The sequence below is a fragment of the Homo sapiens genome, chromosome 12, assembly GCF_000001405.40.
Source record: "Homo sapiens chromosome 12, GRCh38.p14 Primary Assembly".
Lineage (NCBI taxonomy): Eukaryota > Metazoa > Chordata > Mammalia > Primates > Hominidae > Homo > Homo sapiens.
In genome coordinates this window covers 85,905,352-87,039,970 of record NC_000012.12, presented here as the reverse complement: position 1 = coordinate 87,039,970, position 1,134,619 = coordinate 85,905,352, and the positions used below count along the sequence as shown (strand labels likewise).

The window sequence follows — 1,134,619 nt, the reverse complement described above, 5'->3', positions numbered from 1 at the left end:
ATACATCTCTGATTTTTTAAAAAAACACACTTGCACTGTGAGCATGTGGGAAAAAATGTTATCTGTATAATATAATTAATAGCCAGTCCAAAGATCAGGGATCAGGATGCATGCTGATATTTCAATCCCAAATACTCTGTATCAAAGATGGACTGCTCAATATATCTTTCATGTAAGAAGTTTATGAGGTGACTTAATAACTTAGCTGATAGTGCAGGACCTTATTGTGTGAAATATCTGGAAATGTGTCATTTCAGATATATGACTATGGCCCTGCAACACAGTGTGGCTAGAGAATGAGATATGGTATTTACGTTCATCCTTTCATTAGTGCTTGTGCAAGTGAAAATAATTACTTCTGTTACATCTTGACCTTTTTCCTGGTTAGTATTTGACTTTCCAGTAAATGAAGTGGTATATATCTTGGAAGAAACTATAATAACTGGTATCATAATGCCTTCTTAATCTCAAGTTACATGGCCTTTGGTGTTCAGCAAGTCAAATTAATGGAATTTATCTAAAGGATTCAACTCAGATACATCATAATCCATCTTCCAAAGCAATCAACTTAAGACACTATTATAATTATGCAACTATACCATCAAATTACTGAAAACTTACAGTTTGTGAAACCAACCAAAACTTTATGTAATAAGGCCTCCTTCATTTTATAATTTTGCTATCCTTCTGCTAAAAAGACGATAACATTGACCTTCTAACAGTAAAACATACATATTTCCCCCCTTGAGATACTGACCAATTTGCACTGCTTAGTTGTAATCTTTGGAATGACAGAGCTGAACATTTTCTCGAAGATAATAAGTCCCAGGTCAGATAGCCTTTTTTAAAAATATTCACTTTGCCATTATCCGTAACCCAAGCTATCCTAACAATTAGCAGGTATTCTGTCAAACAATGATATATTTCACACTGCCCTGGGACAAAAATGTGCATATTTTGTTTTCATCTGAATACCAGTTCTGGCCAAAGTAATACTGGGTTGTGATTTTTATTTAATTAAAATAAGGATTATGGTAAACAAACTTGAAAAGGTGATAAGAAATGAATCGTTTGCAAATAGAGTTAGACTTGGGAGAACAGAATTACGGTCAACTTGAAATGCATGTTGTAAAATATGTGGCTAAATGTGTGAAGTATTTTACAGGACTGTATATTTCCTTTTGTTTGAAGAATTTAAAAAAACAAATTATTAGCTTATAATGCAACATGATATAACTGTTTCCCTTATATTCACCTGTTGTAAGTTCCATTTTTCTATACTTAGGTGAAAGTTATTATACATAACAAATAAGTAGTAAAAATAAAATTATCAAGTGCCATTTATACCTGAAATAATCAAAAGAAAGGGAACAAAAATTAGACCATGATCATCTAGGAAAGAACTGTCAAAAATGAAGTTTGCATAGTCATTTGAGGCAAAAAATTTAATATGAACATGAATAAGCCAAAACCTATGAAAAGACAAAATTTGGGGGAAAACATTGGCTATTTGCATGCTGGCTTTCTTGTGTTATTGTGGTTTAGAGATATACACAGTGAAAACTAAGTGATTCCGCTAAAGTGATTCTAGCTCAAACACCTGCCAAAGGAAGTATTACAACTAGCACCACTGTGAAGCAAAGTGCCACATACAGATTTATAAAACTTAAGATGAGGTGACAATGCTAAGAAGTAATCTGTCATTTACGGTAGCACATAGAAATGAAAACCACGGGGTTCCATGGTAAGTGAAGAAAAGTATAGAAAATTAAACTGTGTGAAATTAAATGGCAAAACAGATTTCTGTATTTTTGATATTCCATTGGATAAGAGAGACTGTCTCCTTTTTACATTTATGTGCTCATTTCACATCAGTTGCTCACATTAGAAGAGAAGAGCTTTTAGCATTATAGGAAAAATAGTCTCAGTTCTCAGCTTTAGGAGATCACATAAAATTGCCCTCCACAAAATAATCCGTTCAACATTCCCTTCTGTTTCTAAACCTTTCTTTTATTATGTTTTCTTTCTGCCCAAATGCCGTTCTTTAGAAGTATTATTTGTTAAGGCATTTAGGTAATAAACTCATTTACTTACTTTTTTTGCTTAAAACATCTGTATTTCATTTCCATTCATGAATGTTTAGCCACATACGCCATTCTAGATTAACATTTATTTCAATTAAGCATTTTAAAGGTATTATTAGATAGTCTTTGGCATATTGCTAATGAGAAGTCTATATAGATCTAATTGTCATTGCTTTGTACTTAATCGGATTTTTTTCTTGCACTGTTTTAAAAATTTGATTTTATGATTGGCATTTTGTAATTCCACCATGATTGTAGTATTCTCAACAATTACCCCAGGAATGCAATATTCGCTTTTAGTTTACTATTTTGCTCTGCAGTGGCAGATCCAGTGGTTTCTACTTAGATCATCCTACCACATAGCCCTTATTTTGTATGTCTCAGGACCAGTTATCCATTTAACCAGTTGCTGAGTAAGGCTACTTTCAACTTTGTATTCAGGAACTGGGAGAAAATCAAAGGGTATATTTGTAAATCATCCATATCCATTATAAAATAGATTCATCCCATGACTTTATCAATCACTTGGCCCTCATACATTTCCTCTGTGACTGTAGATCAAAATGGCAGTTGAGGTATCCAGGGATTATTGTAAATTTTTAGCTGTGACCAGGAATCCTGTTTTGTCTGGGATTTTTTCCCAGCACAGTTGTCACCTTAAATGCTACAGAATACTTTAGGAAAGTTGAGGAGAAATTAAGTACATACTTGTTTCAGTGCATCAAGATCCTTCCTAAAAGTGATTCAGCTTTTATATCATTCAAGAGACTCCACATGTATGAGCAAGCTCAAGTCTGGAAATTCAATGTGGGACATTGATTCTCTATTACGATGACTTATGTTAAAACTCTTCCACCAGATCTAGATTTTTTTTTTTTTTTAGTATACAGATTGAGCAATATTTTACTAGATAGTCCACTGATAATACTGTCAATAGAACATATCATTGAATACCATAATTTGCCCTGTTCCCTATTATTTTATAGGGTGCTGTCACTTGTACTCTATGATTCCAGGATCTCATCACCCTCAAACCCTAAAGCCCAGAAAATTCACTTCAATGCTGACATCTCCACCAAAATGTTTGCCTTTCATAATATAGCAGTTTTTTGTATTTTCTACAAATGCTGGAGCTCTCTTTATTTCTATATATTTATATATAGAAATATATATATGCTTGATAAGGCTATCTTACAAGTCATCAAATTTACATTGTTGGGCTACAGTTGAGCCTGTCACATGTGGCAAATGCTCAGATTCCTACCCACCTAAGATTCAATAAATTCTTTTATATTTTGGCCTTGTATCTTCATTTAATTTAAGCCATCATTATAAATTCAGCCTGATCAAGTGTTGTGCAATTTCCTCCCTGTTCTAACACTTTTAGAATCCATTCTCATACATAATCCCCAGGATTTATCACCCTGCTCCAATGTAACCTTCACAAGTCAAGTATTTTCAGGGTATTCAAGAGCAGAGAGGCAAACCACCACAAACAGAGGAGGAAAGATTACCTTTGTTAAGAGTTTAAGTGTTAAATAATTATTAGAATCTTCCCAACTACATTCAATCCAATTTTAAGGCTCCCACTTTCTTGGAAAATAAGAGATTCTAATTTTCAGTAAGAAACCTGGGGATGCTTTGAATTCATGGGCTATAATTCTGCAAACTCTAAGATCAAACTTAGGTCTAGTTTTCTGATCACTGATCCTGTGCTTGCAATAGATAAGAAATCTTACCTAGGCAGTAAAGAAATTGTCTAATCTCTGACTTATGAATTTCACATCTTGAGTCTGTCATTTTCTTTTCATAAGCTCCCTAGTGCAGTAAGACTGGGCTAACCCAACTGTATTTATAATCATTATTTTCTTCATAATACTCTAATACAAAAACCAGTTTGTCTCTAAAAATGTTTCTCGGAAAGATGATGAGTCAAATAATTGGTTTTATAACTGAAGCTATCTGTCATGAATTACCAGCATGTCATTGTCTTTTGGCAGCTTTTTTATGTTTTTAATTTTAACCAAATTAAATAAATAATCATAGATTTCTATCAAGAGTCACATTTCTTAACCAAATATTGTATCAGTTATCAATTATTTAAGAAAACAAAAACTGGTGTAAATGTTTTAAATACAAGGATATTGAGTACAGTAAATGAGGTTTTTCATACATATTGGAAGGGCTAGAATCTGTTCCTACCAATCTAAAATGCTGATTCATAGGAGGGTACCCAGAAGGTTTAGAAAAACTTCACTTTCATATCTTCATGTCCAAAGACACTTCTTTTAATTATATGACACTGTCCAGAACCCTACTGGAGAGGAAGTATGAGAAATGTAGTTTTCAGGTTTTTTGATCCTTTATGCTGTTAAAAAGTACTTCAAATGAGTGAGAAGGTACTGAGTATTAGCAAACAACATGTAACAAAAGTCTGTAGGATAGAGATCCTGATAATAGCCCACAGGGCAGCCATTAAGTTCATGTTTTTACCATCTTCTTTTCTGGTCCCTCTTTGATTGATCTTTGACAATTATTTTTCTTGAAAATTATATATGGATACATGCATACAATCTCTCTATCACCCTCCTCCATCCCTCTATTTCCTCTCTCAATCTATTAATATATAGTTAAGCAATTTTAAGTAGTTACAGCTATAGGTTTTCTTTATTACCTTGGTCTGGAAACTTTGACCAAAAATATTTCATTTATTTTCATAGCAGTGGTTCCCCTCTGGGATCTTGACTCTTCTCTCTGAGTGATCCTTCCTTTTTCATGAAAAGTTTGCAGCTGAGCAGTTTTATTAAGCTGAAGCAAATATCCCAAACTGCAGATGCTGTAGTATTCATAGAATCATTACAAGAACGGATTAATAAGGGATTATGTGCATGTTATTGAGTCATTGATATGGAAAGTGATTTATTTTCTATTTTGATTAGAAGAGAGGATAAGGAGTTTGCATTCATGTAGAATAGACAACAATTTTAATTTACAGCTTGACCTCAGAGCTAATTTCCTATACTCCTGTGTAATATAGTCCAACGGTATGTGCATTGCCTAGACATACCACAGAACATCATGTTGGCCCATCAAATCAGTGGTATCATGCTGATCAGACAGAACATAATGGCAGTAAGAAGGCGCTAGGACACTGGAGACTTGGTAAACAAGTACAATTCAGGGGGTGCAAGATACCCCATGAAGATTCGGAAACATTTCCCATAATTGAAGTTTATTTTAGGGTTTCTATGGTGAGGGTATGGTAGGATATTTGTATCAAAGAAAGACAAATGTTATTCCCTATGCTAGTATGATTTTTGTGGTTATATTACCAACATGTTTCCCACCTATGAATATACCGATTTGCCCCATATACTGGGGAAACAAAAAGCTGCTTGTTTTGACTGGGGTCTAGAGCACGAAAGTGTTTTGCAGCAGGTTCAGGCTGTTGTGAAAGCAGTTCTGCCACCTGAACCACATAATCTGACTGATTCTGTTGTATTGGAGGTGTAAGGGCTGGAAAGGATGCAGTGTGGAGTTTATGGCAAGCCATCGTTTGAGAATCAGAATAAAAGCCCTTGTAATTTTAAAACGTGGCCACACCGTGTGTGGTGGAGAATTCTATACTTTTTGAGAAGCAGGTCCTAATGTGACACTGAAATGAAATGTTTGACCACTAGGCACTAAGCAACCATAACTGTGTGTCTTAGTCTGTTTTGTATTGCTGTAAAATAATACCTGAAACCGTGTCATTTTTATAAAGAAAAAGGTTTATTTAGCTCACTCTTTTGCAGGCTGAGACATTGAAGAGCATAGCCCTGGCTTCTGGTGAAGGCTTTAGTAGTGTGTCTTGACATTGTGGAGAAGGTCAAAGTGGAAGCAGACACATGCAAATGGGGGCCAAATATGAGGAGGAAACTTGACTTATAACAACCTGCTCTCTTGGGAACTAGTCTATTCTCAGAGAACTAATCTAATCTGTGAGAGTGACAACTCCCTTACTACCCAGCCATTCATGAGGGATCTACCTCCATGACCCAAACACCTCCCACTAGTCCCCACCTCCCAAAGTCATGTTATTGAGGATAAAGTTTCAACATAAGTTTTGATGGGGACCAACAAACCATATCCAAACCATAGCATGGTAGAACTGTTCATTAGGAGCATGGCTTCTTGGGAACTTCCAAATCATAAAGTCAGATGGACCCAGCAGTACTCCACGATCAGATGAAAATGGTAGATTTAGAATTTGGTCCAAGAGGACCAGAGGGCATGAATAAGCTACATGAGCAGGTGGCCCAGAACTCTGTATCACTTACTAAGGTCTATGTCAACATCTCTGTTCCAGATCCACCTCTGAACCTACAGGAGTCCCATGTGATCAGAAGGAGGAAAATGAAAGAACTTGATTTGGGGATGGGTCAGCTCAATATACAAGTGCAATCCTTAAACTTGATAGTGATTGTATTACACACACATCTAGGGTTAACAGGAAAAGCACATAAGAAGAGAAAATCTTCCCAGTGGGTGGAGCTGATCACTTACTTCATGTGGAAGGAAATGTGATTTTAGGTTAGAATATTTACATTCATGAGCAGTTAAAAATGGGTTTTTAGTTAGAATCCTGAAGTGGGAAATTTGAAGCCTGAGGACAAGGATATCTGAGGTACTGTTGAAAAGCTAGGCATATCACGTTAACACCAACTAGAAAGATTCAACTGCAGAAGTGGCACAGAAAAACAGGAGTAAACAAAATTACTTGTGCATTTGATGGTGGCACATGAATGGAGTAGGCTGCATTTGGGCGCAGTTGTTATGCGTGGGTCCATCAGCTTTGACTTCTACTTATCAAAGTAGTTCTATCTTTTTCTTAACCTCTGTATGTCCAACCTGCCATTAATAGAGATCAATCTTGAAACATTCATATGACACTATCCCTTGAGGACAAATACCGCTTGTTAGCAAGTTGACTAATTGAGCTTCTTTAATCCTAAAATAGTGGTTTATCTTCACTGAGACATATGCTTATTCTGGGTATGGGTTTACATTTTCTTCCTGCAGAGCTTCAGCCAACACTGTTATCTAGGGACTTATGGCATATCTGATTCACAGCCATGTGATACTGCACAGCATAGCATCTGGCCAGAGGGCCTGCCTGGTAGCAAAGAAGTTATGGGTATGAGACCCACATCCATAAAATCCCTTCATTATATCACACACTGCACTATTCAGAAGCATCCTACATCATAGGTCACTGGAAAAGCCTATGGAAAGAAAAGCTGAAGCATCACTTTAGAGCAAATACTGTGAATGAGTGAGCTGACTTTTTTTGGATATGGTGTATACATTTAATCAAACATGTCTTCCTAATGAGAAAAAAGCATAGGTCCAAAAACCAACCATTAAAATCAAATATTACCGCAATTACTGTCACTTTCAATGGTCTATTGGAGGAAATTTTGCTACCTGTCCCCACAACTACTGCCCCTCATAAGAGGCACATTATTGTCAAAACATACAGCCTGACATGAAACTAAAACTATGGCTGCTGCCAAGGCAGTTTGACCTCCTTGTGCCCAGGGACCAACGGACTAAAAGGAGAATTACCATCTTTGCAAGAGAAATTAAGTGTGAACAGCAGAAAGGCATGCAGAAATGTGTATAAAACCCAGGTAATCTATGTGGGTGCCTTTTGGTGTAATCCCTTGATTAACTGTAACTGTGAAATATATGTACTGCAACCCCAGGCTGAAAAGAGCTCAGTTGCCTCAGAAATGAAGATTGGCATCACATCACTAGGTGCTGAGGTGATAGCAAAGGGTGAGGGCTATTTTAAAAGGATAGTGAAAGAGAGAAGAAGAGTATCAATTGGATACTCACACTCAAAAATGATACCGACCATTGAGTATACTCAGGACTGAAGTCCACCTGTAGCAATGTGGGGGTGTACTTTTTTCCACTAACCTCTCACTTCTACTTTTTCCCATAACAAGTGAGTCCCACAGGAACCATGGAGTAGCTGCTCCCTGAATCTGCATAAAGAGCCTGCATAAAGAAGTGGATTTGTGTGGGGTAAACAGTGGACTTTGGCAGTATTGTAGATACTCAGATCTCATCAAGAGTTCTTTCTATGGGGAGTAGAAATGAATAATAGCCCCCGCTAATTCCCTTTTGGTTCTACTACCAATTTCTAGCCAAGGAAATGTTTCCCTGAATTGCTCCCTATCAACGATTGAACTTGGTAGATTACCTAGGCCAGCCTGTTCCTTGCTAAAACAGATCCCCATGTGAAAATTTTGCATGAGGATTCCCCATCTCTCTGGAAAAAACTTTGATCTATACTTTTTTCCTGAGGTGCTTCCAATCTGAGTTATTTCTTTATCTCCTTTCACAGACTGAAAGGTGTACTTGACTACTCCTGTTTTTTTGTTGTTTGTTTGTTTTTTTTTTTCCTTTTTATTATTTACAGTCACTTCCACCCTACCTTCCCCAAATCATGTCCTGTTTTGGCATCTTGTTCTGTCTTGGTTTCTGCTTCTTGTAAGATCCAAACAGATGCAAGAGAAGTGCATTCCAAACAGGAATTTAGCCATTCGCAAAAGCTTAATGTTGAGATAAAGTTAAGCTAACCATTCATTCTAGTTCACTATAACTATTTTAAGCTTGACATGGAAACAAAAAAAAAGTTTACACTCAACATACATAGTAAGACTTTTGAGAAATGGAGATTGATACGGTTTGGCTGTGTCTGCACCCAAATCTCATCTTGAATTATAACTCCCACAATTCCCAGGTGTTGTGGGAGGGACCTAGTAGGAGGTAATTAAATCATGAGTGCAGATCTTTCTCATGCTGTTCTCATGACAGTGCATAAGTCTTACGAGATCTGATGGTTTTAAAAACAGGAGTTTCCTTGCACAAGCTGTCTCTCTTTGCCTGCCATCATCCACGTAAGATGTGACTTGCTCTTCCTTGCTTTCTGCCATGATTGTGAGGCCTCTCCAGCCATGGGGAAGTGTAAGTCCATTAAACCTCTTTCTCTTGTAAATTGCCCAGTCTTGGGCGTGTCTTTATCAGCAATGTGAAAAGGGACTAATACAGTATATTCATACCAGTAGAGTGGGGCGTTGCTGAAAAGATACCTGAAAATGTGGAAGTGACTTTGGAACTGGGTAACAGGCAGAGATTGGAACAGTTTGGAGGGCTCAGAAGAAGATACAAAGATGTGGAAATTTTGGAACTTCTTAGAGACTTGTTGAATGGCTTTGCACAAAATGCTTATAGGGACATGGACAATAAAGTCCAGGCTGAGGTGGTCTGTGGTGGAAATGAGGAACTTGTTGGAGCAAAGGTGACTTTTGTGATGTTTTAGCAAAGAGACTAGAGGCATTTTGGCCCTGCCCTAGAGATTTGTGGAACTTCAAACTTGAGAGAGATTATTTAGGGTATCTGGCAGAAGAAAATCCTAAGGAGCAAAACATTCAAGATGTGACTCAGGTGCTGCTAATGGCATTCAGTTGTGTAAGGGATGCAGAACATAAAAGTGAAAAATTTGCAGCTTGACAGTACAATAGAAAAAAAAAATCCCATTTTCTGAGGAGAAATTCAACCCAGCTGCAGAAATTTGCATAAGTAGCAAGGAGCCTAATGTTAATCCCCAAAGGCATGGGGAAAATATCTCCAGGCCATGTCAGAGGTCTTCCCAGCAGCCCCTCTCATTATCCGCCAGGAGGTCTAGGAGGAAAAGATGATTTCATGGGCCTGGTCCAGTCCCCCCAGCTGTGTGCACCCTAGTGACTTTGTGCCCTGCATCCCATCCTTTCCAGCTGTGGCTCAGTTCATGGCTTCAGAGGGTGCAAGCCCCAAGCCTTGGCAGCTTCCATGTGGTGTTGAGCCTGCAAGTGCACAGCAGTCATGTGTTTGGGTTTGGAAACTTCCTCCTAGATTTCAAAGGATGTATGGAAATGCCTGGATGCCCAGGCAGATGTTTGCTGCAGGGGTGAGGCCCTCATGGAGAACCTCTGCTAGGGCAGTGTAAAATGGAAATGTGGGGTCGGAGCCCCCACACAGAGTCCCTACAGGGGCACCGCCTAGTGGAGCTGTGAGAAGAGGACTGCTGTCATCCAGACCCCAGAATGGTAGATTTATGGGCAGCTTGCACCATGCACCTGGAAAAGCTGAGAACACTCAACATCAGCCCATGAAAGAAGCTTGGAGGGAGGCTATACCCTGCAAAGCCACAGGGGTGGAGCTGCCCAAGACGATGGGAACCCATCTTTTACATTAATGTGACCTGGATGTGAAACATGGAGTCAAAGGAGATCATTTTTGGGTTTTAAGATTTGACTGCCACACTGGATTTTGGACTTGCATGGGCCCTGTAACCTCTTTGTTTTGGCCAATCTCTCCCATTTGGAATGGATGTATTTACCCAATACTTGTACCCTCATTGTATCTAGGAAGTAACTAGCTTGCTTATGATTTTACAGGCTTATAGGTGGAAGGGACTTGCCTTGTCTCAGATAAGACTTTGGACAGTGGACTTTTGAGTTAATACTGAAATGAGTTAAGACTTTGGGGGACTGTTGGGAAGGCATGATTAGTTTTGAAATGTGAGGACACGAGATTTGGGATGGGCCAGGGATGGAATGATGTGGTTTGGCTGTGTCCCCACCAAGATCTCATCTTGAATTGTAACTCCCACAATTCCCACATGTCATGGAAGGGACCCAGTGTGGGGTAATTGAATTGAATCTTGCTGTTCTTGTGATAGGGGATAAATCTCATGAGATCTGATAGTTTTATTAAAAGGAGTTTCCTTGCATAAGATCTTTCTCTTTGCTTTCCGTCATACACATAAGTTGTGACTTGCTCCTCCTTGCCTTCCCCCATAATTTTGAGGCCTCCCCAGCTATGTGGAGCCTCTTTAAAGAGGTTTAATGGACTTAAATTGCCCAGTCTTGGGTATCTCTTTATAAGCAGCATGAAAACAAACTAATACAGAAATGCAAAGAGAATCAGTTGAAATCTGATTTAGAGTCAATATTTCATTATGCTACCAGACCAATAAAATCAATACAAGCATTACTTTTTCTTCTGTATCATTGAGAGCTTTGCTTTTAGGTCATATTACTCAGTAAAAATATGTAATAGACGACTTGTCGCTTAAAAATAAGTGAGTAAAATACGATTTTGTTTTTACATTGGCAGTTTGGTTTTATCAAGTGTACATGTTGTTCAAGGAGTTAAAACAATTTCACATGATGATGGATGATATTGGAAGCAATTGTGTTTTATTTTTGCACTCTATCACAGCTCCCAATCACTACTCACTGAGAAATCTTCCTAGTGAGAAATGCCTATATTTTAAACTTTTAATATAGAATTCCATAATGTTTTTACTTTTATTATTACTCTTGAAAGTTGGGTCCTAATTTCTATTGCATAAATCAATAAATTATAAGAATTAATAGAGAAGCAAAAATGGTCATGCCATTCTGCTTTCTATAATGTTCATCAGAAGGAAATTTACTTAATTTTGTGGTGCTTTTTTAAAAAAAGGAAATTTTCAATTATGGTCCTTTTTTCTATGGATGTCTCCAGGCTCTTCATTCCAAATGGATCATAGATTCAAGCAATAAAAACTAAAATTTTCCACTTGCAATGAAAGCTGTCTCCCCTTGATATGGTTTGGCTGTGTCCCCACCCAAATCTCATCTCATCCTCCATGGGAGGGACCCAGTGGGAGGTAATTGAATCATGGGAGCAGGTTTTTCCTGTGCTGTTCTCCTGACAGAGAATAAGTCTCATAAGATCTGATGGTTTTAAAAAGGCAGTGCCCTGGACATGCACTCGTGCCTGCCATTATCTAAGACATGCCTCTGCTCCTCTTTTGTTTTCTGCCATGATTGTGCGGTCTCCCCAGTCATTTGGAGCTATGAGTCCATTAAACCTCTTTCCCTTTATAAATTACTCAGTCTTGAGCATTTCCTCATAGCAGTATGATAACGGAGTACTACATCCCTTTTACAAAATGATGTTTGTCACATGCACAAATGCAATAGAAATCAGTCTCACTTTTGTAAAAAAATTATATTTATCTACCTCATGTCTGATATATGCTGTTAAGGTTTTGCACTATTTTTTTCTGAAAACTTTTTTTCCTTAATTTAGGATTTCTATAACATTGCACTATTATTTATTTATTTTCATATTGTCATTCATTCATTCTGTAAACATTTACTATTCATATAAGTTGCTCAAACTTACGCATGATATTTATAATTCATGTGGTGATCTTTGTTGACTACTTTTTTATCAAATGTCATTAGTGCCTTTTGACTGCCTAAGCAAACCCTCCTTGCTTTGACATTTAGGCATCCAATAATATGAATATACTGTATGATTCTAGATTTATTTTCAGTCTTCCATGTTTACTCTGTGTTACCAACAATTTGTTATTGTTTTACAGAAACATATTGTGGAAGTCTTTTCTAAATTTAAAAAATTTATAATCTTAATTGTACAATTTGGAAAATATCCGGAATTAATCATGCTCATGTAACACCACTTTGTTAAAGAAATAATACATTGCAAATATTACAAGCACATTACTATGAAAGAAATGAGACACAAATACTTTATGCTATATGATATGTTCATTAACTGAAACAGCCAAAACTATTTTATAGAGATAGTAGTTATTTTTAGGAGGAGATGTTAGTGACTGGATATGTACACACACACACACACACACACACACACACACACACACACACATGCATGCATGCACAATTTCCTTGCTTATTCATTTATTTATTGATTGATTTGTTTGCTTAGTTTTAGAAATGACTTTGACATATTTATTTTACATACATGAAAAATAAGTATTAAGAAGGCAACGATCATGGTCACAAAGCAAATTACACTTACCATATTGATGTATATTTATAAGTCAAATATTAGAGTATCTAAAAATTACTTGAAGGACCTTGCCAAAATATAGATTCTTAGGCCTTCTCCTCGGAGTTTCTGATTTATTAGGTCTTTTCTGAGGGACAGGAATCTATTTTTTTGTGTTTTGGTTCTTCTTTTATTTATTTGAATAATTTCAACGTTTATGTTAGATTGAGGGGGTACAGGTGCACTTTTGTTAGATGAGTATCTTGCATTATGCTTAGGTTTGGGGTATAATTGATCTCATCACTCAAGTACTGAGCATAGTATCCAATAGTTTGTTTTCCAAGCCTTTCTTCTTTTAACTCCCTTATAGTAGTCCCCAGTGGCTTTTTTTCCCCTCTTTATTTCCACATGTACCCAATGGTTAGCTCCCACTTATAAGCGAGAACTTGTGGTATTTGGTTTTCTGTTCCTGCATTTGTTCACTTCAGATAATGACCCCCAGATACATCTATGTTTCTGCAAAGAACACGATCTCATTCTTTTTTATGGTTCCATTTGTTTTTGTGGATAGTGCTGTGATGAACATATGAGTGCATGTGTCTTTTGGGTAGAATAATTTATATTTTTGAATATATGTTCAGTAATGGGATCGCTGGGTCAAATGTTATTTCTGTTTTAAGCTCTTTGAGAAATCTCCAGATTGCTTTCCACAGTGGCTGAACTAATTTAAATTCCCACCAAGAGTGCATAAGTGTTCCCTTTTCTCTACGGCCTCGCCAGTATCTGTTGTTTTTAGACATTTTACTAATAGCTATTCCTACTGTTGTGAGATGTTATCTCATTGTGGTTTCGATTTGCATTTCTCTGATGATTAGTGATGACAAGCATTTTTTCATATATTTGTTGAACGCTTGTATGCCTTCTTTTGAGAAATGTTTTTTCATCTCTTTTGCCCATTTTTAATGGGGTTATTTTTTTCTTGTTCAATTGTTTAAGGTCCTTATACATTCTGGATATTAGACCTTTGTCAGATGCATAGTTTATGAATATTTTCTCTCACTCTGTAAGTTTTTTCTTTGCTCTGTTTATAGTTTCCTTTGTCATACAGTAGCTCTTTAGTTTAATTATGTCTTATGTGTCAGTTATTATTTTTGTTTCTCTTGCTTTTGAGGACTTTAGTCAGAAATTCCTTTCCAAGGCTGATGTCCAGAATGGTGTTTCCTAGCTTTTCTTCTATTATTCTTGTATTTTCAGGTTTTACATTTAAGTCTTTAATCCATCTTGAGTTAATTTTTGTATATGGTGAAAGGGAGAGGTCCAGTTTCATTCTTCTGCATATAGCTAGCCAGCTATCCCAGAACCACTTATTGAATAGAGAGTCCTTTCTCCATTGCTTATTTTTGTGAACTTTGTTTAAGATCAGATGGCTGTAGATGTGTGGCTTTATTTTTAGGTTTTCTATTTTGCTCCAATGGTCTATTTGTCTGTTTTTGTTCCAGTACCATGCTGTTTTGGTTACTACAGCCTGATAGTATAATTTTCAGTTAGGTAATGTGATGGTTTTGTTCCTTCTGCTTAGAATTGCTTTGGCTATTTGAGCTCTTTTTTAGTTCCATATAAATTTCAGAATAGTTTTTTCCAGTTATGTGGAAAATGATATGGGTAGCTTGCTAGGAATAGCATTGAATCCATAGATTGCTTTGGGCAGTATGGCCATTTTAGTAATATTGATTATTTTAATCCATAAACATGAAATATCTTCCCATTTATTTGTGTCATCTGTGATTTCTTTCAGCAGTGTTTTATAGTTCTTCTTGTAGAGATTTTCAACTCCTTGGTTATATGTTTTCTTAGGTATTTTATTTTGGTCTGGCTATTGTAAATAGTATTGCATTTTTTATTTGGCTTCCAGCTTGAATATTATTGATGAATAGAAATGCTACTGATTTTTGTACATTGATTTTCTACCCTAAAATCTTACTACCATTGTTAATCAGTTCCAGGAGCCTTTTGGTGGAGTCTTGAGTTTTCCAGGTACAGAATCATATTGTCAAAAAAAGAGAAAGAGTTCGACTTTTTTTTCCTATTTGTATGTCTTTTATTTCTTTGTCTTGCCTGATTACACTGGCAAGAACTTCCATTACTGTGTTGCATAGTAGTAGTGAAAGTAGCCATCCTTCTCTTATTTCAGTTCTCAAGGAGAATGCTTGAAAGTTTTCCTTTACCATGTATGAATGTTGGATTTTTTATCCAAAGCTTTTTCTGCATCTATTGGGATGATCATATGGTTTTTGTTTCTAATTATATTCATGTAGTAAATCACAGTTATTGATTTGCATATGTTGAACAAACCTTGCATCCCAGGAACGAAGTCTAGTTGATCATGATGAATTAACTTTTTGAGGTGCTGCTAGATTCAGTTTGCTAGCATTTTGTTGAGGATTTTTACATCTATGTTTATCAGAAATATTGGCTTGAAATTTTCTTTGTTGGTGGTGGTGGTGTGTTTTTGCCAGGTTTGGGTATCACAGTGATATGGGATTTGTAGAGTGAGTTAGGGAGTATTCTCTCCTCCTCAATTTTTTGGAATAGTTTAATTAGAATCAGTACCAGCTTTTCTTGGTACATCTGTGAAAATTTGGATGTGAATTCATTTGGTCCAGGGCTTATTTTTTGGTTGATAGATTTTTTTTTAAATTTCTGATTCAATTTCAGAACTTGATATTGGTCTGTTCAAGGTTTAAATTTCTTCATTACTCAATTTTGGGACATTATGTTACCAGGAATCCCAGCATTTCCTCTACATTTTCTATTTTTTGTGCATAGAGTTGTTTATAATGATCCATAAGTATCTTTTTTTTTGTATCTGTGGGATCAGTTATAATGCTACCTTTGCCATTTCTGATTATGCTTCTTTCAACCTTCTCTCTTTTTTCTTTGTTAGTCTATCTAGTGGTCTATCCTATTTATTCAAATAACAAATTTTGGTTTTGTTGATCCTTTGTATGGATTTGGGGGTCTCAGTTTCATTCAGTTCTGCTTTGGTTTAGTTATTTCTTTTTTTTTCTGCCAACTTTGGGGTTAGTATGTTCTTGTTTTTTCTAGCTCCTGTAGATGTAATGTTAGGTCCTGAAATTGAGATCATTCCAACTTTTTGAAGTAGGCATTTAGGGGTATAAACTTTCCTCTTAACACTGCTTTTCCTGCATCCCAGAGATTTTGGTATGTTGTGTCTCCATTTTCATTTATTTCAAGTATTGTTTTGATTTTTGGCTTAATTTCATTATTAGCCCTAAAGTCATCCAGGAGCAAGTTGTTTAATTTCCTTGTATTTTTATAGTTTTGAGAGATCTTCTTTGTAGAAATTTCTATTTTTATTCTAATTTGGTACAAGAGATAACTGGTATGATTTTGATTTTTTAAAATTTATTGAGACTTGTATGGCCAAGCATATGGTCAATCTTGAAGTATGTTTCATGTGCAGATGAGAAGAATGTATATTCTGTGGTAAATGGGTATAATATTCTGTAGATGTCTATCAGGTCCAATTGGTCAAGTGCCAAATTTAAGTCAAAAATTTCCTTCTTAATTTTCTACCTAGGCAATCTGTCTAACACTATCAGTGGAGTGTTGAAGTTCCCCCACTGTTATTGTGTGACTGCCTGTGTCTTTTTACAGATTTAGAAGTATTTGTTTTATGAACTGGAGTGCTCCAATGTTACGTGCATATATATCTAGGATAGTTAAGTCTTGTTAAACTGAACCCTCTATCATTATGCTATACCCTCCTTTGTCCTTTTAACTGCTGTTGGCTCAAAGTCTGTTTCATCTGATGTTAGAATAATAACTCATGCTCTTCTTCATTTTCCATTTGCATGGTAGATTTGTCTCCAACCCTTTATTTTGAGCCTTTGGGTTTCATTACATGTAAGATGGGTCTCTTGAAGAAGGCAGACAGGTGGGCCTTGTTTTTTTTTTTTAATCCAAGTTGCCACTCTGTGACTTTTAAATGGGTGTTTAGACTATTTACATTCAAGGTTAATATTGATATGTGAGGTTTTGATCTTATCATGAAGTTGTCAGCTGATTGTTTTATAGTTTATATTTAGTGGTTACTTTGTAGGGCCTGTGATCCATGATTTTAAGTGTGTTTCTGTTGCAGCAGGTATTGGTCTTTCATTTCCATGTTTAGAAATCTCTTAAGTGTCTCTTGTAAAGTTGGTCTAGTGGTAAAAATTTCTCTTAGCACTTGCTTGCCTGAAAAACTTTTATTTCTCCTTTGCTTATGTAGTTCATCTTGACAGGATATAAAATTCCTGGCTGGAAATTATTTTCTTTAAGAATGCTGAGAATAGGCCACTAATATCTCTTGTCTTATAAGCATTCTGCTGAGAAATCTGTTAGTCTGATGGGGTTCATTCTGTACGTAATCTGATCTTTTTTTCTAGCTGCATTTAAGATTTTTTCTTTAGCATTGACCTTGGGAAGTCTGGTGACTGTATGCTGTTGTGATGTTCATTTTATGTAGTATCTTACAGGTGTTCTCTGTGTTTCTTCCATCTGGGTGTCTACCTCTTTATCAAGATTAGGAAAATTTTCTTGAATTATTTCCTCAAGTATGTTTTCCAGGTTGTTTACATTTTTTGTCTCTCTTAGAAATGCCAACATTTTGTAGATTTGGTCTCTTTATATAATCCTACAGTTCTTGAAAAATGTTCATTTTTTACAATTATTTTTTCTTTATTTTTGTCATACTTGGTTAATTTGAGATACTGTTCTTCAGGATCTAAAATTCTTTTTTTTCTGATTCGGCCAATCTATTGATAAAGTTTTTAATTGGGCTTTCAAATTCTTAACGGAGTTCTTCAATTCCTTTAGCTCTAATGATTTTTTTTTTAAATGTTTATCTCTTTCTTCTTTCCTGGATTGCCTTAGAAGTTTCTTTGTGTTGATTTTTAACCTTGCAGGCATCTCACTGAGCTTCCATGACTCCATGCTTTAAATTCCTTTTCTGTCATTTCTGAGTGTCTATTTTGGTTAGGGACTATTGCTGGAGAGCTGGTGTTCTCCTTTGGTGGTGTCATTAAATTCAGATTTTTCATAATGCCAGAACTCTTGCACTTATTCTTTCTTATCTGGAGATACTGGTGCTTCTAATCATTGTAAGTATCTTTATCCAGGTAGAATTTTTTCTTTTACTTTCTTTCTGTATAATATTATTGGATTTTCTTCTCATTTCCCTTTCTTTTTTTTCACCCTCTCTAGAGACTGTGTCTGCAAAAAATTATAGATAGGGTCTTTTGGCTTTGCTTTTATAGCCCTACGCACTGCTGAGGCTAGTTTTATAATAAACTATTCAGTTTGACCTATAAGCCAGTAGATGGCACTTATATGTAAGAGCCAGCTATGGCCAACACAGCTGAGTAAATGCTTGATACCTATTTAGTGGGAAAAAAAAACTCTTTGTTGCTTCTGCCAATGGGTTGATGCATGGAATACACAGTTGTCTGAACTCCTTTCTCAGCCCCAGGATGGTGAGGGGGCAACGTGGGTAGGGCCAGACCAGGAAGACTCACCTACAGGTCCCATGATGGCAGGCACAGACATCAATGCCAATGGAGAACCCACTGAGTTGCCACCAAGTGCACAGAGATGTGCCTAGGCATGGAACTGGGAATCCTTCTCAGCCCCAAGTTCTGTGCATGGGGATAGTGGGGGTGGCAGGTGGCCTAAATTCCTAACCCAGAAGAGCAGGTGCTCCAGATGCCTGAAGATTTGCCTGGGCGTGAAGTGAGGAGGGTTCCCTACATCAGAACCACTGCACAGGAATGATGAAAGACTCAGGCTGCTGGACCATACAGACAGGTCCTCTGAATGCCTGCAGATCTGCCTGAATGTGAAATGGGGAGGGGCCCTTGCACATGGATCTTTGTACAGAAAGAGTGGGGCAACTCAAGCCTGCCAATCCAGGCAAGCAGGTGTTTTGAATACCTAGAGATCTGCCTGAGCATGGAGTTGAGAGGTCTTTGTGGCACTGAATCTCTGCACAGAAAGAGTGATGCAATTCAGGTTGCTGATCTAGTTGAGGGGGTGTTCTGAATACCTAGACATTTGCCTGGGTGTGGAGTAGAGAGACATTGCAAAATGATCTATATTCATGAATGTGTGATGGCTCAGGCTGTTGGTTCAGGCAAGTGGGTGTTCCAAATGTCTGGATGGAGCAAAGAGGGCCCCGCTGCACCACAGTCTCAGGGAGAAGTCTGGGGCACCCAGGAATGATACATGTAGACTGACTGCATGTTTCCAAGCAGGCCCTGGCTGTAAGTCTCATTGTCCAGGATAAACTGCAGCTGTAGCAGCTCTCCTCCTGCCCCAGGCCTGCAATGGGGAAGAGTACAATTCCAGTGCCTACTGCTGAAGCGCTTTCCATAGTTCTGGCTGTGGAGGCCCCTACCCAACTTTAGAGCAAGCGCACCATTCTCTGGCCCAAGACTGAAATGCCTGCATGGGCACACATTTGGGTTGCCAAAGAATGGTAAACTTTGTATGTGCTCGGATTAAAAATGGTGTTCCACTTCTGGGAAAATGCCTGCAGATTTTCCTGATGTCTTTTCCTCACAGTATCTCAAACCTCTCCCTAAGTTAGCTCCAGGGCTTGGGAGAAACAAAGTGCCCTCCCTTGGACTTGTTGCCTGGATCCCCAGGGGAAAGATGAGTCACAGAAGGAAGATCTGCCACTCTCACATATTCAGGGTTCACTCACTATTATCAGCTGGATGCTGTCAGGGGAGCTATTTGCCTGTGTTCTTCCTGAGATTTGAGATGTCCTTCATGATTCTGGTTGATTCTCATTTACCTTCTTGAATTAAAGCTCACAGAGTTAATCTTATGGACTATGTTGTTCTTTCCAAGTGGCTGAGGTATGCTAAAAGCATCTCAGAAAAAAAAAAAAAAAAAAGAAGCTTGTTGCATATTTTATATTTCAAGTCTATCTTCAAAGCTCTATTTTTTTTTATTTTTTTTAAATAAAAATTGTATATATTTAAGACACATAACATGTATATACACACAGACATTGTGAAAAGGTTACCCAAATCAAGCTAATTAGCATATTCATGACCTCACATTTTTATCTTTTTTATATACGTGGTGAGAACACTAAAAATGTACGCTATTAGCAAATTTCAGGTGTACAATACAGTATTGTTAACTATAATCACCATGCTATATATTAGATCGCTATAACTTATTCTTTCTACATAATTGAAACTTTGCACCTTTAACCAACACCTCTCCTTTTCCTTGCGCCGGTAACCATCATTTTATTACCTGTTTCAATTAATTTGAGTTTTTTAGATGGCACATATAAGCAAGACCATAGAGTATTCATCTTCCTGTGTCTGACTTATTTTATTTAGCATATTATCCTCTAGGTTCATCCATGTTGTCATAAATGGAAAGATTTCCTTTCTCTTTAAGGATGAATCATATCCCATTATATGTGTATATCTATATCTATAACATTTGTTCATTTATATCTGCTGGGAATTTGTAGGTTTTCTTTGGAAAAATGTCTATTCAGGTCATTTGCCCATTTTATATTCAGGTTATTTGTGGTGTTTTTGCTTTTAAGTTGTTGTAGAAGTTCCCCACATATTTTAGATATTAGCCTCTTATAAAATATATAATTTTCAAATATTGTATCCCAAATTTTTTGTGGCCTTTTTATTTTGTTGACTGTTTCTTTTGTATTGCATTAGCATTTTAGTTTAATATAGTCTCATTTGTTTATTTTTGCTTCTACTAGTTTTATAGTTTCATGGCTTATATTTTAGTCTTTAATGTATTTTGAGTTGATTTTTGTGTATTCTATGGGAGTCCAATTATTTTTTCTTTTTTCTTTCTTTTTTTTTTTTTTTTGCAGGTGGATATCCATTTTTCCCAACCATCCAATTTGTTGGCATGTAATTAGTTATTAAAGTCCCTAATGATCCTTTTTTATTTCTGAGATGTTCACTGTAATGTCTCCTTTTTCATTTTTAATTTTGTTTACTTGAGTGTTCTCTTTTTTTCTTAGTTTAGATAAGGGCTTATTTATTTTATTTTTTTTAAAAACTACATAACTATTCGTTTCTTTTATTTTTTTCTGTTCTCTGTTTGCTTTATTTTACCTCTAATTTTTATTATTTTCTTCCTACTGATAACTTTTTGCTTATTTGTACTGTATATTGTTCCTTGAGGTTTAAAGTTGGGTTCCTTATTTGATTTTTTAATGCAGGCATTTATTACTATAAACCTTTGTCTTAATGCTGCTTTTCATGCACAAAATGCATTTCATTGTGTTGTATCTTCATTTTGTTTTGCCTGAATATATTTTTAAAATTACCTTTTGATTTTACTCATTGATCCAATGATTACCCAAAAATGTGTGCTTCAGTTTTTATGAAAATTAATTTTCCAATTTTCTCACTGTTACTAATTGCTAGTTTCATTTCACTGTGTTCTGAAAAGGTACTTGGAATGATTTGTATCTTCTTCAGTTTGTCAAGACTTTTTTTGTAGTTAACATATAATCTGTTCTGGTGAATTGTCTGTGTGCTCTTGAAAAGAATGTGTAATCTGCTGTTGGTTGGAAAGTTATAAATATGTCTGTCGGTTCCTTTTGGTCTGTAACAGTGTTCAAGTCAGCTGTATGGATATTCCATTCATTATTGAAAGTGGAATATTGTAGTATCCTACTATTAATATAGTGCTATCAGTTCCTCTCTTTATATCTGCCAATGTTTGTTTATATATTTAGGTGCTTTGATACTGGGTGCATATATGCTTATAATTATTATATCTTCTAGTTAAATTGACTGTCTCATTGGATAATGAACTTCATCCCTAGAGATAGTTTTTTATTTAAATCCATTTTGTGGAATTATAATCACTTGTGCTTTCTTTGGCTACCTTTTACATAGAATAACTTTTTATTTCTTCACTTTCAGACTTTATGTATTCCTCACATACATCTTTATATAATACATTATATGCATCTTTTTATAATTTGTATCCATTAACAAACTACTATAGCTATAGTTGGTTTAAGGAATTGAACAATGAGAACACATGGACACAGAAAGGGGAACATCACACACCGGGGACTGTTGTGGGGTGGGGGGAGGTGGGAGGGATAGCATTAGGAGATATACCTAATGCTAAATGACGAGTTAATGGGTGCAGCACACCAACATGGCACATGTATACATATGTAACAAACCTGCACGTTGTGCACATGTACCCTAAAACTTAAAGTATAATAATAAAATAAATAAATAGTTTTGTCTTTTAAGGTTTTACTAGAGTTATAATTGATTTACATATTGATTTATAACATTAGACTGTTTTGAAAGGTAAGTCCCATGTTGATAAACTTCTTCAACTTTTGTTTGAGAAAGTCTTTATCTCCCATTTATATTTGGAAAACAGGATTGCTGACATCATATTTTTGTTGGCAGTTTTCTTCTTTCAGGATATTGAATACATCATCTCATTCCATTCTAATGTGCAAGGTTTCTGCTGAAAACTTTGCTGATAGTTTTATGGATTCTTCTTGTATGTGACAAGTAGCATTTCCCTTGCTGTTTTCAAAATTCTTTCTTTGTCTTTACTTTTGACAATTTAATTATATTGTGTCTCTATGGATATCTTATCTGCTGTTCTGAGATTCCTGATTCTAGATTTCTGTTCTCTTCCCCCGCCTTAGGAAGTTTTGTGCTTTTATTTGCATAAATATGTTTACACTTTCTTCCTGTCTTTCCTTTCTTCAATTCTGATAATGCGTATTGTTGTGCTTGTTAGTATTCTATAAACCCCTTAAACTACTTTTGTTCCTTTTTAATTTCATTTTCTCCTCATATTCGATGGTTTCCAGTGACCTGTGTTTGAATTCACAGATTCTTTTTCTTCTTGATCTAGTTCACTGCTGAAACCTTCTATTGAATTTTAGTTCAGTTATAATATTCTTTAGCTCTATGATTTATGTTTGTTTGGTGCTTTTTTATACCTTCTATTTTTTTCGTTGAAATTTTCAATTTGCTCTTGCATTTCTCTCTTGATCTTGATAGGTATCCTTATGACCATTATTTTTAATCCTATGCTGGGTGAATCACATATCTTTATTTCACTAGGGTCAGTTTCTGATAATTTATCTTATTATTTTATTTCTAATATATTTCCCTGCTTCTTCATTTCTCCTGAATGTCTGTTGCTTCCTGCACATTATGGAAGACAATAGCTTCTCCCAGTCTTGTCAGACCTGCCTCATGTAGGAGAAGGATCTCACCAATTTGTCCAGTCAGATAGTTTGAGATACTCCTCAAATATTTGTGATTGATTGTTTAAACCCCTGCTTCTGTTTTTGCTGGTCCTGGATTAGAATGTACTATATCGTGCTGGTTCCTCAAAATAGGTAAGGTAGAATACATATCCTTTAGATGTTGCTGGAAAGGTAGGTTGTCAGATATTTATTCCAGGTCTTTCTATACTCATGTTGAAGCTGCGAGTGGATGTTTAACTTTCACACTCTCTGCACTAAGACTAAGAGAAAACCTGAGACAAATGCCTGCACTTTCATTCATACTGCACCCTGTGATCATGAAGAGACAGATACTGGAAGTAGGCTTGTTGTATATCTACCTCTTTGCTTTCTTTGGTCTAGGGAGACTCAAGAATGCAAATATATATGTGTAGATATGTATATATGCCTCTGTGTGTGTGTGTGTGTGTGTGTGTGTGTGTCCATCCTATTGGTTATGTTCCTCTGGAGAAAGCTAACAAATATCGGGAGGTTTTGAATTAATATACCAAATTTCATAATCAAGTTTGTACTCAAAGCAAAAAAAAATTTAATATGAGACACTAGAGAAATAACTGCTTAGGGAATGAGGGAACGTAGGTTTTATAGCATACCACTCTTCCTGTGAGAATTATATAAGAAAATTATTTAATCTATAAAATTTGGGAATCTGATTAGTATAAAACACATATAAGGCAGTAGATACATAGTTGGATATATGGTATCTTGTACATTGTTTCTAAATGTACGATGCATCAAAACCTTTTATCATATTTAGGAGACCACATCTGAACTCATGATTTTTATGTACATAAGTTTGATGATACCTGGTATAGTAAACTCTCGGTTTGATTTCAGTTAGTGGAAAAAACATTTTCAACAATAAGAATGTGTACAGTTACTCGCAGACTCTCACCTTCATGATTAATTTACAGAAATCATTCTAGTATGTGATGGCTACAAACAATGCTTTCTAAGGCACCTTTTCAGAAGTATGTAGAGTACCTAAAACATCATTTAATCATTTGTGCAATTACTCTGGCATCAAGAAAGTGAAGCATTTATGCACACTCAAGTGTGGCTGGACGTAGTGACGTCATTCTAAAGTGTAGATAGAGTAGGCATAGGGAGAAAAGGCTAACTTTCCAGCAGAGAAACCTGACAAACACAACCTTAGCCAACTGCTAACATCAGCAATGTTAAGTCATGTTCATATATATGCCCATATATGTGATGAAATTGGTACTTTATCTTTATGGTCTTCTCCACCCACTCTGTAAATTACAAAACAAAGCAAAATATAAACCCAGTCTAATAATGTAAAATTCATCAAAGATATACTGACTTATAGACATTTTATAAGACACCTGACCAGAAAGTCCCCTAGACTTTCAAGGTCATTTACATAAAGAAATTCAGGGCTACTCTTACTGCTTAAGAATCCTGAGACTAAAAAAAGTAATATGATACCTTTAATGGGATCTGGGCACAGAAGAAGAATATTAGATAAAAATTAAGAAATTTGAATACACTATAGACTTTTTAGTTAATAATAATGTATTAATATCAGTTCATCAATTATACCAAATGTACCATGCTAATATTAGATGTTAGTAATAGAGGAAATTGGATGTAAATATATAGGTATTCTTTCTGTTCTATCTTCAAAAATTTTCTGTAAATCTAAAACTTAGATTTTAAAATAAAATTGATTTTAAAAATACTTTACTAAGTTCATTAAATATATTTCCCTATAACTCTAGCATTAATAAAACTGTGATATAGCTAGATACAAAATAGAAAGAAGGTATTATGGTTAATTATATTAATTTTAAATTGAGCCTATATAGGAAACTATAGAATGCAAAGACCCTGACATTCAACAGATTTTCCCACCAAATCAGAAAACATAGAAACACCAAGCCACATTAATAGCAATTAGGAAAGGCTGTGTTTATCAACTATACAATCATAAAATTATTCAAACATATCCTAGGCACCAGCATTTATATAATAATTTGAAAATATTTATAGAAAAAGTTTTTATTTTATTGATTGCACTTTAAAACAGAATATAAATTAGTGGTAGAAAATAGGTTTAGTCTTTTGCAAAACCAAAAGAAAATTTATACAGCATATTTTAGTTTATTGTACCTTTTAAAATTCATAATAGCTATAATATCAGGAAAAAGTTTCAATATTTAGGCCTCGACTTTCTAAGATTTCACTGGGAAATTAAGCTTTGTAATAATCTCTTAAGATTTTAAGGGAAAAATTTTAAAAAAACAGATTAGAAAATAAAAATTATTAAAATATTTAGCTCTCATTTTTGTTCTTTGAACGTAACAGCAAATATATCCACATTCCAATTGAAAATCTCTAAGAAAAGAGATAAAGTTAACTTGGATCCATAAATTTCCTCTGCAATAAAGTACATTTTTGAGACATTTGAATATTTCTTTAGTTTCTTGGCCATGTTTATTACTTTGAGTAAATATTAGGTTGTCACATCGAGCTGCATCCAACTTCAGTTTTGTTCTGACACTTCCGTTGCTAAGCTTAGCTAATAAGTCATGTCCTGTAGTATGTAGTCAACACATAGTCCAATGTTAATAAAAAGTGGAGGGAAAGGCCATCCACTCATGCCATTTTAATTACATCAGCTTTTTATTCAGTAACTGATTGTTAATATCTACCAACCCCCTAATTTTGAAAATATTCTCAAATGATGATTCTTACATATATAATCAACTCTCAGAAAGGTTTATGAAAATATTTTCTCATGTTATTGAATATTTTGATTTACTTCATATTCTTTGTAATAACTTGTCAAGGCTGTCAGTATTATTTGTAAGAAAAAAACAAAACCATGCAGTATCCTATATTATGTTCTAATAAAATATGACCATTAAAATTTTAAGTATAAATGATGGGTAATGCAATTTTCCATGCATGCTAAGTAATTATTGTTATTAATCTGTTATATAAATACCCTTCATGCAATATTAACTGATTTTCAGCACAGCAAAAGTATAATATTTATGTACGTCAAGATTGCCTTGCTATTATGCTGCAATAGCCTAACACCTTAAAATTTTAATGGCTAAGACAATTAAAAGTTCACTTCTTACCATATAAATTCCATCTTGTCTCAGCCCAGTGCTTTGCTCCACGTCATTCTGACTGTTAGCCTCATCCTTATAAGTCTTCGCTCTCTCGAATATATATATATATATATTTTTTTTACCATCTCAAAGAGAAAGAAACAATAAAAGGCCTCACACTCATAATTTAATGCTCCAGCCCAGAATGAGGCATATCACTTCTACCAAAAACAGAATGTCTAGTAACTATATGGCCCTGCCCAATTGCAAGGGAGAATATGCTGATGTCTGTAAGACCACTTCTAGTAGTCCCTAAGAGGACTCATAGAACTCGGCATATCACTCTACTCATGACTAAGATTTTTTATAGTAAAAAGATACAAAGCAAAATTAAGAAAATAAAAAATATACATGGGGTGAAATCAATAAGAAGCCAGGTATAAGTTTCTAAGATTTTTTTGTTTGTTTGTTTTGTTTTGTTTTTGTTTTTGTTTTCCCCAGTGGAGTCACATAGACATGCTTAATTCCATTAGCAATTAGCTGTGTTGGAATACATGTCAAGCATTGTCTGCCAGCGAAACTTATTAGAGATTCAGTGCCCAAGAGATTTTACTGGGTGTTGACCATGTGGGTACCCTCTGCCTAGAAAATACCAAATTTCAGATTCACAGAAGAATAGCAGGTGTTCAGTCTAAATTATAAGCAGCCTAGACACAGCAAACTGCGATTATTGGTCAACTATTGACTAGGAAAACTCAGAGAGCCAAGTTCCAAGATGCCAGCCAAGGTCCAACCTTGCAAGCAGGTCGTTCTAAAGTTAATAATCACAGGACTGCTATGTTAACTCTTTTTTTTTTTTTTTTTTTTTAGATGGAGTCTGGCTCTGTCACCCAGGCTGGAGTGCAGTGGCGCAATCTCGGCTCACTGCAAGCTCCGCCTCCTGGGTTCCCACCATTCTCCTGCCTCAGCCTCCCAAGTAGCTGGGACTACAGGCGCGTGCCACCACGCCCGGCTAATTTTTTGTATTTTTAGTAGAGACGGGGTTTCACCGTGTTAGCCAGGATGGTCTCGATCTCCTGACCTTGTGATCTACCCGCCTCAGCCTCCCGAAGTCCTGGGTTTACAGGCGTGAGCCACCATGCCCAGCCTCCTTTATGAACAGGTAGTGAGAGTTTAATGTCCACTGTACCCAAAATAATGAGAGAGCAGAATTCAGATAAGCATTAAAAGTATCTTCTTCACCATTACTAATTGTAAATCTAAGGAAAGTTCAATTATATCTATATGAATTTATAGTGCTGAGATTTCTCTGATAGTGTTTTAGCAATATGTAGTAGATTTTAAAAAAACCTAAATCTTTGGCAGAAAAATTTTTATAGCCAAATATTTAGCTATATTTACCAAAAGTATAAGTCAAAAAGGAAATTAATGTTAATATTTTATGCTGAACTAGTAAATAAGTGGGAAGAAGGTAGAAAAAATTACAATTGTTAAAAATATCTATATCAATATTTGTACATAAAGATACATATACATATAATTACAAACATATATATGCTTGCATATACATAAAATATTTAAGGAAGGACACATAAGTGAACAAAATCTCATCTCATCCTGTGAAGAGAAGAAAGGCCTGAGGTAGGTAAAGAAAGAGAATTACTTGTTAATATATAAACTTGTTAAATTTTTATATATTACATGTTAATATATAAAGGAAAATACTTGTTAATATATAAATTTCATTCAAAATTAAATTTTTTGTCTTCCTATGTTACTTTAAAAAATAGTGTTTAGGAAGTTCATTTGGAAGGATAAATATGTGAATATATCTTATAGATTAAAAAATATATAGAAAGCTATTTAATACCAGCTGATATTGCCTTAAGAATAGATTGATTTAAAAAACTAGCAAACCAATGAACAAACCATGTTGAACACATATGAGATCATATATTTAAATTGTGGTGTTCCATGAAGATATACCACAAGTTTACATGTTCTTAAATGTCAGAAGCCTATTTTCCCATCAATTTACCATTCTTTATATCCTGGGCCTAAAAATAGTACTGCATTGCCCCCAAATTTCCAACTCTTCCAAAGAGTCATCAATTATATATATGCATTACCCCTTTAAGGATTCATTGGGTTATACCCTAAATCAATATTAGAGAATGGCATGCACTTTTCTTCTCATTGTATTTTTTTCTCAAGTTTCCTTTTTTCCTAAGAAGAACCTTCTGCATGCATGTTGCCCTGCAGATAGACTATTAAAGACTTGTCTCCCCAATCACTTCATCAAATGTATGTGTACGTGTGTAAATATCATAGGTGAAAATTATGGAACTAAAGTTTGTAATCTGTATTAAAAGAAAGATATCATGGTTCCACATATCAGATCAGCAGAGGTTTTTAAAAAATTAATGCAAGCTACAGTAAGAGATATACCCTAATACATAAATGGTGGATATAATATTAGTAAATATTTCTAGAGAATAGTTTGAGAAATCACTTCCAATGGCATAATTAATAAGACATTGATTTTCAAATACAAGAACCCATTTTTTAAACTATCTAACTAAAACTAGAAGAATGGGTAAGTAAATCAAGGTATAACAATACATATGATGTATCTTTTGTGGCAATTAAAATAGTATTTCAGACTCAAATACTTCAGTAAAATGATCAAATAAGATGTTAATATTTAAAAAATTGTTATACAGTCAGATCCCATTGCATTGCAAAAGGTAAGTATATGGATATTTGTGTGGTAACAAATATTGGAAAGAGACAGTTATCATGTGGGTAGTAATTTCCTCAAGGCATTGGGATTATGAGTGCATTGTTTTTCATATGCACCACTCTATATTTTAAAAACTATTTATAATGATGATATATTACTTTCAAAATTTAAAAAGAGAAAATAGATTATATTTTAAGAGATATAGAAAATCTAAATAAATTAAAAATAGAAGGATAATTATTATACCAGAAAATAGTAGCTTTTAAAACTGACAGGAATAAAGTACAATTATTCATCACTTAACAATGAGAATACCTTCTGAAAATCTCATAGCCAATTCTGTTGTTGTGCAAATATTAATATAAGAATGTACATGAATATACCTAGATAGTATACCCAACTACACACATAGACTATGTGGTGTAGCCTATTGCTCTCCAAGGCTTCAAATCTGTACAACATGTTATTGCATTGAATACTATAGGCAATTGTACCACAGTGGTAAATATTTGTGTATCTAAATCTATGTAAACATAGAAAAGATAATGGATTGTGTTGCACTACAATGACTAAGTCAATCAATAGCTATGAAGTCACTGGCAATATTAAATTTTTAGCTTCACTATAATCCTGTGGGACCACTGTCTTATATGCAGTCCATTGTTGACTGAAAGGGCATTGCGCAGTACATGACTGCATAGTAATAAATTCCATGAGGATAATGACATTTAGGGAAAATATTTAAGAAAATGTTTGTTCCATTGATAGTTACAAGTATCTATTCATCACAGTGTCTGTAAGTGCATCTTTTATATAACATCCTTCCTCTACTTATCTACTGTTTATTCATTTAGTCTTATCTAGTGACCATCAAAATATAAAGAATAACATTATTTTACATTTACAATATAACACTAGAAGGCTTTAAAACAATTAAGGAGCTAAAAAATTCAAACAATACTTTTGCAGGAACTATATATGTTTGAGCACTTTGCCTGCCAACTTCTAATCCCATGCAAATTAAGGTTGTTGAATTTCACTAGCACATCTTCCTCCTTACAAAAACTGGAAATATTTAGAAACTCATTACTGAGCTAATCATTTATTGGATCCTACTTTATAATCATTGTAAGAGGATGGGATGCAAACATGAAACTTTTCCCTCATCTATTAGTTAATTATTGAGACCTTTTATTTGCCTTTAGGGTCAAATTCTTCCTTATAAAGGTTAAAGTCATCCCTAAATTTCAGCATTTATTAGTCAGTGATGGATAAAAAGTGACTACATTAAAGTAAATTAAATCCACCATGACTAATTTACCTTATTCTCAAATATCTTAATATACTTGGAAGCCCCCATCTTTTTTCTCCTCCTCCAACTATCAGGATGTATTAATTTAAAATATAATATATGTTTTAAAACATGTATTAATGTGAAGTAGAGAGACATGAAAAGGAAAGAGAATCACTGTCCTTTCTCAATGTTTATGAGAGGGCAAGTGTCAGCTATAGCAATAAATTTAGAAAGGAACAAAAATAGGTTTTATTGCAGAAGATAGCAGGGATACTCAATTTGATGGAAAGCTTCATAACACAGTGTTTAGGCTCTTTCATTAAAAAGAGAAAATGATGATACTGAACCCTGAACTGGGATCTGGCATCTTCATCATTGATTTACAGTAGCATCTGTGGAGGGAAAGGTCACCATGCTGAATAAGCTACTAATGTGGCTCAGAGAGAAGGTCATTTGTGCATATTGTAACTCTCATCATTTTAGGAGCAAAGAGAATTTGCAAACAAGACTTTGACTTTTGCAGATAAGTATTGTATTGCTAAAGAGTTCAAAGTGTTTGTTCTTGATACCTGGTAAATAAAGTGCCTTTTGCTCTGAAGTTTTCAAACAAGATTGCTATACCAGTGTTCAATCGATATTCAGGCAAAAATACTCATCTGGGGGCTGAGGCTAGATAACAGAATTTTAAAAGACTCCCTTCTTTAGACTTTTAGTAACAAAGACAAATGAAAGTAGAATGTGAGGACAAGGAAAAGCTTAAATGTTTGCTTCTAAACTTTTTCTCTTTGGCACAGAGAAACATAAACATTTTTCCGTTCATTTTTTTCATACAAGTACCTTTATTATATTTGTGATAGACTTCTGACTTCTTGGGAGAATCTCAATCTATAGTTCTTTGACCCCCCCACTGCCCCACAACACACACACACACACACACACATGCACACAGACATCACATCAAATTAAAGTTAAAACTAAATTTTCTTCCCAAAATATAAGCAGCCACTTTCAGTAGCTTTTCTGTCTACAGATTTCAGCATAGAAATTAAAAGGTGTGGAAATCAAAGATAATAAAGAAAAAAAGAAAAATCTTTCCTGTGTTTGTCCTGATATGCCCTTCAAACTCATGGGATTATTAGTAAGACTTCGTAACTTTTTTCTATTATTTTAACAGAAAGTTCTATTTATTTTTTCTCTTTTTTGTCTGACACAAATTTGATGGCTTCTTGTTGGCTATGGCCACCAATATCCCCCTACTATTAACTAGGTCTTGTTTCTCTAATATAACAAAACATCTTTTTAGGTTATGTGGTAGGTGGTGACATCTCAACACAACATTGTTTATTCATTTTATCATTAAGCACACTTGCAAATGTATTTGAAAGAAAAATTCCTGGAAGTCAAAGAGCTGATTGAACAGGTGTAGACATTTAAAATTTTGATAGATGTGGCTAAATGGCATTCCAAATTGTACTAATTACATTTACACTAACAAAAGACAGGATGTTTTTAATCTCCATTTAACAACTACATGTTACTTTGTAATATTCCATGTATTATTTTAATCTTTTAGATATTTTAACCAGTAATTGTTTTACTAGTTTGTTCAAATAGCATATAACATTCTATTTATTCTGCTCCTTCCTATACGGCTTATTAAAAGTTTTGTTTGTTTTCTTATGTGTTTATATTTTACTTTTTATATTTACTTATTTTACTTTTAATCATTGACTATACAAAATTTATTTTTATAGAAATTGTTCTCATCACCATTGACTAAATAATATGTTTTCTTCAAAATGTATTATGCCATGTTTATTATATACTAAATTTTCATGTGTATTGAGTTCATTTCTAAAATATGTATTCTGGTTTTAAGACATGTGTACTCATTCATCAGTCTCACACTTAAAGATTATGTTAATTCTAACAGAAGAGACCAAGCTGAGGAAAGAATATTAGAGTTCAAAGGCTGGTTCTTTGAATCAACTCAGTCAGATAAAAAATAATTATGAAATGAACAAAACTTCTGAAACTATAGGATTATGTAAAGACACCGCACTTACATTTAATTGGTATTCCTGAGAGGAGACAAAATAAACAACTTGGAAATTATATATCATGATATACTCCATAAAATTTTCCTAATCTCTCTAGAGGTTGACAAGCAAATTTAAGAAATACAGAGAACCCTGTCTAGATACGCTACAAGATGATAATCACCAAGGCGCAGAGTCATCAGATTCACCAAGGCCAATGTAAAAGAAAAAAAATTTATTAAATTCAGCTAGAGAGAACCATCAGACCACATTCAAAGGGACCCTGCTCAGGCTGGCAGTGAACCTCTCAGCAGAAATATTACAAGCTGGGAGAGATTGGAGGCCTATTTTCAGCATAATTAAAAGAAATTCCAATCAACAATTTCACTTCCTTTCAAACTAAGTGTATTAGCCCATTCTCACACTGCTAATAAGGGCATATCTGAGACTGAGTAATTTATAAAGAAAAGAGGTTTAATTGACCTATAGTTCAGCATGGCTGGGAAGGCCTCAGGAAACTTACAATCATGGCAGCAGGGGAAGCAAACACATCATTCTTGACATGGTGGCAGGAAGAGAAGTGCCCGGCAAAGAGATAAAAGCCCCTTATAACCCTTATAAAACCATCAGATCTCATAGGAACACAGTATCATGAGAACAGCAGTGTGGGGGTAACCACCTCCATGATTCAGTAACCTCCCACTGGGTCCCTTACACAACACATGGGGATTGTGGGAACTACAATTTGAGATGAGATTTGGGTGGGGACAAACCATATCACTAAGCTTCATAAGTGAAGGAGAAATAAAATCCTGTTCAGAGAAGCAAATGCTGATGGTATTTGTTACAACTAGACAAGCTTTACAAGAGGTTCTTAAGGGAGTAGTAAACATGGAAAAGAATGAATGACACCTGCTACCAGAGAAATGAAATAAAGCAGATACCCCACCAACCCTATAAAGAAACTGCATGATCAAGTATACAAAACAACCAGCTAACAACACAATGACAGCATCAAATTTTCATATATCAATACTAACACTGAATATAAATATTCTAAACACATCATTAAAAGGCACAGAGTGGCAAGTTGGAAAAAAAAAATCAAACTGTCTACTGTCTTCAAGAAACCCATCTCATATGTAATGACACCCACAGGCTCAGAGTAAAGGGATGGAGAAAGGTCTAACACATAAGCAGAAAAATAAAAGGAATCAGTAACTGTTTTTCTTATATCAGATAAAAGACTTTAAACCAACGAAAATCAAGAACTACAAAGATGGGCACTACATTATAATAAAGGGTTCAATTCAACAAGAAAATTTAGCTATCCTGAATATATACACACCCATCATTGGAGCACCCATATTTATAAACAAGTCCTTGTTGACCTTCAAAACACACTTAGCCACACAATAATAGCGGGAGTTTTGTTTTTGTTTTTGTTTTTTTTCTTTTTAGATTGAATCTTGCTCTTTTGCCCAGGCTGGAGTGCAATGGCATGATCTCGGCTCACTGCAACGTCCATCTCCTGGGTTCAAATGATTCTCCTGTCTCAGCCTCCTGTGTAGCTGGGATTACAGGCACCCAATAGCAGGAGATTTTAACCCCCCCACTGAAAGCATTAGATAGACCACTGACGTAGAAAACTAACAAAGAAATTTTGCACATAAACTTGACACTTGACAAATTGGGTTTAATAGACATCTACAGCATATTCAATCTACAGACATCTACAGAATATACAATCTTCTCATCTGCACGTGGAACATAATCTAAGATGCATTATAGGCTCAATAATAAGGTAAGTCTCAATAAATTCAAAAAAAAGTAGAAATACTACCCACCACACTCTTGGACAACAGTGCATTAAAAATAGAAATCAACATCAAGAAGATCTCTCAAAACTACACAGATATATGAAACTACAGAGCTTGCTCCTGAATAATTCCTGGGTAAACAACAAAATTAAGGCAGACATCAAAAAATTATTTGAGCTGGGCATGGTGGCTCATGCCTTTAATCCCAGCACTTTAGGAGCATGCAACAGACTGATCACTTGAGTTCAGGAGATTGAGAGCAGCCTGGCCAATATGACAAAACCTCATATCTAGTAAAAATACAAAAATTAGCTGGGCATAGTAACCTGTGCCTATAGTCCCAACTACTCAGGAAACTGAGGCACGAGAATCACTTGAGCTTAGGAGGTGGAGGTTGCAGTAAGCGAGATCACAACAGTGCATTGCAGTCTGGATGACAGAGTGAGACTGTCTCAAAAAAAAAAAAAAAGAAATTAATGAAAATAGAGACATAACCTACCAAAACTTTTGAGATGCAGCAAAAGTAGTTTATAGTGCTAAACTCCTTCATAAAGAAGTTAGAATGATTTCAATTAGCAATATAATGTTGCACTTAGAGAAAATGAAAAAAGAGAAGAGCAAAATAGTTGTAAAGCTAGCAGAAATAAAAGAAATAACTAATATTAGAAAAAAATGAATGAAATTAAGGTGTAAAATATCTATACAAAAGATCAATCAACCAATAATTAGTTATTTCAGATAATAAGGTTAATAAACCACTAGTTAGATTAAAAACAAAAAAGAGAAGATCCAAAAAATACAATCAGAAATGACAAAGGTGACATTACAACTAAGCCCACAAAAATAGACAAGTTCCTCAGAGACTATTATGAACAACTTTATGCACACAAATTAGAAAAACTGGAGGAAATGGATAATTTCGGGAAATACACAGCTCCCAAGAATGAACCAGGAAGAAAATGAAAACTGGAACAAACAAACAACAGGGTCTGAAATTGAATCAGTAATAAAAAGCCTACCAACCAAAAAAATGTCCTGGATCAGATGGATTCACAGTAGAATTCTACTAGACATACAAAAAAGAATTGATACCAATTTTACTGAAACTATTCCAAAAACTTGAGGGGGAGGAAATCCTCCCAAACTCATTCTACAAAGCCACCATCAGCATAATACCAAAATCTGGCAGAGACACATCAACAAAACAGGCACTGGAGGTCAATATCCTTGATGAGCAAGACAGAATAATCCTCAAGAAAATGCTAGCAAACTGAAACCAGCAGCACATCAAAAAATTAATACACCACGATCTCATAGGCTTTATTCTTTGGAGGCAAACTTTGTTCAACATATGCAAATCAATCAATGTGATTCACCACATAAACAGAATTAAAAGCAAAGTACAAAATTATATCAATAAACACAGAAAAAGCTTTGGGTAAGATCCAACATCCCTTTATGATAAAAACCCTCAACAGAGAAGGCGTTGAAGCAACGTACTGAAAATAATAAAATCCATGTAAGAGAAATATACACCCAATATCACACTGATACCGCAAAAACAGCAAACATGCTGCTTAAGAACTGGAACAAGACAAGAATGCCCATTCACCACTCCTATTTAACATAGTACTGAAAGTCCTAGCTGGAGCAATAATGCAAGAGAAAAAAATATAAAGCATCCAAATAGGAGATGTCAAATTATGTCTCTTCACTGATGATATCATTCTATACCTAGAAAACCCTAAAGATTCTACCAAATGGCTCCTAGAACTGATAAATGACTTTAGTAAATTTTCAGGATTCAAAATCAATGTAAAAAAAATCAAAAGCATCAATGATGTCCAAGCTAAGAGTCAAATTAAGAGCACACTATCATTTACATTAGTCACAAAAAAAGAGGAATATCTAGGAATACAGCTAAGGAAGTGAAAGATCTCTGCCATGAAACCATAAAACACTGCTGAAATAAAGTGGAAGTGATACAAATAAATGGAAAAACATTCCAAGCCCATAGATTGGATCAACCAATATCATTAAAATGGCTATACTGCACAAAGTAATTTGCTGATCCAATGTTTTCCTATCATTCTATCATGATAACCATAAAACACTGCTGAAATAAAGTAGAAGTGTTACAAATAAATGGAAAAACATTCCAAGTTCATAAATTAGATCAACCAATATCATTAAAATGGCTATGCTGCAGAAAGTAATTTGCTGATTCAATGTTTTCCTATCCAACTACCAATATTATTTTTTCACAGAACTAGAAAAACTATTTTTAAATTCATATAGAATCAAAAAAGATCCTGAGTAGCCAAAGCAATCCTAAGCAAAGGAAGCAAAACCAAAAGAGCCATGTTTACCTGACTTCAAACTATATTGCAGGTCTGCAGTAAACAAAACAGCATGGTAGCATGGAACAGGTACAAAAACAGAAACATAGACCAGTGGTACAGAAGAGATAACCCAGAAATAAAGCCACACACGTATACCCATCTGATCTTTGACAAAGCTGACAAAAACAAGCAGTGGAGAAAGGACGATTTATTCAATAATTGCTGCTAGGAAAACTGGAATATGCAAAAGAATGAAACTAGACTCCAATGTTTCATCATATACAAAAATTAGCTCAAGATGCATTAAAGATTTAATGTAAAACCTTACAGTATAAACATCCTGAAAGAAAATTTACAAAAGGACACTTCTTGATATTGGCTTTGGCAGTGAATTTTTGTCCAGGACTCCAAAAGCAATTGCAGCAGAAAGAAAAATTGATAAGTAGGACTTCATTAAACTAGAAACTATCAACAGAATAAACAGACAATCTACCCAATGGGAGAAAATACTTGTAAACTATGTATCCAAAAAAGTTATAATATCCAGCATCTATGAGAAACTTGAACATTTGAAAAGAAAACTTTACCCCATTAAAAAGTGGGCAAAGGGCATGAACAGACACTTCTCAAAAGAAGACATACAATCAGCTAACAAAGATATAAAAATATTCTCATTATCACTAATTATAAGAGAAATGCAAATCAAAACCAAATGAGATTCCATCTCATGCCAGTCAGAGTGTTTGTTATAAAAAAAATTAAATAATAACAGATGCTGGTGATGCTGCAGAGAAAAGGGAATGCTTATACATTGTTGGGTTGGTGGAAATGTAAATCATTTCACCCACTGTGAAAACTAGTTTGGAGATTTCTCAAAGAACTTAAAACAGAGCTGCAGTTCAACCCAGCAAATCATATTACTGGGTATGTACCCAAAGGAAATAAATTGTTATACCAAAAAGACACATGCACTTGTATGTTCATTTTAGTGATATTCACAATAGCAAAGACATGGAATCAACCTAGGTGCTCATCAATGCTGGGTTGAATAAAGAAAATGCAGTACATACATAACATGGAATACTATGAAGCTATAAAAAATGTTGAAATTATGTCCTTTGCAGCAACATAGATGCAGCTGGAGGCCATAATCCTAAGTGAATTAATACAGAAACAGAAAACCCAATACTACATGTTCTCACTTATAAGTGGGAACTCAACATTGAGTACACATGAACATTAAGATGATGATAATAGACAATGTGGACTACTAGAGTGGCAAGGGAGGTGGAAAAGCTGTCAGTCTATATATATACACACATATATATACATATGTGTATGTATATATGTATATGTATGTATACATATATACACATGTATACATATATACACACATGTATATACACATGTATACATATATACACATATATGTATATATACACATGTATACATATACATGTGTGTATGTATACACATATATACATGTATACCTGTGTATACATACATATATACACAGGTATACATGTATTATATATATTCCCTGTATTTAAAATGAAAGCTTAAAAGAAAAATGTTGTGTTAGCTTCTTACAAACTTTTTAAAAATTGTGTATTGGTATTCATTGCTACCTAATTAACCTTAATTTTGAGAATTTTATCAACTATTTTACATGTTCATATTCATATTAAAATTATCTGCCTTTATTAAAAATATCTATATATCATTTGGGAAACCTATATGTATAGATAAATATATTAGAATGCTTTATGCTTTAACTGTAATTGATTCAATGTGTAAGATAAAATATTATAAGTAAAAGAGGGTATTTGTTACCCCATATTACAAGATATCCAAAGACATGATGCTATTGGGGCATACTAAATTAGTAGCTCAAAGCTGAATTCTCTTCTTTCTGTGCTACCATTCTGGCTCTTTTGACTATTGACCTGAAGCTTCCCTCTAATAATGATGTGGCATATGCTGTTCTTGCATTAGTGTGCCTTTGACATTAATGATTAATTTATAGAGAAACTGAAACTTTATCTCTCAGAATTGGCCCTTACAATCTCATATGCACACCTCTCCCACGTTAGTACCTGGGCCTTGAGGAGTTGTATAGTTTTAATTTCTGGTCCTGTGTATGTCCCAAGAATGCAGTTTAGTTTGATTGACATCTTCTACCAGGCCTGAAGATGAGGCTTTAATTGCTGTCAGTGTTTAAGATTTAGCAGGACTTGGTGTCCTTCTTAAACCCAAGAGTCAGAGCCCTGTAACTCAATGTCACAATTACTTTAAGAGCACATGCAGAAAGATAAGTGGATGTAATAACCTTAATTTAATTTTTTTAAAATCACAGTATTTTTCCTAAGCAAACCAAAACTTACTGATAATGGCATAGGAATTGCTTCAATAAAATATAAAATCGTTAGGCCAGTTACTAAAAGGCAAAAGTAAAGATGCTTTGCACTGCACAGAATATTATGTTTGAATAAAATGTTTCCTTTAAACATTTAAAAAAACATTGTTAGCATCAAGCCACAACAAAGAAACTCGAGGAAGAAAAACTTATTTGACCTGAAAATGAGTTGAAGGAGAGCATTACTATTTCACACCCTTTTAATAGGAGAGGGAAAATTGAAAATGGCCAGATGCAATAAAAGTTGAATTTTTGGTTTAAAAAATTAAAATTTTATAATTTATTAATAATAAATCAATCCCTTAAAAATTTCATCATTTTAACCAAATATTTAATGTATAAGTGTTTTCATTTTTTTACATCAAGCCCAATCTCTAGAAAGACCATTATAATTTCTCTTTAATAGACAACTTGATCATATAAAAGTTTTTTTTTAATAAATCCTTTTATTGTGACTTAGACCATTTATGACATGCTTGGACTCTCTGGTTCATCCTGAACATCCGTCTTTCTTAAACAATCAGTCATTTTATTCTGGGACTAAATCTACCATACAAGATTATTTCTCATATAAAATTAGTTATCTTTAAGCTTTCTTACCAAATAAAGAAACCTCTTTATTTTTATAACTTTCTTTACATCTCTCTTATTTCCTGGTTCCTTTTACCTTGTTTTATACATAACCTTTAGATAAGCTTTAAATTAGACAAATTATTCACCTTTTTAAAAAGGACACAGGGGTTTTAATAGAAAAGACGTTTTCCTACAAATACCTTCTTATTGGAAAAAAACTAATAATGAAATATTTATTATTTAATATAACAATAGATTCTAAATTCTGATTTAGAATTTATTATTATTAACATGTATTAATCCCATTACATTTACCTAATTATTTAACTGTTTATATAGATGATTTATGAAAACTGCAAGAGTCATTGATATGGTTTGGCTGTGTCCCTATCCAAATCTCATCTTGAATTCCCACTTGTTGTGGGAGGGACCAAGTGGAAGGTAATTGAAACATGTGGATGGGTCTTTTCCATGTGGTTCTCATGATAGTGAGTAAATCTCATGAGATCTGATGGTTATTACAAGGGGGAGTTTTCCTGCACAAGCTGTCTTATTGCCTGCTGCCATCCATGTAAGATGTGACTTGCTCCTCGTTGCCTTCTGCCATGATTGTGATGCTTCCCCATCCATGTGGAACTGTAAGAACAATTAAAACTCATTCTTTTGTAAAGTGCCCAGTTTTGGGTATGTCTTTATCAGCATTATGAAAACAGATTAATACAGTTACTTGTTACCAGTGGAGTGGAAGGCTGCTGAAAAGATACCTGAAAATGTGGAAGCTACTTTGTAACTGGGTAACAGGCAAAGGTTGGAACAATTTTGAAGGCTCAGAGGAACCCCTCAAATGTGGGAGAGTCTGGAACTCCCTAGAGATTTGCTGAATGGCTTTGACCAAAATTCTGATAATGATATGGACAATGAAATCCAATCAGAAGTGGTCTCAGATGGAAATGAGGAACTTGTTGGGAACTGGAGTAAGGTGACTCTTGTCATGTTTCAATGAAGAGACTGGTGGCATTTTGTCCCTGCCCTAGAGATTTGTGGAATTTTGAACTTGAGAGAGATAATTTAGGGTGTCTGGAAGAAGAAATTTCTAAGCAGCAAAGCATTCAAGAGGTAACTTGGGCACTGTTAAAGGCATTCCGTTTTAAAAGGGAAACAGAGCATAAACGTTTGGAAAATTTACAGCCTGACAATATGACAGAAAAGAAAATCCAATTTTTCTGAGGAGAAATTCAAGCCAGCTGCCTAAATTTGCATAAGTAATGAGGAGCCAAATGTTAATCCCCAAGACAATGGGGAAAATGTCTCCAGGGCATGTCAGAGGTCTTCATTGCAGCCCCCCTCATCACAGACCCAGAGGCCTAGAAGAAAAAAGTGGTTTCCTGGGCTGGGTGCAAGGTCCCTGTGCTATGTACAGTCTAGGGACTTGGAACCTGCATTCCAGCCACCACAGCCCTGGTTGAAAGAGGCCAATGTAGATTTTGGTCTGTAGCTTGAGAGAGTGCAAGCTTCAAGCCTTGGCAGCCTCCATGTGTTGTTGAACCTACGAGTGCACAGAAGTCTAGAACTGTGGTTTGGGAGCCTCTGCCAAGATTTCAGATGTATGGAAATGACTGGATGCCCAGACAGAAGTTTGCTCCAGTGTTGGGGCACTAATGGAAAACCTCTGCTAGGGCATGCAGAAGAGAAGTGTGGGGTGAAAGCCCCCATACAGAGTCCCTACTGGGGTATTGCCTAGTGGAGATATGAGAAGAGGGCCACTGGTCTCCAGACCCCAGAATGATAGATCCACCAACAGCTTGCACCCTGTTCCTGGAAAAGCCACAGACACAAAAACCAGCCTGTGAAAGCAGCTGAGAAAGAGGCTGTACCCTGCAAAGCCACAGGGGCAGAGCTGCCCAAGACCATGGGAACCCACCTTTTGCATCAGAATGACCTGCATGTCAGACAAGGAGTCCAAGGAGATTATTTTGAAGCTTTAAGATTTGACTGACCTGCTGGAATTCAGACTTGCATGGGGCCTGTAGCTCCTTTGTTTTGTCCAATTTCTCCCATTTGGAATGGCTGTATTTACCCAATGCCTGTACCCCCATTGTATCTAGGAAGTAACTAATTTTTGCTTTTGATTTTACAGGCTCATAGGCAGAAGGGACTAGCCTTGTCTCAGATGAGATTGGGACTGTGGAATTTTGAGTTAATGCTGAAATAAGTTAAGACTTTGGGTGACTGATGGGAAGGCGTGATTGGTTTTGAAATGTGAGGACATGAGATTTGGGAGGGGCTAGGGGTGGAATGATATGGTTTGGCTGTGTCCTCATCCATACCTCATCTTAAATTCTCATGTGTTGTGGGAGCAACCCAGTGGAAGGTAATTGAATCATGGGGGTGGACCTTTCTGTGCTGTTCTTGTGATAGTAAGTCTCATGAGATCTGATGGTTATTATAAGGGGGGGTGGTTCTGCACAGGCTCTCTCTTTGCCTGATGCCATCCATGTAAGACGTGACTTGCTCCTCCTTGCCTTCCACCATGATTGTGAGGCTTCCCCAGCCACATGGAACTGTAAGTCCAATTAAACCTCCTTCTTTTGTAAATTGCCCAGTCTTGGGTATGTCTTTATCAGCAGCATGAAAACAGACTAATACAGTTGTAGTTTAAAGTTATAGAACCATCGTGGCAAAATTATAACAGACAGTGAAAAAGATCTGACCTAAATGATTTCATCTCTCTTCTAACCTCCAAGCCGTCCTTGTTCATTCCTGGGCATATTCTGAGCTAATTGGGAGGAACTTAGTTTATAGTTTACCTTTAAATCAAAGATGATAAGAGTCCCTTTCCAAAACAAATCTTATAGCCTGTGGACTAGACTATCTAAAGCCACAAGGTTGGAAGTTATGGTAACCTTATTAAATTCAAGATGTAGCATTTTTATTAAACCAATATCAATGTCTTATTTATTAAAGATTACATAAGCAAAGATCATTCTGTTTTGGGATGGGTTTATGGTTTTGTAACCCCTATGCCACATTTTGATACCTTATAGTATTTGGCAGGGACAAGTATGAAATTGCTTGATTAATAAATGGAAACTAAAATGAATGCTGGCAGTTTTAAGACATTTCTAATATTAGTTAACCAATAATTTTAAAGCTAGCTTATTAAAGATTTTACTTAATTTACATAAACTTGAAAGAGCATTTGATTAGTCTTTTCCTTCTTCCTGATGAAGTATTTGATTCAAGTACTTTTATTTTCTTAAGCCAATTAGTTGGAGCTCTTTTATATATTTTCAGTAGTGAAACATTCTGTACACAACACATAGATACACAGACATATTAGGTATGATGATAAAAATATATCTTATAGATTCATAAAAACCTTTTTTTCCTACCTTACACTTTCAAATTTTTGATAACCTGTTTTACTACCCTACGCAATTGTCAGCTAAATAGACTTAAATTTGCATATTAAAGGAAACAACTTAGGTGAAAATCAAATAGCAAAATTTACATCATAAGGTACAGAGAAAAAATGTCTAGTGTGCTAGAAAGGAATTAAAATGGATTTAATTGCCAATTAAACATTAAATTATAGAAATTATAAAGGCCTTTTAAATACGCGCGCACACACACACACACACACACACACACACACACACACAAAGATCCTATAGCTTTTATTTCAGAACTTTAACCATGAGATATATACAAATTCACTGGCTTGTAAAAAGAACCTGTTGGATCCAAACAGCGGATTTAAAGCAGGCAGAAAAGAACAATAGAGAAAAAGAAAACTTAGAAACGCTATAGTTTGCAGGTCGACCTTAGGGCTCTTTTTCCTTGATGTAAATGTGCATAAAGACCACATTACTTCCATTTTACATAAACTCTGGTGAGTAGAGGTGTCGTAAAATCTAACAGGTCCTTGAAAAGGTAATTCTCCTTGTTTTCTCCTTATACCAATATTACTTGTTTCCCACTTTTTTTCTTAAAAGGAGAAACTGAGCTGTTGCCTAGGGTTTTTATGTGGTGGATTGATGCGTGCTGCTTGTGAGCAAGACTCCACAGTGTGTCACCACTGTGTTGTATCATCTGTCCTCTTACGTGTCTCAGTTTATCTCTTCAAAGGTCTATGACCTCTGAGAGGGCCCAAAACGCTGGGTGATCAGCCCTTCTATGCATTTCCGGGATGAGCCTTTTTTAAAAAATAATTTTTGTTGGAAATTTCCCTGTGGGGCCACTGCTCGTTGTGGGGGATCAACCTTGCAGACACTCCCATGAGGCCCCCAGTCACTCAGGGGCACCTTTCAGCTGGGAGGAGCAAATGTCCTTTCTCTCTGGAGCTGAGAAAACTCAGTCTTTTACCTATGAAAACAACAGTTCATTCAGTTCCTCATGCAAATGTTCACAGACAACCCAAATTGAGATTAATTTTGAGAGAAAAAGCAATACTGAATACCCCTTAGAATGCATCTCTGAATTAGAATTAGGATCCTTAAACAACTTCTTAGGAGAGGAATACTAATAATAATAATAAAACAGCCAAGACTACTTCTTGTAAACTGTGCTCAGTCACCCCTACTTTGTAGCTCTTGTCTGCCATTACACATGCCAAGGTCAAATCCTCTCACAGTACAAGGTAATCTCTGGTACCTCCACAGCCAAAAAGGTCAGGTAATGCAAAACAGGAAAACAGAGCTTTACACCTAAGAAGAATTTGCCTATGACTCTTGAAACTCCACAAGAAAACAGAACACCTCAAAAGGGGCGAATGACACCTTTGTGCCATTAAAATTATTTAATGGGGTTCAAGTCAATAGAAGCTTTCTATAGACTTGTTTCTCGTTGTCTTCTGCCATGATTGTGAGGTCCCCCAGCCACATGGAACTATAAGTCCATTAAACCTCTTTCTTTTGTAAATTGCCCAGTCTCGATTAGGTCTTTATCAGCAGTGTGAAAATGGACGAATACACCATCTTGGAATTAGTGAACAGCCCTCACCAGACAACAAATGTGCAATAGCCTTTATTTTGAAACTCTAAGCTTCCAAAACTGTGAGAGAATACATTTATGTTCTTTATGAATTTCCCACCTTTTGATATGTTGTTATAGCAGCATAAAATGGAATAAGGGAACACTGCTTTTTATATATATATATATATATATATATATACACACACACACATATATATATATATATATATATACTTTTCAAAGGAGCTGTCACCTCATTATTTCAGCAGATTCTATTATTAGTATACAAAAAATAGGACAGAAAAACAAGGGAACCAAGACAGAGGCAAATGAATGTTATCCAAGCACTCATTATGTGATGATGGTGTCAATGCCGCTAGAGGTAAAGGAAAAAAAAAATGCACCTAAAAGGCAAAAAATATTTGAACATTACTTATTCAAAAACCTCATAACTACAATAAGGTATATAGATTATTTACAAAGGGCCTTTCAATAATATACTACTAATGATGATGAAAAATTAAAGAACAGTATTATAGAATACAGTCAACTGTATTCATTATAGATTTATAATCTCCAAAAATGCATTGCCCTAAGTTTATCTTCCCCTTTGGATGCATTAATCTTGAATTATGCCAATTTTAAAACATGTAATGGGCATTCTAACTTTATTTTATTACATGTTATTTTTGGAAAACTAAAATGCTGTGTTTAAAGATACAGATGTTAAAAATGCTGTTACCTGTAAATATTAATTCCAATCAAGGTTCTTAAGTCAAACCATAGTGAATATATTTTTAAACAAAAATTCTGATAATTAGAAACTTTTAAATTGAAAACAGCTTTTATATTTTCTCAAGCATTGAACATTTCACTCCAAAAGTTAGCTGGGAAAGAGACAATATCAAATTACACAAAGATAACACTGCTTGGTTCAATACCTTCAGGTGTGAAAAATGAATGCTGACATCCCACCTCTAATTTGTGGTTATCACAAGGGTCTAGTTTTAAGAACATTGGCCATACATTGTCTTAAATTTTTGAGACCCTAGGGACTCTTCAGAACTAGTATGCAAGCAGTAGTTGGATTTGAGAATCCTTGTGCAATACTGTTTAGCGAGACATAAAGATTCTTCAGTCAAAATGTTGAAAAATGTCTGTTTCAAGTGAAAGTTAAGGTCATGTACAAAGGCTTAAAATTTTCTGCAAAAGAAATAATTTTCCTTATACAAGGATTATGATTTCTAAGAATCCTATGGTAAAAAACAGGCTTGCAAGAATAATCATAAGGGACTACAAGGAAACAGAAAGTACTAAGAACAGAGACTATACTTTAAGACAATGTTAAGGGTTGGTTTATTTTTGTAAGCTTTCTTTGTTTTACTAGTGCCTTCTTTATAAAGAATATTACATTTACATATTAGAATTCTATCTTTTCGCAATTTCAACACTATAGTTTTATGTAGTATGCCAAAATTAACTACAATAGGATATACATACACATATATACACATACTTGCATACAAAAATAGAAAGTTGCATAGCATATATATGTGGTACATATGCATAGAGATACCTAATATATACATAAAGTATATATTCATGTGTGTTCATGTGTGTACATATACATATATATTATACACAATGCTCTTATTGAAGCATATGTATTCAATAATTCTCAACAATTCCTTTACAAACTTTCATAAAGTCCTGACTTAAAAGGCTCTCAATGTTTATTTTTATATAGAATTAGCAGAAAGTAGTTTCCTTTACAGGATTCTACTTTAACCAACTTTGTTCTGCCTAGGTGGGTTAGATATTAACATGCATAGTCACTCATCTGCATGGATGCAATAATTTATCTCACTGGGGCATAAACCATCTTTAGTATCTACATTTTTTCAAGTTATCTGCAACCTTTCTAACAGTAACCTTAAAGTTTTTTTAGAATCTTATGATAGATTTTAATTATAACCTAGATTGATTGTGGCATAAACAATGGTCTGAGAAAGGTGAATGTATGGAATAAAAATGGACTCTAAAATAAATGGGAAAAATCTGACCTAGTGGGGGTAGATGATCATCTGCAAGAATACCACACATTCATTTTCTGGTGGAAGTCTGAATTAATAAGCCTGTATTACAAATACTGTAAAATACATACTAATATAAATCTCTTGTAATTAGACCAAGGATGGGGGAGTGCAGATTCAGAATTATCACCCCTCAGACACTATGCAACCTTAGGCAAGCCCCTTGGAAACCTTGAGATTGAAGTCCACATAACAAACAAAATAGTTAAAACAGTTGATCTCTGTATAACTGGATATTTTAGTTAACCTTTTCTAAAAATGTTTAATTACATTGGTTATGAAGCCTAATATTTGTTTTTTAGCATTTAAATTTTATTAATATACTTTCTTTCTAAACTTAGTAGTTATCTGGCTTACTATTTTGACAAATTGTTGATCTTCATGTCCTTTTAAACATGCTTGTAATTTTCTCATCCTGTATCATAAAATTCCTTAGTCTTAGAAATTTTATCTAATTTCATGGCTATTTTCAAAGACTTAAAGTATACATTAAGAAAGATTAAAGTTCTGAAACTTTTAAAGATTCCACAATTTGTGACATATGTATTTATCACCATCATCATCATACCAAACGTATGTGTGAAAAGTTATAGTTTGTGTATAGATATGTACATATACATATACATACATATATAGTATGCAGAAATTCTTCTTATGTATTAAGCATGCATTAACTTTTTTAGTCCTCATAACAAACCATTGTGGTAGATAATATTGATATTCATTTTTTAGAGATGAGAACACCAAAGTCCCAAAGGTTGAAATATTTTTTCAAGATGATGCAGCTGTCAAATGGCAGCTATTCATTTTGAGTCTTTATTAATTTGTGGAAACATCATTCTAAGAAGGAAAAGCATCATTATTATCACGAAATTGAAAGCAATGCCATTGACCCACTGTGTCACTACTGGTAAATCACAAGTCTGTCTAGATTTCAGTTTTCTAAGCTATAAAATGCAAAAAAAAACCGAAAAAGCATTAAATCATTGTAAATAATCCCTTAGCTCTTAGGTCAATGATTTTAGATTTTGTTTATTATTTTAAATCCTGGTTAGTAAAACCTACTTACAAAAACTTGTACTAGTTATCTTTTCTCCTTATCTAAGCCTTTAAGGGGTAGTCAAATTAATAAATATGCATTTAGTGCTCTCAATTTACCATAGATTTATATGCTCACATATCAGTTCATTTAATTTTTAACCTTCACTTACTTATTAAATATTCACTCTGATTCAATGTCTTTGCTCTTCACTGCGGTGTATGGAGATGGCACTATCTACTAGGAAATCACAATATATGGAGGCGGCAACAGTAATGAAATAATCACAGCAGTAATTTCACAATTGTAAGTTGATAAATGCTATGAGAACAAAGTTTAGAGTGTTAGGAGAACACTTTAAAGCTGGGGGAATAATTATGGCTATGTATGTGCAGGAATATGTGTATAAGCTGTGCAGTGCTGGTTCTAAGGAAAATCACTATAATACTTAGATATACTATACAATAATATACATTTTATGTATAGAGGCAACGTCTCTCTCATTTAACCACTCCATTTTGATACCAAAGGATTAATATTCAAATGTTTAAAACCATCAGCAGTCAGGATGGGCTGGACTATGCTATGGTAGCAAACAACTCAATATCTTATTGATACATGAGACTAAATATTTATTATTCCTTTACATTAAATGTCCATCAAGGAGCAGGTTGGAATCTGCTTATTGTCACTCAAGAATGCAGGCTCATAAAGGCTCATTCTCAATGTGAGTATTCGTGGTCACCATGACAGATGGAATAAAATGTGTCAAATAATACATCAGATCTTAAAGCATTTACCTAATATAGCAGACACTACTTCCACCCATATTGCATTGATCGAATAAAGTCACTTCTTCAGAACTACCATTAAATTAGGAGAGAAAGTACAATCCTACCATGTAACCCGAAGGAGAATCTGAGTGCTTAATACCTGAGAAGTACCATAAAACACAGCTGATAGGGGAGTTTTGAATAGTGATAAAATAAACCTGAATGAGGGTGTGAATATCTCACTAGTGACATTAGCATGGGTTCTGTTATGAAAAGTGGTTGAATTTTGTTTATAAAAGAATAATACATTCCTATTTTTATTTCTTTGGATATCTAAGTTCCATTATTTAAAATGCCTTTTTATCCACCTGATGAATATTTTATTCATTCTTAAGTCCCAAATCACACATCACTTTCTTTGAGAAGTCTTCCCTGACTCCCTTAAGTTGTAATAATCACTCACTCTCTGTGCAATATCTGTATGCTTTTCCTGCTTTGCATTTATCATGCTTAACTGTCGGTGTTTATTTATGTCTCTGACTCTCTTACTGAATGACAAGTTCTCCTAGTACAGAGACCATGCCTTATTCCTAAGTCCCCAGTATGTGCCATGGTGCATAGAACATAAAACATTTCCAATTTAAGGTAAATTATATATTATATCTTGTGAGCAATGTTTTTAATAGCAAAACATAGGTAATTGTTTGATAAGAAAAATATATTAAAAGCTGGAAAAAGGTTGTGACTCAAAACAGGGAGAAACTTGTTCAGAAAATTGTTACAGATGTATTCCAAAGGATACTATTGCATCAGATGTATTAAATTTATAATCAGAACTACAATATTTTTTATTTTGGGGGAGGTTGTTTTAGAGGTAGGAGCAACTATCAAGATTAAAATGTAGATAGCTAATTTGTATTTTGTTGTATAAGATTTACTGATTGAAAGTATTCACCAGTGGTGTACTTCAAACCCTTTCAAATCCATCATGAGTAAAGCACAACCATTCTTGTCATTACTGCAACAACTCCACTACTCCTAAGAAGAGTACAATTATATGTAATTTTTCTGCATAAAGGCTTTTCTAGGCTCACCTCTTAGATGAATTTTTCATTTCTCTTAATTACTGTTACCTCAAAATTGAAAAATATGACAGTTTAGTCAACCACTGATTGTAATATGTAAATTGGAGTTTTAACTTAATCAGTGTTATATATGCAGAACTGAGAAGAATAAGGATGAACTAACTTACCATAATTGCTCGGTTTCATAAACAATCTTACTGAATAGTAAGTTAATTCAATTTGACGTTCTTGGCCTGGAGGTTAAAGTGGAGGGGAAAAGTAAATTTGCCTGCTCGGAGTTAAGATGGTACATGGATAAATGTTAGACCACAAAGAAATGTGCAATTTATTTAGTTTTTATGTCACCTCCTTTTTTCACTGTAAATAATATGTAGCATGTTTTTCACCCTATTTTAAAAGACTTCTATGTAAAATTAGAACTGGTGTTGGAAAACTTTATTTTTAAAACATTTCAAAGACGAGTAGGTCCATTTGGAGTGCAGTTATGATGATGTAATTTTGAGGTAGATGGCTCTGAAAGAAAGTTATCTTCTCTGGACTTAGTTACATGATATCCTCACTGAAATGAGTATTGCTTTAGAATATTGTTCAGGAAATAGCAATGATCAAAATGCACTCAGGGTAAAACCTTTGAGTTCAAATCTTTCACTTTAGTGTCCTGATAGAAAGAATCAAATAATTCAGTTGGCTTATTTTGAAATGAGCTAATTGCTTTATAAAAGCTCACTTTCATTTTAAGAAAAACCCTTGAATGTTAGCAACACTAAAATAACTATGCCACCCCTGTCGAAGAGTCATGAGTGAAACTGTTAGTAAAAGAGGGGAGAACCTTAGCTATTAGTTTTCATGAAAAACAAAGTATTGGCCAGAAATTAAACTACAGTTTAATGCAGATAAAATTATTTTGTTCAGCCATGTCTGCTAGAAGAATAATAATGGATATAAAATAAAATAAAACTCATCTGCTTCCAATAGGCACCCTTTTATGTCCCTGAGGAAGGCAGATGCATCTGCACCTGTCAAATGCATTAACTTTATCACAAGCTGAGCTTTGGCCCAAACTCCATTTAGTTGCCTGAAATGGTGACTGTATGTGAATCACAGAGACTAATTTGGATCTCCAATCCCTGGCAGAAAATAAAATCAAGTTGAGTGGCTTCTTTGACCCATTTCCTGTAGGTCTTCACCCCATTTTGGACCTCTAGATCTTACAATTTTAAAGACAAAGGAAGATGAAGAAAGAAGCCTCCTCACAAGGAAAAAGAACATTTTTTATCCCTAGGGTTTGGGGCAGAAGATTTAGTAGTTAAAAAAAAAGCGTTCAGAGATAAAATCTATTTATTAAAAATTACCAAATGGGTATAGATTTATTCATTTCTCTGCATGATATCAAACTTCCCTTGGATTAAGATAGGCTACCTGAGAATCAGGTTTTTGAATCACTCCTTTTCATCTAATTATTTTTTAAAAATGTTCTTTGATGTGAGTACCTTAATCTCTGTTGAGGGATATAACAATCTATTTTTATTCTTAACATGTGGTTAAAGTATTGCTCAGAATATATTCTTTATGGGGGCAAAAGCAAATAACACTTGTCTATTTATATCATTTGTGCTTTTCTAGAACATCAGATTTATATTCACCTCATGCACAGTGTGAATTTTGTCTTTGCTATAAAGTTTGGAGGCAAGTTTTTGGCCTCTACATAAAAAACTAGAATTTAAGGATATACTAACCTTATTCCCTAAATCTTTACATTTTTGTTTAAATTTTCTTGTATAATTTAATGTACTTTATGTTGCTGTAATGAATCTTTTAACATAATAGTAAATTATTTCTGAACAAAAGATGTATTTGTGTGTATAAAATATTTTATGCAATTAAGAATCATGATATTTTCAATTTCATATTCTTAAACTAATATTTTAGTTTTTGTGACTGCATAGAAATTACTTTTGACTAAATCTTAGTAACTGTATAATTTATAAATTAACCCATTTCTTTTTGATTGACAGACAAGAACTTTGTTCCTACACAAACGATTTGGAAAGAAATATAAATGTGAGAAAGAAATAAAGTTTTATAAAAGAAACCTTAAAAGGAAAATAAATTATAGAAAAAATATAAATGTAAGGTCATTTACTTAATAAAAATGGGAGACTATCTTTAGATAATATATGTCTTGTGCAGTCTATTTTCTTGTCTTGGAGAAATAGAGTGTAATTTTTCATTTCCCAAAACAATAAAATCAGACTTATTGAGGTATAAACTGGATAAAATAACAGTATTTAAAACTGTATTGCTCAATGACTTATGGCAAGTGTATGAAGTCATACAACCATCATAAAAATGAAAATACAAAACAATTCTATTGTCATAATAAAGTCCCCTCATGCCCTTTATTATCACTTCCCTCATCCCAGGCAATAGCCTATGGCCATGACTGATTTGATACTTGACCCTATAGTTAAATCTTTTTCATAATATCATATAAATAGAATAATATCGTACCTAGCTTTTTGTGTCTGGTTTTTCTAACATAATGAAATGCTTTTGAAATTTAACCATGAGTTTGCAGGTAGCAATAATTCTTTCTCTTACAGAGTAGATTATTCTATTTTACTCATCCATATATTCCCATGTATCCATTCAAACTTAAAGTTGATATTATTCCTATATTTGAAATATTATTAATAATGTTACTATGCACATTCACAGTCTTGTCAGTACATGTTTTCCTGTCTCTTAACTGATAACTAGCAATTCAAGTAGTGGGTTATATAGCAAAAAGCATGTTTATTTACATAAGGAAATGAAAAACTGGTTTTCAAAGTAGCATTCACAACAGTTTCAGTTATATTACATTATCACCAATAGTTAGTACTATACATTTTAAACTTGAACCATTGTGTTAAGAATCTGGTAGTATCTCACTATGATTCTAATTTAGGTTACCGTATTGACTATGATTAGAGCATATCTTAATGTGATCATTTGCCGTATTTTTCTGGTGAATGTCTGTTCAAATCTTTTGCCCAGGCATATTAACCATGTATCTTGCCACATTGCTAAACTCACTCACTTATTTAGTGCTAGTAGCTTTTCTTGTTGTTCGTAATTTGGTATGTTCTATGCAGATTTTCATCCTTTCTGCAAATAAAGAGAGTTTTGTTTCTTTTCAATCTGAAGAACTTTTATTTCCTTTATTGTCGTGTTGTATTGGCTAGGGCAATGTTTAATGGAAGTAGTGGGAGCAAATATCCCTCTCTTGTTCCAAGTTGTAGGGCAAAGGCACTCACTTTTTCATAATGAATTAAGATGTTTGCTACATAATTATTAATTATAATTTTTTGGTAGTGAACTGTTACTACTTTAAGTTCTCCTCTGTGTTGAGTTTGCTGAACACTTTTGTCCCTGAATCGATATTGTACTACATCAAAGGCTTTTGCTCCATGCGTTGTGATAATCATGATTTTTACTCTTTAGTCCTAATACATACAGGAAATTAAATTAACTGATTTCAAATGTCTACATACTCTTGCATTCCTAAGACAACATGTTTGGAGATAATATACTATCCTTCCTATATTACTAGATTTGATTAATTAATATCTGGTTAAGCTTTTCTTTAGTTTATATTCACAAATAATATTGGTCGGTAGATTTATTTTACATTATGTCTGTGTCCAGTTATGGTTTCAGGTATTGCTGGCTACATAAATCACATAGGAAATGTTCCCTCATTGTGCATTTCTGAAAGAGTTAATACAGAAATAGTGTTAAATATTTAACAAAATTCATGAATGAAACTAATTGGACCTGGATTTTTCAGGGCTTTTAAAGTTTTGCTTTTGTTTTCTATCTTTTTAGGGGTTAAAGAGATTCAGTTAAACTTAATGTAATAGATATACAGCTCTTCACATTATCTGTTCCTCCTTGAGTGAGTTTTGATAATTTATAACTTTAAAGGAGTGTGGATAATGTAAATATTACTGACATAATAAAGTCATTATATTTCCTTTTAATACTCTTACTGTCTCCATGATCTGTAGCAATCTTCCTTCTTTTTTCCTGACATTAACTTGTTCTTTTCTTTTCTTTTTTTTTACACTAATCTGTCTAGTATTTTACTGGTTATATTGATTTATTCAAAGAACCAATATATTATTTTATTGACTTCCTTTAATCATTTTTGTTTTCTGTGTCATTAATTTTGCCCCTTATGTTTATTATTTCCCTTGTCTCCATTGTACTTAGTTTGCTGTTTTCTTTCTAGTTTTTTTCAGGTGGATGTTTGAGTCATTAATATGAAAATTATCTTATTTTTCTTACGTAAATATTTGATTTAATAAATTTATCTCTAAGCATTAGTTTAGCTGCATCCCACGAATTTTGATGTTTTCATTTTTGTTTAGTTCAAAATACATTTAAATATGTTTTTGCAATTCCTTTTTTGATTGGTGGATTATTTAGAAGTGTTTTAACCGACAAATAGAGCCAATTATCATCATTCATGTTCATCATGTTTTCTAAAGTCACAGTGAACACTGAATTAGTGAATACAGAATCATTACTCCTAGAGGAAATATTTGGAGTGTATGGGGTGTGTGTGTGTCACATATCTCACCTAGATTATAATCTTATACACTAAAAACAATTCATCTTGCTTCTGTATTATTTTTTTAAAAGAGTCAGTCAGGTTGAATCAGGTGCGAAAGCTGGGATTCAAACCTTGTCCAAATGCCCCCAGAGACAGATCTAGCCTTTCTTCAAAGAGCCCAAACCAGAAGACAGAGTATTACCTTATTCAATCTCAGCTAGGAATGTGTGCATCCTAGCAGTGCATGCAAATTTTCAGAGCTCTATGTTAACAGATGCCCGGTCAAATGCTGGCAGTATTGATTTGAGATTTCCAAATAAATTTTAGCAAGAAGGCAAATTTGCAAATACGAAATCTGCAAATAGCGAGGATCAATTTTTGGAGAGTTTACTATTGTGTTTAATTTACTTCCAGGTATTTCAAGTTGTTTCCTTTTTTAATATGTATGTATGTATGTATTTATTTATTTTTGTAAATAAACAAGTTCTTAAGTGGTGATTTGTAAGAGTCTGGTGCACCTGTCATCTGAGCAGTGTACACTGTACTTTTATCCCTCACCCTCCTCCCACCCTTTCCCCCAAGTCCCCAAAGCCCATTGTATCATTCTTATGCCTCTGAGTCCTCATAGCTTAGCTCCCACTTGTGTGTGAGAACATACAATGTTTGGTTTTCCATTCCTGACTTACATCACTTAACAGAATAATATTCTCCAATTCCATCCAGGTTGTGGCAAATGCGATTATTTTGCTCCTTTTTATGGCTGAGTAGTATTCCATGGTGTGTGTGTGTGTGTGTGTGTGTGTGTGTGTGTGTGTATACATACATATATATATATACATATTTTTATTTATCCACTTGTTGATCGATGGGCATTTAGGCTGATTTCATATTTTTGCAATTGGGAATTGTGCTGCTATAAACATGAATGTGCAGAGAAAATACCTTGTAATATTTCCATTTCTTTAAATGAATCAACATTTTTTGTGGTCTGGTACATTATACATCTTCATAAATATTCCCCATGCATTTGAAAAGAAAGTTCAATTTTATCTTGTTTATTGGAGTATTCTATATCAATTAAGGAAGTAGTTTGATAGTGCGTATCTGTTTCTTTTATTATATGTAAAGTTTTCTGGACTGTAGGTGAGTTTTTTCATTTTCTGAGATAGTGGTGTTGAAATATCTGATTCAGTTCTACCAGCTTTTGCTTTATGTACTTAGACTGTCTTTAAGTCCATATAAAATTAGGATGGCTATATCTTCTTGCTTAATTGCTCTCTTTTCTTATTTAAGGTTCCTTTCTATCCCTGAGGTACTTACTTGCTCTAAATTCTGAAGTGTCTAATATTAATACAGCCACTCCAGTTTCCAGGTATTTTTATACTTGATCATACATACATTTTTTTCCATGTATGTCTTATATATAAACATATATGACCAATAATGTATATATAATGTGTTAAATATATATTTAAATATGTGTATATATTTAAAATGTACAATTGGTGATTTTGACATATGTATGAACTCATAAAAACATCACTAAAATCAAGACAATAAGCATCTATCACTCCCAAGAGTTTTCCCACGCTGCTATTTAATCTCCTCTTCCTCCTCTGCACATTCATATTCTCCCATTCCAAGCAACAACTTATCTGCTTTCTGTCACTGTAGATTAGTTAGTATTTTCTAGAATGTTATATAAGTGGATTCATGCACAATATTATCTTTTCTAGCTCTCTTTCACTCTGCAATTATTTTACTATTTATCTATGTGGCTGTCTATATTTAGTGCTACATATCATTCCATTATATAGATATACTGTAATTTGCTTATTTGTTAATTTGTTTCATTATTAATGTTGAAGGCCATTAGGGTTGTTTCAAATTTAGAGCTATTACTAATAAAGCTGCTATGAATATTTATATGCATGTCATTTTGTAGACATACATTTTAGGTTTCTTAGTTAAATCTCAAGGATTGGAATGCCTGGAATCTTATTCCTATCCAGGGTTGAACCTACCCCTGCTATGCCTGTTCCTGGTGATAGACAGAAGGACAGAAAGGCTGACTGACAGATAGGTGTAGATATGGAAACAGCTACAGATATTATTTCCTACTCAAGCTCATTTTCCTAGACATAAATTTTGGCTTTTGGAAACAAAATCTAGGAAGAGTCACAAGTAGTTTCTGCTTTGTATCATATCATCTAAATTCTAGAATTGAGGGAAGAAAAATGCTAATATACTATAATGCAATATGATATGATATAGATAAAAATGAATAATTAATATCTCAAAATATTGCTCCCACTAGATGAAGATACATGAATTAAAACATTCTATTGGATGTCTTATAAGTTGATCTCAATTTTTATAATTAATGAACTTTCAAGAACATTTAAGAAAGTAAATGCATCAAAGTCACAAAAGACATATTTAGTGGAGGCTTTTTATTTCTACAAAACTAAATGTATTCTAATGTTCATAATCAGGTTTTAACATTCAGGGTTTTTGAATTTGAGTTGTATGCTATACATGTGTCTTGTATTAAATGTAAGCATTGAATATAATCAAAAATAATTGTAAAAACCACGTCTTAGAACTTTATTCTTTCAGTTGACTTGAAAATTAATAGATTTAAATAAGCATATTTTAATATTGGGAGAAAGTTTGTTTTTGTGATGTTGTAAAAGACTAATCAGAACAGCAAAAGATTTTTGCATGAAAATTGTGTCAATGATTTTGACAGGTTCTTAACATGTTTCCTTAAATAAATTGTCAAGATAATTTTAAAGGCCAGATTTCTGCTCTTTAAAAGGAGTTTGGTTTCAGTTCTCATAAACCTATGCAAACTGCACATTAATTATTTTTCTTGAACCATCACAAAAACTGAGGTTACAGTGCAATTAAATAACCTGAATTAGAAAATACCTTCAAGAAATAAGACCCTCTTTTTTGCTTATTTCTGGAGTAGATAAGAAATATGGTCATTGCTCAAAACCAAGAATGGACTAGATGAGTGTGGGAAACCCTTAGGTGCTGTAGACATGAGGGCATCACAACTTTCTGCAGACTTTCCCTGTTTAAACCCAATGAGATCACAGAAAAAAGTCTGAACTGTCCAAGAAAGCTCACTCCTGGTGCTGGCTGGGAAAATGGAATGGCATTCACTCCTGAAACTACCTAGATCACACCTCCTCTATCTTCCATTCAGTATAAAATATTTAAGCAGCCAAGAGAAAGCAAAATAAAAATTGCCTCCTTAAGGCACCGTTGGAAAGCCATTGCAGATGATGGAAGGAAAGAAATTATAACAATTATAAATGATATATTTTAAAAATAGAAGGGAAGTAAACACTTCTCACCTCATCATATAAAGATGATATTGCTTTAATTTAAAAAAAGTAATTAAACGAAGGAAACTAGAGGTCAATATACCTTGTTAAAGTAGATGAAAAGCTCCTCAACAAAACATTAGCATATTATATTCAGCAATATATATAAGAGGTAATAGCTCACCACTAAGTTTGGTTCATCCTAGGAATGCACAAAGTGCTTCAAAAATAAAACAAATAAACAAACAAAAAACAATGTAAATCACCAGATTAATATACTAAAGGAAAAATACAATATGATTTTCTCAATTGACAAAGAAAGAGCATTTGACAAAATTCAACATCAATTCATGATAAATATTCTTAGCAAATAATGAATAGAAGATTATCACTGTATTACTCCACTTTTGTACTGCTATACAGATAGTACCCAACACTGGTTAATTTATTAAACCTCTTTTGTTTAATAGAAGTTTAATCAACTGACAGTTTTGCCTGCCTGGAGAGGCCTCGGAAAACTTACAATCATGGCAGAAGGTGAAGGGGAAGCAAAGCACATGTTACATGGCAGCAGGAAAGAGAGAGACAGAGTAAGCAAGGGGGAAGTGCCACACTTTTAAATGATCAGATCTCTTGAGAATTTACTGTCACAAGAACAGCATAGTGGAAACTGTCTCCATAATCTAACCACCTCTCACCAGGTCCTTCCCTTGACACAGGAGATTAGAATTTGAGATGAGATTTAGGTGCGGACACAGAGCCAAACTATATTAATGATCCTACCTTAATAAAGTGCCTTCTTGCTCTCTAAGTTCAGGAAGAGACCAAGAATGTCCACTCTCATTATTGCTGATCAACATCACAGTGGAATTTCCAGCCAATGCAATAAAAGAAAAAAAAATAAAATGCATATGAAATTTAAAGGAGAAAAATAAAAAATGAATCTATTTACCCGAGACTTGTTTTTCTGTATAGAAAATCTCAAAGACTTGACAAAGAGTCAATGTGTTTAAATATGTTAAGCAAGAATACAAAGTCAATATTCAAGTCAATAGTACAGCCATGTTGCTATGCAGACATTAATAGTATATTTTAATGTCTAGCTTGTCTGGTATCTCCTATGGCTCCCCTTTTCAAGAGATTTTTAAAAGTTCTTTCTTAATTTTAACTTTCCATAGGAACTTCATTATTAATATTTGTTGTTTTAGATAAAAATGAATAATAGCTTGTTAACAATTGTATTTGGATTGCATCGTGTATAAAAGGACATTAGTAAGGCAAGAGACTTGTGTATTGAGATTGTGTTGATTTTGATATGTTCTTATAGTTCCTTAAATATAGTGTGTTTAATTTTATTAGGGTGGATATATACACATACAAACACATACACATACATACATGTGTGTGTCTGTGTATCAGAAAAGCAGATTAGCTAGGCATCTTTACACCTTAATGTTGTTGTGTAAGTTATCCAGGAACAAAAAATGGCTTTCCATTTGTTCAAATATACTTGCAATCCTTTCAGTAGTTTTCTTTTCTTTCCATAGAGATGTTGCATTAAAAAAAATCAAATCCCCAGCATTTTATATTTTTCTTACTCTTTTAAATTGTTTTTCTCTTCCATTACATCTTGTATCTATTAGATTGGTGCAAAATTAATTGCAGTTTCCCCATTAAAAGTAATTGCAAAAACCGCAGCTACTTTTGCACCCACCTATATTTGTGTATGTGGAAGAAGTAGAACTAGACAGAAGAAACTGCTAAACCGTTACACAGGCCTAAGGAGGCTTCAGCCTACTTGGTACGGAATGCTGCAGCAAGGATTACCTATGATATAACATCAGGGGAGTTTGTTCTCTGCAGCTGATACAGACCCTGAAGCTACTGCGTGCTGAAAGCTAGCTTACAAGTTCCTTCCCCAACGGTGGGGCACGAGTCTGTCTGTGGAAAGAAATTTGTGTAGTGCATCTGTCTGCCATGAGCTGGGAATCATTACTTGAAGCTCAGGGAGATGGCTAAGGGTCTGAGGAGGCGAGAGTTAATAAAGTGGCCTGAGGAATATTTAATGGATAAACATAGGAAAGAGATTTTGAAAAGGAGATTGAGAAGAAGACCAGAAGGTGGAGAAAGTTCTGGTATTATGTCAAAAATCTCACTTTTATAGGATAAGGATTGAAAAATATTGATTTTTATTAACAGATGATTTATCATGTAGGTTTTGACTGTGTGTTTTAATACAAGAATGAATGTTAGTTAGTGTGCAATGTGAGGTAGAGTGAGAAAAAATTCTCAAGGAAATTGGGCATATTAAAATATTAGAGAAATGATCTAGAATAAAAGAATAAATTAAAGATATAGGGAGAGGGGGACTAACTAATAATAATAAATATTCAAACACCCCAGACCATATTTGAAATAATAATAATTTATTTATTTATTTATTTTTGAGATGGAGTCTCTCTCTGTCGCCCAGGCTAGAGTGCAGTGGCGCAATTTCGGCTCACTGCAACCTCCGCCTCCCAGGTTCAGGTGATTCTCTTGCCTCAGCCTCCTGAGTAGCTGGAACTACAGGCGTGTGCCGCTATGCTCAGCTAATTTTTTTATTCTTAGTAGTGATGGGGTTTCACCATACTGGCCAGGCTAGTCTCAAACTCCTGACCTTGTGATCTGCCCACCTCGGCATCCCAAAGTGCTGGATTACAGGCGTGAGCCACCGTGCCCGGCCGGAATAATTATTTTTTTTAGAAGATTAGTGACATTTTATTCATTGTGACTGGATGGTAACAGAAAATGATTGGTGTGTTTGCAGTAAGTTCACGGTGTTTGTGACAGTAGCTTAATGGAGTATATTGTGTGTTAAAAAGTCAGTCATTTAATGAAAGTGAGAAAGAAGGTAGAGAATAAGATTAAAGAACTTGGAGAAGCCTGACTCTTATCTAAAATAGTAAAGATTGAGAGAGAAAGTTAAGAAGAAAATTACCAAGTTTCTGGACTTCATTGAAAGCCCAATTAAGGTCGGAACAGTATATATATAGTAACATCAGTCATGATCTGTGCTGCCGAATACATAGCCAGTAACCACATCTGGCTATTATATTAAAATTTAAATTAATTCTAATTAAATAACATTTACAACTTAGCTCTCTAGATGTAATAGTCATATTTCTAGTGCTCAGTAGTGGCTAGTGGATATTGTATTGGACAGGACAAATATAGAACATTTCCATCAATACAGAAAATCCTGTTGAGTTAAACAAGTGAGATCAAGATCCTAAAGCATTCCTTCAAAGAACTGTAACAGGAGATGAAATGGCTTTACCAGTATGGTCCTAAAGACAAATCACAATCATTGCCATGGCTTCCCAGAGGTGGAAGTTATCTCTTCAAACCAAAGTGGACCAGTGAAGAGGAAAGGCCATAGTAATAGTTTTTTGGGATCTTGAGGTATTTTGCTTATTGACTTTCTAGAGGGCCAAAGAATAATAACATCTGCTTATTATGAGATTTGATAAAGTTAGCCAGAACTATAGCAGAAAAATGCCTGAGAAAGCTTCACCAGAGAGTCCCTCTCCACCATGACAATGCTCCTGTTCATTCCTTTCATCAAACAAGGGAAATTTTGCAAGAGTTTTGGTAGGAAGTCATTAGGCATCCACCTTTAACTCTAGATTCGGCTATGTTTGACTTCTTTATGTTTCCTAATCCAAAAAAAAAAAAAAAAATCTCAAAAGGGCACCCATTTTCCTTCAGTTAATCATGTAAAAAAGACTGCATTGACATGGTTAAATTTTCAGGACCCTCAGTTATTTAGGGATGCACTAAATGGCTGGTATCACTTACAAAAGTGTTTTGAATGTGATGGAGCTTATGTTGAGAAATAAAGTTTATATTTTTAATTTCTATCCGTTTATTGAACTTTTTTCTCAAACTTCTTGAGGTCCACTCATATAACTGATCATTACAAGTCCTTAACACAATGCATGGAACACTTACCCTTGTTTTCATGTATCTGCAGACTGCAGGCCTAGGTAGTTCTTTCCTAACTGCCATATATAATATGGCTTTCACACTTACTCTCTTTCCCAGCAACAATGATTACTGCCTTTACATTGGAACTATGTTACTTATTTTGATTTATTTTATATCTTGTGTCTTATATTATTAGCCCAAAAAACAGAGACCATGCCACTTCACTTTACTGCTATATCCTATATGCTTCACACAGAACTTGGCAAATAGTAGAAACTCAACAAACATTTACTGAATAAATAATGTCAGGAAAATAATAGGCATTCAAGTAACTATACTTTTCACTTTTCTCCATAAGGCAGCATTTGTTCTATGATTAATAAATGAATTAAGAATTATTTTTATTTTCTTTGTGTTACAAGATTGCATTCATAGATTGTCTGACATCTTAAGCCTCTCCACCCACCACACACACACAGACACACATACACATATATGAAAGTAGTTTACTTGAAAAATTAGTCTTGTTTTAATATCATATTATAAAATATGTTTCATATTTTTAATTTTAGACTACTTAAAATTGAAAATTTAAATTATATTTAATTCATTATATATATATGTGTTTTTAAACATCTTATAAATGTGGTTAGGTTACATAGTGTATAATGTTTGGTTTACTTTTTAAATTTTCCTCTTTTGCTCATCTTTCTCCCTTGAACTTTTTGCTTTTTCTCAACTGATATTACTACTCTGACCACTCCTGTTTACTGGTGGAATGTGTTTTCATATCTATGCTTGTGTAATTATAATCAAACATATATGGGATCATACTATACTATTTTGAGTCATGGCTTTTTACTCAATAAGACCTTGCAGATTCAATTGACTGGTATCCCTCCAATGTATTTTTAATATCCATATGAGAGTACATGACATGAATGTACCATCATCTTTGAATTTTTTAAATTATGAACATGCACAGTATTTCTTTATGTTAGCCCAGCATCCAATGCTGCAATACAAATGCTGGAAGCATTCACTTACTTTGATTTCCATGGGATATATCCAGGGGAATGACTTAGGTTCACAAGGTGTTTTTCCAAACAAATTACATCAATTCACATTTCTATTGACTATGACCTCTAAAGTCTTGCCATAAATAGATCTTATAGTTCTTTTGCTCTTTGTGTGATCGATATAAATTAACATGTTATTCTATTTTATTTTGAACATTTGGATTTATTTTGAAATTTGGATTTTCTAAACAAATCCAAATGTTCTTTTCATATCATTTAATCAGTTGTTCAACTATAAATATGGGTAAGTCTAAAAGTTTTCCATGAAAAATATTCATTTTCAAGTCACATTTCTTTAATTTTTTAAAGAATTACGCATGTTCTTTTGGTTACTGGGTACATCTCAAGAAAGGCTGTGGTACTCAAATTTGTCATGTTCCTTAAGGAGCAGCCTGAGTCCACATTTGGCCTATGTGCCAGAAAAGCTGGTGGATTTCATGCTCTTTCAAACTTATTTTATTCTATATTTCTGAAGACAAAATTAAAGTTATTTTACATGAAAATTAAACTGCTGTATATTATTTTATGTTATAAAACACACTGTATTGTGTCTAAAAATTGAGTCTTTTGAACTTGAAAATGAATTAAGGCAAAATAATACATTCCTTACCCCTTATATAAAATAACATAAATCTTTCCAAGATTAATAGAAGTCAATATGGAAAAAAATCTCAAAAAGACAACATAAGTTTTCTACTGATTTTATTTCTACTACTCTTGACAGAAGTATATCTGTTCCAAAAATTGAACTTTTAATATTAGTGAATATACACATATGTTGTAGGGAAAAAAATTACATGAATGCTTGCTTTGCTTAGGAAAACACATGTTCTGGAAAGTCTTTTATTTTTATTTATTTTTATTATACTTTAAGTTTTAGGGTACATGTGCACAACGTGCAGGTTAGTTACATATGTATACATGTGCCATGTTGGTGTGATGCACCCATTAACTCGTCATTTAACATTAGGTATATCTCCTAATGCTATCCCTCCCTCCTCCCCCCACCCCACAACAGATCCCGGAGTGTGCTATTCCCCTTCCGGTGTCCACGAGTTCTTATTGTTAAATTCCCACAAATGAGTGAGAACATGCGGTGTTTGGTTTTTTGACTTTGCAATAGTTTGCTGAGAATGATGGTTTCCATCTTCATCCATGTCCCTACAAAGGACATGAACTCATCCTTTTTTATGGCTGCAGAGTATTCCATGGTATATATGTGCCACATTTCTTAATCCAGTCTATCATTGTTGGACATTTGGCTTGGTTCCAAGTTTTTGCTATTGTAAAGAGTGCCACAATAAACGTGTGCATGTGCCTTTATAGCAGCATGATTTATAATCCTTTGGCTATATACCCAGTAATGGGATGGCTGGGTCCAATGGTATTTCTAGTTCTAGATCCCTGAGGAATCGCCACACTGACTTCCACAATTTTGAAATAGTTTACAGTCCCACCAACAGTGTAAAGGTGCTCCTATTTTTCCACATCCTCTCCAGCACCTGTTCTTTCCTGACTTTTTAATGATAGCCATTCTAACTGGTGTGAGATGGTATCTCATTGTGGTTTTGATTTGCATTTCTCTGATGGCCAGTGATGATGAGCATTTTTACATGTGTCTTTTGGCTGCATAAATGTCTTCTTTTGAGAAGTGTCTGTTCATATCCTTCGCCCACTTCTTGATGGGGTTGTTTGTTTTTTTCTTGTAAATTTGTTTGAATTCATTGTAGATTCTGGATATTAGCCCTTTGTCAGATGAGTAGATCGCAAAAATTTTCTTCCATTCTGTAGGTTGCCTGTTCACTCTGATGGTAGTTCCTTTTGCTGTGCAGAAGCTCTTTAGTTTAATCAGATCCCATTTGTCAATTTTGGCTTGTGTTGCCATTGCTTTTGGTGTTTTAGACATGAAGTCCTTCCCATGCCTATGTCCTCAATGGTATTGCCTAGGTTTTCTTCTACGGTTTTTATGGCTTTAGGTTTAACATTTAAGTCTTTAATCCATCTTGAATTAATTTTTGTATAAGGTGTAAGGAAGGGGTCCAGTTTCAGCTTTCTACATATGGCTAGCCAGTTTTCCCAGCACCATTTATTAAATAGGGAATCCTTTCCCCATTGCTTGTTTTTGTCAGGTTTGTCAAAGATCAGATGGTTGTAGATGTGTGGTGTTATTTCTGAGGGCTCTGTTCTGTTCCGTTGGTCTATATCTGTGTTTTGGTACCAGTACCATGCTGTTGTGGTTACTGTAGGCTTGTAGTTTGAAGTCAGGTAGCGTGATGCCTCCAGCTTTGTTCTTTTGGCTTTTTTTTGGTTCCATATGAACTTTAAAGTAGTTTTTTCCAATTCTGTGAAGAGAGTCATTGGTAGCTTGATGGGGATGGCATTGAATCTATAAATTACCTTGGTCAGTATGGCCATTTTCATGATATTGATTCTTCCTACCCATAAGCATGGAGTGTTCTACCATTTGTTTGTATCCTCTTTTATTTCATTGAGCAGTGGTTTGTAGTTCTCTTGAAGAGGTCCTTCATGTCTCTTGTAAGTTGGATTCCTAGGTATTTTATTCTCTTTGAAGCAATTGTGAATGGGAGTTCACTCGTGATTTGGCTCTCTGTTGGTCTGTTATTGGTGTATAAGAATGCTTGTGATTTTTGTACATTGATTTTGTATCCTGAGACTTTGCTGAAGTTGCCTATCAGCTTAAGGAGATTTTGGGCTGAGACGATGGAGTTTTCTAGATATACAATCATGTCATCTGCAAACAGGGATAATTTGACTTCCTCTTTTCCTTATTGAATACCCTGTATTTCCTTCTCCTGCCTAATTGCCCTGGCCAGAACTTCCAACACTATGTTGAATAGGAGTGGTGAGAGAGGGCATCCCTGTCTTGTGCCAGTTTTCAAAGGGAATGCTTCCAGTTTTTGCCCATTCAGTATGATATTGACTGTGGGTTTGTCATAGATAGTTCTTATTATTTTGAGATACGTCCAATCAATACCTAATTTATTGAGAGTTCTTAGCGTGAAGGGTTGTTGAATTTTGTCAAAGGCCTTTTCTGCATCTATTGAGATAATCATGTGGTTATTGTCATTGGTTCTGTTTATATACTGGATTACGTTTATTGATTTGTGTATGTTGAACCAGCCTTGCATCCCAGGGATGAAGCCCACTTGATCATGGTGGATAAGCTTTTTGATGTGCTGCTGGATTCAGTTCGCCAATATTTTATTGAGGATTTTTGCATCGATGTTCATCAGGGATATTGGTCTAAAATTCTCTTTATTTGTTGTGTCTTTGCCAGGCTTTGGTATCAGGATGATGCTGGCCTCATAAAATGAGTTAGGGAAGATTCCCTCTTTTTCTATTGATTGGAACAGTTTCAGAAGGAATGGTACCAGCTCCTCCTTGTACCTCTGGTAGAATTCGGCTCTGAATCCATTTGATCCTCGACTTTTTTTGTTCATAAGCTATTAATTATTTCCTCAATTTCATAGCCTGTTATTGGTCTATTCAGAGATTCAGCTTCTTCCTGGTTTAGTCTTGGGAGGGTGTATGTGTTGAGGAATTTATCCATTTCTTCTAGATTTTCTAGTTTATTTTCATACAGGTGTTTATAGTATTCTCTGATGGTAGTTTGTATTTCTGTGGGATCGGTAGTGATATCCCCTTTATCATTTTTTTGTTGCGTCTGTTTGATTCTTCTCTCTTTTCTTCTTTATTAGTCTTGCTAGAGGTCTATCAATTTTGTTGATCTTTTCAAAAAACCAACTCCTAGATTCATTGATTTTTTGAAGGGTTTTTTGTGTCTCTATCTCCTTCAGTTCTGCTCTGATCTTAGTTATTTCTTGCCTTCTGCTAGCTTTTGAATGTGTTTGCTCTTGCTTTTCTAGTTCTTTTAATTGTGATGTTAGGGTGTCAATTTTAGATATTTCCTGCTTTCTCTTGTGGGCATTTAGTGCTATAAATTTCCCTCTACACACTGCTTTGAATGTGTCCCAGAAATTCTGGTATGTTGTGTCTTTGTTCTCGTTGGTTTCAAAGAACACCTTTATTTCTGCCTTCATTTTGTTGTGTACCCAGTAGTCATTCAGAAGCAGGTTGTTCAGTTTCCATGTAGTTGAGCAGTTTTGAGTGAGTTTCTTAATCCTGAGTTCTAGTTTGATTGCACTGTGGTCTGAGAGACAGTTTGTTATAATTTCTTTTCTTTGACATTTGCTGAGGAGTGCTTTACTTCCAACTATGTGGTCAATTTTGGAATAAGTGTGGTGTGGTGCTGAAAAGAATGTATATTCTGTTGGTTTGGGGTGGAAAGTTCTGTAGATTTCTATTAGGTCCACTTGGTGCAGAGCTGAGTTCAATTCCTGGATATCCTGGTTAACTTTCTGTCTCGTTGATCTGTCTAATGTTGACAGTGGGGTATTAAAGTCTCCCATTATTATTGTGTGGGAGTCTAAGTCTCTTTGTAGGTCTCTAAGGAGTTGCTTTATGAGTCTGGGTGCTCCTGTATTGGGTGCATATATATTTAGGATAGTTAGCTCTTCTTGTTGAATTGATGCCTTTACCATTATGTAACGGCCTTCTTTGTCTCTTTTGATGTTTGTTGGTTTAAAGTCTGTTTTATCAGAGAGTAGGATTGAAACCCCTGCCTTTTTTTGTTTTCCATTTGCTTGATAGATCTTCCTCCACCCCTTTATTTTGAGCCTATGTGTGTCTCTGCACGTGAGATGGGTTTCCTGAATACAGCACACTGATGGGTTTTGACTCTTTATCCAATTTGCCAGTCTGTGTCTTTTAATTGGAGCATTTAGCCCAGTTACATTTAAGGTTAATATTGTTAAGTGTGAATTTGATCCTGTCATTATGATGTTAGCTGGTTATTTTGCTCGTTAGTTGATGCAGTTTCTTCCTAGCCTCTATGGTCTTTATAATTTGGCATGTTTTTGCAGTCACTGGGACCAGTTGTTCTTTTCCATGTTTAGTGCTTCCTTCAGGAGCGTAGGGCAGGCCTGGTGGTGACAAAATCTCTCAGCGTTTGCTTGTGTGTAAAGGATTTTATTCCTCCTTCACTTACTTATGAAGGTTAGTTTGACTGGATATGAAATTCTGGGTTGAAAATTCTTTTCTTTAAGAATGTTGAATATTGGCCCCCACTCTTTTCTGGCTTGCAGAGTTTCTGCCTAGAGTTCAGCTATTAGTCCGATGGGCTTCTCTTTGTGGGTAACCCGACCTTTCTCTCTGGCTGCGCTTAACATTTTTTCCTTCATTTCAACTTTGGTGAATCTGACAATTATGTGTCTTGGAGTTGCTCTTCTCAACGAGTATTTTTGTGGCGTTCTCTGTATTTCCTGAATATGAATGTTGGCCTGCCTTGCTAGATTGGGGAAGTTCTCCTGGATAATATCCTCCAGAGTGTTTTCCAACTTGGTTCCATTCTACCCGTCACTTTCAGGTACACCTATCAGACATAGATTTGGTCTTTTCACATAGTCCCATATTTCTTGGAGGCTTTGTTCGTTTCTTTTTATTCTTTTTTCTCTAAACTTCTCTTCTCGCTTCATTTCATTCATTTCATCTTCCATCACTGATACCCTTTCTTCCATTTGATCAAATCGGCTACTGAGGCTTGTGCATTCGTCACGTAGTTCTCGTGCCTTGGTTTTCAGCTCTATCAGGTCCTTTAAGGACTTCTCTGCATTGGTTATTCTAGTTAGCCATTTGTCTGTTTTTTTTTTTTTTTTTCAAGGTTTTTAACTTCTTTGCCATGGGTTCGAACTTCCTCCTTTAGCTCGGAGTACTTTGATCGTCTGAAGCCTTCTTCTCTCAACTCATCAAAGTCATTCTCCATCCAGCTTTGTTCCATTGCTGGTGAGGAGCTGCATTCCTTTTGGGGAGGAGAGGTGCTCTGATTTTTAGAGTTTCCAGTTTTTCTGCTCTGGTTTTTCCCCATCTTTGTGGTTTTATCTACCTTTGGTCTTTGATGATGGTGACATACAGATGGGGTGTTGGTGTGGATGTCCTTTCTGTTTGTTAGTCTTCTTTCTAACAGTCAGGACCCTCAGCTGCAGGTCTGTTGGAGTTTGCTGGAGGTCCACTCCAGACTCTTGTTTGCCTGGGTATCAGCAGCAGAGGCTGCAGAACAGCGGATATTGGTGAACAGCAAATGTTGCTGCCTGATTGTTCCTCTAGAAGTTTTGTCTCAGAGGAGTACCCGGCCATGTGAGGTGTCAGTCTGCCCCTACTTGGGGGTGCCTCCCAGTTAGGCTACTCGGGGGTCAGAGACCCACTTGAGGAGGCAGTCTGTCTGTTCTCAGATCTCTAGCTGCGTGCTGGGGAACCACTACTCTCTTCAAGGCTGTCAGACAGGGACAATTAAGTCTGCAGAGGATTCTGCTCCCTTTTGTTTGCCTGTGCCCTGCCCCCATAGGTGGAGTCTACAGAGGCAGGCAGGTTTCTTGAGCTGCGTTGGGCTCCACCCAGTTTGAGCTTCCCAGCGGCTTTGTTTACCTCCTCAAGCCTTGGCAATGGCAGGCGCCCCACCCCCAGCCTCACTGCCGCCTTGCAGTTTGATCTCAGACTGCTGTGCTAGCAATGAGCGAGGCTCCATGGCCATGGGACCCTCCGAGCCAGGCATGGGATATAATCTCCTGGTTTGCCCTTTGCTAAGACCATTGGAAAAGCACAGTATTAGGGTGGGAGTGACCCGATTTTCCAGGTGCCATCTGTCACCCCTTTCTTTGACTAGGAAAGGGAATTCCCTGACCCCTTGCACTTCCTGGGTGAGGCAATGCCTCTCCCTGCTTCGGCTGGTGCTCAGTGCGCTGCACCCACTGTCCTGCACCCACTTTCCAACACTCCCCAGTGAGATGAACCCAGTACCTCAGTTAGAAATGCAGAAATCGCCCGTATTCTGCATTGCTCACACTGGGAGCTGTAGACTGGAGCTGTTCCTATTCGGCCATCTTGGCTCCACCCTGGAAAGTCTTTTAAACAAAAGTCTATCAGTATGTCTCATTTACAAATGCAAAATTGTGTAGTCATGTTGCTATGTTTGAGTATTCATTTATTTCCTACATTAAATGCTTTTATCTTTTGACTAAATTTTCAGAAACTATAACTAGCACAAACAACAACTCTAAAACATCATAGCCAAGAAGTATTCATTGTTTAATGAGTTCTTGCACTTTATCTTACTTTAAAATATAAGATACATACAAAATGTAAATGGTCCCATAATGCTCCTTCATATCACATCTTGTAAAACCAGTTTTTTAATTTATTGCACATTGGATGAAGAACAACTGGAAAACCTCTGCTTAATTTACAATGTCTTGTATAACTTATAAATTTTGCAAAACTTTCAGCCACTTTACTCGTGTTGACCATAGCTATAGTTGAGTTTTTAATTGTATTTAGAAAATGACCCAATGTAATCACATAACATGTTTGAAAGTCTATGTTTTATCTACCTCTCTTCCCAGGGGTTGCTAATTGGTGAGCAAATTCACCAGAAGTTGTGATGAACCCACATCAGCCAGTAGGGCATTGCAAATAATTCCATGGTGATGGAAGTGGATACAATGTTAGAGATAAAAATAAGGGTGATAGAAAGACAAAGGTCAATTAGTTTCAGTTTGGACCTCTCTAAATTCAATTTCTCGCAACTATAATATGATGTGGTGCCTAAAGCTATCATGAAGGCCACACAAAACTCTAGGATGTTTCCTGCAGCTTAAAGCTTTATGTTATGCATTATCTTTTGTGGCAGAATTTGCTAATCACTGTTTTTGAGTAATGAATGTGAGATAATTATGATAGCTTGAGAAGTGTAGTAAGTGTAACTACAGAAATTTTACAAAACTTACGGTGTTTTCTTAAAAATAAAGACTGGTAAACCATTTTATTGCCAAGTGTGGTAAATTTGGTCCAATAACAATTTGTCCAGTTTTAAGGATGAAAGGAATAAGGTATGACCCATGGCCTCAGTAAAAAAAAAAAAAAAAGTGTGAAAAGGCCATAAAAAAGACAAACATGCACACGTATGTTTATTGCAGCATTATTCACAATAGCAAAGACTTGGAACCAACCCAAATATCCATCAATGATAGACTGGATTAAGAAAATGTGGCACATATACACCATGGAATACTATGCAGCCATAAAAAAGGATGAGTTCATGTCCTTTGTAGGGACATGGATGAAGCTGGAAACCATCATTCTCAGCAAACTATCGCAAGGACAAAAAACCAAACACTGCATGTTCTCACTCATAAGTGGGAATTGAACAATGAGAATACTTGGACACAGGAAGGGGAGCATCACACACTGGGGCCTGTCATGGGGTGGGGGAAGGGGAGAGGGATAGCATTAGGAGATATACCTAATGTACATGACGAGTTAATGGGTGCAGCACACCAACATGGCACTTGTATACATATGTAACAAACCTGCACGTTGTGCACATGTACCCTAGAACTTAAAGTATAATAATAATAAAAAAAATAAAGTGGGTCTCCTGTAAACAACAACAACAAAAGACAAACCCATCCAAAGCGAAGAAGTGATGTTAAAAAGCAATCAATGCAGCCTTTTTATTTCACAATGTGTAAAATGTAAATAAAAATGACAAAATGTAAAACCAGTACCTGTATTTCAAAATACACATTTAGCTATATTTTCTATAATTCTAAAAATCTACATTAATTTTTTTCTTCTTATTGTGTGTTCTTCTCCTTACTAAATAACTATACTGTGTTTCAGGCATGGGGTCTTACCTAAATAGTTATGGCAGTAGCCCAAATTCGGGCCATTTTTCCAGACTCCTCATCCTTCTCATTCATCTATTCTTTTCATAAATTACACTGCCTTAATTTTTATATTCCAAAAAAATTGTTGATGTGAGTAATCAGTAGTTCTCATTGTATGTCCATGAGTAAATGTACTACATATATAATCCTTCATTGAGACATCTCTTCAAAACAAAACCTTATCCAAAAGTCAGGATTCAGCATCTATAACAGGAAATAATCCTTAAAATAGGTATACCTTTCAAACCCTTTTCATGTCACATTTTGCTTTTCTGGCAAGTTTTAAACAAAGAAATTGGAAATATAATGATTTAGAGACTCAAGCTTTGCCACATATATTGGTGGATTGTGGGGCAATTTCTATGTTTATTTATCTGATTCACAGTTCTTATTCTAGATATCTAATATACAAACTCGTAATGATCACATACAACATATTTTCTGTGAGGGTGAATTATGAAAGACGTAAAATAATGCATTTTGGGTGCTAAAGTGCTACATCAGACACCTTAATTTGCTGCAAATAAGACCAAATTAGAGTTTAAAATGAGAACATTGCTACCTGGTGCTTCTGGTAGCAATGCAGCATCCTAACAGCATGTAAGCCATCAGAAGATTTAGAGCTCAACTCAATCAGTGGCAACAAAATTAGAAATAAATAGAGAAGGATCAATATAAAGTGTTGTCTGGAATAATGAAACAACCGTGGGCTGGAAAAATCTATTTTATTTTTCTTCTCTTAGTTAGGTGATCAGGAAATATCTGACTTAGCCCAGCAGAAACTGTTTACTTTGTTTATAAAGAGAAGGAAGAATCATTGTAAAATACTATATATTATATGTAAATATAAACAGAAACGTATGTTATATATATGTACCTATCTTTTTTAAATCAATTGACAGAACAATAGGACACTTAAGTAACACAGGTTTGTCATTAAAATTATATTCAAATTAATTAAAATTGGTAAACCAGTTTTAAATAAATTTACAATTTGACATGTTATTGCCTAACCTCATTATTTTTCCTTGAATGTATTCCTTCAGGTTTAGGAGGTCATGATATTATTTTTGCAAACCTACCTAGATAAGGAACTTCTAATGCATTTTAGTGTCCATATATGTGATATATCATGGAAAGAGAACAGTAACAATCAGGATTGCTCATCGTACTCGGAAGTTTTGAGTACAAGATCTGACCTGTGAGCTGGGGAGCTTTGAGCTGCCTTATTAATGTGATCAGGATATGACAGTAATGTGACTTGTTAAAATCTTCGCTACAGCTTCATCCTGATGGTTCAGCATTGATGGTTAGTGGAAGAACCAGCATTTTTATGGTATTATTACAGGGCTGGAGTTTAATCCTTGTGGTTGCAACTATGTGGCGGAGCAATCCAATGACAGACTTTACCACTCTAGCCTTTGTGTTTGGTGAAGCATCAGTCTTTCCCTTTAATGACAGAGCTAGAGGTAGAGTCTTAGTATCCAAGCACTGCAACTGAGGAAGTTGAATTTTCTAAACCTAACCTAAGCCAGTTTCTGTAACATTTTGAGAAAGAGAAAATACTTTTCATATATACATATATATAAAATGTGTATATATATATGTATATATAATATATACATGTGTATATATATATATAAATGAAAGGTCATATTATGTATATATATTGTGTGTGTGTGTATATATATATATATATAAAAAACAGGTCACTTGGCAGATGATCAGTCTTAGGCTATTACCTCTTACACTTCAATATCTTTGTTTGAAAATGACTTATAATACATTTGAGTATTGAATGTTCAGTAAACTGTGAGCTTACTTGAAATTTTACCTATAAATTTGATCTATGGATAGAGAGACTTTTCTCTTGAAAATTTTTTTTTTCAAGCTTGGGGTTACAGTGTATCTACCAAATCAAACATAACATTTAAATTCTATTGAGCACGGCCGGGCGCCATGGCTCACTCCTGTAATCCTAACACTTTGGGAGGCCGAGGCGGGTGGATCATGAGGTCAGGAGTTCAAGACCAGCCTGACCAATATGGTGAAACCCCATCTCTACTACAAATACAAAAATTAGCTGGGAGTGGTGGCAGGTGCCTGTAACCTCAGCTACTCGGGAGGCTGAGGCCGGAGAATTTCTTGAACCTGGGCGGCAGAGGTTGCAGTGAGCCGAGATCACGCCACTGCACTCAAGCCTGGGTGACAGAGTGAGACTCTGTCTTAAAAATAAATAAGTAAATAAATAAATAAATAAATAAATTCTATTGAGCACAAAAAAACTATTAAGTGGAAATTTAAACACACGCACACACACACACACACACACACACACACACCAGAAAAATCTTTACAAGTAAAGGAAGGGTACCATCACCAATTAATATACATTTCCTTTAACAGATTTATAAAGCAAGAGGTTATCTTCTCACTGGAAGTGATCCTTTAGAAAAACATTAGTTGTTTTGGTGCTCCATTTTTTTTAAATTCACATAAATCTATAATGACAACGTTTTTATTAATCATCCAATAAGTACATTGTTTGTACATGTAATATATAAATATGTACAACTATTATGTATCTATAAAAATTAAAATTAAGTGTAATGCACATCAACACACACCCACAGGAGCACAACCAAAATACTCCCAAAAGTCATTCTATAGGTTCAAAATATTTGAGTATAATATTATCATATGTATAGGGAGATATTTAGAATTATTTTTCAATTTTTAAAAATGTTTGATTTTGTACTCTTTATATATATAAGTGATAAGATAAAAGAAATAGAATTCATTTTCTTAATCTTTAGCACACTATACAGAAAATTTTATAATACTTCACCTGTTGTTTCACTGCATTCTTACTGAAATTATATTAAAAATGTAAAACCTCAGATATTTTCATTTAAATATTATTACATTTAGAGTGATTGTACTGGAATGTCAACGATTCTAATGCCAGTTTGGGTTGGCATTCATTTAAAGTACGTGGTTTTATAAAACTGTTGTCATAGAAAAAAATTAACATAAAACATTTTAATGCTACAGTCTCATCTATCAATAGTTCCAGTTTATGCATGCAAATTCAAATGAGCTTATATTTTCTTTAATCTACTAAAGCCAGATGTGTAATAAGTCATTTCAGAAAATAAACAATGTGCTACCTTTGTAGCTAGAAGTAATGTAATCAACAAGGTTGAATTAATGCTTTTTGTAGGCTGCTATGTCTATCATAAAAGAAGAATGCAGACATAATTACCACCTTAGACCTTTGTAAAGGTGAAGAAATGTTGCTGCTGTACCTCGAAGGTGGGTGATAATGAGAAACAGCTGATTCATTTTCTGTGCCTTTGAGGTGGTCACCTGAGATATCACCTCTTTCTCAGGTATTCAGAATTAGGTCACAGTCTGTTATCAGATTTCTTAAACACTATTTGCAGAAAATTCATTTCAAGAAATAAAACCTAACACTACTCAAAAATTATTGTATGGATATTCTGAAAACATGTAAAATGAAATTCAAAACTAGATTTTTTTCTTAGCCAAAATATTATACTTCAGTTGTATCTTTAAATCCTTACTTAGTTGGTTGGATTCTAGGTATTGGGAGAGGTCAAGCACTAACAAAATTAAAGTGAAGGGAAAAGGATAGTTTCTTGCTGGTATCTATATTTTTCTTTTTCTTTTTTTTTATTATTGTTTTTGCCTCCTTCTTTTGTACAAGGAGGAATAGATGTGTGTTCTATCCTAATTGAAGATGTGAGGGTGAATTTAACAACAGTAATGTGACTCAATTTTTTCCTTTTAAAGTACACATTTTTTCCACCATAGATTAATTCTGCCTGTTTTGAATCGTATGTAAATAAAATCATACTGCATGTACAGACGTACTCAGTTTCTGTTTTCTTTCAGATATCTGTGATATTTATTCATTTTGTCACACTTAGCAGTAGCTCAATCTTTTTTGTTGCTGTGTAGTACCCTTTTGTGATTTATCGTAATTTATTTAATGTTTACTGCTGATAAATACTTGTTTTTTTTTAAGAATTGACAAATGAGACCTAATAAAACTAAAAAGCTTTGGAGAGCAAAATAAACTGTCAAAGGAGTAAATATACAACCTACTAAATGGGAGAAAAATTTTTGAGAACATCTGACAAAGGACTAATATCCAAAATCTATAAGGAGCTTAAACAAATTAACACACACAGAAGAAACAAACAGCCCCATTAAAAAGTGGGCAAACAACACGAGCAAACCCTTTTAAAAAGAAGACATAGATGCGGCCAATAAGCATATGAAAAAATACTCAACATCACTAATCATCAGAGAAATGCAAACCAAAACAATAATGAGATATCATCTCACATGAGTTAGAATGGTTATTATTAAAAAGTCAAAAAGTTACAGATGCTGGACAGGTTGCAGAGAAAAGGGAACATTTATACACTGATGGTGGGAATGTAAATTAGTTCAGCCATTGTGGAAAAAAGTTTGGCAATTTCTCAAAGAACTTAAATAATTACTATTCAACCCAGCAATCCCATTATTGGATATATACTTAAAAGAATACAAGTCATTCTACCATAAAGACACATGCAAATGTATGTTCATTGCCGCACTAGTCACAATAGCAAAGATATTGAATCAACCTAAAACTTATCAACTGTAGACTGGATAAAGAAAATGGGGTACATATGAAATACTATGAAGCCATAAAGCAACAAGGTAATGTTCTTTGCAGGAACATTAATGGAGCTGGAGGACATTATCCTTAGTGAACTAATGAAAGAACCAAAAACCAAATACTGCATCTTCTCACTTATAAGTGGGAGCTAAACATCGAGTATACATGGACACAAATAAGGGAATAACAGACTCTGGGGCTTCCTTGAGGTGGAGGATGGTAGGAGAGCTAGATAAAAAAACAAACAAACAACCTATTGGGTAGTATTCTTATGACTTGAGTGAAAAATAATCTGTACACCAAACTGCTGTGACATGCAATTCATCTATATAACAAACATGCATTTGTATCCCTGAACCTAAAATAAAAGTTAAAAATAAAATAAAATACTTATTTTTTTTCTAGTTTATGCAATTATAAATAAAGCTGCAATTTATGTTTGGGGGCAGGACTTGTGGTGGATATATTCATTCATTTCTCTTGGGTATATACCTTGAAATGAAGTTACTCTGTTTAGCTTTAGTAGATACCACCAGACAATCTTCCAAGACTTATTTTTCATCATGACTTATTCCAGGAATAAATTTTCTCTTATTCTATTTAAGTAAATGTCTTCAATTTCATTAATTATATCTTCTGTTGTTTCCGGAATGCTGATAATTTTAATGAATTCTTAATTATAGGTATTGTATTATTTTCAATTCTTTACAATTATTTTAATACTTTTTCTATAGATTGAATATCTCTATTGAAAATCTTCACATTTTGAAATTTTATCCTTTTCTCCTATTTTCTTGACTGTATTCTCAGAATTTTAAAGTAACTTTGGCAACTCTTATGGGAATCATCTGTAGGTCTGTTTTCATAGTCTGTTTTTATTCCTTTTTGATCATCTGGTCATATTTTATTTCAAGTTTCTGAATTTTCAGTAGAACCTATATTATTGTGGATGAAAACATTTTAGAAGGGCTAGGTGATATAACTTTTTATATATGATTTATTTTTCTCTTGGCAGGTAGATAGAGTACCAGTGGATCTCTTTGATACTATATTGGGTTGGTTTTAGATTATCACTGGATGATGAAATCAAAATTGATGTCTAAAATTTTTTAAAAATTGAAACTATCTCTTACTATATTAAGGGAAAATTGTTTCTATTGGACATATAATTTCCAAGTAGAGCTGAGAACTCATCTTCCATAGGGACTTTGATGAGGACAGAATTCATGTATTGGAAGACTTTCAGAAGCATGAGTGAGCTGACATCAACCACACAGGTTGTTATTTGAAAATAGGCTGTTTATCAGTTATCAAGCATATAGATGCATATTTATTGGAATCATGTTTATGATTAGCTGACTACCATAAATGAGAGATTTACATTGATTTATTGGCTTGTAAAAATGTGTTCACTGAGTTGCCGCTGATCAATGAAACTCAGATTTTGATGGCTATTTACAACCATGGCTACAGAATAATCAGTTTTTGCTTAAATTTGTGGGAAATATTTTCATTCTCAAGGGTTGGCTGGGTCTGGTTTATTTTAGTTTTGCTTTCACTTACATGGTATAGCTGTAACTTCTGTGGTGTGCCTCTTACTTTTTAGAAATGATCCTGCATTCTACAAATCTGTTTAAACTATGTCAAGCTCCAACATCTGTTTCCTCAAGCCAGTAATACTACTGCTTTCAGCTTGTACTCTATTTCTATAAAAAATTAAGAAAAAAATCCTCAGAGGAAACATAAGATGAATATATAGCTTATCTTATATGCTTAATGTTTCTCAGTGATTGTCTATGCTCATATCCTTCCTCTATTGGTTATTCTTCAAAATTTCATATATATATTGTCTCACATTTACAGTTATTTGCAGCAAAAAAGTCAGTCCAAAATAAGCTAATCTATCTTTGCTGAAACTGAAAGTCTTAGAAAAGAAAATTAATTTTAAAAATTAACTCAAGGGAGTCAGAGCAAGATGGCAGAATAGAAGCCTACACCATTTGTCTCTCCTGCCGTGAGAACATCAAATTTTAATATCTATCTGCACACAGAAAAGCACCATCACAAGAACCAAAAATCAGGTGAGCAATCACTGTACCTGTTTTTAACTTTATATCACTGAAAAGGCATTGAAGAGAGTAGAAGAGTTAGTTCTGAATTGCCAATCCCACCCCTCCTCCATCTTCAGCTGTGCAACAAAGAGAGCCTGTGCACTTGAGGGAGGGAGAACACAGCATTTGGGGGACTTTACATTGAACTCAGTGCTGTTCTGTCATAGCAGAGAGGAGAGAAAAGCCATGCTGGGCCCAGGCAGTGCCCATACATGGAGGGAGCATTTGGACCAGCCCTAGAAAGGGGCATTGCCTATCCCAGAGGTTAGAATTTGAGTTTCTCAGCAAACCTTACTACCATGAGCCAAAGTGTTCTGTGGTCCTAGGTACACTTGAAAGATATTCTAGGACACAAGGACTGCAAGTCTTAGGCAAGTCCTAGTGTTTGGCTGGGCTTAGAGCCAGTGGACTTCGGCTTGTCACCTAGGGAGACACCTCCAGGACGGCTAAGGGAGAACTTGTGTCACCCCTCTTCAGGCAGATCAGCTCAAGAAATGAAAGTGACTCCTTCATTTTGCTTAAGGAGAGGAGATCAAAGAGTAAAGAGGACTTTGTCTTGCATCCTGAGTACCAGCTCAGTGACAATAGGATACGCCACCCGGCAGAGTTGTGAGGCCACCATTCCATGCCCTAGCCTCCAGATGACATTTCTAGGCATGGTCTGGGCCAAAAGGGAACCACTGCCTTGAAGGGAAAGACCTAGTCTTGGCAGGATTTGTCTCCTGCTGATTAAAGAGCCTTTAGGCACTCAATAACTAGCAGTGATACCCAGGTAGTACACTGTCGGCCTTAAGTGAGACTGAGATGTGCTGGTTTCAGGTGTGACCTAGCACATTCCCAGTTGTGTTAGCTGTGGAGAAAGACTCTTGTTTGAGAAAAGCAGACGGAAAAGTCAAGGGGACTTTGTCTTGCACCTTAGGTACCAACTCAGTCGCAGTGGGGCAGAGCAAATAATAGGCATTTGGAGTCCTCAAGTCCAGGCCTAGGTTCTTGGGCAGCATTTCTAGACCTACCCTGGGCTAGAAAGGAGCCTACTGCCATGAAGGGTGAGTCCCAGGCCTGCCAGCGTTTACCACAACCTGACTCAAGAGCCCTTGGGCTCTTGAGTGCACATTGGCGGTGGCCTAGAACAAACCCCCATGGGCTGGCAGTCGTGGTAAGCACAAGGAGAGGCTCCTTTGCCTGTGGAAAGGAGAGGGAGAAGTGGGAAGGACTTTGTATTGTGGTTTGAGTGCCAACTTAGCTGTGGTAGAATAGAACATCAGATAATTTTGTATAGTGTTTGACTGTAATCCCTGGCTCTCAGACAGTATCTCTGGATCCGCCTGGGGCCCATGGGAACTCACCACCCCAAAGGGAAGGATACGAACCTTACTGGCTTCACCAACTACTGATCTTAGAACCCTACAGCCTTGGGTGAATATAGGTGTTAGCTGGTAATGGTTACTGAGAGCCTTGTGTAAGACCCAGTGCAGTACAGGCTTCAGATCTGTCTCAGCAGAGTCCCGTGGCAGTGGCCAAAGGGGTGCTTGGATCACCACACCCCCAGTTCTAGATGACTCAGTGCAGAGAGAGAGACTCCATTCGTTTGGGAGAAAGTAAGGGAAAAGAACAAGAATGTCTACCTCATAATCCAGATAATTTTTCTAGATTTTATCCAAGACCACCAAGGTGGTACCTCTACAAGTCTGCAAAAACCACAACATTATTGGGCTTACGGCCCAAGTTCCTTCAAATACTTGTAAAGCTTTCCCAATAAGTACAGGCACAAACAAGCCTAGACTGAGAAGGCTGTAATAAATACCCAACTCTTCAATGCCCAGACACAGTCACACATCTGCAAGTATCAGCACTATCCAGGAAAATATGACATCACCAAGTGAACTAAATAAGGCACCAAAGACCAATCCTGGAGAAACAGAGATTATCCTTTCAGAAAGAGAATTTAAAATAGTCATTTTGAGGAAACTCAAAGAAATTCAAGATAACACAGAATAGTAATTCAGAATTTTATCAGATAAATTTAACAAAGACATTGAAATAAAAAAGATCAAGCACAAAGTCTAGACATGAAAAATGCAACTGACATACTGAGTAATGTATCAGAATCTCTTAATAGCAGAATTTATCAAGCAGAAGTAAGAATTAGTGAACTTGAAGACAGGCTGTTTGAAAATACACTGTGAGAGGAGACAAAAAAAAAAGCACACATACGAGATCTAGAAAATAGCCTTAGTAGAGCAAATATAAGAGTTATTGGCCTTAAACAGGAAGTAGAGAAGGAGACGGGTAGAAAATGTATTCAAAGGGATAATATCAGATAATTTCCCAAACCTATATAAAGATATCAACATTCAAACACAAGAAGGTTATAAAACACTAAGCAGATTTAACCAAAACAACACTATCTCAAGGCATTTAGTAATAAAACTCCCAATGGTCAAGGACAAAGGATTCTAAAAGCAGCAAGAGAAGTGAAACGACAACATACGATGGAGCTCCTATACATCTAGCTGCAGACTTTTAAGTGGAAACCTTACAGGCCAGAAGTAGCATAATATATTTAAAGTACTAAAGGAAAAAAAAAAGGCTCTTACCCTAGAATAGTATATCCACCAAAAATAACCTTCACACATGAAGTAAAAATAAAGACCTTCCCACACAAACAAAGGTTGAGGGACTTCATTGACACCAGACCTGTCCTACAAGACATACTAAAAGGAATTCTTCAATCTGAAAGAAAATGATATTAATTAATAAGCATGAGGAAATCATCTGAAGGTACAAAACTCATTGCTAATAGTAAGCACGAAGAAAAACAGGTTATTATAACACGTAATTGTGTTGTGTAAGCTACTCATATCTTAAGTAGAAAGACTAAATGATTAATAAAAAATAATAATTACGACAACTTTTCAAGGCATAGACAGTACAATAAGACACAAAGAGAAACAACAATAAGTTAAAAAGCAGGGACAGAAAGTTAAATTGTAGAGATTTTATTAGTTTTCTTTTTGCCTGTTTATTAGTTTTTTGTTTATACCATCAGTGTCAAGTTGTCATCAGTATAAAATAATGGGTTATAAGACATTATTCTGAAATTGAAAAAAATACAATAGATATACAAAAAATAAAAAGGAAGAAATTATTAATGGCAATAAATCTTACCACCAGAGAAAATCACCTCCACTAAAAGGAAGACAGGAAAAAATGAAAGAAGGAAACAAGGAAGAGAAGACCACAAAACAACCAGAAAACAAATAACAAAATGGCAGGAGTAAGTCCTACTTATTAATAATGCCACTGAATGTAAGTGGAGTAAACTAACCAATAAAAAGATAGAGAATAGCTGAATGGATGAAAAAACAAGACCCAATGATCCATTACTTACAAGAAACACTTCATCTGTAAGAGTCATGAAGGCTGAAATTAAAGGATTGGAAAAAGATATACCATTCAAATGGAAACAAAAAAAGAGCAGAAGTAGTTATACTTATATCAGACAAAAGATGTTTCAAGACAAAAAAAGTAAGAAGAAACAAAAATGGTCATTATATAATGATAAAGCAGTCAATTCAGCAAGAGGATATAATGATTGTAAATATATATATGTATATATATATACATATATATATATATAAAACACTGGGGCATATAAAGCAAATATTATTAGAGATAAAGAGAGAGACTCACCTCAATACCTCAATACAATAATAGCTGAAGAATTCAACACCTCATTGTCATCATTGGACAGATCTCCTAGGTAGAAAATCAATAAAGAAAAAATGGGCTTAATCTGCATTATAGAACAAATGTACCTAATAGATATTTATATAACATTTCATCTAATGGCTGCACAATACTTTTTCTCCTCAGGCCATAAATCATTCTTAAGGATATACCATATGTTAGTTTACAAAATAAGTCCTAAAACATTAAAAAAAAAACTAAAATAATATCAAGTACATTCTCTGACCACAGTGAAAGAAAACTAGAAATCAATAACAAAAGGAATTTTGGAAACTATATGAACACATAGAAATTAACTAATATGCTCCTGAATGACCAGTGAGACAATGAAAAAATTAAGAAGAAAGTTGAAAAATGACTTGAGATAAGTATTAATGAACACACAACATAACAAAACATATGGAATATAGTGAAAGCAGTACTAACTGGAAGTTTATAGCTATAAGTGCCTACATCAAAAGAAGAAAATGTTCAAACAAATGATCTAATGATGCATCTTAAAGAACTGAAAAAGCAAGCACAAACTCAACCCACTATTAGTAGAAGAAAATAAATAATGAAGATCAGAGCAAAATAAATGAAATGAAATGAAGAACACATACAAATAAAATAAAAAGGTGCTTTTTTGAAAAGATAAACAGAACTGAAAAAACTCTATGCAGACTAACGATGAAAAACAAGAGAAGACTCAAGTAATTAAAATCAGAGATGAAAAGGAGACCTTACAACTGATACTTCAGTTGTACAACTGATACTTCAGATATTAAAATGATCATTAGTGACTACTCTGAGCAATTATATGCCAATAAATTGGTAAATCCAGATGAAATAGATAAATTCCTATAAACATACAACCTACCAAGATTAAACCAATAAGAAATCCAAAACATGAACAGACCAATAAAGAGTAACGAGATTGAAGCTGTAATGAAAACTCTCCCATTAAACAATTATCTTGGGACCCAATGGTTTCACTGCTGAATTCTACCAAACATTTAAAGAATTAGTATCAATCCTACTCAAACTATTCCAAAAATAGAAGTTCGCTATACTTCCAGTCTCATTCTATGAGGTTAGTATTAGCCTGATATTAAAACCAAAGACACGTCAACAAAAGAAAACTACAGACCAATATCTCTGATGAATATTGATATAAAAATTCTCAACAAAATACTAGCTAATGAAATTCAATAATACGTCAAAGAGATTATTCATCTTGGCCAAATGGGGTTCAAATAAATAACCCTGCGGTTTATCCTAGGGACACAAAGATGGTTCAACATATACAAATCAATCAATATGATACATCATACCATCAGAGTAAAGGACAAAAACCATATGACCATTTCAATTGGTGCTAAAAAACATTTGATAAAATTCAATATCCCTTTGTGTAAAAAGCCTTCAAAAAACTGGGTATCAAAGGAACATACCTCACCATAATAAAAAGACCCACAGCTGGTATCATACTAAATGGGAAAATTCTGAAAGCCATTACCCTAGATCTGGAACACAATAAGGATGCCCACTTTCAACACTGTTATTCAACATAGTACTGGAAGTTCTAGCTACAGCAATCAGACAAAATAAATTTTTAAAAAAGTCATCCAAATTGAAAAGGGAGGAGTCAAATTATATGTTTGCAGATGATATGATCTTCTATTTGGAAAAACCTAAAGACTCCACCAAAAAAAAAAAAAAAACAAAAAACTATTAGAAGTGATAACAAATTCAGTGGCAGGATACAAAATCAACATACAAAAATCAGTTGTGTTTCTATATACCAACAGTGAAAAATCTGAAAATGAAATTGAAAAAGTAATAACATTGTGGGGGAGAACTACACATACTGGGCCCTGCTGGTGGGGGTGATGTGGGGAAGGAGGGCATCAGGAAGAATAGCTAATGGATGCAAGGCTTAATACCTAGGTGATGGGATGATCTGTACAGCTAACCACCATGGCACATGTTTACCTATGTAACAAATCTGCACATCCTGCACATGTATGTACCACTGAACTTAAAAATAAAAGTTGAAGATTAAAACAGTAATCTCATTTTCAATAATCATAAAAAAATAAGTACCTAGGAATCAACTTAACCAAAGAAGTGAAGGCTCTCTACAATGAAAATTATAAAACACTGATGAAATAAATTGAAGAAGATACAATAAAATGAAAATATTCCATGTTCACGAGTTGGAAGAATCAATATTGTTAAAATGTCCATACTAACCAAGGCAGTCTACAGATTTAATGTAATTCCTATCAAAATACCAATGACATTCTTAACAGACATAGAAAAAAAGAATCCTAAAATTTATATGGAACCATAAAAGACCCAGAATAGCCAAACTTCTCCTAAGCAAAATGTACAAAACTGGAGGAATCACATTACCTTACTTCAAATTATGCTACAAAGGTATAATAACCAAAAACAGCACAGTACTGGCATAAAAACAGACACATAGACCAAGGGAACAGAATAGAGAACCCAGAAACAAATTCACACACCTATAGTGAGCTCATTTTCAACAAGGTGCCAAGAACATACACTGGGGAAAATACAGTCTCATCAACAAATGGTACTGGGAAAACTGAATAGCCATATGCAGAAGAATGAAACTAGACCCCTATCTCTGGCCATATAAAAAATAAAGTCAGAATGAATTAAAGGCTAAATCAAATTATGAAACTACCACAGGAAAATATTGGGGGAAACTCTCCAGAACATTGGACTGGGCAGAGATTTCTTCAGTAATATGCCACAAGCACAGGCAACCAAAGCAAAAATGGACAAATGGAATCAGAACAAGTCAAAAGTTTCTGCACAGTAAAGGAAACAGTAAACGAAGTGAAGAGACAACCCACAGAACGAGAGAAAATATTTGCAAACTACTCATTTGACAAAGAATTAATAACCAGAATATATAAGGAGCTTTAACAATTCTACAGGAAAGAAATATCATAATCTGATTAAAAATGGGCAAAAGATCTGAGCAGAGATTTCTCAAAAAGAAATACATGCAAGTGAAAAACAGGTATATGAAAGGTGCTCTATATCACTGACCATCAGAGAAATGCAAATCAAAACTACCATGAGATACCATGTCACCCCAGTTAAAATAGTTTATATGCAAACAACAGGCAATAACAAATGCTGGAGAGGATATGGAGAAAAGAGAAACTTCCTACATTGTTGATGTGAATGTAAATTAGTATGACCACTATGAAGAGCAGTTTGGAGGTTCTCGTAAAACTAAAAATAGAGCTACCACTGCTGAGTATATAGAAAGGAAATCAGTACATCAAAGAGTTATCTGCACTCCTGTGTTTATTGCAGCACTCTTCACAATAGTGAAGACTTATAAGTAACCAAGCTAAGTGTCCATCAACAGATGAATGGATAAAGCAAATGAGGTACATATAAACAATGGAGTACTATTCAGCTATAAAAAGACAAGATCATTTCATTTGTAACAACATGGATGGAACTGGAGGTTATTATGTTAAGTAAAATAAGCCAAGCACAAAACAACAAACATCACATGTTCTCACTTATTTGTGGGATCTAAAAATCAAAACAATTGAACTCATGGAGATAGAGAGCAGAAGGAAAGTTAGCGGAGGCTGGGAAGGGTGAGGGTGGGGAGTGGGAGGAGCTGAGGACAGTTACTGGGCACAAAAAATAGAAAGAGTAAATAAGATTTAGTATTTGACAGCACTACATGGTGAATACAGTCAATAATCATTTAATTGTAGCGTTTAAAATAACTAGAAGAGTATAATTGGATTGTTTGTAACACAAAGGATAAATGCTTAAGGAGACAGACATCCCATTTTCCATGATGTAATTATGTATTGCATGTCTGCATCAAAATATCTCATGTACTTCATGAATATATGCAACTACTGTGTACCCACAAAAATAAAAAATGAAACATTTAAGAAGATGTAGAATTGATTTATATTACAGGGCAGCATGCTTTCTCTAGAACTAACTGAGTTTGACTATGATATACAGAAATAGCAGCTACATATGAGTTAACAAACCCTTTGAGATACAAAGCCTACAACCATAAATAAATGGTAATTGAACATAATTCAAATTCTCAGAGTAATAATTTATTGATTTATGTTAAATCAACATTGATTGATTGCACTAATTACCCCGTTTAAGTGTTCCCACTGTATATGTCCTTTCTTTTATAACTTTGTAGTCTACTTTCACTCTGACTTTTTGTTAAACTGTATAACCTGCTTTGCACAATGAGACTGTAGCAATTTTAATACAAGCAAAATCTTGAAAATTATTTGCACATTTCACTCTCTGTTTTCAGAACCTTCCACTACCCTGAGAGCCAGACAGGATAAACTGGAGGAGGACAATAAATTACATGGTGGAGCATCCTAATTGCAGCTATCTTAGGGTAACAGGCCTCCAGCTAACCCACTTGCTCATTTCAAACACGTAAGTCTAGGAGAGATAAGCTGAGCTTCATCCACTTCAGTAGACCAACCTGGCTAACACACAGACTCGTGAAAATAATAAACACCTGATATTTTAAGCCATTTTATATTAGGGTAAATTGTTACTCAGAAATAGCTAACTGATGCACAAAATAAAAATGTCTATAACATTTTCTGTAGAAGATATAGGAGTAAGTTTTTGTAAACATTAATGCTTATATACACTAAAAGAGCCTTTTCATAAAAGAGTCATTTTTCCTTCCCCAAAATTTTTTCTAGTTTTTGCATGACTTGCTCTTTCATCTTTCACTACCTCTCGTCTCTGCTTAAGGGTCACCTAATCAAAGACTTTTCTGACCATTCTATATAAAGTTGCACCCCCTACTGCCCACTATAGTCCTTATCTCCTTAACCTGCTCTATTTTTTTCGTTACCATTTAGTAATTTAACATCCCCTTTCAAACGTATCACACACACACACACACACACACACACACACACACGCACGATTTCTTTCATTTTAAAAAAACTTCCCACACAGAACTAAACTGCATAATGCAAAGGTTAGGACTTTTTTTCCAGTGAAATTCAGTAGCTTCAAGGTATAGAAAAGCCTAAAATGTAATGTATTGAAATATATTGTTGAATTAATATTTATAGATGACATTTGTTTATGTGGTGGACATCTCATCTGAAAAACGAAAATGGTTAAAACCAAAGATAAAGTGAGACAATTAGAATTCCTTGAAATATGTCTAACAATCATAGTAACAAAACTAAATAGAAGGGCTGAATAGCAGAATTAATACATTAGAAATAATGAGCCTACAAACCTGAATTTTGTTCTTTTTTTTACTAAAAAGTAGTAAATGCAAGACAATGAGAGAAAAATAAGAAAGGAAGGTTAAAATAGAAGATATAAAGATTAGCTGCAACAAGAACAGAAGAAAAAATGTTACCAAAGAAACAATAAAAAATCTTTTTCCAGAGTTGAAAACAGATATAAGTAAATAAGATATCTAGAGTGTACCATCCAGGTAATAAACAGGATGAATATAAAGACCTAGGCATACGACTGTAAACATTTCAATGCCAACAGCAACAAATAATAATAAAAATGAACAAATGAATAAGCAAATACATATATACATGCATATATGGTAAGTGGAGAATCAATGAAAGTATGGGAATAAAGTTATCTATGGCCAGCTCATGCACAATACTGACTTATAAAAAGCAATGATGAAATAATTACTTTTTCATTCATCAAGAAATTTAATGGACCAACCATAATTTTTTAATCACGGTCCCAGCTGCTTGAAATGCATTCATAAAGAAAACAGAAAAAATAACCGCCACCTGCCTTCTTATTAATTTTGAACCCTAAATGTCAATGACTAAATGAACATTCAAGTGTCAGGGTAAAATGAATATATTTTTAACATACAATGCTTATCAAATTTATTGTGAATTCTAGTCATCTGCAATATAAGAATGCTACATACTTAAAAAGCACTACATCGCAAACTCACTAATGAATATAAAAGTCTTAAATAAAATATTACCAAACCAAAGGCAATGACATCGTTAAAAATACTTTAAAATAGGGTTCATCTCGGAATTCATTGGAATGCATTATATCCATTAATAAATCTAGTGCATTTACTACAAAATGTATTGATTTATATTGCTGCATAACAAATTATCTCAAGCTTAGCATCTTGAAACAATTTACTTCATTATCTCACAGTTTTACAGCTCAGAAGTTCAAGCATACCTTAACCGATTCTTCTGGCAGGGTCTTCCAAGGCAGCAATCATGGTGTCTCATCTGAAGTCCTGGGTGCCCTCCGAAGATCACAGGATTGTTGGCATTTTTCACTTCCTTTAGTTGTAGAATCGAGGTTCCCAGTTCCAAGAAGCTGTCTCTGTCCATTGAGAGTTCAAACCAGGCTGTTAGCTTCTTCATGGCCAGAAGAACATTTCTACTCTTCTAGTCTCAGATTTCTGTCTGATATCTAGACCTCTTTTAAATGGCTAACCTGATTATGTCAAACTCATCCAGTACAATTTCTTTTTTGATTAACCTGAAAGTAAACTGACTAGGAACCTTAAATGCATCTTTGGTATCTCTTTATTTTTGCCATATTATGATACTTAATGTAATCATTGGAATAATATTATCTTCCCTTTGCTATATTCTAAAACGAAGTTACAGGTCATTCCTACACTCAAGGATATTAAACATGGATACAGGTCATTGGGGATTATCTTAGAATTATTTCTCTAATTTATAATAATAGACATACATTAGTAAATCTATTATTATCTTCATTTAGCCACTAATTTATCCATTATTACACATTAATATAGGTAGATAAAATTAGCATATGATTATATCTGTAGGTTCTTAAAAGGCATTTGACAAAATATTACCCCCAATTCTGTTAAAAAGACAGTCAATAATTTGGTATCAGTTAATGTATCCTTAGCATGTTAGAATTAATATATCTCAGCACTAAAGCCAGACACTAACTTAATGCATACATGCTAAGAGCTTTTCCACCTGATCAGAAACAAACGAACAAAAAAGGATTTATCTTATCTTCATTATTACTTAACATTATGTTGGGAGAAAATTCTTCATGGTATCTCTAAAGGTCTGTATTAATTTTTTTCCAGAATATATTCTCAAGTGTGTTTCTATGATAAACAGTTTGGAAGCAGGAATAATGTCACCCTACAGAGCAGAGGGTAGACTTGTTCACTGACCAGAATAATAAAGATAATATATACATCTTATCCTGGAATAAAGGTTGGACAGGATTGTTTGTTTTCTCCTTGTAAGGTTGGGGATGTCCCAAGTTGAGAGTTCGTCATTTGTGACACAAAGCATTGTGGCTGCTCCAAATCACCCATGCGGAACATTGTAGGCTGCTCCAAATCACCCGTGTGGAACTTGGAGAACAAGAACCAATAGAAATATGAAGCCCCTTCTGTCTGCTTTGGTGTAAATAATAAAATCCTTTGTATTTGACCCAGGAGTCTCATGTTGTCTATTAGCAAAGTTGGAACTGTGGCATTCTAATTTGTTAGTTGGCAAGTAGTTAAAATATCAGACCCTTTGTCATTTTAGCCACATCAATTTGAAAATACTAGCCACATCAATTAGGTGAGACAAAATCATTGAAATTGGAAAGAAAAACATAACATAAACTTTATTTAAATATAACCTGAATATACATCTAGGAATCTTCCCCAAAAATCACTTTCACAATCCAAATAAGAAAGTGGCTGATTTCACAATCAACACACTAAAATAACATTCACTGATACAAACAGAAAACTAAAAAGTGAAGAAGCAATACTAAAAGAGAAGTTTTATCCTGCCATATGCAACGAGTTAACTTCCAAATTTATCTTTTTTTGGATTAATTATGTAAATGTACCAAGTAAAACAAACAAAAAAAAGCTATTAAAAGAAGCTGTGAGTGAATTTCTAACTAGGGAGGGAGAAAACTTCTCTATCAGGACTACAAGTCCAACAAAAATAGGAAATATGTTAAGTTCAACTTTATGTTAAAAAATACTTGTTAAAAACAACCACAGGAAAAAACATTAAAATTTTATTTTTCAGAATCTCAAATCAAATGGAAAGATTATTTCAAGATTTTAATGAAATGATAACACTTGAACGAAGTTAAGCTCTTAAGGGAGTGTTTGCTTACAAATCAAAGCTTAGTGACCTCCCAGGTTCTCTAGTCTCAGTATTCAACAATTATATTTGTTTTCATAGGTACCTCTTGCTTTCACAATCTAATATTGAATTGTTTTATTTGTATTTATATTTTATTGATTAATAGTCTTTAAGTTCAGCATTCGCACAACTTTCATGTATTCATCTTTCAACATTTATTTCTTCTAATATTTTTTAAATATTCCATTAAGCTCATCCCCCTTTCACCCCAAGTATTTTGGAAATATTTCTACAATTTCATTTATCTCACCCCATATCAAGAAAATATGTGTTTTATAGACTCCATCTTTTTCTCTTACTTTGAAATTTTTCCCATGATCTTTTTGATGTTTTAAAAAGATAGTAATCCAGGAACATATATTGAGTCATTATAGACAAGAAGGTTAAGATCACAGCTCTTTAGGGCCAAGCTCTGTGACATGATCAAGATACATATCAGTACATCTGCTACTGGAGAAATTATTTTTTCTTTCATTCAACTAACGTGTTTATATACTTTATGTTCCAAATGCTAAACAAGGCTGTCAGTATCCCAAACATGTAATTTGGCCTTAGTGTATAAACTCTTCACCAGGAAGCAATGTGTATTTCTATTTATAGAATGGCATCTTTAACTGTAAGTTCTACATCAGTCATGTGTTTTTATGATAAAGTTTCAAATCATAGAGGTACCATGACAAACTCCTGCTGTGGTGTACTGTGTATTGCACCATACTGTGGGCAAGTAGAAGGCTATTTTCTGGTATATGTTTATTTACACACACACACACACACACACACAGACTTTTTGGAGAACAACCAAATATTTAATGGCATATGTACTTGTTTTGTATTCTTTCTTTTATAGCAACTTTTAAAAGTCATGTCATACCTTAGAGATTTTTCTTGAATTTTATTTTTCTTCGACTTTAGTGAAATGTATCTTATGTGTTTATCTTCCTGAGACTTTAATCATCACATTTTTATTTTTGTGGTCCTCAAGTTGTTCTGTGAGATTCATTCATTATTTTTTTACTAGTTTACTATTTTAAAATGGCAGTACCATAGACGCTTGTCATGATTTTCACCTCGAATGTGGCAAAAGCATTGTCAGAATAATCATTTTATGGTAAGGTAACATTTCAGTCTTCTTAATTTTATTTTCAAGATGAACACCTATTGATATTCTCTCAGAGCAAGTCCTGAGAGAAGTGAGAGAGAGAAAAAAAAAGAGAGAGAAAGAAAGTGAGGTAGCTCAAAGTTGTTTATCACCCAATTTCTGAAGTGACATTTCATCACATTTGTGGTATTCTGTTTATTAGAAGCAAGCCGGCAGATCTGGTGTACACAGAAGTGAAGCGGGTTACACAAAGGTATGGTTATCATTGGGATCCATTTTAGAATCTGTGCACAATATCTGTATTCAAATGCCGGCAATATAATTAAGAGAAATACAGCCTTAAATGAGATGTTCTATCACTTTTCAGCTTCCAAAAAAAAAACTGTTTCCTCATGTGTTACACGAGATCATGATACTGCCCTTGAACACCACACCATGTAAGAATCATGGCAAGATATATACACACATGAATGCATGTTAAAAGCATCAGGTCCTATGTAAGGAGAAGTCAGCATTGTTGTTGTTATTAATTGGTAATATAAATAAAAATTAGTTTGATAGTTGTATTACTGACATATTTGTGAGATTGGGTTTGATTAAGGATCCTGCAAAGCAACATTGCAGAAGCTAAAGATAAAACCTTATTTTTTGAAAAATATGTAGGGTTTAAAGTAAAATATTCAGTAAAGTAAGGGAAACAGTCATTCATTTATTTCACAAGTATTTTTGCAGTGCCTTTGTAGTGCCAATCAAACTAAATGTGGTTTGACAATAGATCCGAAGTGAGTAGTTTAATTTTCCTGTAGTATGAGAAATGAATTTGGGGGTAGTAAATGCCTCAAAAGAATATTAGAATTAGCTTATTGCAAGCCTAATGTTTTATGAAAGTGAAGAGAAGCAGGATTAAAAGTTTACCTAAATCTTACAGCAAGTGAGCTGCAGAGTCATCCCTAGAATCCTGATCCTCTATCTAGGCCAATTTTTTTTTTTAGAAAGACAGTGGTTTTTTTTTTTTGGGTTTTTTTTTTTTTTTTTTTTTTTTTTTTTTTTTTAGAAAGACTGATTTTCTTTCTGTTGAATATTTTATTATTTCTAACAAAAATGAATAATCGTAAAGAGCAATGGGATGAAATAGTGGGAATGAATATTTCATTCTAACACATAGACTAAGATAGTTTATATTTTAAATTTTATTTTTAATATGGTTCTATCCTGTAAAAATATTTTGGAGATTTAAAAATAAATTATACCAACATTTTCCCTGTGTGATTAAAAATGAGAACACATGGACACAGGAAGGGGAACATTACATACCGGGGCCTGTTGTGGGGTGGGGAGAGTGGGGAGAGATAGCTTTAGGAGATATACCTAATGTTAAATGACAAGTTAATGGGTGCAGCACACCAACATGGCACATGTATACATATGTAACTAACCTGCACGTTGTGAACATGTACCCTAAAACTTGAAGTATAATAAAAAGATTATTTTACTGAAAAGTGTTGAAAACATTTGACATTAAAATGAAGCACAATTTGTCTTACATGTATTAAAAGGGAAATATTACTGTCCTTTTCACTTGCACAAATTCCTATATGAGAGCCAGAAAAAAATACTTAATATTTATACTTACTATTTATAGACAGTTTTGGAACATACATGGGCAAGTCCATGATAAGAGGCATACATCAGTGTGGGTACTTGAAGACTGAGTTAAAATTGGTTCTCACTAAGGATCATGGCCTGCAGTTCCAACCATGTTACTGCAAAAGGCACTATTTCATTTTTTATGGCTGTGTACCCCCAAACACCAGTATCACAAAATGTTCTTAAGTAACAGACCTACATATGTACCCATTGTATCTACAATAATAGTTGAAATTTAAACTAAATATTTAATCACTGGTTCTCATCAGAGGCTTCTAGGTAGAAAATGTTGAACTCATAGAAGAAGAGAGTAGAATGGTTTCCAGGGACTTAGAGGATGAGAGGTTGGGAAGATGTTGGTCAAAATATGTAAAATTTCAGTTAGATGGGATAAATAAATTCTAGACATTTATGGTACAACATATTGACTATAGTTAGTAATAATGTATTTGAATCTGAAAATTGCTAAGAGAGATTTTTGTTTTCTAATGACAAACAATAAGTACGTGAGGTAATGTGTATGTTAATTAGCTTGATTATGTCATTTTACAGTGTAGGTACATTTCAAAACATCATGTTGTACACTATATATTATATATGGTATACAACTATATATATTTGTTTGGTGAGCTTTGGTGTCAAGGCATGTACTGATGTGCCTTGACACCATACCTCACCAAATAAATCAGGACCTCTGGGATTGGGATCAAGGTACCAATATTTTTAAAGTTCTTTAGGTGATTCTAACACTGAGCTAGAATTGAGAACCTCTGAGTTATCACAGAGATGCTGATGAGAATTCGAGTGTCGAATGCATACACAGCATTCACAGAAACTACCTAGTCCAAATACTTTCTACAGAAGGAGGACTTTTCAGTCTTTGGTATTCAAAGACATTTATAGTTACTTTTCTCTCACAGAGCTCTTCTCGGCTAACATTTCTGATGCTTGTAAAGAGTTGGAACCATCAAGTTATCAAATTAATCATGTGTCACCTGCTAACATGAAATAAGTGCTATGTTTCTAACAGCAAATGCTAAATTAATGTCATTTTAGTCACAAGGAGTTCAAAATCAATTTCAATGCTAATCAGTGGTTGAAAGAATAGATTAGCAATGCAGTGAATGCCATTACCCTTTCAAGCATCTCTTTTATGTGATGCTCCCTGCTGAGGTGAATAAGGTTGTGAGGCTGTGATATCAAGAAGCAAGGGTATCAGTTAAAAAAAAAGAAATAAGAAGTAAAGTATAAAGATCCTGGAGAGGAAAAAGTTAAGTTAAAATCCTATTAAATTAATTTATTTTATTTTTGCCTACAATAAACTATCATTTCAGCAATAGAGTGAATGCATTGCTATTTCAAATAAAAATGACCTCTAAATCAAAAAATGGAAATAACTTGTATGATTTTTGAAGAATTTTGTGTTAAATCATTTTAATTTTAACATAAAATTCTTAAATTCAAAGCCTTTATTTTTATCTCTACTGTATAATGTTATTTTACACTGATATGGCTAAATCTTCTCCACTATATTATTAAAGTAACCCAATATTATAACATAATAATAATAATAATAGTAATAATAATATAGGAGAGAAGGCACCATCTTGATAATACTCCTAACAGAAAATATGATCTTATTACTCTGCTTCAATGATAATATGTAAAGGACTCAAAGCACATTTTCTTTTGCTACATATCTCTTATTCATTTACAGTGTAGGTTTGAATAATATATCGTAATTATACTTTGTATATACAAAAATCTTCTCTATGGAAAGAAATTTAGATGAATATTAAGTGGATTTTCTGTTTAAGAAAATTATTTTAAACCTTGACTGAGAATGAACTTTTTTGCATGATATTTCTGTACTATAGAAAGGTTCAGCAAAAAAAAGGTTCAGAAAAAAAAGGGAAAATATATATAGATATATATTTTAGAAATTTTTTTAAAAAATATTTTATCTTCTCTTTGCATTTATAACATAATTCACTTAAACAATCACAGAATCCTTTTTTTCCAATGCCACAAACTCTGTTTGCTTAGAATGCTGGTATAAATCCATGAATTTTATGTAATGAACTTAAACATAGATTAGAAATTGAACTGATGAGCAAAACAATTTGTGTTTCTCAAGACTAAAAAATTATATTAAGTAGATTAGCTGTGCAGATCTGTACAGCTTATTACCACATGTATTATGATAAATGAAATATAGCATATTCTCTCATATCAGCAGTACATTTTTACTTCTTCTAAACCAGAGTTTATGTGTTGCTAGTTTCATGCACATCCATGTGAAGAGACCACCAAACAGGCTTTGTGTGAGCAATAAAGCTGTTCATTTCACCTGGGTGCAGGTGGGCTGAGTCTGAAAAGAGAGTCAGCGAAGGGAGATAAGGGTGGGGCTGTTTTATAGGATTTGGATAGGTAAAGGAAAATTACAGTCAAAGGGGGTTTGTTCTCTGGCGGGCAGGAGTGGGGGTTGCAAGGTGCACAGTGGGGGTGCTTTTTGAGCCAGGATGAGCTAGGAAAAGGACTTTCACAAGGTAATGTCATCACTTAAGGCAAGGACCAGCCATTTACACTTCTTTTGTGGTGGAATGTCATCAGTTAAGGTGGGGCAGGGCATATTCACTTCTTTTGTGATTCTTCAGTTACTTCAGGCCATGTGGGCCTGTCACAGGGGATGAGATGGCTTGGCTTGGGCTCAGAGGCCTGACATTCCTGCCTTCTTATATTAATAAGAAAAATAAAACAAAATAGTGTTGAAGTGTTGGGGTGGCGAAAATTTTTGGGGGGTGGTATGGAGAGAGAATGGGCTATGTTTCTCAGGGCTGCTTCAAGCGGGATTAGGGGCGGCGTGGGAACCTAGAGTGGGAGAGGTTAAGCTGAAGGGAGGTCTTATGGTAAGGGGTGATATTGTGGGGATGTTAGAAGAAACATTTGTCATATAGAATGATTGGTGATGGCCTGGATACGGTTTTGGATGAATTGAGAAACTAAATGGAATAACAGAAGGAGAAAAACAGGTATAAAAGTTCTAGGAATTGGGATGACTCAGGACATCTGATTAGAGAGTGCCTAAGGAGATTCAGGATAGTCCTGCCAGCAAAGATTATTTATTTACTTCAAGAGTTAAGAGTGGAAGTTTGGGGATAGCACTAGGAGATATCAGCTGTGATGGCCTGGAAAAACAGTGTAAACTGGCAGTGTAAACAAGAGCAGGGCATATATGAGTAGTTGAGAACGGTGAATAGGAGTATGACTAGACAGAAGATAGTAGGGATGACAAGTTTTTTGGGGGCACAGTCTAAGTTGGTCTGGTGTCTGGAATGAGACTGGGGCCTAATAAAAAGGAGCGTCTATACAGGAGCTTAAATGGGCTGTACCCTGTAGCATTCAGAGGACAGGCCTGAATTCTGAGAAGGGAAAGTGGTAAAAGTATTGTCCAGTCCTTTTTAAGTTGGTGGCTGAGCTTGGTGAGGTGTGTTTTTAAAAGACCTTTAGTCCATTCTACTTTTCTTGAAGGCGGAGGACTGTAAGGGATATAAAGGTTTCACTGAATACTAAGAGCCTGAAAAACTGCTTGGCTGATTTGACTAATAAAGGCTCGTCTGTTATCAGACTGTATTGAGGTGGGAAGGCTAAACTGAGGAATTATGTCTGACAGAAGGGAAGGAAATGACTGGGGTGGCCTTCTCAGACCCTGTAGGAAAGGCCTCTACCTATCCAGTGAAAGTATCTACCTAGACTATGAGGTATTTTTGTTATCTGACTCAGGGCATGTTAAGTAAAGCTAATTTGCCAGTCCTGGGTGGGGCAAATCCTCGAGCTTGATGTGTAGGGAAGGGAGGGGGCCTGAATAATCCCTGAGGAGTAGTAGAATAGCAGATGGAACACTGAGAAGTTATTTCCTTGAGGATAGATTTCCACGATGGAAAGGAAATGAGAGGTTCTAAGAGGCTGGCTAGTGGCTTGTACTGTAGCATAACCTGCCTTTACTGGTGTGTGGCAATTAGGCCTGGTGGAACTACCATCAATAAATCAAGCGTGATGAGGGTGAGGAACAGGAAAGAAGGAAATCTGGGGAAATGGGGTGAATGTCAGGTGGATCAGAGAGATACAGTCATGGGGGTCAGGTGTGGTATCAGGAATAATGTGGGAGGCCGGATTGAAGTCTGGGCCAGGAACAATGGTAATTGTGGGAGACTCAACAAAGAGTGAGTACAGCTGAAGGAACCGGGAAGCAGAAAGTATATGCATCAGGTATGAGGAAGAAAATAGATTTTGGAAGTTATGAGAACTGTAGAGAGTGAGTTGAGCATAGTTTGTGATTTTGAGGGCCTCTAAAAGTATTAGGGCAGCAGAAGCGGCTGCATGGAGACATGATGGCCAACCTAAAACAGTAAGGTCAAGTTGTTTGGACAAAAAGGCTACAGGACGCGATCCTGGTCCTTATGTAAGAATTCTGACTGCACAGCCCTGCACTTCAGCTGTGTGTAATGAAAAGGGTTGGGATGAGTCAGGGAGAGCTAGAGTGGGGGCAGTTTCTAAAGCTGTCTTCAAGGAACGGAAAGAGGAGTGGGGAAAGGATTTAGGATCTATGGGGTCAGCTAGGTTTCCTTTTGTGAGTTTATGTAATGGTTTTGTTAGGGTGGCAAAACCAGGTATCCAAAGGCGAAAGTATCCAACCATGCCCAGGAAGGAAAGGAGTTGTTGTTTTGTAGAAGGGGTTGGGGTTTGAGAGATCAGTCGGACACGATTGGCAGGCAGAGCACGTGTGTTTTTATGAGAATTATGCCGAGATAGGTAACAGATGAGGAAGAAATTTGGGCTTGATTGAAGTAATGGGGGCTGTCTGTGAAGCTTTGCGGCAGTACAGCCTAGGTAATTTGCTGAGCTTGATGGGTGTCAGGGTCAGTCCAAGTGAAAGCGAAGAGAGGCTGGGATTAAGGATGCAACGGAATAGTAAAGAAAGCATGTTTGAGATCTAGAACAGAATAATGGGTTGTAGAGGCAGGTATTTAGGATAGGAGAGTATATGGGTTTGGCGCCACGGGGTGCATAGGCAAAACAATTTGGTTGATAAGGTGCAGATCCTGAAATAACTTGTAAGGCTTGTCTGGTTTTAGGACAGGTAAAATGGGGGAATTGTAAGGAGAGTTTATAGGCTTTAAAAGGCCATGCTCTAGCAGGTGAGTGATAACAGGCTTTAATCTTTTTAAAGCGTGCTGCGGGATGGGATATTGGCGTTGAGTGGGGTAAGGGTGATTAGGTCTTAATGAGATGGTAAGGGGTGCATGATCGGTCGCCAAGGAGGGAGTAGAGGTATCTTATACTTGTGGGTTAAGGTGGGGGGATACAAGAGGAAGACACAAAGGAGGCTTTGGATTGGGAGGAAGGGCGGCAATGAGATACAGATGTAGTCCAGGAATAGTCAGGGAAGCAGATAATTTAGTGAAAGTGTCTCAGCCTAATATGGGAACTGGGCAGGTGGGGATAACTAAAAAGGAGTGCTTAAAAGAGTATTGTCTAAGTTGGCACCAGAGTTGGGGATTTTAAGAGGTTTAGAAGCCTGGCCGTCAATACCCACAACAGTTATGGAGGCAAGGGAAACAGGCCCTTGAAAAGAAGGTAATGTGGAGTGGGTAGCCTCCGTATTGATTAAGAAGGGGACGGGCTTACCTTCCACTGTGAGAGTTACCCGAAGCTCGGCGTCCGTGATGGTCTAGAGGGCTTCCGAGGCCATCGGGCAGTGTCAGTCTTCAGCAGCTAAGCAAAGAAGATCTGGGAAGGAGTCAGTCAGAGAGCCTTGGGCCAGAGTTCCAGGGGCTCTGGGAGTGGCTGCCAGGTGAGTTGAACAGTCTGATTTTCAGTGGGGTCCCACACAGATGGGACGCGGCTTAGGAGGAATCCCGGGCTGCAGGCATTCCTTGGCCCAGTGGCCAGATTTCCGGCACGTGTAGCAAGCTCCTGTGGGAGGAGGTTCTGGAGGAACGCCTGGTCGCTGCGGTTCAGGTGTTTGGAAGTTCTTGTGTGCTGGAGATGTGGCTGGGGTTTGTTTCACAGTGGAGGCAAGGAATTGCAACTTTTTTCTATTATTGTACACCTTGAAGGCGAGGTTAATTAAATCCTGTTGTGGGGTTTGAGGGCCGGAATTTAATTTTTGGAGTTTTATTTAATGTCGGGAGCAGATTGGGTAATAAAATGTATTTTGAGAATAAGACAGCCTTTTGACCTTTTAGAGTCTAAGGCTGTAAAGTGTCTCAGGGTTGCTGCCAAATGAGCCATGAACTGGGCTGGATTTTTATATTTGATGAAAAAGAGCCTAAACGCTATCTGATTTGGGATAAAGAAAAAGGAACATTAACCTTGACTATGCCTTTGGCTCCAGCCACCTTTTTAAGAGTAAATTGCTGGGCAGGAAGGGGAGGGCTAGTCACAGAACGAAACTGTAAGCCGGACCAGGTGTGAGGAGGGGAGGTGATAAAAAGATTATAGGGTGGAGGAGCAGAGGCTGAGGAAGAATTGGGACCTAGCTCGGCCTGGTGAGGAGCAGCCTGGGGAGGAAGGGAGAAGTCAGATGGGTCTGTAGAAAAGGAAGATTAGAAAGACTCAGCGACGCTTGGGATTGGTACTGAGGGGACAGGCGAGAGGGAAAGAAGGAAGATTTGGGACGAGTTGCACTGGGCACAGAGACTAGGAAGGGACTGATGTATAAAAGAATGCCTGGATGTCAGGCACCGCAGACCATTTGCCTATTTTACGACAAGAATTATTTAGATCTTGCAGGATGGAAAAATTCAAAGTGCCATTTTCTGGCTATTTGGAACTACTGTCGAGTTTGTATTGGGGTCAAGCGGCATTGCAGAAGAAAATAAGGCATTTTAGGTTTTAGGTCAGGTGTGAGTTGAAGAGGTTTTAAGTTTTTGAGAACACAGGCCAAGGGAGTAGAAGGAGGAATGGAGGGTGGAAGGTTGCCCATAGTGAAGGAAGCAAGCCTAGAGAAAAGAGAGAGTAGAGAAATGGAGGGAAGGGGTTCAGGGGTTCTTACCTTCCAGAAAAGTGGGAAAAGGGGTTGGGGCACAGAGATAACAGGTCAGGGCATGGAAATAAGGGATGGGGCACAGAAATAAGAGGTTGGGGCACAGAAATAAGGGATTGGGGCACAGAGATGTAAGAGGTTGGGGTGCAGAAATAAGGGATTGGGGTGCAGAGATATAAGAGGTTGGGGCTCAGAAATAAGGGATTGGGGCGCAGAGATGTGAGGTTGGGGCGTGGAAATAAGGGATTGGGGGTTCTTGCCCCATAGAAAAGCGGGACTTGCCGCTAAGGGTGAAGGAGAGGGGTTGAGGGGTACTTGCCCCTCCCCTAGAAAAGCAGAGAAGGGGTAGAGACAAGGAGAGAAGGGGTTGGGGTACTTGCCCCTTCCCCAGAAAAGCGGGACTTGCCGCTAAGGGTGAGAGACCAAGGCAGGTGTCCCTGCGTGGTCTGACATCTTTGAAACGTGGGTGAATAATCAGAGAGGCATCCCTGAAATGACTAAACACCAAGGGAAGCCTGCCTTCGCAGTCTGTGACCGGTGCCACAGTTTTGGGTCCATGGATAAAACGTGTCTCCTTTGTCTCTACCAGAAAATGAAAGGAATTGAAATTAAGAGAAGGGAGCGATTGAAGTGTGGCGCCAAGATTGAAAGGAGAAACAGGTTGAGGGATAGTGAGGGAGGTTGGAGAAGAGTAAAAAGAGGCCGCTTACTGGATTTGAAATTGGTGAGATGTTTCTTGGGCTGGTCGGTCTGAGGACCTGAGGTGGTAGGTGGATCTTTCTCACGGAGCAAAGAACAGGAGGACAGGGGATTGATCTCCCAAGGGAGGTCCCCCTATCTGAGTCACGGCACCAAATTTCATGCACTTCCGTGTGAAGAGACCACCAAACAGGCTTTGTGTGAGCAATAAAGCTATTTATTTCACCTGGGTGCAGGTGGGCTGAGTCCGAAAAGAGAGTCAGCGAAGGGAGATAAGGGTGGAGCTGTTTTATAGGATTTGGGTAGGTAAAGGAAAATTACAGTCAAAGGGGGTTTGTTCTCTGGCGGGCAGGAGTGGGGGTTGCAAGGTGCACAGTGGGGGTGCTTTTTGAGCCAGGATGAGCTAGGAAAAGGACTTTCACAAGGTAATGTCATCACTTAAGGCAAGGACCAGCCATTTACACTTCTTTTGTGGTGGAATGTCATCAGTTAAGGTGGGGCAGGGCATATTCACTTCTTTCGTGATTCTTCAGTTACTTCAGGCCATCTGGGCTTATACGTGCAAGTCACAGGGGATGCGATGGCTTGGCTTGGGCTCAGAGGCCTGACAGCTAGTATTGGGTTTTTGAGTAATTTCCTATAATGTGTACTCATTTTTGAACAATGCTTTCTTAATATGATCTTTATGTAAGAACAGAGCCAAACAAGGGTATAATAAAGAGGAATTCTCAGGCACCACCTTAATTCATTTCTAGTTATGAACACTGGGTCTTGTGATGGCACTGTTTTAGTTCTTGTAGCAGGGTTAGTTGTACTTCATGGTCTTCTTTTCTAAAATACATTCATTCTTATCATTTAATATTGACCAACTATCATTTTGTCTTTTCCATCCTGATGCCTAAATTTATTTACTCTTTTCTATTCCCTTTTATTCTTGCTTGCAAAATGGCTAATGCTTTGCTTAGCTATAAGTTTCTTATAATGCCTTGTCAAACACAGCAAAGAGCAAAAATTATGTGCTACCAACAAGCTATTTTAACCTCCTGTTACCCACCAATCCTGGGTAAATTAGCTGTATCATATGTTTTCCAGTTCTTTGCTGGTGTATTGCACTAAATATTTTCCACTACAAAATTTGGATACTGTCTCATACCCTGATGATATATATTTTTTCTCACTACCTACTGCTGAACCCCTAAAACAATTCTACAAATATTTGATTTTAGTTTTTGAGGCAGTACCCCAGTCATAAGTACTAATTTCTATTACAGAATGGACTAAATTATGCTGCTTTAAGATATTGACACTTATTTTCTAATACCTCACCAATATTTATTCTCATTTGTATTTTTTCTAATTTTAGTTGAATATTTACAATTTTCTTTTTTATGGAGTTAATTTTTATGTCAAAGTTTTAACTGTTTTTCTTTATAATTTCTTACATAACTTTTCTGCTTATAAACCCCTTGCATTTTTATTTTGGATTAATATTCATCTATATGTTGCTCTACTTATTAGGCTATTTTATTACTTATAAAATAATTATTGGAAAACAACAATGACTAAAAAAACTCATCTTATTTTTTAAATTAATATAATTCATTTTTTAGAGAAGTTTTAAGTTTACAGAAAAAAATTAACAAAAAGTACAAGGGTTCCCAAATGCCCCCTCTGATTTTCCTGATTATTAACGTCTTCCATTACTGTGGTACATTCATTATAATTGATCAAGCAATATTGATACATTATTAATAACAAAAATGTATATTTTATTTTGTGGTTTGCACCTTGTTTTGTAGAGTTCTGTGGGTTTTCCCCAATACATAAAGTCCTTTATCTGTCATTACACTGTCATACAAATAGTTTCACTGCCCCCAAAATCCTGTGTTCTGCCTGTTCATTCCATTCTCTGCTCAAGATCCTGGCAACTACTCATGTTTTTACTGTCTCTTTAGTTTTGCCTTTTCCAGAATGTCATATAGTTGGAGTTATATAGTATGTAGCCTTTTCAAATAGGGCTCTTTCACACAGCAGCATGCATTTAAAGTTTCCTTAATTCATTTCATGAGTAGATTTCTTTCTTTCGCTAAATAATATTCTGTCCTATGGATGCCCCACAATTTGCTTCTAAGTTTTAGCAATTAGGAATAAAGCTGCTTTAAACATTTGGGTGCAATTTTTTTGTATGGACACAAGTTTTCAACTCGTTTGAGAAAATACCAAAGAGTGTGATTACTGGAACATACGGTAAGACTCTTTAGCTTCATAAGAAACTGCTAGACTGTCTTTAAAAGTAGCTGTACCATTTTGTATTTGCACAAGCAATGAATGCGAGTTCCTGTTGCTCCACAACCTGGACAGCAATTCGTGTTGTCAGCATTTTGGATTTTAGCCATTCTAATAGGTGTGTCGTGATATCTTATTGTGGTTTTAATTTGCAATTCATTTCCCTTATCATATACTGATTTGCCATTTATAGATCTTCTTTGATAAAATGTCTGGCCCTGTATTTTGCCCATTTTTTAATTAAAATGTTTTCCTTACTGTTCAGTTTTAAGAGTTATTTGTATATTTGGATAAAAGTTCTTTATTAGATATGTGTTTTGCAAATATTTTCTCCCAGCCTGTGGCTTAACTTTGCATTCTCTAAACACTGTCATTAGGAGAGTGGAAGATTTTATTTTGATAATGTCCAAATTACCTGATCTTTTTCCTGTATAGTGTTTTGGTGTTATATATAAAATATCACCTCTAAACTCAAGGTTACCTAGATTTTCCCTATGTTATGTAGAAATTTTATAATTTTGCATTTTAAATTTAGGCATATGGTCCATTTTGAGATAATTTGATATGTGTAAGGTCTGTTTCTAGATTCCTTTTTTTAAATCATGTGCATGTCTAGTTGTTCCAGCATTATTTTTCTTTTCAGCATCTTTTTTCCATTGGATTGTCTCACTTTATTCATCAAAAATCATTTGACAATGTATGTGAGGGTTGATTTGGGGACATTTTATTCTGTTCCACTGATTGATTGATTTATTCTTTCACCAATAACACCATGTCTTTATTATCATAGCCTCATATGAGTCTTAAAGTTGGGTAGTGTCAGTCCTCTGGCTGTCCTTTGCTGTTGTGTTGGCTCTTCTGAATCATTTCCCTTTAATATAAACTTTAGAATCACATTGTCAATATCCATAAAATAAATCCATAAAATAATTTGTTAAGATCTTGCTTGATATTGCATTGTATCTTTAGGCTAAGTTGGGACAACCTGACATATTAACAATATTGAGTCTTTCTGTTCACGAACTTGAAACATCTTCATTTATTTAAATCTTCTTTTATTTCTTTCAACAGAGTTGTGTAGTTTTCCTTGTATAGATCGTATACATATTTTGTCAGATTTATACCGCAGCGTTTGCATTTTTGGTGCTAAATTTTAATGATATGTTTTTAATTTCAAAGTTCATTTTTTTCTTACTGATAAACAGGAAGGCAATTGACTTGTGTGTATTAACTTTGTATATTGAAACTTTGCCAAAATTACTTATTAGTTTCAGTAGGTTTTTTAAAATTCTTTGACAATTCTTACATAAATAATTATATCATATGTGAACAAAGATGTTTATCCCTCCTTTCTCATTGATATATCTTTTATTTTCTTTTCACGATTTTCTGCATTGTCTAGGACTTCCAGTAGGATGTTGAATAGTAGTTATGAGAGAGGACATTCATGCTTTGTTCTTATCTCAGTGTGAAAGCACTTAGTTTCTCACCATTAAGGGTGATGTTAGCTGTAAATTTTTTGGTATATGTTTTCATGCCAAAGAATCTCCACTCTGCTCTTTGTGTTTCTTAAGAGTTTATCATAAATGGCTATTGGATTTTGTCAAATCCTTTTTCTACATCTATTAATACAATAGCATGGGATTGCATGTTTTTTTCCTTTAGCCTGTTGATGTGGTGAATTACATAAATGGATTTTTGAAAAACTTAACCAGTCTTGCATACTGACATAAATCTCAATTGTTCATAGTGCATAATTCATAATGCTTACATTTTGTTGAGGATATTTATGCCTAGGTGTATGAGAAATATTGGTCTGTAATACACATTTCTTATAAGGTTTTTGTCTGGTTTTGATATTAGGGTAACATTGGCTTCATAGTATGAGTTAGGATGTATTTCAATTGCTTCTATTTTCTGCAAGATATTGTGGAGAATCAGTATTATTTCTTGCCTAAAATTTACCAGTGAATCCATTAAGACCTGGCTTTTTCTGATTTGGTTATTAAACATTGGCTTAACTTCTCCTATTATCTGTTTGTTTTTGTGTGAGTTTTGGCAGATTGTGTCTTTTGAGGAATCGTCCATTTCATCTAACTGTGGTCATAGAGTGTTTCTTAATATTCCTTTATTATTCTTGAAATGTCCATGAAATCATAGTGGTGATGGCCCCACTTTCATTTCTGCTAAAAATTTGTATATTCTCTCTTTTTTTAGGGGGGTGGGGGTAGCCTGACTAAAGGATTATCAATTTTATTATTTTTTCAAAGAAACAGGTTTAATCTGTTTCTATTGGTTATCTGTTTTTAATTTAATTGATTTCTAGTCTAATTTATAAATTATTTTATTCTGCTTACTTTGGATTTAATTTTATTTCTTTCTAGTTTTATAAGATAAAAACAAGTTTTTAATCTTTCTTATTTTCAAATAAATGCATTCAATGCTATAAAATTCCCTCTAAGTACTGTTTTTACTGTATCGCACAAATACTGACATTTTGATTTTATTTTCATTTAGTTCAAACTATTTTAACCATACATTATTTAGAAGTGCAATTTTTAGGCTGGGCACAGTGGATGGTGCATGTAATCGCAGAAGTCTGGGAGGTCAAGGAGAGAGGATTGCTTGGGGCCAGGAATTCAAGACCAGCCTGGGGAACATAGTGAGACATCATCTTTCCAAAAAATAATTTTAAAAAATTAGTTGTGCATGGTGACATATGCCTGTAGTCCTGGCTACTGGAGAGCCTGAAGCAGGAAGATTGCCTCAGCCAAGGAGTTCCAGGTTATACTGAGCTATAATTGTGCCTCTGCACTCCAGCCTGGGTGACAAAGCAAGACTCCTCTGTCTCTACAAAATTAAAAACAAAGGCCGGTGCGGTGGCTCACGCCTGTAATCCCAGCAATTTGGGAGGCCGAGATGGGCGGATCACGAGGTCAGGAGATTGAGGCCATCCTGGCTAACACGGTGAAACCCCGTCTCTACTAAAAATACAAAAAAAATTAGCCAGGAGTGATGGCGGGCACCTGTAATCCCAGCTACTCCAGAGGCTGAGGCAGGAGAATGGCGTGAACCCGGGAGGCGGAGCTTGCGGTGAGCCGAGATCGCGCCACTGCACTATAGCCTGCGACTGAGCGAGACTCTGTCTCAAAAAAAAAAAATAATAATAATAATAATTAAAAAATGCAATTTTATCTTATACATAATTTTGGTTTTTTTTTCCAATCTAGTTTAATTTTGTTGTGATATGAGGTTAAACTTTGTATGATTTTAATTTTTAAACATTTGTTAGGTGTGTTTTATGGCCTAAAATTTAAACTATCTTTGTGAATGACTCATGTGATCTTGAGAAGAAAGTGTATCTTGCTGTTGTTGGATGAAGTGGTCAACAAATGGTAATTAGATCCAATTAATGATAGTGTTCCTCATTTCATTTACATCCCTCCTGATTTACTGACTGCTGAATTAGGTTTGTGTGGAAATTTCCCACTGTAATAGTGGATTTCTGATAGTAATAGTGGACTGCTGATAGGTTTGTGTTGAAATTTCCCACTGTAATAGTGGATTTCTGATAGTAATAGTAGACTGCTGATAGGTTTGTGTTGAAATTTCCCACTGTAATAGTGGATTTCTCCTTAAACTTACATAATGTTTACCTCACATATTTTGATGCTCTATTCTTAGGTACACATACATTAAGGATCATTATGTCTTCTAGATTTGACTTCTTTATCAATATCTAATGCTCCTTTCCATCTCTGATCATTTCTTTTGCTGTAGGCTAGCTTTTGTCTGAAATGAATATAACTAATCCAGTTTTCCACTGGCCAATCTTAGCATACTATATCTTTCTTTACTTTCAATCTATGTGTCCTTGTATTTAAAGCATGTTTCTTCAGCCAGGCATGGTAGCTCAAACCTGTAATCCCAGCACTTTGGCAGGCCGAGGCAGGTGGATTGCTTGAGTCCAGGAGTTTGACAGCGGGCTGGGCAACATGGTGAAACCTCATCTCTACAAAAAGTGCAAAAATTGGCCTGTGTGGTGGAGCTTGTTGCGTCCTGTGGTTTTAGCTGAGGAAGATCGCTTAAGCCTGAGAGATCCAGGGTGCAGTGAGCAGTGATTGTGCCACTGCACTCCAGCCTGGGTGACACTGTGAGACCCAAATTGAGACCCTGTCAAAAGAAAAGAAAAAGAGAAGGACTAGTTGGGTGTTGATTTTTTATTTTTAATTAAGAAATAATAACTACATATATTATGCCGTATAATGTGCTATTTTGATATATGTATACATTGCATAATGATTAAATCAAGCTAATGAACATATTTTGGTAACCATCATTCTACTCTACTTCTATGAGTTCAACTTTTTTAGATTCCACAAGTAAGTGAGATCATGAGGTATTTGTATTTTTGTGCTTGACTTATTTCACTTAGCATAATGTCCTCTAGGTTCATACACATCGTCACAAATCACAGAATTTCCTTCTTTTTTGAGAATAAATAGTATTTCACTGTGTATATATACATACCATTTTGTTATTTTTAAAAATGCATTATTATAGTCTTTGTCTTTTATCTGGAGTACCTAAACCATTCACAGTTTATAAGATTACTAACAGACATAGTTGGTTTATCATACCTTATTTTTAACTATTTCTGATCATTCACTTTTTTCTTTTTTTCTTCTTCCACTTTCTTTCTTTCTACAGGATTCTATTTATCCTCCTTTCTTAGCATATCAGTATACTTATTTTAAAAACAGACATTCAATGCTTGCCCTAGAGCATAAAAGATGGATTACAACTAATAAATCTAGGTTCAAATAACACTATAATATTTCACTGGTAGCACAGTTACTTATAGATGTATTTCCAGTTCCTCTCTTGCATCTTTTATAAAATTGATATCTTTCATTTTATTTATGCATAAGCTATAATCCCCAAATACTTTGCTATTACCATGTTGAACTAACATAATTATGAAGAAGTGAGAAGTATATTGGGTATAAACATCCCTTTGGAAGTCTCTAAGTTTTGAGCAGCTTAACAACTTGTCTCAGCAAGCAAATTGATGACTATGTACTAACATGATGATATACTTTTAAATGGTCTTAGTCATCTCACCATTCTATCCAGCAACATCAAACATCTACAACCCACCTTATTTCTTAATACTATGGAATGTATATTTATGATTTAAGTTTTTTTAAATGAAGTTTTTTCTCTTGGTTTACTAGTAAGAGCATTCAATGCATCCAAGTTTCCTTGCCTTACCTCAAAGTATTGCTTTGATTATTTCTTTCCAAAAAGAAATATAATCTTTAATAAAATAGGAAAATATTTCCAATAAGCTTATTTATATAATTTATTTTAGTGATGTGTAATGAAGTGATGAATTTAAAATTAGTTATCACCTTTAAAATTCAGTACTGAATGCATAAAATGTACTTGCAGTGAAATAAAGTTAGGTGTGATTCTTAGGCATTTCTGAGTTTTTCTAATTTTTTAAAAAATCAGAACATGAACATATTTCTCAAGATAACTGAGAAAAGGTAATGCAGAATATGGTCACAAGTTAGGAGCTATTCATAGCAATGAAAACTCCTTACTCTATAAAATAATCACTTTTGTGTTCATTTTCATTTTTCGTAGAATCTGATAGTTTGTTGTTTTTTTTTAAGCTACATTTTGCAGACAAATCATTGGAAAAATGTCCTGTTTTATCTATAAACCTAAGAACTACAGAAGTAGACTGAAAATTGTCAGATAATTTTTTTTCAAAAACCTGTATGGTTTTTATATTCTGATACAACTTGAAATGCAATGTAATCTTTCCCATAAAATATCCAGAAAATTTGAAGTTTTTGGTAACCAAAAAATGAATATGGAAGAAAACTTTAACAAATAAGTATTCTATTTTACTTTTTATCTATTTTCAGTAGGTTGAAAGTGCATTTCAAAATTATTCAACTCCGTCTCTTTGAAATTCTAGCTTACATTTGGTTTTGGGGGATGATATTTCTACTTTGATGCTAGGAAATATAAAAATATGTATCATTCAGATAAGTATCTCATAAATCATTTTGTGTAAATACTCCCAATGATAGCAATACATAGTATGAGTGAACTTAGCAAGTTTTAGTGCCTTTTTGTTTCAAGATTTTATAAAATTAAAATGGTAAATGAAATAATGTCAAAAATATTGTCTTACTGTAGAATGTTGTATGGAAAATTAAACAATAGCAACGAAGCAAGACCCAGCTACCCTGAGCCAAGGAAACAATGTCATCAGGATCAGTGATAGCAAATTAACTACAGAGTAGAATATATGCTTATAATAAAAAATAATTATTATTTTATTTCTGTAGTCCATGACACAGAATCAGCTCATACAGTGAGATATCATTAAGTTTAAATTAATCTTTTGGATTCTTTAATAATGAAAATCTGTTTTAGTGTAAAATCTCATAAAAATTAAACAATACATAGGCAAACTGTTTAACACAGTGTCTGTAACCGATATTGTTTAGTGATAATTTGTTAGAACGCTACCATTTTATGGCAAATATTTTTTCTCTAATTTTTCTCCACAGTAAGAGACAAATATATTTTTAATTTACAAATATAATTTGTTCATTGAAGAAAAATCGAACCAATTTAGTAAAAAAGAAAAAAGTATTCTGCCAACGCAAGTCACTTTATAGTAATAATGAATATTTAACACCATTTTTAAATGCAGAAGAAGCTCTCACAATCTACTCTTTGAGAATCTAATTTTGGTCTTCTGAAATTAGAAAAGTATAAATGAATAGTGCATTTGTGGTTTATCAATTACATTACTCTGTTGTTTTTGGCAACTTTACCCAGTATGTGTCACAGCTCTCCTGCCTTAGAAATCCCAGAAAAAAATTTAATGCATATTTTATGCATATGGTTTTGATCTCTCTTTTTCTTTTCTTTTTTCCTTTTTTTTTTTTGGCATTTATGAAAAAAGAAATAACAGATTTTTCCTAAATATATCTAGTTTTCTTGCCTAGGCACACAGAAAAATTATATTTTCCAGCATCTATTCTTTCTTTTCATGCAGTTAGGTGGAGACGTCTGACAAATTTCTGCTTAATAAAATATGAGAAGAATGGATATATGGTACAATCAAATTTGTTTTGTAATATCTTCCTCACACCATACTTCATTTCCCTTTTTTTCCACATGGGCTATAACCTCTTGGGCCACATAAGAAGGAGATCAGCTACAGAAGATTAAAAGATGGACTGGGTATGATTTTCTAATGGCAACCATATTGGATTGTGATATAAGCGACTGATCAACCTCCAGTGTTAAAATCTTATTTATTTCTTGATGCAGTAGCTAGCCTTATACACCCAAAACCTATAATCTTGTTTAATTTACATAAATTATATGCAGTGTAATAGAATGTAATTCATTGAAATTGAACTTTAATAATTTAATATTTTAAGAAAAGTTAAGTGAGAGTAAAAACATTTAGTTTTTGTTAATATATTTTATATAATACTATAACCCCCAAAAACATGTTAGCTTACAATCAGTGTTTTCGGTACTTGTTATACAGACATGTCATGCAGAAATTTTACTTTGACCACTCTCCTTAAGTATGATAACTCATAGGTAAACACATATTGAGTTTGCTGTTCTGCTTATATCTTATCTAACAGAGAAGTCATTTTGAGGATTATGTAAAATAAAGAGTAAATATAAAACATTCTCTTACATAATTTTAAATAATTTAATTAAAATATAAGATATAGCCTAGGAAACACTTTTGGTGCATTTTTAAAGTTTGACATGTTCAGTAATAAGTAATTATAATTATTTTATACACTTGAATGTTATCTTTAGCCTACAAAAGTACTATAGATGAGTCTATAGTATTATAGATTTAGCCTACACAAAGAGATTTGGCCTACAAAATTGCTATACATGCTATAGATGAGTCTCATTACCAAATCAAGTATCATTTATTCTTAAAATATCATTTACAGAGACTAAAGTTAAGAAATTTTAAAATTTGTTATATAGAAAATAATATGGGTCTTTGCTGTGAAAAATAAGATTGTGATATATTGTATGTGTAGAAATTAATCATATATAGGTGAGGAAATGGTTTTAATGGTAGTAAAGCACTAGTCGTTTCAGTAGGGTTTCTCTTTTCCAGAAGGTTTATAAATGTAATTTTTAGTCATCATGATTCTGTAATTGTAATTGTTATATATGGAATACAAGATATTTCCAATTTTATAATGTTACTTTGCTCACAAATAAAATACCAATATAGATGTAAATCTACTCCAGACCATTATGGTATAAATGTTCACTAAAGGCAGTATAATCTACTCAGTCATATTTGTTGTGTCTAACATAAAATATTGCTTTATATATGTTACAAATTATAAATATGATACATTGAAATTTATTTGTAAAGACATCAAAAGTACTTGTCAGATATATTTCACAGACAATTTTGTGGCAATCAGGGCAAATGGGATTGTATCTTAATTAGAAAGGGAAACAGATAGCGTGGTCTAATTTAAAAACAACGCTCCATAGGAAAAAAAAAAAAAACTGGATCTTGCACCATGCAATTAGGCATATTTCCATCAGTAGAATGGTTCTAAAAATTGATCTCAGGCACTGGTAAAATGATCATTCTTGAACATAAGCATCAGCCAAGAAAATCTTCTGCTACAAGTAATACAGAGAATAAAAACTATATAAATCCTTATTTACCTTCCAAAAAATAGGTTTTTCTTACAATTCAGAGAGATTTGTAAAAAAAAATCTTTTGCTTTCACACTTTACTATGAACATGAAGCCTAATTATAATATTGTCTCTCTTTCTATTTGAATGTGTCAGTTTTTATATTATGACTTTCACACCTTTACAAGCTAAGATTAAATAGCCATGTCATCTTAGACCACCTGGCAACTAAACTGTGAAAATTAATTTCAATTTCACCTAAGCTCAGCCCCATGCTGTTTTTCTATTACTCCCATACCAGGATATCTGTGACTTTTGCCTACCAAATGGCTTATTTATTTTTATAGAAAATACTCTAAAGAATTGTGGTGACAAACTCTCTTTTACTTCAGTATAACTTTAATAAACATATTTTATGTTTGATGGAAGGGTATTATGAAATGATTTTTCTAGTTTCTCACTACTATTTAATGAAAAACCTATTAATTATAAATATTAAACTTAAAAGTGTTTAGGTTAGCTTGCAACATGTGTAGTAATATTGTATAATAAATTTATAAATGCCTTTTGTAACTATTTAGTATTTTTAGAAAAAAAAGTGTTTCAAAATAAGTAAGACAAAAACTGACAAAACTCAAAGAAGAAATAGAAAATAAAAATCACATTTGGGGATTTAATAGTACTGTCTTTATTAATTAAAATAACAAAACCAGATTATGATATTACAAGTAAACTACAGTCTAATATGAGTTTGTTCATATGTGTGTATATTTATATGTATCTATATATGTACATACTGCATGTATAAACTTTTTATAAAATACAATTAGGATTCACCAATGCATAAAAATGATAGCACATCATGACCAAGTAGACTTTATCCCATAAATTCAATAACAATTTCACTTTGAAAATCAATTCACTCCATCATATTAACCAAATAAGTGAGAAAAAGTTATCATTTCTCTAAATGCAAATAAATCACCTAATAAAATCCAACATTATCTAGATAAAAGTTTTCTTCAAACTAGGACAAGAAAAGAATTCCCTTAACCACATAAAAAGGAGCTTAAATAAAACAAGCAAAGAATCTAGAGCTAATATTATGTTTAACAATAAATATAAAATGCTTTTCTCTGAAAATCAAGAACAAGGCAAGGGTAAACATCTAAACTTCTTCTCATTTCTACCTAATGTTATACTATGATCCTAGACAATGCAATGAGAGAGACAGATAGAGAAAGAGAGAATGCAGATTGAAACAAAGCAATAAACCTCCTTTATTTGATTTGAGGATATGATCAAGTATGCAGAAAATCCTAAGGAACCTACCAAATATGAGATTTGCTAAGCTCAAATCTAGTATAATCTTAGCGAATTCTAAGATGCTAGGTCAGTATGCAAAAATCAATTATATGTAATATAAGCAATTGGAAATATATTTTTAAATCAAAATATGAAGTTTTATAAATACATTTTACTATATATGTGCAAGATCTGTGAAATGAAAAACCACAAAATATTGCTGTGAGAAAGTAACAAATACCAAAATAAACAAAGAGATATACCTTGTTATTGAATTGGAAGAGTTGATGTGGTTAACACATTCTTTCTCCTCAAGTCAATCTGTAGATTACTTTCAATGCCAATCAAAATCCCAGGAAACTTCTTTAGAAATAGACAAGATTATTCCAAAATGCATATGGAAATACTGAGAACATAGTATAGTCTACTTTCTCCTCAAGTCAATCTATGGATTACCTTCAATGCTGATCAAAATCCCAGCAAACTTCTATAGAAATAGACAGGATTATTCCAAAATATATATGGAAATTCTAGGAACATAGTATAGTCAAAGCAATTTTGAAAACAAAGAACAAATTTAGAGAACTAACACTGTCTATTTAATTGGAATACTATAAAACTACAGTAATCAAGACAATGTGGTATTGGTATAAAGATAGACATATGAATGAATGGAGCAGAAAAGAGAAATGGACGCACACTTACAGTCAGTTGATACCAAACAAATGTGTCTAAGTAATTTCATGAGATAGACTACTCTTTTTAACCAATTGTGCTGGAAAAGCAGCACATTCAGTTCTATAAAATAAACTCTATCTGGAGAGAGCCAGGACGGAGTTATGTTCTGTCCAAGCTAAGAGGATTATCTTCAGGGAGTACATAGTATTTGTGTGGAGTGGACTGCTGCAAAGTCAAACTCTGGAAAAAAATAATTGTTGGCTGAAGGAGCATCAAAATAAACATCGTCAGGGGAGTTTTAGCTGATGGGCCCAAAATCGGTCCGTGAGAGCGACAGTAAGCTTTAAATATTTTCAAAATCCAGAATCTGCTAAGCTCTTTTAAGAGTAACCATCAAGTAGGAAATTTTCTATACCCTTCATCTTTCTTCTTTACTTTTGCTCTGATCCTGGAGGGGTTGGAAACAGCAGCTAATGAGCGGTAAATGAGGAGAGCAAGAAAGAATAAAGACTCCAATGATTTCTTCTTCTTTAACCTGCACAAGGTAAGGGGAGATAAACAAAAAAGGCTTACTGTTTTGAGTAATATATTAGAATGCATATAAGAATATTTATAACTCAAGGAAGCACTTCTTGATTTAAGTAATTTAGAATTCTCTATTACTTATGATTCTGGAAAAGAAATTTATTCAAGAGCAGAGGAAACACCTACAGAATATTTTTAAAGAAAGAAGATAGAAGAAATATAAAGTCTCTGCTCTGAATACTTCCCAGGGTGCTTATTGTTTGTAAACAACTCTTAGGGGCAGAGATTAAAATTTTAATGGAAGTCAGGGATTCCGTGTCTGATCATTACATCATGATGGGATATAATGTGAAAGCAATAGGCTAGATGGTGATTCTAAACTCCATCAGATACTTTCCCTGGAGAAATTTAAATAAAAGAGGCAAATAAGAAAACTCAGTGAAATGATGCTAAGAACACTGGAGAAATTTAAATAAAAGAGGAAAATAGGAAAACTCAGTGAAATGATGCTAAGAAAGACACATAGATAAGACAATGCAGAAATCAAAACGTGGTTGTGATTATTAGTAAGTTAATCTGTGCAGTAGAGAGCTAGAGAAGAGAGCTATTAATAGCATTCAACATTTCTGACAATGTTTGGAGTGGCTCTGTGTCTAGATAAACAGCAATACATTTCTGTAAAATGTTTAATATTTGAATTTCTTTTGGGGCATAGGAGTTGTCACTGTATTCTGAATAAGAAAGAACTGCAGTCACTGTCAGGATAACTAGGAGAATAATTTTGCATTTCTACACAAGGCTTTGTGCTTTTTAAAATATTAGCTTTTATCTCCAGAGATAATCTCCAGAGATAGCCCAGTTTTCTTACATTCTACATACAGAATTTGACAACTGATAACAAATATATATAATAGATACATTTATATAATTTTTCTTTCTCTTTTTCTCTCTCTCCACACACACACAAACGTATGCACACATTCATAATATCTAAAACCACACACATCTTTAACAATGCTGATGGCTGTATAGCATCAGCATTTCAATATATCCTCATTAATAATTTACCTTTTGACACATTTATTTTTAAAATAAATTTTATTGTGAATATTTAAGGTACACACATGTTTTACTATATATGTGTATATATAAATGATATATATATATATCAATCATATATATACACACACACATATATATATATAAATGATTACTATAGTGAAACAAGTCAACACATCATCTCATATAGTTACTCATTCCACCCCTCCCCTGCACTGTGGTAAGGGCACCTATAATCTACTCATTAAGCAGAAATCCTAAATACAATGCATTATTGTTAACTTTAGTCTTCATGGTGTAAATTACATTTTTAGACCTTTTCCTCTGCTACTTTGAATCATTTGACTTAAATCTCCCTAATTCTTTCTTCCCCACTGTGCTGGTGGTAACCACTGTTTTATTCTCTATCTCTGTTCATTTAATTTCCACTTTTTTAGATTCCATGTATAAGTGAGATCTACAATATATTTCTTTCTGTGTCTGGCTTATGTTACTTAACAAAATGTCCTCCAGATTCATCCTTGTTGTGGCAAATGACAGATATCCTTATTTTTAAAAGCAGAATAATCCATTGTGTGTGTGTGTCTCTGTGTGTGTGTGTGTGTGTATGTGTCTGTATACACATGTACTATATGAAATGATTTTTAAAACTGTGATATATATATATATATATATATATATATATATATATATATATGCACATACACACACACACATACATACCACAATTTTTTAAATTCATTCATCCATTAGCAAACACAGGTTGTTTCCCTATCTTGGCTATTGTGAATAGTATGGCCGTGAATATGAGGATACGAATATCTTTACAAAATGGTAATTTCATTTCCTTTGGGTATATACCTAGAGGAGAGATTGCTGCATCATGTGAGAATTCTATTTTTAATTTATTTGGAAATCTGCGTACTATTTTCCATAATGCCCACGCCACTCTACAGTCCCTCTAACAGTATACAAAGTTTTCCTTTTCACCCTTGTCAACACTTGTTATCTCTTTTTCGCTTATTTTTAATGGACATTTATATCATGTATAATTTCTTTTTTGTTTGTTTGTTTAGAGACAGGGTCTTTCTCTCCGTTGCTCAGGCTGGAGTGCAATGGTGTGATCATAGCTCACTGAAGTCTAGAACTCCTGGGCTCAAGTTAACCTCCTTCCTTAGCTTCCTGAGTAGATAGAATTATGAGCACTCACCACTACATCCCAATAATTTTTTTAAAAGTTTTTGTAGAGATCGGGTCTCACTACATTGCCCAGGCTGGTCTCAATCCTCTAACTTCAAACGATCCTCTTAGCTTGGCCTCATAAAGAGCAGGGATTACAGGTAAGAGCCATTGCACCTGACCAATGTGATAGTGAAACAGTGAAAGAATGAACGTAATTCACTCCATTTTGGGTTAAGGGGCCTTTACCCATTCCCACCTGTAGAGTAGGATAATTTTAGAGCACTTGGATAAAATGCAAAACCAGCAATCTTCCAGTTTTTGAAACTAACTCTGGGATTTAACGGCAAGTGTGTAAACGACTAATTATGTTTTGTTAAAGATTTATAGGAGCACTGTGGCCTGACCAAAGACAAATAAATTCCCTATGTCCTAGGACCTAGGACCCTCACTGGCACTCAGATGTTTGAGGTCATGGGTCACTCTTGATTGCAACCTTTCTTCCTCCTGCCCTTAACAAAAAAGTGCCTGATACCGGGCGCGGTGGCTCACGCCTGTAATCCCAGCACTTTGGGGGGCCGAGGCGGGTGGATAACGAGGTCAGGAGATCGAGACCATCCCGGCTAACATGGTGAAACCCCATCTCTACTAAAAATACAAAAAATTAGCCGGGCGTGGTGGCCGGCGCCTGTAGTCCCAGCTACTCGGGAGGCTGAGGCAGGAGAATGGCGTGAACCCGGGAAGCGGAGCTTGCAGTGAGCCGAGATAGCGCCACTGCACTCCAGCCTGGGCGACAGAGGGAGACTCTGTCTCAAAAAAATAAAATAAAATAAAATAAAATAAAATAAAATAAAATAAAATAAAATAAAAGTGCCTGATATTTGTACTAACTTTGTACTAACTTAATATGGTACTTTCACCATCTTCTTGGTTAGTTCTCTGAATAAACCTGCTTTTCTTCCCACTAGCTCTTGTCTTTTGAGTTTGGTTTTTGATTGGTGAGAAGCCAAATCTGGGTTTGGTTATCTTTGTAAACCAAAAATAAAATTCGAAGGGCCCCCAGCCATCTGAATGGACTTTCTCCTCATTCAGGGCTGGTTCAGGCCATAACGGGAAGTAAGTGTCTAACATGTCTCAGTATACCTCTCCAGTGTTAAAATCAACATAGACCTTTAAGTCTGATCAAGAAGCATTTACAGCTATTCCCTCTGAAGCCTGCTACCTGGAGGCTTCATCTGCATGATTAAACTTTGGTCTCTACAACCTCTTATCTCAATCCAGACATTTTCTTTCTGTTGATCCCAGGTCTTTAAACTCAACCAATTGTCAACAAGAAATTTTTTAATCTACCTATAATCTGAAAGCATCCCCCTCACCCCCTTCCAAGTTGTCTCAATTTTCTGGACCAAACCAATGTATTTCTTAAATGTATTTGATTGAAGTCTTCTGTCTCCCTAAAATGAATAAAACCAACCTGCGCCCTCGACCACCTTGGGCACATATTCTCAGGACCTCCGGAGGGCTGTGTCACAGGCCATGATCACTTGTATTTGGCTCAGAATAAATCTCTTTAAATATTTTACAAGTTTGACTCTTTTCATTGACATAGTCATAGATACTTACATATAAATATTTGTACCGATCACTGTTTTCTTTTGAAATGATGCATATTTAGAAATTGTATTACCCCAATAAAGGCTTTCATAGCAATGCTGGATCATTTTACCAACACTCTGGGAGATTCTTATTTTCTGGGGACATGGTGTTTGTTGGGCCTCGCCTGGGTAAGCATTCTTTATCCTTTATTTTGTAAAATACATTTGATAAATACTCAGTAAAGTAATACTTTTATCAATGTTGCTCTCATAAAAATATTTTATGGAGTTTAGAATACTTTTAAAAATAAAAACTTTTAATAATGGTTTCTAGTTTATACTTTGATTTATGTTATTTGTTTTAAATTAAGCAAGTGTATGTCAGAAATTAAAATTTTGTTTATGCCTAGAAGCAATTCAATTAAACTAATTTTTGACCGTACTAAAAAATAATTTCTAAACAAAAGTTCCACACAAATTGTAAAGAGCCATGCTGAAGCATAAACTTTATCTTTAGAGATGACCAAGACAGCCTTTAATTTGACTGTTCCCCTTCAATTTGACTGTACTCAAGAATTTTTTTTTTTTTTTTTTTTTTTTTTTTTTTTTTTTTTGAGAAGGAGTCTCACTTTGTCGCCCAGGCTGGAGTGCAGTGGCTCAAATCAGGTCACTGCAACCTCCACCTCCTGGATTCAAGCAATTCTTCTGCCTCAGCCTCCCAAGTAGCTGGGACTATAGGCACGTGTCACCATACCCAGCTAATTTTTTTGTATTTTTAGTAGAGATGGGGTTTTGACATGTTAGCCATGATGGTCTTGATCTTTTGACTGGTGATCTGTCTTCCTCGGCCTCCAAAGTGCTAGGATTATAGGCGTGAGCCATGGAGCCTGGCCTGGACTCAAGAACTCTTTTTTTTTTTTTTTTTAATATACTTTAAGTTTTAGGGTACATGTGCACAATGTGCAGGTTTGTTACATATGTATACATGTGCCATGTAGGTGTGCTGCACCCACTAACTCGTCATTTAACACTAGGTATATCTCCTAATGCTATCTTTCCTGCCTCCCCCCACCCCACAACAGACCCCAGTGTGTGATGTTCCCACTCCTGTGTCCTGTGTTCTTATTGTTCAATTCCCACCTATGAGTGAGAACATGCGGTGTTTGGTTTTTTGACCTTGCGATAGTTTGCTGAGAATGATGGTTTCCAGCTTCATCCATGTCCCTACAAAGTACATGAACTCATCATTTTTTATGGCTGCTTAGTATTCCATGGTGTATATGTGCCACATTTTCTTAATCCAGTCTATCATTGGTGGACATTTGGGTTGGTTCCAAGTCTTTGCTATTGTGAATAGTGCTGTAATAATCATACGTGTGCATTTGTCTTTATAGCAGCATGATTTATAATCCTTTGGGTATATACCCAGTAATGGGATGGCTGGGTCAAATGGTATTTCTAGTTCTAGATCCCTGAGGAATCGCCACACTGACTTCCACAATGGTTGAACTAGTTTACAGTCCCACCAACAGTGTAAAAGTGTTCCTATTTCTCCACATCCTCTCCAGCACCTCTCGTTTCCTGACTTTTTAATGATCGCCATTCTAACTGGTGTGAGATGATATCTCATTGTGGTTTTGATTTGCATTTCTCTGATGGCCAGTGATGATGAGCATTTTTTCATGTGTCTTTTGGCTGCATAAATGTCTTCTTTTGAGAAGTGTCTGTTCATAGCCTTCGCCCACTTGTTGATGGGGTTGTTTCATTTTTTCTTGTAAATTTGTTTGAGTTCTTTGTAGATTCTGGATATTAGCCCTTTGTCAGATGAGTAGATTGCAAAAATTTTCTCCCATTCTGTAGGTTGCCTGTTCACTCTGATGGTAGTTTCTTTTGCTGTGCAGAAGCTCTTTAGTTTAATTAGATCACATTTGTCAATTTTAGCTTTTGTTGCCATTGCTTTTGGTGTTTAGACATGAAGTCCTTGCCCATGCCTATGTCCTGAATGGTAATGCCTAGGTTTTCTTCTAGGGTTTTTATGGTTTTAGGTCTAACATGTAAGTATTTAATCCATCTCAAATTAATTTTTGTATAAGGTGTAAGGAAGGGATCCAGTTTCAGCTTTCTACATATGGCTAACCAGTTTTCCCAGCACCGTTTATTAAATAGGGAATCCTTTCCCCATTTCTTGTTTTTGTCAGGTTTGTCAAAGATCAGATAGTTGTAGATATGTGGCATTATTTCTGAGGGCTCTGTTCTTTTCCGTTGGTCTGTATCTCTGTTTTGGTACCAGTACCATGCTCTTGTGGTTACTGTAGCCTTGTAGTATAGTTTGAAGTCAGGTAGGGTGATGCCTCCAGTTTTGTTCTTTTGGCTTAGGATTGACTTGGCAATGTGGGCTGTTTTTTGGTTCCATATGAACTTTAAAGTAGTTTTTTCCAATTCTGTGAAGAAAGTCATTGGTAGCTTGATGGGGATGGCCTTGAATCTATAAATTACCTTGGGCAGTGTGGCCATTTTCACAATATTGATTTTTCCTACCCATGAGCATGGAATGTTCTTCCATTTGTTTGTATCCTCTTTTATTTCATTGAGCAGTGGTTTGTAGTTCTCCTTGAAGAGGTCCTTCACATCCCTTGCAAATTGTATTCCTAGGTATTTTATTCTCTTTGAAGCAATTGTGAATGGGAGTTCACTCATGATTTGGCTCGCTGTCTGTTATTGATGTATAAGAATGCTTGTGATTTTTGCACATTGATTTTGTATCCTGAGACTTTGCTGAATTTGCTTATCAGCTTAAGGACATTTGGGGCTGAGACGATGGGGTTTTCTAAATATACAACCATGTCATCTGCACACAGGGACAATTTGAATTCCTCTTTTCCTAACTGAATACCCTTTATTTCCTTCTTCTGCATGATTGCCCTGGCCAGAACTTCCAACACTATGTTGAATAGGAGTGGTGAGAGAGGGCATCCCTGTCTTGTGCCAGTTTTCAAAGGGAATGCTTCCAGTTTTTGCCCATTCAGTATGGTATTGGCTGTGGGTTTGTCATAATTAGCTCTTATTATTTTGAGATACATTCCATCGATATCTAGTTTATTGAGAGTTTTTAGCATGAAGTGCTGTTGAATATTGCCAAAGGCCTTTTCTGCATCTATTGAGATATCATGTGGTTTTGTCTTTGGTTCTGTTTATATGATGGATTACGTTTATTGATTTTTGTATGTTGAACCAGCCTTGCATCCCAGGGATGAAGCCCACTTGATCATGGTGGATAAGCTTTTAGATGTGCTGCTGGATTCGGTTTGCCAGTATTTCATTGAGGATTTTTGCATCGATGTTCATCAGGGATATTGGTCTAAAATTCTCTTTGTTTGTTGTGTCTCTGCCAGGCTTTGGTATCAGGATGATGCTAGCCTCATAAAATGAGTTAGGGAGGATTCCCTCTTTTTCTATTGATTGGAATAGTTTCAGAAGGAATGGTACCCACTCCTCCTTGTACCTCTGGTAGAATTTGGCTGTGAATCCATCTGGTCCTGGACTTTTTTTGGTTGGTAAGCTATTGATTATTGCCTCAATTTCAGATCCTGTTATTGGTCTATTCAGAGATTCAACTTCTTCCTGGTTTAGTCTTGGGAGGGTGTATGTTTACATTTTATCCATTTCTTCTACATTTTTCTAGTTTATTTTCTTAGAGGTGTTTATAGTATTTTCTGATGGTAGTTTGTATTTCTGTGGGATCAAAGGTGATAACCCCTTTGTTATTTTTTATTGCGTCTGTTTGATTCTTCTCTCTTTTCTTCTTTATCAATCTTGCTAGCGGTCTATCAATTTTGTTGATCTTTTCAAAAAACCAGCTCCTGGATTCATTGATTTTCGAAGGATTTTTTGTGTATTTATCTCCTTCAGTTCTGCTCTGATCTTAGTTATTTCTTACCTTCTGCTAGCTTTTGAATGTGTTTGCTCTTGCTTCTCTAGTTCTTTTAATTGTGGTGTTAGGGTGTCAATTTTAGATCTTTCCTGCTTTATCCTGTGGGAATTTATTGCTAGTAATATTCCTATAAACACTGCTGTATCTGTGTCCCAGAGATTCTGGTATGTTGTGTCTTTGTTCTCATTAGTTTCAAGCAACATCTTTATTTTTGCCTTCATTTCGTTATGTACCCAGTAGTCATTCAGGAGCAGGTTGTTCAGTGTCCATGTAGTTGAGCAGTTTTGAGTGAGTTTCTTAATCCTGAGTTCTAGTTTGATTGCACTATGGTCTGAGAGACAGTTTGTTACAATTTCTGTTCTTTTACATTTGCTGAGGAGTGAACTCAGCTCTGCACCAAGCAGACCTAATAGACATCTACAGAGCTCTCCACCCCAAATCAATAGAATATACATTCTTTTCAGCACCACACCACAGTTATTCCAAAATTGACCACATAGTTGGAAGTAAAGCACCCAAGAAGTCTTATTCCTGACCATAGGTACCTTTCTTTTTCTCAGTGAATTTACATTAGAAAATGTGTAATTGTAAGTACTTCCCATGCCCCTTTGAGGTGTAAATTCTTATAAAAGCCTCTTACCCTTGTGATAACCCAAGAATGTCTTTCTTAAGGACCTGGGAATCACCTCAGAAATGTAATCATCAAGGAAGAAAGCACCCCTATCTCTCAGTTTCTGTGGGAAAGTAGGAGCTTAACTTCGCCAGGTGCCTTGTCAAACTATATCCTGTCAGGAAGATAGTGGAAAGTTGACTTTTGTTTTGGGTAAAGTTAATTGGCAAATGTAAATTACCTGTGAGTTCCCACCCCAACTTTTACAAACTCTGTTCCCTTTGTGTAGCTGAGAATATAGCATGTATTTGTTACTAAGCTTTTTTTTTTTTTTTTTTTTTTTTTTGAGATGGAGTCTCGCTCTGTCGCCCAGGACGGACTGCGGACTGCAGTGGCGCAATCTCGGCTCACTGCAAGCTCCGCTTCCCGGGTTCACGCCATTCTCCTGCCTCAGCCTCCCGAGTAGCTGGGACTACAGGCGCCCGCCACCGCGCCCGGCTAATTTTTTGTATTTTTAGTAGAGACAGGGTTTCACCTTGTTAGCCAGGATGGTCTCGATCTCCTGACCTCATGATCCACCCGCCTCGGCCTCCCAAAGTGCTGGGATTACAGGCGTGAGCCACCGCGCCCGGCCTGTTACTAAGCTTTATGAACAATAAGGGATTAACACAATGTATAAAAATTTCATGTTAACAAAATTACATACAGTCACATCATCTAAAATTTTAGTCCTTCTAAATAAGGTAGCTATGAATAGTAAAAATTAAAAGTGATTATATTTCATATAAAATATTATAATTGAAAATTTTAAAAATGTAAATTGTAGCTACAGTATAAAGTTATATGAATGATATTCTGTCTTCTAATAATTGTATAAATAATAATCTATAATTAATGTGCTGACATTGTTTTTGGTCTGAGAATATTTCAGTTCAAGCACTTTTTTAAGAAAATAGGCCATATTTGTGTAAAGTTCTAGGTAACTTTTATATTTCAGAGTAACATTTTAAAAACAAATGTAAATAATTTACTCAGATTTTAACATGTTTGATTCAAATAACTAAAAAGTAATTATAAAGAGTCAAAATTTTATATTCCTGGATAATTTGAATTCAATTCTTTAGTTTTTAGGTAGAGAGGCTAAAACCTAGAAACTTTTGATTTTGTATTATTTGGAAAGCTATCCTTAAAAGTTGTGGAAATTTTTTGGCGGGGAGGAATGCTATATGTATACATACAAACTGTGCAAAAAATAGTTGCACAAACAACAAAGTAATACACAGCTTCACATACACAAATTATTCCTTTAATTTTTCTCTCCAGGGACTAAGAAATATAAAATATCTGCACATGGGTATTTTAATTATTTCCTTAATATGTTTGTCTTATAAACATTATTAGCTTTTATTTTAGAAAAAGCTTTTACTTTAAATGAGACAAAAATGACTTTAAGAGAAAGCAGATTTGATACACCTTAAAATTGTCTATTCATAGAAAAACATTTAAAAAAATGAATCATAAACACATACACAAGTGCACACAGACACATGTACATACGCACATGATAATCCTGAGTAGTCATTTTTCCATTGACAATGGCCATTTTTCTATCTTTTAAAACCTTTTGTAGGAGGATATGGGAGATATAACTTTGAAGAGTTTAAATGTTGAGTTATTTAGCTGCATTAAGTGTTTAATTGTATTTCAAGATGTTAGCTAAACAGAAACCCCTTGAAAACATTTTATTTAACATAAATGTATGACTCCCATAGTGGAAATTTTATTAGGACATTTGAAAGAACACCCTTAAAAGACTTTAAAATTATCTTAATAAAGGTGATCCAGATATTTTAATAAACTATTACAGTATACTCCTATTCTATTAAAACAGTTTTAAATTATCCATCTTAGAATGTGTAGGTGAGGGTAACTGAGGAGGTTAAATTAATCCTTCTAACTTCCTGGCTTCTATGAGATGAGGGGTTTTGCTTTCCTTTCAGTAATATTTGTAGGCAGAGTTTGTTTCTTAAACCCTATCCAGTTACATGGCCTTCCTGAAGACAGGACTCTGATGCTGTATCAGTCTGGTTTTCTGTATGGTATTTTCTTCTAGTCTTTCTTTAATAGTCCACGATCTTCATTCCCAGTTATTAGATCTTCTTAATTATAAATTCGTATTTCTTTAAGACATAAAAACCTGCTTTGATGTCTCTTGATTATCTGTAAGTATACTGACTGTATGCTGGGCTCTATCTTACGTATAAACTTTCTCCTGAAATCTGGTCTACTTATATTGTGTATAAGTACCTGCCTCACCCTTATTAACAGATCTAATTACTAGCTGACCCATCCTAATGTTTACTAAGCTGTAAGCTTCTGTTCTGACAGTCTCACTCCTTGAATTTTGCAAGCAACCCATAAGCAGACTATTGCCAAAGTGTGAAGAAATGTACCCAGTTGAGGGACCATGCAGTAGGGGGTGCTATGTCATAGAGAGAGAGGAAGACAGTGGAAAAACAGCTCCAATGCTAAAAAAGAGAATCTAAGAAATTCACCTGTTAATTAGCTCAATTTAGCCATTCTACAATGCATACATATTTCACAATAACATGTTGTACATACTAAATATATATAATTTTTATTTGTTGATTAAAAATTTACAAATAATAAAAAAAAATAATCTGTGCTTTAGGAAAGTAGGACATGTTACCAGGAAATAGAGATTTGTATACCTCGTAAAGCTGAGCAAAATACTATCACCATACTCCACTCATGAACCAGATAAAAGTTCAATCTCTACCAAAATTAAACATCAAAGTAGGGCCCTCATGTAAATAGAACACTAGAGGAATTCTAGCAATTGTGTCTCAGAATTGAAAAAGCCAGGGAAACGTTAATAGTGGAATTTTGACTCAAAGATTTCCATCATGACTAGACATGGACTGATAGACAAGTGTCCTGAGGATTTTCCTAAATTCAAAGCCAGTGTTTGAATGACCTGAGTTTAATGACCTAGAAGGCTGAAGGTACTTAGGAATGTAGAGGAGATGGGTTTGAGAAACATCCCAGCCATTCTCACCTTGCTCTGAAATTCCACAACTAATTTTGTTGGATATGTAGTTCCTAATTTTATAAAAGTGAATTATGATCTAAAAAATGTAGAGAAATTAATTTTTGATTTGTTTTGTTACCAAATTATACCCCAAACTGGTAGTCCTAGAAGCAATTGTTTCAAGTGGCTAATTTTATTTGATCATTCAGTCTGTGTGTACTAAGGATTTCTTTCTTATTTATGTATGTATGTATGTATTTATTTATTTATTTATTGAGATGGAGTCTCACTCAGTCATCCAGGCTGGAATGCAGTGGCACTATCTCAGCTCACTGCAACCTCTGCCTCCCAGGTTCAAGTGATTCTACTGCCTCAGCCTCCCGAGTAGCTGGGACTACAGGCATGAGCCACCATGTCCAGCTAATTTTTGTATTTTTAGTAGAGACGGGGTTTCACCATGTTGGCCAGGCTGGTCTTGAACTCCTGACCTCAAGTGATCCACCTGCCTGTGCCTCCCAAAGTGCCAGGATTACAGGTGTGAGCCACCGCACCCAGCTTGAACTAAGAATTTCTGAGTGTCCTTCTTTTATTTATCTTAATTGGAATTAAATACAAAGAGGACTGGGTGGTGAAGCAAAATGGAAGGAATTCTATAGCTTTCTGATAAAAGTAGATTCAATTTATTTTTAATTGATTTCTCTCTTTTAGTATGGAATCTTTGCCCAAAAGATCCAGATACTTAGGAAATATGACTTAAGAAGGCCTCAATCATATTCAAACTAGTATTTATTTCTATAATGTTAAAATAAAATTAATATTTAACAAATACTTTTTTCTTCCTTCTTGTATTAGTTTATTTTTGCACTGCCATAGAGAAATACCTGAGACTGGCTAATTTATAAAGGAAAGAGGCTTAATTGACTCACAGTTCTGCATGGCTGGGGAGGCCTGAGGAAACATACAATCATGATGGAAGATGAAAGGGAAGCAGGCACTCTCTTTACAAGGCAGCAGGATAAAGAGTGTGAGTGAAGGGGGAAGAAGAGGCACTTATAAAACCATCAGATATCCTGAGAACTCACTCTTACTATACTGCTCTCACTATACTGAGAACAGCATGGGGGAAACTGCCCCCATAATCCAATCACCTTCCTCCCTTGACACACAAGATTTACAGGTCCCTCCCTTGACACGTAGGTATTGCAATTCGAGATGAGATTTGGGTGGGCACACAGAGCCAAGCTATATCATTCCACCACTAACCCCTCCAAAATCTCATGTGTTTTCACATTTCAAAACCAATTGTGCCTTCCCAACAGTCCCACAAAGTCTTAACTCATTTCAGTGCTCACTCAAAAGTCCACAGTCCAAAGTCTCATCTGAGACAAGGTAAGTCCCTTCTACCTATAAACCTGTAAAATCAAAAGCAAGTTAGTTACTTCCTAAATACAATGTGGGTACAGGCATTGGGTAAATGCTCCCATTCCAAATAGGAGAAATTGGCCAAAGCAAAGGTGCTACAGGCCTCTTGCAATTCTGAAATCCAGTGGGGCAGTCATTAAATCTTAAAGCCCCCAAATCATCTTTAACTGCAGGTTTCATACCTGGAACACACTGATGTGAGGGATGGGCTTTCACAGCCTTGGGCAGTACCTTCATGGGCTGGCACTGAGTGCCTGTAGCTTTACCAGGAACACAGAGCAAACTGGTGGTAGACGTAAAATTTTGGGGTCTGGAGGATGATGGCCTTCTTCTCACAGCTCCACTAGGCAGTGTCTCAGTGGGGGCTCTGTGTGGGGGCTGCAACCCCACATTTCCCTCCCACACTGCCTTAACAGAGGTTCTACATGAGGGCTCTGCTCCTGCAGCAGACTTCTGCCTGAACATCCAGGCATTTCCACAAATCTTCTGAAATCTAGGCAGAGGTTTCCAAACCTCAATTTTTGACTTCGGTGCACCCACAGGCCCAACACTACATGGAAATCACAAAGGCTTGGGGCGTGTACCCTCTGAAGCAACAGCCTGAGCTGTACCTTGGCCTCTTTTAGCCATGGCTGGAGCTAGAGTCGCTGGGACACAGAGCACCAAGTCCTGAGGCTGCATACAGCAGTAGCCAGGCCCTGGGCCTGGCCCATGAAACCATTTTTCCCTTCTATACCTCCAGGCATGTGATGGGATGGGCTGTTGTGAAGGTCTCTGACATGCCCTGGAGATATTTTGCCCATTGTCTTGGTGATTAACTTTGGACTCCTCATTACATATGCAAATTTCTGCAGCTGGCTTGAATTTAGCCCCGGAAAATAGATTTTTTTCTACCACATGGTTAGGCTGCAAATTTTCCAAACTTTTATGCTTTGTCACCTCTTGAATGCTTTGCTGCTTAGAAATTTCTTCCACCAGACACCCTAAATCATCTCTCTCAGGTTCCAAATTCCACAGATCTCTAGGGCAGCAGCATAATTCTGCCAGTCTCTTTGTTAAAGCATAGAAAGAGTGATCTTTGCTCCAATTCCCAATAAGTTTCTCATCTGCATGTGAGACCAACTCAGCCTGGTTTTTGTTGTTTACATCACTATCAGAATTTTGATCAAAACCCTTTGACAAGCCTCTAGGAAGTTCCAAACTTTCCCAAATCTTCCTATCTTCTTCTGAACCTGTCTCCACCTATTCCAGCCTCTGCCTATTACCCAGTTCAAAAGTAGCTTCCACATTTTCAGGTTATCTTTATAGCTGTACCCTATTGTCCACAGTATCAATTTAGTGTATTAGTCCATTTTCACACTGTTATAAATGACTGAGACTGGGTAATTTATAATGAAAAGAGATTTAATTGACTCACAGTTCCACATGGCTGGGGAGGCCTGAAGAAACTTACTGTCAGGGTGGAAGGTGAAGGGGATGTAGGCACCTTCTTCACATGGCGGCAAGAGAGACAGATTGTGAGCAAAGGGGGAAGAGCCCCTTCTAAAAACCATCAGCTCTCATGAGAACTCACTCAGTGTCACGAGAACAGCAGGTGGGAAACTGTCCCCATGATCCAATCACCTCTTTCCCTCAACACGTCCAGATTACAAGTCCCTCCCTCGACATGTGGGGATTACAATTCAAGATGAGATTTGAGTGGGAACACAGAGCCAAACCATATTACTTTTTTTCTTCCTTCCTCCCCTTTTTCTTTTTTTAAAAAAGATAGAAAGGAAAAGGTAATATTTTTAAAGGAGAATGTATATAGACATTGGTCTTAGACTTAAAGCAAAATGTAGTTTCTGTTTAAATATAATCACATTCTTTTTAGCAAAAAACAAAACAAAACAAAAACTCTTTGCACTTTTTTTAAAAAGCTACTCATTGAACTTTTAGAACACTTTATTTTTAATTCTTTTAACCAAATATGGTAAGACTGAGGATCATCTCCATTGATTTCCTTGACTTTCATGTTATTTTTTAAGTTAAATTTTGTTAACTCTTTTATTCTTTTAAGAAATTTTCTATATGATACATTTTTTACAATGACAGAAACATCTGGAGGTAAATGAGAGAACTATCAGAGTTTTCTAAACAAACTAATGACTTTCAAGCCAGTGATCTGCCATGTAGAGTCCTAGGTAGTCATGTATCAGTGAGTGTCAGCTTGAACAAGAGGTCCATATAACCTGTCAATACATAGCTATAGAGTGCATCAATGTTATCTGAATGAAAGGTGCTATAATAAACTTTGTAGAATGGGGGGTGAAAATAGTATATAGTATGATATGTTAGTAAAAATACCATAATTTTTTTTTCATTTAACTTGTAAATTTTTTCAGAAGCACCTTCATTTTAATAAAGAGTAAAGATAGCCCAAACTACAAGAACTTTGAAAGTTGATTTATTAATTTGTTTAACTTTCAGATGTAAGCATTACATAAAATAAAATTCACTCTTTCTAACGATACAATTTGGTGCTGATAATTGTATTCAATCATGTAATTTCCACCGCAAACATGTTATAGACATGACATCATTCTAAAAGGTTCTCTTGCTTCCCTGTAAAATTCATGACCCACTGTTATGGGCCGAACTGCGCTCCTCAAAACACATATGTTGAATTCCTATCCCTGAGTACCTTCCAATGTGACTGTATTGGAGATGTGGTCTTTAAAGAGGTAATTAAGATGGACTGTGGCCACACAGGATAAATATAACACATGTTTTATATCTATTTTCAACTGGATAAATATTTAGGTAGTCTTCTATATTATGGCTAATATAAATAATGCCACTATTGACATGCACATGCCTATTCATGTGTGAATGTACTTCACTTAGAAAAACACCTAGAAGTGAGATTACTAGGTTCTGTAAAAACTAATTTTTAACCTTATACAATACTGCCATATCAAGTTTTCAGAAGTTGGTGTCCATATTGTTTTGAATTTCAACAGCGATACCTGCATGATATTTACAGCTGAACTTTATTCTTGCAAACACTTAGTCATATCAGGAATTTTATCTTTATTGTATTGGATGTATTGTTATTTGTAATTGTAATTTTAATTTGAATATCATTAATGACTAGTGATATTGACCATCATTTCATGTGCTTATTTGCCAGCCTTGTAACTTTTAAAGTGCTTATTTAAATAATTTATCCATTTAAAATTAGATTTTGTACTTATTACTGATTTTTGAGATATCTTTATGTATTCTTAATATAAGTCAGTTATCAGATTGGTGTTTTTCAAATATTTTTGCAGTCTCTAGCTTGCCCTTTCATTTTCTTCAAAGAGTAAAAGTTTTTAAACTTCATTAAAATCATTAATTTTTTTTATTTGGGGGATTGTTCTTTTTTATATAGTGTTTGAAAATCTTTGCCTAACACAAATTCACAATGATTTTCTTCTATATTTTCTTCTTTAAGTGTCGTAATTTTAATTCATGCACTTACGTCAATGTCTACTTTGAATTTCTTATGATATAAAATATGTATTGAGATTCATTTTTCCAGCTATATGAAGTTGTTAATAGAAAGTTATTATCTAACTGAATTATCATGGCAGTTTGTCAAACCAATTAACCAGTGAAGTATGGGTCTATATGTGTACTCTCTATTGTGTTCCTTGAATCTATCTTCTTTCTAATATCAGTGTACCTTTAAAGTAAGACTTGAAATTAGGTGGTGTTAGTATTCCAAAATTGCTTTTCTTTTAAAAATTATTTTTCGTCTTCAGGATCCTTTACCTTCACCTATAGATTTTAAAGTCAGCTTCCCAATTTACTCCAAAAATCTTGCTGGAATTTTGATTTGGAGTGCATAGAGTCTACAGAACAATCTGATAAAATTGTGATCCTAATAATAGTGAGTGTTTCAGTTGATGAACGTGGTATATTCTTCCATTGATTTTGGCTTTATTAAAAATGTCTTTCTGAGGTTTTGTAGTTTTTTTTTTTTTTTGAAATTTTAGGTTAAATTTATTTCTTAGTATTTTGTTTTATACTATTATATGTGGATTTATTGTTTGCTTGCCTTCTGGCTTATTTTTTTTGCTAATGTTCACTGTTGTTATGTATAAAATTAACTCTTGTATATTGACCTTGTAACTGCAAACTTTCTAAATTTACTTATCAGTTTCTACAGCCACCTTTAAATAAAACAAAATTAATTCTTAATTTCTAATAATTATCACCATTACCTCTTTTCCTTATGTTATTACATTAGATCTCTAACAAAATGTTCAATAAAAATGGTGAGAGCAGGCACCTTTGCCTTTTTTTTTTAGAGGAAAACATTGTCTTTCATCATTAAGTATAATATTAAGTTTTCCATAGATGTTCTTTAAGTCGTTGCAGAATTTTCACAAGACAGATTTGCTATTGTATGCTATTATATGCCTTTGAAAATTTTACTTTGGAAGTCATTTATACTACACTGATTAGGATGGCATGGCGGATGCACAAGTGGAAAGGGAAATCCAATTAAGAAATGAATAGAGTGGTCAAGATAAGAAAAGTATCTCCTGCTAGTCTAAAATAAATAGTTGGGGAGGTGAAGAGACAAGAATTGGTTTGAAGAATTTAAATAGGTAAAATCAATAAAATTTGGTGACTGAGAATATGAGAAAGGGGGAGAAATAATTATTAAGAGTATTTTTAATGTAACAATTTGAATGGTTGCACCAGCAACTGAGCATAATGCTGGAGGATGATTATGGTTTTGAGTGAATGATGGATAGCATAATTATGGTTTTGTATATATGAAGTAGATATTCTTAGTGGAAATGTAAAATGAACTATTGGCTATATATTTCTGGAGCTCAGGTGAGAAACGGATACAATATTATAAGAATTATTGACATAATAATTGATAAGTAAAGCTTTGATTCAAAAATATATAACATCATTTATTTTACGCTTTAAAATTTATTTTAGCCTCTTTAGAATCTCTCTTTTAGTGTGATAATATTTAAAACTCTTTTTGATTCTTTTCATCCATTCTATATAGGACACAATTTTGAAATAATTTAAAGTTGTCCTTAGCATCACTGGGACACTTTTACTGAATTTACTGTTTTCTTCCTTGCCGTTTTAATCTTTTAAATTTTCTCACTTATTCCTTTGGTGCCTTTATGCTTACAGTAATGTTCGGTTGGTAAACTTTTTCTGTAAAGGTCAGAGAATAAATATTTTAGACATTATAGGCCACAGACACTGGAGGATGATTATGGTTTTGGAGTGAACGATGGATAGCATAATTATGGTTTTGTATATATCTGTTATTTAATTTTTTGACAGTGTTTAAAAATATAACAATTATTCTTAGTTGATGTGCCAACACAAAAACAGGTTACAAACTGAAATTGGACTATGGGCCATCGTTTGCCCATATCACAATATATGAGGCTTCCCTCTTGGCAGCATGTTATGCTCTAATAGATTCTTGCCTACCCTTTACTCATTTCTATCAATCAGTACTGAGTACTATTCCCTTCTGACCATAAGTATTTCCTATTTGAGCATAGTTTACTGTCCTTTATCTGAATTTTATTTACTTTCTAAAATTGAACTTTAAGGATTTTCTTGACCCCACCCTTAAGATAAGTGAATTACTCCCTTCTCTATGCATCCACTTTACTTATTGCATATTCCTTTTATTAAATTTTTAAATGTCTATGGTAGGCTTTGCTTTTATTTTTATCACTTCTATTAAACATTGTCCCACTGAAGGCCAGATTGATATCATTTCTTCTAGATGCCTAAAATGAAATCGCAGGTTAAGAGAAGTTACTTAATATGCATCTGTAGATATGTACTGAATTGAACTGAATCTCTGTATTTGAATCTATTTGCAACTATTGCTAATACACGGTGCTTATTAATGTCATTAAATTGTGCAAGACAGTGTAACATACACATAGCCTACTTGTGTAGCATGTCCACATTGCATGAATCTTAATTTCTTATGTGCCATATAAAATTTAGCATTAGTTTTCTAGTCTAAGTAAATAGTGATACTTGCACTAGCAAAGTGCTAGTATTGGACCAGTCAAAGGGTGTTGTTATTACTATTATTAAGTCTTTTATCCAAAAGACATTTGCATTTTAACTAGAAATGTCAATGGCTTAGCTTAAATGAATTATCATATAAGGTGCAATAATTTGTCATTAGGTACAATGATTTTGTCAAAGTAATATTTTCCTTCCTTATCTAAAATTTGAATTATTCTGGTTTTCTTAGCTATAAAACAACACTTACTATTACACAGATTGTAAACAAGTGACAGCTAAGCTTATTGTCAAACTTTGTAAATAATTTATAATGGTGCAACAACATTGTAAAAATAAAATAAAATATTGTTTGATCCAAAAATACAACAGTAATTTAATTCAGGGAATTCTAAAATTTCTAAGAACTGTTCAATCTCTTCTGGCCTACTGTACACACATAACTATTCCTTGGGGAGTGGTGTTGGTGACAAATTATAGAAGAACTAATATTTTTAAGTTTAGATTAGATTTGGAAAAGCTACAGGATTCTCAAGTGTTTAGATGATGCAGTTATTCCAGAAACAAACTTGATTCTCTCTAATAACATAGTTATTTTCACATGATGTTTCCACCATTGGAAATATTGTATGACCAAAAAATTTTGTTAGACCTATCCAAATAAATTACATTAGAGAAAAATTTAGTAGTTGTTTAATTTATCTCATAAAAATAACCATAGATAAGTATCAGCTTACTTACTAAGGATAAAATGCCCACAACCTATAATAACATTTAATGCATTATGAAATGTAACCTCATGAAAAAAAAAACACTGTAATTATATTTGGTAACATGCCACATCTTAATTAGGGCTAATTAAATTGCACTATTAGCAATTTTGGCTTATTTGACTTATAAAAAAAAACAACTACGATTTAGAGGATAATTGCAATATTTATAAGATAAAATTGTTTCTTCACCAACTTTTTTTCTTAATTCAGATAGATAATATTGTTACTCTCTAAATAAACTTATGGATTATGTTTAAATATAATGCAATGAACATAACAGAAGAATGTAAAGACCTTAAAGAGTATAAATATAAAATTTTATTTTAAACTAGTGATTATGATGTTGATCATTTTTTATATAGATTATTCTTAACACCTAAGAGGGTGGTCTTCTATGTTTAAACAGCCTTCCTTTTTTGAGCTTCTGTTGGCCTCACTAATCTTATGAGAGCAATTCAGTTGTACCTGCTTTTATTCAGCCCTGGTAAGCTCTTTAAATCATGGATTTCTTTCTAATTTTTAGATATCTCAACCAAAATCCCTCAACTTAATCAAGCTCATGTCTATTGCTTAATTGCTTTATAATTTTTTGGCTTCTGATGTGGGAGGCCTTATTCTTTATGAGTTTTCAGATCCACTGCTTACACCTGTCACTAGCATTTTATCACCTCTGAGTAGCATGACCCAGCCCTTGTTAAATTATGTATTTCTCCAAAACTGCACTAAATAGCCAGCCACCCAACCACCAGTACGACATAGGGTAAAAATTGCCGGCTAGCTCAGGATATCTAAATTTCACTTGTAGCTCTACCGCTGTATGACACTGGGTGGTGTAATTAAAAGCTCAAATCCTCAGTTTCTTCAACTTTAAACTGTAAGTGGTAATAATTATATTTAAATATTAATAAAATAATGTAATTAGCCCATGTTCTACCTATTTCTATTATTTGCTTTGACCTTTTACATTTTGGTTCTCAGTCAAGTTTGTGTATTTATTATCATCATCGTTGTCAATCTGTCCATTCTCTATGCAGAGACAGAGATCAATCACAAACTATCATAGTTATGTGACACCCCAAAATCCACCCTAGATAAATGTGTTATAGCAGGAGGAGAAAGTGTCTCTTTGACCTGAAAGGCAAGTCAGATATTAATGAAATGGCTTGCAAGTTATAAAGATATATTTGCCTCTTTGCTTTCTCAATATCTTTTCCCTTATGTCTTGGCAACTTAATCCTATGCAGCTCTAGTTCAGGTAAATTGTCAGTTGTAGATAAGAGGATACAAGTAAACAAGGTCATAGCAAGAACAGAAATCGAGTACATTTGGTACACAGACCACTAGATATTGAAGCAGAACTTTTCCTCAGCAAAGCCACAATGAAACTAAGTGATTCTCTTTGGAGAGACGCTGAGCAAACCATTTTAATATGAGCTGTTTCTGGCCAAATAGTAGTCTGAACAACTCTGAGGTTTAATCACATAGCTAAGAACTTTGGAAATAGGGAACCAAACTTCAATTATGATCAATTTTTGTTTAACACAAATCAGATTCTAGATGTTTACTATTTTGCTGTGAGGCAGTAAAAACATTACATGATCCAAGCTCATATTTTAGTTTTTTAGCCTGTAATCACATGTCCCTGGGTAGAAAATTTAATACTGACAAATATGGAGCTAAAATTTACAATCAGTTTTTCAATACTGGTAAAATAAAATCTAATATTCCATGTCCTGAGATTTTATTTTATGGTCCTTATAAATTAGAGTGTTTTGGAAATACATTGGAGAAACTTGTGCTGTGAAAAGATAATCGTTTCAATTCATATCATCTTTTCATGATGTACTAAATAAAATTTCTAGCATTATAATATGATTTGTTATAATTTATTTTAGTCACTATTCTTTCACTCTATGCTTATAGAAAAATATTATTGAAACAATTGTAAACACTTTAAAGATACTAAAATGATTCTTTTTAAAATCACTTTCTTTACAACCTATTAAAGTTCTTGGAAATGTATTTCTTCTGATATAAGAACTTGAACCACAATGCTGAAATAAGTCATGTGCATCTAATATTATTACTATACTAATTATATTTTTTCTATGATATTTCATCAGAAGATACAAATGAACTTATTATTAAAAACAAATAATTGGCAATATGTACAATAGAATTACTTTCTTAGTAAAATCTAGTTAGACTTTTTCCAATGGCATATATGTCTAAATTATCTTGATATAATTATATTTTAAAATTGTGGATTTTAGAGTATGTCATAATTTTAACAACTGAAATATACACAAAATATTTACTTCATGGGTGCGTTTATATGTATGTACTTAGACGAACTGATTTAGAATGACACAGGTATATAAAAACATGAAAATATTTTGCCACTCATGTGTTTTAAGTAATGCAAATGTAGAAAATTATGGCCTTGTTACCTAGTGTACCACAGATATTTTAGTGCAGCTTCACAATTTTAAAATAGCATGAAGTGATTAATATTCATCAAAAGGAAGTGGGAAGAGAAGCATAATTTTATTCTCAATTAATAGAAAACATGGCATTGTCTATTTTTATTCTCCTGGCTATTTATCCATTCCCTATGAAAGTGAATGGTCTGCCACACTCCTCGTCTGCTTTCTTGCTGAAAGTGCTTGCTTGTGCTGCCAAGCTCACTAACACACTTTCTATTTGGCATGGAAGCACTATCTTTTTCAGCCATGCAAGTCTGTGTTCTGTGATAAAGTTCAGTTATGGGCAGCCTTGCTGACTCTACTCTGCTATAGAAAGAACTCTCTCTTGCTCCAATATTCATTTGAAAACTGCCTTTCCTGGTGCTTGACATTCTTCTAAAATTGTACTTGCCATCCTAATGGTTGTCACTTCAATATTTTAACTTATTGTACTTGTTTAATATGAACTAGATATTTAATTCTAATTTAAGCAGCAAAGGAAGTTGCTGATTGCTGCAGTTTTGTAAGGGATAAATTACTATTTATATACTTGATTTAACTGAGCATATATCATTTAAATGTAGAGATTTTTAGTCCCTAAGTTATTGTGGAGGTAGTCTGACTTGTAATGTGTTGATCCATTTGTTTCAAATTCTGTAAGATTGACAACAATTATTTCAGTCTATGTGATGGCATGGTACTCTATATCTGCAAATATTTTTAGCATGATAAATGAATGGATTAGTTATTCTATCAACCATTTATTTAATGTGTGACTAGGTATTTTGTAGGCACCTGGATACTCTCTTGCTTCAAACACCTAAAGAATAAAATATCAAAAATAAAATTTTAATGTATATCTCAACTTCAAGTATCAGAAAATAGAGAACCAAAAATAAATAGCCACTTAGTAAATTATTGAGCAGCAGTTAATGAAAGAAAAAAGAACATTGTTAAATAAAACAATTTTGCAGAAGTCCCAGGTTAGGTATATCTTGAGGGGTAGATGGGATTAAGATTTCTATGTTGTTGCTCATGTATAGATGAAAAAAAGTGTCTTGACAAAGAGCCTGTATATTAAAAAAAATTGGAGAGAGGACTCTCCATATAGTCAGGTTTCTATAAAGGCTATAACCTGAAGAATAGAATTTTTAAAAACATGAACTGGAAATAAAATTTAATCACCAATAAAAGAAGATGAGAGTCTGTCAGGAAAAGTTTAGAAATTTGCCTGTGCTTTGACAAAACAAAAAAAGAGTCCAGTTATTACAATGTTCCACTGTCAAGCAGGTTTAGCTACTTCAATTACATAACATATTGAGTGTTTAAAATTGAAAACTGAAATATTAACATAATGTTCCCTAGTGAGTGATGTACTGGGTGTCCAGTAAAGGCGAAATTAAAATTTAGTTGGATATATGCATTTTAATCCAACATTAAACAGTATTTTCAGAGAATTATGCTCACAATCCAAATTTAAAAGCCACATGATTGCAACTTCAACCATTAAAGAGTGATCTCAGGAAAAAAAAATACGAAAAAGTATCTGACCCACAAAAACTTCAAATGATAAAAATTATGAAATAGAGAGTATAACATAAGCATGTTAAAAATTGTAAAGGGAAGCTCATGAAAATAATATTCATTTAGTTGCAGAAGAGTCAGTAAAGATGATATAAATTTCAAAGGATATAGGATATGCGATCTAGAATTCTGATTTTCAAAGGAAGTAGAATTTGAGGGCCCAATATTTGGAAGAGAAGAAGAGTTCAGAGAAATGACCAGGACAATTGGCAACTACGTATTTATCAAGTGATTAAGTTGACCAGGGCAGTAGCCTCAAAAAACCACAAAGGGAGTCTCTTAAAAGCAGAGGCAAGTTTTTACAATTTTCATGGAGCTGAAAAGATAAAACTTTAGTTCAGCATTTTCAAAGGGAATAAAAGACTAGAAAATACCTCAGTTTCAAATTGCAAAGCATAATGTGGATAATAATAAAATATTAAAAGCTTCATTCCTGAGGTGGAGAAAAGATGGTGGCACCAGCCAAAAACTATAATATTAAAAGGTATACTGAAATTTCAAGCTAATAGACTAAGGTAAGAAAAAAATAAAGATTGGAACAGAGAAAGTTAAGCTGTTACTGTAAGACTGTCTAATTAGGTTCTTAGACAATCATAGAGTCTACATTTATATTATTAAATTAAAAAGTGAATTGAAAGATAACAGAAAACAAGATAAAATACAATTTTTTTCTTACATCACCAATAAACAAATTGAAGTAAAATTGAACACTATTTCTAACAATGCAATGTCTTTTAGAATGTATCTAATAAATGATGTGCAAGACCACTAATCAGAAATTCACAAAACATTATTGAGAAAAAAATGAAGCAGATTTACATCCCAACAGATGTGTGTGTGTCTAAAATGACAAATGAAAGGCTGATATAGGACTATGATAATTAATATAGTTGGTATTATGCAAGTATATGCAAGTAGACCAATGAAACAGAATAGGACAGTGGTTCCCAAACTTTATTGTAGATCATAATCATCTGAAGAAAGATTCAGTAGAAATAGGGGAGGAGTTCCCATTTACACTAAATTTTTGGGTAAAGCTGTTGCTACTGGTCTGGGTATAACACTTTGAGAAGAACTGAAAGGGAACAAGTCCAGAAACAAGCTCACGTTTATATATTTACTGGACTTATGGCAAAGGCGAAGTGCAAGAATATCCATTTAAATAAATTTTACTGGGCTAATGAAAATTTAATTGGAAAAAAATAATGACAACCTATTTGCAAAATGGCAAAGAAATATGCACAAAACTTCACAAGAAAGGATAACCAAATAGCTTTTATAAACATATGAAAAGTTTCTGATTTTAATTATCAGGAAAATGCAAATACAAAACATAACAAGATATCGTTACCTATTCAAAAAATTCAGGAGAATGATAAAATCTGTCAGTGGCAAGTATTGGTGAGATTGTGTATAAATCCATATCTAGTTACAAGACTGGAAAATTGAATAAGACTGAAGAAAAATAATGTCAAATATGAAGTTTGTAAAAGCATTCAGGTAGAAGAGAAGAATAATTTAATTTATAACATACTTCTTAATAGCAACAGTGATGACACAATGTAATTTAAAAGGCTGAGAAAAAATAATAGTCAACCTAAAATGTATTCCCATCTAAACTGTCATTCAGAATTAATCTACAGGAACAAGATGTAGAAATGATTTACAGGAACAAGATAGAAAACTTAAGAGACCAAAACCTGCAGCCTGAAAAGGTCCAGAAGAGTTTTAAAACCTGTAAGCTTTTGAATTGTTCATGAGTATGGGGAAAAGCCTTAGTTTGTTTTGGATTTTATGTTAAGCATTTGTTTAGAAATACTAAAGATAATGATTAATGGTATTATTATTTTAGCATTTATTAATTAGTATTTTAGAATAAATAAGCAAAGAAGAGAGGGAAATCGTAATATCTAGAAATCTCAATCAAGTGAATACATGGGAAAAAAGAAAAACAAAGAAGGAGTCAATCCCTGCAGATCGAGACTCCAGACCCACCCCAGTGCCAGATGAATAAGGCCATTACATAATAATAAAAGGATAAATTCAACAGGCATATATAACAATAATTGATACACATACACTCAACATCAGTGCACCCAAATATATGAAGCAAATATTGACAAGATGTGAAGGGAGAAGTAGACAGCAATGCAATGATTGTCAGATTCTTCATACTGCACTTATCAATAAGAAAATAGCACACTCGAACTACGCTATACATGAAATGAATCTGACAGATACATACACAAAATTCTACACAACAGCAGCTGCATTCTCACATGCTTCTCAAATGTACATGGAACATTCTCCAGAATAGATCACACGGTAGGTCACAAAACAAGTCTTAACAAATTTAAGATTAAAGCCATGTCAAGTATCATTTTTAACCACAATGGAATAAACCAGGAAAGAATAAATAGAGTGAACTTAAAAAAATTTAAATATATGGAATTTAAACTACATACTCTTGAACAATTATTGGGTCAAAGAAGAAATCCAAAGCAAAAATTTATGTGTATATAATTTATGCACACACACACACACACACACACACACACATATATATATATCGAGAGAGAGAGAGAGACAAAAATAAAAACAATATTAAAACAAATTCTAGGATACACCAAAAGCAGTATGAAGAGAGGAATCTATAGAATTTAATTACTTTTCTTCTGGTTGAGATTAATTTAATTACCACACATATATTAAGTACTTAATTTTTATTGTCACTTTTCTAGACAATTGACAATTTATTGAACAAAACAAGTGACAATCCCTGGACCTCAGTTCTGTTTGGGGAGTCAGATACTCACCAGTCACATCATAATCAGGTCATGTCCACAGAATGTGAGATGTGATGCCCTCATGTCCTCCTCTAGGTATGGTGGCATCCTCCCAGATTTTTGACTAGGACGACAGACTCAAGGACCACTACAACATTTAAATAGATGCAAAAAAAGGACATGACAAAATTCAATATTCCTTCATGACACTCAACAAATTAGGTAGAACAAATGCACTTCAACCCAACAAAGGCCCTCTATGACAAATGTACAGCCAATATCACGTTAAACCAGAAAAACAATGTAAGATTTTTCTCTAAGAGCTGGAACAAAACAAAGATGCCCAGCCCCATAACTCCCACTCAACACAGCACTGAATAGTCAAACCAGAGCAATTAAAGAACAAAATCAAAGGCATCTAGATTGGAAAGGAGGAATCAAACTGTCTTTGTTTGCAGATGATGTAATCTTGTATATAGAAAGCCCTAAAAACTCCAACAAAATACTGCTAGAACTAATAAATTCAGCAAACTTGCAAGATACGAAATCAACATACAAAAGTCACCAGCATTTGGATACATCACTAACAAGATATAATGCTATTAGTGTATAGAAATATTACCAGTTGTTGTGCATTTATTCCACATCCTGAAACCCACTGAAGTAGTTTATCAGTTCTAGGAGCCTTTAAGCAGAATTTCCAAGGTTCTCTAGGTATATATTCATATTATCAGCAAAAAGGGACAACTTGACTTCTTCTTTTCCTATATGGATGACTTTTTTTTCTTCTACTTGTGTGATTTTCTGGCAAGGACCCCCAGGACTACATTAGACAGGAGTGGTAAGCATCCTGCTGTAGTTCTGAAGGGGAATGCTTCTAGCTTTTGGCCATTGAGTATGATGCTGGCTGTAGGTTTGTCGTAGATGGCTTGGGTTATTTTGAAGTATGTTCCTTTGATGCTTAATTTGTTGAGAGTTTCCATCACAAAGGGACACTGGATTGTATGAAAAGCTTCCTCTGCATCTATTGAGATGATCATATGATTTTTGTTTTTAATTCTGTTTTTATGTGTGTGTATGGTGAATTGCGTTTATTGATTTGCGTATGTTGAACCAGCCCTGCATCCCTGGAATAAAGACTACTTGATCATGGTAAGTTAACTTTTTGATGTGCTGTGAGATTCGATTTGCTAGTATTTTGCTGAGAATTTTTTGTGTCTATGCTCATCATGGATATTGGCCTGTAGTTTTCTTTTTCTGTTGTGTCTTTGCCAGATTTTGGTATCAGAGTGACACTGACTTTGTAGTATGAGTTAGGGAGGAATCCCTCCTCAATTTTTTGAAGCCATTTCCATAAGATCGTTACCAGCTCTTCTTTGTATGTCTGGTAGAATTCAGCTGTGAATCCATCTGTTCCAGGGCTCTTTTTGGTTGGTAGATAATTTTTATTACTGATTCAATTTTGAAAATTGATATTTGTCTATTTGAAGTTTTTATTTCTTCCTTTGACTGACTCTACTCAGTCTTTGGAGTTTGTGTGTTTCCAGAAAATGTATCCGTTGTCTCTAGATTTTCTAGTTTATGTGCATAGAGGTATTCACTGTGGGATCAGCTGTAATGTCACCCTTGTCATTTCTGATTGCACTTGCTTGCATCCTCTCTCTTTTTTTCTTCATTAATCTAGCTAGTGATGTGTCCATCTTGTTTACCCTTTCAAAGAACAACATTTGGTTTTGTTCATCCTTTGTATAGATTTTTGGGTCTCAACTTTATTCAGTTTACTCTGATTTTAGTTAATTTTTTTCCTCTAATACTTTTGGGGTTAATTTTTTCTTGTTTTTCAACTTCCTCCAGGTGATCTTAGATTTTTAGGTTCAGATGTTTCTAATTTCTTAATGTAGGCATTTAGTGCTATAAACTTTCCACTTAACATTACGTTCACTGCATACCAGAGATTTAGGTATGTTGTGTCTCTGCTTTCATTTACTTCTAATTTTTTTTTTAATTCTTGCCTTAATTTCATAGTTTACCCAAGGGTCATTCAAGAGTAAGTTATTTTATTTCCATGCAATTGTGTGGTTTTGAGAGATACTCTTGATATTGATTTATATTATTATTATAAAGTGACCTGAGAGTATGACTTGTATGATTTTAAGTTTTTAAATTTATTGAGACTTGCTTTGTGGGCAAGCACGTGATCAATCTTTGAGTATGCTGTGTGTGTAAATGAGAAGAATGTATATTCTGTGGTTGATGGGTGGAGTTCCCTGTAGACGTCTAGTAGGTCCAATTGGTCAAGGGTCAAATTTAAGTACAGAATTTCTTTTGTTAGTTTTCTGCCTTGATCTCTCTACAACTGTCAGTGGTATGTTGAAGTCCCTCATTATTATTGTGTGGCTAAGTCTTTTTGTAGGTTCAAAAGTATTTGTCTTATGGATCTGACTGCTCCAATGTGAAGTGCATATATATTTAGGATAGTTAAGTCATCTCGTTGGATTGAAGCCTTTATCATTATGTAACGGCCTTCTTTGTCCTTTTTTACTGTAATTGGTTAAAGCTGATATGAAAACAGCTGATATGAAATATAAAAATAGCAACTCTGTTCTTTTTTGTTTTCCGTTTGTATAATAGATCTTTCTCCAACTCTTTACCTTGAGTCTATGGGTATTACGGTTGAGATGGGTCTCAGCAGATGAATGTGTATTTTATTGTTATTTTTTGAGACAAAGTCTTGCTCTGTCACCCAGGGTGGAGTGCTGTGGCATGATCTCAGGCTGACTGCAATTTCTGACTCCCGGGTTCAAGCGATTCTCCTGTCTCACCCTCCCCAGTAGCTGAGATTATAGGCCTGCACCACCACACCTGGCTAATTTTTTGTATTTTCAATAGAGACGGAGTTTCTCCATGTTGGTCAGGCTGGTCTCAAATTCCTGACCTCAAATGATCTGCCCGCCCCAGCCTCTCAAAGGGCTGGGATTACAGGCCTGAGCCTTCTCACCCCGCTGGTCTTGTTTTGTTTTTGTTTTTGTTTTTTGAGATGGAATCCCACTCTGTCACCCAGGCTGAAGTGCAGTGACACAATTTTGGCTCACTGCAACCTCAGCCTCCCGGGTTCAAGCGATTCTCCTGCCTCAGCCTCCCAAGTAGCTGGGATTACAGGCATGTGCCACCACGCCCAGCTAATTTTTGTATTTTTAGCAGAGACGGGATTTCATCATGTTGGCCAGGCTGCCCTGGAACTCCCTAACCTCAAGTGATCCACCCGCCTTGGCCTCCCAAAGTGATGGGATTACAGGCATGTGCCACCACGCCCAGCTAATTTTTGTATTTTTAGCAGAGACGGGGTTTCATCATGTTGGCCAGGCTGCCCTGGAACTCCCTAACCTCAAGTGATCCACCCGCCTTGGCCTCCCAAAGTGCTGGGATTACAGGCGTGAGCCACTGTGCCTGGCCCGGTCTTTTTTTGTTTGTTTGTTTGTTTCCAACATGCCACTTGGTGCCTTTTAAGTGGGGCATTAGGGCCAGGAGTGGTGTTGCACACCTGTAGTCCAAGCACTTTGGGAGGGCAAGGCAGGCGGACCATTTGAGATCGGGAATTTGAGACCAGTCTGGCCAACATGGTGAAACTCTACCTCTACTAAAAATACAAAAAATCGCCAGGTTTGGTGGTGGGTGCCAGCAATCTCAGCTACTCGGGAGGCTGAGGCATGAGAATCCTTTGAACCCGGGAGGCAGAGGTTGCAGTGAGTTGAGATCATGCCACTGCACTCCAGCCTGGGCGACAGAGTGAGACTCTGTCTCAAAAAAGAAAAAAAGGTCGGGGGCGGGGTTTGGGGAGGCATGAGAAGGATTTACATTCAGAGTTAATTTTGATATCTGAGGTTTTGATTTGATTGTGAAGTTGTTAGCTGTTTGATCGCTTCTACTGTGTAGTTCCTTTCAAGGGTCTGTGGGTTATGTACCTAGGTGTAGTTTTGTGGTAACAGGTATCATTCTTTTGTTTCTGTGATTAGAAATTCCTTTATAAACTTTTGTAAAGCTGGCCTAGTGGTAATGAATTTGCTTAGCACTTGCTTATCTGAAAAATGTTTTATTTCTCCTTCATTTATAAAGCTTGGTTTGGCAAGTTATGAAATTCTTGGCTGTAGTCCCCTTTCTTTGAGAATGCTGAAAATCGGCCCCCAGTCTCTTCTGGCTTACAGGAGTTCTACTGAGATGTCTGCTGTTAACTTGACAGGTTTCCTTTGTGTGCAATCTGGCCTTTTTCTCTAGCTGCCTTTAAGATTTTTTCTTTAGTGTTCGCCTTAGACATTCTGGTGACCACTTACCTTGGTGGTGTTCATTTTGTATAGCATCTGGCCAGTGTTCTCGGGCGTTTTTGTTTTGAATGTCTACTTCTCTAGCAAGGTTAGGAAAATGTTCTTGGATTATTTCCTCAAATACATTTTTCGGGTTGTTCACTTTGTCTCCCTCTCTCTCAGAAATGTCAACAATTCATAGTTTGGGTTGCTTTACATAATCTTATATTTCTCAGAGACTTTGTTCATTTAAAAATTTTTTTCTTTATTTTTATCTGACTGGATTAGTTCAAAAGACTGGTCTTTAAGCTCTACAATTCTTTCTCCTGCTCAGTCTAGACTATGGATAAATCTTTCAGTTGTGTTTTAAAATTCCTTAAGTGAGGTTTCCAATTCTAGTAGCTCTGATTCATTTCTTTTTAAGATGTTTACCTCTTCCTTTATTTCCTGGATTGCTTTAGAGGTTCTTTTGTATTGATTTTCAGCTTTGACTTGGATCTTGTTTGAATTTTCTGCAATCCATGCTTTGAATTATCCATCAGTCATCTCTTTGCCTCCATTTCAGCTAGAGACCTAGATTGCTAGAGACCTGGAGTGAGCCTTTGGTGGTATCACAACATTCAGATTTTTTATGATGGCAGAATTATTTTGCTGGTTCTTTCTCATCTGGAGGTTGTTTTAGGTAGTGTCTTTTGTCTTGGCTTCTATAGTCCTATGCACTTTTGATGGAAGGTTTTGTATTAGGCTGTGCAGTTTGACCTACAGGCCAGTGTATGGCGTTTGCTGGTGAGAGCCAGCTGTCACACAAGCAGGTGGGTTTGGACCTGATCTCTGTTACTGTGAGGCACTGTCCTGTTGTTTCCCGTGATAGGTGATGGGCTAGTGGGATGTCTAGCTCCCTGAGCTTCCTTCCTACGGGAAGGGGGGGATACAGTTCGGTGGAGCTGGAGCCCCTGGATTACTCACAAATATCCTGATGGCAAGTGCAAGCACCAGCCCTAAAGAGGATGGCTGGGAGGAGCTCCTGGTGTAGTGCACTGAGGTTTTTGTTAGGCCGGTGGTTGGTAAGGGACCTGCGCCGGCTCCCTGTCCTAGACAGCCAGGAATGTGATTTTTTTTATTTTTACCTATCACACCCTGTTCAATGGCTCATGACTCCTAGTTCAGAGGCAGACTATAGTCTATCTCCAGACCACAATGGGGTTGAGAGCCACAGGGAACATCTGTTTTGCTACTCTCCATGGGAGTGGTTTCAAGGCATAACCTCGTCCTACAACCTGACACAGATAGCTTTAATACTTGTCTATTCTCTGATGTGGCAGTGCTACTGTCTCTTGTAAAAGGTTTCCACATTTGATCCCATGCTCATGTGTGTTGGTTGTGGTGGTATCAGTTGATTGGGTCAGCCCAACCTCTGGCCCTAGAGGAAGTGGTCAAGTGCCAACAGAGTTGGAGTGGGGCAGGTTGTTCTCCAGTTCCCAAGTCCCTAAATGGCCCACTAGACAGCTTGCATAAATCCTGGCAGGGCTGCATTTCAGTCTAGCTAGTCCAGGTGCTGGCTTTCAGTGGGATGAACAGGCTGGTCCCCAGGACGCTGGCCAGATTCTCAGGCAGGGGCAGACAGTACGTTTAGGTGATGAGAACCTGAGGGAATGTCACAGATCTTTTGGGGTTGGGTTTTCAGAGGAGTTCTGAACCACAAGTGGAATGATTTGGTGGAGGCAGGATAGCTGTGCTGTGGGCCTTTTACTGGGAAAAGCAGGTCTCCTCAGCTGAGCAATGGAGATTGGCAGCTGTGGAGCATGTGACACACTCACACTTCCCTTCCATCTAAGCACTGTTGAGGTTAACTGTTGGGAGCATGCAGAGGTGCCAAGCATTGTTACCTCTAGGAGTTTTGCTCCAGAGGAACACAGAGGCACAACCAACCATACTGGTCAGGCAAGGGTAAGACTGTTGCACTGGAAGCCCAAGCCAGTGAGCCTTACCTAACTAGAAGCAGCAGGGGCAGGGGGTTTCACAGTCTTCATCCTGTGTGATTCCCAGGGAAATACAGAACTATGCCTGCCCACAGAGTTCAGGCAGGGACTGGATTGCTGCACTGGAAACCCAAGTTGGCAAGCCTTGTCTGGCTAGGAGCAGTGGGAGAAAAAGGTCACATGGTCTATCATCCAGAAGGTTCCTCAGGGAACATAGAGCTGTGCTTTCCCACAGAGCCCAGGTCGGGGCAGGTTCACTGCACTGGATGCCAGAGTTGAACCTCACCTGGTGAAGAAGAGTGGGGTAGTCTGGTCACTCCTCTTCATCATGACTGCTTCCTCTATCAGGGCTACAACAGCCGCCGTCAATCTACTCAGGGATCCAGGGCCTGCAGGGCTCCATGTGTGCTTGAGTAATGCCTCTGCAAAAACTCCAGGCAGCTCTCTGGAGGTCTGGGGGAGTTATGGGTGTTCTCCCCTGCCCAGGATAGCAAAGGTCTGTGTGGAAAATATGAATTCTCTGGGGACTCTCAATCACTCACCTTTTCCCCATGTTAGGGAACATCACTTGGCTCCACTTTAGTCCCAGAGAGGTGGTTTCCTGGCTTCATACCTCTCTGTTCTCTGTGCGTCCCTTACTTCCTTAGTGAATCCTGACATGGTCTTTTAGAAGATCCAGTTGAAGAGCTAGTATTTACTTGCCACTTTGTTTCCTCTCCATGTGAATGGTGCACACTAGCTGCTTTTAGTCAGCCATCTTGAACCTATCTTCTTGATTCTAGAATTTAATTACTACGTTAAAAATGAAGAAGAATGTTAAATTAACAACCTAATATAACAATATGAAGAATTTGAACAAAAGAACAAACTAAACCAAGTTAACAGAAGAAAGGAAATGAAAGAGCAGAAATAAATGAAATAAAGAATAGAAAAATCAATAATATAAAATATGGTTCTTTGAAAAAAATAAAATTGACAGACCATTAGCTAAGAGAAAAGACTAAAATAAATAAAATCAGAAATAGAAGAGAAAACATTAAAACCACTGGCACAGAAATTAAAACACACACACACACACAAATAACTATTATGAACAGCTCAAGTATACAGCAAAAAGCTGGACAACATAGAAAAAATTCATAAATAGAAATGTACAACTTACCAAGAATCAATCAAGGAGAAATAGCCTGAAAATTCCAATAACAAATAAGAAGATTAAATAGTTATCAATACATCTGTACAATGGAAACCATAAAACACTGATGAAATAAATTGAAAAATAAAGAAAAAAGAAAGATATTCTATGTTCATGAATTGGAGAAATTAATATTTTCAAAATGTCCATATTACCCAAACTGATTTATAAATTTAATATAATTCATCAAAATACAAATGACTTCTTTACAGAAATAAAAACACAATCATAAAATTTGTTTGGAACTACAAAAGACCCAAAATAGCCAAAGTAATCCTAAGGGCAAAAAAGGGACATAGCTAGAGCACATTGCATGACTTCAAAATACACTACAAAGTTATAGTAACCAAACAAACATTGTACTGACATAAAAACAGACAAATAGACCAATGGAACAGAATAAAGAACCCAGAAATAAATGCATGCATTTTCAACCAAATCATTTTTAACAAAGGCATCGAGAATATACATTGAGAAAAGCACAGTCTCATTAATAAATTGTCCTGGAAAAACAGAATATCTATGTGAAGAATAAAACTCTATTCCTACCTCTTACCATACAAATCAAATAAAGATGGATTAGGAACTGAAATACCTGAAACTATAAAACTACTAGAAGAAAATATCAAGAAAATGCTTCAGACCTTGGTCTAGGCCAAGATTTCCTGAGTAAGAAAGCAAGGCACCCAAAACAAAAATTAATAAATGGCATTGCAGCCAGGTGTGGTGGCTCACACCTGTAATCCCAGCATTTTGGGAAGCCGAGGTGGGTGGACCACCTGAGGTCAGGAGTTTGAGACCAGCCTGTCCAGCATGGTGAAACCCCATCTCTACTAAAAATACAAAATTAGCTGGGCATGGTGGTGTGTGCCTGTAATCCCAGCTACTCAGGAGACTGAGGCAGGAAAATGGCTTGAACCCAGGAGATAGAGGTTGCAGTGAGCCGAGATCGCGCCATTGCACTCTAGTCTGTGTGACGAGAAACTCCGTCTCAATAAATAAATAAATAAATAAATAAATAAATACATAAATAATTAGGGCTGCATCAAGCTAAAAACTTCTGTACAACGAAGGAAGCAATCAACAGAGGGAAGAGACAACCCACAGGATGGGAAAAAATATTTGCAAACTATTGATCTGATAAGAGATTACTAACTAATGTATGTAAGGATCTCAAACAACTCTATAGGAAAAATCTAATAATCTAATCTTAAAAGTGGGCAAAGTATTTGAACAGACATTTCTCAAAAGATATACAAATGGAAAACAGGCATATGAAAAGGTGCTAAACACCATTAATCATAGGAGAAATGCAAATTAAATCTACAATGAGATATCATCTTATCCCAGTTAAGATTGCTTTTAGACAGGTAATAACAAATGCTGATGAGAATGTGGAGAAAAGGGAATCCTTGTACACTGTTGGTGGGAATGCAAGTTAGTACAACCACCATGGAGAAGAGTAGAATGGTTCCTCAAAAAACTAAAAATAGAACTACTACATGATCCAGCAATCCCTCTGCTAGGGATATACCAAGAAGAAGGTAAACCAGTATATCAAAGAGATATCTATGCTCCCATGTTTATTGTAGCACTATTCACAATAGCCAAGATTTGGAAGCAACCTGAGTGTCCATCAACAGATGAATGGATAAAGAAAATATACATTATGTATCACAGTTTTTTGTATATTCAGCTATAAAAAAATAACCCGTCATTTGCAAAAACATATATGAAACTGGAGGACATTATAATAAGTGAAATAAGCCAGACACAGAAAGATAAAAATTGCATGTTCTCTCTAATATTTAAGAGCTTAAAAATTGGTCTCATGGAGATAGTGAATAGAATAGTGTTTACCAGAGGCTAGGAAGGGTAATGGGGCAGCAGAGGAGATATGAAAAGATTAGAAAATGGTTACAAAATTACAGGTAGGTAAGAGAAATAAATTCTTGTCTTCTATAACATTGTTAGATAACTATAATAAACAATAATCTCTTGACTTTTTTCAAATAGTTAAAAGAGAGAATTATGAATATTACCAACACAAAGGAATGATTAAGTTTGATGTGATGGATATGCTGATTACTCAGATTTGATCATTACACATTGTATGCTTTTATCAAATTATCACAGGTATGTCATAAATATGTACAGCTATTTTGTTTCCATAAAGATTAAAGATAACAAATGTGGAGAAAAGGAAACACTGTACATTGTAGGTCAAGGTACAAAATGTGAAAAGTTGGTATAGCCACTATGGAAAGCAGAATGGAGATTCCTCAGAAAACTAAAAATAGACCTACCATATGATCTAGACTCCTCACTTATTGGTATATATCTGCACTCCTGTGTTCATTGCAGCATTATTCACAATAGCCAAGATCTGGAAGTATCCTAAATGTCAATTGTTTAATAAGTGGATAAAGAAAAGTTGGCATATATACACAATGAGGTACTATTTAGCCTTGAAAAGATGGAAATCCTGCCATTTGCCATCAACATGGATAAACCTGGAGAACATAAACCTAAGTGAAAAAGAAAAAAAAAACAGACACAAAAAGACTAATACTACATAAGTGCACTTATATGTTAAGTTTAAAATCATCACATTCATAGAAGCAGAGAGTAAAATGGTAGTTAACAGGGACTAAGGGAGGGCAAAACTGGAGGTATTAATCACAGTATAATGTTTTGGCTATTAGCAATAAATAAGTTCTAGAGATCTACTGTACAGTATAGTGCTTATAGCTAATAATAATGTATACTTAAAAATTTGCTAAGAAGGCAGATCTTATCATAAGTGTTCTTATCACAAAAATAATAATAGTGGCTATAAGAAAGCAGAATAAAAGTTTTGGAGGTGATGGATACGTTTATGGCATAGATTGTACTGATGGTTTCACTAATGTATACTTATCTCCAAGCTCATCAAGTTGCTTACAATATTTATGTACTGCTTTTTGTGTGCCAAAAAAAAAAAAATCTAAAAAATTGTAAATAAAGTGCAATGGAAAAATAACACCATAACATATTTCACTGATGGAACCATCAAAAAAAACAAGAAAAATAGAAGAGGAAAACAGCATGAAAAATAATATAAATGAAAAACCAAAAATAAGTTAGTAAAATAAATTTATCAGTAATTAATAAATATAAACTAAATAAATGTAATAGTTAAAAGAGATGGTCTAAAAGTTCGCATTAATTATCAGAAGGATTTTAAGGCACAAGATTACCACGAGTAGAGAGGGCCACCAATTACTTTATAAAAAGTCTCTGGAGAAGCATGCTAATGCAAAAATTATACACATCCAATAACATAGACATGGCTTTATATCTTCAAATATTTTATCAAAAAGGCACAAAATTAATTCTGTATATCAAAATTTTTATAAAATTACTTAATAGTATTTTAGTAACAACATATTTTTAAAAATGTTTATGGGCAACTATAACTGTTTTAAATTTATACACAGATCATTAATTTATAAATATAGTATTATTTAAATCTTTAAAGTAAACTTTTTAAATTGACTTTACTATTTTTATATGTAGTAGATAACAAATATTTCTAGCAAGCCCTTTGAATAATATAAATTAAATCAAATTGGAGAAAAAATCCTAAAATAAGCACTCTGCATATAATTTTAATTAATAAAATTTTTAAAAATTGTTTTTCCTACATTTACAAATTAAATATATTTATTTTTTAGGCATTTCAGAAGCATAACAGAAAATTCACAACTGTAAAAAAAACTCTCAAAACTTTTAAAAGAATTTTTATAAATATAAACAAATTCATAAAATAAATTTATATAGTCTAATACTGGTAACAGAAAAATCAAATCATGTTAGATATTTTAGCTCAAAATAAAGCATCACATATGCCACATTCTTCTAAATGTAGTAAGAATTCTCAATAAAAAAGGATACTGATTATTCTAAACTTATAATGAAGTATTTGTGATCTATACCTGACTCCTCTTATTATGTCTTAACCTCATTACCTCAGCTGACTTTCTAAGGGGGATGCTGGGGTAATTTGGTAGAAAATCAAAAACCATTGTGCTGTTTGCTGTAGTAGTTTGCTGTAATTATCGGTGTTTGTTTATCATTCATAAATTTGAAGCCACTTTACAGGAACTTGTTCTATGTCCTAGGGTCTGCCCAGGTACTTAATGGACAGCAGAACTATTTTTTAAAACCACCTGATTTGGTAAGTAGAATTCCCCACTTGTACTTACTGCCTAATTGAATTCTTCTTCGTTCCCATAATCTTATTTGGCTACAGTTCTAAAGATATTTTAATGTCTTCTCCTCTGGCTTGGCCACAATTCTAAAGATGTTTTCATGTCATCCATTGGATTTTAAAATTCTTCACATGTTTACATATATTTGTCTTCAATAGCTGTAACTGTAATGTCAGGCTGATGACATTTTAGAAATAATAAAGGAAGGATATTTATGAGTAGCATAAAAAATAACTGGTATTTGTTTAATTTTGCTCAATTATAGACTGCTTCTTTCCAAACCAGTGAAGTTGGCTTTCGGGTCCTTTTCTTATTAAATAATAGCAAGTTAAACATGTTATTCATATAGGAAACTACAAATGTCAGCAATCTTTTGATTCTTTAGGCAATATCCATGCCAAATTTCAACGGAGACCCTGAGTTACAGTATAGAATACTGGGAGGAATTTGGGTTTTACTGTTAGTCCTAGTACCAGATTGATTACTAATCTGGCTCTATCAATTACCACCTGTGTGACTTGGAACTTGTTACTTAGTTTTTAGATATCCGTTTCCAAATATTTATATCTGGAATAACTAAACATACCACACTGACTTGCCATGAAAATAAAATTGCCTCACATCTCTGAAGTACATTTTAAAGTGCCTGACCCTTAGATAATTGTTATTTGATTGTAGTTGCAATTAGTTAATCTATCAAAATAATCTTCATGGAAGGGTGGAGTGGTTCATGACTAATTAAATGAAGCTTCTAAAAGAGATTTTACTTTTAAGCTCACTAGTGAAAAAAAAAATTTTATATCTGCCATCTTTCATATAGATGTCAAGAACTATGAAGGGTCTGAGAGTTTACACTACATGGAAGCAAAAAAGATAACCTGCCACAAATTTATGGATATTGGGAAAAGAAACCAGATTCCTGCATAAGAGACAAAAGCCAGCTTATTACTCGCAGCAACAGGAGTAGTCAACATTAGATTATTTGCACCAGTTTCCCAAGTCCTAATTCCTACAGGGTGATATGATAAAGTCCAAGTGACGACAGTTCACACAATGAGTTGTGTTACAGGAGAAAACTCCAAGCTTAGGAAATCCCCAATCTTTCATAAGAAGGCTGCTAGCAAACCTGTCCAACAGTTGGACTAGAGAGTCACACTGTCATTGGTAACATACACAGCAAACCAATATGCTCTCTGCTCTAGAAAAAGGCATTCTAATTTCCAAGGTTGTTTATAAGCATCTTTGAAAGATATTTTTATATATATAATATCTGTATTATATAAATTATCTGTAGTATATATAATATAACTATATATACCTAATTATATATATATATCTGTATTATAAAAGTATATATATCTGTATTATATATATAATATAACTATATATATATATATATATAGTTTGAACCCAGGAGGCAGAGGCTGCAGTGAGCCGAGATCGTGCCATTGCATTCCAGCCTGAGTGAAACTCCGTCTCAGAAAAAAAAAAAAAAATGCCTAAATCCTCATAGATAAGTGTTGATTTGTAACTATATATATAGTAATAACAGTATATATATGTATATATATATACACACACTGTTACAGAAGATATAGAAATAGGCAAAAAATTTATAGAGAATTGTCTTCCAAAAGTAGAATAATGAAAACTTTGGCCCTTCTAATATAACGTATAATTGATTATTGGATTTGTGGTCATTTTAAAGGATTCAGGGTACTGAATTTCACCAAAATAACGTATTCATTAGTCATGGTACAAAATACCACTTTCTGAGAATGTCTTAATAGTGTTTCAGAGAGAAGAGGGGAAAGTTGGAATATTTATGAGGTGTTGGAGGTGTAATTTAAAGCATGTATTTCAATGTGAGGGCTCAATGAGGATTACTTAATGAAATAATAGTTTAGAATTTGTGGGCAGGGCAAGGCTAAGGTTTTGAGGAAAAGATTCTAAGTGAGTGCTGTTTATTGAAAGTGCAGCAGTGTGATGTTCATCTAAAAGAGGCTTTCAGTAGTTCCTGAAAGAACAAATAATGTTATTTGCATCTTTTATCTTTCTGAGAAAGGGTTTTCTGGAGCAGCAAGGATAAGTTTAAGATTAGTGAAGTCATGCTAATATGGACTTTTAGCTGTGTGGGTATAAATTGTGTTGGTTCTCAAAACAAATGACCTTTAGCCAATGCCTTCCATTACTTGTACATGAAACTAAACTCGTGATGAGAATGGCAGAGGTGCACTCATTTTTAGTAGACTAGATTTACATCTTGAATACAAAGATGAGAAGAAGAGTAAAATATACCTAATGAGGAAATAAAAAATTGACCATACTTTGCAAGGAAATGACTTATTTAAGATAAAAATATATGTAGAGAAAAATAAACTGAAAAATGTTGAACACTCAGGAAATATTGTTTGCAGAACACTAGGAATGAATATAAAGATAACGTCATCTTAATATGAAAATGGAATGTCTCTCTCTTGAGTTTAGGACAATGGGGAAAACAGTTCCTAACATAAAACCTGTTCTTCTAAGTATATATAGATGTTTATTCTTCTTTAAAAAAATACTCGATTAGATAGTATTTTGAAGGCGACTACCATAATTCACAATTTGCAGCCAGCTGAAAATTCATTTGTGTCTTCAGATATTATTTTTATTTCCTCCCCTATTTTCTTTCTGTATATATCTAATTTTTTCAAAATCAAAAGTTTCATAAGGCTGGGCGCGGTGGCTTACGACTGTAATCCCAGCACTTTGGGAGGCCGAGGCGGGTTGATCACCTGAGGCCAGGAGTTCGAGACCTGGCCAACATGGCAAAATTCTGTCTCTACTAAAAATACAAAAAATTAGCCAGGCATGACAGCAGGTGCCGGTAATCCCAGCTATTCTAGAGGCTGAAGCAGGAGAATTGTTTGAACCCGGGAGGCGGAGGCTGCAGTGAGCCAAGATCATACCATTGCCTTCCAGCCTGGGCCACAAGAGCAAAACTCCGTCTCAAAAAAAAAAAAAAAAAAAAAAAAAAAAGCCTAAATCCTCATAGACAAGTGTTAATTTATAAGCAAAAAGGGTCATCAAGATTAGGAAAGATTAGGATGAAGTTCAAGAGAAGGAATAAGAGAGAAACCACTTGAGAAAACAAAAGTCTTCTTTTCCAATAAGGTTTCCCAAAGCCTGTCACTCTCAAAGGTTTATCTGGAAAATAAAACTTCTTATTGAAATACACACTCAGATTTATAAACCACTTTGTTTCATATGACAAAATTAGATCTCTATAAACAATGAACTTCCATTTCCTAGGAATAATTATTCAAAATGATAAAAAAGTGGCAATAATATGTATAAATTTAAAATATTTAATTTTCATTTTCCTCAAATAGAATTGATGTCTGTTCATACTGTTTGTTGAGCTGCTTTTTTCTTGCATTCTTGTTTATATCTGTTTTTCCATTGAGTATTTTCACTGGGTGCATTACTAGGAAACTCATTATTATAACGCATCATCCCTCCATCCTCCAAACTCACCCATATGCATAATGAAGATAATATTTAATATTCATCATTCAGATTCTTTTGTCCATCAAAATTGTTTCCAATTTGGATATGGTAAATAGTGCAGCAATATCTAATGGTGAGGACAAATGAGATCAGAAAGAAAAATGGAATAACTCCTTCGTAAGGAGCTAAGATCCAGTGGAAAATTAAGATGCGACATTTTAAAGCAGTAGATTGAGAGCTAGTAACAACAGCAATTGAGGACCAATCACTTAGATACTGTGATCACTGAATTGAATTGTCACAGAAAATTTGGGCCGATTTTGAAGTGGAAAACTGGACAGATCAATGTAAAAACCTTAAAAACTATTGTGTGACTTTCAAGATGAACACTTACTCTAGGTAGAAACACAGGTATTTTCTGTTTCTTCATGAAATATGTCTGACAAAAATGCAATTTAACTTCTAAGGGAAGGCACTACCAAGATTACACATTAAATGTTCCTCAGCCCAGGGTCCACCTGAAAGTACAACCTGAGTCAAAGCTCCTATGAGGCTAGTCTATTTCAGAATATGATCTCAGGTAAGAGGTGGAATCCGGGGCAAAGAGAGTGAAACAGGGAAGGAGAAAATGTCGATGTAAGAATGTATTATTAAGCTGGATGCCCTCTAAGCAGCTGAGTTGTTTCCACTTGGACCTCCAGAGGAGCCTTATACAGTGTACGGTTGTCCAAGACAAAACAAGAATATTTCTCAAACATCCATCTGTCCTCATTGGCCCAGGGTTGCCCTGTTGACATAAATCTCTTGTACTTCCAGGTTTCCAAAGAAGTCCAATTGGCTAACATTCTTTATATGGGTCTCAGAGAAACTCCAGGGCAGGAATCACACTATAAGATCCTCAACCTGAGGCAAGGTGCTATAAGATTACATTTTTAAAAACAGGTTGAGGTTTGCATGGATTGGGTTACTGTGACCAGGGGATTTTTAAGTAGTTTGCAAGGTGTGCTCAAGACAAAGGGTAGTTAGCATGAATAATCATAATATATTGAATCTAGGTAGGGCTTAGATGTTGTCTGATAGACAATTTTAGAGGGAGATTTAATTATTTTAATGTTTCCAAAAAAATGGCATACTAGTATATTTGATTCGAAAAACCAATTGCTTTTAAAGACCCTTATCCTTTACATAATAAAATTATGTTTAAGAATAATAATGAAATTTAATTTATAATGATAATGGCCAAAAAAGAAAAGCAGATAGGGAATTTTTTTATAGAATTTGGTATAATTTTGCCAGTAAAATTCTATAAAATAAATATTACAGTATAAAAAGGAAAAAAACAAAGGCAATAATTAAAACACAAATACAAATTTATATTTTGATAAAAGGTAAACATAAAAATCTTATACCTAAATTCTGGTTTATTGCAGTAATGAATGATAACAGTGCAATTTGGTTTTGAATCTTAGTGTCTATAAACTTGTCAAAATTTTGTAATTTTTTTTTTACATATTAGTGTTCAATAAATGGTATAGCCTAATTGTTCAATTTATCTTCATAAGTGATTGGTAAAAATATTTTAAATAAATTTCTAATTTCAAATTTTTTTTTTTACTTAACTGACACAAGTTATCTTAAAGGAAAGTTCTTAAATATAATAATTACTTTGAGAGAGAGTCATAAAAATAAATCTTGCAATAAAAATCTCATTTTGTTTATTATTTTATTTCTTCAGACTTTATTCTAACAGATTTTCAATATTTCTATAGTCCAAAAATATCTTCAACAAAGAATTCATTATGCATTTCTATCACATTTGATAAAAATATGTTTGATGTTTTCTTCAAAGAAAAATTACTAAATGTTTATATACATTGATTTCATTTGATCTATTGATTTAGAATGGTTGTTCAGCTGTTAGTCAAATCAGTTGAGACATTCAAACATTGTCTATTTGATTTCTTCTGACAACGGAGCATCACCATACTTTATAATTTTTTTAATTTTTTCTTCTAAATTTTGTTCTTTCTATACAATTTTTTTGCAAAATTAATAACTTTCTTCATTATTTCTTTTTCTAATATTCATTGGATTAATTTAAGAGCTTGATGTTTCACTATAACTTTTTCAAGTCTTACTCTGGCTGTTTGCAAATGTTTTTCTGTTTTATTAATATTTGCATTTTAAATTTTACCTTTAAAAAAAAGGTACCACAGAAAAGCAACATGCAACAGAGAACAACATCTGAGCTGCTCCTCCTGTATCCACATTTTCCTTTGGATGACCCAGTACTTCATAGTTTGGAATTAACGTCCAAAAATTGTCTGTCCTTTGCCTAGAGCCTCATAATGAGTATTCTATCTATTTAGATAGCCTTTATATGGCTGTGCTTATTTTAGTAGCATTTTCCACTGATGAGGTAAGACAGTAAAAAATGATTTTATAAAAAACAATTTTCACAGTACATTACATTGAGGAAATTCTTCTAAAAGAGGCTTATATGACTTTTAGCCTCAACACCATCAGTCGTGGTGGTGGTGTATCCTTGACTATCGTGCAGTATGATAAAAGTCTTAAGAATGCTGTCAAGAATTTTAAACTGTTTCACATTTATAATATTTATAACTATCTGTTTTCAACATTATGCCCCAAAAGATGAATGTAATTATTTGTATCAATCTCTTTTCAGAAAAAAATAGCATACTAATTTTTACAAAATATTTTTTCAAATTTTGGCTATTATTTGAAAGTAATATCCTCAATTTTAATATGATGTCCTTTATTTGTTGATAATAAAATGTTTTTGAGACCAGGGAAAGGAAGGTTTTGTTTGGTTGAAAGCGTAATTAAGTCCAAAGTATGATGTAACCATCATTTTTTTCTTTTTACATACATATATACATAAAATGAAAAATAAAATGCTGATTTTTCAGTTTAAAAGAAGAAACGATTTTTAGTTCTGTTGCCAAAATCTTCTATTTTATGAGAGCTATCATTTAGATATTCAAGTTCAGGGATTTTGGTTTTTTTTTTTTTTCTAGGTCTACAGTCATTTGTAAAGTTGAATATTCTAGCTTTTGTCTAATTATCTGCAAATAGATAAAATAATTCTTTAATAAAAAATGTAAATTTCCCACATTTTCCACTGTATGATAAATATAAAACTGTAAAGTTGAAAAAAGTTGCCTTTTTTTTTGTATTTTTCTTATTCTCACTCAACTGCATAACAATGTTCATTACAAAGTAGTTCACCCTTTTTAACTAGATTAATTTGCAATTACCTAGAACCCTTATTGATCAATTAGTGGCATTAAAAATATTATAATTTCACTTGTTATGTCTTCGTTTACCTCTTGCTCTTGGCAGTTGCAATCATCACTTTCTTCTATTATTATTATTATTATTATTACTATTAATATTTATTTGTTCTTGATAACACTTATTTTATCTTCAACATTATCAGAAATTAGAGAAAATAATTTATTGTCATCTTTTAATTGTATCATTTAAGTATCATCCTTTTTTTTTTTGTATGGATACTTTGAATGTGCAAGGTTGAACATCCTTCCAATTTTTATGAACTATAAACATTATTTCATTTGGAAAATATTACACCTTCCAAAATAAACTCAGGTAATAATTCAAATACTCTCATTTTTACTTCTTTTTCCCTTTGTTGGAGTGCAATGGATTGATTTCGCTCTTCACTTGAAATAATAGCATTGGCCGGGCGCGGTGGCTCACGCCTGTAATCCCAGCACTTTGGGAGGCCGAGGCGGGCGGATCACGAGGTCAGGAGATCGAGGCCATCCCGGCTAAAACGGTGAAACCCCGTCTCTACTAAAAATACAAAAAATTAGCCGGGCGTAGTGGCGGGCGCCTGTAGTCCCAGCTACTTGGGAGGCTGAGGCAGGAGAATGGCGTGAACCCGGGACGCGGAGCTTGCAGTGAGCCGAGATCCCGCCACTGCACTCCAGCCTGGGCGACAGAGCGAGACTCCGTCTCAAAAAAAAAAAAAAAAAAAAAAAAAAAGAAATAATAGCATTTTAAATTGATGTGGATATCTCACTGAAAATTCTTTATAAAACCTACAATAATTATGAACCAGTTACTAATCCAGGCTTCTTCAAATACCTGCAGAAAGAAAACAACAAAAGCACAAGTATATAATCAATAGTTTTATGTTTAGAGAATATTGTGAACTTTGATTCTTTGATTATAATGTGACATTAAAATATGTTATTTAAATTATTTTTGTAAGTTAAAACATAAAGTGTTCAATTTGGGTAACTACAGTACTGAATTGCTCCACTGATGTGATATTTAATTTTATAATTTTTTTAACTTTTATGTTTGGGGATACATTATTTAGGTAAATTCGTATTGTGGGGGTTTGTTGTACAGATTATTTCATCAGGCAGGTAATATGCCTAGCACCTATTGGTTATTTTTCCTGGTCCTCTTTCTCCTCTCACTCTCCACCATCTGGTAGGCCTCAGTGTCTGTTCCTCCCCTCTATGTGTCCATGTGTTACCATCATACAGCTTCCATTATAAGTGAGAACATGTGCTATTTGGTTTTCTGTTCCTGCATTAGTTTTCTAAGGATAATGGCCTCCAGCTTCATCCATGTTTCTGTGAAGGACATGATCTTGTTCTTTGTTATGACTGCATAGTATTCCATGGTGTATATGCACCACATTTTCTTTATCCAGCCTATCATTGATGGACATTTGGGTTGACTCTATGTCTTTGCTACTGGGAATAGTGCTGCAATGAACACACATGTTTATGTGTCTTTATGAGAGAACAATATATATATAATATATTTGGATATATACCTATTAATAATTACTGGGTCGAATGGTAGTTTTGTTTTTAGGTCTTTGAGGAATCACACTGCTTTCCACAATGGCTGAACTAATTTACACTCCCACCAACAGTGTAGAAGTGTTCCTTTTCCTCTGTAACATCACCAGCATTGTTATATTTTTACTTTTTAGTAATAGGCATTCTGGCTAGTGTGAGACGGTATCTAATTGTGGTTTTGATTTAAATCTCTCTGATGATGAGTGTGGTTGAGCTTTTTATTTTTCCATAAGCTTCCTGACGGCATGTATGTCTTATTTAGAAAAGTGTCTGTTCGTGTCCTTTTCCCACTGTTAAATAGTGTTGTTTTCTTCCTTGTAAATTTGTTTAATTTCCTTATAGATACTGGACATTAGATCTTTTTTTGATGCATAATTTGCAAAGATTTTCTCCCATTCTGTAGGTTTTTACTCTGTAGATAATTTCTTTTGCTGTACAGAAACTCTTTAGTTTAATTAGATCCCATTCGTCAATTTTTGCTTTTGTTGCAATTGCTTTTAGTGTCTTTGTCATGAAATCTTTGCCCATTCTTATGTCCAGAATGGTATTGACTAGGTTATCTTACAGAATTTTCGTTTTATGGTTTTGCATTTTACATTTAAGTCTTTAACCCATCTCGAGTTGATTTTTATATATGATGTAAGAAAGTGCTCCAGTTTTTATCTTCTGCATTATGGCTAGCCGGTTTTCCCAGCCCTGTTAGAAATGACAAAGCAAATATTTTCTGTTTTTAAACAGGAAAAGCAATAAAATGAAATAAAAAATTTAATTTTAAATGTAAGTTCAAATCAATAATAGGTTAATTAATTAATTTTAACTTATCAAACAGGAACTGTACACTTCAGAGTTCACGTATTATTTTACTGTATTAAGTTTTAAAACACAAGCACAATTTTCAGTGGTCACATAGAATGACATAATTGAAATAATTTAACTTCCATTTTTTTCACCTATACAATTATACTATCATTGTTTATTTTGTATTTACCATTGAAAAAAACTAATATGTCCAACCATATTGGCTAAGACAAACATTGTACCTGAAGGGAATTCAAATGATTACAACCCATTACAAACTTATTTTAGAAAACAATGACTACAACTGAGTCTGCTTGTTTCAGGGGCCTACCATGTAACTGGGAATTCTCCGAATTAACTTCCACGTGGTGTACAATATCTAATAAGGGACACATATCAAGAGAATATAAATTGAATGTGTATATACATATTTTTAAAATTTAACTCTAAAAACAATTTTTTTGAACTTTATGATAGCTAAACTTTTCTTAGGTAAGAGTATTTTTATTACTGACTGTTTAAATTTTTTGGATCATGAGATAATAAAAATATAGAACTTTTACATAATTTTATTATTTTTATACTTTATCTCCTGCCTTTGCATGTCCTTATCATCTGCTCTCAGGCAGACTGTTACTTCTTCACATCCCATCATATGCTGAAATAGAGGCTTACAATGAATAAAATTTTCTTTAATAGTCAATTCTTTGGACAAACCCAGTACTCATTGATGTAATATCTCTCACTACAGGGAGCTTGTAAGACTGAATTTAGAGAAAATCAGGAAATTCAAGTATTGGGATCAAAAAGTAATGGGAAATGAAAAGGAATGATGGTACCAGGTAATACTCTCAATTTAACAATCAATTTAAGTAGACTAATTTAAGAAGCATGTTTAGGTGTTGTGCAATCAGCTGATATTTTCTAATAGTATCAGGAGAATGCAAAGAAAGATAACACATGGGAATTGTTTCTTGATTGTAGTAAAAATATTTAGAACAAATAGCTGCCATTTTACTCTTAAAATGTCAAATCTATGAAAAGCCAATGCTTGAGAGATCACATGGCAAAAATACTGATCACAATTATAGCTTCAGGTAAGATTTCTTATTCTAGGAGGCAGGATGCAAACTTCTTAATTCTAAGCAATTTCATGTTAAGTTGCAATAGCGGAGGAAATGGAGCAAGATGGCCAAGTAGAAATCTCCAGCAATTGTCCTCCTGCAGGAACATCAAATTGAATAACTATCCAAACAAGAAAGTACATTCATAACAACAACAAAAAAAAACAGATGAGGAATCACAGTACCTTGTTTTAATATCATATCAAAGAAAGAGTCATTGAAGAGGGTAGATATGATATTCTTGAATTGCCAACACCACCCCTAACCCATTCCCCAGGAGTAGTCATGTGGCACAGAGAGGTAAATCTGTGTGCTTGGAGGAGGGAGAGCGCAGTGACTGTGGGACTTTGCATTGGAACTCAGTGCAGTCTTGTCACAGTGGAAAGCAACATGGGGCACAATTCAGCTGGCACCCACAGGGGGAACATTTAGATGAGCCCTAGCCAGAACAAAATTATCTATCCTAGCAGTCAGAATCTGCATTCTGACTAGCCCCAACACTGTGTGCTAAAGCACTTGGGAATTCTCTAGATTAAACTTGAAATAATTCACGTTTAACTGAATTATTAATTGAGGCTTCAAATAAATTTGACAGGCAGTCTAAGTCACAAGGACTTCAATTCCTGCGCAAGTCTTGGTGTTGTGCTGGGCTCAGAGCCAGTGGACTTCACGTGCATGTAATGTAGTGAGACACCAGCCTGGGTGGCCAAGGGAGTGATTGCATTACCTTGCCACCAAAAGACATAGAGTTGCAGAATGGTTAAAAACAAAACAAGTTTCAATAATGTGTTGCTTACAAGAAACACACCTCACCTATAAATATACACATAGACTGAAAATAAAGGAATGAAAAAGATATTCCCTGCTCATTGAAACCAAGAAAGTGCCAGTGTAGCTATACTTATATCAGACAAAATAGATTTAAGAAAAAAAACTATAAAAGGAGATAAATAAGTTTATTATATAATGATAAAGCAATCAATTCAGCAAGAGGATGTAACAATTGTAAATATATTTGTGCCCAACTCTGGGGCACTCAGATGCATAGAGCAAATATTGTTGGAGCTAAAGAGAGAGACAGGCCCCAAGACAGTAATAGCTGGAGACTTCAATACCCTACCTTCAGCATTGGACAGATCATCCAGACAGAAAATTAACAAAGAAATATTCGACTTAATCTGCACTATTGGCCAAATGGATTTAACAAATATTTACAGAACATTTTATCCAATGGCTGCAGAATACCCATTATTCTCCTAAGCACATGAATTATTCTTAAGTATAGAACATATTGTTAGGCAACAAAACAAGTCTTAAAACATTCAAAAATACTTAAATAATGTCAAGTATGTTGTCTGACCACAAGTAATAAAACAAGAAATCAATAACAAGCTGAACTTTGGAAACTGTCTAAACACATGGAAATTAAACAACATGCTCCTGAATGACCAGTCTGTCAATGGGGATTAAGAAGGAAACTGAAAAAATTTTGGAAACAAATGACAATGCAAACACAACATGACAAAATCTATGAAATATAGTGAAAGCAGTACTAAGAGTAAAGTTTATAGCAATAAGTGCCTATATCAAAAAAGTAGCAAAACTGCAAATAAACTAATGATACATCTTAAAGAATTAGAAAAGCAAGAGCAAATCAAACCCAAAATTAGTAGAAGAAAAGAAATAATATAGGATAAATAAATTAAATTAAAATGAAAAAAGTAATATATAATCTAGAAAAACCTACAAACTCCATCAAAAAAAAACTATGTGAACTGATAAAAAAATTCAATAAAGTTGCAGGATACAAAATGATCATATATGCCATTTCTATATGGCAACAGTGAAAAATTTTCAAAAGAAATCAATGAAGTAATCCCATTTACACATAAGTTGCCTGGGAATAAACTTAACCAAAGAAGTGAAAGATCTCTACAGTGAAAACTATAAAACATTGATGCAAATCATTTTACAGAACACACACAAAAGATGGAAAGGCAATCCATGTTCATGAGTTGGAAGAATCAATATTGTTAAAATGTTCATATTACCCAAAGCAATTTACAGATTCAGTGTAACCCCCATAAAAATATCAGTGATATTCTTCACAAAAATAGAAAAAATAATCCTAAAATTTATATGGAACCACAAAAGATCCAGAATAGCCAAAGCCATCCTAAGCCAAAAGTACAAAACTGGAAGGATCACATAACATGACTTCAAATTATACTACAAAGATATAGTTGCCCAAACAGCATGGTAGTGGTAAACATACACATAAAATAAGGAAACAGAATATATAATGCAGAAAGAAAGCTATACATCTACAGCGAACTTATTTTTGACAAAGTTGTCAAGAATATACATTGGGAACAGGACAGTCTCTTCAATAAATGGTGTTGGACTAAATATTCTTATGCAGAAGAATGAAGCTAGACCCCTACCTCTTGCCATATACAAAAATCTAGTCAAAATTTATTAAATACTTAAATCTAAAACTTCACACTATGAAGCTACTAATGGAAAACATTGGAGTAGGTCTCCAGGATGCTGTTCTGGACAAAGATTTCTTGAGTTATATCCGCAAAGTATAGGCATCCAAAGCAGAAAACGGACAATAGGATCACATTAAGTTAAAATGCTTATGCACAGCAAATGATACAATCAACACAACTAAGAGACAATCCACAGAATGAGAAAAATATTTGCAAACCATCAATCTCACAAGAGATTAATAATCAGAATATATAAGGATCTCAAACAAGTCTATAGGAAAAAATCTAATAAGCCCTTAAAAATGAGCAAAGGTCTAAATAGACATTTCTCAAAAGATAGACAAATTGCAAACAGGCATATGAAAAGGTGCTTAGCATCATTAATCATCAGAGAAATGCAAATTAATGCTATAATGAGATATCATCTTACCCCAGTTAAAATGGCCTTTATGCAAAAGACAGGTAATAACAAATTTTGGCAAGGATGTGGAGTAAAGGGAGCCCTTTTACACTGTTGCTGGGGATGTAAATTTGTGCAATCGTTATGGAGCGGAGTATGGAGATTCTCAGAAAACTGAAAATAGAACTACCATATGATTCTGCAATCCCACTGTTAGGTATATACCAAGAAGAACGTAAACCAGTATATTGAAGAGATATACACATTCCCATGTTTACTGCAGCACTGCTTACAATAGGGAAGATTCGGAAACAACAGAATGTCCATGAACAGATGAATGGAAACATGGTAAATAAACACAATGGACTACTATTCATCCATAAAAAAGAGTAAGACCCTGTCATAAAAACATTAGATGAAACTGGAGGACATTATGTTAAGTTAAATAAGCCAAGCACAGAAAGACAAACTTCGCAAATTTTTACTCATTTGTGGGAGCTAAAAACTAAAACAATTGAATTCATGGAGACAGAGGGTAGAATGATGGTTATCAGAGGTTGTGATGAATAGTGGATGGGGGATGTGAGGATGGTTAATGGATACAAAAATATATTTATATAAAATGAATAATGAATAAGACCTAGTATTTGATAGCATAATAAAAATTTGTTATACATTTAAAAATAACTAAAAGAGCATATCAGGAATATTTATAACACAAGGAAATAAATGCTTGATGGGATAGATATCCCATTTACCCTGATGTGATAATTATGCATTGTATGACCATTTCAAAATACATCATGTGCCCCATAAACGTACACTCCCATAAAAATTAAAAATAAAAAAGGCAATAGTAGTTGTACCTGTTTCGGCTAAATTTGAGTAGGCAGTTTTGTTTTTTTCTCTTGTAACTAACATACTTCAAATGCACTGACCATGTAGAATATCTGATGAGTGTTCTAATATGATAGCCATTAATGTAGTTACTATTATTATTAATAGCTTTCAGCAACCTATACTTTATGCCAAGACATTCAGTTGATTTTATCAGCTTAAGCACTTTGGTGCCATATAGATTACTATCCACTTTTACTAACAATTTATTTCTATCTGTTTATCTCACTTTCCACCATGTTGCTGGGCTGGAAATAAGTATTTAATCAGATCTTTTTCTATTTCTCTTCTTCATATGTCCAGTCTTCACTGTAATTCAGTGAGATACATGCTAAATATTTTTTTCCAAATTGAGTCAGAATATTTCAGATGGTCTTCACTCTTCCTTGATCTTAAATAGCTCTTCTTGAAATTCTGTATCTTTCTCTCTTTTTGTTTTGAATTATTGGCTCTGTTCTTAATTATTAAAATGTTTCAAAGCCTCCTTACAATCTATGTGTCACTGTCATAGAAAATAGAAATTAAGCTACAAATTTAGGAGTTTGCCACCCTTATGAGAAACAAAGAAACACTTCAAAGGTCCATTTCTGGGAAAGGATTTACTAACCTGCTATGAGATTATAGCTTCTAAATAGATAATCTTCAGGAAACAGAAAAAATTTAAGGATAAAAGAATGCCTACTCATTCACAATTATTGGCAATTATATTTTTTTAATAAGCCAAGGAATTTTTTTCCATTTACTATTTGAGTACTCTACTATTCCATTCATTTTAGGACACATATCTTAATCCTAAAAACACAGAACATATTAAATTGTCCATATAAGCTTCTTCAACCAAAATGTAAAACAATATGCTTTCAAATTGTATGAACTTGGAAGACTATTTAAATGTATTTAGTAGACTAGGTGTAACAGAGTAAAAGTCAGATTTTTGGATAAGCTCATAGCGAGGGTTTCTACCTTGCAGAGCTAACAGCACTTATTTTAATTTCATGCATGGACCATGCTTCTATTAACTTGCAGAGTTCAACATTTGTTGTCTTGTTATTTCCGTAGGCCCTTTATCCTTACTTTTTATCGAGTACTAACTGATTTTAAAATGTATTAGATATTACTTCTTCCTGAAAATTTTCCAGAACCCTTAGATCATTACTTTCCCCCATTTTGTCGTTTTATTTCGCACCGTTCTTTTATCTAGTTATAAAAATGCTTTTTAAATTGTCTATTTTATTTCTCAGAATTTTTAAGCTCTATGAAGCCTTGAGTCATCTTGCCTCCTTATTATCCTTTTTCCTCCTTGGCAAGAACAGCATCTGATAAATAATTGGTACAAATAATTGTTGAATAAATATTTAAACAAAAGAGTGAGAAAGGAGTTGTTTTAAAGAAAATCTTTTGACAAATGTAACAGTTTGAGCAAAATGAAAAAAAAATAATGAATCAGTAGCCCTCAGAATTAGAAAAGGTTCAGAGAGCTACACTCAGCACCATGAGCAGTATTTATAGACAGAATATGGAAATAAACTACAGAAATAGCTTGATTGTTTACAGCTAGCTTGTTCTCCTCATTTGAACATGGTCTGATCAGTTGACAGAGGGCGATTGGGTGAAGCTCATCTGCTTTTGATTGGCTGAGACTAGGCTAGGTATTACAAAAATTAGACTCCATATTAGTTTTCCTTTATTTATGTACTAGGTTACACTGCAGTTTGTTACGTGGGATCTACAAGTACAGAGACAGCCTCAAACCAGTGGCCTCCTGCTAATTTCATTCAACAGAGTGAACATAATGAACCTGATGACAAGGTTAGCATCATGGAGTTCAGGTCCCAATCTGTTTTTACCACAGTACACTGCCTTAATTAATCATGTTCTCTGATTATGTAAATTAGAGTAAACTGAGAACAAAAAACAAACTATTTCTTTAAAATCCACTTAGGGGTTAATATGTGTGTTCATTTTTACTGACTTTAGTAATTCAGGTGCATAAAACTTGCTCCAGAACTGTAACTCATTTGTTCTCATTTACATCTCTAAAGGGCAAGAATTCTACTATCAATGAATAATGAATCACAACAGCTGGATTTTTATCACTGAGCAGATATATATAGTGCTTTAAATAAATCAATATTTTTATTTGTGTGTGATGGCCAAAGTGTTTTTTTTCTCTCTTAAATTAAGCCTTAATGAATTTTGTAGGCTATCTTGGAATTCAATGAAAAGTTCATCAGCAAACTACAAAGGTATTCCTCTGTGAGGTATTAAAATAGACAAAAAAAAAAAAACAGTAATGCTGGATGGCCTACTTTAAAGAAAGAAAAGCACATAGATTTTAGAATCTCAATTTGACTTTACTCTGTGATTATGCTTCCAGAAATTTTCTGAGGCAATAAATACAATAACTCATTGACTGAGATGGGGTAGGAAGAGAGTGAAGAAAGAAGGTGATAGAGGGCTGGTAGAGGAAGAGGAAATAGAGACACACCATAGCATCCCTCCAAACAGACACTGAAGCATCTTCTCTTAAATCACCTTTTGGTCACACTTACGATGGCTAATAAGTGCTCTGTTTAAAACTCCAACTTCTCTCATAAAGAGAAAATTAATACATAATATAGCCCAAGAGTAAAAGGTCAGAAAAGTAGTTCTTATTTTTCCTCTCCTGAGTTCTTCCTTGCAAAACAAATATGTAAAAGTATTGTGCACTATTTGAAGATATTCATTTCAGATAGAAGCATTAAGAGAGTCAAATGTTTTTTTTTTCTCACTACCCTGTAGATGGAATTTATTTTGTAGTTGACATATGTAAGTTTATATTGATAGAACATCAAAATATAAGTCACATTGTAGTACTTGATATGACGCAGCTGTGTCCCCTCCCAAATCTCATCTTGAATTGTAATAATCCCTACATGTCAAAGGTGGGGCCAGATGGAGATAACCAAATCATGGGGGTGCTTTCCCCATACTGTTCTCATGGTAGTGAATAAATCTCACAAGATCCGATGGTTTTATAAATGGGAATTCCCCTGCACAATCTTGCTTGCCTGCCGCTATGTAAGACATGCTTTTGCTCCTCCTTGCCTTCTGCCATGATCGTGAGGCCTCCCCAGCCATGTGGAACTGTGAATCCATTAAACCTCTTTTTCTTTATAAATTAACCTGTCTTGGGTATTTTTTCATATAAGTGTGAAATTGGCTAATAGAGTACTCTTCTGTATCACTTGCATTTTTTTACAATTCATTTGATTAACATAGCTAAGTTACAGTCATTAAATTATCATCCATTTAATATGTTTTATTTTGCAGACAAAAATTAATGAAAACGGGATTAATACCTAACACATAATTGTTTTTAACTGTTTTATGTAGAAATTAGAGAAAATGTTATTAAGGGTATTTATGCAGAAAACATGTTTTACACAAAATATCTAATATTAGGCTAGTGTCAAGCTTTCCATCTGAAACTATTTTAGCTGAAGGCAGTGGCTCAATTTCCACAGAAGTTTGTGGAAAAATTCTCGTTCCTCAGTACCTATATATTTATTTTCATTCTTGCTTGAAAAATAGAATGGACTCAGACTGGTAACACAGACAGAAATGATTGAATTCTAATTGAATACTGTATATTTTTTAAGTCATTATAAGAACAATTTAATTTAAATTCATTTTAATGGTGATTAGATTTTTATTGAATAGTTCAATTTTTTTAAAGAAGAAAAACAGTGAAACTTGGTTTTAAGAATGAAGGCAGCCTAACTATATTAAAATTATTAATTCCTTTTAAAGATTATGCTTCTAGATGTCAATCTATCAGCCGTCTGGTTTTCAAATTGATTTTAACGATTATTGGAACAAATCCAGTGAAATGAATTGAGTTTGTTTTGAAGACCTGAATACCTTCCCACTAGAATATAGGGGACTCAAGCTTCCAGGCTGACAAACTATTATGTGCCTTGTGTATCTTAGCCATCCTCATTAACATAGCAAGGACTACTTTCCTAAATGCGTGTGGAGAAAATGTTTAGCTGTCTATGGGGTCCTGTCTTAGGTGAAGGCAAAGCAAAGATCTTCCCGGTTGCTTTGGTTCCTTTATTCACATTGTTCTAAAGCATCATGAGCTTCTGTCAAGAACTAGTCGTGTGGTAGACTTTGCTACCCTCCTAGATAATCTTTTACAGGTAAAGGGAAATATTAAACTGAATTTATTTATTCTTTCCAAATATGTATGGATATATGTTCCCTACATCAAGCATATTAAAGTATAAATGAGTACTACCTTGCTCTTTTCTACTTGGGGAAACATATTAAAATACATAATTGCATTTAGTGTATGAAAATTTTAATATGAGTTATTCCATAAAGGATACAAGAGAGGGATGGAATTGAAAATAGCAAGGTGGTAAGTAAGGTGACACAGAATTAGCAACACTTGTTAATTATGTAGTCATATAAAGGTTTAAATTGATATAGAACAGAAAAAAAAAAACAGAAAAATATCTCTCCCCTTGCTGTTAGCTAACAACAACAACAACAAAAAACTGGGAAAAGTTCTGTAAGTTCTACACTTTTATTGGATTATATTTTTCATTCAAAAGAAACTAGTGTCCAAATAAACATGGCTTTGCATTTAAAATTCTTTAAGCCTGACTTCATCCATACGCTAATATGGGATTTTTATTACCATATGAGGAGATTCTTCTTTTATACTAATGAAGGCATATCATTTTTGCTAAAATCCTTATAAACCTAAGCCACAGTTTAACATACCAAAAAACAGTATGTATCATATATGTGTTGGATCTGGACCAAAATAGCGTCAGAAGACCTTTGCAAATTTGACAAATTAAGTCTGTTGAGAGTTAAATTGCTATATGGTATATGAATGTCTGGAATATTGTAATTTTTACGTTTTACAACATAAAAATGCACCTCTGCACTATATCTTAGAGGGTTTGATAGGTGAATATTTTTTCTAATTAATATGATATACATTTGCATTCTAATTGCACACACACAGACACAAAAAATACAATATGCTTGAATACAGTTGAAATTATGTTGACCATTATGTTGGATTGTTTAGAGAGTTGTTAGAGTCACCAATTTGGATTTTTGTATTAGTTTAAACATCATCATTATTATCTAAAAGTCACTATCTTCCAATGTTTTGAAGTTATGTCAGATTATGCTTTCCTTCTCTGTCCCCTTTTGATTTAAATGTTTCATGACTTGGCTTTATTATGTTACTAATTTTACATTATCTTCTGTGAAATTTTCTCACTTTTTAAAAATCATTAACTTAGGTTTCTGGGCCTGAAAAGGGCCATAGACATGACGAATTTGCACACTTGAAAGAGTCGGTGTGGCTGAGTGGAAAGAGCATGGGATTTATTATAGGATCTCACGTTTGGTCCTACTTTCTTCATTTATTAGCTTTATGACTTTGGGCAAGTCACAGTGGATATTGACCCCCACAATATAATGGTGAAGAGAATGTGATAATCAAGAATATGGGAAGTCATAGAGGGTGTTAAAATTCAAGGATATAAAAATGGAAAAGTGATTTTTCTATTAAATATTCACTACAGAGTTCAGAAGGCATTTTTCTTCTCATCTAGAAATAGGCAGGCAGTGAATAATTATGATTGATGAGAGTTACTTATATTGCCATAAGGATGGCCCACCTTAATTATAAGTCATTCTGAACTGCATAAAAACATTATTTTTTTTAGTTCTTAGTTTATACTATGTCTGAGCTCCTATTTCAAAAGCTGAATGCAATGAATGCAAATGCATAGAATGCATTGGTCAATATAGAAGATTCTAGAATCAGGCTGCCTGAGTTTGAATGCTGCATTAGCACCAACAAGCTTTGTAACCTTGGATGAAATACTGCATGCCTTGGATTATAATCAGTAAAAGGGGAATGATGATATGTTAGATAATATATGTAGAGTTTATGAATGTCTCTCATAGAGCAGCAGTTGATCCATTTTTGCCATAACTATTACCGTTGGTTTTGCTGCTGCTATTATCATTAAGAATATTGTTAAAGGACAAAAATGTAGACTTAAACATGACCTTCTTTGGAACTTTAGGAATAGTACTACGGCTTAGTAATTAATAAATACCTTTACAATTAACGAAATCCTTCCAAGTTACAACTGATTATCATGTTGAATTCTAAAGAGTAGCTTATAGTTTGGTAGTATATGACTAAATGTGAAACATTTTCCAAGTTTCGAGTGGATAATGGAGAACAAAAAGATATTTAGAGTCTTGGCATTTTATTTGAAGAAATAATTAATTCAATATTCATTTAGCTATGTCCAGAATTTAAAATACGTTGATCATTCTTGGGTTTAATGAGAGCTCATTTGTCTGCAATATATTGAACTATATTATGAAGTGAAATGTCTTTAAATTTCTAATTAGATAATAGTACAGATAATTAGCCTTTATAAGCTTATATAAATATAGAATATGAATACTTGATTTTAATTCTTAAGTATTCAAATCAAATTTTAGTATATGCATAATAGTCATTTACAAATAGACATAGCATTTTTTCCATTTAAATCTTATATCTCCCCTAGTTTATGTTGTGTCTGTCCCAGTTATGTTTTACATGAGACTGCTTTCTTAAAATGTGACTATTTAAATTAATATCTAAAGGAACATGTTTTGTATGCCATTTTTGTCATTGTATAAACTTTTATACCTCTATTTCATATACTAGTGAAGATGATATTAGCTAAAGGGAGTTGGTAATTTTAAGCCTGTTTATAAATTGAAGCTCGATTCTTTAAGTATATTTTGAGATGTGATGTCTTGGTTTAAAAATAAGGGAAAATAATACAATTTTTAAAGTAATAAAATATTTTTGATGCATTTTAATTTATACTAACTTTATAACACTAATATTAATAGCTTCATGTTTGTTAGTGAGAAGTTGCTGAGTTTCTACTGTGAACAAACTACTAAAGATTAAAGGATTAAATTTAATACTATCATTTAAATCTGAATCATGTGCACTGAGTTCAGTAGTGGCAAATAAATTTGTAACATAAACAGCTGGCAACTGAAGCCTAAAAAAGGAAAAGATGAAAATCTCTACTTGAACCCTGGATGAAGACACCTATAGGGGGTTGAGGAAAATTTATTAATTAAGAAACAGGACAAATGGAAGACAAGCAAGAAAGTGTTGGTCTAGAAAAATAAGTTTTACATAGAATTGGTTAATAGTGTCAAAGAATATTAAAAGACAAATTAGAATCAAGATAGGACTTTTGGATGTTGTCAGGTACTGGCAATGATGAGACATTATATTTACGATCATTAAGTACTGGACACATAAATTGGGCTGCAGAAGATATTAGTAGAAGATCTTGTATTGCTAACACAATAATACATGACAGAAATAACAGGGATAAGATGCTTCAGGAATAAATACTGTAAAGCTTTCTCAGTAGTAGAGGTTAGCTAAATCTACAGTAATTCAAATATTTGTTTTTCTTTTGTTGGCTTGCATGTACACATGGGTTAACTTTTAAATTCCTTTAAGATTTTTATGAATTTAAATGGCCTCATATAAAAGACCCAGATATCTACAGTGTCAGGAGGCATGCTAATTGTATGGGATCACTTACCCTGAAATATGACTTTCTAGAACACTATACAAGTGAGCTGTGTAGCCATTATATGGTGTCTTTCAAAGGAGTAAAACAGATAACATGGTGACTGAATCATGCTAAAAACCTACAAATAGAAAATTTAATGAAAACTTTATTTTGATTCAGTTTGATGATTTGTCAGTGATACACATGACATTAATTTTTGTTATGTTTCTTTTAAATTAAAATTGTTCTCTCTTTCTCACGCCTGTAATCCCAGCACTTTGGGAGGCCAAGGCGGGCAGATCACGAGGTCAGGAGATGGAGACCATCCTGGATAAGACGGTGAAACCCCGTCTCTACTAAAAATACAAAAACAAAATTAGCTGGGTGTGGTGGCGGGTGCCTGTAATCCCAGCTACTCAGGAGTCTGAGGCGGGAGAATGGCGTGAACCCGGGAGGCGGAGCTTGCAGTGAGCCCAGATCTCACCACCGCACTCCAACTCCTGGGCGATGGAGCGAGACTCCGTCTCAACAACAACAAACTGCCCTCTCTTTCTATCCCTGCCTGCCATTTTCTCTTCTAAGGGTTCTTTACTTGAAGAAATGTTATCTTTTGTCTAGTAGAATGCCCTATACTCTGGTTTAATGTTTTTCCTTGTGGTGTCAGCATATTCACCTATCTCCTGGACTTACTGCAAATTGCAAGTTAAATCTAAAGTCTCTATTAGATTTTGACTTAACTTACCCTCAAGAGTACTGCACAAGAAGTACCTTGTGCTTTATACTGTATCACATCAGGAGGCTACATAGCATCTCAATCATGGCCAAGTTAGGAGTCAACCGTGGGCTCAAGCGATGACATGATAATACCATTTAAAAGTTTCCCATCATCTTCATAGTCATTGATTTTTATAGGCTGGATAGATCACTTTATTTGAGATGGCAAAATGATTATTCTATTCTATTATTTTCTACATTTATTCACTTAAGTTGCTCTGTAAGGAATCAGCTAGGTTTATAAAATAAGAGAACCAAAGCAAACACTTAAATAGGTTTCCCTTTACTTACTAATTTTATAAGTGAGAATTTAGTGGCCTAGCTCTCATTAAAAGAAATCATTGAATTTTCACATTTTCTCCAGTTTGAAGATGGTTTCAAACACACATGATCCTCAACTTATGATATGGTTAAATGTTTTGATAAACCTTTCACAAGGCAAAAATGTCTGAAGTTGAAAATGCATTTAATAACCAATAAACTCTTCATAAAGTTGAAAAATCAGAAGTTTGAAATTGTCTGTAAATGGATATATATGTGTATATGTCTGTAAATGGATATATATGTGTATATATATTTATGTAATATAAATACACATAAATATGTGTATGTATATCCACATCTATATCCATTTATATCATTATGTGTGTGTGTATATATATAGTTTGTAAATGGATATATATGTGTATGTGTATATGTATTTATACACATATATATCTCCTTACAGACAATATATACATATACATACATGTTTGTTATATACATATACATATATACATATATATTTCATATTATTGTATGGTAATACAGTAATAAAAAAATTATGGTCCAGGTGCAGTGTCTCACACCTGTAATCCCAGCACTTTGGGGGGCCGAGGCAGGTGGATCATGAGTTCAGGAGTTCAAGACCAGCCTGACCAACGTAGTGAAACCCCATCTCTACTAAAAATACAAAATAAATTATCTGGGCATGGTGGTGGGCACCTGTTGTCCCAGCTACTTGGGAGGCTGGGGCAGAAAAATTACTTGAACCTGGAGGCGGAGGTTGCAGTGAGCCGAGATCGCGCCACTGCACCCCAGCCTGGGCGACACAGCGAGACTCTGTCTCAAAATGAATAAATATATATAGCAGTACATATTTCTAGTGTGTGTGTGTGCACACGTGCGTGTGTGGTGTGTGTGTGTGTGTACACAGTCATTTTGACCTGGCAGTTTTAAGCTTTCAGGAACAAATAGATATGTGCAATATGTTCATTCCATTCTCTACCCATAATGGTTCCAAGCCAAAAATCTACAAATGAAATGATGTATTGGGTAGAATTCTGATATTTACAATAGATGAAGCAAGTGGTTCTGATTAAGTGGAATCTGTGTCCATGTGGCCTTTTGATACCCACAAAGAGCCCCAAGAATCAGAAGAGCAAGAGTTTGACATTTTACTCCCATGGCATTATTAAGAGTTTGGAAATCAGGCAGTCTCAATTGTAGACCTGGATTTCATTTTTCTTCTCCTTCTCTTCCTCTTTCTCTTTCTTCTTTGTCATCCTTGTCATCTTTTTTTACTTATTTTACTTCTGTCAGCAGTTAGTCTTGTGATCTGCAAACTTTTCAACTTCTTTTCTGGGGAGGAGTTTTATTTGTTTTTGCCTCAGATTCTTCATATACTATATGGGAATCTAGCTTGTTCATCTCTGAAGTTGATTCTATGCCTCAAATTTTGTGATTCAAAGCTTCCTGCAGGGTTTTTCTGTTCCAGATTTTTCTGTTTGCTCAAAAGCATAGGTCTCTCTGCCAGTGTTGATAAGTATAAGGAGGAGTATAATGAAGAATTACTTAATCATTATAAAGTTTCATAATGTGATACTAAATATATAACATGCTAAATTTACTTTTTTGTTATTGGGATGCATATGATGAAAGTGTGTTTTTTCCCTCTTATTAATTTTAGGAAAGAATGGAATAGACTGGTTGTAGAAATGGATGGAGCCTGGGGAGACAGTATTACAGTGGTCGCCCCTTATCTGCAATTTTGCTTTCCATGATTTCAGTTATCTTTGGTCAACCATAGCCTGAAAATATTAAAGAAATACCAGAAATAAACAATTTCTAAGTTTTAAGTTGTACCTTGTTCTGAGTATTGTTATAATTATTCTATTTTAGTATTATTTATTGTCAATCTCATAGTGTGCTTAATTTATAAATTAAGCTTTTTTGTAGTTATGTATGTATAGGGAAAAACATAGTATTAATAAATACAGGGTTCAGTACTACTCGAGGTTTTAGGCATCCACTGGGAGGTCTTACAACGTATATCCTGTGGATAGGGGAAGACTACTGTATTCAGATAATTATAGTATGTTATGACTGGATCAATAAATTTGTAATGAATTTATTTTAAGTCTTAATTAATATTTCTCAGTTAACCTGAAATATATTATTTTAGCTATATACTTGGTAAGTTGTATTTCAGGGATGTTTTTGGAGTTAGTGTGAGATTTTATAAGTTAAGAAAAATACTATGATATCATATATTTTGGGAGTAATAAATCATTCAGTATGATTTACAGCTGTAAGGGGGAATAAAAATGCATCATAAAAATACTTATATAATTAGGATGCATTTGATTTGTCTATAGAAATTGATAATTCCAATTCTATTTCAGAAAACAACTTGATATTCTTATAACTTTTTAATGTACTTTTTTGCCCATCACACAACAAATAGGTTCTTCACTGGTAAATAGGGTGGTTCATATAAAAGAAAACATTTTAAATTTTAATTTTCATATCACTGAGAAAAATATATTTTGAGGTAATGGAGAGACACAAAGACCCTCACAAATGATTATTCTGTGTGTACATGTAGATAAAAATTTATAGTACAGACTATTTTTAAGCAACTCAAAGTACAGTAATACAGTAATATAAAAATCATAGCAGCACACATTTCTAGTATTACAATAAGCTGTAATTTCCTTGCTGTGGATGCCAAGATAAATTACATTGTTATTTAATTTGTAGAAATTCTCAAATCTGTAGAGGTAGTATGTTTATAGTACTGTCTTATAATTTTAAATCCCTTATGTAAATATTGTAGTCTCATTTTCTCTTTAAAAATTTTAATCATCTGTGCACTTTTTCTGAAGCATAATAGAAATACATTTTTACAAAGATGCAAAAAAGACATTTTACATACTTACATATACATACTGTGGAATATTTGCATATAAATATATATTAGCACTTAGCATATGAATTTATATATCAATATGTAATTTCACATAAAGTTTGATATATACTTAAATAATATCAAATAAGTACTTATAAATAAAATTAATATAAATGTAAACATTCATATAAATACCATCTTTACCTCTATAGTTAACTTCTAGCTATTGCTTGCCTATGAGCACATAGACTATTGTCACATATTAATATATAGGCATATAACATGCAATGTAAGATACAATTGCAATTGCAAGATGTTTGCCTCAAAATTCAAAATTTTATATAATTAGATTCATTTAGTTTACAAGAGCATCTGAATAAAAGCACTTTTAACACTAATAATTATCATGTAATCATATTACTATTAAAGTGAGATTTATATCCATAATTTTCCTTTAGACATGGAAAGATATTTTAACTTCAAGAGATATTAGAGTTTCAATTATATACAATTACTCATTGTATTTTTGAAACGTGTGATTATTCTCATTCATATATGTTGGTTATAGATATCTAGTAGAAAATCTCCTAACATTCACTTTTTTATTTTTTAGTGAAGTAGCCTGAAAGATGTAGGCTTGGCTGAGAATGCTCTATAAAAAATGAATAGATTTGGGGCTAGAAGTCTGATGTGGGCTGTAAAGAGATTACCAGAAATGGAAACAGGATAAATCAGATGGACCAACACATTATTTGAGGAAGCTGCTATGTGAACTCCCACAAAAAATATGTCACGCTGACTTTCTCTAAAGAAGTAAGCTGGGCTTTGTGGATGACAGTTGTGGTGGGTGGAGAGAGGAAACAATTTTCAAAATATTACATATTCTAGCAATAAAATTGTTCTGCAAGTGTTAAGGAATCCTTCTGGGTATGTTAATGTGACTTGACTATAAAAAATTATGGAGCATAGGAGCACATGCAAACACACTCACATAGTCCTTCCTTTAGTGTTATTTCCTTAGAAAGATGCACGAATTAGAATTTCTGAAAACATATATTCTCTATATCTGCAGTGCCATATGAGAAAACTTTCAAAACGTTAAAAATAAAGCCATATCACTCTATCCTGGCTCCCATCTGTGTGGCTGTTTCTTCACATGTCAATAGCAGAATTGTGCTTACAATAAGCATGTACAGTATAGTAATAGGATTTGGGTGACTAAATTTACCATTTTGCTGTCATTGCCAATGCTTTTGGTTGTGAAAATTTATAAAATTGCTATGTAAGCCACGTTTAATAAGTGAGTATTTTCGGTGGTTGCAACTTGTTTAAAGAAACTTTTAACATCATGTAGAAGCATATTCTGTTACTCTGTGAATCCTACTTTAAAGTGCCACACTTTTCACCTCTTCCTCCTTAATGTGCCTCTAAGCCTTTAGTAGCCCTACTAGCGAAAAGTACTCATTGCACTCGGTATATACAGACCAAGTGGAGAAGTTGTCAAATCTTCCTTGGCTCATAAATGGGAGGCGGAATAATGTCACCAAAACTCAGAATTAAGCACAAAAACATTTTTAAAAAATGGACCTTCCCCTACCCGCCAGCATATACACTTTTATATATTTTATAATGGTCTTAATAAGAGTTGCTCTAAAGGAGAAAGCTTTATAATTTATAAATTGTGGCAGTACAGGTATACTAGATGCACCTATCTTTTAAACATTAATGAAATGGGTCATAAAAACGTATATAAGTTACACACACAAGTAGTTTAGCAACAGAGATATACTTGGTAAAATGCAGAGCAAACATACATACACATCAAAAACCACATGATTATCTCAATAGATGCAGAAAAGGCCTTTGACAAAATTCAATAACCCTTCATGCTAAAAACTCTCAATAAATTAGGTATTGATGGGACGTATCTCAAAATAATAAGAGCTATCTATGACAAACCCACAGCCAATATCATACTGAATGGGCAAAAACTGGAAGCATTCCCTTTGAAAACTGGCACAAGACAGGGATGCCCTCTCTCACCACTCCTATTCAACATAGTGTTGGAAGTTCTGGCCAGGGCAATTAGGCAGGAGAAGGAAATAAAGGGTATTCAATTAGGAAAAGAGGAAATCAAATTGTCCCTGTTTGCAGATGACATGATTGTATATCTAGAAAACCCCATTGTCTCAGCCCAAAATCTCCTTAAGCTGATAAGCAACTTCAGTAAAGTCTCAGGATACAAAATCAATGTACAAAAATCACAAGCATTCTTATACACCAATAAGAGACAAACAGAGAGCCAAATCATGAGTGAACTCCCATTCACAATTGCTTCAAAGAGAATAAAATACCTAGGAATCCACCTTAGAAGGGATGTGAAGGAACTCTTCAAGGAGAACTACAAACCACTGCTCAAGGAAATAAAAGAGGATACAAACAAATGGAAGAACATTCCATGCTCATGGGTAGGAAGAATCAATATCGTGAAAATGGCCATAGTGCCCAAGGTAATTTATAGATTCAATGCCAGCCCCATCAAGCTACCAATGACTTTCTTCACAGAATTGGAAAAAACTACTTTAAAGTTCATATGGAACCAAAAAAGAGCCTGCATCGCCAAGTCAATCCTAAGCCAAAAGAACAAAGCCAGAGGCATCACGCTACCTGATTTCAAACTATACTACAAGGCTACAGTAACCAAAACAGCATGGTACTGGTACCAAAACAGAGATATAGATCAATGGAACAGAACAGAGCCCTCAGAAATAACGCCACATATCTACAACTATCTGATCTTTGACAAACCTAAGAAAAACAAGCAATGGGGAAAGGATTCCCTATTTAATCAATGGTGCTGGGAAAACTGGCTAGCCATATGTAGAAAGCTGAAACTGGATCCCTTCCTTACACCTTATACAAAAATCAATTCAAGATGGATTAAAGACTTAAACGTTAGACCTAAAACCATAAAAACCCTAGAAGAAAACCTAGGCATTACCATTGAGGACATAGGCATGGGCAAGGACTTCATGTCTAAAACACCAAAAGCAATGGCAACAAAAGCCAAAATTGACAAATGGGATCTAATTAAACGAAAGAGCTTCTGCACAGCAAAAGAAACTACCATCAGAGTGAACAGGCAACCTACAAAATGGGAGAAAATTTTTGCAACCTACTCATCTGACAAAGGGCTAATATCCAGAATCTACAATGAACTCAAACAAATTTACAAGAAAAAAAAAAAACAACCACATGAAAACGTGGGTGAAGGACATGAACAGACACTTCGCAAAAGAAGACATTTATGCAGCCAAAAAACACATGAAAAAATGCTCACCATCACTGGCCATCAGAGAAATGCAAATCAAAACCACAATGAGATATCGTCTCACACCAGGTAGAATGGCAATCATTAAAAAGTCAGGAAACAACAGGTGCTGGAGAGGATGTGGAGAAATAGGAACACTTTTACACTGTTGGGGGGTTGTAAACTAGTTCAACCATTGTGGAAGTCAGTGTGGCCACTCCTCAGGGATCTAGAACTAGAAATACCGTTTGACCCAGCCATCCCATTATTGGGTATATGCCCAAAGGACTATAAATCATGCTGCTATAAAGACACATGCACATGTATGTTTATTGTGGCATTATTCACAATAGCAAAGACTTGGAACCAACCCAAATGTCCAACAATGATAGACTGGATTAAGAAAATGTGGCACATATACACCATGGAATACTATGCAGCCATAAAAAATGATGAGTTCATGTCCTTTGTAGGGACAAGGATGAAATTGGAAATCATCATTCTCAGTAAACTATCACAAGAACAAAAAACCAAACACCGCATATTCTCACTCATAGGTGGGAATTGAATAATTAGAACACATGGACACATGAAGGGGGACATCACACTCTGGGGACTGTTGTGGGGTGGGGGGAGGGGAGAGGGATAGCATTGGGAGATATACCTAATACTAGATGACGAGTTAGTGGGTGCAGCGCACCAGCATGTCACATGTATACATATGTAACTAACCTGCACATTGTGCACATGTACCGTAAAACTTAAAGTATAATAATAATTAAAAAGAAGACAAATATGGCATAATGATGCTTAAATGAGGGACCTAAGATAATCTTATTTATAGAGAAAGTAGAGTGGTGGTTTCCATGGATTTACAGAGGAAAGAATGCGTTATTGTTTAATGGGTATGAAGTTTCAGTTGGGAAGCTGAAAAACAGTTCTAAAGATGAATGGTGGTGATGATTGTCCAACAATATTGGGCAATCATACTTAATACCACTGAAGTGTGCACTTAAAATGATTAAAATGATAATTTTTATGTTATGTATATTTTACTAAAATAAAAAATTATGTCCAAAAGTAAATATTAAATCATTACTAATCTTTGCTGAAAGAAAATGAAGAGGTAAAAAATTCTAAGTATTTTCTTAAGTGTAAGGCAAATTATTGTTAAAATCAAAGCACTGAACATACATGCTGTTATTCTGTATGACATAGTAAATGCTCTGTAAAATGTGGGTTTTTTTTACGAGATACCTGCTGTTATTTTTTATTATCCTTTCATCTAAAAATAATGACCTTAAAAAGTGAGTTCTTTGGGTTACGAATGCAGATGTCTAAACACAGAAAACAAGTTTATTGTTTCTTTTAACAAAAAGGATTATATATTATAGAGTAATCCGAAAACAAAGGTTAAAGAGAAGAATAAAAGGCATAAATTTCACCGGCATCAACACTGTTAGGAATACATCCCTCCCTTGAGTTCATGTCCTTTGTAGGGACATAGATGAAGCTGGAAACCATCATTCTGAGCAAACTAGCTCAAGGATAGAAAAACCAAACACCGCATGTTCTCACTCATAGGTGGGAATTGAACAATGAGAACACTTGGACACAGGGCAGGGAACATCACACACCGGGGTCTGTCGTGGGGTGGGGGGAGGGGGGAGGGGGGAAGGATAGCATTAGGAAAAATACCTAATGTAAATAATGAGTTAATGGGTGCAGCAAACCAACATGGCACATGTATACATATGTAACAAACCTGCACATTTTGCACATGTATCCTAGAACTTAAAGTATAATAAAATAAAAAGAATATATCCCTCCTTCTCATCTCTCTCTGTCTATTCCTCTCTGTATATATGTGTTTATATGTACCTCATAGATACACCTTTTATGTAACCACAAAAAATACAAAATATATATGTTCACATTTGTACATATATAACATATGTATAAACACAAAGAATTTCATATATATATAGAGAGAGAGAGAGAGGAAAAAAAAAAATCAGTATTGCAAGATGAAAAGAGTTCTGGCTGGGCTCAGTGGCTCCCATCTGTAATTCCAGCACTTTGGGAGGCCAAGGCAGATGGATCACTTGAGGTCAGGAGTTCGAGTCCAGACTGACCAACATAGTGAAGCCCTGTCTCTCTCTACTCAAAAAAAAAAAAAAAAAAAAAAAAAAAATTAGCTGGGCGTGCTGGTGTGTGCCTGAAGTCCCACTCCTCGGGAGGCTGAGGCAGGAGAATCTCTTGAACCCAGGAGGCGGAGGCTGCAGTGAGCAGAGACTGTGCCACTGCACTCCAGTCTAGGCAATAGAGTGAGACTCCCTCTCAAAAAAAAAAAAAAAAAAAAAAAAAAAAGGCCGGGCGCGGTGGCTCATGCCTGTAATACCAGCACTTTGGGAAGCCTAGGAGGGCTGATCACCTGAGGTCGGGAGTTCGAGACCAGCGTGACCAACATGGAGAAACCACATCTCTACTAAAAACAGCAAAAAAAAAAAAAAAAAAAAAAAATTAGCTGGGCGTGGTGGCACATGCCTGTAATCCCAGCTACTCAGGAGGCTGAGGCAGGAGAATTGCTTGAATCTGGGAGGTGGAGGTTGCGGTGAGCCGAAATCGCGCCATTGCACTCCAGCCTGGGCAACAAGAGCGAAATTCCGTCTCAAAAAAAAAAAAAAAAGGAAAAAAAAAGAGTTCTGGTGATTGGTTGCATAACAATGTGAATGTATTTGACACTACTGAAGGGTACACTTAACAACTGTTAAGATAGTAAATTTTATATTACACATATTTTATCATAATTTAAAATTTCAAAAAGCACATAATAAATATTTTTAAAAGATGCTGTCAACAGAAGATCAGTTTCAAAAATTATTGAGAAAAGTATTTGTGAATATATTACAAAATAAAAAATCAATGATAAATCTCGGAATTCCTATTAATATTACAAATTTCAATATAGAAATTAAAAAATTAGTTATTTCCTAAAGATAAATTTTATTATTTGTAAAGTCTATGTAATTATACCAAGCAAAAATAGTTATATAAAAGTTTTTCATTAGTTTCACTCAAGATAATTTTTGATAATATATTATAAATTAGCAGTATTTCATGTTACACATCATAGCATAGACTAAAGAGCATAAACACAAATTCAAGCAAGCTGAATTATTAATACTTAAAAGATCCCATTAATAGATCCAACTATAGAAACCTCACAAGCAGCTTATGGCATAAAAGTATGTGAGGATCTTGTTTCTTTAAAGATGTGAAACCTGACATTTAAAAAGTGCAATATGATTAGCAAACTATGTTAGGCTCTTCTAAAGTAAATAAACTTCTTATTTATCCTTAATAGTCAAACCCAAAAGATTAGAGCTCCAGAGCAGTTATCTATTCATGAATGATATTTCCATGAAAATAGAGTACTTATAAATGACTTGGGAAAATGTAATGCTAATCCTATTAGAACTGACATCTTTGATTCAAGAAAGTGGTATTTATAAACAATAAAATATTATCCCAGCACGTATTATTTTTAAAAATTATTAAACCACTTAAATGTATTTTCTAATTAATGTTAAGTCATTTATGAGGTAGGTAAACACAATTTAATAGATCACTTGAACTGCATCACTAAAAAGATACTCCTTTTGCAGGTAAAACAGGCTATGGAAGCACCACTTTAAAAAAATTATACACACACACATACATGCCATATATTTTATAATTTTATATATTATATATAATATACGTATATATAATAAAATATAATAAAAAGATACCAAGATCATGATCAAGGCCAAAAGACACACTTGAAATAATTTCCCATAATTATACAGAGGGCAGGAAGTCTTAGGAATATGCAAAGGTTTTTGTTCATGACACAGAGTGGGAACAAATCCTTTAAATTATATACCACTAGTAATACTGAATCTTATACTCGTGAGAAAGACAAATATGATAATCACAAAAACAATATATTCTACTGTTTGATAGAAAAAATAAGACCCAGTATTCAATAGAACAGTAGGGTTACTATAGTTTAGTATAATTTATTTATTGTATGTTTCATAAAGCTAGAAGAGAGTAACTTGAATGTTTCTAGCTTAAAGAAAAGACAAATATTTAAGATAATGAATATCCCAATTATGCTGATCTGATCTTTACAAATTATAGGAAAGTATTAAATTATCACATATACCCTCAAAATATGTACATCTCTTACATATCAATAAAAACTGAAATTAATTTAAAAGCAAACAATATATTCTTCCCTACTGCTAAATTATTGAGTGGAGAGCTTGTAGTAAACAATTTCAAAGTATTTTCCTTTTTTTCTTGCATATCTTTAGGCTTCAGTAGAATACAGAACATACATCTTTGAGGGGATGTTTGAAAATCATATACATTCAAATTTGTGAAAGAAACTTGAAGATTATATACATCAACCCCTATTTTTTTAATTGACTGATTTGCTGTCTTGCCCAAAGTCAGTGCCAGAAGATTTAGAACCAATATTTTTAATTTAGTAGTAACTTAATCATAGTGTATTATGCATTTATCTTCAGAAAAACCTGGGAATATTAATGTCTTCATAATCTTATTCACCACACACAAATTTTAATAATTACATTAAATCGCTGTATTAGTCATTCCAGGTAATAAAAAAATGAAGAAAAATAGTAACTATTCCTATGTTTCAAAAATTCAGTGGAAAACATAAAATCAGTCAAATGTGAAAGAAATTGAATGTAAGGCAAAATATGAGATGACATAGAGAGTTATAAACAAAGTTCAAGTGAGAATGCAAAGCAGGTATTTGGTAGTCATTAAATATATTGTGGAGCAGAAAATTTGATAAGAAAATAAAATTACTTCATAAAGATAGCTGGTCATACATATCCTACTTAAAGAGCAAGGAAGGTCAAACCTATTCTTCATCATCAGTGAAGTAAATATGCATTGTGTATTAGGGAAAGTCTCATTCAATTCCTTGAAAATAGACATGTAAAACACACAAGGGAAACAGAAACTATTAAAATGCTTCAACTTCGTCATATTTTCAAAATTCAGCAGGCTATGAACAATATAAGGCCTTTAGAAAGTCATCCAAAATTACCCAAATGTGAAATGCTAATTTCTAAATTACACAAATAAATACACCAATGATACCAGAAAACTTTGTGGAGTTTGCAAATTATTCGCTTTAAAGCATGTAGCTGGTTTAATGAAATATGTCAAATCTCAGATCACCAAATCAATTTCAAAAGATATGGAGAAAAACAGGGTGATTATCATACACATAGTTTATCCTCTTTGGTCAGGCTTTACACACCATCAGTCCTTCAGGACTATGCGTTTTGACTGTGAACACACTACTACCAAGTCATGAATCTAAATGTTTTAATATGTTTATGGGAAGTTTTAACTATTACTTCAATTATTTAAAATTAAAATTTGCTGGCAAAGACAGAAACCCTATGAATTAGTTGAAATTTTCCAAAAGATTCTATTTAGTAATATGATCTCAGGGATAAATAACATGATTAAATAAATAAATAAATGTAGCAACACTCATAGCAAGAAAACAGAAAATATTAACTCCTTCATGTAAGCAGAACACTGCTTCTCTGAAAACTCCAGCTCCAATTACAATAAATCCATCTCCCACCATCAACTATCCATTTACATAATCATTTAAATCTGTTACACAAGTACAGTGGTGTCAGAATTGTAAACAAATATCTCCTATAGAAAAAAACTTATTCAAAAGCTACCTTGTAGAAATGTACAGCATATGTATGTTGTTTAATTAATCTCAAACACACAGAAAAAAAATGGTATTAGAACTACCAAATTGTTTACATAATGTTATTGAAGCAGATGGCAAATTATGGTAAGCAGATCTTGGCTGTGATTCTCGGCATTCCCTTCCTTCCAGGTTTCAGGATGGCAATTTTGTCTGAAACTCAGTTATCCAATGGGTCAAATAAAATTTCTTTATTTTCAGGGTTTTTTTAGTTATTGTTATTTTTGTTGTAAAGACAGGAGTGACAATTATTAAGCTCTTTGTATATATTAGAGCTGAAACCAAAAGTCCTTTCTATTTTCTTTAAACTACAAGTCATTAAATTTCACATTTCAAATTTTAGAATGGTTGCTAGAATGCAACATCAGAATAAGATCGCTCTACTAAGATTTTGAAGAGCATGATGGAATATAAACAAGTGGATCATAAGAGGCTAAATGATAATGAAAAATAAGAGATAACAGACAAATTTTAGAATGTGGTTTAAATTTATACAAAAACTTATATGTGATGATTTGTCTATGCATTGTACTTATGATTTCTTAATGATAAACTCTTATTTCTGCTGTTTTATTTCTTCATATTAAGATAAATAATAGCCTATAGACAAAGATGAACATGAGTCTGTTAAGTGATTTTGGGGAATTTCCTTCATTTTTATACCGATCTTATTAAAATCTTCATTTATATATGTAATCCTACATATATACTATAAATATCTGCTAAACAAATTACATCAGATGCAAAAAAATCATGATTTTTTTTAAAAATACAGATAGAACTTCTAGATATGCATGTTCTCCACACTTAACTTCTAATCAAACCTTAGGAGGCAAAAGCACATACAGTATCAGACAGCAACACCAGCATAATACACTGTACGTGGTAAGTACATAGTATCCTAACGTACAGTTCTCTAAGATCCTAATTTCAGTTATCACCCTTATTACCAACTGTAAGAAGGGCACACCAAAGGCGCTCAAGAAATAAGATATCACTAAAATAAATTTCTTATGTCAATAATTTCCATTTAATGTAATAGATTATAATATGTCATATGACAAATATTAAAATATATTTTGAGTGACAACAACTATATTCCATGTATTGGGTTATGCAGAGATTGCAAGATGAAATAAGACAGAAATGGTGCCTGTTCGTGCAAAGCTTACCATTCAGTGTACACAAATGCTCTCATCAAATATTGCCCTGTTCTAATTACAGCAGTTTTTTCTTTTTGATGTATTTATGGAATTGAGTCATTCTGGGGAAGAAACGTGAGGATGAACATGTATCAACACTGACTGTATAGTCCACCTTTCTGTGAATGCGCATAAAGACTTTGGAGCAAGATACTTCATTCTTGAATGGCAAGGCAGAATGTAACAGAAGTCGTTATAGATATAAATAACCAAGCAATTTTGTTTCACAGTTAAAAAGATAATGTGCTAGTTAATAAGGATTCCCCTTGCCTAGCCCCCAAATAAAAAAGAAAATTCACTATAACATCAAAAGCAATTCTATTCTGTTTTTTTTTTTGTTTTTTTTTTTTTTGTCTTATTGCGTTCTACACATTAAAGGAATTTTGTGCGAATAGTCTGCTGGTGGCCTCCCAAGGCTTAAGTGGAATGTTGGGCCTAGTGCCTTGAAATAGCCATATTTTTGGAGAATGAAACTAAGAAGTAATTGCCAATGACAGCATTTAGTGGAATAATAGATTTGCACTAAAGAAAAAGAGAATTCCAACAGAACAAAATGAGAAGACTGGATTAAGATGTAAAGAGTTTCCAAGTGGAGAGAAATGCTAGCCTGCAGCAATTTCTTCTTATACTCTTGCCTGCCACCTCTACCTTGAATGTAGTTGAAAAGGAGTAAACATAAACTAATCCTCACGCATTTTTCCATACTCATCCTGAAGCAGCTGCATAATAATCTTTAAATCCTTGACATTACTTGATTACGCAGTTTAATTAGCACACCACTTATCACTGAATATTAGAGGTTTTTCATCTCACATCTCATACCACTTTTAAAAATCACATCTCTGAAGGCCAAAAGTTTTAATAACAATTAATTAAGCATAATGCTCACTTACATTGAGAAATATCAAGTCTTTATTTTTAAAAGTGTATTAAGTTTTTTAAAATATATTTTCACTGGAATCCTTGTTCAAAATTTGACACTGTGATGCTCATAAAAAAGACATTTGTTCAAGGTAAAAATAAAACTACCATATAATCCAGCAATCCCACTACTAAGTATGTATCCAAAGGTAAGGAAATTAGTATTTTGGAGGTATATCTGCCCTCCCATGTTTATCACAGCACTATTCACAATAGCCAAGGTAGGGAATCAACCAATGTGTCCATCATCAGACAAATGGATAAAGCAAACTTGCTGTATATGCATAATGGAATATCATTTAGCCTTAACAAAGAATGAAATGCTGTCATGGGGAAATAATGTTAAGTGAAATAAATCAGGCACAGAAAGATGCATATTATATGTTCTCATTCATATGTGGAGGCTAAAAAAGTTGATCTCATAGAAGTAGAGAGCAGAATAGTGATTACTAGAGGCTAGGAAGGGTAGGGGGACAGGGAGAGGTTGGTTAATGTATGCAATATTACAGCTAGATAGGAGGAATGAGCTCTGGTGTTCTATAGCGCTGTGGGGTAACTATAGTAAACAATAATTTATTTTAATTTTTCAAACAATTAGAAGAGTGGCTTTTCAATGTTACCCAACACAAGAGTTGGAGATGATGGGTATGCTAGTAACTCTGACTGGAACATGATTTCTAATTATGTTTTTTACTATCATGCCTGTAGCCACATTGAAGGGGTTTACTTACACATGCGAATAAAGCTAATTCTGAGTGTGTTACTTCAGCGATGCATTGTGAGTTGCTTTATTACAGTGAATTGAACTGTTTACCAATCAGCGAATTTTCCAGGCAAGTGTTTAGGACATATTTTAAAGGATGATTCTTAGAATTGTGTTTATAGCCTTTTTGTGAGGAGTTTTCATATATACTTTGTAAAGCTAAATCTCAGCATGTTCCTTCAGAGATGTATTATGAGGTGCTTTATTACAGTGAAGTGAAATGTTTACCCATAGTCAACTCTGTAATCAAGTGTTTAGGAATGCTTTTTAACAAAGTTATTTCATTACACATTGTATATATGCCTCAAAATATCACACTGTACTCCATAAATACGTACAATTACTATGTGTCATTTAAACATGTATATTTTAAAAAGTTTTTTTGATAAAATATATTTGAGCATATCAAGTTTAGTTTTATAAGATTATAACTTTATGTGAAAATTTTTCACAGCTCACAGGATTATGAAATTTCTTAAGTTTTAAGGTTACATTCTAGATAATAATTATAATTTTACTAAGTAATATATTTTAGTTATTAAAAGCTTGTGTTATACAGAATTGTATATTACTTGCATGAACGATAGTAACTATAAATATGTCTATGCAGTTGGGTATGCACATACCCCTCACATATGTATCAAATACACATACATATACATATGTGTAGGGACTATCAAATACACATACATATGCATATGTGTAGACATGTACATATACACATACATAATTATGTAATCAATTGAAATCAGCCTTTGACTTTAGTATTCATCCCTGACTATGTTTTTAATGAATTCTAAAGAAATTCTGTTTTCTAAGTGGGTAAATGTTCTGTTTTTTAAGTGGGTAAATATTTTTAAGTGTTTTTGTGTTCTCATAAACATCAGATTAATACCGAAAATTATTCTTATCTTCCATACTCCAGGTTTCTTAAAGGAACCTTCCTCAGAGACTATGTTACTTTTTCATCATTAATTTGAACCTGTATTTTAATCATTATACTCATGTCAAACCAATCTTTCTGTTTGTTTTTTTAGTTGTTGAGTTTATTTTAATAATTTGAGATTGGTTTATTAAATACATAATTAAACTAAAGAACCAAAATATCACTCTATGAAGAGAACAAAATTTGGCTCATATAGTTCATTAGTGGTAAAATATCTTCAAATTGGTTTGGAATTTTTTAGTAGAAACATATATGGATATTTTACACAAATAATTTTGGGTATGTTTGCTTATTTTGCCACTGTTTACATGTAAACAGTATATAAAATGTCCTTTTGATTTAGGAAATTCTAATATTAGATACTACAGAATTTAAATTTCTCTTTTTTTTTTCTATTGATTATTTTTCCACTAGACTCCTTTGTTTGAACTTGTGGACCTATCCAATTTTCAGCTGTACTTGATACAATTCCCAAACCCTGAAAAATTATTTTCCAGTTTCATGTCATCATGTGATATCAACTCAAAAAGTGTTAATATTTAACCTTACTTAAATTTTTGCATTGATTTCTAATTTCTTTGACTAACGTTTATAAAAATAGCATCAACTAGTGTAAGGTATTTTTATTACCTACCAACCAATCAACATACAAAAATTCAAAATCACTCTGAATGTGTTAGAAAAGAAACTGAAAGCTCCTTGAGGGAAATATAATAATACTGAGTTATTTATTAAATTATTGGGTGCTAACATTATGGTAGCCAGGTACTAAGTCCTTTAAATATCTTTTCTGTTTCCTACAAAAATGTGAGATTAATTTACAATCATCATTATGCAGGAGAAAAATGAGGTTTAAATAAATTAAGTAACTTGGCTGAGATCTCATGCTGATAATCCACAGTGTTAAGAACTGAACGAGCTCTGTTAAACTTTGAAGTCTATATTTTTAGCCAACATGTTACACTACTTCTCTAAGTCTGTTTCTTTCATTTCTATGGTCATTGTAACTTAGAAGCAGTAAGTACTCACAGAATGCTTATTACATGTTGAGAAACTTGATTCCTAACATTTTCTTTTTTTTATTATTATTATTGTTATTATACTTTAAGTTTTAGGGTACCTGTGCACAATGTGCAGGTTAGTTACATATGTATACATGTGCCATCCTGGTGTGCTGCACCCATTAACTCGTCATTTAGCATTAGGTATATCTCCTAATGCTATCCCTCCCCTCTACCCCCACCCCACAACAGTCCCCGGAGTGTGATGTTCCCCTTCCTGTGTCCATGTGTTCTCATTATTCAATTCCCATCTAAGAGTGAGAACATGCGGTGTTTGGTTTTTTGTCCTTGAGATACTTTACTGAGAATGATGATTTCCAATTTCATCCATGTCCCTACAAAGGACATGAACTCATCATTTTTTATGGCTGCTTAGTATTCCATGGTGTATATGTGCCATATTTTCTTAATCCAGTCTATCATTGTTGGACATTTGGGTTGGTTCCAAGTCTTTGCTATTGTGAATAGTGCCGCAATAAACATACATGTGCATGTGTCTTTATAGCAGCATGATTTATAGTCCTTTGGGTATATACCCAGTAATGGGATGGCTGGGTCAAATGGTATTTCTAGTTCTAGATCCCTGAGGAATCGCCACACTGACTTCCACAATGGTTGAACTAGTTTACAGTCCCACCAACAGTGGAAAAGTGTTCCTATTTCTCCACATCCTCTCCAGCACCTGTTGTTTCCTGACTTTTTAATGATCGCCATTCTACCTGGTGTGAGATGGTATCTCATTATGGTTTTCATTTGCATTTCTCTGATGGCCAGTGATGATCAGCATTTTTTCATGTGTTTTTTGGCTGCATAAATGTCTTCTTTTGAGAAGTGTCTGTTCATACCCTTTGCCCACTTTTTGATGGGGTTGTTTGTTTTTTTCTTGTAAATTTGTTTGAGTTCATTGTAGATTCTGGATATTAGCCCTTTGTCAGATGAGTAGGTTGCAAAAATTTTCTCCCATTTTGTATGTTGCCTGTTCACTCTGATGGTAGTTTCTTTTGCTGTGCAGAAGCTCTTTCGTTTAATTAGATCCCATTTGTCAATTTTGGCTTTTGTTGCCATTGCTTTTGGTGTTTTAGACATGAAGTCCTTGCCCATGCCTATGTCCTCAATGGTAATGCCTAGGTTTTCTTCTAGGGTTTTTATGGTTTTAGGTCTAACGTTTAAGTCTTTAATCCATCTTGAATTGATTTTTGTATAAGGTGTAAGGAAGGGATCCAGTTTCAGCTTTCTACATATGGCTAGCCAGTTTTCCCAGCACCATTTATTAAATAGGGAATCCTTTCCCCATTGCTTGTTTTTCTCAGGTTTGTCAAAGATCAGATAGCTGTAGATATGTGGCGTTATTTCTGAGGGCTCTATTCTGTTCCATTGATCTAATCTCTGTTTCGGTACCAGTACCATGTTGTTTTGGTTACTGTAGCCTTGTAGTATAGTTTGAAATCAGGTAGCGTGATGCCTCTGGCTTTGTTCTTTTGGCTTAGGATTGACTTGGCGATGCAGGCTCTTTTTTGGTTCCATATGAACTTTAAAGTAGTTTTTTCCAATTCTGTGAAGAAAGTCATTGGTAGCTTGATGGGGCTGGCATTGAATCTATAAATTACCTTGGGCACTATGGCCATTTTCACGATATTGATTCTTCCTACCCATGAGCATGGAATGTTCTTCCATTTGTTTGTATCCTCTTTTATTTCCTTGAGCAGTGGTTTGTAGTTCTCCTTGAAGAGTTCCTTCACATCCCTTCTAAGGTGGATTCCTAGGTATTTTATTCTCTTTGAAGCAATTGTGAATGGGAGTTCACTCATGATTTGGCTCTCTGTTTGTCTCTTATTGGTGTATAAGAATGCTTGTGATTTTTGTACATTGATTTTGTATCCTGAGACTTTACTGAAGTTGCTTATCAGCTTAAGGAGATTTTGGGCTGAGACAATGGGGTTTTCTAGATATACAATCATGTCATCTGCAAACAGGGACAATTTGATTTCCTCTTTTCCTAATTGAATACCCTTTATTTCCTTCTCCTGCCTAATTGCCCTGGCCAGAACTTCCAACACTATGTTGAATAGGAGTGGTGAGAGAGGGCATCCCTGTCTTGTGCCAGTTTTCAAAGGGAATGCTTCCAGTTTTTGCCCATTCAGTATGATATTGGCTGTGGGTTTGTCATAGATAGCTCTTATTATTTTGAGATACGTCCCATCAATACCTAATTTATTGAGAGTTTTTAGCATGAAGGGTTGTTGAATTTTGTCAAAGGCCTTTTCTGCATCTATTGAGATAATCATGTGGTTTTTGTCTTTGGTTCTGTTTATATGCTGGATTACATTTATTGATTTTCATATATTGAACCAGCCTTGCATCCCAGGGATGAAGCCCACTTGATCATGGTGGATAAGCTTTTTGATGTGCTGCTGGATTCGGTTTGCCAGTATTTTATTGATGATTTTTGCATCAATGTTCATCAAGGATATTGGTCTAAAATTCTCTTTTTTGGTTGTGTCTCTGCCCAGCTTTGGTATCAGGATGATGCTGGCCTCATAAAATGAGTTAGGGAGGATTCCCTCTTTTTCTATTGATTGGAATAGTTTCAGAAGGAATGGTACCAGCTCCTCCTTGTACCTCTGGTAGAATTTGGCTGTGAATCCATCTGGTCCTGGACTCTTTTTGGTTGGTAAGCTATTGATTATTGCCACAATTTCAGATCCTGTTATTGGTCTATTCAGAGATTCAACTTCTTCCTGGTTTAGTCTTCGGAGAGTGTATGTGTCGAGGAATTTATCCATTTCTTCTAGATTTTCTAGTTTATTTTCGTAGAGGTGTTTGTAGTATTCTCTGATGGTAGTTTGTAATTCTGTGGGATTGGTGGTGATATCCCCTTTATCATTTTTTATTGAGTCTATTTGATTCTTCTCTCTTTTTTTCTTTATTAGTCTTGCTAGCGGTCTATCAATTTTGTTGATCCTTTCAAAAAACCAGCTCCTGGATTCATTAATTTTTTGAAGGGTTTTTGTGTCTCTATTTCCTTCAGTTCTGCTCTGATTTTAGTTATTTCTTGCCTTCTGCTACCTTTTGAATGTGTTTGCTCTTGCTTTTCTAGTTCTTTTAATTGTGATGTTAGGGTGTCAATTTTGGATCTTTCCTGCTTTCTCTTGTGGGCATTTAGTGCTATAAATTTCCCTCTACACACTGCTTTGAATGTGTCCCAGAGATTCTGGTATGTTTGTCTTTGTTCTCATTGGTTTCAAAGAACATCTTTATTTCTGCCTTCATTTCGTTATGTACCCAGTAGTCATTCAGGAGCAGGTTGTTCAGTTTCCATGTAGTTGAGCAGTTTTGAGTGAGTTTCTTAATCCTGAGTTCTAGTTTGATTGCACTGTGGTCTGACAGATAGTTTGTTATAATTTCTGTTCTTTTACATTTGCTGAGGAGAGCTTTACTTCCAAGTATGTGGTCAATTTTGGAATAGGTGTGGTGTGGTGCTGAAAAAAATGTATATTCTGTTGATTTGGGGTGGAGAGTTCTGTAGATGTCTATTAGGTCCACTTGGCATATTTATCTTTTTGTGACTGGCCTATTTCACTTAGCATAATGGTCTTCAAGAACAATCTGTGTTGTAGGAAGTGTCAGGAATTTCTTTCTTTTTTAATGTTGAATAACATTCCATTGCACATATATGCCACCATTTGTTATTTGATGGGCATTTGTGTTGCTTGCACCTTTTGGCTATTGTGAATAATCCAGCTATGAAAATGGGTACACAAATATCTGTTTGATTCTCATTCTGTTGCATTTCTTTCCTTGGGGTATATACCCAAAAGTGGAATTTCTGAATCATATGTTGACTTTATTTTTAATATTTTGTGGAACTGCCATAACATTTTTTCATAGCATGTGTAATATTTAGCATTCCCAGCAACACTACACAAGGATTCAAAACTCTCCACATTTTTGCCAACACTTGCTATGTTTTGCTAATCTGATTGTACTCATCCTAATACATATGCAGTAACATCTCAATGTGGTTTTGATTTTCATTTCCGCAATAATTAGTAATAGAGAGTATATTTTAATGTGCTTATTAGCCATTTGTGTATCTGTCTGAAGAAATATCCAAAGACCTTTGCCCATTTCTTAATCTGGTTGTTTTGTTTCTGGCGTTGAGTTCATATATTCTGAATATTAACCTCTTATCAGAGACATGATGGCATATGTTTTCTCCTATTCTGAGTTGCCTTTTTTACTGTGTTGATTGTGTCTTTAGGTGCAAAGAAGTTTTTAATTTTGATGTAATTCAATATATCTTTTTTTCTTGAATATAATTTTGGTGTCATATCCAAGAAATCATTGTCAAATCAAATTTCAGGAAAAGTGTTTCCTGTTTTCCTCTAAGAGTTTTATAGTTGTAGCTGTTACATTGCGGTCTTTGATGCATTTTGAGTTAACTTTTATATATGATATGATGTCCAACTTTGTTCTTTCAGATGCAAATATCCAGTACTCCCAATACCATTTTTGAAAAGACTGTCCTTTTTTGGTTGAAGTCTTGGTATTCTTGTTGAAAATCATTTGACCATATACAAATTACCCCTGACTTACAATATTCAGACTTACAATTTTGTGACTCTGTGAAGGTACAAAATCAATATGCATTCAAGAGGAACTGTACTTTGAGTTCCCAACTACTGGTTTTTCAATTTCAGTATAGTGTTCAATAAATTACGTGAGATACTAAACACTTTATTATAAAATAGGCTTTGAGTTAGATGATTTTGTTTAACTCTACGCTAATGTAAGTGTCCCGAGCATTGGGGTTTTGATAAGTGTTCTGAGCATGTTATGGTAGGCTAAGCTGCAATGTTCAATAAGGTAGGTATATTAAATGCATTTTTGACTTACAGTATTTTCAACTTAACAATAGATTTATTGAGATGTAACCCCATCATAAGTTGAGGAGTATCAGTATGCAAGTGTTTTGGGTGGGGGGGCTCTCTATTCTATCCTATTGTTTTACATGTCAGTATTTATGCCAGTATCACACAGTTTTGATTGCTGTAGAATTGTATTAATGTTTTAAATGAGGAAGTGTGACATCTCCAACTTTGAATTTGTTTTCCAAGATTGTTTCAGCTATTTGAGATCCCTTAAGAATCTGTATGGATTTTTTTTTTATATTTCTGCAGAAAACACCAGTGGTATTTTGATAGTGGTGCATTGAATCTGTGGATTGCTTTGTTTAGTACTAACATCTTAACAACATTAAGTTTTGGAATCCATGTACGTGGGTTATCTTTCCATGTACTGTGTCTTTTTAAAATTATTTCGGTAATGTTTTATAGCTTTCAGCATACAAGTCTTTCAACTCCTTGATTAAGTATATTCTTATATTTAATGTAAGTCTATACTCCTCTTCATGCAATGCTTTCAGTTTACAAAGATGTTCTACATAAACTACCTTTATTAAAACTGTCGTAAATATTTCGTATCTTCTAGACTTACATCAATTTTATTTATGAGCAGGATGCCATGTCGATGTTTGTCTTATTATTCCTTAATTTGGCAACGTTGCAATTCCTCCTCATGTAGTCAAGTCAGTCTCCCCAATAATTTTTAAAGACAATGTTATTAAAAATAAAGAAATGTATACATGATGAAGTGATTTTGTTACAAAGCAAGCCAAATTTTTGTACTGCTACAGCTACTATAAAATCACCCCAAGAGTAAATAATTTTCTAAAATTATATATAATGAATAAATAAGTAAATTTTATTTATTATTGCTATTTAAATTGAGTGATAAAATTAATTGTGTTGTACTATTAAGACTTTCAATATTTTAGTTGAAACTGCAATTTGAAAAAGTATTTTACAAAAGAACTTGCAGAGATCTGTGAGTTTAGTAATAACAGAACATAAATATATTTTAATATATATATGTATATTATATGTAGACCTATACCACAACTACACAATGAAAATGAAATGCAATCCCTTTTTACAACTTAGGTCTTGCATGAAGTTAATTGAAGATAATATGAAATGGGAATGTACATTAATTGACGAAATATTTGAAGTGTTTTTCTAAAAGTTAGTAAGATAGTTTTATGATCTTTTGGGGAAAAAATAGTACATAGTTGGAGTAAAGAAAGAAGGAAGCAGAATGAAAACAACATTCTATAAATTTATGGTAAAATTTAATAATGTGGCTTACTAGTTTTCTTATGAAGTATCAATTTAAAAAGTTATACAGTCAGATCTTGCAGATCATTTTAAGGATTGGGAACATTAATTTCCAGGTGATAATGAGTAAATAAACTGTTGTGAGCAAGAGCATGATTATGCATATTTTAGAGAGAGAACTGGCAGCTATGTTAGAATTGATGGAGAAAATGACTCAAAATAGAAAGATGAAATAAAAGATTCTGGCCATCATATAAGTAAGAGATGATGAAAGCTAGAAATAATGAGAGAAATAGTATAACTACTAGGCATCTGGCTTGGCTAACTAGGTATGTGGTGATGCTTTTTAACTGGAGCATGGCATAAAAATTGATCTTTCTAAAATTCTCTATTTAAGAGCTCTCAGTGATTTCCAATTCAAAGATAAAGCCCAATCTCATTAAGAAAGTATAAAAGACTCATTTTCTCCCCAGACTCTTCTCTTTCCATGTCCTTCATACCTCACTCTGCAACCAAGCCATACTGAGCTGCTTTCACTTATGCAAATGTAATACGTATATTTCCCTTGGGATTTTGTTCCCACTGCCTAGAAATATTTCTCATCCTTTTAACTAAGGCTTACTTGGTCTATTTTAAAAAGTTACTTCCTACAAAAACAATTTTTTATGCTCCAAGAATAGTTTACCTATCACTCTAATGTAATTGCATGTGGTCCTGAATTCACCAATGGGTAATCATCATTGCAATATAGTGTTAGTAAAATTGGTAGATTCTAGGTGGAGATAGACATCTGAGACATCAAAAAAAAAAAAAAAAACTCATTACTGCTGTAGTTACTTATTATGTTAATTGAGGTACTCAATGCACATTAGTGCAATGCAGTTAGATATTCAGTCAACTGTCAATTATTAAATAGACTTTTATCTTTTTACATTTTTGTTTTTAATATCATAGGCGCTGAACACCATGGACATTTTAGAAATAGCATTTGAGGCCAATAAATAGTTTTGCTTGCTTGCTTCCTTTCTTTCTTTAATGGTCTTTTAAAATATGCTGGATAATTTTAGTTTCCAACTGAAATACTGAAGCTGCTTCTTTCCAATCTCCTTGTGTTTATTCAGAAATAGCTACAGTGATGCTACTTCTCAAGAGGTAGAAGGATTGGAGGCATCTTGCTGTGGCGTTTCGTTTTGTTTCTCCATTTTCTTTTCCTCTGTACCTCCTTGAGTGAAGTGGTCAGCTACAGTTATAGGGTGGGTAGAGAAAAAAGGGAAATTCTTGTTTACTTTTTTGTTGACTGTCAGGTGATTATATTGTTTTTGTTTCTCTCACAGTGTGGAAACCCCATTTTTGTCATGGAAGCAACAATTTGCTTAAATGTCAAATAGACATAGAGCATTACAGATCATCATGTTGAAAGCTATGGCAAGCATGAGATTGTTTTTATAGCCAGCAGGGATTTTTTAATGTACATATTCTCATGGACTATGATGCTTTTAAGTGTGCTTTTTGATTATGTGAAAATCGTTTTGTGTAACAAATACAAGTGAAGAAGTAGAATAAAACATTTTGATAAACTTTCAGTGTTTGTGTATTGCCAATACATCTATTACAGTGTATTTGTGTTATATCTCAAATCCAGAATATTATGAAAATGCTAAAAGAATTTTCTAACTTAGAGAAAAAACTGTCATATCGGCCGGGCGCGGTGGCTCACGCCTGTAATCCCAGCACTTTGGGAGGCTGAGGCGGGCGGATCACGAGGTCAGGAGATCGAGACCATCCTGGCTAACACGGTGAAACCCCGTCTCTACTAAAATACAAAAAATTAGCCGGGCGTGGTAGCGGGCGCCTGTAGTCCCAGCTACTCGGGAGGCTGAGGCAGGAGAATGGCGTGTACCCGGGAGGCGGAGCTTGCAGTGAGCCGAGATCGCGCCACTGCACTCCAGCCTGGGCGACAGAGCGAGACTCCGTCTCAAAAAAAAAAAAAAAAAAAAAAAAGAAAAGAAAAAACTGTCATATCACAACATGTCACTGAAATGAAATCAACAGAACTCAAAATGGCTCATTTTTATTTAGAAGAGAAATGATTTATGAACCTTAGTTTTATTTGGAACATCATATTTTCTTGAAGAGGATATTCAAAGAGTTAATATTCACTTCTGTGGTCACATATTATGATTAGAAATTCCTCTTTTCTATTTCTATATAACTTCTGCATTTTGACTGACATCTAAAAATGATAACTCTTCTCTGTGAATCTGCATTAAAATAAGTGATTGGTAATAAAAATGCAAGAATTCATATTGAGGTACTGCAACTTAAAATCTTCTGCATAATATAAAATACAATAAACTGTCTTTTGGACCCAAAGAGAAAATTTCCTATACATAGATGATTAATAAACTGAAAAAAAAGAGATATGATTTAATTTGTAAAGAGAAAACTTCAAATATTTCTGTCAGATAGAACTGTATATAGCCTGATAGTGTGGATTCTAGACTAGTTTGAAAGAAAGCAATAGTGAAAATGAATTTCATGCCAGCAGACACTTTAAAAACTAGATTTAGTAGCAGTCACATTAGCTTAGATAATGGGAGAATTTTTCTTCATTGAAAATGCTCTCTGTCGCTTAAGAAGAACTTACTGAGGCAGCCTGCCATCTAGCTTTTTCACAGAAAAACAGGCTTGCAGACTGCAGATGAGAGAGTCTGGAGCAGAGACAATTTTAACTTAGCCATTCCTAATTTATCTCAAGCGTTTTCAATTCATCTTCACTGCTCTATGCACACAGGAACACCAGATTGCCATCCCTGGGGAACAGAATGCAACCCGGGATCTAGAGAGCTGTCACATTCCAAGAAATATTTAAATTGTGCTGATTTTCTTCTGGAGAACTGAGCCCAGGGAATGAAACTCTCCATCAAGTCATGGCTTTGCGGGCAATAGATCAGAGGATATTGCCAGTTTTCTAATGGATTATTGTTATCGGGCAGGTTTTCTCTGAAGGTACGTAGTTATTTTCTCAATTCATTACCCTCTCTTCTTTATCAGGTAATAGTCTAATGAGCTAGGGATCCAAACCTGTAAAAAGAGAAAGATGTTAAGTAGTCTGTATGGACTGAAGAATGACACTTTATTGCTGCATGTTTATAGGTGAAATAATCTGCTCCCTTTACTGAAGATTAGTAGAATATAGTTTGAATTGCATTGTCAGCAAAAACAGAAAAAATCACAACAAAACCGTGCTGCAGGCTGCATTATCATAAGTTCATATTAATTCTCTTGAGGATTTTCCTTTTGTAGCTGCAATATATAATGAAGAAAAATATGTACTTTGGAAACTCACTTACCCATATGTATTTTTGAATCTTTTAAAACAATCATAGTATTTTATTTATATTTTCCAAAATACAAACTTTGTCTCAAATGCTTGTATTTATTTTGGTATCATGGATGCGTATGATACATAAATATTTGAATGATGAAAGTATTTAATTTAAAGAAACTTCAGTATAAGTCTTTTTGATAATATTATGTAGATATAATTGTTTGCCTTACAGATATCTATTTTTGAGTTTGAAAGGATTTTACTAAAATTGATTGCTACAGTTTCAGTTAATTATGCTACAAAATTATTATTTAACTTTGTTCTGTTAGTGAAAACCTCAATGCCTTTCATAGAAGTACAAGAAATGTTTAGCAAAGCAAAATGCTAAAAACTGAAAAACTTCTGAATATCAACAGAACCGATAAAATGGGAGAAAGCCTTATTCGAAACTGAAATTTATCCCATTATACTTATGATATCTTAGAACAGCAAAGGTGACTTCCGTGTCTGTTTCTGAAAAGTTAAAGGTGTGTGTGTGTATGTTCTGTATCAGAGAGAGAATGGGAGTGTAGAATAGAAAAGAAGCATATAGTAATCACAGTGATCTTATAAACATGTAGTATTAGGGCTCTTGAGCTTTTTTTAATGTTTTATTATTGTGTGAATAGGCTCAATGAAATCTATCATATTGTTGCTGTTTTTCTGTGTTAAAAATGACTATAAAAATGGTTAGAATAGCAGGTATATTTGACCTGGAGCATGGTGTATATTTGACCTGGAGCATGGTGTACCTGCTGCTGTATGGACTGGAACACAGAGTTTGTGTTCCCTTCAGTGGGTTAATACAGGCTCAAGAGAGGAAGTGGTGGCTAAGCTTCACAAGAGCACTTGTTAAGTGTATTCTAATTTCTTTGGAGCATTTGAAAGACTATTAGAACAAAGGAAAGAGGGAAGGATTGAGTCACCCAAATCGTAACTTTAAGTGCATTTTCTCTTTTCCTCACAGGGATTGTAAAAGGCAAAAAAATGGAAAAGAGAAAAGAGTATAAAGTCCTCAAAGAGACTTTTAAGTACTTCTTTTTTCATGAACTTTACAGGAATTGAGGAACAGGGCCTTAAATTAAAATTTCCCTACGGATTCCTCCATTTGGCAAGCTTTCTCTCCTTTGTGGAACCTTTTCCCTCCACTCACTTTAAAGCATTAAAAAAGTGAGATTGCTCCCAGTCTGGTTTCTCCCCCAATAACTCACAGCTCTAATTTAAACCTACAGAAGTGCACTCTCTGAAACTACATACACTCCTGAATGTCTTAGAGTTTTACAATTCGATGGCTTATGACTTTCAGAGGATACAGTGATTTAACATCCTCTCTCTCTCTTTTCTATTTTTAAAAATTACAACTGACTCTTCCGAAAATCTCAAACAATGTGCTAAAGGAGGCACAAGTAGGAAAAAAAGAAAGCATTTCAGGGAACATATTTCATGTTCTTCCAAAATCATACCAATGATGATACCAATGGATAATGAAATAGTCACTTCATGTTTGGGTATGGAGGAGCTAGAATAGAAGTTTAGCAATATATTCTTTAATTTGCCTTTTGAATGTTAGATGAATATAACATATATGAAAATCAGGAGGGGCAGCTCCAATTGTCAAAGTGCAATAAAAATTTTATATATCTGACCTCTTATTAACATTCTCTACCACAATCATGTTAGTGTCTCTTGCCTCCCCATAGGATTCATTCACCTACCCAGCCATTGAAATCTGCTCAACTTCCAGGTTTAGTACTAAAACTTACTTTGCCTCATCTTATGGTGAGTTCATTACAAAATATATTACCATAATTTCATTTTATTAGTTGTCGTTAAATAACATTTACTGAGTGCCCATGATATGTTTGTTGCTTCCAAGCAACATGTAGGACAAAAAAAAATGTAATGGTATTCTCTCCTAAATCAGCCAGTTTATTAATATTTCAGGACCTCTAATTGGTACACACAGAGGGAGGAAATGAAGCCTGACTCTTTAGTTGCTGCTTATGTGCATTATAGGTATGAAACATCCTATATTCAGTCAATGACTTGAATTTATCTTTACAGAGGATTCCAGACTGTTCATCAAGTTGTTTTCAAATTCTCCTTTAACTATATTTCACATGTCAAAGTGTTATAGTAGACAGAAAATAGGATTGGTGATAAGACAAACTAAGTTTAAATCCGTTAAGCTAGTTTGTTTAATTGATCTCTATACACCTCTGTCTCATTATATGTATAATGGCACTAGTGGTATCTACATTTTAGATTCTTGTTGGGAGTGGGATCACATGAATTAAATAATAAATACGTAGTTTGTGCACCGCATATGCTCAATAAATGGTACATATTTTTGCATATATTTTCTCACATATTTTCCCATAAGGATGTTCTAGTTGAAATTAATTTGACTCTTTAATGATGTTTGTGTGTGTGTTTGTGTGTGTGTGTGGAGGGGGGTTTTGGCTGTGTAAATGTATATTATCACATGTCTATTTTGCAGTTTCAGTAATAAAAATAATGCATTGAGCATGTGAGTACTGTTTGCAATTAAAGAACCTGTGGATACTTACGCATAGATAAAATTGAAAAGTGACTAGTTTGGGAAATCACTTGGCATATTCTATACGGTTATCTAATAGCTAAATTATCAACCATAATTTGCCAGAGAAAGCAGAGAGAACTATTCCTCATTTCCCACTTTTACATTTTCCCAAAGGATATGGAAATAGAAGACAAGACAATAAATCCTCTTGCTCATTATACCGTGCCCTTTGCCCTTTTCATTTGCATTTTATTTTGCTACGTGGATTATCTAGTGATATGGCCTTAAATTCTAACTGCACAGAGTAGTTCAAGCGTACCAATCCATCCCTCAAGGAACAAAGCAAATATATGAAGACCTTTATTAAAATAAAAGACAGCTTCTGCTTTGAAAAAATGCTAAACATTTTTTAATGAGAGTAAAACTGTCAAATGTGAATGTTAAATTCAGCCAGATGTTGACCTTAACTGTGAATTTAAATCTTTACAAAAATAGTATCTATGCTAGAAACTGTTTTTATTGGGTCTCAAGACTACTGAAAAATTCTACATCTGAATTCCTCAGATGCATCTCATATTAAGTTTAAAATATACAGAAAAACTCCTTAAGATTCTGAGTTATATGGGGAAATAAATTCAACATAACACATGTCTGTCTTTACTTTTTGTATTGATATTTGGAAACACATTGATATTTGGAAAATTTTGGAAACAAAATTTTGTACGTTTCCAAATATTAACACAAAAAGTAAAGGCAGACATGTGTTATATTGAATTTATCTGTGTACAAAAGGGAGCCACCAACTAATTGTTTTGAAGGTGCTTTACAGGAAAGTATCTAGCATATTCTAGCTAGGTCAAAATGTGGACACAAAAGCAAGTACTTGCTGATGAACCATTTGAGTTTGTTTTTGTTTTCTTTAGAGACAGTGTCTGTTGACAGTGCCAACCCAGTCTTAAACCTACAACCCGCCTACACACCAATGAGGAGACATGTTAGGCATCTGACTTCATTTATAAAAAGATTATTGAAGTTCTTGTATTATTTTTGGATATTTTGACCCAATGCTTAAGGAGATTAAAGCCTATGTTATAATTTCAGCTGTGTTTCCTAATCTGTAAAGGGGTGTGTGTGTGTGTGTGTGTGTGTGGTGGTTGGGGGAAGTAGACAGTAGGTAATCATCATATTCATTTGGTGATATGGATCAAATGACAAAATGTCACAAAATACTATTATATGGCCTTGTAAAGCAGTAAAAAATATTAATGGTTATTGTTGTTTCTGTCATAACATCACCACATCCAGGTCCACCCCGATGTTGAGTTTGCTGTTATTTACTTTGATTTTCAGACTTCCTTTGTGGTCACAGATTTGTGCTCACCTACTTTCTTCTTCTGTCCATGGCTAACTCCAGGCAAATATTTCCATAATATTAAACCCTGCCCCTTTGACCCAAAGTTAGAATTAAATGGTTTGGCTTGGCCACTAATTCCCTGAGGCATTTTTCCCTCAGCAAATTATCTATCTACCTATCTATAGATGGACCTATATCTATATCTATATCTATATCTATATCTATATCTATATCTATCTATCTCTATCTATAGATAGATCTGTAAGTATATAGACAGATAGAGATAGATATATTTAAATTTTAAGATTTGGAAGCAACCTAGGTATCCATCGTTGAATGAATGGATAAAGAAAATCTGGTATATATACACAATGAAATACTATTCAGCATTAAAAAAGAAAGAAATTTGGTCATTTATGACAATATGGGTGAACCTGGAGGACATTATGCTAAGTAAAATAAGCCAAACAAATTGGTAATGGGAAAGCAAATCTCTAAATTGAGTGATTCTCTCAATTTATATATAATGTCAGACAAATAGTAAAGGAGGCACTAGGAAACTACTGGTTCCCTTGTCAGGTGTACCCTTCTCAGGCTTCCAGAACACAGGCTGCTAACTACTTTTTGTAAAAACAAACAAAACAAACAAACAAAAAAACAGACAGAAAATGTGGTTTGAATTGCGTCTCCCTAAATTTCATATATTGAAGACTTAACCTCCAATATCTCAGAATGTGACTATATTTGTAGATGGGTTCATTAATGAGGGAATTAAATTGAAATGGAGTCATTAGAGTAGGCCCTCATCCAATAGGACTGGTATCCTAAGAAGAGGGAATTTGGACACAGACTTACACAGAGGAAAGACTGTGTGAAGACACAGGGAGAAGACGGACATCTACAAGCCAAGAAGTGAGGCCTCAGAAGCATACAACCCTGCTGACACCTTCATTTCAGACTTGCAACCTTTCAATTGTAAGAAAATAAACTTCTGTTATTTAAGCCACCCAGTCTGTAGTACATTGTTATGGCCGTCCTAGCAAAGTAATACAATAAATGTTTTGACTTTGTAGGCCACATAAGATTCTGTTGCATATTATTCTGTGTTCTCTTTCTCCTCCCTCTCTTTCACTGTTAAAAATTTAAAAATTATTCTTAGGCCAAATTTGGCCAAGGAACATAATTTATCCTCTCCTAGGATATCCAAGGACTTTCAAAGCCTTTCAAAGTTTGATCAAATTTCCTACTTTGGTAAGGTGTTTCCTAAATTTTCTAAACTTCCGTTTTATGGCACAAGATAGTCTAATATACAAATGTCAGCAGTTATTTTTAGCCTAAAAAATGTAACTAGACCAATTTCTTCTACCAATGTACATCCGACAATCTCAATTTGATGTAAATGTCTACCTCAATATTTTAAGTTCACTGTTAATGGACACTTAAAAGCTTCAGTGTTAAAACGATATATGAAAAAAAATCATAACATTTTTATGTTGAATACATTCTGTGGAGTAAAGACTATTACTAAACATGTGTTTTCTCATGTCCATTCTACTAGCAACCTTCCAGAGTACTTGCTATTATGATCATTTTACTAATGTGGAAATCAAGAAAGATGAAGCAACTGTCCATGATTACGTAGCATAAGTAGATTACGTGGTTAGCTAAGGTTTGGGTCAGAATCTTTGTCCCACAATATCACATTTAATCACCATACTATAATGGCTCTCAAACCATGGCACGGTTTTATATTTACTATGAGAAAAGCTATAAAAATGTAGAAAAATATCTATTACATAGCACTGTAAGTGAAAAAGAGGAGAGATAATATGGTGCTTATTTTAATCTTATTTACAGGTTTAGGTAAATCGCAGGTATGATGCTACTCTAGTTAATTATGTGATTTCTGTTTGTCTTTTCTCATAGAGTATGTGACTTATCTTTTTAGGACTTTTTTTCTTCAAAATATTTTGCTGAATGAGTATGGATAAATACGTCAGACTTATAGAAAATCTAAAGAACAAAATGGTATAATTTGAAAGTTACAAAAATTTTGTGCTTAATTTTGCAAGTAAATAAGTCCATGCTTAGTTTAATAATTCATATTATGTAGAGAAATAATGAATAAGCCAAACTGACAAATAGTTATAAATATTCTAATACACAGGGAGTAGACTTGAATGGTTTTGTGGCGGGACATGCTTGAGGGAAATCTTTGCCAGGTGGTAATTCTGCTTTGTTTCGAAGAAGTATATGATGTTGTGTAAATTCCTGGGTTTTCCTTTTTAAGTTCAGTGATGCATCTGATGTGCCTACAGTATTTTTTGTAGAACTGAGTTATATTTTATTGCCAAATTTGAATTTGTTAGAACATCCTTGAAAAGTAGGCCAGCACCCCCATGCAATGTTAAGTACAGTTGATCTACTTCATAAATTATTCTTCTATCACCTCATTTTCACAACAGAATCTTTGTGATATTGTCAGATTCCCATATACAATACAAGAAATATAATCATCATAAAGAGAAAGGTTGTCAATCACCTGCCCAAGTCAAGCAATGTAAATAAACAGGCTTAATAATTCCAGGTTTTAATTATAATATCTATCATGCAAGTAAAATATATGCTTGTGCCTATGTAGAACCTTAATACAACATTGTTATTATTTAGAAAATTCTTTTATTAGGCCCTATCATCTTAGTCTTTAGTAGACTCCTGGACACAGGAGAACAATACCAAAGCAAAATTTCTTTAGCTATTTTTATTTGGACACCTGGATAACTACGTACATTACATTGCATTGAAATTATTTTTATTTAATATGTCTTTAGATTTACTATCTCTAGAAAGATTTTATGTTCATATGAGTAGGGATGTAAATGTGTATATGTGAGAGTGTTTATATACACATTGGTGTCATGTGTGTTTGTATTTTTTCCAAGCCTTACTCGCAGGAGATTGAAAAGCAGATTTTTAGTCTACAGGAAGAATATTGAGAAGCATCTTCTTATCCCATCACAAATAGACCCTGAAGTGTATAGGATTTGTAACATTAAACACCCCTGTGGTTCATCTCGTAGCTCTCTGACACCCTCCCTCTACATAGTATTGTTCCTCCCAGAATGATTCGAGCTTCAGAAAATGATCTACCAGGGATTTTTCTTTCTTCTTTTCGATTATCATTGTGGGTTCAAGGTTGGGAATATTCAAGGAAAATGGATATCTTTATGAGAATAGGTAGAATTTACATGTAGAAATGAAGATTAACATGGCAAATTATTGAAAAAAGGTATACTCTTCATGGGTTTCCAATGGGGGTCGGCAGGGGGTGGGCTGGATCTTGAAAATCAAGTTGGAAAAGGAGAAATGCCCATAAAATAACTTTCTGAGCATTTGAGTTATTATATGTTCTCCTTTGACCTTGAGATCAGTTGTATTTAGCATTTGTTTCATGTCTTGTTTTTATTTTAAAACTCCTTCTAGTTATCTTTAAACCTTTAGTAAATGCCCACATAGGCCATGAGGTAGAGGTTCTTTGGAAATGTAGAGTGGGGCTACAATTGCACATAAAACCTTCACAGCTCCTCTTTAGGAGGAGGGTAACTAGAAAGCAGAGGCCTGAGGTGTAGATATCCACGTCTACCTGTGACAAGTTTGTTTGTTTGTTTGTTTGTTTGTTTGTTTGTTTGTTTCATTAGGAGCCATCTTGTAATATAGAGGCAGAATGCAATAGAGCATGGTCTTAAATAGGCTAAGAGAAGCTGACTTTCGAAAAACATGAGTAATCTCTAGGTCCTACCATTATGTAGATTGGACCTATAGAGTTGGCAGTTGCTTGGGAGATAGATACACACACAAACAATACTATACACACTCATCTCTTAAGAAACAATAATGATTTTTAAAGATAGTATTCACTAAATCTACATTAAAGGAAAAATCTTCACATATGTACACATAGAGTCATGGATAGACAGACACTTAAACAGATAAATACATACTTAGAGACCAATACATACAGCCTTACAGGTACCGAAACAGAGACAGGCTGATAAACACATGTGGTGACAGAATAACAGATAGAAATTAAAAATGGGATAGGAATAGTCAGACCCCATGACAGGGGCAGGCAAACTGAAAGACAGTGTGAAACATACCACAGAGAGAGATGGATGGATAGACAGGTAGAAAAGCACAAACGGGCATACAGGGGCAGAAAGAGATGGATGGACTGACAAGAGGGACAGTGAGACTCAGGCTCAAGCTCAAACATGGGCAGGCAGTTCCAGTCATTAATAGGCAACCCAACATAGATATAGACATGGACATATGTGTATATACTTGCATTGTTCTTACACAGGAATTTTACCCTATATGTTCATGAGGTAAAATTCAGTAACAAACCATTTTCTTTTGTTTATTAAGGATACTTCTAAAATATATCCAGCAATGCATTTTTTATTATATAAATGTAAAAAAAACATCGATATGTATGTAAACATGCCTTGTAATTTCCCTTCATTTTATCTAGTACTGCTGTCTTTGGGTAAGAAAAACAAATAAAATAGTCAAGTTATTGTGAGGTTGCTGTTGAAATGTTACCTTAAGGTCTTTTCAAGCTCTGTAATGTAAGAGACAAGTCAGAAAAGAAAATGATCAATTTTCTTTCTCCAGTATAAGTAACAACAATTATAAAAGAAACAAAAGAACAAAACACTTATGCCTCCAAAACATTATTAATGTCAAAACCATTATTGCAGTTCTTAGTCTTTTTGCTATAGGTCACTGAAATCATTTCTAAGTTATGAATACACTTGATTTTTTTTGTTTGAAATAAGATGAGGAAAACAAAAAATATAGAATACTCCTAAGATTGTATGAAATTTTAAAGCTTGAATGAATATATATTGGACCTTAAATTTTGTAGAAAGTTTTAAGTATTGCATTATATTTAGCTTTAGATTTACTTGAAATAGTTACTCAGTCTTCCAAATGTTTTACAGTTATAAGAATATTTATAGGATGACAAAGCCTAATGGTTGTTTAGGAGCTACTTTTAGAGGCTTGGAAGGATGTATAGACTATATAATTAAATGCATATGTTAAATAATATTATTAGAAAATATGTTGCAGGTAGTAACTACATGGTATTTGTAACTATCCTTTCTTTTCAATGATATGTGAACATAATCAGCCAGTATAAAACAATTTCTCATATTATTTTAAATCTACTATTGTGTATTATATATGATACTTGAAATTAAGGCAAACTAAGAATGGGGATTTGTGTTTTGCTATGAAATTACTCTTCGGTGAGGCAACAAACAAAGTTTTCCATTTTTTATTAATATCTGAAAAGTATAAATGTGTATATAATGCACCTTCCTTTAAATAGCTGTGTTGAGGTATAATTTATATACCATAGAATTCTTTAAGCATATAAGTCAACAACTTTTGGCAAATTTATATTGTGTACAACTATCACCGCAATCCAGGTTTAGAATATTTTCATCATCCCAGAAAGAATCCACGTGTCCACTTATAGTCCTCTCATTTGTCACCCAAGGCAACCACTAGTCTCCTTTTTTTCTCTCTATCTTTGCTTTTTTGGACGTTTCACATAAATAGAATCATGCAATATGTAGTCTTCTGTGTCTTGCTTCTTTTGCTTAGCATAATGTTTTTAGGATCATCATACTGTAGCATCATTTCTTTGCCCAATAGCATCCCATTCTTTGTACATACCAAATTTTCTTCATCCATTAACTAGTTCATGTACATATGGTTTGTTTTGGGGGTTACTTTTTGTGATTGTGCACTCTCAAAGAGTGAAGATGGTACTCATTTTCCTAGAATCTCTATTCACATTATGAATGTGTGTTTCAAAACCAACTAATGTTCAAATTAATTTACTCTGTCGGTATTTATAAAAGTCATTTTTAAAAGCTAAGAATACAGCACACAAAACAAATTTTTAAAAGTTTGTTATGAAAGTATATTAAGGTTATGCATAATGTTATACTCTAGCCTGATAAGATTAGATTACTTATTTTAGATATAAATTACCTTACTTGTTTAACATATCTCGGAGTAAAAATATAAATGATAAACATATAATATAGTTAAAATTATTTATTATTTTCCTTGTTTCCTGTTTTACATGAAAAAGTTATTTTCTCTTAAAAATGTGATGTTTTCTGATTGAATAAACTATTATAGACAAAAATCTACAAATAATTAGCTTTACCATAATATTTTATTCATAACAGATTTTACATTTTAAATGCATTTGATTCTATTTCTAAAAATTTTCTACATTTAATTTTTCCTACTACCATTAATTACTAAGTGAAAGCTCAAGTTAGTTTTCTAAGTTTTTATCTTTAGAGATTCCTAATCTAATGAAAAAAATGGGTATATATTTCCAAATCATGTAGACATCTGAGGCTAATTATAAGTTAGACTACTTATTGATAGGGTTTCTATCATGTTTTAAGTTACTGATTTCCCAGAAAGCATACGAACTTTTTTCAAGTTTATGCTTCATGATAATTTTTCCACTTATTTATTTACTTATGATTAATTAACATGGTATGATGCCTTTATACATATTTGACTTTGAAATTGTCAAGTTGTGTATAAAGCAAAACTTATTTGGCTTTTAAATGGCTTTTTTTCTGCCACATTTTTTGTCTGTATCAGACAATCAAACATATGATTTACTACAACACTTTCTTTCTATTTGTTTAAGTATGATAAATGCATGTCTTTCCAAGGCATTTTTCTTTCGTTGAACTCTTAAGTATACATTTCTCTAAGTGTCATTGTTTGCTTTTATTTTTCTATATTTGCTCTATCTGGACAGTTTCATTCATTGTCACATTTTCGACTCCATCTAAATCTACAAGTATACTCATGACTTTTTCCTTTTGATTCTGACCTGGTAGTTATTGTTCAATATCCAACAGATATTTTGTTTACAGAAAAATACTATTGAGAAAAACTCAGTAGGAAATATTCAGGAAAGTGTAAAGAAAAAATAGTGTCTACTTTGTTTGTTGAGAGAATACTAATATTTTTCCATTTTATAAGGTTTTTGACCATGTACATTTTTGCACCAGGAGCAAAAGGATTTTGCATTCTAATTAAATGCTCCATCTCCTATCTTTGTTCTCATGGATGCCATAAAATCAACATGGTCTCTCCCTGCTGCTAATATGGCCAGCCTTTACTTGGTTCAATTAAAATGATTTTAGATGGGGGATCTCATACTAAAGCAGTTTTACAGTAAATAGAAATAAATACCTTGTGTCTGAAATGTTTTTCTTGTGATCCTCTAAGTGATATCATTCAATTTTTCTGTGTGTCTATTAATATATGAATTGATTTTTCTAAAGAAAATTAAGTACCATGTTATTTCTGTTATGTTAGAAGTATAAGGGATTAGTAGCAGAGATGTCTAGAAAGCTTCTTTAATTGGCTTTACAATCATTCTTTTTGAACAAAAAAAATTTTATTTTTCTTTGTATTTTAGACAAATATACATAGACTAAAATTATAAAAGCACAAGTATAACATTATACTTGAGAATATTTGGTGGAACCTCCCCCCATTTCTTTTTTGTTTCAGTTTAACTAGATCGCTAATTCCTAGGAGGAGTAGAAGAGTGCTATAACATATTGGCCTAAGGAGAATCATATGCACTCAAGTACATGAACTCTCTCATTCCCAGTCATGCCTACCCCCAACGAACCATGATTTCTGTTGGATTTTTAAAATTATAACTGTTACATTCTTATGGATAAAAAATTCAATGAACTGTTTTGGGTAAAAAGACATTTGCTATCAGCTTTTGTTTTGCAAGGTGCATTTAAACAAAAATATTGTGATGGCATCATTGAAACATGGACATATCAATTAATACTTTGGGTATAATTTTTAAATTAACTTTAATAATGATTTAAATTACCATATTTGTAAAATGGGGTCAACACCTACACTAGACTTTTGAGAGTCCTCAATTGCAGCCAGTTTTTATAACCTAATCCTGCCCTGTCTCCTACCAGATCAGCATGAAATAAATGTGACCTCATGACATAAACTAAGCCCTGGAATCTGGAGTAGCATCATGAAAACTCTAATCAGTTTTATTTGGATGCCTATACTGGGGAGTCACATAACACAGGAAGTCGATAGCGATGAATGGCTTATGTGCAAATTAGGCAGGGCAAAACAGTTTAAAGAGAGCAATAGAGTAGAGGGAAGCTCAAGAAGGAGGTTGATGAGGTATCCCATAATTATGGAGCTGTAAGGTAGATGCAGTAATAATGTGAGGAGCTTGTTGGGTCCTGGATACACTCACTTTCTGCTGGATTCCTGGAGACATCTAGTACTCTGGTGTCACCCCAATTGATCTGAAGTAGGCTCTTAGCACTATTGCCAATCACAGTAACTGTCCTTATACTACAGTCTCTTTTGGAGAAAATTATTTTATTCTCTTTCCTTTTTAAATCTCCAAGACCCCTTATTTTCATGTGTTTCTTGTTTTAGTCAGAGGAGATATTTTTTATTTCACCTCCAAATATATAAATTTATGTTCACTTGCATCAGCCAAGGGGCACTGTAGTATCACACTGTTGTATGCTGGTAAAAAGCTTAGTTTCTAGAGCCAGTGATGATAAGTTTAAATCTAGCTCCATCATTTACTAGAACTATATATTTTATGTCTTTAAATATTCTGTCAATGACCTAGATAAGTAAAATTAAATATTCTTCATTAATGTGTTTCCATTTTTCCTTGTATTTCCTACAAATGTATCTGTGTATATCGAAGCTCTTATGTGATATATAGCCATTACTATTTTGTCTTCAATGTTATTGGTACCCATTAATGTTATAAAGATCTCTGATTTGTCTCAGTTAATAGTTTTGGCCTAAATATATACTTGTTTCTTATTGATACAGTAAACTCTGCTTCTTTATGTTTAAATTGTCTATATCTCTGCACATTAAAAAATTATATGAATCACTTTGCGTCAGGTTTATCTCGTATATAGCAAAGATTTAGGATGGTTTTGTAATATCTGAAAAGTTTTCTTTTTTAAAATTATCTTACTCACATTTATGGATTTGAGAAATGTTCATGAACTCCATCTTTTTTGGATATTGGTAATTATTAGAAAAGTCAGTATTCCACATACTTCCTGATTTCTTACCCTCTTTCCTCAAACCTTGGTGTTTATATCATTTCTATATTTAGGCATTAAGTACATACCTTCTATTTCTTCACCCGAAACCTCACATTAGTTTGAATCTTACATCTACAGATAAATGTATAAATTCCTTCCTACTCTAGCGGTTTTTCTAGTCATTTTTGATTGACTCGTGTTGACCTTTTCTACTTAGATCAGAAACAGTTCATGAAAATATTTCTTGTGTATTCAAAACCTTTTATTGCTTTTATTCTTAAAAGATTATTTAACTCAATATAAATTCTTTTGGTCATAATTCCTTCCCTTGAGCACTTTGAAGGTATTTTTCCATTTTAATCTAGCAGTAAAGGCTCTACAAAAGAATTCCAAGATTGGCTTTTTCCCCTCTTGTTAATTTCAATATAAAAAACTTGTATTTTTTCTTTTCTTCTCTCTCTCTCTCTTTTTTTTTTTTTTTTTTGGCCTGGCTGTCTAAAGCATTTTCTGAATAAGAATTCATGTTTGATATCAAGTAAACTTACTGAGATACCTTCAGTGTTGACAGTCTGGGACCATTTTTTTTCCTCTGGGACATGACACCATCTTTTCAAGATGCAGATTCAAGTCTTTTTTTGGATTACAGTAGTTCCATCTCATCTGCAGGGAATACTTTCCAAGACCCCCAGTAGATGCTTAAACTGCAGATAGCACTAAGCCCTATATACATGCCTTTTCCATCTTAACTATCATGTACTGTAGCCATAACTTTTGCAGTTTAAGAAAACTAGTACAAATTTATTTTTTTCCTTATTCACCATCTCCAAATAGAAGATTCATTCTTAACATAAATCTTAGCAACCTAAACATACAATTTATTTTTTTCTTATAAAGTAGATAACTTTGACATTTTCCCTTTAAAAATCACTTTACAGCTTCCTTTTGGCATAGCCAAATTACCAGCATCGCTACTCTTGTGCTTTGGGACTATTTTTAAACCAAGTGAGATTTACTTGAACACATGCACTGTAATATGCCAGGGTCAATCTGATAAGATTTGACTGCCACTGAGATGATCTGAGACAGCCACTCAGGGACTAATGGGCAGGTAGGCATAGGTACCTTGAACTAAGGGATGATTTATGCTCTGGGTAGGATGGTGCAGGACAGTGGAAGATTTCATCATGCTACTCAGAACAGTAGGTAATTTAAAACTTACACCTTGTTTATTTCTGGAACTTTCTATGTAATATGTTCAAACCGTGGTTGCAACTGAAAACCTGCATAAGGGAGGATTACTATATAAACTTTTTAAACCTATTAGTTTTGTTTTATTATTTCTGTTTTATTCCATGGGAATATACTTATACAAATGTTAGCTCTCCTTATCTATGTTTCACTTCTACTGTTTTCTGCATATCACTTACTAGCCTTTTTTAAAAAATGGATAAAATGTTTTCTTTCTTTCACCTGTATTTTATTTTCTGTGTTTCTTTTGACTATTTTTTGCTTCTCTTTTTTTATGTCTCATTTTCTCCTTAATCCCTTTTAACTCTCTTTAAAAATTGTCTTTTTTATTTTTTGCCCATTTTCTATCCTGGATATCTTTTTTTGATAGTTTTATGATTGTATTTTACTCTTTCCCTGAGCTTTGCCAGACAATGTGACAACTATCCTCATCGTTTTCTTATGTGTTCCTAGAGATGGTGAAATTCTGATTTGTGTTTATGCCCTGTAGACGTAATTATCTGTTAATTTTTTTTCCGTAAATTTAGATTTTTCTGTAAAAATTAACAGATAATTACATGAAATTCATGGAAATTATTTGGCAAATCTTTTTAAATCTAAGTATGTGCCAGTTTCCTTTATTTTTTCAAAAAGCCAAGACCCAATTTCATTAATTTTTTTCTACCTTTTGCGTTTCTATTTTACTTATTTCTGTTTGAATCTTTGTTATTTTCTTCCTTATGCTAACTTTGGGCTTTGTTTGTTCTTTTTTGTTCTTGTTCCTTGAAATGTGCAATTTGATTATCTAGTTGATCTATTTCCTTTTTTTAATGCAGGTATTTATCTCAATAAACTTTCTTGTAATACTTAGTTGGTGCATCTCATTAGTTTTACTGTGTTGTGTTTTTGTTTTTCTTGAAGCATTTTTCTAATTTCTTTTTTCTCTTACCCAGTGGTTGTTACAGTGTGTTGTTCAATTACTACCTATTTGGGAATTTCCAGTTTTCTTTCTAAAATTCTATTGTGATCAGAAAAGACTTGGTATAATTTCAGTCTTAATGAATTATTAAGACTTATTTTCTAACCTAACATAATTTGTCATGAAAAAAATTCTATGTGCACTGGTGAAGAATGTGTGTTCTGCTGCTCTTAGGTAGAATATTTAGTATATATCTGTTAGGTCCAGTTAGTTGATAGTGTTGTTCAAGTCATCTACTGATTTTTTGTGTGGTTACTACCCATTCCTGAGTGTGCGGTATTGAATTATTCCACTCTTATTGCATGACTCTGTTTATTGATGTTTGCTGAACATACTTAGGTGCTATGATGGTGGGTGCACATATATTTATAATTGTTATATTTTCCTGGCAACTCTTTTATCGTTATACACTGTCCTTTTTTGTATTTTGCTTCTGTTTTTGACTTGAAGTCTATTTTGTCTGATATAAGTATAGCTGTCCCTGCTTTCTTTTTGTTCCCATTTGCATGGAGTATCTTTTTTTCATCCACTTACCTTCAGCCTGCATGTGTCTAAAGAGAGATTTTTGTAGACAGCATTTAGATAGGTCTATTTTAAATATTCATTTGGTCACTCTGTATGTTTTGATTAGAGTTTAATTCATTTACATTCAAAATAACTTAGTAAGGGAAGATTTCCTACTGCCATTTTGTGATTTGTTTTGTTAGTCTTGCAGTCCTTTTGTTTCTTCCTTTTCCACTGTCTTCATGTGTGTTTTGTTGATTTGTTTTCAGTGATAAACTTTGATTCCTTCCTTTGACTTTTTTGTAACTTCTATAGGTATATGTATTTTTTTCTTTAATGTGTGTGGTGACCTTGGGGTCTACATCACATATGTTATAACATTATATTTTAAGCTGATAACAACTTAAATTCAATCACTATCACTTATAAAACTCTACACTTTAACACCCTCATAAACATTATATTATTGTTGTCATAATTTATACCTAGTCGTATTGTGTCTTTAAACATATTTCAGTTATCATTATTTTTAATACTTTTGTCTTTAACTTTTTTACTACAATTAAAATAATTTACCTACCACCGTTATAATAATATAGCTGTAGTGAGTAAGCAATGGCTAGATAAAGAATCACAAGCATGTGTCAGTTGTCTTTCTCATATTATCTCCAAACCAAAAAAGACAGTAATTTTAAACCTTTGTCAGGGTTTTATTGTAACTCTCCAAAAATTTTTGATTAGACACTACTAAACCTAAATGTCAAGTATCCAAACCGTGGCTGATATTTTTATTTTTTAACAACTGCAGCAAACAGACAGTTCTAACCTATAATGAAACCTCCCTGGTGCACTTGAAAAAGGCTTTAAGAAAGGATGATCAATGGGTACAAAAATACAATTAGATAGATGGAATAAGATATAGTGTTTGGTAGCACTATATGATAAGTATCATTAACAATAACTTACTGTATATTTCAAAATAACTAAAAGAGTGGAATTAAAATGTTCCTAACACAAAGAAATGATAACTGCTTCAGGTGATGGATATCCAATTACCCTGAGTTGATTATTACAAATTCTATGCTTGTATAATATCAAAATATTGCACATACTCCATAAGTATGCAAAATTATGCATCCATAAAAATTTAAAAAGATTAAACGTTGCTTAACTTTGTCCTCAATATTTTGTCTATTTTTTTCATTCACTTATCAGTGCAACCTATATACATTTATAAAGTACCTGGACAGGAACTTTTATAGTTGCTGCAGCTACATCACTGTGTAGAATACATTGCAAGGTCTCTAAGGGTTTATATTCTGTTAGGACATTTCTTACCTTCTAAAATTTCTCTGCATGTATTACATACACACTCATTCTTTAATGACTAAGCTAAATAAAAGTAATTTTCTTGAATGCCTTGTTTACACAAATTTTTAACTTCAGTTATGCTTTGCCAAAGAGATTACACACCTTAAATAAAGGCTTCCAGCATGGGCTAAGAATTGCTTTCTGTTTCTTATATACTAATACACTCCAACATGATTGAGGATATTCCACCATTGTATACTCTCATTAGTTTTACCTATTGCCCTAAATAGGGTGGAACTACATTTGACATGCTATGGATGCAAAATAGAGATACATGTAAGATAAGTATTTAAAAGTAGTAACCAAATAACTCCACTGTGACTTAATATTAGTTTTCAACATTATATATCTATTTCCTCAAATATATCCTTCACACTGAACTCAAAATCTAATCTTACTAAATTCAAGATATTGTATCTCTCTTTCATCTTCTTATAAACCAATCTGTAGTGGAACCTTTGAAAAATCTATGTATCACTTTATTATTAAATTCTTTAAAAAGTTAAAATTGAAATGACATATTAAAACTTTTATAAAATAGTTTCAAATAACTATTGATCATGATTATTAGGGCTATCCACATATACTGTGATTCTTCTTCTTACAGGCAAATTATTAGGTTGGAATTTACTACCACTTTAAGATAGAAAAGAATGCTAGATTTGTTTTAGCCCATGAAATTAAACTAAGTCTCATAAGTCAATCGAAAGTTAAAGGAATTGATTGATGGTGTCAAATTCCAACTTTTCTTTCCTTGTTGTAGAAATGTTATTTGTGTAGAAATGAAGTCTTTGTCATACTGAGTCACTGAAAAACCATTATAAATGGGGTCTTCCCACCAACCCATAGTGGACATATACAACAAGTAAGAAATAACCTTTGAAATATTGATCCAAATTTTGTGTTCTATGTTATAAAAGTAGAAAATTGCCCATTATAATAAAGGTAGAAAAAATACATATATTTATATTTGTTGAATTACAGACATTTCTTTTTATGATTTATACTTTATCTTAAATCTTGTTAGATGATGCTCAGATTAAAGGCATCTTTATTTTTTGTAATATTTGCTTTCCATATTGTAAACAAAAATAAAAAATAAAATATATTTCCTCAGAATTATCTATAGCAAATTATCCCATTATAGCCTAATCTTCACAACAAAGGATCATGCTTAAATAATGTTTTTTGTTTGTTTACTTTTTGAAGAATTTCTTCTTCATGGACAGCTTTACTTATTTGTTAAATACTCATTCTTATTAAGCATTACCCTCCATGTTTGGAACTAGACATTTTTGGTTTTTGTTAAATAACCTTTTAAAATCTAAGCCTTAATAGTGCAACTTTAATCATTATTATAATTATGATTTAGAGCAAACTGTTGAAGATATTCTAATTAACTCTAAGTTAGTCCTGCAAATTATTATACGAAAAAAGTTTTCTGTATTAAAATACATATAGGTATTGTTTACTACTGTACATTGTTTCAGAAATGTACATATTATTTGGCAAAATAAAAGTTTTAAACATTTTCCAATAAAGAAATAACTTTTATGCTTTTTATCTTAACTTTTCCCAAATGTATTTGACCACAGTACATATTTTTCATACACCACTTATTGACTGCCTCTGAAACTACTATTTTGCATTGGATAATTTAGGAAAAATCTATTATTACAAGTTTCTAGAGAAAGAATAAATTATGTACAATTTGCAGTATAGTTTTTTTCTTTTTTGCATTTGAATCCTTAGAAGACTGAAAATCTATGCAGCTGGCAAGAATTTGATTAAATATAGCAACCTATACTACACCACAGTTTAGAGAAAAAGGAAGATTCATATCATATATGAACCACTTACTAGCTGTGAGGGCTTAGACAAGTTATTTTAGCTTCAGTTTTTTATTTCTCATTTTAAGTAGTTGATGATGATGATACTTAAGAAACTGAGATATAATAATTGACTTCTTTCATGTAAATCTCTTATTTCAATGGCTGCCATGTGGAAAGTACTAAATAAAAATATGCAATTTCCTCATTTACTTAGAAAAGAGAAAATTACTGTAAATCTTACATTTTTGTTTTTCATAGTGGTTATACCATTTTGCATTTGCACCAGGAATGTGTGAGATTATATTCCCATCTCTGACTTTAAGATTTTTAAGTTGTCACCCTTCTAGTGGGTATATAGCTGAGATTTTAATTTGCATGCTGGTAGTCAGCATTTATTCATATGCTTATTTACCATTCATATAATTATTTTAGTGAAGTGGCTGTTTAAATATCTTGTCCATTCGTTAAGAATGTTGTTAGACTTCATGTTATTCTTATTATTGAGTTCTAAGAATTCATTACTGAAGTTCTTTATCATATGTGTTTCTGTTCTAGCACTTGAGATGACAAAGGAAATCCAATTGTCCTTGCTCTTAAAAAAGTACTATTGTCGTTTTTTCTTTAGAAGCTTCAAAATGTTTTATTTGAGTTTATTTTTTTCCCTGTTGAATGTATACATGTGGATTTATTCCACACGGGAGCCGTTGTGCTTCTTGAACTTGAATAGACAAGAATTCTATCAATTCTAGAATCACCTTAATTACCTATTTAAAGTCAGCTCTCTCCACTTTGTCTAATTCTGTATTGTTAGACATCTCACTACAGTTTCCATGCCTCTAACAATTCACTCTGATTTTCTATTACCTTATCCCTCTCTGCTTCTTTATAATTATTGAGTAGTTCACTAATTATCTTTTAATCTGTGCAAAAGAATGGTTTCACCTGTTCACTGATTTTTAATGTCTTTTTAATTTCTTCATGTTATCCAAATTTGTTATATTTATTCTGATTTGTTATTTTATAAATTTGCTTATTTTTAAGACTATTTTTTATGTTCTTGATGATTAATATTCTGTTATTGGTCTTGGAAATGCTAATTCTCTTATGTTTTGAATTCATGATGGAAATTTTGTCTTATGTTGCATAACTTAAAGAGTGTATCTTTATTGGCACATTTCTCCCCTGTGTAAATTTCATTCAGTTGCAGTTGTGGCAATATCTGGTCAAAGTAGTTTTACATTAATTTATTTAATAGACCTTTTGCTGTTAATATTCATTTCTCACCTTGTGCAAGTAGGGTACTAGGTTTATAGTTCTTCAGGTAAGTTATATTTATGTATTGTCTTGTTTGTTTTTTAAAATAAGAATTATGCCAGTGCCACTTCTGGAAGGAACCAGTTCAAATTCCTGCTTTAGGCAGTTTAAAAGGCCCACACTCTATCCTAGTGTACAGATTAAAATCAAAGCCAATGCATATTAAGACATATTTCCTCTCTCAAAATCTTTGCAAAGAGTACTACTGTGATTTTCAATTTTGGCTTTATTTCTGCCACAGTAATATTTCTATTAATTTTCTGAGATGACAAACTTTGCAGAAGAAGTCATTGTCAAGGATAAAAATGGACATTTCTAAATTATGGAAGGAGAAATTCACTGTGAATATAAAATGATTCTGAACTTTAATGCTTATAGCAACAAAGGTTCAAAATATTTACCAAACTAGTAGGCCTATTTCTCAATAAATGCTAGATTAAACAGAAAGAACAATTTTTAAAACCATAGAAAAAAATAAGTGAGACAACTTCATTTATAAGCTTGATTTGATGGACTTTTGTCTGTACCCAACAGATGTAGAAGAATACACGTGGAACATTCATCCAAATAGGAGGAAACAAAGCAAGTCTCCAAATTACTAAAGAAACAATATGAAACAAATATCAAGAAATAAATTACAATGTAAAAACAATACAAAAAGAAACAAAACAATTTTTAATAATTTTTGGATTATGTTAAAATAATAAACAATTTAAATATTCTATCAATCAAAAGTGAAGTGAATGTAAACTTAAATTAAAAATATGTAGAACTGAATGACAACAAAAGTATTAAATTCAACAATTGTGTTGTATGAATAAAGTAGTGTATAAATTAAAATATATATTCTATATTTTATATCATGAAAAAAGAATGTTTGAAAATAAGAATGCTTGAAAATTAATGTAACATGTATAATTCAATGGTTTAATAATAGGAAGGCAACTGAATATACTGAAAGAAAGAAAAAAAGGGGCATAAGAATAAGAATGTAAAAGAAAAATCAAGAAACCAAAAATGAAAGCAATATATTATACATCAAAATACTTGTAACAAAATAAGAAATAAAGTAATATCAAATTATTAGTGATATAGGATTATACAATAATAATAACAGTGAGAAACAATAAAATAATTAAAAATAAAAATAAGCAAAATAAATAATAACCACTGATTAGTTCGATCAAGACAAAATGTTTGGTACAAAAATAAAAGTGAAAAATGATTGCTAACAACAGATATTGCAGGGACATATCCACTCAATACACAGACACACACATTAACACACAAAAATATTCACACTAATACAAAACCCACTGTTGTTCTAAAAAAATTTTTAGTGGCACATGTTAGCAAATTCTCACATAAAAGATAATTTTTATCTTATCTAATTTTTTTTAACCAGAATGTATTAAAAAATGACAAATTTCTAGAACACTTAATTTTGCTGGTACGTAACCTTCATATTAAAGCTTGTTTAGGTCAGTGTGAGAAAGATTGAAGGTTAATGACATTTTCAAAGATTAAAAATTTTTTTAAAAAAATTTGAAACCTATACCAGCAATGTATACACAAAAGTAAAATATTCTGATAAAATATATGTTTTCTCAGAAATTAAGGGATAGCTTACCGTCAACTAATTTAAACAAACTTGTAACGTATTTTTAAAAAGTTATAAGTAGATACACAAGGTTTATCTAGTCAATTTTGACACACAATTATAAAAAGAAAATAAAAACATAAAAATATATTCCTTGTAACCTACAAATATAGGAGATATGAAAGAGAAATTCATTTACCTGATAAGACTATCTAATGAAAACCTGCAAAAATATATCATGTTTCATCATACAATCTTAAAAGCAGGCCCTTTAAAATTAAGATCAACAAATTTTCTACTCAAAATCTTATTGGGGGACATGGTCAGGAAAATAAAGAATAAAGATCAGAGAAACAATAAAATTATTTGTTCTTTTTTTCTCACCCTTAGGATTTTTTAAATAAGTTATTGGCATACAGGTGGTATTTGGTTACAAGAGTAAGTTCTTTAGTGGTGATTTGTGATATTTTGCTGCACCCATCGCCTAAGGAGTATACACTGCTCCATATTTGTAGTCTTTTTTCCCTTGCCCCCCCACCACTCTTCCCCCCAAGTCCATTGTATCATTCTTGCCTTTGTGTCCTCATAGCTTAGCTTTCACATGTCAGTGAGAACATATGATGTTTGGTTTTCCATTCTTGAGTTACTTAACTTAGAGTAATAGTCTCCAATCCCATCCAGGTCACTGCAAATGCTGTTAATTCATTCCTTTTTATGGCTGCATAGTATTCTATCATATAATATAAATTATATAATATTATATAATATCACAGTTTCCTTATCCACTTGTTGATTGAGTTGGTTCCACGATTTTGCTATTGTGAATTGTGTCACTATAAGCATGTGTGTACATGTATTTTTTTTTTTGAATAATGACTTATTTTCTTCTGGGTAGATACCCAGTAGTGGGATTGTTGGATCAAATGGTAGTTCTACTTTTAGTTCTTTAAGGAATCGCCACACTGTTTTCCACAGTGGCTGTATTAGTTTACATTCCCACCAGCAGTGTAGAAGTGTTGCCTGTTTACCACATCCATGCCACTGTCTACTGTTTTTTGTTTTTTGATTATGGTCATTCTTACAGGAGCAAGGCGGTATTGCGTTGTGGTTTTGATTTGCATTTCCCTGATCATTAGTGATGTTGAGCATTTTTTCATATGTTTGTTGGCAATTTGTATATCTTCTTTTGAGAATTGTCTATTTATGTCTTTAGCACACTTTTTGATGGGATTGTTTTTCTCTTACTGATTTGTTTGAGTTCGTTGTAGATTCTTGAGGAAGTCAAACTGTAACTATTTGCTAACAATATGATCGTTACCTTGAAAACCCTAAGGTCTCCTCCAGAAAGTTCCTAGAAATGTACATCTGACAAAAATTTTAAAGAGTCTCATTTTTTTCATTTTATAATTGATTTCTTAATTTACTCAGGATGCTATAACAAAATACCTTAGACTACATACTTTATAAACAATAAAAGTTTATTTCTCACTGTTCTGCGAGCTGGAAAGTCCAAGATCAAGTTCAAAATAAGCAGCAGATTCAGTGTCTAGTGAGGGCTTATTTCCTGGTTCATAGAGGCCACATTTTCTCTGTTCTTCAAATGGTGGAAAAGGTAAGGTGGCTCTCTGGGGCCTCTTTTATAAGGGCACTCATCCCATTCAAGAGGGCTTCTTCCTCATTACTTAATCACTTCCCAAAAGCTCGACCTTGGAATATCACCACATTGTGATTAGATTTCAACACATGAATTTCGGGGTAATACAAACATTCAGACCATAGAAACGATTTCAGAAAACATCTAAGTAATCTTCTTTGGAATTAATATAATTATAAGAGAATTGGAATTAATGTAATTGTAAGAGAATTGGAATTAATATAAGAGCATTGGAATTAATATAATTATAAGAGAATTGGAATTAATATAATTATGAGAATTCAGTAACTTTATTTGCTGAAAGAACATGCCTTTCATATATATATGTATATGTATATATATGTATATATATACGTATATGTATATATACGTATATATATACGTATATGTATATATATGTATATATATACGTATATGTATATATACGTATATATATACGTATATGTATATATATGTATATATATACGTATATGTATATATATGTGTATATATATACACGTATATGCCAAATAATTAGATAATAAAAGCTTAAAAAATAAATAATTTGCAAAAGCCATGGGAGATAACAGTGCTTAGAAATATATCTATCAGCCTGAGGTCAGGAGTTTGTGACCAGCCTGGGCAACACGGTGAAACCCTGTCTCTACTAAAATACAAAAAAATTTGCCAGGCGTGGCAGTGTGCACCTGTAGTCCCAGCTAATTGGAAGGCTGAGGCAGGAGAATTGCTTGAACCTGGGTGGCGGAGGTTGCAGTGAGCCAATATCGTGCCACTGCACTCTAGCCTAGGCAACAGAGCGAGACTCTGTTCCCCATCCCCCCCAAAAAAAAGAAAGAAAAAGGAATATTTATATCAAAATTATGCAAAACATTTACAGAGAAAATTTTAAAATTCTATAGGAATAGAATGTTTAAATAAATGGAGAAATACATTTTATGGAAGAGAAGATTTGTAAAATTGGAAAATCTGCCCAAATTAACCTGTAAAGTAAATGTAATTTCATTCAAATACACAACATAGTTTTGGATGAAACTGAACAAGGTGATTTTATAAAAGTGTAAAGTGTTAAAACCTAAGGCAATTTTTCAGAAATATGTAGTGACTCACTGTGTCAATTAAAAATGAATTATTATGGTTATAAAAAATATTGTCATATTATCAGGGTGATAAATAAATATATTACCATAAAATTATAGCCTAGAAACACATATACATTGCATATGCATTGAAACCTATATGAAAAAAATGTGTTTGAAAAGCATATGTTATATGGTACCAGGAAAATTCACTAGACTATGAGAAAATTTCAAAATTAGATTATTTCTTTAGAGTAAATTAAATCAGGTAGATTAAAGATCTTAATGTCTAAAGGTAAAAACGCACGAATTTTGACAGAAAATATGTAATATCATGTGACGTCAGTGTAGGGAAAGATTCTTGAACAAGACTTGAAATGTATAAATCATAAGGAAAAATAATGATAAAATTGATAGCTCTAAAATTACTATTTTCAAGATGTCCAAAAACAGCATCTTTTTCAGTCTGGATATGATATAGAACTATTTCTTCTTGCTTCTCCCTGCTAAGCACAACTATAAACTCTATAAACTACTCAAGAGGCAAGCAAAAGACAATGCTGACAACTGGTTTGGAACCCTGGATTTGAGAATGTGGCATCAGCAGTATATGTCTTGCATATACCCACAAAACAGAAGAAGCCTTGCAGGCATTTCTTGACCTGAAACCTAGTAAAAGTAGGCATCCTATCTAGGCTAATTTTTTCACCATGTTGAAATGAATACCCTCTGATATCAGGTGAGTGCAATACCAATGGCAAATGAATGATCAGAAATTCTGGCATCAGTTAGTGACCAGAAGAAGTGCTCTCCATCCCATTTAGGCCTGATATTTCCTTACTCCACTGGGATAGCCCAGTAAAGGTTGGCAAAACCAACAAAAGAGACCCAGTCTCAAGAGTCGTTCTTAGTAGACCTGAGACTCTTCCCCTAAGAAAAGTGAAGACATACACTTCACATTCAACAACATAGGTAGGCTGATAGTTAAAGGATGGAAAAGGAAATGCTATTTAAAACATTAAAGATAAAAAAGCATGTGTGACTTTATTAATATATAATATATACGGCCTAATAAAGTAGACATAAAATCCAAGAAAACTATTAGAGACAGAAAGAAGTTTAATAATGACAGAAGATCCATTTAACAAGATGACCTAACAATCCCAATTGTGTCCTCAGTAAACAAGAAAGCTTCAAAATTCATGAAGCAAAAATGTCTAGAACTGAAAAAAGTAAAAAACAAATCCACAAATATAATTGGAAACTGTATCTCCCACTTAACAACTGAGAGAATTACTAGATAGAAAATAACAAAGGATATAGAAAATCTGAACAGCACACTCAACCAGTAGGATCTAACTGACATTTATAGAACCCCTCACCAAACAATATCAGAATACACATTTTTCAACAATCAACAGAACATTAATTGAAATAGTCTGTATGCTAATTCATAAAATAAATCTCAATAAATTTAAAGTAAATGAAATCAGACAGAATGTGTCCCCTGCCAACAATGACATTGAAGCAGAAATCAATAATAGAATGACCACAGGAAAATCTCTAAACACATGAAAATTAAACACACACTCTTAAATAGTTTATGTCAAATATAAAATATTTTAAAAAATGTAGACTAGAATGAAAATACATATGGAGCATACAAAAATGCAAGAGATGCAGCTAAAGCAATGCTGAGAGAAAAATGTATAGCATGAAGTGCTTACATTGCTGACAAGGACTAGTCTCAAATCAAAAATCAAAGTTTCTACATCAAGAAACTAGAAAATAGAAGAGCAAATTAAACTCAGAGCAAAAAGCAGGAAGGAAATATTCAGAGCAAAAATCAATAAAATTGAAAATTGGAAAATGATAGAGAACATTGATGAACACTGGTTCTTCAAATTAAATTAATAAACTGGTAAGACTAGCAAAAATAATAAAAGAAAACACAAATTGTCAATATGAGAAATGAAATTGGGGATATAATATAAATTTTACAGCCATTAATAATAGAATACTGGCTGGGCACGTTGGGTCATGCCTGTAATCTCAGCACTTTGGGAGGCTGAGGCAGACAGATCACTTTAGGACGAGAGTTCAAGACCAGCCTGGCCAACATGGTGAAACCCAGTCTCCACTAAAAATACAAAAATTTGCTGGGCGTGGTGTCAGGTGCCTGTAATCCCAGCTACTCTGGAGGCTGAGGCAGGAAAATTACCTAACGTAGGAGGTGGAGATTGAAGTGAGCCGAGATCGTGCCACTACACTCCAGCCTGGGTGACAGAGTGAGACTCTGTCTCAAGAAAAAAAAAAAAAAAAAAAAATACTATGAGTGCCTTGGTGAACATCAATTAGAAAAAAATGGAACTGTTCTTCAGAAAGCACAAATCACTGAAACTCAAACATGATGCCTTATAGTCGATCATTTAAAAATGAAATTATTAATTTAAAAGCTCCCAGAAAAGAAATCACCAATCTAAAATTGTTTCACTAGAGAATCACAACAGAATGTGTCCCCTGCCAACAATGACATTGAAGCAGAAATCAATAATAGAATGACCACAGGAAAATCTCTAAACACATGAAAATTAAACACACACTCTTAAATAGTTTATGTCAAATATAAAATCTTTGACAAGGACTAGTCTCAAATCAAAAATCAAAGTTTCTACATCAAGAAACTAGAAAATAGAAGAGCAAATTAAACTCAGAGCAAAAAGCAGGAAGGAAATATTCAGAGCAATTGCTAATTGCAATTGCTAATTAGCAATTTTAGAAGAGGGAATATTCATTCATTAATCATTTCACTAGGCTAGTATTACCGTAATACCAAAATTGACAAAGATAGTACAAAATCAAAGAAAACTATAGACATATATCTCTCACAATTTTGCATGCAAAAAAGTTGATATATAAGGAATCTCAAAATATTAGAAGATCAACTACAATATATATGAAAATAATTATAGGCCATGATCAAGTGGGATTTATTTCTCGGTGCAAGGCTGGTTGAACACTCAAAAATCAATAATGTTATCTACCATATCCACTAACTAATGAAGAAAAATCTGTTGATCATATCCATTGACACAAGAGCATTTAACAAAATCCAATAACCATTCATGATAGAAGCTCTTAAAAAGTTAGAAATACAAGGGAATTACCTCAACTTGAAAAATAACATCACCCTAAGCTTATAACTGATATAATTCTTTATGGTGAAAGACTGAATGCTCTCCTATATGAGATTGGAAATAAGGAAAGTATATCTGTTCACCCTACTCTTATTCAACATAGTATTGAAAATTCTATTCAGTGTAATAAGGCAAGATAGAGAAATACAGATTGAAAAATAAAAAAGACAAAACTCACCATTTGTAGACTACATGATTATTTCTTATAACATAAGAAATCACAACAAGTCAAATTCCCCAAATGCCTAAATGTTTTAAGACTCAGGATCAATTTTAAAAAACACATTTCAATATAAAAAAATGAAAATGCAGAAATTTAATGGAAACACAATACTACATGCAATTACTCCAAATAATTTGCAATACTGAGGTAAACACTTAAAAGACTCTGTATGGATTTTTACAATGAAAGTTACAAAATGCTGATGAAGAAAATCAAGTAGGCTTAAATTAATGAAGAGACAACTTTTGTTCATGAATTGGAATCAATATAGTACGGATGCCATTTGTCTGCAGAATTATCTAAAGCTGTTTAATGCAATTTTAGTAAAGGTGCTAGAAAGAATTTTCATAGACATAGACAAGTTTATTCCATAATTTAAATAGAAATATATGGGCTCTGCCAAAGATCTATAAAGAAAATAAAAAGATTAACACCAGACAAAGCAAAAATATTTGCCAAACTCATATCTGGCAAAGTCCTGTGTCTAGAATACACAAAAAGAAAAATCAAAATTCAACAGCCAAACAAGCCAAAAAATCTAATTATAAAATGGCCCAAATTATGAAGAGGATATAAAAATGGCAAATAAGCACATGAAAAGCTATTCAACATTATTATGCAGCAGGAAAATATAAATCAAAACCACAATATCACTACAGCAGAATGGCAAATAAATTTTTTTTTAAAAAATAGGATACCAAATGCAGGGGAAGATGCAAAGAAACTGGGTCAATCATATATTGCTGGTGGGAAGGTAAAATGGTGGATATACTCTGGGAACCAATTTGTCAATTTCTTGTAAAAGTAAACATATAATTACTATACAAACTAAACTATCATTTGAAAACTTATCTTCTCAAAAAAACTTGAACAAAAATATTCATGGTAGTTTTTATCATTAGAGCTCAAACTGGAAATAGCTCAGATATCCAACAGGTGAACAACTAAACTAACTGTGTATATACATAGCATGGAATACTACTCTGAATGGAAAAGAACAAACTCTATACACATTCAATAACTCAGATGAATCTTGAAAGGATTATGCTAAATAAAAATCCACATTCATCCTATCCATGAACATGGGATGAATTTCCATTTCTTTGTGTCCTCTTTGATTTCCTTGAGCAGTGGTTTGTAGTTCTCTTTGAAGAGGTCCTTCATGTCCCATTTTAGCTGTATTCTTAGGTATTTTATTCTCTTTGTAGCAATTGTGAATGGCAGTTCATACATGATTTGGTTCTTGGCTTGCTGGTTGTTGGTGTATTGGAATGCTTGTGACTTTTGCACTTTGACTTTGTATCCTGAGACTTTGGTGAAGTTGCTTACCAGCTTAAGAAGCTTTTGGGCTGAGACGACAAGGTTTCCTAGACATAGGATCACAGTATCTGTATACAAAGACAATTTGACTTCCTCTCTTCCTATTTGAAAAGAGGAATTTTTATTTCTTTCTATTGCTTGATTGTGCTGGACAAAACTTCCAATGCTATGTTGCGTAGGAGGGGTGAGAGAGGGCATCCTTGTCTATTGCTAGTTTTCAGGAGGAATGCTTCCAGTTTTTGCCTATTCAGTATGATATTGGCTGTGGGTTTGTCATAAATGGCTATTATATTGAGGTATGTTTCTTAAATACCTAGTTTATTGAGAGTTTTTAACATGAAGGAATGTTGAATTTTATTGAAGTCCTTTTTTGCATCTAATTAAATAACCATGTGTTTCTTGTCTTTAGTTCTGTTTATGTGATGAATTACATTTATTGATTTGTGTATATTGAACCAGCCTTGCATCCTGGGGATGAAGCCAACTGGATTGTGGTGGACAAGCTTTTTGATGGGCTGCTAGATTTGGTTTTCCAGTATTTTATTGAGAATTTTTACACTAATGTTCATCAGGGATATTGGCCTGAAGTTTTCCTTTTTTGTTGTATATCTCTGCCAGATTTTGGTATCAAGATAATGCCAGCCTCATAGAATGAGTTAGAGAGGAGTCTCTCCTTTCAATTGCTTGGAATAGTTTCAGAAGGACGGATGTCTGCTCCTCTTTGTATTTCTGGTAGAATTCAGCTGTAAATCCATCTGGTTCTGGTCTTTTATTTGGTTGGTAGGCTATTACTGCCTCAATTTCAAAACTTGTTATTGGTCTATTCAGGGCTTTAACTTATTCTTAGTTCAGCCTTGGGAGGGTGTATGTGTCCAGGAATTTATCCGTTCATCAGAAAAGGTCTAATATCCAGAATCTACAAGGAAGTTAAACAAATTTATAAGAAAAAAAAACCATTAAAAAGTGGGCAAAGATATTAACAGACATTTCTCAAAAGAAGACATTCATGTGGCCAGCAAACATATGGAAAAAAAGCTCAACATCACTGATCATTAGAGAAATGCAAATCAAAATCACAATGAGATACCATATCATGCCAGTCAGAATGGCAATTATTAAAAAGTCAAGAAACAACAGATGCTGGGAAGGTTGCAGAGAAATAGGAAAATGGTTTAACACTGTTGGTGAGAATGTAAATTAGTTCAACCATTATGGACGACAGTGCGGGGATTCCCCAAAGATCTAGAACCAGAAATACCATTTGACCCAGCAATCCCATTAGTGGTTATATATGCAAAGGAATATAAATCATTCTTTTACAAAGATACATGCACACTTACTTTCATTGCAGCGCTATTCACAATAGCAAATACATGGAATCCATCCAAATGTCCATCAGTGATAGACTGGATAAAAAAAATGTGGTACATATACACTATGGAATACTATGCAGCCACAAAAAAGGAATAAAATCATGTCCTTGCAGGAACATAGATGGAGCTGGAGCCATTATCCTCAGCAAACCAACGTAGGAACAGAAAACCAAACACCGCATGTTCTCACTTATAAGTGGGAGCTAAACAATGAGAACACATGGACACACACTGGGGCGCAGCACACACTGGGGCCTGTCTGAGGGTGGAGTGGGGGAAGAGAGAGCATTAGGAAAAATAGCTAATGCATGTTGAGCTTAATACCTAGGCAATGTTTTGATAGGTGCAGCAAACCACCATGACACATGTTTACCTATGTAACAGACCTGCACATCCTGCACATGTACACCAGGATTAAAATAAAAATAAAAACTAAATAATATCCACATTCAAAAGGTGAGCAACTTATATATAGTTTCATATATAAGACGTTTTCTTTTTTTGATAATTTATTTATTTATTTTTTATTTATATATATACTTTTTATTTTACCTTAAGTTCTAGGGTACCTGTGCACAACGTGCAGGTTTGTTACGTATGTATACGTGTGCCATGTTGGTATGCTGCACCCATTAACTCGTTATTCACATTAGGTATATCTCTAGTGCTATCCCTCCCCCGCTACCCCCACCCCACAACAGGCCCCAGTGTGTGATGTTCTCCTTCCTGTGTCCAAGTGTTCTCGTTGTTCAATTCCCACCTATGAGTGAGAACATGTGGTGTTTGGTTTTTTTCCCTTGTGACAGTTTGCTGAGAATGATGGTTTCCAGCTCCAGAAAGGAAGACATTTTCAAATGGCAAAATTTTAGAAATGGAAACAGGTTAGTGCATGCTAGTGGTTAGGGACAGGGACTGAAGTGGAGGTGATCAGTGGCAGAGAATTGTCAGGAAGAGATGGGCGTGGTAATAGAAAGGTGACAGGAGGGATCCTTTTGGTAATGGAACTGTTCAGTAAATCTTGAGTGTAGTAGTGTATATATGAACTTACACACGTGGTAAAGTTATATAGAACTACATAAACACACATATACTCTCTCTCTCACACACACACACACACACAGATGTAAGTAAAGCTGGATAAATCTGAGTAAGATCCATGAATTGTACAAACACCAATGTTAGTTGTTGTTTTATAATATAGTTTGCAAAATTTTACCATTGTGAGAAACTGGATAAAGTGTACACAGGTCTTCTCTCTATTATTTCTTATAGTAGCATTTGAAACTACAATTTTATTGATAAAAATTCTAATAAAAGAGTACATAATAAATGCAATAAAATATATTTGCAACCCATATATTTGCAACAAAGCATTAGTATAGAGAATATATATATTCTATACATTGATAAATAAAAATAAGAAAATGAATAAAAAGGTTTTTTTTTACAAAAATAATTTTAAGGACAACTAAAGAGGTAGAAACCAGGATTCTTAACTGATAAAGCAAAAGTTGTTCAAGACACTTCTCAAAAGAAGAGATACAAGTGGCCAATAAATTTATGAAAAAATGTTTAACATCACTAAATCATCAGAGAATGCAAATCAAAACCATAATGAGATACCATCTCATACCAGTCATAATGGCTATTATTAAAAAATAAAAATAAAAGATGCTGGCAAGGCTGCAGGGAAAGGAATGCTTATACACTGCTGGTGGGAAGGTAAATTAGTTAAGCCACTGTGGAAATCAGTTCAGAGATTTCTTAAATAATTTAAACCAGAACTACCACTTGGTCCAGCAATCCCATTACTTGGTATCTATCCAAAAGAAAATAAATCATTCTACCAAAAACATATATGTACTGACATGTTCATTGAGGCAAAACACTATTCACAAAAGCAGAGACATGAAATCAACCTAGGTGCCTATCAATAGTTGATTAGATAAAGAAAATGTAGCACATATACACCATGGAATTCTATGCAGCCATAAAAAAGAAAAAAACTATGCCCTTTGCAGCAACATGAATGATGCTGGAGACCCTTTATCTTAAGCAAATTTACGCAGAAATAGAAAACCAAATACCACATGTTTCACTCATAAATGGGAGCTAAACACTGGGTACTCATAGACATAAAGGTGGCAAGAATACAAACTGGAGACTACTAGAGGGATTAAGGAGGGTAGGGAACAGGGGTTGAATACCTATCATATACTATGCTCAGTACCTGGGTGATATGATCATTAATATTCCAAACCTAAGCATCACACACTATACCCAGGTAACAAATCTGCACACATAACTGCTGAATCTAAAATAAAAGTAAAAAACAACAAAAAAAGAAAGAAATAGTTGTTCAATCCCACTAGTAATCAAGACAATTAACATTAAACAAACAATATCATATTATATCACAGTCATTGAAAACTAGTATTCATAAACAATATTAATATGGATACACAAAGGACAAATGTGCATTTCTGATAACAATATAATTGGCAACAAACACTTTGTAGAGAAATTTGGCAACTCCTATGAGTGTTGAAATGTGTATACCATAAATTCCAGTAATCTTACTTCTGCAAAAGTGAAGTTTATACATGTATCAGTTAAATGCTTAACCAAAATTTTAATCACATCCAAAACTTAGGACGCCACCTCCTGCATTACTTACCAAAGTTCGTCAAGTATAGGTTTTCTAAAGAAGTAAACATTGTGAATTTATTCTCAAAATTTTTCTTTAAAAATGTGCCATAAGTTTGCCTTTCTATATAGGTAAAATAGCTGAACTGTTGAGAAATGTGCAAATTTCTTTGATGGCTTAGATAATTTAGGGATCTGTCACTTAACAATTTGACTTAGAAATTACTGTAAATAAATTTAGTTGAAATCAGCATTGTCTTGTCAATGAAAAATACTTATGAAGTGTTATACATATAACTGAAGAATATATGTGTGCATATGAGGTATTATATTTTGTCACTGACAAAGACTTATTTCAATTACAATATAGCACTTATAATGAGAAATAGCCAAATATAATAAAATGATGTAGCTAATTCATAAAAGAAAAATATATATTTTTTTCTTCTTTCTTTCTTTATTTATTTATTTTATTTTTTTATTTTTTTATTATACTTTAAGTTTTAGGGTACATGTGCACATTGTGCAGCTTAGTTACATATGTATACATGTGCCGTGCTGGTGCGCTGCACCCACTAACTCGTCATCTAGCATTAGGTATATCTCCCAATGCTATCCCTCCCCCCTCCCCCCACCCCACTACAGTCCCCAGAGTGTGATATTCCCCTTCCTGTGTCCATGTGATCTCATTGTTCAATTCCCACCTATGAGTGAGAATATGCAGTGTTTGGTTTTTTGTTCTTGTGATAGTTTACTGAGAATTATGATTTCCAATTTCATCCATGTCCCTACAAAGGACGTGAACTCATCATTTTTTATGGCTGCATAGTATTCCATGGTGTATATGTGCCACATTTTCTTAATCCAGTCTATCATTGTTGGACATTTGGGTTGGTTCCAAGTCTTTGCTATTGTGAATAATGCCGCAATAAACATACGTGTGCATGTGTCTTTATAGCAGCATGATTTATAGTCATTTGGGTATATACCCAGTAATGGGATGGCTGGGTCAAATGGTATTTCTAGTTCTAGATCCCTGAGGAATCACCACACTGAATTCCACAATGGTTGAACTAGTTTACAGTCCCACCAACAGTGTAAAAGTGTTCCTATTTCTCCACATCCTCTCCAGCACCTGTTGTTTCCTGACTTTTTAATGATTGCCATTCTAACTGGTGTGAGATGGTATCTCATAGTGGTTTTGATTTGCATTTCTCCGATGGCCAGTGATGATGAGCATTTTTTCATGTGTTTTTTGGCTGCATAAATGTCTTCTTTTGAGAAGTGTCTGTTCATGTCCTTCGCCCACTTTTTGATGGGGTTGTTTGTTTTTTTCTTGTAAATTTGTTTGAGTTCATTGTAGATTCTGGATATTAGCCCTTTGTCAGATGAGTAGGTTGGGAAAATTTTCTTCCATGTTGTAGGTTGCCTGTTCACTCTGATGGTAGTTTCTTTTGCTGTGCAGAAGCTCTTTAGTTTAATTAGATCCCATTTGTCAATTTTGTCTTTTGTTGCCATTGCTTTTGGTGTTTTAGACATGAAGTCCTTTCCCATGCCTATGTCCTGAATGGTAATGCCTAGGTTTTCTTCTAGGGTTTTTATGGTTTTAGGTCTAACGTTTAAATCTTTAATCCATCTTGAATTGATTTTTGTATAAGGTGTAAGGGAGGGATCCAGTTTCAGCTTTCTACATATGGCTAGCCAGTTTTCTCAGCACCATTTATTAAATAGGGAATCCTTTCCCCATTGCTTGTTTTTCTCAGGTTTGTCAAAGATCAGATAGTTGTAGGTATGCGGCATTATTTATGAGGGCTCTGTTCTGTTCCATTGATCTATATCTCTGTTTTGGTACCAGTACCATGCTGTTTTGGTTACTGTAGCCTTGTAGTATAGTTTGAAGTCAGGTAGTGTGATGCCTCCAGCTTTGTTCTTTTGGCTTAGGATTGACTTGGCGATGCAGGCTCGTTTTTGGTTCCATATGAACTTTAAAGTAGTTTTTTCCAATTCTGTGAAGAAAGGCATTGGTAGCTTGATGGGGATGGCATTGAATCTGTAAATTACCTTGGGCAGTATGGCCATTTTCACGATATTGATTCTTCCTACCCATGAGCATGGAATGTTCTTCCATTTGTTTGTATCCTCTTTTATTTCTTTGAGCAGTGGTTTGTAGTTCTCCTTGAAGAGGTCCTTCACATCCCTTGTAAGTTGGATTCCTAGGTATTTTATTCTCTTTGAAGCAATTGTGAATGGGAGTTCACTCATGATTTGGCTCTCTGTTTGTCTGTTGTTGGTGTATAAGAATGCTTGTGATTTTTGCACACTGATTTTGTATCCTGAGACTTTGCTGAAGTTGCTTATTAAAATATAGAATAGCATTATTATTTTTGATGTATTATATATTCTGCTACCTTGCTAAGGACACAGAATGCTTGAAATAATTAGTGAATAAATTAATGAATGATCATTTTCAAACTGTAGGCCTAATACAGTACTATGTACAGAATTTTAAAAGCTTTAAAAACCATAACTAAAGCACCTCAAAAGGAACAGAATATTTAGTTATATTTTTGGACTTTGAGTATCTAACACAGTATGCATTCAGTAATCACAGACTGAATTAAATGAATCAAATAAAATCATACCTGAGTAGCAAATCTGCAGATATCCCATTTAACCCAGGTACTGACAAAAAGCTGGCAAGTTTAAGGTTATTAAAATACTCACTCTTCACTAATCTTTCAACAATTCTAAATATATGGCACCTTGTGTGGTATAAAGCTAATTATAAGTTTACACAGGTGTCAATTATACTTTAGAGAATAACTATTGACCATGATCCAGTGCCAGTCCTGAATTTCACCATGACAAGTTCCTAATAGTGGCTGACAGCATTTAGGAATGCAAAGAAATGAGGAAAACAATTGTAGTTAGTGGCTGGTAGAAAACAATGGGCCAGTTTGATATTTACATAAGGTTTAAAAAAATTCCCATGGCAAATCACTAAAATCTGCCACTCCATTAGGTGATAAAATAAAAATATTTCCCTTAACATTTTGTATTACCTATTTCTGGAAGAATTAGGGTTAGGTATGATGGACATTTCTGGCTTTTCTGGATAACTTGTAAGTATTAAGAAATTGATCCTGTGTGGGAATGGGAAAATAATTCCATTCGAAAGGTAATACATGTCAGATCACAACCAATGTAATACCTGGAAATTGAGAGGAAAAGAATGACTCATTCCAACTTTATAAGCAGGAGTAACATGTCCAGGAGTTCTTAGTCATCAGCTGCCCATCTGTACTCCCCTTCACCTTAGCCCTCATTATCATTCCAAGACATAATACTATCATCTGCCTTGTAACCAACAGAAAAAATCCCTACCTGCCTTCAACAAACTCAGAACTTTCTATTGATCTCCTATCCCCTGGATTCTTTTTCTATATGTCTATATATCTGCTTTTATCACTCATATTCATTACTGTTCCTAAATTTTGAATCTCTTCCACTGAGTCCTTGGGGATTCAGTCCATACATTGGTAAAATCACACACATTCTCAACACGCTCTCGATATTCTCCTCCCTTTTTTATTACTTAAAAAATGTTCTCCCTTGAGGACACTGCTTTTCTTGAAGCTCTCTCAAGTTGTGGTTGTTTTCTTTCCTGCAAATATATGACGTTTAGACAAGGAGAGCTGTCTTCTGTTCTTTCCATTGCCTTTTCTAGACCATTCTCTTCTTTCCTAAACAATGTCCTCCCTAATTTTAAATCAAATGCCTTTACACCACACGCTTATGTTGCAACCATAAGTGCAGCCATAAAGTCAGTGAATGAGAAACAGAAAATATCAAGGCTGGAGGTCAAGGTTCTAGTTAAACAGACCTAAGAGGATTTTTGCTGAAGGCAGGCCAGAGTGATAAGATATCACCTGAAGGATGGTAGGTGATGAGGATTTTAATCAGATATTGTGGACAATTAGATATAGAACATGGGGATTCTGGCTAAAACTGACTTAGCAGGATTTCTTCCTAAAATTGGGTAAGGCAAATATAGATAAAGAAATCCAGAGGTTGGGGCCTAGTGGAGAAAATTACTCAGAAAGCCTGACAAAATTTTGGTCATGGAGAAAGTCTTTGTCAGGCTCTTTTCAATACTCTGACCTCTCAGTTCTAATTTGTTTTCTCTTACAATGGCACTTTCCTCCCAGTATCTTGGACATTAATTTCTATGGTTAAACGTAGTTATTATTAATAATTGTAAATGCAATATCCATTTCAAATATCCTATTGTCTGACCAGTTCCTCTCCTCTGGTTTACTCCCTCTGATACCTAACTCCAACAATTCATCTGCATGAGCAGGACCTATATCCACTGATCCTGGTATTTCATTGTCTTTTCCTATATCTACCAGAGCTCAATATGAAAACAGAAACCATTCTGGGTACTTAAAACAGATGGAATTTAATTCAAGTATTGATTATAAAGTGATGGAGAAGGCAAGCAGGTCACAAATCAATTCAGAGATTACCAACAGCTGGAGGCTATGACCAGATGGAGGCACAAAAGAAAGAAGCTGCCTTACTTTTGTGATTAAAGACATCAGGATCCAGAATCACTCAGTGGAACCTGGTTTCATGAGGGAGTTTCTTTAGTGAGAGTTGGAGCCATATATGTAAACTAGCACTGTCAGAAATGCTGCCAGAGGCTCAGGAAAAGGAGAAATACTCTGCTTTCTTCCTTTATCAGTGACTGGTTGAACCAAGCCATAAGTCAGCTGAAATGGTAGTCTAAGGAACACATCTTCCAACGTTAATTGCCCTGAAGTAAATAGTAGGAAGGATGGAAAAGTCAATGGCTGCATCTGAGGGCAAATGGGCACTGAACCAAAGATTTTACATTTGTGTCACTCAGCACCCATTTTCATGTTTTGACTCATATTTAAACAACTCAATGCATCTGCCTAACATAAAACAATTATATATAACACAAAGGAAGATGCTCTCACTCTCAAATTCAAGAGAGACACAAAATCCATTTGGTCACAGTGTCTACCTCATGTCACTATCTACAGGCAATATATAGTCCTCTCCATTAGGTACAGATATGGTTCTTAATAGTCTGATGACCTGCAACATAAACTACAAAGATTAACACTACCCGCAATCCACAATAAAAATAGTAAGAGAAAAGGAAAGGAAAATAAATCATTAACAATCACGTATCTACATTAGGGTCAAACATTGAAGGCCATAAAAAAAGTCACATAGAACAAAATATGAGATATGATTTACTATTAAGTAGCTTCTAGTATTGTTCTCTCTTCTGACAAATTCCTTTCTTGAAATATAAAAGCTATTTGTGCATCATAAATAATGGTTTAAAAGAAAATTGACATAATGATAGCTTAAAGGAGAACAGCTGTGAGATAGAAAGTATTTGTAACTAAAACCTTTGCAGTATCCACATAGGAAATAATGCATGTCAGAGAATATTCTTCCTAAAACTGAGATTTTAAAGCACTATTTAAACCTGAAAATTTTTTTCTATTAATGTTCAAAGCAGTTTTCAACATGAAAACCTAGAGAAAATAGAAAACCAGAGAAATTATGCCTTAACTAATTAAGAAATATTTTGAGAGTTCAAAATGTCAATGTAGTTTATAACAAGCAGAAACCACTGGAAAAATATGTAAAGAGTAAGAGTCTTGGTGATTGTGCTGATGAGGGCAAAAGAAGGTAAGAAAATGTTGGGAGGAATAATTATCTCAAATAATTAGGTTAAATTTATGAAAATCAAATCCTTCTCTTCATATTGATTTTTGTATGCTGAATTTCACCTTAATATATAACAGACTTTGCTAATTTGTAACTGGTTCTTTTAACTGGTGGCCAGATGCTAGAAGGCAAATTAAATTATTTAAGCAAAGGTCCCTTCTATAAAGTGGCCCCAGTTTAGTAGCTTTTGCTCTTGAATGAAACTTATTTTTTAAGACATGGCAACTCTTACATCATTTGCTTCTTACAGAATAATAAAAGATGTTATATTTACCTTGATTTTTACAATATATTTTATTTTATTCATGTTGATATTTCTTCAAGACCTTACACACACTTTTTCATGGCAACCAATTGAAGTGGATAACAGTTATTCCATGTTTTAAACAACAATAAACAGCTGGTATTCTAAACTCCCAGCATTCAAGCATTATTACAATGGCATACTTCATTCATTTTTCACATATATTGTTTGGAATTAGAAGGCTGTAGGTATTGAGCACCTGCAAAATTGTATACAAAGACAAAGATTGATAAATAATATGGAATTACTGCCCCCAAAGGAATTTGGAGTATATTACAGAAGACTCTCTTATAATCAGATTGTTATAAAATAGAGAAGTGAATAAGAAAAAGAGATGCACATAATGAAGTTTGTGAATATCCAGGTTTATACAGTTGTGCATGTGCAGGGCGGGGACATGAAATGATTCCTGAGGTAGTAACACTCGTCCAGATATTAATCTAGAACATTAAGTCGAAAGTAGATTCATTAAAGAGGAAGATGGGAAGAACATTCCTGGCAGAGGAGACAAAACAAACTAAGAAAATGATGAACTACAAAGTGAATTATAAATAAAATTTTACAATACTAAACAAAATGAGTAAATTATGGTGAATGTAAGCAGTATATGCTGTTTGATCATAACGTGAACAAGGCTGGTTTCATGGGTGTGCAACCTGTGATGGCTTCACGTGTCATGGAAAGGATCTGGTCAGTTAATCTCACACACAGGGGAAGTCAACAAAGGGTTGTATGTAGGGAAAATATATTATGTGATATACACCTTGACAGCAACTGGTAAGATGGTTATGGATAGTTATAGGTAAGATATGTAAGTAGGTGTACACAGTTAAGATATAAAGAACACAAGTTAATGACATGATTATAAACATAAAGATTAGGAAATCAACTCAGGAGTATATAAACAGAAATGTATATGAATTTAACAATCAATCAATGAATTGTAAGATTAAAGAAAGGCAGACTTTATTCTAAGATGCTGGTATAGTGTCAGTAACTACAATAAAGAATATCAGAAGAAGAGAGGTTCAAATATCAAAGATTTCAGACTTGAACATATTATCAATAAAGTGCCTTATGCTATTTCAGGACAAGTTACAGGATTGATTTTCATTAGCTGAAATCAGGAGAACTGTTTAAATTACCCAAATAATTAGAAGATGGCTACATAAAGGATATAATGCTAAGGAAATGAAGATAAAACATAATTAAAGAGAAGCAGATAGAGCAGGAAGTAACAGCTGCCTGTGGTCTCCATGGTTGCAATGGGTCTACAAACAGATAGTAAAAACATGGCAAATCCTTCTGGGGTATTTTTAATAGTTGAATTGAAAAAAAATATCTGTTACATTTGGCAATTATTGACTTTCATATGTTTATATATAGTCATGTGGTGGATATAGAAGCCAGTGGTATTGAAATGACAGTTCAGTTGAATGTGAGGAAGTAGAAATAGCAATAAAAAGTAAAAAAAAAAACTTGAAAGAAAAATAGAAGAATAACATTGAATAATATCTCCAGAGATTGTAGGATCATGGCAATGGCTTTTATTGTTATTTATTTTTTTATAATGGGAAGGCGCTTGAAATTGCTTATGACTTCTGGAGAGAAGGCAATAAACAAAAGGGATAAAAATTATAGAACAGAGGAGATAAAAGTACAGCAGAATTTATAAGAATGATGGAGAAAGGAAAGCAGCAGTTTCAATGGCTGTAATTTTTCTCCAGCTGCTCTTAATTCTCCTTGTATTGGGAAGATGGAAATTAAATAATCATACTCATTCTGGATGAGATATTCACCCAGTGTATTAGTCAAAAAGATAAGCCATCCATCCCTACCACCTGGAGGCAGAGAACCTTTTCATTTCCTTATCATGTTCTTTTTAAAAATTTCAAATATTTTTAATGGACAGATACAATTGTATGTATTGTACTAAGTATGACATGATGTTTTGAAGTATATTTACATTTTGGAATGACTAAATCTAAGTAATTAACATATGCATTTCCTCAAATAGTTATCATTTTTGTGGTGAGAACACTTACATCCATGATGTTTTGAAGTATATATATATTGTGGAATGACTAAATCTAGGTAATTAACATATGCGTTTCCTCACATTGTTACCATTTTTGTGCTGACAACTGGTACACCCATTCTCTTAACATTTTTCAAGAATGCTATATATTGTTAACTATAGTCACCATGTTATACAATAGCTCTCTTGAATTTCTTCCTTCTATGTAACTGAAATTTTGTATCCTTTGACCAATGTCTTTCCAGCCCCTGGAAGTCATCAGTCTACTCTCTACTTCCATGAGACTTCACAAAGGAGTGAGGTTATGCTGTATATGTCTTTCCATTTCTGGCTTATTTCACTTAACATAATGTCCTCCAGGTTCATCCATGTTGTCAAAAATGACAAGACTTTCTTCTTTAGAATATGAACCTTGCTTTGGCAAACACTGCAAGGGCATGTTGTATGTTATTTCCCACTGTACATCTAGCACAAAGACTGACACTTAATAGGTGCTCAAGAAGCATTAGTAAAGAAATGGAAAAGGAAGGAGTAAAGAACATAATTGAAGCACAGTAGTAACACACAACCTGGCACGTGCAGAAGTAATATAGTGTGGCTGGTGACACATCAAGTGTGAGACAGCAGACATGAAAAAAAAAAAACAAGTCACAGAAATTCTTAAAGGTTAGGTCAAGTTCAGGTGCTAGAAACTTTTCTCTATATCAGAATTATTGTATTTTTTATGCTTAGGTTCAGCTCAGCAAAGGATATTTAAGAAAGCGTGTAAATTTTTTGAAGTTCATGTGAAAATATGTATTTCCATGCTCTTAAAAATCACCAGTCTTACGTTGCTCTCTTTCTAATTTTCCATATGGCAGCATATGATTTTGCTTTCAAACCTAATTCTGACACACTTTACAGGCATTCATAAAAAGATCTGCAGAAAGCAGTAGGATTCAAAATCTACTAATACATGAACAACTGTGCGATCCTGGAGTCAAAAATTTCAGAGCAAGTAGGCATCAAATTTTTCTAGACAAATAATTCCTGGAACAGGTTTGTGGGGAAGTAGATGGATAGAAGCAGGTTTATATCAAGCAATAATTGAAAATAATCAGAAACAGCTTAGATGTATCCATCTCTCTTCTTCTTCCTGTACCTCTCCCTCCATATTTCTCTCTCTCTCTCTTTCTCTCTCTCTCTCCTTTCTCTGTCTCTCATGTCCTATATTTCCAAATACATTGACTTCAATGCCGTTTTTAAGCTTGAGTACATATAAATAAATGAACAAAGCTGAATTTTAAAACCTGATGTCACTTGTGGAGGTTAAAGACAATGAAATGCTAAAGATGAAAGAAATTTTGCTACAATATGCCTAATATTGTAGATATCACTCAGGTATTTGGGAATGGCAATATGGGCAGAAATACTGGAAAGTCATTGAGAGCTACTGTCTTAAAATTTCACAAGTGTAACTACAGCAGTTGAACTAATCAATGGTACACAGGTTATTTTTCTCCACTCTTTCTTAATTATGACATGGGACAAAATTGTTATTTCTCCATTATTATTACACAAGAACCAGAACAATAAGATTGTAATTAGAATATAATAAATGCAGAGTTTCTAGTAGAAAATAATTTTGTCTTTAGTAATAAAGGAAAACACAGACTTAAAAATTAAATGGTTTATGTATTTTGAAAACAAATTCATATATTAAATGCTGTTAAACATGCAAATTATTATAATAAATTAGTTTTAAAATTGAACATTATGCTTATATCATTTTAAATATATTTCTATGATTTATTGTAAAGTAATTATCAGATCAAATATGTTTTTGAAACAAGTATTCAAACAGAATGGGGTGCAGTGGTTCCATTTTTATAGAATACTGCTGATTTTCACAATGATATTGGCTTTTGTGTGGCTAAAATATAGCTACAACCACAACAATGAAACTTTATAAATCTGAGTCATATTTTATTATATCAATAAGTCATATTTTATTGCATCAAACAAAAAAATTGATTTCTGTTTGTACTCAGTTAATTAATTTTGCTTTAACTTCTGAACAAATCACATTATGCTCTAGGAAAGCGAAAGAAGAGTACAAAGTTCCCTCAGAGAATACTTCCAAACATGTATTTAAGGAGGAATTTCTCAGATAATAATATTATTCCTCTTTGTGCTGCTTTATATTAAGAACATTTTTCTATCTTGATTTCTTTTCTTAACAGCAGTATTTTAAGGGGAGTAAAAATGATCAGTATCATAGTAATATATTCTAGATATTAACTAAATGCTAAACATTAATATTGAGTTGACTTCCTATTTTTAGAAAACAGATTGGAACTGAAGCATGAAATCTGTTGTGGAAATGAGTTAATCTCATCACTTTTACTTTTTCATAGAAAAGAAACATAAATAAAATAAAATATTTCTAAAAGTTAGTTTTATTAAAATTTCTGATGATATCCATGAATATATAAACTAATTTCTAGTTTATTTGAGCAAGATTATTAAACATATTTTAAAGCATCCATTTTTAATAAAATGTTAAAAAGAACATACAGTCACCCACAATATAAGCATTTTAATAAAAAATGTTTTGATGTCTGAATATATTTTTATAAAATCTATTATAACTCTAAATATTAAATAAATCATTGGTGATGTAACTATATTAATTCATCATTGTATTATGCACCATAAAGTCATAATTTCTAGTTACTTATCTGTAAAAATGTATATGTACTCCTTTATATATGTTTGAATTTAGAGGGCTGTATTTGTATAAAAATATTAACCCAAACATTCATGCATCTCTTACTTGCTTTCCAAATTCTTGGCCTATTTATTTATTTGTTCACATTTTTTATTAGTAATGTGTGGAAGAGTTATTCAAATTTTTGCAACATTTACCAATATCACTGTTTCAGTTTTTCAATTCAGCTTAATCTATAAAATATAATTGTCAACAACTAAGAGTTACAGATTGTGGCTGGTGGCAGGGGAATCTCTAATCATTTATTGTTCACAATTTAATGAGTAATGTTTGAACAATAAATAAGTAAATTTAATGAATACATTAATAATTATGAGAGAATTCTTATATGCTATATAGAAACAAATATACTATTACATAGGAAACATTGCCAGGTACATATATGTGTAATCAGAAATGTTTAACTGGAAACAAATGAGCGTGAGAGTATATGTGTGTAATTGTAACTCTATTTTATTCATAGTTTTAAAATCATCTAGGTTTTATCTGGCACTATTCCTAGTTTTAGTAAAAATGTTCATTCATTTTAGTATCTTTTACTTAGAAAAAATAAATATAAACAAAGTGAAAATTAAATAAAAATATTTCTAAAACCCAGGATTATTAAAATACTAATGGCAACAATAAATATTTTATGTTTAGAAAGAGTAGAGAGGTCAGACCAAGTGAGCATTCACTTACAATTTACACTTGGTTACTGAAGATTTCGTTTGCTTTAATTACTCCATAAATCACTTCTTTTCTGAGTAATGATGCCCTCCTGTGAACAAAAGTTGCATCTTTAATAGCACGAAGCAAGAATAAACTAAAAAAATGAATCCCTGCATAATTATCTTAAAATAATTGCTAATCAAATAAAAAAATCACTATCCAATTGAATGTCAGATATAAATGATTAAAAATGTAAAGACAAAATGTGAGATGAGATAGTATTTTCTAGCAAATAAGCTATAGGGTATTGTAAGGCGTGAAGAAACTGCACTATTTGAGGAATAGAATAGTCTCAAAATGTACCTATTAATTAGATTTCTTGGGTAATTAAATTTTAGCCAAAAGGATGTTATTTCAACTAGTTTTGTTTTCTTTTGTTTTGTTTTTTCACTCTGTTGTCCAGGCTGGAGTGCAGTGGCACGATCTCAGCTCACTGCAACCTCTGCCCTCCAGGTTCAAGCGATTCTCCTGCCTCAGCCTCCCGGGTAGTTGGGATTACAGGTGTCCGCCACCACACCTGGCTAATTTTGTATTTTTAGTGGAAATGGGGTTTCACCATGTTGTTTGCGCTGGTCTTGAACTCATGACCTCAGGTGATCCACCCGCCTCGGCCTCCCAAAGTGCTGGGATTACAGGTGTGAGCCACTGCGCCCGGCCACAACCAGGTTTTAAAATGCACAAGCTTGCACTAGTTTGTATGAGTCCATATATTTACTCAATAGTTTATTTTTTTTAACTGGGGCCTTAGCATTCTATCAATGACTCGAATTCCAGATATTGATATTTTTGGGGTAATATGTGTTTATGTGGATATACTAGGAGTATATGTTAGCTGGATATACCAGGAAATTTTCTCTTTTCTGATAAAATCCATGATAGCAGTGCTTTCTTTACCTGGGTAAAGGCTAAGGTGTATTGGCTCATCTTTCTAGGCAAGTGTCACCTTTCCCTCAGCCTCAAATTTTGGCTCAAGGATACATTTTCTTCTATATTTAACATTTTAAACAAGTATTGGTTATTGAATATCTTAATTACTGAATGTCTGTAAATTTAATCTATCAATTCAAAACTATCTTTTAGGTAGTAAGTATGAATAGTTTATTTAGGAGTACAATAAATTTGACGTAATTTTTCTTTAAATTGACCTAATTTTTGACTGGACTTTTGATTTTACCTGACTGTAAGAAAATACTGCCTTAGTTGTTTGTAGTGCCTTCATTAGGTTTGAAAGCATTATGCTATTTTTCTGTCAACGTTGTACACCTGTAAGTACAAATTGTTATCAAATGTTATTGTTAATAAAGAAAAAGTTAGGTGCACATGCACTGATTTCATTTGGGAATTTTGCCCCGTCTCCCCTCTGCTGCTGAGGACCCACAATGCCTGTGTCTCTCCTGCTTACAGGCTCACAATCACTGCGCTTTTCCCCAGCCATGAAGTTGGGTTCTTCTCTTGCTATTAGGCAAATTCCATCTGGATGTTTCTTTTCAGAGGTCTTCTTCTTTGCTTACAGTTTCCTCAGAGCACTCTGTAAAATTTCCTCAATGAGTTTACACTTCTGGAACTAATGCTGAGAAAGGGATGGTTCTAGGCAAATGCCTTCTTTCCAGTCACAAACCCGTCCAGAAGCAAAGATGCAGAGTAATTGCTGTTAGAATGAGAGAAGAAAAAGGTCAAAAAATGTAGGGAGAATAAAATAGGATATGTGAAATTAGAATTTGTGTGTCAAAAATGGGCATACTATCACCTAAATATGCAAAGGAAATAAAGCTTTTTATTCTGTATAATTTATGTACTTTTTCTCTTAAGTCCCACAACCTGCCCTCACTCTTTATCCTGATGTGGGTTAAGAGGAAAAAAAAAAAAAAAAAAAAACAGTTTAAAGCAGCATGTTTCTTTGCATTAAAAATTTTTTTTCTTCCGTGTAAATGCTCAAATACCAAACCTGTATGATATCTGGTCCTTTCCAAGATGGTGTTTGGATATATCATGGGAACCTCAAATACTTATGATATTCTAGTTGTTGTTGAGTAGCTCCTTTGTTTTTGAGCCTGCATTGGTGACTGGATACTTGTTCTTTCTGACTTTTCAGAGAGAATTTTTGGCACCTGTTTTTGGCATCTGTGGTCTTGGTCATATTTCTCATGTATAAAACCCCAAAATACAAAGGTCTCTTGGTCTTAACCATCACCCTTGAACCTCTCAGCACCTACATGTCCCCTTACTAGAGCACACCGAAATTTCTGAATTCATTGTTATCTATGTTTAGAGTTGGGAGAGTCAGAAGAGCTTCTTCAGGCTTATTTTTCTGGCAACTTCCCAATAACCCAGTGATGCTGTTGCCTACACAATGGGAGAATTGGTTATACAGTGCTTTTTTTTCTAGAGCAGTATTTTTCAACATTGTCTGAACATTAAAAACACTGGGTATTTGTTTAAAAATAGGGATGCCCAGGCCCTAGATTCCATTTTTTTATAACTGAACCTAGAGTTAGGATTAGGGTCAGAAAATTTGAACATTAACATTGACTCTCTGAACGCAGAGATTCAATTTTATTAGTCTATAATGGGGCCTTTGTACAGACAGTCTTGGGCTTGCCAATTTCTATTTCTCTGTGGCTTAGGTTTCTCAATACTGTATGAAACTTCTTTCTGTAGCTTAGCAATAATGGTTTCAGAGATATACCTTCAAAACTATGGGATATTATCTGTGATTCAGTCAACCAGGATTGGTTCCAGATATGTGAATGGAAGCTAATAGAAAATAGATTCTCATATCTATTTTTTGCAAAGCCTGAGTTTTAAGATGATTTCTTTTCGGTATGCTTTTAAGAAAGAAGCAAAACCCAAAATAAAACTTCTCATTGAAATTTAAATCTAGTTTTTTTTGAATTATTATTCCATGTAGCATTTGCCCTCCCTCTTCTCCTTAGGTTCAGAGCCTTATACTAGGTCTTTGATTATCAGCAAACATGATTCATGGGAAAAATAAAAATTCATCAAAGTAATAGACTCCAAATGCAATTGTGGCTACCATGTTTGTTTTCAAATATATCCAATAACAGTCATTTTATGCATTCATATATTCTAGTAGTTAGGACTTCCAGTTCTACCATCAAATAGGTAGTATTCTACCTTAGCCATTCACTAGTTTATTACCTCAGAGTAGCTACTTAATTCCTGTGCCTCAGTTTCTTTATCTTCTGGAGAAAAGCACTCTGCATTTTCTGTGATAGCATTCAAGTACTTTCAGTACATGTGGTTTGCAAGGGAATGGTCTCACTAACAGCTCAAAGAATGAATGACACCACATTATAATGGTTAGTTTGTACCCTTTAGGGCCAGATAATTTCTGATGGAACCCAAATTCTGCAACTTAACAGATGGTTGAAAAAGGTCAAGTGAATTAACCTCTCTGTGTGTACGTTTTCTCATCAATATAATGTAGATAGTAATAGCATATTATGTGTTGCAGTTATTGTAAAGTTATAAGTTAATCTATTCAAAGTTTTTAGAATTATGGAAGTACTGCAAGTGTTCACTGCTCTCATTATGTTTATCATCTTTATTACTACTATGCACACAATTATATTGTTATAAATAGTGCAAATCCTTTAACACATGTCATCTCGATTATTACAGGAACGAGTACCATTCAATTCAGTCAAGGAGAATCAAGCCAAGACTTTACCATGTTCACAGATAAAACATGTATTTATCTTTCCTCTGTATCTAGAGTTAGTTGAGTGTTCAACTGGGCTGAAATAGCTATCCTGTGATTGTGAGGAGTTAGGTACTGACAATTCATGAAAGAAAGGGGATTCAAGGTAGGGACTTGAAACTGTAAATATTGTTTACATGTTTTAAGCCCATGCATTAAACTGCCCTTTAAGACAACCCTCTTCCAGGAAGTTTTGTTTATGTGAGCCCATAAATTTCCTATTTGCTGAAGCAAATATAGATCGGGTTTGCTGTTCTTGTGTGATTAAAGAGTCCTAAGAATTACACAGCCTGTTCATATAGTAGTCTAGTGAAGGTTGAGTGAGATAATCTACACAGTGTTCAGCACAGAATTTGGCACTTAGTTCTAAATACATTTCAGCTATTATTAGTAGCAAAGTTATTGTTTAATGTTAGCAAGAAGTGTCGTGAATACCTAACATATAAGTCAGTTGACATTTTAAATCATAAAAATAAGTCCTTTGCTTGATATTGTTTGTATCCTGAGTCCTTCCTACTTTCACTTTGCTCTTAACCTTTTATACTATTTCAGGAAAATTACTTCACTATGAATACACTTCTTGTGAGCTACACATTTTCAAGTAATTGAAAATATGTTCTTCATGCTCTCCAGAAATAATCTAATCCTTGATTTCTCAATGTAAATTGTTGATTTTATACATTGGCTACAAAAGTATGAGAAACTTATTCTTTCCAAGAATCCTTTCCAAGCACAGTTACTTTGTACATTGACAAGATTTCCTTCAAAAGATAGCACAGCATTTTCTACATAATGATGTTTTGAAATAACATCTATTCTATAATAACATTTTCCACTGGACAGATCTTTTGAATTTTTATTCCATCTTTGAAAACTACATGTGAGAAATAGAATCTTGCTTTATTCTGACTCCTAACACCTATGTGAAAATGTCATAGAATGTAATTCTGTTGGTTTCTGAATAAAGTACTTTAGTTTTAAGCAACATAAATTGACTCTGGCCAAATTATGGAAAACAAAAGGAATTTTTTGACAGGATCCATGGCAACTCCTAGATTTAAAGGAAAAGAAAAACAGTCCTTGTATAGGACAGGAAGTAGAGAAGTTTGTAGAAATGAGAAAGAAATCTGTTGATGTCATTGTAATTGGTGCTTCAGCTCCTTCCATTTTTTTCTCCTTGGGTCAATGATTAAGGTTCAAATTTCTGAGAGACAAGATCAACATGATTTGCAGTGTCAAGGGATAGTTCAAAGATAATTCAGGATGTTTTACCAAAAAAAAAAAAAACCTAATAATGAATAAAATTAAAGCATATAAAAGATGCAGGCTAACTAAAAACAGATACCCACTGTAATTCCTAATCTAAACCCCTTAATTTGATATCCTATGTATTACATATATATATCCTATATAATACATATATATGTGTATATGTATATGTGGGTGTTATATATATATAGCACCCATAAATTTTAAAATATATATATAAGTAAATACATACATGAAAATGAAAACTGAAAAGAAGAGAACAAATCTCCCTACCTCATGAATCTGATCATTTTGTCATGTCTCTTCTTCTGTTATCTATCCATGACCTATTCTCTAGACAAAGTTCAAAGCTTTTTAAAATCTAAACACAGTCCACACTTTCCTAACTGCAGTCTTTTACTCTCCCTTGGCCAAAGGTATTCCTCTCTCTTTACTAAGGCTACTCAGGAGACTGAGGTGGAAGGATGGCTTAAGCCTGGAGGTGGAGGCTGCAGTGAGCTGTGATTATGCCATTGCACTCCAGCCTGGGCAATAGAGTGACATCCTGTCCTGAAAAACAATGTACAAAGTACATCATTCTACTATAAGTTCTTTATAGAAATCTCCATACTCCTTCCCAAAGAGGTTGCACTAATTTGCCTTCTCACCAACAGTGTATGACCAATCCCTTTTCTCCACATCCTTGCCAATAGCTGTTGTTTTTTGACTTTTTAATAATAGTCATTCTGGCTGGTATGAGATGGTATCTCATTGTGGTTTTAATTTGCATGTACCTGATGACTAGTGATGTTGGACTTTTTTTTTTCATTGAATCCAGCAATCTCACTACTGGATATCTACCCAAAGGAAAATGAATTATCATATAAAAAATATCCATGCTTGTATATTTATTGCAGCACTATTCACAATAGAAAAAATATGGAATCGACTCAATCAACAGACTATTTATGCATACACATATACAAAATTGAATACTACTCAGTCATAAAAATAATGAAATCATGTCTTTTGAGGCAATGTGGATGGAACTTGTCATTATCTTAAGTGAGATAAGTCAGAAACAGAATGTCAAATACTGCATATTCTCACTTATAAGTGAGAGCTAAACAATGTGTACACACGAACATAGAGAGTGAAGACTCAGACTAGTGGGAGGGTGTGAGGGGGGTAAGGGATGAGAAATTACATAATGTATGCAATGTGCATTACTTTGGTGATGCTTGCACTGAAAGCCCAAACTTTACCACTATGTAATATATCCATGTAACCAAACTTTACTTGTGCCCAATAAACCTATAAAAGTAAAAAATACAAAACATACATTGTTTGATGGGCCTGAAGCTTACAATTGAGGGGCATAATCAAAGGGTGAACTTATTGATTACCAAAGAAGATTTAATTCAGTTCAATACAATAAATATTTATTTTGAAAGTTGTGGAAAGTATTATAAACAAAATTAAAACATTGTTGGAGAAAATTTCCTGTTAAAATGTTTACTACCTAATTAAGGAGAGAATACAGAGAATAAGCTCAGCTGTATGTGAACAGGATTGACGTAAGTAATACAGAAGATTATTCCTTTAAAACTTCAAAGATAGAGCAATTGAGCTCAGACAAGAAGAGATGTCTTCAAAAGGGCACCAGCCCAGGCCAAGATATATTTTCAGCCATTGTAGTTTTCCTTGACACAGATATTTATCAAAGATAATAAATAGTATCCCAGAAAAAAAAAAAGTTTGAGCAGAAGTTTGGAGTTAAAAGCGAACCTAGGATATTCAGTGAAAAATGAAACCCCTGACCAACTGAGACAGATTGTTAGAATCTCACCAACATATTTAATTTCTTGACATCTTTGCTTTGTTCTTGCTTTCTTCTGAAACCAAAAAAAAGAAAAAATATTTTACTGACATCATTGGTTAATATATACTTATCTTTCAAAGCTCAATTTCTACTATTTCTTTTGTTAGAAACCTACAGATTCAACCATTTGTTAGAAACCTACAGATTTCTAACAGATTTCTAGCAGATTTCTTTTGTTAGAAACCTACAGATACAACCAACATTATCTGTGTTCACAAAGCACTTTATGCATAAATGTTCATAGTATCTACGACATTGCATTTTTGTCAGCTGTTTATCTGTTAGACTTCACCTGCTGCTTTTTTTAGTTTTTAGAATTCAATAATAATGTTTTAGTTCTCTTTGTTCTCCTAACATGTAACATTTACCTGCCATATAGCAGGAGTGAAAGTTGAATGATCGTAAACATAGAATTGCTGTAACGGGGAATTATAGTGTTGTAGACAAAGCAGGGGAGCAAAGTTGTGTCACATTTGGGGAATTTTTGCTTAACGACCCAAGAAGAATGAATAAATGGAAATTTAAGTTGCATACTGGTTTTTTACTTGGAATGTTTCTTTGGACATTTTGTAATAAACTCTAAATCAACAGAGAAAATGGGAAAATTTTGGGTACCTAAAAAATTCTGAGCTTTTTTCCAAAGATTATTATGTTATATTATATTACATTATATTATACATATACACATATATACAGTATATATAAAAAATAGTGTAACCCTATAGCAATGTTATACAAAATTATATTCTTCTTCCTTTAACAGATAACTTTAACATCAAAACACTGAAATGATAATACCTTTTAGTTAACTTTATCATAGTGAAACTGTATTTTATTGACTATTGTTATTTTTTATTGAATATAAAATATTTTTACTAAAACATAAAAAAGGTTTTAATTTGTTCCATATTCCAGAAAATTGTGCTTTGTGAGGTTTATCTAACCCAGATATAATTTTCATGACATTTGCACATTTCTGCATGGCATTTCACTTTTCCTTCAAGACAGGAATTTAATTTCTAAAAGTATTTAATTTTCAGGAAGAATTTACTAAATAGTTGTGCTTATACTTTAATTGTGTTAATATTTTTCATGTTTTACTTTTTGAAATACTGAAACATTTGTTCAATTTAGAAGTTAAGAAAAAAATACACAAAAATAAAGAATAGATATTTCGGTGTCAGAGCAAGGGAATATTGCTGTTCATTATCTTGGAATCAATATACTGAACTCAGTTTTCCAGCAAATAGAGGCAGACATTTGTGATAGCTTAGTTTTCTCATATTTGAATGATAAATAGTGCATGAAATAGCTCCATAATTTAGCGACTGTATTTATAGAGTTATTCCTGGCAGCTAATGGTGCCTTTCATTTGATGAAACCATGTAAAGGAAGATAATACAAAGAAGAATTTTTTTAGCAGTTAACAAATGTCCACTCTTCCAAGTTTATATCATGCATTGATCAGAAGGTCCAAATCTGTCTAATCCCAAGAGCATGATTACTGATATGAAACTGATATGGTTTCCCATATCAGTCCAAAGCTCCCTACAATCATTTCCCTTTCTCTGTATTGCTTGAGTTAGTTTTTCAGAACTGCATTTGATATTTTCCTTCCTCTAATAATCCTTACCCTTTAAGTAACAGGTATGAGCAAAGACATTGACCTTCAATGTCTTTTTCTTTTTCTAAGATTAAGATTAGCTAGGCTCTGTGTTATGTGATCAGTCTTTGCTTCCTTCAGGGCTACTCTTTGTTCCAGCTAATCTAGCCTCCTTTTTTTTTTTCTTTTACCTACTGAGATATTCATTCATTAATTCATTTAATGAAAGTTTTTGCCTATGTTCTGCCTCTATTTTATCTCTTGTCATGATTTTAACTTCACTCATCTAAGAGAGGTAATTAGCGTTAATGAGATCACAAGGATGGAGCCCTAATCCTCTAATTACCTTTTTCACATATGTGATCAGTTTTTGTTTTTCTGGTTCAATTGTAAACTTTATGAAGTAATACATGACATTCCCTTTTTGCTTGCCAATTTTGTATTCTCTATGCTAAACCCAATACTCAATTCATAGGAAAATACAAGAGTAATGAAGGAAGGAATGAATGTTTTGGTGGTCTGCATGCTAAGTTTACTGATTATGAGAGAAGGCTTTCTAATCTAGTCACAGAAATCATGCATCACTCCATATCTCTTTTTCCATCTCCTGTTGAAACTTCTCTAAAGACAGGCTTGTCAGTCTTTGGGTGGAAGAATAGTTGCAACAAATTCCCCTTCCTAATTACGTACTAGGGGAACGATAGCATTATTTAATTGCAATGAATATACTGGATAATCAGTTAGGCACCATCAGGAATATTGTAGATGAATATGGTAATGGAGGTGGAGGTGGAGTCATGGCAGACCAAAAGTTCAAGACCTTAATATACATGTACTTAACTCTGGTCACCTTATCACCACAATGCCCTCAAATTTAAGCTGTAGAATCAGCTCAATGAATGTTTTAGGGCATGTGAATTTTTCCTTCTGTATTATAAGGAAGATTGATAAAGTCTTCCACCCATAGTAAGCAGTCCTTGATGCCCAAAAGAAATAGTCGGCCAGTACTACTAATTTATTCCTTGCCAGTTTGAAGACTAAATTGATTTCCTTTATATTATATATTGTTTGAGATTGTAAGTGTACCAAAAATTTTTTTCACAGAAATGATTAGGGTATATGAAATTTGGTCCTATTATCATTTTTAAAAAAAGAAAATGAGTGAGGCTTTTTAGTTGGTCCTCCAAAATACAAAACTTCAGGATCAAGGTAGAAAGTGCATTTAGTCTTCAATTTTTAAAAGTTCAAAACAACTACATCAGGCACTGTACATATAATGAAAAGAGAAAACAAATATGGATCTTATAATCTAGTGGGAGAGACAAACAATAACCAAAGAATTACACAAATAAAAATAAAATTGTAATTGTGGTCATTTTCTTGAAGGGAAGATGGATAAGAAGCTCTATGAGTTCATAATATTTTTCTGTCCTCCTGTTCTGATCTTCTTCTGGGTTGTGAGAGATAATTGAAATGATGCATGTGAAATAACTTTTTAATTACATCAAACTGTGTAAATATATGACATTCATACTAATAAGTATTTCCCTTTGTCAATCAAACTTTCTTTAATTATGTAACTCCTTCTGGGTTTAATTTTTCATTTAATTCTTATGGCCTTTCGGTCTTTATGCATTTAATTTGTATGTATTATGACTATGACATCAGAATCCTCAAACCAGTGTTCTCAGTTTTGTGGAAAAAGTGAAAATGATGATGGAATCACACACTTTTCTGGCTCTCTGAATTATGAATATATTATCATTTTTCTTAAAATTATAACTGATGTCTTTACAGGGTGTAATGAAGCTATGAGATAATTTAGGAGGACATAACATAAAAACACAGTCCTTACTAGGTCTGTTATAAATTATATTAGTCTGCTGCAGCTGCTGTAACAAAATACTACAGACCGGTTTGGATTAAACAACAGAAATGTATTTTCTCTCAGTTCTAGAAGTTGGAAGTCCCCAAGATTAAGATGCTGGCGGGGTTGGTTTCTGAAACCTCTTTCTGGCTTGTACATACGCAGATATCCAATTTCTGACTGTGTCTTCACGTAGCTTTTCCTCTGGGCAAGAGATCATTGGTATCTCTTTCTTTTTTTAAAGGACACCAGTTCTACTGGATTAAGTTCCCATTCTTATGATCTCATTAACCATAATTATCTCCTTAAAGGCCTTATGTCTGAAAACAGTCACATTGGGAGTTAGGCCATAACAAATAAACTTTGAGGGAATATGATTCAGTTCAAAATATAAATCTTGCATTATTTTAAAAAACTCATTTACACTACTAATAACAACATTCGTGAGATATTTATATTAACCCTATTCCAAATAAATCCTAATTTTAAAATTGTCTATGACTAGGTCTGGGCGCGGTGGCTCACTCCTGTAATCCCAGCACTTTAGGAGGCCGAGGCGGGAGGATCACGAGGTCAGGAGATTGAGACCATCCTGGCTAACATGGTGAAACCCTGTCTCTATTAAAAATACAAAAAATTAGCCGGGCGTAGTGGCGGGCGCCTGTAGTCCCAGCTACTTGGGAGGCTGAGGCAGGAGAATGGCGTGAACCCGGGAGGCGGAGCTTGCAGTGAGCCGAGATCCCGCCACTGCACTCCAGCCTGGGCGACAGAGCGAGACTCCGTCTCAAAAAAAAAAAAAAAAAAAAAAAAAAAATACAAAAAACATTTAGCCAGGCGTGGTGGCGGATGGCTGTAGTCCCAGCTACTCAGAAGGCTGAGGCAGGAGAATGGTGTGAACCCGGGAAGCGGAGCTTGCAGTAAGCCGAGATCACGCCACTGCACTCCAGCCTGGGCAACAGAACGAGACGCCATCTCAAAAAATAAATAAATAAATAAAAAGTCTATGAATAAACTTTAATAAAAGTGTGGAGTTTTTTTCAAAATTAAGTTAGGTAAAATAGAAAAAACAATTCTGTTTTTAATTTTTGTATAAAAACACTTTAAGAGTGCTAGACACTAAGCAAACAATTCTATACAAACCTACACAACTTTAGGTTAAGGCATCCACAACTATGGAAATTATCCAGCTTTAAAAATAATTTTTGAATAATTTGTGTCAAATTCTAGATTTGTTATCTATAGGAAGTAAGAAATTTATGATGGAAAATGCTGAATATTGAGATTATTGTCTAAAATGGTATCACTGAATGGAATTTCTATGAGGACAGGGATGTTGTCATTTTTTTTTTCTGGCCACCGTAAGTGTCTAGAAAAGTGCCTTGTCCAAAATAAGTATTATAAAAATGTTTCTCAGTGAATAAATTTTAATATCATTTACTCAAATTAGCTTCATTTCTTATAGCACTTCACAATTCACCTGAATCTTAACTATATTACCATAATGTAGTTAAAAAGAGATGTGGTTTTAAGAATCTACACAGTTTTTGGTAGAATCTTCTATACTATCATTTTCTTTTGTTCTAAGTCAAGAGTGCTGAGTTCTCTCAATACTTATATCTACAATTTATACGAGTCAGAATGGCTATTACGAAAGTCAAAAAAAAAAGTTGTTGATGAGGATGAGGAGAAAAAAGAATGATTACAGACTGTTAGTGGGAATGTAAATTATTATAACCTCTAGGGAAAAGAGTATGAAGAGTTCTCAAAGAACTAAAAATGGAACTACCATTTGATCCAGCAATCCCACTACTGGGAATCTAACCAGTGTAAAATCAATTATTATATATAAAAAAAATCTTGTGCTTGTATGTTTATTGCAGCACTATTATATGGCATAGAGCTAAGTGTCTATTAACAGATGATAAGAAAAAGGAAATGTGACATACATACACACACACACACACACACACACAATACTCAGCCATAAAAAGGAATGAAATCGTGTCTTTTGCGGCAACATGAATGGAATTGGAGGCCATTACCTTAAGTGTAATAATTCAGAAACAGAAAGTCAAATAGCGCATATTCTCACTTATCAGTGGAAACTAAACAATGTATGGATATGTATGTAGAGTGTGGAATAACAGACATTGGAGACTCAGAAGGGTAGGAGAGTGAGAGGGGAGTGAGGGATGAGAAATTATGTAATGGGTACAGTGTGCATTATTTGGGTGATGTTTACACTAAAAGCCCATGTATTAGTTCTTTCTCACACTGCTATAATGAACTATCTGAGACTGGGTAATTTATGGAGAAACACCTTTTAACTGATTCGTAGAACTGTAGGCTGTACACGAAGCATGGCTGAGAGGCTCAGGAAACTTAACAATCATGGCAGAAGGCAAAGGGAATCCATGCACATCTTACGATGGTGGAGCAGGAGAAAGAGAGCAAAGGGGAAGTGCTACTCACTTTTAAACAATCAGATATCATGAGAACTCACTCACTATCATGAGAACAGCAAGGGAGAAATCTGCCCCCATGATCCAATCACCTCCCACCCGCCCCTCCTCTAACACTGAAGATCACAATTCAACAGGAGATTTGCATGGGAACGCAAAGGCAAACCATCTCAGCCCAGACTTCACTGCTATGCAATATATAACAAACATGGGATTTATATTACTTATGTAATAAAACCACACTTGTACCGCTTAAATTTATACAAATAAAAAAATTTCTAATGTTGACCAAAGATCTAAGATTCATGGCTTTTGAGTTAGAGAATTTAAATTATATAATTAATGCAGCCTAAATTCAACTTCAAAGTTAAGGTTAAAGTCTTAAACAACAAAAATTTAAAAAAATGTGATTATAAACGTTCTTTCAAGTTTTGAGGTTGAATATAAGTCTATAATTAAAAAATAAATGGGGAATTGGCAATTATATTATTTCATTTTATAGGAAAGCTGTATTGCATTAATTTTGGCCAACCTTCAAAAGTAGATATTACTATTTATTACAAGTGTATCTTTTTATTTTTATAATATTATTATTTTTTATTTTTATTTTTGAGACAAAGTCTCACACTGTCACCCAGGCTGGAGTACAGTGGCGCAATCTCTGCTCACAGCAAGCTCCACCTCCTGGGTTCACGCCATTCTCCTGCCTCAGCCTCCTGAGTAGCTGGGACTACAGGCGCCCGCCACCACGCCCGGCTAATTTTTTGTATTTTTAGTAGAGATGAGGTTTCACCGCGTTAGCCAGGATGGTCTCCATCTCCTGACCTCGTGATCCGCCCGCCTTGGCCTCCCAAAGTGATGGGATTACAGGAGTAAGCCACCGCTCCCGGCCTTTTATTATTATTATTATTATTATTATTTTGAGACAAGTTCTTGCTCTGGTGCCCAGGCTGTAGTGCAGTGTCGCCATCATGGCTCACTGCAGCCTCAAACTTCTGGGCTCAGGCAACCCTCTCACCTCCACTTCCCCAGTATCTGGGACTACAGGCGTACACTACCATGCCTGGCTAATTTTTTTTTCAATTATTTTTTGTAGAGATGGGGTCTCGCTATGCTGCTCAGGCTGGTCTCAAACTCCTGGGCTCAAGTGATCCTCCCACGTTGGCCTCCCAAAATGCTTGGTTTACAGATGTAAGCCACTATGCCCTTCCTTGATGATTTCTATTGACAGATAATAAATAGTTTTCACAAAATTCTCGAGAAAAACCTGGGCCATACCTCAATTGTTTATAATTTTTTACTCTGCCTTTTAACAATTTATATTTTGTCTTTTATATGGGGTAATTAGAATGAGAATGATGTAAGGGAAGAGTCCTAAGTTTAGAATTGAACACATCTACATCTACATTGTAATTCCTGACAGCTAAGCTGCTTACCAGCTGTGCGTTTTCTGGCAATTTATATATCCTTTGTTTTCCCTTCAAGAAAAATAACAGTTGTTTTTTTTTTTTTAGTGAAATTGTATGTATAATATGTATATATTTATATTATATAATTTAAAATACCAGGCACAATAAAATGGCTCTCATTATATTCTTTTAGTAGAGGTTTTGTTTGTTTTGTTTTGTTTTGCAGTAGTTTTGTTTTGTTTTATATGGAACCGGTTATTTAAACATTTAAGTATTTGTCTTTGTATTATATTAAAAGTGATTTAGAATTTCTTGACAGGAAAACTAGAGTAACTAATGTAAGTCTCTGTAAGTAATAGAATTCACTGCATTCTATGCAGGGGAATTTGAAAAGTTTTGAAAACATAAAAATCAATGTTACATGTTGGTAGAAAAGCTACGTCCTAGAGATACTGTTCTTAATATTGGTATATGTGCAATTTCAAAACAGGGATGAGTCAAATCACATAAGGCTATGACTTTTTCCTTATGTGTCATTTGCAAGCTTAGCAGTGGTGAGGATGTTGGAGATAAATGTAAGAAACTAGGCCATCTTTGCTCATTTTGAATATAGTGGATGCCTCTTTCCTTATACGATTGTTAAATTAACCCTTTTCAGGTTGCCAGGTCTACTGTTTTAAATTATGTACAGATAGATTTTTGTAAGAAAGGAAAAAAATTCTCAAAGAAGTGTGTACTTGTGTGTCTTTTGTAGAATGCATCTAAACAAGTTGTCTAAAATTATACATCTTCTCTTTATTTACGCAGCTTATTCTCCCTTTTTTGTTATCTCAGTTTTCTTTCTCTCTCCCTGCTCCACACACTTGAATGAAGATTGAAAACTACAAATTCTTTTCAGTATTAGGACCTCTGAAGTTGATCCTGATGTTCTAAATACATTATCCTTATCTTTCGTCTTGCTTACGAGAGTATTATCCTCATTTTTATATGATAGAAAGCTGCTTTGAAAGGAAAAGGCCTTGATGCAGGCCAAGCAATTTGTAAGCTATGGAGGTGAGATATGAATCATAGTTCATCTATATCTCTAGGCTGTATTTATCTCCTTACTTCTAGAGAAAAAGGAATAAGGAAATAAATGTTAATTCAATGATTTTAAAATATATTTATTATCATTATAAAGACTGAGCAGTATTATTCAAAATTCAAAGTTTTGAGTTCTGTATAGGTAGTTTGCGTATATATAGGAGATGGACATCCCTGCACAGCTACTTTTTCCTAAGTTTATCAATGTTTCTTTTAAGATTTAAGGTAATCCTTCTATTCCAAATATGCAGAAAGCATTTGAACACATACTTCAAAGAATTTCTGGAGACAGCCAGGAGTAGCCAATCAACTTAAATCCTTGTATGTCCTCCTGGGCTGAAATGCATGTTTCCTTCACTATATATTTCAGTTCTCCTGTTCCTCTATCTCAGCTCTCTAGTTTTCCAAAACTAACACCCTTGAATAAGAGAAACTCTGTGCCAAAGACTACTTGGTACATTTCCAACCACAAGATTCAGAGGGTCTGGCTGCCTCTAATTTAGTATTGCCAACATACCCATCGGTGACTCAAGCCAAACAGAGACCACGCCAGGACACTTTTTAATTTGCCAAAGCAACTTGTGAAAGAGGTAAACCAGTCCAATTCTGATAAATTATCTGCAAACAAATTAGATATTCTTACAGCAAGGAAGTGTCAATACTGTAACCAAGCAGAGGTGACAGAATTCATAACATGTTTCAACAGAATATATCAGAAAAATTATTTTGTAACCATGGTAAATATATTAAATCATTCTTCCAGCATTTTGTTAAGCTTGTATTTGGATTTAATAGCCATTCCACAATGAATATATACTTCAAAACATCATGTTGTGAAATATAAATACCTAAAATTTTATCTGTTGATTTAAAAAATACATTAAAAAAATTTAAAAGAATGGGCTATATCACTAAATATAACACACTGTTGTGATTTGGCAATTTGCCATTGAATTTTTTATATTAGTCTTGCCAAATTAGATAAGTTAAGCCTCTAAATTTATTTCACGAAGAAGTGGGTAAGTCCTAGATAGCTACTAGGTACAATTTTATTTGGCTATATTTTTAAATTAGTCAAATAGATGATTTTTAAATATACTTTTATGTTGCATTGATAATAGCCAGTCAAAAAAATTGAATCATTTAATAATTTATGTTTGTAGGTGCATTTTAGCAATCATCCTTTAAAAATTCTGATATTTATATGTCTCATTTGATTTGAATGTATTCAAAGTGTGAGAAGGAAGTAATCTAACGTGTACAAAACACTATACTAGATCGTTTCATACATTTTAGCCAATTATTACTCACAATAATTTTGCAAAACATTATGCATATTTTATAGATAGTAAAACTGAGGATTTTTAACATACAAGGTCATAAATCAGAAGGTAAGTATAATTCTATTTAGTACAGTAATTTGAATTCTCCACCAGCCCATACAAGACTTTGAGAAAGACATTGCTCTAAATGATCACTTAGAAAGTAGGGTATTCATCCTCTCAAAAGGCTGTTTAGTTATATTTGAGTAAGTTTTATTTCCCCTGTTAAGTTATAAAAAAGTTGAAGGGTAACATGATATCTTAAATTTATTCTTCATATCAACTTACAATTAACCTCATACATGGAAACATTTATACAAATTTAAGCCAAAAAGAAAAAAAAAACTGTTATAAGTGTTCTAATTCATCTTTAAGTTTTAGTAACATTAAATTAATATAATGTTTTATAAATACTCAAATGCAATATATTCAAAACTATTTTTTATCATTCCCATTTCTGCTCTCTGAAACAGACTCTTTTTCAAAGTGTCCTACCATGGCAAGTATTTCCATTATCAATGGTCCCTGAGCTAAAACACATTTAATCTTATATTGGCTTGTTTTAGCCAATTCCCACATCTACTCAATCATCAGGCTCTATAGATTTTATTCTATTATTAGTCCCAAATTCTCACTCTCACCACTTTAGTTCAGGTATTTATAAAATAAACAGAAACGTCATTGATTTTATATGCAAATTTCTGAAATTTTAAAAGTCATAAGTTATTCGTTCAGTCAAATTTTTATGTATTATTCTCGAATTGTTTTGCAAACAAATCTATTGTGCAATATAAAGGAAAAAAATAAAATCCTATGATTGATAATGACTCAAGTAATTACAAATATATTATATATATATATTTCAGGGTAAAAAAGAAGAAAATCAAAACTTTAAAAGTTTAGAAAAATAGAAATAAGTGAAGATTCAGAAATAGTAAATTATTTGGTCTAGCAAATGATAAGTTTGTGCATTTGAGCACCATTATCCTTTTTCTTTCAAAGGTTACTATCCATGTGGTAAATAAATAGCAGTGCTTCTGTGAGACCTTTTTTTTAACCCCCTTCAAAAATGTTAAGTTCCCCTTCCTCCTACCTGTAGCACTTTCACATACCATTTTGATAGCATTTATAAAAACTTTAGTTTATTTATTTGCTCATATGTCTGACATCTGCATGAGACCTTCACCTCCTGGCAAGCCAGGACAATGCCTTTGTGCATCTGTGTTTGTACTGGATACTCAGCAAGCATAATTTTTAAATAATTAAATAAGTATATATGTATTTATTTATAAATATTTTAATTATATATTAGATCATACATCATATATGCATTGCTTGTATAATACATAGCATTGTTATCTATGTTAAATATATATATATGAATTTAAAAATGGATGGATGTGCTTATGTTCATCCACATGGCTTTATCTTAAGTTTTAGAGTTTTATACTATGTTCAGTAGGATGGTAAATACTTTGTAAACATGTCCAAGTTAAAGACACAGAGAAGTGACTCACCAGTTTGCTAATTCACAGGAGACTGAGAGATTGTGTCTGTGCCTGTGTGCAAAGCATTTTAAACAATCAGTTGCAATGTCTATTTCATGGCTCTTTTTACTAAATAGAAAAATCCATTTACTAAAGGCCTGTTGCTTTTTATTATGCAATGTATATGTTTTTAAAAGACAAAGCTTTGGTATGTTTACAAAAGTTAGCCACTAAACAATTATTTCTGCTTAATAATACTTGACCTACGGATAATCTATTACATTGATTCTTTTCTCTCAGATAGTTCTCTTTTAAATTTGCAAGAATTGGTTGCCTTTGTGTGTTACTTTATCATGTAATGAAGTACTCATGAGACCTCATTATAGAACCAACTCTATTTTCAATCATTAAATTAGTGCTCTTATTAAGATGAAGTATGAAACTGCTTGAATTGCTGCTTTCTTCAAAATGCTTTTTAAAATATTTAAAATCCTTTTGAATGGTAAATTAAAATCTTTTATAGTAATAAAGAATCATATTAACAGGTTAAGGAAAGCTAATTGGAATTAAATTGATAAATGTGGTGAATTATTTTATATACAAACTGCACTGATGCAAACATGATTTCTTTTCTACAGGAGAAAAATATGAGAATAGAATAATTATAGTCATTTGAGAATGCAGTCAAGCCCAACAGTGAGACAGATAACTTTTCAAAGAAATATATCGAATATACCCGTATGAACTGATTTCCTTTCATCTATGTTTAGGTGCATGGCTAACAGAAAAGAAAGAAAGAAAGAGAGAGAGAGAGAGAGAGAGAGAGGAGAGAGAGAGAGAGACAGACAGAAAGAGAGAGAGAGAGAGGGGAGAGAGAGAGACAGAAAGAAAGAAAGAAAGAAAGAAAGAAAGAAAGAAAGAAAGAAAGAAAGAAAGAAAGAGCAAGCCTTAGAAGTTACTTTTTAAGGCTAGCTGGGTGTGGTGGCTCACACCTGTAATCCCAGCACTTTAGGAGGCCAGGTGGACAGATCACTCGAGGTCAGAAGTTCAAGACCAGCCTGGCCAACATAGTGAAATCCGATGTTTACTAAAAATACAAAAATTAGCAGAGCAGGATGGTGCACAGCTGTAGTCCCAGCTGCTTAGGAGGCTGAGATGAGAGGATTGCTTGAACCCAAAAGACAGAGGTCGCAGTAAGCCCAGGTCATGCCAGTGTATTCCAGCCTGGGTGACAAAGTGAGACTCCCACTCAAAAAAAAAAAAAAAAAAAAAAAAAAGAAGTTACTTTAAAAAAATGTGAACCTGTTAAACTGACATGTTTTAGTTAAATAAAATTAATGTAAAATAATCTATACTTAAGTATTTTACATAAACTTATACAATGTGGAAGCTTTACATAATATACATTATATGTAATTACAAAGAAGAGTTTAAAAAATCCTTTCCATGAAAGAGCTCAAAATTAAAAGTGTACAAATATATACACACACATGCACACACACATACATATATCACTTGTCTTATAAATAGTTAAGAGATATGAATATAAATTATTAGATTTATTATACAGTAGAATTATATGCCTTGTGGTAGCTATAAATATCAAATTTTCTATTTCCTTCCTACTCAGCAGTAGGAAAATAGTAAGATAGGAAAATATTAATTCCTCAGTAGGAAAATATTAAGAAGTTTTTGGTTTGTTTGTTTGTGTTGGTTGCCTTCTATATTAGTTTGCTAGGGTTGCCATAACAAAGTATCCCAGACCAGTGGCTTTAAAAGTATAAATTTATTTTCTCACATTTTTGAGGGTTGTAAGTTCAAGATCAAGGTGTCAACAGGGTAGGTTCTTTCTGAGGGCCAAAAGGGGAGGCTTTTTCCCTGGCTTACAGGTGGCTATCTTCTCCCTGTGTTTTCATATCCTCTTCCCTCTGTAGATGTTGGTATGTCTACATTTACTCTTCTAATAAGGACACCAGTCATAGTGGACTAGGTCCTACTTTAATGAGCTCATTTTAAGACATCAGTCATGTTGGATTAAGACCTACCCCAAGTAACTCATTTTAACTTAATTATATCTGTAAAGTGACCATCAAATATAGTCACATTCTGTGGTACTAGGGATTAAGCCTGCAATATATGAATTGGAAGGGGGAAATAATTCAGCCCAGCCCACAGCATGTCATGCTCTGCCCCCCACAAATGTATGCCTTTCTCACATGCAAAATACATTCACCCCATCCCAGCAGCCCCTAGTCTTAACTCATTCCAGAATCAACTCTAAGTCACAAATCTCATTTAAATGCCATTTGATCCACGTGTGGGTGAGACTCCAGGTATGATTCATCCTGAGGCAAAATTACTCTCCAGCTGTGAACTTGTGAAACCAGACAAGTTGTCTTCTTTGAAAATACAATGGTGGGATAGGAATTGGATATACGTTTCAATTTCAAAAGGAAGAAAACAGAAATAAAGAGGTTATGCATTCCAAGCAAGTCCAAAAGCTAGTAGGGAAAATTCTATCAGATTTTAAATCTTAAAAATTATCCTCTTTGACTGCTCTGGAGCCAAATCTTAAGTCCTCTGGACCATCATGGTAGCAGTCCTATTCTTTGGGCCCCCTCAGGGTGGCAGCCTCATCTCCTCAGCCTTAGGTGGCAATGGCCTGTTCCTTTGAAACTTTAGAGGAGGCCTTGCCATTTAGAACCAAGGAGGAGACAAACCTACTCGCGGGCCTGTTGTAGTGGCAGAAATGCCAACTTCTGCACTGCCTGCAAGGTCATTCAATCTTTTTATTAAGGGATAATGCACATTCACAGCCAATTAATCTGCTTTTCCCTCCTGTAGAATTTTGTTCCATCCGTTTATTTTGTTTCATCTTTATTTTCTTCAGTACAAGCTGGGTGTGTTTCAGCATGTATCGAATTCTCAAAAAACTTTTCTGGCCTACCATGCAATTCACAGACGTCCAAGCCATCAAACATGAGGACAGTCCAGGAGGATCCTTCACAGATCTTTCCTGGATAACCACATCTTCAATCCCAGCTTCTGGTGAGATGGTTGAATAGACCCATGAGCCATACATACAATCTCTTTAGCAAATGGTCATTCAGCCACAACCTTGATGTTTCCTCCAGAACAGGTTTTCTGATTTTTTGCAGTATGGATATGCTGAGGATTTTCCATATCTTCAGATACTGCTTCCTTTTTGTTTAGCAATTCTTTCTTCCACTTATCTCTCTCCTTTAGTATTTTGCCATAAGCAACAAGGAGAAGGAATACTATCAATACTTTTTATAAAAAATACAAATCTTATCAGCTAAATATCCAAATTTATAAAAGTTCTATTTTCCACAAAACACTAGAACACAATTTGGCTAAACTTTGCATTACTGTATAACAAAGGTCGTTTTTCCTCCAGTTTCAGTAATGTTTCTCTTTTCCCTCTAATACCTTACCAAAGCATCTTTAACATTCTACCAATATTCATACACACACACATACACACACACACACACACACACACACACACACACACATATATATTTATGTACTTTTTTTTACATAAACAAGTTGGTCTCAAACTCCTGGCTTCAAGTAATCCTCCCACCTTGGCCTCCCAAAGTCTGGGATTACAGGCATCAACCACCATGCCCATCCTTACTTACATTCTGTACACAATGACATATATATTTTTTAAGAGGATAGAGACTTTTTCTACAGCTATCTTTTTTTTTCTGAGTCCTTACCAGAGATTCCTTCAATGACCATATTTCTACCATCAATCTTTCCAAGGAAATCTAGACTCTTTGTAACATACATTTTACAACTCTTCCAGCCTCTACATAAAACCCAATTCCAAAGCCACTTTCATATTTTTCAATGTGTGTTATAGTAGCACCCCACTTCTCAGTACCAAAATCTGTATTAGTTTGGCTAGGGTTGCTTTGACAAAGTGCCTCAGAATGAGTGGCTTAAACATCAGAAATTTGTGTACAATTCTGTAGGCTAGGAGTCTGAGATCATGGTGGTGACAGGGATGGTTTATTCAGAGGCCCATGAGGAAAGGATATGTTCCAGGCCTCTTTCCTTAGCTTGAATATGGCTGTCTTATCTCCATGTCTTCATATCATCTCTCTATAGATCTGTACCTGAATTACCTCTTCTTATAAGGACACCAGTCATATTGAATTAGGACTCACCCTAATGACCTCATTTTAACTTAATGATCTCTGTAAAGACCCTATCTCCAAATACAATTACATTCTGAGGTATTGACAGTTATGAACTCAACATATGAGTTTGGGGAAGGAGACACAATTCAACCCACACCACCTTCCTTCAAGCTCATGTCATATTTATAATAATATATCTTATAACTAAAGATTTCTAGAAAAACAACTTAAAATTTATACACTTAATTCCAAAATTATTATTTTTTCCCTTTTTCTAATTTGACACCTAAATTTCAAATAGGGAAGATTAAGATTATTAACTATATTCAAGAATAAAACTTTGGTCCTCATATTGAAAGAATTCATACATAAGTTGATGCTTATGGTGTTTAACATATATTCCTGAATCATCTGAAATTCATTACCATTTTCTATGATTACTACATTATCTATGCAAAAACACAGCCAACAATTATTTTTAAATTGTCTTTTAACTTCCTTCTGCAATTCTACTTCTATGGATCATGTATAATATTTAATATGTTTTGAGAGGCCTAAAATATATATAAAGCAGAAATCATGGGAAACCATTATATAATGTTTCTTGAAACATTTGATTATTTAACAAAATGCAAACAACAGAATGGTATTGATTAGATAATATTTAGTAGTCACTACTCTCTAGTATTGTACTAACACTGGGAAATAAAAAGATTAATATAAATAATACATATATTTTCAAACAGTTTAAAGTCTGCATTCATATAAATTTGGTAGACCAGGTATATAAATACAGTCACTGCTCCATATCTACACTATTGTTGCCACCATAAATGGATATTTATATTAAAACTGCTTTTTCCACCTAATTGTTCATAGAATACTAACGTTCTATGAAAAAAAATAGTCTCTGTTTCTGAATATAGGCTAAATCATCCTCATCAGATCATAAGAATTAACATCATATACTAATCTATTGATTATAAAATTTTTAATGGAATAAAGCTAATAATGTCATTCTTTTTTTATTTTATTATTATTATACTTTCAGTTTTAGGGTACATGTGCACAATATGCAGGTTAGTTACATATGTATACGTGTGCCATGCTGGTGTGCTGCACCCATTAACTTGTCATTTAGCATTAGGTATATCTCCTAATGCTATCCCTCCCCCACTCCACACCACAACAGTCCCCAGAGTGTGATGTTCCCCTTCCTGTGTCCATGTGTTCTCACTGTTCAGTTCTCACCTATGAGTGAGAACATGCGGTGTTTGGTTTTTTGTCCTTGCGATAGTTTACTGAGAATGATGATTTCCAATTTCATCCATGTCCCTACAAAGGACATGAACTCATCATTTTTTATGGCTGCATAGTATTCCATGGTGTATATGTGCCACATTTTCTTAATCCAGTCTATCATTGTTGGATATTTGGGTTGGTTCCAAGTCTTTGCTATTGTGAATAGTGCTGCAATAAACATACGTGTGCATATGTCTTTATAGCAGCATGATTTATAATCCTTTGGGTATATACCCAATAACGGGATGGCTGGGTCAAATGGTATTTCTAGTTCTAGATCCCTGAGGAATCGCCACACTGACTTCCACAATGGTTGAACTAGTTTACAATCCCACCAACAGTGTAAAAGTGTTCCTATGTCTCCACATCCTCTCCAGCACCTGTTTCCAGACTTTTTAATGATTGCCATTCTAACTGGTGTGAGATGGTATCTCATTGTGGTTTTGATTTGCATTTCTCTGATGGCCAGTGATGGTGAGCATTTTTTCATGTGTCTTTTGGCTGCATAAATGTCTTCTTTTGAGAAGTGTCTGTTCATGTCCTTGGCCAATTTTTTATGGGGTTTTTTGTTTTTCTCTTGTAAATTTGTTTGAGTTCTTTGTAGATTCTGGATATTAGCCCTTTGTCAGATAGGTAGGTTGCAGAAATGTTCTCCCATTTTGTAGGTTGCCTGTTCACTCTGATGGTAGTTTCTTTTGCTGTGCAGAAGCTCTTTCGTTTAATTAGATCCCATTTGTCAATTTTGTCTTTTGTTGCCATTGCTTTTGGTGTTTTAGACATGAAGTCCTTGCCCATGCCTATGTCCTGCATGGTAATGCCTAGGTTTTCTTCTAGGGTTTTTATGGTTTTAGGTCTAATGTTTAAGTCTTTAATCCATCTTGAATTAATTTTTGTATAAGGTGTAAGGAAGGGATCCAGTTTCAGCTTTCTACATATGGCTAGCCAGTTTTCCCAGCACCATTGATTAAATAGGGAATCCTTTCCCCATTGCTCGTTTTTCTCAGGTTTGTCAAAGATCAGATAGTTGTAGATATGCGGCGTTATTTCTGAGGGCTCTATTCTGTTCCATTGATCTATATCTCTGTTTTGGTACCAGTACCATGCTGTTTTGGTTACTGTAGCCTTGTAGTATAGTTTGAAGTCAGGTAGCGTGATGCCTCCAGCTTTGTTCTTTTGGCTTAGGATTGACTTGGCGATGCAGGCTCTTTTTTGGTTCCATATGAACTTTAAAGTAGTTTTTTCCAATTCTGTGAAGAAAGTCATTGGTAGCTTGATGGGGATGGCATTGAATCTGTAAATTACCTTGGGTAGTATGGCCATTTTCACGATATTGATTCTTCCTACCCATGAGCATGGAATGTTCTTCCATTTGTTTGTATCCTCTTTTATTTCATTGAGCAGTGGTTTGTTGTTCTCCTTGAAGAGGTCCTTCACATCCCTCGTAAGTTGGATTCCTAAGTATTTTATTCTCTGTGAAGCAATTGTGAATGGGAATTCACTCATGATTTAGCTCTCTGTTTGTCTGCTATTGGTGTATAAGAATTCTTGTGATTTTTGTACATTGATTTTGTATCCTGAGACTTTGCTGAAGTTGCTTATCAGCTTAAGGAGATTTTGGGCTGAGACAATGGGGTTTTCTAGATATACAATCATGTCATCTGCAAACAGGGATAATTTGACTTCCTCTTTTCCTAATTGAATACTCTTTATTTCCTTCTCCTGCCTAATTGCCCTAGCCAGAACTTCCAACACTATGTTGAATAGGAGTGGTGAGAGAGGGCATCCCTGTCTTGTGCCAGTTTTCAAAGGGAATGCTTCCAGTTTTTGCCCATTCAATATGATATTGGCTGTGGGTTTGTCATAGATAGCTCTTATTATTTTGAGATACGTCCCATCAATACTTAATTTACTGAGAGTTTTTAGCATGAAGGGTTGTTGAATTTTGTCAAAGGCCTTTTCTGCATCTATTGAGATAATCATGTGGTTTTTGTCTTTGGTTCTGTTTATATGCTGGATTACATTTATTGATTTTCATATATTGAACCAGCCTTGCATCCCAGGGATGAAGCCCACTTGATCATGGTAGATAAGCTTTTTGATGTGCTGCTGGATTCGGTTTGCCAGTATTTTATAGAGGATTTTTGCATCAGTGTTCATCAAGGATATTGGTCTCAAATTCTCTTTTTTGGTTGTGTCTCTGCCCAGCTTTGGTATCAGGATGATGCTGGCCTCATAAAATGAGTTAGGGAGGATTCCCTCTTTTTCTATTGATTGGAATAGTTTCAGAAGGAATGGTGCCAGTTCCTCCTTGTACCTCTCTGGTAGAATTCAGCTGTGAATCCATCTGGTCCTGGACTCTTTTTGGTTGGTAAGCTATTGATTATTGCCACAATTTCAGAGCCTGTTTTGGTCTATTCAGAGATTCAACTTCTTCCTGGTTTAGTCTTGGGAGGGTTTATGTGTCGAGGAATTTATCCATTTCTTCTAGATTTTCTAGTTTATTTGTGTAGAGGTGTTTGTAGTATTCTCTGATGGTAGTTTGTATTTCTGTGGGATCAGTGGTGATAACCCCTTTATCATTTTTTATTGTGTCTATTTGATTCTTCTTTTTTTCTTTATTAATCTTGCTAGCAGTCCATCAATTTTGTTGATCTTTTCAAAAAACCAGCTTCTGGATTCATTAATTTTTTGAAGGGTTTTTTGTGTCTTTATTTCCTTCACTTCTGCTCTGATTTTAGTTATTTCTTGCCTTCTGCTACCTTTTGAATGTGTTTGCTCTTGCTTTTCTAGTTCTTTTAATTGTGATGTTAGGGTGTCAATTTTCTATCTTTCCTGCTTTCTCTTGTGGGCATTTAGTGCTATAAATTTCCCTCTACACACTGCTTTGAATGTGTCCCAGGGATTCTGGTATGTTGTGTCTTTGTTCTCGTTGGTTTCAAAGAACATCTTTATTTCTGCCTTCATTTTGTTATGTACCCAGTAGTCATTCAGGAGCAGGTTGTTCAGTTTCCATGTAGTTGAGCGGTTTTGAGTGAGTTTCTTAATCTTGAGTTCTAGTTTGATTGCACTGTGGTCTGAGAGATAGTTTGTTATAATTTCTGTTCTTTTACATTTGCTGAGGAGAGCTTTACTTCCAACTATGTGGTCAATTGTGGAATAGGTGTGGTGTGGTGCTGAAAAAAATGTATATTCTGTTTATTTGGGGTGGAGAGTTCTGTAGATGTCTATTAGGTCTGCTTGGTGCAGAGCTGAGTTCAATTCCCGGGTATCCTTGTTAACTTTCTGTCTCGTTGATCTTTCTAATGTTGACAGTGGGGTGTTAAAGTCTCCCATTATTAATGTATGGGAGTCTAAGTCTCTTTGTAAGTCACTCAGGACTTGCTTTATGAATCTGGGTGCTCCTGTATTGGGTGCATATATATTTAGGATAGTTAGCTCTTCTTATTGAATTGATCCCTTTACCATTATGTAATGGCCTTCTTTGTCTCTTTTGATCTTTGTTGGTTTAAAGTCTGTTTTATCAGAGACTAGGATTGCAACCCCTGCCTTTTTTTGTTTTCCATTTGCTTGGTTGATCTTCCTCCATCCTTTTATTTTGAGCCTATGTGTGTCTCTGCACGTGAGATGGGTTTCCTGAATACAGCACACTGATGGGTTTTGACTCTTTATCCAATTTGCCAGTCTGTGTCTTTTAATTGGAGCATTTAGTCCATTTACATTTAAGGTTAATATTGTTATGTGTGAATTTGATCCTGTCATTATGATGTTAGCTGGTTATTTTACTCATTAGTTGATGCAGTTTCTTCCTAGTCTTGATGGTCTTTACATTTTGGCATGATTTTGCAGCAGCTGGTACCAGTTGTTCCTTTCCATGTTTATTGCTTCCTTCAGGAGCTCTTTTAGGGCAGGCCTGGTGGTGACAAAAATCTCTCAGCATTTGCTTGTCTGTAAAGTATTTTATTTCTCCTTCACTTATGAAGCTTAGTTTGGCTGGATATGAAATTCTGGGTTGAATATTCTTTTCTTTAAGAATGTTGAATATTGGCCCCCACTCTCTTCTGGCTTGTAGAGTTTCTGCCGAGAGATCCGCTGTTAGTCTGATGGGCTTCTCTTTGTGGGTAACCCGACCTTTCTCTCTGGCTGCCCTTTACATTTTTTCCTTCATTTCAACTTTGGTGAATCTGACAATTATGTGTCTTGGAGTTGCTCTTCTCAAGGGGTATCTTTGTGGCGTTCTCTATATTTCCTGATTCTGAATGTTGGCCTGCCTTGCTGGATTGGGGAATTTCTCCTGGATAATATCCTGCAGAGTGTTTTCCAACTTGGTTCCATTCTACCCGTCACTTTCAGGTACACAAATCAGACGTAGATTTGGTCTTTTCACATAGTCCCATATTTCTTGGAGGCTTTGTTCATTTCTTTTTATTCTTTTTTCTCTACACTTCCCTTCTTGCTTCATTTCATTCATTTGATCTTACATCACTGGTACCCTTTCTTCCAGTTGATTGCATTAGCTCCTGAGGCTTCTGCATTCTTCACGTAGTTCTCGAGCCTTGGCTTTCAGCTCCATCAGCTCCTTTAAGCACTTCTCTGTATTGGTTATTCTAGTTATACATTCGTCTAATTTTTTTTTAAAGTTTTTAACTTCTTTGCCTTTGGTTTGAATTTCTTCCTGTAGCTCAGAGTAGTTTGATCATCTGAAGCCTTCTTCTCTCAACTTGTCAAAGTCATTCTCCGTCCAGCTTTGTTCCATTGCTGGTGAGGAACTGCGTTCCTTTGGAGTAGGAGAGGCGCTCTGCTTTTTAGAGTTTCCAGTTTTTCTGCTCTGTTTTTTCCCCATCTTTGTGGTTTTATCTACTTTTGGTCTTTGATGATGGTGATGTACAGATGGGTTTTTGGTGTGGATGTCCTTTCTGTTTGTTAGTTTTCCTTCTAACAGACAGGACCGTCAGCTGCATGTCTGTTGGAGTTTGCTAGAGGTCCACTCCAGACCCTGTTTGCCTGGGTATCAGCAGTGGTGGCTGCAGAACAGCGGATTTTCCTGAACTGCGAATGCTGCTGTCTGATTGTTCCTCTGGAAGTTTTGTCTCAGAGGAGTACCCGGCCGTGTGAGGTGTCAGTCTGCCCCTACTGGGGGGTGCCTCCCAGTTAGGCTGCTCAGGGGTCAGGGGTCAGGGACCCACTTGAGGAGGCAGTCTGCCCGTTCTCAGATCTCCAGCTGCGTGCTGGGAGAACCACTGCTCTCTTCAAAGCTGTCAGACAGGGACATTTAAGTCTGCAGAGGTTACTGCTGTCTTTTTGTTTGTCTGTGCCCTGCCCCCAGAGGTGGAGCCTACAGAGGCCGGCAGGCCTCCTTGAGCTGTGGTGGGCTCCACCCAGTTCGAGCTTCCCAGCTGCTTTGTTTACCTAATCAAGCCTGGGCAATGGCGGGCACCCCTCCCCCAGCCTCGCTGCCGCCTTGCAGTTTGATCTCAGACTGCTGTGCTAGCAATCAGCGAGACTCCGTGGGCATAGGACCCTCCAAGCCAGGTGCGGGATATAATCTCCTGGTGCACCGTTTTTTAAGCCTCTCAGAAAAGCACAGTATTCGGGTGGGAATGACCTGATTTTCCAGGTGCCATCTGTCACCCCTTTCTTTGACTAGGAAAGGGAACTCCCTGACCCCTTGCGCTTCTGGAGTGAGGCAATGCCTCACCCTGCTTCGGCTCATGCACGGTGCACCCACCCACTGCCCCGCACCAACTGTCTGGCACTCCCTAGTGATATGAACCCGGTACCTCAGATGGAAATGCAGAAATCACCCGTCTTCTGCGTTGCTCATGCTGGGAGCTGTAGACAGGAGCTGTTCCTATTCGGCCGTCTTGGCTGCCCTCTAATAATGTCATTCTTAACTGTATTCTAGGTATAGAGAGCTTAGCTAAATCCTAGGTGAAATGATCTATAAGTGTAATTTTAACTACCAATTATAGAACAACTATTATGTGTCAGGAATTCTGCAGTTATACCATATACAACACACACACATTTGTGTGTGTGTTATTGAGTTCAGTTGTGTATGTTTGTCCCTATACCAATAAAAAATTAATCCAAAGATTACAAAATGCTCAAAATAATGTGCAATATTGTAATTGGTTTTATTGAAATTGTCTACAGAATCATTATGAATTATTTTTGTATAGTATTCAAAGCATAGATATGGACATTGGTGATACAAAGATGTATAAAATGATTTCTGCTTTCTAGTTGTTTATAAATTGAGTACATAATATAAATGAAGAAAACTAATTAAAATCCAGTGAAACACATTAATATGATATCAAATGAGCACTGTATTCCACAGTATACATAGGTTTAGGTACGGTTGCAGTAACATGAAAAAAAATACTGCATATGAATGCAGACCTGAAAGGAGTAAAGTGGGGGAAGTTTTACCCTACCTAGTTTTCAATATACCCTTGTAAAGGCAAAATGAATTAGGAATAGCAGAATAGATTCATAATTTTGTTTATAAGCCAGAGAGATAATTCACACTTTTGCCATTCCGCTTGTCACTTACATACAATTTGTTTTGAGTCACACTTAACATTTTTCTCTTGATAATTTCTCTTTATGATTTCAAGTAAAATAAAACAGGAACATGAACTTGTACTTCATTATGTTCTTTCTACACCAGTGACAAAGCCCTAAGATATGCTTATTGTGTTAGATTTTGTTCCTTCTCAAAATATCAGAAAATGCAATAAGGTACATTTTGTAACAAAATGTCTTGAAGAAGCATAAATCCCATGGAGAACAGAAACATGTGTCATAACGTGATATCTGATTTATATTGAACACCTGTAGACTAGAGTTTCTTGTATTTGCTTTTCATTTGAAAATGGCAGAATGGAGCATTGAGCATCATCAATATGGCTCTTTTATTTGTCTGTTTTGAACCTGCTACTGCTTTATGATGACATGTTTCTCTACTTTCAAAATGTGTTTATTATTTGTTAACAAGTGATAAGTAGAGCCTTTAAAATAGGACAAAATGTTTTGAAATGTCAAAAATATATTCAAAGGGCTTCTGCTTTTTCTTAAAACATGTAATGAAAATATTCAATGGGTTTTTCATTGCTTACTTAACCAGGGGAAAATGCTGAGGGACACAGAATTAAGGTTATTTAAGATACCAGCATAATGATGCGAGAAATTGTCCCTTGTTGGTCTGAAAGTTTGAGTGGCTATGTGAGAGAGCCATATTACCTGGTCCTGAAGACAGCTTCTAACAATGAACAGTGGCTTTCTCACCCCACAGCCAGTAAGAAATGAGACCTCAGTTGCATAGTCTTAATTCTGTCAACTACATGAATGAGTTTGGAAAAGGACCCTAAGCCCCATATAAGAGTGTAGCCTTAGGGCCAGGCAGGGTGGCTCACTCCTGTAATCCCAGAGTTTTGGGAGGCTGAGGCTAGCAGATTGCTTGAGTTCAGGAGTATGAGACAAGCCTGGGAAACATAGTGAAACCCCATGTCTACAAAAAATACAAAAATTAGCAGGTGTGGTGGCTTATACCTGCAGTCCCAGCTACTAGGGAGGCTGAAGTGGGAGGAATGCTTAAGTCCAGGGGGTTAAGACTGCAGTGAGCCATGATCATGCCACTGCACTCCAGCCTGGGCAACAAAGCAAGACCCTGTCTAAGAAAAAAAAAAAAAGTGCAGCCTATCCCTCACCATTATTTCAGCCTGTTAAGACCCTGAGCAGAGGACTCAGCTAACCCATTGTGGCAGGCTAAATAATGCCCCCCTGACAAAGATAACATGTCCTAATCCCAAGAAACTATGAATATTATTCTATATGCCACAGAGACTTTGCAGAGGTATTTTAAGAATTTTAGGAAGATATATTATTTTGAATTATTTTGTGGGGCACTAGATTCTATCACAAAGGTCCTTAAGAAAGAGAAGCAAAAAGTTCAAGAGAATAGCCATCAATATGAAGATGGAAGCAGAGGTTGGAGGGATGCACTCTAAAAATGGAGGAAGTAGCCACAAGCCAAGGAATACAGGTGGCCACTAGAAGTTACCACTAAAAAGTCAAGAAAATTAATTCTCCCATGAGAGCATCCGAAAGGAACCAGCCTTCTCCTGACCAGCTTGACTCCTGATATCTTTAACTCAACTTAATAAAACTGATTTTAGACTTCTGATCTCCAGAAATATAAGAGGATAGATTTGTGTTGTTTTAAGCAACTAAGTTTGTGGTTATTTGTTACAGTGGTAATAGGAAATTAATACATCCATACCTGGGCTCCAGATCTATGGAAACCACAAAATAATAAATTTGCATTGTATTATTCCACTACTTTTGTGGCAATAGGAAAAAATACAATGTCTTTGTAAATAATTACACTTAACCCATAATAATATTTAGCCTCAAACTACCTCAGTACTCTCACAATGACCCAAATTAACCAATATTCAAGCCAAAGGCATCAAGTTACAGTCCTCCCAAAACCCTTAGCTTACTTCCCTGGTATTTAGAGTATTCATCAAAGAAAGGCTGGCCTTTTATTTCATTTTTTTTACTAAGTGCCATCATTCCATGGAGGCCAACCACAAAACTCAACTTTCCAAAACATTATGCCCAAATCAGCAATTTCTTAGTTTTGTTGAGGTATAATTGAATTCTATAAAATATACATATTTCAAATGTACAATATATGTTTTGGCACATTTATACACCTGTGAAACTGAACAAAATTAAGATAGTGAACATACCCATCACCTCCAAAAGTTACCTTGTATCTTTGAGTTATCTCTTCCTACAAATCTTGCCACAATGTGATCACTGATATGTTATCAGTACAAATGAGTTTGCATTTTCTAGTTTTATACAAGTGGAATTATACACCACATACACTTTTTATCTGGCTTCTTTCATTCCACATAATTACTTTGAGATTCATTTGTGTTGTTGTAGATGCAGTTCTCTCCCCTGAGCTGAGAGTACTCTCAGCAAAGTCTTTTTAACTAAGGGCATTTTTGGAACTTCAATTGAATTCCCCTTTTCTTTTCTATGCCCTGGACATTCTACTAAGGCAGTGAGCTGGAACATTGTGGAACTCACCATATTGTTTCTTATTTCTCTGGGATCACTATCCTTTCTTGCCCGGTGTCCCTAAAGCTGTTTCATTGCATATTGTGTATACATTTTTTGTTTGTTTGTTCTTTTCTTAGGTTGTTTCAGGCAATAAGATCATTTTTTACTCCATCTTGAATGAAGTGGAAGCCTGTAACAGTTCTGCATTCTCATTGAATTTGAATCACTCATTTTACATTTGGTGTTTGCTACTTGGAAAAGCTACTTATCCAAAAAAAAACAAAAACAAAAACAAAAACAAAAATCCGTGCCTAAGTCAGTGTCATGGAGCTTTCTTCTAGTTTTTTCTAGTGATTTGATAGTTTTAAGACTTACATTGAGGTCTTTAATCCATTCTGAGTTATTTTTTTGCATATGGTGAGAGATAAGGGTCTACTTTCATTCTTCTGCTGTGTATATACAGTTTTCCCAGCACCGTTTTTTGAAGAGGCTGTCTTTTCCCCACTGTGAGTGCTTGGTACCTTTGTCAAAATTGATTGACTGTAGATGTGTGGGTTTATTTGTGGGCTTTATATTACTCCTAGTCTATGTATCTGTTTTTATTCCAGTACCATGCTGTTTTCATCATTATGACTTTGTAGCATGTTTTGAAGATAGGTGATGTGGTAACATCAGTTTTGTTATTTTTGCTCAAAATTGTTTTGGCTATTTGGGGTCTTTTGTGCTTCCATTGAATTCCAGCAAACAAAAGTAAATATTCACATATGAGATTCCATAAAACTGAAACATTTTAAAAATCAAAGGAAATAATCAACAGAGAAAAGAGGCAACCTACACAATGAGAGAATATATTTATTTGCAAACTCTACATTTGATAAAATATTAACATTCAATATATAAGGAAGTCAAATAATTCAACAGCAACACACATACAAAAAAACCTGTTTCTTAATGAGCAAAATACCTGAATAGACATTTCTCTGAAGAAGAAATACACATGGCCAACAGGTATAGGAAAACATGCTCAACATCACTAATCATCAGGGGAATGCAAATCAAATTAAAATGAGATATAACCTTACTCCAGTAATAATAGCTACTATTCAAAAATAAAAGATAGCAAGTGTTAGTAAGGATGTGGAGAAAAGGGAACTTTATGTACTTCTTGTGGTAACCTAAATTAGTACACCTATTCTGAAAAACAGTAAGGAGGTTCCTCAGATAATTAAAAGTAGAACTACAGTGTGATCCAGCAATCATACAATTTGATATATATCCAAAGGAAATAAAATCAGTGTGTTGAAGAGATGGCTGCACTCCTGTCTTTGTTGCAGCACTATTCACAACAGCCAAATAGGAAACAACCTGGATGTTCCTCCACAAATGAGTGGATAAAAAACACCATGGTATATATACACAATGGAATACTATTCAGCCATAAAAATAATGAAATTATGACAGTTGCAGCATCATGAATGAAGCTGAGGGCCATTTATGTTAAATTAAATAAGCTAGGCACAGAAAGACAAATACCACATGATCTTACTCATATGTAGAATCTAAAAGTTGTTCTCATAGAAGTAGGCAAAATAACAGTGGTTACCAGAGGTAGGGAACAGAGCGGGGAGGGAGGATGATGAGAGATTGTCAACAAGTGCAAAGCTACAGTTAGGTAGGAAGAATAGGCCATGATGTTCTACTGAATAGTAGGATGAGTAGAGTTAACAGTAATGCAGTATATATTTCAAAACAGGCAGAAGAGAGGTTTTTAATATTCTCATATAAATAAATGACAAACGTTCAAGTTGATGAATACTCTAATTGCCCCAATTCGATCATTACACAATGCATCCGTGTATCAAAACAGCATGTTTTACTCCATATTTGTGTTTGTGGAAGTTTGTGAGGTGTTCCTTAGAGATACCAATTTTGCATAACAAAATAACCACCATATATAAATTTTAATATAATTCAACTTTTTTGTTCATGACTCACTATATTCATTTGAATATGAATATACTTACATGCAGAAACCTATGAAGCCAGAGTGACTGTGTTTGAATTTTGATTTTGGCACTTATCTGAATAATATAAGAAATTTACTAAGTGTTTTGTGCCTTAGTTTTCTTATCTATAAAGGGAAGAGAAAGTTAATACATGTATCTTTCTCAAAAAGTTAGGCAACGACTTAATGAGTTAATAAAAACATGCAGTAATAAGAATTATACCTAAGAATTGTGCTAAGTAAATACTAATTAATGTTAGTTTCTTTTTTTTAAAAAAAAAAAAAAAGGATTCGGACATAAAAATATGTTCCCTAGCTTTATTTTCTAACATTTTGCAGCTTATCAAAATTCCTTTGATTCATCTTTATCCAAATATGTGCTTCTGTGATAACCTGCCAACTTGGTCTAGTAAAACCTTTAGTGGTATATGATTGCAAAGTTTTATAGCAATTTATTTTTGTGACACCAGTGTAAGGCCAAAGAAACTTTGGGTAATTGAAATGCAGTTTGTTGAGTTTCAGTAGAAGCTCATGATGTAAGATCTCAATCAACAGCTGTCACCTATCATCAGAAAAATGTAAAGTGTCCCATGGATTGTGCTCAATATAATATGTTCTTTGGAAAATTTTGAAAAGAAGCTATTAGAGAAAGGCATTTTCTGACTTACTTTTTCAGCTCACCCTCAGGATACTATATGTGATATCCATTGGTTCCATGGTAACTGAATTTAAGAGGTTTTAAAAGTGACCAGATGTGACCCAGAGAGGACATAAGAATTTCAACTGTTAAAATTGAGGTGAGGCTATGGTTTTAGCTGAACTGGAAACTGAATTACTACTTACTGTTAGACAAAATGGTTATCTTTCAGTGCCTTGAGGTCAAAGTCAGTGGGAAGGCACAAATCTAGGGTTTCTACTGTATTGTTGGGAGCTGTCTCTACTGTGGTAGGCATACAGTCCCATTGTGACAACCCTTTACATTTTTAAGCATAAATATCTATTCTAAGAAGAACAAAAATCCACATATTGAAAATATTAAACTCTATGCAGGTATCACCTGGAACAAACATTTTCAAATCACTCTGGTAGCATGAAAAGACTAAGCTTTCCATGGGGATATCTCAGGGAGAAATGGATGAAGTGAATACAAATCCAGACCCCAGCATTTACACACACGCATCTCTGCTTTACAGTATTGTCTTTACTTCAGGTGAAAAAAACATAGGCTATTTAATGCAATGCACAAAGTAAGTTTTTGGCTATTTTTTAATATAGTAATTTATATAGAATTTTTTGTTTTATACTTTCAGTTCTGGGGTACATATGCAGAACGTGCAGTTTTGTTACATAGGTATACACGTGGCATGATGGTTTGCTGCACCCATCAACCTGTCACCTACATTAGGTCTTTCTCCTAATGTCATCCCTCCCCTAGCCCCCCAACCCCCAACAGGCCCCGGTGTGTGATGTTCCCCTCCCTGTGTCCATGTGTTCTCGTTGTTCTACTCCCACTTATGAGTGAGAACATGCAGTGTTTGGTTTTCTGTTCTTATGATAGTTTGCTGAGAATGATGGTTTCCAGCTTCATCCATGTCCCTGCAAAGGACCTGAACTCATCAGTTTTTTATGGCTGTAATTTATATAGAATTTTAAAGATATAGTATAATTATAACTTTTAAATAAACAGCAACAATTTTAATGTAATTTAATTTGATTTGAGAAAGGCTTATTATGATTTTGTTATACATTTGAAGCAAAGTAATGTTTTTTCCCATTGGAAACCTAGCTGCTGCTTAGATTTAGGAAGTTATCTTTCAGGGTTTTGAGGGCAAAGTCAGTAGACATGCCAGAACCAAGGACCTTATATTGCACCTGCCTTTATACTCTGTACTCCATACAGCTATATCATCATTTTATGGATTTGAAGATGTTTTTAGGGAATGTGGTGTGGCGAAATAAGAATAGTGCAACAACTTAGAAAGAAATAGTTCTTGTATCTGTTATTACAGTTGTGCTGGGGAAGTCATTTAACTTTTTTAGTTTTAGTTTATTTCCCTCCTATGAAATATAGTGATATGCTATTCAGTTTATACTTGATAGAGTGGCCGTTAAAATCAAATGAGACAAAATATGCAAGACTATTTTAAGAAATGTAGAATTCCTAGGAAAATCAGTTATTAGTGTTATTTAGAGGGGAGCATATCTCTGTGGATTGAATTATGCCCCCAACTCAAAAAAAAAAATCGTATGTTGCAGGCCTAATTCACCAGGTTGTGATATTAGAAGACAGAGGCCTTTGGTTGGTAACCATGGTTAGATGAGGTTGTGTAGGCGGGACTCACATGATGGGATCAGTTCCTTTATAAGAAGAGATACCAGAGAACTTTATCCTGCTCTCTCTCTGTATGAACTCACCAAGGAAAAACCTTTTGAACACACAGAAAAAAGGTGGCTATTCATAAGCTTCAACAAGAACACTTTGAAACAATGGCCAGCCTTGATCTTTCACTTCTGGGCTCTGGAACTGTGAGAAATAAATTTCTGTGTTTAAACTGCCCAGCCTATGGTATTTTGTTATGGCAACCCAAACTGACTAATACATGTATTTTCAGATAAGATGAAATAAAACATTTAAAAAACTTTAAAAATTATATATATATTTTAAAATATTAATGATTATGATTATCTTAAAATAATCATGAAAATAGTTTACTAGACCTGGTGTGGTGACTCACATCTGTAACTCCAACATTTTAGGAGCCCAAAGCTGGCCAATTGCTTGAGTCCAGGAGTTTGTGACTAGACTGGGCAACATGATGAAACTCCATCTCTACAAAAACTACAAAAAACTAGCAGGGCATGGTGGCACATGCACTTAGTCCCAGCTACTCAGAGGCTGTGGCTGGAGAGTCACCTGAGCTGGGGAGGTTGAGGCTGTAGTGACCAGTGATGGCACTATTGCACTCCAGCCTGGGTAACCAGAGTGAGACCCTGAAAAGAAAAGAAAGGAAGGTAGGAAAGAAGGAAGGAAGGAAGGAGAGAGAGAAAGAAAGAGAGAGAGAGAAAGAGAGAAAGAAAAGAAAAAAAAAGAAAGAAAGAAAAAGAGAAAAGAAAAGAAAAAATAATTCACTATGTGTTAATTAAGATCTTATTAGCACTGGGGTGAGAAAATTAGAGTGCCACAGTTCAGGAAATCAGGAAAGATATTCCTCTGCATAGTAAATCTATGAAATCAGTGCATATTATATTACTAATGTTATCAGTCAGAATTCTCCAGAAAACCATAATCAGTGTAATACAGATGTATAGAAATGTTGATGTAGATATAGACATATTACAATATTTATTGTAAGGAGGTGGCTCATATGGTTGTGGGGCTAACAACTCCAAAATTTGTGAGGCAAGCCATTCAGCAGAAAACTCATGCAGGAATGATGTTATAGATTTGAGGCAAAATTATTTGTCTAGAAAACCCATATTTACTCTTCAGGCTTTCAGTGATTGCATGAGGCCATCCACATTATTGAAAGTAATCTGCTCTACTAAAACCATGTTAAAGTCAACTGATTGTAGGTTTTAGCCACATCTGCACAATGCCTTCACAGCAACATACAGATTAGTATTTTATTACATTATTGACTACTATAGCCTAACCCAGGTTGATATATATATATATAACTAGTCATCATTGTGTTGTGAAGAAATTATTTGAGAGACTCACCATGAATTAAAAACTAAAGTCTGATTGAATACGTTAACATAGGTAAAGGAAAAAAAATGACCATTATGTTTCAGACCATCATGGAAGCAAAGAAGGTGAGTAACAGAGGAAAATATTGACAAAACTCTTCTCAGCTCTGTCCAGGGGACAGAAAGTTTGATCAAAACATCACTAATTTTTAATTATCTGTGGAAGTCTGTCCTAAAACAGAGATGGATATATTGGGAATATATAGCCTAATTCCATTATACAGTCAATTTGTCTATCTTTTCTTGTTCTAACTTCTTACTCTACAATAAATATAGTTATTTGGTTTCCTAAATAGACTATTTTCAGGGAAAAATATCTCTTCTCAGGCTGCAATCCATGTGGCAGTTTTATTTTTCATGTCCCTTTACAAAATTGCCATTCTGATTGTGTGCATTCATCTTTTAAACAGCTTTATTGAGATATAATTGAACTATAATATTGCTACACATATTTAAAGTCTACAATTTGATTAGTTTTGCCATATGTATACACCCATAAAACTAACATCACAATCAAGATAATGAATATGCATCTCACCCCATTTGTAATGCCCCTATGCAATCCTTCCCTCCCTTCACTCCTGCTTGCTAGCAACCACTTAGCTGCTGTTTGTCTAAAGATCAGTTTGCCTTTTGTAGAATTTTTATATGACATTATCAAGTACATTCTCTTTTGATCTGTCTTCTTTTATTCAATACAATTATTTTGAGATTTGTTTATGCTATTGCATATAACAAGGATCCATTATATTTTACTGAGGAGTCAAATTCCATTGCATGGAAATATCACAAATTATGTATTCTTTCATCTGCTAATGGATATTTTGGTTGTTTTGGTTCAGGGCTATTATAAGTAGAGCTACTACGAATGCTTACATACAAGTCTCTCTATATAAATATGCTTTCAGTGCCCTCAGGTAAATATTTAGGAGTAGTACTTATTTGTTTACATTTTTTTAAAACTGTCAAATTATTCTCCAAAGTTGTGTGATTTTTACATCCACACCAACAGTATATGAGTGGTCCAGTTGCTTCACATTCTTTTCAACACTTAGTATGGTCAATCTTTTTAAATCTTAGGCAGTCTAAATTTATAGTACTTTCTCTCTGTGGTTTAATTTGCATTTTCTTAATGACTGATGATATCAAGCATCTTTTCATCCACCTATTTTCTATTCATATCTTTTTGTAAAGTGTTCAAACCATTTGCCTACCTTTTAAATTGAGGTTTTTTTTAATATTGAAGTTTGAAAGTCCTTTATATGTATATATTTTACAAGTCCTTTTTCAGATGTATGCTTTGAAATAGTCTCCCATTGCGTGACTGCCGAGACCATCTCGGGCTGGTGACCCTAACCCAGTGGTGCTAGAGGAATTAAAGACACACACACAGAAATACAGAGGTGTGAAGTGGGAAATCAGGGGTCTTACAGCCTTCAGAGCTGACAGCCCCAAACAGAGATTTACCCACATATTTATTAACAGCAAAGCAGTCATTAGCATTGTTTCTATAGATATTAAATTAACTAAAAGTATCCCTTAAGGGAAATGAAGGGATGAGCCAAATTAATTGCAGCAAGAACACACCCTTAAGACAGAGATTGCTCAGGCTTTTCTTTGTAGCTTAAGAATGCCTTTAAGCGGTTTTCCACCCTGGGCAGGCCGGGTGTTCCTTGCCCTCATTCCTGTAAACCCACAACCTTCCAGCTTGGGCGTTATGGCCATTATGGACATGTTACCTTGCTGGAGAGATTTTATTTATGGCCAGTTTTGGGGCCAGTTTATGGCCAGACTTTGGGGGGCTTTTCAGTCTCTCAACATTGTTTTTTATAGGTCACGAATTTTAACATTAAAGAAGTCTAGTTTATAGATTTGGTCTTTGTAAATCATGCTTTTGGTAACGTATTTCTGAAATCTTTGTCTAACTCAAGGTTATAGAAGTTCTTTCCCATGTTTCCTCTAGAAGTTTTATTGTTTCAGGTTTGACATTTAGGTCTATGATCCATTTGAAATAAATTTTTGTGTATGGTGAGAAGTATGAAATGAAGTTTTACTTTTTGCATATGGATAGGCAATTGTTCCAGCAAGATATTTTAAAAAGGGTATATTTGTTCAATGAAGTGCCTTCATACCTTTGTCAAAAATCTGTTGTCTAGATATGCATGGGTCTACTTCTGGACTTTCTATTCTGTTATCTTTAATGGTCATTCTATCTTAACAATTTGGCTATCTTGAATGCTGAAAGAAATTAAGGAAAAGCTAAATAAATTGAGAGATATCCTATGTTCATGTGTTGGAAGATTAAATATTGTTAAGATATTGATATTCACTAAATGAATCTATAAATTCATTCATGTGTTCCAATCACAGTTCTCACAAAGGAATTTTATGGAAATTGACAAGCTAATTCTAGAACTATTATGAAAATCTAAAAGACCTAAAATAGCCAAGGCAGTTATTAGTGGCAACTTGCTTGCTTTGACTATTCTAGATAACACTAGACGATTAGTGTTATCTGATTTTAAGTCATTTTAAAACTGGAATAATCAAGAGAGTGTGGTATTTGTGTATGTATTCACTTTTTATGAAATTTTGTGTTTAAAATTCCTAATCTAATAAACTGTGGAACATTCATGAGACTAAATGTCACTAACTGAATGATTGAACACTAGACACAGGATTTAATTAACTCAACAATATAAGCTTTATCTCACAGAGACAAATTATAAGTCCAACAGGCCAGAAATATCTCTTTAGAGCACAAAATAACTTTTCTATATAAAATACATAGAAGCTTTTACTTGGCGAGCATTACAATTTAATTATCTCATTCAATCTGGTGATACATCATTATTATATTTGATATGCTTTTATAAGTCTCTGTGTCTCATTGTGCTCCAAGACATATGAAAATAATATAAATAGCATTTATTCTTCATATCTTAAAACATGTTATTGAATATATGGTTTATATCAGTTAAATGCTGAATTAAGCCTGGTCCTAACAAAACTTTTGAGATTTTATAAGCCTAATTTTGCAATATACTCTTCTATTTCCTTATTATAATAGTATTATCACATTTTATAGCAATTTACATAACAAAAGCTGAAGGAGGATAGGCTTGTGTTGATATTTTGCCTTTCTTAAGGCTTTAATTTGCTTATTGACATGGTGTAATTTACTACAAATCATCAATAAATTAAGCAATGTGCTTTGAATTTTCTAAGAAACCACCATCTGTAATTTGTATTTCTATAAAGAAGTTCATGGAAAATAGCAGTTATGCTAAAGCTATTAATTAGAGTGGTAGAAATAAGAAACTCAGGATATAAATATAAGTCACTTTAAATTCAAAGCTAGTCTGTCTTGAGATGTCCATTACTTAGCTGAGTGCAGGGGCTGGATTCAGGGAGTGGGAAGGAAAAGCTAAAATTTCAATAGTTTTTACTTGTTCTTAATCTTCTTTGATTTTGTTCTAATTTTACATCTTCATAGGATATTGGATTTTTACATCTGCACACTTACCTGGTTAATGTTCGTTAAAAGTACAGCAGTATTCTCACAAGTTGATAGACATAAGAAATCAAGAAAAAATGTAGAGTACAAGAAAATTTCTACGACCACATGGCTCTATATTTTTTTGGATTGCTTTAGTGTGTTATAACTGAAACACTGCAGTAACCTAAGTTTCTAGAATGTTCCTCAGTGAATATTCTCTAGTAGATTGTCTACCCTGACATTTTGCATACCAGTGGATTTTGTTGGAACTATTTTTCAAACCAGTGATGAACCCATTCCCTCCATTGGTTCCTCTCCTGGCACTGGTGTTCTAAGTTCTTAATCTGTAAGATCTCCTTACTGTGTTCTCATCCCCTTGGTTTATGATGTGCAAGGCTCTTACGGTATGAGCTATTGAGGTAACTTACAACCCTCTCACAGCACTTTAAACAAACACAAGCTCTCGTAGATGCTGGCTGACCAGGCCATACTCCTTAAAGTTTACCCTTCAGGTGCATTTCTAACTGTTAAAGTCTAGCCTACATGTCTGGCCTGAAGTTTCTGAAAATTAATGCCTCCCAATTCTGCCCTATTAGCCTTCAACAATTGTTGACTAGAGTTGGTAAAATAAAATATATACTACCTCTTTTATCCCTAGGTTAGGATGTCCTTGTTCTATATCGACTTGCAAAGCTCCCCAGAGAATTGAGGTCAAGTTACCTATATTAGTAACTAGCATAACAACACAACTTGCATCAGCTCTTTTTCTCTTGTATTTCTTTCTTATTCCCTTAGTAGATTTTACTATAATATCTTCCCAAATGTAATATTTTCGTTTGAATTGTTATCTGGGATCTTTTTCTGGGCAAAACTGAAAGACTACCATGGACAAGTTTGTTTTGTTGTGTTTTTGTTTGTTTGTTTGTCTAGGCAAGCATCTCACACTCAAATGCCTTGGAGGTGAGTCAAAAAATAATGAAGGTAAAGCAGATCTAGTTTAAAATGATTGGGAATAGTGGGTAGAAAGTATAGCCCGTGACTAATGATATTCAAGTTCACTTTTAAGACACCATACAGTACAAACAAGAACATGTCTTCAGGCTGAATTCAGCCTCATCTATGTAGGGACTTTTCTGATAAGAGTGATTGGTAGTTTTAGCTTTTTCAGCTGAGCTATAACCTTCCTTGCACATATGTTCCTGCCTATGATACTCCACTTTAGTTCTTATGAAAGGATTGGCCACATTTGAATAAAGTTACCAGAGGCTTACTTAAACCAAATTATTTCTTCTCTCTCTTAATAGACTCTTCTCAAGAATCTTCCCATTTGTCTAAATTTTGACAAGATATACCTCATTTCAGTTCAGTCATATGGGAACTAGGGAGATAAAATCAACAATCCAACAAATACATTGATTCCTACTATGCTCAAACCATATGCGAGATATTCTTTCAGAGATTCAAGGTGACCAAAGTTGCTCCTATAATCAAACTGAATAAACCTTAATCCTCACCATTCAACCCAGGCAAATCTATATTCTCAGTGCCTATTAACATACATGTAACTTGGCTACTGACATCAGTTAGAATATGTGCCCTAGCTAAATGGGACTCTATTTACTGAAGAAAAGCCTTCCCTCAAAAAGGTAGAAGTCATTAAAATTTATGCAGTGATAGTCATAAGTTTTTATTTTCACACTGCACAATCTCCAAAATTGGCAGCATTCTTTGCCATCTGATGCAATGTTTTCCATCTACTTAGAATTAAGTTGTTTAACATAAAAGCCAGATTTGTCTTTAATTATTTAGTAGGGGGAGGAAAGTTGTAAAATTGACATTTTTAAAAATTAAGAGAAAATTTTAAAATCTGATACATTGTTTGGTTTTCTTTCTGTTACCTAATTTATAATATTTTGAGGGCAATGAACTGTCTTTTAAAAGGAAAAATCATATCAAAGTAAGATCAATGACATACTATTTCCTCATAAAACAATTGAATGAAGGTATAGGGTTTACATTAGACATCTTACAGATGCAAAAGTTTCTATGTATTTTATGCAAATTAATGCAATATAATACAATTAACAAGACACAAGACTGGTCATCTGTTGAAGTACTCAAGAGGTTGCATATTGTCTTAATTTATTTCTATAAGATACTAAATATTGAATAAAATATTTAAAGTGCATCTATTGTTTAGAAGAATGGAAAGTTAGCAAATAAATATTTAACTACTGAGAAAAACCACGATTCAATTATGTCTGATTACTCTTAACATTACTTTAAACATGTTTGTTTGCAGCTATTTTTGCTGACTAGAAGATAATTGCTGAAATAAGAGTAGTTTAGGCAGGTTTACGATATGTAAACCAGATGGGGTGAGTACCAGAATGAGTGGGTAGACAAAAAGAAAACAATGTGTCAGCTACTTTTTAAATAAGCTTGGATGTAATTGAAAAAAAAAAAAGGTTAAAAGAAAATATATTCCTTTCAGCTTAAATTTAAAATTAAGCACTCAACACTTTTAAATATTAATAACTATTGTGAACACCTACTAGCTTCTTTGGCTGAATTACCTACTAATATACTAAATTTTTTAAATTTTCTTTATTTCTTGATAATTTTCTTAAGATATGGCTTTGTAAATGTTTAAAAAAAATCCAACTCTAGCAAGATAGTCAAATTCACATCTTATACAGTTAAAGTCTCTATGGATACTCAATTATTGATTACCATCTCCCTCTGATATGTTTCTTTGCTTTACATGATATTACACACTCTGTATTTCTGACCCTGACTACTCATTCTCCTACTCTGATTTCCAAAATTCAGCATGGCCTCCAGTTCTGTTCTTGGGGCTCCCCCTCCTCTTCTTATACATGGCTCTTGACCTCATGTAGTATTTTTATCACGTATTTCCTAAATGTTAAAGTCAATTATCCTTGAATAGGTTTGCATGTTAGGTACATGAGCCAAAATTCTTAGAGATTCAACTTTCATTGAGGAGTAGACTTGGAAATAAAATGTTTAATTTCTGGCTCTTCGCCAGGCTTCCAGTTTCTATAATCATAAATTCTTGATATTATTCAGAGGCCAGAGGCAGATTTTAAGGTAATTATACAATTAGAACTGTTTGTTACAGTTCTCATTGCCAATATTATATGAAAATGAGTTGATGACACTGTCCTAATGACTAGATTAGTGTGCCTTAGTAGTCAACTACTTAGTATGACTCTTTAGCCTATTAATAGGTCAAAGCTTAGCACCTTTTCTTTGAGCTACACATGGCTTGGTCAAAGGAATTTTGCAGGTATTTACATCTCTCTAATCAGATATCCACTGATAAATTGATAAATAATAATGCAGTGAGTTAAACAGGGCTTGGTTCCTAATTGCTTATAAATTTAGTATTGATGCTAATCAAATTAGCTTTCTTGACATTAATTGTGATGGGTAACTTATGTGCTACAGAGCTAACTGTTAAAGACTTTAGCATCCCACATTCATTGTGTGGATAGTTTCTCTTCTGCATTTGTCACAGTACTTTGGGTCATTCCTTCCTCATACGCACAACTCAGGTCTATCGTCTTTCAAATTGCACGTATCAGCCAGTTATTACCAGCTTTTTTTTAAAAAAAAAAATTTCCTTCCAGCTACCACTGAACATAAAAGACTATTGGCAGTTTTTAATTTTACTTTAGACAGCGAAAGACATGTCTGCATGTTTAGAATGCCAAGTAGCTCTATAACTGTTATCAATTATATTAACTAAGAGAAAACTATAGTGAAATTTGCTCTGAAAAAGAAAAAGATCATTGCCCTAAAACCTTTGTTAACACATAGCTGTCCATATGCTATTGTATTTTTCATAATTTAGCTATGTTTCATCCAATTTAGGACAAAATTTTAGAGGACTTAGAAAAAATACAATTTTAAAGAGAAATAATTGTGAAATTATTCGTGAGTAGCTAGTTTAATATGAATTATAACAACCTCCACACAAGTACAGGCTGATTAAATAGTTGAATTGAGTAATTGTTTTGAAATACACGCCTAGTTGGACAGCCATTTAAATTCTCTAACAAGCTGCACAGTCCAGAAAGTTTGTAAGCCATTTAGGAAAATGCAACTTACGGCTCAACGGCATTTCTACTAACATTTAGAAAATTATAGTTTGAATTGAAAATGATTTTAAGTATAAATCAGTGTTTAAAGAGATTTTACATACATTAACTCATTTAATCCTCACTGAAATCCTGCAGGATAAGGAGCACTGGAGGATGCTCTGAGTTTATCAGAGATTTGTCCAAGATTACACAAATAGTATTGAAGTACAGATTCAAACTCAGTTCATCAGGTTCCAAGTTTAGTGCCACCCTCATCACTTCATTTATATTTAAGCACCTAGTATGAGTCATTACCTGGTAAGTACATCAGAGGATGGAAACCAAGAACGCAATTCTGAATAGGACAATATTTTTGCTTTCAAATGGCTTTAAATGTAGCAAGCGAAACAAACAAGTAATTAGATCCTACTATTTTGTTAAATTATCACATCCAGGGTAAGTATAAGGTGTCTCTACGGCAACTCAGAAGGAGACATTACCTATATTTGGAGGGGGCTCAGAAAAGATACCTAAGGTGATATTTGTTGATCTTCCTGTAATTAGTCAGGTCTATGGAGGTGAAGGACTGTTCCAGAAGAGAAGAGCGAGGAGCATGTAGAAGGATCAGAGGTAAGAGAAAATGATTATTGTAAGAGAAAATGATTATTGTTGTTTGTTAAGTGAACTGTGAATAATTCACTGTATTTGAAGTTTAGTATTTCAGTGAATAATAGTCCTAACTGAACAGGTTCTCCAGCCTTCTCAGGAACATTTGGGGGTCTCTGGAGATGTTTTTGTATGTCAGAATGACAGAGAAGTGGTATTACCAAGATTTAGTGAGTGTGAGGATTTCATTACAAGGGTAGTCCAGTACAGTGGGTAATTTTCCCACCCTTAAATTATACTTGTGGTCTCCTGAGCAACATAAATAACAGATCACCAAAAGCTTTGGAGGATAAATCAGTACATTTGAACTGTCTTCAGAGGCATTTAAAGGGTTTTAAGGCCCCTGGGCCCCTAAAGGTTTTTAAACAGAGGTTTAACACAACAAAATTTCTGCTTTAAAAGGATCCTTCTAGCTGCCTTGTGGAGAATGGGTTAGAAGAAATGAAAATAGACAGACAATACCACAAGTGTTTGCTCTGCCTTGAATAGGAAAGTCTAAGAGAGCAAGAGAGATTTAGCCAGCACTAAGAGAATTTCACTGCATTGACTACTCACTGGGAAATGTGGATGCCAGCTTTCTGTGAGCAGAGTGAATGAGAGGGGATGAAATGTTCTAGAAGAACAAACTCCAGTAATAGTCCTCACTGAGGCTGGAGCAAACACCACTTCAGAGAATGGTGATGTTCCCTTTTTTAGAGATAGACAGCTGTATAATTCTGCCTCATTAAAACAAATGCCTGAAATCTTTGTTTGGCTTAAGTTCCTGAAGCTGAATTTCTATTTCTACAGCTGAAAGAAATCTTTATTGATTCATGTGGGGGTATTCAGTCATTCCATATCTTGATTCTGACACAAATTCATTACCAGAGACAGGGACTCTCAGTTTAAATTTTTGTAGTTTTATTAAAAAGAAGATACTTTAATGGAGCCAGATTTACTCATTCATTCATTCATGCACCATTAATCAAAACATGATTATTATGGGCATTGAGTTAAGCATTCAACAGATACAAATCATGCTAAAAATTTGGTTTTCTAGGCCAATGTTTCTGGCATTCATATATTTTCCCCTCTATTTCCAAGGGTTACTATTATCTTGCTGTTTAACTTCCTTTGAAACTTAACCACACTGTAAAAACCCATGCATGCTATATTGTAAAGTTGGACTCCAGAATAAGAAGTAGAAATGCAAAGTCAACATTATATTCAAGAAGTATGTGCATATCTTCTGAAATTGGTACTTCCTTTATACCAAATGTGTCTTTAGTTCTTCAAAGTAAAAAATACTTTGATTACACAGAAATTTGTTCATTCTCCAGATGCGAACTCCTTCATTTACATGACCATTTTGAATCTAAATATATATGCCTTTCTTGGTATCATTCAGTTATTCCAGACCTTCCATATCATTTTAAAAGATGAAATGTCTTTCAGTAGATGGTGAAGAGCCCATTTTTTAAAAAAAAAACTTTATTTTGCACAGGTGTAACACAGGTGGTACACCCTTTCCTCTCTGCCCCATAGGGTGTAGCTCTAACTACCCTCTAGGGAAGAGAAGGTTGGGTGAACAGCCTTACTATTTCTCCAGCTCAGTCATTACCTGCAGGCACATTCTCTTCTCTGTCCAGGAGTGCTTAAGGAAATTGCAGGCTGATGCATGCAGAACGGATTTGCATCATGGTTCTTCTTCCACAAGTCACTTCAGCCTCTTCCCCAGAACCAATACACATTTTAAGCTTATTATGTTTCAATTTTTTTAATTGTCGGGTTTGGATCCTTGTCATAAAATTGTTCATACTGTGGTGGAGGGCCCTCAGATGTGGTGCAGCTATTTTTTAAGTGACACACTTGAAGGAGAGCTTTTACCACACAGAATCTCAGAGTGTGTTCTACAAAGACACACCCACATCCATACTCATAGACTCCTAACTCTGGATTTGTTATGCTAAGAATGTCCTGGATTTCATAATAAAGCACCTTGAAATAGTGAATAATGAATAATGGAGAATCTAAATCACTTGTGATTTTTTTTTTACCTCATTATGAGAAGTGCTGAGAGCTGGCATTTATCACCAGTGGTTGCTTCAATCCATTAAACCAATCCACGGAGAGGCAGAGTTCCACTGGAGTTTTAGATGAACCAAAATGTACTATGAACTTGGATGGAGTGAAGGAGGAGAGATTTTGAAAGATTCTTCTGTTTCTTTCTTGAAACACTGTACAAGTGTGCTACATACACTCTGTTTACCATTCTAGGTTTCCCGTTTATTCTTCCCCACCCTGCTTTGGCACCAGAAAACAAACCTTTACTGTCTTTGTCAATCATATTTTTTTTTTCCTTAGCAACCTATTGAGTCTGGGTAATGGAAGCTATCCTCAGGAGAGAATATGGTAGAGTAGAAAGAAGTTGAGTTATTTAGTTCCGTGGTTGTCTCCCTAACTGGCCATAAATTAGCCCTTGCTGAGTTTCTCTACCAAATTTTACAGCTCTTGTGGAGCAGTACTCTCTTGTAGTTGCAGCTACAGCACCAGCTTCAGCCCGCTGTAAATTTCAGTACATGTTCCTTCCCACTGCCTCAAGCCAAGTAATATTCATATCTCCTGCTGTTGCTCAGCTCAGGGTGCTTCCATATGCCTTGTTGGTTTCTTTGAACTTGTCCTTATACTTTGAAACTGCCCTTGCATTAAAGTCTCCTAAATCACTACATTTTGAGTGTGCCACTTTTTCCTGCTGATACCAACGTTCATACTACTTAATACTTAATAACAATTTAATTGAGTAAGAAAAAAAGCCACACTTAACTGTGAAAAATAAAAGTAAATTTAATTTTACAGCTGTCAAATTTCAAATGCCTGACTAGTATTTCAGGAGTCAGCTGTCTAAGTAGTAATCCTATAGAGATGGAAGACCAAAGAGGTATCTGGGATGGACATTGATTTGCAGTTTAATAAAATTTATGAACCTGGAAAAACCTGGGCTTTGTTTAACAATCTGTAAAATTAAGGAAATGTATTCATTATTTCCTCTGTGCTTTCATCCCTGTGAGTCTTTATTTCATACTATCCGGCTAATTAGCAAAGCAGAAACTTTAGGGACCCAGAAATCTATCATAGCCAGAAAACTTATGTGAAAGCTGTAATGTCTTATTTTGTGCCAATACTTTCTAAACATTTACATCAAGTGTAAAATAATCTCTTCAGGAGAAAGCTGGTTTTCCCCTGGGATACATTATCTTTTAAAATATAAAATGTATATGTACCATAAGTTATTAAATCACTGAAGTATGCATTGCAATTTTCAACAATATATAATTGAGAATATATTTTCTTTGTATATAATCTATCTCTAATGTTAAAAAAGTTTTAAAGTTACACAGTATGGCCATTTCCCTAGTTCTTTGTGAAGAAATGCTTATATTAACTCTGCCGTACTTATTGTGTCTGAATGGAAGCCAGAGAGTAACCTGAGACTGACCCCGAAATGACACTTCTATACACACACACACACACACACACACACACACATGCATACACACATACATACACACACATACACACATACACACATGCATACACACATACACATACACACATGCAAAACACACATACACATACACACATGCATACACACATACACATACACACATACACACACACATATATACATAAACACATTTTTCTTGGAATAATGAAAGTGTTACATATTTTGCTCTTTGAAATATTATGCAAATGTATGTACAGTGTAATAGCTTTAGTTTGGGAATAACAAATCAACTGTGAACACTATTTAATCAAGATGGAAGATTTAAGATATGTTAGTATTATTTTTTTATTATTGATTACATGCCAAGATGGTTCCTATCTTTTCATATTTATTTACAATTATATTAAGAGGCTCTGAATATATACTAATTTACTATGCTAAGGAGTGTTTGCCATTTTTCTACCAGGATAATGCTGCATAACAAACCTCCAGAAACTCAATGGCTCAATAATTATTCATTTAATCTCAGTAGTCTTCAGGTCCACTAATCTCATTTAGGCTAAACAGACTAAACCGGATCACAGGGTTTGGTTCATGTGTATTCATTCTGGGAATCTGACTACAGCAAAAATGGCAAACTGAGGCATGTCATACTCATGGAGCAAGGTGGAAGCAGAAACACATAAATGCAACATCTTTTAAGGCACTATTAAGCAGAAACAGATAAATGCAACTTTTTATTAACTCTGAAGTTTCACCTGCCCCTTCTTTAATGGTTAAAGCAAGTTAAAGAGCCATGCTTAATATTAATCAATTAAGGAAGTATACTCTACAAATACTGAACATGCAGCAAGCACTTGAGAAAAAGGAAGAATTTTTACAAACAACAAAATATTCCAAATAGGGAGTGCAAAGATATATTTATTCTCAGTTGGTTTTAGTTAATCAGCAAATATTCACTATGCTTTTCTTCAGAAACTTGTATCAGGGAGTGTACAGTGTGAGGTAAATAATATATGAAATATGAATCTCTGATAACCCTAAACCCAGAAGGTGACCCAAGAAACCATAGAAATAAGAATAAATATATAAATTAACTACAAAGAACCATAGACTAACTCCACCTTATTAATTTTCAATGTCTAAATAAACAAATAAGCCTTACAAGTTAAAGGTACATAATCAAATATGTGAAAATAATGTTGTTTAAATACAATACAGAAAACAATTTTGTAAACTGTTTTGCTTGTTTACTTTTAAATATGTAGTCTAAAACTATGGAGGAGTTAAATAAATTCTACTGTTCATGATAGTTCTTTATTATATTTAGTATTCTAAAGGGAGATCCTATTCAAAAGTACCATCTCAGGATTAGAAGAGTCCTTAGATGACATGAAAATCTCAGGCAGTTGGGTAGGAATAAGAGGAAGATGAATCATTGTGCACAAGCAAAACTATTCTTGCATGAAATTTCTGAAATCTTTGGGGGTGCTTTCTATGAGTAGTGTCAGAGACTGATTCTGCGTAGTCATTTTGTATTCTGAGTTAAAAGTAAATTTTATTTTGCTTCTTGACAATTATATAAAACAATTTTCAAGCATTACTTACACTTCAGATAACTAAAATGCCACCAAACAAAACACGTTGGTTTTCCAATTTTTAAATTAATATTTCTAAGCCACTTTTTTGTTTAGTTACTGTTATGCAAAAAGTGAGGAAATTACTACATTCAGTGTGTTATTTTAACAATAATATGCATTATAGTTTCAAAAGAGGATCATATAAAAATATTATACAGCAATTTCTACGTTTGATAACTTGGAACAACTGAAAATAAAACCAAATAATTTAAAGTATAATCTAAAACCATTTTAAATGTCTTTATTTTAAATTGTTTTTATCCCATCCACCAATGATGGGCCCTTAGGTCTTTGCTATTGTCAACAGTACTGTGATGAACATACGAGTGCATGTGTCTTTTTGGTAAAACAATTTATTTTCTTTTGGGTATGGAGAACATAATCCTAAGTGAATAAACCAGGAACAGAAAACCAAGTACTGCATGTTCTCACTTACAAGCGGGAGCTAAACATTGAGTACACATGAACATAATGATGAGAACAATAGACAATGTGGACTACTAGATAAGGGAGGGAGAGAGGTGGGTGTGGGTTCAAAAACTACTTATTAGATATTATGCTCACTACCTGGGTGACGGAATTTGTATTCCAAACCTCAATATCACATCATATACCCATGTAACAAACCTGCAAATGTACTCTCTGTATATAAAAGTTGAAATTACTTTTTAAAAAGTGGATGCAATAATTTTTACTAAAGAACTGTGTGCATTCAAATAACAAATCCCTAGCATTTGTATCTAAATTACTTGTTTTGACTTAATGTCATTAAGAATAAGACCAGACCGATATTTATTTTACAAGAATTGCTCTATTGAAGGCCATGAGGACTTTGAGGCTTTTCTGAAATCCTGTGAATTCTGAGAAACCTATTATAGAAGTGTTACTAAAACATACATTGACATTCTACTGTACAAACAACTCTAAAAGATGTACTGTGCAGAAATGGTTTTATGCATAAAAACTACAAAATCAGAAGTGGCATTAAATTTCAAAAATATATTTTTATTTGTTCTAATTTAATATTCTAATTAAATGCACCCTCTATTATCTTTTTGGTTAATAAAAGCTTACATTTAGTCTTTCAATTTTATTTCAGTGTTATAAACACACTTCTACAAACTTCTTCAATTTGGCTTTAAAATTTTCTACTGAACAAAATCTACAAAAGAAAGCAAAAAGCATTATAAAAATATAATGAATCCTATCCTTATGACCATGATTATTTTTACAACTTTTGAACCATCACAAAAGTAGTATTTTTTCAAAGAAAAAAAGATTCTAAAACTCCACATTTCTCATAATAATCTGAAACAAAATTAATTCTATTGTCTTCATAAAAAGAGAACATAGCTTTCAACATTGTCTGCAAAGAATTTGGAAAAGGATTGAAATAATGAAGGGTTCTTGCTAAAATGAAAATGAACATTTTGCTTCAAGTATCTTTGTAATTTCAAAAATAATGATTGTGAATCAGCAACAGTTATGGACTTGGGGATAAAAATGGAGTACTCAGCATCCTTGGAGAAGCTTTTTAGCTATGAATAGCTCATAAGGAATATTATATTATAAATAGACTCTCAATTTACAGAAACATATATATATATAATATGCCTTAGGACTTATGTGTGTGTGTATATATATGTGTGTGTGTGTGTGTTTGTGTGCATACATAAATAAATATATATACACACACACGCACACACACAAAAATAATTGTTCCTCAGTATCCAAGGGGGATTTGTTCCAGGACCACCAGGCAGATAACAAAATCCATAGATGCTCAAGTTCCTTATATAAAATAGTGTAGTATTTGCATATAACCTGTGCATATCCTCATTTATAGTATAAATAATCTCTAGATTACTTATAATATCTAATTCAATGTAAATGCTATGTAAATTGTTATTATTCTGTATTGTTTAGAGAATAATGATAAGAAAAGTCTGTGCATGTTCAGTACAAATGCAACCATCCTTTTTTTTTCCCCCAAATATTTTACATCTGCAGTTGCTGAACCTACGATTGTAGAACCCATGTATATGGAGGGCTAACTGTATATACATATTCTTCCTAAGTGAGAATATATGCTTTATTTAGTTTGGATGTTATTAAAAGAGTAAATGACTAAAAATGATTTATATCTGAATATATAAATTTTAAAGTTGAATAAACATGTATTTGAATTTGGAAATTTACTCTTTATGAATAAAATATAGACTTGTAAATATAACAGCATATCTTTAGGACAGGTACTACAAACATTGAAAAATGTTTGCTTTGACTTAAGTTTATATCATTTGTAGCTTATTTGTTTGCTTTCCAAAAAGCTTTTGTCTCAATTATAACATAGATTTTTTTTTTTTTTTTTTTTTTTTTTTTTTGCACAGGGAAACATAGCTGAATTAAAAATCTGCTTTACCCATCTTAAGGAGAGTAATAAGACAAAAATTGGAATGACAATAATAAATAAAAGTGGATACCCTAACGACAATCATTTAATGGCATTTATTCAATGCTTACTACACCAAAAATCTTCCTTTTGTCCCTTTCTGCTATAGCTATGAATAGGTATTTAATAAAATTTTATGATAAAAGAGCTTTTTCCCAGTAATAGCATGGACACCATAAAAAAATATAAACGGGCTTTTGTGTTCAACCTCTTCAGTTTTAGAGATTCACAGGACCAGCTAATTTTGTGGCAAGGTTGGAAATTCAACCCCAAAGTCCTAATTAATAAGCCCAGTCTTGGACTTAATTTATTTTTACAATTGAAATGCATAGACATATGTGTCATATTCTTAACATTTTCTATTAATAATCAGTCCTGAAATTGTATTGATACAGAGGCTGACTTCCAAAAGCAGTAATAAAATCGAACAATATGTAACGCACTCCTCGTATGAGTTGGATGAATGTAAACTGAATTTCATACTTGCAACTGACTATAAAATTGAATGAATGGCATGATTCATTTAACAAATATTAATTGAGTACCTGCTCTGTGTATCAGCTTTGTGGATCCATTATTGAACAAAGCAGTCAAAAATCCTCACCTGTATGAAGATATTTATTCTAGAAGGAAAACAAATTAACCAAGGAACTATATAAAGTATCCATATATTGAATAGTAGCAAGTGATACAATTTTTTAAAAAGTTAAGGACATGTTAAGTCTAAGAATTAAAATAACAATTTTAATTGGGGTAGTTTGGCTGGAATACCTCACTAAAAACATTATTTAAAAAATTAAGATATGAAGGAAAACAAATATGTGTGAGAAGAGAATCCAGAAAAAGGGAACAACCAGATCAAAGACCTTCAGGTGGTGTGTGACCTTAATGCAGTTTTGAAATTATAAAGGCGGAGTAGGCAATGACTGAGTACAAATGTTGTGGTAGATGAGGTCCATGAGGAGAAGAAAGTCAGATTATAAGTAAGTTTACAGAACAAATAGAATGCCCTAGCATTCACTTTGAAAAGGAAAACAGTGATCAATTAAAGCCTTTTCAGTAGTGTGGTATTGTGATCTGTCCTAAGTTTAACCAGGGTCACTCTGGCTTCTTTTTAAAATAGACTAAAAAGTAAAAGAAAAAGCAGAGAAATAGGTAGAAGTTTATTCTAAAATTTAGGTAAGAGACTTGGACTAGTGTGCAAGCAAGAATTGCTGAGATATATTTTGAAAGAAATGCCAGTAGTATTTACTCAAGTTGTGTATGTGAGAGAAAAATAAAAGACTAAAGGAAGTCTGTTTTTTTTTTAACTGGGAAACTGGAAGGAAAGAATTGTTATTGACTGTGTTGGTGAAGACAAAACAGGAAATTTTAGGGGTGGATGTGAAGGTCTCTGTTCTTGACTTATTAAATTTTATATAACTAGCTTATGTAGTTGTACAAGTAAGTTTGGAGTTCAGAAAGTATTAGGAGCTGGAGACATAAATTTGAAAGGCATCGGTACTGGCATGGAATTTGTCTTCGAAACTGGATGAAATCACTTAGGGGAATCAATATAGAGATACAGTTCAAAGATTGAATCTTGAGGTAGCTTAAAATTTAGAGGTTTTCTAGATTATTTAAGAAAAAAGTAGACTGAGGAAAAGTAGTCAGCAAAATAGAAGGAAAACCAGGCCCGTGTGTTATTAGGAAAGAGGCCAAGTTAAAAAAAAAAAAAAAAAAAGTATTTTAGTTGGCTAGACTCATCAATGGTGCCAATTGCTTCTGATAGGCCAAAAAAGGTGAGTACTGAAAATTGACCATTGGACTTAGCACTGTAGAAACTAATTTTAACAACAAAATGAGCAGTTATGCTGGAGCTGTGGGGATAAAAATTTGATGATAGTTGACCCAAAAGAAAATAGGTAGAAAAATATTTAAGGAATCAAGCGAAGCAGCCATTTCAATGAGTTTTACTTTATTGATAGAAGAGAAATGAGATAATAGCTGGAAGAGAAAGTGGGCCAAGATAATTTGTCTTTATAAAATTGGCAGGTTTTTTTTTTTTTTTTATAGAATTGCAAGTTAGCTTGATGTTGATGGATATGATCCAGTTGATGGGAAAATTTGATGGTTCAAGAGAGAGATGGGAAAATTACTAGAGCAATGCCCACGAGAAGGAAAGGGATAAGGTTATGTACACAATAGAAGGACTGTATTTACTTAGGGTCCAGTCCATGCTAATAAAATAAATTAGAATATTCAAGTATAAATGTGGGAAAATGGATGTGAAGAGACAGTTTTTGTAATTTGTCTTTTAAATGATTTTCTTTCTTCTGTGAAGTAGAAAAAGTGGTCACAGCAGACAGTGGATAATTTTGAGGCAAGAGGACATAGTACAGAAGACTTCTATATAGGTACAGTAAAAAAGTGAATGAATTAGGATGATACAATGTGAGTTAGTGCTCATGATCTTAAAGGAGAGTCAGTCCTGGGTGTTTGGTTTTCCCTCCAGGCTCGTTCACTGGTGGAGGTGCAGATGAATAGTATGTGGAGAACTGTTTTCAATCATTGTTGGGGTGATTTAGTTAATATACTATACAAATAAGATAGGAAACAATGTTGCATTTAAGGAAGTGATTTTATAGTGATTAGCAATAAAATTTAAGCCGGATAATAAGGGAAGTATGAATGTTGGGTGAGGAAGGAGACATAAAGAAAAGTGGTAAGGTTTCAGTGGCTTCAAAAGATTCTTGGAGCTGGGTTCTAAGAGGGATTGAGCTGAAAAAATAGAAAATTATAAGACATATTTGAAATTGAGGTGTTAGGATAATAGTAATTGTTAGTAAGCCAACAGTGTGGCTTACTGTAAAGTCATGGATACAATCACAGAAGTTAGTTTTGGAGTTAAAATGGGGACCAAGATGATTGAGAAGAAGAATGGAGAAGCTAGGTCTTCAACTGTGAATTAATTACCACAGAAGTAGTTTTGGAGAGAATTACAATGAGTAAAGAACTAAGATTATCAAAGAACAAAGGAAGGGGACTTTTGATGACAGCAACAGAGAGAGGCTTTTTATAGAAAAGGTAAAGACAGTTGTATGAATATCTCTTCAGGGTGGTTAATACAAAAATACACTTACCCACTTTGGGTAAAAACATATAAAGTATGCAGAAGAAAGGTTATCATTGGAAAATAGCCAGGTTTAAGTTAGAGCAAGTCAGTGTGACAGACATTCAAGGAAGAGATTAAGGATATAGTCGATTTTGCTAATAACTGAACTTAAGAGAAAAACATGTAGGTGGTGGGAGGATGAACAGTCAGTTTCAGAAGAGATGTTGGAGTAGGATGAGATTTCAAAGATTATATGATCTAATCTTTTGTATCTGAAGATACAAAATAACTTCTTCACAGTATAACTAATATTTAGTCTTTATTTGAGTATTTCCTGTGACTGCCTTCTTAGAAGGCAGCCCATTCAAAGAAATGACACATTTTTCCATGTTCACAAATACTTCCATTGACCCCAAAATGAAATAGAAATCTATCCATCACAGATTCTTCACGATTATGATTCTCCCTTGCTTCCTTGTGCTGCTTCCAGGCAATTATTTCTGCTAAGCTTTAACCATCAGATTTGAACTGCCTGGCTTCCGTGTCTACCTCCCCCTTTCCTTTCTGATGTGGAGTGTTTACAAATTTTCCAGTTACTTCTTTCAAATCATTGATGATTTCATCAACTGAAATCATCACCTTAACAGCTACCATCATCACAAATGATTTCTACAAGGAGGGGCCCAACTCACTGACCCTCTCTCGGGATTAGTCATCTCCCTAATACTTTCACACTCTTCACACCCAGCTTCTCTTCATTTTTGCATAATACTTACTATTACTGTGTTTAAAATATTCTTGACTCCCTTGTTCTAATCTCGCACTCATTAGGCGAGATGGAAACTCTGGACAAAATCCCTGAATAGCAAAGCATCCTAAGTAGATTGGATTCTCTACAGTTTATGTAGAGAACCAAACTCAAGTGGGCTTTCCACAAAACACACAAAAAATCATGTTTCTTCAGCAAGTTTACTCGGCCAAGTTCCGCAATTAAATAACATCTTATACACACTATTTAAATGTTTTCCTACTCCTTTCCTCCCTCTCTTAATCTCAGTATATTATTTCACTTCTTACCAGAACAAATACAGCAGATGGTAACTACATAATCTTTTTGCTACCATATGTAAGAACTGACCTGCTGCCTCTCTGTCCCATCAGTTCAGGCTACTGTATAATAGAATACTACATATTTGGTGACTTCAACAACAATCATTTATTTCTCACAATTCCAGTGGCTGGAACATCCAAGATCAAGGCTCTGACAGATCTGGTTTGCGGTGAGGGCACTCCTCCTGATTTGTAGACGGTGGTCTTCTTTTGTATCCTCATGTGCTACAGGGCAGAGAGAGAAGAAGCAAGCTCTCTTGGGTCTCTTTCTATGGGGGTTATTAATCTTATTCTAGTGGGCACCACCTGAAGACATAATCACTTATCAAAGGCTCTACCTCCTACTGCCATTACATTGGGGCTGAGGATTTGTATATATGAATTTTGAGAGGAGGGCACAAATATTCAGCTCATACTATGCCCCTTTCCATTAGAATGAAGGACACGCTGCTCCGATTCAAGTTCAGCCCCTGCACATGCATTCCCCTCTACTCCCACTGTTTTTAGCTGTTTTTGTTCCTGAGTCTTCAACATCTTAATTTCTGTCACAGTCTCCTTCTGATCAAACATGACCTCATATCCCTAATCTTAAATAAAACATGGCATGCTTTGTCTCGACCTAATATCTCTTGTTAGCAATTATTTTTAATTTGTCTTTTTATTTCAATCTCCCTTCATAACTAGCTTTTAACAACAGTTTTTATTTTCTCTTTTATAAAGGCAACTTAAACTTTCTCAACTTTCATTTAATTTTGCCACACTAGAGTTCTGATTCTATGTCACCAATTAATAACTTGTTGCCAGATCCTACATATTCCCATCCTACCTTAGCTGTCGGCAGTATTTTACAGAATTGACCACGACATTTTTCTTGAGAGACTAGCCTCTTGATCTCCACATGTAGTGGATACATATTTTGTAAAATTCAAGTGAACACAATATGTAATTCGCTTTATTTTAATTTCATTATTTTTTTCATAAACAGAATTGTCTTCTAATTACATTCCCATTTTGCTTAGAGGCAGAAAAACTTAACTGAATCAATTCCAAGTAAGTTCAGAGGTTTTAAAGGATTCTCAGGCATTTTGGGTTTTAATTCAGTTAAATCAAAATTGTCTCCCCCCCTTCTTCCTTGCTTTTTGGATTGGTTTAACTTCTGGAAAGTTCATACAGTACAATTATATTAGATGGTGAGGCATCTGGGAATCAGCCTTCCATTGTCCTATACTGACATCTATTGTGATGTACAATCATGTCTCACATACCCACCACATTGGCATCTGTTGAGGTTTCTGTATTTCCACCTGGTTTCTTGACATACATTTTACACTACTCTTTGTTATAATGTCTTCTTATCACAATCACAGACCCTTTCAACATCTGCTTGCTTTCTCTCAGCCAAACTTTGTGTTTGTTTGTTTGTTTGTTTGTTTGTTTTGCTCTTCTTGTTACTCGGGGATCATAGGATACTTGCTATGGCTGCCTTGTGCCTTCCCCTTCTTAAGCAACAAAAATACATCTTAACCCTTTTCATTGGGTTATTAGGGAATTCTAAAAGCATAATTCTTTACACTGTTCCAGAAATAATTAAGGGAAAATGTGGTATTTTTAGAATTCCAAACTGTTCTGTGGGTTCTGTCAAAATCTCATGTACTTCTCAATGATAGCAGAAAATACAATGAAAAGAGTCTTCTTAGATCCCATCAGTTTTTAAGTATTTCTCTCTAATGCATTTTTCAACCTTTCTTTATACTGGATAGAGTAATTATCCTTTAGTTATAATGAGAGGGAAGACTGATTTAATTTTTCATTCTTCCAAATCTTCGTCTATTATGTCAGTAATATAGCTTTTATTAAAATGAAAAAGAGTTCACATCTCTGCTCTGTACTTTCACTTAATTACAGCTGGCTGGGCTGGGGGAAAAGGACCACATGTTAAAAATGAAGCAATTTGATGACTGTTACTGGGAGAAACACCTTTCTGCAGTATGGCTGAATGGTTAATCTGCTCATCCTTTTTTTTTTTTTTTTTTGCTGGAGAAAACAAACAAAACATAAATGCTGAATATGTTAAAACAGGGGTCTCCAAACCCTGGGCCACAGATCAATACTGGTCCATGGCCTGTTAGGAACCAGGCCACACAACAGGACCTGAGTGGCCAGAGAGCAAGAGAAGCTTATCTGTATTTACAGCTGCTCCCCATCAATGCATTACCACCTGAGCTCCACCTCCTGTCAGATCTGTCTTGGCATTAGAGTCTCACAGGAGTCCGAACTCTAGTGAACTGCACATGCAAGGGATATAGGTTGCACACGCCTTATGAGAATCTAATGCCTGATGATCTGTCACTGTCTTCCATCACCCCCAGATGGGACTATCTATTTGCAGGAAAAAAAGCTCAGGGCTCCCACTGATTCTACATTATGGTGAGTTACATAATTATTTCATTATGTATTACAATGTAATAATAATAGAAATAAAGTGTGCAATAAATGTAATGCACTTGAAACATCCTGAAACCGTATGCCCCCACCCCGGTCTGTGAAAAAATTGTTTTCCACGAAACCAGTCCCTAGTGCCAAAAAGATTGGTACTGTTGTATTAAAACATTCAAATGCATTGATGAACTAAATAGAAAGTAAAGAGTATCCAAGGCATAAGTAAATGAAAGGATAAAATGAAAGTGACAAGCAGAATGCTGATACTGGTTTCCACCTTGAAAGCCATTGCACATTCTAGTAAACTTGAGTTTTTGTTTTCATATATTTTCAAAGCACAAGGTATAGAGAGAAAATGTCCAGTGGTGGCTGAAAATAGAAAATCGAAAGCATAATCCCTGCATAAACCTAGGCCCAGCAAATGGCCTAGCCCCTCCTTTAAGCATAAAACAGGAATAAATGTCCACTCATTCAGGGTTTTATAAGGAGCTATACCTATCTTGACTTCTAGTGCTGAATGAAGGGGGAAAAAAGTAATGCTTCTAGCTAAAAAACAGCCTTTATGTTGGATTGCAGCCTGAATTTCCTCAAATTGTGTGATGCGAAAACCTTAATGCAATACTACAGTTTAAAGTGCATCTAGGTTGGTATAGCCCCCAATCCGTAGCAGAAACAATTGCATTTTTTTTCCCAGAAGAACTTGTCTTCAGTCACTACAAGCAATTATCACAAATAAAAATTTAGAAATATAAATTTATACTAAAGAAAAATCACAAAACACCTAAGGAAACAAAGTGCCACAAGCTGGAGCCTCCTAATATGGGAACAGAATAACATAACTAAAAAACAAATATACTTCATAGGTTACAACAATAAACGAAGGTACTGAAAAAAAATAAGAAAAGGGCAAAAGAATTTTAAAGAGACTAAGATGATTCAACAAAAGACTCAAGAGAATGGCTTGATTTTGAAAAATTACTATTTTAGGTCAGTGTCCCTGGAAATAGACTCTTAAATATGGATTAACATACAAGAAATTTATTTGGGTATTATTCTTAGAGAAAACCACTGTGAAAGAAGTAAGAGAAGCTGGATTGGGCAGAAGGCAAGGGAGATGCAATTGCAATAGAATCTTCAGTTGATAATATCATAAGCTCTGAAGTTAATCACTCCTAGAACTACTACTAAAAACCAGATATATTTTTAGTGTCTCTATTATACAGAACAGCTACCACCCCACAGACTGAATATAATAGTTACAAGTGAAAAATTAGATAAGAGGCTTAAAATTTCTTTAAGAACTCTCAAAGTTCTATACAAATGGGTTATTTTGACATCTACACAGGAATCAAAAGAACAGCCACTGGAATCAGATAATCTTACTTCACTTCTGCCTTTGACACTCACTAACTAGTTGACCAAAAGCAAATTACTGTCTCTCTGTGACCAGTTTTTTCATTTCTAGAGTGGCATTAATGATAGCTGCTTCATAGAAGTGCTGTGGAGGATTAAATAAAGTGAACACATCTGAAGAATAAGCACAACATCTATTATATAACAATAGTTGTTAATAGCGGTTATAATAAAAATATTTTTTAAAAGGAAGAGGAGGATCATAATCCTTAATTTAGATTCTGCGTTAAATTGTCTTATATTTACTTAGATATCCTCTTTAACCCACGTCATGTGCAGAACCTAATTTCTACTCCAAAAACACAGCAGTATTTTACTGGAAATTTACCTTTAATGAAATATTCTGCAATAGCAGGAGATCCTTGACTCTTTTTCTGGCTCTTTGTATGAATTTATGGTAGAAAAAAAATTGCTCATCTGATCTTTTTATGTCAATATATCACATATTTGCACAGAGACACTATTTCTGGGTATTTTAGAATACGTTCAAGCTGATTCCTTTTATCCTACAAGTACGCTGACAAAACAACAGCTTATAGCATTGAGATTTGTATTGGCAGAAGCATTTCCTGTTAATCAAATACTCTGTAGCATGTTTGTACATGTTTTTTCTTCTGTGCCTTGAAAAAGATGATATGACTTTATTCCTGTGTTTACTTTTTATTTCCTACCCTTAAAACAAATTGAGGTGCAGTTTCTTAATTTAATAAATTCCCTTTTCTCTGGCCCTTTCAAAACAACAAAATTACTGCTAATTTTAATCTATCAAGTAGCAGTTGACATAAATATTATATGGAATTCAATCTACAAGTTGATTTCTTTACAGTGATAAACAAATATTTTGTTTTATTTATGTTCGACCAGATTTATTTGGTTCTTCTTTAATGAAAATCTGGGGCTATTTGGCTCCTACGATAAGCTGTCAAGATGAAAAATCTATGCTGTAATGTCAATTTGCAATGCTTGTGGTTCAAAGGGTATTCACAGCACATGATTTATTTTTCCATCACCTAAGATTTAAAAAAGAAACTATGCCATGATTAATATCAAAAAAATGAGAAGTGATTTATTTTTACAAATTTGTCTTGAACAGTATAAAGCATGTTATTTCTGATGGTGCCTATTAGGAACAAGAGCAATTGAAGTCTGTATAAACATTTTAAATCTCCCATTAAAAAGTCAACAACTTAGAAAAAACTGGAACAGATACTCTACTCCCATCTAGGGGAATGATTTCTTAGATATTAGATGAAGTGTTGTACAACATTTTTTCAGGGCTTTTGTTATGAGAATAAGTGTCCATTCTTCAAATGCATATCATCCTTTTAATACATGATTGTTTCCACAGTTTTTTTTGTTTTTATATTTAATATATATGCATATAAATTTGACAAAAATAAGTTAGTTGAAATAAAAATTAAACAATATTTAAATAGCTCCTAAGTTTCAAATGCCCTCTCAATTTTGGAAAATAACTTATAGCAGTTCTTAGCATCAACCTAGGAAAATCTTTAGAATTAATCTCCCAGTAATCTCACACTATTCTATTCAGAATCAAATCTTTTACACCTGCCTTCAGTGAAGGAAGTGTTTGGCTTTATTAGTTATAAAAGTTTATTTCCTTTTTTTAAAAATTTTTATTTTTTTAAATTTTTGTGGATACATAGTAGGTGTATATATTTGTGGGTTACGTGAGATATTTTGATACAGGCAGGCAATGCATAATAATCACACCAGGGTAACTGGGGTATCCATCACCTCAAGCATTTATCCTTTGTGTTACAAACAATTCAATGATACTCTTCTACTTATTTTAAATGTACAATTAAATGATTTTTGACTATACTTACCCTGTGGTGCTAGCAAATATAATAGCATCTATCATTGAAATTTGCACAGAACATCAATTCTCCTTACCATCTTTTATGTGTCTTCTTGCAAAATCACTTTAGTCTTGTTATGTTTTAACTATAAAACCTTATTTAATAATCAAGAGTTATAGTTAAGTGCAGAATTATTCTATTACTAGAAAGCTACATGTGAATTAATCCTTCTTATTCTTTTATTACAAGTATATGATCATTAAATAAGTAGGTGTATTTGAATTGATATCGAAAGGCATCTAAGATATAATGCTAAGACAAAAAGTAAGTGAGAAAACAGTGTATTTTCATAATTATGTAGTGGTATCTATACATATATTTGTACACTAGACAATAATGTTAAAACACATTGGTATGTACGGAGAAAAAAGTGTGGCCTAATATGCAGCAAACTCAACAGTAGTGAGCGGGAGTATAATAAATATTCATTTCTTTTGAGACGGAGTCTCACTCTGTCACCCAGGCTGGAGGGCAGTGACGAGATCTCAGCTCACTGTAACCTCTGCCTCCCGGGTTCAAGCGATTCTCCTGCCTCGGTTTCCCGAGCAGCTGGGACTACAGGTGCTCGCCACTATGCCAGGCTAATTTTTGTATTTTCAGTAGAGACGAGGTTTCACCATCTTGGCCAGGCTGGTCTCAAACCGCTGACCTCCGGTAATTCACCAGCCTCAGACTCCTAAAGTGCTGGGATTACAGGCGTGAGCCACTGCAACCAGCCAAACATTCATTTTTTACATCTTTGTATCTTACATATCTTTGTGTTTTTCTTTAATAGCCAACATTTCTATAATAAGACAGGGGAAGAAGACAGGCATGTAGACTCAAATATTAATAATGAATAACTCCACAAGGTAGAATTAAAATGACCTTAATTTTCTTACTTCTTGACTACATTTTAAAATCTATGTTCATAACAAGAGTTATTAATTTATGTAATACAAGGTAGAATCATTTTAGTGGACTGATATTAAAAAACTTTTCTCATTTATTGCGTAAACACATCTCACTCCTCATAGACTTTTTCTATGGAAATATGATTTTATAAATATAGTTAACTTTTATCTGAATAAAACTTATTTATCAATAAAGAACATTAATTGCATGAGCATTGTTAAATCACCAAAGTAAATCTAGTACATCACAACTAAGTTATTACTTGGCCTTCTCAAGAGCTTCTTCAGTTAAATTGCATGAGGATTGAGAATTAAGTGAGTTTTTTGTTTGTTTCTTTTTTTTGTTCTGGTGGTCATATCACTACTTTTGTGTAAAGTTACAAGTAATGGCTGTGAATAACAACATAGATCTTTTCATATATAATATTATAGAAATACATTATGAACAATGATTTCCATGTATATAAAATAATGAAAATAATAAAAAGTTTTAAAAAGTATTCTGTAAGCCCTTGTTTTAGATCACTTCTCCCTTTGTTTCAATAACATGCTTTAATAATCACTCTTTCTTAAGAACTATGTGAACATTTAGATTTTACTGTTTTAAAATTTTTGTATCATTAAGTATGCATGCTTTATTTCCTAACTTTTTTACTATTAATATCTTTTTTTTTAACTTCTGGCTTTCCTTTGCCTCTTCGATCCTCTCTAGCAATATTTAAGATCTCTGATAGCTAATGGTAAATCTGAGAACATTTCCTGGATTCAAGCCAATCATAACATCTTTAAATAATGTTTATATATTGCAAGCTTGCCAGCTACTTACCAGGGCATAACAAAAGATAAATATACACTCCTCTACTACCACCACTAAAAGAAGCCAAGTCATCTGACTGCCAGTGACCTAATTTTTACATAGCTGTTTATAATTCTCATCATCATGTTATAGCAATATGATTTATTAATCCTTCTGGCATTTTTCTCCTTGACAGCTTCTCAGCTGCTGTTACATTCTACTTGGATGGGTAAGTACTATATACTATTTTAAAAGTGCACATCAAGTTTTATATGTTGAGACTTTATTTGCTTTAAACACTTAGTGTCAACTAGGGTGGAATAATTTGGATTTAACAGTATAAATGATAACAATTATTGTTAAGGGTTCAACATAGATGAGAATGAAGAAAACATACATTTGAAGATGTGATTACAATAGAGCCTTTCAATATGTTTAACTTAGGGTGGGTTAAAATATAATTCACGTCTTAGTTTTTAAAGGCCATAGGATTTTACTTCAAATGGAAAATATACTTTTAAGTCCTCTGCAGACTCTTAGGTATGTTCAAATACTTGTGTACAGAAGAAATATTTTTGCTATAATATCTAAAAATTTACACCTTTGTGGACAACATCTCTACGTTTTCAAATTAATTTTAGATTGTCAATAATTAGCTATAATCACCAATACAGGTGGTACTTATTTATCTTTATATGTAACTACCACACTTTTTTTAATAACAATAAAATTCGACTTGATGTTGCATGCATATTAAACAAAAACAATAAGAACAGGACAAAAATATTAGAAAGGAATATGCACATATTAACAAACATCCAATTAATAATTCACTACAGTTGTACTCTAACCAAGGTTGTGTTACTAGAACGTATGGCAAAAATAGGAGAAACATTTAGATTGTATAGTTCCCTTTGTCCAGTAAAAAAATCAACCATTTTTGCTTAATGTGAATAGACACATTTCTTCATGCCAGTGAATAAGAAGGAGTTTAGGCATATAAAATATATTAGGTAATATCGTATTGTCAACCACAGATTTACACAGCAGTGTTATTCAAATGGACAATTTACATTTTTGGATCTCTATCAGACCTGTCACCTGCATATTGACGTTCCATCTCTATAAATTTATGCCTTAAGTTAGAGAAACATTTTTGTAGGAAATAAAGATAATGTGTATTCATGTGACTTCCTGATGACCTGATTTAATAAACTTTTTCTTAAATGTTAGGAGGAAGACATAGCTATATTTATGACATTATCTTGCTCAAATTTCCAATGTTTTAAACTGTCTTTTGTCAAATGATAGATGATGTTTCTGTTGTAATTATCTGAATTTTTGAGATGAGCATTTGAAGGAGCTCCAGTTTCAATTGGAAACGATCCATAGTCTTTAGACACTGGACATTCTTTTGTGAAGGATTTGAAGTGTGATTGTATATTTTCTCTAATATTCATAAGTATTCTATCATATTTATTCTAGAGGTAAAGCAGTTAATTCCTAAAAGTCTAGGAAAAATGCAACCATAATGCAACTTTCCACATTTGGAAAGGTTGTTTGAAAAGCCAGAATTCTTCAGCATCTTACTATAAAGTCGTAATTTGTGTCTACTGTATTTTAATCACAAATGTGACAACAGCATGGTTGTATACAAAATAAAAAGGGGGCGCTGGGCCGGGCGCGGTGGCTCACGCCTGTAATCCTAGCCCTTTGAGAGTCCAAGGCGGGCAGATTTCCTGAGCTCAGGAGTTTTAGACCAGCCTGGACAACACGGTGAAATCCCATCTCTACTGAAATACAAAAGAAATTAGCCGGGCGAGGCAGCGTGCGCCTGTAATCCCAGCTACTCGGGAGGCTGAGGCAGGAGAATTGCTTGAACTCAGGAGGCGGAGGTTGCAGTGAGCCGAGATCGCCCACTATACTCCCTGCCTGGGTGACAGAGAAGGTCTCGGTCTCTACCAAAAAAACAAAACAAAACAAAAATGTCAGGGGGCGCTGATGTTTTAGCCTCCGTGTTTATCCCATTTTTGTGGAGTCTTTAATGTTGTCTGGTCTGACTCAAAATCATTGTCACTTTCACCCAAGTTGTTTAAGGCTAAGGATGTGATATTCTTCACTGAGATTCAGAGAACTGGTACGTAACTAACAGAGAACAAATTAAGTAACAATTTTCACACAGCTCCCTGGTCATTAAAAAATAGGGAAAAGGAGGAAAATCTGGTGTACTCTAGCTTCTAAGGAAGTCAGTTCCTCAGTTTAAGTACTTTCTTTTACAGCATATAATAAAGCAAATAAAATGCTAGGCAATTCCATAATATTCAGATGTTTTGACTTTCAAAACACTAGTTGTTAAGCTATTAATCACTGTGAGAGATCCTATTAAATTCAGGTGATGCTGATTATTTTAAATGGACAGATAAAGTTTTATGTATTGTGTAAAACATGATGTTTCAAAGAACTTATACATTGTGAAATGGTTGAATCTAGCTAGTTAAAAAAATGCATTACCTCATATAGTTATCATTTTTGTGGTAAGAACACTTAACATCCGCTTTCAGCACAGAAGTACAGAGTAGAATGGTGGTTACTAGAGGCTGGCCTGCTTTGGGTGCAGTAATGTTGGGAAAATGTTAGTCAAAGGATGAAAAGTTAGAGTTGGATAGGAAGAATAAGTTCAAGAGATAATGTTGATTTTTAAGCTTTCAGTAAATTAACAAATAACTTATGTTGACATTATAACATGACATTTCACCAAAATCAAAGGCTGTCTTTCAAACATAGCACATCTTATTTTCATTTTGAATGTCACATGAATGAACCAATATGTCACTCCAGCTACTGCATCTATTATGTAGAAGCTCAGGTAGTTATTAATAGTTATTATTAGTGAAAAAATATCATAATCAACCTACACATAATGCTGCTGTTTAAATACCCCATATAATATGGTAGGCCAGAGGAGGTAGGGGTCCCAAAAGATGGCTCTGCAAGTAATAACAACAAATTTAAAGCATTGGATGACCCAGTTTTTGAAACACTTGTTATTGAGCAAAAATCAGTTTCAGAAAATTATTAGAGATGCCTATAATTTTATCAAAGACCAATTGCATCATTAAAGCATTACAATTTGGGGAGACACAACAGTGCTGAGGAGATCATTAAATAGGTGTATGCATCCTGAAGTCAAGAATTTAAAAGAATCATTGGGTGTTGGAGTGCTCATTTGCCATAAACTATTTTGAACCATAATTAATAATGAATTTTAAATCATAAAGGCAACATTTCATACTTAAAAGATATATACATTATATATATGGTAAAATCTATGAAAATGTTTTTTTATACAGGTTTGAAGTTTTTCAGTATGTTATAAAAGTTAAATTTATAATGCATGGGTATTGTATCGAACAAATACATGTTCAAATTAAGGAAAAACTTTGCTTTCCTATTTTAATTGTTATCTAAACAAGACTTACACATACACAATTTGTGAACACACAATTTCAGAAATCTTTTCAGAGAGAAACAGTTTAATTACATGCTTTTTGCCTATTTACCAATGAAATTTAAGGCAGTTGTTACATTTTATTTGTATTACAATCTCCAGAGAACTGAAAAATGTTACAATAGCACTTTAACATTTTAATTGAAATACTTTAAAAATTAAACTGTTAGAAAAAATGATAAGGAAAAGGAGACTGTCCTTCAGGGATTGACTTGTGTCCCCCCCAAACTCATGTATTTGTTCCCCAATGCCATAGAATGTGACCTTATTTGGAAATAGTGCCTTTACAGAGGTATTCATGTTAAAATGAGGTCACTAGAGTGAGCCCTTGTTCAATATAATAGGTACTTATTAAAAGGGGAAATTCAGATATGCAGACTTACTCAGAGGGAAAACAATGTGAAGAAACACAGCAAGAAGATGGCCAGCGACAGACAAAGAGCCCCCGAGGCTGCCAAAACCAGGAGACAGGCCTGAAACAGATCCTTTCCTGGAACCTTCAAAGGGCCATCTTGATTTCAAACTTCTGGCCTCCAGAATTGTGAGACAATAAATTTCTGATGTTCTTAGCCAATCAGTTTGTGGCACTATGTTTTGGCAGCCCTAGAAAACTAACACATTATCTTAACAAATGTTTCTTGTCTAAGATAGACATTTTATTTCCATAACATCCACAGTGGCTTAGGGAATTTATGTAGGAAGTCATACACTGTAATTATTTATTTATAAATTTCTGAGGAACAACGATGAAACTAGCAACATTAGTTGTTTGATATTCTTAAAATTCAGAGTAGTAAGAGACAATGTTGTTAGTCAATTGATATAAACAATACTGAATAAATGTTGTGTGATGTGGCTATCATGTATAAAATAGTTGTACAGATTTGAACATGAATTCAATGCCAGTATTGCACATATGTCTCTGTATTCTTCTCAAGAAACACAAATAATTAATAGGACGACACCTGGGTTTAACACCAGCATATGGTGGACCTATATTTTCCATATGCATACCATATGCTCCCTACTAAAATGTATCAGACAATTTTATGTATACCAACTAGTAAGGACCCAGTTTCCATCCCTTTATAACCTCCAAAGCCAGAATGAGGAATAGACATTTGACCTAGAGTTAATTTTTGAGGTGTGTGAATAAACCAAATTAGGTAACTGCTTTTGTTTTTATTTGCTACTCTGAGGGAACAGAGTAAAGCAATGCTGAGATATGAATAGAGATGTAGAATCTTTTAGTAACAACAGCCAATATATTCTGTTTTAACAAAAGCTCTGTTATTATTTTATGGTTGACTGTTGATAAATCCCTTAAAAACTATTGACTTGGTAGGATATGATACTTTGGGACCTCCAGGTCAGTCTTTGAGGTGGTCTTGATAGTGTGCTATGTGTTCACAAAATGTATTAAGATATGGGAAAATAAAGCATTTCAATATATATATTTTATAATGTGTGTGTGTGTTTACTTTTTCAGCAAGTTAGTTCATTACCAAGAAAAGGCCCCACAATAGAATTATAAATCTTCAATCTTTTGTTGGCATCTACAGGATGGGCCTCAACTTCAGATGTTTAACTGCTGTAAGGACACTGGCTCAGTTTTACTCTGTCCTTTAGGATCTTTGGGAAAAGATGCATGCTCAGAGTCTTCTCTGGCCTGTAGCAATGCTACAGTTCCCTCTTTCGGTTTGCTCCATGCTTGCTTCCTGTCATGCACAGTTAACAGTGCCCTCCCTCCTGCTGTCATCCTCATTTCTCTAGTTCTTGAGCTCACTGCTGGGAGAACAGAACCATTACTAAAATATGACTGAAAAGTGCTGAAGTGCTCACCCAGCCATAACATTCTTCTATTTACTGTCCTTGTTATTTATGTTGATATTTGCTTAATCTAGGATGTAAGAGCTTGACATATGGGGTGATTTAGCAACACCAGGGAAATAAATATTATCCACAGTTCTATCATTGAATGACATGAGATTAATAATATCTGGGCTAACCATTCTACCTGCATCAAATGTCGCAATCACAGATTTGAATATTTTCCTTTAAAACATACAGTATTAGATTTCATTGAAGCATGGCGTGCTACATAAATAGACTTAAACAATCAGGGACCCAGCTTGGACCCTCTGGCAAACTGCGTGTGTTTTTTTGTTCAATCTTACGTTATATAAAGCCTTATGGTCACTTTAAGGCAAAAACAGTCCCAATTCTGCAAAATTTGAATAAACCACCCCATAGAATAATCAAATTCTGAACCTGATTTGAAGTGTTTTCCTCCTCCTCACTAAGGGACTTTGTAATGTAAGGCAGATAAATGATAGTTCAGTCTTCCCTAGCTCCCCAATCCATGCTAAACTTGCTAGCCAAAGATTCTTCTGAATCTACGGTCAAGGTAGGGGAAAGAAGAGAGGAAAGTGGATAAGAACATTTTAAAGGTGAATCCAAGCCTTCTGAGCCAGATGAATTGCGCTAGTCTACTTTTTTTTTTCTTATGGTGCATTTCTATGGCTGTCTCAAATTTCTCAGATTCCCTCTCTCTTGGTGTGCGCAGGGCCTCTCTTAATTATGTTTCTTCTAATTAATCCTCAAATGTTGACGTAATGCACCCAAGCCTTGACTAAAATCTTCAGGTCCTGCAAGGTCATTCTTTTTGACAAGATTCTTTTTTAAATGATTACAGGCCAGTGTGCTTCCTGCTAGATCCACACATGGTGCATCACATTCTTGCACGTTTGACACATCACTGGGGCAAAACTGATTATTTCACACTTGCCACCTTCTCTGTTTCCCCTTTAGTTTTTCAAGCATGAGTCAATAACCATTCTACATTGGCCCCATACCTATCAGCAAACACATATGAGATTCTTGATTGGTCAAAGTTTCTCTCACCAACTTGGGATTAATTTTACCCTCCATTTTTTCATGTGAGTATGTAAGTGGGAGTATGAGGAAGGGCAGAGTATACAACTTATTGCTCAGCTCTCTCCAAAGACATCTTCCTTAAATATTATGGTTTATTATTTCCCAACTCTCAACCACCATGTATCTTTGATGTGAGTGAGAGGATTCATTTTAATTATCTTCTTGAATTTCTATAAACAATGCCTCTACTTTATAATGACTAAATCCAAATTTCATTTTTAACATGCTATTATATCAGTTGATAGTCTAGAATTGTGTTTCATATTTTAGAATTTTCTTCAACTAACTTATGAGTGCCTTAAGGTCGTAAATCATGTCCTGTATTTAATTTTTTTCTTATTGCTCCTGATCCAGGTAAGCCATCTTTAATAATTTTTGTTGGATGATTGAGTGAGACTTTAAAAGGAGATATAGGGAGTAAGGAGCTAGATCATGATGGGAAAAACTTGAATCATGAACAGATGATATAGATGTTAATATTAATAGGACCTAATTGGGGTAGTACTTTAAAATAAACATAACATATAGAACATTGCAGTAGTTTAAAATGTCACCAGCTCTTTGACTCTCCTTCCCATTAGGAGGTCAAGTCTGTTTCCACCACCTTGAACCTGAGGGCTTTGTAGGACTGTCTCAATAAATACATTGAAGAATAATTGATATTGCATAACTTTGAGGCTAGATTATAAAAGGTCATGCAGCTTCTGTAGGTCTCTCTTGGAACACATGATTTCGGAGACTTTAGCTACCAAGAAATCCAGCAACCCTGAGGATGCCATGTAGAGAGATAACAAAGCAAGAAAGTTGGAAAAGTTTACATTTAATCTTAAGTCATATTTAGAGAAAATGGAAAGAAATCAGAATTTCTTTGTTCCTTTCCCCCACCTGTCCACCACCACAATATTTCTCAGTCCAAGGCTCTCTCATTTGCAAAATATTTTTAAATTAAGACATGTTTTATAATGAAAGATCAAATTCAAGATAGCCCTCTGTTAAGGATCCCAAAAGACCTAAGGTTAAGTTTTGTAGACTCTCTCAAAGAGTCAAGAAGTCTTTTAATGATGCCAAGGTTGTTCCTCACAGATAATCTCTGTAAAATAACAGGAGATCTAATAACTTCAAAGACTTTCCCCACAACATCCTTGAGATCTGTGAGTGTGTATTTTTTCTAATAGAAAGAATTGCACATTAATTCATTGAAAACCCACATAGTTTTAAAGAAATTTTATCAGGTGGGAATGCAAGAACAGGGACAGTATAAATTTAAAAGGAAGTTGGATTTCAGGATTTCTGTGAGCAGAAAGCTAGCTGCGAACACTCAGCTGCAAACACCAGTCACTTCTTATGTAAAAGGAAGGATGATTCAGACAACAAAATCAAGACCCAGAAGGCAGACCAAAGAGGTATGATAAATCATTCCTAGGCAATAAGACTGAGCCATCATCAAGAAACTGGCAACATGTACTCAGCTGGATTTCAGAATTGCTATGAATCAGTGACTCTGATTGCCTCCCATCTTACCTATTTTGAATGGAATTGTATCAGTTCTTCTATATGTGAGCCATCATTGTATGTTAGCTATATGGTGGGCAGATAACTTGTCTCTTTAGATCATAGATCTACAGGTTGAGAGAAACAGCACTGAAGGAGCTGTACTGAAACAACCACAGGCACAGAGCTTCTTACGTGCATGGATCTCATTTAGATAACAGGATACTAAAACCTCAAACCTGAGTGTGATATTACAATATATGAGACATTTGAAAGTCTTGAGAGGGAGTGAGTGTATTTTGCACGTAGTGAAAGTATAAGTACTTGTGATACGAAGGTGGACCATGCCCTCAAGTTCTTGACAATCTTCATTCATTTAAGAGGTAGGGGCTATGTTAACTTTCCTTGAACCTGGACAGGATATTGTGACTAACTTGAAGAACAGAATATGGTAGAAAAATACTGTGCAACTTTAGAGAAACATTTGTTCAGCTTGTGCCAGTCTTTTTGAGGACATTGTCTCTTTAAGAACGTAACCATCATGTAAAGAAACCCAGGTACCCTAAGGCCACCGTGTAGAGCAGTGGTCCCCAAACTTTTTGACACCAGGGACTAGTTTCATAGAAAAGAATTTTTCCATGGAGGGGGTGGGATGGTTTGGGGATGAAACTGACCCACCTCAGATAAACAGACATTAGTTAGACACTCATAAGGAGCATGCAGCCTAGATTTCTTACCTGCACAGTTCACAATAGGGTTCTGGTTCTTGCTCCTATAAGAATCTAATGACCCCGCTGATCTGACAGGAGGTGAAGCTTAGGTGGTAATGGTCCCTTGCCTGCTGTTCACCTCCTGCTGTGCAGCCTGGTTCCTAGCAGACCACAGATGGGTAGTGGTCCATGGTCAGGGGATTGGGGACCCCTGATGTAGAGAGATCAAGTAAAGAAACCATATACAGAGAGGAGATGTCCATGCAGCCTCTACTGTTTCAGCACTAGTTGTTTAATTCTTTCTAGCCCAGGCCCTGGCTATGCAAGTGATAGGCCTTTTAAGATAACCCCATCCTCAGACATTGTGTGACTGCTGCTGCATGAAAGACACAGGTGAGACAAACACTCACATGCTGAGCCCACTCAACTGCTGAGTTCATGAACAAAATAATTGATTGCTACTGTTTTAAGCTACTGTTTGGGGCTTTTATACCACAACAGGTAACCAACACAAGAACTATTGAAATACTGAGAACATTTGTTTGTTTGTTTAGAAAAAAACATAAACAATGGGTCAGTTACAGAGTTTATTTTACCATCATGGTTTAGATCAGGGTTTCTCAACAATGGTGTTAGGCATTTAAAGCCCGGCAATTTTGTTGTGGGGGGCTTGCCTATGCATTGTAGGCTATTTAACAGCATCATTAGTTTGTATCAATAGAGAATACAACCTTCCCATCCCCCATTATGACCAACAAAAACGTCTACAGACACTGCCAGATGTCTTCTGGGGATGAAATTCCTCCTGATTAAAATAACTGGTTAACATAAATTTTCAGAAAGGATAGTAAGGGAAAAAGAAACCTGGAAGAGAAGAGTATAAAACTTAGCCAAAAATTTATATCAAATTTCCTAATAATAAACTGTGAAGTAGAAACAGTATTGAAACAAGAACGTTCTAGAATTAGACACTGCAAAATCATCAAAATATTCATGCTACCCATACATATATAAGTATGTAAAATTAGGTTTCCATTAAGTTATGGATTTGTTGAGGCTCACCTTGAGTGTTTATTTCTTGCACTTTTTTCCTCTTATTTCATGTTTCAGCTGATTTTTATGTTATCTTCCATTGTTTGAATAAAAACAATTTATAAAGTAATGACTTTCCAAGAGATGAGTTTTTATTTTCTCTCAGAAAACCTCACAACTTAGCATTTTAGGCTTTTGAAATACTTATCAGGAAAAAATCACTAATCAAGACTAACAAAATATGCTATGTATTTCTGACAGCATAATCTACTTCTTCAAATTTTGAAGATAATTGCAAGGCAACCTACAATTCAGAAAGGAAATAATATCAGAACTGTTAGTCATGGAAAAGGAACAAAGGGGTTAGGACTAAAGGTGAGGGAAAACTAAGTTTTAATACAAAATTCTTGCTTTCTCTTGTAGTATCAATGTTTTAAATTATTGACATGATATTTCTATTTTTTCAAATTTTATTGAATTTATATTCTTATATAAGGTGTTTAAGAATGAACTCTGTGTAGTTTGTTGTAATTTGTTATATTTGCTTCAAATTTGTCTTTCTGAGCTTTTTTTTTTGTAATAATTATAATTACAAGTTTTCTTCTTGATGTCTGTTTTTTAAAAAAATTGTGCTCTAAGGCAGAGGAAGTCCTTTGGCCAAAAAAAGAGCACAACATTTGATTATTTTTTCCCATTCTGAGGTCAGTTTCAATTGCAGGTTGTCACAAACCATGAGAAACCATGATTGGGTTAAAGCAAATTCATTTTCATTATTAGAGCAAATCTATCACTACTACAATGACAACAGCTTAGATTATAGTATATAGTGCTAGGAGGTAGGAAGAATCAACTGCATATTTCAAGGGCAGGGAATACCCGAACTCTCCCAAAACTAGCATACTTTTGTTTACAGTGGAAGTCTAGGTAAACTAGTGTCTTATCCCCATCTCAACTTAACTTTCAAATATATGAAACATTATCTTTCACTTGGTAACTGGCATCTCCCTATTATAAGGCATGTATCTGTCATCAGTTGACAGCTACCACTTATCAGAGGAATAGGACATTTGTTGCACAGAGCATTCAAATATATTAAAGCCATTTTTCTCCTTTCTACAAATTTTGTATAGTGCAATGACATATGAATCAATTGGCAAACTATTAATAACTTCTCAATGAGTTTACCCCCTTCATTTTTCAGAAGGGAAAGGAATTGAAGAGCTGAATAGATCCAGCATGCCAGTACATTTACCCTTTTACTGCTTTTCATTTTAAAGTTACTATCTTTTTTGCAAGGGCAAGATACTAAATGAGATGATTTATATTTTTTCATGTTTGCTTTCAAAGATTAATGAACACCACCAAAAGGAATAAAAAAAGATAATATTAGGTAGGGCCAACATATGAAGCAGAGGCAGTAGTTAATATATAAACTAAAATTGCACTGTTGTCCACCAAAATGGTTTATTTCTTAATTTTTATGTTTATTTGAATTAATTTGGCACAAATTCAGTAGTTTTAATTAATAGTAAATTAATAGTTTGTCCTGTTTAATGTTTATATGTACCTCCTGTATGGGATGACTGATGGTTTATAAACACCTTTGGCAATTAGTGGGCAGTTTACTGTATCTTTTGGAAAACCAGTGGGACTATTTTTCACAATAGTAACAAACAAAATACAACATACCAACATATTATATAGTTATCTGCCTGAAACAACACATCTTACATTATGAGTAGATTAACTAATCTCAGGTGGATAAATTGAAGCAAATAATAGCACAATTTCTAGTTTTGTTTGCTCTTTCCTTTTCAGTAGCACAATTTCTAGTTTTGTTTGCTCTTTCCTTTTCAGAAACACAACAAAACTACTTGATTTGAAAGTACATTTTTGTAAAAGCCCAATATTTTCCCTTTTGAAATTTAGGTAACATGATTACTAAACTTTAACCATTCATACACAGAATAATAATCTAAAACTGATGCTGATCTAAGACATCAAATAAGTCTAGCTAAAGCATATTATAGTGACAGAGTAAAAGGAGTAGACTTCCTTAGCTGTGTGTACAGTAAATATTGCTTAGGACAAGAAAAGAGCACAAGAATAATGCTTAAGAGCCTAAGTGTAGAAATCTGTCAGCTTTGCGATTGAAGCTTGGGTCTTAAATTTTTTTGTTCTGTGATTATGCCTTGATGTTTGCACAAACCACAACATGGAGCAAGATTGACTCTCTAAAAGTTTAAACTTTTTACTCAAGTATAATATACATACAGAAAAACATACAGCTTGGTAGTTTGCACAAACACCAAACAATAATATAATCAGCACCCAGATCAAGAAACAGAGCATAACCAACAGCCAGAATCTTCCCTTATGCTCCTCACCCATCAGCTACTGCCACTCCCTCTCCAAGAATAGCTTCTACTTTAATTTCTAAGTGTACAAATTAGCATGCTTGCTTTTTTGTTTCTGTTTTCTTGGTATGGTAGTTTACTTTAAGAAAAAAATTACAAAGTATGTTTAAGTAATAGAAAAGACAGCTGTTATAACTGAAATTCAGATTCTTGAAAACTTGTTTAAAAGATTTTGTGTGGGGATAAACATGCCTGAATAAATTAGTTTTATTGTTATATCATTACCCACTTTTAAAAGTAAAGGGCTATTTAGGAATTATATATAATTATACAAAGTTTGAATTAAACATAACGAGATAAGTTTCCATGTGACATGGTGAAATTATCACAACTTCTAATTATTTCTCAAATATGCTGTATGTTATGAAGTGAACTTAAGAAAAGTTTCTGTTCATTTATGGTTAAAGCCCTCTTTTTCTAACTCCTCATATAATAGCTATTATTGTTTTAATATCTTCTTAAATAATTTCTCTCTTATTCTCGTTACATCTTTCTTCTACCCTTTCTTCCTTCCTACTTTAATTCTTTCCTTCCTTCCTTCCTTCCTTCCTTCCTTCCTTCCTTCCTTTTTCCCTTCCACCTCTTTCCTCACTCCTTCTCTGTATTATTCCATTTTCACACTACTGATAAAGACATACTGGAGACTGGGTAATTTATAAAGAAAAAGAGGTTTAATGGACTCACAGTTCTGCATGGCTGGGAAGGCCTCACAGTCATGGTGGAAGGCGAAAGGTATGTCTTACATGGTGGCAGGCAAAGAGCAAATGAAGAGCCAAGTGAAAGGAGTTTCCCCTTATAAAATCATCAGATTTTGTGAGACCTATTCACTACCACAGGAACAGTATGGAGGAAACCACCCTCATGATTCAATTATCTCCCACCGGGTCCCTCCCACAACACGTGGGAATTACAGGAGCTACAATTCAAGATGAGATTTGGGTGGGGACACAGCCAAACAATATCATTCTCTGCCTCCCTGCTTTGTATGTATTTACTGTAAATTAACCACATGTCAAATACTGAGGTAGACACTGAGAACATAACACAAGAACATTAGTATACTTGTCTTCAAAGTGCAACTTATATATGGAGGTAGAAGAGACTTAAGCCAACAAAAAAGTGAAATGCTAACCTGCATTTTGGTAAAAATACTGAAGTATTTTCTCTCTGTCTTTATTTTGTCCCTTAATTTCCATAATTGGAATAGATGTCCTTTATCCATTCAATGGATGCCTATCAGATTTAGCTTTCTATAAAAATTTCAAGTTAAATTTTTGTTAAGATGATAATAAAATTTAGTGCTGTTGCTTCCTATATGAAATTTCTGCAATGCTCGTGAGGACTCACATGATGCAATAAAACATACTATGTGCAAACCATTTTCTAATATGCTTCTAGCATACCTGTCTACATCACAGGCCAATATAATAAATGTTTAAAATATGAATTAATAACTAAAGGGGGCTCTGAATTACATAATAATGTAATACATAAGTCCGTAGGTGCTGAGGCCTAAAGTCAAATCTTTTCTCCTTCACTTTCAAGCTATGGGACTTTGGAAAAGTTACTAAAATTATTCAAGCCTCAGATTCCTCATCCTTAAAATAGAGATATCAATGGTGCTGACTTCATAGGAGTTTTTAAGAAAATAAAATGAACTCATATATATAAAACTACTAATACATTGTAAAAGCTCAGAAAATAGTTTAGCTAATGTTTTTGCATTCATAACTATTCATTTCCTAACTTTACTCAATATTTTCATGAAACTATCCTTTCTTGTAGCATATAGTCTTCAAAAAGTTAAAAATACATATCTTTACTATAGAGGTAGAAGCCCTTATAATTCCACAAATATTAATTTTATAATATTAATTTATAACAGATGCATTCATTATGATGTGAGAACCCAAAAAGATGAATGAATATTTTCAGAATAAGATGATACATCCTCAGAGGGTAGGGTCACCCTAATAGTTGTTGGTTGAATGTTCAACAGCTGTTTGAACATATTGTCATTTGGGAGAAAAAAGAACCAATTCATCAAAATCAACAGTACTCACAGAGGGAGTTGTACAGTCTCATAGCTACCTTTATATCAAATCTACTCTTTAAAAAACAACATGTAAACCATCTGTTATACATAAGAAGACACAAGTTAACAGTAACACTGTTATTTTCAACATAAGTGGAATCCCTTAATGTAATTGTATAAATAGCATGGTGTGTGTGTGTGTGTGTATGTGTGTGCAGCCTTATGTATTTGAGTGGAACAATTCCATAACGATTAAATAGAATCAAAACTGGGTCTACAGACAGTTTCAGAATAAATAGTAGAAAATTGCAGATGGACTAAAATGTCACAATGCTAAACTTTTAACAAAATTTCTATCCATGAAATGATTTTATCAATGCTTATTACTCGTCTTATAGGGGAAGGATGGCTTTTTGTTTTCTGGCTTAATGTTATAAATCGATAGGTATTGGGTGGTGGAAAAATATAGACTCTGTTAGAGAATGGAGCCAGAGGAGGCAAAATTGTCTACAATCGGCAGCTACCTTTTATGTGTGAACTCAGTAGAGCTTTTCCTTCCTGGTACCTGACTTGAGACTATAAGCACCCTGGCTACTCGATTCTCACCTTCCTCAAAATTAATTTTGTTTCTACTGTGGCTAGAAGATGAACATATTTTTAAAAACTCAAGTTAGTGATTCATGCTAAAGAAAACAAGCCAGTTTTCAAAAATAATAGTTTCGTCATGAGTCACAGTGACATCAGATGGCATAAATGCTTTGTCAAGTGGATCTTACTCAAGAGATTCCAGCATCCCCTAAATGACTCATTGCTCTTGTGCTGATAAAACACAGCCCAGCATATTTCTTTCCCCACGTTTTTTGAGTTTCTCCTGTTGACTTATACAAACTGTCTGAAGTTTTTCTTATTTTTTATGGTTAGTCATTGATTATGTTATTCATGGATCGAGAACTGATAAACATCTTAATTTCAGAAAACACTTTCTTGCTCCCTATGCCATCCTTTTATATATTTTTTTGAGTTGGAATGTTGTATTTTATTGTTGCAGGGTAAAGAAGCATAAATTCTGTATGTATACATTCCAAAAATATTTCAACTTTTAAAAATTGTGGATATCTTTTAAATATAAGTTTATAAGTTATTTATTCTCCAAACGTATCTTTTATTACAATATTAAATTTATTATCTTCTCATTTAATAAATAAATGAAATGGGAAACTGCCACAAATTTAGAATCTAAAGGGTTTATTGTATATGCAGGTACTTATCTAACATAAGAAATCATCACCAGCACATGGCAATATATCAAAATTGAAATCCTCTCCATTTAAAATTGTAGTCTGCTCCCAGGGCAGGACAGATTTTGTGGGCATATGATCTGTGCAGTTAAACAGTCCCCACAGTTAAAAGGTCATCATGGTTTATGGCTCTGCTGTTGCTGTTTTGAAATTCTTAATAATTGTTAACAAGGGGTTTCACATTTTCATTTTGCACTGGGTCATTCAAATTGTGTGTCTGGCTCTGATACAAAACAACACAAATATGAGACATATTAAATTCTTCGTTTTTGTGTAATTTAATATATTAGCAATTTAATTTAAAAATATCAGCTTAATAACTAAATTTGTGAGATGAAAGTCTATCTTGTTTTCATATTTTTTTCTTCCATTTATCCTTTATTCCAAATTAATAGAGATCTTATACTACTGAACTAAAAAAGTTGTACTACTTAAAAGAAAAAACAATATAAGAACCAAAAACCAATTTTTAATTAGTGTTAACAGTGTAGTGACCATCTATACACAAAATCTTAAGTACACATTTGTGATTATTTCCAAAACTATGCGGTAGATCTGTTTTGGTATACTGACTGAATCCTCTTTATTGGGCCAATGTGCCCATCTCCCCGTAAATATGAGTGTTGGTTCCTAATGTTCAACTTTAGCCCTTCCCCAGCTCCTGGTACTGGCAGCTAAGATGGCATCTCAGGAGCGCCAGGTACAGACTTTACCTTAGATGAATCTTTACCCCCTTTTGGCTCTTTCTCTATTCCCATACTGTTTCTCTTCCTACATTGAGTCAATAAATTATTAGTATTATTTTATAACTAATTTATATTTTTATTTCAAATTTTTGGGGGGTACACGTGGGTTTTGGACACATGGATGTTCTTTCGTGGTGATTTCTGAGATTTTGGTGTACCTGTCACCCGACCAGTGTACACTGTACTCTATATGTAGTCTTTTATCCCTCAATCCCCTCCCACCCTTCCGCATCTAAGTCCTCGAAGTCCATTATATCATTCTTATGCATTTGCATCCTTATAACTTTGCTCCCATTTGTAAGTGAGAACATATGATATTTGGTTTTCCGTTCCTGAGTTACTTCAGTTAGAATAATGGTCTTGAGGTCCATCCAAGTTGCTGCAAAAGACATTAGTTTATTCCTTTTTATGGCTAAGTAGTATTTCATGGTGTATATATACCACATGTTCTTCATCCACTCGTTCGTTGATGGGCAGTTAAGTTGGTTCCATATTTGCAATTGCGAATTGTGCTGCTATAAACATTTGTGTGCATGTGTCTTTTTCATATAATGACTTTTTTTCCTTTGGGTAGATACCCAGTAGTGGGATTGCTGGATCGAGTGATAGTTCTACTTTTAGTTCTTTAAGGAATCTCCATATTGTTTTCCCTAGTGGTTGTATTAGTTTACACATTCCCACCAGCAGTGTAAATTGTTCCCGTTTCACCACATCCAGATGAAAATTAAGTCCACAATGAGATGCCACCTTACTCTTGAAGAATGGCCATAATTAAAAAGTCAAAAGAGTCAATAAATTATTACAACCAAATCTCTTCTCAGGCTTGATTTCTAATTTAAGTCAAACATGCACTTAAGAAAATGTAAGTGTTATGGAAGCTGATGTAAGACAACTCATATCCCTGGAAGTGGAACCAGAGACAATGATGAATAACTTTAAAGAAATTGCTTACTAGAAAGGTTGCACAATAATATCATACTTCCCACCTCAGAGGTTCAAGGGTATTTACTACATCTTTATCAGCATTGACTGTGAATGTGCAAAAAAAGAAGAGGGGTGGCCATTTTGATAGTGAAAACAGACATCTTGCTTTCAGTGTAATTTACTATACTTCAATGACTAGTGAAGTTGGAAGGTTTCTAATATGTCTATTGACAATTCTTATGAGTTCTTCAGATTTTTATGGGGATAGAAGTAGAAATTAGTATTATTTATTCCATCATAAAAATAATGATCTCATAATCACCTTTATTTGAAGGACAATATTATGAAGGTTAGTGATTAATAACTCTTAGTTGTCTCTGAGAACAGAAAAAAGTAACTGGCCTCAACTCGAAGAACAAAGACATTTTTGTGTGTATACAAGAATTTTATGCCATCCAAGAGTATTAGCACAAATAAATAAAGGCAATTTGTAAATTTTTTCCCTGAAAATCTAAAAAACAAGAAAACTATCTCTTCAGGGTGATTATAATTAGGTCTATGAGACTCTCAAGGTCCCTTTAGTGATTCAGAATCTATAGTTAGAAATACTTATTTTAAAATGTTCAGGCAGAGAGGGAAGGTTCCTGCTTTTAATCCCAGCACTTTGAGAGGCCAAGGTGGGGGGATCACTTGAGACCAGGAGTTTGAGACCAGCCTCAAATATAATATCTATAAAACATACATACATACATACATACATATGTAAAATAAAAGTTTTCAAAACATAATCACAAATCTTCTATATATGCTTACAGTAAAAAAAATGTTTCTTAGGTATATAAATTTCAAGATTTTTTTCTAATACTTTGAGTCTAAGTACAAAAGTGACCTGATTGTGATAATTTTATTACATAAATGCTAGAAATACAAAATAAATAATAAAGATTTGTATTAGTACATTTTTACACTGCTGATAAAGACATACCTGAGACTGGGCAATTTACAAAAGAAAGAGGTTTAATGGACTTACAGTTCCACGTGGCTGGGGAAGCCTGACAATCATGGTGAAAGGTAAAGAGGAGCAAGTTACGTCTTACATGGATGGCAACAGGCAGGAGAGAACTTGTGCAGGGAAACTTCCCTTATAAAACCATCAGATCTCGTGAGACTTATTCACTATCACAGGAACAGAATGGGAAAGACCTGTCCCCATGATTCAATTACCTCCCACTGGGTCCCTCTCAAAATTCAAGATGAGATTTGGGTGGGGACACAGCCAATTCATATTATTCTGCCCCTGGCCCCTCCCAAATCTCATGTCCTCACATTTCAAAACTAATCATGCCTTCCCAACAGTTCCCCAAATCTTAACTCATTTCAGCATTAACTCAAAAGTCCACAGTCCAATGTCTCTCATCTGAGATAAGGCAAGTCCCTTCTGCCTATGAGCCAGTAAAATCAAAAGCAAGTTACTTACTTCATAGATAAAATGGGGATACAGGTGTGGGGAAACACAGCCATTCTAAATGGGAGATAATGGCCAAAACAAAGAGGTTTCAGGCCCCATGAAAGTCCAAAATCTGGTGGGGCTATCAGATCTTTAGGCTCCAAAATGATCTCCTTTGACTCCTTGTCTCATATACAGCTCATGCTGATGCAAGAGCTTAGTTCCCATGGTCTTGGGCAGCTTCAACCCTGTGGTTACGCAGGGTGCAGCCTCCCTCCTGGCTGCTTTCAAAGGCTAGCGCTGAGTGTCTGTGGCTTTTCTGGGTGCACCATGCAAGCTGTCAGTGGATCTACCATTATGGGGTCTGAAGGACAGTGACTGTCTTCTCACAGCTACACTAGGCAGTGCCCCAGAGGGATTCTGTGTGGGAGCTCCAACCCCACATTTCCCTTCTGCACTGCCCAGCAGGCATTCTCCATGAGGGCCCCACCCTTGCAGCAAACTTCTGTCTGGACCCCCAGGCATTTCCATAAATCTTCTGAAATCTAAGCAGAGGTTCCCAAATCCCAATTCTTGACTTCTGTGCTCCTGCAGGCTCCACACCACTTGGAAGCTGCCAAGGCTTGAGGCTTGCACTCTCTGAAGCCGTGGTCCAAGCTGTACTTTTGCCTCTTTTAGTCATGGCTTGAACAACTGGGATGCAGGGCACCAAGTCCCTAGACTGCAAACAGCATGGGGACCCTGGGCCTGGCCCATGAAACCACTTTTCCCTCCTAGGCCTCTGGGCCTGTGATGGAAGCGGCTTCTGTGAAGACCTCTGAGATGTCCTGGAGATATTTCTCCCATGGTCTTGGGGATTAGCATTCAGCTCCTTGTTACTTATGCAAATTTCTGCAGCTGGCTTGAATTTCTCCTCTAAAAATGGGATTTTCTTTTCTATCACATTGTCAGGCTGCAAATTTTCTGAACTTTTCTGCTCTGCTTCCCTTATAAAACTGAAAGCATTTATCAGCACCCAAGTCACATCTTGAATGTTTTGCTGCTTAAAAACTTCTCCTGCCAAGTCAGGCATGGAGGCTCATGCCTGTAATCCCAGCATTTTGGGAGGCTGAGGTATGTAGATTGCCTGAGCTCAGGAGTTTAAGACCAGCCTGGGCAACATAGTGAAATCCCATCTCTACTAAAATACAAAAAATTAGCATGGTACGGCAGCATGTGCCTGTAACCCCAGCTACTTGGGAGGCCGAGGCAGGAGAATCACTTGAATCTGGGAGGCGGAGGTTGCAGTGAGCTGTGATTGTGCCACTGCACTTCAGCATGTGTGACAGAGCAATACTCCACCTCAATTAAAAAAAAAAAAAAAAGAAAAGAAAAATTCCTCCGCCAGATACCCTAAACCATCTCTCTCAAGTTCAAAGTTTCACAAATCTCCAGGACAGAGCCAAAATGCTGTCAGTGTCTTTTCTAAAACATAACTAGAATCACCTTTGCTCCAGTTCCCAACAAGTTCCTCTTTTCCGTCTGAGACCACCTCAGCCTATACTTTATTTTCCATATTGCTATCAGCATTTTGGGCAAAGCCATTCAACAATCTCTAGGAAGTTCCAAACTTTCCCACATTTTCCTGTCTTCTTCTGAGCCCTCCAAACTGTTTCAACCTCTGCCTGTTACTTAGTTCCAAAGTCACTACCACAATTTTGGGTATCTTTTTAGCAGTTCCCACTTTACTGGTACCAATTTACCATATTAGTCAGTTTTCACACTGCTGATAAAGACATACCCAAGACTGGGCAATTTACAAAGGAGAGAGGTTTAAAGGACTTACAGTTTTACATGACTGCAGAAGCCCCACCATCATGGCAGAAGGCAAGGAGGAGCAAGTCACATCTTACATGGATGGCAGCAGGCAAAGAGAGATAGCTTGTGCAGGGAAACTTCCTCTTATAAAACCATGACATCTCATGAGACTTATTCACTATCACGAGAACAGCATGGGAAAGACCTGCCCCCATGATTCAATTACCTCCTACCAGGTCCCTCCCACAACATGTGGGAATTCAAGATGAGATTTGGGCAGGGACACAGCCAAATCATATCAAGAGTATTTCAATCAAATGAAACACTTTAAAAGGATGACATGGTCTAGTGGTTGTTGTTTTTGTTTTTGTTTTTCCCTTGTGCCATTTGGGGATTCTAGGGCAATTCATAATTTAGGGAATAATAATGTCATTCCTTGAAATAACAGACTATATTGAGGACTCTGTCTTGCTTCTATGGGGGCTAAAGAATGTACTATAAATGGGAAATTAATATTTTATTATAAAAACTAGTATAAGGCTGGGTGTGGTGGCTCATGCCTGTAAACCTAGCCCTTTGGAAGGCTAAGGCAGGAGGATTTCTTGAGCCCTGGAGTTTGCAACCAGCTGGGCAAAATAGAGAGACCCTATCCCTATTTAAAAAATAAAGAATAAAAACAATTTTTAAACCTAGCATGAAATAAATGAAAGTTATTTTCTTATTATTTGTTGAACATTCCAATTAAAATAGCCCTAAAAAATCCAATTCTCAGAATTGATATTCTTATGTTAAAATTTACAATCTTCATGCAAATTAATTCTCTCCCTCAAATTCCCTGTCTTGCAATAAAATCATATTTTAATTTATCCAGTAAGACAAAAAATGTAGGTTTCTCCTTACATTACCTTCTTCTTAATCCTTCTGTATCTATCCTTGTCTAAGATCATCACAGCAAGCACATATTTGTTTTGTTTTTCATCATACAAATCCTCTTTCTAAGAGTATTCAGTCTTCCCATTTTGTGTATCAATGGAAAGTAAGGCCTACTTATGGACCTTGTTGTAGGATCATTACAACAAACACAGTGATGAATTGAATGACTCTTGCCTCTACTTATATCCATTTATTCTATTGTACTAATCTTCCTTTAAGAGAACTTCAATCACAGCATCATACATTGAAAAGGAATTCTAGATTGTGTTACATGACATCCTCTTTTCTCAGATAAGGATATAATAGCTCACATAAGTGGAACTACTGTCCCATGACTTCTGTAATACTTAGTATGATCTTAAAAACTCCCGATCCCCATTAATTATTTGTTACACTACATTGTATCTCCTCTTATATTTTGTCAAGCTCTCTAAAGTTAACTTTGTACTTCATAAATATCAATGCTAAATTTTCTTTCCTAGAGTCTCCCAAATTTGTTTATATTTCATTTATTAAGCTTAATTCTAGATTATACTTTACACTGATCCTTATGATTTTTATTTAGGCACATTTGCTTATACATTAATTATAAAAATTTTACATTTTTGCTTTTCATAATATTTTCTTTACCTGGGATCCATTTTTTTTCTTTACCTGGGATCCATCCTAAACTCCACCAGTTTTTCAGAGATCCAGTAAATTTTCAATTCTGTTGTGAAACCTCCCCTAACATTTCACTTTCCCTTCAGGTTTGGCAATTCTTAGTAGTGTGCATCATGAAGTTTAGCACTCAATTATGTGCTTTCCCTTGACTAACCCAGCCTCTTAGTAGCAAATATTATAACCAATTGTATTTCATTTAAGCATTTGAGGGAAATGGATAGGTGGACAAATTAGATAGATAGATAGATAGATAGATAGATAGATAGATAGATAGATAGATAGAGATAATAGACAGATAGATAGATAATTAGAGAGTTTAGAAAACCTTGGAAGACCAAAGTGTCTGTTTTGAAGTCTATGCTGACAGGGACAATGTTTTAAAAACATTGAGGCTATTCTGGAAAAGGCAATGCTTACTTGCCCTGAACAAATCCCAGAATCAAAACAAAGGTCTCACTTATTTGAATATGATAGGTGGGGCCCGGATAACATGCCTCCACCTTTTTCCAAGAAAAGGCTACAAAGATGAATTCTTTATAATTTGAAAAGGTGGGAGAAAAATATGGAAAGTTAACTAAAACAAGCTGCTGCTAATGTTAATGAAGAACAAGATATGAAAAATATTTATGACAGTGACATGGTTGGCATTGCAGGTGTGTGTATCTTGTTATCACAAGAAGCATTTAAGTCTTAGTAGTAATATATCATGTGTTACACTCCTTCATACAGACTTGCTGGATTCAAAATTCTGCCCTATAGTGACTTGAGGCAAGAAAATTAATTTTACTACATGTTGCCAATCATGTTTACTGTCAACAAATGTTGGATAATAAATTTGCCTTATAAGTTGATTGTTATAACTGAAGGAAATAGCTGAAGTGCCCTGTGTAAATAATAGGTGCTTCAAGACCTTGACTTTTTGTCCTTCTTTCTCCCTCATATGTTATTCTATAGATATTTATTAATACAGTGATGAGCACATAAAGTTAACCGAGACATTTCCTCTACTTTCTGATCAATAGATTTATTAATAAAAATTATAAAATAACTTGAAAGTTAATTATAGTAAACATGTATATGTTTTTTTTTCCATCGTAAAAAGACCTCTTTCCAATAGTATTTACTCATCCCATTTTGTATTTTGGTCAAAGGTAAGGTCTGTATCACATAATAGAAGCCAGAGAGGACAGTTTCTATCATTCTCTATCCAAGCATAGCCAACGGGCTGACCCATAGCTTAAATTAGGAGTAACTTTTTTCTTCCAAGGTGGTAAAACTTGATACCCAAGAATACAGATAATTTATTCATGGGATAATAACCTTTTCATACATTCTTTAAAAAGTAAATGAAATAATTCACGGAGAGTATTTAGAGTGTTGAATATAGTAAAATATAATTATAATTAGCTCTTATTATTTTGATTATTTCCTTGTCCTAATTATTACTATTACATATTTGCTATAAAAGTCATACTGTCCTTGGTTACTTTAAGCAAATTGTGGTCTAAAACAGTTGTGTCTATATGGAAAGAAAGTAACAATAAAAGTAGGACTGTTGCTTCTGGAGCTTCCTTGGTACCTGTTTGTTCTGTCTCCCATAAATCCTGAGAACTTATGATAGATTCCGAATATTTAAGCCCTTTTTATGAAGTTAGCCAGAGTTATAACCATTGCTTATATACCAAAACCTCTAAGTGATTAAAAATGTGAAATAAGTTTGTCTTTGAAATTTTAAGTAGAGGCATACATAGGAGATAATGTGGGTTAGGCTCCAGACAACAACAATAAAGTGAATATCACAATAAAGATAACCACACATTTTTTAATTTCCCTGTGTATATAAAAGTTATGTTTTCTACTACACTGTAGTCTATTATGTGTGCAATAGCATTACATTTAAAAAACCAATATACCTACTTTAATTAAAAAATACTTTATTGCTAAAAATGCTACCAATCATTTGGGCCTTCAGTGAGTTGAATTTTTTTTGTTGGTGGAAGGTCTTGCCTCAATGTTGATGTCTGCTGACTGATCAGGGTGGTGGCTGCTGAAAGCTGGAGTGGCTATGGTAATTTCTTAAAATCAAAAAACAATGAAGTTTGCCACATCTATTTACTCTTCCTTTTACAACAGATTTCTCTATAGCATGTGATGATGTTATATAGCATTTTACCCACAATAGAACTTTCAAAATTGGAACCAATCCTCTCCAATCCTGCCACAGCTTTATCAATTATGTTTATTCTAAATTTTTTGTTGTCAATTTGAAACTGTTCATAGCATCTTTACCAGCAGTTTGTTTCATCTCAAAAAAGCACTTTCTTTGTTCATCCGTAAGAAGCAATTCCTCATCTATTTACGTGTGATCATGAGATTTCAACAATTCAGTCAAATCTTCTAGCTCTAGTTCCCTTGCCATTTTTACCACATCCACGATTACTTCCTCCACTGCCGACTTGAAAGTCTCAAAATTGTCTATGAGGGTTGGAATCAACTTATTTCAAACTCCTATTCATACTTATATTTTGACCTCCATTCACAAATCATAAATGTTCTTAGTGCCATTTATAAAAATGAATTCTTTCTAGAAGGTTTTCAATATACTTTGCCTTGATCTATCAGTGGATTCTCTCTCTATAGAAGATATAGTCTTAAAATTATATTTCTTAAATAATAAGACTTGAAAGTCTTGATCAATGGGCTGCAGAGCGAATGTGTCAGCAGGCATGAAAATAACATTAATCTCTTTGTACATCACCATCAGAGCTCTTGGGTGACCAGGAACATTGTCAATGAGCAGTAATATTTTGAAAGGAATCTCTTTTTCTGAGCAGTAGGTCTCAATGGTGGACTTTAAATATTCAATAAACCACACTGTAAACAGGTGTGCTGTTATCCAGGTTTTGTTTTCCATTTATACAGCACATGCAGAGTACATTTAGCATTATTTTTAAGAGCTATAGGATTTCCAGAATGGTAAATGAGCAATGACTTAAACTTAAAATCGTTAGCTGCATTAGCCCTTAACAAGAGAGTCAGCCCAGCCTGTCCTTTGAAGCTTTGAATTCAGGCATTGACTTTTCCTTCATAGATATGACAGTCCTGGATGGCATCTTCTTTTAAGATAAGGCTATTTCTTCTACATTAAAAATCTGGCCCAGGCCTGATGGTGCACACCCATAATCCCAGCATTTTGGGAGGCCAAAGTGGGAGGACTGCTTGAGCGCAGAAATTCAAGACCAGCCTGGGCAACAACATAGTAATACTACATCTCTGAAAAAAAAAAAAAAATAGCTGGGTGTGTGGGTGTGGTGGCATGCACTTGCAAGACTCAGCTAGCTACTTGAGTGACTGAGAGACTGAGGTGGGAGGATCTCTTAAGCCCAGGGGGTTGAGGCTGTATGAGCTGTGGTCATGCCACTGTACTCTTCCCTGTGCGAAAGAGAAAGACCTTATTTGAGAGAAAAAAATATGTTGTTTAGTGTAGCTATCTTCATCAATGATCTTAGATCTTCTGGATAACTTGCTGCAGCTTCTACATCAGAACTTGCTGATTCCACTTTCAATTTTATGTTATGGAGATGACTTTTTCTTAAACTTCATGAGCCAACCTCTAACCCAGACCACTAAAACTTTCTTCATATCACCAATAAGGCTGTTTAATGTTCTTATTATTAATGCATTCATTGGAGTAGCCCTTTTCATTCCCTTCAAAAAGTTTTACCTTCTATTCACATATTGGCTATTTGTCACAAGAGGCCTACCTTTCAGCCTGTTTTGGGTTTTGGTGTGTTTTCCTTACTAAGCTTACTCATGTCTAGCTTTGACTTAAAGTGAGAAATGTGAAAATCTTTCTTTTACTTCAACCCTTAGAGATCATTATAGGGTTGCTAATTGGCCTAATTTCAATATTGTTGTATGTCAAGTACTAGGGAAGCCCAAGAGAAAGAGAGATTGGGAAACAGCTGGTTGATGGAGCAGTGAGAACAAATATTAATAAAGTTTTACTTGTTCTCAAAGTTTACTGTCTTATATGGGTACGGCTCATGTCACCCTAAAACGATTACAAAAATAACATCGAAGATCAAAGATCATTGATCAGAGATCACCATAACAGATATAATAATAACAAAAAAGTTGGAAATATTGTGAGAATTACCAAAATGTGACAGAGACATAAAGTGAGCACATGCTGTTGGAAAAACGGCATCATAGAATTGTTCAATGGAGGGTTGCAACAAACTCTTCAATTTGTAAAAAAAAAAGTAACATCTACAAGTGAAGTGAAGTGTGATAAAATTATGTATGACTGTAATACAAAGCCTTGGGTTTATTTAATCATTAGTTGAATGTATCAATTTTGTATTTTAAAGCATTTAATATTTCCATGATTCTCAAAATGGATAGCAGACATGAAAGAATACTATGGCAAGGCTAGGTTTCTATTTAAGATCTTGAAAAAATAGAGTAGTCTTATATCCTGTTGTTAACTTTTTAATATATTTTTTCTTATTGCATTTATATTTCTTGGAAAAGTTTACATTATATTTTGATAAAATTCACTTTCTCATTTGCCAGTTCTACAAGATTGAGGAAATTCTCTACTATCAATAAAGCTTAATTTTCTTACTGTGAAAAAGAAATGTAATACTATTTTCTTCCTGGTGTATTTGTTTTTGGAACGAATCACATGAAGTATTATGTACAATGTACTAAGCAATATTGGTCTTTTAAATAAAAATATTTGCAAGAATCAATACTTAGAATAACAAAGAAGTCTTAGTTTTAATTATTGAGGCATTCCACAGGAAAGTTATGGTCATTTAGTCTCCAATTTAACCAAAACATTTCTTTTATTTCTGTTTCAGTAGATATAGATGTAACTCTATATGCACCCACTATAATACATACGTAACCTTTTCTTGACCTTACTGAAAAATAATACCATTAGAAGGGCACTTCATTTAAGTTATATCCACTATTTCCTTTGAGAGTTATTAGGTTAAGGCACAATCACAAGGCTGTAAAAAGCTTAACTTGCTTTACATGAAGTCCAACTGTATAAGTACCTTACACTTTAATGTATCAAGGGGCAGGTAGTAATATTTGTGAACAATTTCACTTCTGTATGTTTATGTCTGAGCTTACACACACACACACACACAGTCTCTCTCTCTAAAATTAACTCTGTTCTAGTCAATATATTAAGCGACTTCAAACTAATATGTATGGCTTGATGACCTAGGCTGCCAGAAAAATTATGCATCAGTTTATGCTAAAGCCTAATCTATCTATCTATCTATCTATCTATCTATCTATCTGTCTGTCTGTCTGTCTGTCTGTCTGTCTGTCTGTCTGTCTATCTATCTACATTATCTATCTACCTATCTATCATCTATCTATCTATCATCTATCTACATTATCTATCTATCTTATCTATCTATCTATCTATCTATCTATCTATTTATCTAAATTTGACCCCTGAACAACATAGATTTGAACTGCATAGGCCCAATTATACACATCCTTTTTTCAATAACGATTACATCAAGTGCTCCTACCTCTCTTGCCTCCCATTCCACCTCCTCCACCTCTTTTGCCTCTGCCACCTGTGACACAGCAAGACCTCTTTTTTCTCCTCCTCTTCAGTCTACTCAATGTGAAGACAATGAGGATGAATACCTTTATGGTGATCCACTTCCACATGGTAAATAAATTTTCTACTTTTTATGATTTCCTTAATGACATTTTTTTCTCTACCTTATTTTGTTGTAAGAATATAGTATATAACATGATATAATATAAAATATGAGTTAATCCATTTTCTATGATATCAGGCTTCCAGTCAACAGTAGGCTATTAATAATTAAGTTTATGGGGTATCAAAACTTACATGCAGTTTTTTTGGCTGCACTGGGGTTAACAGCTCCTACCCCCATGTTGTTCAAGGGTCAATCTCATGCGCGTGCACACACAAACACACACAATCTAAACTTAACTCTGTTCTGGTCCTATATTAAGTGACTTCAAATTAATATATACACTCTGATGACCTAAATTGACAAAAGTTATGTATCGGTTTATCATCAAAATCTGATCTAAAATTATGTGAATAAATCAAAATACGTATATTTTTTCTTCTTCAAAGACATGGAACTAATTGTCTCTTGCACAGCAGAAAGAGTCTAAGTGCTTATATTGCTAAAGCATATTGATTTTCTGACTGTAGGATTCATCATAATTGGATAGTAAAATATCCTGTTTAATTTGTGTCAGTATTGTCAGAAATATGTAATTTAGAAGTATACATTAAGTGAATTTAAATAAGTCCCTTGGATGTATTTATTTATCTACCTCATTTGAATTAAAATGTCCTTCTGTATGGTAATAAGAAGACATAGAATTCCTATTTAATGATGAAGAATGATTAGAATTTTAACATTTCTTTTGCAATATAAATTAATCCTCTAGTTAGTAAAAAATGGAGAAGAATATGCCTTGTTGCTCTAAAGCACTTAACACAGAATGCTATCTTGCCCATTAACTATGAGCTTACTGCCTCTTTTTCCTTGCATGTTTTTCTAATCAAGGACATACTTTCTCCCCTGAGGCACGTGGGAGTTTAGCAATTACTTGCAGCTCTAACACTAGGCAATTTCTTCTGGGACTGCAATCTGTTAGAGTTCAATTTTCTCAACCACAGACAAAATGATCAGAATGAATTCATTCCTTCAGAATGAAACCAAGTGAATAAACTGAATGTGATTGAAATGAACTTATGCGGCACTCATACATAAATCAACAGAATACCCACCCCCCCCACAGCTCAGCTGTACATACTTATGACATGAGTTTCATATTCCAGCAATTTTTTGACAGTTTTTTGTCCTAATCCTCCAAAAAGCATATTTAAAGTCCCAGTAAAGTTTAATATAAATGTACTAATTGTAATTTCATATAGATATTGCTGTCATGTAAAGAGATTGCATTACATTGCCTGCCCTCCAACATTAGAGATGTAAGACAGCTGCTGTGACAAGACTTTACTAATTCTGTGTGGTAACAAATGTTTTTGTATTTGCCAATCTGTTAAGTTCACACACATGCATACACACACACACACATAGACACACACACAAACACACATACACAAACACAATTTTTTAAAAAATTTTCACTTATTTAAAGATGAGAAAGGCTGAGTATTTTTTACTTGTATATTGGTCATTTATTTAGGATTTTTTGGTGAATCTATTAATACTCCTTTACGATATTTCAGTTGAGTTTTTTTTTCATTTTCTTTGTTCTTTGTAGCAGCTTATCCTCATTTAAAGTATTGAGTCTCTTGTCATATGTGTTGCAAGTATTTCTCAAGATTCAGTTACAACACAGACATACTACTCAAAAAATGATATAACAAATACACAGGTTTATAAAACCATATTTTTCGCATTATTGCCACATGCTGGGAACTATAATTCACACAAATATGGTGAACAGAGTACTGATTGGGTAAATATAATACATCTATTTAAGAGAATATGAGGTTATTAAAAAGAATGAAGCAGATCTATTTGTGATATACAAGATACATTATAGGAGAAAGATAATTCTGAAAAGTGATTTTAGGTGATAAGTAGACATTAGAGGCAGGAATGAGAGTTTCATGTTTTATTATATAACCTTCAGTATTTTTTAAAATTTATTACAATATACTTGCATTACCTTTGTCACTGTCATCATCATTGTCATCAGCTTTATCAACATCATTATTGCAGTTGTCATTGTGGTCATCATTATTCAAGTACAGAATCATTCTTGTTTAGCTTTTAGTAACAAATTTATATTTAAATATAATTTATCATGTAACTTTTCTAGTTTTGGTTCCTCCAAAGAAAAACATCTGAAACAGCAATAAGTTCTAAAGGGTAAGAGTGAGTGGGAGACCCTTTGGGTGATTACATTTTGTGTAACACCTTGGATAAATTTTATTCTGATTTTTCTAGGAGTGACTTTTTTTTTGTCATGGAAATCTTTTATTTTCAAGAGTCTCAATCATACTGTACATATAAAATGAGAAATTTAGACTTAGAAAAATTTAGGTTACAACTGTATCCAGCTATCTACGATTCCCTAGCTGTTCCACTTTAATATCATCAATTAGTCAAGATTGCAGAAACACTCAGCATATATGAATGGTAAAATGGCCAGATCACAAAGCAACTGTGTGAGTTTATGAGACTACAAACAGGGAGAAATATTGCATGTAATCTCTACTTTAGCGAATATATTTAGGAAATTTTATGTATATATACCTATATTATACATAAGGTCATGATCTTTGGATTACCAATCACCTATGTAGAACTCATGAAGCTTATGAAAGGACTGACTGAATTGACAACCAAAGGAAATATTCCTTATCAGATATAGGATTTACTACATTTATCTATGCATATTTCAGTTCTATAAAATAAGGGTTTATCAACTACACACTATAAAATTTGAGGAAGTTAGATAATGAATCAGAGAGAGAAAGACAGAGGGAGAGCACTTGTTAGGAACGGGTTGTCTTCTAATGTTTATTTGTCTGGTGATTTTCCATAGTTCAGAATATAGCTTTCTTACTTATAGATTTGAAATCTGATTTTGTCTTCACACTAAAAGCAGATTTCTTTTTGTTTAGTGGGCTCATATTAAAAAAAAACTCATGAGAATGATGCTAATTAATCATAATGCCACATGACCAGTGTTATTTTGATCTAGACAGACACATAAGGGAAGCTAAATCAAAATCTGAAGCTTGTATGGATATCACAGCTTTGGAATATAGAAAGTAAATTTAAGATTAATGCAAAAACTAAAATAACCTGTTGCATTCCTTTCCTCCAAATGAGATGGTCATAAAAAATGGCACTGGCATTTGCAGAATTCGTTCAATGAATATTTTGCATCCACCTCCAAAAACGGATGGACTTGCCAACAGAATCATATTTCTCAAAGGCCTTTGCTTAAAGCGTACTTAAGTGAAACTGTGCTTGAGATGACTGTTCTGACTTTTACTTAATTATTTATTTATTGTAAAGAAATTGGTTAGCTATTCTCATCTTTTGACTAACCACTTTTTTTTAGTTTTTAATTTTTGTGGGTATGTGGTAGGTGTTCATGAGATATTTTGATACAGGCATGCAATGTGTAATAATCACACTACATAAAATGAGGTATCCATTACCTCAGGTATTTATTCTTTGTGCTACAAACAATCCAATTATACTTTTTTTTTTTCTGAGTCTCACTCTGTTGCCAGGCTGGAAGGCTGGAATGCAGTGGTGTGATCTCGGCTCACTGCAACCTCTGCCTTCCAGGTTCAAGCAACTCTCCTGCCTTAGCCTCCCCAGTAGTTGGGAATACAGGTGCGCACCACCACGCCCAGCTAATTTTTTTGTATTTTTAGTAGAAACGGGGTTTCACCATGTTGGCCAGGATGGTCTTGATCTCCTGACCTCATGATCTGCCCTCTTCAGCCTCCCAAAGTGCTGAGATTACAAGCATGAGCCACCACGCCCGGCCTATATTCTTTCAGCTATTTTAAAATGTACAATTAAATTCTTATTGATGATAGTCACCCTGTTGTGCTATCAAATACTAGATTTTATTCATTTTTTCTATTTTTTTGTACCTATTAACTATACCCACCTTCACTCTCCCACCCCCTAACTACCCTTCCTAGCCTCTGGTAACCATCATTCTACTCTCTGTGTCGATGAGTTCGATTGTTTTGATTTTTAGATCCCACAAATAAGTGAGAACATGTGATGTTTGTCTTTCTGTGCCTGGCCTTTTCACTTAACATAATGATTCTCAGTTTTTTCATCCATGTTGTTGCAAATGACAGAATCTCATTCTTTCTTATGGATGAATAGTACTCCATTGCGTACATGCACCACATTTTCTTTATTCATTCATACGTTGATGGACATTTAGGTTACTTTGAAATTTTTGCTATTGTGAACAGTGCAACAACAAATATTGGAGTGCAGATATCTCTCCATATTCTGACTTCCCTTCTTTAGAGTATATACTCAGCAGTGGGATTGCTGGATCATATGTTAGCTCTACTTTTAGTTTTTTGAGGAATCTCCAAACTGTTCTCTATAGTTGTTGTAATAATTTACCTTTTTACCAACAGTGTACAAGGGTTCCTTTTTATCTATTTCCTCGACAGCATTTTTTATTGCCTGTCTTTTGGACAAAAGCCATTTTAACCGGGATGAGATGATAACTTACTGTAGTTTTGGTTTGCATTTTGCTGATAATCAATGATGTTAAACACCTTTTCATATGTATGTTTGCCATTTGCATGTCTTCTTTTGAGAAATGTCTGTTCAAATCTTCTGCCCAGTTTTTAATCAGACTACTTGATTTTTTCCTGTAGAGTTGCTTGAGCTGCTTATATATTCTGTTTATTAATCCTTTGTCAGATAGGTAGTTTGCAAATATTTCCCACCATTCTGTGAGTTGCCTCTTCACTTTGTTAATTGTTTCGTTTGCTGCTTAGAAGCCTTTTAATTTGATGTGATCCCATTTGTCCATTTTTGCTTTGATTGCCTGTGATTTGGAGGCATTACTCGGGAAATTTTTTGCCCAGACCAATGTTCCAGAGAGCTGCCCAGAGGTTTTCTCGTTGTAGTTTCAAAGTCTGAGGTCTTAGATTTCAGTCTTTAATCTTTAATCCATTTCTATTTGATTTTTGTACATGGTGAAAGACAGGAGTCTAGTTTCATTATTCTGCTTATATACAACAATTTCTTTCTGATGTATAAATAACCTTGATAATTCAAATCCTACTGTAATGAGAAGATTGCGGTCACTTCTAAAGTGACCCTGACATGACATATTTTTATTATTTTCAAATAATTCTGAAAGATATATCTCATTTGAATTACATCAATCAAGGAAAAAATACATCAAATTATATAAATACTAGTAATGTACTAATTCTGCAATTGTTACAAGAAAATTCAATTCCTGTACTCTAATAGCTCATTCTAAATATTTTTGCAGCTCTGGTTCTCTAATGTCAAGATAGACATAATAATCACAAAATTATTGTAAAATTAAAACTTAATTTAAAAAGTTATTTTAAGGGAAACAGATTTAATGATAGCCTTTCACATTTTGTCATGTTTAGAATTTATTTTGGACATATAAAAAAGCCATTTACAGAAAGTACAATAGAAGAAGAAAAACGACTAGCTTACAAAGGGTAATTGATGTAGAGGTGGTAACTAGGGCAGAGAAAAGAAGATCTGAAATATTTGAGTTAAGATTCACTAAGAAAGAGCTGGAAAGACACATCAGTTAGAGTTTTGGTCATGATAATGTATTTGGAAATTTATCATAATTCATTCCTAAACAGTACATGTGGCAGAATAATTTAGAAGCTACATGTTAAAAGTGTATTCCTCCTTATTTTGCTTTGGATTTATAATAGTAATAAAACATGTATTTTTAAAGTTCAAGTTTTATAAAAGAAGCTGACGGGTAATGAATGTCATTATTGGCGAAAGCTCTCAGACATTTAGACAACAGTATTTGTTGGCAAAAGAAAAACTAACTGATGAGTTTTCAAAACAGAATGAAGAAGACTTCTAGGCATTGTATGCTAGACATGAGGCATACAATTATATCTCCTAATGAGACATAAATAAAAATATTTTATTATTGAAATAATCCAAATTGAAAATTTCTCTCCATTACTTAGAATTTTTAGTTAAATGTGACTAGCTAGAGAATGACAGTAAAATAAAACTAATTATATTTCTTTAATCTTAATTGTTACATTTTCTTTGCTTCTAAAAATTACAACTGTCATCTAATTGTTTTTCAAGAATAACTTGTTTATTCTCTATCATATACCAAATGAAGTATTTGCACCAAAAAAGAATAACTTAGGAGCCCAAAGCTAATTAGCTAATACTTATCAGAGCTGAATATTAAATTTAGATAAGACTGATATCAAAAATATCAGAATTAACTAGATACTGACACATTTTTATCAATAATTACAATACACTTCATAGTTTGGCCTCCAATTTTCCACCCTCATTTGTTTAAAAATATTTGTGGAACACTAGTTTTTGTAAAATATATTATTAGAGAAAAAATAACCAAGAGAAGAATTCCTTGCCGTTATCAAGTTACTGGTCAATGAATGAATTAATCAGTGTATACATGACATAATAATAAATCATATTTTTAGAATAAAATGGAGTGAAGTAGATACTCTAACGCACCTTCCAGGTCTGCCTTCAGAAACTGCTGCACCTGCTGAGGGTGCTATCTGAATATGGCCTTCAGCTATCAATCCCTTCAGATATTAACTCAGCTGAAGAGTGTCAACTCACCCTAAATTATCTCTCTCTTCCAAGGGTGGCTCATATCTAATGGCGATCCAATCAGTAGTATAGAGGTTTGGCTACCTTAGCCCAGTGAAGGACCACTCCGTCAGGCCACTCTAGTTACAGAAGGTCCATGGGATCATTCAAAACGGTTGTTGGGCCTGAATCACAACTTCATATTCCCCTCTGCTTGATATTCTTCCATGCCATACATGATCCCAAGCACATTCCGTAACAAACAATTTGTGTGGTACACTCGTCTCAGGTAGACAACCAATCCAGCACTCTTCATCAAAAAGACTATCCTCTTCTCAGGGTCAAGTAGGGCTACCTTTTCATAAACCAAGACTGTATAGGTGGATCTGATTCTGTATACTCTATTCTACTTTTAAAAATCCTTACACCACTATTATTCTCCTTATTATTGTGGCTTAATAGTAAATCTTGGTATGTAGAATGGTAATCTCATTTTGTTCTTCTTCAGGATGGTCATATACCTCTGTGACTATTTTCATCTCCATAAGTATTAAATTTCCCATCAAATTGAGCTTGGGTTTTATTAGCATTGTGTTGAATTTTAAACAAATTGGAGAGAAATAAACTCTTTACAAAATTGAGTCTTTGAGTTTACATTTTCCATTTATTTATGTGTTAAATTTATCAATAATGATTGTTTTTTGAGTAGACACCTTACACATTTTGTATTACATTTCTTTCTAAGTAGTTGGTGGTTTTGATAATTTCAATATAATTCTATGTGTGTATACATGTGATAACATGTAATTATACTATGTACGTACTGTGATATTTTTTGTAATTACACTGTTTGCATCATAGGCTTAATGTATTTTTCACATTTAAAGATTTTCAAATAGTCTGTCTTTAAGTATTGCTTATGTCCCATTCTCTCTTTCCTCTTTTCTTGAAACTGCACTTGCAAATATGTTTCAGCTTGTTACCATGATCACATACCTTTAATAATCTTTTCTGCATTTCCATTTTTTAAAAAATTTCTCTTCATGCTTTTGTTGAAATCTTTTGATCTGACTCATCTTTTAGTGTAACAATTTCCTCTTCAACTGTGACTAATATGATATTCAACCAATTCACCAATATCTTAATTAAAGTAATTATATTTATCAGTTCTTAATTGTCACATAATTATCTGTATATACTCAGAAGTAGAACTATCAATTGAAATTTCATTTTGTCTTGTAAATACTTTAATGCAGATATTTTAAAATATATATAATCACTCTATTATCTAGATTTCCTATAAATATATTTCTATCATTTAGATTTCCTATAAATATGTTTATATTGTATATATTTTTATGTGGGTGTGTGTTTGGATACGTTGTATGTCTTATATATAATACTGAATGCCAGATATAAATATGTGAAAAGTGGAAATAATTGAAAAATCTGTATAATATTATATTTCCTAATAGATGATTTATTTTGCATCTGGTGATGGCTAGTATATAGAATGTCTATCTTAATTCAATTTAGAATTGAGCTGGTTGGTAACTGGTCTTCAGTCTCAGTGTGAACTGGCTATTCCATTTCGCTCACATTTGTAGGGTATAGCCCTTTGGATTCCAACTCAAAGCTTAAGATATTTACCAGGTTGTCTTTTTCTTCTCTCTATCTCGTCAACAATTTTTGTGTCTTCAGCTTAGTGACATTGCTCAAGCTCTGTTCATACATCTCAAAATATCACCTGGTGCTTTTGGAATCCACAGCTCAAAGGGAAAAGAACTTTTATACTCTGAGATTATTTCTCTTGGGAGTATTGCTTTTGGTTTCTCTCTTATACTGAATCTTGACTCTGCAAATTCTCACTGCTGGCTCCACTATGCTTTAAACATACATTATTTTATCAAATATTCTAGTTGTTCTCAAGATAATTGTTCCAAAACATACTAGTCCTTTATTGCCAGTAAACGGAAGTAGTAAGACTTAAAGATGGATTGAATATAGACAGATCATAGGAGAAATATCAAGGAAGCCTCAAAAGTTTAGGTGTTGAATAACTGAGTAAACTATCGTGCCATTTATTCCAGTAAAAATAGTAAACAAAGAGCAGGTGCAGAAGTTGATGAGATCAAGGTTTATGGTAAAGAATATCAAATTTGAGATATAATGTGGACAGAAATATACAAGTCTAAAACTTATGCAAACAGGTTAAAAATATGAATTTCAGAGTCATTAGTCTAAACTGTAATATAAAGCTATTGCACTACATAAGATGACGGACCATTAAAGCTAGAAAAGGAAAGTGATGAAAATATTGAGTCCTGAGAACATCAACATTAAAAGTTGAGATTGGTCTTTCCAGGGCAAGATGGCCAAATAGGAACAGCTCCGGTCTGCAGTTCCTAGTGAGACCAAAGCAGAAGGCGGGTGATTTCTGCATTTCCAACTAAGGTACCCGGCTCATCTCACTGGGACTTCTGCAGCCCACAGAGGGCAAGCAGAAGCAGGGTGGGATGTCGCCTCACTCAGGAAGTGCAAGGGGTCAGGGAACTCCCTCCCCTAGCCAAGGGAACCCTTGAGGGACTGTGCCTTGAAGGACGTTGCTATCTGGCCCAGACACTATGCTTTTCCCATGGTTTTCGCCACCAGCAGACCAGGAGATTCTCTCGGGTGCCTACACCACCAGGGCCCTGGGTTTCAAGCACAAAACTGGCGGCTGTTTGGTCAGACATCCAGCTAGCTGCAGGAGTCTTTTTCGTACCCCAGTGGTGCCTGGATTGCCAGTGAGACAGAATCATTCACTGCCCTGGAGAGAGGACTGAAGCCAGGGAGCCAAGTGGTCTTGCTTAGTGGATCCCACTTCCATTGAACCAAGCAAGCTAAGATCTACTGGCTTGAAATTCCCGCTGCCAGCACAGCAGTCTGAAGTCGACCTGGGACTCTGGTGCTTGGTAGGGGGAGGGGCATCAGCCATTACTGAGGCTTCAGTAGGCGGTTTTCCCCTAATAGTGTAAACAAAGCCACTGGGAAGTTCGAATTGGGTGGAACCTACCACAGTGAGGCAAAGCTGCTGTAGCCAGACTGCCTCTCTAGAGTCCTCTTCTCTGGGCATGGCATCTCTGAAAGAAAGGCAGCAGCCTCAATCAGGGGCTTGTAGATAAAACTCCCATCCCCCTGGGACAGAGCACCTGGGGAGAGGGGTTGTTGTGGGCTAAGCTTCAGCAGACTTAAACATTCCTGCCTGCCAGCTCTGAAGAGAGAAGTGGATCTCCCAGCACAGTGGTTGAGCTCTGCTATGGGACAGACTGCCTGCTCAAGTGGGTCCCTGACCCCTGTGCCTCCTGACTGGGAGACACATCCCAGCCAGGGTCGACAGACACCTCCTACAGGAGAGCTCTGGCTGGCATCTGGCGGGTGCCCCTCTGGGACAAAGCTTTCAGAGGAAGAAGAAGGCAGCGATCTTTGCTGTTCTGCAGCCCCTGCTGGTGATACCCAGGCAAAAAGGGTCTGCAATGGATGTCCAGCAAACTCCAACAGACCTGCACAAGAGAAGCCTGACTGTTAGAAGGAAAACTAACAAACAGAAAGCAATAATATCAACATCAACAAAAAGGACGCCCATGCAAAAACCCCATCCAAAGATCACCATCCTCAAATATCAAAGGTAGATAAATAAACATAGATGAGGAAAAAACAAGAATGCCCCTTCTCCAAAGAATCACAACTCTTCGCCAGCCAGGGAAAAAAACTGGATGGAGAATGAATTTGATAAATTGACAGAGTAGTCTTCAGAAGGTGGGTAATAACAAAATCCTCCAAGCTAAAGGAGCGTGTTCTAACCCAGGGCAAGGAAGCTAAGAACCTTGACAAAAGGTTACAGGAACTGCTAACTAGAATAACCAGTTTACAGAAGAATATAAATGACTTGACGGAGCTGAGAAACACAGCATGAGAACTTCGTGAAGTATACACAGGTATCAACAGATGAATCGATCAAGTGAAATAAAGGATATCAGAGATTGAAGATCAACTTAACAAAATAAGGTGTGAAGACAAGATTAGAGAGAAATGAAAAAGAATGACCAAAGCCTCCAAAAAGTATGGAACTATGTGAAAAGACCAAACCTATGTTTGATTGGTGTACCTGAAAGTGACAAGGAGAATGGAACCAAGTTGGCAAACACACTTCAGGATATTATCCAGGAGAACTTCCCCAACCTAGCAAGGCAGGCCAACATTCAAATTCAGGAAATATAGAGAGCACCGCTAAGATACTCCTTGAGAAGAATAACCCCCAGACACATAATTGTCAGATTCACTAAGGTTGAACTGAAGGAAAAAATGTTAAGGGCAACCAGAGAGAAAGGTCAGGTTACCCATAAAGGGGAGCCCATTAGAATAACAGCAGATCTCTCTGTAGAAACCCTGCAAGCTAGAAGAGAGTGGGGGCCAAAATACAACATTCTTGAAGAAAAGAATTTTCAACCCAGAATTTCATATCCAGCCAAACTCAGCTTCAAACACAAAGGAGAAATAAAATCTTCACAGACAAGCAACTGCTGAGGGATTTTGTTGCCACCAGGCCTAGCTTACAGGATCTCCTGAAAGAAACCCTAAATATGGAAAGGAAAAACTGGTACCAGCCACTGCAAAAATGTACCAAATTGTAAAGACCATCAACACTATGAAGAAGCTACATCAACTAATGTGCAAAATCACCAGCTGGCATCATAATGACAGGATCAAATTAACCCATAACAATATTGACCTTAAATGTAAATGAGCTAAATGCCCCAATTAAAAGACACAGACTGGCAAATTGGATAAAGAGACAAGACCCATCGGTGTGCTGTATTCAGGAGACCCATTTCATGTGCAAAGACACACATAAGCTCAAGATAAAGGGATGGAGGAATATTTACCAAGCAAATGGAAAGCAAAAAAAAAAAAAAAAAAAAAAAAGCAGGGGTTGCATTCCTAGTCTCTGATAAAATGGACTTTCAACCAACAAAGATCAAAAAAGACAAGAGCATTACATAGTGGTAAAGGGATCAATGCAAAAAGAAGAACTAACTATCCTAAATAAATATGCACCCAGTACAGGAGCACCCAGATTCATAAACCAAGTTCTTAGAGACCTGCAAACAGACGTAAACTCCCACACAATAATAGTGGGAGACTTTAACATCCCAGTGTCAATATTAGACAGATCAACAATACAGAAAATTAACAAGGATCTTCAGGATTTGAACTCAGCACTGGACCAAACAGACCTAATAGAAATCTACAGAACACTCCACCCCAAATCAACGGAATATACATTCTTCTCCGCACCACATCACACCCATTCTAAAATTGACCACATAATTCGAAGTAAAACACTTCTCAACAAATGCAAAAGAACAGAAATCATAACAGTCTCTCAGACCACAGTGCAATCAAATGAGAACTCAGTATTAAGAAACTCACTTAAAACTGCACAACTACATGGAAACTGAACAACCTGCTCCTGAATGACTACTGCGTAAATAACAAAATAAAGTCAGAAATAAATAAGTTGTTTGAAACCAATGAGAACAAAGACACAACATACCAGAATTTCTGGGAAACAGCTAAAGCAGTGTTAAGAGGGAAATTGATAGCACTAACTGCCCACATGAGAAAGTGGGAAAGATCTAAAATTGACACCCTAACATCACACTTAAAAGAACTAGAGAAGCAAGAGCAAAGAAATTCAAAAGCTAGCAGAAGACAAGAAATAACGAAGATCACAGCAGAACTGAAGGAGATAGAGACACGAAAAACCCTTCAAAAAATCAATGAATCCAGGAGCTGGTTTTTTGAAAAGACTAACAAAGTAGGTGGACCACTAGCCAGACAAATAAAGAAGAAAAGAAAGAAGAATAGAAAATAAAAAATGAAAAAGGGGATATCAACACTGATCCCACAGAAATACAAAAGACCATCAAAGAATACTGTAAACACCTCTACACAAATAAACTATAAAATCTAGAAGAAATGGATAAATTCCTGGACACATGCATCATCCAAAGACTAAACCAGGAAGAAGTCAAATCCCTGAATAGGGCAATAACAAGTTCTGACACTGAGGCAGTAATTAATAGCCTACCAACAACAACAACAACAAAAAGCCCAGGACCAGACGGATTCACAGCCAAATTCTACCAGAGGTACAAAGAGGAGCTGGTACCATCCTTCTGAAAATATTCTCAACAACAGAAAAAGAGGGACTCCTCCCTAACACATTGTATGAGGACAGTATCATCATGATGCCAAAACCTGGCAGAGACATAACAAAAAGAGAAAAATTCAGGCCAGTATCTCCGATGAAGATCAATGTGAAAATTCTCAATAAAATATTGGCAAACTGAATCCAGCAGCACATCACAAAGCTTATCCACCATGATCAAGTTGACTTCATCCCTGGGATGCAAGGCTGGTTCAACATATGAAAATCAATAAACATAGTCCATCACGGACACAGAACCAATGACAAAAAACACATGATTATCTCAATAGATGCAGAAAAGGCCTTTGATAAAATTCAACAACACTTCATGCTAAAAACACTCAAAAACTAGGTATTGATGGAGCACATCTCAAAACAATAAGAGCTATTTATGACAAACCCAGAGCAAATATCATAGTGAATGGGCAAAAACTGGAAGGAGTCACTTTGAAAACTGGCACAAGATAAGGATGCCCTCTTCCTTACTCCTATTCAACATAGTATTGGAAGTTCTTCCCAGGCAATCAGGCAAGAGAAAGAAATAAAGGATATTCAAATAGGAAGAGAGGAAGTTAAACTGTCTCTGTTTGCAGAAAACCCCATTGTCTCAGCCCCCAAACTCCTTAAGCTGATAAGCAACTTCAGCAAAGTCTCAGAATACAAAATCAATGTGCAAAAATCACAAGCATTCAGCCGGGTGCAGTGGCTCACCCCTGTAATCCCAGCACTTTGGGAGGCTGAGACGGGCAGATCATGAGGTCAGGAGATCGAGACCATCCTGACTAACACGGTGAAACATGTTCTCTACTAAAAATACAAAAAAAAAAAATTAAAATAAAATTAGCCAGGCATGGTGGCAGGTGCCTGTAGTCCCAGATACTCAGGAGGCTGAGGCAGGAGAATGGCGTGAACCTGGGAGGCAGAGCTTGCAGTGAGCTGAGAGTGTGCCACTGCGCTCCAGCCTGGGCAACAGAGCAAGACTCTGTCTCCAAAAAAAAAAAAAAAATCACAAGCATTCCTATACACCAATAATAGAAAAACAGAGAGCCAAATAATGAGTGAACTCCCATTCACAATTGCTACAAAGAGAATAAAATACCTAAGAATACAACTTACAAGCGGTGTGAAGAACCTTTTCAAGGAGAACTACAAACCACTGCTCAAAGAAATAAGAGAGGGCACAAACAAATGGAAAAACCTTTCATGCTCATGGAGAGAAAGAATCAATATTGTGAAAATGGCCATGCTGCCCAAAGTCATTTATAGATTCAATGTTATCCCCATCAAGCTACCATTGACTTTCTTCACAGAATTAGAAACAACTACCTTAAATTTCATATGGAACCAAAAAAGAGCCTGTGTAGCCAAGGCAATCCTAAGCAAAAAGAACAAATTTGGAGGCACTGTCTGACTTCAAACTATACTACAAGGCTACAGTTACCAAAATAGCATGGCACTGGTACCAAAACAGATATATAGACCAATGGAACAGAACGGAGGCCTCAGAAATAACATCACACCTCTACAACCATCTGAACTTTGACAAACCTGATAAAAACAAGAAATGGGGAAAGGATTCCCTATTTAATAAATGGTGTTGGGAAAACTGGCTAGCCATATGCAGAAATCTGAACCTGGACCCCTTCTTTACACCTCATGTAAAAATTAACTCAAGATGGATTAAAGACTTAAGCATAAGATCTAGGACCATAAAAACCACAGAAGAAAACCTAGGCAATACCATTCAGGACATAGATATGTGCAAAGACTTCAGGACTAAAACACCAAAAGCAATTGCAACAAAAGCCGAAATTGACAAATGGGATCTTATTAAACTAAAAAGCTTCTGCACAGCAAAATATACTATCCTCAGGGTGAACAGGCAACATACAGAATAGGAGAAAATTTTTGCAATCTATCCATCTGACAAAGAGCTCATATCCAGAATCTAAAAGGAACTTAAACAAATTCACCAGAAAAAAACAAAAAACCCATCAAAAAGTTGGTGAATGATATGAACAGACACTTCTCAAAAGAAGCCATTTATGTGGCCAACAAACATATGAAAAAAAAAAAGCTCATCATCATCGGTCATTAGAGAAATGAAAATCAGAACCACAATGAGATACCATCTCATGCCAGTTAGAATGGCGATCATTAAAAAGTCAGGAAACAACAGATCCTGGAGAGGATGTGGAGAAATATGAATGCTTTTACACTGTTGGTGGAAGTGTAAATTAGTTCAACCATTGTGGAAGACAGTGTGGCAATTCCTCAAGGATCTACAACCAGAAATACCATTTGACATACCAATCCCATTACTGGGTATATACCCAAGGGATTATAAATCATTCTGTTATAAAGACACATACACACATATGTTTATTCCAGCACTATTTACCTGAGCAAAGACTTGAAACCAACCCAAATGCCCATCAATGATAGACTGGATAAAGAAAATGTGGCACATATATACCATGGAATACTATGCTGCCATAAAAATTAATGAGTTTATGTCTTTTGCAGGGACATGGATGAAGCTGGAAACCATCATTCTCAGCAAATTAACACAGGAACAGAAAACCAAACACCACATGTTTTCACTCATAAGTGGGGTTGAACAATGAGAACACATGGACACAGGGAGGGGAACATCACACATCAGGGCCTGTTAAGGGGTGAGGAGCAAGGGGAGGTAATGCATGACCTCAAGTGATCTGCCCGCCTCGGCCTCCCAAAGTGCTGGGGTTACAGGCGTGAGCCACCCAGCCTGGCCCAGACAACATTTTTGAGTAATTTCCTGAAAAGGGTAATGAATAATTGGGTGTAGATAGAAAGAAATTAGGAAATTGTTTAAAAATAATTCCACTCAAAGGAAAAAGCAGATGATATGAGAAAGAAAGGGGAATCGTTGCATGAGGTCATTCACAACTAGGGAGAGGATATCCAATACAGGGCACAAGAGCATGTTGAAATTAGATAAGACAGCAGACAGCTCATCAGCTGCAACAAGAAGGAAGGCAGCATATGAGTGCAGATGCAGAGGTTACTGGTGCTGAGTTCTTGTGATCTGTTGAGGACACAAACGTTTATCATGAGAAGAAAAGGAAAATGATTTTAAGCTTTAGGAGAAAAAAACGTGGGGAGAAATTCTCAAGGGATTGGGAGAGTGAGTTAACTAAAGAAATATAGGAAGATTTTGTCAGGGCTGTGGGTTCACTCTATGTCTGTTTTTAACATAAGACAAATTAGCATAGTGGTGAGTCATGGTGAGGATTTTTTTGGTTTTTTTTTCATAGTAGTGAGTTTTTTTCCAGCCTCATTCATATCCAAACATAATTTAGTTTGGATTGAACAAGTATTTGTCAAATGGCAGGGCAATATTTTAGGTAAGATGGGAAGAAGTAGTTGAAAGGATAGACAATAAAATTTAAACTAAGCAAACCCAGAGATGAAGACATGAGGATGCTCATTAACTATGTAAAGTTCAGAAGTTTTGACTTATTTCTTGGAATCTGTTTTATGATTTAAAAAACAAAAGTAAATAGATGATAGATAAAAAGATAGATTATAGATAGGTAGGTAGATAGATAGATGATAGATAGTTAAATAAATTTCCTTTTATTGAATCTTTCTTTTGTGCCAAATAGAGTTCCGTTTCTTCATATTTTTAGTCATTTAATACTTTTAACCCCACCCTATGAGGTATTTTATGTCAATTTCATAGAGAAACTGAGGCACAGGGATATCATATGTTTCTCCTAAGTCACAAAGCTAGCAGTGCCAGAGTCAGGCTTCAAATCCAAAGACATCCTGCTCAGGATCCTAGTTTATTGAACTTCATATTGTTATTTCAATCCAGTGAAATATCTGTCACTTTATAAAGTTTCAGAAGAAAACTGGAGCAGTCTAAGTTGACATACCTACATAATAAAGGGAAATAGATAAAAACAATGTTTTAAATACAGGAGATGGTGATAGTGTTGTTCAGACAAGCACATCATTCTTTATATCTCCTAAAATTGTAGTTAGAGAGAAGAGTGAATCCAAATCAAAGTTTTTAACTGGAGGTTACTTTGTTATAAAATATATTTACTAAATATTTGTCCTTGAAGGCCATGGGCTGTGGAATCATTTATTCTCTGTGGTGTCTGCAAGTGCATTTTGTACTAGTTCATTTAATAGCAAGCTCAGAAATTTCTTAATGAAATAAATGCATAGTATTGCAGGTTATAATGTGACAAGAAACTTTTTTTCCCTAGTTTGGGCTTCCACATTTAGTTGTCATGGTAGTTGATGAAAATTAAAGGAGCTTAAATTACCAGTGTTTAATTATGATATGCATAGCTATAGCCAAATAATACCACCTACCAATGCAAAGGATCAAGACTACATTTAAATATAGATCTTATTAAATGGTTCAGAGAAGATAAAAACTACATATGGTTTATTAAGAAGAGTAAGAAACATGCCTTTCATTGGAATTATTGTGTAATTAGTAAACTGCTTAGCTTATTTCTTAAACATGTTACCTCTTCACTCTGAACCTCAACCAAGAATTTTGTTAAGATTCAATAAAATATTGCATCTAATAAAATTAAATTTTATACTATTTAATAAATATTAACTCCTATCTACTGCCTGGTTTTACTGCTATTAAAATGTAAAATTAATAAGTAAACATGCCTACAAAACTTGCTCATAATGGTTGTTTCAGAATTGTTAGAACTATATATGAAACTATCAAGATTTTTCATTCTGTTTCACACAACCATGCACCTGCATTCAGATTTAAATTAAGATGCAAAAATCTGTTCACAATCCACTGGAGATTACTTTGGGGTGCTCTAATGGCCATTTTGTGCATGCTGTCTTTCAAAGCTATATTGTCTCTATAGGTTAATTGTGCACTAAGAGAAGGTGAATTGGAATACCAGTGTTGGCAGAGAAAGCTGCCTGGGTTTCAAGTCATTTTTGTTCAGTAAATTTCTACTTTCCAGGTTCTAGAAATCTCTCTGAAAGCTCAGAAATTAGCTTTTACTTCCAATCTAATGGGGAATAGATATTTCATGTTTGAGCTTATGTTAACCTTGTGAAAATTTTCTATGTATATCAGAACTGCAATGTATTAATTTATAATAAAAATTATAATAAAAACAAACTGTAATATAACTCCAATACCAGTAGCTGTTAGGTGTATAGAAAACTACATGATAATTGCTAATTTCTTTGCTTGTATCATTAGGATATAGATTTCTTTAGAAGATTGAAAATTTCCTATTCTTTTTTTTTCTTTTTGCTCTAAGCAACTAGCATAGTACTCAATAACTATAAAACTGCTTGATGAATAAGTGAGTGAGTGGGTGGATGAAATTTATTGGCATTATCTTTAACCATCATTTATAATTAAAAGAAAATCTGATTAATTGAATTGTGAAGGAACAATGTAGGTAAGCTTTCAATACAAATATACTATGAAGAGGGAAAATCTCATAGTCCACCATGGTTGCAAATGTTATAGCCTATAAAGTAATTGTCATAAGAGACCAGCCTCCTTTAAATAAAGTTTTATAATTTATTATATATGGTGTGTATTTTTAAAAATCACCTCATCAGCAAATTAGTTAGTCCTAACATGGTTACTTCAGAGGCTATTTCTATTGAATTCACAATGAAATCTAAATTCTTAAATATATGATGCTAGAGGATTACATGGATAATAAATATAGCATCCATACATAGAGAGAATCACATATATCACAGAAATTACTAAGTAATATATATTTTATTTTCCACGAGTAATAGATCCTTTCTCATAATTTTTATTTAAGTAAGTATGCTAAGGAGGTTTTGAAATAAATTACCATCATCTTGGAAACAGAATGCACAATAGTCCCATGAGCATGATGTATCACATACCAGAAAAAAATGCTTGCAAATTTATAATAAATAAGATTGTTTTCTTTTTGTTTGTTCCTGATTATTGGATTCAAACAGCTCTAAATTCACAACTATAGAAAGAAGAAATGAGAAGAAACATAATATAGAAGCCTAAATTTATAAATTATATATAATGATTTTCCTATCACATTCAGTAATATCAATCTTATTCTGGCTCAAGTGCATGGTTATGGATTTACCTTCGGAGCACTGTAACAAGGAATGCAATTTCTTCCACATCGGAAAAATTAGATAGGTTAATTGCTATTTTATGTCTAAGCCTTTGTTTACTTAGAAGATAATTTATTTGAAGAATTTACTTTTTAAAAATGCAGTCGTGTCTGTGAAACTATGCAACCCTATGGCCAGAATTTATGCTCTATGTATCTTTTAGACTACATTAAACGAAACAACTGCACATTAGTCCTGAAGCTTAGCTCTGTAGGAAGAAGTCCATCAGATCTGGGATTCCCCCAGACTCTAACAATTCAATACATGTGGGACCTGGGAAAAGTCATTTTTTTCTCTCTCTTAGCCCCATTCTCCTCATTTGTAAAGTGAGGATATATAAATCTGCCTAGATTATGATAATCTTATGAGATAACCTGTGAATGTAAAATAAAATAAATTGTAAAATTTTCAGTTAGTTTACATACTATAATTCAACCACCTAGATGTTACTAAAAGTATATTAGCAATCTTCAAATACAATGTGTCTGCATGCATTTAAAATTATGGGTTCATTCATCTCATAATATGAATAGATCATCTACTGTGTGTCAAATAATCTTTAACATAGTGGGGATTTGGCCAAATTCTCTGTTTATTGGAGACTATGTTTTAGGAGGCAAAATAAACATACACAAGGAAATTACACAACCAGAAAAGGGGATAGAAAGAGGTAGCAAGAGGGAAGACCTGTGTGATCAGTGACATTTTATCAAGGCCGTGAATGAGGTGAGGATACTCTAAGGCAAGGAAACATTAATTGCCAAAGACCATCCTAGAGAATAGGTACTGACTTCTCTTTATATGGCAGATCCAAACTAGTCTTGGACCTTTCTGGCTACGATAACAAAATACTCTAAACTGGTAGCTTATAAACAGCAGAAATGTATTCCTTACAGTTGTGGAGGCTGAGAAGATCAAGATGAAGACTACAGCTAATTTGACATCTTTAGAGGTTCCACTTCTTGGTTTATATAACAGAAAAGTAGCTTTTTGCTGTGTCCTCACATGGTAGAAGGAGCTAGATAGCTCTCTGAGATCTCTTTTATAAGGACACTAATCACATTCCTGAAGGCTCTGCTCATGACTTAATCACCTCCAAATGGCCCCACCTCCTAATATTATCATCTTGGGGGACAGGATTTTAACATATAAATTTTGGGGTGCACATTCAAACTATTGCAGTCCCTAAAGAAAGAACAATCTTGTCATATTTCAAGAACCATGAAAAGGCCACAAAATAGTACACTGTAGCTCATGGTTAAGAGTTTGCCTTTGATGCTAAGTGTGACAGAAAACCACTATAGGATTTTGAACAAGAAGACATGATCTATGATCTGGTCTGTATCTTAAAGAAGATCTTGATGGTTAGTGTGTTAAGAAAAGAATCTACAATGAACTCAAACAAATTTACAAGAAAAAAACAAACCCATCAAAAAGTGGGTGAAGGATATGAACAGACACTTCTCAAAAGAAGACATTTATGCAGCCAAAAAACACATGAAAAAATGCTCACCATCACTGGCTATCAGAAAAATGCAAATCAAAACCACAATGAGATACCATCTCACACCAGTTAGAATGGCGATCATTAAAAAGTCAGGAAACAACAGGTACTGGAGAGGATGTGGAGACATAGGAACACTTTTACACTGTTGGTGGGACTGTAAACTAGTTCAACCATTGTGGAAGTCAGTGTGGCGATTCCTCAGGGATCTAGAGCTAGAAATACCATTTGACCCAGCCATCCCATTACTGGGTATATACCCAAAGGACTATAAATCATGCTGCTATAAAGACACATGCACACGTATGTTTACTGCAGCACTATTAACAATAGCAAAGACTTGGAACCAACCCAAATATCCAACAATGATAGACTGGATTAAGAAAATGTGGCACATATACACCATGGAATACTATGCAGCCATAAAAAATGATGAGTTCACATCCTTTGTAGGGACATGGATGAAATTGGAAATCATCATTCTCAGTAAACTATCGCAAGAACAAAAAACCAAACACCACATATTCTCACTCATAGGTGGGAATTGAACAATGAGAACACATGGACACAGGAAGGGGAACATCATACTCTGGGGACTGTTGTGTGGTGGGGGGAGGGGGGAGGGATAGCTTTAGGAGATATACCTAATGCTAAATGACGAGTTAATGGGTGCAGCACACCAGCATGGCACATGTATACATATGTAACTAACCTGCACATTGTGCACATGTACCCTAAAACTTAAAGTATAATAATAATAAAATAAAAAAAAAAGAGGAAACAGAGTGGTTTGGAAGTTCTTACAGTAGGTAGGTTATGAATAGTGCAACCAAAATAGGCGATGAAGGTAGAAATGACAAATCAAAAGGCCTACTGAGCCATCACATGTAGGGGTGGAATAAGGTAAGTTGAGGAATAAAGGATAAGTCTTAGGCTCATGTAGGATGGTGGCGCCATTGACTGAAACGGCTAAACTAAATGGAGGAACAGCTTGTTTATTGTTTTGCTTTGCTCCCCACTTTGGTGAGGGGTGAAAATTAGGGTTTCAGCTCTGGATATTTGAGATTCTCATCAGAGATATCCAAATAGAGAAATGAAGTTGGTGGTTGTATCAGCAAATCTGGAAATCAGGGTGCGTTCAGAACTGGAAATATAAATTTGAGACTCATCAGCATACATTTGGTGTTTAAGCCATGGGACTGGATGTTATTTTCTAGGAAGCGAGTGTAAAGGTAGAAGAAAAAGATCCAAGAGCTGAACACTAGAGAATGTCTATCTTTAGAGGTTAGGAAAAAGAAGACCAATAGTCTTTCGTTTAACAGTTTTAGTCGTTTGCTTTCTGAAGTATGAAGAAAGGTTAATTGAAAATTAACATGGCTAAATTAATAACTGCATTTGTATTGCACCATCCTATTTCATATTTTTACATTTGACCAACATTTCCCTCAGCTATTTAGTCTCAAATGGATTTTATGTGAAACCCATTAACTCGTTTTACCATGGTATATTTATAGAAGATTGATTATTTAAGAATAATTAATTAAAGAATATTTATTTTTCTATTCCCTTTGAATACTGAGATCTGTATTAACTTTCAACATTCCTCAGTAAATTCTCTGTAAAGAAAAATATTAATGTTTTAAAAGTTTCTGTTTCCAAATGCTTACATTATCAATGATGTTTAAAATGATGATTCTGAATGGCATGAAATTAAGAAGATGTAACCTCATTCCCTGATTGCTTAACTAAGCAGAAGAGTAAATCTAGCAAGCACATTTTTGAGTAGCCATTGTGTACATAGCTCTATAGCCATTGGTTGAAATGTTACCAAAGTGAAAGATGAAGTTAGTACTAACTCCTAATTTGGGAATTTGCAGTCTAATAGCCATCAAGAGATTGGTGAAAGAACATCAAATATGGTTGAAATTTCTGTAACTGAAGAGGGATGGGGTTAATTAATATGAAATAAGGTAACATTTTACTTAATTCAGGAAGGCCTTTATGATTTCCCACGTGGTTTCTCAAATAATAAATTAGGTAATTAAGTATTGGTTAAAAAAGTTGCAACTAGGTGCATGTAGGGATTTTTTTTTCTAAAGAAGAAAAATACCTCCTCACATCTCAACACTCTGCAATCTGGCTTCTAACCTCCGCCACTTAAATGTGAACAGTCCTTTCACAGTTCTACAACACTGGACACTCCTGACTACACAGGTCCTTCAATAGGAGGATGTCTAGAAATATTTAAAAGACTGATGGCTGTTTTTCCATCTACCTTTTAAATATTTATGTTTCTGAGAGTTCTGTTCTTGAATCTCAATTTCTATCATCATTTTATGAATCATAGTTTTAAATATCTTATAAACTTATTTCACCATACTTATATGCTCTGCCTTGTTCTCTTCTGGCTCAGATCTTTCTTATGTAGATATGGAGAATGTTCAATTAACTGTCTCCTGGGTACCATAGCACTGACAAGTCAAAATGAAAGTTACTTTTTTAATCCTCCTAACTCCTGGCATTAGAGTTTGTGAATGACAAACTCATCTACACAGGTTACCTAAAAAGATAGCCAATTACTAATTACTCTTAATTATTGCAGTGACTTCTAAACTGACTGTTCATCTCCAAACAAGATATAGCATCAGTATTTCCTTAAAATCCACAAGTATATGTATTGCTAAAGGACAATTATGTTCTAATGTTTCTATCCTGAGTGTGGAATGTAGATTATGTGTATGTTTTTGTTTTGCTAATTCAGATTATTTAATTCCTACCTATTGCCTTTAGAGAAAAAATGTAAAATCCTTGGCAGGAAATAAAGAAGGTTTCCCCCTGTGAATTCGCTCAAAGCTAATTATTTAAAATTAAGCTTTCCATGCTTTCCACCATGTTCTCTACAGGGCACTCATATTGAACTGCGTACTTGAAATTTCCCTAAATATCCTACATTGTTACATCTTTTTAACTTTGCATATATTTTCTCCTGATTGGTATTCTTTCCTCTTTCACCTAGAGGAGTTTTCAGGACAAAACTCAATCCTCACTTCCTCTAGAAATCATATCACCTTCTCCCACAGGTTGGTTTGGTTGCCCCTATCTGTGCTGCTATAACAATGAATTTACATATGTCTCTATCATATGGGTTACAACTGTCTGTTCAGTGGTTAATTTTTTCGTATTTATTTATAAACTTCATTGAAATGAATGTTTTTTTTTTTTGCTTTTTTATCTTTGTGATTAATGAGTAGAAAAATAAAGTTAGATAGAACTAAGACCTAATTTGATAGACTGGTTAGGGTGACTATATTTTAAAATAGTCTATTGTGTATTTCACATTAGCTAGATGCAAATAATTCAAATTTTCCCAGTATGAACAAAAGACAAATATTTAAGGTGATGGATATCTCCATTATCCTCATCTCATTATGACATATTATATGAATGTATAAAAATATTACATGCATCCCCAACATATGTACATCTATTTTGTATCAATGGAAATAAAAAGCAAAACACTTCAGGATCATTTAAAAAAAGATCAGTGGCAAAGCCCCATTTCAGACCAATTGTATCCTAGAATGGTGTGTGAGCACAGTGCTTCAAATATGCAGCCAGAGTTGAGAACCACTGGTCTGGTATAGCAACCTCATTTTACAGTTGAAAAAACAGACAATCTTTACATACAATCTTTAAAAGCCTTGGTCATCTGGTTCCCTGACCCTAAATGATTGAGAGGAATCAGAGCAGAGGCTGTTAGAGGCAAACGGGATGATCACAGACATGACAGCTGACAGCTTGACAGGCACTGCATCACCACAGGATGTGAAAATGGATGTTCATGATGAAGGCTGGGAGTCATCACGATAAGAGTCAATTCCCTGTAGTGGCCTCTTTTTACGAAGAGAGAGTAGTCTTCTAGAAGATTTCTATCAACATATGATTAAAATAAATGTTTCCATGGGACCAAAAATCAGTTTCCACTTTTGGAACAATCAGTAAGTGCATTCCCTTTTACTGGGGGTCATCTCTTGGGTACTAGGAAGAGAACTAGGCTAGCATTAAAACCTGCATTCAAATTTTGACGATGACATGTATTTGCAGCACAATCTTGAAGACATGATATAATTTTTCTGAGTGTTGTAAGTTTTCTCACTTAAGGACAAAAAAACGAATGAAGTATATGTTATAATGAAGGTAAAATGAGGTTAATTGTGTTTGGGGAAAATATTTATATATATCCCTGTCCTAAAAAGAATGCAAAGAGCCTGGACCAAATCATATGCAGAGTAAATACTTCAACTGATACGAATTAAATAAACAAGAGATTCAGTAATATTCAGTGTATATTTTATGTTCAAATAAAAGTGGTTACTATTTACTAGTCTTAATTACTTGTTATTACAATCTATAAAATAAACATGTGTGTACTACTTGCATTGGATGATTAGACCAGAATTATATTTAGCTTTAAAATTATTATTATTTTTATTTTTTTGAGACAGAGTTGAGCTCTTGTTGCCCAGGCTAGAGTGCAATGGCATGATCTCGGCTCACTGCAACTCCGCCTCCCAGGTTCAAGAGTTTCTCCTGCCTCAGCCTCCCAAGTGGCTGGGATTACACGTGCCTGACACCATACTTGGATAGTTTCTTGTATTTTTAGTAAAGACGGGGTTTCACCATACTGGCCAGGCAGGTCTCGAACTCTCGACCTCTGGTGATTCTCCCATCTCGCCCTCACAAAGTGCTGGGATTACAGGCGTGATATGATCCCTGAAAAAGTCTGTATTGATTTACTGAAAAACTATCTTATGGTGCACATGTAAATAGGAAGAAAATGCATAGTAAAAATTTGAAATGTATTTTATCTTTACCCAAGAATTTCTGGAAGAAAAAATGTTATAAAAAGTTTTGAAAATCATAAGCCATGTGTAATTTGATAATATTAGAAAATATAATCTAGATCATTGAAAAAGTACATATTTTGATCTGTAAGTGAAAAATTAAAAAGTTAATAGCTCATCAATTTTTGTATTTGTATATTTAGCATTTTATACATAATCTCTCTGGATATTTGACTGTAGTTTTGGTTTTGTGGTTGTTTAATTGTCTCAAAATTTGGGTTTTTTATGATGCTAAACTTGTAAACGTTTATTTTATAATTTATTCTTTAAATGTAATAAAGGCAAGGAGATAGAATATATTACACTTTAGTGCAATGCCATCATTTATCATTTATAATGTTCAATTAGAGGTACAGAGTGATTTAAATAAGATGAAGAGTAACCTTTCAATTGAATACCATTATTTTATTCCCTTCATAAAAAATGTTCATATAATTAAAGGTAGCTAATTGATAATGTTTTTTTTTCTCAGATCCATATACGTCAAACAGTCATTTAAGTATCTATTTAGTGTAAGACATAACTTTGCCTCTTGTTGTACTTGTGTATTTTGAAATAAGATGTATTTTATGTTTGAAATGAGGATTATAACTAGGAAATAAGTTATTGAACATATTGAATATATTGAAAGTTGATCAAGATGTGTTAAAGTTTATCTAAAGCAAGTTTATATTAATCACCTAACATGAGTAGCAAAATTACGCGATTAGTTATTATCATAATAAAATATTATTATGTTATGCATATATTAAAATGCATATTACTATGTATTTTCTTCTTATATCTTTAATTATGTGGTTGTGTGTGTGGTTGTATGTGTGTGTGCATGTGTGTGTGTGCGCTTGCGCATGTGTGTTATGCTTACTCAGGGAGTTGTGAGAATGAGGGAATGATATATGATACGGGTGCTTTCTCACAATGATAAACAAAACAACTCTAAAAGGCTTACTTTGTGTTAGTATATATTCTAAGTATTTAATTTACATAGCTTAACTCAAAGTTACCCTATGGAATATCTCCATTTTAAAGATGAATAAACTGAGGGTTTAGGTAACTTGCCCAAAATTATACAGTAATAAATAGCAAAACTCTGATTTGTCTCCAGACAGCGTTTTTCTATAGAACGGTTCCCGTAAGCCCTGTCAATAGTACCTTGAAAATGTGAACGTAATTTTTAAAATTAGATATCATAGTTATCACTTTGGCACTGAATCCTGAAATTCAAGGAACTATTATGAGATAAATTAGACATGTTGCTATATTTAGATATATATTACATCTATGTGTCTTTTAGATAAGAAAAGCTAATTATTTTAATATATCCCCCAAGAACCTAAGATTGCTTTATTTTTCTTTCTTTTTAAATCTAAATAATATATTTTTTTCAACTTTTAGATTCAGAGGGTACATATATAGGTTTGTTACCGGGTACATTGCATGATGCTGAAGTCTGCGGTAAAAATGACTCCATTACCCAGGTAGTAAGCATAGTATTTAACAGCTTTTCAACATTTTCCCTGCCTGCCAACCTCCCTATTACTTTCTAGTTTCTATTGTTGCCATTTTTATGTCCTCGAGTACCCAATGTTTAGTTTACACTTATACATGAGAACAAGCAGTATTTGGTTTTAATTTATTGGTATATAGTCGCTCATAGTATCCACTAATGGTCCTTTGAATTTCTGTAGTATCAGATGTATTGTCTCCTTTTTCATCTCTGATTTTGTTTATTTGGATCCTCTTGTTTTTTCTTTGAATGGGTAAAGGTTTGTCAATTTCGTTTATCTTTTCAAAAAAACTCATTTCATTTTGTTGGTGTTTTGCATTGTTTTCTTCACTTCAATTTCATTTATTTGTGCTCTGATCTTCAATTAATTCTTTTATTCTACTAATTTTGGGTTTGATTTTCTTATTCTTTAGGATGATGCATTGTTAGGGTTTTTATTAGAAGTTTTTCCTTCTTTTTTGTTGCAGACACGTATAGCCCTAAATTTCCCTGTTAATACTGCTTTCTCTGTATCCTATTGATTTTGGTATGTGTGTTTCCATTATCATTTGTTTCAAAATGTTCTCAATTTTCTTCCTAATTCCTTCATTGTCCCACTGGTCATTCAAGAGCATCTAGTTTAATTTCCATATACTTGTATAGTTTTCAAAATTCCTTGTGATTTTAATTTCTAGTTTTGTTCCATTGTGGTCAGAGAAGTTTCTTGATATTATTTCAAGGTTCTGAATGTTTTAACACTTCTTTTACCACCTAACATATGATCTATTCTGGAAAATGACCCATGTGCTCACTAGAAAAATGTGTATTCTGCAGCCATTGGATGAAATGTTCTCAAAATATTTATTATTTTTTATACAAGTTAATTTCCATTTTTTGGTTGATTTTCTGCCTACATCATCTGTCCAATACTGAAAGTGGGATGTTAAAGTCTCCTGCTTTTATTGTATTGAGATTTAGCTCTTTATCTCCAATAATATTTCTTTCATATATCTTGGTGCTCCATTTTTGAGTGCATATACATTTACAATTGTCACATCCTCTCGCTGAGTTCTCCACTTAATAATTTTATAATGACCTCCTTTCTCTCTTCTTACAGTTTTTGTCATGAAAGGTGTTTTGTCTGATATAAATATAGCTACTCCTGCTCTTTTTGGTCTCCCTTAGTATAGACTACCTTTTTTCATCCCATTGTTTTCAGTCTATGGGTATCTTTATAGATCAAATGTGTTTCTTATAGGCAACAGATAATTGGGCCTCACTTTTCTTCTCTGTGTTATCTTGAAATCATTGGTTGAAGTATCCTTTCATTAAGAATGCTGAAAATAGGCCCCCACTCTCTCCTGGCATGTAAGATTTCTGCTGAGAAATTCATTATAAACTTCATGGGGTTCCCTTTGTATGTGACTTGACCTTTTTCTCTAGCTGCCTTTAACCCTTTTCCCATTTAGAAAAAAAAGTGCAGCTCGCTGCCAGCACTCATTTAATTTTATATAAACAGACTCTGAGGCTAAAGCAAATCTGACTGATTTTAAATGTGAAAATAGAGTATAAAAACTGTTCTTGGAGTTATTTCTAAACATAACTAACATGAGAATTGTCTGAATCATCAGAATCGCCTATTTCAGAAAACTCATTAAATAAATCTTTGTCCAAAAACCATTCAAGAACGATGTTAACATCATGCGTAGCAATGCTACATTTTCTAGCATTTGACATTTTCAGCAATTGAGAATGACTATATTTTGTAAATGGAAATACCACTACAAGAAAATAGAATGGTATAAATAGAATGAAGTCTTTTGTTTCTGAAGTTGACAAAAAAATAGAATGGTATAAATAGAATGAAGTCTTTTGTTTCATTCGTTGATAGAGTGATGCGAAAATAATCATAAAAGCGAGATATTTTGTTGCAAAGTTATCTAGGGGCAAATGCTGCAGCTGCAAGTGCCACTGGGGAGCACTCTGGAAAAATGGGAAAAGGGTTAAGATTTTTTCTTTAGCATTGGCCTTGGACAGTCTGGTGACCATATGCCTTGGTGATGCTCATTTTTTATAGTATCTTTCAGGTGTTCTCAGGATTTCTTTTATTTGGATACTTAAGTCTCTAGCAAGATTAGAGAAATTTTCTTGAATTTTTCCCTCAAGTAGTTTTTCTAGGTTCTCTCTCATGAATGCGAACAACTTATAGGATTGGTGGTGTATATAATCCCATATTTCTCAAAGATTTGTTCATTTTTTTTAATTCTTTTTTTCTTTATTTTTGTCTGACTAGTTTGAGACACAGGTCCTCAAGCTCTGAAATTCTTTCTTTTGCTTGGTTTAGTCTACTGATAAAACTTTCAATTTTATTTTGAAATTACTTAAATGAGTTTTTTTGTTTATTTGTTTGTTTGTTTGTTTTAAATTCCAGAAGTTCTGATTGATTTCTTCTTAGGATGTGTATCTCTTCCTTCATTTCCTGGATTGTTTTAAAACTTTCTTTGTGTTGATTTTCAAACTTGAGTTGGAATTCATTGAGCTTCCTTGAAATCCATTTGTTGAATTTTTCATCTTTCATTTCTGATTTTCCATTTTGGTTATGGACCATTACTGGAGAGCTAGGGCCATCCTTTGGTGATGTCACTACACTCAGTTTTTTAATGATGACAATTCTTGTGTTGGTTCATTCTCATTTGGAAACACTAGAACTTCTAATTTTTGTATTTATTTTCTTTCAGGTGTTTTTTTTTCTTTTTCTTTTTTCCCCAATAATTTTATTGATTTTCTTTTTTCTTTCCCTTTCCCTTGCCCTCTCCCCTCCTTAGGGGTTGTCACCCTAGATAATGCTGGGCAGGGCTTTCTGGCTTTGATTCCATGTCCTTATGCACATCTGATACCAAATTTTGTGTTAGGCAGTGTAGTTCAACCTACAAACCAGTAGATGAAACTTATAGGTAAGAGCCAGCTGTGGCCAACATGGCTGGGCATATTCTTGATCTTTGTTTACTGTAAGCAGTTCTTTGCTGCCTAGGCAATGGGCTATTCTGTGGAGTGCAAAGTGGTCTTATCTCCCTGCTTGCCCACCCCTGTCCCTCAACCCAAGAAGCAGGTGCTGGGGCAAAGATAGGCAGGGCCAAACTGGCCAGGTCTGCCTACAGGTCCCCCAGTGGCAGACATGAGCACCAGCTCCAATGAATAATCCAGTGGATGGCCACTAAGTGCCCAGAGGTGTGTTTAGTCATGGAGTTGGGAAAACTCCCTGACCCAATTCTCTGCATGGGGATGGGGGACAGCCTAAAACCCTAATCCAGGAGAATGGGTCCTCCAAATGCTTGGAGATCTGCCTGGACATGGAGCAGGGAGGGACCCTCTGCACCAACATTTCTGCACAGGAGAGGGGTGGCAACTCAGGCTGCTGAACGAGGCAAACAGGTGCTCTGAATGCCTGGAGATATGACTGGGCTTATGACAGAGAGGGCCCCCTGCACCTGGATCTCTGCACAGGAAAGGTGGGGCTGTTCATTCTGCTGTTCCAGGTGAGCAAGTGCTTCAAATGCCTGAGAATCTTCCTAGGCATGCAGCAGAGAAGGCCCTGTTGCACTAAGATCTGGGTCCAGGAAGGGTGGGGCAACTCAAGTGGTTGAACCAGATGAATGGGTTTTCTGAATGCCTGGAGATCTACCTGGGCATAGAGCAGAAAGTGTCTTCCTGTACCACAATCTCTGCACAGGAAAGGTGGTGTGGCTCGGGTTGTTGGTCCGGGCAAGCAAGTGCTCCAAATACCTGGAGTTCTGCCTGTGTGTGAAGATCTGTGCCATGATCTATGTTAGAAAGGGTGAGGCAGCTCAGGCTGCTGGTCCAGAAGAGTAGGTGCTCCAAATGCCTGGATTTCTGTCTGGGGGTGGAGCAGAGAGGGCCCTGCTTAAACACAGTCTAAGGGGAGCAGCCTTGAGCACCAAGCAATGGCACACACAGACTAGCTCTAATTCGCTAAGCTGGATCTGGCAGCAAGTCCACCACCCAGGAGAAACTGCAGCTGTAGCAGCTCTTCTCCTGCTCCAGGCTTGTGACGGGAGAGCACAATTCCACCATCTACTGCTGAGGCACCTTCCACAGTTCTGGCTGTGGAGGCCCCTATCCTGCTCCAGAGCAGGCACTCTAATCTCTGGCTTGAAACTAAAATGCCTGTGCAGCCACTCTTCCGAGTCACACAAAATAATGGCTGACAGTGTATGTGCACAGATTAAAAATGGTGTGCTGCTCTTGGTCCACGGTCTGGGAAAATGTCTGCAGCTGTTCCCAGTGTCTTTGCCTTATAATGTCTCCATCCCTCTCCCAAGTTACCTTCAGGGCTTGGGAGAAACAAAGAGCTCTTCCTCCTCGTGGATTGCCCAAATCCCAGGTGGAAAGGTGAATCACAGGGGGATGCTCTCTTCCTCTCTCATGTACTGGGACTTCACTAACTTTTATCTGCCAGACGCCATCACAGGGGCTGTTTGCCAGCATCTTCCTTCCTGAAATCTGGGGTGTCCATCATGATTCTGGTAGATTCCTGATTTCCTTCTTGAATTAAAGCTCACAGAGTTGATCTTTATGTGCTATCTTGCTATTTCCAAGTGGCTGAGGCATGTTAAAAGCCCCTAATATGCCATCTTGGGAACAAAATTAAGATAGCTTTATAATAGTACTTGGATCATGATACAAAGATATAGAAGTAATATTATGCACAATCTATCAATGTAATTTAAGCTCTTTTATTTGTCACTAAATTAAGCCATAGGCTATTGTGTCAAAAGAATTGAATTAGAATATAGCAAGTTGCTGATGCTATTTATTCTTAGAAACAAATTTCAGACCAGAAAATCCATGTGCAAACAATCAACCTTGCTTCCACATATTTCTAGCATCAGAAAAGCAGCCTCACTTGCTACACATATTTTATATTTTAGACTATGGGTTACTAAACTACAATCCACAGGTCAAAGTCAACTCATATATTGTTTGTCCAACCTGCAAACTAAGAAAGACTTTTACACAGTTTTTAAATGTTGGAAATATAATCATAAGAAAATCATATTTTGGATCATGCAAAAATTCAAATTTTAGTATTCATAAATACATTTGTATTGGAATATAGCCATACTCATTTGTTTACATATGGTCTGTGGTTTCATTCCCATTGCAAGGAAAGATTTGAGTAGTATTAAGTCAGTGCAAAAGTAAATGCGGTTTTTGCCATTATGTTTAATAGTAACAGAGACTGAATGGCTTATGAAACTGATGCTATTTACACATTGAAATCTTTCCTTTGCTTAAGTCACAGTCTGATTTGCTTGCTTGTTCAGATAATAGGAGTACGAATTCTAGTGATTTGCAGGATTTTCCATCTAGGTCTGTATTTCTGACCATTTGTCCTACTGTCTCGAAATTAAAACTGAAACGTTTACATGTTAGCCTGCATTTGTACTTGGCTAATGTGTGAATTCTGCCTAATCTAGCATGTGTCTGCTAGGTGACAAGCATGTTCCAAATCCTCTTCTCCTACTGCAAGACTTTTCTGTGTCTTCACAGTGATTTCATTCTTAGTTAATCTACCTGATTTTATTCTCAGTCTTCACACTTCCTCCTCCTCTTAATATTTTACCTTATATTTTGCAACAAAATTTCTTCCATGAATATTTTATAGACTATATGTAAATGCCCTGATCTGTTTTGTACCATGAAAGTTTCATATAAGAAATAGGCAGCAGCAGTGGTATAGAGCAATTTATGCATGTCACATGGTCAAAGTGCTTGTAAAATACATACCTTGTATAATCCCTTCCAACTAAGTAACCAATCATTCAGCACAAGTTTCTATTGATTCTGATGACAGCATTGGGCTTCAGTACTATAAAAGTAAATTTGAATAAAGATGTTTTCATCTTTATGGTATGATCTGTTTACTACTTATTAGATTGATAAATGTTTACCAAATATCAGTTTCAGGGAAAAACTGCTGCTTCACTGTTTAAGGACATCTGATTTGAAGTATGTCAGAAAGATTGGTCGGTGTGCTAAACTCATAATACCTCAGGAAAAAAACTTGAAATCTTTTTCTCAAAGGTATTCTTAAAGCACAAAGCTATGTTGATGTTTCTAATTGGCAAAAACATTTGTGGGGAAACAAGGGAATTCTTTGTTATGATTCTTCTTGTTTTCATGAAATAATTTTTTTGTGACTCACATCAGAGCAGATGACATTTTGTGAAAAAAAAGATTAATAAAGTAATAATTCTCAGCAAACTTAGATCCTATTTTTCTGCATTTTTTTTCAAAAGAGCAAGTGATGAAATGCCAGAAGATGTTAAGGAAAGAGTGTTGTGGACACATAGAATTTTTTTTTAATGCAGTATGACACATCAACAATATTTTAAGGCTGAATGGAGGACTAGATTACATTAGAAGAGGAGTTACATGGTTGAGGATTAAACAAAGTTCATTCTTAGTTATGAGGCTTAAATGACAATGGTGATCTTAGAGCTATAGAAAAGTCTTAGGGTAATGGTGCCAGAGTGCAGGTCTTAAGTAGAATAGCTAAAAATTAGAGGTTTGTAACCAGCTACGAATCTAATGGTACCTTTGTGACATTGTCTGCAAAAATAGAGGACAGTATGAAGAAGCACGCCTCATATTTTTTAAGTGCTTTAATCAAAATTGCATCAAGCTTGTTTTAAGAATTGCAGTTTTGATTACTACTTTTCCAGTTTCATTGGCCAAGTGAAAAAGGAAGACAATTTTGAACAATATGCCTTTAAAAAATGTAGTTATTTTCTTGAATTGAAATATTATGGAGGCTTAAAAAACCCCACATATATAATGGTTTATTTTTCTGTTATTTTTGTGCTTCTTGAAACTATTTCAATAGTTTTCTTTTAGATAAAGATGCAAGCAAAAATAGTCTCAACTTTAGGCAGTATAATTAGTCATCTCCAATTTTGCCTGAGGAAAACGATCAGTTTCTTTAACATTACTCTTTTTGACACTCTTAAATCCTCTCCTCATTATGATTCCAAACAAGAAGAATCGAAATTGCATTAAATTGTATAATTTAAAAATATTGTATATTTTGTATAAAAGTTGTATAACTTTTCCGGCTGGGAGCGGTGGCTCACGCCTGTAATCCCCGTACTTTGGGAGGCCGAGGTGGGTGGATCACGAGGTCAGGAGAACATCCTGGCTAACACGGTGAAACCCCATCTCTACTAAAAATACAAAAAAATTAGCTGGGCATGGTGGCGGGCACCTGTAGTCCCAGCTGCTGGGGAGGCTGAGGCAGGAGAATGCCCTGAACCCAGGAAGCGGAACTTGCAGTGAGCCGAGATCACGCCACTGCACTCCAGCCGAGGTGACAGAGCAAGGCTCCGTCTCAAAAAAAAAAGAAAAAAAGTTGTATAACTTTTCCAACACAATCATGTGTCTATAATGGGTTTCAATTGTCTCAGCATTTTCCCAGAATCAGTCAGAAGAAAATTGTAGAGAAGAAAAGGACTGCTTTTCAAACCCATTAATGTTTTCCACCTCACTTGGGGCTGGCCTTCCACTGAATACTGTATCCCCTATGTCGATTACACTACTTATGCTGTGGGCTGATCCTATTGTTAACTTCGCTGCTTGAGTGTTAACTGAAATATCATCTTCTTAAAGACAGTTTGTCTAATTTTAATAAAGTTAAAGTACAACATGGACCAGATAGAACAAGGTGGTGGGGGGAGGGGGCTAGATTATTGATTATTCTACTCTACGTGACTGAAGGCAACTTACATTGCTTCAATGATCATCAAGCATAAAATGAGGGATACTGATACATGAAATGATGTAATAACCTTATTCAGATATTATGACACAACTAATTAGATGACCTATGATAGTTGAATAATGTGTCTGATTCTATCCAAAAAAAAGTTAGTTTATATTAATGTTGGCATTTACAGTTAACTAAAATGTCAAAGCAGAAACCGGAATTGTTTTTTTCTATAGTAAATATATTTAATGGGATTCGTTAGAACACATAACTACAGATTTGTAGTAATTTGAATAATAAGATTTTTTAATCTTCTTTAGGTTAATAACTTGTCCAGATAATAGGCACCTTTTTTTTGTCTCTTTAACCTTTTCTTCTTTCAGGCAGTAATCAACGTCTGGAAATCAAATTTTTATATGGAGCTGGAAAAAAAATCAATATAGCATTCTTAACTACAGATGGTCCCTAACTTATGATGCTTCTACACAAACTAAAATCATAAATCATTGATATAGTATATATTCACACATTTACAGAATTGTCTTTGCAATTTCACTTTGTTTTGCTCAAAATTTGATACAAATAAAATAATAAATTCTATTTTCTGACAAATCCCTTTTGCACAAATATTGAAATTTCAAATTAAGTCATTTTTTTGAGCTTTCAAATTTAAATGAAAAGAGACAGAAGGAATCCTGCAAAGGGGAAGAAGGAAAGGAAAAGAAAGGAGAGAGTAAGGAAGAAGAAAGGAAGGGGAGGACAGAGTGAGAGAGAAAGTAGTATAAAAGAGAAAGAAAAAATGAGAAAGGGAAATAAAGACATTGTCTCCGGATGTTACACCTGAGTAGCAGTGTAGAAGTAGTTCATTGAAGTACAAAAAAAAAAAAAATTGACTGTGCAATGCCAGATGATAAACAGTGTTCAGAATCCCAGCAGTTTGTTGTTATTGTTTGTTTTTTATACTGACTGAATAAATGCATTTCCAAATGTTTGAATGCCAAGTCCCAAAAGGTAATAAAATAGAACTGACTAATGACAGCTGTGAAAAACAAAGCCTGATTAAAAGAAATACAGAAACTCAAGCAACTTACCCCTCCAAATAATTTGAACTTCAGTGTTGGCAGAAATCCAAGAATTCTTTGCCCACAAGCATAGGAGCTTTGAAATAGCAAATTGAGTTGCATAGATTTTTCTGTTTAACTCACCACACAGCTTCACTCAAAAAAACTAAAAACCTTGTATTTCCCCATCAGAAGTAAGTAGAACTGAAATAATATCAAACATGGTGCATAGGGGAGGGGGCTATTAGGTAGTATTTTTTGAAACCTCACTTTCCCCTTTCTCCACCAGTGACCATCACATTTCTGTTCCTGAGTTTTCTATGGTTGTCAATATAGACAAGAATAGTTTACTAAAAGCCATAGTTAAGGGTCTAGATGGCAAAAATCAGTAGGACACCTTTTTCAAGTAAAAATCAATAACACTTAAAACAACTTTTCTTACCTTGGAGGCAAATCCTATTGTGATAAATGACTAAGTTTCACACGTACTCTGGCACTGTCATGTTTGAGTTACCATCTCCCCTTCATTTCTTTCTTTCTTTTCTTTCTTTTACTTTTTCTTTTGGTTTCTTTCTTTATTTCCTCTTTTTTTTTTTTTTTTTTTTTTGAGACAGAGGAGGTATCACTTTTTCACTCAGGCTAGTGTGCTCACGGCTCACTGCAGCCTGTAACTCCAGGGCTCAGGTAATCCTCCCACCTCACCCTCCTAAGTGTCTGGGACTACAGACATGCACTACTGTGTCCAACTAATTTTTCGTATTTTCTGTAGAGACAGAGTTTTGCCATGTTACCCAGGCTGGTCACTCCTGGGCTCAAGCAATCCACCTTCCACTTTCTTTCAAAGTGCTGAGATTACAACAGTAAGCCACAGTTCCTGGCCCTTATTTTTATGTGAATGGTCATCTAATCAATTAATTCTGACAAAACTAGCTACTGAATAAGAATTTACTAATGTCAAAGACACTTGGATTAATGGGTTAGTCAGCATGGAAATTACTTTAACTGCAATTAACAAATATGTATTTTATTAACTAATGACTTTCAGGTGATTTGAAGGGAAAGTAACTGAAATTTCTAGAAAGAGTAATAGTGTTCATTTTTTGACACGAATTAATGAAGTTAATTGGCTTACTTGTGGCCTTTCAAAACCTTACTAGTGATCAAATTAGTTTATGATTAAAGAGTAATGCTGATTTAGAGCAGTGCAAACTCAGTAGCTACAAGTATAACAACTCAAATGAGAGCTACCATCCACTCTGTCATACACTATGCCAGATGTTTTGTATCCATTTTTAATCTTCTGAATAGCCCTACAAGTTGCAGCCTGTTATCATTTACATATTAGAGGTTTGAGGATCTGAGACATGAAAAAAAATCACAATCAGTAAGGAATAGAACTGAGATTCAAACCTGCAACTTTGTAATTACAAAATTATTTGTTTCATTCTATATTACAAATGCTCCTAGGATTTATTAAGTAATGGCAGAAATATGAACCAAAGGTTGATAACACACATAGGTCATTGCCTAAACTTCTGTGTCTATAATCTTCATAGGGAGATTATTCTTCAAGTTATTCTGAGATAAATAGATAATAAACACATATGAATTTTTCACCCCAAGCCATGCCAAGACTATGTGCTAAGATTTTAGATTTTTAAATTCAAGTTTTAATTCTTTTTTCCTCCAAATATAATTTTGTGATTGTATTCGGTATAAAACAATGACTTATGGGATACATGAGTTAATCTCATATTGCTCTGATTTTCTGAGCATGCTGACGTTTCTGAGAGCCTTGGGCTCATTAATGCCTAAGTATTAGTAGGTCACTGGGAGTAGGGGTCTTCATGTCTTCCTGACTCAAAATGAAGGCTAGAATTAAAAGTAGATTAGATGCCATTCTTCAGTGTAATTAGGGTAGGTTAGTCCAATGTGGTGGACTGCACATTAGAAACTAAATATACAGAAGAGTACATATCCCTGCCCTGCTTCTGTTTTTGGTTTATTTATTATTAAGATTTTTTTAGATGGAGTCTTCCTCTGTTGCCCTGGCTGGAGCACAGTGACAATCTCGGCTCACTACAACCTACACCTCCCAGGTTCAAGCAATTCTCATGCCTCAGCCTCCTGAGTAGCTGGAACTACAGGCACACACCACCACGCCCGGCTAATTTTTGCATTTTTAGTAGAGACAAGGTTTCACTATGTTGGCTGGTCTCGAACCTGACCTCAAGTGATCCACCAACCTCAGCCTCTCAAAGTGCTGGGATTACAGACATGAGCATCATGCCCAGTCCCTTCTTATGTTTGATTGCTTCAGTTGTACCCAGACAACCTCCCATTCAAAGATACTTTATTAACTCACCTTGGACTACCTTCTACGTCCTTAGTATTTATTTCATCAACTAATGTTTTCTATTCTCATTAAAAAATTAATTTTATGTTTTACTAGCTTTAAAAAACATACAGTTTTATATTTTGTAGTTATTTGGTTATTAATTTGATAGGTTCATATTTATATTTTACCTTATGACATTAAGATGATTTTTTTACATTTTAAATATGTATCTTATTTATTGTAATATTTACTTTAAATCTCATTGCTTTAACTTTTATCTTGGATTATATATTTTTATTTGTTTACTCATAAAATTATTTGCTTTAATATTTCTTTTTTATTTTACTTTGAAAATTGTGATTTTTTAAAATCTAATCTTTTTTATACTGATTTTTTTATTTGGCTTTTTCCTTTTCCTTTCTTTTTGTTTTCTTTACATTTTTTTCCTTTATAAATATCAACACAACTGTGACTACAGTGATGGTAATATAGAAAGAACCCAAGCTATCAAGGGGAGACTGTAGGTCTTCTTACCCATAAACTTTTTAACCATAGCTCTCTGACTTCCCCAGAGGGTGTACTAACTCATTTAAGAATGTTTACCCAAGAAACTTCACCCTTAGAGAGCCAGTTTATTCTACCCAGGGCTATGAATCACCATGCAGATGTCACTCTTGATTTATTGAGATGATGTTGCTTCCTGACAGCTTACATCATTCACTCATTGTATGAGAAATTGCTTTTAAAATTCATGGTCTACATATGGATAAGGCATGCATGTTATGGTTTGCTATAAATCAGAAAAAGATGGTATATAGAATGTCCCAACTAGGAACAAACCCTCCCTGTGCTACATAAGGGCTGACCCTGCTAAGAGTATAAATGGAATTAAACATCCTAACTGACAGAAGCCAAGGGAATAAAAGGGTACCGTTAAATATTAGTGTCCTCTAGGGTACCTGTCCTTAGCAGCCTTCACTGCACTTTTGCTAATATCATCCAGTTTCTATTATGTTACCTAGCAATTCTCTGCTAGCATCTATATGAAATATTTAATAATTATGTTGTAGAAAATTTAAAAATCTGTATCCCAGGTTAGATCTCTTTCCTGAACTCCAGATCTTTATATTCAATTACCCAGAGGACACTTCCATATAGATATTTAATGCATATCTTTAATTTGATGTATTGAATTAAATGTTACTCACTAACTTCATTCCCTGAAAATCTCTTTGAATCTTTTTGTTTGTTTGTTTTTGTAGTATCAAAGAAGGAGATTGCTTTCTTTCTGAATTCCACATTCCAAGGCATCAATCATCCACAGTACAATCTAGGGGTTCTTGACTTCTCCTTCTTCTTCAATCACATACACAATCTGTTATCAAATCCCGTCAATCTACTTTGTTAATGGCTCTACATCTATCAAAAGTATTACACTCCCTTTTCACTTCTTTGGAATGATCATCAAGGTCTCTTGTCCGGTATGTCAGTTATCAACTTACTGCTTTTAGGCTCCAACTTCATAATGCATTGTCTGATCTGTTAAAGTAAATCTAAGATCTACAAGTTATTTTATTTTGTTATCATGACTTCAAGCTGTGTAAATAGAGGGTGCTGGACAGACACTGGAAGAGGAAAGAGTTTTTGCTTCCTCGTTCTGACATGCTAATGTAGGTAGCTTTTTTTTTTTTTTAATCACCCTGCTCTTGCAGTTTATAGAGACCAGCATTTAATTCCCCCAGCAAACCTTCTTGGATGGTTTTGTAGTAGAATGCCACAGTAAGACACTATTTAGTCAACATATTTCTGTTAAAGGACATATTTTCAGCAAGTTCCACAGGTGCAGAACCACAGTGACTTCTCTGCCAGGCAGGGAGTCAGAACCATAACCTCCAATGAGTTCTAAATGTCAGCCATGGATGGGGAAAAAGAGAGGAGCTAAGTCTCTTTTCTGATCTTCCTATCTCAACCCTAGTTCTTTTTGTTATTGTTTTGTACTTCTGGCTGCTTCTTACATTTGTTATTTAGTTTTCCTCTTACTATCCTACCCTTCATTACTCCAACCCTATTTAATATTTAATGTTTCTATATATTAAACTTGCCCTGTTCGAATTACTTATAGTTTCCCTGTCCTGATTGGATCAAGACTACACAAGTGCAGTAAGCTAGTCCTCCAATTTACTGTCGTTCCCATTTTGATTCATTTCTTTTCCCTCCAGCTAAAAAAATTAATTGAAGTTGATCTAATTCAGCAGCTTGTATCTCTTCTCTGGCATTTTGGGAGAATTTCCACCTTAGTTTGAGATGTTCTTCCTGCAACTTCCATCTGAATAATAATTACTAGAATAACTGAACTAGACACTGGGGATTCACAAATGAAAATATGGAGCTTAGATTCCCATGGATGAAGAAAGATAATAAATATATAAATATACATGTTAAGTGAAAAAAAAGTGCTATAAAAAATGAAACACATTAGAGGAAGCGTATCTGCTGTTTTATATAAGGTAATAATCCCTGAAAATAAGCTAGGTTATACTATAACAATCAAACCCCAAATCTCAGAAGTTTAAGACAATAAACATTTAATTATTGCTAATATTACACATTAATCATAGGTCAAACATGGCACTTTTCCATGTTGTCTTCCCTCTGGTGTTCAGGTTGACAGGACGGCTTTTATTCAGAATATTAGAAGGCATCCTGGCAGAGGGAAGATGTGAACTCGGCAACAATGTGAAGATGCTTAAGCCTTATGCATAGAAGAACACAAGTGCCTTTGCATCACATACTATTGGAAAACACAAGTCACATGGCCAAACCTAAAGTCAACTGGACAAGAAAGTATAATTTTCCCGGAGGAGTGAATAATTGTGAACAACAATACAATTTAACACAAGTGGTAAAAAAAATACTTTTTGAAAAAATGACATTTGATCAGTGAAATCTGAAGCTCATAAAGTAGAAGAGAGAGTTTGTGAGGCTGTTTCAGAGCAGATCATTCCATAATAGGCACCTAATGACTACTTTTATTCTTTTTGTTTTAAGTGAAAACACTTTACAGAGAAAATAATTCTTTTAATAGTAATCCTCTTGACAGTAATTACTGTGATATGTCAGGCCTCATATAGTAAGCATGTGAAGAAAATGAATCAGGCATATTTCCTAGTAATGATTATTCTAGTAAATAATGATTCAAATAGACAAGAGGATAAGAATGTCCTTAAATGCTTGTCTCTCTTGAAACTTAATGGAAGTTTTGTGTTTTAAACAAAGTATCTTCAAAGATGTTTTTTGCTAAACACTTTGTCAGATCCATCTGATTTTGCCATTGAGAAATTCTTACTTAAACCTCTGCTATTCAATTGATTGCTTTATAAAATAATTGTTTTCTGAGCATGTAGAGACTGAATTTATGAATTGGTCCAAGTTATATTTGATTTAACACCTGATGCTAACAGTACATTTTGTATAAATGCCTTCATAAAAGTTAACTATATCTATCTGCATGCATATATCTCATATTTGACCTAATAGCATTTAACTTTGGGTGCATTAATTGTTGTGATCATTAATTCACCTAAGTATGTTGCTTTCCAACTTTTAAAGGCAGAAATAATTCTTAATAAGCTTTCTTCATGATTATTAAAGTAGGCTATGTTCTTTATAGAATATTTAAAAAGTACTGAATAATTTATAAAATTCTGCAATCATAGTAATCTATAAGCCTGGGGAACCACTGTTTTTAGGTTATTGTGTGCTTTAATTTTCAAAGAACATCTTGAATATGGTGCCTTTTCAGTGAAAATATTTCACTGTATTTTAATTTGCTTTGCTGGTTTAAGCATTAGAATGCTTCTAAGATTTATGCTTTTCAGCCACATTTTTAATAAAATCCTCCAGCATATTTACTAGTATAGTATTGCTCATAACATTCTCATATTTTTAATTGCTCCCATGCTAGTTATAATTGTTTTCATTCCAAGTTTCTTTAACTTTTTTCTGTGTTGATTAGACTTGCCAGAAATTTATGAATTCAGTATATTTTAATGAAATAAAACACTGTTACTTTTGAATGCTATAGTTATCCGGTTTTCTTATCACCTAATTTCTGCTTTTACTTTTCTAATTTTCCTGTATTTCTTTTTTTCTATAATCTGAAGTTAAATTCTTGAGAGTGCTATCTAAGGCTCTTAAGGCCTTTTTTACTTCTTTCATTCCCTTCTTTACTTCCTCTTTTTAAATATATCCTACTGAAGAAAGAGCATTTCTCCCTATGGTCATGAGGACATTCTATAATGAAGGATTTCAGCATAAGAATTATGATACAAGAAAAAGCCCATTACTTTTTGCCCCACTTACATTGTTTTCACTCAAAGCTTTATATGTTTTTTCTTACAGATTCCTTTTAGACTTTTCCACTTACTGACTTGTATGCCAGATTTTGCTTTTATTTAATATTTGCTTGCCCTCTTTTCTGGTAATTTTTTGAAATTAGAATATAATGGAAGATATGGCAAGTGAATTCTAACTTTCTGCTTCTCACTTTTAGGATGCAAAAGTTGGTTGATGTGATTCTTCTTAGAAGTCAATTCACATATAAACAAAATGCACACATAGTTCTTATACCCATGTAAGTGACATTTCTGGTATTATGGGCTTTCAAAATTGTTAGAATCAAAATGTTTGAACATATTTCAAGTAGCTAAATTTAAACAAAAATTAAGAAAAACATAATTTCAAATGTAATCCTAAACCTCTACTGAAGCTCTATTTATGAGGAAGTCAATTAATTAGAAATGTGTTAGTTAAATTCTCAGGTATCAGATTTCAAAAGCAAAGACACACTTGGCTGAGAGCATATTTATCTTAGTACCAAAAGATGTTTGTGTTCTATTACTCCACAAAAAAAACACAAGGTTTCAGAATATTTCCAGCTCACGAAGCATTTTTCACACTCAGTGTACTCCTTAAGATGTTTTCTGCAACTGTTATATCAATTTTGGAGAGTAAATCAAGGAAATGGTAAATGCTGTGAAAAGTTCCAGCACACATGTTTGAAATATTCCAGTTCAGAAACCTGGTCCTCATATGGATTGTTTTAATACATTTTCTGAGTCAGCCAAGAATATTGATTCAGAAATAAAGCATAGGGGTTTGAGAAGTGGAGTCATACTTGTTAGCCTACCATGTCTCCAGTATCTCTTCTTTGTTGACAAGCTGATTTACCATTTTTTGATATTGATCATAAACCCTCTAAAATACACAAATTAGGTGTATACTTGTTTTTTTCAAAATGTTTTTATTGTTAAATATACTCATTTTCTTCATGTTGAAATACTCTTTCAACTTATTTCCAAAAGTATATATACATATATACATACACAAATAAATTTATCAGTAACATAATATGCTATGATTTACCACGGAAAGATCAATTATTACTTTTTACTATGGTACTAAATTTTTCTAACATATTTTTAGGCAGCTTAAATTTTAAAAAATAACATAATTTCAAATGTAGTCCTAAGCCTTTACTGAAGCTCTACTTATGAGAAAGTCAATTAATTTGATAATTAATTAATTTGATAGTCAATTAATTTGATAAACTTATCAGGCAAAGTAATGATTTGCCTGTCCCATCAGTATGGATTCTAGATAAACTTATCAGGCAAACTCAACCAACTCACACAACTCGTGAGCATCAGACCCAGAATTCAAATTCAACCCTCCTCGTGTGAGCTTTTCTGCCATTCTCTGCTTCTAAAACTTTTTAATTCAAGTACCAGTAATAACAGGGGACACTTATTTTACTCCACTGTGTAATGATAAGTGACAGACAGGATTTGAAACGAAGAAGCATGGTTCTAGGATTTGTTCTAATAGCCAATCTTTTTAAATGCAGAGGGAGAATGTAAGCATACATAGTTTATTAAAAGCAGGTTATGTAATATTTTGTATTAGGATGAACTGAGCCATACATTCTTTTACTTCAGTGGCAGCATGCTTGAGGAATAATAGACAAAAAATACATTTGGCTGGACAAATAAAATTTTTTTTCATTGAATATGGCATTCAAGTTGTGGAAATAAAGCTAAATTGTGTTGCATAGTATTTGTGTAAAGGAAAGAATGATAAGAAAGCCCAGGACTGAGTGCTGGTGAAATACATTGATGAGGGAGAAAATTAGAAGGCAAAAAGAAATATCAAAATACTTGTAGTGTCCAGTGACTTTTCTCTATGCATGAAATGTACAGTGAAACACACATTATTCAACAAAGTTTTCAGAGTTGAATGGAGTTGAAGGGGAACAGGGAAAAGAAGCAATTAAGAACCGCATAGTATTTCTTGTTCTAGATCCTTGAGGAATTACCACACTGCCTTCCACAACAGGGCAGGGAACATCACACACCCGGGCCGATTGGGGGCTGGGGGACAGGGGGAGGGACAACATTAGAGAAATACTGAATGTAAATGACTAGCTGATGGGTGCAGCAAACCAACATGGCACATATATACCTATGCAACAAACCTGCATGCTGTGCACATGTACCCTAGAACTTAAAGTATAAAAAAAAAGAACTGCATAGTATTCAAGACACGTATAAGTCAAGAGCAAAAGATTCAAAAATGAACACAATCACATATTTATTACCTCACCTTAATGCAAATTTTTACTCATGTTCTATAATTTATTTATTTTCATATATCAATAATGGTCCTTCCTTCCACAAAAAGTTCTAGTAATTGATGATCTTGAAAGATGCTTCCTGTTTATCCCCCGCATTTTCCTATCTTCACCGCAATACACAACAGCAATATGATGCAGTTTCTTTAATAAGCGTCCCAGAGAAAAATTCAAAGAGTTTTCATATATAACTTTAAGAGAAAAAAAAAAAAAGGTACAGGGAAAAGAAGGCCTTGCCCTAAATCATATAACTATGACATTGTTTGTTGAGATTCTGGGACTTTTGATTCTAAGCCTATTTTCTTACAGCTAAACTAAAGAAAGATTCCATAAAGAGGCCAGGTTGAATGGATATTAAACACACTAACTTGAAGAGGTAATTCTGGTTGGATATTGTCCCGAAAATCCACATAGAAAATTTGATTTTTCTTTTAAACCTCTGATGTTTTGAAGTAAAACTTTTTCTTGGAATGAAAGAAGACGTGGTTGCTGATCGTGCATGTTTCCCTATATTAATGCCTTTTATATCATTCTATTTTTCTACCACTTTGATAAGAAAGCTGATTTCGATTGTTGTCAGGAAAAAAAAAAACCCCACAAACTTATTTTCTATTAGTTTCTAACTTCTATATTAAGTTATTTCTAACTTTCTCACATTAGCTATAATTTGTAGACTTTACCCTCCTTGTCTGATGCAATCAGTGTAAATTAAACGGAGAATCAAAAGGTCAATACCTTTCTAATCCATGAAACACCTTTTCATTTTTACTTTCTCCAGTTTCTCCTAAGCCATAAGGCTTGTTCATCAGTGATTAAAATTGTGGAAGTGTAGTGATTTTAAGAATATAGACTTTTTTGTTTAGTGCTTTCTTACCTCATCACAATTTTTCTTAGAACGTTATGGCAAAAATGGCAATGTATTCTACTTTGTGTAACATTTGCTTGTTTTTATTTTTCCCTTCTGAAACCACATTTCTTATTCAATTTCTTATTAGCACTTGCAATATTTCTAATAAGTTATTTCTAATAAGAAAAACTTTGTAATGAGAAAAATGTCCTTTAAAATTGATATTTAATTTAATCCACATTTAATTTTATTTAATACTACATATTTTGTTGTATTAAAATATATTTCTTCTTCCAAATAAGTTTTATGCATATATATATATCCTGAATAGAATCTTTAAATGAGTGAAAACTCATTCCATTGATAATTGACAAAGTCTCTACCTCCATCAACCTATGATTTCTAAGTATTACTATTGTTATACAAGAAAGATACATACAAAATAAGTGAGAGGATTGTTCATTGGCAGAGATTCTAATTTCTCACCAATAGTTATGTCTTTTTTCCTTTTACTAATAAACCGTCCACATCCAAATTTTAGCAGGTCTGAAGGCTAAAGCTAAAAAAACTCCTTATACAGCTAGGTATGAGCATTCGGATAAAGCCCTACTATAGCAATATGAGCAGATGGCATGCATGCACCTTCATGATATTTCCATAGAATAAAGCTCTGTCATTAATTTCCCCTTTATTCCTTTCTACTGGTTGTGGAATGGACAGTTTTGTAACTACTACATTGGACAAACAGTAGAAAAAAAGCTTTTTGAGGTGAGCGGAAGTTATTGCCAACCTGAGTATCCAGATAAAGACATGAAATACAGCTGCCCTGGACCACTTGTCTACTTGGAAAATTGTATGTGAGAGAAATAAACTTCTGTATTACTTAATCTGACTACACTGAAAACTCAATGATACAAATGAATATAATTATATTGCAAATGACAAAATTAAACATCATAATAGTTTATTGTATCTAAAATAATTCTACAGCATACTCCACAAGCAAAATATCAATTAACTTCTCATTTAAAATTAAAACAAAATATTAGTTTAATAATGTTGAAAGTAAAAAGCCCCTATAGCTTTAATTTCTCTAGAAAAGAATAATTCTGTTGTGAGTACTAAAAAAATGACAAATTTTGGTATGATTATCTTTGTTAATACAGAATCATAATCAAGGATGTTTTTATTATAAAATAATGCCCATTCAAATGAGTTTAAGTGAAATAGGAATAAAAAATATGAAGGAATTAATTACAAGGAATATAATGTGGCCACATTAGAAATGTACATTTGCAGAGCACCTTCATTTATTTGCAGGGCTGCAAGATTTTTCATCTCTCTATGCATTTAAATTTTCCTCTCTGAAGAGTGGCTACTTAGGCGTGGTATTTCATTTTTTTGTTTTTCACAATTTTCATTTGACCATTGTTTAAGCTGTCATTGTCAGCAACAATAGTGCCAAATATATGGACACTTGAAACTGTTGTTTATGCCTACCTAATTCAGTCTATCAGCATTCCAAACTCCTCAAAGAAACACAAAATTATTTGCCCAGCTAGAATCAGGTATTCATTCTCAGGCTTCCCAATCTCTTGCTTCATGTAAACAGCTGTATTGGAGGTTGGGTGTGGATGTGTTAACAAGAAAGAGAGTAACTGAGATCTCCAGCAACAAATCAAACAGAAATTTAAAAATCGTTCATGAGCTAAATGCATTTATTATATATTTTGGATTTCCGTCATAGGGGACGTAGGCAATTACTTCTTTTTAGCTGGACTTTAGGTGTCCAAAGTGTAAAATATGTCTATGGGGAAAGGTAATACACATGTGGGTTTAGTTATTCTATCCATAATCATCATTGAGAATAAAAATTAGGTTTGTATTTCTCCTACATCCATTGTCATTATATTAATTATGATTATGATTATTTCAAGTTTGAAAGATAATGTTCTGGAGGAGGACATAGTGGTTGCTATAAACATAAGCAATGCAAGTAAGTTGCAAAAAAACTACTTATTATGAAGTTATGACCATCTAAAAATATTTCAAAAGTAATCATGTATGTCTTCAAACAGAGACTGGTCTGGTTTGGTGTCTGTAAAAAGCATATCTTCAGATGTTTTCACCCAGTCATTACGTCACAGTCTCAAATAGACAATATCTTGTAAATTTGACTTGATTTATTGTTTCTAATTAAAAATAATCCTTAACATATTTTCTGTAATTCTCACAGTTGTCTATGAATATAAATTATTAGCCTGTTTTAACATCCTGTTTCATAAGTAAGCATTCATCTACTCATAGATTACAGTGTTAGTCTAAATGAAATCCAGTGATTTCATTTATTTTAATCACCCATCCACCTTTTTTAAAAAAGTGATATTATTAGAAAATACAATTGTTGGAAGCTACGCTAGAAAGATTCATTTATGGGCTATTTTCAAAAGTTTTCAATGTTAGGCATCTTGTGGGGAAGAAAAGTGATCATTAGGTCATAGCAGAATTTTATTTTTTAGTTATTGTATTTACTTGTAATTAATAAGCAAACTCATATTTAACATGAATTCTAGATTGCCAATTAAAAAATAATACTCAAAATATTAATGGAGTTAGGTATTACACAGATCTTTAACACAATATAATTTTATGAGAACATTAATGACAAAACTTCTAATTTGAAACTTAAATTGTTGGATTTTAAAATTTATATCACTTGCTGCTCTGTGGCTACCTGACATATTTAGCTGTTTGTTCATGCCAGGCATATCAATGATTTTTTTCAATAAATAGATTTATAATTACTTGGATTCAGGCTTCAATTACCCTAATATTTCATATGGTTAATATACCATGAAGAAGAATCTGTGCTTCTCTAATAGATCACAGTAGTATAAATGGATTAGAACTTTTGTAAAAGGTGGATAGCACACACAATATATTACCATTTAACGTATCTTATTACATATAATTAGAACGTTAAATGCCACCAACTACACTTTATAAATTATAGCTAATGCACCTCTCACCAAAGACTTGCTCACCTACTGAGCAGCCATCATATTTAAAGCCCTTTTTTAAGTGTTCTTATGCCCTCAAGGATAAGACAGGCTAAAGTAATGATACTTTTGGAACTGCACATAATCAGCTCCTATAAAAACATCTAGTCCTGATTCCAATTATGTTACTTCATTGCAGCAGGACTGTACATTTCAATCACCAAAAGGTTCAGTGCTTTTCTGAAGCCCCTTGGCAACACACAGCAGTCCCTATGAAAGTATTTAGCAAATCCCTTTGTGATACATGAGGGGTTTAAAGCAGTAATAAACCAATCCCTTTACATTGATAAATTCCTCTTAAGTCAATGAGGGCTTTGCAGGGACTGAAGTCTAAGGATTTTTCTTCTCCAGTTCAATCTCTACAAGAATCACAGATAATATATAGTAATACAGACATCTATTTTCAACTTCTAGACCCACTAGAGGGCAAGAGAATCATAAGTCAAATTAAAACCACAGTTTAAATCTGGGCTGCCCAATTTCAGTCCCTTGGAAAAGCTAGTGGCACTTTTCTGCAGCACTTGGTATTTAAATGTGTCACTGCTGTGTTCCTGTGCACCTAATGGAGCTCTCAATACACATTTCTGGCGCTGTAGACAGGGTTACATTGCAATATGCTAGCTTTACCTATAGAACTCCTTTTGTAATAATGGGGTTCCTCTTTGAGCCCATAACAGAGTTTCTAGCATAATATTCTACTGATGCAGAAGCACAACTATGTTTGAAGGCACATAAGAAATATACTTGGTAGAACTCTAAGCTTATTATGAGTATTAACATGCTCTCTGATGTAACTCTTTGTTGTAGGATATGTGGAGATTTTCCTTATAATTTTTTTCTTTTTCCAAATATGAAGCTATGTATTAGTGACTAATATGCCCAATGTTGTCAGAGGATATATATTCTGAGAGGAGCAGCTATTGTAAAATATAGAATGCCATGAAAAAGTATATTAAAGTTTATAACTCCAAAAGCATGACTTAATTAAGAATTGTGTTCTGCAACAGCTATTTAGCAAACCTTGACTTTTTTCAATTTTCCAGACTGATGGTGCATTGCAGGAGGGGAAGTCTAGCAAGGGTTGTCCTACTGACTTTGAAATTCTTTTTAACATTTTTAATATTTTCAAATGTTTTAAATGTTCTAATTTATAAAATAGTATAGGTATTTTAAATATATGACTCAAAATCTACTCAGCAGAAGTTTTGATGTTGCAAATTATCAATACCCTACAGATATATTATTAAGATCTTGATATTTTACAGGATTTTGGGTTCAAAGTTTTAAAAGAATACATAAAATAACGGCCTTTAGATTTAAATAAGACCATATCTTCAGTTAAATGGTACATTTTCCTTCAATCTGGCTCTTGGCCAGGGATAAGCTTAAAAACACCCAACTTAGTTTTATATAAAAAGTACATGTTGTCAAGTGGGCTTACAACAGCATCGACCTGCTTTACTCTCTTCTTATAACAGAATAATATTTGGCTTTTATATCTGCATAAAGAACGTATATCTGTGTCTCTGCATAATCCTTATTCTATTAAGATTTTAAATTATTTCTTATATTATAAATTAGAAATTATTGTCTAATACCTAAAGCTGATCGAGTTCAAAGTATTCCTTAAACATCTACTACATTAAAGATCCTGTGTTAATAACTAGAAATAAAAAGCTCAACAATATTTTGCCTCACTCATCAAGGAGCTTATAGCCTACTGAATGAAAAGAACCTGTATATAGATCATTTCAATGGGTACAAAACTATTATAATAATGAAATTCCCTGAAGCTTATAGATTCAGGGAAGGGCATTCAGAGTGGTCTGAAGTACAGAGGTTTTTGGAAGAAGTAACACTTTTGTAGGTTCTCAAAAAATGCTTAGGTGTAAATATTAATATATGAGAGCAAACAGAAATCTGGAAAAAATCACCTATTGTTATTACTATAATCATTGAAACAAAATTACATGTGTTTAAATTCCTGAATAAATATAGCAGGGCTTACTATATGAAGCCCCTAAATAAAATTGTTATAATGGATTAAAATAAACAAACAACAAAAATGCATTGAAATTAAGAACTCCAATTTCAGAGTATACATAGGAAAAAAATCTATAGAGAGAACAATTTTAAAACACAAGAAATTAGTATTACTTGCAATTACATACGAATTTTGAGGAGTGACATTCATCACTACCAAAACTAGTCTAACAATTATATAAACAATTTACCTTGTACACTACAATATGATCATAATTAGATTAAAATGCTGTCTTAGCCAGTTCTAGCTGCTATGACAAAATACCATAAACTGGGTGGCTTAAACGGCAAGCACTTATTTATCACAGTTCAGGAGTCCGGGACGTTCAAGATCAAGGTGCCTATCTATTCAACTCCCTCAGTGAATTTCAATTTTTGGTGAGGGCTCTCTTCCTGGTTGGTAGATGTCTATCTTCTCATTATTTTCTCACATAGCCTTTCCTTGGTGTCTACACTGGGAATGCGATATACAGATCTTGTGACTCCTCCTCTTTTTCACAAGGGTATTAATTTCACCATGAAAGCCCCACCCTCATGACCTAATCTTACTCTAATAACCTCCCAAAGGCCCCATCACCAAATAATATTACATTGTAGACTAGGTTTCAACAGATGAATATGCTCACCATATTTTCTGACAACAAAACCACATCAAAATTATGTGAATTATAACATTAAAATATTAACATTGTCAAGTGAAGTTGGTAGGTAATTAGAGTATGCAAATGAATACTCAACAACAGTGTTGGATTCAAAACAATATTTTTTCTCCACAATAACTTATGGCCTTTATGTTTCTAGACTAAATTTACATCTTTTAATATAATACAAATAATTGAATAAATAACCCTAAACATAAACCTAGATTGAACCTTCTTGTGTTCAACAGAGCCTGAAATTTGGAAACAGTTAAATTTACTCTTTATTCATTGAATAAGGATTTATTTGGCAATCACATTGCTAGACCCTGAAGTCACAATAGTAAACAAGAAAAATATGTCCTTTGCCCTCATGGGTCTACTGGCAATGGACGAAAAACAATTGACTAAGTTTATTTAAACAAACAAACGTTAAAAGAAACAGGAACATATAACTTGAGGCCCTAAACCTGGTACAGGGAATTAGGAAGACTTCTGGGAGAAAATGACACTAAAATTCAGATACTCATGTAGTTTATCATAATGCTGATAAACGTTCATTAGGGAGTCAACTAACTTATCATATAGTGAATACCTGGTGTTCTTGACATGTAGAATTTAGTCGCCCTTCATTCCACAAAATACTTGTTATCATTCTGAGTAATTTTATATATCAGATGGGGGCAGTAAGCCAGCTAAGAATTGTAACATGTGATCTAGAGTAAAGACAATTAGTGTATTTGAGGTCAATAAAACCCAAGAAGAATTTCCTAGGAATCATAAAAATACACCCATTTTAAGACAGGCAATGATTTAATTCAAAAGTAATATATAATGACAGAGTGCAGAACTGAGAAAAGAGAAAAATCAGGCTCTCTTCATCAGTATCATTTGAAACCTTGATCAATTTACATAAACACCTGAAACTGTGTCTCTAGATTTCAGACTTAGGTGAAGCAAAATATTTTCTAACTTCTTGAGCAAGTTTGGCTTAGGTTAGATTTATTTTGAATGCAAAAGAAAAACCCTAATTGATGATACATGCAATAATCAAAGTAATTGTATTTTTTTCTGCATAAAATCCACGCCAAATTTAATGACTCAAAACAAGAACAATATATAATTCCTCATGATTCTTTGAGTGGCTGTATATTTTCTCTCTGCTCTCATGTGGGATAACTCATGGGACTGCAGTCAGCTTGTAGGTCAGCAGGGGACCAGTCTCTCTTGGAACAGGTGAGAAGCTTAGCTCAGTTGGGCCGATGTTTCCATGTCTCTCATCTTCCATGAGGCTGTTTTGGGCTTCATTACGTGATAGTCCAACGTTGTCAACAGCAAGACTGGCCAAGCACTGATGAGCAACCACTTTGAAAGCCTCTGCTGTGTCACCTTGGCTAATGTCACTTTGGCCAAACCAATTTGCACGGTACAAACTAAATTTAGCCTGGCTTGATCATTCCACAATACATACATGTATCAAAACATAATATTCTACCCCATACATATATGCAATTATTATATGTCAGTTAAAATAAAATAAAACAATACATAAATAAATTTGAGACATAGAGATATAAATTCCTCTTGATTGCAGGAGTCATATTGTGAAGAGTGTACACACTGGTATGAGAGAAACATGTAACCATTTTGGCCATATACTAAAATGAGGCTTTAGACAGAAGTGAACTTGTAACAGAAGTGAACACAAGAAAATATTTACAGAGAGAAAAATAAAGTAGAAAATAAAATAGCCAGGGCCGCATAAAATGTGACATTTCCTAGACAGAATACATTGAAATAATATGATCAACTTAGATTTTCTTTTCTCTAGAGAACTTGTAGTCTATACTCAGCTTGAATTATAATAGTGTTTCTGGATTTTTGAAATCTCAAAGAAACTAAGTTTCACAATCATGTTCTCATAATACAAGCAGCCATACAACATTATACATCTTATTTTCACAACACTTTATTTTGTATCTAGAATACAGTATATGTTCAATGAATATTTATTGAATAAATTAGGTGAATTTTTATGCTTGGCAATATGAAAGAACTCAAAAACAATAATTTGTATAGAAGAAAAGCCACTTATCCTGGTCTTTAACCATAGCCATTTTACCACCTTTCTAACCAATGCTGCTTCGCTAATAGATTTTATATAAATGTTGCCCATCCTCACTTTTTTCCAAATTTGCTGTCATTTTGACAGACTTGATGGATTTTTTCTATTATTCCAATTATTTTACAGACAAATCTTAGAAATATGCTGCACTCAATGAAAAGAAATACTTCTTTCCTCCTTCAGTCTTGCTTCTAAATTTATCACTTGAGACTTTGAAAAAATATTTTTATTCATTTTGCTTTAAATAAAACTGATTGGAACAATACTGAATATATAGATTAATTAAAAGTATTCTTTTATTTTACAGGGGGTGGGAAACTTCAATAATTACAGAATAGTGCCAAGGAGCATGTTAAGCATAGGCATTACCTATATTGAGTAGAAAAATAATAACTAGAATCTCACTAAATAATGCTGTTTTTAATTTCCTGGTGTGGTTACATTCTACTTTTGAAAACAAGGGTAAAAGGCCACTGCTGTCAAGAAGAATGAAATGTAGAAAGTATCTGCCATATAGATTTGGCATAGGATCATAAAATATTGAATTGTAAAATTTTAAAACAGATTTATGAGAGAAATGCTTCCACATAATTCCACTGCCCTGAATACCTTAAAAACTTGCTAAGATTTTAAACTTTGCAGATTTAAGAAAGTGTAGAGTATAGGGATAGAAATTATTGCCAAGATTGTACTTTATTGCTTGCTAAATATTGTTCCCTGTCTGAAAATGCCTTGACACAGGTGACTGATTTTTACCACCGAGCATTTCTTCTGTAATGGTCCCACGCTATACTGAGATGATTTAAATTTTATAATTCTGAAAACATTAATGAGAAAAAATGTATTTAATGTTGCTTATCATTTTGTATTAAAATTCATATATGTAATACATGAGTGATCTCAGTAGAATAAAATTTTAATTTTTCAGAAGGAAATACTGAGTGTCCCTGCTAGCCTCTTCCATCCCAGGCCAATACCCAGAAATATGCACTGCTAAAGGTTGTGTTTCATTCAATTAGAACTTTTTCTTGGTATTTATAAATGCTATATTTTTTACATCATATACATGTAATGCATTTTTCAGCTATGAACACAGACTATTTTAAATATAATGTATTTATAAATAATATATAGATATGATTTTGTACAGAAGTATTCATATATATGAGATCACATATGTATATAAGTTGTTAACTTAAATTTTAAATAACATTTGCATGGAAGCACAACATACAAAAGAATGCAGAAATCACAATGGGTCTGCTCAGTGGTTACGTAACCGTACCTAACTCAAAATATAGAACATTACCAGCATGTTAGAAGTTCCTATGTTCTCTTCTAGTAAATAAATGCTCTTGTCTTCCTAAACTTCATCAAAATCGTGACTTTTTATACCATATATTAGGTTTGCATGTATTTTTAATTAAATTAATAACATGTCTGGTTACATTATATAGATAAAATTAAATTTTATTTTTATATGCTATTCATATATTTTCATTGTTGATGAAAATCTAATATAATCTATTCGTTGATCTATTCGTCAGTCTACAATTGATGGACTTTGGGCTAAAACAGCAATGCAATGAAGCTTCTTGTATACATACAGGCATTTTGCATTTGGCTCGTTGATACTTCGGGTAGAATTGCTAGGTTACAGGGTATGTATATGTCTATTTTTAGTAGATAATGCCTAAGAGTTTTCTAATACAATTATACAAATTTGAACTTCCATCAGCAATATGGTGGATATACTAATACCTTACATTGTTGCCAACACTTGTTATTACTATTCTTAAAATTCTATTTATTCTGATTTGTTTGCAATAATACATAGTTTTCATCTTAACTTGCTAAGGATAAATGAGCATTTTCTAATGTGACTGACCATTTTAAAATATATCTGACATTTGAATATCCTCTTTGAGAATTCCTGTTCGAGTCTGTTTATCAATTTTAAGTAAGATTCTTAGTTTATTCTTATTGATTTAAGTGAGCTTTAGTGTATTGTGAATATAAACTCTTTGTCAGTTGTATCTTTTTCCAAACTTGAAATTATTTTCCATTCACACACAGTCTATGTTAATTAATAAAGCATTATAATTCTAATATAATCAAAGTGATTATAAAAAGCTTAAGAAATAGTAAATTTGTTGTTCTAAGTTAACTTTCTCTAGTCAAAATTCATAAATAAAACTATAAAAATGTAGAACCTGAATTATTTTTTACAGTTAACCTTAAATTCCACCTATAATGTATTAAATTTTATTATTCTTATTGAGATTAATTCACAAAACAACAAATTCACCTTTTAAAGTATACAATTTAGTGTATTTTACTATATTCATAAAAGTTTTACAATAATCACTTTATGCCTATTGAGATTAATTCACAAAACAACAAATTCACCTTTTAAAGTATACAATTTAGTGTATTATCACATATTCATATAGTTTTACAATAATCACTCTAATTCCAGAATATCTTCATTAACCCAAAAGAAACCAGATACCCATTAGAAGTCACATCTCATTTTCCCCTCCAGGCCTCCTTGTAAACCTACTTTCTGTTTCTATGAATTTGTCTATTTTGGACACTTCATAAAAATATAATCATAAAATGATTAGCCTTTTGTGTGTAGCTTGTTTCATTTAGTATAATGATTTCAAGATTCACCTATGTTGTAGCATGAGTCAGTATTTCGTTCATTTTTATAGATCAATATTACTCCTATGAGTGGGTATGTCACATTTTGTTTATTGTGTATCAATTAATGAATATTCAGTCTATTTCCACTTTGGGCTATTATGAACAATGTGGTTATGGCTATTCATGAAAATGTTTTGTGTTTGCATATGTTTTCAATTATTTTGAGCATTGCTATGATTTGAATGTGTCCCCCAAATTTCATATGTTGGAATCCTAATCCCCAGTGCAATAGTGTTGAGAAGTGGGACCTAACGGCAGGTGTATAGGTCATGGCGGCTCTGCCCTCATGAATAAATTAATGCTGTTATTGTGGGTTCATTATCACAGCAGTGGGCTTGTTATAAAAGCGAGTTTGGCCATCTCTATCTCCCTTGCTATTTCTCGAGCTCTCTTGCCCTCCTGCCTTCCACCGTGAGATGATTTTATTTTCTTTATAAATTACCTAGTATATAGTATTCTGCTGTAACAGCACAGAACAGACTCAGAAAAGTATATGCCTAACAGTGGAATTGCTAGGTACTATGGTAACTCTAAGTTTAATTTTTTGAAGACTGTTAAGGCATTTTTCTAAGCAGTTACATCATTTTACATCCCCGAAATCATGTACGAAGGTTTCATTTTTGCCATATCCTCATCAAAACTTATCTTCTGTCTTTTTTATTATAGGTTTCCTAATGTATATGTGGTATCACATAGATATACATATAAAATATATATATACATATAAAATGTTTTATGAAAAACATAAAAATATATATTCTCAAAACATGTTAATATAATGAGCAATGTAATCTAATTAGGAAAATGAAAGAAATAAAGACAAAACCTTACAGGTGAATGTCCAATGAGTTTGAATGATTTCTCTAATGTCAAATTTTTAGTATCTGGCATAACCTAGTCTCGTGACTCCTTTACATGCTCCTGCCAGGACACCATTAATTCAAATTTAATTTGCAAACTCCTCTCAGTCTTTTGGCAAATGCTGGAGCTTGAAGCCCTTTACTTAGCAACATTAATAATAGTATTCTATCATGTATAACATAACACAGGGTATTCTATTATGTTATACTTACCAAAAATATTTCAATATTGATGGATTATGAATTCTCCTAACTTGTTCATAACTTGTTCTAACCCTCTCCTGTAGAGTTTCTTTCCATGAAGTGTTGCCAATGGAAAAGAATGAAAAGCCATGTAGATTTATGCACACTTGGTCATTTAAACTGATCAGGAACATATTAGCAGGATAAATGGCAAGAGAGAGAAACTTCCAAGATATTATTTAGCTAATAGGTTGAACAAATGTGTTTTTATACGTATCTCAAATTCTTGTCTATATAATCTCAGTCTTTGTTCACAGCATTAATTCCTTCTTATCTCCATATCAATTACTCCTCCAATTTGTAGGAACAATAATGCCACAACTACACACTCTCTTTCTATTTGTCATTCCTATTTCGTTCTTGCATTTTTAAGTAGCATGTAAAATAAGATATGGTCCTCCTGACTCAAACATGGTCCTATTGACAAAATATTTTACTAAATGAATACATAACACTTTATCAAAATTATTTCTTAGGAAAAACAGGTAATATATTTCCAAGCAAACATGAGCATTTATAGAACAATTGGCATGTTTCTTTCTCCATACATTATTTCACTTAATGATATATCTTTAGTTAAATACTAATGTTCCTTCCCAATCAGGACTATATTTGAATTGTATATTATACTCCTTTTTTGCGGAGGTTATGTTTTCCTTTGCTTTCATCAGATGTTCTCTGTTAATTTGCTGTTATCACACAATCCTATTTCAGCTAAACATAGTTGCCTATATATCTCTGCAGTAATTCTTCAGTCTGTTTGTTCAGTAAGCTGGAGAAAAGCAATCAAAATCGGCACCGTCACCTTCTCTCCACATTCATTCTTATCAGGGATCAGTACCTCTCCTTAGAATTCTTTTATTTTTATTTTTATTTTTTTATTTTATTATTATTATACTTTAAGTTTTAGGGTACATGTGCACAATGTGCAGATTAGTTACATATGTATACATGTGCCATGCTGGTGTGCTGCACCCATTAACTGGTCATTTAGCATTAGGTATATCTCCTAAAGCTATCCCTCCCCTCTCCCCCCACCCCACAACAGTCCCCAGAGTGTAATGTTCCCCTTCCTGTGTCCATGTGTTGTCATTGTTCAATTCCCACCTATGAGTGAGAATATGTGGTGTTTGGTTTTTTGTTCTTGCAATAGTTTACTGAGAATGATTATTTCCAATTTCATCCATGTCCCTACAAAGGACATGAACTCATCATTTTTTATGGCTGCATAGTATTCCATGGTGTATAAGTGCCACATTTTCTTAATCCAGTCTATCATTGTTGGACATTTGGGTTGGTTCCAAGTCTTTGCTATTGTGAATAGTGCCGCAATAAACATACATTTTTTTCCGCACCACACCACACGTATTCCAAAATTGACCACATACTTGGAAGTAAAGCTCTCCTCAGCAAATGTACAAGAACAGAAATTATAACAAACTGTCTCTCAGATCACAGTGCAATCAAACTAGAACTTAGGATTAAGAAACTCACTCAAAACCGCTCAACTACATGGAAACTGAACAACCTGCTTCTGAATGACTACTGGGTACATAACGAAATGAAGGCAGAAATAAAGGTGTTCTTTGAAACCAACGAGAACAAAGACACAACATACCAGAATCTCTGGGACACATTCAAAGCAGTGTGTAGAAGGAAATTTATAGCACTGAATGCCCACAAGAGAAAGCAGGAAAGATCCAAAATTGACACCCTAACATCACAATTAAAAGAACTAGAAAAGCAAGAGCAAACACATTCAAAAGCTAGCAGAAGGCAAGAAATAACTAAAATCAGAGTAGAACTGAAGGAAATAGAGACTCAAAAAACCCTTCAAAAAATTAACGAATCCAGGAGCTGGTTTTTTGAAAGGATCAACTAAATTGATAGACCACTAGCAAGACTAATAAAGAAGAAAAGAGAGAAGAATCAAATAGATGCAATAAAAAATGATAAAGGGGATATCACCACCGATCCCACAGAATTCTTAAAACTTATGGACAGGTTGAAATAACTTTCCATTTGTATTAGGAGTTCTGCTTTTAAAAATTTGACATATTTCTATCTAAACTTTATTCAATCAAAATAACTCAAGTACTTATTACCATAGCAAACTATACTATTGTAGCATTTAAGTTGAGAATAAATAGTGAATACAGTAGTGGTTATTCAAAACAGTCCTCCTAGAATGTAAAATACTTATATATGGTGGGTAAAGCTATCTTTTTAATTAATATGCTAACTTGTTTTTATTCTAAAATATTTCTTCTTAGATATATTTATGGGGTGCAATGTGAGGTTTATGTTTATATTAATTTGTTAAAAGTCTTCTTTTTGAATAATTAGAAAATGAAACAAAATTGAGCATAAATAAGTATGGGTTAGTTTAAAATCAAATTTATTTGAAAAAATAAGTGTAACTATATATATATGATGTTTCATAATTTAGAAGTTTAGGAAATTTATATCTGATTGGGCCTGTTACTAGCTGATTAAGTAGCCAGCACAGGAAGCCAATCAGAGGAGGAAAGTAATCAAAGAAACCTTATAATCTTGATGTTGCTAAATTTTCTGTTTCAGATTTGGGAGGTTTGAGTTGTTGATTCCAATCAAAACTAAAGTTAAATCATTGAAAATATCAACAGCTATTGGATATCTATTATACAGCATTTAAATGATTTTCTCCATTCCTATTGGGAGATTTTATCTGACACATAAGATACATTATGAGCAACCATTATGCCAGATAATTGTAAAATGATAATTTTGCTCAACTTCAACTAATATAGGCATAAACTATTCTTGGCAATCAAAGAACTTAGACACTTTTTAATATTTTATTTTATAAAATCAAATAAATGTATTTTTTCTTATGGTTCTGGCTGCCTCCATTTGTATTCTTCTAAATATTTGATAGGTTGACTTTGCATTTCCTCACTTTTTGTTTCACCTAAATTTACCTTGTAATTCAGGCAAAATATATATTTTTTATGTTCATTAAGAATGTCCCAAAAACCAATAATAGAAAATACTTATACAAAGTTCTCTTATTGATAGACTACTTCAGATGACTGTTTGAGAATTTGTGATGAAATAGAATTAGTATTAAAATAAAGAATAGATTGCCTGATGTAAAATGTAAATCAATACACAGAGACAAATAAGTCTACTTTGTTTTGAAATGTATCTTCATTATCAGATGGATTTTTACAAGAAACAAAAATATCATTGTGCCCAAGGTAAAGCAAAATAATTTTGGTAAATGACATTGTGCAACAGAGAGCAGAGTGTCCCAAAAGGTGAAGAGGCTGGAATTTAAACTGAGTATAAAAAGGGCCAAAGTGATTATTGAGATTTTCAAATTGTTATTTTTCAAGATAATATTTATATCTGCAAAACCAATAGATAGAAATATTATTTTTTAAAATGACATTTTTTACATCATATTGCACTATAATGGAAAGATATTAGGGCTCTCAAGTTTACTATGAAGAACTTGAAATAGAAACCAATAATTGAATTCCATGTAATGAATGCTATTATAAAAGTTTCACAGCAGTGCAGAAATAAAATGGATAATGGGTTCCAGGCCTGAGAAGAAAGCAGAGTTTCATAGTACACAGCTGTTTGAGGAAAAATTAATATGGTCAGAGTATTTATTTATAATAAAATATTGTTCATGCTCACCTTTGGCTTCTATAGTCAGATTTCTTGTATATCAGTCACTAGTCTTACAGAGCTGTTACCTGGCACAAGTAAATTAAACTTGGCAGTTCTTTTATCTGAAACATGGAGACCCAAATTTTACTTAACTCAGAGAATTGTGGCTATTGATTACAATAATATATAAAAAGCATAGAGAATAAAAGCAAGCTCTGGTTTCTTTTCTTATAAAGGTACTAATCCCATCATGAAGGTCCCATATTTATTACCTCATCTTATCCTAATTACATCCCCAAAGCCCAATTTCCAAATACTACCATATAGGTAGATAGAACTTCAAAATGTGAATTTGAATAGAGCACAGACATTCAGTCCATAACAGGGCCTCTAGATGTGCTGAGTTATCACTTTGTGGTCAGCTGTCCAGGGTAATGTCTAAAAGCCTTTCTCATAGGAAAGTGCCTGCTCAACAAAGCTCCTCAAAAGCAATTAAATTGAACTGGTATTTTCAGGAAGATATTAGGGGGCAAAGAATAAGTCTACTACATGTACTAAGAACACAGTTCTAGTTCCCTTAGAGATTTAATTTCTGCCATATTATATGCAGTAAGTCCAACATTTGATTTTTTTGTTAGATAAAAATTAACAGGTAAATTGTTTACGGATAAAATTAATACAATAATTTTTAAAGACAAAGAGGGCACAAAACAATTTAACAAGGAGGAAGTCTGCGTACAGGGTCTAACTACATGCTGCTTGGCCATGTTCTCTGAAGTATTAAAATAATCATGCACAAATAGTATAAAATGTCTGAGTAATTTGGTTTCAGCAAAAATAGCTGTACATAAAAAGAATGCATTATCTAAAGCCTCATGATATAGTTAGAGGAAATATGAAAATTTGTACAGTCCTATCAGACTAAGATGTATGTAGATAACGTGGGTATGATCTGTCTTCTCCTGAAGAAGGAAGTGCTACTGATTGAAATATTTTGAAGAGGTTCTGAGTTAATATGATTTATGGGAAAAATGAGATTTAAAATGCATTGACTCGATAATCATAGGAAATGAAATCTCGGTGCCATTTTAACTGGCCTGAGGAGCTTTAACAAGTTATACCTAGCATATTTGAAACGAAGTAGTGGGAAGTGAGAATATCCTCCTAAGTCAAAGAGAAGCACTGGAACAGTTTTTACTTCAGAAATAAAGTTAAGGACAGGAATTCCAGAAAGTGGAGGAGAAGCTTTATAAATCTGGCCTGATTATAACCTTAACATATTTGGCTACTAGGCTAAAACTCAAACATTAAAATAATCCTGGGTATTCACTCAGGGAGAGAATTTTGTTACATTAATTGAAATGGAATCAGAATTGTGTAGTCTGAAATCCTAGAATACCAAGCTAAAATTTTAAAAAGTTGTGAAAAAGATATGCAACTCAGAGTACCTGAATATATAAAATGAAAATGTAGCTTATAGCACAGCTTCCTAACTGCTTATTACCATGAACAAATATTTATGTTCAATATATAATCAGTAGGAATGCTCCAGATAGTAGAAGATTAGAGGCTATTGCCCATGGGAATCAAAAACTGTAATCAATGAATGCTACTTTGGAACTCATTTCTGTACAGAATTGTCCTGTTATAATCAGTCAGTGGCTATGACTCCAGAAAAATTTGGAATATAAGCTCTAAAGGTGATGTATAATCCTCCTTCTACTTGCTACAGGGGACAAAAAACAGGATATGTCTGGGAAGGAAATACCCTTAATAATGACCAACACTTAATACAAACAAATTACTATGTTGAAATATGCTGATAAAGATGTAATTATGGAATTATTATAGGGTACAGCAAATAAGTGTGAAATAAATATTTTTATAATATTGACCATGTAAATGATTTACTTTGATAATTTAAAAGGATAATCTCTAGTACTCTTTAAAATATATAAAACAACTGCCAAATTTACACAAGATTGACAATAAAGTCACAAATTAGCAATTCAGTCTACTTGCTAAAAGCAATATATTATTTTATAAAGGTTATTCAGTTGTTAAACAACATGAAAATTTCTCTCTGTGAAAAAGTGTCATTTACTTACCTGAAAATATCTTTCCCAATCCAGTTAACCCCTTGGATATTTGAATTATTTGATGACAATAATATATGAAAAGCATAGAGAGAAAAAGCAAGCTCTGGTTTCTTTTCTTATAAAGGTACTAATCCCATCATGATGGCCCTGCCTTTATGACCTCATCTTATCCTAACTACATCCCCAAAGCCCAGTCTCCAAATACTAACATATAGGTAGATCGAACTTCAAAATGTGAATTTGAATAGAGCACAAACATCCTAGAGTACTATTGACACAGTAGTAAGATATTTTGAGGGAACTTACTGGGGATATAATCATTACTGTGGAAGGTTTATAATTTTAAAAAAGCTAATGAGTTAATAAGGTGACTCTACAAAAACACAAGCCAAGAAGTGTATTTCAGTACAGTCACGTGTTGCTTAATAAAGGGGTTAGATTCTCAGAAATTTGTCCTTAGGCAATGTCCTCATGCAAACATTATAGAGTACAATTACACAAAGCTAGCTGGTCTACTAGTACTAGCCTGCTACACACCAAGGCTATATGGTTTAGCCTATTGCTCCTAGGCTACAAACCTGTGCAGCACGTTACTGTACTGAATACTGTAGGCAATTGTAACACAATGGCAAGTATTTTTGTATCTACACATATCTAAATATAGAAAAGGAACAGGGTATGGTGGCTCACTCCTGTAATCTCAGCACACTGGGAGGCCAATGCAGGAAGATCTCTTGAGCCCAGGAGTTCAAGACCAGCCTTGGAAAGAGTGGAAACTCATCTCTACTAAAAATTACAAAAAAAAAAAATTACCTGAACATGGTTGCATGCTGAGTAGTCCTAGCTACTCAGGAGACCAAGGTGGGAGCATCCCTGGAGCCCAGGAGTTCAAGGTTGCAGTGAGCTATGATTGCACCACCGTGGAACTCCAGCCTGGGCAAAAGTGCAAGATCCTATCTTAACATACATACACACACACACACACACACACACAATGTATATAGAAAAGGTACAGTAAAAATGTGGTATTATAATCTTATGGAACTACCATGGTATATCTGGTCCATTTTTTACTGAAACATAATTATGTGACACATGATTATATTGGATTTCAGGAGAGAATGAGACATAATTCTACTTATGAAACACTGAGGAGAAGCATTCGGGCACTCACCCACAATACACCTGGCCTACATTAATATCTGCTAATAATGGTGCTAGTACTGTTTCTATACTATGTAATTGATGTGTGACTGAGACCTTATTGCACTAACTGAACAGGCCAACATCAGCTGGAATTTATGCCCTCACTTGTTTGAGAATGGTCACAGGTTTAATTAACTTTTCTTACCCCAGCAACCAAAGAATCTGACTGGTTCTTCACCTTCATGAGGTTATAAAATTGGCATTTGACTTTCTGACAATGCAAAAACCGGAGAATCACATCACTAACTTGGCAGTTTAGATGCATAAAGACAGAGCCTGTGATCAGTGGTGCAGAAAAAGAAAGAGAGAAAATACTATAAGGAAACTTGTAAGATGACCTAACAGTGGAAGCAACTGAATTCATAAAGCAATAGGAGGCACAAAGATACTAGAAAATTTTTCTAAGTAAAAAGCTCAGTAAGACGTAAGAGCTACAATTACTGAGGATGTGTTTATGCCAACAGGATTATAAATGTTTTACCTGGATTTCTTGATTTAATCTTTGTGTGTGGGACACACCCTGAGCTGACCACCAATGAGTCACATGTTTACATAATCTCCTTCTTTTCATGAAGGCTGAACCTATGACTTGCTGCTAGTCAAGAGAATATGGTAAAGAATATGGAAATCACTGTCGTGACTATTTTAGCTTATATAAGATTCCATTTTGCAGACAGGAATAAGACAGTCTCCAGCTGGTCCTGAAGAGGCAAGTTGTCTTATTAATAGAAGACCCGTGAGATGGCCTGACAAGGCTTCATGGCAGGGAATTATAGGATGTTTTTTGTAGCTGAGAGCAGCTCCAGGATGGTAGCCAGCAAGAAAATAGGAACACCAGTCACACAAAACAAGACACTGAATTCAGCTAACCATCACATGGAGCTTCAAAGAGAGCTCTGAGCTCCAAAAGGAATGCAGCCAAAACAATTGCCTTGTGAAACCCTGAGCAGATCTTGATAAACTGTGCTAGACTCTTGACTTACAGGAACTATAATAATTGTATCTTGTTTTAACCAGCTAAACTTGTGGCAATTTGTTACAAAACAATAGATAATCAACACACCTTAAAACAACTCCATAAATTCAGTCCTGTTATTCTAAATGTGGTAACTGAAGTATAGATGGATTAAATAACCTCATGAAGTTTACACAATTGGTAAATCTTTGAACTAGTATCTGAATCCAGGTAACACCTGGCAGATTAAAAGGCAATGACTTTCTGCAGTCATGATTTCAAGTATAGAAAATTAGAAAATTCACTGTTAAATAATCAGAACTGCTTTTAGTCTACTAATCTGTATGTCCTCTAATTGACTGTGAATTATTTTCTAAATTTCAACAAACCTGTTGGGAAAGTTTTAATTTTTATATCCTCATATCTTCAGTATATACTTACAATAAGCTCCATTTAATTATATTAACCAGAGCATGTTTCTGTTTCCCCGTTGATTTCTTCACATCAGAGTTAGAAACACCCATGGGAAGGTGTATTTATGTTTCACCTGTTGCCCATTGCGATAATAAAAAAAAAACTCGAGCAAAATAAAGTAATTTACACAATTCATATACAAGTATGGAGGAGGCAACTTAATGATCTAAGAATCTCATTTCATCCCTGAGTTTCTCAGATGAACTCCTAGAATTATGGCTAAAAAACAAAATATGATTAAATCTTATCGTCTAGTTTACCCATTAGGTTTTACATAAAGCAAACATTTTACCGTAAGTGCAATAAGAATGGCAACAACTATTTCAGTTTTAGGGATCAAATTAAATATTTTAAATGCAACTGAACTGGCACATTTTTCTACAACTGCAAAGCTGAAATGTTAGGGATTTTGCCATAATTTATTGCATCTAATTATTTTTGAGATTACTGGCATTTTTTGCATCCTAATAGGTATAGTCAGATTAAATTGTATTATTTTCTTAGTAATGAGTATTGGAAAGGATGGTTGTCACAGTCTCTTACTATGGCCTGCAAAGTATGCCACCAAGTTTGAGATATAGAAGATGTTGGGGAAATAATATTTAAGCATTACTGTAAGTCTAAAAACAAAAGGCAGTTTCTCATGACAAATTCTTAAATGACCTTTGATACCTAAATGACAAAAATGATAGTAAATACAGCCTAATTATGTGTTTTATAATTAGGTAATATTAGAATATCTTTGTCACATACATCTAAAAATATTTTAAAACAATAATATAGATTAGAATGGAAATAAGTGCATATTTTATCTCTAATCTTCTATTATGTTCTCAGACTTCCTGCCTTAAAACTTGCAATAATCGGTTATTTTAAAGGTATTTATTACTTCAATTATGGTCGTATGTGGCAGAATATAAAATGTGATCTATAATATACACATTATCCCTTCAAATATATAATATATATTTGGTATATATGTATAAAATAAGAAAACACACTTATGCTATGCAATATAGTACCCATAATAAAACTTTTTATGTGTAAATATTGTACCTTTGACATTAAATCCCAATAGTTATTTCTCCCACACAAATTTCCAATTTTTTTATTATACTTTAAATTCTAGTGTACATTTGCACAACATGCAGGTTTGTTACACATGTATACATGTGCCATGTTGGTTTGCTGCACCCATTAACTCATCATTTACATTAGGTATTTCTCCTAATGTTATCCCTCCCCCATCCCCCCACCCCACAACAGGCCCCAGTGTGTGATGTTCCACACCCTGTGTCCAACTGTTCTCATTGTTCAGTTCCCACCTATGAGCGAGAAACTGCAGTGTTTGGTTTTCTGTCCTTGCGATAGTTTGCTCAGAATGATGGTTTCCAGCTTCATCCATGTCCCTACAAAGGGCATGAACTCATCCTTTTTTATGGCTGCATAGTATTCCATAGTGTATATATGTGCCCATTTTCTTAATCCAGTCTATCATTGATGGACATTTGGGCTGGTTCCAAGTCTTTGCTATTGTGAATAGTGCCACAACAAATATATGTGTGCATGACTCTTTATAGTAGCATGATTTATAATACTTTGGGTATATACCCAGTAATGGGATGGCTGGTTCAAATGGTATTTCTAGTTCTCGATCCTTGAGGAATCGCCACACTGTCTTCCACAATGGTTGAACTAGTTTACAGTCCCCCCAACAGTGTAAAAGCATTCCTATTTCTCTACATCCTATCCAGCACCTGTTGTTTCCTGACTTTTTAATGATCCCCATTCTAACTGGTATGAGATGCTATCTCATTGTGATTTTGATTTCCATTTCTCTGATGACCAGTGATGATGAGCATTTTTTCATGTGTCTGCTGGCTGCATAAATGTCTTCTTTTGAGAAGTATCTGTTCATATCCTTTGCCCACTTTTTGATGGGGTTGTTTGATTTTTTCTTATAAATTTGTTTAAGTTCTTTGTAGATTCTGGACACTAGCCCTTTGTCAGATGGGTAGATTGCAAAAATTTTCTCCCATTCTGTAGGTTGCCTGTTCACTCTGATGGTCGATTCTGTTGCTGTGCAGAAGCTCTTTAGTTTAATTAGATCCCATTTGTCAATTTTAGCTTTTGTTGCCATTGCTTTTGGTGTTTTAGACATGAAGTCCTTGCCCATGCCTATGTCCTGAATGGTATTGCCTAAGTTTTCTTCTAGGGTTTTTATAGTTTTAGGTCTAACATTTAAGTCTTTAATCCATCTTGAATTAATTTTTGTATAAGGTGTAAGGAAGGGATCCAGTTTCAGCTTTCTACATATGGCTAGCCAGTTTTCCCAGCACCATTTATTAAATAGGGAATCCTTTCCCCATTTCTTGTTTTTGTCAGGTTTGTCAAAGATCAGATGGTTGTAGAAGTGTGGTGTTATTTCTGAGGGCTCTGTTCTGTTCCATTGGTCTATATGTCTGTTTTGGTACCAGTACCATTCTGTTTTGGTTACTGTAGCCTTGTAGTATAGTTTGAAGTCAGGTAGCATGATGCCTCCAGCTTTGCTCTTTTGGCTTAGGATTGACTTGGCAATGCGGGCTCTTTTTTGGTTCCATATGAACTTCAAAGTAGTTTTTTCTAATTCTGTGAAGAAAGCCATTGGTAGCTTCATGGGGATGGCATTGAACCTAGAAATTACCTTGGACAGTATGGCCATATTCACGATTTTGATTCTTCCTATCCATGAGCATGGAATGTTTTTCCATTTGTTTGTGTCCTCCTTTATTTCATTGAGCAGTGGTTTGTAGTTCTCCTTGAAGAGGTCCTTCACATCCTTTGTAAGTTGGATTCCTAGGTATTTTATTCTCTTTGTAGCAATTGTGAATGGGAGTTCATTCATGATTTGGCTCTCTGTTTGTCTGTTGTTGGTGTATAAGAATGCTTGTGATTTTTGCACATTGATTTTGTATCCTGAGACTTTGCTAAAGTTGCTTATCAGCTTAAGGAGATTTTGGGCTGAGACGATGGGGTTTTCTAAATATACCATCATGTCTTCTGCAAACAGGGACAATTTGACTTCCTCTTTTCCTAATTGAATACGCTTTATTTCTTTCTCTTGCCTGATTGCCCCGGCCTGAACTTCCAACACTATGTTGAATAGGAATGGTGAAAGACGGCATCCCTGTCTTGTGCCAGTTTTCAAAGGGAATGCTTCCATTTTTTTGCCCATTCAGTATGATACTGGCTGTGGGCTTGTCATAAGCAGTTCTTATTATTTTGAGATACAATCCATCAATACCTAGTTTATTGAGAGTTTTTAGCATGAAGTGTTGTTGAATTTTGTCAAAGGCCTCCTCTGCATCTATTGAGATAATCATGTAGTTTTTATCATTGGTTCTGTTTATGTGATGGTTTACTTTTATTGATTTGCATATGTTGAACCAGCCTTGCATCCCAGGGATGAAACCAACTTGATCTTGGTGGATAAGCTTTTTGATATGCTGCTGGATTCAGTTTGCGAGTATTTTATTGAGGATTTTTGCATCGATGTTCATCAGGAATATTGGTCTAAAATTCTCTTTTTTTGTGTGTCTCTGCCAGGCTTTGGTATCACAGTGATACTGGCCTCATCAAATGAGTTAGGGAGGATTCCCTCTTTTTCTGTTGATTGGGATAGTTTCAGAAGGAATGGTACCAGCTCCTCTTTTTACCTCTGGTAGAATCCGGCTGTGAATCTGTCTGGTCCTGGACTTTTTTTGGTTGGTAGGCTACTAATTATTGCCTCAATTTCAGAGCCTGTTATTGGCCTATTCAGGGGGTCAACTTCTTCCTGGTTTAGTCTTGGGAGGGTGTATGTGTCGAGGAATTTATCCATTTCTTCTAGATTTTCTAGTCTATTTGCGTAGAGGTGTTTATAGTATTCTCTGATGGAAGTTTGTATTTCTGTGGGATTGGTGGTGATATCCCTTTTATCATTTTTTATTGTATCTATTTGATTCTTCTCTCTTTTCTTCTTTATTAGTTTTGCTAGTGGTCTATCAATTTTGTTGATCTTTTCAAAAAACCGGCTCCTGGATTCATTGATTTTTGAATGGTTTTTTGTGCCTCTGTCTGCTTCAGTTCTGCTCTGATCTTAATTATTTCTTGCCTTCTGCTAGCTTTTGAATGTGTTTGCTCTTGCTTCTCTAGTTCTTTTAATTGTGATGTTAGGGTGTCGATTTTAGATCTTTCTTGCTTTCTCTTGTGGGCATTTAGTGTTGTAAATTTCCCTCTACACACTGCTTTAAATGTGTCCCAGGGATTCTGGTATGTTGTGTCTTTGTTCTCATTGGTTTCAAAGAACATCTTTATTTCTGCCTTCATTTCGTTATGTACCCAGTAGTCCTTCAGGAGCAGGTTGTTCAGTTTCCATGTAGTTGGGCGGTTTTGAGTGAGTTCCTTAATCCTGAGTTGTAAGTTGATTGCACTGTGGTCTGAGAGACAGTTTGTTGTGATTTCTGTTCTTTTTCATTTTCTGAGGAGAGCTTTACTTCCAACTATGTGGTCAATTTTGGAATAAGTGCAATGTGGTGCTGAGAAGAATGTATACTCTCTTGATTTGGGGTGGACAGTTCTGTAGATGTCTATTAGGTCTGCTTGTTGCAGACCTGAGTTCAAGTCCTGGATATCCTTGTTAACCTTCTGTCTCATTGATCTGTCTGATATTTACAGTGGGGTGTTAAATTCTCCCTATACTATTTTGTGGGAGTCTAAGTCTCTTTGCAGGTCTCTAAGGACTGCTTTATGAATCTGGGTGCTCCTGTATTGGGCACATGTATATTTAAGACAGTTAGCTCTTCTTGTTGAATTGATCCTTTACCATTATGTAATGCCCTTCTTTGTCTCTTTTGACCTTTGTTTTTTTAATGTCTGTTTAATCAGAGACTAGGATTGCAACCCCTGGTTTTTTTTTCTTTCCATTTGCTTGGTAGATCTTCCTCCATCCCTTTATTTTGAGCCTATGTGTGTCTCTGCATATGAAATGGGTCTCCTGAATACAGCGCACTAATAGCGCTGATGGGTCTTCACTCTTTATCCAGTTTGCCAGTCTGTGTCTTTTAATTGGGGAATTTAGTCCATTTACATTTAAGGTTAATATGTTATGTGTGAATTTGTTCCTGTCATTATGATGTTAGCTGGTTATTTTGCCCTTTAGTTGATGCAGTTTCTTCCTAGCGTCAATGGTGTTTACAATTTGGCATGTTTTTGCAGTGGCTTGCACTGGTTTTTCCTTTCCGTGTTTAGTGCTTCCTTCAGTAGCTCTTGTAAGGCGGGCCTGGTGGTGACAAAACCTCTCAGCATTTGCTTGTCTGTAAAGGATTTTATTTCTCCTTCACTTATGAAGCTTAGTTTGGGTGTATATGAAATTCTGGGTTGAAAATTATTTTCTTTAGGAATGTTGAATATTGGCTCTCACTCTCTTCTGACCTGTAGAGTTTCTGCCGACAGATCTGCTATTAGTCTGATGGGCTTCCCTTTGTGTGTAACCCGACCTTTCTCTCTGACTACCCTTAACATTTTTTCCTTCATTTCAACCTTGGTTAATCTGACAATTATGTGTCTTGGGGTTGCTCTTCTCGAGGAGTATCTTTGTGGTGTTCTCTGTATTTCCTGAATTTGAATGTGGCCTGACTTGCTAGGTTGGGGAAGTTCTCCCGGATAATATACTGAAGAGTGTTTTCCAGCTTAGTTCCATTCTCCCCGTCACTTTCAGGTACACCAATCAAATGTAGATTCGGTCTTTTCACATAGTCCCATATTTCTTGGAGGCTTTGTTTGTTTCTTTTTACTCTTTTTTCCTCTAAACTTCTCTTCTAGCTTCATTTCATTCATTTGATCTTCAATCACTGATACCCTTTCTTCCACTTGATCGAATCAGCTACTGAAGCTTGTGCATGTGTCACATAGTTCTCCTGCCATGGTTTTCAGCTCCATCATGTCATTTAACGTCTTCTCTACACTGTTTATTCTAGTTTGCCATACATCTAATCTTTTTTCAAGGTTTTTAGCTTCCTTGTGATGGGTTTGAACATCCTCCTTTAGCTCAGGGAAGTTTGTTATTACTGACTTTCTGAAGCCTACTTCTGTCAACTCCTCAAAGTCATTCTCCATCCAGCTTTGTTCCATTGCTGGCAAGGAGCTGCAATCCTTTGGAGGAGAAGGCGCACTCTGGTTTTTAGAATTTTCAGCTTTTCTGCTCTTGTTTCTCCCCATCTGTGTGGTTTTATCTACCTTTGGTCTTTGATGATCATGACCTACAGATGGGGTTTTGGTGTGAATGTCCTTTTTGTTGATGTTAGTGGTATTCCTTTCTGTTTGATAGTTTTCCTCCTAACAGTCAGGTCCCTCAGCTGCAAGTCTGTTGGAGTTTGCTGGAGCTCCACTCCAGATGCTGTTTGCCTGGGTATCACCAGCAGAGGCTGCAGAACAGCAAATATTGCAGAACAGCAAATATTGCTGCCTGATCCTTCCTCTGGATGCTTCATCTCAGAGGGGCACCAGCTGTATGAAGTGTCAGTCAGCCCTTACTTGGAGGTGTCTCCAAGTTAGGCTACACGGGGTCAGGGTCCCACTTGAGGAGGCAGTCTATCCATTCTCAGAGCTCAAACACCATGCTGCAAGAACCACTGCTCTCTTCAGAGCTGTCAGAGAGGGATGTTTAAGTCTGCAGAAGTTTCTACTGCCTTTGTTCAGCTATGCCCTGCCCCCAGAGGTGGAGTCTACAGAGGCAGGTGAGCCTCGCTGAGCTGTGGTGGGCTCCACCGAGTTCAAGATTCCTGGTCACCTTGTTTGCCTACTCAAGCCTCAGCAATGGTGGATGCCCCTCCCCAGCCAGGCTTGCTGCTTGGCAGTTCGATCTTGGACTGCTGAGCTAGCAAGTGAGCAAGGCTCTGTGGGCATGGGACCAGCTGAGCCATGCATGGGATATAATCTCCTGCTGTCCCATTTGCTAAGACCATTGGAAAAGTGCAGTATTTAGGTGGCAGTGTCCCGATATTCCTGGTACAGCCTGTCACGGCTTCCCTTGGCTAGGAAAGGGAAATCCCCCAACCCCTTGCACTTCCCAGGTGAGGTGATGACCCACCCTGCTTTGGCTCACCCTCTGTGGGTTGCACCCACTGTCCAACCAGTCCTAATGAGTTGAACCAGGTACCTCAGTTGGAAATGCAGAAATCACCTGTCTTCTGTGTCAATCACACTGGGAGCTGCAGACTAGAGCTATTCCTATTCTGCCACCTTGGAACAGAACAATTTCCAATGTTTTAGGGAATAATTCTATTACCATTTATTTAGTAATGTGTCTCAAGTACTTTGCTAGTTATTTAGTATCCATAATCTTAATAATAACACTAGAAAATAATGGAAAGTTTCAAAAATTTGCCTAAATAAATACATTTTATAGCAGAAATTCATATTCTGGCTTGGATTACTTCAGATCCATTCTCTTTTATCTTAATCTGTACTGCCTTATAGAGTAACTTTCTCTTTAATAGTTTAAAAACAACCACAACTACAACAGCATAAGTTGTTTAATAAAATCAGAACATATTAAGGTTGTCTGATTTGGAGAGAGTAAAAAGTACTTTGCTCAATTTTATTTCATCCGCTCGGTTATAATTATTTTATCCAGAAAAGTACTTTAAAATAAGATTCTACTGTTTGTTTTAAATTTCAGACAGTTCAGGAAGAGAATTAGGTCATTTGTTTTATATGCACACATTGATTAGAGTCATCTCTTTTGTGTATGACTCCTGTGTACTTACTCAATTTTTATATTCCTAGCTAGAAAAAAAATCTTCTTCACAGCAGGAATTGTGTAAAAATTTTAATTCAAATCTTCTTCACAGCAAGAATTGTGTAAAAATTTTAATTCAAAACTTTATCTAGCATAGAGCCTGGCTTGCATTAATATAGCCACTTCCCCATTCTTTTAATTCACATTTGCATCCTTTTCATCCTTTTGTTTTTAATTATTCATATTTTTAGGTTTAAAGTATGTTTCTTGAAGGCAGCATATAGGTGGGTCTTGGTTTTTTATTCTGTCTAACATTCTCTGCCTCTTAATTGAGACATTTGGTCCATTTACATTTAATGTCATTATTGTATGGATATATTTACTATGTTTCTATTAATTTTATATGTTTCTGATTTCTTTTCTATTTTTATCCATTTTTAGATTGAGGATTATTTATATAATTCCATTTCCATTTTACTTTTCCTATTTCTCAGTAGATATAATTCATTGTTTTATTTCTAGTGTTTGTTTTAGGACTTATAAAATACATATTAACTTACTATAGTCAACTTAGAGTAATTCTTACTAGTCTTCTTACAGGACTCCCAATATATCTGTTAGTATGCTTTCCAGTGCCCCAGAGGTCTCTGAGGATGTGTTCATTCTCTTTATTCATTTTCTTATGTTCCTTTGATTTCATCTCAACTGACCTATCTTAGGGTTTGCTGATTCTTTCTTCTACCAGCTCATAGCTATTGTTGATCCCCTCTAGTGAATTTTTAGTTTCTGTTATGTTCCTTTTCAAATCCAACATTTTTACTTTATTGTTTTTAATAACTTCTATATCTCTATTGATATTTTCCAATGTGCACAATATTGTTCTCATATATTCCTATAATTCTTTATACCTAGTGTATTAGTCCATTGTCACACTGCAATAAAAATACTACTCAAGACTGGGTAATTTATAAGCAAAGGAGGTTTAATTGACTTACAGTTCTGCACGGCTAGGGATGCTTCAGGAAACCTGCAATTATGGTGGAAAGGAACCAGGCACCTTCTTCACAAGGTGGCAGGAGAGAGAGCAGAGAGAGCAAAGAGGGAAGAGCCCCTTTAAAAAGCCCCCTAAAAAGAGCCACTTATGAATAGCCCATTAAAATCCCCTTATAAAGGGCCCCTTTTGAAGAGCCCTTTATAATTAGCTCTCATGAGAACTCACTCACTATCACGAGACCAGCATGGGGAAAACCGCCCTCATGATCCAGTCACCTCCCACCAGATCCCTCCCTGGACACGTGGGGATTATCAGGATTACAATTTGAGATGAGATTTGGGTGTGGAGACATGGAACCAAAATTTTTTATTTTATAAAAATAAAAAATATTTATAATAGCTGATTTACATTATTCTAAAAATTAACCCAACATTTGTCTTTCTTAATGGACAACTTTTATTGAGTGCTTTTTTCCCCATACATAGACCATACCTTTCTCTGTCTGTGCTTTTCTTATGATTGTTGTTGCTGCTGAAAACTGCACATTTAAAATAATATAATGTGGCACCTCTATGTGGGGAAACTAAAGATTCCTCCCTTCCCCTTCTTCCTCCACTGTCCAGGATTTATTTTGTTGCTATCTTTGCTTTTGCTGCTGCTGTTTGATTGTGTAGGGACTTTCATGGCCTAATTTCTTAAAGTCACTGTTTTATGTTGTCTGTGACCATTGACGTTTCCACTTCATTAGGTTAGTGGTCAGCTAATGATTCAATAAAGATTCTCTTAAATGCTTTAAGCCAATAAGTCTCTCATTCTCTGTTAAGGGTCTCTGTTTGTATGTTGGGGCAAGTTTTCAATACTTGGGCAGTTTACAATTCTGCCTTAACCATTACTTCCTGCTTGTGAAAAACCTCAGGATCAACCAGAATTGAGAGAACAGTGCTTCTCAGGTTATTTTTCTGGGTACACACAATGCTCCCTGTATGTGTCAACTTTAGATTCCCTTGTATATGTTGGGGTACTCAGAGTCCCCTGTGGACATCTCATTTTGTAAAATGTAGTTTTAAATTTGTGGGTAGGCCCTTGCCTCAGTTGGTATCACTGCCCCCAGATAACTGCCATTTTAAATAATTACCACTAATTATTTTCAACTTATATATGACATATGTCCAAACACCAACATATGTCTGGTGGTGTTTACCCTGAGTGAGCTCTGAGTGAAGTCATAAATGGGACATTTGTAGGGAGCTAACAGACAGGTCAAATAGTGAAAATTCTCTGGTGACAAGAATTTTAGTAGAACTTGAATCTTATTTGGATGCCTCCATTTTCTGCTAGGTTGCTTGTATTCAAAGCTACAATGATTGAAAGACTGCTGATTTTCAATGTTTCACATAGCTGGGGAGAAATGGATGGAGATGGGCTAAATTAAAACACCACAAAGCTCAATCTTCCTAAATATATTAATCTAATTTTGTTTGACAAATGTTTCATACATTGTTCTCAGACTGGTGTTAACTTTTAGAGTTCTGAAATAGCTGGCTTTTAACAATTTTGCCAATGTTCTTTTTGCTTTTATGGACAAACAAATTTTCAGATGATCATATTCTGTCATTGTGGAAGCATTTATGTCCATATGTATTTTTGAAAGATATTTTTGACTTGATATAGAATTCTAGATGAAATTCTTAAAAAAATTAATACTAGTAGTTTTCTGTCAGTTCTTTAAAATATTGGCCCATTGTCTTTTCAACTTGCATTGTTTCCATCAAGAAGTCTGCTGTCATTTATATCTTTGTTCATTGATACATTTTAAAAAAAACTGATAACTTTTAATGCTTACTGTAAATATAACCCGTTTTAAGTCAGATGGACCTGTTGTTAGTTACTATTCTTTATGTTACCTATGCTTGAGTTTGTTTTGGATCTTAGAAAATGTAGGAAATTCTAGTAATTTTCCTAAACAAAGACATTGCATAGCAGAAATAGAAACTCTGGCTTAGATTACTGCATATCCATATTCTTGGTCCTGATCTATGATGTTTATATTCATGTTTTTATTAATTTTGAACAGGTTTGGTTGTTTTCTCAAGTATATGTATTTTTCTGCTTTCCCCTTCTTCAGAGACTCTACACAATTATTAGGCCAATTGAAGCTGTTCCATGGAGTTCACTAATGCTCTGCTTCATAACTTTTGTTTCTATGAACCAGGTTCACTAATCTTTTGTTCTGAAGTGTCTAATTTGTTGTTAATCCTATCAAAAGTAGTTTTCACTTGAGACATTGTAGTTTTGGCTCTGGGAGTTTTGTTTTTTATAGCTTTCTTGTTTATGTTTAATTTTCTCACTCTTTTCTGTCAGTTTTTGATGAAGTGAAATATAATAATAATAGCTGGTTTAATATACTTGTCTACTAATTCTCTCATTCCTGTCATTTTTAGATTTGTTTCTATTAATTTTTCTTCTCGTTATAGTTGCATTTTATTGCTTTCTTGAATTTCTAGAAATATTTTATTGGGTGCAAGATATTGTAATTTTTTAAACTTGTTTATGCTACATGTTTTGTATTCTCATTAATATTCTTGAGCTTTGTCCCAGAATATTGTTAAATTATTTTAAACACTTTTATTATTGTGAGTCTTGCTTTTAAGGTTTGTTACATGGTGCTGGTACAGCTTTTAGTCATGGGCTAATTTTGTCACACTACTGAGGCATAATATTTGTTAGTGTTTTACCTGGTGCTCCCTCAATTACCATTTTTTAAATATTATTATTAATGGCAAATAAATTATTTCTAGACCTGTGTGAACTCTTAGGTTTTTTTCACTCTAAATATTTCACATGAGACTTTCTATGACCTAGTGTAGTTTCCTCAAATAGATGGGTTACTCTGAAATTAGTAGTGACTTGAGGAAATCCTCTGCTTGAATACAGAGCTCTCTATACAGGCTTATCATCACTAGTACTCTTTCCTGAAGACTTTTGCTGCCTATACTCCTTGGATTCCTGCATTGATCTCTTAACCTTAGTCCATGTCTTCGCCTTATTTCACTTTCCCTGAATGTTGGTGTGTATATACAGATACTTCCCCATTTACCAATAAAATTACGTCACAATAAACCACTCATAAGTTGATAATGTAAAATAAAAATGTATTCAATACACCTAAACTACCAAACATTGCAGCTAAGCCTAGCCTACCTTAAAAGCATACAGAACACTTACATTAGCCTACAGTTGAGTAAAATCACATGGCAACACAGTACACTTTAGAATCTGTAGAGTATTAGTTGTTTACCTTTATAATCACATGGCTGACTGTGAGCTGCATCCTGCCACCACTGCCAAACATTGCAAGAAAGTATCATACTGCATATCACCAGCCTGAGAAAAAATCAAAATTCAAAATTTAAAATGTGGTTTCTAAAATGCATATGGCTTTTCCATCACTGCAAAGTTGAAAAATTGTTAAGTCAACTTAGTTGCAGCTGGGCACAGTGGCTCATGCCTGGAATCCTCATATTTTTGGAGACTGAGGTAGGAGGATCACTTGAGCCCAGGAGTTCAAGAGCAGCCTGGACAACATAGTGAGACCTGTCTGTACAAAACTATAAAAAATTAGCCAGCCATGGTGGTGTGCACCTGTAGTCCCAGCTACTCAGGAGGCTGAAGTGGGAGGATCACATGAGTCCAAGAAATCAAGGATGCAGTGAGCTTTGATCATGCCACTGCACTCCAGCCTGGGCAACAGAGTGAGACTCTATCTCAAAACCAACCAACCAGCCAACCGATCAAACAAACAAAAAAGCAAACATTATAATTCAGGAACCATCTATACTCTCAATATAGTAAGTTGTGGTCACTCATAGAGTTCATCTCTTTTATTTCCACTCTCTCAGGAATCAGTGTCCTGTGCAGCCTTTTGTTTCAATATGCAAAAACAATTATTTCAAGTATTTTGTCCAGATGTCTATTTGTTTCAAGTAGGAGGATACATTCACCCTATGTTATAGCACTTTCTCCAGAAGCAAACATCACTTCATTATATTTATATCTATTTTTTAATTTAAAAAATTTGAATGTGTACTATTTTTTTATTTCACAAATAAATACCATTGAAAAATGATTGGGTACTATATAAAATTATAATTTTTTAAATTTTATTTTTGTAGATTTAGAGGGTATAGTGTAGTTTTGTTACATGGACATATTAGTTCATTCTCACGTTGATATGAAGACATACCATACCTGAGACTGGGTAATTTATAAAGAAGCTATATTTAATATAGCAGCAGTCTGTACAGGCTTTTGCTTCTGGGGAAGCCTTAGGAAACTTACAATCACAGTAGAAGCCGAAGGGGAAGCAAGTGTGTCTTACATGGTGGGAGCAGGAGGAAGAGAGAGAGAAAGGGGAGTTTCTGTACACTTTTAAACAATCAGATCTCATGAGAACTCATTCATTACCACAAGAAGAATAAGGGAAAAATCTGCCTCCATGATTCAATCACCTCCCACAAGACTCCTCCTTCAACACTGGGGATTAGAATTCAGCTTGAGATTCTGGTGGGAACACATAGCCAAATCATATCAATGGATGTACTATGTAGTGTTGAAGTATGGGCTTGTAGCGTTATCCATCATACAACTAGTGAATATTGTACCCAATAGGTAATTTTTTAACCACCATCCCCCTCCCACCTTATAGAATCTCCAATGTCTCCTATTCCATTTTCCATATCCATGTGTACACATTGTTTATTTCCATCTAATAAGTAAGAACATGCAGTATTTGGTAATCAGTTTCTAAATTATTTCTTATAAGATAATGGCCTCCAATTCCATTCATGTTGTTGCAAAAGACATAATTTTATTATTTTTATGGCTGAATAGTATTCCAGGATATGTGTGTGTGTGTGTGTGTGATATTTTATCTAATTCTCGACTGATGGACACTTAGGTTGATTCCATAACTTTGCATTGTAAATAGTGTTGCCATAAACATAATAGCACAGGTGTATTTTTAATACAATAATTTATTTTCCTATGAGTAATTACCCAGCAGTGGGATTTCCAGATCAGAGGGTAGTTCTATTTTTAGTATTTGAGAAATCTCCATACTGTTTTCCATAGAGGTTGTAGTAATTTACATTCTCACTAACAGTGTATAAGTGTTCCTTTTTCTTTGCATCCTCACCAACATCTGTTGATTTTTTAATAATAGTCATTCTGACTTGTGTATGATTAGTGATTAGTGATGTTGAGCATTTTATTCACGTTTCTTGGCAACTCATTTTAATTCATTTATTTCTTCAACAATTACATATCACTTTTCTAAATTTAGGTTTATTCTAAAGTAACTATCAGAGGATTTTTACAAGGTTTTTTCCCTTAATAAGTTTGCAAGCTAGTGGAAAAACCAGACAAGTATATCAAGAAATATTTTTAGGTTATTCCTGCCAGGGGAAACAGAATAAGTATATGCTATAATGTTGATGTTTTATTTTCCCTTTCACTAGCTAGTAGTATTTTTTAACAGATGAAATATATTATACTAAGAGTATCTTTCAAAAGAATAAACTAAGCTGTATAAAAAAAGGCCAAAAAAGAAAAGAGCATATATGGGCACAGGAGACAGAGTGAGGCAGTATGAAAAATAACCTTATGTTACTGTTGTATAGAATATTTGAAGGACAGTATAAGGAAACAAAGCTTCAGGAGAAAGGAAAATAATATTGAGAAGCATAATATCACTTTTTGGTGTTGAGAGTACATTTGTGAACAGTGAAGACCATGAAAAGAGGGAGAGAATCAGAATTATGTGGAGGTGCAAGTATTTTGTCAAGCTGGTGTAGTATGAGATATACCCACAGTAGGGAGACCAACTGACATGTAATGTAACTAAGATTTCTTGAAGATCTCATCCTGAGATACTATGAGAGAATGACATTATCAATAAAATAAAAGATTAAGGAGTTGAAGAAAGTTTAAAAGGGAAAATTTAGTTTAGTTATATTGAAAACAAGACATATATATCTAGATATAGAGATATAGTTGTTCTGTTATATCCACGGAAGATTGGTTCCAAGACTCCTGTAGATACCAAAACCCATAAATGTTCAAGTTCCTTATATGAAATGATGTAGTATTTGCATACAACCTATGCATATCCTCTCATGTACATTAAGTCATCTCTAGATTACTTATAATACCTAATACAACTCTATGTAAATAGTTGTTAGATGCATTATTTTTATTTGTATTATATTTTATTGTTACTTTTATTATTTTTCTAATTATTTTATTGTTATATAATATTTGTACATATTTATGTGGTACATGTGATATTTTGGTACATGCATAGAAAGTGTAATGATCAAGTCAGGGTATTTAGGTTATCTATCATTGCAAACATTTGCCATTTCTTTGTGTGGGGAACATTTCAAATTTCTTTTAGCTGTCTTCAAATATACAATATATTGTCAACTATAGTCACTCTACTGTGCTATTTAATATTAAAACTTATTCTATCTAACTGTATGTTTGTGCCCATTAATCTACCTCTTTTTATCCCCCACCACAGACGCACACCCTCCCCAGCCTCTGGTAACCACCATTCTACTCACTATTTCCATGAGATCAATTTTTTAACTCTCATGTATGAGTGAGAACATGATATATTTATCTTTCTGTTCCTGGCTTAATTCACTTAACATAATCACCTCCAGTTCCATCTATGTTGCTCGAAATGACAAAATTTCATTCACTGTTATGACCAAATAGTATTCAGTTGTGTATTTATACACCACATTTTCTTTACCTATTCATCTGTTGATGAACAGATTGTTGTATATTTTTGCTATTTTGAATGGTGTGGCAATAAACATGGAGGTGCAAGTATCCTTCTGATATACTGATTTACTTTCCTTTGGATAAAATACCCAGTAGTGAGATTGTTCTATCTTGTGCTAGTTTTAATTTTTAATTTTTGGGGAAATCGCCATACTATTTTCCAGAATGGCTATACTAATTTTCATTCCCACTAACAGTGTATAAGAATTCTTTCTTTTCATCTTTGCCACCATTAGTTATTTTTTGTCATTTGGATAATAGCAATTCTAACTTGGATAAGATGATATCTCATTGTGGTTTTGATTTGCATTTCCCTGAAGTTAGTGATATTGAGTATTTTTAAATATACCTGTTGACCACTTGTATGTATTCCTTTGAGAAATGTCCATTCAGATCCTTTGCCCACTTTTTAATGGGATTATTTGTTTTTTTGCTATTATGTGAGTTCCTTACATATTCTGGGTATTAGTTCTTTGCCAAATGAATAGTTTGCAAGTATTTCCTTTCATTCACCACGTTTTCTCTTCACATTGTCGATTGTTTCATTTGCTATGCAGAAATTTTTTGCTTTAATATAGTTCCATTTGTCTATTTGGGGTTTTGTTGCTTGTACTTTGAGTGTTAGCCATAAAATCTTTGCCTAGAGCAAAGTACTGGAGCATTTCCCCTAGGTCTTCTTCTAATATTTTATTGTTTTAGTTTTTTTTTTTTTCAATTATTTTTTTGTGAGACGGAGTCTAGCTCTGTCTTCCAGGCTGGAGTGCAGCGGCAGGATCTCCGCGCACTGCAAGCTCCGCCTCCCGGGTTCATGCCATTCTCCTGCCTCAGCCTCCAGCATAGCTGGGACTACAGGCATCTGCCACCACGCCTGGCTAATTTTTTGTATTTTTAGTAGAAACGGGGTTTCACCGTGTTAGCCAGGATGGTCTTAATCTCTTGATGTTTTAGGTCTTATTTTTAAGTGGTTTATCCATTTTGTGTTTTTTAGTGGTGAGACTCGAGATGTCCAATTTCATTCTTCTGCATATTAATGAACACTTTCAATTTGGAGTTGGTTGAATCTGTGGATGGTTGAATCTGTGGATGCAGATCGCAATGATAAAGCAAGTTACTCAAATACATAGCTACTATGAAGACAACGTTAGATTGTTAAAATTGCACAAATACTAAATCTATCTAAAAAATTACGTGAAACTATTACAAAACTAATCAAGATTAGGTCAGTTTGTAGAGAAAAAATGACTACTAACTTGCTCTCAGTGTTTGCTTTGACCTCAGTTTAATTTTTAGCGAACTAACCAACCTGTTTCAGTCCATGAGGAGAGTGACTTAAGGGAATAGTAAATATTTTTAAAATACAGTCCATTGCTGTAGTTATGTAATCAATGTATTTTAATTGCTAAAATTATTTTTTTTTGCTAGATACGATTTTCTCCAGTGTCATGTTCTTGTTAGTCAAACACAACAAATAACAGGTTTTTGAGAAGTAAGATTTGTGTAGGTGGACTAAAAGTGAAAGGCTTCTGTCCCTCTACTACTCTTCTAAACATTTATTCCCCTGTCTAAATGGTTTGCAATATCAAAAGATTGATAGATATGTGGATACATATGTTTACTTTTCTCTCTCTGGGCTTTTGTTTGTCCAAAGGTTGTGACAAACATTTTGAGAGAAAACTGTTTTCGTTGAACTTGGAGAAGAAAAAAAAAAAAAGAAACCCTGTTAACTTTGATGAAAGTCAGTTTATACAAACAGCATACAGCATACAGAAATAAATGAGTAGCATGTACTGTGTAAAATGTTGATATTTTTGAAGAAGATTTATATTGTTTTCAGTATTTCAAGAATATCAAAACTGACATGATACATTTTCTGCTCATGATATAGCAACTCTTACATGAACTACACTTGTGAAATATCCTCACAAATGTCAACGTTCACTATTGCACTTTCTTCTTGCTCTCATTCTTACAAGGGTTTTAATTTAATGTTACTTACGGTTACCTATGTTTACTTATGCTTATTCTGCTATTGCTTTTAACAAAAGATTGATTTAAGGGTTGTTCTAGTAGATTATTAATTTGTCTAATCTAGAATTATTCTTTTTGCAAAACACAGATATCTACTCAACAATCACAAGTATAAAGGGAAAGAAGCCATTGTTGCAAGTACAGCAGGGGTTTTATAACTACATGTAGAAATTGTAAAGCTTGTAAGTTTCCAAAGCTGCTAGCAACAAATATGGATGCTATACTCTAAATGATATCAGATCATTACTTAAGTTCTCAATGAATACTGGTTGCAGAACAAAATAATCACCACTCAAGGCATTGTGTACATAGCTCTATTCTGGAAGCAAATAAAGTTTATGAGCTTGAATACTACAACTGACTAGAATTTTGTAGACATTCTACAACTTTCTTACTGGAGCCTTGCTTAAAAGATCAAGCTAAATTAAATACTCTATTGGTAATAAATGCTTCTCCAGTTTTGCAAGAGTCTCTCACAATAGTGGGTTTCATCATTCATTGATTCTCTTGCTGTGGTATCTGACCAGACTGAGCCTGATCTATTCTAGTTTTGATTAGAGTGTGTCCATAAATTTATGGAAAAAATGTTGAGATTAGATAAGTTTGGGAAAATACTAAAATGTCATCTCTCCAGGATTTCACAGGGTCATGGATTTGATGTGATTTGTTATTCTCATTTTTTTATGTTCCCAATTTGCAGAATATCTCATAGGATTAGCGTTCTTTGGAATGCATTTTGGTCAATGATGCTCCAGCTCTGTTTAAAAGAGTTAACCTTATTTCTCCCAAATTATGGTATTAGTTTATTAGCCATTCCTCCCACACTCAAGCATATCAAACTGTTTTTTTCTTAACAAAATATGAGGCTAGATTTCTTGGGAAACTTGGTAGAAAATGAGCAATTGAGTTTAATACCGGGTTTCCATTGTTAGTTACTTTTATCACCTCAGAGATATTTGCTGTTTCAAGGTGTTAAGTTTTGGGACAATTTATTACACAACAATAAATCACTAATGTACCTGTCTTCTTAAGCACCCTCCAACCCCTTAAACTACAGTAAACTGCTTTAATATTTTTTCAGTCAAATATTTTCATAGCCTTTTAGTATAGAGTTCTGGGATATGTTGCTGCTTCAGAATCCCAGTCATTTTTTTGAGTGATATATCAATTAGAAGTGACTTGATTATCCTTTTCAGTATATTGCCCTAGTATATTGTTCACTGTAATGAGAGAAAGTAAACCCTTCTTTTTGCTCACTGGACTGTCAAAATAATGGATCTATCCTCAATTAACCATATATAATACCTATATTCTAGATACAGCAATTTCAGTAATACTGCCAATTGTTTTTTTCTTTTTAGATACATTTTATATAAACAAGATGATATACTCTAATACACCTTATGAATCTAAGTAATAAAATAATACCCATAATCCCAATACCAAAAGAAATAGAATATTACTTCATAAGATTACAAGTTTCGATGGGTCTGACTCTTATACAACTTAGGGGAAATTTTCTAAGAAAAGTGTACACAATTTCCAAAATTAAATTAGATAGAAGGATCTTGAAGGAAATGATCCAAGTGAGGAACTTCATAAACTCCACAGTGAATCTACCTATGGACCTATGGACTGCATCAATACTATTTAATGAGCCTCAGGGTTTTTCTTTACAGTGGAAATTTTGTTTACCTTTTCCTAATTAACTTCATAATTTAAACATATATATATATATTTTTGCAAATATATTGTTTAACTTCACTTGTTTTCAGGTAATCAGTGCTTAAAAATGGTATTTAAATTTATACAGTTTTCTGTTATTTGCTTCCCCCCACCTAATATTATATTTATAAAATTGACATGTTACCACACAATTGTAAACTAAATGATATATAACTAAGAATTATTTTTAAATATTATCATTTGCAGAGATTACCTAAAGCATATATTATCCATAATCCCTTTAATTATTCTGGCTTTTATCCCACACTCACTGCATCGTCAGAGGACACAGTTTGAAAATGTCCTGCTTTCACCTCTCAAAGTGCTATGTTCTATTGAAACAAATGTCATGCTGCACAGCCTTCGGTGATTCTGTACTCTTCTGAAACTCACATGATATTTATTTTAGGTATTCTCTGGAGGATGTAATCTGCTTGTTACAGAGCAGCCTATCATAAAAACACACTGGATAGAACCAGAAGTTATTGCCTGACTTCTAATAATCTGGTCTACATTTTATATGATGGGCACACTAAATATTTTATCTAATTACTTTTCTTTATACTCCCCATTAAGAAGTCCAAAGTCCAATTTACATTCCATTTTTAGCAATTATAGAGGATGTTGTGGCATAAATTTTGTGTACTAAAATCAGCTTGATTCCCATTGATTGCTCTGCTCATGTATCTCTTTGTCCCTATCTCCTCATGTATCTTTTGATAGTGTGTTTTTATGTCTTTCAATTTATGTATAAACTATGTGTGAGAGCTAGAAAAGAAAAATAAATAAAATATGTTTTAAATGTACTTCCTGTTTTGTTCAACCCTTAGATTTGTCTTTGTTGTAATTTTGTAATCTTACTTTCTGTGTTCCATTTGACATTTATGAAAAGCTGTATGGTATATATTGAACCTAAAATATATAATTTTTATTATGTTGAAAATCATATAAAATATATTTTGGTTTATTCCTCTCTATTTAGGGTGCTTGCAGTTATAGTATTCCTAGGATCCTAAAATATTATTAGTTAAAATGTTGAGAAAGTTTTTAAGTACATACTTTAAAAAGTCATATTTCAAGATTATGCTTTTTGACAGCTGTGAAATAACAATGTAATTGCATCATAACTGTGAAATATGACTTCCTCTTGCTTGTAGAAAGTGGATATTTTGCCAATTCTGACATGTATACAACAGCCTCAGGGCATCCCATTCTTCCTGACTAATTAAGTCCCAATACTTACTTTGTCGGATTGATTGCCACTTTATCTAAAAGTTGAGATAAACAGATTAAATACATAAAATAAAAGCAGGTATTTTGAATAATACAAGTGTAATTTTTCTTGTAATTACATGTTGAGAGAACCTATATAGAGAAAATTCATATTAAGTAATTTTAAGCTAATAAGTCACTTTGCTATTTTTTTAAATTTTTCTTTATTGACAGTTGTGGTAGACAACAGAGATTTCATATAAATTGGTAGAATCATCCTCATATATTAATTTAATCGTTTTCATTTAGCCCCAAGTTGGTGTTTTAATTTAGATATATAATTGTAGAAGTTTAAATCATTAACTTACATATCATTTACAGGAAAATAGATTATGTAATTAATCCTTTTAGAGAAAAATGAATTTTAGATACAATCATTCAGTAACAAGTTTGGTCATGTTATCATCAAAAGAGTGTAAATGCCATTGATTCACATTTTCTAATTCTTCTGATGAACACTTCAGATTAGAAAGTAGAACATTAATTGCAGCAGTTTTGCAGTTACATGAGAGCTTTTTACAATGATAACACAAGATCATAATTTATGTAGGAATAATTTATTTTACAATGAAAGTTTTCTTTCTGAAAAACAGCTTAATTTGGTGCAGGGGCGGTATGTAACATCTACTTTTTTTTTTTTTTTTTTTTTTGAGACAGAGTCTCACTCTGTTGCCCAGGCTGGAGTGCAGTGGCATGATCTCCTCTCACTGCAGCCTTCGCTTCCCGGATTCAAGCGATTCTCTTGTCTCAGCCTCCTGAGAGCTGGTACTACAGATGCCCTCTAATTTTTTTGTGTGTTTTTAGTAAAGACGGGGTTTCACCATGTTGGCCAGGCTGGTCTCAAACTCCTGACTTCAGATGATCTGCTTGCCTTGGCCTCCCAAAGTGCTGGGATTACAGGCTTGAGCCACCGCGCCTGGCCCACATCTACTTTTTAAATTGTCTTTTTCTTCTTTAAAAGATGAGTAAACCCTCATTCTTGACCTGAAAATCTATGTGATAAGATGAATGTATAACAGGCATCTATGGAAGATGAAGAACAGAGAAAGATGTACAGCTAGCTAATAGAAATGATAGTTAGGCCAAGACTTTAAGCATGCATATGATTTTAGTAGGTTGAGAAAATAAGTATATGGGGATCATTCACATATAGAAAATATTATAATAAAATAAATGCAAATCTCAAGTAGCATAATGCATTCAAGTATCATGCATGCAAGTTCTTTGTTATCATTAGAGTATAAAGTGTGAGGTGTGGAATAGTAGAAGATGAGGCTGATTGGACAAATAGGTAGAGGTCCCAGGATGAAATGCTCAAAAATTTGAATTATATTCTGAGCCCAGAGGTTGATTAAACTTAGAGATCCTCCAAGTTGTGATAAACCTTCAAACAAATAGTGGCTTTTGCTTTTTCCTGATGTTTCCACATAAATTCAAATCTCAAATTAATTTCTTAAAATGTATTTAAAGTATTAAAACATTTATATGTATCAAACTATTATAATAAAATATAAAGTACTTAAAATATTACTAAACAGTTAACATGGTTGCTAACAAACAGTTGCATTCTAAATGGTAAAATCTACAGGTTGCCTGCTGTGACATAAATTTCACATTGAAAATAAACACCATAAATAAAGTATAACAATAAATAAATTTGTTATAAAAAGATTTAGAAAAATGCAGTTAAAAACAAAGCAATTTTCTATATTGAACTATTACTATTTTACCAAGTATGATTAAATTGACATTGAAGAAAACTGAGATGCGAGGAGATAAGGAGTGCAAAAGCAGTACTACAAATTGCTGAAGGAGACGTGCAGAGGAGTTGTTCAGTTATGAAGGGTAATTTCAGGTAAACTGTCCAGAGGAACTGCCATACAAACATGTATCTATCTATCTATCTATCTATCTATCTATCTATCTATCTATCATCTATCTATCTATCTATCTGTCATCTATCTATCTACCTACCTACCTACCTACCTACCTACCTACCTATCTATGGGACCTCTATCTGTTTGTCTGTCTGCCTGTCTATCTATCATACGTGTGTGTGTGTGTGTCTGCACGTCTTTGCGTATCTGCTGTAGAGATTCCAGAACAGCAGGCTTCAGGGAAGGTGCACAAAATTTTGGAATAACAATTATTTCAAAATGTTTCAATTTGTTTCAATTAACACCATTTCTATCCTTTAAAATTTTTGTATCGTTCTCTAAATTTGGCAGCCATGGAAATGTATCCATCAGATATCCCTTCATCAGCAAATACTTCCAAGGAGTCGTTAGCTGACAGCCTCCAAGTGCTGTACATTCAGGATCTATGTTCACACCGAGACTATACACCTTCTGGTTGTCTCCAGCCTATGACTGAGCACAGCGAGAGAACTTACCAGAGTCAGCCATTTCTGACCCACATGTAATTCCTCTAATGGGGAATCTCTGCTCTGAATTTCCAAGGTTTTCTTATAGCCTGAGGCTCTGCATTCTTTCTTCTTTCTCCTCTCTTCATTCACTGATATCAGACCTGCATTGTGGTCTGAAGGTGGACCCCACGTACTACTTTCCCGTCTCTCATTTACTTTTACAGGTATTTTTCTCAAGGAAGGGGAACATCACACACCGGGGACTGCTGTGGGGTGGGGTAGGGGGAGGGGGGTGGGATGGCATTAGGAGATATACCTAATGCTAAATGACGAGTTAATGGGTGCAGCACACCAGCATGGCACATGTATACATATGTAACAAACCTGCACGTTGTGCACATGTACCCTAAAACTTGAAGTATAATAATAATAATAAACAAAAAGAAAGAAAATGAAAAAAAAACAAAAAACAAAAAAACTGTTGCCCTTTTACCTCTTCCTTGGTGTCTGCTTCCAGGAGAATGACGCAATGAGATACATCAGGCAATATTAAAATGAGGGCTTTTCATCAGATGGCTGATACATGGGAGGATAATGTTTAGCTTTATATTTGCATGGCGCATACATTCCTTCAAAGTAGATGGCACCTGTGGTTTGACTACGCATCTCTTGTAGCTATCTCCATCTTCTTCAAGCCAGGGTTATATATCCTCCTGAGCAAGTATAGTAGTTAATTTATCAGCATGGGAGTTCAAGAACTCTTCAGCATTTTTAAATTAACCTCTTCAAAGTTAACATCCCTCTCAAGAAAAATTTTCACGCTATCCTCGACCACCTTTACAAAACCTTTTAAATCAATCACAAATTGTGGCATTTGTTCTTTATTATATATCCCTTGATGTTGATGGAGAAAAAAAAATTGCCATGCATGGTCAGTGAATTCCAAAGCCTTTCTAAATGTTAAATAGTTCAAAAAATTTTTAGCAAAGCTTCTTGTTTGACAAACCTAGACCATGACCAGGTTTTGAATAAGTAATTGAGAATAATAAGTCTTGACAACTGTGAAGACTTATAATGTGATGAACTATAAAATCATGGTTCATGGATTGCAAAAGCAGTGTCAAAGTTGGAGGGAAGACAATCACCTGGATGTTAGGGGTATATTCTACATCCCTCTTTAAATGTTAAGGCATCAAAAATGTCTACGGCCTTGTTTGCAAGTTTTTTTTTTTTCTGGTAGTGCCTTATTTAGCATAGGAGGTAAAACTGTACATATTTCTCAAAAAAAAAAATCTTACTTTTTAAGTAGGGTTTGAGGGCCTCCACGCAACTCGTAATTTCCTTTGGACATTCCTTTAAGTAAACAGAGTTTTCAGAAAAACAGATTATTTTGGATTTTAACATAATATTTTTAGCCCAAGTACCAAGATCAGTAAAATTATCCTGTTAACTTCATAACCAGACACTTTATTCTTCTGAGGAATAAACCCACAGGACAATATCTGTTTCTTAACCCTATCTGATCTACAATCAATTTTGTTTATCAGTAGTCTTTTTTTTTACTTTTTAAAAAATACTTAGGACAGAAAAGTAACAGTCTTCTCATGAAGAGTTAATGCAGCTTCCACGGTTATTTTGTTGATATAAGCATAACAAATATTGATTCTGTTGAATTTCTAAGGCTTGCTTTGAAAGTCAACTTCATTGACAACTCCTTTCCCCCTGTCATGGTCTTCACGTTTAACTTTGCAAACAGTCATGTCCTTATTCTGAGTCAATTTGGTAGATAATCTGAGTCTTTGATTATCCTGTCTCTCCATTTATTTTCCCAATAATTTTGCATGTTTTTTCTAACAAATAATGCTGTATTCTTGTCACATAGTGCATAGGAATGCTAATTTATAAATTTATTTATTTTACTATTTATAATTGCAATGTGTACCCTAATAATGCATTTTTAGCATGCCTACAATTTCTTTGGCATGCTCTTTTTTGTCAAAATATCTTAGTTTTACTCTATTATTTTTTTATTCTCTATGCTTTCATCTCTACATTTTCTTCAAAAGAGTTTCAACTGGTTGTTGACTCATACAACAGTATGCAAAAGCAGGAGGCAAATATAAAATACAGTGTGAAAAAGTGTTTGAGACAAGACTAGAAAGACCAAGAAAGTCTAACACTATGTATAATATTGTGATGCCTTTCTTCTTTCTGTCAACATCATACATAGACATCTTATGCACATTTCAAGTGATTTCCATGTACAAAATACATTTATAGTAGGAGATGTAGATCAAGTTGGTTATTTTTTTTTTTTACATACTGGTTTATTTAAAATATTGCAGTACATTTTATGAAAATAAGTCTATTTTTTCCACATGAAATTCAGTCAAGGGTTTTGAGCAATATGTATGTATTATAAAGTACTAGCACATTGAAAGAGGTCATTATTAGAGACAGCATCTCACTCTGGCACCCAAGTTGCAGTATAGTCCCATGATCATGGCTCACCATAAACTCCTGGGCTCAAGCAATTCTTCCAAATCAGCCTCCTAAGAGGTGACTACAGATGTGCACCACCATGCCTTGTTATTTTTTTAAATTTTTTTGTAGTGACAGAGTCTTTCTATATTGCCCAGGCTGGTCTCGAACTTCTGGCTTTAAGTGATCTCCCTTTCTAAGCCTCCCAAAGTGCTGGGATTATAGGTGTGAGTCACCATGCTGGCCGAATCTTTTCATTTTTCCTGTGATATAAGATATTTTGTGGAGAATTCTTTTATGCTTTATGTGATACATCTATTTTGAGCTCTTTCCATTATGGACTTTATCATATGGTATGATAATTAGGTTTATATATTTGTCTTTCTTATCAGATTACTAACTTCTTGAAGGCAGGAACTATGTACTAGTTTGTATTATATATTTCAGTTTTTGTCATAGTAAATTATGGTAACATATTAACCTCAAATTAATATTTATTAAAGTGAATATAGGGTGCACATTAAAATATTGATGTTTCTCGGCTTTTTGGAAGGCTGAGGGAGAAGGATTGCTTGAGCCCAGGGAAGACCTGGCAACATAGTGAATTCCTGTCTCAATCAATCAACTAATCAATCAATCAAATAATGATGGCATAAAGATATCCAACAGGTGACATGTGTTTCTCCCCCAACCCTGCACCCCGCCAGGTGCCATGACTCTTAATTTATTTTACTAAGTTTTACAAATCAGGCAAACCTCATGGATTGAGAAGGAGCATTCAAAGAAAGTGCAAATGATAGATCATGTCAAATTATTTTTTAAAAATGGACTGAAGTGGATTTTTAAAGGCTAATCCTATCTATGATTTCACCTTTTTAAAATGTATTATTTGTGTAACAGAGAGTATAGATGATAACAGCATAGATGATATGCAGCATAACACAAGAGACCACTATTCACATTGTTTTCTGTGAATGTAAATAAAATTCTGCAAATAAACAGCCCTGTGATGGAGAATAATGTCTCATGTTAGTAAAAATTTTGTTATTGACAAAACAAAAATGGATACAAACACCAAAGAGACATAAGGCATAATTACTATACATTTTTTATACAGGAGTAACTTTAATTCTGTTATGTTGTATGTACATTGAAAGGAAATTTTAATGATGAAATCAGAAAATACAAGTACTAACATTGAGCACTATTTTTATACTTATTTTTACAATCACTGTCTAACTCATGGGTCAAATATTAGTATTAATAAGTTAATAATAAATGTAGTTTTAAAATATTAGTTTCTTCCATTTTTCAAAAATCAATATATACATTATGAGTGGTAGGAATTTTAATTTCAGTGTTTTTTACTTTCTAGAAGAGCTAAATAGCATGTGTTTCTAATGAAAAGGGAAAAAAGTATGAGAATTTCTCTTTTTCTCAAGTATTACTCTTTTAAAATATTCTTATGGAAAAATTTAGCATATTTTCAGTTATAGTTCATCATATACTTTCCAAGTTCATCATATACTTTCCAAAAAATAGAAGATAAATTTTATACACAGGAATAATGTTAAAATATTCAGTGTATTTACTGTTAAATCATTTTATGAATTATTGAACCATCTAAATACCAATAGGTAAATTTCAAATTAAGAAATATCCTAAATCTAATGTGTCACTCTGCCATGTAATGTAGAGATAATTTGAACAAAAACCAAACATCCAAGTGGTCTCCAAGAGAGTAGAGATTTAGGGATGAAATATTTGTTTTACCTGTAATAATGCAGCCTTTTTTTTTATCCAGCAATCTTGGTAGTTGTTTGCTTTGATACATAACACTGAATTTGAACGAAGACAATGACTGTTAAAAATGCATCTTTTTGAGGTGGGCATTCAGAGGTAACATGCACAGCTGTGTTTTCTGAGTGAGTTAACAGGAACTAGGGCTATGAAATTCCCAATCAGGAGAGCAAGCTGCTTATTCTCTGCTCTAGCTCACAAAGGGAGTCACACAAGCTAAATGACATCCCAAATGTCTGGTACTTTATGTAGTTCATTGCTAATTACAGAGGAGTGATAGAAGAATATGGCAATCTGTATTTTTGTTATTTTACATATTTGCATGCCAGATGGCATTTAAGAGGATATGAAAGCAAAATAATTACTTAAGTTAAAAATATTTATCCACGTCCACACCGCAATAACATTTTGGTGGTATAGAAATATATGAAATAGGTTACATAACCTTAGTCAGAGTTTATATTTCACTAGTGTCTACATTTAGTATATAGTTGCTGATACGGTTAAGCTTTGCATCCCCACCCAAATCTCATCACGAATTGTAATTCCCATAATCCCCATGCGTCAAAAAATAGACCAGGTGAAGGTAACTGAATCATGGGGGTGGTTTCCCCCATGCTGTTCTCATGATAGTGAGTTTTCACGAGATCTAATGGTTTTATAAGAGGCTCTTTCCCCTTCACTTAGCACTTCTCCTTCCTGCAGCCTTGTAAAGAAGGTGTCTTGCTTACCCTTCGCCTTCTGACATAATGGTAAGCTTTCTAAGGCCTCTCCAGCAATGCTGAACAGTGAGTCAATTAAACTTCTTTCCTTTACAAATTACCCAGTGTCAGGCAGTTCTTTATAACAGTATAACTGACTAATACAGTTACCTATGCCTGCTACATTTGCATTTTCTCTTAGCCTATAAACTGTGATCTCAGGGGATACTATCTGGCCAATGAAAGTGAAAAAAATAACTGCTTGAGATTGACATTGATTCTCTATGTTAATACCAGTGCTTGCTGGGAATGGAATGCTACACAGTTTCACTCAAAATGGAAATCTTCCAAGTGGTCAGAGCTTCCAGAAGTACTCACCATTGCTCAGCTTTCCTGAATGGATAGCCTTAATGAAAGATCCATATCACTTTCAAAGTAATGATTGTTTAAAATAGTAAATGACTTAGATAATGAGGTTGTTCCAATGGAAAATCGAGAGTTAGTTATGGAAATGGACCTCTCAGAAAAATATGGAGACTAGAAATATTTTTGATTGATTACCAGAAAATTATCATTACTATTAGCACTACTATTATTATTATTCTGAACAGGCTGCCGAGTTGATCTACATATGCCAGTGGTCATGTTTACTCATCGAAAAATCTACTCAGTAAACGGGTGAAAGAACAATGATCATAATTCCAAAGATGAAGGAAATTCATGGAGCAGCATGAAACTCCCATCCCTGAAACTGACTAATATATATATATCTGGCAAGAATAATTAGGAAGCAATTATACAAGAATTTACCCTTCTTGAAAAGTACCTTTATATCCCAAAGCATCTAGACCCATAAAACAAAATACTGCCATATTAAAAATTCAGTTATGTGGTCAGTTATAATGAGACCACACCCTGTGAGGATTGGCAAGCATTTTTCAGGATTCAAAACATTCCCTGAAGCACTGTTCCCTAATCATGACAAATAGATCAGAATTATGTAGTAACATTTCTCTGTATCCCACTTAATAGTCCATAAATATTAACTTCCTGTATTCTGTGGTCTTTGAAAGGAATTCCCAAAGGAGAATTCTTCTGCCCCAGTCAGCTAGAATAAAAGGTGAAGGCGAAGATGTTGAGAAGAGACATGGTACATGCTCCCTAGAGTCTTATGACCTTCAAAGATGAGAACCGAAGCTTTTTTCTTGTTTGCTGCATGGAATAATTTTTTATTTTTAATTCTATCTTTAAGTATGTATTTTATGTGTTTCTTTTGTTCTTCAGTATATAATATAGACAAGGCATTAAATTTCCATTTGTTTCTAAAGTATTTGAATATTGAGATGGAATTATAAAACAACTGTCAGTATTGAACACTCTAAAGAATACGGACTAAAATATCTGAAAGTGACTTCCAGTTTTTTCTTTTGTGAAAGAAGAATGAGTGTGTAGTTTATGTGGATCATGTTAGATACGTACATTTGGATAGAGGGGAATAACTTTATGTGTATCTATATGTCTGTGCATGTGTGTGCATGCCTGAAAACAGCCATAAGGTAGAGTCTAAAATATGCCATTTTGGTTTAGCTTCTGGCATACAGAAATGTTCTGTTCCCTGGAAAGCCCTCAGTTAAAAAAAAAACTGAGCCCTTTTGGGGGTCTTACATCTGCAGCTCTAGCTGATTGATCCAGAGGTAAATCAAAGCTGGGTCATCAGATCATCCTTCCTGAGAATTTTAGCCTAGAATAGAGAGACCTAGAAAATAAAAATCACTAGCATTGAACTTTGGTAAAGTCATTTCAAAAGAAGTTCTCCCAAGCCCAACTTCTGCAGTTTCTTTAGCTGCCATTATTTCCATTCTCCCAGGTGGAGCACATTTTCTTAGCTGTTCTTGGCATCCTGTCAACAACCAGGCTATCCGTTGATTAAAGCCTCTTTGTAATTTAGTTAGGCAGAATCCCCTTCTGTTCACAACTACAGCAACTCTTCTTTCCCTCAGCTTTATTGAGGTTTAATTGACAAAAAATTATATATGTTTATAATAGTTGTAATGTATAATATCATGTTCTGATATCTGTGTACATTGTGAAATGTAACTATATCAGGTTAATTAAGATATCCAGCACCTCAAATAGTTATCTTTTGTGTGTCCCATAAGTACTTAAGATATACTCTCTTCGCAAATTTCAAATATGCAATATAGTATTCTTCTATATTTACTATTATTATATACTATATAATATATATACTATATATTATATAGTATATATAATTATACTATATATTATATATAATATATAGTATATATAATTATATAGTATATAGTCTATAGACTATAGATAATATATAGTCTATATATAGTATATATACTATATATAATATAGACTATATAATATATACTATATATAGTCTATAGACTATATAATATATATTATCTATAGTCTATAGACTATATGACTATATATTATCTATAGTCTATAGACTATATATTATCTATAGTCTATAGACTATATATAGTCTATAGACTATAGACTATATATAGTATATATTATATAGTCTATAGACTATATATAGTATATATTATATAGTCTATAGACTATATATAGTATATATACTATATACTATATATACTAATATATAATATATATTATATAGTATAGTATATATAGTATATAGCATATACTATACTATATAATTATATACTATACTATATAATTTTATATATATACTATATAATTATATGCTATACTATATATAATTAATTATAATTATATTATAGTTATATAGTATATATACCATTATATAATATATTATATTATATTATACTATATAGTATTATTCTATATAGAATATAGTATAGTCATCATGCTATACATTATTCATCCTGCCCGATTAAAACTTTGTACGCTTTTGCTAACATCTCCCAATTTCTCTCATATCCTGGAAACCACCATCCTACTGTCTGCTTCTGTGAATTTCACTGGTTTAGATTCCTCCAATAAGTGACATTGTGCCATATTTTGTTTTTCGTGCCTGGCTTCTTTCACGTAGCGTAATATGCTTCATATTCATCAGTGTTGTCTCAAATGACACAATTTCCTTCTTTTTAAGGCTAAATGATACATTTTACACACACACACACACACACACACACACACGCAGATGGGCAGGTGTTTGAGATACTGATTTCATCTGCTTTACATACAGATGGCGAGATTGTTGCATCGTATGGTAATTCTACTTTTAAGTTTTTAAGGATCCTTCATTCAGTAATCTTAATTAAATCAACTCATTACAGGTGGTAAAAGTAATACCACATAATTACATCTCTTGAACAAACATTTGTAAGGGAGACCTCGAATCAGAGGTTCAGAAAACATTTAAAAAAGTAATTCCTGCAGAGTTTAAATAACTTTTAGGGTTGGAAATTGCTTTTCAGATTTGTAAATATAACATACTGGTATATCAGTATTAAAATAACATTACTGGTCTATTAACAATTTTCTTATGTTAGATTTCGGTTTCTCCAAGCCAGGTTTCTATTCATGGATGTAGAACAAGGAAATTTTGGAAGGATGACATTGTGCTCTTTGATATTATTTCCAGTGCTTAGAGCACACCTCAAAATGTGCAGCCCACATTCCTTGGGCATATACATGATCACTTTAGGAAGTTGATTTTCATTCTTTAACAAGAAGTACCACCTTATTGTCACAGGATCCTTAGGGTATGGCTTCGCCAGCCACAAACCTCTGTGGCCACTGGCGCCTCTGCTTGAGTTTTGTCCGTGCCTGCTGGGCTTGTTTCACCCACTTGGCCCGGCAGGCTGTGCTCGGCTCATGCTACCAGCCCGGATCCCACACCTGCCAAGGGTCAGCCAGGCGAGGAACAGCAAGGGAGAAAATGAACACGGGTCTGGCCACTGTGCACAGCCAGGCATGCTGGCTGCTGCCTCGGGGTGGGCAGCTCCAGGTGCCAGCACAGGCTCCGGCTTCATGCGAGGCTGCTACTGGACCAGACGTACCGCGGCTTCCGCTGCAGGCGCCAGTTTCTGGACAACGGGAACGCGGTGGCACCCCAAAGCTCGGAGACACCAGGAACCACAGAGCCCCAAAGAGGGTATTACAGCATGTTACAGCCCTGGGTCAGAGAGCCTGAAGGCATGGACTCCCAGAAAGGCTTCAGACCTTCTCTCCTTGTCGCCCACAGCAAGTGGATGAGGGTGGGGTGTGTGTGTTTAGCCTGTTTGTGTTACAGCTCTTTCAGTCCCTCTGCCCCGCTCCGGCCCCACCACTTCTTCCCGGTTGGGTGGGGTGGCCGCTGGCAAAGGGTGTGAGGGTTAATAGTGGTACAGGCCTTTTAGCTCCAGCCCACAGCTCAGTGAGCCAGCAGGGAAATGTTACAGCTTCTTTCGCTCCCGCAGTCTGGGGGTCCTGAGTTCCTGGCCTGCTTCAGGAAAAATGAGATTACTCAGACAATTGGAGGGTGAGCAAGGTGGGGAAGAGCTTTATTAGGTGACCATACAGCTCTCAAAGGAGATGAGACCGGACACAGGTAACCGCTATCCACAGGCAGTAGTCCCCAGGGGCTTGAGTGCAAGGTTTTTATGGGGCTCAGGATGGAGGAAGTTCATGCTAATTGGTTCACGGGTAGGATGAAGTGAGTGCTGATTGGTTACAGGTGGCCATGGGAGGGCTTGAAAAAAACACCATTCCATTGGCCAAAAGCTATCAAAAAAAATTCTCACTCCCGGTTGTGGTCTCCATCCGGAAATGGCCGTCTCGCCGCCAGGCCTGAAGGTCAGGACCTGCCAGGTACACACCCCTTCCCACCTAGGAAACTGTCTGCTCCCGCTGCCATCAACAGGCCGTTCATGGCCCCCAGGCTGACTGCTCCCAGGGGTGCCTGTAGGCCCGCACCGAGCCACCGTCAGCCCCCAGCCTCTCTTCCATGCTCATCAGCACCCAACATTTCAGCCTCAGAAGCAGTTTCTGGAGGGGGCCGAGACAGCGGGGAGCTGGCGTGTCAGCACTACCGCGAGTGTGCACACACCTGGCTGGGTCGCTACAGCGCCTGGGCTCGGCTATCAGGACATAGTCGCAACTTTGCTCCACTGCAGAGCAGGCACTGGGAGCAGGGAGGGGCCAGGGAGTGGGAACAGGAACTTCTGAGCCTGTGGAGGCGGGGGCTTTCCCGGCCCCGAGAGTACAGGGATGCCGGAGTCCAAAGCCATGGCTGGGCGGCTGCAGCGGGAACGCAAGCTCCTGTCCCACCAACTCAGTAGGGCACAGGGCTCCCCTGGGATCACCTGTTTCCAGCACCCACTGGCTCCGCAGAGTGCGCAGCCCTGGCCGAGCCTTCCTCACTGGAGCTGTGTCTTCACAGCGGCTGCTCCAACCGGGCCACTGCTGCCATCATTATGATGAAAATGCTTCTTTAGATGGGCCATACTTTGTGCTGGCTAAGAGCCCAGTCTCCAGAGATAGGCTGCTGAAGATCACAGCCCAGTGCACACCTCACGAGATTTGTGACATCCTAATTAATTTCCCTGCTGACATTCTTCCACAACTCAAATATGTTCTCTTCCAAATGACCTTTTATACTATAAATGAGATCATGAGATCACATCATGTCCTTGTTTAAAACCATTAACGAGCCTCCATCTAATATAAAACAAAATGTAAGTTCTTATGAACAGCTACCGATGCACGTCCCACCTATACCCACAGGCTCAACCTGGGCCTTTCTTTCTTATTTCATTGTGCTCCAGTCACACTAATAGGCTTTCAGTTTTTCACAACTGACCAACTTATATCCCACCACAAAGCATCTGTCATAACTGTCCTTCTTTGTCTGAAATGTTTTCCCTGCTTGTCACTTTTACTCTTCATGGCTTCTAGAGAGTAAATATAACCTGTAGAAGGTGACGTTCCCTTAGCATTCTTTCTAGATTTAGAGAAAGTACCCCAAAAGTGTTTCTTTTCTTTTAGCACCCTGTTTGCTACTTTCATGGAACTTGTCACCTGTGAAATTGTTTACTTTGTTTCTGGTTTTTTTGTTTATTTTCAATATCCTTCCCTGGACTGCAAGCTCAAGAAGGAAACAAAACAAAACAAAACAAAAAAAAACCACTGTGTACTTCATGGAGGTACCTGAGTCCATAGAACATGGTCCAGGTTTGATAAATATTTTTGAATAAATAACTATAGTAGACAGTATGTAAAACTATACACTTTTTATTTCTCCCAAAAGTTACCTCCTAATGCCTTTAATTATACATTTCTAAGAATGTTTCACAAAGTTATGCGATATAAACACTATATTCTACTTCTGTGAATTTAGAGAGGAATTTAACATCCTTTTGCTCCATTTTTTTTCAGCTGTAAAATGGGATAATGTTCACCCCACCACCCTGCTGTGAGCTCAGATATGTGATACTTTAGACTGTAAAGCACTATAACAATGTAAGTCTCCATTATTTGGCAACAAGTAGCAACCATACTTATTTCTCACTTAGCACTATTGTTTTGCAGTCTAAATCAAATGAAGTACATTCATAATGCTTTAAAATGTTTTAAAATGTTGATCTTATTTGGGTTGTGTTATCTTGCGTTTGTAGACAGGTATTTATTTCTGCCAATGGCTATTTTTTCATCAATAAGCTAGAAGTTAAATTGTAATATTTACAGATAACGTAATGAAAATGATAATAATGATTGGAATTTTTAATGCATCTAATCTGCCAGGAAAATGTGAATAAATATATATGTCTTACTTTTTTAATCTAATCAACCAGATTGTGCAGTATATACATTTATTATTCATATCTGACATATGAAGAAATAGGCTTACAGGCTCTATGGGTTTTGTCTAAGCTTCTAAGGTTGATAAATATAATAATTGGATTTCAAGACTAGACATATAGACAGAAATGGAGAAATAACACTCTCCCCATTCTACCTTTAGCAGTTTATATGCAGTGAAGAAGGAATGGTGTACTTATACTATTTTTGTATATTGTGTATTCCTCAAAGGAAACATCTCTTCTTTCTTCTCCATCCATAAATCCCTTAGTTCTGTTAGCTTCAGTATTTATTTACTTATTTCAGTGTGTAAAGTCTTCCCTTGCTAAACAAAATGGTGTAGACAGAATGTCTATTATTTATTTTACTATGTGAATATATGTGAATATCAGCAAATAAAGCAAAAGAAGTAAGCAGAAGACTTTTGCCTCCAAGAAGTTTAAACCTTTTCCATTAGGTACTGTGAAGGCACTGAAGTGTTTTAGTATCGTGAATAATACAAGTAGATTTAAATTTTAGAAAAATTACTATAATAATACCTTTTAGGGTAGTTTAGAGAGAGCTGAAGACAATGAATTTCCCTGATGAGCTTATATGATAATTGTTGAAACAGATGTGTAAATAATTACACTACATGTTTAGGTTTTGTGATGAAGGGAATTTTTGCTAACTTTTATCAACACAATTAGAAAGTAGAGTAGCTTTCCTTTGAAGTTTTAAAGACTAGCTTTTCCTAATCTTATAAGAAACCACAGCTCACAGTAAATTTATACCAAATATACTATTTGTTTCTATACTCTGCTTCTAAATAGGTGGAAGAAGTATTATTATATACTTAAATGTGATGTATAAATACATATATCTCTATACACAAACATATATATGAAGGTTTTAATGTTTTCTTTATTTTTCAATGAAAGGAATAAGTATACTTTGAGTTTATTTTATGATAGTTTTACAATTATATATAAATTATACATTGTGAATCACTACTAAATGAGTTATAAAAGACTTCAAATAACTTGCATACAAATAAGTAAAAATCTTTAAAGAAAATAGTTTTCTACGAACATGTATAAATTGGCAATTGTAACACAATGGTGTTTGTGTATCTAAACATATATAAACATAGAAAAGTAAAAGTATGGTAAAGTAAAAAGAAAAGTTACTTTTCTTTACATAGAAAAGTAAAGTATAAAGGATAAAAATGGTACACTTGTATAAGACACTTACCATGAATGGAGCTTGCAGGACCTGAAGTTGCTCTAGGTGAGTCAGTGTTATAGGACCAACAAGTTCGAATGCCCACTGCACAGTAACAGCCCCATTACAATGAGATGGCAGGGTTTGCAGCAGAGGAAGAGTTTAGTTATCACAGGGTGCCAAGGGAGGAGGTGGGAGAAGTCCCTCAAATCCATCTCCCACAGGACTTTTTAAAGGGATTGTGGATGGAAGGGGGCTGGGAAATTGGGGTGATTGATTGAGAGGGGAATAGGGGATGAAATCATCAGGATATAGAGACTGTACTCTTTGGTAAGTCAGCTCCTGTGTGGTCCTTCAGATCAGCTGGCATCTGTGGGGATTGTTCAAACCAGCTGAGTCAGTAGTTTCATCAGTATGCAGGACCTGAAAGAACATCAGAAAGGAAAAACTTAACATTATGTAATGTTCAAATTATTATCTATACAAAAGTTAAAGAGAACTATAATCTTTTAACAGAGTCTACATGATTCTGAGGCAATAGGGACAACACAACTGTGGGAAATCCAGTCAGACAACAACCTGGCCTAATGATTAATGCTGCATGAGCTGCAAGCTTGGTTTATTTTCATTTCTCCCTCTTCCTTTTTCCCTGATTAATTTTATAAAGTTTACAGGGATGGTTTCGGTTCCCCCTGGGCTTTATCATATGTCAATCTGGAGGCAAGAGCTAATATGGTGGGAATTGGGTGAAGAGCACTCTAGCTTTTTCTTGCTGGCAAGGACAAGAGTTAGGGTAAGAGTCAGAATTACAGGAATGAAACTGCCGGGCAGTAACCTACAAGTATTTACCAGTTCCTGGTCCAGGATTTCAGGCATGTAGCATGAATATATTAGGACTGCTGTCCACTGTATAGATTAGAATTCCTGTTGTCAGAATCATGAGCCAAAATTTTAAGAGTAGTTTTAAAATAAACTGAAAACTTTATGGTGTTTGTAAGATCTTATTGCCACAAAGAGTCTGTTCTGTCCATCTTATGATATCTGTTTTAACATTAATGATGCTCAGTTGTGTCTAGACCCTAAAAGAAGAAGTTTGTATGACTTTCCATGCTGTTATGGTCAGGAATTTAGTTTTAAGCTTTTTTGGGGCCTCTAAGCCACAAGGGGATCTGTTCAGTCAGTTCAGTAGAGGGCTTAGGATTTATCATCTTTAATTCACATTCCCCCATTTTGGTCAAAATATGCCAAAAGTAGCATCAATAGCCAAGCTCTTATTTCATTCCATATTATTACCAGGTGGTGTGGCTATCTATCTCAGATATATTCTGTTCTTCAATGGGACCCATATAGCCAAGGGACTTATAGCCAAAAGACTTACAGCCAATTAAACATTCTAGGACAAAAGGGAATGGAGGTGGGAAGGCATTCATTATTCCTTAAAAACCTTTTGAGCAATATAAGAGCCACAAACCAAAAGCCAAAAAGTAAGCTTACAAAACCGATTTATCTATAAGTTCTATGTGTTGGGCCATCGGCTCTTAGGCATCTGTGAGCCCATCTTTTTTGGAGGATCTGAACTAATTCTATCCCTCAAACCTGGCCTTACAATTTCACGTGGCCATCTCTTTAACGATAGTCCCCGGGCCTAAAGGGATTGAATAGTTTTAATTTCTGGCCCTGTGTTTCACAAAAGCAGTTTATTTTGATTGTCACCTTTTTCTGGGTCTGAAGATGAGGCTTTGGTTAACTTGAGTTTGATGTCAGATACTGGTGTCAACATTCATGATTGAGCAAGAGTTGGTACTTGTTTTATTTATTTATTTATTTATTTATTTTAATCCGTGATTTTATTTATCTCATAATTATAAAACATAAAAAAGTTAATAAATGTAACAAACCTGCACGTTGTGCACATGTACCCTAGAACTTAAAGTATAATAATTAAAAAAAAAAGAGTTGGTACTTGTTTTAGATGAGATATATGTATCCAGGAGTCAAAGCCCTGTAAATTAATAGTACAAGGATTAGTTAATAGCGTCTGATAAGGGACCCTTTCAAGGGGGGACGGGGTGGGAAGAGTCATTTAACTGATGCCTCTCCCAGTATATGTAACTGTTAGACTGGAGGTGGTGATACTGGAGTTCATGGTCTGACCGGAAGCTGTAAAAATATTTTATAACTTTGTGGTGACTAATTGTGTAGCTTTAATAAGGCCCACCAATAAGTCTAAGTCAGAAACTTAATTTAGAATTTGATTTTAAGGATGTTTGTCAAAAATGTTAAAAGGCTCAAAAAATTTGATCAAAGCAGAATCACAGTCTTTGTTAAAATACTTGTTATTCATTTAACCAGGAGTAATAATCAAAATATTTGATGGCCATACAGTAAGTTACAAGGATGTAAAATTCTTAATATGCAGTCTATCATAGACTGATGTTTGGTCAAAGAATGATGATATATACTTTAGAATGGGTTTATTTAATAGTTGATTTTTTTTTTTTTTTTGAGACAGAGTTTCACTCTGTCACCCAGGCTGGAGTGCAGTGGTACAATCTCTGCTCACTGCAACCTCCGCCTCACGGATTCAAGCGATTCTCCTGCCTCAGCCTCCCGAGTAGCTGGGACTACAGGCGTGTGCCACCACATCCTGCTAATTTTTGTATTTTTAGTAGAGATGGTGTTTCAGCATGTTGGCCAGGCTGGTCTCGAACTCCTGACCTCAGGTTATCCTCCCAAAGTGCTGGGATTACAGGCATGAGCCACCGAACCTGGCCAATAGATGATCAGTTTTAAAAGAACGGTTATTTAGGTTTTTAAGGATGAACCAAACCTTGCTACTTAAAGAGTAATCCACAGACCAGCAGCATCAGTGTCACATGGAGATTAGTAAAAATATAACAATCTTAGGCCCAGCATGACTCCCTAAATTAGAACCTATTTTAACAAGATCTTAAAGTTTGTTGTGCATACCTAATCTTTGAGAAGCACTGGAATAGAATGTACTAAATCATAAGGAAATAACCTTAATGATGACCCCATAATACGGGGCTCTGAGGACCGTGTGTGTAGAACAAAGTTAGACAGTAGAGTTAAATAAAATTTACAGGAGGCCACAGATTTAGACTGGGCTCCTGCACTGGACCCAACAGACCAAACCAATATAAAGTTTAATCACAGTAGCTGAGCTTTAGGTAATTGCAGGAAGCTCTGTAACCAAATAACCAATTTTGTTGTAACCAATTTAGTTGTCTCTATGTCTCAGTTATGTTTTCTATAAATGCTGTCAGGTCACATAGTTAGCTGGAGTTCTCTGAACCTGATTTGGATCTGAGAGTGGTCTGCTTCATGAATCATTTTTATTTTGTTCCATTTTGCTTTTAATTGCTCAAATAAACCCCATTGAATTTAATTGGCGAAATAATTTCTCTCCTTGAACGGTAGCAAAATAATGGGAATGTACTGTTCTTCTCAGCAGTTTTTCTTAGAATTTACCTAATATAAAAACATAATGTATTTTGTAACAAGTGGATTTTAAAAGTCAAGAAAGGAGAATTCCACTTTTAGCATGATAGCCTGAGGAGCTCTAGGGATTCACTCCCAGCGAAACTGGTGAGTATTATAAAATAACCACCATTTCAAGTCAATGGCCCTGAGAACATACAGTAAATGAAGAAACACTTATTTTTTTAAATATACTAAAATTGATAAACAACTCCTCCCAGCTTAGTGAAATGAAAATTGCACTCCAGACTGATACAGACACTATATGGAGTTCCCTTTCCCTCAAGTTCCCAGTCAGAGAAGTATTCTTTCAGGAGGGTAAGATATCAGCAATTCTCACACTACTCCTAGCTACATATCGCTGAAGCTGAGTTCCTGGTGAAAACAGTTCAATAGTGGAAGCACCGTTGTTCTTCTCACTCCCTACTTAAGAGGCAGACGATCTACCTTGGACACAGTACTGCGGAGTATACTGGAACCCTAACCGCCATTGTCCTGGCTTTTGTGGCAGAGGTTCCATGCTAGGAGAAGCAAGCCGAGGAATCTTGGGGCTGCTGCCTTCGTTATCTATCAGATTTTCAGTTCCTAAAGTGGAGGTGTCACCATGAGAAAAGCATGACATTGTCTCTACTCCCACCACCAGAGGTATGGTTCAGAGATTTTGCCTGGAGAAGCATGACGTAGAACAGAGACTCTAAATCCCTACCAACTACATTTAATGGAAATCTGTGGAGTACCTCACCCAACACTAGGGTAGACAAATATGCAGCCGAAAAAAATCTCAGTCTATTTAAAAGAATAGAAATAATAAAAAGTGCATTTTCCAATAATCATAAAATGAAATTAGAAATCAATATAGGAAACTTACAAGTATATGGAAGTTAAACATCATGCTAAGTAAGGAATGATTCAAAGAAGAAATCACCAGGGGAATTAGAAAATGTTTTGAAATGAATAAAAATGAAGTCACATCATACCAAAATTTATGGAATGAAGCTACAGCAGTGCTTAGAGGGAAATTTATAGCTGCAGATGCATATATTGAAAAAGAAGGATCTCAAATCCACAACCTAAACTTCAACCCTTGGCATTGGAAAAAAAGAGCAAATTAATCCTAAAGCTAGCAGAGAGTAGAAAATATTGAAAATTAGAGCAGAAATTAATGAAATAGACAATGGAAAAACAGTAGAGAAAATCAATGAAACCAAAAGCTGATTCTTTGAAACAATTAACAAAATCAACATTTAGCTACCTTGACCAAAAAAAAAATACTTAAATTCCTAGAATCATAAATAAAAGAAGGGACATTGCTCTGAACTTCCTGAAATACATGAGATTATTTTACAAATAAATATTATGAACAATTGTATGTCAGTAAGTTATACAACTTTGGTGAAATGGACAACTTCCTATAAAAAATCAAGGAAACCAGAGAAACACAATCTAGAAAGAAAAAAAAAAGTACAAATGTTGAGAATTAAAGGAAGACAAGGCAAAAGATAGCTTCAAAGTGAAAAGTTTATAAACAGTGCCAATATTAAGTATGATATTATATAACCAAAAACCTCTTGATACTACTGATTACTTTGTGTTCACAAATGACTGCTATGCAACTTTTCAATCCAACAGTTGATATAGACAATAAAGGTAAATGTTGATATATCATTAAGGGTTTGGCTAGGAGAACAGAAGTCATTCAATACATATTTAGGTGAAAATATTTAATATCAGGTAAAAAGAGACTACACAATAATTGGAAAATTTAGAGAAGCAAAAACCATGGAGAGATTAGTTAAACTTGGAGGTATCATAAGCAAAAGACCCCAGTCTAAAGAATAGAGGCCAGTGACTCACTAGAGTGGTTCACTAGCTGGGAATTTCACCTCTGCACATACACCTAGCTAAAGCTGCCTCTCCCTACAGATTTAATGGTATATCCCTTTCAGCCGCCTAAAATTGGGCATGTGCCTCGCATTGACAAATCTGATTAGAAACCTATAGGAAGTGGATTCTGGAAGATGTACAGAGACTTTGGAATTTGATGATACTTTTTTTTAAAAAATGTGAAACTTAACGTTTTTACCAATTATACAGTTTGATAACACTTTTATATAAATTATATAAGTAAATTTTCACAGCCGTTTTTGAAGAAAAAGATAATACTCATTCTAGTACTGAGTCTCAATGGGGCCAAATGACGTGTTCAAAATCACACAGTAAGTAGATAAAGTAGAAAGAAATTCATGTCTTCTAATCAAAATATATGGATTATGTTCTATCACAGCTGCTTCCATCACACTAATGATATCTTCTATGTTGTATTTTCTACAAAGAGCCAAGTCCATACTTGATTTGGTTCAATCAACTTCTGATAAAATAAATATTAGACCTTTAGTTACAAAATGAAATGGTATTAATTTGCTTCCTAACTTAAGATTCCTTAAGAACTGAATTTCTGCCATGTCTTTTCCATGCTACTATAAATTGATGAATACAATTTCATTTTTAAAATATGTACACTTATTTAATGAAAGACTTAAATAACAAAGACTTCATAATTTTTTCCAGAAATAAGATACTATTAATTTGCTGACAACATTTTGTCTTTGCTGGTTTTTAACAATAGATCAGTAAACATCTAAACAGGTAAAAAGGTAATATAGTAATTTACCATTTGAGAAACTATAGATAAGTAAACAATTTGGATCACCAGAAAAAATGAGATGATTCTTTGAATTTCATTTGAATAATTAATGCTTTTATATAATTAAATTTGCAAAAGGTAATATATTAATAACCTGGGATGATTTAAATTCTGGAACATTTGTATATCTATTGCTTAAAATGTATTGAACTAAAGGTATAAATATTACAAGTTTATGTGTATTAGTTTAAATATATCATCTTCATAAAAACATACTTTTCAACATAATGAGTTCTTAAGTATTCTCTTTAATTTTGATATTTGTTTTGGGACCTTAGTAATTTATTACATTTTATATCCCTTTTAGTTAGTATGTAAAAATCAATTAAAAAATAACAAAGCAGATTGCAAAATTTGTAATCATTCAAATACTAGGTGGAAAACTAAAATGTATTTTATTCAATATGGCAGAGGTATTACATTGAAAATGATTTAATTTCATAATTGCCATAAATTTTAAAAGTGAATAAATAGTATCCTCTAAATAGTAACATTAAAATCTCCTCACTTATTCTATTAATATCATAGATCTGATGCCCTACTTAATTTCCAGGGACTGGATGTATGCTGATCAAGTCCTATTTGATCTTAAGGAGGCTATAGTAGATGGAAGTTACTATTTGCTAACTACTTTGTTATTAAGACTAACATTTTAGGTAAATGATTATTAAATTGAATGACAAAACCCAACTCCTTTTAAAATGAGTTAATTCTAATAAAAATAATTTTTGAGTATGAAACCACCTCTCCATCCCTATTTTGAAAGGATTATGCACAGCTACTAATAAAACAGCTGACACCTCTGTCCATGTAACATATACTCCCAAGAAATAGATATAAAGTTAAAATATGCACCATATTTTACTTGATTGGCCATAAACTTTCTGATGCATTTCCAAGTGCTGAAAATAGGCCTTCTTGATGCATTTCAGGAATAAATCATTTGTATCTGATTAAAATGCAGATGAGCATCATAAACTATTGTAATTTGAAAGGACTGAACTCATAATGCAATCTGCCTCCATCTGCTTTCAGGTGTAAAGCAGGAGGGAGTTCTGCTGAAAGTACCACTGAATTCAATCTAGGTTAAAATTCAGGGAATTAAACATTCCAGTCTGATCTCTCAATTTTTTTTTGTTTCTGTATTTATGTCATTTTGTTGTATGCCTGTGTAAGCTTAAGCCATCTGCATAATCACATTGCTGTTAATTATGACAAAATATGTTTTTAATATATTTTTTGAAAATAGGGAGCCATATGTATACAAGAAACAGCAGCTAAGATTACTGGCAGGGTTTTGAAAGAGCTTTGGAATTAAATTGACTGCCATAGGCTCATTTTGTCAATAAGTTGTTTGCCTTTTCTAACATTTTTCAGCAAATATAAGAGCAGTGAAATGAAGCCATATGTAGTGAGCAGGAACCAGTTAAATAGCAGACACTCAGCTGAAAGTTATTGCTTCAGGGTTGAAAGCAGAAAGACAGGGGCTTTGAAAGAGACACACTTAGGTATGAAAACTAAGTCTCATGCCTAATAATTGTGTGGTTCAGGGAAATTCTTAAAATTTCTCTGAGCTTCAATTTCATCCTTGGTAAATGGTCATGATTAATGTTCATACACAGGGTTTATTAGAGAATCGCGGCTGTAGAGCACCTAGGGAAGTATCTACATTTTACTGGTGTGAAATGCATGTATTCTGTTTTTACTGTTTTGTTTTGTTTTGTTTTGTTTTAATTCACACAGCTGTACTCCTCTCCCTTTGTTAAAGGGAAACAGAGAGAGGTGCATCCATCAGCATCCTACGAAGTGTTCCCTGGACTTAATTTTATGCTTCTAGAAGTTCTCTACAATAATGTTTACATTTTGTATTTTGTATTGTTTTAATTTGAATAATGAAACGCAGAAGCATATTTTGAATCATTGGATAGCCATCTGATTTAGGCCTTGTGCTTTTGTTTGTGCTTGGGAACATTTTACTTCCAAGTAATATTGCTTTAAAACATGGAGCCTATTGAGATAATCATGTGGTTTTTGTCTTGGGTTCTGTTTATATGCTGGAGTACACTTAGTGATTTGCGTATATTGAACCAGCCTTGCATCCCAGGGATGAAGCCCACTTGATCATGGTGGATAAGCTTTTTGATGTGCTGCTGGATTCGGTTTGCCAGTATTTTATTGAGGATTTTTTGCGTCAATGTTCATCAAGGATATTGGTCTAAAATTCTCTTTTTTGGTTGTGTCTCTGCCCGGCTTTGGTATCAGGATGATGCTGGCCTCATAAAATGAGTTAGGGAGGATTCCCTCTTTTTCTATTGATTGGAATAGTTTCAGAAGGAATGGTACCAGTTCCTCCTTGTACCTCTGGTAGAATTCGGCTGTGAATCCATCTGGTCCTGGACTCTTTTTGGTTGGTAAGGTATTGATTATTGCCACAATTTCAGCTCCTGTTATTGGTCAATTCAGAGATTCAACTTCTTCCTGGTTTAGTCTTGGGAGAGTGTATGTGTCAAGGAATTTATCCATTTCTTCTAGATTTTCTAGTTTATTTGCGTAGAGGTGTTTGTAGTAATCTCTGATGGTAGTTTGTATTTCTGTGGGATTGGTGGTGATATCCCCTTTATCATTTTTTATTGCGTCTATTTGATTTTTCTCTCTTTTTTTCTTTATTAGTCTTGCCAGCGGTCTATCAATTTTGTTGATCCTTTCAGAAAACCAGCTCCTGGATTCATTAATTTTTTGAAGGGTTTTTTGTGTCTCTATTTCCTTCAGTTCTGCTCTGATTTTAGTTATTTCTTGCCTTCTGCTAGCTTTTGAATGTGTTTGCTCTTGCTTTTCTAGTTCTTTTAATTGTGACGTTAGGGTGTCAATTTTGGATCTTTTCTGCTTTCTCTTGTGGGCATTTAGTGCTATAAATTTCCCTCTACTCACTGCTTTGAATGTGTCCCAGAGATTCTGGTATGTTGTGTCTTTGTTCTCGTTGGTTTCAAAGAACATCTTTATTTCTGCCTTCATTTCGTTATGTACCCAGTAGTCATTCAGGAGCAGGTTGTTCAGCTTCCATGTAGTTGAGCGGTTTTGAGTGAGTTTCTTAATCCTGAGTTCTAGTTTGATTGCACTGCGGTCTGAGAGACAGTTTGTTATAATTTCTGTTCTTTTACATTTACTGAGGAGAGCTTTACTTCCAAGTATGTGGTCAGTTTTGGAATAGGTGTGGTGTGGTGCTGAAAAAATCTATATTCTGTTGATTTGGGGTGGAGAGTTCTGTAGATGTCTATTAGGTCCACTTGGTGCCGAGCTGAGTTCAATTCCTGGGTGTCCTTGTTAACTTTCTGTCTTGTTGATCTGTCTAATGTTGACAGTGGGGTGTTAAAGTCTCCCATTATTAATGTGTGTTAGTCTAAGTCTCTTTGTAGGTCACTCAGGACTTGCTTTATGAATCTGGGTGCTCCTGTATTGGGTGCATATATATTTAGGATAGTTAGCTCTTCTTGTTGAATTGATTCCTTTACCATTATGTAATGGCCTTCTTTGTCTCTTTTGATCTTTTTTGGTTTAAAGTCTGTTTTATCAGAGACTAGGATTGCAAATCCTGCCTTTTTTTGTTTTCCATTTGCTTGGTAGATCTTCCTCTCAATAGATGCAGAAAAGGCCTTTGACAAAATTCAACAATGCTTCATGCTAAAAACTCTCAATAAATTAGGTATTGATGGGACGTATCTCAAAATAGTAAGAGCTGTCTATGACAGACCCACAGCCAATATCATACTGAATGGGCACAAACTGGAAGGATTCCCTTTGAAAACTGGCACAAGACAGGGATGCCCTCTCTCACCACTCCTATTCAACATAGTGTTGGAAGTTCTGGCCAGGGCAATCAGTCAGGAGAAGGAAATAAAGGGTATTCAATTAGGAAAAGAGGAAGTCAAATTGTCCCTGTTTGCACATGACATGATTGTATATCTAGAAAACCCCATTGTCTCAGCCCAAAATCTCCTAAAGCTGATAAGCAACTTCAGCAAAGTCTCAGGATACAAAATCAATGTACAAAAACCACAAGCATTCTTATACACCAATAAGAGACAAACAGAGAGCCAAATCATGAGTGAACTCCCATTCACAATTGCTTCAAAGAGAATAAAATACCTAGGAATCCACCTTACAAGGGACATGAAGGACCTCTTCAAGGAGAACTACAAACCACTGCTCAAGGAAATAAAAGAGGACAAACAAATGGAAGAACATTCCATGCTCATGGGTAGGAAGAATGAATATCGTGAAAATGGCCATACTGCCCAAGGTAATTTATAGATTCAATGCCATCCCCATCAAGCTACCAATGACTTTCTTCACAGAATTGGAAAAAACAACTTTAAAGTTCATATGGAACCAAACAGTCCGCATTGCCAAGTCAATCCTAAGCCAAAAGAACAAAGCTGGAGGCATCACACTACCTGACTTCAAACTATACTACAAGGCTACAGTAACCAAAACAGCATGGTACTGGTACTAAAACAGAGATATAGATCAATGGAACAGAACAGAGTCCTCAGAAATAATGCCGCATATCTACAACTATCTGATCTTTGACAAACCTGAGAAAAACAAGCAATGGGGAAAGGATTCCCTATTTAATAAATGGTGCTGGGAAAACTGGCTAGCCATATGTAGAAAGCTGAAACTGGATCCCTTCCTTACACCTTATACAAAAATCAATTCAAGATGGATTAAAGACTTAAATGTTAGACCTAAAACCATAAAAACCCTAAAAGAAAACCTAGGCAATACCATTCAGGACATAGGCATGGACAAGGACTTCATGACTAAAACACCAAAAGCAATGGCAACAAAAGCCAACATTGACAAATGAGATCTAATTAAACTAAAGAGCTTCTGCACAGCAAAAGAAACTACCCTCAGAGTGAACAGGCAACCCACAAAATGGGAGAAAATTTTCGCAACCTACTCATCTGACAAAGGGCTAATATCCAGAATCTACAATGAACTCCAACAAATTTACAAGAAAAAAAACAAACAACCCCATCAAAAAGTGGGCGAAGGATATAAACAGGCACTTCTCAAAAGAAGACATTTATGCAGCCAAACAACACATGAAAAAATGCTCACCATCACTGGCCATCAGAGAAATGCAAATCAAAACCACAATGAGATATCATCTCACACCAGTTAGAATGGCAATCATTAAAAAGTCAGGAAACAACAGGTGCTGGAGAGGATGTGGAGAAATAGGAACACTTTTACACTGTTGGTGGGACTGTAAACTAGTTCAACCATTGTGGAAGTCAGTGTGGCGATTCCTCAGGGATCTAGAACTAGAAATACCATTTGACCCTGCCATCCCATTACTGGATATATACCCAAAGGACTATAAATCATGCTGCTATAAAGATACATGCACACGTATGTTTATTGCGGCACTATTCACAATAGCAAAGACTTGGAACCAACCCAAATGTCCAACAATGATAGACTGGATTAAGAAAATGTGGCACATATACACCATGGAATACTATGCAGCCATAAAAAATGATGAGTTCATGTCCTTTGTAGGTACATAGATGAAATTGGAAATCATTGTTCTCAGTAAACTATCGCAAGAACAAAAAACCAAACACCACATATTCTCACTCATAGGTGGGAATTAAACAATGAGAACACATGGACACAGGAAGGGGAACATCACACTCTGGGGACTGTTGTGGGGTGGGGGGAGGGGGGAGGGATAGCTTTAGGAGATATACCTAATGCTAAATGAGGAGTTAATGGGTGCAGCACACCAGCATGGCACATGTATACCTATGTAACTAACCTGCACATTGTGCACATGTACCCTAAAACTTAAAGTATAATAATAATAATTAAAAAAAGGGAAAAAAAAAGTGCCTACCTTGTAGTGTTGTGAGAAATTCAAGAAGATGTATGTTGCATGAAAGGGCTTAAAAAGTATTAGTCATAATCATCACCTTCAGTTAAAAGGTGATCAGCTCTTCCTCAAGCTGCAGCCTGTCATCTGTTGAGTGAAAATTGTTTCAATAAAGTGGGGGAATGAAAAAAAAAAAGAAAAATTAAAAAAAAAATTAAAAAAAATAAAACATGGAGCCTATTTGGGAAAGTATGGAGATAGTCTTCATGATGCCTTAAAGAAAAATGAAGACAAGTGATAATACAATATCCTGTAGACAGCAAAGGTTTCAGAAGCCAAAAAGGCTGAGAACTTCAAGTCATCACATGGTTCATTAAATTATTAATATGTCAATCTCATAAGAAATTATAGCCATCAATAACATTTTCCCATTGCAAATAGCATTTTACCTTTAGGCAAAATTTTTCATTTTTAATTAATGTAATATGTTTTTATAGTATCATTTTGTAAAATTTAAATTCATTTTGATCATTTTACATTTCACGTTATTTAGGAGTCATAGACAAAAAGAATGTCTAGTTCAATGCATTACACATAATTAAACAATAATTAAACTGTTACATTAACTCTGAAAGGCTGTAGGAATTTTAGTTTGGAATCATTTTTCCAGTCCTACAAATAAGTGGAAATTTATTAATAATGAATTAATTTTGAAATACTAAAAGCAGCTATTACTTGGAAAGAAAGGAGAGTCCCATTTTATGCTATGTACAAAGCTATAAAACTATAATATTTAAGTATAACATAAAGGAATATAGGTACAGTACAAATTACATTAAATTAAAATTTTAGTTTTTAAAGAAGTGATAAGCAATTCAAATAACAAATAATAGACTGAGATAAAATAATGGTTGAACCATACTCTAATGTCATTCATGTAGAACAAAAATTTTCACTAATTGACAAATACACATGGCTCAACCTGCTATATGAGATATTTAACAGATAAGAAGTTAATATTGCTGCTTTACATAAAAACATATATGTTAATAAAATGAAGAGAAAATGCAAATGACTATCAATGAAAATAGCTCCACTTCACAAGCCATCGTGGACATGATGATTGAAATAATGAAATCTATTTAAACAATCAAGTTGACAGAAATCTGAGATTGATGATATTCAGTGTTGCAATCATAACCTTTCCAATAAAATTGGACTTCACTCAAAACTTTGTGAAATTCGTTTAGCAGCATCTTTAAACATTAAAGTATATATACGCATTGAATGAGCAACTTATTTTCTAGGCCTTGATCCAATAGAAATTGAAGTTTAATCACATAGAAATACTGTGCTAAAAGGATTTTTATTATACTTTATTTGAAATACAAAATAGGTAAAAGAAATATTAAATTCTGGTAAGTCAATACTCTGGGATCAAATGTAAATATTTAGGTTGAGCAACATATATTGTTAAGTTAAAAGAGCAAATTACAGAATAATATATTCATATATTATTGTTTTCTTAGGAAAACTTGTAATTAACTTCACAGGAAGAATTCCTTAGAGACTGTGGCATCAATGAGGACATAATTTTAATGTTTGATAATATGACCAAATCCCATTAAAAATATTATATTATTTTATAAATTAATTTTGTTTGAGACATCCTAAATTCTCTATGAACTCATCAATGTAGCGCTATCTTTTAAAAATCTATTTTTCTAATAGGCAAAACTTTATTTCTGTATCTCTCATTTGTGTTTCACAGTGTTTGAAATATACATAGCACTCAATGTATATGTGGATATTCACTGAATTATCAGTGAGTTTTAAACTCACTGATAAAACTCACTGATAAAAATTTTATAAAATATTTGACTTTTATATATCGTCCTTGTTATTCCTTATCTATGAGCCAATTATCTTCTGATAATGTTTGACTTGTATTTTTAAATATGTCAAAATAATATACATTAAATGTATCATAGTAACTTATTTTATTAGTAGTATAAGGTAAAGGAAGAGACAGTCTAAAATTTAGCTGCCAAATAATTTTTAAAAGATTTCCCAATATTCAAGATTGCAAAACGTTAAGAAAGATTCTTTTTCTAGGGATACAATAAATACTTTAAAATATATTTCCCACACTGAAGGACAGTTTACAATTTTATGCAAATAATTTTAATTTAATTTTCATTTTTGACATTTTAAACTATTAATGAAGGATTATTGAACTCATTATGTATAGAATATATTTTCACCAGAAGACTGCTTAAATAAGCTGTAATGGCAGTGATACATATAGTTTATTTATATTTTCAAAATGGAATAAAGGAATAGTTAAACTTTGTGGTACCATTTAAATACAGTATTAAACTTGGAAATGCAAGGCTTGAAAGCTAATGTTGGTATTTATTAGCAGATGTGTTGACCCTGATAAATAGAGTTCAGTTATTTGTTGGCAGATAATGCCACTGAAATATAGAGAGGAAAAATAAAGCACTAAGTCTGAAAGGACTTTTGCCTTTAAAATAGGTTACTGTTGCTAATGGTTTTCTTTATTACTTTTGTTATTTTGAGAAAAGTCATTGAATATTTCATTCACTTTCTTTTCAGTAGATATTTTGATAGCCTGAATGTCCCTTTGTAGGAAACTCATTTCCTCAAAAAACATTTTAAAGTAAATCTGTGAGATTTGAAATCCCTAGGGGTCTTTTACTTTGTTTTCTGCTTTCTTAGTGTTTCATGTGAAATATGTAGTCCTGAAGGCGTAAAGCTATTTAACACACAAACTTTCTGAAAACTTCTTTCAGAGAAAATATTCTGATTTTAATTTTCTAAAATTTTATGTGAAAGAGGTCATTGCATCCTTAAAATAGTTTGTGTAAGCCGGAGGCAATATAATATAATTTTACTGTCCTTATTTTCTCTTTTATATTATTTCCCAGTTTGTGCCATTTTCTTATCTGTGTTTATATGCTGGGTAAAGTAGTGATGTTTTATTTATTTATGTAGTCTTTACTGTAAGAAAATTATATTCTTAAATACCTCATCTTGATTTGTTTGGTTAACCCGAAGGAGTTTGAATGTTGACAGGGTTAGATTCATTCCTTTATTGCCATTACTGGATACAGTCTGGGAGTCACTTGGTCGACATAAGTCCCAATGTCCTTGGGACTCTACTTCTCCATTTCTAATTTAAGCATAATTGAACCAGCCTATTCAATATCACCAGGATACTTGACCAGACTGTGTATCAGATTCAGATATCACCATGATAAATTGTGGGATAAAATGCTAGACAGAAATTTAATTCATTATATTTCTATGTGTTTATCATACCAATAACCTGAAAGTAAAATTAAAATATTCCAAATCCTACTAAACTATCAAATCAACTACAGTAACACTTCTGTTCCCTTCCAACTGTTACCCATTTGCATTCATGAATTTTACATATTTATTATCACAGTGTAGGCATAATTGGATTTCATTCAATTTCAAGCAAACAAATTGGCTCTAAACAGCTTTGTTCTTCTGACTGTGAGGTCTAAACATACTCCATGTAAGTTCTCATTGACTCAGCTTCACCTAAGGCTAAAATATTTTACTCTAATATTGAATTATTAAAAGGAGGTACTCATCATTTCACATTCAAAGTTATAACATTCTAAAAAAATTATAAACAGTCTCCTGAAGACTTTGTTGTTGTTATCAGCAGATGCAACAATTGTCTCAACACAAACATCTGAAAAGATTGCATTGGTCTTTGTATATACATGATCATCTTGTACTATCATTAATAATAATGCTTTCTAGGAAGCTTCAGAAAAATAAATACTAATGCATTTATACTCTTTTACAAGAATGCCTTAACTCATGTGCATTATGCCAACCCAAAAACTTGTGAATGAAGTCAAAAACTTGTACTTATCATAGATACTTACACCAGAATATCCCAGAAAATCTATAAGACACGGACTGTATCTTTGCTTATTAATAAAAGAGGAAGCCAGCAGATGTTAACCTAAGTCAACTACTAATTAAAGATTAATCATAAAAGGTGAGCATAGTTTTATCTAGACAGCACAGCACATTCCTTAATTGTTAAAAACTTGACTTAATTTGTGGTTATGTATTTTCACTATCAGAAGAACTGAGATTAGATAAGAGTGTTAGTGAACATGTGTGGCTTTTCCATGCAATCCAAGAAAACTTATCCCAGAAATATTGATCCATAACAGACATATTTAAGATAAAACTTCCAGAGAAGCAACCAATTAGAAAGAGTGATAGTTCTTCTATATTCTTGACTAAAATGAAGATGTATTTCAAAATTTGTTAGTATGCTGTTTAAGCAGACTGGCCAAGACTACTCACTCACTTATGAAAAGATCATATTAGCACTAAGTGGAGAAGCAGTGCTGTGAATTAGGAGGCTCTGTTAGTATATCTTGTATGTTCGTTAACTCTCAGCTGCAGGAAACAGTACCATCCCTAGCAGCAAGCATTTAATATGGGAATGCAAATGCTTACAAATCACTTGAAGGTCTTTTGGCCTAATATTCAGAATCACTCCATGAAGAACTGGCTTGCCAGTGAGCTGCTGTCTTTTTCGGACTTTAATAAAATACCACTGTGGCTATTATCTAGGCACAAGGAAGACACCACTATCAAAACTGTCTCTCAACAACCACTAAGGTAGTGGCTAGACATTAGTCTCTGTTATAGAAAATCTCAACATCACTGTACTTGTCTGCAGCAACAGCTAAAGCAAAGGAAGTATGCCCTTTCCTATGCTTATACCCTCTGAATCTCATATTAAGCATTACACTGGAAAAACCTAATTAATACTAAGAAAACTTGTGCAAGGGCGTCTTGAGAAATGTTTTTAGATACCCAACCTCTGAAAATGATGCAAATGATACTAAGTGCCAACCCACTATGCCAGCACACTGGTATGCTTTTAATTCTTTTCAATATCTGAATTTGTGTGTGCTTATTAGGTAGGCTAACCATACGTTCTGGTTTACTTGTGACAGACCTGATGTACATCTGTTGTCCCAATATAATTATAAATATTACCCTTTTTTGCTCTTAAATGAGTTCTGGTTTGAAAGATAAATTACACTTTCACTTTACCTTCATGTATGTTTATCTTATCCTACAGCATATAGAGAAGAAAATGGAAGAAAGTGTTATTAACTGGTATATGTCTTCTTATTCAATACCGAAAATAAGGCTATGAAGAAATTATTAACATTTTACATTAAAAGATGCAAGGTTTGAAGAAAGTGCTAATTACACCCATCACATAGTAAATAAGTGAGCAAGGATGAATTTAAGTTTAAGCCTGTGTGACTATCGGACATAATTTTAGTTAATTATGTAGATTATAGCTATAATCAATTCTGTGCTGATAAATGTTTCTGTCAAATTTATTATGGATTTCAGGCATTTTTTCATGCATTATTATTTCATTCATTGGTATATTCCACAACCATTAATTGAGTACCTACTATGAACCAGACTATAATCTATACCTTAGGGATAGATATAGTGTTAGACTAAAGAGAGAAAATTCTTATCCCTGTCAAGCTAGCAATCTAGAGAGAGGGAATATATTACAAAGAAGAGAGACAAAATGTGTTAAATGATTTAAAAAGTGCCTAGAGAAAATATAGCATGTAGGTATGATAGGGAGAGGTGTAGGTGAGAGTTGCTATTTAAATTTGAGCAGTCACTGATTAATAGAAATTACACTGGAGATATTACAGAGGTCAAGTTATCATTAAGAGCACTTAGGCAGAAAAATAGAAAATGTAAACTAGGGGTAGAAATAAGTTTTAATCCCAAACCTAGAGAAAGATATCAATATCCAAGTACAAGAAGATTATAGACCACCAAGCAAATTTGGCCCAAAGAAGACTACCTCAAGCATTTAATAATCAAACTCCCAAATGTCAAGGATTAAGAAAGGATCCTAAAAGCAGCAAGAGAAAACAAATAACAGATAATGGGGCTTCAATACATTTGACAGCAGTCTTTTCAGTGGAAACCTTAGAGGCCAGGAAAGAATGGCATGACACATTTAAAATGCTGAAGGAAAAATCTTTTAACCTATAATCGTATACCTGGCAAAAATATTCTTCAAACATGAAAGAGAAATACTTCCCCAGACAAACAAACCTGCTAGATTTCATCAATACCAGACTTGTCCTACAAGAAATGCTAAAGGGAATACTCAATTAGAAAGAAAGGGACATTAATGAGCAATAATGAGTCCTGAAGGTACAAGACTCACAGCTAATAGTAAGTACACAGAAAAACACAGACTATTACAACATTGTAACTATGGTGTGTAAACAACTCTTATCCTAAGTAAAAAGACTAAATGATAAGTCAGGAAAAATAATTACCGCAACAACTTTTCAAGACGCACTCAGTACAATAAATAGAAACAATGAGAAGTTAAAAAGCATTTTTAACTTCTTAAAATTTAGGTGTAGAGTTTTTATTAGTTTTGTTTTTGCTTGTTTATGCAAATAGTATTTATATCAGGTTAAAATTATGGCTTATAAGATAGTATTTGCAAGCCTTATAGTAACCACAAACCAAGAAACTTACAATGGATACACAAAAAATAAAAAGCAAAAACCTGAATTATATCACCAGAGAAAAATCACCTTCATTAGAGGAAGACAGGAAGAAAAGAAAGGAGGAAGAGAAGACCACAAAACAATCAGAAAACCAATAACAAAATGACCAGAGTCCCTACTTATCAATAATAACATTGAATGTAAATAGACTCTCCGATCAATAAACATAGACTATCTGAATAGTTATATAAACAATTGATCTGTAGCCTACAAGAAACACACTTCACCTATAAGGACACACATAGACTGAAAATAAAATATGAAAAAATGTATTCAATGCCAATGAAAACCAATAAAAAGCAGGAATCACTATACTTATATCAGAAAAAATAGATTTCAAAACAAAAACTATAATAAGAGACAAGGTCACTATATAACTAGAAAAGCAACAGCAAAGCAAAACCAAAAACATTAGAAGAAAAAAATAAAGATCAGAGCAGAAATAGATGAAATAAAAAATACAAAAGATCAATGAAACAAAAAGTTTTCTGAAAATTTAAACAAAATTGACAAACGTTTAGCCAGATTAAGAAAAAACAAGGGAAGGTCCAAATATTAAAATGAGAAATGAAAAAGGAAACATTACAACTGATACTGCAGAAATTCAAAGTATCATTAGTGGCTAATATCAGCAACTATATGCCAATAAATTGAAAAATCTAGAATAAATGTTACTAAATACATACAACCTACTAAAATTGAATCAGGAAGAAATCTAAAACCTGAACAGGCCAATAACAAGTAACAAGGTCAAAGCTGTAATAAAAAGTTTCCCTGCAAAGAAAAGCCCGGGACCTGATGCCTTCACTTCTGAATTCTACCAAACATGTAAAGAACTACTACCAATCCTACTTAAACAATTCCCAAAAATAGAGAAGGAAATACTTCCAAATTCATTCTATGAGGCCAGTGTTACCCTGATACCAAAGCCAGAGAAAGACACATGATTGTTATGTAGCTACAGATAAATAATACAGAAGGTAGGTGAAGTCTATATTTCTGATGTCACCACATGTCCTTCTGAGAAAGGAAGAGGAGGGAGAGAGGGAGGCACAAGGTCCAGGGCCTGTGAGAGCAATTCTGCCTATGCATTAGCATTCACCCTCCTATTCGACTATCTTGGACCCAGACTCTCTTTTCCTCCCTTACCACACAGATAGGTCCTCCTCATCCTATTCTTGCCATTTGGAGGATATAATGAAACATACTGGCCACAGAAATAACAATCTTATAAACCATTATAAGAGGTAATCAGGTTACAGGTTTCCTGGCTGGCCCTCAAAAGGTACTCAATATGCCAAACACGGACATGTTTAGACAGCAAGAGAACTGTGACCATTGTATGAGCTGTCTTATGACCCTACCCATAATAAAATAATTTTAATGAAGAAGTATTTAAAATCTGATATATTGGACTTAAACAATGAATAAAAAAACATATTTGAAGAGATAAGTTGGAGACTTGTATTAGTGGTTTTGAGAACTTAATAAAAATTAAAACACCCTCCCCAAAAAGAAATAAAATGACAGGTCAATATATCTGATTAATATTTATGCAAAAATCCTCAATAAAATAGTAGCAAACAAAATTCAACAAAATTCAAACATTAGAAAATTCAAAATTAGAAAGATCATTAATCATGACCAAGTGAGATTTATCTGTGGAATGCGAGGATGGCTGAACATATGCTAATAAAACATGAAACATTATATCAACAGAATAAAGGGTAAAAACTATATGACCATTTCAGTTGATGCTGAAGAATGTCCCTTTATGATAAAAATTCTCAGAAAGCTGGATATAGAAGAAAACGTACCTTAACATAATAAAAGCCATATACGACAGACCCAAAACTAGTATTATACTGAAAGGGGAAAAACTGAAAGCTTTTCCTCTAAGTTCTGGAGCATGACAAGGATGTCCACTCTAACCACTGTTATTCAACATAGTACTGGAAGTCCTAGGTAGAACAATCAGACAAGATAAATATTTAAAGAACATCCAAATTGGAAAGGCATAAGTTAAATTATTCTTATTTGCTGATAATATGATCTTATATTTGGAAAAAACTAAAGACTACACAAGAAAACTATTAGAACGGATAAATTCAGTAAAGTTGCAGGATACAAAATCATTGTACAAAAATCAGTAGCATTTCTATATGCCAACAGTGAAAATGTGAAAAAGAAATAAAAAGGAAATCCTGTTCACAATAGTCACACATAAAATTAAATAACTAGGAATTAACATAACAAAAGAAGAGCTCTATAATGAAAACCATAAAACACTGATGAAATAAAGAGGACACCAAAAAATAGAAAAATATTCCATTTGCATAGATTGGAAGAATCAATATCGTTACAATGTCCATAGTATCCAAAACAATCTACAGATTCAATGCAATCCCTATGAAAATACCAATGATATTCTTTATAGAAATAGAAAATAAGATCCTAAAATGAATATGGAAGTAAAGAAAACTCAGAATAGCCAAAGCTATTCTACGCAAAAAAGAACAAAACTGGAAGAATCACATTAACTTACTTCAAATTATACTACAGATCTATAGTAACCAAAACAGCATGGTACTGGCATAAAAACAGACACATAGACCAGTGGAACAGAACAGAGAACTCAAACACAAATCCAGATACCTACAGTGAACTCATTTTTGACAAAGCTGGCAAGAACATACACTGGGGAAATGACAGTCTCTTCAATAAATGGTGCTGGAAAAACTTGATATCCATATGCAAAAGAATGAAACTAGACTTCTTTCTCTCACCATATACAAAAATTAAAGTGGATTAAAGGCTAAAATCTAAGACCTCAAACTATCTGACAACTGCATGAAAACACTGGGGGAAGTCTCAGGACACTGGTCTGGGCAAAGATTTCTGGAGCAGTACCCCACAAGAAAACCAAAGCAAACGTGAACAAATGGAATCACACCAGATTAAAAAGCTTTTGCACAGCAAAGGATATAATCAACAAAGTGAAGAGACAACCCACAAAATGGGAGAAAATATTTGCAAACTACCTCTCTGACAAGGGATTAATAATGATAATATATAAGAAGCTCAAACAAATTTAGAGGAAAAAAATCTAATAATCCAATCAAAAAACATACAAAAGATTTGAATAGACATTTCTCAAAAGGAAACATAAAAGTGGCAGACAGGCATATAAAAAGATGCTTAGCATCAATGGTCATCAAAGAAATGCTAATCAAAGCTACAATGAGATATCATCTCATCCCAGTTAAAATGGCTTACATCTAAAAACAGGCAATAACAAATGATGATAAGGATGTGGGTAAATGGGGACATTGTACGTTGTTGGTGGGAATGTAAATTAGTAAAATCACTATGGAGAACAGTTTAGAGGTTCCTCAATTAAATAAAAATTGAACAGTCAATAACAAATGACAAGGATTGGAGAAATGGGGACATTGTGCATTGTTGGTGGGAATGTAAATTAATACAATCACTAGGGAGAATAGTTGAGAGGTTCCTCAATTAACTAAAAATTGAGCTACTATATTATCCAGCAATCCCACTGCTGGGTATATACTCAAAATAAAGGAAATCAGCATATCAATGAGATACCTGGACTCTTGTGTTTGTTGTAGCACTGTTTACAATAGCTAAGATTTGGAAGCAACCTAAGTGTCCATCAACAGATGAATAAATCAGAAAAATACGATACATATACACAATGGAGTACTATTTAGCCATAAAAATGAGATCCAATCATTTGCAACAACATGGATAGAACTGGAGCTCATTATGTTGCAATAAGCCAGGCACAGAATGACAAATATCACATGTTCTCATTTATTTGTGGGATCTAAAAATCAAAACAATTGACCTCATTAACATAGAAAGCAGAAGGATAGTTACCAGAGGCTGTGAAGGGTATTGGGGTTTGGGGATGGGAAGTAAGGATGTTTAATGGGTGCCAAAAATTAAAAAGAATGAATAAGACTGACTGTTTGATAGCACAACAAGATGACTACAGTCATTAATAACTTGTGTATTTTAAAATAAAGAATGCAATTGGATTGTAACTCAAAGGATAAATGCTTGAGGGGATGGCTTAAGAAAAATAATTTTGAAGAAGGGCAAGGAAGCTAATTCTGGTGACATGAATGAATGAGGGCATAAATGAGAAGAGATGAGTCTAGAGAGATTATTTGTGTTTATGTTTATAGTGTGTACATGTGGTTTGTGTGTGAGTGTGTTCCTACAGGGAATGTAACATAGACCTGGAAAACCTAAGGTTTTGATTTTGAAGTGAAATAGAAAGTGATCTTACTGATTTAGCATACTGGTATATTTCAGCCAGTGATAGATGTAGATACTCACTGTATCAACTTGGTAAAAGAGCATTAATCAAATATGAACTTTAGGATAAAAATCAGGGGGTTAATATCATGCATATTGTCTAATTAATTTAATGCTCAAATTCATCACCAATATAAATAGGTTAATAAAAATATTATAGTAGGGATTCAAATAATTCATAAATATACTTGCCTGGCACACACTAAATTGCTCAATCAATGAAGGCAGTTATTACTAGCTTAAATGAGGAATAATTTTTAATCAAGTAAGCAGCATACATTGCTAATTGCATTCACTTTGCTGTTTATGAACCAAATAACTAGATTATTAAATATTATACAATATTTAATCATGCATCCATATATGAACATCACTAATCTTAAACATTTTAACATGCTCAAGAGAAGAATCCAGCTGGTTCCAAATATAATGACTAAAACTAATATAATTATAAGATTGAGAGGATTACTTAATTGTAAAATAAATTAGGAAATTGGTGCTAGGGTTAGAAAATGCATTCTAATATTCAGGTGAAGAAATAACTATTGAGTATCTGTGATGTCTGGGGCCCTATGTCAGGTGCTGACACTGCAAATATAAATATTTCATCTTAATATGGAAAGTGATGAACTTGAAGTTTTCACTGGACACTGTGAGCAGAAAAATGTCATCCCTACTTGAATATGGAACTGAAGGCTCTTTGATAGAAGTTTTCTGAGGAGGTGGATCCCAACTCATACTCTCTCTTTTTCTCTCAATATCCTAATGCATAGATATCCATACCATAATTATGGCTGAGAAAAGAAAGAAAGAAAATGGGGTCATTTAGAGGGGTAGGGGAATAGAAAATAGCTAATTTTCATACAGGTTTTTTTTTAGGAAATGAAAAAAAAGTATCTCTAAAGCATAGTTTCTATTCCAAGATTATTCAACGTACCTTGTGTAAGAGTATATAAAGTCTGGTGTCAGTGTAGTTTCTTAAGAGTTTTATCTAAGACAAGTTTGTTGCTTTGAAGATATCTGTTCAAGTTACAGATTCAAGGAAATGTATCTTATGAAATGTGATTAACTTTAGAAGAATATGCAATCAATGAGTTCTGGAATTTGAAAATGATAGCTAATATTCTGAGAGAAAATTATGTCAAAGTCAAGCTATTAGAAAGTTATATAATAAATTCTAACAAGCCAATTTAAACATGCACTTGAGGAACTCTTTTCCAGAACACCTAAATTAAAACAGATATTGCTTCTACCACATTTAGTGAACACATACTAATTGCCAAGGAGCTCTTTACAGAATAGTAAAGAAAGTTCACATTATTGTTGCCCTCATGGAGCCATATTCTAGAATGGTAATGGTGGTGATGTTGGTGGTAGGGAAGTTCTACACGTACAATAAAAATGGGTTACATGTCAGCATCAAAATTACGTCACTAACTAAAATCAAACAGTAAGCATGTTTTGAATGTGTGGGAGTTTATAAAATGAAAAGATTAGTCAGTAAAATGGACTCAATTTCTTTCTCTTTTATAACACTGAACTGTAGGATCATTTACTTCTCTGTCTTAATTTTCTTATAGATACAATTAGAGGAATACACAGCTTTCAGATAACCCCTTTAGTTCAATTGCCTCTCGTATTTTCTAATTGTATTCTGTGTTTAAAAATGCATGTGTTATTATGATCACAAGTAAAACCTTAAATAATTATTTCAAAAATATTAAAATGGCTAAAATTTCTTGTATACTTACCATGAGACAGGATTTATGTTGTTTTCTTTATACATTTCAACAATCTGACAAGTGAGATACTGTTAGGTACTAAAAAGGAAACAGGTGTCGAAGTAACAGGTGACTGCCTTTGCTTTAATAGGGTTTGAAAGTACGCTGGAGGAAAAAAAAACAGACATGTTTTATCTACACAAATTTAAAAAACTAACATCCTAGATTGGATGCAGTTACAAGTATCTATAATTTTGAAAAATCATGCTTTGATTGGTTAAATTAAGAAATACAAAAGCCCCTTGCCCTCAAGGTGTCCGCTATTCTTAGGAAAAAGGGGAAGGAAGGGAAGAAAAGAGAGAAGGGCAGAGTGAGACAGAGAGAGAGAGAGATGATTTGATAATTGATGTGTGCTTCAGGCTCCGTGAAAAAGAGGACAGAACACTGCCTGATTAAGGTTGGGAGAGCCAGTGTTGATGTAACAGAGTGGGCAGATTTTGAGCTGGTTTGTTTAATCATGTGTAATTGAGGCAGACCAGTTAGAAAAAGATTATTGTAGATTAAGAGGACTGTGCATAAAAATACAAAGGTCATATGCAACAGCAGGACACATTTAGAGAAGAGTAAGTAGTTCAGTATGTCTACACAGACATAGGATCCATGTGAGCTAGATGTGGGTGATGCAGATACAAAGATAGGCAGACATGATAGTAAAGAGTGTGTCCTTCAATAGCATCCTTAAAAGATTTTTAGCAATGGAGTGATAAAATCAGGGTTATGTATATTAATAAAATTGTAAGGGAGTAAAGCAGAATTTGAGAGACATATTGGTTATAGAAACCACAGGATTGTATGACTGATTGAGTACAAAAGGAATAGGATGTGAGGGAAAGAAGGGGATGAAGGTTATTCCCAGAATTTGTGGAAGTATTTTCTGAGCAGACACTGCCTGGTTGTGTTGATTTATATATTTTTATTTGTAAACTAAGAATGTTTATACTATTTTGAAATGTATTCCCATTTTTAGTTTAATCTCACACACTCTTCCAGTGCACAAAGCTAATCTTAAAACAATTCTTCAAGTTAAGAAATTCTCTCCATTTTCATGTGAGCAATATGGCAAATTATCCATCCTTGTCCAATGCATATCTAAGTTCAAATGAGTAAAGATAAGATGTGGTTCAAATGCCATCATAAACTACCACAAATTATCGCTTTAAGTTGTTGGAAGGGGCATAATTTTATTGATAAAAGTAAAAGAAATTCTAGACCTAAAATAAAACATGAAGTGAGTTATTTTAAATGGGATTTATAACCATGCATTTAATGTGAACTGCCTTCTTAAAAGGGCTTCTGAAAATTCAGGTAGAAATCTAAGTGCCTAATCTACATTTCATGTCTTTGACCTTAAACTCATAGAAGAACATTTAGCATTCAGCAGTGTGGGGATTGTCTTTGAGTTTTCCTATTCAGATAAAATTAAAACATTTTACAGTTAACTCTCCATTATCCATGCTAAGGTAGGATTAAAGCTTATAATCTATACAATGCATGTGTCCACATGTACATATATAAATACACACATATGCACGTGCACACACATACACACACACAGACACTCACGCATACTGTATTCATAAAGAGTATCCCCTTTATTTCCACTCTATTAAGGATTTTGTTAAAGACTGTATAAGCAATGCTACTGAAACAATTGCAGTACTTTAAATTTCAGTTTTGCCACCTATACAAGGTTTTCTTTAATGCATATTTTAGTGTATGTGTATATATACATTTTTTTCATATATATATACACACTTATGTATACCTCTTTCTTCCTATATATAGTATACTGCTGACAAAAGAGCTTTCATGTTTTATATTCATCTTTGAAATTATCTTATGCCCAGTAGAGTAAATTAATTGTTTACACCAAAACTGGTTTCCTCAATATACCAGTGTAGAAAATATCACTACTATAAAATGTATTTCTACATTAAAAGTATTTTAGAAGAAATGTATTAAAAAATAATGAGCATTAAAACTCAAGGATAAATGGGTATTATTATTCAAATAAAGCTAAGAAAGAGTGATTAAAGTTAAAAGAGGGCAGGCACCGGTAGCTCACTCCTGTAATCCCAGCACTTTGGGAAGCCGAGGTGGGTGGATCACTTGAGGTCAGGAGTTCGAAACCAGCCTGGGCAATATGGGGAAACCCAATCTCTGCTAAAAAATACAAAAGTTAGCTGGGTGTGATGGCATATACCTGTAATTCCAGGTACTTGGGAGTTTGAGGCATGAGAATCGCTTAAACCCAGGAGTTGGAGGATGCGGTGAGCCAAGGTCACGCCACTGCATTCCAGCCTGGATGACAGAGTGAGATTCTGTCTCTGAATAAATAAATAAATTTAAAAGAAAATATTAAGTAAATAACATGGGGGTAATAGATGGACACGGCTATAATTGAAGTAGTTGTATATGAATTAATATTTTGGGGCTTTTACCCTGTGAATCTGATGTCTTAGTCATAAAACCCCATTTGCCTAGACCATTGTCCTGAAGCATACATGTATATTCTTCTAATTCACCAACATAGGTGTCTTTCCATTTGTTTTATTCCCCCGCCACTTTTTCACCTCCTTGATTAAAGTTATTCATTACATATTTTTGAGCCATTTTAAATGGATGCGCTTTTTTAGTTTAATTTTTCAGCTAGTTTTTAACTCATTTTGAGCTGATTTTTGTACAAGGTGAGGAGTCGGGGTCCATGTTCATTCTTAGGACATTTGAAATAGTACATTTGAACAAGTCTTATTAGACAAAAAAATTGAATCTAAAAGGATTTGAGACTCTCATACCTTTCTGAATGTCTAAAATACGTAAAATTTTTAAAATTTATTTTTAATTGACAAATATTATATATTTGTGTTGTGCAGCATGACATTTAAATATATGTATACATTGTCAAATGACCTAAAGCTAATTACATATGCACTACTTCACTACTTGTCTTTTTTGTGGTGAGAACACATAAAATCTACTCTTTTAGCTATTTTCAATTGTACAACGTATTAACTATTGTCATTGTTAGTTACAATAGGTCTCTTGAATGTATTCATCCTGTTTCATTGAAATTTTATGACTTTTGGTCAGCATTTCCCCAGCCTTTGCTTGCACCCTCAACTTCTAATAATCACCATCATACTCTCTGCTACAATGAGTTCAACTTTTTTAGATTCTATATATAAGTGAGATAATGTATTTATCTTTTTATGCTTTGTTTATTTTACTTAACAGAATGCCCTCCAGGTTCATCCATATTGTCTTAGATAGTCTTAGGTAGTAGGATTTCTATCTTTCTTAAAGCTGAATAGTATTCCATTGTGTATGTTTACACCACGTTTTTGTAATCCCTTCATCGATTGCCAGTCATGTAAGTTAATTTTCTATTTTGGATATTATAAATAGTGCTGCAATAAAAATAGAGCTTCACATATCTCTTTGATATACTGGTTTTCTTTTCTTTGGATAAATACCCAGAAGTAGAATTGCCCAATTTTTGGTACTTCTATTTTTAGTGTTTTGAGAAATATCAGTACTGTTTTTCCGTAATGGCTGTGATAATTAACACTCATAGCAACAGAGTCTAAGAGTTCCCTTTACATCTTCACCAACATTTAATTTGGGGTATTTTTGTCTTTTTGATAAAAGACAATTCCCCAGCCATTCTAACTGGGGAGAGATGATATCATATCAAGGTTTTGATTTGCATTTCTCTGATGATAAGTGATGTCAAACTTTTTAAATATACCCATTGACAATTTGTATTGAGAAAGCTCTACGGATATCCTTTGCCAACTTTTTAATGGGGTTATTTGGTTTTCTGCTGTGGAGATGTTAAATTCCCTGTAAATTTTGGATATTAGTTCTTTGTCAGAAGAATACTTTGCAAATATTTTCTCCCATTCAACCAATTGTTTCTTTAATCTGTTTAATGTTTTCTTTTGCTGTGCAAAGGTTTTCAGTATAATATAGTGTTATTTTTCTATTTGGAGGCTTTTACCCTATGAATCTGATGTCTTAGTCATAAAACCTTTGCCTAGACTATTCTCCTGAAGAATATATATATATATTCTTCTAATTCACAAACAAAGGTGTCTTTCTATTTGTTTTATTCCCCCCGCCCATTTTTTCACCTCCTTGGTTAAATTTATTCATGTACATATTTTTGAGCTATTTTAAATGGAAGCGCCTTTTTAGTTTAATTTTTTTCAGCTAGTTTTTAATTCATTTTGAGCTGATTTTTGTATAAGCTGAGGAGTTGGGTTCTATGTTAATTCTTCCACATATGGATTTCCCGTTTTCCCAGCACAGTTTATTGAAAAGGGCATCTTTCTCCCAATGAATGTTCTTGGTGCCTTTGTTAAAAATCAGTTGTCTGTATATACGTAAATTTATTTCCAAGTTCTCTATGCTTTTTCATCAGTCTATGTTTCTGTTTTTATACCAATACCATGCTGTTTTGGTTACCATAGCTTTGTAGTATCTTCTGAAGTCAAGTAGTGTGATACTTTGAGCTTTGTTCTTTCTGTTCAGGATTGCTTTGGCTATTTAGAGTCTGTATTAGGGTTCTCTAGAGGGAGAGAACTAACAGGATATATATATATATATATATATGAAGGGGAGTTTAAGGAATATTGACTCACATGATCACAAAGTGAAGTCCCACAATAGGCCATCTGCAAGCTGAGGAGCAAGGAAGCCAATCTGTGTCTCAAAACCTCAAAAGTAGGGAATCGAACAGGGCAGCTTTCAGTCTGTGAGCCTCTGGCAGACCACTAGTGTAAGTCCAAGAGTGCATAAGGGGAATAACTTGGAGTCTGATGTTCGAGGGCAGAAGCATCCAGTATAGGAGAAAGATAAAGGCCAGAAAACTCAGCAAATCTGCTCTTTCCACCTTCCTCTACCTGCTTTATTCTAATCAAGCTGGCAGCTTATTAGATGGTGCCCACTCAGATTGAGGGTGGGTCTGCCTCTCCCAGTCCACTGACTCAAATGTTAATCTCCTTTGGCAACACCCTCACAGACAAACCCAGGAACAATGCTTTGTATTCTTCAATCCAATCAAATTGACAACTAGTATTCATCATCACAAGTCCACCCCTTGTCAACGTGAACCCATATACATCTCCTGACATCAAGCATAATCTTCAAATAAAGAGAATAATAAGTTCTTAATTACACCTAACATAATACAGCTATCCTTTGTCGACCAGAAGCACACTAATCTTTAACCTAAGTGCTGTTACATAAAGTTAACAACACTGAAATGCTGATATGAAGTCAATAAATCAGAAAAAGAAAGGAAATAAAATGAAGACATTTTCCTTGTACAAGTGTGTACATGCACAAACATGTCCTTAACAAAATAAGGAAGAAATACTCATGACAATCACAGTCCTCATTTCTGCAACTGGTCACGTGGTTGTAGCTGGTATTGATGACCACCTTCTTCTACCCATTCTGTATTCCCATTGCCTTCAGCAAGCACCTCAGCACATCGTGGTTTTTACCTGGTGGAGTGACCCAACCCTTCATTTCTGAAGTGTCTGGGTCATCTGTAGTCCTGCCTGGAGTGGGCTGTTGTAATTTCCCATTGACCTTAATCACAGGGCATGGTAATTCTAAGAGATGCCCTAAGGGATCTCCTGTATTCCACTGATACTCTTCCTTATCCTAATTGTTGAGTAGTAGACTGATTTCATCTTGATAATCCAGGTCAGTCATCCTAGCCAACACTGTAACTCTTTTCTTAGCCTATTGACTTAGAGGTGAGAGGAGCCCAAAGTGGCCAGGTGGCAATCTTAACTTCCTGTTTAATGAAGTCATTGTTGTGTCTCCTGGTGTCAGCATTTCTTCCTCTGATAACATGACTTCTAGGCCAGCAGAACGTAATGTCACAGGAACAGGAAACAAAAAAATTGCTACTGAGTCACCAGGGGTGATGGTGATTGGTGTCACTTCGACTTCTACCCCTTGATTCATGGACCTGTGAATCCTGGCTATGGGAGAAACAGTACCATATATTGGATACTGATTCAGAACACACACAGCCTCCTGGAGTACTTTGCCACAGCCCTGCAAAGTATTGTTACCTAGTTGACATTGTAATTTGATTTCAAAAGGGTATTCCACTCTTGTATTAATCCAGCTGCTTCAGGATGATAGGGAACATGGTAAGACCAGTGAATTCCATGAGCGTGAGCCCACTGCCACACTTCTTTAGCCATAAAGTAATTGCTTTGGTCAGAGTCAATGCTATGTGAAATACCATGATGGAGGATAAAGCATTCTGTGATTCCATGGATGGTAGTCTTGGAAGAAACATTGCTTGCAGGATAGGTGTATTAGTTAGGGTTCTCTAGAGGGCCAGAACTAGTGGAATATATATATATATATATACACACACACACAGATACATTGTATACATATGTATGTATATATACATATAATACATATATAATACATATAATATATACATATATGTATTATACATACATATACATACCTATATACATTTATGTATATATAATACATATATACATATATAATACAATAATACATATAATACATATATATACATATACATATATATATATATATATATATATATATATATATATATATATATGTATATGAGTTTACTAAGTATTAACTCACATGATCACAAAGTCCCACAAGAGGCCATCTGCAGGCTGAGGAGCAAGGAGAGCCAGTCTGAGTTCCAAAACTGAAGAACTTGGAGTCCAATGTTCAAGGGCAGGGAGCATCCACCACGGGAGAAAGATGTAGGCTGGGAGGCCAGTCCAAGTCTCTCTTTTCATATTTTGCTGCTTGCTTTTATACTCTAGCTGTGCTGGCAGCGGATTAGATTGTGCCCACCCAGGTTAAGGGTGGGTCTCCCTTTCCCAGCCCACTGACTAAAATGTTAATCTCCTTTGGCAACACCATCACAGACACACCCACAATCAATACTTTGTATCCTTCAATCCAATCAAGTTGACACTCAGTATTAACCATCACAATAGACAAACCCAAATCCGAAGTAACTGTCTATTCAGGTGAGGACAAACTGCTGCCCTTTCCGTGATAGAAGAGATCCAATATAATCAACTTGTCGCCAAGTAGCTGGCTGATCACCCCAAGATAGGGTGCCATATTGAGGGCTCAGTGCTGCTGTCTGCTGCTGGCAAATTGGGCACTCAGCGGTAGCTGTAGCCAGGTCAGCCTTGGTGAGTGGAAGTCCATGTTGCTGACCCCATGAGTAACCTCTACCCCTGCCCCCATGGCCACTTTGTTCTTGGGCCCACTGGGCAATGACAAGGGTGGCTGGGAAAGAGGCTAAGTGGTGTCCACAGAACAAGTCATCCTATCCATTTGATTATTAAAATTCTCCTCTGCTGAGGTCACTGTTGGTGAGCACTCACATGGGATACAAATGTCTTCACAGTTTTTGACCACTCAGAGAGGTCCATCCACATCCCTCTTCCCCAAATTTATTTGTCACCAATTCTCTAATCATGCTTTTTCTAAGTCCCTGGGCATCCAGCCACGCCATTGGGTACAGCCCATAAATCAGTATATAATCACACATCTGGCCATTTCTCCATCCATGCAAAGTGCACAACCAGGTGCACTGCTTGAAGTTCTCCCCACTGGAAAGACTTCTCTTTGCCACTGACCTTCAGGGATGTCCTAGAAATGGGCTGTAGTGCTGCAGCTGCCCACTTTCAGGTAATGCCTGCATACCTTGCAGAACCATCTGTAAACCAGGCCCTAGTCTTTCCTTCCTCTGTCAACTGATCATAGGGAACTTCCCATGAGGCCATCAGTGCAGGCTGGGAGAGAGAAGGCAGGGTGGTAGGAGTGGGGACCATGGGCATTTGAGCCACTTCTTCATGTAATTTGTGACGTCAGGACCTGCTTGAGCCTGATCACATATATACCACTTCAACTTGATGATGAAATGCTGCTGTGCACACCCAACTTTATGGCTAGATGGGACAGAAAGCACCCACTTAATGATAGGCAGTTCAGGTCACATGGTGACTTTGATGACCCATATTCATATGTTCAGTTTCTACCAAAGCGCAGTAACAGGCCAAGAGCTGTCTCTCAAGAAGAGAGTAGTTATCTGCAGAAGATAGTAGGACCTTGTTCCAAAATCCCAGAGGCCTCTGCTGTAATTCACCTATGGGGGCCTGCCAAAGGCTACAAACAGCATCCCTCTCTGCCCCTGACACCTCAAGAACCATTGGATCTGCTGAGTCATATGGCCCAAGTGGCAGAGCAGCTTGCACAGCAGCCTGGACCTGTTGCAGAGCCTTCTCCTGTTCTAGACCCAACTCAAAACTGGCAGCCTTTCAGGTCACTGGATAAATGGGCCAGAATAACACACACAAATGAGGCATGTGTTGCCTCCAAAATTCAAACAGGCCCACTAGGCATTGTGAATCTTTCTTGATTGTACGAGGGGCAAATACAGCAACTTATCTTTCACCTTAGAAGGAATATCTCAACAGGCCCTACACCACTGGATCCCCAGAAATTTTACTAAGGTAGAAGTTCCCCGAATTTTAGTCGGATTTATTTTCCATCCCATTGCATGCAAATGTATCACCAATAAGTCCAGTGTGTTTGCTACTTATTGTTACTGGACCCAATCAGCATAATGCCATCAATGTAATGGACCAGTGTGATATCTTGTGGAAGGGAAGAATGACCAAGGTCACTCCAAACAAGATTATGACACAAAGCCAGAGAGTTGATATACCCCTGAGGTACAACAGTGAAGGTATATTGCTGGCCTTGCCAGCTGAAGGAAAATTGCTTCTGGTGGGCTTTATAGACAGGAATAGAAAAAAAAAAAGGGATTTGCCAAATCAATGGTTGCATACCAGAAAATGTGTTAATTTGATCAAAAATGAAACTACTGCTACAGCAGCTGCAATTGGAGTTACTACCTGGTTAAGCTTACTATAATCCACTGTCATTCTCCAAGATTCATCTTTCTTCTGCACAGGCCAAATAGGAGAGTTGAATGGGGATATGGCGGGAATCACCACCCCTGCATCTTTCAAGTCTTTGATGGTGGCACTAATCTCTTCAATCTCTCCACAGATATGATACTATTTTTGATTTACTATTTTTCTAGGTAGAGGCAGCTCTACTGGATTCCATTTGGCCTTTCCCACCATAATAGTCCTCACTCTACCAGCCAGGGAACCAATGTGGGGATTCTGCCAGCTGCTAAGTATGTCAGTGCCAATTATGCATTCTGGCACTGGGGAAATGACCACAGGATGAGTCCAGGAACACACTGGACCCACTGTAAGTCAGACCTCAGCTAAAACTCCATTAATTACCTGACCTCCATAAGCCCCTACTTTAACTGGAGGACCACAATAACCTTTTGGGTCCCCTGGAGTCAATAACTTAGAGCCAGTGTCCAGTAGTTCCCAAAAGGTCTGATCATTCCCCTATCCCCAAAGCACAGTTACCCTGGTAAAAGACCAGAGGTCTCCTTGGGGAAGGATGGGAGAAAGATTAACAGAATAACTTTTCAGTAGTGTAATTGGGTCCTTCCTCAAGGGGACCCAGCCTCCCCTTTATTTAAGGTTCTGGGCCTGTAAACTGGTTCAAGTTTGAAAATTGATTTAGGAGCCATGATTCTCTATTTTTATAATTCAAATTAGTCTTTGGTCCACTCAACCTGGAATTTTTCTGCTTATACAAATTCTGTAAGAATGCAGTAGGCTTCTTATCAATTTCACTTCTAGGAACACTGTGATTAATTAGCCCATGCCAGAGCTCTACATTCTGATTGCTGCTTTGCCTCTGCTGTCCATTAGGGTAAGTGTGCCCACCTTGCCTTTGACAGTTGAGTGTCACCAGTTGGCTCCTGCCACTTTGGGATCCAATTATTCCCATTGCATTTAAATTTTCCAATTGAGTGACTATGGTTCCCACTGTTAGATCTGGCATGCAGAGAACAGAAATCACAGAACTCTTCAGGGATGCAAGTGTTCCCCTCACAAATCTGTTTCACAAGGTATTGGTGAAGGGTATGTCTTCTGGACCATCCCAGTTGGGATGAGTAGGTCTAAAGTGACTAATCCTCTCCAGCACCCCAATCTCCCTAAGCCTTTGGATCCCTCCCTCTACTGTAAACCAAGGGAGATCAGGCATTTCCAGCTCACTCAAAATGGGCCATCTTTTTATCCATGTTTCAGCCAACCAAGTATATAAACTATTAGGACCTTTTTAAACTCCCCTAGCTGGAACATTAAATGCAGAATCCCTGGTTAGGCCCATATCAATAAATTCAATTTGATGCAACTTTATGTTCTTTCTACCATTATCCCACACCCTTAATATCCATTCCTATGGGTGTTCTCCAGATTTCTGCTTATATAAATTAGAAAACTCAAGCAGTTGTTTTGGAGTGTAGTGCACCTCCTCATGGGTCACACTCTGAACCTCACCTCTAGGGGCCTGCAGGACTTTAGTTATAGGTCTAGAAGCAAACAGAGGTGTTGGGGATGGGTTCTGAGGAGAATCAGCATTGTCTTGCCTGGAAATTGCCTCTGGGGAGGTCATTTGCCCCAGACAAATCAGGGTTAATCTCCTCAGACAAAGGTGTAAAGGCTGGTGGTAGCATGGGTAGGGGAGGGGATGTTGCCACTACTAGGAGTGAGGAGGCTTTTTCCTCTGGCAAAAAAAGCCTCCTCAGAATTTAGGAGCTCAGCGCCCCCAGCATCATCAGCATCCTCCCACCTGTCCCAATTCCAAGTGGCAGGGTCCCATTCTTTTCCAACCAGTGCCCTCACTTTAACAGTAGACACCTGGCAAGGCTGAGAGTGCACCTTTCCTTGCAGGACAGCCACTCACATAAGAGCTTGTGTCTGATTTTCTGCAATTTCAGCCTTTTGTCTACAGGAGATAAAATTCCCACTCAGAACAGTCTTAGAAGATTTGAGGCTCAGAGTGTGCTTCTGAAGCTGAGAGTTAGAAACCCTGAGAATTTCATTTTCTTTCATCACTTTGTCCAGTGAACTTAGAGCAGCCAACCAATGTCATTATATTCGTTGGTTCTCCACATGTGGTGAAAGGTATATGTATAGAGTCACTAAACTCCTTGCCTCTCAAGAGCAGTGAATCAGGAGTATCAAATGTGTATTTATTTTGCACAACTCTCTAAACAGTTCATGCCCAGGACTATCAGTGTTCTCTATACTTTTAGAAGTAGAGTCCTTAGCATTTTGGAGTCTAGTAAGATAAAGCAGCCAACTCCAGAAATGCCAAAGCAACTAAAGAAATCCATATTTAAAAGTTGGTTTCTCTAGAAACACGCCTGGTACCAAAATCTGTATTAGTCAGGGTTTTCTAGAGGGACAGATCTAATAGGATAGATGTATATATGAAGGGGAATTTATTGAGGAGCATTGACTCACAGGATCACAAGGTGAAGTCCCACAATAGGCCACCTACAATCTGAGTATCAAGCAAGCCAGCCTCAGTCCCAAAATCTCAAAATTAGAAATACTATGAGTGGAGCCTTCAATCTGGGTCTGAAGACCTGAGAGCCCCTGGAAAACCACTGGTATAAGTTCAAGAGTCCAAAAGGTGAATAACTTGGAGTCTGATGTACAAGGGCAGGAAACATCCAGCATGGGGGAAAGATGAAGGCTGGAAAACTCAGCATGTCTGCTCTTTCCACCTTCTTCTGCCTGCTTTATTCTAATTATGCTGGCAGCTGATTAGACTGAGGGTGGGTCTGCCTCTCTCAGTTCACTGACTCTATTTTAATCTCCTTTGGCAACAACCTCTCAGACACACCCAGGAACAATACTTTGCATCCTTCAATTCAGTCAAGTTGACACTCAGTATTAACGATCACAGGGTCTTTTGTGGTTCCATATGAGTTATAGGATAATTTTTTTTATTTCTGATAAAAATGTCATGAGTATTTTGACAGAAATCTCATTTACTCTGTTGATTGTTTTGTGTAATATGTTTTTTAACAATATATATTCTTCCAGTTCATGAGCATGAGGTATCTCTGATTTCTTTCACCTCCTTGGTTAAATTTATTCATAAGCATATTTTTGAACTACTTTAAATGAAAGTGCTTTTTTAGTTTCTTTTTCAGCTACTTATTGGTGTATAGAAATGCTACTGATTTTTGTATGTTGGTTTTGTATCCTGAAACTTTACTGTATTCACTGATCCATTCTAATAGTTTGTGTTTTCTTTAGTAGAGTCTTCAGGTTTATCTTTATATAAGATTTTGTTTTCTGCAAAGAAGTACAATTTTACTTCCTTTTTTCCAGTTTTGTTATGTTTTATTTCTTTCTCTGATCTAATTGCTCTGAATAGTACTTTCAGTAAGTAATATGTTTAATACAACTGGTGAAATTGGGATTTCTTTTCTTGTTCCAGTTATTATAAAAAATGTGTTCAGCTTTTCCCAGTTCAGTATAATATTAGCTGTGGGCTTGTCATACATGACTTTTTGGATGTAGAGGCATGCATCTTCTATGCTGAATTTGCCCAGAAACTTTATCATGAAAGAATATTGAGGTTTATCAAATGTTTTGTCTACATCTATTGAGATGGTCATATGGCTTTGTGGTTTTGTCCTTTATTAATGTGATATATTACGTTTGTTGATTTGTGTATGTTGAACCATCCTTGAATTCGTGGAACCAACCTCACTTGATCATGGTGTATTTTTTTTTGATGTGTTATTGGACTAAACTTGCTAGTATTTTGTTGAGGATTTTGGCATCTATGTTCATGAGGGTCATTGGCTTGTAATTTTCATTTTTATTACTGTATCTTTGTCTAGTTTTGGTATCATGGTAATGCCAGCCTCATAGATGAGACAGAAAGAATTCTCTCATCTTCAATTTGTTGGCAAAGTCTGAAAAAAATTGATGTTATCTCTCCTTTATAAGCTTGGTACAATTTATCAAGCTATTTAGTACTATAATTTTGTTTTTTGAAGATGTTGTCAATGTTGTAATTTATTATTTATCTGTTCAATTTTTTTTTAATTCTCCCTGATTTAATCTTGGTAGGTTTTATGTGTCCAGCAACTTGTCCATTTTCTCTTTTGGTCTTCCCATTTGTTAGTTTGTAGCTGTTCATAACAGTTTCTATTGACCCTTGGGATATCTGTGATTTAAAGTCTCTTTATTTCTGATTTTATTTACTTGGGCCTTCTCCCTTATTTTCTTGGTTAGTCTAGCTAGAAGTTTCTTGGTTTCATTTATCTTAAAAACACACACACAACAACAACAACTATTTATTTCACTGATTCTTTGTATGTTTCTTTATTCTCTAATTTAGTTTTGCTCTGATATTTTTTAAATCTTTCCTTCTAACAATTTTGGTTTTGTTTTGTTCTTGCTTTTCTTGTTTTTTGAGATACATCATTAGATTGTTTATTTAAAATTTATCCTTTTTGATGTAGGCATTTATTCTTATAAAAGTCCCTTTGAGCACTGCTTTTGCTATATGCCATAGGTTTTTGGTATGCTGTGTTTTCATTTTTTATTTGTTTTGGTTTTGGTTTTTCATCTTAATTTCTTCATTAACCCATTGGTTGTTCAAGAGCATGTTGTTGAATTTCTATGTATTTCTACAGTTTTTAAAGTTTTTCTTGTTATTGATTTCTAGTTTCATTCCATTGTGATCTGGGAAGATTATTTGATATGATTTTGGTATCTTTATGTTTTTTTGTGGACTAATATGTGGTCTATCCTAGAGAATGTTCCGTGTGCTAATAAGAATATGTCTTCTGTGGCTGTTGAATTAAATCTTCTCTAAATGTCTGTTAGATCCATTTGTTGTAAAATGCAGTTTAAAGCTGATGTTTCTGCATTAATATTTTGCATACCTAATCTGTTCAATGCTGAGAGAAGAGTGTTGAAGTTCTGAGTATTGTAGTATTAGATTCTCTCTCTCCCTTTAGATCTAACAATATTTGTTTTGTATATCTGGGTGCTCCAGTATTATATTCTATTCCTGAATTGATTCCATTATTATTATATGATAATCTTTTTCTTTTTTTTCTACAGTTTTTGACTTAAAGTCTGTTCTGTCTGACACAAATATAGGTATGCCTGCTCACATTTGGTTTCCAATTGCATAGACTGTCTGTAGTCTTTTATTTTTAGTGAAGTGAGTTTCTTATAGTTGACATGTAGTTGGCGCATTGTTTTTTATCCATTCTGTTTATATTTTTAAGTGAAAAATTGGATTTGTTTACAGTCTACATTATTACTGATAAATGAGAATTATTTATATTATTTTGTTAATTGTTTTCTCATTGTTTTGTGTAGCTTTTGTTACTTTCTAATTATCATCATGGTTTGATATTTTTCTGTAGTGGTAATGTTTGACTCCTTTCTATTTCTCATTTGTGTATCTGCTCTATGAGTGAGTTTTACACTTCCATGTGTTTTGATAATTGTAGATACTGTCATTTAACTTTCAGATATAGGACTCACTTATGCATTTCCTATAGGACTGGTTTAGTGATGATGACTTTTCTGTTTTTGTTTGTCTGGGAAAAATTTTATTTCTTCTTGATTTTTGAAGGACGGCTTTTCTTTGCTATGTAAAATATGCTTGGCTGACATTTAGTTTAGTTTTGTTTGTTTGTGTTTTGCTTGGTTATATGTGACTTCATGCTTTTCTCTTGCTGTTATTATAACTTTTTCTTTGTCCTTGACTTTTCTCCATTTGACTATAATGTGCTTTGGGGATTACTTTTTGTGTTAAATCTATTTGGGAATCTTTGAGCTTCATAAATGTAGATATCAATATCACTTGTAAGACTTGAAATGTTTTTAAACTATTATTCTGTTAAATGAACTTTCCATGTTTTTGCCTATCTCCTCGCTCTGAAACTCCCAGACTCAAATATTTTATCACTTTATGATGTCATATATGTCATATAAGCAGGCTTCATCTTTCTTTTATTTTCTTTTGTCTGATGGTGTTATTAAAAAACTTTTCAAGTTCAGAATTTTTTTGTGATTGATCTAGTTTATTGTTGTAGCTCTTCATTGTATTTTTAAATTTTCATTTAATAAATTCTTAATTTCCAGGATTTCTATTTGGTTGCTTTTTATTACATCTATATCTTTATTTAATTTTTTATTCAGCTTAGAATTTTTTTCTGATTTCTTTGTATGGTTTATCTGTGTTCTTTTGTAACTCACTGAGTTTCCTTAATATGATTATTATTTTTCAGGTAATTCATATATTTCCTTTCCATTAGGATCTGTTACTGAAGCACTATTATGTTTCTTTGGAGTTGTCATGTTTCCTTGCTTTTTCATGTTCCTGTGTCCTTATGTTGATACCAATGGTGAAATAGTCACTGTTTCCCAATTTAATGGATTGGCCTTCTTAGAGAAACACTTTTTCATACAGATATATTTATAGTGTTTGTTTACTACAGTGTTTTGGCTTTGATTCTGAGCAGGTACTGTTATGTAGTCTCCATATAATTATTTGTTGGTAATCAGCATCAGTGGTGTCCATGACTTCCTCATGACTTAGGCTGTGGTTTTTAGTGAAGGATTGGTGAAGCTTTTCTAAGAATAGGGACATCAGGTGGGCCAGTCCTCAGGCACCATGGTGGTGGTATTCATTGGAGCATACTTATCCAGAGGGCCCAGATAATGTGCATGGGTATCAGCAGTTCTGGGAATAGCAGGCTTGTCCTCAGACCACTAGATGTTATCTGCAGGCATCACTGGTGACTGGCAGGGTTGGCTGAACCCCAGGACCCCAAGCGACTTGTACAGGCACCAATGGTGGGTGAGGCAGGCCTTTCCCAAAAATATTTTATTATTGTGGTCAACAGAAATTCATGGATCAAAGTTATTATTTATTTATTTCTCCTGAGGATAACTCTGCTGCTTTTAGATACAAAATGTTTATAGCAAGATACTCTAACTTCCAAATTTTTAACATGAAATAATTTACTGAGAAATATCTAGAGAACAAAAATAGATAAATATCAAAAGTGTATACCTTATTTCTATAAAAACAATGAAGAAAATTGCCTAAAAATTAATGGAAATATTCTTACTGAATCTCTCAAAACTGATGTTTTTACATTTTTTCCTCCTTTCACTCTTCTTATATTTTCATGAGTCTTTCTTCAGTTTTCTCTTTATCTATCAACATAATAGCTTTCTTCTTAAAAAAATAGTCGAATAAAATCAACTGAAAATTTGGAAATAATAAAGGTCTTATAATATTAATGTAACGTGCAACATTTGTAACTGAATAGTTGAGCTTTACTTATTTTTCTGCAGTATTCATTCATTAGGAAATGGCCAGGTAGTTCAGAAAATGCCATCTTCATTAAGAGTATAAATATTGTTTCTAGTACATGCAGTGACTTAAAAGAAAAACAATGGGTTTATTTAACATTTTAAAATTATGACAAACTAAAACCCTATACTTAATGCATATTAAAGGAAAAAATATCAGCAATAATTACTGCATGCATTACGGCTTTTTAAAAATTCAGATATGTAAGCCTCATTTTGGGTATAGATAAAACAAAAACAGTAAAAATGCCATCTAGTAATGTCAAGGGAATCCTGGAAGAATATTTACACAAAAACCCTAAACATTGACTATCTTTCCAGTCTTTAGGATGCTGTTGTTTGCTGCAGCTCTTTTGGTAGAGCAAAAATGTAAAAGATCAGGTAACAGGTAAAATCACCTGTTAACATATTTTAGTTAAGTATATGTGAAGTAAGTTATAGGTCTCCATGTTGAAAAGTTTCTTGAAAGCAAGACTATAGTTTTTATAAATAAATGTTTAACTTAAAACAAATATTAAGTTTTATTCTTGCAGTTCTATATCATACCTTCCTTCCTTCATTAAAAAATACTATACATTACTTATATTTACCCCTCATCTTTAAGTATTTTTAAAGTCTAATTATTTAACAATGGTCACTCAAGTCTCGCTAAGTGGTTAGCAGAGCAACATCCACATTTAAAAATGCAATAATAAAAATGCAATAATAATTTCTTGAAGAGCAAGTTTGTTGTCTTTATATGTAACAAAAAGAATTATAGACTTGAGAAAATATCAGTTCTACATATTACATGCATAGGCATCGTGTATATCTCCGCTGAAATATATCTTCCAGTAGTTCAAATATCCCATTTATATTTATATTGTTGAAGTGATCAGACCCAACACCAGGTCATGGGGGTGATGAAGTCAGGGGGAGTCAAAGGAATCAGAAAAGACAGTTTGAGAGAGAAAAGCAGGTCCAGGGGGCCATCATGAGTGTGGAGGCTGCGAAGGCCCCAAGCTCTGGAAGCCCAGACTATTTATTGGTGATCAAACAAAGAAACAGGTGGTGAGAATGTGGGGGTCAAAAGGGCGCTCTGCATTAAGCATATGATTTACAGCTGTGATGGTTTAGCATTTGCTCTGTTACTTGAGATAATGGAGAGCAGGTTCTTTTAACTCAAGATACAATCGATCCTGGGACAGCAAGGAGCAAGGATTCCATTCCAGAGCCACGAGCCCTGGATTCTATCCAAGCCATGAGGGGTTTTATGCCCTGGGCTTAGATTATGGTGCGTCAGGGTAGCCTTCCACCCTTTAGCACAGAGCTTGGTGTTCCAAAGTCCACAAAGGGTTTTAGACCCTGGACCCCGGACATGTTCCAAGACTCTTTTACATTATGTCAGACATGAAAGCCCTGCCTCAGCTTCTCCCAATACTCAGCTTTTCCCAACATATATAAAATGTCCCATTTGTATTTAATTCTAATTGATTGAAACAATAATCTTTAAAATTAATACAGTATCATTTCAGGACAATTACTGTCTTTTTTTGGACACTGTGGTATACAGAAAAATGGTACACTAAATATGTCCCCATTCCAGTCTCCTGAACTGTGAATATGTTACTTTAAATACCAAAAGGTACTTTGCAGAGATCATAAAATTAAAGATCCTGAAATGGGGGTGTTTATCTAGTATTATCCATATAGGCCCAATTAAGTCACCAAGCCCCTTAAAAGGAAAAGGAGGCAGGAGTGTCAGATGAAAATATGGCTATCTAAGTACAGGTCAGAGAGAGAAAGAAAATAAATAAAAGATTTAAAGTTGTTATGCTGCTGGCTTTGAAGACAGAGGAGGGGGCCATAAGCTAAGGAATTCGGGTTACCTCCAGAAGCAGGAAAAAGCAAAGAAATGAATTCTCCTCTAGAACTTCCAGAAGGAATACAGCCCTGTGGAAACCTAGATTTCCAACATAGTAAGACTCATTTCAGACTCCTGATCTCCAAAATGTAAGATAACAAATTTATGTTGTTTTAAACCAGAGTTTCTGGCAATTTGTTATAGCAGCAATAGAAAGCTAATATAGAAATGGTGAGTTTCAGTTGGAGGCCTAATAGAGATATCTGGCAGTAAGAAAGAGAAAATGAGTCTAGTGATATGATTTGGTGGTTGCAATAACATAGTGATTGTTGAAACTACATGTATTGATGAGATCTTTCTTATGAATAATATGTAAGTTGAAGACAAAATAGGAGCACCTGGAAGTCCTGGAAGTATCCACAATTAACAGAAGAAGGATCTTGGGGAAACAGAAGAGGATCTTGTGAAAAGGATACACAGACTAGTATGGTAGTGAAAAGCAGCAAAGCTGGGCAATATGGTAGACAAAAAATGAGTTAATTTCAAATAGAAGGAAGTAGCAAATAATGACAAGTGTACCTAAAAGTGAATCAGGGTTTGAAGATGGTTTATTTTATTTAATAATAGAGCACTAGTGACCTCATTCAGAGAAATTTCAGTGGCATGTCAGGGATAGAGAGCATGCAGCAGTGGGTCAAGTGGTGAACTAAAGATCAGTGGTGAAGACCAAGTGTTTTTGACTTTTAAGAAATATGAGAAATGTAAATACTTAACAGAAAGGGACATGAGAGTGCCTGAACACGTGTGTGTGTGTGTGTGTGTGTGTGTATGTATGTGTATGTGTTTACGTGCTGTGTGTTTTTAATATAGGAGAACTTTGGGCATATTGAAGGTAAAGAGAGGTTGAAAACTATGAAAAAAAAGGAAGAAACAAACATAAGGTCTCTGAGATATGAGTTTCATTAAATAGGAGGACTATTTCTATGATGAAATGGAAGGAAGAGATAAAGCATGGTTATAAATTGGAAGCATTTATAAATGGGTAGGAGACCAAGAAGTTCTGGAAATTTCTGACTTTCTCAATTAATTTGTAAACTCAGAGGCAGGTATTCATATATTTATGCTTAGATGAGTGAAGTAGTAAAGGATGGCACAACTGAAAGTCAAGCTTCCAATTACAATTTCTAAAAATGGGCCTAATAGCAATGATTTAGCATTTGAGAGAGCTAGCTTTATGTCACTGTATTCTTAAAGTCTTTGTGCTATATGGGAAGAGAAAAAACGTGTAGTCATGTGTTCAAGCAAGCTATAGGTAAACTGGTGTCATCAGGAAGAAGCATGTTTTCAGGTAAAACAAATGATTGGAGGGTGCAAATTTAAAGATAAACGATTATAGAACAAGTTTCTAGGGCAGTATGAAGCTGATTCAATGGGAGTGATAACATAATAGTGAGGAGGGTGGCAAGAAGTAGTTATGAACAAAACTGGATTTACTTAGTTATGGGCTTTAAAAGTCTAGGGTAAACTTATTGTGAAGCTTTATTGATTCAGGATAATTTTGTTTATTCAGTTTTCTTTTGCTTAGAATTTAGAGTAGGTGTGAGTTTAAATATTTAAAGTTAAAAATGACTCTTATACCTTTACTAGTGACATGACCACCCCTAAAAAGAAATGGCCCAAGGTCAATATAGAATATTGAATCACACTTTCATTAAGCCAGCAACAATTAGAATTAATAGAATTTTCTGAACAGAATAAAGGTTATGCCAAGGTTTTGCTGACTGGACTGCAACTTTATTGCCATGTATTAGATATAAAATTGACCTTAAGTGATTTGCTTGATAATTATGTGCCGGTACACAAGCTCTGAAATTACTTTAAGAAATACTTACCTAGGTAGTATGATATCTAGAAAAAGCAAATGATTATTATTTCTGTATTCTTCATCACTAAGAAAAAATATTATGGCTAATATCAAACTAGAATGTGACTTGTACTTATATTAGCTTGGTGCAAAAGTAATTGTGGTTTTGCCATTACAAGTAATAACAAATTAAAAAATAATGGCATTAAAAGTAATGGTAAAACCACAATTACATCAGCCTAAAACATATTTTTGATGCAAGTCATTAAAATTGAGAGATATAGTTATGCAATTTACTTCACAAGAGTTACTGAGCTACCCTCAGAAAATTAATAGCTTATTTCACAGACATTAATTTATAACTGTTTTTATTTTTTCACATTCTCTACCTTCCTAATTCTATTTATTTTGTATGTATTGATTGTATATTTTTAAATTGGCACATAATAATTGTACATATTTATGAAGTACATAGTGATATTTGATACATATAATGTATAATGATCAGATCAAGGTAATTAGAATAACTATTCATCTCAAACATTTATTATTTCTTTGTGTTCAGAAAATTTAATATATTCCCTTTAGCTATTTGAAATTATATGATATATTATTGTTAACTGTAGTCAATCTACAATGGCATAGAACACTAGAACTTATTTTTTCTGTGTAGCTATAATTTTATATTCTTTGAAAAATCTCTGTATCTTCCTCTTCCCCTTGCCCTTCCTAACCTGTATTATCCTCTGTTCTCCTTTATACTTCTAGGAAATCACCTTTTTTGCTTCCACAAATGAGTAAGAACATGCACTGATTAACTTTCAATTTCTCACTAACTTCACTTAACATAATATCCTACGTTAAGTGAGTAATAAAAATAATAGTGAATTATTTTCATAATTTTGTTGAATTTTCTGTCTATATTTTTCTGTGTCTCAGTGAGTGTTCTTCAGATTATTACAATAAATTCTTTTCCTTGAATTTTGTATTTTTCCTTATGATTGAGGTCTATTACTGGATAATTTTTTGTTATTTTAGAAGTGTCTGTTTTTTGGTTTTTTTTTTTTTTTTGCTTTTTTTAATGTTTAATGTGTGCCTACACATCTGGTAAAACAGTTACCTCTTCCAACTTTATGGAGGGGGTTTTCTAGGGGAAGGCTTATTTGTATAGGTGGAGCTTGGTGTATCCATTAGGTGGGATGCACTGGCTTTGGTTCTAGTTGGACACAATAGTGTAATCTCTGTGTAGTTTCTTCAGATGTAATCCATGCTAGTGACATTTGCAAGCATCTCAGTGGCCTAAGTTGAGAGAATTTATGGCAGTGGTGGTGCAGCTTTGCCTGGTGTTGCCTTATTAGGCTGTTTCTCAGGTTGGGGGTACGTGTGTCCACACAGTGGGTTTGCCATCATAAGGTCTGTTTCACTGGGGTTAGAGCCATAAGGCTGTTACTCTGGGTGGGGGCACAGCCACCTAGTTACTCAGCTGGCCTGCGTGCATGTCTGCTGGCAGTGAACCACAGGGCTGTTTATCAGGCTTTGGATGTAGGCACAAGGCTACTTGGCCAATGTGGGGGTGTTTCAACCAGGAGCAGCCCATGGGACTGTTTCTGAGGCCTGGAACATGGGCACACAGCTGTTTGGCTGGCCTGGAGGAATGTCTGCCAGAGATGTCCCATGAGGCTGTTTCTACCAGTCTGGCCTGGAGATAAGTCAGCTGGGAACAGTCCACAGGGCTGTTTCTAAGGCCCAGGACACATGTGCAAGGCTGCTTGGCTGCCTTGGCTATGTGCCTGCCCGGTCTGGCCCAAAAGACTGTTTATCAGGCCTGGGATATGGTCATAAGTCTGTTTGGCCAGCCTCAGGGCTTGACCACCAGGGGAACCTTAAAGGGTTGTTTCTTAGGCTGATAACATTGGCATATAGCTATTTGGCTGGCCTGGGGGCATGCTCACCAAAGGCAGTCCCTAGGGCTATTTTTCTAGCCTGGATACAGGCACAAAGCTGCTCAGTAGCCCTGGGTGTGTTCCCTTAAAGAGTGTCAATTGGTGCTCTGTCTTGGGCTTGAGATGTGGGCACGTGACTGATCAGCTGGCCTGGGGGCATGTCTGCCAGGGGTGACCCACAGGCACGGCTGTTTCCCCGGCCCTGATTATAGGCACCCACATTGGGCCCGGCAGAGAAATGTCCATGGAGAGTGGGGAAGCAATGTAGGGCTGTAGGGCTATTTGTCAGGCCCCAGGCGTGGGCATGTATTTATGCTGCCAGCCAGGGTGCATGTCAACTGCTTGGTAACTCAGAGACTTTTCCCACTAGGGAGGGGTGTACAGTGGTTTGGCTAGCTTATGGGCAGGTTTGCACTGAGTGAGAGTGCCAGACTGTTTCTCCAGCTGGGAGTGTTGATCGTGGGTGTTAGTTTCCCTGCTCTGCAGGACCACAGTCATAGCGGATACTGGGCCAAGCTTAGCACAGTGATATTGTGGTGTTAAGCCACCTTTGTGGACTTGGTGGAATGAAAATGAAGCCCCAGTGCTGGAGAGGTGCAGTGCCTACTGGCCTCAAAGCAGGGCACACTCCAGAGGTGGCACTCATTTCCAGATGACCCTGTGCTGAAGCAGTTTGGTCACAGTAGATGAAGGGTGGAGATTGTCCACCTTGTGCTTCTAATGCATGGCAATGCAGCTGTGTGAATTCCCAGCAGCTATTCAAAGTGGCCTCAGGGCTTTCAAGGACTGTGGGATTTCCCTATAGTACAGACTGTAAGTGTTTGGAGTGGCAATGGGACTGGTGAGGTTCCTCTGTGTATTAGTCCATTCTCACACTGCTGTAAAGAATACCTGAGACAGGGTAGTTTATAAAGGAAAGAGGTTTAATTGACTCACAGTTCCACATGGCTGGAAAAGCCCCAGGAAACTTACGATCATGGCAGAAGGTGAAGAAGAAACAAGTACCTATTTCTTCACGAGGCAGCAGGAAAGAGAGGGAAAGTGAAGGGGGAAAAGCCCCATATAAAACCATCAGATCTCATGAGAAGTCACTCACTATCATCAAAACAGCTTGGGGGAAACTGCCCCATGATCCAATCACCTTGCTCCCTGGACAGGTGGGGATTACAGGTTCCTCCCTGGACATGTGGGGATTACATTTCAAGATGAGATTTGGGTGGGGACACAGAACCAAATCCTATCAGTCTGCTTCTCTTTCCCCACAACAGGAACTCACTCCCGACTCTGGGTCAATCTAAGTGGGGGAGAGTGTCTGCAGAGGCTGGGTGTCTCCATATGTCCTCCTATGCTTCCAATCACCATAGGTGCGTTTCCACTTTCCCATTGTTTTCAGCACTCTCCCTCCAGTCAAATCTTAGCTGTCTATGGGTTGTCGTGGTTCATTTTGTGGTGGTGGTGAGCATCAAGCATCTCTTCTGAGGCGTCTTGCTGACGTTACTCAGCTACCCACAAAATAATACTAGTTTAAACTTGTCATTCCTCATTTAACACTCTAAGTAGAAGCATTATTAAAATGTTTGGGGATGAGAAACAAAACAGTCTTTCCAATAGGAAATAAAGCATCATTAAACCTAAAATGAGAAAAGCCTAGTCTGTAAATTATCATCTTCAAATTAAAAAGAAAATCACATTATATTTCCAACTGTAAGTCAATAGGTATAACAAGCAATTAAACTCCTCAGATGACTTAATAATTAAATGCCTTTGACAGAAATATAGTAATATGCATTAGTGAGCAACTTTATAGAATCTTTCTGATGAAACATTGGCAGTCAGATGAACTTCATGTTCAAAAAGCACTAATATTTCTTGTATTTATTTATTTAAAAATTATATACAATATATTTTAAGTATGTATACAATTTTTTAAAAAGCTGCCAGAAATCTTATGATAGTACTCTTAATATTTTGGCATATATCTTGGATACCTTTGTAAGATCATCACAGTCAATGTTAAAATCATTAACAAAATAAAATAGTTCACTTTTTATAGAGTGCTACTATATACCTTATCTGGTTTTAAGGATTTTCCATATTGTAACTCAAAAAATCCCTGTGAAGTAGGCAGGCAGTATTACCCTGTGAAGTAGGCAGGAAGTATTGCCTTCACAGATGAAAGAATTAATAAAGCCAGTTAGCAGTAGAGCCAGGTTACAAAATAAATCTCCTTTGGAATTAGCTTCTTCCATCCTTTTCGAGAAGTTTCCTTCTTACATATTTAAAAATAATAAATAAAACACATTGATTATAGCATTCTATACACAGTTCTAAATTCTTCACATACAGTGAGTTATCTAATCTTCACAAAATATGTATGAGTAGTTTTTATTACATTTTACAGATAAAGAGACTATGGCCCAGCTAGTAATCATGTACATTTCTCAAAAATCACACACTCAATAATGAAAAGAGCTGGGATTTGAAACAAACTCAGTGTGTCTGCAGACTCTGTGCTCTGTGCTCTTAATCACTACTCTATTCTTTATCTTAGATTTTGCCTAAAATGTTCATCTGGCTGATGTCCCTTTGTTTTGTATGCTACACAGTAGACCATTAAGATAGTTCACAATTTATTCCGTGTATCCAAGCCTGCGTAAACGGGAATTTGCTAAAGCAAATTGGGAATTGGGGATTAACTAAAGGGAATTGTGAGAAAGAGAAAGAACAACTTTTAAGAAGTATGTTAACTGTCATATTTTCACTTAAGGGGAATATATTAAATAAATTAACCTTGAGAGATTATTCTATTGTGGACATCTTAAGTTCTCAAATATTAAATGAGCACCTCATGTTTTCCCAGTATTAAAAAAAATCAAGAAAAATGCCCTCCCAGTGTGGATCATCTTTTAACACAAGGAAATATCTTCAGTTTCTTACTTTGACTTATTTTTGCCATGCATATTCCTATTGATCCTGAGTATACAACTGGAATAAACAGAAGGTTATCCTGTTCTCCACCCTCCATGAATTTAGCTTCTAATGTGGGAGACAGACAACTATAAAATACACATACAGTCATGTATATGCATGTGCATATGTATGTATCATGATCTGAAGATCCTAAGAGCTACAGAATTACCGGAGGTGGGAAGACTTCTTCAGATAACCTAATGGGAATACATTTCTCACAAAGTTGACATTTGAACTGAGATCTGAAATACAAGAAAAAGCCAACCAAAGTGTTGAATAGGAACTTTTAGGGCAGAAAAACATGCCTACCCTGTAAAGTGAATTCATGTCTTCTGAAAACTTCCAGAAATTTTGCATCTTCACAAATAGGGAATATGTTTGTCTGTCTCTTTTTGTGGTTGGTTTGCCTAATCAGACAAGACTTAGCAAAATTCATGATGTTTTGACCCAATGATTTAATTCCACCACTTTGTGTTCTGACTGCATCGTATATTCAGATCATTTAACTCTACTCTAAATTAGTTTTCTTTTTCTTCCAAGTAATAAACAAAATTTACCAAATATTTATTTAATTTTCTGAGCAAATAACATCTAACAGATACAAGCTTAAATTGGACATTGTCATATGTGTTAACCAAAATTTCTCTTGGTATCTTTGAGTACATGCTATGAACCAGGCATTTTTAGATGCACAGGTAAGATATCAATGAGATAAACAGTCAAAAATGCCTGTCTACATGAATATTATATTTTTTAAAAACATTTAGATGTGCTAAAAATGATTAGAAATATTGGACTTCATAAGAATAAAGGAAGATAAGAGGATAAAGAAAGAAGAGAAGGAGGAGCAAAAGGAAGAGCAGGAAGAGGAAGGGGGGAGGAAAGAAAACAAGGGGAGAAGAAGAGGATGAGGAAGCAGAGGAAGAAGAAGAAAAACAAGCTTCACTTTGGCAAAGGCCACAATTACTAAAACTTTGCATAAGCAAAAAAGAAAGTATTAATATGTCAAACTTTATTCTAAAATTTACAGAAAACATTAACCCTGGTGAAAATTCTTATAGCAAAATAAAAATAAAACATGGGAAAATAAAAGCAACTTCAATATATGGACATTAATCAATAAATTTTACTATCTGATTTACCCTGGAAAAAAATTTTTACATAATATATCTGTGTTGCCATAATAATAAATAAATTCTTTTTATTTATTAAAATATATTTAAAATGTCCTCGAAGTCAAAATTTTAGAAATAACACCATGGGCTCAACCCACTCTGTTTTTCTCCTACATTTTCCCCTAGCATTTCTGTTTTTACCATGACGCTTTTAGGCGGCATCTAGACAGTGGTGTTTTTTGGGGGATGCCTTCTCAGTTATGACTATCCCCACACATTATTTTAGAAGGGTTTTATGACATTTCAGCTTCCCAATTCAGTATATTTTCAGATAAATGTATTTCTATTTGTGTCCATGTACTTACAGCTTAGAAAAAAATACAATTTTTAAAGTGTTGGAGTAAATACACTTTCACAGCAGGTAAAATTTAATTCTATAAACTATTCCACCAAAAGCATTTTTAAAATTTGCCTCTGCTTAACTTTGTGAACTTTAAGTCAAAGTTTAGTTTTACTTGATGCCTATAAAGGAAGTCTTTTGTGAATTTAAAGATGTTTGGAGACATATGGTTTCATTTTATCCTCAGTAATCAGTAGAAAATTTTTTTCCTACCAAGTTTTTCACCTACCAAGTTTCAGAAGTGTCCATGCAGAGATGCAATAGAAAAACTGAGCTTCTTTTTCTTCCATATCCTATGTTGACGGCTATTTAGTATATAGAATAATATATAATTATTTAATCATTTTATAAATTTCAGTTTTGAATGCAGTAATAAATAGAGATAGAACTTTATAATCCTAGAAAAAGTAAAGAGTTTCTGAAGGTCAATGATGAAAATTGTTTTCTGAATGTTTGATACTACAATATGAAAGAATAAAGCAAAATACATAAACAAGCTTAAGGCCTTTCAGTCTGTAATTCAGTTATACAGATTTATACACTTCCATAATTATCTAGTTCAGATGTGATCGAAAGAGAACTATGACCATAATTCAAAAACGTCAACGTTTTGAGCATTGGGATCTATTTATTTTATTAATTTAATTGTAGGAAACATAGCAAATAACCTTTAAAATGTTTCTGGTAATTTTATATCATGATAAGAAAAAATATAATCTTTTGAAAATGTTTTATAATAGCAGTTTAAAGCTTCAAGTAGTGTTGTTATTCACTGACACATTCATAAAAGAAATAGAACTTTGCTTCTATGACAGTATTCTTACTACCTTTATTTTTTGGTGTTGTGAGCCTGACTGGTTTTTTGAGTTAATTTCAGTTTTTGTTTTTTTTTCTAGGCCAAAATACCATAATTCCCTTCTATCAAGCCGAGAGTTAAAGTTCATTTGTCTTCTCTTTCCACTATTTATACTTTCAAATATTACCAAAATAAAGGCTTATTTTATTTTATTGCTTGAGAGAAAAAAGCACACTGTTTCTAAAATCCTAAACAAACATTTAGAAACATATGGTAATTGAAAATCATAATCTGACACTATAGTAACAGTCTGTTTATACAAGAGGATTTTTTGATTTGAATATTGCTTGTCATCTAATCTGGCAACGAGATGTAATATCAAATATGTGCTATATTTAGAAGAGACATAGCCTGTGGTTATGTAAAATTATTCAACCTATATTGAACTATAGACTGAGTTTGTTCTATTTGAAATAAATATTTTGTGACATAGTATCTACTTGAGGTTATCAAAATTACCATTTCATATTAAGCATTTTAGAAAAAAGTGTACTATATTATCTAATTGCTATTGCATCTATTTTAGAAAAATGGATTCATATTTGAAAACTTTTACAAGCAATCTTCATGTCAATAAGTTGCATTACTCTCTCAGCAAGTGTATAAGTCATCATTTAAGTCATCATTTATAAATTGATTTACATTTTAATATGCCAGAGGGTGGCTGTTGAAAGGAATACTGTAACAAATTGACTTGTAAGTTGAATGATCATCACCTAATTTATCCCTTTAGATCCATAGCGAGAAATATTTATGAATGTTTCTGAGTTCAAGGCACACTTTGGACATAGAATTTTTGGAGGCTAACTTATAAAAAATAAAAGACTAAAAATGTTAAGTAGGTTAACAGTGAGTATAAAACAATCACTATTAAATTTAAAGAGTTGCATGGTGAACATAAAAGCAGACTCAGTTATCTTTTTTTCATTTCATATCTCTAAGAATAATGTATCTATTGAGTATAACAGTTTAGTTCCCTGACTACATGCTACAATTCACTACTAAGGTACTATATTTCTAAGTTCCAGGAAATAAGCATTTGTATCTGCTTTTCTTTAATCCTATGCTATGTCTTTCTTTCTTATTTATAGCAAGCCATTCCCTGTTCCACAGTACAATGATTTGATTGGCCAAGCAGTGCTATATTTAATAGACAACATTCTAACTGTATGTATACTGTACTTAATTGTAGCAAAAACACATTGTGTACACTTGAGATAAAGCATGTTAATTGAGGATCAGTAACTAAAATGTTTGTATAGACCATGTGTTTTAATCAACAAATTCCTTTGAGGTTGGAGTGGCTTCTACTTCTTGATCACTATCCAACTAAAATTAACTTTCAGAAACATTAGATAATTATAGAAATAAACATCAAAATGTTACACACAAATAAACTGAGGATACAAATAAATCCACCAAGAACATATATATTGCTTTGCAAATTAGTATTAAAATATAATTGAATTGATTAAACATATTTCTGAGCAATTGTATATGTTTTCCAAAAAATAATAATCAAACTTTTAGTCACCTTCCATGAAAATATTAGATGTCTTCTCAAATATGTATGCAGGAATATGATTTTATCTAAAGTATGTACAGTTTAGATTATTTGGAAAACACACAATTCAGATCTTGTTCTAAAAATTGCATTGTGGAAAGCTTCTCCTCTCTTTGAATCCAGGCTTGGCTATGTGACTTGTTTGGCCACTGAGACATTAGTTGATATGGAAGCAGAATCAACTAATGATTCTGAAGTGTGAAACAGCTTCTGAAATGGGGCTCACTATCTAGCTGAATGTAGTATCCTTATATCATCGTGTGAATAGCCTGAGCCCCCCTGATGAGGAGTCCATGTAGAAAATAACATGTGGCACTGTGGCTGAGAGTGGGCCAGCTGCGTGGTATGTGAATAAGGACCTCCCAGACTGTCAGGCCCCAGTAAAGCCACCACCTGACCAGAGGAATCAGCTAAACGCATAGACTAAAAGAACCATTAGCCATCCACAGAATTGTAGAAAATAATAAAGATTCATTGTTTTAAGTCACTAGATTTTGGATTATCTTTTGCACAGCAAGAGTTGACTGATGTATTATTGGAATCAAATAGACTTAAGTATAATTCTTGGGTAAAATACTAGTAATGTTTCCCTACAGAAATGCTGACATTATCTGAAAGTTTTCTATTCTGAAAAATAAAGAGGCAAAAAATTATGTTAGAATTTTTCTATATAAATTAATGCAATTGTGGAAAAAGTACTTAGTACTATACCTGGAACATAGTAGATATGTAATTCCAACACTTCTATTTAAAAAAACCCTCAAAGATAGCTAAATACCATGTCTTAAAAAAGAGAAACAGAATAATCTAAGGAATTTTTTAAATTTTTATAATTTATATATTTTTACTGTCAGAGACTGTCCTTTCTGGGTGTTAATCTGGAATGTTTCAAGGTTTAAAAAAAGAAATGTGGAATTTGTTAGTGAATTTTCCAATAAGGTATATAAAATTAATAATATATGATTATTATACTATTAATGTAAATATAAAAATTGCCATATGATTAATAAGGTAGGAATATAAAACTAATAATGCTATGTAATTTCTTTATCATTTTATCCTTTTTGAACTCTTCTGTATATGTGTGTGAAAAATTTACTCATCAACGCTCTTAATCATATAAAACAGAACCCACTCAGTTTGGTTATTTCATTGACTAATCCTAAGTAAACAAAATAAAATTTCTTTAAACAGAAGTAGGGATTAGCAAAATAAAAGTAACATATGTCTAGTTAGACTTAGGAATATATTAATGGGAGGCTTTAATGATTAGAATTATGGAGAGAAATCCCCCAAAAAGACAAAAACTATATTTGAATATATAAAATCAAAAAATATTTGTAAGTTTAAAATGTTTTTAAGTTTAAAGGCAAAGCGCAAGTTGGGAAAATAGTTTTGATGCATTAGTAAATTTATTAATTGACCAAATATTTATTATGTGCTTGCCCTGTGCCAGTTACAATAATAGTTCAGAAGAATCCAGTGAAAACTGATACAGACATGACAGTTTATAGTGCAGCATTCATTCACTTTGTCATTAATCCATTAATTCCATGCTTATTTAGCATATTTATTAAGTTTCTACAGCATATCAGGTACTGATATAGTTGCTGGACATTCAGTGGCAAAAAAAGAAAAGGCATGGCCACTACTCTCAAGGTACTATGAGAGGAAAAGATATGTATTAAATAATAAAAACACACAAAAATGCCATGAAAGAAGTAGGAAAAATTAAATGGCCCACAACATAATGGTTGAGAGCTAAGGTAGGAGAAAAACAGCTCTCCCACAGTTCCTCAGATGGTGGTGTCTACACAGTTAGAGTGGATACTTCCTTTGGTTTGGTTTTTATTTTGGTTGAGTAACAGATTCTGTATTTCTGAACTAGGAATTGTTGTTGGAGCTGAGTAGAACCTCTTCCTACTTATTTCCTGAATGTGAAATGTTTTGTTTTTGCAAATAGGTGTGCATAGTCCACATCATGAATATCAGTCCAATTTCTTCTACATTCTAATTGTTCCTCAATCTTTAGCATGTCTTAGAATCACAAAGGGCTTGTTAAAATATCACTGAGCCCTATTTCCCCAGCGTTTCAGATTCAGCATGTCTAAGGTGGGATCCTACAAGTTTTCATGTGTAACATGTTTTCAGGTGTTACTGGTGCTTCTCACTCGGAGTCCACAGGTTGAGAACCACTGTTCTAGTTAGTGACAAGTCCTCTCAGACACTTATAAAGGCTCAAATGTCATGTTTTTGTTAAAGAATATTAATTTTGCTTTCCTTTATCAACATCATTGGGAACATTTTAATAAATACTTGGATGAACTACAAGGAAAGGGTACCTGACATAAGCCTAAACCAGAAGTGAGTACAGAAATAGAATTTATTTGGCATGCCTGTATTGATTTGCTTATACAAAGCTAAAGATGACATGAAGCTTAAGGTGGGAGTGAAAATCAGGTTGGAGATGAATCAATGTTGACATCCATGGTTGAAACATTTTTATAAATCATTAAAAATGAATAAAAGTGATTAAGTTCCTATCATTTGTAATAGCTTTAGACTAAGTAACATTTAACTTAAAATACAATTTCACTTCTAAAATTATCTACTTGTATAACTTGGTTGAGTTTTTCATAATTCTTTAGTTATAAAATCTAGACTTGTCAAGCAATTGATTAATGCATTTTAATTTGCCATTTTCAGCTGCTTATTTTGTAAATTTTAAATGTGGTAGTGTGTAAATTTGGACTGCTTTTGGTTAAATCAATAACAAGTCAATGCCATTTTGGGTGAAATCATTTTGAACTTTTAAATCAGTATTTTGAACTTTTGCATAATCTACCATCTCGTATTTACCAGTCATTGATAGATTTTCAACAGATCGTAGTCCACAAATTTTATGTTGCTCTGACTTCTGGTTGACTTTCATAAATTTAGTCTGATTTTATACAAAGTAATTTTGATATCTAAAACATATTTTCACTAGCTAAAGTGCATTTAATAATGTTGCAATTGAAGACTTTGTTGGAAGCATTTCTTTTCTCAGTCTATATTGGATTATGTCTCCCTATAGAGAACAACATGAAGGATAGGAAAGGTGTTGTATATTTATCTTACTTTACAAAACCTTACGTTTGGGCTCCTTTAACTTAGACCTTTAGTGTTACCATAGGTAACTTCAATGAACAATGTCTTCAAAATCAACTCTTTGAAACAACCTTCCTGTTTCAATCTGAAAATCTTGCTTTGAGTATGTATGGTAAGGATAGGCCAAGTAAAAATATGACTGCTTAAATATTTGAGATACCTCACCCACCCTTGTGTACCTCTAGATGGATGTTTTGTTCATTGCCTATTGCTGCCTAATAAGTTGCCTCAAATTCAGTGGCTTAAAAGGAAAACGAACATTTATTATCTCAAAATCATTCAAAATTTAAAAATATGAATTCCCAAATTCAAACTGAGTGGTTTCAGCTTAGAATTTCTCTCTCTCTCTCTCTCTCTCTTTCTGGAGATGGAGTCTCACTCTGTCACTCAGGCTGGAGTGCAGTGGTGCAATCTCGGCTCACTGCAACCTCCGCCTCCCGGCTTCAAGAGATTCTTCTGCCTCAGCCTCCTGAGTAGCTGGGACTACAGGCTCGTGCCACCACGCCCAGCTAATTTTTGTATTTTTAGTAGAGACAGGGTTTCACTATATTGGCCAGGCTGGTCTCAAACTCCTGACCTCGTGATCTGCATGTCTCGGCCTCACAAAGTGCTGGAATTACCGGCATGAGCCACCGCGCCCAGCCAAGCTTAGAATTTCTCATGAGGTTTCATCCAAGATGTTGACCCTGATACAGTCACATTGAGGCTTAACCTGGGCTGCTATACCTGCTTTCAACATGGCTCAAATTTAATTGCCTGAGAAATGATTGTTAGTTGTTTTTGGGAATCCTCAGTCTCTCAACATTTTGAGCTGTTTTTAGGGCTGCTGGCTTTCTCCAGAATAAGTCATCCAGCAGAAGCTATGGTGGAAGCCACCATGACTTTAAATACCTAGCTTCAGTAGTCACACTTAATCAAGATGGATTAAAGGCTTAAATGTTAGACCTAAAACCATAAAAACCCTAGAAGAAAACCTAGGCATTACCATTCAGGACATAGGCATGGGCAAGGACTTCATGACTAAAACACCAAAAGCAATGGCAACAAAAGCCAACATTGACAAATGGGATCTAATTAAACTAAAGAGCTTCTGCACAGCAAAAGAAACTACCATCAGAATGAAAAGGCAACCTACAGAATGGGAGAAAATTTTTACAATCTACCAATCTGACAAAGGGCTAATACTGGAACTACAAAGAACTTAAACAAATTTACAAGAAAAAAAATCAAACAACCTCATCAAAAAGTGGGCAAAGGATATGAACAGACACTTCTCAAAAGAAGACATTTATGCAGCCAACAGATACATGAAAAAATGCTCATCATAACTGGCCATCAGAGAAATGCAAATCAAAACCACAATGAGATACCATCTCACACCAGTTAGAATGGCTATCATTAAAAAGTCAGGAAACAGGTGCTGGAGAGGATGTGGAGAAATAGAAACACTTTTACACTGTTGGTGGGAGTGTAAACTAGTTCAACCATTGTGGAAGACAGTGTGGCGATTCCTCAAGTATCTAGAACTAGAAATACCATTTGACCCAGCCATCCCATTACTGGGTACATACCCAAAGGATTATAAATCATGCTGCTATAAAGACACATGCACACGTATGTTTATTGCGGCACTATTCACAATGGCAAAGACTTGGAACCAACCCAAATGTCCATCAATGATAGATTGGATTAAGAAATGTGGCACATGTACACCATGGAATACTATGTAGCCATAAAAAATGATGAGTTCATGTCCTTTGTAGGGACATGGATGAAGCTGGAAACCATCATTCTCAGCAAACTATTGCAAGGACAGAAAACCAAACACTGCATGTTCTCATTCATAGGTGGGAATTGAACAATGAGAACACTTGGACACGGGAAGGGGAACGTCATACACCGGAGCCTGTAGTGGGGTCGGGGGAGGGGGAAGGGATAGCATTAGGAGATATACCTAATGTAAATGATGAGTTAATGGGTGCAGCACACCAACATGGCACATGTATACATATGTAACAAACCTGCATGTTGTGCACATGTACCCTAGAACTTAAAGTATAATAATAATTAAAAAAAAGTTTTTAGAATATATGAAAAATATAAATAAAAATGAAATAACCTATTAAATTATGCATATGCAGTAGTTATGAGAAACAAAACATTTATTTCCTTATATAAATGTATTCCACTTTGGGCCAGGCACAGTGGCTCATGCCTGTAATCCCAGTACTTTGGGAGACCGAGGCGGGCAGATCAGGAGGTCAGAAGATCGAGACCATCCTGGCTAACACGGTGAAACCCCACCTCTACTAAAAATATAAAAAATTAGCCAGGCGTGGTGGCGGGCGCCTGTAGTCCCAGCTACTCCGGAGGCTGAGGCAGGAGAATGGCATGAACCTGGGAGGTGGAGCTTGCAGTGAGCCAAGATAGTGCCACTGTACTCCAGCCTGGGCGACAGAGCAAGACTCTTGTCTCAAAAAAAAAAAAAAAAGAAGTATTACACTTTGAGCACAGACACCATAACGTTAATATGAAATATTTTATCAGTAAAAGAATATGAGTTAAGCCCTAGATTTCAGCTTCTGGTGACCCCAGCTGATAACACCTTACCTATTCCAAAACAGGTATGTTTAAACTCATCAGGCATTACTGAAAGATCCAATCCCTCCATGTAAACTCCATCATGAGATCCTCTGGACTGTAGTGCCTGGTGTCCAGCCATTGCAGTCCTCACAGACTCTCATGAAGCTATTCTTTCCTTGGATCCCTGCCAACTTGAGAATAATGTTTCTCAAAATGCTTATGTTTCTCCTGTTGAATATCTAATTCCTCTCTTCTTAACTCTGAAAAATCAATGCCATCCTGGCTGTCTATACAGTACTTTGGCCAGTTCCCTAATCATATCGCCTCATGTGCCTTCTCATCTCAGACTCTGATTTAAGACTTTTTAAAAATTAGGCTTTCAAATACAAATAAATTTTTTATTATTTATTTATTTGTTTATTTATTTATTGAGATGGAGTCTTGCTCTGTTGCCCAGGCTGGAGTGCACTGGCATGATCTTGGCTCACTGCCACCTCCACCTCCCAGGTTCAAGTGATTCTCCTACCTCAGCCTCCCGAGTAGCTGGGATTACAGGCGCCCACCACCACGCCTGGCTAATTTTTGTATTTTTAGTAGAGACGGGGTTTTGCCATGTTGGCCAGCCTGGTCTTGAACTCCTGAGCTGAGGTGATCCACCCACCTTGGCCTCCCAAAGTGTTGGGATTACAGGCATGAGCCACCACACCTGGCCCAAAAAAAATTATTTGTATCAACCAATGTTCACCTTTAAGTATGGATGTATATTCATGTACATGGCTCTAGAATCATCAATGTCAAGAATAAAATAGTATTTATTCATTGTCCCCAAATTAGAGGCGTTCACTCAACAAATATTAATTAAAGTTCTACTGTGTGCCAGAAATTGTTCTGGACAGGAGAAATATAAGGACAATCAAGTGAGAAATGACTCCTGACCGCACAGGGCATGCAAAACTGAAATTAAGCACCATTATTATTATTTATTTCTTCACTTTTTTTTCCTTTTTGGTTGAAAATATATATAATTTTATATGGTAATCTACTGAGTTACTATCAATACTGTGTATCATTTACTATTAAAGAGACATTTACTTTTATAACTAAGTTAACAAGTATGAAAAAGCCTTAACTGTTGTTTTTTTTTTGTTATACTTTAAGTTTTAGGATGCATGAGCACAACGTGCAGGTTTGTTACATATGTATACATGTGCCATGTTGGTGTGCTGCACCCATTAACTCGTCATTTAATGTTAGGTGTATCTCCTAATGCTATCCCTCCCCTCTCCCCACACCCCACAACAGGCCCTGATGTGTGATGTTCCCCTTCCTGTGTCCATGTGTTCTCATTGTTCAATTCCCACCTATGAGTGAGAACATGCGGTGTTTGGTTTTTTGTCCTTGCGATAGTTTGCTGAGAGTGATGGTTTCCAGCTTCATCCATGTCCTCCCTACAAAGGACATGAACTCATCATTTTTTATGGCTGCATAGTATTCCATGTTGTATATGTGCCACATTTTCTTAATCCCATCTGTCATTGTTGGACATTTGGGTTGGTTCCAAGTCTTTGCTATTGTGAATAGTGCCTCAATAAACATATATGTGCATGTGTCTTTATAGCAGCATGATTTATAATCCTTTGGGTATATACCCAGTAATGGGATGGCTGGGTCAAATGGTATTTCTAGTTCTAGATCCCTGAGGAATCGCCACACTGACTTCCACAATAACTGTTGATTTTTAAATTTTAATTTTATTCTCAAGAAAGAACACATGGGTGGTATATTTTCTACAAATTTGTCTGTGTATGGCAGGTCTCTGCTGGATAGAAAATTATTGAATCACAATCTTTTCTGCTTAAAACTCTCTAGAAAGTGTACTATTGTCCTCAACTAAATTTTTGTTTCTCTATTGATAACCATTTTTTACTACCTGAATGCTTAAAGAGGTTTTATTTTATTTATAATTTTCAGCATAAATTATTCATGACTTCTGGATTTTGTTTGATTATACAATGAATCCCCTTAACTGAAGACTCATTTTAAGTTTAGTAAAGTTTTAAATTATCATATCTCTTAAAATATGATTTTATTTCCTTTTTTCAAAATTTTTATTAAGAACCTACCTATTAGCAAATGACTATGCTTCCATCAAGGATCCATGTCTTAACAGGAATACATGACACTTACACTTCCAAAGGTTAGATTGCAAATCTATGTCCTTTATGAACTGTGGAATTCATATTATGTAAATAATGATTATAGGTGACTGTTATAGTATCCAGATATGTGTTTTCTTTTTCCTTTGTCTAACAAAGTCTCTTTAGTGGAAGACAGTGATGAGGTTATAATAATGAAAAAATTAAAGGTTAGCTGGAGGTGTATGCTGCCATATCCACAAGACTGTGTATTAACATGGATGGTTCTTTAAAGTAGTCATAGAACTTTTGCATTTTATATGCATTGTACTCATTATTATCTTTTAAATTTCTAATGTTTCATTATAGTTGTATACAAATGAATTACATTTAATTAAGTAGATAATCGTATCAGTATTTCATCAACAAAATACTGACAAGATTAAGAAAACACATAATGAAAATATCTACAATAATTTTATGTATGTTTTGTTTACACATCTCTTTTGAATTCAAACTTTCATACAAATAAAGGCTTGAAGAGTATAATTACTAACAAAACTAACTGTTCTCCAGGATAGGGCAAAAACAAATGTGATAATCCCAAACTCCAAATTCACATAGGAACAATTTATGTAGGTATTTGCATTTCTGGATGCCTTATTAGTGATTTCATTGGAATGCTCCAGGAGGATTAATTGTTTAGATTTGTACAAGTTCTTTTTAAAAGTCCTGTTGAAGGAGGTTTCTCATTATATAATGTATCACTAACTAAAACTCCCTTTTTGGCAAGCTGATAAAAAAGTACCTTAGCTGTTATGCTGTCTAATTACAGGACTCAAACCTAACAATTGGAAGGGGAAGCTGAGTGAATCAGCTGTTAACTCTCTTTAAATGAGATTTATCTATACTTACAGACAGTGAACACAGGGTTTAAAAAACTTTAATACATAATGTATTGTTAAGATTGTACTGAAAATCAGACATGACATTGCATTACTCTATTCTGAAGAAATAATTTCATTTAAAAAATTGTAGACAAATATAATCTGTTTATCTTAATTGTTAAGAATTATAAAACAAAAATTATGATGTGTGAAAATTAATATTGGTAAAACGTGTAATGTTTCATGTTGCTTTAATTGAGTTAAATTAGGTCATCCATTTTATGCGTGAAATACACGGGTCATTGGCAAATAATATTAGTTTAAATAAATATGTTAAAGATGCTTTTCAAGCAACATAATTACTATGATATCAATAATTAGACTGCAAATGCTTTCACTCTAAATTATGTATTCACAGTATTTCATTTGTTGTTTGCTTTGTCTTCACAAATGAACTTCTAGTTAAAGATGAGCTTATATTTAGAGTATTTTGCATGAAATTTTTTCCTAGATATTACCTCTGTATTTTTCTTTTGAAGATAAGAAGAAAGGGAATCAGTTGGATTGGAACCATTATTTGAATAGGTGTATTTCAGTCTAGGAGTCAGGGAGGCCTTGCTTTATTTATTTGCAAACATAAAGCAGCATACAAAACCCAGAGCTCCTACACTTCATAACAAAACAGGGGCAGAATAAACAGAAATGAAAAGTAAGTGAGAGTTATAATTACATCTATTATGAAGCAAAAACCATTGAATTGTAAATTTGTAAGATTGATTCTCTAGGGCAAAATGAATTTGAAGTCAAAAGACATAGTTACTATCCATGGTTATTTGTTCTGTAACTATGGGCAATTATTCAATTTCTCCTGGCCTATTTAAAGGAAATGACAAAAATCTACTTCATAAATATATGGTGAGAGTTAAATGAGGTAACATATTGTAAAATATTTAAAGAGATTTATTCTGAGATGACTGTGTGAACCATGAACACCAAGAAGTACTGAGAACATGTTCCTAAGGTGGTTGGTGTACAGTTTGATTTCATACATTTTATGGGGACAGAAGTTACAGGCAGACATCAATCAATACATGTAAGGTATACATTAGTTCAGTTCAGAAAGGCAGGACAACTCAAAGCTTATATAGGTCAGGGGTAGATTCAAAGACTTTTCTGATTGGCAAGTGATTTAAAGTGTTAAGTTATTATCTAAAGACCTGAAATCAGTAGAAAGAAGTGTGGGGTTAAAAGAAGAGGTTGTAAAGACCAAGGTTTTGATTATGCAGATGAAGCTTCCAGGTAGCAAGCTTCAGAGTTCTTATCAGACCTAAAACGGTGGCAAACTCTCTTGGTGAATTGTCTCTGGATCAGGAATGGACCTGAAAGGGAAAGGGGATTCTCTACAGAATGTAGATTTTACCCACAAGTGACAGCTTTGTGAGGCCATTTCAATATATATCAATGAAATATATTTTGAAGTAAAATACCTCAACTTCCTTCAGGGCCTACTATCTGTCATGAGATACTATTCAAGAATGAAATTGGAATTTGGTATCTTATTGCTACAAAGAGTCTGCTTTGTCAGTCTTAAGATCTCTGTTTTAACATTTATGCTGGTCAGTTGTGCCTGAATTCCAAAGGAAGAATATATAATGAGAAATGTTGGGGGTGGGTGGTGGGGGTGCTTCCCATCATGACCTGAACTAGTTTCTCAGGTGTACTTTGGAATACCCTTGGCCTAAAGGGGGGTCCATCAGTCAATTGTGTGGCTTAGAATTTTATTTTTGTTTATATATATAGATATATAAAGTTATAATTATGTAATTTAATTAATGTGTGTATATACAATAATGTGTGTATATAGTAGTATATAGTACATAGTGTGTATAAATAATTATAATTTAATTAATTATGTATATACATACACGCACACACACATATAAATGCCTATCTAGTACATTTTAGATATTCAATATGACTGTTAAAAGGATCTGAGATACTGGAAAATTTCAGTGTCAGAGTAGAAGAGCCAAACTAGAATTCTTGGGAAAAAGGTACAAGCAGGCCCAAAATGACCTTATGAGAAATAACTTTTGAACAATCCAAGTGACTCCTTCTCCACAGAATGGGCTATATTTTAAGCTACCAAGAGCTTCAGTAGAAAGTTGTTTGAAAAATGGGTGACAACGTTTCTGAGATTATAGAAAGGAAACTATTAGATGAACTACCAGACTGGAAGAGTAGCTCATCAAGATTCCTCCATTTGTAGATTTGATGGTTTCTGAACGGTTTGTGGCTGACTACTTTGCAGTTAAACATTTATTCTACTATAAAAAATGTTGCTGTATCGCTAAAAGTTGGGGTTCTGGAATCCAAATTAACTGTGTTTACATTCTGACATGGCCAGTTTATGATTATGTGAATCTGTAGAAATTATATAACCTATCTGAGGCTTAGTTTTCTTATCTGATATGTGGAAAATAACAATTTTTTTCAAATGGTTAATGTGAAGATAAAATAGTGCATGTTAAAGACTTAGCAGAATGCCTAGAATATAATAAATCGTCTCTGTAATTGTCAGAGTTTTATTATTATTAATCTATCAGCTTGGTATAACTGAGAGGTCAAATCTAACTCTATCCAAATCTCTATGTGAGTAAACATGATAAAGCAAAGTGTAAAAATATCATGACTAAAAATGACAAAAGATTGAGCAATAAGTTACCTATCAAAAAATAAATACATAAAATGGCATTCATATTAAAATGTAGTTGTCCCCAGATTGCCAGCCTTTAAGATGCAATCTTATCAGAACCATATTTAATAGGTTGTTTCTAAATCCATACTATTGCCTTAATTTACAGCTAGTTAAACTAAATTTAATACATGAGGCAGTAACAGCTTGGCAAATACAATTGGACTATTCAAAATTATTCTTTGAATGCCTTTTTGCCTTTTAACTCACCAACATTGTCTTTGGCCTTTGACCTGCATTAATTTATGCTCCCAGAAAAATTACTGTGGTGTACAAATTTTCTACATTGTTAAAATCCATTTCTATTCTATATTAAGAAAAACCTACTTTGTCTTTAGTTAAAAATTTCTTAGAGCATTTTATTCTGGAAGATTTACACTGTAGATAACTAAATTTATTTGAATTCATTTTTCTTAGATCTAACAATAATTTTGAGTTACCTATCAAAAGATAAACCTTATTAGGTATTTATAACTGAATAAGTGTTATATGTATGAATCCACAGATTGTCTAATAATAGTACAATCAATTATCACTACTAGTAGTTACAGTTCTGTTCACTGAAATACAGCTTATAGCTTATTGTCCCACTTAACGTCATTTAAAGTATAGGAATTTCAGTCACTTAATTTAATGCCCCCAAAATTATCCTATTCCTAAGTTAAAGAATCTATAAAAATGACTATGATAACTTGACTGATATTCTTATTTTAAAATAGAAGTTTGAGTATTTAGAAAATTAGTGTAAATTTGCAATTTACCAATTAGATGATTCCATAGAGTTGACTAATCCATTAGCCAATTTGTAAAGCCAGTTGTTTAAGTTTCATTAATTAGCATGCCAATATACTAGGGATTTCATGTTTATTAAAAAAGTATTTTTTAATTTTAAAGTTAAAATTGTTACCAAAACCTATATAACAAACTCAAAATATTAACAGTTAAGTATAATTAAAATAAAATATTAAATGATGAAAAGTAAATAGAGCATTTTGTTTGTAATGCTACCTAACAAAAAATCTGCAAACATGAAATAAAATAATAAAATAAAATAAATTGCATCTGGCTTGAGTCTACAAATCATGTGTTGTGGAGAGTGATTTCATAACTGAATGGATGTAAAGTCTGAAAAAAAGTGGCTTCAATATAATATTGTAAACTTGAGAAGTTTGAGAGTTAAATTTTAAATATGCAATTTGCTGTCTTCATTGTTTTGACTGCTAATGAAGGAAAGGGCAATCAGTAAACAAGTGAAGCCCTTTACCAAATATGGCTTTAGTGACCACAGGCAATACCTAGCATCAAACAGGGAAGCAAATTGGTAGTCATAGGAGACTGCTGTGCATTGATGTGATATTCATTGAGGCTAAAACCAATCAGCAACCAAGCCATTCTGTACCCCGTGAAGTCTATAAGTGGTTTCCAGGGGTAAGCTCTTTGAGTGCACATTTGAATAATCTAATTTGGATTTTCAAAAGTAGAGGAAATGATGGACAGATCACATGCTAACTGGCACTGTTCCATAAATTGCAACACAAAGACTGTCATATCTGAAATAGTTTATGATGCATTTTTTAAAAATGAATGTTGCATAAGCTATTTGTTATGGTACAAAGATAAAATTTGTTGTCAATGCTCTACTATTTTATCTAAAAACAAGTTTACATCATCCATGAGTAGTTGGCCAATGCCCCTTTCTTTTTGAGAATAATAGAGGGGGCTGCTATCCTTACCCTCAATTAAGCATGTGTATTATTTTGAAAGACTGAAAATTTACAGATTCTCATGTATTATGCATTGAACTTGGCTATTTCTATCTATGTAAGATATATGTATATAACATTTGCTGTACATAGTGTATATATGGTACATAATAGACATGGTCTTATTCCTAATGGAGTATATATTATTTCTTCAAATGGATTGGAAAAGAAGCTATATTGAAGCCTTTAGCAGGACAGTTTCTTCTTTCATTGGATTCCTAGGATGGCATTCTTGATTGAGAAATAGTGAACAAATTGTTTATGTTATATGGATTTGTTCAGGCTACTATATTGCTTTTTGAAACATGAGTACTTTGTTGAACTAATGTGTGTCTACATTAAGTACTAACATAAATATCAAACATGTAAATCTTCTGGAAAAGTAGGAGACCTTAGAAAATTAAAGAGTACAACAAATAAGGTATGATTTAGTTTGCTAAGTTACCTGCAAGAGTTAGTGTTGCTTTTAAAAGCATACTATTTATTTTTAGGGAATATATTCATTTTATTTATTTCTAAGGAGTACATAATATGTCTTTGCTTCATCTTTAAGGAAAGGAGAATGGTTAGCAGCATCTACTAGAAAAGAAGTGGGATAGAAATAAGATTCAGAGGCTATCTTCCTAGGGGATAGATGAAATATTTATTCAGTTTAGATGTTTGAAAGAAAATAAGCAAAAATCAAATATATAGAAGTCTGGAGAATTAGGTAAAAGTGAGAACTAGTTGCTAATGCCAAGGATTATAAGGGGTTTAGGTTTCAAGGCAGGACTCTAGTTATAAGGAACAAAGAAGATTGCATAACAACGACCAGTCCTAAGTAAAGAATAAATTTTAATAGACAGCTATATAAGTTAATACATTCAGTCGTCCATATCCACAGTTCTGCATCTGAATATTCACCCAATTAAAGATTGACAATATTTTTAAAACTAAATAAATTAAAAAAGATACGAAAATGTGAAATAATATAAAATTTTAAATACATTACCACAACCATCTACACAGCATTTACATTTTATTTGGCATTTTAAGTAGTCTGGAGATAATTTAAGGTATGTGAGAGGATGTATGTAGACAATATACAAATACTATGCCATTTTATATGAGACTTGAACATGTACAGATTTTTGGTATCCATGAAGGACTCCTGGAATGAATCCCTCATGGATACCAAGAGACTACCATATATATTCTAAGGAAAATTCCAGACATTGTGTACACAATAAAAAAACTAAAAAATAATAATAATCTGTAGCCTTTACTTTGGAAGCTTCTGCTATGGAAACATAAAAAAAAGGAAATCAAAAACCAAAACAAATTACTAGACCTAGAAGGCAAGTTGGTGGAATGATTGCAGGCAATAAAATCAATGATGGGACTTATAACAGAGATATCATTTAAAATAAGTTTGGCAGTGCAGTTAATAAGAGATGATAAACGATTTGTTCATAGCTCCTTAAATCTTCCCTTAAAGAAAAAAAAATTGCCTGCCACTGAAGCAAGTGTGAATGTCTGGGTTTGTGGTTTAAATAGACAAAGAACTAGTTGTCAAGAGTGTATTACATTTCCTACAGTGTCCACAGAGGGAAAAGAGAAGGTGGAATGCTCATACTGGTGCTTACTCACATTACTGTAATAATGGTATGGTCTTCAGGTGCAGTGAATTGCCTCATACCCAAAGATAAGAGTGACATTTAATCAAAATGTATACTTTATTCAATTACACATGAACTTTATGAGTGGAGATACTTCTCGCCAAGCACATAATCTAGAAATGAAAAAAGTTATTTTATAGGCCAAGAGCAAGTTTGGTATAGTTAATGCACTTGCCCCTTTGGATCATGACCAAGGCTAGAATACCAAAGAAAGGAAAAGGAAAACCATTCCCATTTTTGTTGTTGTTGTTTTTACCCTAACACCTATCTGGTTGTCTGTGTCAAACTGGAGAAGTGAGTTTTAATGTATTTTACTTTGAATATTCTTTTAGTGGTTTTTTTTTCAACTTTTATTTTAAGTTCAGGGGTACATGTGCAGGATGTGCAAGTTTGTTATATAGGTAAATGTGTGCCACGGTGGCTTTTTAGTGTTAATTAATGTTTTTTGCATCACTTTGATGTGATAGCTTCAATTATCAACTGTCAAAAGCTGATTATCAGTCAGAAGAAAGGAAAGAGTTAAATGAGGAGTGAAAGGAAAATAAATATATGAACAAAAGGGCTGAATCATACACTAAAGTCTTAAATCATTAAGAATATCTTACAAAAAAGTGAAGGACTTATGATTATATTTTTCTAAAACAGAAACACAAAATTTTCACATTAACATTTGTATTTTGTTTAATTTTTGCATAAGTTCATATTGTTCATGAAATTAATTTTCTACCAGTCATCAGCAAAATATACAACACTTTAATATTAATAGGATGCATTATGATATATTTCTAACTTTCTATACTAAAGAAAAATTACATTTATATACAGTATATTTTTATTTGGCCTAAGTACATAGGAAGAAGAAAGATAATATTTAAATCTGTCTATTGAATATTTTTGTTTTCTAGAAAAGCAAATATAACTTATATGAGGATTTTAAAACACTTAAAGATATAAAATCCCTTGTCTCTGAGAAATAGAGTGAAACTGTGAGTACATTGAGTCCATCTCTGTTTTAAATTAATGGTTATTTTGTGGCCATGCAAGCTTGAGACCAACATTATAATTACTTCACTCACAACATCATAGCAATAATCTTCTTTACTTTTGATTATATAAAAATACATAAATTATTTCATTTTAAAATGTTTTCAAATGTATTTATGCAGCATTATTCTCCTAGAAAGTTAATGTTTTATAGAAAATGAAATGAAATTATATTATGTGAGATCATGTTATCTTTAATCAGCTTTAATGAACTATAATTCACACATGATAAGATATATACTTTTTATGATTTTTAACATTTATTTTTATTTTACCATCTTTACCACATTTAAGTGTACAGTTCAGTGGTGATAAATACATTTACATTTTTTTCTTCATCACCTGCCTCACTTTCAGCCTTGTAACCACCAGTCTACTCTATTTTTATGAAGTCCACTTTTTAGCTACCACATATGAGTGAGAACATGTGATATTTGTCTTTCTATATCAGTAGCGTTTATAAATACAAATAGCAAACAATTTGAAAAAGAAATCAAGAAAGCAATCCCATTTATAATAGCTACAAACAATATAAAATAACTAGAAATTAATCCAACAAAAGAAGTGGAAGATATGTATAAGAAAAACTAGACAACTCTGATGAAAGAAATAAAAGAGGACACACCAAAAATGGAAAGATATTCAATGCTTATGGATTGGAAGAATTAATATTGTTAAAATGACAATAGTAACCCAAAGCAATTCACAGATTCAATGCAAGCCCTATCAAATCACTGGTGACATTCTTCACAGAAATAGAAAAAAAATTCTAAAGTTTATATGAAACCACAAAATACCCCAAATAGACAAAGCAGGCCTGAGCAAAAAGAACAAAGCTGTAGGCATTACATTACCTGACTTCAAATATATGACAAAGATACAGTAATAAAAATGGTGTTGTACTTGCATAAAAACAGACACATAGGCCAATGGAAAAGAGATACAAATTCATGTATTTACAACCAAATCATTGCTGACAAGATGCCAAGAACATACAATAGAGAAAGAACAGTATTTTCAATAAATGTTGCTGGAGAAACTGGATAATTATATGCAAAGGAATGAAACTAGACCCTTATCTCTCATTATGTACAAAAATCAAATTAAAATTAACATCTGGCAAGATGGCCAGGTGCCACTAGATCCAGCCAGGTGAAACAGCTGCCACCAAAGGACCCAGATGACTTGTGCACTCATAACAAATATTCAGAAGGAATGCACCAAGAGTGGACAGAGGGAAGACACAGAAGTTGGACTGAAGGAGGAGGAAGCTGGGAACCCTGCACAGGGCTACCACACACTGGGACTCGTTCCTGGCCCCCAACAACTCCAGGACAATGGGTGAATTGAACTGGCAAGGAGGAACCCACTCTCGCCACAGGCCTCTAGAATTCCAGCAGGAGGAGACCCCTGCACCACCATGGACACTCGAGTTGGCAGGGAGAGCTGCTTAGAGAAGTTGTAGGGGCAGCAAGCAAGCTGATATGGAACCCAAACGGTTTGGTGTGTGAACATCTGTAGTGGTGCATGGCCAGCGATGGCCCTCCCCCTAGGCTTAACTTGCTCTCTTAGGAGACTTTAGTCCTAGGGAAACTGTCAGACCTGAACTCTGCAGGGCATTCTTGCCCATAGGTGAGGTCAGTTAGCCTGAGTGGTCCTTGATCTGCACACCTCTCCTGGGGCTCCAGCCTTGCCACTCCTGCATGCAGGGCAGCCTTGGGTTCCCTGGGGGCCTCCATCATAGATTCTGAACTACTAGACCATTCCTGACCAGCAGAGAGCTCCAGCAGGGCAGCCCTCATGGCCACACACCAGCTGACCTGCTCTGTCCTCACACTGCAGCTTCCCAGGGGCCCATGGAAACCCTCCATATCACTTTGTGTGTGTGTGTTGCTTTTCTTGCTCCACCAGTGTGCATGTGTACATGCACGCTGCCCTGCCACTGCTGCAGCAGGAGTGCAGTTTACTCCCCGCCAACCCTCCTCCCCCTACCAACCAATGGCAGTTGGAACCTTGGTGGGCACAGAGCCGGCCAACCCTGCTCCTGCCAGCACCCTGCCCTTGTACCAACACTGCCATGGGAGTGAAACTAGGCACAGAGAACAGCAGACCCTCCCCCATCCTGAGCAACCACCCTTGCCCAACAGCACCGTCCCTGTGCCAACACCACCTGACTCCATGCACAGTTACCAGCAGGAACTCCCCTCCCTCTGCCAATCCAGCCACATTTATTGTATCCACCACTGTTTTGAATAACTGCATGGAGGCAGGCACCCCAGCACCTGCTGGCCCCCTGCCATAGCCAACAAGTGTACATGCTGCTGCATTGCCACTGCTGCTGGCACATGCGAATGAGGACGGATCCCACTGTCACTACAGTATGAAATCCTTTGGCTGACACTACCCATCAGAGCATAGTGGCCAGCAGTCTAGGAGACTCTCAGTCCCAAACCTTCCAACAGTGCAGTGGATTCCTAACCTCAATGATCCAGTGAACAAAGTCAGGGCCCAATACAAGCTCCCTAGAGTTAGAGCACACAGTCCAGGAGTTGGGAGCTGAGTGTTGGTCCCATAAAATCTTCCAGAAATAAAGCCAGTCAGCTGAATCCACCTTATACCACAATCAAATCCTTAATGTTGTCAAATACGATTAAAAAAGAAAAAAACATGCAAAGGTCAGCAACTTCAAAGATTGAAAGAACATAAGCCCTCGAAGATGAGAAAGAACCAATCCAAGAACCCTGACAACTCAGAAAGTCAGAATATCTTTTTTCCTCCAAACAACCACACTACCTCTCCAGCAAGTGTTCTGAACTGGGCTGAGATAGCTTGTAGTAGTCCATTTTTACAATGCTATAAAGAATGACCTGAGACTGGGTAATTTATAAAGGAAAGAGGTTTAATCAACTTCCAGTTCCATGTGACTGGGGAGGCCTCAGGAAACTTACAATCATGGTGGAAGGCAAGGGGGAAGCAACCACCTTCTTCACAGGCAGTAGGAGAGAGAGGATGGTGGGAGGGAAACTGCCAAACACTTTTAAACCATCAGATTTTGTGAGAACTCACTCAGTATAATGAGAACAGCATGGAGGAAACTGCGTCCATGATTCAGTTACTTCTCACCAGGTCCCTCCTCTGACATGTGGAGATTACAATTCAAGATGAGGTTTGAGTGGGTCCACAGAGCCAAACCATATTATAGTTGAAATAACAGAAACAGAATTCAGAATATCAATATAATCGAATATCATTAAGATGTAAAAGTATGTTGAAACCCACTCCAAGTAAGTTAAGAATCATAATAAAACAATGTAGAAGCTGAAGGACAAAATAACCATTATAGAAAACAATGTAACTGATCTGATAGAGCTGAAAACACACTATAAGAGTTTCATAATGCAATCACAAGTATTAATAGCAAAATAGATGAAGCAAAGGAAAGAATCTCAGAGCCTGAATACTGGCTTTCTGAAATAAGACAGGCAAAAAAGAATAAAGAAAAAAATAAGGGAATACACGAAACTTCTGGGAAATGTGGAATTATATAAAGATACCAAATGTAAGACTCATTGGTGTCCCTGAAAAAGAAGGGGAGAGTATAAGCAATTTGGATAGCATACTTCAGGATATCATCCATGAGAAATTTCCCAATGAAACTAGAGAGACCAATATTCAAATTCAGAAAATCCAGAGAACCCCAGTAAGATACTCCATGAGAAGACTAACCCTAAGACACATAATCTTCAGATTCTCCAAGGTCAAAATGAAAGAAAAAGTGTTCAAGGCAGCTAGATAGAAAGGTCAGGCCACCTAGAAAGGGAAGCTCATCAGACTAACAGTAGCCAGAGTAGATTGGGGGCCAATATTCAACATTTTTAGAGGAAAGCAATTCCAACCCAGAATTTCATATCTGGCCAAACTAAGCTTCAAGAGTGAAGGAAAAATAAGGTCCTTTTCAGCCAAGTAAATGCTGAGGACATTTGTTAGCACCAGACCTGCCTTACTAGAGCTCCTGAAGGAAGCACATAAATATGAGAAAGAAAGAACATTATCAGCCACTACAAAAACAGGCTGAAGTACATAGACGTGTGACACGATAAAACAATTACATAAACAAGTCGGCAGAATCACCAGCCAACATCATGATGACAGGATCAAATTCACACATATCCATACCAACCTGGAATGTAAGTGAGCTAGCTATATGACCCAATTAAAAGGCACAGAATGGGAAGCTGGATAAAGAACCAAGATCTCTTTGTATGCTGTCTTCAAGAGACTCATCTCACATACAATAACACACATAGTCTCAAAATAAAGGGATGAAGAAAAATCTACCAAGCAAATGAAAACAGAAGAAAGCAGGGATTGCCACCCTAGTTTCAGACAAAAGTGACTTTAGAGCAACAAATATGAAAAAAGACAAAAAGGGGCATTAAATAATGATAAAGGGTTAAATTCTACAAGAACACCTAACTATCCTAAATATATATGCATCCAACACAGTAGCACCTATGTTCATAAAGCAAGCTCTTAGAGACCTTCAAAGAGACTTAAACTCCTGCACAATAATAGTGAGATGCTTTACAACCCCACTGACAGAATTAGATCATTGAGGCAAAAAATTAACAAAGATATTCAGAACCTGAACTGAGCACTGCATCTTACATGGACCTGATTGAAATATGTGGAACTCTCCCCACTCCCAAAACAGAATATGCATTCTTCTCATTGCCACATGTAACATAATATAAAGTTCATCACGTGGTTGGAAGTAAAACCTTCAGCAAATGCAGAAGTACTGAAATCAGAACAGCCAATCTTTCAGATCACAGCGTGATCAAATTATAAATCAAGACTAATGAACTCACTCAAAACCATATGTTTACATGGAAATTGAATAACCTGCTCCTGAATGACTTTTGGGAACATAATGAAATTAAGGCAGAAATCAAGAAGTTATTTGAAACTAATGAGAACAAAGATACAAGACACTAGAATCTCTGAGAAACAGCAAAGGCAGTATTAAGAGGGAAATTTATAGCACCGAATGCCAACATCAAAAAGTTAGAAAGATCTCAATTTAGCAACCTAACATCACACACAACACAAAGCACAACACACAACATCACACACAAAACTAGAAGACAATAAATACCGGAAATCAGAGCTGAACTGAAGGAGATTGAGACACAGAAAACCATTCAAAAGATCAACTAATCCAGGAATTGTTTTTTTAAATTAATGAAACAGATAGAATACCAGCTAGACTAATAAAGAAGAAAAGAGAGATCCAGATAAACACAATTAGAAATGAAAAAGAGAATATTACCAGTGACCTAACTGAAATACAAATAACCCTCAAACAATATTATGAATGCCTCTATGAACATAAACTTGAAAATCTAGAATAAATGATTAAATTCCTGGACACAGACATCCCCAGCCTCCTAAGACTGAGCCAGGAAGAAGTTGAATCTTGAACACACCGATAATGAGCTCCAAAATTGAATCAGTAAAAAATAGCATACCAACCAACAAAAGTCCAGGACCAGATGGATTCACTACTGAATTTTACCAGATGTACAAAGAGGAGCTGGTACCGTTCCTGCTGAAACTATTCCAAAAAATTGAGGAGGAGAAATACTTCCTTAACACATTCCATAAGACCAGCGTCTTCCTGATACCAAAACCTGGCCAAGATACAACAAAAAAAGAAAACTTCAGACTGACACCCTTGATGAATATTGATGCAAACATCCTCAGATTCTGGCAAACCTAATCCAGCAGCACATCAAAAATCTTATCTACCATGATCAAGTAGACTTTATCTCTGGGATGCAAAGTTGGTTCAACATATGCAAATCAATAAATGTGATTCATTACATAAACAGAACTAAAGACAAAATCACATGATTATCTCAATAGATGTGGAGAAGAATTTTAATAAATTTCAACACTCTTTATGTTAAAAACTCTCAACAAACTGGGTACTGAAGGAACATACCCCAAAATAATAAGAGCCATATATGATAAGCCCACAGCCAACATCATAATGAATGGACAAGAGCTGAAAGCATTCCTCTTGAAACCTGTCACAGGACAAAGATATCCTCTCTCACCACTCCTATTCAACATAGTATTAGAAGTCCTGAGCAGAGTAATTAGGCAACAGAAAGAGATAAAGGGCATCCAAATTGGAAAAGAGGAAGTGAAACTATCCCGGTTTGCAGATGACATGATGCTTTGTCTAGAAAACCCCATAGTCTCAGCCCCAAATCTCCTTCAGCTAATAAATAACTTTAACAAACTCTCAGGATACCAAATCAATGTACAAAATCACTAGCATTCCTACACTACAACAACAATCTAGCCAATAGCCAAATCAGGAAGGCAATCCCATTCACAATCACCACAAAAAGAATGAAATGACTGGGAATACAGCTAACCAAGGAGGTGAAATATCTCTACATGGAGAACTACAAAACACTGCCCAAAGGAAAAAAAGGAATGACAACCAAATGGGAAAACATTCCATGCTCATGAATAGGAAGAATCAATGTTGTTAAAATGGCCATACTGCCCAAAGCAATTTATAGATTAAATATTTATATATTAAATATTATTCTTATTAAAGTACCAATGATGCTCTTCACAGACTAGAAAAAAAATTAAAAATTCATATGGAACCAAAAAGACAAACAAACAAACAAATACGAAGCCTGAATAGCCAAGGCAATCCTAAGCAAAAAGAACAAGTGTGGAGAAATCACATTACCCAACTTCAAACTATACTACAGGGCTACAGTAAACAGAGCAGCATAGTACTGCTACAAAAACAGACATATAGACCAATGGAACAGAATAGAGAACTCAGAAATACGGCCACATACCTAGCACTATCTGATCCTTGACAAGGCTGACAAAAACAAGCAATGGGTAAAGGACACCCTATTCAATAAATGGTGCTAGAATAACTGGTTAGCAAAACGAGGAAGATTGAAAGTCGGCCCCTTTCTTACACCATATACAAAACTCAACTCAGGATGGATTAAAGACTTAAATGTAAAATCTAAAACTATAAAAACCCTTGAAGACAACCTAGGCAATACCATTTTGGGCACAGGAACAAGCATGTATTTTATGACAAAGTTGCCAAAAACAATTGCAACAAAAGCAAAAATTGACAAATGGGATCTAATTTAACTAAAGAGCTTCTGCACAGCAAAAGAAACTATCTACAGAGTGAACACACAACCTACAGGATGGGAGAAAATATTGTCAAACTATATATCTGGCAAGTGTCTAATATCCAGCATCTATAAGGAACTTAAACAAATTTCGATAAAAAACAATTTCTTTAAAAAGTGGACAGAGGACAAGAACAGACATATTTTAAAAGACATACATGAAGCAAACAAGCATGTGAAAAAAGTTCAATGTCAGTGATTATTTGAGAAATGCAAACTTAAATCACAATGAGATACCATCTCACACCAGTCAGAATGGCTATTAATAAACAGTGAAAAAAATAACAGGTGCTTGTGAGGTTCCAGAGAAAAAGGAATGCTTATACACTGTTGATGGGAATATAAATTAGTTCAACCATTGTGGAAGACAGTGGTTGGTAATTCCTCAAAGACCTAAAAACAGAACTACCATTCCACTTAGTAATCCAATTACTGAGTATATGCCCAAAGAAATATAAATTATTCTGTCATAAACATACATGCACACATATGTTCATTGCAGCACTATTCACAATTGCAATGATAAGGAGTCAACCTAAATGCCCATCAAAGGTAGACTGGAAAAAGAAAATGTGGTAGATATACATCATGAGTTAGATACTATGCAGCCATAAAAAAGAATGAGATCGTGTCCTTTGCAAGAACATGGATGGAGCTGGAGGCCATCATCCTTAGCAAACAGATGCAAGAACAGAAATCTGAACACCACATATTCTCACTTATAAGTGGGAGCTAAATGATGAGAACATATGGGCACATAGAAGAGTATGAAGCACACTGGGACCTATTGGAGGGTGGATGACAGGAGGAGGGAGAGGATCAGGAAAAAATAACTAATGATTACTAACCAGGCTTAATACATGAGTGATGAAATAATCTGTACAACATACCCCCATGACACAAGTTTACCCATAGAACAAATCTGCACATGTACTCTGCACTTAAAATAAATGTTAAATTAAAAAGAAATACATTAAAGACTTAAACATAAGATCAAAAATGATAAAACTACTAGAAAAAAACATTGGGGGAAAATCCCAGGACATTGATCTGCACAAATATTTTTTGTGTAAGACCTCAAAAACACAGGCAACAAAAGCAAAATTAGACAATTGGGATTACATCAAGCTAAAAAATCTTATGCACAAAGAAGAAAAGAAGTAAAGTAATAACCCACAGAATGGGAGAAAATATTTACAAACTATCTGTTGGATATGGGATTAATAACCAGAATATATAAAGGGCTCAAATAGCAAAAGAAAACAATGCAGATAGTCTGATTTAAAAATAGGTAAAATATTTGAACATACATTTCTCAAAAGAAGATACACAAATGGCCAATAGGTAAGTTAAAAAATAATCAACATCACTAATCATCAAAGAATCACAAATCAAAACCAAAATGAGATATCATTACACCCCAGTTAAAATGGCTTGTATTTAAAAAGACAGGCAATAACAGATGCTGGGAAGGATGTAGAGAAAAGGGAACCCTCATACACGGTTGGTAGGAATGTAAATTAGTACAACCACTGTGGAGAACAGTATGGAGGTCCTCAAAAACTAAAGGTAGAACTGCCACATGATCCAGCAATCTCACTACTGGGTATATATCCAAAATAAATGAAATCAGTATTTCAAAGAGATATCTGCACTCCCATATTTATTGCAGCACTATTCACAATAGCCAAAATATGGAATCAACCAAAGTTCTCATCAATGTATACACTGAAAAAGAAAATGTATTATGTATACACAATGGAATGTTATTCAATCATTAGAAAAGAAAGAAATCCTGTCATTTGCAGCAACATAGAACTGGAGGTAATTATGTTAAGTGAAAATAAACACATTTTCAGTAAACATTTTGATAATGTCTGATGAATTTTATGCACTTGAGCAATTACCACAATCTAGTCATAAAAATTTCGATCTCACCAAAAATTTCCTTGTATTTCTTTTCAGACAATCTCCGCCTTCCATTCAGACTTAGGACTAGGCACTACTCACCTGGTGTTTTTCTGAATTAAATTTGTCTTTTCTAGAATGGCATATAAGGTAGAATAATGCAATCTGTATTCCTTTATGTTTGGTTTCTTTTCAGTGGCACACTATTTTATTGATTCATCCATTTTATGTGTGTCAATAGATTTTTTTTTTAATTTTTACTGCTGAGTAGGATTTCATTGAACAGATAAGCTACAATGAGTTGGGAATTTTCCTCCTGACAGATGTTTGACAGATGTTTGCTTCCAGATGTGACTTTACTGAATATGCCTGATAGAAGTAGTAGTGTGCAAGTCTTTTTGAGCAATTATACTTTCTTTTTTCATATGGAAAGGCCTAGGAATGGGTAGGATGAGCCATACTATAAGCATATGTTAAACTTTCTAAAAGCTCCCAAACTGTTTGCCAGAGTGGCTGTATCATTTTGTATTTCTGTCAGCAATATTTAAGTATTCTGGTTTCTTTCTATCCTCTTCAATATTTGCTATTGAATTTTATGAGTTTAGCTATTATAATGGGTAGAGGTATCTCACTGATGTGCTAATTTGCATTTCATGTATGAGAAATAAGTTTGAACATATTTTCATGTGATTAGTGATGATTTATATAGCTTATTTTGCAAAGAGACTTTAAATATTTTGCCTATTTCTTTACTTTGTCTTATTATTTACTTTCAAGTTATATATGTATATTTTGTACAAAGGTCAAATATACAGAATCCTAGGCTGTGACTTGATTTGTATTTTCTTAGTAGTTTCTTTCGGAGAACAAAAGTGGTTAAGTTTTATGAAGTCAACTCTATTCATTTTTTTGTTGTTGTTGTTCATGCAGTTGGTGATCTACCTAAGAAATCTTCAAGTATTCCAAATGTAATGAACAGTCTGACTCATTATTTTAATGGTTTATTTGACAGTTTTTAGGATTCACTTCTCATCTTGCCCCATATTTCTGCAGGTTGATAAGAAAGCTTGCATGTTTTCTTCTTTAACACGGGGAAAGTTCAAAGCAGGCCTGAAAGGGACCCCTATCCTTTACCCCACTGTCTCACCACCATAAAAAAACACAAAGTCGGCCGGGCACGGTGGCTCACGCCTGTAATCCCAGCACTTTGGGAGGTCGAGGCAGGCAGATCACGAGGTCAGGAGATCGAGACCATCTGGCTAATACGGTGAAACCCCGTTACTACTAAAAATACAAAAACAAAATTAGCCGGGCGTGGTGGCGGGCGCCTGTCGTCCCAGCTACTCGGGAGGCTGAGGCAGGAGAATGGCGTGAACCCGGGAGGCGGAACTTGCAGTGAGCCGAGATCACGCCACTGCATTCCAGCCTGGGGACAGAGCAAGACTCCATCTCTAAATAAATAAACAAACAAACAAACAAACAAACAAATAAATAAATAAAAAGTCACTTTGCTCTGCTCTCAAAACCTATTTTGGAACCATAGTGCTAAGTTTGTCCTGGTTTTCCCAGGAGCCTCATTATATGAGTAATAAACCTTTCATAGTCCAGGGATATGTGTGGTATTGTTAGACATTTGAACCAAATTTTAGGTGAGGGTCAGTTCTGATTCTTGAGTGGTTACAGCACCAAAGATAGTAATATTTTTTTTTGTATTTTTTTCTGAAAGTTTTAATAGTTCTAACTTTATGTTTGAATTGATGGTCCATTTTGTGTTCAGTATATATGTGACATGAACTAAGTGTATATGTTCATTTTTATTGAGATATAATTCACATGTCATAAAACTCACTCTTTTAAAATGTACAATTCAATGGTCTTTAGTATATTCACAAAACTGTGTGGCCATCACCACTATCTAATTCCAGAACATTTTCATCAACATCAAAAACATTATATGGTAACTCTACCTTTAACATTTTGAGAACTACCAAGTTATTTTCCATAATTGCTGTACCATTTTAGACTCCTGCTTGCAATGTATGAGGGTTATAATTTATCCACATCCTTGCTAACACTTGTGCATCTTTTTTATTATAGTTATCCTCGTAGGTGTGAAATGGTATCTCATTGTGGTTTGATTTGTATCTCTCAAATGACTAATGATGCTGCTCTTTTGTCTTGTGCTTATTGACATTTGTGTATAATGTTTGTCTTTTGAATGTTAAGTTGAAGTAGTTGTTTATATACGTCTTTGATTTTTAAGCTATTATAATGGGTAGACAGAGGTATCTCATTGTTGTGCTAATTTGCACTTCATATATGAGAAATAAGGTTGAACATATTTTCATGTGATTTTTGATTAAATTGCAGCAGTTGTTTATATAAGTCTTTTAACAGATACAGGATTTGCAAACATTTTCTCCTATTTTGTGGCTTGTTGTTTTACTTTTTTGATGGGATTTTTCAAGGCAGAAAATTTTATAATTTTTATAAAGTACAGTTTGTCTATTTTTCCTTTTATTGTTTGTGCTTTTGGTCTCATATTAGAAAAAAAATTGCTTAAATCAAGGTCAAGAAAATGGACTCATTTTTCTAAAAAAGTTTTAGAGTTTTAGCACTTACATTTTGGAATCTTATCTATTTTGAGTTTTTGTTTGTTTGCTTATTTGTTGTTTTGTTTTTGGATATGTTGTGAGTTAGAGGTCAAGCTTGGTATTTTGCCATGGATAACTAGTTGTTCCAGTACTATTTGTTGAAAAGACTATTCTTTCCTCCGCTGAATTATCTTGGCATGCTTATCAAAAATTAATTATTATAAGTTCAAGGATTTATACTTGGAATCTCAATTATACTTCATAGTTTTATGTCTATCCTAATGCAAGCACCATGTCATCTTGATTACTGTAGCTCTCAGTTTTTAAATCATGTAGTATGAATTTTTCTATCTTTTATTTTCAAGATTGTTTTGAATATTCTGGGTCCCTTGTGTTTCTATGTGAATTTTAGAATCTGCTTTTCAGTTTCTGGGAAAAAAAAATGTTGGCTAGGATTTTGATAAGAATTGCTTTAAATGGGCCGGGCGCGATGGCTCACACCTGTAATCCCAGCACTTTGGGAGGTCGAGGTGGGCGGATCACGAGGTCAGGAGCTCGAGAACATCCTGGCTAACATGGTGAAACCCCGTCTCTACTAAAAATACAAAAAAAATTAGCTGGGCGTGGTGGTGGGCATCTGTAGTCCCAGCTACTCGGGAGGCTGAGGCAGGAGAATGGTATGAACCCGGGAGGCGGAGCTTGCAGTGAGCTGAGATCGCGCCACTGCACTCCAGCCTGGGCGACAGACAGAGCGAGACTCCGTCTCAAAAAAAAAAAAAAAAAAGAATTGCTTTAAATGTTTATAACAATTTAGGAGTATTGCCACTTTTAAATCTTCTGATCCATGAAATAAAATGCTGTTTTCTTTATGTCTTCCTTAACTTTTTCAGTGATGTTTTGTAGCTTTCAGTGTACAGGTTTTGCGTAGTTATTTCTAAGTATTTTATTTTTGATTCTATTTACATTGATTGTTTTCTTGTTACTTTTCAATTTTTAAAATAGAAATTTTAAAAATTCCATTTTTAAGTTGTTCTTTGCTAGTGTATAAAAATATAATTAATTTCTGTAAGTTGATTTTGTATTGTGCAACCTTGCTGAATTTGTTTATAAGTTATTATATGCTTTTTAAATTCTGTAGAATTTTTTTGTATACCAGATTGTGTCTTCTGGGAAGAGAAATAGTTTTGCTTCTTTCTTTTCGATTTTTCATTTCATTTTCTTGCAAGTGGCTCTGGCTAGAATTTCTAGTACAATGTTCAATAAATTGAGTGAGAAATGAATTATTTTGTCCTATTGCTAATCTTAAGAGGAAAGTTTTCAGTCTTTTATCATTAAGTATCATGCTAGCTGCCAGATGTTTGTAGACAGCCTTTATGAGAATGAAGATAATTCTGTGGGAGGCTGAATAATTGTCCCCAAATATCCACATCCTGATTCCCAGAACTCGTGAATATGCTTCATTTCATTTCATTTCTGCTCAAAGAACCTCCTTTGTATGTCTTTTAACACAAATTTGCTAATAATATATTCTCTCTGTTCTCATTTAATGCATGTTTTAATTTCTCCTTCATATTTGCAAAATAATTTTGCTGAAAGTAGAATTTTTGGTTGATAATCTTTCAGCACCAAATGTCATCTCACTGCCTTCTGACTACTAGAGATTATGATGAGGTATTAGGTTTTAATTTTCTTAAATGTGATAGGCACAATAATGGATCTCCAACAATGTTCACATTCTAATCTCTGGAACCAATGATTACATGAAGTTTCATGAGAAAGAACAGTTAAAGATACAGATAGAATTAAGAATGCTCATCAGCTGACCTTGAAATGGAGAGATTATCCAGCATTATCAGAGTGTGTCCAATGTAGTCACAGGGTTCTTTTATCTGGAAGAGAAAGGCAGAAGATAGAGAGTCAGAGAGATTTAGCAGCATGAGAAAAACTGAAACATATTTTGCTGGTTTTAGTAATGGAAGAATGAGGCACTGAGTGAAGTAATGCAGGGGGCCTCTAAAAACTGAAAAGGGAAAACATGCAGATTATCCCATAGAGCCTCAGGAAGGAATACAGGCCTACTGACACCTTGATTTTAGCCAATGAGACCAATTTTAGATCTCTGACCTTTAGACATATAATAAACTCGTGTCATTTTAAGCCACGTAGTTCATGGCATTTTTTAAATTAAAGCAGTAGAAAAATGATACAGATCCCCCTCTGGCAAGGTTTGTTGTTGTTGTTGATTGTTTCCTTAGTGACTTTACTGAACTAATTCTGTTAACTTTGTATTTTTTGTCCTGTATGGCTACAGAAATTTCTGCTCAGTTAACTAAATTGTAAGCTACTAATTGGACAGAGATTTCTTAAAATGCTTTTATACAGTAATTCTCCAAATCTCTACTAAGCCGGGGTTGTGTGTGTGTGTGTGTGTGTGTGTGTGTGTGTGTGTGTGTGTTGGTGCATGGCTTCATTCAACACTTAGGCAGCTGACAACTCTGCTTTCACTTTCTGCTTGCACTTCCTGCTTGTCAGATGATGACAATTCTCTAGGGATTTGGCTTTTGAGGGCTTCAAATCCTTTATGCCCCCTTTCGTAACTGCTAGGCTGCTGATTTTCACAGCTACCTTGTTTGTGGAACTGTTGTTTTCTAAATCTAATGCACAGCTGAAGAGAGGGGATAAAGGCAAGTTAAAATGCCATATAACTCACTTTTCTTACAAAGATTCTGTTATTGTCTTCCTTAAGTAAATATTCCAAGACTTTGGCTCATTTCCAGAGTTCTGAAAAAGTTGATTTTGGCCATTTTTGCTAGTGTTGTCATTGCTGTTATGAAGGTACAGATACTTGAAAGTCTCTACCATTCCCATTGATACCACCCTAGGTTCATTTTTTTCCCATACAGACATTCAGTTGTTCTGGCACTATATGTTCAAAAAACTATCCTTTCTTCATTTGCTTTCCTCAGTTCATTGATTGAAATGAATGGATTATATATGTATGGCTTTATGTTTGGACTCTGTTCTGCCAGCATCCATAAAACTACAGCAGGCTAACTTATTAGCGTGCAAGAAGAGAAGCTTTCAGACCAGTCATGAAAAGTCTGAAATGGAGACCATCTGGAACCATTCAGACATGAAGAAATCATTTTAGGTACATCATCTGCTTGTCGTCCTTCAGATGAACCCTACCATTAACCTTATATTTAACATGAATTTGAGTCATGTGGTATTGAATGGATAGTAACTATTTGTTGCTACTTGCCATATTTTCCTGTAAATATATTTAAAATCCAAGAACTTTTAAATGAATATCTCATGATTTTTAAGTATAATAGTTGCTGTTTTACTTCTTGGTTTTGTAGTTAATCTTACTTCGTAACTATTAAAATGCAAAGTATTATAAGAATTGTGGGGATACATACATACACATTGCAACTTTAATTGGCTCTCTCAAGTTAATATTCTGCTGAGAGAAATAAGAATAAATATAAATAACTAGTGTGTAGCATTATGTGGCAAATGTCACAGGTTTACCATTCCCAGTCAGCTAACTCAATTCTGTTTTTCTCATTATTTTTTATTAGAGTAGGAACATTTAATATGAGATCTACCCTTTAAAAATAATTTTAAATATACAATACAGTATTATTAACTATAGGCATGAAATACAGCAAATCTTTGAACTTATTATCTTGTATAACTGAAACTTTCTATCCATTGAACAGAAACTCCCTATATTCCTCTCCCTCTTATCTTCTGGCAACCACCATTCTACCCTCTGCTTCTGTGAGTTTGACTCCTTTAGATACCTCATATAAATGGGATCATGCAGTATTTATCCTGTGACTGGCTAATTCCACTTAACATAATGTCTTCCAGGTTCATCCATGTTTTGGCATATTGCAGAATTTTCTTGTTTTATTAATAGCTGAATAATACTCCATTGTATGTATATCACATTTGCTTTGTCCGTTTATACATCAATGGACAATTAAAAATTTCCATACTTCGGCCATTATGAATGATACTCCAAGTATCATTCATAGATAGAATAGAAGTGCATGGAAGTGCAAATATCTAATCAAGATCCTGGTTTTAGTTATTTTGAATAAATATACAGAAGTAGGATGTTGGATCATATGGCAGTTATATTTTAAAATGTTTAAGGCACCGCCATACTCTTCTCCATAGCAGTTGCACCAATTTACTTTCCCAACAATAGTGTACAATGCTTTCAGTGTCTTCCTATTCTTACCCAAATCTGTTATTTAATAATGGTAGTCCTAACAGGTGTAAGGTGATATATCATTGTGAGTTTGATTTGGATTTCCCTGAGAATTAATGATGTTAAGTATCTTTTTATATACCTATTTGACATTTGTATGTCTTCTTTGGATAAATGTTTATGGGAGTCTTTTCCTCTTTCTTTAATAGTGTACTTTTTTTGTTTTGTCCTTTTTTTCTTGTTTGTTTCTGCGATTGCATTGTAGGTTTTTTAATATATTTTGAATATAAATCCTTTATCAGATATATGGATTGCAAATATTTTCTCCAAATTCATAAATTGCCTTTTCAATCTATTAATTGTTTCCTTTGCGGTGCAAAAGATTTTTAGTTTGATGTAGCCCCACTGGTTTATTTTTACTTTTGTTGCCAATGTTGTTAGTGTTATATCCAAGAAACTATTGCTAAGACCAATGTCATGAAGCTTTCCACTTTTGTCTCTTTCAAGGATTTTGTTATTTTAAGCCTTTATTTACATCTAATCCATCTTGCATTGACTTGTGTGTGCGGTGCAAGAAACAATTCCAATTTTTTTTTCCATATGGATATCCAGTTTTCTCAGCACCATTTGTTGAAGAGACTATTCCTTCCCCATTGTATATTCTTAGCCCCCGATCAAAGATCAGTTGACTGTATATTTGTGGATTTATTTCTGGGATCTCTATTCTGTTCCATTGGTATAAATGTCTGTCTTTATATTAGTACAATGCTGTTTGAATTACTGTAGATTTAAAACATGTCAGTTACATTTTTATATACGAACACTGGACAATCTGGAAGAAAATTAAGAAAACAGTTCGATTTATAATAGCATCAAAATAATAAAATACTTAGGAATAAATCAAACTAATGAGCTGAGAGACTTATGCACTGAAAACGGTGAAACATTGATGAAAGAAATATTAAATGCGTCCCAGAGATTCTGGTATGTTGTGTCTTTGTTCTCGTTGGTTTCAAAGAACATCTTTATTTCTGCTTCATTTCATTATGTACCCAGTAGTCATTCAGGAGCAGGTTGTTCAGTTTCCATGTAGTTGAGCGGTTTTGAGTGAGATTCTTAATCCTGAGTTCTAGTTTGATTGCACTGTGGTCTGAGAGATAGTTTGTTATAATTTCTGTTCTTTTACATTTGCTGAGGAGAGCTTTACTTCCAACTATGTGGTCAATTGTGGAATAGGTGTGGTGTGGTGCTGAAAAAAATGTATATTCTGTCGATTTGAGGTGGAGAGTTCTGTAGATGTCTATTAGGTCTGCTTGGTGCAGAGCTGAGTTCAATTCCTGGGTATCCTTGTTGACTTTCTGTCTCGTTGATCTGTCTAATGTTGACAGTGGGGTGTTAAAGTCTCCCATTATTAATGTGTGGGAGTCTAAGTCTCTTTGTAGGTCACCCAGGACTTGCTTTATGAATCTGGGTGCTCCTGTATTGGGTGCATATATATTTAGGCTAGTTAGCTCTTCTTGTTGAATTGATCCCTTTACCATTATATAATGGCCTTCTTTGTCTCTTTTGATCTTTGTTGATTTAAAGTCTGTTTTATCAGAGACTAGGATTGCAACCCCTGCCTTTTTTTGTTTTCCATTTGCTTGGTAGATCTTCCTCCATCCCTTTATTTTGAGCCTATGTTTGTCTCTGCATGTGAGATGGGTTTCCTGAATACAGCACCCAGATGGGTCTTGACTCTTCATCCAATTTGCCAGTCTGTGTCTTTTAATTGGAGCATTTAGCCCATTTACATTTAAGGTTAATATTGTTATGTGTGAATTTGATCCTGTCATTATGATGTTAGCTGGTTAGTTTGCCTGTTAGTTGATGCAGTTTCTTCCTAGCCTCGATGGTCTTTACAATTTGGCATTTTTTTGCAGTGGCTAGTACCGGTTTTTCCTTTCCATGTTTAGTGCTTCCTTCAGGAGCTCTTTTAGAGCAGGCCTGTTGGTGACAAAATCTCTCAGCATTTGCTTGACAACCCTTCATGCTAAAAACTCTCAATAAATTAGGTATTGATGGGACGGATCTCAAAATAATAAGAGCTATCTATGACAAACCCACAGCCAGTATCATACTGAATGGGCAAAAACTGGAAGCATTCCCTTTGAAAACTGGCACAAGACAGGGATGTCCTCTCTCACCACTCCTATTCAACATAGTGTTGGAAGTTCTGGCCAGGGCAATTAGGCAGGAGAAGGAAATAAAGGGTATTCAATCAGGAAAAGAGGAAGTCAAATTGTCCCTGTTTGCAGACGACATGACTGTATATCTAGAAAACCCCACTGTCTCAGCCCAAAATCTCCTTAAGCTGATAAGCAACTTCAGCAAAGTCTCAGGATACAAAATCAATGTACAAAAATCACAAGCATTCTTATACACCAATAGCAGACAAACAGAGAGCTAAATCATGAATGAACTCCCATTCACAATTGCTACAAAGAGAATAAAATACCTAGGAATCCAACTTACAAGGGATGTGAAGGACCTCTTCAAGGAGAACTACAAACCACTGCTCAATGAAATAAAAGAGGATACAAACAAATGGAAGAACATTTCATGCTCATGGGTAGGAAGAATCAATATCATGAAAATGGCCATACTGCCCAAGGTAATTTACAGATTCAATGCCATCCCCATCAAGCTACCAATGACTTTCTTCACAGAATTGGAAAAAACTACTTTAAAGTTCATATGGAACCAAAAAAGAGCCCCCATCGCCAAGTCAATCCTAAGCCAAAAGAACAAAGCTGGAGGCATCACGCTACCTGACTTCAAACTATACTACAAGGTTACAGTAAGTAAAACAGCATGGTACTGGTACCAAAACAGAGATATAGATCAATGGAACAGAACAGAGCTCTCAGAAATAATGCTGCATATCTACAACTATCTGATCTTTGACAAACCTGAGAAAAACAAGCAATGGGGAAAGGATTCCCTATTAAATAAATGGTGCTGGGAAAACTGGCTAGCCATATGTAGAAAGCTGAAACTGGATGCCTTCCTCACACCTTATACAAAAATCAATTCAAGATGGATTAAAGACTTAAACGTTAGACCTCAAACCATAAAAACCCTAGAAGAAAACCGAGGCATTACTATTCAGGACATAGGCATGGTCAAGGACTTCATGTCTAAAACACCAAAAGCAATGGCAACAAAAGACAAAATTGACAAATGGGATCTAATTAAACTAAAGAGCTTCTGCACAGCAAAAGAAACTACCATCAGAGTGAACAGACAACCTACAAAATGGGAGAAAATTTTCGCAACCTAACTCATCTGACAAAGGGCTAATATCCAGAATCTACAATGAACTCAAACAAATTTACAAGAAAAAAACAAACAACCCCATCAAAAAGTGGGCGAAGGACATGAACAGACACTTCTCAAAAGAAGACATTTATGCAGCCAAAAAACACATGAAAAAATGCTCACCATCACTGGCCATCAGAGAAATGCAAATCAAAACCACAATGAGATACCATCTCACACCAGTTAGAATGGCGATCATTAAAAAGTCAGGAAACAACAGGTGCTGGAGAGGATGTGGAGAAATAGGAACACTTTTCCACTGTTGGTGGGACTGTAAACTAGTTCAACCATTGTGAAGGTCGGTGTGGCGATTCCTCAGGGATCTAGAACTAGAAATACCATTTGACCCAGCCATCCCATTACTGGGTATATACCCAAAGGAGTATAAATCATGCTGCTATAAAGACACATGCACACGTATGTTTATTGCGGCATTATTCACAATAGCAAAGACTTGGAACCAACCCAAATGTCCAACAATGATAGACTGGATTAAGAAAATGTGGCACATATACACCGTGGAATACTATGCAACCATAAAAAATGTTGAGTTCATGTCCTTTGTAGGGACATGGATGAAATTGGAAATCATCATTCTCAGTAAACTATCACAAGAACAAAAAACCAAACACCGCATGTTCTCACTCATAGGTGGGAATTGAACAATGAGAACACTTGGACACAGGAAGGGGAACGTCACGCTCTGGGGACTGTCGTATGGTGGGGGAAGGGGGGAGGGATAGCATTAGGAGATATACCTAATGCTAGATGACGAGTTAGTGGGTGCAGCGCACCAGCATGGCACATGTATACATATGTAACTAACCTGCACATTGTGCACATGTACCCTAAAACTTAAAGTATAATAATAATAAATAAAAAAATATTAAAGACACACATAAATGGAAAGACATTTTAATATTTTTAAAATGTCCATACTAACAAAAACAGTCTACAAATCCATTGTAATCTCTATCACAATGTCAATGACATTTTCTACAGAAATAGAAAAATCAATCCTAAAATTTGTATGGAACCACAAAGAACCCTAAGTAGCCAAAACAATCTTAAAAAAGAAAAATAAGGCTGAGTCATCACACTTCCTGATTTCCAAATATATTTTAAAACTAGAATAATTAAAACTCAATTTTAAAGAAGTACTGATTTAGCTGTTTTGCTCAAAGATTCAGTAAACTATTGCCACAATAATATTGCATAAGAGGGAAACCCCAAAATTTATATGACTTTCAAAAACATTTATATCTTGCTTACTCATTTGAAAGTGAGCTGATTTCTTGCTCACCAATGCTTTCTTCAGCTGGGCTTGGCTCCACATGAGGGGTTAAATGCATTTTACTTCCTGTGTCTCTAATCTGCTTTGGACAAGTGGCAAGGAAAGCATATTCTTCACAGGGTTAATGACAAAAAACTAGAGAACAAACCCAAACACTCATCTTATTTAAAGTCTTAGGTCACCTCTTATTCATAAATATCCCACTGGGCAAAGCAAGTCAGATATTCAAACCTCAAGTCAAAGCACATGCCCATTTTCCTTACATGAAGCCAAATAAAGGTTACATAACAAAGCTCAATATTAGTGGAATGGAAAACATACTCTTCCCATGCAGGTGCACGTATCTGTGTATTATGAGGCTAAGAAGTGGATATTAGATGAATAATAGTAGACTATATCCACTCTCGGAAGTAAAATCTTTTCTGTATTTTCTAGATGAGGTTCACTGGGTCAGATAGTTTTCTTACAAAAACTCAGAGAGACATTTTTATCTCAGTATTTTCTAAAAGTTGTGTTAAAAATTAGTGCAAATATGTTGTTTGCCATAATAACTTTAAAAATAGTACTTCTAACAGACATTGTATGTCGACCACCTGACGTCAAGATAGCCTCATTTTTCTTTGTCTTCTAATTCTCAGTCTCCCAAGCATTCTTTTAAGATGGCCACATTTCACAATCCTGGTCAATAACATTTTGGCTAAAATCTCTAAGTAAAGCTTCCAGCTTGAAACAACTTTTAAAGGAAACTTACGAAGAAGATTTTAACCTTTTTCCTTAGCCTTACCCCTTCTTTCTGCCTTCATCTAACTTAAATGTCATACAGCCATCTTTGAACGCTAAAGTTGAAAGCTGCCTACCAAAGATGCTTGAAGCTAAAATAAAAGGACTCTGGATTTTGATGATATCATGGAACTACTAGACTAATTCTGCATTTCTTGATCCACAAAAATCAGATATATCTATGTGGTTAAGCTATTGGAAGTTGGGCTTTTTATTATTGTGGCCTAATGTATTTATATGTAATAAACCACAAATTAAAAACAGGTTTTTCATCATTAATGTCTAATTATCTTCAATGAATAACAGTGTAAGGGATTTTGTAGAAATATCTACTTTCTCTTTCCTAAATAAATTTTGTGAAATGCTGTAAATTTTAAATCATTCAATGTCTACTGCTTTTGGTCTGTGGGTCCCAGGACATTCTTTACTTCAGTCAGATTCTCTTTCAGAAATTCCCAATCTCTGCCAATAATTTCTGGTTTTCTTTGATTTCCAAGTCTTTAAAAAATATATTTGTTTATTTATTTACAGACAAGGCAAAACAAAACTTTCATTTACCTATTATTTTGAATGGTTATCTTTCTATTTGTATCAGCTGGGGATAGCACTTGACAGTAGACTCCTATAGACAGGAAGAGTGGTTCTATTTGGAGTAGGACTTGAACATGAATTTTCGTTTAATCACATCGTAGCAACTGTGACAGAGGCTGTGAGATTTCCCACAGAAACAGTTTTCTCATCTCTTTCTGACAAAACTCCTAACCTTTCACTGGATACATGATCCACTGGCTTAAAGATTGCATCTACCAGATATCCTTAAAGTTTGATGTGGCAGTTTGACCAATTACTGGCTTGTATCTAGGAGTAAATGATTTGTCAAACATCTTGGATGTGTCATTATTAGGACATGGTATGACCTGTTGCCTTTCCTTTTCCTGCCTTCTTCTGTTTAAAATCTAGATTTATTTAAAGGGCCCTATTTTGGGCCATTTGTTTCTCCCTAAGAATGATGAAAGAGAAAGTTGTAAAGAGTCTGTAAAGGTGTTGGAGATATCTGACCAGGACTAAATTACATGTATGTAAATTTTAGTATGCTAGAGAAATACATTTCTATCTTGCATAATCCAAGGTTATCTCCAGTACATACAAATGAACCTAAGTCATAGTAAAGACAAAGACCTTTACTCATTTTCTTTAAAATTATTAAATGTGTTAAATAACTTCCTTAGCTACAAAACTTACAAGGTATGCTTAACCATTTCACATCTTCCATTATACTCTGCTGTTATAGATATTCCACATGGAAAAATAAACAGATGAGAAAGAATTTATTTAGGAAGAGGGAAGTGCTGAACTTTGAAAGATGACATTTGTGCTGACTCTGGTTTATGTATGTATAGAATTTTAGGTGGGCCTGACTTCTGGCCTCACCTAAACTGGCATATCCTAATTACATTTGGAAATTGGATGTTAAATTAAACCTGATCTACGGAATTTTCTTGATCATGTGCTGGAGCCTTATTCATCATCTCCTGCATTGAGAAAGGAAATGGATATGGAAGACTAGTATCTGAATTCTATCTTACATAGTTTATTATGGCTTGTATCTGCTTGCATTAGGCCAGAAAGCAAATATCTAGCCAGGATTTTTTTTTTCAAACAATTGAGAGTAGTCATGAAGCCATTAATGTCCTCTGAGAAAGGTTCAGAATTAGATTCTCTAGGAATTATACTTTAAATCCCATTTTTAACCAGGCGTTATCACTGGCAGATACTTGACCCATAGTGAGGAACCACAGTGATGCTAAGGAAACCACACATTGAAATGAGTGTGTGACACTTGCTAGGTCTTCTGTGCAATTATGTATGTATGACTAAGATATTGTATCCTTTAACTAATTAATAAAAAATAGATTGGCTGGGCGCCGGTGTCTCATGCCTGTAATCCCAGCACTTTGTGAAGCCGAGGCGGGCAGATCACTAGGTTAAGAGATCGAGACCATCGTGGCCAACATTGAGCACCAACATGAGCACCTGTAGTCTCAGCTACTCAGGAGGCTGAGGCAGGAGAATTGCTTGAACCCGGGAGGCGGAGGTTGCAGTGAACTGAGATCATGCCACTGCACTCTAGCCTAGGCGACAGTGTGAGATGCTGTCTCAAAAATAAAAAAAAAGATTGTTTTCCTATGTATATGTTGTCCTCCTATTAACTAACATACCTTGCTGGAAAGAAGGGCAATGTATCCCAGTGATTAAGAGATTGGATTCTGAATTTAGATTGACTGGACTTTTATATTGGCTTGGAGTTTCATTTAAAGGTTTTGAGCAGAGGAACAATCTAATCTGAATTAGTTTTGTTTTTAAGTAAACATTTTATGAAGTGTATGTATACATGCAGTAGCTTGTTTATTTTTACTCTATATTCTATCACTTGTTAATACTCAAATGTATACATTCTACTGTAGATGGACATTTGGGATGATTCTAGTTTTTCATTACTATGGATAATTGCTTCTATGAATATTCTAGCACATGTCTTTACACACACATATGTACCAAATTTTTTGGTTATATGCCCAGGTGTGGAATTTCTGAGTCATAGGATAGTGCATTTTCAGCTCCAGCAGATAATGACAGGGTTCAAATATACCAATAATATATGAAACTGAAAATTGTTCTACATCCTCACTAGGTATTGCCAAGTTTTTAATTTTTGCCATTCTGAAGATTTACAGTGGCATCTCTTCATGAAGGTAGTGTCCATTAATTTGATGACTATCGAATTTGAGCATTTTTTCTTAGGTTTGTTGGCCATTTGGTAGCCTACATTTTAAATGCCTTTTCACATTTTAAGTGCCTTTTCACACTTCTTTTATATCATCAATTGTCTTTATTTTTCTTATTTTGTAGGAAGGTTTTAAACGTAAGTTGTTTGTTGAATATATAAATTTCAAAAGTCTTTTCCAACTGTGGATTTTTATAATGAAATTTATTTTTTTAGGGAAGCTTTAAGTTTGTAGCAAAATTTAGCAGAAAATTGAGCAGAACTCATATATATATATATATATATATATATGAGCAGAACTCTATATATATATATATGAGCAGAACTCATATATATATATATGAGCAGAACTCATATATATATATATGAGCAGAACTCATATATATATATATGAGCAGAACTCATATATATATATATGAGCAGAACTCATATATATATATATATATGAGCAGAACTCATATATATATATATGAGCAGAACTCATATATATATATATATATGAGCAGAACTCATATATATATATATATGAGCAGAACTCATATATATATATATATGAGCAGAACTCATATATATATATATATGAGCAGAACTCATATATATATATGAGCAGAACTCATATATATATATATGAGCAGAACTCATATGTATATATATATGAGCAGAACTCATATATATATATATGAGCAGAACTCATATATATATATGAGCAGAACTCATATATATATATGAGCAGAACTCATATATATATATGAGCAGAACTCATATATATATATATGAGCAGAACTCATATATATATATATGAGCAGAACTCATATATATATATATATGAGCAGAACTCATATATATATATATATGAGCAGAACTCATATATATATATATGAGCAGAACTCATATATATATATATATGAGCAGAACTCATATATATATATATATGAGCAGAACTCATATATATATATATATGAGCAGAACTCATATATATATATATGAGCAGAACTCATATATATATATATATGAGCAGAACTCATATATATATATATGAGCAGAACTCATATATATATATGAGCAGAACTCATATATATATATATGAGCAGAACTCATATATATATATGAGCAGAACTCATATATATATATATGAGCAGAACTCATATATATATATATATGAGCAGAACTCATATATATATATATATGAGCAGAACTCATATATATATATATATGAGCAGAACTCATATATATATATGAGCAGAACTCGTGTATACATATATATGAGCAGAACTCGTGTATACATATATATGAGCAGAACTCGTGTATACATATATATGAGCAGAACTCGTGTATTTATATATGAGCAGAACTCGTGTATATATATATGAGCAGATCTCGTGTATATATATGAGCAGAACTCGTGTATATATATGAGCAGAAATCATGTATATATATGAGCAGAAATCATATATATATATACATATATATATAACTTCACCCTCCAAACACTGCTTTCCCCGTGCCAACAACTAGTAATATGTCATATGCTTGTTACAATGGATGAATCAATACTAATATGCTATTATTGACCAAAGTCCACAGTTAACTTTGCAGTTTGCTCTGTGTATTGTGCAGCTCTATGGATTTTGACAACTGTATAATGTTATGTATCTGCCATTATAGCAACATACAGAATAGTTTCAGTGCCCTAAAGATCCCCTGGGTTCTACCTAATGATATTTTCTTCCTTCACCCCAACCCCCTGGCAACCATTGATCCCTTTTCCGTCTCCATAGTTTTGCCCTTTCCAAAATGTCACAGAGTTGGGATCATATAATATGTATCATTTTAGGATTTGCTTCTCTCACTTATGAATAGGTATTTAAGGTTTTCCCAAGTCTTTTTGTGACTTGACTTATAGGGTTTAATTTTTCAATAATAATTCCTTCCCAATAACATTCCATATCCATCAAATGATACACAGACTGTTCATTCATTTACCTTTTGAAGGACATCTTGTTGAATTATGTTTCATTATTTTAATGGTGTCTATCATGAGTCCTAATTTTAAAGGTTTCCAATTTGTCAATCTTTTCTGATGTAATTATGTGTTTTTTCCTAATTATGACACTTTTACACTGTTGGTGGGAATGTAAATTAGTTCAGCCATTATGGTAGACAGTGTGGCAATTCCTCGAAGATTTAGAAATAGAAATATCATTTGACCCAGCAATTACTGGGTGTATACCCATGGAATATAAATCATTCTGTTATAACGATACATGCACATGTATGTTCATTGCAGCACTATTCACAATAGCAAAGACATGGAATCAACCCAAACCCCCATCAATGATACACTGGAAAAAGAAAATTTGGCATATATACACCATGGAATACTATGCAGCCATAAAAAGGAACAAGATCATGTCCTTTGCAGGGACATGGATGAACCTGAGAGCCATTATGCTCAGCAAACTAATGCAGGAACAGAAAACCAAGCACTGCATGTTCTCACTTATAAGTGGGATATGAACAGTGAGAACACATGGACATGACATAGGGAGGGGAAGAACACACACTGGGGCCTGTTGAGGGAGGGTGGGCGGGGGAAGAGCATTAGGAAAAAGAGGTAATGCATGCTGAGCTTAATACCTAGGTGATAGGTTGATAGGTACAGCAACCACCATGGTACGCGTTTAACTGTGTAACAAACCTGCACTTCTTGCACATGCACTTTAGAACTTAAAATAAAATAAAATAAATAACAATACATGTGCTAAGGGGGAAAAACAAATAAAAATAATTTTTAAAATTCCAATGTAATGAAGATAATTTCCTTTGTTATCTTCTAGAAACATTTCTCTTCTTCTCTTTTTAATATATTTTTTCCCATACTATCAACTCAGAATGTATTTTTGTGTATAGGGTAATGTAGAGTTCAGAATTTATTCTTTTTCCAATGTGGCTATACAATTAAACAAGTTTTATTATTAAGGAGACCATCTTCTTTCTGTGTGGAAGCTTGCTCATAAATCTGGAGAATGTATATGCCTGTTCCAGAACTCCCATCAAGGCAGTATGCAAGGAGTTAAATTTTATCAAAAGACTTCTTATGTATAGCAATTATACTATTATCTATTTCATTTTTCAATTTGATAAATTACTTAAGCTGCTTTTCACATGATAAACTAAGATTACATTCAAGCAATAAATCAAATTCGATTGTGATATTTTTATATTTTCCTGAATTCAACTTGCAAATATTTATTTCAGATTTTTGTGTTTATATTAATGCAAAATTCTGACCTGTAATTTTGATTTCCTGTAATGTCTGTATCCAGTTATGAAACAAAGTTATATAAACATCATTGGATAAAGTAAACAGTACATCCTATTTTCTTTTGTCACAAAGAGTTTGCATAAATTGGTGGATTGTTTCTTCCTTACATGTTTGAGAAGGTTCTCTGTAAAGCAACCTAAACTTGAAGTTTACTTTGCAGAATGATTTGCATTTATATATTAATGTATTTAATAAATAAAGGATTATTTCTATCTTCTCTATTTTACTATGTCACTTATATTTTGCCTTTCAAAAGAAATTTTTCATTTAATATAAAATTTAAATTATTGGCATAATTTTTAATAACGTTTAATCTATTCAGCCATAGGATATTTACTTATATACTGTCTTTATTCTGAATTTTGATAGTGTATGCTCTCATGTTTGCTCTCTCCTCTCTCTCTTTCTCTTTGGGAACACCTTGTTGGATTTTATCATTTACATAAATAAATCTGATCTTAGTATTATTTACTTTATTCTACTTTTTTGGATCTAATTTGCTGTGTGTGTTCTAAGTTTTTAATATATGATATGTGTGTGTGTATAAATACACATATATGTATACATATATATGAATATAGATATTCACCATACATACACACATACATGTATATATACACATACATACATAGATATATGTGTAATGAATTCAGCAATTTTTTTTTCATTTCCGATGCATTGAAGGCTGTAACATTGCCTCTAAGCTTTGGCTGCTCTCTGCATGTTTTGATATGTTGAAAGAATGCATATGCTGCTGCTTTCTACTTTGTCTCTAGACCCACCTTTCATAGAAATTGGTAACTCTTGATGGGCAAAAAGAAGAAAAAGCCCCACTTCCTTCCATATGTTTGTCTTCTCTCCATGATCCTGGAAACTTCATTTTTGGCTGTATATACTCTCTGATACAATCAAACATTTTTGAAGAAGTATTTTTATTTCTCTTCTCTAGTTGTTCAAGAGTGTATGATATTTTAATCTAAACTACTGTGTCACAGTCAAATTCAGAAATTCTAATTTCTGACTGACAGATGACAATGAATTGTGATAACTAGAATGGAAAAATGAGAATTATTAGAAAGTGATTGTACCAGTCCAGGCAAAAATATTGAGGTACCATTAACTAGCAATTTAAGCAGAAAGGTGACAAATAGTTGGTTTGGGGATATCTTTTCATATAGGTCTGGCAGAATTTTTTAGGTGTTAAAAAAAAAGAGACGATTGAGAGTGATTCCAATTGTTTTTGCCTTAAGCCAAAGAGAGGTTTTTTGTTTTGTTTTGTTTTCTCACTTAGACCCAGTTTGAAACAGGTTCTCCCATCATAGAGACAATATGGCTATAGCAGTTTTACCTTCAGTAACCTCTGTGTTGAAATATATATATAGGTGTATATGTGTGTGCAAGCATGTGTGTATTATAGAGTATGTATATATATTGTATATATAATCAGATATAAATAACCAAATATATATATACATACACACACACACATAAATATAGTTGAGCCTTTAACATCCCCAACTTCTGTACAGTCCAAAATCCACCTGTAACTTTTAACCCCACCGTAACACAACTACTAATTGCCCACTGTCAATGAAGGCTTATTAATAACATAAACAGTTGATTAAAGCATTTTTATATGTTACATACTGTATTCTTAACACAAAGTAAAATAAAAAAGACAACATTTCTAATAAAATTATAAGGAAGAAAAAATACATTTACAGTACTTCCACTGTTTATTTACAAAATGGATTCTCTTTTGGAAATGGTGAGCAGCTGCAACTGCAGTCTTCAATCTATAGTGCATATCAAGCAATTCACCTTTTTTTTGTAATGTCTTGACTTCTCTCTTCTTGGCAGTACTTCCAGTATCACTAGTGATTTCTTATACGTCCCATGATGTTATTCGATGTTTACAGTTTTGCGCTAAGCACAATAAAAAATACACAAGAATCATGAGAGATCACTTTTTCCTGTAATAGTGCAACTTACTGAAGAGGTAAAGTGGTCATGTGGAGATAATTAGCATCACCAGGCATTTTAAGTGGATACCTGCTACACTTGAGCTCACCACAATAGCAATAGGAGCTGGCTATAAGTACAGTATGCTACAATTAATTTTATGCAGTTATTATTTATTACTGCATCTGTACACTTGATTACATTGCTCTTGATTGCAAATGGCAGCCAGGTATGGTCTGTAAATGTTTGTGTAAGTTTTGATAAATTTTACTTTTGTAATAGATATTGTGTATATTTGATGGTACTAAATGATAAAATAGACTAATCTTACATATATTTTATGTTTTCATGCATGCCTTGCTTTTTCTGAATTTTTCTGATATTTGTAGGCTACACAGTTCACCTGTGGTTTTTTTAAACTGTTGCAAATCTTCACAAAATTTTCCAATGTGTTTATTGGAAAAAAATATACATATAAGTGAACCTACATAGTTCAAACCTCTGTTGTTCAAGGGTCAACTGTATATATCTGATTAGGTTGGCTGCATATACTTGAGACAATTGCCATAATCAGGGACTTTTTAAAATAAGTCTCAAATAGAATATACAAATGAGAAAAGTAGGGAAAAACAAATGCCCCAAAGAAAGTATTGGTGATATTGCACTCAGAAAGAGGAATATGTGCTTACGACCAAAATACAAACAAAAATCTACTACAGTAATGGCACATAAAATGTTCATAAGCACAGGTTAGAATAAAGATTATTCAAAAACCAAAAAAGATTATATAATATAATATATAAAGATTATATATATAATATATATTTATAATATATATTTTATATATTATATATAATATTATATGTGTGTGTGCGTATATATATATATATATATATATTTAGGAATTTCATGAGAAAATTAGCAATCTGGTAAAGGTGAAAAGGCCAGTTTTTTGAGAAAAAGAATTTGCATAGAGCTATAGCAATTGAAGGTGAAAAATAAGCAAAATAAGCATCACCATGCTAATTGGAAATAATGGGGCACAATACAGTCAAACTTCATGAAAAGGTAATTTGTTAAAGGAACATGTACTTTCATGTTGGAAATGTAACCTGAGTCCTATGCATCCTGGAAACGCCATAAAGTTATCTGGTATTATGAGAATGGGTCCAGCATACTCTGAGAGTGCCCTGACACTGTCATATATTTTATAGCTTCTAGCTTTACTGTCTAGAAATGAAGGCATTCAATATGGTTGGGAAAAGGGGGTCAAAATCCATTTCTGGTAAAGAGGAATTTGATTAGGTCTGAACACATTAGCACTAAATCAATTTATCAATGAGCACAATAAAAGTAACAATTTCCTTGTTTTTAACATTATTATTCAAGTACTATGCTGTAAAATATTGATAAAGGCAATTTCTATATTCAATTTCTTCTCCTTGTCAAAGCATCAAAAACGCTGCTTTAACTTTGAAATGACATGGCTCACAGGTATATACTCCAAAGAGCCTAATTTATCACTGGTTAATTCTTTGGATTATTTTCTTAGTGGCAACTTGGTTTTGTTAATGACATAAATCATGCAGAAAGGAATTAAGTAATTTAAAATCAATTACAAGGAAGTACACATTTTGAATTAAAAATAATTTTAATTAACTAAGTTCTTAGCAATTGTAGCCATCTGGATTTTATTGAAAATATTTGCATTTTTGTAATATCTAAAGTTGAAAAAGCTATGTATTATGTGTTTAAATTTTTAATGTCTTTTTACCTTTAATTTGAAACTGTAAATAGAGGTGATAAAGTTTAATTATATTTTCCTTCTTAGAATAAATCTACTGATATCTGCTTTCAAATTCATATCTATTAGGGTTCAATATGGTTTTATGGGAGACCCATATAGGTAGTAGGTACATTTTCTAGTATGAACTACAGTCATTATAAAAATACTCAGAGCAATTACATGACTCATACATTATTTAAAAGCATTTAGTGATGAACGTTTTATAAAAGGCTGAATGGTGAGCTCAATTACACTGAGCCAATTATAGAAGTGTTTTTCATAGTCAGTGTTTACCTTTTAATAGAACATTATGTATATATAAATATTTATTGTATGATCTTCCATGCAATCAGATTTGTTAACAATTTTTCAAATATATAGCTTCTCTTTCTTGAAAACAACACATTTTGAAAGAACAATCAAACACATTTATCTCATTTTTACAGATATTTTAAGCATTTCTGAAACATTATTAAATTTATTACCACATAATTTTAGGTATTGACATTCATGACTCTGTATAATGTACCTTCTCTAAAAAGATTGAGAAAGTGAATCTCAGTATTTTCCTGTGAGAGCTTATTTTTTTCTTTGAGCTAACATGTCTGAAATCATTCTAATAATTATTACGCTCATTCACATTGGAAATGGCTTCTGCAAGATAAGTACTAGGGTACAACTATTAGTTAGAGTAAATAGCATAACAAATAGGCTTAAATATCTGAGGAGGAAACCAATCAAAATTCTTTTATTGCTCATGTGGTTGTCCGCAAGAGAGCCACTCAAAACCCAGGCTCTGTCCTGGGTTTTTGTCTTTATCACTCTATAGGTCCCATCATCAAATGCATCCACTAGAGGAGGGAACAATTATCTAGGTCCTGCTGCTGACAGCATAGAAAGACAATCACCGAGACAGTAAGTATTGCTAGGGCAGAAGTCACTGTTTGGGTGCTGTAGTGAAGGAGGTAGGAGTTAAGTCTCAAATCCATCTCCCTATCCCCAACCAACTACACTCAGAGGTTTATATAGCGGGGCAGGAATGTAGCTACATGTAGGAAAACAGGAATTAGGGAAGGGTTAGGAAGAGGAATTGGTAAAAAGTAATTAGGGAGGGGTTAGAAAATCATGATGGGTGAGGGGTCTGGCGTCTTATTGTCTGGATGTAGTCATCTGGTGAGTTTTAGTTTCTTGTTTGAGGAAGAAACTATTATGAGTTACTGAGGAAGGAACTCATAATACAAAAGTAAGTTTCAAGTTTTAAGACATGGAGGGTCAATTTCTCTTTATTCAAACAACTGTAAGCATCAGTTCTATGGGATAATTAGGCCGGTTTCACCATCCCCACAAGAACTTCCTGTAGGTATCTGCTACTCTTTCCATCTGGGATCCAGATTAAAAACACTTACAGTACAATTGAATCAAGCAGATCTGCAGCTTGAAGTGGTGGTGCCTAGCTGAGCCCAGCCTGGACACACAGAACACCAGCCAGTCTTCAAATACAGGCATAATGCAGATGTGAATGGCAGGGCCATCCTATGCACTATAGATGTGGAAAATAAATTATTATTTTCATTTGCCACTGAGCTGTTGTGGTTGTTTATTACATACAATTTCTGATAGGTATAATTCCTATATTTATATAAAAGCAAATATTACAGACAATGTCAAACTCTCTTTGTTCTTCCTTTAGGTCCTATTTCTTTCCTCCTTTTCCTCGAATAAGCATTCGTATGCAGATGACGGGGGCCTTCAAAAGTAATTTCCATAATTTTACTATATACTGTTTAAATGTTGTGTGTGGTCTGCTGCCTATTTATCCTCTCAAGAGAATATTTCTGCGTTCTATACCTATTGATATGCAAATAAATAGTTTATAAAGATATTTGGGTATTTCTAATGTTTAGAGTGAGCAGTGGTTAAGAGTAACTTTAGTGTATATTCTTAGAAGTGGAATTGCTAGATCATAAGATGTGCATATTCTGCATATTCTTAGAAGTAGAATCACTAGATTTTTAGATGTGTTTATTTTCGGTTTTATTAGAAATACATTATATTCCCAACTTCATTCTTTCTCATTGTCGATTATCATCTGATGGTTATTCAAACATATCTTATTACTATTTCTGTTTAAATTTCCCTAGTTATCAGAAAGCTAAGAACACTTTATGTTTTACTTATAATTCAATCCCTTTTTCTTTGATGAACTAGTTGCCTATTTTTATTATTTCCTCTATTTCTCTATTTGAGTTGTCTTTTTGTAAGTCAAATGTCAGAATGCTTTGTATTTTCTGAAACTAAAATTTTATGTTAAAATATTTTTCCCTATCTCTACATTTGTTTTTAATTTCTTCCTGTAGAAGATTTTAAAGCACGTTTTTTTTTTAAATGATTGCTATGGTTTGTGGGGTTTCTTGCATCATTTATACAATGCTTTCTATCATGAAATCACATAACTAAATAAAATATATTTCTTTAATAGTCTAAGTTTTAAAATTATCACTATTTTATTATTTTGATTTATTGTTTGTATAATATGTTTAGTTTGATAAAAATAGGAGTTGTCTATATGTCAGAGAGAGAAAGACATGGGGCTAAAAAATAAAATTGAAACAAAATCTAAAAGTTTATTTTTTCTATACTAAGTATTTGAATTTTATCAAATACTTTTATCAAATAAAATTTGAACAATTTTAGAGGGCTAGGCAAGGTTTTTTTTAATAATGTGATATAAACAGTAACAATAAATAAAAAGTTGGATAAACTTCACTTCATCAAAATTACAACTTTTGATCTTTCAAAGACATATTCAAGAATGGAAAATTGCAAGCTTTCTGAAAGAATATATTGTAAAACTATACTCAGAAAAGGGGATGTGAATGACCATAAAGGGGCACAAATGAACTTTTTAAGGTGAATGAAAGGTTTTACATCTTGATTGTTATGGTGATTACATGGCTATACAAAATTACCAAAATGTTTCAATTGTATAGTTATAATAGGATATTTTATTGTATGTCCCATGTAACTCAATAAAGTAGTACTTAAAAAAAGAGAGAGAAAAAAATCGCAACATTTTCAGAGATGTTGCAAGAATACACATTCTCAGCATATGCACAAACATCTGTACCCTAAACATACGGTTTTCTATAAGCACAGGTGCTGCCATTGATGCAGGATAATTTATTTTATTTTATTTTATTTTATTATTATTATACTTCAAGTTTTAGGGTACATGTGCACAATGTGCAAATTAGTTACATATGTATACATGTGCCATGCTGGTGTGCTGCATCCATTAACTCGTCATATAGCATTAGGTATATCTCCTAATGCTATCCCTCCCCCGTCCCCCCACCCCACGACAGTCCCCAGAGTGTGATGTTCCCCTTCCTGTGTCCATGTGTTCTCATTGTTCAATTCCCACCTATGAGTGAGAAAATGCAGTGTTTGGTTTTTTGTCCTTGCGATAGTTTACTGAGAATGATGATTTCCAGTTTCATCCATGTGCCAACAAAGGGCATGAACTCATCATTTTTTATGGCTGCATGGTATTCCATGGTGTATATGTGCCACATTTTCTTAATCCAGTCTATCATTGTTGGACATTTGGGTTGGTTCCAAGTCTTTGCTATTGTGAATAGTGCCGCAATAAACATACGTGTTCATGTGTCTTTATAGCAGCATGATTTATAGTCCTTTGGGTATATACCCAGTAATGGGATAGCTGGGTCAAATGGTATTTCTAGTTCTAGATCCCTGAGGAATCGCCACACTGACTTCCACAATGGTTAAACTAGTTTACAGTCCCACCAACAGTGTAAAAGTGTTCCTATTTCTCCACATCCTCTACAGCACCTGTTGTTTCCTGACTTTTTAATGATCGCCATTCTAACTTGTGTGAGATGGTATCTCATTGTGGTTTTGATTTGCATTTCTCTCATGGCCAGTGATGGTGAGCATTTTTTCATGTGTTTTTTGGCTGCATAAATGTCTTCTTTTGAGAAGTGTCTGTTCATGTCCTTCACCCACTTTTTGATGGGGTTGTTTGTTTTTTTCTTGTAAATTTGTTTGAGTTCATTGTAGGTTCTGGATATTAGCCCTTTGTCAGATGAGTAGGTTGCAAAATTTTCTCCCATTCTGTAGGTTGCCTGTTCACTCTGATGGTAGTTTCTTTTGCTGTGCAGAAGCTCCTTAATTTAATTAGATCCCATTTATCAATTTTCGGTTTTGTTGCCATTGCTTTTGGTGTTTTAAACATGAAGTCCTTGCCCATGCCTATGTCCTGAATGGTAATGCCTAGGTTTTCTTCTAGGGTTTTTATGGTTTTAGGTCTAACGTTTAAGTCTTTAATCCATCTTGAATTAATTTTTGTATAAGATGTAAGGAAGAGATCCAGTTTCAGCTTTCTACATATGGCTAGCCAGTTTTCCCAGCACCATTTTATTAAATAGGGAATCCTTTCCCCATTGCTTGTTTTTCTCAGGTTTGTCAAAGATCAGATAGCTGTAGATACGCGGTGTTATTTCTGAGGGCTCTGTTCTGTTCCATTGATCTGTATCTCTGTTTTGGTACCAGTACCATGCTGTTTTGGTTACTGTACATTGTAGTATAGTTTGAAGTCAGGTAGTGTGATGCCTCCAGCTTTGTTCTTTTGGCTTAGGATTGACTTGGCAATGCGGGCTCGTTTTTGGTTCCATATGAACTTAAAAGTAGTTTTTTCCAATTCTGTGAAGAAAGTCATTGGTAGCTTGATGGGGATGACATTGAATCTATAACTTACCTTGGGCAATATGGCCATTTTCACAATATTGATTCTTCCTACCCAGGAGCATGGAATGTTCTTCCATTTGTTTGTATAGTCTTTTATTTCATTGAGCAGTGGTTTGTAGTTCTCCTTGAAGAGGTCCTTCACATCCCTTGCAAGTTGGATTCCTAGGTATTTTATTCTCTTTGAAGCAATTGTGAATGGGAGTTCACTCGTGATTTGGCTCTCTGTTTGTCTGTTATTGGTGTATAAGAATGCTTGTGATTTTTGTACATTGATTTTGTATCCTGAGACTTTGCTGAAGTTGCTTATCAGCTTAAGGAGATTTTGGGCTGAGACAGTGGGGTTTTCTAGATATACAGTCATGTCGTCTGCAAACAGGGACAATTTGACTTCCTCTTTTCCTGATTGAATACCCTTTATTTCCTTCTCCTGCCTAATTGCCCTGGCCAGAACTTCCAACACTATGTTGAATAGGAGTGGTGAGAGAGGGCATCCCTGTCTTGTGCCAGTTTTCAAAGGGAATGCTTCCAGTTTTTGCCCATTCAGTATGATATTGGCTGTGGGTTTGTCATAGATAGCTCTTATTATTTTGAGATACATCCCATCAATACCTAATTTATTGAGAGTTTTTAGCATGAAGCGTTGTTGAATTTTGTCAAAGGCCTGTTCTGCATCTATTGAGATAATCATGTGGTTTTTGTCTTTGGTTCTGTTTATATGCTGGATTACGTTTATTGATTTGCGTATATTGAACCAGCCTTGCATCCCAGGGATGAAGCCCACTTGATCTTGGTGGATAAGCTTTTTGATGTGCTGCTGGATTCAGTTTGCCAGTATTTTATTAAGGATTTTTGCATCAATGTTCATCAAGGATATTGGTCTAAAATTCTTTTTTTTGGTTGTGTCTCTGCCCAGCTTTAGTATCAAGATGATGCTGGCCTCATAAAATGAGTTAGGGATGATTCCCTCTTTTTCTATTGATTGGAATAGTTTCAGAAGGAATGGTACCATTTCCTCCTTTTACCTCTGGTAGCATTCGGCTGTGAATCCATCTGGTCCTGGACTCTTTTTGGTTGGTAAGCTATTGATTATTGCCACAATTTCAGAGCCTGTTATTGGTCTATTCAGAGATTCAACTTCTTCCTGGTTTAGAGAGTTCTGTAGATGCCTATGAGGTCCGCTTGGTGCAGAGCTGAGTTCAATTCCTGGGTATCCTTGTTAACTTTCTGTCTCGTTGATCTGTCTAATGTTGACAGTGGGGTGTTAAGGTCTCCCATTATTATTGTGTGGGAGTCTAAGTCTCTTTGTAGGTCACTCAGGACTTGCTTTATGAATCTGGGTGCTCCTGTATTGAGTGCATATATATTTAGGATAGTTAGCTCTTCTTGTTGAATTGATTCCTTTACCATTATGTAATGGCCTTCTTTGTCTCTTTTGATCTTTGTTGGTTTAAAGTCTGTTTTATCAGAGACTAGGATTGCAAACCCTGCCTTTTTTTTGTTTTCCATTTTCTTGGTAGATCTTCCTCCATCCTTTTATTTTGAGCCTATGTGTGTCTCTGCTTTCCTGAATACAGCACACTGATGGGTTTTGACTCTTTATCCAATTTGCCAGTCTGTGTCTTTTAATTGGAGCATTTAGTCCATTTACATTTAAAGTTAATATTGTTATGTGTGAATTTGATCCTGTCATTATGATGTTAGCTGGTTATTTTGCTCATTAATTGATGCAGTTTCTTCCTAGTCTCGATGGTCTTTACAATTTGGCATGATTTTGCAGTGGCTGGTACCGGTTGTTCCTTTCCACATTTAGTGCTTCCTTCAGGAGCTCTTTTAGGGCAGTCCTGGTGGTGGCAAAATCTCTCAGCATTTGCTTGTCTATAAAGTATTTTATTTCTCCTTCACTTATGAAGCTTAGTTTGCCTGGATATGAAATTCTGGGTTGAAAATTCTTTTCTTTAAGAATGTTGAATATTGGCCCCCACTCTCTTCTGGCTTGTAGGGTTTCTGCCGAGAGATCCGCTGTTAGTCTGACGGGCTTCCCTTTGTGGGTAACCCGACCTTTCTCTCTGGCTGCCCTTAACATTTTTTCCTTCATTTCAACTTTGGTGAATCTGACAATTATGTGTTTTGGAGTTGCTCTTCTCGAGGAGTATCTTTGTGGCGTTCTCTATATTTCCTGAATCTGAGTGTTGGCCTGCCTTGCTAGATTGGGGAAGTTCTCCTGGATGATATCCTGCAGAGTGTTTTCCAACTTGGTTCCATTCTCCCCGTCACTTTCAGGTACACCAATTAGACGTAGATTTGGTCTTTTCACATAGTCCCATATTTCTTGGATGCTTTGTTCATTTCTTTTTATTCTTTTTTCTCTAAACTTCCCTTCTCGCTTCATTTCATTCATTTCATCTTCCATCACTGATACCCTTTCTTCCAGTTGATCGCATCGGCTCCTGAGGCTTTGATGCAGGATAATTTCTTAACTCCTTTGCAGGACTCCTGACAAGGGTGCCTCATTTACTCAGCCCACATGGTTCAACCCCTCGGAGGAGGGAGTGTATGAGCAAACAAGTGTGGCAACTGGCCAGCAGCTTCAGTGCCAGCAGGAGTTAAACTTCATGCATGTCCCACAGTAGCATCCAGGTCAGGGTGCCTGTGATCCCAATGCCCCAGAGGGCATGTTACAATGCTCTTTTAGGTCTGCTGTCCACAGATAGCAGTGTGTTATCAGCTCAATAGGCCCTTTGCCTTGTAGTTTGGGGCAGCTGCCCTCTGGCAGCAAGAGGAAAGGGCTAGTGTGACAGCCTTTTAGGGTACCCACACTTGGTGTGTCCCAAATTCTTGTGCAGTGCCCAGAGGTCTCTCAGAGGTCGCATGTCCAGAGGTCACACAGATGAACTGAAAGGTGATGAATGTAGAGAATTTTACTGGGTGATGAAAGCAGCTCTCAGTGGGGAGGGGAGCTGGAAAGGGGACACGAAGTGTAAGTTGCTCTTGCCTGAAGTCAAGCCACCTCTCTACCTCTCTCTTCTGAAGTTAAGTTGCCTCAACCAGCCACTGTCTCTGAAGTTAAGTCGCTTCTCCCTGATATCCAGCTGCTTCTGTCCTCTGCTGGCTGAGTCTGGGGTCTTTATAGGCACAAGATAGGCACAGGGCAGGCTGTAGGTAGTTTTGGAAAAGGCAACATTCGACTGGCAAAAAGATGTTATTCAGAGAGCACCAGCTGGGTTAGAGTGGGCACACAGGGATAGAAGCTCCCACTTTGGGCCACAGATTTCAAGTTTTTTGGCTTGAAGGTGGGGTTTTGCCAGGGACCCACCTCTGTCTGCCCAGAATTTCTCTGTCTCCTATTGTTACCACTCTTTTTAAAATAACCACATTTTTTTTGCTGTTGAAATAGAAATTTATTTTAAAGTATTATTAATTTTATTCTACCATTTATAGCAGCTAATAGAACTTCAATCATATGATATAATGTGCTCTGATATATCTTAATGTTAAGAAGGACTGTTATGCTTGAAAGTTCTTGGGTGCAATGTTGTGAAGAATAATCTCCAACTGAGAAATAATACGGTTCCTCATAGATTTTAGAATTGAGGTTCTTATTGGGAGAAAAATCAGAGAACTGAAGACCACTGAAACTCTTCAAGCCATTTATTGGAAGTGAAATATATAAAGGACAGAATAAATCTAATTTGCTTACTCACTGGATAGTTCAAGAGAGAAAACAAAATCTAGGACATTGTAGGTATCTGCCTTAGATAAATTAGTGAATGATGTTTTGTTTCATTTTGGGTTTTTTGTTTTTTTTTTTTGAGACAGGGTCTCACCCTGTCACCCAGGCTGGAGTACGATGCCATGGTCACCACTCACTGCAGCCTCAATCTCCCTGGCTGAAGCGATACTCTTGCCTCAGCCTCCTGGAGTAGCTGGAACTATAGGCATGTGCCACCATGCCCAGCTAATTTTTCTATTTTTTTTTTTTTTTTGTAGAAAACAAGGTTCCACTGTGTTGCCCAGGCTGATCTCAAACTCCTGGGCAACATACTGAGAATTCACTATGTTGTAGGTCCACACTATCCTCTCACTTCAGCCTCCCAAAGGTGTTGAGATAACAAGCATGAGCCACTATGCCCAGCCAATATTTTGCATACTGTGTTTTTATTACTCTTATGTTACCACTGATTTCAGGCAGCTAATGCTACCTTTCTTAATCTATATCTTGTGAGTTATGAATTAAAACGCTCTTATAGTTTCAATCCTGGTTTTATTCCTAAATGATTTCATTAGCTTACAAATAACATTCCACATTCAAAATTTATTTGTTTTTATTTTGATATAAACTTATGATGTTAAGAAAGTAAGGTTTATTTTAGACGCAATGTTTATTTATGTAAAAACAAACTTTTAACATTTATGTCAAGCTAGTAAAATTACAGAAATTTAACAACTAAAGTAAGTCTCCTGGGAAACTTTCAGGAAAGAATAGTATTTAGAATAAAATTGGAAGCTTAATTTTCTTCATTGCTTTATTTGTGATTGTATTTGAAATTTCAAATGGCATAAAAGTCAAATTACCTTAAAATGACATATTATGTAAATATATTTAAACTTAACCATTGGTAGTTAGAAATAGAAAATCTTCAGACATTTGTCAAACACATACTAACTTCTTCAGCTCTAAGAAAATCAAGAACCCCTAAAAGAGCACAATTATAAACATCAAAATTCGGAAATACTTGTTTTCTAAATTGGTAAGTTTATGACAACTAAAGTCAATAGCCACTCCAAAACTTACGAATAAGAAATAAAGACCACCTTCCAGGAGTTCAAGCAATGCAGATAATTAAGTCTGATCTGCAAAGTCACCTTTTGGAGCAAAACAATTTCCAGGGCTTAGTCCTAACTGGATACATTCAAGGAAAGAATACATGTATCAAAGTGGAAAGTTGGAAAACTAGCTCTAAGGCATTATATATCAGTATCTAAATGTACACTAGTTAGGAGTAGGAATGTTCTGGCTCTTGTATTAATAGATCTCTTTCACAGAGAATGATCCCTTTAAACACTGGTACCAAATGACTCCATTGCTATTCAAGAAATCATCATTTGCTTGTTTTACAGAGAGAGAAAGACGTGACCATGATAGCATAATTATTCTGATTCTTCTGTCACAGTTATTGTTATAAATTAAAACGATTGGAACTTCAGTTTATACACCAGTCTCTTGCAAGCATTCAATTGATATCAGTCTTTCCCCTGATTGGTATATCCATTTTAAGCACTCAGATAAAACTGCTTTGCTGAGCCTGAAAATTTGACGATTGATTAATTTGCAGAATCCAGATCTCTAGGCAAAGACTCCCAATGTTTACTCACTGGGTTTAACTATCAACAGACTGACGTTAAAACACTCTGTCTTTTAAACTTAAAAAATAAGAATGTTTTGTGGGCACATGAGAAGAATATATAAACTGTGATTGTTGTGTGGAGTATTCTCTAGATGTCTGTTAGGTCCACTTTTGTGAGTGTTCAGCTTAAGTCCAGAATTTTTTTGTTAGTTGTTTGCCTCAATAATCTTTCTAATGCCATCAGTGAATTATTAAAGTGTCCCACGATTATTGTGTGGGTGTCTAAAACTTTTCATAGGTCAAGAAGAACTGATTTTATGAATCTGGGTACACCAATGCTGGGTGCATATATATTTAGGATAGTTAAGTCTTCTTATTAAATTGAACCTTTATCCCTTTTTTTTCCTTCTTGATTGTTGGTGGTCTCAAGTCTGTTTTCTCTCTTGTAAGAATAGTAACTCATGCTCTTTTGTGTGTGTGTGTGTGTGTGTGTGTGTGTGTGTGTGTGTGTGTGCATGATAGATCTTTCTCTGTTCTTTTATGTTGAACCTGTACATGTCATTAGATGTGACATGGTGCTCTTGAAAAGAGCAGACAGTCGGGTCTTGTCTTTTCATAGACCTTTCTACTCTATCCTCTTTAAGTGGGGCAATTAGACCATTTACGTTCCAGGGTAGTATTGATATGTGAGATTTCAATCCTGTCATCATGTTGTTTGGCAGTTGTTTTGTAGACTTGATTACATAATTACTTAATAGAAGAGCTATGTGCTTATTTGTGTTTTTGTGGTACTGGGTATTGTTCTTTTGCTTCCATGTTTAAGGACCTTTTATAAGGCTTGTCTAGCGATAATGGATTCCCTTAATGTTTGCTTGTCTGAGAAGGATGTTATTTCTCTTTCCTTTATGAGGCTTAGTTTGGTGGGATATAAAATTTATGGTTGGAATTTCTTCTCTTTAGAGATGCTAAAAATAGGCCCCGATGTCTTCTGGCTTGTAAAGTTTCTGCTGAGATTTTCACTGCTATCCTGATGTGATTCTCTTTGTAAGTAACCCAACCCTTCTCTCTAGCTGCTGTTAAGATTTATTTTCCTTCACTGATCTTGGTGAATATGATGATTATGTGTCTTGGAGGTTGTTGTCTTATATAGTACCTCACAGGGGTTCTCTGTATTTCTCAAATTTGCGTGTCAACTTCTCTAGAAAGATTGGGGGCATTTTCATGGATTGTATCCTCCAATATATTTTCCAAGTTGCTTACCCTCTCCTTTCTCAAGAATGCCAGGGAGTAAAATGTTGTATTTCTTTACATAGTCCCATATTTCTTGAAGATTTTGTTCATTAAATTTCTTTTCTTTATTATTAATTTCTGAGTGAGTTGACTTGAAGAACTAATGTTCAATTTCTGACATTCCTAATTTTTGGTCTATTCTGCTATTTATGCTACAGGCTATATTATGAAATTCTTGTAGTGATTTTTTCAATTCCAGAAGTCTGGTTTGCTTCTTTCTTAGAATGGCTCTTTTTTCCTCAGCTCTTAGATCATTTTATGGGATTCCTTGGATTTCTTGGATTGGGTTTCAACTTGTTCCTGAACCTTGATAAGCTTATTTGTCATCCAGATTCTGAATTATCTGTCTGTCATTTCAGTCTGGTTAAGAAACATTGCTGGAGAACTAGCATACTCATTTGGAAGTAAGAGGACACTCTGACTTTTTGAATTGGGATCATTCTTATGCCGATTCTTTCTCATCAGAAGCTATTGTTCTTTGAGTTTAGTATAGTCTGTAAGCTTTGTTTCTGAGTCCTTTAGAAGGAAAAGCCTTTATACAGGATTTTTATTTGTGGCTGGATTCTTGCCCTGGGTGTCACAGGTAGTACATACTGGCAGAATATTTTTGATGTTGTAATTTGAACTGTAATCTAGTAGATGGTGCTTAAGAGTAATGGCCAGAAGATAGCCTCTAAATCAGCTGTGTGGCTATATTGTATTTCATTGAATTCACAGTGGTGCTTTTTGGTGGGCTGGGGAAAGACCTGACCCCACTCACCAAGCCTGCTCTTGGGCCTTGGGGGAGCCTCCTCTGATCACTGGTGCCATGTCCACATTTCCTTTGGCAGGTGTTCTGGGCATTTGGGCTCTCTCAGGAAAGGCTGTCGGGCTGACTGACAGGTCTCACTCTTCCTGGACCAGCCCTGTGATTGGAGCCACAGCCCACTCCCACGCCGGTCCACAAACCCACATTTCTCACCCCTCTCAGTGTTCTGAGTGTGGGGGATCCTCCCATGCTGCATGCTGCAGCCCTGAGGGATTGGGATCAACACTCAGCTACATCCTTTTGCCCCTCGAGATCAGACACTGGCTGTGTTGGGGGATCCTAACTACTCTCAGCCTACTGGGAAAGTACTCAGGTGGGACTGCAGGCAAAGCACCAGGTTGGGCAGCAGAGGCTGTACTGTGCACATACGTCTGTGAGAGTAGCCAGGGAGGGGCCTTAAGCCAGGCTAGCAGGCAGGGGAACATGCAGAACAGATGTACCCAGTCCTGCAGGAAAGTTGGTTCTGCTCTCTCTTGGCCTGGTGGCCAGCTGGGGTTAGTTAAAGCTTTTCAGAGAAAGACAGAAAGCCTCTAGAGAAGGGTGCCTATGGTGGTGTTCCACTGCAGCTACCTCAGAACACAGAAGCTCCTCGGCTCTGCAGCATGGGTCTCTGTCTCTGTCTACTCTCTGGGCTGATTCTCCTGTCAGTTCAAATGTCTTTGGTGTCATGGCATCTCTTGTAGCTGGGATCCCAGAGATCTGCTGTGAGAGTGGTCCACCTCACCATCCCTTTACTCACACCTTCTCTAGAAGCTGATCTGGACTGGAAATTAGCCCTGGCATTCAGCAACCCTGCACAAGATTTCATGCTTTTTTGCTCTTTAGCCACAGTGTTTACCTTGCGTCTTTAATAACTCTTGTTGTTTTCTCTCTAAATATTTGTTTAAAATATGTTGGTGTACTTGATATTTTGGTCTCTCTCTGTGCAAGTGGCACTTCCTGGCTGCATCTAGTAGGCCATCTTGTCTTAACATCAAGATCACTCTAATGACACCAGGGAGAATGGCTGGAAAGGCATGGATGAGTGAGGCAGAAATGAAGCCAAGTAGGAGACTTACAGGCTCTACTGAAGTCTAAAGTTCTGCAAATAAATAAGTGCCATATGAATATGTTGGAGTGAACTGATTCAGAAAATAATAGAATCACTCTCCATAATGCAAATGAGCCCCTTTTGTCTAAAATATAAATATATTGTCACTGCCTTTACACTCAAAACTTTCATTTTATGCACCTAACATACTTTTCTAAGTAAACTGTACTTCCAATAATTTGCACTCCACAAAACCTTTTGATTTTCCTTCAAGAAATGTGGACTTTTCTATTTAGAATAGAAACAATACACACTCATCTAATTATATGTTTATAAAATACTTCAAACTAAGAATTTTGGGGGGTAAAATGTTATTTATTAAATAATAGCCTCTATAAAGAGGAATTATATCTCTTGTTTTTGTTCCTGCTCACTCATAGAAAACAGTGCTGTAGACTGAATGTTTATGTCTCCCTAAAATTCATTTGTTGACACCTAATGTACAATGTGATGATATCTGGAACTGGGACTTTTTGGGTGGTAGCTAGTTTATGAGGGTACTACCCTCATGAACAGGACTGGTGTTTTCATAAAAGAAACCCAGATAGCTCCTTCACCCCTTCTGCCATGTGAGGACACAACAAGAAGAAGGATCTAACCATCCTCGATATTGAACTTCTCAGACGTCAAAACTGTGAGAAATAAATTTCTGTAGTTTACAATCACCCAGTCTATGATATTTTGTTATAGCAGCCAGAAGTAACTAAGACAAACTAATGCCTTGAACTTTTATGTAAGAATCACGATACATTTGTAAATAAATACAAGAAAGAAATATTAGCATTAAACCCAGTTATTCTCCTTTGAAATTTATAAACAAGTAGAACTGGTCAAATAAAACAAATTACAAAATTTACATTTGCTCTGCTAAATAAATATGAAATTGTAAATTCTGTGACCTAAAGAAAATTATGCGTTGTATCATATATGACTATAATTTCATTGGACATCTTAATTAATCTCTGACAATCTTTGCAACTTCACCCAGGAAAATAGACTTTATACGTTAGAGAAAATTTGTTCTAACAAGCTGAAAACTTTTAAATACGAAAACACTTCTAAAAATTCTAAAAGATATTTGAAAACAGTATATTTGTAATACTTTCTCGAGAATAAATAAGGTTGGAATTCTGTTCAACAACATATACATTTAGAAGGTAGAAAATGTAAATTACTAAGATCATACTCATGTAAACTTCAATCCTTTGAATTTTTCATTTTTTAAAGAGATTATCCTTATCCCGAGTATATATATAATTAAAAATAAAAATGTGTCAACTTTTTCAAGTTGATAATTATAGAAAACATTATAACTATGTCAATCTGCTGAGAATTGAAGACAGAATTGATAGCAGTATTTGGATTCTCAAGAGTAACTTTACTAAAATGTGATATCTATAAATTTTGTTGCTCAAGCATATTTACACAGTTTTTTAATTTAGCTGATTAAAAATTGTGTAAAAATAGTGTAGTGTTGTTCTAATGTTTGTTTGTAGAAGTGGAAATACCCTTATCAAATTTGAAAATGGTCTAAGAATACTTTGGTATGAAAATACAACTTATATCAATTTATTCTGTTCTTTGAAAAAGAAGACTTGCTTGTGTGTGTGTGTGTGTGTGTGTGTGTGTGTGTGTAGTGACATGTTTAGAAAATACAAATAAGAAAAAAGAGGACTGTTTTACAACCTAGAAATTGTCACTATCAGGGATATTTTAATATATGCTGCCCTAATAAATAATATATATGTTTTTAAAAATACATTATTGTATTTAGAACATATTGTTAAATACAGGTGGTGGCTCATGCCTATAATTCCAGCAGTTTGGAATTGCTGAGATGGGAGAATTGCTTGAGGCCAGAAATTCAAGACCAGCCTGTGAAACATAGCAAGACCCCATCTCTTTAAAAAAAGTGAAAAATAAATAAAAATATATTATTTATACGTACCATGTTGTTACCATTTTAGTTGAAAAGAAACTTTAAATATTTTTCAATATGATTTATTTTCTTTCAAATCATTTTGGATAGTTAACTAGAATTCTATTATGTGTGTGTGCGTGTCTGCATGTGTGTGTATAATGATAATCATATCCATATTGCTGGACATGTAGATGCTTCTAATTCTTTATGTATATGTATGTGTATGCAAATAATACTGCTATGAAGATTCTTGCCTCTAAATATTGTGTATCTCTTTGACATTTTAAAAAATATAAATTCTGGAAATGGAAATGCTACATCAGAGGGTAATACACACATTTATGTCTCTTAATCTGTGTTGTTAGACTAAACTCCAGAAGGTTGTGTCAATGCACACTGCTAACAAAAGCATATGAGAGCAATCATTTCCCTCACACTAAGTTTTGTAACTTTAAAAAAATCTTTGCCAATTCCATTTGTCCTTGGTGTTAAGTCTAGAAGACAATTATTTCAGGCTTCTTTATAACCCTCTAGACTGAGCTATAAAAGAAAGCTGTACATTTTTTACCAAGAAAATTTTAAAAAGAAAATGAAATATACATGTTTCCTATACAAAACATTAGAATTTATAGCATTATAAACCAATAGATGCTTATTAGGTTTAACTTTTATTAAGACATTTAGATATCCCTCATTGTCTCTTTGATGTTTGTTATGATCACTGCTGGGATTATAGGCATGTTTTATTTTGGAATGTTTTGTTTTACGTTGAAAGATTGTATTTCTCACATTCTAACATTTTCACAATAATATATGGGTAGTTTTACTTCAAAGTGACTGGGTATTTCAGAGTGTGGAAAATGTCCTGATGTGATTAAGGAAGAAGAGAACCTATATTCAAATTCAGCAAGAAGAAAAAAAAAGAAACAAAAACAATACAAAAGGTTGTTTTATTGTAGAGAAGGGAAGAGAGCATCAACAGGAATAAAAATCATTTAGCACCTATTTTGTGTTAATTGCAGCAAAGTTGGAGAAATAAAGAGTTACAGCAATATGTGTTTTTATAAAAACTATAAGTAGCATGTAACTATCAAATTTGTATATACATATATACACACATACGTACATATGTTTATACATCATTAACTACTTATACATACATATGTATATGTGTACATATCTATATATGTATACATACATATGTATATGTGTACATATCTATATATGTATACATACATATGTATTTGTGTACATATCTATATATGTATACATACGTATATGTGTACATATCTATATATGTATACATACATATGTATATGTGTACATATCTATATATGTATACATACATACATGTTTATATGTTGGATATATATACTTATATGTACACATGTATGCATATGTATACATTTACATAAACATTAAAAAATACCCTTTGAGTTGTCAGGCTGTGTTTCTCAAATATTACCAAATTGCCCTAAAAGCTAGACATATTTCCTCTCTTGTTTCATTTTGTTTCCAAAAGCAGCAAATGTTGATTCTTTATTACTTATACATGAAAGAACACTTACATGTTCTCTAATGGCAAGAGTGGTTTTTACAATGCAGTATTTCTTTAGTGTATTTTTTTCCAAAACTTTTATAGAAAATAAAAATAATATGACTGTGTCTTCCAAATAAATTTGTGTAAATTTGAATCATAATAGAAGCATAGATTTTAAATTTTATCATAAAACTATATGCTTACCTAATGAACAAGATATTTATTTAGGGTATTATGTATTCATGTAAAATTGACTAACGGTTAAATTAACTTAGGATCCTTTCTCTTTCCAAAGTTAATGATAATAATAAGTATTAAAAAGGCATTTTGTTTTTCAGTGTTTAGTCAGAGTAACTTCCAAAGTGTGATCAGTTTTCTATTCTAGTCTTTTTTGCAACTTTGATTTCTAGGATTTTTCCTTACTCCCAATTTTATTTTTGATGAGGCTTAATCCTACCAACAATTGCAGCTAGATGTAGGTAACTTTGAAAGTGAAAAGGCTCCACTCTTGCTCTATAATAAAGTCATTTCGCTTACAAAGAGTACCATAAATTGCTGGAGATTGCTGACAGTTGTTATAGACATTTTTTATAACTATAGTCATTCACTGATCTTTCTTTTTATCATTTAAATCAAATTTGGGAAGAGTTGTTACTGCCCAAGGTATTTCAAGTATAAAAAAAATAGCTAAGGTAACATATCATGTGACCTTTTAGAAGATGACTATTTCAATGTGAATCTTTTTAGAGTTTGACCACCCTAACTCTTCTAAATAGCAATACACAGTTATTCACACACACACATGCATACATGCAGGCACCTACCAGCCCTACTCACTTTACCCAAGAGAGTATCATGACTATACTTTAAACCATAAGAAGATTTGAAAATTCTAGATAGTATTAAAAATGCTTTCCTTGCTCTACTATTTCTTTATAGTATTGATTAATTTCTTGCATACTTCAAAATTTATATATTCATTTTTATATTGGCAGGCTCTCCTCTTTGTAAACTTTTAAGAACAGAAATCTTTGTCTGTTTTCATACACTGTTGCATCTAAATGGATGAAACAGGTACTGACACAGAATAAGTTTGTTGAATGACAAATGTAAATTTTTCATAGTTTAGAAAGTCTATAGAATTTGATTTTTTAAGATATGAGGAAGTGTTCACTATTATGCTGTTGGTTTGCTTGCAATACCTTTGCTAATTAATTCAGACAATGTGGTGTAAAAAAGTCACGTGTCCTTCAAATATGTGAGATTTCAAAACAAAAATTTTAATCTTAGGACTAGGTTAAATAATTTATTCTGGAATAACTCAGGACTTTATTTTAAAAATAGATATTAAATAATTTAGACATTCTGGGTTTTATTCTTTTTCACATTACTTAATATTAATAGTTGGATAGATCTGAGAAGCTATTTCAATATCCCTTCCTCAGTTTCTTTAAAATGGTTATTAATAATAGCATAATATGGTTGTGAGGTTTGAATTACTTGAAAAATTCAAAACAAAGGTTGAATAAACTATGATCTTGAGAAAGATTTTCAAATCTTGCAAAAAGCTCCAGTGTTAATCAGGGAATTTGAATTGCCATGGGCAGTAAGTGGGGAACTGACTTAGATATTTAAAGAAAACAACAGAAAAACCTGAATTTTAAAATTTAGATGAACTACCAATATTTTTGTTGATATTATTGATACTTAAGTCAATCACAATATCAGCAAATTTGCCAATTTGAGATGACATAGATCTAAGGATTTACTTAGTTCACTGCTCTTTTCCACTTCTTGGTTCTCCTCGCTCTGGCAGTTCACTATGTTACCTGTTCCACAGATCCTGAATACATTACTGTTCATGCCTAAGGGCTTTAAAACAGACTGAAAAAGACTACATACTATTGTGTCTAACTCAAAAAGGAAAATACTTTTCAGTCTTCACATGACATCTTTTACATCTTTCTTTCACCCTATTGTCATGAACATCACAACTACTTTTCTAATTCTTACTGACAAATCCACAAAATTCAGTTGCTAGACTGGCCTCTGACCTCTCTCCTGTATATGAGTATGCCATTTAGGCATCCACCTCAGTGCCTGTGATAAATTATGAACAACTTGAAGTTAGGGACTGTTTACTATTTAATTTTTAATCTACAGTGATCTTGTAGTGCCTTATAAAATCCACAGAAAATAAAATTATAAACAAAATTTCTCAGCTTGAAAATTCGGAAGTAAAGTAGAAAATATGAAATGCTCTTAAAAGAAAATGTGCAAATTTGTAAGTCCAAGTTAGTTCGAAGACTGTTTTATACATTAATCTGCTTTAAGGGACATGGATGAAGCTGGAAACCATCATCCTCAGCAAACTATTGCAAGGACAAAAAACCAAACACCGCATGTTCTGACTCATAGGTGGGAATTGAACAATGATAACACTTGGACGCAGGAAGGGGAACATCACACACCGGGGCCTGTTGTGGGGTGTGGGGAGAGGGGAAGGATAGCATTAGGAGATATACCTAATGTAAATGACGAGTTAATGGGTGCAGCACACCGACATGGCACATGTATACATATGTAACAAACCTGCACGTTGTGCACATGTACCCTAGAACTCAAAGTATAATAAAAATATATATATATAAAGAGAAAAAGGACATTTTTTTATCTGCGTTTTTCTTTCAACTTTTATTTCAGCTTCAGCGGGTACATGTGCACGTTTGTTACCTGGGTGTATTGCATGATGCTGAGGCTTGGGTACCAATGATCTTATCACCCAGTAGGTAGCTTTTCAACACTTGTTCCCCCTTTCTCTCTTCCTCCTCTAGTAGTCCCCAGTTTCTACTATGGTCCTCTTTATGCCCATGAGAACTCAATATTTAGCTCCCACTTATAAGTGAGAATATGTGGTATTTGGTTTTCTATTTGTGCTTTAATTATCTTATGATAATGGCCTCTAATTTCATTCATGTCACTGCAAATAACAAGGTTTTTTTAATGGCTGCATAGTATACCATGTTGTATATAGACCACATTTTCTTTTTTTTCAATGTACAAAAGTCAATTTTACTTATAAATACAACCAATAAATGATCTGAAAATATTAAGTATATTTTCACTTATAATAAGTACAAATATATATATATTTATTTTTCATTTTGGATTCAGGGGTTAAATTTTCAGGGTTGCTGCATGAGTATATTGCATGATGCTGAGGTTTGTGATATGGATGGTTCCATCACCCAGATGGTCAGCATAGTACCCAATAGGTAGTTTTTCAGTCCATGCCCCGCTTCATCATTTCCCTGTGTAGTATCCCCCAGTCTATACTGCTAACATCTTTATATTCATCAGTCCCCAAGGCTTAACTCCCACTTACATGTGAGAACATGCTATATTTCTTTCTTGTTCCTGCATTAATTTGCTTAGGACAGTGTCCTCCAGTTCCATCCATGTTGCTGCAAATGACATAATTTTTTTCCTTTTTATGGCTGTGTATTATTCCATGGTATATATGTACCATATTTTCTTTATCCAATCCACCATTGATGGGCACCTTGGTTGATTCCATGTCTTTATTATTGTGAATAGCTCTGCAATTAACATACAAATACATGTGTCTTTTTGATAAATTTTTTTTTTCCTTTGGGTATATAAACCCAGGAGTGGGATGGCTGGGTGAAATGGTAGTTCTGTTTTAAGTTCTTTGAGAAATCTCCAAACTGCCTTCCACAGGGACTGAACTAATTTATATTCCCAACAACAGTATATAAGCTTTCCCTTTTATCCAAAGCCTCACCAGCATCTGTTATTTTTTATTTTCTAATAGTAACAGAAAATGGGATGGTATTTCATTGTGGTTTTGATTTGCATTTCTCTGATGATTAGTGATGTGGAGCATTGTTTCATATGTTTCTTGGCCACTTGTATGTCTTCTTTTCAGAAGTGTCTTTTGAGAAGTGCCCATTTTTAATGGGGTTATTTGTATTTTGCTTGTTCAATTGTTTAAGCTCCTTATAGATTCTAGATATTAAACCTTTGTCAGATGCATAATTTGTGAATCTACCCTTGGTCTACATTTTTACGTAATGTATAAAGAATATTGCATCATATTGTATTTTATACTGAAAATTTGATAAAATGTAGATTTTAGGTACTGTTAACACACAGACACACGTGCACACATGTACAATGAGACATTACTATGGAAGGTGATGGATGTGTGAATGTGTTTACCTATAGTAATCATTTCATTATCTACTTGCATATCAAAACATCATGTTGTACACCTTAAATATACACAATAAAAAACACACAAAGTAAAAAATAACACAGAAATTCTCGGTAAATGGTGAGTGTACAATAATTCATGGCAATTATAATGATGATAATTAAATAGTTTAAAATTCATGACAGTTTATCATGCTTACTTTGTATCAATTTGTATTTATAGCAGATATATTCAAAAGAAATGATTGTCATGAAAGTTGCTGTACCCAAAATATTGGCTATCACATTTTTAATTTCTGCTTTTCTATTAACATAAATTATTTATAGTGACATTGAACAATATACCCTTGAAAACATATTTTAAATGTTAATTATATCAAGAAAAGAGAGACCATAACTAAAATGAAATATAATTCATGCTTTCTATACAACATATAGATTCTGTGTCATAAAATCATGGCTTTTTTCATAAAATCTTTTCAAATTGATGACTAACAATTTATTATATTTGAAATTATGCAGTTATTCCAACTTGTGTAGTAAAAATCACATTAACACCTCAATTTTATAATGACTTTATGCATTTTTCTGCATGCATTGTAAACTTCAATCTTTTAAATAATATATAAATTTTTGTCAATTATTTTTCCAGTATTCTCTGCAATTATCTTTGTGACCATTTCGCAACCAAATTCTATTTGGTAATTATTTATAGAATTTTATATCCTGAGTATTCTACTAAAAACTTTTTACTATATTTTATTTAATCACTAAAACAAATGTTTGAGTTAGTGATTAGTTTCCTTCCATTTTGCAGTTGAGGAACCTAAGTTTTAAAGAGTTTGAGAAGTTTATCAAAAGTTACATTGCAAATAAATAGGAGTATTGGGGAGCTGAAAAAGAGCATTCTGACTTTAGTCCTTAATTTTCAAGCTATACTATCTCTGTTATATGAGTTTACTATTTTTATAATGCATATTAACATATATTCAGTTAAGTGCTAAACTTCTAACTTTGTATTTTTATTTTAAATGTGTTTTTAGGACACTTGATCAGTTTACATGTGTTTTTATACATATACTTTTTGTGCATATATTTCAATTATTGACTGGTTGGAATTTAAAGAACCTATTTATTTGCTTTGTACAATGCAGGAAGAAACTAATGCATTTAAAAGGTGTCCACATCTTGCAAAAATAAAAAGAGATAGGGTAAAAACATGCATAGCATTGAATTCGCCATTAATCTGACCATATCCCCATTTGACACACTAGAAAACCTCTATTTACTGTTAAATGATGGGCTTTCTTATAAAAAAAAAAGAAAACCTGAAAAGCCAGAGTATGAATCCTTGTCATTTATACAATTCATAAAATCAGTTTAACCTCCCCAGATGTAAGTGTGTGTATTTGTAATTTAGTTACTTAATTACTTCTAGTCAAGGGGGAGGTTTAAACATTTCTGTTCCTTTCTTTTATTATTATTATTATACTCTAAGTTTTAGGATACATGTGCACAATGTGCAGGTTTGTTACATATGTATACATGTGCCATGCTGGTGTGCTGCACCCATTAACTCATCATTTAGCATTAGTTATATCTCCTAATGCTATCCCTCCCCCCTCCCCCCACCCCACAGCAGGCCCGGTGTGTGATGTTCCCCTTCCTGTGTCCATGTGTTCTCATTGTTCAATTCTCACCTATGAGTGAGAAAATGCGGTGTTTGGTTTTTTGTCCTTGCGATAATTTGCTGAGAATGATAGTTTCCAGCTTCATCCATGTCCCTACAAAGGACATGAACTCATCATTTTTTATGGCTGCATAGTATTCCATGGTGTATATGTGCCACATTTTCTTAATCCAGTCTATCATTTTTGGACATTTGTGTTGGTTCCAAGTCTTTGCTATTGTGAATAGTGCCTGACTTTCTTTTGCTGAAAAAGGATCTCGTTAGTATAGTCTACCCTGGGGATACTTTGGAAGAGGGTCAGAGGGGAGTATGGCATTATATAGCAGCAAAGAAACAAAAAATCTGTGACACAATCTTGCTTTTCATTTTATCCATTGATAGAAACTTCTGCTTTCTGTTGCACAGTGAACCCTATCATGCAAATTCTCCATAGTCAGATTTTGTGAACCCTCATGTCTCAAGTATATTTGACCTAAAAAGGCCCGATTCTCTCCCACTTGCAATTACTTATTAAAGATGGACTTTATTCATTAAAGCAAAAATGATTGAATATCACTCTATCTTAGGGAAGCAAATTTAGAAAGTCTTAATATACAGTTTAATAATAAATGATGCAGTAGGCAGAATTTCTTTTAATCTTTTAAAAATAACATTATTATGCAATATTGCCATTATTTGAATTCATCCTCCTAAGACTGCTTTATGCAGTTTCTCAAGGCTCTTGAAGGCAGTAAATGGCATATTCTTGGTCTTCTTATTCCAAATGGTGTCTCTTTTCTTATGACAGGTCCAAGATCTTTTCTTAATTGTAACATTGTTTTCTCCATCAATCTCTGGTAATGAGTAAACTTTTAGCTATTAGGAAATATGTATCAGTGATAAATGTTCTAATGGGAATATGCATGAAGAAAGAATCAACATCTGAAATCTTAAAGAGGTGCAAACTCTGATCACAGCAGTGGTTTGTCAGAGTTGGCATTACTTGCTGTCTGGATGTCATTTCGGATTTCTTGGTGATTGCTCTCCATTCCTACTTTCACACACACAAAAAAGAAATCAGGCCCGGTGCAGTGGCTCATGCCTGTAAGCCCAGCACTTTGGGAGGCTGAGGCAGGCAGATCACTTGAGGTCAGGAGTTCGTGACTAGCCTGGCCAACATGATGAAACCCTGCCTCTTCTAAAAACACAAAAAATTAGCCGGACGTGGAGGCGTATGCTTGTAATCCCAGGTATTTGGGAAGCTGAGGCAGGAGAATTGCTTCAACCTGGGAGGCGGAGGATGCAGTGAGCTGAGATTGCACCATTGCACTCCATCCTGGGTAACAGAGCGAGACTCCATCTCTAAATAAATAAATACGTAAATAAATAAATATCTAGCTTCTTCCTCCCTTCCTCTCTTTCTCATTTTATTTCTCTTCCGTACTAACAATAAGACATTCTTCCTGTGAAAGATCTTTTTCCAATTATTTCATTTTCTTTCTTCTTTTAACTCGACTGTAATTAAATATCTGTGACTCAAAATTTATACTTGTTGGTCACTTAATCATAATTTTATAAGACTACTAAGACTCAAAACTGCTTCTAATACAAAACTTGAAAATGCAAATATCTTAGTTTGTACTGGAAAGTATTTGTTACAACATCCCTCTCCTCCAGAATAAATCATATTACTAAGATAGAACACTTGGAACTTTTAAGCTAGAAGAAAAAAAATCTATAATAGTAAGATTTTAGTTATATAACACAACAATAATATATATAGATGGATGAAAATAAATTAGAACTTCATTCTTCTTAATGTAAGCCTTCTTTAATGAATATAGACTTTTAATTGAATTAAATATCATACTTAGCTAAAAATCAGACTACCAAAACCTCAGATGTTAGAGAAATAACTGTGAAGGTAAGGCAAAAAAGGATCTGGTCACCAATAAATATATTTGCTAAAGACAGGAAACCTCCTTAGGCACTTCCCTTTAGCAAATTTAATGAAAATTCTACATAAACAAAGTTAAGTCTTTTCATAGGCCTTATAATCTGTCTCATTTTCTAGGTAACCAGAATAGCAGCAATAGTAATCTTCAAATGGCCTACAGTCGCTGGAGGCAGACACATAGGAAGGAGACAAAGTATAGAGGCAAAAGTTTCTGAGATTATCATTTTATTCCACTCCATCCTACAATTGGTGCCCTAATGGGAACATTTTTAAAAATTAGAGCATTAACTTAACTTTACGAAGAGGTAAAGTATGCACCATTGATAAATGTTCTAATATTTTAGGAAAATACTTTGCCATATGCAGTTAAAATACAAAAACTATTGGCACTTAAAAGAAATAACATGTACCAAAATGTTTATATGATAAAAACTGTATTAAAAATGTTTACTAATATTATCAATAGTATTTATAAATGCCATAATTGTTAGATTAGTGAATTCTATGATTTGGAAAAATCCACTTCCATGGTTCATAGCATTTTCAAGTAATACTATGTAACATATAATACTTTGAATGATAGTAAACAAAGGCAGTATTCTATTTGTTCATTGTAATTTACTGTCTACCCAATTCAGCTTCTCTCTTCTACATCATTTTAAGGGTTCACTCATCTGCACTGAATCTTCTACTCTGTGGCTTACTCCATTTTCTCTTAAGCCAAAATTTTCTCACATCACGGACTTAATTTTATGGGCTAGAACTTATGGGCTAGTACTTCAAATAGTATATTCTATATAGTGCATATTCTTACTTTGTGCCTCTACTTCTCATTTTCTCCTTTTTTTGTAAGTATTTAGTATACTGTTTAATTTGTGGGCTTCCTATCTGTAACCTTTTTATATTTTTGTATTTTTTCCTAGGGATTGCAATATATGTGCCTAAATTATCACACTTTCTTGAGTTAATAACTTAATATTTCAAGTAAGATGTAAAATACTTATAGTCCCATACATCATTTTACTATCCCCTAGTGGCTTCTATGTTATAGTTGTCATATATATTACATTCATGTACATTGAAAACTCCACCAGATAAGAATGTTTTCTTTCAAGAGTTATACATATTTTTTAAAAACTAAAAGTAGAAAAATTATCTTTTATGTTTATCTAGATATTTACCATTTATGTTGTTCTTTCTTTATTCCTGAAGGTTCATATTTCCCCCTGGTGTTAGTTATTTCCCTCTAGCCTAAAAAACTTCTTTTAACATTTCTTTTAGATATGTCAACAGTAAATATTTCTGGTTTACCTTCACCTGATAATTTTCTTATTTTGTCTTCATTTCTGAAATATATTTTTGCTAGATATAGAATTCTGGTTTTGTGGCTCTCCTTTAGTACTTTTGAGATGCTGTTCCATGGTCTTCTGGCTGTCATAAATGTCTGATAAGAAGTCCATGGTCATTTAAAGCATTGTTCCTCACCTAAGAAGTTAAGAATAATATAAAGGAAGTAAATACATAGATACGGAGAGGAGCAGAGAAAGAGAAAATAACATATTTATGTTATTTCGCTATTAGTATATGGTTGAAAATGATGTAAAGTTTCAGTGCATTATGATTACAATAATAACTATGACAATACATGCTGTAAAACTAAAAGATACACAGTTGCAGATATCCATAATATGATTTAAAATATGCCCTTTGCCTATTGCAATAAGTCTAAATAGTATTTATAGTTTCTACTTAGGACACCAAAGCAAAGTAAATAGAGACACTGTATCAGTTTAGAATAAGATTCAATTCCTAAAATAAAAAAGCAAATAAGCTGCAAGAACACATTAGAGATTCATTTCTCTCTCATTTATAAAAAGTCTTCTGTGGGTTGAATGATAGGCTCACATTTGGTGTTGGGGGAAGGGAGTGGAGTGTGGGCTGTCTTATTTCTCTCTCATCCTTAGCATAGGATTCCTTCCTACTTCAGTTCTTCTTGTCACCCAAGATAGAGTCGAAGTTCAGTCCTCATATTTTCATTTCAGATAAGTAAAAAAAGGGAAGAGAGAGAACCAAAGGGTACTATTTCCATATGACTTAGCTGTACATAAGTATCTTTCCTGGAAGACTTCTTTTCTTCACCTCTAGAAGTAAGCAAGACTGTAAATTAGAGTTCTTTAAGTAGCAACATTACTTTTTGGAGAAAATAAAATTAGAGTTCTGCTTGTAAGCAAGCAGTATCTAAACCTTAACTTAGATAATTTAGATATTTTGCAATAGCCAAAATATTAAAAAACTCAAATTCCAACAACAGATAAATAAATAAATAAAATGTGGTGTATACATACAGCGGAATACTATTTAGGCTTTTAAAAGGAAATCCTACCTTTTGCAACAACATGGATGACCATAAAGGATATTATGCTAAGTGAAATAAAAATACTGAGAAAAAACTAAACTAAACTAAACAAAAACACTCTTAGTTCCCACAGTTTCTATAGGAGGATTTGGTCTTCATGCAAATATGTGGTTTCATATTGATCATCATTTTGGTCATCTGCTGGTGCATAGCAAAGAATCCAAAAGATTCATGGCTGAAAACCATAACAGTTATCTCACAGTTTCTATGGGTTAAGAATCTAAGTACTAATTCCCTGGGTACCTGGGCTCTTACAAGGCCACAGTCATCTCAAGTCTCAATTGGAAAAAATTAGGTTGGTGCAAAAGTTAATTGCCATTTTTGCCATTACTTTCAGGGGAAAAAAAAACCGCAATTACTTTGGTACCAATCTAACAGTCTCTTACCTGATTCACATGACTGTTAACAAGATTCACTTCCTTGCTGGCTGTACTGAGGCCTCAGTTGCTGATGACCTGTGGGCCAGAAGACTTCTTCAGTTCCTTGCTGTGTGTGCCTATCCAGAGAGTACAACATGACAGCTTGATTTATGAGAGAAAGGAATCAGACAAGAGAGAGTGCTGGCAAAAGACATGAGACTAGCAAGACAGAAGTCGCAGTCTTTCATAACTCAATCATAGAAGTGATAACCTATCACTTTTGCCATATTCTGTTCATTAAAAGCAATTCTCTAGGTACAGCTCACACTCAACAAGAAGCCTTACACAACAGGGTAAATATCAGAAAGCAGGGATCATTGAAACCCTCTAGAAGTTGCCTAACACAGGATTAACTGATATAATATATTTAAAAATATACAGTAGTATGACTAAATACAGCAGGTGTGTATATTTCAACAAATACTTTTTGGTAAGTATCGTGTGTTTTAGGCCATAGGATACATCAAAGAACAAGCCCCATTAATCCTCTGGTTATGTGAGGGGAAAGGTAAGAGACAATGAATGACAAACAAAATAATTAAATTGGATAATATGTGAAGAGGTGATTTATGTTATGAAAACAAAGATAAGCAAAAAAGACTAGAGGGAATTGACAGAATCCAAAGAGCAGATGGTAAGCTGGGGATAAGTTGTGGTGTTAAAAATGTAATTTACAACAGTGTTCATTGGGAATATAAGATTCAAGCAAAGACTTAAGGGACCTGAAGCAGTTAGTGAAATAGGAATCTAGAAGAAAAGCACACTAGGCAGAGAAAAAGATGGGGTAAAGGTAATAAAATGGGAATATGCTTGCTATGTCTGAAACAGCCAGAATCTCAGTGTGGTTAGAACCGAGGAAGGGGAAATGTTGTAGAAGAGAAAGTTGGAGAAATAACAAGGGTTATGTTCATGTAAGGCTTTATAGGCTATTTAAAAGCTTTAGACTTTTATTTTAGGTAAAGGGATAGGCAATAACAGCATTTTGAATAGGGGATTTATATAATCCAACTTATATTTAAGAAAAAAAACAACTCAGACTTCTGCATTTAGATATATTATGTGTGGATATGGGGTGGAGAGAAAGATCAGTTGAAAAGCTATGGAAAAATCTCTGGGAAGATAAAATGACATAGGGGGCACTGTGCTAGCAATGAAGATATGAAGAACAGGCTGTGTTCTGGAAAACCTTTAAACTAGGATCAAAAAGATTTTATGGTAGCCTGGATGTGTAGTAAGGTGAAAAGGAAAGGAAAAAAAAATGATTTGAAAAGGTTTGGCCTGCAAGGTTATTGGACAGAAAAACTAGAAGGATGGAGTTATTGTCAATGAACATGGGGATGGTTGTGTTTGTAGTAGCCTTTATTTTTAGGTGGAAAGAATGAGGAGTTTTATTTTAGATATATTTAGTGGAAAAGCCAAGAAGACAGTAGGGCATATGAATTTTGAGTTAAAGAAATAATTTTTGGCTGTGGATATTCATTTGAGACATGCTACTGTATAGCTAGAAAATAGAAGTAAGTGTAAGTAGAGAATAGAAGAGGTAGAGGATAGAAGCATTGATTATTCCAACATTATTAATGATGTGGAAAAAGATAGCAGCTAATTCAAATTAAATAACCCTTAATTTTTTCATTTAATTCAAATTAATTTGATATTTGTCAATCTACCATGTAACTGGTTTTGGCTTGAGAGGCATGGTAGATTTAGATTTCTTGGAATCAACAGAAACCATTACCCTTTATCTCAAGAATCCTGGAAACATTATCTAAAGAGAGTAAAAAAGATAAACATTTCTTAATTGAAGAGAAAGCTGTTTTCAGAGAAAGCTCATTTAAACAGAGTAAAAAGGATAAACATTTCTCAATCAAAGCTGTTATCAATTCATTAAATTGTCCATCTGAAAATCTGCATTTATTTTTGCAATAAATATATATCTAAATTATATCTGTATTTACAATAATGTTTATAACACATAAAAAAAGCAACTCCTGAATTAGTTTAACCCTTTGTTATTCTGTGTATGTGTGTGTATATAATTAGAATATAGTCTCTGGATGCTATTACAAAGGCCCAATTATAACATTGGTTATAAATGATAGAATTTTCTCTTTCATATTACAGTGCAAAGGTATTCTCAAATGCTAACGTGGACCTACTCCATGGTGTCTTGGTCTGTGCCTCTTTAACTTTGGCTTTTTATTTTTTGTTTAATTTGTTGTCGTTTTGCCATCCTCTAAGAAATATTTCTTTCTCTGGGTCCAGAATGCTTTTCTGACTCTCACAAACATGTACATACTAATAATTTGCAGAGGAGAGAGAAAGAATAAGGTTCTTTTCTTTTAAGAACATGGCCAGGAAGTAGAACATGTTGCTTCTATTCATGTTTCCCTGGCCTTAAGCTAGTCTTTGGTCATATGGAGCTTCAAGGACTATAAGTAATATAGTCTATAGCTGCATCAATTATTTTAGAGAAAACTACTAGTCTTCTATATTATATGCCATCTTGAGATGCATTAACTATAGCAAAACCTCATTTTCTTTATATGAGAATAAAACAAAATAATCAATGTCATATTTTATGTAGCAGATTCACATAAATACCAGCAGATTAGTAAAAATTATACAACTTAGAAATTTATAGAAATTATGTGATTTTCCAAATATTAAGCATCATGTAGAAATAAAAGTAATTTTTAAGAAAATGTTTTAGATTAACAGCAAAATTAAAGGGAAAGTATGGAAATTTCCCATATATTCCCTGCCCCAATCATGCATAGACTCCTCAATTATCTGCATCCCCAGTGTTTCATTTGTTAAAACTGACAAGCCTACGTTAATGCATCATAGTAACTCAAACTCCATAGTTTACATTAGAGTTCTGACTTTGTGTTGCATATTCTGGGTTTAGACAAATATTTGATGACATCTGTCAACCATTATAGTATTCTACTGAACAATTTCACTACCTTAAAACTCCTCTGTGTTCTGCCTATTCATCCCTCTCCCACACAACACTCTGGCAATCACCTGACTTTTTACTGTCACCATAGATTTTCCTTTATCAGAATGTCAAATGGTAGGACTCATACAGTAACTATGTAGCCTTTTCAGATTCACTCTCACTTAATAATATGCATTTAAGTTTCCTCCAAATCTTTTCATAACTTGATAGCTCATTTATTTTTAGTGCTGAACAATATTCCATTGACTGGATGTACCACAGTATAGCTATCCATAAACCTACTGAAGGTCATCTTAGTTGTTTTCAAATTTTGGCAATTACCAATAAAACTGCTATAAAAATCCACATTTGGGTTTTTGTTTTTGTTTTTTTTTGACGGAGTCTTGATCTCTTGCCCCCAGGCTGGAGTGCAATGGCGCTATCTCTGCTCACTGCAACCTCCACCTCCTGGGTTCAAGCGATTCTCCTGCCTCAGCTTCCCGAGTAGCTGGGGTTACAGACGCCTGCCACCACGCCTGGCTGATTTTTATATTTTTAGTAGAGACGGGATTTCATCATGCTGGACAGGCTGGTCTCGAACTTCTGACCTTAGGCAATCTGCCCACCTTGGCCTCCCAAAGAGCTGGGATTACAAGCATGAGCCACCACTCCCGGCCTACATTTAGGTTTTTGATGGGACGTATTTTCAACTCCTTAGGTATATATCAAGGAGCATGATTATTGGATTATATGGTAAGAGAATGTTTAGTTTTACCAAAAATTGCCAAACTCTCTTCCAAAATGCTGTACAATTTTGCATTCCCACCACCAATGAAAGAGAGCTCCCATTGCTCCACATCCTTGCCAGCATTTAGTGTTGTCAGTGTTGTGAATTTTTGACCATCTAATAGGCTTGCAGGGTATCTGATTGTTGTTTTAATTTTGCAGTTTCCAAAAGACATATATTGTGGAGCATCTTTTCATATGCTCTTTGTCATCTGTGTATCCTTTTTGATGAGGTGTGTGTTCAGGCCAAATACTATTTTTTTTTTAACTCAGGTTTTTTGCTTTTTATTGTTGAGGTTTAAGACTTCATTGAACATTTTGGATAATGGCCTTTTATTATATATGGCTTTTGCAAATATTTTCTGTCAGTCTGTGGTTCGTCATTTCATTTTCTTGGCAGAATTATTTGCAGAGCAGGAGTTTTAATTTTAGTGAAGTCCAACATCTCTATTCTTTCTTTCATAGATTATTCCCTTTGGTATTGTATCTAAAAAGTCATCACCATACCCAAGGTCATTTAAGTTTTTACCTATGTTATATTCTAGGAGTTTTATAGTTTTGCACTTTATATTTAGGTCTGTTATCCATTTTTTATTAATTTTGTGAAGGGTATATGGCTTATGTCTCAAGTCATTTTTTTGAATGTAATGTCCATTTGTTTTAGCATCATTTATTGAATAAAAATATTTTTCAGTGGAGAGAGAGTACAGGCCACTAAAACAGAAAGCCCAGAGTTAATCTATGACCTAATTGTTTACTAGCTACTTGACTTCTGATAAATTATCTAACTGATCTGAGCCTCGGATTCCTTACTTGCCATATAGGGCTAGTAGCACTTCTACTAATGTTCAGTATTTCTAGAACAACCCAACAAAATAGTGTGAATATCAAAGAATCTTATAGTATATCATATAAATATAATGCATTATTCATATATGAATAATGAACTCTTACATAGAAGTCATACGCTTGTTTGTCAAAAATAAGTGAAATGATATTAGTATTCAATACATAATGTAATTTATCTTTCATAGTTAATATAGAAATATTAATATACTTTTTGTGAATATTAAGTCAGTGTTAACATTTTATAGACTAGACTCCCTTTGTAAAAGATCTAATTGAATAAACAAAATAAATGCTTATTTGTAAAGAAATGAATATATTTGCCTACATACAGTTATTGCACTCAAGTAAATTTTAAATGATTGTTTAGGATGTTATTTTCATAAATATATGCTCTAAGAACATCTGCAGAAATTTGAATGTACAGTCATCAAAGCAAAACTTTAGTGCAGGTGAATTAGGTGTATGTGGAGAATATAGATGGTTATAATCAAATATAAGGTTACAATCAAATATAAGCAGGTGTGCACGTTTTAATGATCATGACTTCCATATCCAGTGATTTTGATATAAAATTATTTTAAGAACTGCGGATACAATTTTCTCTATTCCCACTGCTTACTCCTTTTTACTTAAATACTGCAAAATGATTCTTTAATGTTTTAAGTAAACAGTTTGCCTCTAACTTTAGAGAGCTTGCTTAGATTAGCAAAAGACTCAGCAGCAGCCTGTATGACATTCTGTGTGGTTAAACTGCCCCATATTCTCCAAATTACCCAGTAAACTTTATTTGGAATCATCAGTGAGGCATCAAGGAAAAAAATAATGTAAAGCTACTCCTCACGAAGTACTATCTTACAGTATGGCAGTACCTGTGAAGAAACTAGATTGGTTTATCAACCAAACTTAAAAAGCACTCAGAAAGAAAGCTGGCTAAATTAAAAACACATTAACTCTGTGGTGCTGCTTTCTTAAGTAACAGCAACACCTCTGAAATAGCAAAAGGAAGTAAATATAACTAGTGAATCACAAGAAAGACTATAATGTATTCATTTAAATAAAGAATTTTTAGTATACATTTTAAATCTTAAGTTTTGCGTTCTTTTTCACCTATCACTATTTTAGACAATATCCCCAGTAGAAATGGATATAAGGAAAACATAGCAAAGTAAGAAAGTGTTTTATTAATATAAGAGGAAGATTATATTAGAGTTATCTCTACTGTATTCATTATGTACTAATTATTGTGTTTGTTTTCTTGCTGCACATAATGGGTGTTAAGCAAGGAATTAAAACAAATAAAAATGAATGTTCTTAAAATGAAGAATTTTAAATAAAGATATTTCAGGTGAATCTAACCTAATTTGTATGTCAGGGAAGATATACCCTGAAAAAGTGATCTTTAAGTCAAGTTCTGATGCATGAATAGGAGTTTACAAAGATAAAGGACACGAAAAGATATTAGGAATGATCCTTTGCAGGTGTCCTTGGCCAGGGCAATAACACATTAGAAAAGCCTAGAGGAATGGGAAATTTGAGATGCATATAAGAACTATAGAAAATTTAATAGAATTTGGGCCTTGCAAGAATTTGTTCAAAGATATGACTAAAATAGTCTTCTTGGGGCATGATTACATGCAAGATAAGATCCCAAGCAAAAGACTATAGCTGGTAGAGTAGTTCATTATGTGAAAAGGTCTTTTTATATTTTCAAATGATTGCTCAATGGTGATTTTTTAAAGAAATTCTTTAACTCTTCTGTTATTTGATGGAAAGGATATAGCAAATGTATGAGTTATAAATTAATTTATTCTCAGCTATCCATCCCTACACAAAAGGACAGGGTGTCCCGGCTGGGCTCCAGATGTAGGCTCCATTGACAATTTGTAATTGCCAGAATTGAAGGCTCAGATTCTGGGTGGTATGGAAATACCACAGACCCAGTCACTACAAATGGAGGTTGTGATGGTTAATATTGAGTGTCAACTTGATTGAAGGATGGAAAGTATTGTTCTTGGTTGTGTCCGTGAGAGTGTCACCAAAAAGGAGATTCACATTTGAGTCAATGGACTGGGAGAGACAGACCCACTGTCAACATGGGTGGACACCGTGTAATCAGCTTCCAGCGCAGCTGGAATAAAGCAGGCAGAAGATGGAAAGCGCATACATGCTGAGTCTTCCGGTCTCATCTTTCTCCTATAATGGCTGCTTCTTGCACTCAAACATCAGACTCTAAGTTCTTCAGCTTTTGGATTCTTGGACTTACACTAGTGGCTTGCCAGGGCCTCTCGGGCCTTCAGCTATAGACTGAAGGCTGCACTGTTGGCTTCCCTACTTTTGAGGTTTTGGGACCCAGTCTGGTTTCCAAGCTCCTCAACTTGCAGACATCCTATTGTGGGACTTCACCTTGTGATTGTGTGAGTCAATACTCCTTAATAAACTCCCCTTTATATATACATCTATCCTATTAGTTCTGTCCTTCTAGAGAACCATGACTAATACAAAGGTGTTTCAAACGTTCCATGTGTTGTCAATGTTTTGTAATGTCTCCATCTCCTCCATCTGATGATATTCTTATCTTGAAGGCAGGAACTGTGTCTTATTCATCTTTTTAAGCAGCTCAATATTAAGCACAGTGCCTGAAAATAATAAGTGCTCAGTAAATATTTGTTAAAGGAATTACTACATTCTTTAACTTTGAAAAACTCTTCTGGATACATCCTAACAGGAAATTTCCTAATGTGGAAAAAATTGTTGCTAAAGAAACATTATGTTTAATATATTCTAGAAAGTTACAAGCCCATTTTATAGTGAACTAAACTTCTGTTATATCAAGGAATGCATGCAATATCAGTTATTTTAATGCCCATATTAGTTTAAGCTGAGCTTTTCGCCATCTGTTCCAACTCTTAACCATGAATGCAAAAGAACACATTTCCCTATTACATTTGTAAAATGTAATATATAAATGATTTAAATACAGTTATACACTCATGAAGTAATGCTGCATGCAGCTGGTACAGGGCTCCCTTATGTTACAAAAAGAAATAAAGGAGAAAGCCTGCTAATCTCTGACATAGAGTTTCATGCTATATGACCTTATTCTAGGGACAGTGGAAGGTCAAATATTCACCACAGCACAAAACTGACTTTCTCAGTATAAATTTCATTTATAAACTAAAATTCTGACCACCCCCATTTTGTTAAACTGTTAATGATTATATTTTAATTTTTTAAGAAATTTATTACATTCTGTAAAGTTCTCAAATAATGAACATTTTTGTCTCTATTAGAATTCTTAGTGCACTTTATGAGCCTTTATTAATACTGCTGTGGATTTTCTTTCTATTGAAATGTAGAAGCCCACCAAAAGAATTGTTCACTGAGACCAATTATAGTATGTATATAACTATTAGTAAGAAGATGTGGCCGGGCGCAGTGGCTCACGCCTGTAATCCCAGCACTTTGGGAGGCCGAGGAGGGTGGATCATGAGGTCAGGAGATCGAGACCATCCTGGCTAACAAGGTGAAACCCCGTCTCTACTAAAAATACAAAAAATTAACCGGGCGCGGTGGCGGGCGCCTGTAGTCCCAGCTACTCGGGAGGCTGAGGCAGGAGAATGGCGTGAACCCGGGAAGCGGAGCTTGCAGTGAGCCGAGATTGCGCCACTGCAGTCCGCAGTCCGACCTGGGCGACAGAGCGAGACTCCGTCTCAAAAAAAAAAAAAAAAAAAAGAAGATGTGTAAATTTTGTTAAAAATTTGCTTTATTTGGCTTCCCTACATTGGAATTTATTGCAAAAATAATTAAAAATATATAAAGTAGGTATTTTATGCTGTTTGTCAAATCTATACCTATTCCCATGATAAACACTTGAATGGCTTTGAGACCTATAATTTTTCAGAGAGTTATAACATGAAAAGGCCATGAAGCATAATAAATATTTATATTTTAAGGAGTATAGGAAACAAGAATTGACATTTAAAAAATGACAAGACTTTAAAACTCTTGCATTGTGTTAAGGTAACATGTTTCCCTCACCTCCTGAATAAAATAAGACATAATTGCCATAGGAGTGTAATTTAAAAAGTGGGCTATTTCTGTCATAACCTTGTTTACTATTGACATTTAGTATTAATTTTTTTAAATGGCATGGAAAATAAATTTAAATTTAACTGTCGTGAATTAGACTAGTGGCTCTCAAACTCTATTTATGACCAACATTTCTCAGGGAAGAAAAAAACTAACAGTATATTCTTACTCTTGAGTCAGCTATATATATATATATCATCTTTAAGATGCTATTATTTATTATTAAAGGTAAGGGAGACACACACAAAGACACACACATGCATACAGACACACACATGCTATCCTGCAATTTGACACAAATACTTTAAAACAATATGAAGTCTTTCAGAAAAAGGCCATACAAATTCAACCAGAAGAAATACCATTTATTAATAATAAGTTTTAATGTGATATTCATAAAGTACTATCTTTTATTTATGTTTTACTTACAACAATTTGCCTAACTACTACATGTGGGTCTAGCTTCATTTTCCTAGGTTTCATAATCATAACCACAAAATGTTGAGATATTGAATTAGGCAGTATACTCTTAACATAGGAAGGAGTTTACCTAATCCTAACATAGCACAGAGTTTGCCTAATCATCTGCTGTGACTTCTCCCCAGGAGGATGAAGTATTTGGAGCCCAGGTGTATTTCACACAAACTCAGCTGTTTTACCACTCACAACTTTTTTTGTACTTTTTGAGGTTTTCATTAGAGATGGGGTCTCAGTATGTTGCTCAGGCTGTATTCAAACTCATGGGCTCAAGCAATCCTCCCACCTCAGCCTTTTAAGTGTCTGCGTGGGTGGGCACCATCACACCAACGCCTCAAAATGTTCTTAGGTTTGAAGAACTTGCGTTACAAATCTACAAAGTTAGTACAGCATCAATACTTTACTAAAGATGTCTGAATACTATAAAATATAAGAAATAAAAATGTTAACATTGGAAGTCATTGAATAATAGGTTGTTATTCAAATTAAGAGTTAGTGTCAATTTAGTTCATATTCAGATGAAATTATTAATCCCTTTAGGCATCAACTTCCTTGCTGTCCTAGGGTGAGAGTAGAGCAAAGAGGACAAGAAGAAAGGGGTTTGTTTCTGTAGGTAAGATTGTGGATACTTCCCCTTAACTCAAGTTGCTCAGATCCAGGAACCCTGTAGCTTTCATGTATGCGCATGTGGGTGGGTGGGGGGCGGGGCGGGTAAAGCTGTGGGTGAGTGGGGGCGGGGAAGGTTGGGGGGGCTTCTTTTCTCAGCGTATTACCAGGATCATAAATAATTTATAATTCTCATCTGAAACTTAGGGTTCTCTTCTAAGATAACTGGTTGTTGGAAGATTTCATTTCCTTATGACCGCATGAGTGAGGTTCTCATTTTCTTGCTAGCTATTGGTGAGTAACGATTCTCAGCTACTAGTGGCCACCTGCAGACCCTTCCTATGTGGCCCATAGGCAGTTTACAACATGGTTGTAAACTGCAAATGCCTGCTTTAGACCAGAGGGAGTCTCCCTGACACCCACCCAATATAGGCTCCCTCTTGGTTAAGTCCAAGTCAACTGATTTGAACCTTATCATGGGAGTGATATTGCCATTCTATTCACAGATTCTGCCCACACTCAAGATAAGAGAGTTATACAGTGTGTCACACCAGGAGCAGGAATTTTGGAGCCCATTTTAGAAACATGTTATGCTAATAAAGATAGCATAAAGCTATGTTTATTAATGTTTTTTACATTAAACTTTATCTCGTCTTTTGAAAACTTATATTTTGTATATGTATTATAATATACATGTTCTATTACTACAGTTATACCTACATGATTCATAAGCATATACACATAAGAGAATTGGCATAAATTCTCAAAATGCCTTCTCATTAGACTTCTTCTCTAGGAAGCGAGTGTAGTGATGAGCCTATGGAAATGATGAAAAATTACTTTTACAAAAGTAAAAAAAAAATAAAGTCACTGGAAATGGCATCCAAAAACTTACCTCACCCTTTCTTGCATTACTATCTCTAAAACTGGAGTCAAATGTGATTAACCTGGCATTGGTGTTCATAATCCTAAAAGTATAGTATACATTATAATAAATGTTCATATAAATATCTTTTGCAAAAACAGAAAAAAATGCCTTGCTGAAATTAGTAATTTTGTGAGATAATTATCATTTACTCGTTTAAAAATAATTTACTCAATTTAAAAGCAAACTGTGATATTCATTCCATGTGCATAGGTTATAACTGCTTATGTTTCTTCTTCATTCTCTTAATACGGTCTTTCAGAATTGTGAGGAGTAAACTGAGTTCATGTGAAAACATGTAATATAGTGGCTAGCACACATAGTGCACCCAGCATATAATTGTTTTCTACATTCTTGTTCCATTCTTCCAAATGGAGAATTATGACTGTCCCTGTGAATAAATATTAAATGCAAATACAGCCCAAAGGAACATAGCTGAGGTAGATTCAGGATAATACCATACTGAGAACTGAGAAACCAGGTAGGAATCTGACATTACCAAAGAAAAGGCTGATTGCACTTTTGAGAACTTTAGAGAAGGTGTGGAAATCCTTATACAGACAACTTAGGCATCTGAGCCAGTGAAGGCTAGACAACTTGATGGAGATGTAGAACAACATAAAAATTTTTAAAAATCAGGCATGGCTTAGTTTTATTGTCTGTAATGATTTTAAGTATTTTTTTATTTTCTTCTAAAATAAATTTAAGGTAGCTGCTAAAATACTTTAGGTGCTAATGACATATTGTCACCTTTAAAGGTAATAGTTGATTCAGAGATTTATGAGTTATTTTGTATTATTTGCTGTTGGTAGTGATTTGTCTTTTAGTTTTACTTTTTGTTTTGTATTGACAAAAAAGTTTTAATTTATGATTCTCTGACTTTTAATCTTGAGTTCTTAAAAATTATCAAATTAAAAAATTGTCTTTAAAAGTATTTTATAAAAATAAAAATTCCCATTTATTTACATGGATTATTCCATACTGAAGCACATGAAGTTAGAGAGAGGTGAAAGAAAAAAAACTTGTGATTTTATTTATTATTATTTTGTTTTTCTTAACAAGGTTCTACTAAAGCAATATGTTTTGATTTTCCTAGAAATGCCATCATTTATTTAGTGGGTAGGCATAGTAGCAACTGCTGACAGCTTCATTACAAGCCACAGCCTCTAGAGTCTAAAGTCTGTGACTAGAAGTCTCTCTTGCTCAATAAATTAACATGCTATTTTCTTTCCCTTTAAAACTAAGATGACATTTCAGCTAAACTATATTGAAAATAACTTCCCACATGAAAAAGTCTCCAGCATATATATTCTTTTTATCATGACCTGAAAGCAAAGAGACAACAGTAAACCAGAAATAACATTGTCTTTCCACCTAGATTATGGTATGGCTAAGCTGAATAAATCTATTCATAAATAAAATCAAGCATTTACACTGAGACAATTAAAAAGTCTATTATTTTTAAAATATTGTTTTAATCCTCATTTATATGTATTTTTTACTAGGTAAATAGGATTGGGTATTAATTTGCATTCTGCCTCCCACTAATTCTGTATGTTATGTGCTTTGGAAAAGCAAGTAATGAAAGTTAAATAATGAAAAATAATATGCCTGAATGGAGTAAGAAAGCACTATAGCAGGTTAAGTAGTTGACTAGTTATTAAATTAATTCTATTATAATAAAAAGGATGATATATTAAATTCAATGACACAAAGGAAAAAATAAAATAAATCTTGTCTGAATGTACAATATACTAGAAAAAGTATTTATGTATTCAAGAACAGTGGATTCTCAACTGGATAACTGTCATAATCACTTAAGCTGCTTGAAATAGGGACGTCCTGGACCATCTGAGATTTCAGCTCAATTATTCAGGAAGAAGATCCAGGAGTCCGGCTTTTGAAAATGCTCCCTGGGGGTGTCTTTCAAAGCTAGTTGAGTGCATATCATTAGATTCATTTTGGAAAACATTATTCTACCAGGTAGTGGTGAAGTTTCTGATAGCCCTTCCTGACAGGATGTAAGATAGAGAGCTCATAATGCAAGATTTCTATAAGTTTTATGTCATGCATCTTTTAAAATGTACATTTTTAGCTGGGACAACCTAATTTTCTCAAGTTTCCTACCAGTATCTCCTGATTATATAGATAAATTTGCCCCCTTTTCAGGCTTTCTTTGCTAAAAGGGTTAAAGAGAAGTAGCTAAAGTCGACATATCCTGAGCCAAAATTTAAAAAATAGATTAAAATCTGCCTCTAGTTTATGATCTCTTACTTTATCAGATTATATTCTATAATGAAAAAACTCTTAAAATATCAGAACTCAATGCCAAAGGGAGATCTCTCCAACTCTAGATGCTAGATTTTGGTAAGTCCTCCTTTAGATAAACTGAATCATTTAGCTCCAGGCAGTAATATGATCATGTTTACAAGGATGGTTTTTGAAACACATAGATCTGAATGCCAGGCTGCCATTTACTATCCACATGACTGTAGTTTATTTAAGTTCTCTGTTACTCATTTTAATAAAGATTATGCGATAACTAACGTTGATTATGTGGCTCTTCCGCTGCCCAAATTTTTTTTATCAGATTTTATCCTTATTTCTCTGTAACATCATGATGATGATGATGATGACGACGATGTTAAAAACAATAGATATTGCCTTGCTAACATTCTGGCAGCTTGGTTAATTTGGCTTCAGCATTTGTCTTCCAGCCTAGTGAAATATATCCTCAATAAATTAAATAAAACAAACGTTTATTTGTAATTACCTTAATGAGAAGAATGAGGAATAGGAAGGATATATTAAAACACTTTCTCATGCTAATCGTAATTTTTAAGCATATTTTTCTTACATTAAATTCTCCTAGTGCTTAATAGTAGATGTATCATATTCTTTAATATTTAAGAAGATTTATCAGTTCAAGTAATACTCTATTTTTTTCTGAACATTAGAAGCGTTTGTTATAAATCTTGTCTTGAAAATTGTCTTTTTTGACAGGGTACTGAATGAAAGAACCACACCAGACCTTGCGAATAATGGTAGGAACACACCTGGCTGTTTAGAAACTAGATATTAATAATCTAAACATTGAAAAATACCACTTATAAAATAATTTGCAAAGTTATCCCACATTTTTGCCTACAAAATTAATATTTGACTTTACTTGCATATTGTCTAATTTAACATTATTGTTTCTGTAACTTTATTTGAACACATATTAAGAGAGTCCATTAAGATGTAAATGTGGGACTTCTGTGTTTTTGCTTATCACCAAGTTCTTTTCTTCAAGTTTTAGTTGCAGAGAATTATGCTTAGAAAGGCTTCATTGGCTCTGTGAAGAAAGAGTTTCCTTTTTAAATTATTTTTAATTTCTGTATTTTCAGAAATAGAAGTTTAAAAAGCACCACTTTTCTATAACATAAAATGAAAGAATTAAAACTTCCTGTTTTAACAAGGACATATATTTGGCAATAGAAACTGAACTAGGGTCAACCTCATCTAGAGGAGCAAAAACTTTCCTCAAATAGATGTTCCCCACATAAGGAGTGATTTAATTAATTTATTAGTATATACACCCATTGCCTTTTGGAAAGACAGAGAATTGTGCTGAATACTTGGAACATACCTTTGAAGGAAATCCTGCATATATTGCTGAATTATTTGATACTGGAATAGAACAGAAACTAATTTCTTTTCATTCAAACACATTTACTAACACCACTACCCACATTTTTTCCTAAACTCATAGAGGTTTTAAAATGATACAAGGGCATCCTAAATTAAATAATAAATAAAAGGATTCACAATCAATGCAAGCAGGTAACTTGAAAATGTTCTAAAATTAAGATAATAAAATGACTTAGTGATCAACTTAAAAGCAGCACCAGCCTCTTTGCATTATTAATTCATCTAGTAATATGTAAGAAAAAATGTATTAGGAGAAAAGAGGGAATAGACAAAATAATGTTAAGAGAAAGAAACAACATAAAATTTGTTGGATTAAATATCTCAATTTTGGACCTTGAATTTACACAGATTTCATATGAATGTCTTCAAACTTCAGAAAGTTTATATTTTTCTGAATTTGTGATTTTGGAAAACCAAACTGCTATCGCTGTTATTAAATTTTTCCCCATATCATTGAATTTGCTCTTTGCTTACTACTCCAGTGCCCAAACCAGTAGGTATTCAATAAATATTTTATTAATTTCATTGCTGATATATAAAATCTATGTTTGAACTGATGTGCAAATACAATCTTTCTGGCTTTTGTGTAGCAATGTGTCTGTCTGTCTATCTACCTATCAATCTTCATGTTTTTATATAGTTACATATATGAGGCCAGCCACAGTGACTCATGCTTGTAATCTCAGCATTTTGGGAGGCTGAGGCAGGTGGATTTCTTGATCTCAGGAGTTCAAGACTAGCCTGGGCAACATGGCAAAACCCATCTCTACAAAAAATACAAAAATTAATCAGGTGTAGCAGTTTGCACCTGTAGTTCCAGCTACTTGAAAGGCTGAGGTGGGAGAATTGCTTGAACCCAGAAAGTCAAGGCTGCAGTGAGTGGTGATCATGCCACTGCATTCCAGCCTGGACAACAGGGTGAGACCCTGTCTTAAAAAAAAAGGATGTAATAATTGCATATAAATTATGACATATCAATAATTGTCTGATTTTCTCCTAAAGATTAGTAGCTCTGTGCTCTAATTGTAGGCATTTTACCAAAACTTAGTTTCTTTTCTGGAAAAAATTGTAGGAAAATAACAACTTTTTATTTTTTTCCTTTATAGTTTTCTGAGCCTTTTATTGGCTCTTTGAAAACATCATCATATAAGTCATGTAAGTAATGCCCTAATGTGTTTGGCCATGCCAGCTTCTTTTTGTGGCTCGTGGTAACTTGAGAAATAATAAAGTAGATAATAAGAATCTAATCCTGGTGCATGGCAAGTGTGAGTATATTTGTGGGACAAATTTGATATGGAGAGTTGATACTCATAGCTTAAAAGCTGCATATACCCACAGTCCTTACAGTTATAGATAAAGTTCTTGCAAGAATCTAGTAAGCAAAAGTCCCCATAATTTCTGGGGAAATGTGTTTTCCCGACATAAGAATAATTATCTTATTATTGCTGCCAAATTCCCATTCTTGCCTATATTGCATACATGATGCTGGAGGAGACTTGTCCCTCCTGTCAACAAGAGGCAAACATGAAGACCAGACAAAAGCCAAAGAGTGTAAATAGCGGAGCTGCAAGATTGAGAGAGTCAAGTTCTCAATGTCATCTTTGAGTCACCATGCTGGTCTAGCTTACTTGCTACTGGATATATTGAAGCATGAAAAAAATTACCCCCTTCCTACTTCTAAGTTTCTTTTACTCATAGCTGAATGAGTTCTCACCAAATTGCTTAAACTAGGTGAAGTTTTCCCTTATTAGTCCAGAATATTTACATAAATAGAATGTTTCAGGAATAGAACAACTTAATAAACAATATTTATAGAAATATGGTTGTGTTTCTACTGAAAACTGTAACTCTCTTCTTGGTATTATGATTTCATATATTTTATATTTGAGTACCGTATACTTTCTGACATTGTAATGGTAGTTATTATTTATTAATGAACCAAACTAACAATCATAACCTCTATCCTTTATTAATCACAATGTACTCTGCAGTGCACTCTGTATAAGAAACCTCCTTAACTATGATTTAAATATACACTTTGAGTGGCATATTCATTCTCATTTAAAGGAAGAAAAACCAGGAGAGTTTAAATAACTTTCTCAGACTTTCATTTCTGTCTATAATATAGTAACAGATATAAGACTTATTCCCTCATGAAGAGCAACAATAAGAGTTTTAAATGCAAAACTCATGTGACTGAAGATTTCAATGCAATTAAGGATTGGAGGAACAAGATCAGAGAGAGAAAATATGCATTGTAGCAAGCCCATCATTTACCTCCATTCTCTTCCATCCCCTTCTGTATGGTTTTTGCTAATCCATGGCTTGGACAGAAAGTCTGAATAGACAAATACAGTCTACAGTTGACAATAAATCCACTGGACTAGGGAGACAAACACTGGAGTCAAAGTTACTAAGCAGTACCTTTACATGTATTAATCATAATTATTTAAAAGTCTGTGTTTGATCATTTCAATATCTACTAAGCCTGAGTGACTATGCTATTACTTAATTTTTCTCTTGGTTTTCAATAATTTGGCCCTATATTCAGGAAGCCAATATTCTAGAAGAAAAATAAAATGTAGAAAATTGAGCCCAGTATTTCATGTGTAATTTACTTTGAGGCATTTTCCACCCCCTAAAACACAAATGCATAGACTAAATAAATAGAAATTAAGAAGAAAATAGCTGCTACAAACCAAGCAGAGAACCTGGCAGTCACACAAGACAAGGAAGTCAAGAGTTGAAGTTCATGTACTAATAAGCAAGAATGGCCCTAGTTAAAGGGGAACATCACACACAGGGGCCTGTTGTGGGGTGGGGGAGGGTGGGATAGCATTAAGAGATATGCCTAATGTAAATGACGAGTTAATGGGTGCAGCACACCAACATGACACATGTATACAGATGGAACAAACCTGCACGTTGTGCACATGTACCCTAGAACTCAAAGTATAATAAAAAAGTATATAAAAAAAAAAGAAAAAAAAAAGAATGGCCCTAGTTAGTACTGCACACTTTCAGTGGGGATGCCAGAAGAGCTCTACCTTGTAGAAAAACAAACAAGAAACAGGTCAGCCTCAACTGAATCAGGTGATTTGCCCACGAGTTTCTACTGGCCAGTAATTAAATAAAAATAATTGATTCTACTAGAAAATAGGGGTCGAATGATTGAAAACCAAGAGAAAAATTAAGTAATAGAATAGTCACTCAGGTTTACTAGATATTGAAATGAAATTCAGACTTTTAAACAATTATGATTAATACATGCTGAAAAATAGAATATTGAAAGTTTCAACAGAGAACTATAATTAAAATTGTGTGTGTTTAGTGTGAAAACCCTAGCACTGAAATTTTTGATAACCATAATAAATAATTCAGTAAGTGGGTGTAGAAGAAGACTGGCTTTGAAAAAGAGAGCATTAATGTATAATCTTATTTTAAAAGAATGAATTAATCAAAGACTATCCATCTTGAAGAACAGAGACCATAAAATGGGACCTGTATATACTCAGTGTTTTGGAAAGAGAAAATAATAGGCAAACACAAAATCAAAGAGCCACTTGTGAATAATTTTTCAAATCTGACAAAAGACATAGTACCAAAAATTGAAGAAGCTACAAGAATCCCAAGTACAAAGAAAATCTAGCCATTTTATAGTAAACCTGTTGAAAATCAAAACAAAGGAAAAAAATCTACAAAAGGAGCTTAAAGGAAGGGCATAATGCTTTGTGTATTAGTTTGTTCTCACATTGCTATAAAGAAATACCTGAGACTGGCTACTTTATAAGAAAAGATGTTTAGTTGGCACATGATTCTGCAGGTGTACAGGAAACACAGTAGCCTCTCCTTCTGGGGAGGCCTCTGCCAGGTTTCAATCATGGAGGTAGATGAAGCAGGAGCTTGTATATTACATGGCAAAAGCAGGAGTGAGACAGCAAGAGGGGAGGTGCTACACACACTTTTATACAACCAGATCTCACAAGAACCCCCTCACTATCATGATGACAGTACCAACAGGAATGGTGCTAAACCATTTGTGAGAAATCCACCCCATGATCTAATCACCTCCTACTAGGCCCCACCTCCAACATTGGCGATTACATTTCTATATGAGATTTGTGTGAGACATACATCCAAACCACATCACCTTCAAAGGAACCAAATAAGACTGATATAGCTGACTCATAAATTACCAGATATATGACAAAAATAACAAAATAACACTTAATGTAGAAGAAAGATGATTTATACTATATCTATTGCAATATATCTACTCATATATAAAAGTATGAATACATAAATGTATACATGTGCACACATATGGATAAAAACATACATATGTGTATACAAACGTGTATGTAAGAAAGCATATGTATTACGTGTATAGTCACATATTTATATATTCATACATACAGATAAATGTGTGTTGTGTGTGTGTAAGAAGGAAAAAAGGAAGGAAAAATAGAAAAAGAAAGAAGCTTGATCACCAGGTTACATAATACAAGGTAATTAATTCCAAGGATCTTAAGCCCAAATGTAAAAGGTAATACAATGAAAACTCCAGAAAATAACAAGATATAGTCGTTACTTTGATATAGTTAAATATATGTTAACAAAACTCAAGAAGCACTAAGTATAAAGGGAAAAATTGGAAAATTGAACTATGGTAAAAATAAGAACTTCTATTCACTCTTAGGAGATTAAAACTGTGAAACTCAAAACCACAGAATGAGAGAATATTTTGACAATTTGAATAATTGTCAGGGAATGTGTTAATCTGAGAAAAAATGATTTAGAATACATACATTTATACAGATTAGTAAGAAAAGACAACCTAATAAAAAACTAAGCACTTCACTAACAAATCTATCTAAATAGATAATCAAATTATGTGGAGGTGCTCAACCTCATTCATCATCGGTGAAATACAGATTAAAACCAATGAGTATGGGAAAAAACAAATCCTGTTGACAATGTTGTGGAGGACTAGAAATCTCATTTACTCTCAGTGAATGTGGAAACTGACACTGCCGCCGAGAAAAGTTGGCAATTTCTACTAACGCTGAACATATGAATACTTCACAGTATAAATAGGGCAAAAATGAGATACAATGTTCAAAGCAACACAATACTTTTTCTTCAGGACAAAATCACATGACATATAATTGACTATTTTAAAGGGTGCAATTCAGTGATATCCAACACATTCTTAATGTTGTATAATCACCATTTCCATCTAGTTCAAAAGCATTTCATTACCACAAAAGAAAACTCTGCACCCATTAAACAGTCAAAGCAAAATAATTATTAATGAACAAAAATATCTCACATTTCCATCAAATTTGGAATGGGTAAATTAGATGTGGTCATAAAACCATTAGTGGTGGTCATGCAATGTGAGAGTGCATAAAATGAAAATGCTCAAATGGCTACTACATGGAACACTGGTACTAAATCTTATACATAGAATATTCTCCAAATGAAATTAGACATAAAACATAGTGTGCTATTACATCTATAAAAATTTCAAAAACAGACTTAGTTATTTTATGGTGACAGAAGTGAGAAGAGTCGTTACCACCGAGTCGTTGGGTACAGTGATAATTGGTAGGGCCCATAAGGCAGGCTTTTGCGATCTTTGAAATATTCTATAATTTGATTTGATAAATGGCTGTCTCAATGAATGTGTTAGCTTCATGAAGATACATCAAACTATACAATTAAGAGTTGTGCACATTACCTTATGTGTTTTACCTCTCTAAAAATAAAAACAAAATTAGGTAAATCTGAAATCATAGAGGAGCATACCTTTAGTAAATTGCAGAGTTGGAATTTGAACCAAAGCATATCTAAATAAAACTTCTTTAAACACTATAATGTCATACTATTCCTTTTTCACAGTAATACCTGAAAGCTCACTATGCTTTCTTAAAAAACTCCAGTATATAAGAAAACAGGCATTGCCATAAATATTATAACTGAAAATTATTGATTGTATGTTCTCAATTATTATTTTACTTATTCAGCATTGTTACATACCACCTAAACGTTTTGTAGCCCCCAATGATAGAAATTAAGTTACATTTTGTCTTAGCCCAACTAACTTTTTCTTGCTACATCTACAATATACCTCTGCTCTCTTTTCAGTGACAAGAGATCTTGTAAAAGCTTATAGCTGAACATCTGTAGATTTAATAATTGCTTGAATCATGTACTCCTCAATGATAAAGATCTGAAGCCTAGCTATTTGAGTTGTAAAATAGAAGGTTCCAATTCTTGGCTTTCCTTGACAATTTAAAATTATATTTAAGCAAGACTCAAAGCTTTAATGAAATGTATGTTTTAACATTCATTATATTAGACTCAGATTTCTTTGATTTGTCTGGGGAAGAAACATAAAGTTGAGTTAAACACACATAAAGTTGAGTTAAACACTATCTCCTTGCCAATTTCAAAGTCTACTTTGTCAATCTTAGAAGAAAATATTGATGTTAGCTTAGTTTTTTGCTGAGATTCATTTTAATAATTTATTTCTTCAAAAATAATTCATTGAGCACCCTCCATTCAGCAGGTTTAATTATAGGTACTAGAGATACAGCAAACAAACAAAAGTTCCTGCTCTCATAGCTTTACTTTCCAGTGAGGGATTCAGGTAGTAAGTAAAGAGTAAATGATATAATTTTTCATTTCAAAACAATGCAATGAAGCATATTAAGATAGGGTAAGGAGAAGGCTATGCTTGGTTTAGGTTGGAGTTGCACTTTTAATGAGGGTGGTGAAAGTAAATTTTGCATTTAAGAATGTGACTATCTTAGGTAAGATTTCCAGGAAACTAACTCTGAAGCAAGAAATTAGGTACAAGTAAGTTGTGTGTGGTGATTCCCAAGAACCATGGCAGGAAACAGGCAAGTGCTGAGAAGGAAAGGATTCCAATAAAAAGTGTACAAATGATCAGGAAGCTGCCACAGGCAACCCAGGCTCCATCCTTCTATGGAATTCTGGGAGACTGTGTGAACCATGTCTCATATTTTATCATCCAAAGATTGAGGGAAATGGGAGGCACTTGGCTACTAATTCCCTTCTCTAATTAACTGAAGGCTGCTTTGGGGAACATTTTTTACCTTCTGGCCTGACCTGTATGCATGTCAATCATGCACCATTGGCCAATGAAAGCAACATCTCAGACGCATGCAGCAAAAGGTCTCAAACATATAGGCGAATCAGAATTGCTGAAGGAAAATGGGCAGGGCATGGGAAGCTCAGCCATAGTGACACTTGTAAAAGCCTGGAAGTGGTAAGAGGGAATGTTACACAGTATATGGAGGAGGAGTATACTTGGAGAGATCAGCAAGTACAAAACACCTAAGTAGGCAAACATTGCTTGTAAAAAATAGTTTCATTCTACCTACCTCAATATCTATATTTGCATCTATAGCTATACTATTGTTCAACTTGTATTTGGTCTATATATTGGATGGCTGACATATCATTTTGGAATACTCATTCACCAATACAAATGTTAGAACAAATCTTACTGTATAGGAGAAGCTAAATAAATTCTTATTATTTATTTTACTCTCTAACTTATTTTACTGTCTATGTAGAGAGTAAAAAAAAGTTAAAAAAAAACTGGTACTCATGAAGGGTAAAGATTTTATTTAGTGGTAAATATCTCTAAACTAAGTTTATTGACACAATTGTTGTTACTTGGATAGCCAAGTTGTTTCCAGTCATTCTTTTTTACTGAGGCCAAAGTGCTCAGTTACAGTTACAAAAACAGAATGATACTTTGGGAGGCCAAGGCAGGTGGTTCACCTGAGGTCAGTAGTTCGAGACCAGCCTAACCAGCATGGAGAAACCCTGTCTCTACTAAAAATACAAAATTAGCCAGGAGTGGTGGCACATGCCTGTAATCCCAGCTACTCGGGAGGCTGAGGCAGGAGAATTGCTGGAACCTGGGAGGCAAAGGTTGCGGTGAGCCGAGATTGCACCATTGCACTCCAGCCTGGGCAACAAGAGTGAAATTCCATCTCAAAACAAACAAACAAACAAACAAAAAGAATGCTGCTGCTCATTTAGCAAAAAGGACACTCATTTAGGACACTGTTCCTGTTGAAGGGTCACTGTTCTACAATCCCTTAGCCTTCGTATTGTTCATCTTTTAATCAATGTTTAAATCAATCTATTCCAAACTTATCTTTTGATGTAAAACACTAGTAATGCATGGCCCAGTAAAACTTCTTAGTAGTGCATGACATAGTAATGGTAAGCATTTAGAATATCAATTTTTATATATTTACATATAATGTTTACATTTGCATACAGGTAGGGTTAGTATTACCATCTCCCTCTCATAGATGATTACACAGAGCCATGGCAATAGTATGCAGCTTGCCCAAATTTACATATATTCAAACTGTTTCATTGCAATTGTGAAATCCACACTCTTTCCACCATGGCTAATCACATCCATATATATATATATATATATATATATATATATATATATATATATATGAGTTACATGATGTAATTTTAAGTCCTGATAGCAGTTTTCATCGTATATGAACAGTACACAATGTAGAAAATAATGCATGGTATTCATATTAAGAAAGTGAGTAAAAAAGCAATAAGACAATATAAATGATAAAATACTACTTTTTGCCTTTTTTTTCTTTAAGACATTCATTTTGCAAATCACAAAAACAGCTGGTTGCTTTCTCTAAGTCAGAGCCTCAAGAAGTTTCATAAATAATGTGAAATGAATACACATAAATATCTGTGCTATAATGGTGTATTCCTTTGAGAAAAATAAGTGCATTATATACTTTACCAATGCCAATTGGAGCAGCTTTCCTGGGATGAGTAATTATTCAAATGACTTTGTTTTTTTACTGGAACTTTTTAACCTTATGCACGTGTTTTGTTTTCATTATCAGGAAAAAATGGGTCCTTGTCTTAGCAATAATTGTTCACAAAATATTTCAAGTTATATTTTCATAAAAAATAATATGTTCTAAAGAACATAAATCACAATAAATTTTATTCTATATTTTTGTGATATACTTTATGTGTAGCTATATGTGTGCATATATATATACAGACACACACATACATATAAAGTTTTACTGAAGCATAACACATATTCAGAAATTGCAAATTCTTAAGTGAACAACCCAGTACCTTTGCACAGTGAATGCATGTCTATAATTAATATAACTCTAACAGGAAATAAAATATTACCAATATTTGAAAGATTATTTTGTACCTCTTCCTAGTTATTAAACTCAGTCTACCCCAAAGATAATCAGTAGATTGACTACTTTTTCCAAAATAAAATGTAACCATTTTTGCAGCCTATATAAATAAAATTATACAAGACATAATATTTGTTTATTACATCTTTTCTCAACATTAGGTTTGAGACTCACTCATGTTGTCACGTATAGCAAAAGTTTGCTCATTCTCATTGATATATTTTATTCTATTATGTAAATATTTTAAAAGATATTCATCAGTTTTACTGCGGGAGGACATTTGGATAATTTCCAGTTTTTGTCTGTTGCAGAGAGCTGTCGAGCAATCGAATGTGTATCTTTTGATGCTATATGCATATACTTCTTGAATATGAAACTAGGAGTGGAATTCTTGAGTCATAAGATGAGTACATTTTCAGCATTAGTATGTATTGCCAGTTTCTCAAACTGCTTTTGCTAATTTCCGGTTCTTTCAGTTGTATATGAATTTCACATTCCCTCAAATCTTGAAATGATTATTTTAATAAATTTTGCTAAATATGGTGAATGAATATTTTTGATGAGAAATAATATGGAATATTCTCTTACATGGTATTGGTCATTTGGATATCTTATTTTGTGAAGATTTTGAACAAATATTTTTGCCTTTACATATTGGATTATTTTCTTTCTAATTTTTAGAGGTTTTATGTGTGAACTTATTATAAATGTCATATTTGCAGTATAATTGGCATAAATTAGGCTACACATATTTAAAGTGTGAGATTTGATAAGTGTAGACACGTGTATATACTACTGAAACCATCATGACAATCAAAATAATGAACACGTCTGTTACACACAAAAATTTTGTGATCCTTTGCAATTCCTCACACCAATTCTTCCACCCCCACCTTTCTGGTTCCCAGGCAACAGCTGATCTGCTTTCTGTCACTATGGATAAGTTTGCATTTTTAGAATCTTATATAAATGAAGTCATATAGTATGTACTTTTTTGTTTAGCTTCTCTCAGTATAATTTAGAAATTCATCTGTATTGTTACATATGTCAATAAATCTTTCCTCTTGGGGAGTTGTTTAAGAGGTATAGAGTTTCAGTTCTGAAAGATGAAAATGTTCTGGAGATTAGTTGTGCAACAAAGTGAATATACTTAATACTACAGAACCGTACCTCAGAAATAGTTACTATGGTAAACTTTATGTTATGCATTTTTGTTAGAATAAAACATTAAGATAAAAATTTAATACTTTGATTTTAACTCAAAGAATTTTAACTGAAAGAATTCCATGTTAAGATATGGAAGACTGGAGTAAGGTCAGATTTGCAACGATATGGTAGAGTCAATTGTTCTATTTTGCCGTGTTTGAATTTTAAAATCCTTGTTAGAGAGCCAGGAATTGAGATCAGTATGCAGATGGAGAATCATATTTAAAGCACAGTGGAAAAAGGTCAGGTTGCAGACCTAAATTTGGTAGTCAACAGGAAAGATTATATGTAAAGCCATGGAACCGGAGAAGATTATCTGCAGGGAAAGTATAGATTGAGAAGAAAAAGAGATCCATGATCAGTCAAGAAATACTCCAAACATATTATTCAGAGGAAAAGAAGCCGGCAAATGAGCCTGGGATTGAAAGGCTTTGCATGGTATGAAAGAAATAAGAAGAATGTAGTACCACTAAAGACGAGAAGAGAATCATTCAAGAAGGAATCACATAATTGTTAGAACATCAGGTAAAATGAGGACTATTTTAGTGCCTTTGGTGATATGGATGTTCTATAAAAGCGAGTTGAGAAGATATTGTAAAATGAGAAAATAAATATTTTGAGATATTTTCCAATGTAGAAATATGGTTACTAGAGAGACAAATGAAGTAGTAGAGGGGTTTATTTTTGAAAGCATAAAAATATTAAAACAGTATTAAACACCGATGAGGATGAATTAACGCAGAGGGAGTAACTTATATGAATAAGAAGAATTAGCATGAGAAAGTTTGGTAAAACTTTGTTAAAAGAGTTTTGTAGACAGGCCGGGCATGGTGGCATGTGCCTGTAATCCCAGCACTTTGGGAAGCCGAGGCGGGCGCATCACGAGGTCAGGAGATTGAGACCATCCTGGCTAACAAGGCGAAACCCTGTCTCTACTAAAAAATACAAAAAATTAGCCTGACATGGTGGCAGGCGCCTGTAGTCCCAGCTACTCGGGAGGCTGAGGCGGGAGAATGGTGTGAACCCAAGAGGAAGAGCTTGCAGTGAGCCGAGATCGTGCCACTGCACTCCAGCCTGGGTGACACAGCGAGACTCCGTCTCAAACAAACAAACAAAAACAACAACAAAAAAAAAACAGTTTGGTAGCTAGTTGGGATGGGTTGATATTTGGGCTCTCCTACACAGGGGCTATTGTTTTCTCAGTGAAGTTTAAGGCTATTCCATCAGTTGTAATTAAGATTTTTGCAGTAGTGAGTGTTCATTTGTTATTCATGGTCAGTAATTTAAAGTAGTAACAATTGTCAGGATTTTGAATTTTTCTCCAGGTCTATTCAGCATGCTTCTATGACAAAATGAGGGGTTGAAATTTCAGTTTAATCACTTTAATAGAAAACATCCACATTAATGGATAATTATGTTTGAGAAACCTGTGTAATAACATGAAACTATAATTACGGTATTGTGTCAACAGAAATTTACATGTGTATATATGTGTGTGTGTGTGTGTATATATATACACACACACACATATATAATGTCAGTGGAAATATAAATATACTTCATACATATTGCAAGTTTGGTTCCAGACACCTGCAAAATGAATATTGCAGTAATGCAAGTCCCATAAAATTGTTGTTTCCCAGTGCATATTATAGTTATGTTTATGCTATACCATAATATATTAACCTTGGAATAGAATTATATCTAAAGAACAATGTACACAACTTAATTTAAAAATACCTTATCGCTAAAAACTTGAGTATTATCTGAGCCTCTAACAAGTTGTAATTCTCTCTGCTGGAGGAGGGTCTTACCTCAATGTTGATGGCTGCTGACTGATCAAGGTGGTGGTTGCTGAAGATTGGGGTGACCATGGCAATTTGTGAAAATAAAACAACAATTAAGTTGGTTACATTGACTGATTCCTTTTTTTTTTTTTTTGAGACAGAGTTTTGCTCTTTGTTGACCAGTCAACACTGACCAGTTGGTACTGGTACCAAAACAGAGATATAGATCAATGGAACAGAACAGAGCCCTCAGAAATAACGCTGCATACCTACAACTATCTGATCTTTGACAAACCTGAGAAAAACAAGAAATGGGGAAAGGATTCCCTATTTAATAAATGGTGCTGGGAAAACTGGCTAGCCATATGTAGAAAGCTGAAACTGGATCCCTTCCTTACACCTTATACAAAAATTAATTCAAGATGGATTAAACACTTAAATGTTAGACCTAAAACCATAAAAACCCTAGAAAAAAACTTAGTCAATACCATTCAGGACATAGGCATGAGCAAGGACTTCATGTCTAAAACACCAAAAGCGATGGCAACACAAGCCAAAATTGACAAATGGGATCTAATTCAACTAAAGAGCTTCTGCACAGCAAAAGAAACTAGCATCAGAGTGAACAGGCAACCTACAGAATGGGAGGAAAATGTTGCAATCTACCCATCTGACAAAGGGCTAATATCCAGAATCTACAAAGAACTCACAGAAATTTACAAGAAAAAATCAAACAATCCCATCAAAAAGTGGGCAAAGGATATGAACAGACACTTCTCAAAAGAAGACATTTATGCAGCCAACAGACACATGAAAAAATGCTCATCATCACTGGCCATCAGAGAAATGCAAATCAAAACCACAATGAGATACCATCTCACACCAGTTAGAATGGCAATCATTAAAAAGTCAGGAAACAACAGGTGCTGGAGAGGATGTGGAGAAATAGGAACACTTTTACACTGTCAGTGGGACGTGAAGTAGTTCAACCATTGTGGAAGACAGTGTGGCAATTCCTCAAGGATCTAGAACTTGAGGATCCTTGACCCAGCCATCCCATTCCTGGGTATATACCCAAAGGATTATAAATCATGCTTCTATAAAAGCACATGCACATGTATGTTTATTGCAGCACTATTCACAATAGCGAAGACTTGGAACCAACCCAAATGTCCATTAATGATTGCCTAGATTAAGAAAATGTGGCACATATACACCATGGAATACTATGCAGCCATAAAAAAGATGAGTTCATGTCCTTTGTAGGGACATGGATGAAACTGGAAACCATCATTCTCAGCAAACTGTTGCAAGAACAAAAAACCAAACACTGCATGTTCTCACTCATAGGTGTGAATTGAACAATGAGAACACTTGAACACAGGAAGGGGAATATCACACACCGAGGCCTGTTGTGGGGTGGGGGGAGGGGGGAGGGAAAGCATTAGGAGGTGTACTCAATGTTAATGATGAGTTAATGGGTGCAGCACACCAACATGGCACATGTATACATATGTAACAAACCTGCACGTTGTGCACATGTACCCTAGAACTTAAAGTATAATAATAATAATAATAATAAAAATAATAATAAAAAAAATCAGTTGGTTGATTTGGCTTTATCTCTGAATTCTCTATTTTGTTGCATTGGTCTATGCATCTGCTTTTATATTAGTACCGTACTATTTTGGTTACTATATCCTTGTAGTATAATTTGAAGTCAGGTAATGCCATGCCTCCAGATTTGTTCTTTTTGCTTAGAATTGTTTTTGCTATTTAGGCTCTTTCTTGGTTCCAAAGAAATTTTATAATTATTTTTTCTATTTATGTGAAAAATGATGCTGGTATTTTGGTATAAATTGTATTGAATCTGTAGATTGCTTTGGGCAGTATGATCATTTTCATGATATTAATTATTCCAGTCCATGAGCATCGGATGTATTTCCATGTGTTTGTGTTGCCTATGATTTATTCCAGCAGTGTTTTGCAGTTCTAGGTGTAGAGTTCTTTTACCTCCTTGTTTAAGCATATTCCTAGATTTTTTTTAGTTATTGTAAAAGGGATTGAGTTGTTGATTTGTTTTCAGCTTGGTTGTTATTGGCATATAGAAGTGCAGCTGATTTGTGTATATTGATATTGTAACCCAAGACTTTACTAAATTTATTTATCAACTCTAGGAGTCTTCTGAAGGACTCTTTAGGGTTTCCTAGGTATATGATCAAATCATCTGCAAACAGATAAGTTGACTTCCTATTTTCTGATTTGGATGTATTTATTTATTTCTTTTCCCTGATTGCTCTGGCTAGGACTTTCAGTGCTATGTTGAATAGAAGTGATGAAAATGGGCATCCCTGTATTCTTCCAGTTCTTATAGGGAATGTTTTCTTCTTTTCCCCATTCAGTATGAGTTGGCTGTGGGTTTGTCATACATGTTTTTTATTATTTTGAGGTATGTTCCTTCTATGCCTAGGTTACTGAGAGTTTTTATCATAAAGGGATGCTGGGTTTTATTGAATGGCTTTTCTATGTCTATTGAGATTATCATATGGTTTTTGTTTTTAATTCTGTTTTTGTGGTGAATCACATTTGTCAGTTTGTGTGTGTTGAATCATCCCTGTATCCCTGGAATGAAACCCACATAATCATAGTGAATTATCATTTTGAAGTGCTGTCGAATTTGGTTTGCTAATATTTTGTTGAGGATTTTTGCATCTATGTTCATCAGGAATGTTGGTCTGTAGTATTTTTGTTGTTGTTTTTATGTTATTCCCTGTCTTTGTTATTAGAATGATACTGGCTTCATAGAATGAGTTAGGAATATTCCCTCTTTCTCAATCATTTGAAATCGTTTCTGTAGGATAGGCATCAATTCCTCTTTAAATGTTTGGTGGAAATTGGCTGTGAAGCCATCTGACCCTGAACTTTTGTTTGCTGACAAATTTTTTGTCACTGATTCAATCACACTGCTTGTTATTGGTCTGTTCAGGATTTCTGTTTCTTCCTGATTCAAGCTAAGAGGGTTGTATGTTTTCAGGAATTTATCCACTTCCTCTGGACTTTCTAGTTTGTATGTATAGAGGTGTTTATAATGGTCTTGAAGGATCTTTTCTATTTCTGTGGTGTCAGTTGTAATGTCTCTATTTTAATTTCTAATTGAGTTTATTTGAACCTTCTCTCTTCTTGGCTAATCTGGCTAGTGGTCTATCAATTTTGTTCATCTTTTCAAAGAAAAAACTTTTTGCTTCATTTACCTTTTGTATTGATTTTTGATTTCAAATTCACTTAGTTCTGCTCTGATCTTTGTTGTTGTTGTTTATCTTCTGCTAGCTTTGGATTTGTTTTTTTCTTGTTTATGTAGTTTCTTGTGGTGTGATGTTAGGTTGTCTATTTGTGATCTTTCAGACTTTTTGATGTAGGTATTTAGTGCTATAGACTTTCCTCTTAGCATTGCGTTTGCAGTATCACAGAGGTTTTGATAACTTGTGTCACTGTTATCATTCATTTTGAATAGTTTTTAGATTTTCATCTTGATTTTATTGTTAACCTAAGCATAGTTCAGAAGTAGGTTGTTTAATTTCCATGTATTTGTATAGTTTTGAGGATTCCTTTGGGAATTAATTTCTAATTTCATTCTGCTATGGTTTGAGAAGATACTTGATATTGTTTCAAGTTTTTAAAATTTATTGAGAATTGCTTTGTGGTTTGTTATGTGTTCTATCTTGGAGAATGATTTGTAGGCTGATGAGAATAATGTATATTTTGCAGTTATTGGGTAGAATGTGCTATAAATATCTGTTAGGTTCATTTGCTGTAGAGTGTAGTTTAAGTCCAGTGTTTCTTTGTTGACTTTCTGCCTCAACGATCTGTCTAATGCTGTCAGTGGAGTGTTGAAATCGCTTCTATCATTGTGTTGGTGTTTGCCTCTTTTCATAGGTTTAGTAGGAATAATTTTGTGAATCTGGGAGCTACAGTGCATATATATATTTAAGCTTATAACATCTTTTTGTTGGATTATCCTTTTATCATTATATAATGACCTTCTTTGTCTTTTTATTTTTTTTACTTTTGTTGCTTTAAGTTCTGTTTCATCTGATATGAGAATAGCTACTCCTGCTTGCCCTCAGTTTCCATTTGTGTGGAATATATTTTTCTATCCCTTTAGCTTGAGTCTATAGGAATCCTTACATGGTTAGGTGTGTGTCTTGAAGACAGCATTATTTGGTTTGTGATTACTGTATCAATTCTGACAGTCTGTATCATTTAAGTGGAGCATTTATATAATTGACATTAAAAGTTACTATTGAGATGTGACATATTGTTCCAGTCATCATATTGATTGTTACATAGTTACTTTGTTTTCTTCATGTTTTATTGTTTTATAGGGATGCCATCTTCTATTAGAAGGCTGTTTCATTATCGAAAATTTGTTGTTTACTCTAGCCACTTTCATCAGTTGTCTTAGGCTGATCTTCTGGATAACTTGCTTCAGCTTCTGCATCAACCCTTGCTGTTTCACTTTGCACTTTTAAGTCATACAGAGGGCATCATTCCTTAAATATCATAAACGAACCTCTGCTGGCTTCAAACTTTTCTTCTTCAGCTTCCTCAACTCTCTCAGCTTTCATAGAATTAAAGATAATTAGGGCCTTGCTCTGGATTAGGCTTTATCTTAAGTGGATATTGTGGCTGGTTTGATATTTTATCCTGACCACTAAACCTGTCTCCATATCTGTAATACAGTTGTTTTGATTTCTTATCATTCATGTTTTCACTGGACTAGCACTTTTAAGAACTTTTCCTGTGCATTCACAACTTGCCTAACTGTTTAGCATAAGAAGCCTAGCTTTTAGCCTATCTTGGCTTTTGACATGCCTTCCTCACTAAAGTTAATCATTTCTACCATTTGACTTCAAGTGAAAGACCATGACTCTTCCTTTCACTTGAACACTTAGAAGCCATTGTAGGGCTATCGATCAGCTAAATTTCAATATTTTTGTGTCTCAGGGAACAGGGAGTCTCTAGTAGAAGAAGAAAGATGAGTAACAGCTGGTCAGTGCGGTAGTCTGAACATGCACAACATTTCACTGTCTTACATGGTTGTGGTGTGTGGTGCCCCATAACAATTACAAGAGTAATATCAATGATCGTAGATATAATGAAACAGATAAAATATACAATAATAATGGAAAAGCTTGATATATTGTGTGAATGACCAAAGTGTGACAAAGAGACACAAAGTGAGCACTTTGTATTAGAAAAATGGTGCTGATAATTTATTCAATGCAGGGTTACCACAAATGTTCAATTTGTAAAACTGCAATATCTACAAAGTACAATAAAGCAAATTGCAATAAAACAATGTGTTCTTGTATTTGTAAAGAGACTGAGAATAACTAGAACAAATAAATACTATAAGTCATTTAACTAATATGATATGTTATGATAATTTTATTTTGCCTTCCTCATTTTCTTTTTAATATATTCATTTAGAGAGGGGGACGTCAACAATAACTTTTAGTGGAAAAATTGATTTACTCCTACAACCATATTATGTAATACTTGAACTGTTCCAAACCTCATTATCTAATCAAGACCTTAATATGACTATTTGTATATGTAGATATACATAGGTATATATAAATACAAATTGTGTACATTGGAAAATAACTAGTAAAAATGTCTACAATCTTCTTCTAAAATATAAGCATTAAGAATTTCAGAATCATTCTAAAATGATTAGCTCAATATTTTCAGCAATACTGTTTTTAATAATGATTAGAATTTTTTGTAATAAAGACATAAAAATTCTGATATCTTAGGGATTTTTTTGTCTATTACTGAATTTATAAATTAACTCACTGCCACTAAAATTTTCCAAACAAATTTATATCTTGGGCTAATTATTTTCATTTCTACATCGAAAATTACATAAAGTGGAGATATTTAGCTTATTCACTCCCATAACCTCAGAACTTAACAAAAAACCTGTCACTTAGCAAATAATCAATAGGTAATTCTTAAATTTTAAACATTTTTAACATAACATCATATATAATTGTCTTTTTGAACTGTATTTGCAAATAATTTCCAAAATAATTAGGCATAGGAAAAGGTCTCAATGTATCACAGCTCCGAATATGTTACAATAATTCACTAAATGCCTATTCTCCAATTGAAATCACCAAGCTAAATCACACAAACCTCTTTTAAAGAAAAATATTCGATACATTGTTTTAAAAGAAAACGTTGTTTGGATGTAGCTGAACATCAGAAGTTCCTCTAGTTAAGAATTTCAAGTCCTTATCCTTTGAGTCTTAGTTATATCATGATATAACTATAATGGAGAATAATAATGCTGTCTTCACTGTTCTAATAAAATAATTAAACATGAAAATGTTAGTGGAAAATTTTATAAAGACAATTGTTACATAATAATAAGGGATAATAGTTAACTGATACAAACTATTAAAAAAACAGTATGTAGGTCTTCTCCCCCCACACTCTGACTCCCTAAGTAACATAATTAGAAGATTAATGAAATCTGTTGTCTTAAAAGACTAGCATATATCAGCCTATAATCCTCTGAATTATATTGTCATAAGTTGTCATTTTTTGAGATTTCTACAATCATAAATTGTTGCACAAAATTGTTTTGTTGCACAAAATTGTTTTGTTGCACAAAATTGTTTTGTTGCACTTGCTTAATCTGTATACAGATGAAAAATAAGATACCAGATATAAAAATGCAAAAAGAAAAAATCTCTCCATCCAGTTAATTCATATTTTTCGTAGTGGTACTGCTGGTAACGCTTAACCAGGCTTTAAACCCATGGGAAGCAAGGCAAAGATTATATAATCATATAGTTGTAAGATCAATGTATTGCTTAGATCATTATAAAGAGTGACACAAATTGAGACTATTTTTATTGAGACTTAATTTTTGATCTAGTGTTCATATTCATTTGATAACAAGAATATGCCACTTGTAGTTATAATGAGTTAATGCTTCCAGAAATATTGAATGTTTAAAAATTTCAAAAAAGCCAATGCTTTGTGACCTCTTCATTGCTCCCATAAAATTTAAGGATGTGATTGTGTCTGGGCCACTTTGAAGGTTTAGGCAAAGGAACAGTGGAATATTTAATGAAACTTAGAAATGCAGCAGAGCTGGTCTCAGACTCTGGGGTGTGTTGTAAGCATTATTGATGTGGGTTTTTTGCAAAGCAGAGATATAGAATGTTCATTTGAGTTTTATCAAATAGTAAATGAAAGAGACTTAATAATACTGATATCTCATTAGTACATAAATACTGGCCTGACTATTGTTAAATTTAAAAATAAAGACATATAGGTGCTAAGTAAATTTACGTACCAGACAGTATCATCTTGATTTATAATTGTGTGTATTTTTTTTAATCTTAGACCACACTTTCAGACATGGTAATAGAACTGACACTCACAAATGCATGCTTTCTTTAAAGATATTAATCTCAGTATTGAACAGAGAAACCAAACAGCTTGTATTGAAAGTAGAAATGTAATGGGCTTGTTTGGAGAAAGTCTACCAGAATAACAGTCACTAGATTCAACATGCAAGTGCCATCATGATGAATGTTTACAACACTTTTTTGAGATCCAATTATACTGTTTTTTTGTGCAGGAACTGGAGATCAGCCAGATCACTTGTATGCACAAAGCTGCTGTGGATCTGTCTTTCAAACAAGAGCTGCAGAAAACGCTATAGCAAGGTTGAAGCTTTATCCACTCTGGTAAGAGAAGCTTTCTTTTTCTTTGCTATGGTGAGAGTTTGATAAGAAATCCTTTTAAACCATAATGTGGTCAGGGAGAGGAGACTCTGTTATATGTTTATAAGTCAGAAAATGTTTTTTCTTTGAAATATTTTTTTCACTATGCTTTGTGCCTTTATGTTATAGCAAGATAAAACTGAAACACTGAGTCATATTGCACATGTTAAATTTGTATTGGACATAGGGAAGTCTTAAACTACTCTTCTGTTGAGTGAAATGTGAAGTCATTTTATGTTTATACTGTAGATCTTCTGGACAGGACAAAGGGAAGAAAGATTGGTATTCTGATACCATGGCTGAGAGTGAATCTATGTGTTTAAGTTTTCCCCTGACCAATGGTGTTATTAATTCCCAGAAGCTCACCACCACCAAATTCGGCCTTTGGATTCACTTGCAGATATTTTTGACCACTCTATTCTCTTTTTATATTTAAAATTGGAAAAGCTGGGGATTATTCTGGATGAGTTTATTTGAATATGGTTTTCTCACTTTAGCTCTAAAGACTGTAACTGTGCACATATATACAAAGTACAAAATTCTGTTTTTCATGTAATTTCTTCAGCCTGTAATGTGCTTCAACATTTGTATGAGAATCTCTACCTATTATAAACTCTATCTGAATTCATATCAGTCTAAAATGACAATAAATATTGAGAGCATATACATGTGTATACATATACACATGTATATAAGTACATATGTGTAAGTATATATAAATATTTGACATGAGCAAAATTAATTTTAGATAATTACACATTTACATATTAAAGCAATGTAATCCCTATGGAAATTTATAGCTTTTAATTTTCATTTATATGGCCCTTCCTTTTCATTTTCTTGGTAAACTTTAGTTCAGAAAACAATAACATAAATATCAAAAAGACTTTACAACCAAAGAGCTACATCTGAAGATAAATTATTTTTTAAATAAACTTGTATGATTCAGATTTTATTCTTTTTAAGTTGCTCAGTTACATCCATGATTTAATGTATATATCTATGAGATTTAAATACAATCATTTTCAGGAGTTTACACCAGAATAGCCTTCCAGGCTTCAAAGTTATAAGTAGCTTGCCATGTCTGTCTAATAAGTTGCCAATAAAAATTCATGCTTATCTGATAACTTCAATAGGTATTTATTGATTAGGTACATTGCTAAAAGCTTCCAGGAGAGGAAATATGTAGCTTAAATAAATTTAACCTAACATCTGTATAGATTTAATGAGGATTTAACATATATGCTTAAAAATAATGAATTCATAGTGAAGGTCTGGCTAAGGACAAATAGCAGAGTCAGGAGGAGTCAGTAATGACAATGAATACAATGAGACTTAATTTTTCAGATGTAAAAAATAATTCTATGCTTTAATGCACGAGCTTAAAAAACTTTAGCAATGCCGTTTTCCCCTTGTTCTGCCCTCATTTAAATTATGCATGCATTCAATTCAACCCATTTGAAATATTTACCTGTGTACCTTGCACTGAAAGAAATACAGACAGCCTTGCCTCTGAAAGAGATTCTAGTTTAAAGGGGAGCTGAGGGGAAAAAAAGTCATTAACTATGTTACCATGAATCCATGTAGTAAAAAAAAATATATTTGCTTTAAATTTCTGTGGTTTCTGCACTCTTAAAGACTGTTGCAATAGGCACATGCAGCAAGCTACAACAACAAAAAAGTATCAATTCCCTCAGTTTATATCTTTCCAACTTTTAAGCGAATCTCAGACAGAAAGAAAATCCTTCTGTGTATATATATATGCACACACACACATACACGTGTGTGTGTGAATGTGTGTATGTATGCACACACATACATATATATGTATATCATTTTATATATATAGTTATAAATATATGTGTGTGTGTTTTTTTCCTTTCATTGTTATCTTCACGTTTAGGAGCTACAATTGTTAACATACATACACATGCTTTAGTTTAGAAGATAGGAAAGAGAAGCAAGTATAGCATCTCTGCCCCCCTGATGAGTTTGGCACAGCAGGATATCCTACCATTTTCTACTTTCATGCCTTTGCTTTTGCTGTTCATCTTGAGAACACTGCTTTTTTCTACTGTCTCTTGTCCAGGTTCTAACTGAACTGTGTGGCTCAGACTAGAGGCTGCTTTATATGAAGATATCTTCCTATCAAGCCTCATACCCACTCCAGGGAAAGTGATTTCTTCCATTTGGGAATTTTCTTATAACTTCAATTTTATGAAAAAAAAAGTTGAACAGGAAATATTATAAAGTTTACAAACAGGATGCAAATTCATTGCTTTCTAATTATAAATACAATGAGACAGTTTTGTTACACTTTCTTTCCCTTTAGACATATTTTGAGGAAACTGCTTTTTAGAGAGATATTTTGTAGAAAAGTTTTTATTACTTTTCAAATTTTCTTTGCTTTATTCATTCTCTTTTTCTTATAGCTGATAAAATTGCATCCCATTTCACTGAGAAGATACAGATTATTTAATGGGTTCCCCTGTGTTCTTTTGCCTACAAATCTACAAAGCTTACCTCCCAATCTGCCCTCACACTGCACTTCTTTCCTTTATTTACAATGGGAAGAAGTATCCCAACTTGCATGACCCCACCTTCCATCTCTTCTACTTGTGACTTCTCAGGTATATGCCTCTGCCTGATAAATATTTTTATTCCTAATATTTAGCTCTATTTTCTCCATGAAATTGTTCCCATTAAACACCTCTTTATATTTACTACACATCTCTACCAATATTTGGCTGGGACTACACATCCCTCTCTAAATACCATCCATGTATCTGCTACTTCACAGAAACATCTCAAAGGTTTTTTTGTGTTTGTTTGTTTGTTTTCCAGATACCATTTCCATATCTTTGCCTTCATTTTTCTCTAAATTTGCACAATCCTTGTGATTCTTCCAAATTTTCTGAGGTAGTTACATTATTTTCTTGTTGCTAAGTCCACTCAGTTTTCTTGGTTTCCCACCAGTATTTAAGAGGTAATGATTCAATTCTTTTTGAGATAGTATTCCCTTTACCTCCTTAACACTCTCCTAACTTTGTTTTGTTTCTTTTCTCTTCCTGTTTCTTTGGTAGCTTTTTCTTCTAGTGGAGTACACTTTTAAGAGTTCCTCAGGACACAATAGTTGACCTAATACTTCCTCTCTCTCTCTCTCTGTCTCGCTCTTTCCTCTTCTCTCCATAGTCTTTATTTCTATAATTACTTAAAATATCAGCAATCTTACAGCACAACCCTATAGCGTGTATCAATAGTTGGGTGCATTCCTTGATTCTATATGGATACAGATGAAACTTTTGAGTGTACAATGGTGCGAAGGTGTTATGTATTCAATAGAAAGTGGCATGATACCCTCTTAAGGTGCAGGGAAGCAGCAGCAAGCTGCAGCTCCAGTCAGTCACTCAATCATGATGGGAAATAATTGATACTCTACAGTATACTGTGTTGCCAGATAATTTTGCCCAACTGTAAGCTAACACAAGCATTCTGAGAACATTTATGGTAGGTGAGGCTAAGCTATAATGTTCAGTTGGTTCAGTATGTTAAGTGCATTTTTGACATAATATTTAACTTATAATGGGTTTATTGGAAAATAACACCGTTGTAAATGGAGGACCATCAGTATACTCGTCAAGGGAGATTTGGGGTCAAGCAATGAAAACACCCTCTCTCCTGGAAAATATTTGATTAGGTTTTACCATGTTTTTATTTTGATGTGTCCCTAGCATTCTAAGATGCTTTCCAGGAAGCCCACTCTGGCCTTACCTCACAGGGAACTCTAGGCAAAATGGTATGGCTAAACCACCCAGGTCCAAATAGAACCAAAGAAAGGAGGCAGAGACCACAGTGACAAGAGTGGATCTTGGTGGGACCACTGTGTTCCTGCTAGCTGTGGTGCCCAATTGCAGATACCAGTCAACCTCATTGCCAACCTGCAGTACAGAGCTAGGTGTCTTTGAAAGCATGGTGAAAATTTCACCTAGTTTGAGTCCCTATATGCTTTTAACTCACCCTGCCTCAGGGACCCACCCCAACAATTCTGCCTAGGCAAGGAGATGCCAATCTCCTCCCTTTTTGAAGAAATGAAGGGGCTAGACCAGCTTAACTTGGCAACTTAACAAGCAGCAGCTTTACTCAGCAAAGAAACACTCCCAGTGACTTTGCCCAGGCAAGGAACTTCCCACTTCTGTGAATTTTAAAGAAGCAAATGGGCTAAACCTACTTAACCTAGAAAATCAAGTAGTATCTTCACTCCACACATAAGCCCTCCCAAAGAGTCCCAAATCCTCTCAACATAGCCAAAAAAACCACTTCATGGCTCCATATTGACAGGGAGAAAATCCTTAATTGTGTATTTCTAAGGACCATAGCCTCTGGATCCACCTGTCCAGAGTAATGACTCCACCTAACCTTGGAGCCCAGCCTCCAGCCCTGCCCAACTTCAGGTCACCAATAACATAATTGGCTGACCAGAGTACACATCTTGTGACTGACCTCAAAATCCATCACAGTACTCACCCAGCAACTCCACTTTATAGCCAAACAAAGCCAGTGTTCCCACAGGCCATCAGAGCCCAAAGAGCAACCTCACCCAAACAAAGTCAATAGCCCACTAACTAGAGATCTCACAGAAAGCTCTGCCTCCCCAAGGATGTCCCCAGCTGGCTTTTCCAAAATCAGAGGCTAGATTAAATAATGCATGTGTATCCCTGCCAGAGAACACCGTAAAGGCCAAGAGGGGACTATTCCCTCAAATGTGCAGACAACATAAGGACACAGGATTATGAAGAATCAAGGAATCATGACACCTCCAAAAGAAACTAATAAAGCTTCAATAATGAACCCTAAAGAAATGGAGATCTAGAAATCTGTAGCAGATAAATCAAAATAATACTAAAAAAGATGTTGCATGGAGTACCAGAAAATATGAATATAAAATGTAGTAAAATTTGAAAAACAATATACAAAATTGCAAGAAGTTAGACAAAGATATAGAAACAATAGGAAAGAACCAGACAGAAATCTTAGAGATGAAGAATACAATGACTGTAATGAAAAATTCCATAGAAAACTTCAACAGCAGAAGAAAAAACTAGCTACTTGAGTTGAAAGACAGAACATTTGAAATTATTGTCAGTGGAGCAGAAAGATAAAGGAATAAAGCTTACAGTAATTATGGGACACCATCAAGAGATTAAACTTTCACATAATAGGACTTCCAGAAAGAGACAAATAATAATAAAGGCCAGAAAACGTATTTAAAGAAATAATGGTTAAAAACTTTTCTTGTCTGGGATAGATGCCAATAACCAGATACAGAAAGCATGAAGGTCTTCAATCAAATTCAACCCAAAGAGAAGCACAACAAGTCATATAATAACAAAACAATAAAAAATCAAGGACAAGAAAAAATTCTGAGGACAAGTGATAAGAAACACACCATATATGAAAGAGGGTGAATATTACTATCAGAGTATTTCTCAACAGAAAGTCTTCAAGCAAGAGAGAGTGGAAAGATGTAGTCAAAGTTCTGAAAGAAAAAAACAAAAACAAAAAACGTGACAACCATAAAAACCTTATTCACCCAGATGGAAAATCAGTAAGGAAACATTGGACTTGAACAACACTTTAGATTTAATGGTCCTAACAGAGATAAACAAAATATTTCATCCAACCGCAACAGTGTATACATTCTTCTCAAGCACACAAACAAACATTATTCAGAATAGATCACATGCTAAGGTACAAAGCAAGTCTCAGCAAATTTTAAAAAATATAAATTATATCAAGTATATTTTCTAAACACAATTGTTTGAAACAAAATTCATAACAGTAGCAATTTTAGAAAATTCACAAATATATGGAAATTAAGCAACATGATCCTGAACAACCAAAAGGTCATTGAAGCAATCAAAATGAAAATGTTTTAAAAATCTTGAGACAAACACAAATGGAAACACAACACATCAAATCTAGGTGATACAGCAAAAAGCGGTTCTAATAGCAAAGTTCTTGCAATAGGTACCTACAACAAAAAAAGAAGAAAAAGATCTCAAATAAACCACATAATATTACACCTTAAGGAACTATTAATAGAAAAAGAACAAACTAGGCCCAAAGTTAGCACATGGGAAAAAATAATAAATATCGAATTAGAAAAGAAAATGAAATAAAGACTAGAAAAGCAACACAAGAGATAAAAAGTAACTCTTTTTTGAAAAGAAACAAAATTGTCAAACTTTAGCTAGAATAACTAAAAAAGAGAGAAAACTCAAATAAAATCAGAAATGAAAAAGTAGACATTACAACAGATACCACAGAAATAAAAAGGATCATAAGAAAATACTATTGACAATTGTATGTCAAAAAATTGGATATTGTATAAGAAATGGATAAATTCCTAAACACATACAACCTAACAGGACTGAATCATTAATAAATAGAACATCTGAACAAACTATTAACAAGGGAATATAATAAGTAAGAAAAAGTCTCCCAGCAAGAAAAGACCAGGACCTTATGCCCTAATAGCTGAATTCTATCAAAAATTTAAAGAAAACAGATACAAATCCTCAAACTCTCTCAAAAAGTCGAAGAGGAGAGGCCGGGAGTGGTAGCTCATGTCTGTGATCCCACCACTTTTAGAGGCCGAGGCAGGCAATACAAAAATTAGCCTGGCATGGTGGCACATGCCTGTAGTGTCAGCTACTGAGCCCTGCTTTTCAGAGATTCTTTTCTATTATGCTCCTCAGTCCTGCTCTCTGTAGATACATGGTTAAGAATGAGTACACGAGGATCAGAGAGGCTTAGTTCAAACCCTACTTATATTACCTGCCAGTTATTAGGAACTTGAGCAATTAACCTAAACTGTACACTCTGCATTTCCTCATCTTTAGCATGGAGATAATAACACCTATTTTATATAATTAAATGAAATAATCTAAATAAATAATTCGATCTTGAAATGTATGTAACATCTGCATTGTTTATTCCTGTAACCTGATATTTTAATTTGAGACAATGATTTTATACTATATTAGCGGGTTTTTTTGTTGTTGTGGTTTTGTTGTTGTTGTTGTTGTTGCTGTTGTTTTTGAAATGGACTCTCGCTCTGTCTCCCTGGCTGGAGTGCAGGGACACGATCTCAGCTCACAGCAACCTCTGCCTCCCGGGTTCAAGCGATTCTCCTGCCTCAGCCTCCCGAGTAGCTGGAACTACAGGCACCTGCCACCAAGCTGAGCTAATTTTGTGTATTTTTAGTAGAGACGGGGTTTCACCGTGTTAGCCAGGATGGTCTTGATCCCCTGACCTCGTGATCCACCCTCCTCAGCCTCCCAGAGTGCTGGGATAACAGGCATGAGCCACCGCGTCCAGCCTATATTAGCTTTTAAATATTCCATGTGAATGAAAATGTTCACCTTTTATGACATTTTAGAGAACATATGGCAATTATATACTTCATTTCCACAAGTATAAATGGAATGGAGTTTCTTTTTTGGGAAAACTAAGAATGTGACTACTAAGGATGTGAAAGCTTATCTTCCTGAATGGATAAGAGGGTGTGTGCACATGTGCATGTGTGTGCTAGAGTGTGTCTGTGTGTGTGTAAGGTGGATGGGAGAATGAAATAATTCTATAATTTAAACAAAATTATGCTTCATTAAGTACAGAACCATGATATTATTAACTTTTCCTTTTGAAAAGATAAAAAGTAAAAGAAAATATATACTATAATTATAATATGTATAATTATCTTAATTAAAATTGTTAGCACATTTTAAACTCTATTAATGTGGCATTATAATATTATGTATAATACTCTCTACCTCTCCAGTAATTGGATGGTCAAAGTCAGAGCAACAGTAATATGAAATACATGTCCATTTATGTGTAAATGTAGAATGGAAGCATCAAAGCTGCCTGCTAAAGGTAGAAGGCAGCCCCTCTTAGGGAAACACACACTTTTCCCTCCAAGAAGCTTATAGAACAAAGCTATAACAATAGTATCCCAAATCTGTGATGGCCTTTCTTTCCCCAATACCTCCTTCCCCAGTTAGCTGACATTAATAAGGCATGGACACTTGAATAGGACAATGGTGTAAGAGGGTCTGAGCAGGATACTTAGATGTGATTTCTCTCTCTCTCTCTCTTCTTCTTTTTCTTTTTTTGAGATGGATTCTCGCTCTGTTGCCCAGGCTGGAGTGCAGTGGCATGATCTCAGCTCACTGCAAGCTCTGCCTCCCGGGTTCACGCCATTCTCCTGCCTCAGCCTCCCGAGTGGCTGGGACTACAGGCGCCCGCCACCACACCTGGCTAATTTTTTGTATTTTTAGTAGAGACGGGGTTTCACCGTGTTAGCCAGGATGGTCTCGATCTCCTGACCTCGTGATCCGCCCTCCTCGGCCTCCCAAAGTGCTTTGATTACAGGCGTGAGCCACCACGCCCGGCCCTTCTCTTTTTATCTTGAACTTGTAGTCATGTCTTTATATAGCACTGAATGGAGTATGCATTTGGAGCAGAGGCTTTGGATCAGTCTACCTGGATTCCAGAAACATTTCTGCCACAGGTTAGCTGAATTAGCCTGAGCAAGTTGCCTGACATCCCTAAGCCTTTGTTTCCTTATTTGTATATGGTGAATGATACTTTATTATACATATGATTATTATTTTTCATATGTGAAAATAACTAAGATAAATGTGTTTATTATAGTGTCTTGTGACTTATAAATGATCACTAATGATAATTATAATTTTACTCTTATAGTTCACTTTCTGCTCTTCTCAATATCTAGTAATAATGCAGAAAACTCGTGAGCCAATCGGTAAACGAATGGCAGCGTAAGGTTTTCCATTTTCTTGAGCTAAAAATACACACCAGTACTCTAAGGACATTGCTGAAATAGATTTTACCCGAAGAGTCAATGACTGATGGACCACACATTCAGAGGAGACTTGTTAAGGGGCAGATGCCATAATATACTGCCTATTTGAATGACTGCAAAATAAGTTGTATACTTCTAATACAGTTATTAAGTGAAATACACTCAGATATTTAAATATGTTTATTGCATTAACATAGTTTGCTTCTATTATAAAAAGAGGAAAACTTTTTAATTTTTATTTTATTGAGATAAAATATATCATGAGTATAATCTGGACTGGAGTATATGATTATTAATATTGGCATATTAATTTTATTAAAACAGTTTAAATATTAAAAGAAAATAAGTCATTTGCAAATTAGAAGAAATAATCAGAATGAGTCTTTAGTTATACAAATGTAAATTAATACCCATTCATTCATCTTGGAAATACCCAAGATATTGATAAAGTTATATGCATGCAATACTTCAGTCTTCTCATTGAAAAGGGATCATCATGTAATTTCCTTTGCTGGCTGGTGCAAGATTTTGGCTGGTGCAAGATTTTGGAGTCAAAGGCATTAGAGAATGTCCTCAATACCATCTGCAACTTAACAGTGCTAGGATGCAAGTGGTCAAATACAGGTATAATATGTATAACAGTATAGTAATTTGTTTTTTCATTGCTATAAAGATACTACTGGAGACTGCGTAATTTATTAATAAAACAAGTTTAATTGACTCACAGTTCTGCATGGCTGCAGAGGCCTCAGGAAACTTACAATTATGGCAGAAAGTGAAGGAGTAGCAAGGTGCATCTTACATGTTGGCAGGAGAGACAGAGCAAGAGAGCAAGAGCGAGGAAGTGCTACACTTTTAAACCATCAGATCTCGTGAGAACTCACTCACTATCATGAGAACATCATGAGGTAAACACCCCCCATGATCCAATCACTTCCCACCAGGTCCCTCCCTCAACTCGTGGAGATTACCTACTAAACAGTTTTGAAAATATTGTCAGTGTATTTCTCATTCTTCTTAAATTATGATGAAAGACTGCATAGTATAATGTTCAGAGCAAGAAATCTGGAGCCACCACATTGCTGCCTAGGCTTGAACTCAGATTCTATCACTTAATGAGTATGGGAATTTGAATAAGGTACTTTATCTCACTGTCTAGACTTAGCTTTAAAATGTAGGGCCGGGCACAGTGACTCACGGCTGTTATCACAGCAGTTCGGGAGGCTGAGGCAGGTGGATCATGAGGTCAGAAGATCAAGACCATCCTGGCTAACACGGTGAAACCCCGTCTCTACTAAAAATACAAAAAATTAGCCAGGCATTGGAGCACGCACCTGTAGTCCCAGCTACTCGGGAGGCTGAGGCAGAAGAATTGCTTGAACCCTGGAGGCAGAGGTTGCAGTGAGCCGGGGTCCTACCACTGCACTCCAGCCTGTGCGTCAGAGTGAGATTCTGTCTAAATATGTATGTATATATATTTTTAGTAGTACCTCCTTTATTAGATTGTTATAAGAATTAATTGATTTAATCAATTTGTTCTTAGAATAGTGCTTGGCATATGAGATTAAGCTCTATATAAGTATTTATAATGCAGATGCTATTCATGCTGCCCAGCCATCCCCACTTGGGAATCAATGGATTTCATTGCTTCAGAAGCTGGGGAGGTATTATTTAGAACAGTCAGCCGTTGCTCAGATCTGACTCTGAAATTAGTTTGGTGAGTGAATTGGTGGAATGGTACCCTTGAATCCTAACAGTTAAATATAATTTTTAAGAAGTATATAGCCAACATTTTTTCACATCAAAAGAAAGGTAAGAAATTTTATTTCAGGCTAAAAAAAGAACACTGAATAAAACATAAGAGAGGTTCTCACCAAATGGAGGATGCATAGTGCACTTCCTGTGATGATTGGAAGAGTGGGGGACAAAAATCTAAAGAGAAAGGCTAAACCTTTTAACAGCTACAATCAGCACTATTAAGATTCTTCTTTTACAGGTGATGAAATGGAGGTTTAAAGATGTTAATAGGTGGCTGCAATGATTCTGGAACCTAGGTTCTTCTAATTTTAAACACAATGCTTCTAATTTTTATTTCCTTCTATCAAAGTTTTTATTATATATGTTGGTTAATGAAGTTTAAGCTATGAAGAGAGATCTCTCTTTAATTTGCATTCTTTCATCCTTACACAAATAACCAGGCCTTTCTTGTGTGTGATTTGCTAACCTATACTAACAACTTAGTTTTGCAGATATTTCTAAGTGGAAGATTGTATCTCTCGAAAGCATAGTCACACTTATTTTCCCTATGTCCTACCCCTTTGAGGCTCCTTTTTGAAATATTTAGCTTGTATGGGTATGGCTCTAAATAGATACATTTTTAAAACAAGAACTTCATTTTTACTTTCTCATTATTAGGCAAGACAGTGCCAATTCTAATGTGAGGAATCACGCTAATAGTTCATTACAGGCAAGACATTATGAATGGATAATAATGTAATGTAATGTTCAATACATTATGAATGGATATTTTACACATCAAGTTTTGGACTTTTCTGGTTTTCATTTTCAATTCTTTCTACCATGAGTCATTTCCAGTATCATTAAACTTAAAATTATATTAAAATATAATTCAATTATTACACTATATTCCCTATACACACACATACATTTATACATGTACATGTGCTATACATGCATACATTTGCACACAAACACTCAATAGAAGAAATTATATAGTGGATAGTCAAATTTTTAGTTGTTCTATCATAGAAAATTCCATTGCTGTTGGTAAAATTGAAAACACTATCATTACCTTATGTTTTCTGAGACTTGTTAATTTTTTTTATTTAAATGGAGCACTTACATGCTAACATAATATTAAAACTCCAACTTCCATAATTTTATGTTAAATGACAATAATAATAATATTGCTTCATAGATGTCAAAATATTTAATATTTAATAGTGTTTTATTTAATGCACCCTGTCTGTATGATGTGAAATATGTGAAATCCATAAAGTTTTGATACAAATAGAAACTTTTTTTAGTCTTAAAACATTCATTAACTAAGTAATATAATAAAATTAAGAATAATTTACATTCAAGCAAACAGTACAGGCAAAGAAAGAGTTGCAAAACAAATCTCAGAAAACAGCTGATTTTCTAATTCTACTTGCATCTCTTTTGTGTCTGTGCTCAAAAAGCCCATATTATTCTGATGTTCGTGCAGATTACTTTCTGCCCATTCTACATCTTTCTTCCTCCACTATACAACAAAATGAATAGGTGATGGCTCTCAGCACTTGACACTGGTGGGAAAGATTAGCAGGAATGTTGACTATGACATATCAGATATATTAAGCCCTTGCTGGAGGGATGCAGTGCAGAAAAAAACTTGTTTGTCACAGTAACCCAGATACTCTATGTTTTTTTTCCAAAATAAAATACAACAATTTCAGAAGAGTATATTGAAATGGAAACTAATTGCCAGTACAATTGAATTTTAAATTATTCCACAATATCTTTATTGAATTGTGTCACATTAGCCAGAATATTGACCCATGTTATGTTATAAAAAGGAAATAGAAATTTTATGATTCTTTTTAAATTGAGAGTTAGCATAGGCATGAAAATTGATTTTAAAATGTCATTTATTTGACACAGAAGTTGCATGTTGGCCATAAGATTTAGTCTACAGCACATTCTTACAACCAGAGATTTTGGTTTGCTTGTGTTTTTATAAGCTGTAGCAAGCTTTAAGATGTCAAGGGTTGAAAAATGATATTTTTCCAAATGCATGACTGTTTCAGTGATACTGATGTTCTTTTAACTGATCTGTGAGTAAATTTTGAAAATAAATTGGTTTCTCATAAGTTATATTTTTAATAATTAAGGCAACAATCCAGGACTTCTTATAGTTCCAAGGTTTTGAACAGCGGCTATATATCTGCTGACAGAATTTTGTACTTCAGTTAATCTTGTGTTTAAGCTAGGGTGAGAGAAGGAGTAAAGAAGGATAGGAATGGTTGAAGGGCAGATTTGAGTAAAAAGGTTTTGGGATGGTTGAATATTTCATATTAATGCTATCTCCATTTTTTTAGAGTTGTGGGTCCCCCTTGATTTTCATCATTCTGTCAATCTGTATCATTCTGTCTTATCTTTGGATAAAACTCCATTTCTAAGCCTCAATTCAAGGAAAACATATTTTGTAACAAACCACTAGTAAGTAACCTAGTTTCTCTGCCTAAACTGGTTTTGTCATACATTTAAGTAATTGAGAATAACTCTTCAGAATGACTTACAAATTAAGACTTACAATTTCTGCTTATACTTCAAATTTATGTACTTTTTTATTTCCTTGATCATATACCAGATATAACATACGCATGATATGTGGGACTTATATTTTTCTCTTTATATTTTACATTTGGTTTTTAATCCAAGGTTTTGTTTGTTTGAGATGGAGTCTCTCTCTTGTCGCCCAGGCTGGAGTGCAGTGGCGCAATCTCGGCTCACTGCAATTTCCGCCTCCTGGGTTTAAGCGATTCTCCTGCCTCAGCCTCCCTGAGTGACTTGGATAATAAGCGCCTGCCACCATGCCTGGCAAACTTTTGTATTTTTAGTAGAGACGGGGTTTCTCTAGGCTAGTTGGCAAGGCTAGTCTTGAACTGCTGACCTCAATTGATCCCCCTGCCTCGGCCTCCCAAAGTGCTGGGACTACAGGCGTGAGCCATGGCGCCAGGCCAATCCAAGGTCTTTTAACAAGCATAGGCTGCTTGGCAAATCATTAAATAGGGTTATTTGGGAAAAAATATATTTCTGGAAAAAGAGATTTTTGACAACCAAAGGTATGAGCTTCAGTTCAATCAATCAATATGTAAAGAATAATGAATTTGATGAATGTACCATGGGCCTAACTTCTGGAAATCTAAATGTCACTTTACCAGCAAGGGGTAGAACAATTATCCGAACCATAGGTATAGCCTAAACACTTTTTTTGTGTAATTGATTATCTGATCATTAATGCTGTTACATAGAAATGCTCAATTTTACTTCTGCCATGTAGAGACATTCAAAAGTCAGCAAAAGTCAGGACAAAGAAGACCCAAGTTTAAAGGTGTATATTCTACTTTCCAGAGAAGATACTCAAATTCCTACTGACATTAAATTTTGTTTGGTTCACAATGTCTCACTATATTTTATTACTATAAAAGGAGTTTTGAAATGTGAACCAATTTGAAAGGATGTGCAGCATAACTTCTATGATTCAGATTTTACCAGAAAAAGTATATATATACACATGTATATGTATGTATATATACACATATACACGTATGTATATATACACATATACATGTATGTATATATATACACATATATATGTATATACATATGTGTGTATGTATACATACACACACACACATATATATGTGTGTGTGTATATATATATATATATATGTCAGGTAAATATTTATTCTTGATTTTTTATGGCCAAACTGTTCAAGTAGCAGGCTATATGGAACTGGATATATTTCTAAATTAAAATTGTTTCAAACTATAATATTAGGAATCTTGGAATGCAAGTTGTTATACATCTCAAAGCAAAATGTGGTTCTTAAAGTATTATGAATTTTTCTACGGTTTATTTCTTATGGAGATGAACTGGTAGTATTTGCAATTCATCTCAGCAATGACTTCATATTATGAGCTGCTAAGAGGTGGCCCAGCCTATTTTATGGTACTGTAAATATTGCGAATTTAGAGAACCAATGAATAGTCTTGCTACCTATGCATTAGCTTAAACAGTAAACACTTGTAAAATGCAGTTTTAATTTTTTTTTAATTTTCTTTTTGAGACAGGATCTTGCTTTGTAGTCCAGACTGCAGTGTAGTGGCACAATCATAGTTCACTGCAGGTTTTAACCTCTGGGCTCAAGTGATCCTCCCACTCCCGCCTCGAGAGTAACTGGGACTGCGGGCACATGCCACCATGCTCCGCTAATTTTTAAAAATCGTTCTTAGAGACAAAAGTTTTCACCATGTTGCCAAGGGTGGTCTCAAACTCCTGGGGTCAAGCAATTCCCCCACCCCACCCTCCCAAAGTGCTGGGATTATGAGTATAAGCCACCACACCAGGCCTGTAAAATGCATTTTTTTCCAAGTCTACATGAATAACTCAGAGTTTCAGAATCCTACTTAAAATGGTTAACTTTTAAAAAAAAAATTATGGTCTTTATTGCAATTCCTAAACTATGGGAAAGACAGTCATATTTAAGCTAAGTTTAAGTAGTGTTTTTTCCTATCTCTGTTTTCCTCACCTTTGCTGCTGCACTTAACACATAACATACAAAGTAATTTCTACCCATGCTTTTTTCTATGCCCTGATACAACTCTCTTAATACATAGGGTCAATATTAGCCTTCCTTCTCCAGTACCATGAAACACACCCTTCACATTATCACAAACACATTGAGTCCTTGAGTGTTTAGGTCTCATTTTTCTTTCATTACCATCCACTACAAGAAAACTTCATGAAGTGAAATGGCCTTGTCCATTCATCTCCACTTGAGTACCAAAATATTACTATCCATTGCTCTATTTTTACTTCTTTTTTACTCCCTTCAGAAGATTTGTGTAAGACTAAAGTGTCATGCTTTTATTCTTCTGGTCCCCTTTCAGAATTCAGAATAGGCCTCTTAATTTATTCCTTGATCTAGGAAGCTGGAAAACTCACTGAGTTGCAAAACTGGTAATGTTAATTTGTATAATTTTCAAATTTAAATTATCTATGTGATATATATTTATATATAATTTAAAATTTATGTATGTATGGATATATGTACATATATATGTATGTATATCTCAAAGAGGCTGAAATAAAACTCAGTTTCTTTGTTCATTTTTAATATGACTGGTTCAAGTCCTTGGAATTAGGGTTTTGGATAAAGGACTTTGAGCAGAAATTTTTAACAGATCTGTAAGATTGAAGAAATTATCTTAATTTAGGTATAAGAAATCCTAAAATTTTATTAAATTCTACATTAATAACCTCATATTTCAGTAATAATTTTATAACAGATCATGAAATTTTAAAAGTTGGAGGGAGAAATAATGTTATATTTTTTCCCTCATGAATGCATTTGATTGAAACACACTATATAGATGAAATTTTGGAAAAGGTTTTGTTTTGCTGTTCTGTAACGTCTTTTGCAATAACCATAATAACTCTTTAACCTAGAGAAAGGTCTGAAAGTTGTGAGTGAAACAAAAATATGAGCATTTTTTCTAGGAAATAATTTCAGCAGAATATTTGACCTCAACTTTCTACTGTTATTTTTACAGTGACCTAAGTGATTTCTTGGCAGAGTCCAATCAACTTTTTTCAATTTTCTTTCCTTCCCTAGCTAGTTATATTTGCAATTTCTTTAATACTCTTTCTTCCTTCTACACACATGATGCTTTACTCTTTTTAAACTTTGTTTCTCCTTATTGGTACTCCTTGTAATCAGTTGCTGATGAGCTCAGTTCTTTGCAATATTCTCTAAATATGCATTTATACTTTCACTTATTCACTTTTTCAACAAAAATGAATACTTATTCATTACATTTATTTATTTATTTATTTATTTATTTATTTATTTATTGAGATGGAGTCTTGCTCTGTTGCCCAGGCTAGAGTGCAGTGGCACGATCTTGGCTCACTGCAAACTCCGCCTCCCGGTTGAAGAGATTCTCCTGCGCCAGCCTCCTGAGTAGCTGAGATTACAGGCATGCTCCACCATGCCTGTATTTTTGGTAGAGATGGAGTTTCACCATGTTAGCCAGGCTGGTCTCAAACTCCTGACCTCAAGGGATTTGCACATCTCGGCCTCCCAAAGTGTTGGGATTATAGGCATGAGCCACTGTGCCCAGCCCCTATTACCTCTTATGTGTTAAAAACTCAGGCCATCCATCAACCACTCTAGCATAACCCAGACTTATGTTTATATGAATGATTCACAAATCATATGCTCTGATCATTCAATCTACCTACAGTTAGTCATGAGCAGCATTTGAAATGAGAAAATTAAGATTGTAGAATATTTTATCAATAGCCCTTCTAAATGGCTTTTATTTTTCAATAGCTAAAAAAAGTTTGTGCAAAGAATGTACATTCTTTGAATACGTATTTACAAAATTTATTCAAATAATATACTTATTAACCATAAAGGTTTTGGAATGTGATAGGACTCTAGTCTTGTCTCCACCATTTCTTAGTTGTATAATGTTGGGCAAGAAACTCAGTTTATAAGCAACAGTTTTTTCATTTGCAAATGAGCATAATAATTACAGCTACTTTGTAGTTTTGCTTGTTTTTTGGCTTTTGATAATTAAATTAGATAGTCTATGTAAAGTATGTGATAAAATAAGCACTAATTAAATCCTAGGTCTTATTATTATCATCATTATCACCATTAATATTCTTATTAAAAGAAAGTATCTCTCCTTCATCCATGAAATATACATAATGCATGGTGGAAATAAAATTTCATATTGCAAATACTGCCTATAAATATATCTCATTCAAAGAATGTAAACATGCAAAAATTTAAATATTAAGCCAACCATTTATGTCAAGCATTTATAAGTCAAAAATATATACAGGTACCCACATTCACAGTCAGGGTGAATGTTTAATTCTAATATATTTTGTTCAATTTACATAAATTCTAATTTAATTAAATTACTAATACTAAAGCAGATAAATAGGATTATTAGTTGTATATGCTTTGTTTGGGGTAGAAAATGCAAATAAACTTCCATCAATAGATTTTTCAACATTTAAGCAGATAACATGATTACTTACGTTTTTACTTTATTTTAACAAGGTATACTTTAGCCTTAAAGATTATTGAAAATTTAAGCTCTTTCAACACTGAAGAACACTGTGGTCATTCTATTGGTCATTGTGGTCATGTTATTTAATATAAAACATTAAAATATTTTAAGATAGGAATGTGCAAACAATTGTTCAATCCACTTATCTATATTCTTATCATATATCTCATAAACCAACCAATTTTGAAAAAAAAATATTCAACTATTTAGTTGTCTCTGCATTCTAACAACCAGTTGACCGATGCAGACTGTTGGTGATAATTTTTATTGGATGTATTAGTTTCCTAGTGCTGTTGTAACAACATACCATAAATTAGATGGCTTAAAAAAATAGAAATGTATTGTCTCATGGTTCTGGAGGCAAAAAAAGTCTGAAATCAAAGTGGTGGCGGGCCATGTTTCTTTTGAAACCTGTAGGAAATAATCTTTCCTTGCTTTTTCTGACTTCTGGATTCATATTAATTTAAGGCCCAGTCCAATGATATCATCTTAACTTGATTATATCTGCAATGAAGACCCTAATGCCAAATGAAGTTACAGCTGTAGATACCAAAGGTTAAGATGTCAACATATCTTCTGAGTGACATGATTCAACTCATAATATTGAGCATGTTGTATCTTGTTTAGTCCTTTTCCTAATTTTTCACAACTTCTTCCTGGCTACACTTCCTTATGTGCTCATCCAAAACCCATGAGATCTATATCAAGTGCCATTTACATGATACTCCTACTTCTTTGTTCCTGTTATTCTGCAGGGTCTAATCTAGTTACTCTCTTGCACCTTAACCTGGCCAAATGTGAGCATTTAGTCTAGAAACATTTTTGAAACTAATAAGATTGCTGCCAATATCCAGGTGTAGTGTCAATCCTCAACTGGGTAACCAGTGCCTCTGGTCAATATTTCTTAATGTCACAGCTATTCAGTCTTCTGTTTTGTATGACAGTCATTTAAAAATCTCCAGCATTCTCTCTAAAAGTCCTTTACCAATTTAATATAAGCCTGATTCATAATTAAATCAAATACTGATTTATAAAGAAAAATTTTTATCTCAGAATGTAAATTTTTCCATCCCACAGTTAATTTATCCTGAAAAGCTTATCACATTTTTTCCATCTCAGCCAGAAGACATGATCCTTCACTTGAATAAAAAATACTTCCAACAGGTTTGGCATATTGTCTACTCTTTCTTAGCTATCTTGACTTAGTTAACTAATATTTCTTCTTTTGATCCATTTTCAATCTCTGTCTCTATTAGATTTTTGGTCTATTATATACAAATGTGTACATATATCCCTCTATACACAAATGTTCGAAATGTATTTTATATAAGCCTATTTTCCCCTCTAAATAGCATTTCATGACATTCTCTTTCTAGGCTAACCATTCTTTTTAGAGTCATCCTCACCTGGTTATATTTCCTGAAATCTTTTTTGTGTAATTAGAGTTTTTCCTCCAGTAATCCATTGAAATTGCCATGTCAAAGATTGCTAATGATCAACATTTGCTACAGTTGAACACAAATTAAAATAGGTTTTGTATTTGTTGTATGGACATACCCATTATTCTGACATATTGTTAGTTTTCTTTTAACCTTTCCAAATGTTCTTTCTTAGAGTCCTATGAAGTCCTCTCTGAATTCTCCTTGATAGATTCCCTATTTCAAGGTTTTGTATCTTCATTGATCCTCTCCACAATCATGCCAGGATGATCTTTCTAAAATTCAAATACTGGGATATCATTCTCTGGCTTTAAAAATATTTAATTATTTATGATGAATCCATTGTGCATAGGAAAAAATAAATCCTCAAACTTAGATTGACTTCAAAGTCCTAACAATACAGACTGCATCTACTACACTAAACTCTTGTTCCATCACTTTTTCATATATCCATGATACTCCTGTGTATTCATATGCCCACTGACTATCTCTTCTCTCAATTATTATCCCCTCCTCTTACAGGTACCATGTTGTAATTATCTTTGTATGTTAGTTATTAACATAGGGTCTAGCATACCATTATTATTAATAAATGTAGAATGCATGAGAGTTGAGGAAATAAAGTCTTATATCCATGTCATTCCAGGCCTTATTGCAATTTTGCTACAATTAGAACACCTGTAATTGACTTAACTCTTCTCTGTAATTCAGGTTTGCTGATGTACAGAGGTAATTCTCTTTTGATAGACAATCAGAATAAACAAGTCCAGGAGAGACTTGAGGTCCCGGTGTCACCTTGCCTCTCATTCATTCCTTTCTACCCCTATAATTTTCCCATAGATTATCTGCTGCTGCTAGAATAGGGGTGGAAAGTTTAAAAAGGAGAGGTTTGTCTAGTATCACCAGTTGAAACTCAAGATGCATCTTTCCATAGATCATTGTTATAGATGCTTATTGCTGTAGTACAAATAGTGCTCAGTCACACATTGAGTTAAACTTGTTTTGCAGGGAGAAAGGACATTGGTCTATAAAATGAACTATCATTAATAACATGGAATGCAGCAGCATAAAATAGCTGCTACTTCTACTGATGAAATTAGGGAAATGTCAGTTCAAAAAAAGTGGCTTGAATTAATAAGCAGTTCTTCCCATTCGGTTCAAAATGAAACAGCCCTGTAACAAGTACACTTGTAGCAAAATATCTAATCTCCTTTTGAGCAGTCAGCCATTAAGGTACACTAGTTAGAAAAACAAGAAAAGACACAATGATTAAGATTATAGATCTTCAACATGAAGTGAATTTATTTTGGCTCTAAAAAAGTAACTAACGATTGTTTTAAAACACCTACAGGTAGGAAATCATGTTGTAGATTTTAAAAATGGGATTTTTCTGACAACTCATATATTGTCTAAATCAATAAAAAGTAACCAATATGTGCCCTGCATTTTATAAAGGAGGCTCTTGGACTTGAAATTGTTCTTATGAGAATAGGATTAACTTGCTACATTTTGCTGATCACACATAATATTGTAAACACTATTTCCGTGAGGAGAATAATTAAAAAACAAAAATGTATTTTTCTTTACACTGTATTGACTAATGCCGATGACTTTCTGGTTTGAGAACTTGTTTAACATTAATTAAAATCCATTCTTAGAATCTTTATGTTTCTGTATTTTTTTCTTCAGGTTTAATTTCCCACAATAGTCAATTTAGTTCAAGATTTTTATCCTTAATATGAATTTAGATGAATAAAAACTATCAAATGAATTTTAATTTTACCTTTTTATATCTTTCTTCTCAACTCTTTATTCAAGTTGCTTTTCATGTACTTGCAGAAAAAAAAAACTTGCTGTAAGCATTTTTCTGGAGCAATTTCTTCCTTGAAATGCTTCTTGTTCTAGGCAGTCAAAACTTGGTTTTAACTATATGTTATGTGCTGACAATTCTGGTTACTTAAAAAATAGTTACTGAACAAAACAATTCTCTCTTCTCTTCCTGCTTCTCTTTCCCTATCCCTACTTCTGCTCTCCCTCCAACCCCTTATCATTACACTAACATGTCCAAACTCCCACGGTTAAATCCAGCCCTGGTTTTAAGTATGCCAATACTTGGGAAGCTAAAGATGGCAAAATAAAACCGCACACACTTGCTGACCAGTTTTAAGTTCAGCTCATAAGCAATAATTTAGGCAGACCCCCTAGTGTAACACTACCATTCTACTTTATTCCCCCCGAAAAATTACTCTAACAAATCTTTGACTTTGTAACATCTCTGCTCTGCGCAAATTTCCAACACTTCCCATGTCTTCAGATTCTCAGCTGCCTCTTCCTTTTCTATTTCAGCAACAAAATCTCTCAGAAGAAAACTTCCACACAGGTCCAATCTACCATTCATATATCTTGAGCAACAGATCTTGTCCCTTCTCACCTAATTTAGTAACATGAGTATCAATTTGTCATTGGCAAACTTATGATTCTAGCTCTGTATACTCTCCTGAGTTTCAAAGTCCCATATTCAGTTTATTAGGCATCTTACCTTAAGGCTCAACATCTTGTTTCATTCATTTTCCTCTGAACAAGCTTCTTTGCCTCCTATTAGCTATTCACTTAGATTTTTAGCTGAAACCCAGAAGAGCGAAGTCATCTATCCCTCTTCTCTTTCTCGATAGTACTTCCCACATTAATTTTTCTTCTATCTGTGAAATGTCTACAGCTGGTCCATTTTCCCTCCATTCTTATTCTAAGTACTGTTTTTCAGTATACAAAAGTCAATTTTATTTTTATTTATCAGACACACAATTTAACATAAAATTTTGTTTAATTGGAAAAAAGAGGTTAAAAATCACGGTTTACTTGCAATCACAAAACCCAAATACCTTGGAATATATATTAAAAAATACAGCCTTACATGGCCAGAGCAGGAGGAAGAGAGTGAAGGGGGAGGTACTACAAACTTTTAATCAACCAGATAACTCACTCTTATAACTTGTGATAACTCACTCACTATCGTGAGAACCTCAAGGAGGAAGTCCACCCTGATGATCCAATCACCTTCCACCAGGCCCCTTCTCTAACACTGAGGATTAAAATTCATACATGAGATTTGGGTAGGGACACAAATACAAACTGTATAATTTGGTCCATGGTCCCTCTCAAATCTCATGTTCTTCTCAAATTGCAAAATACAATTGTCCCTTCTAAACAGTCCCCTAAAGTCTTAATTTCTTTCAGCATTAACTCAGAAGTCTGCAATCCAAAGTTGTACCTGAGACAAGGCAAGTCCCTTCCACCTATGATCTTGTAAAATCAAAATAATTTAGTTACTTCCAAGATACAATGTGGGTACAGGCATTGGTTAAATACTCCCATTCCAAAAAAGAAAAATCAGCCAAAACAAAGGGGCTACAGGCCCTGTGCAAATCCAAAACTCAATAGGGCAATTATTAAATCTCAAAGCTCCAAAATAATCTCCTTTGACTCCATGTCTAACATCCAGGCCACACTGAACCAAGAGTTGGGCTCCCAAAACTTTGGGCATCTCTGTCTCTTTGGTTCTACATGGCTCAGCCCCTATGGCTGCTCTCAAGGGCTAACATTGAGTGCCTGCAGCTTTTCCAGGTGCATGGTGCAAGCTGCTGGTGGAAATACCATTCTGGTGTCTGAAGGATTGTGGCCCTCTTCTCACAGCTCCCCTAGGAAGTGCCCCAGTGGGGAATCTGTGGGGGGCCTCCAACCCCACGTTTTCCCTCTGCACTGCCCTGGTAGAGGTTCTCCATGAGGGCTACAACCCTGCTACAAGCTTCTGACTAGACATCCAGGTGTTTCCATACATAGATACATCTTCTGACATCTAGGTGGAGGCTCCTAAGCCTTAACTCTCGTCCTCTGTGCACCTGCAGGCTTAACACCATGTGGAAGCCACCAGGCCTTAGGACTGGCACTCTTTGGAGCAGTGGCCTGAGAAATTTTGGGGCCCCTGTTAGCCATGGCTAGAGTTGGAGCAGCTGAGATGCAGGGAGCGGTGTCCCAAGGTTGTACAGAGTAGTGAGGCCCTGAGTCTGGCCTGAAAAACCATTCTTCAATCCTAGTCCTCCGGGCCTATGATGGGAGGGTCTGGTGTGAAGACCTCTGAGGCCCTTTACCCATTGCCTTGGCTACTAACATTTAGCTCCTCTTTACTTATATAGATTTCTGCAGCCAATTTTAATTCCTCTCCAGAAAATGGGGTTTTCTTTTCTACTACATGGCCAGGCTGCAATTTTTCCACACTTTTATAGTCTGCTTCCCTTTTAAATATAATTTCTAGGTCCAATTCATTTCTTTGCTAAAAAATATAAGCATAGGCTACTACAAGTAGCCAGGATATATCTTGAATGTTTTGTTGCTTAGAAATTTCTTACACCAGATAACCTAAATCATCTCTCTAAATTTCAAAGTTCCACAAACCCCTAGTTCAGAGGCACAATGCTGCCAAGCTCTTTGCAAAATCGTAGTAAGAGTTGTCTTTACTCCAGTTTTCAATAAGTTTCTCATTTTCAACTGAGACCACCTCAGAATGCTTCACTATCCATATCACTATCAGCATTTTGGTCACGATTATTTAATAAGTATCTAGGAATTTCCAAACTTTCCCTCATTTTCTTGTCTTCTTCTTAGTCCTCCAAACTGTTCCAACCTCTGTCCATTACCCAGTACCAAAGTTGCTTACACGTTTTAAGGTATCTTTATAACAAAACTTCACTCCCACTACCTTTTTTTGTATTAGTCCATTCTCACATTGCTATTTTTACACCAACATAATATAAGGAACTACTTGATACTAGGTAATTTATAAATAAAAGAAGTTTAATTAGCTAACAGTTCCACAGGCTACACAGAAGCATGGCTGGGGAAGCCTCAGGAAACTTACAATTATGGCAGAAGGTAAAGTGGATGCTGACACATCTTACATGGCCAGAGCAGAGGAGGAGAGCAAAGTGGGAGGTGCTACACACTTTTAAACAACCAGGTGTTGTGGGAAGTCAGGGACCCCGAATGGAGGGACCAACTGGAGCCACAGCAGAGGAACATAAATTGTGAATATTTCATGGACATTTATCAGTTTCCAAAATTAATACTTTTATAATTTCTTACGCCTGTCTTTACTGCAATGTCTGAACATAAATTGTGAAGATTTCCTGGACATTTATCAGTTCCCAAAATTAATACTCTCATAATTTCTTATGCCTGTCTTTACTTTAATCTCTTAGTCCTGTTATCTTCGTAAGCTGAGAATGTACGTCACCTCAGGACCACTATTTTACAAATTGATTGTAAAACATGTGTGTTTGAACAATATGAAATCAGTGCACCTTGAAAACGAACAGAATAACAGCGATTTTAGGGAACAAGGGAAGACAACCAAAGGTCTGACCGCCTGTGTGGTCGGGCAGAATAGAGCCATATTTTTTCTTATTGCAGAGAGGCTATAAATGGATGTGCAATTAGGAGAGATATCGCTTAATTCTTTTCCCAGCAAGGAATATTAATAATTAATACCCTGCGGAAGGAATGCATTCCTAGGGGGTGGTCTATAAATGGCCGCTCTGGGAGTGTCTGTCTTATGCGGTTGAGATAAGAACTGAATTATGCCCTGGTCTCCTGCAGTACCCTCAGGCTTATTAGGGTAGGGAAAAGATCCTGCCCTGGTAAATGTGAATTCAGACCAGTTCTCTGCTCTCAAACCCTGTTTTCAGTTGTTTAAGATGTTTATCAAGACAATACGTGCACAGCCGAACATAGTCCCTCATCAGTAATTCTAATTTTGCCCTTTGCCTTGTGATCTTTGCTTTGCCCTTTGCCTTGTGATCTTTATTGCCCTTTAAAGCATGTGATCTTTGTGACCTACTCCCTGTTCGTACACCCCCTCCGCCTTTAAAGTCCTTAATAAAAACCTGCTGGTTTTGCGGCTCAGGCAGACATCACAGACCTACTGATATGAGATGTCACCCCTGGAGGCCCAGCTGTAAAATTCCTCTCTTTGTATTCTTTCTCTTTATTTCTCAGATCGGCCAACACTTAGGGAAAATCGAAATACCTACATTGAAAAATTGGGGGCTGGTTCTCCTGATAACCAGGCTGTGTGATAACTCAATATCATGAGAATAGCAAAGGAGAAGTCCACCTCCATGATCCAATCACCTGTCACCAGGCCCCTCCTCCAACACTGGGGATTACAATTCAGACATGAGATTTGGGTGGGGGCACAATTCTAAACCATACCAGAAATAATTATCCTTGGCTACAAAGATCAATAATCAGGGTAATTCCATTTTGACATTGAACAGGTAGTTGCTGGGCTGAAGTCCTTGTAGAAGTAATTTTTCTGTAAGGTTGTGATGTCTTTTGTGCAAACTTTTTTTTTGCAGTCCTTTGTAATAGTTTTTGTTAACAAGCATACAAAGATGAAAATGCACACTTCATGGCCTTCTGTGTCTCCAATTGCCACAGGTTTTTGATTGTTTGTTTTTAATATTAGTGACTACATTTTGAATCTGAAAACTTTCACAGCTTCTATAAATGCCAATGCATTATCATTACGCTCTTGGCATTGAATTCTTTCAGTGCTTTAATTGTGGAATACTATTATTCTTCTTATTATTACTATTTTCAGCACCTATTACCATTCCTAAAACATATCATTTATTTGATAAAATTTGGTTGGCCCAATGAATAAACCTGTAGTTACTTTGTATTAGTATTTTCATTAACTAATTTCTAGATATAAAGTAGCTAAATAGAATGAGTACTGTTGAATTTAGAGTTCTTCACAGAGAAGTGTAATAAAGTAGATTAATTTTCTTTCTCGAAATTTCTTGCTGCCTTAGATATTTAGTTTCCTTACTACGCTACCCCAGCCCAACCAACACACACTCTGGGGGCATCATAAGAAAATAAATCAGAAAGAAAATGTCTAGAAAATTTTTCTGATCTTCACAAAAAGTCATTGAGTGACTGAACGTAGACAGACTTGAACCATTTCTAAAACTTAAATAATAGGTTATATACTATTTAGAAGACATTAAAAATGAACAAGGGAATAGCTGGACATACTATTCTGGAAAAATGGAGACAGAAGTTCTATCTCTCCTTTTTGATAACAATTAAATAATGAGATCAATCTATTCAAAGAGAAAAATAAATAGGTTAGCAAGCTTGTTTTTCTGAGTCACAAATGTTACATAATTTTTAAATATGTCCCTTCCTACCAAAAATTATTATAAATCTTTCAATAGTATTTGTGTATGTGAATTTCAGAGACAGAGACTCTAGGTATGGGAAACCAGTTGGGGAAGCAAAAAATAAAATTTAAAAAATATAAAATAAAATTAGAAAAGTTAAAAAGTACCCAATATGCAAGAATATATATATATATATATATATATATATATATATAGAGAGAGAGAGAGAGAGAGAGAGAGAGAGAGTTTACTATGTAATAACAATTTATTCCAGTTATATAAATGATAAGAAATTTATTTTACGTCATTCTAATTAATTTTTGCTTCACAAAATCTCCTCAAACACATATATAAATCTCTTAAGAACACTCAATTCATCTCAGAAAATAGCTGATTTCAATCCTTAAATGTACTGTGAGTGATTGAAAATCTATGATGGGTCATATTTTTATTAAAGACTTACAAAATGAAGCATACTACAAAATAGAATTTTATTTCGATGTCACCCATGTGTGCATTCAAACACATTTTATGAAGACACTATTTTTTAAAACACAAGAGATTTGGTCATTTCTGCAGTTGTGTGTGTGTGCGTGTATGTGTGTGTGTGTGTCTTGATACCATCAATTACAGGAAGAATGTTTAATCTATCCAAGGAAGTTGCCTGGCAACAACATTAGAGTCAATTGCATTGCAGGGTGCAATATATACCCATGTTTAGATTGCTATTTATCTTCATTATAACTAAGTAATTTAAGTTGTCAACTTTCTTGTGACTATTGGATATCTGTTAACTATACATTTAATGCTTGACTAGACTGTGCTTCTAAAAAGAAAAAGCAGCTATAAATTCCTGTGTTGAGTTTAAACCTTATGGCTGACATAAGGCTACAATATGTCTTCATCTTCTTGAAAAAACGTTGTCTTTCTACCGAGTATGTACTAAATGAACCTTACAGAGTAGCGAGGAGTATGATTTATTCACAAATTCATACAGAATAAACAGTTTTATGAAACTGAATCAAATTGCACCTGAGGGGATTGTTGAATCACACAGCAAACTGATTAAACTTAAAAAAAAGTAATATTCTACTCCAGTAACCTCCACTTCAAAATGACATTAATCCCACTGAACCACAATAGAGTATGCATTTCTAAGCAAATAAGAACTTCACCCAAACTTTCTTTTTTTCCCCATAAATAGTGAGGTCTGCATACCTAATATTCTCATAACATTGTTTTTAGAATAAGAATGATTAAATATAATATAATCATTTTCTCACTACACCCTTCAGTTACAGGTTAACAACGTGTATAATCTTCTATTGCATTCTCCATTATAATTTAATATATAATGTCAGAAATTATAATACTGAGCAAAGATGCTTGATTATATATTCTGTGAAAACAGTGTTGATAAGGATACTCAATTCTACTACATATTTTAAAGCACAATGTTGAAAAATGATAAATATTAACCATGGGTACAAAAACTTCTGCATTTTGGACCCTTGCAGATCTCACCCTATGTACTTTTTCACCTGGCTGTTCATCTGTATTCTTTATAAAATCTTTTATATCATGCCAATAAATGTGTCCCTGAGTTCTGCGAGACTTCATGGCAAATTAATTCAATCCATAGGGGAAATCATGGGAAGCCCAGTTTGTAATCACTCAGTCAGAAGTATAGGTGACAACCTACTACTTGCAACTGGCATCTAAAATGAGGACAATCGTATGGGACTGAGCCCACAACCTATGGATCTGACATATCTCCAGGTAGATAGCATTAGAATTGAATTGAACTGGAAGATACCCAGTTGGGGTCTGCTGGAGAATTACTTGACGTGTAAAATATCCTCACACATTTGGTCACAGAAGTATGCGTGTTGAGTGTGTGAAGAGATAAAAAAGTTTATCTCATCCTTTACAGAGTATAGTTGCTGAGTTATATAGCATTTGCACATTTAGTTTTTTTTTTTAAAGAAACTGCCAAACTGATTTCCAGAGTGGTTGTACCATTTTACATTACCAGCAACAATGTACGAATGGACAAGTTTTTCTGAATTCTCACCAACTTTTGCTATTGTCACTGTTTTTTTGTTTGTTTCTTTTAGCCATTCCACTAAATGGCTAAAAAACAAAATACATATAGATATGTAGTGATTTAATTTGCATTTTCCAAATTGCTAATGATGTTGAACAACTTTTCATGTGCTTACTTGCGATTTGCATATAATCTTTGGTGAAATGTCTCTTCCTATCTTTAGCTGTGTTTTATCAGATTGTCTTCCTTTGTTGAGTTTTGAGAATTCTTCATATATTTTAGATATTAGCTTTTTATTACATATACAGTTTACAAGTATTTTTCTCCACTTTGAAAGTTGTCTTTTCACCCTCTTAATAAGGAAATTCACAGGACAAAAGGTTTTAATTTGGCAGAAGTCCATTTTATCAATTTTTTATTTGTATCATACTTTTGTTGTCATCTAAGCACTTTTTGACTAGCTCTAGATGCTAAATATTTTTACTTATGCTTTATATTTTACATTTAATTCTATGATCCATTTAGGGTTAATTTTTGTTTACTAGGTGAAACTTAAGTCAAAGTTTTATATATATATAAAAATTACTGTATATATATAATAATTATATATAATTGTATATAATATGTATTTGTATATATTTATATATAATATATATTTTTTGTGTATATATATATATATGTATAATATAAATACATACATGTATTTATAAATGTATGTATAATATAAATACATACATATTACCTATGTATGTCCAGTTGTTTCAGCACCATTTGTTGAAGGGCAGTCTTTCCCTCACTGAATTGCTTTGCAACTCTATTAAAAATCAACTGGATATATCTGTGTAAATTAATTTCTGGGGTCTCTATTCTGGTCCATCAAACTATTTTCTATCCCTACAGCAATAACACACACTTTGATTACTGCAGCTATATATTATATCTGTAAATCAGTTAGACTGATTCTACCTATTTGTTTATTCTTTTTCAAGATTGTTTTAGCTCATTTGGTTATTTGTCTCACTGTATGAATTTTATATAAAAAACAATTCAGAAATTGTGATAAGAATTGCTTTACAACTGTATTTCAAGTTGAGAGAGTTGAAATCTTTACTACGTTTAGTCAATTGATCCATAAACCCAATGTGCTCCTTCATTTTTTAGATCTTCAGTTATTTCTTTTATCAGTATTGTGTAGTTTTCAGCATACAAGTCTGGTGCAAGCCTTCTTATACGTACTCCTAAGTATTTTTTATGACTGTTTCTAAGTGGTATTTTATTTTTAGTTTTGGTGTCCACTAGTTCATTGCTGGCATATAAAAATATAATTGACTTCTGCTGTTTATTGACTGTTCTGTACTCACTTATTAGTTCTAGGAACATTTTTTAGATTCCTTGGGATTATTTTACGTAGATAAACATGCCATCTTCAAGTAGGAACAGTTTTATTTCTCCCTTAATTTCTTGCCTTATTGTACTGGCAAGAACGTCCATCACCATTTGGAATAGGAGTCCAAATGTTACTATTAACATTTAAAATACTTCAATTTTATTGATAAAAAGCATTCTGGGGAATCTTTCATAGTTTCTGAAAACTTTTTTTCTTGTTTCTTTTATGTAATTTCACCCCTTTAAAGATTGAGAGATGGAATATCTAGTTTTAAAGGAAAATTAAACCTACTGTCTTTCTACTAGGAAGATCCAAGGAAGTCAAATCACATAAAATAAATTATTACTTTCCTATCTCATTTAGTTACACATTATATTTGTAACTGAATTAAATTTGATGTTCCCATATGATACTAAGAGAAAGTATCTATTTTTACTTTCAAAGGCAGTCCATAAGTCTTTCATAGATGATCAATCATCTTTTATATTCATTAGGTAATCTTCCTAACAATAATTGTTTTTTACATCAGACTTTTCTTTTCTTTTTATTAAAATGTGGGTGTATTCGTTTTCTGTGTCTGCTGTTATAAATTACCACCAATTCAGTGTGTGAAACAATATAAATTCCTTCTATCACAGTACTGGAGGTCAGAAGTTTAAAATTAGTACCACTAGGTTATAAAGAGCTCTTATGCCTTTGAAATTCTAATTTCTGCCTCCATGGTCACATTGCTTACTCTTTTTCTGTGTGTGAAGTCTCCCTCTCCCTCCCTCTTATAAGAATATACTTAGGGCTCTTAAAATAATCATCTTTAGAATTTTCTTGTATAATCCAGGATAATCTCCCCATCTCAAGATCCTTAGTCACATATGCAAAGACCCTTTTTCCTTATAAGACATATACAAGTAACATGTACCAGGTCTACGACTAGGATATGATATACTTGGAAGTCACTGTTCAGCCTGATACTGCAAACTTGCCTTTATTAATTTAGTGTCTTGTAATTTTTATTGTCATTTTGACATAATATTAAATGCTCTTGCACCAAGTCCGTTAAATATGATTATGAATTTTTTTTGAGACAGGATCTCACTCTGTTGCCCAGGCTGGAGTGCAGTGGTGCAATCAAAGCTCACCGCAATCTCAAACTTCTGGGCTCAAGCAATCCTCCTGTGTCAGCCTCTCGAGTAGCTATGACTACTGGTGAACACCACCATGACCAGTGAAAGGTTTTAATGTACAGTCTTCATTATTATTTCCGGTAATATTTGATTATCTCAATATCACATATACACAATCCAAGTTCTTCCAGTATATACAATTTTACAGAATTTCATTGCTTCAGTATTTTATTATCAAAAACTATCCTGCCTAACTTAATGTTTTTAATACATTTTATTTAAGATTCTGTCCTTGCCATATGCATGCTTTCAGATCAACCAATCATAAAAGTGTCCCCATTGGGAGTCAAACTATCTTCATTCTTCCAGGACAATAAAAAGTATTTCAGGAAAACAGTGGCAAAATATGGCTTGAGAGATTTTAGTCTTCCTCTGCTTCCTTCCAAAATCTATACCTAAAAAATGCATACATATTACATGTGTTGCTATTACTTCTCTTCTTAAAAGAGCGAAAATTTCAAAAACTTAAAATGATCCTAATTTCTAATAGAGGCATATAATTTAAATGTAAAAATTCAGAAAAAAAACATCAGATGGGACCCTTACTTTCTAAAATGAATGAGATGTTCTGTCATATGGAATTATGTCTTCTTTGTGGTTGACATTTCTGTAATCCTAGTGAGTACACCACTTCTGCCCTAGCAAAAATTCTATTAGATTATTTGCTTTCTATAAGGAAACAGAAGCTGCTAACAGGGTATTTGCATATATTTTTCCTTAGTACAATGTGTTACAGGAATGGTTCCAGAGACTTCCATCAGCGTTACATGGTTACAGACCATTGTCTAAATATATTAAAGCATCATTCCCTGTAAGAAAACTTTCCCTAGGGCAGGTTATGGGAAATAATAATAATCAATGTCAATGGTGGAAGGTAAGCTTTACCATTTATGTAAGAAAGTGCTACTGATAACTCAGTAAAACATATTGCTGTTTTAAATAAAGATGCCATAACAGTAGTGATATAGCAGAAATAAAATGGGCATTGAATCAAGAAATGTTGAATTCAAATTTGATAGTCATGGCCAATATAAAGTAAGACAAGTTATTTAACATGTCAGAGCTTCAGCTTTGTCATAAAACATGTTAGTTAATATTACCTAAACCCAGAAGTTTAGTGTGAGACTATAAAATAAGATTATATGTGTAGTTCCTAGTTCAGAGTCAGCTGGGAGAAAATGCTCAATAAATAATAATTCCACTTTTTCTTACTTCAGTAAAGTTTGCAATTTAAAATCACATTAAAAGAAAGAAATTCCATCAGTAATGCTGCAATTTCTCAAAATACTTGAGGAAATAGTCTTTTAGATTTGTCTTTATAACCAGATAAAATTAATTTTTAAAGTCAGTATATAAATCCAGTGCCTACTATATGTTAGAGTCTAGGATAAGTTGAAAAGTATTGGAAATATAGAAAAAATCATGGTAAATAACAGATATTGTTTATTGTCAAGAAGAACAAAGAAAAAGAATATCTCTGTCTACTGATATCTATTTATCTATTATCTACCTATCTATCTTCCAAGAATACCAAATTGTATACAATGAAACCCCATAATTTTTCTACTACAAATATAAATAGTGTGTTTGAGAATATGGAGGAGGAACAATTTGTCCCCAACCTCTTATTTTTATTATTATTATTTTTTTTGAAATGGAGTCTCGCTCTTTTGCCCAGGCTGGATGGAGTGCAGTGGCACCATCTTGGCTCACTGCAACCTCCACCTCCTGGGTTCAAGTAATTATCCTGCCTCAACCTCCCGAGTAGCTGGGATTACAGGCACATGCCACCACGCCTTGCTAGTTTTTGTATTTTTAGTAGAGACGGAGTGGTCTTGAACTCCTGACCTCAAGGGATCCGCCTGCCTCGGCCTCCCAAAGTGCTGGAATTACAAGCGTGAGCCACTGTGCCCGGCCTATTTTTTCAACTGAAAAGAGTATTATTCTGCTTGCATTGTGTTTTAAATAGACGACACCAAATTAAAGTATACCCTTAAAGGGCAAAGATTTTTCCACAATAATAATATAATAATATGTTAATAATAATATAGAATATGGCATTAACTATCAATACAGGACATGCAGTTTTACAAAAATGATATTTTCAAGAAGTCAGCAATCATAAACATGTTTGTAAGCGCTTGTACAAGTCTTAAATTATCAAATTGTTTCTTAGAACTCTTCCATGTCACTTTTCCAAGTGTAGGTTCATTTTTAGCCTTATTTTTGACTGTTAACTATTTTTCATGTTTCATGTACTTAAATAACAAAATGGTTTTTTTAGTTGCAAATATTTGAAACTAGTAAAACTAAGTGCAATAATATTTTATCTTCCAAAAACTTTATTTCTCTGGGAGATGTTGCTAATGTTATAATGTGCTGGAAGCTAGAAATATGTCACAAGACGTGAAGTGAAGACTTCTTTCTACTTTTGTCTCATCAATCAGAACCAAAAACTGAAAACTTCTCTTAGAACTTATAGGAAAAAAAGTGAATAAACATAAGCTGGTTTTAGGAATAGATTATCTTTTTTGTCTAATTTGACAAAATTTTGAAGAGATAAGTAAAATTTAAAATGAATTATTGCCATTTGCCTTACCTGACTTTCTTTCAAGCTATGTGACATGGTAACATTGAAAAATCCAGTGATTTTTGTTGTTGTTATTGTTAAAATTATATGTACTGTTGTTATTCTATGGCTTTTTACTCTGCCATTAACTTAATAGGGGCTTTATAAATATTTGTGAGCAGCCATAATAGAAATATATATATATATACACACACACACACACCCACATACACACACACACACACACACATATATATATGTTATCTACAACTTTAGTATGGAATAAATCTCATAAATATGGGACCTTTGAAAGTTTATATGAACTGAATTTTACACCCAAAAATAAAAAAAAATCCATGAGTTCAAAAATATTTAAGTTACCTATGTAAACACTATTATTAACCAAATTAATTTAAAATACTGAGATAAATTCAAAATTATTTTTTAAAAACAGCCATTTCTTTATAAATAGGGGTATTCAATTTTTCTTTAGTAAAGTCTCTCCTTCTAATTTATTCAAGAAGGAAAAGGGAAACACTAAAATTTTCTGTGAGATCATTCTACATAGGCTCCAAGACACATATGCTAGATACTCACTTAACCACTCTTTAGATGTAGATAAATACCTGAATCCTAGAAAAGCTAAATTACTCACAAGTCATGCAGCAGTATGCAGTTTAAGAAAAATCCTACTTTGACTGTTTTTGTCATTATGACTACCTCTATATTAGCCTGCTGACCATAAAAGGCTCCATCACTAACTTTACAAAATTCCCTGTGACATCTGAAAACATCTTCATATTAATTGAAATATTCATTAATGAGAATATACAGAAAACACAAAAAAGTGTAATTTAAACATGATGTTACTTTCTCATGTTTACATTCAAGTTTATATGAAAGCTCAGTTCAAAGATGGCACCAGGAACAAATGCTTCTCTGTTTTTCCTTTTCTATTCCTGGAGGCTTGTGTGATTTGCTTGGTCTAAAATGGCTTACCATCTAATCTGCATTCCAACCAATAAGCAGGAAGAATAGGAGAAGAAAATCGTCTACCTCTTTCTTTAAAGAGAATGGTCCAAAAGTTACCTACATCAAAATTAGTCAAAGCTTTGTTATGTTTTTACCTGTGAATAAGGGAAGTTGGGTAATACAGTCTTTATTTAGTAAAAATCCTAATACTAAGAAATAAAAAGAAAAGTAATTATTGGGGACAACTGGAAGGCTATTCATGCCACATTGTAATAGTGTGAATAATACCCACAGAGGAAAAAAGACAAATTGTTTCCCCTCTGTTCTCACACCACAACCACAAATATAGAAGACTTCTGTGACCAAAAGGGTTGGGGAGTTTCGCCCTCACCTACTAAGCATGCAGTCAATTCTGCAGCAGATACCAGCTGGGTGTCCTCCAGTTCATTCTGACACTATCTACCTGGAGTTAGCCTCAGTTCCCACAGATTGAGGACTCAGTCACACAACACTGTCTCCCCTGAACTTCCAATGCCAATCACAAACCCCATTGCTTTACCTGTGCTTTTGACCTACCAGCTATAAATCAGGGATCCCACAACCCTATTCTTGGGTTTGATTAATCTGCTAGTATGGGACACAGAACACAAAGAAACACTTACGTTTACCTGTTAATTATAAAGCATATTTTAAAGGACACAAATAATCAGCCAGGTGAAGTTATATATAGGGCAAGGTCTGGAAGAGTTCTGAGTGTGTAGAAACTTTTGTTGCTGTGGAGTTGGGGTGCAACACTCTCCCTGCATGTGGATGAGTTCCTGTTCACCTTCCTGTAAGCTCCCAGTAGTTCAGCTGTCCAGAAGCTCACCTTACTTTCTCCTCTTGAGCCTTTCATGGAGACTTCATTGGATAGACATGATTGAAGCAAGGACAACCGTGTAGAAATGTAACTGGACAGGCCCGGGCACGGTGGCTCACACCTGTAATCCCAGCACTTTGGGAGGTCGAGGCAGGCAGATCACGAGGTCAGGAGATGGAGACCATCCTGGCTAACACGGTGAAACCCCGTTTCTACTAAAAATACAAAAAATTAGCCGGGTGTGGTGGCGGGCGCCTGTAGTCCCAGCTACTCGGGAGGCTGAGGCAGGAGAATGGCATGAACCCAGGAGGCGGAGGTTGCTGTGAGCCGAGATTGCGCCACTCACTCCAGCCTGGGTGATAGAGCAAGACTGTCTCAAAAAAAAGAAAAGAAATATGTAATTGGACAAAGGATGGGCTCAGTGGCTCGCGCCTGTAATCCCGGCACTTTGGGAGGCCAAGGCAGGCAGACCACGAGGTCAAGAGATCGAGACTATCCTGGCCAACATGGTGAAACCCTGTCTCTACTAAAAATACAAAAAATTAGCCGGGCACGGTGGTGGGTGCCTGTAGTCCCAGCTACTCGGGAGGCTGAGGCAGGAGAATCGCTTGAATCCGGGAAGTGGAGGTTGCAGTGAGTCAGGATGGCGCCACTGCACTTCAGCCTGGCAACAGAGTGAGACTCCGTCTCAAAAAATAAATAAATAAATAAAAACAAATGTAATTGGACAAAAAGCCTGTCATCTAATACCTGGCCTGGACAGCGGAAATCCCAGACCTGCCTGTTCAGATTCTTCTTGACCTCCCTGTGAGACATTCCTTCCCTCTGGTATGGGGCAGGACTCCTAAAATGGAAGTCTCTGACCTACAATCAAACAAAGTAGGTGAGATAATTTTTTTATGTCCAACTCCAAGACAGAAAGGTGGTGGAAGATTAGAATATATTTTTAGTTTCTAAGGCCTGCCTCAGGAAGAAAAAGGAGCAAGTAAAAGACGGGCAGGAGAAGATCAGAGAGAGAGATTCTGTTTCCTGAGGCCTGCTTATGAGACCTAAAGCACCCAAACATCATCATAACAAAAGACTATTAAAAGGGCTATGGGACTTATGAGTCAGGAACCATGGACAAGAATATATATACCATATTTATATATATGGTATACATGTATACCATATATGTATACATGTATGTTAATATACTATGATAGTATATGATCAAGTTCTTATCTCTGTAATTTGTAAATGTTACCTTAGATGAAGGAACAGTCTTTGCAGATTAAATTGCAACAGACTTTTGTGATTAAATTAAGCATGTTGAGATGGACAGATTATCTTGGATTATCCAGGTCGGTTCTATATGCAGTGTGACCATGGAGGCAGAGATTGAAGTGATGTGGCTACATATCAAGGAATAGCAACAGCCAGAGGAAGCTGGAAGAAGCATGGAATTGATTCTTCCCTACAGCCTCTGCTAAAACATTCATTCTGGCTTGGTGATACTGACTTTAAAGTTCTGGCTTCCAGCACTGTCAGAAAATAAATTTATACGGTTTTAAACACCAAGTTCACAGTCATTTGTTATAGTGGCATCAGGAAACTAATACACACCGAATACTGTTTGTTGTTGTTCCCAACTAAATAATGCTAATTGTTTCTCGGAATACAAACTTCCAAATATTCTGATGCTAAAAACTTACAAATTATTACACAATTAAAAAAATTAAGAAATGGCATCTCTGTCACTCAGGCTGCAGTGCAGTGGTGTGATCATAGCTCACTGCAGCTTCAAACTCCTGGGCTCATGCCATCCTCTCACTTCAGCCTCCCAGATAGCTGGGACTACGGGCACGCTCCACCATACCCAGCTAATTTTTAAATTTTTCTTGTGGAGATGGCTTTCTCTTATTTTGCCCAGGCTAGTCTCAAATACCTGGCCTCAAGCACTTCTCCCACCTTGCCCTCCCAAAGTGCTGGGATTACAGGTGTGAGCCAAAATGCCTGGCCTGATTATTATATAATTCTAATAAAAACCAAATTATATTATTTTAAAAATATTTAATGAGGAGCTAATATACACAAAGCAGGGATAAACAGCTAATAAAGTAGAAGTAGGGTGAATAAACATAAGATATCTACACTAGATATAGGGATCTGCTTGACTTGATTCATAGGCTGCTTTTTAAGGTTTTAGTCAATAATCCAACACCCAAAGGAAAAAAGAAAAATCTAAGAAAGGTGTGGATATGAGGCAAAAGCCTACCTAGAGAAACCAGTAAAGATCAAGTTGGTTTAAAACGGGGTTTTGGAGGCAAAAAAATCAAGTTGATTCAAAAGAGGGTTTGGGAGGTTTTGAAGGCATTGAGTTATCTGTCTAAATGAGCATGATGATGTTTGCTTGGCTGAGCCATTCTTTTACTTCATACATATATATTAATATGTACAAAGTACTAAATACTATGAGGGTTGCTTGGAATATAAGGAAAAAAACTCATTTTCTGCTCTCCATAAAATTCTTTTGCTGAAATGTGAATATTTTCAATAGAATATGGCAAGTGCTATAAAGGCAAATGTTCCAAATACTAATGGGCATAATAATCAATATAATAATAAAATGCAGGCCTCCATCTTTGAGAATTCATATTTACTGTGTCTGAATGAGGTCATGAAATGTGTAGGTTTTGGTAGTTTGGGTACAAGTGATCTTCAAATCGTAGATTGAAAAAAGCTTCTGTAGAAAAGCTGAGGAACATTTGTATTAAGAAAAAAGAAGAAGGAAGACTAGCAGAAATGATACAAAATAGGTAGGCAAAGATATTGTTGGAAAATCCCCTGGATACAGTGTCTGAAAGTATTTTTATTATAACAGTTATGGCTACCATAATAGCTACAGATGTGCTTTTTTCATGAATGAGTCAATAGTCAATTACTTCTAATTTTATTTACTCTAAAGTGATAATTATATAAAAGTAAAATACATAATGGCATTGTATCTTTGTCACTCCCTGCCCCATATCTTACCTGCCACTTCCTGCTTTTCTGCATCCTATCTCACTCCTTCTCCCCCACCTTTGTGTTTTTGTTTCATTTTGTTTGTTTAGAAAATATACTTGAAACATGAATAAAATTTTCCATTATAATTATAAGTAGCCAAATGATGGATGGGCATCCAGATAATTGCCAAGAGCATTAATTTCCTGCTGCGGGTCAAATGCAGCAGTGTCTTTTTGCCTAGAGATGTGTGAGCATAGTAATCTTTTAAGATGTGTAGAGCTCGATAATCTCCACGCCTTTGTGCAAAAAAATTCCTTGATTCTAAGCATGTATTTATTATAAACAAATATATATTTTTTAAGGTTCTCACATTGGGCAATGAGAATCACCTGGAATGCTTTTAAAAAGTATTAAGAGACATGCTTCACTCCAGAATAAATAAACTCACAATAACTTAGAATTTTTGAACTGGAGCCTGGGTATCAATATTTTAAAATATGCTCCAAATGAGGCTAATGCATCTAGGTTTGAGGTCCGTCAGTTGAACATAAAAGTTTAAACTTCTTAATTTTACTTTTAGATTTTTTACAGAATCCAAAGTATTGTTGTTGAATGATAGTTATTACCTGGAGAAAAAATTCTATAGTAAAAGAGAAAAAAACACAACTCATTGATATTTACTGCACATTTAAATCGTGGACATAAGATCAGGATAAAGGAAATTATACTAAATAAAAATATCCAGCTTAGAAAATGTAAAATTATGGTTATATTTCCACATATTATTATTCTGCAGCATGTATTGTTAACTCCTGGTACTAATTGAATTATTTTTGTGAAACTCTGAGGCATATGTTAGCCCATCCTACATCCATACAATGTATCACTGCCAACAAGCACACACAAAAAAATAGATGAAGTTGTATTGAGAAGACACTCACTTTAAAGCTGTGTTATAGATTTCAAGGGAAAGAAAATCAAGGACTTATTACAGTATTATAGCTACTGTGCACTGAATTGTAAATTCAAAAGGCCACTGCACTTTTAAAATACAAAAGCTCAGTACCACACATCAAAAACTTACATTGGTTGAATGTGCATAACAAAGAACAGATTTTTACTGGAGGAGTTTTCCTTGAATACAACTTTGAAATGTGTAATCCAAGCTTTAATAACTCACCTCATTTTTCTCTTACTTGTTGGATGATACACAGTTCTGAGGCGCTTAGTGTATTTTCCATTTTCTGTGCTTTTTTAAAAGCATAATTTAAAAATGTCCTGAATGTATATTGGTTTAGCTATTACAGTCTTTTTTCCCTGTGAATGCTCTAATATGGTAAGATAAGTAAACCATGAATAATATTATAGTAATAAAAATATTCTTTCAAAATAAGCCAGAACCTCTGTATAATGCAAAGGATGATCTCTTCCAGCTCTAAAATTCAGTAACATTGTCTAATATATGCAAAAGAAACTGATTAGATCTGAGATCTCAAATTTTTGTTACCTGAATTAGCTAGATCGCCTGCTTCCTTAAAGTCATTTATTATGTTCCATCTTTTTAACCTTACATTACTTTACTAAATTATGTAATGTCCCTACTTATCATTCAAGACCATTTTTTTTATGCTTTTTTTCCTAAAGCTCTTAGACATATAGTTTCTTAACAAGAAGATATGAACAAAAGTGAGAAAGGGGACTCATAAATGTACTTCTGAAATATTATTTAAATAGTGATACAAGTTACATGTAATATTCCTCAAAAAAACATAATTAAGCCGGGTGTGGTGTCTCACACCTGTATTCCCAGCACTTTGGGAGGCTGAGGTGGGTGGATCACCTGAGGTCAGGAGTTCAGGACTAGCCTGGCCAACATGGTGAGAGTCCATCTCTACTAAAACTATTAGCTGGGCATGGTGGTGTGTGATCCTGTAATCCCAGTTACTCAGGAGGCTGAGGCAGGAGAATTGCTTTAACCCGAGAGGCGGAGGTTGCAGTGAGCTGAGATCTTACCACTGCAACAGACAGAGACTCTGTCTCAAAAAAAAAAAAGTACATATATATATATATATATAAAGTATATATATATAAAATATATAAATATTTTATACACATATATAAATATATATAAATATATAAATATATATAAATATATGTATAAAATATATAAATATATAAATATTTAAAAAATATATATATAAAGTATATATATAAAAAAGTATATATATATAATTAAACCAAATTTCTAATAATATTTCAGAGCAATGATAATATTCAGTGGACTAATATCAATGGAGCATACAGCCTCTTTAGAACAAGCATTAACTTTAGAATGACTTAATAATAGCCTGAAAATATTCACATAACTTATTTTCAACAACCAATTTTACCCAAGGTATCTATTTCATCCATTAGTATGTCTTGAAAAGCAAATAACGGATAGTCTGATGGACAGCGTTTAGCCCATATGGCTATATGTTGTTTATTAATTGAGAATTAAGAAGGCATACATTCCCCAAGTTGATTCAGTAATCCTTCCCTCTTCTCTGCCATCCTTTTGGTTACCTTATTATGCTAGTGGCCTCATTGTCTCATGGTGGCTGCTCAGCATCTGCTATTATTATTCTGGGAGAAGAGGGAACAAACCATATGAAGTGTTTAGGAGCAAAAGTGATTGTTCTTTATACTAGGAAGAAAAAATCATTGGAGTCTATCACAGACTTCATTTTATGTGTCATTGGCCTGAACTGGTTAACATTCCCATCCCTCCACTAAATCCTGACAAGGTGAGGGACACGATTGGCATGATGAGTGAAGCCAGTGTTTCCAACTAGCAGCATTGACATTTTGGATGATGCCGATTTCTATAGTGCAGGACTGTCTCATAATTCCTAGGCATTAAATGCCTATGGCTAATCACCATGAAAGACATCATTCTCCATACATCATGGAGGGGAGCAGCACTGCCACCCATTGAGAATCAGTGATTACTATACCCTCCAAGGCTGGATATTTTGCCAAGAGAATAAATTCAATTTTTACTTATCAGGGAACAGATGGGATTTGCCTTGGGTAGGTGAATAGCAGAGTCTGCCACATCTCTAAAAACAATTGAGTTATCAATTTTTGTTATGTTTCTTATATATTCACTCTTTAAAAGATAATATAGAAGAAAGTGCTTTAATCTCAATCAGTTTTCTAAATGTGTTTTATTGGAAAAAAAATTTTGTCTCTCCAAACTTCAGTTTTCTTATATCTAAAATAATGATATTGGATTGTATGATCCCTTGTATTCCTTCCAAGCTAGAAATAAAAAAGCTTCAGGTGTATAAATCATTTTTTACATCTTTTTTTTACATCATGTGGATTAGACATGCTGTAATTAAGAAAGTGATACAAATCAAATGCTGTAGGAAAAGTTTTTCTGTGTGTATTTCTGTACTTTTTCACCAAAGCATATTGGGCAAAGAGATCTCTGAAGAGTAAATAATAGCATTCATTTATTCATGTATATCAAATACATTTAGAAAACTCTACATAATTGTAATTATAAGAAATCCAAAGTTAAATAAGTATTTTTAGAGTAATTTTTCAAAAACCTGGAAAGATAATATTATTTTCCCTGGAAAAATAATTGACCTTCTAAGCTTTGTTTTAATTTACATGTTTGTATGTATGTACACTTTAACATCTTTTAAAGATGCAAATTGTTTTCTTAGTTTATTATAGGTTAAAATACTTCACAATAACAGTGGAACTGTAAACATTTCAATAATTTATGTATCATATTCTGTTAATATTTGGATCAATAATCATATGATTGTTTATAGTGTACAAATTGATGATGAATTTCTTCCAACCATTATCATAGGCAAAAGAAATTTTATCAACAGGTAACTAATTCATTCAAACATATATTTACACATCTATGCAATTATGTATTTATCAGTCAAATATTTATTGAATATGCAATGCATACGTCAGATTGTGAAGAATTTGATTTCCCAACACCGTTTTGCAGATTTAATTCCTGTACACCCTTAAAAACTCAGGTAAAATATCACTTACTCTAAAAGCCATCCCTCACCACTTTGTCTTGATTAAATATCCTTCTTTTTGGTTTTATTGCACCCCGTGCTGCTTAGGCTTTTGGAGCACTTATTACTCATTGACAGTACCTAATTCTTCTGGTTTGTTGTTGTTGTTGTTGTTGTTATTTTTGACAGAGTCTCATTCCTGTAGCCCAGGCTGGAGTGCAGTGGTGCAATATCAGCTCACTGCAACCTCCACCTCCTGGGTTCCAGTGATTCTTTTGCCTCAGCCTCCCAAGTAGCTAGGATTACAGGTGCATGCCACCACACCCAGCTATCTTTTGTATTTTTAGTAGAGATGGAGTTTAACCATGTTGGCCAGGCTGGTCTTGAACTCCTGACCTCAGGTGATCCGCCTGCCTTGATCTCCCAAAGTGCTGGGATTACAGGACTGAGCCACTGCATCTGGCCGACATTACCTAATTCTTGCTCTTCTTCTAGAAGACCATAACTTTTATCTTGGTATCTCTAGTACCAAACACTGCAACTGTTACATTGTAAAGTTTACCCAGTAATCATAACAATTAAATTACCATTTAGATACATAAAATCATCACCACAATCCTATAAGGCAGGGTATTATTATCCTCATCTCATCAGTAAGAAAACTAGAATTTTAAAAAGATAAATAAATGACTCATTATTATTCTGCTAAAATGTAACAGAACTTAGAGTGGAACTCAAATTAACTTTGCTTCCCAGCCAGCCGACTTATAAATGCCAACTTTTTTTTTCTTTTTTTGAGACGGATTCTCACTCTGTCCCCAGGCTGGAGTGCAGTGTCGCGATCTCAGCTCACTGCAAGCTCCGCCTCCCGGGTTCACACCATTCTCCTGCCTCAGCCTCCTGAGTAGCTGGGACTACAGGCACCCGCCACCATGCCCAGCTAATTTTTTTTGTATTTTTAGTAGAGACGGGGTTTCACCATGTTAGTCAGGATGGTCTCGATCTCCTGACCTGGTTATCCGCCCGCCTCAGCCTCCCAAAGTAGTGGGATTACAGGCGTGAGCCACTGCACCTGGCCTAAATGCCAACTTTTTGATTGAATAAAGTTACCAAGTTGCTCAGTAAATATTACAACTGGACCTTATCCGCAAAGTTCAAGCACACACACCTCCATTTTATCTAGAAATCAATGGCATTTCTTCTTCTCTAATTAGGCTGGTATATTTAAATGTATATTTGTTTATTATTACATGTGAATTCACTGCCCTTTCACATTCTGATTAACCCCATACTGTTAAAACAGCAACAAACCTTTGGCACAACTGTCCTGTGTTTTGAGCTCAGTACCAATCAGGTAAGTAGAAAATCCTTTACTCTAAAAATCAAAGTGCTTACATGTACTCTCTCATACACTGAAATTTCTGTGAATTCATGTATGTTTTTAGACTGTAGTTATTTCACACTCTTTAACTGCCTTTCCTATCATCCAAAAGCTTCTTAAATAAAAATTTGAAAACTCAAGACTACCTTTGCTGACAGTTGCAAAATTGCAAGAGATTTTACGGAGAAAACAGATTTTGAATGCCTCCTCCCACAAAATGAGAAAGAAAAAAAAATTAAGTGACTCAGTAGCCCCATATTCTGTAACCCTTTAAGTCCTTTCTGGAAATCAGATATGTTTATTCATAGGAAATATTTCCATGAGATTAATGCATGAGTAGGATACGGGTTGTAGAATTAGAAGAATTGAGGTCAACTCTTGGTCCACCTTGTAAATTTCTCTATTTTGTGGCCTAATATTAATCTTGAGCCTCAGTTTCTTATATGAAGTTCTAGTTCTTTGTTCTATTACTAATTATTGTTCCTGGTAACTAAAATTTGAAAGGTGTAGAATGGGGTTCATTTTTTTAAATCAAATTATAAATATGATAAAGAAAAGGTTGCGACTACTGGTCACCAGATTTTTTTCAAAAGTCTTTATTTGTTTGTGATTCAAATTTTGGGATGAAACTGGCATTCTGAATGTTTGCTCTTTCTCCAGCAATGTGATTCATATGTCTGAATAGTATGATTTTAAGTTTCTTCTCAAATGTATTGTCTTTTGCAAAGTGAATTGATAAGTACACAGGATTATATTATTTTCTTTTAAATGTTGAATGAATTTTAAATATCATATAAAGTATTTCTGCTATGACTTATTTATTTTCCATAAATATTTTCCCAGACTAGATTTCAGTTACTAAGTCTCTATCCAACAGTGATATACAAAATATTAGACTGGAAACATATGAATTTAATATGATAATAAATAAAATTTGTTTCTTAACTATGGTACGTAACAAAATAAGAGAGTTTCTTAACAATAGTACTCCAGAAACTCATATGTGTATTTATGATTTATACAACAATAGTGTTGTATTACAAACCACCTCAAAGTCTGTGGCTTACAACAAAACTCACAGGGCTGTGAGTCAACAGTGTCTCTTCTGAGCTCTTTTGGAATCAGCTTAGTGTTTCCCCTATAAGCTGTGGGTCAACCGGGCTTGTTTCTGGAATCCTCAGTTGAATCAAGGTCAGCTGAATCATGAGTTTCACTCTGGAAACTGGCTGAATGTAATGTTGTTAAAAAGTGCATGCTCTCTAAGAAAGGATCCCAGGAGCACATAACCAAAATCAAATTATACAAATACATTTAAGACTTCTATACTTTTCTGTTCTATCATATAGACAAAACAAATATCATAACCACATGCAAAGGCATTGTTACGGTGAAATATGCTGTATCCCCGAGAGAGAAAAGAAATCCTTAACATTCATGAAACAATAATTCAGTTTATCACATAGAATAATTTTGAAATAATGTAAAATTTTGACATCCACATTTGGAAAAGAACCTTCAGCATTAGATATAACATACTGTAAAACATAATAATTTGATACTTACACCCAGTAGTTTCAGTGAGATTCACCTTATAATTTACAAGTTCTGGTTATACACTGTTAGGGTAAATTAGTTCAGTTATTGTGGAAGACAGTTTGGCAATTCCTCAAAGACCTAAAGACAGAAATACCATTTGACCCAACAATCCCATTATGGGTACATACCCAAAGGAATATAAATCATTTTATCATAAAGACTCATGCACACATATGTTCACTGAGCACAATTCACAATAGCAAAAACATGGAATCAACCTAAATACCCCATCAATGTTAGAATGAATAAAGAAAATGTGGTACATATAGACCATGGAATACTATGCAGCCATAAAAAAGAATGACATCATGTCCTTTCCAGGGACATGAATGGAGCTAGAGGCCATTTTCCTTTGCAAACAGCACAGGAACAGAAAACCAAATACTGCATGTTCTCACTTATAAGTGTGAGCTAAATGATGACAACACATGGACACGTAGAGGAAAACAACACACAATGGGGCCTTCCAGAGGGTGCAGAATGGGAGGACGGAGAAGATATGGAAAAATAACTAGTGGGTACTAGGCTTAATACCTGGGTGATGAAATAATCTGTACAACAAACCCCTGTGACAAGTTTACCTATCTAACAAATCTGCACTTGCACCAGTGAACTTAAAAGTTAAAAAATAAAATAAAATTTACAAGTTCTTTACATATACTAGAAGAAAAAAACTATGCTCAAGAATGAAACTGGCCAGGAGTGGTGGTTCAGGCCTGTAATCTCAGCACTTTGGGAGGCCGAGGCAAGCGGATCACCTGAGGTCAGGACTTCAAGACCAGCCTGGCCAACATGGTGAAACCATGTCTTTACTAAAAATACAAAAAAATTAGCCAGGCATGGTGGCTGGTGCCTGTAATCCCAGCTACTCAGGAAGCTGAGGCAGAAGAATAGCTTGAACCCAGGAGTCAGAGGTTGCAGTGAGCCAAGATCATACCACTGCACTCCAGCCTGGGCAACAAGAGCAAGACTCTGTCTAAAAAAAAAAAAAAAAAAAAAAAACAAAAAACGCTGAAGTGTTTATTGATCAAGTGTCATTGATAGGCAGTTTGCTTCAGTGGGAATATCTCTTAGTTTACTTAGTTTAGAGGCAGTTCTTATTTAGTTTTATTTATCTCCTTCTGTGATAAATTTAATTGGCCTATGTGTAAATTAAGTTGCATGATTCAATATCCAAGAAATGCTTTACAAGTTATATTATTGGTTCAAAATATTTCTTCATTGTTATCAATGCTTCTTTACATATGAAAAGAAGTTCTAATGAGCTAACTTCTCATTCCAACCTTAAAAAAATTGTACAAAATAAAATATTGTTCTCATCTTGGAAATTATAATGCATTTCCTTTCCTAGAAGACTGATAAAGTTAAAAATTATGCAGTTGGTACTTGTTTATCACTTTTATATTTTCTCTCCAAAATATGTATATTTGAAATCCAACTAAATACAAACTCCTAAATAACACTGCGAAAAGCTTCTAATTTTCTTCACATCTTCCTGATAGAATGAGAACTCTATTCTATTAATAATATATTATCATTATAGTCTTCTTACTGCATTTATAAAATGGCTTTGCAGGAATCAGTTAAGATAGATGGCTTGAATATTTATATTATTAAAAGAGAAAGACATTTCAGCAGCCATGTCTGAATTACAAGCATCTATTCTGTCTTGTGCATAAGTGTCTGAGCATTAATATCTTGAAACTACACACTTACTGAATTTCATAATACTAGCTCATGTTCCTGCTTCATAAAACAATAGAGTATTTTGTCATAGTGCCTTTCAGATATACACATTCATCAAATTATGATTAGCTAAGGTCAAGCTTGCAGCTACAAATAACATCCACAGTATTTGATAAATAATGCAATAAAATATCATTAACTGCTCAATGTAATGGATGATCTACTTTTTTCCCCTTCTGCTGCTCAGCTATAATCTTTAGGGCTACAGAAGTCATACTACAGCTTCAGTAATAATGGGCTTGTTATTGAATCCATTAACTTAATATTTTCCCATTTTATTGCACATTCTAGATAAAATAACCGATTGACAACATTTATAAATAATGCCATTGAACATTGTTTAAATACACTTTTACTATGCTTCCTCCCTCAGCAGTTCTTCATGTTTAGCTTATGAATTTATTATAAGTAAATATTGCAAACATATAAATAATCCAAGCATATATATTTCCATAATATTTTGTACAGAAAAATGAATGCTTTGTAAAAATTCTGTTTTCAATTCTAGATTGATAATAATAACACTGATATTACACATCTGTGAAATACACACATATAAACATATATGTATATATTTATATAGCAATAATAGAAAACAGAGGATGAATATTGATGTTATTTACAATATCAAATATTATACATGAATCTAGAAGTTAGAAGTGGCATAATCATTGTCTCTGAGAGATTAGGACTAGTAAGTAAGTATGCAGTAAAATTTTCATTGCTGTGGGCTCAGGATCACTGGGAAATTCATGAAGACATAAAGGAATTAATTCAGACAACTATGTACACTTTGTATTTGGAGGAGTCTGTTAGAAGAAAGACTTATTACAGTGTCTGAAATGTTGACATTAGATATGTAATATTCATAAAATTATGACAATATTTAAGCCAATTTATAGAAAATAAGGAATACATATGGCAAATTCCAACTATGCAACTTGCTTCAAATTTTATTCAATTGGTAGCTTAGACTTCTGAGAGAAAATTTATTTAAAGTGATATGTGTTATTAGTCAGCTATGCAAACACAATAGCTAAATTGAACTTTGCATGAATATATTTGTGCCATGTAGTTAACAAGTCAAATAGAAGAAGAGACAATTTCTATCAAGATATTGTATATATAAAAATGAAATTCAACTTTCAGTAATATTCCACTAAAGTCCACTGAGATCCTTTAATTATTATCAACCTTATTCCATAATATTTTTTTCTATTGAAAGTAGTAGTCCAAAATATTAACTTGTTTGAATGTAAACAATTTCTTATCATTTTACTTTCGATCACAATGTGAAACAAGCATTGAAATAGGCAGAAATAATGTAATTGAAATGAAGGCAAATAAGCTATGTATACAATTCTGTTTTCCAACGTGCCACTGGGGTAATCTTTCAAAATAAGATATGTTTCAACTGTGATTGTGAAGTCCTGAATATTAACGGTCCAAGACTTCTCCATATAAGACAAGGGAAGCTTATTCATCAGTGAGCACTTCCTGTCTATGAGGTACCAGTGATTGGGAACATAGAAATCAGAGGCAGGCCCCATTTTTTTAGGTATTCATTGTCTAGTGGGAGGAGGTAAGCAAACACACTACTCTTCTCTGTAAAGACTGGTGATGTAGGCATCTGTTTTGTTTGGCACTGTATCATCTGCATTCCCTGGAACTATCACAGTGCCTTGAACATAGTTGAATCTCAAAAATAATTACCTGGCTCACACCTGTAATCCCAGCACTTTGGGAGGCCGAGGCGGGTGGATCACGAAGTTAGGAGATCAAGACCATCCTGGCTAACACAGTGAAACCCCGTCTCTACTAAAAATACAAAAAATTAGCCAGACGTGGTGGTGGGCACCTGTAGTCCCAGCTACTCAGGAGGATGAGGCAGGAGAATGGCGTGAATCCGGGAGGCGGAGGTTGCAGTGAGCCGAGATCTTGCCACTGCACTCCAGCCTGGGTGACAGAGCGAGACTCCGTCTCAAAAAAAATAAATAAATAAAAAATAAAAAATAATTACTGATGAATAAGAATAATGGTAACATTTGTATAAGATTGAGAGGGAGCACAGAAGACACACATCTTAGTCACAGCTGGAAGACAGAAAGGGTACCGTGAGGAGGTATTATCTGAATTTAATTTGAGCAGTGTGGAGGAAACTGAAATGAATGAAAAGAACCAGTGAGACAGGTGTTGGTAGACAACACAGCATACTGGCAGGAAGAGCAACAGTTGAACAGGCTCAACTTCATCAATCCCATGGTGCATTTTAAGTAATTTTCTGTGGCTGAAGTGTAGTGCACTTTGTGGTAAGTAGCAAGAGATGAGGCTGACAAGACAGGCTTGGACCACAAAAGGTCATACATGCTATGCATAGGCCATTCGATTTTATCTTACAGACAGCTGAGGAGGCATTGAAAGACATTAAGCAACAAAATTTCAGGCTAATATTTTCTTTTCTTTCTCTGACATCTAGTTGGAGGGGAGGAGTTGCACTCCTTATGGCATGACATGAACAGAGCCTGATATAAATGACATTTAATAATAAAAGAGTATATACGTAGATTTGAAAGCTACAATTTAAGAGCTAAGAGGAATAGGATTTATCCTCATGGAAAATATTCTAGTATGAAAAAGGCCCAGATGAAATGATATGCATATATTATTCTTATTATTATAAATTATTTTATCTTATTCTTGTTTTAATTTGTTTGTGAGAGCATGTCAGTTGCCAATTAAAAAATTATGTAACTCAGTCAGATTTATTGTTTCAGCAAGTGTTTATTGAGCACCTACTGTGTGAGGAATACTGTCATGCTGGGGAATACTGTAGGAAACTACACTGAGTTCAATCATTTTTTTAGTTGAATTTTAAATGGTAACATTAACTTTCAAAATATTCTTTTTAGTAGGGGAAAAACTGCTATTTGAATGAATCTAGGCAAAGATGGGGGTTAGGAGAAATTAAGTAGGTCAGAAATTAGTAGAAATTAACCATCTGAAAGAGAACAGCTACCTAAGTAAAATGGTTAACAGCTTAAGTATCCATAGTGGCAAAGGAGCAGAGGAGTAGCTGGTGATGAACGGCAAGAAAGAGGCCATCTGAAGAGGGAGTAGAAGATACGAACTTACACAGAGTGTGAGACTCTGTCCTGCCCAGATTACTGGACGTTAAACAGAAAGCTAGTTCTATATCATTCAGTTAATGTGGCTCACACCTTGATGTTTCTGATACAAAAAGGAAATGAGAATACATAAATATTTTGTTATTTTTTAACAAACATTGAATAAAGGAAAACAAATAAAGGTTATTCTCCCAACGGAAGAATGAATATTTTCACAATTTAGATGTTTTTCTTGCTGTATCAAATACTAATGCGTTTGGGCAAGATATTTTATCTTCTTTAAGTCTCACATTACGTTAATAATGATAAGCCCTGCCTTACTGGGGCTGGGATCATAATCCCAAAGTCACAATCCTGAACACCATTATCCCAAATATTGAAATCCTGAACAATCAGTGTCCCTAAAGATGAAAATCTCTAAAGTCTATATTTCCACTGTCAAAAATCCCTAATGTCTAAAATCCTGCAAATTACAATCACAGGATAGTTGTCTCATCTTAGGTAGAAATATTACCTTGTTATCATCTTCATATGGAAATTAAGTATGGTTTTAGGAGATGCATGTGAGTACTGTATTAGTCAGTTTTCACACTGCTGATAAAAACATACCTGAGACTGGGCAATTTACAAAAGAAATAGATTAAATGGACTTACAGTTCCACGTGGCTGGGAAGACCTCACAATAATGGCAGAAGGTAAAAGACACGTCTCACATGGCAGCAGATAAGAGAAGAGAGCTTGTGAGGGAGACTTCTGTTTTTAAAACCATCAGATCTCATGAGACTTATTCACTATCATTAGAACAGCATGGGAAAGACCTGCCCCATGATTTAATTACCTCCCACCAGATCCCTCCCACAACACATGGGAATTCAAGATAAGATCTGAGTGGGGCACAGCCAAACAATATCATTCTGCCCCTGGCCCCTCTCAAATCTCATGTCCTCACATTTCAAAACCAGTCGTGCCTTCCCAACAATCCCCCAAAAGTCTTAACTCATTTCAGCATTAACTTAAAAGTCTACATTCCAAAGTTTCATCTGAGACAAGGCAAGTCAATTCTGCCTATCAGCCTGTAAAATCAAAACCAAGTTAGTTACTTTCTGGATACAATGAGGATACAGGCATTGGGTAAATACAGTTGTTCCAAATGGGAGAAATTGGCCAAAATAAAGGGGCTACAGGCCTCATGCAAACCAAAATTCAAGGGCAGTCAAATATTTCTTTCTGTTTTTTTTTTTTTTTTTTTTTTTTTTTGAGACGAAGTGTCGCTCTGTCACCAGTCTGGAGTGCAGCGGCGTGATCTTGGCTCACTGCAACCTCCATCCCCAGGTTCAAGCGATTCTCCTGCCTCAGCCTCCCAAGTAGCTAGGACTACAGGTGCATGCCACCACGCCCAGATAATTTTTGTATTTTTAGTAGAGATGGGGTTTCACCATGTTGGCCAGGATGGTCTCGATCTCTTGACCTCAGGTGATCTGCCCACCTTGGCCTCCCAAAGTGCTGGGATTACAGGCGTGAGCCACTGTGCCTGGCCAAGGGCAGTCAAATCTTCAAGCTCCAAAATGATCTCCTTTGACTTCATGCCTCATGTCCAGGTCACGCTGATGCAGGGGATGGGCTCCCACTGCCTTGGGCAGCTCTACCTCTATGGCTTTGCAGAGTATAACCCCTCTCCTGGCTGCTTCATGAGCTGGCATTGAATGTCTGTAGCTTTTCAAGAAACCCAATGCAGGCTGTCAGTGGATCTACCATTCTGAGGTCTAAAGGATGGTGGTCCTCTTCTCACAGCTCCAGGAGGTGGTGCCCCAGTAGGCACTCTGTGTGGGGGTTCTGACCCCACATTTCTCTTTTGCACTGCCCTGGCAGAGATTCTCCATGAGGGCTTTGCCCCTGCAGCAAACTTCTGCCTGGCCATTCAGGCATTTCCATAAATCTGAAATCAAGCCAAAGGCTCCCAAACCCCAATTCATGACTTCTGTACACTCACAGCTCAAAATCCCATGGAAACTTCTAAGGCTTGGGGCTTATACCTTCTGAAGCCATGGCCCAAGCTCTATGTCTGCCCCTTTCAGCCCTGGCTGGAGCAGCTAGGATGCAGGGCACCAAGTCCCTAGACTGCACACAGCACGGGGACCCTGGGCCCGGCCCATGAAACCATATTTTTCCTCCTAAACCCCTGGGCCTGTGAAGGGAGGGGCTGCCATTGAAGTCTCTGACATGCCCTGGAGACATTTTCCCATTGTCTTTATGATTAACATCCTCGTTACTTATGCAAATTTCTGCAGTCAGCTTGAATTTTTCCTCAAAAAATCTGATTTTCTTTTCTATTGCATTGTCAGGCTGCAAATTTTTTGAACTTTTATGCTCTGCTTCCCTTTTAAAACTGAATGCATTTAACAGCACCCAAGTCACCTCTTGAATGCTTTTCTGCTTAGAAATTTCTTCTGCCAGATACCCTAAATCATCTTTCTCTAGTTCAACATTCCACAAATCTCTAGTGCAGGGGCACAATGCCACCAGTCTCTTTGCTAAAATATAACAGGAATCACCTTTGCTCTAGTTCCCAACAAGTTCCTCATCTCCATCTGAGACCACTTCAGCCTGGATTTCATTGTCTGTATCTTTATCAGCATTTTGGTCAATGCCATTCAACAAGTCTCTCAGGAGTTCCAAATGTTCCCACATTTTCTTGTATTCTTCTGAGCCCTCCAAACTGTTCCAACCTCTGCCTATTACCCAGTTCCAAAGTCGCTTCCACATTTTCGGGATAAAGACATACCCAAGATTGGGCAATTTACAAAAGAAGGAGATTTAATGGAGTTACAGTTCCACATGGCTGGGGAGGCCTCACAACCATGGCAGAAGGTGAAAGGCATGTCTCACATGGTGGTAGACAAGAGAAAATGGCTTGTGCAGGGAGACTCCCATTTTTAAACCTATCAGATCTCATGAGACTTATTCACTATTACGAGAACAGCACAGGAAAGACCTGCCCCCGTGACTCAATTACCTCCCACCAGGTCCCTCCCACAACACATGGGAATTCAAGATGAGATTTGGGTGGGGACACAGCCAAACCATATCAGATGCCTAATTGATAAGGAATGGATTTATGAACAATTTTATGTGTCAGTTTGATTGGATTAACGAATACCTAAAAACTTGGTAAAGCATTTTTGTGTGTGTGTCTGTGAAGATATTTCCAGAGACTAGTGTGTGAGTCTGAAGGTATTAGGTGGGAAAGATCTGCCCTCACTGTTGGCAGGCACAGTCTCTACAGAAGGTGAATTGGTCTGTTTCTGAGAGTTGAGATAGATTTTTCCTCTGCTTCCTTGGACTTCAGAACCCCAGGCTCACAGGCCTTTGGACTCTAGGACTTGCACCAGAGACCTCCCCGGGTCGTAAGGCTTTCAGACTCAAACTGAAAGTTACACCATCAGCTTCTCAGATTCTAAATGTGAAAACATTGGAACTTTCACAATAAATGAAGATATGTCTTTTTTCTCTAAATCTGAATTTGTGATCTTGAGATCCCAGCTCTTTTGGTGACTGCATATACTGCAGTAACCCCTTTTGGTTTTTTTAATCTATCCTGTCAAAAATCTCAAGTTGACAGCCACGTGACAAATGAACACCATTATAAAGCTGGGTACACATGATTCCAACTATAGTGGTATGCTTTTTTATATTTCACTTTTTGAGCTTTCTCTTAATGAATACTGTTCACCTGCTCATAACTGTTGTACCTGTTAAACTGTCAGTTTCTATGTCTGGGTGTTTATGCTTGCAAAAACATGTATGCTATTCTTGCCTATTTTATTGTATAAATTGGCCTATGAAGTGTTTTCTCATATTTTCATATACTTCTCAAAGAAATTCCCTTTCAAAAGAGGAAATAAATGTCTTTTAAGAACATTTAAAATTATTTTTTCCTGAATTATATTTTCAAGATTTTAGACGTTAGGCATTTTGATCTTTTGGGATTTCAACATTTGGGATTATGGGCTTGGGATTGTTAGCCAATCTCCTTGTTAAAGCATCTTCAAAAACTGCATATTTTTGAATAAAATGTAGGTTTTATGGATTATGTCTCTCTGGATTGTGATTGGCTTCCTCCTTATTGTGTTCTCATGAAGACTAAATGAAATGATACACACAAAGGGCTTAGTAGGTATGTTGTGTAATGTTGAATTTTGATCTAATCATGATTTTTCACGTATTCATTCTTTTAGGCATGGAAGAGACAGCACTGATTATGACAGAAACAATCTATGTCCTTGTCTGGTTTACTTTCTACCAAACGAAGTCATCATAATCATTAATTTATTCCAGCATTAATTTTTTTTTTATTTCTGGCATACAAGCAATGTTATAATGTATGGCATGGTCACAGTCAATATTTAACACCACGAAGTGGCAAATTCAGTTTTTTCTGTTAAGGATTATTAAGAGAATAAGTCTATTTAACCAAAAGAAAGAGAAGCTGGATAAAACAGCCTTTCAGAAATTTGGTGAATTTTTTTCAATTTTTTAATGTTATTTTTAATGTCAGTGTGAAGCCTTTTGTAGTGGCTCTGATTCTTAGCATTTCTTTTCACTCTGTAGAAAGAATGTGTATTGTGATGTAGATCAAGTATTATTAAGCAGAACCAATTTAAACGTATTCAGTGTTACAGCACATTAGTCAATGTTATCATAAAAAAATGACTCATATAAGAAATAATTGTACTAGTCCTACTCATTTCTAGTCTTTGGCCCAGAAAATAATACCTAGGATATCGCCACACTTAAAATTCATAGAGTGAAAGGTTAGAATAATGCTTGGCTTTATTAGCCTCTCCTATACAACACCCACTTATGAATCCCCACAAATTTTTCTATGCTGTGAATCACTTATTTGATTATGAGTTTACTTTGAGATGTTAGATGAATACCTTTAACAAGAACACTTATTCTAACTCAGGATAAAACAAAATTTTGGATTGAAGAATGACAAAATAGGAAAAAGATAAAAGAGCAGATATAAGATTATTGAAATTTGTAATAGAAACGAGCAAGCCTTAGATTATGACTGAAAGTATAATTTTAATTAATTGTTATCTATATTAAACTTTTTCTAAAAAAAGTATTGTTTTATATAGAATGTAATTAGAATACTAAGAGTAAACAGTTTTTTTCCTTTGCTCATTCACTGGTCAAATATTTATCTAATGCTGTGTGCCATGTACCGTTCTAAGCAGTAGATATATAATCATGAATCAGTCAGACACATTCCCTGCTCCCAAATAACCTTTGCCAGAAAGAGGTGGCAACAGTGTTTAGTGCAAATAATATAAACTTTACTGCATGATGCTATTTTCAGAGACAAACCTGTTCAACTATCAAGGCAGAAGTTGGAATAAATATTCATAGGCTCTATTATATAAAATGCCTAATTTCAATTTTTAGCCAATATATTCAACAGCAGCAAAACGATGATTAAAATAATAAAGAAGCATTTTCGTCCACATGGGAGAGAGGACAACTATGACTATATTTTAGTCAAGTAATGGTGATAGCTTGTATTTATGCAACACTCTCAACTAGGCATTGTTCTAAACATTTTACATGTATTTATTCATGTAACTTTTCCACAAATTTATAAGGTAAATATGAGTATTACCAATATTTTAAAAATAAATAAGCTGAGAACCTTAAGGTTATACTACTTGCCTAAGATATTGTTCAATTGTATTTTTAATGGACAAATAATTATTGTATATATTTATGGAATACAATATGATGTTTAGATATACATTTTTGGCAAAAGATAGAGTTCAGATTCAAATCAAGCAGGTTGATTCTAAGAGCTCCAATATTGGTTCTAAATCTATATAGCCACCAGGCAAAAGATAGCAGAACTCCTTCTGGCCTCACTGTAACTTTTGTAAACTTCTCTAGTCTGGATCCTTAGATACTTCCTGGGACTTCATTTTAAGACTGTTACCTTGCAACTTCGTCAGCCAACATGACTTCAAGTTCCAAGTAATTGAAGATTATTTCTAGATTAGTATCGTGAGATTGATTTACTCATCTTCTTGCTAATCTTATACTTCACATTTTCTTCTAGGGAAAACCCTGTAAATAAATCATATTGAATTCGGATCTCTATAATTCAAACTTTCTGTAGGTCATTATTTCTGTGTCTTCCTCATTAACATTAAGAGAACTGCTTATCCCCAGTCCTTTAAGCTCATGATTCTTGGATAAAATAATGTTAAAATGAAGTCATCGTGTTTGCTCTTTTTTTCTTTCCTCCACCAAATCTAAAACTCACGGATATGAATTTACAAACTTTAAGTCATATTGCTTATATTGTTCCACCTTATTATACAAGTCAAATGTCTAGAGATTCTTATGAATTAGCTAAGGAAAAACGAAAAATCACATCCTTATTTTTTGACTCCAAATTCAAGTCCCATGTAAATACCAACACACTGTGGTCATTCATATAACCAGATAACAGTAATAATTAATACTCCTTTAGTAGTTCCTCAAAAAAAATTAAAAATAGAATTGCCATATAGTCCAACAATTTCACTCTGGGTATATACCCCAAATCATTGAAAATGGGATCTTGAAGAGCCATTTGTACACCCATTTTCATAGCAACATTATTCACAATAGCTGAAAGGTGGAAGCAAGCAAAATATCTATTAACAGATGAGTGGATAAATGTGGTATATACACACAGTGGAATATCATTCAACTTTAAAAAGGAAGGAAATTCTGACACATAATACCACATGGTTGAATATTGATGAGATTATGCAATGTGAAATAAACCAGTCACAAAGGGGCAAATATTATATGATTCAACTTATATAAAGTATCTATATTAATCAAGTTCATAGAGACAGCAAGTAGAATGGTGGTTGCCAGGGACTTGGGGCCAGGGAAGGGGAGAATGGAGAGTTACTGTTCCATGAGTATAGGATTTCAGTTTGGAAAGCTGAGAAAAGTTCTCAAGATGGGTAGTGATGATGCTTGCACAACAATGTGAGTGTAGTCATATCACTGAATTGCATACTTAAAAACTGTTAAGATGGCAAATTTTATGTTTTTATATTGTACAACATTAAAAATATGTAGAAAAGGAAAATATTAAATCATTATTGATCTTTGGTGAAAAAATCAAAGGGATGAAAAAGTCTAAGTATATTCTTAAGTGTGTCACTGTTAAAATTAAAACATCGTTAAGAGCGCAAGTCATTATTTAATAGTTCATTGTTGGGATTAAAGCATTGAACACAACATATATGCTGCTATTCTGTGTAATAGTAAATGCCCTGACAAATATGTTGGTTTTGAGTTAAAGACTACTTGCTATCACTGTTGATTACCATTTCATTTTAAAATAATAGGAAAAAAGCAGTAAGATTTTTGTGGTTAATAATGTAAATGCCAGCCGGGTGCAGTGGCTCACGCCTGTAATCCCAGCACTTTGGGATGCTGAGGTGGGCGGATAACCTGAGGTCGGGAGTTGGAGACCAGCCTGACCAAGATAGAGAAATCCTATCTCTACTAAAAATACAAAATTAGCCAGGCGTGGTGGCGAATGCCTGTAATCCCAGCTACTCAGAGTCTGAGGCAGGAGAATCGCTTAAACCTAGGAGGTGGAGGTTGCAGTGAGCGGAGATCGTGCCATTGCACTCTAGCCTGGGCAACAAGAGCGAAACTCCATGTCAAAAAAAAAAAAAAAAAGCAAATGCCTAACCACAGGAAATAATATTTTTGTTTCTTTTAACAAAAATAATTATATAATGAAATGTAGAAAAATATGAAAATGAAGGTTGAAGAGAAGAATAAAGTACATTAATTCCACTAGTGTCAACAACTTAAAGATGTATCTCTCCTTTCAATCTCAATCTCAACAGCTCTCTTTCTCTTTTTCTCCTCTCTCTCTCTCTCTCTCTCTCTGTCTCTCTCTCTCTCTCTCTCTCTCTGTCTCTCTCTCTCTGTCTCTCTCTCTCTGTCTCTCTCTCTCTTTCTTGCTCTTTGATGTAGGTACGTACATGGGGAGGGGAGTGTCATCACTTTACCCCTTAAGTCCTGCTTATTTATATTTTTCCTATTGAGTTAATGATGATTTTTGTTAAATACTTATGTTTTCTTATGGTTCTAAATTTATGTTTATTCCTCCTATTTTTGTCTTGTCATGTGACCTAATTTTTGTTTGTATTTACCATAAATAATAAAGCCTCTCCCATTTAGTCATTCACCAAATATTCATTGGGATTCTAATATATTGTTCTAGGCACAGGAAAATATAGCAATGTACAGAAATGTCTTTACATTCTGACTAAAAAATTGTATTTCATATATATATGTATATACACAATAATCTTTTTGTTTCATTTTTCAAATTTATTTATTTTTGGTTTTTTGAGACAGGGTCTCATTCTGTCACCCAGGCTGGAGTGCGGTGGTTGGATCTCAGCTCACTTACTGCAACCTTTGCCTCCAGGCTTTGAGCCTGCTGGGTAGCTGCTGGTACTACAGGCATGCACCACAACACCCGGCTCTTTTTTTTTTTTTTTTTTTTTGACATGTGTTATCTCCATGTCTCTCAGGCTGGCTTGAACTCCTGGACTCAAGCCATCTGCCCTCCTTGGCCTCCCAGACTGCTGGGATTATAGGCATGAGCCACCCTACAGCCTCATTTTTTCAATTTAACTATCCATTTGCAAATTTGAGTGTAATGTAGACAAATAATTATTTCCAAAACAATTATATAGTGCTCTCCAAACAATTTACCTTAACGTTCAATCTATTTGCAATGATTTAAATGCAAACATTATAATAGATGGTTATGATCATTGACTTTCCATATTTTCCATTAATCTATATTTATCTCTCCCACTTTAAAATATTATGCGTTGTATAGTCTCTCCATTTTTAAGTAGCATTGCTAGAGGTATATTTATTATTTTACTAGTGAAACACATTCCAAAGATTTTGATATTCATTGTTCTCATTGTTAGTGTTCTCATTGTTAATGACAATCTTGAGTTTCCTTTTGCTTCAGGGCTTATTTATTTATTGTTGTAAACTTCTTATTTTATGATTTAGTTTAACTTCTAAAAATTAATATTTGAAAGTAGAAAAATAAATAACTATATACAGGTATACAAATAATCTGGTTCTGTAAAGTACCTAAAATGATGTATCCTAGTTTGGAAGAATTTGTCAAATATTTATTTATGCTTATACAAATTCCTCTTTTTCCTTCTCTAAAAATTCCAAAACTTTAAGAAACAGATTGATTAGGTTAACTATAAAGAAAAAAAAATAAACCTTAGATGATTAAGACCAATTACAATAAACCTAATATTAGTAGACAGCATGTCTAACCATACCTTATTTTCTTTTCACATTTTTATATTTTTGAGATGATCTGAAAATGATTTTCCCTACAGTTCAGTAACAACACAACAGAGAATTTTTTGCATAGAATCTCCATGTAATTTCTCCATTCTTTCTCTACTATTATTTCCAGTGGTAAATACAAAACCTTGAGTGAACTATTCTTTTGTATTTCCTATTTCTATATCTCTTTCAAGATGCAAAACTGCTTGAAAAAGGAGGCTTAGAAATACTGGGTTTTTTTCTCTTAAATAGGCCAACACTCACTGTTTTTTTAAATTTTATTCATGAGAAATCATAATTGAGTGACAAAGAGTAACAAACGAATTTACTTTAGCTGAAGGGGGAATATTCTGACAGTAGGGAGTGCTAAACATAAGAAAGTGTTGGCAAAAGAAGTGGATTACCATTCCTAGCATGAAAAAATATGATCATTTCCTCCTCAGTTATCATGTCCTGGAGATTATTTGTTCATAAGATCTAGTGTATCTTTCTGAAAGACTGAAATAGAAATGTTACTACACCAGCAAAGCAGGCCTTACTGGTTCTTGCCTAAACTACGAAATTAGTTTTGTCTTTAGTAGACTTAATAATTGATGTTTCCAGTAATTGTAGTAAGCCTTCAATAAATATGCTGTTAAGCAGAAACTCCTCCACAAAATCTGAAGGAATGCTTCATTTTCTTCTTGAAGGCCAAGTGCATGGTGAAGCATAAGCTGTGGATCCAGAAATGCCTTATTTCTGATCTCAGCTTGGCAAATTGCTTAACTGAACCTAATTTTCTCATTTTTAAAAATGGAATAAATTGTAAACATCTTGTAAGATGCCTATAAGGAATATAATCCTTACACTGCCAAATTTAATATATTGATTGCCATAGTAAGTATTTAATAAATTGTTGTTGGTATAACCGTGAAAACTCATCAAAGAATATAATAGTTTCTTCAGTGATTGCAAAGTCTCTGTTGTCTTTGTAGCATAGCACTGTGCCTGACACCGATTAGATGTACAAAAAATAAAAGTCACTTGAGTACTAGATATTTTGCATTGGGTACAGTCACAAAGTTATTCTTTCTAACTATCACTTTCAACATACTTTTTCAGAAATCAACTTCCTTCAGTGTTTCAGTATCATTTGTTGAAATCCTTTGCTTGAAACTTAAATAATCTGTAATCCTGCTTCAATATATTGTTCATTCTCAGCTCACACTGATGATACTTGCACTACAGCTAAACACATCTCTCATTTTTTTCATGTCTGTTTTTGCTCATGACTTTTCTACCATTTTCCACAGAGAAGCCATTAGATAGGCTAAATAACCTACAAACATCTCGATTCTCTAGACTTTGAGATAGGTTCTGCAGGTAGGGCTCAGGACTTCCTGTGTCATAAGGACCTAACACAATGCTTGAAACTTAGTACACATTCAAAGTATATTTGGTAAATGTAAGAATGAAAGTTACAGCTGTATACAGCAGTGGTTGTTAATGTGAGCATTTCACTGAATAAATTAAGAGCAAGATGTTAAAAGAAGATGAATGGACTGTGGGGCAGAAGGAAGCAGAATGAGAAAACAACAATTTTGGTGGTGGTGTTCAATGGATATTGCCCACTAAACAACCTTAGTTCAAGTCTTTTGCCTATTGACCCCTTCACTGTGTTTCGCAGCTATTCATATCTGCTCTGCTATGGTTTGTTAATGCAGTAGTAACAAAGAACTATGCTACATCAAAAAAAAAAAAAACTATTTTCTTTTGTGATGGCAGTTCCCATTTCCCTATAATCAATATTTAGACTGGAAAAATATATACAGAATTATTAAACATTTCTTCTTTAATCTGCTCTGGGATACTGTTTATCTACTTATCTAATGTTTAAACAAATGATTTTTGCTGTAAGTATTTGGGGAAAAATAAAGACAAGAAAAATACAATATGAGGTACATATTGTAAGGATGATATAAATTCTGTCTGGACAGTTTCACTTTGCTATACTCTCATTGTCTACAGTACTGTGCAATCATGATAAATGTTTACAATAGGGTCAGTCCCAAGACTGATCTCTGAATGATGAAAGATGGATCAGTTTTGTTAAACAAAGTTTAAAGGGTTGAGCATATTTAGTTTTGAAATGTTACAGTAAAAATAAAATAGCATTTGTAATCAAACAGATTCTGGATCTGTTTCCTTTTAAATCTTAACCCTATCAGTTACCAAGATGAGGAACGCAGTTAATATCTCTTAGCTTCAGACTTCTCACTTGTGAGAGTATAGTAAGGTTTTGTTTATAGTGCTCCTATAAAAATTAAATGAGTTAATATATCAAAATACTATTAATATCTGAAGTTATATAAATAATTGTTGCCTTCTTTTGCCTTTTGTTATAATTTTATAAATGATTATTCATATATGTAATTATTTATAATTAATTTTATTTATTATATTCAATTCAATTACTTCCAAAATGGAATTTGAGGTGGTTTAACAATATAATTATACTTTTATTTAAACTATATACTTGTTGAGCATCTACAATGTGTCAATTGATAGTTTGGGTGTGACAAATCTAGTGACAAAAGTGTTTAGACAAAATACTAAACACAGAACAAATGAAAAAGCTATACTAAGAAATTGTAGCTGATGCAAGCTATTGCAATTGAATATAAAATTGTATTAAATACATGGCAAGTTGCAGTTTACCAAATATATTTAATTAAATGCAACATTACATTGTCTAGTTCCTTTGTTTTTAGATTGCCACTACCATAAGGAATTACCGGTTCTGAATATATAATACTTCACATAGACTTGGGCAGTATATCCATAAAAGCTTTTAAAGCAGAAATACTTTTTATTATTTCAGAAGATGAACTGCATAATTCATCATTTCCCTAGTAATATCCTAACAAATAACTGCCATTGTTTTTCCTTTGTACCTTGTATAAAATATGTAACAATAGAATTATGTGATTTTAAAGTATTAGTTTTGTTCTAGATTAATTGCTTTTTTCCTTTTTAATAAGAAATAGGAGACATATTATAGAATTAAGATACTCCAGGGTGTGTTTTATTGATCCACTAATACATGATTCGGGTGGTTAAAGTACTTAGCCTTTAGGTTTGCAGCTCATAATATACCCTAGGCATGAATAAATGGAATAATAAAATGTGCCCTGGAGTGTCTTGATGTCATATTAAAAATAATAAAACACATGAACTGCTATATTCTGAATTCAAATAAATGGTTAGCTATGCAAACATCCAATACTCTGATTTGAATTAAACTGACACTTTTAAAAGCCTAATAATATGATTACTATACATAAAATTTTATTTGATATAGTATATTTTTTGAAATTTATTTTCTAAAATTCATCTTATGGACTTGAAAAAAAAATCTTCATTAACTTTGAAGTACCCAAAGGCAAATGTTGAATACTTAAATGTAGAAGTATCCTCCAGGAAAATTCTTCACATTTTTTATTTCCAGGAAAGTGTTTATTTCATGACTTATTATATTACCTAACTTCCAGGTCTTTTTCTCAACTCTGAGTTGATTTATTTTTATTTAATTTACTTTAAAATGTATTTCATACTTTCAATATAATAAGAACTGAACCAGGAATTTGGCCAAGTATTGAGGAATCAAAGATAAATAAAATGCATTTCCCAACTTCAGATGTTCACAGTCTAGAAGTGAAACACAGTCTAGAAATTATAAAAGTAATTTCATTCAAAGAGAAAAGTGCTCTAAGTCAGGGTCCTAGCTACTTCTGCCTATGGGATAGGGAGGGAGGCTTTATAAACAGGAACATATTTTTTAAAAATTTAAAGGAAAAGACAGCATGAAAACACATGAGGCCAGTCACTGTTACCTAGTGAGGGGTGTTCTACCACTGGCTTAGGGTTTTGAGATTCTCCCTGAAGGCAGTGGAAAATTGCTGAACACTTTCATTGGTGTTTCATTTTTTTATCAAGGGAATCATAAGAGCAAATTTATCTTTTGGAAAGATCCCTTTAGCAGCAGTATGGAAGATTGATTGTCCTAGGGTGAAGTAATTACAAAAGTTTAAGTGAGAGATGGTGAGGAACTAAAGAGTGGGAAGGAAATGAAGAGCAGAATTTGAGAGAAATGACTGAGTTAAAGCTTTCTCCCTTCACAATGCACACCAATAGACAGAAAGTCTTGGTGACTAATAAGATATAGGATGCTGGGAATGAAAGGCAAGAAGGAAAGGAAGAGGAATTTTCGAATATTTAGTCCTCTTTAGCTGGAGCAATAAATAATACTAACCCAAGGCATGTGAGCACCTTTTACAATTTTATTAATCTTGTAAGACTCAGTATGAATTTTATTTCCTGAAAGAAATATTTTCTCAATCAACTTATCTAAACTTGCAGCCTCTCTGCTCCTATACATATAGCAACCTATGCATAATGGTATAAAATCATCTTGATATGGTATTGAAAGGGCCACCCCTCACCCCTCTGCCATCCCACTAAAGGAGCAAATTTTTAAGGGCTGTGATGCAGCCTTATTTATGTGTGTATTTCTAGTGCTTAGCTTAGTATTTCAATGCTTGTCATAGGACATAGTCAATACTATTGAAATTACTTTCGGGAAATTATGCATACATATTGAACTTTTGGGGATTAAATAGGGGAAGAAAAAAAGGCAAATAGGAAAACAAGTTACTCAGGAGCAGTAGAGCTACTTTATTGTGTGATAAGAAACATTCATAGCATTTTGCCTTCATTATTCAGTTTTGCTTTCGTAACAATCTTTTAAATCGGTAAATCTATTCCGGTTATTTCCTTTGTTAGCACCTATCTATACTTTTCTACTGTTTTCCAAAGGATATTCAACTTCCTTAGTAGAATAAAAAAGATATTTAAGCTCTGGTAACTTCTTATATCTGAAAGCTCATTCAGTCTCATCACCAGGCAAGTTTTTCCATACTAGTGCTATATCAACATGCTTGTATTTTTCTCATACATCGTATATACTCACTTCTTGATATTTTGCACACGCTGTTTTCTCATGCTGAAGATATCTATTTATCTTTCCAGTTTCAGTGGAAGTATCACTTCCTGGTAGGAGACTTCCCTTTCACTCCTTGTCTGAATAAAATACTCTATTTTTCCATTTCATAATGTATATTTACTCTAACATTTAGTACACTATATTATGAGTCCTTCACTTTTAACTATGAGCTGCACCTCATTTCTAGTGAGGTAAATGTTACAAAGTTGGTACTAAGGCTCAATAATCGCTTTTGAATAAGCAGAAAATTTTCTTGTTGATTTCCCAATTCACCTCCTTTCAGATAAAATAGTTATTTATATATGGTATATGCCTCTTTTATTTTCTAAATGCAAAATAGGGAAAACAAAATAATAATGAACTAAAAATATGTAAGTTAGGACTAAAAAAATAGAAAAGGAAGAAGCTATTAAGTAAAATCCAGAATACCTAATCACAATCTAGTCAGCTGGAATCAGAGAAAATAGTACTAAATCTGCATTTACAAAATGAATTAAACAGCATAAAATGCTATACATATAAATTGTCTATTGAAGATTTAAAAGAGGTGGCACTTGAATTTCAAAGGCAGATATTTTTGCCTTTTTAAATCAACAATAAAAAAGCAATGCATTATGTAATTCTATTTTGTAGTTTGTCAATGCTGTTGAAAAAGGATAATAACAATAACCATAAAAATGATTAATGGCTGCACAATTAAAAAAATAAATTCTGACCTCAATAGCATAGTGTATGTGGAGAAAGTAAAAGTGCAGAATTACTGCATGTGATTGAAGTTGTTAATAGCTGAGAAGACTGTTATAACTATAAGCAATTTTATACAAGCCCCATGTTAACCACACTAGAAAAACCTATATCAGATATAAAAATGACATAAAGGAAGAAAAATGAAAGAATATCACTACAGAAAATTATCAAAACACAAAAGAAGACAGCAAAAGAAAAAGAGAGGAAAAAATTACAAAAAGACACAAAAACAACAAAATGGCAATAGTAAGTTCTTACAGTTCCATAATTACCATAAATGTAAATAAACTAACAAATTAAAGATATGATATTTTAAAAGATCCCACTATATGCTGTCTATAAGAGACTCACATTAGATTTAAGTAAATATATAGGCTGAAAAGGAAAGGATGGAAAAGGATATTCCATGCAATGGAAAATTAAATGAGAGAAGGCATGGCTAAACTTATATCAGACAAAGTAGACATTAAGTAAAAAATGTTGGTGAAAGATATTACATAATAATAAAAATGGCAATTCAAAAGAAATGTATAATATTCTAAATATGCATGCATCCAACATCAAAGTATCTCAATAGATAAAGCAAATATTGACGTCTGAAATAATAAATAGACAATACAATACTAGTAGGAAACTTCAATACCCCACTTACAATAATAGACATATCAGGCAGAAAATCAATAAGGAAACAGCAGACTTGAACAGCACTATAGAAGAAATGAGCATATATAGAAATTCCACCCAATAGCAGCAGAATCTATTTTCTTTTCAAGAGCACATGGAATATTCTTTAGGATAGATCACATGCTAAGTCACAAAATAACTTTTAATAAATTTAAGAATATTGAAATCATTCCAAGTACATTTCCTGACCACGGTGGAATGAAACTAGAAATCAATAAGAAGAGAAAGAATTTTTTAATTTACAAATTCACACAAATAACATGCCTTTGAACAATCATTGGCTCAAAAAATAAATCATAATGGAAACTGGAAAATGTCTAGAAACAAACAAAAAAATGCAACACACTGAATCTTATGAGATGTAGCAAAAGCAGTGCTAAGATGGAAGTTTATAGTGATAATCACCTACATTAAAAAAAGACAAAAGACCTCAAATAAACAAACTAAAATTATAGCACAAAGAAACACAAAAATAAAAAAATCAAGCCTAAAGGTGACGGAAGTGAGAAAATAACAAAGATCAAAGCAGAAATAAAATAGAGAAAAGAAAATCAATAGAAAAAAATTACTGAAACTGAGTTAGTATGCTGAAAGATAAAATCAACAAACATTTAACATGACTAAAATTTCTCATTTAAATTACACTCCCTAGCTAGACAGGCATTTCTTTCTGTGAATAGCAATTAATAGTAAGCCTAGTTTTTGTTTTCCTTTTCATTGTTGATATGCATATTATCACATATTTTAGATATCATATTCTTGACAATTCCAGATATTTTAAGTATTTTCCTAATTTACCCCATATTAACTTTGTCTTCTAAGACAAAGAACACAACTAAGAAAACAAAACTTTATTTTTATTTTAGCAAATTTCCGTAGTTTTAATGTTATAATTTGAGTTAATAATTATCATTTAAAAAGATACTGTAAGAATTAAAGAAAGGGGAAAGAAATGTGAAAGGTGGTTCGACAGTGAAGGATAGGTTTATTTTAGAGAAAACAAACCTGAGAGGCGCTTCTGGCCATGTTAGGTCGGAGCCCACTCTCTTAGAGACTAAGAGTTTAAGAGTTGTTTTTTTTGTTGTTGTTGTTTTTTGTTTGTTTGTTTGTTTGTTTGTTTTTTTGAGACGGAGTCTCGCTCTGTCGCCTAGGCTGGAGTGCAGTGGCGCAATCTTGGCTTCACTGCAAGCTCTGCCTCCAGGATTCACGCCATTCTCCTGCCTCAGCCTCCTGATGAGCTGGGACTACAGGCACCTGCCACCACGCCCAGCTAATTTTTTGTATTTTTAGTAGAGGCGAGGTTTCACCGTGTTAGTGAGGATGGTCTCCATCTCCTGACCTTGTGATCCACCCACCTCAGCCTCCCAAAGTGCTGGGATTACCGGTGTGAGCCACCATGCCTGGTCCAGACTAAGAGTTTTTAAGGATTCAGGGTTGAAGCATTCAGCGGAGGCTTGGACTGCTTCTGTTTCTGTTTGTTGTGCTTATCTGGGAGGGAGAGTTGTGTGTTCCCAAACATCTTCCTGCAGCTGCTGGCATACTCCCCAACACTGGATTCTGCTTTTAGCTTTCCTATCTTAGCGGACCTGAAGGGTAAGGAATGTGCTATTGAGGCCCACTGTTTTCTGGGGCCCATTTTATGAGGGTGAAGTTTGGCAGTTACCCAAGAAACTTTACCCCCACTTCCTTTTGTGCTCAAGCTATCTTATCTGTGTTTTACTATCTGCCCTTTCTGCTTGTAGTTAGGACAGAAGTGATTTCCTTGAAATGCATGAGGCTAGAAAGGGAGCTGGAACTTAAAGTGGTGGTGTTTGTCTGAGATGACAGTGCTCCTGCTCTGTCAGTTACTCTATAACCAAGGTTATAAAAATATACTTTCACTTTATTTTTTGAAGTAGTTTTGTGGTGTTACTTTTAACACTTTCAAATATGATGCCAGCTGTAGGACTTTTGTAGATGCTATTTATCATATTAAAGTGGTTCATTATATTCCTAAATTGCTGAGAAGTTAATTTTTATAAATACATTTTTAATTGTTTCAAATACTTTATCTGCATCTATTATTAAGATAATGTGTTGTTTCTCCTTTAGTCTGCTACTAGGAAAGTTTCATTAAATTATTTTCAAATAGTGAATTATCTTTGCATTACTGGATTATTGCTGGATCTAATGTGCTAATTTTTAAACAAAAATTTCAACTTTATTATACATTAAAGGCTACATGTGCAGATTTGTTAGGTGTGTATATTATGTGATGCTCAGGTTTGGAGTATAAATGATTTCGTCATCCGGGTAGTGAGCATAGTATGCAATAAGTACTTTTTCAATCCTTGCCCCCTTCCACTCTCCTCCTCCTAGTAGTCCCCAGTGTCTGTTGTTGCCATCTTTATGTCCATGAGTACCCAATGTTTAGCTCCCACTTACAACTGAGAACATAGGTTTTTGGTTTCCTGTTCTTGCATTTATTTGCTTAGGATAGTGACCTACAGAACCATTTCCTTCAACATAGTACCAAAAGTCCTAGCCAAAGCAATCAGGCAAAAGAAAGAAATAAAAGGCATACAAATAGGAAAAGACGAAGTCAAAATTTCTCTCTTTAATGATGATATGATTCTATACATAGAAACCTTAAAAACTCTGCTCCTGGAACTGATAAGCTAATTGAGTAAAGTTTCAGGATGCAAAATCAATGTACAAAATCAGTAACATTTCTATACACCAGTAACATTCTAGCTGACAGCCAAATCAAGAACACAATCCCATTTACAATAGCCACACGCACACAAAATGAAATACCTGGGAATTCATCTAATCAAGGATGTGAAACTGCTCTACAAGGACAAGTACAAAACACTGCTGAAAGAAATCATAGATGAAAAAAATAAATGGAAAAACATTTCATGCTCATGGATTGGAAGAATCAATATTGTTAAAATGGCCATACTGCCCAAAGCAATTTACAGATTCAATGTTATCCCTATCAAAATACCAATGGCATTTTCCACAGAACTAGAAAAACCTATTCTAAAATTTATTTGGAACTAAAACAGTGCTGAAATAGCCAAAGCAATCCTAAGCAAAAACAGCAAAGCCCAAGGTATCACATTACCAGTGACAGTAACCAAAACAGTGTGGTACTGGTGCAAAAACAGAAACAAGACCAATAGAACAGAATAGAGGACCCAGAAATAAAACCACACACCTACAACCATTTGATCTTCAGAGAAAAAAAAAAAAAAAACAGTGGGGAAATGTTGCGGGAAGTCAGGAACCCCGAACGGAGGGACCAGCTGAAGCCAAGGCAGAAGAATGTGGATTGTGAAGATTTCATGGACATTTATTAGTTCCCCAAATTAATACTTTTATAATTTCTTATGCTTGTCTTTACTGCAATCTCTGAACATAAAATGTGAAGATTTCATGGACACTTATCACTTCCCCAATCAATAGCCTTGTGATTTCCTATGCCTGTCTTTAATCTCTTAATCCCGTCATCCTCGTAAGCTGGGGAGGATGTATGTTGCCTCAGGCCCCTGTGATGATTGCATTAACTGCACAAATTGTTTGTAGAGCATGTGTGTTTGAACAATATGAAATCTGGGCACCTTGAAAAAAGAACAGGATAACAGCAATGTTCAGGGAACAAGAGAGATAACATTAAACTTTGACCGCCGGTGAGCCGGGCGGAACAGAGCCATATTTCTCTTCTTTCAAAAGCAAATGGGAAAAATATTGCTGAATTCTTTTTCTCAGCAAGGAACATCCCTGAGAAAGAGAATGCATCCCTGAGGGTGGACCTCTGAAATGGCCACTTCAGGGGGCGGCCGTCTTTTATGGTCGAAGCTGTAGGGATGAAATAAGCCCCAGTCTCCCGTAGTGCTCCCAGGCGTATTAGGACGAGGAAATTCCCACCTAATAAATTTTGGTCAGACCAGTTGTCTGCTCTCAAGCCCTGTCTCCTGATAAGATGTTATCAATGACAATGCATGCCTGAAACTTCATTACCAATTTTAATTTCGCCCCAGTCCTGTGGTCCTGTGATCTCACCCTGCCTCCATTTGCCTTTGTGATATTCTATTACCTTGTGAAGCACATGATCTCTGTGACCCACACCCTATTCATACACCCCCTCCCCTTTTGAAATCACTAATAAAAACTTGCTGGTTTTATGGCTCAGGGGGCATCACAGAACCTGCCAACATGTGATGTCACCCCCAGACACCCAGCTTTAAAATTTCTCTCTTTTGTACTCTGTCCCTTTATTTCTCAGACCAGCCAACACTTAGGGAAAATAGAAAAGAACCTACGTGAAATATCGGGGGTGAATTTTGCCCAATATCTGGCTGAATTTCCCCCGATAGGGAGAGGATTCCCTATTCAATAAATGGTGCTGGGATAATTGGCTAGCCATATGCAGAAGAATTAAAATGGATCCCTATATCTCACCATATACAAAAGTTAACTCAACATTGATTAAAGATTTAAATGTAAGACCTCAAACTCTAAAAATCCTGGAAGAAAACTTAGGAAATAACATTCTTGGTGTTGGTATTGACAAATAAATTATGCTTAGTCCCCAGAAGCAATTGCAACAACATGTTATATTTTGTTGAAAATATTTGTATCTATGTTCATGAGGGATATTGTTCTGTGCTTTTTATTTGTTGTAGTGGCTTTGTCTGATTTTGGTATTCAAGCAGTGATGGCCTCAGGGAATAAACTGACAAATGTTTCTTCTTTTTTTTAATTTTCTGGAAGAGGTTCTGTAGGATTACTGTAATTTCCTCCACAAATTATTCTTAGAATTACAGGACCAACAAAATTACCTGGGCCTGTAATTTTCTTGGAGGATACTTAACTACCAACTCAATTGGTTTTACAGATAGAGGACCATTGAAGATATCTATTTTGTATGTGTGTGTTTGTGTCTCTGTGTGTGTGTGTGTGTGTGAGAGAGAGAGAGAGAGAGTGAGAAAGAGATTTGGTAATTTTTTTCTTAATAAATTGGTTTATTCACTATAAGTTGTTGAACTTATAGGCATAAATTGTCCCTAATATTTCTTCTTATCCTCTTATATTTTATTATATATTGAATAGCTATGGGCTTTGTAATAATATCCCTCTTTCCTACTGATGTTGGTAATTTTTGTTCACTATTTCTCTCTTTCTGGCTTTCCCTCTGTTCCTTTCTTTGGTTGATCTGGAAAAAGGTTTTTCAATATTATCAAATTATCAAACTTTTCAAAGAAGTAGCTTTTGGTTCCATTAATTTTATTATTTTCTACCTTCAAATTTCATTGTTTTAAAGCCTAATCTTTATTATCACATTTTTTTCTCTTTGTGTTGTTTTTCATTTCTTCTTAGTTTCTAGTTTATTAATGTGAAAGCTTAAGTTACTGATTTGAGAATTTTTTTCTTTTCTAATGTAAGCATTCAATGCTATAAATTTTCCCCCCAACTCTGAATTAGCTGCATCCTACACATTTTATGTTGCATTTTTATATTAATCAAGTTTAAAATAGATGCTAATTTGTCCTGAAACTTCTTTTTGACTTATAAATTATTTTCAAGTATGTTGTTTAATTTCCAAATACTTTGTGATCTTTATAGACAATTTTCTATTATTGATTACAATTCTTCTAAATTTAAGTCTGTTATGTTAACATAGATGAGACCTATCTTGACAAATGTTCTACATACATTTTAAAATAATATGTATTCTGCAACTGTTGGGTATAATTTTAAGTTGTTTAATAATATTGATAATATATTATATACCCTGGCTTATTTTCTGTGTACTTGTTTTATTAATTAAGATAAATAGGTATAGTTTTGAATTTGGTTATTTCTCTTTGCAGTTATATTAGGTTTTTCTTCAAGAATTTTAAGTTCTGTTGTTAGATCCATGCAAATTTGGTATTACTATTACTTCTTAATGAATTGACCCTTTGGTCTTTATATTGTTTGCCTTTGTCATTGGTAATTTTCCTTATGCTGAAATCCACTTTAGCTAATATTACTATATACACCCTCATATGCTTTTTTTTTTTTTTTTTTGAGATGGAGTCTCGCTCTGTCACCCAGGCGGGAGTGCAGCAGCGTGATCTCGGCTCACTGCAAACTCCACATCCCAGGTTCACGCCACTCTCCTGCCTCAGCCTCCCAGGTAGCTGGGACTACAGGTGCCCACCACCATGCCCGGCTAATTTTTTTTTTGTATTTTTAGTAGAGACAGGGTTTCACTGTGTTAGCGAGGATGGTCTCGATCTGACCTCGCACCCTCACATTCTTTTAATTGCTGTTACCAGTTTGACTTCTTGGTACAATTATATTTAAAGTATTTTTCTTATAAAATATATGACTGGATCTTTTTATTATTCTTGTTTTAATCCAGTCTGACAATATCCGACTTTTGAATTGGTGTGCCTATTTTTTTTATTATACCTTAAGTTCTAGGGTACATGTGCACAATGTGCAGGTTTGTTACATCTACATATATGTGCCATGTTGGTGTGCTGCACCCATTAACTCATCATTTACATTAGGTATTTCTCCTAATGCTATCCCTCCCTCCTCCCCTCACCCCATGCCAGGCCCCAATGGGCGATGTTCCCCACCCTGTGTCCAAGTGTTCTCATTGTTCAATTCACACCTATGAGTGAGAACATGCAGTGTTTGGTTTTCCGTCCTTGCGATAGTTTGCTGAGAATGATGGTTTCCAGCTTCATCCATGTCCCTACAAAGGACATGAAACTCATCCGTTTTTATGGCTGCATAGTATTCCATGGTGTATATGTGCTACATTTTCTTAATCCAGTCTATCATTGATGGACATTTGGGTTGGTTCCAAGTCTTTGCTATTGTGAATAGTGCCACAATAAATATACGTGTGCATGTGTCTTTATAGCAGCATGGTTTATAATCCTTTGCGTATATACCCAGTAATGGGATGGCTGGATCAAATGGTATTTCTAGTTCTAGATCCTTGAGGAATTGCCACACTGTCTTCCACAATGGTTGAACTAGTTTACAGTCCCACCAACAGGGTAAAGGAATTCCTGTTTCTCCACATTTTCTCCAGCACCTGTTGTTTCCTGACTTTTTAATGATCGCCATTCTAACTGGTGTGAGATGGTATCTCATTGTGGTTTTGATTTGCATTTCTCTGATGGCCAGTGATGATGAGCATTTTTTCATGTGTCTGTTGGCTGCATAAATGTCTTCTTTTGAGAAGTGTCTGTTAATATCCTTCGCCCACTTTTTGATGGGGTTGTATGATTTTTTCTTGTAAATTTGTTTGAGTTCTTTGTAGATTCTAGATTTAGCCCTTTGTCAGATGGGTAGATTGTAAAAATTTTCTCCCATTCTGTAGGTTGCCTGTTCACTCTGATGGTAGTTTCTTTTGCTGTGCAGAAGCTGTTTAGTTTAATTAGATCCCATTTGTCAATTTTGGCTTTTGTTGCCATTGCTTTTGATGTTTTAGTCATGAAGTCCTTGCCCATGCCTATGTCCTGAATGGTATTGCCTAAGTTTTCTTCTAGAGTTTTTATGGTTTTAGGTCTAACATTTAAGTCTTTAATCCATCTTGAATTAATTTTTGTATAAGGTGTAAGGAAGGGATCCAGTTTCAGCTTTCTACGTATGGCTAGCCAGTATTCCCAGCACCATTTATTAAATAGGGAACCCTTTCCCCATTTCTTGTTTTTGTCAGGTTTGTCAAATAACAGATGGTTGTAGATGTGTGGTATTATTTCTGATGGCTTTGTTCTGTTCCATTGGTCTATATCTCTGTTTTGGTACCAGTATCATGCTGTTTTGGTTGCTATAGCCTTGTAGTATAGTTTGAAGTCAGGTAGCATGATGCCTCCAGCTTTGTTCTTTTGGCTTAGGATTGTCCTTGCAATGCAGGCTCTATTTTGGTTCCATATGAATTTTAAAGTAGTTTTTCCAATTCTGTGAAGAAAGTCATCAGTAGCTTGATGGGGATGGCATTGAATCTATCAATTACCTTGGGCAGTATGACCATTTTCACGATATTGATTCTTCCTATCCATGAGCATGGAACGTTCGTCCATTTGTTTGTATCCTCTTTTATTTCGTTGAGCAATGGTTTGTTGTTCTCCTTGAAGAGGTCCTTCACATCCCTTGTAAGTTGGATTCCTAGGTATTTTATTCTCTTTCAAGCAATTGTGAATGAGAGTTTACTCATGATTTGGCTCTCTGTTTGTCTGTTATTGGTGTATAGGAATGTTTGTGATTTTTGCACATTGATTTTGTGTCCTGAGACTTTGCTGAAGTTGCTTATCAGCTTAAGGAGATTTGGGTCTGAGACGATGGGGTTTTCTAAATATACAATCATGTAATCTGCAAACAGGGACAATTTGACTTCCTCTTTTCCTAATTGAATACCCTTTATTTCTTTCTCCTGCCTGACTGTCCTGGCCAGATCTTCCAACACTATGTTGAATAGAAGTGGTGAGAGAGGGCATCCCTGTCTTGTGCCAGTTTTCAAAGGGAATGCTTCCAGTTTTTGCCCATTCAGTATGATATTGGCTGTGGGTTTGTCATAAATAGCTCTTATTGTTTTGAGGTACGCCCCATGAATACTTAGTTTATTGAGAGTTTTTAGCATGAAGTGCTCTTGAACTTTGTCAAAGGCCTTTTCTGCATCTATTGAGATAATCATGTTGTTTTTGTCTTTGGTTCTGTTTTTATGATGGATTACATTTATTGATTTGTGTATGTTGAACCAGCCTTGCATCCCAGGGATGAAGCTGACTTGATCATGGTGGATAAGCTTTTTGATGTGCTGCTGGATTTGGTTTGCCCGTATTTTATTGAGGATTTTTGCATCAATGTTCTTCAGGGATATTGGTCTAAAATTCTCTTTTTTGTTGTTGTTGTGTCTCTGCCCAGCTTTGGTATCAGGATGATGCTGGCCTCATAAAAAGAGTTAGGGAGGATTCCCTCTTTATCTATTAATTGGAATAGTTTCAGAAGGAATGGTACCAGCTCCTCTTTGTACCTCTGGTAGAATTTGGCTGTGAATCCATCTGGTCCTGGACGTTTTTTGGTTGGTAGGTGATTAATTATGGCCTCAATTTCAGAGCCTGTTATTGGTCTATTCAGAGATTCAACTTCTTCCTGGTTTAGTCTTGGGAGGGTGTATGTGTCCAGGAATTTTCCATTTCTTCTAGATTTTCTAGTTTATTTGCATAGACGTGTTTATAGTATTCTCTGATGGTAGTTTGTATTTCTGTGGGATTGTTGGTGATATCCCCTTTATCATTTTTTATTGCGTCTATTTGATTCTTCTCTCTTTTCTTCTTTATTAGTCTTGCTAGCAGTCTATCCATTTTGTTGATCTTTTCAAAAAACCAGCTCATGGATTCATTGATTTTTTGAAGGGTTTTTTTTTTATGTCTCTATCTCCTTCAGTTCTTCTCTAATCTTAGTTATTTCTTGCCTTCTGCTAGCTTTTGAATGTGTTTGCTCTTGCTTCTCTAGTTCTTTTAATTGTGATGTTAGGGTGTCAATTTTAGATCTTTCCTCTTTCTCTTGTGGGCATTTAGTGCTATAAATTTCCCTCTACACACGGCTTTAAATGTGTCCCAGAGATTCTGGTATGTTGTGTCTTTGTTCTCATTGGTTTCAAAGAACATGTTTATATCTGCCTTCATTTCATTAGGTACCCAGTAGTCCTTCAGGAGCAGGTTGTTCAGTTTCCATGTAGTTGAGCGGTTTTGAGTGAGTTTCTTGATCCTGAGTTCTAGTTCGATTGCACTGTGGTCTGAAAGACAGTTTGTTGTGATTTCTGTTCTTTTACATTTACTGAGGAGTGTTTTCCTTCCAACTATGTGGTCAATTTTGGAATAAGTGTAATGTGCTGCTGAGAAGAATGTATATTCTATTGATTTGGGGTGGAGAGTTCTGTAGATGTCTATTAGGTCTACCTGGTGCAGAGCTGAGTTCAATTCCTGGATATCCTTGTTAACTTTCTGTCTTGTTGATCTGTCTAATGTTGACAGTGGGGTGTTAAAGTGTCCTATTATTATTGTGTGGGAGTCCAAGTCTCTTTGTAGGTCTCTAAGGACTTGCTTTATGAATCTGGGTGCTCCTGTATTGGGTGCATATACATTTAGGATAGTTAGCTCTTCTTGTTGAATTGATCCCTTTACCATTATGCAATGGCCTTCTTTGTCTCTTTTGGTCTTTGTTGGTTTAAAGTCTGTTTCATCAGAGACTAGGATTGCAACCCTGCTTTTTTTTGTTTTCCATTTCCTTGGTAGATCTTCCTCCATCCCTTTATTTTGAGCCTATGTGTGTCTCTGCACATGAGATGGGCCTCCTGAATACGGCACACTGATGGATCTTGACTCTTTATCCAGTTTGCCAGTCTGTGACTTTTAAATGGAGCATTTAGCCCATTTACATTTAAGGTTAATATTGTTATGTGTGAATTTGATCCTGTCATTATGATGTTAGCCAGTTATTTTGCTTGTTAGTTGATGCAGTTTCTTCCTAGCCTCGATGGTCTTTACAATTTGGCATGTTTTTGCAGTGGCTGGTAGTGGTTGTTCCTTTCCATGTTTAGTGCTTCCTTCAGGACCTCTTGGAAGGCAGGCCTGGTGGTGACAAAATCTCAATATTTACTTGTCTGTAAAGTATTTTATTTCTCCTTCACTTACGAAGCTTAGTTTGGCTGGATATGAAATTCTGGGTTGAAAATTCTTTTCTTTAAGAATGTTGTATATTGGCCCCCACTCTCTTCTGGCTTGGAGAGTTTCTGCTGAGAGATCAGCTATTAATCTGATGGGCTTCCCTTTGTCAGTAACCTGACCTTTCTCTCTGGCTGCCCTTAACATTTTTTCCTTCATTTCAATTTTGGTGAATCTGACAATTATGTGTTTTGGGGTTGTTCTTCTCGAGGAGTATCGCTGTGGTGTTCTCTGTATTTCCTGAATTTGAATGTTGGCCTGCCTTGCTAGGTTGGGGAAGTTCTCCTGGATAATATCCTGAAGAATATTTTCCAACTTGGTTCCATTCTCCCCATCACTTTCAGGTACACCAATCAGACATAGATTTGGTCTTTTCACATAGTCCCATGTTTCTTGCAGGCTTTGTTCGATTCTTTTTACTCTTTTTTCTTTAAACTTCTCTTCTTGCTTCATTTCATTCATTTGATCTTCAATCACTGATACCCTTTCTTCCACTTGATCAAATAGGCTACTGAAGCTTGTACCTGTGTCACATAGTTCTTGTGCCATGGTTTTCAGCTCCATCAGGTCATTTAAGTTCTTCTCTACACTGTTCCTTCTAGTTAGCCATTCATCTAATCTTTTTTCAAGGTTTTTAGCTTCTTTGCGATGGGTTTGAACATCCTCCTTTAGCTCGGAGAAGTTTGTTATTACTGATGGTCTGAAGCCTTCTTCTCTCAACTTGTCAAAGTCATTCTCTATCCAGCTTTGTTCCATTGCTGACGAGGAGCAGCATTCCATTGGAGGAGAAGAGGTGCTCTGATTTTTAGAATTTTCCACTTTTCTGCTCTAGTTTCTCCCCGTTTTGTGGTGTTATCTACCTTTGGTCTTTGATGATGGTGACGTACAGATGGGGTTTTGGTGTGGATGTCCTTTCTGTTTGTTAGTTTTCCTTCTAATAGTCAGGACCCTCAGCTGCAGTTCTGTTGGAGTTTGCTGGAGGTCCACTCCAGATCCTGTTTGCCTGGGTAGCACCAGCAGAGGCTGCAGAACAGCAAATATTGCAGGACAGCAAATATTGCTGCCTGTTCCTTCCTCTGGAAGCTTTTTCAAAGAGGGGCACCCAGCCATATGAGGTGTCAGTCGGCCCCTACTGGGAGGTGCCTCCCAGTTAGGCTACTTGGGGGTCAGGGACACACTTGAGGAGGCAGTCTATCCATTCTCAGATCTCAAACTCTGTGGTGGGAGAACCACTACTCTGTTCAGAGCTGTCAGACAGGGAGGTTTAAGTCTGCAGAAGTTTCTGCTGCCTTTTGTTCAGCCATGCCCTGCCCCCAGAGGTGGATTCTACAGAGGCAGGCAGGCCTCCTTGAGCTTCAGTGGGCTCCACCCAGTTCGAGCTTCCTGGCCACTTTGTTTATCTACTCAATCCTCAGCAATGGCCAACCCCTCTCCCCCAGCCTCACTGCCACCTTGCAGTTGGATCTCAGACTGCAGTGCTAGCAGTGAGCGAGTCTCCATGGGTGTAAGACCCTCTGAGCCAGACGCGGGATATAATCTCCTGGTGTGCCATTTGCTAAGACCCTTGGAAAAGCCCAGTATTAGGGTGGGGAGTGATCCGATTTTCCAGGTACCATCTGTCACGGCTACCCTTGGCTAGGAAAGGGAATTCCCAGACGCCTTGTGCTTCCCATGTGAAGTGATGCCCTGCCCTGCTTTGTCTCATGCTCCGTGCGCTGCACCCAGTGTCCAACAAGCCCCAGTGAGATGAACCTGGTACCTCAGTTGGAAATGCAAAAATCACCCATCTTCTGCATTGCTCACACTGAGAGCTGTAGACTGGAGTTCTTCCTATTTGGCCATCTTGGAACCTGATCCAAATTAGTGTGTGTATTAACATTTAATGTAATTATTGATACGGTTAGATTAAATTTACTGTTTTGTGATTGGATTTTTGTTTGTTCCCTCTCTTTTTGTTGCCGTTGGTAGTGTTGTCAGTTTTGGTGTTGGTGTTACTGTATTGATACTTTTAAGCCTTTTCTTGGATTCTTTCAAAATATATTAATCCATTTAAATTTTTTTGACTTTCATCTACATACCTTATTATATTTGGTTGGGGTTGCTCTAGGAATTACAATATATAAATATAATTTTTCACTCTGTATGTAGCGTTAATATTTTATTACTTCAAATATAATCTAGATATCTTACCACCATCTGGGTTTCTTTATTTATGCAACCCCCTCTTTGTGGAGTGGCTATCATATGTATTTCATCTACATACTTTGAAAACTGCTCAAATAATTTTATAACTTTTATAACAGCAAAGTTATAAAATTAAGTTTAAGGAACGTACAGAGGCAAAATACAGCCTATTTTAATTGTTCAGTTGTCATTACTGTTGTTTTTATTTTGTCATCCCTAATGTTCTGGATTTTTCAGTTAATATTTATCTAGTTTCAAAAATTTTTTTACTATTTATTTAAAAGCAGGTGTAATGACAAAAATATTCTGCTTATTTTTTTCTTTAAAAATGTTTTTATTCCACCTTTATTCTTAAAGGATATTTTCATTATGTGTATCTGTCTTCAATTTTTTTTGTTTTCTTTCAACACTTTCAACATGTTGTCCTGTCTTTTAGTCTTATGCAATATGTTACTTTTCTCCACTTGCCTAAAAGGTTTTACATTTATCTTTGTTTTTCTCCAGTTTGATTATGGTGCATCTGAACATGGTTTTATTTGAGTTTATCCTATTTGGTGTTTTCTGGAATTATAAAAATCTGTAAATTTGTGTTCTTCACCACATCTAGAAAGTATTTAGCCATTCTGTCTTCAAATATTATTTTTTGACTAACTTTTTTCTAACCTTCTGAGACTCCAATTGAGAGGTGAAGCCAGCTGGACTTCCTGGGTTGAGTGGAGACTTGGAGAACATTTCTGTCTTAGAAGAGGATTGTAAAATGTGCCAATCAGCATTCTGTAGGTAGGATTGTAAAATGCACCAATCAGTGGTCTGTAGCTAGCTAGAGTTTTGTAAAATATGCCAATCAATGCTCTGTAAAAATGCACCAATCAGTGCTCTGTGGCTAGCTAGAGGTTTGTAAAATGCACCAATCAGTGCTCTGTAAAAACGCACCAATCAGCACTCTGTAGCTAGCTAGACGTTTCTAAAATGGACCAATCAGCACTCTGTAAGATGGACCAATCAGTAGGACAAGGGCGAGAACAAATAAGGGAATAAAAGCTGGCCGCCCCCAGCCAGCAGTGGCACCCCCCTTGGGTTCTCGTCCATGCTGTGGAAACTTTGTTCTTTTGCTCTTCACAGTAAACCTTGCTGCTGCTCACTCTTTGGGTCTTTGCCATCTTTAAGAGCTGTAACACTCACCGTGAAGGTCTGCAGCTCCATTCTTGAAGTCAGTGAGACCACAAACCCACCAGAAGGAACCAACTCCGGACACATAATGATACCTTGCAGCCTTGAGCCACAAGTTTGTTGCATACTTTTTAGAGATTCAAACTTACATTCAAGTTCAAACTACTCTCTGTTGTCCAAATTGAATAATTTCTATTAATATACCTTCAGGTTCACTAATTCTTTCCTTTGTCATTTCATTTCCAGTGAATTTTTTATTTATAGCATTTTAATTTTTAGATTTAAAATTTTCTGTGGTTTATTCTTATAACTTCTATTTCTTTTTGAGAACTTCTATCCTTCCATTCATTTCAAGGGCTTTTGCCTTCATCGAGACGCATTTATAATATCTGCTTTAAAGTCTACTAATAATTCTAACATAGGTTATTTTAAGGTCATTGTTTCTTAATTGGCTTTCTCTTTGAGAGTAGTTGAGCTATGCCTAGTTCTTCTATATATAGATTGATAGATAATTGTAATTTAGAGTTTTAAAATATTACTGTATAATACTATGGGTCCTGTTAAAATCTTCTGGAGATTTTTTTGTTTGTTTTGTTGCACTTACTTGTTTGTCTGTATTAGCAGGCAAATAGATGAGGTTCAGACTGAATGATATGACCCAACTTCTATTCACTATAATTTCAATTTCAGTATAGTAAAAAAATCCTTGGCAGTGATATTTTGGTCTGCCCAGCATGTCCACCAACCATGTGCTAATTTGTCACCTGGAAATTCACATTCATCATATCAAAGTTTTTTCGAACTTTTCATGTGTTGGTTCAGTTCCACACATACATAGGTTGGGATGAACCGTATACTCCTTGTACAGATTTTCTCCAGCTTTTCTCCAGTTCCATCCTCTTCTTGATTACCTTGTACTCTCTAAATACCGGAGGCCTTGATTTGGTACTCTAGCTATGAGGCCAGAGTATTTGCCTCATTACGCTCGTGCACATCTACAATTCTGTTCAACTTGGGGCAAAGCAGTAAGAGAAGAGAAAGAGAGAGAGAGAGGCAGAGAGAGGGAAAGGGATTGCTTCCTCACTTTAGATAACAAAAGCATCTTTTCCACTTTCTATAATGAGAGAGAAGGATTATTTTCTGAGTATTTTAATTATCAGCAAGTCCACTGATGCCACCATCATTGCTACCAGTTGCACTGTCTCCACCATGGAAATGCAGCTTCATGACCAGTGCTTGAGTGGGACAGACCTTGGAGAGTAAAAAGAGAAAGTCAAGACATGAAAATTTCCTCTCATTCTTTCTGTCCTATAGCGGTCACAGTTCCTAGAGTCTGCACCACAATGAGATAAGTTTCCTTGGAGCTTTTGGTGACTGTGTCTGCTGCACATTTATTGGATTCAGGCCAGAAGAGATGGGAGAATAAAGTGCAGAGAGAACTCACCCCATGGGATTCTTCTTTGAGTTTTAATTTCTCTCCTCAGCAAACTTGTTATTATTTATTTTTCAGAGTCTCTAGATGTTTATGTATTATACCCAGGGTTTTAATTTTATTCAGCGGAAGAGAGTGTGACATAATTACTCTATCTTAGCCAATTCTGCAATTCCTATCATACATTTTAAAAAGTCCTACTATCTGTTGTTTTGAGGCTTTACTGTAGAGGAGATAAGCATTGAAAAGTGGAGGACCATTTAAGAGGCAATTATATTAATCCAGGTGAGAGATAATGATAGCTCAATGGAAACAGTGAGAAGTGGTTAGATTCTGGATCTCTTTCTTTTTTTTTATAATTTATTTTATTTATTTATTTATTTATTTTTTTATTTTATTATTATTATACTTTAAGTTTTAGGGTACATGTGCACAATGTGCAGGTTTGTTACATATGTATACATGTGCCATGTTGGTATGCTGCACCCATTAACTCGTCATTTAACATTAGGTATATCTCCTAATGCTACCCCTCCCCCCTTCCCCCACCCAACAACAGACCCCGGAGTGTGATGTTCCCCTTCCTGTGTCCATGTGTTCTCATTGTTCAATTCCCACCTATGAGTGAGACCATCTGTTTCTAAGGTAAATCATTAAGATTTATTAACAAATTAATATTGTGTGTGATAGGAAGCTTTACAAAATATGAGAAACTTCACTTTTTGATCTGATGTATTTTAGCAGACCAAAAAATGCAACTAAGAAACAACTGAAAGGTGTTTTTGAATGAGGAAGAAGTATAATGTATCTATGTAATGGAACCCTATGTGGTCATAAAAGGGAATAAGGAAGTACAATTTGTACTGATATGGAAAGATTTCCAAGATACATTGTTAATTGAAAATAAATCAATCTATAGTAAATTACATATAGTATGCTATCATTGTGAAAAGGAGGAAAATAATATACATAGGTGTTCGTATACATAGGAAAAGTGCTAGCAGATGATGATGGGAAGGAGAATTATTTTACTGTGCTTTATTGTAACAGTTTTGATCCATGTATATTACATACTAAATAATTGAACTAATTTTTTTCAAGGATGTCAAAGTTTTATAGTCTCAAAATTTAATCAGTAAGTATTTATCAATAACTTGCCATGTTTAAGCCACTGTTTTAGACTTTAAAGCATGTCAAGTTAAATAAGACATTATTAATATTACCAGGAAACTCTTTTCATTGTTTTTGTTATAACAGACTGCACTAGACAGTACAAGTAAAATCTTATTTAACTTCATATGCATTAGCAGTGATTTCAAATAAGTATCAATTAATAAGTGCCAATAAGCTCTTTATTCAAGTGTTGTTACTTAGTAAATTCACTTCTTATTTATCTGCAATTTTTCTATATTTTTCCCATAATTTTTGCACATTTATTATAAGAAGAGGAAGACAAAATCACAAGAAACTCACAGCAATCCAACTATCCTAATGTAACTCTTTCATACATTAAACTGTGTTAAGCCTCTTTCACTTATCAACCATATAATGAATAGTTTCAGTTTTAACTGTGATGGCCTTGACAGAATTTTTCTGCATTATATCAAATGCGTTTTCCATGTAACTATAGTCGTTAGGATCTTAATTTTAAGGACTGATTAAGATGGTATGCAATAATTTACCATTTCCCCAGTCAGATATTTAGATTGTTTAACAATTTGCCATTAAAATTAAGGTTAAACTGAACATGTCAATGTACAAAGCAGCATTCTTCATTTGATTTTATTCCTCAGGGTTAATTACCAGAAATGAAATTATTGAAAGAAAAAATATTTATAGTTTCTGATAATTTTTCATCAACTGCTTTTCAAAATTATCTTACTGGCAATAATTATGTTAGGATAATAGGATTATGTGTGATTTAATTAATTTTGATTTCCATTTATTTTGTTATAATTTATAAATGTATTTGACAATCTCTCCCTTATTTAGTTCTACTTTAGGCAAGTTTCATTGTTCTTGATTATTCCTGTACATTATCTCTGCATCTGCAGAAATATTTGACAAAATATATGTATATCTCTACTACCATCTCTACTTATTTTTGTAACAGAAATTGGTGAGTAACAAGAGTACAGGTATTGTTATATATCATTATTAAACAAAATGTCTTATAATACAGTCTCACAAGAAGGAAATGTGTGAGGCAAATTTGGCCTAGGTTTGGAACTAAACAATTTCTAGTACATCTCTAGAGAAACCTTCATTTTTCCAGGCCAGAGATCTGCTTAGAAATGAAAGTATTGTACTTGAAGTACATCTTATTTACTGCTGTATACTAGAGAAGGATTTAGAAATCATATCATATATTCACATATTTAATATCAATCAATATATTTAATATTCCATATCATATATTTGAACTGGGTTTATATATATAGATATATATATGGTGGGAAAAAAAGAAAATTAAAAAAACAACATGTCTATAAAGGTAAATAAAAAACTACCAAAGTAAATAAAATACAGTTGCTCTAGAAAGAGATTGTGTCAATTTGTATTACCACCAGAAATGCATAATTATGTGAGTTCCACCACAATCTTATGAGAATTGTATATCAAACATTTCAGTCTATTGTAAAATATATTAAAAATTGCTAATTGTTGCTATTACAAATATTTGAAGAGATTTTTGAAATGCAAATTGATTTCTGAATATGTAAACCACAGTTTACAATGTGTTGCTTGTGTATATATTCTTATAGGTAGCAATCTTACATTTTTGGCACAAGCCTAATCATTGTATGTTCTTTTTTCTTTTATGCATAAGTGAATTCCATTTGATATCATTATCTTAAATAACATCTAGACTATAGTTGCAACAGAATCGGGCATTGGTCAATAGTTTCCATTTTCTTGCTTTGTCACTAGGCTTACGCTTGCTCTGTAAAATAAATTTGAAGGTATTCATCATTCATTTAGTTATTTGTTAAGCATTTATTGCACACCTGCCTTGTACCATGGACCTGCTACACAGTTAGAATACAACAGTGAATAAAACAGAAGTTGTGACCAAATCTAATAGCAAAAGAAACCCATTAAGGTGAGTTCAACATTCAGCCCACTTCATTTTTCCTTGGGACGTTTGCTATACCAGGCAGCAAGAGAGGGTGACCAGATAAGGGCTGCAGAGCTTTCAGCAATGGTATAGAGCTTGAGAAATATGTTAAAGTCTGGGGTTCCTGAATTATCCAAGATACAAGGGCAATAATCTCTAGGAAAAGAAAGGATAAGAGAAGCAAGCCCTAAACTTTGAGTTTCCCCTTCAAAGAATTTGCCAAATTCTTGAACTACATAGCACAGGAGGTCAAGAAATCACATAGGTAAAGTTTTTGGTTGTATCATCTTACTTCCTAAAACATTTATATAACTTTGGAATATATTATATTTATATTGGAATAAATTATATTTACATTTTAGTTTAGAAAGAATTTATGGAATAAATTATATTTGGAATAAATTATATTTACATTTTAGATTAGAAAGAAGGTATTGATAAATTTAACAATTCCAGATAATATTGACTGGCAACAGATAATTCGTAACAAATGAGATTTGTCACAGTAGATATGTAGCAAGTCCATAGTAAAGATGTACTGAAAGTTGGAGTTAAAACAAAACAAAACTGAGTAATGTATGAAATCTGCTTCTTACTGGCTATGTGATCCAGAGTAAATTAACTTGAAGTTTTTGTAGCTCGTAATTTTCAGTGGCCAAGTGTACTTTCTAAATGCACTGATAAAGTGTAGAATGAGCAGAGTTCCTAGCTGGTTGAAGCACTAGTTCGTTCCTAGATGGTACAAAGAAAAGAAAAACAGAGGGTTTACAAGAGGCTCTGCAGAATGTGGCTAGAAAGCAGAGCAGAGGATTTGACATTGCTACAGTGAGGAAGATATTTTGAGCTCAGGAACCTACAAGGAAGAGGACTCTGTAAACAATGCAGGATCATAGTTGGGAATACCAATACAACGTTTACTAGCAGTGGAAATGAGCCAGATGTATAGTGAGCCATCTGGCCTTATATTACCCAGCCTTAAATTACCTCCACCCCTTATGGGATTAAAATGATCTGCCCTGGTTCACTGACCACAAAAGGGTAGGAAGTAGCTTCTCTGAGCAAGATAAATTCATAGTGTTGGTCTAATTTCCCACACCAATCATCTGGCATTATGAGTGAAAATATATCCCAGTTCTTTGTTAGTTAATTTACAATAAGATTTCAAGGACATGGTTACCACATATCTGTAAAATATAGTGGAAATAAACCCAAGCAATAAGAACTTTAGTTTCAAGAAAATTAAATTGAGCTGTTTATTGCTATTGAGCTCAAACAGAATAATTCTAACAAAATGCTTAATTTTAGTCAGTAGGTGTGGTTCATCTTTTTAAACTGAGTGATATTATAATAAAAGTGATAAAATAGAAAATTCCACAAAGTTGATAATAATTATTTAAAATAAAATCTATTAATAGAGCAATTTTAATTTCCCAGATTGAGGAAAATGGTCACAAGATTTTTAAAAGTTTCCAAGTACCAAAAAGAATGATAAAAGGCTCATATAAATACACATCATTGTAATATACCAAACATCACGAATGATTGAGTCAGAAGTTTTCACAGAGGAAAAACATATTTTAAAAAAATTAAACAACTAAAAAACCACGTACTATTGAATGAGATTCATACAGAAAGCTACATGAGTAAAATGCTCAAAAGATGGTGATGCAAGGCCTTCGAAATTCTGAAATTCTATCCCCAGACAAGCTATCATTCAAGTGCCAGGGCCACATAAATGTAGTTTTAGGTAGCAATAATGTATGCAATTTATTTTGAAATACATCCTTTTGTGAGGAAATTACTTAAGCATATAATTCAGCAAAATCCAAGGAAGAGAAATGCATAGCAACAAGAAATGATGAAACATTCTGAAGATTTATGTGGAAAAAAAAAATCCCAACTAGGTAACAGGCCTAGAAAACAGCTAGTTGAATTTAAGTTAAAATATCAGTGGATTCTAAGAATATCTTAAAAAGAAAAATGAATTCTATTTTTTAAAATGAAGAAAAAGATTAAGGAGTGAATGATATTAGTAATATAATAATAAAAGTATTTGAGTCCTCTATGAACAAGCAAGGCAACTTTTAGAAGTAGCACATTTATTGCTGAAGTGTCAGGTAAAGTAAAATGTGGAATGATTTCGAACAATAAGTGTAAATAAAAATCATTTAATTCATCTAGATGTTAGGAATATTTTATTGATCCAAGGTTTGTCACAGTGGACTAAATTTGAAGAAGTATAATTTACACACATCATTCTAAACAACAGTTACACAATGTTTGTGTGTGTATCTTTCAAATAATGGAAATGTTTATTAATTTGGTTATCACACTTAGAATAAGCCTAAAGAAAAAATTAGGAAGGCACATTGTTACAGAATAAAATATGATTTTATCAACTTGATGTGAATTAAAATTAAAAGGACAGAACATGAAAGTTCAAAGGAAAAAAGGAGAAGTAAAGTTAAAATAACAATTTTACTTTAATGCTTTTGTAATAAAAGTGTCAGGAATTGTTGGCTAGGAAACATGGGGACTATGCTTATGGTCCGATTTTTCCTGACTCTTTGTAAAATGGCCTATCCCAATGAATGAACCATAATTTAAATGTTATCCATGCTGCTTTTCTACCAGAACCAGAAGTAAATATGTGTCTATACGAGGTGACAAGTACTTAAATATGAAAATGTCTTATAATTTTATTGGGAGCTAAGGTAGCATTGGCAGGTAAAGTTCCTAGGGATATGAGTAATTGACAATGTATACTCTTGGAACTGAGACAAACGGGATTTGTTCCAAAGGTGCTCAGAGACTGGCTCTCCTAATTAAGCATAGAACTGAAAGGAATCAGTATTTTTTTATACTTAATATTTCTCTATAAGTCACGAATTCAGTGATCAAATACTCATATTTTGTAATTAGTCTTAATGTGGGCATGTTTTTAAAATATGCCATGTGTTTTTTTATACTTAATATTTCTCTGTAAGTCATGAATTCAGTGATGAAATACTACATATTTTATAATTAGACTTAATGTGGCCGTGTTTTTAAAATATGCCATGTGTAGTAGTCAGGTTTGTCTAGAGGGATAGAACTAATAGCATATATGTATATATGAAAGGGAGTTTGTTATGGAGAATTGACTCAGACGATAACAGGTAAAGTCCCACCATAGGCCGTCTGCAATTTAAGGAGCAAAGAGGCCAGTGGTGGATCAGTCCAAGTCCCAACACTTCAAAACTAGGGAAGCCGACAGTGCAGTCTTCAGTCTGTGCCCAAAGGCCCGAGAGCCCCTGGCAAACCACTGGTGTAAGTCCAAGGGTCCAAAAGCCAGAGAAATTGGAGTCTAATGTTCAAGGGCAGGAAGCATCCAGTATGGGAGTATGATGAAGGCCGGAAGACACAGCAAGTCTGCTTATTCCACCTTTTTCCACTTTTCCACGTACATTTTCTAGCCCTACTGGCAGCCGGTTGGATGGTGCCCACCCAGATTGAGGATCGGTCTGCCTATCTCTGTCCACTGACTCAAATGTTAATCTCTTTTGGCAACACCCTCACAGACACACCTAGGAACAATACTTCGCATCCTTCAATCCAATCATGTTGACACTCAATATTAACCATCACACCAGGCATAACAACAAAAGTTGCAGTTATCCTCCAATGTGAGAATTGAAAGCATTTTAAGTGGCATATTTTTATTAATTGTAATAATGTATTTCAACAGGTGAATAGTTAAACAAATTGTGGTTTGTTAACTTCAAAGAACAAACTATGGGCCAGGCACTGTGGCTTACACCTGTAATCCCAGCACTTTGGGAGGCCGAGGTGGGCAGATCACTTGAGGTCAGGAGTTCGAGACCAGCCTGGCCAACATAGTGAAACCCCATCTCTACTAAAAATACAAAAATTAGTCGGGCATGGTGGTGCACATCTGTAGTTCCAGCTACTTGGGAGACTGATGCAGAAAAACCACTTGACCCTGAGAGGCAGAGGTTGCAGTGAGCTGAGATTGTGCCACTGCATTCCAGCCTGGGCGAAGAAGTGAGACTCTGTCAAAAAACAAAAACAAAAACAAAAACAAAAAAACTACCTAGTATTATAGCCCATATTTGTATAGCAAATGATAGGTGGCCTTCTTCTGATGCTGCATATTATAATGCAAACCAGGATTTAAAATAGTGGGCACAATTTATATAAATAGCATTTAAATTTGGTTGAAATTTGGAAGTAAAATTAACCACTAAAATCCCTTTTTGCTATTTCTGTAAGAAATATTATTCTTAGAAAATCATCACTGGCCATCAGAGAAATGCAAATCAAAACCACAATGAGATACCATCTCACACCAGTTAGAATGGCGATCATTAAAAAGTCAGGAAACAACAGGTGCTGGAGAGGATGTGGAGAAATAGGAACACTTTTACACTGTTGGTGGGACTTTAAACTAGTTCAACCATTGTGAAGGTCGGTGTGGCGATTCCTCAGGGATCTAGAACTAGAAATACCATTTGACCCAGCCATCCCATTACTGGGTATATACCCAAAGGATTATAAATCATGCTGTTATAAAGGCACATGGACATGTATGTTTATTGCAGCACTATTCACAATAGCAAAGACTTGGAACCAACCCAAATGTCCAACAATGTGCACATATACACCATGGAATACTATGCAGCCATAAAAAATGATGAGTTCATGTCCTTTGTAGGGACATGGATGAAACTGGAAACCATCATTCTCAGCAAACTATTGCAAGGACAAAAAACCAAACACTGCATGTTCTCACTCATAGGTGGGAATTGAACAAAGAGAACACATGGACACAGGAAGGGGAACATCACACATCAGGGACTGTTGTGGGGTGGGGGAAGGGGGGAGGGATAGCATTAGGAGATGTACCTAATGCTAAATGACGAGTTAATGGGTACAGCACACCAACATGGCACATGTATACATATGTAACAAACCTGCACGTTGTGCACATGTACCCTAAAACTTAAAGTATAATAATAATAAAAATAAAATAAAATAAAAATAAATAAATAAATAAGAAAGTGAGCATAAAAAATAAGCAAACAAGTAATGTGAGTGCAGCTTGATTCCTCTTTAGAAACTTAAGGTCAGTCACAGCTTTATGTATGATGTTCTTAACATTTTCCTGAAACTGAAGTATATTACATTATGTTGGGTATCATTTGTGTGACATATTTGTCTGTTCAAAATATTTTGTGTTAAAATTTTAAAATAAAAAAGGAACACATTAAAACATCATGCATAAATAGTGGAATAATTCTTCAGTGATTTTATCTTAATTCTCCTTAGGAGTGTTTATAGAAAATACAAAGCTAACAGCAATGTATTTACCTGTACATAGTTGTTCAAATTGTCACAAACTAAATGGAAGCAAGCCTTATGTTTGATGGATTAAATATGTCAATATGTCACATGTATTAATGCAGTGGGCAACAGCTTCCTCTAGAGAAATCTTGTGCTTCCTCTCAATGTGCCCCTCTTGCCGCTACACACACACACACACACATACACACACACACACACACACACACACACACACACACACCGAGAAGAGATAGAACTATATTGCTGTCTATTTAACACTTAAAGAAAATGACATTTTTCTTAAATAAGTCTTTTAAATCTTACAAATCTTTAAACACTTTGTATAGTCTGTATTCAATGTGTGTAAAGTACAATCAATTGGAACCTGTTTAGTATTTCTGACACACTAAGAAGAAACAGTAGAGAGAGATAATTTAATTTCATATAATTGTATTAACAATGTTTGACAAAATTTTAAAAGTGTTATTTTTCAGAAGTCAGTTCATGTTTCTTTTGGCCCAGGAATGCTTTTCTTTCTTGAAACAGCAAAACTGTCAAGGAATAAAAAGAGTAGTCTATTTAGTTCTTCAGCGCCTTACCTAATCAATTAAAAGCAAAGTCCCTTGTGATAGAATAGTCCCTAAAGTTAAAAGTAAGCACAAATATAAAAATGATTTCATTTCAAATTGTAATTCATTCTTGAATCCTTAGAATGTTTTTCTTTTAAATGTATTGAGTCCATCCATACCTTTCTTAAGTGTTTGCATCCTTGAATTTTTCAACCCCATTTATTCAATGTTTCTGAAGAAATTCCCTTGGGAATTCAAATATCAGACTATCTTTCTGCATTGGGGGAGGGTATACATTTTGAGAATCTGCAATTCTTACTTTATTCTGGCAATTTATTCTGTTTTTAGCTTAGAACTAGTGACAGAAAAGTTAAACAAAGGTAGAATGAAGAAATGGCAGCACTGCTAAACTCCCAATTCAGGTTATCTCTGTGTGGATTCATTGTTTGGTGTGAAAGAATGGCCAAACAGCAGGCGTGCACTCATATGTAAGCACACAGACCTATAAAAAAAACACATTCAAAAATGAAAAGAAAAAAAAAGCTTTCCTGCTGCTATGGCTTAACTTCAATAGTTTTTTACATAAAGAATTAACTGAATGAGGCTTCATAAGAGTTGAGAAGAGGGTAGTTGGGGAAGATCGATAGATAAGATGTTGATGTCTCGTCTGATTTTTGATGAAGATATATTTGAAAGTGTACACAGTGTAATACATAGTGTTGTATCTTCATGTATGTATCTGGAATCCAGGTGAGGTTTGTCTTTCGGTTTTACACAATGCATTTCTCAATTTTTTAATGTTTTGAACCATAAATCCATTTCTAATACTGAGCTTCCCTTGTTTAGAATTTTTGGGCAATAGGCTTAAAGGAAAATATACAATAAAATATATGTTTTTCCAAGACATATTTCCAATAGGTTTTGTTAAAAAAAACAGTTTTAGGATGCAATATGCTCAAATAACTAAAAATGGACACATTCCATAAGGGAGGAGAAAAATGCTTTATATTTCTCCTATCTATCTTACTAACAGATCAGTATATTGTTTGAGGTGACGATACATTGATCAAAACATCTACATTTCAATTTCCTTTTTGAAAGGTGTTTTCAATAACATGTAAAGCTGAAGTTACTGGGTCAGTGTCAAGAACAGCTCTTTTTATTGGACATGCTCAACCAGTATATGTATGTTTCTTTTGCCCTCATCTCTTCCTGTCTTCTGCTTTCTGGAGCCTATATAGTTTACCTGGAACTGAAGTAGCAATGTTGTAATTTAAAGGTAGAAGCCATTAAGAGTGGCAAAGCAGCAAGAATCCTGAGTCGTTAGTGACCACAAACTTCCAAAACAGCCCTGAGCTTTCTATCTCAATCTCATTTGAGTCGTTTTATTACTCTTTAGTTTTTTTGAATTACTTATGTTTCTACCCTATCTAGTAAAGACAGTCATCATGATGAGGAAAACAACATGTAATACATTCTGTTTGCAGCGATCTTTCTTTGGTAATTATAATCAATCGATTGCATTGGGTGTTTCCTATGAATCATTCACTGAAAAGGCATGGCTAACTGCCAAGTTACATTCATCAAATATTTATTGAGGCTGACATTGCATTAGATACTGGAAATATATGACAATATAAAAAAAAACCATGGCTGGGAGCAGTGGCTCACGCCTGTAATCCCAGCACTTTGGGAGGCCGAGGTGGGCGGATCACGAGATCAGGAGATCGAGATCATCCTGGCTAACATGGTGAAACCCCGTCTCTACTAAAAATACAAAAAAATTAGCCGGGCGTGGTGATGAGCCATGGAGCGTATGTGGGACCTGTGGGAGACAGACTGACACCTCTCCTTGAATTGGCTGAAGCTTGATGGAGGTGTGGATGAGGCACTTAGGGTCTTTGCTCCTTCATTAGCCCAAGGATGGCAAGGGCAGTTCCACTGCATAGGCAGTGGCAGAGAGGCTTTGAATTGCCCCTGGAGGCTCTTTCCAGGGAGTTGCTGAGTTGGTACTGTCTTGATAGCTCCTTCAGGGGTGGCTGGAGTACCAGACCTGGAGGACCTGCCTGCTGAGGAGACATGGAAACAAGCACCTACGTTATACTCTGTCTACTTTTCCATAGGGCTACTATGCTATGCTTGGGGCTTGCTCCATTCCCTAGTCACCTCAGATTTTCCAGAACCTGGAGGCATCACCAGTGAAGGTTGCAAAACAGCAAAGATGATAGCCTGTCCCTCCCTCTGGGAGCTTTGTTTCAGGGAGGTATGGACCTGTTGCCAGCCTATAAGCATGTATAAGAAATGGCTGGAGACCCCAGTTGAGAGGTCCCCCCCAGAGAGAAGGAACTTGACAGGAACCCACTTAAAAAAAGCAGTCTGGCCATATTTTGGTAAATCAGCTCTGCTGCGCTGGGGGTCCACTTCAGCCCTCTGTCACCTCAGGCACTCCAATGCTCAAAGGCTCGAATGGTTAAGTCACCCAAACAGCAAAGATGGCGACCTACCTTCTCCTCTAGGAGTGCCGTCCTAGGGCAATTCAGATGTCTGATGGCTGGAGAGCTCAGGTGGGTGTGGCTGAAGGCCTTGACTGGGAGGTCCTGCCCAGGATTGAGTGCCTGCTTAAAGCAGCAGTCAGGCCACATTTTGGTAGAGCAGCTGTGCTGTGCTGGGGGATCCCATCTGCCCTGGGTTGGCTCAGGCTCTCCAAAGCCTGAAGGCTGGAATGGCAAAGGCTCCTGAACAGCAAAGATGGGAGCCTGACCCTCCTTCTGGGAGATCCTTCTTAGGGGAGTGCAGTGCTGCTACTGGTAGCTGATTGTAATTTTAAGCCAGTGGGTCTAATCTTGTGAGGTGCTCTGGAAATGCAGCCTATGGGCTTTTGCTGCTCAGCCCCCTGGATTCAGCCTCTTGCCTGGGGTTATGTACAGGAGTCTAACCTTCTACTTTGCTAGAGCAGCAGCTACTTTTGCCAGAAAGTCGAAGTATCTAAGGCTCCATGGTTTCCATGCACACCTGAGCAGCTGCTCTGCTGAGACTCCATGTAGCTCTGTCTGACAGACTGAAGATTGAAGGCCCTAGTGGAGTGGGTTCACAAGGAGATCTTTTGACCCTAGGGTAGCAAATATCTGTGGGAGAAGCATAGTTTCCTGGGGTGGCTCATTCATTTATGGCTTCCCTGGGCTGGGGAGGATCCCCTGACTCCATGTTGCTGCCAGGTGGGCCATTGTCTTGTCTTGCTTTGCTTCATTCTCTGTGGGTCAAGTTGTTTCTGTGATTAATGTCAATGTGAGTACATGGGTGTTTCAATTGAAGGTGTTGTATTTACTTGCCCCTTTTGTTCCTCTCCGTGAGAGCCACAAGCACTAGCTGCTTATAGTCAGCCATCTTGGCCACTTTTATATTTTTTTATAAGCCCTTTTAAATATTTACTTTTATAAGCCCTTTTAAATATTTTGGAAACTTCTTGTTAAAGAACTTAAAATCAACCAGGTTAAACTTGGGCCTTAAGGTGAGAGAGTAACCTCAAAAGTTTACTTGTGAAGACTTCTTCTGAACTCCTTTATGTCTCTCCAGTGTACACACACTATCATGTTCACTCTATGAGGAACCCAGGATTCTTCTATTTGGTTATTCCACTGTGTAGGTCTTCTAGTTCCAAGCCACAGTATCTTTATAACCTGTGTTATTTCCAAAGAGTCATCAATAATGATATCCTTTTATGTTGGATTCTTAAAATTTGTGTCTTCTGTCTTCTCTGCTTGCCAGTTTAACCAAAATTTATCAAAGCTTTTATCTGAAAAGTGAGTCAACTTTTGCTTTAATTGATTTTTCTACAATTTTATCTTTCTGTTACTATTTTATTGTTCTTCTATAGAATCTTTATGGTTTCCTTCTTTTTTTCTTGCTTGGAAATTAGATCAGCCTTTCTTTGTTAGTTTCTTAATGTGGCTGCTTTGGTTATTTTAAATCATTCTTTTTGTTGAATATAGGCTTTCAAGCTAAACATTTTTTAAACACTGCTTTATTTTCATTCATCTGATGCAAAACGTCTTCTAATTTCCCTGGTTATTTTATTTTTCTCTTGGTATTTAATCAAGCCTTGACTTCCCTTTTACTTGATTATTTCTGAGTGTCAGACATTGTGGATAAAAATTATAGAAGTAATTTGAAGATATAAATTATGTTATGTTCTTTAAGATGATTTACTTAATATCTGACTGAAATAAAGAATAAAAGCACATGAAGCAAAATGAACTCTTCTGTTATTTATAAAAGCTAATCTGGAGATTGTAACTTATATTAGTGGACAAGAACTTCAGAATTAAGCCAAATTTATCTACTCACTTATTAATATATTCAATGTTCAAATGGGGACAAGCATCTTTACAGGAAGTAGAGCAGAGGAGAAGTTGCAATATCTAGATAAAGGCTTTGTCCCCAGAAGATTTTAAAAAATAAAACCAAAGTGCTGCTCTATGTACTGTAGCCTAGAAGAAACATAAGAAAGAGCTACCAATCTAAGATTTGGAAAAGATTAAACAGAGAAAGGAAAAAGGCCAAAGTTTGGCGTACTTGAGGAAAAGAAAAACTATTGTGGCAAGAGTGTCTTGGATACTAAAATTTGCTCTGTGTGTCTTTGTGTGTGTGTGTGCATGTGTAGGTGTGTGTGTATATACTATAAGATAGAATATTAATCAGAGAGGCTAAGATAAATAGTTTGAATTGTAAATTTTCATATAAATAATGTAAGTGTATGGAAGTTTCTCAGAATGTTGCTGATCTCAGATCTGTCTGTGGTAAGAAAACATATTTTTATATATGTTTAATACAAAGACATTTAGAAGATTGAGTGATCAAATTTGATTGGAATAATCAAGGAAAAACATGTATCTTTATAAATTTTCATTTGAAGTAGACCTTTTAAGGAGGCAAATATTCTTTTCATTCTTTAAAATCTATCTGAAATATCATTTCCTAATTGAAGCTACTCTGATATCATCATCTTTGTGCTTTCTACCTTGCCGACATAGTTTATTCTACTATTGCCCACAGCTGATTCTTTACTATCTTCTTAGATAATAGTAGCCCTATATGAGCATTGCCTGCTCTTAAAACTACTCTATTTCTGGCACTTTTTGCATAGGGGCTAAATGCACAGACTCTGGAGGCAGACTCTCTGGTTTGGATTCATGTGCCTTCATTTGCTATGTAACTTGGACAGATTGTTTAACCTCTTTGTGCTCCAATTTTTTCATCTGTACAATAGGGATAACAATAATAACAATAATACCAACTTCATAGGGTTGTTTTCGGCATTAAATGACATAATGCATGTTATCAGCATAAAGCAGCATCTGACAGATAAATGTGCTCAAATAAATATTAGCTCTTTCTCTCTTTCTCTCTGTTTTTTTTTTTTTTTTTTTTTTTTGAGATGGAGTCTCACTCTGTCACCCAGCCTGGAGTGCAGTGGCACTATCTCAGCTCACTGCAACTTCTGCCACCTGGGTTCAAGCGGTTCTTATACCTCAGCCTCCTGAGTAGCTGGGACTACAGGTGTGTGCCACCATGCCTGGCTAATTTTTGTATTTTTGTAGAGATGGGGTTTCACGATGTTGGCCAGGCTGGTCTCAAACTCCTAACCTCAAGCGATCCAGCTACCTCGACCTCCCAAAGTGGTGGGATTAAAGGCGTCAGCCACTGAAACTGCCTTTGCAAAATTATGACTGAGAAAGTGAAGGGGATCTAACCTAACCGACTCCATCTTTCTACTAACCTCCAAGCTGTCCTTGTTCATTCCTGGGCATAGGCTGAACTAACTTTGGGAGGAATTTAGTTTATAGTTTATCATTTAAAACAAAGACAATAACAGCTCTTTCCCAAAACAAACCTCCTTCTTACCGGGGAACTCAACTGCCTTTGTAGGACTAAGAAATTAGCCACAAGATTAGAAATTATGGTTTAGGAGTCACGCAGCTAGAAGATTCTGACCCTCCCTAAACTGCTCCCAAGAGCAGTGCTTGAGATATTTGGCAGACCCTGCACTTGATGTATCAGCTGGAACCACCCAGATTGATAAACTGGCTCATCTGATCTTGTAGCCCCCACTCAGGAACTGACTCAGCGGGAAGAGACAGCTTTGACTCCCTATGACTTCATCCCTGACCAATCAGCATTCCCAGTTTGCTGGCTTACCCTTACCCACTAAGTTGTCCTTAAAAATTCTGCTCCCCGAATGTTCGGGGAGACTGATTTGAGTAATAATAAAACTTTAGTATCCCACACAGTGGGCTCTGCATGAATTATTCTTTCTTTATTGCAATTCCCCTGTCTTGGTAAATCAGCTCTGTCTAGGCTGCAGGCAAGGTGAACCCATTGGGCGGTTATAACATTGCACCTGAAAGCTCTTTCTCTTATGATTGCTGCTATATTATATTTTGAAGATGTCATCCACTCGATTGATTGGCTTGATTAAACAATTCTCTTATAAAACATATGAAGTGATTCCTACAAAGACTTCTACAACATAGTTCATCATCCAAACAAGGATAATTTTATAAGTAGAAGGCTCTGCTATTAATAATTACATTCAGATAACAGTTAAAAAGCAGAAGTATGTTTATCCTATTATTAGGCCATCCTATTATAAACCCATCATTTCAGTAAATGTCGACTTTTAGTTAATGTATCTGCAAATATTTACTCAAACAAAGTTTTAGCTTCTACTATCTGTTCTCACACCGCTATTGTATCTTGCCTGAATTATAACATTCACTTCCCAACTTTTTTTTTTTTTTTTTTTTGAGACAAGATTTCATTCCTGTCGTCCAGACTGGAGTGCAATGGCACTATCTCAGCTCACTGCCATCTCCACTGCCTCCTGGGCTCAAGTGATTCTCCTGCCTTAGCCTCTCAAGTAGCTGGGACTATCACAACTGGCTAATTTTTACATTTTTTAAGTGGCAGGGTTTCGCCATGTTGCCCAGGATGGTCTTGAACTCCTAGGCTCAAGCGATCCACCTTCCTCGGACTCTCAAAGTGCTAGGATTACAGACATGAGCCACCATGCCCAGCCACTTCCCAACTTTAAAAACATCAGAATATTATTTCAAAATGTAAATTAGATAATATATTTCCATTTTAAAAACACTCCAGCAATTTCTGTTTTCTTCAAACACTTTGTAACTCCCAGGACCTAGTATATAGTATATGTGTACTTCACTGTCAGTATCATAGATTGGTTTCTATCATCATCACCACATCATCATCATCATCGATCATTTTCTGTGTACCAAGACTTAAGTTAATATTTTAGGTACAATTCCCTTTAATCCACATAAAACTTCATGTACTATCCTTATGAATGAAATGAAGAAGCTGAAGTTTAGAGAGGTTAGACAACTTGCCTAATATTATACAACTTATGAGAGGTAGAGTCAAATTTCAAAACCTGTTAGTCTGACACCAAAGCCCTTGGCAGTGAATATTAAGTTATATTGTCTTGCTCATTAATCTATTGATTAAAATAAAAGTGAACTCGCATACAAATATTGAAAAATAAGTGCCTTTCCTTTCTCTTATTTTGTTTTAGCCTCATTTCCTGACACCCCTCCCATTTCACTGAATACACTGTAGCCATTCTGATTTTTCTTGTCTTCATACTGTAATGTTTATCTTCTTTCTAGGTTTTCACATGTGCTGATGTCCTCCTGGAGTGTTTTCCCTACTGAAAATTGCCTGGATAATACCATGAAGTGACTGGCTTTGATGATATTTCCTCTATTATACTTTTTATTCTCTGTTCCTCTTTTATCAGGCACCTCCCTTCTGTTTTCCCAGACACAGCATTATCACTGTCCTTTAAATATCAAATTATTTGTATCAGTCTTGTGCTAGATAGTAGGTATTATCAAGGCATACCTTGCACAGCACTGAATTAGCAGAGTGCCTGCTGGCACATAATAGACACCTGAGAATGTGAAAGAAAAATTGCACTTAGAGTTAAACAGGCAAGGAAGATTTATAAGATTAGTAGTGTATTTGGCATTTATTACAAAGAAGGGGAGATATTGAACTGAACTCTACTGAAACACAAGGTGGTAGGATTGTTCGCAAATTAGGTGAACTAGTGGAAAGTATAATTGTCTCTCTGTATCTGCAGGTTCCTCATCCATGGGATTCAACCAACTGTGAATAAAAAATACTTGGAAAACAAAAAAAGTAACAATGCAACAATAAAAATAATACAAATAAAAATACAGGATAGCAACTATTTACATAACACTTACATGGTATTAAGTAATCTATGCCAGGGAGGTGGCAAAGTACAGGCATTGGAAAGTGGTTGACGCAAGGGTTGGTAAGAAGAATTTATCAACATCAGTATAGGTTTAAAAAAGGAAGGTTTTGTTAGAAAGAACACTGCAGAAGAGTGCAGTGGGACGCTTCAGCAAGAGAGGACTGAGCATGCCATGGTGGATTTTTCTTTAGAGGTATATATGGACCTTAAAGCGGGAGATTAAGAGTATTTTGGACCATATTAGCCATGTAGGTCATGATAAATGATTACATTTGTAGACATTTTGGTGCCTTAATGTCAGTAAGGGTTGCACAATGAGTTTTGATAGTCATGCATTCCAGAGATGTATAGAAATTCTAGTTACTATATGTTTTTTGCAAAGAAACCTGGAACAAGATGTGGGCTTTAAATAACAGTATAATTACTTCTGAATTCCACAGATAAAGAGTTTTGCCTCTGGATGGTCACCAGGTAATTTTGGCTCTCCTCAATCTAGAGATGATTTTTAAGGGACTTGAGCATCTACAAATTTTGGTATCTGTGAGGTTCCTGGAACCAACCCCAAGAAACCATTCTACCAGAGGATATTAGTGAGGGGATTTGCCAGTGTTATCAGGCCATCTGTGTTTGCTAATATTGCTCATCTAAGTTAGGCTTATACTCTCCCATAGAGACTGGGAGATAAGGCCATTATTTTTCTTTATGTTTACATTTCAAAGGGATGTATCTCTGGATCCTAGAGAAAGACTTTACTGGGTTGTAAAACTAGCAAGGTGCAGAGAGAAGATTTACATCTCAAAGGGGTAGAAAAATAATAAAATAACAAGTGTTCTGAAATAAATGTTCTAAGTAAAAAGAGGTTAGGGGCCTAGAGTCAGAAAGAAACCTATATATAGTTCAGTCAAGCAGAGGGAATGTTAAGGGCTTCCTGATCTACATTTATATTTGTTGAGTTAATGGATAGTTAACTAGAAAATTCAAAAATATTCCATAATACAGTATAAAAATCTTGACATGTAATAATGGAAAAACTATTATGACTATGCATTTATATAATTTAAATAAACTGGGGAATAATACATAGCAGTTAAAATTTTAAATATTCAAATGAATTTTTCTGAATACATTTTTACATTTTCCTAACTCATAAAAAATAAAATAACATTATTATAATATGGAGGTTCACAGGTAGAGTTTAATGTTTTAATTGAACATCTTAGTTCTGCATTTGCTAAAACTTCTAAGAAATTACTGATGACTTTGAAGTACATTGCAAATCAAGTAACACTATAACATAGTAGCTAAATAGACCAGAAATAATAATTTTTATTGCCTACTAACTGAAGTTCTTTCATATTTTGAATGGTGTTTAATGTGGTTTAAATTATTGCGGCTATAAAGGAAATACATCCAATCTAATTAAACCTGTGTAATTTCAAAGAAGGTAAATTTAGTAGCTATATTTATATCCCCCAAAGTGTCATTGGATATGGTATTGGTAATATTTTCAAAACATTTTGCTTTTATTTCTTAAACATTTAGGGTACTGTGAATCACCTCATATATAGGACAACAGATAATTTAGCTAAATTGATCATATTGTTTATTCTCTAAGTTACATGGCTTATTTCTTTTTCTTTCCAGCATCATCCATGTCTCTCCCAATTCCAGATGCCCAGCCATTTTGCATGTTTATGGAGCTTAATCCCAGACTTGAATTTCATTAACTGACCATAGCCTTAGTTAAGTTTCTACAGCAATGAGTTCATTGGGCTGAAATTTTGCAAAGATATTGGGGGAGAGAGAGGGGTAAACATCATCTACATTTGAAAAGACCACATTTACAAATCAGGACTCTTTAATGCAATTTTTTTCCCCTTGACTAACTGGGAGTTTATTTGCATGCATTCTAAGTGACAGTGGAATGAGAAACTAAGATTTTTGTCATTTTAATTTAACACAGACTCACCCAGAAAGCACAGCCCTGATTCTGCGTGAGAAAGGCTATCTCTACAGAAACTAAAACGTGAGTCCTGTTGATTTGTGTTACTGAATTTTACTATGCTATATAACTGTCCTGGTAATATGATATGGCATTTGTTAAGATATATAATGAGATAGTCTTGATTAAGTGCAATTTCTGCATTCTTATAAGGAATACAGAAAGTGAGAATTGATATGTTTGTTTTACTGTTTAGTTTAAAAGAATAATAGATACTTAACTCTGAAGAAGATAATGTATTTGTGCTATTAACTGATATTCAGTTTAAGGCATATGGTTTTACATGGTTTTGCTATTCCAATGTATTTATGGTTGATAAAGTGTGTAAATAAGATCCCTCACAAATAAACATTTTCCATGCCTTTTTTTAACATAATTTAAAAATCTCTGTGACTAATATGCCTAAATACTTAGGACATATATTTATTATCCCAGTTTTTCTCTTGGATTTTCTAAACAGAATAAGCTATCAGTTAATGATGAAGCTTGGTTCACTTTTCTTCTTTGCTCTGTCATCAGTCTGTCTTTTGGCTACTCGCTAATGGTGGCCATCTCTGCTCACTGTTTGGCCTGTGATAAGTTGTCTTTGATAGCCTGCTGTTTTGTTCTTGAACCCTGCCATGGCTACAACTCTGGGATAGCAGAACTGTCAAAAATAAAAGTAAAAGAGCAAGAGGCACAGAGCCTGTGAAAGTTAGAGAGGACGTAAGGCCTGATAGTTGAGAGAGAGGGGTAAATGATGAATTTTCAACTGGAAGATAGTTTTCACTTTATACCATTTGCTGTCACATTACCTGAAATAATAAGGGGAATTTTTTTCCCCAATAATGGCCAATGGGGGCTGTTTGCTTTGTGAGAATCTGCTAAGGAAACATGCCATGTGGCTTTATCTTTGAAAGTGAGGGTGAGACAAGTTTGCCTGGCTGCAGATAAGTGACTTAGAAGGAATCCTATTCAGATGTACCTGTCATTAATTTATCAGGAGGTTCTGTCATTCATACATACTACTCTGTGTGCGATAGAGCATTATATTGGTTTCCTCTGGGAGCAGGTCATATTCAGGGGTCGTCAGACTCATGCTATTGGATGATGTATGCTTGTTTCATATAGCCTTTTTCTGCTGGTAACTTGAACATATGTTAGATGATCCCTTGAAACATTTCAACAGCAAAAGGATTCACAAAAACTTGACTATCACTTAATATGCAAGTGTTTGTAACAAAAAAAATGTTAATCAACCTGTCCTCTTTTAGCACAGTCATTTATTCTGATAATTAAGTAGTTATAGATATGTTTCAATTTAATGGCCTAGCTCTTGATGGATGCACTTTCATAGCTCCTTTATTTATTTAAACAAAAGGATATTTACTTAAGCTCATTAATTTACACTGAAAAAATGCAGAGCTGCTTTGAAGCAAGTCTCACACACACACACAAAAAAAAACCTTTAAAAAGTAAAGATTTTTCCCAATTACGATATGGCTTTTTACTGTGGAAATTTTACTTGATTACTTCATATATTTTGAAAGACAATGGCATGTGTTGTAAAATGAGATAGATATTGGTTTGAATTCGAGAGGAATATAAAAGGAAAATATGCTTATTTTTGTGTGCTTAGATTGTCTTGAGTGACTTGAGAGATTTGGGGCTTTTTTTTTCTTTTTTTTTGAGAGATACTTGGCAAATACCAAAAAAAGAAAAAAAAATCCGTTCTTCATTTTATTATTTTCATGATGGAGTGTGTAAAACTAAAACCTAATATCTTTCCTTGAGTTTTAAGTGTGCTTCATTCTGTGCAAAATTAAGCCAATAAATGGCAAAGTGGCAGTTAAATGAAAGCAATCAGTAAAATCTTTCTAAAGTATTTTTAGCATGCCGTGACAAAAGTCTTTACTGTGGGTAAATGAGCAACATAAACTGATTTTTTTTCTATTTTTATAATTTAAAATTGTTCATTATATTCTGTATTGCAATCCAAAACAAATGAGATAATTTCATGAAGTAGCAAAGAAAGACTCTTCCAAGTAGATACAAATGATGCCTTTACGCTGCATTTACATGGTATACTCTTTTAATTTTGTCCCAGTTGTGTAAATGTGGAATACTCAACATAAACCAGAATTTTCTTATTGATGAATTAAAGCATAATTAGGGCATTACTGTAGGGAACCTATTAGACCTTTTGTGTTTTTTATGTTTTTATAAATACTATTATAAATATACAACCTATTAGGTTGTATTTGTTAGAGACATTTACAAGATTTCACAAACATTTGCTGCTCAGATTATAGTGGTAGTTTTAAATAGTTCTATCTTTCGTAAATTTTCCTCTGCTCCACATGTTACATTAGGTAGTCAGGCAGACATGAGCAAGGCAGGAGAGGCCCCTCCCTACCAACCACCAGGAATGCCAGGAGACGATCAGGTTATGATCAGGCAGTTGTTAAACTGTCTCTCTAAAAGAATTATTGGTTGCAGCCCATGCCAGGGAAAAGCAGTCTCCTAATAGATAGAAACACCAGAAACTGGTGATCAGCAGTTTCCTAATAAGATCTCAGAAGTTGAGTAAGTGTGCTCAAGAATGCACACTAAGAGGCAGAATGGTAGAGTTTAACTGGTATATGACCTTCCTCTAGGAATACTCAACTGGGAAGGGAAAAATGCCTCAAGTCACTAAGGGGCAAAATGGTAGAGTTTAAACATTCGACTTGTAAGGGAAAAATGCCACAGTTGTACATGCGTATAACTTCAGTAAACACACTGCTCATGCAACCCCTCCCAAGTGCTAGCAGGCCACTGTGCAGGCAGACAGCCCACCCCAAGGGAAGAATCAAGGGAGAAGGGATGCAACCGCTTGGAAGCATGCCAATGTACAAAATGCCAAGTCAAAGCTCAAGCTTCACACTTGAATCTCTCAAGTTGCCTGCTTGGCCCTCTTCCAAGTATACTTTACTTCCTTTCATTCATGCCCTTCCTTCTTATAACTTTTAATTAACTTTCACCCCTGCTCTAAAACTTGCCTTGGCCTCTCACTCTGCCTTTTGCCCCAGGTCGAATTCTTTCTTCTAAGAAGACCAGAGTTGAGGTTGCTGCAGACCCACATGGATTCACCACTGCTAACATATATATACATGTATAGGGATAATAATTGCTATATGATAGCTCCCTATTTCTCAGACTCTGCTGAAGTAGTTTGAAGATCTCTTTGGAAAGACCTTTTGTAACATTTCAATCTAGCCATTATCTCTCATAGACTTCTTTTACTTCATGACACTTGCCATAATAAGTATAATTGTTTATTGTTTATTTGTGTATCTCTCCCACAAAACTTAAACACTATATACAGTGCCTAGCATAGTGCCTGTAATATAATAAGTAATCAAAACATTTTGTTGACTGAATGAAATCAGATAATGAAAACCAGATAATTCTATAAATAAGACTATCACACAGATCCAAAAGTTATGTAATCACTGGTTTATTTAACAAAATATTTACAGATAGACTTTGTAAATAAATAGAGAATTCAGTAAGCATCACACCTCAGTAGACAACAAAAGCTACTAAAAACTTATTAGATATTAAATGCCATATGTATGCCAATATATTTTTCTCATTGGTCTCAAGATTTCTGGCTGGCACTCCTTGACAGATTAACAAGAGAAAAGTATAACAAATTTATTTATTCAAAGTTTTACATGACACAGGAGCCTTCAGCAATAAAGTCCCAGAGAAATGGTGAAAAATGTATTTTTATCCATGGGGTGGAATGAAGAATGGACAGTTATGTAAAAGAATAATTTGATAAAAATGATACGTACTAATGGCAATAAACTGGGGAGTAACTTGGCAAGGCCTGTTTGTTCAGATTCTTTTTGGCCTCTTTGTGTAACATTCCTACCCTATAGATATGAGTAAGTGCATATCACATTAGGGTCCTCAAAAGAGGGGACAGGAGAAGGTCAGAGAGATCTTTCTGCTTCTATGGTTTTCTTAATTTCCTTCAGCTTAAAATACTCAGTCTACAATAAGTCTATATTTGTAGGTAGCATTTCCTGTGTCCTATGACATGGAATACATAACTAGTATTGTCTAGAATAAATTATGAAATTTTCTGTGGATATCTTTTGAAATAGTTTAAAGAAACACACAAACACCTATGATTATTAAAAGCATCCATTCATTTATTTTACAAGCATTTGTTGAGGGTTAACTATGTATGAAACTGTGCAGAGATCTGCAGGGGATTTACCATTGTAAATTTTTAACTCTAACACCATGGAAATGATACACAGTGGGGAAATTTAATATACACTTTAAAATACAGTAGAGCTTTAACTATAAAGTGTAAGTTGAAAATGTCAATATCCATTAAGAAGTATTAAGTATTACTTAATATGAAAGTATATTATAAAGTTTATAGTATTAAGACGAATGAGACATCATTTTCAGCTGAGGGAAGCAGCAAAAGTACATTGCAGATGTTGATTTGAACCTAGGCTTTGAAGAAAACTGAGGGATTCTTGGCATAGGAAATGGAATCAGGAAAGGTATGAAGAAGGTGTTTAGTAAGAATTAGTTGCTTATTTTGGCAGGCATGTCAGCTAAATGTAAGAGGATAGAAAATATTATGTTTGACAGCTGCTATGGATAAAAGTTACATATTAAAGTAGATCAGGACAAGATTTGTGAAAGATTAATACTAGTTTAAGGAGTTGGGATTCTGCTGATATGTAACTATGTCCACTGAACCAGCCCTTATCTTAGAAACATAGAAAGTAAATCCCAAAGTGCTGGGATTACAGGCGTGAGCCACCACGCCCGGCCAAATTTTTCTATTATTTTTGTTGCATTAGAGCAAGTTTTGGAACAAGGTTATGTAACTCTAACAAGTGTGTTTATTTTCAAGATTATTTTTACCATTCTACATCTTGTTCTATTTTATTTATTTATTTATTTATTTATTTATTTATTTATTTATTTATTGAAATGGAGTCTTGCTCTGTTGCCCAGGCTGGAGTGCAATGGCATGGTCTTGGCTCACTGCAACCTCTGCCCCCTGGGTTCAAGTCATTCTCCTGCCTTAGCTTCCCAAGTAGCTGGGATTACAGGCACCCACCACCACACCACCTGATTTTTGTATTTTTAGTAGAGATGAAGTTTTACCATGTTGGCCAGGCTAGTCTTGAACTCCTGACCTCGTGATATGCCCACCTTGGCTTCCCAAAGTGCTGAGATTACAGGTGTGAGCCACCACACCTGGCCCTTTCTATTTTATTTTAAAGTCAGCTTATGAGTTGTTTTAACTTCTTGTAACATTTTGATTAAAAATGCATTAAAGCTAACAAATCAAAGATAATTAAGATCTAAAGAAACATTGAGTCTTCTCGTTTGTGAAGATGATATTTGTCTTTATATTTAATTTGTCTTATATTATTTCTCGTTGAAGCAATTTGTAGTCTTCATAATATGAATCTCACAAATTTTGTTACAATTATTCCCACTTGATGTTTCTTGGTGCTATTATAAATGGTAATATTTTAATATTTTTATTTTCTATTGTTGCTGTATAGAAATACAATTAATTTTTATACTGACCTTGAATCCTATGACTTTGCTAAATTTACTTACAAATTCAAGTATTCTATTACTGTTATTGTCGATTCCATAGACTTTTCTATAGACATACTAGTGTTATCTGATAATCAAGACTTCCATTCCAACATTTGCATTTTTATTTCTTTCTTACCCTATTTCACTGGCTGGGACTTCTATTACAATGTTGAATCACAGTGGTAATAATTGATTTGCTTCTTGTATTCTCAAAGTTTAGAAACATGTTCAGTGTTTTCTCTCATAAATATGTCAGTGTAGGTTTTTCACATATACCATTAATTAATGGTATATTAATGTTACTAATGGTACATTATTGGTATTGGTACATATAATGGTACATTAAACATTTATAAAGCTAAATTTAATGTAAAGGTGGCACATTGAACACTTACATCTACTTCCCATCCTTGAGCTCCAATAAAATGACACTAAAGAGTGTTTTGTTTTCATTTCAAGACACAAACTTTGAAAATGGGAGGTTGGAGGTCTAGAACAATGCAACAACATTTTGCTATCTGGGAAGTTTCTGGACTAGAGGTAAATAATAAACGTTTGAAAAAAAATAAACCTTAAGCTGTCAGTGGGGAAAGATAAATAATATCATTGATCCCATGCTATGGAATTCCTCAGTCTCAGGAACTTGCAGCAAAGATACCTTTTGTGCAAATTATGAAAGATGGAGTAGAGTGGAGAAAACAAAGAAACAGATTGATTGAAAACCAAGAACTCCTGTCAGTTCTCTGCATATTCAATTTTTTTTGTAGGTGGAATTTCCTTCTTGGTAACAATATCATTGTGTATCTTTAAATATATTAAGTCAGAGTTTTCATCAATTTTGAAATTTTATTTTCTTTTTACCTCAATTTTCTTCAATTTTTTCCACTTAAACAAATTTGATTTATATAATTTCAATTCCACTACAGTAGATGTGATGTTCTTGGTTTGCATTAACAAGCAAACTCATGAACCACAAGTTTTCAAAGAACACCAGGTTTACACAGCTTTAAGAAAGAGTACAAACCAAGCAAAAGTTAGCAGGGTGGTGACTAGGCTGAAGCAAGTGAGGCACTCACTTTGAGTGAAAGTTTGAGTATGCATCAATCAACTCAGCAATCTAAATAAATAATATTTTAATATAATACAATGAAAATAAAAAAATTAAAAAATCCAAAATTAACAAAATAAATTTTAAAACAAAGACAAGATCAATATTACTGATTTTTCCTTTTGCCTCAGCTTCAATATGGCTTGTCACAGGACTATAATATAGTGCTGGGAGATAAATGAGGGCAGTTCCTGGGAAACAAAGTAAAAAGACAGATAAATGAAAAATAGGATAATAAGATAATGGTAAATGCATATTTTATAGTTTGTTTTGCATTAGTCCTTACATGTCTATTATCTTGAGTACATACATAACTAATTATAAAGATATAGTTTAGTCATTGTAGGGAAAAGTTTTAGAAAGGGTGGATGAGCCATCTGACAAGTGTCCTGCTATTTGAAGCAGTAATATAAAAGGCTTCCTGACATCAAAATACAAATTGACAATTGTCTGAATCATCCTTCTTAACTAGCTTATTGTCTTATTTTTGTTATTATTGTTTAAAGAGTGAAGTAAGGCTCCTTTAAAGTGACTTTTTTTAGTTAAAATATTTTGCCTTTAATTATTTATTAACTGCTTTCATTTCTGATTGTTCACACTGTTTTATTTTGTATGAAATAGAAAATGGTACGATACACACTGACAAATGTAAAGGCTCAAGTGGGTTTTCTTGATTTTATAAGTGATTAGATATATTTGTTTTACAAACACAAAATTTCCCTTTTGTGACATAAAATATGATCCACATGTATTTAGAATCTAAACTAGTTATTTACTCTTCAACAATTTCATCTACCTTTTCTGGAATAAAAATATTACCATTTTATTAAAAAGCCTAGTAGATTTAAGTCTTATAATGCTTTATTTCTCTTTGTAATTCATTTTTTTCTTTTTTCACCTTTACTGAGGTATAATAGATAAATAAAATTGTATAAATTAATCGTGTACACTGTGATGTTTTAATATAGGTATACATTGTGAAATGAACAATACAATCAAGCTAATTAACATATAAATCACCTTACATAATTACCGTGTGTGTGTGTGTGTGTGTGTGTGTGTGTGTGTGTGATGAGAATACTGCAGATCTACCCTCTTAGCAAATTTTAAGTATACACTACATTATTAACTATAGTCACCAAGCTGTACATTAGATCTCATATTTTTTCTCTTCAGCTGAGTGACAGGGTAAAAAATAAATATTTGTTGGCCGCTTAATATAAAAATATATTTATTTTATCTCACATAATCCTCCAATAATATTATGTAAAATAAAATATTATTCTTATTCTAAATAATAGGCAAGCTCAGATCAGTAATATAATTTGCTCACAGTTACATAGTTAGCAGAGTCAAGATGGTCTTAACTTCAAAGCCCAAGCAATATTAACCTTGCCATTTTGACATGAAGAATGTAATAAAATAAATAGAATAAAAATGACTGTATAGGGAACCCTGTGTCAAGCATTATTATTTTTTTTTTTCTTTTTGGAGACAGGGTCTCAGTCTGTTGCCCAGGCAAGAGTGCAGTGGTATGATCACTGCTCATTGCAGCCTCGACCTCCTGGGCTCAGGTGACCCTCCCGCTTCAGCCTCCTGGGTAGCTGAGAATACAGGCTGCACCAGCAGACCAGGCTAATTTTTGTATTTTTTGTAGAGATAGGGCTTTGACATATTGCCCAGGCTGGTCTTGAACTCCTGGGCTCAAGCAATCCACCTGCCTTGACCTCCCAAAATGCAGGGATTACAGGTGTGAGCCACTGTGCCCAGCCTCAAGCACTATTTTAATTGTTTTAATGCTACATCTCTTTTACCCACCTTACAGATAATAAGCTATAGAGATCTTTGGATTTGCTCATGCACAGAACAAAGTAGTCAAGTCAGGATTGAACTGTAATCCTTTTTGATTGCAAAATTAGAAATGTGCCAATATTATATTGTACACTTATTTGTGAATTGGGGTAAGGTTTTGTTTTGTTTTTCACTCTACATAGTGTAGCTCTACTAAGTTCTAAATAAATTCCTAATTTTTTGATATGCTGCTGGAATATACAATGATTAATGAGAACTTAATGTGGAAAAATCTGGAAAAATATCAATACATGTTTACATGGAGGACAAAACTTTTCATAATCCTCAGTATTGGTAGTTACTGTGAATTAAATTATATTAAGAGACAATCCAATCTAAAAAAATAAATATCTGTACTTGAATGTATACTTACTGCAAATAACATATATAGAATTGATCTAGTAGCTTCAAATTGTTGTTCATCCATGTGTGAAGCATAAGTGAAGAATGCAACATTTATATTAAAACAATTGACTGCTTCTGAACATCTACAATAGGTCAAAAAATTGACATTTATTTTATACCAAGTAACAGAATAGCTGAAATAATTTTTAAATGCTCATCTGAAACTAAACATGTCATTTTAACACTGCAAGGCTCAATAATAATCATTAGGAAGTGGTTATTTGGGAAAAACAAACAATTGTCATTAGATTTCTAAGACTGTTATCCAAGTACTTCCATTAAGCCACATCTCTTGAGAGTCATACAAACCAAATAAACATTCCAACATAAATCTGGGGCAGAGAGCAAATGTTTCTGGAAAAGAAATATTGATTGTTTTTCTAATTTGCTTTGCACAAGCAGAAAAAAAAAACAACTCTCGTTTCTCTATGGATTAGTTGTCAAAGCGTATATATTCTCATTGCTTTACCTGCTAATACAAAATTAGAATATTCTAAATGGTACAATTAATGTTATTTATATATTTTCCCTTTCAAATTTACACTTAATAAAGTGACACATATGAAATATGCTCTAATTACTCCTGGATTTAACTCACATGTTTAGCAATATAATCTACTACTAAATTAAATTAAAAGCAATAATAAATATATCAAAATCAAACAAAATAAAATAAAATTAATGTAGAATATATTTAATTAATAAGTAACCAAAATGCACAAAAAGAATTAAAAGAATGTAAGAATATGGAAATTATGTATACAAAACATGAAATAAAATCAAGCTCATTTGTGGTCACTAATACAACATAATACATATTTGCTTTTAATGAGGATGTATTAAACAGTGCTATCTACCACTCTTTTACCACCCATGAGAATCTGCCTAAATTTGTAAGATAGATAACTAAAAGAAAGGGGCAATACATAACCATAGAATAAGAAATTGCTATTTGTTTTTAACTGTGGAGATTTTACTAGTGAAGATAAATGAATTTGTGACAGTATACTTAATTTACATTGCTGAATTTAATTAAAAATAAAGAAATTATGCTTCCGGTAATCAATGTAAAGAAAAAATAAAACTAATTGAAGTTTCATTTTTACTTCCAGTTTTCTTTTGATTCGTAATAGCTTATATAAGAATACATAGTCCATATTAAAATACAATATTTTGTCATCTGATTTCACCATTTTATAAACTTGAATAATTCATGGGAATAGAAGAATATTGCCTCATTTAGGCTAGTGGCAAAGATTTAGTAGCTTTAGGTAGTTCTTGATTTAAATATCAAATTGCGATAATAGGAATTGTCGGAAGCATCAACAATTTTATCGGAAAATGTTTCAATGAGAAGGCATGAAGCATGAAGCTATAAAGTTATTTTAAAATAATTTTGATTAGTAAATATACAAAAATAAGATATATTGTGTATTTCGTCTATTTATATATATGTATGTATTTACTACGGTAGTTATATTGTTTTGCTGCTGTGAATTTCTGTTAAGTGATTATTTGAAACAGAACACCTATGAGATTTGGATATTATATTTTCCTTAAATTAAATTAACTGTATTATTATCTTTTTACATACTTAGTGTTTTTCTTTGCCTTCTGCATATTGAAAAATATCTTATTTTACGATCCTAAATAAATATTGTGGTTTTTTTCATATTACCATCCCTTTAATATTATTTTAGGAAATAAAGATGAAATATATTAAAACTTTACCAAATTAACCACTGATACAAAAAGCAAGTTGAATATTAAAATATGGATGATTATAATAATTTACTCTGAATTCATGTAACTTTAGAGAGATACATGTGATATTAACTAAACACTTAATTTTTATAGAAAACTTGAATAATATATGTATTTATTTAGGATTGCAATGAGAAATATAAAAATTATAAATTGTTTTTCCAGCAGGAGTATATCACTAAACAGCATTGTATAGTTAACATTAAAAAAAAAAAAACTTCCAAGAAAATATTTCTGTGGGCTTTGTGAGATCTTTCAAATTCCTGTAAACTTATATTATCTGTCAAACCTCATGTGTTGCAGAGTTTTACAATAGGATTTTAAGTGCTGATTGCAAGCCAATAAAAATGAGCAATGCTTGTGATGAGTTTATAAACATCTTAATAATTATTTGAATAATGAATAAAATATAAAATTAACTCTTCCGCATTTCCTGCAATAAACTTGACAATGTATACAGAAACTGAAGCAAGTATTACTATAAATTTAAAACTGATATTTTCACAATCCAAATCTAAAGTACCTTGTCTCATGCTAGTATAATTTTGCAATCTAAAAATATATGCTCTATGACTCATATATGAACACGTTATTGGACTTGTAAAAATGCTAGAAGGTAATATTTAGGGAAAATATTCTGTTTGCAAGTCAAAGCAACTAAATTGCCCTTCCCGTTGACCATTTTCAATGAATTATAACAAAGTAAGAGCAATGACAGCTCTACCAGCAGATGCCTTAAATAAATAAAAATAAAAATAAAAAAAATTAAGAAACCTCTAAATTCATTTTTTTCTAAACAATAAATATAATACTGAATTGGCTTCATCCTCTTAGAAAAATAAGGAAAGAAACAAAAGAAAGAAACTTATAATCTGTTAAGATTATATGTCTAAAAATGTAATAGCAACCAAAGTTAGTTCAATAGCTAAACCAATGGTTTAGAATGAACCATTTAAGCAGTTCTCTGATTTTTTTTTTTTACTTTAAGTTCTAGGGTACATGTGCACAACGTGCAGGTTTGTTACATATGTATACATGTGCCATGTTGGTGGGCTGCACCCCTTAACTCGTCATTTACATTAGGTATATCTCCTAATGCTCTCCCTCCCCCCTCCCCCCACCCCACGACAGGCCCCAGTGTGTGATGTTCCCCACCCTGTGTCCATCTGTTCTTATTGTTCAATTCCCACCTATGAGTGAAAACATGCGGTGTTTGGTTTTCTGTCCTTGTGATAGTTTGCTCAGAATGATGGTTTCCATCTTCATCCATGTCCCTGTAAAGGACATGAACTCATCCTTTTTTATGGCTGCATAGTATTCCATGGTGTATATGTGCCATATTTTCTTAATCCAGTCTATCATTGATGGACATTTGGGTTGGTTCCAAGTCTTTGCTATTGTGAATAGTGCCACAATAAACATACGTGTGCATTTGTCTTTATAGCAGTATGATTTGTAATCCTTTGGGTATATACCCAGTAATGGGATGCCTGGGTCAAATGGTATTTCTAGTTCTAGATCCCTGAGGAATCTCCACACTGTCTTCCACAGTGGTTGAACTAGTTTACAGTCCCACCAACAGTGTAAAAGTGTTCCTATTTCTCCACATCTTCTCCAGCACCTGTTGTTTCCTGACTTGTTAATGATCGCCATTCTAACTGGTGTGAGATGGTATCTCACAGGTCTCTGATTTTTAAAAAAGTATAACTTGAGGACATTTTTAAAAAAGAACATAGTGGCATTTGAATAAATATATTTTCTGGCGGCCATTTTCAGCATTTTAAAAGCATTCAGCTAGTATTGTTTTCAATGGTGTGTCTTAGTTTACTCATTAGCTCTTAAAATTAAAACAATAAATAAATCCCAAACTATCAAAATACTCCCTGAAGCTCAGTAGAAATCAACTGAAAAGTTTCATTTGGTCTGGAAAATAAAAGAAGTTTCTGATATCTTCATCCAAGTGTAAATGATCTATTTTATGGCATAACTTAAATTAAATCAAAATAGAGATAGAAATACAAGGATATGAATGCTACATTTTAGAAGACATGTTAAATCAAAATATTTGCTAATGTAACTGAAGTGGTCTTTTATCTTAAGAATTCTCACATCATGTCTTTTTTCTCTTAATTGTCAAATTTTTAAAATAATTTTTCACACATAGATTTTAGAGAATGTTGGGTAATAAAATTGAAAGTTTGAAAGATTGATACTTTAAGACCCTTAATTTTAAAAAGGTATAGTGACTTTAAAAATGTATAAAAATGGTTTTAAGATTTATCTAGTTTTTTTCTATTAAAAGATTTCCATACATCTTTAGAATATGAAATTAGAAGTTTTTTAGGGTACATTTTTGATTTTTTCCTATCTTAATTGTTTAGGAGCAAGAATGGGATTAAATAGTGCAAATTATATAGTTGGTAGATTTTGATCCATTAAGAAAAATGATGTGGTAACGATTAGAGCTGGATAAAAATGTAAGTTGCTACTTTATGATGTCATTTAGTTTTTCATTTTCAGAAAGAAAAGGTTTTGTCACCACTCAAGGCTATTAGTAAGGGATTCATGCCTAGGGCTTAATGACAGATAAATCATAACCCAGTTGTAAAACCATATGGGTTTTTTTGAGAGGCTGTAGAAAATCATGATTTTTGGAATTATACAGATCATAATATAAATCCCAGCCCTGCCACTGATCAGCAGTGAGATTTAACCTGTTGAAGCCTAATTTTATACCTGTAAATTTGGGATAAAAGTGATTTTCTATAGTACATCTATGACCATGAAATGAGATACTGTTTGAAAAGCATTTGGCACAGTTTTTGGTACATGGCAAATTCTCAATAAATTTCAGTTCTTACTATTATTGTTATTACTATTACTATTTTTACCATGAAAAATATTAAGTCTTAATAAACTAATAGTATGAAAAGAAAATGCCACTCTTTGGTAATCTAGACCACCTTTATGCAGAACATCTTTTTATGTAGTTTAACTCAAGGAGCTGGAAGAAAGTTAACACCTTCCCTACTGGAAATTACAATCAAAACATTAAATTGTTTATTCATTCCTTTGGGTTACTGGCTGTTGCAAACCTTTGTAAAAGATGAATTAAGCCATTATCAGATATCAATATTTTTTTCTCAGACAGGATTATCAGATTAGTTTCCTTTACCAAGCTGAGAGTAAAAAAAGAAATACAAGAGAAGTGGATTTAGAAGAAGACGTGGTGAGGGAGATCTTGTAGTGTCAGGAAGTATGGGCTGGGTCAGAGGCTCCCAGGGCAGAACTGCAGATATCAGTCTGTCCTTCCTTGAAGTTTACAGTATTCCAAAAGAAAAACAATAAGAACCACGGAACTGGTTCTCTGTAAAACTAAATTCACTCAGTACATCGTGAATTTATTTTCTTACTAATTTATGAGAATTAAAATTTCATTTCTTCTTTTCAAATTATGGACTTTAAAAAAATTTTATCATTTATTGAATCCTAAAATATTGGGCACTTTGGGAGAGGTAATAATTCAGCCCCTTTCAACTTTCAGATACTTGATGTGAAAAGGGGGAAATGCAAGATGCTAATATAATATTTCCTAGGTAACTTGACAAGAAACATTTCATTTCTCACAAAGCCAGCATTCATACATTCACTTACTTAAAAAAATATAACCAACATTTTAAGTGTTAGGAATTCAGCAGAAATAGAGACAACATCCTAGTGTCATTCCACTTGCTTTTTAATGGAAGAAGAGAGAAAAGCAAACAAGTATTACCATTCTTGACAGAAATAAATGCTAAGTGATATAAAACTGGGATATGAGTGATTGGGTAGACCATTTTATTCAGGAGTTAATAAATGCCCCAATAAATATAGTAAGGTATTTAAACTTAGATCTGAATGACATGAAGGAATTATTCACTGCTTCTTTGATGGACTACGTGGAAATGGGATGGGTTGCTGGGGTGACATGAGAGAGATTTCTTATGCATGTATGTGGGGTATCAGTACATCTAAAGAAGCAGTCTGAGATCACATCATGAAGAGCCTTATATTTCGTGCTAAATGTGTTAAATCTTTAGAATTTTATCCTAAAAGTAATGGGAAGAGATTATGAAATTATGCATGATTTGGTGTATAGAGGACATAGGAAGTCATCTAGGAGTCCCTTGTAATAAGTTCTTCCTTCATAGATATGATTATGGGCTTCAGTAGGAGTAGAAAGGAGTAGGTAGTTATCTGTGGTCTGTCAGAAAATGTGTTCTCACAGGAAACATTTTCCCTGAGTCTTGTAGAAGGGTAGTTAGGTGTTTGTCACATCTTAAGAAATAGAGCTTGGGTGATAGATGTTGAAATCCCAGGCAAAATGAGAAGAGTGGGAAAAAGCATAGACTTTAAAAACATGTCTTGATCACTAACACTTAATGACTGAGGTATAAGACCATAGAGGTAAAAGTCAGAGATAAAACTGGAAGTCTCACCTCTTGAGAGTGATAAAGAACAGCAGCCTAAAAACCATTAATAACAAACCTGGGATGATCCTAAATAATTAAACAGTGAAAGTTTGTGCCACTTAAAGATGTGCCGTTGGGATGGTTGGGTGAATACTGAGAAGGGATATATTTTACTTTACATATAATATGATAAATATAATACTATAATATAATTAAAACAACATCATACAACATAGTATAATATAGTCAGGACTTTTTTGTTCATGACTTAGATCTGGAAGCCAACTATACAGTAAGTTTAAGGTACAAAAAATATTCACCCTACAAAAAAAGACATAATATTTTAAGGAAAAGCCGTATACTTTATTTATGTGGTCTAGAATTGGGCTCAGTATGAAGAAGGCTGTTCCAACAATTGTGAAGAGTGAAGTGGGATGGCAGGTGCCAGCACCAACACTTCCAGAGAACTGGCTTGCATTTTGGACATTGCCAGACATCAGGGAGCAGTGATTTATCACCCAGCTCTGTGATGGCTGCTCCTTCAGGTGTAGACAGTACTGCTTAGTATTAATGTTTCAATAATGTGAGGCGTGTTGGAAAGAAATTTCAGGCTCAAAAGAAATAGTAACATTCATCTAGTTCTTTCAGGTATGAATTCAAACCTAATATGAAAAATGACAAAAAAATTCATAAAATAGATTATATATTTTATATTACCCAAAGAAAATTAAACCAAATAAATCTCTCCTCACAGAACCAATTTCTACTTTATAATTTGTTTATGTACTTCCAGCTTCTTTTTCCTTTGATTTCTCTGAGAGGTTTTCATCAAAATTATCTTCAATGAAAATTTAATATAAGGCCTTATTTTGCCTTGAGTTAAGTTAAATTTGTTGCTTTATTTCTAAAAGCTGAATTCTTTTAACATAAGATAAACATGGAGAAGGAAAAGGATAACTATGAGATTTCTTATTGCAAAAATTCAGTTAAAATATCATATTTAAAAAATAACTTGAGTTTGCCATCTAGTAGCAGTTCTTTGAAAATCCTTCCGCTAAAGGCACGTTAGACCATAGAACCTCGAATGTAATGTCTCTTATATACATGAAACTTTCCTGAAATATCTTATTAATTCACTTCTTTACAAGATGGTTCATTCCAGTGTTATTTATTAGAAAACCTTCTATATTTTTAGCCAAAGTTGCCTCATACTCCACACTCAAACTTCTCAGACTAAATATCCTAACTTCTCAAAAGAGTAGAGGTTTGCTTTGTTATCTACATAAAATAAGCCCAAAGTCAAAACTACCATCCCAGTCACACATCCTTCCTACTCTCAATGTCATACTCAAAAGAACACATTACTTCTTTAAACCTGTGTATTTTTATATTTTTTTCTGACACATATAAATGTCTCAACAATGTGTTAATATTGTTGAGTCTAATTTATTTATCAGTTTTTAGAGAATACCTGCCTTTCTCTTACCAGAAATGTTTACACATCCCAGAAATGTATATCCCTATTTTTAATACAAACCTGCATTTCTTATTTCTTCAACTAATGATATTATTTTTTGACTTTCCTCTTTAAAATTATATCTCCTATCTTCCTTCACCTCTCTCTTCCCTTCTAACACACAGCCTCTGCCATCTGTAGTAATGTTTTTGCTCTTTTTTGTTAATAATATTCAGGCATTCTTCTGAAACTATACTGTCTTCCATCTTTTGTGAATAGATTGACTATAAAAGTTGAAAGTATAAAATATTAGCCTTATGTAAATTTGTTCAAATAGAGCCAATTACTATTATATTTTTCTTCTTGTATACTTATGTTTTTCTAGGGTTTCCTTCCTTCCTTCCTTCCTTCTTTTGTCCCTTCTTTTTTCTGTCCTTTCTTCTTTCCTTGATTCCTTTTTGATTTTGCTTTAAACATTGCACTAATTTTTAAATATTTCAGTTAAAACTTTTTGCTTCATTTCATTACTTTTTTGGCTTAGGGCTTATCACTTTTTTATAATATAATTTCAATGTTTATTTTAGAATGAGTGGTACGTAGGCAGGCTTGTTACATGGGTATATTGTGTGATGTTGAGGTTTATGGTATGATTGATTCCATCACCCAGCTAGTGAGCATAGTCCCCAAGAGTTAGTTTTCCCACCCTTCCCCTATTTCTTCATCCCTCCCCACCAATAGTCCCCAGTGTCTATTGTTGCCATCTTTAATTCCATTGGTACTCAATATTTATCTTTCACTTATAACTTGTTTTTTTGTTTTGTTTTGTACCTGCATTAATTATCTGAGGATAATGGCCTTCAGCTGCATCTATGTTGCTGCAAAGAACATGATCTCATTCTTTCCTATGGCTGCCTAGTGTCCCATGGTGTATGTGTACCACATTTTCTTTATTCAGTTCACTGTTGATGGGCACCTAGGTTGATTCCATGCCTTGCTATTGTGAAGAGTGCTGTGATGAACATATGAATGCATGTTTCCTTTTAGTAAAACAATTTATTTTCTTTTGGATATATAGCCAGTAATTGGATTGCTGTGCTGAATGGTAGTTCTGTTTTATGATCTTTGAGAAATCATTAAACTGCTTTCCATAGTGACTAAATTAATTTACATCCCCACCAACAGTGTATAAGCATTCCCTTTCCTCTGCAGCCTCACCAGCATTGCTGTTTCTTTGACATTTTAGTGATGGCCATTCTGACTGATGAGATGGTGTCTCTCATTGTGGTATTGTTTTGCATTTCTGTGATGATTAGTGATGTGGATCGTTTTTCCATTTTTTTTTTTTTTTTTTTTTTTTTTTTGCTGCTTGTATTTATTCTTTTGAAAAATTTCCATTCATGTCTTCTGGCCACTTTTTAATGGAATTATTTGCTTTCTGCTTGTTGAATTGTTTAACTTACTCATAGATCTGGATATTAAACCTTTGTTGGATGCATAGTTTGTAAATATTTTCCCTCATTCTTTACATTATCTGTGTACTCTGTTAATCGTTTCTTTTGCTGTGCAGAGTCTCTTTAGTTTAATGAGGTACCACTTGTCAATCTTGTCAATTTTCGTTTTTGCTACATTGCTTTTGAGGATTTTATCATAAATTATTTCCCGAGACTGATGTCCAAAATGTTGTTTCCTAGGTTTTCTTGTAGGATTCTTTATTTTTCTTTTTTCTTTTTACTTTGAAACGGAGTCTCGCCCTGTCCCCCAGGCTGGAGTGCAGGGGCGCGATCTCGGCTCACTGCAAGCTCCGCCTCCCGGGTTCATGCCATTCTCCTGCCTCAGCCTCCAGAGCTGCTGGGACTACAGGCGCCCGCCACCACGCCCGGCTAATTTTTTTTTTATATTTTTAGTAGAGACGGGGTTTCACCGTGTTAGCCAGGATGATCTCGATCTCCTTACCTCGTGATCCACCCGCCTCGGCCTCCCAAAGTGCTGGCATTACAGGCGTGAGCCACCGCGCCCGGCCTTCTTCTAGGATTCTGATACTCTGAGGTCTTAACATTTAAATATTTATTCCATCTTGAGTTATTTTTTGTATGTGGAGAGAGGTATGTGTCCAGTTTCATTCTTCTGCACATGGCTAGCCAGCTATCCAAGTACCATTTATTTAATCAGGAGTGCTTTCCCATTTATTATTATTTTTTTTAACTTTGTCAAAGACCAGATTATTGCAGGTGTGTGGCTTTATTTCTGGTTCTCCATTCTGTTTCGTTGGTCTATGTGTCTATTTTTGCACCAGTATCATGCTGTTTTTGATACTGTGGCATTATAGTATAGTTTGAAGTAGTATAATGTGAGTCCTCTAGCTTTGTTCTGTTTTTTATTTGTTTTTTTTAAGGTTTTCTTGGCTATTCAGGCTTGTTTTTTTTCAGTTCTATATGAATTTTAGAATAACTTTTTCTAATTCTGTAAAAAATGACATTGGCAGTTTGATGGGTATAGTGTTGTGTCTGTAGATTCCTTTGGGCAGTATGGCCACTTTAACAATACTGATTCTTCCAATTTATGAGCATGGAATGTTTTTCCATTTGTTTAAGCAACCTGTGATTTCTTTCAGCAGTGTTTTGTAGTGCTCCATGTAGAGATCTTTCACCTACTTAGATAATTGTATTCTTACGTATTTTAATGTTAGGGGTTACTGTAAATTGGATTGTGTTCTTGGTTTGGCTTTCAACTTGAATGTTGTTGGGGAAATGCTATTGGCAGAATCTGCTACTGGTTTTTGCCTGAAATGCTACTGATTATTGGCAGAAATGCCACTGATTATTGTACATTGACTTTGTATCCTAAAACTTTACTGAAGTCCTTCGTCATTTCTAAAAGTCTTTTGATAGGGTCTTTAGTGTTTTCTAGGTATAGAATCATATTGACAGCAAATAGAGATAGTTTGACTTCTTTTCCTATTTGGATGACTTTTACTTTTTTCTCTTGCCTGATTGCCTGGGCTAGGACTTCCAGTGGTATGTTGAATAGGAGTGTTCAGAGTGAGCATACTTGTCTTATTCCAGTTCACCATGTTGGCTAGGATGGTCTCGATCTCTTGACCTCGTGATCTGCCCACCTGGGCCTCCCAAAATGCTGGGATTACAGGTGTGAGCCACCGCGCCCAGCCTATCTCTTATCCTTCTCTCTCCTCCATCTCTCTATTTTTATCAAATCAATTCTGTGATGATAAAGCATCCTACAAACTTCATTACATTGTGCTAAGCTTTTAAGTAACCTCTATAAGAAGATGGAGAGTGAATGGGGCCAAAAGATGAAAAACGATATTTGAGAAAGCTGACAGGGAGCTTATTGTGCTCCTGAAATAATAAATATAGGAAACACTTATCCATTTCCATTGATACAGAACAAAACAGCACAAATGTAAATTAGAGCAAATATATTTCAGTTTAATTCATTGAAGCAGAAGTAATTCATTTAGTTACTTCAATGGGAATTAATTCCAACTACTACTTAGGTCCCTATAGTTTCAGCAATGATTTAAGATTGTTTCACATTTGTGCATCTCATTTCATGATGCTAATTCTCTTTCTATAGACATTGTAGATCATTTGGAAAATGTTTTTAGATATTCATAAGCTTTCGGTATTTAATACTAATATTTGTCACCAGCCAAACAAATATTTCTAATTATCTTGGTAATTAGACCTTAGTTATTTTATCATATTAGCTCCTTTGCTAAGACGTAATTTAGTTAACCTAGTCACAGAAAAACAACTGTTTTCTATTGATTGCATATTTGTTTCTTTGTTTTTATGAGTTCGTGAGAGAGTAATTAAAATTTTTCTCCTGGCTTTTCTCACTTGTAGGAATGTGTTTTTTTCTGCTTTTAGTTAACTGCCTTATAGGTCTTTGCTGATTTCCATTAATCAATAGCTAGCTATGCTTTTAATGGATGCATAGACTTCACTGATCAACTGACTTCGACACTATTTTTTAGTAATCAGCATATGAGTTACTTACGGCTAAATATGCTGATTTCATGATTTTGAAAAGAGGATAATAAAATTTTAATACAAGTTAAATTTGTGTCTGCAAAAATTGTTTCTCCATATCTCTTACCTGCATTGTGAGTTTTCATTTTAAGACTGAATAAATTAGTTGCATCATCTGTGAGTACCCTCAATGATTTCACACAGATTACTTAAAAGTACCCTGATAAAAATTATGGCTTATTTGGAATTTAATTTTATTGTGTTTTAAACTGCTGTTTAAAACAATACCGTTTAAAAAAAATACTGTCTTTTTGTATAATAAATGTGAAAATATCCAAATTCATGTTTTTGCTAACTGTTGATTATCATAGACATTAGCCACCACTGTAACACTATTAAAACATGCAGAGTGGGCTAATATAGAGCTCCATTTTATGCACACTAAAATTTCACATATCAAAAAACCAGAGGAAATTTTTGTTATCTAAGAAAAAAAGCCTTTTGATATATTAAAGACCTTGAATATTATGCTTGGGGCTCAGTTCTTCCAAAAGCCATAAATTAAGCTTGCTACTGCAGGGCACTCAGCCCACTCATCTCTTCCCTACAATGACAGTTGATGGGCCAATGCAGACTCAGTAGCCATAGCCTTATAAATGCTATATGATGACTTCTAATCATTTCAGCTAAAATGAAAGGTTTGTTTTTCTCTGACACAAAAAGGAGTTAAACCTGTGTGCATTAAAATACTAAAAATATAAAATATTATTTACATTATATATATATAGGTTTTCATAAGAATGAAAGAACTTGTATTATATGCTAGGCATTATGCTACAAATTTGTTTCATCTTACACCATTCAACCTGAACAACACTGCAAGAACATTCATTATTAAAACCGTTTTATAAGAGCGAAGCTGGCTAAGGAAGGTTGAGTAACTTGCCCAAGGTCATCACTTAGCAAGTGGCAGAATGAGAATTTGAATGTGATCTGTCTGAGTACATCACAGCTCTGCCTTATATGTGCGAGAAAACTAAAGTGAGCAAGCAGCTGTGTTAACAACAAAGAGTGATAGCTATTATGCTGGCATTTTCTCTTCACACTTTCCAGATTTGGGGTAGAGTGTAATGCGGCTTCTAAATAGAATTGCCTCCTGTTTCTTTTAACTACATTTTAAAGCACCTTCAGGTTTTGCTGGACCATTTATTTTGATGTTGCATGTTTTAGGCAAAGAAGAGGTTTGTGAAGTGCAAGGGAAAGAGTAGGTAAGCAGTGATAAAATACCCTGAGAAGCAGGACCAGCTATGTTATTTTGAGAATCCAGTATAAAATGAAAATGCAGGACACATTGTGCAAAAAGCGAAACAACAAAACAAAACAAAACCCACCTTTTTTTTTTCTTCTGTGGTCTTTCTTGAATTGCTGTGGTGTTTTTTATTTTCTATTTAATATTGTGACCCCTCAATCATGGGGCCTCATAGGTGCCTTGGGCAAAGCCCCATGACTTGGTCCCTGTAATGTATATGCATACCCTAACTCTCCTAACACCTGTGTCCAGGCCCTTGCTGGAGTGGAGAGTGCCAGTGGTATCTGTACAGGAGTGGGGCATTGCCAACCAAGAACCCAAGATGGGGAAGTGGGGAGATGGTGGAGGTCAGAAGGAGGCAGGACAACCTGTGGACAAAGACTCTAAGCCCCAGCTCCTGATCCATGTCCCATCAAACCTTCTAAAACACACAGAAGCATAAAATTAGTAATAATTTAAAGACAACATTCACAGAGTTGTATTAAACCCTAAACACGGGGCTTCTTTCTGAGTGCAGAACCCTTTGCAATTCCAGTGATGCCATACCCATGAAGCCAGCTCTGTGTGCAGGACCTATTCCTTGGAATAGACTTGATCTCAGAAAATAGATGACAACAAATAAGCCAGAATTGAACACTGTGTGGCTCTTATTAAAAAAATTAGTTTAGACCAAAGCAAAAATCCTAAAACCCTTTTAAAAATCAAATACTGTTATGCACTGCATTATGTTTCAGTCAGCGACAGACCGCATATGCACCGGTGACCCCGTAAGATTATACTTTATCTTTACTGTACCTTTTCTATGTCAGATGCATTTAGGTACACAAATACTTAACACTGTGTTATAATTGCCTATAGAGTTAGTACGGTAAAATGCCATACAGGTTTGTAGCCAAGCATCAATAGGCTATCCCATATAGCCTAGGTGTGTAGTAGGCTACACCATTTAGGTTTGTGTAGGTACACTATAGGATGTTTGCACCGTGACGAAGCCACCTAAGGACACATTTCTCAGAACACACCACTATTGTTACGTGATGCATGACTGTAACTAATGGAGAGCTTTGTGCTAGTCTCACATATAGAAAAGTCATCTGGAGAAGAGCAGAGTAAGCAGCAGGACCCATCGGGCCTTGAGAATAGCTAGAGGTAAAGTTAGGATATCATTTTATTCCCTTCCGCTTAATTTGTTTGTTTTTTTGTTTGTTTGTTTTTTGAGACGAAGTCTCATTGTGTCGCACAGGCTGGAGTGCGGTGGTGCGATCTCGGCTCACTGCAACCTCCACCTCCCTGGTTCAAGCAATTCCCCTGCCTCAGCCTCCCGAGTAGCTGGGATTACAGGTGCATGCCACCATACCTGGCTAATTTTTTTGTATTTTTAGCCGAGACAGGGATTCACCATGTTGGCCAGGCTGGTTTCGAACTCCTGACCTCAAGCAATCTGCCCGCCTTAGCCCCTGAAAGTGCTGAGATTATAGCCATGAGCCACTGTGCCCGGCCTGCTTAACTTTTTAATAGTAAGCATGCAGTCTGGTAGCCATAGGCCACAATCCCCAACCTGTAGGAATGGAGTCAGTAAGGGCTATGAGAGTATTCACATTAACTTAAACTTTTTTTTAATGAGTTGTCAGTATTTCAGATTTCTCTTAAAATTTAGATTTCAGCTTCTGATTAAAAAATACTATCAATACTGGACAAAGCTGAATGGTGCCTACCACCGGCCCTCTTCCAGGGCCAGTATGAATGCTGGTTTGCCATACCATTCTTTGTTGTTTTCCAGAGACTGAGAACACTACCTTTGATCATTTCACTTTTACTATTGTTTATTTCAAAAAGAAATGTTTATTCCCCTATCAAATGCAAGGAAAGAAAGCTGATTTAAAAACAAAATAAAAAGAAATGAAACACTGGCCACATTCTTCTTACAATCAGCCCAATTTACTCATTCACATTACCTGCCTGACCTCAGGCAAAAAAAAAAAAAATTGAGTTTGAGACCCTAGCTTAACACTTTGACTCCTCCCTCATCTTGCCCTTAGCTCACTGGTTTCTCTACTTCATACTGTCACTTTTATTCTTCCTGTTCTTTTTCTATTATTTATTTTTTTAATAGGGTCTTCTAGTACTCTATTAATAAAGTCTTCTTTTTGTTGCTTTATCGTATCTTTCTTTCCTCCTTCTCCTTCTCCTACCAATACAGATTATACACTTCCCTATTTTATAAATTATTTTTAGTGCACACTGTGCAAGAGAGATAAATTATTTTTAAAATTTTGGACTCGAGATAAAATCTGTTGGAGTCTGGACAATATATTCATGAATAAGGAGGTCATCAGAGAAATAAGATAAGCAACACAGCCATTTATTAATATGCTTTCCCCTAGGTTTTATTGTTTCAGAGGAAGTTTATAATATTGCCACCAACAATTTAGAAAAATCTATATTTTGCTTTTACTAACCTGTTGCAATGGTTTGCATGTATCCCCCAAAATTCATGTTTGGACACTTAATTCTCAATGCAATAGTGTAGATAGATGAAACCTTTAGAAAATGATTAAGTCATGAGGGCAGAGCCCGCATGAATTTAGGCTGTTACCTTGGAGTGGTTAGTTATTCCTGGAGTGGCTTCCTGATTAAAGGATGAGTTTGCCCCCCGTCCTCACCTTCTTTCCCTCCACTATGTTATGATGCAGCAAGAAGGCCCAAGCCAGATGCCTGCACTTTGATAGTGGACTGCACAGTCTCCAGACTATGAAAAATAAACTTATTTTCTTTACAGTACATTACCCAGTCTATGGTATTCTTTCATAGCAACACAAAATGGACTAGGGCACTTGTATTTGGCAACTAAGTTTTTTGGTGGTGGTAAGCTGAATACACTTGCTTGCGTCCAGGTTTTTGCTCAATTATGCATTTATCAGAAGATCCACAACATTTAGGGCTTTATAAAGAAAGGCCAAAATACTTATTTGATTTTGTTCTGAATCAGCAAGCAAGTTAAAGACCAGAAGACTGGGACAGTGGTAATCATCTGAATACCATGTTAGCAACTGATAAAATGAGAATTTTTTGATAGAATCAGACCTTATCATTATTATGGAAGCAGAATGGGTATTAATAAAGATGAGATTTTACTTTTCTTTTTATTAAGTTAAATATTAACACTAAATAGTCTCTTCAAAAAATATAGCTCTCTGGTTACAGATAATCAGTTCAAACTTTCACTGGTGACTTCAGACAAGTCCCTTCTCCCAAAATCTTCTTTTTTAAAAAATCTATAGAACAGAGATCACAATCTGACATCAAAAATTTTTGTAAACATCAAGTGAAATAATGTATATAAAATACTTAACACAGTGTCTCAACCATAGTGGGTTCATACTAAATATAACTACAGGAAAAATATGATTATCTACTGGGGACTTCTGTATTTGATTGAAGCAAGAAAGAATGGCTTTCTTTGTATTAACTTTCCTTCTCAGTTTTTGTGTATTTTGCCATTTTAAAAATCTATTTACTGAAATTATTACCATCACTATTAGGCTGTAACATGACCAAGCAACCAATCAAGCTTTTCGTGAAACAACAAACAATCAAATAAATGCCTAAATCCCTATTTTTTTTTCCTTTGCAGAAGAAAACATCCTTTTATTTTTCTTTCCCTCAGATCTCTTTTGAGTGAAAGAGAATTTGGATTTGTTATTGGTAATAAGCCTTAAGAGATTTGTGTAAATTCAAACCTTTCAGAAATCTGTATTTGTAAAGAAACTGATATAAAAACTCTCAGCACAGCAGGAATAGTGTTGCTGTTTTATTTGTATTTTTCTCTCTAACAGGCACTTGAAACAAAATAGGTATTTGGAAATTCTTTTCTAAAGGAACAAAATATTCAATAAATGCATCAAATTTTTTAAGATATTTCATTAGGAAAGATGTTCAAAAGTCCTGTATATACATTATACATGTCTGTGTGTGCAAATGTATGTACATAAACATAATTGATGTTTTCAAATACGTCCTTAGATATCAAACATTGTACATCTAAATAATACAAATAATACAACATAACACAAAAATATACAAATAATACAAATATAAAAATTGTACAAAAATAATACAAAAAAATTGTACCCAAATGGTCGGGCGCGGTGGCTCACGCCTGTAATCCCAGCACTTTGGGAGGCCGAGACGGGCGGATCACGAGGTCAGGAAATCGAGACCATCCTGGCTAACACGGTGAAACCCTGTCTCTACTAAAAATACAAAAAATTTAGCCGGACGTAGTGGCGGGCGCCTGTAGTCCCAGCAGCTCTGGAGGCTGAGGCAGGAGAATGGCGTGAACCCGGGAGGTGGAGCTTGCAGCGAGCCGAGATCGCGCCACTGCACTCCAGCCTGGGCGACAGAGCTAGACAACGTCTCAAAAAAAATAAATAAATAAAATAAAAGAAAGAAATTGTACTCAAACAAGCCCCTGAAAAATACTGCCTTTAAAATATTTCAAAACAAAATAAATGTGGGCAAGATGTCTAATTTTCTACAGAAAACTGTGACCTTCCTCTATTTAATATAAAATTGTTGCTGAAAAGCAGTTGCCCGAGCATAGACAGCATTTCTCCACCCCATTTGCATCTAAGTAGACCCTTTTGATTAGTTCCAGCTCATGGCTAGATAGTAATAATTCTTATTATCACTTTAAATGGAATGCATCTCTCCATCCTTTTCTTCCACAAACATTTATTTTAAATCCACTATATAAAACATGTATTAAGTAAGATTAAAATAAGATTATAAACAATGTAGCAATGTAGAAATAAATAGTTTATTTTATGTAATTCATGCCAATGCTGCTAGTTAATAAGTATACATTTGCCACAACACTATAAAGATAATTTCTCATAATTATTATGAGACAAATCTAATACAGTTATTATAATAAATACAGACATTTAGCAGAACCTTTTAATAAGCAAACTATCTTAACTGACAGTTACCTGTTTTGAATTCAAAGAGTATCTCTATTTTAAAGAATTATCATGAATGGCTCTGGATCAATATGATTGAAGAATTCTGGACATAGAAGTGACATTTTTCATTGAATCTACTAGAAAAATCATTCTAAAAATGATTTCTGCATATGTGTGTGTAAGTTTTTCTTATTAAAATTTTTCAACATTTTGTTATGAAAATTTTCAAACATACTGAAAAATAGAATTTCATAATACCCTTATACTCACTAATATTACAATGTACCTAATTTATATTTTGCTACATTGTACTATACTTTCTTTATCACGTATCCCTTTATCTGTCTATAGTTCAATCATCTTATTATTTTCTACATTTCAAAAATATTTGTAGAATCGCTGCACTGTTCCCCTACATACCTTAGCATGTATATATGTAAAGGTCATTATTTGTTTACAATTCACTTTACAATTAAACTTCCACAGAATAAAATGCACAAATCCTAGGCATATTATTACATTAATTTTGACAATTGCATATGCCTGTTCAATCCAACACCTGTCAAGGTACAAAACATGCTTTATCATCACAAAGGAAAAACCTTCATACCTTCATACTTTTTTTACTGTCAAACACTTCACCACCCAACCCCAGAGGTAATCAATATTTTTATTAATTTTGTCTCTTTTAGAAATTCCTATCAATGAAAGTATACTACATGTATTCTTTTGTGTAAGACTTCCTTCATTTAGCATGGTTTATATGAGACTAATCCATGTTATTGTATATATCAATAATTACTTCATTTTTATTGCTAAACAGTTTTTTATTATATACACATTGTTTATCCATTCTGATGATGACAATTTAGGAAGATTTCAGTTTTTGCCTATTTTGCTTAAATCTGCTATTAACTTTCTTGATAAGTGTGTGTAGACCTATGTTTCTGTTTCTCTTGAGTAATTTCCTAGGAGTGGAACTGTAGGGTCATAAGAGGTGAATCTTGAGGTTTATAGGACACTGCCAGATCTTTTTCTCAAAGTGATTATAATCTCTAATTGTATTCTTTTATCAAGTTCTAATTTGGAAATTAGACTTTCTTACCTAATCAATATGAATTCAACCTTTCTTGCAATATGTATCTTTCCATCTTCCTCGATAGAGGAGAGATATACATTAAAGATATAATGTACATCTGAAAGTAAAACAATTTCTTTTAAAGATGGGTAAAGGGTGAATGTGAACAACTTTATATAAAAGTAAGTAAGTGCAGTCACCCCTCCATATCCACTGATATCGCATCCCTGGATTCAACAAATCACAGATTGAAAATATTAAAAAACAACAACAATAAAAGATAACAATACAACAAGAAAAATTACAAATGTAATAATACAGCATAGAAACTATTTACATATAATTTATATTGTATTAGGTATTCTAAATAATCTAGTGATAAACGTAAGTATAGAGGAGGATATGCATAGATTATATGCAAGTACTGCACCACTTAACATAAAAGACTTGAACATTTGCAGATTTTGGTGTTCATGGGGAGTCTTTGAACCAATATCACATGGATACCAACGAATGACTATATATATTATTTTAAGAGGTATTTAATTTAAAATTGTTACATAGAACATTGAAAAAATTTGTTAAAAATAATATAGGCTTTATTCCCATAATCAAAACATAACAGCATTTCTTTCTTTCTTTTTTTTTTTTTTTCTTTGAGACGGAGTTTTGCTCTTGTTGCCCAGGCTGGAGTGCTATAGTGCAATCTCAGCTCACCACAATATCTGCCTCCTCAGTTCAAGGGATTCTCCTGCTTCAGCCTCCCTTGTAGCTGGGATTACAGGCATGCGCCACCATGCCCGGCTAATTTTGTATTTTTAGTAGAGATGGTGTTTCTCCATGTTGGTCAGGCTGGTCTTGAACTCCCAACCTCAGGTGATCCGCCTGCTTCGGCCTCCCAAAGTGCTGGAATTCCAGACATGAGCCACTGCACCAGGCCTAACAGCGTTTCTTAACTTACTATTCAAGTGAAGTGTTGGACATCATTATATTCAGTTTTAAACCAAACCTAATTTAAATCAGAATTAAAACTACATTTATTTTTGATAAAGACCAGATATCTGTCAATTTCCTAATGGCTGCCATAACAAGTATCATACACTAGGTGATTTAAAATAACAGAAAGTTATTGTCTCACAGTTCTGAAGGCTAGAAGTCTGAAATCAAGGTGATGGCAGGACCATGCTCTTGAAACCTGTAGAGGAGAACTCTTCCTTCTTCCCAGCTACTGGTGGTTTGCTGCCATTTGGTAATATCATTTGACTTGCATCTTCAGCATTCTAATCTCTGGCTCTATTGCCATATGGCGTTCTCCTCTCATGTGTCTGCATCTCTTCTCTTTTTATAAGGACATCTGTCATATTGGATTAAGGTTCACCCTAATGACCTCATCTTAACCTTATTAAAATCTACAAAGAACTTATTTTCAGGTAAGGTCATCTTCACAGGTACATAGGGTTAAAATTTAAACAGTTTTTTGGAAGATAACAATTAAACTCATAGAATAGGATGCATGACATTTGGTATATTTCCCATTTTGAATATGTAAGAAACAATGGCATGATTAAAAGCTTGGTCATTTCTTCTTAAATATATTAGGATATTTGATGATGCATATAAGTTTTGACAGTTGGAATAAGTATAAATTTTTGATTTTGCTATTTTTTCTTATTCTCTTAATCTAATAGCTTTAGAAATTATCAGATAGAAAGTAGAGTATGTAAATGATTGTTTCCTTCAAGCTCTTTCACAAAAATGCCAAAAATAACAACAACTTGTTTCACAAAATCAGCAGAACATTACTGATTGAAAAAATCAGCTCAAAGAGTGAACTTACACAAGTTTGCAACAAAAAAAGCTTATCTGCCAGCAAAAATCATTTTGGAAAGCTGAAAACAATTTTTATTTTTTGACACTGATATAATACAGCCTCAAATATTTTGATTATTAATTATAGTTCTAGAAAAGCCACTTTCTCATTTCAAATGGAAATTTAACATCAAGAAGGAATAAAAACTGCTAACAGTACTGAAATTCTATGAGGAAATATAACTTATTTGTCTTGTGTATTTGTGAGACATTTACCTATTATCAACTCAAGCTTTACTTGGAATGCCTACTTTCTATTCCAGTAAATAAATATGACACAGATATATAGAGGTTGAGAGAGAGAAAGGAGAGGGAGAGAGAAAGAGACACACAGACGAAGACAGAGAGAGGGATGGAGAGAGAAAGACATTGGCTTTCACAACGTAACAAAGTAAAAATTACCACATTCTTAGATATTTAATCCATTGAAAACTAATATGTTCTAGCAAAAGTAAAATGAAATTAGTGTATTAATCATAAGTAATATAATTTTAAGGGATTAATTTTTATGTTTCTGTATACAGAAGGTAATAATATAATAGCCTTCATTACTATATGCAGAAACCAAGAGCCAGAATTATTTAAGGTTACATAGCTTGATGAGGCCAGAGAAAAGAATTTGATTTTTTTTTAAACTCTGGATTGCAGTAGTTTTATTCTTTTTTTTTTAAGTGTCTTCCTTCAATCATTCTCCAAGTTATACCTATAAAATTTTAGTTTAAAATCCCAGCTGTATAAGATCTGACTCAAGGTAGGAAGAGATATTAATAGAATTTTCGAATGGAACTCTACTATAAGATTCTGATTTCATCTATTCCTATAGGGACAATGCAGCTAATGGTCTCCTTTAAAGATTTAATAGCTTATAAATATATCCAAGTAATGCTGTTAGATTCTATGTTTTGTATTTTAATTTGAAAATTCAGAGAGGCTGGCATGGTTTCAGAGCTCTGGAGAAAGGAATACAGACATAATCAATTAATAATAACATCTTAGATTAATTCACCTTAAAAGAATAGGTATATCAGTTTATATCAAATTCTAAGTTCTCCTGTCTTCATTTTTATTATAGCAATAAACTAAAATTAGCTCCACAAAGGATGGAGGTTAAAATGTTGAGTTACAGTGAGAATACTGTAAAAATAGGAGAAAAATAGAGAAGTAAAATTAATATCAGAAAACGAAGGGAGAAAAATAGTTGAAGTTCTATTCTGAGCTGGTGGAAGAACCTCATGTCTTCACAAAATGTGCGGGAAGAGTTAGACCCTGAATTCCTTTCCTCAAGGTAAAACTTGTCATTGCTTCTTGGAATCTTGATCCCTTAGCTTTCATCCCTCACACCACCATTCCTCAATTCAAATTCATCTAACAGAAGTATGTCAACTGTTGAAATCATTGGTCGACTGGCAGTCTCAGATTCTGTAATCTTCCTAAGGTAGAAAATGAATCGGGTGAGATCAGTAAGTAAATAGCAACAACAAATAAATAAAAGAGGCTGCTGTCCTGGTGCGGTGGCTCACACCTGTAATCCCAGCACTTTGGGAGGCCAAGGCAGGTGGATCACATGAGATCAGGAATTCGAGACCAGCCTGGGCAACATGGTGAAACCCTGTCTCTACTAAAAATACAAAAATTAGTGGGGCACGTTGGCGTATGCCTGTAATCTTACCTACTTGGGAGGCTGAGGCAGGAGAATCGCTTTAGCCCGGGAGGCAGAGGTTGCAGTGCGCCCACATTGCACCACTGCACTCCAGCATGGGCAACAGAATGAGACTCCGTCTCGAAAACCAAACCAAACCAAACCCAACCAACCAACCAACCAACCAACCAAACAAACAAAAACCCTGCAACTGCCTATTCTGTCTCCTTGTCAATTTCCTACAAATTATGGATTCTTGTACAATAGAGGCAATCAAATTCTCCTAAGGTATATTTATAATTTGCTGATTTTTTAAAAATTTCAACTGTTTTTATTTAATTAGATGTTTCAAGGCTTCGATTTATTTGAAGTATGCTAAAGAATCTTTATATCTAATCTATTTCTATTGCCGTAAAGTTTGAATTCTTGTGTGCTTACACACTGGAGCAAAACACTGATTCTGGAAAAGAATAATTCTCATGACTGAATTTAAACCTACTTTGGGGCTAAGATTTAAAAAAAGTTTATTTAAAAATAGATTTATTCTAGAGTTTCATAAGTAATTAAAATAGATTAATGAAATATTGCAGCAATGCAGAACATACATAAATTTCTCTTTAGGAAGTCACAGGAGTTGATGTTGACTTTTCACCTATAGGCAGATATTCTTGTGAATCCTGCATGTTATCAATTCTAAGATTCCATTAATATAAGATATATCATAAACCTTGATTGTACATTTTGTCTGCAAAATTGCATCAGTGCACGTAGCAATTTAGGATGAATCTTGATTTGAGAAGTATTAAAATGAGAAAAATATTTTAATATGTGAAGAAATATGGCATGATATGTTAGAGTATGTTTCATTGTTTTCTTATTACAGTAGAAACAGTTTATAACAGAATTGTACAGTCATCCTGACATATATCACACATCCATATGCAGAGGTCAGATGAAAATAGAGGATAATTTGTCTTTCAAAACAAAACAACAACAACAAAATCAACTAGAAGATACATCCACTCAAATACTGTGTCATTGATTTGGTGAGAAGAACACAAATGTAAAAGCAGAAATATTTCTATACCAAGGAGCATATCATTCATTAAGTACAATGTATTTTAGAGTACTACTGATTTGTAGCTCATGATAACCATAGTATGAACTGGAATTGACTTTCTATGATGTGTAAAATAGAAACCATTTTCCAAGCAAATTGGTAATGTAAACAAGGAAATTATTTATTATACTCAAGAGTGAAGTTTAGCAAACTTTTAAAGGCTTGAAAATATCACTGATAAAAAATAAATGAGCTCATGATAAATGATTCTTATCTATGAAAGTAATTACAAGACTCTTTCAGTTACAAAGACCAGCTTAACATTATCTCTTTCCTCTAGCAACCCTTTGAGATGGTCTATATGTCACACCTCTCACTGTTAGTGAGCCCCTGGGCGTGAATGAGTTAAAGAGGACCAACACATTGCACTATCACTTGATAAATTGTAAAGGGTTGAAAAGTAGAATTAAAAAGAGTTAATGTCAATTACTGCTTACTTTTCTGCTCCCACGAGATTGAATTTGAGTCTCTCTTCTATGACCCTATAGCACATAGTAAATAGCTAATTTAGAGCAAGTTCCCCACTGTTTTGAATTGATTTACTTGTTCTTAGATATCCCTCCTTAGACTGAAACAAATGACTTATAAATACTCCTAATCGAGGATCATATCTAACATAACTTTTTATCTCTCAGTAGCTCCCATTTGACTTGATTTGCTATTTTTTGCAGTACAACTTTATTTTATACTCAGTTTATGAAATGCAAGTGAAACAGATTTCATAAAAATTTAGAGTGGGGGATGAGGAGGGGGGATCTTTTGCTACATGGCAGGTTATATATATTTTTTAAAAGCTACAATGCAAGCTAATGCTTTTTAACAACAAAATGTTTACTAGTTGATTATATATGTAACTTGAAGCTGCTTAGTAGTGCTATCACTTCTTGGTTAAAACAATCACTTCACATTTGTTCTTGTCATGAAGGAACCACCCTTCTCTGTTTTTTGTTTTTTGTTTTTCTGTCTTTCCCATTCCATTTAAAAATATGTACTCTATATATACCTAGACAGATTTTGATCAATTTCAGAATTACTGATTTGAATGGCCATGTACAATTTATTATTTTACTTTAAGTGATGATGGAGTTTCCTAAGTCTGTTTCATTTTTTAAATTTCGTGACAATATCTGGATGGTCAGAAGCTGACAACCAGTTTCTGCTACAATTTACTTTTTAATCAAAGAAAGTATGTATGTATTCCATGATAGGTATTTTTGATGACCTGCATCACAGTGTGAAACTCCTGTCAATTTCCAACTAACAACAAAGAAAAAGAATAGAAAAAAATTGGATGCACAGAGAATAAAATGCCATTTCACACTGGGTGCTTTGTAAATGTAACCCAACTCACACAAATCCTTTAGGCATCAGTAGAGATGAAGCTGAGCCAGAAAAGAAGAAAACATGTCCAAATAGAGAAAGTTTGCTCAGCAAATTGAAATTCAGGTCTGAAATTGATAAGTTTGAGTTAAATCTACTGCAAAGGGCATATACTCATTCTTTTCTTAAAATGCAAAGTTTATTAAATATTGATTTTTGTTGCAGATTCTTTGCCTATTTCCAGTCTCCTCTTCCACTTGATTTTCTGACACAGTACTTATTACTTAGGTAAATGGGAATAAAAACAGAATGCTAAATATTTAAACAATTTTATCTCAGTTTGCACACAGAAGTAAAATATACTCCTTTATGTAATTATAGCTCAATATAGAAGATATAATTTGGCATATTGTCCCAAAGCAAATACCTTTTATATTGTTGTGTAATATGTTGAACAAAAAACAGTTCAGTTGTAAATTAGAAAGCTTTTACATTAAATATTATATAATTTCATTATTTGAGCTGTATCAAGTTCATGAATGTAAAAGTGTTTTGTATTAAAAATTCCTAACAAACCCAAAAGAGAAAGCTGAGTTAATATATTAAAAATTGTTTGTCTCTATTGACCCAAACTAAAGGACAAACAAGCTCTCTTCATTTCTAAATTCTCATTGACATATTTATTTACCAATATATAAAAGAGACATTTTCAGGTAGAAATTTATTGAAAAGAGGCCAGGCACAGTGGCTCACGCCTGTAATCCCAGCACTCTGGGAGGCCGAGGCGGGCGGATCACGAGGTCAGTAGATGGAGACCATCCTGGCTAACACGGTAAAACCCCGTCTCTACTAAAAATACAAAAAAAATAGCTGGGCCTGGTGGCATGCGCTTGTAGTCCCAGCTACACAGGAGGCTGAAGCAGGAGAATGAACTGAACCCCAGGAGGCAGAGCTTGCAGTGAGCCGAGATCGCGCCACTGCACTCCAGCCTGGGCGACAGAGCGAGATTCGTCTCAAAAATAAATAAATAAATAAATAAATTTACTGAAAAGATCAGAGTATTCTATAAATTTTCTGATTCTTTAACTATACTCCAGCAAAGAAAAGCAAAGAGCATATTTATTCCCAACCCTTACAGGGAGTTGTAACATATATATGTTTTAAATAGTACTATGTGTTATGATTATAAAAAGGATATGCACTCATTGGTGATAATTTCCAGATTACATAAAAGTATAGAAAATATAAATAAATTTAAATTCAATTTTTTTCTCTTAATAACCACTTATTGAGTGATTGGTATAGATATACTAACTGCTGGACTGTTGAGTATTTAGAGGTAAAATACAATATTCTCATTTCTTGCTTACAGTCTACTAGTTGACTTCCAGAATAAATAGATTACCATGATTACTGTTTTATTTCAACACAACAGGTTTCTCAGTATGTTTTTTCCAACTTAATATAAGAATTTTAAAAATTCATTAAAATTTCTCCAAAACAATTTTTCACAGCTTTATCTGAAAGACCATCATTAATTATTTAAGCTTTGCCATATTTTTGAGGTTTTAGGTTTCTTCCAGTGTTTATTATAATAAATGATGTTATGAGAAACTTGTTTATGCTTGTTTTGATGCTTCCTTTATGACAGAATTCTAGAAATAGAATTCCTAGGTCATAAATTATGAACATATAAAAGTTGCTGATGTATAACATTAAATCGGTTTTCAGAAAGATTGCAGCAAATTTACCTGACTTCCAATGCTATATACAAGTTGCCATCTCATGACAAACCTGTAAGAAATAAATATTATCCCATTTTATAATATTTGATGATTTAAACATGAAAAATAATACATTTTTATTGTATTTTTGTTCTTCATGAATAAGTTAAATATTTTATGTTTATTAACCATTTAGATTTTTACTGCTGTGAATTGCATAATTTTGTACTTCATTGAATAGAAATCATTATTTTGATACAGTTAAACCCATTGATTTTTTTTTAACTTTTGCTTTTTACCCTTTAGGGCTTTTATTAAGTTTTTCTCCAAAGCATGACCTATTGCCCTACACCCTCTTCTGTTCACCGTCTTCTACTAGTTGTGTGCATGTATTTATGCATGTATGTATTTATATAACAACCTATCAATTACATCCACATATCTTTATATATATGTTTTCACATAGTAAATCATTTTTTCCCATCACTGACTTTAAAATCCATTATTTCTGCACTGATTTTTGATGTCATGTTTATCAAACATCAAGCTCTCATATTTAAATGACCTCTCCTTTCTGTTTTATTTATGTATGTTGGTAACATGCTTGTATTAATGTGGCTTTATAGTGTGTCTGAATAGATAGGATGAACGATCCTCCCTTTTTTTCTTTTGTTAAAATTGCATTGGGTTTTCATAAACCACCTGTGTATGAGTTGATAGTAGTCAAAGGTGCAACAAACCCAAATCTTATCAGCACCAACTCTGTCTTTTAGGATCAGACCCTCCTCCTGGTTTCTTAGAGTTTTTCAATGGAAATCTCTTTAGTCTCTCACACATTCATAGCATTATCAATCCACAAGGGATTTGGAAAGTCTACACTCAGATTTTGTTTCTTAATCATTCTGCAACTAACTTGCTTTTACAGTTTTCTCCCTTAATGTGCACAGACTCAAATGTAGTTTAAATAAAATAATATGTAAGGTAAAATTCTATATAAAATGTATTTTTTCTTTTAGTAACATTTTGTGTAAATATATAAGTATATACACATACACATTTGCATATCACGTGCAAAATCATACTATTACCGTGCTTCAAAGATTGAGCTACATAAAATCTTGCCTCCCACTGTTGTACAGAAATAAACTCTCCAGGACATAATTATTATGATTCTTAAATATTCACAAGCTAATGTTATTCTTAAATATTCAGAGCTTTTTGTAGGATTCGAAAGCCTAAGTCACCTTGTCAATGGTGAAAATAAAGTATTACTTAAACTTCCATGTTTATCTTTTCTATTTCCTTCATTGGGGTCACATCTTCTGTAAAGTTCTTTTACTGTATATTTAAATTTTCTTTACTTCACTAGGGAAATATTTTCTTTTCCAGGGAAAATTAGATATCTACAACTTAAACTTGTCTTTATCTGCCTTTTTTACAAGAAAATATTTTAACCTTTGGCTGTTACTGAGAGGTGACAGCGTGCTGGCAGTCCTCACAGCCCTCGCTCGCTCTGGGCGCTTCCTCTGCCTGGGCTCCCACTTCGGCGGCACTTGAGGAGCCCTTTGGCCCGCCACTGCACTGTGGGAGCCCCTTTCTGGGCTGGCCAAGGCCAGAACCGGCTCCCTCAGCTTGCAGGGAGGTGTGGAGGGAGAGGCGCGAGCAGGAACTGGGGCTGCGCGCAGCGCTTGCGGGCCAGCTGGAGTTCTGGGCTTGGCGGGCCCCGCACTCGGAGCCGCTGGCCGGCCCTGCGGGCCCCAGGCAGTGAGGGGCTTAGCACCCGGGCCAGCGGCTGCGGAGGGTGTACTGGGACCCCCAGCAGTGCCAGCCCACCGGCGCTGCGCTCGATTTCTCGCTGGGCCTTAGCTGCCTTCCCACCGGGCAGGCCTCGGGACCTGCAGCCCACCATGCCTGAGCCGTCCCCCACCTCCATGAGTTCCTGTGCAACTGGAGCCTCCCTGACGAATGCCGCCCCCTGCTCCACGGCGCCCAGTCCCATCGACCGCCCAAGGGCTGAGGAGTGCGAGCGCATGGCACGGGACTGGCAGGCAGCTCCACCTGCAGCCCTGGTGTGGGATCCACTAGGTGAAGCCAGCTGGGCTCCTGAGTCTGGTGGGGACGTGGAGAGTTTTTATGTCTAGCTCAGGGATTGTAAATACACCAATCAGCACCCTGTGTTTAGCTCAAGGTTTGTGAGTGCACCAATCGACACTCTGTATCTAGCTGCTCTGGTGGGGCCTTGGAGAACCTTTATGTCTAGCTCAGGGATTGTAAACAAACCAGTCAGCACCCTGTATTTAGCTCAAGGTTTGTGAGTGCACCAATTGACACTCTGTATCTAGCTGCTCTGGTGGGGCCTTGGAGAGTCTTTATGTCTAGCTCAGGGATTGTAAACAAACCAGTCAGCACCCTGTGTTTAGCTCAAGGTTTGTGAGTGCACCAATTGACACTCTGTATCTAGCTGCTCTGGTGGGGCCTTGGAGAGTCTTTATGTCTAGCTCAGGGATTGTAAACAAACCAGTCGGCACCCTGTGTTTAGCTCAAGGTTTGTGAATGCACCAATCAGCACCCTGTGTTTAGCTCAAGGTTTGTGAATGCACCAATCCACACTCTGTATCTAGCTGCTCTCGTGGGGCCTTGGAGAACCTGTATGTCGAAACTCTGTATCTAACTAATCTGATGGGGAGGTGGAGAACCTTTGTATCTAGCTCAGGGATTGTAAATGCACCAATCAGCACCCTGACAAAACAGGCCACTCGGCTCTACCAATCAGCAGGATGTGGGTGGGGCCAGATAAGAGAATAAAAGCAGGCTGCCAGAGCCAGCATTGGCAACCTGCTGGGGTCCCCTTCCACACTGTGGAAGCATTGTTGTTTCGCTCTTTGCAATAAATCTTGCTACTGCTCACTCTTTGGGTCCACACTGCTTTTATGAGCTGTAACACTCACTGCGAAAATCTGCAGCTTCACTCCTGAGCCCAGCAAGACCACGAGCCCACCAGGAGGAATGAACAACTCCAGACGCGCTGCCTTAAGAGCTGTAACACTCACCGCGAGGGTCTGCGGCTTCTTTCTTGAAGTCAGTGAGACCAACAAACCACCAATTCCAGGCACATTACTTTTATCAAATAGTGCAAAATAAAAGTTATCACAAATAATTTTATAGCTTTGGAAATCGAATTTTAAGAGAATACTAAGGCTAGAACAAAATGTCCATGTTTAATAATGAAATATGTATACTATTTAAATAAATTGTTTATGGCTATTTTTCAGAGAACTAAAATATATTGAGATTAAAAGCCTGAATAAAATAATAAGTAGTTAAGGGATTTTAAGCAAAGGCATTATTATTATAGGACCATTTTGTGCTTTAAAGAACCATTCTCCATGTAATTGTGATGACTTGATTGGAAGTCAGAAAGATGAACTGAGAAATTTTGGAATTATTGAAGAAGATTTATGTGACAAATATTGTTAAAGTGGGAATTAGAAGGGGCAGAAGTGAACAAAGACTTTACGGGGCGCCCTTGATAAAAAGCTTTCATTGTAATAGAGAAGGAAGGGAAAATGGTGGGAGCAAATGTAGGTGAATTTGCAATCTTGGAAGTAGTGAGTTGAGGGAGTTCTGATAAATAAATACTATTATTGCAAAATAGGAACCAAATAGTCTGCTGATACTGGGACAAGAAATAAGAGTCACAGGTTTGAGACAACTGGGAAACTAAAAGTATTTAACTTTTTTCCCCCCCAACAAATGCTGACTACAAACCAGAGATAAAAACTTTACTGAATATTTCACATTACTTGTTTTACAATTTTGTACAGTTGCAGAAAGGAGAAAACCAGATTGTCTGGGAGAAAGTACAGTTGAATAAAATGAAGTACTTTGTTCTCTTTTTGTTTTGATTTTCGGAACAGTCAAGCCCTGCGTGTATTTGCATGCAGAGGAGAACAAGCGCAATCGAAGAGGCATGTGGTGCTAGACAGGAAGATAATAAATTTGGAAGCAAAGTTCTGGAATAAGAAGAGTGATAAAAGCAAGGATTTAGATTAAAAAAAAAAAGGAGTTTTAGTGAGTGTGAATAACACCTTTTCCCCCATGATAGACGAAAGCTAGGAAGATACAGATAAAGACATGAAAGAATTTAATTAGAGACAATCCAGGAGAGGGATGGGAAAGGAGGCCCCCAAACATGTCCACTGCTGTAGTGATTTCACTAGCCACGAGTTAGCTAAGTAAAATAGCTTCTAAAGAAGTCTAAGTTACAGTTGAACTGCATAGGTGGTTTTTTTTTTAATATTGTTTTTTAATTTCTAAAGTGCTATGAGCCAGGCACCATTCTATGTCCTGTAATATTTGTCATGATCTTTGTGTGCACTGGTGGAGTTAACACTGCATCATGGGAGATTTTGTTGCTAGGAGTTAGAGCAAAAGAATCAAAGAAGAAAAGTGAGACAATTGTGATTTATGGATTAATTCATAAAGGAAAGAGGTTTAGTTGACTCACAGTTCCGCATTGCTGGGGAGGCTTCAAGAAACCTTTAATCATGGCAGGAGGCAAAGGACAAGCAGATGCCTTCTTCACAGGTCAGGAGGATGGAGTGAGTGAATGCAGGAGGAACTTCCAAACACTTATAAAACCATCAGATCTTGTGAGAACTCACTCACTATCATGAGAACATGATCTAATTACCTCCACCTGGGTGCTCCCTTGACACGTGGGGATTACAATTCAAGATAAGATTTGGATAGGTACACAGAGCCAAACCATATCACACACTAAGCTACAAACATATCATAATGACTCAATTGTTATAAGTCATAAAGGAGACAATGCATGTTACTCAAATTTAAAAAACAAGAACAAAGCAAGAAATAAGAAATGGCTCAGAATTCAGATTTCTTCAATAGGTAGAGTACACATTTTTCAGTTGTCAAAAAAATTAAAATCCTGAGTTCCTATTGTTGAATTTTGCCTTCCTATTATTTTTTTAAAAACAGAAAGAAATATCTAAAAAGTAGTGATAAAGGTGAGAGACAAAATGTTTTCTTGGAAAGACCAGCTCATTATCTTATAATAATTCAGCAATATTTGGTAGAAAAAGGGCTTAGGAGACTCACTATTGACTCTGTTTATCACAAAAAGACTATTAAACTAACAATATCTATTTTTTTCAACATTTAACCCCATGTACACACTGTCTCCATGCACACACTGAACAACCCATTCAAATCAGCAAGAAATAGTCACATTTATAACTAGCATAATTTTCAATTTCTACTTCAAATTTAAAAATTGAACTTTTAAATAATCAGCGCTAAACAGCATATCTGTTATAGAAATCTTATTCACCAGGGGTCGTACTAACGTTTAGAACATTTTAGAATATTCTCTTTGTCTTGAATTGTTTATTGATATCTCTAACCTGCAACCAACTAATTTTCTCATTTTTTCAATTATGTCAAATTACATATGAACTAGTTTTCATTAATTTTTTAGCAATTAGCACAAGCCCTTTAATCCCATTAGTAAATTGCCTGTTATAATTTAGAAGTCCCAAAGTTGCAGGTTTAAAAAAAAAAAAAACAGTCATTTCTTTTACCTTTCTGTTTTCCCACTAATAATAAATAACTCACAACAGCGATTTTATTTTCTTCTGTCAGGAGACTTCTACCAACATGATTAAAATGACACTCCAAGCTGTAGCTGTTATCAATTATACCAATTAAGGTCAAATAGAATGGAACAGCAGTTTTCGTGGAACGCAATATGGGTGATGTAAACTGTTATTAATTTAAAGACATCACATTACCTATGACAGCTCTTCAGAAGTTATCATTAATTATTTCTAGACAGTCATCTATATCCACATTTCTGAATTAACTTGTTTTGTGTTCCTTGAATTTGGGGGAAAATGGGCCCTGCTGAAAATCAGTGTTTTCCAAATGGAATAGCTCTCCTGATCTCTTCACTAAAAAAAAAAGTAGTAGGGTTTTTCTTCTTATTCTTTAAATAATAGACTGAAAAATTATGAATTTTGATGTCTTTGCACAGAAATAGGAAAAGCTTAAACCTCTTTCTAGTAAGTTAAAGGAGTAGTTATATCTATATATCTAAAATATGATATTTTAAAAAAATATTTTAATAGTTCATTATAAAATTATAATTTTTCATTATATTTTTGCTAAAATGTATTTATATTATTCAGAGTTATTAACACTAATTGCTGTACCACCACCACCACCAAACATCCAGAAATCTCAGTGGCTTAATAAACTTCATCTGTTGCTAATTCCTTCCTGAGTGGTTTGCCTCCAAGCAGTAACAACAGGCTCCTACAATCCTCAAATGTCTCTGTCTTTATCTTAAGGAGGTGAATGTGGAGAATCAAGCATAAAATTGTGTGGACACAAGTTAGTCATATGATCCCAAGCTAATTGAAATGGGGCCTGAAATCATAGCTTTAACTGTGAGTCCAAAAGGAGGTAGATATGCTTTGATAAAAATAGAGCAGTGTCTTTGTTATAGTCTACCCTTTGGCCACCCAGTATTTCATTAGTGCTATTTTTCATATCTTCCACTTACCCCCAAATCCTATTCACAGTATTCAGTTTATTTCCGGAATCTTTGGCTAATTGCAGTTATTAGGTTGGTGCAAAAGTAATTGGGGTTTTGCCATCACTTTTGCACCAACCTGATACCTATGTTAGGTCCACATGTAGTAGCATATTCATGCTTTGTAATCTGCATGTTAAAAATCCATTTATTCTGCCCCTGGATCCTTCATATATACATAATGACAGATACAGATACACTAATATCAATAACAACCCGCATTTGGAAAACACGAGAATAGAAGGCACACAGAAGTCATTGATCCATGGCATTTATGGAATCCAGCTAAGAACATATTGTGAGGACCCACTTCCTGGTGAAAAAAAGAAAGCTTCTCAATTAGACCTGATCTTCCCTGGGAGTAACTACCTTGTTAAGAAAACCAAATTTAGTGAATGCTATTTCTTCTCATCCTCCATGCTTTATCTAAATTACACATTAAAAATATCTATTTCTTGGCTGTCCAGCTTACAGAACCCATCTCATGTTCATGCTCATGTCCAAGAGTTCTTTCTAGGATTGCAGAGTCAAATACTTTTTAACCCGGACTTGTGGCTATTTGGCAATATAAATCTTTTAAGAACTTGGCAAACTATTTGCTTCCAGTCAGTTTCAGGTACAAGTAGCTCAAACCACCAGACATTATTCTCAACTATGTTTCATTTCTTTGCTATCTTGCTGTCATGCCTCTTTGTATCTCACCTTAAAGTCAGATAAGCTTGTGACCATCAAGCTTGAGTGGGCAGAACATGTGCTTTATCTGATCTTTGGCACAAATATGATACACTGTTCAGCTGACCCAATTTCTCTGGGTCTTGGTTGTTCAAAGCATTTTAAATTTCAACTCTTACCTTTTTCCGAGCTTCCTTATTCCCTTTCACTTCACTTTAAATCTGCTAATTATTTTCTGAGCTCATCTCTTTCTTGTAATACTCTGCTAAAACTGTCAATAATAGTAACATACCGCAAGAATGTATTTTTCAAACACTTTTAGACCTATAAACTGAGTCAGCTTTGGTCTGCCTTCCAAGTTACCATGGGTTATGGTTTCTTGTGGTTATTGTTTACTTTAACTTATTCCTCTTTTTTTTTTTTTCTTTCCTTAACTTTCAGCTTCAGAGGCGATATATACAGGTTTGTTACATGGGTAAATTGCATGTCATTGGGGTTTGATGCACAAATGATTTTGTCAGGTTATGGTTTAAAATGTGTTTTCATTTTAATCACCAAGGGACCAACCTACTTTATTCTCTTGCAATCTGTCACCCCCTACTAAGTTAATAATATGTGTTTCAATTTTGTTTTGTCAATATCTCACTTTAAGGATCCAGTTTTTTTATTAGTCTGTATAATCAATGCTGACTACTGCAAATCTCAAACCCTCCGTGATATTTGTCATGCAAATTTGAATTGGGATATTACTGATTGTGCTGCTGCTCTCCTGCGTAGCTTTTATCTAAAAAGTGAGTTAGAGGCCGGGTGCGGTGGCTCATACCTGTAATCCCAGCACTTTGGTAGGCTGAGGCAGCCAGATCACCTGAGGCCAGGAGTTCAAGACCAGCCTGGCCAAACCCGTCTCTACTGAAAATACAAAAATTAGCTGGGCACAGTGGCGCATGCCTGTAATCCCAGCTACTTGGGCGGCTGAGGCAGGAGAATCACTTGAACCTGGGAGGCAGAGGTTGCCGTGAGCAGAGATCGCACCACTACACTCCAGCATGGGTGACAGAGCAAGACTCCGTCTCAAAAAAAAAAAAAGTGATTTAGATATTCAGAATCCTTCTAGCTAGTAACTCCATTGTCTTTTCAGTATGACCTATGATGTCTCTTTTTAAGGAAAAAAGAAAGCATGGATGCTAACCTACAGAGTGGTTATGGGTGGGCCTGTAAGTCCACATTTTATTAACTTTCTATATGTTTTCAAAGCAAATGCAAAGGAGACTATGATCTATGAGTTAACTATGAATTTGGGAAAACAATTTCCTCAACAGTAAAAACCTAAAATTTTTAAAAATAGTAAAGCAAAATAACACGTTAGCAAAGTCTCAGGATACAAAGCCAGTGTACAAAAATTAGTAGCATTTGTACACACCAACAACATCCAAGCTGAGATCCCAGTCAAGAATGCAATCCCACTCGCAATAGCCACAAAAGGAATAAAATACCTAGGAATACAGCTAGCCAGGGAGGTGAATGATCTCTACAAGGAGAATTACCAAACACTGCTGAAAGACATCAGAAGTGACACAAACAAATGGAAACACATTCCATGTTCATGGATAGAAATAATTAATGTTGTTAAATGGTCATACGGCCCAAAGCAATTTACAGATTCATTACTATTCCTATCAAACTACCAATGACATTCTTCAGATAACTTGAAAAAAAAAATTACAACTCATATGGAACTAAAAAAGAGCCCAAAGGGTGAAGGTAATCTTAAGCAAAAAGAACACAGCCCGAGGCATCCAATTACCCAACTTCAAACTATACTACAAGGCAACAGTAACCAAAACAGCTTGGTATTGGTACAAAAACAAACACGTAGACTAGTGGAACAGAATAGAGAGCCCAGAAATAATGCCATGCGCCTACAATCATCTAGTCTTCAACAAAGTTGACAAAAACAGGAAATGGAGAGAAGACTTACTGTTCAATAAATGGTGCTGGGATAACTTGCTAGCTCTAGGCAGAAGATTGAAACTGGATCCTTTCCTTACACCATATACAAAAATCAAGATGGATTAATGATTTCAATACAAAACCCAAAACTATAAAAACCCTGGGAGACAACTTAGGCAATACCATTCTGAACATAGGCCCTGACAAAGATTTCATGACAAAGACATCAGAAGCAATTGTGACAAAGACAAAAATTAAAAAATGAGACCTAATTAAACTAAAGAGCTTCTACAAAGCAAAAGAGATTATCAACAAAGTTCACAGACAACCTACAGAATGGGAGAAAATTTTTACAAACTGTGCGTCCAACAAAGGTCTAATATCTGGAATCTCTAAGGAGCTTAAACAAATTTACAAGGGAAAAACAACCCCATTAAAAAGAGGGCAAAGAACATGAACAGACACTTTCCAAAAAAAGACTTACATGTGGTCAACAAATATACTAAAAATGCTCCACATGATTAATCATTAAAGAAATGGAAATGTTTGACAAACCTGACAAAAACAAGCAATAGGGAAAGGATTCCCTATTTAATAAATGGTGTTGGGAAAATTGGCTAGCCATATGCAGAAAACTGAAACTGGACCTCTTCCTTACACCGTATACAAAAATTAACTCAAGATGGATTAAAACTTAAATGTAAGACCTAAAACCATATAAAACCCTAGAAAAAAACCTAGGCAGTACCATTCAGGACATAGGCATGGGCAAAGACTTCATGACTAAAACACCAAAAGTAATGGCAACAAAAGCCAAAATTGACAAATGGGATCTAATTAAACTAAAGAGCTTCTGCACAGCAAAAGAAACTATCATCAGAGTGAGCAGGCAACCTACAGAATGGGAGAAAAATTTTGCAATCTATTTATCTGACAAAAGGCTAATATCCAGAATCTACAAGGAACTTAAACAAATTTACAAGAAAAAAACAACCCCATTAAAAAGTGGGCAAAGGATATGAACAGGCACTTCTCAAAAGAAGACATTTATGCAGCCAAAAAGCATATGAAAAAAAGCTCATCATCACTGGTCATTAGAGAAATCCAAATCAAAACCACAACGAGATACCATCTCATGCCAGTTAGAATAGTGATCATTAAAAAGTCAGGAAACAACAGATGATGGAGAGGATGTGGAGAAATAGGAACACTTTTACACTGTTGGTGGGAGTGTAAATTAGTTCAACCATTGTGGAAGACAGTGTGGCAATTCCTCAAGGATCTAGAACCAGAAATACCATTTGACTCAGCAATCCCATTACTGGGTATATACCCAAAGGATTATAAATCATTCTACTATAAGGACACATGCATACGTATGATTACTGCAGCATTGCTCACGATAGCAAAGATTTAGAACCAACCCAAATGCCCATCAATATTACAGTGGATAAAGAATATGTGGCACAGTTTTGGCTCTATGCAGCCATAAAAAATGATGAGTTCATGTCCTTTGCAGGGACGTGGATGAAGCTGGAATCCATCATTTTCAGCAGACTAACACAGGAACAGAAAACCAAACACTGCATGTTCTCACTGATAAGTAGGAGGGGAACAATAAGAACACATGGACACAGGGAGGGAAACATCACACACTGGGGCCTGTGGTGGGGTGGAGGGGCTAACGGAGGGATAGCATTAGGAGAAATACCTAATGTAGTTGATAGGTTGATGGGTGCAGCAAACCACCATGGCACGTTTATACCTATGTAACAAACCTGCACATTCTGCACATAATCCCAGAACTTAAAGTATAATTAAAAAGAAAAAAAAAGTATAAAGAAAAAAAAGAAATGGAAATCAAAACCATAATGAGATACCAACTCACACCAGTCAGAATGACTATTATTAAACGGTAAAAAAAATAACAGATTCTGGAGAGATTGGGGGAAAAGGCAAATAATTATACACTTCCCTGGTGTGTGTAGGGTGGGAATGTAAATTAGTTCACCGCTTTGGGAAAGAGGTTGGTGATTTCTCAAAGATCTCAAAGAGGAACTACCATTTGACCCAGCAGTCTCATTATTGAATACCCAAAGGAATATAACTCACTCTACCATAAAGCCACATGCATGCATATGTTCATCACAGCACTATTCACAATAGCAAAGATATGGAATCACCCTTAAATGTTCACCAATGGTAGACTGGATAAAGCAAATATATTACTTATAAATCATGGAATACCATGCACCCACAGAAAAGAATGAGATCCTGTCCTTTGCAGAAACATGGATAGAGCTGGAGGCCATCATCCTAAGAGAACTTACAGGGGTACAGAAAAACAAATACCACATGTTCTCACTTACAAGTTGGAGCTAAGCATTGAGTACATATGGACACACAGTAGAAAACCACAGACACCAGGGCCTACAAGGGGGTGGGGGTGGGAGGGGAATGAGAATAGAAAAATGGCCTATTGTGTACTATGCTTATTACCTGGATGACAAAAGAATCTGTACACCAAACCCCTGCAGCACACAATTTACCAATATAGCACACCTGCACATGTTCCCCTGCACCTAAAATAAAATTTAAAAAGAAAAATTTACTTTTCACTTAGAAACTATAAACTGTCATGAATATTCAATTTTAAAGGTTTCATGCCTAATGAATATTCATTTACTGCCATGTTTTAAAAACGTACATGCTTAATAGTGTGAGGAATATTGGCTGGTTAGTTGTATTATTGTCTGTATAGCAATTTCTCTTTCTCAAACAAGTATAAGTACTACCAATTTTGAAACACATTTTGATGGAAAGCTTAATGTAGACATAGTGCATGGCCACTTACTGCTAAAGATGGAATTTTAATTAGGGCCTCTCTAATGTTCTTTTTACTGCTAACATTTTATCACATGTGACACACTCAAATTTAAGCCAAAGTCATGCTAGGCTAGCATTTTAATGTGTATAAAACGTCACATCCTGTCTCCAACTCACTAAATATAATAATCAAGGCTAGTTTCCTGGTGATATTTTAAAGGACAAGAAAAGGATACAAGAATTAAAAATTGCCTTTTAAGACAATTTTGTCCTTATTTCTACACAGTATGTTTATTATAGAAAAAAGAAAAATAAAGAGAAACAATAAACGTTTGCAAAGACTTTATCACCCTTAAAATAAATAATTATTTCTGGTTTGTTGTATTTCTTTTGTGAATGTGTGGGTATGTCTTATAATCAATGTGATTTTATAAATGTGGAGTTCTGTTTCTCATGTTTTGTAAGCATTTTTATGTCATTAAAGAATATGTGAATACATGATTGAAATATATGCATAATATTTCATTATAATATTTTATTACATACATAAGATTTATTTAATAAATCCTCTGTTAGATCTTTAGGCAATTTGCAATTTTTATGGACATGAGCATAACTGTAAAAAGTATCTTACACAGATCTTTACATACATCTCTAAAGACATCAGGGGTATATTTATATTTTTGAGACTTTTGAGCACATATAGTAGTCTAAAATTATGTTTTTCAGAATCAGTGTATCAATTCACACTTCCATCAATAATATGCAAATGTGTTGCTCCCTCATTTCTATTTCAGTAATTATTGTTTTCTAACTTTTGTCAAAATTTGATAGTTGGAAAGCTCCCAGAATCATTATTTGATGTCCTATATTGTTAAATATTCTTGTATGCTATTTGCATTTTGTGTGTATGTTGTGTGTTGTATAAATGAGTTTTCTGTATTAAATATATATTGATTTTTATTACAAGCAAAGCACAATGCTACACACTGGATACACGGTGGTGAACACAATAGTCAACATCCCTGCTCTTATGAAGCTTAACATTCTACAAGATAAAAGGAACATTGAATATGGTACTTTAAGCTCTCTTAACAGGCCCTTACATAACTGACTCTCATTGAATCAACACCCTTCATTCCTACAGCAAAATATAGTGTCTAATATCTATAGGAAGCCGAATATTTGTGACTGGAAGGCTAGTACCTGGAGATGATGTACATTTCTACTCCCTCCACTTGTTTTATCAATTAAGATTTAAATGTGTTTGATCTCAAATTTGTTTGCCCAACATGTTCCTGTTATGGTATTTTTGAATTTTAGTGAATATTATTTACAGTAAAAAATATGAGCACAAATGAAATATGAATTTGTTTCTATGAAATTTTGTCTAATGTTTAGACAACCAAAGTTTAGTTGCTAAAATTAATACTATTACATAAGGATGAAAATTACTGAAAAAATAATTGACTGTGCAGATGACATATGCTCTCAGGATTTTCTGAATTACATTTTTCTTCCATCTAAAATTAACAGAAATTGGAGATTATGGTATATTCATGATGGTTGTTTGCACATGGGAGAAGGCTGCATGGAACTCTAATTAGCAGACTATTGCCACAAGAAGAAGTTTTAAATATAAACTAGGAAAAAGTGTACACTTACATGGTTTATGTCAAAACAAATCTTTAATACAGACAAATGATTTTTCATGGTTTCCTATTTGATTCCACTGTTTCTTTTCAATTATTAGAAGTATTTGATAGTAAGACAACTTCTACTATAATTAAGTCATAATAAACATAAGGGATAAGGGTGGAATTATAAAATATTTTCACCAGGGATATATGATTTGTTTTTTGGGTATTTTTTTGGCAGATTTTTTCAGACTAGTTTAAACTTCAGCATAATCGTCTAATAAATAATTATATCCTGGGCTAGATCTTAGAAATAGGTGAAATCACTACTTCTAGAAGAGGTGTCTCCAGAGAAGCTTTGCGAGGACCACATTGTTACTTTTTATCTTCTCAAAGTAAAGAGATAGAGGAAAAAAATGTGCATTTAGTATATATTTATATATATATAAACATTCATCTCAGAAGACTAAAGGATACCTTTATTTTTACCTACTATTAAGTCTGTTTGTGTATTCAATATTTTAAAATTGTTTTTAAATGAGACAACCTGTTATAGAATCATTGATTTATATTTCCCAACCCTGGATAGTGTATTTGCATGTTATGCTTTATTCACAAAAACAGTGTGGAGGTCTTTTAGCCAGTGCATTTAGCTTAGATGATACAAATATATTTTTGTTTGAATACTTTTAAGTCTTAGAAAACTTTATGCTTATCTTTTATTCAGCTATATAAAGTCCTGTGCAACATGTAATGTTTGTAGTAGATTTAATAGATGCAGCAGAGGATCAAATTGTAAACATTTTGAGGCAGCAATGCCTTAGCACAAAGTGTTGAACATGCTTTGAATTCCATATAGCGATATACTGTATCTCTACAGAACTGTCAGGGTGAAGAAAAGCAGTGTTCCAACAGCTATAAACATGTCACATACAGACATTTATTTAGACAAATAGAGATGTAGCCAGGTGTCATTTTAAAGCTCAACTATTTATGCTCTTGGCAGATAGTTGAAAACAGAATACACTTATATCTCAGAGCTTTGAAAATCTAAAAACAATCAACAAACAGTATATCACCCATGGTCGCTGTATCAGAATTAGCCTAAGCATGTGAAATGCTAAGTTATTATATTTTGATTTCATATTTAATCATATTAATAAAAACTAGAATAGTTAAGAAGAAACCAAACTTGTTCCATTGTGGAGATTGTTTAAATTTTTTTCTTCTCTTATGTCCTGTCTTAGATTAAAAGTTCTAAATATGTACAGTATTTAAGAGAGAGAAGAAGAATTTCTAAAGAGTGGAAATTATTTATATATAATATAACTTGATATAACATAAATATATAATTTCCACTTATGTCCATGACAGGCTAGCTCTACCACTATAAAACACTATAAGAACAGACAAAATAGGTGAAGCAACAGTGTTTAGAATCTGAATAACAAACAGAATAGGGATGTGAGAAGTACAAGAGGTGAACCTCACAGTTACATCACTTTTCTATTTGGAAGAATTTTTTTTTTTTTATTGTGGTGGAAGGCAGAATGGTAGAACCCAAGAAAAGCATAGTGCTCTCATTGTTCTGAGGAGGCAGAAATGAGAGTTCAACAATGGTGAAATGGCTGTAATTGCCAATGGAAGGTATGAAGACAAAAGGCTCCAGGACTTTGCATGATGTTGCTTTGGTGTCTTTTACCAGGCACTGAGTTGCACATGCCCAAGATGATATATTGAAAGTTTTTGCCTAGAAAAAATACTGAGTAGCTTTGATCTAAAGTTTCATAGTGCTAGAAGACACACTGGGTATAATATAACAAAATGCTTTGCTAAACACCCGAATCATTTAATCAAGAGTCCAGAAAAGATATGCAATATAGAAAAGCTTTTGTAGTTGGGCTGCAATAGTCCTAGAATAAACTTTACTCTAGAATCACACTAAAAACGAAAACAAAGCAAAACAAAACAAAAAGCTGAAAAACAGGACTGGAAATAATCAAGGTTATATATCAGTAGATTAAGTATTGCCAGAACAAATTTAATACTTTAAAGGAGCACAGTTAATTAGATACTGAACAATATAATATCCACAATATGTAATAAATATTTACTAGATATATGGAGAAGCAAGAAAAAAGTATCATCATTAGAAACAAATACCTATGACTGGTATACCAGGATTAGCTGTTTCAATATTTTATTTTGTTATTATAAATGAGTATTTAGAGAAAAATATAAACACAGTAAATTAACAAAAAGAAACCTCAGTAGAAAAATGGTAACTATTACAAAAAAGAACTAAATGAAAATTCTAGAACTGAAAACTCCAATATTCAAAACCAAAAAGAAGGCATTGGATTAGGTTTAACAACAGATAGAATATTGTATAAGAAATTATTGGTCAGATTGAAGATAGAAAAATGTAAATCATTGAAAGTAATCCGTAGAGAAAAAGAGTGTTAAATAAAATAAGCGTGCCACAGGGACCTGTGGAAAATATTAAGCAGTCTAATTTATGTGTCACTGGGATTCCAGGTGGAAAGAGAAATTGTATGAGGCTGATTACTTCATGGCAAAACATCTTTTTGCAATTTGAAAGAAAACACTAGTCTGGTGATGAAAGAATCACATCAAATACTGAGCAAAGTAAAATTTAAAAAGCCCCCATGTACATAACATAGTCAAAATGCTATAATTGAAATATAAAGAAAATTTTAAAGCAGGCAGAAGGGAAAACATTCTACTTACATAGGGAAGAATATTGACTGTGGTCTCATACTTTAAATAAAAGCAACAATAAAATGAAGTCACTAAAGGCTAAAGAAAGGGAAAATATAATTGTTGAAATATAATTTATACTCCAGAAATAAGTGTCCTTCAAATAGTGTTCACAAAAAACAGGCAAAATAAAAGTATTTTCTCATGAACAAAAGCTCAGAAAACCTACCACAAACAGTACTGCATGATAAGAATGCAGAATCAGGTTTGCTGGGTTAAAATACAATAATACATTATAAAAGTTGGAGTTTATACAAAAAACATCCGGCATAATGGGTTATGCCTGTATCCCAGCAATTAAGAAGGCTGAGGCAGGAGGATGACTTCAGGCCATGAGTTCGAGACCAGCTTGGGCAACATAGTGTGACCTCTGCCTCTAAAAAAATAGAAAAATTAAAAATTAAATATAAAAGTCTTCCAATAATTATTTATAAAACTTCTCCAAAATATAATTAATAAAAATGATGATACATTTTGAAGATACATATACAGAGATACAGATATATCTCTATTTCTATCTACATCCATATCTATGTATATAGGGAAACAAAATGGATATATATTTTATATTGAGAGGGATGGAGAGAGGAAGGAAAGGGGGAGGAAATGAGGGATAGGAAGGGGAAAATAGAGAAAACATATGTGTGACAACAATTGCACAGAGGCTTAGCAAGGAAAATGAAAGTATACCAATGTAAGTTTCTTAAATTTTTAACAAAAATGATTTCAAGAGAGTCTGTTCTGATAAATAGAAGATGTATACCGTAAGTCATAAAAACTACCAAAAGAAGGGAGGGGCACAGTGAAAAAGAGCCAATAAACAACAGAAAAGGAAATAACAAAAATGTATGCAACCAAAAAGAAGATAGGATAATAGAAAACAAACAAACACAAAACTTACAAGACAAGCAAAATATAAATAGCAAGATGACGGACATAACCATGTCAATAATAATATTACTGGTAAATGGATTAAGCACTCTAATTAAAAGACAAAGATTGCCATAATCATTAAACAAAGAGGGAACCAACTATATTCTCTGTACAAGAGCACATACTAAACATAAAAGACTACAAAGGTTAAAAGTAATAAGATAAAATATGTACTTTGTAAATGTAAACAATAAGAAAACTGAAGTGATGATAATAAAGTCAGCAAAAGTGAAATTCATAGTAAAAGAAAACAAAGTTATTTTTGAAAATCATCTCGCAATGATAAAGGGTTATTTCATTTAAAAAAAAAAAGGATAGAAATTCAAAATGTGTAAACTAGTAAGAGAGGTTCCAAACACAAATAGCAATAATGGACACAATAAGACATAAATAAACAAATCTATATAATGAAATTTAAAAGCAATAAAGCATGAAAAAGCATTCTAAATTTTTGAAACATTTCTGAAAAGATATGCATTAATCTGTTATTGAAGCTTTATATCCGAAATGGTAGGCCATGGATCTTGAGTCAAAAGGACAGTTTACATTTACTTTATATGGTTTTATATTTTTCAAATAGTTACCTTTTAATAATATAAATTTAGTTAAAATAAAAATAACTGCTTCACCTAAAAAATAGATTTGTAATGACAGGATATAATAATTATAAATATATATGCACCCAACACTGGAGAACGTAGATATATGAAGCAAATATTATTAGAGCTAAAGAGAGAGATAGACTCCAATATAATAACACCTGTAGACTTTAACACCTCACTTTCAGCATTGGACAAATCTTTCAGGCAGAAAATCAACAAAAAAATTGAACTTAATCTGCACTATAGACCAATTGACTGAATAAATATTGACCGAATAAATATTTACAGAATATTTCATTCAAGGGCTGCAGAATACCCATTCTTCTCCTAAGCACATAGATCATTCTCAATGTTAGACCATATGTTACATCACAAAGTAAGTCTTAAAACATTCAAGAACATTGAAATCATATAAATCATCTTCTCTGATCATAATGAAATAAAACTAGAAATCAATAACAAGGAATTTTGGAAACTATACAAACATATGGAAATTAAACAGTATGCTCCTGAATGGGCCCACAAAGAAACTAAGAAAATTGAAAAATTTCTTGAAACAAATGACAATGGGAACACAACTTACCAAAATCTATGGGATATAGCAAAAGCAGTACTAAGAGGGAAGCTTAAAGCTATAAGCACCTACATTTTAAAAAGTAGAAAATCTTCAAATAAACAACCCAACAATTCTTATTAAAGAATAAGAAATCAAGAGCAAATGGAACCCAAAATTAGTAGAAGAAAAAAAAAAGATCAGAGCAGAAATAAATAAAATTAAAATGAAGAAAACAATAAAAAAGATCAACAAAACAAAATGTTGCTTGTTTTCGAAAAGGTAAGCAAAGTTGATAGACTAAGAAAAAGAGAGAGGAGACCCAAATAAATAAAATCAAAAATGAAAAGGAGACTTACAACTGACACCACAGAAAATTAAAGAATCACTTGTGGCTACTATGAGGAACAGTATGCCTATCAGTTGCAAAACCTAATATAAATCAATACATTTCTAGATACATACAACCTACCAAGATTGAACTATGAAGAAATCCAAAACCGGAACAGACCAATAACAAGTAATGAGATCAATGCCATGATAAAAATCTCCCAGCAAAGAAAAGGCCAGGGCCCAATGGCTTAACTGCTGAATTCTACCAAACATTTGAAGAAGACCTAATATCAATCCTATTCAAACTATTCCAAAAAATAGAGAAGGAGTGAATACGTCCAAACTCATTCTACAAGGCCAGTATTATCCTAATACCAAAATCAGACAAAGACACATTAAAAAAATAGAAAAGAAAAGAAATAAAACTACAGGCCAATGTCCATGATAAACATTGAGGCAAAAACAGAATACTAGCAAACCAAATTCAACAACACATTTAAAAAATCATTCCTTATGATCACATGAGATTTATCACAGGGATATAAGGATGTGAGACATCATATCAACTGACTGAAGGACAAAACCTATATGATAATTTCAACTGTTGCTAAAAAACATTTGATAAAATTCAACATTACTTCATGATAAAAACTCTACAAAAACTGGGTATAGAAGGAATATAGCTTAACACAACAAAAGCCATATATGACAGAGTTGCAGCTAGTATCATAAATGGGGAAAAACAGAAAGCGTGCCAAGGATGCCCACTTTGACCACAGTTATTCAACATAGTACTGGAAATCCTAGCTAAAGCAATCAGAAAAAAGAAAGAAAAAAATTGCATCAAATTGGAAAGGAAGAAGTCAAATTATATTTGTTTGCAGATGATATGCTCTTATATCTTGGAAAACCTAAGGACTCCACCAAGAAATTACTAGAACTGATAAACAAATTCAGTACAGTAGCAAGATACAAAATCAACACACAAAAATCAGTAGCATTTCTGTATGCCAACAGTGAAAAATCTGAAAAAGAAATAAACAAAGATGGGCATGGTGGCTCACGCCTGTAATCCCAGCACTTTGGGAGGCCGAGGTGGGTGGATCACCTGAGGTCAGGAGTTCAAGACCAGCCTGCCCAGCATGGTGAAATCCCACTTCTACTAAAAATACAAAAATTAGCTGGGTGTGGTGGCAGACACCTGTAATCCCAGCTATTTGAGGGGCCGAGGCAGGAGAATCACTTGAATCCAGGAGGCGGAGGTTACAGTGAGCCAAGACCATGTCATGAACTGCAGCCTGGGCAACAAGATCAAAACTCCATCTTAAAAAAAAAAAAAAAAAAGGAAGTCAACAAACTAATCCCATTTCAATAGCTACAGATAAAATTAAATATCTAGGAATTAACCAAAGAAGTGAAAAAAATCTCTGCAATAAAAACTGTATTATATTGATAAAATAAATTGAAGAGGACACCAAAAGTGGAAATATATTTCATGTTCCCTGGATTGTAAGAATATTGTTAAAATGTCCATACTACTCAAAGCAATCTGTAGATTTAATGCAATCTCTATTAAAATGCCAATGACATGCTTAAATGAAATAGATAAATAATCCTAAAATTTACATGGAACCCCAAAAAACCCCAGAACAGCCAAAGCTATCCTACACAACAAAATCAAAATTGGAGGAATCATATTACCTGACTTCAAATTATACTAAATAACTATAGTAACCAAAACAGCATGGTCCTAACATAAAAAAAGACACATAGACCAATGGAACAGAACAGAGAACCCAGAAAGAAATCCATGAATCTACAGTGAACTCATTTTCAACAAAGGTGCCAAGAACACAATTGGGTAAAGGACAGTCTCTTAAATAAATGGTGTTGGGGAAACTGGATATCCATATGCAGAAGAATGAAACTACCCCACTCTATTCTGTCATACACAAAATTGAAATCAAAATTGATTAAAGACTTAAATCTAAAACCTCAAACTATGAAAAGGCTAAAAAGGAAACAATGGAAAAAGTCTCCAGGACAGTGGACTGGGCAAAGATTTCTTGAGTAATGCCCCACAAGCACAGGCAATCAAAACAAAAATGGGCAAATGGGGATCACGTCAAGTTAAACAGCTTTTTGCACAGTAAACAAAATAATCAGCAAAGTGAGGAGACAGCCCAATGAATGGGAGAAAATATTTGCAAAGTATTCATCTGACAATGGATTAATAACCAGAATATATAAGAAAAATAATAATCAAAAATGGGCAAAAGATCTGAATAAACATTTCTCAAGAGGAGACATACAAATAGCAAACAGGTATATAAAAATGTGCTCAACATTGAGAAAGGCAAATGAAAACTACAATGAGATATCATCTTGCTCCAGTTAAAACGGCTTTTATCCAAAACACAGGCAACCAGAAATGCTAAAGAGGATATAGAGAAAGGGAACTCTCATACGCTGTTGATAGGAATGTAAATTAGTACAACCACTAGGGAGAACAGTTCGGAGGTTCTTCAAAAAACTAAAAATAGAGCTACCATATGATCCAGCAATGCTACTGCTGGGTATGCACCCAAAAGAAAGGAAATCAGTATATTTAAGAGATGTACACTCCCATATTTATTGCAGCACTATTTATAATAGCCAAGATTTGGAGGGAAGCTAAGTGTCCATCAACAGACAAATGGATAAAGAACATGTAGTATGTATACACAATGGAGTAGCATTTAGCCATATGAAAGAATGAGATTCTGTCATTTGCAACGGCATGGATGGAACTGGAGGTCATTATGTTAAGTGAAATAAGCCAGAAACAGAAAGACAAACTTTACATGTTCTCACTCATTTGTAGGAGGTAAAAATTAAAATGATTGAACTAATGGAGATAGAAAGTAGAAGGATGGTTTCCAGAAGTTGAGAAAGGCAGTGCAGGTGTTGAAGTGGGGGATTGAGTATGGTTAATGAGTACAAAAAATAAAAAAATAAACAGAAAAAATGAATACCTTCTACTATTTGATACCACAACAGGGAGACCATAGTCAATAACCATCTAATTGTATATTTTAAAATATGAAAGAGTATAATTGGATTGTTTGTAACATAAAGGGTAAATTACTTGAGGTGATGGATATCCCATTTACCTTGCGGTGATTATTACACATTGTATGCCTACATCAAAATATCTCATGTACCTCGTTAAATATAGACACCATATACCTACAAAATTAAAAATTGAAAAATAGATTTCTCATCTTGTAAAGTACATATTTTTCAATAATAATAGCTAAATTTAAGTAATTATGTTAGTATATTAATTTCCTATACTTGTAAAAAAATCACTACAAACTTAATGGTTTAAAACTACACAAATTTATTTTGTTTTCTTTTTTTTTTTTGACGGAGTCTTGCTCTGTCGCCCAGGCTGGAGTGCAGCGGCGCAATCTCGGCTCACTGCAAGCTCCGCCTCCCGGGATCACGCCATTCTCCAGCCTCAGCCTGTAGCTGGGACTACAAGCGGCCAACACCACGCCCGGCTAATTTTTTTTTTTTTTTTTTTTTTTTTTTTTGGATTTTTAGTAGAGACGGGGTTTCACCGTGTTAGCCAAAATGGTCTCGATCTCCTGACGTCGTGATCCGCCGCCTCGGCCTCCCAAAGTGCTGGGATTACAGGCGTGAGCCACCGCGCCCAGCCAATTTATTTTCTTACAGTTTTGGAGGTTAGAAATCTAAAACAGGTCAGCACTGCTATGTTCCTTCTAGAGATTCTAGGGGAGAATGCTTGTCTTTCTCAGCTTCTTGAGGCTGCCTGAATTATTTGGCAAATGGCCTTGCATCACTCCACTCTCCGCTTTAATCCTCAAATCTCCTTCTCTGACTCTGGCTTTCCTTTATCCCTCTTATCAACACGTTTGTCACTACATTGGATCAATTTGTATAATCTCTCCATCTCAAGAGCTTTGACTTAATCATATTTGCAACTTTCCTTTTGCCAAGTAAGGTAACATATTCCCAGGTTCCGGGGATTAAGACATGGACATCTTCGGGGGTCATTATCCAACTACAACAGCTGGGCATTGTACTGATTGCTTAACATTCATTATTTCATTTACCTTCATAAAATCCTTATGATACGGCTCTATTCAACAGAGGACACAAGTTTAGAAGGATAATGAGACTGCATGAGATCACAAGGTGATTAAGTTGAGAGACAGAAATGGAACCTTTATCTGAATGACTCCAGTGCTCTTACTCTTAACCATTATGTTATCTACTCTCTTTAATATTATCAGATTGGTTTGTGATAGTATTATCCAGCTGATAATTTGTGAAATTTCATATTAGTTGTCGTTTAATTTTCAAGTGACATTTCATACTTGTTCTGAATGGTATATATTGTGTCAATTAAATCAAGATGAATGAACTGTTGACTGTAGGTTAGCTTTGTTTTCCTTGAACAACCTTATCTACTTTTTGAAACAACTTCAGTTTCCCAAAACCCGAGTGGCAATGCTAAAATGTCTGTGGGCCCCTTACCGTATGTTCGACTACCCTTCAGCCAATCTTTGCAGTCTGATGACATGAAGCTTTTCTGCAAGAAGAGCTTTTGTTATTCTGTCAATGTCCACTTTTCTCACACTCTTCCTTTCACAGAATGGTGTTAACTCTTAGGCAAAAATTGACTTTCAAGCCTGCTTCTGTATTCTGCCCTGGCAAGTCTGGAGGCAAACAACTGACCCCAGTATTATGTTTCACCTTAATGTAATAGAATGACTCCAGCCAATCTGGGTATATAATGTGGACAGAGGATGGCTAAATATTCTTCTATTAAATACTACTTTTGCTTTTCATATAGCCCATGAAAACTTAATTATGGAACATTCCATCTGTAAATCTGCCCAGGAGTTCTTGGTTATTGTCTAGCAGCCATTTTTTAACATTATTATCTGGTGCAAAAACTCGGTAGCCAAATTTACTTTCAAGGGTTTGTTCTATAAATTGATGAAGATTGCCTCTATTGCTTTACATTATGTTGACTTGTATTCATATTAAAAAATATAATCTCTAGCACAATGGCAGTTTTATCAATGGGAAACATATATAACTATATACTATACTATATATATAGTTAAATAATTATTTAGATGATATCCACTTTTTAAAGACTAGAGTGTCTTTGAGTGTGATATCGATTGGATATATGTCCCCACCCAAATCTCATGTCAAATTTTAATCTTGAATGTTGGAAGTGGAACCTGGTAGGAAGTAATTGGATCTTGGAGGTGATTCTCATTAATAGTTTAGCACCATCCGGTTGGTGCTGTTCTCCTGATAATGAGTGACTTGTCATGAGATCTGGTTGTTTAAAAGTGTGTAGCACCTCTTCCCTCACTCTCTTTGTTGCTCCTTCTCCTGCTGTGTAAGACAAGTGCTCCCTCTTAGGGGAGCTTACAAATTATCTGCCATGATTGTAATTTTCCTGAGGCATCCCCAGGAGCTGAGCAGATGCCAGCATTACGCTCTTTGTACCACCTGTGGAACTGTCAACCAGTTAAGCCTCTTTTCTTTATAAATTACATGGTATTTTTTTATAGCAATGCCAGAACGGTCTAATACAAGGTGCAAGTACCATTAAAGTTTTTGAGCTTCAGAGCTGCATAAAGTTTCTGTTGGATTAAAACTATTTGTGGTTTCATGATACGTTGAATTATTGGGGTTTCATCACTAGGCCCTCTTATCACTTATATATTCACTCTGTTATCGTATGCAGTGTATACACTGGCAAATCTCTTAAGTTTTGTAGATTACTGGGGTCTCACTACAAGACCCTCATTTTATTTATATAATGACCCTATGTTATGGTATATAATCTGTACACTGATGAATTTCCACATTGTGACTCCAGGTCTCATCTCTTATCTCTCAGTTTCATAGTTGGACAGTCCAATTTTCACTTAAAATTAAAGATTATGTATGTTGCATGCAGATTTAAAATTAAACATGCTTCCTGTATATATTTGTTTGTATTGGTTTTTATCATAATAAATAGTAACATTCAATCATTTTGCCATAAACTTGGGAAACAATATTTATATATTTCTCCTCTAAATATATTTAACAAATATGTCTATATTTTTCTTATGTTCCATTAGTCTAAGAGCCTTGTCTTTCAATTTATTTAATTGTTATAAAGTACCAAAGAAATAAATATTGTTACTAATCTATAAATGAGAAGTCTAAGATACAGGAAAATCAAGTAACTTGCCCAAGATCACACAGCTGGTAAATAATGAAGTCAGAATTGTAATCCAGTAATTTAACCTCAAAAATTTGTTTCTTTAATCAACATCCATGCTACATCCAGGAAATTGATCTTGTCAACTCTTGTTTTTCAAATATTTCTCCAATCCTGCTTGCTAACATGCTATCTACACCACTAATATCTCCAGTTTAAAGGACTCCAAAAAGTCTCCTATTTTTTTTCTGTTCTAAGAAAACAGGAAATAATTAATGGACACTTCATTAATATTAAAAAAGAGCTATGTTGCTGTTTATGATGTAGAGGGTCATTGTCAGGCAAACCTAACATCAGGTCCTTTGTCCGCCATCTGTACAATGAATGCAAATATTTAATTAATTTAATTTATTTATTTATTTATTTGAGACAGGGTCTCACTTTGTCACCCAGGCTGGAGTGTGTTGGCATGATCACTGCTTACTGTAGCTTCGACCTCCCAGGCTCAATGTGACCCTCCCAGTGCAGCCTCCTGAGTAGCTGGGATCACAGGTACATGCCACCACACCTGGCTAATTTTTGTATTTGTTTGTAGAGTTGGGGATTCACCATGTTACCCAGGCTGGTTTCCAACTCCTGAGCTCAAGCAATCTGCCCACCTCAGCCTCCCAAAGTACTGGAATTATAGGCATGAGCTGCACCTGGAAGAGATTTATTTTAGATATCATTATTGCATTAGTTTTTAGTTGAGGATTGTTTAGAAAAAAAAAATCTCTCTTAGGTATCCTAGGTGAAGGAACATCTGTTTAAAATAATACAAATCTTAACAATATTGTATCATGGTTTCTTTAAAAAAATAACAATTCTACTTCTAGTAATATAGCCAAAGAATTGAACGCATAGGCTCAAATACATGTCTGTGTACCAACATTCATAACAGCACCATTCACACTAGCCAAAACATGGAAACAATCCAAATGTCCATCTAAGGATAAATAGACAATATGTGGCCTATATAGACAATGAAGTATTATTCAGTCTTACGAATAAATAATTTTTTTATTTACACAAATTTATGGGATATGTGGGAAATTGTGTTACAGGTATATAATGCATAGCAATCAAGTCAGTGTATTTAGGATATTCATAACATGAGCCCCAGTATATTTTTGTTAAGTATATTTACCCTACTCTACTATAAATATTGAATTTATTCCTTCTATCTTGCTGTATGTTTATACCCTTTAACCAGTTCTCTTCATCCTCTTCCCTTCCCTGACTCACCTTTCCCAGTTTCTGTAGTTTCATTGTCTATCTCTATGTGATCAAATATTTTTAATCTCACATATAAGTGAGAACATGTGATATTTGCCAATTTGTGCCGGATTCATTTCACTTAAGATAATGACCTCCCAGTTCTATCCTTGTTGCTGCAAATGACAGGATTCCATTCTTTTCTAATGACTGAATAATAGTCCATGCTGTATATATACCAAATATTCTCTACTCCATCATCTATTGATGAAAACTAATTGGTTCCACATATTTGCTATTGTGGATAGTGCTGCAATAAACATGCAAGTGCAGGTTTCCCTTGGACATATTCATTCTTTTTTGTTCAGACCGATACCCAAGTAATGAGATTACTGGATCAAATGGTAATACTATTTTCAGTTTTTTGGAAAATCTCTATACTGTTTTAATAGTTTGCACCCCCACCAACAATATGTAAGTGTTCCCTTTTTTCCACATCTTCATCAACATCTGTTGTCTTTTTAATAATAATCATTTTGACAGGTATAAGATGGTAGCTTATTGTGCTTTTAACTTAATCAGTAATGATTAGTGATATTGACTGATCATTTTTTATACACCTGTGGCCATTTGTGTTTTCTTCTGAAAAATATCTATTCATGTCCTTTGCCCGCTGTTGTATGGGATTATTTGTAATTAGTTGGTCTTTTCCTGTTCAGTTGTTTGAGTTCCTTTTATATTCTTGACATTAGGCCCCTGTTGGGTGGATAGTTTGCAAATATTTTCTCTCATTCAACAGGTTTTCTCCTCACTGTGTTGTTTCCTCTGCTGTGCAGAAGCTGTTTAGTTTAATATAGCCCCACTTGTCTGTTTTTGTTTTTGTTGCTTGTGCTTTTGAGGTCTTCATAAATGTTTTGCCTAGACAAATGTCCAAAATACTTTTTCCTAGATTTTCTTTTAGTATTTTTTGTATTTTCTTGTCTTATATTTAAATCTTTAATTTGTTGTAAGTTAATTGTTGCATGTGTGGAAGATAGAATTCCAGTTTTATTTGTCTGCATTTGGCTCTCCAATTTTTCCAGCACCATTTATTGAAGAGGGTTCTCTTTCCTCAATGTAAGCTCTTGTCATCTTTGTCGAAGATTAGTTAGTTATAAATACATGACATTTTCTGCTTTTTAAATTGTTTCATTGTTCCATGTGTGTATTTTTACCAATACCATGTCGTTTACTATAGCCTTGTAATGTATTTTGAAGTCAGGTAGTGTGATGTGATGCCTTCAGCTTTGTCCTTTCAGCTCAGGATTGCTTGCACTATTTGCACTTTTCTTTTTCGGTTACATATAAATTTTTAAATTGTTTTTGCTAATTTTGTGAAGAATGATGTTGATATTTTGATGGGGATTGCATTGAATCTAGAAGTAAGTGAAATTCTAACACATGCTGCAACATGGATGAAACCTGAAAAAAATATGGTAAGTAAAATAAGCCAGACAAAAAAGAACAAACATTGTATGATTTTAATTATATGAAATTCCTAGAGTAGTCAAATTCATAGAGACAGAAAATAGAATTGTGGTTGCTAGGGGCTGGAAGGAGAAAGGTATGGGGAGTTCTTTTTTAATGGTACAGAGTTCCACTATGGGCTGGGCTCAGTGGCTCACACCTGTAATCCCAGCACTTTGGGAGGCCGAGGCGGGCGGATCACCTGAGGTCAGGAGTTCGAGACCAGCCTGGCCAACATTTTTTAGTAGAGATGAAACCCTGTCTCTCCTAAAAAAGTGCCAAAAATTAGCTGGGCATGGCGGTGTGCACCTGTAATCCCAGCTACTTGGGAGGCTGAGGCCGGAGAATCTCTTGAACCCAGGGGGCAGATGTTGCAGTGAGCCGCGATCATGCCACTGCACTCCAGCCTGGAGGACAGAGTGAGACTCTGTCTCAAAAGAAAAACAAAACAAAACAAAACATAACAAAACAAAACAAAAACAGAGATCCACTACGGGAGGTGAAAAGTGCTAGAGAAGGATGATGGTGATGCTTGTACAACAGCGTGAATATACTTTATGATACTGACCTGTACAACCAAAATGGTTTAAAATAATAAACTTTATGTTATATATATTTTATCACAATAAAAAACTACAATTCATATGGATACACAAGAAGAATCAAGTAACATTTTCAAGGAGATTGGGAACCAGGGTACCATCAAAAATATCAACAAAATAACTATATTGACTTTTTATGCATTCTTTCCTCCATTAATATAGTCTAAATCTCATAATATCTTCATTTCAATATTCAAGTGCTCACCTATATGCCAAGTCTTCATGAAGTTAGGGTCATTAAGCACAAAGAAGATATTGCCATTTTTGAGGCAGTTTCTCTAAGAAGAAAAATGAGGAGAAAGTGAAAAATACTGGAGATCTCTTCTACACCTGGCAACCAGGAAAAAAAAAAACAAAAAAACCTGAATTGGAGAGTTTATAATTCAGTTAACACTGTAAAACTGTCTTTGTCCTAAGTGCCACAGGACTGGAATATACTAACAATCACATTTTATGACTGTAGTTAAATTGGAATTTTCTTGACTACTGTCAAGAAATGTTAATAGAATTAAGGATCAGGACTACACTTATATAAATGACCAAAAGAAAAAAAAATAAACTTTACTTAAATATTTCTTGGAAATAAGTAGAAATGAGCCCATATCTCAGTATTATAATAAAGACAAATATGTAGATGAGGTAAGACCTATCTAAAGATATTCTAAGTGACATAATGATATAAAACACTTAAGCAGGTTATTTCCAAATAGATATAATTATAACAACTTTGTGCTCTACAATTTTTTGAAGAACTCATAAATATCTGCTGAAGGCCTATGAGGAGCTCACAACAATTAAATAAAATGTCATGAGGTTAGTGAAAACTCCACATAGTGTGAGAATTAAAAGAAAAGAATATATATATATATATATATATATATATATATATATATATATATATATGTAAGTATGAAAGAATATATACAAAAGGCAAATGAGATGTGTATGTGTGTGAGGGTGGGTTGATGGTGTTCGAAAGGGGTACTGTAATATCTCCTCTACTTGTTTTTCAGGCAAAAAAAAAACACCCTTTCTTTTTTATTTTAAATGTATATGCATAATTACTAAGAAGAAAAAAATGTGCCACTTTACTTTCTTTCAGAATAATAATATTTCTTGGTAAAAACTGAAATAAACAATAAAAATGAATTTATTGTTGGCAGAGCCAAAAAATACATGTGTATGTATGTGTGTGTGTATGTGTATATATATATATGTGTATATATATGTATATATGTATATATATATATATGTAGTTAATATCCTTTTGTTTGTTTGAGCAGTAAGCCAATTAAATAACTACAACAAAATATTTTATTAAGGTTGTATCTTCTCTTTACTAATGTTTTTAATGGACCCTTCAAAAATCTATGAGTCCGTAAAAGTATGGTAGATAGTAGGTTTAAAAGGGAAAAAATAAAGGTTTCAATATACATTCACTGAAGTGAAGAAGATGAAGAAAAAAAAATCCTTTATATATCATGTATTTTTCAATGTTTTTAAATCTATATGAGCAAAATTTTGACATAGTAAGTAACTCTTTTGTGATGGGCCAGTTGAATATATTAATACAATGAAGTGTGTAACAAAGAGATGGAGACCTGACAGCCAGAGTCCAAAGTCTGGCTTTCAATTAAGGATGTCTTTAGCTAAAAGACTTTGGGCTAGTTGACTAAAAATTTCATTTTTCACATCTGTAAAATTTGTAGGCTGAATGAGATGGTGAGATCAATAATTTCTAAGGCCATCAGTAGCTGTACAACTCCATAAGTCTGTAAGACTGATGAAAGCATTCTCCTTATGGCTTAAAAGAATTTATAATTCAAGGTTGACATACACAGCTATCTTTCTAAGCATCTTCTCTAATGAGATCCCTTGATACTTCAAATCTAACTTCACCCCAGGAATCTGGGGATGTCGCTATGAGTTTCAATATATTCTAATGCCACCAAAACCTATTTCTGTCCTACTGCCACTATGTTAGTCATATTTTGGTAAGAAAAATTAAATTAGAGTTACTCAGGAATTGCATTGCTTGTTTGCAATTGATACGTCTACATAATTCTATGAATTCCATATTATAAGTGAAAATCTGGTTCTAAGATCTTAACAATACTTCTTCCCAAATCAAGAGAAGTCTAAATTTTTACTTTAAAAATATGTTCATCTTTGCTCTGCATTTATTCAATGGTGTTCCAGTCTAGGCCTACTTACTAGCTTGTACTGACTTCAGATATTTTTATAACGTTCCATTCTCTTTATGGTTTATTTATTCCCCCCTTTATTGAATTACTACAGTCTAGTGCATATAAAAATATTTGAAAGAACAGCTGTGAATTAAAAAGACAGCTCTGAACTATACAGATTTAATAAATCTAAAATTTTATTTAAAATTTATAAATTCTTTGTTTCTTTCTGTCTGTTTTTGCGTCTTGGTAGAATTTTGAAGTGGTGCCACTTGATTCCTTTCTCCTCTTCCTTTGTGTAATTGCTTTACTAGTGATCTGTATAATTTCAGGTGTCTTCATGATGGTGAACATCTACCTTTCACTTCCAAGTTTAAGATACCTTTGAGTGTTGCTTGTAGGTCCCGTCTAGTGGTGATGAATTCCCTCAGCATGGAAATGCAGCCTACCAAAATCTGTGAGATACAGCAAAGCAGTGCTAAGAGAGAACTTTATAGCTTCAATATCTGCATTAAAAAAGTAGAAAGATTACAAATTAACAATCTAATAATACACTTGAAGGGACTAGAAAAGCAAAAACAAACCAAAACTGCAGAAGAAAAGAAATAACAAAGTCAGAGCCGATCTAAATGAAAAAAGACCAAAAAAAAATTACAAAAGATAAAACAAAACTAGATTATTTGAGTAGACAAACAAAACTGATAAACTAACCAATAAGAGACAGGAGACAATAAAAGTAGAATCAAAAGTGAAAAAGGAGATATGAAATATAAAAGATCATTAGAGAATATTATGAATAACTATATACTCACAAACTAAAAAGGCTAAAGGAAATAGATAAATTCCTGGAAACATGCATCTTCCTAAGATTGAACCAAGAAAAAATTTAAAAACCTGAGCAGGCCAATAAACAGCAGCAAGATTGAGTCAGTAATAAAAAAAAAAATCTTTCAACAAAGAAAATCCCAGTGCCAGATGGATTTACAGCCAAATTCTACCAAAGGTATGAAGAACTAATAGCAATCCTTCTGAAACTGTTCAAAAAATTGAGGAAGAGGGAATTTTTTCTAACTCATTCTAGGAGGCCATTATCACCTTGATACCAAAACCAGACAAGGACACAATCACAACAACAAAACTCCAGAACAATATCCCTTATAATCATAGACACAAAATTTTCAGCAAAATACTAGCAAACCAAATACAACAGCATATCAAAAAGATAATACACCACAATAAATTCGGTTTTACACCAGGGATGCAAAGATGATTAAACATATGCTGACCAGTAAATATGATACAGTATATAAACAGAATGAAGGACAAAAACCCTATGATCATCTCAATAGATGCAAATAAAGCACTTGATAAAATTCAACATATTTTCATGATAAAACCCTCATTTAACTAGGCATTGAAGGAACATGCCTCAAAATAATAAATGTCATATATGACAAACCCATAGCCAATATCATACTGAATTAGGAAAAGTTGAAAGCACTTCCCCTAAGAACTGGAGCAAGACAAGAATGCCCGCTTGCACCACACCTATTCAACATAGTACTAGAAGTCCTAGCCAGAGCAACAAGGCAAGAGAAAGAAATAAAAGGTATACAAACTCGAAAAGAGCAAGTCAAGTTATCTTTGCTTATTTAAGATATAATCTTACAGGTGGAAAAACCTAAAAATTCTAGAAAAAGCTCTTAAATTTGATAAATGAATTCAGTAAACTTGAAGGATACAAAAAAGCATACAAAAATCAGTAGTGTTTCTATGGACCAGCAACAATTTAGCTGAGAACCAAATCAAGAAGGTAATCTCATTTACAATAGCTACAAAAATAAATATAAATACCTAAGAATATATTTAACCAAGGAAGTAAAAGATCTTTGGTGAAACACTGATGAAAGAAATTGTAGATGACACAAATAAAAAATATCCCAAGCTCATGGACTGGAAACACAAATATCATTAAAATGACCATACTTTCATTGAATCTGCGGATTCATTGAAATCTATATCAAAATACCAATGTCATTTTTCACAGAATTAGATAAAGCAAACCTAAAATGTATATGAAACCAAAAAGACCCTGAATGGCCAAAGTGATCCAAAGCAAAAGGAAAAAACCTGGAGGTATCACATCGCCTGACTTCAAATTTTATTACAAGGCTTAGAACAACGTGGTACTGGTATAAAAAACAGGCACGTAAATCAATGGAACAGAATAGAGAACCCGGAAATAAAGTCACATACTTATAGCCAACTGGTATTTGACAAAGTAAACAAGAATACACATTGGGGAAAGGACACCCTTTTCAATAAACAGTGGTGGGAAGATTGAATGGCCACATGAAGAAAAATGAAACTGTCACAGGATCCTTGGGGTGTTGTTTCGCCAGCTGGGAACCTCTGTGGCTGGTGACGCTTTTGCCTGAGTTTTGCTCGGGCCTGCTGGGCTCGTTCTGCCTGTTTTGGCCTGGCAGGCTGCGCTTGGCTCGCGCTACTGGCCTGGATGTCACACCTGACATGGGTGAGCCAGGCGTGGAGCAGTGAGGGATGTATGAGGGAGCGAGGTGGGGTCTGGCCACTGCGCACAGCCAGGCATGCCGGCTGGGGGTCGGGGGGTGGGGCAGCTCCAGGTGCCCGCACGGGTGCCGGCTCCCTGTGAGGCTGCGGCTAGACCAGGCTTACTGCAAGCAGCTTCCATGGCTGGCACCAGGGAACGCAGTAGCGCCCAGAAGATTGGAGATGCCAGGAACCGCAGAGCCCCAAAGAGGGTGTCACAGCCCATGCTCGTCAGTGCCCAAAATCCAGAGAGGGCTGAGGCGGCAGGGGCCTGATGTGTCAGCACTGCCCCAAGAGTGGGCACAGCCGACTGGGTTTGTGACAGCACCTGGGCTTGGCCTCAACTTTGCTCTGAGATCGGAGAGGGCGCCGGGAGAGGCCAGGCAGTGAGAGCAGGCACTTCTGAGCCTGCTGGGGCAAGGGGCTGCTTCCCGGGCCCGGAGAGTGCAGAGATGCTTGGGTCCGTAGCCATGGCTTGGGCGGCTGTAGCTGCACCCCAGGAGGCGGGGACCCTGCCTGTCCCTGGCCCCCAAGAGCACAGAAATGCCCGGGTCCGCACACACAGCTGGGTGGCTGCAGCTTCACCTGGGAAGCAGGAGGCTCCTGCCCAGCTAACTCGGAAGGGGGCGGGACTTCCACCTGTTCCTTGCTTCCCTTGGCTCTGTGGAGTGCGCAGCCCCCTCCCCGCCTCCCCCGCTGCAGCCCGCGTCTTCGCAGTGGCAGCTCCAGACGGGCCTCTCCTGCAATCAAAACGGGGCCCTCAAACAACAAAAACAAACAAACACGGCTCCTATCCCCTATCTCTCACCATATACAAAAATAAATTAAAAATATATCAAAGACATAAACATAAGACTTGAAGCTATAAAAATACTAGAAGGAAACCTAGGAAAAACTCATTTGGATATTGGTCTAGGCAAATAATTTATGACTAAGACCTCAAAAGTACACGCAACAAAAATAGACAAACTGAACTTAAACTAAAAAGCTTCTGCACAGCAAAAGAAACAATCAACAGAGAGAGCTGACAACCTGTTGAACGGGAGAAAATATTTGCAGACTATGCATTTGGCAGGGGACTAATATCCAGGATGTAGAAAGAACTCAAATAACCCACCAACAACAACCCCCCACCCCAAAACAAGTAATCCAATTAAAAAGTGGGCAAAATACATTAATAGACACTTCTCAAAAGAAGACATACAAATGACCAATAGGTATATGAAAAAATGCTCAACATCACTAAGCATCTGAAAAATGCAAATTAAAAGCACAATGAGATATAATATGCCTGTCAAAATGGCTATTAGAAAGACAAAAAATACCAGATTTTAGTGAGAATTTAGAGAAAAGGGAACTCTCATATACTGTTGGTGGGAATGTAAATTAGTACAAGCTTTATGGACAACAGTATGGAGATTTCTTGAAGAACTAAAAGTATAACTACAATTTCATACAGCAGTCACACTACTGGGTATCTCCCCAAAAGAAAAAAGATCAATGAATCAAAAAGATATCTGCACTGATAGGCTCATCGCAGCACTATTTATAGTAGCAAAGACATTGAATCAACTTAAGTGTCATCAATAGATGATTGAATAAAGAAAATTTGGCATATATACACAATGGAGTACTATTCAGCCAAAAAAATATGAAATTATGACATTTGCAGCAACATGGACAAAATTGGAGGACATTATCTGAAATGAAATATGTCAGACACAGAAAGACAAATATTGTGTATTCTCAGTCATAAGTGGACATACAAATGTAGAAACATGGACATAGAGAGTATAATGATAGATAATAGTGACTCAGAAGGGTGACAGGATGAGATAGAGTGGGTGAAGAGAAATTACTGAATGGGTATAATGTAAAGTATTTGGGTGATAGATACCCTAAAAGCCTTGAATTGACCTCTTTGTGATGGATGCATGTAACAAAACTGCACTTGTATCCCGTAAATTTACACAAATAAAAATTTAGAATATTTGTTTGGCTCTTCCAATCTAGACCCATATCACTGATCTTTGGTTTCATCTACCAATTTATGGGGTTACAACCCCATAATTACATTTGAAATTACATTTGAAAAAGAAATGTAAGTTACATTTGGAAAAGAAAGCTTTCACCTTTATATAGTAGGGTAAAAATCACTCTTTTAATAGAAAATATATAAAATAAAACCTTTTAAACAAATGACAAAGTTTTTACAGTCAACATTACTATATCTAGGAATAAAGTTGAAAAATATTCCATATGGAAATCCAGTCGGTCAAAAATTTTGGAAGTACAAATAATAAGTAAAATATTTTAGTAAGTGCTAGAAAACATATTAAAATGGCTTATCTTTTCTCTAATTCTGACTGCAGGCAGAAATTACCTTTAAAAGGTTTATCAAATACAAGTGATGTTTAAAATTAGAAAATTAAAAATAAATTCCAATTTCATGCCAAAGTTTTTAATATGCATATTTTGTGTAGTATACTAGAATATCTATATATGAATGTACTCTAAAAATGAATCATATGCCTAAGAGAGTAAGCAAAAGCAGACAGAATGTCTGCTTTCAAGAACCTAGTGGAAGATACAAACATCTTAAAAGTCACAGAAGTAAATCTATTGCAATGATAAATGCAACAAAAGAGAGCTATCAGGATATAAGGTCACTTAAAGAGATTTGATTTAATAAGCTAGGCAAGAATGACTTCTTTGAAAAGGGATAGCTGATCTGGAATGAGTAGAGACACCTAGATAAAAAGAAAGATGGCATGCATAGAAAAGTATTTAGAATAGAAAGCATATGCAAAGAGCCTGTGGCTGAAAGATACAATATGACTATGAGTGACTGATAGATTCAAATGGCTTGACATGTGAGAATAAGGAGTAATATGAAAGGAAGAATGGGTAGAAAGCATTCCAGGTAGAAACAACTGTCTGGATATATGAACATGCTCTGTAACAAAATAAATTATGGAAGAAATGGGACTGAAACTTGTCATTTGCGATGGAGAAGAGAGAAACACAACAGTGAGATGAGAAGGCTAGTGGAAGGTAAGGCTAGAGAGATTGTGGTCAGATCATACAGGACATTGTAAACTATATTAAATTTATGCCTAGTGTTCTAATATTGGAACGCTAAGCATGTGGGAGTTATTTATATCCTACTGCTCAATGTCATAGCCAAGATCTGATTGCAAAAATTCAAAAAATTGCAACCTGAGGCATAAATGGGTTAAAGGGGTTGCCTTTCTCCTTATAAGAACAAGAACTTCTGAAGGATTTTAAACAAGGCATGAATGTGGTGGGGGAGGGATGTTAAGAGTTTCCTTCATTTACATTCTGTAATGTGATTCTTACTTCCCTTCACTGTAATTCTTACTTCCTTACAAGGCAGAGTGAAACCCCAAGGTACAACACACTTCTGGTATGCTCTCAATTAATCATGAACTCCATTACACCTAATCAATTCAAGATGATTCAGAAGGTACTTGAGTGCCTTGATATGCCTCTTGGTCTTGGTTGTGCATATTGAAAATCAATAGAGTACGATAGATACACGGGTTGCAAAATATTGGTCTGAATCAGTCATGACATTATTATATATCTTAAAAGTTACTTTTCTCAGGAAATTGCTTCTAATAGCTTGCTGATGTTTTTTTACTAATTCAAATGAGGAACAGAAATATTTGACATTTCAGCCTTCTAGGTAAACTTTCGTTTATGTTAACTGACCAGTAAGAAAATTGGTCTGGTATATTTTATTTAAGGTTTCAAGCTCTCCCTTGACTAAGGTTTCCTTGAAACTGAAGTATGAGTCATATTCATGTTTGCATCATAGCAATTAATTCAATGTCTGGCATTATATAAGGTCTTCAATTTTTGTCTATTGAATGAATAGAAGTGAAGTTGATGCAATTTGGGTTTTTAAATATGTTCTGCTGCAGAGGTTCACCAATTCTTAAAATGTCAAATCAATTCAATACATGTTTAATGAGCTACTACTCTGTACAAGGTAGTGCTAGACAAGTATTTATAACTGCCACACAAATGTTTTAAGATGCTGCTTCTCTCAGACACAGTTTTACTTTATCATGTGCTCCATTGTTCCTCATGGTTCTGTTTAATACTTATGAGTAGCTATATATGATGTTTAATGAACAAAACCTTCATTTGAGTAGCTATATATGCTGTTTAATGAACAAACCTTTCTCTTCAATGGAAAAAAAAGGTATATAGCTTTGTTTCTGTTTCAAAGATATTTTTATTATATAAAAATATAATGGGATATGGGAAAAATTTGTCCCTTGAGCAATTACCAATTAGCAAGTACTAAATAATGATCTAAATAATTTATATAATATATTTCTCTTTTTAATAACTTTAAGAAGCCTTTGAGAAAGATCACAAGTTAGACAACATTGTTCAGGGAAGGTAAATAACTTGCTCCTTGTCATGGTGCATAAAATATACAGTCAATAATTGAACAGAAGAATCTCTGACTTACACTCTATGCTCTGATCCAATTCTAATAGTGGAGCTATTCTAGAGAAAGTAAGTGCAGATAATAACTAACTCTGCTTCATTTCCTATGGAAACACACCTTACTATGAAAATAATTTGATTTGGAGGTTTCTTTCTATTAGGAAATTGGCACATTGTAAATTATTCAATGTTAACTTTGATAAATTTAAAAATAAAAGGTAGTAGGCTTCTGGCTATTTCTGCCTATCAGGGTATGGCTGTGCCTGCATCATATTCTAATTTTAAAAGGCCCTAAGTAACCACATAGCTATTAAACAGGGTACATTGAGAAACGAGTTTAGAATTAAGACAGTACTTTAAGGGACAGATGTGCTTACTTTCAGTGGGAGCAAGGGGTTGAAACAATAAAAGGTGGGTGGGAGCCAGCTGTGGACAACAAGCGTTTTTACAAGGGCATGTTTCTCTTTTGTCTCTGTGTTTTTAATTCTCTTACCACCTAATTCTCTGCAAACATATTAATAAGTATTTGATATAAATTTTTATTTGATACTCCAACTTGTCCTTCCATTTTTTGAGCAGATTTAATTTTAATATACCCTAATGCAATAAAGCCTATTTATCTGTTAATTATGTGTCTATGTAGTAAAATAATGCTAATGAATAGTAAAATGCCTACATTAAAATTGGTTAGCTTCCTCTCACCACATTCAACAAATTTTTTTCTTGAATTACAGGTGTTACAATTGTAACAATGTTGTTCAAAAAAAGGAAAAAACAAAATAAGACTTTTCATATCTAGTGTTGTATGCTTTATGACATGGGGCTATTATGTTACTAGTCAGGGTGCTGAGTTATGAAAACTATTGAAATGATCTTATTATAGATATTTACTAATATACATTTACTGAGAATGAAGCTTAAATTGATGTCTATAGAGTGTTTTGCCCCCTCATATTAAACTTTTACACACTATTAAAGTTAAAATATTTTATATTCTCTGAACTCACAAATGCTAGCTGGCCATTTTAGTTGGAGGAATGTAATAAATAATGAGACAACGTTGGTAAATTCATTCTCAAATGCAGTGTTTGTTATTATTCCTTTATGAAATTAGAGCTATATGCAGCATTTTACTTTTCCACATGTGTATATTAAATAGAATATTCAAGAAATGACACCATCCTTTTATTTTTCTTGTAGTTTCTTAAAGTTTTAACATTTTTACATTTAGAATTTTTTTTACATTTTGTAATCAGGTTGTATTTCTTAATAATATTATTTTAGTATAGTAGAAAACAGTTACGTGTCTTATTATCAATGTTCACATCACATACACACTATCTTATTTTTGACCTTAACCCAGATACATGTGCAGACTGATGTCCAAGTATCATCAGACTTTTTTCCAAAGGACATTCTGAAAATAAATTACTGAAAGGTCTTGAAGTTTAGTATCTCTACTTTTCCAAAAGAAACACCACTAAAAAATCACAAAAAAATTTTATAAATTCTACTAATTATTACTTTCTAATGATTTCTCCCCACTGTAAGAGAATATATGTATATATATTTTCTTCTGTCCTTATGTATAAAATATACTTTGGAGTAATAAAACTGATATTCATATATGAACTATTATATCCTGTATTTATCTGAATGTTCCTGAGTGTATAAATGTAATTATTTAAAACTAAAATATAAATTCTGTCCTAATAAATAAATACAAAATTTGAAGTTGACTTAATGTATGTGATAAAGATTCACTCATTATTCTAGTCCAACGTTAGTATGAAGTATTTCTAGTACATTATCTTTTTTCCTATCAATTTTCCTAGGAATTAAAGTATAAGCCAATAATTTTGTTAATTTTTAAACAATTCAAATTTTAAATATGAAATTATTTTCATATGTAATAAGTGTATGTCCTTAAAATACTAAGTAATTCATTAGAGACTCCATCTTGTATAATATTTAAGCATTGAAATCTATATTCTTAAAAAATCTCACTGACATATTTTAATAACAAAAACCAGCTTTCTTTACTAGGTACCTTATTCACTTGTAAACAAATTTTGTGTAGGATGTGGGTTATTGATACAAAATGCCTATACGTTGATACCTGTGGAAATTGACAAATAAATAAATGAACAAACAAACAAAAATGCCTGCAGAGCCCTAGGAGTATTTAAGTTTCCCAATCTTTATATTGCTGTATTTCTCTAGGCACATTATATGTGGCATTCTGTCACCCAAACAAATGCAAAACAAATAAGAGAGGTTATGATTTCTGTGCACTAAAATCACCAGAAAATACATTTGTCTTTAAAAATTAACTGAATGTAGATAGATAGATAGATAGATAGATAGATAGATAGATAGATAGATAGATAGATTATATCCTGTTGCATGTAGAAAACATGCTGAAATTATTCTGGGAGGGTTAAAACTCCAAAACAAACAAACAAAAAAAAAATTGAGTGAGTCAGTGTTATAAATCAAGTTAATTTGCAACATTATTTTTGAGTTGAAATATTAAGGGTTTAACATATTTATATCATTATTTTGAGGGCACCAAAGTAACTCTAAATTTTAAATCTTCCATGTGTCTTTAAAATTAACGCATTTGATTGTTTTCATAACAACGATAATATTAATTATCTTATATTTATGTAATACTTTTTATTTTATATAACAAGCTTCTATGCATTGTCTCATCTGATCCCCATATCTTTATTATTATTATTTTGCTGTATGTAGCATTACCACTCTCAGTCTATACATAAAAGATGCTAAGTTACCAGAGTTTTTACAGATAGTAAGTGGTGGAGCAAGAACTGGAGGATGAATCATTTCAACCCTAGTCTAGAACTCTTGCTCCCATGTCACATGCTAACTCGCTTCTCAGAGTAATCAAATAAACTGACTATCATAAAAGTCAGAACTTGGGAGGAAATGTGAACATATGAAAGTGTATTTTCATATATTATCAACTTTTTGAACTCTTATTGAGGCCATTGAGTAAAAATAATTTTCTGTCACTGTAAATGCAGAGGGAATGTAACAAGTATTTGCCCTGAATCCATTATTCAGAAATAAATGAAACAGCATAAAGTCATGCAAGTGCACTGTTGGTGACTTTCCTTTCCCTAAAGTTGGGGTGGTTGAAGTGAATTTCCTTGCTCTTTCTCCAGGTGCTTGTACTGTTCGCATGCTGAGCTGCACAGCTTTCAAAGGGCTTGCCCTGGGATATGGCTGGGCTAGATTTAGAAGGAACTGGTCATTGAATAGCTCTGGTAATTCTTGCATCTCACAGTTATGCGGTTGACAGCTCCTTTCAGTAGGGAAAGCTTGGGTATATTTCAAGGTGATTGTAGTTTTGTCCCTCTGGCAGCAAGCTGCTGCAACCAGCTTAGCCCATTATCCTCCTCTCCCACTGGATTTAAGCCTGGGGAGAAATCTGGGGCTTTTGTCAAGATAGAAGGTAAGAGATGGATAATTATTCCCTGTGTGTGCTCAAAAAGAACAGCACTATATCATAGAGTAGCTTTCAATTACTGAAATGGGATTGTCTGAAGTTCCAGTGGCTTATAAATTACTCTTTGTAAAAACCAATATTTAACATTATTGTATTAGTGATGTGCTTTTAATATCTCTTTCATGTAATATCATGTAATAAACTTTAAGGTTTATTACATGAAACTTTGCAAACAGTGTTTAACACTCAGAGAATAAAATGCATTTCCATTTTTGTGGTTTTATTAGAAGATTTAAAAACAAATGGCTGCTCTGAAAAAATTGATTAAAAACTTCACTGTACAATTGACTACATTATAATTTTTCTCAATTTGAGTTTCTTAAATCTCAGGGGCTAGTACTGTAAAATCAATGCAAAGTAATTACAAAATTTAAAATTCCAGATGTTATGATTACATACATCTTGTCCTTTAATATCCATTCTGTCAAATACCTTTTATAAACACTGCTACTTAACAAAACACATTTGGAAAATAAAATTTTCACTAATTCTGATTAATTAATTAGGTAAATCAGTCTTAGCATAATTAGAGGGCAGTATTTTCAGTTTGTGATCCCCCAGGAGCTCAACATTACTTTCACTCTCCTTTTAAAGGCAGAAATTATAGTCAGAAATGTGCATTTCAATTTGTAGCTGACAGTTTAGGGTTAAGATATGATTCCAGGTAACAGAAGCCAATGAGAGTACACCCAGTTGATGTTTGTGACATCATCTTCCAGTCAGAGTACATAGAACAGCTGAGGTAGCGTTCAGTTTCAGCACAGTGCCATTATGATGGATGTTTACATCTCTTCATTGAGAGCCAATTATCTCGCTTTTGTGTGAGGCCCAAGGATCACTCATGCTTCCAGGCTGCACAGAGCACTGTTGGATCTAGCTGAACGAATTGTTTTCTCTGTCTCTGGTAAGGGCTTCTTCTGTTTTACCTTCTCTTTTAAAATAAAGGTAGATGTGTCTTACAGAGAAAATATTATAAGGGTCAAAAAGGATTACTATCTGGTAAGCTTTTATTCAGGAATGTTTATCATTATTTAAAGGACTATGGAGTTAGCAAAATGAATTAAAAAAAGAGCTTGCTAACGTGTACCTGACAAACTAATTTGCAGCAGAAAATGAAAGGCAGGTAAATCCGGCTTCGCTTTAGAAAAAGGAAAATACTGCTATTATAAGACCACAATTTTGAATGTGTTTTTAAAACTGTATATGTGTATGTATATCATTCTGCATCATTTCTCTATATTTTTCTATTAGTATTAAAGAATAGTGGTAGAAATGGTCAACCAAGTAGTGTTGCTGTAGACTTAAAATGAGTCAAAGTTTCTAATTGTTAAATGGCAGTTCTTTGGGACAGTTTTCCAAAGTTGCATTTATACAGGGAAAACAAAGTTTACCAAGTGAGCAAAGGCTCTGGCTTCTGAAATAAAGTTGTAGGACTTTACATTCATATTTACCATTTAAATATTTGGAAATAATAATAATGAAAAATTTTAAGAATGGATGTAAGGGTTTCTTTGTGGAATTAAGAGATATTAAAATCATTTATTGCATTTTTGTTATGCTTTTTGGTGCATAATAAAATACTGTCTTTACATAGCCAGAAAATATTTAAATCCTAAAAATATATCTTTATATTATTTAATCATTTGTCAGTAGTAACATTTATGCCTGAGGATCTTGTTATATTGTAGCAAAACAAATATATTTAGAGCTGTTGAACTGCTATGGATAGGTGATTGAATGTGACAGAGAACCTGAAAAGTCACTACACTAAAAGCTTTCAATTGACTGAGAATGTTCACATGATAACAAATGAAGAATTCAAAAACATTTGTATCCCCTCAAATGTTGTCTATTATTATGGTATAAAGTAGCATACTGTTGTTATTTTAAAGTTGGATGCAGTTATTTATGAAATAAAGCCACAGAAAAGTGTAATTAATTGTTATTTTGTTTAACGTGCTCTTTTATTTTAATAGCATCTCCATTCCTCCTAGGGTTATAAAACTTTTGAATAATGGCTTGTTCATCAAGTGTTGATGTGCTTATGCTTTTTAGATTTATTTTTACTGTGCCTTTAACATAGAATATTTCTGCCTTTGCAAACTAGTAATTTTGATAATTAAAACTCAGGATTTGGAGATTCTCGAGTTGAGCTTTAAGACAGCAGGGGTTTTTCAGCTATGTCACACTCTGTGTCTTCTGCTAGCCCAGTCCTGTTTGGCAGCTCTAGACATTACTGTTGTTCGAATTGTCTCCTTTAGTCCATTCAGGTCTGAACAAAACTAAGTTTATAGACAGTGTCAGACGTGTATTAATTAAATCTAAACAAGTGAGCTTAATGTCTCAGCCACAACAATACGTAATCAACAAAACCTCAAAAAGCTTCCAATATACATCTAGAGTCAATTTTTTGCTGAGAAAAATTTAAGTTGGTATATTCTGTGAATTTCAAAATTTAAAGTGAAATCTAAAAGTTTTGGATAATATGAGCTTGAAAGCATGAGTCACTGCTTTGAAATGAATTTTTTTTCTTTCCCTAAGTACTCTATAGTGAAGTTGAAAAACCCAGTGGTACTGACTGTGTCATTTTCACAGGTGATTAAACTTAACTAAGGGAAAAGCATTTGTCTCCTAATAATTAATTCTTTAAAAATCTATTTATATCATTCTGTCAACAATGAAGAAAATCTTATTCAGCTAATGAATGATCTAGACATTTAAATTGCATTTTTTTCTGTGTATGATTCCTTCTTTCAGTATTAGCCTTGCTAGTCACAAATGCACTACATTGATGGTGACTGCAGTGTTAAATTGCTTATCTCCTTCTTTTCCTTTGGACAACTTTATACAACGCAAGTACACGAGATATGAGCTACCTAGCTAATGGACTTCATTCATTTCACAAAAAGTTTTTTATTATTATTTTTAATTTAAGAGAGGACATCAATGATATCATAGCAATTTCCTATGCCACAAAGTCCCTAGGAAGGCTTCCCAGTACAGGGTGACATAAATAAATGATGTGTGATGTTACTTGTACTGCCCTATTCTCTGCCTCCTTTTAAATACATATGTTCTTTGTCTGACTTATGTAACCAGTATTAAGAAGAGATGGAAAAAAATAGCCATGAAAAGATACTTATTAACTCTTCTGAAGTTCTCTGCATACTCCATATGCTGGGGGTGATATATTTTTTCTTTTGAAAATGACTCCTCAAATTATGTTTTTACCTATTGCAAAATAATACTCTTTTGTATATTTTAACACTTTCCTAGAATTTAGTTTATTGTAAGCCCCTTTATTAGTTTCATGTAATGATTGAATGCACAATACTGCTTGGTTTTTTAGTTTCTCAGTTCAAGCACTTGAATGATCATGAATTCTATGCTTGTCTTGACAGTGGGAAATTCTGGGCATTCCAGGCCAACTTTTTACTTAAGCCAAAAAATATAGTAACTATGATGTCATTTTGGACAGCTTGGACTTATTGTGTGAATGTCTGGATATTTAGGTGTATATTTTAGGTACATAAATGTAATGTTTTTATGCATTTTAAAGTTTAAAAGATCTTTTTATCAACCTTGTGTATATATACAATTAATTCTTAACAATTGATATGTGATAAAGTAATTGATATTATGCAACTAAGGAAACAGAGACTAATAATTCGTAACTTGTTGCCAAAGATCACCCAGTCAGTAAGTCAGTAAATGGAGGAGCTAGGACTCAGAAACAGGTTTACAAATTTCAGTGCCCCAAATCAATCAATTTCTCTTTCTTTCTTTCTTTCTCTTTCTCTCTCCCTCCCTCCCTTAATACAGCCGGTTATCTAATCAGTCACTTCTCTTGAGTATCTACTTCGTGCCAGGCACTCTTCTAGGTACTTGGCATTTATAACTGAACAATGTAAAAAAATTCTTGTTGTTGCACATATTATTTTTTTTCTACCTGAAAAGCTCTCATCTTTAATTTACTATAAAAGTAGAATGTATTTTAAGGTGTGGCTAATTAAAACCAAAAACTTTATGGGAAATAGGAAACATAAGTTAAAGGATACATTCATTTGCATTTCTTGTGTTTCTGTGTGTCTCTAAGTTCTCAGGTATGTTTTAATCTAAAATAGATTTTTACATTATATTTGGGTTTTGTGAAAAGTCTATCAATTATTTTATAACTCATACTTGATTCTGAATGTGGTCACTGAAATATTATAAGAATAAAATAGCTTGTGGTAGATATCAAAACAGTATCAATCATTTTTGGACAAAGTTATCTTGTATTTATAATGTATGTTCAAGCAAGCTAGCTTTATTTTTATTGTCTATTTTACAATCAATTATTTGCTGGTAATAGTATGCCGAGTTTACAGTTGTTTGACTTTGGACAAGGTTCTTTATAGTATAAGTAAAATAATAAAAAATGAAGAATTTTTTTATTTTAATTAAAAACTTAATATCTCCCAAATGATAGTAGTTTGTGTTTGAACAAGCAAACTAGAGACAATTTACTTTTTAAGGCCAATTTTTTCACTGTCTTGGTAGCTACTAATGCTAGTTCCTAGGACAATGGCACTAAAAAGTGATATTTATTCGCTATTCAACTTATTTACAGATACTCAGTGATTTAAAAGAAATAAAAAGCCTAAAATACAACCTCCTCAGAGAAAACCAATCCATACGTAGAACCTATCAGTTGAAGATAAATTGTTTTTAGATAGTATCATTTAATTAGCCACTGAAGAATCTGTCTAGTGACATACATATAAATTGTACAACAAAAGTTAACTGAACACACTTGATTTGGCTCAAAATATTTTACTGTGGTCCTATTGCATAATAATAAAACAATAGCCCTGAACTTAGTCCCTTTAGTAATGCCCATTTGAAGTATGCAGAATAAGACAGTAAAATTAGAATTCAATAATTGAAAGTACGAATGTGATTTTTTATCTGCTTTCTCTCTCTGCCTCTGAAGCTATGACAAACGAATGTGCCCTTTTCAGGGGTTAATAAATTATGAAGACTTTTCCACTTCTTTCAGAGTTAGAGACAGAGAAGCTTGTTCACATTCGAACTGCATAAAATGAAAAAATAATCTAGAGCTATTAAGCAGTAGATGTTTAATAGCACTAAAGGTACTGGGCCTTGGGTTTAGCTATTTTTAACAACTTATATCCATGAATTAATTTTAATAGTGTTTTTGATGAGAAAATATAAATGGACAACAGTACTTTTTAATGCTAAATTCTGCTAAAAGCAGAGAATTTGTTGTTCAGTGTTTGATACTGGTCTCAGTGGCATGGAACTGAGCATATCATAAAGGTTGTCTAGGTAAATTTTCACAAGTAAGTGGCTCTCTACCTGTGTGCCATGGCACACCATAAAACTCTCAAGGGTATCTCCTAACATTTGGGTCAATGTGGAAAATGCATTTTGCCTAAAACTGAGTATACATATTTGTGCTGCAGTCAGTCAGATAAAATATGGAGCTGAGTGAAACCAATAATATGGGGAAGAAAATGACACAATTTGCTGTGATGAGAGGCAAGGTGTAAAGTTAAGTTCCAGCAACTTTTCTCCATTTGAAGTACAGAAGAGGCTATGATCATGCTAGAAAACACTTTTTCTCAGCAGAGCAAGAAAAGAGCAGATGCTTTTAAAGACACTTTCTTTTTTGTTTGCGTGCACTTGTTGCATGTAAGAATATGCAATAAGTGCGTGCAAATTGTATTCAGGTAGTCTGGGACCAGGTGTGTCTAATTAAAACCAAAAACTTTATGGGAAATAGGAAACATAAGTTAAAGGATACATTCATTTGCATTTCTTGTGCTTCTGTGTGTCTCTAAGTTCTCAGGTATGTTTTAATCTAAAATAGATTTTTATGTTACATTTGGGTTTTAAATGTTGACTTTTAATATTTTTAAAAGTCTGGGACCAGACTACCGGAATACAATTTGTTGTTCCACCCTTTTCAGTCTTCATGCCTTCATAATAAAAAAAAAAAAAAAAAACGGGAAATAAAAGTACCTACCTCGTAAGTTTGTTGTGAAAATTTCATGAACTAATCTTATAAGCATGGAGAACAGTGCCTTGCATATAGTAAATGTTCAATTACTATTGCCTCTCTTTAGTATTTTCATTGTTTTCATTGTTACTGACTTGCTTAGTATTATGTGTCTGTGTCTTTTAATTCATTCAGGAGTTTCATTAAAAATTGCTATTCACTAACATGAAAACTCTGGTATAGTACAAACACAATTTTGGGAACCAATCATACTAATTACTTTTGAAACTAGATGCTGATTGTAGATTTTGTTGGTAAACACGGGTTAATCATTTACTGCATATAAAACTTCTGATGTTTTAATTTTAACTATTGTAAGATAAAAAATGAATTAAATAACTTTTAGGAACTTTTCTCAAATCTAAAATGATATAATATGGGATATCATATACATACAAATCTAAGTACGTAATAAAATAGAAAGTCTTATAGCTTTACCTTTTATCTTTTACTCTGTTTTACTTTGCTACTTTTTATTCTATGATTTTTCATAAGTCAATGAGAGTTTCAAACCTGGAGTTATGAAAGTTTTATTTGTCTGATATATGTAGAGACCAACAGTCTCTGCTTTTCAACAGTCCATTGTCTCATATTGGTGATGAAGTGGTGATAGAATTGAGTTAAAGTTTTTCAGTTCTTCTTTACTCATGACGTTCTGTATTCTTAACATAGTCATTAGAGGCAAAGTATGTTTTTATTTTAAAAATCTCTCTCTCTCTCTCTCTCTCTCTCTCTCTCTCTCTCTCTCAGTGTGTGTGTGTGTAGGTTGCTTGTTTGTTTTGTTTTAATGAAGCATCTAACATGTACTTAATACTACCTCAAGAGAGATACAAATAGAAAAGGATAAAAAATGTAATGTTTAAATTAGGTTATTCTTCCCCACTGTTTATAATCTTGTAGAATCAAGGCATTAATGAATGTGTAAAACATTTTCTAAAAATCTATTCATTCCACTAAGGTATTTTCCCTTCACTTTTAAGTGCTCTGACTCATTCTACAAATTATTTAAAGCTCAGCCACTCAACTACTGAGCACTTATGGCATGCCAGCAGTGAACAGAGCACCACCACTGCTCTCCAGGGGTTCATGGTCTAGTGACCAACACAAAGTTGGAAATAAATAATTACAATCCATTGTGATAAGTTTTACATTAGAGATATGCACAGAGTGCTCAGGGGACACCCACAAGGAGTGATTTATTCTATGTGTAAAAATCTGGAAAATCTTTAAAAATAAGCTGTCACTTAGCTGAGTTTTGGAAAATTAGAGACTTTTTCAGGTACAGGTGGGCAAAGGATATTTCAGATAGAGGGACCTCATTAAGAACAAAGTCAAAATGAGAAGAGAAAGCACAGTGTGTTCAGTTAAGGTCAAGTTGCTTATCATAAGCAAAGGCAGGAGTGAGGGAGAGCTAAAAATTTGCACCAAGGTATCAGAACAGATTCTAATTGTAAATAACCAGTAAGGACAACTGTCATAACTGCATAACTTTAATCCTTGGCTGGATGTTTAAATTAGGTTATTCAAATTTTAAATACTCTAGAAGGGCTGTGATGAGATGGATCACTGTGGTTTTGAGAAAATGAGGAATGCTTCCTAAAAGAGGTAAGAAGCAGGATTATTTGGCACCATTTAAAGCAGTCTGACACATCAAAGGAACAGGAATGGTCAACACATTCTACTTCATTAATTTCCGCTAACTTTACTAGGTATATCAATCTATTAAGTTATTTTAAATAATGGATAATGTTGGATGGGGTGATTAATTACTCAAGAATAGAAAGGTGGGTCACACATGACATAATTGAGAGGAATACCAGAGTTTGGGAAAGAGTTTCTGAAGTCAGTATTTATTCACTATTTATGAACTTGAGCAAACATGAACTAGGGATAGGAAGTGTATGATGCTGAATGACAAAATGCTTTACTATTGGGCTGGGGTCAGTGGGAAAATCCAGGGAAAGGAACTCCCCTTCTTATAGAATAACTCAGTTCATTGCACTTATTTTTTAAATTATCTGAACAACATTATATAAAAGTTATATATTAAATAATTATTTTAAAAGAAAACAATAAGCATTGTGTCATTCTTTTCTTGGTGTAAAATTTTCTCAAGTGGCATGTGATTTACAGTGAACACAAATAAATAATGGGGGAAGATGGAAAGAGGTGCTCAGCATGGGAACAGAGCATAACACTAGCTAGTTTCACAGCTGTCTCTTAGGCTGTCTCCCAGAAATTTATTCTAAGTTTATTCACTTATTTCATCATGGTGAGATTCCGATATATTTAGATGGTATCCAAAGAGAATTAGGCTTTATGTATGACCGCTCCCATCTACAATGTTATAGGCATTCTGATAGGTGGCGAAGTTACATAAGGATGGTGGTGGTGGTGTATCAAGAAAATGTGTGTCATAGCAGAGCACAACAGGCAATAGGACAGAAAAGGCATGACAGAAGAGGCAAGACAATTGCCTATCTACTTGGAAGGGAACCGCTTCTCACTTGCCTGTATCTTTAATATTAACTCTCAGAGCATTCTTGCATAAGAGCGTGCAAGTGATAACTTTGGCATGAGAAAGAGAACATGGTTCTGAGGGTAGAAAATAGGATAAACTGAGGGGCATTAGGGAGGTGGAGATATAGAAAGGTAAATATTTGGGGGAAAGAACAAAAAAAAATCCACAGACAGGGTTGTAGTCACAAATCATAGAGGGTATTTTACTCTCTTGAGGTCAAAGATTCTCCCTAATTCTTTTCTGAATACCTATGGCCTAGCAAAGTGCTCTGCAGAAGTTTGCTGAATGAATGTCTGGCTGCCTGAGAGAAGGAAGGAAGGAAGGAAGGAAGGAAGGAAGGAAGGAAGGAAGGAAGGAAGGAAGAGAAACTAGGTTCTTTCTTTGTGTACTTTAGACATGCTATGCTTGAGATGTCCACTAAAGAGCAAATAAGACATGTAGGTATTGGTTATCAAGAAGCCTTAGGAAATTCCTCTATTTAAAAGTGGTGAAGAGGAGGAAGAACAAACAAAGGAGACTCAGAATCAAAGAGCCTTTGAATAAGGAGGATAACTACATCTAGACTATTAAAACTTCAGATCAGGAAGGAAAAGATGGTGCTGAGGGTAGAAAATCCTCTGAAACCTCTATGCAGGAAATACAAATCTGAACATGACACTCCTTTCCCCTCTTCCCCATAATCTTCCTTCCATTCCCTTGTGACCTAAAACTCTTCAGTGGCCTTCCATTACGTACAGGATAATAACAAAACTAGTATGCTTCATAAGGCCCAGCATGATGGTCTGTGTGTTCCAGCAACATTTACTTTCTTTTCATCTCTCTTACAATTTCTTCTTCAGTTCCACCACTGAGCCTTAGTTTATGCCATTCTGTCTGGCTAGCAGGTTCCTCTGAACCTTTTCCACATGTTTACTTCAAATTTATTATTCAATTCTCAGTTAAAGAAGCACAGCCTTAAGGAATTCCTCCTTGACCTTCCTGATGAGGCCAGATATCCCTATTACAGGTTCTTAACACAGTATTTAACACTTTCAAAAGTTTCCATTGTAGGCTTTCTTGGTTGATTAAATTGTTAATGCCAGTCTTCCCACGAGACTGTAATCTTTATGAAAGTAATGGCCAGAGTCTACTCTGAATCAGCACTGAACCTCCAGTGTCTGGAGTAAGGAAATCAGCTAGATATATATGGTCAAGTGAATAAATGGTGTGAGTAAACAGAAGATTGCAAAAAGTGTATTTACACCTGGGAACAACAAAGTACTGAGATGCTACTGAATGTTAATCATAGAAATAAAATTTGAGTGGACTTTCTTAGAGCATAAATAAAATGCATGCCCATATCTGCAGCCTCCTTCCCACTAATATGTGTGTAACCCTATAACTAATTATATAAGTATTTAAGTAAGAGAACAGATTGTGCATTTTGAGTTATGCACAGAATAATAAAAAATATTGTATCCTAATGGTCATTTGTAACACACAGATAGTTGAAGGATATGAAGAGATACAGACTCATCATAGAAACTGTGTATGTGAGTGTGTTTGTACAAAACTTGTACCAGGGTATAACTGATGCTACTAAAACTAGAAAGAATGTAATTGAGAATGTGATGTCCCATCATATGAAAGGGTGCAGAAAGTCTCAAAATATAGAACAAAGAAAATTGCACTTTAAATTGCAGGGAAGGTCACTGGTGGCCTTAAAGAAAGTAGTTTGAGATATTAGATAGCAAGGAGTCCAGCAGGAAATTGATACTTAGGAGTTGAAGTCATGTTCAAGCAATTTACAACAGAAAAGGAATAAAGACTTGCTGGTCAGAACTGTCAAATAATAACCCTTTCAGGAATGGAAAAAGTTGATTTGGTGGGCAGATATATGAATTATTAAGTAACATTTACCTTTGTAAATTGGCCTTCATAACTTGTACAAAACGTATTTATAATAAATAAAGTGTTTATAGAACATATAGCTACGTTTAAAAATTTCAAGCACAGTTAGAACAAAAGATAGCAATATATCCAAAAATATAGAAAATTGTGGGAGTCATTTACTCAGCAGTTAATTTATTCTTTTAAAATGACTCTTTCAGTAGCCATTTATAAGCATGTTTATAGATGGTAAACTGTTCATGAGTGTGTAGGCAAATAAACAAAGAAACCTTCTGGAATGAAGACCTAGACTCTCTAGAAGGTTGCAGGATACTCTAAGAAGCAATGGTTGACGGGCGCCTGTAGTCCCAGCTACTCCGGAGGCTGAGGCAGGAGAATGGCGTGAACCCAGGAGGCGGAGCTTGCAGTGAGCGGAGATCAAGCCACTGCGCTCCAGCCTTGGCAACTGAGCGAGACTCTGTCTCAAAAAAAAAAAAAAAAAAAAAAAAGCAATGGTACACTAGGAGATATTCATGGCCTGCTAAATAGAAGAGCTCTTAAACTCTAAGACATTGGAGAAATTAACTGAAACCAAAAGAGAGAAAGGTATATTTTAGACACAGCTTAAAAATCGGTTGGATTGGAAAATACTACTACACTCTAATATATAAATATGAATGTACAATTAATGTGTATGTATATACAAATTATTTTAATTTAAATATGTAAAACTGTATAATGGTGTAAACTTTTGTTTTAAAATTTGGCTACACATTGAGCTATTTATTCTGGTAGCTCTATGATGATTATAGATTTATTCTCAAGAAATTTTTGATTTACTTAGAAAAAAATCACTTTAATTAATTTGTTCTTGTTGTAGAAGAGGGCAAGATATTTTTGAATAATCTAAAGAGGAGGAAAATTATATTCTACCTCTTTCCAAAATAGTTTGAAAAACAAAGTAACAGGATTTGAGTACTAACCCTAGGAGCTAACATGGAAGGAGGACTGGGATGCACCATGGCTTCAGAGAAATTGAGATCAAAAGGGGGGTTTTGAAACTGGAACAGTTGGGCACAATACTATGCCTAGGAAACATCACAGCCACCTCTATGTGACAAAGATACTCACTCAGAAATCTCTTGTATTCGGGCTAAACTGAAGATGACTAGACCCTAGAAACCAGACAGAAGCACAGAGACCCAAAAACAATTTGAGGATGCCCATGGGGCCAAAATATAACGAAGTTCAAAAAAGGAGGCAGAACATGGTGTCTGATGTCTGATAGGAGGAATCTAGGCAAGAAGACTGAACTCAGAGACAAGATTGTAGTTTCCAGGAAGCCTAGAAGGGCAGAACCTTAATCTAGAAACCTGGCATGCTAACCTGGGACCCAGTAACTGGAGGAGACCTAATTGCTCCTCTCTGTTTTTGGCAAGAGAACTCGAGGGCTGGACGGAGTGTCTGAGATCAGGGAGTTGTAGAACCTTGGTGGATTTCTACCCATAGGATGAGTTGGTGTTTCTATTAGTGAAGGGTAGATGGCTGATCTCACCATTTGGTGTATTTTTTTTAGTTTAGAGTGGGCCATTATAGTGTGGGCTTAGGAGTCAGTTGGCTAGGCATTAATTCCTGGCTTCCCACTTAACCAGTGTTGTGACTATGAGCAGAGAATTTAACTTCTCTGTGCCCCAGTTGCCTCATCAGTGGGATGAAGTGAGGATCAAATGAGATAATGCATACCACCCACTTAATACTGCACTGACACAGTACATGCTGGATAAATGCTGTCCCTTATAATTATTATTACTCACCCATAAACCCTATGCTTCAGTTCTGCTGCTCCTGAAACTCACCTCTGGGCATTGGCACATGTTCTTTCTGTTTGAAGAACTCTGCTATGTCAATTCCTTTTCATCGTTACTGGTGGTGTTTGGGGTTTCTTCCTAGAACCTCTTTGATGAGTGAGGTGTCCCTCTTTTGTGCTCATAGAGCATTTTCACTTTCCCTGTAATGTATTTAAATTGACCATTGCCTTCTCTGTGTCCCCCATTAGCCTCTAGGCTTTATGTGTTTTGGGATTTTATAAGTTGTATCCATTGCTGTATCAGCAGTGCTAGCGCAGAGTAGAAGCTCATTAAATGCTGATTAAATGAATGTATGATGAGAGACCCCAGACTTAGATCCCTTTAGGGAGCCATAATCTGAAAGGATTTCTCTATTAGAGTTTAATTTGGGGAGCTCTATTAGAACTTAGTGGTAGAGCCAGAACTAGAAGGTCTGAGGTGAGAGATAAAGCTACTTTTAGAAGGAGGCAATGAAACCCACCCCTTCACTAATCCCTGTCTGTCTCCTGCCCCAATGGTGTTGGTAAAACAACTTACATCCTGAGAGTTTCTGACACAGCCCTCGAGCTGCTGTGGCAGTCACCATCTTTCCTAATCTAATTGGTAAAAACATGCCTGGAGGGTAGTCAGCAAATGACCGCCCAGCATCATTAAACAGTGCAAAGCATTCTAGAAAGTACAGGATGTGTGTTGCTTATGTGCGTGTAGGCGTAGGCATGACCTAGGCAAGATGCTGCTGTTCTTAGTATTTATAAGCATTTCTCTTGCATTTCTTTCATCTTAATTCACTTTTTTACCTTAGTGAGAAAAATGACAAACACCACCAGCAGCAGCATAGCCTTAGAAGTCACAGGGGCAGGCTGAATATGGCCAGTCTTTTCTCCTCCTGGACTCTTCTCACTGCATGAAAAATGTATTTGTTTTATATTGCTGTGTAACAAGTTACCACAAATTTAGATGCTTAAAGCAATAGACATTTATTATCTTGCAGTTTCATTGGGCCAGTGATATGGACACAGCTTGGATAGGTCTTTTATTCATGGGTCTCTGGAGGCTGCAATAGAGGTGTCTACTAACCTTTTTTTCTCTCTGGAGTTCAGGGTTCGTTTTCAGACCCAGGTAGTTTTTGGCAGAATTCTGTTTCTTGCAGCTGTAGGATGGAAGTCCCTGTTTTCCTGATGGCCATCAGTAGGATACCACCCTCAGAATCTATAGGCCGCCTTAGTTCCTTGCCAGGAGGCTCTTTCATGGGCTTTTCATAAAAGTGAAGCTTACTTCTTCAAAGCCAGCAGGAGAATCTCTTGTTTAAGTCTGCTAAAATGGAATCTTACATAGTCTAATAAAATCATGGGAGCGACCCATCACCTTTGCCTTATTCTATTGGCTGTAAGTCACAGGTTCTGCCCACACTCAAGGGGAGGGAATAAGACAAGAATGTGAATCATTGAGGGTCACCTCAGGGTGTGTCTACCACAGGGAACAATCACAGAACATTCTCAGAGACCTCTAAGTGACTGTCAGCTGCCACTGCCAAATCATTTGTTAGATATATTTTATTAATTTCCCTAAGTTTGCAAGTAGCAGAGCTCACCCAACAAGAATAATTTTGATTGAGAAAAATTTGTCAGTAACCAAGAAAAATTGATTATTGGAGCCAGATGAGATGGCCAGATGCCTACCCTGTGAGCTCAAAAAGAAACTGTACCCTCATGTACTCATTTTGAGTTTGGAGACCTGGAGAAATGGCTGCAGTGTTTGCCACTAATTAGACAATTTGGAAAGAGTACATGTTGGGTTAGAAACCCCTATTTTCAACCCATTATTGAAGAAGAGGAAAGTCAAGAGTCACATTGCAGATTTTATCACTTGGGGCCACCTTAATGTTAATCTGCTTAAAAAAGCAAAATATCTAAAAGGTGTCTTGTTCCTGGGCTCTGTTAGTAGCTAGAGTCAGTTCCCTTAACTTGCATCGCTGAAAGTTCTGAAGAGCCATTAGAGCCCATAGGGAGCTGGGAGGTGTGTGTTGTATGTGTACATGTGTGTGTATATATATGTGGTGGGGAGTGGGGGATTGGTGCCTTATGCATGCCATTGTATAAAGGTAAGGTTGGATGGGACAGCTAGGTTTTCAGCCACCCCCTTCCTCCATTTTTCCCTCTCTTTTATTCTTTCTATTTGCCTTTAAAGACCCTATTTTTTCTACTCTAAAGTACTTCCCCGGACAATCAAATAAAATCATAAAATCGGTAAAGGCTCTTGAAACTTTAGTCCAAAGTCAATGTGTCCTGATAAACAGAAAGTACAGGATTTAAAAAGGAGTCATTACATGTGAAATATTCAATAGAAGAAATAGCAAAAAAGATACTTGTTTAAGGGTCCGTGCCTATTCACATGGACAAAGTATCAAAATAAAGGAATCTGAGAGGTCATTTAAATAAATGAAATGATGCAGATTCAAGGGAAAGATAGATTGAACCTGAGGCAGTATCTATGTTTACCAAATCCAGCTTCGTGGCGAGTGAGCTGAAGGGGAATGTCTTACACACCTTTGCATTGCAGGATCCTGCAAATGGAGATTTTTTGTAACGCGTTCTCTGGAGTTAGACTGAATGGGTGCAGCTCTATAATCAATGTCTGCCTGTTAACTGCATAAAAGGGAACTTGTTCTACTTGAGGTTGAGGCCCTAGGCAGAATTTAAATCTCACTCCAAAGCCCTTAAATATTTTCCTAGAACCTCAGCCATGTGAAGGTCCCCAGCAAAGGGAGGCAACTGGGCAGTGTGATTGTATAGTGAAAAGATGGAGGTTGCCAGTAGAGTGTGGATAACTTCTGAGACACTGGGAGGCCACCAAAGGTAAATACAGTGGTATTTTCTCAATTTCCCCCCCTCCCCTAGTCTCAGATGATTTGAGAGCTGGATTGGCAAAGCAGGCTCAGGCAAGGCTCAGGAAGAGTGGCTTATTGGGCCAAGTCAGACAGGTAGTGAGTATGAAGCTAAAGGCTTGTCAGCATTGTCAGACCAGGCCTTTTGACACATGGTTAACCACCTGAAGTGAAGGTTGGAAGAAGTTACATTGCATTTTAGGAGGCACTTTATAAAGTGCTTTCCCACATAAAGCAGTCAAACAGGTCTAGTATCTGAGGCCAGCCTGCAATCAACTGCTGCTAATACACTCTCTACTGATCTAAGCGATCTTTTTCCTCTTAGGCGAGACCACTCTGCTCCTTCTAGACTTTCAAGAATGGTGTCATGACCCAATCTACAAAAATGTCAGAACCCAAACAATTTGGAGCAGTAATGAATTACAAGCTATCAAACAAAATAATGAGGTATCAAATTATAAGCTATGAAACAAAATAAAATTTATGAGCCCGTAATAATAATAAAGAGTTAGTAATTAGGGGAAAAGAGATGATCCTTTTTTACATTAGAATTCAGACAGCCAGTTGGAAATGTTAGAGGGAGAGATACTTGGAAAATTGTCGTTTTGCTTCCGTAGTAGTAAAGATGGGATGAGAAAAGAATCACCAATGGATGCTAAATCCAGGGACTAATTTTATTGTGGGGCATGATACATGTATAGTCATAAAGTGACTTTCCAAGGACTTCCTATTAGTTTCAAGGAAGAACAAAAATAATCATTACTGTGGAAAACCAGAAAATAGTTAATTGCATTTTTTAAATTAACATTATCAGTGAGGGACAGATGGATATTATGTACCCCCAGATTTGTTTCCCAGATAACAAAATCACCTGTGTATTATTTTTTTGCCTGGAATGCATAATTTAAAACTAATCATGAACGTCAGACAAACTGAAGGTGAGGAATATTCTGTGAGAGTGGGGAGATTGTATTCTTCAAAATTATCCATGACATTAAAGACAAAGAAAGGCTCTGATATAATTCAGGTTAAAAAAAGCTCAAAAGAAATAACTAAATGCAACACCTAATTCTAGACTTGGTCCCATACTGAAGGGGTGAAAAGGCAAACATTTCAACAGGCAACGTTGATATGCAGCCATGTATTATTTAAAATTATCATATCAATATTAAATATGTTGATAATTTTAATGTGGTAATATAAGATGAAAGAGTTATTCTAGGCAATAAAAATACAAATATTTAGGAGTAAAAGACCATGATGTATGCAACTTCCCTCAAATGATTTTGGAAAGAGAGTCAGGGGAGGGGCTGGAGGGACAAATAAAAGGATTAAACAAATGATTAAACAATAACATAAAATATTCATAAGAGCAGAATCTGAATTTTGGTTAAAAGTAGATGAATGTTCCTCATTTTTTTTAATTTTTGCTACTTTGTGGTAAATTTAAAATTATTTCCAAATGAAGAGTTTATTTTAAAAGTTATCCAATAAATATTGTTGTTAAAAACCCACAAATGTAGAACAGTATATTCATTTTGCTCCCAGTTGTTCAAAAATAAATAGAAACACAAAGACACACATGTTCATTAATTTACATTAAATTATATAGAAAGATAGATTGGATATAAAAAAGTGATAGACATTTGCCTCTGGATCAGGGCATATATATCTAGAGAGGAGAGATACCTGCTTTTCACTGTGTAACTCTTTTGCGATGTTTGAATAAAAACAAAATACACATATATATATATGATATATATCATATATATGTGTGTGTATGTGTGTGTGTGTGCTTTTGAAATGAAAAACAAAGCACATTTGATTTAATTCAATTTCAAATATATTTATTAATTGCTTTCTGCACATTAGAATAGGCATTAGAGATATAATTTTATTTTATTTTATTTTATTTTTTATTTTTTTTTTTTATTATACTCTAAGTTTTAGGGTACGTGTGCACATTGTGCAGGTTAGTTACATATGTATACATGTGCCATGCTGGTGCGCTGCACCCACTAACGTGTCATCTAGCATTAGGTATATCTCCCAATGCTATCCCTCCCCCCTCCCCCGACCCCACCACAGTCCCCAGAGTGTGATATTCCCCTTTTATGTCTCCTTTCTTCCAGGAGCACATGTTCCACTGAGAAGAGAGGGATAAGATCTTTTAATCAATAAAGAAAAGTAAAAGCATTAAAAATGCCATTATTAGAGTAAAGTAAAAGAAAAAGAATTATAAAACCTTTGTTGTATGTCTGGATCTCCCACTGACTTAATTGTTATAGCTTACCTAAAATCCTTTATACTTTATTTTTCAAACTTTATAAAAGGATGAATAACATTTCTCTTCCTACTTTCCACATAAGAATGCTCCAAGGATTAATGGGATTGTTTTATGAAGATTTTTGAACTTCACTTGGAAAAGATATCTGAAAGGATATGAAATGAATACATATTAATTTTAATTGATATTAATTTTAATTGTAAAGCATGCTTCTTTGAAACACATTTATGCGTCAGCTGAAGTAGACAGAGAGAGAGAGAGAGATGGCTGTGGCTTCTTAAATTAATTTAAGGCTTTCTTAAATTTAATTTAAACCTTAAATTAAATTTCTGTGTAATTTGGCATTTTACAGCAAAAGTAGTCATGTTCCTTCCTCCACGAGCTTTCCTAAATAAAAATTTTCATGTTATCAAAGCCAGATTCATTGAGACATCCAAAAGTGATGACTTTGGGACAATTACTTGCAGTTACTCCACTGAGATTGAATCCAAGTGTGTCATGGTCTCTGACAACCTTTTTGGAATATACCTAGTTTTAATAATGCAGTTGCTATTACACATTTCCTAAAAGTAAAAGACAAGAACACTCGCCGAATGCCACTATAAAAAAAAAGTTAAAATATTTTTTGCAGAACGGATCTTAAGGGTCACCCTTTAATATCATAAAAGGAGAAAATTCCAAGTTTGATGTTAAAACATGAGTCTTAGATTTTCATATGGTACCAAATATTACTGTTTTTATAGAATACTTTTTAATGTGATTCTGATAGACAGCCAAAAAACCCATGAGGTCTACTAGAAATGAACACTTTAGGCTTTTAATATTAATACTATGAGTTTGCATAATACTTTATCTTTCTTCAAAGGCTTTCACATTCATTGTCTCATTTGAGAGCCTTAGCTGCTTATTCAATGGCCTTTTCATTAAATCACATCACCTCTCCAGTAACTTTTTCATTCTCTTGTGACTGAAAAAGTACATCTTAATTATAACCATAAATAATTCTATATTTTATTATTGTGCTGGATGAAATATTGATTATTGAGTAAAAAGGCTCAACAATTTGAAGATGGCATACAATACAAATTTAGATCTACTATGAAGCTATATCTGTGTTGTCCAAGTTTTCCAGTACATTAGAGCTTCCCCTTCAGCTAACAGCTTTGTAACTGCTAACCCTGAAACCATGTAAGCTGAATTCAAATAAACCTTATGACTGATAATGCATGTGCCTACATTTGTACTGTAATGATTTTTTTATGATTTTGTAAACTTGATGATTGTATTAGAAAACATCAGATAGTATAAGAAAATTATGAAAATGATTAAAATAAAATATGGTAACATGCAAGACAAGTAAATTATTTTTATCATGGATTATTCTTTGCAAAGAGCTCAAAGCATCTTCCACGTGTTCAGTCTTTTGTATTACTTGACTATGCAATGTACTGACAGAAGATGAGCTTTGTCTACTCTAACATGAAGGATTTACATACCCCTTAATAGTGACTCCACTGGAGAACAAAAGCCACTAATGCATTTTTTTTGACTTCCTAATTTTATTTTAGGTTCACACAGGTTATCAAAAAGTAAAGGGAAATGACTAAACAAACTCACTTATTATACTTATTGATGGCTATGTATTGACTTCACAGTAAATGATAACTAAAGTCTATCCAAATTTTTCAAAAATAATGCCATGTATTTCAAATGACTCTACAACCCCAGTGTGGATATTTTATGCTTATTTGTGCAAGAGGCCAAGACCACAGATTATGAACGAAGAAAATTTGGGTAGACTTTAGTTATTATTTTCCTTCAAGATCGCAAGATAAAATTATCTATGAATTAACTGTTACAGTTAATTACACTGTGTCACTTTTTCATGTTTTCTTGTTGGTCTCTTGTTTTCTATCGTCCCTAATGTCGTATCTGTGATTCACATTTTCAGAAAACTTTATTGCAAGTAGACTGTGAGCTTCAAAGAACTTACAGCAACACAAATTTATCTCCTAATATTCATCTGTATGACATTATCTCTCTGCTTAATTTCCATAGAGATATGAATAAAGGAAAGAAATTGAACCTATAGAAGCAATGGTTTTGGTCTGCTCTTTGAGCCTGATTAAATAAAAGATTTTAATAGACAATTTTAAAAAGTTTTATGAATAAGATCTTGCTTATAATTTTATTATGGCTGTATTGTATGTCTAATATTGTAAATAATAATTTTTATTTTATTATAGCTAATATTCAAGTGATGTTTAAAGCATGCTCGGTACTGTGTTGAACACTTACACATTTTCCCCTTTAATTGCCCAACAATCCTAAATTGCAAACTATCACAATTTTATTGATAAGAAAACGTAGGATTATTTAGGAAAGTCACACTGCTAGTGAATAATAGAGCTAGGAAACAACTTATAAGTAGGTTATCTATATCCGGAACTTTTATTCACACTGTTTTATTAAGTAGATAGATTGCCATTTTGTTCATTTGTATGTGTGTGTTTGTGTGTATGTGTGGTGTGTGTGTGTTTTCTATATCCTTATTATGTTTATATTAAACTGTATATCCACATTCTTGCTTCTCTCTCTCTCCCCCACCTTTCCTCACTAAATATATGTAATTAGAGATGGAATACACATATATATATATAAATATTAACATATATTTATATATCATATATTAAAGGCTGAGCTAACGGGACATACGATACATTTTTCTTGTTCAAGATAAAGCCTTTACCAGGTATACAAATTTGGCTAATGTTTTTTGAAATCATCTTTAGGACCTGTTTACCAAGATAATCACATTAGATAACTCTGCTTTTTAGTCTCATGGCTGCAGAATATTTTGCTCATATTAAATTATTTCTGTTACCTCTAGAATCAACTTTTGTGTTTTTTCTAGTTGAACTTGAGATGGTCCTTTAATTATTTAGTAACTATATCTGCTTGCAATTATACTATTTTAACTGACCATGTAAGAACTACCTGTTCACTGTTTCCATCCATGATATTCACATATGGGCTTAATAAAGAAGCATTCTATGTGTTGGCATTGGATTCAGACCCTAAATAGTGGCAACTTTTTGGCACTTGGTTTTGTATTAGCAATGATGTTTAACTTCTTGTCATCCATTTATACTTCTCCCTTTATTAATTTAGGACAATAGTTATAAGCCCATCTTCCTTGCTAGAAATAAAACTGAGACCTGATTTTTGCTTATAATGTATAGGCAGAAACCTGCTGGGATAAGGGTGGAAATGATGAAAATTCTTTTTCCTAAAATAAAGACACAGAAATGCAATATCTTTTGCGGAGCTGCTACAAATATCTTACCAACTGTAAGTAGCCAGAGAACCAAGATAATTAGTATGGGAGGGCTGAGTGCTGAAAAGAATCCAGGCCTCTGATAGTTTTGTACAGACGCTACATCAACCAACCCTGAAAACGCTCTACCTTTAAATTGTTATATTAGACTGTACCTTTCCTTATTTTCTTGTACTTTCATTGAAAACATATGTACTTTCAGTGACACATGAACCATGTATTTCTGTGATGTCAGTAGGATATCTGTGCTCACATTTTAAATGGCCATAAATTAGACCTTTCAGTCTGCTGCAAAGAAAAAAATACAGATTTTTGTATACAGCTGTGACATAATGCTATGTTAATCCAAGAGTATATCTTAAAATATGCTGACCTTCTGTTATGTAGACTTGCTTCTTAGGTTTTTGGAGTAGTTGGTAGTAGTGGTTTTGAAATCACACCATAGATATTTATTTAACACCAACTTTATTCCAATCACTATGCTAAACTCTAAGGACAATAACAATAAGTAAGACTCAGTACTGGCCTTCCAGAATCACGCTTTAATGAAGGAAGCAAGTATCTACTCAGGAGCTAGGTATTATGAGATTCACAGGAAAGGTGCTTAAACTAGTCTTCAGTGTGTGGAGAAAATACTCCAAGAAGAGTACTTTCTGAGAATAGATCTAAAACAATGAACAGAATTAGCCAAGTACAATGATATGGCATTTCAGACAGCATATACAAACACTCAGAGATAGAGAGAACAATTTATATTCCATATCAACCTGAAAAAAGTCAGTATGACAATAGCATTGAGTTAAGTGACAGAGGCTGAAACAAGGGGGTGGAGGGAAGGAGAGGAACTATTACAAAATAAATCTTGTAACGCCTTAGTATGTAGTTTATGTTGTAATCTGTTTGAAGGAGGAAGTCACTGGAGAGTTTTAGCTTTATTAGAATAGTGACATGAATACATTTATATTTTATAAAAAATCCCTTTTGATTATTGATGGACTGAAGCTAGATAATCTTAAAACAGATATATCAGTGAAGTGTATGTTAAAATTCATTGAGGAAAGAGATGATGTGACCTAAACAGAGGTGATAGCATGGGGAAGAAGAAGAGTAGATGAATCTGAGCAAGTGGAGTCAAAAGAATATTCATTATGCTGCCGAATCTATAGACCCGGAGTTCATGGGAAAAAGCTGCCCTGGGAGCCATACAAATATAAATAAACCTATGAAGATGTATGAACTAACCCAGCAATGGAATAAGAGAGGTTTTGTTTGTTTTATAAGTAAAAGAAAAAAATAAAAGGCTAAGCACAGGTCTTTTAAAAATATCAACATTTAAGAAGAGACAGAATGAAGCAAGAGAGCCCAAGTAAGGAGACAAAACACTAAAAGAGACGTAATAAGAATTTAAACATTTATTTCAGGAAGATGGAAGGAGGCAGTGGTGTCAGATGAAGTACCAGTTCATGTGTGGGAAAAAAACAAAAACAAAAACTGAGAAATGTTGATTGGTTTTAGCAAAAAGGAGGTCATTGGTGACCTTGGGAATAGCAGTTGCAGTGGGGTAGTGTGAGAAGAATACAAATTAGAAAGGTTTTAGGAATGAATTAGAGTAAATTAGGGGAGACAAAACTCAAGCAACTAATGTGAAGGGAAAAAAGAGAGGTTATTAAGTAGAGAGGACAACCAGTGTCGGCCAAGAGCTTTGCACTGATGTATGAGTTGTCAAGATTTCTGACTACGTACCCAAGAACTGTCAGTGCAAACCAGGACTTATGCTTGCATACACTGTTTACCAGACACAGATTGGTACCTATTTTGCATTTAGAATGATACTCAAACCACAGCAGCATGCTGACTCAGCACAGAGATTCATACTTGATGGAGAGTTTCTCTCAAGTGTGCATACAAAGTGCAATGTTAGGCATACAGTCATTCTTCAATAAATATCCACATGACATAAAGGACTGAGTATATTAATCTTCAGTTACCTATCATTTTATAAAAATCAATTCAAATCCTTTGTTTTCTTTACTTGTAATTTTTTCCCCAAATGCTGGCTCTACATTAGTCTAAGATAATGTTCTATCACTATTTCAAATAATTCAATTTAAATATCTTATTATCAGATGTTCTCTGGAATTCATCTTTAGGGAAACACATACATGTTTTTTACAAAAAACTAAACCAGATGGCTTTTTCAATCTGAACTGTGTGTACTAAATAAGAAATGTTCATCCTGGCCCATTTTCATGCCTTTTTATTGTTATTACTATTGCTACTATGATAGCATACATTATTTGAAAAACATAAAATAAATTAATATCAAATATCACTTGAGAATAAAATATCCAGTTCTATATAAGAACATTTAATTAATCCATTACATAATACATATTATAAGCTTGTATATAATAGAAAATAAATCACAAACTTTTCAAGTCATAATAGAATAAAACAAACAGAGCTGAGCTGTCTTTAACTGATTTTGATAAGAAGAAATGCTGTAAAATGAATGTATACATATACTTACTGCAATTTTATTTCACAAGGAAACATAGAGGATAATTCAGCTCAAAAAATAGTTATTTTCATGAGTTTTTCTTTAAATTATGAAATTTTTTAAATGCTCATATCATACCTATTTAGAAAGGGAATTCCTAATCAAATTCAAAAGAAAAAAAACCATAAGTGAAATTGTGTTCCTCTGCTTTGCTATTAACAAGCATGCTTAATTCACCCCACTTTGTAGTTGTAGCAGAAAGAAATTGTCCTGGAATTCACCAACAAAATATCAAGTCCAACCTGCTACAACTGTGAAACCTAGTAACTCAGAGGAATCAAAGTTTCTACTCCTTGAAACCCAGCAAGGCTGTCACCTATCAAAGGCTGCACCTTCGGAGTCCTTGTAATAAAGATCTGAAGAATAATGTAATGTGTCATTAGCATCAAAGTGTCTGCTAGCCTATAATATTGGTTTTGATTTAAATGTGTTAAGTACTGGCCCCTTGGCTTGCTTCCAAATTCCTAGTTGCTTACTGAGTAAGCACCAATACTTCATCATATGAATTTACCTCTTTGAAAACAGACTTGCATATAAGCTGCTTATGAAGAAAACTGTTTCCTGCAAAATACCACTTTCCTTTCTAAAACCCATTTAATTCACATTGCACCACAAGGGCAGTAGTCATGCAAAATTCGTAACACTACATATGATACAACAGAATAAATCTAAGTTAAAAAAATCTAAAACAGAATAACCTAGAGACTGCCTCAGCGATTACCTGCCTCATTGAATCTTTTCACCACTGCTGGCAAATTACAGCTGTTGATTCTACAAATTATTAAAATTTTACCTATAATGTTATAGGAAATGCCATTTACTGACTGCTGTATGGGATCAGGGAGTGTTTTTCTCTCCACGTAACATCAAAGAGCATTTCACAGACTCCAGATATAGGTGTTCTGTGTTAGCAAGTGGTGACATTCCCAGTCAAATCCTCACCTTCAAACTTGTGAAATTTATTTTCTCCTCTTATCCAGCTGCCAATTATTTGTTTTTCTCCTTGACACACACATTAACATGTACACACATACTCATTGATTCAATACCAGAGTGGCTGAGGGCAACTCTTTATTTGGCATTCCTTGTTGATGCATTAATAAACAAATAGGCAATGTGTAGGTGGGACACTTGTATTCGGCTCCCTTCTCAATCTGTTCATGTTTTATTTCATTCAACCACAGCATAACCCTCCGAGTTAGGTTCATTTTCCCCATATTTATCTGAAAAATTACTGAAGGTGAGAGAGAATAAATAGTCTAAGGACAGAGAGTGAATGACCAAGTTAGGGTTTAAACCAAAACACACTGGCATCAGATCTTGCGTTCTCAAGTACTCTGTTACACTGTTTTTCCTTCCAAATCTGACCACATTTGAAGTAGTTGGTAATATATTTTATGTCAATGTATTTGAGAAAAAAAATTTCTTGAACTCTTTTGTGAATGTTATCTTAGCCAATCACCAAAGTAAGAATAGATAACAAGCTAATATTTATTTGTTAAATAAGTGTTGGATTTTTAACTTTAAAATTTTTCCATACACATAAATAATCAAAATGGGACCATCTTGCTGAAACTGGAAATCTTTAGTAAGTTACTTAACCCCCCAACCCGCCCCCCTCCTTTTTTTTTTCTTTTTTGGAAGAGAGTCTCGCTCTGTCGCCCAGGCTGGAGTACGGTGGCGCTACCTCGGCTCACTCGGCCTCCCGGGTTCAAGTGATTTTCTTGCCTCAGCCTTCTGAGTAGCTGGGATTCCAGGCGCTTGCCACCATGCCCAGATAATTTTTTTTGTATCTTTAGTAGAAATGGGGTTTTGCCATTTTGGCCAGGCTGATCTCAAACTCCTGACCTCAAGTGATCACCCCGCCTTGGCCTCCCAAAGTGCTGGAATTACAAGCATGAGCCACACTTCACCCCTTTAAGCTTTGATTTTATAATGTCTAATGACATTTGTCTTTGTTAGAAGGCTGTTACTTGGTATTAAATAATATAATTATGAGCATATTCATTGTCAACAATAAATTTCTATACAAATGCATCATACTATTATTATATTACCAAAATGAATGTTAGAATTCTATACTCTATATTAACTGGGTACATCTAAGATAATTTTAAATGAAAGAGGAATAAATACCCTGTATATCACTTATATGTTCAGAGGAATTCAAATACATAGGTTCTGAGGTTCCTCAGTTCTACTTAGTAATATAAAGACATTATTTATTAACATTTAGATTGTGATGATTGTTGTACATACTTGATTTCCAGAATTAGATTATTTGATTAATTAAACCCTCTGCCTTACAATAAGCCAATCCTTTGTTTATGTTACGTGGGTAGTTAGATAGGCAGATGATTAGAAAGGCAGAAGGTAACCCACTGGTTAGGTACACAAATATAATAAGTAGGGGTTTTGCTCTACCCCAAGTATATTGAGAATTCATAAAAAGAATCAAAATAATTTTAATGGATCTTGCCTAAGGATAAGTTATCTCTTTTAGCTTAAAAATTGCTTTGCTCCAGAAAAGTTCTCTTTTCAAATATGTGCAAAATATCATCTCTGCCACTTCTTAAGAAAATAATTTGCTAAAGGGAATGTTTTAGAAAGTTTCTATTAGTCAGAAAAATCTGATTTATAATCTCCACAGATTTCTAACACATTATGTCTGATTACCAGACCATCGATGATATTAAAACTCGAGGCATAAATTTTTCGTCAGGGTTTTATTTCAATTTGACTCGGCTTTTCTACCACCTCAACTATAGTAGGCATCCATTACTGCTGATGATTGTGTTGACCCTGAGAAAATGCAGTGAGGGAGGGGATGAACTGTTCATAATATAATGGAAATTACTTTTCCCGTTTGGCACGTAAATTAGGAAAAAAGTAAAAAAAAAAAAAGGGAGTGTTTGAAGTAGTCATCTGTTAAAGGTCAAATTTCCAGAGTCATCCTTGCTACAAATCTGGGGAAACACATTATTCAAAATGTTTTGTTTTACCCTGCAAGTGGCAGAGGTGAAATTCCTTTTGTGTTGCTCAGAGATTTTCTCTTTGGAGTTTTTCCTTTCCCATATAAACATATGAAAGTGCAATTTATTTCTGTGTTTTGTGTTCCTTTTCCTGATCAGACTGGCAAACGATATGTTGGCATCATCACCTTCTCCTTTGTGACAAATTCTGATTTTCTACTTCATAATTAGATCAACTTACACTGGACACATTTTGTTTCCTCCGGAAGATGACTAGTTGAACTGAAATTTGTTTACACAAACACTGTAATTTAAGTGCTAATAATGCCTTTGAGTTAAAGGATGGATGTAATTGAAAAGGTCAAAACCTATTTGACTTCCTTTAAATGGTTGATAGCTTGTTCACTTATATTGATGTTATCTGAAATGCCAAGACATTTTCCCTTTTCATATAGAGTGTAGGGCTGTTCATTAATATTTTTTCTGGCATCCATTCATTCTAAAACATTAAACAGTGCCCAGAATAACTATGTGTTTCTAATAGTTAGTGAGAGGTAGTTCCTATCTTCAAAAAACACACATTCTGATAGAGGAAAACAACTACTTTGTAACAAGTGATAACCACCATTTTTAGTGCTTTTTTATTCATTCAGCACACATTTGTAAAGTACCTATTATATACTAGACACTATCATAGGATGTAGACACATACATAAAGCCAACTGAATCCTTGCCTTTTGTGTACCTTGCATTCTACTGGGGAGCAATCGCAGTATTTCAGATTCTGATTAGTTAGATTGACATTGTCTCTTTCCATGGGAATTTGCAAGGTCAGCAGAATTTGAGGGTGGTGGAAGAACAGAAGCATTTTCTCCTCCCTGCAATAAAGACATTATTTCATGTTGCTCATACTGAAAGGACATCTACATATCCATATTGTGTTTTTTAACACTGTGCTTTGCTGAAAGTTATATATAAGCTTATATAAGTAATATAATGTTTCCTACCATATAATCCAAGTTCTTCGTCATCACATTCACCATGAAGCTTTTCCTAACTGTCCCTGACAGAAGTTTATTCCATTTTAAGATGCTCATCTTGTTTTTCACATGTATATAATTATGTACTTCCTTATACCATTACTAGATTGTAAGCTACTTATGGCCAAGAAACTATGTTGTAATCATTACTCTATTATGTATAGAACTTAACACAGGGCATGGCTTATACTGAATGAATATTAAGTTGAAATATAACCAATGTAAACTAAGAATTAGAACAACAATATACACATGCACACACAATATTCTTCATTCTTTGTCTCCAATTTCCAATTTGAATTTTAGCATAATTTTGGATCACATGCCTTTGTCCACATAAATATCTTATACTTTCTATATTCTCCCAATATAGTAGACACACAACTACAGTTTCTGATTTCTGTAACTGAACATTTTTTCATGAGAACAAAGAAAAGACATTGGATTGAAATATGCTATTTATTGTATTAATAATATATTTAAGCATTATTCTTGCAATTCAATGTTTTAAGACATTAAGCATTTCTAAATTTACTTAGATTGCTGTATTTTTGTGAATGCAATTACCTATATCATTGAGAGAGAACAGCTATAGTAAAATTAATTATTAATTATTTTAACTTTGTTATTTATTTGTCTTCTAATTTATTTGAACTTCCTTATGATCATTAATATTCAGATTGATCATTAATTTATACCTTATAATAGTTATAGTATCTGAAGCCAAATCTTAGAAAAAGCATCAAACTAATTATTTTCTCTTTCCAAATCTGCACACATTTCATGATCCCTCCAGACATAAGAAGCCACAAGTTCACATTTTCTTGACAATGGCTTTGATAATCCCAGATAACATTTACCAGCTAGTAGATATTTGTTCCCTGAAGAGTTAGTCAGTTGACAGGCTGTATTTGTTTAGTTTCACTTTGCTGATCTTAACAAGAATTAATTCTCCTAGCTGTAGTTAATATCTAAGTACTGTAATGACATACATCTAACTGTTCCTTGCTGACTAAATGTTTTTTCTTTTAGTTTTAAATTAGAGTCTTACATACATAAAGAGAAAACAGGATTTATCAGCATAAGAAATTTTTTTTTTCACAAATGCAAATCCTTATTTCTCTTCCATAGAAAATACTGGGGGACTAATACAGTGTTCATTCTATTAGAGTGCAGAAAAATTCTGTAAATGTGAGAATTCTCTTGATTCCTGCTTCTCCCCAAAAGAGGTTCCCCTGATTCATTGAAAGCTGCACAAACTCTCTTTGTGTTTGAAGGGTGTTTTCTTATTTCAAACCAAATATATTTATTCCACTGGCTTAGATAAATATTGCTACAAAAATATTTATTGTGTGCATTTTAGATTTATTTATCAAATATATAGATATAAGGCATATTGAATTAAAATTATCTATAGATAAAATAGAGGTGCACTCAGGTAAAATTTTAGACTGCTAATCTTCCCTGAGGAATACTGATTCCCTTTGGTTTTATCCTCTCTTTCTATTAGATATTAATTTTTACTCTCTCTCTCTTTTATTTTCTTTTTTTGGTCTACAGAAAAGCCAATAGATAGAAGTGATGAATGTGGACATGTAGTTTCCAAGTAAAACTGTAGCCATGTGGCTCAGAGCAGCAACAATGTCTTATGTATCCTTTGTACCCCTGACATCTGATATGGTACTTGATGCATAATGTAGTTCAATAAATATTGAAGTGAATAAGCTATACAAGGAGGTCATAAGCAAGATATAATGAAACAATATGCTATTATACTTGAAAAAAGAGGTACATGAGGAATATTAAAAAGCCATGATTCAGAAACTTGGAACAGGAAACTCTAGCCTGATATTAAAATGGGGAAAGAATCTGGTTTATATTTCTAGCTGTACTACTACATCATTTAATTCCATTAGGAAATACTGGTGTCAAAATATTTATTATATTCTTCTCTTCTGCCATCATAGACACAAAATGATGTTTCTACATCAGGATAGAGAATCCTTGGTATCAGATACTTCTATTTTTGCACTGTATCCTCTCAAATACATTTATGGAAATATTAAAATTTTGAAATTACATTCAAATGTGGACTCATGACAGATACTAATGATGTAATGTTAAGTAAAGGCAATTAGGGCAATATATTATGAGAATAACTATATTTAGCAAGAACCTAAATATGAAAATGTGTTTTATACGTGTGCTGAAGTATGTTAAATGAAGATATCTCTAACAGGGTGGCTTTTGAAAGAAGTGACATCCAAACACCCAGGTAAGAATATTTTAGGCACAGAGAACAAATGCTTTGAAGTGCTGAACTGAAGGAGGCCATTGGATATGTAGTGAAACCAATACAGAGAGAAATAGTAAGTCAGATGAGAGATGATGGTGGCTTAACTGGGACCTTAGCAACAGAGCTAATGGAAAGTGCTTGAATTCTACATGTAGTATGTAGACAGTGATTCTAATTTAGGATTCGATGCTGGGCCACTGCATTATTTGGAAGTTTTAAAAATGAGGAAAAGTAAAAAAAGTAGACTAAAACTAGCATTTATTGAGAAAGAAGAAAAAAAAATGACATCTTTGATGCCAAGTAAAGAAAACAGAAAGCATGTAGTGATGAAATGTGTCAAAAGCTGAGGAGATGATTTAGATAAAGTCTGGAAAAAATTTTTAAAGACCCCTGGATATGTCAGCCTGGATGCAAGTAATGGCTTTGACAGGAAAATTTGCAATGAAGTTTAAAGTTCACTGAAAGGAGTTTAAAGAGTGGATAAAGACAAAGTGAAGTGATAAATATAAACTACAAGTTAGAGGAGTGTGCATTTGTTACTATAAAGAGGAGCACAGAAAGAGAGCACTAGTAGGAGTGGGTTGCAGGGTCCAAAGAAGTTCTTTTTCGAGAAACATTATATAATACTATATTCTGATATGGACATTATAGTAGAGAGGAGAGAATTTAAAAACTTTTGACAACGCTGAAAAGAAAGGAGGAGTCCAACTGTAAAAGAGGTGTCTGGGAGTGTGTATAAGCAGATGAAATCAGATCATAAAGTAGGAGAACTGGTTTTAGGAACATGATTCCTCTACTTCATGACAAAATATATAGCTGACTATGAATGTAGGTTAGTAGATTTCATCATTTGGGTTGCGGTGAGGGCAGTAATCTGAAAGTCCTTATCTAATTTATCCTATTTTCTCAGTAAAACAAAGAACAAAAGTATCAGATAAGACAGAGAGTAGAGAGGGGAAATGTTGGAAGTTTAAGAAGATGAAGATATAAGTTTTACCAGTGGGGGGTTATTTCTAGGTGTTAAGAAGGAAGGGAAATGAGAAATGAGTTGACACAGATTTTCTTACCAGTAAATACAGATTCCCAGGTACTCAATTTCATACACTGTATTCCAGCCATATTGATTTTTTCATACTTTTTAAATATACCTCACATTTTAAGACTTTGCAAATTCTATGGTTCTGATAGGGGAGCTATGTAACTTTTAATCATTCTTCCTACCTCAATTTAAATTCCAAGAAGGCTTCCCTGTGCAAACCCCAAAATCACCACTGTCCTATCACTTATTATATTATAGCGCATATACTTCTTTTCTTTATATCAGCAACTGCACATGTTTTTTTTTTTCATGTTGATATGACATGTCCAGTAGCTATGGGTAAAATATTGCATATTATAAAATTATATAGATCTGTTATTACATGCAAGCGCCTTGTTTTTTGCTTCCTCCCAGTGAAGAGATACAATTGACTTCTTCTTTTCCAATTTGGATGCTTTTTATTTCTTTGTCTTGCCTGATTGCTTTGGCTAGGACTTCCACTACTATGTTTAATACAAGTGCTGAAAATAGCATCCTTGTCTTGTTCTAATTTTCAGAGGAAATGCTTTCAACTTTTCCCCATTCAATACGATGTTAGCTGTGGGTGTGTCATATTTGGCCTTTATTATTTAGAGGTATGTTCCTTCAATGCCTAGTTTGTTGAGGAGTTTTATCATAAAAAGATATTAAATTTTATCAAATGATTTTTCTGCATCTACTGAGATAATTATATAATTTTTGTCCTTCAATCTATCGATGTGCTGTATCACATCGATTGGTTTTCATGTTGAACCACCCTTGTATCTGTGAAATATATCACACTTTATCATGGTGCATTGTCTTTTTCATGTGCTGATGGATTTGGTGTGGTAATGTTTTGTGGAGGAGTTTTGCATCTATGTTCATCAGGGATATCATCCTGCAGTTTTCTTTTTGTGTTATGTCCTTGTCTAATGGTTAGTATTGGGGTGATGTTGGCCTCATAGAACGAGTAGGGAAGAATTCCTTCTCTTTCAATTTTTTGAAATAGTTTCAGGAAGATTGATATTAGTTTCTCTTTGTTTGACTCGTCTAATTTCACTGTGAATTCATCCAGTCCTGGGCTTTTCTTTGTTTGGAGACTTTTTTATTACTGATTAAATTTCCATGCTTGCTGTGAATCTGTTCAGGTTTTCCATCACTTCCTGATTCAATCTTGAAAGTTGTATGTTTTTAATAATTTACCCATTTTCTCTAGGTTTTCCAGTTTGTTAGCATATAACAGTTGTTCCTAATACTCTCTGATGATCTTTTATCAGTTATAAAATCTCTTTTTGTCAGTTATAAAATCTCTTTTTTTCATTTCTGATTTTATTTTCTTTTGGATCTTCCTTTCTTGGTTAGTCTAGCTAGTAATTTATCAATTTTATCTTTTTGAAGAAACAACTTTTCATTTTTATGATCTTTTGTATTATTTTTTAATTCTCTATTTTGGTTTCTTTATGCTCTGATCTTTACTATTTCCTTCCTTCTGCTAGTTTTGAGCTTACTTTGTTCCTGCTTTGTGAGTTCCTTAATGTACAAAGTTAGATTGTTATTTGATATATTTCTACATTTTTGATGTAGGAATATATTGCTATACACTTTCCTCTTAACACTGCCTTTGTTGTATCCCACAGGTTTTGGTATGTATCATCGGTTTCAAGCATTTTTAAATTTTCTGCTTAATTTCTTTATTAACCCAGTGATTGTTCAAGAGCATGATGCTTAGTTTCCACATATTTGTATACTTTCCAAAGTATTTCCTGTTGTTGATTTCAGTTTTACTCCACTGTGGTCTGAGAAGGTATTTGACTTAATTTTGATTTCTTTAAGTTTATTTAGACTTGTTTTATGGTGTAACATATGGTTTACTCTGAATAATGCTACACGTGCTGATTAATGACTGTATATTCTGCAGTTTTGGGATAGAATGTTTTCTAAATGTCAATTACATCCATTTGGTCTAGAGCCTAGTTTAAATCCCTTTTTTTTCATTGATTTTCCTGCCTAGATGATCTATCTAAAGCAGGCAGTGGGGTGTTGAAGTCCCCTACTGTTATTTTATGGAGTCTATCTTTTTATTTAGATCTAGTAATATTTGCTTTATAAATCTGGGTACTCCAGTGTATTTAGAATTGATATATCCCTTTGACTGATTGATCTCTTTATCATTATATATAGTGACCTTCTTTGTCTTTTTTTCAGTTTTCGACTTATAATCTGTTGGGATGCCAGATGGGCAGTCTTCAGACCCCCCTGGTGGCAGAGGTGGGATGAGCGTACCTGTCTTGGGATCCGTAGTGTTAGTGGGTGGCTTTGTTGGCCATAGTGTTAGTAGGTACACACGGGCCAATTCTTGGACCTCCAGTTGTCTTGCTTAAATGCTGGTAGTAGTGGCAGTTGTTGGCCAGGTTTTGGGCAGATTCTCAGCACCCTGGGCATCTGGTGTGATGTGGTCAATGGCTGTGGTAGTGGTGGAGCAACTCACTGGAACACAAGTGGTAGTGCTAGTGATAGTAGTGACTGCAACAGGGTGGGTAGGCCAAGGCCCCATTTCACTGGTGTTGTGTGCAGATCAGTGCAAGCTATGGTAGTCTGGGCAAGTTGGGTTTGCCGGACCTCAGACCTTAGAAGGAGTGTTAGAAGGAGTGTTCAGGCACCAACAGGGCTAGAATGGGCTGGACAACTTCTAGGCCCCTGGATGGTGAAAACATCATTACAAAGTGAACAGGACTAGGCCACAGTCTTGTCCTCAGGCCCCCAGTAGTGAATTCAGGGACTGGCTATCTTAGGCAGGGGCAGGGTGGTTCTCAGGCTGCTGGGTGAGTAATCAGGTGTGGGTACACCGCGGGCCTGCCTCTAGGGAGGGTAAGGCACTCACAATGGAAGCAGGCTAGCGAGGTAGCTGTGGGTCATGTGGTTTCTTGGTGCCTTGGTATCACAGTAGCCTGCAGTAGCTGTGGTAGAATTTGCTCTTGAAGTGTGAAAGTGCCTGGCCTCCCCTACCCTTTTTTGTCCTTGGGTAGCAGTGGCAGCATCTGCACTAGCCCCAGGGCAGGACATAGACTTTTGGAAACTGGGCTCAGAATGGAGCTGCCTGTGGACTTGCCACTAGGGAGGATGGCAATCCTTTCAGCTGGAGCAGCACCGGCAGGTAGCTGTGGGAATGCAGTTTGGTCATGTCTTGGTTCCTCAACAACCCTCGGCAGCAATGCTGGGATTTGTTCATGGAAGTTCCCAGTTTCTCCTCTATCTTTTTGGCCCAGCCACAGCAGCACTGGCTTCCTTTGGGGACTTGGATCTCAGAATAGTAGCAAGGTGCACCTGCTCAGGGTTCGGATGCCTGTGGGACTCCATATGTTTTCCCTCTCTCGAACAATGCCTCTGTGCACTCTCTAGGCAGCTCCCTCTGTTAGCCTTGAAGCCCACAGAAGTCGAGGAGTTCTCCCATAGTTAGGGTTGTAAAATGGTATAGCAGGAGTGTGGAGTTGTGGGTGTCTTTCTTTTGCCATTACCTCACATCCGGAAGCTTCTTCCAGCTCCCAGACAATTCCTGCCAATCGACTTGCTTCTCTTCTCTCTCTTGCTTATTTAATCTTGACATTAACCTTCTCTACAAAGAAGAGTACAAGTTAAAATAGCCAGATCAAAAGTAAAATCTCTCTGTGATATGTATAGATTTTAGAAAAGAAACAACTAGGAGGTTAAAAAGGAATAATATTATAATAGAGTTTCAAAATCTTAAACGTTCATTTTGAATTTGATCATTTCTAAAGAGATTAAAATTAAGAATAGTTCATCTTTGAGCTAGCTGAGATTCGTTTTTTATGGTGTTCCATAATTAACTCAAACATGTTATTCAAACTTTGACTTCCTTGCAAATATAAAGGTATAATTTAGGTGGATAGAAAGAGTTTTCAGTAAAACAATATGCCAATAAGAGACTTTTTTCTTATTTCGTTCAATGTCAGGAAAATATAATAGAAAAAATCTGTCACTTTTGATGGAGTGCAGAGTATAATTAAATTTAGTCTTTCTTGAGACCTTTGTTTGAATTTGATTTTCAGTTAACTAAAGCTCATTGTTTAGTTCGAAAGCCTGTAAATTTGGTTTCCTATCTGCACAAAGAGACACATTAAAGCACCATACCAGATTTTTAAATGCACTTTCAATTCTTTGTGATCTGTATTGTAGCTTTCCTTTATTTAGAGCTGATTCTGATTTGAAAGAAAAATGTGCATTTTGACCTCATACTTTTCTTTCTCAGAGAGAGAGCAAGAGCTTATATTTTCAGTTTTTATACTGTGGATTATGTCTGTATGATATGTACTAGAACAGAGTTTCTTTGAAAATGTCTATTTCTGATTTTACATTATCACAACACCACTACAGTCAACAATTATTTAAGATCCTGAATAATTCTCTAATGAACATAGTTCATCATAAATACTGTTCTTATATGTGTGTATGTTTGTATATGTGCATGTATATAGTGTTGTTAAAGAAAACAAAGCCTTAGACAAATTAAATTTAGCAGAGTTTATTTGAACAAAGAACAAGACATGAATCCTGCAGCCCTTAGAACCAGAAGAGATTCAGACAGCTTCACATGGCAATGTGGGCAGGTAGTATTTGTAGATAGAAAAAGGAAGTGACATACAGAAACAGCTTGAGTGGTTACAGCTAGGTATTTGTTTTATATGGACATGGTCTGATCAGTGACAGCCTGTAATTGGCTGAAGCTTGGCTGCTATGATTGGCTGAGACTCAGCTACTTGTTACAAGAATATACCCTTAAGTCAGGTTGCTGCTTGTTTATATATACTAACTTAGATTGCAGGTCACTATGTACAGAGGCAGCTTTAGGACATAACTAATTTAACAATTCCCTTCTTTTGGTCAGCCTCTCAGTTTTGAGAGATTGACCAAATCCTTGGGCATGATGCTACTCTCCATCACTATAATGAGCTTGTTTAGTCCTCAGTATGGAATTCACAATTGATGACATAAAGAATGATTCTTTATATTATCTCCTTTTTTTGTGTCATTTAACCAGAGTGAGGCCACTTGATGTACAAGAGGTAGCCACATACAAGTATTTAAGACTCTTAAGAGGATATGGCACACCAGGAAAACTATTACGATAGTTATCAGGGGGATAAAATACCAAGAGACTGAAATATACTCCTTAACAGAAGCCCCCACGAGTAAACAGAATTAAATTTAACAACAAAGAGCCAGAAGAGGAAGCTACTTGTTTTAACCAAGTAGCTTCTCTGTTGATTCCGTTCAACTGAGTTTCTCCTATACCAGATTTATTTATCCAAGTCTAGCACGAGGTGTTAACTAGCACACACATTCCCCCGGTTCAGTCAACAGGTAGTCCAAAGCAATCCTGTTACCTAAAACAATTTTAGCAAGAGAATTTAAATAGGTTTGTTGGGCATCTGTAGCCTTTGTAGTAGAGTCAGCTATAGTAGCTAATATTTGAGACGGATTTCTAATCATAACTTCATTTACATTATGCTAAGCCAGGGAAGAAGCATCCTACAAGCAGAGTTATTTATTACCTGCTGGCAAATTCCTCTTTATTCTATACTGCATGTTAAGAGGTGTAGACCAATGTTCAGTTTCCAATTGGTTATGGAGTGATAATGCTACTGTCAGAATATTTAGTCCACAGTAGCCCCTTATTTTCCACTTATTGAGACATGGAGTTGCCCACACATAGGGTTGGTTGTTAAATCCTACATAGATAAAAACATATACTAGAGAGGCAAAACAGATGGTAGGATGCTTTATGCATTAGGAATCACAGTAGGGAAGCACTAGTGATATTTGTCTAAGGCTCTATTGTTGAATCATTGCATGGTTGAAGGCTACTTACAATTAAGGGATTAGGGTGGTAAATTCATTTACAAACCACTGAATTATCTTTCTTCTTATTAAATTTCTGGAATAATTTAACTGTAAAACTCTCATTATAAGTTTTACCTGCTGTTAGTAACATGCCATATGTAACATTCAGTTAAGTTCTCTCCAAAAGCTATTGATCATGAAATCTTAATTGTCATATTATCTTGCCATGTATACGTGAAAACACACAGGAGAAAAAGGAAAGGGGACAATGATTTCATGGTGGAGGAGATAATTCCTGTTCCATGATCTTGGGAAAGCTGCCCACATCTAGGATGTCATCTTCTTCTGAGGAGAAACATCCTTGGTTAATTATACCTTGAGGTCCCCAATGAGTGTACAGTCCCAAGGTTCTGGAGTTAAGGTTCTCTTCAGTTAAGACAATGTGAAGCCAATCCTTGAGGCTCTGATGTATAGGTGGTAAGAACTTGCTACAGTCCCTTTTAATTAAATTATAGGGCAGTCTTTCTCTGGTGCTAATTCCAAAAACCCAATCTCTGGGTTCTCAATCATGAAAGGTCTGATTGTCATCAGTTGGCAGGACATGAAGGGCTTATTTTATCTTGCAAAAACATACATTAGCATATTGGATTAAAGTCTCAAAATATTGAGCCATGTCAGAGTTCATAAGAGCATAAGTCACATGAAGTTCTTATGATTAGGGGGATAGGCCTTCCAGTAACTATTTCATAAGTGGTCAATTTATGTTTTCCGGCAGGAGTGAATCTGACTTCCATTAATTGGTAATACCTTTGACCAAAGAAATCTAATTGATTCAGTTTGCTTCACCAAATGCCATTGTGTTTGTAATACTTTAACTGACTGTTTTACAACTTGTCCAGTGAAATGATGACCTCTATCACTGGATATTTTTCCAGGAATGCCCTATAAGGGGATACTAATAAGGTTTTAGCTACTATTTATAATATTGGCCTTCCTGCAAGAGAAATCTTCCATACAAACAGAAAACATGCATTGAAGGTGGCAACTGAATGAAATGTTTCTGTAAGTGTTCAAATGATCCAACAGGTGCAAGAAATGTACCATCTGACGTTTTTATTGTCTTCTCAGGATTATGGGTTTAACAAATCAGACATAGGTTATGAACAATTTTAGATTTAGAACAGTCACCTCATCATTTTTTCATAACATATTATTTTATCTCTTTTATGATGCATCATATAATGCAGAGCTTTGAAGAATAGAATCTTTAAATACTCAGGAAGGATTAGGCAGCCATTAAGGTTCTCCATGAGTCCACACTCAACACTGAATTTGCATACTTTTTCTTTTTTCTTTTTTTCTTTTTTTGAGATGGAGTCTCACTCTGTCATCAGGCTGGAGTGCAGTGGTGCAATCTCGGCTCACTGCAACCTCCACCTCCTGGGTTCAAGTGATTCTCCTGCCTCAGCCTCCGGAGTAGCTGGGACTACAGGTGCCTGCCACCACGCCCAGCTAATTTTTTTATTTTTTAGTAGAGACGGGGTTTTACCATCTTAACCAGGATGGTCTCGATCTCTTGACTTCGTGATCCATTTGTCTTGGCCTCCCAAAATGCTGAGATTACAAGCATAAGCCACCACGCCTGGCCTGAATTTACATACTTTTAAATACCAGTTTTGTTTCTCTAATTCAAGTGTATAGCACTGTTTATTAAATAGTTTAACATAGATCATTTTGACTTGGATCAGTCTTATAGAGTTCATTTCAATTGTACATCTTAACAATTTCAGCCTAGTCTGCCTTAGAATGAAAACCTGCCACAGCAGTTCCATAGTAATCAAATAATTCTTGTTCTGCTTGAAATTGGGTTAGCATGAAAACATTCAGTTGTTTTATTAGAGTTCTGGGAATTCTTACTCAGTTAAATGGTATGATAAGATTTCTACGAATATCATACAATTTCTCAAACACATAATAATAACACTCCATACAAATAGAACTCAAAAAAGGTTTAGCATTACTTATTATTTCACAGTGTTTTTCTTATAATTTAATATATCAAATAAGCTCAATTAGTTTAATACTCATCTTTATCTAAGGAGAGAGAGCCTTTTGAGGTGTCTCAAGGACCCATTTGGAAAATCTCAAAGTTAATTTGACAACAATAAAAAATATTTTAGAATTTGATTTTGGGAAGTTTGTCAAAAATATCAAGGGTTCATCAAAATAGTATTACAGGTCACTGTGAAAAAATAGTAAATCATTTAACCAGAGTGATAAAGACTTCAAAGGAAATACAGAAAGTTACATGGTAGTGGAAAAACCTTAGCTCTTCTATTAGGATTTAACTTTCTTGAGTGATGCAGAAACTAATAATACAAAGCATAGAAAGTTATCTCGGTAAAATGCAAAATCTTTTTTTTTCCAATGACCTAAAAGGTAAAGAAAACCTTTTACAATTTCCTGTAAAAAGCCGACTAATGCTCCAAAAAAAAAGTTCTCGTTTTAGCAGAGAGGTCACATTCTAGTTTTGACTGTATAATTTTGATATTAATACTAAATTTTAGAAAAAATTTATAGATAATCTGCTTATAATCTTAGCCAGCTTGATTACATTTTAAATTCCTTTCACAAGATTCTTCTCCCACCAAACTTCTACAACCTTCTTATATCACTTCAATTATTTTATCTGTATTATTTTTTATTTTGAAACAATAGTCATTCTTCTTTGGGACTAAAAATACTTTCTTTTTCGTTAACTAAAACAAAATCTCTTCATACTTGATAGCTTTTTCTTACCAAAAGCACATTTTACCTTCCTTACATATTTGCATATAGAGTTGTTTTCTCATTATTTTTTAAAAATTAAGCAACATCTATAAATTAAAATTCTTAACTCTAGTAACCTTCATTTCCAGTGAACAGTGGGAAGCAAGCAGTTGTAAACTGTCACAGAGCAATATGTAGATTGGCAAATTTATGAATCATGATGTCTAGAAGCATGTGCTTTCTCATAGTACAATTTATCAATGTGGCACAAAACATGTTTACAAACAGTCACAGACATCTTTAGCCTCTCTTTGTGATAAGAAACTGTAGAGGGGACACTTTGGGAGGTCGAGGCGGGTGGATCATTTGAGGTCAGGAGTTCAAGACCAGCCTGGCCAACATGGTGAAACCACGTCTGTACTAACAATACAAAAATTACCCGGGCAGTAGTGGCATGTGCCTGTAATCCCAACTACTCAGGAGGCTGAGGCAGGAGACTCGCTTGAGCCTGGGAGGCTGAAGTTGCAGTGAGCTGAGATTGTGCCACTGCACTCCAGTCTAGGTGACAGAGTGAGACCCTGTCTCAAAAATAAATAAATAAATAAATAAATAAGAAACTGGAGAGGGGAAACATTTTGATCACTGTCCTTTGGTTTCTTTGCTAGGCTTGAGAATTAAATTACTTGTAAAGATTTTTCTCAGCCATAATTTTCAATTTTTGGTGATAAGAATGTTAAAACCTTGTGCTATAGGGAGGAAATCTTTCACATAGGAATTTTATCTTATAGTTATTTAACTTACTTATATTTAGCTATTGAGCTTGGATTGCTTATAAAGACGAGACAAAGCAGCTAGTCATCATCTTAAGTTATTTTTCTTCCTGAAAAAAAATTTGTAATACAAAGATAACATGAGCTTATTTCACCAGTAAACCAAGATAGTTGTATGTCTGCAATATATTTAATGCTGACAACTTCGAAGATATGCCAGATTTAATCAACACAAAATATTTTTTTACCAAGGATTAGCCAAGTCATGTAAACTTGAAAAGTATTCAGGTTAGTTTTTCTAACAGAATACCTGATTTATATAAGCACTTATTTTGAAGATGATTAGATAGAGCTCTTTTACATTTTAATTTGGCAATATTATAAAAAGATAGAAAAATATTACACACATTCATCATACATAGTGACATACATAAATATATAAACCTAAATAGCTCTTATCATTTTAATTAAAAAATGTTAGTTATGTGCCAAGGACAATACTACATAACCCACTAATTTCTTAAAAAACTTCTAGATCCAAATTGTTTTACTGGCCAATGGAACAAGAGTTTCTGCCCAGATGGCTACATCGTTTGAATAATATTTGTCAAGAAACTTAAGATTTTCTTCATTTGCCTTCTGTAGGGAAGCTTTTGATGTGGTAATCTTTTATTCTTTAATCTTTTAGATGGCTCTGTGTAACAATTAAATAATGCATCCTATTACTTTCTTGGTGTTTCTGATTCTATCTTTTCTAAGGCACCTCACCTCACAAGCCAACACATTTAAGTTAAAACTTCCCCGCACTAGTTACCATAATTCTGTGTTTTCATTAGTAAGGTTAACCCATTTCTCCAAAAATATACTAATTCTGGGCTCATAATTTTTGTACATAAAGTTAGCCAGTATCCCAGAAAATGGAGTCCTAGTCTCCTGGAGTCTCAGACTCCTTGGATTTAAAAATCTCATGTTTATTAAGGTATCTGAGACCTCTTTCTGGATTCGATCCAGTTATTTATGGGATCCAATTCAATCCGAGATCCCAGTTCAGTAAAAATTGCTCAAATAAATTTGAAGAACAAAAAGCAAATCTGTGGAGCTCAAATCTGAGGGAGAACTCACCCTTGACCCCAGTTACTGCAAGATAACAAGGAGCATAATGGGCCTGACAGGTACCTTTGCTTGATCTCTCGGTGCTCCTGGGAGTCACTAGTGGACTACTTTGGACCCCACTTTTGACACAAAACTGTTAAAAGAAAACACTAGACAAATTAAATTTAGCAGAGTTTATCCGAGGAAAGAACAAGTCATGAGTTGCTAAAAACGTCAGAACTAGAAGGAGTTCAGAGAGCTCCCCACAGCAACGTGAACAGGCAGTGTTTGCAGACAGAAAAAAAGGAAGAAATATGCAGAAACAGCTTGATTGGTTACAGCTCATCATTGGCTTTATTTGAACATGGTATGGTCAGTTGGCAGCCTGCCATTGGCTAAAACTTGGCTATTATCATTGGCTGAAATTCTGCTACTTATTAAAAGAGTATACTCTTAATTTAGATTGCAGTTCCTTTACATACTAAATTAAGTTGCAGTTTGCTATGTGTGGGGGCAGCTTTAAGCCAAATAAAATTTAACACTTTAAAACAACATGAAAATTGCAAAGATACCCCATTTGTTATTAGAGGGTCTTGCTTTGGATTATGGACGCAGCCATGGAAATGTGCAAGAAATTAATTTTTTTTAAACCCTAGAAATTAAGTCACACAAACTTACATATACAAAATGTACAACCTATGGAAAAAGAGATGATGAGGTGGCTCCATATGTCTATGGATTGGTTTTAATTTAAAATATATTTATACTCTAGCTTGCTCCAGAAGCATTGTAAGAGGGTCTTGTTAATTACAGCATCCTTATGGAAATAATCACTACTCCATAACTCAAAATCTAGTGTGGGGTTTTTCCAGGATTGAGAAATAGAGATAAGTCAAGAAGACCCTGTGAAGGTCATAGAAAAATAGAATCTCAAAATAGAATAAGTTGGAAAATTGAATCTACAAGAAACTGATATGATGCAATGTAACTTTAGTATCAGATCATTGGTACCAAATGAAAGTTACTTACATTTATCATTCAACGAATGTCCATTGCGTATGTTTGTTATGTTTCAAGTATTGCTGTGGACAATGAGAATAAAGAGGTGAATAAGACTTACATGGACTAAATATTTTTGTCTTCTAAAATTTATATGTGGAAGTCTTAATCCTCAATGTGATGGTATTTGGAGGTGTGCTCTTTAGGAAGTTATCAGGCAATGATGGTGAAATTAGTAAGAATGAAATTAGTGTGCTCATAGGAAGAGGCAGAATAGAAAGGATCTCTCTTTCTACCATGTGAGGACACAGCAAGAGGCTGGCCACCTGCAAACCAAGAGGAGGGATCTCACCAAGCAAATAAGCTAGCACCTTGATCTTTTCAGCATCCAGAACTGTGAGAAATTAACATTTATTGTTATGCCACCCTGTCTATGGCATTTTGTTATAGTAGCCTACATGGAATCAGACAAAGACAGACAAAATCTCTATTCTCATAAAACCTTCAAGAGGTATTTATAGTCTATAGGTAAAAATCAGATAATGACAAATATTCTGAAGAAAATGAAATTGGGTAATGGGATAGAGACTGATTAGCATAGGTGACCTAATTGTCACTAGGGGAAAGTATCTCTGATGCTTTGATCTGAGCAGAGAATGACCCACATAGTCCAGAAGAAAAGGGGTCTATGCAGAGGATACAAGACGTACAAAGACACAGAAATGAGGGCAAGCCTGGAGAAGTACAGAAACACAGAGAAATTCAATTTACAGCATTTGGATTGCAGAGTGTAATTGGAAGTGTAGTCCCAGCTAATATCACAGAATTGGACTCAAGAAAAGATGATATAGAGCCTGGGAGTCCATAGAAGAGTGGTATACTTTAAAGAATGCAATGATAACTTAAAGAGTGATGCAACAAGACCTGTTGTATGTTTACAAAGATCACTCAGACCCCCTTGTGGGGAATAAGTCTTATGGGCATACAATAGATGCAGGAAGCAGTTTAAAGTAAAGGTGTGATGGGATTTGATTTCAGGCAGTCACATAAAGATACAGAAAATTGGAACTTGCTCTAGAAATTTTCTTTCTCTGTGTCCACATAACCATACACTGATTTCAAACTTCTACTATGGGTCTATCCCCTTTTAACTTCGGTTTTGACAGGCAAACATCTTTGTTAGCATATGCTATGCAGTCCAATATGTGTATAGAATATGTAAATATTCTTGAATATAAGTTTTATATAAAAATGGCTAGCATGCTGATGCATTTTCAGATTGATATACTGTTTTTTTTAAATAATTGGTGTTAAGGAACCATTAAACATAAACAATTATGATTGTGGTTGCTATTTTTAAATGTGGAGAATAAAAAAATAGCTATTACATATATTAGTGAATAAATATGATATTATACATTATTTTTATTCACCATGAGGTTTAAAACTATTTTATTCAATGCCTAAAGAGGTATTTATTTCCTTGACTTACCATATGGTACCACCATGACTTTGTCCCTGTGCAATCATTTTGCTCTGTATCTGTGAACCGATCAATCTATTACAGTGATTCTCAGTAGGGGTGGCCTGGAATAGAAAGAGCAGCAGCAGTTCTTGGGAAACAGCATTAGGTCTCAGATTCACTTTTGGAAACAACTTGACAAGTGCATGTTTCTATCCCAAATTGATCTGTCAATTTAGATCACTGATGCCAAAAGCCAGAAAAGCAAAGTTATCAGGAAATCTCAAGTAAATTAGAACCATATCCTCCAGCCATAAATTCTCTTATCCCTCAGCAGACAAAGCTAATGTTCCAGGAGTGTAGCTATTGAGTTGGTAAAGGAAACGTCACTTCCTGAATTCCATTGGGAAATATGGCAAGCTGAATCTACAAAACACACAATTTAGAGCTTACTTTTAAAGACACTGTTCATGGAAGTAACTTTGGCTGCCATTTATAAAAACAATAATCTCACTAACAGTTAATGAGTGTTCTTTTTTTTTTTTTTTTTTTTTTTTTTTTTTGAGACGGAGTCTCGCTCTGTCGCCCAGGCTGGAGTGCAGCTGCGGGATCTCGGCTCACTGCAAGCTCCGCCTCCCGGGTTCACGCCATTCTCCTGCCTCAGCCTCCCAAGTAGCTGGGACTACAGGCGACCGCCACTACGCCCGGCTAATTTTTTTTTTTTTTTTTTAGTAGAGACGGGGTTTCACCGTTTTAGCCGGGATGGTCTCGATCTCCTGACCTCGTGATCCGCCCGCCTCGGCCTCCCAAAGTGCTGGGATTACAGGCGTGAGCCACCGCGCCCGGCCATGAGTGTTCTTTATACCTTTGTTTTTCTTTTTGGGTAACTATTTAAAGCTTTCATATAACTGACTCCAATAAGAATGGATATTGAAGTATCAATTACGTGATGATAATATAACCCAATAAACAAAAACAATTATTAAAATTTCTGCTGCCTCCATTTTTAAAAACATTTGGGTTCTGGCATACTTTTGTGACATTCCTATATTTTCCTCCTCTTCATGGAAAATTACTATACTTATTTTAAATGATAATGTATTTTAAAGATATATATTCTCTACGTCCAAAACCTGTGATAAAAATATTTTATAAGAAGTTCAATGTAATACCCTCTGCCTTTGGGTGGAGTAGATTAGAATGTTAGTAGGGTTGCTTCATAGGTAATTTGGCGGGATGCTATTTGGTTAGAGAAAAACCTATACTGATTTGAAAAGAATGGATTAGTGGATATGCAAACGAGATGGGTATTCTTTCCTTTGTCTTTCTTATCTCCACACCAGCCATAAAGTAATGATGATTCTAGGGCTATACTCTTTGAATTTAGAAAGTCAGTTAGTGTCTGTCTTTGATAGAAACGTTAGGAGGTAGCATAAGATATTTTTCTTTTCTGAGAAGATCAAATCTCTAAAAAGGCACCTGGAATATCAACTCCTAAGCTGTCCAGCAGCTCCAAAATTAAAGGACTAAACATGGTGCAAAAGATAATATCTGAAATGATTCTATCTTGGTAGACAAAGAAAATGGCAGAGATCACATTAGCAGGGCTTACTTTCCAACAGCTGCAAAGAGAGAACAAAGTCATGTAGGAAAAAAAAAACAAAACAACAAAAACCAGCAACAAAAAAACAACTCCAGTATGGATCAGCTTCTCTGGAGGAAGGGTACTAATAGCAAGGGAAATGGTTAGAACTTGAAAAGCATTGGCAGAGACAACCAACTTAAGACAGTGTTGAGATTGGAAATAGCTGTAATCTATGTAAGCTTTTATTTTGTTTATTGGTTGTGTTTGTTTGTTTGTTTGTTTTGAGAGGGAGTCTCCCTCTGTCACCCAGCCCGCAGCACAGTGGAGCAATCTCAGCTCACTGCAAGCTCCGCCTCTCGGTTTCCAGCCATTCTCCCGCCTCAGCCTCCCGAGTAGCTGGGACTACAGGCGACCGCCACCACGCCCGGCTAATTTTTTTTTTTTTTTTTTTTTTTTTTTTTTTGTATTTGTAGTAGAGACAGGGTTTCACTGTGTTAGCCAGGATGGTCTTGATCTCTTGACCTCATGATCCGCCCATCTCGGCCTCCCAGAGTGCTAGGATTACAGGTGTGAGCCACCTCGCCTGGCTGTAAGCTTTGGTTTTAACAGGCAAAAGCCCTTGTTAGGATATGCCATGCAGTCCAATATGCATATATTCCAATATGTGCATATTGGACTGCATGGTATATGCTAACAAGGGCTTTTGCTCGTCAAAATCAAAGTTAAAAGGGAAAGACCCACAGAAGCAGTTTGAAGCTATTTTTCCTTGAAAGGCAAATGGAAGCAAACAGGTATATACTACCATGTGTTACTTTCAGTTTCTGCATGTTCTGAGTTAGATGTCTATCCTCTATGTTTGATTAGCACTGTGCTAATATACTTATCACTGTCTATCATAGTTGTTGGTTTACCTCCCTCTCCAATCAGATTAGAAACAAACTGATAGCAAGGTGAAGTCTATTATTTCTTTATCCCCAGTGCCTAGCAAAGATCTGAAATCTGTTATCAACTATCTGTCAAATAAATGAGCCAGGTTTAACACTATTATCCTGAGAGAGACAAAGTAATCAACTAAACATCCTAAACCAAAATAATATGTGTCACTCTTGAGTAAAACCTGAGGTAATATGGAAGTTCATGGAGTTGATATTAATTCCAATTAAATGCAAAAAAGTTTGGCACTTTAATTAGCTACAGATCAATGAAGCCTTAAAGGTAAATGTAAGTGATGATTGTGTATGAGGTATTTTTAAATATTGAAACTCTTTCATAAGTGCTTCTAGATAACTTTACTGATTTCTAATTGGAAGCCATTGACCTAGAACTCAAGAAATCATTGAGGACCAAGGTCTGGAGTGTTTCTGACTCTGGACTAAAGCTGAGCTTATGAGTGAATATCAGATGATACCAATCACAGGATATAAAAACTGTCAACAATGAAAAACAAGGCAAGGGCTTACATCTCATATCACAGTTTTTTTATAGTGAAATAATGTGTTATGCACACTTTTGTTTACTTCATTTCTAGACATTATTGTCTGAAACAAAAATTTGCTGAACATTGCACCTGCAAGCCAGTGACTGCCCCAAGGTGAATCCACTTATTTTAAATGGCTTTATTTATAATTAAAGTAGTGATTAACACCACAACTTGATTATGGAATATCCGTTGAAAAAAACTACTATATGTATCTTAAGCGTATTTATCTGTGTGTAAAAAGACCACGATTCAAAAAGCATGTTCTGAAATTGATAGGTCATGGTGATCAATTGGCCAGGTAGATAAATTGGAGAGCAAAAGTGGTTTCAAGAAACAGGTAAATGAAACAGTTCAGCCTAAATTTGCAGCCCTTATCTTTGAGAGAATAATGGAAACATAATCTGTATAATTATTAAGAGGCAAAAATGAAAGGCAATTGAGTGAGGGAATTATAATTTCTATTTTTAAAGCATAGAAATGGTATTCCAAAGCTTTTACCTAAGGGGTTGTTTTTGTTTACAGAATAATAATTAAAACTCTTTCTATCTTCTTTTTGGATAATTGTAGAATAGAGAACTGAGAACTCTAGGAAGCATATGGTACAGTGAAGAAGAAAAAAATTACCTTCTTTTCATTTGTGCCAAGCTAGATCTTTGATGCTCTTGCTTCATCCACTTCCTCTTTAATGACTAGGCCTGCCTTTGAATCTTCTGTCCCCTGATGAATAGAAAATACAGAATCTTTTATTAAAATCATGTTGAGAAATGTAGATTGATCTGCTTGTTTAGTTTGATTAAATATGAAGATGAAAAGAATTTCATGTGTCCCAAAAGCTGATGCTAAGAATATTAAGAATTTTGGAAATTGCTAAACATATTGTAGCTTGGACAACATGATTGACAATATAAGAATCATATTGAAAGATAACTGTGTCAAAAGTTGTGACTTTTTATATTCATATTTTCCTTAATAGAAAATAATTCCTTAGACTAACAAATACTGATAAGATTATGGCTTTGAAGGTATTACTTATGAGAACTCAAAAAATAGAATTATCTTTGTTTTATTTTAGAGATTTTTTTTCAGAAGGGTAGTATCCAACTTTAACACAATGTAATTCTTTAATTATATAATTCTTGCAAATACCATTAAGTGCTATCTACCTTCAGAGAAAAATAATGGAAAAGCTCTTAATATTGTATAATATTGGTGGATATGAAATGTGAGTTCTTCTAAAAATTATATGCAAAGAATATCATCCATTTTTGTTAAGCCATATTTTTTCAATTGTAGACAGGATCTAAGGAAAATCTATTAATGCAGGGTTCTTATGCATACTGATACTAATGTTATTGTTGGAGAAATGTGTCATATTTGAATGCGATATTTAGATCAAAAAAGTCCATACAAATGAAAAATTGAGAATCATTTTTGAAACTAAGACATAAAGTTATTAGAGAAGTAAGTAGCGAATGTATAGGTCCTTTTTGAGTTTATTTTGTACTTACATGGCTTCTTATTAGTTACTTAAGTAAATCTAAATTGAGAGTAATCAATCTATTATTTAAGAACATTATATACACTGTTAGAATTTGGAATTTGGGGATTATGTTGAATCCAGATATTTACTCTTCAAAATGCTACTGTCCTCAGAGTTTGGAGGATTGTAATTATATCAAAGCAAAAATTGGACTGTGCAAAGTTAAACAGGGCAAAAATTAAAAAAAAATAAAAAACTCTACTGCAATAGAGAAAAGAGATCAGAAAGCAGTATCAACCCAGCCCTGCTGAGTTTTTCCAAAGGAGATCTCCCAGGTTCTTGGTAAAGACATTCCTGCTTTGTACACCTGGCAAGAAGCTTTTTAAAAAAATTACATCTTAAAGGGACAAAGAAAGGATTTACACGTTTTGTTGTTGTTGTTGTTGAGACAGTCTCATTCTGTCACCCAGGCTAGGGTGCAGTGGTGCCATCTCAGCTCACTGCAACCTTCATCATGTGGGTTCAAGCGATTCTCCTGACTCAGCCGCCTGAGTAGCTGGGATTACAGGCGCATGCCACCATACCCTGATAACTGTTTTGTATTATAGTAAAGATGGGGTTTTGCCATGTTGCCCAGGCTGGTCTTGAACTCCTGATCTCAAGTGATCTGCCCGCCTCGGCCTCCCAAAGTGCTGGGATCACAGGCATAAGCCACTGCGCCCAGCTTGAATTTACAGGTTTTCTAAAGTAAAGGCTCTAAGAGAGGAAAGAGACCTCTGTGATTAGGCCATCTGGATTCTATAAGGGTTGGGATGACAGGGAGGTCAGAGACCTAGAGGCAGGAAGAAGCTTATCTAAAGTTTAGTCAAGCTTAGGAAAACATTAAGGCTGTCTTGATCAATTATGAGATTTGTAAAAAATCCAAAATGGACTTCATCATTGATCTGATCTTAGGTAGTTTACTATTTTTGAAAGTATCAATTAAGACCATAATACTTTATTAACTTGAATAATATGATTCTTACTATTTTTATATCCCATATAGATATTATTTTAAAATATTTTCTAGTGATTTGGATGAATTGCAAATGTTCATTAATTCTTCATTTTCAGGAAAACAAGGATCAAAGTTCTTAGCATTGCTTTTTTAAAAAATTAGACATAATCTATTTTTGCCACCTTGAATCCTACATATTACCTACATAAGTTATTGCAGGACTGGGAGAATTAAATTATTTGCTGTATTTATAGTACTCATAATCGAATATAGTATATGCTATATAAGTGTCAGCAAATCTTTTTTTTATTCTTGTTCATGCTGTTTTTTTTCCTTTCTCCTTCTTCATTAGAGTGTTATTGTATTTTTGTACCTGACAAACTTGTATTCATTCTTCAAAATGCATAGTGTAGAACACATGGACACAGGGAGGAGAACATCACACACAAGGCCTGTCGGGGGGTCGAGGGAAAGGGGAGGGAGAGCATTAGGACAAATACCTAATGCATGCAGGGCTTAAAACCTAAATGACAGGTTGATAGGTGCAATGAACCACCATGGCACATGTATACCTATGTAACAAGCCTGCACGTTCAGCACATGTAACCCAGGACTTGAAGTAAAATTTAAAAAAAAGAAAAAGCAGAGTGTAAGGAAATAGTCTTTGGCATTTGATGCATGCGAAATGTCACTGTAAAGATAATTAATCTATATGAGCCTCTCTTTCTTCACTTCTAAAATGAAGATAATAGTAACTATTTCATTAAGTTGCAAAGATTAAGCGAGCTAAAAAAAAAAAAAGAAAAAAAAGGGTCCAACATAGGTTCTGTTTAATGGTTTCTTCTTTCCCTCTTTTTTTCTATAACTGTAAAGATTTTTTAGATTTTACATTACTATTTAACCCTCCTACTAAATACCCAAAATTCAATTTGTAATTCTCTTTACATTCAGCACCATGGAAAAGTACCTGGCATATGGCAGTTATTTGGCAAATGTTTATTAAAAAGGAAGAAAAAGAAACTGAGGTGAAGTGATCGTCTTGTTTATTCTTCAGTTTGTGCTTTGACCATATATTTTAGGAGTGTGCTGCCAGAGGCTGAGTATGAATATGGGATATGCCGATATGAAACTGAAAATATGGTCTTCAACTGTGAATACCTCATACCTTTCACATAATATATCTTCAATAAAGGTTTCTGAAAGGGATGTGGTAAAGGAGAAAGAGGGACGAAGGAATTGTGGGAAGAAGAGTGTGTGAGAGAGAGGGTGAGAGAGCAAGAGTGGAGAAATAAAAGGAAAAGAGCAAAAAAGCTCAAAGAGGATTGAAAGAAATAAGAGTGACAGACAGAAAAGTGAAAGGAATACAGGAAAACAAAAAAAATCAGTAGGTTTCCACTGAAATACCGTCTATCCTATTATACTTTACATTCTGCAAAGACTTCTGCCCCCAAAACCTAATACCACCTTCTCAGCCCAGCCTGTCTTAGCTTACTTATAGTTGTCATTAATTACATGTGTATAGATATTTCTGACAAACTTTGGTTCAAAAATGTCTCAAGGTATTTTAAAGTGTTTTATAATCCAAGCACAATTTTATGAATCTCTTAACCACACTGTGCTTTTCCACTTCCTTTTACATTCTCTGTCCTTATTATTTCAAAAAGGATAACAGGTATTGAAAATATAAGTGTTTCATAAAAATTGTTGTAATTATAATGGTTGATGCCAGTGTGTTGAGTCTACTGGAATTTACATTAATTAATTCAGATCCCATCTCTCAATACTGCCACATTGGGGATTAAGTTTCAACATGAGTTTCACAGGGGTCAAACATTCATTCCATAGCACATTGGCTTCCTGTTTATGTTTGAGATGAAATATACCTTCTGTACTACCCCCACAGACCTGCCCACATAATCTAAATGGAAGAAAGCCATAATTGCTTAATTTTTTTTTTTTTTTGGTGGAAGCATGCTGAATAGAACACATGTAAGAAAATGGACTAACTTTAAAAATATTGATACACAAATGTCAGAAACTGAAATAACTAAAAACACGAAGTTCACAAAGTACCATTGTAGGGAGTTTCAAATTAATTTAGGTCAAAGTAAATAATTTCCTGATTCTTATGGAAGTCTGAATTAAAATTCTGGAAATATAGAGTCAAGAAAGAAAATGTACTTAATATGCCATATTTATTATAAATTAGGTAAAGTACACATTTATCAATCTGCATTAAAGGCTTCTAGTAGTTGAAGGGTTTAAGAACCAGTTTTATAGGAAATTTCAAACATTAGAAATATTTAAGTTATATATACTAATAGCTATAATATTTAAAAATCTGTTAGCATTATGAATATCTAATTTCTGGTTACAATAAAAATATTGCTTTTATAGGATTAAAATACATGTAGATACTAAACTAATGTTGAAAATTATATATGTTTTACAACTGATTATAAGAAAAATTATTTGTTACTCTTCAAACTCCATATTCAAATATTTCACTTTAATAAAGCAATTTTTCAAGGGGGAATTTTAAATGTGACAAAATCACTGAAAAAATAAATAATTTAAAACTAACTATAATTTTCAAGAATCAAACTTAGAAAAAGGTATAATTTTTCAATGCATATATGAATATGAATATTGGTTAAATTTAAAATAGTTTAATCATACTTCATTTCTACTATCTCAAGATTTCATAATGTTACATTTCTGTTTCATTAAAAATGTTTCATGAGTTATAAAACTGCTGAGTTTTCTAACTTTCTGCTCTGAGCATTAATATTTTTGCTCCAGTAAATATCTAGAATCCAAATTTTTACATTTTTATTTTTATATACATGTAGAATAGAGTTACTGTACTGATAATATGTACAAGGATCAACATTTTTCTCTGTGCCATTATGCAATTTTTTTCAATTATTTTATATTGTATGTGATTCTTAACATATAACTTACTTTACAAATGTAACAACTATTTTTAAAAAGTCTGTGCTCTGAATTATCATTGTTTTCTTTGAAAAACTGTGTATCTGTATGTTTTTGGGTTTTCAATAATGTTTTTACTTAAAAGTTTTCACATATGGCATTTATTTATTTTGTTGACACTTTACATATGTTGACATATCTTGCAATTCCAAAGCAAATGGTAGAAACATTTACACATCTTTCCTGTAGGGACCCACCATCATCCTGGGTCTTAAATGTTTATACAAATAAAATCATAAGGAAAATGATCAGCCTAAGGTTAAAGTAACTCAGAATATAGAAAATAAGATACTTTGAACAGAAAATAGCAGAAATTACAGCCAAAATAGTCCACAGGAAACTCCTATCTATTTGAAAGTTGTATGCTGTTTCCAATGGTTTTGATGCTACTCTAGTCATTGAAATATATTTGCTTAATTTTATAATATGTCTATCAATGTTTTTCCTCCTCTTACATGATCTAAGATCTTTGAACATTTTAACATCATTTATCTCTATAAGCTTCTTTGCAGCAGTTATTTTTATCTTAATTCTACTTTGCTTTTATTCTTTCTCTTGAACTCTTGAACTCCAAAATATACAACGAGAATTATTTTATATCATCAATATTTATTTAAATTCACTCACATACTATAACCTTTTGTTGTTCTTTTCCATTTTTTTCTTATATCTCAACAATTTCATCAAGAAAAATTTTTCTTGTGATCAAATATCCCATCTTCAAAGTTTTTTAGAATGAGAGGTCTCCTTGTGGAAGAATTTCTCAATTTTTGGTTACCTGAACACTTTATCTGACTCTGTTTCTTGTAATATATTTTTGTGAAGAAGTTTGCTACCATCTGTTGGCTCTTTGAAGTAAATTTATCTTTATCTTTCTGCTTCTAATTTCTTTATCATTGTTTACTCTAGAAGTTAGCTATAAGGCATATATATATATATATATTTCTTTTTTTTTTTTTTTGAGACGAAGTTTCGCTCTCGTTGCCCAGGCTGGAGTGCAATGGCGCGATCTCCGCTCACTGCAACCTCTGCCTCCCGGGTTCAAGTGATTCTCGTGCCTCAGCCTCCTGAGTAGCTGGGATTACAGGCCTGCACCACCACGCCCAGCTAATTTTGTATTGGTAGTAGAGACGGGGTTTCACCACGTTGGTCAGTCTGGTCTCAAACTCCTGACCTCAGGTGATCCGCCCGCCTCAACCTCCCAAAGTGCTGGGATTACAAGCGTGAGCCACCACGCCCGGCTATGTATATTTCTTGAAATATCCTTGAAAGAAGGAAAATACATACAGACGAGCTCCACATTCAATCTGGCATTTTGTCTGGTAACATATTGTCTGGTGCACATTGATATGGAGAAAAAAATTAGTTTGGAGCTACCAAAACACCTAGAATTTGATCAGAGAGAGAGAAGATACATAATTCTGCAAAAGAAGGATTCCAAAATTCTTCCTGGAAATGTTTGAGAGTACTTACCTAATAACTGAGCTTCATATGTTCATGCTGAGCACTTTGCTTGTTACCTTGTAGACAATAGCTCCTGTTCAGCTCAGATCCGACTGGAAACTATAAGAGGTCATACAGTACTGGAGCCATTAGAGTTCTAGCCTACCCTTGGAAATTTACGTAAGAACCCAGAAAGTTTTATAGGGATAAGGACACCACCTTTGAATCAGAATATAACCGTTGAATTAAGAAGTTAACAAAAATAAAGACATCATAACTAAAGCTAAACAAAATACAGAAGATCTGTTAGGGTTTTATTATCAGAACAAACCAGTACCATATAAAGAAAGAAATTATCTCTCCTTTTAAGATAACATTGACCATGTGCAGAATTTCAAAAAATGTACTAGCTATGTAAAAACACACACACACACACACACACACACACACACACACACACAGGAAAATGTGACATATACTTAGCAGCAAAAGCAGTCAGTAAAAATGGATTACCAGATGAGATCGATTTTGAGTTAACAAAAAGGATTTAATACAGTTGTTAAAATATATTTAAGGAAAGTAAATAAAAATTTGGACATATGAAAGAATAATTTTGAAATTGCAAAAGAATGAAATCTATAAAAAGAAAATGGAAATACTAGAAAAGTACAATAAATGAAAGAAAATTCACTGAATGGGTTAAACAGCTTATTAGACAGTAAAGAAAAAAGAATAAGTGAAATCAATGACAGGTCAATAGACATGATCTAAAGTGAAGCTTCCAAAATAATAAAATAATTAAATGAAGATCTAGTAATATATAGGAAAATATCAAGTAATATAGCAATGAGTGTGGTTCTAGGAGAAGAGAGAAAAATATTAAAAGTAACAATGGCTTAAAACTTGTCAAACTGGTGAAAAATATCAACCTATACATCTAGAAATTCAGTGAAACACACAAAGATAAAAATATTTTAAAGAAAATATTTGCAAATTGCGTCCAATAATAAGTATAAATTATAATCCATTACTATGTGGAACGTTATCTATTGAATGCAGGATTGGTTTAACTTTTGAAGAGCAATTAATCCAAAATGAGACTCTAATAAAAGAGAAATATTATGGGTACATCATTAAACAATCTTTAATATCTAGTCATGTTAATAGCTCAGAGTAAAATGAGAATAAATGAAAATTTCCTCTATCTGATGAAGTATTTTTCTGAAAAACCTAGAACTAACATCATATGTAATGGCAGAATATTGATGCTTTCTTACTAAGATTTGAACTAAGGCAAGAATGTGAGTTCTCATTGCTTTATTTAACATTATATTAGAGGTCTTGCCAGTGCTATCCAGCAAAATCGTGACTGAAAAGAAACTAAGCCTCTCTTTACTCATACATGAAATGATTGGATTCGTGAAAAATCCTGAGAAATATATTTTATAAATGTAATAACTTTTTTTTCAAATTCACTGGATACATGGTCAATATATAAAAGAACAATTGTATGTAACAGCAACAAACAAGTGAAAATTTTAATTGAAGCACAATACCATTTGCTGTGGCATAAAAACAATAAAATCATAGCAATGAATTTAGTGGACAACATGCAATATATCTGCACTAAACATTAAAACCATTTCTGGGAGAAATGGTAAAGAAGGTCTATGGCAAGACAAATAGTTTTCATGGATTGGAAGATTATATATTGTTAGAATGTTTGTTATCCAATTATTCTATAGATTCAAAGAAACCCCAATAAAAAATCCCAACAACCAATTTGTTACAAATGGACTAACCAATTATTCTGGAAATTCAAAGGACCTAGAATAGTCAAAACAACACTAAAAGCAACCATAAATTTGGAGGACATACATTGCCTGATTTCTTATAATAAGAATTATATATTTATGTATTTAATATATAACTACATAAAATATAAATTTTAAATTTAATATAAAAGTATGATAAAACGTAAATATTTTATATTATGTAAATATGAAATGTTTTATATATGTAAATATAATTTTAAAATATAAAAATAAAATATTATAAGGCTTATAATATAGCTTCATTAATCAAGATGGTGTTATTGACATAATAATAAACAAGTAGAACAATGGATCAGAGTAGGAAGTCTACACTTAGTAGTCTATAGTAGATGCACAGTCTAAGTGGCTTTCAACAAAGTTGCTGTGATCGTTTAATGGCAAAATCTCACATCATATAAAAAATATTTTCGCATGGGTCATGCATACATGCAGAGTGCTTAAAATAATAGTTTCTAGAAGAAAAAATAGGGGAAATAACTTCACACCCTTGAAAGCATAAGCCACAGCCTAAAAGAAAAGTATTTGCTAAAAATCTGTATTAGTCTACTAGGGCTTTCATAATAAAATATCACAGGGTGGGTATTTCAAACAACAGAAATTTATTTTCTTGTAGTTCTGGAGGTTAGAAGTCAAACTTCAAAGTGCCACCACAATTGGTTTCTGGTTAAGCCTCTCTTCCTGGCTTGTAGACGGCTGCCTTCTCACCATGTCCTCACATGGCCTCTCCTCTGTGCCTGTTCAGAAAGAGAAAGAAATCTCTGGTGTGTCTTCTTTTTATGAGGAAACAAGTTTTATTAGATTAAGACTTTCATGACCTGATTTAACGTTTATTACGTCCTTATACACCTTTCTAAATACAGTCACATTGGGGATTTTAGGTCTCAACATATGGATATTGGGGGACACAGTTCAGCCCGTAACACCATCTCTCTGACAAATTGTATGCAAAATACATAAAAAAGTCAAACCTGGTGAAAAATGAGCAAAATCTACACAAATGTCCCGTAAGAACATAAAAAGGTGCTTATTTGATCAGTCATCAAGGAAACAAATATTGAAACTACAATGAGCTATGACTATGGCCTTTTATCTACTAGAAGGCCTAAAATTGAAACAACTGATGACAACTAAAGTTGTGGAGGAAGTGCAGCAACATAAACTCTTAATATACTGGTAGTGTATAAGATTTTCAACCATTTTGGAAAAGTATCTGGTAGTTTCCTACAAAGCACCATAATGCAGCTAGGTATTTACTAAAGAGTGAAAATACATGTTTACAAAACTACTTGTACAAGGATATTTAGAAAGCTTTATAGGTAAGAGTCAAAGACTAGAAACTACCAAGTGTTCATTAATAGAATAATTGATTTAAAAATTATAGTATATTCATAAAATGCAATGCAATAATACATTCAGTAATAAAATCAACAATGATCAAGACTCTATCTCAAAAAAAAACAAAAGCCAGACCAAAAAAAAACAAAAGCCAGATCAAAAAAAAAAAAAAAAAAAACAAATACATACTATTTGTGCCATTGTGATGAAGTTACAGAACAAGCTAGATTTATTTATGGGAATAGAAATATAAATATAGAGGGCTTGAGTAGAGAAGAGCTTGACAGGAAGGGGTCATGAGGAAATTCTCTGGGGATGGAAATGTTCTATATTCTGATTTGGTTATTACTTGTACTGTGCATTCATGTGTCAAAATTCATCTTAATATACACTTAAGAGCTTTGCATTTCATTATACATAAATATTAACATTAATTTATAAACATTGTATAAAATATTCATTGGCAAGTTTTAGAAGATGATTTATGTATTTGAGTTTTTAGCTCTTTGATATGGCATTAGTGATACACATTTTCCAAAAATAACAATGTTACATTTATTTAGAGATTAATATTTACATTATGTACTTCACTAAGCATTTTACATTCATTGTATTAATAATTATGACAATATATATGCTTGTTCTATAGTATATGATTTCATAGACCAGAATGCCACCTTCAATTAGGAAGAAATTCTTAAAATATTTTGTTAATTTACACTATATCTCCAATATCTACAACAGACCCAGGGCATGAAATACACATAAAAAACACACACATTAAATATTAATATATGCTTATTATTGTATTATGAATGAGGAAATAAAATATAACTTGGAATTTTTTTAAAACTTAAAAAAATACAATGGACTGAGCACTGAAATCAGAATATGCAGCTTATTTAGAACAAAATTCTACTTTTTCCCCTAAACTGTCCCTTAACATTGTCATCTCTCCTGCTAATCCTGCATTACCCTGGATCCTTCCTTTTTGTCTCTGCCTCCACTCACTGCTGCCTCTGCCATAAGCCTTCATACTCCAGCTGCTACACACTGCTGCTTCTATCCCTGAGGATTCCACGAGCATCCTTATTCTTCTGTCACTGATATGGTTCCTATTGGCATATCAAAAGTTATAGCCATATGAAGAAAAATCTAGGGATGCAGCAGCAGCAGCAGCAGTAGCAGTAGCAGCAACAGTCTATCAAGATGTTTTAATCTGGAATAAATTTCAGAATAGATCAATTCAGCATTATCATTAAGGTAACCATTATGAGTAACGCTATTAAATCCTTTAATAGTGTGTTATTTTCACATAGATGGCATTTGTTCTTTGAAAGTCCCAGTGATGTTAAAATGAACAAATTCTGGCACAGATTTGAGCATTTGCTCCACACAGCTATCTGAGTCTAGCGTGAGCCATATGTGATGCCCAAGCTTGCAAAAATGCAACAGTTTTAGTGACATACTCTTTAGTAGACCCTTGGTGCCTTGGGAAGAGGAATTTTCAACCGGTAAATGAAGATGTATTGGCATTTTGAGCATTACAGGGAAAAAAAGAGATGGAATTAAAGTTAACAGAGACATGCTCTCAAATCAACAACTGTCAGAAAAGCATCATTCTATAGTGAACCATCATTCCTAGTTAAAGTGTAAATTTTACCCACAAGAGTGTCACAATTTATAAAAATAAAAGTTTATGAACAACTACTCAAACTGACTTAAAAATACCCCAGTAAAATGAGAAGATCTGATGGAATAGGAAGCAATTTCTATGCATGCGAACAATGAAAATGCGAGAAAAACATATCATAAGGTTTATTAAAATAATTTTTATTATGAATTCATCTAAAAAGCAATGTTTTATAACTGTAGAGGTTACTAAAAAATGCAAATGTAATGTCAGAAAGTCAAACAGATTAGTCAAAAAAATTAGATTGTGGAAAAAATATTCTTTTTGGGTTTTGCAATAGTGCTAATATCCCAGGGGAAAAACAAATGACTGAATGGCCTTCAGACTCTACTGATAAAATGAAGTGATTTCGGTTTTAGGACTTTGTAATGGGTTATGTATATGTACATCTACTTAGACTGTGTATTCAAGTTAAATACTCCTGGTTGTTTTTGTATGTTTCATAGTGACAACATTTTTGAGACTGCATATTTAAATATATTACTAAACTTTATTCCATTAGCCAGTGTTCTGAATATGCATGATTTAAAATGAAGTATTCCAAAAATTCTGATCTTACTTAAATGAAACTTAGGGAGCCATGCTCTGAGCTTTACAATTCCCATTTCCTGAGTTGTTTATTGTAACAATATTTTCATTGACATATTTTTTTAATTTCTGGTCAAGTATAAATTAGTGTAAATCTCTCTTAAGCTATAAATTATGCTTACTATTTACCAGATATTACAATTACCCCTACAGAGATATTCTTGCTGAAGTTAGACTATACATTTGAATTGATAGAGGCAGATGTCTTGCCTGTGTAAGAATAATTCTACTAAGAATGCATCTTTTACTTTTTTGAGTTAAAAAGATGATGATGTTTCCAGTTAAAAATGTGCTATCATCTCTCTATATATCTACGTATCTATCTGTCTGTCTATCTTAGTTTGAGCTGCTATAACAACGTTTCATAGAGTAAGGTGGCTTATAAAAAACAGAAATTTATTTTCTCACAGTTCTGGAGCCTGGAAGTCTGGGATAACTGTGCCAACATGGTCAGGTTTTGATGAGTGCTCTCTGCGGACTGCCATTTTCTTGTACCTTCACATGGCAGAAAGAGGGCAAGAGAACTATGAGTTCCTTTTATAAGGGTGCTAAGTTCAATCATGAGGGCTCCACCCTGTGACCTAATTGCCTCCCAAAGATCCCATCTAATATGTCAGACTGAAGGTTAGAATTTTTGTGTGTGTTTATGTGTATAAATGTATACATATATGTATATGTGTATATGTATATATGTATACACACATACATATATACAGATAAATAAGAAGATCTTTAGAGAAAATGTCTCATCTTAGAGAATACTTATATTATCCTAAACAGAATATTGGTAGATACATGAACAAAGGTGCTTCTGGTGAGGTCTCAAGGTGAGAAATATGTTATTGGAAATTGGAGGAAAGGCAGTCTTGCCATAAAGTGGCAAAGAATTTCACTGAATTGTGTTCTAGTCTCTTGTGGAAGGTAAAATATGAGTGATGTCCTTGGATATTTGGCAGAAGAGATGTAGAAGCACAGTGTTGAAGGTGAGGCTGGATTTTTCCTTATTGCTTAGAGTAAAATGTGAGAGAAGATATACAAATTGAAGAAATTTTTAAGCAAGATGGAACCAGGATTTGAAGTTTTGGAAAATTATCAGACTAACTATGTTGCAAAAAGTGGAAAGCATGTTCTAGAGAGACAAAGTGTGTGGCTGGAAATTTGAAGTTTTGGAAAATTATCAGACTAACTATGTTGCAAAAAGTGGAAAGCATGTTCTAGAGAGACAAAGTGTGTGGCTGGAAATTTGCTCCTTAAAGAGATTACCTATGGATTTAATCAGCCATCTCTGCTGAGGACAGGAACGGAGATGGAATTACATCAGCAGAAGCACTGACAGCTGGAATAAACAAAACAGAGAGAATTGGATGTAATAAAGGAAGGCTGTCAGACTTCTGGGACTCTGCAGAACAAGACAATAGAATTAACTGGCTTCAAACATGCATTATCCTTCAAGAAATAGGAAGAACAGCCCTGAAAGTGATTCAGAGAGCAGCACAGTTGCTACTCCCATCACATACCCAACAAGGCAAAGGTGTTTTCTCTTTGGTCTCAGAGGAAGAGGGCCACCTCCTGGGTTTCAGCAGGGCAGAATGCCACTGCCCAGTACCTCAGGGGCAGGGCTGCCCAGGCCACAGGGATGGGGCTTCTGTGCAGAGTAGGGGAGGTGACGCTATTACCCCAGTGGACCCAAAAGGCAGCGCATCAGACCAAAGAGGATTATGCGTGAGCCTTAATATCTAAGGAAATTTGCCTTGTTAGGCAAACAGGGCTGGTGTCCTTTTTAGTTGGTAAAGAGACAAGAGCTCTCTCTTACAGAGAATGATCATGTGAGGATACAGCAATAAGGTGCTTTCTACAAACCAAGGAGAGAGAGAGAGGCCTCACCAGAAACCAACCTTGCTGGCACCTTAATCTTGGACTTCCAAACTCCAGAGCTGTGAGAAACTAAATTTCTGTTGTTTAAGCTACACAGTCTGTGATGTTTTGTTATAGCAGCTTCAGGCAGACTAACACACATACATAAATATGCAGACTGATACATATGTATGTTTATATATTTCTATATACATGTCTATATAGAAATATTTACATATAATATGGGAATAATATGGGAAACAGGCAGACTGGGGAAAAGATTTGCATCTAGGTAGAGTAAATACATAGTTCAAAAATGAATGCAGATTCAGATATATTTTTCTACTATATATAATTGTTTACTCTCATATATTTTGTGAGTCACCTTATGATTCAGTTAATCTGATAATCTCCTGGACCTCAAAAAATTAATTTTACTACACCATTTGAAATTTCTGTAACCTGAGAGATACATATATGATATGCATTATAATTCTCTAATATATTATCAACTCTGAGAATATTAGGTATGATCTATAGGAAGATAAATACCTATATCTGTGTGTGATAGAATCAGTGCTGTCTTTTCAGGGGATAGAACAAATAAATCTTTATATTTTAGTCTTTTCATTTTCAAGCATGTGTTATCATATTTTACAATAATTATTATGCAAAGAATTGAAAGCTTGTATCCAAAGACTTTAATCAAGAAAGAGTTTATTTCATATTTTATAGAGTGATTCAATGTCTCCTTTAAAAAATACCTTGTTTACTTACTGATAGCCTAATAAAATCACTATAATCCAATAAGAAAGACTGGCCTATAGAAGACAAAACAGATCACGAAGAACAATTATAAAAACTTTAAAAATGGTTTTAATTATTATAAAATATTAAAGAACTACTTCAGCAACCAGCCCTTGAGAAACCAAGAACTTGCAGAGAAGAATTATACCAAGCAGTGCCAAATTTCTGTGCCACCTTTCCCTTGCTTATTTATGTAAAGGGTCCAGATACTGAGAAGTCAATCAGAGCTTTGGGCAGTATCTTGGGATAAGAAAAGTGAAAATAAGGATTGATGTTTACCAATGCAGCCAGAACTTGAGGCACCAAGATCCCAGAAAGCAAGAGGAGTGCTGAGAGGGGAGCCTAACACTTGGCACTTTTCTACACATTTGCTGATATTTTAATTTTAGCCAAAATGCTAAGAAGCTGAATGGAGGTTTGCCAGTTTCATGGGTAGCAGAGACAAACATTTAGTTCAAGACCTGCCAAAGAAGATGGGCTTCGGTAAACACTTCAGGCTTTCAACTGGCATTAGAGCAAACCCAAATAAGCCCATTTGCAAAGGCAGAAATCCAACTTTGAATCAATCTTATCACAGGCTGATAAAAATTGATTTGCTCCAGCTGGGCGCAGTGGTTCATGCCTGTAATCCCAGCACTTTGGGAAGCTGAGGCGGATGGATCATCTGAGGTCAGGAGTTCAAGACCATCACGGCCAACATGGTGAAACCCCATGTCTACTAAAAATACAAAAAAAAAAAAAATTAGTTGGGCATGGTGCCAGGCACCTGTAATCCCAGCTACTAGGGAGGCTGAGACAGGAGAATCGCTTAAACCTGGGAGGTGGAGGTAGCACTGAGCCAAGATCGCACCATTGCACTCCAGCCTGGGCGACAAGAGTGAAACTCTGTCTCAAAAAAAAAAAAAAATTGATTTGCTCCTACTCTCCTGCCTCCTAAAAACAAAAGAGAATCCCTTATGGCTGAAAATACCTACATTAAAAAATCTCAGATTACCTTTCTAACTTTTCATACACTGTATTCAACATTTTCTCAAAAACTAGCAGATTTAAAAGGATGCAGGGCTATGTCACTGAAACCCAGTGATAAAAAAAAACAAGGGTTATTGGACTTTTTAGATGTTTTTAAATAACTATGATTAATGTATACAACAAGGTATACGATACTGTCAGCAGACTTCTTGCATTGATAGTATGAATCACATGGTAATTCTAGAAATAACATTAAGAACATAGAGTAAGAGTTAGTGAACAGGAAGATGAGTCATCAGAAAATAGAGTAGATAACAGAAAAAAATACATTACAAAGCATACAAGATTTATTAGACATGATCAAAAGGTTTAGCATCTCTTCTAAATACCCCCAAATAAAAGGAAAGAGAGAAATAAGAGAAAGTGAGGTTAGGTAAGATGATATGATGTGAGGTAAGAGAAGAAGGAAACAAAAGCGTTAAGTGAAAACAGTGGCTAGAAATTTTCCCAAAATAATGAGACAAGAAAGCTCAAAGTTAAAAGGAACTATGTACCTAAAGCAGAATATATACAAATGAAACCTCAATTTACTGAAAGTCAAATACATAGGGAATATTTTGATTTAAACAAAAGGCACATTATCTTTGAAACAGCAACAATGTCATCTATAGCTGACTTTATAACATAAGCAATGGAAACTAGAAGATAATATGATGCTGTTACTAGAGAGCTAAAAAATAAAACTGCCAAACTAGAATGCTGTACCTAAAAGAAAACATCCTCCAAATAAAAAGAAAATAAAAATTTATATCAAAAAAATTGAGAGAATTTGTTGTCAGCAGCTTCAAGTAAAGTGAGTTTTTTTCCTGCAAAGGAAAATAATTGCAACTGAAAACACAGAAATACAGGGAGGAATAAAAACCAATGATACTGGTAGATAAATATAAAATTAAAATGCATGACAATATAACACTGAAGCTAGGAACTTAGGAAAAAATAAAAATAAATTAATAGTGGGGCAAGTGAGGAGAGAAGTTCTATGGTCCTTATGTTGTTTAAAGTGAAAAATGTACTAATTTATATAAATATATTAAAACAAGGAAGCATGCTGTAATTTTTAGGCTAAAAGTAAAGGCAAAATATTGTAAAAATAAGCTAATAAAGTGGAAAATAAAAAAGGATTTCATTCTAAGAAAGATAATCAAAGGAACAAAAGAAATAGAAACAATGAAAAAATAAAGTGTTAAATTTAAAGTCAAATATATCTGATTTTATTAAATCTGAATATATTAAGCACTCCATATAAAAGTTGAAGTTTAAAATAATAGAAAAAAACCTGATTTATGCTGCTTACAGGAGATACAACTGAAAATAAATATATACAAAAGTAAGAAGTGAAACAGTAATAGAAGATAAGCTGCACAACCCCAAGAAAGATTTGATAGAGCAATAATATCAGATGATGACACATTTCATAATGCTACAATAACTTATCCAAGGAAAAGCTTAGAATGCTAAGTTTGAACATACCAACATATCTATAAAATACCTAAAGAAAATTTGATATAACTAAAAATGAAAATAGACAAACTTACCATCATAATGGGAGATTTTAACACATATCATTTACTTGTTGATAGAAAAACGACAAAAAACCATAAGGATGTAGAAGATACCTCAATATCAACAACAACAAAAATCACCCAAAATATTAAGCAATAAACACATTCCTCAAATTTCTCTGTATGAGTTAGAAAAAATCATGTGGTTCTTTTGGAGTATAGTGCAACTCTTCATGGGCCACACTTTGCACTTCACCTTTTTGGCTCATCTAGGATTTGAGTCTAATTAGAGGTCTACAAGCAAGGTGGGTGATGGGGGTGGATTCTGAGTAGAATTAGTAAAGTCTTGCAAGGCGTCTCAAAGTTCATTTAATTTCCTCAGGGAAGGCAGCTGTAATGTCCTCAAACAGGTGTGGAAGGGCTGTTGCTAAAGATGACTGCAGAATTTTGGAATTCAGTGTCCTCAGCTTCATCAAAATTGCTGATCAAAATATGTCCCACTCTAATTTTGAGGATTCCATTTCTTCCTAATCAGTGCCCTAATGTTAAAGCAGACACTCTTTGATTTTGGACATTATATACTTTTTTCTATTATACTTTAGGTTCTAGGGTACATGTGCACAACATGCAGGTTTGTTACATATGTATACATGTGCCATGTTGGTGTGCTGCACCCATTAACTTGTCATTTACATTAGGTATATCTCCTAATGCTATCCCTCCCCCCTCCCCCCACCCCACAACAGGCCCTGGTATGTGATGTTCCCCTTCCTGTGTCCAAGTGTTGTCTTGTTCACTTCCCACCTATGAGTGAGAACATGCGGTGTTTGGTTTTTTGTCCCTGGGATAGTTTGCTGAGAATGATGGTTTCCAGCTTCATCCATGTCCCTACAAAAGACATGAACTCACCCTTTTTTATGGCTGCATAGTATTGGATGGTGTATATGTGCCATATTTTCTTAATCCAATCTATCATTGATGGACATTTGGGTTGGTTCCAAGTCATTGCTATTGTGAAAGTTTCTATATCTATCCTGAAAACACCACACACACACACACACACACACACACACACACACACCTTTATCTCCTGTAGCAAACTTAACCCATAAGTAGTCTTATCCTGTAAGTAGCTGAATTTTGCTACAGGAGATAAGGGTGTGTGTGTGTGTGTGTGTGTGTGTGTGTGTGTGTGTGTGTTTTGTTTTTTGTTTTTCAGGATAGATATAGAAACTTTCAGATCATGTATGTTGTACTTGAGCTGGGAATTTGAAACCATGAGCTCATCCTTTTCTGTACCCACTTTGTCCAGAACAATTAGGAGCAATCAGCTAATCTCATTTTACTTGTTAGTTTGACAGAATGTCCTAAAATATCAAATACATGATCATCCAGAACCTTTCCTCTTGTATTTGATTAGGAGATATTTTCAATGTATTTTGAATATTTCCATTGCATTCAATGGAGACATTTCACGTAGTTTTCTTGCCACGTCACACCACAAAACATCAGTGCTCTCTTTACTACTAGAAATAGAGCCATTGGTACCTTTATATCTAACCAGATTAGAGCACCAATTCTAGAAAATCCCAGAATCAATTCAGAAAATTTATTTTGAAGAGTCTGTCCTTCTAGAACCATTCCCAGCACCAAAATTTGTATCACTCAGCATTCTTTAGAGAAACAGACCCTATAGGGGTGTGTGTGTGTGTGTGTGTGTGTGTGTGTGTGTGTGTGTGTGTGTGTGTGCAGAGAGAGAGAGTGATTTTAAGAAATTGGTTCCTGATTGTAGTGCCTGGAAAGTTCAACATTTGTGAGGCGGGCCAGCAGGCTGGAAACTCAGCTAAGAGTTGACATTTAGCACAGACTGGCAGTCTGGAAACTGGGAAATGATTTCTAAGTTACAGTCTTGAGGCAGAATTCCTTCTTCTCTGGAAAACCTCGGTTTTTGCTTTTAAAACATTTGACTGACTAGATGAGGCAAATTAAGGATTATCTCTTTGCTTTAAATCAACTTAAAATAAATGTTAAGGTAGAGTTGTTTAAAGTAGATATTAGTCCTATCTACAAAATATCTTCACATCTAGTGTGTGACCAAAAAAAGACACGTTATTTGTCTTAATCTAGCCAAATTGATGTGTAATATTCATCATCACAGAGTATTTACTTAGAAGTAAAATTGTGAGCTCAAAAAATGACCATATATTCAAATAGGTGTCACATGTGCTATTGCAAATTCAAGCCAAAATTCTCATAGAAACACTATATTTGCCATGAGGAAAGCAATTTTGAGGGCAGCAATGGTCAGCAAAGACTGATAACAACTCCAGAGATGGTTAAAGGAATGATGTATGATCTGATGAAATTATACCATTCATAAATGTGAAAATTTGTTCATTAATGGTTATTATTGTTACTTGAATATTGCAATTAACAGGAGAAACACACTTTAATTATGCCAATTTGATTATCAAAGAAAACCTGGAAAAGTTGAATTATCCTCTTTACTTTTGATCATAATTATTGAATGACATAATCTTTCTAATTGATTTTTTAAACTGTAATAGCAAATAAAGACTTAGAAAAATGTGAAAAGTGCATTGCCTTTCAGTAATCCCTGGTGTAATAAAAAAGGTGCTATCAACCCTATAATATTGTTAGGACTTTTCCATTTCCTTAATGTTTTCTTATTTTGGCATTTATTCCCCAAATTTATTGAGAGCTAAGTGGAAATTCCCACTGATAAGCTGCAATTTAGACATGAAAAGAAAAGGTGTCATCAAATGTCCTTCACAACCAAAATTCCAATCAAATGAAATCTTATTAAAATGAAATATTTAGCCTTCATTTTGAGATATATTAGGCATTTAAAGTACTAGTTAATTGCATAAATATGAACAAGGGGGTGCTGAGATCCTTTTGAGAATTATCACATTATACCATCAAAAGGAACATGATTTGCTGCCTGAATGTATTTTCTATCTGAAACCACAAATAATGACTTTGGAGGGAATACAAAAGGACTTAGAGAGTGAACTACAAGACTACCCATGTTTTTCCACAACTTCAGTACTCTCTTTGGTTTTTAGTTTTTGTTTTGCTTTCAAAGAAAATAATTGGATTTGTCATTTAAAATGTGGGGTTTATAAGTTTGCATATGAAGATGTTTTCAAAGGTAAAGAGCTTTTAAGAAATAAAAGATTTTCCAGTTTTCAGGTGCTCTTAGACTGTTTCCCTTATTTGCTAATAGGAAATCAGTAGCTTTAATTTCAACTTTTACTAAGAAGCACTACAATAGAAAAATTTTTTAAAAATACAATGTTCTTCAGTGTCATTCAATTTCCTGATTTTCCTAGTGCTCCTTGTTTTTGCTGTCACAATGCTAATTTCGTTTTGTATTTTTTTCAGCTTATTGTGATTTTTTTTACAAGTTGAGGCTGCTACTGTACTATGAAGGGCTATAGGTTAGACATAAATATATTACATCTTGAGAATCCAGTTACCTTAACAAATAATTTACATTAAAATGTTTTAGGTGACATTTCACCAGCAACAAAATGTAAAAATAATTTTATGAGAAATTTAAGGTGTTTTGGGCAGAATTCTCCTCTAAAATGGGTTGAGACGTTGAAAAGCGATGCAGGAAGTCTAGTGTTCTCTTTGGAGTGTTAGTTTTCAAAAGGAAAAGACAGTAAAAATCAACGCTATTTCTAGAAATAAAGCAATATTTTATGAGTCTTAACCATAAAGGGAAAAAATTAAAATAATCGCTTGACTTAACTTTACAGAGAAAGTCATCAATTTCTAAAATACACTCCTCTATCTCCACATAAAACATAGCAAAACCTGTCTAGTTACCCTAACCACTCTTATTTTAAAGCATATGCTTTATGATTGACTTAAAGGCATTATTTATAAACTTATTTATATTATTTATTTAAAATGTAGCATTTACTAAATTTATATCAATAACTTATCATAGGTTATTCAATATTCATTAAGTAATTTTATTATCATGGATTTTTAGTGACTTTTTTCCCTTCCAATAAACTCAGATGAATCGAAAGTTCACAGTGTCCCTTGCTCTTTATCAGCAGTTAGGGAGTTAACAAAATCACACTAGTTAATGAATTTTCCTTAAGGTCATAAATATAAAGTAAAATGCACAAATCAATTGTTCAAACTTCCAAAATATCACATCTAATACAACTTGTATAGAGTTATATGGAGGCTACATAATTTCTTATTTCTTTTGAACTTTAAAGTTCTAGGGATATTCCTCTAACGCATATGTTTCTGTATTCTAAATCTATTTCCAGCTTGTCTAGAGTGGGAATAGTGCCTAAGAATCTAAAGACCAAACTGGGACCACAGAGAGGGAAAGAACATGTCCCTCCTGTTTGTCAGTTTTCTCTCATATTGCATGTATGTCCCATATGTTACACTCTGCTGCCCACAGGCAAGGAAGAAATAATGTTTATACTCCTGAGGGAATTTTAAATGCTGTTTCAAAGAATTTCTTTTGTATCCTGCCACCAAACTATCACAACATATGCAGTTCCAGTTCTATTTTTCCCACTAGAAAACCATCACTATGCTGGAGTGGATAATATAAACTCTATTCCCTTAAAATCACTAGAATTCTTAATCATTTCTCATCATCATTCTGGCTAGTTGTTTTATACTCCTATTTGAAAAATACTTTTCTAGTATAACTTGAGCAGAAAAATCATAGCAGAAAAGAGAAAGTCAATCTCTACTAAAAGGAATTTACTTTAAGACAGGCAAAGGCCCATCAGGTTCTTATCTCAGCAGGACACATATCTCATCCTCAGTCTCAGTACACTTTGGATGTGAATGCTTTGGTCACCTCATCTAGGAACCATCAGATAAAATGGCCTTTTGGTGAACATTTGATTTGTCGAGAGAATTTCCTCCTAATTCAAGAATATCTTTGAAAATCTTGAGATAACTAATTATTGATTTGTATGAAATATTTTTAGTGAAGCGCACCTTAGATAAACAACCAATCTTTAATACGTTCAAGCCTAGAGCCCTGAAAAATGACATTTTTTTTTTTTTGCAGTTGGAAGGCAGGAAGACACAATGCCTAACAGCCAAGTAGTAGCATTGTGTCTGATTAGAACATTTTTTTTCTGCTTATTTGCCCGTTATAGGCCCTTTTTTAGTAACAATGAACTAGTCACTATAGAAAGGAAAGATTTATTATTATGTGACATTCTAGAAAAGGCAAATCTAAAAGGAAAGATTTATTATTATGTGACATTCTAGAAAAGGCAAATCTAAAAACTATTATACCAATAGTTGCCACATTCTTGGAGTAATGTAGGAAAAAAGTAATGCAAAGGGTAATGAAGACCCTGTTTCGGACAATGGAAATATTTCTCATTTTTATTTTGGTGGTGGTTACATTATTGTATAAGTTCATTAAGATTCAGTAAATTGTACACTTTAAAAGGACTGAATTTTACGTTATATATTACTAAATAAACAAAAAGGGAAGATTTGCAAAACTTCAAACTTATAATAATGGAGGGCTCCAGCTGTGTGGAATTAAAATAGAGAAATATTAGACTAGATTGGGTGCATTCAGGGTGGTAGGGCTATAGTAGAGATTTGATCTTTATGATTTGTGATACATATCACCTAATAAAATGGTTGATAGAATGTCAGGAATCACATCCTGTGTTTTAAAAATTTAGTGTAAAAGCCTCGTATAGAGCATGAAAAAAAATGTGCAGAATGTGTGCATGCCTATACACTTTGAATTATCTCCTTAGATGTGTCTGGATTTTGGTTTGCCTTCTTAGCCCATTGTGCTCACTCCAGTAATACAATATATAGATTATTCATGGCTGCCAAGCTGGCCTGCTAACACTATAGATTTAAGCAGGTTTGCTGAGCTTCCCTTTTGTCTTCTTATTCACATGAAGACCCACTGCACTCCTGTTCATTAATTTGAGGGAAGAACAACAGCAGGCTGTTTCTTATTCTTCCCTTCAGTTAGATGTAACTGGTCTTACGAACACAGGAAAGGCCTATTGCAGACTCTACTCATGATAAGCTTGAAACTACAGATTGTGCAGTCAAGTTGTTGACCCAAAGAATGTGGAATATGGTTTTAGGCAAGACCTAGGCATGTATGCTTCTCCTGTGCAACTAGGGGTCGTGGTTGAGCATTGAATCTCCCATGATTAAAGATGAGTGCTCCTCACTCAAATGTTTTTAGATTTTAGAGCTCAAGGGGAATAATTTGTCTGTTAGGGGTAATGAGCAATTTGTTTTGCAGCTTGGTAAATTGGCATGCTTGGTTCTTCAATTAGTATGTAAAGTTTTGTATTTGCAGCATTTACATTTAATGTTTAGCCCATAGGTTTCTGAATCTGAAAGGGTCACAACAATTCTCTGAAAGCCACGGACACCATGTGAATGATTTAAACTCAGTGAGTGACCTCAGCATGTCAGTTATTAATTGATATGAACACATTTGCCTTTTGGGGATGTGACTTTGGGATTGGTGCTAGCTTGAACTTGGGTTCATTGTTTATAATACCTGCATTTGTGCTTTAAAAAAGGATCTAGAAATTTCACATATGGTGACATGTCAAATATGTCACAGTAGGTATGGTATTGGTACCCTATGGTTGGAAGGCACTAGTGTGAGGCTGATTAGTCTATCCAACAGGTACCTCTTCTTTGAGACCTTTCTGTATCCTTCTCTCTCCTATAAGCCTGAGTCCTTTGGCCATAGCTAAATGATTTCATTCTTTTCAAATCATCTAGGTTGAGCCAATCAGGCTTTGTCTTACTAATTTTATATGTTGAAAATAGATATCAAGACTGAGTGATTATCTGCTAAGTCTCCTTAATGCCATTTTTTTTTCTGGGGTGGGGAGGGGAAATTGTATATTGTATTTAAAATACCACCTGTTAAATTTTCCTGAGCGACTCTCTTCTCTTTGCCTAAGAAATGTGTTTGCTGATTTGGTTCTGCATTTTGTAAAATACTCGTGTTCTTACAATAAAAGTTGTTTGATGGAGAAAGATAAAATAAAATAGAGAAATATTAGAGAGAATCTTTAAGATAATTTAATTATGTAAATTAAGTTGGCATATGGATTCAAATTTTTCAATCTGCAGTTAATTGCTGATTTCAAGTCAAAGTAAAGATGTCACATATATGTTTAAGTGATATTTGGTCATCAGTGACTATCCACAATTAGAATGGGGCAGAATTAGATCATGTTTGAAACTATGCTCTTTTTTGTTTGTTATCATTGTTTGTTTTTAAAGAACATATGCTTATGTGTATATCTACAGAGAACCTGAAAGACTGTGCTCCCAAGACTTGCTAAATGCTGATTACTCACAAAAGTCTCATTCAGAATAATGAGAGAATTTTAAAATACAAGTACTAAACTGTTCTCAATAAACTTTGGGAATTGCCTACAATGTATCAGACATATTTTGTGTATACCATATATATTATCCCTATTTTTAAAAATTATGAAAAGGTTAAATTACTTACCAAAATGAAGATAGTAAATATAAGAAGTAAAGCTGTACTACCTACACAGAGTAAAGACAAGCAAGTAAGGAAATAACAATGAATATAGTCACACAAAAGGAGGAAAGGAGTGTCAAAAGACAAAATTATAACAAATTTTGTTTAAAAATCTAATTGGCTTTTATTTGTTATTCCAGAGTCGGGCAACACCACATTCTATAAATTAGAATGAGTGTTCCAATGAGCTGAGCAGGGGAAGCTGGCTTTATGGGCAGAAAAGGGCTGAAGAGACAGAAACAGGAAACGAAAAGTAGATTGGTAATTTCAAAGTGACTTTCCTTACAGCGTTAAGACAGAGTGGGAACTATTTCTGTTATGTTGACGTAGGCTGACGGGAATATCCAGATTTTTTTCTGAAAACTGGCCCATTTTAAAGTTCAGCTTGATTATATATACTTAGCACAAATTACTGCATTCTGTTTGGTCTGGTCTTCAGGAGCCTAGTGCAGGAGGCTGGTCCAAAACAATGTCCTCCCATAGTTTTTTTTTTTTTTTTTTTTTTTTTTAACAGGAGAAAAAGAAATAAGGCAGGAACAGTGTAGGAAAGAAGAAAACAAAAGTAAAAGAAACCAACAAAGAGAGAAAGGAAAGGAGAATGGAAGGAAGAGAAAAAAAAAGAAAATGTGATAATTTATTCAACAAACTAAGTAATGTATATCCAGTTGACTTCAAAACTAATAACCCTTTCCACCCCTCTCTGTAGCCTCACAGCAAGAGGTGACCCAAGAATGATACACAGAAATTATTAAAATTTCGAGAAAAGAAGACAAAGGAGTATAAAAACTGTAAAAGTTAATTGTTACATGTAAAAATTCTTAGAATAATGTCCTGGCACATAGTAAATAAAAGTAAAAGCTTTTTTTTTTTTTTAAACGGAGTCTCACTTAGTCACCCAGGCTGGAGTGCAGTGCGCAATCTCAGCTCACTGCAACTTCTGCCTCCCAGGTTCAAGTGATTCTCCTGCCTCAGCCTCCCTAGTACCTGGAATTATAGGCAGCCGCCACCATGCCCAGCTAATTTTTGTATTTTTAGTAGAGACCAAAAACTTGTTTTAATTGATTAGTAATTATAGTAAGAAAAAGAAATGGAATATCATTTTCTAAATGTCAAAAAAATCAATGCTACAACAAAATACCTAATAAAAATTGATTAGTGATTAGTGAATGGTGAAAAGAGGAGAATTCACATTTGTGTGTCTGAAAGTGTGATCTGTATATGAATATACACATGGAATACACACAGACGACCAAATCGTTGTTCTCTTCAATATTTTTAAATGGCTTGATGGAGTGATTTGATAACTGATATATGTGGAATTTTGTCCCCCCAAATAATATGTTGAAGCCCAAACTCTCAATGTGATTTTATTAGAAGACAAAGCTCTTAGCAGATAATTAGGTTTGAATGAGGTCATAGAGGGGATCTTAAGTTGATAGAATTTAGGGCTTTATAAGAAGAACGAGAGAGAGAGATTTATCTCTCTTTTTGCATGCATACAGCATGGTAAGGTCAAGCCAGTATGTAAGTCAGAAGGCCACCCTCTACAAGCCAGGAAAAGAGACTTCACCAGGAACCAAATTGGCCAGTCCCTTGATTTTGGAATTCCCAGCCTCTAGAACTGGGGGAAGTAAATTTCTGTTGTTTACACCACTCAATTTATGATGTTCTTGTTATGGTAGCCTGAGCTGATTAAAACAATGGCAAATTGATCAAACTAATTGCTATTTCTATTAAGTTCTGTATCTGTATCAGATAGTTTGCTGGATACTGGAAATAAACTATGTATTTTAATTATCATAAAAATATATGAGATTGGTATTATTTTTATCCTTTTCTCGGATTAAGAAACTGAAGCATAGGAGAGATTAAATAACTAGCTCAAGTTACAGGGCTAATATGTAGCAGAGCCAGTCCTCAGTTCTTGCATTTTGAGATCTGTATTTTTTTCTAAATAGTTTCTTCTGAAGATGGAAACAGATGCTGAGTCCATTGAAAGATACAGATCCTTTCCAGAACAAACAAAATATCAAAAACAAACACAATAATATGAAAAATATAGGAGAGAAATGCAAAGTGTATAAAGAAAATATATGTGAAAACATAAAGCATGAGTTCCACAGAATGAAAATCAGGAATCTACTTTTACCAAGTAGTGTAGCCTGGCAAAACTGAACATGATGAAGAAAAATGGTAACAGTGCTTAAGAGTACAGTTTTTTATAGTACTGTCTAATCAGAATACACCCCAGAGATAACCCTAGCACAAATCTAAACTACCCCATTTGAAAAGCTGTTCCATTCTAATGTATAGATATATAGTGCTGGGTCTGGAAGTTGCAGAGATAATTTTCTAGGAGATCTATGTATCCCTAACTCAGATAAAATCAGTAACTGTCTACATGATGGTGAGGATTTAGATAATCCTGTAGCTCTCACTGGTATATATCATGACCATACTAACTTCCTTCTTCATATTTTATAAAAATGCACTGTTTGATATACTCTATTGCTGTTTATGGCTGCTTTATGTCAATCTAAGCTATCATTGACTTTTGTCAACAGAGTGGTCATGCAGAAAGAAAGGAAGAACAAAATGGAGGAAATAAAGGAGAAAACTAAATAGGAAGAGAGAATAGGAAGAAAATGAATAAAGAGAGAGAAGAAAGAAGAAAGGAAGGGAGGAAGAGAGAGGAAAGCAAGTAGGAAGGGAGAGGGAAGAAGACAAATGGATAGGGATATAACAGGCAAGACAGAATGGGAAAGGTGGGATTTACCATTAGCACATGTGAACAAGCTTCAGGGAATTTTAGTTAAAAACAAATGTAAACTTATTACCATGAATCTAATAAGAATTCAGTTGCATTTGTTGAAATACAGAGTTCAAATTAAGAAAGTTGTTAATCACAATATATTTAATTTTGTGCATAACCTGCTTTATTTGAAAACAGCCCCGACACAAGGTAGACTATGATGATGAGAGTCAAAAGCGAGAAGAGAAAAAATGAGAATGATTAGCCCAGTGAAATAAAGATAGAAGAGAAAAATGAAAGCTATCTTCAAACATTTAAGGAATATAAAATGTTGATATTCACAGTAATCATTTTATTCAATGTCCAAGAGGATGGGGAAGACAAATTTCAACTTAGAAAATTAGATATTAGAAAATCAACTTAGAAAATCAATATTAGAAAAGTATTTTAATATATAATTGTTATGCAAAATGTAGTACAATGCAGTAGATAGAGTGTTATTAGCATTTAAAAAATATTCTAACAGTGGTTTATTAAACTATAGAGGAAATGATCTAACTCAATTATGAGAATATAACTGATATAAAATAATATTAAAGTATTATTGGAAAGTTCAGAAGGGTTTAAAAATATGTATTTTAACAGAAAAATAATCCATAACACATCAATAAAAATCAATTGAAAAATTGAATGCTGAAAAGAAAAGAGACCTATTGCTTTTATTTGCTGAAACGAAAAACATGAGCAAAATTTTAAACATTTGGTTTGGTTGAAAAATTTTATTCCACAATCGATTTCTTTGTCTGTAAAATTTAGATGACTCTGATATTCATACTAAAAGTGATGTTTTTCATAATGGAAGTTCATGATAGATAGATGTAGAATTGCTTACATAAGTTGTTAAAATTTGCATTGTATAGATTGATATACTTAGGATCCTTGAGCATTCATCATTTCAAAGATTCCCTAGAAAAGTTGTTTGTAATATTGATTACTATAATGAATAGTTTTATATACTATATAGTTTAATATGCTAATTGACTGCTTATCTGTTGAATTTTTTCCAAGTACTTCCACTTCTTACCCCAAAGTATACCATAATTCTATGTCTACTTCAGATTTTATATTGACATCAGTATCAACTCTGGGCTAAATGTTAAGTTACCATCAAAATATACTTTAATCTAGAAACAGGTTGTATTAGTTTTTTTTCATGCTGCTAAAAAAGACATAACCAAAACTGAGAACAAAAAGAGGTTTAATTGGACTTATAGTTCCACATGGCTGGGGAGGCCTCAGAATCATGGCAGGAGGCAAAAGGCAATTCTTACATGGCCGCGGCAAGAGAAAAGTGAGGAAGAAGAAAACGTGGAAACACCTGATTAACTGATACGATCTCCTGAGACTTATTTACTGTCATGAGAATAGCATGGGAAAAACTGGCCCCCATGATTCAATTACCTCCCCCTGGGTCCCTCTTGCAACACGTGGGAATTCTGAGAGAAAAAATTCAAGTTGAGACTTGGGTGGGGACACAGCCAAACCATATCATTCCATCCCAACCCCTCCAAATCTCATGTCCTTACATTTGAAAATCAATCATGCCTTCTCAACAGTCCCCCAAAGGTTTAACTCATTTCAACATTAACCCAAAAGTCCACAGTCCAAAGTTTCATCTGAGACAAGGCAAGTCCCTTCTGCCTATGAGCCTGAATATCAAAAGCAAGCTAGTTATTTCCTAGATACAATGGGGGTACAGGTATTGAGTACATATAGCCATTCCAAATAGGAGAAATTGGCCAAAGCAAAGGGGTAAGAGGGCCCATGCTAGTCTGAAATCCAGCAGGGCAGTCAAATCTTAGAGCTCCAAAATGATCTCCTTTGACTCCAGGTCTCACATCCAGGTCATGCTGATGCAAGAGGTGGGTTCCCATAGTCTTGGGCAGCTCTGCCCCTGTGTCTTTACAAGGTACAGCCTCCCTCCTGGCTGCTTTCATGGGCTGGCATTGAGTGTCTGAGGCTTTTCCACGTGCACGGTGCAAGCTGTCTGTGTATCTACCACTCTAGGGTCTGAAGGATAGTGGCATCTTCTTCTTACAGCTCCATTAGGCAGTGCCCCAGAAAGGACTCTATGTGGGGATCCGACCCCGTATTTCCCTTCTGCACTGCCCTAGCAGAGGTTCTCCATGAGGGCCCCACCACTGCAGAAAACTTTTGCCTGGGCATCCAAGCATTTCCATACATCTTCTGAAATCTAGGCAGAGGTTCTCAAACCTCAATTCTTGACTTCTGTGTACCCACAGGCTCAACATCATGTGAAAGCTGCCAAGGCTTGGGGCTTCCACCCTCTAAACCCAGAGCCCAAGCTCTACATTGGCCCCTTTCAGCCATGGCTGGAGTGGCAGGAACACAGGGCACCAAGTCCCAAGGGTGCACACAGCACAGGGAGCCTGGCCTGGCCCACAAAACTGTTTTTTCCTCCTGGGCCTCTGGGCCTGTGATGGGAGCGGCTGCCATGAAGGTTGCTGACATGGCCTGGAGACATTTTCCCCATGCTGTTGGGGATTAACATTAGTATCTTTGCTACTTATGCAAATTTCTGCAGCCAGCTTGAAATTCTCCTCAAAAAATGGATTTTTCTTTTCTACTGCATTGCCAGGCTGCAAATTTTCTGAAATTTTATGCTCTGTTTCCCTTTTAAAATGGAATGCTTTTAACAGCACCCAAGTCACTTTTGAAGGCTTTGCTCCTTAGAAATTTCATCTGCCAGATACCCTAAATCATCCCTGTCAAGTTCAAAGTTCCACAAATCTCTAGGGCAGGGGCTAAATGCTGCCAGTCTCTTTGCTAAAACATAACAAGAGTCACTTAACAAGAGTCACCTCTGCTCCAGTTCCCAACAAGTTCCTCATCTACATCTGAGACCATCTCAGCCTAGAATTGTTCATATCACTATTTTTGTCAAAGCCATTCAACAAGTCTCTAGGAAGTTCCAAACTTTCCCACATTGTCCTGTCTTCTTCTGACCCCTCCAAACTGTTCCAACCTCTGCCTATTACCCAGTTCCAAAGTTGCTTCCACATTTTCAGTTATCTTTTCAGCAACATCCCACTACTGGTACCAACTTACTGTATTAGTTTGTTTTCACACTGCTGATAAAGACATACCCAAAACTGGGAACCAAAAGAAGTTTAATTGGACTTACAGTTCCACATGGCTGGGGAGGCCTCAGAATCACAGTGGGAGGCGAAAGGCACTTCTTACATGGCAATGGCATGAGAAAAATGAGGAAGAAGCAAAAGCAGAAACCCCTGATAAACCCATCAGATCTCATGAGATGTATTCAGTATCACTAGAATAGCACAAGAAAGACCAGCCACCATGATTTAATTACCTCCTCCTAGGTCCCTCCCACAACATGTGGGAATTTTGGAAGATACAATTCAAGTTGACATTTGGCTGGAGACACAGCCAAACCATATTCAGGTGTAATCTGAAAATGTGAATAGTATCGTATTGAAAAAAGCAAATAGCAGGCAAATAGGTTGAATCTAAAGATTCAGGAGAAAATCAGAAAACAGAATCTTATAAAGGTGAAATCATAAAGATCACAGCAGAGTTGAGGGGCATTGGTCAAGAAGTTAGGGATCTATGAGTCAAATAAGCTAGGCATTATTGAGAAACATACTGGCCAAAAAATTAAAAAGCTGAGGACATGACTGATAATGAAATGACAAGCTAATTTTTATATTAATATGAGTATCTTAAGATTAATTTAATGGTTTCATAACAAGAGTTTTAAATGTGTTTCTCCCTGCACCCAAATCTAAAGGCAAGCAGTCATTAGCTTAACTAATCACCACAATGGGATCAGCAGGAATCTCTGATTAAGGGAGAACAGTTTGGGAGGAAGATTTCTGCAGACTTACTTAACTACAAATAAAACTAGTAACAATAAAAATGTGATGAATAAACAAAATGTGTTAGGGCAAGAAATGCCATTTTAATCTGAGAATAGCAAAAGCAGGGAGGAGAAAAAAGTCAACATTCTGCTTACAATTAAATTCTCAGCATAAATGTGAACATCCATGCCCTCGGTCAAGGAACATAGAGATTACAAATGCTGCACCCAGCCAATATGCTCTATGCAAATTATCAACTTAATCTTCTATCAATGTATTTACTATAATTTCATTTTATTTTCATATTCTCACATCATCATAAAAAATGTGAAATTATTTTTCAATAATAAGTAAAATCAGCCAGGCGCAGTAGCTCATGCCTGTAATCCCAGCACTTTGGGAGGCCAAGGCGGGCGGATCACAAGGTCAGGAGATCAAGACCATCCTGGCTAACACGGTGAAACCCTGTCTCTACCAAAAATACAAAAAATTAGCCGGGCATGGTGGTGGGCACCTGTAGTCCCAGCTACTCGGGAGGCTGAGGCACGAGAATGGTGTGAACCCAGGAGGCGGAGCTTGCAGTGAGCCAATATCGCGCCACTGCACTCCAGCCTGGGTGACAGAGTGAGACTCTGTCTCAAAAAAAAGTAAAATCAACTTCTACATTATTAGTAGTAAGTGAATATATATTTGAATGCCTATCCCTAATAGGCTAGAATTTTTATTTAATTTTAAATTATAAATCCCATCTTGTGGGCTAATCACAATATAAGTATCTGTCCTTATAATCATGAAATGTAAAGCTAAGGTTCATATGGAAATGATTAGTAGAAAGGGATATAATCGAAAATATATTATATTAGACACTGTAATCACAGGATTTGTTTTCACAAATCCCTTTTCAGCATAGTAATTATTTTATGAGTAATACTTTACTTTTTCTCCATAAATCCTTTTAGCATATGTATTATATTAAATATAGGGTGTTGGTGACATAGAGAATAAATCACTCATTTTATGATTTCTATATGTATAAAAAGTTTATGCCCCACCTCTATTTCTTAGATATTGGGTGAAATCTAATAATTATTAAGATATTTCTGTTCTACTTTGCAAGCTTACTTGAAAAAATTTCTGTGAATGTTTTGAGTTCATTTTCAAAATTTTTTGTTTATGTACACATTGAAAATTGTTCTTGTTATTCTATTAAATGTTTTCTACATCACTTATGGTTAAAGATAGTGAAAACACATCATACATCTTTAGAAATATCATAGATTAGTATGAGAATATCCTAGGGAAGGTAATGCCATCAGAATATCTATTTTCATACTGAGTATCATCATTACTTTCTCAATTAGACTGCCCAATTGCTTTTCATTTCACTTGCATCCTCTTCTCTGTTGCTGAGAATTTCCCAGTAGCTGTAATCTTCTGCTAAGAGCTACACTTAGCATAAATGTTTCTTGAGAGAGTTGCAGGTCAATTTCATTTATTAGTAAGCTGGTATTCTGACACAAATTTTACCAACCAAAGCACATAGGGAGAAGAACAGATAGTGAAATGGCAATGGGTCAGATATACTGACCTGCTTCTTCACTGTTTACTTTTATCTCTTTGAGTTTGGGGAAATTACATAACTTTAAATGGTGCTTGCTACATAGTAAGCTTTTGATACATATTCCTTAATTTAGTAAATTAATGAACTGTCACTTAATACATAAGAAATATGATCTCTTCTTACCACTTCAGTACATACTAGATAAGAAAAATAAAACAGCAAATATAATTTGGCCTCACCCTAAAAAAGGATTATATAGAACACACTATATAATATCATCAATATTTTAATGTCATTGCTAAAATTCACAACATATAAGAAATTATTCTTATTTATAAAAAATCAGAATATCCTTAAACTATTAAAGGAGGAAACACACAAGCATGCCATTAATGTAATGGATATATTTTTATTTATTATTTTTAATATTCCTTCCAGTGATTGACATGTACATATTTTACTTTATGATAAATATCTATAGAGTCAAATTGCCAGATACGTTTCTGAATATATAGGGATATATAAGATGAGGAGCTCACAAAAATTGTATGCAAAACAGAAAAAATAGCTAATTACATTTTGGTAAGTATTGGGACATATGTATGCACAGGGACTCCCTTACATATGCGAAAGTTACACAAAATAAGAGTTTGGGAAGGTGTACAAGACTATGTTTGTGCTGAATCCTGAATTGGATTATCAGTAACCCAGGTAAACAAAGTTGCAAAGCAATGGAGTAGTGAAATAAAGGATGTTCCAGAAAGAACATACGATCCTGTATGGAAATGTACAAGAGCTCACACTATTTAGGCCTATGTGAAATGTGAATAAGTTTGAGAAAGTGATGAGAGATTAGGTTTGAGAAACAAGCTAGAGAAGTCATGGAGAATGTGTTAGGTTAGATTAAAGCAATGATTCTCAAAGTTTGGTTCCAGGATCAGCTATATTGGCATCACTAGGAAACTTGCTAGAATTGCACCTTGCCGGGGTTCACCCAAAACTACTGCATAAGAGACTCTGGAAAATAATCCCAGAAAATTATTTGTTTTTCTTTGTTTGTTTTGAGACGGAGTCTCCCTCTGTCACCAGGCTGGAGTGCAGTGGCGCGATATCGGCTCACTGCAAGCTCTGCCTCCAGGGTTCACGCCATTCTCCTTTCTCAGCCTCCCGAGTAGCTGGAACTACTGGCGTCCGCCACCACGCCAGGCTAATTTTTTTTTTTTTTTTTTTTTTTTTTGTATTTTTAGTAGAGACGGGGTTTCACCATGTTAGCCAGGATGGTCTCAATCTCCTAACCTCGTGATCCGCCCGCCTCGGCCTCCCAAAGTGCTGGGATTACAGGCATGAACCACCGCACCCAGCCAAAATTATTTAGGTGATCCTGATACCTATTAAAGTTTGAGAACTACCACACTAAAATGTTTGGTATACGTTTGACATTACAAAGCCACGTACTTACAAATCTGAGAGAGAATCCTGAATATGTAAACTCTAGAATAATCCTTTGGCAGATTCACCAGAAGAAGACATAAATAAAAACAAAAGAATGGATTTAATAATATTTCATTGGTCCATGTGAGAACTGATGAGGTTCTGAAATAATGTACTAAATACATTTAGATAGAGGATTGAGTGGATTTAAGAGAAATTTAGGATGTAAAAGCAATGTTTGAACAGGCAGACAGAAGGATAAGGTAAAGGAAGGAATTTTAATTGATTTCTAGTGTTCTAACCTTGCAAACTAAGTAGACCAGTCATATTATTAAGGCAATTATTTAATATATATACTCTCAAGTACTATTTGCATATATCATCAATTTACATATTCTTTTTTACAAAGACTTCAAAAACTTGATTATATCGTACATTTCTATACATTCTTTGATTTAAGGCAAATGTATCTACAATAATTTAGGTGACAACTGAGTTTCTCATTTATAGAAATTTATGCTATACATGGCAATTCTATTTATCAGCAGATATATTGAAATCATTTCTGTGGACATTCTCATATAGAAATTTATGCTATACATGGCAATTCTATTTATCAGCAGATATATCTTGAAATCATTTTTGGTGACAAATGAAAGTGATTATTAATTTTTATATTCATTAATTCCAAATACCAAGCAGGCTAAATGCTAAATTAACATTCTTTCAAAGTCACTGAACTAATGTGAGTTCTAAGCTTACCGAAGAAAATATAAATACGAGTGAGTACCAAATAATGCATTTTCTTCTTTATCTTTTGTTTCTAAAATAACAAATTTATTTTTACCTCTCAAACTTTTAAAATCAGTGATACCACTTTAATCCTAAGATGAAGTTTTATAAAGCTTGTTTTAATATCACTTCATTAAGAATGTTTTGATATTGGAATTACTGATGTTTTGACAATGAGTGGAGCTACATACTAAAGCCATAAAAATAGAAGAGAGCAATAAATGGTAGAACCTTAAATAATGCTTGGATTTCAACAATAGGAAGAGGGGCACAAGTCAATGATAACACATGTATTAGTGATGTTCACCAAGTGCTAAAAATGCCATATGCATTATCACATTTAACCTTTCAGTAAGCCATTAATTAGGGGGCAATATTTATTATCTAAATTTTGCACATAACACAACAAAATTAAGGCTTCCATCACTTGCGCAATTCACACAACTGTTAAGATTAAAACAACTGGAGTTTGTATACAAATGTTTCTGCTTCTGAGTCCTTAACAACCATTTGTTATTGTCTTGCAAAAAAATAGGAAAAAGAAGTGACTAGGGAAGTACATACAGACTAAGGTAAATTCCGTGCAATAATAAAATCAAGGAAAATAGAAATATCAAAAATGAAGATGCATTTAATTCAGTTTTTTATTCTGTGTGTGTGTGTGTGTGTGTGTGTGTGTGTGTGTATGTGTGTGTGTGTCTTTTTTGGTAAGAATAACCTACTTTTAATTTCACTGTAAAAAGCACAGATCATGGCATTTGGGGCATTTACTAAATACTGTGCTACTGGCTATTTTCCTTTCTCTATGTGAATGTGACAACATTGCATTAGCTGGACACAGAATGACAGTATTAAATGTTAAAGACAACACAGTGATATCACAGGACAAGCAAGCTTGGACATAAAAAAGAGAGAAAGAAGGAAAAACCCAATACAATTCTAGAGATCATAAAACTATGTAGCTCTCAAAAATGAAATGTAAAGTCATGAATGCGAAAAAGACACATATTAGAAATATAAGTGAAATCCCCATCCCTTTTTTTCAGTCCAAAACTATATTTACAAAAAATTTATCCCAGCGTAACACATCCCACACATACATTTATGTAAAATTTTGTTAAACTATATATTTCCCTATCAAATGAATAACAAAGTGTTCCACTGTTTGAAAACAACACTGGGGAAAGTCAAATAAAATATTGGATTACTATTTTTGATCAAAAGTATATTTTTGGAAATGCAAATAAATGTGATATATTTATAATTGTGGAAAATATTGTGGCTCATTGCGACCAATTCCTGCTGATCTGTTGCATATCATTTTTAAAATAAACAATATTTTGAATAAAAATAAAGTAGTTAATTGAAATATCCTTAAATAGTTGTTCTATTATGGGCATTCCTGCTTGAGGTATGATGATAATTACAACATTCAAATCAGCATTTCTAAAAATATATATCTCTTCATGTAGTAACTGGCAAGAGAGTCATTGTTTTAGCAATCTGCAGAATATATAAATGTTCAATTATAATAAATATAGTTGCCCAATATGAAAATTGCTGATACAGAGTTAAATTAAGTGTTCTTAGTAATGAAAATCACTTTTAGGTGAGGGATAACAGGAAGCTCTTCTAAGAAATATATGAATCCCAGTTAGGTTATTCGGTCTCTTGCCAAGTGATTTAGCACTGTGATCACAATTTAGCCCAGCCTGAACTGGAAGTCTCTTGCAGAACGTTAATGCTTGCATTAATGTAGATTTTGCTAGCTAACATTTATCCCTGTGACAGTTTCATATTCAAAATTGTATCTGCATGGCCCTCTATGCATATAATTTTATGATTGTATTTTAAAATGTAATGACTCTATAATTTTATACCTGGAAAAGTCATCAATGGCTCTAATAACTTTAATAAAGTTAATCATTAATATTCATTATTAAAAGGATTTATAGAATACACTGACTCAGAATACTTGGGTTTGGGACTCTGTCAGCAACATTAGAAGTGATCTCATTTTTGTTTTACCATCACTAATCTAAAAAAATTAAGTGCTAATCATTAAAAAACATAATATCTGTAAAGTGGTCTCTTTGCTCTGAGTTGAAACTCTAATTTATACCCTTAGCAAACTTATAGGATGTACAGACAACTGAATAAACACCATAATTCAAAAGTTAAATGAATGATAAATTATATGTGGCATATTTTAGCTCTAAGTGTTCTGGCTGAGTATAGATTCAGTATATGTAATTTATTTGTGAAAATAATTTATTTCTGTATTATGTCTGTATCCCCCATTAAAATAAAAGAAAAAAATGAGTTTTACCTGTTTTAAAAGCTGTTCTATCCCCAGTGACTACCAGAAGACCTGGTATACAGTATTTACACAATATTTGTTAAAATGAAATAAAAATATAGAAATTTTATTGGACAATTATATCGGGTTAACACTGAACAAGTGTTTTCAGTATATTAGTTTGACTATTATCCAATTATGTAGATGAAGAAATTTAGCTTGGTGAAAATAATATTTCCCAGATAAAACAAGTGGCTGAACCTATGTTAATTTTTTTGGTTTCTGAGTAAAATAATAATTATTATGTCCATGATAATAGTAGCTGAGATATATATTACTAAGTGCCAGATCCTGTTCTCAGATGTGTACTCATATTACTTCATTCAATTCATATAACAACCTCCTGAGATACATAGAATATTACTCTAATTGTACCAGAGGAGATATTGAGGAAAGGTTCAAAAGAAATGTTATGGTAAGTAACCTCCTCATACTCACCACAGGCAGAGAGCTGAAGAGCTGGATTATAAAGCCAGTCTCGCTCAAGGGTTTTTAGCCACTCAACTTTACAGCTTTTCAAGATGTTCATTTCTGTTTATGAATAAGGTGATTGCTTTGTGGGTCTCTAAATTGTTACTGATTGTGGATAAAATAAATTCTAAGGGTGAGACTATCTGGAAATGTGGATTCATTCATCCAAAAAACATTTATGAAGTTTCAGAAGTATGATGTGACTGGGGTTGCAAATCACAAAGGTTGCTGGAATTCATGAGCCAAAGGGAAATTTCTATAATGTAATTATGACTTGGTAATGTGTATTTGAAGCCACACCGTAAAGTAAAATGAACATCAGCCTATAAGGAAAATGTCTGGATTTTAAACCCCGCTGCAATATCAATAGCTATTGAACATCATTAGTTTATCTGAACCTCAGTTTCTTGATCTATTAAATGGAAATTATAAACTCCTGTTATGCTTGTTTTAATGAGCCATTAGAATGGTCAATTCACTTACTATTTGTGAAGGGGTTGTGTACACCAAAGTGCTATGCAAATTTTCAGTGATATCTTAGCTATTTATCTGCATGTTGTATCCCCATGTAAGATAGTAAACATCTTTCTATTTATTTATTTATTTTTTTGAGATGGAATTTCACTCTTGTTGCCCAGGCTGGAGTGCAATGGTACAATCTCAGCTCACCGCAACCTCTGCCTCCTGGGTTCAAGCGATTCTCCTGCCTCAGCCTCCCAAGTAGCTGGGATTACTGGCCAGTGCCACCACACCCAGCTTATTTTGTATTTTTAGTATAGACACGGTTTCTCTATGTTGGTCAGGCTAGTCTCGAACTCCTGACCTCGTGATCCACCCACTTCGGCCTCCCAAAGTGCTGGGATTACAGGGATGAGCCACCGCGCCCAGCCATAAGATAGTAAACATCTTAAGCACAGTGCATCATGGATATTGAAAAGTCTCAGAGTATCCAGCAAGATGCTTCATACTTAGAATGTACCTCAGAGAACAGAATGTCCGGGTATTCAAGTTCAGATATCTTATGATTAAAATATATAACCATTATCCTTTTTCTTTCTTCTCTTTCTTTTCTTTCTTTCTTTCTCACTCTGTCGCCCAGCCTGGGCTCAAGCAATCCTCCGACCTCAGCCTCTCTAGTAGCTCGGACTCCAGGCGCACACTAACATGCCCAGCTATTTTTTCCATTTTTTGTAGAGATGGGTTTTTGCCTTGTTGCCCAGGCTGGTTTCAACCTCCTGAGCACAAGCAATCCACCTGCCTCGGCCTCCCAAAGTGCTGGGATTACAGGTGTGAGCCACTGTGCCCAACCTATATAACCATTATTAAACATAGGAATAATTATTCATCAGGTCTGTTATCTTTGGAAAATTAATTTATTTAACTTTGCATTGCTCATGTCAAAAATAATATTAGTGACTACTTCATTAGCCTTTTACATGACATGAAACAATGTTTGCAAACCAGTTAGCACACAGTACTAATGCATAACATTATACATAGATAATTTAAACAGTAAATAGTCGCTAAAAGAATTAACATTAACAATGTGTTAATGACATCAAAACATAGGATTTCCAAGGAAATCTGCCCTTTAACATAGAACAGGAAGTCTGACAAGACTATCTGAAAGTATCAAGTTTCAAATGACATGATCCTAGGAGGTGAGAGGAACATTTTTGAGCTTTTATGAAAAACACTTAGAATTTCCTAAGTCCAGCTGTTTTCATGAGGATTCTCATAGCATGACAAATTACCCTTTTCTTGCTCAAGACTGTCCCAGTCTCAGCACTAAAAGTGGGTCACGAATGTTCAAAAACTCTGTTCATATAAGAAACCTTTAGCCCAACAACTAATCATACTGTCTCTTCTGCTTTCTGCCACACATCTGGGAGTAAAAAGTTCCCAATCAATTCTTCCATTCTAAATCATATACTGGTTGTTGGAAGAACTAAATTTACATGGGAATGCCTCTGGCCTGGTAATAAATCGCACATGCTTTTTTGTTTGTTTGTTTTGCTGTCTACATTTCCTTTGCTAACCTTTGATATGGGAAATATTTGTAAAATGAGGATACCATTAAATATGCAACACCTTTTTAATATACTTTTCATTCCATAAACTTTTTTAAACATTCTGATTTCTCCATATCTTTTCTCTTTCTGGGCTTTGGTAGTTTTTGAGAGTGAAATATACTCCAGTTTTCCCCTCAAAGGTAAAAGGAAACTCTATCAGAAGAGGTTGATCTGAATTATTGATGTGTATTTTATCTCTATGTGTTCTGTGCCTCTCCGCCTGATTTTTTCAGTCACCTGTGAAGCATCTGCTATATGCTTGGCTCTCTGTTAGGTTGTAGGGAGTAGAGAGATGAATTAATAATGAAACTACACCAATGGAGTACCCAAAGGTAAACAAAATATAGAATAAATTGTTGGATATGTATCTGCTTGTGCAAGAAAAATAAAACAAAATGATTAAATGGAGATGAAGTTTGAACTTGAGTTGCAAAATGAATAACTGTCCTTCAATTAAAATAGATTTGAAGAGTATAAATGATTATTTCTAGTGAGAGATAACTAGATGGTGGCTATAGGACATTCTGATGGTTCAGACAAATGCAAGTGACTTAGGACAGATATAGCATAGGAGAAGAAGAAAGGTAAGACTCAACAAGAAATTGAGCTAGAAGTCTGGCAAGGGCAAACTTATGAAGACCCAAGACATGAAGAAACCCTTGCATGGTTTTTTGCCTTCATCTTTACTGTGCTTGTCTCCTCATTCTTTCATGGTGTCAAGACTTAATAGTTCAAGAGTGGAAACCGCAGAAGAAAGTGATGCATTCTCTCTGCTAACATCACTATTTATTAATGAGTAAGATACTCAGATAATAAGAGATTGAGAAAACTTCTGGCGCCTGAATTTATCAAGAGACTTTGACATGTTTTGGGGGCAGTTTTCCCCCACATTTTTTTACAATCTTATCTCCAACATGAAACTCATTTTAAAAAGTACACAAAGCGATACAAACAATCAAGAACATAGTTATTGATGCTACTTAGATTTCATAAGATTGTACTCAGCCAAGAAGGAAAAGAAGCTGTAATGGTACGGGACCTGGACTACAGCAAAAGAAAAGACTCTTTTGTTTTCTGAAGCAAATATAAAAATATTACCTCAGACACTGCATGTCAGGTCATCTGTATTTACTAAATTCTCACATGGTTTCATCCACTCTTTTTGTCTAGGCATCAGGAACAGTGGAAAACACATAATCACAGTACAACAAAATTAACACCTTTACAACATGATAATCTAATCTACAGATTTTATTAATTTCTCCATTTGTCTCAATAACGTCCTTTACTGAACAGGAAAATTCAGAATTATGCATTGCAGTCAGTTATCCTATTTTAATTTCTTTCAGTCTCACATACTTCCTGAATCTTTCTGGTTTTTTGTTTGTTTGTTTTTTGTTTTCTATCTTTGGCACTGACATTTTTGAAGAGTTCATAGCAGCTTTATACAATATCTCTCAATATGAATTTGGGTAATTTTATGTCATAATAATTTTCTAATTATGGTAACTGAAAAAAATGCTGAATAAGTGATGCTGTACATCATATTGGAAGGCACATGTCTTGATTTGTTTCATTACTGGTGATAATTTCTCAAGAAGTAATTCAGTAATTTAACATGATAACTTTGTAGTTGGGAGTTTAAGTGTCCCAGTTGAGACTAAACTAGAGTTAATTTGACTTGTGCTATATGCGCACATGAAAAGAGACAATTTATACAGATTTGTACTTGAACAAAAGGGATTTATAACTATAAAACAGTGCTATTTTGAATATTTCTTGAATAAATTCTAAATTTATCACAAATGATATTTGATAAAGAGAACACTGACTTTTGAATATTTAAATCCAATTAGTTTTACCATTAAAAGGCATTAGTTGGTCTACCTTCTTATGAAAACTTTTATCATAACACTTAACATACTTGAGCTAGGTTGTGTGCTCACTGGCAGAAGACAGCATACCTTATTCACTATTTGACTCAAGAGGTAGCTCATAGATTTTTTGAAATAAATGTTTTGGTAGAACTTAGTTACGCTTTTAAGAAGATAGTCTTAAATTGAAAATGTTCACTGCTGTGGTTTGAATGGGTCCTCCAAAGTTCATGTGTTGAAATTTAACCTTCAATGCATCAGTGTTGATAGGAGGGACCTTTAAGAGGTGATTGGGTCATGAGGACTCTGCCTTTATGAATCGATTAATATTGTTATCTCAGGAATGGGCTCCAGAGAGTGGACTTTTATAAAAGTGAGTTTGCCCCTCTCTTTCTTGTATGTAACTGTGCTTGCTCTCTTTACTTTAAACCTTCTGCTATGGGATGGTCCTCACCAGATGCAGCCTCTTAATCAATCATGGACTTCTCAGCCTCAAGAACTGTGAGCCAAATAAATTTCTGTTCATTATAAATTGTCCAGTTTGTGGTATTCTGTTATAGCAGCACAAAACAGACTAAGATATTCACTGATTCAGATTAAGCTTTCTCTATTTAGTTTAAACTAATGAGGTTTCATTGTGTTGCCTAATTCAATAAACAATTATTAACCACCATCTACATCAGTGCTTCTCAAAACATTTGTAATAAATACTGTGAACTGAAAAAGAAGAAATAATTTCTGACCTCAACAAATGTACAATTTTGTATGACTATAACTATCATGATTATTGAGTTATTGTCTCATTTGTAAACATTTCTTAGTGGAAATGTGTTTTTCAACACCAAACTTGCCATAGAGTAATTATTGAGTAAATGAGCTTTGTTGATAGAATAAGAAACCTAGTTTTAGGTCTTGTATTTGTGTCTTTCTAGAAGTGTCACTTTAAGCACTTCACATAAACTCAATAGTCTTCATTTCTTCATAAGCAGGGTTGTTGAGAGAACTAAAGTATATGAGATAATTTACCAAAATATAAGGTATATAATTTTAATTCAAAGTCAGCAAATGAAGTTAAATATATTATTTCATAATTATGCATACTTGCCAAATATAAGTTTAATATTTCAAGTTGGCTGTCTTTTACTTTATCGTGTTAATATGAATATTGGTCATCATTTTCATGAGTTATTCTTTTTACATGTTTGAGTTATTTTGCTTTATTTAATTTTTTATGTACGTTATATAATGTGCTGCAGTGATACTTATAGAAGGATAGGAAGGTAAGGATTATTTAGATTTTCACGTATTGTTACACCATATATGTTAAGAAATGTCTAACCATAGTTATTTAATAGACTTTTTTTTTGAGACCTTCTCACTGTCTCCCAGGCTAGAGTGTGGTGACACGATCCCATCTCACTGCAACCTCTGACTCCTGGTTTCAAATGATTCTCATGCCTCAGCCTCCCGAGTAGCTGAGATTACAAGCCTGCGCCACCACAGCCAACTAATTTTTGTAATTTTAGTAGAGATGGGGTTTCGCCATACTGGCCAGGCTGGTCTCAAATTCCTGGCATCAAGCAATCTGCCCGCCTTGGCCTCCCAAGCTGCTGAGATTAAAGGCGTGAGCCACCGCACCCACCCGGCTTAGTAGTCAAATTTTATTCTAGTACATAGTTGTTGTTGTTGTTTGTTTGTTTGTTTTTCCCTTTCAGAAGTAAAATTCAACCTTGGAAATTCTACATCATGTATGGAATCAGTAATAGTTTAGAATTTAAGATGCATTTTATTATCTTAATAATTTTGTAAATGGTTTTCAACCTGTCAAAATATTTTAAATTTATTACAGTTGACTATACTTCTATATATGTGGTCTACTTGTTCCTCAATTTTCAATACATGTAGATAATTTTAGATATGACTCAAAGATAATAAAAGTAACAAGTTGCAGACAGCAAAGTAGCATGCAGATTCTTAAAGCACATTTATTTTCTTGCATACATAGTACACTTTCAAAATTAAGAGCGTGATTTAGACACTGCTTAAATTTTAAATTTGGTGATTTTTACATATGCAATAATCTACAAGCATTTAGCTGTTTCAAATGTTGACATTGATGAAGCCAGGATCAGCTCTACTATGTCCACTAAAATTCTTTCTGTATCACAATTTTATGCACTTAGAAAAACAAATGAAGCTACCCGTTTTATTAATTAAATAATAAATATGAGTTGTCTACCATTACATTTTCTAATTATAGTGTTTTTCATGTCAAAATAAGTTTGAGAAATAGAATATTGTATAAAAATATCAAATATCTCTCATTTATATCATCGTTTTAAATTGATTTCAGTTAAAATTCCATTGGCAATTTTAGTAGCACTTGACAATAAAATTCTCAAAGTGATTTAAATAATAGACCAGCCTATGAAAGCAAAAGGTAATTTGAGAATAATGAAGAAAGAATTGTCCTACCACATACTTGAATATATTGTGAAGCTTCACCTAAACAGTTTCCTTTGTGAACATATGAACAAATGGAAATACTTTGGAAGAAACAAAATGTTTAGCTCATAGACAGACTTTGATATTCATAAGAATATACTGTAGGATAATGTGTTAACAAAATACATGTAAAACAATAAACTGTTCTAAAATTATGCTTAGATTACATGTGATATTAAAAAAGAGAACCCATAATTTATGTGTGTGTGGAATGTTTAATTTTTAAAGAGTATATTAACTACATATATTTGTGATGTTGTCAACAAATGCATTATTTATATCTACATTAATTATTTTATATATGTATTTAGTTGTCTTAATGAATCAGCCCATAATCAATCTAATTATCCTAGCTTAAAACCTAGTTGTTATCATTGAAATCCCCTTTTTTTCTAACTTCCAATAGCCAATATGTGACTAAGGTTTATTCTAAACATCCTTTAAATCTGCCTCATTGTTCCTATCTACCAAATTATCATATTCAAAATTTAATATCATTTTAAACCTGAATGGACTACTCATTTTAACAACCATATGTCCCAGATATTCAATATTCCCTTCCTACATTTTAGCCTAAATGAATTTTTTAGTTCAATGTCAACATTTTATTAAAATCCTTCAATTACTAGCAGAAATTGAGGGATTTTAATAAATCCTCACCACCAGTGGTCTTTTCACGTCCAATCTCATTAAAATGGCCTAAATTGCCCTGCTAAGTGGGCTCCTGCCTTCCTCTCTAGCAACATAACTTGTCTCACCCTCACACTCTGCAACAGTAGCATTTTTTTCAAATCCCCAAGGGTACCGTGCTCTGTGGCCCATCAAACAAATGCACATGCTCCTTCTTCTGCCCATAATTATCTCTGCCCTAATCTTTTTATTCAGAACTGAACTCAAAGTCACTTATTCAGAGAAACCATCCCTAACATGTGCTCATAAAACATCATACACTCTTCCATAGAAAAATTACCAGTTAGAATAGTTTGACTATTTAGTGACTAGTTGATTAATGTCTATCTGTCCCATTAGACTTTAAATCTTATGTACGTGTTATTGCTCAACTTTGCACCCCCATTGCTTGGCAGAGTGCACAGCATAGACTCAGTATGCAGTAAACAGTTATTGATTAAATATGTATGATTAAATAGTAAAATACATGCGTTTCAGTTTTGCAAAGTATTTCATTTTCAATTTTAAAGATATTGGACATCACCTAATTCACATCAATTTGCTGGCAACTTACCTTTACCAAAATCATCAAGGAAACACAGAGCCCATAGATTAAACTTCAGATCTTTCAGCCTGGTAGACATAAGTCTCTTAAAACACAGCTACCTTTTAAAAGCTGTCCTTTAAAACTTATTTCACACTTTAACTCTCTATAAACCTTCTGTTTTTGTCAATTTGATTTACTCTCAAAGGCATCTGACATTCTTATATTTCACTCACCATGTCTATAAAACCCTTCTTCCCTCTTTGCTTATTTAATTCTAACTATCATTTAAAACCAACTCAGGTATGCTAACTGCCCTCTACTGCACATATGTAAATATATAAAACTACAAATTTGCTATCTACTATCTTGCATACTTTCATATCTTTATGTGCATATATGTCTTTTACAATAAGATTTTAAAGTATCATATGAGAAAGGGTTATGATGAATTAAGTTTCCTAATAAGGATTTGCAAAATATAAATTGATTGATAGATGAAAATTATGGAATTGTGAAACACAACCTTGGTACAAATAAGGGTTCAGTGGTTCATGTGATGTCTTATTCCATGTAGTTCAAAAATGTTTCACGTTATCCAGTTAGAATTTCATAAAGTTGTATTTTTTATTAAGCATTCTTATGTAGAGAATGATCTGTTTAAAGCAGTAATTTTATTTAAAAGACTGATCTAGTGATAACATGGATTTATTCAATACTTCAACAAAAAAAAATCTGTTATGTTCTAGTCAAAGGATCATTGTTAATGATATAAAAGTTTGTGAAATGGAGAAGGTCTGGTTTTCTAAGAAATTTTGATTATTGTCCAGGCACAGTGGCTCGCTCCTATCATCCCAGCAGTTTTGGAGGCTGAGGTGGGAACATTGCTTCAGGACAGTCGTTCAAGACCTGCCTGTGTAACATAGCAAGACCTGTCTCTACAAAAAGTTTTTAAAATTGGCCTAACATGGTGGTGTGCGCCTGTGGTCCTAGCTACTCGAGAGGCAGAAGGATTGCTTGAACCCAGGAATTGGAGCCTGCAGTAGGTTTGATCACTGCACTCCAGTCTTGGTGGCAGAGTGAGACCCTGTCTCAAAAAGAAAAAAAAGGGGGGGAGGATGATTTCTAATTGTTGTTCTATAATGTCAATATCATGAGAAAAGTGTGTGCAGAAGCTTTCTGGTAAAGGCAGAATTTAGGTACTGACTGTAGCGATTTTACTCACAGAAGGCTCTGCAGAGTACTGGAATCAGATTTTCATGAGATTTGAAATGCAGATTTCTAGGGCCCATCCCAGACTTACTGATATCAGAGGCTCTATGTGGGTATAACAGACATGCATTAATTTAATATAGCTATACAACTTTTATCCTAAGAACTAAGCATATAGTATTTGGAAATAAGGTTTGGTTTCTACATTTGTGGAAAATCTGAGTAGAATGTCCCACAAAGTATTGGTGATAGGAGAAACTTCCAATTATTTTTGGATGTAGATAAAACCATTAAAACTAACAAGTTATTTAGCTTCTATGCAAATTTAATTTATTTTAATGAATATTTGCTTTCCTAGTTAACAACATTTGCTAATGATATATTTGCTGTCAATAGCTGTTTGTTGACCTGACATATTAAAGGCTTTATAATCTATTATTATTATTATAATTTTTACTTCAACCTTCATTTTAGATACAGGGAGTACATGTATAGATTTGTTACATGGGAATGTTGTATGATGCTGAGGTTTGGATTATGAATCCCATCATCCAAATAATGAGCATAGTACCCAATAGGTAGTTTTTTTAACTCACTCCCCCTCCACCCTCTAGTTGTCACTACTCTCTATTATTCCAATATTTATGTCCATGTGTATCCAATGTTTAGCTCCCACTCGTAAGTAAGGATATGTGGTATTTGGATTTCTCTTCCTTCATTAATTTGCTTAAGATTGTGGCCTCCAGCTCCATCCATGATGCTGCAAAGACATGATTTCATTCTGTATTATGGCTGCATAGTGTTCCATGGTGTACACATACCACATTTTCTTTATCCAGTCTATTATTGATGGGTACCTGGGTTGATTTCATGTCTTTGCTATTTTGAATAGTACAGCAATAAGCATGTGAGTGCATGTGTCTTTTTGGTAGAATGATTTATTTCCCATTGAGTATACACCCAGTAATAGGATTGCTCAGTTAAAAGGTAGCTCTGTTTTAAGTTATTTGTGAAATCTCCAGACTGCTTTCCAGTGGCAGGACCAATTTGCATTACTATAAACAGTGTGTAAGTATTCCCTTTACTCTGCAGCCTCACCAGCATCTCTTGTTTTTTACTTCTTAATAATAGCTGTTCTGACTGGTGTGAGATGGTATCTCATTGTAGTTTTGATTTACGTTTTTCTGATGATAGTGATGCTGAGCATTTTTTCATGCGTTTGTTGGCAGCTTGTATGTCTTCTTTTGCAAAATGTCTGTTCATGTCCTTTGCCCATTTTTTAATGAGGTTATTCTTTGCTTGTTGATTTAAGTCCCCTATAGATTCTGAGTATTAGGCCTTTGTCGAATGCCTAGTTTGCAAATATCTTCTCCCATTCAGTAAGTTGTCTGTTTGCTCTGTTGATAGTTTATTTTGCTATGCAGAAGCTCTTTAGTTTAATTAGGTCCCACTTGTCTATTTGTTTTTATTGCAATTGATTTTGTGAACTTAGCCAAAAATTATTTACCAAGGCCAGTGTCAAGAAGAGTATGTCTTTTGTTGTCTTCCAGGATTTTTATAGTTTCAGGTTTTAACATTTAAATCGTTAATCCATTTTGAGTTAATTTTTGTATATGGTGAAAGGTAGGGTCCAGCTTCAATCTTCTGCATATGGCTAGCCAGTTATCCCAGCACCATTTATTGCATAGAGATTCCTTTTCTTATTGCCTTTTTTTGTCAGCCTTGTCAAAGAATGGTTGTAGGTGTGTGGCTTTCTTTCTGAGTTTTTAAAATTCTGATCTGTTGGTCTATGTGTCTGTGTTTGGTAGCAGTACCAATCTGTTAGGATTGCTGTGGCTTTATAGTACAGTTTGAAGTCAAGTACTGTGATAGCTGAAGTTTTGTTCTTTTTCTTAGGATTGCTTTGGCTATTTGGGCTCTTTTTTGGTGACATGTGAATTTTGGAATCATTTTTTCTAATTCCGTGAATAATTATGTTGGTAGTTTGAAAGAAAGAGCATTGTATCTGTCAATTGCTTTGGGCAGCATGGCCATTTTTACAATAATGATTCTTCCAATCCATGAGCATGGAATGTTTTCCCATTTATTTGTCTTGACTCTGCCATCTGTTGTATTCAAGAAACTCATCTCACATGTAATGACACCCACAGGCTAAAAGTTAGAGTAGATTAAGATATACATGCATATAGAAAACACACAAAAAAGCAGGAGTTGGTAATGTTATATTAGATGAATCAGACTTCAAACCAGTAAAAATTAAGAAGGACAATGAAGAACATTGCTTGATGATAAAGGGTACAATTCAGTAAGAAGCCTTAAGTATCCTAAATATATATGCATCCAACATTGGAGCACCCAGATTTATAAAACAACTTCTTCTTGGCCTATAAAGACTTAGAAAACCACACAATAATTGTAGGAGACTTTAGCACTCCACTGACAGTGTTAAATAGATCATTGAGACAGAAAACTAACAAGGAAACTCTAGACTTCAACTTGACACTTGACCAATTAGACCTAAGAAACATCTACAAAACACACCACCCAATGACCACAGAATACTCATTCTTCTCATCTGCACACAGAACATATTCTAAGATTGATCACATGCTCGCTCATAAAGCAAGCATCAATACATTCAAAGCAAATTGAAATCATACCAAGTACACTCTTAGACCACGGTGCAATGAAAATAGAAATCAATACCTATTGATTTCTTAATACTACACAATATTCCCAATACTACACAAATCTCCCAATACTACACAAATACATGGAAATTAAACAGCTTGCTCCTAAATAACTGCTGAGCAAACATTGAAATTAAGGCAGAAATAAAAAAGTCTTTGAAATATATGAAAACAGGGGAAAAATCTCACCAAAATCTCTTGGATGCAGCAAAAGCAGTGTTAAGAGGAAAGTTTGTAGTCCTAACTGCCTTTGTCAAGACAGAAAGATCTCAAATTAGCAATGTAACTTTGTACCTAAAGGAACTAGAAAAAAAGAGCAAATAAACTCCAAAGCTAGCAGAAGAAAATAAATAACTAAAATTAGAAAAGAACTTAATGAAATTGAGACGTAAAAATCTATAAAAAGATCAACGTAACCAAGAATTGGTTTTTCAAATAAATAAATAAGATTGATATGCCTCCTAGCTATATGAACAAAGAGAAAGAAAGAGAAGACCCAAGTAAAGCCCGATCAGAAATGACAAAGGTGATATTATAACTGACCCCACAAATACATCCTCAGAACCCAAATATACTCAGAGATGACTGTGGACAACTATGCACATAAATTAGAATATCTAGAGGAAATGGGTAAATTCCTGGAAGCACACAATCTCCCAAGATTGAATGAGGAAGAGATTGAAACCCTGAATAGACCAGTATCAACTTCTGAAACTGAATCAGTAATAAAGAACCTGCTAACCATAACGAAAGCCCTGGTTCAGGTGAATTTACAGCCAAATTCTACCAGATGTATAAAAAGAAAAAAAATATACCAATTCTACTAAAATCATTCCAAAAAGTTGAGGAGGAGGGGCTCCTCTCTAATCCTTTCTATGAAGGCAGCATCAGCCTGATACTAAAATCTGGCAGAGACACAATGAAAAAAGAAAGCTACCGACTAAAATCCCTCATGAACATAGACACAAAAATCCTCAAAAAAAAAAAAGTAGCAAATTGAATCCAGCAGCACATCAAAATGTTAATACAGCATGATCAACTGGACTTTATTCCTGAGATGTGAGGCGGGTTCAACATAGGCAAATCAATAAATGTGATTCACTGCATAAAAAAATCAAACAATATAATCGTCTCAATACTCGGAAAATGATGTGATAAAATCCAGCATCCCATCATGATAAAAACTCTCTAGAAACTAGGCATCAAAGGAACATACCTCAAAATGATAACAGCTATGCATGACACACCCACGGACTACATCATACTGGATGAGTAAAAGCTCAAACCATTTCCCTTGAGAACTGGAAAAAGACAAGGATGCCTACTCTCACCACTTCTATTCTACATAGTACTGGAAGTCCTAGCCAGAGCAGTCAGGCAAGAAAAATAAATAAAATCCACCAAAATAGGAAAATAAGTCAAACTATCTCTCTTTGCTGAGGATATGATCCTATACCTAGAAAATCCTGTATTCTGCCTAAAGACTCCTAGAATTGATAAACAATTTTAGTTAAGCTTTAGGATACAAAATAGGGGTACAAAATTCAGTAACATTTCCACACACTAACACCGTCTAGGCTGAGAGTGAAATCAAGAAAAGAATCCCACTTACAATAGCCACAAAGCAGATCAGATATCTAGGAATATAGCTAACCAAGGAGGTATAATCTAATTATAACTTGTGAATAATTACAGTAAACTTTAGATATTTAATTTTCTCTAATGGTGTAACTTACATATGACCTTCATTGTTTTTATAAAATTCCCTAGTTTGAATTTTTCACATTATATGCAATAGTTTACAGTTCACCTAAATGGGAATAAAGCATTATAGACCTTCAGCATCTGGTTCTGTGTTGTTGATTCTTTTAAAATAAAGACATGAAATAAGAAGAAGAAATAAAGTTACAGTTTTTAAATTTTTGCTTATTTATTGTATTGAACATTTACATATTCCATACCTTTAACAATTATATTTCAATATTTTATGCCTAGTTTAGAGCAGCCAAATTCCAACCTTGATTTGCTTTATTTTAATAATGCATAATGGTTAAAAAATAATTAGTAAACATCTCTAAAAGGTAAAAAATGGTCAAAATTTGAATTTTATTCTGTAATGTTATATTTTTAGAGTTCTAGTAAGATTTAGGCTATGGATTTATGATATGTAGGACATAGACTACATTAATGTATTTGTATGAGAGTCTCCCTATGTGCTCTGGAAACTCACAGATGAGTATCATTATGATCCTTGCCTGCCCTCAAAGGGTTGTGATTTATTAGAAGGAGATATATATATGTAAAGTAATGATCCAACATCTAGCTAAATGTATCGTTTTCAATATAATTGGTATTATATTTTAAAACTTTCATTTGGGCAATATGATTTATTATTTTCAATCACTTTCAATCATTGCTGCTTCTTGAATAAAGTATATTTTTCAGTTGTTTAATATTCTTTATTACTGAATTGTATAAGTCATAGAGGGGTGATATGGTTGGCTCTGTGTCCTCACCCAAATCTCATCTGGAATTATAATCCCCACATGTCGGAGGAGGAGCCTGATGGGAAGTTATAGGATTATGGGGGCCGTTTCCCCCACGCTGTTCTCATGATAGTAAGTTCTCAGGATATCTGGTTGTTTAAAAGTGTGGCACGTCCTTCTTCGCCCACTCTCTCTCTCCTGCCACCATGTAAGATGTGTCTTTCTTTTCCTTCACCTTCCTCCATGATTGTAAGTTTCCTGAGGCCTCCAAAACCATGTGGAATTGTACATCAATTAAATCTCTTTTCTTTTTTTTTCTTTTCTTTATAAATAACCCAATCTCAGGTAGTTGTTGATAACAGTGTAAAAACTGACTAATAACAGGGGATTTATTATTTTTCTATGCTCTTTAAAATGATTTTTATCTACCTGCATAACAAGAACATGCATATTAAAAATGTGGTGAATAATAGGGTAATAATGACACATTTAATTTGCATTACATAATATGTTCTTTAAGCATTGCCTTTAATCTCATTTTGAATTATTTCACTTAAAGAAGTAATACTTTAAAGTTATTATGTTTTAAATTCCATATGGATGTAATTGATTATACTTTTAGATTCAGGATCGACCGATGGTCGTTATGCATTTACTTATAATTACAAAATGGAAAGTCCTAAGTTAAAAAGAGGAAAATGTAATCATCTACTTAGTTCATGAATGCACTTTCCGTTAAAAAAAATTATAAATGTATATATTAAAAATATTGCAATATGTGTAAACTGTTTTTTTTCATATTTTGCCTAAAGCAAAATGCCTTATATCATGATAGTACTTGCATTTCTGACATGATCTATACTTACCAATTTTGAAGTGGCTCTTTAGGGTGAGATTATACAGGTTAAGAAATATTTCTGCAGTATCCAGGGCCTAAATTATAGCAATCACACACACCAGGAGGGGGATGGGAATAAAGAGAAGGGAAATTGCCAAAATTGCCCATTAGCTTTATTTAAAAAAAATTAAGCTATTTTCTTCTGGAGAATTATCTTGCTCTTGTGGAAAAAATAAATTTTTGAGTTAAACTGACCAGGGCTGCATTTGCTTTCTAACATTTTTTAGATGCAAAGCCCTGAGCCAAGTTTTCTGAGCCATAATTTACTCAGTAGAAAAATGAAAAATGAACATAACAAAACCTTATAGAGTTTTTCTAAACAAATAGTGAAATGATATTTATGTTCCTTATACTCTGGAACCAAAACTATTCTCACATGTTTTTCTGTACTTTTAAAAAATGTAATCTTAGCTGGACGCGGTGGCTCACACCTGTATTCCCAGCACTTTGGGAGGCCAAGGTGGGCAGCTCACCTGAGATCGGGAGTTTGAGACCAGCCTGACCAACACAGAGAAACCCCATCTCTACTAAAAATACAAAATTAGCCAGGCGTGGTGGTGCATGCCTTAATACCAGCTACTCGGGAGGCTGAGGCAGGAGAATCGCTTGAACCTGGGACACGGAGGTTGCGGTGAGCCGAGATTGTGTCATTGCACTCCAGCCTGGACAACAAGAGCAGAACTCCGCCTCAAAGAAAAATAAAATGTAATCTCATCAGTTTCATAGCTATCATCCACATGTCAGTGACTCTCAGATTAATATGTTAACCTTCATATCTATTTAATTATAATTTTCAAAAAGATAAACACAATAATCTCTGGCAAATATGAAATGAACACATGCCAAAGATTCTGTTTAACTCATTAATTAATAGCAAGATATTGAAACTGACCCAAAGAGCATATGAGAAAATAACTGTATATATATGTGTGTTTATATATGTGTACATGTATGCATGTATTAATATAATATGCAATTTAATAAAGAAATTTTAAGATTTCCAGGTTGGAGACAAAACTGGTTAATATTTTACAGGGCAATATGCTGTAACTTTTTTTATTTCACTAGACTAAAATGATATTCATATTTACACAATAGCAACAGCAAATGTGTAAGTTAGCCTCCATCCCTACAGAGTTGGAAAATGGCCTAGTTAATAGAAAGTCAAGGCCAGCACTGGATTAAAAGAACACCAAGTGTCTCTTTTCCCCATTTCCAACTTTAGAATATTTTTTCTTACCTTTTTTTCACCATAATTTGTGTGTATATGTACATACACACATAAGTTTAGAGACATACACAAATACAAAATTATATAGAATATATAAATAATTGTTTTCACCTATTTGATATTTCCAGTTGGCAATCTAGCAGTGTCATCTGTTGTAACATTTCTGAAACACACAAATGCACTCCACCTGCTCCTTCATACCTTTGCATATCAGTAAATAATGCCACCATCTCTCCATGTACTGAAGCCCCAAATCTAAGATCATCTTTGATCCTTTAATTATTTATTTTCCTTTAAACCCACAGACTACCATAATCATGTCCTGTTTAGAGCACCTAAACCACATTACGAATGTATCTATTTTGTATTTTTTCTATTACTATGCCTTCTATTCCATGGTGCCATCATCTCTTACTCATATTACTGCTGCACCATAGCTTCCAAACTTCATTTCTTCCCATCCATTTTCCACACACATGTCTAAACCATCTAATGGCTATTCATTATACTTTGATACAAAATTATTTCCGTTGCCTACAAAGTTCTATGAACTGGCTCTGAACTAACTTGCGAAGTTCATCTTTTATGATTTCTGCTACATATTCACTGTACTACAGCCACATTGATATTTTTGGTTTCTAAATTCTCCTAGCTCTTCCCTACCTGAAAAATAGTTAATTCCCTCTTCCCGTAATTCTCACATCCAGGATCATCTTCTATTTGTACCTTTGTTTAAATATCAACTCTTAATAGAGGCCATCCCTGACCACTTAATTTAAATTATCACTCTCTCATTACTCTCTATCATGCCATCCCACTTTATTTTCTTCAGAACACACACATTTATAGCTTACTTTTTAATTTGTTGGTCTTATTTCCACCGTAATATGAGCTCCATGGACATAGCTGTCTTATCTGTCTGATTCGGCACAGTCTCCTCAGTATCTGGAACAGGATCAGGCACGTGGGAAGCTCTCAACACGTAATTGTAGATAAAATGAAAAATTGATACAGATGAAGTACTAGATATTGCTAAGCTCTGCATAAAAGTAAGGTTCTTGATGCAGAAAATGGTTGGTGTGCCAAAAACGAAATTCACTTATTTATCTTTTTTTTGATCTAGATGTGGCTAAAATTGCAATTAAAGTATAATGTGAGAACCAATAGGTCCATTTCCGTTGGGCAGATTCACTGTGCACAGGTTACCAACTGATCTCAGCCTGGTGAGAGAGAACATCCACACACAAAAGAAGTTACAAGAAGCAAGTTTATTTTTTACAGATAGGCAGTGAGGGACAACAGAAGCATAGGATTCACCAAGGCTCAAAAAAGCTGACCACAGTGAATGGTATTTTGCCTGCACTTGCCTGACTTACACCGGAGCTGAGGGACCCTGAAAGGCAGCCCACTCCCAATTATATACCTAAGGGACAATGCCTCACCGTCAGAGGCTACAGCATTAACGAACATCTCATTTCCAGGGTAGACTGAAACAAAGCCCGGGCTGTTCTGGCCAATTCCCCCTTACCTCAGGATGTTGAATTCCCAGCCTATTTCATACTTATTCTTGAGAACTATAAGCAAGAAATGGTGGGGGGAGAACTGGGTCAGTCCAAGGCCACCCAGAGAACTGCCTTCCACTTTCTCAAATACAATTCATGGTAATGAACTTTGGAATGTACTCAAAAAGTACTCAATACCAAGCAAGTTCTACTTTGTGATGGTAAATGTGTTTTGTCCCAATATGAATCCCTATAACTTTCCTTTTCTCTTTTCAGCGTCTTTTGATTGATAATGTTCTACATCCCTGAAATGTTTTTATCTATAACATCATAATCTATTTTTTGGTATAAAGTTAATTTTCAGAGAAAGAAAAAAATGCTCACAATAAGAATGGAGCATGGGGAGTGTATTAGTCTATTTTCACACTGCTGTAAAGAAATATCCAAACTGGGAAATTTACAAAGGAATGAGGTTTAATTGACTCACAGTTCCACATGGCTGAGGAGGCCTCAGGAAACTTACAATCATGGCAGAAGGCAAAGGGAGAAGCAAGCACTTTCTTCACAAGGCAGCAGGAAAGAGAAGTGAGAGCACAGGAAAAAGTGTTATTTATAAAACCATCAGATCTCATGAGAATTCACTCATTATCACAAGAACAGCATGGGGTAAACCTCCCTACAATCCAGTCACTTCCCTCCCTTGACACATGCAGGTTACAGGTCCCTACCTGGATGCATGGTGATTACAATGAGAGATAAGATTTGGGTGGGAACACACAGCCAAACCATATCATGGACCCATTTGATTATTTAACAATATTTTAGAGGTAACTGTTTTCGTAACTTATAACTGAACACATGAGATGGACTGTAAATTGAGTCTTCAAAGGATTCAATGCTATGTCTATTTTGGGGTTTTTAGGGTTATACTTTCATGATTTACCTCAAACAATTTATTAAATATTTTACTTTGTTGTGTATTTCTATTGTGTGCTGATATATTCATTTGAGGGTAGGTTTTTTCTCCTTAGTGGCCTAAATGTAAGTGCAGTCAAGAGATTTCCTCCAGGAGTAGGAGAATTAGAGGCCATGTACTTGTTGGGTTTACAGCTGTTTGAATTGAGAGAGGGCAACTCACTGCTTTATTCTTGTTTTTAGTGTGAGAGAGGCTGTGACCCTTTGGTACTCTCCACCACATCTACAGTCATTCAGGAACAAAGAATATTTGTTTCATAATCAGTGGTGCAGATTGGGATCTGTGAAGTGGAAAATGTAACAGTTTGTACTATCAGGATCAGGGTGTAATATTATTGGTAGGACTGAAAAGTGATCTGAACTGGATTGGAAGCATTATTAAAGCACAGATAGACCCACGGATGACTGAAAGGAAAAAAAACGCAAGAGAGGATACTTTGGAAGTCATTTCTATATTCTGACCCTTTTTTGTTTATTAAGGGAAAGACTTGGACTTTATCTTTGGGTTTGTGTGTTTCACAAAAATGCATATGTGTTAACAAGGACATTACTTGGCTAGAACTACATACTCTCATATTTCCTAATAGAACAGTACCTGGTATGTAATGGCCACTTGCTAAATCACTAAATACTTGTTGAATGCATGTCATGTGAATAAAAGATAGATTTCTCTATGAATAGAGTAGCCCTGTGTGATATACGATGGGAAAAGAGAAATCCATGTGAGGACATGGAAGCAGTGTGGGTGCTGTGGCTTGAATGTGCTCCCCAAAATTGAAATGTTGAAACTGAATCACCAGTACAATAGTATTAAGATGTGAGATCTTTAGAAGGTGATTAAGTCATGAGGGCAGAATCCTCAGGGATGGAATTATGGCCCTTATAGAAAGGCTAGAGGGAGTGCCTTTGCTTTCCTCCACTGTTCTGCTATGTGAGACACAGCATTTGCCCCTCTAGTGGACACACAACGAGGCACCATCTTGGAAGCAGAGGTCAGGTTCTCACCAGACACTGAACCTGCCAGCGCCTTGATCTTGGACTTCTAGCCTCCAGAATTGTGAGAAGTAAATTTCTGGTTTTATAAACTATTCAGTCTCAGATGTTTTGTTATAGCAGCACAAACAGACTAAGACAATAAGCTTACTTACCATGATAGGGTAAAGCCTGAGGAAAAATTACAGGGATTTGGAAGGAGCCCCATCTGTCAAGTGACACAGCGGGGATGGAGGTGTTAGAGTGAGAGTGGCAGCTCAGGAAGGCACTCTCAGGGAGTTCCAGCAACAAGTCGTTGTACCAACAGGATTGCTGAACTTGATAGATGTAAGCATGGTGTCAGGTGTGGGACCAGGAAGACAGACTGGATCACATAAGTTAGTATACCAAGCTGGGACATCTGGCCCACAGCCTTAAATTGTCATACAGGAATTTGAAGAAAACAAGGTTATAGAATAGCCTTAGTGATAGGAACAACGTTAAGGCTCTGCCTTAGGAGCCAGGGCATTAAAGCATAAACCAGGGCATAAGCCATGACTATGAGCCATGCTCAATTTTGAAAGAGCCACCTGGATTACTGAAATTGTTCAGTTAGTCAGAAAAGTAATTAAAACATGATATTTTTAAAGATTACAATTAGGTAACAAGATTTTATTTAAATAAAACATATGGATGTGTTCATTCACTTATTCTCTAATCTTTACACATAGTGTCCATTTTTTTTTTTCTTTTTGAGACAGAGTCTCGCTCTGTTGCCCAGGCTGGAGTGCAATGGTGCAAGCTCCGCCTCCGGGTTCACGCCGTTCTCCTGCCTCAGCCTCCCAAGTAGCTGGGACTACAGGTGCCTGCCAACATGCCCGGCTAATTTTTTTGTATTTTTAGTAGAGACGGGGTTTCACCGTGTTAGCCAGGATGGTCTTGATCTCCTGACGTCGTGATCCACCCGCCTCGGCCTACCAAAGTGCTGGGATTACAGTTGTGAGCCACCGCGCCCGGCCAGTGTCAACATTTTTTTTTTCCGCTGTGTGTTCTGGGGCACTGATTTCACTTCCATTTTGTAATTTCAGGCAGAAAAAGGTTAACTCAGCAGTCTTGGTTGCTCACAAACTGCACATTCCAAAGAAGGGTCTGTCTTTGGTATTGGCTTTTGACTGAATCTTAGGAAATAATCTCTGAGAACTTGAAATATACTACTGATAAGAATATTTTTGTATACCTGGGGCCTTGGGACATGCTTTACCAGTCTGAGCAGTAAAGGTTATGCTAAGAATGTGATTTATGGTGAATGCCTGTTTTTGCTCTGAGGGAGGGGAGAGTCTGAGTAGCTGAGTTCAATTGCACTGGCATTGCATGCTTGCATTACTGACCCCCAATAAAAACCCTGGATGCCAAAGCTTGAGTGAGCTTCTCTGGTTAGCAGCACTTATCATGCATTGTTACACATCATTGCTGAAAGGATTACATACATCACCATGAGACTCCACTGGGAGAGGACCCCTGGGGTGACTTCTGTTGGTTTCTCTTGGACTTCCTTCCTTGCACCTTGCACCTTTTCCCTTTGTTGCTTTTAATCTCTATTTTCTCTGTGATAAACCATAAACCTAGGAGATTTCTGAATCCTGTGAGTTTTTCAAGCAAATTATTGAGCTTGAAGTTATCTTGAAGACCTCCAACACAATTTCCTGTATAAACCACCACATACTGCACCATCCACTATTTCCAGGTTTTGTTTCTTTGAAGAAGGAACTCTTAATAGAACTTGGAATCTGACTGCAGATTCTTTCCAAATTTTATAATTTTTGAATTAAAGGAAAAGTTCAGCTTGCAAAAAGCATGTATGCAAACTAACACAAGTGATTTTTGGTGGGCATAAGAGTACTAAAGGGAGTGGAAGTGCAGGGACAGTTATTGAGTAATAACTAAAACTTATTGAACGTGTATTATTTGCCAGGCAGTATTGTATGCCCTTATATGTTTCAACCCATTTAATACTCAGTTATGTCATTTAGATCAGGAGTCCCTAACCCCTGGTCCACGGACTGGTACCCTGGCCTGTTAGGAATGAGGCCACACAGACAGAGGTGAGTGGAGGGTGAATGAGCTTTACTGTCTGTTCATGTCTTGTAAGATCAGCGGGGGCGTTAGATTCTCACAGGAGCAAGAACACTATTGTGAACTGCTCATGAGAGGGATTTAGGTTGTGTACTTCTTATGAGAATCTAACTAATGCCTGATGATCTGAGGTGGAACAGTTTCATCCTGAAACCATCTTCCACCCATCCACCACCCAGTTCATGAAAACATTGTCTCCCATGAAACCGGTCCCTGGTGCCAAAAAGTTGGGGACCACTGACTTAGATGTCTGCACAAATACAGTGAAATGAATATCTAATAGTAAACTAGGATAATTCAAGAAAGAAATTTGAGTTTTTAATTTACCATTTTATCTACTTTTCCTAAAATACTCTCTTTAATTTATGAATGCCTTAAATTTTCTCTTTATTGAGAACCATGGTAGTTCTTCATAATGTTGTATTTGAAGATAAATTTTCATACTGATATTTCAAATAACTGTAAGTCATGTTTTGGATGACTATAATATGAGACCCCTGTTGAAGAATTATGTTCTAAGATATCAACCCACAAGGAGTATCTACTTTAGATAATTTCTTTACAGCTTTCTTTGTCAGTTAAGATTTTTAGTGAAAATTTAGATTTTGTGCTTTTTACTCTTTCATAGCTATGGCATGCTAAATGTTACTAGGCGCTGTATAAAATGTGAGAGAAGAGGGCAATATCCTGCCCTGAGATGCTTGGAATTTGTCTTAAGTGAACACTGTAAAAATGAACTCACCTCAAAAAGAAGTGACACAAGAAAACTTACTTTGGAATTAAACTTTTAAATGTAAACTTTGGTTACATAAGTTAAAATGAAGTACATATTTTTTCTATTTTGACTGATCTTGAAATGACATAGCCATGTCACATTTATCTCCTTTAATATTATAATTTTAAAATGAGGATTTAGAGGGAATAGCTTTTTTTGCAGATGGAAACCCAACTAAATATATGAATACCACTCATTTTAACATTAAATACAGGCATGTTGTTATTGAGGAGTATGAAAAAAATTTAAAAGTAAACATTTTTATGAAAAAATTTAAAAAATAAACAGTTTCTATATTAATGTAAAAGCTTTAAAATATTTCTCACATTGTATTTAGCATCAATAATTCATTCTTCAATTATTAACCTATAAGAAATTTTACATTCAACACCAGAAATAAGAACTTAAAATGTCATGTTTTGTAGACCCTCCCACTGATATATCATGTCAGGGCTAAACTTTTATTTTCTTTTCAATAATTGTTCATAAAATGAATAGGGGGGCACAGCAGTGCTTGAGGAGAGATATAAAAATCAAACATTAATTTTATTCAGATGAGATGATTTGTATGCAAGCTGATCAGGCTACAAGCTTATCTCATTACAAGCTCAAGGCTCTTAGAGTTTCATCATTCCTCAGATGCCATTAAGTTTAATAATATGACTGCCTGTATTGTGTATTAAAAATGTGTGTCTATTCTGCAATTCCATATAATGGTAAAGTGTTTATGAATATTTATTACTTTGTCTTTAGTGCTGTCTACTTTAGACTAAATAGCAAAGTTAATTGCCTATACTGCTCTAATTGCATTGTTTAGAGAATGTTCTCTCCTCTTTCTGTTCAGTTGCAAAGATATTGGTAGGATGCAGATTTTTTGAAGTGCAATAATTGGCATGAGAAAATTTGCACAGACATAGAATTGCACACCAAATTAAAACACAGTAGGTACATTTGGTCTCTGGCAAGGTCAATTAGCTCTATACCCTTCTCTCTGAGAATGCAAGTGGCCAATCAGGGTAATTTTAACAGATGCAGAGGCACAGTTTTGCATATACAATTTGTTTCAAGAAATTATGATAAGCACACAATGTTTTTTAACTGTTATTTTAAGTTCAGGGGTACAAGTGCAGGCTTGTTACACAGGTAAACCTGCATCATGGAGGCTTGTCGTACAGATTGTTTCATCACGCAGGTATTTCATTATGGTACTAGGCTTAATGATTCCTGGTTCTCTCCTTTCACTCTCTAAGGAGCACAAATTTTAAGTGACAGCAAAAAGAGTGTTTGCAAGAAGTCTTTTAAAAATGCGCCATTTAATTAGACATTCACTTTATTATTCTTTTCAAAATTAGTAGTTCTTTATGAAATGCTTCAATATAGATGTTGTAGTTTTTGTTAACATTATTTTGTTTTGGTTTTTCAAATTTTTCTCTCTTCTTCGTTTTACTCTCAATGGAAGCCAGTAAATATTTTGTTCTGAAATCAAGAGGCTTTAAATTTAGCCTTAGATTTGTCTCTCAAATATTGTCTTAGAGAGACCACTTTATATTTCTGTATGTGCTTCTATGCTGTCCAAATAATGGATCCCTTACCTATATATCATAATTTACAGTGTCTCCTCTATAAGTTACTAATATTAGTGTAAACATAAGTAATTATACTACTGATTTATTCCCTTAAATAGAAAAACTTTCACTCAATATGATTTCCATTTTTTCCTCCTCTCTAGTAATCCATCACACTATAGCAATTTGTCCAACTTTAAAGGAGAGCCAACTTTTCTTCTGTAAATATCTCCAATGCTCCACTCAAATTAGGATTATACTTCACCCAGACATGTTATTTAGGAGGAAAAACTATCCTAAGTAATATTTAAAAATGTACTGTTAAAACATTTAATAGGCCAGGCACGGTGGCTCACGCCTGTAATCCCAGCACTTTGGGAGGCCGAGGCGGGTGGATCACGAGGTCAGGAGATCCAGACCATCCTGGCTAACACGGTGAAACCCCGTCTCTACTAAAAATACAAAAAATTAGCTGGGCGTGGTGGCGGGTGCCTGTAGTCCCAGGTACTTGGGAGGCTGAAGCAGGAGAATGACGTGAACCCGGGAGGTGGAGCTTGCAGTGAGCTGAGATCGCGGCACTGCACTCCAGCCTGGGCGACAGAGCGAGACTACGTCTCAAAAAAAAAAAAATTTAATAAATTTCTGCTATCTTATTTCTTCTCTATACCCTCACCTCATCTAGTCTTAGAAAACTCAACCCACCTTTCTAAGACATATATGGGTCCAACACATGCATGCCCTTCTAGTTGAAAACAAATAAATAAAAATCATAAACACACACACCAGACACACACACACATTTCATAATGTAGGTGTTCCACATCTTTTTCTAGACATTCTAAAGACAAGAAAGAATCCATCCAATGTTGTTTAGATGGTCTGATAATTTAGTCTGTTTGTTGAGTGTTGTGCAGTAGAAATACTTCCAAACTTTACAGAGTTGGTGAAGTTTAATATATGTAGGACATTGCCAGGTGTGGAAAATGCAAGGATACAGGTAAATGGACATGAAAGTACATGTTATAATCTGGAAAAAAAAAAAAGGAGAGAATTAGAATGTATAAAGCAAGTACCAAATAAGGTCGATTGTTGTCCAATTGTAAAGGGTTTGAATCTCAATGATGGTAAACTTTACATTTTGCTGATTACTATTGAGAAGACACTAAATTTTTAATTAATAAATAAAATAATATTATAAAATTCATGGGAAGAGAAGCTTTCAAGAAATAGGAAAATCTCAAAAATATCCAGTGCTGCAGTGTCTAGAATGAAGACCTTGAAGAGGCCATTAGATCGGATAACTTCCCAGTTCTTAGAGAGATTTAAATAGAATAAGAGAACACGGAAAAGAAACCAGTAGATAACATTCTATTAAAAATACTTTTAAAATTAACTTCCAATTCTCAGTCCAGGGGAGTGAATGGAAGATGAAAAAGCAGGAGGACTAATGTAAAAAAGAAAAGAAGAAAACTGTATCTCATCTTCCTCAGAGAATGGTATGTGTATCTCTTAACTAATTGAATAAACAAATATGTGTTGAAGTGAAAACACGATGGGACATGTGGATTCCCTCAAGAATGCAAAAATGTTAATTTTACCTGTGATCTTAGCACAGAATAACCCGCCAGCCATAATTAGAATATACATGTAAGAAAATAAGTGGATTTTACCACTACTCCCTGGTAGGATAACTCTTAGACCTTGGTTTCAGGTCTTCGGATCATAGAAAACAAAGTAAGAAAATGTTTATTTTGCTATGTAAATATTGCTATGCTGTTGTAAATGTTGCTTTGCTGTTAAAATTTGATAATATTATTATGTTTCTGATCAAAAGGAATGTCTGCAACATATTTTTAGTGTTCCCCAAAAATGTCTTAGACTGTTTTCATTCATAGTTATAATATAATGTTTGATCTGCTAATTTTTTTGTATAAATACTTTTCATGTCGCATCTAGTAGTAAAAACCTGTTATGCAGACTGTGGCTGTAGCTGTGTTCCCCTAGGGTCTAATATTGGAAAAGATTTCTTTGTTATAGTGAAGGATACTTGGAGAAACTCTATTTTTGCCTGAGCAAAATCTTTCTGTTCTTTCTTTTTATAATCCTAAAATAATTTTCATTCTTTTTTACATCAGTATTTTCAGAAGTGATCAAATTAAATAGGTAAGGTAAATAAATGACTACCAAATTAGCACAAATCCCACCTCACTAACTTTTCTGTGATTATTAGATAAGCCCAAATATAAACATATTTAATTTCCTGACATGAGAATCCATAACAAAACACAGTATCTACAGAAGGCACCTTCGGAACACCTGATTATCTCAGGCACATGGATGTTTTCACAACATAAAAATATAATTAGGTCTAGCTTTGGCCAAATTCAGGAGAAAGGTTTGAGAATCTGCTACTTGGTAATTAACGTCTAATTGTTGGTAATTATGTTGCTTAGTTTTGTGCACAACCCAATTTATTTTTCTTGCACAAGGGCCCATACCAATTATACTCTGGCCACAACTGTTAAGGCTATCAACAAATTAAGTACTGATTGCCAGAACTGCATGAAAATGGTCTCCTACCAATTTGCATAAAGGAGGCTCCTAAGCCAAAAAAAAAGAAAGTCTGTGTTAATGTTGGATCTCCCATTTCATTTCTAATTATCTACTAATGGTTAGTCAGGCCAGAATTTATCTCAGAAGCTAGAGGTGGATAGCGATATAAGTTTTAGAGATCTATTTCTTATTATGCTTAAAATATTTAGACACCATTTAAAAGTTGTATACCCTGACAGAAAAGTTGGCAAGGTTTTGCATTTAAACAGCTTTTTGTTTCTGCAGTTGCTTTTGATTTACTTTAGTGCAGCAGAGTTGAGTCTTTAATATTTTTTTTGTTTTGTTTTGTTTTCCTGCAAAATAACCACTTGGTGCAAGCTGAAGCAAAATGTGAAATGAAGAGCATGCATTGAAAATGTTTACTCCCTTATTGATAAAATATTTCTTCTCATAAAAGACCCCCTAAAAATTGAAAATAATTTAAAATCTCCAAGGACTGGTTTTATAGTATAACTTATGAGTATTTTTTAAGATTCTTCTTGCAGTGACTACTTAAATAACTTTGAACATAAAAATTAAAACATAAAGTCTCTTGTAAAACCTTACTATAATGATAATTATGCTACTTTAGCCTATAACGTACAATAAAGATATGTACTGAAAATATGTTACACATTACAGTTGTGATGTATAATACTGAGATCCTGATAAAATGAATCTGCAGAGTGAAAGTATTTGGGGTTGTAATTCATGGAAACAATAGCTTTTAGTGTTCTGCACTATATTAAAAGAATGACAATGTTGTGATGAAATGTAATGTATAAACCCCTTGGTCACACATACCAATTCTTTTCTGACCTGAAGAATAATGTGTCTCTATTTTAATAATAGTGTCATGATTCTTAGCATCCTATATTAAGTAGAGATAAGACCTGTACTCGAGGGTATAACTAGCAATGTAGTTTCAATTAGGAGAATCTATCAGCGTTTTCACTGCATATAGCTTTCCTGGTAAAAAGAAATATTTTACTTACTAAAATAAAGAATATTTATTAACATGGCCTACAGTGACTGCATATTAAAGCTGAAATAAAAAATATTAATTTTAAGGCTTGATATGGGACCAGGATATATAAACGAACTATATGTAGGCTTATGTAAAAAACGTAAAGTACATGAAAGGTCTTTTCTGTCCTCTCTGTTTAAATTTGTCCGAGTGGTCTCTCCTGGATGCCCAGCCACCTAGTGGCTCCCTCTTCAGCAAACCACGTACTTGTGCGCATCATCCCTATGACTGGAATTTATTTAACACATATTATGTGCTAGGCACTGTGCTAGGGGCTGACATCACAAAGGATAAATCAACATTATTCCCATCTTGGAAAAGAATGCCATAAAAGTGAGGCACCTAAATCACTTACTAGCCTATGTTCTTTTTATTTCTCTACCCTCAACATGTTAGTTTCTATTGCCTTCATGTGCTGGGTTCAACAATATCTACAACCTGCTAAAATAGTATGTTTAGTATTCAGGGTTTCTGATTAAAAACACTTTTTATTTCTTTCTTTTCTTCTTACTTCTAATTTCTGCCACTCAAGTTTTCAAGTATCTGTGTTTTATCGGAATATCCTGCATTGGTTTTTCGGTTCTTCTCTTTAACATACTAAGGCTGATTAAGTAAGCCAAAATAAAAATCTCATAACAGCAAAGAACCTTAAGTACCTGAAGTCTTGTTTTTCAGGTGAGAAAGGGTAAACTTTTCCCAAAAATACCCTAAGCGTAAATTTTTCCTTTATTTCCAATGAGTTAGTCTTTCTTTCTCCCATAACAAGCTATCTACACCTCTATTACATTGTCATAGACTGTTGTTTATGAGTTTCCCTCTTTTTCTGCATGACAATCTCCTCTAAAGCAGAAAGCCAGACATACTTCTGGGTAGCAATAAATTAAATGTAAATTGGTTTTGTCCAGGGAAAATTTCACCCTTAAGCCATGCTGTGAAAGCAGGTGTGTGCTTTTTATGATAGATCTGTATCTCATTGGAGATGATTCTGAAACTAAGACAACTTATGAGTTGCTGTGTCATCTGGCTTCACTATGTAGAAATTTGGAGGATCCCAGGTAAATATTGGGCCCCCTCAGGCATGGGATTCACTGCTATATAAAAATACCATAAACTGGGTGGCTTAACCAACACAAATTTCTTTCTTACAGTTCTGGAGGCTGAAAGGCCATGATTAAGGTGCCAACAAATTTAGTTTCTGGTAAGGGTTCTGTTTCTGGCTCATAGACAATCGCTGTTTGGCAGTGTTCTTACACAGCTTTCATTTGTGGGATTTTGAAGACAATAAGTGGGTTCTCTGGAGCCTCTTCTTATAAGGGGACATTAATCCTTTTGAATGAGGTCCCCACATTTCTGACCTCATTTAACTTAATTACCTCCTTATAAGATCTATCGCCAAATACAGTTGCATTGGTGGTTAGAGCTTCAACATATGAATTTTGAGAGGGACACAACTGAATCCACAGTAATATATTTTGGTTATAAACAAGAAAAGCCCAACTGAAGCCTCGACAACCCCCAACCCTCCACAAAAAAAACAAAAAAAAAAAAGAATGGACCACAATGCCTCTCTCCATCCCTACCTATGTAGTTATTGTAACCACCAATATCTAAATATGTAATATAAATATATAAACAATCCCCTACTATATATTCAGCTATTCAGCTGTAAAGGATTAGATTTTGCACAGAACTACAGCTATGAAAATGAGAGAAAGCAGGATTGGTATATACTGAGACATTTCCTAGTAGCTGATTGCTGAGATTACAGATAATAGATTCTGATGTAAAATACCTCATTTGATCATAGCTAAGTTTGACAGGAAAATGAGCAACCCAGAGATCAGAGTTCTTACCTCACTTTAATTACATGAAAATAAACATGGGTACACTGACCTCTTCACAAGGGAGAAAATGGAATTGACAGCTGAGAACCTAGGCAGGAAGCTCCATCTTTAACCTGCACATGTGTGCTATATTGGCTTGATTTTCATCTCTCTGTGTGTGGCCTCACTTTCTCTCTTCACATCCACATGACCACCTTCCTGTTTACATCACCTAAATTCTGGGCATAAACCATAGATCAAATTAGCTAAACCTGAATTTCAATGCTCAGTTTTCAAGAGAGAATCAGACTTGCTTAACTGAAGTCAGAGGTTTGTCCTTAGTAGGACTGACTAAAGCCAGGGGAGTCAGTAATAAAGTTGATGAGGCTTCCTTAGAATTACTGTTTCCTCATATTAGTGTTGTTTGGATCCTAACATAAGACCACTCCCCTGTAAGAAAAGGACAGTAACTCTCCTAATAAAGGTAGAAAATGCTGACATCAAGCTTACACTGGCATGAAGTGAAAGGCTTCCTTTTGTCGGGTCTCTTCTTGGCCTATAAGGTTAGAGATATTTCCAGTCGCTGAAGCCACCAGAAATAGTCTTAGCGGGTATGAATTGCACTTGAATTGTATAATCTACATGAGTTAAATTATAAGCTTTTAGTTATGATATACTCACTTCCTCTGAAACTTAAAAAGCTTTTTTTTCTTTATGACTAAAAAGCTAAACTTGAACATTAGGTATAGCTGGTAATTGGTTAATAGCATTTTATATTTCAGCTCTGAAAAATAGGGGCCATTCCAAGAAAAGATTACAAAACCCTTTCTGTACAGCTAATAGAAAGTGTTCAGTTTAAAGCTGGCCCATACAATAGTAAGGTATATTGTCATTCATAGCTGATGACAGCCATGATCCTTACTGTTTTATGCCTAGACACATGAAAAGATTTATGTGATAAAAGGCTTATAATCAGTTTAAAATCAAGCAGTTCTTCACTCAAATTTTCCAGTGTTTAACTTTGTATTTCATTTTCATCTAAGTTATTTTGAAAAAATGAATTTGAGCAGCTATTTATTTATATTTCAACTTAAATTGAATTCACTTTATTTTATTGATAATTCCTTGAGAAACTTGTCTCTGTTAAACTTGTGTCCTTCTAAGAATTGTATCCTTTGTAAAAATTTATCTACTCTGTGTGTTAACTTTTTCTGTCTACAAATAACCACCAAATCTCAGAGGCATTCAAAAAGAAGTATTTATCTCTGAATTTGTTGATCAGATGGTATTTGGCTTATCTACACTTGTCTATGTGACACTTATTTTTCAGAGACCAGCAAGCTAGCTCAACCATGTTCCTCTCTCATGGTGCCAGTGGAAGGAAATAAGGCACACCTAAAAGAATGAGCACATTTCACCTTTCTGATTTCATGACACTCTGCACATTTCATTGGTCAAAGAAGATCATGGCATCAATGGCAGGGAAAAGCATACCACTCACTTGGAAGTTGGGGGTATTCAAAGTAAAACAATAACATAACTATGGGTTGAATAAAAATGTATCTCTTCTAGAATGAAAATTAATATAAACTATACTGTGTATGTGTTGAGGAGATTAGTCATTCTCATTCAGCATGTATAATGAACATTGACTATTTGTCAAGTACATTCTAGTTGCTCTAAATAAATTTGTGAACAACACAGAACAAGAAACTATGATTGAACCTATTGAACGTGAAGGTTGGTAGGGGGCACATATTATTTTATTTTATTTTATTTTTATTATACTTTAAGTTCTCTGGGACATGTGCAGAAAATGCAGGTTACATAGGTATACATGTACCATGGTGGTTTGCTGCACCCATCAACCCGTCATCTACATTAGGTATTTCTCCTAATGCTATCCCTCCTCTAACCTCCCACCCCCCGACAGGCCCCGGTGTGTGATGTTCTCCTCCCTGTGTCCACATGTTCCCATTGTTCAATTCTCACTTATAGGAGATAATGTGGTGAGAACATGCGGTGTTTGGTTTTCTGTTCCTTTGTTGGTTTGCTGAGAATGATGGTTTCCAGCTTCATTCATGTCCCTGCAAAGGACATAGGGGCACATTTTAAACCACAATTGTTTCTTCATTATTTTTGAGATAAATGTTATATTTAGAAAATGTGTAATTACAGCAATATGAGGGGAGTTAATCAATTCTGAAGAGTCCAGAAAAGCTTCCTTGCTGTAATGACATTTAATATATGACTAAAGGAGAAAAGTTAATCAGAGGAACAGGTAGAATTAAAGAGTTCCAGGAAGAAGTTTATCATATGAAGGCCTTGGGGCAGAAAAAAGAAATTTAAGGCCAGTATAGACATAGAAGGCAAGAAGAATGATATAAAATACTAAATGAGGGAGAGGTCAGGGCAAAAAGAATCCTTCAACAATGTTAAACTTTTAGAATTTATTTTAGGATCATTGAGAAACCATTAAAGGCTTTTAGGCAAGGTTTGGGTGACTTAATCAGATTTGTATTTGTAAAAGGTCATAGTAACTGCTGGATGAGGAATGGATGACTCTTAATGCAAATGCAGAGCAGCTAAAATTCTCATGCACTGCAGGTAGGATTATGAATATAAAGTTGATACAAATGCTGTGGAAAATTATTTGGCATTGTCTAGTAAAGCTTAAGTCATATCCTCAAAGAACCGTTTTTTTTCTATTCTTATTTAAAGAAACTCTTATATTTGTATATCAGAAAGCATATATATACATTTTCATTGAAATGCCTTTTTATAATTGTAAATTAATTAATGATTCATGTTAGTTATTAAGTTAATCTTTAGAAATTGAAAAACTCCCAAATACCCATCAACATTGGAATGGGTAAATAAGTTATATTTTACTTATATAATGAAATATTATACATCCGTGAAAATTTTAAAAAAAGATTCATATAACATATATGAAGATAAGGAACATAATTTTGAGTGAAAAAAGTTGTCATAGAAGAATATATACAGTATTATTTTATAGTTAAGTCTTTTAAACATATAGGAAAAATAAACAATATATTTTAGGGATACAGACATAAATGATAAAATTTTAAGGAAATCAAGGGAATGACTGATGAAACTAAAAGTCACAAAAATGGTCATGCCTGAGGAAAGAGAGAAGCACCCAGGGGGTTTCTTAAACTGCTGGATAAATTAGTCATTTGGCATGTTAGTCTTATCTTTTATAGCCTTTAATGATTTTTATAATTTCTAAATACTTAATAAAACACTGTAAAACACATCATAGAAGGATAAGATTAGATGCAAAGAAAATATTTTGAAAATTATCAGAAAAATTCAGTAGAAATATAGTTAATTACTCTAGGGTGAGGCAAACAAGATGGAGGGAAGTCATGAGGACCCAGGAAGATGATGTTGGGAGAGACTCTGAAGGACACAGCATTTTCCATTGTGGCCTTTCACACGTGATCTTCCAGCTGTTCCTCCCCACATCCTCTTGCACAGGATATTATTGTCTAACTGTTCCTCTCCACCCCTCTTGATACAAGGCAGGCTGTCTGTGGCTGCTAATTTATAAGGAAAGTTCCTCTCTTCCTGACACTAGTCCAAAAGAACTTTCTACCTTCCTCCTCCAAGTCTGAATGCCCGCTTAAGCCAGCAGTTCTCTTGTTAATTTTCCTCCATAGTGTGAGTACCTAATATAGAGATGATTTGTATTTTATATATATATGGATATATATGGAAATATATATATGGAAATATATATGATATATATGGAAATATATATATGATATATCTATGGAAATATATATATGATATATCTATGGAAATATATATATGGAAATATATATATGATATATCTATGGAAATATATACATGATATATCTATGGAAATATATACATGATATATCTATGGAAATATATACATGATATATATATGGAAATATATATATGGATATATATGGAAATATATATATATGTTATATACAATGTTTGTTGAGCTAGATCATTGAGATACATTGAGTTTGAGTTGCCTGATATCCAAGTGGGAATCCTGAGGAGGCAGTTAGGTATATTGTCTAACCCTGAGAAGAAAAGTCTAGGGTAGTGAAAAAAAAAAAATGATTGTAACATTAGTCATAGGTATGGGCAAAATTGCCTAAGGAGGGGGTATAGAGTGCAATGAGAAATGAGTCTGAGTTTGAGTGCTGAGGAACTCAGGAATTTGTATGTTGGATGAAGAAGGAAAAGCTGGTAGCGGAAAGCAAGGAAGAGGAGCCAAGCAGGATAAAGGAAACAGGATAGAGTGGAGTATTTAATCATGTCTTCAGAAGCAGGCCTTTCAGAACGTGATTCACATTCTGGTGATTTATTAGAAAAGTATTTCTGGAGAAACTGGTAAGGGAGTAGGGAAGAGGAAGAAACCATGTAAGTGTGTGATTATTGGGAAAATCCCAACTGTAGCCTGCTTCCTTAGGCAAGACCTGAAGGGTAAAATGCTCCTCAGAATTTTTCCCAACTCCATGCAAATGAGCTGAACTTTTATACTCTCATAGGGTATTTGCCGAAGTCAGCTCCATGTGGTTATTGGCTCCCACGTACTGTCTGTTCTCTGCAAAAGGGTCACAGTTGTCTGTATGCAGTCCTTAAAATTTAACTGCAAATGCAGGAAGTTAGAAGCAAGTTTCATAGGAGGGGAGTATAGGTATGCAGATATGATAAAAGTAATCGGAAGGAATCTGGCCATAGCACCTACAAATGTCTGCAAAATATGGCATCACAGAATCCAAAGAGAGTTCCTAGACATGGTCGATTTTGTTAAATACTTTTCTTGAGCGTATAAGGTGAGTAAAGAACTGATAAGAATTTATTAGATTTAATCAAAGGGCTTGTTTAAACTTAGGACTGATTATATAAGAAGTAATGTTTTATAAGGAGCTTGGACTTTAGGCAATAACAGTCACTGAATGGTTTTAAGAAGGAGCCTGACAAAGTCATATATACAATTATCTCAGTAAGGTCAGTAGAAGGACAGATGAGGATATTTAATTGAAGCCTAGGAAAATATATGGGAAGCTGTTGCAAAAGTGCAAGTAATCAATGATAAAGGATGAGGGTAGTCAGAATGAACAGAAGCAGCTTTTTTATTTATGAAATATTTAAGATGCAAAATAAATTGAGTCTTATGTTTCCATGAGGAAAAAGTAGTCAAGAATGGCTGTAGGTTTCTATATGTGGTTACAGAGTTAAGAAAGGAATATGAATGGGATGCTGAAAATAATTCATTTCGACTTGGAAAGAATGTATATAAGGTGACTCTGGGACATTCTGGTATCCTGACAGACACTAAACAGTTGAAGTCTGAAGTCTGTAATGGAGCTCAGGACACCAGATAGGATTTCGCATATAATAATCTTATCATATTTTTATAGTCAAAAATATGAGTGAGCCAGGCGCGCGGCTCATGCCTGTAATCCCAGCACTTTGGGAGGCCGATGTGGGCGGATCACAAGGTTAGGAGTTCGAGACCAGCCTGGCCAACATGGTGAAACCTCGTCTCTACTAAAAATACAAAAATTAGCCAGGCGTGGTAGTGTGTGCCTGTAATTCCAGCTACTTGGGAGGCTGAGGCAGGAAATCACTTGAACCTGGGAGGCGGAGGTTGCAGTGAGCTGAGATCACGCTATTGCATGCCGGACCGGATGACAAGAGCAAAACTCCATCTCAAAAAAAGAAAAAACAAAAACAAAAAAACAAAGATATGAGTGGATAAGAGAATGTAGGAAATGTTTGCAGGGTAGGAAAAGAAATAACTGATGGGATCTTGAGTAATATAACACTTAAAGAATAACGAAACCCTATCAGATGTTAATTGACCAACTCTTTCACATTGCATAACGTCTTCGTGATGTAACTGCTTGTCTAATCTTATTGTCATTCCTATTCAAAGGACACACTTATAGATGCCCTTCCTAACCACTCTATCTAAAATATTTGTCCTCCACGTCACCACCCCCACCTCCATTATTCTCCATCTCCATGCTTTCTTTTTTCTTCATAGCACATGCAACTAGCTGGCATTTTATTATATATTCATGGGTATATTTATCTTGTATATTTCCAGTAGAATGTGAGCTACATAAAGACAGAGTTTTATTTTGTTTCATTTTGTTTTTCCCACCAAATAGAGCCCCTGTTTTTAGAACACTTCTTAGAACATAAAAGACTCAATAATTCTTAATTGAATTAATGGATGACTGATCTATCTAACAGACTAATAGAGTGATTATTTTATGGATATATTTATTGATGTTTTAAACAATAATGTTTGCAAAATCAAATTCCCTTTATGTATTACTAATCTATGAGAAAATGAAGCAAAACTAATTCTCCAGTAATAATATAAATTCTTGAGTTGTTCTGAAGAAACCAAAACTACAGTTTTAGTCCAAATGAACAAAATTATTTTCTTCTCTTATCTTTCCATGTTTAAACTGTATCCCTAAGCCAAGCGAGTCACAATGAATTAATCAGTAGTTAACTTGTATCCAGATTTCACATGCATCGTAATTTAGCAATAATGTGTTTGGAATTAGAGGTTATTGATCACCTTAATCTGAAAAACATATTTTATCCTGCAGTTATAAGTTGTTACACTTCTATACAACATTAAGATGCTGCTAAATCAAAGATGATGCTGACATTCTCTAAGGGACAGATTCTAATCAGTGTCACAGGAAAGCATGTAGTTTAGGACACTATGTAAATGGTCACTATAATTTTGTGTTTGTTGCGGAAAAAGAAAATAAATAGGCCTGAGAGATATCCAGAAGGCAGGTATAGTTCATAACTATCCTTTTATCTTCCCAGCGTTTATCTTGTCTGCCCCCCCTTACTTTTTTAAGTAATACAACCTCAATATTTGCTTGCGTAATTACACCATCCAGCCTTTGCCTGAAACCTTACAAATAAGATCACGCACATACTCTCCCCTGATAGTCATATGGCTGTCTGTCTTTGGAATTTGAAATTTGAACTGAAAAACGTTTAAAACAAAAATGTTGGGAGGTGATTTTTACTAATGGCATTACCCTCATGAGACTGTCCATTAGTTCCTCCTACCATACTTCTAGAAACGTCTTTGATCCTGTCCTCCTTGATCTTCAGACTTTCCTAGGATTTCAAAAGCTACTCTATATCCTTCTAATAAACTCATGTTTTATATAAACCCTGAGTTGGTTTTCATTGCTTACAGTCAAAGAACACCAACAAATCCAGATGCTCTATTTATGATTCTTTTAACTACCCACAAATTGAGCAATATATATGTGATATGGTATGATAAAAGAAATAAAACAGGTATAGTTCAATGGCATTTCATAAGACGCTTACTTTCTGGATTTGGGGGTTGTGTGTGTTCCTGAAAAATATTCATTTAAACAAAGGTATCCTATAGATTTGTTCCTGGTGATTTGAAATACCATGAATAATACCTCATATGTAAGAAAAGTTTCTTTTTCTAAGTTCAGCTGAAATATCTTATTGTAGGCAAGCCTGTTATTAAATCTTCACATTTGACAAACGACTTTCTCTTAGCCATTCTGTCCCTCTCCACTGTTCATCATCCCAGCCTTAGAGATCGGCACTCTTCTTTGAATGCATTAGTCACTCATGAATAATGACATAAAAGCTTAGCAGTGCTCCAGAAAGAGAGGCTTTTATTATGCTTTTCTAACAACCATTAATATCTATAACACTCAGCAGTTTTCTAATTTTCTTTTATAAAAGGACAAGCTGTAACTACATGACAAAACGGCATGGGGTTCAGGACTATTACTGGTTTCATTAGTGAGGGTGACAAAGGAAAAAAAATAGAAAAATGGGTTATGCTGCTATCAGGCACAAGAAACCCATGATTAAATTAAAAACTGGTGGATGAAGGGTGGTCCTTAAATTTATAAACCCTACTTACAACAAAAACCACACCATATCAAAAAAATATTTCTTTTTCCAAACAAACCTTTTTATAATGGGTTTGGGGTGGGAGATTCTGCAAGAAACAAGAACTTGAAATCTATATTAGCTAAAATTTTGAAGTGAATATAGATAGTAAGAAATGTATATAGTCCTATAATATTCTTGACAAAGTTATGTCCAAGCAAAAATGAGGACTAAAAATTACTGGTTAATCAAATAAAATATTACATTTTGGAACTTGTGGATCCTGTTTGTGAATTATTTAGACAAGACTATTAGAAAACATTATTTGAGTCTAACTAAGTGGCTATCATAACTGAAAACAAAAATGGTCACGATTTATGAGTAACATAGAATTGTAAAACACATAACTAGAAATAATGTGATTAATTATATGCTGTTTTTTCTTCTTGAATTCAAGAAAAATAAAAAATGCAAACGTAGCATTTGAACTTTTTAGTATTTTTAGTTATTGTTATAGTGACGTAAAATTAGGAATAAAATCTCCTAAGTTTGAAATAAAACCTAAATTTAGCAACTAAATTGCATATTTCTAAGTTCTCCATGGAATGAGATGATTACTTTGTTTTTGTTTCATCTTGTTTTTCCCTAATTGAATATGTGTCATCCAAAAGGTCTATTGCAAAGTCATGAATAAATTCTTACAGATATTTTTACCAAAATTTTAACACTTTTACTTAACTGAATGCTTATTAAAGGAGATTTATTAAGCATCAAACTGTTTTTCATTGTAAATTGCAGCTCCTTGGATCTTTACATATAAGGATTTTGAATCCATTTATTAGAAAAGAAGTTACCACAGGTAATAACCTGCATTATAATAAGTGTAGGAAGTTAGTGCAATAAATACTGACTTAATTCTGTTATTAATCCAGTGAAGTAACCCTGATTGTATTTAGAGCTTTTAAGGAATCTTCATAAAAGATAAGCTGTCCATCTTTTATTGTACATTTTAAATTAGAGAAAATTATCAAACTGATCTTAAATTTGCAGTGCTTTATCAAAAAACTCATTTACTCTAAAATGCTTCCAAAAGCTTATAAGGCAAGACAAGTAACAAAGTCGTCATTTACAAATAAGGATACTGACATTTAAGAAGTGAAGTGCTTTTGATGGGTGGCAGGCTACTGCAATGCTTAAGTATTTGTTTCCCACTCTCTACGCTCTAAACCTTCCCAGATACAATTAAAGAGCAATCTAATCAAATATAAATGAGCAAATTACTTAACATGTGCTTTCTAAGTACATTTTATCTGCTTATTTTTCTAATAGGTAGTAATTGGAAAAGAAAGTATACTTCTCTTGAACAAAATTATGCAAATATAGGTATGAAACAAAGCAATAACAAAGGTACTTCTTCTAGACACAGGAAAATACTTAAGTCTCAAATACTTAGCAGATGTTTCTCCCAAGGAGAGTAATATAAAGAACAAGTCACTTTGTTTCTGAACTGAGAAAATATATAGACTCGGTAAAGAAACTGAATCCATCAATATGATGAAAAAATGAATGATGCCATGTTTAGAAGTAAATTTGTACTTTGATTTAATTTGACATATCAATTTGGGATCCTTTTGAGAAATAATAACATTTAACCCTACTGTCAGTTTTTCTTTTTTCTTTTTTTTTTTTTTTTTTTTTTGAGACGGAGTCTCGCTCTGTAGCCCAGGCTGGAGTGCAGTGGCGCGATCTCTGCTCACAGCAAGCTCCGCCTCCAGGGTTCACGCCATTCTCCTGCCTCAGCCTCCCGAGTAGCTGGGACTACAGGCATCCGCCACCATGCCCAGCTAATTTTTGTATGTTTAGTAGAGACGGGGTTTCATCGTGTTAGCCAGGATAGTCTCGATCTCCTGACCTCATGATCTGCCCTCCTTGGCATCCCAAAGTGCTGGGATTACAGGCGTGAGCCACCGCGCCCAGCCGTCAGTTTTTCACTTGTGTTTTAATTACAAGAAAGTTTCTACAGGTAGTGTAATTGTTTTATAATTTCATAAGATTGTGGAAGAAGTGATGAAAGGAAGAATTATTCTAAGTCATAAGCTCAATAGAAAAATTCAGGCAAAAAAAAAGAGAATCGTCTAAACACTGTTGAATTTTAGAATCAATTTATATTGAAAAAGGAAAGTTCATATTCTCCTTGGTATGTAACTGCTCATTCCATTCTGTTATAAGTCACATATTATATTTGCTTACAAATAAAGAAAATATTTCAAATGTTTCAGACAGATAATCAGAAAGTATTTATTGAGTACTCATTGAATACATTCATGTTAATTTCAAGACAAAGAGATTTTTGTTTTTAATTTCAGCATGAGAATAAATATGTACAAACTTCCCCAGACTGGTAGATCCTAAAAAAGCTTGGTGTTGAAAGCTGTCCAGAGAGAGACTAAATTCTTACCATCAAAAAAATTTATGGAATTTTTCATTTTAATCACTTGTGTCATTTATAATTTTACTGCCTTTAGTGTTATCTATTCTCGTTTTAAAAATGTACTAGTCAGTTTGATTCTTACAATTGAATTAAATGGGCCACACAATAGTTTATATTTGAGGAAGACTATTAATTATGGCTGCTATAATAATGTAGCCAAGACTTTAGTTATATAATATACAGCCTAAGCAGCTTATTTTTACAAATTAAATAGAAGATTTTCTTAACGGTTGTATTGTGCAGGCTGAAAAAAAAACCAGTTTTTATAAATCACCTCCTTACTTTGATACTACTATCTTGATTATCAGTAAATTATCATAAAAGAATTAAGGGTCTCGTAAGATAAACATCAAAGTCTGACTAATGACATAAAGCCAGTAAAAATTCATTAAAATATTTTAGCACATTTTTCTCAAGACAATGAAAAATAATGTCTATTGAAATAAAAAATTTATACAAAATAAAAGAATAAATGCCAAATTCAGCATAACTTTTAATTATTGCAAAATACCCCTTTGTAGATCATGTGTATCAGCTATTATTCAGAACCTTGTACTTCAAGAAATATGTAATGGACCTAGAGAATGTCCAAATATGAGTATATGAAATTTTGAGAGCAATAGAAAACTCACCCTATGAAGAACATCTTAAAACAAGGACAGAAAGATAAGGGTCATTTGCCTGGATCAGAAATGAATTAGTATTTATTGATCCCCAGAATATTATATGTACTATCAGCTTCTAGATCCATGTATTCTATATACATTATTGTACTATTTTTCAATAGACTAAGAGATAGATATTATTATCACATTTTATGGAGGAATTAACTGAGGTTCAGAGAGAATAAATTACTTGTCCAAAGCCGTATGGCTAGTAATTGGCATGATCTGTCTATTTCAAATGCTGTGCTTTTCAACGTTAAGGTCTGGAAAACTTGAGAGATGTTTTCACTATAGTTCTATCACTGATGAACTAACAAAGTATGAATTAGTTATTATATAATAACAGTTTTAATAGTTTCAGCAAAGGTAGTCAACATTATAGTAGAAATAGTACTAGTAATAATAATGATAATAGAGATATGATGGTGATGGTGGTGAGAGTAAAAATAATTATAATGGTTAGGTAGTATTGTGCATCAGCATATATTCAAACTAAATACAATATGGTTTTAGCTCAGTGGTAAGTTTAATTCAGGTGAGGAATATTTTGACCAGGTTTACTGAAAATTTATAAATTTAAAATAAATATTGAATCCAGATACCAACATAAATTTTTAAGATTATGTAATGGATGTATTATTATAAGCTCATACCTATTTCAGAAAAAAAATCATTGAAAACATTACTTCTACTGGAGTCTAAATTAATATTTTAATCTTATATTTACTCTTTGTACATATGAATTTGTATCAGCTTTCTCAATAAAGAAGAAAAGCAACACTAGAGAATTTTCTTATTCAGATATCATGTTCAAGTCAGCCATTTGTATTGAGTTAGGAAAGCATTGCCTTATATTATCTACTTTTTATAAAATACAGATATTATTTTTCCTAGATATAGTTACCCTAAAAAATCAGAATTCCAAAACGTATGTTGCTTATCCTTCTAAAATTGTATTGTGAGCCATTTTATTACATTTGGCATGGAAATAATCATTCTCACATTTCTTATATTTCATATTCAATATGGATTTATGTGGGGTATTTTCATTTTTGTGATAACAATCTTTAATGTTTATTAGTCAGTACTAACCAACATTGTCAAAGAAATGCATCTTTTATAAGACTAAATTTAAATGTTTATATTTTTGATGAAAATTATTTGTTTAAAAACCCACAGGCTCATGTGTCAGCTATCCTTTGGGCTGTAAAAATAAAACAAAATCATTTATCTGCTTTTCAGGGAACATAATTCCATCAGTATAGGCAATCATAGATACTTGTTTAAAAACTTCAACTTAAATCCTACATAACCAACTTTCATCACTCCTCAGAGTTAATGCTCTCTATCTCTTAGTAAAAGTATCCCAATTCCAGAGTGTCTCAGGCATTTTTCACACAGTGCATGTGCTTTATGTTGTAGGGGTAGACTGATTTGCTAAAGTTGGAACAGGAATTAAAAGAAGTTAAAGATTGTGGCCGGGCGCGGTGGCTCACGCCTGTAATCCCAGCACTTTGGGAGGCCGAGGCGGGCGGATCACGAGGTCAGGAGATCGAGACCATCCCGGCTAAAACGGTGAAACCCCGTCTCTACTAAAAATACAAAAAATTAGCCGGGCGTAGTGGCGGGCGCGTGTAGTCCCAGCTACTTGGGAGGCTGAGGCAGGAGAATGGCGTGAACCCGGGAGGCGGAGCTTGCAGTGAGCCGAGATCCCGCCACTGCACTCCAGCCTGGGCGACAGAGCGAGACTCCGTCTCAAAAAAAAAAAAAAAAAAAAAAAAAAAAAAAAAGATTGTGTAAGCAAAAACTCAGTTGTATGTAAGCAAACCCAGTTCCCCGTGAGGAAGAGAAAAAGGCTGGAGTCCTTTAAAATTAACTCTCTGTTTTTCTCTCTGTGGCTAGTGAGCCTTATTTCTCCCTTTCCCAGGCATTGTGAAGACTGTTTCTCTAGCTGTGCAGCTGCAAGGTCACTAGACAGATAATCTCAAGTTGTAAAACATGTTGTTCCTTGAAAAGTAATAAATAATGTAATGCATGTCTTAATTGAATAACTGTCTTTGTTTCTCACTTCTGTAATATGCTTCCCCCTGCACAGATCTCCCCCCACCCCACGAAATGCTTAAAAGGTAGCTTGACTCTTTGTTCGGGGCTCAGTCCTTTGGATGTTAATCCGACTGGGTCAGTGCACCTAAATAATTAAATAATTCCTCCTCAACCCCTCAGTCTCTCTGATTCCTTAATTATTCTGCACCAAAGTCAGTCAGCATATCCCATTCACCTCTTGCTCAGAGGTGAATGTAGGCACATAGACCAATGGAACATAATAGAGAACCTAGAAGTAAACCCAAATACTTACAGCCGACTGATCTTCGACAAAGCAAACAAAAAGCCAAAGTGGGGAAAGGACACCCTTTTCAAAAATGGTGTTGAGTAATTGGCTAGCCACATGTAGGAGAATGAAACTGGTTCCTCATCTCTCACCTATACAAAAATCAACTCAAGATGGATTAAGGGCTTAAACCTAAGACCTGAATCTATAAAAATTCTAAAAATATAACATTGAAAAAAACCCATAATACTTTATTAAATGCAGCAGAAGTACTAAACTCTGGCTCATATTTTGAAGAAAATATTGTGTTATTTTGGTCTTCTGTAGCTTATTGAGCTGCATTTTCCTTCTTTATCACTTATTCTTTGAACACAGATCCACGTATTTTGATATATATAGTCATGCCTATTAGTCTGTTTTCTCACTGGTGATAAAGACATACCCGTGACTGGGAAGAAAAAGAGGTTTAATGGGACTTACAGTTCCACATGGCTGGGGAGTCCTCAGAATCATGGCAGGAGGTGAAAGGCACTTCTTGCTTGGTGGCAGCCAGAGAAAATGAGGAAGATGCAAAAGCAGAAACCCCTGATGAACCCATCAGATCTCGTGTGATTTATTCACTACCATGAGAACGGTATGGGGAAAACTGCCCCCATGATTCAAATTATTTCCCACCAGGTCCCTCCCACAACACATAGGAATTATGGGAGTACAATTCAAGGTGAGGTTTGGGTGGGGACACAGAGCCAAGCCATATTATCATGTGTTGCATAATATTTCAGTCAACAAAGGACGGCATGTATGAAAGTGATCCCATAAGATTATAATGGAACTCAGAAATTCCTGTCGCCTAATGAAGTCTTAGCTGTCAGAACGACAAGCATTCCTCATGTGTTGGCTATGATAATGGTGGAAACAAATATATTGCACTGCCTGTCATTTGAAAATATAGCACAGAATTATGTACAGTGCAGAATACTTGATAATGCTAAAGAACGATTGTGTTACTGGTTTATGTATTTACTATACTATACTTTTAAGCATTATTTTAGAGTGTACTACTTATTTTTTTAAAAAGCTAACTGTGAAACAGTCTCTGGAATATCCTTCAGGAGGTATTAGAAAAGAAAAGAAGGAATTGTTCCCATAGGAGATGACCGCTCCACTTGTGTTACTGCCCCAAAGACCTTCCAGGGGACAAGATGTGGAGCTGGAAAACACTGCGTAGATGATCCTGACCCTGTTTCATACTAGGCTAATCTGTGTGTCTTTGTCTTAGATTTTAACAAAATGTTTACAGAGCAAAAATGTTAAAAAATTAAAAATATAAAAAAGCTTATAGAATAAGAATATAAAGAAAATATTTTTGTAAAGCTGCATAATGTGGTTGTGTTTTCAGCTAAGTGTCATTATAAAAGAGCCAAAAAATTAAAAACAATTAAAATGTTTATAAGATAAGTTGAAGTAATTATCTATTATTGAAGAAAGAATATTATTTTTTATAAATATAGCATAGCCTAAGTGTATAGCACTTATGAAGTCTGCAGTAGTGGACAGTAATATCCTAGGCCTTCACATTTACTCACTAGTCACTCAGAGCAACTTCCAGTCCTACTAAGTTAATTTATGATAAGTGCCCAAACAGCTGAGCCATTTTTAATTTTTATATCATACTTTTATTGTACCTTTTCTGTGTTTAGGTATGTTTGAATACACAAATACTTACCACTGTGTTAAAACTGTCTACACTATTTAGTACAGTAACATACTGTACAGGTTTGTAGCCTAGGAGCAATAGGCTACACCATATAGCCTAGGTATGTAGTGGGCTATACCAGGGGTCCCTAACCCCTGTGCCGCTGATCTGTACCCATCAGTGGCCTGTTTGGAACTGGGTCACACAGCAGGTGGTGAGCCGCCAGCTAGTAAGCATTACTGCTCCACCTCCTGTCAGACCAGCTGCAGCATTAGATTCTCACAGGAGTGTGAACCCTATTGTGAACTGCACATGTGAGGGATCTAGGTTGTGTGTTCCATGTAAGAATCTACTTAATGCCTGATAATCTGAGGTGGAACAGTTTCATCCTGAAACCATCCCCGCTTTATACTGCACCACTGCCCACCCCTATCCGTCCATTGAAAAATTGTCTTCCCCAAAACCGGTCCCAGGTGCCAAAAAGTTTGGGGACCCCTGGGCTATACATCTAGATTCATGTTAGTACACTCCATGGCATTCACACAACGACAAAATTGCCTAACAATGCATTTTCTCAGAACATATTCCTGTTGTTAAGCTGCACATGACTGTATATATCTGCTATTATTTTTAACTGGTCTGCATATCATAGTTTTGAGTTTATCTTTAAATGAATTATTTAAGATAGTGATTTTTGATATACATTTATCAGTATTTGAAGTTTTTGTTTGTTAAAACTTGTATTATCCAGTTTTATCACAATGTCAGAAACTGAGATATCTTATTTCTATATTTGACTTGGTGCAATAGTTTTTGGAAAATATGTTTATTCTTGGTGTGTTCCATGCCAAATTTAGTACAACGGTTAAACTGGCTTTTTTAATTGTGTAATTAAGATAGTCTGTATTCTTTGTTGATGTCTTAAGGACTAATAAGTTATGCACTGGAGTCTTCCACTATACTTATACTTTTGTTAAATTCTCTTTTTATTTTTAATATTATCTGCTGTGCTCTAATGGCTTATAATTCATTTTATATACATATATATTCTTTATTAGTAATATGAGACACTTTATTTTTAAAGTCATCTTTATTCAATATTAAATATTAATACTACAGTTACATATAGCATTTTAAGTAGGCTTTGTTTGAAGTTAATTTTTAAACAATTTTTATTCTGCTTTGTCTTTAATAAATGACATATAGTTAATTTTGTTTTGCAATCAAATCTGGAAATCCTTGTCTTTTCATAGGTAATTTTAACTGATTCCTGTATACTAATAACTAGTAGATTCAATCTTGTGTGTTACATAATATTTTCTGATTTTTAACTTGATTTTCTCATTTTTTTTCTTTTATTTTTATGTGGAAGACATTTTCTTTTAGTGAATAAATGAAAAAAAATTCTGATTTCCAATAGAAATTTTCAGACTCATATAAAATGTCTTTTTTAGTTTATGCAGCTGTCACTCATTGCTTCCTTTTGGGGTTATTATCATTTTAAAATTTGATATTACTTTTTCTGTCTCCATTAAACCTTTCACATTTCAAGATTTTAGTTTATCACATACAACTTGCTCTAGATTTCTTGGTATTTTGTCCTCTCCAATTATATTTTCAAAAAAATTAGACATTTTCTAAAATGCCCTCCTGTTTATTGTAATAATTCTATTTCATTGAAAGGAAACTATTCTTTTTCTATAACGTAGTCTCTTTGTTTTCATATGTCTAGTAGTTTTACTGTTTGCCATTCTTATTTGTTGTTTATTTTCATCTTTGTTATTGGGTCATCTGATGTCTTGAGATGATCTGTAACATTATATGAGTCAAGAAGGGAAAAAATGGGAATGGTTATTTTACTTGGCTGAACCACATCAGTTCAGAGATGCAGTAATATAAAAATGAATGAGACCCAAAGGCACCATAAACAGTGAGCATTTACTTTTTGCTATACCTTTTTTCCCTGTGTGGGATGTAGCAGCCTGGAACTACTATAAGTAAAATGCTAGTTCTCTTTGATAGGTACAGTATATATGTCTAGTGTACATGGAGTAATCCCTGCTTGATATGATCTCCAATAGCTGATGTGTGTTCCACAGGTGTTGGTGAGATTCAGATTTATAACCAAACACATTGCTTCCACAACTCTTCTCTATACACACACTGGAACACTGTCAGATCCCGCCTTCATCCTTCCAAATAAGATAGTTATTGAGGTTTAGTCAGAATCTGGCCAACTTTCCTGATAAGAGCAGTTGTCAGATACAAACAGGTGAGTTACAGGCTGTGTGAGCTCTTTCTTCATTCTGGTCACATTTCCACTCACTTTTGTAGCGTCCTATATTCCTTCAAGTATGTAGAATGTGGATACCATCTTTTCCTGGTTTTTAGAACTGATACAAATATTATCAATGACAAGAGACTGGGGACAGACCCAGAAATATGCCCTCACCTCTACAGGGAAATTTATTTCAGCATTATGTCTTCTCCATGCTTGGTAAAATTATAGCACTAAAAGGAATGCACCAGATTTACTGTATGACCCTGTCTCTGTGCCAGGTAGAAACTATAAGTCTCCCAAAACTACATCCTAGTACCTGAAGCAACCTCTTCCACCTCTCTGAATAGCCTATCTGGTATAAGACCACAGAGACCTCTGAATGCTGCTATTTTCTAAGACTGATGATTATAGTCATTTTCAGCCGAAATTTTATGAGCCACATCTGCTCCACTGATCATTAGCACTTGCTCTACAAATTAGGATGTTTTGTGAGCTTTACCAGGATGGGACTTACCAAACCAACCAACAAACAAAACCTCATACTTTACACTTTTCCCAATATTTCCACTTTTATCAAAGGTTCCTTAAAATTCTTAGAATGCGAAATGTATCTTTCACTAACTTACAGTATTGTTATATCTTTCCATTATTCTGTGTTTTCTTGTTCTGTTCTGCACTCAGCGTAACACTTGACATGTTTTTAAGTAATCTATCCTACTAGTAAATTATCATTAATATTTTTACAGCTTATTATAACTTTAGTTTTAAGTATACATGATAGGCAAGTGAGTTTGGAGAATGCAAATCTGTTTTTGAGAGAAGCAGATGCTAATGACACAGGTAGTGTAGTAAGATTGCATGTAATTCAGAGGTTGTATTTTTAAATTAACTCATAATTTTGAAGTGTATACAGTCCGTGTTATCTTTGAAAAATTCTTAAATCACTCTCATATCTCCAGGAACTGTAAAAAGGTTCACCATCTATTTCTTTTGGCTTATTTTACTTTGGTTTTGTCCTATCGGTGGAGTCGTAGAATCATTTGGGGAATGATTAAAAATGAAATTTAAGGATAACAATGGGACTATTTTTTTCCTACATCTCATTTCATAGTTGAATTAAATAAGTAAAATGCACATACAAGGGACTTTCTAGTAATTTCATAATAGAAACTAAAGCCTATCCTTCGTCCGTATTTTATAAAATAACCTGATTGAGGCATTTCAAAAAATTCTTAAATGCATCAAATATATAACAAGATAATGAGTTGCTGGAATAATTGAATGAAAACTGAACCAAGGATGCCACGTCCAGGACTCAAATCGTTTTTACTATAAAGACATTTACAGACAAAGAAAAACTTCACACTGGAATTTCAAAGAAATATGAACATCCAATTAGATAATTCATGAAATGTCTTAAAACAGTAGCTAGTACATACCAAGCACTCAGTAATAAATGTTAGATATTCTTGTCATTATTATTAATTCTAACAATCCTCCAGTATAGCAAATATAGTTGAAGATTTGGTATTACATGTGTAAGATAAAAAAGGCTGAAGTCATAGATTCTCTGTGCTCAAACTACATTCAGATGATTATGAATATATCTGAAGCCCAAAAACTAAGGATAATATTTTTTTCCATAGTTGAGCCTACCATCATGCATCTGATACAATCTCCCATGAAAAACACTCTTAATAACAGTAATCATATACTTTTTGTTTCAAATCACTCCCAGCACTTACACTGTCAAATCTCTCAGGACACTGCAATCATCTCTGACTAAACTTTGACAGTTATTTATGGATTCTACAACTTTTCTTTTTCAGCTGCTATTTTTATGAGCTGGCTAAAGGAGAAATACCATTCACAAAGAAATCTTGAGTGGCCACTGGAAAGTAATTTCTGGGAGGGTCGGCACTTTGCATTCAGCACATACAGCAGAGCCTAGCACAGAGTAGAAGTTCATTAAATATTTGTAGAATGAATGACTTAATCATGACTAATACTGGCTTGTCTAGATACAACCAAAAGCAGTGATATCCTACTGGCCATCTTTCCCCAATATATATTTTAATGCCGCTATCAATGCGTTATGCCTCTCCCTTTCTTTTTATAATTAATTACTTAGAAATAGGTAAAAATAAAAATTTATCTGTGTTGACACAATTTGTATCACCTTTGATGATGTATTAAGAATACTATCATTTTGTGCATACTTATATATATACACACACACACGAACATATACACATACACACACATTAAAAGAACTTTCAAGTATTTTCATATGTTTCTGCTTATTGTTTTGTTGATCCCTCTTTTATGCACTTTATAGCATCTCCTAGCAGATTAATTCGAAGCTTAATAGAACCATTTCCATCTGACTAGATCATCTTGCAGTGTTTATATATATGTAGTATAATGTTTACTTTCATCGTTTGTATAATTAACGTAGATGAAATGCTTGCACACCACTTTAGAGATGTTATAGATTAATTACCTATTTAGTTATAACTTAGATAAGATGAAAAGTGTCATATAAATTTTAAGCACTACAATTATAATAACTTTTTGCATAGCTGTAATTATACTAAAAGTGTATAAGGAAAATGTGATGTTGCCACATAAAAATACTTTAGAATATAGAAGACAGTAATAATAACAGTGGCACAAATGTATTAGATTTTACATGTTAGGATGTTGAAAGAAAGTAATAACCGAAAAAGAGCACATTTTTATAGTGCCTGAATGGTGGAATATGTATTTTTACTAATAAAAAGGCATACATTTTTAAAATGAGTACTTTTAATTATTTGTGTCATAACTTATATACAATGAAGTTTCTAAGTTATTACAAATATATTGACTTTTCAGAAACATGGTATTAATTTTCTAATGGTTAACAATGACATAGTATGTCAACAGTTTATAATTATAGCAGCTCGAGTTTGATGACTATAGTTATTTTTCAAATTTTTAGTTATTTCTGAGCAATTTCAATAAAACTAGACAACAAATAATTAAAAGAGAATATACTTGTGTTAATGTTTCACGTTCATTATTCATTTTCTTTTGAGCTGTTATGATCACAATTGTGAAATGTTGTTAAAATTAATCATTTGTATAACCCTTGGGGGAAAATCTATTCCAAAGCTATGGAAGCCTTCATTAATTAAATGGGAACAATTGGTTACATGTATGCAGGGGGTTAAAAAGTGATCTGCTTTTGGCATGTTTTTGCAGTGGCTAGTACCAGTTGTTCCTTTCCATGTTTAGTGCTTCCTTCAGGAGCTTTTGTAAGGCAGGCCCTGGTAGTGACAAAATCTCTCAGCATTTGCTTGTCTGTAAAGGATTTTATTTCTCCTTCACTTATGAAGCTTAGTTTGGCTGGATATGAAATTCTGGGTTGAAAATTCTATTCTTTAAGAATGTTGAATATTGGCCCCCACTCTCTTCTGGCTTGTGGAGTTTCTGCCGAGAGATCCACTGTTAGTCTGATGGGTTTCGTTTTGTGGGTAACCTGACCTTTATCTCTGGCTGCCCTTAACATTTTTTCCTTCATTTCAACTTTGGTGAATCTGACAATTATGTGTCTTGGAGTTGCTTGTCTCGAGGAGTATCTTTGTGGTGTTCTCTGTATTTCCTGAATTTGAATGTTGGCCTGCCTTGCTAGGTTGGGGAAGTTCTCCTGAATAATATCCTGAAGAGTGTTTTCCAACTTGGTTCCATTCTCCCCATCACTTTCAGGTACACCAATCAGACGTAGATTTGGTCTTTTCACATAGTCCCATATTTCTTGGAGGCTTTGTTCATTTCTTTTTACTCTTTTTTCTCTAAACTTTTCTTCTCACTTCATTTCATTCATTTGATCTTCAATCACTGATACTCTTTCTTCCATTTGATTGAATCAGCTACTGAAGCTTGTGCATGCGTCACGTAGTTCTCTTGCCATGGTTTTCAGGTCCATCAGGTCATTTAAGGTCTTCTCTACACTGGTTATTCTAGTTAGCCATTCATCTAATCTACTTTTCAAGGTTTTTAGCTTCTTTGCAATGGGTTCAAACATCCTCCTTTAGCTCGGAGAAGTTTGTTACTACTGATCGTCTAAAGCCTTCTCTCAACTCGTCAAAGTCATTCTCTGTCCAGCTTTGTTCCATTGCTGGCAAGGAGCTGCGTTCCTTTGGAGGAGAAGAGGCGCTCTGATTTTTAGAATTTTCAGCTTTTCTGCTTTGGTTTCTCCCCATCTTTGTGGTTTTATCTACCTTTGGTCTTTGATGATGGTGATGTATGGATGGGATTTTGGTGTGGATGTCCTTTCTGTTTGTTAGTTTTCCTTCTAACAGTCAGGATCCTCAGCTGCAAGTCTGTTGGAGTTTGCTGGAGGTCCACTCCAGACCCTGTTTCCCAGGGTATCACCAGCAGAGGCTGCAGAACAGCAAATATTGCAGAACGGCAAATGTTGCTGCCTGATTCTTCCTCTGGAAGCTTCGTCTCAGAGGGGCACCTGGCTGTATGAGGTGTCAGTCAGCCCCTACTGGGAGGTGTCTCCCAGTTAGACTACTCAGGGGTCAGGGACCCACTTGAGGAGGCAGTCTGTCCGTTCTCAGATCTCAAGCTGCGTGCTGGGAGAACCACTACTCTCTTCAAAGCTGTCAGACTGGGAAGTTTAAGTCTGCAGAAGTTTCTGCTGCCTTTTGTTCAGCTATGCCCTGCCCCCAGAGGTGGAGTCTACAGAGGCAGGAAAAATCTGCCCATTGTGCACATGTACCCTCGAACTTAAAGTATAATTAAAAAATAAAATAAAATAAAAATAATAAAATTTAAAAAGTGATCTGCTTTATATTTATATATATATTTTTTTCTCTTGTTACAAACATATTGCCTATGTTTCTTACCTATTTTTTTCTGTAAAGGTAACATATTTAATCATAAGACTGAGGCCCAGGAAAGTTGAGCTTGTATAAATTGTTAGCATTGTAAAACATAGCAAAACAATGTTCAAATCTTTTTTGAATAAGATTTGAATAATGTGAGCAATTTAATTCATGATATGCCACCAAATAAAGGAAATATTACTATAGTGACATTATTCAAATGGCATTTCCTTTTGACACACTCCTGGAACCCAGTTTTATTCACTTTAATATATTATTAAAAAGAAAAGCCAGATGCAGTGGGGCATGCCTGTAGTCCTAGCTACATGGAAGGCTGAGGTGGGAGGATTGCTTAAACTTAGGAGTTTGAGTTCAGCCGTGGCAATATAGCAAGACTCCTATTTCTATTAAAAAAAAAAAAAAAAAAAAGAATGGTGGGAGGGGGCCGGGCATAGTGGCTCACCGCTGTAATTCCAGCACTTTGGGAGGCCGAGGCTGGTGGATCACCTGACGTCAGGAGTTTGAGACCAGCCTGGACAACATGGTGAAACCCTGTCTCTACTAAAAATACAAAAAATTAGCCGGGCATCGTGGCGGACGCCTGTAATCCCAGCTACTCTGGAGGCTGAAGCAGAAGAATCACTTAAACCCAGGAGGTGGAGGTTGCAGATCGCGCCACTGCACTGCAACAGAGCAAGACTCTGTTTCAAGAAAAAAAGAAAAAAAAGGAAGAAAAATACTTAATGAAAACGGGAGTTTGTCACTCCTCTCAGAATATGGGGTTTAGAGTAACTGCTGTCTATGAAATTTAGTAATAGATGTTAGTAAATAAAATATACCTATAATCTTATCTTCTTAGGAATTTTGCTCTGGAAGTGGGTCTTTTCCTCTGGATACTTAGGCCACATCTCCAACTGTTATATAAATATATACTGATATAAAAATTAAAATAAGAAGATAATTTTAGGCTCATTTTATTAAAAATTATTACTTAATTTTTATTTAATACTTTAAATCTTGTTTTATCTCAAGTTTTGTCATATCACTTAAAACTATGTAACATTATTTCATTGTATAAATTAGGCTCTCTTGAGTTCTACTGTTAATGTGATTTTTTAATGTGATAATCACCACATTTTTCACAGTCAACTCTTAGAATATGATGCATCCAATTTTGTTACTGAAAATGACTCATCTATTGAAATTATACATCCATTTTAGACTAATAAATTATCATTTTGAATCTACATAAAATATTAGGAAAAGCATGAAAATACTCTTTCCAGATGCATATAACATAATTATATTGCTTTCTGGTCATCTACTGTTTTGTTAATTTTATCAGTATAAAAGCAATGCATTTTATTTGCTATAATTCCATTTTTATTACCTACAATAGCTCATAGTGATCTCTATTTATTTTTAAAGTCAGTATAAACCATCCTTTTAAAAAATCTAATATAGAAACATATCTAATTTAATGTCACAAGCCCTTGGTTTATAAACATATCATTTTTCACTAATAAAAAATGGCTCAGTTTTGGCATTCAGCATTGGCTTGACGAGAAGAAACCCCTGGTATTGGCCATCCTCTCTCTCATATGTCTCTGTTCCCGTGGCTAATCTTTTCATGGCCCCATTGCAACAGTACTGCATAGTCAAGGATAAGGATTGGCTGACATTCACAGAATGTTTCATGTTGTCCACATCATTACTAAGCAGCTCTTCTGAAACAGTTGCTCTTCAATGGGCACTAACATAAAATACAAAGATCCATGTGTTCTATCCCTACCAAAATGCCTCCCTCCCAGAATTTTTTGTCATCTATAACATTTGGATCTTGTTCCTTGCCGGACCCTGAACAATAGGACAAGTCATTGCAAACTTCCTGGAAGTCTTGAGTACCCATTCTTCAGGCTATTTCTCCTTCAAAGGCTCATAAAAGAGTTGCATTTTTTTCCTTTGCCCAGTGTCCAGCTACACTAGGAAATGGCATTCGATCCCCTTGGGAAATAATCAGAAAATGTTATTCATGTATCCTGGTAATAATTCTGCAACATTTTCTTCTAGTTATTTGAAGGTAGTTAGTCAAACTTACTTTGATCTACAACTTGGGTGAAAAATTGCAGTTTTCTGTTTTGGTGACTTGTCTGCCTTTTTTCTAGTTTGTGATTTTTTTCTAGTTATGCAAGTCAAAATCAATTTAGGCAGCTATTCGTCTCTCTTACCACTAGGAACATCATGACCCATTAGTCATCACCACAGATTCCTGTATTTCAAGGCAGTTTGACTGCCATTTTGGCCATGAAGTTCATTATGGTGATTAAGTCTACTTTATCTCTGTTGGATGAATTAGTACTACTTGACCATGAACATTCTGGAGTTCCACTGGCCCTAATGATAGTAAGAAAATGTCAGCTTCTCCTACTCTTAACCCCAGTTTCTAGAAATCAGCCACTCTCTCCTTCTCAATGATGCCAATAGCCTCATTACCAGTGCAGTTCTTAATGTTTTGGTGAAAGGAGTTTTATTTATGCCCTTGAGAAATTTGGTAGAGTGATGATGGTTCTTCATTCACATAATAAATTCATTCTAACATTCCTATATCTCTGCATTTTCTGACTCTATCCTTAACATTTTGTCAAGGTAGTTTATGCATCTCCTCTAATTTGCCATAGTCTATCATCAGGTATAAGCTTCAAAAAAACATTCCAGTGGTGTATTAAGAGCAGCTCCAGATGTCCTTATGGCATAAGAAATGGAAAAGTGCTTTTTCAAATAATACATTTTCACTTGTCCTGTCTTATATTCTCCTTCCTGCTCAAAATCCCTGATACACTCTCACATATATTTTCCTAGTTCACTTCAGTGTGTATTAGCAAGGTCATGCAATTTTTTCAGTATGAAGGTGGTTTTCTTCTTTAGCCCATGCTATTATTTTGTTCTCAAGATAACTTATGCCCTGGCTTATTTATTGTTCTGAAGGAAATGAGGAGAAGTGAGGTACACCTTTGAGTAGAACAAACATTCCCTTGTGAAATTAACTGAACCTATGCAGTTGCATAGTGCAACTTTTTTTTAAGCAATGATTAAAGTATAATAAGATATTATCAAATATAGCGTCTCAGAACCCTCAATAAATAATTTACCATTAATATTATTCCAACAAATAAACTTTCTCTCCTCACACTGATAGAAAATACAAATTTACCTAACAATGTTTTAATGGAAATATTTTCCTGTTATATACAAATTAAAATTTTGATCTTCTGCTGTTCAATTGCATTGATATTTATCCATTGAAAATGGTCCCTAAAGTATTGATGTCAATAGCTTATAATAGTGAAATCATCCTGTATGTTATCGTGAGTATTACCTCTGGAGAGATTTCTTTCAACCATACTTATTAACAATGAATACAATTGGATTACATCCCATCCCCCATCTTGCTCAACTTGACTGACAGATACTTATTTTCCCATGAGGTAATTCACTCCAATACTGGACAATTTGAGTTAAAAATTTTTTCCTAAACTGTGATTAGATCTACTTGTAAATGAGTTCCATACCAGTCCTTATTAAATTTTCTACAGTAATCTAGGGTATTTCTTCTGTTTTCCAATTTAAGAACTGAGGCAAAGTGAATAATTACTCTTAATTCTTCCATTAGCTTTCTATTTGACATCTAATCTAACATATGTCTTGTTGGTTTTACCTTAAAAAAAAATCTCTAATCTGGCCACTTCTCACCAAATTTACAGCTGCTTAGTCCGAGCCAGTATCTTTGCATCTTTTTCTATCTGGATTACTTACTGCAGCAACTTCTGACTGATAATACTTTCGCCTATACTTTATTGTTCATAGAGAAGTCAGAGTGCCCGTTAATGCATAAGTCAGATTATGCCCGACTTCTACCCCTATGCTTGCTTCCCATCGAGAAGAAAGTGAAATGCTGGCTCTTTCCTCTAAGGCCCAATGTGATCTGGGCCCTGACCATCAATTCAATTGCATTATCTGTCATTTTTCCTGCTATAGTTGGGCCAGAGCAGCCTTTATGCTATTCTTTGACATATCAAGCATATTCATTTCTCGGGGATGTTCTTACTTTCTGGAATATTATTGCAAATTCTTCATGTGGCTACTGTTATGGGCTGAATTGTGTCACCCCAAAATTCATACGTTGAAATCCTAAACCTCGGTTCTCAGAATGTGAGTGCTTTTGGAGATAGAAAGTTTAAAGAAGCAATTAAGTTAAAATGAGATCATGGTGGACCTTAATCAATTCAGGATGTTGGCTGCCTTGTTCATTAAATCCTATCACAAGGTAGATAGATGTTCAATAAATAAGTGTTAGAAGACAAGTGCTCTGTCTTCCTACCATATCACTTACTTGTCTTCTTCCCCAGAACAAACATCTTGAATTTCTTCGATCTTCCTTCTAATGTATTCTTTTCAGAACTCTTGACATCTCATTTATATTCCCCTTTGAAATAAGAAACTTACAATGAATTATTCTAAGATGACTTTGTCACTGAGAAGATTGGGACCATTATTTATAGTGACCTAGATTAATTAACACTACTTAGAGTTGTATTTACCTTAAAACAACAGTTAATGTTCTCTATAATCAATTGAAGCCTTAACATCTTATTTTCATACAAATGAAAATACTATTCTTCTAGTCTATTCTATTAATATTGTTTTATAAAATATCTGAATATAAGGTATTGTGTCATTTAAATTAGTATTGTATCATTAAATTATCCTTAGTTCTACCCCAAATCTTAAGTATATGACCTAATTGATTAACAAGTCTTCTTGAATTTTTCCTCCACCTTTTTCCACTCCTGAATCAGTTTGTTCTTAATCTCAGTGAACCTTTTTTATCCATAAAATATCATTATCTCCACATTGTCATACTCAGCTTTGTCTCCTGTCTTTATTTTTTTAAATATATTCATTAACAACCTTATCTTTATCTTAAAAGAATGAGATATGTGCTAAATGTATGTACCACTCTTCCTTCGTCAACTGGTACCCAAAGAAATGGTACCGAAATGCCAGCTGTTACCCACATCTTTGAGATTACTACCAAAAATATCCATGAGGTCTTCTGACTGTATCATTTTCTCCATAAAATAGGGGTGTCACTAAACAGTAAAACAGATGAATTCTGTTAGGTTGTCCGCTATTTCCAGGAGTGGGTTCAAAGATGATTTATAATGCCTGGTTACCCCCAACTACCTCCATAAATCTTAGTAGCTTTCTTGTCACCAAACGTCACATTATTTCCTTAGGGTAGGTAATAGATTTTAACATCTTTAAAACCATAATAAAAAAAAGGAAAGATGAAGGCCGGGGGGCGGTTGGAAGAGAAATGAGATAGTAGACCTTTAGAGTCAGAGACATGGTTTGTCAAATCTCAGCTATCTAATATCAATTATTTTGCCTTGGGCACCTCAGAGAACAACTCTGAAACTATTTCTGCATTTCTTATATGGCACGAGTAAAATAAATTAGCATGGGTTGCTATAAAAATTGCAGATGGTATACATTGAAGCATTTAACATACTGTCTAAAAAATTATAAATGCCTAATTAATGATGATTTTTATTGCTTTTCATTTTGAAAAAAAAATCAAGAGAGCCCATATGAAACAGATTGTATCATGGCCTTGTTCATTGTAACTACAATTTTTTATTTTACTTATTTTTAATAAATGTCATGTTGCATGTCATGCTCGCAAACCTCTGTTGAAGAGTTAACACAGATTGTTTGCCATGCTCTGGAGAACATAGTCCCTCTACTCAGATCACAATAATAAGAATTCATACCCGTACACTACCTATTGACTTGTGAGGTACACCAGATTTAACAGGTGTCCTTTTTGATTACTGACAAAACCATTTAAGGAATACCAAAAGAAGAAGCCAGAGCAGAACGTGAGGCCAGAGAAGGGACGACACACCAGGATATTAATAAAAATACACAAAAATCAATCATCAGGGAATTGAAACTATAAGAGTAGATGTGTGATTAGGCAGAGTTCCTCACCTAGAAAAAATACTTACAGAAGTTAGTTGATAATCAGGTGCAAAAGGTAGACACAGAAGCAGATATAGAGAACTCACAATCTTATCAACCCACTAAAAGGTTTTAGAGGTGACAGCATGCTTTGGACTGCTAAGATTTCTATTGTATTTTAAAAGGTGAATGAGTGATTTTTCCTTTCCTCATGAGACTTACTATAGGTCTTTTGAGACTTTTCCAGTCTCTCTTGCTTTCCTGGAAATGTTTCTGTTTTGTTTCGTTATTTTCAATCCATTAACTGAACTAACCTGCATGCATCTCAGTTTCTTGCAGTGTAAAATCTTAATTAAAATGAGACAATTAGAAATCAACTAGTGCAGGAATCTTAATTCACTAATGAGCAGTTGATTTTACCCTTGTTCACCCAAGTTTCTTGAATACAGACAAGGATACATCTAGTTTTTCTACTAGTTCACTTCTCTTTCTGTTCTAAATTCTCACAATACTCCAAATCTCCAAATTTTAGTAAAAACTACATCGTTTTCCTGGCTTTAATGCTCTACTTCTCCTTTTCCTTTTCATGTTTGCATTCTTTTTTATGCTTTAATTTTTTTATTCTGTAATATTTCTTCTATCTTACCTAAAGAGTTTCCATCCTTGAATATAATTTTTTTAGCATCCACACAAAAAATCCCCCAAAATCACCTTTAACCAAAAGGACTTGCTCTTGATTGTTTATGCCTAATAATCAGCTCAGGCAGAAAAGCAAACGTTGCACCACAGTTAGATTTTGTGACAATATTATCTCTACATCAATATTGCTTAAGTCACTCTTGATAATTCTTAAAGATTTGTTCTTGACATTTTTTTCAAAAAACTGCTATGGATTTATATCCTCATGTTTCTGAATCAAAATTAGAGTTTAAAAATAAAATAAGGAACAAGTTTATTTTGCTTAGTATGACCTGAACACGTAGGCAAACAATTTTGTTCCTGTTAATCAAGGTTATATTTTTCCCTTATTTTGGCAATTTCCATTAATTCCACCTGAGGCCAGGATCTCACTGTTTCATGCCAAGATTATTATGGTGGTCTCTTTATTTATTTATTTTTTGTTTCCAGCTTCAGTTATATTTTCTCTTACACTCCTAGATTAATGATAGGAAAACACTTAGTAATCACTACCTCACTAGAATTTCACTGGCTTCCAATTTTCCCCCAAACACCCTTGCAATTCAAGCCTCTACCTTTCTTTTTGTTTCCTATAATATGGTGCTCCCCAATATAAGCTTTGTTTCAAAAGACTTATCACTCCATTGTCACTCACCAATGCCATCTTCCTTCCTTTACTCACTCTGTTTCCTCCTAACTATTTCAGAGGACACATCTAGTTCATTAATTATTTCATGGCTACTATAACCCACAATCGTCTCCCTAATTGTCAAACTTTTATTGTATGTGTCCTTTTTATTACCCAGTTAATACTTCGTTGGTCATTATTTTATGCACATTCATTTGCTAAAAATAAATAGCATATAGTAGAAACCATTTTTCTTATTTCTATTGTTCTCAGTGGTGAGCACAATAAGAGGCATATAATAGATGCTTTAATATATAACTTCTGGCTAATCAGTATCAAGCTTCCCTGAAAATGTGAATAAGGAAGGGGGCAATGCTGTCTGCCACTATTGGTATTTCCCAAGATACTCATGGCATTTTCCAACTGTCTCTGTAGAGAAAGATGAGCCTACAAGGACATTAAGTACGTCTCATTGCATTTAATGTAAAAACAAAAAAAAGGGTGGGGGGGAAGTAAACCACTAGAAATGAGGAAGAGAGAGGCGAGATTACATAGCACCATTTAGGGGATATTGAAATGTCATCCACCCTCTAAAGGTGATAGAGATTTTATCTACAGAGAGCTAAATGTTGCCATAAACCTGAATCTCACTTCAATAACTATTATTCCTGATTATAAGATTTTTCAAGTATGAATAATGCATAGATGATATGCACTTCAGTCTTCATTTTTTCTATTGTATTTAGCTTATACTTACTTGCTCCCACAGGTATTGAGATTCTGAATTCTACTTATATACATATGTATACTTGCACAGTATACACATGTACATACATATTTGGCATTTTATGCCAACAGCATTTTCCAGTAGTTATATTTTTCAAATAATTGCATTATTGAAATGACTGGTGATACACATTCAGCCCCAGGTGGCTGTCTTACTATTGAAGTGATTACAGAAAGATCGAAAAGATATTTTGCATTCCATTTGTGGTTGTCTTTTATTGAACTTGGCTAATGTAACATGCTTCTGTGATTTTAGGTTTTTAAAGTAAGTGCGGTCCCCTTGAAAGTGTTTGAACATAAGCGTGGGTGAAAAGCATGTAGCCACTCTAGTTAAGCTTTCAAAAAGTGTTTTTAGGAAAGGTTTGAAATTAAGGCTTAGGTTATAGACTTCCTTTAACATGCACAAATAATTCTCACTAATCAAGGGAATCAAGCACATATCTACAGTGCAGGAAAAGTAATCTTTAGTACTTTTGTTTAAAATATTTTTTAAAATCTCTTTCTCTAAAATAATTAAATAGAGGATTGCTAGGCATATTTGTCATCTCTCTGGAAAACTGAGAAATGAAATCTGAATTTATATAACTTCAAACATAATGAGCCAAATTCTTGTTCCATAGTCTTGTATTATGTATACATGTACAACACTGATATCATTTTGCAAATACAACAGGATAGTGAGATATGATGTTATTTGCATAGCCACAAATAGCAACATTTCTTATTTGATTATGAAATCCTGACAAATGCTTGATAGACACTACACAAATTCCCATCCTCATTTTCTTATGCCATTAACTTTTAGGTTAGTTTACTGATGCATTTATATTTTTATACCTGTGTAATAAAATTTCTTGTGCGATGTGACAACACCATTGCTTTAAATATATAGAGAAAATTAGTCTCCCTAAAATGCCAGAAACTTTCTATGGTTTAAAAACTATAAAAGTTACTTTAACATTTTATTAAATTCATAAAATAAATTAGTATTTGTTAAAGCAAAGTGTTCTACTGCTTATATTTTAAAATGAAATAAAAATAATTCATTTCATATACATGAAAAATATCTTTAGCATCTTTAAATTTTTAAGAGAATACAATGTAACAAAAAATAGTCTCACTGCAGTCTGCATAGCTCAAATTCACAGTAGTACATATAACGGCATAATAGTTATACATTTTCATAGTTATCATCATATAAATTAATATTAGTATGTACAACTGTACAATAGTACCATAGTAATGTAACTGTAATTCTTATCCTCAACTGAGTATTATAAATCCTATAAACAAAGCTTTGATCTCAAAGTTCCTTTAGACTTTTCAAATCTTTCATGCTTATACTTTACATTAAAAACACAAATACATACTTTTTAGAGAAACGTTTTATTACAACTGAAGAAATCGACTATAAGGCTTAGGAATTATTTTTTAGAAACCGTTATTTGTTAGAATTTCTCATAATGTTTAATGTCCTAAAAATGACATTAAAGAACTTTAAAATTACTTAATATGCGTTTAGAAAACCAGATTTTTTCATTCAAATATAAATGTAATTGAAGAGTTGATGTGGCATCATATATAATAATTTAGTTTTCTCTTATAAAAAGAAATTAACCCAAATTCTGCCTTTGCCTTTAGAGTCATTGCTAATTTCACTTCAACCCCTTGACTATGTGTATATATAGAGAGAGAGACTATATACAGAGAGAGAGACTATATATATATATATATAGAGAGACTATATATATATAGACTATATATATAGTCTATATATATATTCATTTATTGTTTTACAGAGGTAGAATCATAATGCATATACTTGCTTAAGATACTTCCATTGCCACTATTATTTAGATACTAATCTCCTAACATGTTACGTAAAAGATCTTGCTTGATCTAGCTTTACCTGGGGTAACAGCAGTCCTCCCTGACTGTCTATTATACAGTCATTTTGGCATTCTTCTGACCCTCAAAATTCCTGAAGTTATAACTTTTACAGGGCCTTTGCCCATGACTTTTCTTCTACTTGGAACACTTTCCATACTTCTTCATCTGAATAACTCCTATTCATTCTCCAGGCACCTTTCCCACGAAGTTTTTTTCATCCTAGGCTCATTTAGATTCTCCTGTTATATCCACTCCAGAGGTCCTGTCTCTTTCCTCAGTACCACTCAGTTCTCTTGTAATGGATTAACTCAGTGTGGTCACTTTTTTTACATATGCATCCACCACAAGTGTAAAAGCTCCATAAAGTTAGGGATTTCATACATTTTGCCTACCACTTTTTTTAAAAAAATGTGTGACTAGCCACATGGTAGACATAATAAATATTTGTCAAAATAATGAATCAATATAACTTGCATTCTCCTTTTTTCTACCTAGGATTATACCATAAATATTTTTCCATGCTTGTAAACAGTTATCATCCCTTTAAATGAATGAATCAGAATAATAGTGATAATTATGATAATAATAATACTGACATAACATCATTTACAAAGCTAATCTATATAATTAGATATTCAAAACATTAATTTTGAATTAAACATTAATCTCTGACCTTATAGATAGCATTGATAAGAATATCTTCATGTAGATTTCTGTTTTCTTCTGTTTAATTAACTCTTTAAGAAAACTCAGAAACAATAGCTAGTATAAGAATATGACTTCTTTGTATTGCCACAAGTAACTTTCTGAAAAGACTATATTAATTTACAATACCACGCTATATATCAGTTTCTCTGGAAACTCTCCACAAAAAGAGGAGACCTATTAATTTGTTTGTTGTTGTTGTTATTACAAATTGTCTTAGAAGACACAAATAGAACAATTTTGGTGCTAGTGTCTAATTAATTACAAATTTTTTGAAGGATATTTGATAGAAAGAGTATTTGACAAATTTATGACTGCTGCTGATCTTTAGATGATCAATAGTGCTGATTTAAATCCCATGTTGTAGATTTACTGACCATACAGGATCTCTGCTTCCCTTCAGGAGTCAGATAATTCTATACTGTCATCTGTGTGATTCTTGTTAACTTTAAAAAAATAATAATTTATAAATTGAGAAAGGAGATTTTATTTCTTGTGAAGGTTTACAGCCTACAGGTGGCCAAACTGTAGGCTGGGAAGTGTGTCTCCGGTGAAGACCGAAGACAGACACTTTGAAGGAGCAGGAGTTGGGGTAGAAGCTTATGCTGAACAGGTTGGCTAAACATACATATTCAACAGGTTATAAGAGGAGCTATAAATATTCATGATGGTGGTCCTGAGGCATGCATTTTGAATGAAACATCCATGCCTCATACATCCATGTTAACCTTGGAGTGGAGACTTAACATTTAAATATACTACAATTAGGCCCTATATGTCAAAAGGATTTTTCAGGACACGAAGTCACCCAAGTGTCAGCCTCTGTAAACCCGGCCAGAACCAATCCATGGTGGGTATTCTTCCTATCTGGAGAGAGTTACCAAAATCAGTTTCTTGTCTGTAATTATGGCTGGCAGAACAGAGGGTCAATTAGTCAGCCTTTGTAAGCTGAGTGAGTTGTAATCATTTTAATACTGTTTATTTTGAGGCCAGTGTTGTTTAGCTTCTAGAAAAAGAAAAAAAAGAAAAGAGAAGCCTTAAGGAGTTAGAATATAGTTTATTCTTTAAATGTAGGAGTGTGTGACTTAACCTTTGCCTGGCATGGCCTCACACCCTGTTTATAATTTGGTATCTTATTGTTACAAAGAGTATCTTCTGTCAGTCTTATAATCTCTATTTTAACATTAATGAGGGCCAGTCATTGTGTCTAAATGCCAAAGGAAGAGGGTATTAGGGGGCTTGTCTGACCTCCCATCTCATTATTGCTGAGAATTCAGTTTTAAGGCTTTTCTGGGGTCCCCTTGGCCACAAGGCAGTTTGTTCAGTGAATAGGAGGGCTTAGATTTTATTTTTAGTTTATTTTTCCAATTCTCCAGCTGAGATGTGTAAGCTACTCTAGAGGGTTAAGCTTTTCAACTTTTCCATACAGGGAAAAAAACATCATCAGTTGGTTAATTCCCCCTCTGCTTTATTCAACTTCATGTTGGTTTGCCCTATAATAAATTTATTTAATATAATCCAATCAGAATAGCATTTCCACAGTAACATTTGTGAGAATTCCAAAATCCAAAGACACTTAAGACATTTTAAAAATATATAAAATTTTTAGTCATTTAAAATAAGCACTTTCAATAGATTTATTGGAAATTTCCTAGTATGCAATTTTCATCAATGACTTCATTAAGAAAATCTGTCATCAACTTCAATTGGTTCTGCCAGTAACCAGAAAAGGTAATCCATTTACTAAGAACAATTTTACATAAATTCAGAAAATATAGCATATTAGTAACAACTACCAAGCCAAAAATACATGAGATGTTGTACATTTTGTTCTCTAATTAACGGAGGGACTAGTTACAAAGCCTAAGAAAAAACTTTTTATATTGACATCTTTTGTTTCAACTGTGCTGAAAATATGAATACTGAAAAACAGAGCATATACGTTTTATATTTTATTCTGTTATATTTTGTTTGCTCAAAATAATATAACTGATTTACCCTTATTCTGTAGTTTTAAGTATATGTCAGGATTACATATGGATTATCATCTTGTTCCTTAAAAATTAAACACACACACACACACATACAATGATTTTCAGGATTCTACTTCAAAAAAGAGAACTGGCTTTGACTTCATAAACTGTTATTACTCAGCCTTTGACCCCAGTTACCAAAGCATTTGATTTTAAAATATATTTGAAACAAGAATGTTTAAAGTACAAGGCTCATACAATTAAAACTTCTAATTTGAAATTACCTGAAGATGCGAGCTAGATTATCCAGCCCTGTCAAATTCTCAATTTCAAGATACACATTTACTGAAGCAAAATCTGTAAGTATAAAAGCTTTTTTTTAGCTTTTTCATTTTACTAAAGAAAAACACTTATGTTTCAGATCCACAAAAGTGAATCTTGAGGGCTTAGTAGACCTAACACAAGAGTGCTCTTCATTCATGGTGACTCAGGCCACTGTCTGGAGAAGCCAAGGACTCCACTTCACAAAAACTCTGCAGTATATTGATTCTCCTTGCTTTTTCTCTAAGGAAAATGTGGATTTGGAAAATATGAAAAACTGATTATTCTCAATCTACTTCAAATACAACATCAAGCATGGTCCTACTTAGCAGAAGATGTATTATTTTTCATGACCAATGGAAGAAATTGAATTTAGTAGACATTGAAATGACAGTAAATTTGTCTAAGTCAACACCTCACATATGGAAAGAAACAAACACATAACTAAAGGATTAGGGCAAAAATTAGGTCACTCAGAGGAAAAAAAAAAGACCATATACACCTTCAAAGCAAGAGAACAAGAGAATACTCTTTAAGAGAAAAGGCAGGTGCCATGGCTCACGCCTATAATCCCAACAGTTTAGGAGGCTGAGACGAGAGGATTGCTTGAGCCCAGGAGTTCAAGAACAGCCTGGATAAGATGGGGAAACCCTGTCTTTACCAAATAAATGTAAAAAAATTAGCCAGGCATCCTGGCGGGAACGTGCAGTCTCAGCGACTAGAGGGGCTGATGTAAGAGGACTGCTTGAGCCTGAGAAACGGAGTTTGCAGTGAGCCGGGATTGTGCCACTGCACTCCAGCCGGGGCAACAGACACTGTATCTCAGAAACAACACTAAACTAACCTAAAAAACTAAACTAAACTAAACTAAACTAAACGAGTGCTGCTTTCAATGAAAAAAAGAGAAGAGAAATATATCAAACACCAAATCAGATGGCAAATCAGTCAAAAAAAGATAAAAACTAACCTATTAGCATCATCCAGAGTTCAGGAATTCTGAGAAAAAGAAAAATAATGCCTGAAAGTAAAACAATTGGGGAAGCACTATTAGTACATATTCCATGCATAAAGGAATTTGTGAGAAGTTTGGAGTTCAAACTAGAAAGAATATAGCACTAAAATTTTTTTCGGAAGATGATGTTGAAGATTACAGCTATAATTTACCATTTAGGTTCAGACTTTAAAAGTATTTTGTTGTCTTTCACTCCCCAAACCCACTGCAGTTTACTCAATATGTGTAAAATAAGTGATAGAAGATATTTGTAAAGTAAGTGCACAAAATAAATATTGCGTTTAACTGTTTGGGGCAGAACCCTTATGTTGATAGAATATTCCACCATATTTTACTTTCTTTGCCAACCATTATCCTAATGGAGTAGAAATATATTACTTTATATGGCAAATAATCTATAAAAATTTACTCACTGAATTGAATCGTAAAGGAATAGTAATTAACATGGAAGATAAAAGCATGAGTTGTGTGTGGCTAATAATGTTTCCTTAATTTGTACTTGCATTAATAAAAAGTACAGTATGGAATTCGTTTTCTGATATGTAGCTTGCTGGTATTTCTTACAGTTCTGTTCTTCCCTCTCCTTTATAGGAAACGTGAGATAGATGCTGCACAATATGTGTAACTCAATCAATATAGGTTATTTGAGATAAAAATTTTACTGCTATTAATTTATTGTTTTTGATAACATGTACATGCTAATGAGGCCTGTGTGAGAAATTAGAAAATCATACATGTAATTCTTTTCCTATAAGATGATATACTTAATGTGGTTTTGGAAGATTATGTGGTTTTTGGTTTTGTTGTTCATGATGTTTTGTTTTTAAGACATTCTCTGATATTCAATCAGACTCCCCTGCCCTTCACCCCAGAGTTTATAAAGCCAAATCTTATTGGAGGAAGAAAATAGATTCCCTAAATTTCAAAACGATCACTCCTCAGATATTTAAACAATGTATTCTTAAGTCCAAGATGAAATCGTTGCAAAAAATGTGGATGATGTAATTTTACCATTTGCCTTGATATGATTGATTTAGAATATCACATTTTACCTGCCTTTACATATAAATTTTTCATGAAAAAGGAATGTAAATTTAAATAAGATGTAACGGCCTTTGTAATTAAGTCCATCTGTGTTCTAAATTTAGTACCACGGATAGTTAAGGTGAGGATACATGAGACAAAACTCAGTGTCTAACTCTGAACCCTGTTAAAAGTATTGGAGTCTATTAAGTATGCATCAACCCAGGAACACGGTCTGTTAAAAAAAAATCAGGTTTGCCGTGTAATTTTGAATTTAATATGTTACCTAAGTGTTCTGATAACTAACGTGTATAAAATTAGAAGATGATACATAATCTGCATTAATGGAAAGGTTATTTTCAATTCAGAAAACATACTTCACTTATATATGAACTATTCAACAAATACTATGGCTTATTTCGATTTTCTGTAAAATTGCAATTTCAATTGCTAAGGGTAAATATGAATATCTAATATTGAGAGTATTGTGAAACTGAACCCTGAAGATATTAAGACTGAAAACAAAAGTTATCTTTTTCTTCCAGCTTGTTATATCTTACCTCTTTTAGCCCATCTCCTGCTCCCCAGAAATCAACTTACTCAAGAGTTTTAGAAAAATAATATTAAATATTACGAGACAATTTTTTTGTTGTTATTTGTTTGTTTTTTCTTGAGACAGGGTCTTGTTCTGTCACCTACGCTAGAGTGCAATGGCACTATCTCGGCTCACTGTAACCTCTGTCTCCTAGGCTCGATTGACTGTCGCACCTCCATCTCCTGAGTAGCTGGGACTACAGGCGTGAGTCACCATGCCCGCCTAACTTTTTGTATTTTTCTTTTTTTTTTTTTTTAAGTAGAGACGGAGTTTTGCATGTTGCCCAGGCTTGTCTGTATCTCCTGGGCTCAAGCAATCCGCCCACCTCAGCCTCCCAAAGTGCTGAGATTACAGGCTTTAGAGACAATGTTTTCAAAATGTGATCTATCCCAATTTCCAACTTTGGATTAGTGTCTCCTGTTTTGTCCAATAAAGCTGATAAAAAATAAAGTGCCCAGACAGAGGAAATTCAGACCTCTGGACTTGGGATCCCCTTAAATGTCTATGTTTACTTTTTGAGGTCTTTTAAAAGACCTTCCAATAATTTGTCAAAGCCAGAATTCACACTGAAGAAAAACTAATTTAGACAAATAATTTGTTCATCAAATTTTTATTAAATACCTACTATATGGCTGGCATAACTAACTTCTAGAGATGCAACAATAAATGAAAGATGAATAATGTAAGAATCTTATATTAGAGGATCTCAAATTTAAGCAGGTCGCCTAATCGACTATGGCTGCATGAGCGAGGGAAGAATACTATTATTGGTATAGCTTGGGTCAGATGTCCTCTCCCTTCCCCATCTTGAGATGATGGCAGCTTGAGTTCAAACCACAGGACACAAGGGTATATTAGTTTAGACAGACAAAAGAAAAAAACAAAAAGGATGTGTATCAATCAGCTTCCTGTGGCTACCATAACAAATTGGTACAAACAAGGTGGCTTAAGATCAGAAGTCCAAAATCAAGACATCAGCAAGGTGGCACTCCCTACAGAGGCTCTGAAGAATAATCTGTTCTTTACCTCTTCCAGCTTCTGGTAGTTGGCATTTCTTGACTTGTTGCACCCTAGTCTCTGGCTCTGTAGTCACATTGTCTGTTCCTTTTCTGTGTGTGTTCTATTCTGTGTGTTTGTCTCAAAGCTTGCTTAGCATCCCTCTTAGAAAGAAATCCATGCATATACTTGGGGCCACTGGATAATTCCCTTGTCTCAATCTGCTTTATTGTATTTCATTATACATTTTCTGCCACATAAAATATTATTCACTCTTTTGCCTTATAAGGTAACATTCCTAGTTTCCAGGGTTTGGAACACAGCTTTTTGTGATCACCAGTTAGCCCCCACTGGGATTTAACTCCCTAGCTGACCTATATTATCTAAGTCAGTCAAGGTACCAGCTGTATCTCCAATCAGAATATGGAGCCAATGCAGGCATTATCCACTGCTTCAAAATGCCAAAAATACTTGAAATGCAGCTCTTCTTCTTAAAATAAAAATACGTAATATTAGGAATGTATTTCTTTTTATAAATACTTTATTATATTTGCCCTTTTTGCCAATATAAGCAATTGCAAAATATCTGATACATTTGTGCTAACTTTCCTGTTTCTCTATTGCATGTTGCAAAAAAAATAAGAATTATTAAATTTAAATGGCTATTCTAAAAAAATTAAGACTATAAAAACTGGTAAATGTTAAAATGGTAAACATTAGATGTATGAGAATTGTAATGCAGTCTTCAACATAAAAAATACTGTTTTGTAAAGATTGATTAGTGTTGGGTAAGACTACTAAGAATAATTATATTAGAATGATATCTTTCACCCCTTTCTCCTTTATGCAGATCTTACATTTGATTTTTGGGTTAGCTGATACTGTCCGGGAGATTTCTCTTTTCAGCTATTAAACCATTTGTCAAATTAATGGATTAGAGAACTAAAAATACTTCACTTCTAAACTACTTTGATGGCCTAATATGAACTTATTAGCTTAGTGCCATATTCCATTCATTAATTTTTACTTCCAATAGGTGTTACTTTTGAGTTGCTTTGAAAATTTCTCATAAAGGTAAATACACTTTCTGTGCTTTTCGTTTGTTTTGTTTTCACTAGATTAATGATATGCCTTTACATAACATATATTACTGCAGTTAAAGTAATTTTTCTTAAGTAAAAAGAAATACTTAAGATCACTAGAACAGCTAATGCTACATTTTTTGGAAACCTTTGGCTCTTTAATTTATCTTCAGCTTTAAAGAAGTTTGATTTGTCATTACAAAAAAAAGTGTTCATTCCATTTCTACATCAATATGCAGGTATTTGTTGATATCCTATATTTTAGTTATTCAAGTTTACATCAGCATTTGGTTCCTCTCCCACTAACTGTTTATATTTTAATGAAGTGCGATGGTTAAATCTTTCAAATAAGATATGAAAGACATTAAATATTTATAATTTATTTTATTTCTCTTCTCTGTCATTTGTGATTAATTAGGCCAGTTGTCAGCCTATATTTTGGATAAGAAACATTATTCTTTCCAAAGAGAAGTTTTCATCAGAAAAAGGATTGGGAAAAATATTGTTTGTTATCTGAAATTCAGTAGGAGGTTTTCAACTTGGGAATTTAAGACTTTGATCCTGTTAATTTTAGTTCACAAAGACAAAAATTCATAATGCATAGCCTTTAAATCTGTATGCATACACATTCTCATTAAATTCAAAGTCAGTTGGTAGAGTAGCAGGGGTGCATTAATTTTCTGAGTATTTAGACTAAATCATATCTCTGCTACACTTCTCTCAAACCAGCACCACCCTAAAGTAAATGCAGCTTTTACTGTACTACCATTTTGGTTACCTACATAGATGATTGTAAAGTACCCACTGTGATTTAATCTGACAGGAGCAGTCAGGTTGATACTATGTGTCTCTAAGGAGGGCTGTGTGTAATTAGCAATCTCTATGTTTAGAAAGATGTCTTTAAAAGATAATTTTACACTGAGAATTATGGACTTTTTTAATCTCTTGAATTATTTTATCTTTACTTTACTATCTCAACTCCCTCATCTAAAAAATCCCCAGTCATCCTTGATATATTTCAAGCAGCAGTTAAGAATTTTTCCTTTAATACTTATTCTTTGTAAAGGCCAATGGTCTTGCCCTCTTTTGAACTCCACTAATAGACACCCTCTGTGTAAATAACAGTGTCACAGTAAATTATGAATGTTCACATGAGTTCTTTCATTGATGTTCCAAAATATTACTTAAGCCCTTGTTCATTGACTTTTCAGTCTTATCCCTTATCTTACTGAACAAAATCTAAGTATCTTGAAGGCAGCAACCATGTCTTACAGAGTAAAAATGAATGCTGTAGATCCTTAGTAAATATTTATTTTCAATGAATCTCTGAAAAAAATAGTGTCTCCTTAGTAAAGAATGAAAAAGAATATGAAATCTATTTTTACATTACAGTTGAGAAGTGAATAGAAAAAAAATAGGAAAAATACACTTGCCTGTTGTTAGTTATCGCTTTATCAATGTGAACGGCTTAATTTTTATGCAGTAGTTTAGATTTGATGCATAAATTATGAAGACAATCTTGCAATTATGTATGCCACAAGTATCTAGAAGTATATAGTCTATCTTTTTCCTCCCTTTTCTCTAATAACATTCAATTACTGTGCTAGCCCCAGTTATGAATATTTATCAGTAAAGAAACAGGTGGAAAAAAATCCAAAATTTTATTTGACCATGTTTGTCTGGAAGTGACAGTATTGTTCCTTACATTAACTAGAACTGGACCCTAGAGATAGAAAATAAGTATAGTTACATAAAAATTTTAAATGTATGCACATTTAAATTTACCAATTATGAATATATACACTCTACACAATGAATAGTGGAGAATAATGAAAGTAGCAAACCATCGTATATGTCAAAGTAATTTCCATAACATTATATTTTTTTAATTAACAAATGTTATAGCTGATCTCAACATGGAATGGTGGTGGGCATTGGGGGCAGGCAAAAGGGGAAAATATTGTCTTTTTTGGAATTAGCCTGTAAAAAATCATTAACCTTGAATGTTGATGTAAAATCTATTTTAAAATTTTATGTTTAATAATTTAATGGTAACTTTAAGAAGAGCAGGAATTAGTTGTAGGAATTCTAAATTATCCAAATAAAATAAGTTACTACTTCAAATTCCTTGGTCAATCAAACAAAATGAAAAAAGAAAGCAAAAACAGGAAAGAGTGAATAAGTAATATAAAACAGGATGTCATTGCTGAGTCCAATGCATTGTAACAGTAATAAACCTGAATATGAATTAATTCTCTGATTAAGAAAATTTACATTAGGATAAAAAATTTCTGGCATACACTATTTTCTGGAGACATGCATGAAATAAAGTGAAATACAGATTAAACATAAAGATAATAAAATAGAAATGCTATTCGAATTTAATAGAATAAAAGATTCAAAAAACTAAGGTAGTAAAAAGTTTTTGTGCACTTATAATGTAGTTTCATAATGTAGAGAGCAGACACTAATATAGATGAAATGAGAAAATGGTAAATGATAATTCATGTTTAATAGAAAAACTTACATTTCCCCTAAATCAGATTAAGAACACATCTAAAACATTAACTAACAGAAAGTTTTAATTTTTAAAATAAATCATAAAATATTCATGAAAATTGGCCATGTTTCATGCCACAAAAAATGCAACATATCCTGAAGAAACTACAATTTTCAGATTTTGTGGCAAAAACACAACTAAAAATTAGAATGTGACTCTATGAACAAAATAAACAACAAATATACACACTATAAAAATTCAAAGGGAAATTTCCTTTTAACTGATTTCTTACTTTAAGAAAAGAAAAAAGTCAAGACAATAGCTTCTTTAGAAATTAATAACCATATGTCTGTTGGCTGCATAAATGTCTTCTTTTGAGAAGTTTCTGTTTATATCCTTTGCTCACTTTCTGATGGAGTTATTTGTTTCTTTCTTGTAAATTTGTTTAAGTTCTTTGTAGAATTTGCACGTTCTGCACATGTATCCCGGAACTTATAGTATAATAAATAAAAAAGAAAAAGAAAAAGAAAGAAAGCTTCTTTTGCCCCCCCCCAAAAGAAAGAAATTAATAACCAAAAAGTTTTGAATAAAAATAACCATGGAATCCAGCCAAACTATGAAATAGTGAGGAACAATTCTCAGAAGAAAAGATGAAAGTTCTATATGAAAAAAGAAAATGTCGATCTTCACTGACAGACAAAAAATCTTAAAATGGTGAGCAATCACTTTCTGGTGGAATTTGGAAAGTTGTATAAATTTTTCTAAGCTCAAACCATAAAAATATAACACACCACATGTAATAAATAAAGGAGTTATTGAGACAGATATATAAAACATTTTAAAAATAATTAGAGAATTCTGATATAAACTCATATAAATTATAAATGAATTATAATACAATTTATTTTAAAAAGGTAGAATTTCTATAAATGCCTAACTATTCTCTTCTAACTATTCTAAGTAGTTTTAAGTGAGAAGAAAGGTTATCTGTAATTGAATGGAATATTTTACAATTTGAGTTTTCTTAGGTTGGCATGACATTGTCTATGAAAAAGGTAAATAATTATTATAGAAAATTGCTATTCACTTGGGAAAAATAAAATTAGCTTAGTATATAAATGCAGCTCTCACAAACATTATGTGCAATAATTTTAAGTTATTCAGAAGAATACATGCAATATATAAGTTTAGAAGCACCAAAATATTTTATGTATGTGCACACATACACACATGCATAGTAAATTCCATTTATATTTTTAAAAGATCTATGTTAGTTATGGAGAAATTAGTGATCAAGGACAGGAGGTTAAGGAGGACTGACTACTTAATATGTCACCTAAAACTGTAGCAGAAATAGCAGGATTGCAAAAAGCATCTAATATATAGTTTCTACCTTCTAGCCATTCACACACTGTGGAAACAAGGGGAACCAAAATGAAACAATGCACAAAAAGAAGCCAATATATGATGGTGCCAGCATATGTCTCATTGGCACTCAGTCACACATGCCTCAATGGTTCCAACTTAATGTAAATTTACAGGTAGTTGCATCAAAACTTTTCTCATAGTATGTGGCCAAATCATTTCAGACAGATTCATAACTGATAGCAAAAAGAAACAAAATAACAAATTACCAAGAAACAAAATAACAAATTACCTTGAAAATACATATTCCAGTATTAAAGGATAAAAAAGGAAAAATTGCTGAGAGGCCACATAGCAGGAGGATGAAGGACAATAAACTGTAATCATTTTAACTTTTTCATAGGAACATTGTCATCTTTTAGTAAACACTGTAAATTATAATTTATGTATTACATATAATATGACTTGAGTACAGGAAATGCTTCTCTTAGGAAATGTTTTTCTAAACATAGAGCCATTTGAAAAGTGTAGAGAAAGACTCTATTAACTGATACTAAATGTAATTCAGGCAGGTGTTCCTTCCTTCAGGATGAGTGTCAAATGACAGGTTGCTACCCTCTATTTTACTAAAATTCTCATTAGCATTATCTTGGAAATGAGACATTAGCTGGTTGAAAAGCTAAAAGGTTTTTTCAGGGGAAGATGCAGTAGTAGCATATATAACACAAGCATTTCAAGGTAGAGAATATTTCTTACTTAATAGGTACGTGGGGCTTTCCATTGTTGTAGAAATTAGTTTGAATAAAATTTATCATAAAATTACTTGTAATAATGGAAATAATAGGCTAATTATAAATGAATTAAAAGTACTTAAACACACCTATGTAGTTTCTTTCCTCAATACATACTAAATAACTCTGATAAGCAAATGCTGAAATATAATGAAATTTCTAAATCCATGGCAAGTTTCAAAGATGTATACTCTCTGGTCTTATGGTAATTTCCAGTATATTTCTATGGAAATCTTCCAAAAACTTTGCAAATGGAGTATTTTTATGTCATAACTATTTATATTAAGCAAACTAAAAATGTGATATTGAAAAGAGTAATGTCCAGAAGAAATGTTGATACCAGTAATTAATCAACATGTTATTTTAGTATCCAGGATTATAGCAAGGATGCCAATTTCATTGTTATTCTAAAGTCAATGTGGTGCCTTTCTGGCAAACAAGTGATCAATTCAAGCCAAATTATTTTCTACAAAAGTTAACATATGTTATTTTTCTCCTTACAACTTTCCTCTTATCAATGGTTCTTGCAATACAACACTTAAATTAAATATTCACAATAAGCTACAACACTCTTTATAGCAACAGACTGTTGAATCAGGACTTATTTAGTGACAAAACAATTTAAAATGATGAAATTTTGAGACCAAGATTGTATGCAAACATGCCAGCTGGAGATAATATATTATAATATACTCGAACTTGAAAGAAAGCTCACAGTTTGGTTTTATAAGGGCTGGTAGATGAATGTATGCTTCATGGACATACAGTTCTGAAGAAATATGAACCTACAACATATGTATAGTATATAAATTGGAAAAGTAGCAAAAGAAATGAACTAAGTCCGAGATATTAAAAAAGACAAAGAGGCTGAGAAGACAGGGAAATCAGCATTGCAAACAGATGATTGCAGGTACTGAGACAACCACAAATATATTATATGGGATTTAGGTGGAAGAATCCCCTCTACAGATAAACTAGGGTAATAGAACTTTACAAGGATTTTAGTCGTATTGTTATGACATTATTATAAAGAAAAGAGAATAAGGAACAGAATAGCATCCCAACAGCAGGAAAAATAAAACCCTCTACTTTTCAAGTAACTAAATGTAAAAAGTGATAGAGGATATAAAAGAACAACGTAAATCAGAATTAGAAAAACTCAATGACAAATTGATCATAAAAAAAAGATTCGAGGAAAAAAAAGTAATCCAAAACAAATTATTTTAGAAAAATATTTCACAAGTGAAGGTAAAACTTGAAGAAACACAAGAGTGACTTAAAACAACAGACAACCAATTAAGATAATTAGAAGATGGAATGGGGATTTTTTTAATATGAAAGAAAGAAAAAAAAGGAAGGGAAGGGGAGGGGAGGGGAGGGGAGGAGTTAATTCAAGAAGTAAAAAATATAGAAGATAGGCAAGTAATAGAAGAATACCAAAGTAAAGGAGCAAAACAAATATAAATAAATGTTTAAAAATCTGAAATAAGAAACTACATATTGATAGGTCATGCCATGTATGTGACCTATAATGGCCAGAAATAACACCAGTTCTAGTAAGACTACTGAACTTAAGAGAATTTTTAAAAAGGCATTAAGGCAAAAATGATGAAATACTTATAAGGAAAACAGAGACTGCTACTAAATCTTTGACAGCAAACATTTCTTTTTGCCAGAAACAATGGAGTAATATATTTTAGATAACAAGGGATATAAAATATAAGCCAAGAATTTTGTAACTAGCCAAAGTTGATTCAAGTATATAGGTGACAGACAAACTGCTATAAACATGGAGAATTTCAGAAATATTGTTCTAATGAGCTCTACCCTTTAGGCAACCAAAGGATTAGAGAAATATCAATGTAAGCAGTGTTGATAATAATTAAATATGTATTTGCCTATATTTTAAGACTAAGTAATAGTCAATATAAAATGGAATGATTGTATATTCTGACACGATGAACACAAATATCAAAAATCACAGAGATGAATATAAGTAAAGTAGAATAAGCTTAATGTTTGATTTACAGGAATTGAATAGGAGTAGGACATTACTTCAAATTAGATGATATGGAGAGGGAGAGAAGTAGTAAAAAGAAGTTGCCAACGAGTTCCAATATTCCTTACAAGAAGGAAAAAAAAAAAAGAAAATAGTCCTCTCTACTCAAAAAGAAAAGGAAAGCTAAAAGCATGCATAAAGCATGAGTAGATAGGTAGCCCCTAGAATAAAATGCAATCATGCCTAAATAATGCATTAAAAACTCATTTAAGCATTTTAAAGTAGTTGCTAATAAAAGGAAATATGTTCAAAGAATAAAGATTCCAAAACCAGGTAAATATTGTCCATAATTGTAAAAAGCAATTAGAAAGCATCCTTTCAAATAAAAAATAAGATAACAAAATGTACTTAAATATGCATTCAGAACCATACCAGACAAAAATATTTTAATTAATTTTAAAAATATTAATTGGACTGTATTAATATCTGGGAGTATATATACTTTAAAGTAGGGCATTTTTCCTCATTCTTTCAAGATAACTCCTGGATCTCCAAGCATTGTTCATGTGAAGAGCATGCGCTAGTCATCAAGTCTCTTTATAAAGTTTTTCCCAAAGGTGCAACCAACAACTTCAACTTACATCTCATTAGTCAAAACTTAAACATACATCATTTATATCAGTATGTAAATCTAGAAAATGTATTGTTCTTAAATCTGAGTACAATGCCACTACCTCCTCAACTTGGATTTCTGAAACTAAGGAAGAAGGGGAGAATGGATATTGGGAACATAGCTAACATTCTCTGCCACCACAGCTTTTGCTGAGTGAATGCTGTGACAGTGAGCAGCTATCTTGGCCTCTACTCTTGTCTCTTTCTAAAGGAAGAATTGGCTCTGTAATCCTTTAATCTATAACTTAATGTACAAGGAAAGTTAGAAGGATTCAGAGACAGTGTGCTAATTGAGTCTTTTTAAGAAGAATAAATCCACATCATTCCTCACAGGGGCAAAGGGCATAAGATGATACCAAGCAAAAAAACAGCAATCACAAATTTCAAGGCCTCATACTCAGGAGAAATAAAAGAAAGAAAAGAAGACAGATACTTACAAAAACTAGTTTTAATGAAAACATATCTTTGTAAAATTCATCTGAGCAGCAGGCTTCGTGTAATCCTATTTTTAATAATAAAAGAGATTTAAAAAGATTAGGATATCTGCCAGTACATTAGGTGAATAGCTTAATTCTGGGATATACTTTTGTCTTTTAAAATAGTATATAAAATATTTAGCAGTGTATAAGGCATATGTATACATATTCACATCTATCAATATTATTATAACATATACATGGCATTTACGAAGATACAACAGTTTTTGTCAAGTTTACTTTCAATTGGGGATAATTTATGCATGACAACTTCCTTTCCACCCATTTGAGAATATTTAAAAATAATTTATTTACTGATCTTTTCTGTCAATTTTTTGGAACAAAAATCGTGGCATGCCAAGATTACAGTTCCTTTTTTTGGCCAATATCTTCAAGATCCTCTTTTTCAGTGTAATTTTACAACCTTATTTTCTCTCCCTTAGTTTTGTACATATAACATTGCTCAATTCTTCTGTCCTTCCATGATTCACACAATATTTCATTGAACTCTCACTTGCATCAACACATTACCTGTTTTCCCCTTTTTCATTTCCCTCATTGAACATATTTTACACAATCTCTAAATCTGGCAATATCCTATTCACCTTGCAATTTGAAATAAATACATTGAATACGTGTGAAACTTCAGTGTCTATGAGTAAGACATAAAAGTAAACTAATAATTACAAGAATATGCAAGAAATGTAAAATTTATAGCATATTGAAGAAGCACAGAAATAGTAGCAACTAAGTTTGCCCAAGGAATTTAAGACTACATTTAAGGAGGTGACCTATTTGTAGAATGAGAAAACATGAAACGTTTCCCAGGTAAATAAGAGTAATTTAAAAGGGCCTTGTAGGTGTTGTTGTTGTTGTTGTTGTTGTTGTTGTTGTTGTTGTTGTTTTTAGACGGAGTCTCACTCTGCCTTGCCCAGGCTAGAGTGCAGTGGTGCGATCATAGCTCACTGCAGCCTCCACCTCCCAGGTTCAAGCGATTCTCCTGTCTCAACCTCCCGAGTAGCTGGGACTACAGGCGAGTACCACCACACCCAGCTAATTTTGTATTTTTGGTAGAGACAGGGTTTCACCATGTTGGCCAGGCTGATCTCTAACTCCTGAGCTCAGGTGATCCACCTGCCTCGGCCTCCCAAAGTGCTGGGATTACAGGCATGAGCCACTGCACCTGGCTTTAAAAGGGCCTTTTAAGGGCTATGAATAACTTACATAAGCATTTAGGAATGCTTACTGAAAGCATACTGTCAAAGTATTAGATAGAATCCTGGGTTAAGAGAGAAAGTTGCTTATGCAGAATCAAGAAAGTAAAATAATTTTTAAAAATATGAGAACTTTAGCTGTATGATGTCAGAGTGGAAAGAGTCAGTAGAAAGGAACATAGTGATAAAATTCGAAAGAAGATTTAGTAATAAGGGAAGTGATGTTTTGAAGGGGAACAGATGAAAGCTCAGGGTCAGCTTTGAAAGAAGGACATATTCATTTCTTTCTGACATTATATGGTAGATAGATAAAAGTATGAATAGAGACAAAGTTTCAGTGAGGTTAAGAGGGTGATTGGCACATGGACACAGGGAGGAGAATATCACACACAGGGGTCTGTCAAGGGGTGGGGAGCTAGGGGAAGGATAGCATTAGGAGAAATACCTAATGTAGATGACCGGTTGATGGGAGAAGCAAACCACCATGGCACATGTATACGTATGTAACAAACCTGCACGTTCTGCACATGTACCTTAGAACTTAAAGTATAATAATAAAAAAAAGAGGGTGATTGGAGGGATGGCTTTAAATGATGAGTTAAAGGAACCGTCATATGCCTCCTAGATACTGTGTGTTCTTGTCATAACTCTTTAGAGGCCTATGCCCTGCAGGCACTTAAGTGTCAGTTAAATTAAATATAATGATAAAGAGACGATGGGTCTAGATGCTTGAGAATAATGGTTAAGGTTAAAGTTAAGATCCAGCGTCCTCTTGGAACTCAGAAATAAATGAAAAACAGAGTTAATTGAGAATTTAGTTGAAATTTTAGCACTAAATCTAAGTACTAAATTTCCCTGGGGCACACATATTTTGCATATTCATATTTCCAATGTTAATAATATAATATTTTAGCGTCTTTTTTTAGTGTTTTAGATCACTAATTATAACTGTGTTCTTGTGAAATAAATGCCTTAAACCCTCTGGGCCTCAGATAAACAATAGGATAATAGTAATTTAAAACAATAGGGTAATATAGTAATTTATATAAATAACTAGGATAAATAGAACAACAGGATAATAGTAATTTATCTCCACCTTTCTTCCAGCTCCTTCCAAGATATATAAATATTATTACTTAATCAAACATGTTGAGAATGAAGTATGCTATAAGGCCATGATTGCTTCTGCATGTCAACTGGCAATTTTAAAAATTTTGCTTGTAGCTAACCATCACTAATTTCTGTTTGAGCATGAGGTAGCTGTGTGATTATTTGAGAGAATTCTGATCTGCAATGAAAAACAAAAGGTCACTTGACATTTTTGTAGGTATTTTTGTCCTGTCGTATATCAGAGAAGACTGAAGGGCCAAAGGTTACTTTAGGGTGACAAGAGAAAAACTATACTTAGTTATTGTTGCAGAGAATGGAGTTAAAAAAGAAAAGGAAAGGCAATTTCTGGTTCTTCCTGTGATACTAGAAAGCATGCCTTAGTGCCTTTGGGATTCTCTCAAGGGAACTGTTATTAGATAAAGGGAAGGGTAGCTTTCCTCTCGTAATGTCTTTGTGTCTCTGGTGAATGCCAGAGGCAGGAACTTGCAGGTTATGTGAAGCTTCTGTTAATACAGAGATGTTATGATATACTTCAAGGGCTCTCCATCGAGTTAAGAGATATACAGAAACATACCTTTGTATCAAGGAGCATCATTTTTATTTTCTTCTGAAATTCTATATTTAAGTCACTTTTCAATAGAATAGCATAAAATAAAAGAGGTATTATAAAGCTATGACTTTCAATCCCTCAGCATTTCTCTGAGTTTGCTGTTTATTATTTGCCTGAGACTTTCAGCCATTTCAGAACAAAAATCTAATATTCTCTAGATGCTGACATTGGTATTTAAATTCCTCCTGCCTGAGTAGCCACTTTATGCTCTGCTTTTAATCCTCCTGTTAGCCACTTTATGCTCTGCTTTCTTTTGTATTTGGCTAGTGATATCAAAGTGCATTAATGCTTCATAAAAAACAAAAAATATCCTAAGTATTCTCATGGTAATGTTAATATCTGAGGCCAGTGGGGGGAAAATGGTTAACAGCCCATCACAATATTCATGTTATGAAATGTTGACAATTATACATTGAGGTTTTGTGTTTCTGCCTCATTTACTCAAATCTTAGGAAGTTGTTATTATTCAAGGATACTGCTTTTATTCTTTCCTTCCTAATAAATTCATTTTTTAAAGAAATGTCCAAGGCAACATTTTTTTATTTTAAAATATTTCTACTGAAGCTCCAAGAATTAGAATATTTCTTGTGTGGGCAGTTCAACGTATTTCAGATTCTTTCCTTTCAGTTTTTAACATTTTTATTGTTTTCTCATTTCACTTGGTACATTATGTGACATTTTACAGGAAAAGGGAAGATAAAACTACATGTTTAATTTTTTATATAAATCATTACAAGTAAATAAATTGAGTTTTGTTTTCTTCTAAATTATTCTTCTTAAATGGTAAATTAAACAATTGGTTTTGGCTGTCAGGATTTTTAAAAATATACTTTAGAAAGAATCTAGGAAGGTAGCCCAAGCATGTGCTCATTATTCCTTATCCTCCTACCTTTCTAAACAAACAAAAAAAAGTATTAAAAAATTATAGTTAAACTGTGAATTAACTAATGAATCTGGAGAAGAAGTCCAAGCTCACTGTGGCTTTGGGTTTTCAAGAAAGAGTGTGAGTAAATTGTCATTGTTTAGAGGTATATATGGTCACAAAAGAATTGCTAGCCTTGAACTAAACCTGTCACTCTGGAAAAAATACATAGACTGGTATTAGACTTCTCATTGCGGTATTAGAATCTAGAAAAAAGTAAAGAATATTTACAGAAACATGAGAGAAAAGTACTGCAACATTAATATTTACACTCAACCAATATATCATACATATTTAAGGGCTAAAAGTAGGTACAACATAATGTAAAATTATTCAGAAAGTATATCACTCCTGAATTTTCTGGGTGATAATTACTAGAAGACCTGCTCCACCCAAATGAAAATTAAATAAGATGAAATATCTCAAGGTAGAATACACTGAGTATGAGAAATAGTGTTTATGATAAATATAAATTTATAAAGTTTTTAAATGAATATATGCATAAACTTTATGAATATGGCATGAAAAATATGTTTAGTACCATCATATATGTTAGTACTAAATCTCTTTTAACATAATATTTGACATAAACAGATAATTCCTTAGAAGCTATCAGCAAACATTCTATGAAATGGCTAAAATCTAAAGTGCCCCTGAATGAAATTAAGAACAAGACAATAACACTTACAATTCTATATTATAATTGTATATTCAAAATTTTGGTTAATCCCAAATAGAAGAGAATACTGTGTTTGTGAGCAGTAATATTTGTAGAGATAAATAGAACTTTAGAAAACCCGATCAATCAGCCAATATTTTCCCAGGAAAGAAAAAATAAATAAATAATATGTTTATAGTGCATTTTAAAATATGGGAACAAATACCTGTTATCAAAGAAATGAAATCAACTACATCACCTATGAAAAAGAGTGGGTAAATAATATGGTATTCAAAGACAAAGACTCAGTTTTGACTAAACAAATACAAACTGTAAAATCTGCCAAGGAGAAACACACCTAAAGCAAAATGGCAAAATGTGACTTGAAAATAAATGATAGGCAAAAAAAATGGTTATTAATTTTCAATTTGATATAATGTCATTTAAGGACAAAAGCTTAAATGGTAAAAAGATGAATAATTTTAATAATAGGGCAACCCATCAAGATAATCAGCAGGACAAGACATAAACAAAACAAAACACTTTAGAAATAAACAGAGAAATTGCTAAATCAATAAACATAATAGAAAATTTTAAGATGTTTTCCTGAGCATTGACAATTCAACCAGTGGGATAGAGGAGGAGAAAGACATGAACAATTTTAATAGAAAAACTCAACAAGCTCAATCTATAACTGCATGTACATGTTATTGTACTATGTTTATAGAACAGACACAAAATCTGAATATATAATAGCCCACAAATAAAACTTTAATACATTTTCAATGTATTAACAGATAGAGGATACATCTTTTTATAAAAATACAATAAAATAAGAAACACTTTTCAAAATATTCTTCAACAATTACTTAAACAAGTTATAAACAAAAGAGCAAAAGGAAGTGTTTACATGTATTTCACATAATTCTAATAGCTTTATACTTATATTAGGCTTTCTGTTTGATAACTTTGCATTGAACTTAAAATATACCATTTATAATTTTGCTGAGGTTTGTCTTTCACCTGAAGATGCCTAAACTGTGATTCATCTATGTTAGTATTAAATCTCTTTTACTATAATATTTGACATAAAGAAGAGTATTCATCAGAAACCATCAGCAAACATGAAACATATGAAATGGCTTAAATCTAAAGTGCACCTCGATGAAATAAGAAGAAGACAATAATACTTACAATTGCTATAATACAGACTATAAGTTGAAGATTTTAAGCCATAAAAGAAAAAGACAGCAAAATAAGTTCTACTTTTAGGTCCTTGAGGAATCACCACACTGCTTTCCACAACGGTTGAATTCATTTGCACTCCCACCAGTAGTGTATAAGTGTTCCCTTTTCTCTGCAACACCTCCAGCATCTGTTATTTTTGGCACTTTTAATAGTAGCCCTATTAACATAGTTGGCCCTTTTAATATGAGATGGTATCCCATTGCCGTTTTGATTTTCATTTCTCTAATGTTTAGGGATGTTGAGCATTTTCCCATATGCTTGTTGGCTCTGTGTATATGTCTTCTCTTGAAAAGTGTCTGTTTGTGTCCTTTGCCCACTTTTTAACGGAGTTTCTTGTTTTCTGCTTTTAAATTTGTTTAAGTTCCTTATAGATTCCAGATATTAGACTTTTGCTAGATAGATAGTTCGCAAATATAATATTTTCCACTATTCTGTAGGTTGTGTGGTTACTCTGTTGATAGTTTCTTTTGCTGTGCAGAAGAAGCTCTTTAGTTAGGTCCCACTTGTCAGTTTTTGTTTTTGTTGCAATTGCTTGTGGCATCTTTGTTATAAAATCTTTGCCAGGGCTTGTGTCCAGAATGGTATTTCCTAGGTTATTGTCCAGAGTTTTTATAGTTTTAGGTTTTACATTTAAGTCTTTAATTCATCTTGAGTTGATTTCTGTATATGCTATAAGGAAGGGCTCCGGTTTCAGTCTTCTACATGTGGCTAGCCAGTTATCCCAGCACCATTTATTGAAGCACCTTTCCCCACTGCTTGTTTTTGTCAACTTTGTTGAAGTACAGATGTTTGTAGGTATTTGGCGTTATTTCTGGGTTCTGTTCTGTTCTGTTGGTCTATGTGTCTGTTTTTGTACCAGTCCCATGTTTTAATTACTGTACGCTTATAATACAGTTTGAGGTTGGGTAATGTGATGCCTCCAACTTTGTTCTTTTTGCTTAGGGTTGCCTTGGCTATTCAAGCTCTTTTTTGGTTCCATATGAATTTTTAAATAGTTTTTTTTTCTATTTTTGTGAAGAGTATCGTTGTTAGTTTGATAGGAATAGCAATAAATCTGTAAATTGCTTTGGGCAGTATTATTGATTCTTCCTGTCCACAAGCATGGAATGTTTTCCCATTTGTCTGTGTAATCTCTGATTTCTTTGAGCAGTGTTTCATAACTTTCATTGTAGAAATCTTTCATCTCCCTGTTTAGCTGTATTCCTAGGTATTTTATTATTTTTGTGCATACTGTGAACTCCGTTGTGTTCCCCATAGTCTCAGCCTAAAAGCTCCTAGATCTGATAAACAACTTCAGCAAAGTTTCAGGATACAAAATCAATGTACAAAAATCAGAAGCATTTCTGTACACCAACAATGTCCAAACTGAGAGCCAAGTCAAAATAAGTGATAAATTCTAATGAAGAAGAGACCAATTTATCATTACTTATAGACTATATGGTGGAATTGTAAAATAAGTTAAATACTAGAAATAGTATAAGCATTAGAATGTATTGAACATATGATAAAGAAATCCAAGAATATTTTACAGAAGCAACAAAATAACTGAAATGAGAAAAAAATTAAAAGATACAATTTTAACAGAAATATAAAATAACTGGAAAATTAAGTTATAGTCACTATGGAGAACAGTATTGAGGTTCTTCAAAAACACTGGAGATAGAACTACCCAGGAATCCCATTGCTGGGTATATATCCAATAGAAAGGAAATGCGTGTATGGAAGAGATGTCTGCACTCTCATGTTTACTGCAGCACTAGCCACAATAGCCAAGATATGGAATCAACCTAAGTGTCCATCAGTGGTTCAATGGATAAAGAAAATGTGGGGTATATACACAATAAAATATTATTCAGCCATAAGAAACAATAAAGTCCTGTCATTAACAACGACATGGATGAAACTGGAGGACCTTATGTAAAGTGAATCAAACCAGGCATAGGAAAACAAGTATCTCATGTTCTCACTCATATGTGGGAGCTAAAAGAAAAACTGAACTCAGGGAAATATAGAGAAGAATGATGGTTACCAGAAACTTGGAAATGTAATGGGAGAGGAGGGTAAAGAGGGTATGACAAATGAATACAAAAATACGTCTAGATAGAAATAATATCTAGTGTACAGTAGCACATTAAAGTGACTATAGTTAAAAATATTTTATATATTTCACAAAACTAAAAGAGTGGAATTGGAATGTTCCTAACACAAAGAAATGATAAATACTTGAGGTAATGGATACCCCAGTTACACTAATTGGATTATTATATATTGCTTATATCAAAATGTCACATATACCCCATAAATATGTACAACTATTATGTATCCATAACTTTTTTATTACTATACTTTAAGTTCTGGGATACATGTGCAGATGTGCAGGTTTGTTACATAGGTATACATGTGCCATAGGGGTTTGCTGCACCCCTCAACCCGTCATCTACATTAGGTATTTCTCCTAATGCTATTCCTCCCCTTGCTCCCCACCCGCAAAAGGCCCCGGTGTGTGATGTTCCTCTCCCTGTGCCCATATGTTCTCACTGTTCAACTCCCTTATGACTGAGAATATGCAGTGTTTGGTTTTCTGTTCCTGTGTTAGTTTGCTGAGAATGGTGGTTTCCAGCTTCATCCATGTCCTTGCAAAAGACATGAACTCATTCTTTTTATGGCTGCATAGTATTCCGTGGTGTATATGTGCCACATTTTCTTTATGCAGTCTAACATTGATGGGCATTTGGGTTGGGTCCAAGTCTTTGCTATTGTGAATAGTGCTGCAATAAACATACTTGTACATGCGTCTTTATAGTAGAATGATTTATAATATTTTGGGTATATACCCAGTAATGGAATTGCTGGGTCAAATGGTATTTCTAGTTCTATATCCTTGAGGAATTGCCACACTGTCTTCCATAATGGTTGAACTAATTTACACTCCCACCAACAGTGTAAAAGCATTCCTATTTCTCCATGTCCTCTCCAGCATCTGTTGTTTCCTGACTTTTTAATGATCATCATTCTAACTGTCATGAAATGGTATCTCATTGTGGTTTTGCTTTGCATTTCTCTAATGACCAGTGATTACGAGCTTTTTCTTATATATGTGTTGGCTGCATAAATGTATTCTTTTGAAAAGTGTCTGTTCATATTCTTTGCCCACCTTTTAATATGGTTGTTTGTTTTTTTCTTGTAAATTTGTTTAAGTTCCTTGTAGATTCTGGATATTACCTCTTTGTGAAATGGATACATTGAAACAATTTTCTCCCATTCTGTAGGTTGCCTGTTCACTCTGACGATAGCATGGTACTGGTACCAAAACAGATATATAGGAACAGAAAAGAGGCCTCAGAAATAACACAACACATCTACAATCATCTGATCTTTGACAAACCTGACAAAAACAAACAATGGGGAAAGATTCCCTATTTAATAAATGGTGTTGGGAAAACTGGCTTGCCATATGCAGAAAACTGAAACTGGACCCCTTCCTTAGACCTTATACAAAAATTAACTTACGATGGATTAAAGATTTAAATGTAAAACCTAAAACCATAAAAACCCTAAAAGAAAATCTAGGCAATACTGTTCAGGACATAGGCATGGGTAAGGACTTCATGACTAAAACACCAAAAGCAATTGCAACAAAAGCCAAACTTGACAAATGGGATCTAATTAAACTAAAGAGCTTCTGCACAGTAAAAGAAACTGTCCATAACTTTTTAAGAAAGAACAAAACAGAAAACATTTAAAAAATAAATAAAAAATAAACTATATGAGAGAATGTATAGATATTTTGAAATAGAAATTGTGAGAGTGCATGGCTTTTCAGATATTAAAAAGTATTACACACACATCCTTATAACTTAGAATAAAACCCAAAATCTTAACCAACGTCTATCAGACCCAGTATCACGTAGTTCCTCACTACCTCTCTTACTATTTTCGTTACTGTGACCTATTCTACTCAGGTTACACTGGCCTTACAACCATCCTTCAAACACCCAAAGATTACTTCTGTTTCAGAAATATATACTAACTTTTCATTCCAAACAAAATCCAGCCACCCCAAATAGTCTCATAGGACTTCCTTACTTCATTCAGTCATCTGCTCAAACTTCATTTGCTCAGGCCTCTTTTCCTTTTGCTTTTTTTTTTTAATAAGAAAATGGTTTTATTCTTAATTTTTAGTTCCCATACAGTATACAAATACACTTTTACTCTGATAATACAGCTTTGCAACTAGCAAAGCAGTTGCGCTAACACCCATAAATATAGGTGGGGAGACAATTAACATCCACTAATGTTTCTCTATGTAACTATTCTTTTAATATCTTTTTTAAAAAAACAGTTGCAAATAGACCACATAATATACATGGCAAAAAGGCAATTAAGTGAATCTCTTGAAACACTAAATGTGTAATACACAGAATATTATCAACATTTACATGATTCACATCAAAGTGATGACATCCTAAAATGTATTCCTTTTAAAGAATAGATTTATCAATAAAATATTACATATCTTTTAATACTCTGGTACAATACTTCATATACTGCAGGAAAATTAATTTCACACTTCATTTCCTAACCACCTCCTCAAAAATAAATGCCTTGTTTTTTACCCTACCAGGTTCTAAACCCTTGCCCAAAATTATTTTTCTATATAATGCTCACCACTACCTGACATTAGAGTTATTGCTTTATTTTTATCCTATTAGTCTCCAAAAATGAAATGTTAGTTTTTTGAGCGCAGGGACTTCTTCTATCCTCAGTTCCTAGGACAATATTTTACAAATAGTTGATGCTCAGAAATAGTTGTTGAATGAAAAAATCACCTCAGTACTAAACTTCCATGCTTAAGCCATGTGCTTGGGAGCTTTCCCTCACATTCTTCTTTTTTGGGGTCCATGGGAGAGCTACACCTCTGTTCAACATGAGTAGAATTTTTACTGACTGTGGTAAACATCTCTTCTCTCAATTATTCTTGGAAGACATAGATCCTGGACAGGTGTTGAATATTCCTTCTCTTTTTGCAACTTGCCAACCTTAGATTCTAGAGATTCATATTGCTCATAAGCTACCAGAGAAATAAGTCTTCTGAACATGAATGAAAGCTAATAATCAGATAATGAGACAGCCATGTAGCTGAGCAGAAAGACTTGGCAAGGAACATTGTGGTGATAAGCCAGGATATGTTGATTTAGGATGTAGCTCAGATATAATTCACTCTGTGTATGAGTCCATTCTGTTCTAACCATCAATGATTATTGTTATCTAGTACAGCCCATCCTCAATCGTGTCTCTGTGATTTTATTTGTACTCACAAGCTGGTGAGGATTTCCTGATTATTGTAACTAGAGTGCAGATACTTGTGAGGAAATGACAGGAAATGAGGAAAGGACAGTAGAGAGGGGCAGACAGATCATACAGAACCCTGCGGACAGTACTATAAAACTGAATCTTATCCTGAAGGAATAGTAAGCCATCAAACACTTTTAAGCCAAATAGTGGCATGATCATTTTATATTTTGAAACAATCTGGTAGCAGTACTGAGAATCAATGAGAGAAGGTTGAGTCCAGGGGCAGAGAGATCAGCTAGGTAAAGGCCTTAATTATTTCAGATGAGAAGGTATGAATGTCTAGAGTAAGTCAATGCCCCTATGAATGAAGAGGAGATGATATATTTAAAATTTGTAAAAGAGTTAAAATTGGCCTTAGGTTGTCAATTATTTAAATGGCAATGGAGCAAAAAGAGAGGCTTATGACTAAATGAAGCTTCTGACTAGATGACAGGTAGGTAATGACACCATTAAAGGACACATAAGTAAGAGGATGCTTGGGAAGGATAATTTGAGTTCATTTGTGGGTAGATTGAGACTGAGTTGTCTTTGAAACAAACAATTGTAGGTTGTATGTGATTATAGATATATGAACATATGATATACTCTGAAAATAATTTTCATGTCATTTTCCATTGGCACTGATAATTTAAATAAAAGGTATTCTTGACAAAGAGTAAAATGCAAAAAAAAATAAAAGTATAAATCAATAAAACATGTTAGAATTATTTTACCATTGAAAAATCCAAATTAACTTTGGATTTGTAAAAACCCTTCCATTATTTTCCCATAACACTAATTTTTATAATGAATAAACCCCAATAGAAATGTATTTTATGGAGAGAAAAGTTGTAAATAGATATCATATCATATGTAATAGTTTGATACTTATATTAGACTTTCTGTTGGATCATTTTGTGCTGAAACTTACAATATGCCATTTACTACTCACAACTGTGCTGTGTTTATTTTCTCTTTTCCCTGAAGATGGCTAAATTGTGGTTGATCTGTGTTGCACTAAATCTCTTTTAAATAAATCTCACATTTGACAAAAAAGATATGCTCCAGATTGTCTCTGAAGAAATACAGTAATACAAATGAATTGTCGCCTACCAATTCCTTTTTCAGTATAAACCTTTACCTTATTTCCAATTAGTCCAAGGAATCACTCTCTGGGGAAAGAAAGACACAGCAATGCTAAAAAGAACCGTAAGATTTTTGAGGTGAAATTGCTTAGAGATGGTTTAATCCAAAGCCTTCATTTTGCAGCTGAGGAAAGTGAGGCCAACCTAAGGTCACTTAAGGTCATCTAGACTGTTTAATGGCATTGCCAGACTTAGAAATACTGTCTTCTGGTTCTCAGGCTAGTGGTTTTTTATTATACTGTGCTGTTGTCCATTTTGTGACATTTCTGAAAGGGGATTCTTATGAAGTGCTTATGCATGATTCACAGTGTTTCCAACAGAAATACTTTCCCTGCAGAAAAATGCCTGCCAAGGATTCTGCTACTAAGAGCTCCCACTGGGCAAGGGGTCCCTAGACAGTATGCTGCACAAACTGTAATGAGCTACATAATGTCTCCATTCTCTAGTGACATGGAGGCTTTATAATGTAGATGTTTTTAATGAAGATTTTAAGCAAGCATTTCAGTTGTCTACTCTTTGCAACACATCCCATGAGACAGGACCCACAGCCTGTCACATTCGGCAATGTTATATCTTAGGACAACGGGGGGATATTTCCAGATAGTTGGCCTTATTTGTTTAGAGCACATTTTTTTCCTTTTTTCTTTTATATATCAGCATGTTCTTTTTGGTCCTTTCTGTACCTCAGCAACTGAACAAGGCCTCAATGTGCAAGCTTCATGCACAGCAACAGGGAAAATTGTCACTAAGTTGTCACCCCCCAGACTTCATTCAATTCTTGTAATAAATATTCTCCATTCTATGTTCCAAAAGCTATTTTAGGCATTGTTTCCTAGTGTTATCAGTTGTGCTAGATGAACACTAGCTCTTGAATATTCCAGAGTGGATTCATGGTGAATTTGTAAATTTCTGTGAACAACAACAACAACAAAAACTATCAAAACAAATGTAATATTATAATAAACAGCATCTATAGGAGATTAAAATGAGGTCCCTAATTTCTGTACAATGTTCATTTGTCTCTGGTTTGGATCACAGACTCCCGAATTAGAGTCACTTTGACTATGCTGACTTCTGTCATCCCAAAAAGTCACCATAGCAACAAATCAATGACAATAAAAGTCAATTCATTATTGTTCCTTACCATCTATAGTGTGCCAGGATGCATCTTGGGAGCAAAATTCACTATTCAGGAACTGTTCAAGTGTCTTTTTTTTATATTTCACTACTATTGTTTTATTATCCACAATAACCATGTTTGTTTCCTTAGACATGGAATGCTAAAACTATGTTAAAATGCATACTTCCTCTGGTTATTTCCCCTTGGATCACAGAGAAACAAATGGTAACCTATTCACATCAACTAAATGCCATTCTATTTATACCTTTTTTCTTTAAGTTGAATGCTCAGAAAACATATGCATTACTTATAGACTTGATTTAATGTATAATTTCTTTTGAAAATGTATTTTCATGCTGAACACATAAGCTTATTCTAAAAATTAAATACTTTAATTTTGTTACCCAAAAATATTTTCTGGTAATGGAAAACCATAATTGTGTTTTTAATTATGCTCACGCTGGGAAGATAACTTCATGGGGTAACATATTGATTTGAATATATCCTTCCTTCAGTTAATAAGTCCCTCCTTTTTTTCTTTCATGCCTATTAATTTTGAGTAGAATACATAACTCCAAACATCAGCCATTGTTACAGCACTAGACATGAAACTCTGGTTGCAATGTCTTGATACCAGTTGAATTCATGGTACCGGTGTGTGTGGGTGCGTGTGCATGTGTGTGTGTGCACAAGCGTGTGTGCGCTCTGACATGTTTTTATAACCAGATTAAAGCACAGTTGGGAGGATACTTTATGTTCCTTCTGTTGTTGCTATTATAGCACTTCACATATTTTCAGGTATTTCTTAAATGCTCTATTTGATAATTTCCAGTGTGAAAATATATGTTGCCTATTTTCTATAGTAATCAAGATAGAATAGAAAAGCTAAAAATATAAAGAAAACATTAAAAAAGTGTGTGATAAAAGCTGGAGTTAGTTACTAGGGGTTAAAATAATACAAATAAATTACCCAGAATAGTGAGTACAACTGCTTGCCCAGACACAGGAAATATATTGGATTTGGTAAAACATAGCAATCTCTATAACTAAAGCCAGAATGTTTATTAATAGATACAACAGGAGACAAAATGCAGAGGGGAGGAGAAGGAAAAATAGGCAGAAACAAAAGCGAAAATGAGATAAACAGATGGCATGGCAGCATAGCACTGGCACTATGGGTCATGCTTGGTGAGGGAATCTTAGCTATGGCCCTCTAGCGTAACAGAACACAGCAGGGAGAACTTCAGAGCCTGTCTAGGCAGGAGTAGAGTAGGGGATCAAGTAGAAAGAAAAAAAGAAAAATGGAAAGAAGGTGACAGAGAAAGAGAGAGAGAGAGGCCTAGCTAAATGAGTTAATCATTTCAATGAGCACGACCTGGAATGACAGTGAGTTAAGAGCTGTAAATTTGCTCCCAGTAGTCTCCATTTCACTTTATTCTTAATGTTTGAATATTTTTAGTGTTTAAAGATTCAGAAATATGTTTGTATTTGTATATATAAATATATTTTATATATATTATTTTTACACACTTATACAAATAATCCATTTACCCATATACATTATTGTTAAACTTATATACATAAATCATTAATATTATGGAGTTTTTGAGTAAATAGGAATGTTTTCAGGGTAATTTTCCAGGGAAATTCCTATTTTCCTTGCTGAATATAGAACTCACACTCATTCCAACCCGCATCCTCTCATCAGACAAGACCATACTATATAGTGATACTTAATGATGACCAATGGCTGTCCTTAGATATTTTAAGACTTCCAAATGTGCCATTCTGGACTCACAGTTTGTCCTTGCTCTTTTGATCTCATAGTCCAGAATTTGAGGCTGCTTCCTAAACCTTCAGCAAGTCCACCAGGGTTTCCTCACTTTGCCTTGAGGTTGGCTATATCTAGGAACAACTCTTAAATGAATTAAAAGGAGAAAAAGTCTCTTGGGCCCTTTACAACTCTAAGAGATACTAAGGTTGTTTTCTGTGCTTTTTTATTCCATTGAGTAAATCCCTCTATTCTGATTTATTAAAAACCCATATTAACTAAGTACTACATCTATGCCAGGATTTGACTACATACCCAACATACAAATGCTACTCCTTTCAACCAGGGCATTCCACCTGCTGCCACCACTACACCAACATTAATTTTCTTTTCTCAAATAATCAGTGCCTTTTCATCTTACACCATATTTTTATTAGTAAGCCTCTTCTACTTTGTGTGGTCTTCCTTCTAAGCTCTGTTCTCGTCTAGGTCTAATTTTAAAAAGAAATTCAACTAAGATATGAATACAATGAGTTTAACTGTTTGCTTGTATTACAAAATAACTTCTATACATAAAAGTAGTAATAAACTAAGAAGGTGCATGTCAGATGTCAAAATATTTGTATCCCATGAGAGTGCTCCTCAATGGGTGACCTCAGCAGAGGAGGATTTTAATAATCTAATGGATAGAATGACCCATTCTGTGGACGGCAATCAGCCTCTTTGCCCAGCCACCCCTGTCATCGCCCGATGGGCCATGAACAAAGTGGCCATGGTGGCAGGGATAGAGGTTATGCATGGGCCCAGCAACACGGACTTCCACTCACCAAGGCTGACCTGGCTACATCCACTGCTGAGTGCCCAATTTGCCAGCAGCAGCGACCAACACTGAGCCTTCGATATAGCACCATTCCTTGGAGTGACAAGCCAACTACCTGGTGGCAGGTTAATTATATTGGACCTCTTCCATCATGGAAAGGGCAGCAGTGTGTCCTCATTGGAATAAACACTTATTCCAGATATAGGTTTGCCTATCCTGCATGCAGTGCTTCTGCCAAGACTACCATCCGTGGACTCACAGAATGCCTTATCCACCATCATGGTATTCCACACAGCATTCCCTCTGATCAAGGCACTCACTAAAGAAGTGCAGCAGTGGGCTCATGCTCATGGAATTCACTGGTCTTACCATGTTCCCCTTCATCCTGAAGCAGCTTGATTGACAGAATGGTGGAATGGCCTTTTGAAGTCACAATTACAATGCCAGCTAGGTGACAATACTTAGCAGGGCTGGGGCAAAGTTCTCTAGAAGGCTGATGCTCTGAATCAGCATCCAATATATAATATTGTTTCTCCCATAGCCATGATTTATGGGTCCAGGAATCAAGGGGTGGAGGTGTAAGTGGCACCACTCACCATCACCCCCAGTGATCCACCAGCAAAATTTTTGCTTCCTGTTCCCGCAACATTATGTTTTGCTGGCCTAGAGGTCTTAGTTCCAGAGGGAGGAACGCTGCCATCAGGAGAACAACAACGATTCCATTAAACTGGAAGTTAAGATTACCACCTGGACATTTTGGGCTCCTTCTGCATTTAAGTCAACAGGCTAAGATGAAAGATACAGTGTTGGCTGGGGTGATTGACCTCTGCTATCAGGAAGAAATCAGTCTACTACTCCATAACAGAGGTAAGGAAGAGTGTGCATGGAGTACAGGAGATCCATTAGGGAATCTCATATTATTACCGTGCCCTGTGATTAAGGTCAATGGGAAACTACAACAGCCCAATCCAGGCAGGACTACAAATGGCTTGGACCCTTCAGATATGAAGGTTTGGGTCACTCCATCAGGAAAAAACTATGACCTGCTGAGGTGCTTGCTGAAGGCAAAGTGTATTCAGAATGGGTAGTAGAAGAAAGTAGTCATCAATACCAGCTATGACCATGTGACCAGCTGCAGAAGTGAGGAGCAACTCCAGAAATGAGGACTGTAATTGTCATGAGTATTTCCTACTCCTTTTGTTAAAAACATCTTTGTGCATTTATATGCTTGTACTAAGAAAATATATTCGTTTTATTTCCTTTCTTTTTTATCATGTAATGTAAGATTTATTGACTTCACATCAGCATTTAAGTATTGTTGACTTCCTGTAATAGTATTTGGGTTGGGAAATGGTGCATTTCTGGTTGCATGAAGGATAGTTGTATTATGTCAGATATTATTATGAACTTATTATTTTCTTTATTTGAAGATTATGTATAATCTCAGGAGATGTGTATGGGTTCAAGTTGACAAGTGGTGGACTTGTGATGGTTAATACTGAGTGTCAACTTGATTGGACAGAAGGATACAAAGTTCTAATCCTGTGTTTGTCTATGAGAGTGTTGCCAAAAGAAATTAACATTTGAGTCAGTGGGTTGTGAAAGGCAGACCCACCCTTAATCTAGGTGGGCACAATCTAATCAGCTGGCAGCAGGGCTAGAATGTAAGAAGGCAGAAAAAAGTGAAAAGAGAGACTGGCCTAGCCTCCCAGCCTACATCTTTCTCCTGTGCTGGATGCTTCCTGCCTTAGAACATTGGACTCCATGTTCTTCAGTTTTGGAACTTGGACTGGCTCTCCTTGCTCCTCAGCCTGCAGATGGCTTATTGTGTGATGATATGGTTTGGCTATGTCTCCACCCAAATCTCAACTTGAATTGTATCTCCCAGAATTCCCACGTGTTGTGGTTGTGACCCAGAGGGAGGTCATTGAATCATGGGGGCCGGTCTTTTCCATGCTATTCTCATGATGGTGAATAAGACTCACGAGATCTGATGGGTTTATCAGGGGTTTCCGCTTTTGCCTCTTCCTCATTTTTCTCTTGCCACCGCCCTGTAAGAAGTGGCTTTTGCCTCCTGCCATGATTATGAGGCCTCCCCAGTCATGTGGAACTGTAAGTCCAACTAAACCTCTTTTTCTTCCCAGTTTCCGGTATGTCTTTATCAGCAGCATGAAACAAACTAATACAGAAATTGGTACTACCAAGAGTGGGGCATTGCTGAAAAGATACCTGAAACTGTGGAAGCGACTTTGGAACTGGGTAACAGACAGAGCTTGGAACAGTTTGGAGAGCTCAGAAGAAAAAAGGAAAATGTGGAAAAGTTTGAAACTTCCTAGAAACTTGTTGAATGACTTTGCCCAAAATGCTGATTGCAATAGGAACAATAAGATCCAGGCTGAGGTGGTCTCAGGTGGAGATGAGGAACTTGTTGGGAACTGAAGCAAAGGTGACTCTTCTTATGTTTTAGCAAAGAGACTGGTGTCATTTTGCCCCATCCTAGAGACTTGTGGAACTTTGAACTTCAGAGAGATGATTTAGGGTATCTGGCAAAATAAATTTCTAAGCAGCAAAGCATTCAAGTGGTGACTTGGGTGCTGTTAAAGGCATTCAGTTTTAAAAGGGAAACAGAGCACAAAAGTTCACAAACTTTGTGGCCTGACTATATGGTAGAAAAGAAAAATTCACTTTTGGTGGAGAAATTCAGCTGACTGCAGAAATTTGCATAAGTAGCAAGGAGCCCAATGTTAATTACCAAGACCATGGGGAAAATGTCTCCAGAGCATGTCAGAGGTCTTCACAGCAGTCCCTCCCACCACAGGCCCAGAGGCCCAGGAGGAAAAGAAGGTTTTGTGGGCAGGGCCCTGTGACCCAGTTGCTCCAGCTGTGGCTGAAAGGGGGCAACACAGAGCTTGGGCTGTGGCTTCAGAGGATGGAAGCCCCAAGCCTGCACGTGGTGCTGAGCCTGCAGATGCACAGAAGTCAAGAATTGCGGTTTGGGAATCTCTGCCTAGATTTTGGAAGACATATGGAAACACCTGGATTCCCAGGCAAAAGTTTGCTGCAGGGGTGGGGCCCTCATGGAGAATCTCTGCTAGGGCATTGCAGAAGGGAAGTGTGGGATCAGAGCCCCCACACAGAGTCCCTATTGAGGCACAGCCTGGTGGAGCTGTGAGAAGAGGGCCACTGTCTTCCAGACCCCAGAATGGTAGATCCACTGAGAACTTGATCCATGTGCCTGCAAAAGCAGCAGACATTCAATGCCAGCCTGGGAAAGCAGCTAGGAGGGAGGCTGTACCCTGCAAAGACACAGGAGCAGAGCTGACCAAGACCATGGGAACCCATCTGTTGTATCAGCATGACCTGGATGTGAGACCTGGAGTCAAGAGAGATCATTTTGGGACTTTAAAATTTGACTGCACCACTGGATTTCAGACTTGCATGGTCCTGTAACCCCTTGGCGTTGGCCAATTTCTCCCATTTGGAATGGCTGTATTTACCCAATACTGTACCCCCATTGTATCTAGGAGGTAACAAGCTCGCTTTTGATATTACAGGCTCATAGGTGGAAGCAACTTGCCTTATCTCAGATAAGACTTTGGACTGTGGACTTTTGGGTTAATGCTGAAATGAGTTAAGATTGGGGGACTGTTGGGAAAGCATGATTGGTATTGAAATGTGAGGACATGAGATTTGGGAGGGGCCAGGGGCACAACGATATGGTTTGGCTGTGTCCCCACCCAAATCTCATTTTGAATTGTAGCTTCCATAATTCCCCCATGTTGTGGGAGGGATCTGGTAGGAGATAATTGAATCATGGGGGCAGTTTTCCTCATACTGTTTTCATGGTAGTAAATAAGTCTCACGAGATCTGATGCTTTTATAAGGGAAAATCTCTTTTCCTTGGCCTTCAATTCTCTCTTCTTTGAGACCATGTAGGACGTGCCTTTCACCTTGTGTAATGATTGTGAGGCTTCCCCAGCCACGTGGAACTGTGAGTGCATTAAACCTCTTTTTCTTTATAAATTACCCAGTCTTGGGTGTGTCTTTATCAACAGCATGAAAACAAGCTAATACAGGTCCATATGAAAGAATTAAGAAAAACCACCAGTGATTCCATTTTTGAGGGCTCTAAAGCACTGTAAGAGACATAGAAGAGTTTTACATAGAGTGTCATTATACTTGCACTCACTTCTATAAAAATATGGATTATTCTACAAAATGCAAACTCCAAATGCTTATTAAGATATACTATTCAGTAATGGAGATTGTATTAGTCAGGGTTCTCTAGAGGGATAGAAGTAATGGAATATCTATCTATCTATCTATCTATCTATCTATCTATCTATATGTTTATTAAGTATTAACTCACATGATTACAAGGTCCCATGTATTAGTTCGTTTTCACACTGCTGATAAAGACATACCCGAAACTGAGAACTAAAAGAGATTTAATTGGACTTACAGTTCCATATGGCTGGGGAGGCCTCAGAATCATGGTGGGAAGTGAAAGGCACTTCTTACATGGTGGTGGCAAGAGAAAAATGTGGAAGATGTGAAAGCGGAAACCCCTGATAAACATATCAGATCTTGTGAGACTTATTCACTATCAGGAGCACAGCATGAGAAAAACTGGCCCCCATGATTCAATTACCTCCCCCGATCCCTCCCATGACACATGAAAATTCTGGGAGGTACAATTCAAACTGAGATTTGGGTGAGGACATAGCCAAACCATATAATTTCACCCCTGGCCCCTCCAAATCTCATGTCCTCACATTTCAAAACCAACTGTGCCTTCCCAACAGTCCCCCAAAGTCTTATCTCATTTCAGCATTAGCCCAAAAGTCCACAGTCCGTAGTCTTATCTGAGACAAGGCAATTGCCTTCCACCTATGAGCCTGTAATATCAAAAGCAAGCTAGTTACTTCCTAGGTACAATGGGGGGTATGGGTATTGGGTAAATGCAGCTGTTCCAAATGGGTGAAATTGGCCAAAACAAAGAACTTTACAGGGCCCATGCAAGTCCAAAATCCAGTGGAGTAGTCAGATTTTTAAAGAGTCGCCTTAACTCCAGTTCCCAAATTTCTGATCTCCGTCTGAGACTACCTCAACCTGAACTTTATTGTCCATATCACTATAAGCATTTTGTTCAAAGCCGCCATTCAACAAGTCTCCAGGAAGCTCCAAACTTTCCCACATTTTCCTGTCTTCTTCTGGGCTCTCCAAACTGTTCCAACTACTACCTGTTACCCAGTTCCAAAGTTGCTTCCACATTTTCAGGTATCTTTAGAACAGCACCCCAATCTATGGTATCAATTTACTGTATTAGTCAGTTCTCATGCTACTGATAAAGACATACCCAAGACGGGGTAATTTATAAAGAAAAATATATTTAATGGACTCACAGTTCCACATGGCTGGGAAGCCCTCACAATTGTGGCAGAAGGTGAAAGGCACGTTTTACATGGCAGCAGACAAGAGAGAACTGAGAACCAAGTGAAAGGGGTTTCCCCTATTAAAACCATCATATCTCATGAGACTTATTCACTACCACAACAACAGTGTGAGGAAAACCACCCCCATGATTCAATTGTCTCCCACCAGGTCCCTCTCATAACATGTGGGAATTACGGGAGCTAAAATTCAAGATGAGATTTGTGTGAGGGCACAGCCAAAGCATATCACTTGTTTTGGAGTATGCATTGCATAAAGGAATAGAAATGTAACTCCTAGTCCTCTCGTGTGTTCCAAAATCACAATACTGTTAATGATGTCAGATATCAGGTAAAGATTAATGAATCTCAAAAATTTTTCTTCTCCAAACAAGAAAACAACCTAAGTAAGGATCTAAGAAACTAGATAATTTTCATAAATCTATTATCACAATATAAAAGGGGTGTAAAAAATATTAGTATAGTTACTTTTCAATTATATTCTGTTGCGTATTTCTTTTGTTCAATCTGGAAATTTCTCTCCCTCACAACTTTCTTCATTCCATCCTCCTCCACTCTGTTTCGCTCTCCATCTACCTGCTTACTCATCTAATCAATCCATCTATCCATCTATCCAAAGATCCTTTCATCTATCCTTTGCTTCGTTGTTTAAAATATATGAGGTGAACAAAAAGGGGAAAAAATGCATCTGTTTGACTTGTCTGTGTCTTTCTATCTAGAAAGAGCCTTACAGATATAAATATACATACAGATGTATGTTGTATACTTGTAAATACACTTGGCTTTTTATTTTTTCATTAATTACCTGTAATTTTTTCTTCTCTTCTTTCATGTGGATGACAATAAAAAAGCATGGTTTGACCTGGAATTTTAAAGTGTTTTGGGGAAAAAAAAACAGCTAACAAAAAAAATTTAGGAAATTCTAAAAAAGCTCTTACTTTGCTTTCTTCAGAAAGACTTTTCTGTATAATTAGTTTAGTGACAGTCCTCTATTTGAGAGTAGGGAAAAATGTGTTTTACTAGCTCTGTAACCTCAGGCACATCACTTAACCCTTTTGCCCTCCGTTCTATCATCTGTAAAAGAGGAATAATCATGGCAACTATCTCAAATGGCTGTTGTGAGGACAGAATGTGTTAATATTTATAAAGAGATTTCAATAGTGGTTGGAACACACACACACACACACACACACACACACACACAAAACCCTATGCATTAACTGCTACTTATAGTCTGAACATCTTCACAGAAATGAAAGCTAATGAGAGCAAGAGATTGGCTTTTATGTTTGTTGCCATTTCCTAGTACTAAGAATTGGTGACCAAAACATTGAAGGTGTTCAATAATTATTCTTTTGAAGAGGCAGAATAATACCCTAGTTAAGAACACTGATCATGAAGACAGATTTCCTGTACTGAAATTCTGGATCTAACACGTTTTACTGTTCAACTTGTGCAAGTTAGTTAATTATGTGCTTTATTTCTTGAATATGTAAAATGGGATAATAAAAATTCCTAACTCATACAATTGTTGAGATGATTAGATGATTTAAAATATGTAAAGCTATGACGCATAGTAAGTAGTATTGCTACCATATTACCTGATGTTAAAAGAAATCATTCACATAGTGTTATGTTACATGTGAATAGAATGTGCTCCTGGAGTTGCACAAATTAGCAGCCTTCATAAGAGCAACAAAGTTAACCATAAAAGTATGTTCTTATGAAGAGCAACATAGCTACCTGTTAATAGCCAGATGTAAAGTTATCAAATATTTTATGGCCTAAACAATACTGTTATAAGCCAACTACAAAGCACATTTCATAAATTATTTATATTATTGTATTATTCTTCAAAAAACAATTGGGTCTGTCTGAACAAAATCTTTCTGCCTTATCTGATCCTCTGGATTTGGTTTCTAGTACCTATCAGATTTATTTTTTCCTTCAAGCAGGATGACCCTTTTTAACTTTGACTTTCATTTTGGATCTATATTTTTTCCCTGTCTACATTTTCCCATGATACCTTGGTACTTTCCCAACTTCTCCAAAAATTGAATAGCTTCTGGCTGTGGTATTTTCACAGCGAATTTAATAAGATTGAGTGCAGTGTCCTACTCTTTTTGTGCTTTACCATGTCATATTGTCCATTGCCTACCTCTGTATTTAAAAGTAATATTACTTAGGAGTTTTAACTTGAGACTATCTGTCTTATTTCATAAGCTTTGAATTTCTGCTTTAGCTGCAATTTAGAATAAGGAACAATCTTCTACATAATAATGTAGATTTCATCCCCATTTAAAAGCATTACATACTCTTCCATAGGCAAATTAGGAACGTGCTGTTTTTGGCAAAATAATGATTTTGCTTCTTGCTTGGTCAAATGTTTTTTTAAAAATCAATAATTAACTACATTGTTAGAACTCAACTACAAAATTAGAATTGTGAATCTGATTGCTCATGGACCTGTTGGAAAGGTTACTACTCTGTCCTGGTAAGTATATCCCTGTATTATGGGATATACTTCATTCAAATACAATTTGAATATCCTTCTAGAAATATCTTTAGAGATAGATAGAACTTTGAAATCCCAGCTCATTAAAAATAATAGAGCCACAACCCATAAAAACTGCTGCCACCTGTACAAATTTCAGATCACCAAGGGAATTTTTCCTATAGATCATCAACTTATATTAAAGTTGCAACTTGAGAAAAAAATATTTGCTGCTGAATATCTTGGTTGAATGTACACAAAAAAGTGGATTAGTAGTGTACTAGCTTTTACCTCCCTGTTGATTCATTCTTTCAACAAATATTTTTATAAGTATTTACCAGGTGACTAGCAAACAATCAGAGGAAAAAAAAGATTACTGTTTTTATAAACTTGGCAATCAAATGTGAGAAGACAGAAAATAAGTAAGTAAATCATATGGCATATTAAAAGATGATAAATGCTATAGAGAAGAAAAATATTGATCAAGTTCAGGTATATTAGAATGCCTGTTTGGAGGGAGAAATTTGCAGTTTAATAGTTAGAATAGACTTTGTTAAGTTTATTATATTTGACTTAAGGAGGATAAGTGTTAGAACCATGGGAATATTTAGGAGAAGGGATTTCCAGATTTCCAAAAAAAAAAAAAATCCAATGCAAAGTTCCTACATCGGGACCTCATAATTCACAGGACACCAAGGAAGACAATGTGGCTGCTGCTGATGGAAGAGATGAGTTCAAGGAAGGCACCAGGTCAAGAAGGGCCTTTTATACCATTGTAATTGGCAACTGTTTAGCAATAAATGAGAATATATTATTTAATTTTGTGTAGAAAAACTTGATTATCTGACTTCCATTTTAATAAAGTCATTCTAGTTGCTCTATTTAGAATATATTGGGGGTGGGGAGGGGAAAAAAAACATTGCCCGAGTAAAAGAATGGAGATGAGTTAAAAACACACTAGTTAAAACCAGGTAAGAAATCATAGTCACTGAGACCAAGATGCTAGTAGTAACTTTAGTGAGCCATTGTTATGGATATATTTTGAATATGGGGCCAGCACAGTTACCTAATATATTGGGCATGGATTTAAAGATGGAGTTAAGAATGACTGTAATTGGCCTGGGGAACTGGAAGGATAGACATCAACTGAGAATAAGAATATTGTGTAGATTCATTTTCTTACCCAATCTGCCATAGTTCACACTGTTCACTTCCACCTTAGTGCCATACATAGAATATTAAGATTGGAGACTTTTCCACTATAGATATCAGTTTCAAATAAATAGCCCATGTAAAATCTAAAACTCACACATATATTTTAATTTACTGTTAGCTTGGAGTGTTGTTATTAACCCAGTCACTTATGGAAGGATCACCAGTGCTACTGAATACAACATTTGAGGAGTAAATCTACATTATCTCAGATTTGACTTGAATTACTGTATTTGTTGGTGGGGCTGTCCTCATTTAAGATAAACAGAAGAGTTTTGTGGGGAGATACTTATTAAAATAATACTTAACAATAAGCAAGGTACACTATAATGTTATATTATTTTTAACTCCGAAAACTGAAGGTACAAAATGACATGACCAAATTCCAGAAAAAAATGACACCTTCCCAGAATAAAGGACTCACATGACTGTTTTCATCCCTGAGGGCACCGCAGCAGCAGGAGACAATCTGCTTTAGACAGAAATGAGGACAAACCAGTCCAATTTTTAACAAACTATTAATGACCACATATAGGTTGGAGTGGTGAATTCGAATTTTAAGGAGTCTCCCACCTAAAGCAATACTATATTATCAACCAACTCTTACAGAGGGACTTCACAGAGTGCAAGGCCACACCCTTTCAAAGATTGCAACAAAGAGAAGAGAAAGCCCACCCCAAGGTTTACTGGGCTTTCATAGACTGTACTGCTACAGGTAAAAGGGGACAGGGCAGCAAAGTAGAGAGAGATCTTCAGAGGCATAAAAAGCTGGAATAGTAAAGAGAATGCCTCATAACTCCCAAAGCCCAGAGAGCCAGCTCGACTATAGATTAGATTGGCACAAGCCTTCACACAAGCAAACAGAGGAAAGAATAGGCATTTCCTGGAAGTGTCTGTGTGTGTGTGTATAAATATATATATATAATATAAATATGCTATGCTTATATTTATAACATATAAATATACTTATATATATTTATATTCATATTTATCTATATATTTATGTTCCTAAAAAAGAAAACAGAAGCAGTTATGACTTACATCAACTCTGAAAAATAAGAATGCATCCTTGGAATCAGAAAATACAAACCCTGAAAGTGAAGTACAAGAGCTTCATTAGTAACATAATGAATGAATTATAACAATAAATGAAAAACAAACTAATATCAATGATGATGACAAAACTTGCTACTTTTCCTAATAGAGGGAAAGGATAGTTTAGAGATAGTTGCAAAGCAGATTAAGACATGAAGAGTAGAACATCTGCCAAAAAGGCAAGCCAAAGTTTAAAAGAACAACAAAAACAAACAAATAATTATTTGTTCCTTAAAAATCTGCTTTGGTGCCCTTGATAACAAAATGTGTGATATATGTTTGATAGCACAGGTTGGTCAGAGAAACTTTAGTAAGGTATGAGAAAAGAACATACACAGCATTTCCAAATTAACTGAAGTGGATGTCAAATTTGAAATTTTGGAGAGGTATCTGTGCAGCATTTAGCAGAGGCTTAAAAGGACCTGAGGATCTTCCAGATTTTTTGGTGAGGAGCAAATCCATCTGACAGGGCTCACGGATCCAGGATCTACATGCTGTGATGACGAGATAACACCTCAATTTCTGCTCCAACTCTTGCTCTGCATGTCAAGAAAATTTACTCCTGCTTTGGCATCTGATCATCAACAGAGACCAGCAGGATTCATAATCTACTACATGCCTTATGTTGATGAAAAAGATGGTCTAATGTCATCAAAAATGAAATATAATGAAATAAATACTAAAGAAACATTTGGCAATTTGCACTTTCACTGTCTCTTTTTTTTTATACTTTAAGTTCTGGGGTACATGTGCAGAAAGTGCAGGTTTGTTACATAGGTATACAAGTGCCATGGTGGTTTGCTGCACCCATCAACCCGTCATCTACATTAGGTATTTCTCCTAACGCTACTCCTCCGCTATCCCCCCACCCCCCAACAGGCCCCGGTGTGTGATGTTCCCCTCCCTATGTCCATGTGTTCTCATCGTTCAGCTCCTACTTATGAGTGAGAACATGTGGTGTTTGGTTTTCTGTTCTTGTGTTAGTTTGCTGAGAAGTATGGTTTCCAGCTTCATCCATGTCCCTGCAAAGAAAATGAACTCATCCTTTTTATGGCTACATAGTATTCCATAGTGTATATGTGACACATTTTCTTTATCCAGTCTATCACTGATAGGCATTTGGGTTGGTTCCAAGTCTTTGCTATTGTGAAAAGTGCCACAATAAACATTTGTGTGAGTGTATCTTTATAGTAGAATGATTTATAACACTTTGGGTATATACCCAGTAATAAGGTTGCTAGGTCAAATGGTATTTCTGGTTATAGATCCTTGAGGAATCGGCACACTGTCTTCTACAATGGCTGAACTAATTTACACTCCCACAAATAATGTAGAAGCATTCCTATTTCTCCATATCCTCTCCAGCATCTATTGTTTTCTGACTTTTTAATGATCACCATTCTAACTGGCGTGAGATGGTATTTCATTGTGGTTTTGATTTGCATTTTTCTAATGACCAGTGATGATGAGCTTTTTTTCCTTTATTTTTAGGCTGCATAAATGTCTTCTTTTGAGAGGTGTCTGTTCATATCCTTCACCTACTTTTTGATGTGGTGGTTTTTTTTCTTGTAAATTTGTTGAAGTTCTTTGTTGATTCTGGATATTAGCCCTTTGTCAGATGGATAGATTGCAACAATTCTCTCCCATTCTTTAGGTTGCCTGTTCACTCTGATAAAAGTTTCTTTTGCTGTGCAGAAACTCTTTCGTTTAATTAGATCCCGTTTGTCAATTTTGACTTTTGTTGCCATTTCTTTTGGTGTTTTAGTCATGAGGTCTTTGCCCTGCCTATGTCCTGAATGGTATTGCCTAGGTTTTCTTCTAGGGTTTTTATGGTTTTAGGTCATACATATACGTATTTAATCCATCTTGAGGTAATTTTTGTATAAGGTGTAAGGAAGGGATCCAGTTTCAGTTTTCTGCATTTGACTAGCCAGTTTTCCCAACACCATTTATTAAATAGGGGATCTTTTCCCCATTGCCTTTTTTTTTTCAGGTTTGTCAAAGGTAAGATGGTTGCAGATGTGTGGTGTTATTTCTAAGGCCTCTGTTCTGTTCCTTTGGTCTATATATCTGTTTTGGTAGCAGTACAATGCTGTTTTGGTTACTGTAGACTTGTAGTATAGTTTGAAGTCAGGTAGCATGATGCATCCAGCTTTGTTCTTTTTGCTTACGATTGTCTTGGCTATGTGGGCTCTTTTTTGGTTCCATATGAAATTTAAAGTAGTTTTGTCTGATTCTGTGAAGAAAATCAGTGGTACCTTGATGGGGATAGCATTGAATCTATAAATTAATTTGGGCAGTATGGCCATTTTCACGATATTGATTCTTCCTCTCCCTGAGCAAGGAATGTTTTTTCATTTGTTTGTGTCATCTCTTATTTCCTTGAGCAGTGGTTTGTAGTTCTCCTTGAAGAGGTCTTTCACATCCCTTGTAAGTTGGATTCATAGGTATTTTATTCTCTTTGTAGCAATTGTGAATGGGAGTTCACTCATGATTTGGCTCTTTGTTTGTCTGTTATTGGTATATAGGAATGCTTGTAATTTTTGCACATTGACTTTGTATCCTGAGACATTGCTGAAGTTGCTTATCAGCTTAAGGAGATTTTGGGCTGAGACTATGGGGTTTTCTAAACATACAATCATGTCATCTGCAAACAGAGGCAATTTGACCTCCTCTTTTCCTAATTGAATACCTTTATTTCTTTCTCTTGCCTGATTGCCCTGACAAGAACTTCCAATACTATGTTGAATAGGAGTGCTGAGAGAGGGCACCCTTGTCTTCTCCCGTTTTTCAAAGGGAATGCTTCCAGTTTTTGCCCATTCAGTATAATATTGACTGCCAGTTTGTCATAAATAGCTCCTATTATTTTGATATACGTTCCATCAATACCTAGTTTATTGAGAGTTTTTAGCATGAAGGGGTGTTGAATGTTGTCAAAGCCCTTTCCTGCATCTATTGAGATAATCATGTGGTTTTTGTCATTGGTTCTGTTTATGTGATGGATTATAATTATTGATTGGTATATGTTGAACCAGCCTTGCATCCCAGGTATGAAGCCAACTTCATGATGGTGGATAAGCTTTGATGTGCTGCTGGATTCAGTTTGCCAATATTTTATTGAGGATTTTTTCATGTATGTTCATCAGGGATATTGGCCTGAAATTTTCGTTATTTGTTGTGTCTCTGCCATGTTTTGGTATTAGGATGCTGCTGGCCTCATAAAATGAGTTAGGGAGGAGTCCCTCTTTATGTATTGTTTGGAACAGTTTCAGAAGGAATGATACCAGCTCTTCTTTGTACCTCTGGTAGAATGCAGCTGTGAATCTGTCTGGTCGTGGGCTTTTTTTGATTGGTAGGCTATTAATTACTGCCCCAATTTCAGAACTTGTTATTGGTCTATTCGGGGATGCAACTTCTTCCTGGTATAGACTTGGGAGGGTGTATGTGTCCAGGAATTTATCCATTTCTTCTAGATTTTCTAATTTATTTGTGTAGAGGTGTTTATAGTATTCTCTGATGGTGGTTTGTATTCCTGTGGGATCAGTGGTGATATCCCTTTAATCATTTTTTTATTGCATCTATTTGATTCTTCTCTCTTTTCTTCTTTATTAATCTGGTTAGTGGTCTATTTTGTTGATCTTTTCAAAAAACCAGCTCCTGGATTTATTGATTTTTTGAAGGGATTTTTTGTCTCTATCTCCTTCAGTTCTGCTCTGATCTCAGTTATTTTTTGCCTTCTGCTAGGTTTTGAATTTGTTTGCTCTTGCTTCTCTAGTTCTTTTTAATTTTGATGTTAGGGTGTCAATTTTAGATCTCTCCTGCTTTCTCTTGTGGCAGTTACTGCTATAAATTTCCCTCTATATGCTGTTTTAAATGTGTCTCAGAGATTCTGGTACGTTGTGTCTTTTTTATCATTGGTTTCAAAGAACATCTTTATTTCTGTCTTCATTTCATTATTTACCCAGTAGTCATTGAGGAGCAGGTTGTTCAATTTCCATGTAGTTGTGCAGTTTTGCTTGAGTTTCTTATTTTATTTTATTTCTTTTTTTTGAGACGTAGTCTCGCTCTGTTGCCCAGGCTGGAGTGCAGTGGCGTGATCTTGGCTCACTGCAAGTTCCACCTCCCAGGTTCATGCCATTCTCCTGCCTCAGGCTCCCGAGTAGCTGGGACTACAGGTTGAGTGAGTTTCTTAAACCTGAGTTCTAATTTGATTGCACTGTGGTCTGAGAGACTGTTTGTTATGATTTCCATTCTTTTGCATTTGCTGAGGAGTGTTTTACATCCAAATATGTGGTCAATTTTAGGATAAGTGTGATGAGGTGCAGAGAAGAATGTATATTCTGTTGATTTGGGGTCCAGAGTTCTGTAGATGTATATTAGCACTGCTTGGTCCAGAGCTGAGTTCAAGTCCTGAATATCCTTGTTAATTTTCTGTATTGTTGATCTGTCTAATATTGATGGTGGGGTGTTAAAGTATCCCACTATTATTGTGTGGGAGTCTAAGTCTCTTTGTAGGTCTCTAAGAACTTGCTTTATGAATCTGGGTGCTCCTGCACGGGTGCATATATATTTAGAATAGTTAGCTCTTCTTGTTGCATTGATAACTTTACCATTATGTAATGCCCTTCTTTGTCTCTTTTGATCTTTGTTGGTTTAAAGTCTGTTTCATCAGAGACAAGGATTGCAACCGCTGCTCTTTTTTGCTTTCCATTTACTTAGTAAATATTCCTCCACCCCTTTATTTTGAGCCTATGTGTGTCTTTGCATGTGAGATGGGTCTCCTGAATACAGCACACCGATGGATCTTCTGAATACAGCACACCAATGGATCTTGACTCTTTATCCAGTTTGTCGGTCTGTGTCTTTTAATTGGGGTATTTAGCCCATTTACATTTAAAATTAATATTGTTATGTGTGAATTTGATCCTGTCATTATGATGCTAGCTGGTTATTTTCCCCATTAATTGATGCAGTTTCTTCATAGTCTCAATGACCTTTACAATTTGGTATGTTTTTGCAGTGGCTGGTACTGCTTGTTCTTTTCCATGTTTCGTGCTTCCTTCAGGAGCTCTTGTAAGGCAGGCCTGGTGGTGACAAAATCTCTCAGCATTTGCTTGTCTGTGAAGGATTTTATTTCTCCTCCACTTATGAAACTTAGTTTGGGTGGATATGAAATTCTGGGTTGAAAATTCTTTTCTTTAAGAATGTTGAATACTGGCCCCACTGTCTTCTGGCTTGTATGATCTCTGTAGAGAGATCTGCTGTTAGTCTGATGGGCTTCCCTTTGTGGGTAACCCGACCTTTCTCTCTGGCTGCCCTTAACATTTTTTCCTTCATTTCAACCTTGGTGAATTTGACAATTATGTGTCTTGGGGTTGCTCTTCTTGAAGAGTATCTTTGTGGTGTTCTATCTATTTTCTGGATTTTGAGTGTTGGCCTATCTTGCTAGGTTGGGGAAGTTCTCCTGGATAATATTCTGAAGAGTGTTTTCCAACTTGGTTCCATTCTCCCTGTCACTTTCAGGTATACCAATCAAATGTAGATTTGGTCTTTTCACCTAGTCCCATATTTCTTCGAGGCTTTGTTTGTTCTTTTTCATTCTTTTTTCTCCAAACTTGTCTTCTCACTTTATTTTATTGAGTTGATCTTCAATCTCTGATATCCTTTCTTCTGCTTGATCAATTTGGCTATTGATACTTGTGTATGCTTCATGAAGTTCTCGTGCTGTGTTTTCACTCCATCAGGTCATTTATGTTCTCTAAACTGGTTATTCTAGTTAGCAATTCATCTAACCTTTTTTCAAGTTTCTTAGCTTCCTTACATTGGGTTAGAACATGCTCCTTTAGCTTGCAGGAGTTTGTTATTACCCATCTTCTGAAGCCTACTTCTGTCAATTCGTCAAACTCCTTCTCTGTCCAGTTTTGTTCCCTTGCTGGTGAGGAGCTGTGATCCTTTGGAGGAGAAAAGGCATTCTGGTTTCTGGAATTTTCAGCCTTTTTGCACTGGTTTCTCCTAATCTTCATAGATTGATCTACCTTTGATCTTTGATGTTGGTGATCTTCAGATGGGGTCTCTGAGTGGATGTCCTTTTATTTGATCTTGACGCTATCCCTTTCTGTTTGTTAGATTTCCTTCTAACAGTCAGGACCCTCTGCTGCAGGTCTGCTGGAGTTTGCTGGAGGGCCATTCCAGACCGTGTTTGCCGGGGTATCACCAGCGGTGGCTGCAGAATAGCAAAGATTGCTGCCTGTTACTTTCTCTGGAAGCTTCCTCACAGAGGGGCTCCTGCCAGATGCCAGCCAGAGCTCTACTATATGAGGTGTCTGTTGGCCCCTACTGGGTGGTGTCTCCCAGTCAGGATACGTGGGGGTCAGGGAGCCACTCGACGAGGCCATCTGTTCCTTAGCAGAGCTGGAGTGCTGTGCTGGGAGATCCACTGCTCTCTTCAGAGCTGTCAGGGAGGGAAGTTTAAGTCTGCTGAAGCTGTGCCCACAGCCACCCCTTCCCCAAGGTGCTCTGTCCCAGGGAGGTGGGGGTTTTATCTATAGGTCCCTGACTGAGGCTGCTGCCTTTTTTTCAGAGATGCCCTGCCCAGAGAGGAAAAATCTAGAGAGGCAGTCTGAACACAGTGGACTTGCTGAGCTGTGGTGGACTCTACCCAGTTCAAACTTCCTGATGACTTTGTTTACACTGTGAGGGTAAAACTGCCTACTCAAGCCTCAGTAATGGCGGATGCCCCTTCCCTCACCAAGCTCGAGCATCCCAGGTTGACCTCAGACCGCTGTGCTGGCAGCAAGAATTTCAAGCCAGTGGATCTTAGCTTGCTGGGCTCCATGGGGGTGAGACCTGCTAAGCCAGTCCACTTGGCTCCCTGACTTCAGCCCCCTTTCCAAGGGAGTGAACAATTCTTTCTAGCTTGCGTTGCAGGCACCACTGGGGCATGGAAAAAAAAAAACAAAAAAAAAACTCCTGCAGTTAGCTCAGTGTCTGTCCAAACTGCCGCCGAGTTTTGTGCTTGAAACCCAGGGCCCTGGTGGCATAGGCACCAAGGGAATCTCCTGGTCCGCAGGTTGTGAAAGTCATGGGAAAAGCACAGTATCTGGGCTGGAGTGCACCGTTCCTCAAGGCACAGTCCCTCACGGCTTCCCTTGGGTAGGAGAGAGAATTCCCCAACCCCTTGCACTTCCCGGTTGAGGGGATGCCCCACCCTGCTTCAGCTTGCCCTCCTTGGGCTGCACCCACTGTCCAACCAGCCCAATAAGATGAACCAGGTACCTCAGTTGGAAATGCAGAAATAACCCGCCTCCTGAGTTGATCTTGCTGGGAGCTGCAGACCAAAGCTGTTCCCATTCAGCCACCACAGACAGTGTCTGTCTCTTTTCTTGAAAGTGAAGCACCTAACCAAGGCTTTCTTCCTCTACTCTGTCACCAAGTTGAAAGCCCATATTGGGGATGAAAAAACTGGGTGAAATGATGGGCGCAGGATTTCCTTCCTCCCTACATGTTCCCCCAAGAAGCATATGAAATTTCCCCTATTAGTTTCCAGAATGGAATTTTCCTGGCCAGCTCAGTCCCCCAGGAGCACCAAGAAATGTCTGCCCACCACGGGGTTTTCTTATGATTTTTCTTCAAACCAAGGATTTCACTCCTTACAACTAATTCCTGAAAAAAGAAATGAGTCCACTTTTGGGCTGAATTCTACAGATAAATTTTCCTCTGAAGATACAGAATCTAAGCAATAAATGTTTCTATTTATTTTCTTCAGTCATTTTGTGCTATCTCTCTTAGATTTTAACAGCTGCAAATTGAAAGATTATACACATTTGCTCAATGCGAGGGTTCATAAAATTTTAATTCCTAGGATATAATTTTATAATTAAATATTATTGATTAATTAGGATTGTATGAATTAATTATTTCTACTTTATTAGACCCCTTAGGTTGTATTTTATTGCAAGTATTGTATCATGATACGACTAAATAGCCAGCCATAAACATAAGCTATAACAGGCATTTTGCATAATTAAACAACTAGATATATTTTAAACTGTGGAAGCCATTCTTTTCCTAACTCTTTATAAAACAATTGTAAAAGTTGCTTGAACTTTTCCTAAATACTTTTATTGTTTACATAAACAAACAAAAAATACTTGGAGGCCTCAGAAAATTCTATAATTGAAAAACAATTCTTTATCCTTTCAATGAAGTGACAATTTAGAAGAGGTCAGTCTACCTAGGGGCCTACCTTTGTGTGTCAGAAAGCTTAGTAGAGCCCTTGACCTATAAATAGATCTGTCATACCCCAAGTTCTTCACTTTTTTTGGAAAAACTGAAGTTCTAGTCCTCATTTCATATTATACCTAACTAAATTATTCCTAGTAGATAGCCATGTTTGCGTGTTTCCCTCTCTCCCTCCAAGAAATAACAAAAGAAAAGTCTTGAAAGAAAATGCTGTCTTTTCTTAATCTTTCTGCCTTATTCCCGTTCTCATTCTGTATAAGATCTTCGTCTCTTATTCCTCTGGTTAGTTTCAGTGTGCTGACTTGTATTTTAAGGTAGACAGTGTGGGGTTGAAAACTTATCTTACACGGTGTTAGAGTCTTGTGTTAGGGGCTGCTGCTCTGGTGTTCTTGATACAGAGAAAGGGGCAAGTGAAAGGAGCAACAACCAAAGGGACAGGACCCTTCTCACTTTAGCTCCTTGTAATCAGCTACATTGAAGTTTCCCACTGTGGTTGTGCTAAAAGATCTGCCTACTACAACCTATGTAGCCTCTGTCAACTATACAAGCCACTTCAGATTGAGGCTTTTAATATCCTTAGTCTGCTCTGATAGCAGGGATGTATCTTCCAAAAGGGAGAAAAGGGGTAGCCTGGGCTACCTGTAGCTCACAGAGAACGCAGAAGACAGGTCAGTTTCCAACCAGCAGAAAGGAAACCGGAAACACTGGTCTGAGCCCAGCTCCTGCAGAGAACTATGGTTTCTTCTGAGAGGAGAAGAAAACAACGAAGGGATAATCAAATATTAAAACAAAGAGATGAATAAATGATGAAGAAAGGGCTAGTGTGAACATTAAGAAGACATGTTAAGGCTGGGTGCGGTGGCTCATGCCTGTAATCCCAGCACTTAGGGAGGCAGAGGCAGGCGGATCACTTGAGGTCAGGAATTCAAGACTGGCCAACATGGAGAAACCCCATCTCTACTAAAAATACAAAAATTAGTCAAGTGTGGTAGCAGGCACCTGTAATCACAGCTACTCAGTCAGCCAAGGCACACAAGAATTGCCTGAACCTGGGAGGTGGAGGTTGCAGTAAGCTGAAATCATGCCACTGAAGACCAGCCTGGGAGACAAAGTGAGACTCTGTTTCGAAAAACAAAACAAAACAAATAAAAAGCAAAAAACATGTTAGATCTTTCAGGGATATGGAGTGTTGTGGCATATGAATTGAATAAGATGTTGGTGTAAAATATTATATTCTTTAAATCTACTTATATTCCTAAATAAATGTGCATATCTTTGTAAATGTTTGTATACATGTAAGACCATTGATTAGTAAGATTGGAATTGGGGAGAATTTCAAATGTCTTGAAAAAAACAAGACATTTTTACATCTAAAAGATAAATAAAATAATAAATTAGATGTTCAAGCATGTGTTGTTGTAGTTGAATTAACTCTTACTTTTTTACTAAAATCATAGAAACACCATGTCAACAAAAGAGAGAAAGACATTTTTCTACACTATATACCATGAATTAATTTCATTTCAAACCTAGAAGACATATATATGTTGCCTTGGATAAGTTACCAAATGTTTTAGGATTTCATTTCTCAATAAAAAAATAAAGTTAATATCACAAATTGTTATACTTGCTTCATAAGACTATTGTATGAGTCGATGACAATAATATGCTTAAAGCATTTCCCAATTTTAAAGAACTGTAAATTGTAAGGCATAATTAACTGTAAGCTTTTTTGAATATTATATAAACTACTAGGGAAACATTTTTTACTATTAGCATAATATTGAGTTCATTTTTCTTGCTGAAAGAAGTCATGAGAGGAATTTGAACATCTTATTTGGCAGACTGTAAAATATTTTATAGATTTTTTGAGATTTATACCACTTACACAAACTACTCAAAGAAATGACCAGAAAGAAAACTGTCATCTTTCTGGTGGGGCTTTTTAATTTGATTGCATTATCTCTTTCTAGCAGATTTATTATAGCATTTATATGCATGAGTGTAATAAAATAATATTACAGTTTTCTGGCCAATTTAGGTCATGAAATCCCATTAACAATTGAAATATGTAGATACAAAAAATATTCACTGTGTTAATTAAATGTACATTTTATTTACTCTCTCTTTTATAAAAATCTAAGCAAAAGTTCATTTAATCATTAAGCAAAGAAGTGTGGTAATGTAGGTTAAAATCTAGATTTAAAAAGCCTTTACATTTAAGTAAATCTATAATAATATATTATTTGAGACATCCAGAAACAACTGCCAAATCAAAATTAGTTTCTTAAATAGCAGTGTATAGAAGTCAAAGTTCTGTCTGCTATAGAAATCTTGTTGAATTAAAGTATTTCCCTTAAAAGCTCCAATTAGTGGGAAAATCTTATATGAATTTATTATACTAGTCATTTAGCAAACAATTATTGAAGATCTACTGTATTCCAAACACAAAAATGGCATGCTATGATTTCTGCCCTTGAGGTTACAGCGTTGGGTAGATACTGACATTCACACAAAGATTGCAGTAAGATGGACTTAGTCCTCTAATTGAAGTCCCAAGAAGAGAGAGAGACCAATATTGCTATAGGGGTCACAGCCATTCCTGCAGAGGTGACAGTTAATCAAAGTATTGTCTAGGAAAATGGAATATATGTTCAAAGTCACTGAAGCATGAAAGCTCACATGAAATGTGTTTGGAAAATAGCAGGTAGTTCAGTGTAGTTGCAGGATAGAATTATTGGTGGGAGTAAAATATATGGCTAAGAAATGTATTTATTCAAACAATGAGAAACCAATAAAGGGATCAGAAAAAAGAGGGATCTGACCAGAATTTCCTTTTGGCAGCAGAGTTTCATTCACTTACATAATTGGATAGAAATGTACTGAAAAGACCAAAACGGTAGATACTATAACAGCCCAGGAATTTGAGGATGCAGTGAGCCATGATTGTGCCACTGTGCTCCAGCCTGAACCACAGAGCTAGACCCTGTCTCTAAAAAAGAAAATAATAATAATTAGTAAAAGAGTTTACATAATTTTAGAAATACATTATTATGGAATCTGCAAATTTCAAAAATTTTGAGGTCTAAAGGATATAAAAGAAATTTTTTTAAATAAAATTAATATAAGTTCAACTAGTTTGATATTAGCTTTAAAGAAAATTACTTTGATTTTAAAATCAAGGAAATACAGAAATATTTTCTCCAATATTAGTATGTTTATTTTCCTACTTAACTTTAAATTTTTATATTATCACTTTAAATAGATCATTCATTCATTAAAAAGTTAGGAAACAACAGATGCTGGAGAGGATGTGGAGAAATAGGAATGCTTTTACACTGTTGGGAGTGTAAATTAGTTCAACCATTGTGGAAGACAGTGTGGTGATTCCTCAAGGATCTAGAACTAGAAATACCATTTGATCCAGCGATCCTATTACTGGGTATATACCCAACGGATTATAAATAATGCTACTATAAAGACACATGCACACGTATGTTTATTGCAGCACTATTCACAATGGCAAAGACCTGGAACCAGCCCAAATGTCCATCAATGATAGACTGGATTAAGAAAATGTGGCACATATACACCAAGGAATACTATGCAGCCATAAAAAAGGATGAGTTCATGTGCTTTGCAGGGACATAGATACAGCTGGAAACCATCATTCTGAGCAAACTACCACAAGAACAGAAAACCAAACACTGCATGTTCTCACTCATAGGTGGGAATTGAACAATGAGAACACTTGGACACAGGGTGGGGAATATCACACACTGGGGCCTTAAGGGGGTGGAGGAGTGGAGGAGGGATAGCATTAGGAGAAATGCCTAACGTACATGACAAGTTAATGGGTGAAGCAAACCAACATGGCACATGTATACATATGTAACAAACCTGCACGTTGTGCACGTGTACCCTAGAACGTAAAGTATAATTAAAAAATAAAAATAAATAGATCACTCATTTCACATACTGCATGCTTTATAAGCTCAAATAATAGTTTTCTCAAACTGACATAAAGTTTAGCTCATAATAGAGCTAACAAGTTAATGGCAAAGTAAAGGCTTTAGTGAGTACAGAACTCATTAAAATTATCCAGAAGAATGCCTGGAATAATTTTTTTTAACTTGTTGAAACTAGTGGTATAGTCAAGCCATTGAAGAGTAACAACTAGCAAGTATTTTACTTAGCTAGAGAGTGTCAATGAATGGCTACTTTTCTCTGAAAATGAATATATGCTCCACTTGTGATTGCATAGCCTGGAAGCTGATGCCAAGGAGTCAGGCAAATGAACTGGATAACAGGGGAATGAAAAAAGAGCTGAGGCTGAAAGAGAGAATGAAGACGTGAAAAGATACTTGAATCATAAGTAAAGATCAAATGAAAACAAGATACTATTCTCCCTTTACCCTCACCCATTTTAGGATGGTAAAGATTTAAAAAGTTTGAAGCACCCAGCTGCCAGTTGAGTGTCAGAAAAAAAAAACCCTTATATGTTTGTGGTAATATTATATTAACATGTGTATCCAGTGTTGATCCTTTGCATACATGGAAATCACATGCTTTTCTATGACAAAGAGTAAATAGACAAATCAATTAAAGATCAGGGATTAGATAATTCTTATAGACAGGGATAGTGTTCTTTTGTCAGTCATTCTAAGCTCCATCATCCTCAACATCACTTATATGATTTATGGTTTAGAGACTTTTGATATTAATGTATTTACTCATGTGGTTCTCATTATCAGGAATGTCCTTTTATTTCTTTTGTCTAATGTACAATTTCAGCTCATATATTCTCTAGTCACTTAATATTTCACATTTGGCATTATTTTTACACATATATCTTATTCCCTCAACTAGACGGTTAACTCCCTGAAGCCCAGAAATTAATCTTAGGCATTTTAGTATCACTCAATTTCTAACACAGTGCTTTATGTAAATTTATGATTAGTAGCTGTAGTTTGAATAAATCATCACTCTTACCCCAAGCCTTGTTGAGGCTTATGATGTTAGAACATGTTGGAAGCTACTGATAAAAATGAAAAATATGCAAATCTTTCAACAAAAACTTACTGAATATTTACTGCTTGTCAACAGTGTGCAAGACTCTGGGGATACAATTTTGCACAAAATAGAAAGGGTCTTATGTTCTAAAAGATCAGAAAGATGTTAAATAATCACAGTCCTTAATATTTCATTAAAAATTGAAATAAGTTTGCTGAAGAAAAGGGAAACCGTTTCAAGGAGTTTTAAATTTTAGATTTTTTAGTGAAGGAAAATTCTCCTTTAAAACCGAGATGTTTTTTCTGATTATGCACTAAATACATTACTACAGAAATTATTTTCATCCAAATGAGAGGCCCACACTTCACTCATGGTGGACCTATGAACTAGATAAACCTAACAGACAGAAACCCACTGTGTTTCTGGCTTTTGTTGTCATTGTTTTATTTTGTTTTTTTAAGCTAATTTATTCATTATTTTTAATTGATAAATAAATGATGGATATATTTATCTTGTAAAACATGATGTTTTAAAATATATATACATTGTGGAATGGCTAAATTGAGCTAATTAACATATGCATTACTTCAAATGCTTATCATTTTTCAGTCTTAGCAATTTTCAAGTATACAATATGCTGTTATTAACTATAGTCACTGAACTGTTGTACAATAGATCTCTTGAACTTATTTCACCTATCTAATTGAAATTGTATAACCTTCAAAGAACATCTTTCTATCTCCACACCTCCATTCCAGCCCCTGGTAACTACTATCCTACTGTCCTTTACTTTTATCAGTTCAGCTTTTTTATAATAACTCCCACATACTAGTGAGAACATGTGATATCTGTCTCTTTGTGCTTGGTTTAATTCACTTAGCACAATATCCTCTGGGTTCATCCATGATGTGGCAAATTACAGGATTCCCTTGTTTTTAAGACTGAATAGTTTTTCTTTATCCATTTATCCATTGCTGGACACTTGGGTTGACTCCATATCTTGGCTATTATGAAGAGTGCTGCAATAAACATGGGAGTGCAGGTATCTCTTTGACATACTGATTTCATTTCATTTGATTATGTAACCAGTAGTGGGATGGCTAGATCATAAGGTAGTTCTTTTTTTCAATTTTTGAGAAACTATCATACTGTTTTCCATAGCGGCTGTACTAATTTACATCCCCACCATCAGTGTACACGGGGTTTCCTTTTTCTCCATATCCTCCCTAACACTTATTTTTCATCTTTTTTTATGGTGGCCATTCTAACAGGTCAGGTGATAACTCATCATGAATTTTACTTGCATTTCTCTGGTAATGAGTGAGGCTGAGCATTTTTTATGTATATACCTGTTGGTCATTTTATGTATATACCTGTTGGTCTTCTTTTGAGAAATGTTTATTCCTGTACTTGGCCCATTTTTAATTGGACCATTTGTTTTCTTGCTAATAGTTTGTTTGAGTTCCTTATACATTTAGAATAGTAACTTAGGAGATACACGGTTACAATTTTTTCTGCCATTTTGCAGGCTATCTTTTTGTTTTATCCATTGTTTCTCTTGCTGTTTAGAGCTTTCTAATTTGATATAATCCCATTTGTCTATTTTTTGCTTTGGTTTCTATGCTTTTGGGGTCTTAATCTCCCCCAAAAAGTCATTTTCCAGACCAGTATTATAGAGATTATGCCCTGTGTTTATGTCTTGGAAAGGGGGTCTTAGAACACTTTCTCTGTTTGCTCTTCTGTGTTTGAATACTGCCCAGGGGATACTCAGCTCCAGTGTCATAGATGAGCCTACACAAAATTCTTAGTTCAGCTAAGGCAAGTCATGCCCAACCAAGGGACAGAACATCCTGCCTTTTAAGTTAGAAGTGTCCAAAAATTATTAATTTGTCTCTTAGTCATCTCATCTACACACACACACACACACAAAGTCAAATACTCAGCTAATGGTTTTCCAATGTTCCAGTCACCAAAGCTTCTTGTATATATTTATGTTAAAAAAAAAAAGTCACCGTGGCTAATCACCTCATTTAAAAGTCAGATTGAACACGTGGGCATTCACATGTGTAGGCTGAGGTATATTGGCAAGGAATTGACACTCGTACTTCCCCAAAGATCTTTCGCTTTGCTTGGCTGACTCTGCAACTCCAATAAAGTGCAGCCAGACTCCAGTAAAATAAATAAAGTGAACACTTTGCCTCCTAGTACCTTTGCTGCCGTTTGCATTTCACCACTCAGCTTATAGAGATGAAACCTATTACTTGGCAGGCACCGCTTGCACAAATGAAAGATATATTTTTCTTCCAGATGGGACAGATCAGCAAGATTCATAAAATATTAATGATGAAAGCTTTGGGAATTATATATATCCCTGACCATAGGTTTCTCTTGACAGTGAAGAATTGTCAGTTTAACCCATTTTTTTTTCTGTAAGATTCCCATCAAGAACTATATAAAGGGAAAATAATACATGATTTAAGATTCAGGTGAGCATAGATTTGAGGGAAAGATTATCTTTCTGTCTTTCATTTTCTTTCATGTTTTGTGTTCCCAATCTGCAATACATTTTGCTGAGTGATGTAGTGTGGTCAATTTGATTCTTGAAGCTGTTCATGTGCTCATGAAGGAAACTGCTTTTATGAGAATAATACAGGAAGTATGCATTTCTTATTATTTAATAGAACATACAATTTAGCAATACCTGACATTTATATGATTGAAATAATTTGTTTATCTCAAAATTAGAAATTTATTGAATGTGTATTCAAAATATATATTAATGTAGAATTTCACTTTCACTTGTTAGGTTTTGTTATCTTGAAAACTTTTCTGTAACCATTACAAATCAACAATAATTTTTAGATTACTATCTCTGTAGAAGGCTTGGTCACTTACCTTTCTTTTTTTTAATGAAAAAATTTGGGGCCCTCTTTTTGAGGCAGCAAATCAATTACCATTAATCTGAAATTTTTTAAACATGTATTTTCATTTTACACAGAAACAAAGTTTACATTTATAAAATCTAAAAATGATAAAAATGTATAATTATCTTATTATGGCAACCTGATTCATTGTATTATATTACATATATTTAGGAACATATATTTAAGTATCTATGAGATATTTGAATATTAGAAATTTCTTGAAAATAATAAAATACTTCTATTAGCCAATTTATAGAAAATTCTACATGAAACATATCTCCAATTGTTTTAAAAACTCTTTGAAATATTTTATGCTAGCACAATTATTTGCAACTTGACTCAAAATATTTTTCATCATGCTATAGAGCAATAGTACAAAAAACTAACCATTTTAACAATAATGCTTCAGAAAGGAGACAGTCACACAAAAATGGATCCAAAATCAACTAAATTATATCTATTATAATTCTATCTAATACTAATTAGATATATAGTACTAATACTATATATCTAGTACAATTCTATTATTCACATTGAAGATACCACCTAATTTGTTAAATATTAATAATTAGAAAACTAAAATATTCATTTTCATTCATACTCTTTTTCTACCTAAATAGAACACATAATTATTTTGATTTGATAACAAAATATTTACAAAAATAATATATAATTTAATTTAACCAGATGAAATTATCTTTGCTTAATTACTTTTTATTTAATTGAATATCTGGCTTAATATATATATCTCTTCTCAGGTACATGATATTTTTCATCAGTGTCTATGAGAAATTATCAGCCAAATATAAACTTCATAAATCACTAATGGGATTCTAAAGTCCTGTGCCTACAGTGTGTTAAAGTTTCTAGTTGATGATAGCCATACAAAGATGAATAAGCAATTCCATTTTGTTCATCAGTCTTTCACAAAATTCATGAACTAGTTGTAAAAAATCAGATCCTGTTAAAATGTATCCTGAATTATATTTAAAGGTACATCACTAGTAAGTACAGTCAAAAGACCAATTACAAGAGTTCTGGTCGTGAACATTGTTATAATATTTTCAAAACCAATGCTGTTTTTCCTGGTTGCCTGATCATCTGGTGATCACCTCTAATGTTTAGATTCTCTTCATCGATGTTTCAAATGTATAATATTGAAAACATAAACTCCATAAACCAAACACCTTGCTGTGACCAAATACACAATGCTTGCATGGGATTCAACCGATTGTTGCTACAGCCTTCTGAATAACAAATTTCTTGGGATCTATAGTTGGGTCTCTTTAAGTTCTGCTTTTCTTCTGCTCCATGCCAGTGAATGAAATCTGGTTTTAGGTCCTAGCCTCTGTGTTCTGTGATATGACTAACTGGCTGTGAAGATAACTTCATGTTAAAAAATGAGTTTATGTGACATGAGAATCCCAAAATACCTACTACTGTTTCAAAATGTCAGTCTCCAATTGCAACTATTCTTGCTGTCTGTGGAAGCTACGGAAGAAGACAAAGAGGAAAAATGTGGAAATTCCAATGGAGGTGTTGTTGACCACAGAAGCTGACCACGGCACATTTAAGTAGAGAGAGAAATGCTGATGGAGATATCAGGAGAGCTGGAGGAATCTGTGCCTCAAGAGTATATAAATGTTCACAGTTGACTCTTGTCTGAAAGAATAATGTTTACATAACACCAAACTTTGAAAAACAACATAATTGGTTCTACTTAGAGTTACTTAAATAGCCCAAAGTAGCACTGAGTTTTTAAAAATATAAATATGTGTTTATGTATAGTGGGAAAAGATAATACAAAATAAGAATATATTTATTTTCTCAAACTACCTTTGCTTAAAGAAAATACACATAATTTTAAAGGCATGTTATCTTTAGAGAATTTTATTCGCTTATTTATTGTTTTATACCTTCACAGTTTTCTTCTGAATACCCTTGTTAACACAGTCTGGCAGACATTCAATAGCAAACTGTGTTCCAGGCAATGAATTTATACTGTTGTAACAGGAACAATCTCTTGAATGTTGTAACCTTTTATATGTGATGGAAAAATCAATAACATGGATAAATGTGTAACAGACTAGCCTGTGCACCTTTTTGGTGAAGTGAAGTTCAGTGATACGGACTGAAGTACTTTCTTAAGGAAAATAACTTTATGCTTAAGTGGAATATTATAAAATATATTTATTTACTAACAGACGTCAATAGTAATATTAAAAGAGACTTATATGTGTGTATCTCTATATTATGTTATATATAATTCAAATATTTAATTTGATACTTTAAATGAAAAATTTAACTTAATACAAAGGTATGTCTATTCTGTGACATGCATACACAGATAAATTATGTTAAAATATTTGGTCTATATTTTTCTGTCAATTTAGAAAGATTTTATAAATATGATCCTAATGCAGTTAGATGGAAAATGGCAAGTTATTACAGAGAATACTTTTTATTTTACTTTTATCAGCAAGAAACCAGTGGGTTGTATTAGTAATATTAGACTTTCTTTTTTCCAGGGTATCAACGGTTTCTGTACAGCACAGATTATGACAGCGTCTTTCTTAAGGTGAGATTCTATGTCATTCATGGTAGTATTCTAAGGTACTACACTTTTTAAATGTATTATCAAAAATATTTAATAAGTAAAATTGTCCTGGAGTAGCTACACATGCCTAAATTGAAAATATTTTCTCATCAGTTTTATGTTATTTCTTCAATAGTGTTGTTTTCATGATAAACTCTTAACAACATTTCTTGAACATTTCTGAGTACAAGCCATGTAACGTGATACTTTGATTAAAACTTGGAAATGTGTTAACCATATAAGAAAATCAAGTTAGAGAACAACAGCAAAACATTCTAATACAACTAATACAATTAAGGCATCTCTCAGAGAGTGCACACACTTGTGCAGGTACACACACACACACACACAGGCGCACACACAGAGAGGATGGTAATTAATATTGGTAACTTTCTCCTAAAATACAAGAACATTAGAATCTTACAATTCTCACAAGCCCTCCAGATTGTTGTGTTAATGAGTAGTTTTGCTCTATCTTCTTTATTATTCCAAGAGTTAGCAATTTTTATTATTGTATTATAAGTTAATTATATGAGATTTACTCACACATTTACTACTTTTTCCCACCATTTCTTATCAGACTTTACACCTTGTCTATCTGCTAAAAGTATATACTGTATCATTTCCTTTAGTAAAGAATTGTCAAGTTTTCTTTGTCTGAAAGTATTTTTATTTTACTCTTACTCTTGAAAAATAATTTCCCCCATTGTGAATCTAGATTGTCAGTAATTTTGCTTGCACCACTGAATAGTTTATTATATTGCTTCCTGGATTCCATTTATTAATGAAAACTCAATTGTTTTCATTGTAACAACTCAGACAGTTGTTACACCTGTCTGGGTAATTTGCATTTCTTCTTGCTGCTTTTAAAGTCTTCTCTTAATCTTTAGTGATCTAAAACTGGTTGTAATATGACTGGATATATTATGTATCCCACTCTAGATTTGTTAGCCTTCTTGAAACTGTCAATAGATGTTTCCAGCAATTCTGGAACTCCTCAGTCAGCATCTCCTTTAATGTAATATCTTCCATTTATTTATTTTCCATATCTCTTCCTTTTTTCACATCATTTCATTATTTATTACTTTGAATCTATATCCAGTTCACTGATTTTATCTGCATAGCTGATATATTTTCATTTAATCTTTTTTAATATTCTAATTTTTATTCATATTTTTTCAAATATGACTTTAGGTTCATGATGTACATGTGCAGGTCTGTTACATGGGTGAACTGTGTTTCACTGTCGTTTGGTATATGAATGATCACATTCACTCAGGTAGCAAGCATAGTACCCGATTTAGTAGTTTTTCAACCCTCACTCCCTCCCTCCCACACTCTCTGCTCTAGTAGTCCCTGGTGTCTGTTGCTGATATCTTTAGGTCCATGTGTACTCAGTGTTTAGCCCCCACTTATAACTGAAAACACGGAGTATTTGGTTTTCTGTTCCTTTGTTAATTCACTTAGGATAATGGCCTCCAGCAGCATCCATGTTGCTGCAAAGGACGCGATTTTGTTCTTCTTTATGGTGACAGAGTATTCCATTTGTGTTAAGAAATTCTGTTTGAGTCTTTTAAAAATTTAGTCATCTTTTTTTTTCTTGTTCTTATGTTCAATCCAAGTTTCTATTTTATTTGTGATTCTATTTACACTCTGTGTTGTTCATGATCAATTTCATTCATGGACTATTATTTTCCGTGTGTGTTTTTGCTGTTGTTTTAACTATGATTGCACACACATAAAATGTTATTTATGAAAATTCTTTGAGGCGAGACTTGAAGTTCTACTCTTAAATTTTTTGCTCCTGCCAATCACTAAGGGGCAATATCAACCCAAGACCAATTTTATACTAACTGCTTTGCTTTTGGTTTTTGAGCAAACAAATAGCATGAATTCATTCAGATCTCAGATCTTTAATAAGGATAAGTTCTTAGTTTTGCTTTTATTTTCTCCAGGCAGCACTCAGGAATGAATATTTCTTTTTAGACCCTTTTTCGCCATGAGGTTTGTTTCTTATTTTATGAGGGAGAGCATTTGCTATTATACTTTCCACTATGGGTGGGCCACAAGGTTTATCTCCTGCATTCTGTTCATCATGAAGCAGTCAAAATGTAATCTCAAACATTCTAAGGTTTGGTAGGAATTTTCACACAGGAAGCTGGCTTTGGTGATTACTTCACCTCTCAGGGTTTCTGTTTTTATTATTATCATAGTATTTGTAGAATTTTTTCTTTCATGCAAAATGAAAGATTCTTATAATGTACATACACATGTGTGTGTATGTAATTTTATTTTAATTGTTTTTCATCAGTAACTTTACTCTGGTTAGATAGATCCAATATGCAGTCTTGAAGCAGAAAAGTAAATGTTTTTGATTTCTAAAGATGCTAATACTTGATTCTTTACATTTTGCGGACAGTCACGAAGAAAAAATTATAGTGATTTATCTTTATAAACAACTGCTATGCCTAGAATAAAGAAATGTTGCAGAAAAAAAGTGCAGCAGTTCTTAAACATTTTGCTTTCAGAATATCAGTTTCTTGAGAATCATTAAGGACTCCAAAGGGCTTTGTTTTGGCGATTTTCATCTATTAATATTTGCTGTATTGTAAACTAAAATATAAATTTTAAAATATTTATTTCCTCTACCACTAAGAATAAACCGATTACCTGTAACAGAGATAGTATATTTTTATGAAAAATAACTGCATTTTTTAAACAAAACAAAAATTAATGAGAAGTTTAGCAGTGCTTTGTATTTTCGCTAATTTCTTTCGTGTATGATTCAATAGAAAACTCAATAGAAGACTGCTGGAGTGTCATACCTGCTACTGTATCCACTCTATTTTGATATCAAACATCATGTAGCCTTTGAAAACCTTCACTGTGTATTGTGACAGAATGAGAATTAAGACAAATAATATCTTAGTATCATTGTGGAAATAAGTTTGATCTTGCAGTTGTTCTCGAAAGTTGCTTGGGATCCCCAGGAGACCCCAATTCACACTTTGAAAACTACTGACTTAATAGCTTACAACAGTTTGCCCCATGAGTCTATAGGTTGCGTGGGTAATTCCACTGAACCTGGTAATTCAATCTGGGCTGGACTTGACTCATCTTACACAGCTTACTAATGTGTTTCTAGTCAGCTATTGGGTTGTCTAAAGGCTGGCTGCTCTAGAATGATCTTGGCTAAAATGATTAGGACCTCACTTCATGTAAACTCTGTACCTCTACCAAAAATGCCTTGGTCTGTTCCCATGGCAGTCAGGGAAGGGTTTCACAAGGGAGAGTTGAAGTATAAAATGACTCTTGAGTCTTAGGCTTAAAATTGTAGGCTGTCAGTTCTACTGCATTCTTTTGGTGCAAACATATTAAAAAGTCAGCTTGAACTCATGAGTGGGGAACAGATTTCACTTCTTGATGGGAGAGGTTACAAAGTCATACCAGAAATGGGGTACATACACAACATGAACCATACAAGACATTGTGTCAGTCAGTCTTCCACAACATCTTATGTTCTCAACATGGAAACAAGGTAAAGTTTTCTTTCCTCATCTTCAAATGATTTAACTCCATTGTGAATACTACAGAAATCTGTAGGGACATGTTAAGAAGTAATACTGCTGTCACCTAAAATTCATTAGTTTTGGCTCTACACTGCAAGTGTTCAGGTAAAACCATAACCTTGGGTATAACCAGACCTTGAGAGACAGGATCACACTAATAAAATACACGATAAATTGATACTGATGACAATATTAACATTACTAATTTTTAATTCACAATAAAAAAGGTAAATATTACTTGAGATGGAATTTTGTGTGGAAATCAGCAAAATCTCTCACATAGTCAAGTAACACCAAGCATGTTATGAATATGCTGTCATTAATTCACTTTTACGGAGACAAGAAATAAACAAAATACATATTTGAGCACATTTCCTCCTTACACATAGACAAATATAGAAATCAGATTGTTGTTCTCTGATTATCAAAATAGACAGTAGGAGATCAGATAAGTAAAAATTTAATAACATCAAGCTAAGAAAGCTGTATTTAGTGATAAAAATTTGGGGGTTTTGTTTTTGTGTTTTCTTTTTCTAACAGAATGGAAAATGCTTAAAGTATTTCTCTCCACCTCAAAGATAATCACACCATTAAGAGGAGAAATATCAAAATTGTATAGCTTGGCTCCCTTTCCTCTGGATCAGATGTTACATGTTCCTCAAATGTCTAGAGTCATGCAAGTAATGCATATGAGTGACATGGTTCAGCAGTAAAATGTGAAGTACTTGTGGAGAGAGAGGAGTGTAGGCAACTAGGATAAGCCTTCCCAATATAAATAGTATTAGCTTTTACTTAGGTCCAGCCAATCGCTGCAATGTAGGAATGAAGATCCATTATTACTCTATATTTTTATTTTAAAAACAAAAGAAGGTTGTCTCAGTAAGATGCCTGACCAGACACACCCAGGAGGAACATCTGCCACCAAGTGACTGAGACATAGGGAAAACTGGTGCACTATGAGCAGATCTTCAGAGGGAAGGCATTGAGGGTGGACAGAAGGAGGACACAGACCCTGGGCCAAAGGAGGAGGAGGCTGGGAACCCTGAACGGGACTACCATGCACCACAACTTATTCCTGGCCCCCAACAACTCTTGGGGAAGGGGTGGATTGAACAGGTGAGGAGCAACCTGCCCTCACCATGAACCTCTGGAATCCTGGAAACCTGAGATACCACAACACCCATGGACACTTGAGCTAGCAGGGAAAGCTGTGTAGAGAGTTGATAGGAGCAGGACTCTATCCTGTGCTGAACTCACGGGGTATGGTGTGGGAACGTCTGCAGTAAAACATAGCTAGGTCTGCTCCAGGGCCCCAACCTGGCAGAGCCCACTTGCAGTGCAAGTGATGGATAGACAACCAAGGTGCTTCCCAGGGGCCCACATCATAGCTCCTTCAACAGCTGACTGTGCCTGACCATCAGAGAGCTCCAGCAGATCGGCTGCTGCTAACACATACCAGCTCACCTGCCCCTTCCCCTGACCACAGCCTCCCCCATGCTGCTTTGCCAGCACTCACTTGCCCACTGTCACTCACCCCACTGTCCTTCCAGCGTGCACACATGCGAGTGGACCTTGCCTCCCCTCCTCTGCCAGAATATGTGTGTGCATGCATCCCCTCACACTACTGCCCACAGAGCAAACATGTGCACAGAAGCTGGCAGCCGCAAACCCACCAGCATCCCAGCCCGACCAATGAACATGTAACCCACCATGCTGCCACTGCTGCTGGCATGTGCAAACAAACATGAATTCTTCTATCACCACTCAGACAAAGCACTTTGGCTGGCACCATCCATGGGATTGTTATGGACTGCAGTCTGGAAACAGCTCAGCCCCTCCAGAACCACAGATTCCTAACCTTGAGGGTCCTGAGAACAAAGCTGGGAGCCTGGGATCATTCCCTCAAAGTTAGAGCACACAGCTCAAGAATGCTGAACTGAGCCTTAGACCCCTAAAATCTTCCAGAAAGAAATCCAGTCAACTGAAACCACCTTAGACCACAATCAAACCCTTAAGGGCAACAAAGAAGATAAAAGCAACAAAACCCATTCAAAGGATAGCAACTTCTAAGATTGAAGAAACATCAGCCTGCACAGATGAGAAAAAACCAGAGAAGAACTCTGGTAACTCAAAAAACTAAAGTGTCCTCTCACCTCAAAATGACCCACGCTGGTTCCCCAGCAATGGTTCTTAACAAGGCTGAAATGGCTGAAATGACAGAAGTAGAATTCAGATCATGGACAGGAAAGAAGATTCAGGAGAAAGTCAAAACCCAATTCAAGTATTCTAAGTGATACAAAAATGTAAAGAGACCAAATTTATTGACTCATTGACATCCCTGAAAGAGAGGGGGAGAAAGCAAACAACTTGAAAACCATATTGGAGGATGTGATGGTTAATATCGAGTGTCAACTTGATTTGATTGAAGGATGTAAAGTATTGTTCCTGTGTGTGTCTGTGAGGGTGATGCCAAAGGAGATTAATATTTGAGTCAGTGGACAAGGAAAGGCAGACCCATTCTCAATCTGGGTGGGCACAGTCTAATCAGCTGCCAGTGTGGCTAGAATAAAAGCAGGTAGAAGAATGTGGAAGGACTAGACTGGCTGAGTCTTCTGACCTCCTTTTACCTCTGCTGGATGCTTCCTGACCTTGAACATTGGACTCCAAGTTCTTCAGCTTTTAGACTCTTGGGCCTACACCAGTGGTTTGCCAGGGGCTATCAGGCCTTCTGTCACAGACTGAAGGCTGCACTGTTAGTTTTCCTACTTTTGAGGTTTTGGACTTGGACTGACTTGCTCCTCAGCTTGCAGACGACCTATTGTGGGACTTCACCTTGTGACTGTGTTAAGTCAAAACTCCTTAATAAACTCCCTTTTATATATACATCTATCATATTAGTTCTGTCTCTCTAGGAACCCTAATACAGATGGTATCACCCATGAAAATTTCCCCAACTTCACTAGAGAGGACACAATATTCAAATTCAGAAAATGCAGAGAACCCTTGTGAGATACTACATAAGATGACCATCCCCAAGACTCATAGTCATCAGATTCTCTAAGATCGAAATGAAAGAAGAAAGGTTAAATGCAGCTGGAGAGAAGGTCACTTGCAATGTGAACACCATCAGGCTACCAGCAGACTTTTTGACAGAAACCCTATAAGCCAGAAAATATTGGGGGCCTATATTCAGCATTCTTTTTTTTTTTTTTTTTTTTTGAGACAGAGTCTTGCTCTGTTGCCCAGGCTGGAGTGCAGTGGCATGATCTTGGCTCACTGCAAGCTCTGCCTTCTGGATTCACACCATTCTCCTGCCTCAGCCTCCCGAGTAGCTGGGACTACAGGTGCCTGCCACCACGCCCAGCTAATTTTTTGTATTTTTTTTAGTAGAGATGGGGTTTCACCGTGTTAGCCAGGATGGTCTCAATCTCCTGACCCTGTGATCTGCCCACCTCGAACTCCCATTCAGCATTCTTAATGAAATTCCAACAGAGAATTTTGTATCTAGCCAAACTAATCTTCATAAGCAAAGGACATGTAAGATTCTTTTCAGACAAGCAAATGCTATGGGAATTCCTTGCATCAGACCTGTTGTACAAGAGGTCCTGAAGGTAGTGCCAAATATGGATAGGAAAGACTGCAACCAGATACAACAAAAACGCATTTAACTACAGAAACCATTGACACTATAAAGCAACTACACAAACAAGTTTGTATAAAAACGAGCTAACAACACAATGACAGGATCAAATCCACACATATCAGTATTAACCTTGAATGTAACCAGGCTAAAGGCCTGAATTAAAAGGCACAAAGTGGCAGGTTGGATAAAGAAGCAAGACCCAATGATATGCTGTCTTCAAGAAACTCATCTCTCATACAGTGTCATCCATAGGATTAAAGTTAATGGATGGAGAAAAATCTGCCAAGGAAATGGAAAACAAAAAAGCAGGCATTGCTATTTTAATTCCAGACAAAACAGACTTTAAACCAACAAAGTTCAAAAAAGACAAAGAAGCGTATTACATAATGGTAGAGGAATCAATTCAACAGAAGACCTAATTATCCTGAATATATATACACCCAACACAGGCACACTCAGATTCATAAAGCAAGTGCTTTGAGACCTATGAAGAGAGTGAGATAGCTACACAATAACAGGAGGAGGGTTCAACGCCCCACAGAGCACATTAGGGAGATCATCGAAGCAGAAAACTAACGAAGATATTCAGGACCTGAACTCAACCAAATGGACCTAATAGACACCTACAGAACTCTCCACCCAAAAACAACAGAATATACATTCTTTTCACGTGCACACGGGTATACTCTGAAATTGACTGCATAATTGTCCATAAAACAATTATCAGGAAAATCTAAAAAAGCAAAATCACACTAACCACAGAATCAGACCACAGCACTATAAGAATTTAAGTCAATACTAAGAAGATAACTCAAAACCATGTAATTACATGGAAATTAAACAACCTAATCCTGAATGACTTGTGGGTAAACGATGAGATTAAGGCAGAAATCAATAAATTCTTTGAAACTTATGAGAACAAAGATACAACATACCAGAATCTCTGGGACAAAGCAAAAGTAATGTTAAGAGGGAAACTTATGGTGCTAAACAGCCACATCAAAAGTTAGAAAGATTTAAAATTAATAACATAACATCAGACCTAGGGGAACTGCAGAAACAACAGCAAAGTATCTCAACTTCAAAGCTAGCAGAAGACAAAAAATAACCAAAATCAGAACTGAAGGAACTGGGGACACACAAACCATAAAAAAAAATCAACAAAATTAGGAATTTGTTTTTTGAGAGAATAAATAAGATGGACAAACAAGTAGCTACACTAATAAAAAAGAAAGACTATCCAAATAAACACAATCAGAAATGGTAAATGGGACATTACCACTGAGCTAACAGGAAAAAAAAAAATGGGCAAGATGGCTGAATAAGAAAAGCTCCGGTCTGCAGCAACCAGCCAGATTAATGCAGAAGGTGGGTGATGTCAGCATTTCCAACTAAGGTACCCGATTCATCTCATTGAGACTGGTTGGACAGTGGATGCAGCCCAAGGAGGGTGAGTTGAAGCAGGGTGGGGCGTCGCCTCACCTGGGAAGCACAAGGGCTCGGGGAACTCCCTCTCCTAGCCAAGGGAAGCCATTAGGACTGTACCATGCACTCCGGCCCAGATACTGTGCTTTCCCATGGTTTTCGCAACACACAGACCAGGAGATTCACTCCAGTGCCCACACCACCAGGATCCTCGGATTACAGCACAAAACTCAGCAGCAGTTTGGGCGGACACTGAGCTAGCTGCAGGAGTTTTTTTTTTGTTTGTTTGTTTGTTTGTTTTTTCTCCATACCCCAGTGGTGCCCAGAATGCTAGTGAGACAGAATCATTCACTGCCCTGGAAAGGGGGCTGAAGCCAGGGAGCCAAGTGGTCTGGCTTGGGACTGAACTCTACCTGGGACACTCAAGCTTGGTGAGGAGAGGGGCTTCCGCCATTGCTGAGGCTTAAGTAGGCAGTTTTACACTCACAGTGCAAACAGAGCCATGGGGAAGTTCGAACTGGGCAGAGCCCACCACAGCTCAGCAAGGCCACTGCAGCCAGACTGCCTCTCCAGATTCCCTCCTCTCTGGGCAGGGCATCTCTGAAAAAAAGGCAGCAGCCCCAGTCAGGGACTTACAGATAAAAGCCCCACCTCCCTGGGACAGAGCACCTGGGAGAAGAGGTGATTGGGTGCACAGCTTCAGCAGACTTAAACTTCCCTGCCTGGCAGCTCTGAAGAGAGCAGCAGATCTCCCAGCACAGTGTTTGAGCTCTGATAAGGGATACACTGCCACCTCAAGTGGGTCCCTGACCCCTGTGAATCCTGACTGGGAGACTCTTCCCAGTAGGGGCTGACAGACACCTCATACAGGAGAGCTCTGTAATGGGCTGGCATCTGGCAGGTGCCCCTCTGGGACAAAGCTTCTAGAGGAAGGAATAGGCAGCAATCTTGGTTGTTCTGCAGCATCTGCCGGTGGTACCCAGGCAAACAGGGTCTGCAGTGGACTTCCAGCAAACTCCAGCAGATCTGCAGCAGAAGGATGTGACTGTGAGAAGGAAAACTAACAAACAGAAAGGAATAGTATCAACATCAACAAAAAGGACATCCACTCAGAGAACCCAAATTAAAGTCACTGACTTCAAAGATCAAAGGTAGATAAATCCACAAAGAAAGCGAAAAACCAATGCAAAAAGGCTGACAATTACAAAAACCAGAACCCCTCTTTTCCTTCAAAGGATCACAACTCCCTGCTAGCAAGGGAACAAAATTGGATGGAGAATGAGTTTGACAAATTAACAGAAGTAGGCTTCAGAAGGTGAGTAACAACAAACTCCTCTGAGCTAAAGGAGCGTGTTCTAACCAACTGCAAGGAAGCTAAGAGCCTTGAAAAAAGGTTAGATGAATTGTTAACTAGAATAACCAGTTTAGGGAAAAACATAAAAGACCTGATGGAGCTGAAAAAACACAGCACGAGAACTTCATGAAGCATACAAAAGTATCAATAGCCGAATCCATCAAGTGGAAGAAAGGATATCAGATATTGAAGGTCAACTCAAAGAAATAAAGTGAGAAGACAAGATTAGAGAAAAAAGAGTAAAAAGAAACAAACAAAGCCTCCAAGAAATATGGGACTATGTGAAAAGACCAAATCTACATTTGATAGGTGTACCTGAAAGTGATGAGGAGAATGGAACCCAGTTGGAAAACACTCTTCAGGATATTATCCAGGAGAACTTCCCCAACCTAGCAAGGCAGGCCAAAATTCAAATTCAGGAAACAGAGAGAACATCACAAAGATACTCCTCGAAAAGAGCAACCCCAAGACACATAATCATCAGATTCACCAAGGTTGAAATGAAGGAAAAAAATATTAAGGGCAGCCAGAGAGAAAGGTTGGGTTACCCACAAAGGGAAGCCCATCAGACTAACAGTGAAACCCTACAAGACAGAAGAGAGTGGGGCCAATATTCAACATTCTTAAAGAAAAGAATGTTCAACACAGAATTTTATATCCTCCCAAACTAAGCTTCATAAGCGAAGGAGAAAAAAAACCTTTTGCAGACAAGCAAATCCTGAGAGATTTTCTCACCACCAGGCCTGCCTTACAAGAGCTCCTGAAGGAAGCATTAAATATGGAAAGGATCAACTGGTACCAGCCACTGCAAAAACATGCCAAATTTTAAAGACCATCAACACTATGAAGAAACTGTATCAACTAACGGGCAAAATACCCAGCTAGCATTATAAAGGCAGGATCAAACTCACATAACAATATTAACCTTAAATGTAAATGGGCTAAATGCCACAATTAAAAGATAAAGCCTTGCAAATTGGATAGAGTCAAGACCCATCGGTGTGCTGTATTCAGGAGACCTATCTCACATGCAAAGACACATATAAGCTCAAAATAAAGGGATGGAGGAATATTTACCAAGCAAATGGAAAGCAAAAAAATAAATAAATAAATAAATAAATAAAGCAAGGGTTGAAACAATAAAGATCAAAAGAGACAAAGAAGGGCATTACATAATGGTAAAGGGATCAATGCAACAGGAAGAGCTAACTATCCTAAATATATATGCACCCAATACAGGAGCACACAGATTCATGAAACAAGTTCTTAGAGACCTACAAAGAGACTTAGTGTTGGGAAAAAGCTAAATGTTGGGAAAAAAGCTGAGACAGGGCTTGCATGTCTGACATAATGTCCAGGGCTCAGGGCATAAACCGCTCGTGGCATCTGGAATGAGTCTAGACTTGCTGGCTCCTTGCTTCTAGCTTAAACTAGAAGAACATGCTCCCCATTATCTCAACTAGCAGAATATGTCCCATATGCTTCAAAGGAAATGCTAAACCATCACACCTGTAGATCATGCACTTGCCCTTTCGACCCCCACATTCTCACCACCTATTTCTTTGTTTGATCACCAATAAAAAGTGTGGGCTTCCAGAGCTCAGGGCCTTCACAGCCTCCATAGTAGCATTGGCCCCCTGGACCCACATTCTCTCTCAAACTGTCATTTCCCATTCCTTTGACTCCACTGGACTTCGTCACCCCCATGACCTGGTGTTGGGTCTGATCACCCCAACGCTTAGACTCCCACACAATAATAGTGGGAGACTTTAACACGCCACTGACAATATTAGACAGATCAACAATACAGAAAATTCACAAGGATATCCAGGGCTTGAAATCCTCTCTGGACCAAGCATATATAATATACATCGACAGAACTCTCCACCCCAAATCAACAGAACATACATTCTTCTCAGCACCACATCCCACATATTCTAAAATTGACCAAATAATTGGAAGTAAAACACTCCTCAGCAAATGCAAAAGAATGGAAATAATAACAAACACTCTCTCAGACCACAGCGCAATCAAATAAGAACTCAGGATTAAGAAACTCACTCAAAACTGCACAACTACATGGAAACTAAACAACCTGCTCCTGAATGACTACTGCGTAAATAATGAAATGAAGGCAGAAATAAAGATGTTCTTTGAAATCAGTGAGAACAAAGACACAACATACCAGAATCTCTGGGACACATTTAAAGCAGTGTGTAGAGGGAAATTTATAGCAGTAAATGCCCACAAGAGAAAGCAGGAAATATCTAAAATTGACACCCTAACATCACATTTAAAAGAACTAGAGAAGCAGGAGCAAACAAATTCAAAAGCTAGCAGAAGGCAAAAAGTAACTAAGATTAGAGCAGAACTGAAGGAGATAGAAACACGAAAAACTCTTCAAAAAATCAATGAATCCAGGAGCTGGATTTTTGAAAAGATCAACGAAATCGATAGACTGCTAGCCAGACTAATAAAGAAGAAAAGAGAGAAGAATCAAATAGATGCAATAAAAAATGATCGAGGGGATATCACCACTGATCTCACAGAAATACAAATTACCATTAGAAAATACTATAAACACTTCTACGCAAATAAACTAGAAAATCTAGAAGAAATGGATAAGTTCCTGGACACATACACCCTCCCAATACTAAACCAGGAAGAAGTTGAATCCTTGAATAGACCAATAACAAGTTCTGAAATTGAGGCAGTAATAGCCTACCAACCAAAAAAAGTCCAGGACCAGACAGATTCACAGGCAAATTCTACCAGAGGTACAAAGAGGAGCTGGTATCATTCCTTCTGAAACTATTCCAAACAATAGAAAAAGGGGGACACCTCCCTAACTCATTTTATGAGGCCAGGGTCATCCTAATTCCAAAACCTGGCAGAGACACAACAAATAAAGACAATTCCAGGCCAATATCCCTGATGAACATTGATGCAAAAATCAATAAAATACTGGAAACCGAATCCAGCAGCACATCAAAAAGCTTATCCACCACAGTCAAGTTGGCTTCGTGCTGGGGTTGCAAGGCTGTTTCAAAATACTCAAATCAATAAATGTAATCCATCACATAAACAGAACCAATAACAAAAACCACAAGATTATCTCAATAGATGAGGAAAAGCCTTCATCAAAACTCAACAGTCCTTCATGCTGAAAACTCCCAATAAACTAGGTATTGATGGAATGTATCTCAAAATAATAAGATTCAGCTAATATCATACTGAATGGGCAAAAACTGGAAGCATTCCTTTTGAAAACCAGCACAAGACACGGACGCCCTCTCTCACCACTCCTATTCAACATAATATTGGAAGTTCTGGCCAGGGCAATCAAGAAAGAGAAATAAATAAAGGCTATTCAATTAAGAAAAGAGGAAGTCAAAGTGTCTCTGTTTGCAGATGACATGATTGTATATTTAGAAAACCCCATCGTCTCAGCCCATGGGGCTGGAGAGGAAGAATCAATTTCGTGAAAATGGCCACACTGCTTAAAGTAATTTATAGATTCGATGCTATCCCCAGCAAGCGACCATTGACTTTCATCACAGAATTGGAAAAAACTACTTCAAATTTCATATGGAACCAAAAAAGAGTCTGCATATCCAAGACAATTTTAAACCAAAAGAACAAAGCTGGAGGCATCACACTACCTGACTTCAAACTATACTACAAGGCTACAGTAATAAAAACAGCATGGTACTGGTACCAAAAAGATATATAGACCAATGGAAGAGAACAGAGGCCTTAGAAATAACACCACACATCTACAACCATCTTATCTTTAACAAACCTGACAAAAACAAGCAATGGGGAAAGGATTCCCTATTTAATAAATGGTGTTGGGAAAACTGGCTAGCCATATGCACAAAGCTGAAATGGGGTTCCCTCCTTACACCTTATATAAAAATTAACCCAAGATGGACTAAAGATTTAAATATAAGACTTAAAACAATAAAAACCCTAGAAGACAACCTAGGCAATACCATTCAGGACTTTGGCATGGACAAAAACTTCATGACTAAAACACCAAAAGAAATGGCCACAAAAGCCAAAATTGACAAATAGGATCTAATGAAACTGAAGAGCTTCTGCACAGCAAAAGAAACTATCACCATAGTGAACAAGCAACCTAAAGAATGGGAGAAAATGTTTGCAATCTATTCATCTGACAAAGGGCTAATATCCAGAATCTAGAAATAACTTCAACAAATTTACAAGAAAAAAACAACCCCATCAAAAAGTGCGTGAAGGATATGAACAGACACTTCTCAAAAGAAGACATTTATGCAGCCAACAAACACATGAAAAAAAGTTCATCATCAGTGGTCATTAGAGAAATGCAAAGCAAAACCACAATGAGATACCAAGATGCTGTTTCATGCTAGTAAGAATGGTGATCATTAAAAAGTTAGGAAACAACAGATGCTGGAGAGGTTGTGGAAAAATAGAAATGCTTTTACACTGCTGGTAGGAGTGTAAATTAGTTCAACCATTGTGGAAGAGACGGTGGCAATTTATCTAGAACTAGAAATACTATATGACCCAGCAATCCCATTACTGGGTATGTACCCAAAGGGTTAGAAATCACTGTACTATAAAGACACATGCACACGTATGTTTATTGTGGGACTGTTCGCAATAGCAAAGACTTGGAACCAACTCAAATGCCCATCAGTGATAGACTAGATAAGAAAATGTGTCACATATACACTATGGAATACTATGCAGCCATAAAAAAGGATGAGTTCATGTTCTTTGCAGGTACATGGATGAAGCTGGAAACCATCATTCTCAGCAAACTAACACAAAAACAGAAAACCATACACTGCATGTTCTCACACATAAGTGGGAGTTGAACAATGAGAACACATGGACACAGGGAGGGGAACATCACACACCGGAACCTGTTGGGGTGTCGGGGGCTAGGGTAGGGATAGCATTAGGAGAAATATCTAATGTAGATGACAGGTTGATGGGTTCAGCAAACCCCTATGGCACATGTATACCTATTCAATGAACCTGCACTTTCTGCACATGTACTCCAGAACTTAAAGTATAATAAAAAAAAATTTAAAAAAAACAACAACAAAAAACCCTCAGAGACTACTATGCACATTTCTATGCACACAAGGTAGAAAATCTGGAAAAAAAATTGGTCAATTCTGAGAGATATAACCTCCCAAATTGAACCAGAAAGAAAGTGAATCCCTGGAGACCAATGACTTCCAATATAAGATCAGTAATAAAAAGCCTATAAATCAGAAAAAGCCCATGACTAGATGGATTCACAGCCAAATTCTACCAATGTATAAAGAAGAGTGGGTACTATTCCTTCTGAAACTATTCCAAAAATTTGAAGAGAAGGGACTCCTTCCTAACTCATTCTAGGAGGCTAGCATCATCCTGATACTGAAACCTGGCAGAGACACAATGAAAACAGAAAACTTCATGCCAATATCCTTGGTAAACACAGATGCAAAAATCCACATCAAAATACTAGCAAACTGAATCCAACAGCACGTCTAAAGCTAATCCAGCATTATCAATCAGGATTCGTCCCTGGGATGCAAGGCTGGTTCAACATATGCAAATCAGTAAATGTGATTTGTCACATAAACAGAACTAAAAACAAAAACACATGATCACCTCATCAGATACAGAAAAAAGCATTCAATAAAATTCAGTATTCCTTCATATTAAAAACCTTCAACAAACTACGTATTGAAGGAATATATTAAAAAAATAAGAGCCATCAAAAAATAAAATAAAAGCCCACAGCCAACATCATAATGAAAGGGCAAGAGCTGGAAGCTTTTGGGAACTGGAGCAAGAAAAGGATACCCTCTTTCACCACTCCTATTCAACATGGTACTGGAAGTCTTAGCCAGAGTAATCAGGCAAAAGAAAGAAATAAAGGCATAGTAATTGAAAGAGAGGAAGTCAAACGATCCGTTTTTGCAGAGAATATGATTTTATACCTAGAAAACCCCATAGTCTCTTCCCCAAAACTCTTTGATCTGATAAACAACTTCAGCAAAGTTTCAGGATACAAAACAAATGTACCAAAATTAGTAGCATTTCTATAGAACATCCAAGCTGAGAGCCAAATCACGAATGCAATCCCATTTACAATAGCCACAAAAAGAAAAAAAATTACCTAGAAATACAGCTAACTAGGGAGGTGAAATACTTCCACAGTGAGAGATAAAATACTGCTCTAAGAAATCAAAGACAATATAAACAAATGGAAAAACATTCCATGCTCATTAATAGAAAGAATCAATATTTTAAAATAGCCATACTGCCCAAAGCAATCTAAAGATTCAAGTATTAAACTACAAATGGCATTCTTTACAAAACTAAGGGGGGAAAACTATCTGAAAAGTCATATGAAATAAAAAAGAGCTTGAATAGCTAAGGCCATCCTAAGCAAAAAGAACAAAGATGGAGGCATCACATTACCCAACTTAAAACTATACTTATAGGGATAGAGCAACCAAAGCAGCATGGTTCTGCTACAAAACAGACACATAGACCAAGGAACAGAATAGAGATCACAGAAATAATGCTGCACAGCTAAAACCATCTGACCTTGAAAAAAGTCTACAAAAACAAGCTATGGAGAAAGGACTCCCTATTCAACAAATGGTTCTGGGATAACTAGCTAGCCATATTTCAAAAACTAAATATAGACACTTTCCTTACACCATATACAAAAATCAACTCAAGATGATTTAAAGACTTAAATGTTAAACCTAAAATGATATAAACTATAGAAGATAACCTAGGAAATACCATTCTGGACATAGGACCTGGCAAAGATTTCATGACAAAGATGCTAAAAATAATTGCAACAAAAACAAAAATTGACAAATGGGACCTAATTAAACTGAAAAGCTTCTGCGCAGTGAAAGAAACTATCAACAGAGTTAAACAAACAACCAAAAAATGGTAGAAAATGTTTGCATACTATGCCTCTAGCAAAAGTCTAATATCCAGAATCTATAAGGAATTTAAACAAATTAATAAGCAAAAAACAAACAACCCCATTATGTAGTGGGCAAAGGACACAAACAGACACTTTTCAAAAGAAGACATACACATGGCCAACAAACATATGAAAAAATGCTCAACATTACTAATAATTGGAGAAATGCAAATCAACCTCACAATGAGATACCAACTCACACCAGTCGTAATGGCTATTATTAAAAAGTCAAAAAATGACAGATGCTGGCAAGGTTGCAGAGAAAAGGGAACGCTTGTATACTGTTGGTAGGAATGTAAATTAGTTCAGCCACTGTGGAAAGCAGTGTTGCGATTTCTCAAATATCTCAAAATGGTAATTCTACCGTTCAACCCAGCAATCCTATTATTTGGTATATACTCAAAGGAAAATAAATCATTCTACCATAAAGACACACATATATTCATTGTGGCACTGTTCTCAAAAGGAAAGACATGGAATAAATCTAAATGTCCATCAGTGGTAGAATACATAAAGAAAACGTGGTAGATATATACCACAGGATCTTACACAGCCATAAGGAACAACGAGTTTATGTCCTTTGCAGCAACACAGATGGAGATGGAGGCCATTATCCTAAGTGAACTAACACAAGAGCAGAAAACCAAATACTACCTGTTCTCACTTGTAAGTGGGAGCTAAGCATTTAGCACATATGGACACAGATAAGAGAACAACAGACACTAGGGCCCACTTGAGGTGTAGGGTAAGAGAAAGATGAGGATCAAAAAACTACCTATCAGGTACTATGCGTATTACCTGGGTAATGAAATAATCTCTACACTAAACCCCAGAGACACACAATTTACCTATAAGACAAACTTGCATATGTACCCCTGAACTTAAGATAAAAGTTAACAAGTAAATATATAAATAAATAAAATTGAATAAAGTAAAAACACAATTGCAAAGATTTCAAGAGAAATCCAGAAACTTATCTGAAATTGCTCCATTTTTGCATACTGTGTAGACCACATCAATGCTGCTAGAACGTTGATTTTCCTTCTGGTTGCTATTTTTGTGAACCTTACATCATTTGAACATTGCAGGTGTTGTAATAAAATTCCTATTTTCATGTCTTTTTCCAACTGATATATTGCTTTGTTATTGATGTTAATATATTCATACATATTCATAATCTAGTCTGACTCTTTAAATATTTATGTAATATTTTACTCTCATGCATTAAAGTGTAAGAACAATGTAAGCAAATTTAACTGAAATAAATACCACTATAAAAGGTCAGCAAAACCAGAGAAAAAGAATGCAGCAGAGACGGAAATAATGTTTTATATAAATTTCTATGCAGACCATTTTGGCCATCGTTTCACTTGGTTTATCCCACTGTGACCCTGAAAATTAAATGTGGGATGTGAATCTACTATTCACTCAGTTATTATTAGTTCCTACTTAACCTCTTACCACACTGTGATTCTAGTGCTTAAGATGCATGTATTTCATACATAATTTTGAAACCCAAGTTGACTACATTTTGTACTCAAAAGAAAAAAAAAATTATTTATAATGTGAAGAGAACCACTGACTATGATAGATTCAGTTTGAGACAGAATGTCAATCTTAAGTGTGGCACCAACATGCTACTACTCCCATATTTGATTATATGTGTTTTATGCTTTTGTTGGTGACTAAATGTAATGGTTACATGAAACACTATCACCGTAGACTCTAAGCACAATTTTGCATTCTTTCAGATATACTACATCAAACTTCAAGAAACCTTCAGCTAGTCTTTGTCCTATCAATAACAAATTAAATCGGTCACTTGGATTATTTTGGCATTGAATTTTTCTTCTGCATAAAGTTGTAATTGAACTAATAATCTTTACATTTTTTTCTGGCTTGAATATTCTGTGATTATCAGTTTTAGCCCATTTTGCATAATTTAATAATAAAATGTGCTTTGAACTACTGAGTAAATGATAAACAATTCCTTCTGGATTAGAATATAAGTAATATTCCATTGGGAACAATGCATAAATATATATACTAATCAAATTTCAGTCTTGCCTCTTTAACCTCCTTTTAAAAAGTCCCAATCCAATGTTTTACACCTAATAGATTTCTCAACAAGTGCTTGATACTAGTAAACCTTTTCAGTGTTTTTTATTGTTGGTCTTTGATACAAGTGTACCAGTGAACTTTTTCATTTAATGTGTTTTATCTCATGTAGAACTCTGTACATGTAGTCATACTCACTAACATTAAGCCATAGTATAGGCATCATCTCATATTTAGGCTATAAAGTGAAGATTTCTGGCATATACTGTCGTCTTTTCAATTCCACAATCATACTGATTTCAACTCCAGTGTCATTCTATACACATAAACATCATACAAATTGTTCACATAAATTTTTTTAACCAGTTGGCATGAGATTCCAAATGTACAAACCTAAGTACAAATTTTATTCTGTCACTTAAGAGTTGTATCTACATGGGAAAATTATTTCAATCGCTGAGACTCCTGTGTCTCTCTTGTAAAATGGCACGACCCACACCTATTGCCATCTCTTTTCTTCCTTCATTTATAAGTCTTTGTCATGAAATACGATATTCCCAACACAGGAAAAAAAATGTGTTTGATGTAATTTTTACTTGATTTTTAATGTGCTCTTTTTAATAGGCATTTGCCTAAGTCAATTGCTACTTGTTGTTAAGAAACTTAATGTTTATTATTAAATAACTGTTTCTATACTGTCCCTCCAAATATGGTTATATGTAATAAAATTAATCCCCAGACACTTTCTCCTCTGTAATAATTATACTTTCACAGTTGTTTTTAATGTTCTTGAATTACACACATTCATCAACGAATAAAGAGAAAACTCTGAGACAGGATCTAATTGCAATACATCTATCCTGTAAAGTTCCTCATTAGGTATAAATAAAGTGTCATCACTAATATCATGGGCAACAGTATTAAATTAGAAGAGTAGCTCCCTCCTTGTTGAAGAAAATGAAAATAGAGAAAATAATAAATTAATTTATAATGGTCAAGAAATATTTAAGCAGGTTCTCCTCTCTACTTTTTTGGGGGAACCCAGCCGTCTGACATTTTCTTTAAGGCAGGAAATTGTGACTAAGGAAAGAAGCTGAAACAGAAGTTTGTATTCTCATTCTCATACTGTAAAAAGATTTTACTCTGCTGGTTTTTAGCATGTTAGATCTCTGTCCAACCAGTTTACATAAGTTTGTATGTATTTAAATGTACTGTTTAAAAAGCATAGTAAGGTCAGTATTTTATCAGCAACCTTTCTGTTACAGTTTTTCTCGTGAGAGTAGATCCAGCCTTACACTCAAATTGGCTGCACACTGATGTTTAGTACTCCTTTCTTTCCCATGACTCACTCTAGAGTTTGACTCTGTCTTTTTTGATCTGATATTGACATATAACAAGTTTTCTATGAAAATTAGAAAGATGTAAACTTCTTACACAGAGCCTGGCACACACTAAAAGCTAAATATGATGGTTATGTATATAATATCGGAGATCATCAGGCTTTACTGCTTATAACATTGTCCATTAAATAGCATCAGGCATTTTACTATATTTTGTCTTTAATCATTTCAATCTTTTATAAATGTCAGTCAAAAGACCATCTCGATAATAAATACTGTAAACAATAATTAGAAAATAGAGAAGACAGTGCATACTACTCCAGTTTGATAAAACAATAAAATAGTAAGCACAATAATTACATGTACAGTGAAAATATAGATAATTGGAATATGTAATGAGATATCTTATATCATTTCTTAGTCATAATATGGATTTCCCCCACTTATTTACTTTCTCAGTGCTTTTGTTTTAATAAGGTAATCCTACCCCCAATCTTTATAATCTCTAGGAACCAGGATCAAAACCTAACCTGATTTTTCCACACAACATAGCTGACAGAATAGCACCATAGTGTATTATTACCAGAAACAATTTTCTTGATGTTCTACTAAAGCTTTCTCAAATTTTAATTAAAGAGATGGCTTTGTCTGTGTTCTCAAATGGTAAATTTATCAATTAAAATTTTAATCAAAACTGTTAGGGAACATTTCTGAGGTACACCTGGGCCTAATTTCTTGCCTTCAATGAGCCCAGAGTTTATCTGGGGAAAAAAAAGTTGTGTAAAGAAATAAGAGTAAGAAAATGTTAAAAGTGATGTGATGGACAAACTACAAGTTAGACACCAGACCCCAAAAAAGTGTTGATCACTTCTTACCTATAGGAGAGAAATCAGCAATACTTCATAGTGACAGCATCACTTGCCCTGCCATGATGAGGAGCTCAACGTATGTCAGCAGACAAAGGGCATGGTGTTGGGAATGCTGTCAATTACTAGGGCAAGAGAAGGTAATAGGAGCTTTTAATAATAATGAAAAAGATTTTGAACTTTTTTCCATCAGCAGATGGAATCTTGGAACGTCTCATGCTTGGGAAGGACATGGTCAGATTTGTTGTAAGAAAGACTGTGCAGAGGAGTGTGGCAAAGGGATCCAGAAGATGCAAGGTATTATTTAGAAAAGGTAGTTGATGGAAGATTTAACAGCATGTGTTTGATACTTTCTTGACTAGATACACTTGATTTTCAAAGCCTGGAGAATGTATACAACTTAGGTCAATGGAAAATGTATAAAATACAATATTATGTTGGTGAGAAGCTATTATGATCTATAATATTTTATACTGATGATAAATAATTACTGTATATATAAAATATATTTTTTAGAAAAAATGAAATGATGGATCATCACTGTTATTTCAATGATGAATTTAGCAAAGTGAAGTGAACTTTAGAAATTAGTTAGATCTCTGGAACATTATAGTAAAAGCTATAATGAGGGCCATGGGGCATTGAAAGCTTTTGAACTATTTGATAAACCATGACATATTAAATTATGCTTAACATATTTCAGCATTACATGTATTCACATAAACTCCAAAATGTGACTTTAAAATGGATAATTTCTCATTAACCAAACTATTTTAACTGGACCACAATTCTTAATCAGATAAAATAGTTATAATTTTGTAGTGTATATTGACCTATATTTTATGTTAATGTTTTTCATCATATGAATTTCATGAAAAACCATGTGTATTTTAAAATAAATTTTTTCTATTCTGTTCTCTGGGCCAGAAATATAGTACATCATACTATAACATTTGATCTAAGTAATTAAACATTCAATATTAGAGTAGCCAATAAAACAGAAAATTATAATTTTTAAAATAAAAATGTAACAAAATTACTTTAAAATATAAAAATTTTAAATTATCTTTAAATAATGCTTTATGCTAGGATATTTTAACTTAGTCGCAGCCATTGTCTTTGAGAAAACATGGAATACAGCAAAAGTTTAGTTATCAGAAGAGCCAACAGCCAGGAAAATACCCATGAATGTGCTTCCCAGAGGTCTCCAGGTAGCCCTTTCCTCTTCTATTATGACACTGTATGTTCAGTTTGCTTATGAAGTGAGGTACACTGTGATAGTGAAAAATTCGTTATTTCTTGAAGATTTCCTAATAATGATTCATTGTAGTTATGTGTTGTCACTATTTTTCCTTTTAGAATGTGGACCTACTTATAGTATACTGAGAACTAGTTAATAATGACTTTAGAAATGAAATCCAAATAGATTGCAACATGTGTATTTTCTATGAGGATTACCTTCCACTTAGTAAATGGTACGATACACAAATGCTTCACTGTTGCTACTTTAATTGAAAAGGATCCCTTTTAGTAATCTTCTGGACTCTAGAGAAATTATACACACACAGATTGGAAGAGCTGAGAAAGCTCATTTAACTAAGCTGTCAACAGCAATATCTCAGATCTGCTTAAATTTACTGGGGGAAGATCTATTTGAAATGCAGAAAATAAACACTGAACTACTTGTAATGTTACAGTCAATACACAAGAATATATTACAAGACTAAGGGGAGCTGGAAGTATCTCTCATAAATGAGACTACTTTTTGACCCATCAATTTTACTAATATATTTATATCAAAAAATTAGGCACAAAGATATCTTATATGAATTTTAATTGCATCATTTTTGTAAGATAGTATTTGGAACTAAGGGAGTGGGTTAAATAAAAACATGTTTCAACTAGACTATTCAGCAATTTGAAAAAATAAAGTGAATCTATTTGTGCTGATATGGAAAGATTTTCAAGATATAGTGAAAGAAACAAAAACATGATATGGTTCAACGTATGTGTTATTTTTAAATAGGTGTGTGTGTGTTTAGTATTTGTGTGTGTGTCTGTGTGTGTGTGCATGTGCATGCACATGCAGAGAAAAGGTCCTAAAAAACCAAACTATAGCAGCAATGGTAATCAGTAGTAGGAATTACAGTGATGGGAGTAGAGGAGAACATTCAACTGCTTCTATTTTTTCTACATTCTTGCATTGCTTATGTAATTAAAAATAAAAGTAAAATTGTTCTTATTTTATATCCCCACTCCTTATGAATAGGACTTGGACACTTACTTTGTTACCACAGTATTTTTAAAAATTTCGGTGTTAGCAAGAACATGAAATTTCAGGACAGGTGACACAAATACACCATCATAACTGCAGGATGTATCTATAGTATTATAAGTATTAATCATAATGTATCATTGTACATTCACTAATATTGAACCATTTAGCAGTTTAAAAACATATATGTATGTATATATCAGGAACCCTAAGCATTAATATTGAGTTGATGATTAATTACTTTCACTGTTTGAAGAGAGACAACATAGCATAATGTCTTACACCACAGTCTGGGGAGTCAGATACACCTCGTCCCAATAGTTATGAAATCCTGGAAAAGTTCATTAAACATCCCTGAAAGCTTCATTTTTTCCATAATAAATAAATAGATATGATAATATCTAGTAATTGGAGTCCTAGGAGGATTAAAATAGATAATGCATGTAGACAGTCCCACAGCCTTTCATAAAATAAGTTCCCCTAGAATTTAGAATTTTAGTGTTTCTTCATAGCTTTTATTAATAGCCTATTTTCCCTATCTTTATGTTATAAATATTTGAAACAACATATAAAAAATATTGTTTTATGAGCTTTTCAACAATGGATAAATTTTTAAAACTGTTTAATTCTCTCATGACATCTTTAGTTATTGAATATAGAAATTTAAGTATTTTAGTATGAGACTGCTAGGGAATAGCCATAGAGAAATATACTTTATGTAATTCTTTCATTTTAGTTTATTATCTACATAATGCCATGAATCAATGATGTTTCGATTACACAAGGGAAATAATGCAAAATAGATTACAAGATTGAACATAGGAAAATTGATTTTCACTGTTGAAATTATTAATTTCTTTCTAAAAAGAGTTTTTCATTGCAGATTTTTATTATGCTCTCAAACCATAACTTATTTCCTAATCAATAAGTAATTTATACCATGGGGGGAATTGAAAAAAAGATAAGCTGAAATATTGGTATAAAAATTATATTTAGGGACCTGGTAATAAATCTAGGTTATTTCTATTTTTAAATTCAGTTATTTATTTATAAAAATCACTTGATAATTTACTTTAAGGAATCTGTGACCAAGAGGAAAAGACATTTGAATTCTGGTTTCATCCGAAGTTAAGCCAAATGAATCAAGATTGTCATATAGTTGTTAATATAACAAGGTTTAATCCTAAACTTAAGAGGCTGAAAATAGAAAAAAAAAACTAGTTCGGGTATTAGAAATTTTTAAAATGTGATAACTCGAATAAAGGGAATTGACACTTTAAAATGCATTTTTAAAATGTTAATTATACCATTACTATAAATGTCCCTAGAACACAGATACTTATTCTTCACATTTGACCATTTGACTATGGAAATGACTGCTTCAATCTCATTGGGAGTAGGCTGTAGGATAGTTAATGACATTTTTCTTCTTTTATCTGAATTATCGCCAATGACATCTTTCTTCTTAAACTTGAATTACCACCTTGAGTTAACCTGAAATTACTTGTCATTCATGCACTATGATGTACAGTTTTGTGGCCTGATTTGTCAATTCAGATGTTAGAGTGCAACTTTAAGAGTCTTTATATAAATGAAAATTATATCTTCTATAAAATCAATGTAAGAGCAGTAATTTTACAAAATAGAAAGGGAAAGAAACAAAACCCTGTTAGGCTTAGAAGACAATTTTTAACTTTAGAACTAGTCCCTTCCAGAATTTTTGCTCTATATTTTTTGCATAATTTTGATAATATATACAGAATTTTAGGAGTTTTTCAAATGCATTGTTCCAAATATAAGCTATATGCATATTTTTGAAATAGAAAAAAAAATGTATTAATTGAGAAAAGACAAAAGGAAGAGTCAAAAGTAGAACCATCATTCTATTCTGTATTCCAGTTTAACGTTATTTACGCATATACAGAGTAGAATGATGATTACCTGAAGCTGGAAAGAAGGGATGGTTAATGGGTATATGCATATTTTAAAAAGTACAAAATATAGAAAGGTATAAAGAAAAAAGTAACATCCATAATTGTACAAAATGCATACTATCACTATTAATATGTCATTGTAGTTCTTTAATCTTTCTCTGTATACATTTTTTTCATAGTTAAAGTTTTACATATTAAACATATAAGAACATTTAGAGGTCTTAGATGCAAGATAATATGTGGAGGTTTTTTGATACATATTATGCTTGTTCAGGAAGAATTTTAAAGATAAAGAAAAAAATCATTTCTCAAGTTTCTCTACATGGAAGTGACCTTTAAATTGCCCAACTCAGCTCTAACTTTCTAAATGGGATAAACAAGAACAAACACTTGGTAATTATTCTTGTAGACTCCAAACTATGCAAATATTATAGTCAATTTCAGTAAGTTCATGAATGGAAAAAAAGCTAGTTACTGCTTCAAGTGGCTACAAACAACAGTATTATGTGTTCTATTTGAAGCTTGGATGCAATTTTATTATATTTATATAATAATAAATATTTGTAAAATATAAACATATGATTACGTAAGTATTTATATAATATATATAATATATTTCGTGATTCTACAAAATTTGAAGTTACAAAACAGGATCCAAGCTTAATATAAAGTCTTAAATAGTACTTAATATAAAATCTAGCTTCACCACTTGGCTTTAAAAACATGAGGATACCTAAATCCTACTGGTTTCTGGAATTTGGAATCAAAATTAAGTAAGAAAAAAAACTGCAGTCACTTTTCACCATAGTCTCTCCATTCTTGGTTCTTAATTCATCTCTAAAACGACTTGGTGGAAATTTTAATTATTTTCTAAAGAGAAAAATAAATCAATACTTTATTTCTGAAGACCTTACATACCAGAAAAAAAAATTGACTTTGCCTCTGCAAAATAAAGAGAACTTTTGTGAACTACAATTATGGAACAATAACATAACATTTCCCTTCAAAAATTTCAAGGTATTTTCTTATTATCTTCTCATTTAATAAAATTATTACAGAATAGAAGTCTGGAACCAGGCTGTTCATTTTGTTTATCATGAGCTCTATAATGTATTAACTTAAACTATTTCTGCTCAGATGGTGGTGAGATTTTAAGAAAACAGGAAAAATCAACAACTTTATAATATAGAAATGTTACACTCTGTATGTCACTTTGTTTTTTTGCTGTACTCTTACCCTCGGGTCTTTCCTACTCTTATCTTACTCCCTGTCTGTCTTCATCTCCTCTATGTAATATTCTCTGAAAACAGCCAACTCTCAAGTAGAAAAGTCTCTTATTTCCCTATTTTATGTTTCTATTATAACCTGTGCATTTTTGTAACATCATGCCTCTAACAATTTATGGATCTACTTTTGGGCACATTTACCTTCCTTTTGCCTTGCACTAGACATTAGTGCAAGAACAGGGACTTATTTTATTTTAGAGACAGGGTCTCACTCTGTCACTCAGGCTGAAGTGCATGGCACAATCATGGCTCAACCTCGAACTGTTGGGCTCAAGTGATCCTCTGTCTTAGCCTCTCAAGTATCTGGGACTACAGCTGTGCACCAGCATGCCTAGCAATTATTTTTTATCATTTTTCATAGAGACAAGTTCTCACTACGTTGCCCAGGCTGGTGTCAAGCTCCGGGCCTCAAGCGATCCTCCCACCTCAGCCTCCCAAAGCGCTGAAATTACAGACGGTGAGCCACCAGGCACAGACAGAACATGGACTTTAAATTAATCTTTACTTTTCTTTCTAGCACAATGCCATGTGCATAGTAGGGCTTCAGTAAGTGGAGATAGAACTAAGGCAATACTTAATGTCTTGGGCAATACAGACTGAGTAACCATTTAAAATGTTTTTTAAAAATTCTTCATAACAACTATCAGGAAAGTATTAAAAGCATTTCTAACCACAACATGTGTTTTTACTGCATTTCCTCTGTAGTATTTTTCTGTTCTAGTTAAGCTGCATATTAAATTGCAGTCATTGTGCATAGCACAGGTATCTGGTACCTAGTATAAACTCAATAAATGTTTGAGTGAAATAATAAATGAATGGTAATGATTTATCAATAACAAAATTCTTATTATTTTTAGAATTTAATAACAAGCTTAAGAAAAACAACACTTAAACAGGAAAATGATTCGTAATCTGAGCATTTTACTTCAATGTAAAAATATATTAATATATGCATTAAATCCACCCAAATTTGTTATTTGGTAGTACTGAATTCAAGTTAGTTTACCTGATCTATTACTGTATGAAAATGTACAGTAAAAATGTGTGGCAATATTATTGAGACAATATGTTATTGCCTTTTATACTATACTAGTGGTTGTACATAAATGCTTATACCATCCTTTAAGGAAAAATAATCATCTTATGTATTATGTCTTTTTTATTATTATTATACTCTAAGTTTTAGGGTACATGTGCACAACGTGCAGGTTTGTTACATATGTATACATGTGCCATGTTGGTGTGCTACACACATTAATTCTTCATTTAACATTAGGTATATCTCCTAATGCTATCCCTCCCCCCTCCCCCCACCCCACAGCAGGCCCTGGTGTGTGATGTTCCCCTTACTGTGTCCATGTGTTCTCATTGTTCAATTCCCACCTATGAGTAAGAACATGCGGTGTTTGGTTTTTTGTCCTTGCAATAGTTTGCTGAGAATGATGGTTTCCAGCTTCATCCATGTCCCTACAAAGGACATGAACTCATCATTTTTTATGGCTGCATAGTATTCCATGGTGTATATGTGCCACATTTTCTTAATCCAGTCTATCTTTGTTGGACATTTGTGTTGGTTCCAAGTCTTTGCTATTGTGAATAGTGCCGCAATAAACATACGTGTGCATGTGTCTTTATAGCAGCATGGTTTATAATCCTTTGGGTATATACCCAGTAATGAGATGGCTGGGTCAAATGGTATTTCTAGTTCTAGGTCCCTGAGGAATCGCCACACTGACTTCCACAATGGTTGAACTAGTTTACAGTCCAACCAACAGTGTAAAAGTGTTCCTGTTTCTCCACATCCTCTCCAGCACCTGTTGTTTCCTGACTTTTTAATGAGTGCCATTCTAACTGGTGTGAGATGGTATCTCATTGTGGTTTTGATTTGCATTTCTCTCATGGCCAGTGATGATGAGCATTTTTTCATGTGTCTTTTGGCTGCATAAATGTCTTCTTTTGAGAAGTGTCTGTTCATATCCTCTGCCCACTTTTTGATGGGGTTGTTTGTTTTTTTCTTGTGAATTTGTTTGAGTTCATTGTAGATTCTGGATATTAGCCCCTTTGTCAGATGAGCAGATTGCAAAAATTTTCTTCCATTCTGTAGGTTGCCTGTTCACTCTGATGGTAGTTTCTTTTGCTGTGCAGAAGCTCTTTAGTTTAATTAGATCCCATTTGTCAATGTTGGCTTTTGTTGCCATTGCTTTTGGTGTTTTAGACATGAAGTCCTTGCCCATGCCTATGTCCTGGATGGTATTGCCTAGGTTTTCTTCTAGGGTTTTTATGGTTTTAGGTATAACATTTAAGTCTTTAATCCATCTTGAATTAATGTTTGTGTAAAGTGTAAGGAAGGGATCCAGTTTCAGCTTTCTACATATGGCTAGCCAGTTTTCCCAGCACCATTTATTAAATAGGGAATCCTTTCCCCATCTCTTGTTTTTGTCAGGTTTGTCAAAGATCAGATAGTTGCAGATATGCAGCATTATTTCTGAGAGCTCTGTTCTGTTCCATTGGTCTATATCTCTGTTTTGGTACCAGTACCATGCTGTTTTGGTTACTGTATAAGAGCTATCTATGACAAACCCATAGCCAGTATCATATTGAATGGGCAAAAACTGGAAGCATTCTCTTTGAAAACTGGCACAAGACAGGGATGCCCTCCCTCAACACTCCTATTCAACATAGTGTTGGAAGTTCTGGTCAGGGCAGTCAGGCAGGAGAAGGAGATAAAGGGTATTCAATGAAGAAAAGAGGAAGTCAAATTGTCCCTGTTTGCAGATGACATGATTGTATATCTAGAAAACCCCATCGTCTCAGCCCAAAATCTCCTTAAGCTGATAGGCAACTTCAGCGAAGTCTCAGGATACAAAATCAATGTGCAAAAATCACAAGCATTCTTATACAACAATAACAGACCAACAGAGAGCCAAATCATGAGTGAACTCCCATTCACAATTGCTTCAAAGAGAATAAAATACCTAGGAATCCAACTTACAAGGGACGTGAAGGACCTCTTCAAGGAGAACTACAAACCACTGCTCAATGAAATAAAAGAGGATACAAACAAATGGAAGAACATTCCATGCTCATGGGTAGGAAGAATCAGTATCATGAAAATGGCCATACTGCCCAAGGTAATTTATAGATTCAATGCCATCCCCATCAAGCTACTAATGACTTTCTTCACAGAATTGGAAAAAACTACTTTAAAGTTCATATGGAACCAAAAAAAAGCCCACATTGCCAAGTCTATCCTAAGCCAAAAGAACAAGGCTGGAGGCATCACGCTACCTGACTTCAAACTATACTACTAGGCTACAGTAACCAAAACAGCATGTATTATGTCTTAACATTAAGGTGGAAACATGATTCCCAGTGTTCTTCAATATTAATTGCTTAACCAATTTTTAACTTGACTTTGAAGCACCTAATGTTTATCTCTCTGATAAACTCTGTGTAGACTAGGATGCATACAACATCAGAGATATATTTACAAAGGCCTGTGTTTAAACCGAATTGCCATTTATCATACATAGGTATGACAGCATACTTGCTATCTATTATACTGGGGCACACCACTAAAACTATCTTAGTTCAGTTTGTATTTATAGTGTAAGAATAATCACGAATATATTCTTACCTACCTCATGAGTTTTATGGAGGATTTAACAAAGTATATTTTATAGCCCTTTGAAAGACTTAAGTTATTTTCATCATCATTGTCGCTCTTCTCTTCCCCACGACAAATCAAAACAGTGTTCACAGTTATAACTTTTCTCAGAACGAGTTAATTCCTGTACTCTTGCTGACATAGTTAGTTCAATGTTTGCTACTACTGATTCTATTCTAACCAGGCCCTTTTTCAGCTCACAGAAAAAAATTTATATATATATTTAAGAGAATGATACTGTAAAAGAGAAGTTGGTAAATAAGTTACAACATAACTTGTCTCAATTAGCTTTAATATTGGAAGAGTTTACTGTCTCTTCCCAATCCTCATCTCAAGTTTTATTATTTCTGCAATCAGTGGCAGGAAATCTCAATCCTGTCAATGCCACACATTTTCTATTTATGTTGAAGCTTAAAGTGAAACTTAATGTAAATCTTGCTGGGCATCATTGTAGGATACTTAGTCTCTCTCTCTCTCCTTATATATGTAATATATTTTCTATTTCATTACCACCTATACTATAAATGAACATACAACTTGGGACTGTAAAAAAATATGAAACAGCAAAACAATTACATGTGCTCTTACCAGTATCTGAGACTTTTGTACCCAATGTAATTATAATGATGTTTCGGAAAAACTTTTCATTTTTCTGGCTTTCTGAAGATTTTGCTATGTCAGCAACATTCTTTGTGCTCATCAGAAAGTACCGAATACTGCCCTGAGGGCATATGCAGCCTTCCACAAAACAAAGTAAAAAAACAAATTGGACAAGCATTTAAAAAAGCAAGGAAAGCAAGTCAGATACATACAGTGGCACATGTCAGACAGATGAAGAGTTGACTGCAACACTTCTTTCATGTTTTCCCTGACGTGAGGTTAAGTGTTGAATATAAGCCCTTATGATTTGGGGAATGTAATTTACTGTTGTATTCTGTTGATTTTAATATAAATGATTAAATAAAATGTTACAGTTTAGTGCCTTGGGGTAGATTAACGTTGCCACTTTCATTTAGATGGGTAGAATTTTGTTTTTCTTCTTTCCCACCTCTACTTAGGGCCACAGAATAATTTGCACTGAGGAAGTGCAACCCTGAAGAGTTGAAGGAAAAGAACTGAGATCACTAATGTTTGGTGGTTTGTTGCATGTAGTCCAAGTAACACTCCAGAAACCGGAGGAATTTGTGATTACATGCACAGTCATATGCATTCTAAGCAAAGCACTCTACAGTGTAATAATTCACTTGTCATTTCATATCAGCATCAATTCCTTAATAAATGAGCATTTTTCTTGAGTTGATGAAAACTAACAAGTTCCCACACACTATCTTCCCAAGAAGAAATGTAATAACATTTGTACAACTAATACTTTATCTGCCTTCATGAGCAATGATTAGAGGTAAATAATAGAGATTCATTGTGTTCCAATGACAAACAGTTAAAAATGTTATTTCTCTACATATATATGTATATGTACAAGGCAGTGAAGATAAGTAGATGGCCCAGCAGATTCCAAAAATATCTGTCCCTAAATTGCGTGGCTTCTCAAACTTTGCACCATATCTGAATTTTGATATTAGACAGATTAGGTTACATGTTTGAGGTTCCCCCAGTACTCAGTTTTGATGCTCATCTTCTAACTGTACATAGTGTCAATATTTTTTCGTTACCTTTTTTAATATCTTTAAAGATGTTTACTTATAGCAGTTAAAAGATATTTATATTTATTATGTAATTAAACTAACAAGTGGTATTATCCTCACTTCTCACTTAAATAAGTTATAAACGAATAAAGAGAAATGTATGGTTCCTTCTTAGTAGACAAAGTTAAGTTTGATGTGCTCATTTGCATTTTTTCAATTAAAGAGCCCCAAAATAACATTACAGATCTGGGTCATATCAGGGAAACTCTTAAGCAAGTTTTCAAGAGTACCATGCTGTAGATAATAAATACAAATCTTCATGGCTGGTAGTTTGTCTTATAGCTCCGAGTTCGAGATTCCTGCAATGTAAACACATACATACACACACACACTCAAACCACAGTGGTAGTTGCAATCTTTTTAAACACTCCGCTGAGTACTCAAGTGATATAATACGTTTTTTTTAAATGTTTTCAAATTTAAGAAGATCAGAATCCAAGGTGAAATAAAACATACAGATAACAATTCTAAGAAGTAGAAAGTATTAAGAAAACTAAGAGATGTACAGATATGAACTCAATGGTATGAGTTCAAAAAAGTGAACAACAACTTTTGACTGAAATTAGGCTTCAGAGGCATCAGTAATACGGTAACATTTTGGTGACTTAAAAATTAATTTTTAAAATGAGAGAATTGATAAGAGAGCAAATCCATGGATATTAAAATGAGAGACAAATGTGGAGAACATTACTGTTCTGAAGCTAATGCACAGAAATGTAGCACATCTAAGGTGGAAAGAAATTGTGTAGAAAAACCTGTCTGCATACCAAAAAAAAAAATTTACACATAGGCCTTTGAGAAAGAATATGCACTGTGTTGCACCAATAACATCCTTCTCAGCTTTATGTGCTTCTAAGTAGTTTAATCCCTAAATTTTTCTAATCAGAGGTGGGAAATCCAGAACTAACACACAGATTGGTTTTTACTTCTGTGTTAAGTGGCCTTACCTTGAATACAGGACTGCTACCACTCAATTCTGAATTGCAAAGGTTAGTCCAACAGAACTTTCCTAGGTATCTGCTGCATTTTCCCGGGAGACACATTCAGGCACAGGGATGATAACGTTGGTATCACGAAAATGCAGTTTCCTTGGAACTATCCTGTCTGCACAAAATATTAGTTTCCACAGCTTAGGTCTGGCTTCAACCAGGGCTTTTGCCAAACAAGTCCAAGTCCTGGCAAGGTCATTCTATCTTCCTCTGGTTCCATATAGATATTTGAAAATCTTCTGGCTCTTAAATTTCACTGGGATAGGTCATTTCAACCTTGTGACAAAACTTGATGGCACAGGAACATCGCATTTGTCTTTTAGAGTAGTGTCCTAATAAACTGCATTAGTGTTTCCTTCTAGAAAAAGGATTGTCCCAGTTGAGTGCATTTCGTTGATATGTGATGGCAATTCATCAAAGATTTGGGGCACCATTACCAAAACGGGTAATTACTTTTAAGTTATGCTTGATTTCTTTTTTTCCTGTTCATCCTACAAGCAAATCTCAGTCCTTGCCTATTCTATTTGAGCCACCTAGAAGATTATGAATAATTCCACTGGCGTTCAATGTGAAATAATAGTAGTTTAGGTGCTGTGCATGAGAAAGCAATGTAGCCCATTTATTTGGAATTGTATACTTACTACCACTCACCTACCAGCTTCACGTGTCCAAAACACAGGGATGCTCAATTGTGCAGAACCTCAAAGAAATAAAAGTAATTGGTCAATAGTCCTTGAATGTGATTACTTGCTTTGCATTTACAAAATATGTGAGATTATATACAAGCAAGGCACTAAATGAAAGCACTTTAAGGTCGTTAAAAATCAGAGGGGACCATTGGAGTTGACAGCTCAGATCCCCTGAGTCACCATCTTGAAACTCTCTACATGAAGCTGCTAAGGATTTCTATTTCTTCCTCCAGTTATTGCAGCAATTGCTAAAGCTTCTGTCTCAAGCAATCCCAGACTTACTGTGGTGGCAACTGTGCAATGTGCTTCTTCCAGCCAGGTGGATTTGGGCAAAGGTTATACTTAATCTGTATAAACTTCAGTGTCCTTACACAAAGGATGCCAGACCTCTGCCTTCCGTACAGTCAAGATGGGAGATGCTCACTCACAGTGCATTCACAGCTGGTCCTCCAGTTCCTCTTCAAAGCCCAGCTGATTGGCATGACCACAGCACAAACAGCTTGTCGGGAGGCAGCAAAGGGAGACAGTGCTAGAAGCACTCCAGTTTCCAGCACACTGGGCCCCAGTTCCTTTTTTTCATTTCCTAGCGGAAAACACACACACATTGGTGCAAAAGTAATTGCGGAAAAACCGCAATTACTTTTGCACCAACCTTATTATTATTTAATGTAACCATTCTTACTATTACAAAACAGAACAAACTTTGTTTATTTCACCTCAGAAGTGAAAAAACAGAAGTAGGACACAGAGGCCGGGTGTGGTGGCTCACACCTGTAATCCCAGCACTTCAGGAAGCTGAGGCTGATCACTGGAGCTCAGAAGTTCAAGACCAGCCTGGACAACATGGCAAAACCCCACCTCTCCAAAAAAAAAAAAAAAGAAAGAAAGAAAATGAAAAATAAAGAAAAATTAGCCGGGTATGGTGGCACATGCCAGTAGTCCCAGCTACTCAGGAGGCTGAAGTGGGAGGATCATTTGAGCCCTCCAACCCAGCAAGAGATCCCGTCTCAAAATAAAAAATAATAATAATAATAAATTGTTCAAGCCCTCCACGTCCCCAAGTACTCCTTGGCGCTCCTCATTGTCATTTTTTTCATAAAATGCAGAGTACAAATAAAAACTCAGCAAATTCCAGGCCCTGAAAAATACATACTTTCGAGGGGGCATTAGGTTTCTTCCCCCAATTCTTGCCAACAGCAGGGTGAAAACAGACCGACTTCTGTACAATTTTCACAGCGTAAATTATGAGGTCAGGGGAAAGCCTGGCCTGAAAGGACCTCCCCCTCGAGCTCTGAACAGGGCTGGCTGACGTTCACACTAACACGCGATGTTGCCATGACGGTTTCTTACTGGGTTAACTGAGATCATTTGCAGGCAGCCTTCTTGATTCACATCGCAGCACAGCAAGGCAGGATTGTTACCTTTCCCGCATTAACATCCTCAAGCAGGCATCTGCTTGAAGCTCCTAGGCTGGAAATGGATCAAGATCTCTCCTCAAGGGCGGATCATCCCACTTCTGGTTTAGGGATGGAACGTCCAAAACTAGTTTCCCAGTTCCGGTTTAGGGGTTGATGCTTCAAAATTGTGATGAACAGGTAGGGAAAACCATCAGTAATGTAATGCCGTTGCCAAAATTAAAGGAAGTATTAACCGGAACTTTGATTATGGCAGTGAGAACTCAACAGGAAACATTGTGGCAGGTGAGATATTGAGGAAAAGAGGGTTTGGCATGTTTCTAATTATGAGAGAATAGAAGCTATAAACTTAGCCCTGAGAAAACTGAGCCTACCAAAAATAAGAATCTGGAAGGAGAAGCAGGCAGGAAAGGAAAATTACAGTTTTAGATGCATTGTGTTTTATTGGTCAGCAGAAAAATAGGTAAAGAGAATAGTCATTATTCAAAAACTGAGACTGGGATTCAGGAAGGAGTCCTAGCTGAAGCTCTAAATATGATTGTAGGAGAAGTCATGTAATACCAAAAATGTTGTAACAAAGAAAAAGAAGAAAAGCTTGAATAGAATGATGGAAAATGATAATATTTATGGGAGTAGGAGAGAAAAGAGTTTACTAAGAAAGTCTTTTTTTTTTTTTTCACTAAGATTCTGTGGACCTGACTGACACTAGAAAAGCCGTATGTTCTTTTTGTTGGTGGTTTGTAAACAGTAGGTAAAATTCAGGTAGGACCAGTATTAAATGGTACGAAAGAATAGTACACGTTCACAGATTTATAAGTGAATATAGCTCTATTTATATATGTATAATTGTTTATTTATATGTATAGGAATATATGCCACATTATGTATAAATTAAATGTAAATGCATGAATATATAATATGCATTTTGTATGTTAGTATGTTTATCCATATATTCATATATAATAATCTTTTATGAGGGGAAGTATAGAGTGAAAGGATTTATTTCTATTTAAAACATTACTTGGTACAAGAAATTAGCCGGGCGTGGTGGCAGGCGCCTGTAGTCCCAGCTACTTGAGGAGAATGTCGTGAACCCGGGAGGCGGAGCTTGCAGTGAACCGAGATCGCGCCACTGCACTCCAGCCTGGGCGATAGAGCAAGACTCCGTCTCCAAAAAAAAATTACTTGGTACAGTATCACTTCAAAATAATTTCAATGTTTATATTTTGAAGTATTACTTTCATGTAAATGAACATTCATCATTCATCTCTTTCTGAAGAGACAAGGTCTTACTTCTCTGTTGAAGAAGAGACAAGGTCTTACTTCTCTTTTGCCCAGGCTGTGCAGTAGTGTGATAATAGTTCTTTGAAGCCTTGAATGCCTGGGTTCAAGCAATCCTCCCACCTCAGTCTTTCAGTCTTCCAAGTAGCTAGGACCACAGGCATGTGCCACCGTGGCTAATTTTTTTTTTTTTTAATTTTCGTGGAGATGATGCCTCACTACGTTGCCCACCCTGGTCGCAAACACCTGTCCTGAAGCAATCCTCCCAACTCAGCCTCCCAAAGTGCTGGGATTATCAGCACGAGCCACTGCACCAGGCCCACCACCCAGGTGGTGGTGGTGGTGGTGGTGGTGGTGGTGGTGGTGGTGGTGGTGGTGGTGGTTGTTGTTGTTGTTGTTGTTGTTGTTTGAGACGGAGTTTCTCTCTTGCTGCCCAGGCTGCAGTGCAATGGTGCGATCTCAGCTCACTGAAATTTCTGCTTCCCGGGTTCAAGCGATTCTCCTGCCTCAGCCTCCCAAGTAACTAGGATTACAGGCGCCCACCACCACTCCTGGCTAATTTTTTTTTCTTTTTTGTATTTTTAGTAGAGATGGGGTTCTGCCATGTTGGCCAGGCTGGTCTCGAGCTCCTGACCTCAGGTAATCCACCTGCCTCAGCCTCACAAATTGCTAGGATTACAGGCTTGAGCCACTGCGCCTGGCCTCACCCAGGTCTTTAAAAAAGCATATGATTCTGTTCCCAAACAAAAACTGCTTAAGCCTTATTGAACCAGACATGCAAATGCTGCATGTATTTGGTACAGAGAAGTAAGGATATTGTTATAGCCTTGCTTCCATAACTGTGTTCTGTAATCAATAGCCTTGGATCAGAAACTTGTGATGAAGCTGTTTTTGAAAACACAACATAATTAGTAAAAAAATATGCTCAGGATTTCCCATTGGGTGTAACAGAAATAAAAAGTATCGTGGGATATGCCGTTAGCAAGCAAATGTCTATGACATTAAGGGTATATAAAGATGATGTATCATCCTGAGAAATAGTTCACTCAAATCATGATAATATAATATGAGTTACGACTTTTCAAATAAACCTAATCTGTAACAATCAACTCATGACCTTAAAAGAAAAACGTACTTGTCCTTTGTAATATTATTCCAAAACAAAGAAAAAATTCTAGCAGATAAAATGTTATTTGAACATGGAACCAAGATCTCCTGCTCAAGTAACTCATCTTCATTTGTGTGATTGCTATTTTCAGGCAGTAGCATGTGACATGGAAGTTTATATTATCAGGGTGTGCTCACCTGGTTGCAAATTTGAGACCAAAGTTTTACTTTAACACTTGGAGCTGGTAAAGGATGGTGAGTTTGTGTCTGCCATGTTCAATATAGTGTTTATTCCTAGTAATCAGTATTATTCGCAAATTATATTAACATACTTTTTTTACACTGGGACCCTAAGTTACTAATGTTTTTACAGTGTCTATGGATTTAAAATATAAGTTTAAATGGCTACCTATTGGCCCTATCCTACTACCTAGGAATTAACTTGCTTCAATTCTCTCATCCCGTTTTCTACTATACTATTATAAGCCAACAACATCTCTCTCATGTAATGTGGTTCTCTCCTCTGTTGTAATATTCTGAATTATACTGGTTGATGGTCAGGCAGAAAATATTCTTTCTTAATCTCTACCTATCATATGTGCTTTGTTGACCAAAACTCACACCAAAATTAAAATTCTAAAAGATAACTTTGGATTTTTTATATTCTCTGTCTTTGCTAATGTTTAAACTATTGAAACTATGAAATTCTGAGATAAGAATATTAATTTCCTTCACTGTGTTTGTGAAGTGAATTCATAAACCTGCGCTTATGTCTCTAAAAGTTCTTGACTTATGCAATTTACTGCTGTGATATTTGGCAATTTTTGGCCTCTTGATCTATATTGGGCTGTGAAAATTAAAGGCCCCTATTATTAGGAATTTTGACTTCTTGCATCTTCTGTGTTTCTGATTTAGAAAGTTGCTCATTGTATTATATTTCCCTTTGTGATTGTGTTGGTGTGTTTTCTGTTGCTATCTCAGAATACAGAGACTGGGTAATTTATACATACAGAAATGTATTTCTACAGTTCTGAAGTCTGGGAAGTCCAATATCAGGTAGCAGCATCTGGGTGGCTTCTGGTGAGGGCCTCATGCTACATCACAACATGGCAAAAGGCATCACAAGACTAAAAAGACACAAGAGAGTCAAGCTAACTTTTATAACAGACCCACTCTTGTGATAACTAACCCCTCCTGTGATAACCCACTAATCCATTAGCCCATTAATCCATGAATGGATTAATCCATTCACAAGGGCAGAAGCCTCATGATCCAGTCACCTGTTAAAGGCCTCACCTTTTAATACTGTTACACTGGGGATTATCTTTCAACATGGGTTTTGTGTGTTTGTTTGTTTGTTGGTTTGTTTGTTTGTTAGAGACAGAGTCTTGCTCTGTCACTCAGGCTGGAGTGCAATGGCACAACCTCAGCTCACTGCAACCTCCGCCTCCCGGTTTCAAGCAATTCTCCTGTCTCAGCCTCCTGAGTAACTGAGATTACGGGTGTGCACCACCACGCATGGCTAATTTTTGTATTTTTAGTAGAGACGGGGTTTCACCATGTTGTCCAGGTTGGTCTCAAACTCTTGACCTCGTGATCTGCCCGCCTCAGCCTCCAAAGTGCTGGGATTATAGGCATGAGCCACCATGTCTATCCTCAACATGGGTTTTAAAAAAGACAAACATTCAAACCATAGCACTAGTAGTTTTGCAGATATTTTTCTTATATTCATTTTGGTATTTAGGAACTCTTGCAGTTTTGTTTAAGTAGTTACCTTTTACAATCATCTTTATTTCATTAGTCCTGTTTTCTAACTTTGCTTCTGATGTCTGTTTTGCTTTAAATAATAGTCTGTGACTTACACCTATTATCTATATGGTGTAGATATACAAACTTAGACTACTTCCCCCTTTCTATCTTCTTGTATTTTTAATTGGGTATTTTTTGACATTATCACAATATATAACATTTATGCATTATTCTTACACCATATTCCCTATGTCTGTTTAAAATTAAATATGCAATGAAATATCAAGTGATCGAGTGATTTTTCTGAATTTCTTCAGTAATTCTTGAGTACTTTACCAAGAATTGATAACCCCAAGACATATGTGATACCACTTTAAAGATAAAATATTCAGCAAGCCTCTAAGCTACACAACCAACTCATTTACATTTGTCAAGGCATTTATAATGGAAAGAAAACCAGGTAGGATTAGATTTTTCAGCAGTAAGATAGAAAGCAAGACAATAATGGAGCAACGTTTTTCAAGAAAATAAAGGAAAGAATGTGTAGGCAAAAAATCTTATAACCAGAAATATGCTTCTTACCATGATGGAGAAATAGGGGTCAGATTTGCCTCTATCCTTAAACAACTAAAAGAAAAGCAGAATTAATAAAAGTAAAACAAAATTTAGACATTATAAAAGAGGCAGAACAAGGCAGTGATTCCTGATTGGGGGGATGGGGTGGGAAATGAGGTCATTTTCGTAGCTTACTGGCTAGAGGTTCTGGGTTGCAATACAAGGAGAGTGAACTCAAAGACACAACTGATTTCTCTGAGTTGAAGAGACATAGCTAAGATATTTGGATTCTGCAGTGGCTGTAATTCACAAGCAGATACTAGAGAGGAGAAAGCTGCATGGAAAACACAACTGCAGGGAGGGAGAGAGAGAGAAAGGGATTATTTTATGTCTGAGCATTCATTATGGCATGTGTGTGAAGAAACTATTCAAGGCTACTAAAGAATCACTGGAAAGGAACAGTTGCAATGTCTTCTGGAACGCACACAGAAAAGAAGAGTAATTCTTATTTCTGAGAGTAATTATTCTAAAAGAGAATTATTCTAAGAGTAATTCTTAACTGAAATGAAAAAGTTTGTAATATGCAGGTCATTAGATAGAGTACTCAGAAGGGTATTGCCTTAGCTGTAAGGCAAAATTAGCCCTAGACTTAAGGTTTCTCTGAGATTGGCACTCCAATAGCAAAAGCTGACAACAATATTGGAAAATAAAAAAGAAAATTACATATCAATATTTCTGAAGAACATAAATGCAGAAAGAAAATCTTAGCAAATCAACAGTATATAAAAATAATTATATAATTATTTAATGTATACTTCTATTTGGTTTAAATTACAAAATCAGCAAGTATAATCCATCGTATAGCACAATAAAGGAGAAAAAAGCTCCCTCAATTCAACAGATGGAGAAAAAATATTTGACAAAATTCCACACTTATTCTCAATATCAAACCTTATCAATCCAGGAATAGAAGCAAATGTCCTCAGTGTGATAAGGTGCATCTGTAAGAAAACTACAACTATCTTCATACCTTACATTGAAATACTTAACGCTTTCTTCCTAACATCATAACAAAGCACAAAAGTTTGTTTTAATAACTTCTATTTAACATGTTACTGGAAGCCCATTTACTTATTGCCATTGAAATAAGGCAGCAATAACAGCAACAAAATGTTGAAGTCTTAGAGATTGGAAAAAAATATTAAAACTCTTTATTGCTTGTCAATATCATGATGGTTAAATTTAACAAGGTCACAGGATCCAAGGCATCAATATAGAAAAATAAATTGAATTTCTATGTAGTAGCAGAAAACATGTTTACAGAAAGCACTTGTTATAATAGAAAAAAGATAAAATTATTAATAATAAATTTTACAGGCATGAAAGATGTCAGCATCACTGAAAAATAAAACCATTGCTCAGACAAATTAAAGATGACCTGAATAAATGTAAATAAATACCATGTTGAGAAAAATGTATTTTTAGATTCAAATAATTTATTTGTACAACCAGCAAATTCTCAAATTCTAAATAGTTTTTCAGTAGAAATTGGTTAGTTGATTGTATAATAATTTACAGACTCAACAAATTTTTAATAAAAATTCTAGATTGTTTTTGTCAAAATTGACAATTGATGATAAAACTTCCATAGTAATGCAAATGACTCACATCATCATATTTCAGATAGTAATCCAGATAGTATGATATTGACATAAAGAAAAATAAATAGAGACATATACCTAATAGAGATTTCAAACATATAACCACACATATATATCCAACTGATTTTCAACAAAGGCACCCAATACAACTGAATAAATGGGATAGAAAAGGGACTTCATCCTCTTCTTCACACCATACACTTAATTTAAGATGGTTATTATACCTACCCTAAAAACTAAAACTATAAAGCCTCTAGAAGAAAGCATATGAGAATATTTCCATGATACTAATTAGGCAATGGTTTGTTAGAATACACAAAAGCAATACCATAAAAAATTAATGAACTTGACTTTATCAACAACATTAAAAATGGCTGCTCATCGAAAAATACTGTTCACCTTTGATAAATCATTAGAGTCTGTTGAAACCAATTAGTTTTTTGTTTTTATTGTTTTTTTCTGTTTGTTTAAACACATTTTTGTTTTAAAGTTTGTCGTATGATGATATTTATACTTTATTTGAATTCTACCAGACAAAAAAAGAGAAAACTTATTCTTGTTTAAATGGCACATTCATTATAAATTATAATTAACATATGAGCCCATTAGACCTTTTGGTAAATCTTATGATACACTACCAGATCATGGTGATCTTATATTTTTTATATCCTGAAATATCTTACTATTTCATGTTAATAGAGAGTATTTCATCACATATAAATTATTCTAACTGTGCTAAAGCATAGATTGAAATAATTAGAAAATGGAAGAATGATGGACTCATCTAGGTGGAAGATGCAGTATTGAAATAAAGCCCCATTTCAGGATAGTATTCTTCACTATTGGTATTGTGCTGCCCAAAATATTGCAGTCTTTCATGTATGTAAGTAAAATTCTAAAGACATTATCCTTTAATCTGTATATTTAACCATTCATTGAACACAGTTGAAAATGCAGAATTTTTAATTTTCCTATGATAATGATAAAGAGAAAAATATAAACAGAGGAAGATACTCTTTATATTAGTCATAATTATTAGAGGAATTATATGATTCACAATTATTAGATGAATCAGATTCTTAGATGCTGTTAAAGAAAGAAAATGATTCATCATGACCCTTATTACTGATAAAGTAGACTTTATTCAAGGAACTTCATGGAGGCTAATGCAATGGGTTTTGTAGTAGGGGACAGAGATTGGGCTAAACTCTGAATACAAAAGGAAAAGTAGAAGGTTATAGCCAAGGAGCAGGATGTGAGTCAGTGGATGGAAAAATCACTAAGAGGGTAGAGTAATTATTTGCAAAAATGACCCAGTAAGTTTCTTGCTTAAGGCAAGATAGATTTGTCAGTCATTACTTGAGGGATGGTGGTGGATGAAAAATTTGATCAGATGTTGAGAGGGATGAAATATGGAGAGCAGGGGATTTTGGCTAAGCCGACTCTACAGGGTAAGTGCTAAAACTAGGCTCTTGGAGGATATGCCCAACATGGGGCCTACTTCAGCTCAGAGGAGACTGATTAAAGTTTAGTCAAGGAGAGATTCTTTGTCAGTCCCTCCTCTTGTTCAAGAAAAGAAATATTCTTTTTTCCATTGAACAAAACAAGTCTGTTTCTTTTTGAGTTATCTTTTGCTCATTGAGGACCAGCTGAAACATCTGTTGGGATATGGTAGTATAATATATTTGCTGGATGGGTTAGCAGTCAGGAATTTAATGAGGGGAATTTCTATGAAAATTAACAAAAAAATTAATGGTTAGAAACCCAGTTTCTGATTCCACAGGGCCGCCATTCAAGAAGACATCTTGATTTGAGCTTGAAGAATCTTTAGATAGGGAAGTGGGGATGGCAGCGGCAAACTGACAAAGCTTCTGGGTTTGCAGGTTGAATGTTTTCAGTGACAGCATGAAGTGTTTCCATGAACATTCTGAGTGGCCCACACAGCAACAAGCACAAAGGCTGTCCATACATAATCTGTTACAGTGATTTCCATGATGTTTATATCACATAGTCGAGCTTCAGCTTGCAGAGTTTTGAAAAAAGGGCAGTTTTACATCTCATTGACTCCAAGTCAGGAGGGTGAGAGAAAATTGGAAGTTGTAGACGGATACTGGAAAAAAGCTAGAATAATCGAGAACTCACAAGAGTGCACTATATTTTTCCACTGGAACATAAAATGTATCTCTCTAGTCACACTTATTTTTTATCAAAGATAACCAAAATGAGGTTATTCTCTTTTAAAAGACAAAATAAATCTGGTCTCATTAGATTTGACCTGATTATTTACATAAGGAAAGGAAGAATGGTAATTGACCACATAGGTCTTTTTGAGTTTTCTTTGCTGGAACTTTTCATAAGGAATCTCAGGTTATAATTTCAAAAACCTTTTGAAGCTAAGAAGTCCAGCCAAGAACTAGCCATCAGACTTCACTTCTGGTACTTACAGATTTGAATGAATTCCTGTCTTCTTGAGGTTCCCAAGATAGCCCATCTTCCCTGGGCCTGCTAGGAAGTGATCTTCCTTACTCATCTGTAAGGCTAAGAACCCTAGAAGCCAATTATTATTGGGCCAGCTTTTTCAAGATAGCTTTGTAAAAATTGTTCCTTATTATAAAGTTAACCTCAGTTCCTAACTCAGATTCTATACACATCATTCTCAAATATGACATTGCAGTCAAAACCTTATAAATATAACCAATGTTTCCAATTGTGTTCTGTTACAAGAACAGATTCTTATTAAATTCATGTAAATAACTATATTGCCAGGAAAATAAGAATACTCAATAGTTTACAAATTCTGGAAGGATCAGGGAGAAAATATTATATGTACAAAAGTATAATCTACTGATTTTTACAAGTGTAAATGTTACTGAGTAAGCAATGGCTTCTCTGCCCAATGTGGCACAAGTCTTTGAGAAAATAAAGGTTTTATCATGAGTTTATTGGCAAGGAGACACAAGGCAGTGACCAAATCTGTCTCTTCAGGCTGGTGACTGGGGCAGGTTTTATAGGCAGAGGGTAACGAGGTGTGATCTGATTTGATCTTACAACGAGATGATGCCATGAGGCATGATCCGACTGGATTGTGCCATGGGGTGATGCCAGGACTTGATCTAATTGAATTATGTCATGAGATGTCCCCTTCTTAATTCAGTCCCTGTTTCTTGGTCCTAGAATTTAGTTTCTGCCTACAGTTACACATGTGGTTCATCTGAGCATAAGCAGTTTACATAAATTGCAACCCAGAACCCATGGCAACTGAAAAATAACTCACCATTTTATTATTCAAAGTTGAACCAGATTGGGCTGGTTCTGTGGTTCCATAAATAAGAGAAAAAGGAAGGGAGTGCTTATATCCACAAAATAGGACATTTAAGAACCAACAAACTGTCAAACAAAACCATAATCACTCTTCTTCACTTCATTATTGTCCATCAGAACAAATAATTCTTGTTCTCCTTGCTCTTGGGTTAGAAATTTCATGAACCCATTGGCTTGTCTACTCTAGTTCTGAAAATCCTTAATTCAGTACTATGGTCTCTAAATTAATCAACACCATCATGAAGCATTATGGCTTGTAGCTGATTGCAAATATTTTCAGAGAAGAATCAGAATATATGTGAATGACAAAAAATTTAAAATGGAAATTAACATATAATGAGAGTTCAACATAAAAATGATGCAAATGACAAGATAATTTGGCTATTTTTGAGGCATACAATAATAATTAGAGCCACCACTGATGACATTAAACTAAGAGATATTGTGGACAGCAGGGATATTGATAAATTTCTAGGAAATTTATATGATTTCTAAAATACCTAATAATGTTTGCCCATACAAAAATATAATCTAGGGAAAGTTAAAGTATCTTTTCTTATTTGAAAGTGTCTTTTCATGCAATGCAATGTATCAATTAAATAAACCAAATTATTTTTAGTATTTCTCTTTACAAGGTGAAAGAACAAATTTTTTGACATTTTTTAGGGTCCCTTTGAGAAATTTCAAGATCAGTTCAAAAACAAGATTTCACTTAAGATTTGTTTTGAAAAGGCAACACTGTAAAACATGTAAAATACTTTAGTGCTTTTAAATTGCAAGCTCTCAGTTCTCTTAAATAATCAAGGCCAATGGTAAAGGTTAACATAAACATAGAAAACTGTCTTGATAAGACACAAAATCTTGGCTTCCTAGGAAGATTACTTAAAAGGTAAAATGAACAAAAAGGCCTTTTACTGTAATCCAAGAAAACTGGCATTTTCCACAGAAAAAAAAATCTAGTTTTGCATTAATAAAGCATTGAGCTTTCTCCCTCTTCTTCTTCTTCTTCTTCTTCTTCTTCACAAAACTTCACAACTTCACAAAACTTCGTAATGACCTAGATATTTAGTGAGTATTTATTACTTAATACAGCTTAGAAAAACATTAAAACTTCAAGTTAACAAAAATAATTTGGAAACCGTTTTCAGCAACTATATTGCAACACCAGGCAAAGCTAGCCATAATCTCAATTTACTTCCCTGTTAACTGTTTTTACAGTTAACATCATCATGTTAGGCAAGCATCACAAAAGCAAAAACCAAAGAAGTTAAACACACAGGTTTTTGGTTTTATGGCTGTCTTGAGAAATATGAAGTAATGGGCATCAAACAACTCTTCTTTACTGCATCTTTACTTGTACACTTATTCTAAGGTCGAACTGATAATTTTTTTAATCCTAAGCATCTAGAAGACATATTACCTGATTCAACTAGTAAGCCCAAGTGGAATAAAAATGTGTATTCATATTATACTGAATGTTGATATATCAGAAAATGTAGCTGTTTTTACGAAACAAACAATATGAAGCTAGTATTAATTGCCAAATATACGTCCATTTCATGTGAATTTGAAAAGCATTTGAATTAGTTTCTGAGAGTTTTAGAAATATTTACCTTATATAAGCACACATTTATCACTGAAAATTGGAACAGAATTTAAGAAATTTTAGGCCAGGTGTGGTGGCTCACACCTGTAATCCTGACACTTTGGGAGACAAAGGTAGGAGGATTGCTTGAGCCCAGGAGTTCTGGACCAGCCTGGGCAACATGGTGAGACCCCATCTCTAAACAAAAATTGAAAATTAGCTGGGCATGATTGCGGACGCCTGTAGTCCCAGCTACTTGGGATACTAAGGCAAGAGTATCCCTTGAACTCAGGAATCCGAGGCTGCAGTGAGCTGTGATTGCACCACTGCACTCCAGCCTGAGTGACAGCGTGAGAATCTGTCTCTAAAACACAAAAAGAAAGTACTAAGTAATTTGATAATACCATCCACAGATAAATCTCATATATATTATGATATATAATCATATATATTACTCATACATATATGTAATATATATTCTATATATATAGAATGGGATATATGTATATTCTGTATATACATAGAATGGGATATATGTATATTCTATACCTATATGTATAAAATATAAGAATATATATTGCATATATATCTGTATATAAATGTAATGTATACATATATTATAAGAGATCTTAAAGGTTTTATTCTGAAACTTTAGCCAGGAGTTAGACAACACAGTAATACTCTCTTATTTCCTCTACTTTATAGTTTTATTCATTGTGTTTCTGACAGATGGAACAAGTTAAGGTTACCTTCTCAATATGAGGACTAAAGCTTTTAGCCAATATTTGTGGAGAAGACACATTTAAGATTTTCTTTTGCCCATACATGCAATGTTATGGAGGCTGTGACCACATTTTAGGCAAGAAACTGAAAGAACATCAAGCACCTATCTGGATGTCTCCAAAGCCTCATCTGGATAAAATATCCAATCTATTTTTCAATCAGCCTTTTTTTTTCCTTTTTCAACCTCAGACAATTGCTTTTGGGGTCCTAGAGTCCCTTGAAAGTTATGATGGAAATAGGAGACCTAAAGTTCAGGTGACTGAAGGGCTGAAGCAGGAAGGAAAAACGTCTGGGAGGACAGGTAGACAGAGGAAAGAGGTCTGAAGAGGCACATATCAAAAGATTCAAGAAAGCTGAAGGGAAGATTGAAGGTAGTAAAAGGATGAAGGAGGAGCAGAAGCAATGGGAAGGAAGAGATCTCAGAGGACTCACTTCGGGAAAATCTTCAGTTTCCCAAAGAGATCCTGAAGTCTCAAATTATCCTTAACAAAACCATGACCACAAGAAAGGAAGTGGAGTATACGATCAGTGAGAGTTTAAGAAGGGGGTTTCCGTTGACTAAAAAGTTACCGTGGGAGAAATAGGATCAAATAGAACAGAGTTGCCTCACAAAGAACCAAGGAAAATATTTCAGCTCAGGGATTCAAGAAGTAAATTCCCACTCAAAGACAGAAACAGGAAGTAAGATTTACAATTCAGCCAGTACCTTCCTAACAGAGAAGCATGTGACTATACCAACTTCTTACAAAAAGAAACAGGACTAACTCAGCCTCTGTATAGTGTACTCAGGCTCTCTCAGCCCTCACTGTGCTTCAACAGACTTATCATTTGGAGCACTGGCTCAGGAGTCGAAATCACCAATGGCTCATCCATCAATCAACCAGAAGTGAAGACGAAAGCTTCAAAGGTAGGTGCTTGGGATTCTGGGTCAGAAGATTGGGAATCCAATAATGAATTTGATCCTATACAAGTCATAGCAGCAAAAACTGTTAAAGAAAAAATTATAACACTGGTTAAAGATGGCAATTTAGACTTTATTCAAGGGATTTCAAGGGTCTACTGCCATGGGGTATTGAAGTAGGAGAAAGAGATTGTTCTCAATGCTGAATACAACAAAGACAAGTTGGAATTTATAGCCAAGGAAAAGAATGCAAGTTAGTGGATTGAAAATCATTAAGAGGGTAGATAATTTTTTGCTAAACTGGCTTGAAAGGATTCTTACTGATGGCAGGTCAGGGTGATCATATATTACCTGGGAGATAGTGGTGGGTGAGAAATTTGATCAGATATTGAGGGATCAGATATGGAGGATGGGGAATTCTGGCTAAACTGATTTGACAGGATAAGGAAATTGTCCTCCCTTCAACAAAATTATGAGCCATTGAAATTCCCAAGTGTATAGTGTCTTGATGGTGCAAACGCAGGAATAATCCAAACTAGTGATAAGCATGAGCCTGTTAGAAATATACTAGAAATATGAAACCACAGCTTACAAGAAGGATATGTTGCAGGTTCTGGCATGATAGTTGGGGAGCAGTTGATGAGGCATCGTAGATTTGGTAGACATATACTTTCAAAATTGGAAAAATTAGAAAGAAAATCTGGGTTAGCTATGTTTAGATGCTTAACATTATTTCTAATAAAGTTGTTTTTCAACATATTCATGTTTACTCCTACTATTCATAAAATTACTTAAAATGTTATCAAATAAAATTTAATAAAAATGCTTTATTAGATCTGGAAAATATAAATTATTTACTTCTCTTCTATTTTCTGGAGTAGCTTGTGTAGAGGAGGTATACTTTTTCCTTAAAATATTTGGTAGAATTCACTAGTGAAGACATATGGACCTGGAATGTTTTGAGAGGGATGTTTTAACTGCTTATTCAATTTTATTAATAGATAAATAATTTTTCTGTGTTGCAAGGAATTTCTCCATTTTGTTTAACTTGTCAAACTTATTAGCATATTTTTTCAAAATATACCATTATCCTGTAGAATCTTTAGTGATATGACATGTGTCTCATTCATGATATTAATAATGTCTTTTTTCTTGATCAGTATGGCTAGAGGAATATATATTTTATTGATCTTTTTGAAGGACCAGCATTTGTTTCTATTTTTTCTTATTCATTGATTTTTACCTTTACTTTTGTCATTTTTATTTTGTTTACTTTTTGCCTAATTTGCTCTTTTTGTAGCTTACTTTGGGGTTAGTTTACCCTTTTTTCTAATTTCTTTTAAAATTATTTGTATTTATAATTGACACAATTTTACATATTTGTGTGGTACAGTGTGATATTTCAATGCATGTGTATACATTGTACAATGATCACATTAAGGTAATTAGCATATCTGTCACTTTAAAGTTTTTTCGGTGATAACATTCCAAATCTTCTCTTCAGGATATCTTGAAATATACACTGCTTTGTTATTAGCTGTAGTCACCCTAATGTGTAATAGACTGCAAGAACTTATACTTCCTGTCTAATTGTAACTGTACCTCTCACCAACCCAGCTTCCATCTCCCCTCCCAGCCTCTGGTAATCACTATTCTACTCTCTGCTTTTACGAGTTCAACTTTTTTAGATTTCACAAATAAGTTAGATCATGCAGTCTTTGTTTTCCTGTGCCTGGCTTACTTCACTTAACATGTGCATTCTGGTTTCATCTGTGTTGCTGCAAATGACAGGATTTCATTCTATTTTATGGCTAAATAGTATTCCATTCTATTTTATGGCTAAATAGTATTCATTCTATTTTATGGCTAAATAGTATTCCATTGTGTATGTATATATATATATATATATATATATACACACACACACACACACATTTTCTTTACCTATTCATCTGCATATGGCACTTCTGTTGATTCCTTATCTTGGCTATTGTGAATAGTGCTGCAATACACAGGGGAGTACAGATACTTCTCTAACATATTTATTTGTCTTCCTTTGGATATATATCCAGTAATGGAGACACATTGTGAACATTTGTATATAATTTCGATTTCTTTAAATGTATTGAGACTTGTCATCCCCAAATCAGGTCTGTTTTAGAAAATCTTCTATGTGCATTTGAAAAGAATGTGTATTCTGCTTGATATGGTTTGGCTGTGTCCCCACCCAAATCTCATCTTGAACTGCAACTCCCACAATTGCCATGTGTCATGGGAGGCAGCCAGTGAAAGGCAATGGAATCATGGTGGCAGGTCTTTCTCATGCTGTTCTCATGATAGTGAATAAGTCTCATGAGATCTGATGGTTTTATAAAGAGGAGTTCCTCTGCACAAGCTCTCTTTGCCTGTTGCCATCCATGTAAGACATGACTTGTTCTTTCTTGCCTTCCACCATGTTTGTGAGGACTCCCCAGCCATGTGGAACTGTAAGTCCATTAAACCTCTTTCTTTTGTAAATTGCCCAGTCTCAGGTATGTCTTTATCAGCACTGTGAAAATGGACTAATACAGTAAATTGGTAGCAGTAGAGTGGGGAGCGCTGCTGAAAAGATACCCAAAAATGTGGAAACAACTTTGGAAATGGGTAACAGGCAGGGGTTGGAACAGTTTGGGGGGCTCAGAAGAAGATAGAAAAACATGGAAAATTTTGGAACTTCCTAGAGACTTGTTGAATGGCTTTGCCCAAAATGCTGATAGGGATGTGGATGATGAAATCCACATTGAGATGGTCTCAGATGGAGAAGAAGAACTTGTTGGGAACTGGAGCAAAAGTGACTCTTGTTATGTTTTAGGAAAGAGACTGGCAGCATTTTATCCCTGCCTTAGAGATTTATGGAACTTTGAACTTGAGAAAGATGATTTAGTGTATCTAGTGGAAGAAATTTCTAAGCAGCAAGGCATTCAAGAGGTGACTTGTGTGCTGTTAAAGGCATTCAGTTTTATAAGGGAAGCAAAGCATAAAAGTTCAGAAAATTTGCAGCTTGACAATGCGATAGAAAAGAAAATCCCATTTTCTGAAGAGAAACGCAAGCCAGCTGCAGAAATTTGCATAAGTAATGAGGAGCAGAATGTAATCACCAAGACAATAGGGAAAATGTCTCCAGGTCAAGTCAGAGGTCTTCATGGCAGCCCCTTCCATCACAGGTCTGGAGGCCCAGGAGGAAAAAATGGTTTCATAGGTGAGACCCAGATTCCCAGTGCTGTGTGCAGCCTAGGGACTAGGTGCCCTGAATCCCAGCCACTCTAGCCATGGCTGAAAGGGACCAACATAGAGCTTGGGCCATTGCTTCAGAGGGTGCAAGCCCCAAGCCTTGGCAGCTTCCATATGGTATTGAGCCTGAGAGTGCATGGAAGTGAAGAATCAGGGTTTGGGAACCTCTGCATAGATTTCAGAGGATGTATGGAAACACCTGGATATCCAGATAGAAGTTTGCTGCAGGGGCAGGGCCCTCATAGAGAACCTCTGCTAGGGCAGTGCAGAAGGGAAATGTGGGGTCAGAGCCCCCACACTGAGTCCCTACTGGAGCACTATGTAGTGGTGCTGTGAGAAGAGGACCACCATCCTCCAGACCCCAGAATGGTAGATCCACTGACAGCTTGCACTGTGCACCTGGAAAAGCCACAAACACTTTATGCTAACCCATGAAGGCAGCCTGAAGGGAGGCCGTACCTTGCAAAGCCATTGGGGCAGAGCTGTCCAAGACCATGGAAACCAACCTTTTGCATCAGCATGACCTGGATGTGAGACCTTGAGTCAAAGGAGATAATTTTGGAGCCTTAAGATTTGACTGCCTTGCTGGATTTTGGACTTGCATGGGGCCTGTACCCCTTTGTTTTGACCAATTTCTTCCATTTGTAATGGCTGTATTTACCCAATGCCTGTACCTCCATTGTATCTAGGCAGTAACTAGCTTGCTTTGATTTTACAGTCTCATAGGCTGAAGGTACTTGCCTTGTCTCGGATGAGACTTTGGACTGTGGACTTTTGAGTTAATGCTGAAACGAGTTTAGACTTTGAGGGACTGTTGGGAAGGCGAGATTGTTTTGGAATGTGAGGACATGGGATTTGGGAGGTGGAATGATATGGTTTGGCTGGTTCCCCACCCAAATCTCATCTTGAATTGTAACTCCCACAATTCCCACGTGTCAAGGGAGGGACCAAGGGGAAGGTAATTGAATCACAGAGGCAGGTCTTTCTTGTGCTGTTCTCACGATAGTAAATAAGTCTCACAATATCTGATGGTTTTATAAAGAGGAGTTCCCCTGCAAAATCTCTCTCTTTGCCTGCTGCCATCCATGTAAGATGTGACTTGCTCCTTCTTGCCTTCCACCATGATTGTGAGGCCTCCTCAGCCATGTGGAACTGTAAGTCCATTAAACCTCTTTCTGTTGTAAATTGCCCTGTCTTGGGTATATCTTTATCAGCAGCATGAAAACAGATTTATACACTGCTATTGTTGGGTGGAGTGTTTCATAAATCCCAAGTAGATTAATTTATTTGATAGTGTTTTAAATATTTTTGACATTTACTGGTTTTGTATTTGCATGTTCAGTCAATTATTGAGGGAGGAATATTTAAATAGAGGACTTCGATATTCATATATTGAAAATGAATGAATTTATTTATTCTCTTTCTTTCCTTTCTTCCTCCTTTATTTATTCCCTTTTTTATCCTTTCCCTTATGTCAGTTTTGTTTAGGTATTTTGAAACTCTTATTTATTGCATGTACATTTATGCTTCCTTTGAAAAATTGATACTTTCATTAATTACTAAATGTTTGCTTTGTATTATATTAATATACCCAGTCCAGCTTTCCTTTGATTAATGTTTATCTCTATCTTTTCTTTTATTATTAACTCATTTTTTGTCTTTATCATTAAAATGAGTTTCCTGTAGATAGCTATATCAGTTGTCTATTGTTGCCGAAGAAAACACTCTGAAATTTAATGCCTTACAACATTTATGATCTCACTTTTCCTGTGACTCAGAATTTAGACAGCAGTTTGGCTGGATGTTTGTCCCTCTCTCTGTGCTTTATTTGTATTATTTCTACCGTTGTATCTTTTCTCCTGCTATTCTTTATCTACTAGCCAGTGTATTTGCATTTCGCACATAAAATTTTTCATCCCTAGAAATTGTTTTTGTTTTTATTTAAATATTTCATTTCTCTCCTTAAAATTATCATTGTTCTTCTATTTTGAGCCTATGGGACATATTTATGATAGCCTTTTTAATATCCTTTTTCTTTTAATTCTATCATCTCAGTTATGTCTTGATTTTTTTCTCTCTGATTAGTTTCAGCCTAGTTATAGACCATATTGTCCATGATTTAAATGGTAATTTTTGCTGGATCCTGGATATTGTGATTTTTATGTTCTTAAGTTCTAGACATTGTCCTATATGTTTAAAGAGTGCTGTACTTTGTACTAGTATGGAGTTAAGTTATGCAAAATAATTTGATGCTGTTGATGCTTGTTGTTAAGCTTTCATTAGGACAGGCCTAGAGAGTATTGGCCCAAATACTAAGGTAATATGCTTCTGAGTATTCTTTTTGTTGTTGTTTGTTTTGAGACAGGGTGTTATTCTGTTGCCTAGGCTGGAGTGCAGTGGCACAATTACAGCTCACTGCATGCAGGCTTGACCTCCCAGGCTTGAGTAATGCTCCTGCCTCAGTCTCCCAAGTAGCTGGGACTACAGATGTATACCAACACACGAGGCTAGTTTTCTTATATTTTGTAAAGATGGGGTCTCACTATGTTGCCCAGGGTGGTCTCAATGTCCTGGGCTCAAGCTCTCCTCCTGCCTCAGCCTTCCAAAGTTTTGAGAATACAGGCATGAGGTACCGCAGCTGGCCTCTGAGTATTCTTTTTAATGTCCAGTTTTTTAATGTCCAGTCCAAGTTTGCTGGCTGATGGACGCACAAACTTGGCTTATGGACACACAAACTATCTCCAACACTGTATAAGCTTCAGGAACTGTTTGGCCTACTACTTTTTTATGGTTCTTTCTCTAGTCTTATGAAGTTTCATGACACACATGACATACCAGTATCAACTCAAAGATTTGAAGAGCCGTCTGCAGAATTCTGAGTCTCTCTTCTGTCACTTGTTCTCTTAAATATTCTGCCACTCAAATTCTAGGTACCTTTATCTCCCCCAAATTATTATTTCTGTCTCCTAATTGGCAAGATCTCTACGTTCTGTTTGGATTCACTGTCCCTGTACTGCCTTTTGGAAACCGCCTCTTGACAGCAAGCAGGAAAAATCACAGGGCTTACCTATTTGGTTTCTTCACTTGGGGATATTGCCCTGTGCTGCCTGTTGTCCAATATTAGAAAAAAAGTCATCAACTGTGGATAAAACATAGTGTCTTCTAGAAATGCTGGGTAAAAATGTTAATACTTTCAGTTACCAATTTCTAGTGACTGAAGATGGTAAAGTTTTCACCTTCAGTAGTAGCAAATGAGGTTTCTTACTTTTTCTTTCTTTTCCATTTATAATTACCATTTCATCATTAATTTATATTTATTCAGTATTTTACTATCAATCATAGCCCATAAATTTTAATCTTCAGTTTTCCCAAAATTCCTTAATGGAAGCCTTTTCAAGCCATTTTCTATGTCCTTTAGATATGTCTCCACTAATCTTGAGAGCTTTCTTGCTTCATATCACAATAAAAATATGGACTAATCCCGGAGTCTGTTCTCCCTACTTGAAATCAGCTATTTTGTTTTCCTTTTCATAGTAATTTTGTCAGTCTGGTTTTGGGTGTCCGAGTGTTTTTTTGTTTTTTGTTTTTTGTTTGTTTTTTGGCGGCTGGGGGGGGATTTTTTTAAAAACTTTCCTAAACCAAGGTGTAGAAAATAATTCTATGTTTGAGGTGGGGGAGGAGTGTGAATGGCTTTATTAGCTTCTTTAATTTTTAACGGCCTGCAGTCTAGCATAGTTTGTTTAATAAATGACATTTATTTTGTTCTGTCTTTTGATCTTTTGTTTGCTCTGGTTTGGGCTTCTCAGCCTATTCTGCTGACAATGGGTGTAAATGTTCTCAATTAAATGAAAATTAAAGTTTGTGCTAATTGTCTGTATCATAGTTACTCTGGGGGTATACACCATGGAAACTTTATTTGTATTCTGTATTGTGAATGGATTTGAGAGGATTACAATTTGCAGAATTTGGATATTAGAATTTAGACGACTGTCATTATTCTCTAAGGACTTCTGTATTTCTTTGTCAACTCTTGGGAATTATATCCTGGGGTTTTGTTGTTGTTTTATTCTACTTCAAATTATTGTAGACAGAACTAATGGTAGCAGTGGCCCATCAAGAGTGGCTGCTGCCAAGATGCCAGCTGCAGCAGGGAGGCTGGCCTGGGCCTCCCATGCCACTGCTCAGGCAGGAGCCTCGCCCTCCCTAGGAGCCACTGCAGCTGCCCTCCCAGGTGCAGAATCCAGACTTCTCTGCGGTCTGCACCCTTGAGGACCCTGGAAGGACCCCATGCCACCATCTACACAGGCTCAGGGGTGCCTGCGTAGGCACTGGCCTCCACTACCTGGCCTCCTCCTGCTGTCTAGACAGTCCCTCCTACCACATTTGTGGCAGTCAACAAATGCATCTTGGGGACTCTGGGGTCTGCGGGTCCACAAGGTGGCTACTGGAAGCCTCTGCCTTTTTCCTGTATCTCCCCTCTCTTTTCTGGATTTCCTCATGGTTCCCACTGCAAAATACTGAGGTGACCACTCCCAGAAGGCCCTCCAAAGTACCATCTGGTCCCACAGCCCATTTTTGCAGCCCCCTCCTGACATCAGGGGCCACCTGTGTGATTAACTCATCCCCCTAGGACCAGCTGTCCCTTAACCAAATCAGGAGATGGAGAATCACACTTCACCAAGGCCCCTCCAGCCCCACTGATGAAGGCAGTGTGACTCCCATCCAATCCCTGGTCTACCATGGATAGCTCAGTGCAGTTGAGAGGCTGGACCCAATCCCTTGTAAGCCTTGCAGTATGCAAACCTGAAAGTGTTTCCTCCTCCCTTCTCTCATTTTATCATGAGGGGCTCATTTTGTCCTCCAATGGTATTGCCATTCTTCCAACTGGTCCTCCAATGGCACTGCCATTCTTCCAACTCCTCCCCATCCCTGGCCCTATATAAGATATAAAGCTCATTTCCAAAATTCTCTGCCACTTGCAGGATTCCCTGCTTTTCAGTGGTGGTCAGGATTTGACTCAAAAGTAACACGACATCCTTCCAGGAGAGCTCAATTACTTAGGTTAAGTTCTAGAAAGCCTCTATATACCTGTCAGGACCATTTGAAAACTTGCCAAGACCCCCTTTAATTTGAAAAGGGGACCTGGACCTTAATGGGGCCATATTCACCAGGCATCTGTTATTGGAGCAGTTGAGACTGGGACCTGCCTAAAACGAAGATTTTTAGGCTGGGGCAAGCTTAAGAGAGAACCCGCATAGGGAAGAGCAAAGGGGGTTGATTCCCCTGCTGGAGGCACCTCTGGGGTTTGCTTCCCTATTTCCCTGGGACCGTCTCTTGCAGCCTCTCCTGAGATGGCCATCTAGGAGGGCTTAATCAATCCTACAGTCTCGGCAAAGGTCCGAATTGCCCTGCAAGGCAAAGAAGGCCAGCACATGGGACCTTGGACCATTTGCCCTCACATTCACAGAAAAGCTTTCTTCCTGAGGCCATGTTTCTGTTCTGTGCTTCAAAGTGCTTGACACTAAGTTGGCAACAAAGGAAATGACAAAAACATGTTTGCCACAAATTTATGTACAGATACCAACACACACTTTGCTTTGTCTTAACTTTCCATTTTATGCTTTTGATGACTGAGCCAATTCCACATTCTTCCCAGTAATATCTCTAGTTTGCAACAACATCTTTAACATTTAACATTGTATATAAAGAAGAGATGGGAACCTTGACAGCCACAAAAGAGAGAAAGAAAGAATGATAGGAAAGACTGGAGGTCCAAGTGCCAACACCCTAATGGGCAGTCAGGGACTGGAGTTAGTCCAGGGGCCTTTGGATAACACCAAGGTGTAGCCTTGGCCAGATACCCTTAGTTGCCCCAAGATTTCCTTTCAGTCCTATGTGACAGCTAGATATGCATGAAAGGACACTGGATTGAAACAAAGCCAACATTCTCAACACCCAGTAGAGGTGATAGAGGATTGACAGTGTCATCCCCAGAAAGTCTGTTCTCCATGTCTTAAGTCCTGGTAGCTGTGCTAGTCGCTTTTAACTGACTGACAAATGTCCAGTATTTTTCTTTCATTTTGACTGTTGTGGAAGTTAGAGACTCCAAAGAAAGACAGTAAGAGCAGATCCACTTTTACTTACCTTTCCGCAGACCCTGGATGAGCCCCCAAAATGTTACAGGATCTTTGGGGTGTTGCTTTTCTGGCCAGAAACGTATGTTGCTAGTGGCACCTTTGTCTGCCCTTTGAAAAGGTAGGGCCACTTCTGAAGATGGCTCGCTGGTCACCACCCCTGCCATATTGTCATCAGGATGGTGAAAACTTCCAAGGACCTGCTCTGATGAAATCTCACCTGGAAACTCTGCTGCTAGAACTGTGAAGTAAACTTTTTCCTTTTTGTGGAGAATGGGGTCTCACTATATTGCCCAGGCAGGTCTCAAACTCCTGGGCTCAAGCTATCTTCTTACCTCTGCCCCTCTAAGAGCTGGGATTTGAGGCATGAGCCACCATGCCCAGACACTGAGTTCCCCCAAGGCACAGCATCTCAGATTCATGCCTGTAATGTCAGCTCTGGGCAGTGCTGACATGCCAGCTGCTTGTCATCTCAGCACCCTCCAGGCTTTAAGCGCCCACGAGTGCGGGAAGGATAACCAAGGAGGGGGCTGAGGGTGTCTTGTCACTGGCCTGCAGGTGCCCATTGGTGCAAGCAGCCTGGACACTATGGACAGTAGTGGGAGGCAGACAGACTTCTGGGGGGAAGGGGGTGGGTCCCCAGTGAAGCCCCACCTTCAGGCTGGTGAAGGCCTGAAGCCTGGGGGCCAGGCTGCCAGTCCTGCAGACCAGACTGGGAACTTGTGGTGCCTTTTCTGGGCCCGCCCATGGCTGTCCATGGATCAGTTGGCATGCGCTTCCTCCTCTCTGAGGCCCATAAAAGCCCCGTGTTCAGCCAGAGCAGAGGAGAGGATGGAGAGATGATGGAGTGGCCACCTGCAGAGAGGAGCTACCCTGTCTGCTGAGAAGAGGGTGGATCAACCAGCAGCAGAGAGGAGCTAACCTCTCTGCTAAGTGCTGAACACTTGACAGGTTGACCTGTCTACAGAGAGGACCTACCCACTGTGGGTCTTGTCTGAGTGGTTCTAACACTGAATAAAGCTCCTCTTCATCTTGCTCACCCTCCACTTGTCTGAATACCTCATTCTTCCTCGATGCAGGACAAGGACTCTGGCAAGATGCCACCAGTCACAGAGGTTTCTGATCAGAAAAGCAACACTCTGAAGATCCCATAACAGAACTACAATATTGCCTCCAAAGCATTATTTTTACCACTTCTCATACTATTTGAAATGTCATATATCACCCAAATCCTCAGGATATACATTTATGTGCATCTATGTGTGCATATTTATACACATATTTACAATTTCTACAAATTTATAAGAAAAATAACCCTTAAGAAAAATATGATCAAAGAAAATGGACAGTAATATGTATAGCACTTTCATAATTCTTTTTTAGAAATTATTTTTAGACTTATAATTATTAAGTCATATATTAAGTCTTATATATTAAGACTTTCTTCTAATTCCTAATATTTTTACTATAATTTATAAGGACCCACAAATTCTCCCTTGCATTAATTCATTGAAGAGATAAGATTTGCCAGCTATGTTCTAGGCATAGTTCTAAGATTATAGGGGACGGACATTTTTCACTTTCTAAAGTCTCCCTTACACATAAATACTTCATCATAAAGATAAACCCAAGGAGATCCATTACACAACTCTAAGTAGCTCTGTTTTCAGGTTATCAATGTGTTGATTTTACACAAAATGTGATTTTTCTAGTTTGTTAAGTGCTTCAGATATGTTTATACTTTTTTATAAAATAATGAATAATGTAAAGGAATCTTTGGTTGGAAAATATCAGAAAATAGAAGAGTAAAAATTTTTTTAAATTAGGTTTTCACGAATCTTTCTGACTCTCATTTTGCCTTTGTGTAGTACATGAATTATTTCAAACAGCTAAACTACTAAGTAGTAGATATCAAGGAAATGTTAATATAATACTATAGGATTCACCCTGATTTAACAAGAATAATTGGAAAAATAAGCAAAGCAATTGTAACCCAGAAGTTTTCAAACATATGTTTGGATTTACCCCACAGCCTTAACTTCTTTATCACTTTTCTTTACTCCACCCAGATTCCCAGTTAAATATTTTCAGTTGACACCTACTCTGAGATTAATATTAGGCCCATAATTCTGCTTTTTCTCATTTTCGTTATACTACAATATGAGAGGTAAATGTTACCTTAAAGTTATACCTCACTGATGACAGTGGACTTGACTGTTTTTCTATTGTGCTTTTGTACTGTTTCTCATCAGAGGCCTGTTTTATTTACATTATTATGACCAAAGTTCATCTTTTTTCGTCAGTAACTATGAGACTTGCTTTTTATTTTTATTTACTCTACATTAATATAAACCACTGCATTGATCTTATGTTAACATATTAATTAATGATCTGTGCCAACCTTATGTTTGAAATTGGGAACAGAATTTTAATTCAAACATTTGAAAGATGAAATTTTACAAGGACCTGACTTTTATATATGCGATAAAGAAATATTTGCATCCAAAACCAACTGCTAGTAATTCTGTGTCTCTTTTCCACAGAAGAGAATGTTTAAATTTCATCAAATGAAACATATTTTTGAAATACTTGATAAAATGAGATGCCTGAGAAAACGTTCTACAGTGTCATTCTTGGGAGTTCTTGTCATTTTTCTCCTTTTTATGAACTTGTACATTGAAGATAGCTATGTTCTGGTAAGTTTGGGAGGTTGATTGTCTTTTCTTCAAAATAAGGCATAAGTCAAACAAGAATTAGTCCCATTGTAGCCTAACTTCAATCTCAAGCTATTGGAGAAGACTTAGTTTGAGCAAAATTATAACATGTATATTGTCTATTTTTTGTATTAACCATACATCAACATTACACTTGTTTTGAATTATGTTCCAATATTTTTAATGGTGTATATTTTGTGCTCCAAATATGTACATGTAATTACAAATAAGTTAGCTATCATCACTATGCAGAATAAATATGTGGAGCCATTAAGATTTTGGGTTTTCCATTTGAAATGCATAGAATAAACAAAATCTGCTTAGAAAGTATAACTCCTTGCTTCCTCTACTTTTCTATATTATCACTGAAATTTTCAAAATTCCATTGTCTAATTAACAATGCTTTTTAATTGTGCTATTTGTATAAGTAATATTTTATTACAATGTGTAACACCTTATCTGAATTTTGAATAGACCTAGATGGCCACTCTGTTTTATATTTGTACCCACTGAAAAGATCTCAAGAGATAAAGATATTGATGTGTAAATCATTCAGTAGTTAAAATGAGATACCAAATATTGGTAGGTGATTACATATAAATAGGTTTTTTTAGGGAAAATATGACAATATGCAAAAGCGCTTATTCTGACTAATTATGAAAAATTAATATGTTAGTTTCAATTTTTTTCTTATTGTTATCATCACATCATTTCATGTCTGATGAGATTAATACAGACATTATTGCTATTCACTTTTTCTATCTTAATGGAGCCTAAAATATCTGTCCTAATTTGTATGTTATTATTAATATTTATAGATTTCAGAAAATCAAAACCTGATTACAGTTTATATATTTCAGAAATCAAAACCTTTACAACTAACAGGAACTAAAAAGTGATTTTCACATGCAAAAATGCTAAAAGTTTAAATTAGTGTCTTAACAAGAGAGAGAGTATTTCCAAAAAAAAATGCTTTAGATTATTTATTAACTATTATTTTCCAGATACTATGCTATATCCTATGAGTCAACCATATGATTTTAGTTGGTACAGATATTCCTAAGAAGTCCTCTGTAAAACATCTTGCATCCTTTATCTCTGTTCTTTGATGCTGAAATTGTACCAGAATCCTAGATTTTGACTCTGCCTAGGCTTTTTGTCTTCAAATAGTGATTCTGATGTTGTGGACCCTTAATGTTTCTCTCCACAGTCTATGCACAATGGCTGAAATCAACAAAGATTAAACAGGATTTGAGTAGGTATGATTTAGGCAAACTTAGAAAATAGGAGAAACATACTAATGTTATGCATTTTTGAATATTTTTAAAACCTATTAGTTATATGAGATATAATAAGGACAACAGAACAAGGCCCATGTGTTCTTGCTATTTTTTTCTTAAGATAATGAAAGATTGTAAGTTAACTAGAGATTCTCTTGATTAATTATTCAATTTTATAATAAAAATTTATTTCTTGATTCTGTGTCTACTGGTAGAAGTAAATAAAATCTTGTAAATCAAACACATGTTATTGGTTGGAGGCTTGCTATGTTCAATTACTTGCTGAATTTATAAGACAGTTTCCAGTGCAATTTTAATCTTTCACTTTCAACAAACCCAAAGGACCATTGAATGTGCAAAACGCCCTTATGTCTTTTGAAATAGAACCTGTTTAAATTCACCATAAAATGAGTAAGAAGTAGTAGAGTATATGTCAATTAGAAAATAAAATGCTATGTTCCTGTTTTGCAAATGTTTACAGTGCTATCTAAACATTGGTCCTAGTCATCAAATGTAGATAATATGATTTAATGAAGTAGCTCTTCTACTAAAGCTACTTTCTCAATGAGATTTCTGTGATTATATTAGGAATATATCTACTCAAATTTGCAAATCAGTCCAGGTGCAGAAAACAGATTGCTTCTTAGCTTTTAAAAATTATTATTGGCCGGGCGCGGTGGCTCACGCCTGTAATCCCAGCACTTTGGGAGGCCGAGGCGGGCGGATCACGAGGTCAGGAGATCGAGACCATCCCGGCTAAAACGGTGAAACCCCGTCTCTACTAAAAATACAAAAAAATTAGCCGGGCGTAGTGGCGGGCGCCTGTAGCCCCAGCTACTTGGGAGGCTGAGGCAGGAGAATGGCGTGAACCCGGGAGGCGGAGCTTGCAGTGAGCCGAGATCCCGCCACTGCACTCCAGCCTGGGCGACAGAGCGAGACTCCGTCTCAAAAAAAAAAAAAAAAAAAAAAAAAAAAAAAAAAAAAATTATTATTTTAAAATACTTACAAAAGTTGGAAAAAAATGAGTTAAAGCAATTGCTAAATTCCAACACTCATCCCTTGTTCTAAGTTTGATGATAGCATTTTTATTATTTAACAATTTACTATTTACTGACGGATGTTTTTTAACCAAATCGCATTTTAGCTGAATTTTGCTTCAAGGCTATAAGTTGAAAACTTTTTCAATGATTAATATTAAATTGCATTACAATTATTCTTCTAAAAATGAATAGTATCCATGGGAAACTGGCCCCCTCCAAGAATATAATGCAATTTCTTTTTAACACATCTCCCTTTTGATCTTTTTACCTGTGTTTATTTCTTTTTTAATAAAATTATCTGAACTCATTTTTCTTCTTTCTTCCCGATTATCACAATGTATGCAATTTGCTACGCACAGATATTAGTAGATCTTTCTTTTTTGTCTTCCTTTTTTAAAAACTGGGAAATAGTACTTCTAACTTAGAGATATCAGGTGAATAGTTAGAAGTAGTAAGGTCTCTGGAGTTAGTTAACAGATTCTATTCTCGTCTTTTTGTTAGAAAATCCATTTGTGGCCTGAAACCCTAGGCATATTAGCAGTTTAGCATATTTGCTTATGTATTAGAGATATATGTGCCTTTAAGTGAAAAAGGAAGCTGCACTTAGTGTAAGAGACAAACACCGTTACAAGGCAAACTAAGTAGAAGAGACACTGCATGCCCAATCAACTTAGCTTCTTGGCTTTGAGCATCTTCAAAGTAGCCACAAGGGTATATATTTAGTCTGCAGCTAGTTCATTGAATTGCATTCCCATCCAGAAAATGATTGTCATAAAGCTTTGTCTTATTACTGAGAAATATACTACAGCATAGTAGCTACAGAAAGAAGGTATCCAGGGAGAGCCTGGCTGTTCAGGTAGGTGACTCTGGAAAGCAGCCAACAAGGCTGACTCAGGTGAAAGTTGCATTATTTATTTATGCTGAAAAGTATAAAAAAGCTTGTTCCTGAGAATTTAATAAAGTGATTTCATGTAAGTTCCATTTCTTTTTATATTCTGTTATGTCCTTAAATCAGGATGAATGTACTCCATCTTATAACACAAAATTTCTAGATTTTATGTGTTAAGGATAGAATTTTTAAAGAGGTATTCAATATCCTGCACTTACCTTAGAATGTAACATCACCTAAGAATAGAATGGTAAAATGAATTTAGTGCTGTAATTACTGTACTTTTTACAGAAATTTCTTCCAGGCATTATTAATTATGTACATCACTACATTACTATTAAAATAATTGATACTAAACTGAGTCACTAGTTACATTTTGGCAGTTCTAAATTTATTTTAAACTTTAATGATGTTTTATAGGTATGCAGGTAAACACCAATGAAAATATTTATGTATAAAGAACTTAAAATCATCAGAATTCAGTGGATAGCCAATTAGTATATTTCTAAGTAATTTAGCATCTAAGGTTTAATCTCAAGTACTTTGAAAGTTTGTGGCTTTTACACATGGCATTGTGTAAAAGCCACACAAAACCACACTTTTACACATTGTGAACCTTATAAAGGACTAAAGTATTTCTTGGTCCAAATTATCAAAGGCAGTATGAAATAGAGAAATACACTATTAAAGACCAAATTTGGATTTATAAACATACTTGGATATACAGAAAAGATATTCAGAATGAATCTTGATTTAGTAAGGACCATATTGGAAGCCTCTAGTTAAGGTCCCTACTTTCAGTTTTTATTCTAAGAATAGTCACGTCTGGCCATAGATTAGAAAATCTGAGTTAGTCATCTTTTTCATTGTCACTCGAGATTGATGCGAAGTAGAAGTATTGAATGTTTCAGCTGTAAAACTTGTATCTGAGCTTTGTCTAATTTTTTAGAACAAGGCTTTAATTAACCTTTTAATGACCACAGCAAAATAATAGCAGGACCAGAGTTATTTAATCCATTTACTTTCTCTACAGTCTTATAGCTAGCACATGCCTAGCTTGACTTTCTATACTGAATAAAATAAATCCACATAAGGCCAGGTGTGCTGGCTCACACCTATAATCCCAGCACTTTGGGAGGCCGAGGTGAGTGGATCACTTGAGGTCAGGAGTTTGAGACGAGCTTGGCCAACATGGCGGAAACTCATCTCTACTAAAAAATACTAAAATTAGCTGGGCATGGTGGCGTGTGCCTGCAATCCCAGCTACTCGGGAGGCTGAGGCAGGAGAATGGCTTGAACCTAGGAGGCGGAGGTTATAGTGAGCAGAGATCATGCCACTGCACTCCAGCCTGGGCAACAGAGCCAGACTCCATCTCAAAGAAAAAAATTAAATAAATAAATAAAACCACATAGTAGAGTGCACATTTTGAGAAAAAAAAAGAGAGAGAGAGAGAAATATTTCTTTCTAATTAGGTTGTTCTCAAATGTATTCTACCAATTCTAGTAAATCACATATGAGTCAAACAAATAGTCATTTTCCTAATAGTGTATAACCAGTAAAGGCTTGATCAAATGATGATTAGATAATCAAAATTTACCATTTAGCTTATATCAAAGAAGGGCAATTAGTGGGTAAAGGATATATTTTAATCTGAATATGAATATGTTTTCTTGAATATAAACCTTCCTGAAGATTTAATGACATGCAAAATCCATCACCAAATAAATAAAAGGGATCTAAAATATAAAAGGATCGGGCATTACATCCAATAGAATCACACACACACACACACACAAACTTAACTATCATAAGAAATATTAGTCATAGATATCTACACATTACCTTAATTTGGTGCTAATGTATCCTATTTGAGGTTACTTTAGGACATATGAAAAAAATTACTGCCATAGCACCCATAACTGGCCCTTCTCAACAGCTAGATAGTAGCCACATAAGTGACTTATTTAATAAAGTATCAAAAATCCAAATATTGTGCCCACTACTGCATCTTCCTAATCATTCCTAAAGTTTCACAATCATGGAGACACTGTGTGATCTTTTATTTGAGACTGCTTGAGGAAGAGTAAATCAGGCAATATGGTGGGAACTAGCCTTAGATTAAACTATAAAATAGATTACTGTCAATTTTGAGATCCTTAAATGATTGTCAAAAATTTGAAAAGTAGCATAAAGGCAGTGGGAGTTTTCATGTAGAAATTCTTTTTTTAAGAGATTATCATTATTAATGTGTCCTATAGAAAAACAAATGTAATTGTGGTATACACAGCAAAATAGGCGAGCGAGCTACTGGAGCAGAACCTCCAGGTAAAAAATGAGGTGAGTGATGATGAGCTACAGCTTATGACGTCAGTAGTTGAGATTTATATAACCCTGCATACTATATATTGTAGTCGTACATTTATTGTGTAAAAAAGAAACTTTATTTAATCCATGACCATCTATTATTTATATATTTTCCTTGCTTCTTTCTTGGTATTTAGGAAGGAGACAAACAACTTATAAGGGAAACATCCACACATCAACTGAATTCAGAACGCTATGTTCATACTTTCAAGGATTTATCTAATTTCTCAGGAGCCATAAATGTCACCTATCGCTACCTAGCTGCCACACCTTTACAAAGAAAGCGTAAGTATCCTTAAACATTTAAATAAAGAATACATAAAATATTTTGCATTAAAATAATGATAGTTTCACATGTATAGTAAAAAGGCTTAAGGGCTTTACTAATATAATAAATTATTTGGGCAAAACTTCAATGTTTCTTCACAAATTGCCAACTACTATACTCACTGACCCAGTACACTTAATAACAAAAAAATTAAATAAAATGCCTAATCGTAATGTGAGTCTCTTGAGATTTTGTTGTAGGATGGTATAGAGTGACTAGAAAAAAATCAATTTACTTTAAAATTTAGAAGTTAACTTTTAAAAATTCCTATGTTCATATTGCTACATTTTCTAACCTCTTAACAGTTTGGTTTTATGACTTGCCACAACTTTTTAATTAATGAAACTCAGTGTTTTAGTTTCCTAGGTCTGCCATAACGAATTACCACAAAGTGACTGGCTTTTAAAAAGAGCAATTTATTCTCTCGTGGTTCTGGAAGCCAGAGGTTAAAATCAAGGTGCTGGCAGGTCCCCACTCCCTCTGAAAGTTCTAAGGGAGAATCCTTGCCCCTTTCAGCTTCTGGTGACTTTGCTTCTGGTACTCTTTGACTTTGGGGCATCACTCCAATTCCTGCCTCCATCATCAATGGCCTTCTTCTCTTTGTCTTTCTGTGTCTTTTCCTCTTTTTATAAGGACACAAGTTATTGAATTTATGGTCCACATCTAAATCCAGAATTATTGCAGCTCAAGATCCTTAACTAATTATATCTGCAAAGATCAAATTTACTAATAAAATTACATTCTGAGGTTCCAAGTAGACATGAATTTTTGGAGGAAACTATTCAACACACTGCAGTCAGTTAAAAAAATATATTTGGAGCCAAGAAGTAACATACTATATTTCTAAGACACCATAGCTTACAAAAAGTACCATTATCTAATTAGCATACCACTAAGAAAGTATAAGCATTACCAATTTTAATTATAACGCTGTTGATTTTAGTATGCAGCCTGATTTTTAAATGTTTCAATGTGTAAAATATAAATCTTAGGCTGGGTTTGGTGGCTCATGCCTGTAATCCCAGCACTTTGGGAGGCCAAGGCAAGTGTATCACTTGAGGCCAGGTGTTCAAGACAAGCCTGGCCAACATGGTGAAACCCCTTCTCTACTAAAAGTACAAAAATTAACCAGGCATGGTCGTGTACACCTGTAATTCCAGCTACTCAGGAGGCTGAGGAGGCCAAGGCACAAGAATCGCCTGAACCTGGGAGGTGGAGGCTGCAGTGAGCTGAGTTCGCACCACTGCATTCCAGCCTGGGCAACAGAGCAAGACTCCATTTCAAAAAAACAAAAACAAAAACAAAAAAACCATGAATCTTAGAATAAAATACAGTGCTATCATGATCTTAATAAATTATGTGAAGACCACAAAAATTGACCTCTCTTTTAAGACTTGTTTATGTGAGTGTATTTGTTATCACTAGGTTGAGGAAATTATTAAATTAATTTAGATTTCTTTATATCTCATTTCCTTTCATTCTACCATTTGAAATGTCTACTGTTCTTAGGCTTCTTTCTAATTGTCTAAGACTGCCATTCATTTTTCATCTCTGTTACACCACCTTTGCTTGAACATTACTGATTACCTTTTCCCATGCTAAATTTACTAATGTTTATTGGCACACATGCCAACTGCTTTCTACCAGAGGCAATGTAACACAGAGGATAAAAGAGTGAGACAGTTTGAATCCTGTTGCAGCATCACCTACTAAGTGTACCACCTTGCATGAGTCACCTCATCTCACCGTGACTTAGTGTCCCTATCTGTAAAGCAGAATGATGGTAATAGCAAACCTATCCCAAAAGACCGTTTTGAACATTTAAGATGCATATTACAGATAAAATGCCCAAACTCCTGCCTCTTATGTAGACAGCATTCCATAAGCATTGGCTATTATTAATGAAGTTTGGTGGCTTCAAGTTTAATGGTACTAGATAACATATTGTGTTTCAATAGAAGTCTGAGTTGTAAGCCAAGGTATTTAAACGAAATGTGTAAATCACAATCTCTCTGACAAACTGTTTTTGGAATGGGGCTTTTTTCAATATCATACAAACCGCATTATACAGGTGCTATATTAAAACGATGATCTTGTTGTATATAGATTTCCCCATTTTCTAAATAGTGGCTTAGAAATGTTATTCAATTCTGATTAATATCAGAATGAGCTTTAAAAAGTGAAAATATTTCAATAGAAAGACCTCTAACCCTTCTCAGAGGTGAGCTGTCTTTTCTCAGGGTTTTATTTTATTCTCTAAACATATCTAATTCCTAATTTTAGATTATAAATGTCTGAATAAAAAGTTATTCAGGCAAAATTACTATAAAGTGTGTTTCAAAATTTTTTAAAGTGGTGCTTATGTCTTGGAACAATGTAGCATTAAAGTTTTTTGAATGTGTCTTATAATATTGTTTGCTTTCTAATTAATATACTATGTACATTTCAAGATAAAATTGTGAAGTCCAATTACGAATTCTAGTACAACATAATGACAGCAAAAAAAAGAAAACTGAAAATATGTGATGTGTTCTATAAAAAATTTAAAGATGATTGAAAGACTTACTTACCCTTATTTTTCTTTTGTATCATTTGAAACTAGTTTGTCAGCCTTAACTGTGAATGCCCTTCTCTTTTTGCAAAAGAGAAAAAGCATTTTTTTTACTTTATCTTTAAAAAGTAACTTGTATGTTATCTAGGTACCTGTCTACCTTCTCTAATGGGCGTATATGAGAATATTAAGCTGCAGAACACTTTAAACCATGTTTTTAGAATTTCATCAGTAAATGTTCACAGCAATAGGGCTCATACATTATTGTGATTAAGGTGCTATTTATTTTTCATAGAAAATATAAATTATGTATTAAGCACTTACAGCCTTTATATATTTAGCTTATTACTTTAATCATAAAATGTTCTGTGCATAGTCATTTACTAGATTTACTTAATATGTAGTAAGTAGCAAGTCAAAGGAATAAATATCTTCTCTCTTTTACTTTTTCCATATTTCTAGTTCACATTTGTATTGCTTCTGAATTCTTTTTTGCAGGGTATCTTACAATTGGACTTTCTTCAGTAAAGCGAAAAAAAGGAAACTATTTACTTGAGACAATTAAGTCAATTTTTGAGCAATCCAGCTATGAAGAGCTGAAGGAAATTTCAGTGGTGGTTCACCTAGCAGACTTTAATTCTTCCTGGCGTGATGCCATGGTCCAGGATATTACACAGAAATTTGCGCACCATATTATTGCAGGAAGATTAATGGTTATACATGCTCCAGAGGAGTATTACCCAATCCTAGATGGCCTTAAAAGAAATTACAATGATCCAGAAGATAGAGTCAAATTTCGTTCCAAGCAAAATGTAGATTATGCTTTTCTGCTTAATTTTTGTGCCAATACTTCAGACTATTATGTAATGCTTGAAGATGATGTTCGATGTTCAAAAAATTTCTTAACTGCCATCAAGAAAGTCATTGCATCCCTAGAAGGAACTTACTGGGTAACTCTTGAATTCTCTAAGCTTGGCTACATTGGTAAACTCTATCATTCTCATGATCTCCCACGTTTGGCCCATTTTTTATTAATGTTTTATCAAGAAATGCCTTGTGATTGGCTATTGACTCATTTCCGTGGTCTGTTGGCTCAGAAAAATGTGATCCGTTTTAAACCATCTCTCTTTCAGCACATGGGCTATTATTCATCATACAAAGGGACGGAGAATAAGCTGAAGGATGATGATTTTGAAGAGGAGTCATTTGACATTCCTGATAACCCCCCTGCAAGTCTGTACACCAACATGAATGTGTTTGAAAATTATGAAGCAAGCAAGGCTTACAGTAGTGTTGATGAGTACTTTTGGGGGAAACCACCTTCAACAGGAGATGTTTTTGTGATTGTATTTGAAAATCCAATTATAATAAAAAAAATTAAAGTAAATACTGGAACAGAAGATCGGCAAAATGATATTTTGCATCATGGAGCCCTAGATGTTGGGGAAAACGTTATGCCTAGCAAACAAAGGAGACAATGTTCTACTTACTTAAGACTAGGAGAATTCAAAAATGGAAACTTTGAAATGTCAGGTGTAAATCAAAAAATTCCATTTGATATACATTGTATGAGGATATATGTCACCAAAACACAAAAGGAATGGCTAATTATTAGGAGTATTAGCATTTGGACTTCTTAGCCAATTAAATCAGTATGTTCAGTTTCTGAAGCAGTTCTTCCTGCTTCGTCTTTTGCTACCTTTGTCTTTTGGAGGGAAAGCAATGGATGGGATATGTTAAAAGAAACATTAATTACATTGGCAGTTTTCATTTATACATTGTTGACATAATTTTACTCTTAATACACACTTGTATTTATTTTAACGTCTGAAGTTGAATATCAGTCTATAGCTAATGCTACTTTCATTTATATTTTTAAATGTTCTTAGTTTTAAAATTTCAACTGATTGTCGAAAGGGTAATATGAAAGATTTTAAATGAAAAAAATTTGTTGGATGATGATTTTTGAAAAATAGTCACCAACTGTATATACTTCCTCAAGAACTGATAATTCATTATATCATCAGATAGCTTTTATTAAGCATCTGTGGGAATATACAGTTGGGTGGAATGATAATCTGGTTTATTTTTTCTGTAAACTTAAGTTTCCGTTGACTTCTGTACATCTACAATGAATACCTCCTCATAGAAGTGGTGTCTTTACATAATTTTTTGTGTAGGTGACACTATGGAAAAAGAAAAAAAAGACTTAAAAATATCTCTCCCCTGATTATTTATATGAAAGGGGATATTGTTCATTGTTTAAAAACATTTAATTGAGCACCTATTGTTGATAAATTTTCTGGGGGAAGCAGTCTTTTTCAAGTTTCCCTTTTGAAAAAAAAAAAGAAGAGTTAAGCTCAATATTTTCAGGTTACATTGAGTACCCACATTTAATAGAATAAATTAGGGAAGGCCTATAGTAGTTAGCTCATTCGTACAGACATTTTCAGTATATGCAGAAAATTTTTGGAAATTGATTTTATACATTTTGTATTAAAATCCATGTGATTGAAATTATTGTGATTTATCATATACCTTTTTGGAATTTAAATGGGTATATTATAAAGGAGAAAAGTAAGAACCATAGAAATTAGTTGACTTTTCTAGAATCAAAGATCTATTTCCTAGCAAGGCCAGAATGAGAGATCTGATATTCTGATAACCAGACAATGCTCTTTTTCTCGTATGATTTCTCCTGACAGATTTATGCTTTGTGTTCTATTTGCTACATGCCTGTCAGATAATAAGTTATACCATCTGGAAATAGGTGGTACAATTCCTGCATAAATAATATTATCCTAAATAATGTCCTAAATGATGCTTTTTTGGTATAAGCACCCAAATAGTAAGCAAACTTGACTAAACTTTTCCTAATAGGGATTGGAGAGTGTGTCTTTACAATGTGTCCGTTAAAGTAATTCAGGACACCTTAGTGTGTCCTAAAGACATTGGTTTTCAGAATGTCCTGAGCTTGTCTCTTCCTTTTTGTTTTTTAATGAACAGCAAAAACTAAGGGATTTATTATAAAGGGAAATGGAAGGTGCTTCATATATGTTTAAGAAACTCAAGTACGTGTTCATATAGATGACTCTGTGTGTGTGTGTGTGTGTGTGTGTGTGTGTGTGTGTGTGTGTGTGTGTGTGTGAAGGCTAGACTTTTGCTGGTAAGACAGAATGAGGAAATCTTCCTGCTCTTCCTTTTCATACTGAAACACAATCCTTAAGATTTACTGGTATGCTGTGGTGCAAACAACACTAGGATATTTTTATTTTATTCGTTCTCTGCAAATAAATGAGAAACTCAGATAAAAAATGGAAACTTTTTATTTCATTTATAAACAGCTGTTGTGTATTTTCTTTGTATTCAGCTACTAAAGTGTTAGAAGAAAAACGAACCTTTCATAAGAGGCTAAATATTAATATTTTGTGAGGCACCTAAATCTTACAGTCATAGGAAAATATGAACACTGCCACTAAATTATTATCTTTACCTTGATTTAGAGGATACTTGCCAGACACCTAAAAATGTTCTATTTTCTTTATTTTTCTTATCTTTTATTAACCGGCTAGTTGATAGTATTGTGTGTATATCTCAGAAGTTACAAATGGCATTATTTTCTTCACTGTCAATGATAAAAGGTACACAATTGTATGCCAAAGACATGTAATATCAAGAGCTAGGCAGACTCCCTGAAATGAGTTGTAACCCCTTACATATTCTTCTGGGAATGGCTTTCTAAAGATCAGCTATTGGTGTCTATCAATGTCTTAAAAATGTTTCAAGAAACATTGCTGAGGGTAGCAGTGAAGTTGGATGTTTGCTAGGAAATTATGAAAACAAATGTGACTCAGAGAGGTCATTTCACATTTTATCTTTATATCCTCTCTTTACTAAACCTGTGTTTGGATAAGTTGGTCAATCATCCAAGGATCCTCTATGTTTTCTTTACAGTTGACACTGGGTCAATTTTCTAAGGAAAACACCTTGACAAATAAAGCATCTTCATTAGAGGTCAGGAGGAAAAATAACTATTCTCTTTCAAAAGAAAATCTGAACAATTTTTTTAGCATGGCCCAATGTTCTATTTCCTATATTTAGAAACTTTGAATAAGGGTCTAGTAATCTTGTCTCAGAGGCATAGAAACAAAAGTACAGTTATTAGGTTTAACTATACTCAAACTATTTGCTATTTTTAAACATTTTTGCTGTAAGTTTATATATATATACATATATAATACATATATACATATATATAATATATATATACATATATATATAATTTTCTTTGTTAAAAATAACAATTGAAAAAGACTGGCATGAGACATGAATGGCTGAGTCATTTAATTGCCATACAAATAAAATGCTGACAGGTTTCAAGCAAAAAATACAGTATGCACCTTAAATAATGCCTCAGAATTGTATAATTTAAGCTCACTAAAAACCTTACTTAGTCTTAAAATTCTCCTTAGGGGAGCCTTTTCAGCAGTTATGGACATCAAAGAAAAAAGTATCTTGTAAAAGCACAATGAAATTTAGAAAATACACATTTTAGTGGCAATCACAAATGTCAATATAAAAGATACATAAAATATGTTAATGCAAGAACTTTTTCATATTCATTGAAAACTATAACTTTGTGCTATTTATAAAGTAGATATTTTCCAGGTATGAAAATATAATTTGGAAACCAACCTGTCGTTTAGATCTATTTCTTTCATATAGCTACACTATGAGTTGTGAACATTCCATTTCTTACTGGGCCAGTATTCTCTGGGAATTTTTATAATGCTATCATAGAAAAACTGTTCTGTATAATAATTATATAAAAAATGAAACAAACATTTTCAAATTGTAATATATGATGTGGTATGGAAAGTACCTACATTTTTAGATGCTCAAATATTGGCATATTTCATGTCAGTATTTGCCAATTTGTCAACAAGTTTATGGCAAAGAACATGATACCAGGATTAACATTGAAAACACTACATCCAGTGCCATCTAACAATTGAAGGAAACAGTGTGTAATTCTCTTCTTTTTCCTTGACAATACATCCATCAACACAGTAATGGCATCATATTACTGAGTAATAGAGCTCACACTTAAACTTTATAATATTTATTATGGGATCTACTGATAAAATGATTTACCGTTTTGTACAAATTCAACTGATTTTGGGGGGTTTCTTGTAAGATTTAATATTAATTTTAGGATAATTTTATCCTGTTTCTTTTGATTCATGATCCCAAACTTTCTAGATCTTGCTTCTGTCATTCCACGTCTTATTATGCCTCCTCAGCTTTGTGTTTCAACAAATTTTATATGCATGCCTTTTGTCTTCATGGGAGACAAAACAGAAGGTTCATACAGACTTGATTTTGACACCCAGTTCTGCATTACCAGCCTCCCAATATGAGGAAATTTACTTAACCTTCTTGAAACTCAGTTTCTACATCTGTGAATAGGAATAATTTTACCTCATATGTTTTTAAAGGTAGCAATTTTACCTTGTAGCTCCTTGTAGAGCTGGAATTGAGATAACATAAACTAGGCACACAATAAATATTTGTTTCCTTTTTATCCATGTCACGTATATGTAACAGGATATGACCCTGGAAAACATTACCAGAGGCCTTCATTGTAATCAATAACAATTATAAAATTTACTGCCCTTTAAAAATGTTATTCAGCCTACCTTTTCATATTTTGTCCAGAGAATATCATGTGGAATTATACAGACACTTTCCTAAAATCAATATATATTCCTGTCATTCTAATTTATTACTCTAGAAACCTTATCAAAAATATCAAAATTGCCCCTAGTGCTCTCATCACAAATAATAATATTCATTTCTGTTTTAAGAAATCTTGATCCATTTACATTGAAAAACAAAGAAACATAAAGTCATTTCCTAGTTTCTAAGATGTTGTTTAGAATCTACCTTAAGCTCAGAAATGCAGTCTTCAGAATCTTTTTACTTTTTTTTTTTAATGTCAGGATCCGGTTCTCTGGCATCTTTTCTATCATTGGCAAAAGTTATCAATGCACTGACCTATAAATTACCTTGGCACTGATGTTTGAAATAGGTATCTTATCTGCTAGTCTACTTTGAGTTTCATTGTTGAGTTTTCCATTACTTTGAATTTCTTTGTTCAGATTGGGGTTATTCTTTTTAGGAAGAAAAAGGCCATAACAAAATTCAATGTGATTAGTTATTGCCATTTATTTTTTGTTTGCTTTTAAACTTTTTTTTTATTTATCCCAAACAGAGGATATATCTTTTATTACTTTTTGGCATGCTTTGAAATGATTTCATTATTGCATATGTGCATGTGTGTATCTACATATGGTTAATCTCTCAATCTGTGTGTATGTATATATACATATGTGTATGTACATATGTGTATATATGTATACATACTTGAATATTATGTGAATATGTGTGTATATTTGTGTATATATATACATATATACATGTATGTATTTGTATATGTGTTGTGTAAGTGTGTCTGTGTGTATGAGAGAAAGACAGAAGGATATGCACCATTTGCATTATTTTTTAGCCTTTACACCTCCACTTATTCTTGGATTTTCCTGACACACTGTCCTCCTGGTTGTGTTCCTCTTCTGAACTTGCTTTTGCTTTCATGTTCTCACTCAAATCTTTTATACATGACATCCTTTGAAAATCACAGCACATTAGAGATCTTTGTGCATCCTTTTAGATACTTTAAATTTATTAAAAGTGTACTAGAGGAGGCCATCTCTCTCAAAACAGAATTTTTCTTTTAGAGTTTCAGGTTTATGGTTTTTATTTGAATTCTTTAACATTAAAAGATCAAAATATGAGTTGCATAGCATTCTCTTTCTAAGCTATAAAAATATTAAGATAACAAGGTTGCACTTTCCCAAAGTTCTAGTCCCTTCCACCTCATTAATCTGTTCATCACATTTACTCCAAGTCCAGGGTAGAATTTGCTTCAATAATCCCAATATTTTCTGAGATGTTTAATATCCTATTTTTAACATTGAAATTGAAATGTATGTTTGAGACCATTTGCCAGATAACTGGATCTGAATATCTTTTCTGAAAAACATGGATTTGAGACCAAAGCAGTTTTTGATTTGACTGTTGTTTCAGCTTTCATTTCACTCTGTCTAGACGGTCTCTTAGAAGATTTACCAAAAAGTTAAATTGATTATGTGAGAAAGTGATAGGTAAATTGTATATGACCATAGAAGTACAATTAAATTAAGAATATAGCATGATCAAATTTTCACATTATATTGGATTAAAAAGTACCCTAAGTAGCCATCTCCTTAAAGTAGGTGAGCCAAAGACATAATAATAAAATATTCAATATTTTTCTATAAAATACAAATTTCCATGAGGCACACATACATTAAATTTAATATAAAGAGAATCATTACTTTATTTAAGAGTTGTTTAAAGGTGCACAACAACAGTGAGTTACCAATATTCAGAACCTTAGTCTATAATTTCAATGTACTGTAAGTTACTACAGCTTTAACCACAATAGCTGGCATAACCTAAATCATTCTGCCCAAATACAGGTAATTATAGTTTTGATGTATAAAAATTACCAAAATAAATGCATATATAAAGCAATAGAGGCTGAGAGTGTTCATAATTGAAAGCTAACTATTGCAAAAATATTTTAAATATTTAATTTATAGTGCACTCGAAGTTCTGGAAGAGACGTAGGATTTGTCTCTTCCACCCTTTCCCTCACTTTACCGTTTATTATGAAGGTACCAAAAGTATGGCACAGAGATATGTGGCAGTTCCACATATCTCAATCAACAAAGCTCTAACTCTATTAGAAACTAGACATTTAAAAAGTACTTTTTTTGTAACTTCATCTGAGTCAGGTTTCTCATTGAATAATAATCTGTCAGTTTTGTCTATAGTATGTTCCAATTGGAAAATGTTTAAGGTAGTACATGCCTCTTTTCTCCATAAAATACCCCACATTTGTTTAACTATTTGACATAGTCCTATTTTTTCCATCTTTAATAATTGATAAAATTTTCCCTACTTTTAAACATATGTATGTATTTTCTGCCACACTTAAACTTTGTTATTCCACGTTGTAACTTACTTCATCAATGAGTGAAAGTATAGTTCCAAAAAGTTAGAATAATTATCTCAGATCCTTTATCATAATTGTCCAATTATCTCAGATCCTTTATCATAATTGTCCATCCTTTAATGTAATCCGGTTTTCAATACAAGTAACACTTGCATTCTTACAACTGTGCATTTTTGGTCACTAAAGGACCATGTGACGATATCAGTAGTTGTCAGGAGTTATTCACTACCCTTAGAAAATAAACTCGGTAATGTAAACTATATCCCACACTTTAACAATTAATACTGTTGAATGACATTGAAGGATTGTATCTTTTTTTAATAAAGAAGCAATATATTAAAAATAATTAAAACTCCTAAAGTCTTTTTTTTTGTTTTAGAAATCAGTCTCAATTTTCAAAAGGGCATTTGATATCTGCTAATAAAATGAACAAATAGTTTTTCTTTAAATGAAAATATCTATAAGCTTAGCTGTGTGTAGAAGTACATAATAAATAAGTTGTCCATTTTGAATAAAAATTAAAATCCTATTAATGCAGTTGTAACTTCTCTTCTTAACATTTCTTAAGCTCTAAAACAAACATAATTAGACACATTTTCTGTTGCATGTGGCATCTTTACCCACCATAATTTGGTAATCAGTCATATCAAAATCACTTACAAGAACCAACTATTTTTGGAAAAACATTTAGAAAATTTGTCACAAATTGTCAAGAAGATTTTCAAGACATATATATGAATTGTCTGTAATGTAATGGTTGGGGATATTTTCATTAAATCCATAAACCAATGTATGTATGCTGCCCTCTAACTTTCTGCTGAGTTACTGTAGTCAATGGTAAATATAGTCAAAGTAGAAAAGACACATTCACCCTGAATATTCCCAACAACCTATCTCTCATTCAATTCTGACTATTGACAAAGTACTCCTTTCAATTATTGTGGTAAGGAGGCCTTTCTGAGCATCCAGATGTGTAAAAATAACAACAGGGGAAATGTTACAAACATGAGGTAAAAGGATGCAGAGGAAAAGTTGTACTTCATGATTTTGCCTCAAGCAAGTTCTTCTTTCCTGTCAGCATTGCAAATTACCATAGCTCGACTTGCTTGTATTCAAGCAAATCAAAACTTGACTCCCTGAGAGGGTCAAAAGACAATTTTGGTACGTATCTAGTGTTTTTACTTACTAGAACAAACAGGTCAAGTTTATTCTTAATGAAGTTAAAATTTCAAATTAAACCTGAAGCTCTAGTGTTTTCCATTTTACTAAGTGGATAAACACTTTTCTGCCATGGGATGAACTACAATGAGATGTTTGAATTGATTTGGGCAATTGATTTGGGCAATGATGAGTCATGTGTTTGCTACAAAAGTGATACAAAATATAAGTGTCCTTCAAGTTAAAGCAATCTAAACCGATCATCTTTGAAAAGTTAACAACATATTTTGTAATATTTGTTTCCTAGCAAATTTTTCAGTTGTCCAAACCAAGGTAATGTAGATAAAGCTACATATTTTCACTCAGCGTACCACCAAATAACTGGGTGCCCAATAGTGTTGATCTGATGCACTACTAAAATTAGTTACCATAAAAATTATTTTCTTTTATAAGAAGAAAGTGAAATTTGTTTAATTATTTTGATATCTTTTATCCTTATGAATATATATATCAATGTTAATTTTTTATGAATAATTAAATTTATTATAAATGCACTAATTTTTCAACATTCTTCTGATTTTCATCAGTAAATTGAATAACCATTGTTGCAATGAAATTTACATATTGCTCTCATAATATGAAATTTTACAAGGTATAATTTCACTTAACACAAACAATAGTCCTCATACCACTTTTTCATTTTAACTTTAATCTCATTATTTATGTGATTAAGTTTGCAATTTTAGCCACTCATGTGTTAGGAGCAATAGAGATTGACATTATGTAGGTAGGAAAATACATTTTTAGTAACTTAAGAAACAAGTTGTACATACTATATCAACATTTCACATTAGTGAATTTATTATCTTGCTGTATAAACTTTAATAAAAACAATTATTTTTATTTAAATTATTTAAGGTTCCTCTATTTGACTTCAAAGCAAAATAATATCTGAATTGTACAAGCACTGTGAATTTGTAATAGTCTAATCACAGTCTAATCACTAAATTCAATTAGTACTTTACTAAATTTCTTACAGTATGCTCAGGACAAATAATTTATTGAAATGAGTATACTCAGGATGGAGTTATTTTCATGCAAACTTAAAAATTACAAGACATGTTTAGAAGAATTATAGCTGGATAACACTAAACATTCACAAGTTTTAAGTTAGCATAAGGGGATTTATAAGTAATGTGCCTACGTTCATAATCAATTTAACAGTTTTCACTAACTTGACCCAATAATTTAGGGTGTATTTCCAGACCACAAGATAAAACTAAATTTTGTCCATTTTTACCAGATGATTCAAAATTTACCATTTGATTCATTTCTTAATAAAACTGCCTGTCAATCTACTAGACTAAATAAGAATATAAATAATTCAATATTATTTATATAAACAAAATCAATGGAAAATGACAATTTTATCTAATTTAATCAATGCCTGTGACTTAGCAAAGATATTCAGTTCAATTTAACAATCTTTATGAATTAATATTTCCTTAGGAATTATGTAGCTAAATTATATTAATAATCCATATTTATTGAAGGGTAAAGGCCACAGAGTGAGACTAAATTATCTAGGTCCAGAGAAAAGGCATCTAGGGCAATAAGGAAACGAAACAAATATAACAAATAACTTCTAATTTACAGATCACTTAATGTAAGCTCAGCCAAGAACAATGCTTACTACATAAATATGTTCCAAGCAACTATGAGACACTGTGTGAAGATTTCATGTGCATTTCACTGTCTATTTAATAGATTAAACAACCATATAAGGTAAGAGGTATTAAAAAAGCTAAAGAGCATATGAAAAATAGGGTTTTACTAACTTGTCCAAGGTCACATAACTAATAAATGAAAGAGAGAGCATTGGATTTCAGGTTTGTGTAATTCAAAATCTATGCCCCTTATCACTATTATACATTGCCTCCTAACTATAATAATAATTTATTGAAAACCCATTTGTCTAAGATGGGATTTTCTGGATGATATGACTATATTAAAATAACATTAAATAGTTGAAAAATGAATTTAAATAATTAGTTTCTTCATGTAAAACATTTTTTTCTCATTTTTTAAACTTGAACATCTAAAACACTTGCTTCTGTAATTCCACTGAACCACAACCTAATTTCTGTTATTCCAAAAAGAAAATAAAAACTCATGGGCTCTGGGTACACTAAAAGACTCCAAAAATTATAACTTTGTATTAATCATATAATAGTCTTTCATAACACCAGCCCCAAACATACCAAACTGGTAGTTAGACAGTATGTATGCAACATTTTTTGTGTGATTAACTATGTTTCTAAATTTCAGCTATTATTTCGGATGTTGGAAAACATCAGTAAACCCCAAAGTTGTGTTTATTGGCCTATAGCTTACATGAACTGAGTGTTTAATATGTATTTGGTACTCTCCTAATCGGTACTTCCATTACCTATGAAAGTAATGATTATAACAAGTCATCATGCAAAAGAATCATCTTTTCAATATATTGAAAATGTGTGTTTCAGACTACTGAATTCTTCCCTGTAAATCTAGGATAGATCTAGGAATTGGCACTTTCAATGTATTTTAGTTAACACTGATGCAGATTGTCCATTCACTCCTTTTAGAAACACTACATTACATCCTTACAAGTCTATGAAGTATTAAAACAGAAATGACTATTATTATTGCTACTTCAGTGATGAAGAATCTCAAAGTTTGAGTTAAGTGATGTATCAAAACTCTGACCTTGTTAGTGAAATATTAAGCCCAGTTCATCTCAACATTATTAACCTCTGCTCACACTTGTCTAAATTACTAGTTTTTAAGTCTGGCTGTTCATTAACATCTCTGGGGAAGAATTTCACCCATTCCTGAGCTCCATGCTCAGAGTTATCATAATTGTTCTGGAGTTTCCAGGCATCAGCATACTTTTAAAATTCTTCCTAAGTGATCCTAATGTGCAGACAGATTTGACAACCACGGAGCAACTAAGACTGTACCACAGTAAAATTCCAAAACTTCCCATTTATCCAGTTTGAAAGATTATAGATTAGAAAACATGATGACAAGCGTAGATTATTCTGTGTTGTTTCCTGCCCTTTTTAGGTATTTCAATACTATTATTGTTGTACTGAAAAATAAAAGTTCCAGTCAATTTTTATGGTTTTGCTGGGTTTATAGAGAACACTCTGCATGCCTTCCTATTGAATCTGGGACTCTCGTTTTTGGAGAACTACGTAAGTGATCTGTTTTCCTGAGTCTTGACATATGCACCTTATTAATTAGAGACTATAAATCCACTTTTTAACACATAAAATCTAATGATGACATCTTTGTAGATATTGAAATTCAAGAATATAAACAGCATTGCCTTCAACCCACTGCTGTTTGTAAACTGAGCTGCCTTCCTCTTTCCACAAAATTAACTAAACATATTCAAGAAAGAAGGAGAAAAACTATCAGTTTTCCACAGTGGACTTTTTTTCATAAATCCTTCAAATGTCAGCATGTATGCCTTGTCTCATTTAGTCATAGCCCATATGATCCAAATCTCCAATTTATTTGTTTTTCTTTTTCCAAGAACTGGGTACTTTAAAAATTTGTCAAATTTTTAAATTTCAGATAGCTGAAACAGAACAAGTCATATTGACTTGCTCTAAGTGTTTAAAAGGTTTGAGGTTATTGATATAGGCCTCAATATATTTCCACAAATGAAATAATGTATTTACATAGAGATCTAAAAAGTGTACGAAACTTGAGATAGCTATTTGAGTCAAGAAAAACAAGGACTGTGAATAGTGTAAATTATGTAAATATACACAGATAATTCACACACACATATTCACACATAGTTCCAAGGATTCCCCTATATCAATTCCAACTCAAAATTTCTCAGTCATTTCTGGCTAAAGAGAAACATGTCCATTTAATTAAAATCACTTTTAAAAAATCTGATCATCTATTCTTTATGAGATCAATGAATACATTATTTTAATGCTCTGTCTTATTTAAAATATTTTTCTACATAGTGTTGCTAGCTAAAATGAGGCTTTTTTAAATAAATGGATACACCTCAAAATAATAATTTGAGATCAGTTTCATCTTGGACTTATATGATTTTCAGATTTTATCTGCATAAAATTAGATTTTCTGGAAAACTAATTTGTATTACTTATTTTCTCTGTATAAACCTTGCTGAAAATGAAAACTAATAAGCTTGAATTTATGGGTTTTATGTATTTTAAAACGTAATGTATAGAGATTTCTTATAATTATTTGACAGCTTCAAGATAACCAGTTTTTTCTTTAAACATTCCACTGATTAATACAAAAAGTAACATTTTTTTCATGAGATGAAATGAAACTTGTTCTTAGGCAAACATCACTTAATTAAAGCAATTTATAGTGAATACACTCAATTAACTGATTATGAACCTGCAACACCAAAAGATTTACCAGATTTGTTCACAATTTTACTGCTAGCTGATATCAAATAAGAAAAAGACAAATCAATGTTATATCTTCAGGAACTAATAACTTTTTTCATCCTGCAAGTTTGTGAATTCAAAAAAACTATTTTCAAATAACTAAGAATTTTTTTATTATTATACTTTAAGTTTTAGGGTACATGTGCACAACTTGCAGGTTTGTTACATATGTATACCTGTGCCATGTTGGTGTGCTGCACCCATTAACTCGTCATTTAACATTAGGTATATCTCCTAATGCTATCCCTCCCCCCTCCCCTGACCCCACAACAGGCCCAGTGTGTGATGTTCCCCTTCCTGTGTCTATGTGTTCTCAATGTTCAGTTCCCACCTATGAGAACATGCAGTGTTTGGTTTTTTTGTCGTTGCAATAGTTTGCTGAGAATGATGGTTTCCAGCTTCATCCATGTCCCTACAAAGGACATGAACTCATCATTTTTTATGGCTGCATAGTATTCCATGGTGTATATGTGCCACATTTTCTTAATCCAGTCTATCATTGTTGGACATTTGGATTGGTTCCAAGTCTTTGCTATTGTGAATAGTGCCGCAATAAACATACGTGTGCATGTGTCTTTATAGAAGCATGATTTATAATCCTTTGGGTATATACCCAGTAATGGGATGGCTGGGTCAAATGGTATTTCTAAAAGAACTAAGAATTTTTAAAAAGATTTTGGTTATGTAATTAGAGTGCACAATAGAATAAAACAGCCAGGTTTTATATTTTCACTGGCAAATGATAAAGAGACAACTTTGATTAAATACTCATAATTTTTATAAAACCTCCAAAGTTTCAAAGTAGGTAGATGATGGGTAATAATTAAATAGAGTGACAGTGTTATATGCCAGGTTAAAAAAAAAAGAGACATGCGGCTTCATCCACAAGCTTAGCAAAATATGAGAAAGTAAGAAACTGTGGCCAAATCAGATAAACATAAATGAGAATAAGTTGTAGAAACTGACCTTCAAGTTAATAATTAAATCAGATGGTATCATTTTCCTCCATCTGGTTATTATTGTTTAGATTTTTAATAGTACAAAAATAAATGTTTTATGAATTATTTTGGATGCAATTACAGTAAATAACCATAATATAAAATGTCTCATAATAGGAAAATAATGCCTGACACTTTTAATTACTTAACATACCTTTTTATACATTTTTTAATGTCATTTATTTGGCAGCTATTTAAGGAGTGCCCTCTGTATCCTGGGCCATCTCTTTCTATCCAGAGTCCTACAAGTCACCTTGTATCATTATTAGGATATAGTATAAAAATTTGTCCACTTTTAAATGGAGAAATAATACAGATAAGTAAAAAAATGATGTAATAATTTGAGTTCTGTACATGACTCAGAGACTTGGACAGAATTGACAATTCTAAGTTTTTAAGTTAAACCAAAGCTGAAATTTCTAATCATTTAGAAGCTAGGAAAAGTTCTGTTTCAAATTCAATTGATCACTTCATGAACAGTTTGTTCATAATTACTTCTTCTCTGCCTTTCAGCGTAGTCTTGTTCAATTGTTCAGAGTGTCCTTTTTTTTTTTTTTTTTTTTTTTTGAGACAGAGTCTCACTCTTTTGCCCAGGCCGGACTGCAGTGGCACTATCTCCGCTCACTGCAAGTTCCACCTCCTGGGGTCACGCCATTCTCCTGCCTCAGCCTCCCGAGTAGCTGGGAGTACAGGCGCCCGCCACCACGCCCGGCTAATTTTTTGTATTTTTAGTAGAGACGGGGTTTCACCTTGTTAGCCAGGATGCTCTCGATCTCCTGACCTCGTGATCCTCCCGCCTCGGCCTCACAAAGTGCTGGGATTACATGCGTGAGCCACCGCGCCGGGCCCAGAGTGTCCTTATTCCCAAGTTCGTGATTTTCATAATAGTAAGAGAACAAAAAACAAATCTTACAAGCAATAAATTTTATAAATAGTCTTCTCTTAAGATGCAGAACACCAACATGGCACATGTATACATATGTAACAAACCTGCACGTTATGCACATGTACCCTAAAACTTAAAGTATAATAAAAATAAACAAATAAATAAATATTCAACACCTCACTCTAATTGGAAAGGAAATGTGCCTACAGAAGTTAAAGCACATTCTATGAGTTTTAATCTTAGGTGCCAAGAAGGATCCATGACCTCCACATTTGACAGAGAATAGAAAGACTCCACGGTTTTCATCATAATCCAAGGGAGGTCAGTAATAGTTTATTTGCATTTCTCGAGGGCTCTCTGGGGCCTCACTATCTTACATAAAAGTGAGTTTAATCATAGGACTTTCAGACATTAGCCCACAGATGGGACATATATTTTGGGATGGAGAACTTTTAATAAATCACATTACCTAGGTGGCCTCTCATTCTACTTCTCCATATGGCAGACTCTGTAGGAAAAAAAAATGCTTCCTATAATGTTTCTTCTTTACCACAGAACTGTCAGAGGAAACAGCCGAGAAAAACTTAAAACTAAGCTACAATATTTGGCAAAAATAATGGTAGTTTTCAGAGGAGAAGCAATTTTTCTGGCGTATATGTAGGATAAGAGTATCTTACCTTCCTTAAATAATGTTATCTTTACCAGTAAACATGATGTATTTGCCTTAACCTAGTCAATTTCCTTTACCTGAATTCCCTTAAGTTTAAAATCATAATTTTTCAAGATAAGGTTCTAGTCTTAGGAATGTTGCTTAAGAACCTGAAATAGAATGATACTATTATTTCATCCTGGTATTAAAATCTCTAAAATTTTCTACAAAACTAACATTCTATGTGTTCTGTGGCCAATGTGATAATAAATCCTTGCATAACAACAGAGAAAAATATCCTATACATTTGTCTTACATTTTTGCAAAATAAAGAAAATATTTTGGAATTAAACTAATTTCAAAATCCAAGAATTTCTATGAAAGAATTTTTTAGCAGTAACCACAGATGAAAAGAATATCATTTAGTATCTCTTCATAGTGTCTTTATAACATAATCTAATCATTGGTGTTTTATAATCTTTCATAATTTTTCATATATTTGATAAATCCTGATGTTGGGTTTATTTCTGTTGAAACACCAGTAATTGTTTTATGTCACTTTGACTTTTTTCTATAGTTTTGTTTTCTGCTTGTTTATCTAAATTATCATCATAGTTGTAATCTGAGAACTAGGCAAACATAGGTACTTTTGACTATCACTTTGGGGTGATACTATTTACCCAATATGATTTTTTCCCATTTTACTCTTGAAGTATCCTGTTGCTTACTCTTTTGTGTATGCATACATTTGAAACATATGACCTCCCAAGCATTCTACTTTCTCTTATTTTACTTATTGTGTTGGCTTTACTGTTTATGTATGATTTAACATAAATAATTATTTTGTTTTCTCTCTCCCATCACCCACCCCATTTACACGTTACAACAAGACTTCATCAGCCCTGGGGTCATGATTTGAATTATATTATCTGTGCCATTAAACAACCTTGAGCCTCAATAATATCTGTTCAGATTTTTTCAATGGCTATTGTTCATTGATAATTACATTCTGGGGACATGCCAGAATGAAATCTCATGGTTTCTCAGCCACAAAGATTTGTTAAGAATCAAATTCAAAGGTATTTGACTTGGTATTTATGATTCATGGCAAACCCAAGCATAATCTTTAGCAGATCTTTAAGCTTCCTGAGCTTATAAGCAAACTCTGTGTGTGTCTGTGTGTATGTGTGTGTGTTCCTATGTGGGTAAATTTTTCTTGATAGCATCTCTGTGCTTTCATCATTATCAAAAAGTTTCAGGACCCCAAAATGGTTAAGAAACACTGACTATGTGCTAGTTACATTTCAAGAATATATTTCTACATAAAAATGTTGTATTTATTCTAAAGGCAAAAGCCATGGAACAATGTGTACTTTTAAAATATTTATGAGGAATTAAAAATTCAATTATTATAATTTTTCCATTTTAAAATTTTAGGATGTGATTTTGTAATAGCCTCCAAAAAACATTTAAAGCACCCAAGTAATTAAACTAGTAAAAGTTCCTTATAAACCAGAAAGCAAAACTATTTTCCAAATGGGCAATAAAAATATTACTTTTGCATGTAAATAGTTGTTTAAGTGAATTTATTGTTTATATTAATTAAATTCTTTTGGACAATTTGCCACTTAAAAAGATCAGTGTTTGAACTCTAGGAAATACTTGTTTATGTAATTTTTTTTGCAAGTAGGTAAGAAAAGTATATTTCATTATCAAATAGCTACCCTGCAATACTAACATAAACAGCTATTTACCCATTTAGACTTAACTATTCAGTCAATTACACAACAGTCTTACCATGTTATTTAATGAGTGGAACAAAAATAAAGGTCTTTATAACAGATAAAATATTTCATTTATATAATGAAATAAAATATCTTGGGATTAATAAAAATAATGATTTTTTTCATCCTATGTAAAATGTAGTTGATAGCACTGATATATTAATAATGTTATGGGTGAAGTTTACAGTTCATTACAAGTTGAATGTACTTAAACAATCTACATCCTTCACTCCTTCATTCAATCATTTAATTCAGCCATTCCTTATTTGACAAATGTGATTTGTCAAATCACATTACTAAATGTATTATACATTTAGTAATAACCATACATATCATGTTGAATTGTTGTGAGGATAAAAAAGTAAACAATGTTCAATTATTGTTAATATTTTATTTTATAATTAATTATAAAATTTTATATAATTATATAATTATATAATTAATTATATAATTTTACTTCATTGGATGTTGTAAATTGCTCTGGTTTAGCCTTTAGACATTTGAATCAAAATGGTCAAATTAGTCTCTAAATTCAGACATTGACTTTGTTCTGCAGATCTCAAAACGAAAGATATGTTGGGATATTTAGACCAGAATGCATGTGAAAATACTACATGAATGAATGTATTTGACACTGATCTTGAGATGACAATCTACAGTCCTACAATAATTATTCTAACTCCATGTTCTCTTTCGTGCACACTAGCTAGAGCACATCTCACCCACTGACATTGGAATCTATCCTTTCGTAAGTTATTTTTAACGTCTTAGGATGACTTTTATAAATTGAAGATTTAAGAGTTTCTAAGGGGACTGTAGGTATATTCTACTGTTGTGTTTACCACATGTTCCATTCAGATACACAAAAGAAATGAATAAAACTGGACATAGCACACAGTCTCACTGCTTTGATGGGCAATGATTTTTGACAATGGGTAATTAACTCTTACATCATTAAGTTCCATCGTCACAGAATAACCTTAGAATCCTAATAAAATCCCACGGCTTCAAATTGTATTTAATAGCTGCCAATCCAAGCCTCCTGACTATGCTAATCTATTATTTAGAATAAATGAAAAGTGTGTATCAATTTGCCTATTATAATACAAAGTGGGAACTCTCATGCCAACAAGGTTAGGCCAGAAAAATTCAAATAAATTGGAGATGTGTTTTGATACATTTTCTTCCGTTGCTCTTATTGTATCTGACATGGAAATTTCCTTAGGGTGAAGTTTATATAGTGACAAGCATATACAATATTCTTGAGGTATTAGGCCACAGTCAGAAAAAGAGAATATAGGAGGAATTATGTGGTAGAGGATGATAAAAGATTAGAAGTTGAAACTATACCATATATAATTTTATATATATACATAATTATCTTGATTATAACCTAAATTGTAAAATCTCAATATTATTAGTACCATCCCCAGACACATTCCCTTTGTTTCTTAAATTTTTACTCTCCAAAAATGGGAATCACAGAAACAGAAGATGCTTAAATGTTCATGTTAGGCATTTTTTTCTGAGCTCATAAAAGATTATTTGATCATTTAATGTGTTTTTCTCTCCAATAAGACTGTAAAAAGTTCAGTGTTTCGAGGCTGCTAAACAATGCCCATAGAGTTGACAGTCTCAAGAATGACTGGAAAATGATGGAGTTGGATGCTATAGGTCATACTTTATAAATCTGACTGAAGGAGAATTAGAATACTAATGAGAGTCAACAACAATTTTCTTACCTGCTCCCAATTTGTAATTCTTGCCCTGGTGGCACATATATTACAAGGAGAATATTGTTTTCAAATTTATAGTCAGAAAGTCATTTAGGTGACTGACTTTGTTTTTTAAATAGTAAGTTGACTGTCTTGTTTAAAAATGCATAGTGCCCTGGAAAGTTATGTGAATACAATGATTTATTTTAAGTAAAGGGTAGTTTTATAAAATAAAGTGCCAAACATCATATAAATAAATATTTACAGGCTCAGTATCAATCAAATCAGTGGTAAGAGTGAATTTTTTCAATGTATGACTTTCATATCAAATTTTTTTTTGGTGATTCAGCTTAATAGGAGTTTATGGTATGGGCCCATTCACGTTATATCCAAATAAACAAAAATTATCTAGAGTTGTTCATGCCATCATTTCCTTCAGCACAGTCTTCAAAGTAGTTTTCTCATTACCCACTTTGAAAGATATTTCCAAGGAGAGGATAATGCAACCCATTCTATATGTGAATAATGGGTGGGACACAGGCCAATAATCATGATCCAAATTAGTCTGAAAATCAAAGGAGTAAGGGGAGAAAAAAAGAATGAAGGATTAATTGATTTGCTGAGAGCATGTCACATGCTAATTGTTGTTTTACATTTTTCATCTATGTCTCTCATGTGATTCAGACCACAAATCTGTGTGATAAGTATTGTTATCCTTATTCTACCAATGACGACACAGTAGTGAAGTCATAATTCAGACTTGAAATTCTGTCTTCTCTCAATTTTCATCCCAAAATTAGATATCCTCGATGCCAGTTCGGATTCTCTTATTCAATGAGAAAATCACTTCCTTTTCGGCCCTTGTCATCTTTGTCTGTATAACAAGGGGATAAGACAAAGACGTTTGATGAAAATTTCTTCAAGTTGTATCATGTTTTTATTCTTAGTGGGTAGTCCTTTGTAAGTCTGCATACGGCTGGCTGGTGACACAATGTGGGCACCATAGACCGAAAAATAAAATTACTGAAAAGGCGAAGTATACTTTCCAAAAATTAGACTCTAATCAATGTAGTCCGTGCAACAATTTTCTTTAATACCGAATTGCATTTTATATAGCTATTTGCACAGATCTTCACAATAAAACCATAAGAAAAGGAGAATAGGATATTATCTTCACAGTTCTACAGAGGAGTAAAAAAACTGACCTTGATCTAAATAAGTTTAGAGGTGGATTTTAATCCTTTAATAAGCAAAAGACATATAATAAAATTGATAAATGACAATATCAATACTTTATCTAAAAGTAATTTCATAAAGAAACAAAGCCAAAATTGATTCAGTTAACATAAAAAAGAGTTAACCCAGAAGAAAACAATGAATATTGATCTCGATTTCAGCAAGCAGAAAATAAAAAAAAAAAAAAAGCAGAAAAAAGTGAGAAATTGTTAAGGTGAGTGAAAGATGAGCGGCGGTTGCTCTGAGAAACTACAACACAACTTATTTATTCAAGTGGCTGGGTCAGATTTAAAGATGTGATTTCAATAACTTTTTTGAATAGAGTGTTGTACCTTTGTCTAAAGTAGTAAAATTCATTTGAATTAAAGCTGAATATGGGTTTTCCTCCTCAAATCCAATTCAATTCCAAGGTTTGAAATTGCAGGGGCTCCTGAGAAGAAATGGCAAAAATAAAAAAGAGAAAGAGAGAGAAAGGGGAAGAGAAAAGGAAAAAAGAAAAATCTATAACTTGAAGCCCTGTAAAGCAAAGATTTACCAAACTTTAGATTTTATACCCCCTCTTTTTTCAGCATATCCAAATAAATTTACATGATCTTATGAGTGTAAATCTTCTAGTCTTCATGAGATTTTTCCAGCTTTTCTGCCTTTTAGATTGACATTTCTAGTTGCTTAAGGTTTCTTCTTCAAAGCAATGGGTATAAAACATGTGATTATTATTAAACAGTTATGGAAAATACCATCTTTATTCCACCACTTTATCAGGTAGAACTTGAAGGTAAAATAAAGTTTGGATGCTGAGTCTACATGTATTGTATTGTATTGTATTGTATTGTATTGTATTGTATTGTATTGTATTGTATTGTATTGTATAGTGGTTACCAGAGATTTAATAACATAGCAGAAGTAACTGAATCGCCTCCTCTGCCCTATGCACTTGTATTTTTTTTATTTCAAAAATGCCAGGAAGATAAGTGTATGCAAAAATATAAAGTTTGTAAAATTTTATACAACTTAATCTATTTGATCATTAGTTAAGTAAGCTTAACTAAATTAAAAATGTATTTTATTGCTACTTTTTTTAACTCTCTAAAGAATACATTTATGTTTTTGAAGGAGCTTTAATTTAGTAACAGTTAATCTTTTTATTAATTTTAGTAAAAATAATCATACCCTTTTAATAATAAAAATTAAACTTTAAGTCTTTAAAATTGCTAGTTGTAAGTGAATTTGTCAAAGATTAATTCATAGTTGCCAACACTTACTGAACAGGTAGATAAAATTAACTTTGTTTATTTAACAAATAACTTGGTGCTTTCTAGTTAGTTTAAAAATATCAATAATTGTTTCCTCACATGTATTTATGTCCTTCCTTCACAGCATATAGTCAACCATAGAGACTCAATGTAAAGTATTATGATAATTTATATGTCTGAGAAAATAAGAAGATTGATTCATTGAAAAGTTAAATGAATTTGAGATACAGGTATTTCTGACTGCCTAGTTACACTGTATGAAATACTTTAAAAACTGGCCAGGCGTGGTGGCTCATGCCTGTAATCCCGGTACTTTGAGAGGCCAAGAACTCCTGAAATCAGGAGCTCAAGACCAGCCTGACCAACAAGGTGAAACTCCATCTCTACTAAAAATACAAAACATTATCTGAGTGTGGTAGAGCACGCCTGTGGTCCTAGCTACTCAGGCGGCCGAGGCAGGATAATCACTTGAATCTGGGAGTCGGAGGTTTTGGTAAGCAGAGATTATGCCACTGCACTCCAGCCTGGACAACAGAGCAAGACTCTGTCTCAAAACAAAAACAAGCAAACAAACACACACACACACACACACACACACACACAAAAACACTTAGAAAAACTGTAAACAATTCAGTCTTGTATTTGGAAGAATGGTGACTTGTAAATTTTGCTGTACATTAATGACAAGTCTCTCACTCAAATAAAGATAACCTAAGTAAAATAATTTATGTCAGATGAAAACATTCCAAATTTTCTTGGAGAAAAAGCAACAAAAGCCAATAAATAAAGGTGGTTCCCATTACCTATTTAATTATTTAATATCTTAAACTATTATTAAATGCATGCACCACCTGCACTACCCTGACCGATTAACCCCTTAGCTGAAGGAGTTCAGTTTGTATTTTTACCATATGATCTGTCTAGATTCACTCTTTTCAGGATTGATAGATTTTTTTTTTCTTTTTTCTTTTTTTTTTTTTTTTGCTTTCTTATTCAACTCTACAGTAAAAGAAAATCTGTGGTTTTATTTGACATAACAGAGCTATCTTCAGCCATAGCTAGAAGGAGGATAGTAGGATAAAGGTCAATTTTTGTCTTCCTTCACAGCTAACAGATATATGTAGCATGCTTAATAATAACTCTCAAAGTCTGTTGCTCAACCTCCCAAACCATTAATTTCCTTCTAGCCACTGCTAGAGTTCATGCATGTCATGAAAGGAAGGCTAGAGGGACAATTTCTGTATGCATATCTCTGGCCCATGCCCTTCAATGAGACCCAAATATAATTAATTTCTGGGATTTTTGCAATAAATAATATGAGATGACCTCATTATAGAATGAGGGGCAAGATCCTTGGCCTTGGTCTTTCACAAATAATATGACTTTATTTACAGATGAAGAAAATAAAATAAAAATTAAACATAAACTTTCCTCAACTTCCTGCTTTTAGCCCAGGTAGCATGTTATTACTATTTCTTTTATAAACAACTGAGTTCTGACTAACAGTCTTTAAGAGGAGCTGCTATGAGGAAATATAGATAATAACAAAATAATAACATATTTTTAAAGCTTTGCCAGCAGCAAAGGGCTCGCATCTACATACTCTCATTTTATGTGTCCAACCAATGGTTCCACATAGCCATGAAATCAGCTGTTACAATAGGAAGACCACCACTGAACAGTTTTGTAACTCATTTCAGAATTGACTTTGGTATGTGCTTATTGGTGTATTTCTGTGCTTGTGTCAATTCAACAAAGCTTCCCAAGCAAGGTTACTTCAAACATTACTTGGGCCACGGTAAAAGAAAAATAAAATTCTGTTGATTCAGAGTCACCTTCAATCTCATGTCATAAATTATGTTTCTCTAGTCTTTGATATTGTTTCACATGTGCATGATTAGATTGGTTGAGGATAGACTTTGGGCTCATGATTTATTGACTAATTATGTGGTTTTCCCACTGTAGCTTGGGTTAAATCTTACAAGACAGGCTGAAAACTGAAATTGTTATGACATTTTTGTTTTCTCTACACCATACCAAGTAATGCTGTTTGATTGAATCAAATATTTTCTAAAGACTAAATGTAATCCAAAAAATGATCTGTAAATGTTCCCAACAGGTGTCCCAAAACCATATTTTAGTAAGTTTTTCAATTGGTCCAACAGTTCTATAAATTTTACCTTGAGGTAACTAAAATGGAAACATAATGAATATATTATCTCTATTGTCTAAGGACAAACAAAACACCGAAGTTATTGAGAATCAGATTCCCATGTTAGCATAAATGAGTCACCTAGTTTTTTCAACAAAACCAAGTAATAAATAAATCAACACTTTCAGTTTTCTGCCAGTGTCACAGATGGCAGCCAATTGGTTTGATTAAAAATCTGATGCTTGCATGTTTGCATAGTAAAAGACAGGGTTTTCAGGAAAAAATCATTATACTTCTCACTGTGTTCCACACAATGTTGAAGGTTATGTCCAAATTTGAAAAACAAATCCAATTAAACTAGCTACCATACAAATATATCTTTTGTTATTGAAAGAGTGATTTCAGTCGTGATTTTTCATTAATCTAGTTTTGTAAAAATCAGACTTCCTGTAAACCAATTGAAAACCTCTACATTTTACTATATGTATTCATGGACTTAATTTCATCAAAAATACCAATATTCTCTGTGCCCTAACAAGTGTAATTGCACTAACCTTGTAGTTGATATTTACTGATTGAAATGTATATACACAAAAATTATGTAAAACTGATTATCTAGAGGTTTCTTCATTAGCTAGCACAAATAGTTATTGTAAACCTTTGTCCTGTATTTTTTTAAAGTCTGCAACATGGTGAACCAGTATGCTTGATGGCTTTAATACCTGTGTCTGCAATTTATTATTCATTTGAAGCAACAAATTCAGAATTGTTTGAAATTATGAAGGCTAAACAGCATAAATACATTGTGGTTTCTTTTATAAATATTTGCTTTCATCTTCTGAATCTTGTACTTGTCTCCAAAAGAAAAAAAAACAGATGTTATTTGTCTTAAGCTAACTATAAAGGTCATAAATGAGAGAATTTTATGATTCACTTGAAATGGGGGAAAATATTTATTCTATTCTTTCATTTTAAATCACGTGGTCATAGAAATAAAAATTTCTATATGAGTGAAAAATAGATGAACAAGCACAAAACCAGAAATGATTAATATGCTGAATTAAATGTTATACTAAATAAAAAGTAAAAATTGACTCAGAAAAATAAAATAACTGAACTTTCAAAAATTAGAAGAGATTTTGTGAGGATGATTTAATTATAGATACCTGGATTAGTTCCACCATCTAGTGGTTGAATTTTACACTTCCCAATATGAATGCCCCAAAGAATTTTTTTCCCAGTGAGTTTTACTTTGAATATACTTTGAAGTTCTGAATGTTTTATAAAAGTGTATGAAAAATTCTAATTATATGACCAAATATTTACTTTAGAAAGGAAAAGCACAAATATATTAATTACAATAGCATTATATAAATCAAAATTTTAATTTTGTTTCATTCTCGTTACCATTTTGCTTTATGAGAGTATTAGAAAAGAAAAAAAATAATTAAAAAAGAATGTGTGGCCAGGCACAGTGGCTCACGCCTATAATCCCAGAATTTTGGGAGACCGAGGCAGGTGGATCACCTGAGGTCGGGAGTTCGAGACCAGCCTGACCAACATGGAGACACCCCGTCTCTACTAATAATACAAAATTAACCGGGCATGGTAGCACATGCCTCCCAGCTACTCAGGAGGCTAAGGCAGGTGAACCGCTTGAGTGCAGGAGGCTGAGGTTGCAGTGAGCCCAGATCGAGCCACTGCATTCCAGTCTGGGCAACAAGAGGGAAACTCCATCTAAAAAAAAGAAAAAGAAAAAAAGTCACACAAAACAGTAGTCAATATTTAAAAATTTAAATAAAAACATGAATGGAGTTTGCTATCAACAATACTGTTTATCAAACTCCTTAAAGGTAACTATGCCTAATGAAGAGTAAGTTGATTAAGCTGCATAGTAACTTTTCTCATGATTCATCAAACAGACATTTGTGAAGCTGTGGATGTTTTTGTTGGAATTGAAATAACCCTGCACTGATGTAGGGGCAGACAAAATTGAATCTGAATTTTCAGTATTATTTTAAATTTTAAATTGATGGTTAAATTGAACCACTATTTTAACAAATTTCCAACTTGAAATTTCGATTATTCATTCTTATATGAAGTGTTAACAGAAAAATCATCTTAACTTCTTTGCAATCTCAAATTTTATTCCATTTTCTTTCTTGGCGTGTTCCCCAAAAGATGACCCAATGACTCTAATCCTACCTAACTTAAATGTTAGGAATACCTGTTCCTCTTCCTCCCATATTTTCTTCAGGAGTCTGACTTGTTAAATAAAGCCAGAGGAATCTCTGTCCACAAAACAAAACCAATCATCAGAAAAATTAGGAAAATATTGAGGGACTACTGCACTGCTGAGGCCACCATAAGACTGCATTTGCTTCACTGAATTAGCAAACTGAATAAAAGCCACCTGGCTCTCAGAGGGAAAAACAAAGGAAAGATGGAACACAGGCATACACACACACACACACACACACACACACACACACACACACACTTAAAGTCGCATGCCTGAGCAATAACATCTCTCCTCAATTACCCTCAGATTTTATGTTGTCTTCTTGCTCTTCCATACCACAAGTGATGTTTATGTAACAAGAACAAAACAAGTAAACAAAAAAAAACACACATAAAAATGTAAAAGAGTAACTATCCAAAGTTCTGATGAATGTATGATACTCAAATATATATATATATCTCATTAGTCATGACCTCAATGTGCTACTTGAAACTGAAAACACTAGCTTTAGTATTCCAGGGTAAAATTTTCTACTCTCAATAATATTACCGAGCTGAGAGTGATTACTAATGGTTGATCAGTCAATAAATGAGCCACCTATTAACAAAGCCAAAAATACATTTGGATTGGTAAAAATTGCACTACTGCAAAAAAAAAAGCTATGAACTGTTTAGCTTCTTTCAATACAATAACAGATAATATTTAACATAAGTTCCAAGAACTAACCTGTATATAAGGCCAAAATGAGATTCAGGAAATTGTCAATATGGGCCATTGCTAGGGTCACCATACATCCTGGTGTTCCCGGATTAGTTGTGAATATTTCAATTTGTGATACATCCCAGCCTTTCTTTCTTCCTCTATATGTCCTAATGTTTATAAATAAGGATATATGATACTGTGATGCCCTTACTAGTAATGAAAGAAACTATTAATCAAAATGAAACCTTTATGTTCACTCCAAATTTTAGAAAGAAAACACAAATATGTTGCTAATAGTAATATTTTTTCTAAAAAATTCAACATTTATTATATGATTTTTGGTCAGTAGACATCCAATTAAAATTTGGCAATTTACCATTCTCATCAATGTTTGAGTATTCACATATGGATGTAAAGATTTTACTTTCTAAAACAAGGTTTAACACAAAAACAGACTTTGATCATTAAAATGCCTTATTTCTTGATTATTTTCTTAAGAAAGGAGGCAATTCAAAGTTTAATAAACTATTTCTTATTAACATATCCAACAGAGTTTGTGTTATTATGCAACTGCACAATACCTTGGAAAAGTCATATAAAAAAGAATTTTTTTCTTTTCTTTTTTTTTTTAGAAATAGGAATTTCATGGGGTTAGCTCAATTATGAAGCCTTAAAATAGAATAACCATTGTGATGATTGATTTTATGTTAACTTGACTGGATTAAGGGATATCCAGATAGCTGGTAAAACATTATTTCTGGGTGTGCCCATGATGCTGTTTGCAGAAGAGATTAGCATTTGAATCAGTAGACTGAGTAAAGAACATCACCCTCGACAATGTGGTTGGGCATCATTCAACCTGTTGAGACCCTAGTTGGAACAAAAAGGCAAAGGGGAAATTTGTTTTTTTCTTAAGGGGAACATCTGTTTTCTCTTGCCCTCAGACATCAGAACTCCTGGTTTTTGAGCCTTTGGGCTCCAAGACTCACAAAGATCCCCCAACCTCCACCTCTGCTCCTGTTCTCAGGCCTATGGACTCGGGCTGAGTAACACTACCAACTTTTCTTGCCCTCCAGCTTGTAGATGGCATACTGTGGGGCTTCTTGACCTCCATAATCATGTGAGCCAATTTCCACAATAAATCTTCTCTTATTAATCTATATATGATATACAAGTTCTCTTGATTCACTTTCTCTAGAGAACCCTAACACAACCATTTCCTAATCATTCTAAGTGTGACTTTCCTGTGTTTTCAGCCTGTGAACACACAGAAAGCACTGAGCATCACTAGAGAATCAGTAAATTGAAATACCAGATAGACTAATTGAGGTTCTTGATTGTAGCTCCACTGTTTTATGCCTAAGGAGTTAATCCTCCTTTCAGTCTTAAAATATGGTTTATAGGATCCTGGACTTAAAATAACAACATATGTTATTTTCTTATCTCTTGTAGTAAATTTATGTATCTGATCTTATACAGGCTTTCTGATAGCAACACCTACTTTTACCTCCAGATGGCAATATAATGCAAATAATAAGCCAGGCAAACATGAAGGTACTAATTTCACTCAATGAATTATTATCTTTCTAGCTTTCTTTTCCCACAAATATATATTTTAAATGTTTGTGTTTGATTTACACGTTTTATTCATATTTATTATCCTCCCATCAAGCCTTTGGGGTTTTTCTGTTAGGTTATATAAAAAACTAGAAAAACTCTTCTAGCTAGAAGTAATTCTCTTCTAGCTCGTTTGTCACAACAGGAATCAACTATTTGTAATTTTTAATTTCAATAATGGATATTATAATCCTAAGAGTAGGAGAAATGTGTCTGTTTTAGAATTATCGTAAAATTTATTTACTGCACCATTTTCTAGAATAAGAATATTTATTTTTCATTAACTTACCAAGTACAGTCTATTTTTCAACATAATTAAAAGACAATAGTTTATCCTTTTCTTAAAATCTACTAAATATAATCTCATTCTTGCTAATTACAAAGGCATGTGTTATGATACAAGTGTTCTGGAATAGGTGGGTTTGTACCTCAGAATGGACAATGACTCTCCTTGTAGGAAATTGAAAAGACAGGTCTCCAGAGTTACTGGAGCTCCTCATTCCATAACCATCACCACCTCCACCCCTGCCCCATACAATAAGGTTTGTGTGACCTTCTTGGTTCTCCTACACATTCCTCAAATCTATCTATGTTTATTTACTTTTCTGTTCAAACATTTCTAAGAGTTAATTTTAACCTTATTTCAATGGTTTAAGAATGTTTAAGACATTGGAGAGGACTCCTATTCAACATAGTACTGGAAGTCCTAGCCAGAACAATCAGGCAAGAGAAAGAAATAAAAGGTATCCAAATAGGAAGAGAAGTTAAACTATCTCTTTGCTGATGTTGTGATTCTATACCTAGAAAACCCTAAAGACTCCATCAAAAGGCTCCTAGAAACTGACAAACAATTTCAATAAATTTTCAGAATACAAAATAAACATTAAAAAAACAGTTGCATTTCTATACACCAATCACATTCAAACTGAGAGCGAAATCAATAACACAATCCCAATCCCATTTACAATAGTCACCACCAGAAAACAAACAAACAACAAAAACCTTAGGAATACATCTCACCAAGGAGATGAAAGAACGCTACAAGGAGAACTACAAAACACTAGTGAAAGAAATCATCGATGAAACAAACAAATGGGAAAACATTCCAAGCTCAGGTATTGAAGGAGTCAATATTGTTAAAATGTCCATATTGACCAAAGCAATCTGCAGATTCATGCTATTCCTTCAAACTATCAATGTCAGTTTTTAGAAACTGGAAAACACTATTCTAAATTCATATGGAAAGAAAAAGGAGCCCAAATAGCCAAAGCAATCTAAGCAAAAAGAATAAATCCGGAAGCATCCCATTACCTTATATCAAACTATACTATGAGTCTACAGTAACCATAACGGCATAGCAGTGGTACAAAAATAGGCACATAGACCAAAGGAACAGAAGAAAGAATCCAGAAATAAAGCCACACTCCTGCAACCATCTGATATTCAAAAAAGTTGACAAAAATAAGCAATGGGGAAAGTGCTCCCTATTCAATAAATGGCATCAGAATTACTTGGCTATCGACATGCATAAGAATGAAATTGGACTTCTACCTATCATCATATACAAAAATTAACTCAAAAATTTACTCAATTTAAAAGTAAGACCTCAACCTATAAAAATCCTAGAAGAAAACCTAGAAAATACCCATCTGTGTATAACATTACCTGATTTACATTATTCAGGTAATTAATATAAAGAACAAAAGACGAGCTACTATATTCAGTACTTACTTCTTCATTATGTTTTTAGGTTGATAGACACATACTGAAGTAGCTATTTGCTTCACTAAATACTTAAAACAATGTTAAATTAAACTCTGCATTAAGAGGTTTGGAAATAGCCTTCTTTATGCTGGAATTAATCTGTATATACCTTGTGGAAGTGAGGTATAAATGGAAATACTCTAGCTACTACTCTTGGTCACTCAAATGCAACTATTTATATACAGTTATCAATTTTAAAAATATTAGAAAATGCTTCCATTTAGAATTGTAGAAATCTATTAAATAATGTTGCACTCAATTGAAAAATGAGAAGAATCTGGATAATGTACACAAATCATAACTTTTTGTGAATCCATCAGAGAGAAGAGAACAGAAAGCAACCAGGAAAATGGAGCTCCAAAAGGAAATATAGACACATTAACCTTCTGTAGGACATGGGAGAAAGAGATGACCACTACATGCCCATGAAAGAAAAAAATCAGCTAAAAATTAAACAAATTATTAAAGGCCAAGTTTGCATGAAAATGTCGATTCTCAATAGCTGAGATTCCCAGACATAAGGGGAGTTTGCAACTAGGTGCTCACTAGAAAGTTGAAGGTAATACAAAAGAACAGGAAAAGCTTCTTTTAGTGTTGCAAATGTGCAAATAGCATTTGTCTGCTGTGGGGATTCAGGAAAAGGAAACCTGCCCACTTCAATGGATACTTCCTTCTTATGCAAAAATCCTAAGCCCTGGAGGAAGGCAACTAATTCTTTTGCCACCAGATAATATGCAAAGAGCCACTGCTTCTATGGAAGAGCAGAAACAAAATTGCCTCTCCGGTAGGGAAAAGCCTCTGGCTCTCCAGACATTGCAAAAAACCCAGTGAAACTGAAGAGCTGAAGATAAATACATATTTTCATTGGCTGAAAGGCCAAGAAACTCTCTTGGGTAAAGAATCATACAACAATAACAAACTGTGATCTACTACCACTGAGGCAGGAATAGGAGACTCCCCTGCCCAAAATCAACCAGAAATAATACAAGGTACTGTTTGGCTTCCCCGGAGAGGAAGGGCAGCAGTGCTGGAGCTAGATCTTGGCAAAAACGAACAAACAACAACAACAACAACAAAATACTCTCTCTGCTACTGCAATAAGCTTAGCAGCCCCTAACAAGCAACAGCAGTTTAATGCTGGGAGAAGGGCAAGGGCATAAAGTATGTAAAGAAATAAAGAAGTTCAGCTGGGCGCAGTGGCTCACGCCTGTAATCCCAGCACTTTGGGGGGCCAAGACAGGCATATTATTTGAGGTCAGGAGTTCAAGACCAGCCCGGCCATCATGGTGAAACCCTGTCTCCACTAAAAATACAAAAATTAGCCAGGAGGTACTGGAGTGTGCCTGTAATCCCAGTTTCTCCAGAGGCTGAGGCAGGAGAATCACTTGATCCTGGGTGGCGGAGGTTGCAGTGAGCCGAGATCGAGCCACTGCACTCCAGTCTGGGTGACAGAGTGAGACCCTGTCTCCAAAGAAAAAAAAAAAAGTTTAGAAGTTCTGAGATTTTACTATCAAGCAAGCTAGTTAAGCATGCTACAGTTTTATGGATGCTAACAGAAGATATGAGACTCCTGGGTTAGAGCCAAAGAACTTTATTACTCCCAGAACAACAAACAGTATTTGTTTCATTTTAATGGTTGCCCTTGCCCTTGCTCTCCCTCCGCTCCAAGTCTCATGAAGAATACATGGAGCAACCTGGTCAATCCTACACATGCAGTGGGTTTGTCTCACAGATGAGGAATGTTGAGCTTAGGAAACTTCAATCTTTAAAAATGGGCTGCATAAAAGGGAAACTTTATTATACTAAACAGTAAGCAAATCTGTCCTTGGAGGACATCCAGTCCTCCAAGGCTGTTGGCTATACAAATATCCAAGAAAACGCAGTTGGAAAAAAAAGTCTGCCAGTGCCTCTACTCACAAGATATGCAGAAGTGCCAGAGACCGATGTAGTGCAGTGGCTGATATAGGCATGAAGATACTATTGATAACTGAAGTAAAGTAGGGACACTGAGAAAACACTCGCAGCACTACAAGCCCTACACTAAATTCAAAGTAATACAGTTCACTGCTGGAGAAACTTGAAGTCAGTGGTATACTGAGGATAACAATAACAACAATTAAATCATAACCAAGTTTTATTACTAATTAATTCAATTAATATACCAATGATCTGACAGAAAAACAGATGCATTCATTTCTATTTTTTTCCCATATTCATGTAATCTGAATAAGTGCTATGATACAGCCCACTAGCTAAATAAGCAAGATCAATATGGTGAATCAGCATGCACCTGTTTTTCCTACAAAGCATGAAAAATGACCTAAAGGTAATCTTGATTAATATTATTGTAGGAGTTATTAAGAAAGTATTTTAGGCAGATAGAAAGGAAAAGGGGTCCTTGGGAAGTTTTCATTTTTTAAAGCACCTCCAGTAAAGTTTCTTGTAAAGCCCCAGCTCTTAGAGTCAGGCCAGCAACTTTTAATATGCAAATACCAGGCGTTAGAAACTGGGTCCACCCAACATCGCAATTCCCATGGCTTTCTTGCCTTTGCCCTACACGTTACTGGCAACGTGGCTGCCTCCATGTATCCCCCAGGTATCCCCACGTGTGGAGAACATCATGGCGACCTGCATTTGCGTATTAAAAGACTGCGGTGGGTGGGCCAGCTTTTTCACTGGCTACGTGAATGACATGCCTAGTCAAACCAATCTCCTGAGCCATATGCGAATCAGACCCCGCCTCCTCCAACCACTACATATATACCTGGCTGGTATCCGTAGCAGGTGGGCTTCTGTCTCTCAGCTTTGGAGTCCTCCTCCCTCTCTGTTCCTGGGCAGGTTCTTCTTTTTGTCTTCCCCCTTCTTTCTTGCCTATTAAACTCCCTGCTCCTTAAAACTTCTCCACGTGTGTCCATATTGTTTTTTCTAATTCGCCTGGAGATGAAGAACCTGGTGTTTCTCCACTCATCAGAGTTGTATCAATATTATTTTAGGGGAAAAAAATCGGAAGCTATGTATATAGATAAAACTAACATTCACATCTGGTATAGTACATAAATTTTTTAAAATCTCATGGAATATGTAGGCTTCTTAACAACTGTTTTATGAAACACTTTCAAATTACAAAGAACCTATATTTGCAGAAAAATCTTTACATTGGTTTCTTTTTGAAATAGTTATGCCTTCAAATTCAAAGTGAGTTAGGCATACACAACATAGCAGGCAAATTATCTATTAGAAAAGTAAATGCTATTGTGTCCGGAATTGGTTCCTTCCGGAGGGTTCCTGATCTCACTGACTTCAAGAATGAAGCCACTGACCCTCGTGGTGAGTGTTACAGCTCTTAAAGTTGGCGCATCTGGAGTTGTTTATTTCTCCCGGTGGGTTCGTGGTCTCACTGACTTCAGGACTGAAACTGCAGACCTTCCTAGTGAGTGTTACAGCTCTTAAAGGTAATAAGGACCCAAAGAGTGAGCCGCAGCAAGATTTATTAGGAAGAGCGAAAGAACAAAGCTCCCACAACAGCGAAGGGGACCTCAGCGGATTGCCACTGTTGCTGCTGGTGGCCAGCTTTTATTCCCTTATTTGGCCCTGCCCACATCCTGCTGATTGGTCCATTTTGCAGAGCACTGATTGGTCCATTTTACAGAGTGCTGATTAGTTCGTTTTTACAGAGTGCTGATTGGTTCATTTTACAGAGTACTGATTGGTGTGTTTATAATCCTATAGCTAGACAGAAAAGGTCTCCAAGTCCCCACTGGACCCAGAAGCTCAGCTGGCTTCACTTCTAATACCATTTTTTTTTTTTATTTTTTATACAATTACGTATAAGCATGAGTCTGTATCTTATTGTTAAAGCAAACTAAATGTGGCCTGATAAGGACTCCGTACTTCTATATTTGAGTCCTTGTGTAACCTAGCTTAATAGACAAAATTGAAAACCTAACTTCTTAGCATACACCTGTAACAATAGCTGAGTGTTGGCCAATCACAGCTGCCATACTTCAACCACTCATAGACTGGTGAATTTTCAAACTGCATTCAAATGAGGCAACCACAGAATTGTAACCAATCTCACTGTTTCTATACATCACTTCCGATTCCTGTACGTCACTTTACCTTTTTTGTCTATAAATCTGTTTTGCCCATGAGGCATCTCTGGAGTCTCTGTTCTGTGAATCCGCTGTGATTCTGGGGGCTGCCTGATTCACAAATCACTCATTGCTCAATTAAACTCCTTTAAATTTAATTTCGCTGAAGTTTTTTTTTTTTTAATCACTATATAAAGTGCCCTTTAATGGTGTAACACTTACTCTGATGGTGTTAGGTCAGATTAAGTGTTACACCTTTAATGAACACGTTCTGAATGATAAATCCTGACTATGGTAGGTGTCTCTTCCATTATATTTGCAAATTAACAGATAAAGCAGCCTATTCAAATACAAAGAAATGTTTACTTCTGACCTTTAACAATTGAATTCAATTTTGTGTACCTCTACTAAGTTGAAAAATAAAAGGATTAGATTTTTTTAAATGGGGCCAATTTTTTAAATCAATTAAAAACTACTTTTAATCTGCATTCATAAGAAAAATATTTCTTAGCTAAGGTTTAAGTTAAATTCTCACCTCAATAATGCGTATTGAGAAATATTTCTTAAAATATTTTAATAAGATGCTTGAAAGTCATCTTAAATAACAATATATTTAAAAGACTTAATTTTCATAATGAAAAATTACTGCCTTATATAATTTAATGAAATGGTGAAATGGTTCTTTTTTTTTTTTTGAGACAGAGTCTCGCTCTGTCACCAGGCTGGAGTGCAGTGGTACGATCTCGGCTCACTGCAACCTCTGACTCCCTGATTCAAGCGATTCTCCTGCCTCAGCATCTGGAGTGGCTGGGATTTCAGGCACGCAGCACCACACCTGGCTAATTTTTGTATTTTTGGTAGAACCTGGGTTTCACCATGTTTGCCAAGATGATCTCGACCTCCTGACCTCGTGATCTGCCTGCCTCGGCCTCCCAAAGTGCTGGGATTACAGACTTGAGCCACCAGACTCAGCCAATGAAATGGTTCTTATGTAAACCTCTCTCTCAATTATCTTTGCTAAGGTAGTTTTGTTTTATAATTTTTAAATATTTTACATAAATTATTTCCTCATCCTGAATGCCACTAAAAGTGTAATATTTATTTTATTATTATTATTATTATTATTATTATTATTTTGAGATGGAGTCTTGCTCTGTAACCCAGGCTGGAGTGCAGTGGGGTGATCTCAGCTCACTGCAACCGCCACCCCCTGGGTTCAAGCCATTCTCCTGCCTCAGCCTCCTGAGTAGCTGGGACTACAGGTATGCACCACCATGCCCAGCTAATTTTTTGTATTTTTAGTAGAGAAGAGGTTTTGCCATGTTGGCCAGGCTAGTCTGGAATTCCTGGCCTAAAGTGATCTGCCCGCCTCAGCCTCCCAAAGTGCCGGGATTACAGGCGTGAGCCACAGTGCCCAGCCTAATGGTGCCATATTTTAATAACAAAAGGAAGAAATCACTTTCTCTGTCTTTTTCTCTTCCTGTCAGAAATCATGTTTAACATTCATATAAATCATTTAAGCGTTACTTCAGACTTCCACCTGCAATAGCACTTCATGTTGCAGGATTATGCAGAGCTAAACCCACTGTCACAAAATAACCTGGAGTTACTGAGTGTGTATAAAACCCATAGGAGGCTGCAATTCTAGGCATACTAGCAAACTTAATGAATTTGCTTATATATTGATGACACGTGCCTCTTTGAGGAAAAGAAACTGGACCCACTGAAAAAGAGAAGTAACATTACATAACAATGTAAAAAGACACTGAATGCCTTACCAATTTATCCTCAACTTCAAAGTACCCTCTAAAATACTATAAAGTCTATACAAAGTCCATTAAATTAACTTTTCATTCAGAAAATAGTTTTCATAAAGTTTTGTTATTTCCTGAGACATACACAACAAATAGTAACTATAGAAGGAAAGTAGGCAGGGAGATTCTGGCTGCTCAGATAGATATCTTTAGAAGAAGAATAATCACATTCTTTATCCTGAAAATTTTTTTAAAAACTTAGATTTTAGAATTTTATAAAATGTTTTGATTTTGTCCAGGGCTGAGGTTTCATTTTACTTTCCTTAGAAGCTAAATAAGTTAGTTAATTATGGCTTCATGGATGCTAGCAGAAAATACGAGACTCCTGGTTTAGAGTCCTGTGCCTTATTACTCAAGGCATAACAATTAACATAAATGTCAGTTTGTGTGCATCAGTTTCCCTGGTCTCCAAATCCCATGGAAATTGTATGAAGGGACCCCAAGAGATGCTATGCATGTAGTCGATTAGTGCAGCAGCGGAAAAATGCTAAGTTTGGGGGATCCACTACTTTTACAGAAAGCAGTACAAAAGCTTACTTTTTGTTCCAGAGACATGACTTTATTTTTCCAAATTGCTCACTACAAATGCAAGCCTGAGAAATTGTCCAGGTAAAGAGTGGTCAGGGCCTTTCATTCTTGGTTTATGCAGCAAGACATCTACAAGTACAGGAAACTCACGGAAGAGTGTGCTGCTTAATTTCCAAATATCCAGGGGTTTTCCAGGTAATTTTAATAATCCAGGCAGAAATTGTTATTTGAAGTTCTAGTTTAACTACCTGTGGTCAGAACTAATCATCAAGGGATTTCAGTTCTATAAAATTTATTAAGACTCTTAGGGCCCAGAACATAGTCTATCTTGGGAAACATTTCATGCACACTTGAAAATAAGAGTGTATTCTGCCAATTTCACATTTAAAGCTCTGTAAATACCCATTAGGTCCAGTTGGTTGATAGTGTTGTTCAAGCATTCTATATCTTTACTTATTTTCTCTTTTCTTTTTTTTTTTTTGAGATAGAGTTTCACTCTTGTTGCCCAGGCTGGAGTGCAATGGTGCAATCCAGGTTCACTGCAACCTCCACCTCCTGGGTTCGAGCGATTCTCCTGCCTCAGCCCCTCCAGTAGCTGGGATTAAAGGCATCTGCCACGACACCTAGCTACTTTTGTATTTTTAGTAGAGATGACGTTTTTCCATGTTAGTCAGGCTGGTCTCGAACTCCTGACCTCAGGTGATCCACCCGCCTTGGTCTGCCAAAGTGCTGGGATTACAGGCGTGAGCCACCACGCCTGGCTATCTTTACTTATTTTCTAACTATTCTATCAAATCTTGTGATAGAAAGGTTGAAACCACCAACTATAGTTGGAACATTGTCTCTTTATTTCTGTAAGTTTTCACTTGATGTATTTTGGAGCTCTGTAATTAGAAATAAACACATTTATTATTATTTATTTTTGATAAATTGACACATTTATTATGACTAAACATTGCCCTGAATCTTTGGAATATTTCTTGTTCTAATGTCTTCTGTCTGATATTAATAAAATTATTGCAACTTCCTTATGAATTATCTTTGTATAATATATATATTCCACCTTTTAAAATTGTATCTCAATCTGTATATTTATTATACATCTGAAATGGATTCGACAGCAGGTGTTACTTTTCTTATCCAGTCTGACCTTCTTTCTTTTTTAATTGGCATGTTTAACTAGTTAAGGTAATATTTAATTTCATTAGGTTTTAGTCATTCATCTTGGCATGTATTTTTTTTATTTACCTCGCCTGTTCTTTGCTTTTTTTCTTTTTCTCTCTCTTTTTTTTTTTAACCTTTCCTGACTTCCTTTTTTTTCTTGGAATGTGTATTCTTAAAATTATTTATTTACCTCTATTGGATTATTAGCTATATGTATTTACTTAATTTTGTATTGCATGACCTGGAATTTATAAAATGCATCTTTTATTTATGAGGGTATACTTTCAAAAAATAAGAGTTTATGGATTTTTTTATTTTTTTTGATGGAGTTTTTGCTCTTGTTGCCCAGGCTGGACTGCAATGGCACAATCTCAGCTCACTACAACTTCCGCCTCCCAGGTTCAAGCGATTTTCCTGCCTCAGCCTCCTGAGTAGCTGGGATTACAGGTACACACCAACACGCCTGGCTAATTTTTTGTATTTTCGATAAAGACAGGGTTTCACCACGTTGGCCAAGCTGGTCTCGAACTTCTGACCTTAAGTGATCCACCCGCCTAGGCCTCCCAAAGTTCTGGGATTACAGGCTTCAGCCACCGCACCCGGCCTATGCATAATATTAAAACGTCATTCAATGGCATACTTCCGTCTCCTTATTTCATTATTTTTGCTATTGTTGCAAAATAATAATTAATTATTTTCATTAATTAATTAATTAATTTCACAAAAATTAATTATTCTCATTTTTGTTTTAAGTAGTTGTAGTGAGTTGGACAGTGTTCCTCCGAAAATATTTACCCCAATTCTAATCTCTGCATCTGTAAATGTGACTTTATTTGGAAATAGGGTTTATTGAAGATATAATTATGGTAATAACCTTGGGATGAAGTCATCCTGGATTTAGGGTTAGCCCTAAATTCAATGATTGATATTCTTATAAGAGAAAAGAGAGGAAGAATTGAAACAAACCCTTCTAAAATTCCACATAAAGACCAAGACAGAGATTGAAGGATGGCCACAAGCAAAGAAATGCAAGGATTGCCAGCACCCACCAGAAGCTACAGGAAAGACATGAAATAAATTCTCCCTCAGAGGCTCTAGAAAAAGGACCCTGCCAACATTTTTATTTGGACCTCTGGCCCTCAAAAGTATAAAATAATACATTTCTGTTATTTAAGCCATGCAGTTATGACAGTCCCAGGATACTAACACCATATCTTCTCCTAAAGACATGCTATCTTCTAAAGATATGTTTTAAATAAAAAATAAGTATTTAATATTAAACCACAGATGTACCATATCTAGCACTCTTCATTCTTTTGGGTAGATCTAAATTTCCATCTATTACTTTCCTTTAGCACACGGTGCTTTCTATAACATTATTGTAGGGCAGATCTAATGGCAACAATTTGATTCAATTCTTCCTCCTGTAAAAATGTCTTCATTTTGCCTACATTTTCCATAGACCTTTTTTTTGGGTTGTCAGATATTTTTCTCTTTTACCATGTTAAAGTAACCATGTTGTTCCACTGTCTTCTGGTTTGCTGTTCCTTAAGGTATCAGTGATGACTCTTACCTTGTTTTCCATTCTACGTGTATCTTTTTCCATCATCTCCTTATGTAATTTTCCATTTCTATTGAGTTTTCAGGAATCTGTTTGAGATATGCCTTGATGTGGTTTGTTTATTTTGTGCATCTTGCTTAAGGTTTGTTGAATTTCTTGTGTCTTTGGGCATTTTAACTTCTATTGCTACATTACAAATTACCTCAAACTTGATGGCTTCAAATAGCAATTTTATTTGGCTTACGATTTTGAGAGTTCAGAAATTCAAGAAGGTCAGCTATTTCTGCTTGAGTTATCTCATATGGTTGCAATGAACTGATTATTTTTGTTGCAGACATGTACAGTCATATGCCGCATAACTACATTTTCAGTCAGTGACAGATAATATGCAAAATGGTGGTCCCATGAGACTATAATGAAGCTGAAAAATCTCTATGGCCTAGTGATGTTGTAGCCATTGTAGTAGCTGTTGTAACATTGTAGTGCAGCACATTATCTTTTCTATGTCTAAATACCCAAATACCATTTTGTAACAATTGCCTATAGTATTTCATACAGTAACATGCTCTACTGGCTTGTAGCCTAAACACAATAGGCTATACCATTATAGTCTAGGTGTGTAGTAGGTTATACAACCTAGATTTGTGTAAATACACTCTAGGATGTTCACAAAATGAAAAAATTGCCTAATGACATTGTATTAGTCAGAGTTCTCCAGAGGGACAGAACCAATAGGATACATATACATATATAAAGGAGCATTTATTAATTATGAACTCATAGGATCACAAGGTCCCACAATAGGCCATCTGCAAGCTGAGGAGCAAGGGGAGCCAGTCCGAGTCCCAAAAACTAAAGAAATTGGAGTCCAGGAAGAAAGATGTAGGCTGGGAGGCTAAGACAGTCTAGTTTTTTCATATTTTTACTGCTGTATATTCTAGCCTTGCTGGCAGCTGATTAGATGGTGCCCACACAGATTAAGGGTGAGTCTGCCTTTCCCAGCCCATTGACTCAAATGTTAATCTCCTTTGGAAACACCCTCACAGAAACACCCAGAATCAATACTTTGTATCATTAAATTTAATCTTGACACTCAGTATTAACTATCACAAGTTTACCCTTTGTCAACTTGAACCCATACACATCTCCTGAGATCATAAGTAATCTTCAAATAAAGACAATAGTAAGGTCATATTTATGCCTAACATAATACACCTATCCTTTCTACAACCAGAAATGCACCAATCCCCAATCCAAATACTATTACATAAAGTTAACAATACTTAAATGCTGATATGAAGTCAATGAATCTTATGTCACATGATAAAAAAGAAATAAAATGAAGATATTTCCTTAGTACAAGTGTATACATGCAAAAACATGTTTTTAACAAAAGAAAGAGGAAATACTCATGACAATTACACTCTTAATTTCTGTAGCAGGTCATGTGGTTATAGCTAGTATTGATGAGTACCTTCTTCTGCTACCCATGAATGGTGCCACTTCCACTTCCAACCCTTAATTCCTGGACCCATGAATCCTGGCTATGGGAGAAACAGCACTATATATTGGTCACTGATTCAGAGCATACATAGCCCTCTGAAGAACTTTGTCCCAGCCCTGCAAAGTATTGTCACCTAGTTGGCATTGTAATTGTAACTTCAGAAGGCCATTCCACCATTCTGTCAACCCAGCTGCTTCAGGATGATGGGGAATATGGTAGGACCAGTTAATTCCATGAGCACGAGCCCACTCCCACACTTCTTTAACTGTAAAGTGAGTGTCTTGGTCAGAGACAATGCTGTGTGGAATACTATGACAGTGGATAAGGCATTCTGTGAGTTCAAAGATGGCAGTCTTGGCAGAAGCATGGCATGCGGGATAGGCAAATCCATATCTGGAGTAAGTGTCTATTCCAGTGAGGACAAACCTCTGCCCTTTCTATGATGGAAGAGGTCCAATATAATCAACCTGCCACCAGATAGCTGGCTGATCATCCCAAGGAATGGTGCCATATGGAGGGCTCAGTGTTGGTCTTTGCTGCTGGAAAATTGGGCACTCAGCAGTGGCCCTAGCCGGGTCAGCTTTGGTGAGTGGAAGTCCGTGTCGCTGAGGCCATGTGTAACCCCCATTCCTGCCACCATGGCCACTTTGTTCATGGACCCATTGGGCTATGACAGGGGTTGCTGGGGAGAAAGACTGAGTGGTGTCCACAGAATGGGTCATCCTATCTGCTTGATTATTAAAATACTCCTCTGCTGAGGTCACATGTTGGTGAGCACTCACATGAGATACAATTATCTTCACAGTTTTTGACCACTCAGAGAGATCCATCCACATACTTCTTCCCTAAGTTTCTTTGTTGCCAATTTTGCAATCATGCTTTTTCCAAGTCCCTGCCCATTCAGCCAAATAATTGGCTACAGCCCATGAATTAATATATAATTGCATATCTAGCCATTTCTCCTTCCATGCAAAGTGCACAACCAGGTGCATTACTCAAAGTTCTGTCCACTGGGAAGATTTCCCTTCACTGCTGTCCTTCAGAGATGTCCTAGAAAGGGGCTGCAGTGCTGCAGCTATCCACTTTCGGGTGATGCCTGCATATTGTGCAGAATCATCTGTGAACCAGGCCCTAGTCTTCTCTTCCTCTGTCAACTGATCATAGGGAACTCCCCATGGGGCCATTGGTGCAGGCTGGGGGACAGAAGGCAGGGTGGCAGGAGTAGAGGCCATGGGCATTTGGGCCACTTCCTCATGTAACTTACTTGTGCCTTCAGAACCTGCCTGAGCCCCATTACATTGATGAAGAAATGCTGCTGTGCATGAACCAATTTGTGGCTAGATGGTTAGAAATCACACAGTTCATTATAGGCAGTTTGGTTCACATTGTGACTTGATGACCCATAGTCAAAGGTTCAGTTTCCACCAAAGCCCAGTAACAGACAAAGAGCTGTCTCTCAAAAGGAGAGTAGTTATCTGCAGAAGATGGCAGGGCCTTGCTCTAAAATCCTAGAGGCCTCTGCTGTGATTTGCCTATGGGGGACAGCCAAAGGCTCCAAACAGCATCCTTATCTGCCACTGACACCCCAAGCACCATTGGATCTGCTAGGTCTTATGACCCAAGTGGAAGAGCAGCTTGCACAGCAGCCTGGACCTGTTGCAGAGCCTTCTCCGGGAGCTGGGAATTAGAATCCCTGTGTTCATCATTTTCTTTCATCACTTTGTCCACTAAGCTTAGGAGCTACCAACCAGCTTCACTATGTTCCTTGGCTCTTCACATATGGTCAACGGTATTATGAATAGGGTCACTAAGCTCCTTGCCTCTCATGAGCAGTGAATCAGGAGTGTTAAATGCATTATTTGTGCATAACTCTCTAAACAGTTCACACAAAAGACTATCAGCATTCTCCATACTATTAGAAGTAGAGTCCTTAGCATTTTTGGGTCTAATCATATTAAGCAGCCAACTCCAGAAACCCCAAAACCAACAAAAGAACCCATCCCTTAATATTCTGTTCTCCTAAAATCACTCCTGATACCAAAACCTGTATTAGGGTCCTCTAGTTGGACACAACTAATAGGATAGATACATATAAATAAGGGGGAGTTTTTAAAGTATTAACTCACATGATCACAAGCTCCCTCAATAGGCTGCCTGCAAGCTGAGGAGCGACAAGAGCCAGTCCAAGTTCCATATCTGAAGAACCTGCAGTCCAATGTTCAAGGGCAGGAAACATCCAGAATGGGAGAAGGATGTAGTTTGGGAGACTAGGTCAGTCTAGTCTTTTCACGTTTTTCTGCTTCCTTTACATTCTAGCTGTGTTGGGAGCTGATTAGCTTGTGCCCACCCAGATTAAGGGTGGGTCTGCCTTTCCCAGCGCACTGACTCAAATGTTAATTTCCTTTGGCAACACCTTCATAGACATACCCAGGATCAGTACTTTGCATCCTTCAATCCAATCAAGTTGACACTCAGTTTTAACCATCACAGACATATGTCTCAGACCATATCTTTCATTAAGTGACGCATGACTATACAGCCCCAACTAGGTTGATGTCTAAATTTGCTCACTCACAAAGCCAACAATGGGAATTTGTGGCCAGCTGGGAGCCAGCTGGGTTGTTTACCAGAGCATGTACATAAGGCCTCTATGGCATGGTGGAAGAAGGATATATTAGGATTTTTACATAAACTTTGCTTCTCCTGGAGCAAGCATCACAAAAGAATTAGGCAAAACTTCATCATTTATCCTAGACATCACAGAATTTCACTTGCCCTATACTGTTGGTTTAAAGAGTTAAGTCCAACATATTTAAGGAGAAAAGATATGTACTCCAACACTTTAAAGAAAAAGTGTCAAAGAATTTTAGTTACATATTTAAAGCTACCATGGTGGCATTAATATTTTAATCAAATTTGAAAAGTATTATTATCTATTATAACTTCAAATATTTTTGCCTCTCCCCCTGGGACTCCAATTATACGTAGGCAACAGTGCTTTTACTTTTCTCCAATGGTCACAGAGGCTATCTTCATTTATTTATTTTTTTTCAACCTGCACTTTCAGTTGAACAGTTTCTCTTGCTATTTATTCAGGTGACCACAATTTTCTCCTTCAGTGTCTAATCTGCTCTTATACGATCCACATACTATCCTGTGAATTTTTTAATTCAGCTATTTTCTGTTCTAGAAGCTGCATTTTCTCAGTGTCCTTTTCCAAGAACACTGAAAAACAAGAAACTATATATAAAATAAAATAATTTTCCATATTTACATTGCATCCAAGAAAATTGTTACACTAAATTATTCATTATAAAATATCTTCTGTGAAGACTGTAAAATTTTTTGTGTGTTATGTTGACAGTGTTAAAACATCTTTTTATTTTCCGATTATAATACTTGTTATTTCTTTTCCTTATTTTATTGAACTAGGTAGAACCTTCTATATAGCTCTTAATATAAGTGGAGATAGTGAATCTCTGCATCTTATCCATAATTTTAGAGAGAAGTGTTTCAGTTGTTCAACATAAATATATAATATATTTTATGCAGCATTTTGGGCGTAGTTTTTCTTTTTTTTTTTTTTTATGAGATGGAGTCTCACTCTGTTGCCCAGGCTGGAGTGCAGTGGCACTATCTCAGCTCAATGCAACTTCCGCCTCCCAGGTTCAAGTGATTCTCCTGCCTCAGCTTCCCAAGTTGCTAGGATTACAGGCATCTTCCATCATGCCTGGCTAATTTTTGTATTTTTAGTAGAGATGGGGTTTCACCATGTTGGCCAGGCTGGACTCGATCTCCTGACCTCAAGTGATCTGCCCGCCTTGGCCTCCCAAAGTGCTGGGATTACAGGCGTGAGGTACCATGCCTGGCTGGGGGTAGATTTTTTTATTGAAGTAAAGTATCTGTAATTTGAAGTTTGCTAATTGCTATGGGCTGAATTGTATCTCCCAAAATTCAAAATGTTGAAGCACTAATTTTTGAAGATATAGTGTCTGAGGGATAATTAGGTTTAGATGAGGTAATGAGGACAAGGCTCTCATGATGGACTTAGTGCTTTTGTAAGAACAGGAAGAGATACTAGTGCTTTCTCTCTGTCTCTCAACTTGAGGACATCAGGAAGGCAGCTGTCTGCAAGTTTGAAGAATATTCCTCGCCAGAAATCAAATCAGTGAGCCCCTTGATCTTGGACTGCCCTGTCTCCAGAACTGTGAGAAATAAATGTCTGTTGTGTAAGCCACTCAGTCTATGGTATTTTGTTATATCAGCCTAAGCAGACTAATACACTAAGTGTTTTTTACATGAATTGCTTGAATTTTATTAAGTTCTTTTTCTGTACCTATGGATATGAATATTAATATTTTACTGATATTTGATACAGAAGCAACAAGCAACTAGGAAATTAAACTATAAAATGCCACCTTAATAACATAAAAAACACCAGATGACTAGAAATTTGACATGTACAATGAAAGCTACAAAATATTGCTATGAAACGTTAAGTCCCAAATAAATAAAGAAGTATACCACATTTCTGTATTGGAAGATTCAATATTTTTAATGCCAGTTCTACCAAAATAATGAATGAATAAGATGTCTATTAAAATTTCAGCAAGCTTTTTGAGGAAATTGACATGATTCTAATATATATTTGGAAATGCAAATAAACTATAATGGCCAAAACAATTTTTAAAGGAATAATTTCAGATAATATTTATTCGCTGGTTTCAATATGGCACAAGGTAGACGTACATACCAATAAAACAGAATAGAGAGTTCAGAAACAGATACATTGCTTTTAATGGCAAAAACTGCAATTACTTTTGCACCAACCTAATATTTTTAGAAAATGATGCTGTAACTATGCATATGCACAAAAAAAAAATCTTGACCATTATCTTATGCCATACCAAAAATTTTTTGATGGAGACCTCCCCCCCAACACACAAACACTCTCACAAATACTAGAACCATAAGACTCCTATATGATAAACTTAGAATATTTTCACAACCTGGGAGTTATATACACATCTTGTTTTTTAAAATAAGATGTGTATACAAACATACATACATAACACTAACAATAAAAAATAAAAAAATGAATTGTACTACATTGCAATCTTTAAAAAATTTTCAACTAAAACACCATTAAATAGGCAAGTCATAGACTGGTAGACATATTAATAATTAATATACAGCACTCCTTCCTTATCTGTGATTTAGTTTTTTGTGGTCTCAGTTACCTGCAGCAAACCATGGTCCAAAAATATTAAATGGAATATTCTAGAAAAAAAATTCTTAAGTTTTAAAGTGCACATCATTCTGAAGTAGCATGATGAAATCTTGTGCTATTCCACTCAATCCCACCCAGAATGTGAATTATCCCTTTTTTCAGCATAGCAACACTGTACATAGTACTCTTAGTCACTTAGTTGACATCTCTGTTATCAGATCATGGTATAACAGTGCTTGTATTCAAATATCTCTTATTTTACTTAATAATGACCCCAAAGAGCAAGAGTGGTGATGCTGACATATCGTTATAATTGTTTCATTTTATTATTAGTTGTTATTGTTAATCTCTTACTGTGCCTAAATTATAAACTGATCTTTATCATAAGTATGAATGTATAGTAAATATATATATACATGGTTCAGTACTATCTATGGTTTCAGGCATGCAGTGGCAGTCTTGGAACATATCTCCCTCAGATTGAAGGGGACTACTGTATCTGAAAAAGAACTAATGGCTTTGTTACAGTTTCTCATTCCTGTCTTTTTAGAGATCTGAAAAGAAAAAGGTAGGTTGTTTCTAAATATTATAAAGGGTTTATTTTAGTGGAAAGAGTATGGGTTTTGTATTATATAGCTTGCAGTTGAATCCTATTTCTTCCATTACCTAAGTAAGTTAAATTTGGGCACAGTGTTTAATCTCTCTGCAACTCAAACTTATCAGCTTTTAATATAAAATAAGGATGATAATATTTTCTTCATGTGATTTTTTTCATGAAGCATAAAATTAAATAAATGATGTAGGTTAATAAAGCTAGTATTCATTTAGGGCTTGCTACATGCAAGGCATTATTTTAAGCTATTTCTATTCTAATTTAATTATTGCAAATAATTATCTTGACTTTCAGTTAATGTTGGTTTCACAAAATCACATAACAATAAAGACTTGCAATGAAGCTGAAAGTTCATTCTTTGGTACCAAGGGTACCAAGAATCACAGAGAGATAGAGAGATTATATAAAATTAAAACATTTTATACCAATGCTTAGAATGTCCTCGTGTTTCTTTAGGCTCATGATTATGTTAATAAAACTGCCCACTGGCAAATGAAAAGAAAAGAAAAAAGCATCCTTTTCAAATTAGTAAGCACACATTACTAATATGCACAATGGAAAACTAGCAGTTTTCACTGTCAACTCCACAAATATTAAACAACAATAGAAAAATATTATGAACAACCTTTGTAAAAGAATTTAATAATTTAGAGAAATTGAACCAATTCCTGGAAAATTACCAATGACTATAATTTACCTTAGATGAAGTAGATAACTTGAATAGTCTTAGAACTATTAAAGATATTTAAATAATAGTGTATAACCTGGAAAAAAAAAAAAGAGAAATAGCCAGGTTCCATTGGTTTCACTGGCAAGTTTTTCCAAACATGTAAAGAAGAAATATTGATAAAATATGATACCCATTTATTCCAAAAAATCTTATCAAGCTAGTTTTAGAAGTCAACTCTCAAAACTTGATTAAGAGAATCTACAAAAAACATAAAGGTAACATTATAATTCATAGTGAAAACTGGAAACTTTTCTCCTAAGATCAAGAGTAATACAAATACTTTTCTTATCACTTCCATTCACCCTTTCCTGGAGGTTCTAGCCAGTGGAATAAAGCAAGAAAACAAAATAAAAGTCATATAGTTTGGTCAGCCAGAACTAAAAATTCTCCTATTCACAGCTGACATAATTATCTATGCAAAATATTCAAGAATTATTTTAAAATCAACAAAATAAACTTCCTAGAATTAATAAGTGAGTTTATGCAGATCTTACGATACAAGACAAACACATTAAATCAATTGTGTTTGTGTATATTAGCAAGGTACAAAAGGACACATAATTTTTTTAAAAAAAAATCATTTAAAATTACCCCAAAAGCAAAATACTCAAATGTAAATCAAAAAAAAAAAGAAAGAAATTCTGTAGAATTTACCGTTGACAGCTGATTCCAAAATTTATATGGAAACACAAAGGAACTACAATAGCTCAATCAATCTTGAAAAATAATAATAAAGTTGGAGACATCACATTACCTGGCTTTTCTAGTTACTACCTAAAGAAAGAACAGTTGAAAGAAAATTAATTTTTAAATACAGCCCTACTTTCGTTAAGTTTAAAAAGGTAGATATTGTGTGTAGCTTTAAAACATTTTAATGATCCCTATTTTAATAGTTTACCTTCTGTTAAAAAATAAAATATTAAATCGGCTACCTGCATTAGATTTTTTAAAAAGTAAATAAAGCCTACACTTGCCTAATTCTTACAAAAATTTCTCATAATTTTCATTATAACAAAATATTTTTGAAAATTATTTAATAAGTTTTCTATTTATATTAATATGATATGACTAAAATTATCATGAGATAATATTTTGTTGGACATAAAATAGGTATTAAATCAATACCTAAAGCCCTCACCCCTTGAAAAAGTAACAAAACTGTGAGGGCCAGGATGTTTGTATTTGTGAAGATTCAAAGATAATTTTGACTGTAGAGTCTGAGGGAGATTTCTGATTCCCAAGCCAGTAGTCTTTTCCTTGTATTCTGATGTATCCTAAAGACATGAATGGTTTCTGTTCATTTTTGCCGCATTAGTCTCAGGTAATAACAAAAGTTTCAGGAAGCAGAAGTATAAATCTTCAGTGAGTCACGGTATTGAGTATTGTATTAATTTTTAAGTGCTCTAAATGATGCACTTGTGACATACATAAATTAGATAAGAAGCAATTCTAACTAAATTAATTTTGAGGATCTAAAGTTATCTCAACAGTAATAATTCCCAGAATATATTTCAGGAAACTTAGTAAATCATGAAGACTATGGTTTTATATTGTCTTAATTTTGTCACATCTGTCCTGATTGTTGATTGAGAAAGTTGAAGGTGTTTGCTCCATTAATGAAGCAACTTAAATGTATATTTTGATACATATAAATATGCACATAATATTTGTTGATGGAGACCAACCCCAAAATGTAGTGTTGCAAAGTTCTAGTCTGCTTTTCTCCCTAATATTCTTAACATTGTCTTTTATACACTGAGTTTTCACAATCCCAAACAGATTTTAGGATATTAATACTCAAGTCACACAAAACAAACCACTATTTATTGGATGTCAATCGTGAGAAATCAGTCAAACATCTTGACATTTAATTTTATAGCAAATATGTGAATACCACCTTGAAACTACTTGTTTTGTTGTTAGAGGGGTTTTGTCAAGAGATTAAATATTAAAACTGAGGGGTTTTGTCAAGAGATTAAATATTAATATTTGACATATGTAGGTATCTGAGTTACTACTGACTGTTGTCCTTCATTTTTATGTGGAAAATATTTCCCATTATATCTGGACGTTTGGATTCTTAGGCCTTCTACAGATTATCTTTTGCTTAATATCCTACATCTTAATTATTTTCATTATTTAGTGCTCTACCTATGTAGATGAAATTATACACATTTACTGTTTAGTGTTATCAATAAATTTTCATATATCTGGCCACCCAAATATTAATTCTTTTTATAATGTAGACTTCCTTATATGACCCTTGATTTTCTGGGTTTTTTTTTGTATGCTTCCACACAACCACTACTGTATCTAGGAAATTCTGGATAATTGCCTCAAAATGACTATCACATGAAAATATGTATTCTTAACGTATCAACAGAAGTTAAATAATTACAACTTTAATTTCCATATAAAATATAGCTCATACATTTTATTCTTTCATCAAAATGAAATTCATTTTAAAAAATGAATTAATAACAAAAGTACATAAGTGTGTTTTTATAGTTTTAAAAATTGAGGTTCTTAACACAGTAAACTTAAATCTCTGATGATTAAGGCTTTTTAATCTGATACTCAGCTTTTCATAGCTGGAAATTTACAAAAATACTACTTATATTTAACATTATTCCTTTAAAAATTGGTCTTTTCAGCCATTATAAATATACTTAAAAAGTATAAACTATAGTAGAGTATGCATTTTTGGTTACAATGATTGGGTTAGATATACATTTAAAAATTGGTAATAAAAACATTTTGAAGTTCATTATCGGTAATCTTTGAAGTATAAATTTGTCAAAAATTAAAAATATATCTGCATGAATGATACAGTGACATATATTTGTTATAAAGCAAATGTATTTGTGAAATCCTCAGAGCTACATAATTATATCATTCACAAGTATAAAGAACAATAATGAAACTGGATAGGTCAGATAGACATTTAAAAGTCATAATATGTAGAGAAGGGAACACACATAGTTATACAGAGCTTCAGGTACCATTCTATACTGCATATTTTCTAACTTGTTAATATCTATCAAGATATAGTACCAGAACTATAAACGTTGCTCCTGGTATCATGTTGTAAAATTAAAACATTTTATATCAACGCCTGGAAATGTCCTCATGTTTCTTTAGACTCATGATTATGTTAATAAAACAGCCCACTAGCAAATGAAAAAAAAAAAAAGAAAAAAGCATGATTTTCAAAAGTCCATGGAACATTTACCTTAGTAAGGCAATAAGGTAAGTCTTAACAGATTTCAAAGCATTGAAATAATTCAGAATTTGTTGTCTGACTACAGCAGAGGTAACTTAGAAACAAAAAACCACAAAACATACATATATGCATACATACATGCTACCTACATATTTATGTACGTTATTTTAAGCGTTCATTGGCAAAATCCAACAGGAAGTCACTTGTCAAAGGGAATATGGAAGATGCGATTCTGGAGAATGGATGGGAAGCTGTGGAACTCTTGGCAATAAGCAGCATAGCAACATTCCACCTCATCACTGCTTAAATCTTCTGAGAGAATTTATCATTGTTTTATATGAGATTAGAGAATTGAGCCCCTTTACTATACATTCATTCTGAAAATGTAGATAATTGAATTCAAAATACTTTAGATTTGAATAATTGTCACTATTTCCATTATATTCTCTCTAGAAAACCTTTTTGCAATTTTAAACAAAAGACATATTTATTACATGAGGAAATGATATACAAATTATACATCCATATTAAATTATGTTCATATCAATAAAAGAGTATGTTCAAATATTCATGTCTCATTCCAGGAATGAAAAACTAATAAATTTGCTCTAGTTACCATTGCTTTAAATAACAAAATCCCTATTGTAACAATAAGAGGCTCAGAATTTTCCTATTAAATAATTTCAATGAAACACTCTATCATTACATATTAAAACTGCAAATTGTTAAACTATAATTACTATAGTTTAGTAGTGAACTATGATAGTGAATAAATTTCATAATTTTCCCTTGTAATTTCCACATAGACAGTTTTTGCCTCAGTGACTAACCTAACAAACAAACATTCTGATTAACCACTTGAACAGAAACAGTTTTAAATCATGAAAACTAAAGCAAAATGAAGAGAAGCAAGAAATCTTAATAGGAACCACATAATATATCTAAACTCAATTGAGAAGTGACAAAGATATATTTAATATACTGTACATTCAAAGAACTGAAAGAAATTTAAGGAGCTCATTTCTTCCTTTCACTCTCTTACTGTCTCATCTCATAAGTAAAACATTAATTATCTACACAGCAATGGTGATGACCTAAGTTTTAAAGTTCTATTGTATAATCTATGGTTTAATCTCATTCATTAAATGACTTTTGTTGAGACATTGAATAATTAAACAGCAGCTTTTATATGCAATACTTGAAATTCTTATTTCTAAAACACAATATGTGTTTTTCTTTCCAAATCAATGGTAGACTGAATAAAGAATATGTGGTATATGTACACCATGGAATACTATACAGCTATAAAAAAGAAGATCATGTCCTTTGCGGGGATATGGATGGAGCTGGAGGTCATTATTCCTAGTAAACTAATGCAGGAACAGAAAACCAGATACTGCATGTTCTCACTTATAAATGGGAGCTAAATGATGAGAACACACAGACGCAAGGGGAGGAACAGCAGACACTGGGGCCTACCTGAATGGGGAGGGTGGGAGGAGAAAGAGGAGCAGAAAAAATAACTATTGGTTACTGGGCTTAGTACTTGACTGACAAAGTAATTTGTACAACAAACCCCCATGACATGAGTTGACCTACATCACAAACCTGCATGTGTACCCCGATCCTAAAATAAAAGTTAAAAAAATAGTAACAACAAATATTTTATTTGGCTCACAATTCTGATGGCTGGCAAGTTTAAGATTGGGCATCTGTACCTGGGGAGAGCCTCAGGCTGCTTCCTCTTGTGGTAGAAGGTAAAGGGGACTCAGCATGTGCAGTTCACAGGGTAAGAATGGAAGCAAGAGAAAGGGGAAGGTGCCACGTTCTTTTTAAAAACCAGCTTCAGTGGTACCAATAAAGTGAGAGCTCACTCACCCCTGAAGGAGGAAATTAATCTATTCCTGAAGGATCCATTCCCATGACCAACACATCTGCCATTAAGCCCCACCTCCAACATTGGGGACCAAATTTCAACATGAAGTTTGGAGAGGACAAACATCCAAACCATAGCAATATCCAAAAGTTGAAATTATGGATTAATTTTCCATTTATTATCATGTAAAACCCCTAAAGTGATGAATAATTTAGATCTACCTTCAACACATATTCCAAATTTCCTTTTTCCCCTTGACCAAATCTTCTGTTAGACTATGTAAAATAAGTGGGCTGATGGGGTAACCCCAACTTTCATCTCTGAGGGAGATTAGTATCTGGTCACCATTTTTTAACAGTTTGTGATTTCAGAACTTGTACTGGGCAAGTATATCAATAAATTCCCCAGGGCATCCATTAAGTAGCAGCAGACTTACTGCCTCATAAAATTCAGGGTCATTTATTTCTGGCAGTGTTGTAACTTTGCCTGCTGTTGTACAGGTGCAAGGAACTTAAAGTGAAAAGTATCATTCAGACTTTTAAATTTAGTAGGACTCTTACTGTGTTACACATTGAAAGCATTCTTCTCTCTGGAAATAGGACTTCTCAAATGAAAGATACCTAAACAGGAAGGAATAAATTCCCCAAATTACAAATGGATAACTTGGAGTGATCATGAGAGAGAACACCAACCCTTGGTCCTGAACCAATGTGTGCTTATTGAGGACACAGTACCACATAATGGCCCTGAGTGGTGACATATGCAAGTAGTCAGGACTAGTTGCTTGTGAAACTCATTTGTCCTCTCTAGACCTTTTTGAGCCTGATCCCAAATGTGTCAAGTCCATTTTTCCATGTTTATGATAGTTTATTGCTGCTTATGTCTTCTGACTTGGTAAATCTTCAATTGGTTAGCTTACAAGGGGCAGTTATGGCCATATGGTCAGTTAACTCGTGGTTAGATGCCTGTCTCTGCCAAGACTCAGTAACATGCAGGGCTCTGTTATTTGGATGATACACATTTCCCTTCTGTATTTAGCATGGCCTTTCTCCAGAAACCTAGGGGTCTAGGATGTAATTTTTTAATGGCACTTATCAGATGTTTCAGATGGTAGCTTTACAACAAATACTTCTAGTAAGTATCATGACATATTCTTAATTGTAAGGCCCAAATAGCAGGACTGCTTATACAACGTTTTGGACTGCTACAGAGCCCTTTTATTGTTCTGGGTCTAATATAAATCTGTTAGTTTTCCACATCACTCAGTAAATAGATCAAAGCCATATGTTAACTCTAAAGCCAAAGAAACCTACTAATTACATGTCTGTCTTAGAAGTAGTATAGTGTTGAAGTATCAATAATTCATCTTTCAATTTGGAAAAGAGGTACCAGAATGTCCCAAACTACTGAATCCTAATAATTTTACCAAAGTGTCAACTCCTGAATCTTTTGAAATTTTGTCTCCCACCCTCTGGAGTGCATGTGTTACCAAGATTCCCAGAGGATTTGTGACTTCATGCTCATAAGGTCCAATAAATTTAATATTCAAGAAAATGTATAGATAACCAATGTTCCATTAGACTATACCGTGACAGAGATTAGGTGAATTAACGAAGCCCAAAGGCAAGACCATGAATGTATATGTTGTCCATTCCAAGTAAATGTAAGCTGCTGGTTTTCTATCCTAAAGGATATTGAAAATAACATATTTTTCAAATTAAAAGCCATGTAACATTTACCAGAGGCAATGTTGACATGCTCTAGTAAATATACCACAACCAGCCTTGCAGTTGTAACCTCTCGGTTGAATCTGTGATAGTCCACTCTCATCTGCTACGGTGCACTCAATCTTTAAAGGGACCTAACTGGTAAATTAAATAGGATGATGATGGAAACCGCTACTCTTGCATTCTCTATGACTTTGAGGGTAGTACTAATCTGTATCATTCCTGTTGGGATGCAATGTTGTTTTGATTTGCTCTCTTGGCTTTGTAGCAGGACGAGCCACAGACAAAACCCCTCACACACTGAGTTAAAGAAGGAAGAGCTTTATTCGGCCGGGAGCATTGGCAAGACTCATGGCTCAAAAACTGAGCTTCCCAAGGGAGCAATTCCTGTTCCTCTTAAGGGCTTACAACTCTAAGGGGGTCTGCGGGAGAGGGTTGTGATCAATTGAGCAAGCAGGGGGTGCATGACTGGGGGCTGCATGCACCGGTAATTAGAACGGAACAGAACAGGACAGGGATTTTCACAGTGCTTTTCCATACAATGTCTGTAATCAATAGATAACATAACCAATTAGGTCAGGGGTCGATCTTTAACTACCAGGCCCAGGGTGTGGCGCCGGGCTGTCTGCCTGTGGATTTCATTTCTGCCTTTTAGTTTTACTTCTTTCTTTGGAGGCAGAAATTGGGCATAAGACAATATGAGGGGTGGTCTCCTCCCTCAGTTTGAGGTTGCCCATTCACGTTTCCATAATTATTTCTTCTCCTAGATCTTTGCTCTATGGAGGAAATATAGCTCTTGTACACTTTTGGTTTCATGCTCCAATGTTTCTAGCTATTTTCAGTAGGGAGTAAGCAAAATAACCTAATTTACCTCCCAGTTGAGCTACAAACTTCTCAATACTGTTAAAAGACCAAATCAAATCAGAAAATATATTTCAAAAAATTTTGAATGCCTTTGAATCATGTCCCAACATAGTTGAAATTCAGTTTATTTACTTACGTCAATAATTTTCAAAACTCTTTCTTTATTCTAAAATATGAACACATTGCAGATCTTACATAAAATGTTAATCTTCACATGCGACACCAAAGACAGGGCTCCAGCATAAGGTTTAGTTACTCATCTGCAATTTTTTTAGATATAATGGAGAAATCTACTTGTATAGCTCTCAGTGTCACAGATTGTGGCTCATTAGCATGACTGAAAATTTTATTTTCAATCACAATAGTCACATGTAATTACAAGCAAAAGTAGAGTTTTAATAGAAAATTACTGTAATTCCATTAATCTTTCTTTCATAATTTAAATGCTTTGCCCAATTTTTTAAAAAATACAATCCCTCTGAACTGCAAATCAGTTGATTTCTTCCCTTTTTTATTCGGGATATTGCATCTGATTTTTTTTTTTTTTAAATGAATTCGACTTTGTAAAAAACAAATTTTAATTAATCAGCAGCTAGGGAAAAATACTTGTAATTGTATTTTCACAAAGATTTATGTGTAGCAAAGATGGTAACACTCAGTATGACCTTTAAAAATGCCATTCTGCTGACACTCTTGTCAAAATTTGCTCTTTGGAAATTTACATGTATGAAAATGTGATAAGTAGTGCTCTAGCAGCATCACAGAGATCTATTGTAAGCCATGGTTCTGTATTATTTTAAAGCTCTGAAAATATCAAAGAAATGTACTATATACCTTATTATCTGATTTAAAAATTATCCATTAAGAACATGATATTCAGGGTTATGAAAATTTAACAGTGTTAAGATGTAAACGTATAAATAGTATTATTTAAAAATGTTAATTTTTTGTATTGATACTTGTTTATGTGTTTCAGGGGAGGAGACTAGATAATAATTATTTGGTTTGCACTAACTTTATGGTACTTTACAACAGAAACTTACAATTAAGAAGTAAATAAACTGTGAGGAAACAGCCAACAAACTGTTCTAGTCCTGTCCTGTATTTTAAAAACATGGTTGTTTAAAGCAAAGTATGTCTGTGGTATTGAAATTCAATGGAGAGGTATTTTTGTAAGAAACCACTGTTTGGCTAATCTAAATCTCACATTAAAAATCAGTCCAAAAATAATAAAATGACTAAACTTCCAAAAGAAATTAAATCTTAAAGAACATGTTTTATCACAGTTTTATGGATTAGGAATACCACCTAGTGGTCAAAAATAGTTATGCTGCCCTGATACTTCTTTAATGTAGATGCCTCATATCTGCTTGTTCCTCATTAATTTTATTCCTCTTGAGTATATTTTTAATTTTTTTGTAATTTTAGAGTTTTGACTTTCAAAGGAAACCCATGGTAACATATTTACCTAAAAGGAAAATGGCAAAACTATATCAGAATATATGAAAAAATGTACAGCTTTAGGTACTTCTGGTTTACATAAAGAAATTTTGATAAAATAAAAATGAAATGTTCAAGAGAGTAACAACCTGACAAAAATATACTAAAATGTAAGTGCAATCTATTGTTCAATATTTTGAAAAGTGGAATGAATAGGAGCTTAATAGGAGCTTAATTATTATCAAGGTTCATAAATATCTCTATGATAATTTAAATTACTAACTGACCCTAAATTTATTGCCCTCTATATAAATATGTATAGCTATCTACTTCAGATACATAGAGACCATTGTAGGCTGAATAATAGCTCTCAAATATATTCACATCCTATTCCTAGGAACCTGTGAATGTTACTTTATATTGGCAAAAGAAACTTTGCAGATGTGAATAAATTAAGGATTATGAAATAGGGAGATTATCCTGGATTATTTAGTGGACCTGGATTATTCTGGAAGGGAAACAGGAGGAGTAAAGTCAGAAGAGATGGCTACCTAATGAAGTAAGGAGAAATTGGAGTAATGGGCTTTGAAGATGGAGGAAAGGCTACAAGATGACAAACCATGGAATACATGTGGCTGCTTGAAGCTGAAAAAGACCGGGAAGCAGACTCCTTGGTCCGAGACTCCTGAAGGAGCTAGCCCTGCAGATACCTTGACTTACCTGATATGGTTTGGCTGTGTCCCCACCCAAATCTCATCTTGAATTATAATCTGGGTTGCAAGCCCCAGGTGTTGAGGGAGGTACCTGGTGGGAAGCGATTGGATCCATGGGGGCAGATTCACCCATGCTGTTCTCTTGATAGTGAGGGAGTTCTCATGAGATCTAATGGTTTTATAAGGGGCTCTTCCCCCTTCACTCTCTCTTGCCTGCCACCATGTAAGACATGCCTGCTTCCTCTTCTGCCATGATTATAAGTTTCCTGAGGCCTGCCGAGCCATGCGGAACTGTGAGTCAATTAAATCTCCTTTGTTTATAAATTACCCTGTCTCGGGTGGTATCTTTATAGCAGTGCAGAAACAGACTAATACACCTTTTTAGACTGATTTCAAACTTCCGGCCTTCAGAACAGTAAGACAATAAATTTGTGTGGTTTAGGCTAGTGAATTTGTGGTAATTTGCTACAACAGCAATAGAAAACAGACAGATACTTTGCTGCAAATCATGAGGTCTCTCTTTGTAGAGTGGTGACGGTTTTCATTATAGTTGAAATAGCCCTGTGATTTCACCAAGGATTTTGATGCTGTACATATTTACTGTTTAGTCATTAGCATTTCATAAGAAAAAAAAAGTTTATCAAGGAATTTTACTGAAAAGTTACTCATTTTGAAATCCTAGTTCTCTATTAGTGTGGCTTATTAGAAAAGTTGTTGACAGAATTTTTCACTGAATTCTTTCTTAGTATTGGTTAGTTCATTAAAGGTCTTCATTAATTGTACTGCCAAATATTTTGCCAGCATGTTTTCACCAGAAAAAAACTCACTGGCCCTGGTCCCACTGTGCATGTCAGGAATATAAATTTTTATCCTTCCCTTATTGTATTCTGGACTCTCTCTTGTTAAAAAGTGCCCACATTAAACAGTTAATCAGTAGAGGTTTTAGGAAACCCTACACGGCAAAGAGCACCAGGGCACTGCAAATGCTTACAAGAATTCCTACGCAGGGTAAATTAGGAGGTCCTATGACATGGTTTTTCCAAAGACACAAGAAGCCTATAAATACACACACACACACACACACACACCACCACCACCACCGCCACCGCCACCGCCACCGCCACCGCCACCACCACCACCACCACCACCACCACCACTTTTGGAACCTAAATCCCTTGAAACAATTTTCTATTTGTATATCTCTTACCAGACTGCTTGATATCCTGTTTGGGGGGCATGGGGGAGGCTAATTTTGGTAACATGTTATTATTTGCAGTGATTTGTCAGATTGAGCAACTGGGGATTGCTTACTTTAAGTGGCACCTCTCTCTCAAAGAATTTCTAAAATGGCACTGTTGGGCCTTCCTAGAAGGAGCAAGGATATAAAGACATCTGTTTCATTCATGGGAAAATTGAGAACTTTTTTTTTTAATGTCTAATGTTTGAACTCATGGAAGGAGAAATCCTCTTTCTATAAGTTTGCCAGCCCACCTATCCATCTATCCATCCATCCATCCATCCCTCCTTCCCTCCGTCCATCCATACATCCATCCATTCATTTAGTCATTCCTTCACTTATTTAATAAATGTTTATTATGTTTTAACAAATTTGACTTCCCTGGACATATACCAGGTTTTCTAAGTATATTATAATTTCCAGGGTTTCCTTCTCTACTAAGCCTCAGAAAATCATATATAAAATATATGACCTTATATACTAGTTGGTAAGGAGATGAACAACTTAAAGGTGGTAGCTTTATAGCTTATTTTGTACTGTTAAACTTCATTAAATGAAAATTATTTTTATAAATAAAATTATTTTTATTCCAATTTGGACACAAATAAATATATAAATATAATTTTTTAATTTTAAAATTCAAAATATATAATGTGATATATGGTCATTATTCATTGAGCTCAAATTTTATTGGTTATAATATTATGCAAGAAATGCTGGCCTACAATGTTAAAGAACGAATTGGCATTTCTCTTTTCATATGAGTTGAAAAATTTGAATAGGGGAGACTATTCAAAGCTTGGCCAGATACAGCAAAAAGATAGAGAAATAGGGGATGGGGAGACTATTTTGTATTTGTATTTTGTATTAGCACCATTTTCTTATGGTGGCTCAGCAAGGGAATTCTGAGCTAAACTGAGGGCTCCTTGCAATTAAAAAGAAAAATATTTATTTAGAATAAAAGCCAGAGTTATTTAGTAGGGCACATATTCTTATTAAATACTGTCTAGACTGTATAGTCTTTATAAAGAAATTAATATCCTGTTGATGCTGTATGTTTGTCTTCAAGTATGTAAGCAGAAATTTAGCCATAGTCACTGCTAGTGGGAAGGGTCTGAATTATTTCCCCTCCTGCCTTCCACAGAACTAGTGATTATCTCTCTAAGCAGATGAGCAGAGAAAATGAAAAAAGAAAGTAACATTAAAATGTATTCATCTCTTCTCTCTTTTCAGTATTTGTTGACTGTTAAGGCTTTCTGACATCAAAGGTTATAAAAGCTTTGCTTTTCATATCTGTTGTAACCACTAGGTGGCAATATAATGCAAAAAATAAAAATATATTTTAAACGCCCTCTTTAGATTTGCTTATCGTCACAGGTAGTCTTTTCCGTGCATCTCTGAAATTTGTCTATAATTCCAAAATTAGATCCTATAATCTATGCACCTATCTTTGTATCATTTTTATTTCTCTGTTCACATCCTTGAAATTATGAATTGTGCAAGAAAACCCATCTGCCTTATACTCCTAAATATAAGATTATTTATAGATATACAATCACAACAATAAGTTATGCTAATGGCAACTTTAAAATGCCATATAAGGTGATGTAATAAAGATTATTGGAATGTGTAAAGATAACTTATAGGTTCTCTTTTTCCGGTACGATCAGGAAATGAAGTTGTGTTTTTTAGTTTTTAAAGAGAGTAATTAACTTGACTATTTTCCAAGATAATTAAAATGCTATAAAAATATTCTGTATTTTTATCTCATCTTTGATTATTCTAAAGGAGGTCCATGTGAATTAGGCCCCAGGATTTACAATGCCTCAAAGTAACTGAGGAGCAAAGGTTAACTCCACAGTCAGAGAACTCGAAGCTTTTGAATATACTGACATCAGGCCTGGCGCGGTGGCTCACTCCTGTAGTCCCTGCACTTTGGGAGGCTGAGGCGGGTGGATCACGAGGTCAGGAGTTTGAGACCAGACTGGCCAATATGGTGAAACCCCGTCTCTACTAAAAAAATACAAAAATTAGCTGGCGTGGTAGCACCTGCCTGCAGTCCCAGCTGCTCGGGAGGCTGACGCAGGAGAATCGCTTGAACCCGGTAGGCGGAGGTTGCAGTGAGCCGAGATCGCGCCACTGCCCTCCAGCCTGTGTGACAGAGTGAGACTCCATCATCTCAAAAGTAAATAAATAAATAAACTGACATTAAGTTTCTTTATCTATAGCACAAATGTGTTTAAATAACCTGCCACTCATCAAAATATCTTTAATTATCTATTATTCTTTTAAATTTATATACCAATAGTCATTCTAACCTATTTTCACCACCATAAAAGTATTGAAGTAAATGGAGACAAATTCTTGATAAATTATTGTGACGCTCCTTTCTAAGGCAGATGATATAATCTTGCATACAGAAAGCCCTAAAGATTCTACTTAAAACATCACTTAAAATGAATAAACAAATTTAGTAAAGTAGCAGGATACAAAATCAACACAAATTATTTGTGACCCTATACTTTAACAATGAACAATCCAAAAAGAAAATTAAGAAAACAAATCTGTTTACAATAGTACCAAAAAGAAGAAAATACTTAGGAATTAACCAAGGGAGTGAGAGACTTGTACAATGAAAACTACAGAACACTTATGAGAGAAATTAAAGAAGACATCAATAAATGGAAAGATATCCTATATTCTTTAATTGGAAGACTTCAAATTGTTAAGATGTCAATACTTCCCCAAACAATTTAAAGATTCATTGCAATCCCTATCAAAATCTCGACATTGTTTTCTAAAGAAATAGAAAAATAAATCCTAAAATTAATATGTAACCTAAGGGGCCTCAAATCACCAAAATAATCTTGACAAAAAAGAACAAAATTGGATTACTCATACTTTCTTATTTCAAAACTTACTACAAAGCTACAGTAATCAAAACATTGTGGTACTGGAATAAAGACAGACTTACAGTCCATTGTAACAGATTAAAGATCCCAGAAATTAATTTTGGCATATATGGTCAAATGACTTCCTTAGTGGTGCCAAGACCATTCAATAGTAAAAGAACAGTAAAAGTGGTGCTGGTAAAAAGATAACTTACAGAAGGAAAAAAAAAAAACAAAAAACAGCTTTACAAATCACATGTCTCGTAAGGGACTAACACCTATAATCTGTAGAAGACTCTTAAAACAGCAACAAAAACCCCAATTCAAAAATGGACAAAGGACTTAAATAGGTAAATATATTTTTAAAAATCAAGTATATTTTTATGAAGTGATAACAAATTAAGTTATTGTTTATAAGAACAATAACAATATTATGTAGAAATAAATTTAACAAAACATTGCAAGAGCTCTATGCAAAATTATCTTTTTTTACTTTTGAGGGAGATTAAAGGAGTGTTAGAAAAAAGATATGCCAGGTATGTGGATTATAAAATTCAATATTTTGAAGTTGTTCATTTTTCTAAAATTGATCTACAGATTTAATGCAATACTTATAAAAATCCTTACAGGTTTTGTTTGTATGTGTGGTACTTGACAAGCTAATTCCAAATTTTTAATGGAATACAAGGGTAACAAAAATAACTAACATTCTTGAAGAAGAAAAAAAGGTAGGAGGGTTTGTTTAATGAACAATCAAGATTACTACTAAGTTGAAGTGATTATGAGTGTGATATTACTTCAAGGATAGAAAATTGCTAAATGCAACTGAGTAGAGTATTACACACTATAAACTAAGTAAGTGAACACTTAATTCATGATAAATTCGGCACTGTAGAATAGTGGGGAAGTAAAAGCCTTTCAATAAATAATTCTGGGAAAAATGAATACTCATCTGGAAAAAAAAGAAAATTCATCCTTTCTCTACATTGATACACAAGTAATTTCAAGGTCAATTTGGGATATAAATAGGAAAGGCAAAACACTAAAGCTCTTAGGAGATAACAAAATAAAAATTCACAAGATGATGGATGTTGTCTTAAAAACAAGGATTGGCTGCGTGCGGTGGCTCACGCCTATAATCCCAGCACTTTGTGAGGCTGAGGTGGGTGGATGATTTGAAGTCAGGAGTTCAAGACCAGCTTGGCCAACGTGGTGAAACCTCATCTCTACTACGAATACAAAAAGTAGCCAGGCATGGTGACACATGCCCGTAATCCCAACTACTCGGGAGGCTGAGGCAAGAGAAGCACTTGAACCTGGGAAGTAGAGGTTGCAGTGAGCCAAGATCACGACACTGTACTCCAGCCTGGGCAACAGAGCAATACTCCATGAAAAAAAAAGAAGAAGAAGAAGTATAGAAGTATTAAGCATTAAAAATATTTACAAATATTTTACAAATACATGACTACATTAAAATTAAAATAATTATTTCTTTTGAGCCACCATTTTAAGAATGAAAGATGCCACAAATTAGATTAAGAATATGTTTATAGTGCATATCATCAATAGAGCATGTATAGTTTTTTCTTATTGATTTCTAGGTAATTTTGTCACCTAGGAATCAAATAGATAAAAAAGATTTCACTACAGAACAACAGGCAAGAGACTTGAACAGGCACTTCAAAATAAGGATATTAAATGGACAGTAAAGATATGAAAAGGTGTTCAACCTTATTAGTTATCAAGGAAATGCAAATTAAAACCAATATTCAATACCATTGTGTACACCTGAGAATGGCAAAAATTAAAAAGACTGACAGGTCTTTAATAAGACCATAGGTGAAGATACAAAAGAATTCTTATACACAGCCAGTGAAATTATAAATTGTCATAACATCTTTACAAAGTAGTTCAGCTTTCTAGTAAAAAAAATAAAAATGAAAATAATTAGTAACAACAACAACAACAAAACCCTAACGTCCATCAAGGGAAGAATGAATAACATATATTATGAATTTCATTTAGAGATAAAAATAAATGAATTACAGTTACATATAAAAATATGGATGGGCTGGGTGTGCTGGCTCAGGCCTGTATTCCTTTTAAACTTTGCTTATCAGATAATTTTCCAAACTTTGTGTGAAATATTTCCTCAGAGCAGTGGGCCCAGAGGCTTGCCAAAAATAAGCAGTCTGACAAATAAATCCTAGAGAAGTTAGGGCAGACTCAGCAAAGCATGAAGAAGTGTCAGACTGTGGGACTGATTGGTGAAATTGGTTTCCGAAGTTCCCAATTTCTCACAGAAGGCACAATGGGGTAGGTGGACATCATACTTCACTTGCTTTATAAGAGTTTCATTGGGTCATTGGAAACTCCGAGGAAGGAGGGGATAGTAGGGGGCACTCGAACTTCTTGCATTACTAACGATGTCACCATGAAACATCAGCCTAATAACCTTGTAGGGCTGCTAAAACTACCTTTTGAAAGCTGTATCTTCTGCATTTTACATCTCAATTTGAGGTACAATGGCCATAGGAAATGACTTATATTAATGACCAGGCATCAAAAATTGTGGAGTTATGTTGAACCTACAATGTAATGAGCAGTTCCAGGACATGACATTGTTTATGAGCAGTATCTTGAAGAAGTGGTCACAATAGGCCTTGTGGAGCCTACTTCATCAAAGAACCCAATAAAAAAAGAAATTAATATTTCAGTAAACTATCGTTTCATGTAAATACACTGGACTAGGCAATACAATAAGTGTGTATACATTAACAATATTTTCTACTGAATTATTCTATTTAAATAGCCTTGAGTGAAAATCTACTGAAAATATTTCATTTTTCACATATGTATTTTGCTATCTTATAAATATAGTCAATGACAGCTGACTTGATCTATTTCAGGCCACCCCATCCTAGAGGTAAAAATTGGATCACTATTATTATTTAGAAAAAAATCTTCAAAATATACCAAACTTCATATTTGATTCGATTTTCCATTTGATATTAAAAAATTGAAGTCTTTCTTCACTTTCTATCACTGAGCTATGGAAAGGAGAAAAGCCTTTTTTTCCCACTCCCAAGTTTGCATAAATTTTCCTGCTGTCTTATCAAATCACAGATATTTCTTTCCTTTACATATTTATGGCAACTTTTCTGACCCATGGGCCAGAGTATCAAGCTGTGTGATTCTACCTCTTTCTCGTTTTATGAGTATGACCTTGATACAGAGGCAGATTGCTTAGGTGCTGTGTGTTCTAGCTTTTAGTCACAGATGATGGAGGTGGCAAGTTTTACATCATTACCAATTACTCCTCTGGATTGATGCAGCATGCTGATTACTTCAATAAGTGATTTACTTCAGAAATCACCTATTGCCAAAAGCATAGAGATGACCTAGATTGCATTACAGCCCACCACAAAAAGATGGATATATTCCTTTCAAAGCAGTTGGCAACAGTGTTGTGGACACTTTTCAACATTGCATTTTGCCGAAGGATTCAAGTAGAACTGTGTTCTTATTTCAAAGACTGTTTCGGTTTGCTGGGAAGAGAGAAAAATAAAATTCACAATAGTCTTGTATCAAATCATAGATTTTCTTTTTTTGAAGTTGTCATACTCCTTTGTAGTTCATATAAATGCCCAAATGCCTGTTGGTTCTTTGTCCATAAATATATAGGGATTCTGACTCTGGTCTCAGCATGTTTTCTTACTACATTATTTTTCAAACTGGGATGAGAAAAAAACTGAACTAAAAATGAAAAGGTCATCAGTGGCTGGTGGAAAACAAATTAGTTTGGAAAGGTTAGCAATTCTCCAGCTGAAAGCTTTTTTGAAAGTTTCCATTCAAAACACCTCCATTCCAAACTTTCACCTTCATAACTCTAAACTTATGACACAGAAACATACGCACACTGTTATGCAGGAAATGGATTTTCAGATTTTGATTGGAATAAGAGAGAATGCTTATTACAATATAATAAGGTGAAGCTTATCCTATATTACCTTCTTATTTTGTTCTGAAAGGTATTGATGTTTTAGTGTTTCCTTTAAATCATGAATTTTATACTTCTGTCTTCCATACAGTACTTTCCATACACCCTAAGACAGCTGAATAATTATATTATAAATTACTGTGATTATAGTCATTTCTCTCCAATAAAGCTCAATGTACAATCCTAAGTTCTCTTCTCTGTATTATCTTCCCTTAATTAATATCAGTAATGCATATGGCATCAGTGATTATATGAGTATGGTTCTTGATTTTATAATTTTGTATCTCTAGCTTGATCTCTCCTTTGAATGCTGTATCTCCTGTCCAATCACTTACTAGACAATTGACATTTGGGAATATCAGACAATGTCTCAAACATATACAAAACTCCATGTGAGTCAGTGTCAACTTCTGAACTGTGACTTATCTACCTATTGTTATGGGTTGAAGTGTATCCCCCTAAAAAATCATATGTTGAAGAAGTATTAACCACCACCCTCCCCCACCAAGGAACTCAGAATGTGAACTATTTTGAAAATAGGTTTATTGCAGATGTAATTAGTTAAAATGAGGTCTTACTAGAGTAAGGTGAATCAATATGACTGGTGTCATTATAAGAAGGGGAAATTTGGACATAGACACTCACAGGGAGAACACCACATGATGTTAGTGATGATAAAGGCAGAGACCAGGTTGATGCTTCTACAAGTCAAAGAACACAGAGAATTGCTAGCAAAGCTCAGGAAGCTAGGGAACAGACACAGAACAGATTCTTTCTCATAGCCCTCAGAATTAGCAAGTCCTACTGACACTTTGATCTCAGACTTTTAGCCTCCAAGGCTTGTGAGAAAATAACTTCTTTTGTTTAAACCACTCAATTTGGGATACTTTGTTACAGAAGTCCTAGAAAACAAATACACCTACTCATCCACCGAAATGAAGCAACAACCACCCCTAAGCACACAGCAAGTTTATTGGGCAGTGCTTGGACAGGGTTTCATAAAAGAAGTCTCTTCCAGAAGGAGACCTTCCAGCCATCACCTGAAAGGGGGATAGGGCAAGGAATTTGTCAATAAGTTAGAAGAATCAGATAAAGTGTTTATGTGTTTAGGTGATGCTGGGCAGCAACAAGATGGTGTTGGGGAAAAAAAAAAGCCAAACTCTAAAAAATTTAAAAAGGTTTATTCTGAGCCAAATATAAGTGATCATAGCCTGGGGCTTGGGGAACAGCCTCAAGAGGCTTTTTTTTTTGTTTTGGTCTGGGAAAGTCTTTATTTTACCTTCATGATTGAAGGATATTTTCGCTAGATAAAGTCTTATAGGGTAAAATGTTTTTGTTTTCTTTCCTTCAGCACTTTAAATATGTCATGACCCTCTCTCCTGGCCTGTGAAGTTCCCACTGAAAAGTCCACTACCAAATATTGGAGCTTTATTGTATGTTATTTGTTTCATTTCTCTTGCTGCTTTTAGTATCTTTCTTTTTATTTTTTGAGATGGAGTTTCGCTCTTGTTGCCCAGGCTGGAGTGCAATGGCGCAATCTCAGCTCACCGCAACCTCCGCCTCCCAGGTTCAAGCAATTCTCCTGCCTCAGCCTCCCAAGTAGCTGGGATTACAGGCATGCACCACCACACCCGGCTAATTTTGTATTTTTAGAAGAGACGGGGTTTCTCCATGTTGAGGCTGGTCTCAAACTCCTGACCTCAGGTGATCCACCCGCCTCAGCTTCCCAAAGTGCTGGGATTATAGGCGTGAGTCACCGCACCTGGCCATCTTTTCTTTATCCTTGTTCTTGGGGAGTTTGATTATTAAATGTCTTGATTTAGTCTTATTTGGGTTAAATCTGTTTGGTGTTCTATATTCTTCTTGTACTTGGATATTTATGTCTTTCTCTAGGTTTAAGAAGTTCTCTGCTATCCCTTCAAAAAAGAAAAAGAAACAAAGGACATGTAAACTGGAAAGGGAGATGTCAAATTTATAATATAATCTTATATTTAGAAAAGCCTAAGTACTTCACCAAAAAATCATTTGAAGTTATAAAACAATTTAGTGAGGTTGCAGGATACAAAATTGACATACAAAAAATCAGTAACAGTTCTAAATGCCAATAGTGAACAATCTGAAAAAAATCATTTACAAGGGCTACACATAAAATAAAATGCCTAGGAATTAACAAAACTGTAAAAGATGTCTACAATAAAAAACAAAAAAATTGATGCAAGAAATTGAAGAGGACACAAAAAATGGAGAATATTTCATGTTCATGGATTGGAAGAATCAAAATTGTTACAATGTCCATACTACCTAAAGCAATCTATAGATTTACTGCAACCTATATCAAATTACTAATGACATTCTTTACAAAAACAAACAAAACAATCCTAAAATTTATATGAAACCATAATAGACCCACAACAGCCACAGTTATTTTAAGCAAAAAGAATGTAACTGAAATAACCACATTATCTGACTTTAAATTGTACTATGGAGCTATAGTAGACAAAATGGCATGGTACTGGCAAAAAAAAAAAAAAAAAAAAAAAAAAAAAAAGACATAAACCAATGGAACAGAATAGAAAACCCAGAAACAAATCTAAATATCTACAGTGAACTCGTTTTTGACAAAGGTCCTAAGAACATACATTAGAGAAACGACAGTCTCTTCAATAAATAGTGGTGTAAAAACTGCATATCCATATTCAGAGGAATAAACCTAGATCTTTATCTCTTGCCATATACAAAAATCACATCAAAATGGATTGAAGATATAAATCTAAGACTTCAAACCATGAAACTACTACAAGAAAACTTTGGGGAAACTCTCTAGGACATTGGTCTGGGCAAAAATTTCTTGAGCAATACCCAACCATCACCGGCAACCAAAACAAAAATGGACAAGTGGGATCAAATTTAAAACCTTCTGCACAGCAAAGAAAACAATCAACGAAGTGAAGAGTCAACCCACAGAATGAAGAAAAATAATTACAAACTACTCATCTGACAAGGAATTAACAACCAGAATATGTAAGAAGCTCAAATAATCTATAGGAAAAAAATCCGGTAATTCAATGAAATTGTGCAAAAGATTTGAATATACATTTCTCAAAAGAAGACATACAAATGGCATACAGGTGTGTGAAAAGGTGCTCAACATCACTGATCATCAGAGAAATCCAAATCAAAATTACAATTAGATATTATCTCATCCTAATTAAAATGGCTTTTATCCAAAACACCACCAGTAACAAATGCTAGTGAGGATGTGGAGAAAAGGGAATCCTTATGCACTGTTGATGGGAATCTAAATTAGCACAACCACTACAGGGAACAGTATGTAGTTTCTTCAATATCTAAAAATAGAGCTATCATACAATTCAGCAATCCCACTGCTAGGTATATGCTCAAAAGAATGGAAATTATACTGAAGAGATCGATATCATTATAATGAAGAGATAACTGCATGTTATGGGTTGAGTATTCAAGTTACCAGTGGTGAATCCATATGGGTCTGCAGCAACCTCAATACTTGCTTCCTCAGGAGATAATTTAACTGAGGGGCATAAGGCAGAAAAACAGACAGAGGCAAGTTTCAGAGCAGGAGTGGAAGTTTATTTTAAAAAAGATTTAGAGCAGAAAAGAAAGGAAAGTACATTTGAAAGAGACTCAAGCAGGCGACTTGAAGGACAAGTGCTGTGTTTAACCTTGATCCTAGGACTTTATATGTTTGTCCACTCCTGGTGTCTTGCTCCTCTTTCCCCATGACTCTTCCGTTAGGGTGGCCTGACCGCATGTGCCGTGCCCTCCTTTTGCTTGGGAGGTGAGCATGCGCAGTGTGTTTAGGGAGTTGTATGCATGCCCATCTGAAGCTTTCTTCCCTTTTCTGGTTGAATGCCCCCAGAAGGTCATACTCCAATATTTTGTCTCTTAATGCACATGCCCAAGCTCACTTGCCCAATTCCTGAGATTTTACTGGAAGCATATTACCAATGTAAAGTGTTTTTATCTGTTTGGGAAGTTGCCTCTCCCTGGTTCCTGCAATCAATTATCACTTTAGTGTGGCAGCTGTGGGCCATCAGGAAATTGGCCCTCCCTGGGGCTGGCTGCCAATTATCATTTTTAGAGAGGCAGTGTGATAACTGCTGAGCTGTCACCTGATGGTCACCTGACATTCCTGGTGGGTGAGTGCGGGGAGTCCTCTCCTGCCCTGCTCATGCCTGACTAACTACCTGTACCATGCAATCCCATATTTATTGCAGCATTATTCACAATAGCCAAGGTTGAGAATCAACCAAAGCTTCTATCAACAGAGAAATGGATAAATAAAATGTGGTATATATACCCAATGGAGTACTATTCAGCCATAAAAATAATGAGATCCTGTTATTTGCAACAACATGGATGGAACTGGAGGTCATCATGTTGAACAAAATAAGCCAGGAACAGAAAGATAAACTTCACATATTCTCACTTACTTGTGGGAGGTAAAAATTAAAACAATTGAACTCATGAAGATGGTAAAAGAATGGTTACCAGAGGCTCGGAATGGTAGTAATTGGTGTTGAGAGAAAGTGGGGATAGTTAATAGGTACAAAATATAGTTAGAAGAATAAGACATAGTATTTGCTAGCACAACAGGGTGACTGTCATCAAAAATAATTGTTTATTTTTAAATAACCAAAAGATTATAATTAGATTGTCAGTTAACACAAAGGATAAATGCTTAATGGTGATGGATACCCCATTTACCCTGATGTGACTATTAAGCATTGCATGCCTCTATCAAAATATCTTATGCACCCCATAAATATATACACCTATTATGTACCCATAAAATTTTTTTTTAATTTAATTCTGGAATATTGCTTAATTACTTTGTGGGGAAAATAATATTGAGACAAATTCTTAGCACATAGAAAGTTAGCCCCATGTTTCTTTAAAAGTAACTTTTTAAAAATTTACTTTGAGTTCTGGAATACATATGCTGAACATGCAGATTTGTTAAATAGGTATATATTTACATGTGTCATGGTGGTTTGGTGCACCTATCAACCTGTCATCTAGATTTTAAGCCTCGCATGCATTACGTATTTGTCCTAATACTCTCCCTCCCCTTGCCCCCCACCCCCCGGCAGGTCCCGGCGTGTGATGTTCCCCTCCCTGTGTCCATGTGTTCTCAATGTTTAACTCCCACCTGAGTGAGAACATGCAGTGTTTGGTTTTCTGTTTCTGTATTAGTTTTCTGAGAATGATGGTTTCCAGCTTCATTTATGTCCCTGCAAAGGACATGAACTCATTCTTTTTTATAGTTGTATAGTATTTCATGGTGTATATGTGCCACATTTTCTTTATCCAGTCTATTGTTGATGGGTCTTTGGGTTGGGCATTATCCAGTTTATTGTTGATGGGCATTGGTTCCAAGTCTTTGCTATCGTAAATAGTGCTATAATAAACATACGTGTGCATGTGTCTTTATAGTAGAATGATTTATAATCCTTTGGGTATATACCCAGGATTGATGGGGATTGATGGGTCGAATGATATTTTTAGTTCTATATCCTTGAGGAATTGCCACACTATTTTCCACAATGGTTGGACTAATTTACACTCCCACCAATGGTGTAAAAGCATTCTTATTTCTGCACATCCTCTCCAGCATCTGCTGTTTACTGACATTTTAATGATCACCATTCTAACTGGCATGACATGGTATCTCATTGTGGTTTTGATTTGCATTTCTCTAATGACCAGTGATGATGAGCTTTTTTTTCGTATGTTTGCTGGGTGCATAAATGTCTTCTTTTGAAAAGTGTCTGTTCATATCCTTTGCCCACTTTTTGATGAGGTTTTTTTTTTTCCTTGTAAATTTGTTTCAGTTCCTTGTAGATTCTGGATATTAGACCTATGTCAGATGGATAGATTGCAAAAATGTTCTCCCATTCTGTGGCTTACCTGTTCTCCCTGATGATAGCTTCTTTTGCTGTGCAGAAGCTCTTTCGTTTAATTAGATCCCATTTGTCAATTTTGGCTTTTGTTGCAATTGCTTTTTGTGTTTTAGTCATGAAGTTCTTGCCCATGCCTATGTCCTGAATGGTATTGCCTAAGTTTTCTTCTAGAGTTTTTATGGTTTTGGATTTTATATTTAAGTCTTTTATCCCCTTACAGGTTTTTTGCCTTTATTTTGATGTAAAAAAATTATCCTTCTGGATTTTTTTTTGGTGCCTTCCTACATTTTAAAAATTACTTACTTTTATTGATGCATATTGGATATACATATTTTCAGGGTACATGTGATAATTTGATACATTCATATAATCAAATCAGAGTAATTGAAATATTTCCTGGAGCTGAGTTAATTTAGGAGACAAGTGAAACACAGGGGTAAAGGAAGCAGCGGGAAACAGCCTCTGAGCTTGCTGGGTCCCCAAGCAGGCCATTCCTGACTGGCATCACAAGGATCCTTTGGGAGGGTGGCCAGAGGTGCAGGGAAAGCGTGACAGGGAGAAGGAACTCTCCAGCTGAACTTTGTAACAATTTGAACTGGTCTGAGAAGCCTCCTGGCCAGAACTCAGGAGAAGACATGAATCTAGCGTGCAGACTCCATAGGCAGGGGAAGAACTAAAGCCCTACTTTCTTTCACAGCTGGCAGACAAGTAGCCTGGGGCAAGTTCTCAGCCCTGCTTTCCCACTGCCTGGAAATAGACTCAGTGCTGTTGTAGGGGCACAGTGAGAGTGAGACCAGCCCTTCACTGACTGCCAGCTTTCCCCCACTTCCCTGACAGCCTGCATGACCTAGCAGAGGCAGCCATAATTCTCCTATGTACATAACTCCATTGACCTGGGAACCTCATTCCCATCCCCCATAGCAGCCACAGCAAGACCAGCCCGAAGAGAGTCTGAGCTCAGACACGCCTAGCCCTGCCCTCACCTGATGGTCCTTCCCTACCCACCCTGCTAACTAAACAAAAAGGGTATGTACCCTCGGGAGTTCTAGGGCCCCACCCACCACAAGTTTTTCTCCATACTACCATAGCTGATGCTGTCTGGAAAGTACCACCTCCTGGCAGGAGGTGGCCAGAGGCCAACCAGCACAAAAATGAAGCATTAAACCACCAAAGCTAAGAACTCCAGAGTCCATTTCACCCCCATGCCACCTCCACCAGAACAGGTGCTGGTATATTCTCTCAGAACAGGCTGAGAGACCCAAAGATGGTTCACATCACAGGACTCTGTGCAGACAACCCCCAGTACCAGCCTAGAGCCTGGTAGATTTGCTGGGTGCCTAGACCCAGAAGACAGCCAACAATCACTACAGCTCAGCTCTCAGGAAGCCACATCCATAGGAAAAGGAGGAGAGTATTACATCAAGGGAACACCCCATGGGACAAAAGAATCTGAACCGCAGCCTTCAGCCCTAGACCTTCCCTCTGACAGAGGCTACACAAATGAGAAGGAACCAGAAGACCAACTCTGGAAATATGACAAAACAAGGCTCTTTAATATCACCCCAAAATCACACTAGCTCACCAGCAAATGGATTCAAACTAAGAGGAAATCTCTGATTCATTCTATGAAGTCAGCATCACCCTAATACCAAAACCAGGAGAGAACATAACCAAATAAGAAGACTACAGACCAATATTCCTGATGAACATAGGTACTAAAATCCTTAACAAAATACTAGCTAACCGAATTCAACAACATATCAAAAAGAATATCCACCATGATCAAGTGGGCTTCATAACAAGGATGCGGGGATGGTTTAACATACGTAAGTCAATAAATGCGATACAGACATAAACAGAATTAAAAACAAAAATCACATGATTATTTCAACAGAGGCAGGAAAAACATTTGACAAAATCCAGCATCACTTTATGATTAAAACTCTCAGCAAAATCGGCATACAAGGGACATATCTTAATGTAATAAAAGCCATCTATGACGAACCCACAGTCAACATAATACTGAATGGGGAAAAGTTGAAAGTGTTCCCTCTGAGAACTGGAACAAGAAAAGGATGCCCACTCTCACCACTTCTCTTCAACATAGTATTGGAAGTCCTAGCCAGAGCAATCAGACAAGAGAAAGAAATAAAGGGCATCCAAATCAGTAAAGTGGAAGTCAAACTGTCACTATTTGCTTATGATATGATCATTGACCTTGGAAGCCCTAAGGATTCTTCCAGAAAGTACGTAAAACTGATAAAATAATTCAGTAAAGTTTCCAGATACAAGATTAATGTACACAAACCAGACAAACCAGTAGCTCTTCTATATGCCAACAGTGACCAAGGGGAGAATCAAATCAAGAACTCAACCCCTTTCACAATAGCTGCAAAAAACATAAAATACTTAAGAATATGCCTAACCAAGAAGGTGAAAGACCTCTACAAGTAAAAATACAAAACACCGCTGTAAGAAATCATAGACGACACCAACAAATGGAAATACATCCCATGCTCATGGAGGGGTAGAATCAATAATGTGAAAATGACCATGCTGCCAAAAGCAATCTACAAATTCAATGCAATTCCCATCAAAACACCACCATCATTCTTCACAGAATGAGAAAAAAAATTCTAAAATTCATATGGAACCAAAAAAGAGCCTACATGGCCAAAGCAAGACTAACCAAAAAGAAAAAATCTGATTTCAAACTACTATAAGGCCATAGTCACCAAATCAAACTACCTGATTTTAAACTATACTATAAGGCCATAGTCATCAACTCAAACTACCTGATTTCAAACTATACTATAAGGCCATAGTCACCAAAACAGCATGGTACTGGTACAAAAATAGGCACATAGGCCAATGTAACAGAATAAAGAATGCAGAAATAAGCCTTAACACTCACAGCCAACTGATCTTCAACAAAACAAACAAAAACACAAAGTGGGGAAAGGAAAGGACACCATTTTCAACAAATGGCACTAGGATAATTGGCTAACCACATGTAAGAGAATGAAAGTGGAATCTGATCCCTCATCTCATACAAAAATCAACTCAAGATGGATTAAGGACTTAAATCTAAGACCTGAAACTGTAAAACTTCTAAAAGATAACATTGGATATCTTTTAGATATCAAAGATAACATTGGATATCTTTTAGATATCAAAGATAACATATCCTTCTAGATATTGGCTTAGGCAAAGATTTCATGACCAAGAACCCAAAAGCAAATGCAATAAAAACAAAAATAAATAGCTGGGACTTAATTAAACTGAAGAGCTTTTGCATTGCAAAAGGAACAGAGATAAAACAGAAAACCCACAGAGTGGGAGAAAATCTTCACAGTCTATGCATCTGACGAAGGACTAATATCTAGAATCAACAGTGAACTCAAACATATCAGCAAGGAAAAAACAAACAATCCCATCAAGAATTGGGCTAAGGACATGAATAGACAATTCTCAAAAGAAGATACACAAATGGCCAACAAACAGATGAAAAAATGCTCAGCATCACAAACTATCAAGGAAATGCAAATCAAAACCACAATGCAATACCACCTTACTCCTGCAAGAATGGCCATAATCAAAAAATAAAAAAAAAAGAGATGTTGGCATGGATGTGGTGATCAGGGAACACTTCCACACTGCTGGTGGA

At 34.6% G+C, this 1,134,619-nt stretch overlaps 1 protein-coding gene, 1 long non-coding RNA gene and 1 other non-coding gene across 14 annotated transcripts, besides 8 other annotated features; 2 read left to right on the top strand and 1 right to left on the bottom strand.

Moving 5' to 3' along the window:
* Positions 95,100 to 95,802: an enhancer, noted in NCBI's record as "OCT4-NANOG-H3K27ac hESC enhancer chr12:87337946-87338648 (GRCh37/hg19 assembly coordinates)". NCBI's record gives its function as "activates a minimal SCP1, AML or CMV promoter by ChIP-STARR-seq in naive and primed H9 embryonic stem cells {active_cell/tissue: H9 hESC(naive and primed)}" and the evidence as "EXISTENCE:reporter gene assay evidence [ECO:0000049][PMID:30033119]".
* Positions 100,279 to 100,855: an enhancer, noted in NCBI's record as "NANOG-H3K27ac hESC enhancer chr12:87332893-87333469 (GRCh37/hg19 assembly coordinates)". NCBI's record gives its function as "activates a minimal SCP1, AML or CMV promoter by ChIP-STARR-seq in naive H9 embryonic stem cells {active_cell/tissue: H9 hESC(naive)}" and the evidence as "EXISTENCE:reporter gene assay evidence [ECO:0000049][PMID:30033119]".
* Positions 100,856 to 101,432: an enhancer, noted in NCBI's record as "OCT4-NANOG-H3K27ac hESC enhancer chr12:87332316-87332892 (GRCh37/hg19 assembly coordinates)". NCBI's record gives its function as "activates a minimal SCP1, AML or CMV promoter by ChIP-STARR-seq in naive and primed H9 embryonic stem cells {active_cell/tissue: H9 hESC(naive and primed)}" and the evidence as "EXISTENCE:reporter gene assay evidence [ECO:0000049][PMID:30033119]".
* Positions 200,971 to 1,084,304, top strand: MGAT4C (MGAT4 family member C). Of its 11 annotated transcripts, NM_001351285.2 has the most exons (9): positions 200,971 to 201,305; positions 312,730 to 312,762; positions 544,656 to 544,720; positions 604,706 to 604,814; positions 705,844 to 705,906; positions 990,248 to 990,297; positions 1,050,419 to 1,050,571; positions 1,056,301 to 1,056,448; positions 1,059,541 to 1,084,304. In NM_001351285.2, exons 7-9 carry the CDS (start codon positions 1,050,425 to 1,050,427, stop codon positions 1,060,680 to 1,060,682), a joined length of 1,437 nt encoding a protein of 478 aa, NP_001338214.1. In that variant the 5' UTR covers positions 200,971 to 201,305; positions 312,730 to 312,762; positions 544,656 to 544,720; positions 604,706 to 604,814; positions 705,844 to 705,906; positions 990,248 to 990,297; positions 1,050,419 to 1,050,424; the 3' UTR covers positions 1,060,683 to 1,084,304. The 11 variants fall into 11 exon arrangements, 10 of the variants coding, with proteins under 10 accessions (NP_001338214.1, NP_001338215.1, NP_037376.2 ...); NM_001351286.2 differs by lacking the exon at positions 544,656 to 544,720; NM_001351291.2 differs by lacking the exons at positions 200,971 to 201,305; positions 312,730 to 312,762; positions 544,656 to 544,720; positions 604,706 to 604,814; positions 705,844 to 705,906 and adding exons at positions 783,580 to 783,732; positions 1,026,213 to 1,026,244; positions 1,028,069 to 1,028,171; positions 1,037,493 to 1,038,477.
* Positions 275,112 to 275,611: an enhancer, noted in NCBI's record as "NANOG-H3K4me1 hESC enhancer chr12:87158137-87158636 (GRCh37/hg19 assembly coordinates)". NCBI's record gives its function as "activates a minimal SCP1, AML or CMV promoter by ChIP-STARR-seq in naive and primed H9 embryonic stem cells {active_cell/tissue: H9 hESC(naive and primed)}" and the evidence as "EXISTENCE:reporter gene assay evidence [ECO:0000049][PMID:30033119]".
* Positions 275,612 to 276,113: an enhancer, noted in NCBI's record as "NANOG-H3K4me1 hESC enhancer chr12:87157635-87158136 (GRCh37/hg19 assembly coordinates)". NCBI's record gives its function as "activates a minimal SCP1, AML or CMV promoter by ChIP-STARR-seq in naive and primed H9 embryonic stem cells {active_cell/tissue: H9 hESC(naive and primed)}" and the evidence as "EXISTENCE:reporter gene assay evidence [ECO:0000049][PMID:30033119]".
* Positions 294,822 to 294,903, top strand: MIR3059 (microRNA 3059). The gene has a single exon (NR_162123.1). It is a non-coding gene; the product is annotated as a microRNA 3059 (primary transcript).
* Positions 554,546 to 555,171: an enhancer, noted in NCBI's record as "NANOG-H3K4me1 hESC enhancer chr12:86878577-86879202 (GRCh37/hg19 assembly coordinates)". NCBI's record gives its function as "activates a minimal SCP1, AML or CMV promoter by ChIP-STARR-seq in primed H9 embryonic stem cells {active_cell/tissue: H9 hESC(primed)}" and the evidence as "EXISTENCE:reporter gene assay evidence [ECO:0000049][PMID:30033119]".
* Positions 740,773 to 740,927: a silencer, noted in NCBI's record as "fragment chr12:86692822-86692976 (GRCh37/hg19 assembly coordinates)". NCBI's record gives its function as "represses an EF-1alpha promoter that drives an FKBP-Casp9 reporter gene in an ReSE screen in K562 erythroleukemia cells {active_cell/tissue: K562}" and the evidence as "EXISTENCE:reporter gene assay evidence [ECO:0000049][PMID:32094911]".
* LOC105369877 (uncharacterized) lies at positions 767,707 to 777,958 on the bottom strand. Of its 2 annotated transcripts, XR_945157.3 has the most exons (4): positions 775,137 to 775,270; positions 772,623 to 772,746; positions 770,260 to 770,332; positions 767,707 to 769,407 (listed from the first exon to the last, which is right to left on the bottom strand). It is a non-coding gene; the product is annotated as an uncharacterized LOC105369877 (long non-coding RNA). The 2 variants fall into 2 exon arrangements; XR_001749240.2 differs by having other exon boundaries at positions 772,623 to 777,958.
* Positions 774,993 to 775,676: an enhancer, noted in NCBI's record as "H3K4me1 hESC enhancer chr12:86658073-86658756 (GRCh37/hg19 assembly coordinates)". NCBI's record gives its function as "activates a minimal SCP1, AML or CMV promoter by ChIP-STARR-seq in naive H9 embryonic stem cells {active_cell/tissue: H9 hESC(naive)}" and the evidence as "EXISTENCE:reporter gene assay evidence [ECO:0000049][PMID:30033119]".
* Positions 1,084,305 to 1,134,619: the final 50,315 nt, after the last annotated feature.

Bases quoted from the DNA above. Each gene is read 5' to 3' on its own strand.
- MGAT4C (NM_001351282.2), top strand. From the start codon at position 990,278: ATGACAGCGTCTTTCTTAAG. The intron at 1,038,478-1,050,418 runs GTAGGTGCTTGG...TCTTTTCCACAG, and splicing joins TGAAGACGAAAGCTTCAAAG to AAGAGAATGTTTAAATTTCA. The intron at 1,050,572-1,056,300 runs GTAAGTTTGGGA...CTTGGTATTTAG, and splicing joins TTGAAGATAGCTATGTTCTG to GAAGGAGACAAACAACTTAT.